Source organism: Phocoena sinus, chromosome 17 (assembly GCF_008692025.1).
Source record: "Phocoena sinus isolate mPhoSin1 chromosome 17, mPhoSin1.pri, whole genome shotgun sequence".
NCBI lineage: Eukaryota > Metazoa > Chordata > Mammalia > Artiodactyla > Phocoenidae > Phocoena > Phocoena sinus.
In genome coordinates, this window is record NC_045779.1 from 8,759,461 (window position 1) to 9,912,893 (window position 1,153,433).

A 1,153,433-nucleotide genomic window follows, 5' to 3' on the forward strand; every position below is an offset into this window, starting at 1 on the left:
GTGGCTTCCTTTATGATTTAAAATCAAGTCCAATCTGCACACCAGGACCTGTGGTGTGCCACAGGACTTGGAGGCTGTCTAAGGTGCTTGTTACCCGTGATGCTTCATTTTCCACTGTTTCCAGGCACTGCTCTTTCCATTCCCCACAAATATGCCAAGCTCATCCCCTCTACAGGGCTCTGCACTTACATTTCCTCTGACTAGAATGTTCTTTTTCCTGAGTTTGATGTGGCTTTTCTTTTTTAAAATTTAAGACCCCGCTCAAATGAAACTTTCTGCAAGAGACCCTATCCCTGACCCATGATTGATTTTCCTCATAGTACTTACGACTTTCTGAAATGTTCTTCTGTTTTCATGTCTCAGTTGTCTATATTAATGACAAGAACCTGAGCCTCAGGAAGAAGGGACTTGGTCCTACATTGCTACTGCATCCCTCATGTCTAGAACAATGCCTGCCATGTATCATATGATCAGTAAATATTTATCGAATAATGAGTGAATGATTGAAAGGATGAATGAAATCTAAAGGCTAGGAATTTGCTTAATGCTGTGGATTCAACAAGGTAGAAACAGTATGTATTCTCTAATCTTAGGATAAGGTCATTTTCTCCTGAGGGAAGTAAAGTGTAAGATGCCACTCCAAGGTCAGGAATGGACTGGCTGCTCTGAAGAGCCATCTTTGCATTGTTCCCGCGTCTGGCTACCCGCATGCCGCAGTCACCTCCGCCGGACGCCAGCAGCTTTACCGCCAGCGTCGTCGAACTCCTGCTTTCTCTCTCTCTTTTTTTTTTTTGACATCTTTATTGGAGTATAATTGCTTTACAGTGGTGTGTTAGTTTCTGCTTTATAGCAAAGTGACTCAGTTACACATATACATATGTTCCCATATCTCCTCCCTCTTGCATCTCCCTCCCACCCTCCCTATCCCACCCCTCTAGGTGGTCACAAAGCACCGAGCTGATCTCCCTCTGCTATGCGGCTGCTTCCCACTAGCTATTTTACGTTTGGTAGTGTATATATGTCCATGCCTCTCTCTCGCTTTGTCACAGCTTACCCTCCCCCCTCCCCATATCCTCAAGTCCATGCTCTAGTAGGTCTGTGTCTTCATTCCCATCCTGCCCCTAGGTTCTTCATGACCTTTTTTTCTGTAGATTCCACATATATGTGTTAGCATACGGCATTTGTTTTTCTCTTTCTGAGTTACTTCACTCCTGCTTTCTTCTTAACCCGCTGCGTCGGATCACCAGCCTGCCCCATCATGTCAGATGCAGCCGCAGACACCGGCTCCGAAATCACCACTAAGGACTTAAGAAGGAAGTTGTGGAGGAGGCAGAGAGTGGGGAGAGGCACCTGCTCGTAGGAATCTAGCGAGGGACATGGGGAGCAGGAGGCCGACGACGAGGTAGATGGCAGGGGGAGGGTGACGGTGCGGAGGAGGATGGACGTGACGATGAGGCGGATGACGATGTTGACACCAAGAAGCAGGAGACCGATGAGGAGGACTGGACAGCAAAAAGGAAAAGTTAAACTTAGAGGCCACCGTGACCTAGTCACCCTCCACTTCCCGTCTCAGGATCTAAACGTGGTCCCCTCCAAGGAGGGTCCCGCCCGCCTGCCCGCCCGCCCATGCGGGCACCGCCACCCGCAGGTGACACGCGGTCCCTGCCACCCAGCCAGAACCACAACGCAAACTTGCAACGGGGGGGAAAAGAGAACCACAACTTCCAAGGCCCTGCTTTTTTTTCTTAAAGTACTTTAAAGAGGAAATTTTGTTTGTATTTTTAATTTGCATTTTATATTTTTGCACATATTGTTAGGGGGTCAGGCATTTTTAATGATCTCGGATGACCAAACCAGCCTTCGGAACGTTCTCAGTCCTACATCTGACTTGACTTGTGGTGTGACCATGTTCATTATAATCTCAAAGGATGAAAAAAAACTTGTAAAAAAAGCAAAAACAACAACCAAAAAGCAGTCTTACTCTGAGCATTCCAGTAACTTTTTTTGTGTATGTACTTAGCTGTACGATAAAGCAGTTGGTTTGTATGAGATGGTTAAAAAGGCCAAAGATAAAACGTTTCTTCTTTTTCCTTTTTTTGTCTATGAAGTTGCTGTTTATTTATTTGTCCTGTTTGATGTATGTGTGAAACAATGTTGTCCAACAATAAACTAGAATTTCATTTTGCTGAGTTGTTCTAACAACAAAAAGAAAAGAGCAGGAATGTGTTATCCAGGTGGAGAATGAGAAGAGCTTTCCTTGTAAATGGACTATGAAACACTGAGGTGCAGAGCTAAGAGGGGGGCTGAGCCTGTGAAGGAACTGAAAGAGGAGCTGCATGGCTGTTCTGGAGACAGGCACGGAGGAAGCAGAGCTGAGGCTGGAGGATAGGAAGGCAGATCACAAGGGCCATATAGACATTGTGAGTGTGGACTTTATCATGGGGCACTGGAGGGCTCTAGAAGGGTTTTTAAAATAGTAGATAATAGTATCATATTACACAGTAATCAGAGCACAGGACCTGAGTTTATCAAGGCTTCAACTAAACTACATTTGCATAAGCACCAAGATCAGAATTTGGGTACATAGGAGAGTCGGTGGTGAATGTTCCTGAGAATGTTTATAATCCAACACTCAGGACTCACGCCAGGTGAATGACAGAATGGCACAGTGCCAGTCAAATCCTGGTTCAAATGACACCCTCTCCTGCAATATATTAAATATTTCACAAATTGCAGAAGACATGTTTTTTGACTAGTGAGATTATTTTAGTTGTGAACTCTTCCAGAATTTTCCATTTTAAATAAATTGATTTAATTTTCCTCTTCTATTCTTATGCAGATCTGCTAAATTATGTTTCACAGAAAGAAAAGTGGTCAGATTTAATCAGACCATTCATACCAGCCAGGGCTCTCAGTAATTACTTTTTATATGAGATAATTTTAATTTGCCTTACATTTACATAATGAAATTATTTTGTATCACTTCCCAAGGTCTCAGGAGGAATATGTTAAAATATCAACATTCGGTAGTCATGAAGTATTTCGTTTGTTTAACAGTATTGATACACGTCCTACTGTGGGTAAGGTGCTGTTGCTCTAGGCACATGAAGCAGAAGGATCATTGTGATTGTTTAGAAAACACAAAGCTAAACAGTAATTTGGATGTCTATGAAAAATATTTCAGGGCCCAGTGTGAATTTTGGGGGGAATGTGCAATCAGGGATGACCACCTTCACAAAAATACATGATTTTATTCTTATTTTTAATTTGTAGACCAAAATTTAGGAAAAATTATTTGTGCGTGTTTTAGAAAGTGGTTTAAACTTAGTCCATGAGTTCCTGTAACTGTAATTTCTTTGTAATCAGAAACTGAATCTTACTTACCTTTGTAATCTCTGTATCTAACACAGAGCTGGACACAGAGTAGATGCAAAATATTTTTTTGTTGCATAAAAAATAGCGTGGGAAAAATTGTCTTTTTTTTTTTTTTTTTCCCTGCAAATCATTTGGCTGTTAAATCTGACTAGTGGGCAATTTTTCAAATTGTCTGTGAAATCTCATATTGAAAATTAATTATGTCATCACTTCAGCTGGCAACATTTGGTACTTCCAAAATCAAGCTTACTGTCATTTTTCCCCTTGCATATGTATCCTTTTCAGTCATTTTTATCATACGGATACCTGTGGTTTCCCAAAGATTAGCTTCTGTAAAAACATGAATGATTTGTTTGTACATGAACAATATACATTCACATCTTCTTCCACCTATCAATTTTACTAAAATTTACTGAAATATGGACACTTCAAGGCATATCATTATTAATATTAAAATAATGTGAAACTAAGAAGTTTGTTTTGCATTAATGAAGCTCTTATGCAAACTGTTCTTCCACTGTCAAATGAATGTGGAAATATAAATATCATTCTCCAAGGATTCAACTTGAACATATGATAAGGTCAGGATTTTAATAGCTTATAAAAAAACTTTTGCTGCGACTATAAAATAGTCGCAGCAAAAATAAAACATAAAAAATAAATAAATACATATATATTTATATATATATATAAAGTAACCCATCCCTTGACTTAATATTTCATGAATAAACATTATATATATATAATAAACATTGACTTAATATTTCATGAATAAACATTATATATATATAAATGCACATAGGTAGTGACATCTCAAAATTTTAGATGCTCTTTCTAATTTGGTAGTAAAATGTTAGATCCTTAATAGTATTCCTGTTTTTTGGGTTTTTTTTGGCGGTACACGGGCCTCTCACTGCCGTGGCCTCTCCCGTTGCGGAGCACAGGCTCCGGACGCGCAGGCTCAGCAGCCATGGCTCACAGACCCAGCCGCTCCGCGGCATGTGGGATCTTCCCGGACCGGGGCACGAACCCGTGTCCCCTGCATCAGCAGGCGGACTCTCAACCACTGCGCCACCAGGGAAGCCCTCCTGTTGTATTTTTAAAATTTTCATTTATAAAGGGAAAAGGGGAACTAAAGTTGGGGAATTGCACCTCAAAGTTAGTAGTTTCTTTCTTTTTATAAATTATTTTTCCATGTCTCTTTAGAAATCCTACTTTCACATGTATTTTTCTTTCTTATCCAAAGGATTTCATAACTTTTGCTTTTACTCCATGGTCAATGTTTCCTCTTCCTCCTTCATTATGTTCAAATAAATTTTCTTCACATTGAAGTTCCTTCTTCCTATGCTTATTTCTTTGTTCTCATTTTCACCTATTCTCCAATTCCAGGTATCATCTTAATTTTACCTTCTCTCTGTGATTCTTATTTCACAGCCTGGATTATATCCCTATTTCTATCACCAAGTTAGTGATTTCATTTAACTCCTTTCATAAGAACTATGTAAATGAACGATCCCTTTGTCCACTAATATCTTCAGCTAATATACCTTTAACAGTCAGAGTGTAAAGAACATCCATCCAAATGGCCTCCCCATAACTTTCCAGGAAAGTATCACGATGCCAGGGCTCTCAATGCCTTTCCTAGAGGTGGCAGCAATGATTCTCCTTGTCTGCTCCCAAAAGCAAAAGGTATATGGAACTGGGCAGATAACTATTGCTCCTAGGTGTTTATCCCTACAGGGGTTATAAAGGCAATTGCTGTTCTTAGATGGAACTGAATATCCATTTTATTCATAGAAAAAGCATTTGAAAAATAACATTAATTCTCCAAGATAGTGCACTTTTGTGTTGCTTTAAGTGATCCCCAACGGGCCTGAAAACTTAATTGGATTCCATGCAATTATGAAATGGTATCAGGAAACAACTTAATAAACAAGGTATTTTGCTCTTTGGAAGAGCAAAGACATTGAATAATTTTCTTCTGTTATGCATCCCTGTGTCCATTCAAGGAATGCAGATATAGAAAGGCATTTCTAATTTACCTCTTAATAAAAATGTTTATTCATGAAATATTAAGTCAAGGGATGGGTTACTTTTTCAGCAACATTGAGCCCTTCCTGTATCCTAAAGTGAATAATGTGTGATTTCTCACGCGTATGGCAGAGGTTATCCAAATTAAGATGCTGTTTGAGAGTAAACTTGGAAAGGGTAGGGAAACCATTGCCTTGCTTTTCTCATTTTCTACCCAACTGACAAAAGTTAGTTTCAGATAGAGGAAACTTCCATCTTTATTTTCTATTTTTATGCGTTCTCACAGGACAGTTCAATCTTACACTTACTGTTAAGAGTTGTGAACATCAAGCATTCTCTGGGCCATGTTTCTCTGATGAGTGGAGTTAAGGCATGAAGGCAGTCATGTCATGGCATGTCGTGACAGTGTGGTTTTGTTTCCCTGTGGCCCCAACTGGCTTCAGGTTCCGTGACTTTGTGTTTACACTCTCCAGGGAGAAAGCCCCCTTCCCCCAGCTGGGACCCTCTCAGAGGACAGGTCAGCCATGCCACAGCTTTTCCACCAGCATCTAAGTGGATCGGTTCACTTCAGGCTTGTCTTAGAAGGTCTACGGAAGCCTTTTTTCTGGCTTTATCAAAGAGCCATATACTTTGTGGGTTTAGGGAATTTCTGTGGCCTGTTAGTAAAACTGAGAAGCTGGCTTCTCACTTGGCCACAGAGTTCTTTGCTAGTAAGTGACTGGGCCATGTTAAGTCCAGTATAGTCATATGGCAGATAAAGCTTATGTACTTCAGGTACAGACAGAACTGGGTTGAATCCCAATTCAGAGACTACATAACTGAGAAACTGAGAAATTTATTTAAGTTCACTGAATCCTGGGTTCTTAATTTTAAGTTAGGGCAACTTAACTGTAGCAGTTGTTTGAAAGTTATACATAATAAAGTCTAAAGTGCTTAGGGTAACATTTTATGAGCAATATATAGATTGAGGGTTTGATAAGAGCAGCTGATTAGGTGTGAATAAAAATTAGTCTTCTTCAATGGTCCACATCAAAAAATCTTTAAAGAGAACTCCAATCCCAAGATGTTGGGACTGAATAAAATAATAATATGTTAAATATGGGGGAAAAAAAATTGGTCTTCTAGTTTGGCTTGTTTGTGATCATTTACCATATTCATTAGGACTTGAATAGCCAGGGAAGAAGTCTTAAGAACAAAAATTTACTTGGAAAAAGAAAATAAAATGTCCAAATCATGAAATAAACCCTGGTTCCAAAGGAAATCTCCAACTATTAAAGATGGAGATAGTATGAAGGTTTAAAAAGTTACAGCTTCTATATATCAAAGATAAAAAGTATTATTCTGAAAAGTCACTTTCAATGTTCCAAAGTAACTCATAGGAAAAAATTTTAGCATTCCATTTGGAAAAATTGTTGTAGCAAATAGACATCACATTTTTTTTTCTAGAACTAAGCCAGTACAAAAACTCTACATAGTTCTTGGAAAATACGTAGGGAAAACTAATTAACATTTCAGAATTCTGTGCTAACAGGTTATAATTTTCTCTGTTAAATAATAGGATGCATGAGTTAAATATACCAATGATGAACAGTGTAGCCTTTGGGAATATTTTTGAAAAGTGATTTTCATTTTTATAAAAGAAATTGTTTCCACTATCTACTTACCTAGGCAACAGAAACCTTAAGTAGAGCAATTTAGTTTTTCTTCACAAAAAACATTTTCAGTTGAGTTCAGAAAGCAGCCCTCACTGGCTCAGGCTCACCTGGAATTCCAGGCATCCTCAGTATCCCAGCAGATACAGCCTTGAGATAGCAATGCTTTGTGAGATCATGTGGACAGTGTATGTGACTGACCCATTAAGGCCTCTCTATACACTCAAGATTCTGCGGGGTAAGGATGGAGATTACTAACCTTGCGGCCACCTGTCGTAGACAAGCCTCATATGTAAGTTCCCTTACTTATTATAACTGCCTCCTACAAATCTGGAGTTCTCTGTCTCTTTCTTCTGTTTCTCCTTGCCCTCCGTGTACAGTGACCAGTTTTGAATTTCACCTGGGGAAGCTCCCGAGATTGCAAATCAACACATATTTTATTGTATTTAATCCTCACATACACATTAGGATTTTGGTTATATTGCTGCCCCATTGCATAGACAAGAGACTTGGAGCTTAGAGAGGTGAGCTCATGTGCCCAGGGTGACAGGGCTGATGCAGCAGAGCCAGGATGCAGACCCAGATCAGTCTGTCTCTGGAGCCCCCATTCTTGGCCACGTGGACAGGTGCCGTCTCCCTCACTGAGGACCTTGGGTCACTGGGACACTGCCTTCCACACCAACTGAATGACTGGCCTCAACTTCTTGACCAAAAGATTGCACAGGTGGTTTTCATGAGGATATTTGAAATGAAAGTTTAGATCATTGACTTAATGTTCTAGTTTTTTCTAATATAAACTTTACTGTGACATTTCCCTCTGTAAGTGCTTATTTAGTTGCATCTCATAAATTTTGAAGTGTTATGTTTCCATTTTCAATAAAAAATATTTTATAATTTGCTTTTCTGAATGTACATCCAGTTGTTCAAAAAGCCTGTTTTGAAAATTCTTTCCTTTCTTCATGAGATTGTTTTGGTGTCATAGAAAATTGGCAAGCTGTATAGGTGTGGGTGTATTTCTGAGAACTCTATTATGTTTCATTGATCTATTCTTTATTCTTTATCTTTATTCTGGTATTTTTACTTTATCTTTATTTTGTTTTTATAGTCGGCTTGAAATCTGAGAGTGTAGGTCCCCCACAATTTTTGTTTCTAAAGAAAAATTTATTTAGAATATTTTAGGTTATTTTCATTTCTTTATAAATTTTAAGCACAGTTTGGGTTATTTCTTTCTTAAATATTTGATAGAATTCACTGACAAAAGTATCTGAGCCTGGGTTTATCATTGTGAGTACGGTTTGATCATGATTTCAATTTATCATCTGTGTAAATATATTCATATTATTTTTATTTCATTTTGTCATTTGAAAATGACACCATTTTATGACTCCAGCATTACCCTGATACCAAAGCCAGATAAGGACACTGCAAGAAAACTACAAGCTAGCATCCCTGATGAATAGAAAGGAAAAATTTCTCAACAAGACATTAACAAATAAAATTCAAAGCCCTTTGAAAGGATCATGCACCACAATCAAGTGGGATTTATCCATGGGATGCAAGGATGGTCCAACATACACAACTCAATCAAAGTGATACACCACAGTAATAGGATGAAAGATAAAAATCATAATCATCTCAATAGGTGCAAAAAAGCGTTTGACAAAATTAAATGTACTTTCATGATAAAAACTCTCAACAAATGCTATATAAAAGGAATGTAACTCAATGTAATAAAGGCCAATTATGACAAGCCCACAGCTAACATCATACTAAACAGTGAAAGGTTGAAAGTTTTTCCCCTAAGATTGGGAATGAGACAAGGGTACCACTCTCACTTCTCCTATACAATATATTATTGAAAGCAATACTAGATACTGAACACAATTACTGGAGCAGTTAGGCAATAAAAAGGCAATAAAATGCACCCAGATTGGAAAGATAGAAGTAAAATTGTCTTTTTGCATATGATATGATTTTATATATAGGGAAAACTCCAAAAACTCCACAAAAAAACCTAGAAAACAAATTAGAACTAGTAAACAAATTCAGTAAAGTTGCAGGATATAATACCTGCATACAGAAATTAGTGTGTTTCTATACGCTAATAACAAAAGATCTGAAAAAGAAATTTAAAAATCCCATTTACAATAGCATCGAAAACAATGAAATACTATTATGTCAATTATATCTCAATAAAATTGGGAGAAAAAGCAATAAAATACTTAGGAATAAATTTAACCAAGGAGGTGAAAGATCTCTACATTAAAACTATAAGACTTCGATGAAAGAAACTGAAGAAGACACAAATATATGAAACGATCATGTGCAAAGATTGGAAGAACTTAAACTTTGAAAATGTCCATACTACACAAAGCTATCTATAGGCTCAATGCAATCCCTGTCAAAATTATAACAGCACTTTATACAGAAATAGAAAAGCTACCTTAAAATTTGTGTGGAACCACAGATGACCCCAGATAGCCAAAGCAATTCTGAGAAAGAAGAACAAAGCTGGAGATATCACACCTTTTTATATCAAATTATATTACAAAGCTATAGTAATCAAAACAGTATTTTAGTGGCATGAAAACAGACATATAGTCCAACGGAACAGAACTGAAAGTCTAAAAAGAAACCTTCACATACACAATGAATTAATACATGACAAGGGAGCCAAGAATACTCAGTGGGGAAAGGCAAGTCTCTTCAATAAATGGTGTTGGGAAAACTAGATAATCATATGTAAAAGAATGAAATTCAATCCCTATCTTAGGCCAGTTACAAAAATTAATTCAAGATAAATTAAAGACTTAAACATAAGACCTGAAACCATAAAATTCCCAGAAGAAAACGTAAGGAAAAAGCTCCTTGACATAGGTTTGGCTACAATTTTTTGGATATGACACCAGCAGCACAAGCAACCAAAGCAAAAATCAACCTCTCCTCCCAAAAGAATCGACTAGGCTACCAGGCATAGAACATACTTGGGGAAAGCAGAAGTTAGGAAGGAAAGCACTGGGGTTCAGAATGAGAGGTTCCACATTTCCCTGCTCAGTATGTTTTCTGGACCCTGCTTTCCCATTGGGAAATGGAAGTAATTACAGCCATTTATTAGCTTGTCTAGAGGCCTGTTTAAATTTAAAGTACTTCTTTTCATTTGTGTACTTTAAAAAATCATAGATTTCAACTAAAGCCAGTGAGAACAATTTTGTGTGTCCAACAAAAAGGAAGAATACTTAAAATGCACTCAAAATATCTAGTCTCTGGAAATATTTTAAAAATAATCGTATAGGGCTTCCCTGGTGGCGCAGTGGTTGAGAGTTCGCCTGCCGATGCAGGGGACGCGGGTTCGTGCCCCGGTCCAGGATCCCACATGCCGCGGAGCAGCTGGGTCCGTGAGCCATGGCCGCTGAGCCTGCGTGTCCGGAGCCTGTCCTCCGCAACGGGAGAGGCCACGACAGTGAGAGGCCCGTGTACTGCAAAAAAAAAAAAATAATAATAATAATAATAATCGTATAGTTGTTTATATTCCTAGTGGTTGGAGAAGTGTCCTCAGAGTGCTATTTAAACATTTAATAACACAGCCAAGAAAATAATTTGAGATACAGTCAGCCCTCTGAACCCACAGTTTCCTCATCTGTGAATTCAACCAACTGAGGATTGAAAATATTCAGAGAAAAAATTTTTCAGAAAGTTCCAAAAAGCAAAACTCGTATTTGCCATGCTCCAGCAACTATTTAAATAGCACTTACATTGTATTAGGTATTATAAGTAATCTAGAGATGATTTAAAATATATGGAAGGATGTGTGTAGGTTATATGCAGATACTATGCCATTTTATATAAGGGACTTGAGCATCCCCTGACTTTGGGCCTGGAACCAGTCTCCAAGGGACAACTGTATTATCACAGGAATCAAACTTTGAAGCCCAATGCATGCCAAGGTCTAAAGGCAGAAAGCAATCCATTTATAGTTGAATATCTCACTTACTGTTTGCTCAGTGGACTCTACCTGTGCGTGGAGAAAAGGTTGACAGAGGGTTTAAATAATCTCAGGGTCATAACAGTAAGAGAACATATGTAGGCATAAATGTTATCAAGTAGCAAATTTAAAATGACTAATTAACAAATACTTCCATTTGGGTGCTGTTAAGAAACTCCTTTACTGGCAAATGTTTTGGAATCAAAGGTTTTCTTGGAAGAAAAGAAACATATTTTTTAAGTTAAATTAAAAGCTCGAGGTGTTAAGGGAGTAGAGAACGATGTCAATTGACCTGCTTCCAAAGCAGATAGATTGTTTTCTGCATAATATATGCAGAAATATATTTAGATTAACATAAATCTAAAACATCGGTGTGTATCCACCATAGAAGACCTACATCATGGGGAATTTTGTCATCCTGATACTGCAATTTTCCTGATTATTATTGTCATTCTGATGGCCATTCTATGAGGGTGAATCGTATGAGAATGCTAATATTCAATAATAGAAATATAGTTGTAAATACAAATAAAATGATATAAATACCATGTCTCATTTTCAATATTGAATACAGATGGCTTAAACAATAAGTATAGTCATGAAAAATAATGTGGATCTTTAATTTTTATAACCTAGAAGTATTTTTTATATCATAAAAAGCTATATAAAATATAGTATAAACCTTAAGTAAAGCTGTTATACTTTCACATATTAATAATTCTTTCTGAATTAATCATTGGGAATTTGGGTTTAATAATTCTTTTTTCATAAAAAGCAAGTATATTTAAATTTCATTAAAATAACCTGAGTTAAAAAAAATTTCCACATGAGTAAAAGAATAATTATAAAAAGGCCTAAGAACACTTAAACCATCCTTGCCATTTTGCATCATGTTGTAAGATTTTCTCATAAAAAAAAATCATTTAGTTACTTTAGAATCCATGTTGGTGCTTATTTTTCAAGAAAGCAGCCATGATTGTTTACAGAGCAGATGTGGATTATAAATAAGTAGAGCAGAACATGTTGGAATAATTCCCACTCAAGGTACATGAAAATGATATTTAAGCAACTCCTGATATTTCCTAAGAGATTTAGGTTAAAAGTTTAAAATTAATCAAGTAACTCTGCAGCTCTAAAGCTGTTAAAACATAGACGTTTTCGCTATGCACAGTTGGCGGATATTGCCCTCTGTTTCTTCCAGCTTTAACACATCTTAACTGTGCTTCATGTGGCTGTTACCAGCATCAGCAATGTTTGGACAGCTGAATCCCAGGAAGGGGTTCCAAGCTGTGTCTCATATGGATTATAATTTTGACTCATTTCTTAGTTACATTCTCAGCCACGTTTGCACGGTTTTTTTTAACCTCTGGTCTACTTATATCACTTTAAATTAAACCAATTACAGAGAAAAAGATGAAGTGAATCTGCATGTGAATTGTTCACATCATTTGACATTCTCTGCCAAATAGTGACATTCAGGATGGAAGTTCAGAGTTTTGACTACAAGTACCAACACAGTTCTAGAAAGTAATCACCGAAACAGCTATAATTATCAGATGTCAAAGAAGGACCTCTTTATGTAATCACCGAAGGAACAGTACTGGATCATCTTGGCCTTCACCAAGAATCAGAGGACTGGATGCCTTGAATGTAGCTGCTTCCAATCCTCAAAGGATAATCAGTAAATTCCACGTTGAATAAAAGGCCGTTTCATCAAATGTTAGCAAAGCTGAAGTTGAGTAAAAGAAGTGAAAATGAAAAGTGAAATGAAATGAAATCGAGTAAAAAATGAAAATCAAGTGAAATGAAAATGAAATAGATTTCTAAGAAACAACAGTGAGGAGAAAAACTGGACAAAAAGTGAGAAATACCGAAGTAGGTCATGCTAAGTAACATCAGTCTAAGGACTTTGCTGCCTAGGGTGCATTAGTACAGACAACTGGAAATCTGCAGTGATCCATCTGTTGATTGGTACCCTGGGTGGGGAACTCCTTCTGGGCAATGTCTGCATTGCCTCAAATCATTTGTGGAATTCTCAGTGCATGTGGGTGTAGTGATGTGATTAAGAGAACAGAGCCTAACATTTTTAAAGAAGGCTTTGAAAACTCTCCTCTGCATTCTGCTTCTTCCAGTCTCTTTGCTGTTAGCTCATCAAGTTGGATAATGAGTGATCCCCGTTGCCTTTTTCTGTGGAAGCTGGGAGAAGAGGGTGCCTGCTGTCATTGGAAATGGCACCATTATCTTGTCTAAACTGTCTAAACTCAAGAGTGGGAAAAGTGTCCGGGCTACTGGGCACCCTGACAGGGCAGTACTGCCGTTTCCCTTACGTTAAATGTCACATGTATGTAGCCTGTTTATATTTCTCAAGTAGTTTATACTTCTCAAAGAAGTTTCTGAGAAGCAGCTTGCACTAAAGTGAGTGCTTTTCATTTTCTGTAGGCCCTAGAGTTCTGGGCTTGAACCACACCAGCTAGATTTGTCTGTTCTATTTATTAGGGATCTAGGTAATATTATGAGAAATGAAATTGGGAAACATTTTGATAAAAAGAGCATGGATAGTATTTTGATAAAAAGGGATGTTCTGGCTAAAAAACATTTCAGAGCAACTAATGTAGTAATTAAAAGCTAGAGTGAACTGGATTAGAATCATGGCTCTACCACTTTCGACTGGACTGTACGTGAGCAACCTAATCTAACTCAGCTTCAAATCAGTCATCTAAACATTGGGATAATGATATTTCATGAGCTTGTTATGAGAACAAAAGAGGATAATGAACTTAAAACTTACGCTAATGCCTGACACATAGTCTGCACCCAGCGGCAATAGTTACTGTCACTAGTCTTTTATAAATAGGAAAATCCAGAAAGGGCTGGAATGGTTCTCAGTCTTCTAGAGTTAATCACAACCCTCGTATGTGGCTTTAGCACAGAGCAGAGACTAATCTCCCTGGCCACGAAACCAGGTCCCCTGCATAGAGGCCTAGAGAAAATCATTTCAACAAAGCTGTCGATCAACGTTAATTGATACATTTTCTTTTGTGCATTATAAATATTTTGAACTCTATATGGTCATTATAATAGCAATTTCTGGGTAATTTATATATATTTATTTCCCAAACCATATAGAAACCTTTTAAGGCAGACATTATTAACTACATTTCAAACTTTAAGACACAAAAGACCAAAATGATTAGGGAGCATTTCCAAAATCCGAAGTCAGAAGTCAGCAGAGCTCAGATTAGAACCCAGATCTGTCTGCCTCTAAAATGCTGCTCTTTTATTCTCCCCTGACATTGGGTTCTCAGCGAATCCTGAACACCATACTTGGATGGCAGCTCCAGTGTTTGCGGCAGTCACACTCCTGACTATTTCCTGCAGTTTCTGTGGTGCTCTGTCCCCAAACGCTGCCTCCCTGAGATCAGTCCAGGGAGGCTGCATCAGTGACCACAGATTGCTACAGCATTTGCTGTGGCCCAGCTTTGGGATTAGGGAGAAGGAAAGTGTATTAGTTCCCCAGTGCTGCCATAACAAGTACTTCAAACTGGTTCATTTAAAACAAGGGAAATTGTGTCACAGTTCTGGAGGCTAGAAGCCTGACATCAAATTGTTTTCTGAAACCTACAGGGGAATCCTTCCTTGCCTCTTCCTGGCATCTAGTGGTTTGCTGTCAACTTTGGCATTCCTTGGCTTGCAGCTGCATCCCTCTAATCTCTTCCTTCATCATCACAAGGCATTCTCCCTGTGTCTCGTCTTCACATGGCCATCTTCTTATAAGAACATCAGTCATATGGGATTAGGGCCCCACCCTGCTCCCGCATGACTGCATGTTAACTTACCTAATTACATCTGCAATCATCCTATTTCCAAATAAGGTCACATGCCGAAGTAAAGAGAGTTAGGATGTCAACATATTTTTTATGGGACATCATTCAACTCGTAACAGAGAGAAACTTGCTTCTCTTATTTTTCTCTTCCATACTTCCTAAAACTCAGTTTAATCTATAGTCATGACCCTTGTTTAGAACTTGATAAGAAATACTGTTTTCATAGAATACAACTGAATTCCAGAGTCAGGAAAATACAATGTTTACATTTAAGCCATCTTTACTGAATATGTCTGTTGGCTTCTTTCTGAGAATCATTGCATATATTGGTAAAAGGATGGGAAATTAATACAAAATTAAGAGTGCCTGATATACGTGTGCATAGTGGAAATTAAGCCACATCCTTTCCATGTCTCTCCTCTGTCAGTGGCATTGGAGGGGTGGTTTCTTGACAGTTAGATCGTTGCCACATTCATTTTCTCCAGGAAAGCATCTCAGCCTTTAGTAGAGAAGCACTCAGTCACTGAGGTCACGTGAAAATGTGAGGCGGGGAGGGGGGGGGCGGTGTCAGAACTTGCATTAAAATCTCCTTTTATGATTGAACATTCAGGAGAGAACCCATGGCTCAGAGGGAATGCAGATGACCAGAGAAGGGCAGGTGGAATGAACGAGTGGCCACAGGTGTCACAGCTCAGTGTGCATCTGTAGATGAGACAGTTGTGAAATGGACCAGGCAGGAATCCACTGCAGCTACAGCTGCCCTGAGGGAGTTGATTGTGGTGACTCTGGGACTTAGATCCCAAACAGAAAACTGTTCTTCTTGCTAAAAAGAACTTGAAGTGGTTGTTAATTCCACACCATCTAGAAAATTAGTGGGAGCAGAAAAATACCATCCAGAAAAACATTTGGAGCTCTCAAAGAGCTCTCTGATTATAAAGATGATGACAGAACCAAGTGAACACAGGAGGCCGTTCATAGGATGATAAATTAGGACAACAACAACAAAAATCAATGGTAAGGATTTTCCTTGATGTCCTCTCTGAGTACTTTCAGGTGGAAAGGCTAAGAATGAATTCTGCAGATTGTAGGAAAGACCCTAATGGGGCTTAGAGAAGAAAAGGAACTTTCTGCTCAAAGCAATGCTGCGTACTGTTAGTCCAACTAACGACTTACTGACGACCAACTTTTTGCCTCCACATGTCCCACATTAAAATATTTCTACAAATAAATATTATCTGAACCCCCTTCCTGAGAATGCAGGGCCCTGTGCGCTGTGTGTCCCAGGAATGTGGCCAGATTCAATGGGAAGTGGGGGCATGTCGAGGGGGTCAGTGGTCCGTGAGCTGCACTGTGTAGAACCTGGGGTTCATGGGGAGTAGGTTCATGGGGAAGAATTTCAAATGAAAATCAGGCAGACCATCCAACCAATTTGTCAGAGAGAGTTAGACAGAGAGGGAAGACCCAGGTTTGAGCAAACTCTTAGGAAAATGGATGAGAACAAGCATATTCTGAGCAGAGGAAGTTCAGAGAGCCTGAGGGAATGTCCCCAACCTGAGAAGGGAGCTTATTATAGAGGAATCTTGGGCCTCAAGCAGGGGGGCAGGAGAAGACATGGAGTAAACCTGGATCCAGAGCTTATTTCTTTGTGCATGAACCATGTCACCTGCACAGTCCTGATTCTTTCCTCTTTGGCTTCTCTGACCCACGATTAGCCCTTCGAGCATTGTATCATGAGATGAAATAGAGGAAATGGAGCCAGCTGCACTTCTTGAGGGCAGTGACTGACTTAGTGCCTTCTATTCAACTGTGAACCACCAGGGCTTATACCAGTAAAATCTCATAGCATTACAAATATCATGTATAAGTGAAGATAAAAAGGGCTTAGGAAATGCGTGGCCAGTTGGCACAAAAGTAGCCTATGTGGATTTTTTTTCAACATTAAAATTCTGATTACAATAATTTAAATAGCTTTCTGTTTCTACAACACTGAATTTTGAAATGCTTCAAGTTTTCTGGGCTTGTTTTTGTGAATTACTGCAATATTTTCCTGAGGCAGATGACAACAAATACCTTCATTACAGGTGCTCAGATGATCTATTGTAATGAGTTATATTGAGAAACCTCCAGTACATTTCTTGATTTCATACACTCATATATCCTGCTCTGATGTCAAGATGGTCATAAGTTGATGCCCAACTGCTATGAAACAGTGACTGTGTTTTCCTCAGCCTTTCAGAACATCTGCCACTGCTACCCAAACAAATCCTGGTGTAATTAGGCAGTTCTAATGTAAATGTTTAATAGAGGCATGGGATTCTCCTCTGATTACTTTGCTGCTACAGAGAAATAGGACCTAATTTAACATTAAGCCTGTAATTAGAAAATAGAACTGTTTTGCTAGGGTAAACTAAATCCCTTGCATTTTGACAATAACTTGCATTTGAAATTTGAATTTGAACAACCTAGATAATCATAGCCCTAGTCTGAACACACTAACCTGGTCAATCTCATTTAAGTTGCTTTCAAAGGGTAAATTCAAATCACTATTTCCATGAGTGGATTTAACTTAGAGCTCTTATTTTGTGTGCTTTATTTATTTTTAAAAAAATTTTTAGTGACATAGGAGTCTTCTACTCCTTCCGTCACCCTTTTTCTCTTTTCTTTTTTTTTTTTTTTTTCAGTGCTTGCAGATTGTATTAGAACATTTATGGCTTTTATAGTTTAGTGTTAAAACAGCACAGGTGTAAATCGTACAAATAGTCTTAATACACATCTTTGTTTGGTTCCCTCTATCAAGAACAAGAGATGCCCAGTAGCTCCGTGTTTTATGTTTCAGCAGGGGGAGGAGTTTGGGCCAGTCTGAATCCTCAGTGTCTCAGGACAATTAGCCCTGTCTGTTGTTGAGCAGGGCACCTGATTGTCCTTTTATTTAGTGTCACAGATTAGGATCTGAACAGAGGTTGCCATTTTGTTGTATTGTTATTGGTAATGATGAGATCTTGGGTGTGACCATGAGAGTGCCTGAGAAGAATAGACACATAAAGTCATTGTGGAAAGGAGATCAAGAAACTGAGAGGCCAGAGTGTGGGAAGGATTAATACATGTATCCCCAAATTGCCAAGAATTAAAACAGGAGAAAGTCCATGATGGGAGCTAGGGTCTAGAATCAATAGAAATGAATGGAAATAAGAAAGCAAACCGGGACGTCTCTGGTGGTACAGTGGGTGAAACTCAGCGCTCCCAATGCAGGGGGCCTGGGTTCATTCCCTGGTTGGGGAACTAGATCCCACATGCATGCCGCAACTAAGGAGCTGGTGAGCCGCAGCTAAGGAGCACGCCTGTTGCAACTAAGACCTGGTACAACCAAATGAATAAATAAATAAAAACCAAAAAAGTTATAAAAATATTTATCTGATTTATGAAATTCAAAGCATGAGAGGTCTTTAGAAGGAAGGGAAGGAGAATAGTTTGAAAATAACAAGTAAGAAGAGCAATTCAACTTCCTGCCCCACCTTCTAGCACAACATACAAGGTAGAAGGAAGTACAGCCACCATTTGAGAGGGTTGAGAGGAGATAAGGTTCTCAGGAGAGAGTCAGGTTTTGTTATATCAAGAACATGAAAGGACAGACTTCCCTGGTGGCGCCGTGGTTAAGAATCCGCCTGCCAATGCAAGGGACACAGGTTTGAGCCCTGGTCCGGGAAGATGCCACATGCCGCGGAGCAACTAAGCCCGTGCACCACATTTACTGAGCCTGCGCTCTAGAGCCCACATGCCACAACTGCTGAAGCCCTGCTGAAGCCCACGCGCCTAGAGCCTGTGCTCCACAACAAGAGAAGCCACCGCAATGAGAAGCCCGCGCACCACAACCAAGGGTAGCCCCCACTCACCACAACTAGAGAAAGCTCGCGCACAGCAACAAAGACCCAATGCAGCCAAAAATAAATAAATTTAATAAATTCCTTAAAAAAACAAAACATGAAAGGAGCATTTAGAGAAGAGGTTAAGAATGCAGGGAGATGTGCTGATGATCGAAGGTGAGGTACAGAGGGCACAGGAAGTTTTTCAGAAGTTAGAGGTGGAAAAAAGGGGAGAGAAAAGAGGCCATCAGAGACTGGAGAGTGACTGATGTCCTCGGTCTGGAACTTCTTACGGTGACTGAAGACAGAAGAATCAAGCAGAGCGAAGTTAGTTTCTGTTGTTTCAAAGTAGGTGGTGGTGGAAGCGCTGAGTGTGGGCAATGGAGAGGAGTAGTCCTGGGGCTCTCTCTTCACCCCTGATAAGAGTGTAAAAGCTCTAGGGGTATCATGCTGTTAGTCCCAGCGTGCCACTCGATTCCAGCTGGGGGAGAAGGAAATGCTCTTGGAGCATGTGTGCTTTGGTTGCACCCTCCTTGATGAAACTGAGACTTTTGAAGACACCTACCACCAAACAAGTAAGCCCAGTTTTTACTTCTGATGACAAAGGTATAAGTAGGCATGACCCAGTGCCCTGGTCCACTCCAGATACTGTGACACTACTCAATACTGCCTTAATTCTCCAGAATATGGGGAATTCCTTCAATGGTCTCTCCCTTAAATTCATTAATAGAGGTGTAAGGGACCTAAAAAATATTCAAGTTCAACCCTTTTCATTCTACAAATGAGAAAATTGAGACTGAAAAGGATTAAGTATCTTGGATAATGTCTTGCTAAAAGTTAATGGACAAGTCAGAATTATAACTCAGATATCTTAATTCTTAATCTTTTTTTTTAGGATTCTGTTGGCTTCTAAATTATTATGGCTTTAATCACTTTAAACATAGTTTTAGACCAGAAAATATGCAGATTATTTATCTCATGAACTAAAACTTTTAAATCAATAGTGTTTTGAGACTTAGAATATAGAATTTATCCATATTTCAAGCATTTTTTCACAAAATACTTTAATACTTAACAGTATTACATGAACAATATTAACATGTGGTTAAGGTGTTATTTGGGGGGACTTAACGGCTGACTAAGGAATGTGAAATGGAACTGTACTTGAAGAAAGTCTTCTGAATTCTCTTTCAATCTCCCTAGCAGTGAGAGTCAGCACTCCTGCAGTACAGATTGCATCTCTTTAGACCAGCAGTCCCAACTTTTTGGCACCAGGGACCAGTTTCATGGAAGACAATTTTTCCACAGACGCGAGCGAGGTGGTGGAGGGGGTATGGTCAGGCAGTAATGGGAGCCATGGGGAGCGGCAGGTGAAGCTTGTCTCGAAGCTTGTCTCGCTCGCCCGCCACTCACCTCCTGCGTGAGGCCCTGTTCCTAACAGGCCGCAGATTGGTAGCGGTCCATGGTCTGGGGGTTGGGGACCCCTACATTAGACAGTAGGGTTTTTTTGTTTTGTTTTGTTTTTGTTTTTTCTGTGGTACGTGGGCCTCTCACTGTTGTAGCCTCTCCCGTTGTGGAGCACAGGCTCCGGACGCGCAGGCTCAGTGGCCATGGCTCACGGGCCCAGCCGCTCCGCGGCATGTGGGATCTTCGCGGACCGGGGCACGAACCCGTGTCCCCTGCATCGGCAGGCGGACTCTCAACCACTGCGCCACCAGGGAAGCCCCTAGACAGTAGGTTTTGAACTTCGCTTATGAAGGATTTTTCTCAGGGTGACATTGGACACTAATCTGTATGTTTAAAATGATGCACATAAAGCCCAGACTGCTGTGTTATATGCCTGAGGCATCAAGGTAACTGCATTGCTAAAGTTCACAATTCCTTGCGGTTCCCTTTTTGCAGAAATTCCATGTTTTCTGTGATAGCATATATTGCTTAAAGTGTTATAATTTTTACTGGTCTTTCTTTGCTGGCAGAATTCAAACATAGAATGTAAACTGAGTATAGTTTGGAAGAGAATTATGAATTAGAGGAAATAAGTTATGTTTATTACATTAGTGACCTGTGATTTTTCATTTTTCTCCAATACAAAACAAAAGGTACTATTTAGGTTGAATTTTATCCCCAAATACACAACTTTCGAGAGACAGTAGCATGCAGATTCAATCCAGTTTACCTTTATAGATGATTAAAAGCATGGATATACCAGTTTCTGATATTACTATGTCCCCTGGACCTTCTGAGTGATTTTTAAGCAGTTAAAAGTCGAGATAGCCATATAAAAATCAATAAAAGATATCTGACTCACCAGATTATTACATTCTAAACCTGTAGTATTAAAGTAGTTTTTCTGCATTATTAATTTGCTGTAAAGAATCTCAGTTTCTAGAAAAGCTGTTTTTAGAAATTGCTATTCTGAATCAGTTGTTTGATAACTTCATATAAATATTTAGCTGGTCAGTTAGGAATGATAAAAGTCCACTTTTCGGTGTTCTGCTTCTTTTGCCTTTATATTCTCAATTCTCTATAAGTTTAAGTAGGGGAGGAAAGCTAAATTAAATATAAACAACTTATGTATCAACTGCCAATATTTTCTTTGCATTCTGAACACATCTTTTAATCTATAGAGATATCCTGATTAATATTTGAAATACTGATGGAATTAATGTTTCTTTGGGATCTGTCATTGAAATTCTTTTATCCTGTTTCAAAAGAAAGTACAGTGTGACATATCAAACATTGTTTTGTTTGTTTGTTTATTTTTTATTTTTTTCAAGCATTGATTTTTTAACAGCTCAGGAAAACACTGCTTACCCCATGAAAATCACTGTCATTCAAATACTGAGTTTCTTGGTCCAAAAGATCAACATATTTTCAGTGGCATCACAGTAATTACAGAGAAATCTGACTCCTAATCCAATGCTTAGAAGACATGGGTAGCACAGGGTCATCACACTGAAAATTAAAACTACATAACTAATCAGAAGTTCCTGGAGGCATCTGATCTATCCCGGACAAGAGAAAAATATTAAAAGCTAAATCATTTCAAAGTTCAGGGAAATGAGATTCCAGTGTTACTATCCAACCTTTTCTTACCAGTTCCTTACACCACCATTTGCTATTTCATTCTCCTGCAGATGAATTGGTCAGGTCTCTGAATGATGTGGGGCTTTCTTCACATTATTTACATTAAAATTATTTAATTATAATAGAGGCTGTATTTTCTTTCTGAAGTACAGCCAGTTTGTGTGTGTGGAGATATAAATTATCTCATAGCAAATAGGACAAAAATAATAGTTTAGGGAAAACAAACTTATTATATTCACTTAAAAATTTCACAGGAAATTAAGAATGAGAAATGTTAAACTGAAGTTAAGAAAGGACCCGATAAACTCCAGTTTCCTTAAATATTTCTCTTCATAGTCACCTTGCTTCATATTCTTCATATTTTACAAACAAAGTTGAGAAAAAAATACCTCTTCTCCGTCTTTTCTCAAAATCCTTGAAGATTTTCACTCCAACATAGTACCTGAGAAGTTTTGTTTTACATTAAAGCAAAAGAGTCTTTCGGACAACACACACATGAGAGGAAACTATAGAAGATGAACAAAAGTTTTTTCAATCCTTTGAATGATATTTAAGAGCTATCAAGTCTATGGAGAACTAAGGGAGTGATATCTAAGAAAACAAAAATACTCCCAAGAGGTAATTCTGGCTTTTAGGAGGGAACAATTTCCTCCTAGATCCTGAAAGCCTAAGAGGTTGAAAAAAATTCTTCAGTCAGTTCACAGACTGCTTGGGACAAAAGTTGAAATTCAAGATCCATAAAGGTGCCTGGCAAGTGATGAGAACTCTGAAAGTCTACACCTTAAAATAAAGCTACACTGAAAATAGATCAGCAGTGTTTTGAGTTCCCAGGTATTAGCTCTGAGACAGTGCATGATAACCCTTGAAAGATTCGGTATTTCCATTCCATTAAAGAATTACCCTGGTAAGTCGCTTTAGGACCCTTTGATTATGGTTAGGACCAGTTTCACAGGGTATACATAAAGGATACATTGCAAGGTTCATTTTGAAGTCCCTCCTGCCTTCTTTTATTTATTTATTTATTTTTTTTGCGGTATGCAGGCCTCTCACTGTTGTGGCCTCTCCCGTTGCGGAGCACAGGCTCCGGACGCGCAGGCTCAGCGGCCATGGCTCATGGGCCCAGCTGCTCCGCGGCATGTAGGATCTTCCCGGACCGGGGCACAAACCCACGTCCCCTGCATCGGCAGGCGGACTCTCAACCACTGCGCCACCAGGGAAGCCCCATGTCCCTCCTGCCTTCTTTCATGCATGTTGTCTGTGAACTCTTTCAGGCCTGGGAATCAAGAGAGGACCAGCTCTATTTATTACAGTGGCTCAAGACAGACTTTTGTCCCAGAACTCAATTTTTATTTTGATTTTTGATTTTCTTCCAGGAAATTCATGTTCAGTTGACCTTGGTAACATTGTGAGTCGAATGGGTTTATTGTACCAGTCCTGCTGCTTCTTATGATAAACACGTTTGCCTCAGAGAGTGCTATGGCCTGGCATTTGTGACCGTAGGGTCTACAATATCTCTTATTTTTCATGGCAGAAGCAGTGCAAATCTCCCAAAGTAGTCTTGCTATAATGTAGATAGGAATTAGATCCTGGATGAGCAGAGGTATTTTATGTATACGTATATATATATTCATATGAATTTGAGTTTGGATGAGCACAGTGGCAATGCAATTAACTAATCTAGCCACTTCGTTCCATAGAGTGCTACATTCCTCTCTGGGTTTATGGATAGGAATTGTCATTGCTACCAGCCTTATTTTGCCTGGAACTAAATTCAGCTTTTGCTTGTTAACCTGTGATGTTGCTAACCTGGATTAATTTTGAATACAAGCAACAGAAACCAATGTTGAAAATCAAAGGAGATTTATCAGAATGCTAGTGGAGGAGTTCATAGAATGGTTAGGATGCTGGGCCCCATATTTGGAAATCAGACAGGAATCACGGAGCTCTGGAGGGGTGGGTAAAGGGATAGCAGTTAAGCTGATTCAGGGACAGGGGGATTCTAATCACCATTGTTTACATCGGAGAGTTAGTATTCACTCAAATATTATCTTTATCATGTACGTTTCTTCTTTAATCTTGGCAAACTTTCTAAACACTGCAAACATTCAAATGTATACACAGCACTCATCATTGGCAACTGCTCCATCAAAAATTTTGCAAAGTTTTATTGCAAGTTTATTTTAACAATATCTCCAAAAATGCTTTTTTAATTCAAATGTTTCCATCAGTACCCTAAGAGACGAGAATTAACAGTTTAGACAATGAGAATTGTGTCATTTTAAGACCAATAATAATTAAGCAACCTCTAAGCATGACTTTCTTTAATCATCTTATAAATATTCCCAGGGTAGGAAATGGAGTGTTAACTAGAACATTAGCTGCTCAGACTTGTGCTGAAAAATTAACTTGTTAGGTTACATCTTGTCAAAAGTATCTTAGAATACCCTGGTGACAATCTCCTGGTTTAGGAAGCAAATGTCTTCATTAGTTTGGATATAGGAAACAAAGTTGACTTATCCAACATTGAAAGCTAACCAGTCATCACTGGGAAACTTTTATAATTTGACTGAATTCAGGATCCAAAGAAGTGGAAAATTAATAAATTTTTAAAAATGCAGATTTGGGGGTATATACAGTATATAAAAGCACAAAGGAGATCAGAAGAGCTGGATGTTCAGATCTTAAGGAAAATAAGCAATTTTCACAATTCACAATTCTCCTCTTCTTTATCTGCCAAGAACATGATCACCTGAAGTCATGGATGAAAACTTCAGAGGGCTTCTGTTGTAAGAAGAGATTTCTTCCTACCAGAGAAAAGAGGGAGTTGGGTGAATTAAGGAGCTGTATTTGGGAATGTCTTGTAAATAAGTGGATAATTACTAAGATTGTCTCTGTTGCCTGGAGAAAAGTCATACAACTCTAAACTCAGAACTGGATTAATAAAGAATTAATTCTTTCTCTGACCCTTCCTGCTGTGCCCTTGGACTAACTTGAACTTGCCTACCAACTTCCAGTCAGGCAAGGAGTGAGTGTACCTGCACCTTAGCCATGGCAGGGCTCAAGAAGTAGGGAAGACAGGGATTAAAAGCCAATGATTGTTTTTCCATGGTTGTAAAATAGATTTATGGCCAGTGGAGTGGGTGCAAAGATTGAAATGCAACTGCATAAACTGATTTAGACTAATTCTGTGACCCAAAAAATTGTCAGGCTCGGGTTTCTCTTCTATCAAATGAAGGTGTTAATCTCTGAGCTTCTTCTGGGCTGATGCTTCTGTGCTCGATATTTACTCACTAAGGATGAACTATTTTATAATGAAAAAAACTATGGGTATGTGTTTCTTTTGAAACAAATTCTTTTGTTTAATATTGTCGGAATCCACACTTATTTGCTCTTAACACTAGAGGTCAGGCTAAGAATAGTCCTGTTTTCTATGCTATCATGAGCCATGTCAGATATTATAGATACCCAAGATATTTAGATTTTTGTTATGTCTTCTGAATTTCCATTATGTATTGTTAGATTACTCATTCACACTTCTTCAACAATAAATATAATAAACTAAATAAGAGATATTCCCTACAAACTAAACAATTAAGGAAATAAAAGTATGCTTCTAATGTTTCCAATGCCAATATTACAATCAAAATCTAACAGGTGTTTCAAAAGTAAATCTTACAAGCACGTGCATAACCGTTAGCAATCTACATCATCTTTTCCTAAATATACCATTGTTATGTACATTTCCCTAACTCTCCCGATTTCTTTCTCCTTTTCTTTTTCTCCCCTGTGGAATTACAGGTACTTTGACAAAAGCAACAATTTGCCACAGACCCAGAGTAACATTGAAAATCAAACAGATGCAATCACAAAGATGGGAAGTTAATAGCATCCACTTTAAAGTTAGTTTTAACGGACTTTAACATCATTTTGACATTTTTAAGGTTCTAGTTTTTTATGTTTAACTTACTGAGTATAGATGCACCTTAAACACAACTGGTCTCACACACAAGTGCAGAAATAGATGCAATGTGATTTTACATAGAATTAGTGAATTATTTCACCTCATGTAGGTAATCCAAAGTAGAGCAAGGAAGGGAATGAAGATGTGGTTAGAGCTCAAAAGAGAAGGTCGGCAAATATTAGCTAGGGCTTCATGGGCTGTACAAGTAGAAGTGGTCTCTAAGAAAATATAAACAGATAAATTGCATTCCATGAAAAGAACCTCCACTCTGCAGAAAGAAAAAAAAAAGGTTCGTGTGTGTCTGTATGTGTGTGTGTGTGCGTATCACTTTCATTCATTTAGCTCCTCTGTGCCAGGAAAGTAGCAACTGTCTTTTGATTTTAGCCAGTGTAAAATGGTGCCTGTGAATCTTAAAGACATTTGTATCCACTAACAGCATGTGCTCAAGAAACTATTCTTTCTTCAAAGAACCAATGGAATCAAACATTCTCCATGTGCCAGCTTTTACCTGCAGAATGATTTGATAAAAAAGTGAAGACACTGTGCAGAGCGCAGGAAAGCTTTTCGTAAGTGAGGGTCTTTGGTTGAGACAAATCATTGTGCTTAAGGAAGAAGGACCGTTTTCCTGCCAGTGCCCTGACCCAGTGTGCTTTGTAAGGGTCTCCTCGCCCTGCCAACGAGGAGGGGTCAGCAAGCTCTGGCTGCTAGACTGTGGATCCATTGACCTTTTATGTTTTTTATTGTTTCCACTGTCCTTTAAATTCCACATCAATGTTTTGTTTTCTCCAGGGCATCTTTTCAGGCCTAGATAGGTAGGATGCCTTTTCGTGTACAGAAAATGATGCCTCCTCACAGATGGAGCTTGGAGGTGAAGGGCTAAGAACAAAGCAGACATCCCCTCCCTCTTTCTGAGGCTGCTGATTCTTTTCTTTTTTCAACATCTTTATTGGAGTATAATTGCTTTACAACGGTGTGTTAGTTTCTGCTTTATAACAAAGTGAATCAGTTATACATATACATATGTTCCCATATCTCTTCCCTCTCAAGTCTCCCTCCCTCCCACCTTCCCTACCCCACCCCTCTAGGTGGTCACAAAGCACTGGGCTGATCTCCCTGTGCTATGCGGCTGCTTCCTACTAGCTATCTACCTTACATTTGGCAGTGTATATATATCCATGCCAGTCTCTCACTTGGTCACAGCTTACCCTTCCCCCTCCCCATATCCTCAAGTCCCTTCTCTAGTAGATCTGTGTCTTTATTCCCATCTTGCCCCTAGGTTCTTCATGAACTTTTTTTTTTTTTTAGATTCCATATATATGCGTTAGCATACGGTATTTGTTTTTCTCTTTCCGACTGACTTCACTCTGTATCACAGAAGTTCACACAGTTTTGCACATTTTTTTTCTCTTTGGTTAGCTCCCTTTTCCTCATTGATCTGTAGGTATTGTTTCCACAGTCTGGATATGAGTGCTTTACTGGTTGAAGGCTATTTTAAGATATGAAAAATGTTAAAGTGTGTTTGAATATTGATAGGAATTATTTATCGATTCAAGATACAGAAGGAAAAATGTAGGAGAGAAACCCTTGCATGAGCAGTAGAAGGTAGGACCCATCCAGTGGGAGGAGCTGGCCATTGTGACTATATTGGAGGCAACTTAAACCTTTACTTAAGTGTTTCTGTTATTTTCTTATTATAAATGTGATGAATATTTTAATTAAATAAAATTGTATTTCTATATCGGATCGTTTTCACTTTCCAAAAATGGAAACTCTTAATTAAAAAAATAAGAAAATAAAGGCTTTTTGCACATATATAAAGGTAAAGTATTTTGTGCTGTGTTAACTGGCTTTCTGTTATAAGGACATATGCCGCTGTGTCATGGTATTAAATCTTAGAATATTATTATTGCATCATTTAACTTTTTTTGTTCCATTTATTTTTCTTCTTTAGTCTTTTGAATATTACTTTTGCATTATTTTTATCTAATTGTTGTCTTCTTTTAAACAGCACTTTTGTTAAATCTTCTAATGTATATTTTCAGTTACTCACTTGAAATTGTCTTGGTTTGTTTCTCGTTTTTTTATACTTTATTTATTGTGTATTTTAGCAAGTTTTAGGTTCTTCTGAATTTTTAAAATTTCTCTTACCTTGTTTATTTTTATTATTGTCTTTAATTTCTTTCATATATTTATTTTTGCTAAATTTATTTTTAGCTTTTCTTAATTTGACTAGTAGAAAATACAAAATAGATAACTAAAAAGGACCTACTGTATAGCACGGGAAACTCTACTCAATACTCTTTTTTAGATTCTTTTCTAAAAAAGAGTGGATATACGTATATGTATAACTGATTCACTTTGCTGTACGGCAGAAACTAACACAACATTATAAATCAACTAAACTCTAATAAAATTTTTTTAAAAAGCTAAAAAAAAGAAAATATATTAGCAGCAGGTATTTAAATAATTCCCACCCTAGTTTGAACACTTTTATTCCTTCATTCAGTCTTCAATGGATTTTTGACTCTTTGCAGTCCTTTTTATAGCAAAATATGTAATAAAAATCCATGGCCTTTGCTTGTGCAATCACGAGTCATACAACAAGTTGTGCAACAGGTTTAACAGAAGAGAGAAGTCAGCTGATCGTTCTATTCCAGGAAAGTGCCTCCCTTCTGGGTTAGTTTCATCAAACACTAAGTGTTCATGAGATTTGGGGGATTTCTCTGACACTGCTATATGCCAATTAGGGAGAGGTTGGCTAGGGCCAAGAATTTTCCTTATGTAATTTCGGAATGAAGACAGTTTCTTCTTCGTGGGATCACCTAACAGACAAAAAGTATCCCCCCCAAAGTCAGCATGACTTTGATATTTCAGAGCAAGAAGAATTCTTGCCTCATCTTTTACTTTAACCCTCAGCTGTCTTAAAAGAAAAATATACTTCTTAATAGATATGCTTGTGACTTTAGAAAGAACTATTTTCTTACAAGACTTTTCTGTCTTTGCAAAGCTAAGTGGAAAGCTTGCAGGACACAGGTCTAAGTGACCTAGCATGGATAACTGACCATTTTATCATCTGACTCTGGGTTCCGCTCTAAGGGAACACTTTTCCTTCAGTCAATTCCACCCAGCCTCCTTCCTCATTACAGGGTGGTATTTTCCACTCTCCCTCACAGTGTAACTGCCCCTCCAAACCCCCTCTCCTGCAGCACTATAGGTCCTTACAGTTACCTGCATTGTTCATTATCCACATTCCCCAAATGTGAGAGCTGTATGTGGTCATTCTTCTCAGCTGACTTCTCAGTTTGCCGTGAACCTCCACATAAAATAGAATCTAGAAACTGGAGGACTTTTCCAGATCTGAAACTTAAGACCAGATCTGAGAGTTACTTGTTACTATGGCCAGAAAACAATCAGTCTTTTTCCAGGGAAATTAAAATGTTTTGTTCTCATGAGATCGAATTAAACCGATTAGGGAATTGGTTAAACATGATACATCTTAATCTGTATTAGGCCAGCCGTATCCAGTGCGTGGTGATGTCTGTCAAGTCACAGTTACATGCTGGGCTGGCCAAAAAGATCGTTCAGATTTTGCTATAAGATGTTACGGAAAAACGCAAACGAACTTTTTGGCCAGCCCTACTCTCTCTTTCCAGATATCTCTAGAGCACGGATAGGTTTTGTCGTTGTTGTTGTTGTTTGGTTGGTTGGTTGGTTGAGTGTTTTTGGCCATGCTGCTTCGCATGTGGGATCTTAAGCACGGAGTTCTAACCACTGGATTGCCAGGGAATTCCCATTATTTTTATACTAGAAAGATTCCCGGACTATACTTCCCAGTGGTTAACAGTGTAATTACAATAGTTCATATCTTTTAACTTTCCTCTTTAATGTTCTTCCTTCCTTAGATGCCTAGATTTTAAAAACATGAATCCCCATTCTTTAGGAATTTTGACTCTTTCTTCTCTGGCTGTACAGGAAAAAGATATATAGTAGAGATAAGAGGTCTAGCTATCCTGATTCTAATTAATGGCAGGCAGGTGGGAGTGTGGCAGATTATCACCCACCTCACAGGCTCAGGTAAACATTTTATACTTTCCCCATTTTGACTCTGACATTCCGTAGTGAGAGACGGCATGCCCTATCACTTAACAGCCCTCCTGCCAAAATTGTCTGTGATCTTGCTTTTACAAAGAAAGCTCTGTCCATGGTACCATCTATATCCTGATGACTGGCATAATTATTCCCCAAGATCAGAGCACCATACTTGGTAATGGCATTATCAAAGACTTATGATTAGTGAGTCTAGCCTGGGAAGGTTGTTTCCATGGGATGCTCAATTTCTGATAGCCTGTGACTCCAGGGAAAACACACCAACCAAAGATAATGATTGAGTTTTACCAGGGATGTCAAAGAAGAAAATCATCACTCAAAATCTAAAACAGAAAGGTGAATTTGTTGTTTATTAGACAAAGAAAAATTGTGCTTGCAAGATGCAATCTCTCTGAATAAAGCAATTGCTGATCTCACATAGGATTTGGAGAAGCATGGGGTTCAGGAGTGATGATGTACAGAAGCAAAATCTTTTAGGGATGCATTAATCTCTAGCTGTGAAGAGTTGGTTCTTGGAGCGTAGCTATTGCTGATACTTTCAGGATTATGGGACTGTCCCAAAATGCCTGGCATCCAGAAGTGTGATTACTGATTCAAAGCTGTCTTTGATCAATTGGGATTTTTTAATACCAGGTCTGAGAGTTACTTGTTACTATGGCCAAAGAGCAACCAGTCTTTTTTCAAGGGAAATTAAAATGTTTTTGTTTTTGTGGAATGTTTTTACATTCTGCTTTGTACTAGAGTTACACATGCCAATGTTTCATCTACTTGACTCTATTTAAGCTCCTTGAGGGACCTTGTCTTATAGAATTTACCCCCATTTCCCACAGCACTCTGCATAGTCCTCACTGGATTGAGAGATGCTCCATGACCAACCTCTTCAGGAACTTACCAGTAGTGCCACCAGAGAAAAGAGGCAGAGCATCTTTTTAATGAGTTCAAAGAAACGTGAATGGAGAAAATTTTTAAATTTCAGACAGAGATGGCTATAATTGCATCAGGCAACAAATTCCCTAGTATACAACAAGGAAAGAGAAAGCTGGGATAGAAGCCAAAAGCAGAACAAAAAGACATTTTATACAGGCACTTCTTCGCTTCTCTGGCTCCTCAAATCTACCTCCATCTATCTATCGTCTCACCTGCAAGTCTAGGTCTGACCTGGACATTTTTCCCTGCCCCACTTTTTCCCAGCCCAGCAGTGCTTCAGCACAGTTAAGACCTAAAACCTAGCTGAGATGTGATTTTTTCCAGAACATAGGGTTCTCTTTTCCTTTCCACTGGTCGCACAGGGTTGAGCGCCATGCACTCATACTTGTAGCCCTTGAGTCCAGCATACCTTGTCCACACGCTAATGCTAATTTAAAAGGTCAGGTGTCTGCCAGGGCTCCAGGTTTACCTGGAGTCCAGAGATTCATATTAAGATTATATACTCTAGATTCTTAGATTAGAGGCTCACCTTCAGCTCCAGAAATAGTGCTGGAATTATTTAGTCCCCTTGAATATCCAAGAATACCCTAGTCTATTCAGGAACTGAGATATTGCCTCTTAAACTTAGGGAGCTCCTTGACTAGGTTCCCAAATTCTCTGGTCAGTCAACCCTATCTTATGCTAGCAATCATTATTTTCTTTGCTGCATTAGAGTTATTTCAATCCTTGTCTGATCCTTTTTACCCTATTCTTAGTGCCTCAAGCACAAGGACAGAACCTCCTTCTTTGTATCCCTAACAGAACCTTGCACTGAACTTGCACAGGAAGGTAGTATAACAAATATTGCTGAATGAATGGGTATAATTAATTAAGTAAGAACTTTTAGCAAGTGTCAGAAAACCTCTGAGAGAAGTCTGAATCTCAGGGTAAAGGTCACCCTTTAGGATCTGAGCTTCCGAAGACCCACCTAGTCCATCCCTCAAATTCATCCAGGAACATGGCCACTTCAAAGTTCTTAAAAGGATGGATACACTCATAATTTATATGCAACAATATTCATTACTCATATGGCCCACTTGAGACCTAAGTCATCATCCATTTGTTTATGTGGATTATAAATCTATAAATATTCCTTGTTGCCTTGGGGTCATTGAGCCCTCTCACCAAAGGTCTATCCTTATTCTCAGTTCCCAAAGCTTCTATCTTTAATTCAGTTGCTGCTTCCACTGTTGTAAATGTATACCCTCCACTCAGACTTCTCAGTTCTTCCTAACTCAGTTTCTTGGGGGTTGTACTGCAAAACTACTTCAGAATACAGTAGCTTGAAACAAAAAACATTTCATAGTAACTAATGGTTTCATGGATCAGAGATTGGGCAGACTTGGCTGGGTAGTTCTTCTCTATTTGACATTGAGTGGCATCCCACAGTGATATTCAGCTGAAATGTTCTGGAAGGTCCGTATAGCTTCATTCACATGCCTGTGCCAGTTGAAGGAGGATGTCTGGAAAGCTGACCTCAGCTGGGCTCCTCACCTTGCCCATGTAGCCTTAGGTCTTCTCCATGTGGTATCTCTACCTGAGAAATCACTTTTGAATGGCATCTCAGAACTTTAAGAGATCAAAGCAGAAGCTTACAGTCCTCAGTAGGCCTGGGACAGGCATAGTGTCATTCCACTCCTTCACGCCATAATGCTCAAGGGAATCTCAGTCCAGTGTAGATTCAGTGGGAAGGGAAATAGATCCAACCTCTCAAAGAGATAAAAGCCAAAGACTCTGCTACCATCTCTCCTACAGCCCAAACTAAAACCTTATTTGTGGTTCTCCAAAATGCAAACTAGATCCACTTCTTGCAAGATGCCCAAAGTCTCATCCCATTATAACATCATCTCAAAGTCCAGAACCTTATAATTTATATCAGGACCAGCCTTGGCTGAGGCTCCTCAAGAGCGGTTCCTTGAATATGGTTCCTTTTGATCTGAAGGTCTGTGAACTAAAGAGACAAGCAATCTGCACACCAACACACTCAATATACAATACGAGACAGGGTTAGAGCAACCACAATAGACACCTGTCTTCAAAACGTGGGAAAATTCTAGGCACATAACTGATTCATAACAATTCTGCAACGGGACGGGTACATGTTGCTGGTTTCTTGGGTAGGACTCTGTCCTAATTCCTGGAACACATTCTCAGTGGTATTTGGATGCACCCTTCATGGATTTGAGTCACTGTTCCTTTTCCATAAAAACGTACCAGGTTTGCAGCTGTGTAGTCCTCTCAGCCAACTTCCTGTCTATAAATTGTTAGGAGACCAAATACCAAAGTTTTCTTCTTTTTCATTTTGTACTGTCTGTGTATGTTTTAATTAACAGTCTTTCAGCCAGTACATATCTCCTAAAGTTTTGTAGTTGTCTAATACATCAGATTTATATTTCACATCATTAGACAAAAGCCACTTACCACCTTCAGCAATCTGTGAGGTTTTGGAAAAAAATTTTTTAATTCTTAAAATTTTTAAAAATGCTATTTCTTAACAAAGAGGATCTGTAAGGCACACCCTTATATCTTTATGAAGTATTAAGAAAGGAGTCTTTCAGCCTCATCCTGACTTCAGTCTTTCTCAGAGACCTAGTCTTTCCGTCTGGGATTTGACTTTTGCCCTATGGCCATTTCTTACTTTGAGAATCTTTTCCTGGCTAGAAAGACTGTCCTGGGTACTCTATATGTTCTCTAAATTCTGATTAAAAACTGAACAACTTCCACTTCTCTTTTTATGTTTTACAATATACTAGACTATTTTATCATAGTGAGGATAGTCAGCGTTTCAGCATTCTGCCTGGAAATCCCCTTAGCTAAATCAATGAGTTCATTACTTAGCTACATCGCTTATCTTCTGCATTCCTGCAGCTCTTAAGTGTTGCCAAACTTTCTGATACTAAGTAACTAGGCTTCCTTTTTCTTGTCACTATATCTCTTCTAGTGAATTGTAAAACGCATGAAGACAGAACCTCATCTTTTCTATCGCTATTATATGCCAGTAACCAGCACAGTGCCTGATACATATTTGCTTAATAAATAAATGGAAATAGGAATACCATCAAAGTGAAATGAAAAATTAGTAATAATGATATACTTATCCACAGGAAATTAAAAAAAAGTAAAAAATGTTAATGAAATTACAAATGGTACTCAGTGTCATACCAAGTACCAAAGCCTATGAAAACGCCCAGAAATTCTTTGCAGTATTTATACATAAATGTCCTTCTACCTCCTTCAGTTCAAATATTCAAGATGATTAAATGGAATGCAAAGCATCTATTTCCCATTCATTCATTTTTTATTAAGATTAAAGCAACATTACCATTATTCATTGGGCTAAATATCATCTGGAAGCTAAACAGGCAAATAAATAAATCAATGTTGTTGATCAAGAAAAATGCATTCTCAAGAGACAGAGAAGGACACTATATAATGATCAAGGGATCGATCCAAGAAGAAGATATAACGATTGTAAATATTTATGGACCCAACATAGAAGCACCTCAATACATAAGGCAAATACTAACAACCATAAAAGGGGAAATCGACAGTAACACAATCATAATAGGGGACTTTAACACCCCACTTTCACCAATGGACAGATCATCCAAAATGAAAATAAATAAGGAAACACAAGCTTTAAATGATACATTAAACAAGATGGACTTAATTGATATTTACAGGACATTCCATCCAAAAACAACAGAATACACATTCTTCTCAAGTGCTCATGGAACATTCTCCAGGATAGATCATATCTTGGGTCACAAATCAAGCCTTGGTAAATATCAGAAAATTGAAATCATATCAAGTATCTTTTCTGACCACAATGCTATTGAGACTAGATATCAATTACAGGAAAAAATCTGTAAAAAATGCAAACACATGGAGGCTAAACAATACATTACTTAACAACCAAGAGATCACTGAAGAAATGAAAGAAGAAATCAAAAAATACCTAGAAACAAATGACAATGAAAACACGGCGACCCAAAACCTATGGGATGCAGCAAAAGCAGTTCTAAGAGGGAAGTTTATAGCAATACAATCCTACCTTAAGAAACAAGAAACATCACAAATAAACAAGCTAACCTTACACCTAAAGTAATTAGAGAAAGAAGAACAAAAAAACCCCAAAGTTAGCAGAAGGAAAGAAATCATAAAGATCAGATCAGAAATAAATGAAAAAGAAATGAAGGAAACGATAGCAAAGATCAGTAAAACTAAAAGCTGGTTCTTTGAGAAGATAAACAAAATTGATAAACCATTAGCCGGACTCATCAAGAAAAAAAGGGAGAAGACTCAAATCAATAGAATTAGAAATGTAAAAGGAGAAGTAACAACAGACCCTGCAGAAATACAAAAGATCATGAGAGATTACTACAAGCAACTCTATGCCAATAAAATGGACAACCTGGAAGAAATGGACAAATTCTTAGAAATGTACAACCTGCCAAGACTGAACCAGGAAGAAATAGAAAATATGAACAGACCAATCACGAGCACTGAAGTTGAAACTGTGATTAAAAATCTTCCAACAAACAAAGCCCAGGACCAGATGGCTTCACAGGCGAATTCTATCAAACATTTAGAGAAGAACTAACACCTATATTTCTCAAACTCTTCCAAAATATAGCAGAGGGAGGAACAGTCTCAAACTCATTCTATGAGGCCACCATCACCCTGATACCAAAACCAGACAAAGATGTCACAAAGAAAGAAAACTACAGGCCAATATCACTGATGAACATACATGCAAAAATCCTCAACAAAATACTGGCAAACAGAATCCCACAGCACATTAAAAGGATCATACACCGTGATCAAGTGGGGTTTATCCCAGGAATGCAAGGATTCTTCAATATACGCAAATCAATCAATGTGATACACCATATTAACAAACTGAAGGATAAAAACCATATGATCATCTCAATAGATGCAGAGAAAGCTTTCGACAAAATTCACCCATTTATGATAAAAACATAACACCCATTTATGATAAAAACCCTGCAGAAAGTAGGCATAGAGGGAACTTTCCTCAACATAATAAAGGCCATATATGACAAACCCACAGCCAACATCATCCTCAGCAGTGAAAAACTGAAACCATTTCCACTAAGATCAGGAACAAGACAAGGTTGCCCACTCTCACCACTATTATTCAACATAGTTTTGGAAGTTTTAGCCACAGCAATCAGAGATGAAAAAGAAATAAAAGGAATCCATATTGGAAAAGAAGAAGTAAAGCTGTCGCTGTTTGCAGATGACATGATACTTACTATACATAGAGAATCCTAAAGATGCAACCAGAAAACTACTAGAGCTAATCAATGAATTCGGTAAAGTAGCAGGATACAAAATTAATGCACAGAAATCTCTTGCATTCCTATACACTAATGATGAAAAATCTGAAAGTGAAATTAAGAAAACACTCCCATTTACCATTGCAACAAAAAGAATAAAATATCTAGGAATACACCCACCTAAGGAGACAAAAGACCTGTATGCAGAAAATTATAAGACACTGATGAAAGAAATTAAAGATGATACAAATAGATGGAGAGATATACCATGTTCTTGGATTGGAAGAATCAGCATTGTGAAAATGGCTCTACTACCCAAAGCAATCTACAGATTCAGTGCAATCCCTATCAAACGACCACTGGCATTTTTCACAGAACTAGAACAAAAAATTTCACAATTTGTTTGGAAACACAAAAGACCCTAAATAGCCAAAGCAATCTTGAGAAAGAGAAACAGAGCTGGAGGAATCAGGCTCCCTGACTTCAGACTATACTACAAAGCTACAGTAATCAAGACAGTATGGTACTGGCACAAAAGCAGAAATATAGATCAGTGGAACAGGATAGAAAGCCCATAGATAAACACGCACAAATGGTCACCTTATCTTTGATAAAGGAGGCAAGAATATACAGTGGAGAAAAGAAAGTCTCTTCAATATGTGGTGCTGGGAAAACTGAACAGGTACATGTAAAAATATGAAATTAGAACACACCCTAACACCATACACAAAAATAAACTCAAAATGGATTAAAGACCTAAATGTAAGGTCGGACATTATCAAACTCTTAGAGGAAAACATAGGCAGAACACTCTATGACATACATCACAGCAAGGTCCTTTTGACTCACCTCCTACAGGAATGGAACTAAGAACAAAAATAAACAAATGGGACCTAATGAAACTTAAAGGCTTTTGCACAGCAAAGGAAACCATAAACAAGACGTAAAGACAACCCTCAGAATGGGAGAAAATATTTGCAAATGGAGCAACTGACAAAGGATTAATCTCCAGAATTTACAAGCAGCTCATGCAGCTCAATATCAGAAAAGCAAACAACCCAATCCAAAAATGGGCAGAAGACCTAAATAGACATTTCTTCAAAGACGATATACAGACTGCCAACAAACACATGAAAGAATGCTCAACATCATTAATCATTAGAGAAATGCAAATTAAAACTACAATGAGATATTATCTCATACCAGTCAGAATGGCCATCATCAAAAAATCTAGAAACAATAAATGCTGGAGAGGGTGTAGAGAAAAGGGAACCCTCTTGCACTGGTGGTGGGAATGTAAATTGATACAGCCACAATGGAGAACATTATGACGGTTCCTTAAAAAACTAAAAATAGAACTTCCATACGACCTAGCAATCCCACTACTGGGCATATACCCTGAGAAAACCATAATTCAAAAAGAGTCATGCACCAAAATGTTCATTGCAGCTCTGTTTACAACAGCCAGGACATGGAAGCAACCTAAGTGTCCATTGACAGATGAATGGATAAAGAAGATGTGGCACATATATACAATGGAATGTTACTCAGCCATAAAAAGAAACGAAACTGAGTTATTTGCAGTGAGGTGGATGGAGCTAGAGTTTATCATACAGAGTGAAGTAAGTCAGAAAGAGAAAAACTAATACCGTATGCTAACACATATATATGGAATCTAAGAAAAAAAAAAAAAGGTCATGAAGTACCTTGGGGTAAGACGGGAATAAAGACACAGACCTACTAGAGCATGGACTTGAGGACATGGGGAGGGGGAAGGGTAAGCTGTGACCAAGTGAGAGAGTGGCATGGACATATATACACTACCAAACGTAAAATAGATAGCTAGTGGGAAGCAGCCGCATAGCACAGGGAGATCAGCTCGGTGATTTGTGACCATCTAGAGGGGTGGGATAGGGAGTGTGGAAAGGAGGGAGATGCAAGAGGGAAGGGATGTGTGGACATATGTATATGTATAACTGATTCACTTTGTTATAAAGCAGAAACTAGCACATCATTGTAAAGCAATTATACTCCAATAAAGATGTTTAAAAAAAGAAAAAAAGTAAAATGCCTTCTCATTTCTCAAAGCATGAAAATTTGCAGCACAGCCAAGCTAAATGGAGAACTGCCTAAATAATCTATGAGTATAGAAAAATAAATAGGTTATATGCCATTTAAAAATAGCATGGTACAGGGATTTCCCTGGTGTCACAGTGGTTAAGAATCAGCCTGCCAATGCAGGGGCCATGGGTTTGAGCCTTGGTCTGGGAAAATCCCACATGCCGCGGAGCAACTAAACCCATGCGCCACAACTAGTGAGCCTGCACTCTAAAGCCCACGAGCCACAGCTACTGAAGCCCACGCACCTAGAGCCTGTGCTCTGCAACAAGAGAAGCCACCGCAATGAGAAGTCTGTGCACCACAACGAAGAGTAGCCCCTGCTCACCGTAAGTAGAGAAGGCCCGCACACAGCAATGAAGACCCAATGCAGCCAAAAAATTAAATATTTTTAAAAAAGAGTAACTTAAAAAAAATAGCATGGTACAATCTTTGAGAGCCATTTATTTCTTTAGTTTCTTTTATAATATGAATGCAGGGACAGCATTTTGGAAGGTTTCTAACCTCTCTCCTATTTATTGAATGTAGACAGGAAATAAATGTATTTTTGAAAGAGTTTCTCCATTCTCACTGCATGAGTTTTAAGTGCAACATTAAAAACTGTAGGTTTCCCTCCCAAGATTATAGTATCACTGCCACGTTTGCAATCAGTCAGACTTGGTAAATATCTTGTAAGGCAACAGTATTGGTTTAGTGCACTATAAATGCTTATCATTCCCTCTAGAATATTGTATGTTTGCTTTCTTTACATACTGATAAGATATAATTTTCTTCAACACAGATCATTTATTTTAAAGCATGAATCATAGAATGCCAGCCCTGTAAATTACCTTGAGAAGCCGTCTATTCCATAGCCTTGCTTTCGTATGGGTCCACCCTAGCCCACACTGGATAATGTTCATTGATTCCATTGTTAAAGCCCTTTGAAGGAAGAGGGTCCTTCACTTTTCTTCTGTAGCACATGTCAGTGTTTAATAACCCATAAGACTCTCAGGAAATTCTTCCTTATATCCATCCTAAATTACCAATGGCACATGGATTCAGAGTTCAATCTTAAGTAACTGGAATAAATTACCTGTGCTATGGAAACAGACTTTCACTCTGAATTTGAAAAAGTGTTGTCTGAGTAAAATAGACTGAAAATATTACTTCTCAGGGATGGAGAGGAGATTTTCAATCAAGTGTCCCCAACTCCACGAAATGCTTTTGCTTCAGTAAGCTGGGTGATCGTCATCAAATAGTGTTGGCAAAGCCCTTCAGGACACTTTTGAGTAGTATAAGCACCGTGGCCAAAATTGAAAGCAAAAGATGAACCATGACAAGAAGTCAGACAAATTGTGGTCAGGCTTTATGGGTGATAGGTTATGAACACAGACAGGCATCGCAAGCTGATCTCAGCAGACACGCTGTGCCTGAGCAGATGATGACAGGTTGAGCCTAAGTTCCTGTGCGCGTTGGTGTCTCGAGAACAAAAGGGGGCATCACCAACAGAGACTGTCTTTTCAGGAGGTTTTTTAAAAATCATAATACCACTGTGTTATCTGTGATTACACAATTTGGGTATTCCTAGGTGGAGACCTTCCTTTTTTTTGCTTGTCCTCTAGGTGTTTTTGTTTAATGTTTGACCTTGGCATTTCTGATAGGTTCTGATGGTGGAAGGTCAAGAGTTTATGTGAACAAGCAGCATAGTTTATGGATTGGAGAAGATGGTGGTTAAAAAATAAGCTACTGGAGTTGGCTGAGTATGGATCCGAGTTCTTATTATTTGTGTAACTTTGAGTAAATTATTTAACATTTTTAAAGCTAAGGTTTTTTCAACAGTAAAATAAAAATAACGGTATATACATCACGCATTTGCATGAAGATTAAGTGATATAATTCATGAGAAAAGCTTAGTACTTTTAGCTGTTATCTCTGTCAATTAATAAATACAAGCGTGAGCAAGCTAACATTAAAATAACTTCACTTATTTTTAATTCAGCAAACATCTGCCTATCATCTGCATGAGTAAAACACCCTGGTTCAGACCCTTTGATGGACTCAAGAGTGAATTAGAGAAAGTTCCCAATTTCAGTCATTTTAAGAAGAGATGTAAGGCCTGTTGAGCACAATGTAGGTACTCAATAAATATTTTCCAATCAATATTTATCAAAACATTTTAAGGGGCTTCCCTGGCGGCGCGGTGGTTGAGAGTCCGCCTGCCGATGCAGGGGATACGGGTTCGTGCCCCGGTCCGGGAGGATCTGACATGCCACGGGGCAGCTAGGCCCGTGAGCCATGGCCGCTGAGCCTGCGCGTCTGGAGCCTGTGCTTCGCAACGGGAGAGGCCACAACAGTGAGAGGCCGGCGTACCGCAAAAAAAAAAACCAAAAAAAAATTTTTTTTAAGTCATTATCGTGCAACATATATAGAGATTGAGAAAAGTAGAGATAAAGGGTCATATACATAGTTTAGGGGGCAGAAGGGAGAAATAGAAAATTTTTAGATAATGACGGTGAAAAAGGTAGGATAAAAGGAATATTGAAATTTTGTCTGGTTTTTGGACTAGCACAAATACCATTTGCCTCATTTATCTTCTGAATATCACATATTATTAGCACTTTTCAATATCCTTTTTGCTGGTTCAGCTGTCCACCTTAAAGGAGAGTGACACCAAACCTTACTCTGTATTATGTTTAAGCATCTCTACAGATGAGTTATAGAATCATCAATCTCTAATGAGGAGGGTTTCACTCTTCTTTTCAAGTATATTCCTTTCACCCATGCTCAAAAATCTGTTTATGATTTTTTTTTTTGGTTTTTTTTTTTTGCGGTACGCGGGCCTCTCACTGTTGTGGCCTCTCCCGTTGCGGAGCACAGGCTCCGGACGCATAGGCTCAGCAGCCATGGCTCACGGGTCCAGCCGCTCCGCGGCATGTGGGATCTTCCCGGACCGGGGCACGAACCCGTGTGCCTTGCATCGGCAGGCGGACTCTCAACCACTGCGCCACCAGGGAAGCCCCAGTTTATGATGTTTTAAGTATTTGTTATAGCAGCACCCCACTTCTGGTACCAAAATATGTATTAGTTTCCTATTGCTGCCATAACAAATTACCACAAACTTAATGGCTTAGCACATATTTATTCTTTTGCATTTGTGGAAGTCAGAGGATCAAATCAGTTTCGCTGGGCTAAACTCAAGGAATCGTTGGAGATAGTGCCTTCTGCAGGCTCTAGGGGAGAATCACTTCCTCGCTTCTACCAGCCCCCAAAAGCTGTGGCATCTCTTGGCTCCTGGATGATTTACACTCGTTTCTGCCACCATCATCACATTGCCTTATGATTGCGAAGTCAGTCCAATGTTAGCATATATTTGTATGCTTTTATCCTGATCTCTCTTTGCTGGGCAGCCTAAGAAAAAGCAACCACTGTTACTTGAAAACTACAGGACAAATAAGAAAAGAAGAAGAAGAAAACAAAAACCTTGAGTTATTCTTCTTTGTATGTTTCATCATTCTTCTTCTCTCAAATTTCAGGTCGTCAAAGAAGTGGTGTTAAAAAGGACGAGGTTTCTAAGGCAAAGTCAAGTTAGCAAGGTAATTGACATTGCTGTTGAGTTTGTGTTATCCTAAAATTCAGCTAATTATCTAAGGTTTTGACTTAAAACATAGATATAGGAGAAACCTCTGTAGGGAATGTCCTACCAGCTTAACCTTTTCTAACATGAAAAATTACAGTACCAGTATCTTTACTCCATAAACTTAGATTGTTCATGCTTGGCCATTTAAATATTGTGGCCTTAACAATATTTCTTCAAAATGGTATATATCGAAATAGGCATTAGAAAATAGGAAAGCAAATTGAAGACTGCTTGTCAGCAAGCTGGGACATAGACTAAGAAACGTGACTAAATTTGTGGGAGGTAGGGAAATGGGGGAAGGGAGACATTTGTTTGGTGGAGTGTAGCTCAGATTGTAGTGGAAATTATAGTAAGATGTATAATAGTCACAGTATAAGACACGTGATGGGATAAGAACAGAAATGTCTGAAAAGGAGAAGAAGTCAAAATCTGAAGAGGTGATAACAAGAGAATGGAGACCTACCTTTCTTGTGCGATAAGCTATTTCCGTATTACCAAGACAAACTGGGAGAATATAGGCATGAGAATTTAGAGTTGGAAGAGCACAAAATAACAGATTACATATGTTTTTGTACTAACAGATATGCATTCAGAAGAATTTCAGGAGGAGGAGGGTAGGACAATGGGGAAGAGAAGGAGGAAAAAGGGAAGGAGAAGCAGAAAGAGAAGAACAGCTGCGGTAGCAGCAATGGCAGTGACAACAAAAAGGAAGCCCTGATAACAAGCTGAGCTGCCTTAATTGCAGGGCCCTGGAGAAACCGAATGCATATCAGCTTCTAAGGCAGCAGACTGAGTAGCACAGTTAAGACCATGGCAGAAACGGAGAAGTAGCAGCTTGGGACAAGGGCCCTCCCTGTTGGCAAGCATCCTTCCAGTAATGGTCAACACTTGGAGAAGCTTAATCTCTGCTAGGAAGTGTACTAGGCCTTATGAATTAATTAAATCTTTTAATAATTATAACAGTATTATGAGATAGGTACAATTACTATCCTTATTTTATCAGTGAGGAAATTGAAGAATAAAGAGGTTAAGTAAACTTGCTCCAGCTAGTAAGTGTCAGAGCTGGGATTTAAAATGAGGCAGTCATATGCTGGAACCCACTCCCTTAACTACTATGTTTTACTGCCTGTCATACTAAATTAGAATAGGGAGCAATTTTTTAATGAAAGTCCCAATTAGTATCCGCTCAAGTCACTGGCCTCTGGCCAGCTGGACAGGGTGGTGACAGGTCAGTGCATTTCATTTATAAGTACCAGCCGTCAGTGCTGATCAAATTCAGTGGAAAATATATAACAAAAGGAATCTCTAAGAGCCATTTTTAATCTTACAAAAAACAAATGATAACGTCTTGTGTTAGTTTTGCAGTATATGACATCTCAGTTTTCACAGACAGGCTGGCATCAAGTAGGAATTATGACACTTGTTTTTAAGGTGAAAAATACAAGCTAGTGAGGTTGGAATTTGCTCAGGGATATTATTTCTAAAAAGGAAAAGTTCTCAACAACAGGTCTTTCATCAAGTCATGTTCTCTTTCAATTACGCCATGTTGAAAATTAACAACTGTTGAAAAAAAAATTGTGTATGGAATTTCCTACATCTGAGGTAAATCTATTGAATATAACTACAAAAGCCACTGATAAGGGGTCATGGTGGACACTCTTTCCCAGGGTCGCTCTTCCCTGACTGTCCTCTTGTGGACTGTTATCTTTCTTGGAGCAGTAGAGACTTAGGGTCACAGATAATTTCATTGGCTTTCTGCTTACCTAAACTCTGATCTATTAAAGTTAAAAATGAAAGGAAGTGGAACTCCATAGTTCTCCCAACCTCTCCTCATTCTGCCAAAATCCTGGAAGAAATTCACTATCCTGTGATTTCAGGAATGGTATTCAAAATTGTGAGCAAGAGGTGTGGCTCAGGCACCTACCAACCACTGAGGCTGGCTGTGGGGTTGTTACTCCACCTACCAACCACCGAGGCTGGCTGTGGGGTTACTCCTTCAGTTATCGGGTTGTGGTAGGTGCAAGGAAGGTACCAGGTCCAGGAGATGGATGGGTTGGAGGGAAGAGTCCTTGAATGGCTTGGGACAATGGCCACTTAATAACTAGAAAAAACTTTTCAACATTTTAATTTCAGCATAAGCCTACCAGTACGAACTAGCTAAATATTAACATTTGTTGGCTTCCTTGAGGGCAGAAACTATGTTCTAGTTTTCATTAAACACCACAGGTCCGCAAGCCTTTACAACTCTAAAATCCGAAAAAGCTCTAAAAGATAAAAATCGTCTCTATAACTCATCTGGCTGCAGAACCTTGTCTGCCTTGATGTGAGACCTTTTATAAACTTCATTATTCCTAAGTGAATAGTCGTGATTTTCACTGCTGACACATTAATGTGTTTGATTATAGGATACTATTTAGGGTTCCTCTGGGAGTATTTTGTAACAGAAGATGCATGAACTGTTTCACTTTCCTAAAACTTGAAAAATTCTTCATTCAGAAGCATATCTAGTCCTAAGAGTCTGAATAAGACGGCTGTGTACAGATACCATCTAGCATGGTATATACTCTGGGACAGAGTAGCTTTCAACAGCAGATTCTGCATTGTTGGATGAATGTGCCTATGTGGCTTTCAAAATTATGCTTGATGAGAAACAAGGGTTAAGGGAGTAGAACAGCCAGTTTCTGCTCAGACTTGGTTTGTACCCTTAGTTTATGTAAAGTCAGAACCAAAATTATATCATTGGATTTATATTACCGCATTGTTTTCTCCACAAAGGGCAGGACTGATCCATCACATATGGACGATTTACAAATGTAGATACTCAACAACAGGACTGTATGACTAAGTCAGCACTTACATAACTTGTGGTGGTTGTATGTAGAACCCCACATATGGAAGATATTCACAACCCTTTACATTACTAATAACCTTAAAAGGAAGATGAATATCAATTTAGGGAACGATGGGCTTTAGTTTGCCCAGAAATGTTTCCAGTGTCCCAACAATACTCTGGCAATATGTTATGAATAGTTAAACTGCCTTTTATATGCTTAAAGTGATTAAAGATATATAAAATGCTAGCCTTTAAAACTACCAGAAATTGTCTCATTGGAATACTGTGAAAGAAATACCATTAAAGACTAAAGAAAGAGAGATGATAAATCCCAGTATTTTTAAACAGATTCATATAAATATTTCTGCAAGATGAATTCGCTTGAACCCAGTGGAAACTCATCAAGTTTTATCAGTGAAAGGCTCTCATCAAATCACAATCACATAATTTGGACAATAAACAACATAAAGCCCAGAATAGTGGGAAAGGCAAAAGAAGCCAAACCCAGATGGCCTGAAAATCTAAGGGGACTGAAAGCAGAATGGGGGGCAGAGGATATTCCCTATGGTGGGGTAGAGACGGTCAGCAACCGAAAAGACTTGGAACCCTGGGCAGTGAGAAAGCAGATTGCAGACCTGAAGCGCTACCTGGAGCACGTGGAGAATAGATTGAAATGCAAGACATGAGAAGCAGGCAAATCGGCTGGAAGACCATTGCACATCAGTCCGCGTAGGCATAAGAAAGTGAACCAGAGTTATAGTGAGGATGGAGACGTATGAGAAGGAAATATAATAAATTTTTATGTTGCCTTTTCTACTTACGTATTAGAGTCATGCTAATGGGTTAATAACTCTGGGCTGATGGGCTAAAGGCTGATAGACTTTGCCTCTTTTAGCATATTTCTACCTTTTTACAAAGGAGAGAAACTGAAGATTAATGAGTATACGCATTGCAATGGTTAGAAACGTTTTGTGAATATTTCATGAGGAATTGAAGACATATAGCAGTCCTTGCACAATTGTCATAATCTGATGTATTGTACCATTGCTCTGTCATGTTTATGGGGAAAAGAAGAAGAGGAAGATGTGCAGTCCTGTCCTTGGTGAGGTCCGACTGCAGCAGCAGTGATACTCCTTTTTTAATCAAAACATCATTATTCTTCATGATAAACTCAGAGAGTAATGGAAGCTGCATTGAGGAAGGGAGACTACAATTATCTGAAGTCCCTTTTTGCTGTGCTGAAAACAAGTAAAAGATAATACTTCATAGAAATCACTTGCGCTATACCACAATCCATCAGGCTATTAAACATTTCTTTGAGGATAAGATTCTAAGGTTATTAATCTATATAAAACCAAGTTTTCCAGCCCTGAGGAAAGCTGAGAAAATTTCCCAAGGGAATTTCTACTCTAAGGCTAAAGAAAAGAACCAATTCAGATTTTTATCAATAAACTTTAAATAATATAATGTATATTATATTTTAAATGAAATACCCCTTCAGTTAGGTTTCCTTGTTTATTCCATCTCTGGGGGGAAGCACTTATTAAAGCTTTTGTGACGGATAATTTAGTGAAATATAGAGAACTGAATATATATCTGTCTATGCATCCACTTAAAATTTCTCTTATTATCTGCTATAATATATTGATACTGAGAGGTGTTGCTCCATTACATTTTATAGTTAGCTTATAAATACATTAATATAGCTAAATTGTTTACTATTATTGATGGGGTAAAAATAAAATCTATTATTTCTTGATCTATATTTTGTCAAAAATGAGTTTGAGTATTTGACTGTTGGGTAAGTTTATTGCCTGCAGTAGTATGGAAACTACCTTGTTCTGTGACCTTGGGAGCTTCTTTTTATAGCTAGGCATCGGTTTTTTTATTTTTTTCTAATTGAAGTATAGTTAATTTACAATGTTGTGTTAGTTTAAGGTGTATAGCAAAGTGATTCAGTTTTTTATATATATATATATATATATATTATAAATATATATATATATACATACATATATATGTTCTTTTTCAGACTCTTTTCCATTATAGGCCCTGTGCTATACAGTAAATCCTTGTTGCTTACCTATTTTATATATAGTAGTCTGATCTGTTAATCTTAAACTCCTAATTTATCCCTCCTCCCCTTTCCCCTTTGGTAACTATAAGTTTATCAAAGGGGAATGTCTTTGTAAATCTATTTCTATTTTGTAAATCAGAATCTATTTTTATTTTGTAAATCAGTTCACTTGTACCATTTTTTTAGTTTCCACATATAAGTGATATTTGTCTTTGTCTGACTTCCTTCACTTTGTATGATAATATCTAGGTCCATCCATGTTGCTGCAAATGGCAGAATTTCATTCTTTTTATGGCTGAGTAATATTCCATTGTGTAGCTATATCACATCTTCTTTATCCATTCATCTGTCAATGGTCATCTAGGTTGCTTCCATATCTTGGCTATTGTAAATAGTGCTGCTATGAACATTGAGGTGCATGTATCTTTTCTAATTAGGGTTTTTCTCTTTTCTGGATATATACCCAAGAGTGGAATTCCTGGGTCATATGGTAACTCTATTTTGAGTTTTTTAAGGAACCTCCATAGTGGCTTAGGCATCAGTTTTTATATCAGTAAAATTAAGAACAAATAACATGTATACAACATGTATTCTGGACAAATTCATTTTTTCCACCACAGTTAAAACATCAATAATAAAACCTATTGTTAGGAATACTTATGCATTCATTTGTGATATATTAATAAATATATTTTAAAGAGTAGAGTATTATTTTATTAATTTTTGGGGAGGGGTTACCCCCAATAAACTGCCCTATGTACTATTACTTAAGTCCTCCAGGACAAAGACAATGAAGAAAACCTAAGGACACAACATCACAACTGTGATATCTTTTATAATTGAAAAATCCAGCATCACAGGTATATATATTTGCTAATAAACTAACAAGTGATTGTGGATGGTGGAATTTAAGTCAGTCATTAAAATGCTCCCTTTAATATCTACTCTTAATATTTTATGATAAAGGAAACTTATGAGGTGTGTGTATGAACAGATCTACTGCACTGTACTTGTTTCGGTTTCAACTTAAAGCAGTCACTGATTTGCTGAGCCTTCTCTGGTATGTATTTTCTAACTCTAATCTTCATTGCCACTGGGATTTCTTTGAAAACTGCAGGGAAGTAACTTCAGTTTGCCTACCTTTTCTTATTCCTTCAGTGGTTATTGAGCTATATATATATTGTCTTGTCGTATCAGCTCCGCTTCTTGTCGTATCAGCTCCGCTTATCTAAAAGACACTTATTTGCCCTTACATATTTGAGGATCCCACTTCATGCTTCCTAAAGCATATCAGATTTTTTAGAACGTAAACATCTTTCTGGGGTCCCTGAGTCTTACAACTTTTTGCCTTTTTCAAGCAATAGTATTCTCCTTTTGATGTAGGACTGCCTTTATTCTGGGTTAGTACCTGTTCAATTCAACATTTATTTAGTGAGCATCTTCTCTAAATCCAATATTGTGGTAGGGTCTGTATGAGACCAAAAAAGAGGAAAAAACCTAGGAATCCTCACATGTCTGAGTTTGGGGTATATTCCCTCTGCAGCTTCCTTTCAGTCACCTGAGTTCAAAAAACTCCTCCCTCTGCATCTTCTCTTCTGCCCCAATCTCAAGCCAAATTACACATTTGCAGCAAGAATATTAATAACTACAAAAGTAACCTAAGCTTACTATTAAACCATGTACCCCAAAGGTCAGATTCAGTAGTCTGCCCACAATGGCTGGGTTCCCACACACTGCACCAAATATAGATCACTACTAAGTAGAGGCAAGAATTGGAGCAGTGACACCACACACTTCTGTGGTCTTTGAATCTAGATGCCATCCCCTTCCCAGGCTAACTAATTTCACTCTGTGATTAGCCTTAGTCTGTTCTGTAAACTACTGAGTAAATTAATTGTCTTGTATAATGATTCCCCTTGCCCTTACCACTTTGTGGTATAGCTTCTGCTAGAAAAGCTCTCATTGTCCATATTTCTTTCAGTTTGGATGGTTTCTCTATTTTCCATATCCAGTGCAAGTAACATTCCCCTGACCTTCAACAACCAATCTGTCTGACCTGTTACACTGAGTCGAGTCACAGAAATTATTATTTTATCTTGTTCCTGGGATTGTAGCTTCTGTTCTCAATGATCCCTGGAATCAGACTCCTTGAATACGGCACATTGAACCATCTGCTGGTTTTAATGTGGATTTTTAACTTTAGACTTGGCTTTAACATAGGGAGAAAAATTATTTTTTAAAGCTGAAATCATACCCACCCCAGAGCTAATTCCTGAAATGGTAATGTGAGGGTGTGAGTTCCTTATCTTTCAAACACCATCTTTGTTTACAGATCACTCTGCCCTTCCCCCAAATGTCACATTTTAATAACATCATCCTTCTTCCAGTCACCTAGACTCCAAATTTCAAAGTCATCTTTGACTCATCTTATTCTTTCCTGTCTTGTATCTACTTCATTTCCAAGATCTATTTTTCTATGCTTGTCATTTCCACTGCATGATTATTGTGTAGCTCACCTTGTGTGTCATATATCATTCTTTTAATTGTTCATCAAAAGTCCATTTCCCGATACAATCCATCTAGCATACTACAGTCAATCTTTATTATGTAATATTTTAATAATATCAGTTTCTGTTCAAAAGTTTCCAATGGTTTCATTTTTCCCGATATAATTAAGATTAACCTAGTTTTAGATACTGTGACCTTGCTGATCATGGCCTCACTCTACGTTTTCTATCTTATTTCTCACTTATTCAGGCTTCTTATTCCAGTCCAGCTGCCCTGCTCACTGTCCAAGTACATGCTGGACTCATTCTCCTGAGTCTTTAGTCACTGCGTTAGGGTCTCTGCATGAAATGGATGGCAAAGTAACACTGGATGACTTGAGAGACTTTAATATAGGAATACTAACAAAACTATGCACAAGAGGGATGGAAACCACCAAAGATAGCATGATTCCCTAGAGCTAGTATGAGTGGGAATTCTTATTATTTCTAGATAAAAAGGGATCAGAGGAAAAAGTAAATGCTGGAAAGTGCAAGGGGAGATTCACGTTGACAGGATGACTAGAGGAGTCCTGAGGATTGGTGGAGGATCCCACAGGGAAGGAGCCAGGAGAATCGATGTATCTATAACCTAGCATCACCTTCCTCCTGCCTCTGATCCCATGATGGGGGCTCCATGTGGCCACACCCACCAAAACACTGATGGTGAGGGGACATGTTGGTGTAGCCTAAAAAGGTCAGCCTGCTGGCACACAGAGAACCTTGAAGAAGGTGTTAGAATGATTTGGTTGCAAAAACAGAAGACATCCAACATGTTTCTTTTCCTTGTGCTTGTTTTTACCTTTACTCCTTCCTGCTTCCTACCCACTTTATTTTTATTTTTTATATTTACATACAATGAATACACTTTTTGGTGTGTGGTGTTATGAGTCTTGACAAGTGCTTACATAGACTTGTGCAACTCCTATCACAATCAAGATACAAGCCATTCCATCACCCCCCCCAGGAACCCTCACTCAGCTCTATGCAGTCAACCCTTCTCCAGTCTCCTAACCTGGCCACCAATGAAACACTCTCCTTTCTTATAGTTTTCTCTCTCCCAGAGTATCATACAAATGGAATCGTATAGTATATAACCTTTTAAGTCTGGCTTCTTTTGCTTACCAAAGTCTTTTTGGGGTTCATCCATGTTGTTGTGTGTCTCAATAGTTCATTTGTTTTGAATTGCTGAGAAGTATTTTATTGTATTAATGTACCACCTTTTATAAAATCCACTCACTTGTTGAAGGACATGAGGGGTAGTTCTAGTTTGGGATGGTTATGAATAAGTGGCTATAAACTTTTTTTTTTTTTTTTTTTTTTTGCGTTACGCGGGCCTCTCAATGCTGTGGCCTCTTCCGCCGCGGAGCACAGGCTCCGGACGCGCAGGCCCAGCGGCCATGGCTCATGGGCCCAGCCGCTCCGCGGCATGTGGGATCTTCCCGGACCGGGGCACGAACCCGCGTCCCCTGCATTGGCAGGCGGACTCTCAACCACTGCGCCACCAGGGAAGCCCAGTGGCTATAAACTTTTATGTACAGGTGTTTTTTTGGTTTTTTTTTTTTTGCAGTACGCGGGCCTCTCACTGTTGTGGCCTCTCCTGTTGCGGAGCACAGGCTCTGGACGCGCAGGCTCAGCGGCCATGGCTCACGGGCCCAGCCGTTCTGTGGCGTGTGGGATCTTCCTGGACCGGGGCACGAACCCGTGTCCCTTGCATCGGCAGGTGGACTCTCAACCACTGCACCACCAGGGAAGCCCTGTGTACAGGTTTTGTGTGAATCTCACCTGGGAGTGAGATTCTGGGTCATATAGTAAGTGATGGTTTACTTTACAAAGTGACTGTGACATTTTGCATTCATATGAGCAATATTTGAGTTTAGCTTCCTTCAAGTCCTTACCAGAGTTTTTAATTTTTGTTTTGTTTTGTTTTTTTGTCTGTCTATTCTAGTATCTGTAAAGTGGTATCTCACTGTGATTTAAATTTGCAATTCTTGATGACTAATTGATGTTGAGCCTCTTTTCATGTGCTTATTTGCCATTCACGTATCTTCTTTGTGGACCTGTCCAAAATTACTGTCCTTTTTTTTTTTTTCCCCTTTACTGGACTGCTTGTTTTCTTATTATTTTGACATTTTATATTTGGAAAAAGTTCCCTTGTCATATATGTTACTTACAAATGTTTCTCCTAGTCTGAAGCTTGCGTTTTGAATCTCTTAGTAGTGCTTTTTAAAGAGCAGAACTTTATAATATTGAGATAGTAAAAAGGGAATTAACTATAAAATAGAGAAAGCTTTTGAAATCACATGAAACAATGTTTTCTAAAGCTGTCTGAATACCTTTGAAATACTAGATGAAATGCATGATCTTCTAGGAAAAATGCAGTTCACTAAAATCGACCTCAGTAGAGGTCAGGACAATTACCAAAGTAGAAATACTGATAGAAGATGTAGATTACAAAAGTAGCACCTGATCCAGATGATTCTGAGGAGGAATTTTGACAAACTTTGAAAGATTTGATAATCTGAATGCTACTTAAACTATTTGAGAGCATAGAAAGAAAAAGGAAGTTTTCCAATTTCATTTTATGATTTGCTTCAAAATAATGCAGGGAAGCAAGGGGGTGGTTAGAAATACAGATAAAACTGGTCTTGACTGGAGAAGTATTAAACTTAGGTGATAGGTATGTGAGGGTTAATTATACTCTTCTCTGTAGTTTCAGATTGTATGAAATGTTGCATAATGGTAGCTTATAATAAATAAGGCCATAATTTTGCAGTGAATAAATAAAGCATTTATGAATAGAAATGAAAAAATAACTTAGAAATTACTTTTATAAAACTATATGAAATAAACTTAAAAAACAGTATCCCACCAGTAATAAGAGATTTGAACAAAATATTGGCAAGCTAAGACAAGTAATTGGAATGAAAAATTAACAGGGTAAAGATACATAGGCTCCAACATATAAAAATAGGATAAATATTTTAAAAGAATAATGTAAATAATATTTTCCAATCATGTTATATTAAAGTAGAAGTATATATATATATACTTTTTCATATTCTTTTCCATTACAGTTTATCACAGGATATTGAATAAAGTTTCCTGTGCTCTATAGTAGGAACTTGTTTTTTATCCTTCCTATATGTAATAGTTTGCATTTGCTAACCCTAAACTCCCAATACCTCCCTCGCCAACTCCCTCTCCCCTTTGGCAACCACAAGTCTATTCTCTATGTCTGTGAGTCTGTTTCATAAATATGCTCATTTGTGTTGTATTTTAGATTCCACATATAAGTGATATCAGATGGTATTTGTCTTTCTCTTTCCGATTTACTTCGTTAGTATGATAATCTCTAGGTCCATCCATGTTGCTGCAAATGGCATTATTTCATTATTTTTAATGGCTGGGTAATATTCCATCGTGTGTGTGTGTGTGTGTGTGTGTGTGTGTGTGTGTGTGTGTGTGTGTGTATCACATCTTCTTTATCCATACAATTTTATTTCTAAATACCATGCCAAAACAATATACCCCCAAGTGATGTAAAAAGGCAAATGACAAACTGGGATAAAATACTTGCAACTAATATCACAGTTAGAGACGTCAATTCTGTAATGTGTTAACAGGTCTAAAGAAATCAAGAAAAGAAATGACTTCCAGAACAGTAATGTAAGAAACTCCACAGACTGGTTCCCCAGCAACACAACCATAACTGGCAAATATTAATTTTAAAAAGAGGTAAAGTCTCTGGAAACTGTGCTAAGGTTATACCAAAAAAATGAAGAAATATTTTTTTATAAAAAAAGTCTACTAAATGTTGGTTAGAACAGAGTTGGCATCACTTGACCATGACCTGCTCCCTCCCTCCCCACTCAACTCTGCAGGAAGGAAGCTCCACTCCCCAGAAGGATGTGGTAAGAAAATAGAGCTCCCTTTCCTCACAGCCCCTAGTCCAGGGCTGTGGTATCTTTCCGGGAGGCATAGGCTGCCAGGATTTCTAATTATCTCCCAGCTCCATGTTGCACAGGCTAAATTCCAAGTGAGCCTAAGATGTCTGGGCTCTTCCTCCCCTGGCCCCCACTTACAGGGCAGAACCTCTACTGTAGGCATGGCAGGTCCTAATCACCTTCCCCCTGGATCACTCATTCCTGGGGGTTCAAAGCTGAGAGAGACACCCCCAGCCAAGCATCCTGGTCATAAATCAGGAGTGTCACTCAGAAAGAAGGGGGTCACTGCCCCACCTCCAGCTGGAGAAGAGTGGCTCGGAGAGTTTGCTCAGAGAGAGAGGCGGGTCAGAGCTCCGAGGCGCCTCGCCCCACACACTGGCTTTACTTAGAACTGAATGTGGGTGTGTTCAAGCCTGAGATTGCTTTCAACACCAATGGAGATTTTTATGGAAAGCTGTTAAGAGGAGATGGGTAGCTCCATGAAAACAGCAGGCTAACTTGAAGGCCGGCTACACTACCAGAGAAAGAAAAAAAGTCCTCCTGAGGTCAGAACAAAACTCAGATACTGACTTCAAGAAATATCCCTGCAAAGGATATCAGACCTTGGAGAAATTTATGCTCCAGTTCGTTATTGAAAACAATAGAGCGATTAGTCAGCTATTAGCGCAGCCTAAAAGCTACAGATGATACAATGAGAGGCAGACAGCTTAACAGATTTATTAGAGATAGAGACATCCAAAGAGGACCCTGATAATAGCTGTCATCCCCAGATGACTGTGTGCGTGCCCTAGGCTGCAGCCTCTGAGGAACCACAACACGGGTTTAAATGTGAGCTGAGCAGTAGTTCCTGGTTTTGGGGGACAGTTATGAGGAAGGGGCCCAGAGGGTCTGCAGACACTGGCCCTGGCATCACGGCACTGTTAGAATGAAGCCAGCAGGCACCTATGTGCGGACTTGTTGGTATGTGAGAAAAATCCCAACGTGAGTATGCTTTTTTAAATCAGACTTCATGTAACTTGCTGCTTTCCAAACATGGAGATCCAGAGTACAGTGTGCAGGTTTCTGCTTCTCCAAACTTCCTAGGACTCAGTCATGTGTGGTGCAGGGGAAGGTGGGAGTGGAGTTTGTTTGGAAGTTTACGTACCTGAACTCTACCCTAGAACACTCTGATTTGGTGGTCCTGGAGGAGGTCCAGAAATCTGCCTTTTTAATAAGCATTCCAGAGACTTTTAAGAAAATGGCATGTAGGTGTCAGTGTTTAGTTGTGAACATTATGATAATTTATATTAGTGTAATTCTTTCCTTCTAAACTCTTCAGTTCTCACTAGATTTATCTACATTGAAAAAACGGTTACTTTTCCTGGGGTGTAGCTATGCCCAGAATTTCAGAAATTATGTGAAAAGATAAATTAAAATAATTTAATTAATGTATTCATTTTTGTTGGAGGATGGAGGCAACAAAAAGTACCCACCAAACTGAGAAGTTATCTTAAGACTGAAAACTGAGGCGGGCAGCTGCGTATAATCAGTGGATCAGTTTATTATAGGGTAAGTTACTCATAGGGTGGGATCGGATCTGGTGGACAACCATTCAGAAGCATTCACAGCTGCACTGCTGAGGGGCCATTGGGATAAATTTTAGAGTTAACCTACGGTATGGGGGTGCGTGCTTGGAAACAGGGTGTGCATTCCTAAGTCAAGATTTATGAATGGGAACCTAGTCTTGTGGGCACTGGGACTACGGTCCTCTTCATTGTTTGGGGACTAACAGAGCACAGAGGCCATGTGGTCCTAATGATTATTAAACAATATCCATTAACTACAAAGCCCCTGAAGACAGAGAAGTGATTTGCCATTCAGTACAGTCCTGGGCAGGGTCAGCGTAAGGACAGGAAGAACTCTGTGGGCCCAAGATGGTGGCACGTATGCTAACAGCCATACAATTTTAGTCATCTTGCAAAGGAAATTTTGTAATATAGAACAAATGAATTCCTTTTGCTCACATTCTGCAATGAGCACTCTAAATGGAAAGCTAGTCAACTCAGCAGAGTAAAGGAATGGCGCCCTAGTTTTGGAATACTCGTGGGCAAACAACAAGTCGTATCGATCCGCACCTTCTACTCCACACCTCCGCTTTCGTCTATTTGAGATAAGTAAGGATTAGTAAATATTCTTTCACTGTCTTCAACAATGGTTTTTGAATTCTCCGGAACCTCCATGGCCTGTTGAGTGCAACAAAACATCCTTCACTCTCAAGAGCTTGAAGCCTAAGCTTCCCATTCAAAGAGCTATTGACATCACTTGCTTCTGGAACACGGTAGGAAATAGCACATAGAAAAAAAAATGGAGTATCAGTCTGGTTTGAATTCTTCAAGCTTATACAGCCAAAGGAGATAATTCTGAATTTAGGAACTACTGAATTACAATTTTTGCCCACTATACTATTAAATAAGTCACTTTTAACCTATTTTCCTCTGTTTAGAATAAGGAGGGTAATATCACATATTTCAAAGGCATGGCGATGGAATATCCCAGATTTCAGTAAATAATTTGTGACTGGAAGCCACTAAATGCTAAGTATTATTTTAACTGCTGTGCCTTGGAGAGCATGCATCAGCGTTGCTCAGTGTTGCACTCGGGGTCTGGGAGCTTGAAGGTGAGCCACCCCGTTTAGCTTCTTCATGACTCATTGATCTAAGCTCTTAGACTATGCTTGAACTACATGTTTCTTAGAGAGTGGTTGGAGCTAGTAGCTGACTGCTCGCTGGGGACGACTTGGAATGACCCAAAGCAATATCAATGATAGCTTGAACTGGGTGCATAAGGGAATCTGAAAGGTGAAAACTGATGGGCTTGTAACGTATATTCCCTCCAATGCTTCCAATTTTGCTCTGCGGTAGATTTTCTCTAAAAATATGTTATCTGAGCAACTTAAAACTTCCAGTAGCAATAACTCATCTGGCTGGACTGTGAGTTTTCAGCATCTCCAAGTTTTAAGGTGAAGATTCTGCAAAGCAGTAGAAATCTGAAATCTGGCACATACCCCAGACTCATACTGCTGTTGGGCTCTAAATTATAAATACTCCTTGTCCAATATTCAGTGCAGCTACACCTCCAGCCGGAGTGAACACATTTGTCATAAAGCAGAAAACGTGACAATTTTGGAGACAGTTTGTGTGTTTTAGTTTGGTTTCCTCTAAAAGTGGAGCTTGAAAGGGGGTTTTAGGACAGGTAATTTGTCTGACAGATGAACTCAAGAAGCAGAGGAAAGGAAGGGAGGGAGACAGAAAGACACAGAAGGAGGAAAGCCAATATAAGCGTGCCTTATTGTTGCCACTGCTAAAGGCGATTGGGCGATTCGTTCAGAACCTCTGGGAAATGAACAGAACATTTTCAGAAATGTCCTTGCGAAAGTCGAGAGGCTGCAGTCCTTATCCACTGACACTCATCACCCATTGGTTTAAGGTCACCGCCAAGGGTACTGGCTTCAGGCTGTGCCTGTGGCTGGTCAGGAGAGCTCTGTTGGCATCTCAGAAAGCCCTGGAATATGATGCACTGATCCAGGCTGTGCGTGTCTGAGGTACAGCCAGGTGAGTCAGAGCTCAGGTGCCACACTGCAGGCGAGGCTAAAACTGAGATGAGCCACGTGGCATGTGTTACAGTCCAGCCTGCTGCACTCTTCAGATTGTGTCATGTCCCTCACTAAGTCCGCTCTGCCACCACATTTTCAAGGTGGGGACTGGCTACCATTTCTATCAAAAAGTTTTATACAGGCAGGTTTAGTAGAACAAGCTACGGTCCTCCCTGCTGCAAGTGGTATCCAGACGACAGTTGGAATCTGTCATTTCCCTCTGCATCCATGCCTTCTAGGTATCCCTCATCCGCATCCGGCACTCTGATAGAACTACGTTGCTCACCTGGTACAGAGCCGCAGACCTTCATCCCAGAGGGGTCTGCATTCTTGATTGCCTTGCCTTTTGTGGCAGGGTTTGTTACAATTGTCTGTTCAGTAAGCATCAGGCATAGAAGTGCCAGAGAACCCCCGGGGGTCCCCAGGTCGCAGCCATATTCCCCCTTTAGCTCCTGATGGCAGAGTGGATTACGCTAAAAACTACAAGCCTTCCTGTGCTGAAACTAGGAGTCTAAAATGCCCAATAAGTTTCAGGGTAAACTGTCCCTTACTGTCCGTTGGTGGAATGTTTTCTGTTTCTTTTTCCCCTGGACTGCTAATTCTGTGGGATATACGACCTGTACAGCACACATCCTGCAGGAGTGTTGCTGGAGGTGATGGGGGGCGAGGCAATTCCACTTGTACCTTGGTTTGATGCAGACATAGAACAGTCCCCAACCCAGGCCTCAAGATGCCGTTATTTCCAATGAGGCCCTTATTTTAGCAGAGGATACCTCTTCAGATGATACATTCAGTTTCCATTGAGTTCTCACCCTTTTAAGCTAATTCTGGGCTGCATGTTTAGCACATTTTACTATATGTCTGGAGGAGGTATCTAAGTGTTGCCATGATACCTTTTGGCTGTCGCCAGCTGCCTGCACTGGGTTGATAGCTGACTAAGCTGAGCCCGATTCTCTTTTTTGCTCAAGCCTTCTCAGGCAGGTAGGGAGAGCCAGCCCACTCCATCACCACCATATTTACCATTGCCCCATGCTGTTCCTTTGCTAGAGCGACTGGAGGACCCATTGCTGGCTTACCTTTCTCTCCTCTCCGTCATCCCAGTCACCTCACAGATGGCTCAGTAACTGTGCTGCTAGACACGCCAGGGATGATTGCCCCCTCCTCTAATCGTCAGAAGTGGGCTGATGGTCTGTGACAGACCCGGCTCCAGGATCTCATTCTGAGTTCTTTCTAGAATCACTTCTTCTACCAACTGTCTTGGCTTGAGTTCCCCTGACAGGACAGCCTGTGGCAAGGATTAGAGCACCTCTATGTTTTGAGAGGTGATCATAGGGGAATGAGGAAGCAGGGTTATTGAGACAAGGAAAGGTGAAAAGCCAATATAAGCATGCATTATCCAGGATGCTCCTGTAATCAACAGTAGCTCAATTGTGCCATGACTGCTCAGAGCAGAGAGAATGCTCCCAGAATTAGCCAATGGCTCCCTTTCCCTAATGGAGCTGCTAACTTTCTGTATCTCTAGGCTGCGTACAAGCATAGGCTGAAACGAGAGCCTGCTAAGTCGGATAAGATCTCACAAGATAAATGGCAAAAGACGCAGGTGTTGGATTCGTCGGGGTGCTGGCAGCACAGAAGCAGGCTGAGCCTCAGTGGAACTGTCCACCACAATTAAAAGTCAATTCAGGAGTGGGCCAAGTTGCTGGGAAGGGAACATGTGACACGTGTGCTGCGATGTGGCATTCCGAAGGAGTAATCTCATCGCCTGACCTAACCCACACCCTCCCCAAGCCCAACCTTGTCCTGTTAGCCACTCTGCCCAGATTCCACCCCATCAAAGAGGCATCTGTATGTGTACCTGGAGAGCAGCCAGAGACCCAGAGCACACTCTCCTGCGCTTTCACCTACTGCCCTGCAGACGATGCTCGTTTCATGTTAAAAAAGGCCTGGAAGGTTTTTTGTTTTTTTCTTTGCAAACTGTGACTTTGCATTGTTTAGAGGGGACCCTTCTCTCCCACCATAGTGTTTATCACAGTGCATATCAAAGTCTGGCCACACTGAACTTGAAATCCTTCCCCAGAGACAGGAGGCAGGGGTTGTGGTTAGCACAGGGCTTGAGGGTGACAGTCCAGGTTTAATTCCTGTTTCTTAACCAATGGTGCATTCTTTGTCAAGTTAAACCAGCTTCCTGTGCTCTTCATCCTTAACAAGAGGAAATCATCTCTTTCGTGGGCTCATCAAAGGGATGACATTTGGGTTTTATGTGTTTGTATACATAGTATGCATTTTGTTTTATACACTGTAAATGTATATAAATGCACTGTAAATGTTCTGGAAGTATCCCAGTGCGTGGCAGCTGTTAGCCTGCTGGGTCTTTGCCTGGTCTTCTCCATCTTCCCTGAGTGCACCTCTCCCCCTTTACAGCCTTCCCTCTGGCCTTCCCTCTGAAGTGTCCTGGACGAGTGCAGTCGAGGTCAGTCATAGCACGGCGTTCATAGACCAAATGTAGTCATAAGTGAGCCATCGCCAGATGCCTTGTGAAAATACAAATGTCTTCTGTACTTCCCACCATGTGTCACTCTAGTAACCCTACTGAGAAAGAAAATCATTTAAATCTCACTCGACTTGTACGAGATCCATGCTGTGCTTTTCTAATGCTAAACAAACATCTTGATAAATCACTCTTGTCTCTACCATGAGTGGAATCTATGCAGACCAGGCAGGGTTAGACACACAGGCAATTTACTGAGGAAGTGCCCTGAAGGATAAAGAGGGAGGGGATAGGAGTAGGAGAAAGGAGTCTTTAGACTTAGACTGTCCTGCAGGGGTGGTGGCTCCTGTGACAGCAGAGGGGAATGGAAGGACTGAGAAAAAGGAGCCTCAGACCACTGTGTGGTTCTGGGATGGGCTCACCAAGCTGATAGGAAGTCCCCAAGCCAGGGTGGCTTGTGCGAGGAGCCCCACGTCTGGCACATGTAGACTCAGCCCAAGCTGCCCCGCCATCCTCAGTCATTGATGGGAGGCAGCAGGGGGAAGCGGGGCCTCAGCATGGGCACCTGAGAGCACTCGGAAGCAGCAGCTGGGGGCTGTGAGTCTTCCACAGAAAGTTCTCTTGATGAGAGGTATTAGCGAAGCATCTCCACGGTTCTCACAAATGTTTTTCTCCTCAAGCGGCACTATACTGTGTTAGATCTTTGGGCGTTTATGATTTCTGGCCCGGATTCTCTCAAGAGCCTGGAGTAAATTTGTCCAGACCAGCAGACTTGGACTCAGAGCTAAGCCTGTTAAGCCAACACATCTAGATCCCCTGCAAAATGCCAAATCCTCTGAACGAGGCTTCATCTGCAAGGGCGTTTCGAGTGTGGCAGGAAGAGATGGTTGATCTGTTCAGCGCTCATTATCTCTCTCATGAATGACATTTGCCTCAGCCCAGTCACTCTCGCCCTGCCCCAGATGTGTAGGATTTTAAATAAATAGTTAGCTAAGTTTTAGGTCTGCTGAATGTTGATCTCTTCTGAGCAGTTGATTGCAGAGTTTTTTGCTGCATCATTGGGCTTTGGCATATAACCAGCTCCAGGTGTTTCAGGAAATGCCTTTAATGATCTGGAGCTTTCTGTCTCATTCAGTGAATCACTCCTTCATTTTTCCACCCCCTGCACATTTCTTGTTAAGAGATGTTCACGTTAGCTGCAGTTGGCAGGTTGAGTAGAGAGCCTCAGACCGCGCTTTTAACAGTCTCTGGCCTGTGGTTTATCAGCCTCACTGGCACTGTGATGACTTTGCCAGGCTCATCTTTTGTCTCTATTGATGAGCATTGGCTGCAATTTTTTTTTCCAGGAGGGAGTCTTTCTCTGTCTACAGATCAATTTGGACTTGACGTTTAAAGCTAAGACTTCCTTCTATTTCTGAGCAGTTTTGTTGATATCACTTTCTATACTCTATCAGTTCCAATGCTCTTTAGTATCTTTTCTAATTTAACGTTAAGAGCATTGAAGAAAATATAAACACCCTGGCGGTTTTGAGACCTCTGACACTCCTGTATCAGTGAGTTGCACTTTATCTGTTTTTTCTTTCTGATAACCAAGGAGCCAGATAGGTTTTATTTCTTCAACATCCTATCCCATGGCTACAAATTAAATCCCATGCGTTTTCTTCTTCCAGGTGGAGTGATAGAGTTACCTAATTTTCAATTTTTGGTGTGAGGCTGCACAAATGACCCTTGACTTTGTCTCCCAAAAGAGAACTGAGTGGTGGCTTTGATCTGATAGAGAGATCAAGTACACAGTGTCTGACAGTTACGGTGGACAACTCTTCGCTGCTTCTCAAGAGATGGGGTCCAGGTATCAGAATAACATCCCAGCCTAAGCAGCCAAAGTCTCAGAGATGATGTCACTGGATAAAACCTGTTCCGCTCTGAAAAGAATATTTCCTCCTTCGACCCTCATCTGCCTTCTTATTACAGTCATTATTTGAAGATATAAGTGCTTCACAAACAGTAGTTCATTATTCCTCAAATCAGTTTATGAGGTAGAAAAGGAAATGGGAGCTTCAAGGCTTAATCTCTCATAAGGTCTGAGACGGTGATTTAAAGCAATCATTGGGGCCCTTCTACTTCCACCAAAGCAGTGTGATCATTCTTCTAATATTTGTTTTCACCTTTCTTTTTATATACTCTCTTATTTTTAATTGGGTAACAATTGTCTGACATACGGAGTCAAAGAGAAGTGTATCACTGATGAAAATACATGAATAATGTTACACATTATAGAGTGTCTTCCACTGTGTGTACACTTTTCTTTTCCTGGCTACTTTATTCTATTTATTTATAGCAAGTGGAAAGAACTTTTTTTCCTTTTCATTTAGATACATTTGTTATTTGTTCTATTGAATGTTCTGTCTGCTTTTCCTGGCCACAGTGTCTGCTGTTTTATATTTTTGTTTCTTGTCTTCCATCAGTGTGGCCACTTAGCACACTGCCATGTTTCAGGACTGGAGGAAACACAAAGGCGGTCTTTCTCCTCTCCCTGACCTTGAGGTCTGATATTTAAGGGGGCTTCTTGCACTGTGTCCCCACATGACAATAAGAATGCTGTAAATGCCTTGGAAGCACTTTCAGTTCAATTCCATTAAGTGAAAATTTATGGAAAGTAGATCCATGGAGTTATAGGGACGCACCTTTTATGATTATTATTATTGATTGCAATAGGTTTCAGTCCCATTCTAATCCTGGTATTCAGGGTCCATGCGAGGGTGGAGAAGGTACCTGCGACCTTGGACTTGGCTGTTTGTTTTCCCACCATTTGTCCTTGAAGTATGAGCTGCAGGAAGTTTGTTCGACTCAGAGCCTGCCCTCCTCTGTGGGCCCCTGCACCCCAAGAGGCAATGAGTCCCTGCCTCAGTTATCCCAGGGCCAGGTACCAGGCAACTCGGGACCATCCCATAGCTAGGCTCTGCTGAATGTATTCACACTAGCCAGTCCTTAACTGTTCACCTTAACCTGCCTTGCCTTTGCCAGGAAGCCCCCGGAAAGGTCTAGCCCAGGCTTTCCCCTCACTCCTGCTTTCTGCCTACTCATCACCCGAGGCTTCCCCACGTGGGCCTGCGTTGTGTGCTGGGACCTGTGAGTATAATAAACCTTGTTTTCCCAAATCTCTCCTGTGTTTCCTCTTGTGGCTGCACCTGACTGGCCATTACATGAAAAAACAAAATAAAACACAGAACAGTATGGAATGTTTTAAATGTGCTCTCGGCTATTCAGAAATATCCAGAGATTCAGTGGCAAGGGACATAGAAGTGGATTTTATTTTAATAGAAAGATTCTTCAACTATCCTTTTCACTTTATTAAACTCAGATACCAGGCACTGTCCTTGGCCCTGGGAAATACAGGGATGGAGAAGTTGTGACTCTGTTTCTCAAGGAGCACACAGTCAAATGGACAAGATACAGAGAAACAAATAAATGCCTTTTGTGTATTTGGTGCCCCATGAGAGGTGGAGAACTTGGGGGAGGGGAGACAAGAAGGGAGGGTTTGCATCCCCTTGAGCATCACAGAAGATTGTCTGGAAGAAGGGATGCTTATCTAGTCACCAAATATGTTACTTTTTTTAACCAGTTGTAATGATGTATATTGACAGATGTCCAAGATAAGAGGCTATATGTATGGCTTTCCAGGAAAAGTCAAGCATTTTGAAGAAGTTTCTTGAAGAAACAATTTCTCAAACTAAAGGATTTCAGAACGGATGGTGCTTGGGTGGTAAACCTGAGTGCTGAATAAAAGGCTTAAAAAATCCTGTACAGTTGACCTGTGAACAACGTGGGTTTGAACTGCATGGATCCAGTAACATGCGATACTTTTCAGTAGTAAATACTACAGCAGTACAAGATCCCGTGTTGTTTGAATCCACAGATGTGGATTCCAGGATATAGAGGAACCTCGGGATAGGAGGAGCCTCAGGATGTGGACGGCTGACTATAAGTTATACTCGGATTTTTGACTCTGTGGAGGGTCGCGGGGTCCCTAACCCTCATGTTGTTCAAGGGTCAATTGTATTCTTGTTGGACGTAAAGCTTAAGACATTTCAAGTCTTTAATTATAGGCCATTTCTTTAGGTTTGACTCTACTCCTATAGAAAATATTCAACTTAATGAAGAAAAAATTATTATCCTCATCTCTACACAATAATTTCATTCACTTTATATTATAAATTCTTATTAATGTCTGTCCGGTTAAAAAGAGAAAGAGGGAGAAAGAACCAGGAATTGCCAACATATTATAATGAAAAGTATTAGTAAATACACTCTTTTTTTCTTTACATCTTTATTAGAGTATAATTGCTTTACAATGGTGTGTTAGTTTCTGCTTTATAACAAAGTGAATCAGCTATACGTATACATATATCCCCATATCTCCTCCCTCTTGCGTCTCCCTCCCACCCTCCCTATCCCACCCCTCTAGGTGGTCACAAAGCACCGAGCTGCTCTCCCTGTGCTATGTGGTTGCTTCCCACTAGCTATTTTACACTCTTGATTATTGAGTGCGTGGTAGTGTCAAAGGCAACTATTACTAATCTTGTTGTTTTCAGAACATATAATACATACAGAATATAAGACGTCTTTATTCTGTGATTCACGAAAATTAGGTTCTTTGTTTTATGATCCCCTCACATACAAAAAGAGGAAGGTGGTGAGTCTTTTTTGAACTCCGTCTCTTAGGGAAGTGCTTTGTGAGCTGCACGGACTGCGTGAGGAGGTTCTTAGCCATGCTTAGTCAGGTTGCAAAGAACGCAGGATATGTGTGCCATCCGGATCTAGAGACGGTGCACAGCCTGGCTAAACAACTCCTTCATTCAATTCTCTTGCCTTCTCATCTGTCTGTAACACAATAAAGGAAATTAAAATCAGTGATTGATTGTGTTTCAGTGCATTATCATCAAGACCAAATACATAAACAGTGCACCAAATGAGAAGCTATTCAACCACATTCTTTTTTTTCTGTCAATCTAACTTGGTGTGTCATGGGCCAAGTAATTGACATTTATTTTATTCAAAAGAGGAAAGGAAAATCATTTATTCCATTTGAGTGTTTCTCCTGTGTTAACAGAACATTCTGTTTTCCTTGAAGAATTTATATTTAGGAAAATATACAAAAATCTTTATTAAATGGAAATCGTTATCATATAACCCATTTGATAGCACTACTATTTCAGTTTTTTCCCTTAACTGTTTCTTATTAGTTTATTTATTTTAGTTCATGGAAATCTTAAGTGTGAATTCTGACATTTCAAATAGGCTAGGAAATTAATTTTCTTCATTAGAAAGGGTATAAGGCTGCTGTTGCTTTTATGGAACCATATTATCTTAGTGCATTAGATTTTATTTGGGAATCAGTTTGATACTCTTAAAATAGAAAAAAAAAGTAATTCAAACCCTTTTATTATCAAATTTCCTTCCAAGGATAAGGTTATGCCCTGGAATAATTGGCTCATATATTGCCTTTTATTTGGTTAATTACTCATGTGGTCATAAAGACATTTCGTATTTCTAAATGGGTTATGGTACCAACGGTGAATAAAACAAGCTGGTGTTATACAGCAGTTAGACATACAAAATGCAAGATGAATCTGGAGGAAAATTTGAGATTGTTTTTAAAATGGTCTTTTCTCCCCTCTGTTAAAGTATTTGCGACTTGATGATAGAAATAACTTACCTTTATTTATATGATGATAATAGAAACGACATTCCTTTGTTTAGTTAACAAGTATTTATAGTGATCAGTTTTAGGGAAGGGAGCATTCCAGCCTCTCAGTGTTTACAATCTTTCTAAGGTGGGTTATGGTCATTCATGACAGACAGTGCTGTACTGATGCCAGCATGTCCCAGGGGCCATACAAAGTGTCACTTTTCTAACCATCTACCTAACAGCTTTGTTTGAAAAGGGGGTCCTGGGATAGGGCTAGCATTGTGGATTTTGGTCAGTACTCAAGTACTTGTACATGTGTATGGATTTCTCTAGGGAGATTTCTCTAGGAAGAAGATTTACCTGGTGGAATTTCTGTTTGTAAATATATATATATATACACACACACACAAATATATATATATAACAATATATAATATATATAGTTTTTTTCAGTGTTACCATATATTGTCAAATTACTTTCCAAAGTGACAGATTTAAATTCCTCTTATCAGTATATGAGTTCCTGCCACGGTTTTATATTTTCAAACTGGCAACGATCGGCCTTATAGTTGTTAAATTGTACCTTGCTGTTTTAAATTATATTTCCATAACAACCCACTATTCCTTTTTATCATCTTTTGTGAATATTGTGTCAGAATCTTTAACCATTTTTTTCTATTGAAATCTTACCTCATTGATTTGTAGGGATCCTTGATATACAGTGGATATTATATTCTGCAGTTACATGTTTTGTAAATACCTAATTCAGTTTTCTGGCTGGTATTTAACCTTTATTTAGGATGCCTAGAATTTAAAATTTTCATATACTCTAATTTATCAGTCTTTTCTTTGGCTCTTCCTATATTCTGGTATTTGTTTAATAAACCCTTTCTTACACCAAAGTCGTTAATTTTCTATATATACTTTTAAATATTTTAAAGATGTGCTTTTCTTATTTAAGTCTTTAACCCAAGTAGATTTTCATAATATGATACAAAATGCAGATTTTATTTATATGTGGATAGTCAATTATTCCAGCATCATTTATTAAATAGTATGATTTTTCCACTGATTTGTCATACCTCAACTTTCATTACTAGTCCGAAATATTCAGTATATCCATTGATCTATTTTTCGATGCTATACAGTTTTCCCCATTGGTTTATTAGTGTATCGTTAAGCCAAAGAAAGCTATTTTAATTATAATAGACTATTATACATAATCTTGGCTTGTTCTTTCCATTGATTTTTCAATATGACTTTTAAGATAAAGTTCTAAGAAAAATACTAGTGGAGTATTTATTGGAATAACTATAAATTTATAGATTGCCATCTTTATGATTCTATGCCTTCCCAACCATGAACATGGTATACTCATGTTTTTTTGTTTGTTTGTTTTTAGGTATATATAGGTATTTATGTCACTCGATAAAATTAAGTGAAAGGTCTTCCATGTGTTCTCTGGATTAATTCTTAGGTACATTAATGTTTAATATAAATGGTATATTTAAAAAATCATATTTTCTAATTAGTTGCTGCTGTTTTATAACAATTTCAGTGATTTTTTTTTTACCTTGACTTTATACCTAAAAACCTTGTTGATTTGAATAGTGTTAACTACAGATTTTCTTGGGTTTTTATATGGGTAATTTAAACGTCTCCAAACAATGACAATTTATGTCTTTTTCTGTTCCTGATTATATAACATTTCTTCATCCTGTCTGACTGTACTGGCCAGGAACTCTAGAACAATAATAAATATAAGGACTGTCAGCAGACATCTCTTTCCTTTTCTTAGTGTTTATAGAAAATATTGATTGTTTCAACATTAAATATGATAATGTTGATGGTTTTGTTATAGGTAAACACATCAGGTTAAGAAAGTTGTCTTCTATTCCTAGGTTGGTAAAAAGCTTGTAATATAAATGGGTATTGGATTTTATCATCATGTTTTTTTCTCACATCTTCTGAGACAATCCTATGGTTTTCCGCCTTCGATCTGTTAATGTGACAAATGACATTAAAAGAATTTCTACTGTTCAAGCATTCCTGCATTACTAGATAAAACCAATGCCATTATTCTGTATTACTGATGGATTTTTTTATATGTATGGTCAACCTAGTTTTCTAATATTTTCAGGAGAATTTTGCACATGTACCCTTAAAGAAATTGGCATATCATTTCTATGTCATCTGCCAATGGGTGGACCTGACAGAAAGTCATACTGGTGGATGAGGGGAGAAGTTACTCTCTACCTGCTTCCTCTAAAGCTGCCCTCAGTGGTAGCTGCAGTGATATTAATGCTGCAGTGGCAACAGATCTGGAAGTCGTGACAACACTGATTTCAGCAGCGGTAGCAGCACTGAGGGATCCCCATGATGGAGGCTACAGGGAGGGAATGGGAATAATTCAGGAAGTAATGACAATATTAGCTACACCTGTAGCAGCTGACGTGTGAGTCCTCATGGTGGCAGCTTCAAAAACAGCAGTAATGGCCCAGCCCCAGAAACGCAACCTCCTAGGCTCCTGCTTAAGAAGCTGAACTTGGACATCTGAATGTTTGAAGTATCTGCCGCTGACCTTCAGGCAACGTTTTCACCCCTGCAACTTAGAAGAAACAGAGATTTCTTGTAGTGACTAATTCAAGCAACGCTACCTTTTCATCTTTTGCTCCACACACCCTCACAACTGATTTTTCTGTGAAATATAATAAATATGACTCATTTGTTAGCCCACACAGTGTTTTAATTTCTTAATTAACTGCAGTTGTGGAAAAACTTGACAGTCGTTAGAGCAGGCAATGCTGTTTCTTCTCCCTGCAAGATAGCAGTTCGCTGATGCCGAGTCATGGCTTCCCCTTTAAACAAGTTCATCACATTTTCCATCCACGCTGCTTCCATTACCACAACTCCTGCCTGGCCCTACACACACTGATATTTGCCACGCCCACTGTAAATGGTAAACAAACATTGCAGGATTTCAGGAATAGCATCCATTTTCTTCACTTACCGAAGCAAGATGCATTTCAAAAGGTACATAAAGATAATTGCTTAAACTTCAGTAGTAATGTTCAGAGCCACCTGTAGCTATTAAATGACAAGTAAATAGGCTAATCACATATAGTTTTAAAATTGTTTGGAAACAGCAGGGTTTTGGGTTTTCTTGGTTTTGTTTTGCTTGTTATTTTAAGCCTTAAGTAAAAAATGACATTATTTGCTCTACATTCTCAACTCTTTGTAGCTTTGCATTTTTTTTCTCCCATGCATATGAATCCTTTGAAGTCAACCAGGGCTGACTACAGAGGACTGCCTGTGCGATCCAATCAGGCTAATTTCAGTTTCAAGTGCAGCAGACAGGCATGCTTTTCACCGCCTGCTTTGTGAAGCTATGATGGATTGACTACTGTTGAGTTAGTAAGATTTCCAGGAAAGGACAGTACAAGTGCTGTCCTAAGCAGCCTGTTAATAAATAGACCTCAAGTCTTGAAATCTTCCACTTGCTATTTTATGTTAAGAGTGGAGTAAACTCCACTAAAGCACAGAATACATTTCACTTTGCAGTTTCAGCTGAAGAGCTACCGTTATTTACATTCTCATGTGTTTCTAATAAGAAGTACGAGGAAGAAAGCCCTGTATAAAAGAACATACAGGGGCTTCCCTGGTGGCGCCGTGGTTGAGAGTCCGCCTGCCGATACAGGGGAGACGGGTTCGTGCCCCGGTCCGGGAAGATCCCACATGCCGCGGAGCGGCTGGGCTCGTGAGCCATGGCCGCTGAGCCTGCGCGTCCGGAGCCTGTGCTCCGCAACGGGAGAGGCCACAGCGGTGAGAGGCCCGCGTACCGCAAAAAACAAAACAAAACAAAACATACAGACTTGTAAGAGCAAGAACTGGTAAGAAAAAGAAGTAGAGTTTCATGCTGTCTAAACATATTCTTACTTGCTTTACCCATTTAAAAATACTTTAGTGCAATCTCTTTCAAAGATTATGGGTAGAATATGAAATAAGCACCTAAATAACCCTTTAAAATTACTTCTAAATGATTATGATGTGTGTGTTTGTGTTCTTAAGCATAAAAATATCATAATTTGAAAAGATGCATGAGCTATATTAAGCTCAGGAAAAATTAAAGTGTTTCCTAATGATTTTCTTTAATTTACTTTTTATTGCTTGAATTCTTCCAAAAGAAAGAGAAAAACAGAAATATCAAATAATGAACAAAGCAAAGGAAAAACAAAATACATTATGTAACCAAATCCAACATTAGTTCTCAAAGTCAAGAGAATTTTTAAAATTGTACTGATCGAAATAATACCTACCTCTTACTGCGTATTCACCGTGGGTCTGGAGCAGTTCCAACAGCTTTATATTACTTCGCTCATTTAAGTCTCATAGCACTTCTCTGTTAAAAACCTTTATCATGGTCCTCATGTTACAGAGAAGGGAAGAGAAGTAATGTAAGTTTCTCAAGGCTGTGGAGCTGCTTGCACAAGATTTGAGCACAGGCAACTGGGCTCCAGAGGTTTTACAACACGTCACTGGCTCTCGTCTCCCAGATACATATGTTTACGTGTTGATTTACAGTCAAACTTTGCTAATGCTTCTTACATTAGACATGAACATTAGTCATGTTTTTAGGGGTCTCAGGGCACACCATGTCTGTCTAATTCGGTCCAATTCTGCCCCTCCAGGTCACCTTCAGTTTGGTTGAAGACTTGAAGGAGGAATTTGGTGAAGCTTGGGGAGAAGAGGGGCAGGTGAGTAAGACTTCACAGAGCAGTGGACTTTTTAGCTGATGCCTGAATTTGATGAAGAGTTCCCCAGGGAGAGGTGAAGAGGCCACATGCATGGTGCCCGTCTGGAGCTTGGTAGTGGAAAGGGAAACCTTGTTGGACATTTAGTCGTGCCAGGGAGAAACAGTGGGAGAAACAGTAGGAGATGCAGATGGATGATAAAGAGCTTTGTAAACCATCCTTAGGACCTCACCCACACCTGGACCACAGCTCAGCAAGCAATAGTGGAAAGAAATCTTCCCCCAGGCTATGGGACACTTAGTGTGCCACGAAGAGGGAAGTTCTGCATCGACCCTGATAACACCTGAGACCTGCTCCAATTCTAGCATTAAGATAATGTTCATTATAACGTTCATATCAAATTTAGGAACCTTTTCTGGCTAGTAAATTCCTTCCCTTCTTCTCATCTTGGTAATCATGGGACCCAAGCCAAAAGTCAGGCCTCTCTGGCCACTTTTCATGGCTCTACTCTTCCACCCTCGGACGCTTCCTCAAACACTGCTTGCTCTTTATCTTCGCCCCTTAGACGGTGCCCAGTGGAATCCAGGATTACTGTGAACAAGTTCTATATTTTCGTTATCTTCTTAGTATTCTCCTAGCACATCCTAACACTTCCATGAGGAGAAAGACTTCCTGGAAGCGGGGAGCTGCTCTCCGACCTCACCAGGTTCCTGCCAATTTCTGAACCTAGGGCAATCTACCCTAAGTCTTTTCCAAGAATAACTGCTCCATTCTTAAATAAAAATGTACCAAAGCCCATGGCATCAGGTCATAACACCACCTCTCTGCCCACTCGATATGACCTCCAGTCTCTGGGTCACACACTCTTCTGTATTTAGGGAGAACTGTAGTGCTTCGTTCATGGATTCTTTTCTCCACCCCAAATTCCTGACATTTTTAGGGAGACATAGTTCTCTGACTACTTGATGTCTATTTTCACTTCCAATCAATTTTTTTCCCCACTTCCTCCCATGATTGTGAGCTGGACCTTTATATCAGCCAGCATTCCTTCATCTTTGAAATCTCCAACTCCTACAGGTCGTCTTCTGAATGCAGCCCTCAACAGAAATAGATCTTGTTTGGGATGCGCTCTAGTTTTCTTTAAACTGAAATACTGCCCTTTCTGTCTCATTTTGTTTTTTGCTGCCACCATGTCGCTGCTTTCTGAGTCTCCTCCTGTGGTCTCTCTGACTCCATTTGTGGAGGATGGTAGTGTCTCATTTCCTATGTGGACTGCAGCAGACAGTGATGGGGTTTCATAATGCAATCACTAATAGACATTGCATACCAGAGGATAAATACCTAAGAAAATTGCCAATAGGAAAGTGGCTTAGGACAGTGACTTTGTAAAGCATGTATTATGGAAGCAACAACTGGTGAAATTCCAGGGTCCTGCCCCGGTTAACCTTTACAAAAAATGTTATTCAAAGACATGCTTATTTGGGCTTGATAGTCAACCAAACATGAAAAGATATTTGAATTGTTTACATCAGCTCATTATAATCTGTCCTTGTGTGCCCAGCTGAAAACAATTTTTCCTGATAAAACAAGGTTTTGTTTTCTCTGTATTTCTCTTTAAAGAGACTTTATTTCATATATATTGTTGATCCATTAACCTTTAACTCACAGTCAACAGCACCATAACTCAGGCCTGAACAAAGCTTATCTAACACACATATTTGGCCTGGATACAGCCTCTTAAAGGGCTTGGAGCCTAAAGGGGGTGCTGAAGACAATGTAACATCTAATTTCCTGTAGAAAAGGTAAAATTCAACTAGGCCTGCTCTCGTGAAACTTACATCCCTGGGCTGAGAACCATCTGACAACTTCAGGGCGAAAAACCCAGGCCCTCTTTAGCCAAACACTTTAGAAATAAGACTGTATTCTGGGCAGAGCTGCTGGACTTCATTAGCCAGGTTTTTGCCCCAGGTATTAAAAAGATACATATAGGGATTCCCTGGTGGCACAGTGGTTGAGAATCCGCCTGCCAATGCAGGGGACACAGGTTTGAGCCCTGGTCCGCAAAGATCCCACGTGCTGCGGAGCAACTAAGCCCATGCACCACAACTACTGAGCCTGCGCTCTAGAGCCCGTGAGCCACAACTACTGAGCCCACGTGCCACAACTACTGAAGCCTGCGCGCCTAGAGCCCATGCTCTGCAACAAGAGAAGCCCCCGCAGTGAGAAGCCCGCGCACTGCAACGAAGAGTAGCCCCCGCTCGCCGCAACTAGAGAAAGCCCACGCACAGCAACAAAGACCCAACGCAGCCAAAAGTAAATAAATAAATAAACTTATTAAAAAGAAATACATATAGTGATTCACCTTGCTGTATAGTATAAACTAACACAATATTGTAAAGCAATTATACTCCAATAAAAAGAATAAGTAACATTAAGATTGAGGACAGACTTATGGTTAGAACCTTGCTTGGAGTGCCCAGAGCTTTCCTTTCTCATTCAAGACCAAAGTTAGCATTATCATGTGCTTTTTAATATGAGGACTAAGCCATCTGCATTTCCTTTTTAAAATTGTCTAATGATGTCTATGCTTAAAATTACAAATGACGGTGAAGTGTTATAGGGTACTTGTTGTATTTACCTTTATTTCCACCCTTAGACTCAGTAGTAATGACAGGAAATTCTGCCTGAATTTCTGTGCCTTAGACCAAGTAATAATGAGAGAAAAAATTGCCTGCCTTCTTCAAGTTAAGCTCAGAGGATCCACTCCTTCTTTCTGCAGGATAAGTTAAGTTTACGTCCATTAATAGCAGGTTCATATGTCGGTTATGATAGGAAGGCTGTGCTTTTTCCTGCATTATGCTTTGGCAGAGCATTTAGATAAAACTCATCCTCTCAGTTCGCCTACAGATACTTAGTAACTTAGTCATTTTACATAAACTGCTTCAGTTTCAATGAAGAATGTTTTTTCTTAGCATGAGATATAAGCATACATGAATTTAAAAGCAGATCATCTTTATGTCTGTTTCTTCAAGGATATATTGAAAATACGATTTGCTAAAAACGCCAACGATACTATAAAGTATTCAATGGCATCCATAAAAAGGTAACAGCAGACAAAAATATTCTGCAGCACTTGGATCAGAAATAGGGTCCGCCAGCTTTTGAGGAAGTGGCAGGCTAACCTAGAAGACTTATCTGCATGGGCATCTCAAGAAGCCCCCAGCAGATGGTGCTAGCATGAGACCCGCCTTGGACAGGGATAAAGGGCAAGAGTTTCTGGTAGCAAATGTTTGTTTCACCACATGCATGACTTTTTGGATTAGCATCATCAATGATTCCCATTTGGGCTCAGAAGAAATCTCCCCTCCCCACCACTGTCCACTTGCCCATCCATTCATTCAACCTTTTTTTTTTTTTGCAGTACGCGGGCCTCTCACTGTTGTGGCCTCTCCCGTTGCGGAGCACAGGCTCCGGACGCGCAGGCTCAGCGGCCATGGCTCACGGGCCCAGCCGCTCCACAGCACGTGGGATCTTCCCGGACCGGGGCACGAACCCGTGTCCCCTGCATTGGCAGGCGGACTCTCAACCACTGCGCCACCAGGGAAGCCCTCAACAAACATTTTTAAAGTTAGGAAGTAGGCTAGGAACAGGGCAAGCACAAAAAATGAGCCAGGACTTCTGCCTGTGACAAACTAGAGGAGTCCTGGAGGATTCTGACACGATACGCCTGTGCTTTGGGATTATAACTCTGTATTTGAAATGAAGGTTGCTGTCAACTCTTCTTTTTAAAGTACTCTAATCTCCCTACCTATTGTGATTCACGGATGTGAGAAATTTCTCGGTGTTCTTATGACTATCTCCTCTTCCTTTACTACCATGATAGGAGGAAATAAGATATAGCATTTAAAGAGTTGAATATATTTCTTCTCCCTACACTTTCCCTCCTCTGCTAAAGAAACAGCAAAAGTCAAATTCCTTTGTCACTTATTGAACTACAGCATGTAAGAACAGCTAACCTGGAGCCAGGTTCTTTTGCACCTATTGCAAATCCTCAGTTCATGAGCAGAGAATGTGTATCACTGGAGAAATCACGTGTAGTCATATTATATGGCTAAAAAGAGCCATAACAAAACCACTGAAGCGTCTTTTAAAAAATGGCCAACAATAGCATACTACATGCCAGGTATGTAGGGAAAAAGTCCTTGCAAACACATATGAAATAGTAATTATGCTATTTACTGTTAAACACATCTCTTATTGCTGGACCATATGCATAATATAATTATTTTACCTTTAAATTATATTACCTAATGACTTAGAATAAACTGATCATTTAAGATTTGGTAATCTGGCCCACTTTAATACACTATGTTGAAACAATGAATTCAAGTTGAAAGAAGGAAATTATACCAACCTACATCCTATATAGGCTCATATAGCACTACTGCCCACACTGAGGCTGGCAGGGTCCAGCAGTGCTCATCTCCAGGCTGCTTCTGCTTCCCAAATCCCCCACTGCAGCAGGGTCCATGTTCACCATGCCCTGAGAACAGCTGAGAGTCTAACCGAAGTCATGTTCCCTGGCAAGTGATTGGGGAAATGGCTGACAATAAAGTCTTAAGAGATGACCTGCTTCATGGGCTTAATAGTAGGTTTTTCTGCTGTTAAGTAGGAGACTAGTGTGTACAATAGTTTCAAACATGGCTGGCTGAGCACCTTGGGGGCTTTTAAAATACAGATTTCTAGGCACCACCCTGATCCATTATTAAAAAACGATCAGGGTGAGAGAGTTACCATTTGCTTTTGTGATGCTGTACAACAAACACTGCTACAAAGCTCAGAGGCTCACACTGCTTTCTTGCTTACAGTTGTGTGTGTGGGTTGTGGCTCAGCTGTTGTGAACAGACTCACCTTCACTTCTGCCCACATGCCATTGGTCAGAGCAAGTCACATGACCAAGTCATGCGGTGCCTCAAGTCATGAGTGAGCAGGGCGGGGGGAGGAGCATTTGAGGGTTGGTGCTGAGGAACTAGGTGTGACAAACGCTACAGGTGACCCTTATGAAGTCAGTCCTGTATGTGTTGGAGGATTGCTATTCTGGTGCCACTAGAGAATATAAGGGAAATAATGGGCTCCATTCTTTCGGTAACGCAGCAAGTATGTATTGTCACTAATACACACTGTCCAAAGACAGAAGAGGAAATAGAGCTCATGTAATCCAATAATAACGGATAATTAAGATGGAAAGGGAACAAGAAAAGGGGCACCTTATACAAATTAAGCATGGGCACGAGCCCATCAGGGAAGGATTCTCAGAGGAGGCAACATCTGAGCTCAGCGACCGTGATGGGTGAACGTTTCCTAGAGAAGGGAAGTGCATGAAGGGGAGGGAGTACTCTAGTGGAGGAGGTTACAGGACAAAATGAGGAACTTAGAAGCAGCATATTGTATCTGGCTATGTGTTCTCCATAATCCTACTTCTTTCTCCTCGTGGTCCCAGAGCTAGATTACCTTTGCCAGCCTCCCTTGAACTTGGATATGGCCATGTGGCTGAGTGCTGGCCAAAGAATAAGCCCAGAAATGCTGTGTATTCCTTTCCAGGTCTGGTCCTTAAAAACCTTCCATAAGCAAACCTCCCCTCTCTCACTCTTTCCCCTTCAATCAGCTGAATGGGAGGAGGGTGAAGGCAAAAGTTGGAAGAAGCTGAGTCACTGGACAATCACATGGAAAGTCTTCCTCATCGACTAGTGGCGCCGTGGTTAAGAATCCGCCTGCCAATGCAGGGGACGTGTGTTCGAGCCCTGGTCTAGGAAGATCCCACATGCCGTGGAGCAACTGAGCCCGTGCGCCACAACTACTGAGCCTGGGCTCCAGAGCCTGCGAGCCACAACTACTGAGGCCCGCATGCCTGGAGCCTGTGCTGTGCAGCAGGAGAGGCCACCGCAATGAGAAGCCCACGCACCGCAGCGAAGAGTAGCCCCCGCTCGCCGTAGCTAGAGGGACCCCGCGCACAGCAGCAAAGACCCAACGCAGCCAAAAATAAATAAATAAATATATTTAAAACAACAACATTTGTGTGAGGGAGAGAGAAAGTTTTATTGTCTAAAGCCACCAAGATTTAGGATTTGTTTGTTACAGCGGCTAACACTACTTGCCTTAACTAACAGAGATAATGTGTTTTACTGACGGTAAACGATGGCTACGAGGCAGAAAAAGAGGTTAACGGTCACTGACTCGCTGTGTTACTTGCTTATTCTAGATACCTCTGTGGTTAGTTTGAGAACCAAGTGCATTAAAAGATATAACAGCACTTCAGCACTATAAATCTGGGCCGAGCGTTAATGTTAACATGGAGTGTTGCCCGGTTGAAGGGTTGGTTCACGCTACAGAGACTGTCAGCTCAGAGCAGTCATTTATAGGATGCATTTATGGAGAAGAAGCATGACAGTGTGTTCTTCTGGTAGCTTTTTTATTTCTAATGGGCTTTGACGTGTATTCCCAAAGGTTCAAGCTTAACTGTCACTGAGACGGGCCTCTTTCTCCATCCTTCAACTTTGGACATGCCTTTTCTCCAACGAGACTTAAGAAACAAAACCCAACTCATTAATCAGTGTGTCATCACATGACTGGAATTAAAGAGTAAAGCAGTAAAACCTCTGAGCTAAAGTGACAGCAAGTATCACAGGTGTGTTTTTCTGCTTCCATTTCAGAGTATGACACCATCTGGAAGTTGTTCTTTCTGCCAAAAGGAGTAGAAACATAAAGGCTCACCTTTCCTCTTCGAAATGAGGGCTCACAGAGAACTGAGCTTTGCCAAATGGAGAAAGGAGGAGGTGTAAGGGACCGATGAGAGGCACCCAGGAGTAACCCTTGCCAGCAGTGACTTTTTCTGAATGTAAGAGTTGGTAACTTTGTACCGAAAACAGATGTTGAGCTGCACACAGGCAGAGACTGAGAATAATTAGCATATAATTAGAATAAGAGTTTTGTTGCGAGGGCAAGATTACTTCATTGGAGATCATCATTATACAGGATATCTAGAAGTAGCTGGGCAGAACCCATCAATGTTGGAAGAGAAATACAGGCATGAGCAAAACAGAGTTAGTTCTTTTCGTCACCTCTTGCTGAGAATGACTCAGAGCCTTAGTGAGGAAGAAATGGGAAATTCATGTCAGCATCCCACTGTGTAAAGTTTCTTGTATGTAGTATATTGTGATGTTTGGGTTAGCGATCATGAGCTGTATGCAGATGCTGTGGGATAAGTCATTACCTGCTCATCTTTTTATGATTTTTATAAAATCGATTTAAAGAATCACTTTAAGTCGTTTTCATGTATAAAATCCAGGTTGCATCCTACTGATTACTTAGTCAAGGTATCGGTGCCAAGAATGGGACACCAGGTGAGTGTAACCATGTCTTACTTTGGCCTTTTATGGAAACAGTCCCTTAGATGAAAATTCAAATGCAAGCAGTTTGTTTGCGAGATGATCCCTGGAAACCACGGAAGAGGAGTGTGGACGTGAAACCGAGAAGGGGAAGAGCCAATAAAAGGTATTGGGTTGGCCAAAAAGTTCGTCTGGGTTTTTCCATAGGATGTTACAGAAAAACCCAAACGAGTATTTTGGCCAACTCAGTAAATTATGAAACAAATTACCCCTGAGGGCCACGGAAGCTGGGGAAATGATACAGAATATGCACCTTTGACTCATCTTTGCCAAGTGTCGAGGCAGCTGAAGTATTTCTCTTCCAACTTCCATCAGTCAGGAGGTAGAAATTCTCTGGAGCCGCAGCCTGCCCTGCATGTGAAATCCAGGCGCTGCTGGGAGGAACTGGGCCCGTGTGCACCGAAAAGGGGTGCGGTGGGACAGCCAGAGCATCTACTACGAACCGCTGTTGGATGCCATCTTAACAAGACTTTTTCTAGACTGGATGTGCTTCTTGGGAAAATTGCTTTTGTGCATTTCCCACTCTGTCCCAGCACCACCGATTTGACTACGCACCTGAGGATCTGTTTGCAGGTACTCAGGATTGATTAAAACCAAGAATAGATTTCTGTGCCTAATTAATTTTTATTTTAATCAACTTATTTTTATATATAACATATTCAAAACTGAGCTATTTTTACAACTGTATTCAAAATCTGTCAGTTCCTTACCACTGCTCTGTTAAGCCCACTATGGAAAACATACCAGGCAAACCTAAGAGGTCAAAGGACACTATTTAATACGATGTATAATGTAGTGAGTTGTAACTCAGGTGAGACCATAGCCTTACTGAGGGCACTTTGGGATCTAGTAAATGCAAAGGGAATCTATGCCATTTGGCCCGGAATGCCACTTCTAATTTTCAAGACTGCCTCGGAATATCACAGTGATTTTACAAAGGACTACTCATTTTCTCTACTATCAATTTCATTTTTTAATTTTCCCATTCAAAAATATAAAGGGAAATTATATGATTGTATTGTCTTTAATGGTTTTTAAAAATTCTCTAGATTTCTTGAATAAAAATGCATGGGAATAAGCAGCAGCAGGTTCATTGTGATTTGAAATCATTGTATCACTGATTTTAAAATGAAAACAAATGTATATTTATGCACATTGGTATATTTTGGGGGGATCATATATGCATATTATAATACCATGGACAAATTAAAAAATCCATCATTTATATATACCTAAAAAATAGTTTGCTTGGGCTTCCCTGGTGGCGCAGTGGTTGAGAGTCCGCCTGCCGATGCAGGGTTCACGGGTTCGTGCCCCGGTCCGGGAGGATCCCACATGCCGCGGAGCGGCTGGGCCCGTGAGCCATGGCTGCTGAGCCTGCGCGTCCGGAGCCTGTGCTCCGCAACGGGAGAGGCCACAACAGTGAGAGGCCCGCATACCTAAATAAAAAAAAAATAAATAAATAAATAGTTTGCTTCATATTAGCCTGAGCTAATGCACTTTATATTGGGTTTTACGTTTCTGATGGGTTACTGTTCAGTATTGCATATGCTTGCTGTTACATGTGTAGCATATTTTATATGATTGTTTCTTACTTTTAACTACTTATTTTTAAGTATTATTAGACTTACAAAAAAAAGGTGTTAAAGTAAATTATAGAGATTGCATATACCTTCCTTAATGTTACCATCTCAGATAAACATTATATAATAATATAGGACCGATTCTGGAACCAGAGAGATGTGAGCAAATCTGCTGCAAAGGTTCATCATCTTGTAGAGATATTCTCTCCACATGTGGTGCTGAAATGGATAAAAATTTTAACATCCTTGGTTTAAAAACGAGAGAAAAAAGAAAAAAAGATCTTTGCTTTCCTTTGAACACAGTGTAATCCAATAGACAGACAGATAGATAGGTATCAATAGATAGATAATACATACATACAAAAACCGAGTTGGAGACATCAGGATTCACTGACTTTGTATTAATGTTCTCTTTTTTGCTTTCAGTCATGCCACCTTCTCTCGTTCTTTGTTGGATGTCTAGCTAAGCCACCATGCAGAGGAGTCTAATCTGATCTTCTGAAATCTAGAGAAAAGCAGAGGGCAGGGGAGCAGATTTTAATGGTAGTAAAGGAAGTGTTTGTGTCTCTGATATGAGGGCTCTGACATAGTAGGCGTGTAGTAGCGTTTGTTGCATAGAAATCCCCAATGGTCGCCAATGTTTGGCAATAAACTACTGAGTGAGAAGTGCTTGGACTCCTGGTGTCAGTAGTGGTGGCTCAGTTCATGATATTAGAAACACTCTACATGCATATCATTGCAATATTAATTATGATAATAGTAGCCACAAGATCAGTGCTGTTAGACCACTAAAGCGTGTGCTAGGTAAACATTGAGGCTTCGTTTTTAACCCAAACAGAAATTTAAAAAGATGGTGCTTGGCTATCCCTTTCAAATTTTAAAACTAGCTATTACTAATAATTCTTGAAGCAAAATATTCCAAAGAAATTTCCTCGCTTTCTCCTTTTGTAATTCTCGAATCTTCCAGGCTTTCTGGTGTCCTTAAGAACACTCTTACATCCCCTATCCATCTTCCACTTCTTTCTCACCTTACCTCCTAATAAAACAGCCCTTTGGGGGGGGGGGGTCACTTTTAAATACTATGATGTAAAGTGCTTATAATAGCAAGAAGTGTCTCTCTCCCGTGTCCCCAACACTCTGGGACATTCATTGCTATGCATAACAAGTGAATCAGTTCAACTAGAATTGACTGTGGCCTCAGCAGGCATTGGACAGCACACTGATGTACCACAGCCTTTACCGCCATGCACACACTCCACTTGTAGGTCTCCACATTTTGCTCCAGGGTGAACCTTATCTTTGCTCCAACTGAGCAGCCATCCTGTCATTACAATATCTGTCGATAGTCATGAAATTAAGCTAGTTGCAGGAGGATGTGTGGAGGATGTAAATTTTCTTGCTTAAAAAAGGTGCCAAGAAGGGCCCACCATCAAGCAGGCACCAAGGCAAAAAACACACATTTAGTGGCACGTTTGGGAACTTTTCTCAATGGAGATAGAAGAACACTTGATCAAACTGCACACTATTTCATTCAAACAAAAATGCAGACCTGGAAGTCTTCAAAAAAATGTTCTTTAAAAAGCAGTGAAATAATTAAGGAGGAACTTTAATTCCTTCAAGCTGCTGTCTCAAATCTTAGTATTTGAAGTCCTGTGAAATCTAGACATCTGCACTTCTGAGTCTGGTCTCTAGGGACACTCTCTTAACTCAGTCATCTCACTCTTCCTGTGCATAGATATTTTGCTTCTCTCTCAACTTTAAGGGGGATAGGACTGGAGTTTCTCAAAAGGAATTTTACCAAGATACTGAGAAATAAAAAGAAGAAAGAAAAAACCCCATAGACTCTGATATCATTAGGGTATGTCTGCCTGTGTATACGTATATGTTTCATACTTACTGTATTCTACATATATGTGTGTATACGTATATAGTCAATACTGTGCGCAAAGTGTTATGCTAAAAATGTGCACGTTATCTTTTTTAATTCAGCAAATGTTCAGTTTAACTATTGTTATAAGCACTAGAGAAACAGCATTGTTTTTGAGTGGGGGAGATGGGAAATTATAAACAATGTTTTGAATGAAAATGCAGTAGACTGACTGGGGTGTTAAATCAGATGGCGTGGTCAGCAAAGGCCTCTGTGGATGTGACATGAGGTGAGGGAGCAAGACACATGTAGGTGGAGGATGAAGAAGAACTGTCAGGCTTATTCCCATGGGGCAAGTCATACATCACGCCCACTTTACACAGGAAAATGAGGCCTCGAAGTGAAGCAAAGTGACTTGTCTGAGATTCTACAGTGAGGAATGACACACCCAACCATACATTGGATGAGTTGATCCTTAGATTATTATTTCTTCATTAATAACTTTTCCAGAATCCTCCCTGGGCCCCACTGTTTCCATTGCTCAGTCACGGTCTACTCTCTGCTCCTCTCCTCTCCCCTCCCCAAGAGACAGGTAATCCCCTTAGTGACAGCACTCGGTGACAGCACTCAGTGCCAAGTGGGCCCCGCTTCATTGCCCTTCTGCTTTCCCTTCCTACCTCCAAGCCTCTGGGGGAGGAGAGGTAGTATATCACTTCGCTCTGCAAACTTGGCAGCTAGCATAGCCTTTGACATAATAAGCAATTACGAAAAGAAGAAAGAAGTATTTGAGGGCAGCACTGAGGAAGAAAGGAAACAAAGAAGGAAGGGAGGACGATTTTTGGTTCATGATGGAATTCAATTTAGAAAAGGAATGAGAGACCGAAGAGAAAAACAGAGGTAGTTTCACACATTTTCTAGACTTATTACTAGCACTGTGCCATCTCTGAGTCTTTCCTCTTCCTCTCTTTCAAAGCCAAATGCATTTTTCAACTGTCTTTAACTGTACAAGGAAGAAATGCCAATCTGGGTCTATCAGTAGAGAGGGCAGTGGGAAAGGGAAAGGTATAGGAGGACCCTCCTGGTTCCCTGGAATCACACCACGTGAGTGGCACTGACTCTGAAGACGGGGTAAATGCAAATTACTATGCCTGCTTCCCAGTGGGGAGCAGGTAGTGCCAGCGCAGGTGTCACTCACATCCTAAGATCTAAAGGCAGTATGGTGAACACGTACATCAAGGAGCTCTTGAGTCACATGACCTGGCTTTGAGCTCCTCTTCCTCCATTCAGTAGCCCTGGGATGCCCTGTTCCCATTTCCACATCTTTGCACTGGGGATGCTCATAGCACCCATTTCATAGGCTGTTCTGAGGGTTTAATAAATGACTACACATAAAGTACTCAGCCTGGTGCCTGGCAAGGACGCTGCAAATTTGGTACTTCCTAAAAAATAAATAAAACGATGAAAAAAGGATACTGGGGTAAACATATGTAAATGTGGAGGGAAAGAAGGGCCATTATGTTTAGTTATATCATTCATCACAATCCCCGATCCTGAAGAGGCTGTGATCATTTCTGGAAGTTGTAGGTAGACTAGTTCATGTTCTCTCCCTCTTCAGCTGCCTCCTACCGCTTTCAGAGGCGTCAGTGGCCTGGAACTTTCTGTGTTGTCCTTTTCTATATGCTAAATTATCTATCTGTCAGGGTCTGTTTTTTCCTGTTGTTTTCATTCATCATGAATGGTGACGGTTATGTTTATTGCGCATAAAAGAAGCATGCCCTCATTATCTCTGATGTCTTAAAGGTTGGGTTTAAAAAAAAAAAAAGGAAAAAAGGCTTCTGCCTCTATTAGTCCCCTTCTCCCAGACAATGGACAGAGGTGGAATCTAGCAACTCGTGTTCTTGACCCCTTCATTGACCCAAATCTTCAGACTATTCCGTGTGTCCCTACTAGCATTTCAAAGACATCATGCAACCATTTTCCTGGGAGCTCTGTTTTAAGTTATAAACCTCAGTCCTGAAGGAACGGTTTAGAAAGAGCCAGTTAATTTCAAAACAAATAAAAACCAAACCTCCGGTAATGTGTGAAGGATTGCCTTGAGCAGGGTTTCCCTGCACGGAGTGAATTTTTAAAAACACAGAGATCTCTCTCCTTTTCTCACTAACCTACCACTAAGGACCCAGGAGGGCCGCAGTGGGTTAGAACGGGGTTTCAGTGCCAAGATCCGCAGAAAACCTCTTGAGACAACTGGCCGGGAGGCTTGTTCCTGCCCTTCCAGGTGCGTGAGCCCCATGCGTTGTTCCACCAGGTACAGCAAACGTGCCCATGAAATCTGACGCCGAGCCTGAAGAAACTGAATCCTCCGCAGAACTCCTCAGCTCTAATCTATTAGGTGAGAGAGAGCAAGAGAGCCTCCTTGGGGTTCATGGAGAGTTTGTCCTGGATCGTAACCATCCGGGACCAGGTCTTATTTCCAAGCCCCTTCCAAACAATTTCATTCTCTCTAGGGAGAAATCATATTTATCCTCACCCAGGAAACATTCTCCATTCCTAGAAAAAGCCACGCGTCCTCTCCTTTCACGCCTGGTGATAATCTCTACAGCATTTTAGTGGAGAAAACCTACGCCAGGTCTCCTCGCGGCGTCCCGCTCCATCCCCGCGCTCCCGGCCGGCGCACCTCCTTGCCGCAGCATCGCCCGCCTCTCGCCCATCCAACTCGGTCAACTTTCCCCCTGAGACTCCGGCAGGGGCGCCCTCCGGGCAGCCGGCCGCAGGGGCAGGGGCGACCCTGGCCCCGGGATCCCGGAGCCGCGCGCCCAGCGCCGGCCGAGCGGACGCGCCCGCGCTCGCAGCCCGCCGTCTCGGAGCTCGGCCCGCGCTCCGCCGCGCTCGCCCGCCCTCGGCTTCTCGCCTCCGGGCCCGTCTCCCACGGGCACCACGCCGTCTCCACTCCCACCCTCTCTACCTCCGGGGCACCTCAGCCGAAGCCGGTTCCCTCCTTCGCACCCGCCTCGACCACCTTCCCGACACCCAGCACAGCCCCCAGCGAGAAAGCCCCGCCCGGGTCTCCCCAGTTCCACCCGCCGCCGAGGGTCTCCAGCACCCGCAGACGCCCCTGTTCACGCTCATTCATATTCATTCGCATTCTCATTCTCTCCTCCTCGTCCTCCCTCTCCAGAGTCCAAACAAGACAGGCCGACCCTCCCCCCGGCACTCCCTTCCATTCATCCCTTCCCGCCACACGCACACGCACACGCACACACACGCACGCACACACGCAGCCCTCTCCACTTTTCAGAAGCCCACCTCCTACACACTCCCCTCCCCTAAACAGACTTCCACCCACTCACCATCTGTAGCCTGCCTTCCGCCCCCGCCCCGCCCGCCCGGCCCGCCCCCCTCCCCAGGAAGCAGACCTGCACAGCGGGCGGCAGGGACCCCCGCCAGACGCTCGGGTCGTGCTGGCCGTCCTGACCTCTGCCCGCCCGGGAAACTAACAAAGGCGGCGCGCGAGCCCGGCCCCGAGAGCTGCGAGCGGCGGCCGCGGGGCGGTGGAGCCTGGGCCGGGCCGGGCGAGCGCCGGGCGGGGGCTGCTCAGGAGTTCGGAGGCAGCGGCGCCGGACGACGCGGACCTCTGGCGGCGCGCGCCGCTCGGACAACGCGGGCACCATGGGCTGCTGCACCGGGCGCTGTGCGCTCATCGGCCTCTGCGCGCTGCAGCTGGTAGGTTCCTGCCCCGGGACCGGCCTCGCCGGCTCCCTCCGCGGAGCCGCAGCTCCGGGCGCCGGGCGGGCGGGCGGCCGAGCCCCGCGCTCCCGCCGGCTCCCACCCTCCCCGCCGCTCCCCTCGCACTGCCCTCCCCGCCGCGGGCACTCACCGGGTCGCCCTGCGGGAGGGCGCTGTCTCCCCGCGGCCCCGGGCACGGGGGTTCACGCGCCCCCGCCGGGCGTCGCCACGAGGTCCAGGGGCTGCTGCCCGGGCGCCGGGGGAGTGAGCGACTTCCCAGCTCCTGGGTTGGCCGGCTGGCTTTAGCACCTCCGCACTCCCGCTGAAGTTTCACAGGGGCTTGTGGGCTCTCTCTTCTCGGGGTGGTTTCCAGTAACGTTGTGTAACAAGGTGCGTGGGAATGCCCAGGTCCGAGGAGACGGGGCGAGCTCCAAGTCTTAGTTAAGAGGCGGTTCTTCCCTCCTGCGGTTGAAAGGGGGTGATTGAGGAGTCTTGGATCTCCAGGAAGGAGGTCGCGCTGTGTGTTTTTAAACAGAGTGTTTCAGCCCCTGCCCTTCCAGTTTCTCTTTAGATTTTGTAGGAATGTTGCGTGTTCAGACAGCGATAGACTGACAGCTGTCATCAGGGTGAGAAGGCGCAGTGGCTTGCCAGGAAGTGCATGGAATGGGAAGAGTGGAGATCGATAGGGCTTTCAGTGGGGAGCGAATGCTTATCTTCACATATGTCCTGCTGGGACCTAGACTGGGCCTGTGGTCTATTTCATAGTCACTTGAGGTCAAGGCCACAGACCTTACGTGTGAGACTTGTGTGTGAGAGATTAATAGACATCGCTCTTTTATTACACTTAATACAGACTCAGTAGATGCTCTGTCAAGCTTTCTTCCAAGTGTTGTTTTTTAAAGTCACAAACATTAGCTAGCATATTTTGACTAGCAAGAGGAAAAAGGTTTTCGGTGAGTTTGACCAAGTCATGTCAACCCTTGCAAGACTCATTAACTGAGGGATAAAATAATGCTCTTTCTTTAATAGTTAGTCCTTGTACCCACGAACGTTTTAAAAGGCTTCACTTTTCTCCTCCGTGTTTTACTCTCCCATTAAACCCTCACTTTAGAGGTGCTCTTCATTGTTTACATAATGTGTGCATAATTTATATATTTATAGATCTGGAATCAGTGAGTACTTTTCTTTAAATCTATGGAACAGTCCCTTTTGTCCTATTTAACAATAGGATGTATTTTATAGAGTTTCCTTGAAAAATAATTTGAAAATTCACTGGAACATGAATTTTTTTCATTAAGGAGAGGTCAGAGGATAATTTACACTTTGGTTATTAGAAGTGGACGTGGCTTATAAGCTGGGAAAACAATAAATATTTAGTCAACCTTTGAATATGCAGAATTGTAGATGGGCACACTGGATTGTATAACCTATAGTAGCAGAATCCTTTCTGTTTTATGTGGAAGTAACATGGAAGGGTTTTTGATGCAGCAGATTTATCACTGTAGTTATGATTTCCTGAGCTGAGGTTGTAATACTTGTGATGGTGATGTGTTTGGTGTTTCATGTGTCAGCCTCGAATGCCTGCATTTTCCACATACACCTTCTCAACTGATAGAAATGCAAGTTACTCGTCAAAGCTCATCTCAGAATTCCACCTTCTCTATGGAGTCTTCCTTGGTGCTCCAGGTAAAGACCAATCCCTTCTCTTCCTTTAATTGCACGGTAGGTTGCTTTTTCCTCTGTTAGAACACATTTCATCCTCTTACATTATTTTAGTGATTTCCACATTACTAGACCGTAAGCAGCCTGAGCATAAGGGTCAAACACTGTTCATCTTTGTAAACCCTGCGAGTCCTTAGAAGAGCTCGTATTAGGAGAGAAAACATACAGCTGAATGGATGACGGTAATTAACATTTGCGATCCATACCGGGTTTTTGCATGAACACTATTTTACCCCTAAAACTGTCCTCTGAGGAAGGCACCCAGTTCACAAGTTTGCAGGTGAGACAGCTGATGCTTGTAGAGTTAAACACCTTCTTCAGCTCAATAGGTTTTGGATGGTAGAGACAGCCGAGTGATGGTAAACGCTTAATAATTGGATCTCGGACAAAACAAAACATATATGTATATCTTACGTTGTTACATAATACATTATAAATCTTACATCTATATAAGGATGTGTAGCAGTCACTTTGACAAATAATAGTAATAAAATACGCAGTACTCTTTATTGTAAATTCTACATAGCCGATTAATTCTGGCAGAATCTCTTTAGTTTGATGAACTTGATGGACTCTTGGTTCTGTAGTTCTGACATAAATGCTGGTTAATATTTTTATTTCCTTTGAGGAGGAATAGGAAGGTGAAACCAGGAAGTTGGTATTGTGACTTCACTCCATCGATGACATGATATTGGTTCGAACCCAGGTGGAATTCTAGACTGCCCCCCCCATAGCCCGAGGCCAAGGAGGGGCAGAAGAGGCAGGCAACTCCCGATTTGGTAGGCGGCAGGTTTAATTTGCAAGAGAATTTACAACACTTGTCTTGGAAGGGCTGCAAGATGAGTTGCTCTCCGCCCCCACCCACAGCAGCCAGAATCTTCAGTTTATTTAGAGACCTTTTTGGGTTCAGTCATGTCTACCGTCCAGATGGTCTCAACAACACATTGCTCTGTACAGGCTGCATCCTTGAAACAAGCCCGACTGAGGGAATGGTGGGCAGGACATATATTCAAAGACTGGGAGGGAGTGGGGAGCCTCTCATTGCCCGGTTCCAGCTCGAGGGTCAACTGGAGGTCAGGTCCTCTCCATGACCTCCTCGAACACATGAACAGATTCTTTGCAGAATTGGGTAATAGTTTTCAAGTACTGGAAAATTATTTCCTCAATTTTTTTTTTTAAATTTAACTATAGGTGATTTACAGTACTGTGTTCGTTTCAGGTGTACAGCTTCAGATTCTTTTCCATTATAGGTTATTACAAGGTATTGAATATAGTTCCCTGTGCTGTACAGTAAATCCTTGCTGTTTATCTATTTTACATATAGTAGTGTGTATCTGTTAATCCCAAACTCCTCTAATTTATCCCTCCTCCTCCCCCGCCCCCTTTGGTAACCATAAGTTTGTTTTCTATGTCTGTCTGTTTCTGTTTTGTAAATAAGTTGATTTGTATTTTTTTTTTTAGATTCCACGTATAAGTGATATCATATAATATTTGTCTGACTTACTTCACTTAGTGTGACGATCTGTAGGTCCACCCATGTTGCTGCAAATGGCAATATTTTATTCTTTTTATGGCTGAGTAATATTCCATTGTACATATGTACCACATCTTCTTTATCCATTCATCTGCCGATGGATACTTGGGCTGCTTCCATGTCTTGGCTATTGTAAATAGGACTGCTGTGAACATTGGGGTCCATGTATCTTTTCGAATTAGAGTTTTCATTTTTTCTGGATATATGCCCACCAATGGGATTGATGGATCATATGGTAAATCTATTATTATTTTTTTAAGGAACCTCCATACTGTTCTCCATAGTGGCTGTACCAATTTACATTCCCACCAACAGTGTAGCAGGATCCCTTTTCTCCACACCCTTTCCAGCTTTTATTATTTGTAGACTTTTTGATGATGGCCTTTCTGAACCATGTGAGGTGATACTTTGTTGTGGTTTTGATTTGCATTTCTCTGATAATTAGTGATGTAGAGCAGCTTTTCATGTGCCTATTGGCCATCTGTATGTCTTCTTTAGAAAAATGTATATTTAGGTCTTCTGTACATTTTTTGGGGTTGCCTCAATTCTTTTGTGCTATTGGTAATATAATGACATGACACATTTTAGGTTGAATACACATTACTAGAAAAAAGTTTTCCATCACTTTTTTAAGTCTAGACGATCAACAAAACAATGTTACACCCTGATTTTTAGCATTTGCCAATTTCTTTGGTGTAAATACTCCCACCTTGGCCAATTTGAAGTACAACATTACATAGCATTTCCGTCATACAGATAAAATAAGCATAAATAACCTCAGAAGCATAGAAAAAGGAAGACAGTAAAATAATGAGGAAAGGATGTGTTTTAAATGTTTAGTCCCTCTGTTTTTAATACAATTTAAAGTTTTTATTATTTATTTTAAAATAAGGGTTGTGTTTTACAACTGGCTCATAAAATCCTAAAAGTCTGACTTTCTGATCTGGTGTAAGCCTCCTCCAGCATGCCACTGGGTAGGACTCCCAGATCTCTTGTTGTTTCCAATGAAACCAGCTGTTATTATTTTCCCTTTCGTGTTTTTTTCTGCTCCCACCAACTGTTGGAAGATGGGGGTTATGAAGCAACAAATAAGTGCGGGTGTTGAGGGCGAATGGTATTCGGAGGACACATTCGTTGAAGAGAATCTACGTGCTGATGACTGAGTCACTGTGCGGACTATTAAAAGATGGTCCATTAACTCCTTCTTAAAGTTAAAGAAACAAATGAAAGGTTTTTATCATCTCATTCACACTTCATCCGACCTCCCTCCTCCCCAGATTGGTGATATCATTAGGGAGAATTTACCGTTTTGAGGCTAGTGTATTTGGATGCGCTTTGGTTTGCAAAATCTCACTGTTCTTTCTACTTCCTTCACTGCACTGCTCTGGCCACCTCCCAAGTTACTGTGCTTCTGCCCTCGAGCACATTTGTGTGTTTGCCTCAGATGCCACATTCACGTTCTTAATTCTGCTAAGTGAGCTTGGAGAGAATGTGAAAAGCGTGAGTGCATGCCTGTAGAAAACTGTGCAAAGTAAATCTTTTCCGAAGGAGCAGTTCATCACCAGGTAACAGATTCATCAAGTCACCCAAGAACTTTAGACACATTTTTGTGAGGCTACTTTTGATTTTTCTTGTTTCAGAATAACATGTATTTTATTATTATGTACGTGTGAAACACTTGATCATATGCTTTTATTAAATTGTGTTGGTCGCCACATTTAAATGAGTCTTCATGGCGTGTTTTTCAGTCTAAAATTTCTTCCACGTGCATTTCTGAGCCGCTTTCTCAGAATGGCCCCAGCGAGATGTTGAACTTAGCTTGGCGGGACTTGCCCCCACAGAGCTTTAGATGTCTTCTCAACATCACAGGGGCAACTTCGTCTCCGAATATGGTTATTACCAGGGGAGATTTATTACACCTTGCATCACCTTATGGACAGGTTACCACCATATTCCTATGAGGCCTAAAAATCGCAAACTCTTACTTTACATATCCACAGTAACAGAAATCTTTAGAGGATTTATAGAAAACCAGCAGCTCTTAACACCTAGACGGACTCTGTTTTTATTTTAGAGAACATCTTGTCAAATGAAATAAAGCTAGTAATTTTTTTCTCACAGTGAAAACCAGTTAACTGTCTCTCCACTCCACATTCAAACCGTCTCGTGATCACCTGTGACACTGTGGTGCTGAGATAAAATGTGTTGAGAGGGGTCTGAATGATGGTGGTGTAGTTGTGGTAACATGTTTTTAAGCAAAGTTTTATGAAGGGTACCCCTCACTTACAGATATCTGGCGGTAGATGCAGACACATTTATTTTACTACGTAGATGTACTGGTGCTTTTGTTTTAAGATGTTTTTAATTTTAACAGCTTTTTCTCTTCTCCTGAAAAATATAATTTGTAATCATTTAGTTTCTATTCTTTTTCTATATTTAAATACTCTGGTTCATCTTATGAAACTTAGAGAAAGAGAAATTAAAATTTCGGCTAATAATGAGACTTTAGTTATGACGTGATTGGTGTTGAAACCATTACAATATTCTGCGTGAGCCAGTTTTCTACAAATCCAAATCCATTTACAGCTCTCTTGTTATTTAAGTGTACAGAGTATTGAATTTGCTTAAGAAACGTTATATTCTTATAGTCTTATGGGTTGAATTGTGTTCCCCCCAAATTCTTGTGTTGAAGTCCTAACCCCCAATAACTCAGAACCTGACCTTCTATGGAAGAAGGACAATTGCAGTTGTAATTAGTTGAGTATCCTTATATAAAAGGGAAACGTGAACACAGGCACGCACACATGAAGGATGCCATGTGACAGGAAGAACAGGGTGATACTTCCACAAGCCAAGAAAAGCCAGAGGTTGCCAGCGAACCACCAGAAGCTGGGCGAGAGGAATGGAACAGATTCTCTCTCAAAGCCCTCAGAAGGAAACAACCTTGCCAACACCTTCAAATTAAACTTCTAGCCTCCAGAACTGTAAAACAATAGAATTTCTGTGTTTTAAGCTACTCAGTCTGTGCTCCTTGTTTACAGCGGCCCTTAGCAAACTTTCTTTGTGTTTATCTCTTTGTGTCCATGCTGTTTCTTTTACTGGATTTCAAGTCCACAAATGGCAAAGACTGATTTACTCACAGAATTTTACACTACACCCTGCAAAGGGTAAGCACTCAGTAAATACTTGGAGAATAAGTTCATGCATAAGTGAATAGCTAAACTTCATTGAGGTTTTTTTTTTTCTGTGCCGGGCATTGCTGTAGATACTTTTGAAATCATGTAGTTCTCACAACCATTCATTTTAGAGATTTAGAAATTGAGGTAGAGAGTTTAAGTGACATGCCCAAGAGTATCCAGCTAGTAAACGATGGAACCAGGGTTCAGATTTGAATCTGCCCTCGCTCTACTGTGTTCTTTGCTTCCTGGACTTGAAATAATCAACACCATTCAACCATTATTCATAGAGTCCCAAGCACTGGGTATACAGGTGTGAGCTATTCAGATATAGGCCTGCTCTTTTGGAGTTTACATCTGAGGGCAGAAGGGCTGCCAATAACTATGTAAACAAAGATTACCTAATTACAAGTATGAAGTGCCATTAAGGAGATGAAAGTGTAATATACACCGAGAAGTAGGGAGGGGTCGTCTTCGCTGGGGTAGTCAGGAAGACTTCTCAGTCCTGCAGAGGGAGGGGAACCATTCTAAGGAGAGGAAACCAAATGTGCAAAGCCTCCAGTTTTGAAAGAGCCTTGAACGTTTCTAGATGTGACCGGAGTCTGGTGTGGCGAGGGCACAGCATGAGATGGGGTGCACGCGGTGAGATGGCATTGGACACCTGCGGTGGCACCGGACTTCATTCAAAGAGCAATGGGGATCCACTGGAGCATCTTAAACAGAGTCCTGGCGTCCAGTGCCTTGTGTTTCAAAATACTCTCATTGCTGAGTAGAGAACAGACTAGAGAGAAACAAGAGAAGAAACGGCAGCCAGGATCTTCTTCTGTTATTCTGAGCAAGGGAGAATTTGAATCAGACACATGCGGGAATTAGAATCAGGATAGATGGGGGAAGGGATGGACTTGGGACATGATTTAGGAGTAAAAGCCTAGGACTTGCTGAGGGGTTGACCCGCACATTTTGTGTAACAGACTTGAATTGAAGTGCTTTTTACTGAAAGTGGGGAAATTGGGTGTTGTGGGTGTGAAGGTGGAGCCAGGAGTGTTTGGAGACACAAGGGTTCTGTTTGAGACACTAAGATTCTGACACCTAAGGCCAAGTAGCTGTCAGGTATCTGAGCTTGAAACTCAGAGGACAACTTTGGACCAAATATTCAGACTTGGGCACCATGTCCAGTACTGGTATTTAAAGCCTTGGAGGAGATCAGTCAAGAGAGAGAGCATATAGGGAGATCAGCTCGGTGCTTTGTGACCACCTAGAGGGGTGGGATAGGGAGGGTGGGAGGGAGACGCGAGAGGGAGGAGATATGGGGACATATGTACATGTATAGCTGATTCACTTTGTTATACAGCAGAAACTAACACAACATTGTAAAGCAGTAATACTCCAGTAAAGATGTTAAAAAAAAAAGAATCAGAGAGAGAAAGAGCATAAAAATAGATGAGAACAGGATGGAAACCAGGACTCAAAGTGGTAAAACTGAGAAAATGGAAATGCACAAAGTTCACTGAAATGGGACTATTTATATATACTTGTGTTATTTTATTCTTTGTAAAATATCAAGTGCTATTGATTTTTTAAAAAAATGGTCCCCAGTTTTAATAAAGTCATTTTCATTCTGGTCACTTCCATGTGGATTTTTGTTTTGCCTAGTGTGTTTTCCCTCTAAGAGTATAATCCTGATCAGAAGATGTTGAAAAATAAATTGCTTTCTCTCCCCAGAACTTCAATAGGACTTGCTATTTTAAAAAATGAGCTGCTCTGTCCATATTTTTTCACCTTTCTCTCATCAATTTTACAATGTATACTTTAGGTCTCCAGGAAACATTTGAACAGTTATCCAGATTATATAAAGGAAGAATTTCAAATGTAAGCCTAAGAAATTTTGAGTTAATATTACTTAAGATTTTGGCATTAGAGACATATTAATATAAACTTTGCAGTTTCTTTGCAAACGTTTGTATATGTGAGCAGAAAATAAAGCAGACATATTTGTGTATATTTTGACAATTTTCCTAAGCATATGTTTTCATCAGGTGAAGTACATCTTGCATTCCAAAGCAGGATTTCAAGTGCTTAACAAAAATTACTCATTAAAGATAAAAATAAAAATCAGAACAGAAAACAGAAAATTTCAGGGCTTTCACCACAAGATGACAAACCACAGAAGCATCTACCTTCCCTTCTTCCCAAGGTCCCAGCGAATGAAGCAGCAATAGTGCTGGGAAGAAAAATGGAACAAACAGATGACCAGCCAAATGGGGGGACCCGGGAAGATAAGAAGCAGAGCGTATTTGATCAGAGCATTAATATAAGGCTGTGTGTGGCACCCAGGTGTGGTGTGTTAGGCAGAGATCCAACACTTGATCCGCTTGCTGGGAGGGGCACCCTGGCACGGGACTGGAGACTTGGGTGCCTTGTAGTGTTGCATTTTGAAAGTTAGGTGTCTAATATCATTGTGGAGATACTATGGAATAGGAGAATAAATGTTATCAATCATTCTGAAAGTGAAGCTGATTCATAGGCAAGTTAACATTTATAGTAATTTAGACAAAAAATGAGAAGGTTAAAAAGAAAACCACAAATGATTATCTTTTTAATTGCTTGTTTTGATTTTCTTGTAAAACTTATGTTACACAAAGAAATTTTAACATTAATTCTGGAAAAAGATTTTTCAAACAATTTTGAAGACATTTCGAATGTCAGTTTTAGGGAGACTATTTGACAAATGCTTGATGAGGTTAAAGCGGACCTTCTTTCTTAGGTGCATCAAAAATTCATGCTTTTAATCCCCATTAACACTAATTGATGTTAATGTGTGTGAATCTTCATGCATTTACAACAGAACGTAACATTAGACTAAAAGATGACACTGTCTGTCAATGATTGGTATTCAAAATGCCAGTTAAATGGTAGAACAAGCAAATAGCACAAACTATCTGATTTACATTTTTAATTTGATATATTTGGGAGATACTAAAATAAAACAGGAGATAGGCCCTAAATGTCCTTTAATGGAACATTCCTTTTTTATTATTTTTATTGGAGTATAGTTGCTTTACAATGTTGTGTTAGTTTCCGCTGTACAGCAAAGTGAATCAGTTACACATATACATATATCCACTCTATAGGTCTAGGTAGAGGATTGGAGAACAGATATTTTAAGATGGGCATAGTAAAAAAAAAATCTGGGGAAATCCTTGAGCCTTGCATAGTCACGGAGTTAGGGAAGGTGAAATCCTTGAACTAGCAGATTGCTCTTCTGTTGGACTCTTGTAAGAGCATCCCCAGTTCCTAGATTTGGAGGAGAAGCATCTGTCTATTGGGACGGGAGATGAGGCTGAAGGCCGGTGGGCAGCCGGGCTGGGGATACTGACAAGGGCTCTGATTGCAAGAATTAGACGGTCCTTTGTTAAATGAAGGGAGGGCAAGATCGTGCCAATGTTAATGATCTTGTTCTGTTTTTCTAGGTTTATTTCTTTTTTTTTTTTTCTTTTCTGCCTAGAGGACCACTCCTTAGAATGGCTTTGCTGATTAATTATATTCCTGAATCATTAAGTAGGATTAAATGTTTGAGTTTCTTCTCTCCACTCTGTCCACAGGTACTCGTGTTAAGAATGGTTTCATACAGAGGCCTAGCTCCTTTATTAACAAGCGGTATTGGAATAGGTTTGTAGCAGTCAGATTCTCGTAAGAGATAAGAGCTCAATGGATGTGATGATAAGTCATAAATATATTTCTGACAGTTTCTCTCTATTGCAGTCATTAGAGACCATGGTTATACTTTGGTATTGATTCACATGTAGTATAATAAGTGCTTGCATGTGGGAAGTGCCAGGCTACAGAGGTTGATTGGTTAAATCTGTTAATTAAAGTACAAAGTGGAATGCTCTGCTCTCCAGTTGCGTTTCCTGTACTGATAACTAGCTGTGACTGATCATAATTAAGATAATGGGAAATACAAAATTCTCGTTAATGGCAGCTCGTTACCAATTTGTATTTAAAATATAAATTCTTGATGAGGGAGCTCTTTCAAATTATAATTTATGAAACGTATCATATCTTAGATTTGAGAGGTCTTTAAGAAATGATCTAGACCCGTCTTTAGCACTACAGCAGGTCAAAGTATGAATCTTCAATACTGAAGACCCTGCTGTCGATTCTTAAATATCTCTGAGAATGGACATTTTCACCAGTAGCCAAGTCCTCCTTATATATTTTTTTTTTTTTTTTTTTTTTTTTTTTTTGTGCTATGCGGGCCTCTCACTGCTGTGGCCTCTCCCGTCGCGGAGCACAGGCTCCGAACGCGCAGGCCCAGCAGCCATGGGTCACGGGCCAGCCACTCCGCGGCATGTGGGATCCTCCCGGACCGGGGCACGAACCCGCGTCCCCTGCATCGGCAGGCGGACTCTCAACCACTGCGCCACCAGGGAAGCCCCCTCCTTATATTTTAATTGAATTTCTTGTGCTTCGATTTCTGTTCTCTCTTCTGTACATTTGCCTTTTATCTGCAGATGAAGGCAGTGATGTACTAGGGCCAGCTCGGACCAACCGGGGAGAATTTACTGCTATGTTTCCGGAAATTCTGTGAGCCACTTGTTAAATACAGCCTTTATTAAGCATTAGTTACATACATTTTAAATTATATTAAAATCCAAAGTAATAAGTATCCCAGTCTCAGCCCTTCCTAGTTATTTTTACTGCATTGCACTGTTATTGGTGCTCCAGGGGTGATTTTACATCTGTGGTGTCTGTGGGGTAGAAATTCTATGTAACAGTACACTGCTAAGCATCGCCTTCCAACTCTGCATCCAGTGGCCTCAAATTGGTAGCTAAAAATCTGTTATGGTGGAAGTGTTCATGTCATAAAGATACGCAGACTCCAATCAGGCCTTCCTCTCACTCCTCAGAGCGAGTCACTCATGATTTACCAGCCGCCACTGGGATGGGGCTTTCCTCAGAAGAAAGCAGATTTTCTTCCTTGGGCATACAAGAGCTGATTTATAAAGCCCTTAATGTAACTAATTAATGCGTGGATAGAAAGTGTATTTCCTAACCTAAATGTTTTATTTATTGCTTTTGAGTGCATCTGCAGAATTGTATAAACATAATGGAGAAGTTTTTATTTTCGAAAATTCCAGTATTAACTCCTTTTGTATAATAGCTCTCGGACTTCCCTAAACATTGGAGTTGACAGCTGATTTGTGACTAAATGATCCAGAGTTGATCATCGTTTCACTTCTAGGTGACTGACTGGACTCTAGAATCCCACACTGAGAGGAAAGTCCTTTCTGCCTAATGGGTGTTGCTTGATTCCTGTGAGGGAAGGACTTACGCCTACGCCCAGCTACCCCACTTGCCTACTTGTTGGTCCTCAGAGCTCCTTCCACGGGGATGTCAAGTAATCAGTGGCAGGAAGACCAACATACCCTCTTACACCATGTCTGGTTCTTCCAGGCTTGGGATGTTTTTCCATTGTCCCCACATTAAAATACTAAATATTCAATCTTGCAGGAGGCTGTGAGAAGATGATTTATTTGAGAGCACACTAAAAGATATTCGGCTCATAAAATTTATTTTCTGAATTTTAAAAAGTTCCCTTGTTACAATATGAAATAAAATCCGATTGCCCCCTCAGTTCCCTTGTTTCATTCTTCCAGATATTAATATTTTTCCTATTTACAGATGAGAAAACTGAAATGTGGAGACATTATGCTGTATATTGAAATCATGTTAGGATATGGCTTAAGCCATCAGAAATGTAGAAAAGTGGATAACAAATTTTTGCGTGTGTTATCTTAAGACTGGATTAAAAGAGAGAGTTGTTTCTCTGGGCTCAGGCCAAACCTGTTGGAAAGAGTAGCTATTTAAGCAAGTAGTTTCTTTATATAAAATGTGATTTTAAACTACGATCCAAGTGACTTAAGTAATAAGAAGTGGCATTGTAACTCTTTGAAGCAGCCTTCTTTATTCTTCCATTTCTGTTTGTAGAAGGTAGCTTTCCTCATGATGGATATGTATTTTTAGAGTCTCAGGAGGCACCCCAATTTATCCTGCAACAAAAGAATGAAAGGTAAGGTTTGTGCAGACCAAATATTCTACAGTTTGTGCATGCTCTACTTTCTTCAACAGATGAACCACTTCTGACAATGCTTTCACTGTCCAGATAGAATCTTCTAATACCATCGGGACCTCAACTAACAACTGTCCTCTCTCTCTCCATAAGACTTGAAGCCATGAATCCTTTTTGCTCTCTGATGGGAAACTCTTCCCTGGCCTGGGAGTGTGTGATTGTCAAAGATCTAAATACTGCATCATTGACTGAGTGTCTTGAATGCAGGGCCAATTAGGGGAGAGCATTAGATGAAGCCACTGAACCATTAGGAAGCCTGTGAAGGTTCCCTTACAGCCTTTTCATCTAAAACAGAACTGTGGTTGGCAATACAGACGGAGTTGTCCTCAGGGATCTGTCCTTCGCACACGGGGTTCTGTTGAAGCGTTTCACAAGAAGGAGACAACGCTTTGTAACATTTCACAGACTACATCATACAGAGGAACACTGGTCATCTATTATTAGTATGTTAGTTTGACTAGTCCTAAAGTGTCTTTATACATACTTTTTTACTCCTTCACCACGGATGATACTTTTATTGGAGGGCAGAGGTTTTGGGGAATTTAAGATATAAATAATAGCTCGATTTTCTTTCAAGACAACACAAGTACAAAATATTGATTTTCTTAGTATATTTTTCTTTCTTAATGACAAAGTAGTTTGGTAGTTAAAAATATGCATGGATTCGAATTCAAGATGCTTTACTTTTGTCCCATTATATTGAAGAAATAATATTATTTGCATATTTTAGAGGACTGTACCTAAGCTGAAGAGATAATTATATTTAAACATTTTCAGACATCTAAAGTTTATATTTCTTATATTTTTAGTCACCATAAAATTTAATTTGATTTTGCAATGTTGATTACTAATACCAATGAAAGGTTTAAAATGCCCTTTGGAGAATGGTAGTTAAAAGCTCTTTTTTATGAATAGAAATACACTTCTTTAGTCAATATGTATTTTCCATTGTATTTAATTAGGAGGTAATCTGAAATTTAGATTTGGGTCCTACTTCACCTGCAATACCTATGTGCTTTCCGTGACCCAAAGTGAAAGGAAAAGCAATAGAGAACCATTATCCCACAGGCATCACAATTACTGGTTAGCTTACTGGTTAGCTGCTGTGTAGCCGCGATTTTCTCCAAGGTGCTCACATGAGTACAGGAGGCTCACCTTATGGGGGGGCGGGTCACGACCGGATGCAGGATTAGTGCTATAAGGACAACATTTAATGTGATATAACTGAACTCAAGATAGCAGCAGAAAGTTAGATGACATTAGAGATAGGCTGTCCAGACTGAAGTACGTGTGAGTGGAAAGATAGCAGCAAATCATGGCAAACTTCATAAGCTTCATCTCTAAGCCTGAGGAATAAAATCCTTAGACGTTTCTGGGAGTTCCTGGTATTTGGACTTATTTTTTTTCTATCACATTCCAGTATAGGGGAAATGGTGTTTTTGACAGGATTAAACTACACACTCATGTATAAACTCCATTATGTGCAATAATAACAACTTGCAAGAAGGTCCTGGAGAGAAAGATGTGAACAGTAATAAATGACAGACAAAAGACGAATCCACGGTGTAATGTTCTTTAAGCAGTGGATATTGAGATGCGTAAATGGAAGCATGATATGTAGCAATCCCGTCTTGTCAGCTTCGATCAGATAAGCCAAAGGATGTGATAGTTTCATATTTCTCAGTGAAATATTTTGAGAAATGTACAGTCCAGCTTAAAGGGAATGCTACTTTGGAAATAATTCAGAAGGAAAAATGAAGGAATTTGGACTGTTTAGCCTAATGGTGGGTTATTAGCATCACGAGGAACTGTTTCAGAATGTTGAACGGAAAGTCCCCTCCTCCCCCCAACCTCCTCCTGCTTCAGTCTGTGTTTCCTTCATCCCTGGAATCACTGTCCTACTCTGCCTATTCTGACCCACCTCAGTTACTGAGCCAATGTTGACAGAATAGTACGTGTGTCATCTTCAGCTCTTCAGTTCGTTGCCATTAAGTCTTTAAATCACATACATAAAACTCTTCTCAGAAGCACAAAGAATGAAAGATAATAATACAGCAAGGTGACTGATTAGAGAAACTTGGACACCTTAGAAGAGTTGTTCCTCGTTCGTCCTTATCCACTTGATTCTCAAGCTTTCTTGGTGCTTCCCAAGATCTGACAACTGCTAACTCGTGCTTCTAGCCTATATAGTTGCACGGGGCCTGTCCATATAATAAGACGCAGTTGATGTTAACTTACACCATATTTAGTTACATCTGTTACTTGTGCTTCCTGCATCAGTCTCTTACTACAGAGAAAGATGCAGACAGTGAGGCTGACATAGCGACTTGCATCCCGGAGACCCTCCCTCTGCAGACCCCAGCTGCAGCTCTATCTGTTCAGCTGTCCGTTGTGACGGTAAAATTACAACTTACTGGTGTCTGTGCCGCTGCTCCTGTGACCACCATCTGCCTGTGTCGTGCCATGAATTCTCTCCTCAGTTGTATTTTTGTGAGTGTGACATGCTTACGGAGGCTCTCAGAGGCCACCTGGAGCAGTGTTTTATGATCTGGCCTTTCCCACCCATGTAGCTGAGAAAGGAGCCGTGTGAAATTTCCAAAACGGCCACTTCCTTGACGTATGAGAAAGGTGCTATCAGAAACTTGCACCTTATGGCAGCAAACGGTGGATAAGACAGGTGCATAAAAGGTGCCATTACAGAAAATGAGTTTGACGTTAATTTAGGTGTGCAAGTGATCAATTCTTAACTGCCTACTTCCCAAATCATTGTTTACAGTTACTACCTGGAGCTCGAGAGTAGATGCGTGTTTCTTTCTACCACTCCATTCGCTTTTCTCTCCATAGTAAAGCCATGGCGGTGACTATATAATTATTCTCTTCTACAAAATGGCAGGCGTGATCAAATTCTGTAAACACTTTTGTCTGAACAAGATGTGTTATGAAGTTTCCTGGAAGAAGATTTTGGAAATTGTTTCTATGATGATTTAAAGAACAGAATAGATTGAGGCTGCTTTTGTCTGAAAGGATAGATTCAGCCTCTATTAGTCAGTGTTCTCCAGAGAAAAAGAACCACGGTGATATGTAGACATATATATCCTATTATATGTGTATATGAGGAGATTTATTATAGGGATTGATTTATGTGATTATGGAGGCTGAGAAGTCCCCGCCTGCTGTCTGCAAGCTGGAAAACCAGGAGGGCTGATGTCCACGGGCGGGAGAAGATAGATGTTCCAGCTCAGACGGTGAGAGCAGATTCTCCCTCCCTCAGCCCTTTTGTTCTGTTCAGGTCAACCACAGATTGGATGGTGCCCGCCAGCATTCCTGAGGGCGAGCTTCTTTAGTCAATCAGCTGATCCAAATGCTGATCTCTTGTTAGAGACACCCTCTTGGGCATGCCTAGAAATAAGGCTTTTTTCCAGTTTTACTGAGGATTAAATGACATACGTTACTGTCTAAGTTTACGGTGTACAGCCTGGTGGTTTAATTGACATATATTGTGAAGCGATTGTAGCAGAAGGTTCAGCTAAACAGTCATCAGGTCATATAGATACAACATAAAGAAAAGAAAGAAAGAAAAGGAAAAAGATGTTCTTCTTGTGATGGGAACTCTTAGGACTGACTGTCTAAACAACTTTCCTGTATATCATACAGCGGTGTTCACTGTAGCCCTCACGTACTTTACAGCCCTAGTACTTGTCTACCTTATAACTGGAAGTTTGCCTCCTGACCACCTTCCTCCGATCGCCCTCAACCCTCCTCCACCTCTGGTAATCCCACATTTGACCTCTTCTTCTATCAGTTTGTTCGTTTTTTAGATGCCACACATGAGTGAGATCATACAGTATGTCTTTCTCTGTCTGACTTGTTTCACTTAACATAATACCCTCCAGGTCTGTCCATGTTGTTGCCAATGGTAAGATTTCCTCATTTCTTAGGGCTGGAATATGTGTGTGTGTATATATATTAAAAACATGTAATATTATTATATGTAATATGTATTATATAATATATAGAATATACTTTGGGAGATATCTATAAAAACTTTATTTGTTCATCATTCATCCATCAGTGGACACTTGCGTTGTTTCCACGTCTTAGCTGTTGTTAATGCTGCTGTGAGCATTGTGAACATGGGGGTGCAGATATCCTTCTGAGTTTATGTTTTTGTTTCCTTTTAGATATATTCCCAGAAGTAGAATTGCTGGATCATGTGGTAGTTCTATTTTTAATCTGGGGGGGAACCACCATATTGTTTTCCATAGTGGCTATACTAGTTTACGATCCCACCAACAGTGCGTAAGGGTTCCTTTTTCTCCACATCCATACCGGTGTTTGTTATCTCTTGTCTCTTTGATGATGACCATTTTAACAGGTGTGAGGTGATATCTCAGTGTGGTTTTAATTTGCATTTCCCTAATGACTAGTGATGTTGAGCATCTGTTGGCCTTTTGTATATCTTCTTTGGAAAAATGTCTGTTCAGGTCCTTAGCTTATTTTTTAATTGGGTTAGTTGGGGTTTTTTTTTTTTCTGTTTTTGGCTGTTGAAGTGTATGTGGTTTTTTAATATATTTTGGATATTCATTCCTTATCAGATATATGGTTTGTAAATTTTTTTTCCATTTTGTAGATTGTCTTTTCACTTTGTTGATATTTCTTTTGCTGTGCAGAAGCTTTTTATTGATAGTTTGCTACAGCTGCACTTGATTATTTTTGATTTTTTTGCTTGTGCTTTAGATGTTATAACCAAAAAGTCATTGCCAAGGCCCATTTCAAGGAGTTTCATGGTTTCAGGTCTTACATTTAAGTCTTTAATGGATTTGGAGTTAATTTTTGGGAGTGGTGTAAGATAGGAGTCAAGTTTTATTCTTTTACGTGTAAATATCCAGTTTTCCCAGCACCATTTATTGAAGAGATTGTATTTTCTCCATTGAGTATTCTTGGCTCCCTTGTCAAATATGAGTTGACCGTATATGCCTGTGTTTACTTCTGGGCTCTTCATTTTGTTTCATTGATTTGTTTGTCTGGTATTATGCTTGTACCATGCGGTTTTGTTTACTGTAGCTATATAGTATAGCTGGAAATCAGGAAGTGGATTTCTTTGACTATTCAAGGTCTTTTGTGGTTCCATATAAATTTTAGGAGTTTTTTTTTTTTTTTCTATGTCTGTAGAAAATGCCTTTGGAATCTTGATAGTGATTGTATTGAATCTATACATGGCTTTGGTAGTATTGACATTTGAAGAATATTAATTCTTCCAATCCATGAATGTAGGATGTCTTTCCGTTTATTTGTGTCTTCTTTGATTTTTTTGAAAAATTTGTAGTTTTCAGAGTAGAGGTCTTTCACCTACTTGGTTAAATTTATTCCCAAGTATTTTATTATCTTTGATACTATTGTAAATGCTTTCTTTCTTTTTCACAAAATCCATTGTTAGTGTATAGAAATAGTATTGATTTTTGCATGTTAATTTTGTATCTTGCAACTTTAGTGAATTCATTGATTAGATCTAACAGTTTTTTAGTTGAGTCTTTAAGATTTTTTCTATATAAGATTATGTCATCTGCAAATAGAGACAATTTTACTTCTTCTTTTTCAATTCCCAGCCTTTTATTTCTTTTTCTTGTCCGATTGCACAGCTAGAACTTCCAATACTGTGATGAATAGGAGCAGTGAGAGGGGGCACCCTGTTTTGTTCCTGATTTTACAGGAAAAGCTTTCAATTTTTCATGATTGAGTATGATGTTAGCTGTGGGCTTGTTATATATGGCCTTTATTGTGTTGAGATATGTTCCTTCTGCGCCTTATTTTGTTAAGAGTTTTTTTTTTTTTATCCTGAATGGATGTTGACTTTTGTTAAATCCTTTTTCTGTGTTTGCTGAGATGATTGTATGATTCTTTTCTTTTATTCCATTAATGTGGTTTATCACATTGATTTGCATATGTTGAACCATCCTTGTGTCCCAAAGATAAATCCCATTTTATCATGGTGAATGGGCCTTTTAATGTGCTGCTGAATTTGGTTTGCAAGTATTTTATTGAGAATTTTTGCATTTGTATTCATCAGGGATATTGGCATGTAGTAGAAGTAATATTTTATCAACTCTCTGGGCATCCCTTAGTATAGTCAAATTAACGCATAAAATAAACCATCACACATCAGTTGTTGGAAGCAGAAAAATAAACCATGCAGCTTTCAGTAAAATTGATAGACACACAATAGGTACCTGATACTTGCAAAGCAAATATTTTTCACATTTGTTTATTTTTATAATTGTACACTTGAAGTAGTCATTTCATTTAAGTATGATGCAGAACGTTTTTAATATTTTAATCATGTCTTTGAGCCAGTTCCCTTCTCTTATTCACACTTAAACTTGTAACTCTCGAAATTAGAGTCTTTGGGAAGCTCTACGTTGACTAAACGTTTTTGGTTGCATCAGGTGGCTTCAGATTTGAAGGCACGAGGAAATTTCAAACAAGTCTGAACTTTTAATATCGGATGATGCCCTCTCAGTTTGGCTTGAGATCTTAAGGATCTGAAACTTAGTGGGTTCAAATATGTGATGGGATTTCTGCATTTATCATTTATGACTGCACTGAAAAGAAACATCGCCCCAAGGACATATTTCTCAGGATATTCCATGCCCCATAGAACTGACTTAGAATGAGTTCTTCTCTATTTGAAAGGGACCTTATTCTTTCTTTCCCTCCCTTCTCCCTCTCTCCCTTCATTCTTTGTTCACTCTTCTCTCTCTTTCATTCTGCCTTTCCTATCTTAATTTGTTTTCTACCTTCTATTAACTTTGTGTAGAGAAAAATGAGTTTGAAAAGTTAATAATATGTTGCATAATAGCACATATTTTTCCTGAGTGCTAATTTTGAATATTTTATTCCCATTTGATATTCTTGTAGCGCTTAAAATTAATTCACTTCCACCAACATGATTATTTGTGGGGCTTTTTGGAGCCTCATCTATGGAATCACAGCAGGGAATTGTGACTAGATAGAACTGAACTAAATTTCAGAAACCAACATATTCATTCATTCATTCATTCACCATCCATCCATTCATTTGTTCGTGAATTTCCGCAAGGGTATTTCGTAAGGGCTAACCATGTATCCTGCACAGTGCCAGATACTGACTCAATAGGGTACACATAGTCCTCCCTCAGTGGAGTGTGGCATGTATGATAACAAAACATAGTTCAGTCACAGTAAATGTCTGAAGCACAGAGGATCATCACATGAGTAACTGTTATAACATATGTGGGAGATTTTTTGACTAATGCTTGGGGTAGGAGTGTGGTTAATAGTAACATTACCTATCCAAACGTTTGAAATCATTTTTCTTTACTAGTGTCCACACTGTATTTATGACTATCTATGAGATGAATTTAAAAATCAACCTTGGGGCTTCCCTGGTGGCGCAGTGGTTGAGAGTCCGCCTGCCGATGCAGGGGACACGGGTTCGTGCCCCGGTCCGGGAAGATCCCACGTGCCGCGGAGCGGCTGGGCCCGTGAGCCATGGCCGCTGAGCCTGTGCGTCCGGAGCCTGTGCTCTGCAACAGGAGAGGCCACAACAGTGAGAGGCCCACGTACTGCAAAAAACAAAAAAACAAAAATCAACCTTGTTCTGAGAAGTTTATAGTCTCGTGACCAAAGACAATTAAGTAAATAGATAATGTCAATGTAATGTGCTGTGATACAGAACTAAGCCCTAGAAGCTCCGGGGTCCTGAGTGGGCATCTAACCCAGCCCGAGAGGGGACTCAGGGACACTTTCTGGAACCGTGATATCGGCACAAAGCGTGAAGGATGGTGGCCTAGTGTCAACGAATTTGGATAAGATTAACTGATATAATCATGAGTAAGTAATTTATGCTCAGTTTTATTGTAGACAAAGTAGAAGGTCAAACCACGTGGCACATTAGCAGTATCTAAAATAATGAGAAATATTAATAAAAATGGAGTTTTCTGGTGACAAAACAATCCACCTCACCTTCTTCAAGAGAGGGAATAACAAGATGTGCACATTAAAAAGCACGCCATTGCACCGGTGTGTCCCTGTCACACAGATGCTAAGGTTTGCTAAGGAGTTGGAGAGTCCCAGAAAGTGTCGCTCGGATCCTCAGAGGTGAGAAAGCAGGAAGTACCAAGCAAGGGGCCCTGGACTCCAATCCTGATCTTCTGTAGGGGAGGGAGGCTCGTAGCATTTTAAGCAGAACAGTTAAGATTGTTTCATAAAACTCTAGAGTCTAAATAAGACTTATTGGGAAAGTGTTACTGAACTGGTTGACCGGACCAGCTTTGGAGTCATCAGATTCCCACAGTCATTAAGGAAACTGATGCTGAGAATGGAAAAGCACAAGCTTTATTCAACAGCCAAAGGATGGAGAAGCAGGAACCGAGTTTGCAAATGAACTTCTCAATCCAGTTCGGGTGGAGGCACCAAATATATAGTAGAGTCGAGGTAAAATGGAGGGAAGTGGACAGAGTCGGAGGAATATTTATGCGTTATCCAGTAACATGGGTGTGGTTTGGACCCAGAACTGATGCAGCTCTCCTTTTTAGTCTTTGTATGGGCTTTTCCAACTGTTGTCATGGCAATTGTAAACTGTCATGGCGCTGGTGGGTGTGTCACTTTGTCTTACAATGAGCTTATAATGAGGCCCAAGGTCTGCTGGAAGTCAAATCTGCTCTCTTGGGCCTAGTTGGTTCTAAACAGTTCTTGTTTTCTTCTCTTTGCAGATTCCTCCTGAAACTTAGATAAGAGTAACTGGCTTCCATTAGAGGGAGAGGCAGGGGTATGATTCTGGGGCAATAGCCTTGGTAACAAGAGAGTTTCTACTATTGAAACAAATCTTAAAACTGCTAGTTTAGAAAGTGTGAAGTGGTTCTAGATTTATTAAAATCTAGATTTTTAAATTTATTTTTATTTATTAAAATTGTTAAATTTCTGTTTATTAAAATTCTTGCTAGGGATTTTCCAATTTAAAAATTAAGATGCTTCACTTCACCTTCTTGCTAAGTGATGGCAAATCCCTCTAGAAATATACACACATATGAAATAAAAATGGTAATTTTAAATAGGTGTTATCACAACTTCGGACACGTTCAAAGAGAAACATAGCATGAAAGAGTTAATCTTACATGCTGTGTCTTTTAAGGGGACACTTGAGGATTGTAGTACACATCCCACTTAAGAGTTGAAGTATCCAACTGCATCTATCATTGCCCTTGTACACAAACTATGTTTAAAGGAAGCATATTTTAACTATACTGTATTATTTTCAGAAGTATAACAACTCTGGTTTTTGAATTATAACAAGTAATAAATACAACGTGCTAATTGTGTTCCACAGTTGAAATCTTGATTCATATAGACATGACTCCAAATTGTAGCAATAGAGCAAATCACTCGATTCGATTTTCCTACATAGCGTTTTTCTATATATGGAAAAATTACCCACTTTTTAAAAATAGATTCCTAAATCAGTAAACCCTGGTGAAGTTTTAGTGTTTTTAGATCAAATATTGGCAGTTTTGTATGTTTCTCCCCTTTTATTTGTCCTGATTCTGTTGGCAGATACTATGCTACATTCACATGAATATGCTTTATATTTGAATATGGTTATCTTCTCTGAATTACTACTCTGGGCCAATATCCCATATTGCTATCATTCTTTGGTTTTTTTTTTTTTTATTATTTGTATATATTTCCCCCTTTGTAGGAATGGAAAGATTCGTGCCATCCTTGTTTTTTTTTTGCGTTACGCGGGCCTCTCACTGCTGTGGCCTCTCCCGTTGCGGAGCACAGGCTCCGGACGCGCAGGCTCAGCGGCCATGGCTCACGAGCCCAGCCGCTCCGCGGCATGTGGGATCCTCCCGGACCGGGGCACGAACCCGTGTCCCCTGCATCGACAGGCGGACTCTCAACCACTGCGCCACCAGGGAAGCCCATCCTTGTTTTTGTATTCTTCACCGTGCCTGTACTCTGATTTATGCACAGGAGTTGCTCAATAGATATATGTCGAATTTGGGTGAATGGGTTATTATATCTTCAGTATCGTCAGGTTGCTTTTGCTTGCAGGAAGCAACGCACCCAGGTAAAAATTGGTTAAACCGGTGCTACTCAAAATGTGATCCACAGACTGGTATCAATACATAAATTTCATTTCTGACCTGTGAGGAGCTAAGTAATTAAGTCAGCGTTTAGACCCATTTGTAGCAATTTGAATTTGTCCTGACATTCAAGTGGTTGACCATTATCTTAGGAATTTTTAATTGAATTTTAGAAAAGGTTTTGTCCTCAACAGATTGAAAATTACAAAAACAAATGTCCTTTATTACAGAGTGTTTGAGAAGCACTGTTTATTAATGAATCTCACGTAACAAGAAATCCAGAGAGAGCTCGCTGCTGGGGTCGGATTATCAGTTCAATAGCATTAGGGCTCTATGTGGTGTTTCTGGGATTCTCTTGGTCTTGTCTACTCTAGTTACATGTGCTTTCTGCAGTTCTAAGCCTCGTGCTTTCATGTGAAAATACTCAACTCAGGAAGGAAATGGGCAGATAGAAAAGAGCCTTTCCTCTTTCACAGCTCTCTTTTCATCTGGAAGGAAAATCTTTTCCAGATTTCTCTGCATATTTAATTGGGTCACCTGCCCTCTCTGGACCAATCAGTGCAGTACTGTCATGGCCTAGTTCACCAAGACCCATCCTCCGGGTAGGACACCTCACTGCACGAGCAGAGCCAGAGTTCTGTTGACAAGAAGGACAAGAGAATGCTCTTCTGCGCCTTCCTCTGAAGACCTAAAATTATCAGAAAATGACATAACCACTGGCAACATTGCAATAAGTAAGGAGGTATGATCATAGTTCAACTTTATAGACTATTATGCTTGGTATTTTATGTAGTTCTTTGTATTTCATACAACCACCTTGCATATAGCCAATGTTATCCCTAGTTTACAAATAGGGAAAATGAGATCTAGAGAAGCTAAGTATCTTGCCCAAGGTCACATCACTGGGAGGTAAAACAGAGCTGAGAATCAAGCTCTGCATCATGAAGGTCCAGACCCAGGTTCTTTCTACTCTGTTACAAAGCCTATTTTGATTTGCTGCCCGTGGGGTGTACACAGTATCCGAAACCTGGGAAAGTCTGACCCAGGGAGACCGACTCGAGTGATGCCCTCTTTCACATAGGTAATGCGAAACATCTTAACATTTCTACGTGCAGTTAATTTAATTTCTGGCACATGGGTCTACACTTTTTTCTTATCTGGTCACTAAAATGTAAACCTTCTTTGCTCTTGTCTGAAAAGCATCCCCTATACATCATCTGTCACTGTCATTACTGCCCCAGAGGTCAAAGGCCACCTCTGTTGTCGTGGGATTGGATGTAATATGTAGACAGATGTATCCTCTGTAATTCTGCAATCTAGAAGACCACTCACTGGTCAATAAGACCCCTCTCCATGGTGGATAAGTATAGCTTGAAACTTTACTAATATCGCGGTACTATTTATCGGCAGCACTGTGGCTTACCTAGGTTTTCTTGGGCTTTCAAAAACCATTTTCAACCCTAAAGAGGGCCACACAACCAACCTTCAAGCACTTCTTTACAACAGAGTTCTTTGGTAAACTGAAAATTGCCCAGTTTATGGAATTCTCCCTCGATCTTACAGTTTCTCATATTCCAATTCCCTAGAAAATTGCTTTGAGAAAGATGAGACGGTATATCTCTGGAGTGGTCCAGTTTTTTTCATTCTGTTGCTGAGCCGGGCATACAATCCTAGTTATCTTTGGCCATGCTCCTTTTTGCAGGTGATAGTCTGTTCTAGTTAATGCATGTATCACAGCAAAGTGTACAGGGCTGTAAAAACAAGCTTTGGAATATTCATCTTTAATGCCCAAATGTGTAGATTTTATTATACATTTCTGAAGATTTTAGCACTTATCAAACTATGTGGGTCCACCTCATCACAGCCATACATTGTCAGTTATACTCAGTTGTAAGTTACTTCAGATCAGCAACTTTGACTTGTGTGGCGTTTGATAATCTCGTTAATGTTGCTGACTCTGCCTTTGGATGGAAAACCCCAGCAAGTATACAGTGCATAATTAAACATTCTCATCAGATTTACCATTTCGTGAGAAGTCATAAAAAGAAAACTTTTTGAGCAAAATTAGCCCATCTATCTTCTAAAAATTTCTATGTACTTTAGATTAAGTAAAATAAAAGTAATAACTTATGTTGAAGTACAGGTAATACAAAACAGTTTAATTAATTTTATTTTAGTTCATGTGGAGGGCTTCCTGCTTTTCTCCATTGTTTGGTAACCCAAACACCACATTTTTCCTTTGAGAACATAATGTGATATTGGCATGGCAATATGGAAGGTCTGGCTACCTTGAAGTTTAGGGTGCCTTGTGAAATAATTTATTCTCACCGGTCTTTTGAAAATTGGTGAAAAACTTAAAAATTGTTCTCAAAAACCTAACTAATATTTTTAGATGTCACTCATAAGAACATGGATATGTCTCCTATTAGCATCAAACATGAAACATATTCAGAGCATTCTCTCTGAAATTTCTTTTGAAGTATTTCGGGTTGCTTTCGTTTTAGTTAGAAGCAATACAGAGTCAAAGCCTCAAGTTATAAATCTCAGTGGAGGTTTCTGCCAGGATTGGAATGCAGCTTGAATAAGATTTACTGTGACCTAAACTTTCAACAGAATAGCTCATGACAGCAAGATACGTCCACAAATGAGTTTTTTTTTTATTGCAATCAACTCTTTGACTTGTTTGTTTTTTACTGTTGTCTTTAAGCCCAAGATTTGTGGCAGACCCAGAGACTGGGAGTTTTAGAAAGAAAGCTTTACATTGGACTGACTCAGGGAGAAAACTGAGAATAGCCTGGTTGTGTTGTCTGGGATAAAGTAGCAGGGTGTGCGTAAGAGCTGAGGCAGCTACATAAACCCCAGCTCTGGCCTGGTAGCGTTGGGAGGTGCACGGGATAGCATGAACTAAGAATTTCCGTTATACTTTATCCAGGTAAATAATGCAATGCTTTCATAGTGCTCCATTTTCCATGTAGCAAAGAATTACCAGTGGTTGTATTTGAATGTTTTCAGGGCACTAAGGCTTCTAGGGGTCCACTGGTGCCATAGCACCAATAGAGAGCCTTTTACCTTTTTTTATTTTTTTGCGGTACGCGGGCCTCTCACTGTTGCGGTCTCTCCCGTTGCGGAGCACAGGCTCCGGACGCGCAGGCTCAGTGGCCATGGCTCACGGGCCCAGCCGCTCCACGGCATGTGGGATCTTCCCGGACCGGGGCACGAACCCGTGTCCCCTGCATCGGCAAGCGGACTCTCAACCACTGCGCCACCAGGGAAGCCCTCCTTTTTTTTTTTTTTAAATGATGTTTTAGAGCTCATCTACCACAATCCCTTTCTTCTGAGAAGAGAGAACTGATTTCAGCTCTCCTGTTTCTTCAGAGGGCGACCTGGGACGCTGAGCTCCTGTGGCGGTCAGCTCTCTCCTCCCCCAAACTTAGGGAGAGTCCACAAGGCTGTGCGGGGAGCCCAAGGCCAGCTTGCCTCCCCACCGTGGTTGGAGGTTAGGGTAGCTACTTGCACAGCTCAGCCGAGCAGTGCACAGAAAGGTATGGCTAACAGCAGAGGCAGTGACTGGTGGTTAAAGGCTAGAAAAGAGCCTGCCCTCCAGCCAGCCTCGGGCGGAACAATGGGATCCTAGTATTCAGATGGAAGAAGTGCTCCGTGAATGTTTTTGGTAAAAGTGAATAAAGGAGGGATTGAATGGATAGACTTCTGGAGGGGAAGGTGACCCTAGAGTCAGGTCATTCAATCATTTTCCTTGGGAATTCCCACAACATGCCATTTTATGTGGTTCTTCACCCAGGCCAGTATTGCACCCTTCCACTCGCTTGGGGCATTTGGACCTGTGTGATGACGTTTTGGTTGTTACAGTGATGGGAGCCGTAGGGTGGCTGAGGTGCTACTGGCACTCAGGTTCCCAAAGAGCAGAGATGAGCCTTCAGCGAACAGGAAGTCCTGCCCGATGAGAAAGTGTTGCCTAAAGTAGCGAGTAGCATCCCACTGAGAAGCACTGAGTGTCCACCTGAGTTCTGGGAAAGGAGGGTTAAAGACACGAAAGTCATCACTCCCTCAAGTACCCAGATATCTTGTTGGACATGTTGCATTCAGGATAAGATTTCCTTATGTTTAGCCGAAACCTTGAAAATTCCTTCAAAGGAATGGAGAGACCTGCCAGCTCCCTCTGATGTTATTCCTACGACACACCTACTGACCTTCCCCATCCTGGTGACTTTCCTCAGGGTGTGACCCTGAGGAAAGTTTTCTTTGTCCTTGTTAAGGTGCGGCATTTGGAACTTGACCCCGTCTTCCGTCTATGGCTTGACCATGCGGTGTGAAGAGCACCTGTAGCATTAGTGACGGCGACTAACTTAGGACTTGGTTACAGCTGTTACCGTTATTTCTATTAATGCAACCTAAGATTGCATTTGCCTGTTTTTGACTTTTATCAGCTGATTGTCCATTAACAATTCAAATCTTCACAGCAGCCATTGACAATCAGAATTTCCATCATTCTGTACCAGGGAGTAGCATACTATATGGTAAAGAACCAGATAATAAATACTTTAGGCTTCTCAGCCCAGCTGATCTCTGTGGCAACTACGGGACTCTGCCTTTGTAGCCAGAAAGCAGTCGTGGACGTGACATAGGTCCACGGGTGTGGTTGTGTTGCAGTTACATTTTATCTACAAAAACAGGTGGTGGGATAGTTTTGGCTCCTGAGCCACAGTTTGCCAATCCCTGCTCTGTGCATAAAGAATAATTTGATTAAAATCCAAATGTGGTACTTTTTTATTACGTCTGTTCATATCATTGTATTGATTTCAGCCATTCATTCCAATCAGCTGAGAACCTCTTGAATTCTCCTTATTCAAGTTCTCTTATCCAGTAAAAATTAGATTCTTTTATACTCTGTATCACCTAATACATCACCCTTTTGCTTTTATCTAGTTACTCTTCAGACCAAAACAGACACCTTGTACGGAATAAAGCCAAAAAGAGACCCTAACCACATAACTAGTTTTAGCTCAAGAAGATTAGTGGTCTAAGTGATAAACATTTGATTACCATAGTTTAATCATCAACTAATTCATGAAAACACACCAAAATTCTGGTGTGCAGCACAATTGCTTCTTTTCTTTGTAAGAATCATGAGGGGGTTGTGTGTATTTTCTTCCTGAAATCAAGATGTATGTCTGTTTCTGTCTCACCCCTAGGTTCTTCATGACATTTTTTCTCCTTAGATTCCATATATATGTGTTAGCATACGGTATTTGTCTTTCTCTTTCTGACTGACTTCACTCTGAATGACAGACTCTAGGTATAAAGACCTACTAGAGAATGGACTCAAGGAAATGGGGAGGGGGAAGGGTAAGCTGTGACAGAGCGAGAGAGTGGCATGGACATATATACACTACCAAACGTAAAATAGATAGCTAGTGGGAAGCAGCCGCATAGCACAGGGAGATCAGCTCGGTGCTTTGTGACCACCTAGAGGTGGGATAGGGAGGGTGGGAGGGAGGGAGACGCAAGAGGGAAGAGATATGGGAACATATGTATATGTATAACTGATTCACTTTGTTATAAAGCAGAAACTAACACACCATTGTAAAGCAATTATACTCCAATAAAGATGTAAAAAAAAGAAAAAGATGTATGTCTGTTACAGGTTCTCGCCATGCCACTCACTCCATTAATGCCAACAAAACTAATATTGCTCATATAAAACTGGCTTTTAGTAAATCATCTGTTTACTCATATATTCTTACAGTTTGCTGGGAAGAGATGAAATCTGATCAGGCCCACCCCTGTACCCGCTCCTTTTGAGAAATTTGCCCAAGTGGGGTTTTCATGCCGTTGTAGCATGACGGCACAGACTTCTGACTGTGGTTCTGAGGTCACAGTTAAGGGGTCTGTTAGAACCCTCTGTGGGAAGGAAAGAGTTAACAGTGGTCTTGGGGCCCTTTTCCTCCTTCCCAAGGACACCCTGGGCCACTGCTGACCTCCACTAGACATCCTGCAGACATTCCAAGGAGATTTAGTAACAGAAAGATAATCTGAGAAGCTCATATCTAAGATTGTCTTTAATAGAGTATTCTCTTTCTGTCTTGATTACTTCTTATAACTAAACAAACCTGGAATTTATGTGATACAGGTGGCCAGAGTGGAAGTTAGTCATGTGAGTTTTTCAGCCACACAAGGAATGAAGTATAAAAACTAAGAGGGCCCTCAACTTTTTTTTTCTGAGGTAACTTGCATTAGACATGTAGTGACACGCATCTGTTACTCTGAAGCTGAACTGCATCCCTTTTGGGGAAAAGAATGTTTTGAAGCTCTGATAGTTCAGGCTTTCTTCATTATTGCAAGTGTGTCTGCTGTTACTTGGACTGTTAAACAAGACCCACGCTAGTTAAAGCAGTAAGGACAGATTTCAATTGGGGATATGCTATTGCAGTAGGGGAATGAGTCCAGGGGAACTGAGTTTAACTTGGATTTGTAAAGAGGCGATGGGGGATTTTAAAGGGAGAATGAGGATACAGGGAGGGGGTGAATGGGGGCTCTGTAGAGTTAGGGAAGTGAAAAGTTACAAAAAGTGGGAAGGGATGGTTGGTCCATGTGAAGAGTTTGTTGACTGGTGCTTGTGACTTGACTCCTACCCTCCCACAGACCCTGGAGACAGGGGCCCTGTTTTCAGGCGTTGGCTGGAACAAACACTAAACTCTTTGGGCAGCCTTGAGTTTTCTCAGGCAGGCACTTTAAGGGGAGTTAGGGTCGTCCTTGGGATGCAGCCTTGAGCTGTTAGAAACTGTGTTAGTGTTTGTTCAATCCTTGTAGGCCAAGGTTGACGGGGCTATTCGAGAAGCAGGCTCAGAGGAGCCTGGCTATAATTTTCAAAGAGAATCTTTAGAATCCTTCACTAATCATTAGTGAAGTTGGGTGCTATCTGTGATCTATGATTGCTGTGAATCAGCTGTGATAATACAACACTTTGGGATTCTGCACTATGGTAATATATCATTTGGGCCTGAGACTTGAGGCTGTGTGTGTGTGTGTGTGTGTGTGTGTGTGTGTGTGTTTGGGGGGAGTCTCTGGCTACTTTACGTTATTTCTTGAGTTTAATTTTCTTTTAAGGTGTTTGGTATATTATTTCATTTTCCATCTTGATTCAAAAAGAGTAGAAGTAAGAGAGTGTGTAATTCTGAGTTTTTTCTGCCATTTTCCTCAAGTTGTTAAGCCCATTAATTCCATAGTCATAGACTTACTTCAGTTTCTTTTTTAAAATTACATGAATCCTGCCTTTTCCAGTTTAAAGACCAGTTTTGATGAAGAATAGAGTAAATCTAAGTGCTGTAAAAGTCCAATATTTTTCATGTTAAAGGAGTAGGAGAACCTTTTATAATTTATATTTAAAGTATTATTTAGTATAATTTAGGGAATCACAATGTACAATTTTTGTAGTATTATAATGTTTCTAATATAATTCTATTATCAGAAAACTAGTTCTATGAATATTACCATGATGTGAGCCTTTTAATTATTTTAGTGTTGAATATATATTGAACAATATTCACTCTGCTGAATTTGAAGCTTACTAATCATTTTCTTCTTGGATTTTCCATGACTTTTTAGATGCTGAAGAAAGATAAACTATTTGAGGCTATAACTTAGCTGTGTGTAAAATCAGGGTGTCTTTTTCTTGGGTTTAAGTAAGATCCAATACGTTGGAAATGTAGGGAAGAAATTCAGATTTGAGAGAATGGTAGGTTACTAGTAGGTAGGTCTATTATGTCAGTTCTGATTTTTATTTTTTAAATTAGTAATTAAAGAGAAGTATTTTTGAGTGGTGACAAGGCTCTGCATTGCTAGGCAACATCGCCGGACTTAAGAAGGAAAACTAGAAATGGAGCAATTATTGTACTTCTGATTACCTCATGCTCTATCCTAATGACCAGTTGTGAAAATGAGAGATGGTGTGCTATAAAGTATGTATATGCTTCAGATTAATTTTATATTTACCTGCATATTCAGTTTTGCTATTAAAATTACTTCTTTTTGGTATTAGGTTGGCAAATTTCCCAATTTATTAGTTCGTCTGTTTCTTTCAGGCAGTATTTAATAGACTGCTGAGGAAAGTTAAAATTAAAAGGCCAGGAATTTATCATTACTCGCAGTCATGCTCAAATTAATGAGAATGGTAATTTTCAATGCTTTTTCCATTAGGAATAGTTTCAATTTGTTCAAGTCAGTCATCACAATAAATAATTGTTTTGACTCTCTTTTTAGAATTCAGCTAGTATTTCTATGCTTTAGAATTCAATGAATATTTCTAGGCAATAGTAAATAAAATGCATATTTTCTCATTACTTTTCGGAATTTTCTTTTTCCTAATGCTCCATACTTTTAACACAAAAGATTCTATTCCTATGATCTTTGACTTTTTTATTTTTTCTTTTGATCTGTATAGTTTAATTAATTGCTAATGATAGCTAAATTTTATTGGACAGTGAATTTCAATTTTAATAATGATGTATAAAATGCCCTTTTCAGAAAATGCCCCCAAACAAACTACTTTTGAAATCAAGGCTAGATACTCTTTAATATAATATAAATTTGTTATTAAAAAACAAGTGTGTTTCAGCTAAGTTTTTAATGAACCTGTCAACAGTTACTGGATAGAATATTATATAAACAAGATACCTTTTCCTTAGGATATTTTCTGAATCTGTGTAGTAATTTCTAGTTTGTAGGTGAACAGAAAGAGATTTGTATTTTTGAACATCTGATTTACTCCAGATTTAAACTTGGACCTGGGCAGGTTTGTGACGATGTATAGGCATGTGAGTGGACAGGAGTTATTGATGACCACTAGTGTCTGTCACTCACACACTGAGCCTTCTGGGCTGCCCCGTGTTGCAGGCACTCCCTCTGTGGGTCTGTGGGCTGTGGGTAGTGACTGACCTCCTGTTGGGAAGGAAGATGAGTCATTATCCTTTATGTGATGTAGCTCGTGTGGTATAAAAATGTATCAACTTCTCTGGAACCTTTTCATATATAGTCATCTTTAAAGTTCAGATGAAATGTTCTATACAGGGCTGTTTTCCCAATTAGAACTCCAAAACAAAGGGATTAATTTTGTTTGTTTTATAGGAAGGATTAAGGTAAGTTAACATGGATTTAGGATATATCCTTAAATAAAGTTCACTTTATTTATTTTTAAAATCCTCCTTTAATTATCTGTAGACTTTTGCTTCTGGTAGATGGAGTAAGTGGTACTGAATTTTCTCTTTTGAGAAACAACTGTAATGCTGGACAGAAATGAGGCAGTTTCTCAGGCATTGGACAGCAGGCAGTGCAGGGCCATGGCCTTGGGAAAAGGGAGACTCTACAAGGTACTTTCTGAATGAGAAGCAGGGTCTGGAGCCCACCCAGACAGCAGGGGTGTTGCTGATACGAGGACGCAGGTATTGGAGGTCCGGGCTGAAATTTGTGGAGCAGGTAACAGAGACAGGAAGATGCACAGTGGGAAATGAGGAGTTGATGAAATTACGACTCAAGACATTGGCTGTGGGCTGGGCCACAAATAGCAAAGAATAGCATCAGAAATTATAAAGAGTTGGATAAATATTTTTCCTTTATTTCTTTCAAAGGCAACGAAAATAAAAGTAATGGGATTGTATTATGAATATCATATCACATATGGATATAAGATATGTGAAAAAGAGATGGCATAAATAAATGGAGTTGTATTGCTGTAAAACTCATATTTTACGGCACGTATTACAATATTAATTTCTAAGTAGTCTGTGATAAGTAAAGGATGCATATTGTAATTCCTACAGAAAACATAAAAGATAGTTGTAGCTTGGAAGCCAGCAGAGATAATAAAATTAGAAATAATTATGATAATGACCCTAGAAAAAGCAAGAGAGGAAGAACAATAATATAAAAATCCTACCTGACAAATTAGCAAATATACTTTTATACAGTGGAAAATCCCAAACAAATCAAAAACTGCATCAAATATAAATTGATTAAACATTCCAGATAAAAGCTGTGTATTATCAGACTGGATTTAAAAAAATCAAAATCCTGATATATGCAATTAAAGATCAAAGATGGGGGGAATTCCCTGGAGGTCCAGTGGTTAGGACTCCACATTTCCACTGCAGGGACCCTGGGTTCGATCCCCGGTCGGGGAGCTAAGATCCCGTGTCTGGCAAGCCACATGGTGCAGACAAAAAAAAAAAAAAAAAATGAAAGATGGGGATAGATGTGCTTTGCCAACAACAAGCATCAAAAAGTTAGTGTGCTTTATGAATATTAAGCAAAATGGAAATCAGAAAAAGAGTATGGCCAATCACAAAGGAGAACATTTTAAAAATCAATATAAAAGGGTCAATTAAAAAAAATCCTAATATGCAATCAAATATTAACAGAATTTCAAAATATATTAAGCAAAACCAACAGAACTATAGGGGAATCTAGATAAGTTCATAATCAGCAACTCTCAGTAATCAACTGACACGACCGATATTTATGACAGTACACTCAAAAACTGCATAATACAGGTTCAATATAGTGCCAGTCAAAAATCTTAATTATTTTTAAACAAATTGACAAGCTCTTTCTGAAATGTAAATGGAATGTAAAGCATCGAGATATCCAGAGCAGTCATGGTAAAGAACAAGGTTGGAGGACTCCTGCTACTTGATTTCAAGATGTATTGTAAACCTCCAATAATCGATACAGTGTGGCTTGACATAAAGGCAGACACATAGAGTACAGGAACATAAGGAGTGCACAGTAGACCTACGTGTAATTAAGTTTTGACAAAGGCACCAAGACAATTCAAGGGAGTAAAGAAAATCTTTTCAACAGATGGTGCTGAATACTGGATAGACATATGGAAAAATACGAATTTTGACCCCTATTTAATTCCATTCCCAGAAATTAATTTGAGATGGTTCATCGACATAAACATAAAAGCTGAACTCCTAACTTTCTAGAAGAAAATGTGAGAGAATAGCATTGCAACCTTGGAATAGGCAAAGACATTATAGAAAAGAAAAAAGAAAAGAGCTGATAAATTGTACTTCATCAGATGAAAAACTTCCGTTCATCCCAAGACAAACTTTGCAAATGAAAAGACAAGACACACGTTGTAGAAAATATGTGCATTACACCTTCCTGACAAGGGACTCGCGTTTAGAATATTTTAAGAACTAATACAAAACAATAATTAAAAGACAAAAAGACGAATTTATGGACAAAGAGGTTGAAGAGACAAGCACACAGGGACAGATATAAATGACAGTAAGCATATGAAAAATATTCTCCCAGTTATTGTTCATCAGGAAAATGCAAGTTAAAATCACAACCAAATACTATTTCTTACGCATTAAAAGAGTGACAGCACAGGGCTTCCCTGGTGGCGCAGTGGTTGGGGGTCCACCTGCCGATGCAGGGGACGTGGGTTCGTGCCCCGGTCCGGGAAGATCCCACATGCCGCGGAGCGGCTGGGCCAGTGAGCCATGGCCGCTGAGCCTGCGCGTCCGGAGCCGGTGCTCCGCAACGGGAGAGGCCACAGCAGTGAGAGGCCCGCGTACAGCAAAAAAAAAAAAAAAAAAAAAAGAGTGACAACACAAATGGTGGTGAGGATGTGACGCACATGGTGGTGGTGAGAATGTAAAATGGGAAACGGGCAGTTTCTCAGAAACGTAAACATATCCTTACTGCACTCCAGAATTCCGCTTCGAGATATTTACACAGGAGAAATATGTGTCGGGACAAAAGCTTGTACACAGTTGTTATAGTAGCTTTATTCATAATGTCCGCAAACTGCAAACAACCCAAATATCCCGAAGTTTCTGAATGAACTACTGACGCACTCAGTAACGTAAATGAGTTTCAAAAATACTGTTAATGTGAGAAAGGAGACAGACGTAATCTTCTAGAAGAAAACATGGAAGTTCTTACTGTATAATATATTTAAGTTCAAGAACTTTTATAGTGATAGAAAGGATGGTGGTTCCTTAAGGGTGGGGGAGGAGTGACTGGGACGTGGCAGTCGGGAACTTTCTGGAATGATGAAAATTTCTGTATCTCCATTGGGTCGTTAGCTAAAGGGGAGTCCACATTTGTCAAAATTCATTGAAGTGTGTAAATAAGATCTTTGCATTTCACTGGGTATAAATGTTTCTTCAATCAAAAATATGTTTATGGGCTTCCCTGGTGGCGCAGTGGTTGAGAGTCCGCCTGCCGAGGCGGGGGGCATGGGTTCGTGCCCCGGTCGGGGGAGGATCCCACATGCCGCGGAGCGGCTGGGCCCGTGAGCCATGGCCGCTGAGCCTGCGCGTCCGGAGCCTGTGCTCCGCAACGGGAGAGGCCGCAGCGGTGAGAGGCCCGCGCACCGAAAAAAAAAAAAAAAAAAAAAAAAAAAAATATGTTTACGCATTCAGTTGTAGATACCCTCTTAATACTTTAAAGGTCTGAATTTTGTGTGTCTTTCTCATTTAATAAAAATTATCTTTACGTGTTGCAGGTACCTGCTAATTAGCTTTCCTAGTGCCTCATTTTCATGACTGTAGACATTACACTGTCAGTAGCCTTAAGTCAGCTCTGCATTTTGACCTTTCATTAGAAGGCATGTTAGTGCAGAGACCATTTCTTCCATCATGTTATGTCCATTCTCTGTAATGACCAGTTGATCACTAATAAATTTCTCTTGGATTCCTGAAAAACAGGTAATTAGACTATTTTCCTTTCAAGGTCTGACTTTCCTTTTGTTCTGAGGGTTTCTGGCTGTAGGGAATATGCACACATAACCCCCCCTTAGAGTTTCAAAACTTCATTAGGCAAATAGTTTGACAGAATATATATACACGGACACAGACCTGCTTAAGGAAGATGCCTGGGGTGCCTTAATGGCTTTGCAGCTTGCTAAGAAAGGGAAGCGAACTGATGATAGGGCTCAAACCAGAGCTGCTGAAGCCACACCAAATAGAAGCCATGCTCATTAAATACCTTCCTCAAACCAGTAATCAGCAATGCTTTTGTTTCCTGAATTTTCAAATTAACTGATGGTATTTATGCTTACATTTGCAATTTTAGTTAAAGATTGGAAAGTGCTTAATTGCGAGCCTGACTTATAATGGTCTACATTTTTTGTGATATGTGGGCAAATATTTTATTTAAAAAATGTTGTGTTTATGTACTTTTGAAATAAATAGAACAGGCCCGTGAAACTCTTTGATGCCTTTGGAGATACATTTATCTATTTTTATTTTATTTATTTATTTATCTTTTACATTTATTTTTAATAGTGTGTTGATTTAAAGAGAAACTGTACAACAGGCAGCACAAAAGTGGCGAGAATTATGAAGATGACATAGAAAATTAAAGTTTGAAAATACTATTCTTATAAGCGGAGAAACTGCGATGCCACCTGCCTCCTCGACTTCTGGATGTGTTTCATACCGGAAAGGGTGGTCCCTGAAAGGGTAGAAAAAGGGGGTCTCTGCTGGGGTGGAGTGAACCAACATGGCACTGGTGCTGGCTGGCTCAGAAAGTTATGTTTGTGGGACTCTAGGAAGTTGTCTAATCTTTTGGTCATTGTAACCCATGTGAATAGGACTTAGGGGAGACAGTGGTGGCAGTGAGGGACATTCAGTCTTTTTCTACTTTCTTTGGTGCTGTCCTTGCTGTTCTGGTTAAGGTGGCGGATGTGTGGTGCTTAGTTTCAGAGAGTATGGCTTATTCAAGACCCAGAGGTAATGATGCACCGTGGGTAGAATTTCAACAAGAGGAAAAAGGTAAACCATGAACGTGGTATAAGTGAGATGCAAAAATAAACTCTGAAACTGGAACGTCCCACATATGTAATTATTTAAATGTAAGCCAATAAGAATTCCTAGATAAGTTTGGTACAAATGGCTTCAGTGACATCCGAGTTCAGTGGTTTAGACGTGCATCTGTGAGCGAGCTGGCAGAGAAACTGACCTTTTAGTTTTCAGATTCTTTTTAGTGAAAAGTAGCAACACAGTAATTTAAAGCATTGGTCCAGGAATGCACTAGAATGACTCTATAATTTCAAGTATATTACTATTTCTGGAAAATAAAGAGACACTGTCCTAGGACCCTTCAATACACGTCATAAAACTTCTCCTTTAATCTTTCTCCTGATATATCCCAGGCTTCACGAATGCTACAGCCACTAAAATATACATATTCATTGGGGGAAGAGTCACTGTAAAATCGAGACTGTATGCCTTCCAAGCCATTGATCTGAAGTTGCTGGCGGTGAAATCTTGGCAAAATAATGTTTCTGCTGAGTTGTATATTCTGTGATATGGAGGAAAGTTGAGAGAATACACAAATGTATGTTGCGCTCACCTACAGACACAGCATCTGCTTCTTTTTGGAAATGTTGGCTTTGGGGTATCCCATTATCAGGAGATGTGGCGTTCTTTGAAGGTGTCCCTGGAATGAGAATTAGAGTTTAAGAGGCTGACCCTAAACCAGCCGAGGCTGGAGCACATTATGGGGAGCAGTTCATCAGAGGTTCCCTGAGCTCCATCCTGGTTTCTCCTCTCCTGTCCCCGGCCAGGCTCTGCAGTAGGATTTGGGGTTCCCCTCCAAGTGGCTTTTAGAGCTCTCTCTGTGTGGCACCACTGTTATTGACCCCATTGCCCGTTTTTGATGCCACCTCCTGAATTGTGGGTGAAACTTGACATCTGAGGGCCTTCAGATTCCATCCCTTTTGAGTCCCTTTTCCTCTGGAGTTGATAGACGAGGGTAACACACAGTCCTAATGGAAATATCTGGACCAGGAAGCCTGAAAGCAATTGTAGTTTTTCTTCACTTAGGATTTTACATGATTTATCAATTCAATTTTCTGTACTTGTATATTGAAAAAAAAAAGAAAGCCTGAATTAAACACAACTCTTCTCCTAGAAGATTGAATCTGTGTATTCTGCATGTGGGCATATTTATTTATGATACATCTTCTTCCATTACAGGACTTGGGGTAGCTTACATATTTTTTCAGTGCAAGATAAGATACTTATTTATATCTGCATCCCAAATGTCTATCCAAGTTCTTGGTATATTGTCGATACTCCATAGATGTTTATTAAATCAAATTGAATCTAAAACAAAGCAAAGATTTTTAAAAAATATATTTGAAAAATTTTAAATTTTATATTGGGGTATAGTTGACTTACAATGTTGTGTTAGTTTCAGGTGTACAGCAAAGTGATTCAGTCACACACATACATATATCTATTCTTTTTCAGATTCTTTTCCCACATAGGTTATTACAGAATATTGAGTAGAGTTCTCTGTGCTATACAGTAAATCCTTGTTGATTACCTATTTTATGTATAGTAGTGTGTGTATGGTAATCCCAAACTCCTCACTTATCTCCCCTCCTCCCCCACTGAGCAAAGAGGGTTTGGGGAAAGGAAGTGATCACACCAGATAACTGCAACAGCATGTTATCGTTAGACCTTTAATTTGACTCTGAGCTTCCTAAATTCAGCACACTATTCCCTTTGTAATAAATTGTTCAAGATTTCGTTTCTGACAAAACAGCACATAACCCTTACCTTGAAAGTAAAAGGAATGTAAAATTTATCTAAGCAAGCTTCATGTAAAGAAGTGATAAAATATAATGGTCAGTATCCTTGACTATGTTTTCTTTCTATTTGTCTGAAAGATGATACAGAAATATTTTTAAATGAACAGTTCTCATATACCCTCTCTCAAAGGTAGAAGGCACAATACAGCACTGTATTTTAATGAGGGGATTCTCTGTGGACCAGAGATAATGCTGTCTAGGAATCCTCTATTTATATTACAATTTAATAGGATAGAACTTGTACAATTTAAGTGAATGGATTCCTATTAAAGTGTCATTTTCAGATATCAGTATTCTTGGCAAGTTCCCAGAACCACTCAGTCTGTGATTCTCTAACAAGTACCTACAACCCAGCTAGTCGTTGTTTTTGACTAAAGAAACAATCCTGACACGAAGAGGCAAAGCTGGCCTTCAGTGGTGGGTGGGTTAGGAGGCTGATTTTTGTTCTTAACTGGACAGAAACCAGTTCATTTCAGCACAAGATTAAGACACTTGGGAGCTTTCATAGGGGAACTATGGAAACAAATCAATAGCGTTTATCTGCACTTGGGCTATAGATACTTGGAAATACGTCAGGTTTCATTTTAGAAAGTTTACTGGGGAACATTTTGAAATTTCCTGCAGATCTCTTTTCAGAAAACATCTTACACGAAGGACTGAAAGAGTAGCTTCAGTGTATTCCAGTGGGACAGAAATTCCTAGTTATTCCCTCATAACCCATCTATTAAAAGCCTTTTGGTGGGTTTCCACTGCCCAAAAAACAGGAACAAATTCTTAGCATCCTTCCATAGTCAGATTCTAACTGCTTGCTGTTCTCTACCACCCTTGAACACCATGCACCCAACACCGTCTTACTGCCCACTTCCTGCCGTGAAGGACATACACCACATGCCTGCTGTTTGTGCTCCAGCTGACCGCGCTGGCTTGCTCAGCCTGGGCATGACCTGTGCGTCCTAGTTTTCATCTGTTTCCTCACCTAATGACCTCCTTCTCTGCTTCCCATCCTCACCCATCAATAGCTTATCAAGACGATATAACTGTTCTTCAACCAAACCTTCTCAAATCCTCCTAACTAAAATCAATCTTTCTGCTTCCTTCATGCTTCCACAGTGCCTTGGGTGGTGTCATATTCTGCCTTGAGGTGTATATTCCTGTCCACACACTAGATTGTCGGCTCCCTGAGAACAGTAATTTAATCAGCTTTCATCCTACATAGTTCAGTTAACATCATCAAGAGAGCAAGAAAGGACAAGATTTGTTTCAAGTGATTGAAAACTTGAATTTTCACACTTTGGTGCTAGAGTTGTAAATTTACAAGACTAACTGTGTTGGACCTGTACATTTGCAAATCCGCATTGAGAGGAGAGAAAATAAATATGTTCCTTTGGTGTCCCATTGCTATAGAAAGGCCATTTCATCAATTAGGGGAACTAGACTGTTATCTAAATCCATGTGACTTACTACAGTAGCTTCATATTTTTTAAAATAAGATGCCTTTCATCTACCTTTTTGTCTTTCTAGATTGAATTTGTACTTTAATGACATCGAGACTCCTAATCAACATTTTGAAGTAAAATGACTGTAATGGATTTACTCCTGTTCAATCATAAGATTTCTGCCTCTGGATTTCATTACAATAAAATGGTTAACCTCCCCACCCACTAATCTTTCCCTTAGTTCAAACACTATTTGATGTAACAAAATTTAATACTATTTACCACTATAATTTAGTGGGACAAAATAATTACAGAATCCTTTGAGGTTTATTAAAGTTAGCTCCCTGAAGATATTCTTGGATTAAAAAAATAAGCTAATAATCATTAATTTATATTTTCAACATTGTCCATTTTTATATTCATAAGAATAATCCCAACAAGAGTGTGTTATAAGTTTTAATATGCTTGTTAGGAGAATATATTTTTCCAGCATTATAAGTGTCCCTTACCTAGACAGAAAAATATTTAATCTCTTCTCTCTTCTGTTGAAAATGTGGAAGTGTTTAGAATATAGCACAGGTCCGCAGGTAATAAATAAAACTTTTTTTTCATTTTTCTGACTCTCCAAATCTTTAGAATTATTAATCTTTATAAACTTTCTTTAGTTTGAAAAACACTTTCTAAAAAACCATATATGTCCTAAGAGCACATTTTGCTAGAAGATGCCTGATGTTACCTGTCAGAATTCAGTAACTTTATAGGCATAGTTTTCAAATACCAGGGAGGACAGGGTTACATTTTGTTACAACCAGTGAGTTTTATCTTCTTCCTTGTAAAAGTGGGTTTTTTTTGCTTTTGTTTTTATTTTCTGAGGGGGTGGGAATAAACCAAAATTCAAAGATAAGAAATATTCAGTTATGTTGCTCTGTTTAGACAGTCATTACCACTTTAGTCAAAATTTCATGAATGGAGAGTTTTCTTTGATGTGGGGAGAAGCTGATATTGATGAGGAAGATTTATTAGGAAAAATTGAAGATACTTTTGAGGGTCATATTTGCTCAAAATATATTTAGAGAGTTAATTAAGGAAACTTTTTTCTTGCTTTCTTTTAACTAACTCTGGCTCTATGTAAAATAGAACAGAGTGCTATGAAATTAATCCAGAGAACCAGTATGCTCAGGCCGAGAGAACAGAAGTTGGTTTAATTGTGGGTAATTGAGTTGGCCAGCCTAGATCATGGATCAAGTAGAAAGCACATCTCAGGAACATTTCTAGTGAGCTTTTCAAATAGCTTTTCTGTGGTTATTAATTCACCTGTGCCTAGTGAATACAGGAAAAATATAAACTAACACTTGTTGGGTGCAATGTACATTGCAGTCTTTTTCTCATCCAGTTTTTAAATCAGTTCTACAAGGAAGGTACTGATACTTACCACATCTTGTAGAGGAGATAACTAAGTCTTCTGGGGAATATGTAGCTTGTCCAAGCCAGGAAGTGGCTTAACCACTGCTCTGCATTGGTTGTTTCCTTATTGTTATGTGCATATAGGGAAGGGAAAAGACCCACATTACCCATGTCTGTCCAGATGTGCAGAAATACACGGACTGCAGATTTCTTGAGCTCAGGACCTGGAATTGTTTGCCTTTGAATCCTTAGGGGCTGGCGCCCTGTGAAGCTCATTGTAAGCGCTCAGAAAACAGGAGTGTTGCACATATTAAATCATGTCTGTACCTGTCTACCTGAGCTTTAGTTTTTGAACCATCTTGTTTAGTTACTGATTCCCAATTTTACTAATTTTCTATAACATTCACTTAAAATTCTCATGTTGTTCAAGTGAGACCCTTAAAGGCCCTCATAGATACTGAGTTTATAAATAAAGGGAATCACCTGGATATTCTGAAATTCATTAGTATCGTCTATCTTTTTTTTTTTTCTTTGCTAGTAAGAGACATTGGCAGACTGAGTGGAGGCCTGAGCACATTTACAAATTCTGGGATTTTAAAAGTGTGGTTGAGAAGCTGTCTAATCCTGTCCTCTTGTTTTAGAGATTAGGAAAGTGAAGGTCAAGGAAGTTACCCAAGATCAGACAGCCAGTTAGTATCAGAGACCAAATCTAGCGCTCTATTTATCATAGCACAGCCTTACTTAATCAGTGATTATATCTACATATACTAATCTCTCATTGAATTCTGTGTTTATGCATCAGTGATTTAATGAACACGATATCTTTCAGGTACTTCGCTGGGAGGTGGCCTCATGGGTGTGTAACTCGTGCAGTTGCTCAGGGCCCCGTGCTTAGGGTCCCACACTTACTGTAACGCCAGACAATTACCATTTTAAAATTCTTAACTGTTTTTTTAACAAGGGGCCCACATTTTCATTTTGCACCGGGCCCTGAAAACTGTGTCATTGGTCCTTTCTGCTGGACCTTGGTGACACAGAGGCAAACAGACACTGTCTTCCTTTGAGAGACTCACAGTCTAACGGGGAGCTGGACATCGAAGTGCCAGGACTGCAGATGAGGGAGTAAATTAGCTTTGCCTGAAAGGAGAAAAGGAATTCCAGGAAAAAACAAAGAGTAAACAAAGGGCCATGGGAATAAGCCAATGCTGCAGTGAGCTGTGCCAGTGGGTGTGGTGAGTAAAGCAGTGGGATCCAGGACAGAGGTCAAGAGAAGAGACCCTGGAGGATGGAAACCTGCAAGTGACAGCAATTTTCTTTCCAGGCGATGATGAGGACTGAATAAGGTCAATGGCCAGGGGGCCAAGGGAGCGGGGGAGGGGTCTGGAGTTGGAATGTGCAGGGTTGATGCGCATTTTGGAAGTACATGCAGAGGGAGGGTCAAGGGTGGCCGCAAACATTCATGCCCAAGTGCCTGGGTAGGTTAGAAATGCATTAATTTAGAGAATAAAGAATAAATAGGGGGAAATTCTGGAAACTGGGTATATTGGCGCTGCTATAAATTATCACGGATTTCCACTGGGTCTTCAACTTTCTCTGACTTTCCAAACTGCAGTGACTTCCGCACATTTCTCCACCTTCTTCAAACTTTCTGGGCTGTTACATCTCATCCTCTGCCCCACCTCTCACTGTCACTAGTCCCATACTCTGACCGGGTGAGAAAACAGGAGCCATCAGATAGGCTTTCCCTCATCTCCCCGCCGTCCATCAATCACTGTTCTCTCCTCTCCACCCATTAGCCCACCTTCCTAAGGCTGCCTCATCTACTCTTTTATTTTTTTAATGAAAAAAAAATTTTTTTTGGCATACAGTTGATTTACAACGTTGTGTTAGATTCAGGTGTACAGCAAAGTGAATCAGTTATACGTACACATATATCCACTCTTTTTTAGATTCTATTCCAATATAGGCCATTACAGGGTATTGAGTAGAGTTCCCTGTGCTATACGGTAGGTCCTTATTAGTTATCTATTTTATGTATAGTGGGGTGTGTATGTCAATCCCAATCTCCCAATTTATCCCTCCCCTGCCGTTCCCCCTGGTGACCATAAGTTTGTTTTCTACATCTGTGACTCTATTTCTGTTTGTAACTCTTGACTCATGGCTTCTTAGGTGGGCCCGTTCCCTCTCCCTTGAATTGTCTCTTTTCTACTGTGTCGTTCCTCCTAATGAACACATATGCCTTTTATCTCCCGTCTTAAAAAAAAGCACAGAGCCCTATGTTCTACCTTATAAGAATATTTTTCAGATACTCTTATACACAAGCTATTTCTACATATATTTATACCTTATCTTCACTTTATTCCAGTTTACTCTTCAACCCACACCAATACGTTTCCACCCGCGATTTTCTACTGAAATGGCTCTTGCGTAGGGCTTCCTTATTGCTAAACCTAATACTTACCTTCCATTCTTCAGCTCTCTTCACCCTTCAGTAGCATTTGCTGCGCCGGGCCATTTTCCTTAAACACGCTGTTTTATTCACTTCTCTAGGGCTAATTTTCGCTTCCTTTCCTTGCAGGATTGCTACACGCAGTGTCCACATGCTGACCCCGCGGTAGGGATCCGTCCTGGGTGGCCGCCGTCTTTATTTATCTCTTGCCCAGGGCAGTTTTCACCCACTCTCCCCTCTTTACATGGCTTCTACACACCAACAGATCCTCAGTTCATTTCTCCAGCCCGGATCTCTGTGCTCCAAATCCACATGGCCCGTTGCCGTCTTCCTCACTGGCTGCCCTGATATAAGAATTCCAGGGCTTCCCTGGTGGCGCAGTGATTGAGGGTCCGCCTGCCGATGCAGGGGACGCGGGTTCGTGCCCCGGTCCGGGAGGATCCCACATGCCGCGGAACGGCTGGGCCCGTGAGCCATGGCCGCTGAGCCTGCGCGTCCGGAGCCTGTGCTCCGCAGCGGGAGAGGCCACAACAGTGAGAGGCCCGCGTACCGCAAAAAATAAATAAATAAAGAATTCCAAAGCATAGCCCTGGGTGCCCTCCTCCTTTGACCATTTTCCACCTCTGGCCCCTGTTTCCATCCAGCTGCTTATTACGGAGACCTGAGGGCCTCACACTTACCCTCACCTCTCATACCTGATGCGTTTCCAAGTCTTTTAGGTTCTGTCCCCAAATAGCTCTTGACTGTATATGCTTTTCTCCATCACCAAGACCACCAGTGGGTAATGTGCTACCTCCTCTTGCTGGACCCCTGTAGTCATCTGCTGAGTAGACTGCTGTGCCTCCCCTCATTCTCCACTTGGCAGCCACGGGGATCTTTGAAGCGATAGCTCAGATCTGATTCTGACCCACCTCCGTATCGATTCTGCCAACCACTTCCCACCACCGTTAGGATGGTGAGCCCCAGTCTACAGCCCAGGCTGTCTGACCCCTGCCTCCCTCTCGAGCCTGACCTTCTGCTGCCCCGACCTCCCTCAGCTTTGCTGCAGTCACACTGGCCTTTTTTCTGTCCCCCAGAGTCCCATGCCCTTTCTACCCAGTGCCAGCCCACCTGCTGCTGCTCCTATAAGTTAGCTATGCAGGTGGCCATCCCTTTTCTTTTAGGAATCGGTGTAATGTCAATTTTTCTAAAGACACCTTCTCTTACTTTCTAACCTGAATCTGTTCCTCCAGTTATAACTGTTATGTTTGTCCTTCATGACATTTATCATAACTTGCAGCTAGATATTTACTGAGTGTGTTGCCTGTACCTCCAAGACCTTGAGAAATCCATGTGCAAAGGGGACCATCTCTGCTTTCTCATGGCTATCTCCCTATCACTCAGAGTCTCTGACACAGAGTAGGTACTCAGTAGCTTTTTGTCAAGTGAATGAATGAATGAGAAGAAGTTTAGAGATAGAAAGATAACATTTTCCCTGTATTTCTAAGACATAGCTTCCCCGCGTAAAGGAGTTAAGCCACCCACGCTCTCTGATACAGCTAAGCAGCCGGTGTCTGGGTACTGACGTTCTGTTGCTAGCAAGGTTGAATGCGTGTTTTGGTTTGGTTGGTTCTCTCTTGTTATTAAAATATTTTTACATTGTGAAAAATGTTATGCTATTCCATCATTGTTCACTTTTTTATGCATTTGGTTTTTTGTTTGTTTGTTTGTTTCTGGAATTAGTGAGAAAACTATGTGTAAAGAGAAAACCTCTCTTCTCTCCCACCATGGCTTTCAGAACCTCCGTGATTCTGTGGATCAGAGGTTTTAGTGTGATGGGGGCTCAGACACGAGCACTGTCATAGGCCTATTTTACAGTAAATGGAGCCTCGACTGTGTGGTTCAGTGGCCCATGCCAGAAAGACAGCCCTGACCACAGGCTTCAAAACGCTCTTCCACTGTTGACACATCTGCTTCCCAGGGAGACTGTGTTCTGTCCTCTTGCTGGAATAAAGGCTCCTCAGAGGGAGAGCTCAGGATTGAAGTTCAGTTCCCTTGAACATTTCCCCCCTTCACAGAAAGGTTTAACTTAAATTTATTTTATCATTACACTTTTTCATGTATGGATAGGATCTGTGTTCAAGATAATTAGAGAGAAACACTTTGTGAATTTAGGAGTTGATGGTCATTCAAAAAGGAAAGCCTCTCTGTATTACCCCAAGTCTTTTTGCTTCCTTTATTTAACAGCCTTTTGTGGCTGTGTCCATGTTTGGTGTAGTAAAAGAATTTTTTTTTTAATTACTCTTGGAAATATAACACCAATTGAACAACATGTCGGTGGAGAAGGGCTTGATTTTATTGCCTTTGCCACAATTCTCATTTAGAAAGAAATACTGTATTTTGTTATCAATGTTGTGGTATATTTTTAGCTAAAAATGTGCAACTTTGAATTTTAATATTGATCTAGGAGTTTTCAATTAGAAATCTGGGGAATGGGGGTGCTATCTGTGTCCAAAATCATAATCAGAAGAAAAATCGTTTCGCTGTCGTTGGTAGGATCTGAGTGGCTAAGTGATTTTCACATCGTGTGGTGGCTGTGACATGTTACTGCTGTTCGCTGGAGGCTTCATTTGTATCATCCAGTCAGACCTGAGTTTGCATGCGTGTCTTGGGAGGGTGGTGTTTGTGTGTCTGTCAGTTGGCAGGGGTGGAGAGAATCTCTCCTGAGAGGTGGCCATGCAATAAGCATGAAAAAAAATGTTTATAATAACATGAAACATAATTGTATTATTTTAATTCAAAATAGACAAGAAGAACCCTTTTTTGGAACAGATGTATTAACAAAATTAAATTGAAGGAGAAGCAACAAATGAAATTATAATCCTACTGATATGTCACTTATGTGTGTCTGGGGAACATAATTTGATAAAGGTAGGTATGGATTGCAATGAGATTATCCAGTCAAATGGAAATGCAAAGACAGACTTCAGTCAAAAGTTTAATTTCTAATTATAAAAAATAAAAATCATGGTCAATTTTAACTTAATTGCCATCTTTAAAATATATAGTTCTAGTAATTAAAAAGAAATCAGTCATGAAACAAAAATATTACAGATGGGATAAATAAAAGGAGCTTAAGAAGATCCTATTCAGCTAAAATAAGTTTTTATTGTGATTTTTAGAGTTTATCTTAAATTTTAATTTTTAACATCAGATGGGAAAAATGGCAAAACGTATTTTTCGTATAAATAATTTAAAAGGTTTAGAGAATTCACAGTCAGCTAGCAAGGAACGTTTTTGGTGGAGCAGAGAGGTTGCAGTGGGTCAGAAAGCTGGGCATTTTTGGTTCACTGAATTGTTACATATTCCTTAAGTGTGTACTTCCGCTTTTTCTCACTTAGATTTTGAAGTTCCCTTAATATACTAACCATTATCAAGTGCAAATTATAATGAGAAGAAGAACATATTATAAGCAAATAAAATGTACCTATGATAGTAAACTTAATAGATATTGTGTAGGCCGACGAACAGAAGACCACCAAACCTCATAACGAATAAAGATTTTAGTACACGAAGAGACAGGTAATTGCTTTATTTAAAAAATATTCAATGTATAAAAGTATGAATTCTCTGCAGTCTAATTCATATGTTTAATGAAATTAAAAATCTAAAGAGGAAACTGTAAATTCAAAGAAATTATTCTAAAGTTCATCTGAAGAAAACAGTAAACATTTTTTAAAAAATTTAAATGTGGTCTTCCCTGGTGGCGCAGTGGTTGGGAGTCCACCTGCTGATGCAGGGGACACGGGTTCGTGCCCCGGTCCGGGAAGATCCCACGTGCCGCGGAGGGCTGGGCCCGTGAGCCATGGCCGCTGAGCCTGCGCGTCCGGAGCCTGTGCTCCGCCGCGGGAGAGGCCACAACAGTGAGAGGCCCGCGTACCAGAAAAAAAAAAAAAAATTTAAATGTTATTTAAGAGGAACATCTCTATAACTAGTATAGACATGCTAAAAGGCAAATTAATTTATAGAGTTTTCTGGTTTGGGCACAAAAAATAGACCTATGAAACAAAACAGTTTTCCCAGAAATATTTCTTCATACTTTAGAAGTTAACGGTTATTGAGGAAAACAGTACAAAACAATGAAGATAAGGAGAATTACTTAGTAAGTGGTATTGCAATACTGATTAGAAATTTAGGGAAGGATGAACATAAAACCTCACCTTAAGTTGTCAGTTTCTTTAGGAGTATAATTCTCTGTTTTTTAAGATTGGGAAATCAGAAAGGAAAGGATCTACGATTACATGAAGGGTAAAAACTGAGTGACAAAAACTGAAAAGGCAAACAAAAGATTAAGGAAATATTTGCAACAATATAATGAAGGTTTTTTTAAAAAATGAGTTCATAAAATTAAAAATAGAATTGTTAAAACCCAATTAAGTAGTGCTTAAAGCTGTCCACCGTGGCATTCCTTAAAACCTGCAAATAAGACAACTGTCAATCAAGGGGATACTCAAAGTGTAGAATATCTTCATGATAGAAAAACAGGCAGTCTTTTAAAATAACTATAAAGAAAATTAGGTAGCCACATAGAAAAATGCTAGATGTACAGTGATAAATGAAAATGCAAGGCACAAATTGCACACGCTATTATCATAACTAGGTAAAAAGATGTCTAAAAACGCAAGAAGGGAATATACACGTTATAAAAGTTGTGTAAAGACAATGGGATGCTTTATTTTTACTCTGTTTGAAAAAAAATTTTGTTGTCATTATATAGTTTCTAAAATTAAGAATAAGCTTAGAAAGTTTAAAAGAAGAATTTGAAGATGTTCATGTATTCCAAAAGTAATAAGGAAAGAAAAAATCATAAAGTTTTAAAAACTATTTTTGTGTATTCTAAAAGATTTTACTGTACACAGAAATCTAATATTTCCCACTGGAATATCATGGTAAGTATCATTTTGGAATAGATAGTTCGTTATGCAAGAAAATACAAGCGATATCTTAGGAATGGGTGATGTAAGTTGTGAAATACACTTTTAGCACTGACGATAATTATTTTGATTTTCATTTGAACTAATATTCTATGATATAATATGGATTATTTTATTTAGGATTTTCTTGGAGAGTGCCATCCAGTGTATAATCTCATTATTGTAAGTGTCCCTATTAGTCCTTCTTTTTACATACGTAGCATCCTCTTCTCAGTGCCAGCTACCATGTAATACGCCTGTCTAATAATACTCCTGTGTGAAGACCAACCCCACAATCTGCTTTTTATTTTTTTTTGTCAACCGTCCTATATCTTCAGTGTTCAGCTTGTCTGAATAGAAGAAAATGGTAGAAATGAACTCTAACTCCATCTACTATGTATCTCCCCCTCGTCATGTTTCCCACAGGTCATGGGATCCTTCTGGGTGCTGGGCGATGGGGTGAGTGGCGTCTGTGGATCAAGGAGCTGGGCTGAGCTTTTTTTTGGAATACAACTTAATCCAGAAACTAAGTATGCGAGCCTAGGCCTAAATGCCAGAGTGGAAAGTCAGGGAGAGGTGAAATCCAGGAGGGAATTTGGGTAGCAGAAAGGAAGACTGAATTCAGATTAGCGAGCTTGGAGATAAGGTTATACAAAATCAAAGGGGAGGAGGAAAGGGCTAGAGGGCTCAGTCGGCAAAATAGTGAAGAAACTTCACTCATGTTTTTATTCACTTCGCAAGTGTTTTTGCTGCTTGCCTGCTCTGGGCACACCCGCGACAGGGCTGGGGTTAGAGTGATGGTACTCGAGCAGCAGCGTGTGAGAGGCAGAGAAGGGTTTCTGCTTTGAATGGACAAGCAGTTAAGTGATGTACTTTAGATGTGATGTGTGCATGTGTTCAATGGCTTTCCCTTTCGAGAAAACTTAAGACAGCACTGAAAATATACATCATGGCTTCAGGAATGGGGAAAAAGACTTCTTTACATAAATAGTAATCTGGATCTTGTAGTGCCTTGGGAGCTATATGTTGAGAATCTATATACTTTACTGACAAAATTATCATTATTTTCTGATAATGTTCAAAATACGAGAATGTGCACATTTATATATGCATTATTGTGAATAGACCTTTTCGGCTGCTGACTTTCAAGGAATTGCTTTCCCATCTCTTTCAATAGACGTTTCCAGAAAAGAAGTGGTGTGTGTCAAAGGCATAGCATATTTTGCAATGAGAAATGCCAATCAAATAGGGAGGTGGTTGGTGATTCATGATTCTTGGGCTTGGTTACATCTGTCACCAGTGACATTATCCAAAAAAATACAGGTAGAAAGGGAAAACTTGAAATCTCAATCTCACACTGAAATACTAGGTTAAAGAGGGGAACTGGGTATTGAAATGGATAAAAGCTTTGATGTTCCACGTTAATTAGGATTTTGAGTCCTAAGGAACATGAAACTAGGCTGCTACTCTTCTTCATTTCTGGTGAGTCAGGTATTTAACATACTCCCTGGTGCACTTGGCGGATCCTGTAATTAAGAATTATGGCTTCTGGGCTTCCCTGGTGGCGCAGTGAGTCCGCCTGCCGATGCAGGGGACACGGGTTCGTGCCCCAGTCCGGGAAGATCCCACATGCCGCGGAGCGGCTGGGCCCATGAGCCATGGCCGCTGAGCCTGCGGGTCCGGAGCCTGTGCTCCGCAACGGGAGAGGCCAGAACAGTGAGAGGCCCGCGTACCGCAAAAAAAAAAAAAAAAAAGAATTATGGCTTCTAAAAGTGCTGCCCACTTTGATACTGTTCTGCTGCACATCTGTGTAAGTTAGTCTGAGCTCTCTCTCTCAGAATGGTCAAGATTTATGGTTTTTCTTTTACATGAGTTAGCTATGACTCTAGGCTCTGACTAACAGTGATGACGATGATGGTGACAACAGTGACTGTAGCCAGATTTCTGGACAGCTTATCTCTCCAGCAGGAACACTTCAGCTTTAGCCCCACTGAGAGTGGGGGGAGGACAGATGGCCAAAGACTTGCACTTTGGGAAAGTGTGTAAACTGCAGAAGAAATGCGTTTGTATTGCTCAATATAGATTTGATAAAATTAGAGCTTATCTACCATGTCTTCCAGGAAGTAAAAGTCACAGGTACTCTTTAATGTAAAGATTATACTTTATGAAGGTATTTTAATGGGAGATAATATAAATTAGCAATAACGTAGTGCACATATAACAATAAGGGCTTCTATGTGCTTTAGAATTCATCTTATTGAGTTGATTCTCACAAGTCGTGTGGAGTAGATCTGAAAGGCTTAACGATATTTTAGGTGAGGGAACCAAGGTGTAGGGAGTCTAAATGACTTGCTTGGAGCAGGGAACGAGACAGGAAGATCTCCATGTAGGGGGAACCAAGCTGGCATGCTGAAATCATACTAAAAAATAAAACGAAGGAAAAAGAAAAAAAGAGTATTCAGTTTTCTTTTTCTTTTTTTTTTTTTGAATTTATTTATTTATTTAATTAATTTATTTTTTCACTGCCTTGGGTCTTCATTGCTCGCCCGGGCTTTCTCTAGGTGTGGCGAGAGGGGGCTACTCTTTGTTTTGGTGCGTGGGCTTCTCATTGTGGTGGCTTCTCTTGTTGTGGAGCACAGGCTCTAGGCGCTCAGGCCTCAGTAGTTGTGGCACATGGGCTTAGTTGCTCCACAGCATGTGGTATCTTCCCAGACCAGGGCTCAAACACGTGTCCCCTGCATTGGCAGCTGGATTCTTAACCACTGTGCAACAAGGGAAGCCCGAATATCCAGTTTTCATGTTACTCTATCAATTTCCCTTTTGTCTCACTAAGTCGTTAATAGAGTCTACTATTTCAGAACTGTCTCAACAGAGCCAGACGTAATTAACTTAAGTGTCTTCACTTGGTCCAGAGATGTGAAGGAAGACGAGTTTAGAGGCAGTGTGGCAGCAGAAGTCACTCGGAGAACCCTACAGGGGAACACGTGTCAGGGCCACCAGGGCTGACTGCCCTGGTCCTCACCACAGTTTTCCTTGTTGGAAATCCTGGGAGGCTTGAGTTCTTACTTTATGAAGGATGGCAAAGATATCCTTCTCCAGGGACTAACTCCACTCCTCACAGTCATCCTGGGTCTTAATCACATGCTGAGTGTTGCCAGGAACTGCCCAGGCTCTAAAGTCTTATGTTCTGTTCCCTCAACCCCAACTCCCACCACCCCTGCTTCTCAACCTCATCGAGATATCCGTGTCACATCTCTCATCGCCTTCTTTCTCTCCCAATTTATTGACTCATTTTGGAAAGTTTTCCATTCTACATTTCCTGTGAATCCAGAGTTCAACTCTTCCTTCATCCGTCATTTCAGTGCCCTTTGTCAATCTGCTATAGCTACCCTACACATCATTAACCCTGAATCAGTCTAGCCTTCCACTTGCACTCCGGTTTTGAATGATGTGAAGAAAATAACCCTGTTGTGTAGCTTGTTGCTGATACACACTTGGGCTCTGCAGTTTAGCTAGACCCAAACAACTTTCAGGGGAATTATTTTCTTGTTCTGAAGAGTATGCATTCTCATTTCTCAAAGTGGTTGTTCTGATTCCTAATGAATCACTTTAGGTCCTATGTCACTAACAGCTTCTCACATACTGAATAAAAGTCAGGCCTGAACTATAGTAATAGCTCTCTCTCAAACCTCCAGGTCCATCGCCATCCATAGTCCTTCTCACCTCCTCTCCTGCAGGGCTGTAGTGCTGCCTCCCTGTGGTTGTCAATAGCTGCTACCACAAGCTAGCCTAAAAACAGCCTGAATACCACTCCTTCCTGAGTCTGAGCGTTCTCGCTTGCCTAATTAGCCTACAAGGCTTCCATGATGAATGAAGACATGTTCAAGAACTGCCCCTTGCCGTGCTCAGAATTCTCCAGCGAAGCTATTCATGGCGGCATAACTTGGCGGTGTTTCTATGTCAGGTTTGCCAAGTGGGGAAACCGAGGGCATTCATGTGGGTCACCTATTCATTAGGAAGAAAGCAGTTTCTATCCTTTGCACTAGTCTCTTCTACTCCCCTAAACCACATGGATAAAAGCAACCTTTCTTCTTACCTCAGCTGGGTTCCCAACTTCTTTTGCAGTCCTTTTTATCAAAGTGAAATCTACAGGTCGTATTTCAAAGACTAGGCATTATTTCTAGGTGCTAAGCAGAAAAGTAATTAAAGTCCCTTACACAAAAGCTCTGTTTCTCTTTTGCTTCTCTTTAGAAGCTGTATCAGTAACAAGGAAAACATAAACATGGATTTTAAAATATCATGTTAACCAACTGTATGCTCTGTTAGAGTAACAGAGTAGCCCAATTCGAGACCCTCAGGGATGTCAGTATGTCCACTGGAGGTTTGATGGAGATTTCTGGCTTTTGTCCTAGTGCCAGGTGCACAGAAAGTACTCAGTGAATATTCGCTGCCTAAAGATGTGAGTCCTGTCCTCTGCATTGTTTCAGGGGTGAGAAAAGCCAGAGGTCTCCAGAGAACATGTCATGGAGTTTATTTTCTTCTTAGTAAACAAATGCAGTAGGAGAAAATAATGATGGTCTGGTTTAATCTGATCATAATAAAGTAATATTTGGGCATCTTTGTCAGAAGATTCATGTTTTGTGTTGCTCACCATCTCTGGGGCTTCTTTTTACAACAGTGATATTACAAAGAGGTGTGGGCTGTTAACCCCTCCCATTTGTACCTCTGAAGAAGCAGTGGCGTTGTGACAAGTTCACGTTGCAAATCACTTGAGCTGCCTGCCTGAACTCGAGTGGGTTGAGGGAGCGTGCAGTGAAGAAGTTTTGTGCCCTGGTCATGGTTTTGGACTCCTCAGGACTATTAAAAACAAGGCATAGAATTCAAACAGGTCAATGACAGTTGGGGAAATGTGTTCTCCGGTGGTTGATTTACTGTTTCTTTTGAAAACAGCTGTGCTCTTTGGTCACGGATTCTGTGACAATTAAAATGAAATGTGTGAAAATGTTGAATGATCCCTGGATGAGACTAGTGACCTTGGAAACGCACCACTGTGACCATGGCTCCCTGTTCCAATTTGCTGAAGTGGCCACAGGACTCTTGAAAACCAGCCAGTGACTGAGGATCCAATTTTTAGTCCACTCATTTTTTTATGAGATTCTCCCCCCGCAAAAAAAGAAAGTGTTTGCTAACACCTAACTACACTTCCAGGGACCCAAGTGAGCTTTATCCGGACCAGATAATGCTTATTGCAGAATAGATCGCCTTAAAATGAGGACCCTTTTGGAAATTGTAGCTTAATGTGGTGAAGGGACTTTCATACACAATTTGGAGGCTATGAGAAAATATAGTTGACTTATCAAAGAATAGCCTTGACAGGCATTCCCCATGACTGCTCTCTCTCAAATCGGATATAATACATCTTAGGTTGGAATCAACTTATTTTTCAAAAGTTTTAACTTGAAAAGTAAGACAATTTCAAATTCCAAATTGTTGGGATTGCAGAATCTTTTAAAGTACATATTGAAAATATTGCCTGATTAATAAAAGAAACACAGCATGTAAAACACAAAACTTAATGTTTTAATTTTAGTTACAAGATTATAAATTTATAGAATAAAAATAACCAACATATGGGCTTCCCTGGCGGCGCAGTGGTTGAGAGTCCACCTGCTGGTGCAGGGGACACGGGTTCATGCCCCGGTCCGGGAAGATCCCACATGCCGCGGAGCGGCTGGGCCCGTGAGCCATGGCCGCTGAGCCTGCGCATCCGGAGCCTGTTGCTCCGCAACGGGAGAGGCCACAACAGTGAGAGGCCCACGTACCGCAAAAAAAAAAAAAAAAAGAAAGAAAAAGAAAATAACCAACATAGAATTGCAAAAGTTGTTACAATTTTAGAGGTTTAATTTTCAAGGGAGTGTCTAATAATCTTTTTCTAATTTCCTATTTTTCAATAAGATGTGATTAGAGCTATCTTTTTAAGAAGCTGCCAGGAGCAGGGAAGTAGAAAATGGAACAGACTTCATCTTGTCCCCAACCAGCCGTGGGATCCTGGGCAAGTCACTGTTTTCCTATTTAAATTGGAATAGGACAAGCATAGTCATCTAGAGAAATACATCCTAGGGGATGACGTGAAAACGCATGGCTGAGGAGTTGTGTATGTGTTCAAATCCATCTGCTTAAGCATGTAATCCAGCAGGAAGGAAACCAATGCAAGAAGTTATCAGCGCTCTGCCAGTTCCCACCAGGGGACAGAGGAGGCCGTGTAGCTTGATAGAGATCCAGATCACTTTGTTTTAATACCGTGCCAGAGAAGTTATTTTCTAATGCATGACTGAGTCTTCAAAGCTGGTTTACCTAGCACAGGTGGACACTTACCACGTATTTGCTGAAATGTAACTATGCAAAGAGAATGAAGGAAGAACAAGGAATTGAGAGCCAGCAGGTATAAGAGACTAAGTCTCACTGTTGCTAAATGACCTGGGCCCTGGGCTGATGACATAAGCACTCTGGGACTAATATTCTGGATTTAATCGTTTCACATACGAGGAGTTTAAGCGCCACTGGATGCCATAGGAAAGCATCTGCCTCTGTTCTAACTTGCCTAGAGTCACAGCATCCTGCTTTGATTGCATCCTTGGCATATGGATGTCCAGTAGGTCAGCAGAAGCTACTTATAAATCACAAGAACATCCATTCTTACGTGGCCCGAACCTTGCTTTGGGAAGTCTCATAGTGAAAGCGAAATATGGGAAGGAAATGCGGTTAAATCTCAAGTCCTAAGCCTCATTTGCCATGTGACTTTGGGTCAGTAAAGTGAAAAAATTATGGAGTGTTTCAAGGACCAGACCCTTTTCAGGGTCTGTAAAGGAGATGGCACGTTGCCTGGCGCAGAACAGCTTTTCTGTAAACAGACTGTTCTTAGAATCGTATTTACCATATTTACCGTATCATTCACCCTTGATTATACGAAATTTAAAGTATTTTTTTATCTTTCATTTGGCAGAAATTGGGTTTTAAAGGAGAAAATAGAATTTGACTTAGGGCATTCCATAATGTATGCGGATATAATTTTGACAAGAGGGCATTGCAAAAATTGCAACTACCTTAAAAAAACTCATCTCAGTGCAGAATACAGCTATTAATTAGAATAAACATGTACCAGTACAGCTCACAGAGTGCCCACTGACTTTGTTGTTTCTTATTGACAAATTCATTCCTAGACACCACTAGTTTTTTAAGGGCAAGTTTTGACTTTCTTTCTAGAGACGATGGAAGCCAGTCCTCTTTCTCCTGCATGTCCCTTAAAAATGCCTGTTGAGGGCTTCCCTGGTGGCGCAGTGGTTGAGAGTCCGCCTGCCGATGCAGGGGACACGGGTTCGTGCCCCGGTCCGGGAAGATCCCACATGCCGCAGAGCGGCTGGGCCCGTGAGCCATGGCCGCTGAGCCTGCGCGTCCGGAGCCTGTGCTCCACAACGGGAGAGGCCACAACAGTGAGAGGCCCTCGTACCGCAAAAAAAAAAAAAAAAAAAAAAATGCCTGTTGAGCATTCTGTGATTCTCCCCAGGGTCTAAGCATGATGGTGTCGCCAGGCCCACCTTCTCGGGTCCATGGGCACTAACCTGTGCATGAAAAAGAATGAAAGGCTGTTCTCCACCCACCGTCTCCATCTGGCGTCCCAAAATTTGTGGTGCTTGGATATCTTATTAGGTTTGAGGACCTTGATTCTTTCTTGTCCGTTGCATTGGTGAATGGGGAATTTGGCCTCTGAGCCCTGCGATCTCCCTACTCTGCTATCTAACGTCCCAGCCATTTCCCTGGGTTTGGGGGAAGCAGGTTGGAAAGTGCTCAGAGTAAGGCATCAGAGCAGAGCAGGGGATGGTGACCCTAACCCTAACCCTGTACTTTCAGTATATTCTTCTTCCCTGAACTATTAATATCTCTCTTGGAATTTTGATTTGTAGTCAGATACTTTGATTGAACTTTCTTTTCCTTTATTAGTTTTAAACTGTTACATTGTTTAAAGATTTAGTTTATATCTGCCATTGATTCAGTTCTGCCTGTACTTTTCCTTTGCATTTGTTAAATGTCTTACTGTTTTAAGTGCTGATCATTGTTTTCTTACTATGTGTATTACTGAATTTTAGTATTTGGGGGGAGAGCTAAATTTTATAATTTTTTGTCAAGTTCTTTTTTTAAAATGAGCGACAATTGACGTATAACACATTAGTCTCAGGTGTACAACATAATGATTCAGTATACGTATATATTGTGAAAAGATCACTGCAATAGGTCTAGCTAACATCCATCACCACACAGTTACCATTTTTCAAGATCTACTCTCTTAGCAACTTTAAAATATACAATATGTTTAAAAATAAATTTACGTATTTTATTTATTTTGGGGGGCGAAGGGTCTTCATGGCTGTGTGTGGGCTTTCTCTAGCTGCGGCGAGCGGGGGCTACTCTTCGCTGCGGTGCGCGGGCTTCTCTTGCTGCGGAGCACGGGTGCTAGGCGCGCGGGCTTCGGTAGTTGTGGCTCGCAGGCTCTAGAGCGCAGGCTCAGTAGTTGTGGCGCGTGGGCTTAGCTGCTCCGCAGCATGTGGGATCTTCCCGGACCAGAGCCCGAACCTGCGTCCCCTGCGTTGGCAGGCAGACGCCCAACCGCTGCGCCACCAGGGAAGCCCTACACTACAATATTGTTAACTGCAATCACCATGCTGTATATTACATCCTCAAGACTTATTTATTTTCTAAGTGGAAGTTTGTACCTTTCGGCCACCTTCAAACATCGTGAAGGAGTTTTTGAAAGGAGGACTGTTTTACTACTTCTTGCTGCACATGGCAGTGGGTAATAATTGGGTATCTCCCAGGAATTTAGAATTAATAGCAATAAAACAGCTCTGATAGTTGAACTATTAAAGCAGAATGCAATAAGAAAGAGCAGAGCTGTGGAAACCTTAATGAGATGGTTTTTCCCAGCCAGAGAAATACCTGGCTGAATGTACTCATATAAGGTAAAGAAAGGGGGTATCTGTGTCAATCATCAGAAGGAAGTGTGTTTATGGGGGGAGGGGAGTGGAGAGGCGTATTGGTCAGCAATAGAACATAGAAAAGGAAGAGTCAGAGTGTCAGAATTTTGACACTGATCAGTCAGTAGCTGATGGTTTCAGTGGAGTGATACTTTTGGCCAAAGAGCAAGGTAATAGAATTCCACGTTCAGGATGAATGCCCACCGAGCTGACAGACACTGCAAACCATCCTAGACCAATGCTATCACCCTTTCAAATCCGGTAACGAACTTGTGCTTCTGATCCTAGCACTCACCAAGAAATATTAACCTTGATGTTGGACACTCCATGCAGGTGTGTCCACAGGGAGAGCGTGTGCTGGTCGTGACCTCGTCAGTTCTGCCACAGTTTTATTTCTCGGTGTACGTTAGAAGAGTCAAGCTGCATCCTAATTCTACCACTTTGATTTTCGTGAGCTTGGTGGTTTGAATACCCTCCTGAGACGTGGTTTGCATTGCTGAGCCTCTCGACCTGAGGGCCTGTCCTTGTCAATCTGCTGTCCCCACCCCCAGTCGCACGAGACCTTGGGTAGCTGAACAGCTGCTTCTCCTGGTGACACACTGGCCAGCCGCATGCCATGCCATTTTAAATGCTCTCTTACCTAATCATTTTAAAAGAAACAGCTTTTTTCCCTTATGTTTTAATTCACTCTATTCTATTAAAAATGCTGCACAAAAAGCTTTATTTTCCTGAAATTCAGTGAGATCAACAAGCCAAAATTTCAGGTAGAAACATGTTCTCTCGCTCTGTTTCCTCTTTATCTCCTTTATTCCCCTCCCTTTCTCCCTCCCTCCCTCCCTTCCTTCCTTCCATCTCTTTATCTCCCCTTCTTCCCTTCCTTATTTATTTTTCTTCTCTCCTCTCCTCCCTTCCACATGGAATTTTTTTCTGAGCACCCCTGTGTGCCCGACACTACTAAGTACTCGGGGAGAAAAGCCCTTATAATCTTGTAGGAAGAAGAGGCACATAATCAAATATGCAGTTAAGTATATTTTTCGTTTATGACACAAATTCCATTTAACTGCACATGTATGTATTAGGCTTCTCTTGCGTGCAAGCACCATTTGGGATTTTGTAGAAGAAGCAAAAAACATAAGTCTTGGCCTCAAGTTGTTGTGCTATTAATCATGTAGAAAAAAAAAACAAGAAAAAATAACTCTAGGCAGAACGTGAGCAATGTTACGTGAATTGTACAAAGTGTTTTTATAGGTGAGAAGAGAGCACTTCCAGCCGGAGTATTCTGGGATAAGGTGTGTGGTGTTAGGTTGTGCAGTAAGACTGCATCAACTGAATTTAAATTGGATGGAGAGGTGCATCAGGACAGCCGGGTTAAGGCAGGGCTGTGGGGAAGACAGAGTAAGGCAAACAGAGCTGGTCAGAACTGATCGAGGTGCTCAAGCTTAGGGATAAGTGTAACAGGTCAGGAGAACCTAGCGCTGAGTTAGTAGCTGTGGTCCTGAATGAACAGATGGGGAAGCTTTGGCTGGATAGTTAGGTTGACACCAGAGCCAAAGCTCATCTCCACAGATAGCTGTGGGAGAACCTAGTTCTGAAAATTATTTAAAGAAAAGTATACTTTTTTGATATTTAATTTTTTTCTGGAGATAACTCCAAGTGGTGTCTTCAGCTGTACCTCAAAGGCTTGTTCACCTGACAGACCCCTCAGCTACCCAGCTTTCCTCAGTCTCCATGTCTGAGGACAATATGGTAACTTCAGACTTGGTGTTTGTGAGGAATGATTTGTACTTCCTTCTGAGTGGCGCACAGGGTAAGTGTGGTTGTGAAGACGGCTGAGTCACGGACTAGGGAGAGCCTTAATTTTTTTTTTTTTAACATCTTTATTGGGGTATAATTGCTTTACAATGGTGTGTTAGTTTCTGCTTTATAAAAAAGTGAATCAGTTAACCATATACATATGTTCCCATATCTCTTCCCTCTTGTGTCTCCCTCTCTCCCACCCTCCCTATCCCACCCCTCCAGGCAGTCATAAAGCACCAAGCCGATATCCCTGTGCCATGCGGCTGCTTCCCACTAGCTATCTGTTTTACGTTTGGTAGTGTATATATGTCCATGCCTCTCTCTCACTTCGTCCCAGCTTACCCTTCCCCCTCCCCATATCCTTAATTTTTTTTAAATACTTGAAAATCTATCTGAGAGTCTGTTTCGATTTATGATTTTTCTCATTTACAGCTTTTACATACACATATAAAGTGACAGCATTTTTAAAAATTAATTAATTAATTTATTTTGGCTGTGTTGGGTCTTCGTTTCTGTGCGAGGGCTTTCTCTAGTTGCGGCGAGCGGGGGCCGCTCTTCATCACGGTGTGCGGGCCTCTCCCTATCGCGGCCTCTCTTGTTGCGGAGCACAGCCTCCAGACGCGCAGGCTCAGTAGTTGTGGTTCACGGGCCTAGTCGCTCCGCGGCATGTGGGATCTTCCCAGACCAGGGCCCGAACCCGTGTCCCCGGCATTGGCAGGCAGATTCTCAACCACTGCGCCACCAGGGAAGCCCAGAGAGCCTTAATTTTGAGTTAAGGAATTGAAAATTAAATTCACATGGCAACGTGAAGAGTTTGAAGGTGTGTCAGAGAAGGCCATAATCAAGAGCTGTATTCTAGGAAGATTATTCTGCCAAAAGCAAACCTGGACGCAGGACACTTACGGGGATATTGCAACATCTTTGGAAGAGATATGAGAATGGTCAACTAGAGTAATTGTGCTCTGCGTGAAAGGTCATCCTCGTGGCTTGTGGTGGAAATAAAATCAATAGAACCTGGCCATCAGTTGACTATAGGCAGCAAATGAGAAGCAAGAGTCTTGTAATTCAAAGAGCTTGAGCCTAGGTGATAAGCCAACTTCTGTAAAAAGGAAGGTCCCATTAGCAGAAGTAGGGAAATAAGCAAGTGCGTGGGAGATCTGGAAAGAGAAACTGCAGATCTGCTGAGAAATCTTGCATTTCACAGCTGAAAGTCTACCTGTATAGCCCATTGACAAATGGTAGGAGGTACTTTGTTTACCTTCATAATAAAATAGATATTATTTTGCCTCACTCGTGGAAAAGTGAATCAATCATCTAATCAATCATATATTGACATTTAAAAGGGCATTGTCATTTGCTCCAGGTTATCTTGAAAGTTAGTATGAGTCAGACTGGTTGGAAAACATTTTGGTGTTTCATCTAAAGAAAAAATTTTATCATTTTAAAACCCCAAATATCCATCCATTATGAAGCTGTGCTCAAGCCATATACCAAACGTTGCTTTGCTTTATAAAAATGGTGTCCATTTCAATTTGAATTTTAAAAATAATGGTATTTGCACATCTATGTCCAAATTGAAACAAATCTATTTAAGCATGATTCAAGAGGTTGCAAGAGTAACATTTAAAAGCAAAAAGATTCAAATTGCTGAAAAAATTTTATTTGAGTTTCTAAATCATATATGCCTTGAAAAGCATCTTATGTTTATTAAGAAGGAAAACTGCTCTGCCTAAATGCTTCCTATTTTGACAGTGTGGATACAAGTCACTTGCAGAAGCGTTTGAAAGCCAGGAGCTGCAAATCTACTTAATTCTAATTCATGGCAGAGGATGAAACCATCACTCAGTGGAGTCAGGGCACGCTTTATGAAGTTGCTAGTTAACAGGTTCTCAGCCATACTCCAAGACAAAAATCCTAGACTTGTTTGTAATATGAGTGTTGGTTCTAGACCTGTAATCTCCCAAATCCTAGAGTCTGTTACCTCCAGAGAATCCAACCATGGGGCTTTAAATCCTTCAAGTTGTGTATTTGTATGATTTTTCAGTTAAATGTAGATAAGTATGATCATTCAGATTGTTTGTATTGTCTGAAACAGAAATATGTCCTGCCTCATAATTTAGCAGGAAGGTCAAGAAGTACTCTTAGTTCTTTGAAGCAGCCTCGACTGTTTATAATGAAACTTTTGACGTATTAGTAGATCCCCCAAAATTCCAAGCAGTGCTTAAGCTACAACTCTAAAACAGAATGGATATCCCTGAAACTTGTCTATATCCCACAGTTCTGCTTGGTACTATATATCTTGCATTATACCTCAATTGTCAATTAATTTCATAAACCCTGATACATGAAGAAAAATTCTAAAGGTGATATTTCTATAAAATGGAAAATAATCATTGGTGCAATGTCAGTCTGGTGACTTAGTAGTGTAACTTGTTTGCTGTGTTTGTAAAATAAAATCGGCTCTACTTTTTTTCAGATTGCTTTCTTTATATTGTCTTAACAGAATGCCTTTGTGTAAGACAAAGGCATTGTGTAAGACAATATAAAGGGGGAAGGAAACTTTAAGTGAATGTTAAACTTAAAAAAAAATGTACTTAAAGACTTAAAGAAGAGAGTAGATGGGGTTGGATTCAATTCCATATAACTAAAAGCAAAATGTTGGCTATTTTCAATAGTATTTAAATTCCACATGACCTTTCAAAGCCATTTGGTTAGGAAGAAAGCTAAAGGACAGGGAAGACACCTGTATTTAAAACATCACAAAGCAAATTGTAGATATTAATTCTAAAATTGTGGAAAGGAACAACTTTATATGAGGTTTAGTGTGTTTAGAAGGTATTTAGAAAGTATTTCTGTAACGTCAATATTCCTACTCTGTGGTAGATGCTAGAGTACTTGGGACTTTCTCCTTATTTTTATTATTATTTTTTATTTATTAGTTTGTAAGCTGGTTAGTCTATAAGATGCTGAGGATCAAAGTAGAAGTGGGTATTGCCATTACTTGGAGTATTTGATCAAACACTTAATAAGCACAGGAGCTGGTTCTGTTTGCCTGTTCTTAAGGCTTGTGTAATCAGATCCACACAGACCTAGAGTCGGCTCTCGTCTGAAATGGAACTAAGCTGTATGTATGAGACTCGGCATCAACCAGGTATATGACCCTTCTGCTGCAGACCTTGCTCAGAAGCTGGAGGTGAGTCTAGGCAATGATGGTGACCCTAGGATCACCTGGAAGATTAGGTCTGTTCCCCTCAAGGCCCCGAGGACTTCAGTGGTCAATCCAGATCACAGTCAAGGCCACCCAACACCTGGACTGGTCAGGAACAGCCACTACAGTACAGTTTCTGGGCAATGGAGAGGCTCTTTCTTGCCTCAGATTCATCTCCCTGCAGGGCTGTACCCGAAATCTCAGCCCTTGAAGAATTATTGCTTAGATGTAGGTTTTGATAACTAATTTTAAAAACTTAACCAAGCCAAATAAAAACGAAACAAAACATGTAAGCATGTGGAAAAGGCAGCATTTGTTTCCTGCCATTTTATATCCTAACTTTAAGGTAGAACTGACTAAAATGTGTATACTTTGGTTAGGAGCTGGGAGATGAGCAGATAAGGTGCTGAATAACAACCTGTGGGGGAGGGTAGAAAGGGGCAACACAAACAGGTGTGTTGTGTGCACTGTGCCCAGTACTTCAAAAAGGTATTGCCTCGTTTAATCCTCACAAAAGTCAGGTATTACTAGCTTCATTTATAAGGTGAGGAAACTAGGGCCCAGAGATTTAATTAGCTTGACTAAGTTCATTCTGATAACAGGTGGCAGATCTATGCTTTCATCTCATGTCTGTCGGACTCCCAACACCATGATCATTTCAGTACCTGAGACCCCATTCGAGTGGGAGGCCAGGAAGTGGGAGAGGAGCCCCCTCCTCCAGGAGGCCGTCTGGATGACCTGCGGGGCTGTTGGGGCAAGGAGGCATAAATGTGGGAGCCAGGTGACCCTTCTGTCCAGGGCATTTTTTTCCAGATCTTCAACTTCCATTCAATCTTCCATAAAACTGATCGGCCTGAAATATGCCTGTGGTTGGAATGGGCTCCCTTTCCCACATCCCTCTTCTCAAATTCCATTCTCCCGCTCTGCAAAATACAGGCTTACCTCTTAGCCATCCCTAATTTCAGTGTCGTTTGTGGTTCCAAGAAGTAAAAACCAGTGGAGGGCCAAAGAAAGGGACATTCAAATGCTGCTGTGAGTATTGACAGAAAGAAAGAACGGTAGTGACAGAAAATAAAAGTCTTAATTATAGACAGATTTTTGCAAAGAAGTAAAGTAGTTTGGAAGTTTTAAGAAAAAATGTTTATACGTGAGAATGAAATTCTTTGGGGGATGTGAAATGTCATTATAAGTTCAAAGAGAGAAAGAAGCTACGTAAAATTTCTGACCCTTAAAGACATGATTGTACATATGTGTCATAGTAGATGCTGGTGGATTCACTGTAGTGTTTAGATTTCAAGGATATATTTGAAAGACTAATGTAGCAGTTTTCTTTTAAAATGTAATAAATTATAGTACGGTGAAAATTACATCTTTTGCAATTATTCAATCTTTTTAGATGTTAGATACATAGAAATTTGTGAGGGTTTGAAGGAAAAAAAAATTAGGGTTATATAAACAAAAAACATTGATGATCACTATAGATTCTGAGTGTCTGTGGACTGAATGAGCCATCCCCCTGAAATCTTCTTAATCATCCAGCAGGATAGAAGCAACTTTGGGAAAGAAAGAGGAGGTAAATTATGCAAGGATCCCACCCTCCCCACCTGCTTCGCCACATTCCTTTTGCACATGCACTTGAAAAGGTGGGAGATGGGAGATGTTCTGGGTTTATAAGTGCTAGAACTGTGATTTCCAAGAAACTTCTAGAAGAAATCTGAGGATTTGAAGCTGAATATTCAGATCTTCCAAATGAATTGTCTCATATTATTCTGTCTCTGATTTTCAGGAGGAGTGAATGGTTGCTAGTCAGTATAAGGAGGGATGTATGAAACTGGGTCTCTAGTGAGTAAAGAGCTGACCTGGGAACCTATTGCCTTCAAATCAGCACCTACTGTCCCTAGGAGCTGTCCCATAGACTACTGTCCCATAGTTAGCAACTATGTTTCCAGCAAAGAGACAAGAAGCACTTACTTTTCCTCTGTCTCTGTGCTAAGCTAATTATGGATGTGGGCTTTAATCCGTGAAATTGTTGTGAAACACTGACGTGGGTAAACTCTCAAGTTTTTCCTATCATTGATTAAGCAGATAATGGGGACTCTCCTTCAGGAAATCAGTTCTACAGATTAAATGAAGTTAACTCATGGATCCAAGTCATTTAAATAATGAGAGTTGTGTCTTTGAAATAACGATACTTTTTTTGGTAGATATTTATTTAGCCTTCAGATTTTTCTTCCCTTTATTCTGGAAGCTGGAGGAAAATGACAGTGCAGGTGTTGATGCATAACTGGCACATATAAACTTCCCTGTGATGAAAGTCAGAATGTTTCTTTGGAAGCTCAAGTGCTCAGGGCATAAATGTCAGCAGTTTTGAAAAAGCTGATATTAATTATAAGGAGCTCAAGGGGGAATAGTAGATATTACTGATGGGATTGATAGACACATGGGCTGAATTCATGAAAAGGTTTTTCTATTTGGGGGAATTTCAACCTGTTTCACTCACAAGTTCCTAAAAGCATAAAAGTTTGTCCTTTCAGAAACTGTGCTATAAGAATTCTGGCACCTTTTGTAAAAGGATATAGACATTAGCACAACTGTTCACAGTGCTGTAAGCCCACATGCAGACCACATATCAAGCTACTTATGGTTCTGAATTTCCATACTGCTGCCAATAAGAGAAACCCCGTCTGTGGCACAGAAGAGAGACACAACAGTGTTTCCAGTTAAAAAGACCTACAATAGGGGCTTCCCCGGTGGCGCAGTGGTTGAGAGTCCGCCTGCCGGTGCAGGGGACGCGGGTTCGTGCCCTGGTCTGGGAAGATCCCACATGCCGTGGAGCGGCTGGGCCCGTGAGCCATGGCCACTGAGCCTGTGCGTCCGGAGCCTGTGCTCCGCAACGGGAGAGGCCACAAGAGTGAGAGGCCCGCGTACCACACACACACACAAAAAAGCAAAAAGACCTGCAATAAAATGTATGCATGCGTTTTTATCAGAATTGCTTCTGCTAATTGTCACTTGAGGTAAGACTGATTTTTAAGCATCCTTTAGTGGGTAAATCCACCTTCTGAAAAACTCTCTCTCAAGTTCCTATACAGGCATTCAGAACAAGGCCATGAATTAAGGGAAGATTTAAAATATTCTGCATGTAATACAACACTGAATCAAGTATATACGGGAAAAGTGGATGAAAAATTTTAATTTCTCAATTACTAGGCAAATTTTAGATGTTTCAGTATTCAATCGCACCCCAGAAAAATGCTCCTGCTATGTTAAATTATTCTGCTGACCTAATCCAGTGTCACAGTCTGGCCCTGGTGGTGGTCAGTGTTGCTTGAGGGTGCCATTTTCCAGGCCTTCAGTTGGGTCTTATTGTTGAACAAGTGAAAAGGCCTCCTTTTTGCTATAATGAGAGGCCCCAAGACTTGTGAAGTGACCAGACTCCTGTCCTTGACTTTAGATTAGTGGTTCCCTGGCAACAGCCTTAACTCTATTGATAGGAAGGCACTGCTTTCTTGTGAAAGCGATCCTCCGGTCATTGATCATTACCTGGCTCCAACTGCAATGCCAGCCTGTACCATATACTTCTTCCTCTTCGGCAGGAGTAGGATCTAAGCATCCCCCCAGCCCCCAACTTGTGTTACATTAGAATCTGGAACTTTCTTTGATAGACAGTCTTTAGTTACAAAGAACCCTGTCCATTCAAGGTGCCCTGTGATGGTTATGTCTTGCCAAATAACATATTTGCCAATAATCAAAACACTGCTTCCTTTGCAGCAGATATTTTTAATACGCGTTTTATACTGTATTAATGCTAGCAAACTCTTATGCGACAAGGATCTGTAGTCATGAACACTGAACCCAAAGTTCTCTTGTGAAGACAACAGTCTTTGTTTCAGGAGGTTAAATCTTGAGAGCCCTAGCTCATGTAAGCTGCAGGCAGGATGATTCTCCCAGCTTGCTTTGTTTTCTCTAGCTGTCCTCGGCTTGTAGGACCTTGCTGGGGATAGACTAGCCTGGTGTTTTGTGTAAATAGATCACAGAGGAAGACAATAGATTTTTAAGACACGGGCACCGTTTAGCACACGTCCCTTTTTTTCTGACAAGGAGAGTAGATCTGTTTTAGCACATGTTTTCTAAGTAACAACCCCTGCGTAACTGTTCCAACTGTTTTAAAAAGACACTAGGAGGGAAAACACTGTGGGAAATGGAATTCATAGAAAGCTTTTACATAGTCAGTTTTCCAGAGTGCTACACACGCAAATTGTGATGTGAATATAATGGCCTGAGTAGTAGTATTTTAGACATTTCTGTTACACTCATTCAGAAGACTTTCTGCCCAGGGCTCATCTATTAAATGTTTGACCTCAATTTCCAGGGTAGCCTCAGGGATTCTTCAGGATTTGTCGCAAATGCTAAGAGATGAATGATCATTAACTTTGTTGGAGTGACCCGACTATACGTAATACTTCATTGGGGTTGATTTAGCAAAGGAAGTCCCTTTTTTTTTTTTTTTTTTTTGCGGTACGCGGGCCTCTCACTGTTGTGGCCTCTCCCATCGCGGAGCACAGGCTCCGGACGCACAGGCTCAGCGGCCATGGCTCATGGGCCCAGCCGCTCCGCGGCATGTGGGATCTTCCCGGACCGGGGCACGAACCTGTTTCACTTTCTATACGAAGAACCAGGAAACTAAGTCACACCTGCTCCTCCTTTAGTACAGCAGTCTCAGGTGATAGATACCACTGATGATCCAGTTGCTCAAGATGGAAATCTGGAAATCATTGGAAACAGTTCCTTTTTCCTTATTAGCAGCCAGATTTCATTGTTTCTAATGCCCGAAATATTCCTTTTTAGTGTGCCCTTCCCCGGTTTACCCACTAGCGTTAAGTCAATGCTTTAGCACCTCTTCCCTCCGTTAGGTTACTGTGATGGCTTCCTAACCGTTCTGCTCCCAGGCAGACCTTCTTTAATTCTCTGTACTCCTGCTATTCACACACAAACACACACACACACACACACTCCAGGAGCATCCTCCCACCTGCTCAGACACGTGCCACTGCTTCCCTATATCACTCAGGTCACAGTCCAAACTCCGGTTGGACACAAATCTCTTTGCTCACTTCTCCAGCCTCCTCTGTCCCACTCTCTCTTCCCCTTCCAAAGCCCTCTGCACAGCTCTGTTAAAGTACGGGGTGCTTTGTGCCCCTTCACACCTGCTCTCTCCTTGGACTCCCTTCCCTCCCCTCCCCAGCTAACTCCTACATGTCCAAGAAGACCCAGCTTACGTGTCACCTCTTCTTGGACACACAAGCTGGTATCTCTGACTCCCATCTATGCCAGGTCCCACCCCCCTCTACAGTAATTTGTGATTCACATGACAGTCTCTCCTACTGGTTGGTGAAATTGAAGGCAGGAGCCGTCTCATGTGCTTGGTACAGTCTACACGGGATCTGGCATAAAATAGGCAATAAATGAGTGTGAAATGGCTGAATGGCTAGAAAGGGCACTGCATTCAAACATTTCATTTCTTTTTCTGAAAGATGTCATTACCATCCAAAGAAGGAAGCACTGAGCATAGGAAGCCTGTGTTCTGCTTTAAGAGTTGGGAAAGCTTGAATAATTCTTTCTTATCAACGCTAGGAAGGAGTTTGATTTTTATCCTGGATGAGCTGGAAGGTGAGTTAATGAGCATTAGGGGCAAATATCTCCCAACTGGACTTTTAACAACTAGTTTATAACTCCAGGACCCATAGGTTATTGTGTATCTTTGTCTTTGTTTGTGAAAGACCCATTAAACGGTGCTTTGGAAGAGTTCTTTTAGAATGATAAAAAGTCCTTTTATTTTCATGTTTAACTCTGTCTTCAGATATGATTCAGCTGATGTCTTCCCTCAGAGGAGATTTCTTTGAAGTCAGGGGGACTCCCCAGCTGGATGACCTGGGCAGAAACATGCTCTGACTGATCGTGATATGAATTTGAAGGGAACAATTAAGGAGTTATTTCCACTTTGATTCTAATAGGAAGCCTTTTTACTTGTATGCCTTTCAACCTGTCTGCATTCCTTCTGAAACTTCAGTGGAGCCTCATGTCAGAGCTGTTAAAAAGACTTTGAAAAGGGAATGTGTGAAATCATAAATGCTTCAGAAATAAAATGTTTCCCAGTCCATTACATTCTTAACCCCTTGTTTCTGCCTAACAGACTTTATTAAAGGTCAGTAAGAATGTTTTAACAGCATATTGCTTTAGACCTCCAGGAGAACTTAGTATTTCTCTTATACATATCCATTGTTAATAAGTGATGGGTTTGGTGTTTTCTGAGTTTATATTTTGAGTAAAAACAAAAACTCATCATCAGAAAGAATTAAACATAAACTAAATTGGAACTGAAATTTCAAAGCGTTAAGTTAAAGAGCATATACATGAATGTAATCTGGGGTGACTTTCTCAACTAGACCAATGAATAACATAACATCTGCATAATGGCTTGCAATTTACAAGGAAAATTTCCATACACTTTCCTCATTTTTCTTCATAATGATTTAGTGACATAGGCAGTAATATCCTTTCGTTCTGTATACAAGGAGACTGAAGCCTGAGAAGATGTGGTGACTTAAGGACCCCTGCTAAGCTATGAGTGAGCTGCACTGTCTACCTAAGTCTGTAGTCATAAACCTCTGCTTCATCTATTTGCCTTGAAGCGATGTTTCTGTTTTTTGTTTATTATTAGTTTCTTTATAAAAAGTTTTTCTGGTACAATTTACAAGATGGTTTTTGAAAATGCACAAACTAATACCCCTAATAATATTTTCAGGTTTCCCATTACACTAGTATAGAAATATGACATTTTACTATCAACTTATCTCCTAAGAAATTAATTTTTTTATTGTATAAAAAAACTAGTTACCTGTCCCTAAAGGATATTTCCTTCAAGTACTCACTGGCATTTTTGAATTTGTGGTTAGTTTCACCTTTTTATGACTCTACAAATTAAATGATCCTTGGCCATACATCAAAAGATTATCGTGTAGTTGTTATTTATTTTTATAGCTCAGGTGAATCTGGCACCTGTTCATTATAGTGCAGGTCCCATTGGCCAAATGAATACAATCTGGAAATATGACATGCATTTTAATAATAATAAATCAATAATTCCGCCTTCTGCGTAGGTGTACCGGGGGCTGCTTAAGGGAGGTTTAATGTCATTTAAGAAATACTGTGGATGCCCTTACTGAAATCCTGTGATAGTCACATTTATTTGGTCTTTTCCTGAAGCCAGGTATAAACAACCACTTTGGAAGAGCACTTACTAAGCATTAACTTGATAGATCATTTTTCTTAGCTGTATGTATTATCATTCAGTAAAAACAAGCAGCAGAAACTTTCCTCCTGTTCTTAGAGTGATAGGACTTCTGAAGTCTTGATAGAGACACAAAGGTACATCATTAAATGCTTTACCTATGGCTTTGGGCTCAAGTATCATTATTTGAAAGTATTTAGAATGAGTCACTGAAAGCCATCGAAAATTTCCAAATCCCATTTTAGAGAATAATTACAGTTATCCATCACCACACTGCTGGCAAGTAATGGCATTGCCTCCTTGGGTATTTTTTAATCCCTTTTTATGGCTCGTTCTCTTCCTTAGGTGTAAGGTCTATAAGCCATTAAGTGATTTTGAAAGGCCAGGAGAACTGGAGGCCTGGGTGACTATGTCAACCCCATGACTTCAAGAATCAATATATAAAGAAGAGCATTGGCACAATATGGAAAGCTAGCCTAAATATTTGGAATTTATATGTGCCGGGCCACGTGAAGATTATTACCCCATACCGATAATGGTCCAGAAGATGTGTTGTATGTTATCAGTGGTATTTGGAACAGACATGTAAATTGTACTCTATACCACCTGCCAGAGGAGGCTATATTAATCCCCCAGGGCTGGAGTAACGAAGTGCCACAAATCAGGTATCTTAAAATAATGGAAATGCATTCTCTCACAGCTCTGGAAGCTAGAAGTCCAGAATCAATGTTGGCAAGGCCATGACCCCTCTGAAGGCTCTAAGGGAGGATTCCTTCTTTACTTTTGGTGGCTGCTGGTAATCCTTGGCATTCCTTGGCTTAAAGAGGCATCACTTCAATTTCTGCCTCCATCTTCCCATAGCCTTTTCCCCTGTATGTCTGTGCTCAATTTTCCCTCTTCTTCCAAGGACACCAGTAAAGCCCACCTTAATCCAGGAGGACTTCATCTAAATTTGATGACATCTGCAAAGACCCTCTTTGAAATAAGGTCAGATTCACAAGTTCTGGGAGTTAAGATTTCCACATATGTTTTGGGGAGAGACGATTCAACCCAAAACAGATACCATAGATTTCCAAACTCAGTGAGTTTGAAGGTTGAGTATGTTGAAATTATAACTGTGTATTTTTAGTACCAATATGAAATGTAGGTTTATTATCTATTTCTGTATCACAAATCACCTCAAACCTGAGTGCTGTAAAACAATACCCATTTCATTATATTTCAGGATTTTGTGGTCAAAACTTAGGCAGGGTTTGGCTGGGCAGTTCTCCGTGTGGCATCCGGGGCGCTCCACAGCTAGTGTCTCTGCTGGAGGGTCAAAGATGGCTTCATTCAAGGCAGAAGGCTGTGGGTTCAGGACCTTTTCACATGTTTTCTTGAGCAGAGTAGTTGGAGGTCTTACATGGTATTTTGGGGCTTCAAGAGTAAGTAACCCAAGAGACAGGAACAAGAAACTTTCAGTTTCTTAAGTGCCAGGCCCCCAGATTGGCACAGTATAGCTTCCACCATATACTACCGGTCTGTATAGTTACAGGGCATCCTCAGCTTTAAGGGGAAAGGGGTGACTTTCTATGGAAGGACTGTTGTCCAGTTTCTGGCCATAGATTATTTATGATGCAAAGAAGCCTTTTTATCTAGTTGAAAGAGCTTATCAAGCACATCCTTAGATTCATAGAAGCCTTCTTTCCTGGCAGAGAGGGTCTAAGATGTATATAGCCCTTAATGTTATTAGAAGCCCTATTAGACTTGCCCTCAGATTCTTTGAACAAAGAAACACCCATGAGCTTATTTACCCCGTGTCAAGTTTTATAGGCAGTAGCCTGGTTTTAACCTTTGTCCTGAGGCTATTTCTGAGTTTGCGAGTCTATCGCTGGGCGAGACTGGGATGAGAAGCAGTTTTATTTTCATACCCAGGCAGCCGTGGCTCCGTTAGTCCTGTAAATCCCCCTCACAAACTCAACAATTCCTCCTTTAGTTCTTCTCTCTTCTCATATCTTACCCTCGGCAGCTAACAGCCTGTTGGCACTTTCTCTGTTCTGCCTGTTAATCTTCTCTGCCTGGTTCACAAATTCATTCAGTTCCTTTTCTGTTTTCTTCATTATCACACGCGACACTGATGCTGACCTTTCTGCCCATACAGTAAAAGAGCTCTGTGTTCTCCAGCCTCCAATAGCGTATTTTCATTGTCCCTCAAGGCTTCGCCAGTAGTCTTTTCAAGGCTCTTGCAGCTTTTACTAACACTCTCTTTAAAAGTCTTTCTTTCCGCTAACATTCTCCTTGAAGCCCTTCCAGCTTCTGTCCACTGCCTGATTCCAAAGCCATGTCATAGGTTTTATACAATAACATCACACTTCCAGGTAATGAAGTATGTTCCAACTTTCTATTATTGCATTAAAATTTTGTCCTAAAACAAGTGGCTTAAGACAACAACCATTTTATTATACTCCATGATTTTTGTAGATTAGAAATACAGGCAGCTTGGCTGAGAGATTCTTCTGCTCTAGATCCGTGGTCATTTGGAGGTGTCTGGGATGGTCTAGAATAGGGGTGAACAAACATTTTTTGTGAAGGGCCAAACAGTAAATATTTTAGGCTTTGTGGGACATATTTTATATGACAGCTACTCAACCCTGCTGCTGAAATGTGGAAGAAACTACAGGCATTATGAAAATAAATGACTGTGGTCATGTTCTAATAACATTTAATTTACAAATCAGGCATCTGCGCTGTGGGCCATAGTTTGACAACACCTGGTGTGTAATATCCAAGAAGGCTCCCTACATGGGCCTTTTATTTTCATGAAGATGGCTTGAAGGGAGGGCTCAGGAGGGCTTCTCCCCATCTCTCGGTAGTTGTAAGGCCTTTCTCCATGGTTTCTCCAGCAAGGGAGTCCAACTTCTCACGTGGAAGCTCAGCTCCTAGAGAGTGTTCCAGAGACAGGAAGTGGGAGCTTCCAGCCTCGTGAGGTTTAGGTCCAGGAAACGGGCACCACGTCCTCATTTCTGCCACTTTCACTGGTCAGTACAATCACAGACCTCCCTTCCCAGGTTGCAGGGAAAAGACACAACCCTTAATGGATGGACAGTCTTAATAGGAAAGGGTGTCAGATATCCTGTGGCCATCTTTTTTATTAATGGAAGTATAGTTGATTTACAATGCTGTGTTAGTTTCAGGTGTACAGCAAAGTGACTTGGAAAGATGTATGTGTGTGTGTATATACATACACACACGTAATAATTTTTCAGATTCTTTTTCCATTGTAAGTTATTTTTTTATTATAGATTATTAGAAGATCTCGAATATAGTTCCATGTGTTATACAGTAAATCCTTGTTGTTTATTTTATATACGGTGTTGCGTATCTGTTAATCCCATACTCCTAATTTATCCCTCTCTCCCTCCTTCCCCTTTGGTAACTGTAAGTTTGTTTTCTGTGTCTGTGAGTCTGTTTTTGCTTTGAAAGTAGGTTCGTTTGTATTGTTTTTGAGAGCCCACATATAAGTGATATCATATAATATTTGTCTTTCTCTGTCTGACTTACTTACTATGATAATCTCTAGGTCCAACCATGTTGCTGCAAATGACAATATTTCACCTCTTTTTTTATGGCTAATATGCCATTGTATATACATATGCTACATCTTCTTTACCCATTCATCTGCTGATGGACACTTAGGTTGCTTCCATGTCTTGGCTATTGTAAATAGTGCTGCTTTTTGGGGTGCATGAATCTTTTCAAATTAGAGTTTTTGTCTTTTCTGGATATATGCCCAGGTGAGTTGCCCACACAGCAACAAACATGAAGATGCTTGTTGTCTAAACATGATCTATTGCTGTGATTTCTCTGAAGTTTATATTAAGTTGTTCAAATTCATTTGCAGGATTTTGGGGAAAAGGGCAGCTCTTGTTCATAGTATTCCAAGTCAAAAGAGAGAAAATTGGAAACATTAGGTTGGAGAGTTTTAGCCATATTATTTGAGGAAACTAGAAGAATTCAGGATTCAATCCAGTTACAGGAAAATAACAAAACCTCAAAAACAATGAACAGGACTAGAATGTGACGTACGTGAAGGTGTTTTATGGTTTCTGCTGAAACATAATTTTTCTCTCTAAAACCATTTCTATCAAAGATAATTACACTAATTTGTTTGCAAACTAAGTCTAGTTTCAATAAAGTTGGCCTGATCATTTATATAAATGCAGCAAGAATAATGATTGATCATTGGGTTTTTTAAAATCTCCTTTGACAGAACTTTTCGTAAAGAATCTTAGATTGGGACTTGTAAAAGCCTTGCAGCTAGGAAGCCAAGTCAAGACCTCAAAATTAAACTTCACTTGCAGTAACCTTAGATTTGGGTAAAATCCTCTCTTCTCAAGGTTCCCCAAATATCCTGAGGTTTCTGAGTCTGCCAGGAAGTGACCTTCCTTACTCACATGATGCGGCTGCTGTGACCCTTGTGAGCAAGGTACCAAGCTGTTCTTCCAAGGGACTTTGTTGGGTCTGATTTCGGACACAGACGGCGGTAAATGGCAGCTTGCAACAAGCAGCAATGAGCAATAGCTGGAAGCAAAATCTTAGCTCCCTGACCAAGAATCGAACCCAGGTCGCTTGGATGGAAACCAGTATCTTAACCACTAGACCATGGGGCCATCAGCCAGAATCCACGTCCCCAGTCCTTTGTCTACCTTGAAAGGAAGAATCTGACAAGGTGACGGAAGGTATAGAAGAAAGTAAAGTGTTTCTTAGAAAAGCAGAGTACGTGCAGAAAGACACAGGGGCGAACTCAAGCAAGAGAGTCACTAGAGACGCACCTTTGGGAAGTTTAAATCCTTTTTAAGGGGGCTGTCTTCCGGGTCTTTCTCTTCTTCTTGGCCAATAGTATTGTTTTGACTCCATGGCTAATTTGCCTCTGGACCATCCCCTGGGTGCGCACGCACCTCACAGTCAAGATGGATTTCATTGCCAAGGCCTCTGGGAGGAAGATAGCAAGACTTACTATGGTCTGGCATCCCCTGCCTTTTTGACCCTGTGAAGGCTTTTGCGTATGTGTAGTGTCTCCCTTGCCCCAAGGATGGGAAATATATGATTTCCTTGATCTTTTAACAGGGTTTAGCCCCTCTCTGTCTCTGCCATAAAAGTGCCCAGTGTCTGGTCATGTACCCTATTCCTGCTGCTGTTTCTTATATCTCCTGTCTAAAATTATAGACAGGAGTCCGCTCATAAATATGTATTCCTGGAGCCTGTCTCTTGCCTCAGGAAATGTAAACAAGGGGCTGGTAATGAACGTCTGGCCTGGGGCCTGGAGCTCATCTTCTTCTCACCCCAGGAGGTATGAACAGGAGGCCAGTTGTAAATGCTTACTTAACCTGGAGCCCATCTATCGCCTGCCTCAGGTCCATAAAGCTAATCTTAGTTCCTTAGAGCTGTCTGATTGCATCTGAGTCTATGCATATCGTTCTCAATTATGACATTCCTATGGAAGCCATGGAAACATAAACAATGTTTCCAATTGTGTCCTGTTATAAGAAGAACAGATTCTTATTTACCACGATAATAGGAATACTCACTCACTAAGAGTTTCCAAATTCTGGACGGATCAAGTAGGGAGAAAAGTTGTTTCATCATTGTTCACAAGGATATACTATACCAGATTTCTGTAAGTCATAGAGAGAGAGATTAAAAGAACAGATTTCCTTAAATCTGGAAAAACAGAGCATTAAAGAAGCAGCAGTTTTTCAAACAAAAAAAATCATAAAAATTATAGTCATTCTCATGAATTTGTTCAATCCCATGTAATTAATTCTTCTTGATCTTAATCTTGTTAGTAATTTTATGAATCCAGTTTTTCCTTTGAGTTCTGTAAATTCTTACCCAGTTTAATGGTATGATCTTAAAGTTATCAGAAAGAAACCTGTACTTGTCAGAGTCCTTTCCATGAATCTCTGAAGATGAAACACATTTGCAAAAGAGCAGAGTAAAACAATAACTTCTGTAAATGACAAAAAGACTTAAAAATGGCCATCGTTAAAGGTCTCATGAGAGTTCATTATAATGCTACTGACAAGGAAATTTGCTTATTTCTGTAACATATGACATTTTAAGTTAATAACTAGAATTACAAGTGATAACATTATACCAGGGCATATCAGATTTCTAGTAATGTTATATAATTTCTGGAGCACTAACATACAAATACAACATAAGGAAGGCTTGGTATTATTTCTTGTTTACCAATACTTCCAATGTAATTTGACATATCAAATAAGCCTGATTAGTTTAGCATCTCTCCTTTATAAGGAGAGAGAACAAATCTTTTGAGATGTTCCACGCACCTTCTGGAAAATCCCAAAGTTAGTTCAAGGTAAAAAAAGACTTCATTTAGAATTTGGGGAAGTTTATCAAAAATATCAAAGATTTTGGACACTTGCCTAAATAGGATCACTGATTATTATGAAGCAATACTTAGTTATCTATTTAACCAAAGTGACAAAATATTTTAAAGGTAAATACAGGAAGTTACATAATTGTGAGCAAAAATTAGCTTTTTTAATATTGAGAAGACTCAGGTTTTCTTTAAGTAATCAAAGACCTCATAAAGACAACATGAAGCACAGGAAATTATTTTGGTAAGACACAAAATCTTTGCATCCTAGGCAGATTACTTAAGAAATAAAGAAAAATCCTTCATAATTGCTTATCAGGAGTAGACTAATAGTCCAATAAAACTTTGTCTTTTTTAGCAGATGAAAGAAAATTATAATAACCATTCAATTTTAGCCAGTTTAATTACACAAATATTTTCTCCTGCTAAGGTAATTTGGAAAGGAAGAGACAAGGTGAAATCTTTACCTTCCTCTCTGAAGGGACATGAGCCGAGTCCTTAAATTACATCTGCAGCTAAAGACAAAAGATGTTGGTTGGGAGAGGGGAGGATGCTAGTTATGGAACATTACCCAGAAAAGCACAGTAAATAATGGTAAGATTGTTATGCAGTTTTAAGTCATTGCTTTCTCCATTGAGAGTTTATCGAAATTTCCTTCTCTTCTTGGTACAGAGAAGGAGACAGGCGTACAGATGGAGATTCCCCTTATAAGTGTGAATGTCTCTTAAAAAAGAGTAACTTCTACTCAGTTTTCAGAACTTCTCCTGTGTCTGCTGTTTCTTAAAAATAACCAGCTCAAAATAATCAATATGCCAAAGAGGCATATTTTGGGGTGGCATATTTGGGTCACCTTCACTATCCATTAAAGTATTATTTTTTTATTTTTAATTACTTTTTTAACTTTTAACTACTTTCTTATTTATCTAGAAATTGCAGCATGTATTTTGGTGCTATTAGATTACCCTTGGAACTAGTATCGGCTACAGCACGATTTCTGTGTTGTTTATTTTAGAATTCACAGGACATGCAGACAGTTCACTTGTTATCCATTAATCTGAGCCTTTTAAAGACAAAGTATAAAAGTGGTAGTTGGAACTTTGAAATATTTGTGTTCACTTATGAATTCAACAGGCATTGTTTTTTCAAGTACTGTGGGAGACCCTGTCTCTTAAAGCACATAATTTGATTTCAAATATGTTTGTAATGTTAATTTTATGACAAAAAGAAGATGATGTGAATTCTTATACCATGGCCTTCTGGGTTTGGATGGCATGTTAACAATAATGGCAAGTCTAAATGAAATTAATCCTAGAAATAATAGAACTAGTAAGTTAATCTAATCAGAATCCCTGATTTATTGACTAAGAAGCAGAAGAGGTCCTGGAGCTATCTCGTCACTCCTTCCATCAAGGTAGAGCATCCAAAGCAATTGACTTGACCTCCAGTGGATTAACTCTCCACAAAATTACCTTCACTCAAGTACAGTTCAAGAAAATACCTTTAACCTTTACCCAGAGCTTTTGCATTTTCTAAAGAGTCTAACTTGATGCCTTTTAATATAAAGATACACAAGAAAAAATTCTTTCTAAAATTTAGGACCAGGAAACAAAACAAAACAAAAACCAGAAACAGCTTCCGTTGTCAAGAATTGGTGGGCTTTCCTTTAGCGATAGTGACCTATGAGATTCATCATGTTTTCCTTTTCACTTTGTACCCAGGACCCTCAGTTAGATGCAACAGGTTAAGGAAATTTTCTCCCTTTATACTCTATGTCGTTTACTGATTGCCTATTTAACCGTTTTTTTGGTATGCAAGTTTTTCTTAAAAGCTATTAAACTGTAAGTTATTTAGAAATAAATGTTTGAAGTCAAGACTACTATTCAGGTCTTCCAACTCTCAATCCAAATTTTAATCCATTCTATCATTTTGGGGAAACCATTCATATCTGTATTTTTTCCCCCTAGAGAAAAATAGTTGTTTTCAATATTTGTGTAAAAGGAGGATACAAAGCAAAAGAGGTATCTGCCTCTCGACCTCCTTCTATTACTGTGGCTTGAATTTCAAAATTTCAAAACTTAATAAATATCACTCCTCACAATCTCTCAACTCTGAAGCAAAAAAAAATGAAAGGAAGAAAGAAAAGAAAAAAAATATTTTTTGTTTGTTTTGGAAAAGTGGAAATATATTCTTTTATTGGCACTCAGAACTGGTCACCATCTTATATAAATGTCTATATATTCATAATAAAGTTTGGAACATATTTGGTTTTCTTCTGAATACAGATTATATTGACAAAGACCAATGCAGTAAAAACCTTTTAAATCAGGCTTTTCCTCTGTGACAAAAATACTTGGTTTCTTGCTTCCTGAATCCATTAATGCATTTTGACTATTCACCTGGTCACATACTGCTGGACACCAGGTTGCCTCCCCTATGGGGAAGGCTGAGACTTCTACATAAAGGAACTCTCAGAGCTCTTGATGTTTCTCCTCTGGTGACTCGGAATAACAGGGCTGCTTTTTCACTGATGTACTGAATGTAAGAGAGTTATCACAGCAGCCACAGCCAGCATGGCACAGCTGCCCACACTCTTTATAATGTTCTCTGAAAATATATTAATAATGTCAAAAGTTGGGTTAGGTCATCAGTCACAGAAAGAACTGCCCTTGAGAGGTTACGATTTGCTTTCTTAGAATCCAGGGGGAGTCATGGTAGATGTTAGAAAAATGGAGCAAGGCAGACTTTAATATAACTGCTAATGTTCCAGTAATAGACCCGTGGAGGAGAAACTGAGAATATACTTGTAGAAAGCGAATCTGATGAGAAGAACTTGGAGTGGAAAATACAATTGCAGAATGTTATTTTCGATTTTATAGCTGCTATATATTCTATTTCCTTTATTATCATTATTATCTCAGAGTACAAATAACATTAGTTATTATTCTTAATCTTTTAGAAAATCATTTGGCAACCTGCACAAGGGTACCTAGTCCAAAGACCAACTGACTACATGCAAATTCTGGTTTTGTGACTTAACTCCTGGACTACCCTGGGCAACTTAACCTCACTTTGCCTCACCTCTTCATCTGCAAAACGGTGATAATAATAGTGCCTACTGTTTAAGATTGTTGTGAGGATTAATGGAGCTAATATTTGTAAATCACGCAGAACACTGCCAGGCATAGAGATAGCATTATTTGAATAGTTATTATTTTTGCATAACATCCTCTTAACTCAGGTGACAAATTGTTTTCCTGATAAAACATTACTCTCTCATTTATATATGTAAACCTACTATCATCATTTTTTTTTTTCTTCTGGGACCCAAGTTTTTCCAGCTCCATCTTCTGCCCTGCAAGCCAGGGCAAGCACTTGGACCCTAGCACCTCCTAGAGCATCTCTCTCTTTTCTCCTTGACCAAAACCCAGGCAGTCCCTATACCTGTATTAGTGCTGGGTCCTTGAGCCTCTTCATACTAATACCCTACCCTCACTTTTCCACCCTATGCTATTTTCTAGAACATTGGCTTTCTATCTGCCTTAAGTTTTACTCTTTCTTTTCTTTTTTTTTTTAAATTGAGATGCATATATCCCCATATGTGAAAAAAAAGTGAGATATATTTGACATATAACACTGTGTAAGTTTAAAGTGTAAAATGTGTTGATGTGATACACTTATATATGGCAGTGTCATTATTACCATAGCTTTACTTAACACCTGCATCATGTCACATAATTATCATTTTCTTTTGCGGTGAGAACATTTAAGATCTAGTCTTTAGCAACCTTCAGGTATATAATACAGTATTATATAATACAGTATATATATAATACAGTATGGGTAACTTGTCACAATGCTGTGCATTAGATTCACAGAATGTATTCATTTTCAAACTGCTCTTTGACTAACATCGCCTCAATTTCCCCACCCCTCCAGCCCCTGGTAACCACTATTCTACTCTCTCTTTATGCAAGTTCATTTTTTTTTTTAGATTACGCATACAAGTGATATCATACAGGATTTATCTTTCTCCATCTGACCTATCTCGCTCAGCATAATGCCCTCAAGGTCCATCCATGTTGTTGCAAATGGCAAGATTTCCTTCTTTCTCATGCCAATATTCCATTGTACCACTGATGGATATTTAAGTTATGTCCATATCTTGAATATGGTGAATGATGTTGTAATAAATATGGGAGTGCAGATACTCTTCAATATTCTGTTTTCAGTTCCTTTGGATACATACCCAGAATTTGGATTGCTAGATCATGTGGTACTTCTATTTTTAATTTTTTTGAGGAACCTCTATACTGTTTTCCATAGTGGTTGCACTAATTTACATTCACCCTGACAATGCACAAGGGCTTCATTTTCTCCACATCCTCGCTGACACCTACCTCTTGTTTTCTTGATCACAGTTATTCTAACAGGTGTGAGATGACATTTCATTGTGGTTTTGATTTGCATTTCTCTTATAATTAGTGATGTTGAACATCTTTTCATGTACCTGTTGACCATTTGTATGTCTTGTTTTGAAAAATGTCTATTTGGTTCCTCTGCCCATTTTTTCATTGATTTTTTTTTATTATTGAGTTGTATGAGTCCTTTATGTGTTTTGGATTTGAACATTCCCTCAGATATATGGTTTACAAATATGTGGTTAGCAAATATTTTCTCCCATTTTGGAGGTTGCTTTTTCATTTTGTTGATTGTTTCCTTTCTTGGGCAGAAGCTTTTTAGTTTGTTAGTCACACTTGTTGATTATTGCTTTTGTTGATTGTGCTTTTGGTGTCATATTCAAAAAATTATTGCCCAGACCAATGTTAAGGAGATTTTTCCCTTGTTTTACTTCTAGGAGTTTTATGGTTTCAGGTCTTATATTTATGTCTTTAATCTATTTTGAGTTGATTTGTGTAACTGGTGTAAGATGAGGATCCAGTTCTATTGTTTTGCATGTGATTATCTAGTTTTCCCAACACCATTTATTGAAGACAGTAGCCTTTCCTTGTTGAATACTTTTGGCTTCCTTGTCAAAATATTAGTTTATATATGTGAGGGTTTATTTCTGACCTCTTGGTCTTATTCCATTGGTTTGCATGTCTGTTTTTAATACCATACTGGCTGGATTATTATAGTTATTAAACGATAGTAATATAGTTTGAAATTAAGAAGTTTGATGCCCCAAGCTTTATTCTTTTTTCTCAGGATTACTTTGGCTATACAGATTTTAGGAAAGTTTTTCTATTTCTGTGAAAAATGCTATTCAAACTTTGAGAGGGATTGCACTGAATTTGTAGACAACTTTGTGTAGTATGGATATTTTAAAAAATTAAGTCTTTCAACCCATGAAAGTGAGATGTCTTTACATGTGTTTGTGTCTTCTTCAATATTTTTCATCAAAGTCTTATAGTTTTCAATGTACATATATCTTTTATCTCCTTGGTTAAATTCATTCTTAAGTATTTTATTGTTTTCTTTCTTTTAGTTTTATTGAGATACAGTTGACATATAACAGCATTCAATATTTATGATGCTACTGTAAAAGGGTTTATTTTCTTTATTTCTTTTTCAGATATTTTATTGTTAGTGTCTAGAAACACAACTGACTTCTGTATGTTAACTTTGTGTCCTGCGATGTTACTGAATTTGTTTACTAGTTCTAATAGATTTTTAGTGGAGTCTTTAGGATTTTCTGTATATAAGATCATATCATATGCAAACAGACAATTTTACTTCTTCCTTTACAAACTGGATACCCTTTATTTCTTTTTCTTGCCTAATTGCTCTGACTAGGACTTCCAATACTATGTTGAATAAAAATGGTGAGAGCGGACACCCTTCCCTTGTTCCCTATCTTAGAGGAAAAGCTCTGAACCTTTCACTGTTGAGTATGATGTACCCTTGTCATATCTAGCCTTTATTATGTTGGGATATGTTCCTTCTATATGAAACTTGTTGAGAGCTTTTATCATGATAGTATGTTTAATTTTGTCAAATGCCTTTTATGCATCTATTGAGATGATTGTGATTTTCATCTTTTATTCTATTAATGTGGGGTATCACATTGATAGATTTTTGCATGCTGGAACATCCTTGCATCCCAGGAATAAACTTCACTTGATCATGGTGTATGATTCTTTTAATGTGCTATTGAATTTGATTTGCTAGTATATTTTTAGAATTTTTGCCTCTCTATTTATCAGGGATATTGCCTGTGGTTTTCTTTTCTTGTAGTGTCCTCATCTGGCTTTGGTATTGGCATGATGCCGACCTCATAAAATGAATTTAGGAATGTTCCTTCCTTTTCAGTCTTTTAAAGGAATTTGAAAAGGATTGGCATTCTTCTTTAAATGCTTGGTTAAATTCACCTGTGAAACCATCTGGACCAGGTTTTTTGCTGTTGTTGTTGGAAGGTTTTTGATTACTGATTCAATCTCCTTCCTTGGTATTGGACTGTTGGGATTTCTGTTTCTTCATGATTCAGTCTTGGAAGGTTGCATGTGTTCAAGAATTTCTCCATTTCTTCTAGGTCATCCAATTTGTTGGCAAATAATTTTTCATAGTATTCTGTTTTGATCCTTTGTTATTTCTGTGGTATCAGTTGTTATGTCTCCTCTTTCATTTTATTTATTTGAGTCTTTTCTTAGCTAGTCTAACTAAATGTTTGTCAATTTTATTTATTAAAAAAAAACAACAACCAGCCCTTAGTTTTGTTGATCTTTTCTCTTGTTTTACTGAATTTTATTTCATTTATTTCCACTCTAATCTATATTATTTCCTCCCTTCTGCTAATTTTGGGCTTAGTGGTTTTTTTTTTTTTTTCTGGTTCCTTGGGATATAAAATAGGGTTGTTTATTTGAGATCTTTCTTTTTTATTAATATATGCATTTATTGCTATAAACTTCCCTCTAAAAACTGCTTTTGCAACATCCCATAGGTTTTGGTTTGTTGTGTTTCTAGTTTTATTCTTTTCAAGAAATACATTGATTTTCTTTTTTTTTTTTTTTTTTTTTTTTGCGGTACGCGGGCCTCTCACCGCTGTGGCCTCTCCCGTTGCGGAGCACAGGCTTCAGATGCGCAGGCTCAGCGGCCATAGCTCACGGGCCCAGCCACTCCGCGGCATGTGGGATCTTCCCAGACCGGGGCACGAACCCATGTCCCCTGCGTCGGCAGGCAGACTCTCAACCACTGAGCCACCAGGGAAGCCCCATTGATTTTCTTTTTGATTACTTCTTGACCCATTGGTTTTCAGGAGTGTATTGTTTAGTTTCCACATATGCATATGTTTTCCAGCTTTCCTCTGGTTTCATACCAGTGTGGCTGGAAATGATACTTGGTATGATTTCGGCCTTCTTATTTTTGCCAAGACTTGTTTGGTGGCCTATTGTATGATCTATTTTAGAGAATGTTCCTTGTGGACCTGAGAAGATTGTGTGTTCTGTTGCCGGTGGTTTGAATGTTCTGTAGGTCTGTTAGGTCGACTTTGTCTAAAGTATGGTTCAAGTCCAGCATTGTCTTGCTGGTTTTCTGTCTGGATGATCTATCCAATGCTGAAAGGGGTATTGAAGTCCGTTTCTATTATTGCGGTGCTGTCTCTTTGTCCCTTCAGCTCTGTTAGTATATGCTTACCATATTTAAGTCCTCCAACCTGAGTGTTTATATATTTACAATTGTTATATCTTCTTAATGACTTGACCCCTTTATCATTCCATAATGACCTTCTTTTCTTGTGTTACCATTTTTGACTTAAAGTCTTTTTTTGTCTGATATAAGTATAGCTATCCCTGCTCTTTTTTGGTTTCCATTTGCATGGAATACCTTTTTTCATCCATCTACTTTGAGCCTCAGTGTTTCCTTAAAGCCGAAGTGAGTCTCTTGTAGGCAACATATACTCGGGTCTGGTTGTTTTTTTTGTTTTGTTTTGTTTTGTTTTGTTTTGAATCTATCCAGCCATTCTGTGACTTTTGATGGGAAAATTCATTCCATTTACATTTAGAGTAATTATTGATATGTAAGGACTTACTAATGCCATCTTCTTAGTTGCTTTCTGGCTGCTTTGTAGTTTCATTCTTTCTTTCTTGCTGCATACCTTTGTGGATTGGTGATTTTTCGTGATTGCACGCTCTGATTCTCTTTCCTTTATCTTTTCACAAAACTTCTGTTATTAGTCTGTTGTCACAGAAGACAGTTCCTTGTTTAACAAATGTTTAAAAACCTATACTTAGTGTACTGAGTGTAGAAACTAGCCTTTTGAAAGTGAATGCAAAATTGCTGTAGTAGAGTTCACATTTTGATTCTTTATAGATGATCACAGGAGTTATTATGGTCAATATATAATTAGTACCCAAGTGTTGCTTAATATATTTAAAGTCAATGTTACTAACATTAGGTAATTTTATCAAAAAGATAATTTTGATTAAAGGTAATTTTATCAGAGAATGGTGCATTGTATTTTCTCTTCTCTATACTTTGCTTTTAACTTAATATGAATATGAAGATAAGGGGTCCACTTTTCCGGACAAATTATTATTTACATTTAATTTTGGTGGTCCAGAATATGTCGCCTTATGGAGCTCTTGTACCTGGCTGGTAGGAATGTGAAATGGTTTGGCAGCTGTGAAAAGCAGCATGTTGGTTACTCAGAAAAATTAAACATAGAATCGCCACATAGCAATTCCAAAAGGATTGAAGGAATCGAAAGTGAGGTCTCCGAGACATACTTGCACACCTATGTTCATGGCAGCATTATTCATGATAGCCAAGAAGTAGAAACAATCCATATGTCCTCTGACAGAGGGATGGATAAACAAAATGTGGCATATACATGCAATGGGATATTACTAAATTTTCCTTAAAAAGGAATAAAATTCTGGCACAGGCTGCGAAACGGATGAACCTGAAAACATTATGCTGAATGAAATTAACCATGCACGAAAGGACAAATACTATATGATGCGACTTATATGAGGTACCTAGAACAGTCAAGTTCACAGAGACAGAAAGAAAGATGGGGCTTTGCAGAGGCAGGGGGAGAGAGGAGAATGGGAAGTTATTGTTTACTGGGTGCAGAGTTTCAGTCTGGGAAGTTGAAAAGGTTCTAGAGATGGACAGTGGTGGTAGTTGCATGACAGTGTGAATGTACTTAATGCCACTGGTCTGTACACTTAAAAATGGTAAATTTTATGTCGTATACATTTTGTTTGTTTTTTTAAAAGACTTTATTTCTTTTAGAGCAGTTTTAGATTTACAACAAAATTGTAATGTTGTAAATCTAAAGTTGCTCTAAAAGACCAGCACCCACACATTCATAGCCTCACCCACTATCAACATGACTCACCAGAATGGTATGTTTTTTTTTACCAAGGATAAACTTACACTAACACATCAGAATCACTCGAAGTCTGGTTTACTTTAGGGTTCACTCTTGGTATTGTACATTCTATGGGTTTGGACAAATGTATAATGGCCTGTATCTATCATTTTAATATCATACAGAGTGTTTATGCCCTAAAATTCCTCTGTGCTCTGCCTGTTCATCTCTTCCCCCACCGGCCCAGCAACCACTGATCTTTTTATTGTCTCCATAGTTCTAATTTTTCCAGAATGTCATAGAGTGAGAAGCATATGTATATACCTTATCAGATTGGGTTTTTCACTTAATAATTTGCATTTAAAGTTCCTCCATGTCTTCTCATGGTTTGATAGCTCATTTATTTTTAGCTGAATATGTCATTATATTTTAATCATCATAAAAATATCAAAATATGTTACCGTAGAGAGTAATAAGCTTTTTCATCACTGAAGGTGATCACGCAGAGGCATTTGAGAAGTATCGTAGAGCTAGAGAGACTGGAGGTGGAACCCTGACTCAGTGACGCTTACTAGCTGTGTCACTTTGGGCAAATTATCACTTCCCCATCCTCAGGTGTCTGATTTATAGAATGTAAATCATAGTTCTTAAATCGAAGAGATGTTAGAACAACCAAGTAATATGAAAAATATGAAATTGCCTAGAACAGTTTTTGTGGTTTACCAAATGCCCATTACATGTCAATTTCTGTTGAAAAGTACCTTTCAACCCTTTAGAATTTATGATTCCGAGAGGAAGTATCATCACCGAAAAGTAATTTATTTTGTAATAAACTTATATAAAGTGATTTATGTAAAGATATATTTATTTTGAGATACTATGCAGGAGTCCTGGGCAACCATGGAAGAAGCAGGGTTGTAGAAGTAGCATTCCGGGATGGAGACAGAGAACTCCCTCCCGGGCTGGGTCAGTACAAGTTATGGATGAATCAATAGGGATGAAGCTGCTGGGTTGGTCACAGACCAGGTATGAAGGCTGGTAACGCTTACCAGGCAGGGAGATTGACGGAAACCAAAGTTTCAGGAAGAGTGGGAGAGAGGACATCTTGGGAACACAGAATTATGCTGTTGGAACAAGTCAGACTTCTACCAGAGCAGGGATTTTTAGAGAAGTCAGGTAAAGGTGGGGCTGTAGGTGCTGAGGGGCCTCGATTTCAACCCTCATGCGGCTGAGCCTCACCTCTTCTTTCTTGTCTGCCTGCCTGGGCGGTGAGCATCTGCTCTTCTCTCACTGCTCTCATCAAGATGTCCTCTAAAGCTTTTCCAACAACCCCTGACAGAAATGACAACTGGCTTCTGTATTCTACACACATTCGTCCCATAGCACATGGAACATTATATTCACCTACACTGATTCCGACCTATTAAACTTAAAGGGCTTGTAGGGCAGTGTCTCCCCTGCCTCCCCAGGAGTTATGGAGAAAATGGATGCAGTACCAAAGACGAGCAGAAAAGGAGGCTGAAAAATGGGCGAGCCAGTCAGATGCTCTGGAGGAGTCTTGAGGGAAAAGAATTAAGCTGAACAGCATCCTCTTAAAGGGCCTTCCTTCTCCCAACATTAAAGATAACTGACATTTGATCTAGATCTTGAAGAAGCAGGTAGGAAACAGTTGCTTCTTGTTTCTGGAGATGACTTTACACCCTCCGCACCTCAACTGAGCACCCGACCGCCGCGAGGACATGGCTTGTCACGTTCACGGTGATCCCTGCCCTTCTCGCTTCTGCACTACAGATCCCTCGGGTCCACGAAGACACCATTCATCTTTGTAACCCTCCACTACCTTCCTTCCTAGGCACTGGTTCCCAAGACATAGGCACCACATTAATAATTGTGGAGTGAATAAATTAATGATCAAAATCTCAACGATTCAGCCTTTACAAGCACCCCCTGCATAATAATAACCCTATTCCAGCTTCGGAGACCCAGACTTACCCTTCTCAGTACAGTCAGGCAGGTTAATGACTTAGGGGTCTGTACCAACAGGAAGAATGAGCTCATCTGCCTTCTTATTGCTTGATCAGAAATCAAATCACATCGACAGCCTAATCCCCGGATGCAGTGTAGTCTGTGCCTTTAAGAGTAGAGCCTCCAAAGCCTCAGTGCAGTTCAACCTCAGGGAGGCCTGTGGCATCAGTTTAAGAATCGGTGACAAGGGCTGATTGTGTCTCAGGCGAACCTTTGCCCGCTTTACAAAAGTTAAAAAAAAAGAAAAGAAAAGTCTACCCTAAGACAGGGTTAGTTTAAGTCTAGTTTAATAGTTTCTATGTGCATTCTTAGTACGAAATATTAGCTCAGGGATTTTAATGCAATTAGAATTTATATTCTACTTTCTGCAAAGAAATGAGTTTTCATTAACACTCCTGATCTGAAATGGGTTCAGAAATCCCTAGGCTGCCAAAGCATGTGTTTGATGCATAGCCTGGATTCTCCTCGGTTTGCATACTTGTATTTCTTCATTCAATACCCATGTATTCATTCATTCAGCTGTTACTCAGAAAATTTTAACGTATGAATGGTGTATTATCTCTTTTCTAAGGACATTGAAGCTATAAGAGATACCACCAGATTATAGACTCTTCTGTTTTACTGGACGCTTTATAATGGCATTAATCATATTTTGTTAATTTTTATATCATAAAATCTATTTCAGTGCCTGGCACATAGTAGGAACTCAATAATCATTTATTAATGCGTGAACAAATTTCCTGCTCTTATAGAGAAATTTTTGTCAGACATGAATGAATACTTTTTCTTATCAAATGTGGAGAATAACATTTTCTTGTGGCTAACATCGCTGGAATTAAAACAGCCACAAATACAAACTTTATATATAAAATAGACCAACTGGTTTAAGATGTCAGAGGTACGATGTTAATAGACATTTTCAGCTGCTGGGAGAACCTTCAAAACTAAAGCTGTATTTGAATGGCTTCTGAAAGGAAGTGAGTGTGCATGAGGGGTCTGAGAAGAGATTGATCACAGTTCAATCAGAGATGTTTAAGGGCTGAAGTTTTTATACAGGCCTTTTTTTTTTTTTTTTCAATAGACTATTTTATTTTATTTTTTAATTTTTCTTGCAGTACGCGGGCCTCTCACTGTTGTGGCCTCTCCCGTTGCGGAGCACAGGCTCTGGATGCGCAGGCTCAGCGGCCATGGCTCACGGGCCCCGCCGCTCCGTGTTATGTGGGATCTTCCCGGACCGGGGCACGAACCCACATCCCCTGCATCGGCAGGCGGACTCTCAACCACTGCGCCACCAGGGAAGCCCGGGCTGAAGTTTTTAACTGATTAGATCAGGTTGTGTTTTGAAAAGTAAATGGAAAGCCTGCCGGTCACTGTTTTGTTTGTTTGTTTGTTTTTGTTTTGCTTTGTTTTAAGGAAAGAGGAAACGTATAAAACTCAAAGCATCAGATGGGGAATTCTTTTGGAAAAACAACCTCAAGAATTATTAAACAACGAAAACATAAAACAGAAGCACCATTGTTGCCAAAGCTACTTCTGTTCTTAATATAAATCATATGTACCCATTGAGCTGGAAAGGGAACCAAAGAGCATCTAGCCCAAGCTGTTTTTATTCTAGACAAGTAAAGGAAGGAATGTGTAGAATTTCGAGAACTATGAAGTGTCTGAGATTTCACTCTACTCGCAAGCTAGCAAGTTAGCTTGTCACAGTTACATGGATGCTGGTAGGAGACCCAAGACTCCTGGGTCGGAGGTGGAAGACAGGTTGTTGCACACAGGGGTGACCATAGCCAGTGTGTCAGCGTCTGCGCACCAATCCCTTGGTCCCTGGTCCCACAGAGGGACATGGCCGTGTCCATCTGACACACGCACACGCAGTGGGTCACGTTCAAGGAGGAGAACCCTGAGCTTAGGGACTCTGAATCTTTTCAAGTGGGCAGAAAGCGTGTCTGCCCTTCCCTCTACAAGGAGATTTATCATTATTATACAGGGGAATAAATCTGCCTGCCCTTTTCTCTGGAGGGATATACCGTCTCCACCCTCCAAGGCTACTTGCTAGCCAAACACCTGTGAAAATGCAGTCCAGAAAAAAGGGCAGTCAGTGTCTCACTGTCAAGATGTGCAGAAATACAAGAGATCCATGGAGATTTGTCTCCTAACAGAAATGAGTCACAGGTAGAAGACCACAAGGCTGTTTTCAAGCCTAGGGCTTTTTTCAGTCCTAGGGCTTTTTCCACACCACCATACTATTTCCCCATAAACACCCCAAGTCACAGCACATACATTCTTTCATTTTCTGGAAGCCTTGTTTCTCCCAATTTCAGAAGCAAACTTTGAAATCTTCGTGACACAGTTTAGAAGGTCAGTACCGTATATGTCACTCCTAATTCCACATTACTTTACGGCCTCTCTTGCTTTCAAGGTCAGCATTGGCTTCCCAATTTCAGCTTTGATAGGATTAATCAGGCATCTCTTGAGTCAATGGAACAGGGTGGTAGTGGAGAGTGGACAGGATCCAAATGTCAAAGAAGCCTGAATAAAAGGCGACTCAGTATAAAAGATGATTCTCCCACTTTCTCAATAAGAGGAACTAGTATTTTTGGCCAGTCTAAATGTCTAACTCTTAGAGATGTAGGTGAAAGTCTATGGCTGATTTTTAATTCTAAATTTATAATTTTAATTAATCATATATACTTAAAGCCACATATGCAATTATATAGTGTATTAGTAAAGCTGCTTTTTTTCTCTCATTTCCTAAAACAGTGTCATTCAGATTCTTCACATGTATTTCAACATTTAGAGCCACTTTGGGGTCATCTAATGCAGTATTTTATATCCATCGTTTCTACATTCATATGTTTTTAAAAATTCAATAGGTTTGTTTCTGTGTATGATGTTGCCACTATATTTTATCTCAAGCTATAAATATATTAGGAAAGTACTTTTCACATCCATGCTGTAGGTATGTATGTATGTAGGTATGTCATGATCTCTAAAATGTAGCAACACCATATGACTTTTCAAAGCGATATTTTAAAACCTTGACTACAGTAACTGCCAACAGTGGCAGGTGTGAGGACATAATCCTAAGCATGAATCCTAAATCCAGGTTATAGTTCTCGGCTCTCCCTGTTTATCAGTTTATTCAGCTGAGCTCCAGAAGCATCTCAGCCAGAATTGGAGAACATTTCAGGCTAATGCAGTTTCTTCAAAACACAGTTATATAGAGCCCTGAACCATCAGAGATGGAATATAGAAACATTTTCTCTTTACTGAGAGATGATTTAAGGGGTGGAGGGGAATCCTCGCCTTGTTATACGCGTGTTTTTAGCTTAGCTTTGTAGAGTAATTTGAAATTCTGATCCCATTTTCCTCATCATTAAAATACAAAAAACTGTGTACGCTGCTTATGTCTTAGAGCTGTTCTGAGTGTTGGACAAAGTAACGAGTGTGAAAGAAGTTTGTGAACCATAATTTACACGTGCTTGTGCATTTGCTCATGCTGTTCTTTCTCTATTATTCTCCATCTATTAATAGTTTGTTGGCACTGTATTCACCCAGGCATCGAAACTTCAAAATCGGAAAACATCTTTCATCTACCCCCTTATCAAACAAATTGCCAAGTCCTGCCAATTTTTTTCTCTTAGGTGGATCCTAGTCTGTATGCTTCTCTCTTCCTAAGTACTGCTGCCTTCATTCCGATCTTGTCTTGACAGGCTCCATGACCACCTTGCAGCCTCTTTTCACACCGCTGGTCAGAGCACTCTTACCTTTAAAGCACATCAAACCGTGTCACTCCTAGGATTAAAATCTCTAAATGTCTCCCGTTTGTCTGAAGTCATACTTCAAGTGCGTTTTGTGATACCAAGTTCTATAAAGAAGTGTCCTCTTAAAAAAGAATTCGATGGTAAAAAGAAAATTAGAAATTCTATAGAGTATATTTAAAATTCTTGTTGCTGAAAAATTGCTCATTTGCATATAAAAGGCTCTTAGAAGTCCTGGGATAAAGGCATCTCTTTGTTTCCCCAAATAACCTTATATTCCCAGATTATTTGGTAATTAAATTCTTCCGTTTGGCAAAACATCTGTTACTGCTCTAAGAAAGGCAAACCTGAAAACGAATGCCCAAACTCCTAAATATGTTTCAGGAAATGCTCTACTCTCTCCATCCTCACCTCTCTCCTCTCCTGGACATTGCCCCCCAATTCTAGTTAACTGTCAGCAGAGTTTACAAGAAAAAGAGAGGGGTTTGAGTTCCTCAGAAATTCAGGGATAGTCTAGACTCTTAAAATGCTAATAAGTTGTATTATTTGTGAATTCTATTGGGTTGGCCAAAAAGTTCGTTCGGGTTTTTCACAGCGTCTTACAGAGAACTCGAACGAGCTTTTCGGCCAGCCCAGTGCTCTGTATTTAAAATAGCTCTTAGGTGATAACGTATGACCCACTCTTTCTTTGACACATATGAAGGTCATCAGGCTATTTGCTCTTTGAGGTAGCCCATGGACTAATTAAACACTAGGTTTCTAACTCTGGTTGACACTTTAAGAGGAAACGGTGGAGTACATTACAGGTTCATACTATGAGGATAACAGCTGGAAAAGTCTATCTAACTTACCAAGCCTAGGTGTCGTTAATATCTCAGGCACACATGTGGAGAAAAGGCTGGAATTGTGTCACTGACTGTTTCCCCAAGAAGTACATAAGTTTATAAGATTGAGAGTTGAAGCTAATTAATGTTCTTTGACTTTTTTTTTTAATACTCAAAGGACCTGAAGATAGTAGTTTGATAATTAGACTGTTCTTCATTTTCAGACTGAACTTAGACATGATTAGGAATGCTGCAGTACTGGACAGGTCAATTGTGCGTCATTATTAGAGCCATTTAATGCATTTGAATGATGGTTGATAAGGTACAAAATGCTAAGTAAGCCGAAAGGAGAAGTTTTATTCCATTAGATCTAAGTATAGATATGAATAAGCTCCCATTTGCATTTTTATGCCTTAGTTCAAAAAATTAAACGTGTTCCCTTAGATGTGAGTGGTAGAATATGTAATTTTTGAGAGAGGAGCACTGCTGAAGCCGACATCTCTTCACACAGTGCATCTTGGGGTCCTCGGACACCAATTGTCCTTTAACAGTGAATTAAAGAAAAGGTGTCTTCAGCATTTGTGCTGCTGAAGAGCCTTAAGTGATAAAGTCGATTGCTTGTGTTACTAGCTTATCCCACTTATTTTCTCAGATTTACCAATAAATGTAAAATAATAACTTACACGTTATTGTATTATTTTCTTCAGGCTTACAGAGTTCATTGGTTTATAGGTAAAAAACTAAGCAAACAAACAAACAACAACAGCAAAAAGTGCAAGGACAATTTCTAGGGGGAGTTTCCTTTTTCTTAGCTATGCTTTTAAAGTCTTTTACGAATTCCCATGTACTTTAGATAAGATTCTTACATTTAAACATTATTTTTCTTAAAGAACTGAGGGTTGGGATTTCAGAGAAGATCAGTAAATAGCATCCTTTCTATTCTTTCTATTTATCTGGTTTGGAAACAATTGAGACACAGAGAGAGATCAAAGTATCACTTTTTGTTTTTTACCTGATAAACGGCTATTGGACTGCATAGTTTATATCTGTCAGCAAGTGGAGTGGACATACTAACCCTTCCTGATCTCCAGGCTGGTCGGTGGACCACTGGATCAGAAGGGAGATTTGGATCTGCAGAGCAGAGACACTTCCTCAGGGTTGCTGCCTCTCTTTGGTCCAGAGGGGAAGGACAGATAGAGAATAAGTTCGCCAAGCTCCACCCTGTCAAGAGGTCCCGTGGCTGTCATCCACTGACTGGTGTCCCCATAATTCTACAAGTTGCAGAGTAGCAGGATGAGGCCTGTCTTCTCTTAGAAAGCAGAGGGGCAGCGAGCATCCTTTTCACTTATAAACTCTCATGGATGCTCCTGCTGTGGGTGACACACGTAGTTTGTGGGAGGAAGACACCCCTGCACACTTTGCTCTGAAGGTGCCACTGCCCTGTGTTGTCGTAGGGGCAGTGACGGGAAAGCCGCGTATGCCTTCATTCTGTCCCTTGTGTAAAGGCTAAATGGAGCTTGGTGGTAACGGTCCTGGTTGAGGGGACAGAGGCTGATTCCAAAGGTCTTACGACACAAATGGCAAAGGAGGAGCAGCCCTGATGTCAAGCTCTTCGAACGTCGCTGTGACAGGTCTGTGAGATGAGCTGCTCTTCAGAGGCACCCACACCTGAAAGCTCACCTGGGCACAGTGCAGCCTCCCTGCAGATGCACTTGTCCTGGAGCCCTTTCCAGCGACTCCGGTGGGGATGCAGCCAGGAAAGAGGGGAGGATGTGTCTCTCCAGATTATGGAGTCTCGGGGCAGCTATCGCACTGAGCCGCTGTGGTCCATTGTGTGAATGACTGAGCATCTGCCTGTGGGATCGACACGTGGACAGGCTGGTTACTGGTGGAGGTTCCCAAGCAGCTTGTGCTTAGCCCCTGACTATTTAATCTCAAAGAAAATTGCCATCTGGACATAACCAGGTAGGCTTGTCTAAAAAGAAACCAGCTTTTTACCATTTGGAGCAGTAAAGAGCTCTTTTGTGATAGCTATCGAGAGCACGGAAGGCAGGAATAGTTCATAAACCTCGTGGTGGTTCTGAACAGCAAGAGTCTTCACTCTTCTCTTAATGGATTATATAATGCAGGGAGCTAGCAGGCCAGGCATTGCTCTAAGAGCTTAACATGAATTAACTCATATTCAGCCTCAAAACAACCCAACAAGTTTGTACTAACATTATTATAATTTGTATCTTCATAGTATTAAAAAAAGAATGAGATTCATATAAGGTTAAGTAACCTCCTGAATTTCATCCAGTTAGAAAATGCCAGAACGAGGATTATAGCTGGTCTCTAAATTAGCCAGAGCACGTAACCCCTGCAAGCTGCTACTCCTCTCCAGTCTCCTATGATTGCCTGCTATCCCTGGTAAACTGAGTCCACCTCTAGAAAGTGAATCTGACGTGTGGTTATTTAGAACGTTGTAAAGGAACTATAACAAATGCCATCTGTTAGAAAGAATTCTTAGTGTTGGTTTGCTTTCAGCAGCATTTCCAGTAAATGAAATTTTTTATGTCACTTCATCTTAGCTTTATGGATCATTTGCACCGCTTTGCCTGTAATGTTTATATTTGAAGTGCTTCATGATGTGTTTAGCTATTTGCTGCTTTTAGAGTTGGTCTTTTCTTCCCTCTGCTAGCATAGTGAGCATCTTGAGAAACGCGCTTAGCAATAGTAGGAACTCATTAGGTATTTGTACAATGATTAAATGAATGAATGAAGTTAAAATTTATTTAGTCTATAGTGGCCCATTTTCTTTTTCACTATAGTTTTAAGAAGAGAATAACTGTTATTGACTCAACATTTTTAGGGAGTTGAGACAAATGAATGATTGAAAAATCCTTCCAGGTCCGTGATTTTATTAAATGTTGTACCTAATGACTCATATTCTTAATACAAATATGTGCTTAATGATTCATATTCTTTTTTTTAAATTTAATGTGTTTATTTTTGGCTGTGTTGGGTCTTCGTTCCTTCACATGGGCTTTCTCTAGTTGCGTGAGCAGGGGCTACTCTTGGTTGCGGTGCGCGGGCTTCTCCTTGTGGTGGCTTCTCTTGCTGCGGAGCACGGGCTCTAGGCACACGGGCTTCAGTAGTTGTGGCATGCAGGCTCAGTAGTCGTGGCGTGCAGGCTCAGTAGTTGTGGCGCATGGGCTTAGCTGCTCCGCGGCATGTGGGATCTTCCCGGGCCAGGGCTCGAACCCATGTTCCCGGCATTGGCAGGCGGATTCTTAACCACTGCACCACCAGGGAAGCCCATGATTCATATTCTTAACGTTTGTATGTACTTGTTTATTTTAAATGGATGTAATGTGAAGTTAGCAGTGAAGAGTTAAGTGTTCACAGATAAGATTTCCTCTGCCATTCCCAGCAACGAGCAGTCTTGTGAATGTTCCCTTCTGCCTCTGGGCTTGGTGCGTGTGCTCTCCTCTGCCTGTACTGCTCACTTCCTCCCGTTAGCCTTGAAAACTCCTGTTCTTCCTTTAGGTCTTCGCTTCCATGTCTCTTCTTCCAGGAGGCATTCCTAGGCCCTCCAAGATGGGCCAAATGCACATTCCATACTACCCGCCCAGGCCCCTTTTGCAACGCACTGTAGCTTAGTCATCTTTTGGTCTGTTTCTCCCACTGGACCATATAGTCCTTGATGACTGAGATTCGCTCTAGCGCCTGGTACGAGCTGTGCTGCAGTGGAGGGTTTCAGTGCATATTGAGTGAGCGAATGAATGAGCACCAAGGGCTAAGCAAGGGGGTATGTTATAAGAATCACTCTCGAGTAATAGGACATAATTTAGAAAACAATAGGAACAGGAGGCAGGAATTGGAGGGACGCATTCATAATGGTTTCTGGTTTTTAAAGAGCTGGGCATCTATCTATCAACTCATGCCAGATAGTTTCCGGATCTTCGATGTCGATTCCAGAAGCCAGGAGAGTGGAACATAGCACCAAACAACGAGCGCAGACGATGCTTGATGAGGGAGCGGCAGCTGCAGAAAGAGGCTGTGTGTCAAACTCAGGGACAGTTTCCCAGCTGGGTGGAGAAACCCATGAGGCTTTGGAAACTGCATGAATAACAGGCAGGAGACACTGCAGAGCAGAAGAAAAGAGCAGAGTACAAAAAAAAAGTGGAAAAACACCATAAGTTACATTCAGATAAAGGAATAGTGTAGTGAAAGAGTATGAATAAAGATATGTGGAGAGGGAGGTAAAGCTCTGAACGACGCAGTAATAACTGAGTTCTGTTCTGAAGAAGAACTTCTGACGGCAGAGTGCCCTAGAGCACATGCTTGGTGATGCTGTTCCCATTCATCTCTTGGGACTGCCTCTGTGCACACCTAAGGCATCCTCCAGGACTTTTGTTTCTCTTGACAGTGAGTCAACGTGATGAGGAGATCACTTTCGAGAACGTGTCTTCCTCTAGCTTTTTTCATCTACGGTTCCAATTCTGTCTTGCCTGAGCCCTCGTAGTGGGACCAGTGGATGCTACCTAACTGTCTGGGACAATGAGTATTCAGTCTGCCTCCTTAGCACACTGGACTTTGTTTGATGGCGTCCTTGTAGCTGTTCTTCTCTTTGAAGATTTGGGTGAAGCTGTAGTACTGCCCCATCAAATGAACATGTCATCAGCCATGAGACAGTATATTCCAAAGGTACTGCTCAAATGGTAACGATTATCATTAGGGTAGAGAAAATATATTATTCAAAAATTACAATACAAAACTATATGTTTCAAGTGCCTTAAACTGTCAGAGAAAGGAGATATCATTTCTGCCTGGAGTCATCAAACAGATATGCCAGTGATTAGAGGAAAATTGTTTTGCGTCTGGTCCACCAGCTAACTTCTGGGCAAGCCAACATTTATCATAAAGTCTATTGGAGAATCTACTATCTCAACGACTAGTTCTATTTGAAAGACATAGTTTTCTTTTTTTCAAGCAGAAGAAATGAATTGCTAGTCTGAAATTAGAAAGGTGTCTAATTAGTGCTTATTATCTATTTTTCAATACAGATCAGAAATTTAAAAAAAAACGTATGTAGAATGATGCAGTGTACCATAATAATGGGGAACAGTTACCCAGAGGATATTTCTCATTTGATTTTCCTTCTCTAGAGGTTTATGTGAGTTTAAAATTTTTTACGTATCTTTTTCTTTAAAACCCATTGGAGTATAAGGAAAAGTGAATGTTTATTGGGCATGTTAATGAGTGAATGAATAGTTTTCTGTATGTGCTCTGTTGTAGTTCCATTAAATGAAAGCACTAAAGCAAATTAGGGCATTACTTAATGTGTATATTAATAGATTCAGGCCTATTAACATACAAAAAGTCAATTAGCAAATCAAGACTTAGAGCAATGCCTTAAAGATAATTATAAAACTTCTGTAAAAGTTTTTTTTTCCTAAATCATTTAACTTCTATAACTTGGAAATTTTATAGGAGAGGTTTCAAGATGACAGTGTAGACAGATCTCGAACTCACCTCATGCCATGGACACAACAAATCTACAACTACATATGGAATAATTCTCTCAGAAAGGGATTTGAAAAGCGATGCACAGGGCCTCCACAGCAAAGGGTAAAAAGGCAGCATCCAGACAGGTAGGAGAGGCAGAGGGACAGTCTCACCAAGGAACAAAACACATCCCAGCCACGGTAACCCACAAGCAGAAAGGATCACAAAAATACAGATCTTTTCCAGGGATTCTGGCTCCACCAGGCACTCCAACCCAGAAATCCTGCACAGGAGAGGTGAGCCCTCTACACACCTGGCATTGGAAACCAACAGCGGGTATGTCCAGGAAAATCACTGGACTGCAGTGGATGAAAAGCTCCCTCTTAAAGGGCCCACACCCAGACTGAGTTGACCCCAAAACCAGTGCAAAAACACCAGATTGAAAAGCACATGGACAGTAGGTGAAGGGGATCCACTTATACTAATCTTGAAGCATCTGCTGGAGAGGCAGGAACCAGTTGGGATGTTCCCCAGGGACAGAGCCACAGGCAGGAGCCATTTCTGTGGTCTCAGGCTGCCTTACTCACACCGATGCTGCTGGGCATCATTTTCAAATTCTCCCTCTAACCTGTTAGTGCCAGTGGGTACAGCCCGCTGAGAGCCCTGTCCACCCCTGTGCCTTGGCTGAGCCTTACAGCCAGCCGAGCAATAGATCCACCCACCAACACATAAAGCAGTCTCAGGCAGACCCCACAGCCAGTCCAGGGGCCAGCGCTGTCCACCAGTGTGTTGCAGCAGCAGCAGTGGCCCGACCGTATCAGGAAAGCACATGCAGCCCACATAAGGAACATCCCTTGAGCACCTGGCTTTGACAGCTGGGTGGGACTGTGCCTCTGAACCTTACAGGCATCTCCTAAAGAAGGTCACTCTTCGACCCTGGGAGAGGTAGCTGATTTACCTAATACACAGAAACAAACACAGAGAATTAGGCAAAATGAGGAGACAGAGGAATATGTTCCAAATGGAAGAACAAGACAAAACCTCAGAAAAAGAACTAAATGAAACAGAGCTAGGCAGCCTATCCGATGGAGAGTTTAAAGTAATGGTCAGAAACATGCTCGCTGAACTCAGAAGAATGGATGAACACAGGGAGAACTTCAACAAAGAGACAGAAGATATAAGTACCTATAGAACTTATAACTGAACAGAACTGAACTAGAGGGGCTTGTCAGCAGATAGGATAGGCAGGAGAATGAGTCATGACGCTGGAAGAGAAAAAAAACGGAACTCAGAGCAGCAAAAGGAAAAAAAATTAAAAGTAAAGACACCTTAAGGAACTGTCAGGACAACATCAAGTGGAAAAACTTCACATTACAGGGCCCTCAGAAAGAGAAGAAAGCGAAAGGGTCACAAAAATTATTTGAAGAAATAGTGGCTGAAAACTTTCCTAATCTGGGGAAGGAAACAGACTTCCACATCCGGGAAGCCTAGAGATCTAAAAATAAAATGAACCCAAGGAGAACCACACCAAGACACATTATAATTAAAATGTTGCAACTTAAAAGAGGGACTTCCCTGGCGGTCCGGTGGTTAAGACTCTGTGCTTCCACTGCAGATGGCGCGTGTTCGATCCCTGGTCTGGGAACTAAGATCCCACATGCTGTGTGGCACAGCCAAAAAATTAAAAATAAATTAAAAAAAAAGACACAACAATTTTTTAAAAAGTTAAAGAGAAAATCCTAGAAACAGAAAAAGGAAAAAAAAAAAAGACTTGTTACATATAAGGGTAACCCCAAAAGGCTATCCACAGATTTTTCAGCAGGAAGTGTGCATGCCAGAATGGACGGGCATGACATATTCAAAGTGTTGAAAGGAAAAACGAAAACAAAAACAAACCTTTCATCCAGGAATTCTCCACCCAGCAAGGTTATCGTTCAGAACTGAAGGTGAGATCAAGAATTTCCTACATAAGTAAAAGCTAGAGTTCATCACCACTAAACCAGCCCTACAAGAAATGTTAAAGGGACTATTTTAAGCTGAAAAGAAATGGCCTAACTTATAATAAGAAAACATATGAAAGCAAAAATCTCACTAGAAAAGGTAAATATATAATAAAGGTAGTGAATCAATCACTTAAAAAGCAAGCATGAAGGTTGAAAGAGAAACGTAGTAAAATTAACTAAAATTACCATAATTAGGGATGCATGAAATAAAAAGATGTAAAATGTGTCGTGGAAAGTATAAACTTTGGGAGTGGGGGTAAAAGAATCAAGTTTTGGAATATGTTCAGGTTTACGTTGCTACCAACTTAAAACAGGCTACTATTTGTGTAGGAGGTTATATGTGAACCTCACAGTAACTACAAGGAAATAACTTACAGTAAATACACAAAAGAAAATGAGAAAGGAACCTGAATACAACACTAAAGAAAACAACCAAAACACAGGGGAAGAGAGAAAAAGAAGAAAGGAACAGGGAGGAACTACAAAGACAGCCAGAAGTTTAATTAGGTCCCATTTGTTTATTTTTGCTTTTATTTCCTTTACTTTAGGAGATGGATCCAAGAAAATATTGCTGTGATTTATGCCAAAGAGTATTCTGCCTGTGTTCTCCTCTAGGAATCTAGAGTTTGGATTTTATTTATTTATTTATTTTTATTTTTAAAATTTATTTATTTTTGGTTATGTTGGGTTTTCATTGGTGCACATGGGCTTTCTCTAGCTGCGGCGAGGGGGGGCTACTGTTTGTTGCGGTGCACGGGCTTCTCATTGCGGTAGCTTCTCTTGTTGCAGAGCACGGGCTCTAGGCACGCGGGCTCAGTAGTTGTGGCTACACGGGCTTAGTTGCTCGGCGGCAGGTGGGATCTTCCCAGACCAGGTCTTGAACCCGTGTCCCCTGCATTGGCAGGTGGATTCTTAACCACTGTGCCACCAGGGAAGTCCCTGGATTTTATTTATTTTTAAGGGTAGCAGCTTGCATGATAGACTTCATCATTTCCGTACAGCGGTTTCTCTCCTCTATGGAGTTTCAAAATCATTACAGGAAATTTTACTCTTCTATTCTTCCCATCCTGATTAGTTTTATTATCTATGGGGTATTTCAATTCCATAGTTCACTGAAGTTTTTCTTGCTTCAATTAATTAAAATGTACACGTGTTCAAAACCTTGGTTTGCAGAGCCATTGTCCAAGCTGCCCTTCCAGACAAATCACTAGAGCTTAAAGGTGATTTGTTGTCAGAAGATCAGATCTAACAGAGAACTCGTGTGTAACTCTAAAGATATCAGAGGCTGAAGAATCAAAATAGATGGCATCTAAAAATCAGTCAAAGTCTAGATACCTTGTTTTTCAAATCATTTTTCTTTCTTTTATAATTGAGAGGGTTGTTTAAAAAGGTTTGATCTTTTTATAGTGCATTATTATTATTTTGATATTTTTTCAAGCACACAGAAAAATATAGAGAAAAAAATGAAACACCTGTGTATTTCTTGCTATACCCATTCTCTCCCATCCTCCACATGGTGGCATTTGATGTTTATTTTTCTCGGTAATCTTTTCACGCTTTATATTTATGGACCCATAAATAATATGGTATTGTTTTGCATATTTAAGCTTTATTTAAATATTAGTATGTAAAATTTAATTATGTGCCGTATAACACTACTATCGCGTTTTCTTCTGAACCTAATGTTTTTGAGATTTATACATATCGACACATGAAGCTCTAGTTTGCTTATTTTAATTTCTATATGGTATTCTATAGAGAAGGATGGACATCTCTATTGTTTCTAGTTTTCATTCTTACAAACTCTGTGAAATAAACCATTCGACATATATTTCCGTGTACACATGCTACAAGAATTTCTCTAAGCATATAGGGATGAAGCAGAGAAATCACATACGCACAAAACTTCAAATTTACCAAGTTCTAAAGTTGCAGTTTGCGACTTCTCCCTGCAGGATCACACAGTGCTTATTGCTATACCATCATCAGTACTTTCTGATGATAAATTTGTGTTTATCTTTTGAGTATGAAGCGGTATCTCACTGTTGATTTAATTTGCATATATCTGAGTAGTGTGAGCTTGAGCATTTGCATATTTGCTTTACATATTTTTAAAAAATATTCAATAAAAGTGTACTCATTAAAAAAGAGGATAAAGAAAACTCAGGAAGAAAAATATTGCCTGTAGCTTTTTTATTTATGGAAGACTACAATTAGCTTTTTACATTTTAAGGCATTTCCTTACTATCCTGTTTTTCTTTGAATGTCATTTCTCATGGTTATGACTATACATCATATATTGATTTTAAACAGAATTCAGGAACATTCACATATTTTCGATTGAGGATACAAAAACATTTGTTATTGGGTGAATTATTAGTCTTCAGTGTAAAGGAAAATTGACATATGTCATTCAACAGTTTTGTAAAAAATATATACATATTCCTTATGTTGATTACTGTAACGACTTGACTTTTATGAAAGGAAAACAGAGCCTTTTTGACTAATAATTCTCCTAGCACCATGTTCAATATTGTTAGCCAAGGAATATTACGAAGAATGGAACCAACGCTACCTATTGTAATAAATAATCATTAAAATTACAAAACATTTTATTTGAACCACGGGCAAGAATGTGGTTTAAGAGACTCATTTTTTTGTGATTGGTAGTGCAACAGATTCAGAAGAAAAGCCGCAGAGGTTTTGCAGAGTCCAGCTGTCCCAGGCTACCCACAGCACCTTGGAATTATTTCCTTTGAGACTTAAACCTGGTTAAGGTAGACTCACCAATCGAGTCTTATCTGAGGTCTGAGTTGTAGATTTGTTTTTTTTTCAAGATTGCCTGTAGTAAATCTTAAAGAACATTTGTAAACAGGATTATGTAAATGTGATATGTCCTGAGCCATAATATAATGTGGTTGTGTCTTGGCAGCAAACGTTGTTAAATAGTAATATTACTTGTAAAGGAGTTTGGTGACTAGTATGTTAACATGGTTTAAAAACATGACAAAATGTTTTTGTTGGAAATGGCTTAGGTAGACTTCTGACTGAAGAATGAAAAACAGACAACGTAGCCTTCAATTCGAGCTAGGATGTCATGAGAAGATTTTTAAATTAATAAATATTTTTCACTTTCACAAGCTAAATGAACTCACTCGCGTGCCTCTGTACGATAACCGAGGCAACCACTTGGACCTCTTGACTTTCGCTTTTGCCGTAAGTGCAGTTGTTTCTCTTAGTTACCACTTTTGATGATGCGGTTTTCCATCTTTTTCTTCTGCCAGATGATAATGGGAATATGGGCTAGAACATCTTAGGGCTCTCACATCTTCTGGTTGCTCGACAACCCAGGAGGTGGATGCCCCCCTTGCCAGCACTGGTCATGAGCACCCAAGGCCCTCACAACCCCAGCCGGTGAGTCGGGGCTTCGACAGTGGTGGCCGTGGACAAGGCTGGTAGCTCCGGTGCTGGTCTCAGCAGAGCCTTGTCACGAGAAACGGGTAGGAGAGGCAGTCTCAACTTTGGGAGAGAAGCAGGCTTCCATTAGCAACGCCGCCCCGAGTTTCCAAACTTGAGTAATTTCTGTTTAACATTCAAGTGAGATAAAGTGAGAGCGGAACAAAGGAAAAGCTCCCTCAATTATTTTAAAACATTATAGTAGAAGCTTGGTTTCGGCAATCTACAGCTGCTCCTGAAATGTGGGCACTTAAGGCAGATCACAACAGGTGAGCTCAATCAAACGTTCATGTGTGAAATATAAGCTCCGTTGTAAGCCGTTCTGAAGAACTATTAGGCCAATAAAAAGCAAATGGTAATGGATTTTTTTTCCCCGTGAGGCACAAATGGGGACTTTATAATTTACTTCTTGTGGGGCCTGTGGAAAAAAGCCCACTGTGAACTACTTTTGAGTATCCCTGTTTTTTAAAAATATCAATTACTTGGTTTTGCAACTAAAATGTAAATTATGCTTCGTTCCATGTGACATTTTCTAGAATCATAAAGGTGAATAAAGTACTGTTTCCATACTTTCTTTACAAGACCCTTTATCATTTCTGAATGTTTGAAACTTCAGTTTGCTTTTTCTTCCCCTTGGCATTGACAATTTTTCCTGTAGTTAAATCTTTTACTTACTTTTTCTTTGTAGGAGAACCTTTAAGAATGCTGAAATCCATTTTCTCCCCATTCAGCAAGACATTTTTATCTTGCCAATCACACTCACGCTGAAATTTACTCTCTCTGCCTAAAGCTTCAAACATGCATGAAACCACTTTATACAAGGATGCCCTTCTACCATTTCCTTCACAACCCCCAGGAGTCAAATATCTAATCCTTTAGGTTTACAAAATATTGTTCGACTAGCATGGTGCTTTATTTATATTAAGGGAAAAATACTTTGTAAATTAAATAGAACAAGGAAATGAGATGTTGTTTGACAATATAAAGGTACATCGTTTCTCCATGCCTGCCCCAAAGTAGGTGACATGGCCGGTTATATAAAGAGTTAAATTAAATGGACTCACTCCAGTCTAGGTCTCTGGTGGATGGAAGGGAAAGATTTCATCTGCAGCACTACTAGAGCTCAGTCTCCTAGCTTAGTGTTCTTTTCAAGGTACGATAGTTGGTTAGTATCAATGAATACATACACAGTCATGAGTTCTCCCCTAGACGTGAATATTTTAATACTATTTTTACCGATCTGTATGTGCAGATTGATGATTCCCTCTTCTAACTTCCAGTTAAACTCCATCAGTATTAAGCTGAGAAGTTCCTTTGTTAGGGAGGACCGGGGAGCTGGAGACCCCTCCTGGCCCCAGTGGTGAAGGATTGTCCTCTATCTCTTGGGACTGTAATGCATTCAGGTGTGAGCTAGGGCCATGTTTAGTATTTTGAACATCAATCATCCAAAGATTCAGTGACTTTAGATGATTTTCTTGATTCTAAGGATTTAATGTAGGTAAAGGAACCAAAAATAATATAAACAGCTTTCACTGAAAAGTCATAGTCATAGGTACAAAGGCTCCAGAATTCTGCAAAACTTTAGGACTCGGAGCCTGCAGCTCCCAAAGGATGACCTCAGAGGTAACAAGTGGGGTTACAGAGGGACTTCCTGTATCAAGGATAAGCCCAAGGTCTATAGATATCTTCTAAGATATCACTGTATGTTGGAAGAGACCTTTTAGAAATTATAAATGCAATTACTGCATAGAACACACGTTTGACAGTGTTTTGTATGTAGTAAGTGCCTAATATACGTCTGCTGAAGTCATTCATCCTGGAAGCTTCCACTTGTTGAAGGTCTCATTACCAGTGGGATGCAGGATCTTTCAGGAGGACATATTGACACAATCTATATTTAGAATCAGAACTCTGAGAATCCTACTAGTTTCCTAGAGGCATAAATTCTTCCAAAATAGCGTTCCTCTAATGGAGACCATCGTTTCCATCATCATTATCATTATCATCATCGTGAACATCTACACCATCTTCCTTTCCCTTTATAGAGTACTTGCTTTGTGCCAGGCCTTCTACAGACATCATCTCACTTAACTCTCAGCCGTAACTCTGGAGAGTATTAGTTGCTTCATTTCACAGATGAAGCATGGAAACCTAAAATGGGTATTATTATTTCCATTTACATATTCTAAACTGAGGGTCGGAAATATGTTATTTATTTAAATCATTCAGATAGTAAAACCCAGATCCAGAATATAAATAATCCAGGTCCTTCTAACTTCAACAACCTCAGTTCTGCACAATTCCACAGTTAACACTAAGAAGAGAGAGAGTCTTTTTAAAATTATTTTTTAGTCTACATGCAATAAAATTCAGTCTTTTTGATTACAGTTCCATGAGTTGTGACAGGTGTTTAGTATCATATAGCCACAACTACAATCAAAATACAGAATTGTTCCATTCCCCCACAAAATTCCCTTGTGTTGTCCCTTTGTAGTCAAACCTTCTCCTACACCTAACCTCTGGTGACAACTGATATGTCCTCTGTCTCTAAACCTTTGTCATTTCCAGAATGGCATATAAATGGAGTCTACAGTATGCATCCTTTTTTGGTCTGGTTCTTTCACTTAGCATAATGCATTTGAGATTCATACAGGTTTCTGTGTGAATCAACATGGATGAAATGGATTGTATATATATATGCCATCGTTTGTTTATCCATTCAGTAGTGCAGGATGGCCTCATCCTAGGACTAGTAATCACCAGGCTATTGGCCAGGGAGCTGCAGTTCTCCTCCACGAGATGTCTCCTAACAGTAGCTTGGGTCCCCCTCGTGGAGGTCTCAGTATACCAAAGGCAGTGGATGAATTTGTGCTTGTACACTGGGACTTCCTTTCTCTTGCTTGCATAAGCATTTTTTTTCATCCTCTGCTGATAACTAATTTGCTGCTATTCTATGAACCAAAGAAAGTCACTTGGCCAAGCCCCAGAGTTATGGTGTGGAGAAAAAGACTCCACGTTTTGAAAGGACACCTGACAAAGTCACATGGCAAGTTTCATACATCAGGTAACTTGCTTATTACTTGCCCCAAATTTCAATTTATTCATGTATAAAGTAGTTATAATAATTCCCACCTCATAAGATTGTTTCGAAAATTTAAACTTTTTAAAAATAGAAAGCTCCTAATAAAAGCACTGTCACTGATAAGCGGTAGCTACAGTTATCCCTGGGGTATCTGGAAACGTTACTGTTAGGCAAAAAAAAAAAAGCTAGGATATAAAGGACACGATCTCTCCCAAAAAGGAATGCTAGTTTCTGATTATTCTATCACATTAATGCTTGATTTTAGGTTAATTATTTATGTCTAATTTTAAATAAATGACAAATATGAACAATAAAAATAACAAATGAATGAATTTATAACACGATAACTCTTACTTTCTGACCTAACATGGTTATAAGGGGAAGAAGTTAGCATTATTAAAGTATACTGGGTTATTGGAATGATGGACACGGTAAGGAACATGATATAGTGGAGAGCCTGCTGATCTTACAAGACCAGAGTTTGAGCACCACGTAAAATAGTGAACTTGGAAACTCCAAATCAGTACACGAGAAGGAGTGTAAGAAAGGCAATAAATCAGACATCCCGGGTACGTGATAACAGACTATACTTCTCCAAGATTTGGGATGTACATGGAAGGTCGTACTACTTATAGTAAAGTTTTGTATCAGTTTATATGATCATCTTCACAGACGGTCGTAAGTACCCACCCAGGCCAGGCAGGTAACATAATTGAATTGAGTGTCACACAACAGGACGTGGTGGATTGTGTAGTAAATGGGGGAGTTCTTGTCCCATCAAAAGCAGGCAATCATCATCCACTACTTAGTGCTTGACAAATGTTGCCACATGGGACTGTGGGCCACATGGTATAAGGGCCCATGTGATTTTTCAATAAAGCCAGAATACTAGATTTATTATTTTTTGCTGAGATTTTTGTCCCAAACATGGAGTGGATGAAATAAAAATATGCTCGTGGTAGAGTCACCATGCAGGCTGCCTTTTTTTTTTTTTTAATTAATTAATTAATTTATTTTTGGCTGTGTTGGGTCTTCGCTTCTGTGCGAGGGCTTTCTCCAGTTGTGGTGAGTGGGGGCCACTCTTCATCGCGGTGCGCGGGCCTCTCACTGTCATGGCCTCTCCCGTTGCGGAGCACGGGCTCCAGACGCGCAGGCTCAGTAGTTGTCGCTCACGGACTTAGTTTCTCCGTGGCATGTGGGATCTTCCCAGACCAGGGCTCGAACCCGTGTCCCCTGTATTGGCAGGCAGATTCTTAACCACTGCGCCACCAGGGAAGCCCCAGGCTGCCATTCTTGACCTCTGAATGAATCGCTGTCAGCTTACGTCTGCAGCCTTCATTAAACTACCGTGTATAGTAAGTGAAGGGGTTCATCTTACCTTCAGCATTGGCGCTTACATTCAGAAAGGACCAGTTATTTTATGGAGGACACAGATGAATAAATAGATCACATTTGCTCGTCATCACCTTTATTCCTCTTCAGTATGATCCTACCCCAATTAGGAGGAGAAAAATGCAAAAACCTGTCTGTTGTGATACTGTTCCCCAGTTTGGCATTTGTTTGGGTGCGGCTGTGGTACCCTGGGAAAGTCACTTCATCACTTTCCGTATCTGTAAAATGGAGGCATTGGGCTCAATTAAATCTGCAGTGATTTTTATTCTAAAATTCCATGTGGCTATAGTAAGGTTGGTAGTAGTTATAATTTTAAGCATACTGTCTGTTCCATGTGCTTTCCTGTCTTATCCTGAGAAAGGAGAAGCAATAACTCTGCTTATGGTTTCTTGTTGCCCAGGTAAATATCTGGCAACAAAAAGATTTCTCTTTTATATAAATAAAAAATTGCTTTCCAAATATTCTTCCATCAGGCATGGTATATTTAGCCTGGGTAAATTTAACTCAGATGCCTTGATATTTAATGACATTCTGGAGTATCAGAATAAATTATTACCTCTTATCATAGAACACTAACTTTTAAAAATATTTAATAATTTCCCAAAATGTTTGCTTTTAAATTGTTATAGACCTTAACTTACTAACGTGGGCCTAAAACAGTATGTACCGTCAGCTTCTGTGAATCAGCATCTACATTATAAGTATTATTGTGAAGGTTTTAGATATTGAATAAAATGCCTTTGTTTTTATAAGTGTACTTTGGGCCCCTGACGTTTCTTTGTTTTTTTTTCAAATTGAATAATGGATATCGATCATTCCTAATATATAAAACCTGCCAGATTGCTTTATCTTTGTTCATTATAAATATAGCCACTTCCAGTTGAACATTGTGTATGGGGCATGGATTTATTTCATGATTTTTGAAAAAAATTGAAGAAAAAAATATTTATAATGCTTAGCTATTTTCAGTTCAGGCCCAACGAAGTAATGTGTGGCAACCAAAAACCCAAGCGTTTGAGGCAAATCTTCGAGCGTAAGTGGACTAATTGCAGTTCACACCTAATTAGCTACTTTTATCAAATCCTGGCCATTGTCTTGCACATCAGGTTCTACTTCAGGCACTTGACAGTCATTCTTGGAATTAATTTTTAAAACAGCCATCAAGCTTGCATTATCCTAATATTAAAATAAAGACACCAGAGCTCGATGAGTTTGCACAGCTTTCCCACGTATCTTGTCTCCAAATTGAGATTTAAGCCACATTGACCAGCTGTCCCTTATGCTGAGCATGCTGTAGGGCATAAGACACGCTTCCCCTTGCCATGGTCTGCTCCTTCCAGTTGTAAGGAAATCTCTCGTCGACCAAAACCTCCGTGATCAAGGGAGCAATTGGGTTATCAGCTTGCTTAATGGGCCAGACTAGTGCCTTATCCCTCTAAAACAGACTTCTCCGGGAGAACTGGGAACAAAAGTAGAGCAGGCCCTGCAGGTACAGCCCACATTGGCCTCCCCTGCTTAGCCGCGGGTAGAGAAACCGCCAAGGGCAGATAGTCTGCCTGGAGGGATTCTAGCTGGCAGGGATGGAGGGTTGCTACGTGGAAACTGGCCACACAACACCCCACAACCAGAGCTCAGTTTCATCCACGGAAGAATCAGATCCACAGTCTCACGACAGGCATGAGTTCTGCACTTTAACACCTTACCTCCGCCCAGTAAAGAAACCCGGCCCCCAGAACACAGGCTCTCACCTGGCGTTTGATTCGTTTTCCTGTGCAGAAGAGAAACAGGGAGAAATAAAGGTAGAAATGCCCCTCCCAGCACTTCACTGAGGGAAAAGAGGTGCTGGTAGAGATAACTTCCATAGCAAGGCCAAGGCAGAAATGAGAGGGCCTGGTGATGAGACCCTGTCTAGCCATCCCAGGGCAGCTGCAGCCGTGCCAAGCTGAGGGATGCTCTGGGCTGCCCTCTTTTTAGGGAATAGAAAGGGCTTAATACCCCTGATTGGTTGTCTCATTCCTCTTCCTGATTTCTTACAATAACCATATTTGCAGACAAGGGAAACTGAGTAAATTTGTGTAGCACATCTGGACGTAGAAATACGTACAGGTGGATATCAAGGAAAAGAGATGCAAAGAAAGCAGAATAACTGTTTATTAAACGGTTCCTGATACAGTTTAGTAGTTGAGGGGATGCAGTTAAGTTTCTAGGCTGCTTGAGTATCACTTACTGCACAGTTGCAGTAATGACTTCTCTTAGATAATGTTATTTTGCCTAGTTTTGTTTTTTTGTGTGTGAATAAGGGAGTTCAGTTCAGTCTAAGGGGAGCCTGATTTGCCTTTATAGCTGCTGCGGGGATAGCCAGTCTGGAAACAACGGTTGTCTGTGCAGGTGCGTGCATCTTTTTCTCCTGGCACCATTGGAACTTTCCTGGGCTGCTCTGGGGAGGCCAGGTCTCTGTCACAGCCTTCATGGTCAAAGAGGTGGCTTTGTTTAAAACATTCCTTGAGAAGAGACCTGCAGGAAATGAAGTGAACTTGGTTGATGGAAATAACGGTCAAATTCAGTATGTGGAATAAGGTCAAAACCAGGTGACAACATTAAATAAAAAGGATGACCATGAAAGATGAGAACTAAAGAAAAGGGAAGTCAGCCCTTGATATGCAGAAAGGTAATTTGGACACAGTGAAGGGAGAAAAGATACGCTGAAATGAAACAAAGTAGGAAAATCAGGAAATCTTATGGATAAGAAGTGAAATGTATATAAATGTGACTTTAAAATAGGCTTTAGTGAAAATAAAACAATGATAAAAATAAGAGCTAGTGCCAATCTTTGAGATTTAATTTGCAGATTACAATGGGAAGTATGGCTATAGGCAAGTTTTTAATGCCACACATTGTTCAATGCAGTATGAAGATGAGTTTGTGTGTGTGTGTGTGTGTGTGTGTGTGAAGTACTGGATTCATTTGGGAAAAATACATAGTGTCAAAAGAATCACAAACATTTTCTCATGTTTTGTGGAGTGAAATTGTTCTCTGGCTCGTTCTGGCCCGAGATAATTTCTTTTTAGCATATTAATCTCTGACCCTCTCTTAGTAACAACAAAAATCATAAAAAATCACGACAACTTGAGAAAGTTCTAATTCAGACGCTAAAATATATTTAGAAGAAAAAAAATTAAGACTGATAGAATATCAGAACTGCCAAATAGTTCAAAATTCTGATAGAATAAACCTATGAGGAAATTTGTAGGACAACTCTATACTTTTTTTTTTCTGCGGTACGCGGGCCTCTCACTGTTGTGGCCTCTCCCGTTGGGGAGCACAGGCTCCGGACACGCAGGCTCAGCGGCCATGGCTCACGGGCCCAGCCGCTCCGCGGCATGTGGGATCTTCCCAGACCAGGGCACAAACCCGTGTCCCCTGCATCGGCAGGCGGACTCGCAACCACTGCGCCACCAGGGAAGCCCACAACTCTATACTTTTGAAAGTAGTTACTACTGAATACTTTTACTTTGCACAGTAGTTAAGTTTATTGGCAATTACCTGATGCCAGAGTAATTCAAAACTAAATAAACATGTAACATAGAGAAATAAATTTTTTCGCACAATCATAAAGAGCATTTTGCTAACACAGCTTTTAAAAAATGTATATAATTTGATGGATATTTTTGTAGTCAAGTGAAGCTCGCTTTTAGAGCTAGTTTTCAAATTTAAGGATAGAATTTAGATAAGTTTTACAATTGTAATGGGGAGTTGAAATATTTGAATTGTCTTGAGCTACATAACTTCAAAAAATTATCTTGCTTACTTGGCCACTTCATTATGCAAAGAAAAGCACAAATGTATTATATTCATTGAACCATTAAATGGGAGTCCAGCAAACCATTAAAATTAATAGGTCATCCAGGAACAGGACAGATACAGCAGGACAAGAAAAACCCTAGGTTGATTAGCTGTCAAAATGTTGCATCTGTTTGGTAAGATGAACAGAGCAGCAGCTATTTTGGGTAATCGTCTTTCCATTTTCTTCATCATAATTCGTATGTGTTGTTATTTAAAACCTGCAGACTAGATTTAAATAAAAACATTCTCACTACATTCTTCAAAAATACTAGAAATAAGGAGTTTGACTTGGAGATAAGAACGCTTGATTTCATATTCAGCACCAGCCTCCTCAAGTACAGCAGCAGCATGAATCTTCATGTGGACCACGTGCAAAGATGTTGAATTTTGGCAGAAAACGTTTAGTAAAAGGCAAAGAAAGGTTATTACAGTGTAGAACCCTGTATTCTGTTTCAGTAGAATCTGAGTTCATAGTTCATAGAAAATGTGTCTTAAGCATTGACGCTAGGAAGTGACGCCAGAGTAATGCACACTTACTATTTTCTTGAAGGAACCAGAGGGTTTTCTTTTGTCGTATCACGGGATATTCCATTGTGGGCATTTGAGGAAACCCTTGCCTCACTGGGAATTGTTTCAATACGGTGTCATTTGGTCTTACACATACTTTTGGGGTGAGAAAAACATCCTTGTGAATTAAATATTACTATTTGTGGTAACTTTCCATTTTTTAACAATGATAAGCAATTTAAGGATTCACACTTTACTGGTATCCTAGACACTTGTTAAAAAAAAAAAAAGATGCTATAAAAGTTACTGTTTATGGAAGGGCATAAAAACATTAACAGTTACCTTACTGATGCATATGTGCTACAGTCACAGCTAGACAAGCAACACAGGCCTTAGTCTATGTGGGAGAGCACACACACACGCACACACACGCTTGCACACACATCCTAACAGCATAATGGACCAGCATAATCTTTAATTTCTTATAATTTTTATAAAATAATGTAAAACCATTAAAAGTACGTAGAAGTTACGGAATATTACTCCAGAAGAGTGGGAAAATATCAACAAAATATATTGGTAATACTTTACTAAAGCTGCCAAAATTAACCTCTTGTTCACCATGTATAAAAAGATGCTATTTCCCAGATCTTATAAAAGTCATAGACAAATATGTAATAGGGCAGGGGTAAACAATTCACAGACTAGAGATAAAGGCAGTATATATGCAATAGTCACACATTCAAGTGACCGAGGAATGCAACATTATTTTTGATAAATGTTAAACTTCAGAATCCAAGTCCCTATTCCCTTTGATATCACTTCTAGATGAGACTGGCAAATTTGGTAATTTTTAATCAATTCAGGGTTTAAACTCAACCAGTTCTGAGTTCTCATCCCCCTTCCCTACCTCCCCCACACTCCCACTTCTCCCCCCGGTGGCATCTAAATTCCAGGGTGGAGCTGGGAGGCTTAGGACTGTGGTTCATGGCCTTTGGGGAGAAGGTCATCGGTCTGTGGTTATCCTGCAGCCTCTTCTGACATTCAGAATGGTATTTTGGAGCTGCCGATCTTTGCTAACCCATCCCAATCTTTATTGCATCCACTGCTGGAGAATTTCGATGATCCAGACCACATCTACCCACCTGTTGGAGTTGTGGGCACCTCCTTCCCTACCTCTGCTGAGGCTATAGAAAGTTCAGAAGATTGTTTTAAGTCCTCTCAGTATGGACATGTCTGGCCATCTTTTCCTTTAGGCTGATGTTTCACTATTCTGCTTTTGGAGTCTTTCCTAGGAAGCTTACTGTTTTAGTCTTCACCCACACATCCAACATAGGTCTCATCACCAATCAGTTACCTCTTCTCCAAAAGGACAATCTATATAGGGCTTCCTTGATTCTCATCCACACCACACACTGGGCCTCTTCCTAGAGGAGTGGTGAGATAAGAGATGCCTTCTCAGAAACCTCTGCCATTAGCTAAGTCTCTTGCCTGCCTATACTCAGCTGCCTGCTTGTATAAGTTATCTATTGCTGTGTAACAAACCATCCCAAACTAGTGGCTTAAAACAACAATCATTTATTTGCCCATGATTCAGCAATCTGGGCTGGTTTTCTGCTGGTCTTTCCTGAGGTCCTTTACATGACTGTGGTCATCTGGAGCCTCAAGTCAGGCTGACTGACCCAATGATTGTATTCATATCTCTGCTGTCAGTGGGGGTGGCTGGAACAGCTGAGGCCTGGCTGGACCTCTGTGTCACACAGACTCCCCATCAGTGTAGCCCAGCTGCTTTATATGACCGCTCAGGTATCCAAAAGAGTGACAACTGAAGCTACCAGGCCTTCTTCATGTTGACCATGTGTTTGTAGCAATCCATCGTCAAAGCAAGCCATCAAACTAGTTTAGATTCAGAGGAAGGGAAAATAGCATCCACCTCTGGGCATGAGGAGGAGAATGTACAGGAATGGGAAAAACTGACCCAGACTATCTACCCCTCTGCTGGCAGAATTCATCTCCTCTGAGCAGGAAAAGTGTTTCTTCTGCCAACGTGAATTCTCACCTCCTCTAAGTCCTTTATGTTCTTAATACTTTGGAAATTCAGAAAAACTTAATTATTACAATTTAATGCATTAGCTTTACCTTTTGTTTGCTATGGGTCTTGAGGCTTATTGTAGGTCAAAAGTGAACATTTGATTGTATTTGCATTCTCTCTTTCTCTGAGGAGCTACACCTCAACTTCAAGGTCTACTCTGAAGAGTGGAAAGGCCATGAGAATCGGAGGCAACAAATTTTAGAAACACATTTAAATAAATTACCTGTTTATATTTTAAAATGCTAGTCCACTGACATATTTTTGTTTAGTTTCCTTATGATGTGGCACATTTATCATCTTCCTCTTCTTAGTAAAATGTTTACTTTAAGAAAAGAAAGATGTGTTCATTGGAACATCGCTAGAATTTCACTTGTCACTGCGAGAGTCACCACTGAAACCTCAGATTATAGGAGAAGTCAAGTGTGTAATGATACTCCAGGAGTGGATCTCTGGTTACCAGAAGGCCCGCTCAGATGGGTTCAATCCCACCTTCCCTCTGGCTCCTGCTGTGGGCTTCATGTTGGATGAAGAGCCTGAGGCAGCCCATGGCAGTAGGTGATGGATATGAATGCAATCACAGCGACTCTAGTTTCGTTCCACTATCCACATTAGACTACAAGTATTTTGAATTGGGCAACGAACACATACACATACACACATAATCTGGAGTATTACTACAGATTAAGCTAATCTATCTGCTGTCTCCTTTCTTTCTAAAGGATGAGAGTGATTGGAACTAAATTTGTATGTAATAGAGAACAAATAGTGTGATGTGATCAGAAGAAATATGCTTTTATTGAAAAAGATAAGACTCTGGGGGCTAAGTCTGTACGGTCCACTGTAGTAGCCACAAGCCACATGTGGCCACAGAGCACTTGAATTATGACTAGTAAGACTGAGGGACTGAATTTTTAGTTTTAGTTGATCTTAATTAAAATTTAAAAACAATCAAATTTTGCATTTAACATAACTTTGTTAAATTTTTCCATTGAACCTAATTTTGTACCATTTTGGTAGGGCTGTATTTCACTTTAATGAGTGAAATTTTAATATCCAACTTGAGATAAAATCTATATCAAATTTCAAAGACTTAGTGTGAAAAAGAATAGAAACTCTCATTGACACTTTTGATGTTGATTCCACGTTGAAATGATAATATTTTGGATATATTGAGTTAAATAGAATATGTTAATAAAATTAACTTCACCTGTTTCTTTTTACTTTTTTAATATTCCTACGAGGACATTTAAAATTACATATGTGGTTCATATTACATTTCTGTGGAATGGGACTGCGGTAGACTCTTCAAGTTAAAAGTTCAGCATCATTTATTTGTCCTGGATATACACTATTCTTGAACAATATAAATCTCACCATTTAAAAATTCTCTTAAGGGTATAAATTATATTTTGATTTATGATATTAGCAAGAATTTAGTGAGAACCTACTTTATTTTGTTTATTTTTTTAGAACCTACTTTAAGTCCTCCATGTTTAGCGGTACTTTTATCTGTTCTACAAGAAATTAAGCCAAATTAGTTTACACTGTACTCCCAGAACAAGCCCTTCATTTATTTTGCCCCTATGACTGTTCTTGTGTTGGTTACCATCAGGAAGATGTCCCCATCCACCACTCAGAGAACCTTCCTAATGTGACTTTGTTTCCTGGGCACCGGGTTAGAATAGAATGATTTCCTTCGGCATTTTCTATGCTGATTGACTGTGATGCTTCAGCTGCTTTAACCTCAGCTTATTCAGGGAGAGAGGATGGAGCCCTTGAACAGGCAGTAATATATTTACAGTTTCTGGCAATCTGATGGAGTGCACAATAGATGCCCGCTAAATATTATTTTGAGTATTGGGATATTTGAGGTACTCTTTGGAGTTTTCTAGAGGATTCATCTTAAAACTCCCAGCTCAGAAATGGCATTTCTATTATCAGTGGTGTCCTTCACAATCTTTACGATTTTAGAGTCTCATAAGGATGCCGTTGCCCTTGTTGCTCCAAAGATACTGATCCTTGCTACCATCCTGACATTTCATTAGAGGAGAAAATAAAACTTAGCATCCCATCTGTGCCTTTAATTACCTATTTCCTTAAAAAAAAAAACCCCAAAGCTTCTAAAATTCACCTTTTGTTGTTTTGCAGAGCGAGGTTATGAGGGTACTGGGGTTATTTTGTTTAAATTAAAGCATTTATCTATGGAAGTATGTACCTTTTTTATCCTCAGGAGCACAAAGAACTCTACAGGCAATAACTCATTTAGATCTTCAAATTCTGTGGAGGGTTGGAGGTGATAAGTAGTAGTATATTGAACTTACAGGGAGCACAGTTGAAATAGAGTGATACGGTGAATTGCTCTGAGTCGCAGAGCACGGCTATCACGGAGCTCAGAGTGGAACCAGGTCGCTTGACTCCCAATTAGTTCTCTGTCCACTAGATCACAGTACCTGCCCCCTTTAGTCCTTGGAAAATGGATGATACATTTCATATAAAGCTAACTCTCAGTACCTACGTTTATAATGGGCATCTACAGTTCCCGGTTTACAGTCATATCCTAGGTCTCTAGTCTGTTATGGGGTGTCTGCCAGCATCCTTCAGCTCAGCCGTGTCCTTGCTGCTGTGGCAAAGGCAGGAAGAAAGGCAAACAGGAAGACGGCGATGGAAGCAAAAAGATCTTACGTGTGTGGGAAACACACAACCCAGAAAGTTTTGGGAAACAGTGATAGTTGCAGAGTTAGTTGGTGAGGAGTATACTGCCCTCTATTTGTGCAGATGGATGTAAACTGAAATGGCATTCCATCCTTATTTATCATTTTCCACATATAAACCTCGACATTAAGTAAGCATAAGGGCAAATTAAACCAAAACATCAACATAAGCAAGCAATGTTTGAAGCTAGAACTTTCACAGTTCTGCAAGGTCACTGCCCTTCCAAACCTCAGGCAGATTTCGTGCGAGCTGTTGAATCTCTGGTATCGATGGAATGACAGAACTGAAGGTATAGGGTAGTAATTTAAAGATTTCCAGATGAAAACGGTAACGATTAAAACAAAAAATTTCCCAAGGTCCAATAGAAAGATTATTTCAAGTTCTTCAGTTTCACATAAGTAGTCATTTGCTCCTGGCACCTTGGAGAAATAAGCTGACTGTTATTTTGTTATTCTGACTGCTCACTGTTAGCGGCAAGAGCTGTCACTGTGCTGTTTTATTTATTAGTATCTTTATTTTGATTTCTCAGCGATTTCTAATGTATCTTCTTGAAGGTCAGAATCGGTTATGCTGTTTAACATAAGAAATTATAGTCACAGGAATCCCCTGGTGGTCCAGTGGTTAGGACTCTGAGAGCTCACTGCTGAGGGCCCGCGTTCAATCCCTGGTTGGGGAGCTAAGATCCCACAAGCCGATCGGCGTGGCCAAAGGAAAAAAGAAAAAAATTATAGTCACAATTTATATGGGATAAAGCTACTCTATTTTTTGTTCCTATTGCCTTGGGGGTGTTCAAATTATTTTTTTCAGAAGATAAGATGAACTTATTACATGAAATATGTATTTATTTCTGAGATTTATTTAGACAGGTGTAATTGTATAAAAAAGGGAGAATGGAGAGTATGGTAAGCCTGGAAGAAAATGTAAATGAATTATGTTATCTCTGAAAGAGGCTTCCCATAAGATTCTGGAGATTGGGAAGGTGTGTATCTCATTAGCGGCTCTATTCCAGCACCTAGAACAGTGCCTCCTGCATAGTCAGCTCTCAGACAGTATCTGTCGACTGTCTAAATGAATGATTATCCAGAAAATCCAGATTTCAGTGACTTGCAGCATGGAAGGGAGGTGAAGATATGGAGAAAGTAAGCACAGAAATATCATTTAAGGTGCTTCAAGTACAGAGGAAATATGAACTGTCTCAAATGTGAGAGTTTTTTTTAACATTATTAAAAGCTGAGGAAAAGGTCTAATATAGTGGAGCGAGTGGATGATAGAGGAGAGGGAGGGATAATAAATAAGACAGGGTTCCTGAACAGCCAGGAGAGGATGGGACCCCAGGCAGAAGTAGCTGGGCCATCTCAGATGAGCAAGGTTCCTTCTGTTCATTCAGGAGTGAAGGGAAAAGGTGAGATCATAATGCAGGCGGGTCAGTTGAGAGAGTTCCTGTATGGCGGATGCTGTCTTTTCTACGAATTGGCTCTCCTTTGGAGAATGACTAGAAGTATCAGCTGTAGATACAGAGAAAGGATGGGGAGCCAGAGCATGATGGAGTCCCTGTAAAGAGGTGGAACAGGACCCCATGACAGCACAGTCAGCAGAGCTGTGGGCTTCCCAACAGCCCAAGGTGGAGAAGGAGGTCAAGGGGTCAGTCCAGAGATGGTCCGTGGAACCACCACGTCAAGCGGGCCATTCCACAGTCTCTGAAATTACCCAGATGATGGCAGCACTTGGGTGGAGTGGAAGACTAGGGACCAGTAGTAGAGTCTTCAGTAAACGAGGGAAAAGGCAGGGAGGGTGGACCACAGAGATAAGGAGAATGGCACGGTCACGTGGCTTAAATTGCATGCAGACTCAAACAAGTTAAATATTCAGACGAGATCAAATCGTAAACCAACAAAAACATTGACTAAACTAACAACTGTAATAAACCTGGCTTTATATTGTCTTGATCGTAAATATTTGTCTTTTTAGTCTGCTTCTCCTTGTATAAGGTTAAGGGTATGAGAAAAAATTACCACAGGAGTATTTCTAAGTGTGTAACAGTTTGCTCAGAAATTACAAAGGGGATCTAAGCTATAGTTATTTGCACAAATCCAAAATTAAAATGTTGAAAAGTATAGACTGATTAATGTAAGTACCAGTGACATTTCTGTTTATGGGCCATTTATACAAATACATTCTTTTACACATGAACCCTGAATGTTTTAGCAGAATCCACATTTCATTATTTATCTAAAGCCCTTTGTGAAATGCAATAACGAATCTTAATATTAAAAGTTATTTGGGTTACTCTCTTTTTAATAACCCTATGATATTATCTTTGTAAATATAGCTTCAAGTTGGTTATTTCTTTTTCGTTTATTTAGGGAAGTAAATGAAGAAAAAATTACAGACATTTCCTACGTTTTCAAGTGTGATTTAATTAATTTTCACAGCTGCTAGACCAGAAATAGAATGATTACTTCAAGTTTATAAATCTGCTGGGTCAGTATATTCAACTAAAGTTTTACAGCAGCCCCAGAAATACTTACATTCCAGTGAACTCAAGTTCTTGCATCCTCGGAGAACCGTATTTACGTTTCTGCACAGCTGATTTTGATAATGTGAAAATATTTTGCATTGATAAGGCCTTTTATTAATGCAAAGCGGACTTCTGTCCTAGTTTAACACAGCTTTGCTATTAATAACAGTATGCCTGACATTATGCCACATTTCAGTCTCAATCAAATTGGTGGGTGGAGCAAAATGTGAATAAATTATTCACATACAAACAAGAACATTCTCGTTTTCAAAAGCTGGTCATTGGGGAATCACAGGTATAAGTGAGATAAAAACAAACTCAATAAGATACAGCTGTAAAAGGGAAAGGACGCAGGGACTTCCCTGGTGGTCCAGGGGTTGAGACTCCTCGCTCCCAAAGCAGAGGGCCCAGGTTCGATCCCTGGTCAGGGAACTAGATCCCGCATGCCACAACTAAAGAGCAACTGAGACCCGGCGCAGTCAAATAAAGGGCAACTAAGCCCCAGTGCAGTCAAATAAATATTAAAAGAAAATCAGATCATCTTTCTCTTAAAAAAAAAAAAAAGGGAAGGAACACAAAAGTTAATTTTGTAAGTATTGCACATTGCTAACTTGTATGTGGGCATTATTAATATGGAATCGGTTTGCAATGGTAAATTTCATAGACATTTAAATAAATAAGTTACAAATAGTAAAGTCTAAGAGCCAAATATCAATTTTCTCCTACTCTGTTCTATTCAGTAAATATTTGCTCAGTGCCTACTTTGTGCCGGGCACCGTGCAAACAGTTGGTGATACAAACAAGTGAGGTCCCCAGCTGCCGGCTACAAGTGGGTGACTTCTATTCCCCAACTATACACACGTATATTTCAGTAAATTTGGTTTATATAACTGAATACAAAGGAAAGAATCAAATTATTTCATTCATATACTTGTAAAGATGGGGGAAAACGATTACAGACACATTCCCCAAAATGTGAGTGATCTGGATCAATTGTTTATAGAGTCTCAGATCTTAGTTTTGATCTTATTTTGAAATAATCATGATTTCCCTACTGGATATGCCTTCGCCCACAGCACCTTGTACATAATAGGATTTCTATGAATATTTTTTTAAAAGAATAGGGAAAAAAGTAAAGAATGGACAGACATTATGTATTTCTATTCTAAAATGTTTATCTCAGAGAAATACATGTATTATGCAAAAAGAAGACAAGTAAAAATACCTAAATAAAGTAAAATATCGAAGAATGACATGTAACTTCTGAAAACCCTGGTTAGAAAGAGTGAGTAGTCTGACAGACCACACGAGTGTTCTCTTTTGAAATATAGGTTAGCATGTTTGAATTACATTCTGTCCAAACAAAAGGGGAAAAATAGTACTGAGCCCTTTCTGTGGAGGCAAAATATAAAAATTGGGACTAATTCATAACTGAAATACTAGTCCTACTAGCAAAAAAAACGTGCTTCTGAGTTTTGTGAAAAGAAGCTAAAGAAAAAAATATATGTAAAGAAAGATTTCCATTTGACTAGCCATTTATCTCTCTGACTAGCACTGAGCCATTACATCATTCATTCAGGGGAGTGCTATATGGTGAGTCTTGAACAAACAATTATGCACATTCATAAGAACTCCCCTCCCCTCACTCACCACTAAACTTCCCTACCCTTAACCATTCCTAGCACCCATCAAGGCCAGCAAGGGAGAGAATGTGCTAAGACAGAAGTCACAGTCTCGTGGGTCTTAACCACAGAATTGATATCCCATCACCTTTGCCTTATCCTGTTAATTAGAAGCATCGCTAGTCTAGCCTGTAGTCAAGGGGAGGAGATTACACAGAGATGTGAGTACCAGCAGGCTGGGATCTTTGGGGGCCATCTGAGTCTGACTGCTACTGTTAAACATTTTTGTTTGGTCACAGAAGTACAAGAATCTTCCAACCTCTTTTTTTTTTTTTTTTTTTTTTTGCATTCCTAAAACTACTCTGAAACCTTAGATGTGGCTTTCTTTGTTTATTACACGTGGTATGTATGTCTGCTATGGCCTCAGTTATTTCCCTCAGTCAGTTTTATTTCCTTGGCCAGGTTGTTTGCTGATTTTTCCCACCTCGGGTTAATTACCTCATGGCTGCTTCTAGGCCACATTTGCATGTTCCCTCATGGCTCTAAAGTATAATACAGATCACATCACTAATAGGTATTGGGTTGGCCAAAAAGTTCGTTTGGTTTTAAGTAAAAATAAAAGACACATTTTTCGTTTTCACCAAGAATTTTATTGAACACCGTGTTCACTAACTGAATGAATTTTTTGGCCATCCCAATATTGGGCTAAAACATGCTAATAAAATAATATATTTCACTCCTATTACAGCTCTTTCATCTGTTGCTCGTGGAGCACCCAAGTTTACCTTCCACATATCCTGGCCACACCCCCCCACGCCCCCTCCCCGAGCCCACCTCAGTCTTAATGCATTTCTCTTGTGCTCTTCCCAGCTCTACCCTTCCTCCCTACCTTAATCTTGTTCATATTTTAAGTCTAAATTCACGTACTCTTGATGAGGCTTTCTTCCTTTACAAGCTCACTAATTTCTCCCTTCTCTTAACTAACAAAGTATTAATAATTTATACCATACAAGTTATTACTTGACTGTAAGTTATTTTGAACCCGTATCCAGTTCGAAATTTATGAGTCTCCTTTCTCCAGTAAGTTCTTCAATCAATATTGCTCACTACAGTAAAACCGAGGATAATTTATCTTAGTCACCACAAATGTTTAGTGAAATATTGTCCCAACATCTTTCTTAGGGAAGCCAGGCTTATATTTAGTCTCTCTCCTCAATACCCAACACGTGGCTAAGTGCACACAATGTATTCATTAAATGCTTGTTGACTTGATATGGGCAACAAATAAATATATAAGACTTGTAAATAATTTCATTGAATATATTTTCAACATCTTGAAGCGAGAAGGGCTGTGCCTCACTAATATTAGTGTCTGCTATATGAACTGTGTGTGAGCTTTTCAGAGGGACCCTCTGTAAGTTTAAGAACTACATTAAAGTTTATATGATGTCTAAGATTTGTTTTCAAAACCTAGGAAAATACGACTATAAGTTGCTAAGATGTAAAGTATAAGGCTAAAACTTTCTTTCCCATAAAAAAAATAAGTCAGATACTACTCACTCTTACTTTAAAATATTTTTTTTTGGTATTTCTCGTATGTCTTTTTTTAACCTTTTTTAAAAATTGAAGTATAGTTAATTTACAATATTGTGTTAGTTTCAGGTGTACAGCAAAGTGACTCAGTTTCATATGTATATATTCTTTTTCAGATTCTTTTCCATTATAGGTCATTACAAGATACTGAGTAGAGTTCCCTGTGCTGTACAGTAGGTCCTTGTTGTTTATCTATTTTATATATAGTAGTATGTGTCTGTTAATTGCAAACTCCTAATTTTGATTTACATTATAAGGCTGTTGTTTCCTAATTTCTGGGCTATAAAATTTGCTCAAACAGAGGACCTATGATAGAACCTGGGATTATAATTTTAAAGTATTATATTAAAAAATGTCATATTTACACACTGAGATACAATTTACACCATTTTTTAGATCTAAAAGTAGTTTTAATGAATTTCCACTGATCTAAACAAAAATCTTTAAGCACAACAAGTATTTAAGAATTTTCTTCTTCCTGCTAATTAGAGACTGCTAATTCCTGTCTCTGATCCTACATTTGAAAAGAGGAACCATATTTTTCACAAATTTGTATGTAATCATGCAAATAAATTAGACAACTTTGTTGTTTCATATGTGTTTTTCTGGGAAAACTTTAATGAAAAATAAATTTCAAGTGATCTTTCAATATTTTTACTTGTAAATATGGTATATATTCCTTTATTGTAATTTAGTTGTTGACCAAATTGCTGTTGCTGTAATCCCTGACTGTCTTAGTCTATTCAGGCTACTATAGCAAAAATATCACAAACTGGGTAACTTATATACAGCAGAAATTTATTTCTCACAGTTCTGGAGGCTGGGAGTCCAGAATCAAGGTGCCCTCAGATTCCCAAAGGCCCCACACCTTAATACTAACACCTTGGGGGTTAAGTATTTCAACATATGAATTGGGGAAGAAGTTGATCATTCCTCTTATTTAATGTTCCATGGTAAGCAGAGGAGGTCCCTTCCTGTCTGATGGGTGGGTTCTTCAGAAGGTTTTCCAAAGACCCTTGCTGCTGTTACCGTGTTCCTCCATCACAGTGTTTTGCTCCCGTCCACTTGGTGTGAGATCGTATTGGCACATCACCACGACCACCATGTTCCAAACAGCAAGATGGAGGAAAGTGAAAAGGATACAATGTAGAGTTTGCTTATAAAACTTCTGTACCTATCCCATTAATGAGAACGTAGACACCTGGCCAAACCTTGCTAGAGAAATTGGAAGATACAGTGTTTATTTCGGTCAGTTCTAAACCCAGTTAGAAACTAAGAATTAACTGAGGGAAAATAGAACAGTTTTGAAGAACTACCTGTCTCTGCCATACCAAGAATCTTAAATTTGCAACGTGTTACTGGTGAGGTTGACATTTTTTTCATACATTTATATAGTTTCTCCTGTGAATCACACATTAGTGCCCTCTGCTAAGGTTTTCATTGGATTCGTTTTTTGTAAGATTTTTGTTAAAAACTATTAATTATTGACTACCACATTCATTCAAGTCTTTTATCGTTTTTGTTTTATTGGAACTTTACAAGCTATGTCGTCAAACATCTATGATAACATTTTCATTCCTCTTCGAAAGTTTTCCCCTCCTCAAGATCAGTTATAATATTCATCAATATTTATTTCTAGGATTTACCTTAGTTTATTTTATTTTTTAAAATTTATTTATTTTCGGCAGCATTGGGTCTTTGTTGCTGCGCACGGGCTTTTCTCTGGTTGCGGTGCACGGGCTTCTCATTGCGGTGGCTTCTCTTGTTGTGGAGCACAGGCTCTAGGTGCGTGGGCTTCAGCAGTTGTGGCATGCGGGCTCAGTAGTTGCGGCTTGCGGGCTCTAGAGCGCAGGCTCAATAGTTGTGGCACACGGGCTTAGTTGCTCCTTGGCGTGTGGGATCTTCCCAGACCAGGGCTCGAACTCGTGTCCCCTGTATTGACAGGCAGATTCTTAACCACTGCACCACCAGGGAAGTCCCTAGGATTTATTTTAAATTTTAACTTTCACTTATAATTCTTTTTTTTTTTTTTTTGCGGGCCTCTCACTGTTGTGGCCTCTCCCGTTGCGGAGCACAGGCTCTGGACGCGCAGGCTCAGCGGCCATGGCTCACAGGCCCAGCTGCTCCACGGCATGTGGGATCTTCCCAGACCGGGGCACGAACCCGTGTCCCCTGCATCGGCAGGCAGACTCTCAACCACTGCGCCACCAGGGAAGCCCCTCACTTATAATTCTTTTAAAAAATTTTGTAATGAGTTAATGTTTTTAATTATTTTTATTTTTTATTGAATGCAATTTTAATTAAATATTTCAAATTTTTACAATATTAGTTTCAGGTGTACAGCATAGTGATTCAATATTTTTGTAGATTATGCTCCAAAGTTATTATAATGTTATTGACTGTATCCTCTGTGCTGTACATTACATCCCTGTGACTCATTTATTTTATAACTGGTAGGTTATACATCTTAATCCCCTTCACCTACTTCACCCATCCCTCCAACCCCTTCCCATCTAGCAACAGCTAATTTGTTCTCTGTGAGTCTATTGCTGTTTTGTTATATTAGCATAATACCCTCCGGGTCCATCCTATTGTAGCAAATGACAAGATTTTATTCTTTTTTATGGCCAAGCAATATCCCATTACACACACACACACACACACACACACACACACACACACACAGAGCACATCTTCTTTATTCATTCTGTTGGGGGACACTCAAGATGCTTACATATCTTGGCTATTGTAAATAATGCTGCTGTGCACCTTGGGGGTGCATATATCTTTTCAAATTAGTGTTTTCATTGTCTTCGGATAAATAGCCAGAAGTGGAATTGCTAGATGATATTGCAGTTCTATTTTTAATTTTTTGAGGAACCTCCATACTGTTTTTCCATAGTGGCTGTATCAATTTATATGCCCACCAACAGTGCACCAGGATTCCGCCTGCCGATGCAAGGCACACGGGTTCGTGCCCCGGTCCAGGAAGATCCCACATGCCGCGGAGCAGCTGGGCCCGTGACCTATGGCCGCTGAGCCTGCGCATCCGGAGCCTGTGCTCCGCAACGGGAGAGGCCACAGCAGTGAGAGGCCCGCGCACCAGGGGGGGAAAATATATATATATATAAAAAGGTCCTCAAAAACTGGAAATGTCCTAGAGCTCTCCAGATTGTTACAAGGCTCTGCTATAAACCAGTGGAAGAGTAGCGGAAAGGCAACATGGCCGATAGGCAAAGGTCCCTGAGATTCTGAAGTGGACTCCTATCCTCACTCCCTTGCTTGGCTGGGAAAAGTCCCTTGTTGTCCGTCAGCTTCAATTTCCACATCTGAAGTGCAGATAATAATAGTTTAAAGAGTTTTCTGAAGAAGAATTGAGGTGATATGTATCCTGACACTGGTAATTACTAGGTACAAGATAACTACTGCTAACAATGTCATTAATACAGAGATGATGTATCGGTAGATTTTTCTTTGCACAGAGAATGTCTCTGTGTGGAGAGCTTGCTGCCTTTGGTTCTGCTTCCCAGAGAAATATTTTCCATGTGTTTGCTCAGAAGAACCCATTCATTGTGGAGAATGTACCTTTGGCTACCTTTGTTTGTTAATGCACTCCTGTGGAGCCGAAGGCATCAGGCTTTCACAGTGGCACAGCCATCACGTCCAGGACACTCCAGCGTGTGTGCTGCAGCTGCGCTGGTAAGCGAGCCATTCTTTTTTGTTTGTTTTATATCCACTCTATTTTTCAATTCTTTTCCCATATAGGGCATTGCAGAGTATTGAGTAGAGTTCCCTGTGCTGTACTTATTAGTTATCTATTTTATATATAGTCGTGTGTATATGCCAGTCCCAATCTCCCAATTTATCCCTTCCCCCACACCACTGTCTTCCCTGGTAACCAGAATGGATAAAGAAGATGTGGTACATATATATACAATGGAATATTTCTCAGCCATAAAAAAGAAGAAAATAATTCCATTTGCAGCAACATGGATGGACCTAGAGATTGTCAAACTGAGTGAAGTCAGACAAAGACAAATATCACATGATATCACTTATATGTGGAATCTAAAAATGGTACAAATGAACTTATTTACAAACAGAAATAGAGTCACAGATGTAGAAGACTGATCCATTCTTAAACATGTCCATAAAAGAAGTCAAAATGGAAACTGTGCTTTTGAGAGTGGATATATTTCTGAAGTAAGAGGGTAGATTGAAGAAACTGTCTCAAATTAAAATATAGCAATAGGGTTATAAATATTTGTTTGGAGAGGGGCAGCCGGGAAAGAATCATGGAAGGGATGGAAGTCCGTGTGGATATTGGATAATTAGTAGGGTACTTGTAGACCCAGCACAGGCAGAGGGCACAGAATGAGTCCATGTGACGTGAACCTGGTTTACTGAGAAATGGCACAGAGTATGATTCAGGGGAAAGTTGGTGTTAGAAAGAAAGGGAGATAAAGCACTCTTAACATTTTACAGACTTGTTCATGACTTTGCATTGTATGTTAATATTCCTTGGAAAGCACTCTTTCTTTCATTAGGTTAGTTTTCTTACCTCATATCCAAAGACAATCTGAGTCAAAGAGTGATTCCTGGTTGGGTTACTCTAATTCTCACCTTTAATCAGGCTGTATTCCTTGAAAGTGGATGTTCTGAAAACATGAAAGCTAACTCTCTAAATGTATTTTATGAAGAACATAAAGAATTATGTTCTTTTCATAATTTTTTTTCATTTTTTTTTCACTTGTATCTCCACTCTCTTAGTTAAATATACCTTATATTCAAAATAAACATATTAATAGCATTTTATTTCTGTTAACTATATTCTGTAATTTGCCCCAAACTCTGACTGAACTGATTTATGTTAAATTGACTAAGATATATGACCAAAAATAAACTAATATTGTACTTGAAGTTGTGAATTCGGAGAGGTGAAGAGTGGGGAAACAATCATAATTTTAGGTAAAAGGGTCTTTTAACAAATAGATTAAACTATCACGAAATGAAACAAATAACATCTTTGTGTTTGTTCTTAGTCAAGGCTTGTATCTGACAAGCCTTATTGCTGTAGCAATTGATTTTCTTGTATTCTAAAATAACAAAGGATTTTTTAAAATGTTTTCAGGTAGCCTAAAAAAAAAGATGATTTATTTTCTGCTAAGTCTTGTTAGCAATCGATGGTAGCAAGGACTGTAAAAGTGCCTTAGACAGTGCTTAATTATCTGCTTGAGATGCTCTAAAAACCACCAAAAGAAAAGCATATGAAAAGGAAAAAGTTAATTAACTGGCTCTAAGAACTATATCCACCCAATTTAACTATAACTGACATGTAGTTATCCCGTGTCAAAGCCCTTTAGATATTTATGTATACGAGAGAGAATAATTTTTAGCAAAAGAAATAAGTAGTAGAAAACTAATGGAGAACCAAATAGCTGACTACATGGTTTTATGCTCAAAAAGATTCTAATTTGATCATTTCCCTTTATAGTCTCCTCAATTTGCTTGTCCCCGCAAGATAGCCAAATCACGCAAAATAATTCATAAAAAATACTCAAAGAAGGTCTCTGATGTTGTAAGAATACTAAAGGAAAATGGGATCATTATGAAGCTTCCACACAAGTCTGAAATTATCAGAGACTAGAAATCCCTGCAGGAGGATTTTGTTTAATTTCCCCGCTGAGTACTGCCTTTCCAGTCAAAGGAAAACTTAGCCTAAGAGCTCTTTCGTCACTTGGAGGAACTTCAGGAAACAGGGAAATTATTTCCTTACAACTAAACAATCATTTTAATGAACTAATTCTATGTTAGAAGAGAGGACTGAGGAGTGGTTTAGATTTGTAACCTAGAAACCCCCTGTGATACTGATGTGACTTAAGGGCTTATGCATCAAGTTAATCTGTGACAGAAACTGTACATTAGCATGATATTTGATGTCTGTCAATATCGCACACATATTTTTTCATGCTGTCTTTGATCTTTCCTGAGGGCTGTGTCAAAAGGGAAATAGCCTCTCCAAAGTATAATGCGTTATCAAAGAGAGAATACATCCAAGTTTAAGCTCCTTAGCCTGGACCATGTGAATTGAATTTTGAATGTCGATTTCATATTTGCTCCAAACATTTGCTTCTCATGCACTTCAACATACAGTAATGAGTCTGAGAACAGGAGACTGTGTTGTCCCTTGGAATGCGACTTGTCACTTAGAAGATCACCATGCATTCCACACTACCTCAATCTTACTGATCCCAAAATAGTGCTTTCATATTTGATCAGTGCTCAGCAGTATCCATTACACCCACGCCCTGATGTTTTCTCTAGTGACTTGGTACCTTCTAAACCAGTGAAATGAATCTGTCTCATTTCTGAATGTGACAGCCCACTAACCACTGAGTGGTTTGTTGCCTTCTTAATTCCAACGTAATTAATGAAATCCTCAATTAATTACTTTGACAGAACATCTTATGTTTGTGAAAGTTTAATAAATGTTCTGGCCCTTTTAAGAGTAATTTGACTATTTGGAGGACTTCTGTATTCAAATAAAATCTTACTGATTTCAGCTCAATACAACTGAAAATGTAGTCATTAAAGGGCATTTCCTGCGAAATTTTAGATCACAGGTGTGTGGGCCATCTCTGAGTAGAAGCATCAATTTCTAATAAATATTTGGTTTATTAGCTCAGGTTATTGACAGTCTCTTCGTAGGAGGTGGGGAACAGGAATGATCAGCTCATAGAATTGGGTTAAGAAGGGGGAAAAAACAATAGGTTCATGAGTTGTAACAAACGCACCATTCTGTAGTGGATGTCAATAATGTAGGCGGCTATGCATGTGTAAGGGCAAAAGGTATATGGGAAATCTCTATACCGTCTCAGTTTTGCTGCTCTAAAACAATAAGGCTTAAAAAAATGCAGATGGCAAAGTAGCTATAGATATTAGTAAAATAAAAATATAATTCTAAGTATCCACCTCTTAAATTACTAGAAAAAAAATGTGAGCAAAGTTAACAGTAAATATAGTCTTCGCAGATTTCGGTAACTTTATTTGCATTGTACAGTGATTTCTTAAGCCCAACTGCAATGAAACCATTTTAAAAAGTGCTATTAGAAATGGACATTTCGATATCTATTATACTTTTTCTTTATAAGATGACAGGGATTTTTCTCTAAGCAAGTCCCAAATTTGGGGGTTATTACTTTAAATTTCATTTGACGTTAAATTTAATTAACAAAATTAATTGGATCGAGAGGAGTTAAAATTCCCCTTGATGGAAATATCGATAGCTTCTCCCTTTTGTGGTTTTTGAAACTGAGTCTTTAATGAACACAGAAGTCAAGCAAGGGCATGGAGTCCGTCCCTTAACATCCTGTCACCCTTTTGTGCCTTTGGTTTTTAATCTTCGATTCACTCATGCATCATATCTTTTTTGAGTATTTACCGAATACAAGAGTCTGTGCTGAGTCCTGGTGACACAAATACAAGCAAGGCAGATACGCCCTCTGTCCTCATGGAGCTTATAGTCTGTGTGAGCTTGATGCGGACCACACCAACATGAATAGGATAAGATCCAGTGAGGGAAATGCACATAAAATACTTAATAATTACACCCTGGGATAAGTCTTCTGCTAGAGATTTGTATTGACATTATAGCAGACCTCTCTTCTTCTTAAGAAAGCCAGAAATGGTGTCCTTAGGGAGCTGACACTTGAGCTGAGTCTCAAAATAGAGCAGGATTTAGACCCTGTTGTTACCATTGAGTCACGAATGTCTCAACTTTATTTCTTTCATTTTTTTTTTTCATTCAACAATACTTAAGTGGAATCCAAGATGCAAAAGGCATTTTGCAGGATGCTACCGAGGTGAGTCAGTCAAGGACTCTGCTCTCAGATTTCACAAGGTGAGAGAGAGAACAGGGAAACAAGGAAGAAAGGGATGGGCAAATGCAGGATGAGAATGCAAAAGATGGGGCTCTACTCCCATGGGGAGCAGTCAGGGAACAATTCCTGGATGCAGTGACATTGGAAGTAGCTGGAAATGCGGCCCTGAGCTTTTCAGCCCTGAGTAGGTCCTGCTCAGGGGTACGAGTGTTCTGCTTTATCAGAACCAGGGTTTATCTTAAGATAAAGACCCAGAGATGCATATTTGAGGAAAATTTTAGGAAAGGACCACTTCTCCTCCAAGTCTCTGTCCCTGCACTTGATATAGGTAAAGAAACAAATTACATCATGATCAAGTCATTCCTTTCCATAAAGGCTCCAAACTCTACCTAAAAGGAAATATCACTGGATTTAGGCTTAGGAATTTCAAAAATGTCTTTTGGAAAGCCTGAGTCCTGAATGTGTTTTTTGATTAAAACGGTTACATAATGATTAAATTTGGGAAGCATTCAGTCTATAGACCTTTCTTGAAAATTAACTATACACATGTGTATTAAGGAACTTAGAAATCCGGTGGTTAAAAAATAAATGAGGAGATATGGGGATATATTTATATGTATAGCTTTGTTATAAAGCAGAAATTAACACACCATTGTAAAGCAATTATACTCCAATAAAGATGTTAAAAATAAATAAATATATAAATAAATAAATAAGCAAGTCAACCATTAAATACCTCTCGTTTCCCCGATTTTTCATAGAACACATATTAACACTGAAGGAGCTTTGATATACGTCAGTTATTCTTACACGTCAAGATACTCTCTTTCCCAATAGCAAGCATTAGCTAGGAGAGTGCCTGAAGACACTGGGCTCTGAGGGGCAGGTGGACAATGGAGGACGGGGAAAGGGAGGAAGAAGGGAGGAGAAGAAAAGGGGAGATTTCTGATAAATTGACAATTTTCGGTCATCTCTAATACCTCTAGCTGCTGAAGTACGACAGTTCAGGCTTTGAAATTCTACCTTAGGGTGTGTGCTGTCTTTTATGTCCACCTTCAGCTACTGGAAGTGTCGGAACTTTACTGGCCACCAGGGCTAGGCTTCCTGATGGTTAAAGGCAGTTTCTCCTGGGAGCCTAATAACCAGTTTCTGGTTCGCAGCAGCATCAGATTCTGACAACTGAAGGTGGTAGACACAATAAACTCTCCAGCACGGCTTCCTTTATTTTCACCTTTACCAAAAACCACATGCTGACAGTGTTATGACATGAGGGGACTGAATTGCTGGACAAATGGATCATATAAAAAATAAAAATAGTCAGACATGTGAAGTCAAAAAATAATTTTAATCCCTTACGAACTCCATTGAAAGGGAGTTATTGCTAAATGTAACTATGCTAAATTTTAATTAGATGTGTCCATATATAAGTACATGTAAGTGGTCCAAAGATAAAGTTCACTTTTTAATTTAATTTAATTTAATTTTATTTTATTTTAAGTCTAGAGAGTAACCGACCCAGACAGAGCAAAAGCATGAAGTTAATTTTTTTATTTTTATTTTTTATTTTTTGGCCAAGCCACACAGCATATGGGATCTTAGTTCCCTGACCAGGGATTGAACTCACACCCCCTGCATTGGAAGCGGAGCCTTAACCACTAGGCTGCCAGGGTAGTCCCTTTAGTGTTTTAATATTGTAAAGAAACACTGGGATAAATATTCTTAGATGTAAATCTTTTGGCTTGCTTTGATTTTTTTTCTTCAAGATAAATTCCTAAGGAGAAATTGCTGTGTCAGAGCATATGAACATTTTTTTTTTTTTTTTGTAGTACGCGGGCCTCTCACTGTTGTGGCCTCTCCCATTGAGGGGCACAGGCTCCGGACGCGCAGGCTCAGCGGCCATGGCTCACGGGCCCAGCCGCTCCGCGGCATGTGGGATCTTCCCGGACCGGGGCACGAACCCGTGTCCCCTGAATTGGAAGGCGGACTCTCAACCACTGCGCCACCAGGGAAGCCCCATATGAACATTTTTAAACTATAATGTAGCAGATCATCAAATTGCCCTTCAGATATTACGTATCTCACAGGTCCACCAGAGGGTATGTGGAAGAGACAGTATCTCCCCATCCTCACTGATAAATGGAGATTTTTAAAGTGCCAAAATAGTTCTTTAAAAGTCTTTCACTCATAATTTACCCCAAGTCTTACTAGCTTTATTCATATTAAGGCAGTCAGGTGAAGTTTCTTTTTCACTCTTGAGTAGAGCTGAATTCAGGGCTCTGAATTTTACATAAAGGTATTTTCTGAGAAGAGTCTAAACTATACAAACATCTTTTATTTATTAAAATAGTATTCAATATGGAGACTTCAAATGAGACAGAATAAAGCTGTTACATTACTTTTGTCATATTAAGTGGTTATAAAAGAGCTGTGAGCACCAGCTTTTTGTTTTTTCTACACTTATAAGGGTTTTATTTTTTTTTTCTTTTGGAATTTTATTTTATTTTATATACAGCAGGTTCTTATTAGTTATCTGTTTTATACATATTAGTGTATATATGTCAATTCCAATCTCCCAGTTCATCCCACCTCCACCCTTCCTCCACACATTCCCCCCTTGGTGTCCATATGTTTGTTCTCACCATCTGTGTCTCTATTTCTGCCTTGCAAACCAGTTCATCTGTACCATTTTTCTTGATTCCACATATATGCATTAATAAACGATACTTGTTTTTCTCTTTCTGACTTAGTTTACTCTGTATGACACTCTCTAGGTCCATCCACGTCTCTAAAAATGACCCAACTTGATCATAAAGTGACCCATTTTATGGCTGAGTAATATTCCATTGTATATATGTGCCGCATCTTCTTTATCCATTTGTCTGTCGATGGGCACTTAGGTTGCTTCCATGACCTGGCTATTGTAAATAGTGCTGCAGTGAACATTGGGGTGCATGTGTCTTTTTGAATTATGGTTTCCCTGGGTATATGCAGAGTAGTGGGATTGCTGGGTCATATGGTAATTCTATTTTTAGCTTTTTAAGGAACCTCCATACTGTTCTCCATAGTGGCTGTTATCAACTTACATTCCCACCAACAGTGCAACAGGGTTCCCTTTTCTCCACACCCTCTCCAGCATTTGCTGTTTGTAGATTTCCTGATGATGCCCATTTTAACTGTGTCAGGTGATGCCTCATTGTAGTTTTGATGTGCATTTCTCTAATAATTAGTGATGTTGAGCAGCTTTTCATGTGCCTCTTGGCCATCTGTATGTCTTCTTTGGAGAAATGTCTACTTAGGTCTTCTGCACATTTTTTGATTGGGTTTGTTTGTTTTTTTGATATAGAGCTGCATGAGGTGTTTATCTTTTTGGAGATTAATCCTTTATCCACTGATTCATTTGCAAATATTTTCCATTGTGAGGGTTGTCTTTTTGTCTTGTTTATGGTTTACTTTGCTGTGCCAAAGCTTTTAAGATTCATTAGGTCCCATTTATTTATTTTTGTTTTTATTTCCATTTCTCTAGGAGGTGGGTCAGAAAGAATCTTGCTGTGATTTATGTCACAGTGTTCTGCCTATGTTTTCCTCTAAGAGTTTTATAGTGTCTGGCCTTACATTTAGGTCTTTAATCCATTTCAAGTTTATTTTTGTGTATGGTGTTAGGGAGTGTTCTAATTTCATTCTTTTACGTGTAACTGTCCAGTTTTCCCAGCACGCCTTATTGAAGAGGCTGTCTTTTCTCCATTGTATATTCTTGCCTCCTTTATGAAAGATAAGGTGACCATATGTACCTGGGTTTATCTCTGGGCTTTCTATCCTGTTCCATTGATCTATATTTCTGTTTTTGTGCCAGTACCATACTGTCTTGATTACTGTAGCTTTGTAGTATAGACTGAAGTCAGGGAGCCTGATTCCTCCAGCTCTGTTTTTCTTACTCAAGATTGCTTTGGATATTCAGGGTCCTTTGTGTTTCCATACAAATTGTGAAATTCTTTGTTCTAGTTCTGTGAAAAATGCCATTGGTAGTTTGATAGGGATTGCACTGAATCTGTAGATTGCTTTGGGTAGTAGAGTCATTTTCACAATGTTGATTCTTCCAACCCAAGAACATGGTATATCTCTCCATCTGTTTGTATCATCTTTATTTTCCTTCATCAGTGTCTTATAGTTTTCTGCATACAGGTCTTTTGTCTCCTTAGGTAGGTTTATTCCTAGGTATTTTATTCTTTTTGTTGCAGTGGTAAATGGGAGTGTTTCCTTAATCTCTCTTTCAGATTTTTCGTCATTAATGTATAGGAATGCCAGAGATTTCTGTGCATTAATTTTGGATCCTGCTACTTTACCGAATTCATTGATTAGCTCTAGTAGTTTTCTGGTAGCATCTTTAGGATTCTCTATGTATAGTATCTTGTCATCTGCAGACAGTGGTTTCAGTTTTTCACCATTGAGGACAATGTTGGCTGTGGGTTTGTCATATATGGCCTTTATTTTGTTGAGGTAAGTTGCCTCTATGCGTACTTTCTGGAGGGTTTTTATCATAAATTCATGTTGAATTTTGTCAAAAGCTTTTTCTGCATCTATTGAGATGATCATATGGTTTTTATTCTTCAGTTTGTTAATATGGTGTATCACGTTGATTGATTTGAGTATATTGAAGAATCCTTGCATTCCTGGGATAAGCCCCACTTGATCACGGTGTATGATCCTTTTAATATGCTGTTGAATTATGTTTGCTAGTATTTTGTTGAGGATTTTTGCACCTATGTTCATCAGTGATATTGGCCTGTAGCTTTCTTTCTTTGTGACATCTTTGTCTGGTTTTGGTATCAGGGTGATGGTGGCCTCATAGAATGAGTTTGGGAGTGTCCTCTCTCTGCTATATTTTGGAAGAGTTTGAGAAGTATAGGTGTTAGCTCTTCTCTAAATGTTCGATGGAATTCACCTGTGAAGCCATCTGGTCCTGGGCTTTTGTTTGTTGGAAGATTTTTAATCACAATTTCAATTTCAGTGCTTGTGATTGGTCTGTTTATATTTTCTATTTCTTCTTGGTTTAGTCTTGGGAGCTTGTGCTTTTCTAAGTATTTGTTCATTTCTTTCAGGTTGTCCATTTTATTGGCATATAGTTGCTTGTAGTAATCTCTCATGATCCTTTGTATTTCTGCAGTGTCAGTTGTTACTTCTCCTTTTTCATTTCTAATTCTGTTGATTTGAGTCTTCTCCCTTTTTTTCTTGATGAGTCTGCCTAATGGTTTATCAATTTTGTTTATCTTCTCAAAGAACCAGCTTTTAGTTTTACTGATCTTTGCTATTGTTTTCTTTGTTTCTATTTCATTTAATTCTGATCTGATCTTTATGATTTATTTCCTTCTGCTAATTTGGGGATTTTTTTGTTTTTATTTCTCTAATTGCTTTAGGTGTAAGGTTAGGTTGTTCATTTGAGATTTTTCTTGTTTCTTGTGGTAGGATTATATTGCTATAAACTTCCCTCTTAGAACTGCTTTTGCTGCATCCCGTAGGTTTTGGGTTGTCGTGTTTTCATTGTCATTTGTTTCTAGGTATTTTCTGATTTCCTCTTTGCTTTCCTCAGTGATCTCTTGGTTATTTAGTCATGTATTGTTTAGTCTCCATGTGTTTGTATTTTTTACAGTTTTTTTACCTGTAATTGATATCTAGTCTCATAGCGGAAAAGATACTTGATACGATTTCAGTTTTCTTAAATTTACCAAAGCTTGACTTGTGACCCAAGGTATGCTCTATCCTGGAGAATGTTCCATGAGCACTTGAGAAGAAAGTGTATTCTGTTGTTTTTGGATGGAATGTCCTATAAATATCAATTAAGTCCATCTTGTTTAATGTGTCATTTACAGCTTGTGTTTCCTTATTTATTTTCATTTTGGTTGTTAACTCCATTGGTGAAAGTGGCATGTTAAAGTCCCCTACTATTATTGGGTTACTGTCGATTTCCCGTTTTATGGCTGTTAGCATTTGCCTTATGTATTGAGGCGTTCCTATGTTGAGTGCACAAATATTTACAATTGTTATATCTTCTTCTTGGATTGATCCCTTGATCATTATGTAATGTCCTTCTTTGTTTCTTGTACTAGTCTTTGTTTTGAAGTCTATTTTGTCTGATATGAGAATTGCTACTCCAGCTTTCTTTTGATTTCCATTTGCATGGAGTATCTTTTTCCATCCCCTCATTTTCAGTCTGTTTGTGTCTCTAGGTCTGAAGTGGGTCTCTTGTAGACAGCATGTATACGGATGTTGTTTTTGTATCCATTCAGCCGGTCTATGTCTTTTGGTTAGAGCATTTAATCCATTTATATTTAAGGTAATTATCGATATGTATGTTCCTATTACCATTTTCTTAATTGTTTTGGGTTTGTTATTGTAGGTCTTTTCCTTCTCTTGTGTTTCCTGCCTAGAGATGTTCTTTTAGCATTTCTTGTAAAGCTGGTTTGGTGGTGCTGAATTCTCTTAGCTTTTGCTTGTCGGTAAAGTTTTTAATTTCTCCATCAAATCTGAATGGGATCCTTGCTGGGTAGAGTAATCTTATTTGTAGGTTTTTCTCTTTCATCACTTTAAATATGTCCTGCCACTCCCTTCCGGCTTGCAGAGTTTCTGCTGAAAGATCAGCTGTTAATCTTATGAGGAGTCCCTTGTATGTTATTTGTTGTTTTTCCCTTGCTGCTTTTACTATTTTTTCTTCCTATTTAATTTTGGGTAGTTTGATTAATATGTGTCTTAGAGTGTTTCTCCGTAGATTTATTCTGTATGGGACTCTCTGCACTTCCTGAACTTGATTGACTCTTTCCTTTCCCATATTAGGGAAGTTTTCAACTATAATCTCTTCAAATATTTTCTCAGTCCCTTTCTTTTTCTCTTCTTCTTCTGGGACCCCTATAATTTGAATGTTGGTGTGTTTAATGTTGTTCCAAAAGTCTCTGAGTCTGTACTCAATTCTTTTCATTCTTTTTTCTTTATTCTGCTCTGCAGTAGTTATTTCCACTATTTTACCTTCCAGGTCACTTATCCGTTCTTCTGCCTCAGTTATTCTGCTATTGATTCCTTCTAGAGAATTTTTAATTTCATTTATTGTGTTGTTCATCATTGTTTGTTTGCTCTTTAGTTCTTCTGGGTCCTTGTTAAATGTTTCTTGTCTTTTCTCCATTCTATTTCCAGGATTTTGGATCATCTTTACTATCATTATTCTGAATTCTTTTTCAGGTAGACTGCCTATTTCCTCTTCATTTGTTACGTCTGGTGGGTTTTTATCTTGCTCCTTCATCTGCTATGTGTTTCTCTGTCTTCTCATTTTGCTTAACTTACTGTGTTTGTGGTCTCCTTTTTGCAGGCTGCAGGTTCTTAGTTCCCATTGTTTTTGGTGTCTGCCCCCAGTGGGTAAGTTTGGTTCAGTGGGTTGTAGGCTTCCTGGTGGAGGGGACTGGTGCCTGTGTTCTGGTGGATGAGGCTGGATCTTGTCTTTCTGATGGGCAGGACCGTGTCTGGTGGGGCGTTTTGGTGTGTCTGTGAACTTAGTATGATTTTAGGCAGTCTCTCTGCTAATGGGTGGGGTTGTGTTCCTATCTTGCTAGTTGTTTGGCATGGTGTCTAGCACTGGAGCTAGCTGGTCGTTGAGTGGAGCTGGGCCTTAGCATTGAGACGAAGATCTCTGGGAGAGCTCTCGCTGATTGATATTACGAGGGGCTGAGAGGTCTCTGGTGGTCCAGTGTCCTGAACTCGGCTCTCCTACCTCAGAGGCTCAGGCCTGACACCCGGCCAGAGCACCAAGACCCTCTCAGCTACATGGCTGCTAGTGTTGGAGTGTCTCCTGTAGAGGCAGGAGCTGGCTGTGGCTCACTGTGGGGACAAGGACAGTGGCAGCAGAAGTTCTGGGAGTACTCCTTGGCGTGAGCCCTACTGGAGTCCCAGGAAGGTTTCTTAAGGACCTTTTCAATGCTGCATTTCAAGTCAACCATATGGAAAGCAAGGTTTTATTCCAACCAATTCTCTTTTTCTCAAAACATGGAGGAAAAGTGCCAGCCACTGCAGAGGACAATTTCACCAGGAAAATCCAGTTAGTGATGGTGAAACGTTAAGAATGAAGTGCAGCTCAGTCTTTTGTTTTTAAGGTGCAGTGATTTGAGTCTTTAAATGTAACCTCAGGCAGTCTGTACAGCTATGGGGCGCAAACAGACTTGCAATTTATCAGGTACTCTTTAGTCTTCAGAGTCTCAAAGGGCAATTCTTTTTTTTTTTTTTTGCGGTACGCGGGCCTCTCACTGTTGTGGCCTCTCCCGTTGCGGAGCACAGGCTCCGGACGCGCAGGCTCAGCGGCCATGGCTCACGGGCCCAGCTGCTCCACGGCATGTGGGATCTTCCCGGACCAGGGCACGAACCCGCATCCCCTGCATCGTCAGGTGGACTCTCAACCACTGCGCCACCAGGGAAGCCTCAAAAGGCAATTCATAACACTTCTATTTGTCTGACTGAATCAGAAAAGTCTGCAATCCTGTTCATGTTTCAGCTCAGGTCACCCCTTCAATATAATGTTGCCTTGTTCTTTGCATGAAAGGGCGTATTGCTTTGGAGGCTGGCAGCCAGTTAACTTGTCACCTGATCTTCTTATGCAAAAGGCCTTTATTCCACTGGTCTGTGAGATCGCCTCGCACTCTTTCATCTTCTTTCTGTTGGATTCTGTTTGCTATTATTTTGTTGAGGCTCTTTGCATGTATATTTATCAGTGATATTCATCTGTAATTTTCTATTTTCGTAGTATCTTTGTCTGGTTTTGGTATTATGATGGTGGAATGAGTTTGGGAGTGTTCCTTCCTCTGCAATTTTTTGGAAGTCTTCGAGGAGGATGGGTATTAGCTCTTCTCTAAATGTTTGATAGAATTCACCTGTGAAGCCACCTGGTCTTGGACTTTTGCTTGCTAGAAAATTTTTAATCACAGTTTCAATTTCATTACTTGTGATTGGTCTGTTCATATTTTCTGTTTCTTTCTGATTCAGTCTTGGAAGGTTATACCTTTCTAAGAATTTGTCCATTTCTTCCAGGTTGTCCATTTTATTGCCATCGAGTTGCTTGTAATAGTCTCTTATGATGCTTTGTATTTCTGTAGTGTCCGTTGTAACTTCTCCTTTTTCATTTCTAATTTTATTGATTTGAGTCTTCTCCCTTTTTTTCTTAATGAGTCTGGCTAAAGGTTTATCAATTTTGTTTATTTTCTCAATGAACCAGCTTTTAGTTTTATTGATCTTTGCTATTGTTTTCTTTGTTTCTATTTCATTTATTTATCCTCTGATCTTTATGATTTTTTCCCTTCTACTAACTTTGATTTTGTTTGTTCTTCTTTCTCTAGTTCCTTTAGGTGTAAGGTTAGATTGTTTATTTGAGATTTTTCTTGTTTCTTGAGGTAGGATTGTATTGCTATACACTTCCCTCTTGGAACTGCTTTTGCTGCATCCCATAGCTTTTGGATCATCATGTTTTTTGTTGTCATTTGTCTCTAGGTATTTTTTGATTCCCTCTTTGATTTCTTCAGTGATCTTTTTGTTATTTAGTAACGTACTGTTTAGCCTCCATGTGTTTGTGTTTTTTCCCCTATAATCGATTTCTAATCTCATAGTGTTGTGGTCAAAAAAGATGCTTGATATGATTTCAGTTTTCTTAAATTTACCAAGGCTTGATTTGTGACCGAAGATGTGATCTATCCTGGAGAATGTTCAGTGTGCACTTGAGAAGAAAGTGTAATCTGCTGTTTTTGGGTGTAATGTCCTATAAATATCAATTAAATCTATCTGGTCTATTGTGTCATTTAAAGCTTTTGTTTCCTTATTAATTTTCTGTCTGGATGATCTGTCCATTGGTGTAAGTGAGGTGTTAATGTCCCCCACTATTATTGTGCTACTGTAAATTTTCTCTTTTATAGCCGTTAGCATTTGCCTTATGTATTGAGGTGCTACTATGTTGGGTGCATATGTATTTATAATTGTTATATCTCCTTCTTGGATTGATCCCTTGATCATTAGGTAGTGTTCTTCCTTGTCTCTTGTAACATTCTTTCTTTTAAGGTCTGTTTTTCTGATATGAGTATAGCTACTCCAGCTTTCTTTTGATTTCCATTTGCATGGAATATCTTTTTCCATCCCCTCACTTTCAGTCTGTATGTGTCCCTAGGTCTGAAGTGGGTCTTTTGTAGACAGCATGTATATGGGTCTTGGTTTTGTATCCATTCAGCAAGCCTGTGTCTGTTGGTTGGAGCATTTAATCCATTCACATTTAAGGTTATTATCGATATATATGTTTCTATTACCATTTTCTTAATTGTTATGGGTTGTTATTGTAGGTGTTTTTCTTCTCTTGTGTTTCCCACTTAGAGAAGTTCCTTTAGCATTTGTTACAGAGCTGGTTTGGTGGTGCTGAATTCTCTTAGTTTTTTTTTTGTCTGTAAAGCTTTTGATTTCTTTGTCGAATCTGAATGAGATCCTTGCCTGGTAGAGTAATCTTGGTTGTAGGTTCTTCCCTTTCATCACTTTAAATATCTCGTGCCCCTCCCTTCTGGCTTGTAGAGCTTCTGCTGAGAAATCAGCTGTTAACCTTATGGAAGTTCCCTTGTATGTTATTTGTTGTTTTTCCCTTGTTGCTTTCAATAAGTTTTCTTTGTCTTAATTTTTGTCAGTTTGATTACTATGTGTCTAGGCATGTTTCTCCTTGGGTTTATTCTGTCTGGGACTCTCTGAGCTTCTTGGACCTGGGTGGCTATTTCCTTTCCCATGTTAGGGATGTTTTCGACTATTATCTCTTCAAGTATTTTCTTGGGTCCTTTCTCTCTCTCTTCTCCTTTTGGGACCCCCTATAATGCAAATGTTTGTGCATTTAATGTTGTCCCAGAGGTCTCTTAGGATGTCTTCATTTCTTTTCATTCTTTTTTCTTTATTCTGTTCCATTGCAGTGAATTCCACTATTCTGTCTTCCAGCTCACTTATCCATTGTTCTGCCTCAGTTATTCTGCTATTGATTCCTTCTAGTGTATTTTTCATTTCAGTTACTGTATTGTTCATCTCTGTTTGTTCTTTAATTCTTCTAGGTGTTTGTTCTTTAATTCTTCTGGGTCTTTGTTAGGCATTTCTTGCATCTTCCCCATCTTTGCCTCCATTCTTTTTTTGAGGTCCTGGATCATCTTCACTATCATTATTATGAATTGTTTTTGTGGAAGGTTTCCTGTATACACTTTATTTACTTGTTTTTCTGGGGTTTTATATTATTCTTTCATCTGGTACATAGTCCTTTGCATTTTCATTTTGTCTATCTTTCTGTGAATGTGGTTTTCGTTTCACAAGCTGCAGGATTGTAGTTCTTCTTGCTTTTGATGTCTGCCCTCTGGTGGATGAGGCTATCTAGCACCAGCTTAATGAATGCAGAAACTTTACTTAACCATCGATAGATTCCAGTCTTCATCTTTTTTGTTATTAGTTGTTAAGTACACAATAAAGCAATTATATTAACACATAGAAGTTGGAGACAGTATCCTTTTTCAGAGATCTTAGTTTGGTCACTTAATTAGGAGTTCTCACATGTTGACCAGTTTCCTAAAATAACAATGATATAAATGTCAAACAGCTTTTCATAAAAATAGTAAAGCATCAGAAATCTACCTCATTGTATAATGAATAGTGATGTCACAGGCTACTGAACTAGTGCCATTTGACTTGGCAGTTAGCATTTTTCACATTTCTCAAAAGTACCAGATTTGGTGCAAACAGAATTAAGAAATTAAGATCCCTGCAAAGTAGAAAAAAATGTAATTTTGATGTGTGGGACACACCAAAAAAGAAGGATGCATATTAAAATGAATTAATAATTATATTTAAATCTAAATAAAATGCACCGAAGTAAATGAAAGATTGTTTTAGATTCTTCAATATATTGTTTTTCTAATCACTTTAAGTTTCATTTCACAATGTTACAATAGAGGCAAATGAATTAGAAAGAAGAGATGTATGATTCCAAATTGCTATTGTTAGATGTGAAATTTTCAATATTATTAGTATGGACAGAAGTAGAATGGCTCTCTTTTGACAGAAGATGCTAAAAGCATATGAAAAACCATTGATCATTAATGACCTATAATGTCTCACAGAACAGCCACCAAGACAAGAAAATAGGTATGGCTGACTTAGTTGTACTTCCCTTAAGGAATAGTTACAAAATTTCGTCTGAGTAGAAATGAAGCTTTAACACTCTTAGTTAAAGAAAGAAAAGTTTTCTTTCAAAATAAAGTCCTTCATGCCTACAGATACACACAAATAGCAGAATATTGAGATGTTTTCTTTATACACAGGCTCCATTTTAGCTCTGAATGTGGACATCCTGCAGTGTTGACTGCAGCCTCTACTGTGAACTTAGAAATGTATGATGACTATTTTTATATGTAAAACACTGGAAAGGACTTTAATATCCAAGTAGGGATGGTGGGTAAATACATGTTCTTTCTTCCTGATAGAATAAATATTGCTATTTAAATTGAAGTCTAGGAAGGATGTATGATGGCTTGGGAAACTGCTGTAAGACGAGTAAGCTGTCAACTTTGTTAAAACCTAAAAATAAGTCTAAAAACTACATATGTCAAGAAAGGCTAGAAGAAAACACAGCAGAGGTTTATCATTATTTGGTTTACTGTGCAAGGACCTTGGGTCATTATTTTTTAATCTTCCCATGTTCCTAATTTTCCAAATTTTCTTTAATAAACATATACCAATCATTGTTGTATATAATGCCCCCTAATTTGAAAATACATTATGGATCCCTTGAGCAGGTGCATGGTGGGGGTAATACAGAGCGTCTTGCAGGAGAGGTGACCACACCTGGCTCCATGTCCCTCCTTTCTGCTACTCTGTTACCCCCGCTTCCCTCGCTTCCCTCGCTTCCCTTCTTTTCAGCCCCTTCTCTGTGCAAGTTTCACATTTTTCATGTGTATCTTTCCATAGGTAGTGGTCCAATCCTTAGTTGAAGGAATAGATAAAATCAATTTTCATTCCCTTTTTCTTTAGCTATACTTTGTAATGGGAATCAGTGCTCTAAACTCAAAAGTGGGCTGTGTTCACAAATAGGGTGACAGTTACATTTATGCTCAATTAAAGTTGCCTTGAGACCCATTTCCCCTTTGTGACTTACACATACACCAGTGAGTCTAATAGCTGACAGATCAGTCTGTCACCCAGAATCACCTCAGGTCACCTACCATATCATCTCTCTCCTTGCGCCCACTTATCAAAGGTGCCCTTGAGGCCAGTGTCAGGAGCAGCCACCATGAAGATGCCAATATCTGTGCTCAGGATGGCTGAGAGCCCCAAAGTTGCTGATCCTTGGGTGTCAGAGCAGGGAATGAAAGAGGCCAGTGTAGCTGGAGGATGGATGGCAAGCAGTGGTGTCACCCAGGTTTAGACTGGAAAGGTGGGCAAGGCCAGTCAGGCAGGACCTTCTAGGCCAAGTTAATTAAGGATATTAGGCTTTGTCCAAGGGTCACTAGGCAGCTCTTGAAAGATTTTAAGCAGGGGAGAGTGATGTGCAAAGTAAATGATCATTCTGGCCGTGGTCCACATTTGCACAGCTGGTGGGTGACGCACCAGGATGAGAACCCAGCTCCTCCGGATTATGAAACGCAGACCTTTTCCACACTGCAGAGAAGACTCTGTGAAGGACACTCTCAGTTCACAAATTGTAAGGGAGGTGCCGCAACTTAGGAGACAGTTGAGACAAGTACCATGCAGCCTCTACTTCTCTGGTTTGATCCCCGCCAGCCCATGCTTTTCAGTGCTTAAAAAGATCAAACTTAGCAGGTGTTTGAGCCTGGAAGCAAGAAAGCAAATGACAAATACCAACATCATTTTGGCTAAGGAATAGATTTCCTTCAAGTGTCTCCGCACTTCAGCATTCATCCTGAGTGAAAAAATGCATCCAGCACACAGACTGCTCCCCGTCACGTTACTCTCCGTGTCAGACTTGGAAGTCTCAATACTCCACCCAGTGTAAGGCAGAATCGTTAACGTTTGTACTTAGCCGCATGGAATCAAATTCTGAGTGTTCCGAACATTTGCAGGCAGATGTTATCAAAGATGTTCTATTTTCACAGTTTCCTCAGTTCTTTGCATAGAACAACCATTGCCACCAAACATGAGGTGCGGTCAACGGAGAAACATTTTTGTTTGTTTGTTTGCTGTTGAGTTATGAACATGTGCACTCTACTTCACTGCACGGGATCAGCTATTTTTCCAATCTCAGTTTATGGTAGTTTTTGGTGTTTTACTTACTCTGTTGGGAAGCAGATATTAATATGAGAAGAAAGGCTTTTTTGCTTGCACTTGGATGTTGATTTTAATGGAAAGAAGTTCAGGACCCACTTTTTCATTGAATTCTGCCTCCCACTTTGTAACTGAGATCGGAAGCACTGCCTTTGCTGAAATGTGCATTTTGTTTACTCCTTCATGCAAGTCCAAGGTCAGGGCAGTTCCTGAATTAGGAAAACATCATTATCTCGAGTATCGATTTGTTAGTCTTTAATTACCTTCCATACTGCACACCGAAAGGACCCAGAAGGTAAATGCTGGAACAAAATCCAGCCCCCACTAAAGGTGCCCTGCAGGTGTGAATTTTATGACTTCTTTGGTCTTGTTCAGACACTAATGTCAATCAAAGGATCCTTGTCCAACCTTCACTGAAGATGAAAAGCTGGTCAAGATTCAGACAAAGTTTGCAGCTTACAAGACAGCACTTTTGTCAGTAGATATCAGTCAGAAGAATCAGTTGAACTAGTATATTGACAAGAGTGTCACTTTCACTCTGTCTTAGGAAATAAGATTCCCGCCTCCTGTCCTGGGTCATTGTCTCACACTGCTTTCCATCCAGTCCTTTCCATCTCCTTTCGTTGTCACCATGTCTCCTTCATCTGCAGACTTCTTCTTCTGCTACTTTCCCTGCAACCTACATCCATGTCCATGCTCAAATGTATGAATATATATATACTTTTTGTATATATATATAACAAATTGTATATATAATTGTACATATATAAAGCTATGCACATAAAATGTTATATATAACTATAACTATATATTAATATAAAAGTATATAACTATACATAACTATGACTATAACTATATATATATATACACGCACATAAAAATTCCCTTGCTCCTCAATAACTTTCTAGTGACTACACACTCCTTTCTTTTTTCTCATCAAGAGAGCGCTAAGGACTGTGAAATAAAGATGGCCGTGAAATATCTTTTCCGTCAGACATTCTTATTCTCCTGACATGCAGCGTTCCAGTAAGATATATCTGGCCGTGGGGTGCCAGAGGCAAGCAGGTCACTTCGTGGCTATCACAAGAATTTGTTGCGTGTGAGGTGATAAATATTTGCGCAAAACTTCTATTCCAAATATCCTGACTTATTTCAGAGCTCTCATGACCCGTGCGAACTTTGCTCTCAGAATCATCCCTGAGGCTGAGCCCGTCAACTGTTGCCATGTGACCTTCTCCATTTCTGAGGCCTCATCTGGGGATAAGTTGTCAACAATCTCAGCTTGGTTTGTCTGCTTTCTATTCTGTTTCTATTTCTGTTTCCCTCTTGCTTGTCATTAAGTTTTGAATACGGTCTAGGTCTCATTGGTTCAAGCGAAGGGCTAAGGTTTTTATTCTTTGCTGAAGAAGTAGCACATAAAGTTACTGATTTTAAGAGATAATTAAGCTCCATACTCTTTTTTTTTTTTTTTTTTTTTTTTTTTTTTTTTGCTGTATGCGGGCCTCTCACTGCTGTGGCTTCTCCCGTTGCGGAGCACAGGCTCTGGACGTGCAGGCTCAGTGGCCGTGGCTCACGGGCCCAGCCTCTCCGCGGCACGTGGGATCTTCCTGGACCGGGACACGAACCCGTGTCCCCTGCATCGGCAGGCAGACTCTCAACCACTGCGCCACCAGGGAAGCCCTCCATACTCTTTTTACTGCTATAGCTATGGTAGTTTATTATATTTTGGGTTTTTTTCTTTTTTTTTTGTGCGTCTTCATATATTAGATGAGTCACTTCCCCTTTATTTTAAATGTGTGATAAGATTTAACATCTTTACAATGTGAAGTTGTCTCTCAGTGAGCAGAGTGTAACTCTCCATTTATTCAGATCTTTTATATCTTTTAGTAGAGTTAATAAAGTTTTATAATAAAAAATTTTCTGTACAATGTCTTATGCATTCTTTATATATGATTACAATAATCCCTAGACATTTTATTGTCTTTTTGCCTGTTCGAATAATATCTTATTTTTTATTTTATTTTTTATTTAGTTATTCCTTATGTAGAAGAAATTTTGAATGTTGACCTCACATCTGACAACTTTCCAGAGCTATCTTATTATTTTTCGGAATTTACCTGTTAATTCTATTGGAGATTCTTTGTAGATGAACGTATATTGGTAAAAAATAGCACTGGATTATGATCATCTCTTTAAGCTTCCTGAAAGATCTTATTAAAGTGTTTGACTTTATTAGAGATCCACAGTTCCTCATCCAAAATGCTTAGGGTGAGATGTGTTTCAGAATTCAGAACTTTTCAGGTTTCAGAAATGTGATGTAACACATATTCTATAAATTTTGTACAAACCCTGGTGAAGTCGTAGACTCTGTAATCAAACACATTAGTATTTCTGCAGGGGACTGTATCAGAATTCTCACAAGGAGGATAAAAGCTGTACATAGTTTTCTTCTGGGTCAGGTCAGGTCGTGGTACCAAATGAAGGAGTCCTAAAATTAAGAAAAATGTTGGTTATAAGGGATATGATGTAGTATGGATTTCTTTTTAATGCACAGAGAATCCCCAAACTCCATTTAATCAGTTTTCCCACGTTTCATTCTTCTTTGGTGCTATTGACAATTAGAGCACAGTTCCTAGTTTGACTATAAATTGTCCTATCCAATATCTTTTGAAGGAGCAGATGTTATCTTGGGATTTTTCAAACTGTGTTATCTGTCTTTCTTCTCTTATAGGGTTTATACTTGCTAACTCAAAAGTTTACCGTGTGAAGATGTTTGTATTGTGATCTTCGTAAGAAACTGAATATTTAAAGTGCACCAGAAGTCTCAAAAGTATCTGGGGTTAGACAGCTTCATTTAAGTGAAAAGCAACTGGTCTTTAGAAGCAGTGCTTTAAAAAGTATGGGATCCGTTCTTCTGCATCCTTTTCCAAGTCTTCAAAGGGCTATGTTGACAAATATTCATGAGATTCTAAGTGCATGAAAACAAACCTAAGATTAGAAGCCAGGCTTACTCTACCTGTAGTCTATTATATCTGTGTCCGATTTCCAGAACATCAGTCTGCTGCGTTCCACTCTATATCTGTATTTGACTGGAAGCATTCACAAATGGGGAGGACATAAAATATTTAGAGCCCATGGAGAACTCAGGACTGTCAAAATGATCTATTTCACATACATAACCCTATGCTGGGGTTTTTAGGGCAGATTTGTCCATTTATGTCGAATATAGCTACAGTCTTTGCTCTCTTAGATTTCACTGAGTTCTGTCATAAAACTAACAATAAACTTTGACATGCATTTGAATTCTGTTTCTTTTTTCCTTCTCTTCCAGCCTTTGGGTCATGTATACATGATTGAGAGAGGTAGAATATGTCTTCAGAATGAGTGAGTTTTAAGTATTAAAATACCATAAGGTTTGTTTATAGTTTAGAAAGGGAACAACTGCCAAGGGTCTCCCACCTCCTCCCTTTACTTCTTGATGAGTTTATGCCTTACTGAATTGTCAGAAAAAACTTTTTATTGAAATTTAATAAGGCGTAGTAAACCATCACATGGTATAGACCACAAGGAGAGCTGCCCACACGTGCTCCTTCCTTATTGGGTTTGCTCTCTGTCAATAGTGGATATAAATGGCTCTGACTGAAAGGAATTTTAGCAAGAAGATAAATGTGTATCCACACTAAGAAGAGCCTCAGGCAAAAGCAAAATAATGTATTTTTAATTTCAATATTCTTTCTATTCAGGCGACTAGTGTGTTTTAATGTTTATTTATAGTTCTTGTAACCTTGATGGGATGGAGGGGATGATTTTGTTGTGCCTTTGTTGACTGATGTGTTGCTCTGTTTTTACTTCATTCTTTTCTTTCCCTCCACTTTGCCTTGGTTCCCTCCACTTAATCCTTGGTTAATTCATGAAGAATGTAACCCTACAAATGAAAACCTGAGGCTAAAACTTACTTTAGTGTATCAAATTGTACTTTTTTTAAATAGGATTTACTCTTTTTCTTTTCTTTATTTATTTATTTATTTATTTATTTAGGGCTGTGTTGGATCTTCGTTTCTGTGCGAGGGCATTCTCTAGTCGTGGCAAGCGGGGGCCACTCTTCATCACGGTGCGCAGACCTCTCACTGTCGCGGCCTCTCTTGCTGCGGAGCACAGGCTCCAGATGCGCAGGCTCAGTAGTTGTGGCTCACGGGCCTAGTTGCTCCGCGGCATGTGGGATCTTCCCAGGCCAGGGCTCGAACCTGTGTCCCCTGCATTAGCAGGCAGATTCTCAACCACTGCGCCACCAGGGAAGCCCTATCAAACTGTACTTTAAAAACTCCTCTAAATCTGCAAAGTCACCGTCTTCATGAATTACATGACCAAGGTGTATTGTTGTTATCAATAGCATTGCAATGTTTAGTTTCAGCAGAGATCTTTTTACTGCCACTAGGACTGCGTGAGTTAATGAAATTCTAGCTCACCTTCACTATTTGCTAGAACTTCATTTAAGGACTGTCAAGAGCACAGGAAAAATGAAAATCTCCTGGATTTATTAAAATCATCTGAATGATGTTTGAAGGGAATGATATTTGAATTATCCTGAATCTTAGTCTCCAACATTCAAAGCAGGTGGCAGCTTTGGTCTTAACATCCACATTGTTTCAAAACTATCCACTTATGTGGACTGAGGATGAGATTTGGTGTGAGGGCACCGGTGAGGTAGGAAAGTAGAAGGGCAAAGAGTATGGCTTTCCCAGACCTAGGAGAATTAGAGGAGTAAGTGCTGTAATCCTGTCTTCAATAACATCTCAAACCTGTGAAAATATTCTACAACAGGACAAGAGTTGCCTGGGACTTGCTTCTCTAAAGCAAATGCCACTTAATCAATTTAATGGTAATAATTATTAGGTCTATAGGGGCTTTGCTATGTGTCAGCCACTGCATTAAGCACTTTAAATAATGACTCATTTAACCTTTAAAATAACCCTGTGAGGAGATGCTATTATTATACACACTTTACCAGTAAAGAACTGAGGCTCAGAAAGGTTGAGTAGCCTGTTCGGGTCACACAGGGAGTTCACTGCAGAGCTAGGAGATGGAGTCCAGTCAGTGTGGCTCCAGAGTCTTCGCTACTAATCTCTGCTGGGGTGCCTTCTCATATATCTACAACATAATTCAGCATCAGAAACTAGAACCTAGAATCCCTGCAGAAGAAATTTTGATCCAACTACTAAATAATTACAGCTATTTTGAAGAATGTCATATTATTTTAGTGTTGTATACTTTGATAGCACATCACTACAACTTTGTATTGGCTTGGCCAAAAAGTTCATTCCGGTTTTTCCATAAGATGTTATGGAAAACCAATAAAAGAGTAGGTAGAGATGATTAATCCACCTTGTTGATGAGGAAATACATACAGTGAACAGTGAGAGATATAGTGATATTTCTCCAAAGGTCATATAGATGGTATTTATGCAGTGTAGAGTGTGGGTAAGTTATGTCTTGACATCAATTTTGAAAATATTAAATAGAATTATGATTTTTTTCTTCAAATTAGTTTGGATTACATTTATTTGGAGCAGAGGCAGCTGTCATTCATGACTATGCTACAGTAATTTGAAATACATAAGCTTATCATAAAATACAATTAACTAGAATCCAATCGTTTGCCACTGGATCATCTTCCCTTGAAAACAGTCTGCTTAATTTAAGAATCCAATGGCCATTCCAACATGGATATCAAAGAAAGCAGTGTGATGAGCCTCAAAGGATTCCCCAAATCAATCTGATTATTTAGATGATTATCCAAAGCATGCATAATGTATGATTATAGATTTATAGATTAGATAGATAGCTTATGTAGAAATTAGGCCGGAATTCTCAGAAGTATGAATGTTCTTATGAGTTTTTCAGAAGACAAGCAAACCAAAATTTACTATAAATTTTCTAAATAACATGTGTATTGCTACTACGTGAAGGAAATAAATATTTCTAAATAGCATTTGAAAAAGACATTGAGTTCTGTGTGTTTCCCTCACCAATCCCATCCTGAGCACATTTTATTCTCCCTCCCCTCCCCTCCCCCTCCCCTCCCCCTCCCCCTCCCCCTCCCCCTCCCCTCCCCCCTCCCCCTCCCCCTCCCCCCCTCCCCCTCCCCCCCCCCCCTCCCTCTCCCATATACATTTCAAGACCCAGAATGACATTATCAATTCTCTCTTTCTCCAGAGTGGTAGGTATTTCAACTGACCTTTGACTAGTTCGGTCACGACTTATATCTGATAATTTACAAGGAAAGGTAGAAATGAAGCTAGGCAAGAAGGTAAGGTAGAAGTCGTTGAGTTGGCAAAACAAAAATTGGGTTCAAACAGATGTCAAAGTGATGCATGATGAAATCCCAACATCCATGTCATCTGACGTCTTTCAGCATCGAATAGTGCTCTTCGAACATTTCAAGCAGCAGTTAACTTAGCTAGTTGGACGACAACTCAGCCAGAAAATGCAAAGTGGTAATAAGCACCACGTGGGCAATCTGTTTCTAGACTCATGTATTTGGTGGATGTTTGATGGGAAGATCTATGCTAAAATCTGCCATAAAAACATTTTGTAGAATCCTAAAAACTGACTGTTTCAAACAGTAGAAATAGATTACTTGACATCATTCACAGTCAAGTATTCTTGAGACTTTAAAAAAATGTGTTATTTTTTATATTTTGGTTAGTCTCCTAATTACCAGAGGGGTTCTTTTCCACACCTTATGGAGATGGTGATAGGAAAGTGTTTTAAACTTAATTAAACAGTATTCAGATTCATAGGACATTACAACTGGAAGCAGTCTAGAAAGCTTCAGAAATGACCTCTCATTTGCTGGGCAGAATATCTGAGGTTGGAAAAGCTAAAGGGGTGTGAAGATGACACAGCTATTTAGTAGGACACTACTTGTTGCACATACTTATTGGTTGGCCAAAAAGTCCATTTGGGTTTTATCCATAAGATGTGATGGAAAAAACCCGAACGAACTTTTTGGCCAACCCAATATTTCCACATGCACACGCTTACTTTATTTTCCAGGATACCTCAATTACTAGTGAAGAACGTTTGAACACCAGTATGGTCCACTCAGTAGAATAATGCAACTCATTCACCATGCTCAGGAAAATACAGCAAAAACACACAGAAGATGAGATCTGTATCTAGGCAGGAGGACTTTAAGTTAGAATGTTCACACATGAGCACAGGGAGCTCACTTGCAAAGTATCGAGTTCTCTGATACTGGGTTCAGAGGTGAGAAAATCCACTTGCAGTGATGGGTGTTAGAGCAGAATCTTTCAATCTGTTGGAGGATGGGCTGACTTTGAAGTCTTCTTCAGCTATGATCATGTGACTTTTGGGGGGGATGGAGTAGTTTGTCTAATGTTTCTTTTTTTAAATTTCAGCTTTATTGAGGTATATGAGTGTGTGACTTTAATGTAATTGAGCACACAATGATTTCCACTTGTGGTTTATAATCTTATTTTTCTACTTCTCAAGACCATAATTTCTTTTGAAAATCTATTTTCTTTTTTTTTTTCTAGCTGTGAGGTCTTTTTTCTAGGTAGATAATGATTGATCAAAAGTATTGAGTAAAGCGTGATTTAGGCACAGTTTACCATTGATTCAAATTTACACCAGTGGCTCTTAGTACATTAAATTAGTCACATGTGGATATAATCTGAAACAATTTGGGTCTGTCATATATTGTAAATTGCTTTTTCTTACCATGGTCATTAGCACCTGCTTATACCCAATTAATTTTTATTCAGGGAAGATTTATTCAAGTCTTTCTCAGGTGGGTGAAATAGGCACGTGGCCAAAAGCTGCCACACTGTCAGAGGTTCACTATTGATTACCTACAGATTTTCTGTCTCTTTGGCTTGGATTGTGTCTATAGGTACGTCCCAGAGGGGAATGGTTAATGTAATCTGGTCTTCAAACGCTCTAGTTTTGTTTCTCGTGTAGAAACAAAAATGACAGCACTACAGCTGAAAACTCAAAGCATATTGTCATCTTCCTGTCTGAGTATCTGCAAGTCTATGTCAAGGTTAATCTTTCTGTGTTTTTCAGCTGCTTAGTCGAGGCTGCTATTTCTGAAAGAGCCCATGTCTTGTATTCAGCCCTTTGACTTGATTGGTTACACCTAGGGCTAGTTCTACAAAAACTTATTTGCCAAACCTAAGGAGTCAGAAAAATTACAGAGAGGAAGTGTGTGTAAAGGATCATGTTAAGTGGAGTCATGTTTATCAAAAAGGAATAAGGCTTTTTAAAAATACAGACATGTCAAAACATATCTGTCCATGGAAACGAGACTGGAGCGTGATGGGTGGTTGGCCTTGGAGGTCATTGACCCAACCCTTCCACGGAGTGAATAATGGGCTGTTGGTAATTTAGTGCCAGACCCTGAACCAGCTGTCACTGGGAAGGTTGGGAAGAAAGCATGTCCTGTTGGTCGTCTTGATTTGCAAAAGCAGCTGGGGTGGACAGTGTTCCAGGTCTTTGTCTTTGTAGAACGACATGCATTTGTCAGATGGAAGGTCTTTCTGTTGCTTCTAAAACATTGCCCATCCATTTGACAGCTAGCCTCTTCACAGGGCATAGGCACTCCGTACGGCGGCTGTACAAACCTTGGTTCATGCCTTCTTCTTTTCATACGATGACCTACTCTCATATTGCTGAGTGCCCAGAACATTCCAGTCATTCCCAGAATCTAAAGGCTGTTTCTCCCAACCCCATGTGTTCTCAAAGCTCCCACAGGCTTTGGAGGGCTCAAATCTTACAGCATATCTCATATTGTCTCTTACTGAATCTTGTTTGATCTTTCTTTCTGTTTCTTCTTTTAGAATTTTAAGCTCCTTCAAGGGAAAACTGACATTTTAATTCATTTTTGTAATTCTGCTCAGAGCTAATAAATGTTTCTGTATAAGTAGGAACAACCAAATGTGCAATGAAAGTGAGTTTGGTCCATTAAAATTCAGTTTAGTAGAATCCAGCAAATTTAAAATCTGTTTTAGGCATAGTATAAGGTTTATTAGCAATTAACATTGATGTTACCTTGGAAAATGTTGAAAATCAATGCAATCCATCTTGCCAAACAGAGCTACTTAGCAGAAACACAGCATTCCTATTATGGTCTACATTAGAATATTGTAACTTAGTGCTTTTTAAGTCCTGTCATGGAAGCTCGTAGACATATCCTAAAACATGCCAAGGCGCTGTTGAAGGAAATTAAAACTCGTGTCTTTGAACTGAATTTTGTGATATGTAAAAACTATGTCATAATATGGAAAACTGTATTAACTCTTGGTGATTTGCTCATTGTCCTCTCACCCCTAGAGCTGATCCTTTGTCCCTAAATGCTTTCATTTATATGTGATCTTTCCCTTGCTTTGTGTGTATTTGTATCTATCTATCTATCTATCCATCTAGCTAGCTACCTATCTATGTCTCCATATCCCAGGACAAAAAGCAAAAAGTAAGAGGTATATGGGAACTCTCTGTACTATTTTTACGACCTTTCTGTTAATCTTCAATTATTCCAAAATAAAGCTTATTCAAAAATAAATCAATGAAAGGTGCAGTATTCAGAACGTATTCTCAAATTAAAACTGGCAAAGCTGGTGCATCCCTTGACTCCTCTTACATCATGAAGTCAGTAGAATTACTCTTGATAATAGCACATTTTATCAAATAATTATTAATGTATCATCTCTCTAGGTATAAATGTACATGTATGTGTGCATTTGGATTTACACAGAAGAAAGTTAAAAAGAGAGTAATTACTAGTATTTTATTCATAAAATAACATTAAAAAAATCAATCACTGTGTGGGCCTTCCTTTTTTTCTTGTCTTTGCTCAAAAACATTCTTTTTATTTGTTTATTTATTTATTTTTGGCTGCATTGGGTCTTCGTTGCTGCACGCGGGCTTTGTCTAGTTGCGTCAAGTGGGAGCTACTCTTCGTTGCGGTGCGCCGGGCTGCTCATTGCGGTGGCTTCTCTTGTCGCAGAGCACAGCCTCTAGGAATACAGGCTTTAGTAGTTGCGGCACGCAGGCTCGGTAGTTGTGGCTCACGAGCTCTAAAGTGCAGGCTCAGTAGTTGTGGCGCACGGGCTTAGTTGCTCAGCGACATGAGGGATCTTCCTGGATCAGGGCTTGAACCCGTGTCCCCTGCACTGACAGGCGGATTCTTAACCACTGTGCCAACAGAGAAGTCCCAAAAACATTTTAATGCTTGTTAGTGTAGTGCTAAAGAGTTTATCTGAAATGCTAGTTAGAATGTTCTATTTAAAGATGTTCACAGATCTATCCTGATGGTATTCTAAATCCTGTAATATAAGAAAAGTCCCCCATGATGGGTCAGGAGGATCTTCAAGTATAACTATTTTTGGAAAGCAAATAGTTTATTGTCAACTAAACTTTCCAGTTATTCAGTGCTGACTCTGAAAAGTGTCAGAAGTAGAATCTTTCTTGATATCAATGACATTCCACATGCTTAAATATACTTGAAATAAAGATGTACCTGTGAATTATTCATCATAGTGCCTTTTAATAGTGCAACTTAAAATTTGTTTGTAAAACTACCTGGGACTATAGCTCAAATGTGAAGATAGAATGGCTATTTCAATGTACTGAGTTTAGCATGTAGAAGGACTTTCCATTTTCTAACGTAGTCTTCTAAATAGCTTTCTGCCCACTGGAAAACATTTTAAAGACAGACACAACATAGCATTTTCAACTATAAAATGGGAAGATATCAATTTACAGCTTGCTTTTTTTTAGAATGTTCAAACTCAAACATTTTTATAGACTCAATAGATTGCTTAAGTCAACAATATCCTGGACTCTTAAGTTAAAATCTTTCTTTTTTTCTTTTTTTTGGCCGTACGCGGGCCCCTCACTGTTGTGGCCTCTCCCGTTGCGGAAGACAGGCTCCGGACGCGCAGGCTCAGCGGCCATGGTTCACGGACCCAGCCGCTCCGCGGCATGTGGGATCTTCCCAGACCGGGGCACGAACCCGTGTCCCCTGCATGGGCAGGCAGACCCTCAACCACTGCGCCACCAGGGAAGCCCTAACATCTTTCTTAAATTGCCGTTATCGTATGCACTGCAAGTAATATACCATCATCAGATTTGTACTCTAAATTGCAAATGTATAATTACTAGAATTTAACCTTTCCAAATTGATGTAATTCACCCTAATTATCCTGACTACATAAATGCATGCTAATCAGCAAGAACACACTTAAAGAAAACAAGAATGTTAACACAACAACTACAGAATAAACGAACTTTTAAAGAAGGAAAGCATTCAGGGACTAATTACATCTTCAACAATAAATCATACATGCGTACTATTTTATTTTATTTTTATTTTTATTTTTATTTTTATTTTTTGCTGTACGCGTGCCTCTCACTGTTGTGGCCTCTCCCGTTGTGGAGCACAGGCTCCGGACACGCAGGCTCAGCGGCCATGCTTACGGGCCCAGCCGCTCCGTGGCATGTGGGATCTTCCTGGACCGGGGCACGAATCCATGTCCCCTGCATTGGCAGGCGGACTCTCAACCACTGCGCCACCAGGGAAGCCCCCATTTTTTAATTGGGTGTTTTTTTTGATATCAAGCTGTATGAGCTGTTTGTATATTTTAGAAATTAATCACTTGTTGATCACATCATTTCCAAATATTTTCTCCCATTCCGTAGGTTGTTTTTCATTTTGTTTATGGTTTCCTTTGCTGTGCAAAAGCTTTTAAATTTAATTAGGTCCCATTTGTTTATTTTTATTTCCATTACTCTTGGAGACAGATTCAAAAAGATATTGCTGAAATTTATGTCAAAGAGTGTTCTGCATATGCCTCCTCTAGGAATTTTATATTATCTGGTCTTACATTTAGGTCTTTAATCCATTTTGAGTTTATTTTGTATAAGGTGTTATAGAATGTCCTAATTTCATTCTTTCACATATAGCTGTCCAGTTTTCCCAGCGCCACTTATGGAAGAGACCGTCTTTTCTCCATTCTTGCCTCCTTTGTCATAGATTTTATATATATATATATAAAATATATATATTCTTGCCTCCTTTGTCATAGATTAATTGACCGTAAGTGGGTTGATTTATTTCTGGGCTTTCTACCCTGTTCCATTGATCTGTATTTCTTTTTTTGTACCAGTACCATACTATTTTGATGACTGTAGCTTTGTAGTATAGTCTGATGTCAGGGAGCCTGATTCCTCCAGCTGTATTTTTCTTTCTCAAGATTGCTTTAGCTATTCAGGGTCTTTTGTGTTTCCATACCCATTTTAAATTTTGTTGTTCTAGTTCTGTGAAGAATGCCATTAGTAATTTGATAGGGATTGCATTGAATCTGTAGATTGCCTTGGGTAGTGTGGTCATTTTAATAAAATTGATTCTTCTAATCCAAGAACACAGTCTGTCTTTCCATCCGATCGTCAGTGATTCTTTCTAAGTTTCTTCAATGCACAGTTTCTCATTATGTGGTGAAAACTGTTTACCAAAAGTGAAAAATAATCTAAATCCACTATGGCATACCTTGCTTATTTTTATTGTGCTTCACTTTACTGCACTTTGCAGATATTGAATGTTTTACAAATTGAAGGTTTGTGGCAACCCTGTGTCAAGCAAGTCTATCAGCTCCATTTTTCCAACAGTATTCGCTCACTTTGTGTCTCTGTTTCACAGTTTGGTAATTCTCACAATATTCTAACATTTTGATTATCCTTGTGTTTGTTATGATGGTACACGATCAGTGATCTTTGGTGTTAGTATTGTAATTGTTTTCGGGCTCCACAAACATCATTGTCTTATTTTAAGAAATGGCTGCAGCCACCTCAACCTTTAACAGCCACCACCCTGATCAGTCAGCAGCCATCAACGTTGAGGCAAGATCCCCCCACCAGCACAAACATTAGGACTCACTGAAGTCTCATATGATGACTCATAGTAAGGTAAACACATATTTTTAGACATACTGCTGTTGCACACTGAAGACTACAGCATAGTATAAATATAACTTTTATATGCACTGGGAAACCAAAAAAGCAAAAAACTGTGTGACTTACTTTATTGCAATATTTGCTTTATTGTGGTGGTCTGAAACTGCACCTACAATATCTCTGAGGTATGCCTGTGTTTATCCACATTGGTTTCTATTTTGTTATGATTTAATTTCAATAAAAGTATAATAAGTATATGGCCATCAGTCCCCTTTTCCAACATCCTTAAAAGTTCAATTCTGCTTAATGTCATATTTATGTCTCTAGATAAGCTTTCCTGTAGTAATTGGCGCCATTGGAATGAATGTCAACTCCTGACTTGTTTCCTCTCTCTTTGCCAGCATCTCAAAATTGGATCACTAATTCTGAGTAAGGCAGCCCTATGCCAGCACCTAGTGGATATCTGTTGGATTTCTGCATTCTTCCCAATAATCAAACTTACTCTCATCCACCTCCGTGTTCTGTTGCTTTTTCTCAAGCCTTGGAGGCCTAGAACTCCATCGTCCTCTCCCAGCCCATCACCTCTCTGTTGGCCTGGACCATAAATCTGGGTTGTTTTCTGAAACGTGCGAATGATTCCATCTGAGACTTCACATCCCGGAGTCTGGAATGCCATCCTAAACCAGTACCAATGGCTGGATGCTGTGTCATGCCCTCTTATTTCCTATCAGCCCTATTCCTTTCAAATGAATTCTAATCTTGAATAATAAATAATAATGGTAATAATAGAAGTGATGTTTGAGCAGGTACTATACGCTAAGCAATGCCTGAATTATCTCATCCTTAAAAACAAAGTGTGAAACCATTTTCCATTTTAAAGGTGGGAAAGTGGAGGCTTACGAAAGCTAAGTAACTCGCTCGAAGTCACACAGCAGGTGAATAATACTGTTGAACATGGACCGAGTGGCCTGAAGCCAGACCTGTGTTCTGAACTCCACTCTGTGGCTCCTCTGGAATTATGACTCACTGGCCCCGCTGGATTGGTCAGAGGTGGGATGGAGATACAGGGAAGACTTGCCTTATCAAGACTGGTGCCCAATAGGACCTCTAAGTTGGGACTCTCCCCTCTTACCCCTTTAAATGTTCTTATGATTGTATTATTATGTGTTCGAAGAGCTTTGCTTGGCACTGGGAATATGTAACAGACAAGAGAGGCACAGTCCCTTCTATCCAACTAAGCATCTGGCAGGAGAAAGGAACCTTAATCCCATAATTTTACGACAAATTGCAAACCTATTGCTGTGATAAGCTCACTAAGAAGATCGCCATGAACAAGGAAGGCCTACGGCAGGACGACCTGACCTATTCAGGCCGGTCAGAGCATTGCTGTTTTGCCTCAGCAACTCAATCAGATCGCTCAGTACTTCCTGTCTGACTCACACTTCTCTTCCCTTCTAGGTTCAACCACAATAAAGTTTCCAGTAGAATTCCAGCTCTGAGCTGCACTGGTCCCAGCATGCTTTCCAGATCTCCCAGTTCATAGCAGCCTCGTCTTCACTGATAGAGGTTTTGCTAAATATATTTATTAACATGTTTCAGGCTACCGTTACCTTATCAGACCTCTGCTCTGCTGAAATCTGGAGCAGTATTGTTTTATTGATTGGTTACCTACTGACGGTTGCAAGCACACACATGCATTATTCTCATAGCACTGGAGCTTTAATAGTCTGGAGGTAATATAGGAAGTAATTTACTGTCATCTGTATATGGCAGTTTGAATGTTGTGGTGGAAATTCTGGTCTGCATACAAATAAGTCATCTAAAGTCTTTTCGGAACCAACTTGATAAGACCAGATAGCAAGAAAGACCAAGCCTCTGAACAGCATCACTGATCTGATTGCCGTACACAAATACAGTAAAGGGGACCGATTTATTAAGAATGAAAGGTAGACTTCCTTTATGCTGAGTTTTTAGTGGAGTCAGTGATGGGGACTGAATGAGAGTTTGCTAACATGTTGACTTAATTTAGTGTCAAAATCCTGCATCTTTTTGCTTTCTGCGTTGCAGGCATGGACACAGGAGCTGAAGACAGAGCAGAGGTTTAGATAAAGAAAATAGTGAAACAGTTTCTTTTTTCTCACCAGTGATAACACTAAGAATTTTTATGTACTAAATCATTCAATATTTTATATTCTTAACGGATCAATCTTAAACAGAAGCAAAAAAACCCTACTATTGTAGAAACTCATTTTATATTCAGTGCTTTCCTTGTCCTAAATGCATTTTGAAAAAAAAAAAAAAAGAAAAGTTCTATAAAGATGTGTAGATCTTGTTGATCCATTTTAACTGCTGGATAGCACTGATAGCATCCCATTCCATAAATCACATTTATGTAAACATTGCACAGGAGAGGGACAATTAGGTTGTTTTCATTTTTTGTTTTACTAGCATACAGTGATTAAGTGAAAATCCTTGTACATATCTCCTTGAGCTCATCAAGTTTCCCTTGGATAGACACCCATAAAAAGTGGGAGAAAAACAAGCCATAAAAAATATGTGCAGTTGGATTGCAATTACATAAATCTTTAAAACTCACACACATATTACTTATTGATGAATTTATTTATATTATAGAAATTCAAAACTGTGCTCGGAAGTGATCCACACCAACTTCAGGAGAGTGGATACTTCTAGAGAGGAAGAGGTACAGGATGAAATTAGCATTTTAGCAATGTCTGTAACATTGTATTTCTTTAAAAAAATGATCTAGAGCAAATTGCAATATGTTAACATCTGTTCAGTCTTGGTGATGACTATGTAGATGTTATATTTTTCTTATACTTTTAAATACACTTGGAATGTTTCATAAGTTCTGTTAAAATTAAGTTCCATGAAAAGTTGCAGGATATTATTTAGAAGAGGAAAATCTCTTGTGTATCATAAAACATTAGAGTTACTGGTAAACAAAATCTTTGATGCGTACACTTATCTGCCCCCTGTGGAAGGAAGTACATATGAGTTGGAAAACTAGCTGTGAAAAATGATCAAATCCCTGGGTAGCAGAAGGACTCCTATGGCTATGAACGTAAATAGTACTTTCTACTCTCAGGCACTGGAGGTTGGGGAAGCGCCTGGAAATCTTGGGCATTTAGGGAGCTGACTCACACATGGCCTGATAAGGACAACTCCACCCCATTTCTGGGATGAGCAGGACTCTGTTACAGACAGGACTCAACCTTTGGGCGGGAAGGAAGTTGTTCTGGGGACCCTTAATGCCACGTGAAATTAGAATTAAATCAGGGATTAGCTACAAAGAGAACTGGAGCTGAAGATTCTAGAAGACAGGCAAGGCTACGTGGTGAACCTGTGTGGTCAGGTGGGAAGCAGATACGGTTGGCATCAGAGCCCATCTGAGTTTGAATGATGGGCAAGACAGTAAAGCTCTGAGACTTCATTTCTTTACCTTGAAAATAGGAATAGTGCCGCCCTCGTGATAGTCTTGTAAGAATTAAGTAGAATAACACATGAAAGTTCTTGGCACCTCAAAAGAGTTATTTTCCTCTCCACTTGTTAAGGTAAACGTAATAGGGGGTAAAATACGGAAGAGACAGAAACAGCCAGAAGACTTCAGCTGTAGTTATCTGAACTGCTCTCCCAGAAGGGACCTAAGAAAAACTCCCATCTCTGCTGCCAGTTCTCAGACCTGGAAGGAGGATTGGGGTGGAGGGTGAGACTGGACAGTGACTGAAAACAGCTACAAATTAATGACGAGGGCACTTCGTAGATGATACATATATGCCACACATCAGTTAGGATGCAGCAGTCACTTGGTTAGGTTACACACGTTAGGGGAAGCTTAGCTTTTCTGACCATGACGCTAAGCACTGGGCATCCTCGTTCATGTTCTGACCCCTGATCAGAAGCAGGAAAAATGCTCAAGGACCAAACATCAATCAATCTCTGCTGGGAGAGCTGCACCAACACAGTCACTGTCTGCTTCTGTCACGTACTGTCTGCTGTGGAAGGCTGTCTCACGCTTTAAAGCATTCATCCTAATGTAAATTTCCGGGGGACGATTTTAAAACCAAACAAAAATCTTTAATATAGGCATTCTCTATCTGCTGCCGCTCTTGTTCACTGCTGCTTTTTAATTCTCCTTTCATTCAAATTAAATACCTTACAGTCATTCAGAAACTGTGCCTTACGTTGCCGTAACTTCCCACCGTCAGAGCAGTTAATTAGCTCTTGGCCGGGCTGAGATTCTGAAGAGCTTGAAAGGATGATTTGTAATTGTGCATTGAAGTATATAGCAAGATGGTTCAGATAAACCTGGTTAAAAGTCCATTGTCTGGCATTTGTCGGTTTCTACATGATCTAGATTTTCATTTATTTGACAGGAATAGAAAATCTTATTTGTTTCACATTTCTGAAGGTAGAGCCATCATCGTTTCTTATAACTGAACAAATGAAGGCTGTAAAAACCTAAGGAAAACTGTAAAAAGGAAAATGGGACCTTATTGAAGCAAAAAGCCCTATAAAATTGGAAAAGGGCTTTGCTGTGGAAGACCTATACCATAAAATTGATTCCTATTACTACTGTTACCTTTAAAGAGGTCAAAAATGAGAGACTTACAGAGAATCTTTTTTATTCATCTTTGCCAGCAAAATTGAGTCCATTCTTCTGAGACTGGCATTCAGAATCCTCCGGGGTTTTGAACCTGACACATTTCTCTGATCATTTCTCCCAGTACTTATCTGCATATACGTTATGTGGCAATTTTTGATCATTTCAGCCCTTCTTAACAACCTGACTCAAGTTTTCCTTGCTTCTAGAGCCTTTTTTCTCCTCTTAGTAGCCCTTCCCTCCTAGGGACAAATTTAGGAAAAATACAAGATGTCCGGTTAAAGTTGAATTTCAGATAAACAAGGGATATTTTTCAATATAATTATAACCCATGCAATACTTGGGATATACTTTTACTAAAAATTTATATCTTGTGTATCTGAAATTCAAGTTTAGCTGGATGTCCCGTACTGTATCTGGCACCGCTACTTCCTCCTCTGAACTCTCGGGGGATTGATTATTCTTATCATTCACTTATCACCTGGCATTTCCAACCTAGTCCTGTTGTATGTCTTCAGTCAGATTTTAAGCTCCTTGGAAACAGAGTGGAGTTCCACTTCCAGTTTGGATACAGAAGGATGTACAAGATCTTCATTCATGTGATAAAAGCCAGAAATCACGAGGCCAACATACAAACAAAAATAGTCATAATTTTTTTAAGACATTGAAGAATGGTGAGCACAAAAGAATGTTAGATATAATACCAGAGAAGCTGATGGATGTGAGACCAGTTTCCGAGGCTGTGAAGGAGGCCACCAGCCAGAGAAGAACTATCTTTGCTGGGACCAGCAGAAACCAGTAAATGCTGGGTGGATCTTTGGGCTGGCATGTTATATTTTAATCTAATGCCAATCCAAACACTAAGTAATCTTCTCCATCTAGTTATTCCCTCTCTGGGAGTTTTGCTGAGTGAGCAGAGGCTGGGATCTGGGATGGAAAGTGGAGAAAGACCTCATGATCTTGGAGCCAGAAAAAAGAATACCTACAGGGAATAATAATAAATATGACATTGTAAGAAATAATGGAGGCAAAAAAAAAATAGAGCAAAACCTTTGAAGTGCTATAACACAAAAACTATATACTGTCAGCCTGGAATTCTATATACAATTAAAAATTTTCCAAAATTATGGTTAAATAAAAATATTTTCAGATAAACAAAAGATGAGAGGAATGGTTGTTGGCAGACTCAAACTATCAAAAATGCTAGAGAGAGTTTTTCAGGCTGAAGGGAAATGGTACCACATGGAAATTTATATCTACAATAAGGAATAAAGAACCTTGATAAGGGAAAAAATAAAGGGTAAATATAAAAGATTATTTTCTCTCTTAAATTTTTAAAAAGTCAGTTAAAATAGCTTACATTAGAAAGAAAGAAAACATATATGAATTCAGGGTTGATCATGATAAATTAAGAGCACATGCTGTAATTCTTAGAGGGATGATTATAAAAATAATGAAAAGAGGCATAGCTAAAAAAAGCCAGTAGACAAGGTATTAAAACATACTCATTTACTTGAATCCTCTCCAGAAAAAAGTAAAATGGAAAGAAGGAACAAAGGATAGAAAGGACCAAAAAGAGAATAGAGACCATGTTTCCCTTTGGAGATCTCTATCTTTGTCATAAACTACTTTTTTTTTTTTTAAATCTCAGCTTTGGTTTATTTATTTATTTATTTATTTTTGGCTGCGTTGGATCTTTGTTGCTGCGCGTGGGCTTTCTCTAGTTGCGGCGCATGGGCTTTCTCTAGTTGCGGCGAGCGGGCGCCACTCTCCGTTGCGGTGCGCAGGCGTCTCATTGCGGTGGCTTCTCTTGTGGAGCACGGGCTCTAGGTGCACAGGCTTCAGTAGTTGTGCCACACGGGCTCAGTATTTGTGGCTCGCGGGCTCTAGAGCGCAGGCTCAGTAGTTGTGGCGCACGGGCTTAGTTGCTCCGCGGCATGTGGGATCTTCCCAGACCAGGGCTCGAACCTGTGTCTCCTGCATTGGCAGGCGGATTCTTAACCACTGCGCCACCAGGGAAGCCCTAAGCTACTTTTTTTAAATTGAAGTTTAGTTGATTTACAATGTTGTGTTAGTTTCAGGTGTACAGCAAAGTGATTCAGTTATACATATATATGTGTGTGTGTGTGTGAGTGTATATATATATATTCTTTTTCAGATTCTTTTCCCTTATAGGTTATTACAAAATATTGAATATAGTTCCCTGTGCTATACAGTAAATCCTTGTTATCTATTTTATATATAGTAGTGTGTATCTGTTAATCCCAAACTCCTAATTTATCCCCCTTCTACCCTTTTGTAACTGTAAGTTTGTTTTCTATCTTTTTCTAAGTTTGTTTTCTAAGTATGTTTTCTGTCTTTGTCATAAACTACTTTACTTATCTGAAGTGAATGAGAAAACTACGCCACTTCCATCTCGGAGAACTGATCCATTCTAACTCTGTTCTTTGTGAGCCTCTGTGAGCTGTAGTCAGAGGGACTTGCCTGAAAGGCTGTGCCTTTGTGGTCAGTTTTGCCCATAAGTTTTTTTTTCAACAGCTTTATTGAGATACAATTTATGTGCCATAGAGTTCACCCACCTAAAGGATACAATTCAATATTTTTTAGTATTGAATATTTAAAGAGTTTTGCAACTATCATGGTAACCTAATTTTAAAATATTACATGAAAAGATGCTCAACGTCACTAATTATTAGAGAAATGCAAATCAAAACTACAATGAGGTATCACCTCACACCTGTCAGAATGGCCATCATCAAAGAGTCTACAAACGATAAACGCTGGAGAGGGTGTGGAGCAAAGGGAACCCTCTTGCGTGGTTGGTGGGAATGTAAATTGCTGCAACCCCTATGGAGAACAGTATGGAGGTTCCTTAAAAGACTAAAAATAGAGCTACCGTATGATCCGGCAATCCCAGTCCTGGGCATATATCCAGAGAAAACCATAATTCGGAAGGAGTCATGTACCAAAATGTTCATTGCAGCTCTATTTGCAATAGCCAGGACATGGAAGCAACCTAAGAATCCATCAACAGATGAATGAGTAAAGATGTGGTACATATATATACAATGGAATATTACTCAGCTATAAAAAAGAATGAAATAATGCCATCTGCAGCATGGATGGACCTATAGATTGTCATACTAAGTGAAGTAAGACAGAGAAAGACAAATATCATATGATATCGCTTATATGTGGAATCTAAAAAAAATGGTACCAATGAACTTATTTACAAAACAGAAATAGAGTCGCAATGTAGAAAACAAACTATGGTTACCAAGGGGGAAATGAGGGGAGGGATAAATTGGGAAACTGGGATTGACATATACACATTACTGTATATAAAATAGATAACTAATAAGGACCTACTGTGTAGCACAGGGAACTCTACTCAATACTCTCTGTAATGACCTATATGGGAGAAGAATCTAAAAAAGATTGGATATTTGTATATGTATAACTGATTCACTTTGCTGTACACCGGAAACTAACACAACACTGTAAATCAGCTATGTTCCAATAAAAATTAATTTAAAAAATAAATAAATAAAAAATAAAAGTAATTAGGATAGGAAAAAAATATATTTTACCCCAAAGAAACCCTGTACTCCTCAGCTCCTTTCTTCTAGCCACTCTGCTTGTGAAATTTTGGAATCCCAGGCTCCACCTTAAAGACCCTGAAACTACATGGCTGGGGGTAGATGGGGACACGTGTATGTTTAACAAGCTCCCATGGGTGGTTTTGGCTGAACACTCACGTTTGACAGCCACATCGGTTATCGTATTCTCTTCCCTCCAGTCCCGTTTCACTTTGCCTCTTCAATAAGTCCTGGAAGTTCACAAAGATCTCATATTCCATGGTGAGAAGGAGCTCGCACCCCACTTCCGGCACTGCCCACCCCCAGAGTCACACCTTCTGGTGCCTTGTTTGTGATGGGCTCCCCGGTCGATGCCATCTGAGGGCCCTATGAAAACTCACGCAGATTTAAAAGAACAAAAATTATTGCTAAAGAACACGAACAAACATTTTAACTAATCAACATAAACCATAGTAGGGAGTGGTGGTTAAGAACAAGAGCGTGAAGTGTGGTCAGGTCAGAGCCAAGGGGTCTATCTTTGTGAACTTGAGCAAATCACTCAGACTCACCACACGTCCTGCTCTGTAATAACACCTTCTTGAGGTTGTGATGAATAAAATCAAACAAAAGAAGTCAGTTATCTGGAAAAATATCTGGGACATGGTACGTACTCGGTAGATGTTTATCATCATTAGAGTTTGTGGCTCACAGTTTCAGGTTCGGCTCGTACTAAGACCTATTTGAAGCATTTTGCTGCTCTATTCCACGATCAAGTTAAGAGGCTTGGAATTTTATAACCATGGCTCTTATTTCATAGGCATGTTGTCACTGAGAAATAGATATGTGGAAACACAGAGGGAAGTGGCAGGGTAGTAAATTGTCTACCTTATTTGGGTGGAATTGAGAAAAACTGAGTCTGCATGTTGTTTGAAACTCTTATCAGGGAAGCATACACTACAGCCATGTATCTTTGCTGTTGAAGGATTGTTGGAATCACGTACATGTTGTATAGTTAGTGTCTGTTTCTATAGTAATTCAAAAGCCATCGTACCCTCCCCCAAATACAACATTTTAGGTAATTTATTTATATATTTTGCCTTCATCTGTTTGACCCTGTCTCTTGTTTCGTGAATAATATTCTGCTTTTCTCTGACACTCTAAAGCGATCACAGGAATTCTAAAATGGACAAGACAAAGGGAAAGGAGGAGAGAGGGAGTATGCTGTGACTATAGGATGGAAAGATTTGTGGTTTGATTGCAAATACGGAGGCGGCTCTGATTGGGGAAAACATAGGAGAGGTACAAGAGCAATGCGAGGAAACGATTACAGATCTCCTGGGCAGAGGGGTAGTCAGTGCAGGAAATGTTCATGTGGGGAGGAAACAGCTGGTGAAAAATGTTGAATATCTATCATGTGGGGAAATACACACAGAGGTAAGCAGCATGAGAGCACAGGCTCCTTGCCAGGACTCGGATGAGGGCAGGAGTGGGCTTAGATTCACACTCATTTACACACACACACACACACACACACACACACACACACACACACACTCCAGCATCTTTTGGTGTCCTTTGCCAAGGGCAGTGACAGCAGCACATCCTTTGCCCGGTGATGGGTTGGATGAGGGCTGTGGGCTGTCTCTTTGTGTGGCCACTGCAGAGGCAACTAGGGAAGGAGCATCCCAGGCTGTTATTCTCATTGATTTCATGGCTCTCGAGGACACTGCGGCTCTCTCATCATGGCCACAGAGCCCAGGAAACAATTCTCACAACAGGACGGTTCTTACGCCTCTCCCTTTTATACTTCCATATATTGAGCTTCCTCGGGGGAGAGAAATCGTATCTCTAGGAGATAAGGGCGCTTTGCTTTATTGTGTGAAGGGGGCTTCTGGGAGGTGTATACTTTAGGACCTAGAGAGTCCCACAGAGAAAGAAAACGGGAAAGAGGGATTCAGCAGTAAAGCAGAAACAATTGTTGTGACTCCCATTAAAGTATAATGCAGACTGGAAGCTGAGAAAAAGAGGAATGACATTCTGAGGACGAGGGCAGAGAAACAGGCTCACCTACAAAATACAGGAGATTAAGGAAATGTTAGAAAAGATAATATGTATATTAAATAGTTTCCAGAACTGAATTCGTACCTAGGAAACTAACTTCTATGAGCTAAAATCGATACGTAAATAACAGGTTATTTTTATAATAGAGCCATCTTAAATAGAAAACACAAAAGAAAAAGGGGAGAAAAAACCCTCAGCATAATACTTTTTATTGCACTGACAAAATCTGAAATTGAAAAGCAGAAAGGATAAATGGAGGAATGTTCTGTTTTATTGTACTTTGTGTGTAATATAATAAGAGAAAGGACAGGAAATAACCAGGTTTTTGTGATCATCCTATTTTAGAACTAAGATGCGCCTGAGACCTGAAACAAAAATTGTTCCATAGGAGAAAAGATAGCTCATAAAATGCATCCACATACTGTGTGCTTTGGAGAAAGAAAAAAGTGGCTTTGTGAAAAATGAAGCAGAAGAAGGAGAGTAGGTGAAAGTACAGCAAATTGCAGAAGAGTTAACTTACCACCAGGGGAAGAAAATGCCATTTCAAATGAAAGATAGAAAAACTCCTGAGATGTTTGAAAAGAGAATTCCAGGTTCGTTACTGTAAGTAATTCAACTTAAAGTGCAAACAGGTCAAAGCCAGATACTTAAAGTTTTAGAGAGTATCACATACAGGAAAATATCACCACTGAAGGAAACAATGCAAATCAAAGACATCAATGTTAGAAATGTTGTTTCTGAGTGTGTACTTTGTATTATCTATGGCATGTATGATACCAAATTCAATAGGGTAAAATCTCAGAGTGTTTTAAATGGGCCTGGGGGAGAGTGATTTTTTTTTTCTCATTATAAGCAGCCAGTTTTATGGCCCATAAATAATAATTCAGAAATGAAAGTTATATGTAACTAGAAATATGGTTAAATTGTGTAAGATTTCCAGTCAGGACAGATTTTATCTTAATCAAAGGATGCCTCCAACTAAACAAAAGTTGTGTTTGAAATTTAGAAGTAGCACAGCCACAGATGTATCCACCCACTCTAAATTGTGTCATTACTGTGAAAATTATGAAATCAAGAGGGGGTAACTTAATTCTTTAGAGAATTATGAACTTAAAAGCTCTCGTATATGAAAAGATATAAAAGTGTGTTAGAGTAATTAGAAGGACAAGTCAAAAATATAAGGTATTAGTATTCGTACCTAATACTTCCAAAAACAGGTTTCTTTATTTAAAAAGGAGGAAGCTCGGGCCATATTTTTGCTTGTGTTTTATCTCCATTCTTGGATTGCTCTCCAGTCCAAGACTATCTATTTTTAACACTAGCTTCATTCTCACCACTATGGTTAAAAAGTCATTATATGTTTGTCAATTTTTCATTTATGGATTTTCTCACAATGATTTTACTCTTAAAAGAAAGAAAAATCATACATAGTCCTATTACCCTAACACTTTTTAAAACTGTGTTTGTTTTTACTTTATTCTTTCTGTTCTCTGCTCGTAAGCTTATGTATTCTGACACAATAATAATTATAGTACAGTTTTTTTTTTAATGTGTCCTACCTGCAGACTAGGGCCCTGAAGTTTTAGACTAAATATTGTGTGGGAGTCTTCATACTCTACCCCTGCAGGGACCTCTTTCCTGCCCAGCAGAACTGATTTCCATCAGCTGCCACTTTTACTCTCCAAATAGTCTCCCTCTCATTTTCAAGTTTAAAGGAAACTTACAATTGTCTTTTTCTCTCTGACTTTATGATAAAATCTTTTCTAGACCATCACCCTGGACTGTATCCTGCTTCCTAAATGTTCCTCAATTGAACGTTATTGCCATTTGGGGTGGGGCAGCTCTCCCTTGAATGCAACATGAAATAATCATGGTTTTTACCCACTACGTATGAGTAGGGCTTCCCCTTTCCTTCCCCTTTTCCTTGTAAAGATGCCCCCCCCCACATTCCTAAATTCTCCTTAGAAGGTAGCACCATCCCCCTCTCCCTGATGAGAATTGCTAACACACATCATTCACCGTGTGAGCTAAAGATTCAGAATCAAATGGCCACAAATGTAGCGTGATCCTAGAACTGTAGCAAAGAGCTAACCATCCAAAAGTGTCTCCCCAACAGGCCTCCACGATTCCTGAAATTCCCACCATTGGGCATTGCCTCAGGTATATAATGATGGAAAAAAAAAAAACAACCCAAAACGTATATAGCTCTTACAATATGCCAGACTCTGTTCTAAGCACTATTCGTGTGTAGTAATTTAATGAACTCTGTAAGGTACTATTATTATTGTTATTATTATTATTTCCATTTTATTGATGAGGAAATGAGGAACAGAGAAGTTAAGCAAATGGTAACTAGGAGAGCCAGCTATTCAGTTGGTTAGTGGCAGGGCCGGTATTTGAACCAATGGTATCCAGGCCCAGAGTCCACGCATGCATGCTTTTAACCACCACCCTGTGGTGCCTTTATACAAAGCCAAGGTCACAGCCTCCAGTGGCCACTGCTAAAATAGCTGTACATTACCCTGGAAGAGAGTAAAGTCATGTGGTACATTAATTTTCAGCTCTACTCTATGGATGGCCCATCAAACATAAAATTAACACAAGACACATATGTGGTCCTGGTTAAACATATAAGCATTGAGGTCACTCAGACCTAACTGCCTATCCTGAATCTACCACCGGCACGTTGTGTAACCATGCACTTAGCACCACGAGCGTCATGCAGTAAACTTTCAATACACACCAGTATTAGTGTTATCACGTTTATTATTAATCATCTTTATTATTAATATCAAAGCACTTTTCCACAGTACTTCTCAACCTGGTAGTCCTTTAAAAGCAACGGGAAAGGTTTTAAAAAATACTTATTTCCTGGGCCATACACCATATGAAATAAGCCAGAGTGTCAAAGGTGGAGGGGTGTGGTGGGCTCCCTGAATACTTCTAAAGCGTGACGGGATTCAGAACAGTGTCGGTCCGCTAATAGTCATACCACTGCCAGGCGGTGTGCTAGGTGTGGTGGTGTGAGGGGGCCACGGTACTGGATGCCCAGGAGGTTCTCAGAGAACGGAGCACCCTCAGGTAGAGCACACGGAGTGGAGATTTACTGCATGGGCCCTGGGATCTGACAGGTCTGGCTTCAGACAGGGCCCCCCACTGCTTCATCTTCTAATCTTCTGTTAACGTACTGTGCGTCTAGTGTGGTCTGCAGGTGCTGGCCGCTGCGCTCATAGGAGGCCATAAGGCGTCGTGTTGGACTTGAGGTGTTACTTAGTCTGATTGTTCTCTGAATCTGAGCAGTCTAAGAATGAATTCCTAGATGTGAGTGTTCTCAAAGGAACTGATCTAAATCTTTATGTATTGATTTTATTATTGCTATTATTAGAACTGTAGTTTATTAAGCACCCATTCCATCCCAGATCTACATATATTGTCTCATTTAATCCTCAAAACGACACTGCAAGGTAGGTGATGCCACGCGTTCTACAGGCGAAGAAAGTGATGCAGAGAGAAATCAACTTGCCCAGATTCACACAGAGCCTGTGTGGTGAGGTCTGAATCTGAACCCGGATCCTAGCTCCAAAGTCCCCACTCTCTCCACCGTGTTTGCGTTGTCTTGGATAAGATATCCTGAGTCACCTTTGGGACTGCTCGGAGCGTCTTGTCAAGTCTGGAATCACCCCACATTGTCCTTAGTCTTGAGAATAACAGATCAATTTTGGTTGCTGAGGAGAAGGGAGTGCCAGGTTGGGACTAAGATGGTTCTGGACAAACTGGATGCACTCAACAGGGACCTTATTCAAAAGTGAGGCAAGAGACAAAATGTGTCTGTTGTCTCTCTGATCCTGACTGTGATGACTTAGGAGAAAAGATAAGATAAGGAATATTCTACCCCTCAGGATCCCCGTGTAAACTTTCAGAAGCCAATCAACCTTAGACATGTTATTTCACAAGCTTCATTTGGTGCAGTGTTGGTCACCATGTTTCTGTCCCAGTTACCCCTAGTGGGATTCTAAATAGCAAGGAAATAAGGGAGAAACGTAAAGGAAAAGGAATGAAGAGAGACAATGAAAAAAATCTTGCCATTTCCCCAGAATATTCTAGAATTTAGCTTGATATTCTTTTGAATCAAAGTGTTTTTCTTGTTTTTTTTTTTAAGTAACATTTAGTTTTCATATAACATCTCTCTTCACAGGAATTTAAAGGGGAATTCAGTCACAGTTTTCCATGTGATAGTGTTTGTTTTCAAGATGAAGTTGGGGAAGAAGTAATTAAATTTTTTTTCCTATTTGGATGTAGAAATTAGAGGACAGAGTTGGGATTTCCCGAAGTCCCCCAACGAGAGGAGAAGTCAGCCCGAGACACTTTTAAAATGGTCCCAGAGGATGGATGCCTCAGGGCTTGTTGAGAAAAGCCCTGGGTTTCTATTTAAAGGACAGCTCTGAATTGTACCCAGAAAAACCATTTCTTGAATAACTTTGAGGTTTTCTTTGAAGCTAGACACCAAGGTCATGGACCTCTGGAGTCCCCTGAATACTCGTGAGGAATAACGCCCAGGTGCAGGGGGCGGGGGATGCTTCTCAGCGTCTGTAGGGTGCAGAATTTACAGAGACAAAATTGAGGAATGTAGGGCTTCCCTGGTGGCGCAGTGGTTGAGAGTCCGCCTGCCGATGCAGGGGACACGAGTTCGTGCCCCGGTCCGGGAGGATCCCACGTGCCGCGGAGCGGCTGGGCCCGTGAGCCATGGCCGCTGAGCCTGCGCGTCCGGAGCCTGTGCTCCGCAACGGGAGAGGCCCGCAAAAAAAAAAAAAAATTGAGGAATGAGCAGAATGGAATAATTCCCCAGGGACCTGGAAAGAGGCAGGAGCGGGGACCCTGACGGGGAAGTCACTAATCCCAAGAGAACATGAGCAGCCCCACCCTCGTGGACTGACAGTTGCTGTGAGATCTGGATGCCTGGGTGTAATCATTTAAAAACCCAACATCTGTCATGCTTTTCATATTTATAATCATGATATCATTGTCATTTCAATTTATTGAGTGATTTTGTGACAGGTAATGCTAAATTCTTCCTTGATGTAGGTATTCATATTCACGTTTAACTTCTTCTAACCCAATGATGTTAATAATTGTTCACAACATCCTCTCCTGTGTCCTCCTCTCATCCCTGACGCTCCAGCCACACCGAATTGCTGGTAATTCCTTGCGTGTACCATCCCACTTCTGACCTCCATCTCTCTCCCTGTTCCCCAGCCACCTCTTATTTATCCACTGAGACACCTCTCAGCTGGCACTCTCTCTAAGAAGGCCCCAGGTTGGGTGATGTATTCATCTCATATAGACGTAATTCCAGTGCATGACTCTGTCATTGGACGTAACCCGTGATATACTAACTATCCATTTATTTCTGCCACTCCAGCTAGGACTGTGAGCTGCTTGAGAGCCAAACTTTACATGCCCATCAGCTAGCGCAGAGGCAGTTCTGGGGTAGCATTTGGTAAATGTCCATTGCTTTAATAACTGATGGAATAAAAAAGAATGAAAATGTATGGGAGAGCTTTACTAAAGGTCATCTAGAAATCCATAGAAATAACCAAAGCTAAGGGACCTCCAGTCGCAAGCAGCTAGACCCAGCCATTGTTTGGGCAGCGTCGGCAGTGGCCTTGGCACCGGGACTGCATTTACATGTGGACAGGCACTTACTGTGCCGCGGACTTAGTGACGACAGCTCCTCCCATCCACCCAGGGCAAATAAATCCTGTGCACAACTCTGTCACTGGACTCACCACGTTATGTATTAAGATCTATTTCTTTCTTCTGACCCAACAAGAGCTGAATAGTCCCTGCCAGGCAGAGCCGCTGGGCCAGCAGAAGATGTGACCTTGGCGTTCCCGGGGTTGGGTCCTTTGTCATAGCGAATGCACGGCCCAGGCAACTCCTGCTTGCTTGCTCTGTCCCTGCAACATGTGAATGGGGACAAAAACCCTAGAAAGAAGCACTGGTAATGGTGGGAGTGAGAATCTCTATTGGTCAACTCTGAGAAGTATTTTCTTAGAATCCATGCCTGAGAGGCTTTGGAAATCTACGTGGAGTATATATGTATAATTTCAGGTCAGACACGTTAGATTATTTTAATTTGTTTTTACCACATAGAGAGGAAATAACATGTTAAAAATTGAAGTACAGTTGATTTACCATATTGTTTTAGTTTCTGGTATACAGCAAAATGATTCAGTTACACATATATATTTTTTCCAGTTCTTTTCCATTATAGGTTATTACAAGGTATTGAGTATAGTTCCCTGTGCCATACAGTAAATCCTTGCTGTTTGTCGATTTTATTTACAGTGGTGTGTATCTGTTAATCCCATACTCCTAATTTATCCCTCCCCCTTTCCCCTTTGATAACCATAAGTTTGCTTTCTGTGTCTGTGAGTCTGTTTCTGTTTTATAAATAAGTTCATTTGTGTTATTTTGTAGTTTCCACATATAAGTGATATATAATATTTGTCTTTCTCTAAGTTACTTCACTTAGTATGATAATCTCTAGGTCCATCTATGTAGCTGCCAATGACATTAGTTCATTCTTTTTTATGGCTGAGTAATATTCCATTGTATATATGTACCATATCTTCTTTATCCATTTGTCTGTAGATGGACACTTAAGTTGCTTCCATGTCTTGGCTATTGTAAATTGTGCTGCTATAAACATTGGGGTGCATGTATCTTTTCAAATTAGTTTTTGCCTTTTCCAGATATATACACAGGAGTGGGATTGCTGGATCATATGATAACTCTATTTTTATTTTTTTAAGGAATATCCATACAGTTTTCCGTAGTGGCGACACCAGTTTACGTTCCCACCAAGTGTAGGAGGGGTCCCTTGTCTCCACACCGAGAGGAAGTAACATTCTAATAGCACAAATGTATCAAATCCTGTTTAAAACTCATTCATTCATCAGGCAGATGTTTATTATGTGTTCACTCCGTTTATTGTCTGCTAAACTAGAAGGCTGGCAATAGAGGTTAAGTTATACATATCGGGGTCATCTTTTTAAAGACCTTTTTATTCTGTGTCAACAAGTTTGAGCTTTATTCAGGAAAAGTGTGAAGCCAAGAACACAATGGACTGATGGGAATGTTACCCTGTGACTTTGTGTCACATAGAGCAGCAGTACGGAGGATGGCTTGAAAGGACAAGAGTGTGGACCTAGAGAGATCCTTTAAGAGGCTGTAGCATTTGTTCAGGGAAAAGAGACTCAGATCTAAACAAGGCGATGGCCCTGGGAAAAGAGAAGAGAGAATGGATTTGAGAGTGATTCTGGAGGTCGACTTGAGAGATTTAATGACCGATCAGATATGAAGCCTGGAGGAAAGTGTTTTAGCTTGAGTGAGCAGGGGATTGATAATGCATTAACTGACTTCTGAAATATGGGGAGAGGGCGGGGCTGAGTGATGACAGTAAGTCAATGTTAATTACGAAGTAGTCGTTGGCTTTTTAGCTGAAAATACACAGTACAAATGAGAGTGTCAGCTTAGGAGTAAGACCAGGGATGGAGATGAAAGAAAATTTGGGAAATGGTTGGTATAGAGGCAAAGCTAGGAGAGAGGATTTGATCACACAAGCAAAGCGGAAAGAAAAAATGCTGAGGATAGAGTCCTAGGGGCACCAACACTTAGGGGGCAGAATAAAATAAGCCAGCAAAGGAGACCGAGAAAGACCAGTGGAGCCTCAACTGAGCCTGATAAAGGATGCTGTGAGAGGAGGGAGTTCCAGGAAAGGGCGGTCGACCTTGGAGCCAAGAAGAAAGGAAACCTCCATAAGTCAGAATCTGTTGATCTCAAAGATGAAAAGTTGTATAAGGAGTTCATTCATGGCATGCTGAGCTCAGGGTCATAGGGTTTCCTCCTCTCTTTCTTCCTCTTCTTATTCCCATCCTCTTCCTCCTTCCTCCTCCTGCATCTTCTTTTCAATTTTGGGGTGCGTAAATTCTTTCATCTGACTCTTTGGTGCTCAGACAGTTGACGTATTAAATATTTGGAACATCCCCTCATGGTAATTTGAAATATCGCTCAAATTAAGCTTGGAAGTACAGCTCAGCGCGAGCTGAGCGCGGTGTCTTTCTCACTTGCATTTGACTTTTGACGTGCTATCTTCGGCCTAAGGCCACGTGCAAAAGTAATATCCTTTATTACAGTTTCACAAACACACAGAAAAGTGCCAGTGCACACCATGGATGGGAAAAGTGGGAAAGACATTATTCATCTTCCCAGCACCGTTCTCGGGCTCTTCTTACTGCTTGTGATTGTCTTCAGGCTCAGTAAACGGGGACTGGTTTCATTCTGCATCTTCTTTCTGAGGAAAGGCTGCATTGTGGAAGAGTGAAAGGCGTGGGGAGGGGGCCGTCGAAAATAGGGTCGGTGATAGTTTTGGAAGTTGCCTTGCTGCTGTTTAGATATCTGATCATGCAAAGGAAATGGATGCAGCAGGTTGACAAAATCAGTGATCTCATGTAGACCCGGCCTGAACGTCACAAGCACTAACACCTCTCACACCTTTACTTGCTTTCTTTCAATTGGACCAGTGACTGGGAAACTCAATTCCTAGACCAGGTCAGGCCAGAGAATTCATCATCATCAAAATAAAAGGCAAGGCATTGAAAACATCACAAAAGGTACTAGTTACCCCTACTGGCTTCCCACACAGCTTGGGCCGTCACCAGCTGTGGGGCACTGATGAACGGGAGAGCAAAGCGGGTTTTCTGAGATGCTGAGTTTGGTGGCCAAAATGGCACACGTGGTGCTAAGAAACCGAAAGAATCTGTGCTTCTCTTGTAATCAAGAACTCAGAATTCCAGGGGTCACTCAGTGGAAAAAGGACAGCCGTGCACTGCTTATGGATGGCAGAGTTTGGGGAAGTCTAGAGGAGGTTCTAAACATGGAAGCAAAGAGACAAGGGGAATGGGCACATGGACATTTGGGGCATGGAGGCACTGATTTCTAAAATGAAGGTTCACTCTTCTTTTTTTTTGTATGAATCCTAATGAAATGGTATGTTTTTAGAGGCGGAGGCAGCATTTCATGTTGTAATTCAAATAATGGTATTATCCCAAAAAGACACAATTGAGTTTCCAGGTTGGCTGAACGGCTACTTTACTGCCTCGTGTTTTAGTGATACTCTCATTTGAAACTTCATTGTTTTCAAGAGTTTTGAATACCTGCATTGTCACATATGATCACAAAATACACATGACAGTCTAACAAACTGACTCGGTAGAAGAGGCTTATCCTGTTAATTGTAGTGTCATTCAATCCCATTATCACCGCACATCTTGTAAACCCATCACATTCTTTTGAAATGTGCCCATTGTCATTTTTCATAACAACTGCATTTAAGCCAGTTCCATTGCCAGCGACAAATTACACGTGGGAATAGAATTTGGAGGCATATACCAGAAAAATGACAAATATCTGTGAATCTCTTGAGGAGTCTTGATATTGTCATTAAATGTGAGAACTTCACTTTGGTAGCTTATTACATTTCTAGGAAGGCAGCTGGACCACTGGGGAGATTTATTGGTTCATTTCATTGTTGGCAGTGTTTTACCTTAAAATCTAATTTTTAGTTTTATGAGCTTAAGCATTGTATCTTTAAACTGACATTTATAAAGTTAGGTCACTTTGGCTGAATGGAATCCAGTGCTGCAATGAATTTGGCAATAATTACCCAACCAAGTTTTAGCCGGACCTCCTCTTGTCCCAAGGATACCACCTCCTTACCTACTTTTGCTTGCTCACCCACAGAGAACATCTCAGTGTTCTGGAAACATTTCAGACTCTACCTTATCTTGGTGCCACTGTACATACTGTTCTCTGTGCTTTGAAGATGTTTCTTATTTCTTCTTCCTAATTCTGACCTAGCCTTCAGGGACGGGCTGAGTGTCAACTTCCCTGTGATTTCATAGCACCTGTATGCTCCTTTGTCATGACACTTGACTCATTGTTTTATATAGTTGTCCCATGGCCCCACCCCAATAGACAACAAATTCTTTGAGAGCAGAAATAGTTTCTTTTCCATCTTTACCGTTGCCTACCTCAAAGGGTAGCACATCATCTCAGTAAATACATATCATGAATGAATGAATAAGTGAGGTAAGGACTATTATATGTTGCTATTTACTGGGAATCCTGTTTTCCTTTTCATTTCGTGGGAAAGCTTGTGGTGAAAGTTATCAGTGTGTGGGCTTCTGGTTAGCCTGGAATAATGGATCGGTGGAGGGCGCTAAGGATACTTGGTAGGGCTGCTGCTAATGGAAGAAAAAGAACAATAGACTACTTACTGTGAGCAAAACAAAATCAGTGTAAGGCCTGAGATTTTGCGGAGTATCTGTGTGTAAGGCTGCATTAATCAGAGCGGTAGTTAGTTAGGGGGACTAAGAACTGAGGGCCTGGAGTGAATTAGACCTTGGTTCAAACTGTGACACTGCTGCTTAGTGCTTCCCTCAAACTGTCCCTGCCACCTAAGTTTGTTGGGAAGGTTAAATGATATTTTATATTATTCTAGCAAAATGGCAGACAGGCTAAGAGTTCAATAAATGCTAGCTATTATTTTTATTTTATTTATTATATGACAATCATCAGTTTATTTGATTTGAAAATGTAAAAGCTAAACATACATTTATCTAAATCTTGAATTGTGCGTTCATAGCATTAAATTTAAAAATATATCCTGAAATCTTTAAAATGATGTAAACCTTTAATTTATAGACAGAAACATATTAACCTCATCAGTTATCTGTTACATGTTATGTAGGCAGGTGTCTGAGAGCGAATGAACGCTTGAAGGGTCTCTGAAGGTCTTTGTAGGTCCCTGTGCCTTGCTTTTAATATCTGGATAATGGAGAGTTTTAAAACAATATATTAAAGTCTATGACAGGTAGGTTCTAAGATATAACAAGTTTGGAAAATGAAGACAAAACATTTAGCATATTCAAAAGAGCTGTGAGGGCTTCCCTGGTGGCGCAGTGGTTGAGAGTCCGCCTGCCGATGCAGGGAACACGGGTTCGTGCCCCGGTCTGGGAGGATCCCACATGCTGCGGAGCGGCTGGGCCCGTGAGCCATGGCCGCTGAGCCTGCGTGTCCGGAGCCTGTGCTCCGCAACGGGAGAGGCCACAACAGTGAGAGGCCCGCGTACCGCAAAAAAAAAAAAAAGAGCTGTGAGTTTGCATTTTATTTTAATTATGTTCTTTTATCATCACAAATATCAGTTAGGCAGTCAATAAACCAAGTACAGGATACACTGAATTTAAAATAACTTATCATTGTTGTCTGAGACAGAACATTCCTGCCTTGCAAATTGAAATTCTAGCATCATCCCGTCATTAATATTGCCCGGTGCCTTTGGTGAATATTGGATCAGTGACCTACATCAGGGTGTGATGGCAAGAGTAACCCATCAACCAACAATCTGGCTTCAGGTCCAACTCCGTCATTTCCATGTATGACCCTAGATAAATTCAAGTTATCTGGGCCTCAGTTTTCTTTTTTGTAAATTGGGCACAATAAACCCTAATCTAATTTTCTCAGAGGTTTTTGAGGATCAGATGTTAAATAAGCTGAAAATATATAAAGTAGTATGATACATATTATTTATTCATATGAAAAATGGTCATAGCAGCTGTGATAATCTTTTCCATGTGTCAGTTTGGCAAGGTACAGTCCCTAGTTATTCAAACACTAATCTTGGTGTTACGGTGGTGATGTTTTGTAGATGTGATTGAAGTTCATAGTCAGTTGACTTAAGTAAGAGAGATTATCCTAGATAATCTGGGCAAGCTTTATTTAATCAGTTGAAAGCCCTTAAAAGCAGAGTTAGGTTTCCCCAAGAGAAGAAATTGCACTTGTACCCCTGCCTATCCATGGGTCATAACCTGCCCTTCATGATGGCCTGTCCTCATGATTTCAGATTTGCTGATCTGAGGCTCCCAATTGCCAATTCCCTGCACTAAATCTCTTAATATAGTATCTCCTGCTGGTTCTACTTCTCTGGTTGATACAGTAGCAATTTACATGACTCTCCTCTGAGAGGGAAGCATGATAACAATTACAGGAGACAATAAGGGATGAAGCAATCACATTATATACTTCAAGGATTCAGAATGATTAATAGAAACCTTCAGAAGATCAGGTGGGAAGGGAAGACCTATGTTCTCTCAGCCCAGCTGCCTGCAGGACGGTGCCTGGGGTGGCAGCCGGGGCAGAGGCAGCTGTAACAACCGCTGGAAGCTGAGGTGACACTCTTCCCACTTTACTGAAGAAACTGGCTAACATTTGCTGGTTGTCACCCATTTAATATGCTTGTGTTGGATTCTGAACCTTGGTCTCAGGATCTGTGCTTTTTTTTTGCCTTGCTATACTAAGATGGCAGTTCTGAACTTGAACCCAAGTGTAAATAAAGGTCGGTATTCCCTCAAAAAAAAAAAAAGAAATGGGCCTCCTAAACTTCTGCATGAGTACTTATTCTTACTACATAGGAAGTAGTAAGAATAACTACTCATGCAGAAGTTTAGGAATATGAGAATGTGTTAACTCACTGAAAAACAAAACTCCATGAATGTTTACATGTGCTTCACAAAGTGTAAAGCTGACGCATGGGTGCAAAAGGAATACCCGTCCCGTCAATCAGATCACAGCTGTATGATGGGAGAGGCAGTATATCAAGTCACAGTAGTAAGAACGAGGACGGTGGAGTCAAACAGACTGGAATTAATGTTGTGCTTTGGTGAGTCATTGTTAGTTGCCTGACCTTGGACAAGTTATTCAACCTCTCTGAAGCTCACTTATATTATTTTTTAATGAAAATATGGGATAACAATAGCCTTCTCTCAGGGTTGTTGTAAGAATCAAGAGATGCATGTGTAGGGCCAGCATAAAATAAACACACAATAAATAGTGACTAGTAGCATTATATTGGGACTGTGGATTCTCAACACACTCTGCCCTTTCTCATTTTCTGAACTTCTTACTAAGAACCAACATTGATGAACAAGCATCTTTGGAGGGTAACCGAACACTCACATATTCCCCGCCTTCCACACGGAAGAAGAAAGAGTAAATATCCAAAGAAAGTCATAAGATCACACTTCCCAAATTGTATAGAAAGGTTTATTATAAATGTCACACTAGTCCTAAGAAATGGACTCCTTAGCCTGTCCACTGGCAATGTATCATTACATCATTACCAGACAACTGAAATTATAAGCACAGCACAGATGGATCCGAAAGACCAATGGCCAACTGTTGTTCTAGCCTTTGCCCATGTGGCCTTCATTGCTTTTCTTTCCTACCTATTCGTAAGTTAGATGTTTTGGAAGTAACTATATACAGGGGCTTCCCTTGCTTTCTCAAACGAACCACCACATCTGAATTGTCTTTTGAAAGACTTATCCTACACTTTTTTCCTCTTTTTATTTCTTTTGTGTGTGTGTGTGTGTGTGTGTGTGTTACGCAGGCCTCTCACTGTTGTGGCCTCTCCCGTTGCGGAGTACAGGCTCCGGACGCACAGACTCAGCGGCCATGGCTCACGGGCCCAGCCACTCCGCGGCATGTGGGACCTTCCCGGACCGGGGCACGAACCCGTGTTCCCTGCATCGGCAGGCGGACTCTCAACCACTACGCCACCAGGGAAGCCCCTCTTTTTATTTCTTGAAAGAGGCAAAGAGAAATAATGGCCTCTATGGATTTAATGACACCAATATTAGCAGTTTACTGCAGTCTGCATAAAATTTTAAAAGCACTGAAAATCACTTAAATAAAAGGGAAAGAGAGCAGGTGTCACGTGTGGGAGGGGAAGGATGGTGGAGGTAGTTCCACCTTGGATATTAAGTCCTATTTGAGTGAATGTAGAAAATAAAAGTCTAGGCTAATGAGCATTTTCTGAGTATTATCCCCATTTCTTTGATTAGTTAGGAAAAGCACCTAGAGTGGGAAGATAAGGGGACTAAGAATAGAATCCTAGTGAGTACCATATATTAAACTGCAGGAAGAGGAGAAGCTCCTGGAGGAGGCCAAAAGACGAGATAAAAGAATGTGACTCTGTAGGGCTTCCCCGGTGACGCAGTGGTTAAGAATCTGCCTGCCAAATCAGGGGACACGGGTTCGAGCCCTGGTCCAGGAAGATCCCACATGCTGCAGAGCAACTAAGCCCGTGCGCCACAACTACTGAGCCTGAGCTCTAGAGCCCGTGAGCCACAACTACTGAGCCCACAAGCCACAACTACTGAAGCCCGCGCACCTAGAGCCCGTGCTCTGCAACAAGAGAAGCCCCCGCTCATCGCAACTAGAGAAAGCCCGCGCGCAGCAACGAAGACCCAACGCAGCCAAAACTAACTAAATAAATAAATAAAAAGAACGTGACTGTTTTAAAGAGGGTGTAATCAACAATGTCAGTTACTTCTAAAGGGAGAAGACAAAAAATTGGAGACTGAAAACATTCATTAGATTTATTCATTAAGAAAGTCATGAATGATCTTAATGGGAACAGTTTAACTGGAGTTGTGAATATAGAAGATGCATTGCAACAGCTTGAGTCAAGACTGGTAGGTGAAGAGAGGACATAGAAAATCATAGAAAACTTTCCCAAGAAGTTCAGCTAAGTTGGAAAGAATAAAGACAGGAATATATCAGGGATTTTAGTAGATCTTAGTGGTCCATGTTGGTGTTCAACAAAAAATGTGATGAGTTGCTTCTCTCCAGAAGTGGAGTGTAGTATTTGTTTAATAAGTATAATGATGGAGTTTGGTACCACTTGGACTTAGCCCTATACCTGAATGACCTGTGAAACTTTGTAAATATAGATGCCCAAGCTCCACCTCAAATCTATGAACCAACACCTCAGGGATGGAGTGAGTCTTCTGTGGTCCTCGTTTTCTTCTTGTCTTACCAGGTACTGTATATATGGCCCATGCCCCACCTTATTGAATTGTTTTCTTCTTTATATCAGAGCTAAACATAATAATCTCAAGATGTTACTCAACTCTATCTGCAATTGCTCAAATTTTAGTCTGAACACATACCTTCCAACTATTATTCTATTGTAGTAACTAGTTTAAATGTTCTGACTTGTTACTTTACAACTCTGTGAAAATGTTAGAAGCACCATTTTCTACCAATTTTGCAATTATGCTTTTCACAGCTGCATGTGAATAACAGAAAATGCCATCAGTAATTTAATTGGTAGCAATTTTGGAGGGAAAGAGCAACGTCTGGTCTGAGGTCTACATGGAAATCTCTCCCTCCATTATCAGAAACCCTTTATTCTGTGGTTACTTCCTATCCCTCACTATCCATTATCATATTTTGCTATAGCAGCTGGAGTTAAAACTCTCTGCTTGCCGCACTGCAGTTTTGCTGTAACTGTTTCATGCCCAATTATGTGTAAGCTATGTAAATCTTTAGTAAGTGTTTTTGAATCAAAAATTAAGGAGAGATTTGAAAGAAGGATTGAAATTAATAGAAGAAGAGCATTGATATAGAGTCAGAAAAATAGACACTATACCAGCAAAAGGAAAAGAAATCTATGGTTGAGCACTAGAGATAAATAAACGAGCACAGACTATTAATTAAATGTTAAAAATCAGCACTATGTTTGAGAATTACACAGGTACATCTCTTTAGTGCTAAATTGGCTTTTTTCAATAAATTCATTTGATCAATACTGCAAGAGTTATGGGGGATACAAAAGTAGGGAATAATTAAACAGAGAATATGTAAAAATGTATTAAAATATATTCTTGTGGGACAAAAAGGGTTTTAGGATTTTTTTAATAAATGGAAAAAACGTTAGCTGAAGCACTCAAAGTATAGATATTTTTACTCTCATTTATTGACTTACCTTGTACTGTACTAAGCTGTTTGCCCACATTACTTAATATCTCACCAGCTCTATGAACTAAGAGTCCTAACTTGTAGATAAGAGAATTGAGATTCATAAGAATGAGGTAATTCGCCCGAGGTCACACAGCTAATAGGTTAACCCAAGGGCTGACTTCCAAGCCTCGAAGCTCTTTATTTTTTAACATCTTTATTGGAGTATAATTGCTTTACAATGGTGTGTTAGTTTCTGCTGTATAACAAAGTGAATCAGCTATACATATACATATATCCCCATATCTCTTCCCTCTGGTATCTCCCTCCCACCCTCCCTATCCCACCCCTCTAGGTGGTCACAAAGCACCAAGCTGATCTCCCTGTGCTATGCGGCTGCTTCCCACTAGCTATCTATTTTACATCTGGTAGTGTATATATGTCCATGCCACTCTCTCACTTCGTCCCAGCTTACCCTTCCTCCTCCCTGTGTCCTCAGGTCCATTCTCTACGTCTGCGTCTTTATTCCTGTCCTGCCCCTAGGTTCTTCAGAACCATTTTTGTTTTTGTTTTTGTTTTAGATTCCATATATATATGTTAGCATATGGTATTTGTTTTTCTCTTTCTGACTTACTTCACTCTGTATGACAGGCAGACTCTAGGTCCATCCACCTCACTACAAATAACTCAATTTCATTTCTTTTTATGGCTGAGTAATATTCCATTGTATATATGTACCACATCTTCTTTATCCATTCATCTGCCGATGGACACTTAGGTTGCTTCCATGTCCTGGCTATTGTAAATAGAGCTGCAGTGAACATTGTGGTACATGACTCTTTTTGAATTATGGTTTTCTCAGGGTATATGCCCAGTAGTGGGATTGCTGGGTCGTATCGTAGTTCTATCTTTAGTTTTTTAAGGGACCTCCGTGATAGTCAAGCCCGGAAGCTTTTTAGCAATGGAGCCCAGCTGTGCCAACCCCAGCCCAGGGCTCACCCCACAGTACAGTTAAGGCAGAGTTTACCCCATTAAGTTGGTCTAAGCAAGGAATTGTCAGTCTACTAACTGAACATTGAGTTTGGGGAACCTCTTCTTTGTAAGTATCGTTCGTGGTTATATGCTTTTATTAAAATCATTATGCCCTTTTAATTTAACAGCTTTTAATGATGTACTTACTGCTTGTAATCTGTACACATACAAGGAAAGGCAGACAACTCTAAATACACACAAGAAATAAGCTGTTTTAAATTAGACTAAAAATGCTCCTATACTGCCTCCCAAGGGGCATAAAAATCTGATATAGCCAGAGTTCTTACCATAGCTTCACCATATGGGAGAACATCACATGTTTTAATAACTCCAGTGAGCTTCAGGTCTTTACCGCTGTCCTGCCTCAGTGATGTTGAAAGTGCTGAGTTTCAGGGCTTGTCCAGAGCCTCCTTGCTGGGTGATCAGAGATGGAGAGAGCTCCAGGGGAAGGAGCAGTGTCGTAGAGAAAGGAATTTCGTAGACTACCATCTTGCCCCCTGGTTCCGGTAGACACACAAAACTGCTGAAACAAGTTTAGTAGAAAGTCTACTTGTGTTGCTTGTTCCAAGCTTGTATTAATCCATTCATTCATTCCTCACGCATATACATTTATTCAGCAGACCTCATGATGGTGATAATGTGAAGGGTAGGTTTCAGTGGTGTCAGGGAACATGGGAAGAGTTCCGGAAGCCTGCTGGAGACCCTCCTTCAAAAAGGCAGAGCTAAAATGGGTTGTACAACATGATTAGAATAGATTGGACTGACTTTAGCTCGTTTTGGGGGAGGCAGAAGTTTCATTCGCTCTGTATTGTTTATGCAATTAGTTTCTTAGTGGGAATGTTTTAATTTCGGTCTGTGGCCTCCTACTTTCTGCTTCCTCACTGGTGCAGTGATTTCCTAGTATCTTAATAACTACAATGGGTATGCTTTACTTAATGGGTATGAGCTTTAGAGAATAATGTCATTTCTGAACACTTAAGGAGTTTTGCAATTAACAAGGCATTGAAGTTCAAGATCTTAAAAAAAAAGACATTTCCCTAATGATACAGCTGCCAACTAAGGAGCTGATAATCTAAAAAAGTTATTTCTTCTGCTTTAGGCTAAAATAACTTCTTTATGTCTTACCGTGACACAATTCAAAGTGTGTGAAGTGCTTTTTGACAGCTATTACAAAAAGAAAAAACTTTCAAAATATGTAATTCCGTAGGTTTTAGTTATAAAAGTGTAGAATTTCAGGGAAAGACAGAGAATGACAAATTATAGCAAAATGAACTACTAAACATAGAATGTCTGTCTCAGTTGTAAACTTGAAAACTAATAGTGGAGGATAGGATATATATTCTGTTTTCGCGACAAAAACAATAATTATTGATGCAAAGTTCTGTGAGATATGTGGGCAGTGACTTCTAGATCTACCCTGAATTTTCCTTTAAGCTCCTAGCAGTGTCTGTTGCCTTGCAGGTAATTTAATTTAGAATAAACTCTTATAATAGGAGTAGAAAATGGCCTACTAATTCTATAATTCACTTCCAACCCCACTAGTCCCTGCTTGGTTCCAGACCTCTTTTCAGTGGAGACACACTAAAGGCTGGCATCCTATTTCCCAGAGGCCAATTCCAATTAAGAGAGGACCCTAAGTATCTAGCATAGGCCCAAAATATCCCTGATAAATGCACTGAGAGCCACATTTGAATCTGATGTTGAAATCCAGGAGTCTTGTGCTGTGCAGTTGGAGTTTTGATTCCAGTGCCCCTGGACATTTCTGATTCTCTGAGTTCCCAGCCGTAGGGAACTTAGTTTACTGATTTCTTCAGACTGAGTTTCTGGCATTGCCAGATTGAGTTTATTAGCTACAAAAATTTTAGAATTAACATTAGCAAGGCTGCTGGTACCTACTATTGAAGTGGCTGAGTGGTTAAAGGGAAGGTGGGTAAGCTACCCTACTTGGCATTCATGCATTCAAATCCTCTCATTGCTTAGTTCATTTTATTTGGTTTTTAGAACACTGCCAGGTGTGTGTGTGTGTGTGTGTGTGTGTGTGTGTGTGTGTGTGTAACAGATGTACACTGATTATAACTGTAGGCTACCATCACAAGTAAGGAAGTTTGGTAATTATCAAGCCTTTGGGCTAGATGGAGAATAATATTTAGCCAGGGTTGTTATGTAACACATTGTAAAACAAGATCCCTGGTTGCTTTGTCAAAAAAAAAAAAAAAGTGACATAAATATAGCAGATTTCAGCACTTGTTATTGGGGAGGGCAGAACTGGTCTGGAGAATGCTTTATTTCTGTCATCTTTAGTTTTGGGTTTATCTTACTCAACTCCATTGTAAAGATTGTATAATGTGATTGCTTTTCTCCTCAGACCTCCTCTTGAAATGTAAACTTTTCAATTTGATTATGAAAACTATCCCTCAACTGCTTCTCTCCACCTTATTCCTACTTCCAGCTCTACCCTCTCACACATACAGCATCACAATGCCTCCACCTTGTTATATCAGCCTAACTGCCTCTTCAGCTCTCATAATCTTACGCACTGTGCTGCATGTTCCGTGTGGTACCAGCAGAAGCACAGGGGAAAAAGCAAGGACGTTTCAAGCCTCTGCTTAGATCACCTCTGGTGTAATCTCATTGGCCAAAGCAAATCACATGGCTAAGTACAAAGTCAGTGAGTGTGTCTTTGTCAACTCAGGCTGCCATAACAAAATACCATAGACTGGGTGGCTTAAACAGCAGACGTTTATTTTTCACAGGTCTAGAGGCTGGGAAGTTCAAGACCAAGGCACAGGCAGATTCAGTTCTTGTTCCAAGCTCTCTTCCTGGCTTGTAGATAGCGTCCTTCTCCCTGTGTGCTCACGGGGCCTTTCCTCCACGCCTATGCCCGGAAAGAGAGATCTCTCTCTTCTTATAACACCACTAATCCCATCATGACCGTCCCACCCTCATGACCTGATCTTAATTTAATTACCTCCCCAAAGCCCCATGTCCAGATACCATCACATTGGGGCTTAGGGTGTCAACATATGAATTTGGAGGGAACACAAACATTCAGTCCATAACTGAGTGACAAAGCACAGTCTACCATTTTAGGGAGGAACTGAAAACTTACATGGCAGAGGTCTTTATGGTGAATAAAGAACTGGGCCAATAACTCAGTCTACTAAGTGGTACATGTATTTCCCTTCATTCAACTTATATTACATATACTAGGACTTGGAATTATAGCTTAAATCAAGGTGGAGTCTCAGAGTTGATGAATCTTGTAGCATAGTGGGGACAACTGACATGGAGCAAGCAAAGTACAGATGTGATCATTACTGTGAGAGGACTTCCCTTGCCATTCACTATTCTTTTTTTTCTGGAATGTCCTTCCCACTTAATACCATTTATTTGTATCTAATAACAGTTTCAAGACTGAGTCAAATGCCACCTTTTGTAGGAAGTTGATTTCCTCCTGTAATCCTTTTTATTCTATGTTCTCCCACTCTTATCAATTCAGGTTCTCTAGTGAACCCCAGGAAAGGGTTCCTTGTTGATACATATTCTGTAGCATGTCAGACTGTGCCATGTGAGTGTCCTAGACACAACTAGGATGGAAGTAATAGTGGCATCTATGTGAAGGACTGCTATGAGTATGAAAAGATATTCCCTGGCCCATGATGAGCCCTTGGTGAAAGTGAGTGGCAAGTATCACACTTTTTGAAGATAGAAGCTGGATTTTCTGTTCTTTTTTGCTGCCTCTCAAGACAGAATGTCATTGAATGACTCCCAAATCCAATTTTGCAATACTCACAGTATATCTCAAATTTATTTGAGAGGTGTTTCATTTAATGCACTCAAGCAAAATTAAATTTTATTTATGTTAACTTAATAAAAATAGAAGAAAATGATATTTCCTGTATCACTGGGCCGGCAAATAAAGTGGCAAAGGTTGTAGCATCATGTCTCCCAAGGGGTTGAAAGTCACTATAAATAGGTGCTTTAATCAAGGTTAGTTAATAACAAGAGTAGGACTTACATATTTCTCTTTAATAACAATTTAGGCAGTATATGTATATATTTTTTTTTTTTTTTTGTGGTACGCGGGCCTCTCACTGTTGTGGCCTCTCCCGTTGCGGAGCACAGGCTCCGGACGCGCAGGCTCAGCGGCCGTGGCTCACGGGCCCAGCTGTTCCGCGGCATGTGGGATCCTCCCGGACCGGGGCACGAACCCGTGTCCCCTGCATCGGCAGGAGGACTCTCAACCACTGCGCCACCAGGGAAGCCCTAGGCAGTATATTTTTAAGGATGTAAGCTGGTCATCCCACTAATAAAACCTTGAAACCTGAGATAAACAAGGACTGTAAAAGAATGCGGTGTTCTCTCTGGTCTTTTTTTTTTTTCCTCTCTCTCTCTCTCTCTCTCTCTTTTTTTTCCTTTTTGTGTCCTTGTCACTGCAAGGATTTTTCAGTTCACCAATTAATCTTCCTTTTTATTATGTCTTAGCATGGTTGAAGCATCTTCTAAGAACTGATAACAGGAGGGGAGAACTAATGATTTATTTCAAGAGGAAGATCAGACTTAACGTTTGAAGGTTGACACTAACGTCAGTGAACGCTTCATGGAAGTGTGTCTGGATGGGTCTGAATATGTGTACCGCTTGTCACTGAGCAAGGTCGCAGGGCCTGGGGATTTTGAAGTGCCAGAGAACTCTGTCGTCCTCAACCCTGTATTTTGCAGACAAGCAAGCTGAGCCTCAGCAAGGTTAATGTCCTATTTTAGAGCACGTGGTGAGTTGGTGTCAGAGTCTGGATTTGAACCCAAATATTATGGATCTAATCCTATGCTCTTTGAATCTTATCAGCTTTCTTGGAGATTTATTTCAGCAGTTGAAAGCTTTAGATAATGACATTTATCATGTCTTCCTTAACTGAGGACAAATGCTACGTGGGTTTCGATCCCAGTAGAAAAATGTCAGACTATATTCTACAATGTAAGAAATGATCAGAAGAGAATTAGATGTTACCTCTGTGGCACCACGTACCAGTGGGAAGGGGTAAAGAGAAGGACACAGCAGTGGGGAGGATGTGATCAAGGAAACGACCCAGGAGTTGGACCCTGACGAATAGGCTGTGTTTGATGTCAGGGTGGAGGCAGCTGAGTTTGGATGTGGAGGGGAAGGGAGGTCATCAGAGAGAACTAGAGAAGGCAGAAGCCCAGGAAGGGAATGTCCAGATAAGCGTTCATCCTGGAAGCAGCGGATGACTCCCAGGCCACCCACAAGGGAGGAAGTGGGGTTTGCTATACCGAATGTGACTGCTGGACAAAAGGCAAACACTTTGGTTTTCAGAAAATCTGAGACTATATCCAGTTTTCTTCTGTTATGCCGATTACATACATATAAACAGACTCTTACACATGTTCCTTTTGTCCTAGTTATTCCATTTATGGTATTTTTTTGACTGTTTCCAACTAGAGCTAGACTGAACTGAGAATTTGGGGAAGGCAAAGATCATTTATGACATAATTATATCACTCCCAAGTTTCCTAGTATTGTTTCATGAATACAGGGTAAAAATGTATTGAATATATGAAAGAATGGGATGCAGAGGAAGACATCATACCCTGACTTTCCATGAGTGGTTCTTGGAGGACCCAGCCCTGCCCTCACTCCATCGCCCTACTAAATCCTCCTGAGTCTGTCCTGCGCCTTGTGGGATCTTAATTCCCCCACCAGGGATTGAACCCTGGCCCTCAGCAGTGAAAGCTGAGTCCTAACCACTGGATCACAGGGAATTCCTTCTCTCTTTTTAAAATTTCTCTTCTAGGGACAAAGTAATCTAGGATGCAGCATGGAATGTGCTCCTTCCAGGCTTTCTCTTCAGGGCCCGACATGCTTCTTTTGCTAATTTTCATTTGTGTTCTCAACTCCCTCCAAGTGGCGAAGCTTTCTGTTTACTGGTGTCTTTTATGGGTCTCCTCATCTCTCATGTTTGTTGCTGATTCTAAGCCTTTATTGCTCTTGTAGCTCCTCTTGGGGAGTCAGACTGTATTCTACTGTCTCCACCCCTGATGTCTGGCCACTACGCAGAACGTGCGTCCTCGCTGTTGTGCATTCTGTATGCCGGGGCTGGACTTTGGCATTCTTCCCGTGGTGCTCTAAATATTTGTTTGATGGCTGCTCACTTCAAAGCTGAAATCAATTTCTGTAGCAAACAGAAGCCGCTGGACTTACACTTCCTGTGTGTAAGTATTCAGATCAGTGCTACTTTCTGTATGCAAAATAAAATCGTAAACTTGAGGGATTATCCTTGGTATTTACTACCGATATAACTATGCTAAGTGATGATTCATGTCTGAGACACAGCGTTTTTCTCAGCGGATGCGTTTTAAATACCGATATAACCTAGTTGGATATCATGTTTAAGTTGAAGAGGGTTTGAATAGTCCTTATTTTCTAGATGTGCCCTAGAGCTGCCCAGAGCTCTGTCTGCAGTCCATCCTGTAGCAACCCATGAGGACACAGCAGGTGGCCTTCAGAGGGATGTAGTCAGCATTTGGCATCATCATTCCCACCACCACCGAATAATCTCCCAAGGCAGTGAGGAAAACCCGTCTCCTTCTAATATATTCACAGTCTTCCCTCTCCACTGCCTTGTTATACCCAAGGAACCCTTCCTATAGACAGGAAAATATACACACAAAAAATACCTTGTCTTTTTCTTCTTGTTCCTACATCCTCTGTTCTATCTCAGGTCTTCCTGTCACTGCTAAATGTCATGAAGAACAGGTTGTATTTCTTCACTACTCCTCGGCACCCAACCCTGCAGTCTTGCTTCTGGGCTGTCCCAGTCAGTACCTGATGACTGACGCGATGCTGTGCTTGCAGAGCCCCTGATGGATTCCCCTGTGCAAAATCCAGTGGCCCCTTTCTGTTTCTCACCCTCCTGTAATTTTTCTAGTTTATTCCAGCCGACTACCCACTCCTTATTGACATGCCCCCTCAACTCCTGTGACGCTATGCTCTCCCCATTCATTTCTCACTTATTCTAGTTCTTAGTTTCCCCTTCTGACGTCCTCTTTCTCCAGCTACCCTTTAAGAGTAACATCCTTGGTCTTCTCTGTTCCCATGTGTCCTCCCTAAATTCCCTCAGATGCTTCCCCAGCCACCATCTACCTTCAGATGACTTGAAATCTCACGCCCCAGTTATTCTCTTGGGCACCACGGGCACATCTGCAACAGCTTTCTGTGTGTGGACACCCTTTTGGCTTTCAAGTTCAATGTGTCCAAAGTGAACCTAGACTGTGAAGACTAGCATAAATTGCATGACCTTTGTGCCCGGACAGACCAGGGTTTGATTTCTGGCTCTTAATTTGGTATCTTGGAGAACATACCAAAACTTTTTGTGCAGCATATATAAAAAGAAGGCTGTAGAACCTACTTCGCAGAATAACGGTGAGTATAAAATGTCTAAAACAAAACCTGGCAAATGGTTGTCATTTAATACATAGGAGATGTGCAGCATTATTACCTTCTCTTCAATGCCTCTTTTTCTTCTTGCATTCCTATTGCTTTTAATCAAAATGTCATCATCCCATAGTCATTTTCTCTTCCCCTCTATCCCAGTCCTCATTTCCAGTCACTGGTCACGTCATATTGATTCTACTTCTTTAGTTTCCCTCGAATCTGTTCCCAGCTATCTATGTTTTGGTGCTTACTATTTGTTTCTTGGATTATTGCAATAAAGTTCAAGTTGATGTCTGTTCCATTTCTCGACACTATCCGTTATATTGTCATCAGAGTTTTGTTTTACTTGGTTTTGTTTTCCTGAAACACAGAAATAAACAGGTTAGTCTTCTCAGAACCCTTCAGTAGCTCCTTGTTGCCTATGGTATAATGCCATAATCCCTTAGCTTAGCTGGCGTTGTCCTTTACAGTGTTATTCTACTGTCTTTTCCAGATTCCTCTCCCACTAGCTTATGCTCTTGCAACACCAGATGATTCAGTGTCCCCCAAATAACTGTCCGTGTTAATGACACTCCTCTGTAAAAGCCGAGTGCCAGTTACTTTTAGCCACTTCTTCCTTTTGGTTCCTGTAACACTTGAATATCTGTTTAGTGCTTTTCCATTCTATCGTAGTTAGTATGCAAGTCTTCTTTTTCCCCACAAGTTAAGTCCTTTGAGAGCAGACAAGACAAATCTAATGAAGCTAGAAAAAATAAATAAAAAATGGTAAAGGAAGAACCAAGAAAAGCAGTTCTGCCAAGAATAAGGTCAATATGGCAATAAAGGCCGTGCACAAAACCTAGTCAAGAGTTAGTCATTAATTCATTCCCTTCACAAATAATGTTGGGTGAATCCCTTGTACCTAGCACGTATGTACTGAAAAGCAAACAAGAACAAGACAGATCTGGCTCCTACTCACAGAAACAATTTGTGGGAATGAGTCACACCCTTGAGATGATCTTAGAAGAATGTAGGCAACAGTTCGCTCTGAGGAGCAACATTTCTGCTGGTTCTAAACTCTGAGAGAAATTTCCCACTTGGTGTATCATTTAGGGTCTTTTGAGTGAAGTAAGGGGTAAGGCCCTCAACAATGCTTTCATAATAAAAATAGAAGCATAGCCTTATATGACTATTAATTACTATTGAAAAGAAATGAACATTCCCTACTACATAATAAGGACTTGCTGAATGGTTACTGAAATCAAGCCCTTTGACCTGATTTTGTCGGTCTTTGTACCAAATATAGCCAGACCCACCTCCAATAACATCACTGACATCTTAGTCAAAATGGTTCTGTGCATTTATTTGAGATATTAGCACCAACAAACCCTTATTTGCTAGCCCACATGTATCAGCTTTCTATTGCTGTGGTAACAAATTACCCCAAAATAATGGCTTAAAGTAGCCAAATGTATTATCTTAACAGCCCTGTAGGTTCAAAGTCCTATACAGGTCTCACTGGGCTAAAATCAAGGTGCTGCAGAACTTGGTTGCTTTATGGAGACTCTAGGGCAGAAGGTTTTTCTTTTAAATAAATTTATTTATTGTTTATTTATTTATGTATTTATTTTTGGCTGCGTTGCGTCTTCGTTGCTGTGTGTGGGCTTTCTCTAGTTGCAGTGAGCGGGGGCTGCTCTTCATTGCGGTGCACGGGCTTCTCATTGCAGTGGCTTCTCTTGTTGCAGAGCACGGGCTCTAGGCTTCAGTAGTTGTGGCACAGGGGCTCAGTAGTTGTGGCTCACGGGCTCTACAGCACAGGCTCCGTAGTTGTGGCGTGTGGGTTTAGTTGCTTCGCGGCATGTGGGATCTTCCCGGACCAGGGCTCGAACCCGTGTCCCCTGCATTGGCAGGCAGATTCTTAACCACTGTGCCACCAGGGAAGTCCCTCTAGGGCAGAATTTGTTCCTTTGCTTTTTCCAGCTTCTAGAGGCCACCCGTATTCCTTGGCTTGTGCCCCCCTCTTTAAAGCCTAAGGAGCATTGCATCTCTCCGGTCATTATTACATTGTTACATGTTCCTCTGACTACAGCTGGCAAAGATCCTCTGCTTTTAAGGACCCATGTGATTAGATTGGGCTCACCTGGATAATCCAGGCTAATCTCATTTTAACATCTTTAATCACATCTGCAAAGTTGTTTTTTTTTTTTTGTCCTACAAAGTAATACATCCAATAATCATTTGGGGCATGGGGGGCTTTTTTCTGCCTGCCATACCATCTTACAGACATGTGCTATTTTACAGTGGAGATTGTGACTCCCCCAGCTGCCTGTTCAAAGGAGAAAATTGCATGATGTAATTCTGGGCCCTTTCCCTAAAAAAATAAATAAAGCTGCATTTCCTTAGATTCCACGGGTAATTGTGTAGGGATATGTGTGCATGTGTGACTTAGGACATACATATTTTTTTCTGCTTTATAAAATTAGAAATTAAGGAGGGTGTCTGGGGTGACCATGTCTGAATGTGTTTCCTTTATAGGGGACATTGGAGGCCCCTCTCCTCCTCCCCGACCTCTTCCTCATGCTTTGCATTTCCCTTCTCTTCACCTGATGCGGAATTGATAATAGGTTAAAAGCATCTATTCCATTTCTTTGACGGAAGCAAAATGAAGCAATGAAAATATCTACCAGCCCAGGGAAGCTCTTGCATAAATGACTGGTGTTTATTGCGAATGTAAAATGTTTTTGATGTGAACACGCTGCTTCATGTGATCTTCTGAATAAAGATAATTTTGCACTGTGTGAATAATTTCCAGTTGTTTTCCAAAGTGTGTGAGCAGTTAGAAAAAATATTTCTATTATGTGTTTGTCGGCTTCACTTTACAAAATGGAAACAATCTTGGATATTGTAGATAAAACCAGATGGATGAAGATTTCTGATCTGAGTCTAGAATGTGAACAAAGCATAAAATGCTGCTTGTGGATTATGAGTTACTTGCTGGGATTTATCAGAAACCAATGTAATCAGTACCTCGGCAACTATCTAGTTCTGCACACAGTAGGCACTCAATAAATACTTATTCACTAAGAGGATCATGTTTCACTTTTTTTCCTCCAGCCAAGAGTTGTTGGAGGATATTCTTCCAGTCAACCTAATGTGAATCAGGTAGAAATGGCTGACACGCGTGTCAGAATAGTCCCTCCTACCGCCGTTGTCCACCTGATGCCCACTCCCAGGTCCTTACGAGGCTTTCTACTGAAGCCATCACCTTCCCAGAAGTGTTAACATTATATGCCACTGGTTGAGAATTACAGAGTTGCCATCATTTCTTTCCTTCTTTGTCTCTTTTTTAAAAACAGTGTCCCAGGATGGATGGAGGAGAAATTATTAACATGACTCTCTCTTCCTTTCTGTTACAAACCTGCTTCCACATCCCCCCAGTTGTAACAAATGATTCAGCTGTTCCATGTGGGGTCTGTAAAGGTAAACATGCCTGTACCCGGCTGCCCACTGCAAGGGCCAGTGAGAGAGGAGGGTGTGCCAGAAGGACACGTAGAACTAAGAGATGGGGGCTAAGAGCGTATGTGGTGACCTTTGGGGAGATTCTGCTGGTGCATCATTGGTGCCCAAAAGAGCCATGTTTTCTCTCCACAGTATAAGTGCTGTAACACATCTTGTTGAGTTGTTTTTCAAACTCAGCTAAAACAGACATCTGTCATAATGTAGTGATGGGGCCTCTATAGGGAAGCTGATACAGTATTGTTTCTAGGAAATAATTCCTTTTATGCCTCTTTCCCTACATAATCATTGAAAGGTGTGCACTGGGCCAGGGAGAAAGCAGGTCTTGAAAATGTGGGGAGATTTTGATTAGAGAGCCGTGAGGCCTTCCCACAGTGCAAAGCGAAAGCACAAGGAGGAAGGTCATCCTTACAGATAATAAAGCTGAATCATTCCAGGCCAAGCTCAGTTTTCAGTCCTTTACTTTTCACCCTCTTTTGCCCCTCCTCCCTCCACCTTGGACATCACTTTTGGATTCTTCCTTTGCTTTCTACCTCCTCCAAGCCGAGGCACGGCCACTGGTTTCCTTTTGCCCCATCCACTGGCACGCTGGGCTGCGGCTCTGAAGTATAACGTGCAGTCAGAAATATATACTGATCGTAAGTGTACAATGAAATGAATTTTCACAAAGTAACCACACTCATGTAACAAACACCCAGAAAGGGAAAGAGAACATTATCATCATCGGTACTCCAATGCCCCTTGTGCCTCTGCACAATTCGATAGGTTTTTAAAGAAGGGATTTTGGGGAATTCATTCACTTCTTCTCTCCACAGTCATGCCCGGTTCCCTCCAGGAATGCACAGTTCTGTTCCGTCTTTAGGAGGGAGACGGCTTTCTTTATAGGGTCTAGCTTAGAGCCTTGCGGGAGGAGCAAAAATACCTGGCACAAGGGAAGAACAACTAAAGGACTTTGCTAAAATGAGTGTAGGATCAACACGAATGATAGAGCACTGATCAAAGGAAAGCGGGAGGGGAGTGCAGCAGGATTTTGTCAAGAAAAGCTTTGTCAGAGGCTGAGAAAAGCATTTAGAGACGCAGCTCTTCTTATCCTTCACCTCACTTTATAGTTTGTACCTCAGACCCTGTTTCACTGTCTCAGAATAACTCTGACCACCCACCGTGCCATCTGTCCGGGTGAAGGGTCCTATCCAGTGAGATCTGTGGCCCTTGTTCTTTACGTCCTTTGTCTGTCACTTTCACTTATGTCTGTGCTCCATATGCTTCCTTCCTCTATTGCCAATGTTGCATGTCCCTGGCCTAACAAAAACAGCCTTGGGGCTGGTATTCCTGATCTCTGGGCTATTAGTGAAATGCAGCAGTGGTTGCATTCTTATCTCTAAGCGCCATGAGCATCCAGGTGCCAGAAGTTTAAGATCATGACTACATTGCCATGAGATACGGGTCCACAATTCCAGTAATATGCCATTTGCCGTGAAATTGCTATTAACTCTCTCCTCTGACTTTGATTATTCTACTAGGAATTTTCTTTCTTATCATAACTCTCCTAAATATTACATTATCCGTATATCTCTATTACCAGTTTCATTCATATTGAAACTCAGATATTTTATTAAGTCACTTCTAAGGACCTTCTCTGGACAAAACAATGTATCAGGTGTTGGGAAATGAAATTAATTTGGACATGGATCTTGCCCTTGAGCAAATTAAGGTCCAGCAAGGGACATAGGACAAGTACATAAATACCTATCTTGTAAATAGTCAAAGAGATTTACAGGAAGAGAAATAGATGGTTGAGGGATGGGAACAGAGAATTAATTCCTTACGACTGAGAAGAAGAGAGAAAACGATGTGATGGAAAGTGATACTTAATAGGGCCTTGAAATTTGGGTTGATTTGGGATATATGAAGATTTTAAAGGATCTCTTGCAAGAGGAGCTAAACTGAATAAAGGGGAAATGGACACAAAATGGAGTTTGTATAAGAAACAACGGTTAGCTATTATGTCTGTTAGAAATGCTTTCAGACATCCGGGGTTTATTCTATGAGAACCTGGAGGTGGTTGGTCCTAGGATTTGCTCAGGTCCAGCTGTGTCCTCAAGGACCTGGTCTTCTCTTCTTTCACACCATCATCCTCAGGACTTTGGCTCTTTTTGCCACTTTGCCTTGACACCTCCCATCTAGATCAATCGCTGGAAAGACAAATGGATTTGCTGTGATTGTCTTAGACCATTTGCGACTGAACCCCTTACAGAAACAAGGCTTATTCACAAGAAGCGGGGAGAGGAGGAGGAAGCAGAGAGGAATAAGAAGAAAAAGAATGAGGAAGAGGGGCCTTCCCTGGTGGCGCAGTGGTTGAGAGTCCGCCTGCCGATGCAGGGGACGCGGGTTCGTGCCCCGGTCCGGGAAGATTCCACATGCCGCGGAGCGGCTGGGCCCGTGAGCCACGGCTGCTGAGCCTGCGCATCCAGAGCCTGTGCTCCGCAACGGGAGAGGCCACAACACTGAGAGGCCCGCGTACCGCAAAAAAAAAACAACAATGAGGAGGAGAGACGAAATGGCGTAAGTTGGATTTTAGCAGCACAGTGAGGGAGAAGTTTGGATAATGTGTGGGAGCCATTTTATGGATTAACCTCGTGTTGCCAAATTCCAGTCAGTTTTTAGTCTTCCCGCTTGACCCCTTCTTGGCGTTTGCCTCTGTTGACTCACCTTCCTTCTCCATGTCACCCCTTCTCCAGTGTTTTCCTTCTACAACAATGGCTGCTTCTCGTCAATGTAATTTGCTGGTACGCCAACCCCCCTCCGCCCCCGTTTCCCAGGTAAACGGCCCAGTTTCTTTCCTCGTCTCTCCTCTCCTGATGGAACCCACGTAAACTTGCCAGGTTTACAGGTACTGCTCAAAAACCTCCAGCACAAACTTTTGAGTGTTCTTTCCACCTTTGGTCTGGCTCGCCACACCCACCTCAGCCTCTGTGTCTCCCCTTTTGCTTTCTGCAAACCCTGAAATACCACATCCTCCCCTTGCTTTGGGTCAACGCATAACTCTTCACTCGTGACTTCATGTAAGACGCATTTCCTTCAAGATGCTGTCTTGCAGTCTAATTCCTGTCACTCCTCTGGGGTCCCAGTTTGCTCACTTCACCTTTTCTAGTGCTTATTTCACTATGTTTAGCCACTGATTCAGTGACCAGTGATTTCCTAAGTCTCTCCAAGGCCACTGTAACCTGCCCACCCCAGGCCACTGTGGGCTCCCACCCAGATCACTGGAGAAGTCTTCTTTTTAACCTCCTTGTATCCTCTGGGCTCTCCAAACTGTGCTTTACGCTGAAGTGAAATGATCTTTTCCAGACAAAAATAGTATGGTGACTGTTCTCTGCTTTAAAGCTTTTCAAAAATTTCCTGTTATTCTCAGGAGATAGATAAAGGTCCTTACACTTCGTACGAAGACATGCAAGGGGACCCTCTCCAACCTTGATGCACATTTGCCTCCCTCTTAACTCTCTCTATCCAAATCCCACTGGCCTTCTTTCATTTATTCAAAAGGTCCAGGCCATCCTCTCCCTTCACAGAATCTTTAAAACTTTTCTTTCCTTTGCTTGGAATGTTATCTTCTCAATCTCCACCGAACTAACTTCTATTCATCTGTCTGATCACGGCTCAAGAACCACAGCCCTGGGGAAGCCTTTCTTAATATTCAGGTCCATGTCTTCAAGAGAGCCTTGTCCCTCTCATTCATGGTGCTTGTCTTTGTTTATGACCAGGGAACTGTTTTTATGATTCTTTAATTAATATCTCTTTCCCCGTCTAAATAGTCATCTCTGTGAACGTATCACTTGGGTGTCTTTTGCTCGTACTTATATTCCCAGTGTCTTGCACGGTGCCTGGCAAAGGTGTAGTGCTCAGTAGGTATAACTCTCTTAGCAAAAATGAATGGGTGAATCGACTTTCTATTTTATACCATGAAATTCTGGAGAACTGAGACAATCTTGATTTGACATGATATCCCAGTACCTTGAAGCGTTCTCATCTATGAAAGTTACTAAAACGATTGATTGATTTAATGAATGAACTATTGTGACTATCAGGCTGATGAATTGGGAGCTATCAATAGGAGATTTTAGGTTTAGAAGGAGTCTGTTGCCCTAGCCAGCTAACCCCAATACTCCCAACCAGCTCTTCTCACTAATGCTCTTAACTCATTTCTTTTACCCAATCTTCTCTTTTAAATATTTAACAAAACCTGGAAACATGTTCTCATTTCTGCCTCCTGTGATCTGGCCAAAGAAACAGGACCCCTTCAAATATGTGACCGTGTTTTCCCTGGTTGTAAAGGATTTGGGGTTTTTAGATCCCTCTGACTTCTTTTTCAACTTTAGAGTCAGTCCTGTTTCAGGGTGATATTCATTTCTGCTTTTTAATCCTCCAAATCGCCTCTCTTGATCTCAAATTCCAATCTTATACTTGCTCATCCATTCATCTAGAAGCTGCATTGGGGGAATAGGCACTTTGCAGGACTCCCACAGACACAGGTCCTAAAGGGCAGCGTCCACACCGCAGGGACTGGTGCTGGGAAATCTCCTTCATGTGCAGTGAGCAAACTGAGTGTTAGTCCTACTGTTTGCATCTGAGCTGCTGCCGCTACATATAAAACCATGCCTCTCACCCGGGGTGTGTATTTATGTAACCGCGTTTTTAAGCTCAGGTAAATCCTCGGTCTCAGCCTCATCTTGGCTTCCCTTTCCGATCAGGAAAACTTTTATTTATCGTGTTTTTCATTTTCTCTGAACAGATGGTACATTACCAGCAAGTGACAAATAACGAGCTTCCCAACAAGTATTTAGAAACAAATAAATGTAACCACACCAAAAAAATATGGCAGCAGGGCGTATGGGAAACACACTAAGTAAAAGAGTTTATAACAGTATTTGCTTTCCTACTGGCATCATAAGTCCATTTTTGAAAAGACATAATATAAAATGTTGAAAGAAACTGAATTAGACGGCTCAGTTGGCATCATGTACATTTCCTTTGGAACACAATTATTGGGAAGAATAATCTTCTCTTGTCAAAGCATTTACATTCCTAGAAGACAGAAGCCCTGTCTAGCCTCACGTGTATAAATAGTAGTAATGCATTATGATAAAGAGATGCCTCCTATTTCGCTAGGAAAAATATTACCAATGCCGTTTACTACAGTGAAATGTGATGCAAGTTCAGGCAACGCATTTGCAAAGCTGCGTTCTGTCACGTCAGCTCACGCTCACCATCAGACCCTCCACTCAGATTTTCTAGGGGCAAGGCATGAGAATAGCTATGACCCTGATACAACACTACAACATCCATTTTATTTCTGTATTCTGAATTTTCAAGTATTGCTTTCCTAAACCAAATCTCCCTGTTGGAATATAGCTAACGCTACACATAGGTTTCTCTATATCTCATCAGAAATTGTGTTTGTGTAGTGAGTTGGGTCTGCTCCATTGGGTTAAGTATAATTTGAATTACATGCCGGTTCACTGATTTACTAATAATAGTAGCTTACTTTCTTTTTACATAGAGTATCCTTAAACTGGATCCTTGAATATGAATATACCATTGCAATATTGTTTTTATCTGTGCATGTTTTCAAGAAAACAAAATCCTGCTAAGTTTAAAGAAAACAAAACCGTGCCAAAGGGTCATTCTGATTCCTAACATTTTTTTTTCGGTTCAACAGATTTTTTTAAAATCTATGCCAGTGCTGTGTGTACCTCTAATGATTTTCTAAGTTCCATAGCATAAACCTTGCACATTTTACTTCCCCTCTCCTAAATTACCCATATCTCTTCCATGCCAAAATAATACTATGTGAGTATTCTTACGCATATTCCCTTTTGTCTAGATATATGTATGTGTATCTATACATCATGTATATATACATCATGTATATACACATAAATGTATATCTATCTATCCATCCAAGGGTGGATGTAATCACAGGTTACACAGATAATCAGTTGCACCAAGTATTGTCATATTGCTTTCCAGAAAAGTCATATTAATTTATACTCTCACCAAAATTCCTCATGGTCTTCTGTTTCCCCACTTCTTCACCGACACTTGATATTATTTGGACATTCAAATTTTTGTCAATCCAACGGAAGAGAAGTCATATCTTGTTTTAATTTGCATTTATTAGATTGCTAATGAGGTTGAACGGTTCTTCATATATTTGTTAGCTCTTTGGATTTTACTGTGAATCACCTATTTACGTCATTTGCCTGCATTTTCTTGGGGGGTTGCCTTTCTCCTTCTTGATTTGTAGGAGTTTCCTTATATTTTTAAGATATTGCCCCTTGCTTATTTTAGATCCTGTAAATCTTTCCCAGTCTATGATGTATCTGTCAGCTTTGTCTAAGATACCCTCTGTTGAATGCCTTTCAATTTTTTCGAAATGTAGTTTGTACATTTGTGAGTCTCAAAATGTTCTATACATTCTTAGATTATAGTTCCACCCTCCACCATCCATTTCTAATCAAAATCACCTTTCTAACTCATCTTATCTGCGTTCTGTGTGGTATAAGGTTAGGATTCGGAGGGTTTTTTCTTTCATTGGTATGCAATTTTTTCCCCAGTATCTTCTGCTAAACAATCTACCTTTTCACAATTAATTACTGGTGCCGGCACGATCATATTTCAAGTTAGCATAATTGTGCAGTATTTTCAGGGTTCTCTCTCTTGCAGCAGTATCATACCTCTGCTTATTACTTGGAAATGTGTCTTCATGTATGATAAAGTAAGACCCTTGTTTTTGCCTTTTTTGTCAAAACAGCCTACACTTCACATTACTTTTAAGTAAGTTTTCCAAGAGTCTCAAAAAGCTTTTTCTGCCAGTTTGGCATTGTGTCAAACTTACAGATACACTTGAGAAAAATAAAGATTTTTAAAATGTGAAAACATCCATCGATTAACAAAGTCTATTTCTTTTTTTATTTACATGCGGTTGATATCCTCTAACGGAGTTTTAAAATTATACTTTGTACAAATCTTATGGGTTCTTGGTTCCCTGAATTCCTAGATACTGAATAATTTTATTGCTATTATAAATCTGTATCTGTAGTCCAAATCTTTCTTTTGAGAGTCATCTGCAAATGTGTACCAAGCTGCCAGTTTTACATTTCCATTTTGGAAGTCTCTTTTATATAAAATTTCGTGTCTACGCAACTGAGAATTTGATCTCCATCTCACACCCCAAATGCCTTCCCCTTCAGTCTCCTGCATTTTATTGCTTGGTACCAGCTCCATCCAGACATTTCGTCATAAATCCTCTACTGATTTCCTTCCAATACTATCTTCTTTTTCACCATCCAATCTAATCCTTCATTTTCACGCTAAAATTATTCGTGAGTTTTTTTTTTAATTAGGACAAAAATATTGATTGAATAGATGAGTGAATTATTGTAGCCATTTCTTTCCTCCGATTGCAGAGGTCAGCTATGACTTTTAGATTGCGGCAGTAACATTCTTCTATCTTCAGCATAAAATAAGATAATGCTCCGTCACAAGGACCGTTGTTATTCTAACAAACTTACTTTCAGAAACTGCCATGAGTATTAATTAAGAATGGTCTGAGATGCTTCATACTAACAAATATCCCCAGATTCTGAAGGTTTATTTCTTATTAAGCAAAGTCAGCTGCAGGTCTAAGCGATTCTCTGGGACTGTTGTTCTGTGTACACTTGTGAAGTGATACAGACAAGCTGAGTCTTCACCCTTCTGTAGCCACATAATCTGGAACTCACAGCTTTTCACTGACACTGTATTTCATCAGTAATCAGAAGCTTTGGGTAAAAGTGATACATTTAATTTCTACTCATCAACCGTTGACTACACGGTGTCGTATACACTCTGTTGTGTTGTATACACTCTGTTCTCTCGGGGTCATGGATTTTAAGTTCTCCTGAAATGGATTTTAAGTTCTCCTGTGGTCAACAGTTTGTTTACAATGGGTCTATTTTTAATGTTTGCTTTTCAGAATTTCATTACACAGGAGAACTATCTAGGAGAAATATATCCATGTCTACATATATACCTATATCTATATTAATATCTCTATCTTCCACGTCAAGTGGCATGGAAATCACAGCATGAGCTCACCTCACTGGTCATATTCAGCTACGTGAGTTGACTGTGGGAGCAAACATGAAGACTCAAGTATAATTCATCCTGGAAACAGGTGACCGTGGACTTTGCACTCTCTAGGTAATGTCTCCGTGTATCAGCTTCCTCGTTGCAAAGTATCAGTAACATTAATGCCTTCCTCCTGGGATGTTGGAGGATTAAATGAGATAATGCATGGGAAGTATTTAGCACAGTTTCTGCCACACAGTGGTTGCTGTCTAAGTGATGCTGGGTATTAAAGGTATACGATTTCATTGTGTATTAAATATTCGTTTTTATATAACTTTGGCATCAAGAACATTAGTAATCAAAAGATCTAAAATTGTTTTTCTTAAAACACAGTAAAAAATTACTTTTCAAAACATGGCTCTTTAAAGTTAAAAGGAGAGACTTTAAAATATTTTTGTCTGTGTATTTGAGTTGCTCTTAAATGTCCACCTAAATTATCTCCGCTGTTGCTAAAACAGCATAAGGAAGCAAATCTTCTTGTGACTTGGATTCTAGCTGCAGTTTTCTGCTAACTAGCTACAGGATTTAGAAGTGACGTTAATGCCTGGGTCCCAGCTCTGTCAGTTCTACCATGAAGGGATTTACTTGGAAATCTCTCAAACTCATTTTAACATGCAAGTTCTAATATTTAATAGCTTTAACAATGTGTAAGGTGGACATATTTTTCCTAAAGGTAAAAAAAAAAAAAAAACCACTCCATAATATTTCGTATAGAGCTTTGTACCAGGACTTGGGAAACACAAGAGAAGTGGAGGACACAGTCCCTGCCTTCAGGGAACCTCTATTAGTGAGATGAAATTCCTGGCAGTGTCAGCATATTAAAAACAAATGTAATGAGACTTCCCTGGTGGCTCAGTGGTTAAGAATCTGCCTGCCAATATAGGGGACATGGGTTCGATCCCTGGTCCCGGAAGATCCCACATGCAGCTCAGCAACTAAGCCCGTGCACCACAACTACCGAGCCCGTGTGCCAAAACTACTGAAGCCTGCGCGCCTAGAGCCCATGCTCCGCAACAAGCGAAGCCACCGCGATGAGAAGCCCGCGCACCACAACGGAGACCCAGTGCAGCCAAAAATAAATAAATAAAAATAAATGTAATAACAAAAGCTAGTATTCAAAATGTCGAGGAAGAGTTGGAGGGGAAAGGTGACTTGCTAAAATTCTTAAGATGGTTCATTAAAAGATCTGCAAGCAGAAATCTCATGTCTTCTGCTTTCATCCTCCTGGGAGTTTCTTTGTAAGAACAGGCCAGATTTACTTTTCTGCCCCTTGAAATGATACTGTCATGAATACACATCACATCAAAGAAAAGCTGCTGATCATTACACATTTTACTTTCTTGGAAGATCAGAATACATGAGAACATGTACCATATTAATGCCTACAATCACAGTGGGTACACACAGAACACGTTCTTTTGGTATCATTAAAAGACACCTGAAAGGGGTTCCAAGATGAAATAAAAAGCAGCTTTTAACACAAGGTGATAGAAGTGAACACCGATCCCTCAAAATTCACCATCTGTGGGTATCTCTGCATGGTCGGTCATCTCTCTTCCTGGACAGAGCTGGGTCTGCTGATGGGACCTTTCTCAGCTCTAATCCATGAGGTAATACTTTAAAAAATTGTTTCCAAGTCATGATACTGCTAATATTTTCGTAGCCAGTTGCATTCAAAATAGCTTCCTAAATTTTCAAATTGCCAGGACCTCTTCCCTCTGTGACTTTGGTGTTTGTCTCCAGCCCCGTCCTGTACACACACGTCCCACCACGTGTAAGCCAGACCAGCGCTCTGCACCCAAGCCATCCAAGGCTTTCCCAGACCAGCGGACGACTGAGGATGTGTAACACTCTCTTGTCAGCTTTTCCCCCATTTTTGCAGATTCCTACTTCACATCTATCATATGCAAAATCTGAAACAAGACTAACAAAACCAAAAAAGCTTCAAACGAACTTGTTTGTATACATTAGATGTCCTTAGATTTGTACCTAGCTGGAGCTCTGAGACCACAGAGACAACCTTAAATCCTCTTCCTTTGGCTGCTTCTGTTCATGACTTTGTGGCACAACATCTAAAGTCCTGCCCTTCTGACTTCCTTCCTTTCCTCTCTCAACCTTTTTTTTTTTTTTTAATTTATTTATTTATTTATTTTTGGCTGCGTTGGGTCTTCACGTCTTGTGCAGAGGCTTTCTCTAGTTGTTGCGAGCGGTGGCTTCGCTTGTCGCGGAGCACGGGCTCTAGGCGCATGGGCTTCAGTAGTTGTGGCACGTAGGCTCAGTAGTTGTGGCTCGCTTGCGGGCTCTAGAGCGCAGGCTCAGTAGTTGTGGTGCATGTGCTTAGTTGCCCCGCGGCATGTGGGATCTTCCCGGCCAGGGCTCGAGCCTGTGTCCCCTGCATTGACAGGCAGATTCTTAACCACTGTGCCACCAAGGAAGTACCTCCTCTCTCAACCTTTTAATCCTGCAGATTGATGAAGCTTATGAGGGGAAATATAATAAGAGATAGAACTCTTGTTAAGGGATTATTTTCGGGATTGTGATTGGTTAGGTGAAAAAACAGGAAAAGAAAAAAAAGGTAAAATTAATTTTGATAATATATTTTATTTAACCCAGTGTCTCAGTCAGCTCTGGTTGCCATAACAAAATACCACGGACTGGTTGGCTTAAACAACAGATATTTATTTCCCATAGCTCTGAAGGCTGGAAGTCTGAGCCAGGTCGGGTCACAGCAAGAGCTCCACCCTCGTGACCTAATTACCTTTCAAAGACCCTTCCTCCAAATACCATCACACCGAAGATGAGGGCTTCAGCATATAAAAATTTGGGGGGGGGGGCGGTACACAGATATTCAGTCCATAGCATCCAGTATATACAAAATATTATACTTTCAACATGTAATTAATATAAAAATATTAATGAGATACTTAAATTCTTTTAAAGTCTCCCCAGTCCTCTGTGTATTATACACTGAAAGATATCTCAAAGCAGGTGCTAAATCTTCATCAGCAATACTTGAATGTTATTTATGTCAAAAAATTTACATTTGAAAAAGGAGATTCACAAACCCAAGTTGTCCCACACGTGTCAAGTCTTCCAAACACTGTAGCCAATACCAGTCTTTAGATCTAAATTTAAATCGAGTACAATTAAATAAAATTAAAAATTCCATTTCTCAATCACACTCGCCACATTTCAAGTACACGTGTGATTAGGGGCAAACATTCTAGGCAGCACAGAGACTTGTTATTTTATTCAGATCTGGTTAGACTTTACTGGAAAATAATATCTAAGTCTGGACTTAAGGGCTAAGAAGAAATAGAGAAAACTTTGAGAAGCAAGTGAATGTCTCAAAACTATTTTAATATTTTTAAGGTTTGGGGAAAATAGAGTCCTCAAGGAAGGAAGCTGTTACCATCTGTGTGGAAAGAGTGTGTGATATAAAAATTGTTAGAGAGGTCCTTCTCCATCTCAAACAATAGCCAGACACCATGAATAGACTGCAGCTCTAAAGGAAGAGATTGTTTAGCTGTAAGAAAAGATTTCTCTCTATTCAGAATAGAAAGCTGTAAGAGCTCTGTCCCTGGAGCTCATTAAAATTAGGGCAAATGTACTTCTGTCTGGGATGATTTAGCCACAGTCTTCCTTAAGGACCGAGGGGTTGTTCTCTCAAGGTTTCTCCCTGCTCTGATTCCATGATTCTGAGATAACCGGTGGGTAGAGAGGCCACACACCAGCTGTTTTTAAATGTTGTTTTTGGAAGAACGATTAATCTTTGTGATTACTTAACTGGTTCTGTAGAATTTTCTAACTTTTTTTTTTCTTGCCTGGGAGTGTGTGAATCATTGAGCCAGTGCTTAGCTATGAAAGCAGGAAAGTTTTGGAGTTGTGGAGGGGTCCTTCTATCACCATAAGTATGATTACGGTAAATGGGCAGTAAGTCTCGTGTGTCTCTGAGAGGCACACATACATCCTCTTTAAACAGTTTGCAGAAGAGGGCTGAGGCCAAGGACACGTCCATGTTGAATGAAACGCAGAGAGCAAGCCCCTTGACCTCACTTGCAAGTCATCTTGAGTTGCTTTAATTGTTGGCAATGTAGCTGAATGATTCACAGAATGAGCAAATAGGATCGAGACCTGGATTGCAGCCTCCGATTCTCCACAACATCAGTTCCAATTTATCTCAGAAGACTCATTAACGCAGAGTCCTTAGGGGTTGTCAATTCAAGAAAAAAAGGATTCTAGAAACTGGAAAACATCTCGAGCTGATGTCATCAAAATCTTTATTCCTAGATAAGATTTTAGTTAAGGTTTTCCCTAAATCATTTTATTTCTTGGTCCGGGGAAGTCTGAATTCTTATGTGCCATAATTGCTGTTTAAACATTTTGAATGTAGGACAAGAAGTTCTCCATGTTTTGGTTGAGATTAGGCAAGTGTTCCCTGGATCAGACAATTGTTAGGAAGCAGTGGTGGCAACGACATTCAAGTTGCACGGCTACCCTCATCCCCTCGTGGGGCTGAGAGTGAATAGGAAGCAAGAGCTCAGAAAGGCAACGGTCTAGGATTTGTTCAGCGGTAAGATCTAATCATATTCAGACATGAGACCTGTATTCATCTCCATACTGTGTTTGGTGAGAGAGGGCTGGGGAGTACTGGCCCTTTGATCCCAATAGCACAGCGACCACGCTTCTCAGTATTGACCGTATTCCTCGGTATCCATTAGGCTCACCAAAACAGATACAAAGTAAGGCAGTGCGGCGAGAAGGGAACAGCTAGGCAAACTTGTGAGAGAGAGTAATGAAATAACCCACTGGTATTGACTGTTGCGTACCAGAAATCAAAATGTTTAGGATGGGGAGATATTTTCCTGATCCAGGGAAAGGGAAATGGAAAGGCTCACATCCTGGTTGTCACAGCCTTCCCATGAGATCTCTGGGTTATGACAAAGGCACCCCAGGGTTCTGCACATCGGCAGAGGATAAGGAAGTAATACATCCACAGTACTTTGTTTCACACGCGTACGTGTACGGTCAGCTGTACTGGAGTGTGCAGTGGGGCAAGGATTCAAAGAAGCAATGTGATGCCAATAACATTACTTCAGAGACCGAGACTTCTCCAAACCTCACAGAGAGGAGAATGAGTTAGAAATCCAGCTGGCTTGGCCTTACTATTTTATAGTCCATTATTTTATAGAGTCTTAGCATAGCCACAAGGAATTTCTCCTGTATGGCTTTGGTTCTCGAGGATAATAATCTGGCCTTAAAGTAACAATAGTTGCTTTCATATAATATTCTCTATAACATAGAAATGAGGACAAGATGTTTTATGTCAATGACATTGATAGATCCTACTGCTCTAGGAGAGTCGCTGTGTATGTATATGAAAAACAAGGATAAACGAACAAAAGAAGTATTCGGTTCATCACACCAAACTTCTCAAAAGTCTAGCTGATGTATCTTGACCAAGATTTTAAGCCAAGATTCAACTGGTTTTACGACTCACAATCATGCTATGTCTCTGATTTGTCTTAAGACTCACGTCGTCATTTCCAAAGTTTCCACTACAGAGATTTATGCTGTCATTGGATCTAATTATGAATTAGTGATTGATTCATTTAGGGAATAATTCAACCAAATGGCAGTGGATTGAAAACTCAGCAGGCCCTGAAGGGACACGTGGGCAGTGCTAACTAATTCTGCCTGCTGATTGGGAATCAACACAGGTCATTCAGAAAATAGCCCCGAAAGGAACAAATTATTCATCTTCCATCCACAGCGAGTGGCCTTCTCAGCCTTGCACTACTGACATCAATTAACCCCCATGGCATTCTTCATTTATTGGAAATCTCCAGGCACACCCCCATCCTTCTAAGGTAGCTATCCAGAACTTTTCAAATTGGTTTTGCTTTCTTTGCAAAGGTTTTAAACTGAACAGTTGTGCTATTTTTTCACTCTTCATTCTTAAGAGTACTCTGTCCATCCCGTGCAGGTTACTTGTTTACTGTCATTCCTGAGTATATCTTCAGATTTTATGAAATGAGTACAGGCCTTCAGAGAATTGCTGAGATACTCTGGTTTAATAGCTGCATTTGTTTGGTGATGTAAATGGTTGTATTAAAGATGTATTCATTGCACGTAAGGATTGATTTTACCAACGGGACCGTCAGAGAGAGCCCACATAGAACCGTCTATTGCTCTGTCACTTCGTCCTTTACAGAGGCTACTGTGGTGGGGCGGGGGTGGGGGGTGTGTGGAGAGTCCCTCAAAGGGTAAATGAATCTATGTAAATTTCTTCGATTAGCGACAGCTGTATAATTCCTGCTGCGCGCCCTCAGCTACACTGACATTAGCTTGCATGGGGAGTTGTGTACCAAGAATTCTGTCGCAGAACCCCTTAATGAGATCTGATTGCATTTTTTTCAAATGCTTACTCAGGGATGCATACTTAAGAGTGAATCGTAACCTTTTCAAAATTGACATTTCAAGGGAAACAAATATTGAGTAGTGGGAGGAGGAGGCGGCAGTAGAAGAAGAAGCAATTTCATAACTAGGGGAAAAGGACAACATCGAAAGGAGCCCTTGTTCCTGGTAAACCTGCCACGGCATCCCATGGGGGTAACTGCCCCTCCTCTTCTGTTCTGTACACCTGCTTCTTGCTCCTCTTTCAGATGGGATGGGATTTGGTGCTAATCAGAGGGATTTATATCAAAAGTTTCATTGGAAGAGTCCCTCCATCTTTGACCGTATAAATAACTGAAAGTTATATTTAATCTAATGTATCTTCCAGCCCATATTTTCTCCATCGAAAATTAAATTACATTGATTTTACCTCTAAACTTGACCCGAGTGAGTGGCTTCAAGACTCTTTAAGTAAATCTGTCTATTTAACTTAGGTCAGGTCTAAATGTTTTCACTGTAGATTAATCGCAGAAGCTAGTTTCCCACAGTAAATACGCTCCTACTGTAGGTGTGACCACAGTGATCATATTTACCAATCTTCTCTGTTCCTTTCTCTAAAAGGAATCTAGCAGTGTTATTCCTTCTGTCTGTCAGGGCTGCCAAAGTAGACTTTGCCAAAGCACATACTATCTATACTGACTTGGGATTCCGGAAGAATCAACGAGCACATTTTACTCCCCGTTGAGAGGAAGGGATGAAGGATGGGTAGATGAGAGAAATAGGCATCCTGCAAGGGGTGGGCTGGGGGAACGTGGGGGTGACAGGAATCCGAGGCTTCTCCTCTCTGAAGCAGGAGATGTGGTCCTGCTGGCAAATGGAAGTGATGCAGCGTGGCAGAGGCTGCTGTGGGGACGGGAGAGTTGAACTGGTGCTTGTAAAAGGCTGTACCTTAAGATGGGGAAGTGGAGCTACCTGAAGCAGGAGAGAGATGGCCAAGAGGTATTTGGAGACTCTTAACCTGGGAGTAGTGGGCAGAAAGAAGGATGACAAGACTGGGGCTAAGATTTAGAGAAATAAGTGAGGAAGAAATCACAGTGGTCTAAAAATAAGATGAAAGAACTGTAAACAATGATGGTTGTGTAAGAATAGAAGAAGGGTCCCACGGGACAATGCAGAAGAAGACTCGATTACATTCGGTGACGCAATATGTAGGGTGAGGGAATGAAAGAGTCAGAGGTGATGCCCAGATTGCGTAAATTTCTTAGGGGGCAGGGATCGTGCCCATCTGATTTTGTATTCCTAGCACGAAGCATAGGGGCCATATCACATCTAGACACTTAAAATGCATGCTAAACAATCTATGATCCATATTTGAAATGAGACTAAGGAAAAGAATCCAATTTCTTTATTAAATAACAGTATTTTATAGTGTTGTAAGGAGATGAACGGAGATTATGGAGGTGGAATCCCCTTTCCCAACATCCTACCATTAATTATAATACGCATAATTATTTAGATCATAAAAATAATCAAAACACATTTTGATGGGATATCAGAAGGAGGAGACTTTTTTGTGAGGAAAATGATGGGTTTTATTTTAGATTTTTGAGTCAGTTATAGGTCATTTAACTGGAAAATATCCAGAAGGGAGTTTAAAAAGCAAGATCAGAGCTTCAGGTTGAGATTGTACTCAAAGCTGGTGGGAGAGATTTATTTACTCATTTTTTTCTTTGTTTCATTCACTCGTTTATTCTTTCACTTCATCCAAAGGGATTTGAGGCATCTCCTGAAAATACTAATATTAACACTACATGAAATAAATTTGTTGGAATATTTGGCTGGAGAGAGACCATGAGTAGGAAAAGAAAAACGTGCCAAGCGCAAGTCTATTCTGCCATTTTGTTTCGCAGTGTAGCCAATGGCGGATCACAGGTGTGGTCGTCTGGTCGTAGCTTCCACAGCTTCCACTGGTCAAAGCAAAGAGGAAATATCAACAGTTAGAAATTTACAGAGTGTGGGGAGGATAAAATAAAGCCGGATGTCAAGAAGTACAGTCTCCACCAAGGAATCCCATAGCATCTTCAGAGGAGTCGTTATGTAACACAACAGACAACAATTACTAGAGCATTTGTCCCTAACTGTAGTAGAGAATGTCATAAAACCTTTCCTTATAATGTTCCTCCGTGCGCACATTTGACCAAACTATATCTTTACAAAATAATAATGGGGATAAAGCATCCCATTTGAAACAGCAAGGTAAAGTTTTTGAGTGTGTGACCATTCTGGAAGTTTCCGGAGACACAATCCCTATATATTGTAATTGGCAGATCATTTACTATATATCTGGGAGTTAATTCACTGAGCCTCAGTTTCCTTTCCTTTATTTCAGATGTGAAGAATGTTTGCTCTTTGGTAAATGCTATGGACGGGTTAAGAACTAAGGTTTTAGAAAATGTGTTAGTATGTGTACCTCTCCAATCCAGTCAGGATCCCATGATAAGCATTAATCAGAAGCGTTTTTATGTATAATACTGCTCCACAAATGTCAAGAGCATAATGAATCCTTGGGATTCTTGTGGGTCTGAGATTTGACTTGATGATATCAATATGAAGGATTCAATAAAGGGATTTTTGGTGTTGGGGAGTGTGTGTGTGTGTGTGCGCGCGCGTGGGGAAAATATATCCGTTCTTTCTTGGCCGTTATATCTATCTGTGTGATTTTATGGAGAGAAGAAAACTACTGGATGAATTCTAAAGAGAAGATAAACACTATCCTTGACTCCCCAGCTTCCAGTCCAAGAGGTGATGGGACTGGGTCACGGTGGGTGGACCCTGATCTATGGCTTCTCTCCCTTCTCTGTAGACCAAAATCTCTCTCTCTCAATATCTCCCCACTCCCTCTCATCTCCTCTCTCTCTTTCTCTGTCTCTACATAGGACACATTTATTTGTATATTTTTTGTGGAATAAATGTAACATAAAGGATTTCCATAAGGACTCTATAATGCCAGCGTTATGGTTGCTGTAGTGGACTTTTGGCTGCCCCCGTCCCAGCACCTAATCTATACCTTCACTCTCCCTCTGCATAACATCCGTATTTGAGTGACATTCACATAGTGATCTCTCTCTCTCTCTCTCCTTCCCGAAGCTCATCCTCCTGGACCCATCTTGTAATAGGAAGGCACTTAGGCTCTGTTGAAGGCAGAATTGAGGGGTGCCAACTAACAGGCTTCTGGTGACCCTCTGAGCCAATACATAACAACATCCATGAAGCCCGGCCGACATAATTTTTCAGTTATGGGGCCAGTACATTCCATGTGGTCTTCCCCAGTTTGAGTTGGCTCTTCCATTATTTGCAACCAAAAACTTCCTAGTTTGTATAGTAATGGTTCAGAACACTTCAGGAATGAAGAGGAAATAAGTCATAGATGTAGTGCCTACGCTTTATATCATTTTATCCCACTAAATGGTAGCTACCATTTTCCCAATTTTCAGATAAGAAAACCAAGGTTCAGAGAAGCTAAGTAACTTGACCGAAGTCATAGCGGCAGAGGCAGGATTAGAAACAGGACTGTCTGATAGCAAGGCCCATTTTCATTCTTCTAGCCCAGCAGTTCTAAACTACTTCTCCTTTATCGTACACAGCAGGTGAGGTCCACATACTAAACATACTCCCACGGGCATACCTAGGGTTGAATACGGTTCTTGGCTTCTTCCTGTAATTCAGCCTTTTTCTCTGCTATCCAAGAAGGCAAATCGGGATGCAAGTAAGAGTGGCATTCTTACATGATAACCTTGAAATTTCGTTAATTTAAAAGGAAAAAAAAATTACCCAAAACTCACTAAGGCCTTCTGTAGTTGGACTTCAAATTATTCTAGACAAATCTTACTGACACGTTGTTCCTTTCTGCCTCCTACTATGAGAATAAAGTAGACACGTCCTCTTACACTTTCAGTACAGGCTGGAGGGCTGAGGAGAGAGATAACCCACGTACAGAACAAGCACCGGAGTCAGAAGTGTCAAGCTGGGCTCTTGATGTTTTCCTATGAAGTGAACAAATCCCACAATCTTGGTAGTGATGCTAGAAGCTTCTTCTACAGGTTCTAGCACCAGCCAGTCCGGATTTCACTTGGTTTGGCTGTAGCCCTGCTCTGAGGACATTGCACTGACTAGTTTGCCTTTATTAAACGCATTGACTCACCACGTTCAAAAAGGTTTGAGATGGCTTACAGTAAAGTCATAGAACTTAGGACTGCAAACAAATGGAACAATAACTGAGCAGTGAAATAGGGGGAGGGAATGATTAGGCAAGTTCAAGAGAGTCGGTTACTCCTGGACAGGAAGTGACCCTGAAACGTGACTCAGACGCTGGAGCCATTTTCTCTTTCTACCTCTCTGTCCCAAACTCTTCGACAAGTTTCTGTAGTAAATATACTTCTTGCATAACTTCCATTAAATAGGCCAGAGAGTCTAAGCTCAACCAGAAAGCAAACTCAAGGAACTTTTAAAGTTAGGTCTTTATCTTATGACCTTAAGAGCTGATATCTTGGCAGATGTCTGATGACCACGTGAATTCAGAGCAGAACGTGATGCTCTTCCCTGATGCTGTTGCTGTTGGTTCTTGGATTAGAAAGACTAATTATTAAAACAACTTAGGAAGTTGTTTTCCTCTGCAAATAAACTCCCTTCAAGTGTAAGAAAATGCAAACAGTACTGCGTTCTGCTTTTTTCTCAACTCTCCATTTTCTGGTTTTGAGTTTTGTTTCAATTCAGTCCTTCACCACCTAAGAAATGTCGGTTCACTTCAATAAGGAGCCACACTTCAAGAATCCTGGTTTGCACCCCATTCATATCTTCTGTCTGCCACATCAGCCTTCCTCACTGAGGGTGCAGTTATGAGGACCAGACTCAGGGGGCCAGAGACAGACAGTTTCTGAGCCTAAAACACGTGGTCTGTCTGTGGGATGCAATAACAAACACCCCTAACGAACACCCCCACAGCTCACCAGATACCTGCTGTTTCCTCCTGTCCCTTTAGTATGTCACGAACATTAGGTGATGATGAATGTTAAGTGCCTTCTGTCTTTCCATCTCTTTCTTTCTTGTTCAGCACACCACACTCTACTAAATCTGCCTAACATGTCTCGTGGGATGGTACTTACCTATCTATCCTTAAAGCATCATATGAATTCTATCCATGTTTCGTAAGTTATTTCCTTTCATACTTAGAGAGTCTTCATCGCTCCCTCCTTGCACTCCCAGCCCACTGGGTCTTTTATGTTTATATTTTTTAATCATATGGCAGCACTCTCACCGTGCACTGTAAGGATCTAATCACAAGTCAGTTTTCCCAACTATCCTGGGCTCTTCAAGGACAGGGCTCATGACGTCCTGCATCCCCAGCCCACTCCCTGATGCAGAGTAGGTGGCGTATCATTTTTTCTGAGTAAAGCAGTAAAGGAATACAAAGACCCACCAAGTAGTTTAAGATGCACTGACACAGAGATGGTCTGAAGTGAATGACTAGCTGGTGGTGTTTTCCTCCCAACACCCTGCTCAGATGGTGCCTGGTCTGATTGGAGAGGAGCAGACAGATTGAAGGGAAATAGCCAGATTCTGAGCAGCTGGGCACGTGCCTCACTGCCCACCTTCCTGGTGGGAGTGCTACTCTCAGCTGCACAAATCCCGCTTCCTCCTGGGAGTCTGGATCAGCCCTGTGTGCCGTGCATCCTGCCAAGGGTCTTCATGACTGCTCAGTCCCCTCCGATGACAGTGATGAAGCAGGGACTGAAGACACCTCACCTCCGCGTGTCTGGGGAAACACTCTGTCATTTAGAATTTACTTGTGAGCCCCAGTGGACACGTTCTTCTATCTTTGGCATCTGTTCTTTGGTTAACGCACCTGATCTGATGCTTTCTTTTGTGATCACGGCTCAGTCTGGCTCTATTAACTCTTGTTTGTCGGTAACATCCTTGAGAAATGAGGTGATCGTCTCGCATGTACCTTGTCATCACGCTGATCATGACTGTTAGCTGAAGGGGAAGTCCAGCCTCGTGGCATCGGGAGGTGACATCAAGGCCTGGCAGAGAGACAAAGCCACTCACCCGTGCCAAGGCCGCGGTCAGTTCTGCCAAGCATCCCCTGCTTAATCCCCCAGACTGAGGCTCTGTGCCTTCGTGATCCTGTCCAAAGTATAACGTCTATATTTGCACTGAAGCCCCAAGGGGAGAAAACTGCATTATGATGAACGTGTGCTTTGCTAGCTACAGCATAATAAACATCATGCTATAATTATCCATGTTTTCATAGAGCTAGGAAGCTAATCTTTTGAAGAATTAGCATCCCTGACAGGCAGGCTCAGCATTTTGCATTGGTTTTGTGATGATACATAGCTTTGTAGTGTGTGCGTTTGTGTCAGCATTTCAGCATCTCTGGATGAACACCATGTCGGAAATATTTTGGTAGTGAGTCCAATTAGAAGTCAGTATGGTTGTAATCACTTAGTGGTCTGGCTCTGCCTTTCAGTTCCATTCTGCGAGGAATTTTACTAATGTAGCCTGACTGTGGCAGCTCTCCCCAGCAGTTTCTGGAGTGTCCTCGTTCTAGGTAAAGTGTCCAAAGTGATGGAGGTAGTGAGAGTTGAGGGCCTGTGTATGAAAACTCCTACTTCACATCCCATATCACCATTGTGTTCAATGCTTTACATTCTAGCACAGTTGGGTCAGCATTTAGATCTAGGAATTATCACCACCTAGAATATTCATTTATTTATTCTTTCAACAAATCTTTCAGTGTCTACCCTGTGTCACTCACTCTCCTAGCACTGTGGATACAAGAGTTGACCAAACAAAAATCTCTGACACGCTAGTGGGGGAGACAAAAAATAATTCAAATAAAAACATAAAATATGTAATTTTGGAGTGATGAAATGTGCTGTAGGAGAAAAGAAACAGGAAATAAAAGAGGAGTTTGGCAAGGGAGCTGCAATTTATAGTTTGTTCAGGAAAGGCTCCACAGAAAATGTAACTTATACCCTGTTAAAGTGTGATTATCTCAAGGGAAGAAAAATGTAAAAAGATGGAATTTTAACCTATAATAACTAGAACTGTTAACAACTGTTGGTATGTTATAGCGTGGCCCAGCTGCGGTGGAACAAATTGGAAAAATTAGATTGGAATTCCATATGGTGACACCAAAAAGAAAACAAAAAATTCTCCTATTTTCTCATTTGGCTTGGCGTCACCTTAGCCCCCTGAGCTGGGAGAGCCTTATATGGTGGAATCTTCAGATTCCACCTCCCAAACAAGTGTTTCAGGATGTTTGGACTGGGGGGAGTCATTCTCTGAGGAACATAATTACATTTGGGGGACAGAGTTTCTCCATTTTGAAACCTCAGTAAAATCACATCCTTCTCTCCACAGCTTTTTTCCCTTATAGATGATTTTTTGGAGCTTCTTAAACTTTTTAAATTGTTTTCCCTTTTCTTTGAGACCCTGATCATTACTTATATAGAGAGGAAAAGTCCATACGTATAAATCGGTAGTTCACATTATATTCCCACGAATGGTAATTATGACTAGATTTTTAAAAATCTGTTGTATTGAAATACAGTTGATTTACAAAGTTGTGTTACTTTCTGCTGTACAGCAAAGTGATTCAGTTACACAAACACACACACACATATATATACACATATGTATCTTCTCTTTTCATATTCTTTTCCATGATCGTTTATCACAGGATATTGAATATAGTTCCCTGTGCTACATACAGTAGTACCTTCTTGTTTATCCATTCTGTATATAATAGTTTGCATCTGCTAATCCCAGAATCCCACTCCATCCCTCTCCCACCCTCTCTCCCCCTTATGCCTAGATCTTTTAAGTCTTTTCTCTCTGGACTCAGCAAACAGAACTCCTCCACCATGAAACTATGGAGAACAAAGTTAAGATAATAGTTATTCTGTAATATCATCTAAATTTGCAAGGTTTTAGACACGAAAGAAAGACAGCAGATTGAAATTGAGAACGGGAGCGCGCTGGAGAGTGAGGGATCCTCAGAGGGCCCTGCTGGTCCCCCGGTATTGATGGTCTATGCCCTCAGGGGGCATCATCATCGCCACGGCAACTTCATGAAAATGAGAAAGGTGGGTGGAGCTTGGCCCAGCTCCTGAGTTTCCTGCGGCTCTCTTTATTCTCTGATGACTTTCTTGCCTTGCATCTGCCACTCTGTTTAACACCATGGTCATGAAATGAAAGCCCTTCCCCCTTAGTAGGCTGATTCCAATATGTGTGTTCAAATGGGTGTGCTCAGGAAGCTCGGCTCCAAGCTAAACAGCGACCGTATACGGGAGGAGTTGCTTCCTTTGAAGGTTAGTGCGACCCAGGCCAGGTGGGATGGAACGGCGGACCCCTTTAAAGAAAGACCAGCCAACAGGAACACTAATAAGTAGAACAGCTCCCCCTCTGGCCGGACTCTGTAGTGCAGCTCCTCTTTCACAGTGCGGATATTGCTGAGTTATGAAATCACCCCAATCCACACTTCATTTAGTAGTTGGAAATTATGTCACTTTGATCATAATTAAATGTATTTTTTTCAACCCCCTAAAACTGACATAGGACGAGTCTCACATGTGAACTCTAAAAATCATCAGCTGTTTCTTATCACTGGTAGCCCAACACAGCGGTGTTCATACTTTAGCATACAGGATGACCTGGAGGGCTTTTGCCACCACAGGGTGCTGGGCACCACCCAAGAATGGGGCGGGGCCCAGGCGTTTCTATTTCTAACAGAAGTTAGAAGAATTTCCATTTGTTGATGCTCTGGCTCCTGGACCACACTTTGAGAACCATTGGTCTAACAGATACCTCTATTTTTCTACTTCCACGTGGCTGCCTCTCCCTGTCAGGAAAATTCTTCTTTCTTCCTGGCAGAGATGTAATAACATTCTCTTTGTTGTTTCTTTCTTTGCATGTTTTCTGATTTTCTGAAAGTACCACAGAATGGTCCCAAAGGAAGTATTCATAAGCAGCTTGTGAAACACAGCTAGACGAATAACATTCCACTCATTGCAGCTGTATATTGAAATTCAAATTGATTTGATTGTGTGCATGCTTTGTTTACGAGTAGCATTATTTATCATACTTGGAATTGGACTGTCTTTATGGAGTCATTACCACCATTCAGTTAACACTGAGTGACTCCTCTTTGCATCCAAAATTGATAGAGCTAACAAATGAGCACTGAATTAAATCCATACTACTGCTCGTCTTATTGAAGTACTAGTAACATATGTCACAGTGTATGTGCTGCTTCCGTCATATACGAGTCATATGTCATATGTGTATACACAGGTATAGACACACATATCTATGAATCTGTAAATCTCTCTCTCTCTCTCTCTCTCTCTCTCTCTCTCTCTCTCTCTATGTATTAAGTTCTCTTGGACATGCATTAATATTTTCAAGAAAATGTCCCTGAGTATTTTGGGAACATGCCTATAAGTGGAGCCATTTGGAACATGATAAAGAATGTTTATAACGTTTTAAGAGTAAATTTCATTTAAAAATCAATTTATCATTATAACGCCTTCAGAAAGCAAGGCTGCAAACACCCATGGTGCCAGGTTTCTAACTGAAGAAGAGAAGGGAAGCATGATTCAGTTGCTTTCCCTACTAGATCTGAAATACATATATATATATATTTTTAAGGCATAAGCATACAGAACAGTTATTCAACACTTAGCATGTCGAGCATAAATTTAACAGTGATGTTAATATATGTCCTGTTATGGAACCTAATCGACTGGATTTACTGAATTGCTTTTGCTGTTAGCATATTCTTGGTAGAAATTGGATAAGGGGACAAGTAGAACAGCAGTGGGTGTTTCCTGGATGTTCTAAGTGGTGGATCCATGGACACATCTGGCCAGGCCTGGAGAAACATGGCAGGAACAGGTTCTTTGACCATGAAACTGTCTCTGGAAGAACCTATAAAACCCTCTTGAAACAGTCGCTACTTTTTCTTGTCTCCTGAATTAAATTCTTTTGACCAATGAAGCAGAGTTTAGAGCGGTAACTTGCTCACATTCTCTTAAGTGATATTGGAATAGTGGCAGTAAACCTCCGTTCATTTCCCCCAAACTGAAATACATTTTATATACAGTCCAAACCATTCTCAGCCTACATTCCAGTAATATTCCCGATGCTCACAGAGGAAGAAATGTGATTTGTGAACTTAGTTCAGTGTCGCTGAGTTCTGCCTTCCCAGCAGGAGAGAGAAGATCTAAGCAGTAATCATCAGAAGGGGGGCCCGTCTCATTTGGGAACAAGCACACGTGTACATGGCAGCACATACGCAAACGCTGGCTGTTGCAATAAGCACTACAGCATTTCGGGAAAGAGAAAGAAAAGATGAATCGTTGCCTGTACTTCAGAATAAATTCTGGGTAGGGCACAGTTCAAATGGAGACAAAATGCTAGTATGTCCAGGGGCTGCTTCAGAATTTTTACATAACTGGGGCCCAGGGATAACAAGCTACTTGGAAGGAAGAGATAAGGCATTTGTTTTGAAGTAAATACACTCATTTGACTTAGAGTGTACCGGCAAAGTGTTTTTAAAAGATACCTTTGTTTATGTTCTATATGATTTTTCTCCACTTACCTAGTTCTGTGTTTATGTTGGCCAGGAGAGGAAACCAGTAGAAGTTCTTGGGGTTCTAAAGCATCTCACCCTTGGTGCTGCCACTGCTGTAAAGCGCTCAGCATCTTTTTAAGGTGCCACAAGTAACAAGAAGGCTTCGATCAGAAACAAATTCTTCTCCAGTCTCACTCACCAGGAAGACTCTCTTTTTCTTAGTTTAGCTTCATATACTCCTGGCCACTTCTCCCTAATTGCATCTCATTATATCCAGTAATGCTCTCATCAGTTTCCCTCTTTTATATTTTTCACCCAACAGCTCTCAATCAGCAATTCCTCTGAGCTTAGTGTGCAGTCTCATAGAGACTCGATTGACCCTTGAACCACATGGGTTTGAACCATGCGGGTCATCTTATATGTGGGTCATCTTATATTGATCCCATGGGCAGGGGTCCTGGAACCGATCCCCCTTGGATACTGAGGGACGACTGTAGTTATGACTTTCTTAGGAACCTCACAAGATAAATCCTGTTTGAAAACGTACAAGAGTCTAGTCGCTACGAAGCGAAGCTGGTAACTTTGAGAGTTGACTTCTGCTTTCTGGGGCACCTTTGATCAGCTTGCTTTTGAAAGATCCTTCTACTCAACAGTGCATTTGCTGAAGTGCAGGATAATTTTCACTTTTGACACAACCTCAGAGAAGCCAAGTTCAAGGACAGAGCTATGTAGTCTTTGTACCACACCTCGTAGTGATGGCGACTGTGATTACAGCCCAGCCTCCCTGAGTCCAGGGTCTCTGCCGGGAGCTGCTTCCCCTGATGGAAAGCAGGTGTCAGAGCACAGAAGAAGGGACAGGAAAACAGAGCCCCGAGGAACTTCAGAAAATTGTAGGTCTGGCTTGATCACTAAACATGTCATTGGCAGAGGTAGTTCCTATTATGAAGTGACTTTATAGTTGTCTTTTTTTTCCTGTACAATAAATCTTAAAGAGAGTTCCAAAAGAAAGTGGTTTCAGAGTGTGTATTGCCATGAAATTCCTGTCATTTCTGACAACATAAATGAACTTGAATTCCAATGGCATTGTGAGCTTACATCCTTTGTATATTTATATAATCTTCCCTCCCCCCAAAAAAGAATAGAACCTTCTTTTTCTAGCCAGTGTTCTGAAATGTCATAATGGTGTAGCTTGTTAGGGTAATTTTCATCCATTTTGCTGAGCCCTTGATTCGAGAGAAGGATCTCTCATCTGGAAACTTGTTCTTGAGCTCTGAGAAATTTTATTAAATTACTTTGGGTTTTTTGTTGTTGTTTCTTTGGGAATTCTTATTATTTAGGTATTGTATCTCTCATCCTTTTTCTCCTATTGTCCTATTTTTAATTATATTTTCTGAGATATTTTCTCAAATTTATCTTACCTAGTTTTCTATTACTGCTGTGTTTTTAAATTTCGGAAAGTTCTTTTTTATGTTGCTTAGTGCTTCTTCCTTAGTGCATCCTCTTCTTGCTTTATAAATGTTATCTTCCTCTCTATCTCTAGGAATATAAATGATAGGTTTGGGTTGTTTCCTATTGTGACTGTGGACTTTGCTTCTCTCTATGCGGTTTCTTTCTTCTGAGTTACTTTTTAAATTTTTTTTGAAATCTTTTATGTTAAAGATGTGTTATGATCCTTGACTGCCTGCTCACACTTAAGAGCAAAAAATCTCCATGCATGTGGGTGGGTCTTACTGCCTGTGGACTTGACTATAAAGTTATCTGGCCAGATTGTTGCCCTGGGAGAAGACCCAGATGGCTGCATTGCTGGATCTTTTCTCTTGGTCCGGTCAAATCCCTCAGAGAGAGTCTTGCCCAGAGAGTGAAGCCCCAGCTCCCACTGTTCTGAGACCCCACTTGGGAAGAAAACTAGGGAAGTGGTAGTTTGTAATATCAGGTTTGTGGATTTTCAGACCTCTGATTTTCTTTACAGGAGCCTTGCCACTGATAAGAATTTGTGTTACCTAGTCTAAATTTTGTCCTCATCTCCAAAGGATAAATGTTTCATCTTCTACCAGAATTGAGAAGGGACAGTCATTCTGCTGCATGGAGTGAGGGAGGGGATCTGGAGTCTAAGTGCTTTAATTTTCAATGATTTTTGCAATATTCAAAGCACATGGAATTATGTTTTAAAAAAAAGTTATTATATATACCCGTACACCCACTACCACACTTTAGAAAGAACCCTCAATGAACAGTTAAATGTTCTTCAGGCGCCTTTACAGTGTTACTTCCTCTGTCCTTTGCTTTCCTATTTCTTTTCAGTAAGTGTATACACCTAAACATCATGTCATATTTTGCATGTAGTTAAACAGGCAAGTTTTTACTCTCACCATTGAGAGTCTCTGTGAGATGACTCATACTTGCATGGGTGATCTCTTCAGCAAAGACGCACATTAGAAGAAAAGTTTCTGTGTGGCCATCAGCCTGCTTTCTTCTGTAGCAAACCATCTTGTTACCTGAGATTACCTACCGGTGATGCTGCAGGTTCCACACTCGTGTCGTTTTTCTGAACCAGTGTGTCGTCTACTGGCTTTTGCTAGCATTCCAGGCCTCTAGCCTTCCTTTGGTCCACCCTTCTCCTTTAATGTCTAGAGAATTTAGAGATCAGTCATTTTCCTTCCATGCCCGTTCCAGAAGGAGCATGTAGGAGAATTCTAGAAACTTCACTCTATGGACCATGCCTTCAGTTTCTATATAAACAGTGGCTCAGAGGTGACACTGCCTCTGAGGGCCCCATAGGAGACACCGTTGACAACCTTGCAGAGCCCTATTGGGATTAGTAGAATCGCAGATGGGGCTTGAGCACGCATGGCCATAAATGCCCGGAATTGTCTGTCACATTGGTCTAGAATGCAACAGTTCCTGGGCACCATACTTTTAGCACCCAGAGAAAATGCTAATCTTTTATCTGCTTTATATAGGCTCTTTAATTAGATACTTCGGCAAAGTCTTTGCCAACATGTAACATCCTTGACTGGACATCTCAAACTGGTTTCCTGAATTTAATTCTTTTTTCCATTTTGACATTCCTTCCATTTTAGGTGTCTGGTAATGTATAACTGTTTTGGCCGGCATCTCCCAGAGTTTCGAAGGTTTTCATTTAAAATTATCCTGGGTGTCATTAACCAAAGGGAATCACTGTTAATATTTGTGTGCTTTTTTCCAAGTTATTTTTTCTTCTTTACTATGATGAAAGAAACAAAATTGGCATGCTAAATTTAAAAGATTCATTTTGTGATTATAATGTTATTATGTCTTCACTATAGAAAATTTGGAAAATACAGAAATATATAAGAAATTTAAACCCAGAATCTGAATATTCAGACATAACCACTTTAAAACTTTATACTTTTATATTTCCTTAAGGTGTTATGTTTTATTTCTCATCACAAAAGTATTAAAGGCTCATTTGAAAAATATAGATACATAGAGTTATAGAGCACAAATAATTAGGATTCCTTTTTCAGCCTTATCTTTCCCTGAAATAAGGTTCCTCAAGGTTTAGCTTCTTTAAAGTTGGTTGTATATTTTCCCACACCCCCTACACATTACACTATTTATAACATTTATATAAAGCACACATTTCCTAAGATCCAAAGATTAGGCAAACTAAAATAAATAGGTGTGTACACCAACCTTTAAAATGTCTTACTTAAATAAAACTATAACACAGATACTATTCCACAACTTACTTTTTAAATTAGGTCATTGGCACTGAGCACATCTTTTAACTAAGTGAATATAATCTATCTTATTCTTTCTAATGACCTTATGGGATTGATATGCAATAATTTATGTAAAAAATTCTCAAATGACAGACACTTAACTTTGTTTCCAGTTTTTGTACTCTTATACTCAACACTGCTGTGTGTATCTTTATATACACAAAGCATTTTGCATATGTGAGCAAAATGTCTTTTTAGTCAGATAGATTCCTAGAAGTAAAATTATTCAATCAAAGGATATATGAATATTTATCCAATTAGTGGAAGTCCAATTATTTTCCAAAAAGGCAGTATAAATTTTACCAAAAATATATAAACATGCCTATTTCTCCACACCCTCACCAATACTGAATATCGTCAGCCTTTAAATGTTTTGCCAATCTGCGCAATCCAAATTACTAATTGTTATTTTAATGTATATTTCCTTGAGTATAAACACTCATCCAAACCTGATTTTTTGCAAGCAGACAGCCTGTTTGCTGCTGGATGGCTGACAATCTATGTTGAAAAACTACATTCCCCAGCATGCACTGCTTCCAGGGCTTGTCCTATTCCTACTTTTGTCTACAGCAGGTTAATGCATTACTCTCATGCCCATATCCATCTCAGAATTAGAGGATAAGGCACAAGAGACCTTCATCAGACCACTCATATTACAATCCCAGTCGTTTCCTGAGCATGGTAGTTGGAATGGCTGTAGGAAGAAGCACTGATGGTGGCAAAGCTGATGCTTTACACTGTCTACCTGAGAAAGCAGAAGCTAGTTTCAGAGTTGCTTTGAATCTTGCATTTCGGATCTCAGGAGCACATGGTGAAGATACTGAGGTGATTGCGAGTAGTAGCATCTAGGTATCTATATCCACAATTGCAGGTTTGCGTGGTTTCCAAATAACAAAGCACAAATGGGTACTAGTTGTGCTTTTGGACCCAGCTGTACCAGTGATTATTTCTCCCAGATTCTGTGCTTGGCCATTTGTCTGTGTTGCACTTCTCTGAGTTTTCACTGTTTTGGTGTCTTCATCGTAATCACTGTATGAATTCGAAAAGGCCGTGTCATGAGTATGAACCAGACACTATTTTAAATCAGAAGTTTCTGGATTGCCTCTGGGTGAAATATTTTCTATAATTTCATTCTATTTAAACATAAGCTTATAAAACGTTGGAACAGGTAACAAAAGGAAATACAATAGTAGATGTTTAAGTCTTGCCGTGACACGCTATCCCGAGGATTCTGACAGCGGATGTCAGGGGATCCACCACAGCTTTAAATATTGAACGATGGGATTTGTGCCAGTGGAGCATATGGTTTTAAATGAACAATGAATATTCTATGATCTCATGTTTGACGCCTGGGAGGAAAGTGGATTTGTGAAGATCTGGTGCAGCTGAGCCTCCATCAGAGACAGCCCTTTTCATCATTGGTACCTAAGGTCTAAAGATGGATTGAGGGACTCGTTGGAAGAAGTCAGACGAGGGTGAGGTTGTTAATGAGTTACGGTTGTGCCCCACGACGGCACCAGCAGCTGCTATGATCAGATACGTTTTGAGTGACTTGCTGGTGTCCCTAATGATTGGAGTTGCCTGAATTTTCTAACGCTGGTTGCATGGTGACTTCACCCCTGTCCTAGGAGAGGTCTCCGTTGGTTTATCTCCCTCTGGTGTCTCCTGATGGTTTTGTTTTTGTTTTTTGGTTTTTTTTTGCTGTACACGGGCCTCTCACTGTTGTGGCCTCTCCCGTTGAGGAGCACAGGCTCCAGACGCACAGGCTCAGCGGCCATGGCTCACGGGCCCAGCCGCTCCGCGGCATGTGGGATCCTCCCGGACCGGGGCACGAACCCGTGTCCCCTGCATCGGCAGGCGGACTCTCAACCACTGCGCCACCAGGGAAGCCCTCCTGGTGGGTTATTAACATGGGACCATATCTCCTTCCCTCCAGGCCTCAGAGGTTCGCTTTTCTCCTTCATGTGTTTGCCAAAAGCAAAGGTAACTAAAAGAGCGTTGTATCAGGAGGCATTTTATTTGTTTGTTTGTTTGTTTATTTATTGTTGCACTGCACGGCATGCGGGATCTTAATTCCTCGACCAGGGATCGAACCTGTGGAAGCGTGGAGTCCTAACCACTGGACTGCTGGGGAATTCCCAGGAAGCATATCATTAATACTTAGTAAAAATAAGTCCCTGGCTTATGGCAGCCTCAGTTGACAATCAGGGGCTTTTTCCTATTTATTCATTTCTCATCGGAAGGGAAAACTCAGAGGCCACTAGGCTGGTGGTGAGGAGAACAGAAGGCTGCGTTTCATGACTTTAGTGATTACATTTCTGTTGTTTGGATTGGCTTTAAAATGCTTGTAGAATTTCAATGCCCCTGGCCACCAGCTCGGTGATGGTCTAAACAAGTGATAGAACTGTTTCTCTGATCACCCACAAGCAAACCCGGTATGAAGGGTCAGCTATCACCGGGCTTCAGGCTGCAAGGAGAGTCCCGGGTTGACTGTTTCCATGGCCACAGGGATTGGCACACTGCGTGGCAGTCGATCACGAGGAAGGTGGTCTCTAAGGCACGGCTTCTCAGATTTGAAGGTGCACACAAGTCCCCTGGGAATCATGTTAAAATGTGGGTTCAGATTCTGTAGCTCTTGGTGAGGCCTGGGCTTCTGCAGTACTCACCAGTACTCACCAGTACTCACCAGCTCACGGGTGCTACTGATACTGTGGGTCCACATCCCACACTTTGAATATACGAAGTCTTGGGTTCTAAATCTTTCAATTAAAGCTGAAGATAAAAACACAGCCTCCGTCGGTTTGTGATACCTTGGGTTGTACATCTTGTACCACCCATCCACTCCCATGCTCTTACCTGGACCTACGTGAACAGAAATTGAATTTCTGCAGCGACCAAAAGGTGATTCCCGTTTCTCTGATAATCCCTTTATTCCTCATGAGTTTGCAAAGTAGACCCACTACAGTTAAAGTTGAGCTTTAATAAATGAGCTGAAAATATGTTCAGCCTTTTACTATTTGAAACATAGTTCACATTTTGCTGAACTACAAGTGCAGGACTTGGGAACATTTGTTAAGGAAGGTAATGCTGAAGAAATAGTTTTACAGTTTCCAATCTGTTACCTCCCTGTCAGGACTTGGTTCAGCCCTTGCCTCCAGCCGGGGGTCACTGCCATCAGAGCACCCTGGCGCCCCTCTGCTTGGGGTCCTGGCGCTGCACCAGGACCAGCTCTGCATCCCATTCATCCCTGGGTCTACATGCTTCCCAGAGCAACTGGCACCCGTGCTCAATGCATGTTAGTGAAAAAAATTCCCATTGGAATAAAAATATAAAGTAAATTACGGCATGTCACCCTGGTGGGATAAAATGTACCTGGGGAAATTATGGTTGCAACAACATGAAAATTTTATATTAAGTGAAAAAAACTGGATGTAACCATGCACTTTTGTGTGTTTACAATTTTTAATATACACAAATAATGGACAAATAACAGAAAGGAACGTGGGAAAGAGAACGGTAAGCTAGTCAAGATGTAGATTATAGATGATTTAACTTCCTCTTAAAAAGTATTCCTTTCTTACGAAACAGTTTCCAACAAATTATAGGAAAAAAGAAACCACAAGAGTAATATTTTACTATTATTAGACATTATTTGTGCTTCCTTCCACATATTTAATTGCAAAAGTCCACTCTACCTAAGGCTCCTTTTAGAGATATTAAACAGATTTTGAAAACATTTCATTAACTATAAGAGTGAATAAATTTTTATAGATTATGTTAATGCTCTCATTTTTCTTGTAAACTTTATAGCATTCCCTAAAGTTTGATGAAACGTACAAGGCCCTTAAGGAAGAGCTCATGTCCTCACCCAGACACTCAGTAAAAAAGCTGTTAGGAATTCCCTTTCTCAAATGAGTTGCCACAAAACTCCCACATCTTTCAATCCAATTCGGTAGTCTGTTCCCCAGTGCCCTCCTTTTCTTTTGGCCTCTGTACTACCTAAGTTTTTTTTTTTTCTAATTTATTTTTTAACATATTTATTGGAATCTAATTGCCTTACAATGTTCTGTTAGTTTCTGCTGTATAACAAAGTGAATCAGCTATATGTATACATATATCCCCATAGCCCCTCCCTCTTGCGTCTCCCTCCCACCCTCCCTATCCCACCCCTCTAGGTGGTCACAAAGCACCGAGCTGATCTCCCTGTGCTATGCGGCTGCTTCCCACTAGCTATCTATTTTACATTTGGTAGTGTATATATGTCCATGCCGCTCTCTCACTTCGTCCCAGCTTACCCTTCCCCCTCCCCGTGTCCTCAAGTCCATTCTCTACGTCTGCGTTTTTATTCCTGTCCTGCCCCTAGGTTCATGAGAACCTTTTTTTTTTTTTTTTAAGATTCCATATATATGTGTTAACATACGGTATTTGTTTTTTCTTTCTGACTTACTTCACTCTGTATGACAGAGGCTAGGTCCATCTGCCTCATTACAAATAACTCAATTTTGTTTCTTTTTATGGCTGAGTAATATTCCATTGTATATATGTGCCACACCTTCTTTATCCATTCATCTGTCGATGGACACTTAAGTTACTTCCATGTCCTGGCTGTTGTAAATAGAGCTGCAATGAACATTGTGGTACATATCATTTTTTGAATTATGGTTTTCTCAGGGTAAAACCCAGTAAAATCGTGTCTTTGTTTTCATCTTGCATAAAATCTAGCCTCAGTAACAGGTATGTCCCTTCATCTTTCTGCCTACAACCTTTAAGTTTGAAAATAATGTTACTAGGTAAAACCAGCTAGCAGCTGATACGGTCACTTTAACCTTTTGCATTTTCACCTGAGAAGGAAAAATTTTGTTCAGAAATTTGGCAACATGAGTCTGTGTTGAAATAGTTTGAGTGATGATGAACAAATCCTCTTTTCGTTAGACTAGCCTGTTGATTCCTTTCCTTTATCCAGATGGACCCTCTTCTTGTCTCTTTCTCCCAGCTTTCCCCTACCAGTTTCTGTTTCTATCTCTGTATCTCTGACTCTTTCTTCTCCCTTAAATTGATCTGTACTTCTAGATAAATGTCTTCAAATTAATTTTATTCAAATATTTGAGAGATTATATTTACATGTACAAATGCGTACATACACTCACATCTGTTTACCTTGTGTCATCCTCATGTTTCTAGAAGTGCAGCATTCATGAGAAGAGTCTCCTTTGGCTCACCTTGTACCTCTAGGGCCTACCATGTCACTTAATATGTTTTCATTGAAAGAATGAACATATGAATTGAAGCAGGAGCAAATGCTATTAGTAGTGAGGTAGGAACTAGTGTGGGAAACCAACAAGTTACTAGAAACTCTTACGATTATAGTTTGCACGTCCACATTGATTGCCCTTTTCTCGTATCTCCAATCATGTCACTTTGTTGGTAAATATTTCTCCTTCTCCTGTGATTCACTATTTGCTGTCAATCCATGGCCTTTAAAAGGTATTTACCCTTTCATTTTCATACCAATTGCCCCTTTTCCTCTGAGAAATGTGGACAACACTCAAGAAACTGTAATTCCATCTCCTCCCTGAGCTAGGACAGCACTTGGTTTTCACCTCTCTTACATCATTCATCTCATTCTGCTCCATCATTTAGGAACTTGGCTTACGACTCCTACGAGGTTCTAAAGCCCATTTAAGAAAACAATGATTTCTCTCCTTTTGTATTTTAATCTCTGGGATTGCCTAAATTGGTTCCTGGAACATCACTGACATTGGCTGAATTGAATTTAGAATTTGAGACATTCTGTACAGTTCCTTTAAACAATGTTTATCAAGAGATGGAGAGCAGAAATAATTTTCAAAGAGTAAGGTTCTCAAGGTAAAAGTCATATTTATTCAACTTCTCTGAGGCAAAAACGAGCATTGCATCTTCCACAAATAAAAAGACTTTGGTGCATTTAATGTGTTCCTATAAAATTAGATGTGCTATACATTGTAAGGGATTTTTACAGATTCTTAGAATAGTATCTCCTTCATATGGAAGATGGGGAAGAAAGTGAGTTTGCACAAGAACAGGTCAAATGTATCTTCGGCTGGCCAAGCAGAACAATGTAAATTCCTTATTTATTTATAAATCCTGACGCTGTTGTCCCAGAAGTACTTCGGAGCTACTCATGACCTGCTGGGAGTCTCCGATACTACCTCTGTCACTCTCATATTTCTCCCCTTCACTATTCTGCAGTATTTGTGTGGCTGATTTATTTGCCAATCTCCTCAACTTGACTGTGGGCTTTGGGTGGACTTTGGCCCCATACTTAGTCCTTGACATAGAGTAGAGGACAGACACTTTTAAATTGGGTTGTTTACGCAAAGCCCCATAGTGAATGATGATTTAAAGAAGAGAAAACTTCTATCGGTGGCTATCCTGGAATGTGCGAATATAATTTCATCATCTACTTTAGTATTTTTCAAATGCTGTTCCTCCCTGGTGGATGGGGGCATGGGACGGAGGAAGGAAAGGCAAAGGATGAGTCTCTAGGGTCCCTAACTTCACTCCAGCTCAGGCTTCTGTTTTGTTCCGGCTTCTGTAATTTGAACAGTGTTACATGGCTGTAGGGTTTTTGTTTTGTTGTTGTTGAAGCCACGGACTAGTTAGTTTCCAAATATCAGTGCGGTTGAACCATGACAAAGAGGAAGATCAAAGGAGCTGTGGGAATGATGCCTATACGTGTGCCTTAGTAATTATTATAAAAGGGAAGAAAAGAGAAGAATCTTAAAAACCAAGAGAAATTAGTATTGCCTTGTTTGAGTGTTTGGTGCTAGAATAGGGCTTGCTTCTGACTTATAAACTTTTAACTCATGCTCCAAAGGTCAGAGAGGACAGAAAACTTTTATATTTGAACAGGTGTTTTGAGACCTTTGGAAGTAAGTTTGTAAGTTGAGTTCCCTTCAGAGACAACAGACGTACATCATTGTAAAAACGAACCCGTCACTTTTCCAGTAGTTTCAGCAAGAAGACGTTTGGATGTAGAAGTCAGGTGGGAAACGTTCAGAGTATGTTCATTCTTGAAATGTTGGTAGACAAATCTTGATATCAGAGATATTGTTTGACATGTACATTTTATTTGATCCTGCATCTTTGGCTTGAGTAACATCTGTCTTGGAAAGACTTGCCATACCTTTACTCTATTTGGGTGGACAAACTATCTTTTTGATCACATTTCTTTGCAAATGTTTTCAATCAGTTCTACTACCTGCAAAATACCAAAGTAGTTGAGGAGATGGGTCTTTCCATCGGGTTCCCTATGCCTTGATCCAGGACCTCATTCATTTACCCAAAATAAAACTATTGAATTCAACATGTACTAAATATTATAGAGCCACAGACACAATTGTCGAGGAAATACAGAGTGAGGACCTTGCTGAACATTGTTTGACCTACATTAACATATCACACTCAGTTCTAATATTTTCTATGTTTTACTTTCTCAATATGTCCTCCTTTTCTTGCTTATTTGAAGATTTATTCTGATTAATTTAGTACTTATTAGAATAAAGATAATATTCTGATTCCAGATTTCCACTGGAAAAATACCAGTTTGTAATTTTTCCAAGCTGTTCACAGCATGCATCTAATAATCCCCTGATGAAGAGTTTAATGATTTCTTTGCATTGGCGATCTGTCATAATGCAGCGCCTGCGAGCTCTTCTTAGTTAAACCATAGAGATGAAAGAAAGTCCAATCTTGATGAGCAATTCATTCCTTCACATTTCCGTTGTTAAGGATGTCACTGTTCAGTGACTAAAGAAGCATCCAAGTCTCATTAAACCGTCACGCCATTCGGGAATGGCACAAGGTGGACCAAACGAAAAAGGAACGTGCTATTTCTGAGCTTAACGCCAGCTCTCCTGCTTCTCTTTTGTCTGGTTTGATACGTTGACGTCGACGTCTCAGCTAATGCTCTTGACAAGTATGTACACTTTTATTTGCCAGCCTGGTCTTAACTTTCACAAAAGAACGGCTGGAGACCTTCTAGCCCTGAGACAGCTGCTGGGATAAAAGGCACCTTTCACTAAAAAACACTCTTTCCTCTTGTGATGTGCCCTAAAATGCAGCAATGCAGCCACTGGAGGGGGACTCTGAAAGCCAAGGTAGAAAAAGAAAATTGCTGGATTCATGGTTGGCAGTAGAGTTATATGTAGTTGGCCATACAATTGCAATCTTGCTGGTAAACCAAGATGTGTTGCCATGGCGAGATGGCTATAAGAGGAAAAACAGGTGGTGCTGGTTGTATTGGAGACAAAGAAATAAAAACTCCGTGTCTCCTTCTATGTAAAAGTTATGTAGAATTCAATAATTTAGGGAAGAATAATCAGGCTTGTACTACCATTTTTATCCCATTAATGTAGAAATCCACCATGCAAATGGTTACATTATTCATGTCTGTGTTTTCCAGCTCAGGAGTTACCCCTCTCAGTCCGCTTATCAAACCATTTCCCTTATTTCCTCCAACTCAAGTAAATGCCCATTTTATTTATTCAACCTATCATGATTTAAAGCAAGATTTCCCACCAAATATTTTCACTGCAAGTTCTCTCTCTCAAACCAGTCTCTTCTTTTTCTGAAGAAAAGAGAATCTTTTTTGACAAATATTTATTGTACAGATACATTATGCAAAACACTGCTATACTCTTTGTATGTATGCTATCTGATACAAATACAAGCTGACCCAGGCCCTGGATCATTAACATATTATATCTTATGCCGCAGACTGTTTCGCCCTCTAATATTTACATGATGAGAAAGAGCGTGCAGTATTTTTTTCCACTTAACAAAGGCTGATTCATGAGTTTCTAAAAATGCATAATTTAATAATGAAAAATGAAATTTTAATCACTATTATCGAAGAGGATTTCTTCTTTCATTTGTTCCAATGTTTAGCATTAAACAATAATACTGCTTGATGGAGAACTAGATAAGTACAAGTTCCCACTTTGCCTCAAAATATAGAGATGACCTATGCCATCAGTTTCGTAATAAAGCACGTCAGTGGGATTTTGTTTCCTTGAAGTAAGACTTTTCTAAATTCCATGAGAGGAACATGTAATAGAGGCAATATATTACTTGAGATCGGAAACATCTTTGGAAGATGTATTTCTGGCGGAATGGTAGAATAATTTCCCTGAACATCACTACTGTTAAAAGCAACTGGAAATGTCAAATTTAAAAGATGTTTTAGTTGCATCAGTGAGTTAACAAGACACTAAATTCTTCTAAACTTGAGCTTTATTTTCAAAGCTCAAAGAATGGGGAAGAAGAGACAAATCCCAAAGGACTGCCCAAGCTGGGAGTCTAATAGAAGACCCTGCTTATAAAGCTGGAACCCCACACATCTACAGCTTCAAAGTGAAGGTGAGAGGTAGACCCAGACTCATCCCCTAAAGACAAGCAGAACTGTCTTCCTCCAACCTTGCTACTAGGTGGAAAAAAGTTAAAATGTCTCCTCAGTATTCACAAAAATAGATTAGTCCTCACACAGATTTGTCAGCTAAATTCACATCACTTGAGAAATCCAGAGAATATATAAGTAAAGGATTTAAGTTAAAGTGGTGGCAGGCTATTAGTGTCTCCAGGCACCTGGCAAATACAAATGAAAATCCAAAAGGAAATAAAATTCCTTTTGGAGGTTATCTGCCTTCAAAATAAATCACAAATTTTCTAAAAGATAAAGTTCCAAGGACCTAAATTCACAACCAACAATTCAGAATATCCAAAGAACCAAGGGGCCATACCCATAAAGCAATGAATAATCAAATAGCTGAATCAAACTCACAAAGATATCAGTCAGGCACAGAACATGAGATAAGCATGAATTAATATGCTCAAAGAAATGAAAGAGAGGTTTTAGGTAAGGAAAGAGCACAATGACTAAGCATATTTGAAAAAATCAAATAGAATTAACAGAAAAAAATATACATATATAAAATATTAATTTTTAAAAACTCAGTGAGTGGGTTTACCAGATTTGAAAGAGTGGAGAAAAATAATGAATGGGAAAATATTTTGTGAGGACATTATACAGAATACAATTCAGAAAAACAAGAGTTAGAAAATATAGAAGATTAAGAGACAGGAAGATGGAATGAGAAGCTCTACGTGCCTGAATGGAGTTCTGGAAGGGAAAAAAGAGAGGCAGAATAAAACAAGTGTAACTATTTGAAGACAATTTTAGCTGAAAAATTTCCAGAACTGATGAAAAGCATCAATCATTAGATTCCGGAAGACCAAAATTTACCAAGAAAGATAAATTAAAAGCATTCACACAAAGATACATCATAGTCAATCGTCAAAACTTCAAGAACAGGGCTTCCCTGGTGGCGTGGTGGTTACGAATCCACCTGCCAATGCAGGGGACACGGGTTCGAGCCCTGGTCTGGGAAGATCCCACATGCTGCACGGAGCAACTAAGCCCGTGCACCACAAATACTGAGCCTGCACTCTAGAGCCCTCAAGCCACGACTACTTAGCCCACGTGCCACTATTGAAGCCCATACACCTAGAGCCCGTGTTCCACAACAAGAGAAGCCACCACAATGAGAAGCCTGCACACCACAACGAAGAGTACCCCCCCGCTTGCCCCAACTAGAGAAAACCCGTGTGCATCAACGAAGACCCAATGCAGCCAAAAATAAATAAAATAAAATAATTTTTTAAAAATACCTATTAAAAACACTTCAAGAACATAGAGAGGTTTTTAAATCTATTGGAGGGATAGGAAGAAGACATTGCCTTCAGAGGAAACATAATGAAACAAGACCCCACTTCTTACTAGCACCATTGGGATCCAGCACATTTTTTATTATGCAGAAAGTAAAATATATTTAATGAGAAATGTTTTTAAGTGTTTGAGTAAAATAAAGATACTTTCAAGTCAAGACAAATGGAAAGAGTTTGCCACCAGGAGACCCTCAATTTAACAAATTTAAAAGTATACTCCTCAGGAAAAAGAAGTTTTTCCAGAGAGAAGGTCTGAGAAACAAGAAGAAAGGATGAGCAAGAAGCGGTTATATATGTGGGTAAATCAGATACAAACATTGACTGAATAAAACAATAACAATAACAATGTCAAGATAGAAAACTCTATGTAAAAAATACCTATTTGGGGAATTATAGTGTTCTAAGATTGTATTGTTTGAGAAAAAGGGTAAGATGATGATTAACTTTAGACACTGATAACTTATGTATATATGCTAACAAGTCTAGGGTGATTATTTAAATAAAAGTAATAAAGCCTTGAAACTAATATACTTGAAACTAATAAGGGGATAAAATGGAATGGGAAAAAACTGATAATTTCAAAAGAAGGGATGAAAGTAGAAATAAAATCTTAGAAATGGCAAGAAAAAGAAATACAAAGCAAGGATAATAGAAACAAATACCCATATATCTTTAATCATAATAAACATAATTGGACAATAAAAGACAAAGATTCTCAGGCTGAATTGAAAATGATAAGCTGAGTCATTTGCTTATGTCATTTTTTTAATGTGAGTTTCTTATAGATGGCATACAGATAGGTCATGTTTTTTAATCCACTCTTCCCATTTCTATCTTTTAATTGGTGTATTTAGACCATTTACATTTAATGTGATTCATGATCTATTAAGGATTGAAATCTAACATTTTATTTTGTATTTTCTGTTCACACTTTTTTCATTTTCTTATTTTCTTTTCCCGCCTTCCTGTAGATTATTTGAACATTTTTTAGAATTCCATTAGATTTATCTATAGTGTCAAATAATTTTAACGTCTCTCTCCTCTTGGTAATGACTCCTATTGCTTGTCTTTTTTCATTCGGTTTGAGATCTTCCTGGTTCTTGGCCTGGCATGATAAATATGTTCTTCTGTATCATTAATAGCACTGCCATATGAAACAGTAATTATACTTATTGCACATAAAATTACAGGAAAAAGCATTATCCTTATAAAGAAATTTACAAATGTGGATCTTCACTAGAAGCAAGGGAATGAGTGTGTCTGAGATAAAAGCTCAGGAAGTTGGCGGTGTATCTCTCTTCGATCAGTGTAGCTCAAAAAATTAACACTCATTCAACCCCTGTCACTAGAAGAGGGACCAGAAGATAGATGATATGACAGGTTCTAATTCATGTAGTTGGTTTATACACTTATAATCTAAAAAAGCTGGAAACCAAGAGGCTAATCAAGCTTCCTAGTCCTTTGAGAAACATTTTAATGTCCAAAAAGTATAAGCATGGTTGAAAAGTGATTAATTCAGTTTGTCCCCTGAGACTCTGAAGATCAGACACCCATATCAAGTTGATGAAGACTGTGTCACCAAAGTAGATCATAGCTGTTGGTTACTGATAACTGTGAAGAAGAAAATAAAATGCAAGTTTAACACCAGAAACACCTCAATCATTGTCTAAGGTTTTCACTAGCTCTGCAATTAGAGACATGCTCCACGGTCAGTGGTTTGCTGCATTGTCAACATCTTTCCCAGGGTCTGGACAGCAACAGGACACTCAAGCAGCTGCTACATAGTGAACTGAGGGTAGAAAGAGAAAGACAAAGAGAACCATCAAAAGAAAAATAGACAGTTGAAATTCACCTACTTTAACACCATGAACTGATTATTACTTAAAGGTCTATTGTACATTCTAATTTTTCAAGTGAGAATGTCTTCTTTATAGCATAAATACTTTGGCATGTTCAGATTTTTTCCGTATTAGTTTCCAAAGAAGAAACATTTAATTTCCTTCCCAAATGAAAAATCTAGTTCTTGCTGAAAATGTATACTTTAAAGGAATTCTTTAGAGAAAGAATTTTGCAGGTGGTCTCTACTACAAATAAAAATGTGAAAAGGCCCTTAGAGAAACTTTCGTCCCATAACCTTCTCTCTGTATTCTCATGCTGGGTTGCCATTTAAGTAGAACCTCCATGGGAGTCTTAAATGCCACAGCAGGCGTGTTCCTGCCAGCTGTTTGTATAGGTCACCCAGCCGAGGGCTTCAACTTTAGTGTTCTTGGATCCGTTATGGCTCCACTGGAGGGTTGAAATTTAATCTTCAAAAACTGTTCTGTAACAAACTGGCACTTTGGGCTTTTGCTGAAATAGTTGCCTTCTTCCTGGCTTGAGCTATTCATGAACTGGAACTGCATTTTTTAAGGTCAGCTTCTGCTTGGCAAAGTCGGAGGAGTTTGGCTGTAGGAGAATTTCTGGCAGGGGAAGGATACTTAGAAGCTGAATCAAATGATATAATCACCCCATTTAGAGATCAAGGGACATCTTCAAACAAATACTAACAGAGTATTCCCTTCTGCCTAATTTTTGTGAAATTCTTACCCAGAGCATTACTGACTTAGTATGAAAAAAGGAAGCAGAGTGCTATCCCCCAGTTTCTCTATGGCATGGTTCGTCTTATGTCTCCTATCAGTGTCTGCAGGGCTAGCAAACAAGTATGAAAACCCCTCTCTTGACAAGAACCTGTTGGTAAAATGTAAGAATCTTTTTTCAGACTGTGTGCTGCCAAAGGAAATATTTTGAAAGTTTACTTAATTTTAAGAGCCTCATTTCCCTTAATTAAACCACAACTTGAAACTTTGTGTATTTAGTTAAGCTCGCTGGGTTGATATGAGAACAGTAGTTATTAAAATAATCCCTAACAGTGAGTAACCCAAAAGTTATTGTTAGTGGGCTTTAAGTTTCCTTCTAGGACGCTTTTTGCCAGTCCTTACCTATTATTTCAGTTATCCTGATTGTATTTGGTTTAACCTAAATTGAAAAGCACTTGACCTTTCGTGCACACATCCACAGACGGAGAGGAGAGGGCTTCCATACCTGAAAAGAAATCAATGATGATATTCTAATGATTGGATCAAAAGCATTTTAAAACTTTTTTGTTTGCCTCTTTAGTCTTTCCACATTGAATTCATTAATGATTACTTTAATAATGTATATGTAAGATCTCACTTCCTAAAATGATCTGGTATCATGTGATTTTTTGCAATGCCTGCCCCTCAAAGCAGACTCTGGGCTCTAGAGAGACCAAAAACTACAAATTCTCTTTCAATTAATTCTTCTTGAAAAAGTCAGAGTATCCTGAACTTGGTTATTATCAGAGAGTGGCTTGAGAATAAAAACTTCTATATAAGTGCTGAGTATTGCTGTTGATCATTAAGTATCACTAGACGTAGCCCAAGGGATTATTAACACAAAAGCGACTTTATCTAGGCACGAATAAGGACTTATTCATTATCTTTTTATTTCAAATAAGGTATTACTAGGATATATGATATATGCCCTAGTATATATACTGAGAATATTAATCTTTTTTTGCATTATGCCTTGTTGACAGAGCTTTACATAGATACATCTGTGGAGTTAGAGCTCTATTTATTTACATCAAAATTCTAATACCTGTATCACAATTTTTGAATTATAATGTTACTTCAGTGAATTTTTCTGGAAAGAAATCTTCCTATGGATGCAGGAAGCTTTGAGAGAAGTTCTGGTGACTGTGGTAATGGAGTTGGACATAGCAGGAGCTGGAATCACACTATCTCAGATATGGTTTTCTGGGTCTCAGAGAGGGTTAGGGAAAGCTCTGGGCTCTTCCTCGACAGGTCAGGGCCTGGCTGAGATGTGTACACACCTCCACCACACATCAGGGTCCCATCCCTGAGAAAGGTAGCATTGAGAGGGCCGGAAATAACAACTGTGTGGTAGGCAGAATATTGGCCCCCAAAGATGTCCACATGCTAATCACTGGATCCTATGAGTACATCTCCTTACATAGCAAAGGGGAATTAAGGTCACAGATGGGATTAAGTATTCAGCTGTGGGTAAAATGGAGAGATTTTTCTGAATTATCCAGGAAAACCCAACGTAATCAATCACAAGAGTCTTTATAAGTGGAAAAGCGAGGTAGACAAGAAGGCACTAGAGGGATGGCAGCGTGAGGACTTGACCCATGGTTGCTGGCTTTGAAGATGAAGGAAGAGGCCCAAGGAATGTGGGCAGCTTCTAGCAGAAAGTCAAGGGAAAGAAATAGCCCTTGGAGACGTCAGACGGACGGTAGCCCTGCCTCCCAGGACCTTGCTTTTAGCGCAACAAAACCCATTTTTGTTTCGGCTTCTGAACTACAGAAGGTAGTATACTTCTATAAGTTTGAGTAATTTGTCAGGTCATTCAAAGAGCAGCAGTAAACGAATACACAGCTGTTAGCACTTATTGATCACCATCAAAAGTGCTTGACGTGCGTATCCTAATATTCCACTGTAAGATGACTATTATCTACCTTTGATGAAGAAACTGAAGCTTGCCTGAGATAGCACAGAAACTAAGTTTCTGGAAAACGCAACTTGCCTCTTCTGACAGAGAGAGGGATTGCTCCACTTAGAAATTCAGGGGTAGGAGGAAGGAAGACTAAATCATGAAACAGCGCACTATGTTTCCTATATTATTTCTATCTCTTGCGATGGAGCTTATTTCAGAATTAACCTCATTAAACGGTGTGCATTTTATTGCATGATTTCAGGGTAGTATGGTAGAAATAATATAGGATCAGGACATAAAGACGCTAGTCTGATCTCTGATGCTAATTAGATGATTGTTCTGAGCTTCTTCATATAAAGATAATAATAGTTATCTTGTTTTTTTAGCATCAAATTAGATTAATAAATATGGAAAAATGTAAGTGTTAAATAATGTCCCATTCATAGTATTACTATTCTCTTGGGCTTTAGAGCACTTTTTAAAATTCGGTAGCTTATTCTCTGACATACTAAGAAGTTGGTGAAATAGTTGTCATTCTACCAGTTGATAGGACTCGATGCATGAAATACACTAAAGAACTTTCCCGAGTGAATCTGTAGTTCTTAAATGCCCTTCACATGCCTCTTTCAGCTCATCAGCCTCCATAAATCTGTCCATGTGCAGTGCAATATCTGTTCCCTTTTAAACAGGAAACTTTCCTTGATATGGTACCCACAGCTCCTTATTTCTTCAAAAAATAGCATCACAACATGTGACTGTTTTCTGATTTCCAAAAATTGTTTACATGACCAAGTAGCTTCTATCCTCATGATTGAGTTGTAAGGGTAGGAAATGCCCATTCAGTTTCCTTGAAATACAGGGACTCAGAATATATAGACAGAATTCAAGAAGCCTTTTCAGATGTTCTGGAGACAATTGCTGAGTAAAGCTAATTCAAGGAACAAACTTCAACAATCACACTTGGCATCAAGGAAAATACTCCTCCAAACCCTGTGGTTCCACCTTCCCCAGCTACATATGCACTCGTGGTCATTCAGGCCACTGGGGAGGGTCTGCTAGACTTGATTAGTTAGACTTTATTCATTTCACTAAATGACTGGTTATTGGTTTCACTGGAATAATAGACTTTGCCTTCTAACACTGCTACCAAAAATAGTACAAAACCATGCAGAAACTGTGAAGCCCTTAACACAATTGCTATCTTTACTGGATAAACCAAATCATGAACAGGCCATATCTAGAATTCCTGGATCCATCGAAGTCTGTGAACACCCTAAGGCTTGGTTATCTCTGTCTATAGACAAGGGGTCTATAGACAAGAGAAACTTCTCTAAAATAGCACCTGCTTTAATGTAGTGGTAGATCTGCAAGTTATTAGGACTTTTCGTGGCACATCTCTATGAGTAGGCTCCTGATACAAATGCTACTGATCCTTCTGTTTATTTTTTCAGAGCCACGAAAACATATTCACAAATTATGGCTTAAAATACAAGATCGTAATTTGGCCTAGGCCAGGTCTGTGAACACAGAAGTTTGGCATCATCAACCGCAAGCTTGAAAAGTCCACTGGGATTGAGGAGCTATGAGACTCTAGAGCAAATGAAGCAAGGATGATGGTGGCAGAGCTGAGGGCTACACGGACTTTCCAGGCATAAAGAAACCTCCTCTAATACCCAAAAGTTATTTGAAATGACCTGGGATGTATCAATTTAGCCAGTAGGAATGTTAGAGCTTTTAAATTCCCTCTTTAAGGAAAGATTCAGTCCTTCATGGTTGTGAAATACTTACCTCATGAATTCCTAGAGTACAGGTTATATAGAAGAGAGTATCAGTCACACAGTATGCTTTAATTCCACAGTCTTTTAGGAAACCATGGTTTGATCAAATACTTTCCTACGATTCCACTAACGTGAGTAACCCTGTTTTGATCTTTTTTAATTGTGTCCGATTCTAGTGAGCAGAGAAAAGTCCCAGGGGAATGGAAGGAAAAGGCAGGTCACGGTGAAGTTCAACCTCCAAGAGTACTCACTTCTTAGGAATGAACATTCTTACCCAGCTTTTGTTTGGACAGAAGCATATTGTGTAGATCCAACCTAAGTAAATGACCGGGAAAATGTTTGGTCACCTAGGGCTTTTATAGCTCTTTAATTAAGTGTAAATTTTCACCATTTGTAATCATTATGAGCTTTTAGGCAAAACACCGTGTGAAGTAGTAAACATAATATATGGATTGATAAGAAAGTTACTGCATTTTAAAGGTGCCCCTGTTTGTCTCTATCTATGTTGCTTGGGCATACTAAGGAAATAGGGACACTTTTTGAGCTCTTGGGAGTATGTGTGGTTAATACAGGATGTAGTTAATGATTCATATATTTATAGGAAATATTTTCACCTTGGAGCCTGATAAAAGGAAATGCCTGACCCTCCAGGAAGAATTTGAGAACACTCCCCCTTTTCCTTGCCATACTCACGAATTTATATAGAACATTCAGTCTCTCCCAAGTTCTGTTAGATATACTTTATATGGTCAGATTATACTTACATTTTGTTCCATAATCATAATGAAGACTTCCAAGCTTTCTACAATTGGATTCTGAAAGTTACAAGCCAATAAGCAACATTCCCATTGCAATGAGTGTGGGATAATTTTCATGCAGCCCTGGTATGATCTAGGGTTACATTTCTGTCCTTAACAGTTCCAGTGTTGCCAGCCCCATGCCACTCAGGGAGAATGTTTCAATGGCCTCTTCATATTTACGTTCAAAGTCATGCCCAATTTTAATTTTGTTAGTATTTTTTTTGTTAGTATTTTTGAACCATACTTTCCTTGCATCAATGATTTGGTCTCCTCCCTTCCTCCCTTCCTTCTTCCCTCCCTCCCTTCCATCCTCCCTCCCTCCCTCCCTCCCTCCCTTCCTTCCTCCCTCCCTCCCTTCCTTCCTTCCTCCCTCCCTCCTTCCCTCCCTTCCTCCCTCCCTCCCTTCCTTCCTTCCTTCCTCCCTCCCTCCCTCCCTCTCTCCCTCCCTCCCTCCCTCCCTTCCTTCCTTCCTCCCTCCCTCCCTCCCTCCCTCCCTCCCTCCCTTCCTTCCTTCCTCCCTTCCTTCCTTCCTCCCTCCCTTCCTCCCTTCCTTCCTTCCTCCCTTCCTCCCTCCCTCCCTCCCTCCCTCCCTCCCTTCCTTCCTTCCTCCCTTCCTTCCTTCCTCCCTCCCTTCCTTCCTTCCTTCCTCCCTTCTTCTCCCTTCTACTCTTCCTTTTTACTAAGATTCTGGTTGCCTTCGTTTTTTAACTTGTTAGGAAAAGATACATATTCTTTTCCATCATGTTCTTATAACTCCCAGAGTCTTAACCTACTTGACCTTTTACTTAGAAATGATCCTATTGTTCTTTAGGCCACTGCTTCCTGTTCTGTTTTAAACTGGTGACAGGTTAATTTTGCTTTCTCTGAGTGTCTCCTTGCCTTTTTGTTTTCTTGAACTCTCTCCCTTTATTTAAACCTCAAGTTCTCCCAATGTCTCCCTCATTCTCTGCTTTGCTATGGCGTCTCCGCAGAGCCCTCCGTCCTCTGCTTTCATCTGGACCAGATGTTTCCTTTTGATGCTGCATCATACATTTGATCACTCCGCCTTTCACTGCTCTCCTGAATTAGAAGCACTGTTTTCTAGGTGCCATATTCAGTGGTGTAGAGATAAATATTTTACCATAGGCTCTCATAACAAATAAACAAGAGCTTGGTTTTTTTTAGCATTTCCTGATGTCCATGTTGTAAATATAATGGCCAATGTCAAGTTCCCAAAACTTGAAGTCACTGACTGTGGAGTTGGAAAGAGATGTACCTGATCCATGCTCCCCGGCTAGCTACAGCAGCTTGAGCACATCACTGATGAGACCATTTTGACAGAGATGTTTTTAAAATATATTCATACTTTTTTTTGAGTTAACAAAGCAACCTGGATATTATTTAATGTCATTCTGTGGCTCTAGGTCATCATCATTAATATCAAGCTCTAAGGCAAAAAGTGGTATCGCTAATGATGACATTGAGAGAGAATATATTTGCCTCTAAACTAAATGACTTAATAGCTGAAAGTGGAAATTAGATAAAGTAATTAATACCAAATGCAATGGTAATTTGTTTACTTTTGAAGGGCCTTTTGTCATTGTTAGCTGACTTTTTAAAATACAGTACTCAAATCTAGCTTTCATGGTTTGTATAGTTGTTTTAGCTGCCTCTTGCCTGACCCTTGATATGGTCTCTTCCGCATTTGTTTATTGTTTGTTTATGGCCTTTTATTTGTGCTTTTATTTCAAGTCACTATAAATCCATTTTAAGTTATCAGAAAATGAATATCAATAAGTAGAGAGACGGGGTGTGTCCAATAAAAACTGCAGATTTTCTAATCAGTGGTGTTAATTCGGCTTCCCTGTCATTGTGTGTGTTTTCTTTAATATCATAAAGGAGGATGCTATCCATGTATCTTCTGACAGAAAAGAAAATGGGGTTTCCTCTCTTTGAAACGTTCACTTTAAAGGTTTTTGTGATGCATGACAGCTTTAAAATAGGGTTGCTTTTCAGGATGAATTGCCCACAGCTGCTCTTCAGGACTTTTTTGGTTTTTTCTGAGCACATCCATCCTGTTGGACATAAAAAACTGCATATGTACATCACTGATGGGCCAATAAATAAAATGCTGCGTTTTTAGGGAAAGGTTCCTGGGAACTAATTAGAGTCACGAGCAGAGAGAAGCAGGGGTTGAAAACACTGTGCTGCTTCTTACCTTGCTCTGATTATTTTGTGTTTTAGCCATTTCTGTGCATCTTCCACTTTGTGAGTGCAGGGAATGGTGACAAATCACTTGATGATCAGGAAATACCCATGAAATGAATGTGGTTCGGAGTGGGTGTCTTTAGGTATTTGCTCGTTTCTCTTCTCCTCCACAACTTACTGAAGGTGAATCTAAACCAAGGTAAATTCAGCTTACTGGAGAGAGGACATTTCTTTATGTCCAAGGAAATTAAAGCTATTCAGACATACACCTGCCACATAACTAGAAAAATACCTAGGGTATCATTTTCATTTCAAATCTGCAGTTTCTTTTGCTGGCAGTATGGTTAATCGTGGGATCATTTTCTTAGAAATACTAGTTTATCAAAGTAAATGTAGAAAAATGCTTGAAATGTGTAAGATCTGTGTCCAAATACAACAGGCAGAATTATAAAATTTTTAGATATAAAATGCAATAAATATCATTTGTACATGGTAATGACATCGTTGGCATTCACTGGACTGTATAAAATTCATTTAATATATTATCTCAATAAAATATGGTTCAAAGGAACTATGTAACTCTAGTTTTAGATTAAGACTACAGTAAATAAGTAAGCTCATTTTGAAGAAGGAGTTATTATCATTAATGTAAGTAAGTAAGTAAACCCAGAGTAAATAAATAAGCTTCATTTTGAAAAAGTGGTTAGTCATTATAATCAATGACAATCTAAAGAAAGGAAAAAAAAAGAAGAGAAGATTTGATAATTCATGTTTCACACAGGAAGGCCCAGATGGGTAGCTTTTGTTATTGTTTTCGGTTTTTTCCAAAATAATAATAGTCCTAGCATTGCAAGCCTGGAGGTACTGTTCTGAGTACGTTATACTAAGCCAATAATTTACTAAAAATAATGATAAGTTAATATGATAAAATATGGTATCATAAAATGTTGCCTGGATTTGCTACTATAGAAAATGATTTCAGGAGTATATCTCTAGCTCTCCAAGTCTATGAACACTTGAAGTCATAATACTCAAAGTTATCTTAGTATGTTTTCTGAGAGAAGTTGCGTAAAGCAGTACATGAAATGGGCACCACAGTCTTAGTGATGCTGGTGTCTGTGACTGCGATTCAAATTGACTGCAGCCTTCTCCAGCTGTGAAACCAAGATTAAAATGGTCTGCTGGTGCTTGGGTTAGATGCTCATGGACTCTCTCTGCTTTGTTGCAGCTCTCAGCATTAGAGAGGCAGATCTTTGACTTCCTCGGCTTCCAGTGGGCGCCCATCCTTGGAAATTTTCTACATATAATAGTCGTCATATTGGGTCTGTTTGGAACCATTCAGTACAGACCTCGCTATATCGTGGTGGTAAGTCTTATTGTTACGAAGTCTTTTCATATAAACACTGCAAAACTGTTAGGAGAAGAAGGAAATAAATCATTTAAGTTGTTCCCTTTGATATAACGTGGCTTGGCCCTTCTGGCCTTCCTTACTGAATTCTGTTGAGAGATGATTACCTGGGAGAAAGAAGACTCAGTGAATGTTTACAATGAAAGCAAAGCAACGTGACTGTAGGCGTGAGATGCACAGTGAGACTCACAGTGTAATTGAAATCAAGTTTCACAAGGAAATTTAAGATGTGGTTTGGATGGAGTAGGACTGGTTGTGGTCTTGATGTTAGATGAGATATAAATGTACATTAACTATCATGTCAATGGCATATGTCCCTAACCCTAAAAAGCAACCGACCTAGCCATAACTGTTTACTAACTGATAGCAATAATACAATTTAATTTTAATGGACATAAGACATTACAAATGCATGTGCATTTATTTAGTACTCACCCTTTAAGGTATTGCATACTGTATATTACTGAACATTTCTCCACTTTGGTAAGATAAATTTGAAACATAAATCCATTCTCCAAACTATGACATACATGGTCAACACACCCTCCATTGTAGGGAAATTTAATAAGGGATATTCTGTGCTCCGCAACTGACTGGAAGTTATTTCCAGTAATAGATTTCTTCAGTGTAAAAAGAGGGGAATATTTTGGGCTACATGTATAAGAAGGTTGTCAGAAATACCAAGCATGTATAAGGAATTGTAATGAGGGGTAACATACTCTAAAATGCTCATTGAGCCTGAATAAATATACCATGTTCAGCAGAATTAGTAAATATTTTCTTGTAATGCGATGATTGCCTCACTAGAAGAAAACTATAGACTTAAAAATATGCCATCTTTGCATTTTGGTTTAATCCAGTCACACCTATGAAAAAGAAAAAAGTTATAAGTTTTTCTATAAGTGCCTCAATTCTCTGTTTGCATCTCAAAATTGGCTTTTGGATATCTTTCATCATATCACACAGAGGTGAAGGTAACCAGCCCACAGCACAGACTCTGCCCTCAAAATTGCCGCTCCAGGCACACTGGAACATTTCTGTCACTCAGCTGACTGCAGGGGCTAAACAATCCCTGCTTTACTCTTCTTCCCTGAAAGATAGCCTCTGCTAAGCCACTGTGTGATCTACTAAAAAGGTGTTTCACAGACATGGACTTGCAGCTCAAGAGACTTTAATATGCATAATAGCAAACTATTATTGGATTCTATGTTCTAGTTTGTTGCTTTGAACACAGAGCACTTTGACTTAGTACAGGCTTGTCATTGTGTGATGTTGTTTTCTGCTGAAGCACAAAATTCCAGGTGACTGTGAAGCCAGTGGCCTCTATGGGATGAAGCTGTCTGTACACGTTAGTGACGTATCTAGTCCTAGTGCTTCTACCCTCGCCACATGAGCTCTACACACGCTTCACGCAGCTCCTGCCTTGGTCGAGGCTTTGCAGTCTCTTTCCTGCACATGGACTTCCTGCTTGCCTTCTGCTTCCTCCCTGTTAACGTGTCCCTTGTACTTTTTCTAAATCGCTGGCTTAAAACCCTTCACTAACACGTAGCAGGATAAAGTCTAAGAGTATTCTGGGCTGCCCCACCTGACGAAACTGGTCTCACAATCCCTACTTCCTTCCTTCCTTTCTCCCCCTCCTTCTTCCCCGATATCTGTTTTTTCTTAACTTTCTTCCTTGCGTTTTTCTTTTACATATTCGTTCCTATTTATTGGGTTTCTACACTGTGTGTGGCATTGTGTTCAGTGCGGGGAACAAGGTGAGCAAATACAGACAGACGTGTTTTCTGTCCTCCTGGGTACTTACCTTACAGTCTAGGGAGGGCAAGTGGGTTTTATCAGATAATCATCCACATAAACGTTAAATTGCAACTGTCACAAGTGTTAAAAAGGAGCACGTTGTGCCAGTAGATGTATCATGGAGGGATCCCTCTGAGCCTGCAGTAGATGTATCATGGAGGGATCCCTCTGAGCCTGCAGTAGATGTATCATGGAGGGATCCCTCTGAGCCTGCAGGTGTGACTGTGGAGCTGAGATCTGCAGTGTGAGTGTGAGTTCACCAGGGTAGAGGGGACCGAAGCGGGTTCTGGGCAGGAAGCACCACAGGGCACACAGTAGGATGTCGATATCAGTAGGTCCCATTCCCTCGTTAGGCATTCACTGAGGACCTACATGCGAACATGCAATGTCATAGGTGCTCAATAAATACCTATTGTTTTCCCCATCTAGTTCCCTGCCGGTTCCTAGCGTCCTCTTGCGATAGGACTGGGGTCACTTCTTTGTCTGGTATCTTTTCCTCACTTCCTTCTTTCGCTTCTCCCTCCTGCATGTTGAAGGAGGAAGATTTAGATCTTTCAGAATCTTCAAAGAAAAATGTCTGTAAGACAAACAATCTACGTTTTTGCTCATCTTGATTTTCTCTTGGTGTGTACGCCAGCCGAATCCCTATTGTTTTATTTACTCTCTCATCCAAGACCCTCTCCCGGGAAGGGGAGAGAAAGGAAACAATGAATTGTCAGGAAAGCTGTCCATGCCAACATGTCATTTGGTTTAATCTTCACAAATGTCCTATGGGTATGTATTAGCATCCCTAATTTTACAGATGAGGCAAGAGTTAAGGAGAGGTTAAGTGACGTATCCAAGGAAGCCAGAGGAAGTGGCAGAAACGGGTGCTGTTGTTAGGTTTCTGGAGTTGCGTTATCACGATCTGTGCTCTGCTTCCACTATCACATTCCAGATGATGTGCTGTCACTGTCAATACAAGATTTGACACTGGAAACGATCCTGCCTTACCTCCTCAGCTGATCATAGAATGTTGATACCTCTGTGGGATTCCAGATGAACTCTTATTCTAACATGGGTGTAAAGTATCTATTTGGGAGAAATGCTGAAGAATCGTTAGTCAATGCGTATGGGAAATCTGTTCACAGAGGGCGCCTTTAATGGGAAGATTATCAAGGGTGCCTCGTTATGGGGAAAGTGGCTACTGCACATTATCTTTACCACGCCACGAGTAGCTCATCCCTGAGCTGTTTTCATGAATACTTTGGTTCGAAGCCACAATTCGTGGTCTCCAGGCCACCAATTAATTAATTCCAATTAATTCTGGTATGAAAAAGCCTGGAAGTGAATATGGCCTATGTCACACTAATCAAGGGATGCCTCCAAGGCACCCACTTCTCAACAGCACTGAGCGGAGACCTGGGTCCAAAATCCATACTAACTTCTCGCTGAGCGGGAAAGAGATTTCTGACTGTAGGAGATTTTTCTCTCGAACTTGGCCTCCATTATTGGCTGAAACAGTCACCAGCAGTGCCAATTAAATAGAATCCATTTCAAGCTAGCAGACATTTTGGAGCACCAAGACACAGAGGGTAGGGTCCTGCCATTTCTTAAAACAAACAGGGTTTATCACGGCTGAATTTAAAGAATTGATCACCCTTATGAAAATGGTTAAGGTAAAGGGACACGTAGAGCAAGCTCTCCAGTGTCTACAGGCAAATTTCAGACTCCTTAGGGTGGAAATCAGAGCTTACAAAAACTGCTCGTTACTTATCTCTCTCGCATCCCCTGCCTTCCCACCTCGTGCCAGACGTGCTGACTGATTCGTGTTTTCCAAAGACCACGTGCTGTTTCTTGCCTCCTTGGTTTATATACACTGCACCTGCTCTCTGGAACACCCTATTCTCCTTACCCATTTGGAAAAATCTTGATAATTCTTCAACTGAATAGTCACCTTTAAGAGCCTTCTCTGGCCATCCCCCCTCCAGGCTAAGTGCCTCCTCCTCTCTGCACCCATAGTTCCTGGTGACACTATTCTATCTCTCTACACGGTTGCCGTCCTTGCTTCCAGGCCCGTCTCATCTCATTCAACAGTGTCCTCCTGTATATGTATACATATAGCTGATTCACTTTGCTGTACAGTCGAAACTAACACAGCATTGTAAAGCAGCTATACTCCAATAAAAATTTACAAAAAAACAGTGTCCTCCTGGCAGGCCGACGGTGCCAGTCCATGGCTGTATTCTAAGTTATCCTGATGTGCATGGGCCTTTAGAGATGCTTAATACTTGATTAAACAAATAGTAAATTAATTAAAGGTCATTGGATGAAATTATTTTACTGGATGGACTAGACGGTGATTTCTTATCTCAGGACATAGCAACAATAGTTCTGCAAAAGAAGCTGGCCTTACTGCCTCGCTTCTTTCAATCTGAACACCAGGATTTATAAGATAAAGTAGTATGTGCTGCTCTGCCTGCACCTACCATCAGCTGACTTATTCCTTGACTTATTTTTTTTCTAATAAATATAACATCGTGGGCCCCTGACACTGTCTTGAGGAGGTCCCATTGCAAAGACTGTTAGAAAAATTCACCCGAATCACAAAATGAAAGAGAGATAATTCCCCTTTGGTTACCATCACTGCTGAGAAGGTACAATTTACTACTTCTACATTTATTTTTAGAACATAAAACCAACTTCGTCATATGGTACTCTTTCACTGATTCAAATTTATTTTAGCTAAGGTACAAGGTGGGATATATATATTAGGGATGCCAAGTGTAATCATAGCATTTGAATGCACTTTTGTGTTTCCTTGGCTGTAGACAAAATGAAGCAGAGTGTGGGCTAAGTCATATTTAACAGTCATAAAAAGTACCGTTCTGGAATCAGCTGTTTACTCCTGTCTGCTTTGCTCCTATGTCAAATATTTTAAAATCTTACTTACGAATTCTAGAAAGAGATTCTGCTCTACAATTATTTAAATCTTTATCATTTCATGGATAATAATTTAATCAAGCGGTTTTACATTAATTTAAATGCAGAAATATTAGCTAACTTGACAGTTTTTGAATAAAGATTAACATTGGAATTAAAAGTAACTGAAAGCTTCCTTTAAAAATTAAAAAAAGAAAGCCAAGTAAGTATGCTAGGCCCATACGTTAGCTATTTGGACTTTTATACAAATGTCCACATCCAAAGAACTGCAACTTGCTTTCATTTGAATTGTTATAGAGGGAAATATCTCTACTATGTCATCATAAATCTCCCTCCAGAGTTACTGCTCAACATGGCAGTTAAGAGTGTTAGGTTTCCATTCAGCGGTCTCAGATTTATTTCCCCCTGGACATGAATACTAAACTCCAGAAACTATTAGAACAATGGGTGAGCAAGGAAACTAGTTTTTTTTTGAGTGAATCTAACATATTGAGTATAATATTGTATCTGATTGATACACATGTGAATGAATGAGTGGCCTTCCTGGTAATTGGAAAACAAACAAGCTCAGGAAGTAAAAATAATTTATGTTATGGACTAATTGCTCTATGAGAAAGAAATAGGCTGGGAGACTGCTAAAGTTCATTTCAATTAAAAAATGCTGAAATACCTTCATAAAACTATGCAATATCCAGGAAGCCACAGAGAACACATAGATGTTTTTCCATCTTTATGGGCATTGTCTAATTAAATTAGGATTTAAAATATGTGTACTGAACATAAGCAAAGTAGGATAGATAAATAGGTTGATAGATTAGACTTAGATAAATAGATGATGGGTAAATAGATGGATAGATAATTATACAGAGTGATTTCTTTTTTTTTTTTACTTTGAGAAGTTAAGTCTTCTATACTTCAAGTGTATCTATGTGGCTGTCTGAGCTTGTAGGCATACTCCATGATAACCAAAAGGTATTTGTTAAAAATGTAGTTTATCTCTTTATTCTAGTTTCAGTTGCATTATAAATAAATTAACCCACATCAAAAAGAAGAGAGGGAGGATAGCCAGTGTCTTATACCATATGTGGTTCTAATACTTTCTGCTTAGGAAAAATTCCTTTGGATGTGTTATTCGTGTTGCTAAAATCCTTTCCTCTTACCTCTGCGTGCAGACTTGAGTCTCAGGTGCACATTGAGGTATATGGTTTCCATCTCATGACAATCCAAAATTCAACTGTACGAGTATTCTTTGTTCTCAACAAACCAGTGTATTAGAATAAAGAAAATTACAATATTGCTTTTTAAAAAACTACGTATTTATATAACACAGGACACGTTAATAGCAAAATACAGAAGAAATCATTTCAAAAACATAACCAGTTATAGAATATATGTGAATGAATTTTTGGAAAACTGGTAATCTGATGAATTGGTTATTTGATAAATCATAGAATTGGGGGAAGTGTTAACTTGCAAATTAATCTGTAGTCCTTTTCCTAAGATCTTTTAAAATGAAGACTATCATGTAATGCCCAAGCACCCCGGCTCTGGAGTCAAATTGCCCGAGCGCCTATCCCAACTCTGACACTAACTGGGTGATCAGATGACTTCCTCTCTACCTTGGTATTAATGTGATGGCTAGATGACTTAATCTGTGGAAGGTGCTTATCGCAGTACCAGGAACGCAGAAAGCAGCGGAGTAACTCTTGTTAGGAATTTCGGAGCTGACGGCTGGAATCTACTCAGCCTGATCATTGTATCTTTGAGTGTTTGAAAGTGTCATCAATAGTACAACTTGTGAGGGATCAGAATACACTTCAATCACTAAGCTTGTGCTATGATTTTAAGTAGAAGTTTTTATTATGTATTTTTTATAACTATGAGTTGATTTACTTTTCTAAAAGAATACTTACGGGTTTAGGCTTGCAGTCCGAATCATTAAGAATCACGTGGTTTTACAGTTAATTCAGTTCATTTTCTTGCTTTAGTCTTGCTTTATTTTATGTCCTTCCCTTAACCTTTATCACTGGCTTTTTCCTCCTGAATTAGTGGTCTGCATTACTCTGTCACTCAAATATACCCATAATTATGTTTATTTAGAATGAAAAATATCAGATACTAGATGCCATCTGATTAGCAGCATCTTTAAAATGTGTTGTGGTTATTGTGACTTTATCAGTTTGCAAAAAGTAAACATTGAGAATGTAGATTAGCTATTTTCAATATTCATGGGGATATTTTGTGGTTCAGAAAAATGCATTTCAGTGCATTTGGTGCATTTTTAAGGAAACATCTAAACCCACTCACACTAGAAGGCTTTGCCAGCAGAAGGTATCAGATCAACAATGTCGGCAACGACCAAAAGCCTAAATATATATTTTAACCTATGTTAACTTTTTAACATATTTTCCAACTCCTCTAAATTTCCAGTGATTTTGGAGCCTTAACTCATTATTATAAATGTATTATTCTTTTTTTTTAATGTATTATTCTTTTAAAAAATCATAAATGACAAAGATACAAAATGTAAATTGAATTTTAGAAAAAGTTTAAAAGCTTCTGATAAGGTTTGTAATAAGATCATGGCTATTTTATACAGTGTCTAAAATTCATAAGTCTGTTATTTGGCAGAGCATAGAAGAAGCTAATAAATTATTTCAATATTTGTCTTAATTTAACAATAGCTAATAAGTTATTTCAACATTTATCTTAATTTAACAATAGAAAGCAATAATTTAATTAGTATGCCTGTTTAAGAAGTTACGAATTCATAGATTTTTGCAGTACAATAAAATGAATGAGCAAACCATTGTATTTGATCTACTCATTGTGTTGCCATGGTAAGTTCCATTCTGAGTCATCCAAGCCGTCCTATATGTCAGTTTTCCAGACCTCAGTGTCTTTGTCTGACTAAGAAAGTGACCGGATGAATAGAGCCCTAAGACCTCTCTTTTGATGAGTCTTGATCTAAGGCTACCTTAATTCAGTCTGACTAATACTCTTGAGGAAGGCATTTCCTAATACATAATACATTAATAAAACCAATTAATCAATAAGGCTGGCATGTTTAGAGTTTTTTGGTTGTGATTGGAAGGTATTTTCCCATTATGGAAATATGTTGCTTATTTGCTCACTCTTAATCCTACTTATTAATAAGTAGGATTTACTTATTAATCCTACCATAATTAGAACTTGTGTGCTTTTAAAAAATTATTTTACATAATCACATTATATTCTATCATTATAGTAGGGACATACACTCCACTCAATAAAATAGTCCAGCAGTTGAAAGGTTGTTAATTTTACTCCATACATCCATTTTCAAACATGATCCTCATTCAGGGATATGGAAGTGAAGGGTTGTGACTAACATTCCTAAACCTTTGATGATTTATTATTGTAACTAAAAGATAGCTAGCTAGCTAGCTAGCTAGATAGCCCCCAGAAAATTTGCATAATTGTGTCCCTTGGAAAAGCTGGTAGTCAGAAAACAAATCAAATCAGAGCTTGGATTTAACTTGCAACTGCAAGCCAGCAAAGCACTGTAAAAATAAATCTACTTTTATTGGCATCTACTTAAAGCAGTAGAAACTATTGGATTTTTAATTTCTAGAGATCTTAGGGGACCACATAAGGAGCATTCTTTTCTGAGCGTGCCCTGTTTCTTCCCAGAAGACACACTTATTGACATTTTTATTATCGATTTATTTAGTATGCATGCCTTTCATCTCCACATTTTTCTTCTCTTTCTTCCCCCCCCCCCCCCACCCTTTCTTTCCAGTATACAGTATGGACTGCCCTCTGGGTCACCTGGAATGTTTTCATTATCTGCTTCTATTTGGAAGTAGGTGGGCTCTCTAAGGTAAGTCCATCATGCTTTTAAAGTACACTTTTAAAAAGAATAAATAATCTAAGTAACATTACAAATGGAATACTAATATATATATGTATACAGTAATCTAAGCAACCTTACAAATGGGATACTAATCAAAAAAGAGTTTGGATACCATTAGAAAGAATAACCTTGGGAACATGTTAATACAATGAAACTCTGAAACAATGGCCTTATGATTTAGTTTGCTAAGCTGTCGTGGAACTCAGCTATCAGTGTATCCTCATGTCCAGTTTAAAAAGGCCTAATGTCCCAGTGACCACAGCCCCATATGTTAAGTGAAAAATGGCTTTGAACATTCTTGTGTTTGAAATGGGAAAAGGGATTGACTAAGATGTAAACGTAACAAATATGAATAGCAAATTGCTATCTTTGCTTGAATATTAATTCCGGAAAAATAAAGTTTGTCAGAGAAGGAAATCCTCATTATAGTAAATGGAGCATACGTTTACTGACAGCTACATACGTCAGTGCAGTGATTCCTATTGTGAAATCCTGATCAGAAAAGAATTGTCTTGATGCAACATGATAGAAATATTATTTCTGTCTGTCTAGAACTCATGTCAGCAAAGCACATAATTTTCATTATGACTCTTGCAGAATCATCTTTTGATTACCATCCAAATGGAAGAGCATCTTGGGTTAAGTTTCTAGTTAAGTTTCTAGTTATGTTTCTTAAGCATTTTTCTTATAAACCAGCACAGTTCCCACTTGAAATCGTAGAGAAGAAACCTAACAGTATAATTACAAAAAGAATAAGAAAGCTGTAATCTATCTTTTAGACTTCTTGTTATCAACTATATTTGTGCAAACATTCTATTGTTGTATGATAGTCTCAAATTTTCTTTAAGTAGCATTTGTGGTTTAGATCTCAGAAAATTTGCCTTGACCAACACAGAGGCTTTTAGAATTGTTAGGCTCCACTGAAGTCCATACGCTAACAAAGAATTTTTGATTTAGCCAAGCAGCAAATATCTCTGAAGCGTTTTCTCCAGAACCTCCAGAGGTGGTTACTCTTTGTTCTACACTCTAATAACTTTATAATTAGAACTTGTCATCATTTTCTCACATTGGCAAATGTATTCAGGAACCAGAAATGACATTTCTGAGTTACATACAAATGCACCAACATCTACCTTTACCTCTACCTAATTTCTAAGACAGAAGAAAGTACTTAAATCAGTGCCCAGTTATCATCTGTAACATGCAGATTATAAAGTAATTTTAAAATGCAATTTTATGAATAAAATAATTATGGATAATAAGTTAAGCATAGCATTTTTCAACCCATAGCATTTTCTAACTCGTGATTTGATTGGTCATTTTAAGTCATACTTTTATTTCACTGCGTGGAAATCATCTTTTATCTCTTTCTCTTTTAATTGATTTGGAATAAATTAGACCAGAGGAAATTTGTTCCATGGAATTACATCACAGTGTGTTGAAAGAGGACTGAATTTCAAATCATAAGTCTTGGATTCAAATCTTGTCTTTAGTGCTTATAAACTGTGGACGCTTAGGCAAAGTACTGAACCCCGAAAGTCTCTGTGAAATATAAAAACAGGACCAGCTTCACCAATAAATATAGTAATCAATCAGGGTTTGTTTGGTGTTTCGCATCGTTACCAAATACGGTAACTCAGGTAAGCTGCAAAATAATCCTGTGATGTGATTTTTTTTTTAATTTTTAAAAACTATAATAATGGTAGCATTGATTTTTTTCCCCAAAGGCTGATTTCCTTCCATGGCTCAAGGTAACCTTTGTGAACTGTTTCTTGTAACTGCTTTTCTAATATCAATGTGCATGTCAAGGATTTTTTTTTTCCTCGTTTCTTTGGGTTCAAGGTTAAAAAAAAATGGGTATAGTGGTCCCAGTTACTCATTTTATTACCCGTTCAAATGCCATTAAGCAGTCAACCAACTATTCTAGATCATAAATAGGATAGATGACTCCAAAAGGAGCATCCTAAAGAGATGCTGTTGGCCTCTATTTACTGTTTCAAAGGCTGGTAACCTCTCGCTGGCTAGCCACAGGGAAGCCTCAATCCCAGCCTGTAGGGAATCTATTCTGAAAACTAGAGCAGAGTTAAGGACCCTTGATAAACCCAAGCACCTCTGCCATTTTTTCCAGGTTGTACCCCATTTCATAAGATATTCCTCGTCCGCGTGTGCTAGTTTATATACTAACTTTCTAGAGCCCTCTATCTCCTGCTAGTTCATGAAGGCATTTCTTGGAATTACCCACTTGGATAGATTAATAGAAGCCTCCCTCTACTTTGATTTTTGCCCAAAAGGTCCATTCTAAAACGGTGAATCTTTCTCAAAAGGCCGGATTCAGATTAATTTCCACAACATCTCTATGGATTCGGGTGTTATTCCAATGACAGGCACTACTGAGCCATTCTCGTTAACTAATAGTGTACTCGCCTGGCCGTGAGCAATCATACGTCTGGCCTATTATGGGGACTCTTGATCACACCCTTCAGATTTTTCCCTTTGCTGTTATCTGCCCATCAGCTTGGCATCATACTTTTGTCACTGTGGTCTTGAAGGTCCTGATTCTCCCCAGACCTTCCAGAACTTGAAGGAAATGGGAATGTGTGCATGTATGGTGAGGTTGAGGATGACTGTGGGTAGGTGACCAAAAGTGCCTGCACTTTCATAATCTACTGGAGCCTCAGTTTCCTTTTCTGCAAAGTGAGGAAGACCACAGCACTAGTTTTATCGGATTGTTGAAAGAATTAAGATGATTCATACAAAGAACTTAGAAAGGATCTTGGCATATTGTGAGGTTTCAGTAAAAAGTGGTTTTTATAATTGCCAATCAACATCATTATCTTTATTGAGAAATTAACAGACATCAGGATCCTCATTCTGCAAACCTGTGGGACATATATTTATTACTATGCAAGAGCTGTAAAAGGGAAGAAAAATGTGGGACTGAGTGACTTGTTTAAAAAGTATGTAACAGTCCCTTGTGATAGGACCTCAGATCTGCATATTAACTTCACAGCTGTAACACGATTAATTAAACTCTTTCCTTCAACATGGAAATAGCGTTTTTGAAATGCTTCTGCAGCTAGATTCTCCTGCTGTCCCTCCCGCCCCCCTTGGAAGGACTTTATGCATCTTTGGAGCCGCTAAGACTGTTTTTCATGCTGTACTTTAAGATCACCAAGGGAAGTTATTGCTGCTTCTTTGGAAGTCCCAAGACTTGAAATCATTTTTTTCTTCCTAGGAAGCCATTCAAAATGTAAATATGAAAACCCAACTCATTTGCTACATTTAAAGCTACTGAAAGACAAGTTATGTTGAGAACTCAAGTTGTACTTGTTTCTAATCGCCCCAAAATTAAGCTGATGACTTATGGCATCTTTTTGATTACTCCAAATTGTAGAAACTTTACGCTAATATTTCTTCTAATTGACTTTTCCTGAGAGATGGATGGAACTTACACATTACTGATCCTAGAGAATTTTCAGTGTGTCACATTTTCCTAGAATTCTGACTGTGTATAACTGTGTATGAGTGTAATTTAGACATAACAAATGAATGTATAGGAATTCTCTGTAGACTTATATTAATCATGAGCTTTGATCAGGGGTTTTCTAAAACTTAGGCAGGAAGCCTGGGGGGGAAATGGACTAGCCCTTCCTGATTTCTCCTCTGTACTGGCGTCCACGTTGCCTTTGCACAAAAGGAAAACTACCTATATTTGTTTCTCTATATCGTGTCTTAATGACTGCACTTTTTTCATAGTACCTGATTTGTGGGTATTTTGATTCTTAAAGAAATTTAATTGATACAGCCACTATGGAGAACAGTATGGAGGTTCCTTAAAAAACTAAAAATAGAACTACCATACGACCCAGCAATCCCACTCCTGGGCATATACCCTGAGAAAACCATAATTCAAAAAGACACATGCACCCCAGTGTTCACTGCAGCACTATTTACAATAGCCAGGGCATGGAAGCAACCTAAGTGCCCATCGCCAGATGAATGGATAAAGAAGATGTGGTACATATATACAATGGAATATTACTCAGCCATAAAAGAAACAAAATTGAGTTATTTGTAGCGAGGTGGATGGACCTAGGCTCTGTCATACAGAGTGAAGTAAGTCAGAAAGAGAAAAACAAATACTGTATGCTAACACATATATATGGAATCTAAAAAAAAAAATAAAAGGTTCTGATGAACCTAGGGGCAGGACAGGAATAAAGTTGCAGACGTAGAGAAAGGACTTGAGGACATGGGGAGGGGGAAGGGTAAGCTGGGATGAAGTGAGAGAGTCACATGGACATATACACACTACCAAATGTAAAATAGATAGCTAGTGGGAAGCAGCTGCATAGCACAGGGAGGTCAGCTCAATGCTTTGTGACCACCTAGAGGGGTGGGATAGGGAGGGTGGGAGGGAGACGCAAGAGGGAGGGGATATGGAGATATATGTATACTGATTCACTTTGTTGTGTAGCAGAAAGTAACAACATTGTAAAGCAACTATACTCCAATAAAGATGTGAAAAAAAAAAAAAGAAATTTAAGCCATTTCCCCAAATGGCAATAATAGCACTTTCTTATCCTCTTTTGACTTAAATCATCACCATTCACTCGCAAGGGTTCTCTCCTCTTGTGAGACTCTTCAGTTGAATATTTCACCTGAGCAGTCTGGCAGGGTCAATGAGATCATTCTTCTTTTTCAAGGCTCACTCTTATTATCTAGCCTGAGTTTTTCCTCTGTACTTACTAGGAAAAATCTCTTTCTTGATCACGATTCATTTTCCTTCAAGGTTGGATTCTTCCACTAACTTTGGCTTTGGGCAGGCACTTTCAAGTAGGAAACGTTTAGGCAATTCAGAGTTCCGTGTAGAAGTTATTGCATAGGAAACAGAACTCCCAATCCCCTTCAGCTGCTTACAATCCATCCATTATTCGTCATAAACATTCTAAATATTTTTATGTTTCAAAGAATTCTTCTTCTGTGGGCAGTTTCAAACTAAATAAGTGATACATAGTGTATTTCTTTCTTTACGTAAATACAACTTGCTGAATCTAGCAATGAGTATTACATTTGCATTTATCCTTTCCTTTTGATGATTTTTTCCTCAGACGTTTTTCAGAAAGAACCTTGAAATATGATGTTTATGGAGGGCTGAAGCTAGGATACAAAATGTCTGTATTTGAGAATAATGTATCAGCAAATGATAGAGGAGTAGCATCCAATAAACCCAGCAAAACTATGCCTACTTTCGAAACTACAAGAATGACATCCTTTTTACTGTATCATGAGTAATAGCATATCTGTATCAATGAGAATCTTTGGAAAAATGCTTAAACTTTCAGTTCACTGGAATAACAAAATATTTTATGTTCTGAACTAATATATTAGTATATATTTATCCTGCTATCCTGAAAGAATGTTTTTTGTCTGTAATATTGACTGGGGGAATGGGAGATTGGAGGTGATGGTGGACACTTATCCAGTTATTAAAGATTTATAAAGGAAGAACCATCACAATCTGCTTCTGGGCATTGAAGCGAAATGAGACCCAAAAGCTTGCAAATGTTTATTGTTTCCTACACAGTTCTTTACCTAAATGATGCAATTATGTTCTTTTATTCAAAAAAAAAAAAGTAGCAAAGCTGTGTAAATATAGTTATGCATTCCTTATTCCTTAAACTATACTTTTCCTATACTTAAACTATACTTTTTCCCTTGGCCTTGGTCTAAGGGAACATAACTTCTGAAAATAGCATCTTCAGTGTTCTTTGTATGGTAAGATAATTGTTTTTCCCATAGCTTCTTTTCCACAGTAAAGAAAATTATAAGCACATTTAAACTCAGTATTATATTTTCATAGATTTCATCAAATACAAACATTTTGAAAACCTTTGCTAAAAAAATCCAATTTGCTGCTACGTTATAGTCCAATGACATACAGAAACCACAATGAACTAAGTAATTGCTGCGGCCGGGATGGTGTTTGGAGTTTTTAATCACAAGTTTGTGTGATAATCTTATGTCCTTCTGTAGAGGTTCAAATAGTTTTTTCAAAAGAGCAGATGGATGTATTATTCGATCAACAGTAACTCTATTTATTGCTGCAGAATGAGAGTCATTGAACAAAGCCAATGCAAATGTAATTGAATAAATAAAAAAAAATATATATATATATAATTGAATAACTGGGTTATTGTCTCAACTCAGTGGATTATATTCATGAAATGGTTTTATTTCTTTGAATAAGCTGTCTCCGAACTATTTCATCTCCAACCCTATTCCCATTCATTATTACACTGGGTAACAGATCCTGTGCACAAGTTTGGTCATTAAAAATTAGTCTCCTGGGCTTCCCTGGTGGCGCAGTGGTTGAGAGTCCGCCCGCCGATGCAGGGGACACGGGTTCGTGCCCCGGTCCGGGAAGATCCCACATGCCGCGGAGCGGCTGGGCCCGTGAGCCATGGCTGCTGAGCCTGCGCGTCCGGAGCCTGTGCTCCACAATGGGAGAGGCCACGGCAGTGAGAGGCCCGCGTACCACAAAAAAAAAAAAAAAAAAAAAAAAATTAGTCTCCTGTCTGATTCAAACCTGTTCTCCTCTCACCAAAGCTGACCATGCTTACAGCCTTTACATACCTTTCTCTCCTCCCTTCTCTTGATTCCACTCCTCAGGGAGAAAAGACAGGATGTAGTCAACTTCTATAACCAACCTTGAGCTGATGGTGGAGTTTGCAGAGATCCTTGACCTCATGCCAGCCTTAGTCTTTTCCAGCCACTCGTAACAGCTGCTGCTGATGTGACAATCTCCAAATTGGCTAATTCTTCCACAAAGTTTAATAAAACAATATTTTTAATAAATCTGTAATTATTCCAATAGATGTAAGTTTGTTAAGCCACTGTTTATGTAACATTAAGCCATTCTGCATGGAAGTTGGCTGCTAAATTTCCATGCAGGCATTATTTTTTTTTAATTTTGGAATATGCAGAGAAACCACACTTTACAGCTTGTATCCAAATGCTTTGCTGTGTTTTTAAGGCAATTTAAAGATGCTACTGCAGAATTTTTGATGCAGTCAGTTGAACATAAGATCATTTTAGAACAATATGTAGTACGAATAGAACATGAGTAAATGCCGTTAAGATTTTTGATTTTTTTGTGATGTTAATTAGTTTGTTCTGAAGACACAATCTCTTTGTCGTGAAACGTCAATTAAGAATACAATCCCGGGGGTGGGGGGGGGGGGGTGGGGGGGGAGCTTCCGTGGTGGTGCAGTGGTTGAGAGTCCGCCTGCCGATGCAGGGGACACGGGTTCGTGCCCCGGTCCGGGAAGATCCCACATGCCGCGGAGCAGCTGGGCCCGTGAGCCATGGCCGCTGAGCCTGCGCGTCCGGAGCCTGTGCTCCGCAACGGGAGAGGCCACAACAGTGAGAGGCCCGCGTACCGCAAAAACAACAACAAAAAAAAAAAAAAAAAAAAAAAAAAAAAAAAAGAATACAATCCCGGTGAAGAATTTCAGGTGACATTTGCAACGGTTCATAAAATTATAGAGACAGATAAACACATTTAGTTGCATTTATTTACTTTTTAAACCAGAATAACAGCATATACCACTGTGAAATAAAATAGCACCACATAGTCACATTATAACGGATGAAGATTGAGCTGGAGGGTCCTGCAGGAACAGAGGGGCCTAGGATAACAGTTACTCAACAACTACTCTCAGAGAGAGGCAAACGCAAGTCATCTGAATGCTTCGCATCAAATTTTCCTATGTAGTCTGTGAGAGTGGCAGGAGGGAAGTCACAGATAACAATAATCATATCTCAGAAGTTCTCTTTGCCCTGAGAAAGTTTCTCTTAGAGCCACTGGGTGGCTGTGATGGCATGAGGAATTATGGGCCTGAGGCTTCAGACTGATCTGGGTTAGAGCCTTGAACACAGATGGCCCTAAAAGTATCTGCATCCAGTCTGTGCTGTGGCTGGTTCCAGCAGCTGCTGGAACCCCAGCGCTGGACCGCTGGCTGCCCCAGCACGAGAGTTCTGGATCCCTGGCTCAGAAAGGGTAAGCTGGAGAATTCAGGGGGAACTGAAGGATGATGAAATCAGTCAGAGTCGCCGGGAATGATGTGAAAACGGAAAATGATCGGCCAGAAGTTTAGTGTCAAGGATGAGAAGCGGGAATGGAGATGTGTTTTGCTTTCTCTTGACGCAGGGAGGTGCTGATGGAATGACAACTTAGGAGTCCTTGTAAGGAGATGCCATTTGGTGTGAAGCTCCTTACAAGTCATGTCTGCCCACCAGCTGGGCTGACTGGCGTGGCTGCCAAGCATGGACCTGCCCAGGTTAGAGAGGCCGGAAACAGGAGCCATTCCAGCCCCCCATGTCCTGTTTGAGGGCCGACAGAGAGGAAATCGGAGGAAAAGTGCCTGGAGCAAAGACTGCCCAGAAGATGAGGCAGAACAGGCTGGTCCCAGCACAGACCACCGAACAGAAGCACAGGGTAACGTAATTAAAGGGGAGAGGGACACAGGAAGTATCTGAGTGTCCAGGACTTGGGGGGAGCCCTCCGCCACCCCTTGGAAGCCCTCAGCGTTGATCCCTCTTTGGCTGTTTTCTGACTTGGGAACAACAGGAGAAGTACAGCAACAATATCCAGTTGTATTTATTAGAATTGTCAGTGTGCTTGCCTGTTAAAATCAGCACATCGAAGCATCCAGCGCTCTAGACTCCTTAAAAATTTGGCTTTTTCCTGGGAACTCTCAGCCTAGTTCAGAAACTAGATGGAATATTTCACAGTCAGATAAGAAATGAAGCTGAGAAAACAAATGAAGACATTAAAAAAGTAATTCTACTTTATTCTTGCAGAAGCTGGTATGGTTCAAGGTCTCTGAGAACTTATTTATGGAATCCGAATATCGGTAGTTCTTAATTACCTAAAAGCATGGGAACTTTAAAAACATATATTTCTAAGATTAAAGTTAGACGGGGAGGGATGAAATTGAGCTAACTTAAAAGAAAAGGAAGACTATCCATTTGCTAAATTAATTTACAAATGGGAGATATAACTTTCTATGAAAATCATATCACTTTCCTAATTTTGTAGGTGTTCAACTACATCCATCTAATCACTCTTTCTTTAAACAAATGATGGCAGAAATTTCTAGCTATTTTCCATTATCTATTCCCCCTCCTTCTGGTCAAGAGTCAGGGAAAATCTACCTGTTTGAGGCGCAAGTGCTAAAACACTATTTCCTTTGCCTTTATATTAACAGGTGTGATCATCTAAGTTCTGGCCATTAAGATATAAGCAGAAGAATTGTGAAGGCTTCTGAAAAGGCTACTTAAAAGCTAATTCAGTTTAGAAGCAGGCCCAAACTTAGTGACTTGTAGAATACAAATCTTACATTTAAAAGAATACAAATCTTACCCTTCTTCTATAGATCAGAAATCAGACATGAGTCCCAATGGTCTAAAATCAAGGTGTGAGACAGCCACTATGGAAAAGTGTATGGAGGGTCCTCAAAAAATTAAAAATAGAACTACCATATAATCTAGCAATTCTACTTCTGGGTATTTACCCAAAGGAAATGAAATGACTTTCTTGAAAAGATATCTGCACCCCCATGTTCATTGCAGCATTGTTTGCAATAGCCGAGACATGGAAACAACCTGTGTCCATCATCAGATTAACGGTTAAGGAAAAAGTGGTATTTTATAGGAATATCACTCAGCCACGAAGAAAAAGGAAATCCTGCCGTTTGAGGGGACGTGGATGGTCCTTGAGGGCATTATGCTAAGTGAAATAAAGAGAAAGACTAATACTGAGTAATACCACTTACATGTGGAATCTAAAGAAACAAACTCACAGATAGAGAGAACACATTAGTGGATTCCAGAGGCAGGGCGTGAGGGGTTGGAAACATGGATGAAGGTGGTCAGGAGGTACAAACTTCCAATTAAAAGATGAATAAGTCCTGGGGATGTAATGTACATCATGGTGACTATAGTTAATATTATATTGTATATTTGGAAGTTGCTAGGAGAATAGATCTTAAAATATCTAGTCACAAAAAACTTTGTAACTCTGTGAAGGGATGGATGGTAATGAAACTTACCGTGGTAATCACTTTGCAATATATACATATACAATAGTGTGTGTCAATTATAGCTCAATATAACTGGGAAAAGTTAAAATAAATTAAAATAAAATCAAGGTGTCAGCAGGGCCGTGTTCCTTTCTGGAGGCTCTGGGGGAGAATCTGTTTTCTTTCATTTGCCAGCTTCTAGAGGCTGCCCACATTCCTCCCTGTCTTCAAAGCCAGAGATGGCAGCCCAAACCTTCTTATGCTGCCGTCTCTCTGATTTTCTGCAACCAGGAAACATTCTCCACTTTTAAGGACTCCGGTGATTAGATTGGACCCACCTGCATAACAGACTTCTCTCAGCATATCAAGGTCCTTCACTTTAATCACCTCTATAAAGTCCCTTTGCCATGCAGGGTACCGTATTCACAGGTTCTGAGGGTTAGGACATGAACATCTTTGGGGACCGCTATTCTGCTATCACAGCGGTGCCAACCATTTGGGACTATGAAGTAACCTTAAGGATGTCGAGGTTGAGATCTCAACCATGTCCACCAGGAGGATGTCATCCATGAGAATAATTGAGTAAAACGAAAAAAGGATCCTGGGACCCTAACGCTGTGGAGCTTTTGTATCGGCCCTGTGTTGCCCACGCAGATTTCTTTCATATGGGGTGGCGGGGCACTCTTGGTGGGGGGCTTGAAATATGCAGCTGAAAATAATACCTGACCGATCATATATAATTCTATAGATCATTTTACCTAGCATTTACTTGGTTCAAAGCAATGTGCCAGGTAGTAGGGCTACATCCAGTTCCTGCCTCATAAAATGTTCTATGTCATAGGAAAGACACACATTAAATAGGTAAAAACAAGAAAATGTAACCAGTGTTATGATGATGAAGGAAAAAGGCCTCTGATACCATAGAACAGAGAACATAGCATCACCGGGATCAGGGAGGGTTTCCTAAGGAAGACAGGAAGACACACTCAGTAAAGAACAGCATTACAAATACCATGCTGACCTTTAACACACAAGTGCTGTTATTGACCTACCATCCACCAGAAAAGTGCTTTCAGTTGCTACTTTTTTTTTAATTCCCTAAAATGAATTTTCATCAATCCACCCACCTCCATCCCGTATTTTTTCTCCAGACTCTCTTCCTGGCCAGCGTATATTGGAGAGAGAACTCCATGGGGTTACATGCATCAGAGCCAAGGTCACTACCCTTGGGAGGTGGTCACATAAGGACATGCTCTAAACAAGGGAGCTTTCGAGGTACAGATCATGACTACCAGTGGCCTGGAAATATGTTTAGGAACAGTTGGGAGAAAATGCCAGAATGCTGGAGGTCCTTTTGAGATGGTCTGGAGTTAATTTCCCTGAGCATAAATAGACAAATGTGCTCCTCAAATATACGAGTGTTTCACTGCATAACTGCACTATTTAGCTTAGGGCCAGTAACTGATTCAAAAAGTATTTCAAGGAAGGGCAAACATGCTTCCCGCAAAATCCTCTGTGTGCTACTGAAAGAAAAATGGCCTTGAGTTAAGAAGCCCTTTCAGAACAAGCACTCTATCCCCACACTTATTTTAGCAACAAAGATTCAATTTGGTTGAGCTGTCTGGAGAGTTGATTTGACCCTGTTTCCAGAACAATGTGCGATGGTTTGAAGGCGTCATTTCTACATGGACCATCTATGTTTTAGCTTATACGTATAATTTGTCGTTTTGTGCTTGTCCTTAGTTCTAGAATTAATCGAGAAAACACTTCCTCTGTGTATTTGAAGTATCGGGGTGCATTAAGACTATTTTAAGTATTAGTGTGAGAAGATGCTCTGTTCTGCTTCTGGGCACCAGAGAACAGCAGAGGCACTGATTGTGTAGTGAGCTGTGCTCACCCTTAAGTGAGATCCTGAGACAAAGAGTGTAATTATTATTTCCTACATACAATTAACCTTATGTGCCGAGAACATGGTATGAATTTTACTTTAGTATAAAAGGCAGACAGGCTACTGGTCCCTGAAATCAATGACAGTCAGAAGAGCCTAGACATTGGGTGATCTGATGAATAATTTAAGACTGATTTGTTAACTGTGCAGAAGTGAAGTTAGCCGTGCAGGGAGACACATTGTCAATTGCCAGCAATTTACTACGTTTTTGAAAACCGCAAGCAGCAATTTACAGAAAAGATTAGGCCAGTTAACTGTATATGTGTGACATTTTTTTGATTTAAGATGTCAATCTGGAAAGCTGTTCACTGACAACTGGAGTTTGGAATGAGGTTATAACGTTTATGAAGAACTGCTTTTACCTGAGAATGTCTATATTTCTGCTCTGGGGGACCCCTCAATGCACACCTCCTGCTGGGATTAAATGTGCATATGCAAATGAGCGCTGTCAGAGAGGGTGATGCACCTGCTCTGGGACCATCAAACACCTTTGCATCAGCCAGTGCCCTAATGCACTTGTCCCTGAGAAAGCATGGTGATGGGCTTTATTTCTCGGAGAAGAAATCATTGTCTATATTATTTCTTTAGTCCTGTGCCTTCTGGGGGGTATAATCACTTTCATCCTGTACCAGAAGTTTACTTTGCTATTCATAAGAAGCTGATTAAAGGAAAATCCCATTTTTATTAGTGTAATTTCTTTCCACTTCTTTTCCCTATTGCAATTAAGTCAGTAACAATAATTTCTTCATATTTGAATTTGTAAAAAAGTAAAATGAAGGAAACATTAGCCCCTGGAGGAATTTGATACCGTAAGGTATCCTGAAGGATAACTTCTATAGAAAGGATATGCATCATATACAGCATCTCATAATTTAAATACAACAAAGGATAACCTATGATTGATCATTTTTGGAGCACTACCAAAAAATGGACTTTTGATATACTTCAAAATTTATACTCAATGTTTACATTAATCAACTTCTCCAAAGATTCCTAGCAAGCTTAAACATTGCAAATCAGGGTTGTAATTGTAATTCCTCTTCTGAAATCACAGGCGTCAATAGTAACTATATTTTTAAATGAGTTTAGTTTTCCAATGAGAACCAAGTCAATGTGTATCGTTGTTAGCAACAAAATCAATCTGAAAACTAAGACAAATACCTTCTCTCCTCTGCTTTCCACCCTTTCTCTGTTGCCCATCTGGCTAGGTCTATAAACGCTTACAAATTGATGGCAGCTTTTGTGTTTCCTTTAATCATTTGTTCCCACATGTTTTTCCCAAAAGGAGAAAACAAGAAGACCACTTGATAAATTATTTTTTTATCTTCTATATCTAATATTAAAAGCAAAATATAGGATGTTAGATATTTACCATAAAAGCCAAGAATCAAACTGTTTAATAGCTAGAGATTAGTATTAGATCACAACTCTGGCTTTACCCGGAGGATGTTTTTTTTTTTTTTTAATCAGTAAAATTAAAGTCCACATGAGGGGCTTCCCTGGTGGCGCAGTGGTTGAGAGTCCGCCTGCCGGTGCAGGGGACATGGGTTCATGCCCCGGTCCGGGAAGATCCCACATGCCGCGGAGCGGCTGAGCCCGTGAGCCATGGCCGCTGAGCCTGCGCGTCCGGAGCCTGTGCTCCTCAACGGGAGAGGCCACAACAGTGAGAGGCCAAAAAAAAAAAAAAAGTCCACATGAGTGGACAACTTTTAAGACATTACACTGAAGACTGACAGAGCTCTTCAGTGGCTCAGCAGACTTAACTGTCTTGACATCTAAGGCAGTAGAAAAACACTCTTGGCAAACACATAAGTTTTTAATTACTTACACAATCTTGACTTTGGGTGACTCTAACCTATTAAATCATACAGTTTCATTGTTCATTCTTTGTCTATAGTGTTTTGTTTTTTGTTTTTTTTTTTTTTTTGCGGTACGCAGGCCTCTCACTGTTGTGGCCACTCCCGTTGCAGAGCACAGGCTCCAGACACGCAGGCTCAGTGGCCATGGTTCACGGGCCCAGCCGCTCCGCGGCATGTGGGATCTTCCCGGACCGGGGCACGAACCCGTGTCCCCTGCATCGGCAGGCGGACTCTCAACCACTGCGCCACCAGGGAAGCCCTGTCTATAGTATTTTTAATGTAAAATATATGTATACTTTCAGAAGGGGAAAAAATGTTGGCTTATTTAGAGCTAGCTTTGTAGACAATAAAATCAATGTTTTATCTGTTTGACTAAAGATTAGACTGGGGTATAATAATGGTGGCAGCTAACAGAATGCCTTGCATGTAGGAGGCTTTCACCATTGTTGAAAACATCAGGAAATGAATTTCCAAGTTCTAAATCATGATTGGTTTACCCACTAAGGCCCCTTGATGCTTGGATCAGAGTATAATGATTTTTGACTTGATCTATTTCTTTACCTTTAGAAACTCCCTACTTTATTTTTCACTAAATCATCAAAAGCCTCATGTAATTTATTATGAGTACCAAACAGAGAGGTGGTGTATTACGTTGCATTTATATTGTGTTTTCCTTCAAGTAACTCAAGGGGCTTTACAAAACATGACAGCAGTCATCAAAACACTTTGTCAGGCGTGTAAGGCAAGAAATAATGCTGGTATAAATGCACCAGAGGCATAATGCTTACTGGAAAATGTTCATTTTCTACATATTTTTCAAGAGATGATCTGTTTTAGAAATTTTCTTTAAAAGAAGTTCCAACTTTCTTAAAAATTTTCTTTTCTCAGCTTTGGAATCAGACATTTTAATGCAACAAATTCGTTGAGCATCTTATCTGTGCCAGGTATTATTGTAGGTGCTGAGAATATAACTGGGGGATGAAAAGAACCTGCTCTTGCGGAGCTTTTATTGTGGTGAAAGAGACATAATATATAAACAAATAAATACATGACATGATATCATCTGTTAAGTGCTATCAAGAGGAAAAAAGGCAGGATAAGGGGATAGAGGGTGACTTCATGGGAAGATGGAGTTAAGAGGCCCAAGTGGAAGACTGGAGCAAGTCATCCAAAGATATGGGAGGAGGCCAGGTCCCCAGGATGGAAGGATGCTCAGTGTGTACAACAAATAGCAGGGATGCTGTGTTGTGTCCCTAACTGGCTGTGAGTATGGAGAGCTGAGTAGGGGCAAGATCCTGTAGGAACCTCGTAGGCCATGGTAGGAATTTGGATTTGGCCTCAATGTAATGGGAACCCAATAGAAGTTTGAGTGTAGAATGACAGGATCAAAAATTGGTGTGACTGTCATATAGGAAACAAGAGTAGAAGCAAGAGGACCCATAGAGAGATGATCCTGGTGGTCCAGGTAAGAAATAAAGGTAGCTTGGACTAGGGTGGGGGCAGTGACAGAGGGGAGAGTAATCAGAACTGACTTACAGTTGGAAATCAGGACGGACTGGCAGAATTTGCTAAAGGGTCAGAGGTGGTGTGTGGGAGAGCTTTAAATTCTGTCTCTGCCACGTGTGATATTGTCTGGGAGCTGTAGTTTTCTCACCTGTAAGAGAACAACAATACACAAATCCCTAGGTAGCCACAAGGAATTGGTTCCAGGACCCCCGCAGATACACAAATCCACAGATGCTCAAGTCGCTTATATAAACGGCATAGTATTTGCATATAACATAGACACATCCTCCTGTGTGCTTTAAACCAGCTCTAGATTATGTATAATACCTAATACAATGTAAATGCTGTGTAAATAGTTGTAAATACAATGTAAATGCTAAGTAAATAGTTGTCAAGCAAATTCAAGTTTGCTTTTTGGAACTTTCTGGAATTTTTTTCTTCGAATATTTTCCATCCGCAGTTATTTGAATCAGCAAGTGCCAAACCCTTGAATACAGAGGGCAGACTGTAATTGCATCTGAGTGTAATGAGGCGACGGAGGTCTCCTGTGACAGGGAGCACGCTTTCCATGCTTTGAAATGTCTGCTCCCTCCCCTTTCCCTACTAGCCCCTTCCTTTCTTACTTTCAGTTCTCTTTAACTTCACGCTCCTTACTTTTCTTCCCCTTTTGTTTCCTGTTTCTCCTTCGTTGTACTATGTATTGTCCTTGCCCTCTGAATGGCTTATTTAAGGATGCCGGGATTTTACCAGCTGGGCTCCTTTGAAAATGAAGGGGTCTTTTCAAGGAAGGGGTCCTGAGCCTAACTTTCTTAGTTTCCTGGTAAATCCACTCTGCATTTTTAGACTCTAATCAAAATCCTTGACTCAATAGTTGGTGTATATATATAGTTGAAACCTCCATGGAAAGAGAAAAAAAGCAAGATGTGAAGTATATTTGCTTCTTTCAAACATAGACAGCCTTTAGCATTGAGAGCAAAAGTGGAAAGGGTTTTGAAACTGAAAGGTGGTTAGAAAGTATTTTGTGCTACCAACTTGTATATGTTTACCATGAAATTCTTCTGATCTCAACGAAGATCAGTTATATTTAAATCCACATTTTGATTTTTTTGAGAAATTCTCACAGTGATTCAGTTCTGACACTAATCAATTCAACACCGACTGGGTGTCCCAACTATTCGATCCAGTTCTGAAACTAACAACCCAGCTACCTCAGACCCCACAGGTTAAGGGCTAGGTCCCACAAAGACTGACCCATTTCACCCACCAGCTGCAGTAGGATACCCAGCTACTCAAACTCCTGCCCAGGCAACTACCAATTCAGGGGTTCCTACAACCCCCCACTAGAACTCATGAAGGCACTATGAGTACTGGTTTATTGTAAAGGATACGACTGGGGAACAGCTGATTGGAAGAGAAGAAGAGAGCAAGGGATGGGAGTTGGGGCTTCTGCACCCTCTCCAGGTGTGCCGTCCTCCCAGCATCTCGATGTGTTCGTCTGTTCACCAACCCAGAAGCTACTGGAACCACGTTGTTCAAGAGTTTTTTGTTTGTTTGTTTTTTGCGGTACGTGGGCCTCTCACTGCTGTGACCTCTCCCGTTGTGGAGCACAGGCTTCGGACGCGTAGGCTCAGCGGCCATGGCTCACGGGCCCAGCCGCTCTGCGGCATGTGGGATCTTCCCGGACCGGGACGCGAACCCGTGTCCCCTGCATCGACAGGCGGACTCTCAACCACTGTGCCACCAGGGAAGCCCCGAGGAGGGTGTATCTTAAAGCTACTCCTCCATCCAGCTGTGTCTGAAAACTGGTGCAATTGTGGCCACCTCCCTGGCAGAGGACGGTTACTTACAGTGACTTGTCTTTTTAAATTTTTTCCCACTTATTTATTCAGCATTGCTTTTCCATTCGTTAGAAGAATGATAGTCAATAAAATAGATATTCTACACGTTTTTCTACAGTGATGCTGTTGAGTTAATAAACATTCCGATTTGGTGCTCATGTTGTTTGTTAGACCTCAGCCTCCAACTTGGAGAAAGCCTGTACTGATTTAAGCAGGAAACTGTACCCAGTGAAGATGCTGCTGCGGTGGACAGACGTTGCAGTGCCATCGGGTAGTTGCAAGTATTTATTTACCTTAGCCGAGTTCAACTTGGCAGTTCCCATACTGAGTCATTTATATTTTCAAGGGAATGGAAACGGAAACATTCAAGCCTGGAACAGCTGATGCATATGGGCAAAAGGTACTGAAAATACATGGCAGTGCTTTTAAGGGTCTTTCTGTTGACAGATTGGTGAAATCATTAACCGAATCGGATCTGACTGCTCCCCGCTTTAAAAAAAATCACTACTGGCAGAAGTTGGTAGAAAGGAAAGTTGCTTTTAATCAGAACGCCAGCAATCTGGGGCGACAGTGGACTCAGTGCTCAGCCATGAAAGTTGTCAAGGGAAGAAGGGAAGTAGTCTCCGTTAACTCTGAGACGGGGCGGGGGGGGGGGGGTCAGAGTCGCCATCCCCCGCTGTATGCAGGCTTGTGTGCAGGCTTGTTGAGTCTTCGTGATCTTTCTTTAGATGCTATCTTGTTCGCAGTTTGTTCCCCCTTTTACTGAAGGGGAAGCTAGGGAAGAGGTCTGACCATCTGTTAATTACTTATTCCTCATTTCTACTTCTTTGATCTATAGAAAGAACCAACAGATTAGAGATCAGGCAAGGTATTGTGTGATCAAAAGATTTGAAAGGTGTGCTAGGGCCAGAGATGAGTCAAGCATGGGGGGGGTGCCTGGTTTAAGGTTAGTGACAGACAAAGGGGCCTCCTGCAGAGAGCTCTTTCCTGCCAAAAGCTGCTTACAAAATGCTTGCTAAGATGTGGGAAAAAACACAGTAGTTGACAGCATCCTTGAGAAAGAAAGTGAACTAACCTAGGGCCAGCCCTGAAAGGAAAAGCTACAGGGATGCATTATATACAAATGCATATTAACAAGTCTTTCTGGACAATTTAAGGGATGCCAGGGGTCATTTGGAATATGTTTATTTGATTTTCACCTTCTATGATGACTTTAGACCCAGATCTCACATCAGAAGCCAATGCATTTTGCCTCTAGGTATCGATTCTTAGAAACCTGCTAGCCACCATTTATGCTATAACTAAATGCAAGAAGAAAGGTAGTGAGGAAGTAACTCCAGTTTTTTTGGAAATAAAAATAAAGTTTTGTTCATTCCCATCCACCGCCGTCCTCCTACCAGTTTTTATGTATCAGACCCTTTCCTCAGCAAAGGAAGTTATTAATGATCTTATTAACATATTAAACAATGGCATAGGAAAGGCTGACATTTCCCAAAGCTTTTGGTCAATGATTAAAGCAATGAAAGTTGCCAGTTATTCAGGCCAAGCCTATGGAAGGCCTTCAATTCACTCACTGCCTGAAAGGTCAGGTAAATTAAAGGATAATATAGGGCCAGCCTTGAACATTTCTGCGTGCGGTGATCTCGAGTGCTCTTAAAAGTGGCTGGAACTCAAAGGCCTGGCATTAATTCTAGCCAGCTCCCTGGTATTGATTAACAAGTAATCGCAAGTGCTCATTTGTGGGCAAAATTAAGAGATAAGTCCTTTTCAGAAGGTCATTTACATGTCTTCTTTTTACTTAATATTACTGACTTGAAGATTTGCAGTTAAATTAGCCCATTAATTATAAAAGTCATCAGTTTGGAGAGTGGGAAAGGATAATTTATTTATTTGATATCAGATCCAGATTTTCAATAATTTCCCATTTCTTCTGATACCCTGCTAGGAAAGGTCTGAAGTTTTGAAGTATGAGTTGAACGGGTGGTCATGGCTTATGCTGATTTGTTCTGTTGTTGCATATAAACATTTTTTAAAAACTGAAAAAGGTACTGAATTATAATGAAGAAAAATATCTACCTATCCCCCCTTCTACTAATCATTGCCTTTCCGTATTCCCATTTGTTAAGCTCGGCATAAATACAGATTTTGTGTTTGTGTGTGTGCATATGTACATAGTATATACATAACTCAGCACATATATAAAGAGATGCACTCTCTAAATTTGTCATTACTTAAACTATATTTTTATATTTTGCTTTTTCACATGTTATAATAAGAGCGTTTTCCTATGTAATAGTATCCTTGGAAAACCATGTTTCGTTGAATTTTTCTTTGAAGACAATGTAGACGCGATAGAATTGTAAGAAATGATGCAGAGAGAGCCTGTGTATCCTTTGCCCTATGCCTCCTGTGGTAACATCTTGCAAAAACTATTGGTACAGTGTCGCAACCAAGATATTCACATTTGTTCATTCACATAAAGAGTATTTCCATCACCACAGGATCCCTCATGGTACCCTTTTATAGACGCACACACTTGCCTCCCGTCGTTCATGTCTGGCAACCACTTATCTGTGCTCTATTTCTTTTGTTTTGTTATTTCAAGAATGTTATATGAATGGAATCACCCAGTATGTAACTTTTCATCCAGCATAATTCTCTGGAGATTCATCCAAGTTGTTACATGTATCAATTGTTGATTCTTTTTTATTACTGAGTCTGTATTCCATGATATGGATGTGCCAGTTTGTTTAACCATTCACATAATGGCAGATATCCGGGTTGTTTCCAACTCTTGGCTATCATGAGTGAAGCTTCTATGAACTTTTGTGTACAGGTGTTTTGTGAATATGCTTTCATTTTTCTGGGATAGATGTCCAGGTGTGTAGTTGCTAGATCATTTGGTAGTTACATCTTTAGTTTCATAGAAAACTGTCAAACTGTTTTCTAGCGTGATTACCATTTTACTGCCCACTATCAATGTATGAATGATCTAGTTTCTCTGCATATTCACCAGCATTTGGTGTTGTCACTGTTACTTATTTTATTTCAGTCATTCTGGAAGGTGTATAGTGAGATCTCCCGGTTTTAATTTGCATTTCCTTAATGGCTAATGGTGCTGAATATCTTTTCCTGTGCTTATTTGCTGTTGGTGAAATATCTCTCCATGTCTTTTGCCCATTTTCTAATTGGATTTATTGGGTTTTTTAAAATGTTAAGCCTTGAGACTTATTTATATATTCTGGTTACTAGTCCTTTGTCAGATATGTGGTTTGCAAATTTTTTCTCCCAGTGTGTAGCTTTGTCTTATCATCCTCTTAGAGGACTCTGTAACAGAGCAAATGTTTTTAATTTTGATGAGATCCAAGTTATCAATTTTTTCTTTTTATGGATAATACTTTGGCTGTCAAGTCTAAGAACTCTTTGCTAGCCCTAGATCCTGAAGGTTTTCTTCTTTTTCAAACTGTTGATGAAAAATTAATCAATACATCTAAGAAAGAATTGGAAAATTTTATTCAAGCCAAATTTGAGGATTATAACCTGGGAAGAGTATCTCAGAAAGCGCTGAGAACTGTTCTGCCCATTAGAGATCAAAGCACAGTTATATAAGTTTTTTGAGACAGAGGGCTGTACCTCAAGTGACGTATTATTGACAGTTTACATAATCCAGATTTAAGTGTCATGGCAGGTGGGTCACGTGACCCATTACAAGATCAAGAAGGAATGTTGTCTTTTAAGGAGTTGTCTTGCTGTCGCTGGGAGAATGTTGCTCTTTATGGTTGAGCAAGTATTCCTGCTGATGGAGGAGGTCTGGTCAACGCATAATGCAGACACACAATGCACAGTGCGGGGAGAGAGGAGTCCAAAGGGCAGAGAAGAATTTTTGCGTTTAAATTTTTCTTGTTTTGCCATAAAATAGGACTTTTATTTCACTAAACATTTCACAGTTTTGTGTTTTATTTTATTTATTATTATTTTTTTTTTGCGGTATGCAGGCCTCTCACTGCTGTGGCCTCTCCCGTTGCGGAGCACAGGCTTCGGACGCACAGGCTCAGCGACCATGGCTCACGGGCCCAGCCGCTCCGTGGCATGTGGGATCTTCCCGGACCGGAGCACGAACCCGTGTCCCCTGCATCGGCAGGCGGACTCCCAACCACTGCCCCACCAGGGAAGCCCAAATTTTGTGTTTTATATTTAAGTCAGCGACCCATTTTGTGTTCATTAATTTAGCTGTAATTTTATTCCTTGTGTAAGATTGAGTTAATATATTAACAGTGAGTTAACTTTTTTTTTTTGAGTGTTGAGTCCAGAAATTCATGGATGAAGTGAGGCTAGGAGAAGAAAGGCATAATTGCCTATTAACTGAGGATAAACTACAGTCCAATTGAACCAGTTGAGACAAGGGATCTCAACTGATCCCGCTTCCTGGCCGTCCTTCTCCGAAGGTCTCGTCCATAATGCGCATTCATCATTTTACTCCTCTCCCTTTATTCCTACTGCTGAACTCGAGGTCCTTCATCTGCTAAAACCACTTGTCTTCCTCTTCCTTCTTTCCACGTGTTATTTCTCTGTCTGTTTACAAAGAATATCGACCTAAACTTTTGAAACTTGTAAAGCACTATAGAATTTAAAGAATCTTTCATTCAATAAAAAATCAATAAAAAATAAAATAATAAAAAATCAATAAAATCAAGAAAAGAAAAAAAAAGAATATCATCTTAGTGCTAATATTAACAGCTGCTTTCAAATATTATCAAACAACCTAAAATCAGGAGATTCTTCCCTCCCTAGAAATAAAATTTGTATATATAACTACTATGGCATTTCCCTCCCTAAGGAAGTCTTAACTAAAACAGTATGCATGTATTTGTTTATAATCCAGATGGATTAACATAGATGTCTAGATTTGAAAGTGGGTAATAATCTCTAAGAATGCCATTTAGGTGAGCAGGTTCTGAACCAGGATCAAAAGACTCAATAGAAGCCAGAAAGACATCAGATGTAGCACATCCTGGAGAAGAGAAATGAGGAAAATTCACAGATCTGGGCTCACAGTATTTATAAACACACTTGTTTTTTTAACCTCTCTCCCCCTTATTGACTTTGTAATTGAAATTATCAATATGCTTTGGGACTGATGGTCTCAGAGTCAATAGTTCCTTTTTGTTTTAGTGTTTTAATTTTCTATATATTTTCATTATTTAAAATGTTTTGTAAATATTCAACATGTACATTTTTATTATTTTTATGTATTATTCCTTTTTTGTTTTCTTTTTTTTAACTTTTTATTTTATATTGGAGTATAGTTGATTAACAATGTTGTGATAGTTTCAGATGTACAGCAAAGTGATTCAGTTATACATATACATGTATCTATTCTTTTTCAAATTCTTTTCCCATTTAGGGTGTTACAGAATATTGAGCAGAGTTCCCTGTGCTATACAGTAGGTCCTTGTTGGTTATTCATTTTAGATATAGCAGTGTGTACGTGTCAATCCCAAACTCCCAAACTATCCTTTCCCCCTATCCTTCCCACCCCCCCAATCATAAGTTTGTTCTCTAAGTCTGTGAGTCTGTTTCTGTTTTGTAAATAAGTTCATTTGTATCATTTCTCTTTAGATTCCGCATGTAAGTGATATCATACGATATTTCTCTTTCTCTGTCTGACTTCCTTCACTCAGCATGAAAATCTCTAGGTCCATCCATGTGGCTGCAAATGGCATTACTTCATTCTTTTTAATGGCTGAGTAATATTCCATCGTATATATGTATCACATCTTCTTTATCCGTTCCTCTGTCGATGGACACTTAGGTTGCTTCCAAAAGTACATTTCTTGCTCACCACAAGCCCTGATGTAAGTTGGCAGGTGGTCTTCTACATCTGGTGAGTTGGAGATTCCCTTCAACTTGTGAGTCATCCTCTCAACAATTGACTTCCAGACTAGCCCCAGCAAAGGAAGGGAAAGATGAAAGAGATCTATTGACTTTCAAGTGCCTTGGAATAGAAATGGCGCATTACGTGCTCTCGCATTCCTATGTGCCAGTTGCAATCACGTGACCCTGACCCAACAACGGGAGTACCGGAGATGCAGGGACCTCATGAATATTCAGTGAACACTACAGGTCTCTGCTGACCTTGAATTTTAGGAAACAATGAGGTGTAAATCAAAAGCCAATGCAATATTTTCCGTATTTGGTTGTCCAGACTTCATTACCTATAATACTACAAAGGATTTTGTGGGGAAATTTTTTCATGGTAAAACAAGTTTCGGAAATGCTGTGTACCATATTTAACTCATTGAATTTACAATATACAATTATTTATTAAAGGTTTTGAAAAGTTCCACATTAAAGAAACTTATTAAATTAGAATAGGTAAGATATCACACAGAGAGGTCTCTTTATTTATTTATTTGGTAAATATTTTTTGAATATCATTATTTGCCAGGTGTTGAGCTAGACTTCTGGGGGAAATCTAGCTTTCCTTTCTTAAGCAGAAAATATACAACAGGATGATGAAAGAATAGGAAACTGCTGTTGGCTGTAAGCTATGCAAAGGGTCCAAAGGCTCCAGAAGAGAGGAAAAGAAAAAGAGGGAAAAAAAAGTGTTTCTCTAGAGACAGAGGCATAGAAAGGAAAAGAAAGTCCAGTGTCTGAGACCATTAGCTGTAGGGAGAAGCAAATCTCCATATTTCTGTCTGGATAATAACAGTGGGGTATTCCTCAGAACCACCGGCAATGAGGTAATAGGGGCCCCTTTTGTCACAGGCCTGGCAGACGATGGAGGATGTTCTCGTTCTCCTATGAGATCAACGGTGCCAGAAAGAATTTCACACCACTTTAAATTTATATGGATGATCAACATATGTCAAATGACCGGGTTCTTATTTGAGGAGCAATAGTCATAATAAAAATGTTATGGAGTATAAACGGTTGATGGTAGATTTTTCAGTAACATAATGAATAGGTGCTTCTAGATAATGTAAGTGCAAATGGATATTATGATTAGAAAAAAATATCATACATTTGTACAGACATTAAGTACCTAGAAACATTAGCCAATCGATACAGCCATTTATAAAGTTTATAGCTGTGTCTAACTTTTATATTTGTATGATTTCTCCTACCTTCGTTACTCTATGAATGTCCAGCAGAACATATATTCATATTAAAATAACAACACTAACCACGGTCTGAGCAACTGATAGATAGCATTACTTTGTTGTGATATTTGAGCATAATATTCTCAGCCCGGCTTAATCCTTCATGTCTCATTCTTCCATCCATCCATCCGTTCATCAGCACCCATGACATGCTGGACATTGTGTTGAAGTTATAAAGCTAGGATCAAGGTCTAGACCTAGTAGATAGTTCTAATAAAAGCTTCAGTTAATTAGTTCCTACTGGTCCTTTGCATGTGCTTCTCATTTAATTCTCGCAAGAGTCCCAAGGGGTAGACATCGTGATTCACATTTAACAGAAACTAGAGTTTGCTCAAGGTCATATGGCTAAGAAATGGTGAAACCTGGACTCCCGCTTGGATTTTTCTGATTCAAAGCTAATTAGGCACTGTGCTACAGTGAGTTATATAAAACCAATCACTGTATTTCTCTTTTAAATTTTAAAACTATCTTATTTTTAAATTTTATTGAAGTATAGTTGATTTACAATGTTGTGTTAATTTCTGCTATACAACAAAGCAACTCAGTTATACATATATATATATTCTTTTTCATATTCTTTTCCATTGTGGTTTATCTCAGGATATTGAATATAGTTCCCTGTGCTATACAGTAGGACCTTGTTATTTATCCATTCTGTATATAATAGTTTGTATCTGCTAATCCCAGACTCCCAATCCTTTCCTCTTCTACCGCCCTGCCCCTTGGGCAACCACAAGTCTGTTCTCTATGTCTGTGAGTCTGTTTCTGTTTTGTACATTTGTTCCTTTGTGTCATATTTTAGATTCCACATATAAGTGGTATCATATGGCATTTGTCTTTCTCTTTCTGACTTACTTCGCGTAGTATGCTAATCTCTAGGTCCATCCATGTTGCTGCAAATGGCATTCTTTCATTCTTTTTAATGGCTGGGTAATATCCCGTTGTATACATATACCACACCTTCTTTATCCATTCATCTGTCAATGGACATTGAGGTTGTTTCCATGTCTTGGCTGCTGTGCTGCTGTAAACATAGGGGTATGTGTATCATTTCAAATTGTAGTTTTGTCCGGGTATATGTCCAGGAATGGGATTGCTGGATCATTTGGCAACTCTATTTTTAGTTTTTTGAGGAACCTCCATACTGTTCTCCACAGTGGCTGCACCAATTTTACGTTGCCACCAACAGTATAGGAGGGTTCCCTTTTCTCCACATCCTCTCCAGCATTTATTGTTTGTAGACTTTTTGATCATGGCCATTCTGACTGATGTTAAGTGATACCTCATTGTTGTTTTGATTTGCATTTCTCTAATAATTTGCAATAATGAGCATCTTTTCATGTGCCTGTTGGCCATCTGTATGTCTCCCTTGGAGAACTGTCTATTTAGGTCTTCTGCCCATTTTTCAATTGGGTTGTTTGGTTTTTTTGTCATTGAATTTTACGAGCTGTTTGTATGTTTTGGAAATTAAGCCCTTGTTGGTCGCCCAGTCCCTGTATTTCTGTTCCATGTGAGGAGTCCTGTCTCCACCATGTACAGACTCTGAGACTCAGGCAGATTGCTTAACATCTGACTTCAGTTTCCTCATCGGAAACTGGGGACAGTAATAGTTCCTGCCTCATCAGGTTGTAAGCTTGACAATTACTCTGATGGAGAAATAAACAGCATGTGATTACAGGAGGACGAGCACTTCAGTTGCCTACGGAATTGAGAAGGGCTCCTAGGAAGAGGTGACAAAGGACAAGGGAGTTGAAGGGTGAGAAGGAATTGGAAATTGCCATATCGCCCCCCCTTCCTCTTGTGGATCTCTTTTGAGCCATGACCACTATTTTATCTCTCTTTATATTATGTATCTATCCACTTAGGGAAGTCAGCAGCAAAGACAAATCTAAGTTACTGAACATTTTTTACATTAATGTCAAACATTGTTGCAAACATTTTACATGTGTTAATGCAACAGAACCCAAACAGCAACCCTGTGACAAGGAAACTGAGGCACTGAAAATTTAAGTCGTTTGCACAAGGACCACAGCTCATGAGTCCTGTCCTTGTGGTTTGCTTAATTTGGAGGAAGGCTAATTTTCTAGCTCCCTAGCCCTTGAGGTATTTCTGTGTTCATTAGCTCCCAACTCCACCCTCTCCACTGGGGTATGGGCACCGCCCAGAGTTTCCTGCTTGCAACACAATAAGTAGAAGGTGCACCCCCTGATTCTATTAGTACATCTCGGCCCTTCAGAGACACTCAACTTCCATTGATTTCCATGGAGAGAAGCCTCATTTAGATGGAAATGCAGAAATGGATTTCTTTGTTCTTAATATAAACTCATATTTTATGCTGGGCTCAATGATTCTGACAAATGGAGAGGTTGAATTCAGATCAATGAAGATTCCAGAGATTGTTCTCACTGAGCAAACACGTCAAGTGGCCTTTGGGGCACAGACGCCGAGAAAGCCTCAGAGGCACTAGGTCATGCTGGAATGTCAGATGTCCTGTCTGCACATAGCTGCTGGTACTCTCATTTGACACCAGCCTCTGCAGGATTCCCCAGGGAAGGAGGGAGGTCCTGGGAGACCGGGAGCAGGGCATCGAGTCTAAAGGCCAGGGCTCTGGGGACACACTCCTGAGGTTTGCATGTCACCTCCAGCCACTGGCTCTCTGACAGGTTACCTCACCGTGCCTCAGTGTTCTCATCTATAAAATGCACATAATAATAGCATCTTCCTCTTAGGGTGAACATAAGCATTAAATGACCTACTGTATGTAAAGTGCCGAAAATGGTACCCACCACACATTAAATGAAGCAGTGAAAAAATAATACACTTTGGCTGAAAGCATTTTTCCAGAAGTACCCATTTCAGACAGTAAGTCATCCACTCTCGTTTCTATGTTGCCAAATGTAGCAATTAACTCTGTTCAACATGTCAGTGAAATACAGAGCAATAGTTAGCAAGTATCTGAAGGTTTGCCACATCGCTAACTGAATGATTTGTCCATGCCGTGGATCCAAGGAAGGATGTGCTGGTGGCCAGAACTAGGGGAGAGCCAAGGAGGAAGTTTATCCGCCTCAAAAGAAAGCCAGTGCCCGTGAGCAGCTGTGAGCGATAATGGCCAGGATGTGCAATCATGAATGAGAAGCTCTGCGGTGGTGGCCCTGCCGCTTAGCAGCGGAATGACTCTGTGACAATCACTCTCTCTAAAACTTAGTTTCTCTATTTGAGAAATATGGATAACAGCACCTCACAGAATTAAATATGCTTTAAATGTATTTGTAAGCACCGGTGCCCTGTGCGAATGCTAGCTATTATTGCTTCACTGATTCAGTGATTAAAATGCCTGTGTCCTGGGCGGGTTGGGCTGTTCTAGCAGTTATTGGTAGGCTAGGCTGTTGTGAATTACTTCAAGAGGCAATCAGGCTGCTTTCCCCTTAGGCGTGGCTGGGACCAGGGATGCTGGGTGATGGGGAGCTTTCGCTGAGCTCTGGAAAGGGTGATGGGAAGAGTGTATTTCTTGAAGCATGGAGAACTCGGGAGCTGGGATGGGAAGGGGTCCAGAGAGAAAGATAGTAGAATTCTGCTACTTTCACGTGCTTTGAAGTGAAGCTGATGCAGTCCCTGATATGACAGCTCATCAAGATGACGATGTGCTCGTGATTGCAGTAATTACAACAGCTTGTCTTTTCACAACTCTTTACAAGTTTAAAAATCTCCTTATTTATGAAAAAGTCACAGCTCTGGTAAAATAGAGATGGGAAAGGGTGCACCTATTGTCATCCTTAGGATGCTGGTTTCGTGGAGGTTTGAAAGAAAGACCCATTTTGTAGGAGGGAGCAGGGCCTGGAGGACAGGAAGTAAACTCTGGAGGTAGAAAGGTCATTCCAGTTTCTGAGCAGCCATGAGCACTTAGACAAGGTCCTGAGTCCCACAGAGACACAGTTTCCTCATCCTTAAGAATAATAGCACCCACTTCACAGGCCATGAAAGGGTGAAATAAGATCGTACGGACAATATGCCTTCTACAGGGCACTCAATATACAGGGTCCATTATTACCATAGCTTCCCACATCCGTAAAAGCATCCTGCCCTCTGAAGCACTGTGGGCATCTCTAAATGTACCGTGAGCTAGGTCATGATTCCGCTTCACAGATGGGGATGCTGAAGGCCACGAAGGTCAAAGGACTTGATGGAGACTATAAAGCTATCTCACACATCAACTTTAGAAAACGTCTCAGGAGTAGCAGGGCCTGGAGAGGAGACTGGGCCTAAATCTAAGCTCTTGTCAGTGACATGCTAAAATGTCATCATCTCCATGTGGACTGAAGTGCTCGTATATGTGGCTGCACGAGAAGATACATGATTGATGCACTAATATTTTCCCCACTGGGTTTACACATGGTCTACATAGCAAATTTTGCACATTTTGTCATCACCTGTATTTGAAAATAGGATGTTTCTGGACAAATTAGCCCATTATCTAACCAATTTTATCACAACCAGTTTTTTTTTTTTCCATTTCCCATCTCAATGTTTATATTTGGATTGTGGAATTTTTCTTCTTACTATGCAATGCTAAATCATTTTAAGTGATTCTTCTAGGCTGTTCTGTTATTCTCATCATTAATAAGTAGTCATCCTTTCCTCTGTGTTTTATTTACCTCTAATCTATACATGTGCTATGTTCTTAATGTTTTTGCAGAGGTCATGCTTTTAATCACTGTTAGCACTTTAATACGTGTTCCAGTTGTCAAGAAGTTTTTATAGTTTTCTCATGCGTAAGCCATGGTTTTAGGCAACTTCCCATTCAAGACTGTAAAAAAAAAGCATATATTGTTAACTCACCCCTCCCCAGATGGCAACTTCTACGAGGTCAGGGACTGTCCTTTTTGTCTTTCTTCAACATTTTATTCCAAACACCCAGCAGAGGACCTGGGAAGGAGTAATCCTTGATACATGTTTATTGAATGAATGTTGAGTATGTGACTTAAATTCATTTTACTTTTATTTAAACAAATGATTCATTAATCTCTCAAAAATATCTACAGTATTTGAAGACATTTTTTCCCTCCAACATGTTTGTGCTTGACCTAATTTATATAAGACACTGACGCAAGGCTGTCAGTACGGGAAGAGTAAGGCCTTGCCTAGTCATGAGGGGAACATGCAAAGTAAACGGATAACTCTTGTAATGTTGGCAAATACCCCGGGCAACATTACGAGCTTCCAGTCCCTGTCCTAACAACTCATATGTATGAATGTATTTCATCCTCACCACTACCCTATTTTAAGTGCTTTTCTTATATCTGCTCATTTAATTTGCTCCAACCTCAGGCTGTAAGGTAAGCTATTTAGCATCTCTAAGGCTCAGTTTCCTCACCTGTCAAACGGAGTTTCATTTATTGAGTAAATATGTTTTGTACACTTACTGTGTGCCATACACTGTTATAGGTGGTAGGGAGATAGCCACAAACACAGTGGAAAACTGTCCTCATCCTCTTGATAATAGCACCTACGTCATAAGATTGCCAGGAGGGTGAAATGAGATGATACTAGTAAAATCACCTAGAACAATGCTGGCACCTAGTAGGCACTCAATAAATATTAGACATCATTACTATGCAACAACATACATAGACTAAGTAGTTAAATATATGTTTTCCATTGATCAGGAAGGAGGAGATTGAGGGAGAACAAATAATTCAATATAAATTTATTATCACTCAGTAATATTAAAAAAATTCTAAGTACTGGACTGTGATAGACCCAGGAATTTGGGGGCAACACATATTCTTTTAGACTGGAAAATACTAATTAAAGTATTTCAAATTCACTCCTTTTCATTAGACATATGAGTTTCTGAGATTTATGTATGGGTCTGCACCCAAGAGTTGGATTCTTCAAGAGGCACATACTAATAACTATAATGTAATTACATTAGATAATTGTTTAAGCAAGAGGTGGAGTCTGAACTGTAGAAACACATTGTAGGCTGGCCTTTCTTCCCTCTGAGTATAAATGATGCTCTGCAGTAAAATGAGGTGTAAGCCATTCGGCAGACAATTATAATGGGATTTAACCTAATTAGTGTTGGAGAACAGAGACTCTTCATTAAAAGTAGCACTTCGTAATCATATAACAATGCTTTCCTTCTCAAAGGCTGATGGAAGACCTGACCCTAAAAAAAAAGTATTTTTCTAGATTTTTCCAAATATATTCAGCAAGTCACCAACACTGTGATGAGGTGTATCCAGAACACGGTACCTTCTCCATCCCAGTACTTCTGTCTCCCTTACTTTATTCAAGTCTACAACCCGACCCTCATCACCCCCAGCTCTGCAGGTGTCACTGCTTTTTATTTCAAAGTAGAAATAGAGGCAAAGAGTTGTGACTTTCCTCTACTTACCTTCTCCCTTTCTCTCTGTAATCACTTTTTCTCTCTGACTCAAAGAAAGAGGTGCTCTTCCGCCTAGCACCTTCTGCTTCCTCTAGAAATCGCATCTTTACTTCATGTGTTTTTACTCTCCCCCCACTGCTGGGTCCTTCTTTTTATCATATAAACAAGCCTGAAGCTTCAAGCCTTGTCTCCCATATTAAGAGAAGGGCAACTTTCCTTTATACCCGGGCTCTATCTCTCTTTCACAGCCACGTTTCTAGAAGGACAAATTTGTTTTCACGGTCTCCACTTCCAAACCTCCCACTTAGTCCCCAGAAGGAAGGGACCTGGCATTTCGAATGGCACTGCTCTCTAGTGGTCACCAACGACCTCTCTTTGCCATCTCAAGTCAGCTCCTATTGGGTCCCTTTTTACTGGAATTTTCTGTAGCACTGGAAACTTTTGAACACACTCTCTCCAGCTCTTTTTAAAATCCATGTCCCCAGAGGGACATCTTTCCTGACCTCTGTATGGGGATCTCTGAATGTGTCGGAGCATTTTACCCTCTACACTGCTCTGTGATGTCTTGACTCTGTGTTGCCCTCCCCCATCCTGCTGATTCTCTGATATCCTGTACCTTGATGAGGGATGCCACCCTACACCTAAAGACTAATCCAGAAACATGAAACACTGCTCTATACCCTCCCCATTCTCTCCTGCCTACAACGTCCTGATAGCAGGATAAGATTCCTAAAGTGAAAATTTGGTCCTGTCACTCCTGTGTTTGTAACCCATCAGTGGTTTCTCGCAGCTCTCAGAAGAAAAATCAAACTCTTTGACAAGATACACAGAGTCCCTCACGAACTGGCCTTGGCCGAATCTTTCATTTTCTCCCCTTGACCTTCCCCCACAGGGAGTTGTCACTTCACGTGTTCCACACTAATTTTCGTCCCCAGAGACTTCTCTGTACTCTCACGTCTCTGAACAGCCTTCCTCCCTCTGATGTCCAGCTAACCCCTTATCCTCAAAATCCAGGTTCAGCACCACCTCCCCTGAGAGCCTTTCTGCTAAAAATGTCTCTCCTGTGAGCTCCCAGGGCCCCTCTCCCTTCTGCTAGCTTAACATCTGAGCGTTAAGCTCTCATGGGTGGTTTGACAGTCTCTCTGACTAGGTTTTATGTCACCTAACGGTGAGTACAAGGTCTTATTGACGTTTTAATCACGGGGCTACTTCAGTATCTGACACAGGTTAGGCATTGGATGTTGTCATATGTTGAAATTATTAACACAATGTCAATGGCCAGGGGAACATTGTAAAGACAAGCACAGCACCATCTGTAAATGAGAGAAGCAGCTGATGTGTGACACCCAGGGGGACCCTGGTGCTTGCCTTCGTGGGGTGCCCTTTCGATGGCTACCCCCTTTTCTCAGCTACAACACTCTCCCTACATGTAGATTATTGCATAAGAAGAGCAACAATTTATATTGGTTTAGTAGTTTCTCATATGTATGTATATTTTAATATAAAATTTATTTTTAATATAATCTACTAACATGATTTTTTAAATTGAAATATAGTTGATTTACAATATTGTGTTAGTTTCAGGTATAAATTAAAGTTATTCTGTTTTATGTATATATGTATATATATTCTTTTTCAGATTCTTTTCCATTATAGGTTATTAGAAGTTATTGAATATAGTTCCCTATGCTATGCAGTAGGTCCTTCTTGTTTATCTGTTTTATATATAGTGGTGTGTATCTGTTAAGCCCATACTCCTAATTTATCCCTCCACCCTCTCTTTCCCCTTTGGTAACCGTAAGTGTGTTTTCTATGTCTGTGACTCTGTTTCTATTTTGCAAATAAGTTCATTCGTGTTATTTATTAGATTCCATGTATAAGTAATATCATATAATATTTGTCTATCTTTGACCTACCTCACTTAGTATGATAATCTCTAGGTCCATCCATCTTGCTGCAAAAGGCAGTATTTCATTCTTTTTTATGGCTGAGTAATATTCCATTTTATATATGTACATGTATATATGCCACATCTTCTTTATCCATTCATCTGTCGATTGACATTTAGGTGGCTTCTGTGTCTTGACTATTAAAATAGTACTGCTATGAACATTGGGGTGCATATATCATTTTGAATTCGATTTTTCATCTTTTCTGGATATATGCCCAGGAGTGGGATTGCTGGATCATATGGTAACTCTATATTTAGTTTTTTAAGGAACTTTCTTACTGTTTTCCATAGTGGTTGTACCAATGTACATTCCCACCAACAGTGCAAGGGGGTTCCCTTTTCTCCACACCCTTTCCAGCATTTATTTGTATACATTTTGATGATGGCCATTCTGACCAGTGTGAGGTGATACCTCGTTGTAGTTTTGATTTGCATTTCTCTGATAATTAGCGATGTTGATCATCTTTTCATGTGCCTGTTGGCCATCTGTATGTCTTCTTTGGAGAAATGTGTATTTAGGGCTTCTATCCATTTTTTGATCGGGTTGTATGTTTTATTTGATATTGAGTTGCATGAGCTGTTTGTATGTTTTGGAAATTAAGCTCTTGTCAGTCGCATAGTATGCAAATATTTTCCCCTAGTCCGTACGTTGTATTTTCGTTATGTTTATGGTGTTCCTTTGCTGTGCAAAAGCTTGTAAGTTTGATTGGGTCCCATAGCATGATTTTTAACAGTGAAGGACCTGTTGACCCTTGAGGAACATAACTGAGAAATCCTGGTCCAGAGTTTTAAAATGAAAATACAAAAATACCCTTTACAAATGATAATGTGAACTTTAAATTGTTTCCTTCCTTCAGTTCCGGGCAGGAAATTGTAAGTTTCAGTGGGGTTGAAGTATAGAAAAGGTGTTTGCATAGTTAGCTTCAACAACAGTTAATTTACAAATATCTTTAAGTAGGTGTTTAGGTTTAAATGGCCCTGAAGGATTGTGGCTTTCACAGATGAGGGTGAATTCATGCCGTGACTACTCAAAGAAATTTAATAAAAATACCCCTCTAACAGATTTTTCCTGCCAAGCGGCAACGTTCCATCTCTATGTCATCTGCAGCCTTTGCCCCAGGAAGGGAGACAGAATGACCCTGGGCTGAAGGAGCAGATGGGGAGGCTCTGCGCTCCCCTGTTTGGGATGCTCGGAGGCTGTGAAGTGTGGGGTGAGAGTGACAACGTGGCACTCTGCCTCTCGGGACTCCACGTCATCGCTCAGCCTCCTAACAGCTGGGGGCTGAGCCAGTTATCTAACCTTCTCAAGCCTCAGTTTCTGCTGCATCTTGTAAAATGGGGGAAAGCTAGTTCAAATCTCACAGGCTGTTCCAAGCATTATTATTTCCGCAGGTTGTGAACGTGTGAAAACAGAAGTATTCGTGGGGATGCACCGTCCTCGTCTCCTTATTTTCCACATGACTGTTCCTTTCACGTCACTGTTGATAACTGCGTGGCCCAGCACAGCAGGGTCCTGAGGTTCCCAACCATTTCAACACCTAGTACCTCAGTAGTCTCGTCGTCACGGGTGAGGGTTCCGTGTCCACAGCTGTAGTCCTGACTGTGTCTCACGTCCCATGTTTCTTGCAGTGGGGAAGACTCATTGAGAGAGAAAAAGCAGTAACAGCGGTCACTGACTGAGTGTCCGAGTCTTGCCTGTGCTATTTCTAATCCGCGCAAGAGCCCCACAGGATAGGTGTCAGTGTCTGAAGGTACAGAGAGGCACCACAGACAACAGAGGGATGGAGTGCAGGCAGTGGGAAGTCCAGGAAACGCCTGCCGTGGGCCAGGGTCCTGTGAACAGAAACACCAAAAGTGCAGCTTGCCTTTGACATACTTTCTGCAATGTGACCCTCAATTTCAGCCATGTGATTGGAGACAGATGTGCCTGGCCCAGGACAGCAACCAACCAGGGGGCACCGGCGGGAAACCCTGCCCAGTAGAAAACCCACTCAGACCTGCCCTTACCTAGTCTGAATGTGAGAGGTTATGGTGAAGGTGTGAGCCTCCCGAGAAGAGGCAGCTGTCATTCAAGGTCACCTCCCTTCTCAGTCCCTAAGCATCTTCGAGAGTGCAGCCAACACTGTGTAGCGCAGTGCAGGCTGTAAGGCCAGGAGGACTGAGTCTTTACTTATGGAGCTGGGACCCTCCCTCCTCTCTCCTCTCTCAACAAAAGAAATTAGGGTGGATTTAGGAATGTATGCTTAACTGAAACCAAGGAATTAGAAATGTAATTACATAGAGAAGTGCTTTTCTTCTCTACAGTTATTGCCCAAGGAAAGCAGTGGCTGCACCTGCCAGAGATGGGAAGAGGTGGTCCCTGGTGGGGAGATGCCAGGGAGAGTGCGAGGGAAGGGACAGAGCTTTGAAGGAGCAAGGGTGTGTGAATGGAGTTACTCCATAAACCAAGCGAGAATGGAAGGGCTGCTATAATGGCCTTAGGACAGCATGATGGACATTGTGGGGAGAAACAAGAGCAAGAAAAGGGAGAGAGAAAGAGGAAAGAAGAAAGTCGAAGTGCTGTATTAAGTAGAATCTCAGCTCAGAAGCCGAAGATAAAAAGAATTCAGACTGAACAGAGAGAACCTGGGGATTCCAGTTACCTGGTGGGTCAGGTGGCTCTGTCTCAACCGTGAGAGCCTAGAGACAAACAAAACACCTTCTGTAGAGACCTTAGGCATTGAAGGCATCGAGAGATAAAAATAAATAAATAGAGGATACAAACAGTAAAGCAAAAGGAGGAAGCATTCGAAAGCTATTTTTAAATGTTTAAATACATGACAAGCTACGTGAGATTGTCTCTAAGTTACAACCTCTTGCAATTGTATATTTTTTTATTCTGTGATTCCCACAAACTGTAGTATGAAATATTTATGCATATGAATAAATTCTGAGAATACATTCATTAAAGTTTGAGATAAAAACCCCAAAGTCAGAGCTGGTGGTTCTTGAAGGAAGGTCCCCTTGTCCCCCAGATGGTGACCACGGGGACGTCCCTCTGCACAGCACATGTGGACAGACTTACCTTTGGGAACTACCTCGGAAAGTGAATCATATTCCCACACCGTTAATTCCTTAGTGATACTAATGAGTGATGGAATGTTAGCAGAAGCCATACTACGATTTGGGAAAATGCAAGAGAAAATATCTGAGGGCTGACTGTCCTGTCTACACAGAACAGAACCACGTGCAAATGACCCAGGAATGTGAGGTGTGTGTCCACGATCAGCATCGAAGCTTGTGGTAATGAACTCGGATCGAAGCGGTGCAAGCTGAAGATGATTCTAGCTGGCAATTAAAAATAAAAAGAAAAGAAAACACTTCTGGCCATTTCATTCCTTCTTACAGATTCAGAAATAGATGGAAATTGAGAACTATGGTTGGGGAGGCCAAATTTCCAGTCCTATCAGTAATGAACTTATTTACAATATTCATCTTCTAATCTGTGGTGCAGCAAACTTTAAACTATTCTATATCATTGTCTCATGACGAATGATTCAAGAAAGAAAAATTGTCATTTTTCACAGCTTCCAAAAATTATAGACACATTTCCAGTGAAGAAACACACACACACACACACACACAAATCATGTATAGCAGTAGCTCCTGTTAGAATTTTCCTAATGCACTTTATTCACAGTAATCCGAAATGGACGCTAAAGCAAGTCTCTCCTTGTACCCTCAAATGATGAAATTTACCATAGTAAATTGCAAATTTTCAGAAACAAATCTCTGAACAATGTTGAACTTGCAAATTCATGTCCATGGCTGTTCCCAGAAAATAAAAGTCTCAATCTGAACATGAAGTTCTCCACTTTGAGACGAATCATTCATCGTGAATTGCAGCTATGTGTAGGATAGCATTTTGGTGGGCATACTTCCGTTGATGAAACTTTTATCTCTATTTAGGGCTTTCCTCATAATTAGAGAACTGAATTAATTATACTGATACCCTAACAGAAGGAAATCATGTCACTGGTATAAATTTTGTTACAAAGAACCTCATTAGAGAACTCAGAAATCCCCATTAATCTTATGTTCATACTCTGTAATGATAGTAATTAGTGATTGATAAATTGATATTTGAAAATACACAGTAGTCAGCAATGCTCACTCTATCATGCACTCTATCTGCGCTATACTCTCCTAATTATAAATGTTTAAAGTTGAATTTTTTGCTCCTTTGTAATGAATTAACTTTCCTCATGTTATATAAAAATATAACTTTTTCATTTTATACACGTATCAACATCTATCCTCTAAAAAATGTAGGATGTTTTAGAAAAGTATGGTTTCAAGTTCAGGAGTGTAGTACAAAAAATTGTTAAATAACAAAAGCTAAGGCCAGACATAACCGGGCATAAAACAAATGGTTTCCTCTAATTAATAAAGTTCAGGATTTAACCGAAAGACCTTTTCTTCCTTTTCATCGCCTGGAGTCTTTGAAGAGCAACCCCGAGGCTGCTCAGAGAGTTCACTGCAATATTCCTTTATTATATGGACCAACCAAGGTGTGGAAGAAACACAGCACCTGTGCATGAGGATGGGAATGCAAATGAGCTGCCCCTGTCTGCACATCCTGCTGGAGCCGGTGATTTCTGCTCTTCTTCTGCCCCTCAAGAAAACTCCAGTACAAAGGCACTAATCAGATTACTGCCGAGAAATGAGGAGCTCTCTCAATCTGGAGTTTCCTGCACAGAAACAAAATAAGGACACTAAGCAATTAGGAGGCTTCTCCAGAGAATGTTCTTATCTGCCTTTAGTGTTCCATCTCAAGGAATCCTCGATCCCCTGGAACCACTTATTAGATGAGCCTAAACAGACTTTCAGGTCGACTTTGTCCTTCAAAGGAGAAGTACTGTAAGGCCTGGGCGTATTTGTCATTAATTCATTCTAGAGAGTCAAGATGCATAGTGATGGTGCAAATAGTACTGTGGAAAGAGGCCCCCCAGCAGCTGGCTGGTCGCCTCCAGTGTCAGGGGCTGGGGGTGAGGTCCTTCTGTCCTGCCCAAGGGGAACTAAAGAGTCAGAACACACAGGAAAATGCAAGAACACACAGGTTTCCATGAGGTGAAATATGCCACCCATTTTATGTTGACCCCCTCTGCCTATCACACATTATCAACAGCACGCTGGAAAGGCATAGAAATGTAATTATGGCAGTTCCTTATCTAGTCCCAAAGGAATAGCCAGTAGATTTGCTAACTCTGGGGGCTTCCATTAACTTTCGAAAGCTAGGACAGCTCACGGGACAGTATACTAATAATATGTTCTATTGCTGCTTTGTGGAAATATGTAAGAATCTGAAAATATGGCTTCATCAAAATATGAGTGTCCTTAGAGTGTTTGACTCCTAGTCAAAGACCCTAGAAAATGTATATGATTGACCCATCCTAATAAGGTCTGCAAGCTCCTTAGAAGAATTTTTATAAAACAGTGATGGTAGGAGAAAGATTCGTTTTGAATAAAAACCCATCTCCAGGCCTTCCCTGGTGGCGCAGTGGTTGAGAGTCCACCTGCCGATGCAGGGGACGCGGGTTTCGTGCCCCGGTCCGGGAAGATCCCACATGCCGTGGAGCGGCTGGGCCCATGAGCCATGGCCGCTGAGCCCTGCGCGTCCGGAGCCTGTGCTCCGCAACGGGAGAGGCCACAACAGTGAGAGGGCCCGCGTACCGCAAAAAAAAAAAACCATCTCCAGTATTTTCCCCACATTTATCATTTTTAACAAAAACACTTTTCTCCATTCTTCCTCTTAATCCTTGGCCATGGACCAGCCCTCTACATCTGAAAGTTACATGCTACAAATCAGGGCTGGTGGCAGGAAGCAGTCATTGGAAATGAGAGACACAAGAGAGGCAAACAAAAGCTCATCAACATGTAACGTATTTCCACCTTTCAAAATCTTCTGTAGCCATATTGGCCATCCTTCAAAGCTGCCAAGATGACTTTATGATCTGAAGGTCTCTGTTCCTTGGAGGAATAGATTTAATAGCGGAATAACTAACTATTACACAGGTACAGAGCTACAGAGTGTATTTGAGGTCTCCTGCACCCCAAATGCCAAAAATGGCAACACCTATTAATATTGCTGACCTGTTTGTTTTTCTCAAGACTTAATTCGGTAATCTTAGCCTCTTCCTAATGTACAGATTCAACCCTGATCTCACAATTCGTATACGATCTTTTCCTTCCCTGAACCCCAATACAGTTTTCATGTCCCCCGACTACAGGAATCCTGTAAGCGCAGAGGTGTGTAGTTCATGTAGTTCCAAAAATACAGTGATGGAGGTTGGGTGTTCCATAAGCTCTGGGCTCCTCCCCAAGGGAACTTCTTCTCTATAATCATTTGTAGAAATTAAGATGGAATAAGCTGAATGAAACACTTCAGGAAATGTTTTCCAGCACCTTCCCTTTGCCCTGTACCTTGTTAACATACATGCCTTATATAAATCATCACTACTTCTCCTCTGCACACTCTCAGCCTGGCCAACACAGGGTCTGCTTAGCCAGCGGAAGCCCTCTGAGCACACCCACGTGGGTCCAAGTCCCACAGCCATTTAGATATGTCCTCTGCTCAGCCAACTTGTGTAGAGCCAGAGGGACTTCCAGTGTGAGATGTCTGTTTATAGTTTCTTTCTTTGCAGCTGGAAACCAGGGCCAGTTCCTTTCAGTCACGTTATGGTACTCAGATTCTTTAACCTCAATAATTTCTGACTCTCAGCATTATGGTAGCAGAAGTCACAGGCTATGCCCTAGAAATAGAAGAGAAATGCCTCGTTCATATTTTTCACTTCTCAAAGTGTGGTCCTTGCACCAGTGCATCAGCGTTACCTGACAGCTTATTAGAAATGCAAAGTCTTGGCCTCACCCCAGACCTATTGAACCAGAATCTGCACCTTAACAAGATGCTCAGGTGATTCACAAGCCACCAAAGTTTGTCAAGCTCTCCTACACAGGATAAGAGAACCTCCCAAGTCAGGTTAAGTAATTGTGCTAACAGAAGGCTTTGCAAAATATATGAAATTTTAATAATTGCTTTAATTGTTATAAATAAAGGCACGTTATATTGCTATATTCTGGTGGGTAAACACCTAAGGAACAGAAAGGTTTTTGGAAACTTGTCAGGAAAGCTGGACTCTACTTAATACATGCTGATTCTTCCATGCAATTGCAGCTAAGAAATTAGACATGAAATATATAATCACAATAACAAAATGCTCTCAGTAACCCACGCATGCTTTGCAGACATTTGCTCTCTGTAGGCTTTTGATAAGTTGTGGAAGGACCACTGCCGTTCAGGAAAATGCATAGGTGTTTTTCAGAAGTCTAACCCTAATTCGGCCCTAAATTCCTAATCAGAGGGAGATGTTTCTTGGGCAGTAAAATACGACTCAATAAGTTAAATACACCATTGATAAAGCAAGATGTAAGTCCAGGAAGGGGTTGCTTATCTGAATCGCTTACTTTTTAACATGCAAATCACAGAATTATTTTCATGAAAATGTGTATGGGGACAGGTAACAGGAAAATTTAGGTAGAGCTTTCTTCTAGGCTACAAATCTTTTAAATTATTATAGTCTTCTCTCTGAAGAGTTATTTCCACTTAATTCTAGAATGCATTTGGCTAAGATAAATTTCTATCTATGTTTTAATCTCATGTGAAAATGAATAGAGGAGGCCCTTGTTGAATGTCCAGAAAAATGGTGAGTCATCAGTTAATATGTTCTGAAAATGTTAGGGTGAAACCTGCCAGGAGAGACATAGATGAAACAAATCAGACCAGCAACCATACTGTACTCTGGGGAAAAATGATCCCTTTGTTATAATAAAGGTAATACATGGTGGTTGTTGAAAACTTCGAAACTGTGAAGAAAAATAAAGTATTCATATGCCCATCTACCCTGAGATAATAACTTTAAATCTAATTATTGAAAGAGAAACCAGTTTGTCACTAGTAAACTTCCAAAATGTGACCATTTTACATAACAGAGCAGACCTGTCATTGAAACCTCAGTCAGAATTCTGTTCTCAACCAAACATATTTCTATAGGATGCTAGTAGGTACAGTTCGTTAGACAAGGACGATATCTTTTTTTTACATTTATTATCGTAACAATTCTCAAACCCATAAAGTAGTTATTTTAAAAAAATATTGCTTTTTAGGCTTCTAACTTCATTTCAAATTGGATAATGTTGGTGCTGAACTCTGCCTGCCAGGTTCCCAAAGGACAGCTTCATTTTTATGATGTGACCTCCTCTTTCTTGGTCTATTGGTACAATGCTAAACAATATAATGCACAATGTAAACAAAAGAAATAATGAATTTACACCTCTTTGCTTTTTTCTGGTGAAGCAAATGTATCCCACTGAATTCATACGTTAATAATTATCTCTAAAAAAGTTAATCTCTTTTCTTTAGTAGATTTCCCCTTAGTCACTTTCCTGCAGAGAAAGTAGGGAAGTTTATCAAAGTCATGTTACTTGTAAGTCAAAGAAGGATGAGCTTTCTGTAGGCACATTCCTTCCTCCTTTTCACACCATCCCTACATGAAGCTGATTTAGAAGATCCATATCACCGTTTGCCTTAATTAACCTCGATATGTTCATAACGTAAACACACAGATTTGTCAGTGAATGCAAAAGGAGGTGTGCATTTTCTATCATAACAAGATAGGGTAAAATTAAAAATTCCTGACATTATCTAAAAACTTATACATTATTAAGCACAGAATGGTCACCTTCAGGAGTGTTTGTTCAGGTCGTAGTTTTCAGAGCATTCTTTTGTGTTGCAGAAATAGACAGACATGAAAAGAATGTTTGTGCTGAAAGAACCCTTGAAGATCACCTTTTGCAGCCCCTCATCTTTGTTTATGGTAACTTAGCACCAGAAAGATGAAATAACTTGACCAAATTTATTCAGTTAGAGCTAGTACTGTGATTTACATGCACAAGACTTTAAAAGTTCTGGTATATCCCACACGATTCTGTAAAGCTAAAGTGTCACTTTAAAACTTTGATGTGGTAGGAACAGAAATCCTATATCAACAGTTAGGAAGTGAACGCACAAAAACATTACCTACAGAGGTAAAGCTTAACTTATCCAAGACTGGTTCCCTGCAGGCTGGTCTCCCAGAGGAGTTGCATCCTGCAAGACTCCAAAAAAAACTAGCTAGAGCTGCGTGTCCAAGGCAATCAGTCCTTGCAGAATGACGATGTGGAGGATTGGGCCAAGGACCCCCGCGTCATATGAGCTGCAAGAGTCAAGCTGAGACCCTGCCCCTGACTCTGCTAGGAGAGTTGCTATTGGCTTCCCAATTGTGCGTTTTATTAACCCCAAACCCAAGGCCAGGGGCCTCTCCCCAAATCTGACTGCCCTGTGGGTCTCTATGTGCAGTGAGCAGAGGGGGACCTGCACAACTGCTCCCCAGATAAACACTGCTTCAGAAGGCACGTTGTGTGTGCTATCGGGTATTTGCCTTTGTTGCTCATCGTAGACCTAGGGAATCCTTTCATCAGCACTCCAAACATTACTAGGCATGCCTTTCCACCTGTGGAGAAAGAACTGTTCCTCTCTTTTTTTTTTTTTTTTTAAACATCTTTATTGGGGTATAATTGCTTTACAATGGTGTGTTAGTTTCTGCTTTATAACAAAATGAATCAGTTATACATATACATATGTTCCCATATGTCTTCCCGCTTGCGTCTCCCTCCCTCCCACTCTCCCCATCCCACCCCTCCAGGCTGTCACAAAGCCCCGAGCTAATATCCCTGTGCCTTGCGGCTGCTTCCCCCCTAGCTATCTACCTTACTACGTTTGTTAGTGTGTATATGTCCATGACTCTCTCTCACCCTGTCAAAGCTCACCCCTCCCCCTCCCCATACCCTCAAGTCCGTTCTCCAGTAGGTCTGCGTCTTTATTCCTGTCTTACCCCTAGGTTCTTCATGACATTTTTCCTTAAATTCCATATATATGTGTTAGCATACGGTATTTGTCTTTTTCTTTCTGACTTACTTCACTCTGAATGACAGACTCTAGGTCTATCCATCTCATTACAAATAGCTCAATTTCATTTCTTTTTAAGGCTGAGTAATATTCCATTGTATATATGTGCCACATCTTCTTTATCCATTCATCTGATGATGGACACTTAGGTTGTTTCCATCTCCGGGCTATTGTAAATAGAGCTGCAATGAACATTTTGGTACATGACTCTTTTTGAATTTTGGTTTTCTCAGGGTATATGCCCAGTAGTGAGATTGCTGGGTCATATGGTAATTCTATTTGTAGTTTTTTAAGGAACCTCCATACTGTTCTCCATAGTGTTCCTCTCTTTATACGTAAGTTATTAGATCTCTCATTGTTCTAATGGATTAGTCATAGTGATGCAAAATTTCTTTCAAGGCAATGCCATTTACCCTCCATTTGACTTTCCAGTTCCACTTTCTACCCTCTCCTTCGCATAAATACCGAGACTACATTTGTATAGGTTCTAGTAAAGGACCTCCATGCTCTCTGGGTTCCAATTGCTTTTTTTTCTAATTGAAGTATAGTGATTTACAATGTTGTGTTAGTTTCAGGTGTAACAGCAAATTGATTCAGTTATCTATCTATCTACCTATTATCTATATGCATATATATATATATATATATATATATATATATATATACACACACACATAATCTTTTTCAGATTCTTTTCCATTATAGGTTATTTCAAAATATTGAGTATAGCTCCCTGTTCTATACAGTAAATCCTTGTTGTTTATCTATTTTATATATAGTTGTGTATATATGTTTAATCCCAAACTCCTAACTTATCCCTTCCCCCCCCTTTTCCCTTTGGTAACCGTAGTTTATTTTCTATGTCTGTGGGTCTATCTCTGTTTTGTAAATAAGTTCGTTTGTATCATTTTTTTTAGATTTCACATATAAGTGATAACATATGGTATTTGTCTTTCTCTGTCTTACTTACTTCACTCAGTATGACAATCTCTGGGTCCATCCATGTTGCTGCAAATGGCATTATTTCATTCTTTTTTATGGCTGAGTAATATTCCATTGGAACAACTGAAGAAACCCAGTAGACAATGGAAGGGAGGGAGGAGAGTGAAGTCAGGGATTTTATCTCCTGGGCTCCACCTTGTGAGACCATCTCAGGCTGTCCTCAAGCTGGCAACGTCCCTTCGCTTCATGCCGTTATTGTCCTTGTCTCCAACCCCCTGGCTAGGCTCTCACTTCCCCAGTCTGTTCAGGTCTGAGAAGGTCAACTCCTCCACTGACCCTGCTGGTGCTCGGTTCCTACACTGTCCTTTGTAGTTCTCATAGACCTTGTCACTGTCTTGTAATTACTCCCTCTGCAAACCCTAGACCACCTCAAAATATCCTGATGTGAGTGTTTGCCAGCTCTTTCCTTTTGGGACCCTGATTGATGAAATGCAAGCTTTTATACTCTCATCTCTACAAGGAGTCAGTGCACATCCAGCACAGCCTCTTGGTTAAGGAGTACAGCTAGGTTTTTTTGAAAGAAAGCTAGAAGAAAGAAAAAAATTTCAAAGTGACATTTTAGACTTCCAGAAGAATAAATCCCTATTTAATCTCTCCATTGATCCTTATATCTTACTATACACCTATCTCCCACATTTCCTAGAAATTCAGAATTACGACTTTTAGAACCTTTTTAAAATTAAGTGAATCAAATGTTCACATTATGAAGTCTATGGAAAGGATGATTATAGATCAGTTATTTTGGCTTATGACTGAAAGCTAAGTAATGGCTGCATATTGATTATAAGTATAGCTTTTAGCATTTTCTTTCTGAAGATCTTTTGGTTTTCTATAATGGTTCTTCAGAAACTCATATGCGTTTGGAAGTTCTTTATCGCCTGAAGCACATAGCAGTGTCAAGCACAAAACACACGAGTCATAACTGATTACTGATTAATTTGTTTGCATAATTAATTGTTTTATGCCGTTATCTGCCTTCAAATCTGTAGTTTTGTACGCAGGCACACCATCCATAGCTGTATTATGTCTGGCACATGTGAATTTTGTTGCGTTTTTCTCATTAGGTAGGTTAAGGAACACCAGAGGGGATTATATAGCAAACATTACTTGTGGGAAAAGTCTCTAACTTTGCTTCATTAGCTTATCATTGACCTAAGGCAAATCATAGCAGTCTCAGCATGGTCTGATTCCAATACCAATTAAGAACCACGGAGCAGGAGAAGCCAAGCGGTATAAGAGAGCTTGGGTGACTTCTTAATAGTGAGCCGCTCCTCAGTGGTTTCAGGTCACAGAGCTGGAGAGCGCAAAAATAAGGAGGGTGAAGCTGAACTCAGTTCTTTGGTGATACTTCATGTTCATACTCTGGACAAATTTAACCCAAAGCCCTCCATTTACCTGAAATTTTTACTCTAATGTTTTTGGTTTTTAAGGAGTAAAATATCTTACCAGGTAATATAAATATAAATGACACTTTATTTATCCTCTTACATGCTGTTTTGGAAAGGCTAACAGCAGGGACACATTCGGTTTTCTGAGGTTTTTATTTAAGATGAATGAGGATACATATCTTAAAAATAACCAGGATATAAAGAGATTGTCTACACAACCACAAACGCACCCAATATTTTAAATCCTCCCCCCACCCTTTTTTAAATCAAAAATCACACTGGGGACTTTCCTGGTGGCGCAGTAGTTAAGAACCTGCCTGCCAATGTAGGGGACGCGGGTTCAAACCCTGGTCTGGGAAGATGCCACATGCCGCGGAGCGACTAAGCCCGTGCACCGCAACTACTGAGCCTGTGCTCTAGAGCCCGCGTGCCACAACTACTGAGCCCGTGTGCCACAACTACGGAAGCCCGCGCGCCTAGAGCCCGTGCTCCACAACAAGAGAAGCCACCACGATGAGAACCCACGCACCGCGACGAAGAGTAGCCCCCGCTTGCCGCAACTAGAGAAAGCCCACGCACAGCAACCAAGACCCAACGCAGCCATAAATAAATAAATAAATATATTTATTATTATTTTTTTTTAAATCACACTGGATTGAAGATAAGAGAATTTACCAAATGTATACGAAGTGATGGGTTCTCTGAAAGTTCAAAGACCCACATTTCTTAAATAGCATTTTTCTGGGTTATTAAGTAAGGGCATCATTACTGCTGAGCACCAGCTCTGCTTTAGTCAACTAAAGATATTCTGGGTTTCTATTCTCAACTACTGCTCTTGCCAGGAGTGCAACTTTGTGATGCAAATCATCTGAGGCTCAAGTTATCTCAACTGTTTAGCCCCTAAAACAATTTTCGGAAGTATTTCCTAGTTAATCTGAGGACCCATTTACATGAAATTAATATTCTACTTTCCAGAAGTATTAGTGTTCTCAAAAGTGGTTTTCTGCTTTATAATTAAATCTTGAAACATTACTTTGAATACATACCAAAAACTCGGGATGAAGCATATTATATATATAGAATACACACAGACCACTCTCACATATGTCAGTTGCAGTGGCTTAAAAATCAAAGGACATTTTTCTCATTCTGTTAGGAAATTAGATGCAGGTATGTTGACTAACTGGGGATAGTTGGTCTTTCTTTTTTTTTGTAGGGAAGAATGCAAGAAATAAATGTTTTAATCACAGGTTATAGTTACAGCCTCCAGAGCATCTGGTGCTTATTTCGATACTTATATCTGAACGGTAGAAACGGGGCATGGCTCTGTTTCCCTGTCAAGTCCTCAGAGGAAGCCCTTACTAACTTCCACCTTCCACCCCAGGTCAGAGGGATCCACAGGTGAAGCCTTCCACCCCAGGTCAGAGGGATCCACATCCTTAAATAATAATGAGATTCTAGATGTGGGTGGGGTGGGGTGCCTAAGAGGGAGACAAACTGCCATCTGTTGCTTTTCTCTGCAAAAAGGTCTCTGGTGTGAGGCACTCGTATCTGGAAACATCCGGAAGACCTGGTCTGGCCGGGCCTCCTCGGGAGTCTGCATCGTGGAGCCAGCACCGCAGCTCTTCCCAGCCTCTTCCACAGCTTTAACCTCCCAATCCCCATGCTCAACTCAATTCAAAGGTTTAATCAAATAAGGCTTAGAAGGTGATTTTTTTTAGAGACCTAATTCACTCCTACTAATCATGTATTTTTATACTTCTATATGAAACTGAAAAACAGTGCACTGTTAGGTTTTGAATCTGTGCTTATGAAGCCTTTTCATTCATTCACCCAGCTCCAAAAAAGCCATTAAGATACTAAAGAAAACTAATGTAGGAGATAATATGCTTAGACATAAAAATGCTCTGACTGATCCTATAATAGCTTGTTCTGACCATAAAATGTGGAGGTTAATTTATATGTTTCTAATGTGTATAGTAAGCCATTGTATGCATCCATTTTGAACAGGCTTAGCTTCTACATAAAGTTGATTTCTTTGGAAATCTGTTCCACTTAAAAATTCCCATTTATGGGCTTCCCTGGTGGCGCAGTGGTTGAGAGTCCGCCTGCCGATGCAGGGGACACGGGTTCGTGCCCCGGTCCGGGAGGATCCCACATGCCGTGGAGCGGCTGGGCCCGTGAGCCATGGCCGCTGAGCCTGCGCGTCCGGAGCCTGTCCTCCGCAACGGGAGAGGCCACAACAGTGAGAGGCCCGCGTAACGCATAAAAAAAAAAAAAAAAAAAAAAAAAAAAAAAAATTCCCATTTATGATATGAGCCCATATTACATTTTATAGCCCTAAAAATTGCCATCAGCAACTTCTATTCAACAGTTAATAAACTGGAAACAGAGCAAAAATATAATGCATGTGATCACATAAGTAGTGGGAATAAAATAAAAACACACACAAGCAAAAATTATAATAATGGAAAAAATGTTATTAAAGGTACAATAGGTTAGGTCAATCACAAAGTAAAAACTCCAAGATTGAGAGCCACGGGGGGGAAATAGCCATGAATGTCAGCTCAAAGAGGCATAAATGAATAAAAAGGTGTCTTGTAGCCCTAGTTCCCTGTATGTAATCCCTGGCAAGCAATGCTGATGAGTGCTTAATTTACTCATTTGGTGTGAAATCAATTCTTTAAGACTGATTTTTTTTAGTTTTATTGAAGTATAGTTGATTTACAATGTTGTGTTAATTTCTGCTGTACAGCAAAGTGATACAGTTATACATATATATACATTTTAAATATTCTTTTCCACTATGGTTTACCACAGGATATTGAATATAGTTCTCTGTGCTATACAGTAGGACCTTGTTGTTTATCCATCCTATATATAAAAGTTTGCATCTGCTAATCAAGACTGGGTTTTTTAATCTGTAAGACAGAAAGGAGACAAACTGCAATATATAATAACAGACGCATTCATGTCTATGTGGTGTTATTTCTTAGAGCTAGTCAATAATATATTCTACCTTGGAACATATGCATTTAAAATCATGTTAAGACGATCAATTATGATCTGTAAGGAAAGCTGTTGAAAAAGTTTACATAGGCAAGACTGCACTCAACAGTTGTCTATAATTCTGAGGAGAAAACACTGGCTGTTCTGGGACTTGAAACAAAATGCAAGGTAGCAAAACTACTTATAAAGGTGCTTATACATGAGGAGTATTTTTAAACCAGCCACTGGACCAGGTTCTGAGGAAAGCAATTAGCAGCAAAGTAAATAGAGGGCCTGCCTCTTTTTAGAGAGAAAAGAATTAAAGGGTATGTCTGATTCAGCACCATAAGTGCTGGGAGAGCAAATGTGTAGGTGTGGTAGGCGCTGACCTGGACTGGGGAAAGGGTAGAAAGAAAGGAGGGCTTCCAGGAGGAAGTGACGCTTAGGCTGAGATCTGAAGGATGAGTAGAAGTTTGCTAGATGAAGAAGCAGTGAAAACAGTTTATGTGCAGACTTAGAGGTCAGAGAGGGTGTGGAGCCATGAGAAAATAAAAATTCAAAGGGGCTGAAGCCTTAAGCTCCTAGATTGCTGAGAGGCAAGAAATGAACCTGAAGATAAAGGTAGGGCATAAGGCATCAAGGTCAGAGGAAGCCTCATTAAGGACTTTTTACCTGAAATAACAGAAAGCCTTTTTTTTTAATTGAAGTACATATTAGTTTTATATTGCTACTGTAACAAATTACCGCAAACTTAGCAGCTTAAAACAACAGAAATTTAATATCGCACAGCTTCCATTGATCAGGAGTCTGGGTATGAGAAAGACTTCGAGGTCAGTGTTTTAAAGGATCTCAGAATCTGCTCTTATTCTTGCTCTAACTGGAAGTTTGTGCTCTTTGACCCGTATCTCCCCATTTCCCCCATCTCACAGCACCCACCTGGTAATCATTTTGCAGTATATAAGTGTGTCAAATCAACACGTTGTACACAGTAAAGTTACACAATGTTATAGGTCAACTGTGTGTCAATACAGTTTGGAAAAAATTAAAATAAACAAAGAGACAGCTCTCTATAGAAAATGAACTGGAGGAATGCAGGCAAGGTAGGAGGGTGGCTGGGAGAGGTTATGGAGTAGAGATGGAATGAAGTCGTTGCGGCTGAAGTGTATTTAAAAGATAGAATTGTCAGGGCCTGGTGGGAGAGCAGATGTGAGTAGTGAGGGGTAAGAGGGAGTGCGGTATCACGGTGACTAAAGGTTTCTGATTTAGGCGCGTGGGGGTCTCATTCACTAGGAAAGGAAATGTCAAGGGAAGAGCAGTTTAGGTTTGGCACGGGGATAAGTTTGGGGTGTGTGGAGTTGGAAATACCTGTAAACTTTCCAAGGAGAAGTGTCCAATAAGAGCTGGCTCCATGGAGCTGGAGCTCAGGATGGAGATGGAGACCTGAGAGTCATCAGACTATAGTTGGTGATTGAAATCACGGGAGTGGGTGATGTCTCCCCAGAAGCATGTGTGTTGTGAGAAATGAAGTGGCCTAGGAGATACCCTATACCATAAATGTGCCTTGATCAGAGAAAGACGGTCTTGTGTCCTAACCCAGGTGTCCAAAGAAGCAAAGCCCAAAGTAAAGCTACATGCTAACCTTTTACTGGGGGGAGAGGATGCCATAGCGGGATGGTAAGAATAAGAGAAAATAGGAGTGAAGTAGAAAGATCAGGAAAGCAAACACACAGCGGTGCATTACGTCGTTAGCTTCATAGGAGACACAGCCAGGGGCTTTGTCATGGGACGCATCTCTTGAGAGATCCTGTGGACCTACTCCCCTGGCTGTCAGTCTGTAAGGCTGCAAAAGAGCCCCTCAGTCCTTCTGGGGACTTCTTGGGGAAGCCAGAGCGTCCATGGGGTTAGTCCAGTCAAGCCTCAGTGCTGGAGCTTCCAGTCCCCGTAGTAATGGACGTGATGGAGGCTTTTCCGCACCTTGGTCAGTACCCCTGGGAGAGGCTGGACAGAGGATGGTGTTAGGACGTGAAGCGATGGCATTAGCAGATGGAATTTTGTAAATGATAGAATAGGGTGAGTCTAAATGGATTTCCTTCAGGGAGGAATCAGAGCAAGTAACTGATGTCCTGGACAGTTTGGGATGGGACTGGGCCAGGCATGTTCTGTGGAGGAGCCAGAGAAGGTGTAGCAGGAGAAGTGGGTAAAGCAAGCAATGTCAAAGCCAGCAAGAAAGGCCATATCACCGGAGGGGTCATCAGTGTCAGATATTCTGTCCACTCAAATATAGTGAACACTGAAGTGGGGATGTGCGGATTCCCTGTGCTTCCGGTTGTGTACTTTGGTTTTCCTATGGGAACCATGCCTCCCTTACTCTTGGCTCACTTGGTTTGGGTTGAGTGAACCCCACCGTCTGGTTTCCAGGGTTAGTACGTGGCCCAGGTGTAAACAATCAGCATGTGAGCTCCCTGAGCGCAGGGATGGCCTGTGAGCCAACCAGGCCAATGGGACTCCATGCCAGGAATTTCACTGGAACAACCAGTAAAGAGCCAGAAGCCTGGGATTTTTACAGTTTGTGAGCAATAAATGCCCTTTTATTTTTCTGAAGTCAGTTTGAATTATTTTCTGTCAATTGTTTTGGTAACCAAAAGACACCTGATTACTACAGAAGCAGAAGAGGATCCATTAGATTTAGTGGATTTGATGACAAAGATTATTGGTAACTTCAGTGAGGATGGTTTCAGTGGAGCGGCACTGGCAGAAGTCGGGACCTTCTTACTGCCTCTTCATCCTCTTTCCTCAACCATTGAGACACAGTTTCCTCTACTCGAGAAAGGATGGAGAAAGTCAAGCTAAATGTTTAGAGAACCCATGGCAGAAAGCAGAAATGACACCACAAAAAATCTTGGGGTTTAGAGCCATGCTGCTCTGGACCTCCTGGAGGGAACAGGTGTGCTGCCTCACGTATCTTTTGTAGGATCTTAATTAAACCTTTCAAATTGTTTAAAAAATCCAGAGAGAGCTTCCCTGGTGGTGCAGTGGTTGAGAGTCCGCCTGCCGATGCAGGGGACACGGGTTAGTGCCCCGGTCCGGGAGGATCCCACATGCCACGGAGCAGCTGGGCCCGTGAGCCATGGCCGCTGAGCCTCCGCGTCTGGAGCCTGTGCTCCGCAATAGTGAGAGGCCCGCGTACCACAAAAAAAAAAAAAAAAATCCAGAGAATGCCAAAAGATGTGTATTTTCTAATAAACCTTCATTTGAATTAATTCTGATTTCCCACCAGTACCTGCAAAAAGAAAAACATCTTTTTTGAAAGGAAAAGAGAATACATTTGCAAGGTTATTCCTCCTTGAGAAAAGTGGATTTTTTTTTTTTCAGAATAACGCTGATACATGTTCTTTTTCTTCAATTTATAATTTAATTTTTATTCACACTTTATATTCATATTTGCATGATAAAAAAGGTGCCACCTCTTCTTTAAAATGCCTTTTTATGGTTTGAATTGCTAAAGAGAGACACGCAAAGAATTAAAGAGGAATAACAATTTCCAAGTCTCATATTGGAACAATTTGCATAACTGTCTAGTATTCACCTTATTAAGTGTCATTGGCAGAGGACTGTTGCCCTTGTGGAAAGTTTGGGAGGAATATTACTTGGCAAATTTCATGGCAGCTCAGTAATGTCATTCAGTACTTTATATGGAATTATCTCCATCTAGAACTTTTGGCCTTCGATGTTAAACTAACAGTCTAAACTGTCTCTTAAGAGAAGTTGGAATTTAGACCGGCACCATATGATATCACTTACATGTGAAATCTAAATTAGGACACAAAGTGCGGCGAGCCTCTTCTGACCAGCAGAAAGACAAGTCACCACACGCTAGATTCTTCTCGTATCACACTTTATTGGAGTACAGCTTGGTTATAGACAGATGGAAGGAAGACCCCGAGCTTTGTTCACACTGGCTTTTTATAATGCACTATAACCTGTGGCACCCTGTGGTTGGCTGGTTAACTCAACCTGTGGTTGGCTGGTTAACTCAATCTGTAGTTGGCTGGTTAACTCAACAAGATATGTGCTGTTCACAATTTATTGGTTGCAATTCTGAGCCTTTATTAGCATATTGGCTCGTCGTGGCGCATGTGTGGCACATAGCCTTTGGGCTACTCCCTGATAAGCGTTATCTGCGACCAGCAGAACAACGGCTTCCACGTTATCTGCGGCATGGCAGAACAACGGCTTCCCACATCTCCCCCTTTTTGTTTTCTTAGACCCAGGAGCTGAACTCGAACAATGCCCGCACAAACGCTCACCCCATGGGATGCTCGCTGAGCAAGAGTTAGTTCGAGAAGCTGGCTCATCACCCTCCCCGTCGTGCAATGTCCATACAGACCGCGGAGTGCAGGGGCTGATGTTCCTCGTGATTCCCATCAAAAGTGCAATGGTCATAAACCTTTTTGTGCAAGGGCAATCACTACGGGTCGTTCAAGATGGAGATCCAGGCGCCAGCGGAGTCGCCTTTACTAATGGCCACCAATGCCTGCGTGAACAGCATCTTATCTCGCTTTGTCCGAGTTCGCAAACGACATATCAACCACAGGCACACCACAAGTCCCGCCATGCAACACACTGCAAACATCCCTACACCGACCCACTCCTTAAAGAAAGTAAAGGCAGAAGACAGCCAGGTAGTAAAGTCCCCAAGCGTAACGGGGTAAAAATTGGAGGCGTATTGACAATGGCAGCACAGTAAGGAGCAATCCTGGTCCGGTTAGACTCAGTGCAATTTTTTGTATTGTTCGGTAGGGGGACCACGCCCTCATGTTTCAAAAGTAAGGTGGTAACATTCACTGCATTCTGGCTAGAGTTCCCTGTACCAGAGCCAGAATGTTGACCCTGTGATATTTTGGTCAAGGCTTCATTTAGCATAGACAGAGGAACCTGATTTCCCGTAAGTGGGTTATTCCAGGCAGTCAAGGTTTTTCGAACTAAATGAATGCAGTCCACAGAGGCATTCCAACTAAAACAAAGGGTATTATTTACAACAAAATTTGTAGCATTATAATGCACCCATTTATCATCTAACGATACAGTGCAGGCTGTATTCATCTCACAACTGGTGGAATAAAATATTGGAAGCACTCTGCTATGGGAATGGACCGGTAGAGGAACTGGCCAGGACCGGCTAATTCCCCAAAACATCTTGTCCTCTGCCTTGAGTAGGGAAAGCCCATCAACACCATCCAGCTCAGCATCATCCCTTGAGCGCCCTGCATCGCCCTTGGGATCCTCTTCCACGACTCTTGTTAATCTTGTCGGGACCCAAATCGGATCTTGATCCTGCGGAAAAACACAAAGAGATCCCCTGGATCGCGCAACAACGCGATCCGGGCCGTTCCATTGATTAGACAACACATCTTTCCACATCACTCTGCCGTAATCCTTTTGTTCACGTATCATATGGCGTTCAGCAGAAGTTTCTTTCTCATCATGTAAATTCAAAAAATTAAGAGTAAATAAGGCAAGCGACAATTTCTGCTTCGGGGTGCAATTCTCCGCTAATCCCCCTTTTTGTTTTAAAAGCAATTCTTTAAGTGTGCGATTAGTTCGCTCTATTATACCTTGGCCTTGTGGATTATAAGGCAGGCCTGTAACATGTTCTATTTGCATTTTGTGACAAAAGAGAGCAAAGCTCTTGGAACTATAAGCTGGGCCGTTATCTGTCTTTAGTTTAGCAGGCTTGCCCCAGGCTGCCCAGGCTTCAAGGCAATGAGTAATAACATGTTGAACCCGTTCTCCAGAGAGAGGGGTAGCATGTACCACCCCGGAATAGGTATCCACAGACACATGAACATACTGGAGCGTCCCAAAGGAGGGAACATGAGTGACATCCATCTGCCACAGCTCGTTTGGGGACAAACCTCTGGGATTTACACCAGTCTTTTGGGCCGGCAAAAATTGGGCACAAGTGGAACAAGACTTAACAATATGTTTGGCCTCGGCTCTAGTAATGAAGAACTTCTTTCTCAACACTGCAGATGATACATGATATAGCTCATGAAATTCTTGTGCTTGCTGCTTTTGATCCAAGGATAAGAAAACACGCGTTGCCATATCAACTTGTTCATTGGCTTTTGCCATTGGACCAGGCAACAGGGAATGAGCCCGCATATGGGTAACATAAAAGGGGTGTTGGCGGCACAATATCTGAAACCTTATCCCGGCCAACAAGGATGCCACTGTGCTGGATGATCGAATATGGGGGGTCACTTCAAGATGTTTCACTGCATTAACCACATACAATGAATCAGAGATCAAATTAAAAGGTTCTTGAAATCGTTGAAAAACTTCCAAAACCACATGACATTCCACCACTTGAGGAGCATCAGGTCGATAGTCTATAACGACAGGATGCTGACCCTGAACCATATAAGCTCCTTTTCCGGATTTTGATCCGTCCGTATAAATGGTCAGGGCATCATTTAGTGGTCGCTCTACAGTGACCCTTGGAAAAATGACAGGTTGCTGGATAACGAATTTCAAAATTTCACTCTTGGGCAAATGGTTATCAATAATTCCAGAAAAGGTATACATAAGTATAGACCACTCAGAGGTAGTGGCAGTTAATGTTTCTATTTGATCTTTAGTATAGGGAACTACAAGTTTTTCCGGCAACATTGCAAAGGCGGAAACACATTGTTTAATACCCAAGAAGGCAACCTCAGCAACCATAGATGGATAGTGAGACAGCGTCTTCATCCCCAGAGACTTGGTATGAATCCAAAGCAAAGGCCCATCTTGCCAAAGAACACCTGTTGGAAATCCTAAGGTTGGAAGAACACACATCCAAATAGGCAAGGCATTGTTATAACGCTGTAATTGTGCTTTCATAAGAGCCTGTTCCACCTTCTGAAGAGCTGTTTGGGCCTCGGGGGTCATCTGTCGCGGGGAATTAAGATCAGGATTACCTTCCAATACAGCAAACAAAGGCTGTAATTCAAAGCGAGTCAGACTCAAATACGGTCGAAGCCAATTAATATCCCCAAGCAATTTCTGAAAATCATTCAAAGTTACCAAATGGCTGGTTCTAATTTCAATTTTTTGAGGCACTATTTTGGTTTTGTTTATAACAGCTCCTAAAAAGTTCATGGCATCTCCCTTTTGAATTTTTTCAGGGGCCAAATACAAACCTCTATTCTCTAAACTCACAGATAAATCTCCCAAGACCTGCTCAAGCAGTGTCATGCTAGGGGCTGACAGCAAAACATCATCCATGTAATGAATAATTTTAACACCCGGGAACTTCTCCCGTACTGGCTGTAAGGCAGTGTCAACATAAAGCTGGCACATGGTGGGGCTATTGGCCATACCCTGAGGAAGCACGACCCATTGATACCTTTTATCAGGTCTTTCATGATTAATTGAGGGTAATGTAAAGGCAAACCTCTCCTTGTCTTTCTTATTCAATGGGATAGAGAAAAAACAATCTTTTATATCAACAGCTATAACAGGCCACCCTTGCGGGATGGCTGTCAAGGCCGGTAGACCGCGCTGTATGGGTCCCATAATTTGCATTTGTTGATTTATTGCTCTTAGATCATGGAGCAAGCGCCATTTCCCTGATTTTTTCTTAATAACAAAAATAGGAGTATTCCAGGGTGATTGAGAGGGTTCTAGGTGTCCCAATTGTAATTGTTCCTCTACTAATTGCGATGCTGCTTCCAACTTTTCTTTAGACAACGGCCACTGAGGGATCCACACGGGCATTGTGGTCTTCCATGTAATAGGAATCATTAACTCAGTGACCCCTGAGAAAAACCCAGCCCCCTGCGATTGGGGTTTCCCTGAGCTTCTATAGGAGTAGCAATACCTTGTAAATTTTTGCCTATCCCTCTGCCCGGTATAAAACCAGACCTGAGCATCATTTGCTGTGCAGCCTCGGAATAATCATTAGTAAGTTTCAATTTCATCTGGCTTTGCACATCCCTTCCCCACAGATTAAGTGGCAATCCTTCAACCACAAAGGGTTGAAATTTCCCCCTCTGATTTTTAAAATGCCAAGTCAGTGTTTTTGAGCTAATTCGGGGTGCTTTGGCATATCTTAAACCCTGTAAGGTCTGAGAGGAGGTCTGCAAAGGCCAGGATTTTGGCCAATAGGTGGCAGTAATAATACTGCGATTAGCCCCGGTATCAACCAGACCGGAAAATACCTTTCCTTCTATAATTAAATCCAGCATAGCTTCCAGATCCGCCTCCTCCTTGGGATTCAACTCATCCTGAGACAAATAAAGCGCTTTAAATTCATCTAAAAGTGGATACAATCCTGGCGTTGCATCCGATTTTTCTATTTGTTTTTCTCTTGGATCCGATTTTTCTGTTTGTTTTTCTCTCCTTTTCCTAGGAGTCTTAGGCCTATCTACTGTAGTCCCTATATTGTCACTTTCTGACGCACTATCTTGATATATGCTAAGAGCTTTACGGCCCATCTGTACAATATCCTCGCATTTCCCTTCTCTTAAGCACGAATGTATCATTCTCCATAACGGAAACGTGCCTCGAGAGAGCTCCCCCATTTCATGACGATCAGCTAAGTCCTTCCCCAATTTTTCCCAAGATGGAACAGTCAGGCTTCCGGATACTGCAAACCATGGAGCGGCACCATCAATATCCTGCAATAACTTACTAATCGTTTTGTGCGAAAGCTTAAGTCCTTGGCTGTTCAAAAGAGCTTGAATGGGTTCATGAAATCCAGCAGACGGTTCCGTAGATAAACTGTTCCCCATAGTTCACTCTCCTAAACAAACAACTTACTAAAGTGGGAGACACACTCGGTCAAGCTGATGGACCCGCAGCTACACGCAGACAAAAAATGCGAGAACCACAAAAGGACGAAAGCAACAATAGCATACCTGGACTACTCACCGACGGTCCACTCCGTGTGTCGAGTTCTGAATCGGTCCCCCACGCGAGGTGCGAAGTTCCCGGGTTTCGGCACCACTTGCGGCGAGCCTCTTCTGACCAGCAGAAAGACAAGTCACCACACGCTAGATTCTTCTCGTATCACACTTTATTGGAGTACAGCTTGGTTATAGACAGATGGAAGGAAGACCCCGAGCTTTGTTCACACTGGCTTTTTATAATGCACTATAACCTGTGGCACCCTGTGGTTGGCTGGTTAACTCAACCTGTGGTTGGCTGGTTAACTCAATCTGTAGTTGGCTGGTTAACTCAACAAGATATGTGCTGTTCACAATTTATTGGTTGCAATTCTGAGCCTTTATTAGCATATTGGCTCGTCGTGGCGCATGTGTGGCACATAGCCTTTGGGCTACTCCCTGATAAGCGTTATCTGCGACCAGCAGAACAACGGCTTCCACATTATCTGCGGCATGGCAGAACAACGGCTTCCCACAACAAAGGAACCTATCAATGAAACAGAAACAGATTCACAGACATAGAGAACAGACTTGTGGTTGCCAAAGGGGAAGGGGGGTGGGGGAGGGATGGAGCAGGAGTTTGGGTTTAGCAGATGCAAACTATTGTATATAGAGTGGATGGACAACAAGGTCCTACTGTATAGCACAGGGAACTAAATTCAATATCTGGTGATAAACCATAGTGGAAAAGAATATAAAAAAGAATGTGTATACATATATATATATGTGTATGTATGTATAACTGAGTCACTTTGCTGTACAGCAGTAATTAACACAACATTGTAAATCAACTATACTTCAATTTAAAGAAAAAAGAATTTAGACTGGTCGGTTAACACCACCTAAAGGCTCTCCTCCTACTAGCTCTCCTGCAGCTTCGCTGAAGCACTGCCAGACAGATGGACTGAACCATTTGTTCTCAGAAGAAATATAACCTTTTTCAGAAGAATAAGAACAGCTTCTCATTCACAGAACATTAGGATTAAAAAGAAAGCATGAAAAATGTCTAGTCTCCTTTTCAGTCAGACAATTAACAAAAATGTTTCTGAGGAGATTTTTAAGAAGGCAGATTATTTGGGATAAACCAGGTTTAAATAGTCTACTATATGCTGATTCTCTGGTTGTTGGTTAGAATGCCCCTGGTGTAATGGTATGGGTAGGTGGGAGCTACAACTACCATTTTTGAGACAATAATTTCTGCCAGAGCTTTTCTAAGCACTCTACCTTCCATTTGCCAAACAACCCTCTGAGGTAGATACACTCATTGCTCCTCTTTTACAGGGAAGGAAACAACCACAGATAAATTGCTCATGGTCTGCCACTAGTAAGTGTCAGAGCCAGGCCAAAACTCGGATCTGATACACAAACCATGCTCTGAACTACTACCCCATTTATAAAAAGAGACTGAAAGAACAGAACTCAGGAAAGCAGGAATGTGATATTCTTCATTTTGGCACACTGAACCAAATTCCCTATTGTCATTATGAATTTGTGTCCAGAGCAATAGTCCCACCTTGGTTTATCCAGGATTGTTATGAATTTTTTTCTGGGTTAGATACTGTATTAGTCAACTTAGGCTGCCTTAACAAGATACCATAGACTGGGTGGCTTAAACAACAGAAATTTGTTTTCTCACAGTTCTGGAGGCTAAAATGTCCACAGTCAGTGTGTCAGCATGGTCAGGTTCTGATGAGTTCCTCTTCCTGGCTTTTAGACAGTCACCTTCTTGGTGTATCCTCAGATAACAGAGAGAGAGAGAGAGAGAGAGAGAGAGTGAGAGTGCAAGATCTCTGGCATCTATTCTTATAAGGGCACTAATTCCATCATGAGGACCCCATCCCATGACCTCATTTAAACCTAATTATTTCCCAAAGGCCCCATCTCCAAATACTATCACATTAAGGTTTAGGCCATTAATGTATGAATTTTAGGATGGGACACAATTCAGTCCATAGCAGGTACTGATCCAGGTATTGGGGTTTAAAAGTTGAAAAGACCTAGATTTCACTTCAAGGAAATTAAATTCTAAGGGGATACATAAGCAAGTTATTACAGGTCCCAAAATAAAGAACTATACAAGGTGTCCTGAAAGCACCAAGGAAGATGCAATTAATTTTGTCTGGGTCTGTGGGGCAGGATGAAATTAGAGCAGGTTTTACAGAGGAAGAGACTTGGCACTGAATCTGGAAGTGTTAAGTGGTTGGCCAGTAGCACATGGGGCTCCACCAGCCCTGCTGTTCCATTGGGGTAGGATGGAGTTTGATTTGTTGTTTGTATGATCAAGACATACACTTAGTTCGGTATTCTTTTACAAGAAAAGAACATTATTATGTTATTAGTTGGGGACATATACAAACTGAATCACCACAGAGAAGCTCAAAATTGACAAGCCCTTCCTATGGATTCAGTGGTTCTAATCATTGTTTTAATCCCTCACTCTTAATCATGAACAGACAGCCTAAGGATGACAGATACCTAAAGAAACCCTTTAAAGGGAAGGATAGTGACCAAAACAAAGCAGAAATAAAATAAACTTTTAGAAGCATAGACTATGTAAAAAAAAAAAAAAAAAAAAAAAGCAAAAAAAAAAGTAAAACAAAGTGGAGAAAAAAACCACTATCTTAATATTCTAAATGAAATAAGAAAAGATTTTGTAACACCAGAACAATAACAAGGTGCTTAAAAAGTGCAGAAAACAAAGCTGAGTTCTTGGAAATCAAAAACATTATAGAAGAAATAAAGAACCCAGTAAGGAAAAATAAGAAAAAGAACCCAGTAAGAGTCAATAAAATTTCTTTTCCATATATTTTCATTCCAAATATTGGGTATGGGAAGTTAGGAACACTGAAACAATTGCTATCTTGGAAAGATTGTGTTGGAAATAAAATAAGCCCCCTTTCCTTTGAATCTGCAAGTAAAATGAAACAAAAGTCACCTTCTCTGGCCAAGCCCCATGGCTCTGTCTGCCCAAGGGACCAGAGGGATGGCTCCAGGCGGAGGGTCTCAGGGAGCAGCTGGCAGCTGACAGCCGACCTGACAGAGGCTGCTTCCCATGAGCAGTGGCCTTGCCGCCGTGCAAAGCAGCAGGACCCATCTGGAGCTGGTTTTGAACCATGGCTACAATTGATTCTTCATTACACTCCCTGTTTTCCAATTTAAAAATCTGATTCAGCAACTTGTTCTGATCTCAGCCTTGAAAATCAGGACATAGATTTGTGAGCCTGAGAATACTTTTATGGCTTGCAGAATTTCAGCAGCTCTTCTTTCGTATATCAAGAAACATTTAGCCGGCTGAAGACACAAAGTAAGTGAGGGTCATAGAATTATAAAATCCTATGTTTGAGGTTCTTCTGTGACTCAGGGCAACCAGCCTCATAAATTAGAACCTCACTTTGTAAATGACATTTATATTTAAATATTATCCTTCCCCAAAGAATGTTATTTCAGGCTATGAATTTGTGAATTGGCATAAGAGTCTTTTTCAGGTTACTCTAAAATGTCTAGCCCAGCCACTCCCCAAATTAAATATAGTTCTCATTCTTCCTAACAGCTCTTTTTTAAACATAGCCCTCATCAATTTTTTCTTATTTTAAAGAGAAGCTTGAAACAGAGTTCTGTATTTCTGAGGTTGCCTCCAGCTAGGACTGTTCAGGGCAGATAAAGAAACTTACAAGTAAGGAAAGACAGTGGAAGCCGCTAGTAAATGAACATATTACCAAATAATTGACAATTTTATTAAAAATCTGTTTGTGTAAATGAATCCTTTTTTTTAAAAAAAGGGGGGTATACTTTGTGTTTTCTAAACTCAAGCATTAGAAAGGTCAGTTTCCAGTATATGAAGCTATATCGCAGTTTATTGTGTTTATAACTTTCATGTTTCAGCCAGTTTGTTCAGGCTAGAAACAGTACCTAAAGTATTTCAACTCTCACACTGTTTTAAAGGTCTGCCTACATATGGAATTCTATCTTTCAAAATAGCTATCTAAGCATGTCTGAAATTTGCTATTATTTATCAACGGCTCAGAACAGTTTTGTAAATATTTCAAAGGTGTACAATGAAACCTCTTAAGATGTCAGAATCCATTTTAGAAACTGAAATAATGTAGTATAGCATGTATTCAATAATATTCACTTTAATAGACTGGTTGGTCAATACTCTACATTTAATTATATTCATTTGGATCCATTTTACGTGTGCATTATAAAAGAAGCAAAGCACATCTTGTGTGCCCACAGTTAATTCTCAGTAACAGGAAACTGGGACTCCCACAAATAAGCAAGTAATCCTCATTTTATCCTCTTTTACATTCAAAGCCCATTCCCTCATTGTTCATTTCTCCTATGGGTAGAAAGCTGAAAGAAGTAAAAGAAGAAACCTTCGTGGTTTACATGTTGCATTATCAACCCGTTCGTATCATGGAGGCGGGATCTTTATGCAGCTCATCATTCTGTCCACAGTACCTAAAATATAAATAGTTCCCTGCATGTAATGAGTTCTCAGTAAATACTTGTTGAATGAATGAATGGTACCCACTGTTGGTGCCTTCTGTGAAATATACCATGGAGATGGTACAGTAGAAACAGCCCTGCAGGAGGACACACAAGTGCTGCCATCTATTCTATCTTCCACCCCTTCTGGCCTGACCTTGGCCAAGTCTGTGTCTCAGAATCTGAGGTTCCTCGTTTGAGGAACTGGGATAAAACTATTGACCCCTTGCCTCAGCAGTCGTTAAGTGGAACAAATGGAGAAAACTCTGTGAACATTCAAATAACCAAACGGACAAAAGAAAACAGAATGACAGAAGAGAATGCAGATCTCTTGGTTTATCTCAGCCGTCCATGTGCCTTTCTGTTTATCGTCAGCTTTTAATTATTTGCATTAATGAAGGGCAGCCCAGGCAAGAATAATCCCAAGCACTTGTGTTTGGCTTTGGAATTAAATTTGAATGTGCTCTGTGTAGCATTCCGAGAGTATTTTCTCACAAAAGTGTGATATAACTGCAAAGATCCAGTTCTCTGGAGCTGGCTTGGGGGTACATTTGTGATAGCCTCTCAATCTTCCCCTGCTTTATAAGATTCTTATTGGATGCCCAGACCAGTGACAGTCGTGAGGCAAGCATCATACACGAGACATACCGTCCTCTGGCAAAAACTTGATTTGGTCTTGAGGATGTAGTGCAAGATTCTTCAGTAAACTTTGGAAACAGTCGTTTAGTTTATTTGTTTGCTTTATCTGGAAAGAAATTAATTGAGTATATCACTGGAGAACCGAGGCAGTAGCTGCTCAGAGTTCTAATTTGTCACTGCTTGGCGTATTATGTGTAAATGAGGCTTATCCATTCGGATAATTTGATGGTTCACTTGTGAATAAATGGATATATCATCCCATGAAGATATCGAGTCATATATTAAGTCTTTAAAATAAGTACAGTATTCGTAGCTTCCCTTCCATTCAGCGATTTTTCATTGATGAAACATGGGTTTTTGAAGTGGTGTTGAAATCATTTGTTTTCTAGCCTGTGCATTTGTTGATTTGGTTAGTAATTTTCTCCTCCCTCTGCAGCAATTGGCTGATAAACTATTCCTTGGAACTTCAGGAAGTGAAGTATTACCTACCCATTGCTCTCCCTTGTGCCTCCAGGCTACACTGTAATTCTAACCTGTCCTACTTTGCGGTGGATATGTTTTTAAGTGCCAGAACATTCCGCATATTTACACTGGAGTGTGTATCTGGAATGCAGGGGTTATTCAAGACTCTTAAAATGGAGCAGTGATGGGGAGGAAGGAGTGATAAAAAGGGGGAGGACCTGAGCCCACCTTAGAGGAATGTTCCTGAAACCCCTCCCCGACACGGAATTCATCCTTTTTCACCCTCCAAGTGTCCATTCAGTCAGAAACCATTCATATGTCCATGGAATCACTTTGACACTGGGCTTGACTATGTCAAGGTCATGACATTAAATTAGTACCATAGCCAAGACGTAACACAGGGGCACACATTCCACTCCATCTCCTGGTCCGTGCTGAGCCTGCTTCTGAGATGACTTCCTCGGGTTTGTCTCTCCTTTCCCCGTGAGTGTCAGTGACCTTCTCTGAAGGGCTCACCTTCACGTGCTTCCTGCTCTACCAGTGGAGGTGAAGTTAGATCTGAACTCAGGTCCTGCCTCTGGCACCTTCCAGCTGTGTGTTAGGCTGATTGCACCTCGCGATGTTTCGTAAGGATGAATCTGCATGTTACGTGGGAAATACCTGAGGGCCTCGCACGGAAAACTCTCCATTTTTAATCGATTAATGGGACTCGTGGGTGCATTGCACCTCTGCTTTTGCTATCGTCATGATGACAAAGCGCTTCCGAGACTGAGGCTTTCCAGCACGCTCTGCTGTGCTGGATGGAGATGGGGCGCTGCTTCTTTGTGGTCCTGGAACCTATTTAGTGATGCTGCTTTCTGGCCTAAGGGTGAGGATAGATTTGGCCCTGCAGTGGGCTGCATGCTCTCTGGCTGGCCGAGCACCTCAGGGGGGGGTCCGCCTTCTTAGCTGAACCGGAGCCACTCCATGGTTTGGGGGCAAGAAGGTTTCCTGATTGAGCACAGAAGCGGGAGTCGTGAGACCTGAGCTTTATGCAGGGTCCCAGCGCTAATTTGGTAACTGACCTTGGACAAACAAAATAATTGATCTTATGGCCACACCTCACAAAGATGTAGTGAAGATTCACGTAGGCTATCTGGAGCAGATTCAGAAGGAAACACCCCAGAACACACCATTAATTTTATAATCTATAATTAAGTATATGGATAGTGAGGTGTCCACATGCAAATTGTACATTATGCATTTAAAAACTAAACGTTGTTTCTTTCCTTTCTTAGAAAAGTAAAGAAGCTAATTATGCTTGGCCTTACATTGGTAGAGATGATGACCTGGAAAACTTTATTGGAAGGCATTATGGAAGCTTTAGTGTATCCGGCAAATGTGACATCAGAACTGCTAGTGAAATGATTAAAGGCACCACATAGTCCAGGACTAGAGGCCAAATGATCAATTATACTTTATTCACAAAAGAAAGGAATCTATCAAAGGTGGTTAGAGATGAAAAGTTCAGAGTCTTAACCCAATTCTGGATGTGAGCATGTGTAGTAAATAGACACTCAGCTGCCCTGGAGACCCATCCCTCGAGGGCTTTCTCCACGCCCTCCGTGTCCACATCCCGCAGCCGAAGGTAGAAGAGGGGAGACTGGGAGACAGAGCTGGCGGGTCAGCTGGCCCAGGTCGGGCTGTGCATGGGGCTTCTCTGGGCAGCTGGGGACTTCCCTCTCCCCACCTGGCTCTGCCAAAGGAACACCCTCACTGAACACTCCGGAACAGCCTGGCCGACGTGCACAAAGTACTTCTACCACCTTCTAGTACATTTCCGGATACTCAGCAGAGGCAACATAGGGAAATTAGAGCTCTGAAGTTTAGGATTGTAGCAGAAACACACTTTCATTATTCAGTTAGTTGACAGTAGACTGGAAGCACGGCACCCTTCCTCCAGGTCGGTTAGCTTTCCTCCCTGGGTCAGCAGGCCTGTGCTGTGATCTGGACCTTCCACAGTTTTCTCTCCTCCTCCCTTGCCCAGTCAGGCTCGGCAATCCTGAGCCCTTATGACCGTCAAGGACTGCCTGAGCCGCAGGCCACCATTTGGTTTCCGTCTGAAGCTGCTCCTCTCATGGCCCCGGGGCCTCCAAGTTGGCAGTTCGCAGTGTTAACACACTGGGTTCCTAAGAACGGATAAATCGGTACCTTTGATTTTCTCTTGTGATCTTCTCACCAGCCTCCACTTCCCTGGGCGGAGCCGCGGAGGTGGGGCAGGTGCAAACCTAGCAGCCCTCGGTTATTTCAGTCAAGATCAGCGCTCCTGGGTAAACGTCCACTGATGCAGCTTCACCCTTAGGAGGCCCTGTTCCTCCCCCAGGTGGTTGCTGACTGAAGGGGAAGCCCCTCGTCCTCTTGATGTCCGGATGGCGGTTTGGGGGAGGGAGGCTGGCCTGGTGCGAGGTGCTGGCTGCTCCCCTGCACCGGCCCCTTGGTCCTGGCTGTCCTCTGGCTGGTCTCCGCTGAGATCGTTGCATCCGTCTTAACCGTGGAGTCCCGCCTGTGTTTCTGCTCAGGCCCGGCTGCTGTAACTCCCTGTGTGTTCACTCATCCAGGCCCCGCTCCTGGGGAGCCCAGCATCGCCACTGCTGAGCAGACCCTTCTCCAGCTCTGACTAGTACAATTCACCTGCCAAGGTCATTTGTGTGAATCCTGAGGGGCCCATCCATCAGCCCTTGGATCCAGGGTCGCTTAGCTGGTGCCAGAATGAGCCCATCTGAGGCTCCCAGCTCTCCAGCTGCCCCTCACCCCACAGGAAACTGTAATTTCTGGTGCCTTCTGTGCTACACAGGAGCCCAGGCTGGCTGAGGGGCATTAATCCAGCCCCCTCCCTGCCCGCGTGCTCTGAGCTGCCACATTTACTTGCTGTGGTTTCTACAAATTGCAGCCTTTGCTCCTCGGTCTTTCCAGACAATCCAAAACAGGGGTGGACAAAAGTGTCTCAATTCCGATTTCCTGTCAACATTCTCATTGTGCCCATAACCCCCTCCCAGCCTGAGATGATGCACAGCCTCTTCCTCAGTTTCTTTCATGTGGCTGGTCATTCCACGTGGCTCAAGCAGAGGGTGATTTGATGGATGGGAAAAGAGATGAAGTTGAAACTGTCAGATTTGCAGGCTCCAAATGTCACATGGAGTTCAGGCTTTCTTTAAATGTGTGCTTCTCTTGGGCATCCCAGTCATTGCCAATCCAGCTGCAACTGACTCCACAATTCTACTGTGGTTTTCTTCCCCTTTTCTTTGGAAGGTATTTTTGTTTTATTGCTTTTCTCACAGGAGTCATCCTTTCCCTTTAACCGTCAGATGGACCTGATATACATTGATCCTTAGACCCTTTTAAATCATTCATACAACAAATTTTCATGGAGTTACGCTTTGTCCTTTGTGCTGGGAGTAAAAAGTGAATAAAAAGTTCTGCCCTTGTAACATTTGCAATCTGGTGAATGGCCCAAAGTTGTTTTTATTTCGCTTTTTATGAAATATTTAATAGATTGGTTGGTGCATTCATGCAAAATTCTTTGAACGCCTACTACAGGCAAAGCACTTCGGGAGACATCGTATGAATGTGCTCAGCGGGTTCGGTGATGAATAAATACTGTCCTTCTCTGCAAGGATTGATGATCAAGTATGGGAAATAAACATAGACAAGCGTGTACCTACCACAAGACGTAAGCAAGTACTGGGATGGCTGTACAAGATAACTTCTGTGGGGAAGTAGATGAAGAGCAATTCATTATGACTTGAAATAATCCGGAAGGCTTTGCCAAGAATATAGAATTTTTGATGAATCCTTGAAATAACTTGCAAGGCCAAGATATGAGTGTGTTATATTTCAGACTTGAAAAATAGAATAGGAGAAGTGAAGGCATAAAAGTGCACGAGAAGGTATAAGAAAGAGCACGTGTGGCTGGTCATTCCACGTGGCTCAAGCAGAGGGTGATTTGATGGATGGGAAAAGAGATGAAGTTGAAACTGTCAGATTTGCAGGCTCCAAATGTCACATGGAGTTCAGGCTTTCTTTAAATGGCAGTTTTGGGGGGAAGGAGAGTGGCAGTTCTGGCCCGTGATTTTGGAAAAAAGAGTAAGGAGTAGTTGGAAGCCACAGAGAGGCTTCCTGGCTGGTCGCAGAAATTTGGGCAGTAAATTCTGAGGGGCGGAGATGCAGAGGTAGGTTTAGAAGTGAAAATGCGGATCAGACACAAGAGACCTTGGTAAAGGTTCAACCAACAGTAGGGATGGAATGTGCTAGTAAACAGCCGAAGCAAGGGTCAAGGGCATCCAAGAGTTTCCTAACCAGAGCGGCTGGGAGGTAGATGGTGCTGGGGCAGCGGGACATTATGCGACATACGACTACCTCCAAATACCGCACTTTATTATGTCACATACTCCTGACGATTCTAAGACTACCCCCCGTAAAGGAAAGGGGGGATGTTCCCCCAGAGCAACCATCCCAAAATTCGGGCTCCCACATCTTAACCAGTGCTTCCCACATGATACTATCTGCCTGCTCTTTTCCAATAAACTTGCAAAACAGCCTCAGTGAACGCAGTTGAACATTAACAGAAAAGGGGAGAAAAAAGGCTCTGTGGACAAACCCAGTCAAGCAGGTAAAACAACAGGGTTGGACACCCCAATGACCAGTCCTCCTTGAGTGTTTGCTAAATGAATGAACTGAAAGTATGGAGCTGCATACATGGCTTTAAAGGCTATTGCAGAGGGTGGAAAAATGAGGTTTTGGTGAGGATATCTGTCCTCTGCTGGTATTTTCACTATTTCTTTCCATACATCTGGGCCCTACACCTGAGCCCGTATATTCGGCCTCCTCTACTGCTGCATGTTCCACGCTCTCTGAAAGGCCAACTCCTCCATCCTCTATCCGCTCTATCCCATCCTACCTATTCTATCCCCTCTATCCTATCCTATCTATCCTATCCCCTCTGTCCTAGCCTATCTATCCTATTCCACCTGTCCTAGCTTATCTATCCCCTCTGTCCCAGCCTATCTATCCTATCCCCTCTATCCCATCCTATCTATTCTATCCCCTCTATCTTATCCTATCTATCCTGTCCCCTCTATCCTATCGCCTCTGTCCTAGCCTATCTGTCCTATCCCCTCTATCCTAGGAGAAGCATTTACTCCTAAGAGGGTCACTTCTCACTTCAGATGCCTCAACTTTTTCTCTCCTAGACCATTTTGATTAGCCTGACAAAAAAGGCTGTAATAGGTCCCATTTTTTAACAAAAACATCTTCCCTATCCCTTTCCCATTTGGGGTCCATCTAGAACCCATTTCTTCACTCTTTATTTAAAAAATGAGTGTTTACAGTCACCATGATAACTTCTTTACATTCCATTCTCTCCTGAACCCTCTCAAATCAAACCTTCTCTCTCCCTCTCTCTGAAATTGCTCTTGTCAAGGTCAGCACAGCCTGCTTTGTGGGAGGAGAGGACGATATCAATGATCTGTTCTCATTTTCTTTGATCTCTTAGCAACTTTTCATGTAGTTGATCACTCCTTTTTTTTTTTTTTTTTTTTTTTTTTTATTGTTTGCGGTACGCGGGCCTCTCACTGTTGTGGCCTCTCCCGTTGCGGAGCACAGGCTCCGGACCGCGCAGGCTCAGCAGCCGTGGCTCACGGGCCCAGCCCCTCCGCGGCATGTGGGATCTTCCCGGACCGGGGCACGAACCCGTGTCCCCTGCATCGGCAGGCGGACTCTCAACCACTGCGCCCCCAGGGAAGCCCCTTGAGATATATATTACTGGACCCAATGCTTTAGACTTCTGACGCAAAGCACAATGCAGTTACCATGCTGTCAACTCCTTGGCATTCTATGTCTATCTGAAGAGGCAGGACTTTGCCTCAGCATCCCTGGATCTATAGATACTGTAGTGAAAACGTGTGCTGCTTTAGCTAGCCAGGAGGTGGTCCCTTCTTAATAGTGCCTCAATTTTCTTTTGGAAATCGACCTTTCTGCTCTTATGTATCATCCTCTCAGAAGGGAACAGTTATAGATTTTTAAATCCCAGTGGTGGCCTTCTAGACAAGTTGAAATATAGAAACTGTGGTTCCTGTTCCCTGATTTTTGTCCCTCTGTAGTTTTCTTGGTTTTCACCTGTTTCTAAGGCTAGTCCCTTCGTCTCCCACCATTTCTGGGAAACCCCACATCTGCTAATGCACACACACATACATCTTGCCAGATAAACCTGTCTTATTAAAGTAGCTAGATTTGCTGTATCTTGCTTATGACAAAGCATCTTCTATATCGATGCCATGATTCTGAATGCCATATTTTTTTTAAAAAGCAAAACCCAAGTAAGTACATGTTTGTCCCAGTCCTCCAGCATTGAACATTTACAATTATGTGTGTGGAGAAAGAGCGGCATGATAAATGTCTTCCTGTAAAAAGGGGAGCTATAGCTAGTGGCTTTCAATAAATTCATATTGTTTTCTTCCAGACCCTCATCTTTTAAAAGCTGTTTTAGTATGCTGTCTTCATGCGCACACACTTGCAGCTTTTAAGTTTGTGAGGCAGACACGTCACCCAGGATGAGACCAGATAAGAATGCCTCTTATATCTCTCTTGACGAGTTGAGACTTTTGAAAGCCTGCCTGACAGTTTTTTGCTTTAACCAAATCTACTTATGCCCAAGAGCTTTCTGTTACCTCTTTTAAGTGCTCTTGAAAAATGGTTTAAGACTTAGGTGCTTAAAACTGACGTTGAGTACCACGATTTTATTGACTTTTGAATACAGACCAGTAAGCACCATAAAAATCTCTTCCGAATAACGTCAGCGAGTTGCTTAAGTGGGGGAGAATCATTTGGAAAGAATGAAAACACTATATTTTTCCGTGAAATATTAACACTGGGAAGCCACGTGGTTTATAATTGTATGTGTTCTTTTCAGGGTTTCATTTTAAAGGTGACAAAAGAAAAATTATTTATGATGTCACACCAGTGTACTTCTCTGTGTCACGGCCCTTTGTTTTGCAAGCAACGTAAAAACTTAACTGACCTAAGTAAGAAGAAAGAATTCCTTGACTTTTGTAACTGGGATGTTGCACGTGGGTCAGGCTTAGTCTGATGCTGGGGTCTATAATGTTACTGGAGTTCTAACTCTGCTTAGTTCTTCCCCCCTTTCATGGTGTTTTCCTTCAGGACGGCTTCCCTCATGGTAGAAAAGAATGGCTGCAGCAGTCCATGGTCTGACAGCCGTACCCCACATCATCTAAAAGAAAGTAACATGCCTTTGTCTCCCAATTCCAAGAAGACCTGAGATTGTCTGACTCAGCTGGATTAGATCACATGCCTATGCAAACCAGTCACCATAGCCAGAGTTATGGAATGTGCTGACCGGCCTCTCTAGCTCATGTCTTCCATCCCAGTGCAGTGGTGGGCTCAGCTACTCCAAAATCACATGAATCCCCAAAAGCAGCTATTGGGAAGGAGGAAAAGGAGAAAAAGACAAAAGCATAGGCAACCAACAGGTGTCCAGTCATCCTCCCTCATCTTGCCACTGCAAATTAAGAGCAATGTAAATGTGTGGTACAAGTTCGTCCACACCATCCATCACTTTGTACCAAGGCCAAGTCTAATTTTACAGAAGAAGACTAATTTTCAAAGAGAGCTAGCAGCTTACTCAAGGTCAGACAACTAGTAGATGAGGAAATGGTATCAGCTCCAGATTTGTCTGATGCCAACATCAGTGGTCTTTACACATCTAACAGCCATGGGAGAAGATTAAGATGAGTCTCATATTTTCTCCAATTCATTATTAATTTTATTATTAAAACTGTTAAGAAGCAAAATTCTTCATACATAGAGATAATGAAAACTCGATTCATTATTTCAAATTTTATTGGAAATTATTTATTTATAAATTATCTATAAATTGTTCATTTATTTTCTGTAGTCTATGCCTGGAGTGGGCAAGTTCTTGTAGAGCAGAATGTATGGTAAAGTATAGTGATGACATCATTTTTATTTGCAATAAGGCCAATTATGCACCAGCATCAATAATGATATGATCTGACAGCGTGTTAGATGGGTGTTAGATGATGGTTACAGAGAAGATGTTAGAAAATTATAAATGTTTGTTAAAAGATGCTATGAAATCTACAAGGAGGTTGGACAATCAAGGGAGGCTTTACAGAAGAGGTGTCGTGGTGAGCCAACCCTGGAAGACAATGGGAGAGATCTTTGTAAACAGAGATTAAGGAAATGTCTTCTACTAGGAAAAAGATATGAGCCAAGCCAAAAAAAGTAAAGAGAATGTCGAAGGAATAGGAAACAGTACCATTGGACTGAGGTGCACGAGAGAAAGATTGATTTAATCCTGCCACTGAAGCCTTGGAATTGATCGTTTTTTACAGTGCCAATGGTGATTTACAGGTGATTTCTAGTTTTAAGCAAAAGAGTGACACACTCAGATAACTGGTCCCCCTGTCCACTACGGAGTCTTTTTGAGGGTGCGAGATGCTAGGTAGATACACTTTGTCTGTTCCATCTTTTCGGTCCCTTCCTTCTTCATTCTTGGCAAGTCATAGGAAGGGACCGAAAAGATGGAACAGACAAATCTCTTACATGTGTGTGTGTTTGGGAGGGTAATTGGGGGGAGTCTTTGTTATCTATACAGAGTGCTCCATGTGATTCTCCTGTGTAGTTTGTGAAGCCAGGGCTGATCACTGGTCTATGGAAGACTTCCGCCCCACTTAGCAAACGCATGCAGATTCCCACGATTTGATCCCTACCTGTCTCTCACCTCATCCAGATGGTATGAAAGAACTCAAAACTCCCCAGATGTGCCAGGCTCTTTCAGGCTTGTGCCTCAGCTCATGCTGACTCTTCAGCTGAAATTTCCCCCCCTTTGACGGTCTGCCTAGTGACAAAGATGCAAGAACCAACTCAGGTGTCCCTCCTTTGGGAAGTCATTGCTTATCTCATCAGAAGCAGGCGTGACTGTTACCTTCTTTATAGTCTCAGTGCCCTTTTGGTAGACGTCTCCCTTTCTGTTATTTGTCCGTGTGTCAAGCTCCCTTTATTAATGAAGCTTCTTGTACCTAGCCCTGCTGCGATTCGCATTAATGAAGTGAACGTCTCTTAAGTATTGTGCTTGGGGTCAGGGCAACACAAAGGGGTCACAGTCGTCAAAAAACACAAAAAGATAAAAGATGGCAGGAAGCAAAGAATTAACTATTTGATTGCAGTTAGTCTGGTGTCTTGCTATTAGTTTGCTTAACATGTAGAGGGAAAGATTTTGATGGGGATGGTAACTAATTCCATTGGACGGGATCAGTTTCAGTACAGCCAGGCATCCCGGTGGAGATGCCCAACCAGGCAGCTGTAATGGGAACTGAGTTCAGCTCTGAATATACCCCAATGAGAGAATATGTGAAGGGAAGAGGCTTGTTATGTTATAACCATGTGAGAGTGTTAGAATCTTTAACACGGGTACTCACTTCACAGGGTAGAAGCAGCGAATGTTTCTTGCTGTGCCTTTCGTGAGAGTCTGGCCAGTTACAAAAGCTCCAGATAAGGAGGAATTATAATAAAGTAGGAGTGAAAGGCACTTCCAGCATCCAGTTCTCCCGCCCCAAACTCTCCTGCCCGCATCCTAGACTAAGCTGTGAGACACACAGGCTCCACCACAGCTTCTGCACAGGCTTCCTGGAAATTCAGGCAACAGTGTGGTCTTGTCCGGCTTTTGTCTGAGAATCAGAAGCTAGCTTATTTTTCATGTTAAGTTCTCTGAGTTTCAGTCTGTTCATTTGTGAAACAGGCTGAGATACATAACCTACCATCTTAAACGATCATTGTGCCATTAGCATATGCAAAAAAGCTTAGCCAACTTCATGGCACTGCAAAAATGAAAAGTGGTTTTTTTCTATCTGTAACGAGATATTTTTCTTGTGTCAATTCTGTTAAACTTTCCAGAAGCCTTGTGCCAAAGATCACTGAATTCGGCTCTTTGGCATGATCCATATACCCGTGTTTCCAAATCACCTTGATAGATATTCACAAAAAATTAATCATTTATTACAAATCAGAGTTCATATTTTTCTTACAACCTTTCGATTCTGGAAGAGCATATGCATTTTCCTCTAAGGCTCAAGAAATCCTGCCAAAATTCATGGTGACCTGATTTATGCAGACGACGGGCAGGGTCGCCTTGGAAGAGCAGCCAGGTTGAAACCACCATCACCGGTGCTGTGCCAGACACCTGTGGAAGTTCTGTGTGGACTTTGAGGGTCGGGGATTCTAAGATTTCAACATGGCAGAAAGCAAGTGAACTGGACCAGCAGCTAATCATCGCCTCCCCCCCCCCCCCCCACCAGCTCATCAAAAGCTACCAGGTGCTCTCAGGACCACCAGGCAAAGCCATGCTTCTGAGACGGGAGCAGGCATGCTGGTGGGGCAGGTGACACTGGCCTGATAGGAGGTTCCCGTGGAGGTGGCAGTGCAGGGAGGGTGGCTCATGCCATCTGAGTCTCGGTCGGTTGACCACAGTCAGACCAATCGTGCCTTCTAGTAATAACATACGGACTCTGATTTGAATTCTTTTTTTAAATTAGAAAAGAGAGGATTTCTTTGCCATTGTTCTTCCTATTACTCTGTGTGTTAGCTTTATTTATTTAAAGTACCCGCCCACAAAGAATACATTTCCTGCTATTCTATTGAAAATAATTCTCAGGAGGAGACACTGCCAGCATGAGAGGAGGTTTTCAGACACCCTCATGGGGACTGGAAGAGGAACTTACACTCAGAAATTGCCTCTTCCGTGCCAGACAGAGCGCCAGGGTTTTGCATGGAAGATACTTAACCTAATGTTCACAACAGTCTCGTGAGGTAGCTCAGTAACCTCCCTCCCCACTTTACAGAAGCTCAGAGACACTAAGTCACTATGCAAGGATGTGTAGTTAGTAAGTAGAAGGACAAGAATTTATACCCAGAAGTGCCTGACTCCTAAGAACATGCTGTTAGATTAGAAAGGAACAGCTACTTAAAGGTCTGCAATCTGGTGGGTCCAATCAAATTAGCAAAGATTTTAAAACTCGAAAGATCTCTAACTTTATGACTGAGTTGTACACGGTTTACCTATCTGTTGCCCAGTGGTGAGGTCGTTCAGGTCAAACAGCCTTTAAATACGGTGCACAGATGAACAAAGCCTGGGGCTTTTGTATTCTTGTTTTCTGGTTTGTTAGTTTGCTTGTTTCTGTATTTTTCAAATATTCAATGAGTAAGATTCCCTGGGAAACAGACCCTGAGGTGGACGTTACCTGCTGAAGGACCACTGAGGTGTGCTCTCGGGACCTGTAGGAGAAAGAAGGAAGAAGGGTTAGTAGAGGGATGCTGAGAAGCCACACAGCAGCAGTAGTGGCCTCACACCAGCCCAGGGTGAACTGTGAAGCTGGGATAAGCCTTCAGAGTGTCCCTGGAGGCAAGGAGGCTGAGCCTTTGTACCCCGACATGGTGCATTGGATATGGGGAGGGGGCATAACCCTGGGTGATGCTACTTCCTTCCAGAGAGGACGGTTCCTGGAAGAGACTGAACTGAGAGCCACCTGGCCCACAAGAGTGCCCCGCTCATCAAGGGGGGACCTGGGTGTCATGCTGCAGTATGCACTACAGTCCCCTCCTGTGCGCTTAGGGCCCGTGGATTCATGTAAGTTTACCTGATATGGGACTGGTTCCTCCAGGATCGGGGGCAGTCTCATTTCTTGGGATAATTTATAAAAGAAAGGTTAGTGATATAAACTGCAGCCCCCATAGCTGTGCTGGTCTTGATGCCACAATGGATAGTAATTACCCTCTGTTCTAAATTACTCTCACCCTCAGCCAGCACTTCTGCTCCTCTAGTCAGAGGGCACAGATGTGCATCTCTGAGGACTCAGACTTGTCCACGGCCTTGGCGCTACACTTAGAGATGGACCACCAACCTTCAGCGTGATCACAAGACGCTAGACCCCCTGAGTATCACCTGGACTCAAATTCTCAGAGAGTCCTTTTCCTCTCTCCACCCACTGCCAAGGTTGAGATAAGCAAGATGCCCTTCTCCTTCCTTCTGTGTGGTGGATTTTTTTTTCTGGATTATATCTACACTGAGGGTATAGTTGTTATCTACGTTTTATGTTAGGGGGTCTCCTAAGTAGACTGCTCACGTTGGGTATTTTTCCCATTATTGGTACATAAAATAATAATGGATGTCACCACCAGTGCATTCATGGATTTGATGAAATATTCCCCACTCTAGTGGGCTGAATGGTGTCCCCATAGATCCCAGGTCTAACACCTGGAAACTTTGAATCTTACCTTATATGATAAAGTCTTCGCAAAAGTGATTAAGGATCCTGAGATGGACATTATTCTGAGTTATCCAGGTGGGTCCTGACGCCATCCCATGTGTCTTTAATAAAAAAAGACAGGTGGAGGAAGATTATACATGCATGGAGGAGAAGGCAGTGAGGAGACAGAGCAGAGAGAAATTTGAAGATTTTGGTCTTGAAGATCGGAGTGAAGCAGCCACAAGCCAAGGAATGTTGGCAGCCACCATTAGAGTTCTCCTATATGGTAAAGAGTACACTTGGAACCTGTATGGAAACTATAAACTCTAAAGAGGTGAAAGTTACCTTCCACTGGCAGCTGGAAGAAACAAGAAATAGATCATTCCCTAAGGCCCCTGGAGGGCAAACTTGCCAACATCTTGATTTCACACATTTGACCTCTGGAACTCTGGGAGAATAAATCCTCTTGCTTCAAGCCACCTAATTTATGGTGATTTGTTACAGCGACCATAGGAAACTAACCCACCCATGGTGCTGCTCCTAAGACCCATTTCCTTTTATGTTTTTATATGAAACTTCCAGAGGTATTAGGAGCTGGGCTGGAGGCTATGTAGTAAAGTTAGGGTTACTCATACCTGCTCTGAACTCACACAGACTGGCTTTAACTGTTGGCTTTTACCAGTTTCTAGCTGTGGGACCTCAGACACATGACAAACTTTTTAAGCCTCAGTTTCCTCATCTGCAAAATGGGAGCAATAATCACATCACATAGGCATACTGTGATGATTAAATTAGTATGACCCTATAAAGTGTTAAAGTATCAGGTGCAACGTAATGTTCATTAAGCTATTACTATTAGCATACATTTTAATCAAATTATATATGCCAAGAAATATATAATTCGATTAAAATATATGCTAATAGTACACATCCATCAATACAGATAATTAGCAATATATATTTATTAAGGACTTACTAGGTCTCAGGCAACCCTCTGTGCCTCAGTTTCTCCAACTGAAAAATAAGGATAATAGTACTGACTTTAAAGGGCTATCATGAGGGTTAAGTGGGGGCAATCCGCATTAAACACGGAGCCGACTGCAGGGCATGTAAGAAATATGAGTTGTCACCAGTACCTCTGGGCAATATCTCACTTGGTCCTCACCACAGCCCCCTGAAACTGGACCGCTTTTACTCCCATTTTATAGACAAGGGTTGGAATACATTGTTCAAGTGCACTCAGCTAGTGTTTGAGCCAGGGTTCAAGCCCAAGTCTGTCTGAGATTACAGTTGGAGAACTCCATTATTTCCAGCTGCCAGTGGAAGGTAACTTTCACCTCTTTAGAGTTTATAGTTTCCATACAGGTTCCAAGTGTACTCTTTACCATATAGGAGATCTCTAAGTGGTCTCTCTATCATGGAGGAATGTCTTATTCTTTTTTTTTTTTTTTCGGAACGTCTTATTCTTGAGAATAAAAAAGGAGCATGTTGGCAATGATCCTGTTAGAATATTTCAGGCAGTAGGAAACATTAGCAGATAATTACCTATCTCTCAAACTTCAGCATCATCGAGAAACTCTTAGAATGTCCGTGTTTCATAATAATTAACTGTCAGTGGTAAATATAACAAGTATTCCAAGCCTGGAAATACAAGAATACTGAGTCTACAAATACTTTGGAAGTGTCTTTCTGGTGTATCCAAGTAATTATGAATCACTAAAGAAACTCTTCGCTGGAGAAAAAAGATCCAAGGCAGACTCCCCAAAAGCCAGAGGCCAAGTTCTTTACTACTGCTAGTAAATCTGCAAAAAAAAAGCTCCCTGTACCCCTAAACAGTGGCCCCCAAAGCACAAAGTATCCCAGTCAACCTCAAATGACAGGCTCAACCAGCAGGAAACTCATCAGAGCTTGTAAAAAATACCTGGTATTTTGTGCATGGAGACACCAAAATTATCTCCTAAATTTTCAGTTTTATTCATTTGTTCATTTACTCAACACTTACTGCCTGAGTGTCTAGGACATGCCAGACATGATCCTGGGCGTTGAAGTTTTAGTAACAAAAAAGACCTAATGAGGTCTCTCCAATAAAGCCTCCTCTCTGGGGTTGGGAGATTGATTTAACCAACCAACCAACTAGAGAAGATCAAATAGTAAATGAATTTTCTGCAGAGTAATAAAACAGGGAGGAGCCAGGTGACAATAATCCATTCATTAAACTGTTACTGATCATTTGTTAGGTAACCATCATGAGGACATAAAATGAAAAAAAAAAAAATCACATACTCTTCCCTCAAGGAGCTTGAAGACTAGTTTTAACTGTACTGTGGGACAGTGTGAAAAGTGCAGAAAAAGTTAAATGGATCCAATGTGGACAAAAAGCACTTCTAGGTGGTAGGCGAGGAGCTTTCTAGGAGCTAAAATGGTGAATGTTCAAGGATGGGTGAGTTTCTAAGTACAGGAAGTGATAGGGAACATCAATGAGAAAAGGCATCCCCCAAACCGGGAAGAGTGTGAGAGCAGAGCAGGAAAGCAACGCATAGCAAGTAGTCTAGCTAAGCTGGGGTTAGAGGGATTGTGTAGAAAACTAGAGGGAAATATAGGGGGGCCGTGGGTTTAATCAGATCACAGAGCCCTTGAAAGCCAGGGTAAGGACCAGATTGTAGTCAGGAAATATTAAATAGCTTCAATGCTGAGAATGACATGTTTGGAGTTGTACGATGAGGGGTTTAAGTGGCAGCAGGGGTTTTGGACGAATAAAACACGAAGGACAAGGGCCCAATTTGCAATAGACCAGGCATAAAGGATGGGTGCTCATCTGAGATGATCATGGTGAAAACGGAAAGAAGAAAATGGCCAACATTTTTTGTTTTCTGCTATAGATGGATGAAATTTCCTGAGTCCATGTGTGCTGGGTGGGGAGGGGAGAGGAGACGGGGGATAAGACTAAGTAACAGAGACCAGGGTGAGAAAGAGAGATGCGGGTGACAATGATCCAGTTGACAGAGATATAAACCATAGAGGTAAACACTGTAACTAGAACTTTTATTGTCACTGTGCTTTGGTTTGCGTTTCTTCCTTTGGTGGACTGCTGGTTTCATCCTCTTTGAAATATACCAAGATTCAAATCAAATGAGGGGCTCCATACATTCAGGAACATCTATTAAATGTCTATCCTAAACTAGGTGCTATGTATCTTTTTTTATTGGAGTAGAGTTTATTTACAATGTTGTGTTAGTTTCGAGTGTACAGCAAAGTGAATCAGTTATACATATCTCCACTCTTTTTTAGATGTTTTTCCCATATAGGCCATTACAGTGTACTGAGTAGAGTTCCCTGTGCTATACAGTAGGTCCTTATTAGTTATCTGTTTTATAAACAGTAGTGTGTGTATGTTTCTTGATAGTGGAGTCATTTTTTTCTGTTCTCAGTTTCTTTAATGCCTCATCTGCGCCTTTGTTAGGGCTTCATTTCTCTCTACTTTGAATTCCAGGAATTGTGGTACCTGCTACCTCCTCTAAAAGGCTGTAAGTGCCTTGAGGGAAAAATCCAGGTCTGTATTGCCATGAATCACACTCAGTAGACATAAAATAAATATTTGTACTTTGAGCTTATGAAGTCACATAATATTTGAAATACGCTAGTAAGAGATTTGACAGTGACTACTCCATTCCACCCAATACCCAGTTAGCCCCCCGTTGCATAGTAACTAATTACGAAGTAGATTGCTACAATATTAATATAGTTCATTTATTAGAATGACTCAAATTACCAAGATGAATATTTTGCAGCCCAGTCATTTCAGGAGGATTAACAATATCCTCAGTGAACTACATCATCATTCAGTAATTTATCAACAGTGTCGAGAAAATAGTTGATCCAGGCTACATAATCTTTTGTTCTGTTAACCTAGGTGTAGAGATTTGTGAAAAATAATTTGAGTTTGTGTTGTGATTCATCACATAACACATGGATACTGGCTTAAACCATAGGTAGTAAATGTGTCATGTTTCTGGTGAATAAATGCTGGAACAGAGAGAGGACATTTTAGTAACATTCCATACCAAGTGATAGCTCTTTTTCAAAATTTTTATTGAAATATAGTTGATGTACAATGTCGTGTTAGTCTCAGGTATACAGCAAAGTGATTCAGTTATACATATTTTTTTTTCTTTATTTTACATTCTCTTCCATTATAAGTTATTACAAGATATTGAGTATAGTTCCCTGTGCTATACAGTAGGTCCTTGTCGGTTATCTATTTTATATAAAGTATTGTGTATATTTTAATCACAAACTCCTAATTTATCCCTCCCCCCACCCTTTCCCTTTGGTAACCATAAGTTTGTTTTCTATGTCTGTGAGTCTCTTTCTGTTTTGTAAAGTTCATTTGTATCATTTTTTTAGATTCCACATATAAGCGATATCACATGATATTTGTCTTTCTCTGTCTGACGTACTTCACTTAGTATGACAATCTCTAGGTCCACCTGTGTTGCTTCAAATGGCATTATTTCATTCTTTTTATGGCTGAGTAATATTCTGTTGTGTATATAGACCACATCTTCTTTATCCATTCATCTGTCGATGGACATTTAGGTTGCTTCCATGTCTTGGCAATTGTAAACAGTACTGCAGTGAACAATGGGGTGCATGTATCTTTTCAAATTATGGTTTCCTCCAGATATACACCCAGGAGTGGGATTGCAGGATCACATGGTAGCTCTATTTTTAGCTCTTAATAAATATTTAAAAAAACAAAACAATTTGAACAAACCCAGAGCAACAGTGCCTCATGGTAAAGGATGAGGAGCTCAGGCCAAAACTGGAGAAATTATGGAAAGACTTGAGACCTTCCAGAAAGACATATTTGGAGATTCCAGATTGGGACAGACAAATCTGGAAGCCATGCTGCCCACCCAGGACAGGGCAGAGGACTGCGAAAATCAGACATTCCAACATCCAGGCAAGTAGCAGGGAAGAGATCATCTGTCAGAACCGAAGGGACAACATAAAGCTGCAGAAGCGTAGGCCCAAGGATTCAGTAGGAATGGGCATCTTGGAAATAGGACATTTCTGAGAAGAATCATTGTATGCTTCCTATACAGAAGTAAGCAAAGGCTACGGGACTCATCCGGAGTAAGCAGGTGGAGGTTAGAAGACGCATCTGGCAGAGATGAGACACAACAGGACTGTGCTATGGCCAATTCTTAAAAGCAGAATAGCCCTTAAAGATGTTCAGGCCCTAACCCCTGGAATGTGTAAATATATTACCTTCCATGGCAAAAAGGACTTTGCAGATGTAATTAAGGTTAAGGACGGTAAAATAGGTGGATTTCCTGGTGGACCTTAGTTAATCACATGAATGCTTAAAAGCAGAGAACTGCCTTCCACTGGGAAAAGTGGTCAGTAAGATGAGGCAGAAGGGAAGGTCAGAGAGATTCAAAGCATGACGCAGACTTGATTCTGAAGATGCAGACCATAAGCCAGGGAACGTAGTAGCCTCTAGAGGCTGAGAACAACTCCCGGCCAACAGCCAGAAAGGGAACTTGGACCTCAGTCCTACAACCACAAGGAACTGCATTCTGTCACCATCCTGAATGAACTTGGACGCTCCTCAGAGCCTCCAGTAAGGAATGCTGATTCCTTGATTTCAGCCTTGTGAGTCTCTAAGCCAAGTTCCCAGCCAAGCCCATCTGGTCTTCTGACCCACAGAACTGTGAGATAATAAATTTGTGTTATTTTAAGCCACTCAAATTGTCGTAATTTTTTATGGCAGGCATAGGAAACTAATATAGATATCAAAAATCACCCTGAATTGTCAGGAGACATGATTGGCTTAGAAAGGATTCTGGCTATTGCTCTTTCTTTCACTTTCCTTTCCTTCTCTATTTAGGCAAAAAAAGAGGTCAAATTTTCAAGATACTGTGGAATTCAGCATATCCGATACCCACAGTGGGACAAACATACTTTCATTATTTCATTGGGCATATTCTGCAGAACTCTGACGTTTTGTGATAGAATTTTCCAATCTCTTGAACCCTGAAATTCAGTAAAGTAACATATAATGTGTGATTTGAGCTAAAACTTTTGATGGCTGGGTTTTTATATGCCTTAGGGTCTCTTTGCAAAAATGCTTCACCATATTAAATAATTCCAGGTAAATAATTATCCATTTAATTATATAAATTTTCCAGGGTAATTTTCATTCAATTATAACTAATTTTCTAATTATAATTAATATTAAAGTCCCTATAATAATTGGGACTTAAGAAAAAAAGTTAGAAAGGCAAGTAAATGTTTTCAATGAGTTGAATAATATCATATATATTGTAGAGATCTCCCAAGCTTTTTTTTGAAACAGTAGCAACTAAACATGAACTTATAAAATATGAAGATAGAACTAGAATGATGTCAATAAAGGAGAAAAGCTTTTTCAGTAATTATTTAGCCCCTTGGTCTTGAATCATGGCATACCACACCTAAATCATTCTATTTTTGTAAGAACAACCATCTAAGATATTCAATGCAGACACTTTCCCAGTGAGCCACCGTACTTGCTCTGAATGCCCATTTTTTTAAAAAAAATGGATAAAATGTGAATAATTTCAAAATTGCATATGTGATTGCAATGGTGCCTCAACCGGATCAGCTGTGTGTTAGGGAGAACTTTGCCATTATTGGATGAGGGATTCTAGCAAATGAACTTTCACATTCCCCTTCCCTTCCTAAGGAAAATGTTTCAGTTTCATGTAATTGGTCTTCCTTCAAGGTTCATGGTCTCTTCTAGGGTGTCCTAGACATAGAGCTGACACTTAGTTAATTTACCTTTTATTCACATAACAGTGGCCTTTCAATTTTCATTTCTTCCACCTTTCCAATAATGGTTTGTCATTAAAACTAGTTTTGAATCGTATAAGGAAAAACACACCATATGGACAATTTTTTGCTTTTCCACTAGAAGTGATGAGGAGAGTTGAAGTTGGGGAAGATGGACTTTCAAAAATAATATTAGAACATGTATTTTTACATATTTGTTCTATAAATAAGTTTACTCATATAAGCTACCAAAGGGGAAATCAAGATTCTTCTATATCATTAGAATGTGTCTTGAAATCACCTCCTGGGTGACATGCTTAGATCACAGCTGTATGGCTTAATAACTGGATGATCCGGAGAAGTTACTTAAACTTATCTTGGTCTTTATAGAGAGGATTATCAACCCACTTCATAGTTTGTTGTGCGGATGAAATGAAATAAAATAATGCTGATAAAGTCCTTAAGAAAAGTGTGTAGAAGAGAGTCAGCTCCCCCAAAAAATATTAGCAATTTTTATTTAAAATGGCAATGAGGGCTTCCCTGGTGGCGCAGTGGTTGAGAACCTGCCTGCCAATGCAGGGAACACGGGTTCGAGCCCTGGTCTGGGAGGATCCCACATGCCGCAGAGCGACTGGGCCCGTGAGCCACAACTACTGAGCCTGCACGTCTGGAGCCTGTGCTCCACAACAAGAGAGGCTGAGACAGTGAAAGACCCGCGCACCGCGATGAAGAGTGGACCCTGCTCGCCGCAACTAGAGAAAGCCCTCGCACAGAAACGACGACCCAACACTGCCAAAAATAAATAAATAAATTTATTTTTTTAAAAAATGGCAATGAACAAGGAGATAAAAGCAAACAAAGGTTAGGAATCAACACAAGAAAATGCTGGGCTATGTGTGGGAAGTTGGGAAGAAGAAGGGAGAATTTCTGCCCCTCACTGGGAGTCATGGGGAACCACTAAACAGTAGATGTGATTCCCTGAGGACACCCTAAAGACATGCATAGTGGTGCTTACAAATCTTCTCCCAGTTGCTCTGTTGTGGCTGCAATTTTTTCAACCACTTTTATATGGGAGCAAACCCATGGAGAGTCTTCTTATGTTCAACTAAACATTTTGACTCAAGACCATCATAGACCACACTTGGCACCAGCAATTAGAAGAATCTAGGCAGGAAGCAGAGCTTGTTGATAGTCAATGTCAGGTATTCTTCTTCCTGAGAGTTCTTGAAATAATCCATTCAGCAGGAGTTTTACATCAAACCAGGTCCAGGAGCTGCACTGGCTTAAATGCTTCATACATCAGGGAATCTCATGTCTTTTGTAGCACCCCCCATAGACATAACTTCTAGAATCCCCAGTCAGAGCGTGGCACTTACTCGGGAAAGCCAAAAATTCTGGCTTCTCATCAGCATGTATAACACATAATTCCAGTACAGATGTAATTTGTCAATCGTGGGTCACTTTTTCTCATACTCATTGTGGCTTCGCAATGTCATCGGTACATCTTATCTTTACCAAGTTACCAGGGGGACAGAGAGAGAGAGTTGCCAAAGGTCAGTTTCTTAAGCAGCAGGAGAATGGGTATTGTTAATCCTTTATCTACAATAAGTAACTGGTTTATTAAGAGAAAGATGTGTTGGGATATAAAAATAAAACTCTTATTTGTCAATTATTGTTCTGAACGTGCTCTGTTGAATCCTGTCTTTTCTACTTGTTCAGTGAGCCCATAATAAAATCATGGTTAGAATCTTTAACTTTTCAGTTTTATTTAGTGATTAAATCAGACACATAGAGTTCTTAAAATTCAGAGTCTTTTCTCCATTTCTGCCCTGCCCTCCATGACATGGAGTGGAAGGGGTTTTGGTCTGGCTCTCAGGAGACTCTCCCATGTGTATCACACAGATGATGGATTAGGGAGAAGAGGTACAGACGAGAGGGCTCTCTGTGGACTGCCTGGGGTGACATTGCATTTCCTTTCTGGATAGTCACACTGCTGATGTGGCTTGTACATAGTTTGTGACAAGGATGGATGGTGTGTCTCTAACGAGCCTCACTGATAAGCGTCCCGCTCCTTAGCGGACCCCCTAGGCATGGAACGTGTGAGATGTGACTGCATCTCCTGACCAGCCCCCACTGGCAGCTTTACCCTAATTCCCCTGAAGTCTGTGTGGTAGTTCCCAATCTCATCTACCATCCATTGCCAACCTGAACCCCACAGGCAGGTCCAGGATCCATTTCAAGAACTGGGAACTCAGGGGTGGTCAAGGGGAAAGAGGAGGAAGGTGGTCTGGGACCCAGCTCTGCTGACAGAACCCACCATGCTATCTCTCCCCCGTGTTCTTCTCCCGAACAAAGAAAGAATTGTCAACCTTCAATTCTTGTAGGCGCATCCATCTTTAAAGAGCTATTTCCTTGGAACTTTCCTTCCTCAGATTTAGGGAAGCAAAGTACCCCTTTCCCCATCCCTTCTAATCTCTGCTCTCCTGAAAAAAGTGGTAATTCTCCATTCCCATTATCTTGTTAACTGGGTGTGAGTTGATGGTAGCAGGAGTATAAAGCAAATTCTGTGGAGCAAGCACCTCCCAGAAAAACTGGACGGGGGGTAGCTTGTTCCCCAGCTGGAAGCTCTATGAGAGGGGAATGTAGGGTTACCTGTAAGTACCTTGTTCTCGGGGGGGTCAGGAAGACAACATCCTGCTCTGCATTTAACATCCTCAAGTTTCAATGTACTGGAAAGACTGGTACCAGTGTGTTAGGTTGCTGTAAAGGCTCTTCCCTCCAGTGAGGGTTTTCCTTCCAGGCAAGCCTAGGTCCGTCATTAGTGAGATTTATGACAACAGGTGGGGAAGATTTTAATATCCTCTCCATCTGGGGCATATAGAGCTTACACTTGCCAAAGCTCAAGGGAGCAAAATAGACTCACGAATACTGAGACTTGGGTGAGATTTTCTAGTTAGTCTCTATAATTATGCCATTTGGTTTAGGAAAAAAATCGTGTTAAAAAGTCTTCAATCCTCACTTTTAGTCACTGACTTACAACGTACCCTTCTTTTTTATTCAGTTTCATTAACTTTCTATTCCTCACAACAGAGGAAATTGAATTTAATAAGCTTTAATTCTTTACTTCTGAAGCACCTCTTTGGTTCACTCACTTTTAAAAATTGATCAATAACAATTACTTTAAATATATCACTAAGACTTCCCTCATTCTTGCCTTGTAACAAAGCAAGTTCAAAGAACATTAATTTCTCTTTGCTTATCCTTTTAGTCAAATGGGGAAGTTTATTTTTTTCTAAGCTTCACTGCTCTATACGATCACAGTGGCATTCAAACACTTGTCCTGAGAGGTTTAATTGGGCTGCTAATGGAATCTATATAAAGGATATCTGCAAAACTCTATACAGGTTCCCCCGCTATCCGAAAGTAGAGGCTTCCTAGGAAATCTTTCGTAAGCCGAAATGCCGTGAAGTGAAGGAGCAGTGACCTTAGGACACATCTTGCCAACAGATGCTCAAAATACATCAAGATAAAGCACAGATGCTCACAGACATGGTTCAAAGCTCTGGCAGCTGGATGCTGAGATGATAAGTGTGGTTCCCAGGAAGGAGCTTGGCTTGGCAGGGCCCCGCTCACTGCTTGGGGTGCCCGCTGCCTTTACAATGGCTCAGCTCACTGCAAAACAAACACAACTCAATTTTTGCTTTTTTTCCTAAAAGTGAAAATCTTCCTCGGGTATCTTTTGGCTAGTGAAAACAGGTACTAATGTAGGTCTTTCATAAAAAGCAAAATGGCGTAAAATGAACCTTTGAAAAGCAGGGGACACCTACATATGAAGAGGTAAGGTTCTCTAGTGGGGTGAGGGGAAATGAGTCATCCCAACAGCGTGACTGCTGCATCTTCAGGATAACATGTTTTCAGATGCTCAGCTGCTCATTTAAACCAGACGCTTCTCGTCTATATTACAATCCCATCACCTTTTCGGTTTCCTTTCTCCAGAACTCTCTTCATGAACCTACTACTCCATATCCAGAGCCACACTATTCTAAGAATTCATTCCATTTAAAAAATGAACAGTGGTGGTTGTGGAAGCTGGGATGGTGAGCCACTCAAATCTCCTTTCAAGAGAAAGTCTGCCTCAAAGAAGCCACTTAGCCGACAGCCTCCAGCTGTCACCCCTGCAGCATCCCCCATGGCCACACTGTCCCCAGGCTGCTCCCAGCCCATCTCTAAGCACAGTGGAAGTGCGGGAGCTGGGTCCTTTCTGGCTGACGAAGCCCCGCTCTAACAGACAGGCTCTACAGCCTTATGAGCCTTTGTTCAGAGCTGCACTGCCATCCACGGACCCTCCTGTGCAGCCCTCCTGCTTCCCTTTCTGCTTTCCAAAGGGTCAGGCCTGCGCTGTGGACCGAGCTCCCCTGCCGCTTCCCTGCCTGGGCACCTCACCTTTCTCGGACATCCCCACTCCGCCCCCGCCCCGTTATATCTCTTGCAGCTTTGGTGTCCATTTCACAAAGGACCCTGACATGACAAACGCTGTACAACCTACAGAAAAGGCATATTATCAGAGAAAGGAATAGAGACGTGCTGTCCACCACTTCCGCTTCACTAACCAGTATCTCTGCGGGAAACAGAGGTGTAATTTTTATATAAGTCTCCTAACCTAGATTTTAAGACTAGAGAGCTAATGGAAAATGGATGAAGATAGTCTCTCAAAATAAACAAGTGCATTCCATCACAAGATCACATTTGAATGATTCCAAACACACACACTCAACTATTCTCATTGGAGGAATGTGTGTGTTTTCGTTTCAACTAGCTAAAGACAACAGAAAAACACAGGAATGACAAGTAAGGGATTAAAAAGAAATCTTCAAGCTTTGGTCTGATGAGTCTTTAGGTTTTAGAAGAAATCTTTAAGCCCCCTTTTTCATTCCTTTTGTCCCTGTAGGCTTCCTTCCCTTCCCCAGAGTTGTGTCTGAGCTTAGGTGAGAGAGGGCGTGGGATTCTGAAAAGCCAAGGCCCTGCTTGGGGGCATGTCCCTTTCATCCTGGGGTCCCCAGTGCCTTCTCTGGCTACTATGCCTGGACACTCATTCCAGACAACATTTTTCTGGGTTCTTCTATCTGCCCAGCGTTTTACCTGAAAACAGGTGTGGTGTCTTGTATTCTGAAGCCCCTCAAACCCTTTCTGGGGTAATGCTGCCTCCACATGGTTCTAAGGAAGCTAAAGGGTACCTCTTTCTCTGAAGCATCAAGTAAGTACCTTGCTGGTCATGAAACAGTCTACACTTTGTTTATCTAATTCTAATTCACCAATCCAGATTATCTTTTTCAAACCAGTGGGGGAGCTGTCATCTTTTTCTTTCTTTAAATCTTTCTCTGAAATATTTCATCGGTGCCCCTAAGCTTCCAGCTTCCCCCTGAAGGCTTGGGCTTTTGTAATCGAAAAGCCAAAGGACAGCAGACTTTGTGGTTGTTGTTCTGTACATCCATCTCCTGGGGCAACAAGCACAACAGCACCATCTGCTTTAAAAGGAAAAGAAAAAGGGAGAAATGCCACATGGAGGGAAGAGCTGTATTATTCTTGCCGCTTCAGCATATGGCTAGACAGTAAATTAAAGTCTGAGCGTTGAGAGGAACGCTAGAGGTTTTCTAATTCAACTTCCTTTCCCATCTTCTCTATTATGTGTTCCTGACAGATGGTCAAGCAGACTCCATAATTCCAGTGACAGAGAACTCGGTTCCTCGTAAGAGAGTGCATCCCAGAATTGTCAGACTTCTTAGAAAGGCCAGCCTTACACTGAGATGGCACCTGCTTTCATTACGGGCGGTGGCAGAGAATGTCCTTCCCTGTCCAAGCAGCAGTGGCCTTGGAGCCAAACAGACAGACATGGTTCAGATAACCTCAGCAAGCTTCAACTTCTTCATCTATAGAATGGAGCTGATGATATCTAGCTTTCAGCATGATAGGGAAGATTAAATGCGATAAATATGCATAATTAGTGTTTGTCATGGTAGATGTTTGATGAATATTATTTCCGTCCAATAATGGTCAAAACACATTCATTCATTCACTGGTAAAATACTGAGTCAGCATTTCTCTTATTCGGAACCGTGAACTAGACACTGGTAACATAGCAGAGATAAAAGAAATGCATACCTTGTCTTAAGGAGATTAATGTATCCAAAATAAACATCTAGTTAGAAATGTTAAAAGTGCTATGAAAGAAAACACCAGGGTACTTAGAGAACGTGTATAAAGGGAATCATGAAGAACAAGTGCATTTTCAGTTACACACACACACAAGCCTAATGTATTATCTTTCCCTAAAAAGTCTTCTTATCTCAAGAATAAACATTTCAATGTTGTCATCCATTCTTCAGATAGCATGGTTATGAGATGGCTTAGTTTTTCCTATTAAAATATGGAACATTAGAAGATCCTTAAGTTAATTTAAGCCTAATAATAATTCATATTGTTTAAAATTCCTTTTTGTGTTTTTAAGTCCCTTTAAACATATCGAGTAACAATTGCAAACATGCATCCCTTTTATAGTTGGCACATTGTATGTACCACTTTTTATTGGCTATTATATTTGCTTCTGTAATATTGAGGAGGAAAATACATTTTAACAGAAACTATAATCGAGTTGCTTGCAGGAACTTATTTTAAAGTTATTTATAAACTATCTAGATAGGGGTTCTAAGTTTCTCCACTTCACTAGCCTTGCCGTTCTTGGGAAGTGACCAAAAGTGATGTGTATCATCCCTTCTGTGTAGACACCGGATATAAACAGTCTCATGGATGTTCTGTCCAGCTGGCTGTGTGCCCTCATCACAGACACAGCGCCCAGAGGGCAGGCCCCTCCCCAAGCACACGCCAGCGTTTAAGCCATCGGCCTGATCGCATCTCACATTTTTCTTCCGGTTTTAAGAAGAATTTACACTTGGACCTTGTCTGTACATTTTGTCTTTTAGGCAGACATGGATTTGACCCCATCAGAAGTTCCCAAACCATTAACTTAGTCCATTTACAAACCCATAAATGTCCACTCAGCAAACAATGTCATCCCAATACACCTGGTTTTAAAACCTAAGTAGATTATGTGCTTGTTTTTTAAAGACTCTCTCTTTCTCTATGAAATAGACCTCCTTGGGGCTCACTATACCTTTATATCAGAAGAGCACATTTTAAAGTACGTTCAGATATTCTTACTCAGCCCACCCAGGTGCCCAGAATTCCTACACACCTACCAGAATTTCTTCTTTTGTGTCTTTGTCTTTTTTGACCCTGAAATATATACATTTGAATATAAATGTGAGATGTCATCACAGAGTAGGATGGCTAACCCCGTAAAGAGATTTACAAAGTACTAGCTGGGCCTGTACGTTCCCTTAGGAAAGTTATGATACGTAAATCTCAATTTCCTCCAGTGATATCAAAAGAAGCTCATTGCATCTGGTTACCTGCCTCCACACTGAAAAGCAAAGACAAAAAAGGGAAGACAGCTACTACGAGGCGATGAGGTAGAGTGAAAAAGGCTCCTTGGCCTTGGTCCCCCTTGCAGTCCCCTCTGCCCATCCTAAGTACCTGCTCCTTAGGAGCTGGCTGGGCAGTAGCACCAATCTCAGGGTTTCCCCCAGCGGGGCTCGTGCACCAAGTGGGCCCTTCCTGACCACACACATTCACCAGCAGCTACAACGACGGGGGCAGAGCATGACAAGGCAGGCACTTGTCCCTGAAAGAGGGAAGAACTGTCACCCTCCCTCCGTGAGTAGACGTGGCTGTTCTCACTGTCTCCCTTGAAAGCCTCCTCTGAAATACAAGCTTTTATGCCAAGGCAGATGTACAGTCTGGGAAGTTTTCCAAATGCATCACTGAAAAGCATGAGGTATTCCGCATCCACGCCTCCGCGGAAGTATCTGTCTCTGTCTCAGGCCGCCTGGCTGGCAGCACTGGTGTGTAGACAGTTGTCCAGAAGCTGGGTGGGGAGGAGCCCAGGCCTGTGACAGAGGCGCTCCCAGCCACTTCTCTTCTCTGTTTGCAGCACCGAGAAGGTTTTCCCTGACAGCTGCATGCATTTCACACGAGCCAAACGTTCCACTGAGGCAGCAGCTGCTTGGGTTTGTCTGAATAAGCTGCACCCTGAAAGGTGCAAAGTCATGAGCTTCAGGGAATAGCGTCTCTGGCACAGGGGACACTAGGTTAATGACGTCACCCGTTTCCGTTGTGTTTCCTGATACTTGGGATCCTAACTAGAAGCCGTGGACTAAATTATGAAGATAACGATGTGTTCCCTGGCTCTCAGGCAGGAAGGTATCAGACACACAATCCCTGCCCGTCTATCAACGAGGATAAAGTCATCCAACTTCCAGAGGCCTTCGAAAACTTTCGCGTATCTTAGAGTTCCATGGTTTCGAGTATGTAGTTCAGTGTTTTTTCATAAGAAGTGCTTGAAGCTAAGTAGCTTCTCTACCTGGCTTTGCACGTTATCTCCTCCTTCATGGAAGTGTTCTCAGCACAGAGGCAGGTGTTATTGTAAAGAGACCAACTCAAGTGAATCTTGGAGGGTCTTAAGTGCCTCCACTCTGGAAGGGAACCCCAGAAAGAGGGTGAGATATGCTCATTCCATTGTCTCTGATTCTAAGCATGTTCCAAATTCAGGAAAACAGGCAGAGTCTGGAGTGGAGGCTGATGCAGTGATGGGGACCCCCACCACGGTGGGTGGGAGTGAAAGGAAACAGGACTCTTGAATGTCTTCAGGGAGATTTCCAATTGTCCCCAGGTGTCAAAACTTCTTAACCTTAAACAGAAGTTTAAGATTATTTTGCTGGTTGGTTTTGGGGGTATTATCCAAAGGAGGAAACAAAAAACATTTGGTGTATTTGAGAATGTTAAGTTGTCAAATTCTTAACAAGTCCATCAGGCCCTGCATATTCTGGGTCCTATCTTCCTGTATTGCTTCATTTTAGGCCACTTGCCTCTATCAAAGGAAAGATACCACAGTTGACCCTTGAACAAGGTGAGGGCTGGGGGCGCTGCCCCCGGTGCAGACAAAAATCCACCCTTATCACTTTTAACTCCCCTGAAACTTAATTACTAATAGCCTACTGCTGACCAGAAGCCTTACCCATAATGTGAATAGTTGATTAACACTGTTAATTTTGTATATGTATTGTATACTGTACCTCTATAATAAAGTAAGCTAGAGAAAAGAAAACGTTACTATGAAAATCATAAGGAAGAGAAAATACATTACAGTACTGTACTGTATGTATTCATAGGTAATACAAAATGACTCATCTGTCTGTCGGTACCTACATAATATTGTCTTATATGACACAAAACGCTGCAGATGTTCTAAGTATTACTAACACTAGGCATCAGAAATAAAAAGATAATTGAAAATATATTTACAGGTGTAATGATTCATGCATTGATATGAAGAGGTTGCAGTATGATTGCTTTATGGTAGCCTGTCTGTAGGCTAATGAGAGAATAGTTATAAGATTTTTACAGCACACAGGTCAGTATTACAGTCATATTCATAATACAGTATTGGAAACATTGTTACTCAAAAGAAAAACACCCGTGATGATAGGCTGATACGCAGTTTCTCCAGTTACAAGAGAGAAAGACATACTGTACAATAATATAATTCTTTGAAAGCAAACTTATAAAACAGTAAAAAAAACTAACATTATCAATTTTATATTAAATATCATTCACCTTATGCCTGCCTATGTAAGGATAGACTAGTATCTACATGTATTTTATGCCTTTATGATATAACCAAATTTTTCTTAATTTTTCCAATATTTCTAGCCTGTGCAATTCATCTGCAAGGTTTTCCAAATTGTCACAAATCTCCAAAAATGTTTCCAATATATTTATTTTAAAAAATCCATGTACAAGTGGACCCATGCCATTCAAACCTGTGTTGCTCAAGGTTCAACTGTACTTTGCTTTTGTTTTTCACTTTGTTTTCCTAGCATGTTTCATCAAGGCAGGGTTCACGGAATTGATGAGACATGAGCTAGGTCACTGTATCAGTCAGCTGTTGCTGCATAACAAGTCATTAAAACAGCGGCATAAAATAATAAACATTTATTATTGCTCATGAGTCTAAAGGTCAGCCTGCAGGTCTTCTGGCTCAGTTAGAAATATTCATGCATCTGTGATCAGCTCCGTGTCAGGCAGGCAGCTCCACTTATCCTAGCTGAGTTCTCTCATATGTTCCACGACTGCACTGCTGGCAGCTGGCCTGTGATGAGCTTGACTCTCCTTCACATGGTCTGACATCTTCCAGAAGATCATCCTGGGCTTTCTCTCAAGTCACGGCAGGGTTGCAGGGGAGAAAATGAAAACTCTTAAGTTGGCAAGAGTGGGCCCAGAAGCCATCCAGATTTAAGAACCAAGGATCTTCAGAGTCGTATTCCAGGAGCTTAGAAACAGGGGCCGTTTTTGCAGTCAAGCCACCACAAACTTCAAGGATTAGTAGGAGTCCAATTGGCAAAGATAATATGTAAGAAGCTTCCAGGTATAAAGAGCGATATGAGAAAAGCACAAAACATATTTCATAAAGGGCGAAGAGGACTGCTATTAGGACAAAGATTTTGTGTTTGCAAGCACAGAAGAATACTGGGGGGTTGTGGGAAAAGGGATTAGAAATGAGATGTGGAAGGGATTTCCATTCCACACTAAGAAGTAGAGCCTTGTTCTGTGGTCAGTCGAAGGCACAAAGAATTATAGCAGAGGATGCTTGTTTGCAGAATTTAACACTGATAGCCATTTTTTCATTCTTAAAACTCTCTTTTCCTGTCGGTTTAATGATAATGACTCTTTCCTGGTTTCTTTCTCATTTATCTCATGTTTATTCCTCAGTTTTAGTTATGAGCTCTCTTTCTGTGTCCCCCCTTAATTTGGGGCCACCCAGCAATCCATCCTTAGCCTTCTCTTCTCATTTAAAAACGGCCCCTCAGCAATTTCATCCACTTTGTTAATTTCCACTAATGCCTTACTGATGGCTCCCAGATCTGGACCCCTCCCAGACTCTCTCTTGAGCTCTGGACTCATTTATCAAACCGCATCCTGGGTGCTGTTCACACATGTCCAGCTCAACTTGTCTCCAACTGAATCTTAACGTCTTCCTTTCTATGCTTCTCATTTTCTCATGTATTCTTTTGGTTAAAGACCACTGTTATCCATTAGATGCACAAGGCAGAAGCTCAGGAAAGACCTGAACATTCTTTCTCCCCCTCATGTCTCACATTTAGTCTTAGGTCCCATCAGTTATATTTCCTAATATCAGTACTAGAATGCTCCATTTATCAGCTGTGGCAGTGGTTCCATGGGTTCTCCAAGTTATGTAGGAAGGACAGAGATAATTCAGCTCACCTAATTTTAGTGTGAAGAAGATTTTATTGATGTCATAATGGTATCTTTTTTTGTTTGTTTTGTTTTTTGTTTTGCGGTACGCAGGCCTCTCACTGTTGCGGCCTCTCCCGTTGCGGAGCACAGGCTCTGGACGCGCAGGCTCAGCGGCCATGGCTCATGGGCCCAGCCGCTCCGCGGCACGTGGGATCTTCCCGGACCGGGGCACGAACCCGTGTCCCCTGCCTTGGCGCCACCAGGGAAGCCCCCCATAATGGTATCTTGATCAAATGATATTTAAGTCAAACACCTTATATCTCTTTGAAGCATTCCATAACCTGCTCCCTGCAACATAAGAATTTGTACCGCATGACAAGAGGCAGGTGTGTTATCTGGAAAGACTGGAAAGGAACAAGCTTTCCAATATGACTTGTGACCTTTACATACTCTTGGTCCCAGAAATCTCATCTTCATGTGACCTACAGTCATATGGTATATATAGTATTTCTCTATGGTCACAACAAAGGCTCAGCCCAGCCTTTCTCTACATCTTGGCACAAAACAGTTATTCCTCCAAGTCTGATGTCAGTACTAAACGAATGCTAAAACTGCATAGGCTCTACCCACTACATTGAGCAAAGTTGTTTAGATGCTTTCTTCAAACAAAATCTTATGTGGAACTTCACGCATAAAACAAATAAAAGCAGAGCTGGCTTTACTGAAGCGTGGGGTAGAGGTGCAAGGACTTCGCCTTTTGGTTTCTCACCCCTTCCTTCTAAGCACCTCCTGCAAGACCCCCGAAGGACTCTAACTAATCTTAAGGCCCTGAAGAACCCAATTTAAAATTCATGGGCCTGCAGGACCACATGGTAGCTCTATTTTTAGTTTTTTGAATGTGTTCTTCAGTTCTATAAATAAATAAATAAACAAATATTTTAAAAACTTTTTAAAAATCATGGGCCTAGGGGAAACAGGAGGCCAATGTACTTCAGGTAAAGAGCAAATGTCATTTATATGGACATATGCAGTGACTTCGGCTTATCTAACCAATCCTAGAAAACAAAACTAAAAACCCTCCACCTTACAGACTGTGTAACAGGGCCTTTTCCCGCCAACCCCCTGCCCTAATCAGCTCTCCCCTGGACTCTGGCAAGAGACTAACTCATCTCCTTGCTGCCGGTTCCTGATCCATCCAGGAAATGAGTAGAACAATTTCCAGAGTCATCTACCTAAAACCAAATATTACCACATCACTTCCAGTATCTGTGAAGCACACAATAAAGTCTAAATCGCCTATCTGCTACATAAAATCCACTCTAGAAAGGTTCCTGCCCAAACTCCGTTGTCAATTCTTCTACCTTTCTTAGCTCACATCCCGTAGCCTGGCAAACTGGGAAGAGTTAGAGGTTTTCAAACTTGCTGTATTTCCCATCTCCATGCCCCCCGCAAATGTTGTTCTCTCTGCCGAGAATTAGCTTTCCCTGTGTCTGCCTGGTGCAAGCCCACGTGTCACTCTGTACACAGATTTCATATTACTTTCTCCTGTCTGACGACTTTCCTAATGCCTCTCACCTTAGGCAGCCTCGACCTCTTCCTCCTGTTGCCGTAGCATATGCTCATGTTTCGCTAGTCATACTGTGTTAAAATTGCTTGCTGGCATGTCTCTCTGCCAAACATGACTGCAGTTTCCACAAGTGAAAGGACCAAGTCTTATTTACATCCACATCACCAGCACCTAATCCAGTGCATGTCATCTGGTGAAGGTACAGTGATAACTTGAACAAAAAATAAGAGCGAAGCTTTAAGAAAATAAGTACAGAAACAGCATGGAGAATGAATTAGAGAGGAAGCCATATGCGAGGGACCAGTTAGGTGGGCACTGAGATAATCCAGGCTGGTGAGTAATGAGGTGAAGCGGGAAATGGTCAATGGCCATAGAGCAAAGAATATTGAGCATCTCTGAAAATGGAATCCACGGTACTCAGTGAGGGCTTGGGAGGGCGGAAGCGATAATGACAATAAATACAAAACTGAGCCTGGGGCTAAGAATGAATGATTTTAATAACAATTCTTGGGAAAGCAGGAGGGAAGCTGAACTCTATTTCAGATATGGTCAACGTGGACTCCATGAGTTTCACGATGTTAGCTATTGCTGGCACCTTGAGAAAAATGGTTCCAAACGAAGGGAGTATTTTTAAATTATATATATATTTTTTAATCGGGAAACTGAGCTACTGAGTTTTAAATTTTAATGGTCATCAAGTAAATGTTCACTCAGTTAAATATCTAATTTTCATCACTGTAACACCTGAAGTATTTTTTTTAAGGGAGTCTGTTAGCTATATTGAACTGTTCTGTTAAGCTTCTTTTAAATTACTGTCAGGGTTTCTTCCTTAAAGGTCACTCATTGTAATAGAGTAAGAATGAATCTAAATCTGGATTAAAAGCTTTTGGTGAATTCAGAGTGTTTTTTTTCCCCCGGACTCAATTAATGACTCAATGCTCCCTGAAGATTTCATATCTATAGGCAACATACACCATCTTGCTGAGTTAAAATCCTAGTAAGGGATTGGATTAATTCTCCATTCCTAATGAGAAGAATACCAACAATGATTCTAATTATGTCTTAGACTTATAGAGCTCATTTCTTCCTAGGAGCTAAAGGAAGGTCTACATCTGTTACTTTATTTATACATAGAAACAAAGTGATCTGACAAAGGTTACATGGTATGCCACTGTGATTAGAATCCTGGTATTAGAAATCTGGATTTTTGATTCTACATTTAGTGTTCTTTGTTTTAAGAAGTTCCCATTTTCAGAGAGAGAGAGAGAGAGAAGAAAAATTGTGATTTATAGAATGAAGAATTCTTATCTGACATAAGGTAGGCATTTCTGAAAGAGACATCTGTGAAGCTTTGGAGTATGGATTATAAGGCACTGTGAAATTTCTTTTACTAGAAGTAGTCTAAGGTAAAACAGATTCATACATGTCTGAAATCATTGACTGGGAGGCTATCTGATTGAGGCAAGGTAGAATAGATGATTTCTCAAGGTTTCTTCCGGTCATATAGTTCAATGATTTCTTTGTGACAAGTTCTGTTACATTTTTTCCTAGTAAAATTAAAAAAAAATATACAGCCAGTGCAAAATGGCACTGTTAAATTGCCTCCGTTTTACTTTACTAAGGAATAAATGGAAGAGACTTGGTCTGAATCTCTTCGCACTTGCCCCCCTACAGTCTGCTTTCAAAACTGTAGCCAGAGTGATCCTTTTAAACCAGAGGTCCTGGCAGCCCTCTGCTCAGGACTCTGCATGGCTCCTTTTTCCACGTGGAGTAAGAACCAAGTCCTTACGGCAGCCTACAGGGCCCTGCCTGAGCTTTAGAAACATTCCTCCTGACCTCCTCATGACCTCTCTATCCTCATCCTCTGTCCTACTACTTGCCCACCGCTCCAGTCACACTAGCCTCTTTGTGTTCCCTGGGCTGGGAACCTGCCTGCCTCAGGGCCTTTGCACATGCCGTTTCCTCTGCCTGGTATTTTCTCCCAAGACTTATTCTCATGTCTCTCTGCCTCCCCTTCCTAAGACTGTCTCAGATACCACTTTCTTAATGAGAAATGTCCTCATCGCCCCTTATTTAAAATTGCAAACTTCCTCCACCCCCAATAAACTGTTTTTTCTTTTTTATAGCATTCTTTACTTTCTAACATACTTAATAATTTGCTTATTTATTATTGGTTTTATTGCTGCTGTTGTCTCTCCCCTCCTCCCAACCTCTAGCACCTCCCAAATGCTGGAACATATAGTCCTCAAGGGCAGAGATCGTTGTCTATTTTGTCCGTTGTCTATTTTGTTCGTTGATTCATCTCAAACACTCAAATAATGTAATAAATTAATTTAACCCTAAATTGGATCTAAAATAACACATTAAATCAATATAAACTGGGAAATGGAAAGACAATAAAAAGGACAAGGTAAAAATGGTGAAAAAAATAGTTCCCACTTTTCACAGGTGGAGTCAATAGAATAGTGTGATTACGCTCATTAGAAGGGAAAAAAAAGGTTAAGTGCTCTTCTTAAACCTCATTTCTAAATATCCAACCCTGAAATATTTGAAGAGAGTTTTCATGTTCCACTCAAGTGCTTAGTCTGTTCTGACCCAGGATAAACAATGAGCCGTCTCACAATTGACCTAAGTTCATGTTCGTCTGTCATCTGAGTCCTTCTGTCTCCTCTTACCGAGTGACACCCAGAATTGAGTGCAGCACAGGGCAGAGCACGGCCATCCTCTCACTTCTAGATGTTTTGCTGTTACTAATTCAGCCTAGGATCATGTTTGGGTTTTGTTTTTTTCTTTTTTCTTGAGGCTATATTAATGACTCATATGGAATTCCTATTGAATCGAATTCCTATTGAATCGAATTCCTAAGACTCTTTGGCTACATAATTCCCCTCTGTGTACAGCCAAGTGTAGGACCTTATATTTTTCCAATTAAACAGGAACTTGGTAGATGTCAGCCCATGGCTACATCATGTGAAGAGAGTTTTGATTCAGCATATTTACTAATCATGAAGTTAACTTCAACTATAAATGGAGTGGGGAGAGTCTGCCCTCCGTCTCTTTACATAAGAAATGTAAGTAATTGGAAAAATGCTGAAGAGGACAGATAAAAAGATGAAACCCTGCGACACTTCCCCAGAAACCTCCCTTGTGATTGACATCAATTTATTAATGAGTGCCACTGAGGGACTATATGATGTAAGTAGTTTCTAAGCCATTTATCTGTTGTTCAAATTTCCTTCTACCTAAAGAATAAGAATATTGCCTAAGATTTTGCCAGTTTAAGAACTAGTCCTGAATGACCATTTCCATCTATTCTCCATCTGTGAACCTAATCAGAGAAATAAATCCAGATGTTCTTGTTGTGAGACACATGCTGGATTCCTTGTGACCTTCCTCAGGATATTTACACACCACTTCTTAATTTTTCCTAAAATCGTTTTCACAATTTTGCTTCCTACTTTTTGCAAATTAGAAATTTGATGTAACCCCACAAAAGCTGTTGAAAAAAGGTCAAACAAGTTCAAGGAAAATACTAATTTCATTCTTATAAAGCACGTTGCTGGACTTCTCTATAATTATACTTTTAATTCTAAATCAGTTACATTGAGAATCTCTATTAAACCATGAATAATGCTCAATGAAAAGTCTTTAATTGGCGTTGCCCTTCAAAATGGAATTAGTGCTAATGAAATAAACTGCTTTTGATATTGTGGAACTTCTGATGAAATAATTGCTGGTGTAACTAATTGGGAAGCTTTGCGTAGCGAATGCTTCTAAATATCTGCTTCTCTTCCATCTACTTTCGTAGTTTTGTTGGGGGAGGGAGGAACGGTAGGAGATGGAGGGGTCTGTAAGTTGAACTTACGATCTTCGCCTAACCTTTTTCCATGGTTTATTCAGCCTTGTCCTTTTTTGTTTTTGTTTTTTTGTGTGTGGTACGCGGGCCTCTGACTGTTGTGGCCTCTCCCGTTGCGGAGCACAGGCTCTGGACGCGCAGGCTCAGCGGCCATAGCTCACGGGCCCAGCCGCTCCGCGGCATGTGGGATCTTCCCAGACCGGGGCACAAACCCGTGTCCCCTGCATCGGCAGGCGGACTCTCAACCACTGCGCCACCAGGGAAGCCCCAGCCTTGTCCTTTAATTGGGTATTGTTAAAGGAAGATCTTTAAATTTGCTTGGCTGTTATTAACATACCCAAAATTATGATTAGTTAGTCAGGAACTGTGGTCTTTGTGGTAGGATACCACAGAAAGGTAAATTCACAGATTTTATGCTACTCAAAGTTAACCACTATGCAGAATGGAAACATGGGTAATCTATGAATTATTACTTAGTATCTTGACATTTTTAGAGCAGATTTTTTTGAAAAAGAAACTTGGTTACTTAATAGCTTGCTGGTGATTTTGAAATTCAGAATGAGTAAATAGCTTAGTCCACTTGCTCTATGATGCTAAACAGTCAACTGGAGAAAGTGTGGGGTGGAGGGGGAGGGAGAAGAAATCTCTGAAGTAGTTTATTTTTGGTTTGAACTTACTTGATAATTCAGAGAAGGTGCACGAGTCTACAGCTTAAATGCTGGTGCCTGGGGTCACATTGTTACAACCTGCACTGCAGTTCCCTGAGCTAAAAAATGGAGAAATGGTATTTTCCAGAATTGCCTCAGGATAATTTCACTCAAATGTGGAAGTGTTTTATGAACTGTGAAATACTGTACAGGCTCCCGGAAATATAATCTCTTTCCCCAGTCAGCCCCTAATTCAATCAGAATGGTCAAGTTGGTAGACATGCATTTTTTAAACCTTGAATCACCTATTAATCAGCACCTTTGGCAAAGAAGACGGAGACGTAAAAATAACAAGTTCTGTGTAAAAAGCTCAAAGACATGATCTGAAGCACAAATGTTTACCCAGTATTTTTTTTTTAAATAAACTGGCCTTGCCACATTTTTAAGCAATAATCCGTTAACTGTTTTGTTGTTGTTTTATGTATTGTTGACTGGTTCTTCAACATAGTTTGAAGATGGTAGACTTTCTCTGTCACAGGCAAAATTTAAAAACCTCATCATCAGTCAGACCATATTTTCCAAACTAAAAAAATTATATTTTTATACCATTGTCTTCCATCCATTTACTTTATGGACCCTAACTGCTCCATGGTACTCTTGGCCAGAAACAAATTCATTCTAAAGATTATGTTTGCATTTTGATCCGTTCTCTTAGCCGTAAAAATTATACATAGCTAGTCTTTTCTCCTATAAACCCATCTGTGATTGCTGGAAGGTAAATTATTTCATTGAAGGTCAGCATTAAATCCAGCCAGATTTACCTTTCATTAATCCCCGTGTGTTGCTTAGGTTGTAAGCCTTTTATCACTGTAGTGTAACCACTTTTGGGTCCCAGCATCCTTTCTCTTATTTTGATTCATAATGCTGCTCTCATGCCATGGATGTGAGGATTTGGCCATCTGGGTATTTAAAAACATGGCATCAGGGCTTCCCTGGTGGCGCAGTGGTTGAGAGTCCGCCTGCCGATGCAGGGGACACGGGTTCGTGCCCCGGTCTGGGAGGATCCCACATGCCGCGGAGCGGCTGGGCCCGTGAGCCATGGCCGCTGAGCCTGCGCGTCCGGAGCCTGTCCTCCGCAACGGGAGAGGCCACAACAGTGAGAGGCCCGCGTAACGCATAAAAAAAAAAAACAAAAAAAAAAAAAACATGGCATCAGACCAATGGAGTCGCCGTTTGGTGCTGTGTCTAATGTTCACTTCTTCACTACACATAACCAGCCATTTGTCAAAAATGCCCAGCCTAGACGCACCAGTTTGCTATGGTCACGTATGCTTTAGTCATGCTTTCTAACTCACAATTAGAAAAATCTCCAATTTAGTCGTTACATGTTTCATGGGTTGTGGAAACACAGGGGCTCCTTCAAATGGACAGACAGCTGAAAAAGTTGCCGGGCAGTTAAATGTGGATCAAGTGAAACTCCCCACAGATGGGCGATTTACTATCCCTCCTGTGCTCCGTCTATGTCGAAATAAAAGTAAAATCCTATTTTCAGTATTGAGGAAATAAATGGGGGCACTAAACTGGCAGAGTCCTGTGCAGCAGGGTGCCATGTGGAAAAGATGATGTGACAGGTACATTCACCTCCGCTGCTCAAATGAGCTTTCTTTAAAATGAGTCTCGGATCCCCGTTTCCATCATTGAGAAAAGGGCCAGAGTGAGAAACAAACTGTACTTCCCAGGCTTCTCTACTGATTGAGATGCCATCCATTCTTCCAAAGCCAAATGCCACCTCTTCCAGGAAGGCTCCCTGTGTGTGCCCACTTGGAACTGATGTTGCAGTTCCAAAGCAGTAACTTACGGGGCTGAATGCAACAATCTCCACTTGCCTCCGTGTTCCCAGGATGCACAGAGCTGCAGCCATCCAGAGGTGCATCTTTTTCTTCAAATTCCACCTAAGCACCCTATGGGTGAACGGCAGCCATGTATGCTTGTGTGCCCATTGTAGAGCTTTCTCCATTCTGCTGTGTTAGATGATCGGGTTCTTTACATGCTTGTCTTCATGTCTAGATGAAAAGCATCTTCAGGTCCACACTCCTCTGGGTCATCTCCACAATGTCTTTGCACTTGAAGGCCTGCAACCAAAGAATGTTGAAAGTTGAATGAATGTAGAACATCAAATCCAATGATGCAATTTTCAGTTCTGTCATGGCTGCCTATACTCATTTCAGACTTTGAATATGTCATCTGTGTATTATATGTGACATAAAAATACAACTTCTAAACCAATATTATTGATATCATTCCACTCAGAAATCATTCCGTTTAAGACAGGAGGCCATACAATTACAATGTTCTTCAAAAATGGGGGAGGGGTGTCAAATGCATTGGAAAATATTTTAATCTGAAATTTGTGGACATTTTAGAAGCAAATATTTGGTTATTTTGATCTTGAAAAAAATTTTTTTTTTTTTTTTTTTTGGCCATGCCATTTGGCATGTAGGATCTTAGTTCCCCGAGCAGGGATGGAACCCACACCCCCTGCTTTGGAAGTGGGCAGTCTTAACCACTGGACCACCAGGGAAGTCCGAAAGTTACATTCTTATGCAGATAGTGTGTACAGAAAGACAGAGTGCCTGTGGACAATTCACTTCCTGATCAAACTAATAGTTATTTTATTTGTATTACCGAGGATGAACCCCAGTGACTGAGACAAACATGGTTTTTGGAGTTTTCTAGATGATTTACATGTTGCAAGTTAGAGTCAGGGGCCTGCACTTTAAAGACTTGTAAATTGTCGCCTGTGTTCTATCTTTAGCCACAGATCCATTTTTGAAAATTCTAGGTGGTTTGAGTTTAAATTGGTCTCTTAAATGATTCTGTTGTTGTAGAACCCACTTAGCAACATTTAAAGTTTTGTTTCCAAAATTTTGTTCTTGGAAAGCTTAGCTGGTTGTTTTCGTTTTGATTCCTAAGTCAAATTTAAGAACTATTAAGACCTCTGCAAAATATCAATGTAAACGAAGCCATATAATAATAGAAGAATTAAAAATAAAAACGACAGGGAGTTATGCTTCACTGAATCACATTGTCAGCATTAATGATTGCCTACATTTGCACCAATATTTCATTCCTTTCATTCCATAACATCATGGGAATGAGCTCCATTAGGGTAATATAGTCCAAAGAAGCTCATTATTTTCTGGGCTGGGGGGATAGGGGTATTGTTCCATGACAGAGCTACTGAATCTAATTTCCTCTACCTTGCAAGCAGTACATACATTCATTACTTTAATTTATTAAAAGTATATTACCTAAAACCACAGTTAACTAAGACAATTTGCTTAATCTCATAGTATCTACCGTTTTGGTCATCTTTCACTAGGTATTCTCTGAAGCAAATTCTCATTTTCTTTTTAACAAAATCATTTTCTAATTTAGATTTTTAAGATCAACAGACCATTTCAGCAAGATAATCATTAAATATAGGTTTTCACATCTACTCTTGCAAATTAGCAAGGTGAATTTTGTTTTGTTTGCTCTTATTATTTTTCTTATTCCGTGTTTATTATATTATGGCTGTAAAAATGGTATTTGCAGATAAGATGTGGTGAAATACATACACTTTTCCTTTCTTGAACAAGTTTTTAAACTTCTTTGGAGTTTCTCTGGAAGAGTTTTTCAACTTTATTGTCTAACATTTCTAAATGAGCTTTTTATTTACACCATAATATTTTAAGTACCCAAAAGGTCGTTTTTTTACAAAATCTTCACCTTACTTCATAGTTATGATACTTTTCTCTCTGCTTTCTGTGGATATGAATGACCTCCTTTTTTTTCTGGAGAGAGAGAGCCATCTTTGCCACTAGGGTGTCTGTTTCTTCCAAGCACTTCATTTGTTTTCCCGTTTGCCGTGGACTCTGTCCGCTGTCTTCAGGGAGGGATTGCTCAAACTCTCGACGAATTCCGTGAGTCTTCTTGGCCACCTCCTTCATATTAGGGTGGATTTGGCTTTGCTCTCCAGCTGTCAGATACCCCAGAAGAGAGTCTCCTAGCCTCGCTCCTAGAAGGTAAAGCCTGGCTTCATCCTTGCGTACCTGTGTGCTTTTCTTAAAACTCTTAGGACTGTTCTAGTGGCTTAAGGAGGGAACGAAAGTGCATTTATATTTGTTGCAAACCACCATCCTGACCAACAATTCTCCTTTATTTCTGTATACTCTTAGCAGCTCGAACATAACTTGCAAAAGTGGGGATTAATTAAATAATCGTTGAGAATAGAAGATAAATGGAAGGAATCTAGGAAGTTAAACAGGGATTATCCTTGCTACTCTTTATTTTTTTAAAAATGCTTTGTTTAGGGAAGGTTTTAGTTTGAGTTCAAAGTTAAAGGGTCTGAAAATTCTGAAGAACATATCGTGTGGTTCGTTTGTGGCTGAGAACGATGATCCGGTCAAATGGTATGAAAGGCTTTAAGAATTATTCATTTTTCACCGGCAGCACCTGGCACCATTTGGAACCACAAACACCGTTTTCATAGAAGTTAACAGCCCAGAAGGTGCATCACATTTTGATGATGAATGTTCTAAAAAGTTGCATGAATATGACATTATTGACAAATTCCCCCCTCCTATTTATCTTTAAGGGGCTTATTAAATAATATGAGACCGTCCAGAGAGTTTTCTTATATTGCTTTATTATTCTTCAATTAAATTATCACTCAGAGTTCCTGGATTTAGTCTTTCATATTTCAAGGCACTGAGAGTTAAATCGTGGTCTGGCTCAAGGGATTCTGAGAGGTCTTTAGACCCGGCAATGGATGAGTTCTGGGAAACGTGAGACTCTTCACTAACAAGGCATCTCATGCAGAACATTTAGCAGGCCCTTTCTTTCTAGAAACTTATGACCTATATTTTGGGGAAATGTTCTTAAATCATTTGTTGCTAATTTTCTCCCCTCCATGCTGTGTGTCCTCCATGCTCTAATGGGAAATTCCATCACTCAGACATTGCATATTCTGGATCAATCTTCTAGCTTCTTGCCTTTTCTCTATTTTCCATTCATTTGTCTTTTTACTCTACTTTCAGGGAGATTTCTTAAAACTTTATCTTCCAACCCTTCTACTTAATTTCCAGGTGTGCTATTATGTTTCTAATTTCAAATGCTCTTTTTTAAAATTTAAAATTTTTAATTTTTTTTTTAATTAAAAAATTTAAATTTTAAATTAATTTTAAAATTTAAAATTAATGCAGTTTTTTTTAAAACTGCATTAATAGCATCCTATTTGGGGTTTATACATGTTCCTAATTGTTTTGTTTTGTAGATTTTTTTTCTCCCTGCATAATCTGTTTTCTCAAAGTTGCTTGCCTTTTTTTTTTTTTTTTTCTATCTGTTAGTTTGAGTCTTTATCTTTGAGAGCCTTTCCTCAGATTTTTCTCATCCTTGGCTTTCTGTGCATGATAACAAGTGAGGGCTTTAAAACTTGATTGGCTCTGCTGAGCACATCATAGGTCTTCTCAGCTATAGTTTGAATGGGCATTTTATCTACTCCTGTGTTCTTATCTATTCAACAAATATTTATTGAGAAAGCACAATGTCACTGAGAATTACTGAGATTAATGTTTGCATTTGGTTACATAACATGTCTATTATGAATTGGATATTATTCAATTAGTAGGAATATCCCCTAAATGAAACTTGTTAGGTTAAAATTTGTTAACTCCCAAAGACTGAAGTAAACAGTTCTATGGTTTATATGTGTCAGTAAATAAGACTTTGATATATAGAAGCCCTCATTCTATTACTAAATTTAATAATGCAAATGGAGTTATAGTTTATTGCTTCTATAGAAAGCTTCATCAGTTTCTGAGAGGACTAGAGAGCTAATTGTAATGTGTTTGGAACTTTTTTAGAATCAGGTGGTTATTATTAATGTTTATTTCAACCAGAATTATACTTAAACCCCGAGATTTTTACAGATCACAGTTTCAGTTTATCCAGATAGTATATTTCCTTCCGGGTATAGTATTAGATATTTAACTTTTATACTTAGATATTTGATCTATACAAGTTTATGGTTCAGCAAGCAATATAATTTGCCAGACATGTCTCCATTTTTCATTTCAGAAATAGACCAATTGCTTGTACAATAGTATGGCATTTTTTATGTAGCAGTTTGCACAGACTATAATTTGTTTTCATTTATAAAAAAGTATGAAGTTCGTATTCAGACTGGTTTATTGAAGGAGTAAATCTTTACATAAACGATGACAGTATTATTTTTTAGTGTATATAATTTTTTAAAGAAAAACAACATGCTATGATAGCTTTTACTCATAAAATAGAAAGGACGGCTTTTCTTCTTTAAAAGTGTTTAGTAATTGTTTTATCTTTTATATCACATGTATATTATTTTAAGAGAAAAAATTAATTGGAAAGAAAACTACCAAATTTCTTTGAACATTTTCTATATGCCAAATATTCTTCTAAACACTCTATATGGGTTATGTCATTTAATCCTCATAACAGCCCTACAAGTTTATTGTTATTCACATTTTATGGATTAGAAAAATACCAATGCTCAATAATAAATATAATAAAATAATGATAATAATAATAATGTTTAAAGTCACTAATATTCACTAAATATTCGTGAATACGAGCTCTACTTGGGGCACTGTTTTAACCGCTTTGTATATATCATGTCATCTGATCCTTACCACACGTATGAAATATGTACCAAGATCATTCCCATTTTACAAATGAAAAAGGGAAAGGATACTTTCCCTCAGAGGGAAAAAAAAAAATAACTGACCCAAAATCACAAGGCCAAATTCAAACACAGGTAGCTGCATCCATAGTCAGTGCTAAAATATGACTGTTGGATCCCTTGGGACCATTATTATGCTGGGAGTAACAGAAACTCTGACTCAAAGTGCCATAGGCATTAAGGGCATCTAGCATCTCGCATCCCAAAGCCCAGATGTAGAGCAGGTCTCAAGACTGGTTGATGATGCGGTGGTGTCATCAAGGACCCAGGTTATTACTATGTCTGTTTTGCCACTTTGGTCTGGCTTCCAAAATTAAGTCTGCTTCTTACTGGCTATCAATTTAAGCAAATTACTTATACCAAGAATGAGCCCAAGTATATTCAGTTGTAACTGAGAATGACAGTGTTGCAGTATTGATTTAGAACTGGAAGCAGGAAGGCTGCAGCTGTTCAGGCTTCATGACTGGGTACCTGTTTCCTTTTTCTCATCTACATGGTCAGCAGAATAACATCACCTACCCCAGGAGCTCTCGTGAGGATTAAGTCAGTTAAAATACATAAAATGCTAAGAACCATGGCTGACACATTGTAAGTGCTACGTACGTGTTAACTATTATGCTTGTTGTTTTTCTGGTTATGCTACTATGAAATGTCCAGAAAAAAGCAATTATAGTGGCTTCCTAGAAATCAAAAAATTTTTAGTCCTGTAGGAGATTTTTTTCCCACATCTGCCTCCTGGGAGTTGGGTTTCAAGCCTTTCCCTTGAACAGCCACCTAATAGGACAACAAGTCAGGACGCCCCAGAGCTGAGGGTAGTCACCTTCCCCGAGGCCAGGGCCAGGAAGGGATGGTGCGTAAAGAGACAGGCTCAACAACCTTCCTCATTTACTGTGAATATGACGTAGAGGCTGTTAGCATTGGTGCCTCCAAAGAACTTGGCATAAGACGTAACGAAAAAGACAAGGAGCGAGTCAGCAGCCTGAGTTTGCCACCTTCCTCTGCCATGTAACTGCTATTTGGTTGAAACACTGACTCCTCAACCGAAAATCGGAACTAGGTAACCCAGGGTCATTTTGACTGAGTGTGTGCACGTCAGTGCCCCCACTGCATCCCTCCAGAAGCTGCACAGACAACCAATGACCTTCCTGAGAAGAAGAGATCCCATCCCACAGCTCCTTCTGGTCCATGATACAAAAGATGCTGTGCTTCCCTGCCAGGCCCTTCAAACAAATGAGAATACTAATACACATCCTCCTGACTGGATTTAAGAATCAAATATGATCATATGTAGAAATGCTCTGTGAATCTGTAGGACACAGCAATAAAGAATGGGGGTTAATTTACCCCTACAGGACTTCTGATCCATCTGCTAGGACGACAGATTAGTCCTTTCCTGATAATGGATGGATGGCAGATAGCACAACCTTAGAAGCTATGTTGCTCATTAACCCGTGACACCAGAATCTTAGTTATAAAAGTGAGCAACTTTATAGAACACATATTAGAGCAACATTAACGAAATGATTAGGATTTAATGTTTCCTAATGGGCCGTTATATCCTTTTTTTCCCTTGAAGTAGATTAAAAAATACATGAATCTGTGGCATAGAGATTAATATCATTCTAAAGAGCTGGCATCAGAACCCTCATAGACACGTGGGGAATTGCTCCCTTCGGCCTGGAAACTGGAATTCTCAGAAAAACGCTTAGAGAATAGCAGCTGTTAGGAATCATCTTTCAAGAAGCCCAACCAAGGGACTTCCCTGGTGGCGCAGTGGTTGAGAATCTGCCTGCCAATGCAGGCGACACAGGTTCAATCCCTGGTCCAGGAGGATCCCACGTGCCGCAGAGCCACTAAGCCCGTGAGCCACAACTAGTGAGCCTGTGCTCTAGAGCCCGTGCTCCACGAGAGAAGCCACCGCCATGAGAGGCCCACGCACCACAACGAGTAGCCCCTGCTCGCCACAACTGGAGAGAGCCTGCACACAGCAGCGAAGACCCAATGCAGCCAAAAATAAGTTAATTCATTAATTAATTTAAAAAGAAGCCCAACCAGAATTTACCTAGAAATTAACATCTGCTATTGAAGGTATGTCTAATATGCAAAATTAGCAAGGAGGCTATAGCCACAGTTTTATTATAGTTTCAGTTCTACTTTAAAATTGCCGTAGCAAAAAAACATTTGATCAGGAGACAGATAGCACTGAGTTTTACTACAAATGAGGGTCTGACTACTACAGCTGAAAATAGTGTCCCGCCCAGGAATTTAAATGTGAAGAGGCCACAATTCAGTCAGACATTCTGTGGCTTGAATTGTTAAGTGGTCACACTTACCTATAGAAAGAATATTCGTTTTCTAGCTAAAGTAGTTATTTTGGAAATACTTCACTGAGTCATTTTCCTGGAAGTATGAGCCTATTCCCTGCAACACATTAAGCTTCTCAAGTTTGAAATGTGATTTTTATGTCTGTCTACGCTTTACTCTTTGCGCCATCAGTCAGTGATTTCTGCCTAATAAGATTGAAATCATAGCACAAGAGTCTTGTTTTTTTTTTTTTGTTTTTATTGCTGTACGCGGGCCTCTCACTGTTGTGGCCTTTCCCGTTGCGGAGCGCAGGCTCAGCAGCCATGGCTCACCGGCCCAGCTGCTCCGCGGCATGTGGGATCTTCCCGGACCGGGGCATGAACCCGTGTCCCCTGCATCGGCAGGCGGACTCTCAACCACTGCGCCACCAGGGAAGCCCGAGAGTCTTGTTTTTAAAAAAACTAAAGCTGTGTTTTGTTTTGTCATAGAATTTATTGTAATTAAAGTTGTATTTTTACCAAATGATGAATAACCACTATCCAGCTACTTTGATCAAGAGCTAATTTCCGATTCTGAGTTCATTAAGTCAATTTAAAACTGTCAATAGTTACATATTCAGATTAAGATTCTTTATTAAAGAAGTATTTAGTTTTATTACTTTCCTATAAATATGCATTTCTGCATGGAGTATAGAAAATGAGATTTGTAAATAGAACTTCAAACCTTTTAAATTTACTAGACAGTGATTTACCCCCCAGAATCTTCATGATGGGTGAATCAGATGGCAAAAATTACAGGTATAAGAATAAAGTTTATGGCTTTTCCAAAACATGACTTTCTATCCATTATCTCTTAGACTCCTTAAACCTACGATTGGGGATTTTTTTTTTTTTTTGGTTAGTAATGACACACTACTTGTAAAACCACCTCAGCAAAAAAAGGGCTTGTGGTTAATAGAAGAACCTTTTCTTGTTACATCCTTGTGGAGTGAAAAACTGTACATATTTTACAAATAAGTAATTCCCTAGTACTTTAAGTCTGGGATCACACCTAAGGGACACCAGGCTAGTTGACTAAACTCTGAAAAATATGGTCAAACCAATTATTCTTTGATAAGTTTTTAGAAGACATTTTAAAGCATCTTGTTTAACTCATGCAGCATTTTCCCTCAATGTATGAAACCAGTTTATCTGCATAAACACAGTGTAATTTACATGAATATTATTCCTTGTAACATGTAGTTGAAAATATTCAATTGTGGCAAAACCATTTTTCAAAGTAGCCTAGCATAACACAGGTGCAAGGCAATCAATTCTTTATTCCAATGCCAGTTCTCCTTCTTATTAGCTGCTGTCTAGAGCAAACTTATCATGTCTATTCTACATAATTTTTTTTTTGTTTTCTTCCTTTCCTATTTTTGTTTATATAGTACTTCCTCACCCTAAGATAAATATTCATGTTTTTCTTCTAATTCTTTTATGGTTTATATTTTATGTTTAACTCTTTAATACATTCAGAATTGACCATTTGATTTTAAAGTGTGCGTATTTTTTTTTACATTTTCTTTTTTTTATTGAAGTAGAGTCGATTTACAATGTTGTGTTAGTTTCAGATGTGCAGCAAAGTGATTCAGTTATGCATACATATATACCTATTTTTTTCAGATTCTTTTCCCTTACAAGTTATTACAAAATATTGAGTATAGTCCTCTGTGCTATACAGTATGTCCTTGTTGGTTATCTATTTTATATATAGTAGTGTGTATTATTTATTTTTTTAAGAACAAATAATTCCTTCAATGAACATTTATTACATACTCACTCTATGTTTGGCACTGTGTTTACAAAAATGAATCCATGCCAGGTCTTGAGAAACATAAAATCAGAGGGTAAGGTAGGCCATAAAAAGATAAATTAAACTACAATGTGAAAAGGGTCAAAGAGCAGGAAGAAGACACAACGCTTTGCCAATAGTGGTAGCTTCTCCACTGGCTAGGGTTTTGCTTCCTGGGGCAGGTAGGATGCTGAGTTCGTAGAGTACTCTCATTACAAAGCTGGACTCACATTAGCAGAAAAAAGCAGGTGTACTATTGAATATGAACTGGCCGTGTCCAAGTCTGGACAAAGACAATAGACAAATGTCATTACGTAGACATTGCTGCTGCCACTCCCACCTCATAAGTCCAGAAAGATCAGAATATTATGATTGCCTTCCAATAAATATTAGGCATAGGATCGCCCCCTCGGAATTTTTAGCAGTGCTGTGTTTAACCTGTGTATGACGTGGAAGCTTCGGTCAGAGAAGGCTTGTTGGGAATCTATCTTTCCTTCTCCTTTCCTGTATATGTATAAGTCGAGCCCCGTACAGTCTCCTGCACGTTATTCTCCTTCTCCTAGTGGTGGGACAAGAGGCATGGGTGGCAGAGGGTAGAGTCGGGAGCATGGGTGCGGCAGAAAGGTAGGGAGGATCTGCCATCACGCCCTTAAAAATCTAAGAACCATCAGAAGTAACTTGCATTCAAATAATGGACCCTATTCTTGTCGCTAAAGTTCTTTAATTATGTTTCATTGGCAGCTTTGCATTGACCACGAGCCTGGTGCCTTCTCTGGGGAACTAACCTTGACTCTTTCATACACATGAGAAGCTTTGAAAAGCTCTGGGATGACCAAGTCCTAAGAATCACTGTCCTACAAGCAGCTGAGAGCTTGTCTAGTTTTTTTTTTTGTTTGTTTTGCGGTACGGGGGCCTCTCACTGTTGTGGCCTCTCCCGTTGAGGAGCACAGGCTCCGAACGCGCAGGCTCCGCGGCCATGGCTCACGGGCCCAGCCGCTTCGCGGCATGTGGGATCTTCCCGGACCGGGGCACGAACCCGTGTCCCCTGCATCGGCAGGCGGACTCTCAACCACTGCGCCACCACGGAAGCCCCTCAAAGCATCCTTCTTAAAGGAAAACTGTATCGGACTGTGTGAGTCACTTTCTACATAAATGGCTCTGAATTAAAGTAGTTCTAAATACCTTTGTTCTGCATTCACCAATATATTATAATTAATATAGATTGTATACTTTTAGATTACAAGGTGCTAATGAAGAAAATATGACATTTTTGCACTATGATGAATAGAGAACAATGACTGTAAATAGCATTTCTGTTAAAGAGATGAGCAAGGAAAAACGGATGCATTCATTCTCAGAGAAGATCTTGTGACCTAATGAGATGTTTAACTTTATAATGATCTATATGTACGGTAGGACTATCTTATTTATAAGGAGGAAACCTACACTGTTTGAAGTCTCCTTGGGCAGAGCATAGACAGGCATTGTTGCCACTTTAGACACTACAAGCAATGTAGCTACAATAACTACTCAACATCCATTGAAGATGCCATCTGGTAAGTTGCCCCACAGAAATAATCCCAGCTCATGGCAAGAGGGTTGTTTGGTGGCCAGCCTCAGAAATGTCAAAGGGAAGAGGTTTTCTACTTGGGATAATAGTGTGTGTATTCATCTAGGTACTTATGGAAAGTGTAGCTAAGTGTGCTTTTGGACAAGGTTGATATTTTAAGAGTAGTTGCTATCTGTAAGGACAACCAGAAATTAATATGTCTCCCCATGACCTGCAAATTGAAAAGGATTCAAATATTCTTTGGAAAGCTTCAAATTCAACTCTAAGGAAGAGCTAAAAGTGGTCTTTACTTCATTTAGGGGAATTTAAATTACTGGGATTAATCATTGCTAGTAAGAATTCACTTTATAATATGAATTAACTAATAGTTTGGAAGCACCCTGAACTCCTTAGGACACTAGGAAAGAAAACCCCATGACTCAGCCATGGGGTTAAAAAAAAAATGACCTTAGATATCATTCCCCCCCTAAAGAATTAAAATAAACAATGTCCTTTGTGGCCACTGGGCCTTATATACTTGTGGAATATCTGGCTAGTGACACTTAATCTTGTTTAGAGGAAAGGCAGAGAGCTAATGCTGACATGAAGCATCTCCATACTTGGTGTGATTACTTATCAGTCATATTAGGGGATCTGTGGAGACATGAAGAGAGACAGTACTCTCAAAATGAATATCGTGGGCAGATGTGGGCTTTTATTCTCAGTTCAGCGCCTGCCCCACAGCAAAGTGAATAGCCCTCCGTCCCCGTGAACACGTGTGCACACATATACACACCGAGCTGCTACAATAGAAATCCAGCTCTGCATCTGAGTCCTTGTCTCTGGAATTTCCAGATCCCAAGAGGCTCCCTCCTGCAAGCCTTCCAAGATGGTTACTCTGAAACTTGAGATTGATGGTGAGAGATAAGAACCTGCCAGAGAGGTTTTTACCACATCCAAGTTTGCAATTAATCAGACCTCTTTCCAGCCTTCACGATTATTTGAGCAAAGGAAGCAGCTGAGAAAAAACTGTTCTTTTGCAGAGGGTTTTAAACCACACCAGCAGCTACATACACAGATCAAAAATACCAGTATTATTCTATTTATCCGGCTACCTTTCAAAAACGGATCAACTAAAAGGATCATATGACTTTTCCTTTTAAAAAAAAAATCCTACCAGATTAAAACAAACATCTATTTTTCTCAAACAAGGAATTTTCCAACCAAAATTTTAAAATAAGCAAGGGTTTTCTTTTCAGACAGTAAACTTGGCAAAAAACAGATTGAATAGAAACACTTCTGTTGTGCAAATGAAGTAAAGTGTGTGCATACATGCACGTGCGGCATGAATTCTGAATACAACAAACTATGAATATAACACATTAGTACAGGCATGAAACACAAAGGTAGCACCATTTTATGGTCTCAAATCCCAATTAGCATAAAAGGCATAACATTGTAATCAAATAGTTATTGATTAACACCAAGACAGAGAAGCCAGATGTGTTGAGTGGGCTTGGTAATTAGCTAAGTAAACTACAGGTGTTTCAAATTCATAGATTACAGCAACATGTACACTTATTGTTAGAAAATCATCTGTAAGCAAATCTTAGTGTCCTCAGGTGCAGCAATTACATACCATAAATGTCAGTATCTGGGAATGTACATTATACTTTCACAAATAATATTTGAGGCATCACTGGCATGAAATGGTTTTTTCCATTGCATTGAAATGTTGTTGCATTCTATGCACAGACGCTCAGCTTTGAAAGGCTGTTTTTGCAGGGATATACCTGGTTCTGCCTTATGGACCTGATGCACATCAAAAGTGGGAATGAATTAGGAGCTTGGGACTGACCTATATGCACTAATATGTATAAAATAGATAGCTAATAAAAACCTGCTCTATAAAAAAAAATTCAAAAAATAAAACTGGTAACATGTTTTTTTAAGTGTAACTTACACGTAAAAAACATTTTAATTAAAAAGGCACTACTGGGGCTTCCCTGGTGGCACAGTGGTTGAGAATCTGCCTGCTGATGCAGGGGACACGGGTTCGTGCCCCGGTCTGGGAGGATCCCACATGCCGCGGAGCGGCTGGGCCCGTGAGCCATGGCCGCTGAGCCTGCGCGTCCGGAGCCTGTGCTCCTCAACGGGAGAGGCCAAGACAGTGAGAGGCCCGCGTACAAAAAAAAAAAAAAAAAAAAAGGCACTACTGTATATATACCCAGTAATAAATTCAAACAATACAAAAGACTTAGAACAAAAAGTAAATCTCCTACCCTAAACCTTCAATGCCTCTCCCCCAGAGGAAGCCACTACTAAGTATGTCCTTCTAGAAAAGTGCTGTGCATATGGATTTTTAAAAAGTGCACACATGGATTTTTTTAAAAAAGCAAATCAGCATAAAACAAGACATGGCTAATGAATGGACAACTACAAAGTAAACACGGATATGAGAAGGGGAGGTTGACATTTAAAAGAAAAACAAAAGTCTTCCTGCAAATTGCAGGCTTTTGTAAATTTCTCGCTGTATTTCCCCTACCCGCTTCAAGGTGGCCCTGCAGGAGGTAGGCTTTATTTATATCACTTCCTCTAATGGGACTAGTGATTTCTTTAAAGTCGTTATTAGAAAACTGGGGGTGAGGGGTGGGTGGGCGGTGTTCGTTTGGATCCTTCCACAGCATCCAATGGTTTTGGAAAGAAATTCAGCCTTTCACCATGGTTCTTTTCCTCCTTGTTTTGCACAGTGTCTCAGTTATTTTAATAAACACATGAGAAAGATGGCTGATTCTCTCCATACTTACCTTTCTTAAGAAATGCATTTGATAATGCATTCCTACTCAAGAGTGGGACCACTAGGTCATAAGGCATACATTTATCTAGCGACAGTGGATATACAAAACTTTTTTCAAAGTGGCTGCACAAATTCACACTCCCACTAGCAATAATGGATGTTCAGTGACCTTCTGGGTTTTTTTTAGGTTTTCTCAATTCTTAATTGAGTTTGTGCCTCAAAAAATCCAGTAGTGGGCTTCCCTGGTGGCGCAGTGGTTGAGAGTCCGCCTGCCCATGCAGGGGACACGGGTTCGTGCCCCTGTCCAGGAGGATCCCACATGCCGTAGAGCGGCTGGGCCTGTGAGCCGTGGCCGCTGAGCCTGCGCGTCCGGAGCCTGTTCTCCGCCACAGGAGAGGCCACAGCGGTGAGCGGCCTGCGTACCAAAAAAAAAGAAAAAAAGAAAAAGAAAAGCCCTATCAATACCTAGTTGTAAGGATAAGAAACAAAATCAAAATGATCAATGGCTGCTCCTCACTCTGCAGACTCTTCTTTATATTCAACACCAGTGGCATGGGCCTAAATAATTATGATGTGCTATGGCTTGCAGGAAGAATTCTCTAAGAAAGCAACAGTAGGGGGCTTCCCTGGTGGCACAGTGGTTAAGCATCCGCCTGCCAATGCAGGGGACACGGGTTCGAGCCCTGGCCCAGGAAGATCCCACGTGCTGCGGAGCAACGAAGCCCGTGCGCCACAACTACTGAGCCTGAGCTCTAGAGCCCGCAAGCCACAACCACTGAGCCCACGTGCCACAACTACTGAAGCCTGCACGCCTAGAGCCCGTGCTCCGCAACAAGAGAAGCCACGACAATGAGAAGCCCTCACACTGCAATGAAGAGTAGCCCCCGCTCACCGCAACTAGAGAAAGACCGCACACAGCAACGAAGACCCAAAACAGCCAAAAGTAAATAAATAAGTAAATTTATAAAAAAAAAAAAGAAAGCAACAGTAACTGACAAACATTTTCAAATGGAAACTTGAAAACCTTTTAAGCTTATCCCTAAGAGCTGCTTTTAATATAGGAAAATAACATGTAATTATTGATATATCAGTAATTAAACTGATGCCAAGTCTTTGTATAATGGGCTCCAAACACGTAAACCTCACTACCAAGCGCTGTGTTTGTCCTTCATGATATAGATCTACAGTACTCTGAAATGTTTGGTGCTTCAGTGAAAAGAAAATTATTAGAAATGTAAGACATTTGTTTTAATCTTTCTAATTCCTATTCTGAGATAAACAGTACTTCAAAAGAAATTTCAACTGACATGAATTTAATTATATAAATATAAACCCAAAGCTAACTCTAAAATTGAGCAAAATCTATTTTCTTACATACATGTGGACATCTCTTCAAAGTCACATTTTCACTTGCACATGGGCTGGCTTATGACAAAAGACAGAGGAGATAGCCATACAAAATTGGATTCAATGACCCTTCCAGCCACAACTAAGGAAAAAGGAAAAAAATGATTATTAGTAGTTGGGAGTCCATTTCTAGAAATAAAGAGGATTAGCTAAAATTAAATGAGATGCATGCCAAAAAAAGCAGATGATTAAAAGAACAAAGAAGAATAAGAGAAAGACTAGTTCTTTGATTAATGAAAAATTATATAGTGGTCTACTGTAATAGAAAGTGAGTATTGAATTTTTCAGGGTGTGAGCCGATTCCAATACTGTAGCTACACTTACTGGGAATAAAATGTGGGCAGGCGTATCCACGTACACAGTTAATGAGCATTTCAAAGAATTCTGGAAATCTTTTTTTTTTTTTTTTTACTCAAGTACTTGAAGAAAATGGGAACAAGTTTGAGATTCACACTAATGAGATGAAAGGGCTTTTAAACACTTAGTATTTAGTTGAGTAGATATTCAGGGAAAAGCAGTGTTCTGGAATAATTTCAAGTCATAACTTTGCGAGTGTGAGCAGATGCACGGATTGACTCTTGTCCACCCCATGTTCTTACTACCTGGACTCCCAACTTCATGAAAAACACCGAATCCTCTCTTCTCAATCCCCTCAGTTCCTTGAAATGCAGTTTTTCACTCCCAGCACTCTGCCGGCATTGCATTTTGTAAGGTCCCCCGTTGCCCACCACTCAGCAAATTCAGTGCTGTTCTTTGTTGTTGTTTGTTTGTTTTATTTTAGGAGGAGTTTTTGCCTCTGGCATTACCAACTTCCCTGAAATTCTTTCTCCTGTTGGCCTGGACATGCTCTGTCTCTCCAGGCTGTCCTCACACCTCCCAAACCCTTCATGTTTCTTCTCTCTCTCCTTGCTTTCTTCCTCCTTGTTTTACAAACTGTCCCTTGGTAATCACATACGCTTGCATAAATACAAATACCGTTATCCATATCTCTTAAATTCTAAGGACAATGGCAAAGACATCAGTTGTCAATTTTCTTAACCATGGTGTGCTTAAATTCTCAGATAATATTCTAATTCCAAGAAATGGAAAAGAAATGACATTTGAGAGACTCAATTATTTTTAAGGTTACTTTGTTGACCTATGGTTTAGCACTAACCCGTGTGTTTGAAAACTACATGCTTTGATATGATAGCCAAAATGTCAACAAAATAAATGAACTTCTGCATTTATTTATTTACTTTTTCTTTATTAAAAGATCGTAGTTTTCTGAGTTGCATTTCCTTTGACGTGCCTGACATAGGAAATTGAGTTTATTATGTGTTAAGGTGTTTTTTAATGTTTGAAATCTAACTACTGAAGGAGATAGAAATCAGACACAAACTTGTGATAAAATGTTATACCAAATTTAGGAGGTCTAAACTTTAAGTATAATTTGATGCTATTGATTTTCTCATTCAAATTTTAATAGTCATTGCAAAGAATAGAACAGTTTATAAATATGTTGTAGTGCCAACAAATCAAGTGAGAACTGCACTGAGAGATTTCTGTGAGTGTAAGAAATATGTATCATTATTTCATAAATTCACTTTTCTTTTATTTGGGTACTATAAATTTCAGTCAAAGTCATACTGAAAGGAACTTACAGTCCTGCAATAGAAAAGGCCACTAGGTAAGAATGCGTAAAGAATAGAAATTGCTATGGATTTTGAGATCATACTAGTTTATCCTGAACCTAATGAATTCTATTAAAATTGGAAATAATCGTTTTTCTGTAGTGACCAAGACTAACTATAAGAGATTAAATCTGCTGGCCAGGAAAGGGAGCAGCTTGCAGTTTGCCTGTAGGTCAATTGCTTTGTATGAAACTGAATTCACTTGCGAAAGCAATTATATTTTTCTATAATATTTTCCCTCTAGAGGGTAACTGCAAATGATACATGTAGCCAACCAACAACCAAAAAAAAAAAAAAAGATGATGTATAATGTTTTATTATCCATAAAAGTCTGTAACTGTGAAGGTAACTGAATGATATGTGCAGCAAACCATAACCAAAAAAAAACAAACAAAAAAGATAGAAAATGTTTTATTATTGATCTAATCAGAGGCATACTTATAATGGTGCTTGAATTACTTGAGTTGAGGAGAATCTAAAACTGTGAAGTAACTGCCTACCAGCCTAAACTGGAAATGTTTCTTACCTTGCAATATGGGTACCACATACAGCAGGGAGTAACAGCAGATGAGGGGTTCCCACGCTGGTTGTATTCAGTCCCAGACACCTCGAAGTTCAAGAACTTTCCATTTCACACCAGCTTCCCCTAAGTTTTCCGAGTTCCCAATTTTGGTACTTAGGAGTGTCCTGTGCCACTGAGATGGGGACTTGTCCTCCGAGGGACACTGGGATGCACAGATGTGCATCATTTGTGCTGCACCATCGGTGGGTGGCCCCTGGGCGGCTGAGCAAAAGCCACGTGTGGTGTCCACTCAACAGGTCCCCCTGGCACCAGTGAGAACACACTTGCGTGGAGTGGAGGCTGGGAAATGGACCTGCTCCTGCGTCCTCGGCTCCCTTGCTGATCCACTGTCCCCGGTCCACGGCCTACAGTCCACAGGCGCCCTTGCCATCTCTCCATCATCACACCTCCTCCTTCCTGCTCCACACGGGCAGCTGTAATCTTTAGCTTATCTGGGAGTCAAGATTCTTGTTCCTCATCTATTCTTTTCAAACTATTGTTTATGACAAAAACGTTATAGCCTTAGTTCTTCATGGCTGACACTGCAGATACTAAGGGGCATCTCTTGAGAATTAAACACCTGTACTGGTGTTTCTCTTTAGAGCTCTGAAAGCCTATTTTGATATGTAAAAGTCAAGGATTGCCTTCTTTGTTCTTTGCTCAGCTGTAGTGGCATTTTTTGGAAACAATTTGGGAGGAGGGATCTAGCTCCCTTCAGGGTATGAGGAATTGTAAGGGGTTGGGCGGGGGAACATAGTCGGTAATGGGATAACATCACGTCACAGCTAAAAGTACAGATTGCATAGGGTCAAGTCTGGATCTACCACTACATAGGCAGTTCATTTAATTTATTTATTAACGAAGTTGGGCAATTTATTTTGCCTTTCTTTCCTCACCTGTTTTAGTTTTGTTTTGTTGTTGTTTTATGATCGTTATACAACAAATACTACAAACCTGGTGTCTTAAACAACAGAAATTTATATTCTCATAGCTTATTTTCAGACTTCGGGCCGAAGTCTGAAACTCGGTTTCACTGGGCTGAAATCAAGATGTTGGCAGGGCCGCACTCCTTCTGGAGTTTTAGGGAGAATCCTTTCTCGTCTCTTCCAGCTTTTGGTGGCGGCCAACATTCCTGGACTTGTGGCCACATCACTCCAAGCTCTGCCTCTGTGGTCACACTGTCCTTCTATTCCTCCTTGTGTCTGTCTACTCTCCCTCTGACTCCCTCTTATAAGGAGACATATGATTGTCTTTAGGGCCCATCAGATAATCCAGGATAATACCCCCATCTCATGACCCTTAATGCAATCACATCTGCAAAGTCCTTTTCTTGCCATATAAGGTAAAATCCACAGGTTCCAGGGAGTAGGACATAAATGTATTTTGGGGAGACCATTATTCAGCCTACTGTAAGTTAGGATGATGATAGTACGTGCAAGAACACATAGCGTGTGACAAGTGCTCAGAACAATGCCTAGCAGGCAAAAAATCTCTCAATAGGACTTCCCTGGTGGCGCAGTGGTTGAGAGTCCGCCTGCCGATGCAGGGGACGCGGGTTCGTGCCCCGGTCCGGGAGGATCTCACATGCCGCGGAGCGGCTGGGCCCGTGAGCCATGGCCGCTGAGCCTGCGCGTCCGGAGCCTGTGCTCCGCAACGGGAGAGGCCACAACAGTGAGAGGCCCGTGTACCGCAAAAAAAAAAAAAAAATCAATAAATGTTAACACATGATGGTGATGCCAATGGCAATGGAGCAACAAGAAAATACAGAAGAAAATTTCAATGTGGACAATATAATTTTTAAATAAACATAGGAACTTTTAAATAAACATGTCATCTCTGGAATTTTGATGTGTGCTAACCTTGAAATGTTATTATTCAAAGAATTATATCACCACATTGAATAACTATAACCGATGTGAAAAATGAGCTATTTCATTTAGCCATATGATACATGTCGCCATTGTTAACTTTGTCTTTTGTCACTTTTTACTTGAAATTTAAATCATTTCAACAATTTCATTCATCCTGAATTCTTCCTAAAGTGAAAATCAAAGATATGATGGGATATGATTGTCTCCTTTTGCTCTCTTATCTCCTTATATCCTAGGATACAGATCTAATGACATTCAACATCTCTGTGCACCGGTCGTGGTGGCGGGAACACGGGCCTGGCTGTGTCCGAAGAGTGCTGCCCCCGTCATCCCACGGCATGATGGACGATTACACGTATGTCTCCGTCACTGGCTGCATCGTCGACTTCCAGTACCTGGAGGTCATCCACAGTGCCATCCAAATACTACTCTCTGTAAGTATCACGTTTGTCCGATCAGGACTCTCTTTAATGGCATTTTACATCTAAACTTTCCATCCATACCCCCCCACCAGTAGATAATGCCGTAGATAAGCACACAGAGAACATCCTTTAAACAATGGAAATAGCAGCGATGATGCTAACGGTAGTTATGCTTAATGGCAGGTGACATCTTTTTCCTCTTGGTATCCAGACACTTTGTTTTTAGAACCAGTTAGTTGCTGTAGTTTCTAACTTGAGATACAATCCCCACAATTCAGTGGAATAGTACCACCATCCCCTAGAAGTGGTGAATTGCCCATTCACTACTGTGGGCTCTTCTCCTAATATACTTCTACTGCTGCAACTACTTCTAATGCATTCTTTTATTAAGTCATGTTAGTTCCAAAGAAAGAAGGATGAAAATACACCGGATGTCTTTCTCAATCTAATAAACCTCATATTTCAAATAATTACTTCTTAAGAAAACAAATTCCTCCAGAGAGTCCTACACATTTTAGTGCCTGAAATTGGTTGTGAGGATACAGTTCCATATAGAGAAACAGAGAGGCAGTGGTTTGATTGGACCACAGAAGGCTTATGTGCTAGGAATTCCTTAAAGACGTTTTCTTTCCACCAGACTGTCCCAGCCACAGTTTGATCACGCTGTGGAGTGGAATTAATTTAAGATATATACCATCTTCAAGAATGCTGTTTCTTTGAGATCCAACAAGGACTTGGCATTTTGTTTGAGTCAATATACAATAAAGCCGTTCTCACAACACTTTTCACATGAACCAACCATCTCAGTTCTTCTATCCAGCTGGTTAGAGTTAGAGTCAGAATGAGAAAGACAGGCTCAATAATAAATAAATAGATGACAGAAGTACGAGAGGTGTATGTCAATGAAGAATGTACCTTGGAATTATTTCCAGAAAGAACTTTAGGAGTCCCTGCTAACACTTACTGTATCTGTTATCTACTGCTGTGTAACAAACTGCTCCAAACTGTAATTACTTAAAACAGTATCAGTGTGTTGCTTAGAGTCCTGTGGCTCAGGAATTTGGGCAAGGCTCAGTTGGATTGCTCTGTTTCACATGGTACTAGCCAGGTCACTCACGTTAACCTTCCACCAGGAGCTCTGCTGTGGTTAGAATATTCTAGAAGTCCTCACTTATATGTCTGGTGCTGGCTGTTGACCCACATTCTCCTCCACATGGCTTCTCTTTTTGAAGAAAACTTGACAGACTTTCTTGCAGCCAGGCTGCTGGGTCCCAAAAAGAGAAGCCCAACATGCAAGCGTTTAATCAAGCCTCTACTTGAGAGTAATGTCTCCTGTTGTCCCATTGGCTATAGAAAGTCATGTGACCAAGCCCAGTATCGTTGTGGGAGGGGCCTCTAGAAAAGTGAGAGTATCAGGAGACATGGCTCATTTGGAGCCACCAATGTAGCAGTCTTACCCGCCTTTACATAATTTATTAACTATTGTTCTTTAACCTGCATATGTCAAGGTTTAAAATAGTGTTTTAGAGCATATTTGAATTATAATTTTCTAGAAAGACTAAAGACTAGAATAAAATACTTCAAAGATCTTTTAGTGTTCTAGTTCAATGAAAGGCAAATTCTACCCTAAATTCAAAGAGGTTGGACCGCAATGCTAAGGAATTTTCTTTCAGAAATGTAACAGGGGATCTGATTATTCTTGGTTTCTATATGCTGTCACTTGTCAATATATGTTTATCAATCTTTCCCTATTCTCTGGTCTTTCTTTACTCTCCTGGCAGTTACATATGAAATTGTGGCAAGCTGTATATGTTTAAATCTCTGAATTTAACAAAAAACACGGAGGCAAATTTTCTTTTAAAATGTTTCAGTCTATTTTAAGGTAAAAGAATACTCTATCGTCAGGTCCTAGGCTCTAAATGTTCTTATTAAATTTTGTAACACTGAAACATTTTTCTAGAATCCTTCATGTGTGAACAGATTCCCCTCCTTTAAAAAAAATTCATAGAAAATTGCTAACCCATTTTGTGGCATGATGGCATGATTTCCAAGTTTTTAGAATGCAGTAGAATGCTGTAGAATCAAAAAGTCATTTCTCCATAGCAACTCCAATTCAAATGAACAGCAAGGTGAAAGTATTTCTATGATAAGAAGCCGAACTAACATTAAAAGCCTACTTTAGAGAAACGTACAAAATAAAGTGTATGTTGCCACCTATAAGTACTTGTCACTTACAAATTAATTCCTCAGCACATTTGTTTGGTGAACGGTTGAGAGCTGTCCACCTGCATACACACCTGCATACAGTCCTCATTACCTTGTTCAGCCTTCCAGCAGTAAAAATATAAGTTGCTGATCTCTGACTTTTCTTGTATAATATACCTGCCAGACAAGATTTTCAATATTTTTTCTTTTTATGTTAAGATGAAATATATCCTGACTTTGTTTCACAGCGATCAAATTATGTATTATTGTTGTGGTTGATTGCATATAATTTTCTTTTATTTTCCACTTATTTCATACGAATATGTCTACAATGATCAGAACTGTGATTTTTAAAAAATCTGATGATATGGGAATACTTCCTGTATCTCAGCGTCTGCTGAGATGCTTAGCATGTGCTGAGATGTCTTATTAGTGGAAAAAGTAACAGTTGCAAGATTTAACAGCCCCTGCATGGGCAACAACGAAGCAAACAGGCGAAGGGCTTTAAGATGAGGCAGGGTCCCAGAGGCCCTGCTGCCCCAGGGGTTACCCCTATAATTGCTGAAGGCCCAGGAATATCTAGAAGGACACAGGGAGGGGCCGGCAAGGGCAGCCAGGATGGTGGAGAGGGGTTTCAGGGCAGCAGTTCTCTGGCAAGTTGAGAGGGAAGTGTTTGAGGGACTTACCCGCGGATACAGCTCTGATAGTGGACACCACCTGTATGATTGTCCCGCCTAACAGCAGGGCTTGGAACTGGAAGAAACGAAATCCCAGTCATAAGCATTCAACAGGAAATGTGTACAAGCTTGATGGAAACAGACAAAAACAGCAGAGTTCAGAAAGAAGGGATAGGGTCCCTTAGAGCATCCACACCCCACTCAGCTCTCCCCGAGGCCTCCTGCCAATTGTGAGCGACACCAAGTTGAAGATCAAGTGGAATCCCAGGAAAGGCTGTGGACAGTTTGAGGGGAGGGGCACGTTTCATTTAGGAGGGGATGATGCCAACATCTTCAAAGGCAACAGCCGGGATCAAGGCTGCGGGATCTCCACCTCACCTGAAGCATGGCCAGTGATCTCCTGAGTATCAGTCTCCCCGCCCCAGCTCTGCCCCGCCCAGTGTCACGCCTGCACTTAGCTCCTGGAGACATGATGCGAAAGTGCAGATGTGATTACTCACTTTCCTTCTGATCACCTTCGGTGATTTCCGTCACCTTGGAGGTGAAATCCGAATTTGCACCTTGTCAGCTGAGGCCCTCACGACCTGCCCCTGCCTGATTCCCACCCTGGTCTCCTGACCCTCCCGGACAGGAGCCCAGCCGCCACCCATGCAGAGTGTGACCTGTTGGCAGGCGAGCCTGCAGCCCGGCCTGCGGCACTCTGCTGGGAATGGGTCCTCCCCGCCGAGCTCTTCATCCACCTGCCACGGTCCACAAGTAGACATCTTTCCTCCAAAAGTTCCAGGATATGTTAATTTAGTTTTTTTAAATAGACAATACATTCACTTAATTCAGAAACATAAAAATGTGTACGGTGAAAATCCTCCCTCCTTCCCTGGTGTCCCCATTTGCCTGGGGCCCCCATCTCTGCTCCGCATCGGGCAACCCACCCCGTTTTGTCTTGTTTGTTTGTTGAGTGTCATGCGTATGACTCCAAAGTGTCTTTAGGCAAATATAAGAAAATGTGACTCTATATTCTTATCTGCACCTCACAAAAAACAGCATATGATATGCATTCTTCTGAGACTTTCCATTTTTTTACTTATTATATATTTTGGAGCTGTTTCCATATCAACGCATCAGTGTTTCATTGTTTATTTATTTTTTTTCATTGTTTATTTTAATGGTCCCCTATTGATGGACGTTTGGATCGCTAACTCACCTAAATATAATGATTTTGGATATATATAACATACAATATATCTAACATAATATATAGTATAATACAATCTCAATTGTGTATTATAATTATGTATTTTATAATTTATTACACACATGTTATACTAAATAACTGTGCGTGTGTCACTGAGAGCATTTCATCTCATTCATCCCCAGGCTCTACCAGATGGCCTGCCATGTGCACACTGTTTTATAGTCATTGAGTCTCTGGTCTGTCTACCTTCCAGAAAGAAAGTTCCTTGAATGCTGGTATAGTGTCCTTTTTTCCCCTGTTCATTTCCGTGGTCCCAGTCACTAGCAGAGTGACAGCACTAAATATTTAATGAATGAATAAATGACGAATGAACACTTCCTACGTCTGAAGTGGGTAAACACAAAAGGAAGAATCCATTGATCAAAAACTGGCAGGGGTGAACGCACAGACAAAATGCTGGAGCCAGAGAGAAGATTCCCTTCATCTGGCAAATGAAGGGGATGTAGGCAAAATATTCTGCAGTGCTTGGCACGAAGCACTCAATAGCTCTGTGTTGCTAACGGTGCTGTTGTTACTACAGCTGCTCTTTGCCTGTCCCTGCCCTACCCGGGCTGGTCCTTCTTCAAAGACTAGAGGGATACATCCTGGCGATGCTCTATGTATTGAAACCTTAGTTCATTAATCCCGTATCTGACACCTGTTTCCTGCATGAAAAATGTCATTCCTATGATCTTCATGGGACATGAAATCATAAATTTCTATTCTGAGGACTGAACTTTATTTAATATGTATTTTCCTCATTCTGGTTTCCTAGAATTCTTTCCAACCTATGCCTCTCAAGAGCATTTGGCTAACTGAATGTGTTTCAGATTTTTGTGGAAAGTCTCAGAGTCACTACAGTGAAACAAGGTTTGAAGTAACCAGTTAAAGACCAGTTGGAAGCTCCTCAGGGCTCTGATCATAATCCCTTATTCACCCTGTATCCGTAATACCTAGGGCTGTACCCAGCTCAGAGTAAGCCACTCACTCAGAGTTGTCCAGTAAATTGTTGTATAAATTCTCTGCATTTTAGTTTTACAATCCACAGAATGCATGATTTTTAAACGTTGTACATAATTTAATGTGGCTGTGTCTTGATTTTGTTTCACACCATTTGGTAAAGAGAACCTAAACAGAAAATATGCTTGAAAATTATTTCTGATGCAGATGTTTGGATTGGTGAGGGTACCCAGGTGCAGGGAAAAGGAAAGTCAGTCTGGTCCGAGACCATAACTCTACCTTCAAATTCGTTCTTCCGCATCCACGTGTGCTTTATTTTGAGAGTTTAGCTTATCTTTGTTGCTTTGCTCCCATTAAGGAGAGTATCAAAACAGTTTGTGATGAACATTTAAAATTATGTCCACTTAAATTCCAAACACTGTACTGTACATATTTTCAGATCACTTTGGATTCTCACTCTGGAAATGTAACACCACAGATTTAACGAGGAAACATATACAGTATATGAAATTAAATACTACAGCCCAAAACACAGCATTTCCTTTTTCTACGAGAGAATATGGATACAATACTTCTGGTTGCAAAAATCTCCATTATCCTTTAATCTCATTCTGCCATACTATACTTTACACATTTAATTACCAAAAATCTGAACATGAAATCTTAACAAATCTAAAATAAAACAAGTGGCTAAAAGTCATATTTGCATCACATATGACAGACAAAGGGTCATTATCCATAGACCTGATGAAATCTTTTAAATGAATAATAACATACACATTTAATAATTAAGTCTATGAAGAATATGAATAAATGTAATCACAGAGAAAATCCAAATTATAAAGGTATAAAATATGATTATTCTTGCTAGTAACTTGATACATGCAAATTAATTTGAAAAATTATTTCACTAACTTAGCAAATTTTTAAAATAATAACATATAGCATTAATAATAAATTGTTACTTGCTTATTGGAAAAAGCATTCTTTACTGCAAGGACCATTAAATGTCCCTACCTTTTGGCCCTGTAACCTCACTCAATGAAGTTTCTCCCAAGGAAATGATTCAACAGAAACAAAGAGCTACATGCACTATGTTTTTTTTTTTTAATCTTATTTATGCTAGCAAACCTAGCTAGCTATGTCTAAACATATACTGTTAAAGACATAGTACAGCAACTTAACAATGTACTAACATGATAATTAGGTAGTAACAATCATTATGTTAATTTTAAACACCATATATAAGACATGGAAAGGTATTTATGATTTAAATAAGCAATCAAGGAGGAGAGGTAAGATGCAAAAAAAAGATGTAGAATTAAGTGTGTGTTTTCCCCAAAGATGGTTTTACATGTGTATCACATTTTCATTAATAATTCATGTGTTTCATCATTGCATGATTTGTGTAGAAGAGTAGAAGAGGTGTTACGATCGTTTTTCTTAGATGACGAAACATTTGCAAATCTCATAATTTTTTATTTAATTATTTGGAGGCACTCTTAAATCTTCGTTATTACTAGATATTCCATTTCAGTGGACTGCCCAGTTCTGAGGTCAATAGGTCAGTAATAATGAATATGCAACGTAAGGCCTTTTTTAATTTTCAGGATTCATTATTTGTGGGTAAACAGACCCATATACTCATGTTAACTATTAAACAAGATATGTATATTTTAAAGGAACTCATTTTTATAACTAGCAGACAAATCCTAATCTCTAAACCTTTAAAACTCACCTTATCTACATCACTTGAAATTCACCGTATCTACAACTCTTTGGGGCTAATTTTACATATATATAGTCTTGAACCCTCACTGTCAAGATATTTTCATTCATATCTGATAGGTGACAAGTCTCATTCTTTAATGTCTTTGGAGGCTGTCACCATGGTCAGAGCTGGGCATCAGAGGGCCCTGAGAATTGGTTTTCTGTCATGCCTGTGTTCTTTGCATTGTATCTATCTAGTCCCATCATCAGCATTCATCCCTGTTTTCTGTCTTTCATATCAGACATCTTCAGCTTAAAGATAAATTAAAACTCAACAGAGAAGGGTGAACAGTGACATTAGACCACAAGCTATCCCACGGAATCTTTATCCTCAAAAGACTGTGTGAATATCTATTCCATCTGCTTAGAGTAAATAGCACGGTCACAGGAGCGCATAATACTATTGCTAATTCAGTAACATACACTCACACAGTGTAAGAATGCAAGTCAAGAAGTAAGCTTATGAAATAACTTGCAATTGCTATCAACTGTACCCCTCCAAAAATGCAAATATAATTAAAAGTGGGTTTCTTTTAGGTCTTATTTCTGAGTTAACATTTCATTTATTTAACAAACTGTTAGTATGTGCTTGGAGCTGCTCTGAGTGCTTTGCAAATATGAACTCATTTAATGCTCAAAATGACCCAACAAGTAGGTATTATTTTATTCATTTTCAAATGTGAAACTGAGACACACAAAGAGGTTCGCTAATTTGCCCAAAGTCACATAGCCTGCGTGCGAGTGAAGCTGGAGCTGACACCCAGGCATGTGGTCTCCAGGGTGCCTGGTCTTGACCACTTCATTGACCGTCCTCATGACATTGGAAAGAGAACCTTCAATTTCCTTCCTGCCCTTAGCTGAGATTACCGGTAACCTCTCTCAGGGCTGTAAGGCGGGGAATCTCCTGCTGTGCTGATGGGTTTTACATGGCAGTTTTTAAAGTAATAGAGAGCAATTAATAATTATCTCATAGCTAAAAGATTTGTGGAATGAACAGTTCAAAATGTTTCATTTCACTCTGGAAAAACATCTCCTAACCACCTTTTGGTTGTTAAAAAAAAAAATGGAGGATTTCAACACTTATAAAATGCTAAGTATATCAGACTCTTTTATCTTTTTTTTTAGACTCTTTTATCTTGCTTGCTTGCTGGGGCATTCTAGGTGCTAGTTAAGAGGAAGGAAATCATCGTCAACCTCTCCTGCCCTAAATTCTTCCCCCATTCATCCTGTCCCAAATAATCCATTTTTGTAGGAAATGGATGATTTCTGCTCGCATCAAATTTGGGGCAATTTCTGAGCACTACCAAGGAGGATCGAGTATTTAGATCAGTTACTCCTCTGCACAAACTCTGGTCTCCCTATTCAGTTCCAGCCTCAGAAAATGAATCATCAGTTTTTATCTAAAGTTCTGTAAAGGAATCATTTATTGGACCATCAGAATATTGAACAGAGTTTGTGACTGTCGAGGAAGTACTGCCGTGCCAACGACACCGAAAGGGCTTGGCAGACACCTTTATGTTCAGGAACCAGAGTATATCTGGTTAATAAAATTGTTTGGGCTACGGGGCTTCCCTAGTGGCACAGTGGTTGAGAGTCCGCCTGCCAATGCAGGGAACACGGGTTCGTGCCCCAGTCCGGGAAAATCCCACATGCCGCGGAGCGGCTGGGCCCGTGAGCCATGGCCGCTGAGCCTGCGCGTCCAGAGCCTGTGCTCCGCAACGGGAGAGGCCACAACAGTCAGAGGCCCGTGTACCACAAAAAAAAAAAAAAAAAAATTGTTTGGGTTTGAAAGTGTCTGTTTGGTGAACTGTGATTTTAAGTCATTTCTTTCTCAGTATTCATGTCTATGCAGTTTATGTTCTCTTTCTTTGAAATGTGCATACATTTTTGAAGGCTTTATTGAAATACAATTCACATACCATGCAATTCACCCATTTCAAGCATACAATTCAGTAGTTTTCAGTATATTCACAGATCTGTGCAACCATCACCATAGTCAATTTTAGAAGATATTCATCACCTGAAAAAAAACTATACCCTTTGACTATCACTACCTATCCCAACCCTAAGCAACAACTAATCTACTTTCTATCTCTTTAGGTGTGCCTATTCTAGACATTCCATATAAATGAAATCATATAATATGTGTTTTTTTTGTTGTCTGGCTTCTTTTATTTAGCATGTTTTCAAGGTTCATCCATGTAGCATGTATCAGAATTTCATTTCTTTTTATGGCTGAAAAATATTCTATCATATAGTTACTTTTAATACTTCTATCTGTTATAGATACATGTACAATATTTAGCAAAAATTTCAGATTTACAATTCATATGTAGAAGGCCCTCACCTGCCTACTGATAAAACGCTAAGTGGAACTTAGGCAATTCACCATCTATTTTGTCTACATATATATCCTTGTTTTGGAAACATCTGAGTTTCAGATAGCAATTCTCAGCGCTTAGATGTTTGGTCTTACATAAATCTAACACAGCACTAATGTTGTCTATCACTTGTACATGGCATCTATGGGTTTGAGCAACTTAAAACACGCAAACATTTAAAATTCATATCCTCTTATACCATAACATTCTCCTTAATAGTATGTGTATGACTGGATTTTATTCTGTATGTTAATCAGTCATCACAGACATACATGTTTCCAACCACAGATTTTCAAATGATCGTGATTATCCCAGACATGTTTGCATGTCTTCATAAATTATTACTGCTCTACTAGTTTCAAATAATCTGCCAAACATTGATTATTAAATGCAAAAGTGAGTTATGACGTTTGGTAGACGTAAATACGATTTTATCAGAGCAACGTAAAGCTTAATTAGAAATCATATCTAGCACAAAACCATTAATACAGGAAATCTGAGTTATGTTTAATAATTAATCAAGGCAAACATTGTGACTGTAGGCTTATCGGGAAATTAGAAACCAGAAAGGTAATTTTAGTAATGCTTTACTTAGGGTAATTTAATGTCATTCAGATGTTGGCAGAGGTTTCCTCTTTAGCCCTAGGTAGGAATAATTATTGGGTTGAAAAAAAGCAGTTTCCATAATAACAAAAGTTAATTCAAAAACATTTACCCTTTTCCTTTAGAAGATCAAATTGCATATAAATTCGATAAAGAAAATCTTATGTCAGTTTTTGTATTCTTTCTAAATGAAAACAGGCAGTGTATCGTTCATTCAAAAAAACATACCCAGGAAGCCCCTACGTTATACAAAGCACTTGCTAGGAGCTTTGGGCATGAGAGGAGGGATCTGAATTTCAAGGACATCCGAAATGAGTTACTGGTGGGCTTACAGTAGCTTTCATTCATGCCACCACAGGGAGAATTAAGAATTCTGAAAATTAATTACCTCGAGATACATAAAAACAATATATTAAAGCATACCACAAAGTGCAAAAATGGAGACATTCAGGAAAGAAAAAAAAAAGCGGTAGGTTGGTTGTCCTAATGAGAAGGTAGAGAAACTCCCTCTGGAGTTCACAATCCCAGGAAACAGAGCTGCCTTGGCCAAAGAGAGGTCCAGACATGCAGGGGTTTTGATTGATTCTTATTACAACTGGTCAAAGGCAAGCTCAGAAGAAACCAAGGTTCAGAGTTCCCATGGCTGCAGCTGAATCCTACAACAAAGAGAACCTTTGGTGACTTCTCACATTTGTTCCAGACAGAAGGAGCAGCGTTAAGCAGGGAAATGAAATAAGAAGCCAGGGGAGCGGTGGGTAGTTCACTTTGACTTGAGAAAAGAGGATGTGCACGGATGCAGTGGCTTAAGTTGGAAAGGAACTTTCGGGTGAGGAATTTGAATGCCAAGTTAAGGCTTTGGGACTTTACCCTAAGTGAAATCAAGCTATTTTGGGCTTACAGGCAGGTCATGACTTACACACAACTCTGAACTAGGGAGGCTATTCTGATAGTCGTGTGTAGGATGGATCACATCCGCAGGAACACATATCAGGGTAGTCCATCATAGTCTGGACCCGTATGTCCCAGAGTGTCCTTGGAACACCTGTCCGACAAACTGAACCTTGAGAAAGATTCCATGGTGACGTAAGTTTGACTGATGTCATGTTATGTCCACTCCTTGGAGATTCACAGTGAAAATGAGCATATTAAAGTTTGAGAAATCCTGCTGTTTAAAAAAAAAAAAAAAAAAAAAAACAGTCATGGGGCTTCCCTGGTGGCGCAGTGGTTGAGAATCCGCCTGCCAGTGCAGGGGACATGGGTTCAATCCCTGGTCCTGGAAGATCCCACATGCTGCAGAACAACTGAGCCCCGTGCACTACAACTACTAAGCCTGCGCTCTAGAGCCCACGAGCCACAACTACTGAGGCCGTGTGCTGCAACTACTGAAGCCTGCATGCCTGGAGCCCGTGCTCTGCAACAAGAGAAGCCACTGCAGCGAGAAGCCCACGCACCGCAGCGAAGAGTGGCCCCCACTCATCACAACTAGAGAAAGCCCGTGCAAAGACCCAACACAGCCAAAAATAAATAAATAAAATAAATAAATTTATTTTTTAAAAAAATCATGAAAAACAAAGACTTGAGGGACTCTTCCAGATTAAAGAAGACTGAGGAAACATGACAATGAAATGAAACGTGTGATACTAGACCAAAATAAAAAAGATCTTTGTGGGACACTTGGAAATTGAGTAAAGTCTATGGATTAGACAATAGTGTTGGACCAATGTTAAATTTCCTGGTGTCTATCCCTGTACTGTGGCTATGTATTAAGATGCTAACATTTGAAGAATCAGGGTGAAGGGTATACGGGAATTCTGTGGATAATTGTTTTCAATTTTTCTGTAAGTCTGAAATTATTTCAAAATGAAACTAAACACGTTTTTTAATCGAGAAAACTACTGCATTCCCAAACAATTTTCTAAAGGAAACACTTTGGGAAATACTGGCTTAAGGGAAAGTTAGGAAGTGACAGTAAGAATGGAAATCAAAGGATAGATTTAAAAAACATTACTGAGACTTGGCAGTGACGGGAGGCAAAGGAGATAAACCCCAAGAGGGCAGAGGGGTCTGCATCCACATGGCAGCTGGGGGAAGAGCTGCTTTGACAGAGAGAACAAGCAAGTTTAGATCTGGACACATGCTGAATCCTGACTCTATTCTTGCTTTTAACATTTTTAAGTTACATCTGTATTTTTAAAACCTAATTACCTGTTGAGGTAAGGAACTACCCTCTCTTGCTCGTTCAATCAGTATAGCCTCCCCATGGCAATAAGTGACTGGGGATGAAAAATTAGAGACAAAATTATCCAAAAGAATTCACAAGAATCCCAATATGTATGAATTTTTGAAAACATGGACTTATTTTGTAGCATTCAGGACTAAACAATAGTAGTCATTTTGTTAAGGTTGTCGGCATTCTCCACTTAAAATATGGTCCCTGGAAAGTTCTAAGAAGGCTCCTCAGATTTTAACACTCTAGTATCATTAGTAAATACATGATCGTTCACATTCATTTTTCTACAGATTGTAAAACAATACAAGCAGAAGGTGATTTTTTTTTAACTTATATTCTCTTTACCCAGCAGTCAGAAACATCTCCAAGCCAAATAACAGATGAATAGTGAAAATAGCAGCTTGTGGCCAAAGCATCAAGATTATTGTCTGAATTTTTAGCTTTCATATACATGTTTATTTTTGTGAAAACCTATCAGTATAATGCCTTGCAAATTTAATTATACAGAACCTTCGGGGAATAGATTGTTCTGAAAATCTAAACACGGGAACTGTTTTTAGTGTTGAAACTTTCTAAATTTTAACGTTTAATTTAGTCAAGGCGGGGACCCATTGAATACTCTTCTTCAAGGGGGTATCATAATGAGAAATGTGCTTAAGGAAGGTGAATTAGGTTGTAGCCTTGAGTTCGGGAGACACAGAGCTGGGAGGACAGCCGTGCAGGCAGCTGAGAGATAAAGAAGCCTGAGCTAGAATAGAGTGAGGCCAATGACACTAAAGAAACAGAAGGGGTGGGGGAGGGAAGGAGTGGGAGTTTGGGATTAGCAGATGTAAGCTATTATACAGAGAGTGGATAAACAACAAGGTCCTACTGTAGAGCAGAGGGGACTGTATTCAATATCCTGTGATAAACCATAACGGAAAAGAATATTTAGAAAAAAGAATGTCTATATGTATATAACTGGGTCACTTTGCTGCACAGCAGAGATTAGCACAACATTGTAAGTCACCTATACTTCAATTAAAAAAATGAAATCATTTAAAAAAAAAAGAAACAGAAGGGAGAGAGATCAAGTCAGGAGAACTTGGTCACTGATTAGATAAGAAAGCAATAGAAAGGGAAATCCCAAAGATAACACTCAGATTTTGAACCCAATTGACAAGTAAAATTGCAATAACATTACAGAAAGAGAGGAATCACGAGTAGAGGCTCATTGGGGGTACATCTAAGTTATTTCATTCAGTATATCACATAATAAAAAAAAACCATGAGTGTGTTTCATTTTAATTTGAGGAGGAAAGTAAAAGAACGTTTCCTGGCAATCAGAAAATCTGGTCAATGCCGGGAAGCATGAAGCCCTGGGGCCTGGTGATGAGGGGAGGGATGGCTGACTGGAAATGGACCAGGTCAGATAGCATTTAGCGCTTTACGGCTACTGTTTTCTACCGTTGCTCACTTTCTAGTTTTGTTTTGTTTTGTTTTTCCTATTTTTCCTAGTAGGTTTGTTCGAGCATAAAAAAGGGAAAACAATTTTTCTTTTTGCTTTTCTTTTTCACCTCAAGAGCTTAGCAACATGCCTTGGACATGACAGGCTCTCAATGTCTTATCGCAAATGACTGGCTTGTAAGACATTCGTACAGGGAAGCCAAGCTAAGCCAGCCGATGGCAGAGACTCGAAAGTCATAGGAAGGAGAAATACACTGCTGTGAAGGGGTGAGTTGGAGTGTGCTGTGCTGTCTGTAATTCACCTTAGCACAGTATAGCATGCGTGCTATGTATGTGTATTAGTGTTACTACACACACTGGGGGCGGGGCTAGAGGCGGTTCTGTCTGGTGGGTTCCCACTTCCAGCACCCTAATCACAGACAGGGTCGACCCTAAACAAAAGCCCACGTGTCAGAGGCAGCTTCCAAAAGCCGTCAGCCTCTCTTCTCTAATCAACACCAGACAGGGTTTATTTAGCATACTTGATAATAGAAATGTTGCTTTATTGGTGAAATGAACGGTTCTCAAGTTATGTGCCTTGGCTAGAAATATTCTTCAAGCACTCATGCTGCTTTGCACACACAGAGCATGTGAGTCTAGTGGCTCTACTGGCCCTACACGCTGGGGAACAGGGCTCTAGAGTGTGGGTTCACACCAGCCCTTTGTTCAGATACTTGAGGAGTCTGCTGCCTGACTTCCCACTCAAAGCAAGGCTGCATCTTTGCTGCTAGAATATTGTCGGAAGCAGCTTTTCAGATGCCCCCCAAAACCAGAAAGCTGGGACTTCATTGAGCTTGCAGAGCAGGTTTTGTGACTGGTTTTATGCTATTTACTAATAAATATTGCTATGTGTGTGGCAGAGTTTGTACTGAGACTTGCTTGCTTTTAGGTAGTAAGTTTGTGAGAGAGAAAAACTTTGGCCCTTGACTTCCTCTAAATATCTATTCAGAAAAACGACTTAGTGACTGTAAATGATCAAATTGGTTTATTCAATACTTATCAGAGAAGGCGTATCCTAGGAAGTGGCATTTGAGCAGAGACACAAAAGAAGTCATTTAAAGTGTGGGTCTAGGAATATTCCAGAGGAAACAGAAAGATTCACATGGCTGGAACTTAGACAATACGGGAGAGAGTGATGAAAGATGAAATCAGAGAAGTTGGTAGAGGTTAAAGATGGTACAGAATTTGAGTTGGATTATAAAATGCTGGGAAGATATTACTGTGTTTCAATCAGGAGAGTGGCATGATCTATATTTAGAAAAGCAATCTGGAGCTGCTTAGAGAATGGACTGGAGGAGAATAAGAGTGGAAGAAAAGAAACTACTTTGTAGGCTCTTACAGCACCTTGCATGGGAGAAGATGATGGCTTGGACTTGGGTGGTAGCAATAGAGATAGAAATGTCTAGATGATGGTTCTTGCAGGAAGAGAAGCAGTGGCTTCTCTTGAGGAAAAGGAAGAAATAAGGATGGAGCTTGGGGTTTGGATTTGAGCCGTGGGGTAGATGATGCTACTAGTTACCGAGATGAGAGAGTCTGGGAATTTTGCTCCACTGGTAAATTTTATCTCTTCTCGACATAAGAAATAATGGGAATCAAACATAGATTTTTAAAAATAGTTTTAATAGAGAAATACTTCCAGAAGTATCACAAGACTTACATAGTCACCCTAAAAGAAGCATCATCTAGAAGTAGAAGTTATGCCTTCTCAGATTAGAAAATCCTGCCGTTCTAATGGTTCACAACTGATTGTCATTTCATAATGACTTAAAGCAATTAGTGCAGTATTAGCCATTCACATTTGACTACAAGTGAAATTGATAGCAAGAAAGCCACGAGGAAGTGGTGTTCTCTATTTAAATTGATTAATGTAAATAGCTCTTTCGTTTAAAATTGGTTTCTATAAAAATCAAGGCAATATTTGCAATCCATAATTATTACTTGGTAGCAAAGATAATCAGGAAGACATGCAGACAATGAAATATGAACAACTAAAATCTTCAGGATACACAACAGCTTTAATTAATCAGTTAAACTAATCCAAATAAATAGAAAACCATGTTGTAAGGCTTGGCTGTAAAGGATTTTAAAGCCAACGATCATAATAAAAGAAATCATAGCTATCATTTACTGGGTGTATACTATGTGCCTGGCATCGTCCTTTGAAGTATTATCTTGTGTAATCTTTTCAAGAGTAATACAAAGTAGACTTTATTATCTCTAATTTACATATGAACATACCAGGACATGAAATAAATATCTAGTCTAATTCCCTGCGGTCAGTGATTGGGGAGAGGGCATCAAACTCGGTTCTGATATATCCCCAAACTACTGTGTTTATTGAGGATACTTTGTTAATACATAAAACAAAAGGCAATATTAATAGAGGTGTATTAATATTAAATATAAGTGTATCATTTAGTATATGCTTTGGAAGGATACTAGAGTTCTAAAGAGTCAATTTGCAAATTTTGCTCATCTGTTTTACAATTTCGTGTAAGTCAAAAGCTTCAGATTATGAGATTTCTGTGTCCGACATCTGTTGGACAGAGGCAAGAAGAGCGGACGTCTATTGTCTTGGCTTGCCAGCTCCCACACCCCCAAGCTTTGATAACAGCACCTCAACTGCTCTGTAGTTAGAGAGCCACACACCCACTCTTGCCCTCTGCATGGGGAAGGTGGGCTCTGGTAGGGCAGGGCTGACCCCAGACCCTCCAGCTCCAGGGTTGGACGTGAGACCCAGGTACTGTCATCAGTATATTCCTCCCCCTGGACCCAGTGATGGGTTCAGAGATAATCATGTGAGGGAAGCTGATCATTGGAACTCAGTTCAACAATTCTCAACTTTTAAGAAATATCAATTCTTTCCTCCAAGACTGCTGAATTAGGAGGGCGTGCATTTGCAGCTGTAGGCAGCCACCGTATGGAGAGGCAAAACTAGCTGTATGAAAGAGGGACACGTACAGAGACAGAAAGAGACAGGCAGATGTAGTCCTGGATCAAGTCATACCCGAACCAGCCCGACCCTGGCTGGCTATTGGCTACTAGACAATTTAAAATCACATATGCAGCTCGCTCTGTATTTCTACTGGCCAGTGCGAATCTGTGGCATCCCTGATGAATGGTGATGCAGCCTCTGCTTGAACATGCAGCTCATTACCTGTCCAGGCAGCTCCATCCATTATTGGACTGCTCTAAGCTTTAAAAATGAATTTTTGCCTGTAGATCCACAATCCATTATGTTGGAACTTGCATCTATTGACACTCGTTCTGCCTCCTGAATATCATAGGGTATCTACTCCCTGTTCACATCCAGCTCTTCTGGTTTGTTACTACAAGATGACTTTCGAACCCATCTCCTACAATCTTTAGGACATCACAGACATTTTTGACTGGTGCTTTGCTGACAGGATCCTGTGTTTGCATCAGCAGCAGTTGCAGGTGTGTTAGCCATGATCCTTTACGCCTAATGCAAACTCTGGCTCCACCTCATCCTTGTGGAGCTACAGGTGAGGTATAGATTTCTGCCTGAGACCTAGGAAGCTCTCCGCCCCATGAGGTGTCATCTGGAAAGAAGCAGAAGTTACGGTCATCCAGCAGGGATGCTTTCCACTCCCCTGAGTTCTATCACGGAACTGGTCTTGGACTTCGGGCTGAGAAGAGGACAGGTGTCAAAAGGGAGTGACAGTTCTGAGTCCACTTTCAGCCCAAAGCAGAGTCTGTTCCCACAGAATCTGCTCCCACCCAGGCCTTGGGAAGGCAGACTGATTGTGACAGTGGATGTGGTGGCTTCTTTGTCATTAGTGTCCATAAAGAAGTATCAAGAAATTTAATATCCTTTTTAAATTAAAATTTTTTTTTAAATTAGGGAGAATGCCACAGATTGCTACTTAAGTGTATCATGAAGTTTAGGTTCTTGGTGCCTGTTTTTACAATCAAATCGAATTCAAATCTTTCAGGATAAAAAGTGGGTTTAAAACACCATTATTGTGTGTGATTTTTAACACATTCAAAGTTTTTTCACCGCAAAGTTGTGAGCACCTGTGATAAATTAGCCTTTTTAGTTGGAATTCCTTTCAGGTCAGGATTTTGACACTCTTGAAAGTAAAAGCACATCTGTATGTCCAAAACCCACTCTTTTTTTTCATTTCTTAATGTTTCAACTTAGATTTCATCACTCACTCTTAGAATCCACTGTTTAGTCCAGTGATCAAATAGAAAATTTTCTTGTCTAGGGAAAGCTTTTTATTGCAAATAAAATTTTAAATGAAAAGATTAAATAAAACAAGTTCAAAAGTTCATGCCAGGCACTAATTAGAGCATCCAGGTTTTGTGGACACAGTAATATGCCCTGATTATCCAGACAAGTAACCGAAGAAGTAATAAATTTTGTGGTGATGAATCCAATTAAAAGTATCAAGAGGGCTTCCCTGGTGGCGCAGTGGTTGAGAATCTGCCTGCGAATGCAGGGGACACGGGTTCGAGCCCTGGTCTGGGAAGATCCCGCATGCCGCGGAGCAACTGGGCCCGTGAGCCACAATTACTGAGCCTGCGCGTCTGGAGCCTGTGCTCCACAGAGAAGAGAGGCAACGATAGTGAGAGGCCCACGGACGGCGATGAAGAGTGGACCCCGCTTGCCACAACTAGAGAAAGCCCTCACACAGAAACGAAGACCCAACACAGCCATAAATTAATTAATTAATTAAAAAAAAAAATTTAAAAACACATTTGTTAAAAAAAAAAAAAAGTATCAAGAGATGCTAAGACATTTCAGTGCCCTTTCAACTCCCATTGTTTCCATTCCTACCAACATGCAAGACTGAAATTCTGTCCACACGATACTCAAAACGTTCAGTTAATTCAGTTCATTCAGCCCAATTAATTCAATATGAAAAAAAAATCACCAATGAATTGACAAGCTAGTTTTTCCAAAAGAGTTGATTCAAACAGTCCCAGTCTAAGAAGCTTTTATAGAGACCATCTAAAAAGCCAGGGCTTCCATCTCAACTCTTTGTTTCCTCAATAAGTCATTGTACTGCCTTCTTCCACGTAAAAAATCACCTTCAGGATCCTATAGTGCCTCTCTTACCCCAGTGCAATGAGCCTTTTCTATGTCATCAAATCCAAAATTTCTAAAATCTCATTGTCTCTAGCCTAGCGAATTAAAAGAGTGCTGGTGATTCCACTAAACAGGTTAGAGATTCAGTCATCCTCTGAAAAGCCTCCTAATTTACATCTCTCCAACCTCCTGCCACAGAGGAAGTGACCACCGAGGTCCCCAGTGACCTTGCTCTGTGTGATAGATGGAGCCTAAGGTGAACCCCAATAATTCTTTCTTTCTATTTATGCCCTTGCATAATCTCCTCCTCTTGCGTGTTTGGACTGAAGTGTATGTTCTAAAATTCGATTGGGGTAATATTTGCACAGCTCTGTGAATATACTAAAACTCACTGAATTGTACACTTTAAATGGGTGAATGGTATGCTGTGGGAATTACATCTCAATAAAGCTGTTTTTTAAAAAGTATCATATACTATGACCAAGGGGGGTTTATGCCAGGAGTGCAAAGCTAGCTAACATATAAATATCCAGTCTTTTCTTGTTTTTCTTTCCTGCTAAAATTAATACTGCAATGAATAGAGATGTTATCATATCTTTAGAGAATTTTTTAGATAATACATCACTCCCTTTTTTAAATTTAAAATCAAACAGGAATATACAATACAGGAAACAGAAAGATAGAAATCTGAATGTGAGCTTTATCCCTCATAAATCCAGTTGAAGAGCATGGCTTTAAATAGGGCAACTAAATGGGCTTTCTGATCCTTGCTTCCCAAATTAGGTACCCTCACAGCTGGACAGTCTGGGCTCCCATGGGACCAGGACTGAATTAAGTGACAGAGAGCAGACAATGCCTGCGTCCTGCAGGAAGGCTGGCTCTCTCGTCCCCACCTCTACATGCCTCAAGAAAGAGAAAAGGGCTGAACTCAAGTGCTCCCACATCACGAGAGAAAATTTAGTCCCTCCAAATGTATGCACAGGAATGGAGATAGACACTACAAATTAAAGGAATTTTGCAGAGTTACCCACACTAGACATATGAAAATCACAATTAAAACTTTCTATGTTTGTGGAATGAATAAATGATTAAGAATAATTGCATTTAACATTATAGTACTGAATCGTTTTTATCCCACCCGAAATAATATATTTTTAAGTACCCTCCATTTTTGTATATTGGGGGAGGGGCAACTTGGAGGTTATTAAGACAATGTAGTAAAGCCCTGCCCCAACCCAGTACTCCTAAGGGATTGCCACCTGTTTCCCAGGGTGGGTGGTATCAAATAGGATCACAGAGATTGGCCAAGTTCTGCCTCATTACTCATCTACTTATATGGAAGGATGCACATTGAATTACTTATTTAAAGGAACATAATCTTTGCTACTGGATCCCATGAGAATTAATTCAACGCTCATCATATCAGTTTTTCATCTGTGGTAGAAAGAAACATACCTGGACTGGAATTCTGTTGCTACCATATCCTGGGTAAACTTTAAGAAGTTCCACTTCTTCATCTGTAAAGATAGTAATGGTGTCTTTTTTATTGGGTAATTGCAAGACTTGGAGATTATACATATAAGGAACCAAGTGCAGTGATTGGCCCATAATATGCATTCAATAAAGTTTAGCTGATAATAATATCACAAGTACCAACATGCCCATAAAGATAAGTTAGCCCAAGATTCACAGGACATATGGAACTTCTCTGAGAAAAGTGTTACATAAATGGTAGGTATTTCATATAATATTATTATACATAGATCATCAAAGATGCTGCCTCTTACTGGAAGCAAAGACAATTAATTAGCTATAGATGATTTAAGTAAGATTTGCTGTGGCAGTGAAAAAAATTTTCATATCAGGACATAAACACAATAATGTATATCCCAGTACTTATGGGATAGCCCGCAATAGTGGATGTGTCTAACCTTGTTTACCACGAATGCTTGGAAAAGTTGAAAAAAAAAAAAAAAACACCTACTGAGGGTCCATCATGAGTGATCCAGGGAGCAGTAACAGAAGGGCACAAAAAAGAGAATTGGTCGTGTAATTGCATTCTGTCAAACAGCTAGATAAGCAGCCTGCAGTTTTGCATTAGAATGCATTTGGTCATCCCATTGACAATGGGCTGGTGATCCTATAAATATTTATTGCTGAACTAAAGAAAGCAGCATAAGCTTTTACCCTCTGCGAAAGGTCCGTAACCTGCACGGTGCCAGTAAAGTATGAAACCCTGATGATTTGGTTACTTCTTAATGTGCTTGGTACATGTGAACAGTCTGAATGCAGTCGTCAGGGGCACGCTCCTGGAGGGCAGTCATGAGCATATGCTTCAGTGGGTGAGCTCTCAGACCCACAGCTGCTCTCCAACCCGACCCGGAGCAGGACAATGTGGAACCCACGGGTTAGCAGATTTACCTTTATTGGTTGGGAATAAGGATTAACCCTTTATGAAGAGACTGAATGTAAGAACAAAAGGAGAAAGGTGGGGGGAACATTTTTAAATGATTCTGTATCTGTATACATTACATAATGTTATTCCTCCACTGTGTCTTGGAGGATATAAACTAATTCTTTCTTTGAAAGGCATGGCATCACTTAAGCAATGAATATACTCCATTTCCAATTCTATGTGCTATGTGTTGAACAAACAAAAACCAAAAATATACCACTTCTGGTTTTGCGGATCTTTTCATATCCTGTCTACTCCCAAAAAGATTTAGGCTGCTAATAATAAAAGCACAAAACTAAAAAGACCAAAAGCAGCTATTGATAAAACAAAGAAAACAATCAAAAATCAGAGAGAGAGATAAAATCTGCTGGCTGAGAGAATCTGCAATAACCAAACGTGATAATTATGAACTTCCTTGGCAACCAGAACAAAGAGGAAAACAAAAAATAAATACTGCCATCCTCCTGTTTTAAAAAGTTAGGATACCTTCTCAAAACTGCAGTTCAATACACCATTTATTTTTCTTGCTGTGTTGGTATGACAATGAGTGAGTACCAATAGGCAGTGAGCAATGGGCTCCTTGTCTGCATGTGTGTGTGTGCGTGTGCGTGCGCGTGCGTGTGTGCATGCATGCGTGTGTGCGTGTGTGTGTGAATAGTCCGTGAACTTTTTTTTTTTTTTTTTTTGCGGTACGCGGGCCTCTCACTGTTGTGGCCTCTCCCGTTGCGGAGCACAGGCTCCGGTCGCGCAGGTTCAGGGGCCATGGCTCACGGGCCCAGCTGCTCCGCGGCGTGTGGGATCTTCCCGGAGCAGGGCTCGAACCCACATCCCCTGCATCGGCAGGCGGACTCTCAACCACTGCGCCACCAGGGAAGCCCCATGAACATTTTTATTAACAGTTGAAGTGGAAGCTCAGAGGCTACTTATGTATTCAAAGATCAGGACCTTTAATGCAGGAATTCTAAAAGGGAAATAATTCAAACATGTGCTCTATGTCTGGTACATTTCCAAGCACTGGGGTTACACAAAGAATAGGAGGGGGCTTCCCTGGTGGCGCAGTGGTTGAGAGTCCGCCTGCCGATGCAGGGGACGCGGGTTCGTGCCCCGGTCCGGGAAGATCCCACATGCCGCGGAGCGGCTGGGCCCGTGAGCCATGGCCACTGAGCCTGCGCGTCCTGAGCCTGTGCTCCGCAACGGGAGAGGCCACAACAGTGAGAGGCCCGTGTACCGCAAAAAAAAAAAAAAAAAAAAAAGAATAGGAGGGCATGGTCCTGTTATTGCTACACTTGAGAAAGACATAGTTTTGAACAAGTAATTGCAACTCTGATCAGTGTTACCTAAAGTGATAGGTGCATACTCCTCCTGTCGCCAACAGCAAGGAGATTCTATTCATCCTTGGTTGACCAGAGCACTTATCTCTGCTGAGTGGGTAGGTTCTGGAGTCAGAATATACTCCATTTCCAATTCTATGTGCTATATGTGTTGAACAAACAAAACCCAAAAATTCTGGGTTTGAATTCTAGGCAGTGATTGCTCTAGATGACCAATGATGAGGTCTATGACCTCAGCCAAGTTACTTACCCTCACTGTGCTCCAGATTCTTCATCTTTAAAGTGGGGACAGCAGTAGTACCTATACCTCTCGAATATCATTGTGGGGATTAAATGAGTCTTCTTGGCAGTGGGGACGAAAAGGCCACTAAAAGTGTAGGATGAGTAGATCTTAATGCTTGTTTGGACATGGGGAAGAAAGAGGAAAGAAAGGAACCAAAAATGACACCACATTTTCTGTCCTGAGCAAGTAGGTGTATAATTTTGCAAATCACTTGGTACTGAATTGAGAATCAGCCCACATTTTAAACTACAATTTTAAATTGTGTTATTATGTAGGGTCTTTCAAAGGTACTTGCCAACAACTCAGGTTCTTTTGAAAATCAAAATTCTCGATGCTATTTAAATATTGTTGAATTTGCTTTGACTCTATACCTCCAGAGCTTAAAAAGAAAAAAATTCTTCAGTGTGTAGACTAAGACATATTATTTGTAGTTGGTCCATTAGAACAAATTCCATGTACACCCTGATTTATACCAGTTATTTTGTTATTATGAGCAAAACATGAATATCTGACTTTCTAGAAAATGGATACAACGATGCTACTTCCAAATGAAAGATTCTTGGTACTATCCATATATCCCTAGTTCCCTAGCTGTTACACTGGAAAATGTGTTGACATTTTCCTTTAATAGAGAACTCCTAACAGTATAAATGGCTGTTCCTCATGGTAAGAATTAGCTCATTTTAAGTAGCTGTTTTGACTTTCACTCATTATAAAGATTGAAGGCTTCTCTGTGAGAAAACTATTGTCCTTATTCATAATACAAATTCCAGAAAAATTAACAGCATTACTTTACCAAAAGTCCTTGAAAGTAAATATTGTTGATTATACCTACCTTTGTATATGAACATTTGGTGCTTTACTGTGAATACCTGTAAATATCCCTCCCTGTCTTCCCTTCCCCTTCTGCACAGCCACTGCCTTAATTTAGACTCTGAACAGTTCCTTAATGAGTCTTCCTGCCTGAAGTCTCATTGGGCTATTCTCTACATGTTTCTAAAATGCAAATCTAATCATTAACTTCTCTACTTAAAAAAAGTTACTGTCTCTACTTTGCCCCCAGAGTCCATTCCAAGCCAATATTTTCAATGGATTTCAGAATAAACAAGTTACTTTAAACTATCCTCAAACTCTTGAAGGAAGGATAGATACATTTGCAAGGAAACTGAGTTATTCCAAAGGGCAGACTACTCATTTTCTTGGCTATAATTCAATCATTATGTTCGACAATTATTTGAGTGGAAATATTGGATATAAGTTGTGTTTAGTGCTTTAAACTTCAAAATATTGTTGTTTATTTTGATTTTTCCAAGCTTATTTCATTCCACATGTAAGTGGTGGGGTATGATATACGTGATGTTACCACGTGATAAGTGCCTTTTGATTTTTGAATTTTTTACTTGTTTGGGATCATCTTCTAAAATTTCAGTTCTCTTAGGTTAACTAAAAGCACACACTGGGACTTCCCTGGCCCTCTGCGCTTCCACTGCAGGGGGCCTGGGCTCGATTCCCGGTCGGGGAAATAAGATGCCACATGCCACATGGCGCAGCCGAAAAAAGAAATAAAGAAATAAAAGTACACATTTACAGAGTACTGGTTTGTGCCAGAAATGGAAATAAAAAACATGGTCCTTGTTCTCAAGGACCTCATGGCCTTTTAGGTAGCCTTTTAGACAAACTTTTAATAGAGAAGGGTAGTGTAGTATGGCACATGAGAACTAGGTATTGTGGAAGAGTGGAATGAAGAAAGGATCTCTGAAATCAGGGTAAGTTTCACAGATAAGCTAGCATTTGAAATACGTCTTGAATAGGAGTTTGCAGGTTGAAAAGTTAGGGAATAGTATTCCAGTTAGAGGGAATGACATAAACACTTTTATGAAACAGTATGGTTCAGGGAAGCATAATGATTTATCTGAGCTTAAGATTCAGTAGGAAAAATGGTGGAAGGTAAGGAACTCAAAGGTGCTGGGCTAAGTGTGCTACGCACGCCCAAGGTGGTACACAAACAGCATGCAACTGACACCTTTGGAGATCAAGAGTTAAATACATTGTAAATCAACTATACTTCAATAAAAATTTTCTTTAAAGCCAAACACAAGTATCCCCTGCTTTTCAAAAGTTTGCTTTATGTCACTTCACTGTTTCAAAAGACCTACATTAGGTTTCACTAATTAAAAGGAATCCGAGGAGGATTTTTGCTTTTTCTAAAAAAGGTGAAAATCGAAAATAGCTTTTGTTTTGCAGCAAGCTGTCATAGCGGCAGCAGCACCGTCAAGCTCCTTCCCCAGGAACCACATTCAGCACCTCAGCATCCAGCAGCCAGAGCTTTGAAATGTGTCTGTGAGCATCAGTGCTTTATCGCAATTTATTTCGTGCCCCCGTTATCAAGATGTGTCCTAAGGTCATTGCTTCATCCGCTTTATGCCTTTTCAGTTTACGAAGGGTTTCCTAGGCATGCTCTCCTTTCAGATAGCAGAGCAACCTGTATTGGAATTTCAGAGATTCAGACTTCTGAAACATCTGTGGAGCCTTCAGCTTTGGCATTTCGAAGTGAGTTTGTCTAACTTGACACATTTGCTTGTGAGAAAAAGAGGCCCCCTTAATGTTTTTCAGGTAAGGATGGTTGACTAAGGAGAAACAAGCGTAGCTCTCCCAGGAGTCCAAGGAGACCTGGGCTCGGCTGAACACCATGGAAAATAAATAGACATGACCCCGACTCTGCCCCGGCCATGGCATCGCCGTCCTTCCTGCTGACCCATCCCACTTTTTCTCCTGTGGCCCTAGACTTCCTCGGCTTACTCATAGTTTCCACTCCTTCATGCCTTCAACTTACTACAGACGTGGCACCCCCCAGCCCTACTCCAAATCACAGCCCTCTGGCCTCAGCTCTCTCCAGCGACTGAGACTGTGCACATGTTTTGAAGTTCTAAGAGGATGAATCTCATTGGCTCCGCCCCTCTTTTGGTGCTAGGCTGTAGGTCACAAGCCAGTGTATAGGCTGGCTCTCTGTCTCTCCTTGGGGCCACGCCCCACCTGCAGGTCATCTGTGACGATGGGAATAGCGTGGCAGTTAGTGGCAGCCAGTGTGGGTGCAGCTGCCCGTTTCCCTGGTAAAGTTGGGTGAGCGTCTGGCAGCCGGTTCCAGAGGTCTGAGAGGACCTAACCTCTACCTTTCCATTTTCAGCTCTAGGAATATCTAACAAATGGGTCCTCAATATCATTACCCAGAATATCCATAATCCTCATCTCACCTGACGTTTTGGGGGCTCAATAATTCCTACCCTTGCTGGCGTTTGAGCCCGAGGGAAGGAAAATATCACCAATTAAGTAGCAACAGCAAGATGCCCTGTTTTATTAACTAGATCCTTTTAAGTATATAAGCAATAGTTGAGAGTCATTCCTTTTACCTACGATTTTAGACATACTTGAATATCTACTTTTTTATTTTTAAAACAAAGAGTCTCTCTTATAAGTCCAATAGCTACCAGGAAAACAAGTGAGCTGCAGTGCTGTCAGTAGCTTTGCTCTTTTTCTCTTATCATCTCTCATGGGGTATTTCTTTTGCTACCATCAGTAGCCTTTGCGCGCGTAGAGTATTATTTCTCTGCAGGAAGTAAGGTGGCTTGACTGGTAAGAAATGGCCTCTTAATGAAGTGATTATTTTTAACATGTGTAGATTCCAGTCTGGCTCCAATAAATATCAAATAGAGCATGAGACAAATGTCATAGAAAATTCCTTTTTCACTTCCGATGTGGTGTATAAGTACAAGAAAAATCCATTCAACTGTCACTGATAAATGCTCTTAATAAATAAAATGTCATCAGGCAAAAACGGAACTCAGTAACAATACTTAGAAAATAGTCCTCAAACCTGAAGCTACTCTCAGGAAAATCTATAGCTCCCTCCCCCCGACAAATATACCTAAAATGCTGGGCTTACATCTCTGAAAGTGTTTCTTGAGGTGAGTGAAGTATCAGGAAAGGAAATTGAAAGTTGGTAAGGAGGAGAACTGGAGGTCTCTTCAATGTCAACCCTCCCCTTAGCCTCATTTTCTTTCTTCTTCATCTTCTATAGTTGTTATTTATCTGGGGGAGAGTTGCCAGTAATGTGAGACTTCCAGACAGTTGCCTGTGTCCCTAAGATGCCATAATAATTTGTCTTTCCAGCATTAAGAAAACTCGAACTCTGTGGAAATGCAGAGTAGGTCCCCAACAGAGGGGCTGTGGGGACAGATACCACTTAACTATTGCGATGGAAGTCCATTTTAGTACGGAAGCCTATTATAAAATCAGGTCTGTTCCTAAAAGAATTCCCAGTAAACTGAACTGGAAATCAAGACATAAGTCAAGAGACATGCAGTGCTGGGCCACTCTGGGTTTTTCTCCAGCATCAGTTAACGCTGGAGAATTTCAGAACACCGTACTATCTTTCAGAAATCGCAGAACAATATCTTGCTTATTTCCCATTGTCTACATTAAACCAAGCAGACATTAGACAGGGGCCATTGCCTGGGCTCTGAAGAACGGAGGGAATGGGATAGGTAGCAAGCAAAGGGGGCACATGGATTACCTTTCCAAAATCATGACTAGGACTTCCCCACAATGCATATTACTCTTTTACTATTTTATAAATCTAGCATTTTTTTTACATCTTTATTGGAGTATAATTGCTTTACAATGGCGTGTTAGTTTCTGCTTTATAACAAAGTGAATCAGTTATACGTATACATATGTCCCCATATCTCCTCCCTCTTGCATCACCCTCCCTGCTACCCTCCCTATCCCACCCCTCCAGTCACAAAGCACCGAGGTGATCTCCCTGTGCTATGCGGCTGCTTCCCACTAGCTATCTACCTTACATTTGGTAGTGTATATATATCCATGCCTCTCTCTTGCTTTGTCACAGCTTACCCTTCCCCCTCCCCATATCCTCAAGTCCATTCTCTAGTAGGTCTGTGTCTTTATTCCTGTCTTACCCCTAGGTTCTTCATGACATTTTTTTCCTTAAATTCCATATATATGTGTTAGCATACGGTATTTGTCTTTCTCTTTCTGACTTACTTCACTCTGTATGACAGACTCTAGGTCTATCCACCTCATTACAAATAGCTCAATTTCATTTCTTTTTATGGCTGAGTAATATTCCACTGTACATACGTGCCACATCTTCTTTATCCATTCATCTGTCGATGGACACTTACGTTGTTTCCATCTTCGGGCTATTGTAAATAGAGCTGCAATGAGCATTTTGGTACATGACTCTTTTTGAATTATGGTTTTCTCAGGGTATATGCCCAGTAGTGGGATTGCTGGGTCATATGGTAGTTCTATTTGTAGTTTTTTAAGGAACCTCCATACTGTTCTCCACAGTGGCTGTATCAATTTACATTCCCACCAACAGTGCAAGAGGGTTCCCTTTTCTCCACACCCTCTCCAGCATTTATTGTTTCTAGATTTTTTGATGATGGCCATTCTGACTGGTGTGAGATGATATCTCATTGTAATTTTGATTTGCATTTCTCTAATGACGTTGAGCATTCTTTCATGTGTTTGTTGGCAGACTGTATATCTTCTTTGGAGAAATGTCTATTTAGGTCTTCTGCCCATTTTTGGATTGGGTTGTTTGTTTTTTTTGTTATTGAGCTGCATGAGCTGCTTATAAATTTTGGAGATTAATCCTTTGTCAGTTGCTTCATTTGCAAATATTTTCTCCCATTCTGAGGGTTGTCTTTTGGTCTTGTTTATGGTTTCCTTTGCTGTGCAAAAGCTTTGAAGTTTCATTAGGTCCCATTTGTTTATTTTTGTTTTTATTTCCATCTGCCTAGCAGGTGGGTCAAAAAGGATCTTGCTGTGATTTATGTCATAGAGGGTTCTGCCTATGTTTTCCTCTAAGAGTTTGATAGTTTCTGGCCTTACATTTAAGTCTTGAATCCATTTTGAGCTTATTTTTGTGTATGGTGTTAGGGAGTGATCTAATCTCATACTTTTATGTGTACCTGTCCAGTTATCCCAGCACCACTTATTGAAGAGGCTGTCCTTTCTCCACTGTACATTCCTGCCTCCTTTATCAAAGATAAGGTGACCATGTGTGCGTGGGTTTAACTCTGGGCTTTCTATCCTGTTCCATTGATCTATATTTCTGTTTTTGTGCCAGTACCATACTGTCTTGATTACTGTAGCTTTGTAGTATAGTCTGAAGTCAGGGAGCCTGATTCCTCCAGCTCCGTTTTTCGTTCTCAAGATTGCTTCGGCTATTCGGGATATTCTGTGTTTCCATACAAATTGTGAAATTTTTTGTTCTAGTTCTGTGAAAAATGCCATTGGTGGTTTGATAGGGATTGCATTGAACCTGTAGATTGCTTTGGGTAGTAGAGTCATTTTCACAATGTTGATTCTTCCAATCCAAGAACATGGTATGTCTCTCCATCTATTTGTATCATCTTTAATTTCTTTCATCAGTGTCTTATAATTTTCTGCATACAGGTCTTTTGTCTCCTAGGTAGGTTTATTCCTAGATATTTTATTCTTCTTGTTGCAATGGTAAATGGGAGTGTTTTCTTGATTTCACTTTCAGATTTTTCATCATTGGTGTATAGGAATGCAAGAGATTTCTGTGCATTACTTTTGTATCCTGCAACTTTACCAAATTCATTCATTAGCTCTAGTAGTTTTCTGGTAGCATCTTTAGGATTCTCTATATAGTGTCATGTCATCTGCAAACAGTGACAGCTTTACTTCTTCTTTTCCGATTTGGATACCTTTTGTTTCCTTTTCTTCTCTGATTCCTGTGGCTAAAACTTCCAAAACTATATTGAATAAGAGTGGTGAAAGTGGGCAACCTTGTCTTTTTCCTGATGTTAGTGGAAATGCTTTCAGTTTTTCTCCATTGAAGATGATGTTGGCTGTGGGTTTGTCATATATAGCCTTTATTATGTTGAGGAAAGTTCCCTCTATGCCTACTTTCTGCAGGGTTTTTTATCATAAATGGGTGTTGAATTTGGTCGAAAGCGTTCTCTGCATCTATTGAGATGATCATATGGTTTTCCTCCTTCAATTTGTTAGTATGGTTTATCACATTGATTGATTTGCGTATATTGAAGAATCCTTGCATTCCTGGAATAAACCTCACTTGATCATGGTATATGATCCTTTTAATGTGCTGTTGGATTCTGTTTGCTAGTATTTTGTTGAGGATTTTTGCATCTATGTTCATCAGTGATATTGGTCTGTAGTTTTCTTTCTTTGTGACATCCTTGTCTGGTTTTGGTATCAGGGTGATGGTGGCCTCATAGAATGAGTTTGGGAGTGTTCCTCCCTCTGATATATTCTGGAAGAGTTTGAGAAGGATAGGTGTTAGCTCTTCTCTAAATGTTTGATAGAATTCGCCTGTGAAGCCATCTGGGCCTGGGCTTTTGTTTGTTGGAAGATTTTTAATCACAGTTTCAATTTCAGTGCTTCTGATTGGTCTGTTCGTATTTTCTGTTTCTTCCTGATTCAGTCTTGGCAGCTTGTACATTTCTAAGAATTTGTCCATTTCTTCCAGGTTGTCCATTTCATTGGCATAGAGTTGCTTATAGTAATCTCTCATGATCTTTTGTATTTCTGCAGTGTCAGTTGTTACTTCTCCTTTCCCATTTCTAATTCCATTGATTTGAGTCTTCTCCCTTTTTTTCTTGATGAGTCTGGCTAATGGGTTATCAATTTGGTTTATCTTCTCATAGAACCAGCTTTTATTGATCTTTGCTATCGTTTCCTTCATTTCTTTTTCATTTATTTCTGATCTGATTTTTATGATTTCTTTCCTTCTGCTAACTTTGGGGTTGTTTGTTCTTCTTTCTCTAATTGCTTTAGGTGTAAGGTTAGGTTGCATTTTCGAGATGTTTCCTGTTTCTTATGGTAGGATTGTATGGCTATAAACTTTCCTCTTAGAACTGCTTTTGCTGCATCCCATAGATTTTGGGTCGTCGTGTCTCCATTGTCATTTGTTTCTAGGTATTTTTTTATTTCCTCTTTGATTTCTTCAGTGATCACTTCGTTATTAAGTAGTGTATTTTTTAGCCTCCATGTGTTTGTATTTTTTACAGATCTTTTCCTGTAATTGACATCTAGTCTCATAGCTTTGTGGTCAGAAAAGATACTTGATACAATTTCAATTTTCTTAAATTTACCAAGGCTTGATTTGTGACCCAAGATATGATCTATACTGGAGAATGTTCCATGAGCACTTGAGAAGAATGTGTATTCTGTTGTTTTTGGATGGAATGTCCTATAAATATCAATTAAGTCCATCTTGTTTAATGTATTATTTAGAGCTTGTGTTTCCTTATTTATTTTCATTTTGAATCATCTGTCCATTGGTGAAAATGGGGTGTTAAAGTCCCCTACTATGAATGTGTTGCTGTCGATCTCCCCTTTTATGGCTGTTAGTATTTGCCTTATGTATTGAGGTGCTCCTATGTTGGTTGCATAAATATTTACAATTGTTATATCTTCTTCTTGGATCGATCCCTTGATCATTATGTAGTGTCCTTCTTTGTCTCTTGTAATAGTCTTTATTTTAAAGTCTATTTTGTCTGATATGAGTACTGCTACTCCAGCTTTCTTTTGGTTTCCATTTGCATGAAATGTTTTTCCATTCCCTTACTTTCAGTCTGTATGTGTCTCTAGGTCTGAAGTGGGTCTCTTGTAGACAGCAAATATATGGGTCTTGTTTTTGTATCCATTCAGCCAATCTGTGTCCATTTACATTTAAGGTAATTATCGATATGTATATTCCTATTCCCATTTTCTTAATTGTTTTAGGTTCGTTATTGTAGGTCTTTTCCTTCTCATGTGTTTCTTGCCTAGAGAAGTTCCTTTAGCATTTGTTGTAAAGCTGGTTTGGTGGTGCTGAACTCTCTCAGCTTTTACTTGTCTGTAAAGCTTTTAATTTCTCCATCAAATCTGAATGAGATCCTTGCTGGGTAGAGTAATCTTGGTTGCAGGTTTTTCTCCTTCATCACTTTAAATATGTCCTGCCAGTCCCTTGTGGCTTGCAGAGTTTCTGCTGAAAGATCAGCTGTTAAACTTATGGGGATTCCCTTGTGTGTTATTTGTTGTTTTTCCCTTGCTGCTTTTAATATGCTTTCTTTGTATTTAATTTTTGACAGTTTGATTAATATGTGTCTTGGCGTATTTCTCCTTGGATTTATCCTGTATGGGACTCTCTGTGCTTCCTGGACTTGATTAACTATTTCCTTTCCATATTAGGGAAGTTTTCAACTATAATCTCTTCAAGTATTTTCTCAGTCCCTTTCTTTTTCTCTTCTTCTTCTGGAACCCCTATAATTCGAATGTTGGTGCGTTTAATGTTGTCCCAGAGGTCTCTGAGACTGTCCTCAGTTCTTTTCATTCTTTTTTCTTTATTCTGCTCTGCAGTAGTTATTTCCACTATTTTATCTTCCAGGTCACTTATCCGTTCTTCTGCCTCAGTTATTCTTCTATTGATCCCATCTAGAGTATTTTTAATGTCATTTATTTTGTTGTTCATCGCTGTTTGTTTCATCTTTAGTTCTTCTAGGCCCTTGTTAAATATTTCTTGAGTTTTGTCTATTCTATTTCCAAGATTCTGGATCATCTTTACTATCATTATTCTGAATTCTTTTTCAGGTAGACTGCCTATTTCCTCTTCATTTGTTAGGTCTGGTGGGTTTTAATCTTGCTCCTTCATCTGCTGTGTGTTTTTCTGTCTTCTCATTTTGCTTATCTTACTGTGTTTGGGGTCTCCTTTATGCAGGCCTCAGGTTCGTTGTTCCCGTTGTTTTTGGTGTCTGTCCCCAGTGGCTAAGGTTGGTTCAGTGGGTTGTGTAGGCTTCCGGATGGAGGGGACTAGTGCCTGTGTTCTGGTGGATGAGGCTGGATCTTGTCTTTCTGGTGGGCAGGTCCACGTCTGGTGGTGTGTTTTGGGGTGTCTGTGGCCTTATTATGATTTTAGGCAGCCTCTCTGCTAATGGGTGGGGTTGTGTTCCTGTCTTGCTAGTTGTTTGGCATAGGATGTCCAGCACTGGAGCTTGCTGGTCGTTGAGTGAAGCTGGGTGCTGGTGTTGAGATGGAGATCTCTGGGAGATTTTCGCCATTTGATATTATGTGGAGCTGGGAGGTCTCTTGTGGACCAGTGTCCTGAAGTTGGCTCTCCCACCTCAGAGGCACAGCACTGACTTCTGGCTGCAGCACCAAGAGCGTTTTATCCACTCGGCTCAGAATAAAAGGGAGATAAAGTAGAAAGAAAGAATTAGTAGAAGAAAGAAAGAAAGAAAGGAAGGAAGGAAGAAGGGAGGGAAGGAGGGACGGAGGGAGGGAGGGAGGAAGGAAGGAGGGAAGGAAGTAAAAAAGAAAGAAAGAAGATAAAGTGAAATAAAATAAAGTAAGATAAAATATAATAAAGTTTTTAAAATAATTTTTAAGAGAAAATAAAAGAAAAAAAAATTTTTCTAAAAACAGACGGATTGAACCCTAGGACAAATGGTGGAAGCAAAGCTATACAGACAAAATCTCACACAGAAGCATACACATACACACTCACAAAAAGAGGAAATGGGGAAAATATAAATCTTCCTCTCAGAGTCCACCTCCTCAATTTGGGATGACTCGTTGTCTATTCATGTATTCCACAGATGCAGGTACATCAAGTTGATTGTGGAGCTTTAATCCGCTGCTTCTGAGGCAGCTGGGAGAGATTTCCCTTTCTCTTTGTTGTCACAGCTCCCGGGGCTCAGCTTTGGATTTGGCCCCGCCTCTGCGTGTAGGATGCCTGAGGGCGTCTGTTCCTCGCTCAGACAGGACGGGGTTAAAGGAGCCGCTGATTCGGGGGCTGTGGCTCACTCAGGCTGGGGGAGAGGGAGGGGCACGGAGTGCGGGGCGGGCCTGCGGCGGCAGAGGCCGGCGTGACGTTGCACCAGCGTGAGGCACGCAGTGCGTTCTTCCGGGAGAGTTGTCCCTGGATCCCGGGACCCTGGCAGTGGCGGGCTGCACAGGCTCCCTGGAAGCGGGGTGTGGAGAGTGACCTGTGCCCGCACACAGGCTTCTTGGTGACGGCGGCAGCAGCCTTAGCGTCTCATGCCGCCATGTTAGCCGCGGCTCGCACCCGTCTTTGGAGCTCCTTTAAGCAGCGCTGTTAATCCCCGCTCCTCACGCACCAGGAAACAAAGAGGGAAGAAAAAGTCTCTTGCCTCTTCGGCAGGTCCAGACTTTCCCCCGGACTCCCTCCCGGCCAGCCGTGGCGCACTAACCCCCTTCAGGCTGTGTTCACGCCGCCAACGCCAGTCCTCTCCCTGCGCTCCGACTGAAACCCGAGCCTCAGCTCCCAGCCCCGCCCGCCCCGGTAAGTGAGCAGACAAGCCTCTCGGCCTGGTGAGTGCCGGTCGGCCCTGATGCTCTGTGCGGGAATCTCTCTGCTTTGCCGTTCGCACCCCTGTTGCTGTGCTCTCCTCCGCGGCTCCGAAGCTTCCCCATCCCGCTCCGCCACCCGCAGTCTCCCCCCGCGCAGGAGCTTCTAGTGTGTGGAACCTTTTCCTCCTTCACGGCTCCCTCCCACTGGTGCAGGTCCCGTCCCTATCCTTTTGTCTCTGTTTGTTCTTTTTTCTTTTGCCGTACCCACGTACGTGGGGGATTTCTTGCCTTTTGGGAGGTCTGAGGTCTTCTGCCAGCATTCAGTAGGTGTTCTGTAGGAGTTGTTCCACGTGTAGATGTATTTCTGGTGTATCTGTGGGGAGGAAAGTGATCTCCGTGTCTTACTCTTCCGCCATCTTCCCCAGCAATTCCTAAATCTAGCATTTAGTTTATTAAACTTTTTTGCAACAAAGGATAGATTTTCTTTTCGTTAATTTGTACACCTATGCCCTTGTGAACATATATAATTTATGGATTATTTTTATTGTCTTATATTTCAAATTAACAAAGTAATATAACAGAGACCTTTGTACCCAAATTGAACAAGTATTAACATTTTGACATTTGTTGTTTCGGGTATTTTAAAATAAAACTTTGCAGATATCATCAAAGCTCCTTTTTCTCCCACTTTCTTCATCAGTAGACATTGTCCTAAAGTGGATGAGTAATCTTCCTCTCATAGTTTTTATCTAGTTAATCAATAAAGAATTACAATGTAAAGATTATAGATTTTTTAATTTTCTTGTTTTGTGCCTTCAATTCACCATGCTTTTCCCTTGCTTCTACTCCTTTCCTGCTTTTTTGTGAGATTCATCCATTTTCTTTATTCCCGTCACTTCCCTTCTGCTAGTTAAGGAGATATGTATCTTTTTCTGGTCTTTCAGTAGTTACCCTTAAAGATTCACATATGTACTTGATTTAAAAATCTAAGTTTATGTTTTTATCTTCCTTTTGAACATAATAAGGACATAAAGTCCTTGACACTTTAATTCCAGACATCCCCCTCTCATTTTCCATATAATTTTGTCTAGTGTTTTAGGTCCACCTTATTTATAAAGGCCACAACTTAGTGACTAATATTTTTATAGCAGCTGCTTATTTTTTTCTTTTTCCCAAGTTTTCCCTTGGGATAAACGATGCTTTTTTTTTTTTTTTTTTTTTTTTTTTTTTCTTTCTTCAGTACGCGGGCCTCTCGGGGTTGTGGCCTCTCTTGTTGCGGAGCAGTGCTCCGGACGCGCAGGCCCAGCGGCCATGGCTCACGGGCCCAGCCGCTCCACGGCATGTGAGATCTTCCCGGACCAGGGCATGAACCCGTGTCCCCTGCATCGGCAGGTGGACTCTCAACCACTGCGCCACCAGGGAAGCCCAAACGATGCTTATTTTGATATTTGCACCTGCTTATCAATTTCCTTGATCACTGCTGCTGCTTGCATATAACCCCTCTTTGTTCTAGGTTCAGTTACCCTTGAAGTAGATGAAGTAAATGCCTTAGCAGTTCTTTCATAGAGCTCGGGAACAGTAAATTCTGGTTTCATTGGTCTGAATGGCTTTCAGCTACATTACATATATTACATTCTGTAATAGTAGTTTAGCTCAACAGTTATCCTAAGTCGACAGTATTTCCCTCAGCATACCATCTTCTGTTGTCTCTTGTAACTCTCGAATGGTATTAATCACACTGGTTTGATAAGTATTCCCAGAAACGTGTATGTGCAAAGGAAATACCTGGCCTGAAATTTTCATGGGGAAACAACCTTATAGGTAATTAAGTAGTTCCAGTACTACTATATTTAAGTCTTTCCAAAATAATTCAGATTCAGTTTTTTAAAAATGCATTCAATGCCTATCGAAGGCTAGAGGCTTTCCTGTTTCACTGCATCTCACAATCTTAGCAAATTTTAATAGCTCCGAATTTTACAGATGAAGAAACTGAAGTGGCCAAATATTTACTCTTGATCACACAGCTAAGAAATGGCATTCATGGGCTGCAAACCTAGGTCTTGTGATTCCAAACCAGTCTAGTTGCCTCTACAATTAATAAAGTTATTTTGTATCCCTTCACTTGTTTTTATGACAGTGAAAGGAAGTAGACTAATTCAAATCCAGAGCCCTTGGTCACTCTCATTTAGTGATCACATCATTTATGGTGTCTTCCTCAGGAAGTTCAAGGTGAAAGTCAGCTCCTAAGTTCAAGGATTGCAAAGCCCCAACCTGCCCTGAGGGCGGGGGAAGAGACTTCGCTTTAGAAGAGTCAGCTGCTTGCTTGAGTAATTTATGTTTGTGAGTTTCAGATTCAGGGGAGGTTCCCACGGTCACATGCTGAGAAATTGAAAAATGGAAAACTGGAAAAATAAATGACCTTTGAAATACAGAAGCGCCTTTACGCCAGAGAAAAATGTAATTCGGTTTTCAGGCACATTTCTCCTTTTATGATTTGAGGATATCACCAGGCAGGCCAGCAAGGCTAATGGGAGATATTTGGTGAAGTAGGTCATTTCTGAAATAAAAGTGGTTCTTTTTTTTATTTATAGCATGCGAACATGGGAATTAGGCGGACTGACTTTCAGTCTGGACCCTGAATCCAATTTGCTTTGAGAACACACACACAAGTCATTCCGTTTTTTCGCTTAGGAAATGTGAAATCTGAAGGAGATATCTGTCTTTTAATATGTGAGCTAAATGCGTTTCTATTTATTGGACAAACTTTGATGTTCTTATTTTATGTTTTTATTTACCATACTGTGTGTATATGCATGTAGATAGGTGTGTATGTGTCTAGGTAGGTAGGTATGGATTTTTGCTTTCTTTTTTCTCTTCTCCTGACTTTTGTTAACTTGATAGTTTTAAATACTCCTGGTTCTACTTATGTATGTATATATATGTTTATTTGCTGCCCACTTGGAAAATGCTTATATGTTTTCTCCCATTAAAGATTATCCTGGGCTTCCCTGGTGACGCAGTGGTTGAGAGTCCGCCTGCCGATGCAGGGGACACGGGTTCGTGTCCCGGTCCGGGAAGATCCCACATGCCGCGGAGCGGCTGGGCCCGTGAGCCATGGCCGCTGAGCCTGCGCGTCCGGAGCCTGTGCTCTGCAACGCGAGAGGCCACAACAGTGAGAGTGAGAGGCTCGCGTACCGCAAAAAAAAAAAAAAAAAAAAAAAAGATTATCCTTCGTTTCTTCTTTACACTTTTAATTAAACTTTTAAATTTTAAGAGAAGTGTAGATTTACATACAGTCATAAGAAATTATAAAGAAAGAGCCTGTATACCTTTAGCTAGTTTCCCCCAATGAGATCTGTATCTTGCACAACAATATTATTACAACCAGGATATCGATATCGTTACAGTCAAGATACAGAGAATTTTCGTCGCCGCTAGCATCCCTCCTATTGCTCTTTCCTAACGTTCACCCACTTCTCTCCCTCCCTGCCCCTCTTTTCCACCTCAGTACCTGATCTTTGGCAATCACTAATCTGTTCTCCATTTCTACAATATTGTTATTTCAAAAATGTTATCTAAATGAACTCATAAAGTATGTAAAGGTTTGGGATTGGCTTTTTCTCACTGAGCTTAATTCCTTGTCGACTTATCTAAGTAGTTGCATGTATCAGTTATTCCTTTCCATTGCTGTCGTAGTAGTATTCCTTGCTAAGGATATATCACACTTTGTTTACTCATTTGCCTGTGGAAAGATATCCAGATTGCTTGCAGCGTTTGGCGGTTACAAAGAAAGCTGTTGTGCATACTTGTGCACAGGTTTTTGTGTGGCCATAGTTTTCAGGTCTCTGGGATAAATGCTCAAGAGTGTAATTGCTGGGTTGCGTGGTAGTTGTATACAGAGTTTTTAATGAAACTACCAAATTGTTTTCCAGAGTGGCTGTACCATTGTGCATTCCTACTGGCAGTGTATGCCTAATCTAGCTTCTCTGCATCCTCACCAGCATTCTGTGTTGTCACTGTTTTTTATTTTCACCACTCTTATAGGTATATCAGAAAGTCTCATGGTTTTAACTTACAAGTCCCTGATGGTTACAGCTGTTGAATAATTTTTCATGCACCTATTTGCCATCTTTATGTCCTCTTCAGTGAAATGTCTGTTCGTGTCTTTTGCCCAGTTTTCAGTTGGATTGTTTGCACTTTTTACTACTGAATTTTGACAGCTCTTTATAGATTCCAGATACAGCTTCTTTGTTGAATATGTAACTTGCAAATATTTTCTCTTGGTCCATAGCTTATCTCTTCGTCCTCTTAACTGGGCCTTTCACAGAGCAAAACTTTGACTGTTCACAAGGTCCAGTGTATCAATTTTTTTCTTTTATGGATCACGTATTTGGTGTCAAGTCGCAGTCTTTGCATCACCATAAACTCCAAAGACTTTTTCCTACACTCTTTTCTATAAATTTTATAGTTTTACATTTTACATTAACACCATAATCCCTGTTGAGTTAATGTTTTGAATAAGCTGTGAGATTTAGGTCAAGAATAATTTTTGCCTGTGGTTACTTCCAGCACCATTTGTACAAATGGCCATCTTTCTCCATTAAATTGCCTTTGCACCTTTGTCTAAAATCAGTTGGACATCTTTCTGTGAGTCCATTTCTGGACTCTATTCTGTTCCACTGGTCCATGTATCAATCTCTTCATCAATATCATACTTTCTTGATTGCTACAACTATATAGGAGGACTTAGTAGTGGATAGAATGCTTCTTCCCACTTGGTTCTTTTATAGGATTGTTTTACCTATCCCAGGGCCTGTGTATTTCTGCATAAATTTTAAAATAAGTTTGTCTATGACTATAGGATAGTTGCTAGAATCTTATTAGGAATCACATTAAATATATACATCAATTTAGGAAGAAATGATATCTTTACTTTGTTCGGTCTGTATGAACATGATATGTCTCTTCACTGTTTAGAGCTCCTTTGATTTCTTTCCTTGGCATTTTGTAATTTGCAGCATACAGATCCCTATACATATTTTGTTAATTTACACATAAGTTTTTTATTATCTTAGGAATGATTGTAACTGTATTTTCAAATTTTGGTTTCCACATATTCATTATTAGTATATAGAATGTGAAAAATTTTGTGTAATAAATGGTCTAATTTCTTCAACAAATAAGTGATATAAACAAAAAGAAAGCTAAGTGAATATAGATTAAAAGGCACTTAAGAAACATATCAGCCAAATGTAATATGTAGTCCTCATTTGAATAAAACAACTGTAAAAAAGATATTTATGGGACAGTTGAAGATATTTGAAAACAGATTGGATGGAATAGTAAGAAATTACTGCTAATAATGATTTAATAATAATATGAATAAGGATATAATATTGTTAATAACAACGGTAGTTAAGGAATTATTGCTAATTTTATTAGGTAATATAATGGTATCATTGTTAAGATTTTTAAAAATCTTGTATGTTTGAGTTAAAAATTGAAGTGTTCACAAATAAAACAATCACAAATAAAACAATCCCAGATGACCGGGATTTGCATTAAAATAGTCCAGAAAAATAATTGCAGGTGATAAATGACTCATAATTGACCAGAAGTTACTGTCGATGTTGGCTGATATGAATGAGAATTCATTTATACTATTCTCCCTATGCTAATTCTATGTTTGGAAATTTCCATAATAGTAAGATATATTGCCTAATCATCACCACTTTACATAACAGAACATTTAGCACCTAATCTTCATTTTAATTTATTCTGAGTCATAGACAGCATTGATTAATTTTTGAGTCACACTAGTCATATTTCCTTCTTTTGGGTTATGGTGTTCTGTATTCTGTGGCATTGGTAACAGTCATGGCATTGGGGGAAAAATAATTTATTGGAGCAATTTGTACTTCCTCTGTGGACTGGATGAAGATGGAATTTTTTTCAGAGAAATTACTGGGGACAAGATCTCTTTATCTCCATTACTGTTGGACTCATGAAAGATTTTTATCAGCTCTGAAATTGTAGGCCCACACTTTTGACTCTGAGAATAAGCTGATAGGATTTGAACACTTTCTATACAAAAGCTTGCAAAAAATTTTATAAATATAAAAAATAAGCTTCAAATAGTCTCAGTAAACAAATTTTATTTTTAAAAAACAAGGAAAAGTATTAAAAGTTCGGGGGAGGACCTGCTAGATGAAGGAAAGGAGGACCAGGCAGGGGAAACAGTATTGATTTTTTAAAAATTATCTTAGGAAAATATTGGCTGGAGCCAGGAGTAGGCAGGAAACCAAGGCGAAAGGTTGGGATTATGAAGCTGAAAGATAGTAACCATATGGCTGAGGGTATTTCCTAACTAACAAATTCTTCCAGACATACAAATTTGTATTTAATCCTGTAGGAAATGGAGGGCCAATGGAGGTTTGAAATGGGGGAATAACAGAGTCGTATTTGTTTTGTAGTTATAAGATAAAGATGTGGAGTGTGGGATAAAGGGGGAGTGATCTGGCAACAGCAACATCAAAAAGGGGAAGCTGTTGGGACTTCCCTGGTGGCACACTGGTTAAGAATCCACCTGCCAATGTAGGCGACACGGGTTCGAGCCCTGGTCCAGGAAGATCCCACATGCCGCAGAGCAATGAAGCCATAACTACTGAGCCTGCGCTCTAGAGCCCACGAGCCACAACTACTGAGCCCGTGCGCCTAGAGCCCAAGCTCTGCAACAAGAGAAGCCACCGCAATGAGAAGCCCGCGCACCGCAATGAGAAGCCCGTGCACCACAAAGAAGAGTAGCCCCCGCTTGCCTCAACTAGAGAAAGCCTGTGTGCAGCAAAGAAGACCCAACACAGCCAAAAATAAATAAATAAATTTTTTTTTAAAAAAAAAAGGAGGAAGCTGTTGAAATGGTCTAGGCAAGAGATGATGAGAGCCTGAACACAGCATTGGGAATGAAAGGAAATGCTTTGGCTGAGACAGATTTAATTAAGATTTGGAGTCTCAGTGGAAGAAAGGGGAGAGAGAAGAATGACTCACCTGATAGTAGCATCATTAAGCAAGGTAGAGGATACAGAACTTAGAACAGGTTGGGGAGGGAGGACATGAGGAGTGCGGGATTAGACACGCTCGCTGTGAAGGTCCACAGGACATCCAGGCAGCGCTGAGGATGACAACTTAGGCTCAGAGGTTAGTTATCCTCTTTGGTTGAAGTGAAAGGTATTCCATGCCCAGGAAAAATGTGTAGAACAAGAAGACATGATCAAAGGCAGAACTCCGGTGAACCCACAGACTAACGTGGGAATGAAGGAAGGGCAGGTTAAAAAGCAACGGCCGGAGGTGAGAGAGAGAATTACAGCAAAATGATATCAATTTCAGGAAAGCTCCATGGAGTAGGTGAGATCTGAGGAAGTGCTTGACAATGGAAGATTATTATATCGGGGAGTAACAATCTGTGAAGAAGAAACGCTCAGTAAACAAACATAAACAAGAGCGTGCATATTTAGCTACATAATTTGAAGCAATCTGCGTCTACAGCGCCTTTATTTTTGTTTAATTATCTTTGCAATATGTGTTTCCTGGTAGTTTTTGTTCTCTTAAACCTGTCATAGGCATAATTATAAGCAGGAGTATTTTAATTAATGCTGATTGCATTTTACCTTGATACTCTTGCAAAATTCAAAGCCTAAATTATCTTTTGTAATAATGAGTTACAGAATTTGAGCTTTTGGTTTCTATCAAATGACAGCTGAAGTAAGAATGATACCAACTGTTGCCTAGTAGTATGTGTTTCCCCTCTCTGTTGATAGTAAATGTTTTATTTTAAAACTGGCAAAGTCAACTCTCAAATATCTAACTGCCAAGCAGGTGATAATCTGTGGCAAAGTTTTATGCTTCATGATCCATTAGGATGGAGACAGGGCAGTGGTGGATTTTATTTTCTCTTTTGTTTGTGTTTTTATTTCCTCTTTCACTCTGTCGAGATTGAGGTCTTGTCTCCATACCAAAGTTCACATTTAATACTCAAACACTTAAATGTCTTTCTCATCACCGGAAAAAGTTTCTGTCCAGAAAGACTGTAACCTTAAAAGGAGAAATAGGAGTTGGATTACTGGACTTTTTTTTTTTGGTACGTGGGCCTCTCACTGTTGTGGCCTCTCCCGTTGCAGAGCACAGGCTCCGGATGCACAGGCTCAGCGGCCATGGCTCACGGGCCCAGCCGCTCCGCGGCATGTGGGATCTTCCCGAACTGGGACACGAACCCATGTCCCCTGTATCGGCAGGCGGACTCTCAACCACTACGCCACCAGGGAAGCCCAGGAGGACTTTCTGAACAAGAAACAGAATTGGAGAGATAGTACTGCTAGTAATGCTTCTCATTTTGAAGCACATCATTATTTTTGAAGTGGTCATGAATTTCTAAATTATATATTAAAGTGAAAGACACATACCTCTATGCCGGATCCACATGTTCAGCACATCAATATTAGTGTAGATGATAAAAGATAATGTATTCGGTTGCTAAAAATGTCCTTCTTGAGTTCCCATCTTCATCTCATTTGAAGGACACAACAGGTAGAAGATTCCTAAGAAATCCACACTGCCAGGTCCTTGCATGCATGTGCCCATAAATGGATCTTACTAAGTGACACAATGTTATTGAAAGAGGAAACTTGAGATAATAATGAATTTTTTATTTACTGCACATTAGAAAGGGAAACCCACAGAAGCTGTACTTTTTGGTGCAATGTGGCTGTAGCCTTGCAGTTGAAAAGCCATTATACAGAGGCTGATGACCAAAGCTACAGATTAGGGCTGGAAAAAAAAATCCCTCCAGGATGCAACTGTGAAAATCCAGTTTCTCGTTACTAGTTTATGATCCTCTGTGAAGTTTAAATTGGGTTGAGGAAGGTGGCCAAATCCTTCTGTTATCAAAATGAAGCGTATTGTCAAAAGAAAAAGGTACCAACTGATCTATAGTGGTTGTTCTATTGCAGATTTTATCTTCTTGATGGTGGGGCGTAATTTATTTCCTCTCACTGGAAGGGGAAAAAATATTTGAAGGATTCTGAGTTAAAGACATCAAAAAATTCCATTGAGGAAAGTACAGAATTAGAAAGCAGGTGATTCTTTAGCACAACAAGATTGTTTCAATGAAAGCATTAACATGAGGTAAATTTTATGTTAATCTATAAAGCATTTTACCTTAATGATCTGACTTGCATGTGTGTAACATACATGCTGGTTTTGTGTGGTTTAGTATTATAAGGAAAGTATCACAGGATAAAATTAATCTAGGGGACTCTAAGAAAGGCTTCCATTAGAACCAAATTGGGAAATGATTCTCAACTCTTTTTTCTGCACACACATCACAGAGTACTGTGTCACATTATTCTTGCCGTACTTGGGCTAAGCGTTCAAGTTATTATGATGTCACGTGTAGCCTGAGAAGTCCCGGGGACCATATTTAGGAGATGCACCCTTCAGCTGAAGATGTTCCCCAGTGAACAAATATACAGATGCACAAGCCATCATAAATCATTTCCCCCTTGGCATTGTAATGCTAAGTACAAATAAACACTGAATAGAAAACTCACAAGGATATATTTCAAGAATGTTATGGAGATGAAGCCTGATAGCAAATTCAAATATAGCCATCTATGAAAAGAACCATTACTTACATTTGGTTTAAAAGCCAGCATCATATTGCTACCCTTGAACTTCAGCAAAAATGAGAGTGTAGCATTGAGAAGATAAAAATCCACAAACTGATCAGTAACACCCTTCATGATCTAGCACAAAATCTACCTTTCCACTTCAAGGCTGCCACTTTCCGTCTTAAAGCACCACTCAACTGTGGGAGTGCCTCCCACCTTTATAATCACATAGGTTTGTATATTCAGGGACATTATTTTCGGATGGATGAGTCAGGGCAACTCCTCCTAATTCCCACGAAGCCGTCATTTAGGCTCAAGCCAGGGTTGTTCTGACCTTATCCTCTGTAGTAGCAAAAATTAAACTCCCACACTGGCTGTCTTAGATTGGATTCCGTGAGCAACAGACTCTGAGGTGGAAATTTGCACCTGGGAGTTCAATGGGGTGTGTTCTTAGGATGCAGACAGGGCGAAGTGAGCAAGTGGGACTGAACAGAGGGGAGAGGTGAACCGCAGTGAAATCTCACAGAGACATCACCTAATCCCCCAGGGAGCTCTGGAGCTGTCAGAGCCCTTCAAAATTGCTCACTTTGAGGGAAGGAGGCTGAAATTTTTTATTGCTGCATTGACCAGCCATTGGATATGGACCCCTCCCTGACCTGGATGAGACAGCTTTCTTCAGCTGAGAGAAATTTCCCAAAAGCGATTGAGTAAAGAGCCATCAACAACCAACACTCCCAGTCGCTGGGAGAATGAGCGCTCAGTCCCCCGTGGGGACCTGAGTGATGGGCCACGACTTGGACTCCACCAGCCTCACGTCCCCAGCATTCTCATTGTCTCCTCTATCCGTTCATGTAGCATATTTCATAGGTACTCAATCTACCAGATACATGATATCTTGACAATGTAAAGGTGAACGGAAGATGATCCTGTGGTCTAAGGGAAGAAAAAAACATACAAGAAAAAAAAATCATGGCAAGCACCATAATAACAGTAGTTGCAACATGCTTTGGGAATACAAAAGAGGGAGTTTTACTTCATGGAGAGATTCAGTCGCTCTTTCACGGGGGGATGGAAAGCTTGAGTGCGGTGCTTGTATATTCCAACTTCCCAGCTTCCCACTTGGCCTGGAATGCCCTCACCACTCTTTTATATATATATATATATATATATATATATATATATATATATATATATATATATATAATAAATAAATATATATATTATATATATATTTATTTATTATATATATTTATATTATATATATTTATATAATATATATATTTATATATAAATATATATAAATTTATATAATATATATATTATATATATATATATTTATTTATATTTATATATATATATTTTTTATTTATTTATTTTTTATTATTTTTTTTTTTTGGCTGCGTTGGGTCTTTGTTGCTGCGCCCGGGCTTTCTCTAGTTGTGGTGAGCGGGGGCTGCTCTTTGTTGTGGTGCGCGGGCTTCTCATTGCGGTGGCTTGTTTCAGAGCACAGGCTCTAGGCATGCAGGCTTCAGTAGTTGTGGCATGCAGACTCAGTAGTTGGGGCTCACGGGCTTAGTTACTCTGCGGCATGTGGGATCTTCGCGGACCAGGGCTCGAACCCAAGTCCCCTGCATTGGCAGGCAGATTCTTAACCACTGCGCCACCAGGGAAGTCCGCCCTCACCACTCTTTTCACCTATTTAAATCCTCTTTTTATGGCCCTGACCCAGTTCTAACTCTACCACAAGGCCTTCCCTCATCAACCTTCCCTACGATCTCAGAGACCTCTGCTTGGCACTAACCAGTGGGCTGCTGATGCTACAGGTCACTTATGATCTCAAGGAGGTGTAATGTCACCTACCTAAATGGTAAATACCAGTAGGACAGAGGACAACACAGTTCTGACAGTTGCTTCATAGATTATCATCACAGAATATAGAGCCCAAAGATACTTTAGAGATAATTGACCAAGCAACCCAAATGAAAACAAACAAACAAACAAACAAGAAAGGAGATTGTGACTTTGTCAAGGTCTCCCACGTGGCATAACAAAGATGTAAGATTAGAACCAAGCGCATGGACTCCCATCCCCTCCTTACACTGTCTCCTCCAAAGCATGAAACAGTTCATGAGTCTTAGCAAATTTAAGGTAGTTCTGAAATACACATAAGGAAGTAGATTTTTCCCCAAAATAATCTGCAAACTTTATCAAGCTTAGTGATCTTACTTATAATTCCTATTCATTTTTCAGTTTTACTAGACATATATTTAGGTAGAGATCATAAGGGCCTTTTTTTACAGATTCAACAGGGTGTTGAGCAAGTCCATCGTGCAGCATGTACATCCAGTTGAGCTACTGTGGAGAAACTGGGAATACTGTTGTCTCTCTAATCTCTACAGTCTGCCTACAAAAGGTGCCCGGATGCTATCACGATATAAAATCCACTAGATTAAGTGATCCACTAGTTTGATTAGTTATAATAATGTGTGTGTGTGTATGTGTGTGTGATGATCTTTACACATACCTCTATTTGGACCTGTTAAACAAACTGATTGAAACAATGGTCAACAAAGCTGCCAATCAGAATTACCCAGGAATGTTTTAAAAGACTGTTGAGTCTCTGGGTCTTGCTCTCTGGAGATTTCACAACTGGGTATGAAATGAGGTCCAGAGAGCTATGTGTGAAAAGCTCCCAGGTAACCCTCATGTGCAGCCAGGTGTGGAAGTCATGTTGTTGTGACGTGTGAGGTGACGGAGCTCCGTCACTCCATGGTACTCCTACAGAGGGTAAAGCCATCATACCCGCTGGCTTATGGCCCCTGACTGCTGGTCAGTCTCAGGCAGCCCCATCAGTCACAGAAAGGTAGGGATTGAGGGAGTGAAGGGCACAGCAGCAGTCATGCCTCGAAAAACAACGAAGAACGAATCTTTTACAGGCATATCAGTAATACTGAGGGTGAGTTATGGCAAATGCTTCACCTTACATCAAAATGCGTGCTCCTGGTTCAGACCTCCACCCCCTGGATTATCACTTCAGTGACCTATGTTACTCTAGCCTCATTTCCTAACTTAAGGGAACAGTGCATCATCGAAAAGACCGCGAAAGTTGAGGCCATAAGGCATGAACAAAATAGGTATTACAGGGCTTCCCCGGTGGCGCAGTGGTTGAGAGTCCGCCTGCCGATGCAGGGAACACGGGTTCGTGCCCCGGTCCGGGAAGATCCCACATGCCGCGGAGCGGCTGGGCCCGTGAGCCATGGCCGCTGAGCCTGCGCGTCCAGAGCCTGTGCTCCGCAATGGCAGAGGCCACAACAGTGAGAGGCCCGCGTACAGCAAAAAAAAAAAAAATATATATATATATATATGTGTGTGTGTGTGCGTGTGTGTGTTACAATAAGAGTTTATTCATCTAACAAGTATGCGTGTAAATGTGCGTGTGGGTATAAATGTAAAAATCTTGTCTAAGGAATAAAAAGAACAAACTTCTATTCATTTAAACTCTCTTGAGTAGGCAACTCAGTATTGAGTATTTATTACAATAGCAGCAAAGCCATACTCAACATTGTGAGCAGCCTCTCCACTGACCTCTATATTCTATTTAACTCAGAATTATGAAGTCCTCTAAGGCAGTACATATTAAAATTTCCTTAGAGCAAGGGTCGTTTTTCTCTTTGTTAAATAAAACTTCCCACGTAGAAGAATTCTATCCGCTCCATAGTAATAAGGTCGCTTTTAAACGTATGAACCCAGAGAAATTGAGTTGCATCCCCTAAGCACTAAATAATTGCCAAATAACAGGAACTGATTGCTCCAAGACAAAAACCTGATCTCATTAGCACCTGCTGTTTTGGGACAGAGAAGACAATTATATGTGAAGGGTACCATGCTTTGGAAATGCAAATTAATTATACATTATTTATTGGAAATACAATGCTCTCCTAGTACCGTGGCTAGGAAAACAGAGGAAGTAAGTGAGAACTTGACTAGCTGAGACTTGCTGAATTGTAAGGAACTATAGTCATGTGCTTCAAATCTGAGTTCCTTGGCTGGGTTGGCTACAACTCTATCCCTAGTCTCAGTTTTCCCCCTTTATCTTTGATGGATCATCAAAGTCTAAGTGTGGAAGGGAAACAACTGTCATTTGGTAGGTTTTAGCCAAGCTAAGCTGATCTGGATGGTTTAACTTTCCTTTTACAGCAAAAATTACAGGGAAATAATAGATAAATAAATAGCAATAAATAGTATGTAAACAATTTCCCAACCCAAACCAGTGACAATAAAGAAGTCACAGCATGGCACATGCTGGTTTCCTACAAATTAAGGTCCTTCGCATCGGGGTAGCAGAGTCATACCCCTGGTAGAGTCTATATCCATTGTTTTTCTACTAGTTGCTGGGGTTAGTAACAAAAGGCTAAGAAGAAATAGGATCTCCTCACACACCAGGCAAAGAGAGTGGGGACTTTCAGTTTTCACAAGGCTGCTGATTTGCTTTCTCTGCTGTGCACATGTCTAGTGTGCCAGGAAAAAGAAAAGAACAAAGATGGAGCAAGAGTTGTGCCACTGGCCTCAGTTTGCTCTCATGTGTGGTTTTTTAAGTATCCATCAAGTTGTCCAAATATGTGGTTACCAAATACTAGAATGTGAGAATATATATAGTTACTTAAAATCTTTATGTAATTTGTTAGTTCACCTAAATAGGCTGCATGACACATTGGAAAGAGGCAGAAGACCCGGGTGTCTCTCTGCCATCTGTTCAAGTCCATAGTACCCTCAAGGCTCAGCTCTTCACCAATCACATGAGTCCGGTGGGCCATAGAGAGGCCTGCAAACCTTTTAAAAATTTATATTATGTAAGTTTTAAAACAAAAGAGTTGAATGTACATGCATCTGTCCTCCTGCTTCAACCATTAGCGACACAGTCTCCAGACTTTTTGATCACATACCCTTGCCATTAAGTTAAGGAGAATTTACACACAACTTATATGTATATAAACATGTATTACTGTACCAATACATTATGCCCATTTTTAAACATACCTCACATGTATGTACTTTTTTTTTTTAATTAATTAATTTATTTATTTTTGGCTGTGTTGGGTCTTCGTTTCCGTGCGAGGGCTTTCTCTAGTTGTGGCGAGCGGGGGCCACTCTTCATCGCGGTGCGCGGGACTCTCACTATCGCGGCCTCTCTTGTTGCAGAGCACAGGCTCCAGACGCACAGGCTCAGTAGTTGTGGCTCACGGGCCTAGTCGCTCCGCGGCATGTGGGATCCTCCCAGACCAGGGCTCGAACCCGTGTCCCCTGCATTGGCAGGCATACTCTCAACCACTGTGCCACCAGGGAAGCCCCGTATATGTACTTTTAATGCATGAGTTAAAATATAATGAAGTTCTATACATGAACGTCCATAGCAATTTTGTGAGAGCTAAAAGCTAGAAACAACCTAAATGTCCTTCAACAGGTGAATAGATAAGCCAGCTAGTGTATTGATACAATGCAATGCTACTCAGTAGTAAAAAGGAACAAACAACCTATACGTGCAACAACTTAGATGATCCTCAGATACATTGTGAGAAGTCAGTTTCAAAAGGTATCACTCTGTTATTCCATTTATTTGACGTTCTCAAAAAGAGGAAACTATTGTCATAGAAAATTAATCAGTGTTTGCCAGGAGTGAGGTAAGGGTGTAATTATAAAGGGATAGCATAAGAGAGTGTTTTAAGATGATAAAACTGTTCTGTATCTTGATTGCAGTGGTGGCTATACAAATCTATTCATGTATTAAAATTCATATAACTGTATATCAAAAGCAAAATACACTATATTGTGTGATAATATACCTAAAAACGTAATCAAAATATATAATGAAGTTCTAATATGTTCTCTTTGAGCCCCAGTGGTTCACCATCCACCTTTTACCTCTAAATTCCCTTTTAGTGATCACAGTCTAAAATAATCAAGTTACTATGACAGACTGAAAATAGTCAAAACTTCTTTGACACTTTCCCACCAAGAGGTGGGGTCTTTGTCCCCTCCCCTTAAATCTGAGAGAGCCCTTTCACTGCTATGACAAATAGAATACAGAGGAAATGGTTTTGTGTCAACTTTTGGGGCCAGGTCTTAAGAAACTGGAAGCTTCCACTCACTTTTTTTTTTGGAACACTCACTCTTGGAACCCACACACCATCCTGTGGGGAAGCCCAAGCAGCTCCATGGAGAATCCCACGTGGAAGGAAATCAAGGCTTCTGACTGACATCCAGCAACCACTTGCCAGCCATGTGAGTGAGCCATGCTGGAAGTGGATATCCAGCTGTAAGCAAACCACTTCAGCTGATACCACAGGGACAGAGACAAGACATTGCCACCCTTCTGCCACCAAATTGCAGATGGGTGAGCAAAATTAATTACTGTGGTTGCTTTAAGCTGTTAAGTGTCGGAGAGATTCGTTATATCGTAATAGATGACTGAGAGAGTTCCTCAGGAAAACACAGGCCTCACAGTCAGGAGTCATTGACTTATTGCAGAGTTTATTAATGTGCCAACCTCGAGAACCTGCGTCAGAATGGTCTGAAGTTTTGTGAAAAAGCAAGTCCCCACCCCTTGCCAAACCTGCTGAAAAAGAATCTCTTGAAGTGGGAATCCAGAAACCCACGTCTTTAACAAGCCACCCATGTGATTCTAGTGCATCCTAATGTTGGACTCCCAGCAATTCAGACACACTGAAAAAATTAATTGGGAATAGCTGGACTGGGGGGTGATGTCCCGTGTCACTACCAGAAAAGATAAAGAAGTTCAATGAGAAAGAAAATTGCTACAAGCAAGCCAGGCAGAGAGGTTCCTGAAGTAAGCTTGTTCGAAAGACAAAAGAGCACAGTAGAGCATAGATTCTAAATGGACGTGAAAATAACAGGAAATAAGACCAGGTGTATTGCAGGGAATGGGTAGGAACAGTGACGTTTATTAAATGGCCACATCATATTGATAGGGTATTTAAGCCCTATGATTTTATGGGTTTTGACAAATTAATAGTAATGATGATGATATTAAAGAAGAGGAGGAAGAAAGATGTGGGGGAGAAGGTGAGGGAGAGGAAGAAAAAGAAGGAGGAGAGGAGAAAGAGGAAGAATGACAATATAGAGGAAAAGTAACAAAGCTAATTTGTTCTTCACAGTTTAGTGACTTCATATATATACATATATATTTAAAAGAAAACCCAGTTAAAAACTATAATCACCTATCTTATAAATACTCATTTTTTGTTCATTAAAGCTATTCCTGCGTAAAGTAGACTCTTGGAAGACGTGCTTCCCATCTTCCATCACAAAATGAAAGATAGAGACTTTTTTTTTAATTTGCCACATCTGCTTCAAATTGACTTTGAAATGAAGTGGGAAATGAATAAATTTAAGAAACCATCATTGTGTTCCAATTACTAAAAGCAAAAACATCGATCAAAGGAGGAGCCAGAATTCTATTATTAGACATAGATTTGAACTTCAAGGTGCTCAGAGTGGGCGCCAGAAGATAGAAATGGAAAGGATCTATGATTAATGACCGAACATAGCAAATTTCTAGATATACGTTCACAAACCAATATCTTTCCTGTCTTTCTTGTTTTTACTTTTGGATTTGGGGCCATAGCTATAAGTCACCTGACACAACATTTTTTAATATTCTTCGATTGGTCTTTTGGTGACGACTTACCAGGAATCTGAGATTCATATTTGATTATCACTTATTTTGCCCACTAAGAAATAAACACATCCAGTTTTTTCCTCTGTATTCAACAAACTGAAGTGTATGTACTAGAATTGAACCTGAGTTTTAATATTAAACTCAAGGGTGGATGTAAACAGTAAATAGCATTAACTAAAGGGTTGAAAATCAAACAGTAAATGTGAACACACTCAATATACATTCCGGAACATAACAAGGGCTTGATTAATATAATTTTCCATAAATCCTTCTGAAGGTAAATTAGTTCCTTTCCTTCTTAGAGTCTCCATTATCAATTTTTTTCTGAATTTTTTAATGTATGTTCACCATCATGGCTGGATACAACCATAAAAATACTGATATATCCAACTATAAAAGTAGTTGTATTACTGAAAATACTGTGCTAGAAAATAAAACATAAAATTCCCATTCAACCCCTATGTCTAAAATAAATGTTTTAATATAACATATTCTTTTGTTATAGACTTCTAATATAATGTATAGACATCTGTAACAGTAAGATATAAGGAAGACTTAGCAAATTTATTAACTACAGTCCTGTCTTTCATCCACAAGTTTCAATACTGCATTGCATAATGTCATAATGTCAGGCCTTCTCTGACTATCCTTGAGATTCCCTTTTAGGTGGCAGGAGGGTGAATTGGAGGAAGGTAGTCAAAAGTTATAAACTCCCAGTTTAAGATAAGTAAGTACTGGGTATGTAATATACAACATGATGGCTATAGTTAATACTACCGTATGATATATAGGAACACTGTTAAGACAATAGATCCTAAGAGGTCTCATCACAAAGAGAAAAATTTCTTCCATTTCTTTATTTTTTAAAACATATTTATTGGGGTATAATTGCTTTACAATGGTGTGTTAGTTTCTGCTTTATAACAAAGTGAATCAGTTATACATATACATATGTCCCCATATCTCTTCCCTCTTGCGTCTCCCTCCCTCCCACCCTCCCTAGCCCACCCCTCCAGGCGGTCACAAAGCACCGAGCCGATATCCCTATGCCATGCGGCTGCTTCCCACTAGCTATCTACCTTACGTTTGTTAGTATATATATGTCCATGCCTCTCTCTCGCCCTGTCACAGCTCATCCTTCCCCCTCCCCATATCCTCAAGTCCATTATCCAGTAGGTCTGTGTCTTTATTCCTGTCTTACCCCTAGGTTCTTCATGACATTTTTTTCCTTAAATTCCATATATATGTGTTAGCATACGGTATTTGTCTTTCTCTTTATGACTTACTTCACTCGGTATGACAGACTCTAGGTCTATCCACCTCATTACAGATAGCTCAGTTTCGTTTCTTTGTATGGCTGAGTAATATTCCACTGTATATACGTGCCACATCTTCGTTATCCATTCATCCGATGATGGACACTTAGGTTGTTTCCATCTCCGGGCTATTGTAAATAGAGCTGCAGTGAACATTTTGGTACATGACTCTTTTTGAATTTTGGTTTTCTCAGGGTATATGCCCAGTAGTGGGATTGCTGGGTGATATGGTAGTTCTATTTGTACTTTTTTAAGGAACGTCCATACTGTTCTCCATAGTGGCTGAACCAATTTACATTCCCACCAGCAGTGCAAGAGGGTTCCCTTTTCTCCACACCCTCTCCAGCATTTATTGTTTCTAGATTTTTTGATGATGGCCATTCTGACTGGTGTGAGATGATATCTCATTGTAGTTTTGATTTGCATGTCTCTAATGATTAATGAAGTTGAGCATTCTTTCATATATTTGTTGGCAGACTGTATATCTTCTTTGGAGAAATGTCTATTTAGCTCTTCTGCCCATTTTTGGATTGGGTTGTTTGTTTTTTGGTTATTGAGCTGCATGAGCTGCTTGTAAATTTTAGAAATTAATCCTTTGTCAGTTGCTTCATTTGCAAATATTTTCTCCCATTCTGAGGATTGTCTTTTCGTCTTGTTTATGGTTTCCTTTGCTGTGCAAAAGCTTTGAGGTTTCATTAAGTCCCATTTATTTGTTTTTGATTTTATTTCCATTTCTCTAGGAGGTGGGTCAAAAGGGATCTTGCTGTGATTTATGTCATAGAGTGTTCTGCCTATGTGTTCCTCTAAGAGTTTGATAGTTTCTGGCCTTACATTTAGGTCTTTAATCCATTTGGAGCTTATTTTTGTGTATGGTGTTAGGGAGTGATCTAATCTCATACTTTTACATGTACCTGTCCAGTTTTCCCAGCACCACTTATTGAAGAGGCTGTCCTTTCTCCACTGTACATTCCTGCCACGTTTATCAAAGATAAGGTGTCCATATGTGCGTGGGTTTATCTCTGGGCTTTCTATCGTGTTCCATTGATCTGTCTTTCTGTTTTTGTGCCAGTACCATACTGTCTTGATTACTGTGGCTTTGTAGTATAGTCTGAAATCAGGGAGCCTGATTCCTCCAGCTCTATTTTTCTTTCTCAAGATTGCTTTGGTTATTAGGGGTCTTTTGTGTTTCCATACAAATTGTGAAATTTTTTCCTCTAGTTCTGTGAAAAATGCCAGTGGTAGTTTCTTAGGGATTACATTGAATCTATAGATTGCTTTGGGTAGTAGAGTCATTTTCACAATGTTGATTCTTCCAATCCAAGAACATGGTATGTCTCTCCATCTTTTTGTATCATCTTTAATTTCTTTCATCAGTGTCTTATAATTTTCTGCATACAGGTCTTTTGTCTCCTTAGGTAGGTTTATTCCTAGATATTTTATTCTTTTTGTTGCAATGGTAAATGGGAGTGTTTTCTTGATTTCACTTTCAGATTTTTCATCATTAGTATATAGGAATGCCAGATATTTCTGTGCATTAATTTTGTATCCTGCTACTTTACCAGATTCATTGATTAGCTCTAGTAGTTTTCTGGTAGCATCTTTAGGACTCTCTATGTATAGAATCATGTCATCTGCAAACAGTGAAAGGTTTACTACTTCTTTTCCGATTAGGATTCCTTTTATTTCCTTTTCTTCTCTGAATGCTGTGGCTAAAACTTCCAAAACTATGTTGAATAAGAGTGGTGAGAGTGGGCAACCTTGTCTTGTTCCTGATCTTAGTGGAAATGTTTTCAGTTTTTCACCATTGAGGATGATGTTGGCTGTGGGCTTGTCATATATGGCCTTTATTATGTTGAGGAAAGTTCCCGCTGTGCCTACTTTCTGCAGGGTTTTTATCATAAATGGGTGTTGAATTTTGTTGAAAGCTTTCTCTGCATCTATTGAGATGATCATATGGTTTTTCTCCTTCAATTTGTTAATATGGTTTCTCACATTGATATATTTGCGTATATTGAAGAATCCTTGCATTCCTGGAATAAACCCCACTTGATCATGATGTATGATCCTTTTAATATGCTGTTGGATTCTGTTTGCTAGTATTTTGTTGAGGATTTTTGCATCTATGTTCATCAGTGATATTGGCCTGTAGTTTTCTTTCTTTGTGACATCCTTGTCTGGTTTTGGTATCAAGGTGATGGTGGCCTGGTAGAAGGAATTTGGGAGTGTTCCTCCCTCTGCTATATTTTGGAAGAGTTTGAGAAGGATAGGTGTTAGCTTTCTCTAAACGTTTGATAGAATTCACCTGTGAAGCCATCTGGTCCTGGGCTTTTGTTTGTTGGAAGATTTTTAATCACAGTTTCAATTTCAGTGCTTGTGATTGGTCTGTTCATATTTTCTATTTCTTCCTGATTCAGTCTCGGCAGGTTGTACATTTCTAAGAATTTGTCTGTTTCTTCCAGATTGTCCATTTTATTGGCATAGAGTTGCTTGTAGTAATCTCTCATGATCTTTTGTATTTCTGCATTGTCAGTTGTTACTTCTCCTTTTTCATTTCTAATTCTATTGATTTGAATCTTCTCCCTTTTTTTCTTGATGCGTCTGGCTAATGGTTTATCTATTTTGTTTATCTTCTCAAAGAACCAGCTTTTAGTTTTATTGATCTTTGCTATGGTTTCCTTCATTTTTTTTTCATTCATTTCTTATCTGATCTTTATGATTTCTTTCCTTCTGCTAACTTTGGGGGTTTTTTGGTTCTTCTTTCTCTAATTGCTTTAGGTACAAGGTTAGGTTGTTTATTCGAGATGTTTCCTGCTTCTTAAGGTGGGCTTGTGTTGCTATAAACTTCTCTCTTAGAACTGCTTTTGGTGCATCCCATAGGTTTTGGGTCGTCGTGTCTCCATTGTCATTTGTTTCTAGGTATTTTTTTATTTCCTCTTTGATTTCTTCAGTGATCACTTCGTTATTAAGTAGTGTATTGTTTAGCCTCCATGTGTTTGTATTTTTTTTTTAAACATCTTTATTGGGGTATAATTGCTTTACAATGGTGTGTTAGTTTCTGCTTTATAACAAAGTGAATCAGCTATACATATACATATGTTCCCATATGTCTTCCCTCTTGCATCTCCCTCCCTCCCACTCTCCCAATCCCACCCCTCCAGGCTGTCACAAAGCACCGAGCTAATATCCCTGTGCCTTGCGGCTGCTTCCCCCTAGCTATCTACCTTACTACGTTTGTTAGTGTGTATATGTCCATTGTGTTTGTATTTTTTACATATCTTTTCCTGTAATTGATATCTAGTCTCATGGCGTTGTGGTCAGAAAAGATACTTGATACAATTTCAGTTTTCTTAAATTTACCAAGGCTTGATTTGTGACCCAAGATATAATCTATCCTGGAGAATGTTCCATGAGCACTTGAGAAAAATGTGTATTCTGTTGTTTTTGGATGGAGTGTCCTATAAATATCAATTAAGTCCATCTTGTTTAATGTATCATTTAAAGCTTGTGTTTCCATATTTATTTTCATTTTGGATGATCTGTCCATTGGTGAAAGTGGGGTGTTAAAGTCTCCTACTATGAATGTGTTACTGTCGATTTCCCCTTTTATGGCTGTTAGTATTTGCCTTATGTATTGAGGTGCTCCTATGTTGGGCACATAAATATTTACAATTGTTATATCTTCTTGGATCGATCCCTTGATCATTATGTAGTGTCCTTCTTTGTCTCTTGTAATAGTCTTTATTTTAAAGTCTATTTTGTCTGATATGAGTACTGCTACTCCAGCTTTCTTTTGGTTTCCATTTGCATGAAATATTTTTCCATCCCCTTACTTTCAGTCTGTATGTGTCTCTAGGTCTGAAGTGGGTCTCTTGTAGACAGCAAATATATGGGTCTTGTTTTTGTATCCATTCAGCCAATCTGTGTCTTTTGGTGGGAGCAATTAGTCCATTTACATTTAAGGTAATTATTGATATGTATGTTCCTATTACCATTTTCTAAATTGTTTTGGGTTCATTATTATAGGTCTTTTCCTTCTCTTGTGTTTCTTGCCTAGAGAAGTTCCTTTAGCATTTGTTGTAAAGCTGGTTTGGTGGTGCTGAACTCTCTCAGCTTTTGCTTGTCTGTAAAGGTTTTAATTTCTCCATCAAATCTGAATGAGATCCTTGCTGGGTAGAGTAATCTTGGTTGCAGGTTTTTCTCCTTCATCACTTTCAGTATGTCCTGCCAGTCCCTTGTGGCTTGCAGAGTTTCTGCTGAAAGGTCAGCTGTTAACCTTATGGGGATTCCCTTGTGTGTTATTTGTTGTTTTTCCCTTGCTGCTTTTAATATGCTTTCTTTGTATTTAATTTTTGACAGTTTGATTAATATGTGTCTTGGCGTATTTCTCCTTGGATTTATCCTGTATGGGACTGTCTCTGCTTCCTGGACTTGATTAACTATTGCCTTTCCCATATTAGGGAAGTTTTCAACTATAATGTCTTCAAATATTTTCTCAGTCCCTTTCTTTTTCTCTTCTTCTACTGGAACCCCTATAATTCGAATGTTGGTGCATTTAATGTTGTCCCAGAGGTCTCTGAGACTGTCCTCAGTTCTTTTCATTCTTTTTTCTTTATTCTGCTCTGCAGTAGTTATTTCCACTATTTTATCTTCCAGGTCACTTATCCGTTCTTCTGCCTCAGTTATTCTGCTATTGATCCCATCTAGAGTATTTTTAATGTCATTTATTGTGTTGTTCATTGTTGCTTGTTTCATCTTTATTTCTTCTAGGTCCTTGTTAAATGTTTCTTGCATTTTGTCCATTCTATTTCCAGGATTTTGGATCATCTTTACTATCATTATTCTGAATTCTTTTTCAGGTAGACTGCCTTTTTCCTCTTCATTTGTTAGGTGTGGTGCGTTTTTATCTTGCGCCTTCATCTGCTGTGTGTTTTTCTGTCTTCTCATTTTGCTTATCGTACTGTGTATTGGGTCTCCTTTTTGCAGGCTGCAGGTTCGTAGTTCCCGTTGTTTTTGATGTCTGTCTCCAGTGGCTAAGGTTGGTTCGGTGGGTTGTGTAGGCTTCCTGTTGAAGGGATCTAGTGCCTGTGTTGTGGTGGATGAGGCTGGATCTTGTCTCTCTATTGGGCAGGTCCAGGTCTGGTGGTGTGTTTTGGGGTGTCTGTGGACTTATGATTTTAGGCAGCCTCTCTGCTAATGGGTGGGGTTGTGTTCCTGTTTTGCTAGTTGTTTGGCATAGGCTGTCCAGCACTGTAGCTTGCTGGTCGTTGAGTGAAGCTGGGTGCTGGTGTTGAGATGGAGATCTCTGGGAGATTTTTGCCGTTTGATATTATGTGGAGCTGGGAGGTGTCTTGTTGACCAGTGTCCTGAAGTTGGCTCTCCCACCTCAGAGGCAGAGCCCTGACTCCTGGCTGGAGCACCAAGAGCCTTTCATCCACACGGCTCAGAATAAAAGGGAGAAGTAGAGAGAATTAGCAGAAGTCGGAAGAAAGAAAGAAAGAACTAAAGGAAGGAAGGAAGGAAGGAAGGAAGAAGGAAAGGAAAGAAGGCAAGAAGGAAAGAAAGGAGGGAGGGAGTGAGGAAGGAAGGAAGGAGGGAAGCAAGGAAAAAAGACAGAAAAGATACAGTAAAATAAAATAAAGTATAATAAAGTTAGTGAATTAAAAAATAATTATTTAGGAAAAAAAAGGGACGGATAGAACCTTAGGACAAATAGTGGAAGCAAAGCTATACAGACAAAATCTTACACAGAAGCGTACATATACACCCTCACAAAAAGAGGAAAAGGGGGAAAAATCATAAATCTTCCTCTCAAAGTCCACCTCCTCAATTCGGGATGGTTCGTTGTCTATTCATGTATTCCACAGATGCAGGTACATCAAGTTGATTGTGGAGCTTTAATCCGCTGCTCCTGAGGCTGCTGGGAGAGATTTCCCTTTCTCTTCTTTGTTCTCACAGCTCCCAGGGGCTCAGCTTTGGATTTGGCCCCGCCTCTTCATGTAGGTCACTGGAGGGTGTCTGTTCCTCGCTCAAACAGGACGGGGTTAAAGGAGCTGCTGATTCGGGGGCTCTCGCTCACTCAGGCCGGGGGGGCGGGCACGGAGTGTGGGGCGGGCCTGCGGTGGCAGAGGCCAGCGTGACGTTGCACCAGCGTGAGGCGCGCCGTGCGTTCCCCCGGGGAAGTTGCCCCTGGATCCCGGGACCCTGGCAGTGGCGGGCTGCACAGGCTCCCCGGAATTGGGGTGTGGAGAGTGACCTGTGCTCGCACACAGGCTTCTTGGTGGCGGCAGCAGCAGCCTTAGCGTCTCATGCCCGTCTCTCGGGTCCGCGCTTTTAGCCGCGGCCTGCGCCCGTCTGTGGAGTTCCTTTAAACAGCGCTCTTAAACCCCTCTCCTCGCGCACCAGGAAACAAACAGGGAAGAAAAAGTCTCTTGCCTCTTCGGCAGGTGCAGACTTTCCCCCGGACTCCCTCCCGGCTAGCCGTGGTGCACTAACCCCCTGCGGGCTGTGTTCACGTCGCCAACCCCAGTCCTCTCCCTGCGCTCCAACCGAAGCCCGAGCCTCAGCTCGCAGCCCCGCCTGCCCCGGCGGGTGAGCAGACAAGCCTCTCGGGCTGGTGAGTGCTGGTTGGCACCGATCCTCTGTGTGGGAATCTCCCTGCTTTGCCCGCCGCACCCCTGTTGCTGTGCTCTCCTCCGCTGCTCCGAAGCTCCCCCCTCCGCCTCCCGCAGTCTCCGCCCGCAAAGGGGCTTCCTAGTGTGTGGAAACCTTTCCTCCTTCACAGCTCCCTCCCACTGGTGCAGGTGCCGTCCCTATTCTTTTGTCTCTGCTTTTTCTTTTGCCCTACCCAGGTACGTGGGGAGTTTCTTGCCTTTTGGGAGGTCTGAGGTCTTCTGCCAGCATTCAGTAGGTGTTCTGTAGGAATTGTTCCACGTGTAGATGGATTTCTGGTGTATCTGTGGGGAGGAAGGTGATTTCCACGTCTTACTCTTCTGCCATCTTCCCAGCACCCCCCCATTTCTTTTTATTGTATCTATATGAGTTGATGGTTGTTAACTAAACCTATTGTAGTAATCATTTCACAACATATGTAACTCAAACCATTACACTGTATACCTTAAACTTAAGCAGTGATGTATTTACAATTATTTCCAGTAAAAACTGGAGAATTTTTTCTTTTAAAAAAAAAAAAGATTATCTTTTATTAAAATCAGAAGGCAAAGTAGCAGCTGCTGTTGTCAAGCACCTAGAACTGACAGATTTTTTTACATCAAAAGAGAGCAAAGAACAAAGTCACCTGCATGGATCAGGGGTCGGCATTGGACAGACCCAGCCCGCGGATAGATGGAGTTTGGGCGGGGCCTCTCCCTGTGTCTACCTCGTAGCTTTGGCTCTGATGGCTTCTAGTTCTCTGTGGTGAGGTCCATGGTAAAGAGATGACTCAAATGAAGCAATGTCCAGAGATACTTAAGAAACTGGACCCTGTAACCTGCCTAGGAACTTAATCAGTGTTTAGTCAATTCAAGGAGTTAAAGCACTAATATCTGTTTTTGTTTTGTTTTGTTTTGGTACGCGGGCCTCTCACTGTTGTGGCCTCTCCCGTTGCGGAGCACAGGCTCCGGACACACAGGCCCAGCGGCCGTGGCTCACGGGCCCAGCTGCTCCGCAGCATGTGGGATCCTCCCGGACCTTGGCACGAACCCGCGTCCCCTGCATCGGCAGGCGGACTCTCAACCAATGCGCCACCAGGGAAGCCCCAAGGCACTAATATTTGTATGAAGAGTTGAGCAGAGAGTGAAAGCTATAAACCTTTTAGTAAACAAAAAACGAGTTTGCCTGGAAAGTTGAAATGCGACAGGTACATTTATCACTAAAGGGAGTAAACGCAATTTCTGTCAAATTCACTCACAGAAAAGTTTAGACTCACAGTCCTGCCTCCGTTTGACATTCATGCAAGATTCCACTATCTGTTTTCTAAGAAAATATTAGCAAGGAGTAACCAGCTTCCCCACTGTTAGGACCTTGTAAATGACACTGGGTATAATGAACTAGCATTTATTTTTAATGAATGATATCTTCTTTCTGTCTTCACAAATTTGCAGTTTATTTAAGATGTTTGAAGTTGATTGATTCTGTGCATCTTCATGAGATACAGAACATAACACCGTCTCCATTTAAGATTAAAACATTACTTCATGATATGTTTGAATCGGCAATTCGTGATTTAATAATGATAACAGTTGCTGAAGTGAGGTGTGGATGTTCATAATATAGATGCATGGGAAAGACCCCCTCAATCGGTATCAGGCAATTTAAAGAATTGCTTCCCCCTGCCTGAAAATTCCAGTAAGATATTAGAGTTATCTCAAAGTGATTTTTAATTGTTCGGTGGAAAATTTTTATCTGAATATGGAAACAATGTGTACAGCGTTGTACTGTGGTATGCAAACATCGTGGCATTTTGGTGACCAGAGAACGGTATTTCTGTTTCAAGTTTGTAGTTCAGGATTTTGTATTTTCCATCTGTCTGTCTACTGATTTGTAACAGAACAACTTTTGGAGTAGCTAGATTCGACAAAATGTACTATCAAATAATATTCACACAATTTTTTAAAATTCAATATGCTTCATGGTTAATGAGAAACAAAAGACACTGAGCTAATTCACTTTGTCTCTTGCGCCAAAAACAACTTGAAATTACAAGAGCAGTTTACCTTAAACATGATCCAATATGCCCCCCTCACCAGAGGGAATCCTGTTGTAGGGAACTGCAGGATGCTTGGGGGGTTGATGTCAAGAGAGACCTCGAACTTAAATTTTTAAAATTGGTTTGGCTGCATAGTCTGTGTTAATTAAATGTCTACTCGGTGCAAAGTACAGCCTAAGAGCTAATGAGAGACAAAAGTAAGGAAAAGCCCTCTTGATTCTTAGAAACTTGCTAGGAAAATAAAAAGTATGTGGAGGAAGTAGTTAATTCCTAGGATTTAGAAATGTGTAATGATATCAAAATGGGTGTGAAGACAACGTTCAGAGTGCTTCTCTAAACACTAAGGAAGACAGATGGGACTTTAAGAAAGAGACTGTGGATTTAGTGGAAACTTAATAAGAATGGAAAATGGAAACAAATAGAATTATGTAGCTAGGTTAACTCTCAAGTTATTCCATAATTGTCTTATTAGACGTGTAAATGTTATTCTGCCCCCAAGTATGGTCTACATAAGTTTTAACCAGAGAAAACCAATCCTTTAGATATAGCAGATGGGGGTACTGGTTGGTGGAGTAGTGATTGACTCTCTCTATATATATGAAAGATTTTGCATTTATGAGATATGATTGCAAATTCTTTTCCCATTTAGATTATTACCGAATACTGAACAGCGTTCCCTGTGCTATACAGTAGGTCTTTGTTGGCTATCTCTTTTAAATATAGCAGTGTGTACATGTCAATCCCAAACTCCCAAAAGAATAGATACATGTATATGTATAACTGAATCACTTTGCTGTACACCTGAAACTAACACACCATTGTTAATCAACTATGCTCCTATATAAAAAAAAATTTTTTTTAACTTTCTCATAAAAAGACATAATTATTAGGCATAAGAGATAGAAAAACCATCACATATTTAATTTGCACAAAATATTTGCACATATCCAAGGGAATAAACTTTGCATTTGAGACACCAATTTCCAGTCATTTGAGTAAAATGTAACTATACATTGTCCTTCAGCTTGAAACAGACAATATTTGTATTCCTGAGGATAGGTTGTACTCCTCTAAGAAAGAAATGAGTGACAAGAAAATGAGCGACTTGTCATTAACTTCCTTAACTTCGGATAACAGGGGGGAATTTCAGTATGCATGGCGGGCTTCCCCTTGCTCCTACGTACAAGGGTTATAGGGACCCGGCTCCACACCTGAGCACCGTAGAAAGCAGATGTTTCTGACGTAATTTCATCCCCTTCCAAAATATATCCACTTCCATCTCTCTATCAGGCAGAATCTGACAGTAAGGCCCTTTCTATGTCATGTTGCTTTTGACTTTACATCTTTCCTCCTTCTAAAGGCTTAATAACAAGAATTCTTCATCTATCATTGACTTTAACTCCCTTATTTATGCACTCTCAGTTGTCTTTTTTTTAACCAATCTAAAATATGCCAAGCCTGACAGACTATTCTAGCTAAAGATCTTAGAGGTTTTTCTGCCTATATTTTAAAAAATAGACTTTACACCACCAGAGTGATATATATGAGCCTGTCGCCCTATCAGATGGATTTGGCCTTCCTAAAAAGTCTCTTACAAATTAGTAGAAAAAACAAAAGACATTCATATCTGAAATGGTGATGTTTCAGGCTCTTAAAATGATAAATAAAAAGAAATAAGTCTTTTTTAGAGACCTTCCTTTGATGACTTGGAATGGTGCAGATAAATGAAATCCGAAGTGGGTTCCAAGCTGTAGAAAATCAAAGATTTATAAAAGGTCTTCACTGCACCCAGAAACCACATACAAGTTACAGTATTTTCTCCCTAGATTATAAACTAGATAGAGGATAGGATGGATTTTATTTTCAGGCTTATATATTTACATCCACACACACAGCCCCCACACAGCACTGCTCTTAGTAGTCATTCAATAAGTATTTTTGAATGAATGATGGCTTTTGTGAATGTTAGCCAAGCTTACTGTTATCACTAGGGAGAAAAATGTTTCCCACATCCATCTTCCCTGACCTACATCATTCTTCAGTTGTTAGTTCCACACAAAAAAATAGAGCTCTCAAAGGGATGTTGACTGACTTAGTGACCTGGTTATATACTTAGAGTTTATCATGCAGATACCACTGTTTAACATAATCTACTCAGTTTCACCACAGACGTCAACGGGGCTTTCTAAGAAATTAATTTTTCATTGTAAAACATGGTTTGAGCTTTTCTCTAGGGCTTGCTCTATTTAAATCTAGAGAATCAGGAAAGAAGCAATAGAAGAGAAAGTGAGATTTTCTTTCCTCTGCTTTCCTGTCCTTTTACCCTGCTCTCTACATTCTTTAGTGTTTAAAAAAATGTTTCTATGAAGAGTCCTCCAGAGGACCAGACTGCCTGAGAGTCAGACTGATGGTAACTTTGCTATCCCAATGCTGAATGACCTTCCAGGATGAAAGAAGTTCCGCAAATAAATTTCATAATTCTGAGCAAGGCAAATACTACAGGGTGATTTCTCCAATCATTTAAACAGTATTACATACCTTTCAGTCCTAGTTTCTGTGTTTAAAAAGCTGGTGACTCAACACACATAAAGGAAAAATATAACTATGACAAAGGAAAGCAAGAAAAAAGTCAGTATTGAATATGTGACTTAGTGAGGCTGTCTGAGAAAGAATCACCTGAACAGCATCTCAGCCTCATGGACCTCAGGGCCTGCAGTGCATATGCTTGCATGTCCCCCAGGGACTTTCAAACTGAAGAGGCAAGTTAGAGGGTTCTCACATCTACTGCAGCCAGGTATTTCAGAAGATGGCATCACGGCCCCCTAAAGATGTGCATGTCCTAATCCCAGAACCTGTTAAAATGTTACCTGACATGGCACAAGGGACTTTGCAGATGTAAACAGGATTAAGGAGATGAGATGAGTAGATCGTCCTAGATTATACAAATGAACCCAATATAATCACAAAGGTCTTTAGTTGATTTACAATGCTGTGTTAGTTTCAGGTGTACGGCAAAGTGAATCAGTTATACATATACCTATATCCACTCTTCTTTAGATTCTTTTCCCATATAGGCCATTACAGGGTACTGAGTAGAGTTCCCTGTGCTATACAGTAGGTCCTTATTAGTTATCTATTTTATATATAGTAGTGTGTATATGTCAATCCCAATCTCCCAATTTATCCTTTCCCCCCTTACCCCCTGACAACAGTAAGTTTTTCTACATCTGTAACTCTACTTCTGTTTTGTAGATAAGTTCATTTGTACCTTTTTTAGATTCCACATGTAAGCGATATATGACATTTGCCTTTCTCTGTCTGACTTACTTCACTCAGTATGGCAATCTCGAGGCCCACCTATGTCGCTGCAAATGGCATTATTTCATTCTTTTTATGGCTGAGTAATGTTCCCTTGTATATATGTACCACATCTTCTTTATCCATTCCTCTGTCAGTGGACACTTAGGTTGCTTCCATGTCATGGCTATTGTAAATAGTGCTTCGGTGAACATTGTGGTGCATGTATCTTTTTGAATTATGGTTTTCTCAGGGTATATGCCCAGGAGTGGGATTGCTGGGTCGTATGGTAGTTCTATTTTTAGTTTTTTAAGGACCCTCCATACTGTTCTCCATAGTGGCTGTATCCATTTACATTCCCACCAACAGTGTAAGAGTGTCTTTAAAAGTGGAAGAGGGGGGGCTTCCCTGGTGGCGCAGTGGTTGAGAGTCTGCCTGCCCATGCAGGGGACACGGGGTCATGCCCCGGTCCGGGAAGATCCCACATGCCGCGGAGCGGCTGGGCCCGTGAGCCATGGCCGCTGAGCCTGCACGTCTGGAGCCCATGCTCCGCAACGGGAGAGGCCACAGCAGTGAGAGGCCCACGTACGGCAAAAAAAAAAAAAAAAAAAAAGTGCAAGAGGGGAGCAGACAAGTGAGGCAGAGAGATGAGAAGTGAAAATTCAACATGCCGTTGCTGCTCTGAAGATGGAAGGGGGCCCAGCCAAGGAATACATGCAGGGTCTAGAAGCTGGGAAAGGCAGGGAGACGGACTCTCCTCCAGAGCCTTCAGGAAGGACCGAAGCCCTGTCAACACCCTGGTGTTAGCCCGGGAAACTCATCTTGGACTTCCGACTTCCCGAACTGTAAGAAGACAAATTTGTGTTGCTGTAAGTGACTAAGTGATCATTTGCTACAGCAGCAATAGGAAACTAACAGAGTGTTTTTTCAGGATTTGTCCTACCCTGTGTCTCCTGAATTAAGCAGCAGCTGTAGGAGGGAGCCCTCAGCCCCGCGGCCTCGCTCCCGTGTTTACTGTTGTGCATGACCTTTCCTCTTTGCCCAGATGAAATGCCACACGAGAAGTGAGAAAGCTTGAAGACATCTCATTAGTCGTTCGGGGTCCCAAACTTTATGGGAAAGGCCCTAAAACCTGTAACCAACGAGTGCTTTGAGGCACTTTGCAATTTCACAATAAAAGGCTATTTGTATGCTAAATTAATCGTGCAGTAAAGGCAAGGGCCAGGGCAAAAGCTGAAATATATCAGCTTAAGTGTCTCAAACGTGCAGATCTCTGGCCTCGCTGATCTGACAGGGCATCCTTGGCCTGAGAGATTTTTTTTTGCAGCTCAATTTATTCACATTTCTGCCTTGAGCTTTTAAAAGACATGATTCTATTATTTACGGAAGGCATAATGGAGGAGCTCTCCAGGGTTATTGCACATAAACCTGGAGAGAAAGTGAGTGTATCCACAGAATAAAATAACTTCTTCAAAATGGTCTGTTCTCATGTCCAAGAAGGAAGATTTATTTCTGGGGACGGTAGGGATTTCAGATTCCTTTCAGAAGACTGCAGATTAACTGCATGCATTCCAGAGACTTACTTGAGCTCTAGGTTAGTGCTGGCAACAAAATGGGAAATCAAGTACAAGGAGATGTTCATTTTTAAGCCAAGAATGAAGTAGAGGAACTTTTTGTGTCATAAGATTCTCACTGCATTGCCCTCCCCAGATACTATTTTGATTCCCTCTGACTCCAGAATTATCAGGTGTTCACAGCCAGGGTTTAACAAGGACACTCTCTTTTCTTGTTCTACATTACTTTTCTCAGTACCAAATGCTCATGTGTTAGGATTGATGTGGTCTTCCTGAAGTTGACATGACATAAAAGGAAGATTGAGGCAAAGACAAGAACGAGAAAGACTTACTGGTGAAAGGAGCTTGTTTCTTCTTGGCAACTGTCCGCATTTGGCTTCCCGTGGACTTTGTCACTGCCTGGTCTGCCAGGGGACAGAGGCACTGGGCCTGGGCAATCGATGAATCTCCATGAATTCCACTACCACCCCCCAACAAGGAACTCTGGCCAAAACGGTCTTAGGGTGTTCCATGCCCTCCGTGCCATTATCTGCATGTCCCACATCCGAAAGGAAATTCGGATGAAATAATTCCTATTTTACCCACCAAGTACATTGTACACAACCGTAAATCATCAAAGAACAGCTCTCCAGACCTAGAACATATTTGGATACAATTAGAAATAAAAAAGGACTATTTTGCCATGTGCTGGGTTTTTTAGAGATAGTGAAAAGGCAGGTGTCCAAAGTCAGGGATGCCTTCAGAGTTTACATATTTTCAATTCTCTTTCCGCCATTGGTTACGTGGTTTATAATTCTTATTTTTCTTATTCTAATAATAGATTCATTCACCTGCTGCTAAAGTGATAACCCTGCACCTAACAGAGCTGCCTTCTTGCCCTGTATTCATACCCCCTCCACCGCACCCGTCACTCCTCCCCCAAACAAGAAGTTCCATAAGAGAGACTCAGGGCTTCCTTAGCTTCCCCCTCTGCCCCACAGGACCTGAATCTAAGTCCTATTTAGGAGAAGTGCTGGACACAGGCAGAGTGAGTACAGAACCCCAAATGAGGGAAGAAACAGGATCAGGACAAGATTGAAAACTTCCTAAGTAAGTGATGTAGCATTTGTATTCATTATTTTTGCTTATCACGGTTATCCCAGAAGGTGTGAAATAAAATCAGAGAAAAGGAAGTTCTCAGCACACATTCACATAATAGGCCTCACAGATGTGTGTGCTGATCAAGAATACTCTTCCCGCAGGCAGGTCTGGAGTAAGAGGAAACCAGCATTACTTAAGCAAGAATTGGACAGTATGTTAAAAGAAAGAAAAAAAGACAAAAAAAGACAGAATCACCCAGAGAAAAGACAGGTTTCTTTCACTACATACCCTGATATCAGGTGGCCTTGGCCTGCAACGGCTTGAGGCAGGGTTTCAGTTTCCGACCAGTGATTGATGTTGGGTCGAGGCAGTGAGAGCACCGAATCCCAGCCACTAGACTGGTGGTCAGTGACAAGGCCCTGGTCCTACGGCTCTGCGTATGTTATTTTATTTTATCTTCGTTCTTTCTTTCTTTCTTTTTTTTCTCCCTATTATTCTGAGCCGTGTGGATGAAAGGGTCTTGGTGCTCCAGCCAGGAGTCAGTGCTGTGCCTCTGAGGTGGGAGAGCCAACTTCAAAACACTGGTCCACAAGAGACCTCCCAGCTCCACGTAATATCAAGTGGTGAAAATCTCCCAGAGATCTCCATCTCACTCTCCAGCTTCACTCAAGGACCAGCAAGCTACAGTGCTGGACACCCCGTGCCAAACAACTAGCAAGACAGGAACACAACCCCATCCATTAGCAGAGAGGCTGCCTAAAATCATAATAAGGCCACAGACACCCCAAAACACACCACCAGACGTGAACCTGCCCACCAGGAAGACAAGATCCAGCCTCATCCACCAGAACACAGGCATTAGTCCCCTCCATCCGGAAGCCAACACAACCCACTGAACCAACCTTAGACACTGGGGACAGATACCAACAACAATGGGAACTATGAACCTGCAGCCTGCAAAAAGGAGACCCCAAACACAGTAAGTTAAGCAAAATGAGAAGACAGAAAAACACACAGCAGATGAAGGAGCAAGATAAAAACCCACCACATCTAACAAATGAAAAGTAAATAGGCAGTCTACCTGAAAAAGAATTCGGAATAATGATAGTAAAGATGATTCAAAATCTTAGAAACAGAACAGAGAAAATACAAGAAACGTTTAACAAGGACCTAGAAGAACTAAAGAGCAAACAAACAGTGATGAACAACACAATAAATGAAATTTAAAATTCTCGAGAAGGGATCAATAGCAAAAGAACTGAGGCAGAAGAACGGATAAGTGACCTGGAAGATAAAGTAGTGGAAATAACTACTGCAGAGCAGAATAAAGAAAAAAGAATGAAAAGAAATGAGGGCAGTCTCAGAGACCTCTGGGACATTAGACTCACCAACATTCGAATTATAGGGGTCCCAGAAGAAGAAGAGAAAAAGAAAGGGACTGAGAAAATATTTGTAGAGATTATAGTTGAAAACTTCCCTAATATGGGAAAGGAAATAGTCAATCAAGTCCAGGAAGCACAGAGAGTCCCACACAGGATAAATCAAAGGAGAAACACACCAAGACACTTATTAATCAAACTATCAGAAATTAAATACAAAGAAAAAATATTAAAAGCAGCAAGGGAAAAACAACAACACACAAGGGAATCCCCATAAGGTTAACAGCTGATCTTTCAGCAGGAACTCTGCAAGCCAGAAGGGAGTGGCAGGACATATTTAAAGTGATGAAGGAGAAAAATCTACAACCAAGATTACTCTACCCAGCAAGGATCTCATTCAGATTTGATGGAGAAATTAAAAACTTTACAGACAGGCAAAAGCTAAGAGAATTCAGCACCACCAAACCAGCTTTACAACAAATGCTAAAGGAACTTTTCTAGGCAGGAAACACAAGAGAAGGGAAAGACCTACAATAACAAACCCAAAACAATTAAGAAAATGGTAATAGGAACATACATATCGATAATTACCTTAAATGTAAATGGATTAAATGCTCCAACCAAAAGACATAGACTGGCTGAATGGATACAAAAACAAGACCTGTATTTATGCTGTCTACAAGAGACCCACTACAGACCTAGGGTCACATACAGACTGAAAGTGAGGAGATGGAAAAAGATATTCCATGCAAATGGAAATCAAAAAAAAGCTGGAGTAGCAATTCTCATATCAGACAAAATGACTTTAAAATAAAGACTATTACAAGAGACAAAGAAGGACACTACATAATGATCAAGGGATTAATCCATGAAGAAGACATAACAATTGTAAATATTTATGCACCCAACATAGGAGCACCTCAATACATAAGGCAAATACTAACAGCCATAAAAGGGGAAATCAACAGTAACACAATCATAGTATGGGACTTTAACACCCCACTTTCACCAATGGACAGATCATCCAAAATGAAAATAAATAAGGAAACACAAGCTTTAAATGATACATTAAACAAGATGGATTTAATTGACATTTATAGGACATTCCATCCAAAAACAACAGAATACACATTCTTCTCAAGTGCTCATGGAACATTCTCCAGGATAGATCATATCTTGGGTCACAAGTCAAGCCTTGGTAAATTTAAGAAAATTGAAATCGTATCCAGTATCTTTTCCGACCACAACGCTATGAGACTAGATATCAATTACAGGAAAAAATCTGTAAAAAATACAAACACATGGAGGCTAAACAATACACTACTTAATGACCAAGAGATCACTGAAGAAATCAAAGAGGAAATAAAAAAATACCTAGAAACAAATGACAATCAAAACACGACAACCCAAAACCTATGGGATGCAGCAAAAGCAGTTCTAAGAGGGAAGTTTATAGCAATACAGTCCTACCTTAAGAAACAAGAAACATCTCAAACAACCTAACCTTACACCTAAAGCAATTAGAGAAAGAAGAACAAAAAAAAACTAAAGTTAGCAGAAGGAAAGAAATCATAAAGATCAGATCAGAAATAAAGAAAAAGAAATGAAGGAAATGATAGCAAAGATCAGTAAAACTAAAAGCTGGTTCTTTGAGAAGATAAATAAAATTGATAAACCATTAGCCAGACTCATCAAGAAAAAAAGGGAAAAAAAAAAAAAAAAAAAAGGGAGAAGACTGAATAGAATTAGAAATGGAAAAAGGAGAAGTAACAACTGACAATGCAGAAATACAAAGGATCATGAGAGATTACTACAAGCAACTCTATGCCAATAAAACAGACAACCTGGGAGAAATGGAAAAATTCTTAGAAATGTACAATCTGCTGAGACTGAACCATGAAGAAACAGAAAATATGAACAGACCAATCACGAGCACTGAAATTGAAACTGTGATTAAAAATCTTCCAACAAACAAAGTCCAGGACCAGATGGCTTCATAGGCGAATTCTATCAAACATTTAGAGAAGAGCTAATACCTGTCCTTCTCAAACTCTTCCAAAATATAGCAGAGGGAGGAACAGTCCCAAACTCATTCTATGAGGCCACCAACACCCTGATACCAAAACCAGACAAAGATGTCACAAAGAAAGAAAATGACAGGCCAATATCACTGATGAACATAGATGCAAAAATCCTCAACAAAATACTAGCAAACAGAATCCCACAGCATATTAAAAGGATCATACACCATGATTAAGTGGGGTTTATGCCAGGAATGCAAGGATTCTTCAGTGTATGCAAATCAATCAATGTGATACACCATATTAACAAATAGAAGGAGAAAAACCATATGATCATCTCAATAGATGCAGAGAAAGCTTTCAACAAAATTCAACACCCATTTATGATAAAAACCCTGTAGAAAGTAGGCATAGCGGGAACTTTCCTCAACATAATAAAGGCCATATATGACAAGCCCACAGCCAACATCATCCTCAATGGTGAAAAACTGAAACCATTTCCACTAAGATCAGGAACAAGACAAGGTTGTCCACTCTCACCACTATTATTCAACATAGTTTTTGAAGTTTTAGTCACAGCAATCAGAGAAGAAAAAGAAATAAAAGGAATCCAAATCGGAAAAGAAGAAGTAAAGCTGTCACTGTTTGCAGATGACATGATACTATACATAGAGAATCCTAAAGATGCCACCAGTTAAACTACTAGAACTAATCAATGAATTTGGTACAGTAGCAGGATACAAAATTAATGCACAGAAATCTCTGGCATTCCTATATACTAATGATGAAAAATCTGAAATTGAAATTAAGAAAACACTCCCATTTACCATTGCAACAAAAACAATAAAATATCTAGGAATAAACCTACCTGAGGAGACAAAAGACCTGTTGTATGCAGAAAATTATAAGACACTGATGAAAGAAATTAAAGATGATACAAAAAGATGGAGAGATATACCATGTTCTTGGATTGGAAGAATCAACATTGTGAAAATGACTCTACTACCCAAAGCAATCTACAGATTCAATGCAATCCCTATCAAACCACCAATGGCATTTTTCACAGGACTAGAACAAAAAATTTCACAATTTGTATGGAAACACAGAAGACCCCGAATAGCCAAAGCAATCTTGAGAACGAAATACAGAGGTGGAGGAATCAGGCTCCCTGACTTCAGACTATACTACAAAGCTAGAGTAATCAAGACAGTATGGTACTGGCACAAAAACAGAAAGATAGATCAATGGAACAGGATAGAAAGCCCAGAGATAAACCCATGCACATATGATCACCTTATCTTTGATAAAGGAGGCAAGAATATACAGTGGAGAAAAGACAGCCTCTTTAATAAGTGGTGCTGGGAAAACTGGACAGGTACATGTAAAAGAATGAAATTAGAACACTCCCCAACACCATACACAAAAATAAACTCAAAATGGATTAAAGACCTAAATGTAAGGCCAGAAACTATCAAATTCTTAGAGGAAAACATAGGCAGAATACTCTATGACATAAATTACAGCAAGATCCTTTTTGACCCACCTCCTAGAGAAATGGAAATAAAAATAAACAAATGGGACCTAATGAAACTTAAAAGCTTTTGCACAGCAAAGGGAACCATAAACAAGATGAAAAGACAACCCTCAGGATGGGAGACAATATTTGCAAATGAAGCAACTGACAAAGGATTAATCTCCAAAATATACAAGCAGTGCATGCAACTCAATATCAAAAAAACAAACAACCCAGTCCAAAAATGGGCAGAAGACCTAAATAGACATTTCTCCAAAGAAGATATACAGATTGCCAACAAACACAGGAAAGAGTGCTCAACATCATTAATCATAAGAGAAATGCAAATCAAAACTACAATGAGATATTATCTCATACCAGTCAGAATGGCCATCATCAAAAAATCTAGAAACAATAAATGCTGGAGAGGGTGTGGAGAAAAGGGAACCCTCTTGCACTGTTGGTGGGAATGTAAATTGATACAGCCACTGTGGAGAACAGTATGGAGGTTCCTTAAAAAACTACAAATAGAACTACCATATGACCCAGCAATCCCACTACTGGGCATATACCCTGAGAAAACCATAATTCAAAAAGAGTCATGTTCCAAAATGTTCACTGCAGCTCTATTTACAATAGCCAGCCCATGGCACTGGAAGCAACCTAAGTGTCCATCAACAGATGAATGGATAGAGAAGATGTGGGACATATGTACAATGGAATATTACTCAGCCATAAAAAGAAACGAAACTGAGTTATTTGTAGTGAGGTGGATGGACCTAGAGTCTGTCATACAGAGTGAAGTAAGTCAGAAGGAGCAAAACAAATACCGTATGCTAACACATATTTATGGAATCTGAAAAAAAAAAGTCATGAAGAACCTAGGGGCAAGATGGGAATAAAGACACAGACCTACTAGAGAACGGACTTGAGGATGTGGGGAGGGGGAAGGGTAAGCTGCGACAAAGTGAGAGAGTGGCATGGACATATATACACTACCAAACGTAAAATAGCTTAGTGAGAAGCAGCCGCATAGCACAGGGAGATCAGCTCGTTGCTTTGTGTCCACCTAGAGGGGTGGGATAGGGAGGGTGGGAGGGAGGGAGACGCAAGAGGGAAGAAATATGGGAACATGTATACGTATAACTGATTCACTTTGTTATAAAGCAGAAACTCACACACCATTGTAAAGCAATTATACTTCAATAAAGATGTTAAAAAAATCCATACATGATCACACAGCTATCAAAGAAGAAGAAAGATCAAAACTGCTTAAGTGATATATAAAGGGTGAGGAGAGAAAGCCTATGTGTTTTCAGTTCAGTAAATGATGAATGCCTAACAGAGAGGCATAAACTAAAAGAGCTTTGACAAATGAATTTTCTTAGAAATCAATGACTAGATAACCAGGCCAAGATTTATCAAAAGCGTAAGTAGTGTGACAAGTGGTTCAGCTTTTCTGTTTTTACAAATGAAGAGTTGATTTGATTCACGTATTTAAATTCAGATTTTAAAGAAGAGCACCATTCTTATGCTACTTTTTTCAGTACTGGATGGCATGATTTAATTATGTTAGTGTGCATAGTTTACTAAGTGATGCCAATGATGAAACGTGAAATGTACATAACAAAGCATCATTTTATTGTTGTTTATTTTCTAACTTAAGAGGAAGTTCAGTTCCCTTTTAAAGAGCAAGATTTTCTTATTTCAGTTAACTTTTCCTATACCCTTACTTCAACTAAAATATTACTTAACTGGGAGGAGTCTAGTTAAATTTAACCAAGTTCAAATAAATAAATATATACGTTTAAATTGCTTTAAAGATAATGAGTTTTTATGTTCCTATCCCTGCCCCCTTTCTTTATAAATAATAATACAGAATTTACTCAATCTTTCCCACCAGCCTCCAATACTAAACAAGCTATTTGTGGGTCTCACATTTACAGAGACCCACATTTACATTTTCGTTTACAGAGACACATTTGCAGTTAGATTCACGTTTACAGAGACAGTGCTGTGTCCCAGGTAGCAGTAGTAGATGTTGCTTCCAATGGTGCTGATTTCAGTAGCACAGAGGATGCAGCCCAGGAAATGGAAGGGAAGAGGAGAAGGAAATTTTTAATAGCTTTGCTCTCTTAGTGCTTTGTCTGAAAGAATTACTGTTACACCTGACATTTGTTGCCATTCTGCTTTTTCATTTTGAGTGAACATCTGTGTGTTGAGGGGAATAGAGGGAAGACCTCAGAAATGTCAGAATTATTACGAACGGCAGACTCTCATCAGTCTGCTTAAATGCTGGCTGTAGAGTAGAAACCTGAAACAATAAGAAGCTTTTTAAATTTTGCAAAAAGCAAAACATGTGATAGGAGGGGACTTACCTGGTGATCCAGCGGTTAAGACTCCACCCTTCCATTGCAGGGGGCGCGGGTTCGTTCCCTGGTTTGGAAACTAAGTTCCCATGTGCCACGTGGTACAGCTAAAAAATAAAATTAAAATGATATTTTAAAAATATGTGTGTTAGGAAAGCTGTGGCTTCTTTCCCAACAGCATAGGTGTATGGTAGGTGATGCCAGGAGGAGTGAGGAAGGGCTCTGGCACACTTAAATGTGATCTCACTTCTGCCCCTTCTTACTTGTGACCTCAGGCAGGGTACACAGTCCCTCTAGGCTTCACTCTTCCAACCTGTAAAATGAAATCATACCACCTGCTACCTCATGGGGGTGTTGAGAAGATTAAGAAGATAGTGTACACAAGGTGCCAGGCTCCATCATCGCCAAATTGCTTTTTCTTCCCTTGCTTCTACTTTATTTTAACATTGCAAATAATTTACACTAACAGCCAATCAAGAACTTGAACCAAGGCCCTTTGTAAGGACCTGGCTCAGCCCCTGCAGAGAGAATCTCTAATTCACTGTGATAGGCTCACTCCTACATCCTCCTGCTGAATAAGTTGCTGGTAAACCCTGGAGATGTTTGAAGAGGCACCGGGGATAGTCCATGGTGCTTGCCCACATTTACTTACCTGTTGACTTGAGGTCAGTGGTCTACAGTGCAAAACAGAAGAATTTCTCTGATGCCCAGTGGGCGAGGCCGAACCACTTGACCTTGGGTTGCAGCTAACTAGGAGCAGCTGTCCAAGATGACTTGTGTTCTTGCACACGACTCACAGCAACACTTAGACAACCTTCAATCCATACACCCAAGACGAGCACCTGATACTTCCACCCAGGTGGCTTTTCTTCTATAGAGACACTGGAGCTTTCCTGGAACTGAGTCATTAGCCTGGCCTCATTTCAGGATGGGCATTATGCCAAGTGCCCCCTCAAAGCCTAACATAGGCAGGGCAGATAGGGTTCATCTTGCATGAAAACTCATCTATTGGGAGTGACTTTCTAGACAGCCATGTGTCTAAGAATTCTGAGGCCTCTTCTGACTTCAGCATAAACGTGTGCCTTGGTCAGTGGTGGCTTTGGCCGGGGGTCCTGGAGAAAGTTGTTTGGGCACATGGCCAAGTTGGAAGCCTCAGTCGCTGGGGATCCTCAAAGTGCTGCTTTAGTTCAACACGGACATAGACTCTTGTTCAACAGGTGGCCATATTCGTACACCCAGCACGCTGTGTAATGATCGGGTAATTCCTTCAGTTGGGTGACATCACCATGAACCCAATATCCAAAGAATCTTAGTCTCTGCTCAGTACTACAAGAGATTCCAGACCCACCCATAATTTTAAATATCACCAAGGATATACATTCCTGGATACTACCTGGTCCTTCACAAGCTTTTACTTCCAAGGATGCAGGGGCTTATCCAGTATCACTTGAAATCGTTGAAAGCCAAGGCTTGCAGCTGGTGCTTTCCCATCACTTCTAGCAGCCTCCTTCAGCCAGCACGCATACTGGAGTATGAAGAAAACAAAATGTACCAATGCTCACACAGAAATCCCAGGACTCTGAAATATATTCAGACTTTTTAAGCCAAAACCCTGCCTGAATTCTACCCCTCTGCCTGAGCTGTGGATCTTCTGCCAGGTACATGAATTCATGACCAGTCAAAAATGGCGTCTGTGGAGAATTTAAGGGAAGAAATCTACAGAAGGGACCCATGTGCCCAGCTACTGTCTCTCTTCCTTGTCAAGAGGAGACGCAAGGATGCACATCTGTGCAATGAGCACCAGGTATTAAATAAAATCATTATCCAAAATCAGTACCTTCCGATTGACTGTTGGCTTGCTGTATCAACACAGGTGAACCACAGTTCATAGCATACAGGGATTCCTGAGAACATATAACTAGTCATAATCATGAAAAAAGATGAAGACCCTAGTTTGAGCTTATTATGTCCGTTTTGAATATACAGTTGTCTCTCAGTGTCTGTGGGTTATTGGTTCCAGGGCCCTTCGTGGATGCTCAAGTCCCTTATATAAAATGGAGGAGAATTTTGCATATAACCTACACACATCCTCCTGTATACTTTAAATCATCCCTAGATTACATGTAATACAATGTAAGTGCTATGTAAAGAGTCAGTCGCCAGGGCTTCCCTGGTGGTGCGGTGATTGGGAGTCCAGCTGCCGATGCAGGGAACACAGGTTCGTGCCCCGGTCCAGGAAGATCCCACATGCCGCGGAGTGGCTGGGCCCATGAGCCATGGCCACTGAGCCTGCGCGTCCGGAGCCTGTGCTCCGCAACGGGAGAGGCCACAGCGGTGAGAGGCCCGCGTACCGCAAAAAGAATATTAAAAAATAAAGAGTTATGGGTCTTCCCTGGCAGTCCAGTGGTTAAGACTTTGCGCTTCCACTGCAGGGGGCGCGGGTTCGATCCCTGGTCAGGGAACTAAGACCCCACATGTCCCGCGGTGTGGCCAAAATATAAATAAAATAAAATATAATAAAATAAAGGAGTTAGGCCATGCATAGACCAATGTAACATTAAGTCAACATTAAACAACCCAGACGTGTGACTTGTTTGTCACTGTGGACAGCAACTCCTGGGAGGGAGCAAAGGAGGGAAAGCTGTGAAGCCCATGGGGAAGACTGTAACGGAACTGTCTCCATCTGAATATCAGTTCCGTGGAGTCTAACTGCATCATGTGGGAGAATGAGCTGTCTTTTATCAAATCCTCACCATCAATTCATGAAATGCTGGTGGCGCTTTCTGGTGGGAGCCAAAAGACCCATTAGCCATTAGCACAGACCAACAGAACCTCAATGACACACACAAGTCAGCCAAGAGCTGATTTATTTACTGGCCCTCTTCTGCCCTGTCACTGCCAGAGCCAGTACCTTCCCAAAGCACAGAAACAGAAAGACAATATCTTTTATTTTATTTCTTTTTACAGTAGGTCTTTGTTGGTTATCTATTTTAAATACAGCAGTGTGTACATGTCAGTCCCAAACTGTCCCTCCCCCCACCCTTCCCCTCTGGTAACTAGAAGTTTGTTCTCTAAGTCTGTGAGTCTCTTTCCGTTTTGTAAATAAGTTCATTTGTATTATTCTTTTTTAGATTCCGCATATAAGCGATATCACATATTTGAGAAAGACAATTTTAAATCTCTTAGAATTTAATTTCTGAAGGCCCCCAGTTGCCTGCAGTGCATGCAGAATTTGTCCATTTTACAGCCCCAGCTAGACTGTCTATGTTCACCCTGGAGCGGCAAAAAGCTAGCCCAGGAGAGCGCTAACTATCAGTGGGGTCTCCACACCTCCAGTCATCACCTCCATCACCTCCACCCTGTGTCTGTCTTGCTTATCAAGCACATTGGTGTCTATTACATTCTCCACGATGGTGTTAGGAAAACATCCTCCTACTGAGAAATCTACATTCATGTCATCAAGAAGGATGGACTGGAAGGACTCCTCTATCAGAATCCCAGAATGCAACCGCAGATACCTTTTCCAAACCGTTTATAATCCATCCCAATCACATTAGTGGATAAACCAAATGTCACGTCAATTCTGCTCTGAAGGGATAGACATGTCCCTAAAAAATTGTATAAGAAAAACCACAGGATTTATGGGGGAGATGGGGTCAGGGGATAAACAGTTAAAAACTTCATCAATGACATATGAAAAGATATGAAGCTATTAAGATGTTAGCACAGTTTTGCACATATTAAATGGCTAAGAAATAGGTAAATGTTACAATAAATATGGTATTTTACCTTGAAAGAAAAAGATCTGCAGTTTGCTTGTGAAAGTGGGTGACAGAAGGGTCGCAGCCTGAGACTTATTGTGAAGAGGTGGAAGAAAACTTACCTGACATTTGATGGAAAATTGTAACTTCAGAAGCAAATGAGCTTGGTTCATAACGCATGTGGTAAACCCAGGTAGCTGGGAGATGCTGGTGGTGTGTTCGTGTGTGAATTTTGTGGTTTCCTACACAGCTCAGTTCAGCTGGGTGCGGCTTTCTGTTTGTTTATTTTTCTCATGGACAAAGTCATGCATAAGCAAATGCAAAACTTGCATTACTTTAAAATTGTTCCCAAATACATCAATCGCATATTTTCAAAGCAAGCATTATAGCAGTACTGACTGTACTTAGAGCCTCACCTTCAATTTATAGCATCTGTCAGAGAAAATCATGCTGGCCTCTCCCAGCACACCCATCCTCCACCCCCAGGACATCCCTTGCCGTGTTAATCACTAATTTCATCCTTGTTACTTTTTTTTTTTTTTTTTGCGGTACGCGGGCCTCTCACTGTTGTGGCCTCTCCCGTTGCAGAGCACAGGCTCTGGACGCGCAGGCTCAGCGGCCATGGCTCACGGGCCCAGCCGCTCCGCGGCACGTGGGATCTTCCCGGACCGGGGCACGAACCCGCGTCCCCTGCATCGGCAGGCGGACTCTCAACCACTGTCCCACCAGGGAAGCCCCATCCTTGTTACTTTTAAGCACCAACTGCTCTCTGCCACCGGCCCATTCTAAGGCCAGGGAGCAAACACACCCAAGGATGCAAACTGACTAACAGTAAACCCCACAGAAGTCCTTAAGACAAGAAGCCACATTCGGTTGCCCATTTCATGCCTACCTTGGACTAGCTGGCTACAAAGCTGGTAGGAAAACAACTTCATCAAGCTTTTGGGAGCTTTCCAAAATTGTCTGTTCCAGGAACGCAAAATCCAGCTCCCGAATGCTTCACCTGAGGTTTCCTGCTTTTTCTTTTATGGCACCAAACTGTATATAGAGCTTCCCACTCAGCATCTTCATCCACCTAAACGACACAAGGAAAGCAGGTTATTTGGAGGCATGGCATAGATTGTTATGTTATCCAATGTGACACCTCTCCCCTCCCCCACCACGGGAGGCCTGAATGTGCTAAGACATGACCCAGGTGCAGACCCAGACGCAGAGGCCTCGTGAGAAGATGAGATGGTACCCTGGCGGTGAGGAAGTAGGTCAGCAATGACGGATGGGAGAGCAGGGTGGGCTGGGTCAATCTTTGGGCTGCCTCCAGAGAGAAGAAACCTGCTTTAGGTCTTGTTCTGAGCTTCTCTGTCCCTCAAAGCTTTCTGAGATGCTTACCTGGGCCTCAGCCCTCTTGCATGTTGAGCCTCCCTCCTCTCCTGCACCAAAGCTAGCCTCCCAGCTTCTTCTCTGCGGGGGCTTAGTGCTTTGGCGTGTAGTTTTTACCTTTCTCCTTAGCCTTGCCGGGAGCAATGAAACACCCACCCCGTCTCCCCACCATGTCTTAGTGACTCTGTCAAAGCTCCACTGTCACAATTACCTGCCGGGATTACAGTTCCCTGTGTCTCACTATGGACTGTAATCCTTTGGCCTCTACTTCACCTCAGACTGTACCTGCCTAGGGGAGCCAACAGTGACACCCGAGAAAGGGATATTTCCCTTGGCTATGGTCCTACAGGGAGTTCCTGGGGGGTCTGTTAGACCAGCATGAAAACAACCTCCTACAAGTTTTCAGTTTGCATCATTTTTAAAATATTGTGAGAATTCATTGTACTGCTTGAAAGGAGTCAACTTAGTGACTGTAAAAGAAGTGGCATCTTCATTCTTTCCAAGTGGTATAACTTCAACGCTCTTTTGTAACTTCTGATTATACTAGGATATCAGCCTATTTGTTACTAAGAAACTGTTTTGCTTTTTTCGTTAGCAGTTTGACATCTAATCCGTGTTTGATACTGTGAATGATTTTAAGATTAAACCATGAAGAGGTCTGAATCAGAAGCCTTCACTTCATATCCTAAAATAAGTTTAAATGAGTCAAAGAATAAAGACAGAGTCATCTCAATGTGACATGGGAGCTGACATGGAACATGTTTTCATTTATTCTCTGATGTCACTTGTGAAACAGATGAACTCTCTTGATAGCCGTATGATACATTCAGGGCTCCGATTGTTTCCTTGAAGTTGTGCTTGTCCTAACCAAATTTCTACATTTACCGTCTTGTGTTTACAACAATCTGTTTGATCCACGGTTCGGTTTGGCTACAGATACTATTGCCAAAAAGTGAATATACTGTCAGGAATCAAATTATAAAAACAATATTAATAAAACTAGACAGCTGCCCCTTTGTATTTTAAGGCGTTAAAAAATATGTTTTGGCTTCCCATTTATAGGACGGAGCCAATGCCTCATGTAAAACATCATCAAAGGGAAGAAGAAACTTTCCACAAAAGTGACAGGGTGTGAAGCAGTTTGGTTCTAGAAAGAAGATAGTAATTTGCACAAAAACAAAAAAGAGAATATGCTCTAGAAGCAATGAATGAGATCATAACAAAGTCACTTAGGAAATCATTCTCCGTAGTTGAGATGAAGTAAAAATTAAAATATTTTAATGTTGAATATTAAAGACATTAAAGAAAACATGTTTACTGAAAAGAGGATCCGATATTAAAAACTTGAAAGGTTCAAGTGAAAAATAATTTAAGGCATTTTCAGGGAAGAAAGAAAGGAAATATTTAGCATTTGTTATAATATCTGAGTTCCCCTTCTTTCAGGCAAACGGGTGCTGAAAATCATGAAAAAAGTCTTAGTTCTAAATAAAATACAGTCAAGAGTTTTTAAAGGTCCCCGAAAATCATTTTGGAATTGGAGAAGATAATATTGAGGTGATATATAGGTTTTAGGCAAGATAGGACACAAGTCAATGACTTGAAGAAATGGAAAAATATAGACATAAGAAATAACACGGAGGCTTAAAGAATAAGGCTACTCCAAGGAGAAGTCAGATAATACAAGTTTGAGGTCTCAGATCAGGAGGAAAGGTGGCCCAAGTTATTCTTTCCATAAACTCTAAAAAGAGCTTAAAAATGGTTGCCTTACCGTCCAAAAATACAGGAGTGAAAAATTCCAGGTTTAAGTGTCCGTGTTGTGCATATGTACGTGTGTGTGCATGTGTTTTGTGTAGCTGTATGTGTATCCATGTGTGTGCACGTGTGTGCCTGTGTACGTATGTAACCATACTAGAGAATCCAAACCCTTCAATCCTTCACACCAAACGTCTCTCAAATTAAGGAAGAGGCAAATCAAAGCAAGTAATTTATTACTCTTTAATTTTATTAAAAAAGACTTTAATGTATAAAAGTTTTCAACATCGTGCCTAGAACAAAGTTATCATCAATGCCTGATAATTACTATAATCATTATTTTTACTCATAAACATACTAAATACTAAACCAAAATTAGACACACCAGAAAGTTCAGCAAGAAAATAAGAGATAGAGGAGAGAATTGAGAATTGACTGGCCAGCGGATGGCTGTTATTCAAATGGGTACCTGCAGCCTCCACTAATACAGACCCTACATATCCCTGACTGCTATTTTCTGAGTAGCCTGTAGCCCCACAGTCAAGTTAGGCAGGAAACTCTCAGAGTCCAGGAATAATGAGTCGCCATAATAAATTTCATACTAAAGTGCACTGCCCAGTAGCAAGAAATGTTAGTTGATAATGACAAATCCGATAGCCTGATACTGAATTGAGATATTTAAAGCAGCATATTACATCCTTTTAATAACCATGCTCCACTCGCGGTTCAAAAGCATAGAGTAAAAAGCTTTTCCTTGAGCCGTCCCCCCAAATGAAATCGATCCCTTGGTTGTACATGTATGAGTATATTTACACTGAAAATCTGTACATAAATTCACAAACACATGCACAGAGAAATGTAGTACATCCAGCAGTGAAAGCATAAAATGGTTTTAAGACAGATCAACAAATCAACTAAATCATTAAACTGACAGGAGACCTTGTATGCTATTCTTAAGTCATTCTGAAAAGAAGATAGTGGATCTGACTAGAATGCATTAAAAGACCAGGCTGGGGACGTCCCTGGTGGTGCAGTGGTTAAGAATCTGCCTGCCAATGCAGGGGACATGGGTTCGAGCCCTGGTCCGGGAAGATCCCACATGCCGTGGAGCAGTGAAGCCCATGCACCACAATTACTGAGCCCATGTGCCACAACTTGTGAAGCCCTTGCGCCTAGAGCCCGTGCTCCACAACAAGAGAAGCCACCGCAATAAGAAGCCCGCGCACCACAACGAAGAGTAGCCCCCGCTCGCCGCAACTAGAGAAAGGCCTCGTGCAGCAAAGAAGACCCAACGCAGCCTAAATAAATAAATTTATTTTTTTTAAAAAAAGACCAGGGTGTCTGGAGATTGAAAAGCATCTTTAAAGGAAAAAAAGAAGAGAAATGTGACTATTAGAAAAGGAAACATGTTCTCGTGAGAAAAAAAGCCAAATTATGAACGCTTGAGCTTTGCAACAGTTTTAAATGATCCTCTATGGTGCGGCCTAAGAACTTTAAACTTTTAATGAAAGCAAAAACCATTTTATCATACTGATGGCAGAGTATTTTTTCTTTTCGTGTTTCCTTTTCATTCATTCTTGGTTCGTTTTTATTTTTTCCCCATGACCCAGTATTTGCTTCCATTACAAGCTAGGACCTTACTAGCAAAGGCAAGTGGACCAAGGAGGCATTTATCTCAGTCATTCAGGCAGAAACAGTTTATATCGAAATAGCAAGATGTTTTAGACAAAAGAGAATTTTTGCTTGGATTAACCCCACATCTGGTTTGTCTTCAGACATAAAATAAGGTATTGATGATACCACGGCGCTGTGACTTTGATCCATCCAGTGCCCTGAGTCCTACCTGTGCTTTGGGACCCTTTTGTGATCACGGCAGTGTTTTCATCTGTGTGAAGGCTTCCTTTTGAGCACCATTATTCAAGTCTCATATTCTGAAAAACTTAGTAAGGGAAAACTGCATGCCTTCAACACTGATAAACCCTGAGAGGCTCAAGGTCTAAATACGTGAGTGAGTGTTGATAGGACTGTCATCACGTGCTCTGCTTTATGACAACAACATGGGTAGTGTTTCCATAACCTGCCCATAGACTTCTAGTGATGGATCTACAGCTGGACAAAGCCATCTCCTGAATTAGTATTCAGGCTTTTCCCACGGCTGCCCCCAGTGGAGATGGGGGGAAAAAGTAAAAAATTGAAGCAAAACGTAAAAAGATCTAAAAGATTAGATTTTTTTTCCTCCTTGCCCCTGTAGCTTTCTGACAACAGACTACTGATGGGAATGGAGCATATGAAAGAAATGGGTGAGGACGAGAGAAAGATAACCTGATCATGGAAAGGATAGAATGGAAGGGTGGTGTGCCTTGGTCTGCGTGCCCTTGGAAATGGCCTTGGCTAAGAATGTTTTGGAAAAGACATGTCTATTCTAAAGAGAAGCTGTTTTTAACTTTTTGCAAAAATACTTTTTTTTTTTTTTTGTTTTTTGTTTTTTTTTTTTTTTTTTTGGCGGTACACGGGCCTCTCACTGTTGTGGCCTCTCCCGTTGCGGAGCACAGGCTCCGGACGCTCAGGCTCAGCGGCCATGGCTCACGGGCCCAGCCGCTCCGCGGCATGTGGGATCTTCCCGGACCGGGGCACGAACCCGCGTCCCCTGCATCGGCAGGCGGACTCTCAACCACTGCGCCACCAGGGAAGCCCGCAAAAATACTTTTGAGAAAGAAAAATAAAATTATTGGGTTTTGGTGGCATTTTTTCAATGGGAAAATTAATTTAGAAGGAAGATGAATGACATTGAACCTGAGGAATGAACTTAAGTAGGACCCATCTAGAGAACTGACATCAAGTAGAATTCTTTTCATTTAAAAGGGTTAAAAGGCAGAGTAGAAACTTATTTTAAGATAACAAGGTAAGAGAACAAAAAGAAATGAGGCCTCCAAATGGAGGCATCTAGGAAAAGCAGAGCTGGGATGGGGGCGCGCTGAGTCCCTGCCTGGAACTCCCTTCAGAGGCGCAGTGCCCAGCCGAGCACCAAGCCTGGGCGGTGGGCGGGGCAGCTTTCCCTGACACCTGGCATGTAAGGACTTTATCATCGCTTGTGCTTGGGCCTGAAAGAGCACACCTAGGATTCTACCTAGAGTCAGACTCCTCACCCTCTAGCTAAAAATTTTAATGCTAAAATGATCAGTTAGTCCTACCAAAATCAGATACTTTTATATTTTATAAAGTAATCAGATACTTTATACTTTTTTCCCAATGAACAAATGGGAGAAGGTTTATTTTTCAGTTAAATGATGGTGTCAACATAAAGAAAGATACAAAGATCTAATAGGAGACTTTGCATTTCAACCAAGGATCAGATACGTTCAATAATTTGCTTTATATCACCCTTACCGTTTTTGTTTTTGTTTTTTTCTGGTGTTTCAGAATGCTGAGGGGCTTTTTTAGTACGGCAATAAATGGATTAGATGTTTGAAGGGAAGAATATATTTGCTTTGTTAGGTTTACATTTCTTTCTGTACAAGAATTCAACCTATAAAATCCCAATGGAGATAATACCTTGGTTAATGAAATAACTCTTTTCTTAGCAGTTAATATATCCTCCCGGAAAAAGCAAAAGCTAACTGTGCAGTTCTCCTTGTCTGACGTGAGAGTCTTGCTGGTGGCAGAGGCATTAAGCACTGAAGCACCGCAGCTTAGCCCCATCCACAGTTACTGCTGCTACTCTTGAGAACTTGACCTCTGCCGTTACTGCTGCTGACTAGACATCGACATGGGGCTGCCTACAGAGGGCCCGCGTGAGGGGGCTCAGTGCCGGGCATGGCCCTGTGAATAACCCATCCGGGTCCCACCGAGCAGAGAAGGCCGTTCCCTGGGAGGTCAGCAGCCTTTCCTGCGGGTCAGTTTGGTGTCAGGTCCATCCCATCGCCCAGAGAACTGTAACCCTGTCCACAGGCAGATGTCACAAAAGCTCCTCAAACTCTGGAGGCTTCCCACAGTCCTAGATCTTCAGGCCCTACTAAGATGCATATGTAACGCTTCCCCTGTGCCAGACACTACGTAATCCCCTTACTTAGAATAATTCAGTTAATCCAAATGGAAATTCCATTCATGGGCTAGATGTTAGTATTATCACCCTCATTTTTAGGGGGGAAACAGACACAGAGAGAGAGGAACTTGTCCCTAGCTGCACATCCAGAGCGGAAGCTGGGACACGCACCCAGAATTCTGGACACTTTGCCACCTCACTGAAGCCCTCTCAGTGAGACAAAGCAACTGAATTCACACAGTTCCTTGAGATCACCCAGTGCTTCCAAGCAGATTGCCCAAGGCATCAATAGATGGAGAGCCTTTCTGAAAAGCCCTACCATCAACTCCCCGACATAAAGAGTGTTCACTTAAAGTCCAGCATCCCATCCTCTTGCCAGGTCTTGACCCAGAGTTTAGTGTGGAATGAAGGGACTTACATATTTTTATATCAGAGCTTTGGGAGAGAGAAGGTAGAGGAATACAGAGATGTGACATTTCCTTCAGTAACTGCACACTTAGATTTAAATAGATTGATCCAGGATTGTTAAAGATTTACCTATGGTTTTATACACACACACACAACCTTCCCCAGGTCCTTCCATTTTACGATAAAGACAAAGCAGGATGTAGGGGGCTCAGGGATTCTCCCCATGGGGCCATCAGCTTGGAGACTCCTGTTCCAAGTTACTCTGTCCTACTTGTAAATTGACAGAATCCAAAATCTACTGAACACCAGAAGTGAGGGGCATGGCTAAAGGTCCAGGTACCAGAGCTAGACTATTAATTTCAAATTCAACTGAAGCGTCACGTTGAAAATCATTTCTGTATTTGGTTTAATCTGCATATTTAATTTATACATCATATTGACTTTTTAATAGACTTTGTTTGTTATTTTGTTTTTTTGCGGTACGCGGGCCTCTCACTGTTGTGGCCTCTCCCGTTGCGGAGCACAGGCTTCGGACACGCAGGCCCAGCGGCCATGGCTCACGAGCCCAGCCGCTCTGCGGCATGTGGGATCCTCCCGGGCTGGGGCACGAACCCCCGCCCCCTGCATCGGCAGGCGGACTCCCAACCACTGCACCACCAGGGAAGCCCTTTAATAGACTTTTTTTTGGTTTCAGTTTTATTGAGAGATAATTGACATGCAGCATTGTTTAATTTAAGGTGTACAGCAGAATAACTTGACTCATATATATTGTAAAATGATTACCACAATATATAATAGTTAACATCCATCATCTCATATAGACACACAAAAAATGGGTTTTTTATTATGATGAGAACTTTTAGGATCTACTCTCTTAGCCACTTTCAAATACACCATACAGCAGTGTTAACTGTTAGTCATCATACGGTACGTACATTACATCCCCAGAACTTATTTATCTTTTAACTGGCAATCTGTACCTTTTGACCACCTTCATCCAATTCACTCCCCCGCTCCCCCTTTCTGGTAAACAAAAATCTGATCTGTTTTTCTAAATAAGTTTTTTTTAATAGACCTTATTAGGTTCACAGCAAAACTGAACAGGAGCTACAGAGAGTTCCCATATACCCCCTGCCTCTACATATGCACAGACACCCACTATCTAAACCCCACGCCTGTGGTATATGGGAACTCTCTGTCCTTTCTTCTCAGTGATGCTGTGAACCTAAAAATGTTCTTAAAAAACAGTTTATTAATTAATTAAAAAAAAACCCTCACATCGGATTGGTCCATTTGTTACAATTGATGAACCTACACTGACACATAATAATCGTACAAAGTCCATAGTGTACATTAGCGTTCACTCTTGGAGTTGTACATCCTGTGAGTTTTAACAAATGTATGACATGTATCCATCATAAAATATATATATATATATCATACAGAATAGTTTCACTGCCCTAAAACTCCTCTGTGCTCTATCTATTCATCCCTCCCTCCCCACTAATCCCTGGTGACCACTGACCCTTTTATTGACTCCATAGTTGTGCATTTTCCAGAATTTTACATAGTTGGAATCATACAGGATATAGTTTTTCAGATTGACGTCCTTCACTTAGGAATATGCGTTTAAGGTTCCTTCATGTCCTTTCATGGCTTTTACAACCCATTTCTTTTTAGTGCTGAATACTGTTCCATTGTCTGAGTGTACCACATTCACCTACTAAAGGACATCTTGGGTGCTTCCAAGTTTTGGCAATTATGAATAAAGCTGATATAATCCACATGCAGGTTTTTTGCATGGACATGTTTTCACCTCCTCTTAAATACCCAAGGTAGGATGCAATGGTAAGAGTATGTTTGGTTTCATGAGAAGTTTCCAAAGTGTTTCCACAGGGCACCATTTTGCAGTCCCACCAGCAACCGGAATTCCTGTCGCTTCTCATCCTCGCTGTTATTTAGGGTTGTCAGAGTCCTGGATTTGGGCCATTCTAATAGATGTGTTGTGCTATCTCGTTGTTTTAATTTGAAATCCCCTAAGGACATATGCTGTTGACCATCTTTTGATATGCTTATTTGCCTACGTGTATCTTCTTTTGTGAGGTGTCTGTTCAGGTCTTTGGCCCATTTTTCAATGGGACTGTTCATTTTCATATTGCTGAGTTTTAAACGTTTTTTGTATACTTTGATAAAGTAGCCTTTGAAAAAGGCTTACAGTCCTTTATCACATATGTCTTTTGCAAATATTTTCTCCACAAATCTGAAGAAGTCTGAAGAAATATTTTCTTCACAAGTCTATGGTTTGTCTACTCATTCTCCTGACAGTGTGTTTTACATAACAGAACATTTTAATTTTAATGTAGTTCATCTTATCAATTATTTTTCTAATGGACTGTGCCTTTGATGTTGGATCTACCAAGACATTACCATGTCCAAGGTCATGTAGATTTTCTCCTATGTTATTTTCTAGGAGTTTTATAGTTTTGTGTTTTATGCTTAGATATATGACCTATTTTGAGTTAATTTTTGTGAAGAGTATATTCTTTTTTCTTTTCTTTGTTTTTTGCATGTGGATGTCCAATTGTTCCAACATCATTTATTGAAAACACTCTCTTTGCAGTACCTTCACTCCTTTGTCAAAGATCAGTTGACCAAATTTATGTGGGTCTATTTCAGGGCACTCTGTTCTGTTCCATTGATCTATTTGTCTATTGTTTTGCCAACAAGCAAGTTTTGAATGAACCCTTCTTATCTTTTGTTGCACTCATCCGAGGGGTTCCAGAAAACTATATTCAATTTTTTAGCGTGAATTTATTAGACAAATATGGTGTGCCAACAATGGACTAGGCACAAAGCTACACAGAAAAATAAGATAAAGTGACTACAAGATAAAAAATTTAAATCCTGTAGAACATTAGAAGAGGTCCTTCAGGACTTCCCTGGCAGTCCAGTGGTTAAGACTCCCCACTTCCTATGAGATTAGATCACTCCCTAACACCATACACAAAAATAAGCTCCAGATGGATTAAAGACCTAAATGTAAGGCCAGAAACTATCAAACTCTTAGAGGAAAACATAGGCAGAACACTCTATGACATAAATCACAGCAAGATCCCTTTTGACCCACCTCCTAGAGAAATGGAAATAAAAACAAAAATAAACAAGTGGGACCTAATGAAACTTAAAAGCTTTTGCACAGCAAAGGAAACCATAAACAAGACCAAAAGACAACCCTCAGAATGGGAGAAAATATTTGCAAATGAAGCAACTGACAAAGGATTAATCTCCAAAATTTACAGGCAGCTCATGCAGCTCAATGTCAAAAAAACAACCCAATCCAAAAATGGGCAGAAGACCTAAATAGACATTTCTCCAAAGAAGATATACAGACTGCCAGCAAACACATGAAAGAATGCTCAACATCATTAATCATTAGAGAAATGCAAATCAAAACTACAATGAGATATCACCTCACACCAGTCAGAATGGCCATCATCAAAAAATCTAGAAACAATAAATGCTGGAGAGGGTGTGGAGAAAAGGGAACACTCTTGCATTGCTGGTGGGAATGTGAATTGGTACAGCCACTATGGAGAACGGTAAGGAGGTTCCTTAAAAAACTAAAAATAGAACTACCATATGACCCAGCAATCCCACTACTGGGCATATAGCCTGAGAAAACCATAATTCAAAAAGAGTCATGTACCAAAATGTTCATTGCAGCTCTATTTACAATAGCCCGGAGATGGAAACAACCTAAGTGTCCATTATCAGATGAATGGATAAAGAAGATGTGGCACATATATACAATGGAATATTACTCAGCCATACAAAGAAATGAAATTGAGCTATTTGTAATGAGGTGGATAGACCTAGAGTCTGTCATACAGAGTGAAGTAAGTCAGGAAGAGAAAAACAAATACCGTATGCTAACACATATATATGGAATTTAAGAAAAAAAAATGTCATGAAGAACCTAGGGGTAAGACAGGAATAAAGACACAGACCTACTAGAGCATGGACTTGAGAATATGGGGAGGGGGAAGGGTGAGCTGTGACAAAGCGAGAGAGAGGCATGGACATATATACACTACCAAACGTAAGGTAGATAGCTAGTGGGAAGCAGCCACATAGCACAGGGAGATCAGCTGGTGCTTTGTGACCACCTGGAGGGGTGGGATAGGGAGGGTGGGAGGGAGGGAAGAGATGTGGGAACATGTGTGTATGTGTGGCTGATTCACTTTGTTATAGGGCGGAGGCTAACACACCATTGTAAAGCAATTGTATCCCAATAAAGATGTAAAAAAAAAAAAAAAAAAAGACTCCCCACTTCCAGCACAGGGGTTGTGGGTTCCATCCCTGGTCGGGAAACTAAGATCCCACAAGCCACACAGCACGGCCAAAAGAAAAAAAAAAAACAGGTCCTTCAAAAGACACCAAGATAAGGCAGTGAGGTGATGGAGATAAATTAGGGATGCAAATAGTAAATCCTGTGGTTCTATCTAGGAGAGAGCCATCACTTTCTACTGATAAAATCTAGCCATTATTGAGCTCTGATATGCACTTTTGTACAAATACCTTTTTTAATGGTTTAAAAAGTACCCAAGAAAAAGAGGGAATTTGTTCTGGTTCTTGGAAATTAAGCAGAGCAAATAAAGTGGTATGTCATTTGAGACTGTGATTAATAAGAAATATATATTTGGGGCTTCCCTGGTGGCGCAGTGGTTGGGAGTCTGCCTGCCGACGCAGGGGACGCGGGTTCGTGCCCCGGTCCGGGAGGATCCCACATGCCGCGTGAGCGGCTGGGCCCGTGGGCCATGGCCGCTGAGCCTGCGCGTCTGGAGCCTGTGCTCTGCAACGGGAGAGGCCACAACAGTGAGAGGCCCGCGTACCGCAAAAAAAAAAAAAAAAAAAAAAAAAAAAATATATATATATATATATATATATATATATATATATATATTTGGTCTTCCCCTTTTTTGACACAGAGCTCCTAAAACACTTGGAATTTCCTAAGTGATGAGTGATAAAAGTGTCTTTTATTATGTTATGAGGTGAGCTTTGGACTGCAGCCAAGGATGGGTTGGTTGCCAAGAAGCAACCATGTGATTAGAATTAGAATTTCAGCCCCCCCACACCCCCAGACCTCCAGGGTGGGGAGAGGGGCTGGAGCTTGAATCAATCACCAATAGCCAATGATTTAATCAATCATGTCTATGTAATGAAGCTTCCACAAAACCCCAAAAAGGATGGGATTCAGAAAGCTTCCAGGTTTTTGAACACGTCGTGATTTGGGGAGAGTGGCACACTTGAAGAAAGCATGGAAGTTCCATGCCCTTTCCCCATACCTTACCATATGCATCTTTTCCATCTGGCTATAGCTGAGTTATATCCATTTATAAGAAACAGATGGTCTGGTAAGTAAAGTGTTTCTCTGAATTCTGTGAGCAGCTCTAGCAAATTAATCAAACCCAAAGAGAGGGGTCATTGGAACCTCCAATGTATAGCTAGTTGGTCAGAGCACAACTAATGACCTGGACTTGTGATTGGCATCTGACCAGGGGTGGGGAAGAGGGGCAGTCTTGTGGGACTGAGCCCTTACTTAACCTGTGGGATTTGATGGTGTCTCCACGTAGATATGTCATAATTGAGTTGAATTGTAGGACACCCAGCCGATGTTGGAGAACGGCATAGTGGCATGGGGGGAAACCCAGACACTGGAATTGGTACCAGAATCCTTGGAGACTCAGAATAGGCATGATTTGAAATTTCAGGGAAGTCCGAGGTAGACTCAGGAAGCTTTCATGGCAAACCACTTGGGATCGGCCTTGAGCAGTGACCAGGATTCAGAGGGGAGCGCTTGGGGAGCAAAGGTCTGGCACTGGTATGAGTGTGGGGTGACTTTTAATCAGGTTTGGGTTTGAAAGGAGAATAATACATCATTAATATGTCTAGTTTCATCTTGGGAAACCACAATGGAATGGCATAATGAAAACTAAAATAATTTCGTTTCCTTCAATAAGATTTTAGCTGAAAATATGTATTAATACGCACTATATATTCACCTTCCCAATTAAAGTGTGGTATGTTTCAGTGGCTATAAGAATAATTTATTTTAAACATAAATAGATCTTCAGCTTAGCTGACAGTTCTAGCTGTTGGAACCCACATTATCCTTCTTGAATCCGTTGATCTGAAGCAGATTAAAATCTTTTAATAAGCCCCCTTAGAAAGATAGCAGGCCAACATTACTAAACTTTTAAAAACACTGCCCTTCAAAGGGGATTATTATGTTTAAGCTCTGACAGCAAATAAGAATACTGACCAACAAACAGATCTCTAGCAAATGAGCCTTGATAGCTCTCTGTCTCTGATTTTCCTTTAGTTAGTTAATTTGCACAACCATGAAAGGATATGTCCTGTAGATAGTCTCCTCACTCAAGCCCACTGCCCACACCCAGGATGCGAGTGGAATCCTGCTACTCAGACCACTTCTTCCTTACAACTTACGTATGTTCCATGAGCTGTTTTCCAGTTTATTGGAAGGTCTTTTTTCTGCCCACAAGTAGAGTGTTTAATTTCTGCCTGTGCCCCTGAACAACAGTATAGAAGAAGCCACCAGTTCGGAAATGTATTCAAGCATAGACAGTTACCACTCCAACTCGTCAGTTGAGTTTTCTTCTCCTCTAACTGGAGAGCCCTTCGGGTGCCCATGCTCTCAGCATGTACGTGCTTGCACGCTCACCAACTAGGGAGACTGGATTTGAGGTTCCCGTCCCAGCAGGGCTGGCCTGCTCACCCAGAAGGGAAGTGCGTGCCACCGTTTTGGAGTGTTCATTCTGGATCATGTCACCTCTGTCATCACTGGATAAAGCGCTTCCCCACGGCCAGGTAATGTGCCATTTTGCAACCTTTATAAGCCCTTTAAGATCATTAGATGGCTTTATCCCTTTAATATTTTATCCTTTGAAGACCACCAGAGGGCTGTGATTTTTCTCTTTAATGCCAACGAGACATCTGGGACTAGGGAGCGGCATGGAAGAACACGGTGACACTGGACACTTCTGGAAGCCAACGAGCAGAGAGGGGGAAGTGGGGGGGACAAATAGAGCCAGTTTGATGTCACTGTTAACTGTTGAAATACTCTTCCTATTTATTTTTTTAAGCAGAGACAAAATTTCATCCTATTTGGCCGGTTTGCATGGTGACTTTGCTTTTCCTAAAATGCAAAAAAGATTCCTAGCAAAGCTCTCTGACATGGTTTCCGTCTTAACGCACATCCCTCTCTCCCTCCCTCCCTCTCTTTCTCTACACCCGACTCTTCCCAGCCTCCTTCCTCTTCCTCCTCTTCTTCCTTCCCTCTCCCTTCCTCTCTCCATCTTGACACACATCGATATTATTAATTGAATGAAATAGCAGAGAAAGGATGTCAGGAAAGTCCGGGCTGAAAATTCTTTGAGAATCCATCAGTAAGTGGAGACAGGCTTAAAATCCTTCTATTCACAGGATCAAAATTGTAGCAAAAGCAAAAATAACAAGACTGGGGCTGGTGAATATGTGTGAGGTAAAGGTTACAACAGATTCCATAGGTGACTTTTATCCATTAAAGCCATTAAATATATTTTAATTAAATATATTAAATATTTTATTATTAAAATTAAATATAATTTTTATATTTATTTTTATAAAATATATAATATATAAATTTATATATATATTATATATAATATATATATTTTAAAAATATATTTTAGTAGTTCTTTGTTACACAATCATTTAATTCCTTTTCTGAGAAGAGACATCTCTAGGTATCACGTAAGATAAAACCTTTCAGAATTAAAAAAAAAAACAGAAAAAAAGGAAGGAAGCAGCACAGTGCTCAAGATAAAAGTATTTCATAGTCAGAGCCTTACACAGAAAGGTTAACATTTCAAATGACGTCTGCAAAACCTCCTTCCAAATATGCTTCCTTTCTTGTCTTTGATTAACTTCACTTCACATTAGCACCATGGGGGGAAGCAGGCAGACCTTTTAAAACCTATCGCCATACTAACTGATGTGAGAAAATGTCTCTGGATCTAATGACTTGTGAATAAGATTTATCTTCACACTTTCCAGGCCGCAGTTATTAGCCCCCTGGTGAAATGCTCAAATTATATGCTTGAGAACATAGATACAAATATACAAAGCCAGGTGTGCCATTCTAATGCAAGTGACCATAAATTCAAATGTAAAGGAAGGAGATCTTAACGGTTAGGAGGAGATTTCTCTCATCAAAACCCCAGTTTTTTTGGTAAAAAAAAATATTTAGGTACTTATTTATTGATATATATACGGTCTTCTATTAGCTTCCAGAAATAAATAGTAGATGATACCGCTCCCTCCAGGAGTCTGTCATTAATTTGGAAAGTTGAGACATACACACATAAAATGGTAAAGAAAGGGTAATAAGATGTGTCAGGCAGTGGTAAGTAGCTTTGTAGGTCAGTTACCTGACATACAAAATAAAGGGGGGACTTCTAATAATATATTGACTCCATTCCACTTTTAAAATATACGTTAGTGTAAACAGTTGGCTTAATAAGAAGAAAATAACTTGTGTAATTATTTCACGCAGAAGCAATCAGTGCTGGGCTCTCGTACAAGCAGGACATAGTTCTAAATGTGCTTGAGGCAGTGGACTCTCTCCAGACAAACGCAGATACCTGCAAATGTTTGCATAGAATTTTGTGCTCGGATCCACTGGCTCAGGTCCCCTCCCCACTCGAGCTTTCACGTCCCCCTTTTAAGGATCACAAGATAAGAGGAAAGACTCAAAGAGCTCAGAAGTCAGTCAATAGGGCATGGGGATACTCTGGAAAATCTGAGACTGCTCAGTTTGAAAGAGCAGCAGCTGTTCAGTTTGAGCAGACTGGTGACACGCAGAACTACAGGTCCAATTCTTTTAAGGAAAACTAGATATTTGAAATTTTTTGTGACATCTTCCAAAATAATATTTTATTTTTGACAACCATCTTAAATAACATTTTAAGAAAATAACACATGAACAAAATGAAGCATATCTGTGGACTGAAGACAAGGTTCCCCTCCCAGCAGGGCTGGCCTGTTGTTTTTTTATTATTATTATTTTTATTGGAGTCTAGTTGATTTACAACATTGTGTTAGTTTCAGGTGTACTGCAAAGTGAATCAGTTATAGATATATAGATATATATACCTTTTTTGGATTCTTTTCCCATATAGGTTATTACAGAATATTGAGTAGATGTTTCCTCTAGTGATTCAGTGTGGCCTGAGGAAGTCAGGGAGAGCTGTGACGTTTACTGATGAGTTACTTCCTAAATGTGTGTGTGTGTGTGTGTGTGTGTGTGTGTGTGTATGCATGTGTATACATAAAGACATATACAATGGGGAAAGGTTTAAAAAGGAGGCAGCCACCCAGACACTGGAAATACCCATGATCAACGGGTTGGAATGATGAGAAAGTATGGAACGTTTGGGTAAAAGAGGAGAAATTTTCCCCAACCAGAAGAGAGAAGATTGACTTTGTAGTAGAACAGAGCCTTGGAAGGCAAGTGGAGGTGTCTGTGTAAGCAGAAGATTCTTGAATGATCTTGATTAATTGCATTTTGATCATACATAAAGATTTGTGCCTCCTAAGATATTTGCCATAAGATGGCATTCCCAAGGAAAATCCAACACTGCATTAGATGGATTAAATTGTGTCAATACCCAGCAAAGACATATACTTTAAAACAGATTTCTTCCTTAGCTATTTATTCACTTGTTATCAATCACAAATATGAATTCAAAATCTTGGAGATCTGATTTCAGTGAGAGAAATGCTGGAGCTTTAATTATTTGGATAGCAATCCTGATGTGAAATTCTGCAGAAGGCACGTCAGAAAATGAGTTGGGTTGAAAGTCAGTTAGGCATGCTAACTTCCATTCATGTACAAATATCTGATTAAATCCATATAATGCAGCTGGGTCCACTTTCATCTTTAATGAAAAGAAAATATCACTCAAAGGATGTGAAAACAGAGACTGAAATTCGAAATATGTTTTTCGTGAACACTCGCAGAATTCGTTTCTCACATTACTGTTGTTTCTGTTTCACTTGTTTGCTTTTTTGTTTGTGTTTTGTTGTTATGGTTTGTTTATTTTTTTTATTGGAGTATAATTGCTTTACAGTGTTGTGTTAGTTTCTGCTGCACGATGAAATGAATCAGCTCTATGTAGGCCTATATCCCCTCCCTCTTGGACCTCCCTCCCACCCTCTCCCCCCATCCCACCCATCTAGGTCGTCACAGAGCACCGAGCTGAGCTTCCTGTGCTTTATAGCTGCTTCCCACTAGCTGTCTATTTTACACATGGTCGTGTAGCTATGTCCATCCTAATCTCCCAATTCGTCCCAACCTCCCCTTCCCCCTTTTATTTGCAGTTGTTATTATTATCTAAGAATGAAAACTCTAAAAAGGACACAAGGGAATACTGTAAAATTTAAATCAGGCTCTGTCCTACCCCAAATGCTCATAACAATTGCTTCCTGCCCTCCTTGCTGTTCAAAGAGCTGCCTATAGACCAGCAACAGCAATACCACCTGGGAGCTTGCTAGAAATGCAGGATCTCAGGCCCCGCCTCAAATCAACTAAATTGGAATTTGCAGATTAACAAGATCCCAGGTAATATGTATGGTCATTTGAGTTTGAGAGGCAGTGCATGCCCTCAGCCCGTGTAAAGTCCCAGCTTAGTGAGATGCAAGCCTAGTAATATATTAGGAGCCCTCTCCCAACTCACTGTTAGGGTCTGGAAGTAATTCCATAGCCTTCAATGAGTAACCAGGGCCAGTGTGAGCATCAGGCTGTATACAGTAGTCCCCTTATCCTTGGGGGATAAATTCCAAGACCCCTAGTGGATGCCTGAAACCACAGATAGACCAAAGCCTTTATATATAGTACTGTGTTTTTTCCTATACATACATACCTATGAGAATTAATTTATAAATTAGGCACAGTAAGAGATTAGCAACAGCAATAATAAAGTAGAACATTTATAACAATATATTGTAATAAAATGTGTGTGAATGTAGCCTCCCTCTCTCTGTTTCTCTCTCAAAGTATCTTATTGTACAAATGTAATGCCTTTTCCATCGTAACTAAGCACTTATCACTCACTGTGGCCATAACTTCTGCAGTTTGAGGCACAACAGTGAAACTAGCACGAATTCCTTTCTCCTTCTTCAAAATTTCACCACTTTGTTCTTACAATGGATCTTAGCAACCTCAGCATATGGCTTTTTTTTCTTTCCTTAAGTCAAGAACTTTCACCTTTTCACGTAAAGGAAGCACTTCACCACTTGTCTTTGGCATATCCAAACTGCCGACATCACTACTCGTGCATTTTGGGGCCATTACTAAGTAGAATAAGGATTACTTTAAACAAACACTGGTCATCTGATAACCAAGTCAGCTACTAAATGACTAACTGGCAGGACATGCTGAACAAGGGGATGATTCACGTCCCGGGCGGGTCAAAGTGGGATGGCATGAGATTTCACCACGCCACTCAAAACAGGGAGCAACTTAAAACTTATGGATTGTTTATTTCTGGAATTTTCCATGTAATATTTTCAGACTACAGTTGACTGAGGGTAACTGAAACTGCAGAAAGAGAAGCCATGGATGCAGAGAAACTCATGTCCTTCCTGATCTATTCCTAACTGTGCCATCAGCCAGCATGCTTGGTTATTTTGCCCTGATTTCTTGGGCTGGATTCTTTCCTCGAATCCCCACGCTTCCCTCTCCTCAACTGGAAGGAAGGTGGCTTTGAACCCTAGCTGCCTCTCTCCCTGGTTTCTGTATCTCCTTTCATCTGAAGCTGCCTTTGCTTCCAGTCTCCTTCACTCTCCTTAAATGCACTGCACTTGTTTTCCATCCTTAAAACCAAGAGCTCTGCAAATGTATCACTACCCCGAAGCTGGATCCTGGCTCTCTTTCCTCTCTTGAATCGGGACAACCTCAGCTAGGGACTAGAGCCAGGATCCCAGCTGACTTTGACTCTCTCCTGAAGTTTGTTTTGGAGCCAGTCCCTCCTCCCCCAGATCCCAGGCAGATTATTCCTACCCCAGGTTTGTGCCAAGCCTGGACTGTCCCAGCTTGTCCCCTTTGACACAAGGGCCGTTCAACATCACACCCACATAGGACCATGCTGCTGCTGTCAGAAAGGAATTCATTGCTAAGCCCCACCATTGACCTAGCCTTTCGGTCCACTGTCAGCACAGCAAGCATTGCTTCTAGGCGCTGGGGCTGCTGAAGTCCAGAAGCAGGTGGGATAGAGATGGGGAGGCCTGGCAGAATCTAATATTCACAGTCCAGTTGGAGCTTCATGTCGACTCTGATGCTGTGTGAATTTTGACGGATAAAAAGGCCATTAGATTTGAAAAAGTGTACACTGCTAACCTTTACAAGAGCAATCTCAGCAGAAAAGTAGGGCCAGAAGCCAAATGGCAGTGAATTAAGGAAGGAATGAAAAGCAGAGGAAAGCAGGCAGCTAATAACAACATTCATTTCAGACGTTCATGCGTAGAAGGAAGAAGCTGTGAGACGTGAGAGAATCAAGTGACATTTTTGTAAGATAAGGGAGAACTAAACATTTTTGAAGGCAGAAGGAAAAGAGTCCATGAAAAGGAGATATTGGAGACAATGTCTCAAAAGAGCAAAAGAAAGATCTTTGAAAAATCAAGAAAAAACATTAGAGAGACGGGAGTGATCCTTTAAAGAGGAAAGACTCCTTACCCTCAGATGCATTAAGAAAGAATGAAGGAATGCATGGAGAAAGAAAATACAGTAAGGTGTGTCTGTGTATATATTGATCGGTTCACTTTAATAGTCTTACACTCAACAAAGTAATAAGCAAGAATAAGGATTGTGTTGAGTTGGATTCGGGACTTCCATGGGATCAAAAATGTTTATTGTAGGGCTGCCCTGGTGGCGCAGTGGTTGAGAGTCCGCCTGCCGATGCAGGGGACGCGGGTTCGTGCCCCGGTCCGGGAAGATCCCACGTGCCGCGGAGCGGCTGGGCCTGTGAGCCATGGCCGCTGAGCCTGTGCGTCCGGAGCCTGTGCTCTGCAACGGGAGAGGCCACAACAGTGAGAGGCCCGCGTACCGCAAAAAAAAAAAAAAAAGAAAGATGTTTATTGTAGGAAAAGTCTATGGGAACAATCTATTAATGTATTCTCCTCATTTGAATAGGTGGGAAACTGTGAATGAAAAGATAAACTGATTTGCCAAGATGGGCTCAGAGGGATCTCACAGCTGTCAGGATTTGATGCTATGTAGAGGAATTCCTGAAGATCACGAGCGAGACATTAACGCAGAATTTGCCAGGTTCTGGAAATGAAGCTGAGGTCCAGGCTGAGGCTGGGAGTAAGCTTGAGGAGGAAGATGAAGCCACAGTTGAAACTGAGGAAGTTAAAATTCATTTGTTCTTTTTTATTGGCTGTATTGGGTCTTCGCTGCTGCACACCTGCTTTCTCTAGTTGTGGCGAGCAGGGGCTACTCTTCGTTGTGATGCACGGTGTGTGGGCTTCTCATCGCGGTGGCTTCTCTTGCTGAGGAGCACGGGCTCTAGAGCACAGGCTCAGTAGTTGTGGCACACTGGCTCAGTAGTTGTGGCTCGCGGGCTCTAGAGCACAGGCTCAGTAGTTGTGGCGCACGGGCTCTAGAGCGCAGGCTCAGTAGTTGTGGCGCACGGGCTTAGTTGCTCCACAGCATTTGGGATCTTCCAGGACCAGGGATCGAACCCGTGTCCCCTGCACTGGCAGGCAGATTCTCAATCACTGAGCCACCAGGGAAGTCCCAGTTCATTTGTTCATATTTATAAGGCATGAGCACTATAGTTCTGCTCTACTTTGTGACCCAAGAGGAGGAGCAAAGAAAGGAGAAGGAGAAGAAGTGATACAGGGTCGGGCTTGGTTTGGTCCATCAGTGAGCAAGAATGGTTGGGAGCCTAGGGCTGTTGGGAGGGCAGCATGAGCCACTTTCCACGCACGGTGCCTTCTCAGTGGAGAAGCTCTAATGAAACCCAAGTCTTCACTGTCTCGGGTCTCGCCCAGTGAATATGGAGACATTCTAAACTATGTCAAATATGTGGACTTTGTAGACTAATGACGTACACTTGATTCCTGATTCCACTACTAACTAGCTGTGTAAACTGAAACTAGTTATTCTGATCCTTCATTTCCTCATCCACACCTTACAAATACGTTGTGAAAGTTAAATTCTGGAGAACTTAGCACTAAGTACCTAGTAAATACTCAAATGTCACCACAAATGGTTACATAGGTCTCTTCTTCTAATGAAATAGAAACATGCACCATAAAATATAAGGAGATATCATCTGTCTTGAAGTATCAGATTATTACCTAGCAATAGCTGTGTAATATATGCCCATTCAGATATTCTCTAGAATTCTCTACAGTGAATAAGGTCATTCTCGCAGCTCAGCTCCCATCATGTGGAAAAGTAGAAAGCTATCAAACCTGGTAGGGAACATATACTTTTTGTCAGTGATGCTGAGAGAGATGCCTCGAGAACCCTTTTAAGATGCCATATTTTTAAAGCTCACTGAACACTATTCTCTCCCGCTGAGTTTATGTGACACCAAAGCTTCTTCCCACACAGTTTCTACTTCTCAAGGCAGAGTAAGGAGACCAGCTTTAACTACCACTGAACCAACCCTAATGCCCTTCTCCTGGGATGCCCATACAGCAAAACAGTTTCAGTCCGACAACTGGAACAAGAAACCAATAATAGTCAGAGCTATTGTCACGTATTCTCATTTTTAAACACCTGAAATAGAAGCAGAGGTGCCATTTATTTTCACCCACAACTACAAAAAATATCGCCTACTTTTTACTTAGGATTTCTGTGGGTACAGTTTAAAGCATCTAGAAATTTCACTGGTTCTTGAAGTAAAATACTTTAATCCAAAAAAATTAGTTGAAAAAACAGTTTTAGAACTACTTTCTTTCAGTCCGACCCCTCTTACCCAACCCAAATATCCTTTTTGATTAACACTCCAACTCCCAAATTCCCTTTCTGGAATGTGGTTACATGTAAACATTCTGCACTTTGATGGAGGTTGACAATTGGGCCTGAGATATCTACCTTGAAAATGCCAACTGGGGACAACAAAGGTTGCCGAGAGCCAGCTTTGGCACCACGGGAACAGCTGCTCCTTTGAGAATCCCACTGACCCCACTGGTAGCACATGGCTCTGTCTGACATATTTGGATTGCAACAGCTTTAGTGTGGCTTATACAACCCAGAGCTCATCCCCAGCTTCCATAAATCATGCTACGCACTTTTATCAAAGGTAAAGAACCAAGATTGCTGCTTGGGTGGTTCTTTAAGTTTTCCTTCTTGGACCTGGGCAACTGTCTCATTTCTTGAAAGATGAATTTCACAAATTATAAAGAAAACTCCATCCTTCCACCATCCTACAATGGAATAGATTCTTAAACACATTATTTGAGGACTCTTAGGAACAAAAATGATAGAACCCCTAGAGATCAACACAGACTCTCTAAGAGTAGATCATAGTGAATTAACCTTGTTGCATTTTCAGTAATGATTGCTAGACTGTGCTTGGATCTAAATACATGGTGCACCTGAATTTTAACAAAACATTTAGCAATCAATTAAACTCCAATAATAATGAATTCGCCTGGACCCTGACAGGCACTAGAATTTGAAAGGAAATATCACAGCCTTATAGTTCTGGGATCATTCCAAAGCCATCTTAGGAGAAAACTCTTAGTTTGGGCAATAAGAAAATGGATAACATTAGTGAAAACCGCCTCCTTTCTAATGATTTCAACATAAGGAATAATGATGACTGTTGCTCATTGTATTGGAAAAGTATCTAGTAAAACTAAAAGTAAAGTCTAAAAACTCCAGATTATTAGACACAAGCATCTTGGAACTATTTTATGCTTTTGACTCAAATCTTGTACTTCTCAGGCTTTTTAACTGCTTTGGAAAGTTTAAATCATCATTTTAAAAGACCAGAACATGTGGTGAGCAGTGGGGTGCGTGAACACCTGGATAGTACTTAATCCCATGTAAGATTACTGTGCAAAAAATCTTGGGACTTCCCTGGTGGCGCAGTGGCTAAGAATCTGCCTGCCAATGCAGGGGACACAGGTTCGATCCCTCGTCCGGGAAGATCCCACATGCTGGGAGCAACTAAGCCCATGCGCCACAACTACTGAGCCTGCGCTCGAGAGCCTGCGAGCCACAACTACTGAGCCTGCACTCTAGAGCCCGCGCGCTGCAACTACTGAAGCCGGCGCGCCCTAGCACCTGTGCTCCGCAACAAGAGAAGCCACCGCAATGAAAAGCCCGCGCACCACAACAAGGAGTAGCCCCCGCTCACTGCAACTAGAGAAAGCCCGCGCGCAGCAACAAAGACCCAACGCAGCCAAAAATTAATTCATTTTTTTAAAAGAAAAATCTTGAGATTATAGTATAAAGGAGTTTGTAACTGCTTTGCCAAGTAAATGCAGCTTTGGATTGTAGAAGAGCTGTATATATAGCAGCAGTAAGGAGACGGGTCAGCATCACGGGCTACAGAGTCAGAGTGTAACTTCCTACCTAAGTGGTTTGGGGACAGACTGATTAACCTCTGTGCCTCAGTTTTCTCCTTCATAGAATGAAGATAATGATAGAACTTAGGTCTTAAAGATATAAGGGCTTAATGAATCAATGGACCCATAGTGTCTTGCTAAGCCCTGTGCTAAGCACTAGACATCCACTAGCTCAGTAACCCTCACAATAATCAATGAAGTATTTAATACAATCATTTCCCCCATTTTATATATGAGGAAACTGAGGCTCAGAGAGGTCAAATACCTTGCCAAAGGTTGCTCAGATAGTAGTGGCAAAGGCAGTATTTGAACTGAGATCTCTCCAACCACAAAGCTGGGCTCTCAACCAGCATGACCATTAACTGTAAGATAAGCACTGGATTCCAGGAGCGAGGCTGAAACCCATCCTGAGAACCGGATACGCTGGAGGAACACCAGAAGCAAGAGTTGCCACTTGTGGATTCCTCAAGCGTTAAATGGAACTCCCTGAATGCCTCCAAAGAAGACCATTGGTCCCGGGGACCCTGAAGTTGTTCTAGAAGTCATGAGAAAAGAGATACAGAGGCTCAGAACAAAGGAGGGCACAGGAACAGCACCCAGGCGAGGTGGCAGTACTCATCACAGAGACCATCGGGAGAGGTCAGGCGGTCCATGACATGGGATCCTGCCCCGCCTTGGCCCTGAATGGAGGATGGGTGATCGCTGCAGAACAGTGAAGTCCGGGCAGATCCTAGGCTGCGCCTCTGCTTCCCTCAAAGGTTCATTAGTTACGAAGGCTGGTGCCCTGGTCCTGCAGCCAGTTGCTCACAAAGGACACCCTGGGGCCTTCTCAGAACTAGACCACGGTCTCATTCGGTCTCTGTTCAAGAAGGGAATTAGGTGGAATTGACTCCATGTACTAATTCAGCCAAGGGGATCACAGCTCCTACCACATGTCACTAGGTGGCACTTTGAAATACATCCCTCAAACAAATTAAGAAACCTGTGAAAACCCCACTTGATTACGGACAAGTAGACTTCCATTTTGCAAAATGTCTCCCCTTAAATTCCACAGATCGTCCAAGCAGAGGAATGCCTGTTTTTCTCTCGGGTTCTCCTAAGACCTGTAAAGTCTATATATCCACATAGAACTCTATCTGCAACAAGGGGCTGAGAAGTCTACAGAGGTTGCATGACTGTCCCTGGATGGCGGGAGCAGTGTCCACAATCGACAGGGCTCCAGACATTGCCGTTTGTTAATATCCTCTCAACGACTCCCTTGCTGACTGAGCCAGCTCCTCAGTGGGAAGCGGGTGGCAGTGGACAGACACACAGATCTGTATGCCCTGGGGCAGTGCCTGGCTACCTAAGATGGGGCTCAGAGCATGGCCACTCTGCCATCCGCTGCCTTTCAGTGAGTGCTCTGGGGATCTCCGTTCTCAATACGTAAGATTTGGAGATGGACGTCCCACTGTCGGGTTTTGTGGTCCAGTGGCAAGCTGGATTTGAGGGCGTATTGGAAGGAAAGTCTCTCCTGAGACACTGAGGGTGCCCACCCTTGACCCTGAGAGGCACAAGAAGAGTCAACATGCTCTAGTAAGCCAAAGAACAGATTCAAAATGAGTCATCAGAACTAGAGGTCTGAGTTGCTAGAGAGTGAAGTCAACAGCTCAAGATGGAAACAGGGACAGAAGATGGAACAGACAAGTTGAGGTGGGTCTGAGTGGGCTTCTGCCCAAGCCCAGCTTTTACTCCAGTTCCCTGGACCTGACTCCATGTAGAGGGTCAGGTATGGAGGGGGCAGAGCTCGATGTGACCTGGAGTAAGTCCCCATACATGCTCACCCAAGACCCTACCCACCACATTCCAACACCATCACAAAAGCAACTCTTTAGCTCCAAGCTACATTTACGTGCATCTCACACATTTACAAATTGACTTTTAGCTTTATGTTTAAGATTGTAAAATGGGTAAAAACTAGAAGACATTTCCCTTAATAGAAACATTTTTCTTCACATTACCTCGTAACACTCAGGTACTATGACCCTACCAAACTATTTACATGGTGCCACTGAAGAATCATCAAGCTTGGCAGTGGACACTTAGAAAGGTCCCAGATACGAGTTACCTAAATAGGCTTGTCTGTCTGTCCTGTTTGAACAATGCTCTTATTCCTCAATGACCTGACACCAGAAATGCACTGAGAACAAAGCTTTTTGCAAGTCAGAGTAACTTGTGTGTCCTCTGTAGATTGCTGAGCTGGCTTGTGCAGAGTGTCTGCATCATAAAAGCCTGTCATTAAAAAGCTTATCTTCCTTGGTTGAAGCAAGCAAACCATTTGTTTTCCATTTTGACTGTCTACACAAGTGCTTCTCATACACATAAGGGCAATAAATCCCCAAAGCCCAAAGTAACGTGATGCCGTTGCCAGTGTATATTTTTATGGTCATCGCAGAGAAAACAACTTATTTCCATATTCATTGATTCATTTGGAGCCCAGGGTGCCAGTGGGACTCTTAGGAGAGTGAACCAAATGTCTTCAAATAATTTCAGGCTTCACTTGGCATAGGACACTTCCATAAACAGACATAACAAATTCTGGATTCCTGAAGGGTAAGTCTGAGCAGCTTGATTAAAAAACAAATAGGTTAGGAATTACTAGGATTCCGAGGATACTCTCTCTGGAGTCATAATAAATAAGAAGCCAGTCCCTCCGGGGACCTCCTCCCCTGAGGATCCTAAGTTCCCAGACTTTTGTTCTGCTGGGCACACAGAAGAAAACAGATGGACATGGGTGACAGTTGCACGAAGAAGCCCTCCTGGAAGCCATAGAGAAAGAAACGTGTCCACACAGCTCTGTGTGATGAGACTGTCCACCTGCAGCCTGTTCTTCAGTCTCAGAGTTTTTTTTTTGTTTTGGTTTTGGTTTTTTTGTGGTACGCGGGCCTCTCACTGTTGTGGCCTCTCCTGTTGCGGAGCACAGGCTCCGGACGCGCAGGCTCAGCGGCCATGGCTCACGGGCCCAGCCGCTCCGCGGCATGTGGGATCTTAAATATCTCCCTAGGAAGGAAGGATATGCCTGCTGTCCCGTCCAATACAGAGGGTGAGCCATTGCACAAAGCTGAGCCCACACCCCTTCTAAAAGAGGGAGTCAGAAGGTTCCCAAGTTAGTAACCATGTGTCATGTGCCTGGACATTCTGTCGTCTGTCATCCTGACATGACAAGAGGGCAGGCTGCATTCAGACTTGCAGTGAGGGTTGGAGCATTCCTTATGAAAACCACGCATCACTTCAGAAAAGTGGCTAGAAAATTCTTATTCCATCATCTTATTTCTCTTCTCCCCAGTGAAGGAAGCAGCATGTATTCAGGAATGCCTGTAGCTACTTTTAATGTACTTCAAATGTTTGGTTTCATGTAAAATCAACCAATAGTTAATTCATAAGTGGAAATAGACTAAGATCCCTAATATCCCTTTTCTTTCTACATGTTTACGATACATCCATCTGTCTAACATGGTACAATCATTGGCTTGTTCTCGTGTTTGTTGCATGACCCAGATGGTATCAAAGCAAAACAGCAAAAATCTATGGAACTTATCAAGACGAAAGCTACTGCTGTGGTGAGCAGAGCCGGCTTTTACGTTGGCTGAGTGACCCAGGAACCCTGTGGGAATTTCAGCGTTGCTAACACACTAGAATTCACCCACCTTATTTCAGCCATACTGGTTTCCCTGCCCCCACTTTGCTTTGCAATACAGCGCTTCTCATCATTTATTCATTCATAAACATTTAATGAGTACATTCTTTTTACCAGACAATGTGTCCGAAATGCAAAGTTGAGTTGACAAAAAGTTCTCTCCAGAGCCTGGTGGTGGAGACAGACATGCAAACCGATTGTATAATCATGTGAAATGTGCCTCCATGAGGCCATGCCAAAGTAAGGGAAGGAGCAGATCCTCCTCCTGAAGGACCCAGGTCAGGACTCTCAGAGGATGTGGCCATGCTATCAGCTCTCTCCGAGGGTTCCTGCCTTCAAGGGTCTACTGGGAAGTGCACACATAGCTATGATACAAAGCAATGCTGGGAACCGCCATTGGAGATATAAGAACAAAGTGCTGAGACAGTTCAGGCTAGAGGCGTATCCACTGGAGAGATCAAAGAAAGTGACATTAACATCAGGACTTAGAGGATGAGTGGGTTTGGGCAAGCAGAGATATGAGAACGGGTTAGGGGTTGGTGGGCATGCAAAGAGTGGGGAAAGTGTAGGGAGTTGGAGCACAGGCTATGGCAGAGAAGAGTCGGGGATAAGCCTCGGAAGCCAGGTTGAAGCAGGATTATAGAGGGCTTGGAGACAGATAACAAGTGCGTGTGTGCTTGGACAGGCGAGAGATTCTTTGTTCTCCATGACCCCAAATTGTGAATTATGATTAAAAAAAGAGTTTATCCCCATCAGAAAACAAACATGTTGTAGTAATGCCCACTTTTCAAAACAAAAACCAAAATCCCCATCGACCTCACATCTTTCTCCAGCTGCTGTTCCTTTCTCTACTGTCCTTTTAGGCAAAACTTCTTGAAACAATTGTTGACACCCTATTTCCTCCTGAACCCACTCTGATCAGATTTTTGCCCCACCCTCCATCAAAACCACTTCCATCAGGGTCTCCCACTTCCTCCACTTTACCCAGCCCAGTGCTCAGTAACACAGTGCTGGCTGTCCTTGACCTATCTGAGGCCTTGGATGCGGCCAGTAGCCCTGGCTTTCTTGTACCTCTGTACCCCTTGGGTCAGTCCTTTTCTGTCTCTTGCTGGTGAGTTAACTTCTCTCCAACCCCTAAATGTAGTATGTTCCAGGGCTTCATCCCTGGACCTCTTCTCTCCCTTCACTCACTTCCTTAGTGATCTAATCCAGTCACATGGCTTTAAATACTATCTATAGATACACTGATGACCTCCAAATTTATCGTCACTCTTTGCCTGAACCATTTCTCAGGGTTGTGTTTTCAGCTAGCATCCCTAAGGGATGAAGTAACTTCTCCCCCGTCCCACCCCTGACAAACAGTAGGCTTGCTCCCTCTTGCTAGAAAAGTAACTCAAAAAAAAAAAAAATCACTATAGAGATTCTTTAAATATTTCTGTGTGATGGGTTTTTAGAGGTAAAATTACTGGGTGAAAGCGTATAATGCTTTTTGCCAACTTTTTCTTCCAAACGGAGTATATGAGAGTATCTATCTGACCACCTTTGCTAATACACACCCACAAAAAAAAAAATGTTGCAAATTTGGTCATAACATAGTTTTCTTGTACTCTTAATGTGCCTTTAATTTATGACTGATGTATGACATCATTCCACAGTTTATTTTCTTTCTTTCTGTATAGCTTAGATATTTATGTTCTTTGCTCATTTTTCTATTGTTTGTCTTTTTTTTTTACTTAGACGAATGCTTTAAGATGGGTGGGATTGGGGGAGGGGGAGGCCTAAGAGGGAGGAGCTATATGTATACATATAGCTAATTCACTCCATTGTACAGCAGAAACTAACACAACATTGTAAAGCAATTATACTCCAATTTAAAAAAAGTAACTCAATATTCCTCTCCTGCAACACCACCCACTATACGCACAGGGGTCCATCATGGGCCAAGGGGCACGGGGGATACAGCAAAGAGGTGTGAAGCATGTGCTGGCTTCTGTGCCGTGAGCAACAAAGTCCTTGGTCTCTGGTCCAGCACCCGTGAAAGAGTAACAGGCTAACTTGCTAGCTTATAAAGTAGAGTAAAATCCCAACCCCTGCACATTCTTGACATTAGGTAGCTATGCTTCCTTTTATAAGGAACTTAACACCTTAACCCAAATAAATTACATGCAGAAGCTTTCTGGTCACAAGTGTCCAACTTAATGACTTCCATAGGGACGAAGTTCTACACAGAGCAAAGCGGGTCAGTCTCTGCCTGCCTGCCTCCAATAGGGCTGGCTTCGGCCAAGACTTTTTTTTTCTCCATCTTTCTCTCTCTTTTTTTTTTAACATCTTTATTGGAGTATAATTGCTTTACATTGGTGTGTTAGTTGCTGCTGTATAACAAAGTGAATCAGCTATATGTATACATATATCCCCATATGCCCTCCCTCTTTCATCTCCCTCCCACCCTCCCTATCCCACCCCTCTAGGCGGTCACAAAGCACTGAGCTGATCTCCCTGTGCTATGCAGCTGCTTCCCACTAGCTATCGATTTTACATTTCATAGTGTATATATGTCAATGCTACTCTCTCACTTCGTCCCAGCTTACCCTTCCCCCTCCCCGTGTCCTCAAGTCCATTCTCTCTGTCTGCATCTTATTCCTGTCCTTCCCCTAGGTTCATCAGAAACAAATATGCTAGCACATATATATGGCCAAGATTTTTATAAAGTCATTTTGGACTTGAGGAAGAACTGACTAACAAAGAGCTGTTTAGAACCTGTGTTAAATAGAGAAACTTCTGTCATTCCTTATGGATTCTCTTAAGCTTTAGGGCTTAAATGTTGGTGTGAATGCTGGGAAATTTGGGAAAGTATTGGGGAGTTATTATTGTTCAAGAATCCTTTTGGCTTCCCTCAGACCCCTCAGTTCTCTCACCCTAACGCTAGGTCTGAAAAAGCTCTTCTCTCTAAGTTCCCTAAATGCGCTTTTCTCACCCATCCACTTCACCTAAAACTGGTCAGGCTTGTAGAGATGACTCATTTCTTTGACTCATTGTTACCAAGACCCACAATTAGCAGGACACACAGACAATGGATTGCTGCCATCCTAGTATCTGCATGTGTGAAACCTAATCCTGGCAATCCTTATACAAGGCCCGCAGGCCCAAACAAATCAATCTCATATACAAATCTTACTTGCAAAAACTAGTCAATCCCTTCATCAAAATATAAAAACAATGGAGTCCGCCTGCCGATGCAGGGGACGCGGGTTCGTGCCCCAGTGCCGGAAGATCCCACATGCCGCAGAGCGGCTGGGCCCGTGAGCCATGGCCGCTTAGCCTGCACGTCCGGAGCCTGTGCTCCGCAACGGGAGAGGCCACAACAGTGAGAGGCCTGCGTACCGCAAAAAAAAAAAAAAAAAAAGAAAAATGGTGTTGGAATCTAGTCTTATGCCATTTACATCCGTTTAATATATTGAAAAAGGTGGAATTTATGCAATCAGAATTTACAATATGGAGGAGAAAATCATTCAAATGTTACAACTATAGAGATGGATGTTTTTAATGGAAAAGGGGTGTCTTTAATAAAAACGAATGACTCAAAACTTTATTTAAAGCAGAAATAATCAGGATTATTATCCTGATATTATTTATTTTATGTGTCTTCACTATTGGCAAGAATGCATTTTATTCCATTTGTTGGAGATAAGCAGAAAGCCACAGGGACTATTTCAACTCATGTTCTGGGAAACCAAGAACTATGCAACAGTCAGCTTCTACAGATAAGTGATTAACATGATGTCTAGACATGTTCTCATGAGAATAACATTATTAATTAAACAGTCATTTGGTTAATCATGATAGCAAAAGTAATTTTGGGAATAAATATTTTATTAATATGCCAGTCAATAAAGCAAAAGTAAAAGGATATATTTTAATTAATTGATTTGTTATAATATTGAGATTATGTCTGACAAATTCTGTTTGAAGGCCTGGACGATGATCTAATATTTCTAATACGGCATGTCTTTATCTTATTGTTTCCGGTTAATGGTATTGCATATTTCAATTACTTAGCCAAAATTCCTTTCTTTACGTCTCTCAAGATATTATTAAGATCCATTAGTAAACAATTGGATATGACAGATTTTCTGTTGCTATGCATTGCTCTGTTCTTTAAAAACTGGGTGTTCTCACATTTCATTAATAAAAAATAATTCACTGAATAGGGAAGGATAGTGTGGTATCACTATAACTAAGAGCCTGATCTTACTTTCTATTTGTCAGAAGACTCATTTGGGGGGCTTCCCTGTTGGCGCAGTGGCTGAGAATCTGCCTGCCAATGCAGGGGACGCGGGTTCGAGCCCTGGTTTGGGAGGATCCCACCTGCCGCAGAGCAATAGGCCCATGAGCCACAACTACTGAGCCTGCACTCTGTAGCCCACGAGCCACAGCTACTGAGGCCCGTGTGCCTAGAGCCTGTGCTCTGCAACAAGAGAAGCCACCGCAATGAGAAGCCCACAAACCGCAACAAAGGGTGGCCCCGGCTCACCACAACTAGAGAAAAGCCCACGCACCACAATGGAAGACGCAATGCAGCCATAAATAAATAAATTTATTAAAAAAAAAAAGACTCATTTGGAAAAAGAGAAATAAATCTATCGATGAATTATCTTCAGTATATAGACAATCTTTTCAGAAACACAGTTAACCCAATAATTTAAAAATAATCGGTGGTCCTAAAACACAGGGAAGAAATACAAAATAAATAAAACTTAAGTAAAAACTTTTTTTTTTTTGCGGTACGCGGGCCTCTCACTGTTGTGGCCTCTCCCGTTGCGGAGCACAGGCTCCAGACGCGCAGGCTCAGCGGCCATGGCTCACGGACCCAGCCGCTCCGCGGCATGTGGGATCTTCCCGGACCGGGGCACGAACCCGCGTCCCCTGCATCGGCAGGCGGACCCTCAACCACTACGCCACCAGGGAAGCCGTAAAAGCATTTTTTTGAAAAATTATTCAGTTGAGTTTGCTCCTCTTGCCTTTATAAAAGTACATCTATAATCGTCTCTTACGCAGTCCTTCTCACTTGCTCAATGTCTCATCCTGACGCCAAACCTCTCCCTGAATTTCAGCTGCACTCACTCAAATGACGGAATCAGAACTAAATAACTTGCATTTGTTCTTCAGTGTTAGCCATCTGGTCAACCCCTTTTTGTTTAGCCTGGAAGGAAACTTGTATTAGAATCATTAAAAAGTTTCCTGCAAAAAAATAAATTTTTATTTTGTATTAAAAAGAGTCCCTAGAGGTTGCTTCGATTTGTTCCTTTAAATGTATAAATATGTAACAAAGCAATTTATGGAACAGTCATTAGCAGTTACTGTTTCCCAGGTCTCTTGTAACAGCTGGAAGGCAAACCAGAGAAGGGTGGGGCAGACTTCATTTTCAAGTTAAAATCTATCAGGATGGGATTTTTTTTCAACCCCATCAAATTAACTCTACATATTGGTGTATGAAAAGAGTGTTTTAGCATTGAGTTCACCGAGTTTGCTCTCAAGGACCCTTCTCATCAATCCTCTGGCCTTTCTTCCAGTAAATGCCAATGAACCAACCAGTAAATGCCGATGGACCCAGCATATCAAATGGAATGAGCTAATGTTAGAAGACACCAACGTATGTTCCCTGTCAAAGAGGCTAATAATACGCTAATATACACTTTAGACATCATTGTCATCTCTAAAGGTATCAATGAAGACAAAATAATAATTTATTCTACTTCAAATCAGCATAAAGGTCTAAACAGATTTTTTTATAGAGATGTATAGTCTATTAGGAAAGTAGAAAAATAGTATTCATCGTAGTATTGAGCTATCATGAAGGCCTTGGCTTTATACTAGAAAAGTTCTACAGCACTCAATCAAAACAGTTTGCTTATCTTTCACCTACTTAGATGGAAAAATAATGATTTGTGAGATCTAACTTAGCTGAGTTTGCTGTAGGGGAAAAATTATTGAACTACGTAAGCTATCAAGCATCTGTGGCCTAACTATTCAATAAGCAACGTCCAAGATAAACAATGCAGTATCTAAATGTTGGTCTGTAACCAAAGTAACAAAACTAGTTCAGACATTTTTCTACTGTAACATGATTCATCCATTCTTCTACTGCCCTTCTCCTTGCAGAGTGAGTAGAAGAGACCCAAAGTATCCGCCATCCTAGTCACACTGCATACAAAGAGACTCTTGATTTGTTTGGCCGTCACTTGGTCTAGCTCTTTAGGGTTCAAAAGATATCTGATCTGCCTGTTTCTGTCACTAGGACTCATGTCAGCTGAACTCATTGCACTGCTCTTTAAGCAAAAGGGTCATCTTCAAAGTCAATTCTCCACAGTAGGTCATATTCATCTAATGAGGTACATAAAGGAATCCAAAGTAGAACACATGTATTAAAAGGAATGAACAAGATAATCCATGGAAGCATAAGGAGAAAATATTACTCCTATTTCTTTCTATCTGTCTATATATTTTCTAAAAACCTAAGAAAAACCAGCCTTTAACAATATCTAACATGTGGCTTGACTCTGGTAGCCTCACCAGGACTGCACGTTAGGACTTCATGTGTTACTAAAGTACTAGCAATATCCCATGAGGCAACAGGAGCCTCCCTGTACGATGTGACCGCAGAAGAACTCAAAGGAATATTGTTCTCTTGGGTAGGGTCCTGCTCCAGAACTGCACAGCCAGCTCTCTTCAGAAGGCCTTACCCTGGACTATGGGCGCACATACACATCCCTGCCCTTGAAACCAAGTAGGACCCTGTGAGGCCCCGTAGGGTACAAAAGCCTTTTTGTATCCCTGTTTCTTAGTAGGAAAAAGGTTTCAGTCTCTTAAACATTCCCTGAGTGCCAAAGGACAGGTTCAAATAGTTACTAATTAGGGAAGGGAGGGGATGCAGAAACAAAGGGGGAACAGTCAAGTAAGAAGAACAATATATGTGGTGTTCGTGGCTGGCAGTGGCTAATTAACAAAACAATTTCGTATTCAAATAGAATTTACATGCTCAGAGCATTTTCCACAATTAAGTAAATGATTGGTATTTAATTTACAATGAACATATTTTGATTCCCTTTGTGGTAATTAAACATTAAAATAGTTGTAGTAATAATGAGAGTTGCTACAAATTGCTCTACAAATAGTCAAAACTTAGATGTTCTGAATAATCTGTGGTGATTTTGCAATATAAGAACTGTAAATCCCAAATCAAAATCTAAGTGAAATGTCTGCAGTTTCTTTCCCAGTTCTGTGTACTACTTTAGAAAGCCATTAAACCTAAGTAGAAGTGAAAAGGTTCTTTAAAATCACGGCTGTTATTTTAAAACATTTAAATAGCATTTAAGATTTTTTTCTATTACAAATTCATAGACGATAATACTGTGTATTCTTTATCTATTGGTTACATAGGCTTTTTAATTATGGACATCTGTCCTAGATTTTTAAGATATTTTTTTCTCCTTTGCAGTTGGTTGGTTTTGTGTATGCCTGTTATGTGATCAGTATTTTCATGGAAGAAGAGGACACCTGTAAGTATTATTCTACCTACCTGTGGGTTTATTTTATCTGAGATATAGCTTCCAAAACTAATCATTACAGGACCGTGAAATCTTTTATATTGGGAATTTTAAATGATTAAAATCAGCATAGTAAAGTTACAATCAAACATTTACCAACTATACTGCACACACACAAGATGGCACTAAGTATTGAAACTCTCAATCCAAGTCATGTGGGAGGATGCTCAGAGACAGGGACACCTACAGATAGATGGCTGTTGTTTCATTTTAGTAACTTTTCATCAGAGACCTAAACGTTTCTCTGAGTAGAAAATTGGGGTTGTTTTATCCATCACTAATTGTAAGTATGCTGGCTACAGAATTTTGAAATCTGACTAATAGCAATAACATCAATACAATAACACAGTCTACCAAGAACTACACATACATAAACTACATAAAATACTCTGAGAAAACTAAAAATGACAGCCTTCAATGCAAGATGTAAAAAAAAAAGAGACAGAGATGCTGAAAAGGAATTAATGGAATGATAAAAAGCTAAGTGGTCACATTTTAGCAGAACACTAAAAAAAAAAAAAAAAGAAAAGACATATTACCCAAAGTTATGTGGGTAGAGATTTAGCAACATAGGTTAACGAGTGGCATTTATGGAGTGTCTGCTAATGTCTAAGGCACTTCTTGGCACCACTCCATTATGGGTTCATGTAATACCAAAGACAAATTTAATTAAAAAAAAATTATTAGATAAACAAATCATACCCAACCATCCCAGGGATTTGGTTATACCGCTGCAGATACTCTCTGGGTTGCAAAGTTGACTCTTAAAAAAAATGAGGATAAGTGTCTAGCTAGCCATTACAGCTTCTTTCTAGAACACAACTCCAAAAGGGTCTGGTGAGTGCTTGCCACCAAACAGGTACAGTGCATGGCGTATGAACTGGAATCCAGTTAACAATGAGGATTTATTTAACCAACTGGAAGAAATATTAGACCTTGAGATTAAACTCATCAGGCAGTGAAAACACGCAAACGTACCACATCATCTCTTTTGTGCTTGCTTGGGGCTTTGTTTTGTTTTGTTTTGTTTTTTAATGCTAGATAAGGTGGAAAGTTTCTGACATTTCAAAAGTGCTGTTGTAATGACAATACTTTTGACTATGAGGTTAACTTCAAAAAGTACATTTTCAGGTGTTCCATTAGTAGTTCCACAAGTTGACAAAGTTAATGTACAGAAAATCAGCAACACGCTTCCAACTCACAGCTAAGACAGCCTGACAGCCAAAAAACAACCGGTTGAGCAGGGACAATTTCAACTGGAATTGAAAGCTAAAAAAATTATTAGAATTGGTGCTGAATAAATACTTCCCCCAAAATGATACACTGATTGATAAATCCCAGCTGAATACCTTATAAAGTACTTCTGAGTAGGTACCAAAATGATCCTGTTCCTTCTCCTCACCGAACTGACTAGAGGTTCTCAAGTGATGCTAATGCTTCATCCCCATCTTACTGGGTGAGGACAGGTAGATTAATCAATAATCTTCTTTTATCTAGTAGAATAAATACATAAAGGGCTTTTCCTTGAAGCTTGTGATTTTAAGCAAAACTTGGAAATGCAAACTGTCATGCAAAATAAAAGGCTCATCTAAATTGGGTAAAAGATTTTTGACCTTCTAGCAGCCTTTTTAGAGAAATAATTTCAGTGTATATGGATCAGATTGCTCCTGGCAGATATCGTAGGTTTATTGATTGTAGAGTCTTTAACTAGCTTACGTTTCTCTATAGAAACCTCTGAATCAGCTATTTTAATGCCCATCAAACCAGCATTGAAGCACCTGCTAGCAGCCTATTCTGTTAATGGTTTAATTGTACTGTTTGTTATTAGGGCCCTACATTAAGTTACCAAGAGACATCTGTATAAAGTAGTTATGTTACCATCAATTCAAATAATACTTAGAGCCAAAAGGGTCTTGGGTGCTCAAAACAAAGTAAACAGGCCGTAGACCAACCTGACGTGATAATCGGCGGGGAGCAAGTTGACAGTAGAAAGCAATCACAAACCTTTTAGTCTGAGAGTTCTCAAGTGAGGGTAATTTCATATTTTCTATTGAAAGCAGTAGGAATCAAAGTGCAATTTTAATTAAATTGTCCTAGAGTCTTCAGAAGGCAGATGTGAGCAAAAAGAAATGTCTGCAACCAATTGCAATGATCTCATAGTCTAGTACAATTTGTGCCAACACTTAGGTTTCGGGTGCAACAATGAACTGCCCTTACCAACCCCCAGTCGAGAAGACGTGTCGTTTGAATTGTGTTTCTAGAATTTAAACATAAAATAAGAAAATAATACTGGTAGCCTTCCAATTTATCTAAGTATGCTTCTGGAAAGCTTCTTCTGAAAGGTAACTGCAAGTAGATAATGTAATGTCACCGTATTTTGGCAGACAATATATCATTTATCATTTCGATTTCTATTCTAACTAATGAAAATCTCTGCCTTATTCAAAATGCAAAGTTAAGCCTTTCTTGGACTGAAAGCTATCAGCCAGCCTTAAAAATTAATAACTACCCGCTTCTCTCCTCTGCACTGCTTAAGTGGTTCTATGGGCGTAACATTTCAGCTGATGGACATTTCTGAAGGGTAATAAATGCTTGAGGAAACATTTATTTCCAGCCACCCATCTTCTTAGTTACCTTTCAGCCTCTTTAGCCATTTCCTATAAAGACTGTGATTTCAGGTCAAAGACAATGAAATAAAAAGCTCACAAAAGCAAGAGTACTGCTAGGTAGGGTCAATACTTTTCATCATTCATTCTAATGAAAAAGCCTATTTATATATGTTTCATTTATTTCCTTTTTAAAAATCTATCAATCTCTGTGAACACTTTTGTGAGCCCAGGATATTTGGAACATGTAATCGTAAAAACATGTCAACATAGAGATCGGACTTGAGGACACGGGGAGGGGGAAGGGTACGCTGGGACAAAATGAGAGGGTGGCATGGACATATATACACTACCAAACGTAAAATAGATAGCTAGTGGGAAGCAGCCGCATAGCACAGGGAGACCAGCTCGGAGCTTTGTGACCACCTAGAGGGTTGGGATAGGGAAGGTGGGAGGGAGACACAAGAGGGAGGAGATATGGGGATATGTGTATACGTATAGCTGATTCGCTTTGTTATACACCAGAAACTAACACACCATTGTAAAGCAATCATACTCCAATAAAGATGCTAAAAAAAATAAAATAAAACATAACCATAAAAAAAAGTCAACATCTTGTGTGTGAACCGTCTACTGCTGAAATGAACTTGTGGGCTTGTTAGTACCTTGTCAGATTTACTAAAAAGAACGTTTTTAATTCAAGGAAGTGTGGAGGGGAGGCAAAAAGTACTGAAAAATAGTATTAACGTGTATAAATATTGCCAGGCTTTTTCAGAGAAGCTGTTGCTAGCACTACTTCTTCTGATATTAGGTTGCAAACTGTAAATGGGATGTCTGTCGCGCTCACAAAGGCCAGCCTGGGCTGTGTATGTTGATTGGCAGGAGAAATGTACATCGAAAATCCTAAGCATTAGTTTTTGAAAAGAAAATGAACTCCCCAGATGTGGGTTCAGCATTTTACATGGAAAATCTCAAAATAGCTCTTTATACAACCATTTGACCCCTTGAGGCCCAGGCTCAAGACAGAAGAAAGAGCCCAGAGTCAGCAACAGAGACATCAATGGTTTAATGAATGGGGGATCTTACACATCTGAAGCAGAAAGGGACCTGGAGCGACACCCCACTATCAGGTTGACTCATTGGTTACCAGGGAAAACAGCAGAAAAACACGCCCCTCACCACCCCTTTGACAAACTAACATAGTGGAGACATTCTGATATAAAGATTAGAACAATTACTAACAGGGGTCGGGGGCAAGTACACAGGCATTTACTGATTAGGCTCTATGATTAAGAGGGAAGGGTAGGGTGTAGGTGAAGCAGGGACTGGTCCAGCAGGGGATGTACAGAGAGCAAGAAAACAGCCATCTTGAGTGGCCTGACCATACAAGGGTGGAGGGACAGGAGAAATTTGTGAGAGTCAAGGATGGAGAAATACATGAGACCCAAGTAAGGATGATCCCGTGGTCACAGTCAGTATTTCAGAGGAGTCATAGGACTGGTCCAATAAGCCATGAAGAATCTACTGGTTCTCAGAGAGTATAAATTTCTTTTGGCAACAATCTGGGGAGTTGCAGCTATCCTCACCACAGCTTAGATTTAGAGCCTGAAGCATGTCCCCATAACTCTGCCAAATAGCTACAAACTTACTACCTAACCTTTCTACTAGAATAAAAAATCTCTGCAGTCAGAATCTTTATGTTCCCAGATAGAACTCTAGAGCCTAGAAAATGCCTTGCACATAGCAGCTAATATAAAAAGTGATTGTTGAGGGAACTCCCTGGCTGTCCAGTGGTTAGGACTCAGTGCCTTCACTGCCAGGGGCCCAGGTTTGATCCCCGGTTGGGGAAGTAAGATCCTGCAAGCTGCGCCTCGTGGCCAAAAATAAAATAATAAAAATATTTTTTAAATGACTGCTGAGTTTATTTTATTACGTAAATTCTCTTGGCCCAGCAACTCATTTTTCAAAATGGATTTCAAAACTACAAGCTTCTCAAATTTGATGAAGTGTTAGGATTATGTTCAGAATTTAGTGAGATGCTTGGTACATTTACAATTTTTTTCTTCCAGTTTTATTGAGATATAATTGACATACAGTACTGTATAAGTTTAAGGTGTACAGCATAATGATTTGACTTACGTACATCATGAAATGATTACCAGAATAAGTTTAGTGAACATCCATCATCGCATGTAGAAACAAAATAAAAGAAAAAGATAGTTTTCCTTGTGATGAGAACTCTTAGAATTTATTCTCTTAACTTTCATATAAAACATACAGCAGTGTTAATTATATTAATCATGTTGTTATTACACCCTTAGTATTTATTATATTTATCTTATAACTAGAAGTTTGTACCTTTTGACCACCTTCATCCAACTTACAAATATTTATGTTTAACAAATGGAGGTCCTGCATCTCTTTAGCATAATCAGATGGATTTTTAGTAATTTTGAAGGTCAAGATATAGGGAGACGGGGACTTCCCTGGCAGTCCAGTGGTTAGGACTTCGCCTTCCAATGCAGGGGGTGTGGGTTAGATTCCTGATCGGGGAGCTAGGATCCCACATGCCTCGGGGCCAAAAAGCCAAGATGTAAAACAGATGCAATATTGTAACAAGTTCAAAAAAGACTTTAAAAATGGTCCCCATCCAAAAATCTTTAAAAAGACAAAAAGATATAGGGAGATGGAGTAAACCTCCACTATACCACATTAGAACAAGAGCTTGAGTTTATGGACTTCTGGACAAGACATCAGGGAGGCCACAGAGACTTGGAAGATAGAGGCGCCATAGAGTGAACGCAAATGCAAAATACGGCCTTGGGGACAGACGTACGGTCAAAAAGTTGGGTCCAACAGGGTGGAGACCTAAGCCAGCCCCACACATGGGAAGCTCAGGCCGCACAGAATAGGGTTCTAACTACAGTGCCCTGCTTCAGAGAGGATTCCAGTCCTTGGGCAGGTTAACAAGACAGTCTCCGTAATGAATGTGTTAATAACTCCATGGTGAGCATCCTTTCACGATGTATACATATATCAAATCATCATGTTGTAAACTTTAAGTATATTACAGTTTTGTCAATTATACCTCAACAAAGCTGAAAAGAAGACAGTATCTCTCAAGAAGAATGTCATAAACACCAAAGTACCCAAACCAGTGACTCAAGAGGGGAACTTTCCATGGAGACTAGAGAAGCCATTTTACTAGAACAAGCTCCAAAGTCAGCACTAACCTCATGGTGAAGTGGAACCCAGACGGTCGTGTCTCTCCAACCCAGAACCCCTATATTTCAACCTAACTAGGGACTATCTACAGCCGTTATTTTCTTCCCCCCTCACTTCCTCATCTCCAGCTACATCCGTTTTCCTACATTCACCAAGCGCTTTCCTCCCTCTGTTGACTCACTAACTTAGATACATCCTTCCGATCTCAGCTTAACTGTCTCTCCCCAATTTAGCCACTTCCCTCTCACCCTCCCCAGGCTAGTTGAGGGCACCCAGGATATACTCTTACATGGTTTCACTGCACACTGCATTTTCCTTGGAAACATTTAACACAACTGTAATTTTTAAAAGTCATGCTATCCCCAGGGCCTCGCCCGTTTCCTGACATAATGGGCACTCTGTACAATAGATAATGAGTGAGTATTGAGTGAAGAACTGTGCAAGCAGATGGACTCGGAAGGTTGGTTAGGAGTTCCATTGGCAGAGAGGGGGGAGAATTCTTCCGTTTCTATTCTCTGTCTCCATTTCTATGAATGACCATTCTTCACACAAGCTAGAACCTTGGGCACATTCCTTGACTCCTCCTCACCTCCCACATCTGTTCAGTCACCAGATGAGACACGGTCACCTCCCTTCAAGTACGTGTTCTTCAGCATTCTTCCCCAGGACGCCCTCTTCCCCGTGCCTCAGTAGACCCTCTGAACCTGTGCTCAATTTATTTTTTAATTAACTGTGTTCCCCACTTGTAGAGCACGGGGATCGTACCCTGCCCACCCTGGGATCCAAGGACCTGGTTCAGTATCTGGAACATCATAAGAAATCAGTAAATATTTGTCATACAAATATGATGTGAAATTCTGTGCAAATATGTACAAAACACATAGCAAGGAAAATGCCCTCATGTCATTACATTCTCTCTCATATCTCTGTCCTCACACCTTATGAAAATTAAAATTTCCCATTCCTTGCACTATAGAAAAAAAATCTGACTAATTTGCAATAAGGTATAAGTGGTTTGTACACTTATATTTCCTGGAAGTTTTCACTGGCTACTAATCGTGGCCTGTTTTGACAGAAAGTTGACACCAACAAGCAGAGAACACCGACACCCCAGAGGGGGTTTAATTTTCCGTGTTCCCACTTGAAACTGTACGTTAGAAATTATTTAAATGAAGGTGGTCGTCACTCTGCCAATATCTGGCTCTGCACCCATTAACAAATGGAATCACCCCTTGGGGGATCCCCAAGGCACTCAGCTCTGACACCACACCCCTGTAGATGATGCCCGGAGCCGGGGAGGGGGGCGGTTATCTCAAGGTACCATCAAGTACATCACATTCTCTTCATTCATTTACAAACGGTAAATATCAGGCAGCTATTCAGAACATCTTGATCTGTCTGATCCAGATTAGCAGCCCAGGGAGTGTGAAGCATCAGCCTCACCCCTTAAAGCAAACGCTCTACACAGATGCCTGTTAGCTTGAAGGAGACATAATCCCACCTCCCTCCATCCCTGGTCAGACAGGTCGGAGCTCTCAGGTTCCCTTGGTTACCAACAGCCCCAAGCTGTGTGGCATGGCCTTTCCTCAAGAAGGAAGACTGAAGGATCTATCCTCCAGATGGTACAGAATGGAAGATGAGGGATTTGGGAACCAGTTGTGATTACGAGGCAGTAACAACAACAAAAAATATCACATCCTCACGGCACCCTAAATGCAGCGACAAAAAACAAAATGGGCTGTGAGGATTTTATGTGGATCCTGGGCAATGGTTTTATTGTGGGTTATTAGTGGGAAAATTTAGGAGCCCAAAAGAGATAGCAGCTACCAGCGTTCCGACAGGGTCCTTGTGTTTCCACTTTAATTCTACATTCAATATCCCTATCCCAGCGCCCTCCACACACACCCTTCTCTATCCTCACGCTCAGCTGTTCTGCCCGCCCCACCGCGGGTAGGCTGAGCCCTCACCTCTCCAGCCGGCTCTGAGCTGCAGAGAAGAACGTGCTGCACCAACTGGCCTTGATGCAGCCCCATGAGGTCACACGTGCGCATGTGCGCCGGCCACCTCTCCTTCCTCCTCTCACCCATTCTGAGTCTGCGCCTTCTCCAGGTCCCTGAAAACCGCGGTATTAGTGCCCCCTACCCTGAGACTTTGGAGTCCTTACTCTCACTTTAGGAATGAGGACGTGAAGCCCAGAGAGGTGACGTGATCCTTGCACCCTTGTCTTCTGTTCTGCCCGCTCAGCGCTGAGACTCTCCCGCTAAGACTCTACGGCAAAGAAAAGGAAAGCCAGTAGGCATGGGTGCCCACAAGCTCCTAGGGTCTCTCTCCCATCGGAACTGTCCGCACTTATCCATGATGTTCTCCTTCCCGACATAGGAGAGGAGGCCTTCACTCTGTCCCCGGGCTTCTGTGGCTTTTCTGTCCATCCTTCCCACGTATTCAGGTGCCTCCTTCATTAATGACTCTCTTTCCGCCTCCCTAACTTTATATCTCTTTTCCGCTTCTCTCTCCCAGTTTCTTCCTCTCATTGGACCTTTTTCCTCAGTTTATGAATAAAGCCACATAAGTTTAAAAACAAAACAAAAGAAATTACCCTGGCTCCCCACCTGGTATACACTGAGCTTCCCTGTCTCTCATACTTCTTCCCTCCACATCTAGACTTTTCTACAAAATAGTCCAGACTTACAGTGTAACTTTCTCACCTCCTATCCACTGTCAGGCCACGGCTGTTGGGCTTTCTGTCCTATATTATCACTGAAAACGCTCTCTCGAAGGCCAACAATGACCTAATGTCAAGTACACTTAGATCTTACCGGGATTCCTTGTAATGGGTGACTTAGGTCACTGCTGACTGCGCCCTTCTGGCTTCCAAGCAACCCCATCTCTTGAGTTTTCCCAGGCAGTCCCATCTCTTGAACAGCACTTATTTTTTAAAAATATATATTTATTTATTTGGTTGCACGAGGTCTTAGTTGCAGCACGTGGGCTCCTTAGTTGTGGCATGCCAACTCTTAGCTGTGGCATGCCTGTGGGATCTAGTTCCCTGACCAGGGATCAAATCTGGGCCCCCTGTATTGGGAACGCGGGGCTTAACCACTACAAGACCAGGGAAGTCCCAAACAGCACTTATTTTACCAATTAAATTTTTTTTCATGCAAATTAAGCAGATTTCTAATGCAAACATAGGTAACACATTTTGAAGTACTGGCCCTGGCTGCTTTTGGAGTGATGTTTTATCATTAAGTCCTTAAAATGTTAACTTGCCATCCCCAGTATATAGCTTATACCCTCACCGTTACACTAAAGCATTTTAAGTAAGATCAGACAATGACACAGAGGCATTTTAAAGTAAGAACAAACAATGAAACAGATGTTCATCCCTCTTAGATAGCAAAATGGCACACAATATTCTCAAGAGCTATACTCTTAGACCAAATATTTAATGGAAGTCAGATTTTATAATTCCTTTGAAGAAATGTCATGCAAGTAACCAACACTAAGAGGCATATATAGAACACTCATCTTCGTGTGCTGTATTTTTTTTTTTTGTATTTTTTTTAAAGATCTATTTATTTATTGTTTTTTTAATTCATCTTTGGCTGTGTCAGGTCTTGGTTGCGGCACGTAGGATCTTCGTTGAGGCATGCAGCCTCTTCATTTTGGTGCACGGGCTTCTCTCTAGTTGTGGCGTGCAGGTCTTCTCTTCTCTAGTTGTGGCGCTAGGGCTCCAGGGCACGTGGACTCCGGCACATGGGTTCTAGTTGAGGCGCGCGAACTCAGTAGTTGTGGTGCACGGGCTTAGTTGCCCCGCGGCATGTGGGATCTTAGTTCCCTGACCAGGGATCGAACCTGCATTCCCTTGCATTGGAAGGCGGATTCTTTACCACTGGACCACCAGGGAAGTCCCTTCGTGTGCTTTATACTAAACATTTTATTGACTAAAAAAGAATAATTTAGGGCTTCCCTGGTGGCGCAGTGGTTGGGAGTCCGCCTGCCAATGCAGGGGACGCGGGTTCGTGCCCCGGTCCAGGAGGATCCCACATGCCGCGGGGCGGCTGGGCCTGTGAGCCGTGGCCGCTGAGCCTGCGTGTCCGGAGCCTGTGCTCTGCAATGGGAGAGGCCACGGCGGTGAGAGGCCCGCATACCGCAAAAAATAAAGTACAATAAAAAAAAAAAAAGAATAATTTAGTGTTCTTTCTGGGAGCAATATTTGAAACTGGTCTAAGTGAGGTATTTGGGAGTACCAATAACTTGGATGCCAACGTGAAGATAAAGTAGGGGAGAAGTAAAGGCATTTGTCTCTCCTTCTAAGTTGTACGAGGCACAAAGTAAATTAATTCTAAATTTTAAACCTAACTAGCCTTTCAGTTTTGTCCACATTTTTCCTCAGAGGAGGAAACAGGCGCTCGCTCTCTCACTCACTTTCTCTCTTTTTTCTCTCCTCTCTTTTGTTTATCCTTGCTCTCTCTCTTTGATTATAAGAACAAAAAGTCTAGAGTAGAGTTAATGGTGTACTCAGAGAACAGCTTTCTTTGCTATGTACAGTTCAGTCAACTGCAAAGCTTGAATGTACATGCTCGTGTCAGAGACTGGCAAGGTCTTTGCCATTTGTGTGTCCTTTTTCCGACACACAGCTGGGCTGCATCTCCCAGGCTCCCTGCAGTTAGGTGTCCGATGACACTGAACTCCAGATCATGGAATGTGAGAAGGGACATGCCCATTTCCAGGCCTAGCGCCCACGTCACTTCCACACGTGGTTCTCCACGCCCTTCCCATTTCTGCCTGTTCGATACAGACCAGCATAGGATCTTTGGAGGCCACATGTTTAAAATGATGGAGCCACAATGTTGAAATAAACATTGAAATTTATTTCTCCAACAAATAAGCATCTCAAGCAATTTGAATTTGCTGTATGTTAAGGGACCTTCAGCTGCAAAGCAGGACCTCGATTCCAAGGGGATTCTCACTTTCCACGAATGGATTTTCAGAGCTTTTGAAATAGTTGGTGGAATAAGAGGAGATCTCATTCCATACCCTTCAACTGTGATTAATTCAGCCGCCCACAGCATCAGGACTCAGATGACGTTAGATTTGAGTAGACACAAGACTTTACTCCGATTAAGAGTCTCTTTCTGGTTGGTTTTATACTCACTAATGCTTTAAAACATTTTAATGTCTTCCCACATGACTCAGATGCTTTGTTGACATTACACTGACTTCTTTCAACCATAGCTCCTGATGGAATTCTGTGTTCTTTCTATATTCTAGGTAGCTTGCCAATTCTTGTAGACATTTAAATGCTTGATTGGATTCAGCATCTCTCCCACATCTCTTCTTGTCTGAGGTCATTAACCCGTCCAGATCCAAAAGTATAGTCCAGTTCCAGCATATTATTGATTAATTTTAGGGCTTTAAACAAGTTTAAATAGCTAATCCTGTATTGATTTGATTCATTCATTCAAGAAACAGTTATTGAAAGACTTCTGTGTACTAGACCCACAAGGATACAGAAATGAATAGGACGTGGTCCCTTTCCCAGGAGATCTTACATTCTAATAAGTGAGCAAGGCGTGTAAATAATTATGGAAGAGTAAAGTGCAGATAATGGTCTGTATAAAGTGAATCAGAAGCACAAAAAAAATAAGCAGAGGCTAACTGTGTGTCAGGGCACCAAGCATGGCTGCTCAGAGCATGAGAACATGGTCTGATATGAAGAATATTACATCACGAGGAAGGGAAGAAAGGAAATGCATTTTAAATACTGGCAAAAGTATGTCAGAGAAGCTTCGGAACACCGTGGGATACTCAAAGTGATGAGTAGTGAGGTATGTTCAGTTCACTAAGTGAACAGTGGCGTCAGTCTTTGAGGGACCTTGGATTCTGTCTTAACACCAGTGAGTCCCAACCTATTTTATATTTGGCACTTATAGAGAAAGTTAACATTTATAAGGCACTCTGTGATAAATAAATTACTTTTTCCGAGCAATAAATGACCACCCCAAAGGGCTAGCTACCCCAAGTCTTACTCAGCAACTGTGTACGTGCACACCCACACCCTACTCAGGTGTCTCCAGCCGGGATGCTCTGCTAGATGACATGCAGTCAGTGAATGGATTTAATCTTGGGAAGAATATGATCAGATTCAATTTTCTTTGAACAGTAATTCATAGAAAGAGAAAAGAATTTATAAAACCATCTCAGAAGAAATGGTATTTTGGGGATGGAGTCTGCCCTAGAAATGGGAAAACCAAAAGTAATAATAGAGGCTATTTTTAAAAAAGAAAAAAGAATATTCAAAGGGGAAATGTTCAAAATTGTAGAAGCAGACAGTAAAAATGAATTATAGAGAGACTTCAGAGTCAACAAGTATTTGTTACTTGATTTATTGAGCAAAGTAGAACATTAGCGAGATTTAAATGAGAATGATAAAAATATATTGGGGAAAAATTGGATAACTGAGAAAAAATGTATTACATAAGGGAAAAATTATATCTGTTTAGACAGATTCTTAGAACTGTTTTTAGCCCTTACCTTTTTAAGCAATATTTTTCCTCTCAGCCATTCTATTCTGCTTTATTGACCCCAAAGAGATTTTAGAAATTCATTATGCCATTATTTAAATATTATCTACTCTTAGAAAATTTTAAAGTGGGAAGAAACTGTCAGCACTGATTATGGGAACATCTGCTTCCAGAGATCTGGACCCACGAGAGAAACAAAAGCTGGAAATTCAGCCAAATAAAAATGAAAAGGGAGCTCCAAAAATAGAAAAGGGAGGTGTTTTCAGAATTCTTAAAAATCTCATTTTCTCTAGAATAAAATGTTCCTCTGAATGAGCCCAGCAGTAGTGACACAAAGCCACCAGTGATTCTGAGCAGACAGTAATTGAAAAATTACAAAAACTTTGAAAGAGACCTCAGGAAAGCCAAACTGTAGTTGATAAGAGTAAACAGCCATTCCACCAAATTAGTGATGAAGATTAACCAAAGGGTTAAGAGTATGTCTACAATAGGAAAATAGCACAATTTGTGTTGCTTTAAAAAAGCTGAGTAACTTTAAAGGAAATAGAAAATACACTGTTAAAGATGAAAACACAAATAAGAAAGAAAGAAAAAAAGAGAACCTAGCTCCTTTCTTCCTGAATATGAGAAAATCAAAACAAAAAAGTGGGGCTTCCCTGGTGGCACAGTGGTTGAGAGTCCGCCTGCCAATGCAGGGGATGCGGGTTCGTGCCCTGGTCCGGGAAGATCCCACATGCCGCGGAGCGGCTGGGCCAGTGAGCCATGGCCGCTGAGCCTGCGCGTCCGGAGCCTGTGCTCCGCAACGGGAGAGGCCACAGCAGTGAGAGGCCCGCGTACCGGAAAAAAAAAAAAAAAAAGTGTATGTGTGTATTGAGGAAGTAGGATGGTGGGAGCTGGTATGTCAGAGGCATCTTTATAAAGGTGATACAACTCTAGCAACTAAGAGTGAGGAAAGAAGCCACGGTGGTAGATGCTTTCTTATCAAAGGACCCTGTAAGGACACTGTAACCAGGTTCCCCCTTGCAAGAATCAAAGACAAAATACTAGAGACGGTCCATGGGATCCTTACAGAATAACTAGAATAAGTGCATCCCTGCATCTAAACGCTGAAAGCATTAGGAAAAAGTCACTCTGGGGCTTCCCTGGTGGCACAGTGGGTGAAAGTCCGCCTGCCGATGCAGGGGACGCGGGTTCGTGCCCCGGTCCGGGAGGATCCCACATGCCACAGGAGCGGCTGGGCCCGTGAGCCATGGCCGCTGAGCCTGCGCGTCCGGAGCCTGTGCTCCGCAACGGGAGAGGCCACAACAGCGAGAGGCCCGCATACCGCAAAAAAAAAAAAAAAAAGTCACTCTGTGTACTTTGCATAAAAAAAAAAGTCACTCTGTGTACTTGCATAAAAGAAAAAAGAGAGAGATCTTCCCTCAGTATTTGTGCTACTGTGGGGGGAAAGGACTAGAGAATAAAAACAATGCCAGTTAAAAGCTAAAAAAAAATGGTGATCAAGTGTGTCACGTGCGCAGACTTCCCTGGTGGTGCAGTGGTTAAGAATCCACCTGCCAGTGCAGGGGAAACGGGTTCAAGCCATCGTCCGGGAAGATCTGACATGCCGCGGTGGAACCAAGCCCCTGCGCCACAACTACTGAGCCTGTGCTCTAGAGCCCGTGCTCCGCAACAAGAGAAGCCACCACAATGAGAAGCCCGCGCACCGCAAGGAAGAGTAGCCCCCGCTCGCCGTAACTAGAGAAAGCCCGCGCGCGGCAACAAAGACCCAACGCAGCCAAAAAAAAAAACAAAAGGTGTGCACTCAGGCGGATCACGGGTGCACTGGGCGGGTCACATGGGCTGGACACGTGCTCAGGGAGTGCCCAGCACCAGCCCTGGACAGAGGGAGAGCCACAATCCCACATGACACTGAACTCTGAAAATTCTGCCTCCCTTGAGCTTTACTTTCTTCCTTGCCATGTCCTTATACGGGGAAGCTTAATTTTCCACAATAAGAAACACTCAGAGATGGTGAAGCCTCAGCCTTCAAAACGTGATGGACTAATCAATCCTCCCTCCTCCAGACTAGCTACTCTTTCCAAATATGAGAAAATCAGACTAGACGCAAGCTCAATACAAGTTCCCCAAAGACAGATGCTCTTCTGGGGAAGGGGGAATAGAATGCTGGAATTCTCACAAACCATTGTTATCCTAAGCTAAACAAAGGTTTTGAAATTTTGGAATTCAGTAGTTGATGGGAATGTGTCATCGGAATAAGATAAATGCGTGGATAAATCAATAGCAGCCTGCGGTCTGCTGCACGCAGTCCACGGCTTTTATCTCACCTAGGGCGTCCACAGCCTGGCAGGCGTTGTACAGACGAGTACACTGAGAGTTGAGTTTTCCCAGCTCGCAGCCTGCAAGAAGTGGAACTAATATTTGATCCAGATATTTCAGGGACCAAAATCCGTATGCTTTCAAACACCCAGCTGTGCCAACAAGGATAACAATGAAATTCTTCATAAATAGGTAAAGAAAGATACATTGGGCACTCACTAGATTAAAACTAAAGCATTCATGTTTAAATATTGATTAAGAATATAAATTACTTGCACGATGTAAGAAAAATAACGGGCTAGCCCAGTACAATTTAATTGGATGTGGAGAGGCATATGTAACACATCCCGCTATCTTGTTCCAAGTCAAATGTCTTGTCAGCAAGTACTCAATATGTGAAGATTGTCATGAGAATAACAGAATTTTAGGATGTGATTCAAATACTACACAACTGTGAAAACAATGCCTCCCCCCCCGCAAAAAAAACTGTTGACCTTTAATAGCTGTTCTGTGTGGGTATACGATGAAATTCTAATTAATAATCTGCCATGATTAAAGTCTGGTTCAATAAAATGTAACAGAATATGATTTGGCAAATGTTATGGGTATGATCTTTAAGAAGCAAAAATGTACCTTCCCTTATTTTCCCAAAATGATATTTAGCATTTCTTCTCATGGTGGTCACTTCCACAAAGATAATCCATTCCAAGTAACATCACTTCTTCCAAGTGGAAGTTGGCACAGGAAATACGTTTGAAAGGACGACAAACAATGCGGTTTCCTGGCTGCAGTCTCTCCCTGAGGGATCTTTTATAGTAACACCTCAGTTTCCGAGAACAGGTGAAGGGGGCAACGCTCGGCATAACTGGCTTTTCTGCATCAGTTGATGCCAGGTGTTAATTGTGCTAAGTTTTTTGTTCTACATTTTAAGACTTTAATAACCAGAGTATATTGAATTCAACTCAATTATCCTGCAGGTCACCCACCAAGCTGTGCCCGCCCCCTCCTTCTGTCTTCCCCGCCTCTTCCAAGGCACTCTTCTGGCAAAGACCCTTATGCGGTGTTTCTCACTGTAATGACTGCAGATCCCGTGGGTGCTTCCTTTCTAAACCTCCTTTTCTAATACTTCTGAAAACCCATCCGTGCCTCTTCGGCTACTTCCCAGGTTTCATTGAAATTCATCTCCTTATTTCTACTGGAGAAACTCCTTAAATTCAGCATCTTCTTCTCACATCTTTCTCATTACAGTGACTTTCAGAACGCACGGTTGCTTCACTTTCTTAATGTGATAGAACTACCTTTCTGCAAACGTAAAAGCTGAAGGTCTTTCCTACTGAGTTGTTTTCAAGTATTTTGTTAAGTCATCTTAAAAAAAAAAAAAAAACCTTCATTTTTTAAAGCATCATTTTAAAAAACACTTTCAGAGTCTATAACTTGCCCTCCATTTGCATTTCAATTTACCTCTTTACTTCAACTACCTTCCTGCTCTGGTGTGTGTATAAAAAACTATTTTTCTAATATGGAAACATCAGGCTTCTCTTGTCAAGAGGCCACATTGCTGTGTCCCATCCATAAAGGATTCTTGATGTTTTCACTTTCTTAATTACCTACTTTTCAATGATTCCTCCTTAATAGTTACTCTTTTGGTAGTCTTGTCTAGTTCCCAAAATTTATATATATATATATACACACACACACATTAGGGTAAATAAACTACAATACTTTTTCCACCTTTTGGATATTATGAATAATGCTGTTATAAACATTTGTGTACAAATTTTTGTGTGGACGTATGTTTCCATTTCTCTCGGGTATATAGCTAGGAGTGGAACTACTGGGCATATGGTAACTAGATTTACCCTTTTAAGAACTGCCTGTCTTCCAAAGTGGTTGCACCATTTTACCTTTCCACCAGCAGTGCATGGTGTCCAGTTTCTCCACATCCTTACCAACATATGTCATTATCTGATTTTTTTTTATTATAGCTATTTTAGTGGGTATAAAGTAGTACCTCACTGTGGTTTTGGTTTGCATTTCCCTGAGAATATTTTTGTAATGAGGTTGATGTTGAAAACGAACAAACAAAAACCACTTCAGGATGACAGAATACATTTTCTCTCTTTGCTTCTCTTCATCAGTCAGAGGTAGGGTTATTTCAGCCTTTAAAGAACTGCTTTATAAGTTAATCTAAGTTCCCTACAACGACTGTGACCACTTCATAAATGAGTCTTCTACATTTTAGCTGCCCTGCATTCAAGATCAGTTAAAGAATTTAAATAAAATTATTAAATCAAGTTATTAAATCAAACGAAGCACCCCCAAATCATCTTTTGAAGCTTTTAGTAAATGGCAATAAATGAAAGCTTATAAAAAAGGAAAACACTGAAATTTATGCTCACAAAAGCAAGCAAACTGGACAAATTAGCATTTAAATGTTATACCAGAATTTAGTTTTCAATTTTATAATTTACTTCTGAAATTTCTTAACCTGAGAAAAGACCTCTTTGGCAGAGCTCCTGTGTTTATTCAACAAATTTATATTCCGCACCAAAATGAAAAGAAGTTGATTTGTGAGAAGCTCTACAAAGAATCATAAATAGATACAATTTAAGTTTTGTGTCCTGTAACATTTTTGGCAAGGAAAGATGTACTGAGTGGATGTAAACTAACAGTGCTGGGGAGGTATTTGGGCTAAACTATATTGCATCTGTCCTCTCTTTAGCAAACTTGCTTGGCATTTAGCAGCACCTATACGGAAGATATTTCACAGTGAAAATAGTTACTGCTACATAGGAAATTATTAGGTCAACTAAAAAATTGGCAGATGGTTGTTTGCTTAGATAAAAATATTGTATCAGTATAAAATTTCCTGAAGTTGAAAACTCTACTGTGTAAATGTAAGAGAATATTATTATTTAGAGGAAATGCTCACTGAGATATTTGGGGGTGAAGGGCTTCATGCAAGTAACTTACTCTTGAATCATTCAGAAAAATGTTATGTATATATATTATTTGTGTGTGTATGTGTGAATACATGTCAATCTAGATGTATATGGAAGAGAAACAGCAAACAATAAAGCAAATAGAGTAAAAAAAAAAATACTGTGATTTACAGTCAATTAAGGTATCAACAATTTCAAATTTACTAATCATAAAAAGAAATTTTGAATAAGATTGTAAATAAATTTATGAAAATAATAAAACCATATTGAAAAAACTATATATTATGCATATATTTTTCCCCAAAATATCAGTGGTTTGGTATAGTAGAGACAAGAGATGGGCTAAGGAGCAGATTCATGGCAGTACATGAATATATACCAAAAATAATCATTCTGTTAATGTTCCATTTTAACGTTCAAATGAGAAATGTAAAGAAGTTTTCTTTTTATTTTGCTTTAATGAATACAGGTATTCATTTTTAATCTTTATTTTTATAAATTTATTTTGAATATAATTTTTCAATTGAATAATTTTATTCACAAATGTATATATTTATACTTTTGTTTAACACCCCCTTTAACTTCCAAAAGTGCCCTATAAATTATAGGATCACTCAACTTTTAGTCAATGATCTTAACTGATCAAGTGATCTTTCTTCTAAATTCCCGCCCATTGGTCAACAAGGTAAGGGAGTTGATATTTGATTAAATATCTAATCTAATAAAAACTTAACCCAGTCTAACTAAATGGCCCCTTTAGGCACTGCTCATTCTCTCTGGGAAAATCTTTTTAGTGTCTCACATTGACTCCCCTCTCACTGCTTCTCTCCTTGAGGTTGTATCCAGGTAACCGATGTGACTTGGTAGGGAAAGGATGGGCCTCAGCCTCCTCTGGTCTCCAGGGGTATTACCTGGAGATGGTCCCTTGTCACCTGGTTGTTGTGAGCCCCAGAGGACTCCAAAGCTCATGTCTACACAGTGATCTGGTGAAGCTTCACCTCACCTCCTTCAGTGGAGATGGAAGGATAGAGCTAGTCAGAGTAGGTCAAGACTTCACTAGAACTTCTAGGCGAATTCGTCTCTCTCTAAATCACAGTTCACTAGTATGCCTGTCTTGAGTGGAGGATATAATATAATATTCACAGCTGTGTACCTAAACACACAGACACAGAGTTCAGTGTTCCTATATGCCCACATATCTGTTAATGTTAGAATGCTGTAGTATAACCAGAGCTTGGTATGACCTAATTAATATTTTTAATGGACTATGACAAAAACAAAATCAGGAGAAATGAACTAAGATTAGCTGTAGACATTAGGTTTGGAAAAGAAAGATTGAGGCTTTGATCAAAACAGAAAGAAATTAGAAAGAATATTACCCAAAACAGTGAGTCTATACAGACTGTGAGGCAAGTACCACACCACCAGAGAGAAGTCGAAACCTCCTCTGCAAAATGCAGGTGCTTAGGGACTTCCCTGGCGGCCCAGTGGTTGACTCTGCGCTCCTAATGCTGGTGGCATGGGTTCGATCCCTGGTTGGAAAACTAAGAGCCCGCATGGCATGGCCAAAAGAGGAAAGAAAGTTAGGGGAGCCACCAAAATGCAGGTGCTTATTAGTCAGGAGCGGCTTGAGGACAGAAGGCAAGGACATAGATTTTGTGACTTCTCAAAGGTCTTTCTAATGATGCAATAAATATTCTTAAGGAAAAAAATGGATTCCGGCAGCAAGAAGAAAAGGTATATCTTTTGATATATGGGGGGAAAGGGCATATCTGTATGCCTAAGGACAAACACATTATTTAAAATCTAATGTTATTTAATGTTACTTCATTTTTCACTAAAGCCAGTAACAACTGTGATTTTTCAGTCGCTAAGATCCCACGTTCTATGTGTGTTTCTTAAAACTTCCCCATTTTTTGACCACTGATAATATTTTGAACAGTCTTTATCTTAAATACACATTCTTCCATTTTTGTGACAGGCAGACATTTTTGTTAATATTATTTTTATGTGTTCTTTTTAAATCACCTAGTATTATATGAGTTCGCACATTTATTCATCTTGGGCTATGTTGTATTTTCAGTTGATTTCATAGGTGGACTTGATGCACACTCCCACCGCCAGGACCATGTTGAGTTAAAGCCTGTTCATCTGTAAGTAAAGGTGTGATGAGATGGAAAACATGAATCCTTCTAACTTGGCCAAAACTAACCAAACCTGAAATAATTTGGACCTACCACTACTAATCATTGTTTAATTTTCCACTCATATTTGAAACACACCTTTCACATGTAACCCAACATTATCATTATTATTTTTCATTCCAAAAGGGATTTGAAGTCGGTACCATGGTTTATGTTTCTAAAGTGATAGTTCTATTTTATTTTTTTTATCAGTAGTTGATTGCCAAATTGAAGGGAAGAAAGGATGATTTAGTCTACAAAAGAGAAACTTATTATGTGTCTTGGGGGCAACATAGCAGAGGGAAAAGGGAAGAAAGACTAGGTTGGGATCCACGCTCTACCTGTGTGGTCCCAGGGGCCTCCCTTGAAGTCTCTGAGACTTGGTTCTGTCACCTGGACTCTAGTTTCATAGGTGGAGGAGGGAGGATGGATTCAATGGGATAAGGTATGTAGAGCATCTGTAAAGTTGCCCATGACTGTGCCTAGTACTCAAATATTTGACTAACCGGAAGGAAGTCAACAACTACAACAGAAACACCTCAAACTGGACAGATTTCAGTTGAGTATAAGGAAGGAATCATGGTCACTTGATTGATAAAATACTAGAAGACAAGAAAATAGATACCATGACTCCATTCCTAGAAAACTCTAAGTAGCGAATAGACAACTGTATAAAATAATAGATATCGTGTGCACTTTGCGTATATTATCTCACTTCATCCTCATGAAACTACTGTAATGCACTCATTAGTCGTCCATTCTGTAAATAGACTACTACATCTAGAGGTTCATAGATGATAGACAACCTTCCCAAAATCTATCAAGTAGTCAGTGATGGAGCTGGGGTCTTTCCCTCAACATGACATTGTGGACCTGCTCGGACGACCTTCCGATTCTTTTGGCTCAGTGCTCTGTCATTTCATGGAGACAGAGGAAATTTGGACAGCAGTCACTGGTGTAAGAAACACGCATGAAAGTCTTCATCAGCTGCCTCTTTGCCACAGTGGTTCCTGCCCAAACCTGTACCCCCTTCCCCAGCTTCTTTGGGGCGGAAGCCCTGAGAAACCTGCCCTGGTCACTCCACCTCCCCATGTGGAATTAACTCGATTCCAGCAGAATGAGCTGAAGGAAACATAGTTCACAGGCTACACAAATCAGCACTGTGCCTGTCACGTGAGAGATGTTTAAGTATATGTTGGTTTCTTAAAGCCAACCTAATCTGGAAAAACATTCACCCCATATAACGTTCCAGGACCAAGCAGCCGTCACCTCATTACTCATGCTACTGAGTGCTCATAAATGATCCACTCCAGAAGTGGGTATCTGTGGATGTGGGGAACTTGGCAGGGATTGTGACGATAACAAAGAAGATCAGAGCAACTGGAAGTGAGAAAAGAACTGAAACAATGCCTAGCGGTGACTTAGAGAGTCTTCTATATATTTGTTATGTGAAAAGAGGACGATGGATGATGTCTTTCATCTCCACTGTGAAAAATATAACTCAGCAGAGAAATTGCAGTATGAAAGATGTCGGTCAGATGTCAGAAAGATCTTACTATTAGGGGTGGTTATTAAAAAATGCCAATTGATTACTGATGGTAATGGAATCTCCTTTCTTAAATGACACTCGTGTATCCATGTGCCTGAAAAGGGTGTCCCTGTGGCATGGCCCAGAGGCAAGTGACTTCTGTCTCTGTTTCCTAAAGTCCCTTCAATCTCTGTGAATCCAGAACACATGAAACGTCCCGGTAAGTTTACCTAAAAGGCTTTGATCAACTCCACTCCCTCCTCAAAGGGCTTTCTCCTTTTTTTTTTGAAGTATAGTTAATTTACAATGTTGTATCAATCTCTGCTGTACAGCAAAGTGACTCAGTTATACCCATATATGCATTCTTTTTTAATATTCTTTTCCATTATGGTTTATCACAGGAGATTGGATATAGTTCCCTGTGCTCTACAGTGGGACCTTGTTGTTTATCCATTCTAAATGTAATAGTTTGCATCTACCAACCCCCAACTCCCAGTCCCTCCCTCCCCCACCCCCCTCCCCCTTGGCAACCACAAGTCTGTTCTCTATGTCTATGAGTCTGTTTCTGTCTCGTAGATAGGTTCATTTGTGTTATATTTTAGATTCCACATATAAGTGATATCAGATGGTATTTATCTTTCTCTTTCTGACTTACTTCACTTAGTACGATAATCTCTAGTTGCACCAAAGGGCTTTCTCAACTCCCCTGTTCACTGCTGACCTCCCACACCTTTTCAGCTGAATATGGCTTCCACTACAGGCTGCAGAAAGCAAGAGAACAAGTTTCTACTTTGATAGATGATGCATATCATTATGTCAGATGTATATGGAATGCCTTTCAACCATGGAGGGAGCAGGAATCGGCAAGATCAAACTAAACCCAAATTAAAATCATTGTGCGTGAAACAATTTAAGAGGTCAGTGGGTGCCCCCCTCAGGTATGCAAATATGGCAGAGTTTATCCAGTTGGCATCAACCAGCCTGCTTGATTTCTTTTAATAGAAGCCTTTGTATTGGATTCCATTGTAACCAGCTCAGGGATGCCACATCCATTGTACCAGCAAGACTGGAGGAAAAGCCAATCTTCTGAACTACATCGTTAGAGGGGGCATGAACCCTGGCTTTTAACCTTCGTTAAGGCTCTAAGTTCCATAGAGTACAAAGCCAGGTTTATGAAGAAGCCACTTTATGAAGGAGATCGGGAGAATCTTTATCATATTCCTGGGAACAGGGATATAGGTGGGTAACTTTCAACTCCAGATGGGTGGTTACATTCACTGCAGACTTGTACAGGGAGCCCTCATTCTTGTGTTTGATTGTGTCACTGCTCGCAATCATAAAGTGCACTTTTCCGGGGCCCACAGTCCAACTGGGTGTGAATATGTGCACTGGGGTGATGTGATGTGAGGCAGTTCGCACGTGGATTTGGTCTCTCATGCTTTGTCTCTCTTTAAAGTACCAGCATCAACAAATGAACTTATTTACAAACAGAAACAGACTCAGACACAGAAAACAAACTTATGGTTACCAAAAGGGAAAGGGGGGGAGGGGTAAATTAGGAGTTTGGGATTAACAGATACACACCACTATATATAAAACAGATAAGCAATAAGGACCTACTGTATAACACAGGGAACCATATTCAATATCTTGTAATGACGTATAATGGAAAAGAATCTGAAAAGGGGTATATACATATGTGTGTGCACACATGTGTGTATATCTGAATCACTTTGCTATATGCCGAAAACTAACACAACATTGTCAATCAACTATATTTAAATTAAAAAAGAAAAAGTAATGGCACCAAGCTATCAAGGCCCACTGGTTACATAAATTGGTTTACTTCCATTTACAACTGTTTTTTGGTCACTCACAACATGTGTACCAGGCCCTGGGCTGGAGATACGAAGATGAGTAATACTTGGGCTTGACCTCCAGCCGTGAATGATCTAGTAGAGGAGACCTACATAGAAATAAGTAGATACAAAACAACGTCCCCAAGGCAATTTTTTGCAGAAGAGGGAACGTCTACTTCCCACTTGGGGAGAGAAGGCACCACTGGGAAATGATGCCTGAGCTGATGTTGGAAAGACGATGAAGAGTTTATCAAAAGCAGAAGAAGAAAACGAATGTCCCCTGCATGGAGGCCACGCTGCAGAGGAGAAAGTTTGAACCGCTGTGCATATCTAATCTGGCCTTCCCCACCGTTCTCACATAAAGTCAGCCACCTACTGGGAAGCCGATGTTTAAAGCCGCGAAGGAACCTTGGCTCCTGCTGGGGATGCTCTGAGATCCTCAGCAGCCACTGCTGCACCATCTAAACAATGGCATCCTTTATGCCTAAGGCCATGGAGATGCTTCCAGTGATTGACTGTTGTCTGGGTCTGGCTTGGGGATACGTGACACACGGGTCAAGGGGAGCCTGTTCTGGGGACCATTGTCTTGCCGTGGCGGCGAATGAGGGAGCTGTAACTCTCAACATAAGTACATCCTGCTTCTCTGCCAGCGTCTCCTCCATTGCTGCTCCTACACCACCTTTCACAATGGGGAAACGGTCAGGACAAGGGTTGCTCACCTGGTCATCGGTGGCTTTGAAGAGGACACCTCCGCAGCAGCTCATGGTGGAAGCAGCAGCTACCCCAAAGGGAGGGGGCTAACAGAAGCAGCTTTACCTCTCAGGAAGAAGCACAGCTTGGCATAAATCCACGCAGCTCTGAAAGAGATACAGATATTCAGGGAGTGATGTCAGAGCGAGCAACTGAATTACTTTAAGTTTTGTCAAAATCATCATAATGGTTAGCAACCGGGTGGTGGGACAATTAAGCTGCATGTAGCAGTAACTCTTCACATAAAAATAATTAGACCCAGGCGGTTTATCAAAGAAAGACAGCAGTGGAATCTCAGAACTGAGTTTCACAAGAGACGTAGAGAGATCTGATGATGCTAGAAATTTCCACGAGGAAGACACCCTGTGACTGCAGTTAAGAAAGACGTGATGAAAAAAGCTTCTCCTGTTACTTTTAGCCAATCTTTTTCTAAGGTTTCCAAATGAGAACTTGACTTTTCTCTGGTATCTTGACTTGTCTGATTGCCTTTGCAGGAGGCTAATTTTTCTTCACAAAAATTGTCACACGCTCTGTGGTCACCGCTGACAGAGTGTCTGCTATTGCAACCAAGTACCGGAACACATACGCAGCTGCCCCCCATTTCAGGCTGGCACTGCCGTCAGCTCCACTGGACCTCCACCCCTCACAGCCCAGACTCAGAGGGCATCCGCCTCTGACGATCGGGCTGCTGGACGGAACCAGACACGGTCACATCCATCTCCGCTCTTTCCTGAGAACGGGTGTTTTGTATCAGTATGCTTACAAGTTGGTGCCAGGCCATTCTGCATGTACAAAATCTACATTAAAAACCAGCCAGGAGGACAAATCAAAGGGATGTGTGTGGGTGTGTGTGGGAGATGCGGAGGTGAGAATGATGTGCTTTCAAACCCTGATTTAACAACCAGTAAACACCGATGGGGAACCATCATTTACCCCATCCCTCCTCCATGTCTTGACCAGCCGCCTGAAGACAAAATGATAGCTCTCTGGCTATAGCCTGTTTTCTTTTGTCCTTGATTGGCTTTCACACCTTCCTATCCCTCTATCTATGTGTCTGTCCCTGTGACACGCAGAGCCAGGTGTCTGTGACCTGCTCATAGGATGGCGGCTCACTTTTCCCATTACTGAGGGTGCAGTTCTGTTGCCTGAGGGCAACCGTCAGTCCCTGGAAAGATGGGCACTTACAGCACTTAGGGCTCACCGCTCTCCCTGGCTTTGGGGAGCCTTCCCTTTGTCACTGGCATTCATGACTTTTTGATCCATCCTAGGGAATGATTATACTATTTTAGGGACAATGTAAGAACACACCTAATGTGTAGCTATTTGACCAAGTAGCAGTGAGATGGCTGTGTTTATATGGTTTCCGCAGTTCTGACTCATCCCTACACTGGCCAGTTCATGCACCATTGTCCTTGCTAGGATGGAACGAGGCCACCCACCGCGCAGCCGGCCACACGCGAGAGGGCCTCCACAACTGATGGTCAGTCGTCCTCACTGGGGACACAAAGACCCTCTCGTTTGACACATGGCCTCATGCACTGCCCCCAGAGCCTCGAGGAGCCCGGTCCTCGTGCTGCCTTGTGAAGCACATAAAGCCTTTTCCAAAATGAGAAAGCTCGGATCTGAACGGTGCCCCCCCAGGGAAGCTGTCAGTTCCTGTCTCTCCCAGAATCTCAGGATTCCTCTCAGTACTTGTCATTGATGTCAATGAGAAGAAAGTAGATTTCTGTAGTGGTGTGGAGTACGGAGCTTCTCCCCCCGAAAAAAACTCATCAGCATAAGTAAAAGTAACTTCATCCACACCTGTTCCCAAGAGAAAGTATACACTGATTTTAAACCTAAAGGTAATGAAGGTAAACCAAATTTTATATTTAATATATATTTTTCATTTTATAGTTACATCAAAAATATATATAATCCTCATGTTACGACAGGTTCTGGGAAGAAACAAGACATAATAAAGAATGTACAAAACACAGAGTCAAGAACACACACACACACACACACACACCCCAGAAGTGACAGAGAGACTTAAAAAAGCAATAGAAAAAGAGACAATGACAGGCCTATCAGGAGACACACTTTGAAATAACAACACTATCTTATCATTTGATTTCATTCTGCCTCGAGGGTAGGTACCCTCAGGTAACTGCCAACATATCTACAAAATCTGCCCAAAAAAATGATCTTAAGGATCCCAAAACTCAAACTCTTCTACCCAGACTAATTGATCCATCATTAAAAGAGTGATAACTAGACATTCTGTGTCTCCAGAGGTGATGCAATAAGACACAGCACCATCTACGAAATATCTTGGGCTGACTGATCTTGGACTGAAAGTGTAGAAAATACAAGAATAACACAGTAAGTTAAATCTCACCACAAGGAAGCAATCAGCCACTCTAGAATATGGGAAATAGTACAGGGCAAATGAAAAAAAAGCGGGAGGGGGGACTTACCATTTAAAAGGGATTTAAGAGACATACGAGTCAAATACAGTGTGTTTACCTTGTCTGGATTCTGGTTTCAACAAACCAACTGTAATGAGATGCTTTTAGACAATTGGGGAAATGCAAACATGGACTGGATAGGAAATGATATTAAGGAACTGTTGCCTATTTTGATAGATATGCTAATAAATAGGTTTTAACAAAAGAAGAAACATTTTTTATCACTTGAGCAGAGTTTCTGAACCTCAGCACTGTTAACTCTGGACCCAGATAATTCTTTGTAGTAGGGGCTGTCCTGTGCATTTTGGGATATTTAGCAACATCCTTGGCCTCTGCCCACTAGACACCAGTAGCGGGCGCGCGCGCACACACACACACACACACAGCCAAATTGTGGCAAACAACTGGTAAATGTCCCCGGCTAGGAAGAATCACCGAGTTAGGGAATCATCACTGAGATGTGCCAATGAGTGACACACAAGACGTGACGTCTAGGATTTGCTTTTAATACTCTAGCCAAAGAAATAAATAATAAAGTTGTGGTGACTACATGAAACTTAATTAAATAATTTTTATTTTAGTTGAAGCTGGATAGTGAGAACATAGGGATTCATAATACCATCTCTTTACTTCTGCGTGTGTATGTTTGACTTTTAAAAATCCATCTGTTAATAAAACCTAAGGCAGAGCGGTCAATAGGCTTTCCTTTCAATGCCTCCTCTCACAGTTGCTTCATTGTCTTATTAGAAAACTCCTTGCAGACGTATTTCCCAATGCCTGAAGTAACACTCCAGCATTCCTACCTGGCGTCATGGGGACAGGCTCAGCCTACTTCGCAGCTTTTCCAATCCATGTTGCTAAAGCCCCAAAGCAGAAAATAGTAACTATAAGTAGAGGTGACGTGAAAGATAGATGTAGTGGGTACCTAGACGTTCCCCCGACGCCCACCAATACTATCACTAACAAAGAAAGAAAACGCCTTCCCCTGCTGCCTTATCCCATTCTAGAAGAGTCACCTGTTGGACGGATGAATCAACTTCCACAACTTGAATCTTCCTTCAGAGTAAAAGGTTATATAAAACTATAAAAATCCCACCATTATAATCTCATCCCTTTATCTTTCCATTTAAATCCTTGTTCAACTCAGTGGGGTCAAAGGGCTAGATATTTGGGCTACATCTTTCAGAATGTAGAGAAATAGGAGAGCAGAGAAAGCGTGATAAGTGATAAGGAGAGAACTGCAGGGCTCCCGCCCCTGAGGGGTGAGGAGGGAACAGAATTTACAGGGAGAAGAGTGGCTTCCAAAAAGTGAAACTGGGAAGTTGAACATTTTTTTCAGCTATTTCAAATTATGATGGAAAAGTCCATTCCGAGCCACAGAGTCACTGAACTGAGTTAATGGAAGAGAATATCTGGATGGGGATATAAAATAAGTATGAAACACCGCCTCCACTGGCACCCTGCTTATAATTTAGTTGGCAGGAAAAAACTTACATACCTGAGTGAAACAATCAGTGCACAATTAGTTGTGAAGCTGAAAGCCCTTCGCTACACATGGGGTCCAGCTGATAGCATAAGAGTTGCCATTAGCAGGATGAGAAAACAACACGGCCGAGGTAGAAGTGGAATCTTCGTGGAGGAGAAGAGATTTCAACTGAACCTCAGAGATGAATAGGTTTGGATCAGCTAAGACTTTTCACAAGAGAGGAACAAAAGTATCCAACAAATATTTATTAGGTGCCAACTGTATAGCAGACACTGTGTTGAAGCTGATACTGTACGAAGATGCTAGAGCCAAAGCCCTCACGTTCCAAACGCTTACCACCTGGTATGGAGTCAGGAAGATGCACAGAGTCTTTGTCAAATGTGTGGAGACAAGAATGACTGGAGATGAGAGTGTGTATTCCAGAGAAACAGAACCAATAGGGGGTGTGTCTGGAGAGAGAGAGATTTTAAGAAATCCGCTCATGTGATCACGGGGCAGGCAAGTCCAAATCTGCAGGGTAGGCAGGCACACTAGAGACCCAGGAAGAGTTGACATTGCATCTGGAGTCCAAAGGCAGTCTGGAGGCAGAATTCCTTCTTCCTCCGGGGACCTCAGTCTTTTCTCTTAATGCCTTCCAACTGATTGAACATGAGCCACCCACATTATGGAGGGAGTCTACTTTCCTCAGTCTATTGATTTAAATGTTAATCTCTTCTAAAAAAAAAAAAAAAGGAAAGATACCTTCACAGTGACTTTTAGACTTGTGTTTGACCAAATATCCGGGTACTATGGCCTAGCCAAATTGACACATAAAATTAACCATCACAGGGTGGGATGTATGTAAGGGCCATAGGTGGTATGAAAGCCAGACCTGGATGGTTCTTCAGCAGTCAGCCAACGGAAGGCTATAGGAAGGTTAGGCTAGGGCTGTAGCTAGCGGTTCGCAGACGTAATACTACCCTGTCATCTTTACCCCAGGGCCACCAAAGGCAATACCTTTACATCACTCCCCATGTGCTATGTGGCTGACACGTCTTTCCCAGGAAACCGCAAGTCCTCCCCTCTGACGTTTACACCTGCTTGCCCCGCCCTGATCTGAAAAGCAGGGAGCCCAGGTGTTTTGCCTGCTTATTGCTACAGCCACGGGCACAGACAGCAGAAGGCACATTTTGCCTTTTGAAAAGCCTGGATGAATAAAAAGGAAATTTGGTTTTCAATTTTGAAGTCTTTTAAAGCACTTCATCCTTTCTGTTTCAGGTCGAAATAAGTAACGACGCTGACTCTGAAAATGCGGCTGCTGAACTTGACTTAGGAAGCAAAGCACCAATGACATCACCTCTCTGCATTGACACGTCTCACTTTCTTCCAGAGGATGGACTGCACCTCCCCACTTTCCCACGAATCAGAGTTCTCCAGGCACGGCCTATGTGTTATTAGCATTGTTCGCTAGATGAGTTGTAGGTGCTTGGGTGGGTGTTTTTTTAGTCATTTCCTTCTTACATGAATACTTGTAAACTGTACCCCCAAACTGGTTTTTAATCTTTTAACAATATTTAATGTGAGGCATGCAAAATGAGAAACATTCTGTGAAGGCTTTCCACAGTCAATTCTAAGAGAAATGTGGGTTTGTGTAGTTGAGATGTCAAGTCCCCATTGCTGACTGCAGTGATCTCAGGCCTGACGGGAGTTCTCATAGTGGATGTTACCCGGGGTTCCTCGGCAGGAAGTTAGATGCGGTGACAGATGATAAATGGGTACAGATAGTAGATGGGGCTTTCAGACTGAGTACAGATCATTTTTTCAACACCACAGACAAAATAGAGAGTCCTCCTTTGTTCTCGACTTTCCAAAACCCAGAATCATATTATGGCAATCTAAATGCTTAGATGCTTGCGTGATATCTCGTTCTTCCTATGTTCTGAAAAAATATATATCACGGGCGTATGAAAGAGTGAAATGACCAGTAGAACACCTTTCCCGTTCGGAGGGAATCTGGTATCTCTGAGGTTCAGATTTTCTACCCTTTCTCCCAGTTCTGACACTGGCGTCAGACCTAAATATACAGCTTATAGGTTTATGGGACAGAAATCACAACCATAAATCTGTGATCAGGAATGTTGCTCTTAAGATATTCCAAAAAGTATTAAAATAGTGTGGAATTCTCTATAATACTGCTAAAGAAGATGTTTATATTGTTCTGAATCAACTTTTCTTTCTCCTACCCCATCCCAAGAACCAAGAAAGTAATATGGGAAACAATATTCCATGGGAAAAGGACTGTTGAAAACATATCACAGTTTTTTCCTTCATATCTTTCAATTATTATTTCCCATATCAAAATAAGCTTTGCTCACTTTGTGTAACAACCAAGATGAGGCCTCCTATAGGGCCCGAAATTGTGTCTACGTGCAGTATTTAATCCAGAAGTTAACTTGGCCCATACATCTCTAAGTCGGTCTACAAACCATCTTAAATTGTGTCCAATTTTTTGTATGTGTGTAGAGGTTTTTATTTTCCTTCTTCTCTTTTGAAGCCCATATATTTTATAAGATTCTTTTAAGAATCAGAATTTATGCAATAAAGTTGGCCCTGGTTCCTTCCAGTTCATGACAGACACCGTGGGCTTTCCGGAGGTCTATTGTACTCACAGCCTCTGGGCTGTGCCCTGTCAGTCAGCTGACACTCACTGAATACCATCACTTTCCATTCCACTGAATAAACCCAAATTCAAAATGAAGAGGAGATAGCAGGGACTGGGGAGAAGGGCCAGTCCAAGCCGACTTGTACAGTTGGGGGCTGGAGCCTAGGGGATTTGGTGATTTGTCCGAAGCCCTGCTGTATACAGAGGGCACAGGCTATGACCGAAGGAAGGAGAAGCCAGAGGGCAAAAGGGGGAGAAGGTTGGGTCCCCAGCCCACCACTGTGGACTTGGGCAGTGTTAGACATCTCGGTCCTGGAGATTTCCTCATCTGTAAAGTAGAACAACAATCCCTACCTCCCAAGGGTAAGGTGAGGATTAGCTGAAAATATAAAAACTACTGTGTAAACTGTGAAGCATGCCACCATTGAAAGAGGCAGTTACCACTGTCACGTCAGAACAACAAGTTGGATCCTGTCCGGAGCTCTTGTTACCCATTCAAGTGCTGTGCAAAGCCCATGCAAACCCCAAACTCTTTCAAGTTTTCTAAAAAGTAGCTTGAAAAAATTGCCCATATTTAAGAGATTAGAAATAGTATACACTAAACACTGCATTTCTTAATTTAAAAATAACTTTTACATTCAAATTCCAAGACAAATACGTATTATTATGGAGAAAACTAATAGCATATAAAAAATGAAGAAAATCAGTAGGACAGAAGAGTAAAAATAACATTTAAATATTTTAAACTGTCATTTCATTACACACACACACACACACACACACACACACACACACAAACAAAACACAGTAAACTTCACAAAACAGTACCCCACTAACTAGTGTTGCTGTTTCACCTTCGTATAAATTTGAACATACTTCTACAATGCACTGCAGAGTCCTAGATCTTGTCTAACTGCAGATTTGAGGAGGAAATCCTCACATCAGTGATCTTTCTATGGATATTCAATATAGGCAACTACTTAATATGGTACGTGTGTTTTTAGTTTTTAATCTTTCTTCATTTAAGTTATAACTGTTTCAATCCCCAATCCCAGCAATCCATAATGGTAATTCTAAAGTTCCAGAAAATTTGCCACTCATCAGAAACAAGTCAGACAGATCTCCCATCTCCCCTCCCTCCCACTGGGCCCCTCCCTGCCTCTCCTCTTCCTGGCCAGTCTTCAGAGGTTCTGCTTACTTGAGACCAAGGGATGAAAAGAAGCACAGGCTTGCGCGGTAACGCTCAGCAGCCACCCCTTGATCCGGGTAATTCCAACACAGCACTGTCCAGCTTGCTGCCTCTTAGCAGTGAGAGTTTCCAGGTTTTGCAGCTCTTGCCTCCTGTTTTAGGGAATGTACACTGCACCGTGCATCATGCAGCAGGGTTTTCGACAAAAACATGTTCACTCTATCTACACTCTTGCCGAATCTTGGCTTCTCCATATGCAAAGTGTGTGTCTGGTCAGAGCAACTCGTATATTTAGCCTGTATTCATTTGCTGCCATCTCCTCATCCTAAAAGATGGTCCAACTCCAGGTTCCAGCGCTCTCCTCAGAAGTTGTCTCGATTTAGCTGGAGATGCGTCCCCCAGTGCCCATGAGCCCCTAGTGCTGACTGGAATGGAGACACAAAAGTTAAAACCACAGGTTTTTTCCTCTTTGAACCATCCTGGCATCGTGTCTTGTGAACCCTGCCCAACCCTGCCCCAGGACGTGTCTTCTATCTTGGTCAATGACTTTTCTTAAAGATAAGAAAAGTGTGTGAAGTCACAGACAGCTGGGATTTAACCTTCAAAGCAGCACAAGTTAATCAATGGAATTACAGTGGTTGACAGGGTTAGAGAATTCCCAAGGGACAGAAGACATACTGGGGTGTGGAACTGCCTAGATCAGAGAAATCCAGAACATCTCTTAGGAAAAGCTCTAAGCTAGTACATCCACAAGTATCTTAGCCTTCCACCCGCCATAGAGTGTGAGGGTATGTGTCCCTGAAACAAAAACTTATGTCCATCTCACTCCGACCTGAGGGGCTATTGCCTCACTTGTTTTGAAGATAACGTGACATCCTGCCTAGCATCCTGCCTAGCATCCTTCTTTCTTTTTTCCTCCAGAAAAAATAAGCCTTGCTATTTCCTATAGACCTAAATAAGGGGAGCAGCCAGCTTCAAGAGGCTGGATCTAACAAAATATGGCAGGGCTGCCATCTGTCTCACTTAATGGATGGGACGCTCGCTCGTGATTGAGAGGAATTCGTCTTCATCAACATCAGCTGAAATGTACGTTGCAAATCTGGAGACTGCTAAACTGAGAAGCGAGTGAAAACCAAATTTGCTCTTTTCAATCTTGGCAAATTAGAAAGGAATCTTGCCAAGAATAAACAGATCTTCATTTCATACCTAATTTTAAAATGTATAGTGTCCCAAAATGTGGATTCACTACTATGGTGTAAACATTCTGGCTAATTATTTCTTGAAGGAAATACTTATCATTTCTGAGTTGCTGTAGTAGGTAACTAGGAGAACTTTTACAGTTGATCAGAATTCACATGTTCTGACTTGACCTTTTAGCCCAAGGTAGTAGCTGCTTTCAATGGATAACTGAATTAAGTAGGAAACAATACCAATAATTGATCTTTTCAAACTTCGAAACCTTGAATGTCTGTTTTTCTTGTTTCCTCCCATTTAAGAGTCATCGGATCGGTAATCTTTGATTGACAGATAGTCTATCTATGAACGCTGCTCAAATACTCGTGATAAATAGGCCCATAACTCAAGGATATTATGCCCAAAAGTTAAGCTAATACAGGGAATCACTACTCACGTAACTGCATAGTTCGCCGTGCAGAAAGGGAGCAGATATATCTTAAATATTAGAAGAATGTATTTATTAATAAAGAATTCTTCAAAAAACAGAATTCCCCCAAAATTCACAATTTGTGGGCAGCATTTCCCTTTTGATCCTGAAAAAGCTTAATTTCTTTACTGAGAGCTAAGGAAAAAATGCCATTTCTAGAAGGTAGGCAAAGCTTCTTAAATATTGATATTTGTAGAAAAGTTTGGTGTCAGGTGATAAATGAATCATCTTCCTTAGACTTGCAAGCATATGAAGAGCAAGTAGCACATGAAATACTAAACGTTTTTAATGAAATATCTGAAGAGTCCAGAATATACTTTGGCTTGAACCTGAGAACTAAATTAAGGAAAAAGAAGAAGGAGAAATAAGAGAGGAAGGAAAGAAAGGAGGGAGGAAAGGAGAAAAGAAAGAGAAAGAAGAGGAGGGAGGGAGGAAGGAGGGAAGAATTCAAATTTGAAATTCTACCCAATTTGGATTTGGACATATCAATCCTTAACTTGGGGTTATTGTTCTTGTTTCTCTGAGTAACTGAAAGCACTGGCCATTTTCCATTTAGGGCATGCTTTTCCTTTGCTCTCCAGAGTTAAGTTTTTAAAAACAGTTTGAAGAAACCAATAATCTATCTAGTTATTCTCACAGAATTGCTTTGGCAGACAACGTTGTCAGTCTACATTCGTTAGGATTAGAGCTACCTACAAGTGACAGAACAGAAAAATGACAGTGGCTTAAATAAGATACAGGTCTATGTCTCTTCATATTTCAAAATTCTGGAGATAGCAAAGAGGTGGATTTGGGTTCCCTAGAGACAGGGACCCAGGCTCCTTCTGTCTTGCTTCACTATGTGTCCTGCCATTCTCAAGATCATGACTCAAGATGGCTGCCAAGGTTCCAGCCATTGCTTTTGTATTCCAGCTAAAAAGGAGGAAAAAGGGACAGAGAAGGGTGCTTCCTCCATTTAAGGATGTGTCTCACAAGTTGCACACACTACCTGGTTCACCCCCAATTTAGTTGCAAGGAAAGCTGGAAATTGTAGTCCTTATTCATGGTGGCCTTGTACCCATCTAAAATTTCTTAGTAAGAGAGGGAAATGCATATTGAAGAATGCTTAGCAGTCTCTGCCACAAGGTTCAAACTAGTGGGCATGATATTTTGGAATAATGTTTTTATTTACTTTAATTATAATACATTATAGAAAAATACATATATCCTTCAATACTGTAAGGAACTGATTATCACCTCTGTGAAATGAGAATTTCTACCTCATCTTTCTGCCTTTCTTTTTAGAAAGAAAAATGTAAATCTATGACACAAGATACTTCAATGTTTCCCATAATTCTGCAGAGTATATTTTAACTTTCCTTCTCTGAAAATTGAACTGAAAATTCAAGAACCAATCTAACGTATTGCTTGGTTCTCACTGTTCTGCTACAAAAGTACGTTAATTCTTCTGTGGTCGTAACTCTTTCTTCTGATCAGTAGTGTCATTATTTTCTTTTCATTCAATTCAACAAATATGTATGGACATCAGTGCTTAGGGAGGTGGGGAAGGACTTCCAAGTGAAAAGTATATGGTCCTTTTCTGTTATTTTCTCTCAGTAAAAGTTAGACTTGTGTTTCCTTTCACCTGTTTTTCTTTAAGAACATAATATTGGCTAGAGACAAACGAGTACAGTCGTCCCTTTGTATCCGTGAGAAATTGGTTCTGGGAGCCCTCAGGGAAACCAAAATCCTCCATGCCCAAGTCCCTTAAATAAAGTGGCGCAAACAATGAAAACAGTCACCTCCCCCCACCAACACCCCAGATCCGTGGATGTGGAAACCCATGGATACGGAGGGGAGGGTGTATTTTAAACTACTTGATAGTACGATTCTCTAAGAAAACATACAATTGAGGGAAATCGTAACCTGCTTTTGTAATTAGATTTTATCGTATATTCCTCCTAGGCTCTGTGTGTGTGTGTGTGTGTGTGTGTGTGTGTGTGTGTGTGTGTTTGTGTGTGTGTGAGTGAAAGGGAAACAGCCAGAGCAACAGAGATAGAATACCTTCCAGGTATTACTCATTAAACAATACCCCATGAAGTGATTTTCATCACTGAAAAGTGTTGGTTATATTCTCCTCGCACCTTGTGCCTGCAAATCTGGCAGCTGACACTGATCACTGAGATAAGATTGAGTGACTTATCCATGCTGTACACACACATCTACACACAAACTTCACTAAGTACATCCTTTTCTAAAATCACATTGTTAAAATGCACCATTGTGGCCCATTTCCCTGAAGGATAAATAGTGTAACATTATTTTTCGGAGCGAGAATTAAAAGAAGGAAGATGCCTGGGACAATGTGTTCCTTCTCTGCAAGACTGTAGAGTTGAAAGGATATCAACAATTGGTTCGCTTGGTTCAGAGATGAGGAGAGAGGCTGGTAGCTGCAAAGGCTTCTCCCTCGTCCCATCGGTCTGCTGGGCAAGCTTTTGGTCCAGCCTTCTTTTCTCTACATTTGGTGGCCATCAGCTGTCACGAGTCTGGACTGACCCATCCCTTGGCTGTTGACTGCAATCTTATGATTGTTTTCCCCTGGGTTCCTGCTGGTGGCTCCTCCCTTTCCCCCTTCCCTCCTCCTGGATCTGAGTATCAGAAAGTCCTGTCCAGTGGGCTTGCCTCTTGCCACTTTGTCTTCTCAGGACAAAAAACCATCGCAGACCTCAGATCACTGGTCTTTGCTTCCTAAAAGACAGAACAGCTCAGTCCTTCCTGCCTTCTCCTTTTTTGACTCGTGATTTAAACATACTTCTATCTGCTCCAGTCGAGCCTTCTCATGCTTTTTTGTCAGCCAGCAGATAGTTTACTATTAATTACCAGATAATCAGTCTATTCTCAAGACTTTTGTTCCTGAGGAAGTGATTTTGTAAATTGCTTCTGCCTCATATAATTGCATTTCTTTTAAACCTCTTTTTTTTTTTTTAAAGGGAATTGCTCTCTTGCACTTCTGTTATCTTAAATCTCTTTTAAACCTAAAACAGCACTCACTGAATGCACTTTTACAAAATAGTTTTCTTGGGTCCTCTATGTAAAGTGAAATCAACAACCTCACCATTGCAACACTCCTACTGCACTCCGATCGTGACGGTACAACTAGAGTGTTCTATGTGTGAATGGTAATTAGCTCTCTGGTTCCCTCATCATAACTCGCGCTGTGTCCTGCAGACTCCTCTTCGCATTGTCCAGGGTGTTTATTATTCTAAACCGTCCCATTTAACCCATTTATTCAACCAATACCTGTAAATAATATTTAAGTCCTTCTATAGCTTTTCATTTTTGCCATCACTCGAAATAAGAAAATCAGTTTCCTGTGCTAAACATTTTAAAGCAAAATATAATCTATAGAGCACCAAGTTAAGTAATTTTAGAGAATGGAATTTGGGGCAATTCACGTGGCATGCTTAACTTGTTTTTTAATAGGGCAAGCAAAGCTCGTTAATTCCATTTTATTTATTATTTTTAAGCCACTTGTTTAGTGTGGTGAATTAAGAAAAGAATCGACGGACTGATCTTTGGATTTTTTTAACATCACAGAGAAAAGCCATTCTTTACTCAAATATCTCAAGTTCCCCCAGAAATCAAAATTGCTTGACTCTTTGGAAAGTTCTGTGTGTGCTCTAGGCCTGCAAAGACGTGGCTCTAAAGTTCTGAGCCTGAGTCACATTGGTCCCATTAATCTTTGTTGAGAGGATGTTTCGGGGGAGGGTCGAGAAGAAGGACTTCTGATCCTGTTTTATTCTCTCCTCTTTTGTTTCAGGGCCCATGGCTGTCAACCCTCCTTGATTTTAGTCTACCTGATCTTCACATTTCCATATCTGTAAATATGGGGCTGCATGATAATTAAAACCTCTTAAGAAAGTGGAGCGTTTTCATTAAAGTTTCCCTGCAAATCTAAGATGCCGTATGACGGATGCTAACAGCACAGAGTATTATTAGTATCGGTGACAACTGTAATAAGGCTACGTCTCGTTTTCTCATAAAAACATAGATATTCCAATTTCCTCCTGTATAACTCAAAGGGAATTTGGGTGTTAGCACTTCAAAATACTTCTAAGCCCTTAGGGGAACACCTGAAGTGGAAAGTATTAATTTTCTAAATGCATGTTTTATTCTCTTTCCGAATAATAAAGTTATTTCTCATCCCATGGTAGAAACGTATAGGTGAGAACTCCCCCGAGACCTTCCCAATCTGAAAACACTAAGGAATTTCTGCCATTGTAGGTAGAAAGACAAGAAAACATTGTCTTCTCAGTTGTGCTAACCTTTCAAACTTTTCTGAGACTCCCTTATATGTGACAAGAACTCTGCTTCCTGGCAACCTCTACCCACAACAGAACCGAGAACCGAGGGACACACAGAAAAGGCCTTCGACTATCCCAATAACGTTATAAAGTCCACACTCTGAAACTCCAGAGTTTTTCCCATAGAAAAGTTCTTCAACCCTCTGTTTCAATCCTATTAACTCTTTTTTTTTTTTTTTTTTTTGCGGTACGTGGGCCTCTCACTGTTGTGGCCTCTCCCGTTGCGGACGGAGCACAGGCTCCGGACGCGCAGGCTCAGCGGCCATGGCTCACGGGCCCAGCTGCTCCGCGTTACGTGGGATCTTCCCGGACCGGGGATCGAACCCGTGTCCCCTGCATCGGCAGGCGGACTCTCAGCCACCGCGCCACCAGGGAAGCCCCATCCTATTAACTCTTAATTTGCACACAATTCTTATGATCTTAATGATATTATTGTCAATCACATGACAGACTAAAAAGCAGACAATTAGAAAGGAACACTTGCAATAATTTAACATACTCTCCCTAACTAAAAGAACAGGGAAAGAAAACTAATATAAAAACCGATAGCACAGTTGTCTGGAGACATTTCAGGTGAGAATGAATACACTTAGTAGAGCCTGTGGGTAACAGTGTATTGCTTCAAAGGACAGCATTTTACCCATATGGTGATAAATCCAGATTATCAATAAAAACGTTTACTGTAAATTAGGAACAGGAACCCCTTAATCAAGATACGGTCCTTTCATTTGTCCTAAAATTAAATGATCGATTTTTATTTAAATTAGACACTTCAACATCTACGGGAAAAAGTTTCAAATAACCATCCAGATCTTCAACGTCTGTCATTCGAATGGAAACACTTTAACTGTGGCATTGCTGTGCCCTGTATAACCTGTACAACTTTATACATTGGCCCTGTGGTGAATAAGCTCTTCTTAAATAACTGCGTACATAAAATTGATTCTGGAAACCTAACCATCCAAAATGATTAAAATAAAGACGCTGAGGTATTTTAAAAGTTAAAGTATCAGTAACAGCAAAGACATTCCCTGAATATTCTAAATAGAAGTCATGTTCTAGGGAGATGCTCTCTCGGGGGAAAAAATGAATAGATTTTCAAGACTGTGGTTTTTGGTATTAGTTCTCTGGAATTTTCCCCTTCGATAAATTTTTCTCCATCTTGTAGTTGCCAAATTATCTCTTCTAGTAGAATGCTCTGATTTTTTTCAGTTGCAAAGATATCAAAGTCCTGGTATGTTTCACAGACAAGGGAAGCCTTTGCAGCAAGCATGAGTGCAGCATGCTTTTTCCACGGGAAGTGTTACCCTACTCCTCCGTTTGCGAAAACAAACTTCTTCCTGGCGCATTCTTGGCCTATCCGCGCTCTCTGAAAAGAAATCTCTCCTTTCCTGATAATAGCAGCTTACAGCAAACCAGAATGTGTAGTTACTTCTTCAGTCACGGATAAGTCTGATTTGCACCTTGATGTGTAAAACTGACAATACCCAGAAGATACTACTGGTCTTGAAGTTTCTGTGCAGGTGGTGACCTCACTAGTGTTTGGTACACCAGCTCCTCCAGGGAGACGGGATTAAATGACCGTCTTGAGGCCACACTGTGTGCCAGCATCCCCCCAACCCGGTGTCTAGCTACGGCTGCTGCCGCTTCCTTTCAAAACACCCTGCTCAGCACCTGCTGTGTGTGAGGGACTGGGCAGGCACTAGAGATATAAGGAGTTTGCCCACAAGGAGCTCACAGTCGGTTGTGAAAAGGAGTATTAACCTCATCACCCTGAACCTGTTGCTCTGTACAAGCCAGGTCCTGAAGGGAGAGGCTAGGGCCTTCCTTCCTCCAGATTCTGGGTCCCAGCAACCCCAGGAGGAGGAAGGAGAGCCCATTCACAAGCTCCCTCTCTCTCCCAGTGATTCAGCAAACAGTGAGCATCTACTTTGTGCCGGAAGCTGGGGGAGTGACAGAAACAAATCACAACTTTGCCCTGAGAAGTTTACAGGAGAAATCTTAGTAGCTTTCAGGTGGTCAATAAGTTGCTTTCCTTGGGTTCGGCCTCTAGAAATGACATCTGTTCACTCTATGATACCCAGGTCTCGCTAGGCCAGAGGCTGCCCCGTCCATCTGGCCAAACCTGTACCATCTTTTCTGTTGTGACTCTGGCCGGAAGGGCAAATGGACAAAATGAGCCCCCTACCGCTCAGGACCTGAATAACAAATGACAGAACCGCAGTCACCCATCCCAGACACGCCAAGGCAAGTCTGCAGGGCCTCTGAAATCCCATTCAAAGCTCCTCGCAATCAAAAGCAATCGTGACCACTACTCACTCACGTGATCATCGACAGACATTTTCTTCTTCCACCTCTGATGACCCGAGGGTGGTGCACAGGGTCTAGTCCAGAGGTCCTCAACCTTTTTGGCACCGCAGACCGGTTTCGTGGAAGACAGTTTTTCCACGGATGGGTCGTGGGTGGAGTGGCGGGGAGAGGGCTCAGGCGCTAATGCGAGCAACGGGGAGCGGCAGCTGAAGCTTCGCTCACTCGCCTGCCCGCTCCCCTCCTGCTGTGTGGCCCGGTTCTGAACGGGGCCGCGGACCAGTACCAGTCCGCAGCCTGGGGGGTGGGGACCCCTGGTCTAATTTGATGAATCACTTTTAAATAAAACCCAGAGCAGACAAGTAAGGGGACTCAGTAAAGGAGCAGTGCGATGATGAAAGCAATCCCTATGCAAGATGGCATAAGTGGCCGGGATTACACGACGTGTAATTATTTCTTTGGTATTGTTTCTAACAAACTCAATATTGTTATTATTATTTATTGAAAGCGGGGTAGCAGTATTTAAATGGTGAGAATGCCTCTAGGTCTTTTTGTCACTGTGACCAACAGAATGAAAGTTTAGTTTGCTCTCACATTTGTAATATCAACTCTGCCATCTTATGGAAAATACTGGAAGTACCTAAAGCATTTCACTCTACAAAGGCAAGGATCTACTGGTAAGAGGACAGAAGGACATGGCCTGTGTATTTCTACATGTTTTTAACCTTTAACATTTTTACTAAGAAATGTCATTTTAAACAAAACTTTCAGTCTTGAACGATTCTTAGATTACTTGCCAACCAAGATGCGTCTCGATCTCAACACTACAACTTCATGTAAAAATCTTGAATAATATTTTGTACCAGTATGAATTTCTACTGCCCCCAATACTGTGTAGTGACTTCATTGTATATTAACTTCTTTTCTTACACATATTTGAGCTACCAGGTGAATCAACTGAAAAAGTCGAATTCTGTTAGGAACTATCCTATATGATGTTGGTAGCCTGTGAAAAAGGAATGTCTTTTTTCTTATACAAACTGGTAACAAGACTTGTTTTCACAGTTCCTTTTTACATTTTTTGTGCATATAATATCTGTATATTATACTCATATTCTAAAGTGACCAGAAAGTGTTATTTAATAGAAATTGCATACATTTTTTTATGCCTCTATGGACCTTTTACTTTGGGTACACTTACAATAAATTAGCAGTATAATATTCTTTTCAATTACGAATAAAAATGTACATTGAAGTAAAAGATGAATACTGTTTTTAATAAGTTTTTTCCCCATTCCAATGTGTATTTATTAAAGTTAGAAAAGCCCTCTATTTCATACACAAATAAAAGTTACATCTGGGACTTCCCTGGTGGCGCAGTGGTTGAGAGTCCGCCTGCCGATGCAGGGGACGTGGGTTCGTGCCCCGGTCCGGGAGGATCCCACATGCTGCGGAGCGGCTGGGCCCGTGAGCCATGGCCGCTGAGCCTACGCGTCAAGCTCCCGTAGAATAATCATGACTACCTTAATCTGAATCTTAATACATTCCTAAAATACTGTGCAGGTCAACAATGATGTCATCCACAGCATACTCCAGGGACACCATCGGGCCTCCCTCTCCTGTCAGTAGAGAAAGCTCTCCCCCTCGTCCCTCCCCCTTTTCTACCTCCCAGGACCCTTTGGTCTCCTCAAGGCTTTTGCTACGTACCCACTGCCCGTGCTCAGCCTCGGGCATCAGGCCTAGTTGGGCAAGATGCTGATGTTGGGAGGATGGAGATGGGAAAAATACTGTGCTTTCTATTCCCTGAGCTGTATTACCTGAGGCATCTTGTGTTACCTTCTGGCTCAGAGAAGCTGAAGGATGTGAGGTAGGTGAGGGGGTACAAAAGTCCCCTACCTCACTGAGAGGTTCTGCTCTGGCCAAGCAAAGTTAAAAGTCAGGAAGGATTGCTCTAGTGGATCACAAAGTATAGAAGAGTGAAGGAATTGCCTGGTGGTCCAGTGGTTAGGACTCTGTGCTTCCACTTCAGGGGGCCCTGGTCGGGGAGCTAAGATGCTGCAAGCCACGTGGTGTAGCCGAAAAGAATTAAAATAAAGAAAAAAAAATCAAGAAGGGTGAGCCACAGCTCATAAACCATGCTATCTAAAATCAGGTCACTAGGTTTATCTCCTTACATTGCCCCCCAGCCTTTTGTAAAATCTCGTTGAATGCATACATTACTTGTGTGTGTTGGGGAGGAGTGTAAATTAAAATATCATTAGCGTAAATTTGGCACTAGATACTAACATTAAAGATGCACCTATTCTCTGACCCAGCAATTTCTAGAAAGTTGTCCTACAGATGCCACATATGTGCAAAAACGTTCTTCACTGTTTTTATTGAAGCTTTTTGGTAAGGAAAAGATTGGAAACAACCCAAGCGCCTACTGGTAGGAAACTGCATAAGTAAATTATGGTAGAGCCATGCAATGGGTTATTACGTGGCCGTCAGAAAAGAAAGAGGAACTCTGTGTGTTGGAGGGTTTCCAAGACAGAGCCACTTGTGGCAGTGTGTGGAGTGTTCTATCATGTTGGTGATGGGGGAAGAGAGGAATCCTATCATGTATTTGACTCAGCACAGAGGATATAGAGAAATAGTTACACTGGTCGTCTGGGGAGAGAGGGCTGGGTGGCTGGGGACATAGACCAACAAAGAAGACTTTGTAGACTTTCCTTTTATAATCTGTTCAGGAAAATTCAAGTTGGTAATAAATAAACAAAATGTTTTGATCTTAAACCAGCCATGCCATGGGCTACTGGGAGAAGAGGCCCCAGCTCTTCCTCTGAGTGAGAACGTTCAAGGGCAGGACTTGTCCTTGAAGACAGTGTGACTCAGGCATCACGTGGGGAAGAGAAGAGGAGCCGCGGGGTCTACATTTCCTTCTGCACCAAGTGTAGAGTCCCTCCCTAAGGTACCAATCGAGAAGAATCCAGGTTTTCTTTTTACTGAGGAAGGTGGCATTTTCTTTCACGGGCAATCGGACTCTGCTTTCATAGTTTCTTTAGTTTGGCTGAAGCTCAGGAAAGTAAACAGCAAAGACAGGTGAACCATAATATTAAACCCACGTCACTGGGGTGTTAACTGAGGCCGTTAAATCTTTCATTTGGGATCTAAGTATTAGAGTAGGACTTTGATGACACTGAAATCGTACCAAAAGTAGACTAATCCACAATAATAACACAGCAAACAGCACGACTGAAAAATCTGAGAAAAGACTCAAGCTTTCCAATTGGTATTTACATTAACTCCTACCCATTTTAATGACATAAAGAGAAATAGTGTTACAGATGCTTAATGCATCAGGGCTCGGTGAACATGGAGGAAAAGCAGATGGCTTATGTAGATTTGAGAGTATTTTAATATTAAACAAATGAACCACAATTAGATGGGCATGGCAAAGGCACAGCCTGTTGCATGCTTAATCGTGGGCAGTGGGTCTTTCAGATGTTTGTCCTCTGTGCTCTTTGGGAGTTCATTCAAATGGTGCAGGCTGCAGGGCAAGAGCCAGGGGCACTGAACTCAGCTAAGAAGGAGGGAGAATTCACTGTGCTACCAACGATGCAGGAGCTCAGCCTGTGTCTGAGGGAGAGGAAAACCTTCCTTCCCACTTCTCACCCTTTGTTGTGCTCAGTGTGGAAGCAGGTTGTTGCCAAGAAAACCAAGACAAGCTCCATTGATCTACATTAGTCATGACTGATCTACAAATGTCATGAGACACACGGAAGAAAGAAGACTGGGGACAGGACGGGTGACCGAGGAGGAAGAGGGCAAGGTCCACGAGAGCTTGCAGGAGCAGGAAGGGAAGGAAATCGGAGTAACTAAGGAGCTTTAATGATGCACGGTGTCTACAGAGAGCGGTAGGAAATCTTAGTGTGTTTGTGACCATGCAATCGCCCCCTCCTCCGTAGCCTCATAAAATAATAAAATGAGGGCTTCCCTGGTGGCGCAGCGGTTGAGAGTCCGCCTGCCGATGCAGGGGACGCGGGTTCGTGCCCCGGTCCGGGAGGATCCCACATGCCGCGGAGCGGCTGGGCCCGTGAGCCATGGCCGCTGGGCCTGCGCGTCCGGGGCCTGTGCTCCGCAACGGGAGAGGCCACGGCAGTGAGAGGCCCAAGTACCACAAAAAAAAAAATAAAGAAAGAAAAATAAAATAAAATGAAAACTCTACCTGAAGACCTATTACTCCTCAGGGCTTTATGGAGTCAGATTTATGTTCCTTTCTGTGTATTGTGCTGGGCTGACAAGGGTTTTGAGTTGGAAGCAAGAAAGCCTCGTGTTTTGAACAAACGTATGGACGCCAAGGGGGGAAAGTAGGGGGGCGGTGGTGGTGGGATGAATTGGGAGATTGGGATTGACATGTATACACTAATATGTATAAAATAGATAACTAATAAGAACCTGCTGTATAAAAAATAAATAAAATAAAATTCAAAAAAAAAAAGAAAGCCTCATGTTCTGGGGGTTGAATTATTAAAATTGAAATTATGAGCCTAGTACATTTTTTAAGTATATTGGACCCTTGAGGCCCTTAACACCAGCATGTACTTACTAATTGTCGTCAGACGCTTTAAAGACCTTTGGGTTGCCAGGTTTCTGTTATTTATTTTATGAAAGAGGCCACACAGCCATGGTCTTCTATAGTGGAGCCAACTCTTACTCAGGGGATGAAGTTGTAAAGTGAGTGCCTCAAGCAAAAGTTGAGTATAGTCAACATTTCCATTTAAAAAACTGTAATTCACCCCTGAAGTCCAGTACTTGTGAATTGTACACCCAAGTTCAGCCCCGTCAGGAGTTTTTCAGCATTGAACACACAGCTCTTATTTAATCGGCACCAACCACACGCAGACAGCGATGAAGGATAAAATAGTCCTCACCGTCAGGTGAGTTCTAAGTGATGTTCTAGGTGATAAGGCGGAGAATAATGATGTGATCAAGTAAATAAAACTACATCAGATCGTCTTCTGTGCTGTGGAAACAAAGAAAGCAGGGAAAGCGAGGAGGCAGCGCCAGGACGAGAGTTTTATGTAGAGTGATCGAGAAAGGCTCGTTCAGATGGTGACATTTAAGCAGAGACTGGAAGGGAGGAAGGAAGGTAGGGCATGAGCCAGCAGCTCTGCGGGGAAGGGCATTTCAGACCGGGAGCACAAGGGCAAAGGTCAGGTGTGGAAGTGGCTGGGAGGGGGAGACCCAGGAAGGAGGCTGGCACAGCTGGCGACAGGAGTGAGGAAGGGCGGGAAGGATGGAGATAATGTCAGATCCCTGAGACCTCAGAGGCCAGTGCACAAGGTCAGCTGTTACTCTGAGTGATTTAGGAAGCAGCCGAAGAGTTCTGAGCAGAAGAGTAATAGGATGGAACCCAGGTTTCTAAAGAATCACTCTGGACAGAGGAATGGATAAAGAAGATGCGGGACATATATACAGTGGCATACTAGTCAGCCATAAAAAAGAAGGAAATAATGCCATTTGCAGCAACATGGATGGGCCTGGAGATGATCATACCAAGTGAAGTAAGCCAGACAGAGAAAGACAGATATATCACTTACATGCGGACTCTAAAAAGAAAAATGATACAAAAGAATCACTCTGGCTCCTTTGTTGAGAAGAGACAATTGGGAGAGCAGAAGCAGAAACAAGTGACAGGTGAGGAGACTGTTAATATTCCAGGTGAGAGGTGGGAGTGGCTTTGACCACAGAAGTGATGGCAACAATGGTCAGGGGTGGTTCGATTCTGTGGGCACCAGTCAGATGAGTTAGTTGTCAGAGGTCAGAGGAGGGATTGAGCTGTCACCCTGCGATTTTTTTCATCATTACAGTTTTTTTGGTTTGTTTTTGTTTTTGTTTTTTGCTGACTATGTGTAGCTGAATTTGAAAAATTAAACACTCATATGATGACATTCACTGAATTTCCCTTTTACTTGGCGACTTGTTCACCTTTCTAAGGATTGTGGTTCTACGCTTACATTCAGTGTTACTCTCAACATTATCTTACTTATGAGCAGGTTACAATCTCTGAGTATCTGTTTCCTCATTTGCAAAATGTGGGTAGTAGCAATAATAATAATAATTTATGCTACATGATGGATGTGCTAATTAAATGAAATGTATATCAGCTACCCAGTCCAGGGACTTTGCAGGTGCCCAGCAAATGTCAATTCCCTCCCCATGTTTCTGCCCTTGTACACTGACTTCTTTTATCATAATTAGGAGGTAAATGTCTTCAGGTTACATCTGGGAAAATTAAGATAACAAGAACTCAATTGCAAATTAAAGGTCATGCCTTTGGAATTAGTTGAAGATTTAGGATTTTTAGGATTAAAGAAAGCTTCCACAAAACAACTCGCCTACAGTCTTCACAAATTCAAGGCCATGAAAGTCAAAGACTGAGGAACAGATTAAAGGAGACTAAGAAGACATGACAACTGCATACAGCATGTGATTCTGGATTAGATCCCAGACCCCCCGTTTTTTTTTTCATTCGCTATAGAGAACAATAGCAGGACAGCTGGCAACACTTTAATAAAGTCTGTTGGGGGCTTCCCTGGTGGCACAGTTGTTGGGGGTCCACCTGCCGATGCAGGGGACACGGGTTCGTGCCCTGGTCCGGGAGGATCCCACGTGCCGCGGAGCGGCTGGGCCCGTGAGCCATGGCCGCTGGGCCTGCGCGTCCGGAGCCTGTGCTCCGCAACGGGAGAGGCCACAGGAGAGGCCCGCGTACCGCAAAAAATAATAATAATAATAAAGTCTGTTGATGTTGATAATTATACATTATTATGTAAAAAAAATTCCTGTTTTTAGGAACTATACACTGAAGTATTTAGGGGTAAAAGGCAACACACCTGCTATTTAATCTCATTTAGTTAAAAAAGAATGTGTGTGTGTATATACATACACGCACACACACACACACACACACACACACAAAGCAGAGAAAGAGAGGATTATAATGCAGATGTGTAAAATGTTAACAACTGGGTAATCTGTGTGAAGGATATACAGGAATTCTTTGTACAATAATTGCAAGTTTTCTGTTAAGACAAATTATTTCAAAATAAAAAGTTTCTAAAACAGAAATTTTCTATTATGAAGGGGAAAGTAAATGACTTTTATGCCATAACTATTCAGGAACTCCTACAGAGGGAAAAAAAAAAAATCAAAATTAGCAGCCAGACTTTGGAATGGAAACACGTTAAAATGACCCAAGGTAGAGACTGGCAAGGTTCATAGAATTCTCGAGCCTTAATGAGAAGTGATGAGACCTGAGCTGTAATATCTTGACACGAGTTCACCAGCACAGCATCAGTTCTTTCTTTAAATTACAGTTCAACACAAGGGCATCATTTGTGTGGATTCCAAGAGGCCCTGAGGGCACTACATAGTTTGTCAGACCTTTCTGTTTGAAAGCGAAGAAAAGATAAAAGCTTAATTGTAGTACCAGAGCAGCAATAATCCACACACATCTGATCCTACCTCTAAATAGCTGGTTTGGGATAATGTCAACCAGAAAACTACATACTGTGATCACTCCATCACTTCTAATGCTTTTATTCATGCTTTTATTTACGTAAAGTAGGAGTCTGTAAACCTTAACCATGCTACTTTAATTGCACTATTTAAATATCCAAATGGTTCAGCCCTCCTTACTTTAACATGCACATTCCAGTCTTTATTTCTAGGAGAGAATCATCACATAGAATGTGGAAAATGCATATATGTATAAAAAGAAAATGTGGGGCTTCCCTGGTGGTGCAATGGTTGAGAGTCCGCCTGCCGATGCAGGGGACGCCGGTTCACGCCCCTGTCCGGGAAGATCCCACATGCCGCAGAGCGGCTGGGCCCGTGAGCCATGGCCGCTGGGCCTGCGCATCCAGAGCCTGGGCTCCGCAAAGGGAGAGGCCGCAGCAGTGAGAGGCCTGCGTACCGCAAAAAAAAAAAAAAAAAAGATATGAATTGTGACATAAAAAAACATAAAATGTGAGGAGGGGGAGTGGAAAAATGTAGAGATTTTGTATGTGTTCAAAGTTAAGTTATCAGCTTAAAAGAGACTGTTATAAATATAAGATGTTCTGTGTACGCCTCATGGTAACTACAAAGCAAAAACCTACAGCAGATACATAGAAGATAAAGAGAAGGGGATCAAAGCATACCTCGGAAGAAAATTATCAGATCAGTTCTATCTTAATGTTTTAAAAGGGCCACAGCGGCCAACTGGCCCAGCACTTAGACAAAGACAGTTCACAGATGCAGAATTGAATTAACCCCCTCTCAATGCATTCAGTGCCTCACAGCCTTGCTTCAGAAGGACCTGGGTCTCAGGCAAGGCATCTGGGTGTTAACTCACTACCTGCCCAGACCAAAGGACGGCCCAGCAGACCCACAGAATCGTGAGCTACATAAAATCTACTATTCTAACTATTACATTTAGAACGGATAAAAAACAAGGTCCTACTGTAGAGCACAGGGAACTATACTCAATATCCTGTGATAAACCATAGTGGAAAAGAATATGAAAAATAAAGAATGGATATATGTGTATAACTGAGTCACTTTGCTGTACAGCAGAGATTAGCACAACACTGGAAATCAACTACACTTCAATTAATAAAAAAAGAAAAATAAATAAAATCTACTAACCTAAACGGTTGAACGTAAACACAACCTGTTAAGCATCAGGGCAGCTGATTCTCTCCTGACATCTAGTGTTCCTGATTCATTACTGCAAAATAGTTCCATTTAATTTTAAACTACGAGAATGAAAATGTTATATGGAATAAAAACTTTGTTCATTTTAGAAGGAAATTTGTTAAGTGCAATAAAACTACAAGCTAGGGCTTCCTTGGTGGCGCAGTGGTTGAGAGTCCACCTGTCGATGCAGGGGACACGGGTTCGTGCCCCGGTCCGGGAGGATCCCACATGCCGCGGAGCGGCTGGGCCCGTGAGCCATGACCGCTGAGCCTGCGCGTCCGGAGCCCGTGCTCCGCAGCAGAAGAGGCCACAACAGCGAGAGGCCCGCGTACCGCAGAAAAAAAAAAAAAAACCCTACAAGCTAAATAATAACAAGGTTTCTGTTTCTAAGGAGCAAAAGATTTTTTCTCCCAATTCTTCCCATATGAGAAAGATTTTCTTGCTATTCTCATAGCAAGGTAGAGGTTCCCAGCATATACGTAGGGCTGTTCCATTATTGCAGAGGAGGGAGGGGCACTTACTGAAGGCCTACTATGTGCCGGGTACTGGGCCTAAATACGTTAGTGCGAGTTATCACTGTGCTTTTAGAAGCTACAGGACCGTCCTAACCAGGGTCGCTCACCCTGACGAGGTGCTGAGGGCCTTCCCACTCTGCAGCTGGAAATGGAGACAGTCAACACCCCTTCCTGAAACGTCGCGTGCCAGGCTACAAGTTACACAACTTGTGGGCAGTCAGAAAGAGCTGGCCTATGCAAATAGAAATGAGGGACTGGGCCTGTCCTTCAAATCCCACATTCCTGTTCCATTGGAGATGTTCCACGAGGGAAAAGAAATGGAAATGCTGGAAGAACTTTGACAGCTGTTGGGAGCACATTAGGCGTCGCTTACTTGTAGAAAGGAAGCCCCAGATTTACCCGCTCCTGCCTCCTTTTGTTTCCTTCTCCTAATCCACACACGTTCCCGCATCCACACTTTGTCAGCCTCTGCTCCTCTCCTGCGTCAAGGTCTGGATGCTTGATACTCCAGGTGGGACTCAATGGCTGGTAGAATCATCGTCACCTGGGAGGTGGTTAGAAGTGCAGATCTTCAGGGTCAACCCCAGACCTACTGAGTCACAAGCTGCATTTTAACAAGATCCCTAGATCTTGGTGATTCTGATGCACGTAAGTTTGGAAAGCACTGCTAGACACCAAGAGTGGTAACAAATGAGCTTCAGCTGACAAGCCACCTCCAGGAACAGGGGGAGCTGACTGGAACCATGAACTGGTTCAAGGCAAGAGTGCCGGCACAGTAAGGGATGTTTTCTTCGAGCACGGTAGGCAGTGTGGCATCCATACTTTGTGCTCAGAAACAAACCTTCTAGTACTTCTTAGTGTTTACCCTCTCAGCTGCAGCTGTCACTGGGCCTGCCCTGAGCTAGGCAGTATCACCCTTAGACTCGGGCAAGTGGAACCCCTGCTCAGACCTGGCCCATCAGGGGTCTCCACGCTGTGGAGTACCTTCCTCCAAGCTGCCTAAGCCCCTTTCCAGTGCCTGAGACTGGTCAAGGGCAGAAGTGCTCTCTGGGCTGGGTACCCCACGCCTGGAGCTGGTCCCATGCGGGTCCCGGTCCCAGGGGGCACGCACCTCAGCGTTTCATAAGCACTGCCCCAGCCGCCGGCGGGGACGAGCCAGCCAGGGCAGGGCCATGCGGGCAGGCCACTCCGAGCCTGGCCTGAGCTGCACGGGTCCTGCCTCCCACTCCTCCCCCTTCCAGGTGCTGCCCAGCATCCTTGGGCTCAGCAAGAGGCCCTGAGCAGCTCTGGGATTCATGCCGACGGGACAGCTCCAGGGGGGCCACCTGGCGAGAACAGTGTTGTTGACATGCTGATTCTTTTTTATTTTGGGGGGACATACCACGCGGCATGCGGAATCTTAGTTTCCTGACCAGGGATCGAACCTGCACCCCCTGCATTGGAAACGCCGAATGTTAACCCATTGGAGCACCATGTCCCTTGACATGCTGATGCTAAGTGACTCTCATGATGGGCTCAGGACAAGCTCAGGGATCTGGGCAACGGGAGATCTGCTAACCCTTGGGCTTGAGCCGCACGTGGGCCCGCGTATTGGCTCTACTCCTCCAGCTAGTGTCACCGCCGGTTTACTCACGCAAAGGCGGTGGGGTGGCAACACCCATCTCTTGGCCTTCAGGCCTCTGGACGCTGGCGCCCTTCTCCCAGGCTCCCCCCACACGTCAGGTGGTCTTCTGGCAGTGCTCGCCCATCTCCTCCCAGGACTTCCTGACTTTCTCCGTAACATCAACAGGCACTTCTAATGCACGTCCTCGCTTGGCTCTGCTGATGTAGCGACGTCCGGCTGCCCTGGGTCAGTCTCCAGCCAAGCTGACCAGGGACAGACACGCCTTGCCCGAATGGGAAGCTCTCCTCGCTGGCCCTCGGGCCAACTGTTGAGCCTCTGCATGGTGGCGCGGGGAAGGCAGGGGTGTTGCCAACTTTGCAAGAGATTCCATTCTTGGAATAAAGTGCTTCCAGCGTAAAGACTTCAAAAATACACATGGCTGGCAAAAATGGAAAACTTAGCATGAGTGAAGAAGAAAAAAGATGGTTCACGTTTTCTTGCATTTGTGGCCATCATCGGTGGAGCACGGTGAGAATCTCTGGGAGCAATGAGAAGCCAGTATTCACGGGCAGGAAGATGGAGGATTCAGCACTGTGAGTAATGATACAGTCGGGATTCAGGGCTACTAGGGAACTTCAGAGACAAGCAGATCTACAACACTGCAACAGACGGGCTGGGAAGAGCCCGGGCAGTGCAAGAACAGTGTCACCACCTTTTCCTATTGGTGAAAGACATGAAATTAACCAGAAACGGCACATCTGTCAAGACTTAACAAGGAATCTTCGTGCTCATGGACAAAAACGAAATCTGCCACACTCCCGTTAAGGTCTTTTCAACTGATTAAATGTGTTAACCCCCTTTGATTTCTATGTTCTGTGCAGCCTTACTGCCCAAAGTGTACAGTTTATATCAGTGTCTTCAAATTATTGCTCCTATCTTTCTGTACATAAAATCGTTCCTAATCTCCTCCAGCATCTTGCCCAATCACTCTCTCTGCTTCCCATGTTCCCTTCTCCAGCAGCATCTCTGGAAGAATAAGGACAGCAGATACCTACAAGGTGTCAGAAACAGCTCAAAAAATCCTTTCTTCTAACTGTTTGGTTGTCCTCAAGGAATGCCTAAATTTCAGTGTTTGTGAGGGTATATGGGATGGTGAGGGGTGGAAGAGGGAAACACAGATTGAGAAATATATTAAAATATACCCAGGCAAATATATGACAGCATTCAAATTATTTTCCATGAAAGAAAATACATTCACAAATGATCACAAATATTAAGGACCTACTGTGCTGAACACTGTGGGAGATAAAAACACACACTCCGCTTTCAAGAGGAGTGCACTTTAACTGCAGAGCTGCAACGGCAGAAGCAGAAATATGTGTGTGTACGCGCACGCACACACACACACACGCACGCGCGCACCACACTACTCCAGAGACTCAGAGGAGGAATACATCACAGTGAACTAGAGATAGGATTTCAAGTGTCTTCAGACATACAGATGGCCAATAGACACATGAAAAGACGCTCAACATCACTCATCATCAGGGAAACGCAAATTAAAACCAAGTGAGATACCACCACACACCTGTCAAAATGGCTGTTATCAAAAAGACAAGAAAGGGAAGATGGCGGAAGAGTAAGACGCGCAGATCACTTTCCTCCCCACAGATACACCAGAAATACATCCACACGTGGAACAACTCCTACAGAACACCTACTGAACGCTGACAGACCTCAGACCTCCCAAAAGGCAAGAACCCCCCCCACACACACACCACGTACCTGGGTAGGGCAAAAGAAAAGAGAATAAACAGAGACAAAAGGATAGGGACGGGACCTGCACCAGTGGGAGGGAGCTATGAAGGAGGAAAGCTTTCCACACACTAGGAAGCCCCTTCGCGGGCGGAGACTGCGGGTGGCGGAGCGCGGAAGCTTCGGAGCCGCAGAGGAGAGCACAGCAACAGGGGTGCGGCGGGCAAAGCGGGGAGATTCCCGCACAGAGGATCAGGGCCGACCGGCACTCACCAGCCCGAGAGGCTTGTCTGCTCCCCCGCCGGGGCGGGCGGGGCTGGGAGCTGAGGCTCGGGCTTCGGTCGGAGCGCCGAGAGAGGACTGGGGTTGGCGGCGTGAACACAGCCTGCAGGGGGTTAGTGCGCCACGGCTAGCCGGGAGGGAGTCCGGGGGAAAGTCTGGACCTGCCGAAGAGGCAAGAGACTTTTTCTTCCCTCTTTGTTTCCTGGTGCGCGAGGAGAGGGGATTAAGAGCGCTGCTTAAAGGAGCTCCAGAGACGGCTCGCGCGGACCCCAGGGACGGGCGCAAGCCGCAGCTGAAAGTGTGGACCCCAGAGACAGGCGGGAGCCGCTAAGGCTGCTGCTGCCGCCACCAAGAAGCCTGTGTGCGAGCACAGGTAACTACCCACACCCCTCCTCCGGGGAGCCTGTGCAGCCCGCCACTGCCAGGGTCCCGGGATCCAGGAACAACTTACCCGGGAGAACGCACGGCGGGCCTCAGTATGGTGCAACGTCACGCCGGCCTCTGCCGCCGCAGGCCCGCCCCGCACTCCGCACCCCTCCCTCCCCTCGGCCTAAGTGAGCCAGAGCCCCGGAAGCAGCGGCTCCTTTAACCCCGTCCTGTCTGAGCAGAGAACAGACCCCCTCCAGTGACCAACACGCAGAGGCGGGGCCAAATCCAAAGCTGAGCACCTGGGAGCTGTGAGAACAAAGAGAAAGGGAAATCTCTCCCAGCTGAGCCTCAGAAGCAGTGGATTAAAGTTCCACAATCAACTTGATGTACCTGCATCTGTGGAATACCTGAATAGACAACGAGTCATCCCAAATTGAGGTGGACTTTGAGAGCAAGATTTATGATTTTTTCCCCTTTTTCTCTTTTTGTGAGTGTGTATGCTCCTGTGTGAGATTTTGTCTGTATAGCTTTGCTTCCACCATTTTTCCTAGGGTTCTGTCCGTCCGGTTTATTTTTTTGTTTGTTTTTTAATTTTTTTCTTCTTAATAATTATTTTTTTATTTTAATAACTTTATTATATTTTATCTTACTTTATTTTATTTTACTTTATATTCTTTATTTCTTTTTTCCTTCCTTCCTCCCTCCCTCCCTCCTTTCTTTCTTTCTTTCTACTTCTACTAATTCTTTCTTTCTACTTTTTCTCCCTTTTATTCTGAGCCGTGTGGATGAAAGGCTCTTTGTGCTGCAGCCAGAAGTCAGTGCTGTGCCTCTGAGGTGGGAGAGCCAACTTCAGGACACTGGTCCGCAAGAGGCCTCCCAGCTCCACATAATATCAAACAGCAAAAATCTCCCAGAGATCTCCATCTCAACACCAACACCCAGCTTCACTCAACGACCAGCAAGCTACAGTGCTGGACATCCTGTGCCAAACAACTAGCAAGACAGGAACACAACCCCACCCATTAGCAGAGAGGCTGCCTAAAATCATAAGTCCACAGACACCCCAAAACACACCACCAGACGTGGACCTGCCCACCAGAAAGACAAAATCCAGCCTCATCCACCAGAACACACGCACTAGTCCCCTCCACTAGGAAGCCTACACAACCCACTGAACCAACATTAGACACTGGGGACAGATACCAAAAACAATGGGAACTACGAACATGCAGCCTGCAAAAAGGAGACGCCAAACACAGTAAGATAAGCAAAATGAGAGGACAGAAAAACACACAGCAGATGAAGGAGCAAGATAAAAACCCACCAGACCTAACAAATGAAGAGGAAATAGGCAGTCTACCTGAAAAAGACTTCAGAATAATGATAGTAAAGATGATCCAAAATCCTGGAAATAGAATAGACAAAATGCAAAAAACATTTAACAAGGACCTAGAAGAACTAAAGATGAAACAAACGATGAACAACACAATAAATGAAATTAAAAATACTCTAGATGGGATCAATAGCAGAATAACTGAGGCAGAAGAACGGATAAGTGACCTGGAAGACAAAATAGTGGAAATAACTACTGCAGAGCAGAATAAAGAAAAAAGAATGAAAAGTACTGAGGACAGTCTCAGAGACCTCTGGGACAACATTAAATGCAACAACATTCGAATTATAGGGGTTCCAGAAGAAGAAGAGAAAAAGAAAAAGAAAGGGACTGAGAAAATATTTGTAGAGATTATAGTTGAAAACTTTCCTTATATGGAAAGGAAATAGTCAATCAAGTCCAGGAAGCACAGAGAGTCCCATACAGGATAAATCCAAGGAGAAATATGCCAAGACACATATTAATCAAACTGTCAAAAATTAAATACAAAGAAAACATACTAAAAGCAGCACGGGAAAAACAACAAATAACACACAAGGGAATCCCCATAAGTTTAACAGCTGATCTTTCAGCAGAAACTCTGCAAGCCAGAAGGGACTGGCAGGACATATTAAAAGTGATGAAGGAGAAAAACCTGCAACCAAGATTACTCTACCCAGCAAGGATCTCAATAAGATTTAATGGAGCAATTAAAACTTTTACAGACAAGCAAAGGCTGGGAGAGTTCAGCACCACCAAACCAGCTCTCCAACAACTGCTAAAGGAACTTCTCTAGGCAAGAAACACAAGAGAAGGAAAAGACCTACAATAACGAACCCAAAACAATTAAGAAAATGGGAATAGGAACATACATATCGATAATTACCTTAAATGTAAATGGACTAATTCCTCCCACCAAAAGACACAGATTGGCTGAATGGATACAAAAACAAGACCCATATATTTGCTGTCTACAAGAGACCCACTTCAGACCTAGAGACACAAACAGACTGAAAGGAAGGGGATGGAAAAAGGTATTTCATGCAAATGGAAACCAAAAGAAAGCTGGAGTAGCAATTCTCATATCAGACAAAATAGACTTTAAAATAAAGACTATTAGAAGAGACAAAGAAGGACACTACATAATGATCAAGGGGTCGATCCAAGAAGAAGATATAACAATTGTAAATATTTATGCACCCAACATAGGAGCACCTCAATACATAAGGCAAATACTAACAGCCATAAAAGGGGAAATCGACAGTAACACATTCATGGTAGGGGACTTCAACACCCCACTTTCACCAATGGACAGATCATCCAAAATGAAAATAAATAAGGAAACACAAGCTTTAAATTATATATTAAACAAGATGGACTTAATTGATATTTATAGGACATTCCATCCAAAAACAACAGAATACACATTCTTCTCAAGTGCTCATGGAACATTCTCCAGTATAGATATCTTGGGTCACAAATCAAGCCTTGGTAAATGTAAGAAAATTGAAATTGTATCAAGTATCTTTTCCGACCACAATGCCATAAGACTAGATATCAATTACAGGAAAAGATCTGTAAAAAATACAAACACATGGAGGCTAAACAATACACTACTTAATAACGAAGTGATCACTGAAGAAATCAAAGAGGAAATAAAAAAATACCTAGAAACAAATGACAATGGAGACACAACGACCCAAAACCTATGGGATGCAGCAAAAGCAGTTCTAAGAGGGAAGTTTATAGCAATACAAGCCCACCTTAAGAAACAGGAAACATCTCGAATAAACAACCTAACCTTGCACGTAAAGCAATTAGAGAAAGAAGAACAAAAAGGCCCAAAGTTAGCAGAAGGAAAGATATCATAAAAATCAGATCAGAAATAAATGAAAAAGAAATGAAGGAAACAATAGCAAAGATCAATAAAACTAAAAGCTGGTTCTTTGAGAAGATAAACCAAATTGATAACCCATTAGCCAGACTCATCAAGAAAAAAGGGGGAGAAGACTCAAATCAATGGAATTAGAAATGGGAAAGGAGAAGTAACAACTGACAATGCAGAAATACAAAAGATCATGAGAGATTACTATAAGCAACTCTATGCCAATGAAATGGACAACCTGGAAGAAATGGACAAATTCTTAGAAATGCACAACCTGCCAAGACTGAATCAGGAAGAAACAGAAAATATGAACAAACCAATCACAAGCACTGAAATTGAAACTGTGATTAAAAATCTTCCAAGAAACAAAAGCCCAGGCCCAGATGGCTTCACAGGTGAATTCTATCAAACATTTAGAGAAGAGCTAACACCTATCCTTCTCAAACTCTTCCAAAATACAGCAGAGGGAGGAACACTCCCAAATTCCTTCTACCAGGCCACCATCACCTTGATACCAAAACCAGACAAGGATGTCACAAAGAAAGAAAACTACAGGCCAATATCACTGATGAACATAGATGCAAAAATCCTCAACAAAATACTAGCAAACAGAATCCAACAGCACATTAAAAGGATCATACACCATGATCAAGTGGGGTTTATTCCAGGAATGCAAGGATTCTTCAATATACGCAAATCAATCAATGTGATAAACCATATTAAGAAACTGAAGGAGAAAAACCATATGATCATCTCAATAGATGCAGAGAAAGCTTTTGACAAAATTCAACACCCATTTATGATAAAAACCCTCCAGAAAGTAGGCATAGAGGGAACTTTCCTCAACATAATAAAGGCCATATATGACAAGCCCACAGCCAACATCATCCTCAATGGTGAAAAACTGAAAGCATTTCCACTAAGATCAGGAACAAGACAAGGTTGCCCACTCTCACCACTCTTATTCAACATAGTTTTGGAAGTTTTAGCCACAGCAATCAGAGAAGAAAAGGAAATAAAAGGAATCCAAATCGGAAAAGAAGTAAAGTTGTTACTGTTTGCAGATGACATGATACTATACATAGAGAATCCTAAAGATGCTACCAGAAAACTACTAGAGCTAATCAATGAATTTGGTAAAGTTGCAGGATACAAAATTAATACACAGAAATCTCTTGCATTCCTATACACTAATGATGAAAAATATGAAAGTGAAATCAAGAAAACACTCCCATTTACCATTGCAACAAAAAGAATAAAATATCTAGGAATAAACCTACCTAAGGAGACAAAAGACTTGTATGCAGAAAATTATAAGACACTGATGAAAGAAATTAAAGATGATACAAATAGATGGAGATATACCATGTTCTTGGATTGGAAGAAACAACATTTTAAAAATGACTCTACTACCCAAAGCAATCTACAGATTCAATGCATTAAACTACCCTATTAAACTACTACTGGCATTTTTCACAGAACTGGAACAAAAAATTTCACAATTTGTATGGAAACACAAAAGACCCCGAATAGCCAAAGCAATCTTGAGAATGAAAAACGGAGCTGGAGGAATCAGGCTGCCTGACTTCAGACTATACTACAAAGCTACAGTAATCAAGACAGTATGGTACTGGCACAAAAACAGAAGCATAGATCAATGGAACACGATAGAAAGCCCAGAGATAAACCCACGCACATATGGTCACCTTATCTTTGATAAAGGAGGCAGGAATGTATAGTGGAGAAAGGGCAGCCTCTTCAATAAGTGGTGCTGGGAAAACTGGACAGGTACATGTAAAAGTATGATATTAGATCATTCCCTAACACCATACACAAGAATAAGCTCAAAATGGATTAAAGACCTAAACATAAGGCCAGAAACTATCAAACTCTTAGAGGAAAATACAGGCAGGACACTCTATGTCATAAATCACAGCAAGATCCTTTTTGACCCACCTCCTAGAGAAATGGAAGTAAAAACAAAAATAAATGGGACCTAATGAAACTTCAAAGCTTTTGCACAGCAAAGGAAACCATAAACAAGACCAAAAGACAACCCTCAGAATGGGAGAAAATATTTGCAAATGAAGCAACTGGCAAAGGATTAATCTCCAAAATTTATAAGCAGCTCATGCAGCTTAATAACAAAAAAACAAACAACCCAATCCAAAAATGGGCAGAAGACCTAAATAGACATTTCTCCAAAGAAGATATACAGACTGCCAACAAACACATGAAAGAATGCTCAACATCACTAATCATTAGAGAAATGCAAATCAAAACTACAGTGAGATATCATCTCACACCAGTCAGAATGGCCATCATCAAAAAATCTAGAAACAATAAATGCTGGAGAGGATGTGGAGAAAAGGGAACCCTCTTGCACTGTTGGTGGGAATGCAAATTGATACAGCCACTGTGGAGAACAGTATGGAGGTTCCTTAAAAAACTACAAATAGAACTACCATATGACCCAGCAATCCCACTACTGGGCATATACCCTGAGAAAACCATAATTCAAAAAGAGTCATGTACCAAAATGTTCATTGCAGCTCTATTTACAATAGCCCGGAGATGGAAACAACCTAAGTGTCCATCATCGGATGAATGGATAAAGAAGATGTGGCACATATATACAATGGAATATTACTCAGCCATAAAAAGAAATGAAATTGAGCTAATTGTAATGAGGTGGATTGACCTAGAGTCTGTCATACAGAGTGAAGTAAGTCAGAAAGAGCAAAACAAATACCGCATGCTAACACATATATATGGAATTTAAGGGAAAAAAATGTCTTGAAGAACCTAGGGGTAAGACAGGAATAAAGACACAGACCTACTAGAGAATGGACTTGAGGATATGGGGAGGGGAAAGGGTAAGCTGTAACAAAGCGAGAGAGAGGCATGGACATATATACACTACCAAACGTAAGGTAGATAGCTAGTGGGAAGCAGCCGCATAGCACAGGGAGATCAGCTTGGTGCTTTGTGTCCACCTGCAGGGGTGGGATAGGGAGGGTGGGAGGGAGGGAGACGGAAGAGGGAAGTGATATGGGAACATATGTATATATATAACTGATTCATTTTGTTGCAAAGCAGAAACTAACACACCATTGTAAAGCAATTATACTCCAATAAAGATGTTATAAAAAAAAAAAAGACAAGAAAGAACAAGTGTTGGTGAGGATATGCAGAGAAAAGAACCCTCATGCACTGCTGGTGGGAATGTTAACTGGTGTAGCCACTATGGAAAACAGGATGGAGTTTCCTCGAAAAACTAAAATTAGAACCACCATATGATCGAGCAGTTCCACTCCTGGGTATTTATCTGAAGAAAACAAAGGCCAGTAATTTGAAAAGATTTATGTACCCATGTTCACTGCAGCATTATTTACAATAGCCAAGATACAGAAGCAACCTAAGTGTCTATGGATAGACACTTCACAATGAGTGAAGATGCAGTATATATATATATATATATATATATATATATATATATACATACATACATACATATACTGGGGTTGGCCAAAATGTTTGTTTGGTTTTCTGCCTACGATGGCTCTAGTAGCACTTAGTTGTCTTTAACTTCATTCAAAACAATTTTATTAGATTGTTAACGTGACAGCTGTCATATCAAAGTTCATTAAAAAAAAAAAAACTTAGCAAAATTGGTAAATTTTTGTGTAGCCATTTTAATATTGAATATGGAAGAAAAAAACATTTCGGCATATCGTGGTTTATTATGTCAAGAAAGGTAAAAACGCAAAAAAAAAGATTTATGCAACGTATGGAGAAGGTGCTGTGACTGATCGAACGTGTCAAAAGCGGTTTGCGAAGGTTTGTGCTGGAGATTTCTCACTGGATGATGCTCCACGGTCAGGTAGACCAGTTGAAGTTGATAGCGATCAAGTCGAGACATTAACTGAGAACAATCAACGTTATACCACGTGGGAGATAGCCGACATTCTCAAAATAACCAAATCAAGCACTGAAAATCATTTGCACCCAACTGGTTATGTTGTTTTGATGTCTGAGTTCCACTTAAGTTAAACGGAAAAAACCCACTTATTTCCGCATGTGATTCTCTACTTAAACGTTAACAAAAATGTTCCGTTTTTAAAACAAATTGTGGTGGGCGATGAAAAGTGGATACTGCACAACAGTGTGGAACGGAAGAGATCATGGGGCAAGTGAAATAAACCACCACCCACCACACCAAAGGCTGGTCTCCATCCAAAGAAGGTGATGTTGTATATATGGTGGGATTGGAAGGGAGTCCTCTATTACGAGCTCCTTCTGGAAAACGAAACGATTAACTCCAACATGTACTGCTCCCAATTAGACCAACTGAAAGCAGCACTCAACAAAAACCACCCGGAATTAGTCAAGAGAAAACGTGTAATCTTCCATCAGGATACTGCAAGACCGCATGTTTCTTTGATGACCAGGCAAAAACTGTTACAGCTTGGCTGGGAAGTTCCGATTCATCTGCCGTATTCACGGGGCATTGCACCTTCGGATTTCCATTTATTTAGGTCTTCACAAAATTCTCTTAATGGAAAAAACTTTAATTCCCCGGAAGACTGTAAAAGGTACCTGGTACTGTTCTTTGCTCAAAAAGGTAAAATGTTCTGGGAAGATGGAATTATGAAGTTGCCTGAAAAATGGCAGAAGGTAGTGGAATAAAAGGGTGAATATGTTGTTCAATAAAGTTCTTGGTGAAAATGAAAAATGTGTCTTTTATTTTTACTTAAAAACTGAAGGCACTTTTTGGCCAACCCAATAAATATACATATATACAAACATATATACATATGTACACATACACATATGTATGTATATATATTCCATATATATGTATACATATATATACATTCCATTATGTATACACACACACACTGGAATATTATTCAGCTATAAAAAAGAATGAAATCTTGCCATCTGTGGCAACACAGATGGATCTGGAGGGTATTATTCTAAGTGAAATAAGTCAGACAGAGAAAGACAAATACTGAATGGTTTTAGTTATATATGTGATCTAAAAAATAAAACAAATGAACAAACACATCTAAACAGAAACAGTCATAGATACAGAGAATGAACAGGTGGTCGCCAGAGGGGAGAAAGGCAGGGGGTAGGGCAGAGTAGGTAGAGGGGATTAAGAGATATAAACTTCCAGTTACAAAATAAGTTAAGTCCTGAAGATGTAATATACCCAGAGAAAATACAGTCAATGATACTGTAACAATCTCCTATGGTGACATTAACTGGACTTACTGTGATGATCATTTTATAATGTATACAAATATCAAGTCACTATGTTGCACGCCTAAAACTCATATAATGTTGTATGTTAATTATAACTCAATAAAAATTAATAAAAAAATAAAGAGTCTTCAGCAAGGATGAGGTAGGTGGATGGGTAGGGAGTGGTATGTATTTCCAGAATCAATCAATTAGAAAAAATGAAATATCTGTATTTTCAATACATTTATTTTTTTCTAACCTGCAGATAAAAGAAAGCTTTTCCATGAAAAACACTCAGACTATGTATCTGTCTCACTGACTGATTATCAAATGTGAAAATAAATAGTCAAATATACTGAATGAAGAATCATAGCCAGTAACGTCATAGAAAAGGAATCTCTGTGGCCTTCTATTATCGTCATGAGTAACAAGTTATTACAACAGTTTAATCACGGAGTTAATCAAAATTTCTCTGTTAACACATTGAAGGCTTTCAATCAAATATATAACTTTGCTGAAACGAAGAAATGTTCCCAGTATAAACTGGACGGTACTGATAAATTAGTGCTTTGCCCTCTTCAACATCAGATTCAAAATGGTGATTGTTTTTCCGAGCTGCAAGAAAAAGAAAGCGTTAATTTTTAAAAAGATAGGATACAATTTTCAAAAGGCTACTTTAAAATATTTCTTCCTCTGATCAGCATTATTAAGTGGGATAATACCAGCAAAAAGGAGAAACGTCTTACCAAATTCCCCCAAATAAAGCAGCACCTGATTTGGAGTAGAGCCTTCCTGACAGCAGCCGTGCTAACCCTGCACCAGACCCCACGTGGCGCTCACTCCCCTTTCATTCAAACGCCTACTACACGCCTACTGTGTGCATAGCTTGATGTAGGGCTTGGGGATGGCGACATCCACAAGGCAAGGTCCTAACGCTCAAGAAGTCTTGTCTAGTCACCACACAGAAGTTTTTATAGACTAATCAGGAGGACGCTTCAAGAGGATGGAGAAACTGGCAAAGCTGAGGCAGGGGAGAAGGGAGGCATCTCCCCCAGGTAAGGCAGAAATTTGAAAAGCAAGGAGGCACAAAGAAGTCGCATGGCTAAACTTTAGGTGTGAGGGGGTGAGGGCTCAGACTTTACCCTAAAGTCAAAATAAAGTAAATACAGGCCTCCGTGGCATTTTTAGAAAGGGATATTGGAAAATGAAGGCCATGTAGCCGTTCCTGTGATACTGCTGCAGGGAGCCTTGCTCTGCTCTCTGCTGTTCTCATTACTCCTATACAAAAGACATGAAAATGTTTCTTGCGACTAATACTACACCTGGGAGAACTTTTTTTTAATTTGGGGTTTTTGTAATGAAATGACCCGTTCACCGGAGCACAATTCTAAACCACAGTGAACTCAGGAGGAAGCACTTTACCTGCGAGTGTGGACGGAGGGTTGATAAAACCTCAGGGCAAGCGTGAAGGGAGGATGCAAACAAAGTTCATGGAAATCTTCCCGGGGCCGCGACTTGCCAGAGCGACGCCCTAATCCCTTGCAAGTTGTGTTCGTAGCTCTGTCTTACACCCATATCACTCAACTAAAACCCAAGCATCTATAACCAAATTCTCAATTTACCCACAAACATAACCTAGCATGACTATGCCTGTGTTTTCATCATGCAAAAGCAGGCAAAGCGTATTAACTTTCTCCACTGTGCCAATACCTACAGATAGGCAGCCTTAAAACCACAGACTGATGAGTATAGAGTCAATTTACATAATTGTCTTGGAAAAGTAAGATCTAATCCTCAGAGAATGTCATAATTAAATCATTATCCCTAAAAAGAGTAATTGGAGGGGAATCTAAAAAAAAAAGGACTCAAGAAAACAAAACAAAACAATCTTTATGCTGTTGTTCAGGAAATCAGCCCACTTTAGACTGTACAGTACCGTTAACTGAAAGAACTGTCCTGGTTTGATTTGAATGACTAATATCTCAATTTCAGGGCTTTCACATGAATTAATTTTTTTAAAAGTTAAACCTACAAAACATTTATAGAGTAAAAGTACACCGAAGTTCAGATGAGGGCAATTTCCTTCAAAACCACACTAGAGAGACAAAATTGTAACCCCTGCCCCATATTACCTTCAGCCACAAAGAACTCTGCTAAATAAAATGCAGCCCTCACAGCATTAGGCGCATGGGAAATGCCTTTTAATTTTCCCCACTCATAAGGAGCTTTCTCTGGGTGCCACTGGACACCATATACCGGATACTGGTATCCTGCACAAAGAACAGAGACTGGTGAGTATTAAGTAGTAACAATGGTCTGGGATGCTACTTAATTAAATTATGCTTTACATGCTGTGTAAAACATTATTTTTATAACACCCAATGTCAGACACAATTAAACTGTGCACGTTCTCTCAGACACAAACAATTTCAGTTCACGGTCAATGTGAAAGTTCACAATACAACATTTCACTGACTCACGACCTTTTATAATTTGAAATACGATTCCGTTTACTAGGTGATCAGAGTAGAGTGAAATAACTGAGCCTTTGAATATACCCCAGCTCAACAGTCAACCGCACATCTGATTAGTCACACGTTTCTTCTACAACGCTCTTCCCCCCACTTCATACCGCATTTTCACCCCTCCTATAATGACATTCAAATGAGCATGAACTACGCCAGCATCTTTAGTGTCCTTTTACAGAAGTCTCAGGCTCAACTGTGTCTCTCTCTCAGTCTATGGAAAGGTTCACGGTTTCATGCTGCCAATTTTTAAATAGTTTTTAAAAGTTTAAATTTGGTGTGAAAGATTTTTGGTAATGTACTTCACTTATTTTTAGAATTCTTAAATATCTTTATATACAAAAATGATATGATCCCTAGGATTTACTCCAAAAACTAAGCTGGTTATGAGGAGAAAATAGATATGAAACAAGAATGGCCACATAAATGTGATAGTTGTTGAAGCTTAGAGAAAGGTACCCAGGGGATCATTATATTACTCTCTCTACTTCTAAATATCGTTTTAAAATTCCATAATTTTTAAAAAATATGTGTAATATTTACCTTTTGAGAAATATCTATACTCATCTCTTTTTCTCTTCACATATGCCTTTCCTCATTTTAATTGAAAAAAAAATCCTCCCTCTATTATTTTTGCTTTGAAATTATAATCCTGACTACCACGGGAAAATACTTAGAGAAATGAATTATCCAAAAGTAGAGATATCTAGGGAAAAGGGCACTGTCCGCACATCCCATGAGACTCTGCTAAGAGAGATCATGTCAGAAGAAGGAAACCTATTTTATCCTAGCCTTCTTCAGTCTAGATTCACAAGAGAAAAGAACCTACCAGCAAGCAGCTCCGGTCACTCTACTCCATCCCTCCCCACTGCGCCCCTCCCCCCTCCCTCCTTCTTTGTGACATACTCTCTTTCTCTGTCTTGAACCACATGTGATGCCACGAGCAGGAGACCCATGGGCTGGATGACCAGGAAATTAACTGTTACACATAGGTAACTGAAAGGCAGGTCTTCTAATATATTTCTTTGAGATATGAAAAGTATTATTTAGAATAAGAAATACCCTAAGTGGTGGTGCAGTGGTTAAGAATCCGCCTGCCAATGCAGGGGACACAGGTTCAAACCCTGGTCCGGGAAGATCCCACATGCCCCGGATCAATTAAGCCCGTGCGCCACAACTACTGAGCCTGCGCTCTAGAGCCCAAGAGGCACGACTACTGAGCCCACGCACCGCAACTACTGAAGCCCACGCGCCTACAGCTCGTGCTCTGCAACGAGAAGCCACCGCAATGAGAAGCCCGTGCACCTCAACGAAGAGTAGCCCCCGCTCGCCGCAACCAGAGAAAGCCTGCATGCAGCAACAAAGACCCAACACAGCCATAAATTAATTAATTAATTAATTAATTAAATTTATTTAAAAAAAGAAATACCCTAAGTGATAAATTGTAATAAAGATTTTTCAGCTAGATGAATGGATAGGACAGAGATACACACTGACATTCAGAAGCAAGTTGAGATTTACTCATTTATTTACTCATTTATTTACTCATTTATTTACTGCGTCAATAAAAGATCAGTGCAGGTTCCTGACAACTCTAGGAATCATGCCCTGGCTCACTAATTTAGAACAAAATATCAAGAACAGGAAGGAAATGCGCATATAGGAGCATCTCAAGTGTTTCTATCTAGTAGGTGTCAGAAAACTTTCAGAAGATAAAAATTTCAAATGAGCCTGGTATGACATAGCCAGGGACAGAACCAACATGAAGTCCTATTCCCTAATTTCCAAGCCAATACTCTTTCATTTAAATAATTACTCATCTATTCAACATGTACTGAGATTTCCATAAAGTCCTGGAAACACAAAGAATGACAGAGTCCCAGCTCTCAATGAGGTCTTAGCCTAGGAGGAAAGACAGAACATGAGCAAATAAGTGCAAAGAGACATTCCTAGGAAGTGCAGAGCAAGTATAAAGGAGGAGCACTGAGGATGTAGCGAGAAAGGATAACGGGCAGGGATGGCCTCCAGGAGCTGACCACTGCCCTGAGTTCTTAAAGCTAGCTAAGAGGCCATCAGCAGAAGGGAATGGGGAGGAAGGAAAGCTTTTCAGAGGAGAGGAAAGAACATAAGGAAAAGCACGGGGGCAAGAAGTGCTGCTCTGTGGAGGGCTGTGTGTACCGAACAGGGTGCAAGGAATCCAGGCTAGCGATGGCTGCGGGGGAGACCTTGAGTAAATGACTGGGAAATCCAGACTCCATCCTCCAAGTGCTGAAGAGCCACTGAGGAGCTTTCTCCCCAAGCAATGTGGTCAGACTGGAATCTCGGGGGATTGCTGGTGACCGGCTGGAAGGCAGGTTTGTGGAATAGTTAGGAGCTCCTGCGGCAACACAGGTGGCAGGCGGTTTATGCTGCAGTCGGACAGGAGGAATAGAGAGATCTGGGAAGAAGAATTCCCAAGAAGGATGTGGGAAGTAGCAAGTGGCACGGACTTCTTAGATGTGGAGGATGAGGGTCGGAAGTCAAGGACAGCCAACACTAGATGATGTGGCGGATGGCAATGCTGTCAACTCAAGTAAGAAATACAGGAGGGGAAACAGGGTTAGAGAGAGAAGCTCAGAGTGGTTCACTTCAGACTGGATTCATCAGCCTTCCCAGAATTCCGGGGAGGTCGTTTCTGAACCTTCAGACATCTGACCTCCCCCAACAAGGGAGCCAGTGACACGGCCACAACCTGCGAGTAGCGTGAACTACTTCTGCCTCGTCCCAGTTGACTCCAGACCAGTGCTCGGGCCTCGCCAGTAGCACCAATCAGTCTCGCCAGCTGAGAGACCACCTACTGCTTCTGCAAGCTCTCATTCATGGTACTTGGCTTCCTTGTGCACTTGTGATGTTTTGGCTGTGAACCAATCACTTTCCATAAAACCTCATACCGAAACTTCTTAAAAGTCCCGGAAAAATGCAGGTTCCTCCAGAGAGCACTACTGACGTTTGTTTCTGACACGCACATTGAGGCACTATCGGTCCGAGATAACTTCAAACACACTTTTTGACTCAAGATGTGCCAAACTTCCCAGTTCGTATAGCGTGGGCCACGCTAGACCGGCCTGTCATGAAAACACTCGGGGCTTTACTGATTTACCAGCCCACCCGCTTAGCACTACGGTTCAGGATGGCAAACTCTCCCTGCAGTTGTGCAGGCAGGATTCACGGAGGGTCCAGCCTTCCGCGTCCTGCTCCACGGGGGTACTTTCCAGGGAGGGGGGTCCTGAGCTTCATCTCAAGCTCTCCTGACTCAATAATAAGGCCGGTTTAAATACTCCACTTACCTCCTGCAATTTGGGGCCTGAACACCCTTACTGTCACTTCATCAATGTATTTACTTAGGAAGATGTTTTTCTGTATGTCAGTCACATTTTTCGCTGTTGTCTGCAGCACGTACTTAAGCTGCAGTATTGCTAGAAACAGAAATCACTTTCTCCATTTATTTCTTCATCCACTCTCCCTTACTCTTCACTTCCCTTTTTCATCACCCTATCATAGAAGGTGACCCAGGTAAACCACAACTGATTTGGAACATGGGCAAAACAGGCCTCCTGTCTCCAAAAATGCCCTAACTTCTAACTTCAGTCCCCAAAGTAACATGATCTTATTCATAAGAGAACTATAAAATCAAAATTAATAAATAGAATAAGTAAAATAAAGTGTACATCTGCAGTGATACATACCTTCCATTGTTGAAACAAACTCAATAGAGCCATCTGTATTTGTAGTTAATATATTGAAAAACGCCTGTAACTTTTCATTCATTGTAAAATTCTAAAGTGCAAAAATAAAAACAAAATAATTACTTCTGTAGTAAATCTAAATGCATTAATTTCATTGTGTTATTAATGTGATACCTTCACAGAGAGGCTCCACTTGTGGAAGTTTGCAGTCAGAGGTTCCATTGCTAATGACAGCAACAAGTCAGCAGGAAAATTCTGGAACATTCTGCTCTGCAATGGACCTGAAATAATTCAAGCATAAAAAGAAATAATTTAAACACAGAAAAGATAAAATCCATTGAAGTCAACTGATCTTCAGCCAGAGAGAGGCCATTGTTAAGACATAATCAAGATGACTAAATGATATGCAAACACATCGTTTCCACAGAAGTATTCTAGTCAAGCACAAAATAAGTTTAACACACCATTCCAAATATGTTCCATACTTAAGTACTTTTCTTGTAGAACTGTAACATAAATAACTAAAATTCTTCAGACGTGGTAGTGAGCAGGCTAGCCATAGAGTAAGCAGAGGATTTTGAAATGAGTTCTCTAGACAGCGCTGAAAAATAGGTGAAATTTTCCACATGTGTATATATTTGTTTTCTCAGGAAAGGACCCAGAACTTTTAACACATTTTCAAAGGTATCTGGGACTTAAACGGTTAAAAATACCAACAACGTAGGAAAAAACATTACCCAGGCCAAGATAATTCTACTCACTAAATAGATCAAAAGAAGCAATGGGATTCCCTGGTGGCGCGGTGGTTGAGAGTCTGCCTGCCGGTGCAGGGGACAAGGGTTCGTGCCCCGGTCCGGGAAGATCCCACATGCCACGGAGCGGCTGGGCCCGTGAGCCATGGCCGCTGAGCCTGCGCGTCCGGAGCCTGTGCTCCGTCCGCGACGGGAGAGGCCACAACAGTGAGAGGTCCGTGTACCGCAAAAAAAAAAAAAAAAAAAAAAAAAAAAAAGAAGAAGCAATTTACCTCAATGAAGGCTCTGGAGTCTGACACAGACATATGCCAGCAAAGGGATAAGAAAAGCCTGACGGTGTTCAAGGCCCTAACGCCAGCTGTCCCTCAATGAACCCCTCATTCAGGATGCTAATGGCTTCCATTAGAATCCCAGAGCCCTACATAATAAAAATCCGCTGATACCTTACTTCAGCGGATTTCATTCCTTTTTTTGTATAAACTCGGTTTTAACCACATACAACCAAAAGAGACTGACCTGATACATACACTTCCCACAGGATTCTTGCAGTAATTAAGCGAGATAATGTGAGAAAGAGCTTTGAAAAGTATAGAGCATTTTATAGATTCTATGTATAACAACTACTACTTTCTATCCAAAATCCTTTTGAGAACAGGAATGGTTGGTAGCATTCAACATTCAATTCTGATGATTCAGAAATCAAGTAACCTCCAAGAATCATGATCTATTTACACAGATTGGTAAATAAAGCATTTGTCTGGTCTTTGTCCTGGGTTCCTGGCTGGGAGCTTTTAAACCCTTGGAATTTCCTGACTGATAGGTGTGTCTTTGTAATGCTAATGAGGTGACACAAGGTGGCCCCTGGACAGCTTCAGGATGAGGCTGGTTATCAGAAAAACTAACCACGTGATTATAGCAGGTCTGACTTTACCTGGCTCTGTAGTGCAATGGACATGCATTGGACTTCTAGAGTAGGTCTGACTTTGAGCTAGCCTGATCTCCAGGGATGAGACAGGGACTGGATGGAGACTGAGTTCAATAACACGGCCAATGATTTAATCAACCATGCCTTCATAATAAAGTCCCGATAGAAACTCTGAGCACCAAAGTTCACCGAGCTACAGGGCTGGTGAACATATTGATGTGCCAGGAGGGTGATGTGCCCTGACTCAACAGGGAGAGGGCAAGAAGTTCTATATTCCCTCACAGACCTTGCCCCATGTGTATCCTTTACAGTAAAACTCTTTATTGCAAACATAGCACTTTCCTGAGTTCTGAGAGTCATTCCAGTTAATTATTAAACCTGAGGGGGATTGTGGGAATCCCAAGATTCATGGCCATCTGATCAGATGTATGGGTGGCCTCGGGGTATGACTCGTGGCTGGTATCCGACATAAGGGCAGTCTACTCACGGAGATAACCTTTAACTGGAGTCTGTGCTAACTCCAGGTTGTTAGTACTAGAATGGAATTGCAGTGCACCCTATCTGGGATCGAAACAGAGTACACAGCCAAGGGAAAAATGCTGACTATAATAATAATAGCTAACATTTATTAGAGTAATATTTAAAGTGCTTATCAGAGTACCTGGAAAACATTATCTTATTTAATCCTCACAAAAAAATCCTAAGAGGTAAACACTTTTACAAATCAGGAAACTAAAGCTCAGAGAGGGTAAATGATTCCCCGAGGCAGAAGTGACAAAGCTAGGACTCAAAACCAAGTCTGATTTTAGAGTTTTGAATCATGCACTGTCCTGACGTCACCAGAAGCAATAAGTTATCAACATTCAAAATTCCTTAAGCCAACTTTATAACTCAGTACAAAAAGTGGTCATTCACATCTTCAGCCTGTGCAAATAGTTAAAAAATTAACAAATGTTATGAACATATTTTTACTCTGATATTTGCAACTTATTAATCCTGCCCAGTTAATATTTTTTTCAGGATCAAAAGAGAATTCCTTTGTGACAGCCTGGAAGTGTGGGATGGGGAGAGTGGGAGGGAGGGAGACGCAAGAGGGAAGACATATGGGAACATATGTATATGTATAGCTGATTCACTTTGTTGTAAAGCAGAAACTAACACACCATTGTAAAGCAATTATACCCCAATAAAGATGTTTAAAAAAAAAGAGAATTCTTACCTCTAGTGAAGTTCAGTGGCATTTTAATTCCAACAGTATCTGTGAGGGTTAATAAGCTCTCTCCACTGACCAGATACGTAAGCTCTTCAAATCCAAGGCAGGTCCCCCACGTGGGAAAATAGTCTCCATTACCAAAACCCTGTGCAGAATAAAGAGAAAACTAAGCTTACTCAAACTTTTCAAAGTAAAAATTATACATTTGATTTGTCATACAAGATTGGCACCTGAGGATCAATAGCAGTAGGCTATCACTTACTCTCTCTTCTATCAGTAGGATATCACTTAATTTCTCTTTCGATCAAGCTCCCACATAATAGCTCAGGTTTAATGAACCAAACTATCCAAACTCAGTTGTGCTGCGAAAGATACAGACATTTGCCAGTCAACTACCAGACAACACATGTAACATTCAGGGACTGTAAATATCAAGGATAATGCTAGATAAATGCCTATTTACACATTTTCTACAAATCTTGTTGCTTTAAATGACTGTCCAGTTTTGAACATACTCTGAATGGAAGTCTTTCCTCCATTATCTCAGAATTTATAGTAACAGCTGCATTATACCACCTTCAGCTAATCAGATTTAAATCAGGTGAAAGCCATGATCTGGAAGGAAAGGAACAGTCGGCAAGCAAAAGTAAAATAAAATTTCAGAGAGTAAAAGTTGTCAACTAAAAAAGTACAAATGTACTGGGTTTCTTCAGAGGAAGGCACAACAACCAGTGTGACTGGGGGAGAAGCATTCCGGCAACTGAATTTTCTGATTAACCAAAGATTAAACCCAAGTGTGCTGATAGTTACAAAACTGGGTTTTGTAACTTTTCTAAAAGCAGTGGTTTTCCTGCATAGACTGTAAAATATAACCTAACGGGGTTTCCCTGGTGGCGCAGTGGTTGAGAGTCCACCTGTCAATGCAGGGGATGCAGGTTCGTGCCCCGGTCCGGGAAGATCCCACATGCCGCGGAGCGGCTGGGTCCATGAGCCATGGCCGCTGAGCCTGCACGTCCGGAGCCTGTGCTCCACAATGGGAGAGGCCACAACAGTGAGAGGCCCACGTACCGCAAAAAAAAAAAATTAATTAATTAAAAAAAAAATATATATATATATATATATAACCTAACAGTAACTCATTTTAAATGAGGAAATTGTTAGGGAGTTTTTTTCTGTTTTTCAATGAGAAAAATATAGAACAGCATTAATTCCTATAGTTCCTATCTCAAGATAGGATTTTAATACTTTTATATGCAAGTCTGAAAAATTTTATTTTTAGAAGTTAGAATTGTATATGTTATGTTGAAGGGTCTTACTGCATCCACTTACAATAAACACAAAAGAGGGCTGAACTGTTCTCTGTTTCCATATGCACACCAAAGTTGATTTCTGAACTAAATGTTAAATCCCCACTTGCTGGGACCACATCTTTTGTTTGTTGTGATCAACAGAGCAAAGGACACAGAGTGAAACCGAATAGATCTCACAGAAATCACTTCTCAGGGCTTCTTCATCAGGGCCTGTGGACCCCAGTGGCTACAGCTAAATGGAAGTTCAAGGTTGCTAAGCTTTTTTCTTTGCTTTGAAATCTTCAAGTAGCTAATTACATTTTTAAAAATTTATTTATTTTTATTTATTATTTTTGGCTGTGTTGGGTCTTCACTGCTGCGCACAGGCTTTCTCTAGTTACGGCGAGCAGGGGCTACTCTTTGTTGCAGTGTGCGGGCTTCTCATTGCGGAGCACGGGCTCTAGGCGTGCGGGCTTCAGTAGCTGTGGCACGCGGGCTCAGTAGTTGTGGCTTGCGGGCTCTAGAGCACAGGCTCAGTAGTTGTGGTGCACGGGCTTAGTTGCTCCGCATTATGTGGGATCTTCCTGGACCAGGGCTCGAACCCGTGTCCCTTGCACTTGCAGGCAGATTCTTAACCACTGTGCCACCAGGGAAGCCCTAATTATATATTTTTAAATAGGCCTTTGGGTCTTACGGGTTAGGTGGCTCCTTGTTTTTTAAATTGAACAAGCCAGTTACATGAGTCTCTATATGCAAAGGAAGAGTGGCTTTATAATGTTCATATATATGCTTTCCAAATGCATTTTAAATCACTCATGTTATAAAATTTCAATTTTGTTCGCTAGCTTTTCCAAAAAATATCCACTGAGCATGTACTAAGTACATGGAACCATATGATATGAAATGAGGAATGCCTCAAAGGGTGTCAGAGCCATGCAATCTGATGAGACATGAACAGCTAACTTCAAGATATTCTGTCTCTGGGCTTCCCTGAAAAGCTGGCTAAGGCACAAATTAGGGATGGGATAGAAAGGAACAGCCTAAGCAGATCTGAAAGTAGGAGGACACAGAGTATGTCCTGGAAATACCAGCCTGGCTGCAATTACCTGCACAAGCAAAGTCTGGAAAAGGTGAGCTGTGGACACACTGTATATCTTGACTCAAAGACTATAAAAGGCTACAGGTCATCAAGCCAAGCCATTAAAAGTTTTCAAACAAGCATCTCATATGCTAAAAGCAGTTTCTTAGGGAAATATTTAAGGTTGGGGGAGATAGTAGGACCAGCAAGATTAATTAGAAAATTGCTGTTAACAGTTCAGGGGAGAAATAGCCAGGGTCTGAGCTATGGTGCAAAGGCAGGAGCAGTCTTTTTAGGAGACTAAAAAGGAATCGAGAGGCTCTGCAAGTCACTGCACGGAGAGGAGATGAGAATTAACAACACATGAACAGGGACTTCCCTGGTGGCACAGTGGTTAAGAATACGCCTGCCAATGCAGGGGACACAGTTCGAGCCCTGGTCCAGGACAATCCCACATGCCGCGGAGCAACTAAGCCCGTGCGCCACACAACTGAGGCTGCGCTCTAGAGCCCACGAGCCACAACTACTGAGCCCGCATGCCACAGCTACTGAAGCCCACATGCCTAGAGCCCGTGCTCCGTAACAACAGAAGCTACCGCAATGAGAAGCCCACGCACGGCAATGAAGAGTAGCCCCGCTCACCGCGACTAGAGAAAGCCCGCACGCAACAACAAAGACCCAACGCAGCCAAAAAAATAATTAAAAAAAAACAAACACAACACATGAACAATGCCCAGTACATAATGAAGACAGCTTACTCGGCCACCATGAGGGCCTGGTTCACGTTAATGAGCCCAAACAGAGAGGGCCGGCCAGCAGGGCCCTGAGGCTCCCTGGAGCCCAGAATTAAATGAAGCGCAGAGAAAATGGCCAAGAGCTACCACTGGCTGGAAAAGAACAGGCACCCCAACAGTTAAAGGTGTGACGAGACTAGGGTAATTGTGCAGAAAGTATTACCACGTGCTTAAAAAAGGAATTATCCTCGTGGAAAATTACAAAAGCTCACCTGGAATAATAAGAAATAACTGAGGTTTACCTGTATGGCCAACTTGTAAAATATTTTGGCCACGTGGGCGTAACCTGAATTCATGAGGTCAACACTTCCTCCAGGGAAAAGGATCCTGAAACAACATCAAACAGCGTGCATTTCAACCCCTCCCCACTCCCAGAAAATAAACAATCATTTTATTTTAAAACAACTTTTCCTTACTACATAAGCAGCAAGATCATTAGAGAAAATGAGAAAAATTAGGCAAAAAGAAAATACAAAATATTTACAATCCCACCCATTTGTAAACTATTGCAGTTAACAATGCATTTGTGCATATTCTACCAAACCTCTTGGATAAACAAGTTTATTTCTGAAATAGAGTGTGGATAAATTAAAGTAAAATAAATGGGGGGAGGGGAGGAGAGTACACACAGCTAGAAATCAAGTAGAAATAAAATTCCAAGTATAGCTAGGTTTAAATTAAGATGATCAGAGATGCCAAAATCAATTGCAGGTCCATAATCATGAGTCAGGCTTAGCTCACAAAAGAAATCTGTTTTAACAATAAAGAACAAACTAGTCATAAAAATAGAGTAGGCTAGAATTAAATATCCATGGAATTTTATATTTATTATTATTACCCTGAAATCTCTTCAGAAATAAGAATGGTGTTAGAAAATTTTGAAAAAGAACACAATTACCATTCTAAAAAAATTCTAGGAGAAAAAGGGGAGTCACAAGCATTTGACTTTATTTTATCCTACCCATAAAGGAGAGAGATAGAAAAATATTTATGTTTTCATATCAACTTTGTAAACTAACTCTAAAAAGCTCTTAAAGTAACTAAGGATATTCAACAGAGATTACAAAGGTTGAATATATTAAAATTTTTAAGAATACTTCAATATGAATTTGAGACATGTGAAATATCACCTTTGAGACTGTGTTCATTCAGTAATAGGTATTAGCCCACAGAGACAAAGATGGGTACTTTTTGCTGTTAGTAGGATCGTGGTCTAGTAGGAAATATATAAACTATAAGGCAGAACATCTGCCACAAAACCAAGCAGAAAACCCTACAGTTTAAAGTGGCTTAATGAAGACTCATTAGCAGTTCTCCCTTTTCACTGACTCAGTATTTAAAAATCTGCCTCTGAACAAACTTGGTATGTTTAATCTCAAAGTCCATTCATAAAGTAAAACTTGACTGTCCCTCTCGGTTGACAAACTCCTCCAAAGCAAGGCTCTGCCTTTTCATCTCTGCAAGCCCCGCCCCCCTCCCCCCCGCAAAATAAAAACTGCATACAAGGCTCAGTAAAGGTGTTTCGGAAGTGGCATTAGAGTCCTGCTCATTGCCTGCTGGATATTTTTGAGGTTCTACCATATACTCTCTCCTGGAGTTCTTTATCTTTGTCCATGCCAAAGTACACTGCATATAACAGGCATTGTAAGTGTTTCACTAAATTGAACTAACTTTCCTGTAAATATTTACCGATCCAAACTGAGGTGAATACAAACGACTGTTTTGAACATAGCTTTTTTTAAAAAAAATATTAATAAATGAACAGTTTTCTAAAATTTTTAAAAAGTTCTTTTTATAAAAGCTTTACAGTAAAATAGACTCCCTCCATCCCACTCCTGATCAGAAATAACCACCATTATGGGGCTTCCCTGGTGGCGCAGTGGTTAAGAATCTGCCTTCCAATGCAGGGAACGCGTGTTTGATCCCTGGTCAGGGAGCTAGATCCCACATGCATGCTGCAACTAAGAGTTCGAATGCCACAACTAAGGAGCCCACCTGCTGCAACTAAGACTCACTGCAACAAAAATTAATTAATTAATGTTAAAAAAAGATGGGTGTTCTTTAAAAAAAAAAAAAGAAAAAAGAAATAACCACCATATCTCCTCACCCCAACTTTAAAAACAAAAGTAAATGGTAGTATACTATACACACCGCTATGTGCCTTGCTTCTTATCACATGGTTCACAGAACAATAGTGATTCAGGGCACATCTATAGATAGCCTCATGTTTAACCTGTGCATAATATTCTAAAATATGCATATAGTCTATTTTTTTATCCAATTCCCAACTGATGGACCGTTGGATGGGTTCTAAATCAGAAGTATTTCAAACAATTCTACAATGCATACGTTTGGGCCTAAGTCTTCACATAAGGGGGGATTATATTTTTATTTCTGTTTTATTATTTTCTTTTTACTGAAGTATAGTTGATTTACAATGTTGTGTTAGTTTCAGGTATACAGCAAAGTGATTCATTTTTTTATACATATATGTATGTATATGTATGTATGTATATATATTCTTTTTCAGATTACTTTCCCTTATAGGTTATTATAAAATATTGAGTATGTTCCCTGTGCTATATAGTAGGTCCCTGTTGGTTATCTATTTTATATATAGTTGTGTGTATATGTTAAAAGGGCTGATTATATTTGTAAAATAAAATTCCTCTGAAGGGTTTCCTGGGTCATATGGTATGTGCATTTTTAATTTCAATAGATACTGTAAAACTGCCCCCAAGGGCTTCCCTGGTGGCGCAGTGGTTGAGAGTCTGCCTGCCGATGCAAGGGACACGGGTTCGTGCCCCGGTCCGGGAAGATCCCACATGCCACGGAGCGGCTGGGCCCGTGAGCCATGGCCGCTGACCCTGCGCGTCCAGAGCCTGTGCTCCGCAACGGGAGAGGCCACAACAGTGAGAGGCCTGCGTACCACACACACACAAAAAAAACTGCCCCCAAAAGACTATATAACTCACACCCTGATGGAAGAAATTTTCACCTATTGAGGTATGGGGACATCATCCTGGCTTACACATGATTTGGCTTGAACTTTATGCTAACTAGAACAGCCTATCTTATGGTGCATCAAACAAGTGCTGTACAACTGCTTTAACCACTAAGAAAATAATGCATTATCCAGAAGTTTCAAAAAAAGTCCACTTTGAAGACGGGGATAAATGTCTCCCCTTCCTATGACGTCCATGCTAGTAGTCCTTCAAAGATAAGGTTCCCTTCCCAGACGCCAAGGTCAAGCTGACTCACTGTATATGTGCTAATCTGTCTGTCAAAACCCTGAAGGAATGTACCCTTGTTGTGTTTGATGTAAGTTCTTTGCTCTGTCAAGATATAAAATCGTGTTTTTCCAGAGCACTTTCTTCCTGGGCTATAGTCCTCCATTTGGCTCGAATAAAACTCTCTTCTATTCCTTAATAATTGTTTATTGATTATTTGGATCAACAATTCCCATAAGTAAAGGATGAGAACACTGTTTCCTCACACCCTCACCACAGAGTACTAGCACATTTTCTGCTCTTTGCTAACTTGATGGTTTTTAATTGCTATAATTAGCTTTCCTCTAATTGTGAGTAATGTTGCACGTTTTTTCATATGATTAAGAGGGTTTTTTTTTTTCTGCGAGCTAAGCAATCATATCTTTTGCGAAGAAGCTAGAGGATATAAAACTTTTTTTCCAAGTTCTATCCAAGTCACCTTCTGAAAAATAACCAATTAGTATTCTCATTCTTAAGACTTATACATCCCCTAAGCAAGCAGTATGCCACGGCCTCCAAAATGGCTTCAAAACATTTAAGACAAGCATTAAAAGAATAAAGACTATGTCGCACATTAAAAAAAATTGTAGGTTGTCTACTGTGTAACATTTATCTCTTAACCTGCCTTCTCTCTGCAGGACTTCTGCACCTCTCAACTCAGAAAACTAATATTACACCACTGTAAGATAGCTACATAGGAACATGTATTAAATTTATATGTACTTCTTTGCATTTGCTTAGACCTCCTACATTATATTAAACCAATGTTGGCAACTTACCCATTAATAGACTTGAAAAGCTTTTCATACTCTTCATCTTTAAGATCAAGCCTGAAAACAATAAAAATAATTACAAAACATCCATTTCCAAAACTTAAGAAGAAAAGTAAGCCTCTAAATGAAGTCAGCACATTAATTTTTAAAAGCCGGGAGAAAACTAATTCTTAAGTACTGCGCTATATCACCTCTCTGCCTTCCTAGAGGCATTTTTTTCAGACTACATGAAAACCACATACTTATATCCTTGTTTTGCTAATCAGACAAGTAAACATGTTTTATTCTGGTCTAATGTAATTTGATATTGTGAGGTACATGTTAATATGCCAAACATTAAAGACCATGAGATTTGGGTACCAGTAATCTCCCTGCTAGCCAAGGTAAAAAAAAAAAAAAGTAAGGATATTCAGTAGTTTTAAGTAAAGACTAAGAGATTTATTAGCATACCTATCTTAACTACAGGAAGCTTTGGCAAAAAATATAAATGCCAAGTCCCTGCTTCAACCCACCCCTACCGTCAACCGCAAAGGTCTCAGAACTACTGTGTATTCCCAAGTCAGAAGAGTTCAGATCTAGGTGGTACAGACTACATGCAGGTCCCTGTAGATGGGCCTAACTTGCCCAGGTAATTATTCTGAAGTTCCCTTCATCAAACATCTGGTAAGGTTTTCCTAACAATCACCACGTTATTGATGATCTTATTCCCTTCTCCAGAGAAAACCCACGGGATTAGTCTGTGACAACTGGCTACAACCTTGACTTATGTCACAGTAAGACAGGTTACTCTTCCAGAAGTTCGACGGAATGAAAGAACAAGGGAAAAGAGCATCCTATTTATGAATTCCTGCAAGAACTGTGCTACGTTTAGAGTCTTCTGGTTGTATAAGAGAATAAAAAGGCATAATGCCTTCTCAAATATCAACTACAGTCCATTTCTGCCGCACAGGAAAGTTTTAGAGGCATTAGGACACTTCTCCCATTATTAAGGAGATACCCATGATGCCCGGACGTAGCTGTGCTTTGCCAGAAAACCCCTCTAGGCTCTCCTCTGAGCCCAAATGAGCTGTGCTGTTCAGAAATTCATAATAATCCTCCTCCCGCAGAGAGCCACAAAGCAGTGGGTGACACTGCAGTGGTGCTTACCACCATCTTAAATGGAGGATAGATGGACAGGTGGCTGTGACTTGGGAGGTGATAGGAAGATGAGATGTGAGTCCCAGTATTCTGCCAGTTCAGTCCCCCCAGATTGTGTCAACAGAGAAGGAACCAGCAGGGACCCAGAATCTTCCCCATGGATATTTAAACCAGATGGGCCACTACCACCACGAGGAACCAGGATGGATTCAGATCACTCAGCTGTGCTCCAGGGACTCCTACCAGCTAGCCATGCAGTCTGTTTCCAGTCACTTCAGTCATTCTAAGTAAATGGCTCCCCCATTGTCCATGACTGAATTTTCGGGCCCTGTTTATCACTATTAAGGGGCTTAACTGTTGGTTGGGGGCAGGGGGTGTCACAAACTCAAGCGCCTCAGAGGCCTTGCAGGCAAAACAGACCAGGTCACATTCTTTGAACACAGACGGTGCTTCCATGTTATCAGACTTTCTTGAAACAAAAGACCCTCTCAATAAGTTCTTTTTAAAGAAAACAGCGGAAGTCTGGTAATGATGGCAAATGACACAGCTTCAGCAACGTGAAAAGGAGTGACAGGCACTGTTGCCAATGGAGAGCACGTGCTCCGTTTAAAATGAGCTCCAGAAAACTGCCTTCAAAAAAAGGAAGCCAAAAATTCAGACTTTTACAAAGTCTTCTGATTCGTACATATTTTAAGCACTGCGTGAATGAAGCACATTTTTAAACCAAGAGCAGCCTGTGGGCAGCCACATGCCAGCTCTCAGGTGGGGGACACTCGGTGGGTCTCCCTAGTCCTGCGGCGGAAGATCATTATAACCTGAGAGTACCGGCCACCTGAGGGCGAAGGCAGCAGACAGAAGGCGGAAGGACACCAAAGACAAACTTCTTCAGCTGCTCCAGGATTAGGTCTCCCATCCTCCTCCTTTTCCTTCTAAACTGCAGAAGCTGGTCCCCAGCATCCGAAATTCAGAAATGAATCCAATGTTATTGGTGTGATCACTTGTCTCGTTCTACATTAGGCAATCCTCTGCAGGTTCCTCTGGGAATTAAGCTGCCATGCATTACGTTGTTTTTATAGGATCACGTGATTCTAATTCTGAGCAATATACCTTCAAGTGAACTTTGGGAACCCAAGCTGGAAATTAACCTGAATGCTGACAGTCACGTTTTCAGTATCTCAGGCTTAAGTCCCAGGATTCTACAAATCATCAGTTGCAAAACTTCCCTAGTTTCAAAATTTCCCATTTCAAAACTTCTGTCATTCTCATCTATTCCTCCCTGTTCCCTTTCATTCTATTACTCGTCAGGTCTTATTGATTTTTTTTTAAAGAATATTTACCCATCGATCCTACAACCACTGCTCTAAGCCAAGCCCTTCTCACTTCACACCTAGCCTACTCACACCTAGCAGCCATCTCTGAACTGGCCTACCTGCCTTTTTACTCTCCACCTCCCACCTGTGTTATCAGCACTATGTCCTAAAAGAAGAGCTTGCAGAAAAAGCTTCCAGGATCAAAACTTTGCAACATTGTCCTAAGGACTGTCCAGAACCTCTGCCTCAGCTCTAAAATGCTGCTGTTATCTGGGTTCCAAATAAGATTTCATTTGAAAAATTAGATCTGCTACTATAAAATTGAAGACTAATGTCAAAAGCAAATGTTCATCTTGGAGTAGAGACAGTTAAATGTTAAAGATCAAGCAAAAAGACAATCCTTATGAATCTAAACATAAAACCATTTGGTGGTACCATTCTCAAAATTGTAATATTTGCATTTTTAGTATTAATGTTCTTTTTGAGCAGTACTTTTCTTTGTTACAATTGTTTAATGCGAAATTATTTACAAAAACAAGTTGCCCAGAGCAAACAGTTGTGTTTTGTGTGTGAAATCACTTATAATGGATTAGGTGAGGGTGCTGGAAGACCCCCAAATATAACCAATTTTGGATGATAAGATAATATCAATACTTACAAGGTTTCTGTTAAAAAATTCAACTCTTTCCAAATCAAAATGACATGCATCATTTATTATCACGTCACGTCATGAATATGACATGAATCATTTTCTTATTCTAGGTCATTATATCACAAAAATAATGTACCTCCTTTAAAATTGCAATACCTGTAATTTATACCGAAGCAACACTGCTGTAGTAGTAATTTCCAAACTTCTATAAATTTATTTATTTATTTATTTTTGCTGCGTTGGGTCTTTGTTTCTGTGCGAGGGCTTTCTCTAGTTGCGGCAAGCGGGAGCCACTCTTCATCGCGGTGCGCGGGCCTCTCACTATCGCGGCCTCTCTTGCTGTGGAGCACAGACTCCAGACGCGCAGGCTCAGTAGTCGTGGCTTACGGGCTCAGTTGCTCCGCGGCATGTGGGATCTTCCCAGACCAGGGCTCGAACCCGTGTCCCCTGCATTGGCAGGCAGATTCTCAACCACTGTGCCACCAGGGAAGCCCCCAAACTTCTAGAGTAGAGCGCAAAGGTGTTTTAAAAGTCCTCTTCTAGAACACTCCTTGATTCCCTAAGTGTTTCCTTACCCTAATATTACGGGATGAAGCGACGCTGTAGATGCCTTCACTCCATTACTTTCACGATGTCTGATGAGGATCACCTTTTCTGGGGGAAAGGTGACTCATTTCATTCTCTGTCTAATACATATGCCTCATGTCTAATAATATCACAGATGCACAGAGCTTCACACCTCAAACGACTTAATGAGAGACTCCTAAGCATTAGATGTGTGACAAAAATCAGGTGTGATGTTAACACACTTGAATGACGTGATCATAGGAGAGAAAGCATTCATTTTAGAGATAAAAGATAATTTTAGAGATAAAACAGCAGTTGCAGCTTTTATTACTCAGAGTAAAAAATATCGAATCATACCTTATGGGTACAACTCTTGCACCTGCGGACTCCAGATACTTTACATAGGATGCAGCAATATAGTATTTCCCCAGGATTTTCATGTTCTCACTATGGCACGTTTGCATTAATATTCCTAAATTACAAAAAAAAAAAAGTTTCAGTTTCAAGCAATTTCCTTTTTTCCTGCTCAGAAACTGAAACACATCACCCTAGAAATGTCACTACTCTACTCATTTAATTCACAGAATTAAATATGAAGCTTCTCCTGAAAGCACGTCTATAGAATTTGGGAAAGGAGTAGTGGAGGCTGATCTGAGTTTTAAGTAGCATTCTCTCTTGCCTCATTAGGGAGGCCAAATAATCCCCCAAAGTAGGTCTACAATAGCACCAGCCTTTTTCACAAGAGCTAGAATCAACTTCAGAGTACAGATCCTTCAATCTAGAAGGAGGCCTCTCCCTTCCCACACACACACACACTCTAAGGCACATCGTTTCCTTGACAACAAAGTAAAGGACTGAAAATATCTTCTATCCATATCTCTTCAACATCATCACCACCACCTTAATCCAAGCAACTAATATCTTGCGTCCCCCCGACCCCAGACTATTATAATAGCCCCTTAAAAGGTCTCTCTGCATCCTTTCTTAAGCAACTGCCTTCCAACTCCAACCAGTTCTCCACATGGAAAGAAATCTGATGATATCACCATTCACTGTTTTGGCAAATATTACTGAATCATACTATATACCAGGCACTGAACTAGGTGCTGGGGACACATGAGTGAACTGAACAAACCAAATCCCTGCTTTGTGGGCTTTAATTCCAGTGTGTGGAAGGAAGAGAAGAGAGGAAACACAGTAAACAAGATCAAAAGGGTAAACAATAGTGTGATGGCTGGTGGTAAGAGCCGAGAAGAAAAGTAAAGCAGCAGAAGAAGGTGTGTGTTTGGGGAAGGAAGGATTGGGTAAGTTCCAATCTATAGGAAAGAAGAAAGTCTCTTAAATGCGGTGGCCAGGCAAGTCCTCTCTCAGAAGGCAGAACATGACACTGTCGGCAGGACTTCAGAGAGGTGAGGGAGTCAGCCACATGCGGATATCTGGAAGAAGACGGTTCCAGGGTGAGGGAATAGCAAGTGCAAAGACCCCGAGTCAGCTCTGTGCCTGTCCCACTGCAAGGAGTGCCTGTGACTAGAGTCCTGTGTTGGCAAGGGGACAAAGTGACAAGAAAGGAAATCAGGGAGAGAAGAGAGAGAGAGGTCAAAGCAGCAGGGGGTACCTCCTTGCTTGAGCACTTCGATGGGTTCCTAAACTTTCACAAACTCTACAGACCCTGATGCTCGGGCCCACCTACCGCTCTGGCTGCCTCTTACCCCTGAAACCTCAGCCCCAGCACAGCACTGGCATCCAGGACACATCAAAACACATCTCTCCGGAGAGGATACCTGTGCCTGTATCACTCACTACTTCACCATTTGGAACACCTTCAGTGTCTCTGCAGGCCTGGGCCGTCCTTATCAGTCAGTCACCTGTATCCCCAGCTTCTTACAATAACTGGTATTCACCAGGCACTCAGCTAACATATATGCCACATGCCAAACTTTGTTCAGTAAGACTGCTTTTCTCCTCATGGAGCGGTAAGATCGCCCTTATTAAGGACAATAACAATTGGCAGGGAAATAATTAGGGAGTGTCATAGGAAATGGAGTGGTTACAGGACAGGCAAGGATGAGGTGCCACAAAGGCGGGCTGGGGACATGTGGACACAAGGTACCAGAAAGGAGGAAAGTACATTAGAGTAGGTAAGTTCCACCAACTTCTCCCCCACCCCCTCTCCATCCTGGGACAAGAGCTCGGCTATATTCCCCGCCCCTCAAGATGGGACCAAAATTCTACCCATACTTTGAGGCCATTTCATGAATTTCGCGGCTTCTTTTCGTTGATCCTTTGCACTCCTAACTCAGTGCCTTGCACACAGGTATTCAGTTAACTATTTTGTCTTAACTGATCAGGGTAAACCAAAAGCTTACTTACTTTTTCTATATTTGACCCTGGACTTGTTTCCTAGAAACCACTGTTTCTAGCAAAGAGAAAACAATCACTCCTCTTCTTTCCTTTTTCCCTCCCCTCTGCACCCACAATTCCCAGCACACTACATGAGATTATACTTTGAGTTAATTCCCCTGGGAGAGTCTAACCACTATTTTAAGTAGCTTATAAAATAAGGCATTCCGAGTTCCAAATACTGATACACAACACATTTGAAAACTGGGCACTACCAATATACATGAAAAACTGCTCATCTACTTTCTATTTAGTCACACAAAACAGTGCCCATCTTCGGGGTGGGGGGGAACACACAAAAAACAATATGAAAGGCATAACACTACAGCTAAAATGAGACCATCTTAACTGTCCACACACAAGTTACTTTCTGCAAATTTAAAATCCGGGCTGATTTCTCCTGGGTTGCTTTCCCCTGCCCAGTATCAAATGTCTATTCTGGCAATGCAAATTGATTTTACTCTCTTTTTAAAACATACATTTGTCGAAAACGAAAAATGACATGCTTCACTTTAACACCGAACAGAATTGCCATTAGGATCACACCAGCCGCTGCTGCCCTCCTCTGCTGGAGATGACAAAGACCAAGGTATACCATTATTTCTTGATTATCTAGCCAATTCGATTTTTATACGTTATAATGCATCGTTCCTCGAAATGCGCCCTCAGCCGGTGAAATTTCAATAAAGATAATGCATGTACGGAATCCGTTTAATCAGAAGAAACTCCTAGCTAAGTACAAACAAGAAAACCATCCGCAGGATTCTTCACAGCGCACCTTCCTCCCTTCCAATTTTAAGAGCCTTGGAGTTGAGGAAATCAACGAGGCATTAATTAGCTATATTTCAGCACGATCCAAATGATGGCTTGGCCCCTGTGCTACACAGGAAGGCACACATCCTAACCCTGAACTTGGGTCTTCTAGGACAGGACGCAGCCGCCGGAGCGCAGCTGCTGGAAGCGCCCACCGCGGTCCCGGCCCCCGGCCCCCGCCGCCTCCTCACCGATGATGGGCTTCTTGGAGGTGGGGGCGGGAGGAGCGGCCAGCCCAAGGCTCGCCGCCCCGCACAGGACCAGGCCCGCCACTCTCAGCAGAAGACCCAAGCTCGCCATCGCGCTCGCCGCCTCCCGCCGCCTTTCGAAGGCACTGCCGGCGAGCAGCCAAGTGACTCAACCCCGTCCTCCTGGGCGATCCAGGGCTTAGGGCGAGGGCGGTGCTCCGCCGCAGGGGCCTATGGGAAAAGCTGTCCCGGCGCGTGCGCGCGGCTGCCGCGGGGCGGGGGCGGAGCGGGGGCGGAGCGGGGGCGGAGCGGGGCCGGGGCCGGGGCCGGGGCCGGGGGCGGGCCGGCCCGGGGCCGGGCGGGTCCTGGGTACCAGAGGCCCTGCTCGCCCCATCACGGCACCACCTCCGCTGCCGCCGGCGCTACCGCCGCGCCCCCGCCCCCGCCGCGCCCCGCCGCGCCTGCGGAGACTCGGGAAAGTGCCGGGTGGGCACGGGGCGGTCTCCACGTCCTCGAATCTGCCCTTTCAGTTGTTTTCACGACGTGACCTTAAGTCACCCAGAGCTAACTGGGGCGCCCGGTCCAGCGGTCGAAGGGGAACCGCAGGGTCTCTGCCTGACCGAAATGGTAACCTGGCAGCAAGGGAAGCTGGCGACAGGTTCTAGAAGTCGCCTGAGAACTTTGCGCCATCGGCAGCCCCTGCCTAAAATCGTCGGGAGCTGCTAAAATCGTCTTTAGGAAGGCTGGCAGCCAAGTTTTGACACCCCAGCGTTCCATACAAGGATGTACGGTGACTTGGGAGGTAATTTCCACATCTTGCCATTTGTGTTCAGGGTCGAGGCTTATACGAAGGGAAGACGAGGGAAGGACGATGGATGCGAACACGTCCACGGACGCATCGCCCCAGCCCCGAGCTGGGTCGGCCCACCGCTGGCATCGCGGCAAAGGGGCAAGGCCAGGCTAGGCCCACAGACGGTGCCTCCTAACTTCGCTGTTGACCCCAAGCACAGACTGTCCTACAAACGGGGCAGAAAGGATGACTTGGGTTCCTAATCATTAGAAGTTTTTTGAGGTTTCTGTTTAAATTTTTAAAAGATTTAGAAACACTAGGCATATTTTGGTGGGAAAGTAGATGAAAGACAGCTTTTTCTTTCTGCGTGAAAACCAAAATATAAAGATATGGCTTATACTAGGTGAGCGTTCCCACCTATAAGGGTCAAATTCAGAATAAAATTGAAGAGTGTTTGAAAATCAACTCAATGCCAAGTATGGAGGATGCAAAGACGAATTGGACAAAGTCTGTTTTCATAAGTTTACAATTCAGTAAGGAAAAAAGAGAACAGGACTTGTGGAAAGAACGTATTTCAAGAAGAGTGAATGCAATATGTAGTCTGGTTTGGCAAGAAAATAATGCTGCTGTAGAAGGGCATGATGAGTGATAAGCTCCATGGGTGCGGTTAAAGATGTTGTGAAAGGCCTCACATTCTCAGCTGGTTTTGAACACAATTGAACAGAACCTTTGTAAGTGTGAATTTGTGGTACTGGAGAAATTGACTCTCCACATAGGAAAAAATTAAAGTATTACCTGGCAAAAATACAAAAATAAACTCCAGGTGAGTAAAGATGTAAATGTAAAAGGCAAAATATTATAGTTTGATAAGAAAATATAAGAGCGTATGTTCATGACTTTGGTGGTCAGCAGGATTTCATACAACATTATATTTTTAAAAAAGACATCTTAGTGGAAAAAAATCATAGATTTAATGATACTATAATTTGAAAACTTCTGTGTAACTAAGTAAATTAAAGATAAGAAACAAACTTGGAAGGTATATTTACAAAATACAGAATTTCAAAAGTGTTCATTTCTAGCACATACTGAAGAACTAAAATCAACAAGGAAGAAAAACAACCTAATAGAAAAATCGGAAAAGAATATGAAAAGACAAATCAGACCTTCACTAGTCATCAGGGAAATGCAGATTAAAGACAAGATAATATGTCACATCCATCAGTATGACAAAAATGTGAACCTAAGTCAAGGGTGTAGAGAAATAAGAATTCTCTTAACACTGCTGGTAGAATTGTAAAGTATTACAACTGTTTTTGAGAGCAATTAGGCAATATCTGGTAAAGGTGAAGATGCACATATTCTGTAACACAAACACTTTTTAGACTTAGGTATGTACCCTAGAAAAAGGCTTGCATGTGTGAATAAATATATACAAGTATGTTCTTTGTAGCATTTTTTTGTAATAGTGAATTACTACATGCAACTTACATCATTATCAATAAAAGAATGAATAAATTGTATAATAGATAATTATGATGCATGAAAATTAATAAGTTGGAGCTGCTTATGAACAGAGTTAAATTTCTTTTAATAAGAGATAACAGGGACTTCCCTGGTGGTGCAGTGGTTAAGAATCCGCCTGCCAATGCAGGGGACACAGGTTCGACCCCTGGTCCTGGAAGATCCCACGTCATGGAGCAGCTAAGCCCGTGTGCCACAACTACTGAGCCTGTGCTCTAGAGCCCGCGAGCCACAACCACCGAAGCCCACGCGCCTAGAGCCCATGCTCTGCAACAAGAGAAGCCACTGCAATGAGAAGCCCACGCACTGCAACAAAGAGTAGCCCCCGCTCTCCGCAATTAGGGGAAGGCTGTGCACAGCAACGAAGACCCAATGCAGCCAAAAATTAATTAATCAATCAATTAATTAATTTTAAAGAAATGAAACAACAGATAAGTTATGCTGAGGTCCAGGGGATGTCAACTGCCTGAACCAGAATCTGTCCACACATCTTAATAAAAAAAACCCATGAGGTGTACAAAGAGTACAAATAAAGTTACGCATGATTCATGCAATACTAGGAGGGTATCACAAACATCAAATTACCAGAAAATTGGTAAGTAGAAACTCCAGCAGGAGCAAGCTTCCTCCACTGCTGCAAGACTCTAGATGCTGAGAGTAGAAGATGCAGGGCTTCAGAGAATCTTGGAAAAAGAGGAAAGAGTAGTGGATGATATAGACATAACATAGGCAAAATCAAACCCTGAGAAAAATGTCAAACATTAAGTGCCAAAAGACTGAACAAACACAGCCTGGGTCTTGGAAGGTTATAGTACTGGCTCTCAGGAAGGAGCCAGAGGTGGCAGCTTCAGATAAACATTGCTTCTGAGGGGGACGCAACTGCATTGACAAGGGGGTAGTGTCCTTTAAAGGCACGACGATGAAGGGAAAGAAGGAGGTAAGGGGAAAAATGAAGAGAAGTCATGCCAGCAGCCCCACCTCACCTCCACATACACGCAGCTGCCACCACTAAAAGCGTCTGTTAGAGGAATTGCACTTTATTGTACTGGCACAATAAAACACTTTCAACTAGGAAGGGTCTACAGAAGGCCTATTTTTTTATTTTTTTTTTGGCCGCACCATGCGGTTTGTGGGATCTTAGTTTCCCGACCAGGGATCGAACCTGGGCCCACAGCAGTGAAAGCACAGAGTCATAACCACTGGACTGCCAGGGAATTCCCCAAAAGGCCTATTTTTAAAAGAATCAAACCAACACAAAACTCAGAAGAAAACAGAGAAGGTGAATGGTAACATTCCACCTAATGAAAATTCTCCCCCAAGGAAACAGACAAACAAGCAAACAAAACCATAAGGCCAAGCTCCAAATTAAAATTAAATATCCTTAAGCAAGTGTTAGATAATATTGTGTACATATCAAATCTAGACCAGAAGTTTACAGCCCAAGAACAGAAATGGACAAAAATGGGATATAAGTGGTAAATATCTATACATATACACATAGATATCTATACATATACACATAGATATCTATACATATATACATAGATAAGATAGAAATATAGAGATATATCTTAACCCAAACAGATACTACTTAGCCCAAAAGAAAAATCAGTGGAACTGTTTGTAGTAGTGTAGAACTGGGAAAAATACTGGAAAATATAAAGTACATGCTCATAGCTCAGCGCATGTGACATGTGCCAAGTTCTGGAATGGCACCAGAGACTAGAAAGGCTGAGTAGCAAAGGAGTGAAACATTGAGTTGTCTTGCAGAGCATTGGAGATAAAGTCCCATCGGAGGGGGAGGGAGCCTGAAACAAACACTCAACAGGTCTCCACTTCCAGACATTTGCCATATTTTGAATCTGCAAAGGGTAGGAACTAAGTTTAGATTTGCAAAAGGCAGAATTTTCAAGGCTAAGAAAAAAGAAAATATCCAATCAAAAACCCAAGTGGACCAATCCTGAAGAATGGGAATAAACCAGAGATGGACTGAATCCTCCTAAGTCTGCTGCCCAGCTCAAGACCTGATTGGATTTACTTGCCTTTCATGCTATCTGACGAAAGGAAGGAAGAGTCATCACTTGATGGGAGGTATTACCTGGAGCCTCTATTAGTTAAACACAATGACCAACATAAAATGTTACTAAAAATACGAAGAAGCAGAAATGTGCAATAATCTAAAAAGAAGGGTGAAATAGGAGACCCATAGATGGGAGTTAGAAGAAAAGACTTCTATTTTAATTTTGTACTGAAATATAGTTGATATACAATATTATGTTAGTTTTAGCTGTGCTACATAGTTATTTGATATTTGCATACATTATAAAATGTTCACCACAGTAAGTCTAATAACCGTCTGTCTCCCTACGGATTTATTGCAATATTATCACTTAGGCTGTATATGACATCTGCATGGTTTATTTCTTTTCTTTTTCTTCCCTCCCTCCCTCCCTCCTTATTTCTTATTTAAGTGGAGGTTTGTACCTCTTAACCCTCTTCACCTATTTTGCCCTTCCACCACCCTCCCCTCTGAACAACCATTGGCTTGTTTTCTGTATCTGTGAGTCTGTTTTCATTTTGTTTGTTTTGTATTTTACATTCCACATATAAGTGAGATCATACAGTGTTTGGCTTTCTCTGTCTGACTTATTTCACTTAGCATAATACTCTCTAGATCCATCCATGTTGTCACAAATTGCAATATCTCTTTTTTTATGGCTGAGTAATATTCCATTGTATATGTATACCACATCTTCTTTATCCATTCATCTGTCAGAGGACACTTAGGTTGCTTGCATGTGTTGCGTATTGTAAATAATGTTACAAGTGGACATTGGGGTGCACATATCTTTTTGAAGAGTATTTTTGTTTTATTTGGAGAAATTGCCTAGAAGTAAAATTGTTGGATCACATGGTAATTCTAGTTTAAATTTTTGAGGACTCTCCATACATTTTTCCATAGTAGCGGTGCCAATTTACATTCTACCAACAGTGCACGAGAGTTCCCTTTTCTCCACATCCTTGCCAACACTTGTTATTTGTCATTGCTTTGATGATAGCCACTCTGACAGGTGTGACGTGATACCCCATTGTGGTTTTGATATGCATTTCCCTGATAATTAGTGATGTTGAGAATCTTTTCATGCGTCTGTTGGCCATTAGAATACCTTCTTTTTTTTTTTTTTTTTTTTTTTTTTTTTTATGCGTTACGCGGGCCTCTCACTGTTGTGGCCTCTCCCGTCGCGGAGGACAGGCTCCGGACGCGCAGGCCCAGCGGCCATGGCTCACGGGCCCAGCCGCTCCGCGGCATGCGGGATCCTCCCAGACCGGGGCACGAACCCGTGTCCCCTGCATCGGCAGGCGGACTCCCAACCACTGCGCCACCAGGGAAGCCCAGAATACCTTCTTCATTGGTGCTGTACTGTGTGTATATGTGTGTTGGGTGTGCAGGAGTAAAGTTAGTCTGACACAGTGACTGAGTGAGGTCAGAGTCAGCCGAGGGAGGCCCAGACACATCAGTTCTGTGTAACATTCCCGTGGCCATGGGCTGAGTCCAGCTGAGGTAAAACAGTTGCTCACAACCTTCCCCAGAACTTCCCTGTTGACTCCAGACGGGGCACCTGCCTACCTGTCAGGGAATATTGGGAGGCTTCTATCAACAACAAAAACTGGACAAGTAAAGAGGCTGATTATTCTGGCTGTTGCAATATAGACAGCTCCCTGGATCTGACTATCAGGGTGTCTCACTCAGGAGGTTTTGCCTTAGACCTTCATGGAAGGGGGTGAACAGTGGCTTCTGGGGGTTGTTCTGCAAGCAGAAGTCTCAGTCAGGTATCCGAACAGGAAATGCTTCTCTCCGCAGTCAACAAGTTTCAGGAGGACAGAGAGTTGTACCCTTGTCTAACCAGTCATGACAAGTGGTTCTAATCATAGCTAATGATTAATGAGCCGTAGAGCAGGAGACTGGAGACCTTGTGAGCAGGTTTGGGCAGAAGAGAAAGGTCTGTGTTTGCTGATCTTGTCAAACGAACATAATTTGTCTCCGAACAATGTAGGGATTAGAGTAATTTCTGAGGGATTTTGGCCAGAATACAAAATACACACACTTCATCTCCCTTGCCCCTTCCCCCAGCCCCTTCCCCTTGCTGCTGATCCTGAGAGGTCTTGTGTAGAAAGGGTGATATTTTTGGAAAAGGTTCGTGTGCCTAGAAATAGAGACAGATGTAGAGAACAAATGGACACCGAGGGGAGAAGGGAAGAGGGGGATGAACTGGGATATTGGGATTGACATATATACACTGATATGTATAAAATAGATAACTAATGAGAACCTACTGTATAACACAGGGAACTCCACTGTACAGTAGAAACTAACACAACACTGTAAAACAATTATACTCCAATTAAAAAAAAAAAAGGTTGGTGTGCCTAGCATATACGTGGGGTTAGGAGTCCTGTGATATAAGGATGGAAAAACAGATTGGGCCTCATCGTGAAGGGCCTCAGGTGCCAATTAGTAATTTACCCCACGTGCAGTGTTTCTCCGGTGAAAGTTCAGAGAATGAAATCTTGCAGAAAAGTAAACTGCAGCAGTGGAGGGGTATATAAAGGCAGGACCAGTGAGAAGCTGGTAGTCCAACAAGAGAGGCTATGACAGCAGGTAGGGATGAGAGATGATCAGGCTTAGAGATGGGTCATGGTCAGATATTTTCAGGTAGGACTGATAGAACCTGGTGGCCATTGAGCCCTGTGGCCTGTGGAATTGGGTCTATTAGGAGCATGGTGGTGTTGCAGAGAGCGTGGACTTTACAGCTAGGCCGGCCGAGTTCAGTATGATTCTGGCATTTACTAGCCCTGTGATTCTGAGCAAGGAATGGACACTTTCAGAGTTGAGTTCTCTTCTGTAAAAACAGGCATAATGCCACTTACTTCTTTTTTTCCACAAAGATTGAATGACACGTGTATGTGAATCTAAAATAGGGCCTGGCACAAAATAAGCAGTTCATACATTTGAGTGCCCTGAATCTAATATAGGGTCTGGCACAAAATAAGCAGTTCATACATTTGAGTGCCCTTCAGCTGACATTCAAGGCTTCCCATATTTTGTTTCCCAAGCATCCTTCTAGGCAGAAGGCCCACGCTCCTGTAGCACTGCCCTCCCTCCAAAACTATAGGCCTACGTATGACTTCTCAGACGTGACCTACTCCTTCTGGTCTCTGAGTCTCTGCTCGTGCTGTTTCTTTGCCTGGACTAGCCTCCCTCTCCTCACTTCTGATTGCTCTCTGGGGGAGTCCATTCTTCTTAAAGGCTGTGCTTCAAATAGTACCTCCGCTAAGAACACATCCTCTAGATCCCTGGGTGGAAATGATCCTTCCTTCTGTGAAACTCCTAAAGCACTTTATTGCAACCACTCTAAAGATTCTTACACTATACAGGTATCCGCTGCTTCTCGAAAGGCTGCTTTGCACCACTTCACTTTTGCAAAAACCTACATTAGTACCTGTTTTCACTAACCGAAAGAAATCCCACGAGGATTTCTGCTTTTACAAAAGAAGGCTAAAAGCCAAAAATAGCACTCAGTGTTTGTTTTGCCATGAGCCATTATAGAGGCATCACCACCCAGAGCAGTGAGAGTGACACTGACAAGCTCCTTCCTGGAACCACACTTAGCATCTCAGCATCCAGCATCCATAGCTTTGAACTGTGTCTATGAGCACCTGTGCTTTCTACTTATTTTGTGCATCCGTTAGTGTTACCCCATTTTGGCTTAAGCAAGGTTTGGTAGGAAAGCTCTACTCTCAGATACCAGGAGAAACCTGTACTGCACTTTACCTGGCTATTTTGTTTTTTTCCCCTTAAATATCCATTTATTTTTTAATTAATTAATTTTTGGCCGCGTTGGGTCTTCCTTGCTGCACATGGGCTTTCTCTAGTTGCAGCGAGCAGGGGCTACTCTTCGTTGTGGTGCGCGGGCTTCTCATTGCGGTGGCTTCTCTTGTTGCGGAGCACAGGCTCTAGGCATGCGGGCTTCAGTAGTTGTGGCATACGGGCTCAGTAGTTGTGACTCGCGGGCTCTAGAGCGCAGCCTCAGTTGTTGTGGCGCACGGGCTTAGCTGCTCTGCGGCATGTGGGATCTTCCCAGACCAGGGCTCGAACCCATGTCCCCTGCATTGGCAGGCGGATTCTTAACCACTGTGCCACCTGGGAAGTCCTACGTGGCTATTTTGGATAAGTATTTTCTCTCTTCTAGTTAGCATCCAATTAGTTTTTCTATTCACTATAGTACTTAATTCAATGTACAGTGTTATCAAAAGTAGATATTTAATAGACTGATATGATTGACTTGGATAGAGAACAGGCGAGCAGTCAATCAAGTGCTAGCTCTGGGGGAGGGAGAAGGATGGGATGTGCCCTTGCCAACCAGAACATTAGTGGGGAGGCACTGCTGCCAATCTTCATTTTACTGCCATCATTCTAGTTCAATCTTTGTAACTCCTAATTCCTCCACAGGATCTAGGTGGGGCAAAATTCAACACACAGGCCAGGAAGGAGTGTTTCAGACAACACCACCTTACTAGTTTGTTGAGTTTTGGGTTTGTCTGTATGTTTGACCTGTTTCGTGAGCTACTGGCTTAATTTAGGTGGGAGACAAAGATATTCTTTGCTCTGGGACTTAAGTGTTATTTCTGTAAGAAAAACATAATTTGACAAATGAAATCATGATCTGGGTTCATAGCAGTTTCAGAATCCAATTATCTGATTTAGTGACACACTCTGGCTTTTCTCACTTAGAAGTTTTAACTTCTGAAGTATGCATGGCTTAGTTTTATGAAATTACTTTTGGGTCCCTTTCAGCACAAGAAGACAGGGGAAGACGGTATTGAACTGAGCAGCAGGAAAGCCAGTCTGCAATTGAAACGTTTAAAGAAAACACTGGCGTTTTTGTAATGGACAACTAGATGCGATACTTTTTTCTTAACCTCTTCTGTAAGGAAAAGCAGTTTTTGAAAAAGAATGCCTAATATTCATACTTAAAAATGAAAAACAGGGCTTCCCTGGTGGCGCAGTGGTTGAGAGTCCGCCTGCCAATGCAGGGGACGCTGGTTCGTGCCCCGGTCCGGGAAGATCCCACATGCCGCGGAGCGCCTGGGCCCGTGAGCCATGGCCGCTGGGCCTGCGCGTCCGGAGCCTGTGCTCCGCGGCGGGAGAGGCCACAGCATTGAGAGGCCCGCGTAACGCAAAAAAAAAAAAAAAAAAAAAAAAAAAAAAAAAAAAAAAAAAAAAAAAAGAAAAACAAACAGCTATAGTTCGTGTGAAAGATCTTTATTTTGTTTTGAACAGTATTAAAACAAATAAATTATCGGGCAGTTCAGTAACACAATGAGCACACGTTAGAGTTAATCTTTTAAAAGGCACCTCTGGTGCAATTACAGTAAAGTAATAGAGACAATTCAATAGTTATTTATCTTGCCATCTTATAAAACTGCCTGTTCATTTTACATTGTTCTTTTAATGTTCTTCAGTGAATCGCTGCATTTCATAAAAAATTCAAAGTCCTATCATGAAATGTACTTCTACTGATTGACTTATTTTAATTCTATTTACTGTCAGTAACATCATCAATGAATCATATTTAAAAGACATTTAAAAATACTATCCTTTATTCTTGTGCTAAAGTAATCATTCCTTCACAGAGTCAGAAGAAAGTGTTTTAAGCACCCAAATGTGAACGAAGTGGAACTTTGTGATGTAAATCTTCTCAGAATAAAAGTTGGGTAAACTAGAACTTTTTGTTGTTGCTATCATTTATACTTTTTAAATAGTTTTATTCTGCTGTCATTTTTAATTATACAATTTAAATTGTATGATTTTGTAAAGAAGATTTTAACACTTTTTAGAAAACAGGCATGATCTAATATTTTAAATTAAATTTATAATGTAAAGTTACCTTCCCAATGCTAAATCAAAATCAAACACGTTCTCTAAAGAACATTCACAGTCACTCTCAATTTTTCACAGATATATGTACAGAGAATCATAAGTATCAGCTCATCTGATTAGAATAATTTTCTTATAAAGAAAAACACCCTTTACATATTCTTTCACAAAGATACTATTGTATGATTAATGTTGAAACCCAACTAAGCTAAAAAATGTTTAACAAATTTTGTACACTGTGTTCTTTCATGTTTAAGTTTAAAATAAAATTTAAAAATTATAAAGTACTATAAAAATTTTCATAAGTTGAAAGCTATATTGACATATCTTTCTCAATAAATGAAATATGCTTTAACATAGCTACAGTACAAACAGCACATTTTAACTCCTGATTTTTTTTTTAAGTAAATATGAATTGTAGGATTTGGCTAGAATGTTCTGATAATACAGTAAGACCCAAATTTCTTCATGCATAATCTGAAAAGTTCCAGATGTAGTTGACAGTGATTTTAAAATGTAAACATTTCCTCTCCCTTGTGTAGTTGTGTTACTGTTCAAAAAATAGAGTCCACGTATAGGGCAACCAAATACTATTCCACCTCTGAATCTCTATGTAGTTAACTGTATAACATGAATAATTTCATAGAGACCTATTGATGCCACACATAACAGTTTATGGCGTACAGACTCTTCAATCAAAAGTTTCTATTGTGCAAATATGGTAAAATAGAATTTCCCTGAGGTGAACTACCTTGCTGGCCCACAGAAATAACTATATAAAACTGTATTCAGATTTTAATCTGAATTATAGTCTATCTGACACGCACCCAAAATGAGTGTGAATAGATTTTTATAATCAGTTGATTTGTGCTAATATTTCTTTTCAGTGGACCATTTATTCATTTATAATCAAACCAGTGTGACCAGAAAAGTTGTTTAAAATAACTTTTGAGAAACACACCAAAGTGCGCATGAAAATATACTTTAGAGATCACTTTCTTCCGAGTGCAAAAATCAGGAACCTCTTCTATGCTTTTAAGGTATAATAATATTTAATTACTTTAAAGGTAAAGAAAAGATATTTAAAAAGTAAAGAAATTTCCCAAATACCCATGTTGCTCAAGTTAGAAGATTTTTACATTGAAAAAAATCAATCGGAAAAGCATTAGTTTAATGATTCTTTTTCTTTCATTCATATAACCAGCTAGGATCTTACTCATGTATTTTTAATTAGGAAGTCTCTCACATTAAATAACTTCTTCTCCTTTAGCGGTCTGTGAAATGCTGCTGAGATAATTTTCAGACTTCATTATAAAATTTGTCCACTCCTGACAAATGTCCTCCATGGAGTATTCTTTACCACCGTATTCCACTGGAAGAATGTCTGGGAAATGCTGAAGTAAACTTTGTTTGTAATTGTCCCCATGCATATGAATCTGAAACAGCCAAAATGTTTTAGAAAGTATGCCCTCTGCCTCTCAGTATATCAGATGCATTTCCAATGGAAAATCAACACTGTAAGATAAGATGCTCTCATCACTTCTAAGATAGGAGCACATGTATAGATACTATTGATACAGCCTTTATTCCTCTGCTTATGAAGCTAATAACTATACTTATGTTTAGATTGTGCTGCTTCTGAATCTGGTCAATTTACTCTTCTCTTATATTTGCATCCTTGTAACTATACAATATTTACAAAAAGCTATTCTTTTTTCTTTCAAAAGTAGATTTTTAAAACTCTAAATAAAATCATTTTATACATTCTATTCCCTAATGTACAGGTGATTCTTAGCAAAAGATTGAATATCCTGGGATGGTTCTGTAGATGATAAAAATGTTCTTCCTTTTATTAGTTCATATTAAATAAAAGCATATATCTGAGCACGCAATCAGGTACGCAGGGAATAATTTATGTGGTACAGTTGACAGACAGTCTTGGCTAATAAAAAATTAAGAGAAATTATGATCGTTGTTGTGTTGAGAACTTTAAATTTTTGAACATTTTAAACTATAAAAATTGATCATATAATGTCCTGAAGTTAAAATAAAGACTTGGAACCTTTGATTAAAAGCACATCTCGTTAAAAATAAATACATAAATACCTTTATTCATCTGCTAGGATTCATCTGTACATTCAACAATCATTTAATAAGCACCTACTATGTGCTTAGGATATGAAGACTGAAAGATGAATGAAACAAGTTTTTTGCCCTCAGGAACCTTACAGTCCCAATCCTTGATTTTTTTCTGAAATGTTTGAAATATTACCAGCTAATTGAAAAGGAATTCAACCATCTCTTCAGGAAGGGAGAAATAAAATCATTCATAGAGTACTGCCAAAATGTTTAAAGGGAGAAAGTGGCTAGATTTGGTCCTCCCTGCCTTCCCCATTTTGGGAAGTCTGTTTCATGTCAATTAACTTTCATTGAAATGCTTCACTTCTCCATTAAAAATTTTTCTTCTCTTCTTGCTCATGTTCTCCTGTTTATTAGGTTCAGTTTATTGTTGTATTCGTTTTTTTGGTCCAGAATATAACCCAAAATAGAAATACTTATTTTTATGTCTGTCAGCATTCAACAGAAGATGGCCAGCTATTGTCAAGCTATACTGAAGAGAGGAAAAAAAGAATAAAAAAACCCGGCTTTTATAAGAATAAAAGAATCTTCCATAGGGGCAGTTCTTCTTGAAGACAGACAGAAATACCCACTGGAAAACCTCAAAAGAAGCTCTAGGGTCATCATTTTCTGACCAAATGCAAGATGTTACATTTTCTTAGTATGAAAGAATATACTTTGTAACATTCCAAATATGCTATTATCACTCACATTACCAGTATTTCTATTTAAATCGTTTTTGAGATTTAAATTGTCAATGCCTTTAAAACCTGTTTGTGTTCATGCATTAGATGTTGCCAACGTTTGTCTAAATAAATGCTCTAAAAATTATCCTCTACAGATTCATGCAGAAGAGTGGTTGCCAGATTGGGAACTCACACTCTACTGTCAACACTTGAAAAATCCCAAGTAATATTAGATATTCACCTGAGATAAGACTCTGCAAGATAGGTAAAAAACATCAAATCGGGCTTCCCTGGTGGTGCAGTGGTTGAGAATCCGCCTGCCAATTCAGGGGACACGGGTTCGATCCCTGGTCCGGGAAGATCCCACATGCTGCGGAGCAACTAAGCCCGTGTGCCACAATTGCTGAGCCTGTGCTCTAGAGCCAGCGAGCCACAACTACTGAGCCTGCAAGCCACAACTACTGAGCCCGCATGACACAACTACTGAAGCCCACATGCCTAGAGCCCGTGCTCTGCGACAAGAGAAGCCACCACAATGAGAAGCCCACTCACCGCAACGAAGACCCAACGCAGCCAAAAATAAATCAATAAAATAAATAAATTAATTAAAAAAAAATCAAATCTATTTGCTTTAACTAATGACATTAAGTCACATACCTTGGGTACTATGGTTTTCAGTTACACATGTCTAATTTAAGCATGTTTATTATTTACATAGATAATACATTCACACGGCTAGAAATCAAAACAAGATAAAAGATCTACAGTGAGATGTCTTGCTCCCAACCATATCCTCAGCTACCCCATCCATACCTCTCTTTTGTTCCATGTAGGTAACCACTTTGGTTGTTTCTTTGCATATCCTTTAAAAATAACTTTTATGCCAATATAACTATAGATTCTGATTTCTTCCCTTTTTATACAAAAGATAGTATAAACCCTATTCTGCATGTTCTTATTTCCCTTCACAATACATCCTGCAAATCTTACTGTGTTCCATTGTGTCGATGCATCACAGTTTATTTAACCAGTTCCCTCATGATGAAAACTGGGTGGTTTCCCATATTTTGCTACAATGAATCCCCTTGTATATGTAATTTTGTTTATGAGCATGTATATCTGTAGGATAAAAATCCCAGAAATGTGAAGGCTGTAATTTTGATAACTATGACCACACTGCCCCCTATAGGGAATATATCATTTTGCAGTTTCACCAGCCATGTGTTAGAGGTCCAGTTTTTCCACAGCCTCACTAACTTGATTTTTCAAAACTAAAAAGAAATTTTATAAAAGTCGTTGTGTTGTTAGATAAATATTCAAAACACTGGGACAATGCTGTGTGTGTTGGGGGGAGGGGCGGAAATAAGAGAGCAATTTTTAAATAACAAAGGAGTGGAACATTTGGTACAGAAGAATAGTGACTTGAATATGTTTTACTTACCCGTTCCTTAATTTTTTCAGTCAGAAATGGTTTAATCATGGAAAAGACAGCATGGAAAATTATTGGCTCGTTTATCAAATGGATACCACGAACTTTTAATGGAAAGGAATCCTTTGAAAATAAAGAAAATGTCTTGTTAATAACAAAGCATAAATCAATATGTAATCGTATCGACAAGCCCCTTCTTTGAACACTTGCTAAACTTACAGCAATACCTAAAGTGTGATTTTATTTTCAGAATTATTCCATCAACACAATAGCCTGCATTATAGTTCACTGTCCCTAGATTAAGAAAAGGTCTCTAAAAAGGTTGCACCTTGTAGTTTAGGCCAAGTATTTTAAGAAATACCTGCGTCTTTCATAAGCAGGACACAGAAAATATCTTCCCCAATCACATATAAATGTGCTTTTGAAAAATCAATGAGTCATTTGGATACTTAACCTTTCCCCTCAAATTTTTATTTTGAGGAAGAAAAATCAAACTTTCATAAAAGTTGAAAGAATAGTACAATAAACACACACTTTTAAACTTTTGACATGGGTATAAGTCTTTCACATCAAAGTAATATCGGCTTTTTTCTAAGGTTTAAAATGTTAAGGATTCAAAGAAAAACCTCATCATTAGTTTCCCTACCCAAAGATGTGTTGTTAATGTAGAGATTTTTCCTGCCAAGTTTCTTTCATGCAAAACTCTTTTTTTTTTTCTGCACATAGCTTTTAGAGATGTGTTATCAATTGTGATTTTTCCTTTCAGGTTCTTTCTATGAATAATTTTATTTTAAACATAATTGGTAATATGCTCTCTAAATAATTTGCACCCCGTTTTGTTTCACTGACATAATACAATTTTTGTAAACATTGTGAGATTTAATATTGATGCTATAATCCATCAAATGGATGTACCATTATTTAAGTAACGCTTTTCCTATTTCTGGACAAATAAGCTGTTCCTAATTTTTTTCTATAAAAATTGATGCTATGGGGCTTCCCTGGTGGTGCAGTGGCTGAGAATCCACCTGCCAATGCAGGGGACATGGGTTCGATCCCTGGTCCGGGAAGATCCCACATGCCGCGGAGCAACCAAGCCCGTGCGCCACAACTACTGAGCCCGTGCACCGAGACCCCGTGCTACACAACGAGAGAAGCCACCGCAAAGAGAAGCCCACGCACCGCAACGAAGAGTAGCCCCCGCTCGCTGCAACTAGAGAAAGCCCGCGCGCAGCAACGAAGACCCAACACAGCCAAAAATAAATAAATTAAATAAATAAATTTAGTTTTAAAAATTGATGCTATAGTAACTACCTTTATGCATAGAAGCAATGGTGGTTCTAAGTACAGCTTTTATCTTCAGATATCCTGGATTGGAATCCCTGTTTCACTGCTGACAAAATGTGTATGCTTGGGCATTGCTATGTCACCTCTCTGACATAGTAAAATAATTTGTAAAATGGAAAAATTAATAGTCATATGTCATAAGCTTTGGTGTAGCCATTAGGTGGTAATGCACTTGAAACATTTAGCAAAGTACCTGGCACACAGTAAGCTATTATTATTATACACAAAGTCTTTGCTATATTTAAGATTATTCCTTGGCTAGGTTTCCAAAAGCAGGATTACTGGGTCAAAGATGATGGCCATTTTTAAAACTTTTTTTTTTTTTTCCCGGAAAGAACTGTATGAATCTGTATCAACCAAAACCTACATGACATCTTGTTGTATGATTGCTATAAATATTATTTTTTGAGTCAATTTTTATTTTAGGAAGAAAATTTTAGTGACTGGAAGATAAAATCACCACATTATTGTTTAAATATATGAATTCTGTGGTTAGAAATTTTGAACATATTTTCACAGTTTGTTGCAACATTCTTTCTTTTTGAATTAATAACACTTTACTTCCTCTTACCGTTATTGAATTCTATGTATCATTTCTAAAATTGTATTTAATTTTCTAATAAATGTACTATCCCTTCTCTTTAACATATAACTAAGTATTATACCGAACAGTTAAAATATACACTTACTGTAAGAACAGCAGCAATCTTCTTGGCTACAGATGGAGTAATTTGAAAAGCATGAGAAAACTGCCAGCCTTCCAAATCAAAGACAGCCTTGATTCCATTCCGTTGTGTTTCTACCTCCTGTACAATAAGCTCGGACGTGATTAGACTTACGCGAAACACATCATAAGCTGTGAAAACTTTTGGGTCCCAGTGTGCTAAAAAAAAATAATGTAAAAAATCATATCTCAGCACTGTGTAAAGAATCAGAAAGATTTACAAAAGGAAATGAATTCTTTTTAGACTTAAAGGATCAATAGAAATAAAACACGTACAAAGATCATGAATTGAGTAACAGATCAAATTGGTGGTCCAAGAACACGTGCCTGTTTCTCCCTCCCTCCCTCCCTCCCTCCCTCCCTCCAATCCCTAGCAAAGAACAGATTCTTAAGAGCACGGAGAAAATAAGAGAATAAATGCAGCCTGGATTTGATGGCCAGACGAAACTACAGCCCAAACTACCGCAGGATGGAGCTGTGGCTGAAGGTGGGAATGCCTCTGGGTATGCTCCACGCTCGAAGGTACTGAAAATGGGAAAAGCAAGGCTCTGGATTATGAAGAATAACTAGGGCCCCATCGTAACCACAGAGGTTGCTGCTAAGGGAAATGTGCGAAGAGCAGACAGGCAGGTGGGTCTCTCTGACACCCTCTGTGATGAGCAGCGTGTAGGAGAGGCACGTCCATAAAGGCTAGAGAAGTAGTGTGCGCTCGGAAGGGTAGCCAGCTCTCCACACCCAGGAAAAACAAGGAATATCTGTGCTAAGAAGAGGAGCTACTGAGTTCTTGTCCTATCCCCTCCCCCACCAGTCCTGGGGCAGGCCACGTCATGCAAAATTGACAGTAATGGATAGGCAAGCAGGTGATCTTTAAAAAAGATATGCAACCACTAAGAATTTTAATAGTTTTAAAGACACAGACACACAAAGAAGAGAGGATCCAAACTCAATAGACAAAGGCACTAAAACTGAAGGAAACAGCTAATAAAGCAAAAGAAACAAAATTGTTTCAGTGAGGAAAAAAAGATACCATAGGCTACTGTCATGAGAACAGGCTATTATGAAAAAGAATCAGTTGAGATGTTGGAAATAAAAAGATGACAATCCAAGCAAATCTCAGTTGATGGGATAAATGTCAGAAGAGACACAGCCAACGATGGAATAATGGTATGGAACATCAAGCTGAGAAAGTCTCTCAATCTCAACACAGAAGACGACCCAGGAGTCAATATGAATAAAAAGTTAACAGACATGCAGCTAGATCCAGAAGTTTCAAAATCCAACTAATTAGAGTTCTGGAAGGCAATAATACAGAGAATAGGGAACAGAAGAGAAAGGAATAGTAACAGAAGAGAAAAATTTTCCAAAGCTGGAAAAAGATGCAAATCTTCAGATTACAAGGTTCATGCAATACCTAACAAGATGAAGGGTTAAGGGGAAAAAAAGATTCATGACTAAGGGATGGTAAAATTCTAAAAATACCAAAGTTTCTGGCTTGAACAACTGGGTAGAATGGTAGTACCATTTGTTGAGATAGGAAACGCTGGAAGAAAAGTGTTTAGGAAGGAAGGATCATAGGCAGTTTTGAACACATCAGAATGGTGACTGTGAGATGTCCAGTTGGATACAGCTGAGATCGGGAACTGGTCGTATGGAGCTTTGGGAACAAAGAGATAGTGGGGGTGAAGATACAAATCTCAAGAGTTTCTGTGCTTATAGGTCTGTAGCAGGGAGTACCATGGACTTACGTTTCTCTCTGTTATGGTAGAGAGGTAAGTAGCTTAAGAAGAGGAGGCTAAGGCCAATGTCCTAAGGAATTTCGGAATTTACAGTAGAATACATAGTGCCAGCAAAGGAGACTAAGAAGAAACAGTTTAAGTTGGAGGAAAACACCAGGAGAATGTGGCATCAGAGAAGGGAGGCAAATACCTCAAAAAAGAGGAAGAGGTTTGCTATGTAAAGAGGTCAAGTGAAACAGCACTAAACACATCCATTAGATTTGGGGAAGGTCACCGATGATTTGCTAAGGTCATTTCACCAGAGAGGTGGCAGGGAAACCAGACCGGGGGCGTCGAGAGGACCTGTGAGAAAATGTGGATGGTGAACGTAACTAACCCCAAAAATGTGGCTGAGAATGAGAGGTGTGGGGAGGCGGCTAGGGTGGAGGCTGGAGGGTCTTATGGGATTGAGGAGCTTTTGGATGGCTGATCCTAACAGATTTAAATGTTAATGGATAGTGTGTAATAGCAAGGAAAAATCTAGAGATGAAGAAAGAGAAGGGATAATTAGAGGTATTCCTAGAAAGGTACAATGGAATTGCCCTTTATTTTTAAAAGCCTCAGATTCCTGGTAAGAATGTGAATAATCAACCCATGGATAAACCAGTTCACGTGTACTGTACAACTTCAGACGCTGGCTGAAAGCTACAATGGTGCAAAATATGAACAGAATGACTGAAAGTCTGCAGCTCAGAAAATAGTGACTGACCTAAATTTCTGAGCCCACCAACACAGTTGTCTAGACCTGTGCTGTCCAAATAGTAGCCATTAGCCATATGTGGCTATGTAAATTTAAATTAATTAACATTTAAAATAATTAACAGTAAATAAAATAAAAATTCAGCTTCTTAGTTGCGATAGCCACATTTCAAGTGCTCAACAGCTACACGCGGCTAGTAGCTACTAAGAACAATTTCACCATCATAGAAAGTTCTATCGGACATTGCTGGTTTAGACTCTAAGCTCCCTTAAGGCAAAAGAAAAAATTGCCGCACATTTTTAATTCCTTCTCCAGCAGCTATCTAACATTTATTGAGTGCTTAGTACATACCAGGTAATTTTCTAATTATATTTTATATATACTGTATTGCAAGATTTAATGCTCACAGAAACCCTATGAGGAAAGTTTCTGCTATGCCCATTTGACAGATGAGAAGATGGAATTATAACTGCACAGCTTTCCATGTAGCTAGATGTAGCAGAGCTGGGATTCCGACCCAGGCAGCATGCCCTAGAACCTGTGTTCCTGAGAACGAAGCCAGTCAAAACTTAATGCTTGCTGCTAAACTTTACTTTTGCTGCTGTAGTACAGTAGTGAGTCTCAAAAGGCATAAAATTATATCCTTTGGCTTACAGGCCAATAATGGCAAAATTTCAGTTTCACCTTGGGTTGTCCTGCTGGACTGGAGGAAAAGGTCCTGTGCATTTTCTCACCACTCACACTGCACAGAGACGGTACCAGGGAAGGAGTTATGCTAACGTTCTACCCAAAAAGCTCTACCACAGATTTCCTTTCTTTAGTTCCTCCCATTAATTCAATTAAATTTAGAAAATTTATAAATATAAATTTATCCTATTCTTTCATTTTACTCATAAAACTCTTCTGAGTTTCTCCTTTCGCCCTGGAGTAACATGTTATTCTACGTAACACTCAGAAGATTTGCTGCATACTCTCCTGTCTGACCGTCACTAAATTGATATGTTTTCTTGATCATAAAATCTCTTTGAGTTAAACAGTACACTTATAAATTAATAACTGCAAGAGGCTACAGGGAGATCAGCTCGGTGCTTTGTGACCACCTAGAGGGGTGGGATAGGGAGGGTGGGAGGGAGACGCAAGAGGGAGGAGATATGGGGATGTGTGTATATGTATAGCTGATTCACTTTGTTATAAAGCAGAAACTAACACACCATTGTAAAGCAATTATACTCCAATAAAGATGTTAAAAAAAAAAGAGGCCCTCGCTAAACAATAGAAGACTGTTGACTTCTATTAGTTAAGGTGTTTCTGATCAAAGTAGCACATTTGCTTTTTCACTATTAAGGTCTCGTTTTTACTTCTTAACATGAGGAGACCCCAAAAAACCTCCAGCCAGGCATGCAGAGCCGGCATACCCGCAGAAGGAATCACCTGTAGGTTTCCATTTTGTGCTCCTGGGACCCCTGAGTAGGGTTGCTAGATAAAATATAAGAAGCCCAATTAAAGCTGAATTTCAGATAAACTGGATATATTTTTTTAGTCTAAGTATGCCCCATGCATACTAAAAATAATTATTCATTGTTTACCTGAAATTCAAATGTAACTGGATACTGTAGTTTTCATAAAAGTTTCACTTGCTACATAAAACACAGATACTTCACTAAATCTGGCAACTCTAACCCTCAGGAACTCGGGGAACCTCACGCAACTTCCTATAACACCGGTGAGGCAACGACAGGACAGAAGAGCACCTGTAATGTCTGGTTTACAGACAACGACTTCACGATTAACCCAGCTGTATTTGACACAGAAGCTGGAGCAGAAAAACAGAATCATTCTACTTAGTCTTCTGCTACCTTTTCAAGAACTGAATGCAGGATCTTCTTGCAAGACAGCCAAGTGCTGAGTTATAGGCAGGTATCTCATCTATAAGCAGGCAGGAAAAGCAAATCTATAAATATCTTTAAGTTCCCTAGACTATTTACAGATGTGAAAGTTTCCGTAAGAGGATAATTCATAAGATTCTGCTCATGAAATGTTGGTTATCTTTGTCATTCCAACCGGGCCAGGAAAGGATGCTGGGGACAGTGTGAACCCTCCGTTTCGTGCCATTTTTAATCACACACAGGTCGAAGGGAGGGTCAGAAGTTACAGGTTTCCAGCCTCCAGGAAACACTAGGAAGACCTAGGGAGTGAAAAGAGGAAGCAGTGACAAGAAAAAGCGAGGGCTTCCCTGGTGGCGCAGTGGTTGAGAGTCCGCCTGCCGATGCAGCGGACGCGGGTTCGTGCCCCGGTCCAGGAAGATCCCACATGCCGCGGAGCGGCTGGGCCTGTGAGCCATGGCCGCTGAGCCTGCGCGTCCGGAGCCTGTGCTCCGCAACGGGAGAGGCCGCAGCAGCGAGAGAGGAACGTGGAACAGGGGTTCTTTAACACTTGCCTGGGTGCTGCTTCCCACGGCCCCTTCCTCCCCTTCCTCCACCTGGAGAATGAGCCCCTCGCTCCGAAGCCTGGGGCAGGACCCAACCACCGTTCACTCTGTCACTCACTCCAAAAATATCTCATAAATACGTACCATGTGCCACGCCCTGGTTTCGGTTTCGGTGCTTGGGAAACATCAGTGAACGGAACACAGACAAAATCTATGCTCTCGTGGAGCTTGTATTATTATAGTTCAAAATTCTTATTTGAATTTTTGAAACACTTTACCTTGATCTTTTTTACCTTTTCCACCTATTTCTCTTCTCTGTTTTCTTTTCCTCTTACTTTATATAGTTAACTGTGTGGAAGAATAGAAGTAGGATTTTCATTGGTTTTGGATAATTTTCTCACAACGGCCAGTTTTATTCTATTTGGGGTACCTTAAAGACTAAATGAGGGATGTCCCTGGCAGTCCAGTGGTTAAGACTCCAGGTTTCCAATGCAAGGGGCGTGGGTTCGATCCCTGGTTGGGGGACTAAGATTCCACATGCCACACAGCTCAGCCAAGAAAATATAAAAAATTAAAATTAAAAAATAATTTTAAAAAAGACTAAATGAAACCCAAGTTAAAACCTAAAAAGCTAAATTCTTAAATATGAACTCATGGAAGCTTCCAAAATGGCAGTCAAGAAAAATAAAAAAGAGGAAGTGCTGTGTGTGACCTACCAATTCTGTAAATCAGAACTTTGCTGCCAGTGGGGTCTCGGGCTCTCAGGACGCCGACGTAGCCGGCCTTCAGAAGGCCAAGAATGCTTCTAGGATGGAGATCTGCACTTATTTCTGGACATTCTGCTCTCCACTTATAGTAGTTTTCCAGTAACTGGAAAATAAAATAAAACTTATCTACAGATAGCATACATGGTAAGCATTTTGTAAGACTGATAGGAAAGTCTTGGCATTATGTAGGGCCCTTGCCATGTATTATGTCAGGATTCTAACCTGGGGTATCTTTTTAGCTGTAAAAGCTAAAAGCACACTTCATGCAGGATCTCAGGTGATAGGAGTTAGTCACAAATTCAAAGTTGAGGAATTTTTATTTGTCTCCTGCGGTAAAGAGTCTCCCAAAGATAGCTGTCAACAATGCCTCCCCTCCTGGTGTGCACATGTCATTCCTTTCACCAGCAGGTGGAGTCCATTTGATTCCTTCCTCTTGAAGCTGAGCTGGCCTCCTGTCTCGCTTTGGTGGAAGTGACACCGTGCTTGGTTAAGAAGCCTGAGACCTTCTCTTTTTGCTTTTTGGGATCCAGAGACCATGTAGGATTATTAAATAATGAATCTCTGCAGAGAGAGGCCCTGGATGATGAGAGCCCATCTCAGATAGCCTGACCTCAGCCATGGTCCCATCTCATGCAACGTGGAGCACAGACGAACCATCCCCGCTGAGCCCTGCCCAAAGTGGCGCATTACAATAAACAGCCATGGTTTAAGCCGCTAAATTCGGGGTTGGTTTGTTACTTAGCAATAGAAGGCTGAAACATCCACCTTTTAGTCTTTGTGAATAAGGAAGAAAAGAAATCAAGCAGATGAATTAACTCTACAAATGTTTTTGAGCATCTGCAATGTTCCACACACTTAGTGAGGCACTTGAGGTATAGCAGTGGGCAGAATAAAATCCCTGCTCTCTTTGGACCTCACCGGTTGGTGACAACTGGATCATACAGGCCATGCTATGTAGTGAAGAGCTTGATTCACAGGCTGCTGCTGCTTCAGGAAAACCTTGACTCCACCACCTACTATCCATTTGGTCTTGGCATGTATTTAACTGCTCTGAGGTCATGTTTTCTCAACATGTGTCTTGCAGGGTGCTGGGTAAAGCATACATGGGCATAACGAGTGGTAGTCAGCCTTGCTGTTCTCTTAATAGGGAAAGTTATTTAGATTAATTGCTCATCCAAGCTTTTAGTCCAGGTTTATATTAAAGATAACTAAAAATTTTTGGTTTTTATTTTCTCTCCTAGAAAAAAGATACAAAGGAACATTTCTGTACCGTACTAACAGAAAACAACAAAAATCGACCTTGTTAACGGTGGTATACACTCGGATAGCCTGTGGAACAGTCTCTCTGGATATTAGGTCTTGGCAAAATATGGTTTGAAAGCACCGCATTTTCTTTTTTTTTTTTTTTCCAAAAAACCCACCAATAATGGTTACTCTGCATTTACAAATAATACAAACATTGCCAGTGTACTGTGGAGAATACTGACATCAAATTACAGTTAAAATTTATTATATTTCAATTTACCTTTCCACGATTTACAGCATCCTCAGTTTTTCTAAAACGACAGAATATTTGTTTTGAGTTTAAAGAGATCTATTAGAAACGTGGAATCAAAGTTCAGATGAAAGGAAAGGACAAATTTTGCATTTGAGAGTCACTGGAATGAACATGAGAACTGTAATCACGAAGTAGTCATGATCTGGAGGAGAAACTGCAAAAACAAGTTTAAAAAACCAAGTAAAGGGTGAAATTCCAAGCCTTGGGGGACGTCAATGGCTGGGAATGGCTGGAGGAAGAGAGGATCTGGTTGGACCACAGGAGATCTGGCACCACAATGTACAGAAGGGAGGGAAAGGCATCCGTGTTGCTCTACTCCTTACTTCTTTCTATCTGATACTGTTTCCCTCTCTTTCTCTTTCTTTCTCCCTGTCATTTCTGCATTTAAGAAACTTTCTCTGTTAAAAAAAAAAAAAGAGAATGTTACTAAGAGTTAAATACAACAGAGAGTTAGAAAGAAAAAAAGTCAGTAAATTTGCCAACAAAGAAATAATTGGTGACCTAAATAGCAGATTCCAAAAGCAGTAAGAAAAAAAGACACCTTGTAGATTCTGATATATTCATTCTCTTCTATAAGATGAATTTCTCTTCCTTCTCCTTTCTTAGAGGGCATCAGAATAAGTGTTACTAGCATTTTTAATGTTCATTACTTTTTTCATAGTTCCCTCAGATGGAAAACTAGTCCTTTTAATTCTAATTCAAGCAAAACACCAGAAGCAGCATAGGAGCTCCAATACACAAATAACAATTTTATTTTCCCGTGGAATAATAAAAGTTACAGCTTCATTAACAGGGATCTTTCGGGTGCTTCCCTGGTGGCGCAGTGGTTAAGAATCCATCTACCAATGCAGGGGACACAGGTTCAAGCCCTGGTCTGGGAAGATCCCACATGTCATGAAGCAACTAAGCCCGTGCGCCACAACTACTGAGCCTGTGCTCCAGCGTCCATGAGCCACAAGTACTGAGCCCATGTGCCACAACTCCTGAAGCCTGCACACCTAGAGCCTGTGCTCCACAACAAGAGAAGCCACCGCAATGAGAAGCCCACACACCGCAACAAAGAGTAGCCCCCGCTCGCCGCAACTAAAAGAAAGTCCGCACAGCAACGAGGACCCAACGCAGCCAAAAATAAATAAATTTATTATTTTTTTTAAAAAGGGATCTTTTAGGGAATAGAGGCAGGTTCCTCAGCTTATTGATCTCTGCAGAGTGCTGGGCACTTAGGAGATAGGTACATGTGTTGAATGAAAGAATACATTAATACATGATTAAACCAGCTGGATCCACATGCTTGAAAAAAATGACTTTCATAAAGATGCACAAATTGCCCTCATACTTTTGACACTTGACTTTTGCAAACTGAAGGCTCTACACCCGGATCTTTGATTATTACTTTTCCACTGATAAATACATTCAAAAGTCTGGTTGACATAAATAAATTATGTAAATGACATAAACTGCTACCGAGCAATCCTCCAACAAACCACGTAAAGTCCACGGCAGAAATAAAACTGCCTGCGGGTGCATATTCATTACCGAAAAGCACCTGTTTTGTACCACCACTAGCAATAAATAAATATAAAAAGTTACAGCTTATTTTAACTCTGCTTTGTAACAGAGTAGGTTTCTCCTTACATTTTTCGTGTACTTTCCAACAAAATTACAACCATATTTGTGCCACTTTTCTGGGGTTTAATGGCATCATTTCAATTCCCGCTCTCGAACATTCTAAGAGGTAACTATTGTTACCCCCATTTTATTGGTAAGAAAACTAAACTGGAAGAAATTACACATTTGTTTCAGGGTAGTAGCTACCAGGAGCAGAGCGGAGTCTGAAACTGACACTTGATTCAGTGAATTTTACAAAAGAAGCTGCATTTCGTGGGAAATGAGCAGGCAGCGTCAGTGGAATTTTGAAAACATTGAAGTATTTAGTATTTAACTATAAAAATAATTAAAGAATAAAAAACGTATCACATAGAGCAAAAATATAAGGAGGAATATTCACGTGTGAAAGATAAGATTCTATATATTCACAAGAATATATAGAATAGACAGAGGTTAACAGTTGGTTGTTTTAAACAGATGGGGCAAGTAGAGTTCACTTGAGAGTGCAGGCTCCCCTGAGCTCAGCTCAAGTTCAAATTCTTGCTCTACCCCTTCATAACTGCAATTTAGGGTAGTTACTTACTCGTTACATCTCAGTTGCTTCTAAAATGAGAAAATAGTGAGATAATCCACGTAAACACTACTTACCAAAGTAGCTGGTACTCCCAAAGTTATTAGAATTCACAAAAGTCACTAATTTGTTATAATTTCAAATACAAAAACTAGAATAATGAGAAACTTCATTAAAACTGAGGGACTGGGCTTCCCTGGTGGCACAGTGGTTGAGAGTCCGCCTGCCGATGCAGGGGACATGGGTTCGTGCCCCGGTCCGGGAAGATCCCACATGCCGTGGAGCGGCTGGGCCCGTTAGCCATGGCCGCTGAGCCTGCGCGTCCGGAGCCTGTGCTCCGCAACTGGAGAGGCTGCAACAGTGAGAGGCCCGCGTACCGCAAAAAAAAAAAAACAAAAACAAACAAACAAACAAAAAACTGAGGGACTTATCAAGGTTTCTTCATACACTAAAACTATAGGGCTTTCATATTTTAAATAAAGGAGTGTAAACTAAATTCACTGCCTCTCTGGAGGAAAATGAAAAAACAGTTTCATACTCTTAACTCTCCCTTTTTCCTTTCAAGTTGGCAGAAAAATAGGGCAAAGAGTTCACAGAAACTTGATTCCCATCCCGTAGATTTGGACACAGTCCTTAGCCAGCTCCTCAAGGACATGATGCAATGAAAACAATTCAGGAAAACAAATAATACAGGAAAAAAATATACAACACAGAGGCTGGAGGTCAATTTTATTTTATCTTCTATTTAGACATGCTCCGGACGCGCAGGCTCAGCGGCCATGGCTCACGGGCCCAGCCGCTCCGCGGCACGTGGGGTCCTCCCGGACCGGGGCACAAACCCGCGTCCCCTGCATCGGCAGGCGGACTCCCAAACACTGTGCCACCAGGGAAGCTCTAGACGTTACTTTTTTTAATTGGAGTAGAGTTGCTTTACAATGTTGTGTTAGTTTCTACTGTACAGCAAAGTGAATCAATTATACATATATCTATTATTTTTTAGATTTTCTTCCCATTTAGGTCACCACAGATAACAGTAGAGTTCCCTGTGCTATACAGTAGGTTCTCATTAGTTATCTATTTTATACATAGTAGACATTATTTTAAAAAAGTAACCAAAATGGGGACTTCCCTGGTGGCACAGTGGTTAAGAATCCGCTTGCCAATGCAGAGCACATGGGTTCGTAGGCCTGGTCTGGGAAGATCCCACAGGTCGCGGAGCAACTAAGCCCATGCGCCACGACTACTGAGCCTGCGCTCTACAGCCCACTGAGCCACAACTACTGAGCCCGTGTGCCACAACAAGAGAAGCCACCACAATGAGAAGCCCGCACACTGCAAATAGAGAAAAGCCCGCGCGCAGCAACGAAGACCCAATGCAGCCAAAAATAAAATAAACTTAAATAAAATTTTTTAAAAAAAGTAACCAAAATGAAATCTGTAAATCATACTTTTAATTCTTAGTTACCTATAAATGTTTCATACCCCATTAGAGCTACACTTTTCATTGGACCTGAGATTGTGTCTTCATATCTAGTAGCTGCTGAGTAAGTATGAGGAGAGCTTAGTAGCCATCTGATAAAAGAAAGAAATAGGTAGGCTCCTATTTCATTCCTAATGTCACAATGAAGTGCAGTAGATCGACAACTCCAACATAAAAAAGAGAAGTCATAAATTACCAGAGAAAATTTTGCAGAAGGGAAGAGCTTATGAAACTAGAAGCAATCACAGAACAATCAAATCAATACATTTGATTACATAAAAACTTTAAAATTCTTCACAGAAAGAAAATAGCATTAACGATGTCAAAAGACGAACCGCAAATTAGGACAATAGCCTATTTTCTTTAATACACGAAGATATGAATAAAATGTTTTATATTTTATGTAAACAATGTGGAAGAAAATAGCAAAACAAGCAGTTAATTAGAAAGGAATGTCAAAATGTTAAATATATGAAAGATGATTAACCTCACTTGTAATTAAATAAATGCATATTATAATAATAATGAGAACCAGTTCCTCATTATTATCATAGTAATGAGAACCAGTTCCTAGCAGGTTGACACACAGATCATAAATTTGGTGACACAGCATGGGTGATAATATGGGGAAAGACACCATTATGTATTGATAATATAGAAGTGATAAAATAAGTGCAAACACTTTGGAGGACAGTTGGTCTATTCATCAACACTGAAAATGCACATTGCACTTCATCCAGCAATTGTGCAAGTTCAACTTATCCTATAAGGATTTTCCTATTTTTGTATTGATACAATGACAAAGACATACTAGAATACCCAGTTGGTGTGGAAGAAACCCTATTTGTCTTGGTTTCTGTGTTTTGTGAACTGTCGAGCAAACTGTAGAAATTCAAAAAATAATCGTTGAATGAAGGAACGAACAGCATGCACGGCAGCATTGCCAATGTCTGATGACAACTCCTATGTCCAATACAGGAGACTGGTTAATACATTTTAATATAATAAATTGAGACAATGCAATAGTACACAGCCCCCAAAAGAATAAGACACATGCTGAAACAGATTCATCTCTATGATAAATTATGTTAAAAAGGCAAAATGTAAAACACATACATATGCTTGTGCGACTGTAGATTACACCTGGAAAGGTAAGAGACAGGTAACAGTAACTGCCACTGGGTAGGAGGCTGGCAAGCTAAGGTCTGGGGTGAGGAATTTTTTCCCTTAGAAAGTTACTTTTAGGAACTTGCTTTGCATTCTTTACTATTTATGGATTTTTTTTTTTTTTTTACCGTCTGTACTTCTTACTTTTTCAATTAAAAATTAGTTACCAACAACAAAAATCCTCATACTGAGACAGCTGGGACTCTGCACTATACTACTTCCTCTGCCTCCTAGCTCGCCGTGTGACACTGAGCGAGCCACTTGGAGAAAGGGCTAGATCAAGTTCAACTGTTGAGCACTTCCTACGTGCCAGGCTCTGTGCTGGGTACGTCCTGTTCCGTTAAACTGGTTAATGTTCAGTCCTGGAAACCAGTCATCGCGGGAGGCCCTTTCACCGTTATTTAACAGGTGAGGATGCTGAGTCCAAAGTGCCAGAACTCAAGGTCGTACCCCTCTTTCTGATTCCTGTCTTCTCACCACCTTGCTCTCAACCAGCCGTCATAACACACCTGGAGCCACAAAAGAAGCGCCGGGCTTCCCTCGTGGCGCAGTGGTTGAGAGTCCGCCTGCCGATGCAGGGGACACAGGTTCGTGCCCAGGTCCGGGAGGATCCCACGTGCCTTGGAGCGGCTGGGCCCGTGAGCCATAGCCGCTGAGCCTGCGCGTCCAGAGCCTGTGCTCCACAACGGGAGAAGCCGCAACAGCGAGAGGCCCGCGTTACCGCAAAAAAAAAAAAAAAAAAAAAAAAGAAGCGCTTCATCCGCATCCCCCCACTCAAAACACTCTGGACTGCTTTACCGTCTTGACACTTCAGTGTTACTATTAATAATACTCTTTTGCTAGGATTTGGCTTTAGATCTTCAGTTTTACTGGCAATTTCATTTCCCCCACCAAACGTCGAGTTACCTGCTAAGATGGAATAACTCTAGGCTTCCCACTTTTCAGCTGTCATTTTCTATCTCACCAGCTCTGCCGCGGAGAGCGAAGCATTTCCCCCAAACTTTATAGGTTCGGGAGACTCGTGCAGGGCAGAGTTCCAGTGCTTGGGGTCAAATGGGCCCTCTCCCTAGAAGGTTCCAGCTTTTTTCGAGGTTTCCCGTTTCCACGACCCAGAGAAACTGCAAGGACCAGCGCGGGAATCCTCAGAGCTCCCGCTTCCGCCGCGCGGTGCGCTCGGGCCGCGTCCCCGCCGAGGTCCGGCCGGCGAGCCGGGCGTCGGCGAGGGTCCGGGCCCAGCCGCGGCTTACCGGCCCGTCCCCCGGGTGCGGCCCGGCTGGGAGAACCCCTTACCCGCCAGGCCAGGTCCAGATCGAAGTCCCGGGCGCGCAGGAACCGCAGCAGGAAGGCGTCGCTGAGCGGCCGCCGCGCCGGCCGAGCGCCCGCTTCCCCAGCCCGGCGCCGCAGCTCGGCCAGGCTGGGCTGCAGCAGCGGCGAGTGGTCTGGCAGCCCGTTGAGCTGCGTCCCCGCCGCCGGCCCCGGCCGCGCCTCCGCCATGCCCGCCGCCCCGCTCCCGCCGCTGCCCGGGCGCCGGAGAGAGCTCGGACCCGCCTCCGCCCCTCCCCCGCGGGCAGCCCGCGCACGCCCCCCGCACGCCCCGCCTGCAGGGGTGAGCCCGGCTGCTCCTTACGCGGAACCATGTGGCAGACCCGACGTGCTCAGCGTTCTGGAAGCTCCAGGTCGGAACCCCAGCCTTCCCAGTAAGGAAGGCACTGATGTTCGACGTCAAGGGGAAAATGACAAAGTTTGTTTGCCTTAGTTGATTGTGATTGGTTGGGATGTGTTCTTTGTTTTGCGGTACGCGGGCCTCTCACTGTTGCGGCCTCTCCCGTTGCGGAGCACAGGCTCCGGACGCGCAGGCTCAGCGGCCATGGCTCACGGGCCCAGCTGCTCCGCGGCATGTGGGATCTTCCCGGCCCGGGGCATGAACCCGTGTCCCCTGCATCGGCAGGCGGACTCTCAACCACTGCGCCACCAGGGAAGCCCTTTTTAGGTTTTTTTTTTTTTTTTTTTTTTGGGGGGGGGTGTTTTAAGAATAGTCTGCTAGCGTACTTTGCTTTTTCCCCTCCCGCCCTTCCTTCCTTCCTCCCTCCCTCCTCCCTTCCTTCCTTCCTTCCTTCCTTCCTTCCTCCCTTCCTCCCTCCCTCCCTTTCTTCCTTCCCTCCTTGTCCTGGAGATGGAAGGAGCCTTAGAACCACCACTTCACCTCTTGGTGGAAGGCTCGCCGCGGAGCCCTTCTCCCTACCCCTTCCATTAAGGCTTCACACCGACTCCTCACCTCAAACTGTGTTACAACAGTGGTTTCCAAAGTACACATCCCAAAATGGCACCTTCACCGACTCACTGCTTTTCCCCTTCCTCCCAATCCAGGCAAAGTCTTCTCAGTTCTTGGCACTTTACTCTGTTAGTGACATATGCCAATAAATGACTAGTAAGTGCCAAAAAAAAATCTTTCTAAACACTCTATGCTTCCTCTGTTATGCTTCACCACCATGTCTAGTCCCTCAACAGAGAGTCCAGAATCCTTATGTGACCTCATCTAAGTGATCCTGGGTAATGAAGACGGAGCAGGAAAGTGATGTGGAAGCCAGAAAGGTTGTTAAATTGGTCTTTTCTTGATCTCTGCCCTACCCCAGAGTTGACCTGTTTCCCCAAGGGGGAACCCATGAGACGAATTATTATTGAATATATAGTATGCGATAGGTAAATACTAGAATCGCACAAATAAAACCAAATCTTTGCCTTTAAGATGTCCAGTGGCAGGTGAGAGAGATTGCCATTTCATTCATGAAAATAATAGTTATTAAGCAGCTTCTGTGTCCAGAACTTGTTCCAGGTACTGAGGGTCCACCAGCAAACAAAACAGACAAAACCCTCGTCTTGGGGGCTTTGATTCTTGTGGAGGGAGATAGACAAGGAATGAGATAAATAAGCAATAAAACAGAATATGAGAGGTGGTGATAAGTGCTCTGGGAAAACATAAAGCTGTGAAGAAGGATAGCACCTACAGTGATGTTTGAATCAACACCTGCAAGGGGTGAGTAGGCTGGACCAGGGATAGCCTGGACCAGGGATGGGGGGCGGGGTGGGGGGGATGGGTGGAGCAGGCTTGGGAAGCCAGCGGAATAAATCATCAGAATCCAGTAAATAAGCTGTGGTACTTACTTAAATGAGGGCTAGAGATTCCAAGCTTTGATTTTTACTTGGAGTGAGATGGAAAGCTATTGGAGTAAAGGCTTACAATTCAACATGAAAACTGTCATGAAAGAGGTAGAGAGAAAGTGCTGTAGAGAACACAGAGGAAGCCTTCCTGACTCTGCCTAGGAGATCTGGGAAGGCCTCATAAAGAGGGGACATTTGCTTGGGCTTAGTGGACGCATTGGGAAAGTATGCCAGGTGAGGGCGAGAGGGGGAGATCAGGAAGAAAGTACTAGCCAAAAGGTGTAGACTGTGCAAAGCCTTACTTGAAGCTCTGACTAATGAAAACTACAAGGGAAGCCGGTCTTTTCTAGTAGAAGAAAGAGTATACATAGCATATTTTCTTCTCTTTCAATTTTTTAACACATTTTTCTACTTGTTCTTAGTAATTAGCATCTGCTATTTTGAAATAGGGCAGGAAGTTTAGTGAGAGGGACTTCCCTGGCAGTCCAGTGGTTAAGACTCCATGCTCCCAATGAAGGGGCCGTGGGTTCGATCCCTGGTCGGGGAACTAAGATCTTGCAAGCCATTCAGCGTGGCCAAAAAAAAAAAAAAAAAAAATGTTCAGTGAGGGGTCATGGACATAGCTATAGTATCATGGCTATAGCATCCTTTTTTGGAAGTGAGCTATATGGGGTATGGAGTCCAATTTGGTTAGGTCTGCACTGGTAAAACTCTTATAAGATAAGCACAAAAGAAGGTTTATTGATTGATTTAGATTGATAACCATTAAACTCAGTGAAAATGGAACCAACATGGAGCCCAGATGGCTGTGAGAGACGGCTCCTAATAGCCAAGAGGTACAGTGGTAGCGGGGCATATCTGTGACCAAAATGTGAAGCAGTTCCAGTGCCTACAGTTAGTACCATTGAAGAAAAAGGAAAAGAGAAACAAAAATAGATGGAAAAGTGGTAGAGTAGACTCCTACAGGAAATCTTGATTACTTTCTTTTTATAGATCTTTATTGGAGTATAATTGCTTCACAGTACTGTGTTTCTGTTGTACAACATTGTGAATCAGACATATGCATATGTATATCCCCATATCCCCTCCTTCTTTCGTCTCCCTCCCACCCTCCCTATCCCACCCCTCTAGGTGGTCACAAAGCACCAAGTGGATCTCCCTGTGCTATGTTGCTTCTTCCCACTAGCTATCTATTTTACATTTGGTAGTGTATATATGTTGCTGCTACTCTCATTTCACCCCAGCTTCCCCCACCCCCCTCCGTGTCCTCAAGTCCATTCTCTATGTCTACATCTTTATTCCTGCCCTGCCACTAGGTTCATCAGTACCTTTTTTTTTTTTTCAGATTCCATATATATGTGTTAGCATACGGTATTTGTTTTTCTCGTTCTGACTTACTTCACTCTGTATACAAATAACTCAATTTCGTTTCTTTTTATGGCTGAGTAATATTCCATTGTATATATGTGCCACATCTTCTTTATCCATTCATCTGTCAATGGACATTTAGGTTGCTTCCATGTCCTGGTTATTGTAAATAGTGCTGCAATGAACATTGGGGTGCATGTGTCTTTTTGAATTATGGTTTTCTCAGGGTGTATGCCCAGTAGTGGGACTGCTGGGTCATATGGTTGTTCTATTTTTAGGTTTTTAAGGAACCTCCATACTGTTCTCCAAAGTGGTTGTATCAACTTACATTCCCACCAATAGTGCAAGAGGGTTCCCTTTTCACCACACCCTTTCCAGCATTTGTTGTTTCTAGATTTTTTGATAATGGCCATTCTGACTGGTGTGAGGTGATACCTCATTGTAGCTTTGATTTGCAGTTCTCTAATAATTAGTGATGTTGAGCATCTTTTCATGTGCCTCTTGGCCATCTGTATGTCTTCTTTGGTGAAATGTCTATTGCAATCTTGAGAAAGAAAAACGGAGCTGGAGGAATCAGGCTCCCTGACTTCAAACTATACCACAAAGCTACAGTAATCAAGACAGTATGGTACTGGCACAAAAACAGAAATATAGATCAATGGTACAGGATAGAAAGCCCAGAGATAGACCCACACACATATGGTCACTTAATTTACGACAAAAGAGGCAAGAACATACAATGGAGAAAAGACAGCCTCTTCAATAAGTGGTGCTGGGAAAACTGGACAGCTACATGTAAAAGAATGAAATTAGAACACTATCTAACACCATACACAAAAATAAACTCCGAATGGATTAAAGACCTAAATGTAAGACCAGACACTATAAAACTCTTAGAGGAAAACATAGGCAGAACACTCTATGACATAAATCACAGCAAAATCTTTTTTGACCCACCTCCTAGAGTAATGAAAATAAAAACAAAAATAAACAAATGGGACCTAATTAAACTTAAAACCTTTTGCACAGCAAAGGAAACCATAAACAAGATGAAAAGACAGCCCTCAGAATGGGCGAAAATATTTACAAATGAAACAACAGACAAAGGATTAATCTCCAAAATATACAAACAGCTCATGGAGCTCAATATCAAAAAAACAAACAATCCAATCCAAAAATGGGCAGAAGACCTAAACAGACAGTTTTGCTAAGTAATGCAGACCATCCTTCTGTCTTTCAACAATGTATCTTAGATCTGAAAAAGCATTTTAGAATTCCTGGCATGAGTTTTCTGGAGATGTTACTCACTCTTTGTTTTGAAGTGTCTTTGCTCATATGTTGCTCTGGCAAGCTCACCTGCTTCCTGCACATACATCCAGGCCTCTGATACAAAGATTACAGAGGGGTTTCTGGAACTAGTGGCGTAAGGAAATGAAAACAAAAAATGGAAGGAAAATTAGTTAATATTTGTACAACTAACTTACAGTTTACTCTGAAATTATTTAGCAACTATTTATTAACATGTAATAATTCATAAGTATACCAATTATTTTACTTTCAGCTTCACAAGAAAGACATAAATACTATTTATTATCATTAAGAGATAACTTCCAAAAATGTACAATTATGACTCTTATACAGATATAAAAATGAACGTGTGTTAAGGATTTTTTATTTAACTTGTAAGCAGGGAACCAGGCAGATGTGATGAGGCTCAAAGGAGAAATCAAAATAGCACACATTTACATGGAATAAAGGATGTTGAAATGAATGTGCAAATGGAGACAAAACTAACTTCTTCCACCGTGAAGGGAGGAGGCCAATTGAAACTCTACCAGGTAGGGCAGAATTTGCATGCTTTTAGGTAGCTGTCATTGCCATCGGTGAGCTATAATTTATGGTGTTGTGAAATAACCTAGATAGGATCAGAATCAGATAATTCAGAGGGAGTGCTCTGGAGTCCATACAGTGCACAGTTTTCCCCTGAAGCACAATTTTATCCTACGTCACTTGGAATGATGTAAATTTATTTTAAAAATTTTAAAGTAATGTTTATGGTGGAAAATTTTAAACAGAAAGAGACTACTAGTGAACACTAATGAACAGGCTGCTACAGCAATCGATGAGATTCTGCCAGTCTTGTTTTGTCGGTCTCCTCTGCTTTGATTTATTTATTGATTGATATTTTTGGCTGCGTTGGGTCTTTGTTGCTGCACGCAGGCTTTCTCTAGTTGTGGCGAGCAGGGGCTGAGCAGCCTCAGTAGTTGTGGTGCACAGGATTAGTTGCTCCACGGCATGTGGGATCTTCCCGGACCAGGGCTCGAATCCATGTCCCTTGCATTGGCAGGTGGGTTCTTAATCATTGCACCACCAGGGAAGCCCTCCTCTGCTTTTTTAATAAACTGTAACATTTTAAATATTACCTACATTTTAAAGGATCATTTTCCTGGTAAATACTTAAATGTGCATCTTTTTTCTTTCTATTACATTATCAAAATACCATTTTTCACACCTAAAAAAATTAGCAACAATTCCCTAATATCATCTAATACCCGGTCTATGTTCAAATTCCCCTGCTTGTCTCAAAAATATCCCTTTTAATTTATTCAAATTAGGATACACCTAAATGCACACACTTCATTTGGTTGGTTAGCCTAAGTGTAAAAAGTAGCTCTCCTCTTTTTTTAAAAAAAAATTAAATACTTTGTTGGAGTAACCAGGTCAATATTCCTTAGGATTTACCACATTCTAGATGTGGTGGATTGCTTTTTTGTGGTATCATTGAATTGTTCCTCTTTCCCCTGCATTTCTTATGATAAGCGTTAGGTGAGTCCATGCGGGTTGTGAAAGAAATCACAGAAGTATTAACAAGGGAAGAAAAGAAAGTTTTTATTCACTTTCCAAGGGAGGAAAGGGGCCAGACACACAGAGTGGCGTTGACCCCAAATGGTGGGGCTTTGAGTCTTTTATTGGGCTTCAAAGAGCAAGGTGCAGCAAGGAGGGGTGGTTCACATCTGTTCTGGTCCACAGCTGTATCTGCGCTGGCTGTGCTTCTATAGGATGTGCTGAGAATCTGTAACTTTTTGTCTTCAGTAATTTTCCAGTCCTTAGATGTCTGAAAGAGACTTGATAGTGGCCCTTGACAGGCGCTACTCTATTCTGAACAGTGTTAGATGGGTTTACAATAAGTAGATCTAGATGTTTGATTAGATTTAGGTAGTCTTACTCTGGGAAGACTGTTTCATGAGATGACTCTTCCTTGGATCTTTGCATCTTCTTTGCATAATATCTGTGTGGTCTATTTGGTTTACGGTACTGATTGATTAGCTGGTTTTGATGCTGTCACCCCAATCCATCCATTTTAAAGTTTTCCATTTCCATTTTACCCAGTGGTTTTGCATTTGCTAATGACAATCTGTGCTTAGGCCCATTACTTTATTAGGGATTGCAAAATGGTCATTTTCTATCTTACCATTCTCTCCTAATTTATTAGAAAGAATCTTTCTGTGAATAGGAGCTTGCCGTTATCAACTATTTCGTTAACTTGAAATTTAGTTTTTATGGGAAAGGCAAGATAAATGCTTGACTGTTCTCATTAACTGGTTGGCAATATTTACTAAAGCTGAAAATATTCATGCCTTATGACCAGCAGTTTCACTTCTATGTATATGCACATATATTCATATGTATAACATGGGTGTAACAAAATGTGTCTATATATGTAGAATACATATATTCAACAAAGAGTACCATATGTTCAACAAAAAAAAATGTAAAAAAATGTTTGTAGGAGCTCTATTTGTTGTATCCCAAGTTGGAAGCAATGAAGCTGTGGACTTAAAAAATTATTCACAACCTAAAATTTGAGAGTTATGTTTCATTTGGAGGGAATTTTTAGGACTTCAAGCCCAGGAGGCAGCATCTCAAGTAACCCGGAGAAAACTCTCCGAGGAGACAAGGAGACGTGGGAGCCAGGTTATACAGAAGTTTTGCAACAAAGGGCAGGTCGTTGGGAACATCAAAAGATTGTTGTAAATTAAAGAAAACCAGATATCCCAAGTTTAGGAATTTAGCGCTTTTCTACGTATGGGAAGACGCAAGAGTCTGGTCTCACTGAAATCCTTCCTTTGATATGCACCTCAGCTATCTGGGGTCAGTATCCTGTGTTTTCACATCCTGGGTTTCCTCAGGGCTCACCGTAGGGAGTGGCTGCAGTCTGATGGCTGCTAGATGGCAGGTGTTCTTTCCTTCCGGAGTTTCCTCAGAGCTCACAGGCTCACATTGGAGGGCTACAAGTGCTGATGACTGTGAAATCCTTTGCTTATTGACATGGCAGGAAATATTCCATTTCTCGAAACTGTCCATCAACAATAGGGGGGATGAATAAATTTTGGTATATTCAGACACTCAAGCACTCTATATAATGAGAATGAACAAACCAACCACACACAGCGTGGATGCATCTCACAAACATAGGCAGAGTTAGAGAAGGCAGGCACAAAAGAGTTCATGCTGGATTGTTCCATCGATAACAAGCATAAAACCTGGCAGAACTACTGTGTATTAGAAACGTGGGTCCCCATGGGGGGCAGATGGTGATTGGACAGGCACAAAGGCGCTCGCATTCTTGCTCATTTCTACTGGAGTGTCTTGGTTTCTAGGTGTCTTTAGTGAACAGAAGCAGAAAGTGCATTGTTTTAAAGCAGAAGATGCTTCATGAGTCCAAACCTATTTTTCCCAAACTGAAGGTTGCCATGGTGTTACTGACCTTTGATTTTATATTTGTAACCCTGTTTCCTTACACTGGATATCTTACCACTTACTGATATTGACATACTTAGATGTTTTAATCATATAATTTACAGGTAAAAGTTTAAAATTAGCAGTATCGATAATACTGTTAAAAATAAGACCACTGAATGCTGTTAAAGATTTCCTTATGGTCCTTTTTGTCCTTAGGATATGTCTGTGGGGAAATTAAACTTTCCTGGATTGCTTAGTGTTTGTATAAAAAGACCTAGGCTCACAGAAACATCTTTACATACCATGAGGATTAGATTATGTAGCAGTGTGTCTAGTTAATTGCTCTGACCTGAAAGGATAGGAAGACTTCTCTAATCTCCTGGAGAAAGCCAGATGACCACATCTCAGTCCCTAGGTTAAGTCCCCACAGTGCCAGGAAGACTGGAATGGCTATCCCAGAATGAGGAGACAGCTCTAAATAGTAGAAGCTGAGAATCAAAGGGAGTAGATCTCTTTGGCTCCTGGGGAGATTTTATATACATACCAAAGGTCTGGAGGTCTAAGGAGGAGACCCTTTTAGGAGGGGTGGAGGACAACCTCCTTTTATGCAAAGATAAATCATTTTTCCTCAACACTCCTTAGTAGGGGTGTTTGGCCACTCATGTAGGAAAATTATCCTTTAGTATTCATCAAGTTGCCCTGGGGTCAAGGAATGGGACAAGGGGAACCAACCCACTTAATTTACTGTAAATATTTAGTAAGAACTCTGTTTCTGACCCAAAACACCTTGTGTGTACAGGATAAAATGAATAAAGATGAATAATAAAAACCTTTTTTTATTTTTCCAACTATATCTTATTAGGGATATACAGTCAAAATACTTGCGTTTTAAATTCACTTAAGAAATGCTTTTTTCTGTGGGGTTATGCGACCAATTTAATGCAGGAGTTCATTTGTCCGCTCCTCCTATTTCCAAATAAGGTCACGGTCTGAGTTCTGGGAAGGACATGAATTTTGGGTGGACACTAAACCAGTACCAAACCTGAGGGTGGTAATGACTTTGTTTTCCACCTCTTCACTGTTGTAAATAGTCCCTTTATTAAACTATATCCTAAATTATCCGATTTGAGTGTGCCATCTGTTTCTGGTCAGAACCCTGTCTGACCAACCAGTGTGGCATATTAAGACAATCAGGGTGTCTGGATTAAGTAAGAAAGCAAGAGAGTTTGCACAGCCCAGGGTAAGATCTGGATCCCAGCTGCCTAAAGGCAACTTGCTTCTGATTATCTTCACTGATAGGAGCTTGGAGAGCCCTTTTTCTTAGGTCAATAGCACGATGTTTATTTGCTCCTGTCAAGAAACCACATCTTGGAACCTCAGCTCTAACTGGCATCACCACCTGCTCACGTTTGTAATAATTCACAGTCACCTTCTAAGAACCATTTGGCTTTTGCTAACTGAAGGAGCAAGTTAAATAGCCCCAATTTCTGCAGTTACCTAGGGATGTGGTCCTGCTTCTGGGTTACTACCTTGGAGATAATACGGGAGATTGGCATTGGGGGTGGGTGGAGAGAGAGAGCAAGGTGGTCCGTTTCGAGGGATTCTTTTTGGCTCTACTAAAATAGCGCGTACTCCATGGGTCATGACCGATATGACCAGATACCAAATATGCTTATTCCCGTTATCTATTCTGCGAGTGAGGAAATGACCATAGGATCAGTCTTCTATCCCATCAGATTCACTACAATAAACTCAGGTCAAGACTTCATCTATCACTTATCTCCATAAGCCTCATTCTGATGGAAACCATAGAGGTATTTTGGGGCTCTGGGGATTAGCTTCATAATATCTGGGAGCGCTTAGAAGCTCAACGTCGTCCTTTTTCTCCATTGCTCTGTTACTCTGATAGATAGCTTCAGGTCCCTCTGGACTTGATCTGGGGGAAAGATTCGTATTATACCCGTGTTGCAGAACAGGGAATGTCCCAGAAGGACCGAGCTTGCCCCTCAGTCAAGTATCCCCACATCTGTGGACTGTGGACTGAGGGTGTAAACTGGGTACTTACTGGTTCATTCCTGTGGTGAGGGAAAAGGACCTGGGCTTTGGAGTCAGAAAGCCAGAGTTGGACCCTGATTCTGTTTGGCAGCAGACGTGACCCTGAGGAAGTGCCTGGCTCCGCTCTGAAAGGGGTTCCTTTGATTACCTCATTGGGATGTTGCAACGGTCAAGTCAAATGAAATAATATAGGTGAAAGTGTGTTGTAGTAACTACAGATGCAGGGTATCAAAAGAGCATCCTTATGTTTGTTCAAGATCTGTTCATGGTCAGGTTCATTACGTGTATCACATATATTTAATATATACTTATGTAGATTATATGTCATTATTATTAAGTTTTTTGCTTCAACGTGCCAAAATGCTCACACACATTCTTTGCTTTGTGACTCTGGCACTGAGTTCTAACTGAACTGATTACTAATTTAAATCAGCTAATTTTGTGTCTGCTACTTTGCTACCCACGTTGCCAAGTGAATTTATCTCAGGATCACATGTAGTCTCTTCTGATTACTGTCCTAGTGACCTTAAATACTGACACCTAATTCTAGCCCAAGTCCCTGACCCTCATTTCATTCCTTCTGAGGCACACTTTTCCACATTTTTCATCTCTGAATTTGGGATACATGTAAATGGCTTCTTACAATTGCTATTGTCCAGGCCACGGTTGTGACACAGTAGATGTTGCCTGCACACCGCAAAAAGGCAAGCATGAAGACTTACAGAGGGAGTGTGCATGACGTGGAAGCAATCTGAACATAAAATAGTGGTGCAAACTTTTTTGTGTGTGGAAAAATATACATAAGAAAATATGTATCAGTTCAATCATTCATAAGTGTACAATTAGGTGGCATTAAATACACTCACAAGGTATTCACCACTACCTATTCTTCAAACTTTTTCATTACCCTCAACCAAAACTCTGTACTCAGTAAACAATAACTCTTCTCCCCGCCAGCCCATGTAACATAATGTTTTCAAGGTCCATTCATGTTGTAGCAAATATCAAAACTGCATTTCTTTTTATGGCTGAATAGTATTTCATTGTATGTATATACTACATTTTCTTTATACATTCTTCGCTTGATGGGCACTTGGGTTGCTTCTGTCTTTTGGCTATTGTGAATGTTGTTGCTATGAGCTTTGCTGTACAAGTATTTGTGTGAGTCTCTACTTTCAAGTCTTCTGGATATATACCTAGGAGTGGACCTTCTGCACGTATTGTAGTCCTATGATTAATCTTTTGAGAAACCACCAAAATGTTTTCCACAAAGGCTGCAGTTGGTGCAATCTTTTATCCTCTGTCAACCAAAAGATCAGGGGTACAAACCAAAAGGTCATGGGCAGGAGATGGGGGCATTGGTGAATCACATGTAATTGTCAACATTCCTAATGTCAAAATAAAGTAGTTCTACTAAATTGTAAACCTGGCTTAAAGTCCAGAACAAACGAGGCTTAGTTCTTTTGAGGACTCTTTTTTTTTTTTTTTTTTTTTGCGGTACGCGGGCCTACCACTGCCGCGGCCTCTCCCGTGGCGGAGCACAGGCTCCGGACGCACAGGCTCAGCGGCCACGGCTCACGGGCCCAGCCGCTCCACGGCATGTGGGATCCTCCCGGACCGGGGCACGAACCCGCGTCCCCCGCATCGGCAGGCGGACCCCCAACCACTGCGCCACCAGGGAAGCCCTCGAGGACTCTTTAAACAAATGTTGCATTTTAATGCCAGAGGGGAATAATAATTGTATAGAAAACCATGGACATGGATGACTGTCAGTTAAAGAGTGATACAAAAGAGATCGTCCCTGGGTGTGAAGATGTTTTAGGAATGCATTAACCAAAGGATTTTGTTCACATCATCTTTCATTGAAGCTAAGGTGCCATATATTGTAAGACTACATTTTTTATATATGTTATAAAAGTAAAGAGACATTAAACTACGATGCATTGCTATGGCACCACTGATTACAATATACTTACTGATTTCTGCAATGTAAAAATATTTTTTAAAAAGTCTTAGACTCACTGAAATGCAGTATTTTGTTTTTAAAAATTATTTTATTTTATTTTTAGCTGCGTTGAGCGTTTGCGGCTGCACGCAGGCTTTCTCTAGTTGAGGCGAGCGGGGGCTACTCTTCCTTGTGGTGCGCGGGCCTCTCATTGCGGTGGCTTCTCTTGTTGTGGAGCAACGGGCTCTAGGTGTGCGGGCTTCAGTAGTTGTGGCTCATGGTTTAGCTGTTTAGTTGTGGTTTAGCTGCTCTGCGGCATGTGGGATCTTCCCAGACCAGAGATCGAACCCGTGTCCCCTGCGTTGGCAGGCGGATTCTTAACCACTGTGCCACCAGGGAAGTCCCAGTATTCTACTTTTTAATGTATTTACAAGAGTTATTGAGTGGTATATGATAATAATATTTATCCAAGTCTAAAAAAATAGTTCTTTCTATAAATATAAAATATTTGGGTGATAAGAAAGCAGTGTATCATAATGTTTTTCTAAGTAATACACAAATTAATGGTGCCATTTACAATCAATGGCATCTTAGGTTTCATAAATAAAATATCAGCTTTATCTGTGCTTTTGATTCTGTTCACTCCCTTCTTCTAGACTTGAATTATGACTCTTGCTTACCAGGAATATCCATCCCTGTTTTGACCTTTTATTTAAGAGGTACAGGGCTTCCCTGGTGGCGCAGTGGTTGAGAGTCCGCCTGTCCTACAGTTATTATTTAACATCAGATTAAGAATAGGAAAAGAAAAAAAAGCTAATTTGTCTTTTTTCATAGATAAATGTTAATACATAATATTCCTGTTACATGAAAATTATTTATATAGGTGGCCTCATTCTGGAAACAGGAATAAATGTCTGTATGTGAAGTTTTTAGAAGGAACGAGGCAATCGGGCACCCACAGTCAGTTTACTTAATGGTGGCCTTTAGTACACTACCCAGCATTGTAAATAACCAAACACCAACTCCAGAGAATGTTTACTTAGCCTTGCCCTGTGAGTTAGTTCTGGAAATCAGTTATGCAAATTAACCAAGTTCAAATAGTGCTTCAAATAGTATTTGCTTCAGTTTGTACTACATGAAATTGGAATTTTCATAATTCAAATGTTTCCAAAATGTATTTCTGTAAAACTTGATATTCATGCATCTCTAAGAAGCTTACGTAAACTGTAATTTAAAAAAAAAATGAAGTACTATTTTGAATATATCTAGTTGGAATTGATTAAAAAGGAAGATGTAAATGATTGCTGATAAAAGCATTAGGAAATCAACCTAAGTTTCTGGTGGGAGGGTAAACTGGCACAACCTCTCCAGATCGTTTGGCAATCCACATTCCTGAAAAAAAAAAGTCCCGAAAAATGCCCTGGGGGGGAAAAAAAAAAAAAAAGGACATGCAGTTTAACCCAGAGACTTATTCTGAGGAAATAATTGCTTAAGAGTACAAAGATCTACATAAAAGAATGTTCATTTGGGGGGTGGTGAACTCCAAGATTTCTCACTAAATATTTAAAGTCCCAAGGTTCTGCGGTGGGGTCCCTCTAACTGGACGTAACAAATGGGAGAGGAGGCATCCTCCTGGCTCCGGCTCCAGGCGGGCTGGCCGTGCTGTGCTATCCATGAGAGGCTGGGACTGTGGCAACAAGAATGTGCCCAGAGCACACCTGGCGGGGTGGGTACCAGTTGCTCAGGCAGAGTGCTTGAAGCAGCGATTGTCTGGTTGAGCCAGTAGAGAGACAGTGAGGGCAGCCGCCCCTGATCTGTGAGTGTGTGTAGTACCTGCCTGGGCCTCTCTGAAATACCTAGTTGGAGGGAGGACTTTTTGCAGGAAGGGAAGATTCAGGTATTAATACGATATGACCTAATTTTTATCTAAAAACAGGGCAGAGTTGGAGATACGGGAGTTGCATGCTTTAGAGTTTTAAGTATACAACTGGCAATCACCGATTTAACATTTTTGGATTCGACTGTCTCTCGTTCAGTAAACAGCTGAGCACCTACTATGTGCCAGAAATTCTTCTAGACTCTAGGGCCACAAATGTTGGGGATCTGTCATTCTCCTTGTAGAAACTGACTCTAAATTAAGAGTATATTAAATTGCTTTTTGTTGTAGATAGATCACATTACCCAGACATGGAATTTGAAAAAAACTTTTAAGCTAAAAGAAATAGTAACAGTTTGAAAATTCCAAATCCTGCTATTGACCAATATTATTCTTGAAAAAATATATGTAAATATAATATCATTTATTCAAGTTTTGAATATTTTATTTTTCCTATGGACACAGGTAGTACATGTCTTGAACATTAGAAAATAATCTAAGAATTCAAATTTATTGCCCCCAAAACTGATATTTTTAAAATGAAAATACTTATGATCAGAACTGAGCAGAAGACTTATGAACATATTATCACAGCTTCAAATTATGATCCTTGTGTATTCTAATATTTACTATATGATGATCAATGTGATGAATGACGCTTGTGTTTCATTTCAGGACAAACCTTATCTAGGCTGTCGAATATACTTTAAAAACTGCAATCCGGGCTTCCCTGGTGGCGCAGTGGTTGAGAGTCCACCTGCCGATGCAGGGGACACGGGTTCGTGCCCCGGTCCGGGAAGATCCCACGTGCCGCGGAGTGGCTGGGCCCGTGAGCCATGGCCGCTGAGCCTGCGCGTCCGGAGCCTGTGCTCCGCAATGGGAGAGGCCACAACAGTGAGAGGCCCGCGTACCGCAAAAAAAACTTCAATCCCATACGTTTCTTTATAGGCCTTAAATTCTTTTCGGTATATTTTTTTTTGGCCACGCTGCGTGGCTTGTGGGAGCTCAGTTCCCTGACGAAGGATTGAACCCGGGCCACGGCAGTGAAAGCCCAGAATCCTAACCCCTAGGCCACCAGGGAACTCCCTTTATAGGCCTTCATTTTGAGGAAATTTAGAGCTACACTCAATGTCCAATTCAAAAATAAGCTCATTTCAGGTCTTTTGTTATATATATCTAGATTTTCTTTAGACAATTATACCTCTTTTGGCTTTTTTAAAATGTCCTGTCTAGTTTTGCATCATAGTTAACTTACTCTGTGCCTCACTAGGCAATGTGGGAAAGACCACTGGTACCAGCTGGTAGCAGGACCACCTTGATCCGTGTTCTCTTTGGACATGGGAGCAGTTAGACCACATCTCCCAGGACACCTCCTCTTGAGTTGGGTGAAACATGACTGAATTCTGGCCAGTGGAATTTAAGCAGGTATGATGGGTGATGTCAGGGACCAGTCAGGAAAACGGACATTACTCTAGGCATTTCAAATATAGGCAACTTAATGCAGATTATTCCTTGCATGACTGTTGGAAAAACTGAGAGAGTAAGAAAAAGAATGAAGTAACATAACGTACAGTATGATGACTATGGTTAACACTACTGTGTGGTGTATTTGAAAGTTGCCAAGAGAATAGATCCTAAGAGTTCTCATCACAAGGGAAAAAATATTTCCTTTTTTCATTTGTGTCTGTGTGAGATGTTTAAACCTATTGTGGTAATTGTTACATAACATATGTAAGTCAAGTCATTATGCTGTACACCTTAAACTTATACAGTGCCGTATGTCAATCATATCTCAATAAAACTAGGGGAAAAATTTATGTAGAAAAGAAATCCAGAAATTAGTAACTGAAGGAAGCACCTACCACCCCTAAAACTGGAGGAATAAAGGGACTAGGTGGTGTCACCACAGACCAGAACTATGGGGACGTGCCACCTCGGCTGTTCTCAGAGGAGGGGTCCTCTCCCTGGTGCTGTATCCACTGAGGAGCTGAGGTGGTGCCATGTGCACTGCTGGACTCATAGGGAAGGGGTCCTTTGCAGGTGTTAGGGCCGTGGAGTGGGGTCTCAGGGCTGAGGCTAGGACTGAAGAGGAGGCTTTGCCCAGTGGGTGATGGTGCCACTAAAGACACTCTTCCACAGCTGACTGCTGCTGCTGCAGGGATACTGATACGATGGAGAACAAGGGAGTCTCTCTTCCTCTACCCCCATCTGCCTGTTTTTCAGTAGTATCTCTTTGGTAGAAGCCACTAGAAGCCAGCTGCCGAGGGAGTCTAGGAAGTAAAGGTTGCAAGGTCTCCACCGCACAAGTACCTGTCAGAACACGGAAGGAGCAGACGGATTCAGGGCTAAGAGGCTGGTGACAGGCCTGGAATGTCCCACGAAGGAATTTGGACTTTGTTTCTGAGGCAATGAGAAGCTCTCTGAAAAAGAAGAAATAGATTAAAATTTCTGGAAGCCTGTGCAGTGCATTGTAAAAATATTTAAATTAAAAGAGGAAGAGAATGTGAATATGAATCAACTTTGTACATTTTGTTTTCATAGGACATTTTTTTCTTTTAAAAACCAATACACGCTTATAGTAGAAAATTTGAGGAAAACAAAAAATTATAAAAAAGAATTCTGCCATCTAGATTGTCACAAATAATATTCAATTATAATTCCTTCTACTCTTTTGTCTAGAAATATATATTTTCAATATTAATGTTAATATTATAGGGTAAAAACAGACTTTACAGCCTTTTCTTCAATCACCATTATGTTGTGAGCATTTCTTCAAAGGGCAATATTCTTAATGGTTACTTAGTACTGTACCTGATGAAATACACTATAAATTATTTGACCATTTGCAACATTGTTAAATGTGGAACAGAGGGATAAAGTGGAAGTTTACTAGATCCTAAGGTACTCAGATGTCAGATACCAAAATGAATTGTAAGACAAACTGCTCTGTCAGAATACGAAAGTCATTGTCTGAAAACTGGCTCCTAACTCCTGAATGCTTTATCCTCATCTAGGGTATAAAAGGGTCAAAAGTGGAGATGACTTTATCCTTAAGCAAGTTCAGTGAGGTCCTCTGAGAGCTAGTATGCTTGGCGCCCCTGTGGTTAGGGCGACCTAGTAGACGCGTATCTGATTCTTGACTGGAAAACACAGGGCAGAGACCTGTGGGCAGCTGCTCTCAGGGTAAGAAGAGAGTGGCTGGGCATTCCAATTCTGACTTTGTGAGGGTAAAAGATGCCAGGTGCGTCCCAAGGACAAGATCTGGGCTGCACCTGTGAGAAAGAGCTGGCCTGGAACTGCTTTACATTCTGTCCAAGAGGGGCTACCTGGGGACACTGGTCACCAAAGAAGTATGTGTGAAGTAGACCATGTCATGTGCTGAACTGTGTCTGAACAGCCCATTAAAAACAAAAGCAGGAGCTGGGGGGCAGAGTTCAGCTGGAGGAGGATGTATCATCTGTATCAGTAGTTTCTCAACTGGGGATGTTTTTGTACCCTGGGGACACTCGGCAATGTCTGAAGATTTTTTTGTTGTTAACAGCTGGGAGTGAGTGGTGTGTTACGGGTGTTGTGCACAGAGGCCAGGTGTGCTGCTAAGCATCCTATGATGAGTGGGACAACAGGTGATTATTTGGCCCAAACGTTAAATGCTACGTTTGGAAGCCCCTGGTGTACATGATGCAGAAAAAAGGAAGGAGTCAGTATGAAACATCTGCCAAAATATTGCTAGTGGGGCAGTCACACAACTCTGTGAATATACTTAACATACTGAAAACGTTCAATAAGTGAATTATCTTATACGTAAATTATCTCTCTGTAAAGCTGTTATAAAACATTTTATGTAAATCATCTCTCTATAAAGCTGTTATAAAACAATGGGTGGGAGTTCCCTGGTGGCCTAGTGGTTAGGATTCCAGGCTTTCACTGCTGTGGCCTGGGTTCAATCCTTGGTTGGGGAACTGAGATCCCGCAAGCCAACATTATAGAAATAAATTTATAATAGGAAAAAAATTAATATATGTAAACAATGCCTTGAATAAGCAGGGCTCAAGGAAGTTAATCGGAAGGAAACTTTATATCTGTGTCCCACAGTGACTTTACAATATGCCCATTCGAAATTTTTCCTCTGCTCCTGGAAGATTTTTTTTGATCACTTCCAGTTAATAAAATTTCTGTGATCACTTAATGTCACCAAAGTAGTCTCAATTTAGAAATTAGAATGTTTAGTCTACACAATCAAAACTTTGAATGGTATTTTACATTAATTGATTTTCTAATGTTAAACCAAGCCTGCGTTCCTTGGATAAGGCCCACTTAGTCACGTGGTATAATCCTTTTTATATTTTGCTACATTTGGTGTGTTAGTATTTTTGTGACGATTTTTGCATCTCTATTCATAATGGGATATTGGTCATTAGTTTTCTTGTGATGTCTGTGTGGTTTTCATGTCAGGGTAATATGGGCCTCAATGAATGAATTGGGGAGTGTTCCCTCCAATTGTATTTTTTAGTAGAGTTTGTGAAGAGTTGGTATTCATTCTTTAAATTTTTGATAGAATTTAACAACGAAACCATCAAGGCCTGAGCTTTTCCTTTGGTGGATGTTTTCTGACTACTAATTCAATCTTTTTACTTGATCTAGACCTATTCAGATTTTCTGTGTCTTCTTGATTGATTCAGTTTGTGTCTTTCTAGGAACTTATCCATTCGCCTAGATTATCTAATTTGTTAGCGTACCGTTGTTCACAGTATCCACTTATAATCCTTTTTATTTCGGTAAGGTATGTATTCATGTTCCTTCTTTCATTCCTGGTTTTAGTAATGTGAGTCTTCTCTCTTTTATTTCTTAGCGTAGGTAAACTTTTGTCAATTTCGTTGATCCTTGCAAAGAACCAACTTTTAGTTTCGTTGATTGTTTCTACTGTATTTTTTTTTTTTTAAATAAACTTATTTATTTATTTATGGCTGTGTTGGGTCTTCGTTTCTGTGCGAGGGCTTTCTCTAGTTGCGGCGAGCGGGGACCCCTCTTCATCGCGGTGCGCGGGCCTCTCACTATCGCGGCGTCTCTTGTTGCAGAGCACAGGCTCCAGACGCGCAGGCTCAGTAGTTGTGGCTCACGGGCCCAGTTGCTCCGCGGCATGTGGGATATTCCCAGACCAGGCTCGAACCCGTGTCCCCCGCATTGGCAGGCAGACTCTCAACCACTGTGCCAACAGGGAAGCCCTACTGTTTTTCTATTTTATTTATCTTCACTCTAATCTTTATAATTTCCTTCCTTCTGTTACCTTTGAGTATAGTTTGCTGGGTTTTTTTTTCCTAGAACAGCAGTTCCTTATGGTGGAAAGTTAGATTATTGATTTTAGATCTTTGTGCTTTTCTTAATGTAAGCATTTATAGCTCTAAATTTCCCTCTGAACACTTCCTTCAAGGCATTCCATACATTTTGGTATGTTGTGTTTTAGTTTTCATTCATCTCGAAGTATTTTCTAATTCCTTTCATGGTTTCTCCTTTGACCCATTGGTTGTTTAGGAGTGTGTTGTTTAATTGCTACAGATTTGTAAAATTTTCAGTTTTCCCTTTGTTATTGATTTCTATTTTGGTTCCATTATGGTTAGAGAAGTTACTTGCTATGATTTCAATATTCTTAATTTATTGATACCTGTTTTGTGGACTAACATGTGGTCTATCCAGGAGAATATTCCATGTGTACTTGAGAAGAATGTATATTCTGCTGTTGTTGGGTGGAGTGTTTTATTGATGTCTATTTGAGCTATAATATATTGAAGTCTTCTACTTCTTGTCAACCTTCTGCCACACTATTTTATTCATTACTGAAAGCAGGGTATTTATTTTGTTTGTTTTTTCTCTTTTATTAATATCTCCTCTAATATTGGTTATATTCTTACAATGCCCACTCTTGTATAAAATCTATGTAATTATGGTTATTTTCTGAGATATCTAGCATTATTGGGTCAAAGGGTATGAACATTTAAAAATATCTTGATCCATGTTGCTAAACCTTCTTCCAGAAAAATTGAACTAGTTAATAAATCCATGAGAAGTAGCACGTATTTTTGCAATGTATTACAATGTTTATATTACAATAAAATAGGCACGTTAGGATTTCAAAATAGATGCAACAATGCTATATTTATAGAGGTAGGTAACTGAGCAAGAATCAGATATACAAGTATCAGTATTTTAATTTCCTATTGCTGTTATAACAAACTGCCACAAACTTAATGGCCTAAAACAATGCAAATTTATTTTCTTACATTTCTGGAGGCCAGAAGTCCAAAATCAGTTTTACTGAGCTAAAGTCAGGGTGTTTGCAGAGCTGCATTATTTTGGAGGTCCTTAAAAGAGAATTCACTTCCTTGCATTTTTCGGCTTCTAGCCTGTATTCTTTGGCTTGTGGCCCCTTCCTTCATCTTCAAAGCACATCACTCCAATCTCTACTTCCATAGTCACGTGGCCTTCTCCCCTGCCATTGACTCCTCCTGTGTCCCTCTTATAAGGACTTGTAATTACATCAAGCCCACCTAGAAAATCCAGGATATTCTCCGCGTCTCAAGATCCTTAATTTAATCACAACTGCAAAGTCCCTTTTGCCATATAAAATAACATTCACAGATTCCAGGGATTAGGATGTGGACATTTGGAGGTCATTATTTAGTTTTACCACATCAACCTTTTATAGACACTATGTGTTAGATTATAGAAAGAAATATATGTATGTCTCTGTCCTGGGTTCCTGGCACAGAGCTCCCCAAACCCTTGTAATTTCTTAAGTGATAAGAATACTAGGAGCACCTATTGTTCTAATATTTGTCTTTGACCCCATCCCTGGCGCAAAACTCCTAAAATGTTTGAAACTTCCTAAATGATAAGGGCACTAGAAGCCCCTTTTGCTCTGTGGAGGTGAGTCTGAGTGGGCTCCCGGTGAGAAGTTCGGAATTTCAGCCCCATCCATCATCCTCCAGAAAGGGGAGAGGGCTGGAAATGGAATTAATAATTGACCATGCCTATGTGAGGAAGCCTCCATAAAATCCCAATGGGAGGGGCTTCGGAGAGCTTCCAGGTGGAGGAACACATCCACACCGGGAGGGTGATGCACCCCAACTCCACGAAGATAGAAGCTCCTGGGCTTGGGACCCTCCCAGACCTCACCCTGTCTATCTCTTCGTCTGGCTGTTCACCTGTATCCTTTATCATATCCTCTAATAAAATGGTAAATGTAAGTGTTTCCCTGAGTTCTGTGAGCTGCTCTAGCAAATTAATGGAAGCTGACGAGGGGGCTGAACGGACGTCTGATTTATATCCAGTTTGATCAGGAGCACGGGTGATAACCTGGGCTTGTGACTGCCATCTGAAGTGTGTGGCTGTGAGTGTGTGTTGAGGGGAGTCTTATGGGATTGAGCCCTTAACCTGTGGGATCTGACCTACCTCCAGGTCGATAGGATCAGAATTTAGTTAAATCGTAGGACACCCAGCTGGCATCCCAAAGACTTGCTCTTTGTTATTGGGGAAAAGACCCACATTTCGTGACCAGAAGTGTCAGATGTGAAGTGTTTGATGAGAGTGGGAAAGGAGACACACAGGAGAGGAACACACAGTAGGGAAGAACTGGGTTTTTCCCTACACGGGGAAAAAAAAATTGGGGTTTTTCTTTTCACTACATAAATTTATTTATAAGTAACGAATTGTGACATATTTTTGCTAAATCTTTCTAATGGCGCAGTATTACAACTCATGACATTTATTGACAAAATTACCAGGAAAAAAAGCTAAAGAGCATATATTATTAGAATGAGATAGTTTTGTGATGTCTGAAGCCATGAGCCAGAAAGATCGCTGGGGGACAAATGTGCAGCAAAAGGAGAAATTTACTGAGCCTCATCAATAAAGGACCTCTGGGCCTGAACACTTCTGACCTCGGCACAGACTGCTCTAAATGCCATACATAATAGCATGCATTTAATCATCAGTGTGCCATTATTTTGGATTACTGTAGCTCAAGATCTGAAACATGAGAATGACTGGTAATTGGAAAATTAACAATCCAAATTTCTTAATGTACTGTATTGTAAATTAGTGGTTCACAAAATATGGTACAGATACCTCCAGTTATCTCCAAGGACTCATGGTTATCAAGGTTGGATATATGTCTCTTTAATGTTTACAACAGACCATTGCTTATATTATCATTCAGCATAAATCAATGGATTTTCTATCATATTTAATAGATGTCACCTCCTTAATATCACATTAAATCAGCACTAGAGTTGCAGTGAGGTGATCTGTTTTTGTTAATTGGTAATGGCACCATGAAGAGATTGACTGGGGGAAATGAATAGTGCCTGGAATTCCAAAGCAGGATCTAAAGTTTGAGAACTAGTGGATTAAAGAAAAGAAAAGGAAAAAAAAAAAAAAAAGCCATGATTAATTCCACCGTAGCACCACCTAGTGGAACTTTAGAAGAAATCAATTTGTTTTTCTACAGTCTTGGAAACAAGGAAAAATGTAAAGTGACCCAGGATTCATTAAAAGTAAGCTCAACACAAATTGCACATCCTAAAGTTATCTGGGAGACTGATATGCTCTCTTTAAAAATAAGAAGCAGCTTTATATTTATAACTAAAAATCCAATTTTTCTAGTTATAAATTCGACATACTCATGTATATTACAAAACTAAGAAAAAGTATACTAGGATAAGGGTCATTCATAATTCCACCATTCAAGAATGTATGTCATTTTAACATTTTTTCTATGTCTGTATATATATTTATATTTTAAAATAGAGTTTATATATTTGTACTGGTTTCATTCAATGCTTCTTTGGTTACATCAAGCTACTAAATATTTATCTATATAATAATTCTGGTCACCAGTTCTATGTGTGGGTATTTTCCCTCCACCGAAAAGCAATCTTGGGGCTTCCCTGGTGGCGCAGTGGTTGAGAGTCCGCCTGCCGATGCCGGGGACACGGGTTCGTGCCTTGGTCCGGGAAGATCCCACATGCCGCGGAGCGGCTGGGCCCATGAGCCATGGCCTCTGAGCCTGCGCGTCCAGAGCCTGTGCTCCGCAACGGGAGAGGCCACAACAGTGAGAGGCCCACGTACCGAAAAAAAAAAAGAAAAAAAAGCAATCTTGGACACCACGGGCCTAGCCGCTCCGTGGCATGTTCTCTGCTCTGTTCCCTTTCCATAACCAGAATATAGAGGCCATCAACCAAAAAAGGGCTCTATAGAGATTCAAAGGGAAGCGATTCCTTGCAGTTGAGTGGTAAGGGTGGGTTGGGAAGAGAAGACTTCACGGAGGAGGAAGCAGCTCAGGTGAGCTCTGAAAGGTGGACATACTTCAATAGACAATGATTGGTGGCTTTCATTATAATAATAACTTGTGCATAACATAACTTGCAAAGTCAAGAGGACATTAGGGACAAGTTTAGAGGAAGCACGAGGACCATAATTTGGCTGCAAGAGAGGAGAAGAGGATAAATCTGGAAATAAACATATACTTAATTTGTCCAGATTTGGGGCTAGCCAAATTAAATGAATAAACTGCACTTTAATCTGAGGTTTAGCTACTTCAAAAGAATTCCTCATTTATTTCAAGCGATCCCTTGTATTCCCACCAAATTAATTTGATTTTCTGTGCTTCCCTCCAAAAGTCCAATCAAGACGACCCTTTTCCTAATCCGTCCCTAATCGACTCATATATGTCTCCCCTCCCCCCATCCTCTGCCACCTAACAGCTGTCTCTAGGACAGTGACATTTTGACTGTTTCTTAATTTATTTCTTTATTTGTGGTTTCTGATTTTCTGTAAAGAGCAGGAAGTGTTTTAATAATACAAACCTATTTTTGTACTAAAATGTTTATTAATACCTTAGAATATATCCTCCAAGATTCTTTTACATAGAGCATATGTATTTTTTCTACAATCTAATATCATGCATACTCTTTGCAATTTACCTATTTTTAAACATCTAGGTTGTACCAAATTTTTGAAATGACTAATAGTGGAGAGCAGTTAAAATTAGATGAAAATAAATTAGCATAAAAAAGTACAATCCTGTTCCTGGGGGGGGGGAAGCAAAATGGGCAACAATTCTTAAAGATGCATAAAACATTACAAGCCCCCCACCATGACCAAAACGACATGTCGTCCAGCTTGCTTTCCACTAAACTACCGTTGACAAACTATTTTCAGCTGAATAGTAACGTTACACTATGTACTGAGTCCTGTCCTAGGCAATGATAACATGAAGATGAAATCCCCGATCCTTATCCTCAAGGAGCTTAATGACTAGTAAGGGACACAGCCTACATAAAGGATGCTCAGGTTGCTATGGGAACACAAAGGTATCTGATCCTGTCTGAGAGGATCCAGGAAGGTATCCTTGAAGATAGTCAAGCAAATGAGCCCTGAAGGATGGGTATGAATTAGGCAAAGAACGGCTGGGGGGAGTGGGAGTGTAAAAGAATTTCCAAGCAGAAGCAACAATCTGTGCAAAGATACAGTCAAGAGTGACTGTGGGAATTCCCTGGTGGTTCAGTGGTTAGGACTCCCCGTTTCCATTGCAGGGGCACGGGTTCAATCCCTGGTGGGGGAACTAAAATGCCAATGCTGCACCACCAAAAAAAATAAAAAAAGGAGTGACTGTGGTAGGTGAGAGAATTCTAAGCGATACACTGTAGCTCAAAGGTACAGTATCTGTGAGTCTGTGGAAGTTCAAGGGAGTATAGGAAAAACTGTAACTTTTATGTATTTGCAGTTTGCAGTTCAGTTTATATTTAAAATTGTTCTTCTTGTGATGCAATTTATATTAGACCTAATATTAATATAATAAACACATAAATTATAAAAAATAAATTTGGCCGTATTGGGTTTGCATGTTCCTCATTGTTTTTCCGGTTAAGGGTACGAGTTCACTGAGATTTGGAGACAGCTGCTTTGGGTGAAGGGAAACAGTGATGGGTTTTAAGGAGGAAAGATTGGCAACAAGATGGAAAACTTTGGCAGCAGGATGGAGGGTTGTTGATGGGAGAGAGCATGCAGGCAATTTGGAGGCATTAGTCAAAGTGAGAAAGGCTAAGAGCCTGAACCAGGAAGCAGCACGGGAATTGTGGGAAAGGGACATTCATAAGGTAATGTAGATAGGGCTTGGTAGACTGACATTGTGTGCACTGCAGGGGAAAAAAGAATAGAAATAACAGAAACAAAAAGAAGGGGATGGATGCTTTGTAAGGTAACCACAAGTGGGCCGAATCAAAAGTCAAATGCAGAATAAATTAATTCAGCAATACTACAGGATGCATATCCTCGTTGAAGCCACCGTTCATAATAGTAGTTTAATGCAAGAATGCATTTTAAGTTGTAAATTTCCAGCCCACACAGATGTAACACAAGAAATGTGTTGTTGGAGACTGCCAACCCAGAAGTGAAATAAATGATCAGATTCTGATCAAAAGAACATGTGAAATGTACTGAGTTCCAATGAAGTGGTATACAGTTCTGAATTCATTTACACTTGTAAACACCATAACACGTTGGGAAGATAGTGACATAGTTACAGGAGCATACAGTCTTTACGACCTTAAGAGAACCCCCATCTGGACACAGTTATGAAACTACAGATAATGTCTAGAAATAGGCATAGGGTGTAGGAGTGAAAATATTTTTACTCTAGAACTATCAGTCATTTCAAGTGAATTTGGGGCATTATGATAGAATGCTACTTTAAATAATGGCTAGAGTTTCCCCCTGGTTTTAGACCTAAATATGCTGCATTATCTGATTTTCCAGCCAACTTACCTAGCAAAAAATAATATCGTAAAAATCTAAAAACTTTTTTGAGCCGAAGCACTAATATCCTTCCCTCTGCCCTCTATGCCCCAACCGTGCCGCCTGTCACTCGCAGTTCTGAAGCTGCCTCTCCCTTTTCCCCTCTACCACTCTTCTCTTGATTACATTTCACCTTGGGCGTATTCCTTCTAATTTCTCATGTTTCAGCTTAAGCGTAATTTTCTCAAGGAGGCATTTACCATACCGCTATATAGTCTAAATTCTCCTGCTACGTGATTCCACGAACTTCCCTTTTGGTAACATTTATTTGACTTGCAATTACTTTTTCGTACCCACCACCCCAACTGGACAGTAGACATCATGTGGGCTAGAACACTGCCTGCCACATGGCAGGCACTCAATAAACATTGATTGGATTAAATTGAGCTTTACAGTTCAAACAGATTAATCAGGTATATTAGGCCAGAATCTCCATCTACAAACTCATATGTGCATGAAATGTACACATAGAAATGGTAGAATTACTACAATTCAACTTCTATTCCAAGGCATTGTTTTACCAGGCTGGCAAAAATTTTGTCTTGGTCAATTCAGTATCTTCCCCTCTTTTCCCCTAATATTTGCATAAAGCCAAGATACTGAGATGAAGCTCATTACAATGTCATCTGGACCCTCGATCACTTGAGATATCAATTCCCCACCTGGACCTTTTGGATTAGGCCAAGCAGGTAGCCCTGGAGACTGTCTTTTTCCTATCCCACAACTCCTTCGAGTTAGGATTGCTCTTCTCTGCCTCCATCCTTGGGTCTCATTCCCAAGGATGAGTGGGACTCACTCCGCTGCTTGGTGCTCCAGGCAGCCGCTCCCTCTGGGTCCCGCTAACGCCCAGGGGTCTCCCCCAGAGCTGAAGCTTGGAGCTGCTGGCTCTGGGACCTCCACCCTACCTGGGATGTGCTAACTCTTAACTCGGCAGGGAGAGTGCTCTTCTCTGGGACCCTCCCAGGCTCCTCTCATTTAGACACTCAGGACCCCTCTCAGCCTTGGGGATTCTTGTTTGAGGCTGTCGAGAGACTGTGGAAGAAGGAGGGGAGGCTGTAATCGTTTTGATGCTCCCTCCCCAGCCTTTTGTCTATTAATTCATTAGTTTTTATCCTTAAAACTCAAAGGCCAGCACCCCCCCCACCCCCCCACCCCATAGCTACATTCCTTCCCTGAGGACAAACAGAAGCACCTAGGTGCTGCTTTAAAATGCATAAAGGACCAAGAAGACAAAAGGAAATGTTGAGACTGGACAATTTATAACAAGGGTCGACTTGGGAGTATTAACCTTTCTGAAATCATGACATCTGATTCCAGATGTTAAAGCCTTCTTGAAGTTCTTCTTGAATTCTGCTTCTTTATCCCTACAATGGCTTTTCTCGAATGAAAACACAGTTGTTTTTAGTTGTTCAAATAAAGGCCTCAATGCTATTTTAGGCTGTATGTGTTGTAGTTGTACCCTAAATATATGTGTATTTGTTACATGTATCCATGTGAATGTGTAAACATATACACATATACATATCACAATACCATGCCATATAGTCCCATATTATTGTTCAAATAAGTTGCATATTGTACAATATAAATGACCTGCTTCTATCAGATGTGTAAGCTGTTTCCAGTTTTTTAATTACAAATGAAGATGTGATTAAATTCCTTTTACTTGAAAAAGAAAAAAAAGGAAACGTTGAGAAAGAGGAGAGAGGCTTGGATGAATACTGACAGACACTGTAAAGTCAGTGTTCTGCTTCATATTCACAAGTAAAAATTTGACTCCTGAATGGAATATTTGTGATGAGTTACTACAGGGGAATGTAGGGATTATTTACATATTCTTAATCTGAGACTGTGGTAAATTACAATCACCAGGCTGTTGGACAGAACACCCCTTGGCATCTACTCAGAATTACCATGTGCCAGAGTCCCTGCTTGGTCCCAGGTGCTGGAAAAACGCTTCTCAACAACCCTGGGACATAGGCATGATGATTTCTTTTTTTTTTTTTTTTTTTTTTTTTTTTTGCAGTACGCGGGCCTCTCACTGTTGTGGCCCCTCCCGTTGCGGAGCACAGGCTCCGGACGCGCAGGCTCAGCAGCCATGGCTCACAGGCCCAGCCACTCCGCGGCATGTGGGATCTTCCCGGACCGGGGCACGAACCTGTGTCCCCTGCATCGGCAGGCGGACTCTCAACCACTGCGCCACCAGGGAAGCCCGATGATTCCATTTTTTAAATGAGGAAACAGCACGTTTTAACTAAAGTTCACACAGCTATTAGGTGGCTTGGCAAGAATTTGAAGCCAGGCACATATGACTGAAAAACCCATGTGTTCTTATTATTTTTCATTGCCTCTCATAGATTTTTGGACTCATGAATAGTATTGGTCTAAGATAGTATTTTATTCTTTTCCACTTTATGGTTCTTTAATTCTCCAAAATAACTCTCTTATTTTTTAAAAATTAAGATTATCGAACATTCTTGAAAGAGATTCATAAGGTATTATATTGGCTTCTTAGGCCTGCTGTAACAAAGTACCACAATCTGGGCGGCTCAAAACAACAGAATTCTTTTGTCTCACAGTTCCGGAGGCTGGAAGTCCAAAAACGAGGTGTCCGTGGGGCTGTGCTCCTTCTGAAACCCATAAGGGAGAATCCCTCCTGCCTCTCCCTAGTTTCTGGCGGTCTACTGGCAATCCTTACCAGGCCTTGGGTTGAAGCTGCATCACTTCTGCCTCTGCCCCCTGCATCACGCATGGGGCCTTCTCTCCAGGTCTCCTCTTATAAGAGACACCAATTGTATTGGATTGTGGGCCCACTCTACTCCTGCCTCATCCTAACTAATTATATCTGCAATGGCCCTACTTCCAAGTAAGGTCACATTCTGCGGTACTAGCAGTTAGGACTTATCTTTCAGGGGACATAATTCAACCTACAATAAGAATGTTCTAAGTACTTTAAACAGCAGAGACACTATTTTGTATACAGTGAACTAACAACTGGTCATCAACATCTCATAAGGTGAGAAGAACAAAGATACTAGTAAATATCTCATATTTTTCATCATTAGCCACATACTTTTGGATTTAGTAATGTTTTTTTTTTTTTTTTTTTTTTTTGCGGTATGCAGGCCTCTCACTGTTGTGGTCTCTCCCGTTGTGGAGCACAGGCTCCAGACGCGCAGGCTCCGCGGCCATGGCACGGCATGTGGGATCTTCCTGGACCGGGGCACGAACCCCTGTCTCCTGCATCGGCAGGCGGACTCTCAACCACTACGCCACCAGGGAAGCCCTTTAGTAATGTTTTTAAACCTAAGTGTGCAAGCAGTGTATAAAATGCTGCAAAATATTTAAAGATTAGTTCATAATAAATACTATTGATACAACGTATTTGTGAAGCACTTGATAGTTTCACCAAGTACTTTTGGGTGTGATTTCTCACTTAGCTCTCAAAAGAACCCTAATATGTTTTTCTCATTTTGAAAATTAAGAAATTAGAATGGAGAATGTTAAATACTTGTTTAAGACAGGTTTTCTAAAGAGGCAGACTTGGGACATGAATCCAGATGTTCTTAGTAAAATTCTGGAGCTCTTGCCACACATCCTGGTACCTTTTAATATTTAATAATAATTATGATGATGATAATGATAACTGCTAATGTTTATTGAATGCTTACTATCTGCCAAGGACAGTGCCAAGCACTCCACAGAATTATCTCCCATTTAATTTTTCCAAGAACCCTAAGAGGCAAGCACAACACCAAAGCACAGCGCCAGTGAGGAATTAGCCACAGGCCACAGAGCTAGTAAATGCAAAAGCCGAGATGCACACTCAGGTGGGCCTTCTCCAGAGCCTGCCCTCTTAACTACTTGTATATGCCTAGCTGACCTTAGGAAGCCTTCCTTGGCAGCCTATTCCAGAGTCCTCGTCACCCGAGCTCTGGTTGCACCATTACTAACCAGCGTGACGGTGTTTATTGGCATCTTACAAACCAATATATGATTAGCCAATTACTTTAAGCAAGTGACTTAAAATTTCCATTGCCAGCTGTCTCATGTGCCACATGGAGATATACTGCAGTGGGGGCTAAGTTATATAACACATGTAAATGACCCAGCACACATCAGCCAGGTAATGGGCACTCAATTACTTGTACTTATGAGTCAGGCTGATAATGATAATTTATTGTTTAAAAAGTACTCTGGGGGTTGGAGGAGGGGACAATTAATCTTGACGGGTGGGACTGGAGATGTTATGGGGAAAAGTAATGGTAGGGCCTTGAAGAATAGAAAAATGTTAACAGGTGAAGGGCATGCCATGGTCTGAATGTTTGGGTCCCCCCAAAGTTCGTATGTTGAATTCCTAATGCCTGATGTGATGGTATTAGGAAGTGTGGGCCTTTGAGAGAAGACTAGTGTTCTGATAAAAGAGACCCCGCATAGATCCCTGCCCCTATTGCCACATGGAGACACGGCAAAGCTGCAGGCCATGCACCAGAAAGAGGGCCCTGGCTGGAATGCAACTGTGCCAGCACTTCCAGCCTCCAGAACTGTGAGAAATACATTTCGCTCCTGTACACGTGTATAGGCTACCAGTCTGTGGTACTTTGTTACAGCGGCCCAAACAAACAGGGCACTGTATGCAGAGAATCCTGCACAAATGAAATGACGGTTCCAACAAGTGCGCCCTGCCTGTAAGAACAGTAGGGATCACAATACTGAGCACCCCCTACGGAATTAGGAACTGTGACCCCCAACTGCCTGTGCTGTGGGTACTCAAGGAAACCATCCCATCTGCAGCCATCGAGTCTGTAGTTCTCTATTCACATGTGTGGACCACTGCCATCACCCACGTATCACCGCACCCTTTACCGACGGAGGGCCACTCTTGCAGTGGCAGGAAGAGCCGGTTTCTGCACTGGCCCTCTGGCCTCCACACCCTGCTTCTGAGGCACCTGAGCCTCTTCTTCCCTAAGGACTGTCCCGCCAGCCGCCTGAGACAGTGGCCACCACATCTACGACAGAGAAGAGCTCTCCCTCGGGTTTGGAGTTGGTGGGGAGGGCAGTTACTTATTTCCACATCCACCCTCGGCTGAAGCCCGCGGTAACTCATCTCTCACCAGCCATGATCCAGGGACCCCGGGACAGCACTCTCTGGTCTAGTCCTGTTGCACTATTGGGAGTGGGGAAGGGATAGGGTGAGAGTAAGTGGAGTCTTCCATCAGAGTCCTAAGGTGGCCTGGGAATCAGCCCTTCTTCACAAGTCAGCACATCCAGGATTCTCGCCCCTCCTCCCCCATCACCTGATGCCACCACCGAGTTCCGGCTTCCACGCTCTGCTCACTGCTTTCCCGCTACCTAGACTTTTCTTCACTGCCCGTGTAAACGCCATCCACTCTGCAACCTCTGTTGATCTCGTAAAACTCCTATGGCACTTGGCACATGAATTTTACTCTTTTGGAAAAAGCAGAGACCTTCCTAAAAAAATTGCCTAAAACTTGATTAGAAGACTGGCCTAACCACCTGAAAGGTCTATGTTCTAATTCCAGCTCTATCATTACGTACTGTTACAACCTAAGTCTAACTTCCTTCTCTTATGAATGGATTACATCCTAACTGTCCTGCCTCAGAGGATTGAGACGTGCTCATTTAACAACAGATGTAAACCATTCCTGAAAATTGTAAACCACTATCCAACTGAGGTGATAAGGGCAGGTTTTATCTTCAAAACTAGGAAAGTTCTTTAGAGGATAAGGGCAATGTCTGATTTGCATCCCCCCAAAATGCCTCAGAAAGTGCATCAATTACAGAAGGCATTCAGTATTTGTTGATTAATGGGAAACAATATTCTTACCAAAAAAGAGGTCTTTTAGTGTAAAGTTTCAGCTTTATACACTTAGTTTTAGTAAACAAGATCTAATGAACATATTTAGCATTTTAAAGATCCAGTGATTTTTCTGACTTTTGAATGACATTTACAAGCATTGTCTTTTCGTATTCTTTTACAACCTAAATCTAATTTCATTATGCTAGATTTATCAGAAACATCAATATTTTCCATTTGAAGCTCCTGATTAAAAAAATCACTTTGGAAAAACCAGAATAAAACTGGAATTCTTCAACATTTTCACGTTAAAGTGAATAGTTTTCCTTTTAAAGTATTTTACTTGATGCATTTGTGAAATTCAGGGAAGCACAAATCTCCTTTAATAGCATGTAGTGAGTCTTCCAGCTTATGGTGGGTTTAGTATTGACAAAAATGTTGTAACTTTATTTATTTTGGCTGCACTTCATGGCTTGTGGGATCTCAGTTCCCTGACAAGGGATTGAACCCAGACCACGTCAGTGAGAGGGCCGAATCCTAACCACTAGACCACCAGGGAACTCCCCCAAATGTTGTAATTTTCAAACGTTTAAGTTAAATCTAATTTTCTCATGGGCTGGGAGGTTATGTCCAACTTTCTATAAGCCCACCACCACTTATAACCAACTACAGATGACATTTGTTTCATCCACATTACTTTCTAATATATTTAACTCACTAACGTAACTCACTTACATGAGAACCACAGTACTCATATCAAGTTTTCTTGAATAATTCAGCATCTCCGTCTGTACCTACAAAAAGAGAAAGGAACACTTAGTTATCACTTATATTGCGTCAATCATTATACTTGTCACTTTAACTTGTTGACGCTTATTACTCCTGAATTCTGTATTTGTAGATATGCCTACTTAAACTGTATCTGTGGGGGGAAAGCGGCGGAGGTTGGAGGTGGTGGGATCAATCGGGTGATTGGGATTGACATGTATACGCTGATGTGTATAAAATGGATGACTAATAAGCACCTGCTGTATAAATAAATAAATAAAATTAAAAAAAAAAAATTTATTTGTAACCCTCAGATCAATATTCCAGCAGTTTTGAGATGGTGGACATACACATGGGCAGATTGGGGGAATCTGATTTGCTAAGGGAGGCACACGCTCCCCGCTGAGGTCTGACACGGCTACACACTCGCTTCTTGTTTCAGCTCGCATACTGTATACATACATCATTTTTGTAGTCTATTAAGTGCTGATTATCACATTTTTGTGCTTTTTGTTGCTGATCTTGCTGTTTAAAATGGGCCCCACCTGTAGCGCTCAATGCTATCTAGTGTCCCTAAGTGCAAGAAGGCTGTGATGTGCCCTAAGAAGAAAATACGCACATTAGATAACTCTGTTCAGGCATGAGTTCAGTGCTGTTGGCCCTGAGTTCAATGTTAATGAATCAACAGTATATATGAAACATAAATAAAACAAGGTTAGGGACTTCCCTGGTGTCACAGTGGTTAAGAATCCTCCTGCCAATGCAGGGGACACGGGTTCGAGCCCTGGTCCGGGAAGATCCCACATGCCGCGGAGCAACTAAGCCTGTGCACTGCAACTACTGAGCCTGTGCTCTAGAGACCGCGAGCCACAACTACTGAGCCCACATGTCACAACTACTGAGCCTGCGCGCCTAGAGCCCGTGCTCCACAACAAGAGAAGCCTCCGCAATGAGAAGCCCACGCACCGCAAGGAAGAGTAGCCCCTGCTCGCCGCAACCAGAGAAAGCCCGCGTGCAGCAACGAAGACCCAACGCAGCCAAAAATAAATAAATATATTTTTAATAAATAAAAATAAAACAAGGTTATGTTCTGATTGGCTGACAAAAATGTCATGATTAGAGGCTTGCAGGAACCTAACCCTGTGATTCCCTGGGAGCAACGGCTCATTGTTTGCTAATTCAGTTTCCCCGAGACTTTATAGAACCTAACTACCAAGAATAATGAGAATCGACTGTACATTTGCTTGTTTTTAATGAACAACAACAACAAAAATAAGGTAACTCTTCTTTTAAAATTTTATTATGGAAAACTAAAAGAGGAAGAATAGTAAACGGACCCCCAGGTACCTAGGACCCAGACTCAACAACAGCCAGTGTCGTTTCCTCCTCCTCTCTCTCTAGCTGGATTATCTGGACACAAATACCAGACATATACCATTTCATCCACAACTATCTTATAGGTAAATTCTTGTTAACTCTTTAAAACTGTAGGAGTAAAAAATCTGGAAAACGAAGTTACAAAGAAGGAACTGACCACATAAATTGATAGAGTTAACATTTTGATTGATTTCTTCTCAGTCTTTTTACACATAAACAGAAAGATTGGAACCATATTGATTAGCTCCTCCCTTTTCATTTAACATTAAGCCAGTTTTCCATATCTTCAGTCTTCAAAAATAAAATGTAATAATCCTTTGTACATCATCTCATTTAATAAGAGGCATGTCATTTTTTCCTGTCTGCTTCATTTTTATCTTGAGATAATTGTACACTCACATACGCTGTAAGAAGTCATCCAGAAGACACAGTATACTCTCTACCCCACAATGGGAACATCTTGCAGAGCTATAGAGCAATGTCACAACCAGGAGAACGATGTCCATACAGTCAGGATAGAACTTTCCATCACCAGGAGGATCCCTCCCGTTGCCTTTTTACAACCATACCCACTTCTCTTTTGCCCCCAAATCTTCCTTAACCCCCTGGGAACCACTAATCTGTCCTTCTTCTATAATTGTGTCATTTCAAGAATGTTATATAAATGGAATCACACAGTATGTAAAGTTTCAGGACTGGCTTTTTTCACTCAGTGTGAGACTCAAGTTGTTTCGTCCGTCAGCAGTTCCTTCCCTTTATATTACTGACTAGTATTACAGGTGTGGACATAGCACAGAATGTTTAACCATTCACCCACTGAAGGACACCTAGGTTGTTTCCAGTTTGGGGCTATTATGAATAAAGCTGCTATAAAAATGTGCGTACAGGTTTTTGTGCCACAAAAGTGCATTACTTTCCTATTGTGGCTGTAATATATTACCACACACCTAATTTAAAAACCTCAAATTTACTATCGTGCTGTTGTGGAGGTCAGAAGCCTGAGTTCCAGGCTTCCCTGGTGGTCTAGTGGTTAAGACTTGGAGCTTCCAATGCAGGGGGCAAGGGTTTGATCCCTGGTCAAGGAAGTTCCTCATGCCATGGGGTATGGCCAAAAAAAAGTCTGAGTTCCTTCTGGGAATTCTAGGGCCGAATCTGATCCCTGCCTTTTCTTTCCAGACTTGGCTGGCGTTCCTTGGCTCATGGCGGCATACCAAGTGTTGCTTAAAACATCACAAGAAAAAAAAAAAAAGAAAAAAAAAACACATCACAAGATCTTCTGACTCTGGCCCTTCTGCCTCCCTCTTATAAAGGCCCTTCTGATTATATTGGGCCCACTTGAACCATCCAAAATAATCTCTCCATGTCAAGATCGTTAACTTAATCACAACTGCAAAGACCCTTTTGCCATATAAGGTACCATACTCACAAATTCTACGGATTAGGATGTGGGCCTCACGGCAAAGACATTACGTAGCCAACCACAAGTTTTCGTTTCTTTGGGGTAAGTGCTCAAGAATCCAACTATCATTGGTGGTTGCGTGCTTACTTTTATAGGAAACAAACTGTTTTCCATAAGTCCCACCGGTGGTGTAAGGGCGATGCAGTTTCTCTACAACCTTGCAAGCATTCGGTCACTTCATTTTAGTCATTCTGATAGGTGTGTAGTGATGCGTCACTGTGATTTTAATTTGCGTTTCTCTAATGGCAAAAGACATTGAACATCTTTTCACATGCTCATTTGCCATCTGTATATCCTCTTTGGTGAAATATCTGTCCATACCTTGTCTGCTTTTTTTTTTTTTTTTTTTTTTAAACATCTTTATTGGGGTATAATTGCTTTACAATGGTGTGTTAGTTTCTGCTTTACAACAAAGTGAATCAGCTATACATATACATATGTTCCCATATGTCTTCACTCTTGCGTCTCCCTCCCTCCCACTCTCCCCATCCCACCCTTCCAGGCTGTCCCAAAGCACCGAGCTAATATCCCTGTGCCTTGCGGCTGCTTCCCCCCAGCTATCTACCTTACTACGTTTGTTAGTGTGTATATGTCCATGACTCTCTCTCGCCCTGTCAAAACTCACCCTTCCCCCTCCCCATATCCTTAAGTCCGTTCTCCAGTAGGTCTGCGTCTTTATTCCTATCTTACCCCTAGGTTCTTCATGACATTTTTTTCCTTAAATTCCATATATATGTGTTAGCATACGGTATTTGTCTTTTTCTTTCTGACTTACTTCACTCTGTATGACAGATTCTAGGTCTATCCATCTCATTACAAATAGCTCAATTTCATTTCTTTTTAAGGCTGAGTAATATTCCATTGTGTATATGTGCCACATCTTCTTTATCCATTCATCCGATGATGGGCGCTTAGGTTGTTTCCATGTCCTGGCTATTGTAAATAGAGCTGCAATGAACATTTTGGTACATGACTCTCTTTGAATTTTGGTTTTCTCAGGGTATATTCCAAGTAGTGGGATTGCTGGGTCATATGGTAATTCTATTTGTAGTTTTTTAAGGAACCTCCATACTGTTCTCCACAGTGGCTGAACCAATTCACATTCCCACCAGCAGTGCAAGAGTGTCCCCTTTTCTCCACACCCTCTCCAGCATTTATTGTTTCTTGATTTTTTGATGATGGCCATTCTGACTGGTGTGAGATGATATCTCATTGTAGTTTTGATTTGCATTTCTCTAATGATTAATGATGTTGAGCATTCTTTCATGTGTTTGTTGGCAGTCTGTATATCTTCTTTGGAGAAATGTCTATTTAGGTCTTCTGCCCATTTTTGGATGGGGTTGTTTGTTTTTTGTTATTGAGCTGCATGAGCTGCTTGTAAATTTTGGAGATTAATCCTTTGTCAGTTGCTTCATTTGCAAATGTTTTCTCCCATTCTGAGGGTTGTCTTTTGGTCTTGGTTATGGTTTCCTTTGCTGTGCAAAAGCTTTGAAGTTTCATTAGGTCCCATTTGTTTATTTTTGTTTTTATTTCCATTACTCTAGGAGGTGGGTCAGAAAGGATCTTGCTGTGATTTATGTCATAGAGTGTTCTTCCTATGTTTTCTTCTAAGAGTTTGATAGTTTCTGGCCTTACATTTAGGTCTTTAATCCATTTTGAGCTTATTTTTGTGTATGGTGTTAGGGAGTGATCTAATCTCATACTTTTATATGTACCTGTCCAGTTTTCCCAGCACCATTTATTGAAGAGGCTGTCCTTTCTCCACTGTACATTCCTGCCTCCTTTATCAAAGATAAGGTGTCCATATGTGCGTGGGTTTATCTCTGGGCTTTCTATCCTGTTCCACTGATCTATCTTTCTGTTTTTGTGCCAGTACCATACTGTCTTGATTACTGTTGCTTTGTAATATAGTCTGAAGTCAGGGAGCCTGATTCCTCCAGCTCCTTTTTTCGTTCTAAAGATTGCTTTGGCTATTCGGGGTCTTTTGTGTTTCCATACAAATTGCGAAATTTTTTGTTCTAGTTCTGTGAAAAATGCCAGTGGTAGTTTGATAGGGATTGCATTGAATCTGTAGATTGCTTTGGGTAGTAGAGTCATTTTCACAATGTTGATTCTTCCCATCCAAGAACATGGTATATCTCTCCATCTATTTGTATCATCTTTAATTTCTTTCATCAGTGTCTTATAATTTTCTGCATACAGGTCTTTCGTATCCTTAGGTAGGTTTATTCCTAGATATTTTATTCTTTTTGTTGCAATGGTAAATGGGAGTGTTTTCTTGATTTCACTTTCAGATTTTTCATCATTAGTATATAGGAATGCCAGAGATTTCTGTGCATTAATTTTGTATCCTGCTACTTTACCAAATTCATTGATTAGCTCTAGTAGTTTTCTGGTAGCATCTTTAGGATTCTCTATGTATAGTATCATGTCATCTGCAAACAGTGACAGCTTTACTTCTTCTTTTCCGATTTGGATTCCTTTTATTTCCTTTTCTTCTCTGATTGCTGTGGCTAAAACTTCCAAAACTATGTTGAATAAGAGTGGTGAGAGTGGGCAACCTTGTCTTGTTCCTGATCTTAGTGGAAATGCTTTCAGTTTTTCACCATTGAGGATGATGTTTGCTGTGGGCTTGTCATATATGGCTTTTATTATGTTTAGGAAAGTTCCCTCTATACCTACTTTCTGGAGGGTTTTTATCATAAATGGGTGTTGAATTTTGTCGAAAGCTTTCTCTGCATCTATTGAGATGATCATATGGTTTTTCTCCTTCAATTTGTTAATATGGTTTATCACATTGATAGATTTGCGTATATTGAAGAATCCTTGCATTCCTGGAATAAACCCCACTTGATCATGGTGTATGATCCTTTTAATGTGCTGTTGGATTCTGTTTGCTAGTATTTTGTTGAGGATTTTTGCATCTATGTTCATCAGTGATATTGGCCTGTAGTTTTCTTTCTTTGTGACATCCTTGTCTGGTTTTGGTATCAAGGTGATGGTGGCTTCGTAGAAGGAATTTGGGAGTGTTCCTCCCTCTGCTATATTTTGGAAGAGTTTGAGAAGGATAGGTGTTAGCTCTTCTCTAAACGTTTGATAGAATTCACCTGTGAAGCCATCTGGTCCTGGGCTTTTGTTTGTTGGAAGGTTTTTAATCACAGTTTCAATTTCAGTGCTTGTGATTGGTCTGTTCATATTTTCTATTTCTTCCTGATTCAGTCTTGGCAGGTTGTGCATTTCTAAGAATTTGTCCATTTCTTCCAGATTGTCCATTTTATTGGCATAGAGTTGCTTGTAGTAATCTCTCATGATTTTTTTTATTTCTGCAGTGTCAGTTGTTACTTCTCCTTTTTCATTTCTAATTCTATTGATTTGAGTCTTCTCCCTTTTTTTCTTGATGAGTCTGGCTAGTGGTTTATCTATTTTGTTTATCTTCTCAAAGAACCAGCTTTTAGTTTTATTGATCTTTGCTATTGTTTCCTTCATTTCTTTTTCATTTATTTCTGATCTGATTTTTATGATTTCTTTCCTTCTGCTAGCTTTGGGGTTTTTTTGTTCTTCTTTCTCTAATTGCTTGAGGTGCAAGGTTAGGTTGTTTATTTGAGATGTTTCCTGCTTCTTAAGGTGGGCTTGTATTGCTATAAACTTCCCCCTTAGAACTGCTTTTGCTGCATCCCATAGGTTTTGGGTCGTTGTGTCTCCATTGTCATTTGTTTCTAGGTATTTTTTTATTTCCTCTTTGATTTCTTCAGTGATCACTTCATTATTAAGTAGTGTATTGTTTAGCCTCCATGTGTTTGTACTTTTTACAGATCTTTTCCTGTAATTGATATCTAGTCTCATGGCGTTGTGGTCGGAAAAGATACTTGATACAATTTCAGTTTTCTTAAATTTACCAAGGCTTGATTTGTGACCCAAGATATGATGTATCCTGGAGAATGTTCCATGAGCACTTGAGAAAAATGTGTATTCTGTTGTTTTTGGATGGAGTGTCCTATAAATATCAATTAAGTCCATCTTGTTTAATGTATCATTTAAAGCTTGTGTTTCCTTATTTATTTTCATTTTGGATGATCTGTCCATGGGTGAAAGTGGGGTGTTAAAGTCCCCTACTGTGAATGTGTTACTGTTGATCTCCCCTTTTATGGTTGTTAGTATTTGCCTTATGTATTGAGGTGCTCCTATGTTGGGTGCATAAATATTTACAATTGTTATATCTTCTTCTTGGATCGATCCCTTGATCATTATGTAGTGTCCTTCTTTGTCCCTTTTAATAGTCCTTATTTTAAAGTCTATTTTGTCTGATATGAGAATTGCTACTCCAGCTTTCTTCTGGTTTCCATTTGCATGGAATATCTTTTTCCATCCCCTTACTTTCAGTCTGTATGTGTCTCTAGTTCTGAAGTGGGTCTCTTGTAGACAGCATATATAAGGGTCTTGTTTTTGTATCCATTCAGCCAATCTGTGTCTTTTGGTGGGAGCATTTAGTCCATTTACATTTAAGGTAATTATCGATATGTATGTTCCTATTTCCATTTTATATATTGTTTTGGGTTCGCTACTATAGGTCATTTCCTTCTCTTGTGTTTCGTGTCTAGAGAAGTTCCTTTAGCATTTGTTGTAAAGCTGGTTTGGTGGTGCTGAACTCTCTCAGCTTTTGCTTGTCTGTAAAGGTTTTAATTTCTCCATCAAATGTGAATGAGATCCTTGCTGGGTAGAGTAGTCTTGGTTTCAGGCTATTCTCCTTCATCACTTTCAGTATGTCCTGCCACTCCCTTCTGGCTTGTAGGGTTTCTGCTGAGAGATCAGCTGTTAACCTTATGGGGATTCCCTTGTGTGTTATTTGTTGTTTTTCCCTTGCTGCTTTTAATATGCTTTCTTTGTATTTAATTTTTGACAGTTTGATTAATATGTGTCTTGGCGTGTTTCTCCTTGTATTTATCCTGTATGGGACCCTCTGTGCTTCCTGGACTTGATTAACTATTTCCTTTCCCATATTAGGGAAGTTTTCAACTATAATCTCTTCAAATATTTTCTCAGTCCCTTTCTTTCTTTCTTCTTCTTCTGGAACCCCTATAATTCGAATGTTGGTGCGTTTCATGTTGTCCCAGAGGTCTCTGAGACTGTCCTCAGTTCTTTTCATTCTTTTTTCTTTATTCTGCTCTGCAGTAGTTATTTCCACTACTTTATCTTCCAGGTCACTTATCCGTTCTTCTGCCTCAGTTATTCTGCTATTGATCCTATCTAGAGTGATTTTAATTTCATTTATTGCATTGTTCATCGTTGCTTGTTTCATCTTTAGTTCTTGTAGGTCCTTGTTAACTGTTTCTTGCATTTTGTCCATTCTACTTCCAAGATTTCGGATCATCCTTACTATCATTATTCTGAATTCTTTTTCAGGTAGATTGCCTATTTCCTCTTCATTTGTTAGGTCTGGTGGGTTTTTATCTTGCTCCTTCATCTGCTGTGTGTTTTTCTGTCTTCTCATTTTGCTTATCTTACTGTGTTTGGGGTCTCCTTTTTGCAGGCTGCAGGTTCGTAGTTCCCGTTGTTTTTGATGTCTGTCTCCAGTGGCTAAGGTTGTTTCAGTGGGTTGTGTAGGCTTCCTGGTGGAGGGGACTAGTGCCTGTGTTGTGCTGGATGAGGCTGGATCTTGTCTCTCTAGTGGGCAGGTTCACGTCTGGTGGTGTGTTTTGGGGTGTCTGTGGCCTTATTATGATTTTAGGCAGCCTCTCTGCTAATGGGTGGGGTTGTGTTCCTGTTTTGCTAGTTGTTTGGCATAGGTTGTCCAGCACTATGGCTTGCTGGTCGTTGAGTGAAGCTGGGTGCTGGTGTTAAGATGGAGGTCTCTGGGATATTTCCACCGTTTAATATTATGTGGAGCTGGGAGGTCTCTTGTTGACCAGTGTCCTGAAGTTGGCTCTCCTACCTCAGAGGCAGAGCCCTGACTCCTGGCTGGAGCACCAAGAGCCTTTCATCCACACAGCTCAGAATAAAAGGGAGAAAAAGTAGGGAGAATTAGTAGAAGTATGAGTAAAGAAAGAGGGAAAGGAGGAAAGGAAGGAAGGAAGAAAGAAGCAAAGAAGGAAAGAAAGGAGGGAGGGAGGGAGGGAGGGAGGAAGGAAGGAAGGAGGAAAGAAGGAAAAAAAGACAGAAAGAAAGATGATACAGTAAAAATAAAATAAAGTATAATATAGTTATTGAATTAAAAAATATTTAGAAAAAAAAAAAAGGGACGGATAGAACCTTAGGACAAATGTTGGAAGCAAAGCTATACAGAGAAAATCTTACACAGAAGCATACACATACACCTTCACAAAAAGAGGTAAAGGGGGAAAAATCATAAATCCTGCTCCCTGAGACCACCTCCTCAATTTGGGGTGATTCGTTGTCTAAAGGAGGGAGGGAAGGAAGGAAAGAAAGAAAGAACGAAGGTAAAGTATAATAAAGTTATTACAATTAAACTTAATTATTAAGAAAAAGAATTTTTAAAAAAAAGTCATGGACGGATATAGCCCTAGGACAAATGGTGGAAGCTAGAGTATACAGACTAGATGTCACACAGAAGCATACACGTACACATTCACAAAAAGAGGAAAAGGGAAAAAAAATCATAGATCTCGCTCCTAAATTCCACCTCTTCAATTTGGGATCATTCCTTGTCTATTCAGGTATTCCACAGATGCAGGGTATATCAAGTTGATTGTGGAGCTTTAATCCGCTGCTTCTGTGGCTGCTGGGAGAGATTTCCCTTTCTCTTCTTTGTTCTCACAGCTCACAGGAGCTCAGCTTTGGATTTGGCCCTGCCTCTTGCGTGTAGGTCGCTGGAGGGCGTCTGTTTTTTCGCTCAGACAGGACGGGGTTAAAGGAGCCGCTGATTCGGGGCCTCCGGCTCACTCAGGCCGGGGGTTGGGGGATGGGGGAAGGAGGGGCACTGCGTGCGGGGCCGGCCTGCGGCGGCAGAGGCAGCGTAACGTTGCGGCAGAGGCCGGCGTGACGTTGCACCAGCCTGAGGCCCGCCGTGCGCTGTCCCGGGGAAGTTGTCCCTGGATCCCGGGAACCTGGCAGTGGCGGGCTGCACAGGCTCCGCGGAAGAGGGGTGTGGAGAGTGACCTGTGCTCGCACACAGGCCCCTTGGTGGCGGCAGCAGCAGCCTTAGCGTCTCCCGCCCGTCTCTGGGGTCCGCGGTTTTAGCCGCGGCTCGCGCCAGTCTCTGGGGTTTGCGCTTTCAGCCGCGGCTCGCGCCCGTCTCGGGGGCTCGCGCCCTCAGCCGCGGCTCGCGCCCGTCTCTGGGGTTCGCGCTTTTAGCCGCGGCTCGCGCCCGTCTCTGGAGTTCCTTTAAGCAGCGCTCTTAAACCCCTCTCCTCGCGCACCAGGAAACAAAGAGGGAAGAAAAAGTCTCTTGCCTCTTCGGCCGGTGCAGGCTTTTCCCCGAACTCCCTCCCGGCTAGTCGTGGTGCACTAACCCCTTCAGGCTATGTTCAAGCCGCCAACCCCAGTCCTCTCCCTGAGCTCCGTCCAAAACCAAAACCCGAGCCTCAGCTCGCAGCCCCGCCCGCCCCGGCGGGTGAGCAGACAAGCCACTCGGGCTGGTGAGTGCCGGTCAGCACCCATCGTCTGTGCAGGAATCTCCCCGCTTTGCCCTCCGCACCCGTCGCTGTGCACTACTCCGCGGTCCCGAAACTCCCCCCTCTGCCTCCCGCAGTCTCCGCCCGCGGAGGGGCTTCCTAGTGTGTGGAAACTTTTCCTCCTTCACAGCTCCCTCCCACTGGTGCAGGTGCCGTCCTTATTCTTTTGTCTCTGTTTTTTCTTTTGCCCTACCCAGTTACGTGGGGAGTTTCTTGCCTTTTGGGAGGTCTGAGGTCTTCTGCCAGCCTTCAGTAGGAGTTCTGTAGGAGTTGTTCCACGTGTGGATGTATTTCTGGTGTATCCGTGGGGAGGAAGGCGATCTCCGCGTCTTACTCTTCCGCCATCTTCAAGGTCCCCCCCCTTGTCTGCTTTATGTTTAATGCAAATAACCAGAAGTTTTTCAGAAACTCTTTCACCAAGGCTAGTAACAGAATTTACGGGTTCTTTGAGTAGGTTTCTGACCTGGATCTTTGGGGAAACTTAGGTGCAGTGGTTCTAAAACTTTAGTGTGCCTCAGAATCACCTGTTGAGCTTGATAAAATATAGCTTGTTGGGACCCAAGCCCAGAGTTTCTGATTTTGTAACTATGGGGTGGAGCCCTGGGGAATTTGCATTTCAAACAAACTCCCAGGTAGCAATGATGCTGTTATCCCAGGACCATACTTTGAGATGCTTTAGGGAGACCTTAGGGCTACTTGATGTTTTCTGTTGCCTTTTCCTTGTCATTGTAAATGTCCCTGTAGTAAACATTAGAATGAATCAAATAGTTGTGCTCCAAAGTGAAGTGCTTGGGGGGAAAAAAAAAAAAAGAACAGGGGTATGGCAAATATCAATCTGATCTCCCAGTGGCCAAAGCTTGGAACAATCTGAGCAACTAAATAAATTACGACAGTACTGGATTATAACCCAAAGAATAAATATCCATGAGTCCATAGTGATATAAATAAATATGGAAGAAAGGACAAACCTTCCCTGCACAAGAATTCTAAATACTCCAGGAGGTGGAGCTTTAATCCCCTTCTCCTTGCGTGTGGGCTGGATTTCCTGACTCACCTCCCAAGACTATAATATGGAAAGTGGAAAACCTGGCAGACATCCCTTTAACCAAATGACCAAGATTAACATGATCCCTGGTAAGTCATATCGATGTCACATGCCCCCTGTTATGATGTGATAAGAAAGGCATCTCACCTTTGGTATTGTTCCCCTAAATCCACCAGCCCCACCTAGTTGTGAGGAAGGAAACATCAGAAAAACTCAATTTGAGGTTCGTTCTAAAAACATCTGCCCAGTACTCTTCAAAAGTGTCAAGGCCATGAGACAAGAAAAGATGAAGAAACTCAAAAACTGGGGGAGACAAAGAAAAAGAACGTTAGTGAAAAAACTGGAAATCCCGATAGTCTGTAGGTAATAGTACTGCAACAATGTCAATTTCCTAGTTTTGCTAAATATACCTGGTTAAGTAATTTGTGAACCTTAGGGAAAGCTGGGTGAAGGATACAAAGGAATTCTCTGTACTATCTTTGCAACATTTCTGTTAATCTACAATGATTTCAAAATGAAGTTCCCCACGCAGTTTCTGATTTGGTAAATACAGTGGGTCCTGAGCATTTGCATTTGTATTAAGCTCCCCAGAGATGCTGTTACTAGGGAAACGCTCTGGAAAACACCGGTTTACGGAAACCTTAGGGCTACTTGATGTTTTCTGTTTCTTCCTGTCATTGTAAATTTCTCTGTAGTATACACAAGAATGAAAAAAAGTTGTTGACTTTTCTCTTTCAAAGCAGGTTTACTTTTCTTTTTGGTGGGAGGAGGGGTTTATTCACTGTTCTGCTCAGCTCTTAGTTTTACCTTAAGCATGATATTTAAGGATTCCTTCCTTCTAAAAATGCATCAATCAACCCTCACATTGAATTTTCCATGCTTGGTTCACTTATACTATGTTACTTAATGATAACAAAAAGCCTTAGAAATTGTCTTAAATATTGGCAAAAATTCAAAGAGAAGTTTAAATGCTGCTAGGTAAGGAAGTGAATCTGGGTAATTACTATGCACACAGTTTATTATAATTTGTCTCTCACTATCCACTGTCACCTTCTTCCTTAATAGTAAACTTTGATTTTTAACTGAGCACATGGCCAACCAGAATACATCAAAATATATCCTCCAAGTTTCCTTAAGTTGGTATTTTCGTAAGACTGTGCCCTAGTTAGGAGACAGGGAGAAGTGCAATTTCTACAAAATGTCCTTAAAGGGGAGAAAGGTGCCTTTCTTCACCTTGCTTTCTGCTGGTAGGAATGACTATGATGGCTGGAAGTTGAACAGTCATCTCGGACCCCAGGTGGAAGTGTTATCACGAGGATGGTGGCAAAACAGGCTGTAAGAAGCCCAATACCTGACTCTGTGACAGCAGCCCAAGCCCTGGACTGACTACCTCCAGACCAATTTTTAAAAAAAATTTATTTATTTTTTTTTGGCTGCGTTGGGTCTTCGTTGCTGCATGCAGGGTTCCTCTAGTTGCGGTGAGCGGGGGCTACTCTTTGTTGCGGTGCGCAGGCTTCTCATTGCAGTGGCTTCTCTTGTTGTGGAGCATGGGCTCTAGGCGTGCGGGCTTCGGTAGTTGCAGCACGCGGGATCAGTAGTTGTGGCTCGTGGGCTCTAGAGCGCAGGCTCAGTAGTTGTGGCACATGAGCTTAGACGCTCCGTGGCATGTGGGATCTTCCCAGACCAGGGATCGAACCCATGTGCCCTGCATTGGCAGGCGGATTCTTAACCACTGCACCACCAGGGAAGCCCCTCCAAACCTCTTTTGTATGAAAGAAAAACTGACCTGTCTTAAGTTCCCGTTATCTTGGACTTGCTATCACCTGCAGCTGAACCTAACTGGAATGGATACAAAGAGTCATGCAGAAGTGCAGGGCCCACGACTGCCACTGTGCAGAGTGGAAGCTCACTGGATAAAGGCAGCAAGGTGGCTGAGGAGTGAAAGGGGGCTGAAATCCAGCCTGCCCTCTCCTTTCCAAGCTGTGACCAGAGCGGGTATTCACTAGGAGGCTGAGGTGCCTGCGGCCCTGCGCAAGAGTGAAGCACTGTCTAGAATCTAGACTCTACAGCTAGAGTCTGCACACTTCTGGAGGCAGTGGGGAGGATCTGAGATAGCTCCCACAGGTACTTAAAACATAGTTAATATTAAATGGCCCACATCTCATGGTAGGTAGTGCTGCATTCTGCAACTTCAGAACTCCAGGCTAGTTAGGATAATATGGAAGGAAGGAGTTTGTTGGGGGACAGACAGAGAACAGAAACTCACCAGAACATGTCATTAGGCAGCATTATATGGTGGCTACAGTACAAGCTCTGGAGCCAAGCTGCCTGTGTTCCAATCCTGGCTCTCACAGTGATCAGCTGTGTTGTTTCAGGCGCTTTTCTTAGCCTCATTGCGTGTCAGTTTTTGTCAACAGCACTTAATGCCCAACGATGCGCTGAGGATTTTAATGATTACAGTACCTGACACGTAGTGATGAACAAACGTAAGCTATTACCACCATTCTGGGAATTCTTTAGCAAAGGAACCAGAAATCAGCCCTGTATAGCCACTGCTTCTTGAGGGCTTAAGCTCTGCCAGGAATGATCCATATCTGATCTCATTTTACTCACGGGGAAACTAAGGCTTAGAAAAGTTCAGTGACTTTCCCAAGGTTATACAACTAATGTATCTAGCCCAGCTGTAATTCAAACTCAGATTGGTTTGGATCCCAAAGCCATGCTTTTTAACTAAGATAATTAAGGTTGGAAGGCAAAGCCTGTTAAGATTTCACATGCTTCCTCTTGTACACCCTCCGTTTGTTTCCCCACTCATAACAGGTACTGTAGTAGCAAACTCTTTCAGGCTAAGGTCTGTAAGGAGGGAGGATGGACAGACGGGAGAGATTAAGAGCAGCAATTGGAAGGGTGGGGTAGGGTGGAGCAGGGCGGTCTTGGGAAATTGCAAAAGCATTCAGCCTGAGCTGAGAATCAGGCAGAGTCCCACTAGGGACTTGTGGCAAAATGGGAGAGACTGGGGAGCTAAGCAGACCTGCAAAATGCCTCTTGGTGATGTATATGAAACACTGGACCCTCGAGATAAGATTCATTTCTCTTCATTGCTTCTAAAATATTGTTGCATTGTTGAACACAAAGTCAATCCTATAACTTAGCAATTTTATATTTTATAAACTATCACTTAACCGATGGCTTTTAAGTAAAGTAAGGATTTGGCCATTTAAGTAATTTCTTTACATTGAGTCTAAGAAATCTTTGCCTTTATTGCAAAGACGTTGTTTCAACCAACCATTCAAAATGTTGTAAATCAGCTCCTTTGGTTTTGCCAATTTGCAAAAAAGTAACTTTACCAGTTTCTCTTGAACCTTTAAACTTCTGTCCTTTTAGGACTGGAAAAACGTCCTGCAACTGTGCTTACCTCTCCCAAGGTAACTTTATTCATTCATCAAAATCAACGTCAGGGGAGGGTAAAGTCTGACCTCAGAGGTGACGGTTAATGTGAGTTATTCCTACCATGCTCCTGGGGTTTGGAGAGAACGAACACTTGCCGGGGCACCTCCTATGTGCTTTTAAGTGTCGGCGCCCAGAGCCGCAACCCAGCCACTTTCGCTGCACGTGCTGGCTCGCGGTTCGCCCAGCAACTCCGTACCGAGGGCCTCGGACTCATCCCGCCGCCCACGTGGCCTTGGACGGCCGCGGAGTTCCTACCCACCAACGTTCACTCCGCCGCCGGGAGGGCGCCGCCGGCCGGGCTCTACAACCCCGGGCAGGGCCGGCCTGCCGCCCACGCCCACTTCCCGCCCAGAATGAGACAAGACTCCGGCTCCTGGCCGGCTCCCCGCTGCTGCCGCCGCCGCCCCCCGACGCGTACCCTGCCACCTCCGAGCAGACACTGAGTCGCCCCAGAAAGCCGGCGCTCGCAGCCGCACAACCGCGCTCCGTACGCGGCGCATGCGCCGAGCGGTCGGCCGCTCGGGCCCGTCTCAGATCACGTGAGGGTGCGGAGGCGGAGCCAAGGCCTGTGGCGGGAGGGTGGGGGAGGAAGAGCGAGGTGAGCGCGGACGTCAGAGTGGAGAGCGGAAGGTCAGGGAGGCTCAGAGCGGAAGTGAGGCTAGGGAGCCTGTCCGCCATTGTGGACCCGAGAAGGGGAGAGAGAGAGAGGGGAGGAGAGTGTGCAAGCGGAAGAGACGGGCCCCTTCCACCGACTCCCGAGCGCGAGGCCCTCTTTCTGGCTTCTTAGCGAGCGGCGGCGGCGGCTGGAAGAGTCTCTCGGCCGAGGGCGGCAGCCAACTGCTGTGAGTGCACGGGGAGAGGCCCAGGCGGCGGCGGCGGCGGCGGTAGCAGCAGCAGCTCTCGGGTTGCGGTGAAGAATGTCAGCCACTAGCGTGGATCAGGTGAGGGAGCAGAGGCCGCAGGCTCGGCGAAGGCCCGAGCCCCGGAGCTCCACCCTCGCGTGGGGCTCCGGCTCCTCCCCGTCGCCGCCGCCGCCGGGCTTGTAACGGTGCCCCGGGCACGACTGGTTGCGGTCCCGCCGCCCAAGCCGGGGCGTGCGCCCGGGCCGCGGAGCCTGCGGTCCAGGCGGGCGGCCGCGGGGGCCGCGGAGGGTGGAGGCAGGACTGCGCTCCGGGGCCTTCGGACGCGTCCTGAGGGCGGCAGAAGTGGGGCTGACCCCGGGCGAGCGCTGGGAGACGGCTTCCGAGTGGCGGGTCGGAGGGCTAAGCCCCGGCATGGGTGGGCGGTCGGTGGCGATGGAGGATGTGGTGGGTTTCACTCCTACGCGGATTGTTTAAAATAACTTGTCTCGGATAACGTCTCTGATTAACACGCTTTTTCTCTCTTCCTTTTTTTTTTTTTAATTTTTCCTTATTACCACATCTTTCATCTTGCTACACAGAGACCTAAAGGGCAAGGAAATAAAGGTGAGTTCGGATATTTTTTTACCTTTATTTCTCATTGTTGGTTTGATGTTACTTTTAAACTATGTGAAGGCCTTTTTGGTTTTGATATTTTGTTTTTGTTTTGTTTTGTTTTTGTTTTTTTGAAATGTAGGATTAGAGAAACAGTTCGTCTCGGCTAAGGCAGCCAAATGCTGTCCGAAAGTTTGGTAGGTCCTTGGTAGGTCTTTATAGAAACCAAAGTGATACGAGGAACCGTTTTATTAGCTTGTATTTCACTTAAGGAGGTATTGTTATGAATGTAGTGACATTTTTTAAAATTTTACAGTCTGTATTATGTGACTTCAGCCACAGATTCTCCCAGTGTATGTAGATAAGTGGACATTTTCTTCCTGTCTGGTTTACGTTGGAACGCGCAGCCCACATAGAATTCTGTGTTCCAGTAGTGGAAATTGTACCGTTAGTCACTGGTTCCGTTGAAGTCGGTCCCATTGAGGCAGTAGCCAGTTAGAGATCAGAACGGAACAGGCATGTCATCTTACTCTGTAAGTCTTGCAAGGTTTGACTCAATATGGTACTTTAGAAAGGATTGGGAAGGAAATAATTTGTGAGGTTCCTTCCAGGATTATATGATTTACTCTTTAGCTAAAAGAAAAAAAAAATACTGCTGAAAGTCAAGCATTTTTTAAAAATTAGTGTGATTTGTGTTTATTAATATGGAACCATACAGTCAGCTGACTGAAACATGACATTAATCATGTGACATTAGTAAGGGTAGAACAATAACTGCTTTCTTGGGATGGTGCCAATTAAATAACATTACAGTGAACTATGTATTTATTACATTTTGTAATAGGGCTTGAAATTAGACTAAATAGAATTATGCTTCATGTTTCTTATTTCTGTAGTGAAGTATTACCTACAAAGTAAGATCTACAGTCGCCTTCTAGATGTAAAGTTTAATGTCTTTTATTGGTGCTCCTTACGTTCTTAGGGTTTTTATTAGCTATTGCACATTTGAAAGGAATGGGTTCTGTATGCACAGCTTAATTTTCTTTTGAGTTGTAGTACAATTTTTTTGAGAATTTTTACATACTAGTTATATGGCACTGTATTAGGTAACAAATTCATTGCTTTATTTTGATTAAAGATGTATATAAACAGCAATTTTACATTTTAGAATTTAATTTTAGAATTATCTTCTGTGGTATAAGCACAAAGCTCAGAATTTGATATTGTTGATTTATTTTAAGTGAGTTTTAAAAAAATTTATTTGTAAATCTAAAAAGAATGATCCATTAATTTCTTCTTTTGTTAGTCTGCCCATTAGGAAGTATATAGACTTGGACATATGTGCAATCTGTGGTCATTATTGCCTAGCATAAATTATTTTATCCTAGATCTGTGGGGAGGTGGCACTTTGCAAGGCTATTTGAAATGCTAAGTGTTTTGTGTTACCTGCTTTAAGGTAAGTGCAAGTTCTATGAAGTACTTAACTTGTTTGACAAAACAAAATAGATCATCTACAGCATTGTAAGCCATTACTGTACTACTGTAAGTTTGATTTATGACAGTTATTTCACTTAGGTATGTCCTCATGACATCTTTGATATCAGAGGTATAAATTTTCTATAAATAAAATTGTGTATCAACTACAAATAAATATTTATTGGTTAGTAAAATTTTTTTAATCCATTTGTATCACCTCTGTTAGATGTATTTAGACACACATACAAAGTATTTATTTGGATAGTTGTTCATTCCAAGAAATTTTTCTTGCTTTCCCCCATACTCTTCAGTTCATAATTTCATCCATGGATAGAACAATGGAGTAGGATTCCTAGGAGACCTGTGTTCTCATACTGCTGACTTGCCAAGTGAGCTTGAACACATTGTACCTTTCGGTCAGAATTTCCCCTCTCTCTGTAAAATAAAAGTAACAATTCTAGCCGTAAATCCTATTGTATGTTACCAGGGTTGTAGTTAAAGTAGTCCATTGCTCCAGTAGCCATGATAATTGCTGCCTCACCTCCTCTATTTATTGTTAAGGTGCAGGAAGACTATTGCCTAAGACCTGGCAGGAGGGAAAAATTCTATTGGCCTAAAAGTATTGGTAATCATTTAAGCTGCTTTAAATTGGTAGATACTACAAGTGTACAAATACACATACACATTACTTGTATTTTTATGCCTCTGAGAATTACAAGGAAAAGGCAGCAGTTCCAGTGAACTGATACAAGTAGATATATGTGTGTTTAAGAAAAACTACTCTGCCTTAGTTGACTTGGTTTTCAAGCTAGTAAAATTGTTTTATAATTTTTCTGTTTACTTTTATGAAGCAGAAAGCAAAGTTATTTTTCTTGAACTACAGTCCGGTGTTCTAAGAATATGAGTATTAAACTTGAATTCAGAACTTATCAACCTCATGAAAAATGCATGTCCCTGAGGAATTACCAGAATTCTGAAAGCATAATCCTTTTTAGTTGACTTAATATGATTTCAGGGACTGTGTATTTCCTTTCTTAATAGTCTTCAGTTGACAGCATTAGCCCAACACCTGGCTTCAATGTCTTTGATTTTCTACTAAGTATTTTTCTGTATGTCCTTATATACACTAAAGGAGCAAAAATTTAAAAGGAATTCTATATCAATCTCTTTGTAAGGCAAAAATGCTTTTGTAGTATTAAGTATACTTCTAGGTTTACTTGTTTATAAGTTTGAATTCTTTATAATAGATTGTCCCTATGTTAAATATTAGAACTCTTTTATCCTTGGCCAGGGTAGTACTGAAGGATAGTAGAAATTTAAGGATAGTTATGTACCTATTTGCCCATAATTTAAAACTGACTTCATATCACTTTTATTTATTTAACAAGTGGAATTTTTGCTTGCTGGAATAAAAGTACCATTCCTTTCCCTGCAGGCACCACAGATAAAAGTGTCAGATCCCTTGCTACTAGTAGCCGCAGGCCTTGCTGCCTGCTTCCTCCTATCCCTTAAGTTTATAAATAGGCAAATATATGGAAAGGAATTTATCTTTTCCCTCCTCTCCTCACCTGCCCCTCCCAACAGAGGGACATAGTCATTGTTTGGTACTGCAATTTAAAAGAATTAGGCTGAATTTGGCTATCTTTTAGTGTTTCAGAAAAGTAGTGGAAAATGCCTTGTATTTTGGCAATATCTTTTGTATCCTCTCTCCACCCTACCCCTAACCCCTCGGGAAATGACTGCAAAGCACTTTACTGTTATTTTAGGCTTCATTTTATTAATCCTCAAAACATTCCTATAAGGAGATAGAGGGTATATGGTATTGTCGCTGTTTTTGTAGGTGGGAAAACATGATGCACAGATCTGTTGACTTTCCTAACTTGATGTAGTCAGGACCAGAGCAAAGAATCACCTGGCTCCTAAGGCCCATGTTCTATCTTGATTTGACTCTGCTTCATAGAGCAGAGGAAACAGGCGAAGAATCATGTAAGTCATCTGTTCTTTTTTCCCTGAAGAACTTGTACAGACTATGGGACTAGCTTGGATTTCATTACTATTTAATGGCTTTCAGTCTCCAAGACGTTAGATTGTCATTAAGTAATGTTCAAAACCTGAAGTCTTTAAGACAATTGAATTTCTTTAAGAAAGGTATGCTTCTGAAACTCTAGGGCTAGCTTCTTATTCAGATTCTAATTTGATGCAAATTGCTTATCAGTATGCGTGAAATACTTAAAACGAAATAAAACATTTTTTCCTTAGATTGACATAGTCCGTGAATGATCTTTTAGGACTTAGACATTTTAATGCATCATTATAAATGACTATAGACTATTTACTTAGTGTATGAGATTATTTTCTTAGTCTCAGCCTCTTAGAATTAGAAGAAAAGATAGAACAGAGCAGATGAGTAAGAAGATCAGTATAATATATATTTGGATAAATTTTAAGTAGGTACTTTTTTACTGTTTTAGCAGTGTGGACTAAACTTCTGATAATCTAATGAATACAAGAGATAATAGTTGTAATTTTGAAATGGGAAGCTGTTTCAGATACTGTTAAATACGTACGTAACAGTGACAAATATGTACCAGTCCAGGCACGTAGTGAAGAATTCTTTTTCAGGAGGTAATAGACCAGGCATAACTATCCTTGATAGAGGAGTGGTAAAGGAGAACAGATACGTTAGAATCTCTTGGGCTGAAATGATTAGCCCACCTGAAATAACCTAAGGTACCCTCCACTTTAATTTTGTTTCTAGTGGCTGTTACATATTTAAATTCTGGGGAGCACATTTAGCTCAACTCTGGCATTGATGCATTCCTTATCAAATGCAGTTAAGCCACCTCAGTGGAGCCAGGATCACGGTGACCTTGAGGTTTCTTTTGTAGTCTCTGAGGGGCAGTGTAGAATCATGAGAGGTCTACTTGGAAACTTCACAGAGTAGTATTTTTTGAGTGATCATTGCTACTCAGTGGGTGGCAAAGAACTACGGGATTTTACCTATTTTTGCTCCCATGACTCTGTCAACTTGTATATTTCATTTATGTCTCTGAACTCATTGGAATGATTAGGGAAAATAAAGATGTCACGATATTATAGAAGAACACACAACGTAAATCCATTGCTCCTAACCTTAATTTATAATATTTTTATATTTAAGTATTGGTATTAAAAATACTGTATTTTTAAGCAACAAATCTTCAGGTATTGAGGGGCTTTTTTTTGTTTCCAAGAGATTAGTCGATTAGTCATAAGCTTGTTTATGTGGTCCTAAAGTAATTTTTAGTCCTGTTTGGATCTTGTAATATTTTATGTGGTAATAATATCCAAGATTATTAAATACTGTCATTGAATACTCAGATGAGATGAGGTAGGTACTATTAATAACCTCCTTGAATAAAGAAGTAGTCAGAGTTAGACAGGTTAAGTTACTAACTAGAGATTCCCCCAACTTCTCCGTGTTGGACTTGGGATTCAAACCCAGGATCTTTTTACCTTGAGTCTGTGCTCAAAAGCACTGAGACAGTGTCCAGAACAACAGCTTGATATAGAGCATTTATGGAAGTGATCTCTGAACAAATATGGCATTATAAATCACTCTGACTGGTTTTATCGTATGTTGCAAGAGTAATCACGGTTATCTTTAGTGTCTTAGTTTTATTTGTACTTTCTTGTGAAAGTCTTCATGGTTTTTTGTTTAGAGCAAAGGTCCTTTTTATTTGGATTTTTTATGATAATATTTATTTATTGTGATATTGCTTCAAGTGAATTTTAGCCACTTTCTTTGACTGGAGACACTTAAGATATTTATTTTAACGTCAGTTACCAAACAAGGTTATTTATTTACCTTTATTGGACTGAGTAGTAAAGTGATTTAACAAAGGTAGAGAATGTTCAGAAATCTATCTTGTCGATAACACTGCTTAAAGTGGTTATTTTAGATTGAAACATAGCATTAGCAAACCCTTCCAACATTTTAATTTAACTGCTTACTACAGTGTTGAAATTGGGATATTTACGTTATGTTTTTAGTAATGAGAAGTGTATATGTATTTATGTAATCTTGGGCCTATATATACAAGATTTGTAAGTTTTTGGTGGCACATAAATATTTATATCCAAAATTAAGTTAATCCTAAAGGGGGTTTTTAAATGAAAAGAACAAAGAACGCAGGATAAGTTTCCGATTTGATTTGAAAAATATTGAAAATATTAGGTTATTTTGTGAGTTTCATAAAGATAATTACAATACATCTAATACAAACATATTTTTTAGTTTCAGTACAAAACGGTTCGATTCATCAAAAAGATGCTGTAAATGATGATTGATTTTGAGCATACTTGAGTAGCCAGACAAATCAGGTAAGTGTGACAGTCACATATTAAGGAATTAAACTTACGTTAGTATTAATTGATTTTTAAAGTAGGTATTTTAGTTGAATGAGGCGAACCCTAACATGACTTAACCCAGTGTGCCTACATAATAGTGAATAGCAGCTGCAGGCTTTTGGCACAAGAGGGTTCTTTGGAAATTGGAGATGGCTGAAACTAGATTATGAATACAGGGATATGAAGATGAACATTTGTATATATTGTAGTTAGATTTTTTTTTGACTGTTGAATTAATCTTTTAATGCTGCTGCCATATCTTCATAGCTAAAGCAGATGATAAGGTTTAATTAGCTAGAAGTTTGTGGGAGAAGACTAGTTGTGCCTGAAATTTTTGGTTAGTATAATTAAAGTTTAATATAACCTGGTATGTAACCTGGTAGCATAGGAAAATAGAATTAAAGATATTATAAACACACTTGCTTATATATTGTAGGCATGGAGAATTTCATCAATCAAATAACTGGTCGCTTTTGAGGTTCTTCTGTGTTTGAATTTTTCACAAATCTTGTGATTTTGTATATAGGAATAATTTATATTTAAACGTTGACCAAAGAATGGTATTTCTTAGTCTCTGTATACCAATTCTGCATCTCTTTCTGTTTGTTAATAAAAATGTCACTACTAGAAATAAATTAAAAAAAAACTTTCATTATTAACCAGTTTCTTCAGAGAGAACATTCTGGAATGAAACTGCTTTGTTGTTTTGCTTATAAAAAGACATATGAAAAATGTACCTTGAAATCTTAACCTAGATTTTTTTAGCTTATAAAAGAATAAGGAACCAAATATTGTTACAGAACTTTGCAGTTGCAGAGAAAATTTGAAAAAAAAGTAGTTTCCAATTTGTGGAATGTACAGTTATTTTTAGGACTTTGGAGAGCCATGGTTATGTTCAACCTGATCTACATTTATTTCTCTTTAACCACCCCCTTCTATCTGTTGATCTACATCCCTAGCGTATTTTGGGAGGGAATAAATAAATAAGAAAAAATAAAAATGGGTGATAAAAATCTATGAAAGTTTAGCTACTTTAAAAAAAATGAAAAAGTTCATTTCATTCTTATGTAATCTACCTTTATGATCTCAATACAAATTTACTTTCCACCTAAAGGTTGTGAAGAATATATCACTGGAAAATAGGGCAAGATCATTTGTTGTGAAGTGTAGTGCAAGTTTTAAAATAAATACATTCTGTTCTATTTGGTCCCATACAGTAATCTCAGTTAACATCCTTATGGCAGTGTTTCCAACTTTTTTGAGAAATTCTGATATAATGAAGTATAGTAGATATTCTCCTAAAACGATCTCCATGATCAGATAATTTTGGGAAATTTATTTGGTTTACATAATTGTTTTTTGCTACTTGATTTTATACTTTTGTATTTTAATGTAAAATGATTTTTTAAGACAAGGGTATGGTATGAATATTCTCTGACTGACTTGTTCAAACTCTATTTTCAAGAAATTTTAATGGATTATAAATGTTTGAGAATTTCTACCTGTGAGAATCTTCTCGTTTTATTTGGTAACAGATGTTTCATAATTTATTTGTCACAGGGGCTTAGAAGATTGGTTTTTTGGCATTCCACAGAGATGCTTCAGGTCTGCCTAGGGGAGACCTGGGGAGGGTAACCTGGATCCTACCCGTGCAGCAGCCAGAGCTGTGCTTTGCTTTTCATGTGTTTTTATATGTTGGAATTCTGCATGAGATTTCACATAAAGTGTTGGAAAGTCATTATTTTTTAAGACTATAAGGGCATTTACCTTAGTGAACCCAGTTTTTAAATTGAATCATAAAAGTTTCCTTATGTTGGGGCAAAAACATCTATAAAAGGTTTGTTTTAATGTGACGTTTAAATGGAAGGTCTTATACTTTATATTAATTAAATCACTTACTGATGTTAGACTCAATGTAATGTGCTCTTTAAAGAGAAGTCTTAAAGTTTAATACCAGCACGGCTATATTTTACTTCCCTCTCCTTGCCAGTGCTGATGAATAAGTTTTCAGCAATTATCTTTCTGTAATAACTAAAAATAATTGTCTAACCAGGATACATATTTACCTTTTAAAGAATACTAACACTATAGAATATTGAAAACTGGGTTTATTGGAGAGCAGAATTGAAAATTATCTGAAATCTTAAAGGTAAGCTGTACAGAATTTAAATTTATCGTAGTTACTTAGCTAAAATAGAAAAATTTTTACAAATTGACCTTTTAAAGTACACTATTGAAAGTGGATTTATTGATGAAATATCTAAAGTAATTATTTTCAGATGTAAAGTTATGCACGTATTTGTTTCTTGTACTGACCTAGCTGAAATAATTGGCTAATTAAAAAAATTTTCGACTAAATATACAGGATGTCTTTAAAATTAAATCCCTTCTGATTTTAATAATATAAATAATAAAAATGATATTCTTTAGTCTAGAAAAGTTTTTAATGTTTGTTTTATATGCTTAGATCTAAATCACATCAAACCCAGGGATGCTTTAAAAAACAGGTTGTTGGCCTTTTACTTCTGTGGCAGCATATTCTATTTTCTCATGCTCAAGTTCTCAGGGAATAATTTTCATAGTAATTTAAAAAGTAAACTTATGTCCTTCAGGACTTAAAGTTAGTTCTCTGTAGTTTCTCGGAATAATCTGACGATTAAGTTGATTAAAAATTCAGGTTTAATTGGTACTGTTCAAGATGCTGTGTAATTTGTGCATATACATTTGAAGAATAAATTGAAAAAATGAAGTTTGAATTGGTCTGCCTGTATATATGGGGAAATAAATTCCTAGCCATGCTTATCAGAGAAGAGGTATAGAGAACTAAGACAGTAACAGATTTTTTCTGTCCGTGTTATTACTGCCCTTAGGTAAGGTTTTCATTATCTCTGCTGTTGGAATGATTTCTTAACTGGTAATTCCATATTGCCACTCAGCAGTCCTCTTAAAGTCCCAAGTCCGTTGCCGTCGTCATGTTAAAGACTTACCAAAGCTTCACCACAGTGGATATATTCACTATATGAGAGCCCTTAAAAGGGCTCCACTTCCCTCCCTGCCTCATCTTTGGTCAACTTTATCCGTGTAACTTATTTAGGGAATAGGACTTCTTTTTTTCTGAAAATATAAGTATTTTCTGAATATTTTCTTTCATGATCTCAAGCTTTCCATTTATATATATGATGTACACACACAGACTCTCATGTCTGTCACTTCATGAAGTCTTCTGATTTTCCAGTTACTTGCCCCCTCCTCTTTGTACTAGAGTTTTTGTTTTGCTTTGTTCTTATTTCTGTAACAATACCTATCAAATTGCACGGTAAATATGTCTTCCCTAGTAGGCCTGTGAAGCGTTTCAGGTCAGAGACCATGTCCTTTATCTTATTTTCTAGGTCATCCAATGTACTCAAGGATTCTAGGTTGATTCTAGGTAGACTGGCACTGTATCTGGCATGTAGTAGGCATTCATTAAGCATTTATTGAATAAGTAGATTAGGTTAACTGCTAGAATTAGGGAATGAAGAAGTATGCTTGATGAAATAGTCAGATTAATTGAGTATAATGTATGATACATTTTTTCTTATGACATCTATGTGATTAAATATACATGTATTTTACTTTTTGAGAAGTACAATAATATTTTTTAAATAACAGAAGAAAATGTACATAAACATTAAAAGTATATTAAATTTTACTTTTTGTTTATCTAGTAGTTAGTTCTGGGGTTTGAAGTACCTCAGGTTCTTAATGGAAAACAGTTTCCATTTTTCTATGCATTTCCATTTTCTGTTTTGGTGAATAATACCTCAACCGTTTTTTATTGAACTTCTAGGACATTGTACAACGTTCTTTCTTGGAAGTTTGGATATTTATGAAGTAAAAATAGGTATTAAGTTACTATAACTGAAAGACTCAGTTATAATTGAGTTGTATTAAAGTGTCCTCAGGTCAGAACAGTAATCATGAATTTTTCCTTAGTATTGTTCAAGTTTTCTTTGAGATAATAGAAAAACAATTGACCTGACTCACAAGGCTAAGAAATGATAATTATAAATGATTTTGAAATTCAAAGGAAGAGTTTTTCATCTTTTCTATATTTTAGTTTTCAAATTAAAACAAGATTAACTCCTATACTTCAGTATAGCACTTTGCAGTTAACAACTAGATTTTTAAAGATATGTAATTGATTAGAGCATTTTACTGATGAAGAAGCAGGGTTAGAGAAATTAAATGATTTGATGATCACTGACATAGAAACTGCGAAAGTAGGGAATAACTACTGTTGATTGAATATTTAGTGTGTCCTAGGTACATTATCTTTATTTCTTTTTAATATTCGAGAAAACTCAAGTTTTAAGTAACTTGATATTGGCTTCACACAGCTGATAAGTACTGGGTTGGGATTAGAATTTAGTTACCTCGTGGCTTCACATCCACCTTCAGGTTGCGTTTCTAAGTTTATGCTCTAGGTAAAGGGTTTGTGGATCTGTTCCTTTACAAGTATGTTTAATTATATCCATTGATTATTATATATCATTTTTTATGTGTACATATTGTTATTTTCCCCTTTTCAATTAGTCTTTTGAGTAAGAGGGAAGTGCGAAACATTTCATATCACTTTCTTAAAGGTTATATATCTTTAAACAACAAAGTAAAATTTCACTATTACTGACCAATTTCAGAATTATGAATAAACTATTTTAAAGTGATTATTTGGACATAAACTGTTAAATTGATTGTACCTCGTTGTACCAGGTTTGAAGTAAAAGGTGAAAGAAAGTTTTGAGTTTCTGCTTTCCATCATCAGTAGGTGGAAATTTTGTTCCCCTTCATTCCACTTAGCTAGCAATTAAAAATCTATCTTACATTTAGCAAAACGTTTAAAAGTATTTCCAATTATAATTGAAGCTCTGCTAATACAAAATGTGTTGACCATATCTTACTTTTAAACCTTAGTAGTTTCCTACAGCTTTGTTCTTACTAGAGCCCAAACCAAAACCCTTGCCTTTTGGAAGGAGACTGCTTAAGTTACTTTCGTAAAGCTGAGGAAGAAACATCTCATTCAGCTGAAACTACTGAAAGTATTAGGAAATAAATAGCATTGTTTGATAAACAGGAGAAAGCAGGCCATTTATCCAATGTACTCAAGGATTCTAGGTTGGTAGCATAGAAGCACTGTGGATAGCTCTGTAGTCAGGTAGGGACAGCAGCGCATCTCTGCTCATTAGCTTGAGCTGACTGTTTGACAAGGCCCTTGTGATTAATGTAGTACATTTTAAAGTAATTTAAACTTACCGTTTTGACAGAATTAGTAGTTTAGGGATGAAGTAGTAAAACCCATGATTTAAAAAATAATTGAAAAGATATTTAATAAAAGGCCCCACAACAAAAGGGTGTGGACCTGCTCCAGCCCCAGAAGTGGCAGAATTGGTGAAAATTTGTTACCCATTTAATCTAATAATATAGCTTGGGGGGGCTTTTTTTTTTTAAATAGGAATCAGTATATATTAGATGATCTATTAAAACCGGGTTGACAGACTGACCCAGGGACCAAAACTTGTTTTCTTTGAGGAAACCCGTGAGCTAGCAGCTTTCTAAAGGGTTTTTAAAAGAAGATGAATATGTGACTGCAACCAGATGCCGTATTGGGCTTTTGCAGAGCTTAAAATATTTGCCTTTTGGCTCTTTAGTTTGCTGATCCCTGAGTCACGTGATGGATATAGACAAATTAGGAACCTGATGTGTAACTGTTGCGCAAAATTCAGCATTTGTGAGGGTGAAGCAAGAATATTCAACGTAAGTTACGAGTATAATTTTGCAAACACTTTATCATGATGAATGAACTTAAAAATTTTCCACCTTGTCTGTTTTTCCACTCCCACATCCAGGTAAAGACTTACTAAGTCCAGATTTCAACGCCAACATTCTAAATTAAAACTTTGAAACTGAAACTGATTACCTCCATATTCAACTCAGCTTCCTTATTCTTCCCTCATGTGGAATATATTCACTTCCCTGTGCAATGTGTCTTTAACTGTAGGTTTTCTTTTAGAATGAATATTTTATATCAGTATTTTTCACAATGTACGCATTCAGTAAGTGTTTGGTTAAAGTAATAAAGGGAAACCTTTAATAACTCCAAAAAAATTTAAAAGTTAAAAAAATCTTGATTGTGTATGTTCAAATATTGGCTAAATTTTGGGGCTTTCTCAACAGTGACTTCAGTATGAAGTACTATGAATACTTTTACTTTCAATAAATAATTTGGTGATTGAATTATAAACAGGTGTGTGTGTGTATATCCATGGCTACTGAAGCTTACTCATTATTAATTTCTTCAAGAATTTTTTTTTTTCTTTGAAAACCACTGTTGGTGACTTTGAGCTTCCCTAAGGCTTCATTTCCTTCATACTAATATTGTGAGCATTCTTTGAATATATTTTCAAATATGGTTAACAATTATCCAATATAGTTAAAGAATATGTTCAACTAAATTAGTAAATGGTTGACACATATTTCCAGTTTTGAATACAGTGGAATATACTTAATATCAAATGTGTTTAAAGTCTTTGTTTTCTTTAAATAATGCTGACATAGTTGTTTTTTGTTTTTAAGTTCAAGTTTTACTGAAAACAGTAAATTTGTCTTAATTATTAACTTAAATGCAGCCTTTATTTGATTCTCTTGTCATTTTTATTTAAATATGTGAGAGTCATTTCAAAAGGCAAAATATGAAATTAGCTTTCTTATGGACAGTGGACAGTTTTAGTAGTTGTAAGGTATGTCACAAGTAACTTAATAGTAATAGTAAAGCATTTTAGTTTTCAATAATAGGCCTTTAAAAAATAAAACGAATTCCAGGTAGTATCTATGATGTAATTGTCACATATTTATATTGATATACTTTCTTGAGTGGGAAAGCAGTGGCAGAATAATCCCAAGAGAGTAACAGCCAAAAAAAACCAGAATGGATTTGTTCCATTTTGCACTTTGCTCCATTGCATTCTCCACTTTGCTCCAGGGAACTTAGAATGTCTATGTAAATAAAGTGAATAATCAGCCTTCAAAATGGTATTGACCCTTGGGAGGGGAATACAAATTGTCTTGACTAGATATTAGCTTAGTTTTTTCATCTTGCTTAATTTTACAAATTCTGAAGCTCTGTCCAAGGCTTTAAAAATCACACCTAAATCATAGAGTGAAAATCTATTACAGTTGTCCCTTGGTGTCCCTAGGGGATTGGTTTCAGGACCCCAGCTGATACCAAAATCCACAGATGCTCAAGTCCCGTATATAAAATGGCGTAGTATTTGCATAAAACACGCACATCCCCCTGTATACTTCAGATCACCTCTAGATGACTTATAATACCAAGTACAATGTAAGTGCTATGTAAGTAGTTGCCCGTGTGGCATATTCAAGTTTTGCTTTTTGGAACTTTATGGAAATTTTTTTCCTGAATATTTTTGCTCCATGGATGCAGAACCTGTGGATTGGAGGGCTGGCTGTATCAGACATATTTTTGGCATAAGAAACGTACTTTCAAAAGAAATCTGTAGAATATTTTATTTTTTACATTGGCTAGTAACAAATTTGACTGAGTTTTTTCTTTAATAAGCTTTGATTTTTGGCAAATCACTAAATGGATGATTAATTTTATTCAAAATAAAGGTCAATTACAGTAATTCTGGAAAAAATGATAGGAACTTAACTATTTCTAAATTAAAATTCTGATTAGGGGGCTTCCCTGGTGGCGCAGTGGTTGAGAGTCCGCCTGCCGATGCAGGGGACACGGGTTCGTGCCCCGGTCTGGGAGGATCCCACATGCCGCGGAGCGGCTGGGCCCGTGAGCCATGGCCGCTGAGCCTGCGCGTCCGGAGCCTGTCCTCCGCAACGGGAGAGGCCACAACAGTGAGAGGCCCGCGTAACGCATAAAAAAAAAAAAAAAAAAAAAAAAAAAAATTCTGATTAGGAAGGTGATAAATTTGTTACGTAAAATTTAGAAAATAGGCACCTGTAACCAACCATTAAGAAACCATTAGGATTTTGTTTTCTTTTTCAAAATGAGCAAGGCAAAACAAAACAAATATGGATCATGCTCTAAGTATAATCTTGAATCTTTTTTTGTTTTTCCTCTCAAGAGTGTGAACATTTCTCTATTCTAGTTTTTCTTTATGAAAGTACAAAATTTAATTGCTGAACTGGATTCCATCATAGAGATAAACTGTAATTCCTCTATTATTGGGCATAGTTTCCATGTTTAATCCTTGCACATAAATTTTTTGTTCATCAGTTGCTAAAAATAAAGCTAACAATCATTGTCTCTGCAAACTTTATAAATCAGCTTTTTGTAGAAATTAGAGTATTTTTAAATCGTGCGCAGAGGATCTGGCTCTTAAACAAAAATAATCCCCACCATATCCCCCCACCCACCTACCCCCGCAAAAAAATACCCTGTAATTTCATTACAGATAAAATAAAAAGTCATCAGTAAAGTTTTTCCTTGATAAAACGATTTGAAATTTTAACTTTATCTGGAACAAGTGCATTTGTTTTCCATTTATTTAAAACTATTTGATTTTACTCTTTCAGATGTTTCTCTGCCCCCTAATCTTATTTCTGTCCTGATTGTGGTCTTTTGTTTTCCAGAATAACAGCTATCCACCAATGTCAGATCCATACATGCCTAGTTACTATGCTCCATCCATTGGATTTCCATATTCTCTTGGGGAAGCAGCATGGTCCACAGCTGGAGACCAACCTATGCCATATCTGACAACCTATGGACAAATGAGTAATGGAGAACATCATTATATACCAGATGGTGTGTTTAGTCAACCTGGGGCATTAGGAAATACCCCTCCATTTCTTGGTCAACATGGATTTAACTTTTTTCCTGGTAATGCTGATTTCTCTACATGGGGGACAAGTGGATCTCAGGGACAATCAACACAAAGTTCTGCTTATAGTAGCAGTTACGGCTATCCACCTAGTTCTCTTGGGAGAGCTATTACTGATGGACAGGCTGGATTTGGCAATGATACTTTGAGTAAGGTGCCTGGCATTAGCAGTATTGAGCAAGGCATGACTGGACTGAAAATTGGTGGTGACCTGACAGCCGCAGTGACAAAAACTGTAGGAACAGCTTTGAGCAGCAGTGGTATGACTAGCATTGCAGCCAATAGTGTGCCGCCCGTCAGCAGTGCAGCGCCTAAGCCAACCTCCTGGGCTGCCATTGCCAGAAAACCTGCCAAACCTCAACCGAAACTCAAACCCAAGGGCAGCGTGGGGATCGGGGGCTCCGCCGTGCCACCACCTCCTATAAAACACAACATGAATATTGGAACTTGGGATGAAAAGGGGTCAGTGGTAAAGGCTCCAGCAGCCCAACCAGTTCTGCCTCCTCAGACTCTAGTCCAGCAGCCTCAGCCGTTAATTCAGCCGCCACCATTGGTGCAAGGCCAGCTGCCCCCGCCGCAGCCGCAGCCGCAGCCGGGAGCGCAGCCACAGGCCCAGCCTCACCAAGCACAGCCGCAGCCGCAGCCGCTGCAGAATCGCTGGCTTGCTCCTCGGAACAGGGGGGCGGGCTTCCACCAGAACAGTGGCGGGGGAGGTGAAAACTTTGGTTTAGGTGTTGTTCCTGCCAGCGCTTCACCTTCAAGTGTAGAAGTGCATCCAGTGCTGGAAAAGCTAAAGGCCATAAACAACTACAATCCCAAAGACTTTGACTGGAACCTGAAGAACGGACGGGTGTTTATAATTAAAAGCTATTCTGAGGATGACATTCACCGTTCCATTAAGTACTCTATCTGGTGTAGTACTGAGCATGGTAATAAGCGTTTGGATGCCGCTTACCGTTCCCTGAATGGGAAGGGCCCACTCTATTTGCTCTTCAGCGTGAATGGCAGTGGACATTTTTGTGGAGTGGCTGAGATGAAGTCTGTTGTGGACTATAACGCGTATGCCGGTGTCTGGTCTCAGGATAAGTGGAAGGGCAAATTTGAAGTTAAATGGATCTTTGTCAAAGATGTTCCCAATAACCAGTTACGGCATATTCGCTTAGAAAATAATGACAACAAACCAGTTACCAATTCAAGGGACACCCAAGAGGTACCCCTAGAAAAAGCTAAGCAAGTGCTTAAAATAATTGCTACTTTCAAGCACACCACCTCAATCTTTGATGACTTTGCACATTATGAAAAGCGTCAAGAAGAGGAGGAAGCCATGCGTAGGGTAAGAGTACAGTGATTTTTGTGTGTAGGGTCTTTTTATTGGGGTGGTGTGTATGGATTGTAATCTTTAATGCCTTTTAATATTACATTCTGAGTTTAAGAACTTTACTCTGAAGGCAACCAACCACTTAGCTTAAGAAACAGAACTCTGCAGACCCCCGTGAAGGCCTCGGATGCCTTTCCAAGGGTGACCCTTACTCTGAATTTGCTTCCTGCGTGTTCATACTCCTCAGGTGATAAAGGTCTTTATTCTTTATCAGAGCCCTGAGTTGTGCATTTGTAATTAAGCAGACTTAAGAACTGGCTAGGGATTCTAGTCGCTAATCTTAAACTTTAATTTTACGGGAAAATGTATTTGGAGTTTGAAACAAACAGCTTTTAAAGTACTACACATTTTGTATTTATGATAAATAGATATTTTCCCCCAAGATTCCTGAGGCTTGTTCATAACTTGTACACTTAAAGCACTTGTACAAACTATAGTAAGGATTTGACTTTATAGGAAGGCAGCTTAGAATTGAGAAGTGGACTTAAATTCCGCAGAATTTGATTTCTAATTCTGTTATTTGCCCACTGTGAGACTCTTAAGGGAGATGTATCCTGAAGTTACACACTGTTTATACTTGCGTCAGGTTGGCCGGGATTTGATCACAGAGCCCATAGAGCACGACAGGCTGAGGAATATTTTCTGTTCCAAGCTACAAAAGTAAATTGCAGAGTCCTATTTATAGGAGGGAAAGAGAATGGATGGAATAGGCAACTAGCAGATTTTTCCATAGACAATACATTTAAATTTCAAATGAAGCAGGGCTTAAGTTAGACTCTTCTCCAGTAAATTATGTTGGTTACTATGGAAAGCTTCTATGTAGAAATTAAGATAAAGCACGAACTTCAACTTTATCTGTATGTAAAACATCAGTGATTCGTTTCTGTTTGTGTGTGCCTGAGTATCCTGTGGCTTTTTAGTCTGTACAGAAGAGGGAACTGTTCAAATAACAATCCTCACCGCTGAATAATGTTGAAATAATGATCCTGCCAAACCTTATGGCGTATAAATATCAATTAGGGTGCTCCCTGAAAGTGCAGCTTCTTGAGACCCACTCAAGGAGAATCTGATATATTTGATAAGGGACCTGGTATTGTTACAGGCACCTCAGGTGATTCTCGTGCTAGTGATTGCTGCACTGAATTGTTAGAAATTTTGCTTTGGAATAATACGTATGACTCTTAAAGGCCCTGCTCAACCTTTCCAGTGAATTCCTGCATATAATTGAGTTTTCTCCAGGTTAAATGTGGGAAGTGAGGGAAAAAGGAGGATCAAGAGTAGCTTCTGAGGTTTTGAGCTCAGCAGTTGAGTAGATTGTCCCACTGTAAGTGCCTTTACAAATAGTGAATCAGGAGAAATGATTCAACTTTTCTTTTCTTCCATCACCCAGGACAGGTCACCTTGTACGTCTTCCCACACTTCTCCTCTTCCCAGTCTGAAAATTTATCTTAGTTTTATTTTTTTTATTATACAATTGTCTCAGGAATTATTTATGTTTCATATATACAACGATTTAAACTTTATTTTTTTTTTGCGGTACACGGGCCTCTCTGGTTGCGGAGCACAGGCTCCAGACGTGCAGGCTCAGCGGTCATGGCTCACGGGCCCAGCTGCTCCGCAGCATGTGGGATCTTCCCGGACTGGGACACGAACCCGTGTCGGCAGGAGGACTCTCAACCACTGCGCCACCAGGGAAGCCCTAAACTTTATATTTTTAAACTTAAAAATTTTACATTTAAATTGTTTCATGGCTTACTGCCAGTCTTTTTATAATGTGTCTGAACCCACCTTTGACCTTTTAATTTGGAGCCTAGCTTGTTTTATTACCATCATCTTTTTTTTTTTTTTTTTAGGAAGAGTAATTTGATGTAATATATTTATTAAGCGCTTCTAAATCCCGAAAATGCCTTTCTTTGGCCATGATATGTGAACAACAGTTTTATTGGATATAGAAATCTTGGGTCACAGTCTTTTCATTCACGCTTTGTTTTATAGTTTTCTATTTATAGTCTATTATTTATAGTTTTATATTATGGAGAAGTTTGGGGCCAGCCTAAATTTTCTTTCTTTGGAAATAACTATTTCTGTCTGTGTGCACAAAATTTATTCTTGCTATGTGAACATGTATATGGAATGTGCACAGTATGGGTCTCTTATAGTTTTCCTTATTCCTTCATCTGTAGGCCAAATTTGTTTCTTTTTCTTTTTCCTAGTAATGTCAAAAAATATATCGAATCTTTGTCCTTGAATGCCATTGGTTCTTATCTTCATTATTTTTCTTTGCGTTTGGAGAGTTTCTCAAAATTGAATTTCCATGTCATTGATTTGATTTACTTTGTGTTCGTTCAGTGATTTGTGAGGTTTTGTATTTTTCAATGACAGTGTTAGTTTGCTTACATTACCACATCTAGTTCTCCCTTCACACCTGTTGTTTTCTTACCTGAATCCCTTGTTCCAGAGTCCACTTGGATTTTTTTTTTTTTCCCCTTCTTGGCCATTCTCATCTTGATTTTATTGAGCACAAAGATGACTGTTGAAAGCTTATTTCTGCTTCCTGTAATTATCATTTTTTTTTTTTTTTTTTTTTTGCGGTATGCGGGCCTCTCACTGCTGCGGCCTCCCCCGCCGCGGAGCACAGGCTCCGGACGCGCAGGCCCAGCGGCCATGGCTCACGGGCCCAGCCGCTCCACGGCACGTGGGATCCTCCCGGACCGGGGCACGCACCCATGTCCCCCGCATCGGCAGGCGGACTCCCAACCACTGCGCCACCAGGGAAGCCCGTGCTTCCTGTAATTATCATTTTAAAATTCCTTCGTCTTACATATCTTTAATTTTTTTAAATTAACACACAGTAAAATTGTAAATTACCTTTTGCTGCTTCTTTCTAGTCAAGTGCTCCCCTCCACTAGTAATTAATTCACTGATCAGTTCTCTCTCTATATAAGGCGTTTTCCATAATTTCACATGAATGAAATTACAATGTGTAATCTTTTAACACTGGAGTCTTGTACTCAGCATGATGTCCTTGCAGTTTATGTTGCTTTGCGTATCAGTTCTTTGTTCCTTTTTATTCTGTCTTTCCATTGTATGGATTTACCAGTTTGTTAACCATTCATTCTTTGAAGGACATCTGGTTGCTTTCAGATTTGAAGAATGTAAATAAAGCTCCTATAAATATTTGTGTATATATCCTTAAAAAAATTTTTTTTTAAATCATACGGTGAAAGTCACTTTTTTGGGCTGTACAGTTCTATGAATTGTAACACATTTGTAGATTTGTGTAACCACCATCAGGGTACAGTATGCCCCCCAAACTATCTTTTCTTTCCCCTTTGTATTTTATCTTTCCCCAGTGTCTATCTGAACTCATTATAGTTTTGTTAGTATCCTTTTTTTCTGAAAAAATATTTTAAGACTCTGCTTTTTTTTTTTTTCTGTCATCATTAAACCAGGCAGAGAATCATCCAGATCAGGTATTTGACCCCAGATAGGTTTGTTTTTGTGTGTGTGTGCTTTAATGCTTGGTGTTAGTTGCATATTCTCTTTCCATTGCAAATGTGGAGATGGGAGAGCCATGATGTATGTTGACTTTACCAGTTAAGTGATTCATCAACCTGTGAAGAGTAAGAAGGGAGAGCCAGTGCAATGGACATGCTAGTAGTTAAAATTTGACTTTCCTTTGAGTTTGAAACCACCATGTCAGGAAACCTTCTCCCCTGCTTATTAACTGTTTGGCATTTGGGATATCAAGTGTTCTTGCCGTTTTCTTTCTGGAGCTGTTAAAGTCCTTGTCCAGGCATAAATTGTAGATACTCATTTGTAGATTTCCTCTTAGGTACGCTTGTGTTTGCACTTTGGCTTTCCAGCAAAACTACTTTCAAATACTCTTGGCATCCCAGTGATGAAGGATGTGCCTCCTGTCTATTCTAGGTCCTCCTTTGCTCCATCAGAAAGGACAAATTAGTGGTGTTTTGCTAGGATTTCCTTCACTGGTTATGCCTTTTTTCTTTTTTAAGTAAAAGGAGTTGCAAGTTATTACTTACGTTCTCTTTTAATGTGACCCCATCTGTCTTGTGTTCAGCTGAAATTCCTCAAAGCTTCTGATATGTCGCAGTCACATTTTCCCAGGTGCACATCCTTCAGAGACCTTGGGTAAAGTAGGGGTTCTTAAGCAAGACAAAAAATGGCACTACTTAGAAAAGATTGATAAAAATTTGCCTAGATTAAAATCTGTTCATCAAAAGATGCTTTAAAGAAAGTAAAAAGACATGTTAGGAACTGGGAGGAATTTGAACATAACTGACCGGAGACAGTTGTCAAGAGCATTTAAAGAACTCCTGTGAATCAGTTTAAGAAAAAAATAATCCACTACAAAGATGGGCAAAAGATATGGATAATCCTTTCATGAGAGAGGAAATAAATGTGGGTAATAAGTGTAAAAAGAGATTCAGTCTTAATAGTAATTCAGGAAATGCAGATCAAGACTATAATGAGAAAATATTTTATATCCACTCATTTGGCAAAATTAAGAAATTTGATAATCGCAAGTATTGGAGAGACTGTATAACAACAAAACGTCTTATACAGTTGCAGGTGGGAGCATTGAATTGATATAGCCATGTGGGTGGGTAGTTCTGCATTTTCTTACAAAGCTGAATGTTTCAGTACCTTGTAATTCAGCAGTTTTCCTCCAGGATATATATCTATACCTAAGAGAAACTTTGCGCATACCCCAGAATACATATAAGAATGTTCTTAGGAGTACAGTTGATACTAGTAAATAACAGGGAACAACTCAAATGCTATCAGCAGGAAAAATGCCTGCTTTATGGTTTTTTTGAGCAATTTGAGAGTACGTTTCATACGTCTTGGCTCTTTACCCCAAAAAAGTATCGTATATATTTCCTAAGAATAAGGATATTCTCTCATGTAACCGTGATATTCTGTCAGTTGGTCCAGAGTGTCCTTTAAGCCTTTTTTTTTTAATCTTTTTTTGTAGTATAAGATCCAGGCTAAGATTAGAATAACCAAAACAGTTTTGAATAAGAACTATTTTAGAAGGCTTATACTAACCTGACTTCAAATCTTTGCCTTCCCCAAGTGTGGAAAAATTTTTTTTGTATACTTTTTAATAGAAGTTTTGTAGTTTAAAATTTTACATTTAGTTTTTTGGTTACTGTAGCTTTCTTTCATTTCTCTTCTTACTGCGTTCATTTTTCTCTTTAAGTTCTTTAGCCTATTTGTGATAGCAGAAAAGAAGTTTAAAAAAAAACGAATTCCATCTTGTCATTGCTGGGTCTTTTTCATTGACTGTTTTCTTGCCCCTTTTCTGGTTATTTTAGCAGAGGAGGAATTCCCCAGCTTGCTTTGCCAGTACAGCAGCCTATGGAGGAGCTGACCAGACACACCCTGTCTGTTCATATAAAACTTGGAAAGTCAGGCTATCTTAGACTGAGGGGTGGTCGTGAAACTTAAAACTGCAGGAAAAATCCATGCCAGTTATTGCAGTGTTTGTATAGTTCTTCATTCTTAGATTTGAACACATAACTTTGATATATTTGATTAAAATCAAGCTTGATGAAAAAACCAAGACAAATCCTCTAAAAGAAATAGGTATTCAGAGAGCAGAAGGTAATTTATACAACAAGATTTGATTTGTTAGGGTTCACATGGAAAAAGAAAAGAAAACCAGAAAATGTTCTTGGAAATGAGAAACAGGATTGTCAGCAGTTTTTAAAAATGTTTCTTTTTAAGCAAGTGGATTAATAAAATGTTAATGTTTTAGATCCAGCTAATCATCTGGAATTTCAAATCAGAAATTCCCAAATGTGGAATAATAGAGATGAAAAATATAAGGTGTGAAAGATGTGGTGGAAAGGAGGTCCACTGTATCTAAAGGAGTCTTTAAAAAGAGTACAGGAAGAAACAGTTGGAGGGAAGAACGACTAAAGAAAAATTTCCAGAGCCAAAAGATACATGTTTTCAGAATGATGGGCTCACTGAGTAACCAGCAGGATTATTTAAAATTGTAAAAGATAAAAAAGATAAGATAAAGAGACAAGCTTTCGGAGCAAAAGGCCTGTAAGAAAGCTACACAGGAAGGAGAGTCAGACGGTTACCAGAATTCTGTCATCTACAACTCTGGACACATATAAAATCATATTTTGTAGTATAGGGGAATGGGGCATAGAATTATGTTCTTAAAGATGAGTGTCGAATAATATCTGTGAGGGAGGAGTGCAAAATAAAGATTTCAGGTGTACAAGAGCTTAGCTACATATCCTTCATAAGAAACTTGAAGAGGTATTTCAGCAGAATGAAAAAGGAATTCAAGAAGGATAACACCTGGTAGCTGGTTATACTAGAACCATCAATAGGGACTCCATATGCATTTTGAGTCAGAAGGTTCTCATTGTATACAGTGGACCTCAGGGCTGTAAGCCTCCGTCTGTTAAATGGCATTGTGGTCTTAGACAAACGACAGGAGCCCTCAGTTGGGAAGCACTGACCTTGGAGATGCTCTTTGAGAGCAGGACTTGCTTTGTTCTTTGCTGAATCCTTAGCACCTAATGCTTGGCGCATAGTGGGCGAAGTCATAAGGACAGTCACCAGAACTAAAGATAGAGTGAGTTCTATTGTAGGGACGGGGAAGAGGAGAATATAACGTTCACTGTGATAAATTGCTCGTCATATACAATGGGAATTGATAGTGTCCGAATTGACAAGTCAAGAAATGTATATATTAGCATGCCAGTTAAAGTCAGTAGTGGTAACCTATCAGAGGAAGTTGAAATAGAAAAGACTAGAGGAGGATAGGGGAGCTTTACTTTTTTACTTTAACTTGGAATTGTGTATTACTTCTAAGGATAAAGCTAGTTTGATTGGAAAATAAAGAAAACAAAAAACTGCTAATGTCTTGAGTATATTATGTCCAGTATAAATTCAGGTAGTCTACATAGCCGTAGAGTCTACTTTTGACTATTTAGATAACCTTTTACTGAAATTTTACCTTTGTTATACTGAATGTGCATCATTTAGCTTCTACTATATTCTTTCATTCTTATAAATCCTTATTGATCAGTAAACAGTCTGAGGTGAGATTTTTAGTTTGATAGCTTTTAAAATTCCATATAGGAAAAATTAGTGTTTTCAGGTACCTGTAACTTTGAGATGAACTTAAGGCATAACTGTAATAAAATCCTTATTAAATAGTTTTAATTTCCAGAACCGTCTGTGTATTTTAATCATTTATGCTATTTTGTGTCGTTGAGCCTTTCCAAAGAGTAAAGTTTAGTCCCTGATATAATTTTTTTCACAATTGGAATAATTTTGATTCTGAGATGAGATGATGTTTAGGTCTGTCTCAAAGTAATCAAGTTTGTGCTAATATACAAGAAATTACTTCAGTTGTAGTTATTTTAGTAGTAGTTACTGTTGTTAGCAGTAAGCATTTTCCTGACAGTTCTATACTTCTTTTTTTCTCAAGTGGAACATTTAGTTTAATGCTTTCCCATTAATCAGATTGCAGTTCTTAGGATCAAGAATGGTTGAAGTCTCTATCTGATGACCTTTCAGTAAACCCTTCTACAATTGTAGTTGTCTATTTGTGAGTTGATTATGATGAACAGAAACAAATTCAGTGTATAAAATCTTGCTTTTCCTTTCATCTTCACTGTAAAATTTAAAGAAAATTTCTCTGGAAAACAGTTTTTGGCCCAGGATGTATCACACGTGACAGAATAAACTTACATTACGTATTTAAGTGAGTAATTCTATGATAAGACATTGAGTGATATTTGAATAATCAAGATGATTCTGTTTTTATTGTAGTAATACTCTGTTCTGAGCTTAGTAATAATTCTTTATAAGCCAGAATTGGGGAAAGAGGTACTTCAATTAGCATTTTATAACATTGATTTTTTTTCCCCCTTAGATTTATCTTGGCACCCCATAGGAGAGTTAATAGTGGCTATGTTAAGTTCCAATGTTGATAAAGAAATTTATGCGTTTTTAGGAGATGGATTATTGGGTTAATCATAGATCTTTGGAAGAGATTTGTTTCACATCGATTATGGTGTGAACAGTCATCCTTAAATTGAATGGTATTTCAGTTGTCTATTTTTCTTTAGCAACAAATGCATGATTACAGTCAGCCCTCCATATCCACAGATGTGAACCTGCAGATAATGGAACCCGTGGATACAGGGGGCCAGCTGTAAGGGGCTTGAGCATCCTCAGATTTTGATATCCACGGGGGCCCTGGAACCAATTCCCTGCAGGATATATAGTATATGTGTGTGTGTGTGTGTGTGTGTGTGTGTGTGTATGTAGTATAATAATTTTATTACTTTCATTTTATCATAAAGAGTCCAAAATCTCACTCCAGAATATGGTTGCATATTGATTCCTTCGCTCGGCTTTAAGACCTTGTTACTGGGTTCCAGAGAAGTAGTGTCATCCCGCTCCTCCCACACTCCACGGACAATTCTAGCCTATGTCTTGTGTTCTAGTCAACCTTTATCACCATATATTTAGAGCCTGCGTGTTCTTTCCTTAACTGTTCCCTTATTCATTCAACAGATAAATATTAAAGGTTACCAGTAAGCCACTTAAGATAAATAGCTCTTATTCTTTTTAAAATTTATTTATTTTTGGCTGCATTGGGTCTTTGTTGCTGTGCGTGAGATTTCTCTAGTTGCGGCGAACGGGGGCTACTCTTCGTTACGGTGCGTGGGCTTCTTATTGCGGTGGCTTCTTGTGGAGCACGGGCTCTAGGCGCATGGGCTTCAGTAGTTGTGGTGCAAGGCCTCAGTAGTTGTGGTTTGCGGCTCTAGAGCTCAGGCTCAGTAGTTGTGGCGCACGGGCTTAGTTGCTCCGTGGCACATGGGAATCTTCCCGGACCAGGGCTCGAACCCATGTCCCCTGCATTGGCAGGAGGATTCTTAACCTCTGTACCACCAGGGAAGCCCCAATAACCCTTTCTTTGTAGAACTCAGAGGTCTTGGAGAGACAGACATAATTTCTCTCAGTAAAATTTTGTAGTTTTCACTGTTGAAAACCACATGGCTCTTACTGAATTTGTTTCTAAGTATTTTATATAATTTTTACTGCTATTGTGAATGTAATTTGTATTTTCAGTCTTTCCAGTTGTTTGCTACAATTTTATATTAATAGAAATGTCCTATATTGTGTGACCTTGCTAAATTCACTTATTAGTTCTAGTAGTTCTAATAGAACATCCTTAGGATTTTCTGCCTAACAGATCATATCATCTGCAAATAGAGACCGTTTTCTTTCTTTTTGATCTTTATGCTTTTTTCTTGTAATTTTATTACTTGTATTACTTAAACATAAAATTAAGTGAAAACTCTAAAACCAAAATAAAACCGCACATAAAAATTTTACTGTGATGAGTGATGTTATTTTGCCGAAACTAAATCACAGCTCAAAGCATGAATTAGTCTTAAGTCTTAGAACCCTGTTTTTACTCCCATTTGGACCACCTGAACTAACACATGTTATGACTGTCCTCCACCATTTTCACTATTTGACCTTCTTCCTTAACTCTTCCATTTTATAGTACACTTTGAGGTTATTTGATCTTTGGTACAGATGAATAGTTTTTATATTATTAGACTGCATCTATTCTTTTCTTAAACTTGACACACAATAAAGCATCAAATGCAAATGTGGGCACTGGAATCTTTGTAAAGTCATTCTTTATTATAGTGTGGTCATGCAGAAGGATCAAGAATGTTAGAGTCTTCCTTCTCCCTCTTTGTACAGGGCACCACTGTCTGCCCTTCCCAGTTCAGGCCAACAATACTGGACTAATTCGCAATATTTCTCTTTCACACTCCATATCTAACCAATCTATCAGTAAGTCTTGTTGGCTCTGTTTTCAGAATAGATCCAGAATCTAAACACTTTCCACTAGCTCTCCATCCTCCATTATTATTATTATTGTACTGGATGATGATTGTGCTAGCCTCCTTACTGGCCTTCCTGCTTCTACTTTTGCTCCTCTATACACTCCGTTACCATCAGAACAGCCCTTAAGAGGTCCTTCTGACAAGTAAGACTGGACTCAGTTTTCTTCTGCTTTTCTGAAGGTAGTACCAAAGTGTTGCCAACCTCAAGATACATCAGGAAATACTCCTTTTTCTAGTCTCTGGAACAGTTGGTATAAGTACAGAATTCTTGTGAAACCACATGAGCCTGCGAGTTTTTCTTTGGGGTAGATTTTTAATTGTTGGTTAAAGTTCTTTACTTATTATAAGTCTTCAAGTTTTCTTTGTATTCTTGAATTTGTTTTGGTAAATTTTATTTTTAGGAAGTTGTTTGGTTTTAAGCTTTTTTTCGTATTGGCATTAATAGTATTTTAATGTTTTTTAGCTGTGTGAGTCTTCGCGATATTATTTATGCTTCATTTCTTTTTGTAAAGTCAGTCTTTCCAGAGATTTTTCTATTGTCAGCTTCTTTTACCCCCGAAACACCAGTTTTTATTTTTGTTCTCTTAGGCTCTCTTTATCTTTGTTTTCTGTTTCATTATTTTCTCCTGCTGTCTTATTTCATTCATTTTACTTTGGGGGACTCAGTGCTACTTACTTCCTAACATATTGAGTTGGATGATGAGCTCATTATTTTTCAGTTTTAAAAAAATGTTTTTTTAAATTCTATACATTAAATTTCTAATTTTATTTTTCAGGCCTTATTAGATTTAGTATATTTATATTGTACTGGTGTAAAAATTTTTGAATTTTTGTTATGATTTTTTGGGAGACTTTTAGAAATGTGTTAGAGATTTTCCAAATGTGGTAAGATTTTGTTTGTTGTTACCTGTTCTGCTGTTAAAATTGATGTCAGAAAATATGCTATGTATGATACTGACTCTTTGGTATTTAGAGTGGTTTTCTGGTCTGGCATATAGTTCCTTTCTGTGGTTGTTCATTGTGAACCCTGTAATGATTTGGCTCCGTTTTCTGTATTCTGTATATTCAGTCTTTATTTTCATTAACTTGTCTGCTTTATCAATTACTAAGAGAAATGTGTTAAATTCTCCTGCTATAATTAGGAACCTGTCAGGTTTTCTTTGTAATTCTGAAAACTTTTAATATATGTAAAGTTGTATTTTTAGTATAATACTGTTACAGCTTTTTATAAAAAATGTTTCTTACTCAGTATGTAGTGGTTTTTGCCTTAGAATCCACTTTATCTGATATTAATATAGTTGACTAAGTCTTCATTTGGCTTGTTTTTAAGCTTTCTGTGTCCTTATGTTTAGGGTTAATTTCTTGTAAATCATGTGTAACTAGATTTCTTTTTTAATTTTGAGCTCTTGTGTTTTCGTTAATGAACCTCCGTTTTTTGATTGCTTGATAAAATGTATAAATAATATAAATGTGTATTTCTGCCATTTTATGTTTTGTGCTTTCTAATTCACCTAGACCTTTCAAGCTCCCCTCTCCCTCCTTCCTGTCCTACCACAGGAAAGGAGTTTTAAAATTTTTTCTCTTTTCCTGTCCACTGAGTTAGAAGTTATGCATTATGTACATAGATTTAATCTGTATATTTTATTGATTCAGTTAAAGGTACCATAATTGATTACAGTTCAAAATGAAACAGCATCTCTAACTTCTATTTAAATAAAACATGGTCCTCATTCATGTACCTAATCATCTCCCTCAGGTTAAACCTCTCTTTGTCTAGCTTATCCTTAAGTAGTATTGCCCTTTTTTTCTGTAGTTTTGGGGTTTTTCATGGAGTTGATGAATTTCTCTAGTTTTGATCAGTCATTTCATGGGGAGGAATAAGCAGTGAGGCTGTTACCACTTTTGCTTCATCTGTAATACCGTGTTTTATATCCAGCTAATTAAAGCAGGCTTCAACATTCTCATACAAATCTTGTTTCCTTTAGCTGAGAAATAAATTTCCTTTATGTTTAGGCTGGTTTTTTAAAAGCTTTAGGGCCTTTGTAAAATTAGACTGCAGCTTCCTGGTTCCAAATTCTTTTTTTGTCTTTTTTTTCCTTTGTTTATGTTGTTGGATTTTTGTTTTTGTTTATCCTTTTGAAACATGATTAATTAGCTGGCTCTGTGTCTGTTTTCATTTTTGTTTTTTTCTTTAGGAATATCTCACTGATGCTTATGGGTGTATGAAATAATTCATTTGTAGTTATCTTATAGTAGGGCATTTGTTAGCTTTCTGTATTAAATACTGTTATTCTAGTCTAGGAATATATAAAGATGAAAAAGAAAGGACTTTAGTAACAAAGAACTTAAAGTTCTCTTTGGAATTTATTTTTATAAATTGATTGATTGATTGATTGCTGTGTTGGGTCTTTGTTGCTGCGCCTGGGCTTTCTGTAGTTGCAGCGAGCGGGGGATACTCTTCATTGTGGTGCTCGGGCTTCTCATTGTGGTGGCTTCTCTTGTGTGGAGCACGGGCTCTAGGCGTGCAGGCTTCAGTAGTTGTGGCTCGAGGGCTCTACAGCGCAAGCTCAGTAGTTGTGGTGCACGGGCTTGCTCCGTGGCATGTGGGATCTTCCTGGACCAGGGCTTGAAGCCATGTCCCCTGCATTAGCAGGCGGGTTCTTAACCACTGCGCCACCAGGAAAGTGCCCTCTTTGGAATTTAAAATACAGCTTTCTGATGGTGTCACAGGGGATGGGGACATTAATTTGACCATTGGCAAAGTATATACATATTTATTATGGAGCATGTGTTACTTATAGAAAAGTGGGAGTAGTGAAACCACAAATAGAGAGTCTTATAATGTGTTAGACACAAGTGGCTTTCAGTGTGGTCCTTGGACCAGCAGTATTAGGATCACCTTGAACTCGATAGAACTGCAGGCTCACAAGTTCAGCTTCAGACCTTTGCGGCCCAATAGTGAGTGTTTCCACAGCCATCCAGGTGATTCTGATGCTTGCTAAAGTATGAGAACCAGTGAATGACACATTAAAGCAGATGATGGCACAAACAAACTACATAATGCATTCACTTGACAGGCATGCAGAGTGCTAGTCATGCTTTTTTTCAAGGATAAGTATTACATGTGGATAATTTGGTTAATAAACATCATGAAAACATCACTCAACTTACGTTCAAGGGGTTTCTGCTTTCTTAAAAGAAATTATAATAATAAGTATTATTAATATTTCTTCATGTGAAAAATTATGCTGAATCTGAGAGTAGGATATGGAGGAAGCTTGTGATTCAGTGTTTTTTTTTTTTTTTTAAGTTAATACCGAAAGCTTAATTTAATGCAGTTTAATGCAACTCTTTTCCTTTCCTCCTAACCCTACCTCGGCCAATAGTTTTCAAATTGCTTCAGAGGACTTCTGGTCTATTTTGATACCTCACCATCAAAAACTCATTGAAAGGGCTAGAAAGACATTATTGTAATAGTCTCACCTAAACAAAATTCTGTGGGAAAACAGAGCTGTGGTGAGGACTTATAATCTCCTGAACTAGGTCTTTGTGTTTGGACTTCTTTATTTTAAAATGGTTTGTGGTAATCACACTGAGGTATGTATAGGTAATAGTAAATCGTTTTTAGCTAATTACTTGAAAATTAGTATTTGAAGAACTTCTAATGGAGATGGTTTACATTATAAATGCATATAGTTTAAATCATTAAATAATGATGGTGTTTTGTTAAAGGTCTTTGTGCTTTTCTTTCAGGAGAGAAATAGAAACAAACAATAAACATATGAAGATGTCCTGTTAGAATTATACAACACTAATGATGTAGACTCTGGAAATGCCTAATAAGTCAAAGAAGACGTTATTAAAGCTTTTTTCTGCTTAAGGTGACATCTTTGAACTCTAACACAGAACTGACTCTCCTTGTAATGGTTTTCATCAGCGCGTCTGCCCTTATACTCTCACCAAACACACTTGAGAACTGTAACTTCGTCAAGCACTTTCTGTCCTGAAGCTTTTACCAGTATCTGCTGTCTTTTGTAATTATGCATCCTAGCTAAGGCACAGAAGACTGAATGAATGCAAGGATTCATTAACTCTTTGAATTTGTTAAATACTAACAGTTAACCATTAGAAGTGGTTCAATGATGTAAGAGTCACACTGCTTCAACTTTTTCTTTGTTGTAGTTTTTAAATTGTCAATTTTTAGCTATTTGACAGATTAAAAGCAAAATAATCATGCCATATTTAGTCCTGGAGTTCAAGTCTAAATGTTTATGTGAAAATTATTGTAGTAAACTTTTAATATGGCAAAGCAACCTTATGCTCTATTTTAGCCAAATGAAACATAATCTGAGATTATATTAGAACATTTCCCTTGTCTTCAAACTGTTTGGTGTAACAGAATATTGATATGCAGCTTGGTGGATTTCACCAGTTAATGCACATTCTTCTCCCCTCCTTCCCCCAATAATATGTATACTGAAAAATGTGCATTTGTCTGAGGAATTATTTTGTTTGCTACCACTTAATGAATCTCAAAATTTTGAGTAATGTACCTCAGTCTAATCAGACTTTTTATGACCTTTATAACTACATTTAAAACCCTTAATTCCTATTTCTGGGTGTTTGCGAGCCTGATTGCTATCATGAAGTAAAAAATTTATTACTCTAGGTATTCACTAGCTAAATAAACATAGTTCTTGTTTAGCAAGCATATATTGTTCCTCAACTCCTTTCTCCAGCTTTTGCAGTGTCCTGGCATCCTTAAAATATTTGAAAATATGGCCTTGATCCATGGATTAAATCAGTATCTAAGTGAATGTGTTGATGTTTTATTGATCAGATCTATATAAATGGGAATACAGCATATATTTGGGTATTCTTATAGTTATCTTTTTAACATCTTATTTTTTTCGTTAATTACATATCAACATTAATTTGTATCTTGAAACAAATTGATTTTGTATAATTATGTGTCAGACATCTGTATTAACTGATTTGATGGCACATGGTTATGAAATAATGTACTGCCCCTTATATTACTGTTCCAAAAGGAGAAAGCTATGTAGAAAGATATGTTAAGGATGAAAATAGCAATACAGTAGATTTGAGTACCTTGATGTTTTGCATTTACTCCACTTATGTTTACATCATGTTTAGAAATGTTTTCATTTACTATGGTCTTTGGTCACTTCGATTCAAAATTTAGTGACAGATATTTCTTTGAGGCTTTCATTTGTGTGATTTTTTTTGTACAATGTTTTCTTAAAATGTACAAATACTGTATTCAAGTGAAAACAAATACAGTATTTGTAGCTACTTCACAGTGCTTTGGTAGTCCCAGGATAGTTACCAGTGTTTACTGAAGGGAACATCAAAATGTTAATAGTATATTACAAAATAAAGACTTTCTTAAAGGAAAATTGCACCTATTTTACCTTTTTTAAGAGTAAGCCATGAAATCTTGTAGTAACATGTCTCGTAACTATTTGTAATGAAAATTGGCATTTGGGTATAGTCACCACAGCAGCGTTCTGCATCCCTAGGATTATATAGGTAGGACATGTCAGAGAGGGGACACTGTCACTCGGGAGGTCCTGTTAGAGAAAACTGTACAGGGGTGACCTTGTGGAAAGGATCTGAGTCTTCTCTCTGAGGTTCTCTTCTTCTTGGTGCTTTATTAGCAACTCTGAATATTTTTATAAAACTAGTTACATTATACACGGATTGAAACTTGTTTAATTTACATTAGGTTTCTGTGTAAGAGATGTCACGGAAACACTCAGCAAGCAGGCTGATTGCAATAGCAGACTCAGAAATGTCAAATGTAACTCAGCAGTCTACTCATGGCGAGGAGTACATCCCAGTGCCTTTAACCTGGATTTCTAATATTAAGTGAAATGGGTGCAGCATTCCTTTGGGGAAAAAACCAAGACAAAACAAAACTTTACAATTGGTCAGTTTTTTTCCTCATTTAAATTTTCTTCCGAGTGCCTCTTCTCTCTCCCTCCTTGGTCTGTCAGTGTACAGCAAAATGTTTTTCCTCTAAGTGAGATGATCAGAGGTTGTCTCAGTAGCACAGCTAATGGAAGGTTTCTTAGCTGTGGGGACCAAGAGGGAGAGAAACTGGGCTCTAGAGCAGGAGACTGATCCAGTGTTCTGAGTAATCACAAATTAAGACATTATTGGCCCAGTAACTTTCTTGCTTAATGTTTTTCCAAGATCTGGTTTGAATGTTTCTTAATTAAAGTTATCTTACGTGGGTGTTTTATTTTGAAAGGTATTATATAGTTTGTATATTTAACAGTAAGGGGGAAAATGTAACCAAAATTAGTATTCTTTCTCTATACATATTGGTACTTGAAGATTCCTTTCAGAAGAAACCCCAGCCTTTTCCTAAGTTCAATCCTCGTTTTAACTTAAGTGATCTTTCTAATTCAAAAGCTGTGTTCTTTTTGAATACCATGCATGGGGGTTAAGCTGATGTTAAAACAGTTTGCAATAAAAGAAGAATCAGCTTAAGTCGTTTAATCATTTCAAGTGCATTCTGCATCCTATAAAAATAAGTTTGAGAACTTTAAGAGAATTGTGTTTCATTAAGTTTTGCATATCTTTTGTTATGCCATGTAAATTCCCTTCTTTTTCATATGATTAGAGAAAGGTTATGATAAAATGATTAGTTCATTTACATTCACTTGTAGCAGTTACATGAGAATTTAAATTTTGTCGTGTTTGGGTTTGTTCATTCCTGTGAATGATGGTACAGTTAGGTGAGATTTTCTGTTATGGTACCCAAACTCACCATTTGGTCCTCTTTAATCTTTGAGGGTTTCAATAAAAATTGTTCACTCATATCTGTGTTCTTTCCATTTTATCTTTATAAATACAGATTGCCTTCCAGAAAACGTAACATTCTTGTCAGCTCTGTTACGAATTTCCTGATTGACATACCTTTCAAGTACAAATAGATTATGTCATTCGATTTAGTTGGCCATTTGAAATTAAGTGGGGAAATTAAAGAGAGGAAGGATCACAGTTTATCCTAATCTTTATCCACTCCAGTGAGCTTACTGAATTACATGCTCTTAACGCTAAACTTAGAGCAAAAGAGAAAGAGGCTTACTTAATAGGAGGAAGTCTTGGCACCAGCTGTCTCATAACCCTAATCCCCCATTCTTGGTACCAAGGAATGCTTTTTAATAGTGTGGACGTTTTCCTTTGGGCTGGATAGAGCTTGTGGAGATGGGATCGTGGTGACTCTGAATGGTGCGTCGATAATCACTGCCGGGCTCTCTAAGGCACTCGTTCAGCTGGGGGAAACCAGAGTTTCAGTTTTGTGCTGCATACCACACTGTTAGCCTGCGATCAGGGCACAGTTTTACAGGCACCCCAGGTGTCCCACATTGCAGCAGCATCTCCTAAACAGGGTTTGCATCTCTTCAGCGTACTTACATTTGAGGCTCCTCACTTTTAGTTGGGACCCTCATTCTTACTGGCTTTGCTTTATCTTGCTTAGTGACATTAGATTTAGTAATTGTAGTCTAGGAACTAAAATATTCTTGCAGTTAGAAGTTAACTGAGCAATTCAAGGTCATTTGCTTTCTAATCACAGAACAGTTGATCCGTGAACAACACAGGTTTGAACTACATGGGTCCACTTGTACACAGACTTTTTCCAGTAGTAAATACCACAGTACTGCACAATCTGAGGTTGACTGAATCTGTGGATGCAGAGGAACCTTGGATATGGAGGGACCGTGTGTGAGGAGGGCTGACTTTAAGTTGTATGTTGTGGAGGGTCAGCACCCCTAAACCCCTGTGTTTTTCAAGGGTCAGTTGTACTTGGCATTGCGTAATCTTGATGTGTATTCTTTCCTCATTTCTCTTGGTGCAGTGATAGTGAGGGGCAGAACTCCCCTGTAGATCACCCACAGGTAGTAGTAGTGGCAGTTTAAATACAGTTTGTTTATAAATTGTGCACTAAGTTCAGAATTTTTCTACTCCATATTTTGAGTTACTTGTATAACATTGGAACTAAATGTAAATGAAAACTGTCTTTATAAAAGTCAGTGTACAAGGAAGATGTGAGTGCAGAGTTCGAAACACGGGGAGTTCCGCATCCCTTCCTGCCACCCTGGGCCGCTTCAAAGAATACCCCTTACACAGAACACACTTAGAGGTTTAAGTATTTGAACGTCATTTGAAAACATCATTGGCTGTTGCTGACACGTCTGTAACCAGAATGGAATTATTGTATAGGGGAAGATCTTAGAATTGGGAGTTGGAAAGACCAGACTTACATAGTTACTTCTAACTGGTAGATTGACACTGAACAAATCACTTCCTTTGTTGTTAGTGCACTTGGTAAATTCAGGAGATTGGCATAGAATGCATCTTAGGTTCTCTGCAGTTCTGAATTTTTATAATTTTATGATTTATATAGCTTTGTAGGCTTATTCTAGCAATAATGAATGTTCTTTTAAAAATAAGTTTGGAAACCAGTGAAATTTGTGATAGTCATTCTTTGTTTATTTCAGAATATAAGTACTGAATACCTCCAATTGTATTTTATTCATTGACTCTGATAAAATATAACCATTACTTCCCTTTAGTGAGTTTTGAAGTCTAGTGGTTCAAAATCTTCATCTTTTCCACAGTGTTGGTAAAAAGAATCAAGAGAATGTGTGTCCCAAAGAAATCCAGTCCAAGTTTGTTTGTTTTTTAATTCTATTGCCGTTTTACATTATCCTTTTTTTTTTTTTCCAAAGAGACGATTTTTTAGAACAGTTGTAGAGAAAAATCGGGAAGACAGTACAGAGAGTCCCCATATACCTCGCACCCAGCTTCTTCTCTTCTTAACATCTCACATTAGTCTGGTACATATGTTGTAATTAATGGACCAATATTGATCCCTTATTTTTTTTTCAGTTTTTTTTTTTTTTTTTTTTAACCAAATTGTCCTTATTCTGGTTCAGGACGCCATCAAGGATAGATTCACGTTACTTTTAGTTGTCATGTCTCCTGAGGTTCCTCTTGGCTGCGATGGTTTCTCAGACTTGGTTTTGGTGACCTTGACAGTATTGAGGAGTAGTGGTCAGATATTTTGTAGAGTACTCCTCCTTTGGAATTTATCTTATATCTTTCTTATGATTAGATGGGGTTATGAGTTTTTGGGAGGAAGACCACATAGGTAAAGTTGCCATTTCCATCACATCATGTCAAGGATGCATACCACCAACATATGCCTGTTGATGTTGACTGACCACTTGGCTCTGGTAGTGTCACGTTTCTCCATTATGAAGTTACCCTTTTTCCCTCCTTTCCACACTGTGCTTTGGAAGGAAGTCACAGTATACACTTGAGTAGGCAATTATGCTCTCCCTTATCCTTGTATTTGTAAAGAGGGATACAGGAATCTGTTTTACTAGAACATAGTCTCATCCTGGCAGGCCTGTGTGTCCTTTTTGCTTTTCTCTCTTTAGAACTTCCCTCCCCTCCCACTCTCTTTCCTCATTTCTCAATGGAATAGATGGATTTTGGAGGAATTCTAATAGAGACTCATACCCTGTCCCTGAATGGATTCTAATTGTGGAGATTTTAGTAAAGGGATTGAAGTTTTATCAGTAGAGAAAATTTAGATGATGGCCAAATATCCTGATCTTACGAGTGTAGGTAAGAACTGATAGTCATTCAAATTGGACTGGATTGAAAAGCCAAAGGTAGGAGTTAAACAGTATATTATGGTTAGAATGGTGCATCCCTTTAAAAGGTGATTTCAGTAGCTCTGCCTCTGTTTTTTGATGGAATGCTTTTGAAATACTTCTGAGGCTGCTGTATAATATTCTGGCCGGGAGCGTGGACTTTGGAGGCTGATAAACCTGTAATGGAATCTGGGTCCACTAGGCTCCAAGCCTAGATTTCTTCATCAGTTAAAAAAGATGAATGAGAATGGAGCCTGTAAGGATTAAATGAAGTAATAGGAAGTGGTGAGCACAAACCCTGAGCCTGTGGCAAGCCTTCCGATTGTTAACTGTTGCTCTCCTCTTTTGTTTCTTATGGAAAATTTAGAATTTATTGTTTACCATTGAATACTTCTTAAGGTAATCTTTACTGCTTAGATGCAGTTTAGAGGTTGTAGAAAGTTGATTACTTTCAGTTCATATTGTTACATGATGGAGATCCTGAGAAAAGGCACTACCTGAATAAAGCTTTGTTAAATTATCATTTATCTTCGTTTTTTGCAACTTTTGATTTCCGGGGTTTTCAGTGACTGTCAGCCATGCTTTTTCAAAGTACGTAAAATCAAATGAGGGGCTTCCCTGGTGGCGCAGTGGTTAAGAATCCGCCTGCCAATGCAGGGGACATGGGTTCGAGCCCTGGTCTGGGAAGGTCCCACATGCCACGGAGCAACTAAGCCCGTGCGCCACAGCTACAGAGCCTGCACTCTAGAGCCCGTGAGCCACAACTACTGAAGCCTGGGTGCCTAGAGCCTGTGCTCTGCAATAAGAGAAGCCACCGCAATGAGAAGCCTGGACACCGTGACCAAGAGTAGCCCCAGCTCGCCGCAACTAGAGAAAGCCCGCTCGCAGCAACGAAGACCCAATGCCGCCAAAAATAAAATACATATACACTTATTAAAAAAAAAAAGACATAGTTTATCCTGCTAGAGCTGAGCAGATGGCAAAACCAAAGGCAAATTAGACCAAAAGGGAAGCAACTAGGAAGAATAACAAGAAAATCTATGAAAAATAGAAGAAAATTAAGCCAAAGATGAAAATTAGATCAAGAACTTTTTTGCTTTGCTTGTTACAAATGCCCCTTGATATTAATGCCACTTAAGTGTATTAGTAAACTATAAGAGCACACTGTGAATATTTAGTAACAATTCAAAATGGAAACACTATATGGATGTGTTACCTCCATATTTCAACTTTACAAGGAAGAGGTATTTGACAGTAGTTCCAACTAGTATATATTCAAGATTATATTTCGAGGTGAAAAGTTTACAAATAAAGCTTCAACATATGTTTGCGTGCTGATATTAAAGCTCCAGTATATTAAGCTTGTTCTGCATGGCTTTTGCTGCAGTCACTGACTCTGTTTCCTCTGTAAAGCACCCAGTGCTTACAGCACAGTTAGTACTTGCATCTCAGAGCTGTTTTCTAGTTTGCCCATGTATGTATGCTTACCAGTGTCATCTGTGGTTCCTTCTAAGCTTGTTTATCCCAGTTGTCCTTATTTCTTTTATTATGAGATTTAAATACGTAAACTGATAAAATGTGATTGATAGTTGTTGCTATGAAAACTAAATGGACTTCTTTGGAAATACCTGACAAAAGTGAGTTGTCTAATTAGGTATAGATCAGAAAACAGTAAAAACTTGGCAGGAAAATCATTAAAATGTAGAAGTTTGCGTGCAGTTTGCAAGTGTATTTTCATTTCTTACTCCAGTGGGAAATGTTAGATGGTGCCTTAGAGGTGAGGTATGGTTCACAGAAGAAAGACATGATTCTTATTCAGAGAAGTCTTGGACCTAAATCAAATCCTTGTGGGATACTAATTCCCCAACCAGGATCGAACCCCGGGCCGTCGGCAGTGAAAGCGCAGAGTCCTGACCACTGGACCTCCAGGGAATTCCTGAAGTGTTTGTGTTTTAAATTAAAATGTGCAAAGTTTGTTTGTATCACTTATGAATCTACTCGTTAACTGACATCTTTCATTAACACTTTATTTTAAAGTTTTAACCTAAATTATTCTTTTTAAAGTCCCAAAACTTTTTTCCTTCTGCATTAAACAGCTTAACATGACTGCATGTGTCCATGTGTAATAAGCTGCTAGGATATCTTTGCAAATAAATGTAATAAAGAGAAAGAAGTATTCATACCACTTGGAAAATACAATGTGCCAGCACTTACATTTTTATTTCAAGTATCTAAACTATGAGCAATGTTTTCTGTATGAAATGTACCCACTAATAATTTCTTGTATCTAAATTTAAAGCCAACTGAAACAATGTCAAGTCTTGAGTGAAACCATTCCTCTTTTGGAAAGGCACAGAGCTTATGTAAATTGATGGTCCTCCCCACGACCCCTGCCATTACTCCTTTAATAAGGGGAAAAAAAAAGGCCTGAGAAAGAGGAACTTAGATATTCAGTACCTGTCTTAGAGTTATGTAGCCTTGGCTTGTTTCTTTGTTTTTGTTCTAACTTTTTTTTTTTTAATTTTTTTTTTCAAATTTCTTCAGCTTTGCAGGCAATAGTTGAAAGGTCATGTGTTAAAACCAAATGAAAAGCCAAAGGAATGAATATCAGTAGCATATGTGTGTATGTGAGTGTGTGTGTGTGTGTGTGTGTGTGTGTGTGTGTAGAAATAAACTACTTATTTGCATCTGTATTTATTTTCAACCAGATTAAAAAGAGATTTCACAGAAGACATTTTAAACAGCTTTCTGACAAAGGTTCAGATATTAAAAAAAGACAATGCTGTTTCTTTCACATATAGACACAGCCTCTTCTTCCCCTTCAGTTCTTGTGTTTAGTTTGGTGAGGAAACATCCATCCACAATGAAAGTGCAACTTTCACTGTTTTAAAGGAAAGCCTCCAGTGTTTCATCATTGTAGATCTATTTTTACATCGTTCAGGAGTGTTGCACAGGCCCAGTGCTAGACAGATGACTGCCTCACAGTGGTTCCTGGATGGTTTTGATGCTTGGATCAATTGTCCTAGTATCTAGTCTTAACGGAACTCCCCTAATTTATTAATAATAAAATTATCACCAATCAATATCATACTTGTAACATTTCATCATGTTTATAATACAATAATATATAATATTAATAATCTCAAACTTATTAACAGCTTGGGCAGCAGTTCCCAAACGTTTTAGTCTCAGGACCCTGTTACCCTGAAATGATTGAGTAACCCAAAGAGCTTTTGTTCATGTGGGTTTTATCAATATTTACCATACTGGAAACTAAAACTGAAAAAGTTTGAAGCGCTTATTGTTTGATTTAATAGCAGCTGGATTTTCATCTTTCTTGTGTATGTAATCCTCTGGAGAACTGGACTGTACACTCAGGAGGGAATGAGAGTGAAAAGTCCTGGTATGATTCTGAGTATAAACTTGTCACTGCAGACGCCCTCTGGGAACCACGGCTCTGGGGACACTGTTGGTGGGCTGCGTGGTGTTCGCGGTCCCCTGTGTGAATGGCTGTCCTAAGATCTTTTGGGTCCCGTTGGGAAACTCTCCACCCTTCACGGGTACACAGCCCCCCACCTTCCTACAGACACACACCAATCTTTTTCTTTCATGATCTACCAACAGAGAGTCCAACACGCATCTTGGTTAACATCTTCATTACAAGGGATCTATTGATTCATAGTTTTTAGTTAACACTGAACTTTTTTCCTGTAACTTCATATCATTTCCTTACCCGCTGCTTTATTGCCTACAGAAATAAGAACATGAGTGGTTTAACGCTCAAATTAGTTTTGATTTTTATTTGTAAGGGGTTTGTGTGGGGATATCTGCAGGGGAATGTTTGCTTTTATCCTTGGTCCTCCTTGCCTGACCTGACCCGGCTCGGCATCCTCTGGCTTCCTTTTTCCTCTGCTCTTCTTTCCGTACCGCCGCTCTAACTTACCAAGCTGCAAGCAGAGGCGGTGGTAACAAACGCAGGGACAACGGCAAGCGAGCAGGGGTTCCCCTGCCCCAGTTTGCTCAGCTGTGTTTCTCTCCCGTCCAGGTTGGCCGTCCTGCTCGTGTCCTTAACCAGCCCGGACTGCCCTCCGGCCTCAGATCCCAGCTCCTTCTTTCTGCCCTGGCCCCGTGCTCCAGCCACACTGGCTTGCTTTCTTCCCACAAACTTCAGTTTCCTTCCCACTTCCGAGTTCTTCCGTCCTCTGCCCGGATCAGATATTTGCTCTCTCCTACGGGGCTCCACTAGGTTTACTTCCTCAGAGAGGACGTCCCTGGTCACCACAGCTGAATCAGTTACTCTGCCACTCCATTCTCTTACCCTCTACCTTCTTCCTAGCACTCATCCAGAAGTGTTCGTGTATCGCTTTTTTCTTTTTGAAATTAAAAAAAATTTTTTTAATTTAAAGGTAATAGTTTATTTTTGGCTGTGTTGGGTCTTCGTTGCTGCGCGTGGGTTTTCTCTAGTTGCGGCGAGCGGGGGCTACTCTTCGTTGCGGTGCGCAGGCTTCTCATTGCGGTGGCTTCTCTTGTTGTGTAGCACGGGCTCTAGGTGTGTGGGCTTCAGTAGTTGTGGCACGTAGGCTCAGTAGTTGTGGCACACGGACTTAGTTGCTTCGCGGCATGTGGGATCTTCCCGGACCAGGGCTTGAACCCGTGTCCCCTGCATTGACAGGCGGATTCTTAACCACTGCGCCACCAGGGAAGCCCCTTATGTATGGCTTTGTAAACTGTGAGATTCGGAGGGAAGGGACTTTGTCTTGCACGTAAGCTGCTCCGTAGCTACCGGTTGAATGAGTCATTGACGCCTCCCATCTGCTCCTGGATTGGGATGGATGGAGCCTTTGCTATCGATCTGCGATGGCGGCCTTCGTTGCTTGAGATCCAGAAGTCAGTCTGTGAACTGGTGATGCAAAGAGTAGGAAAAAGTTGCTGTTGCTAATTATTGTTTGAGAGAAAGCCATGTGACTTTCATTTTCTTTACCAGGGGACGCGTTGACTGCCTGACCATATCTCCATTCCATCTCAAGTATTCTATTTGGCTGCTCTTTTGAAATCCGCCAGCTTCCCTCCCTCCCTCCCTCCTTTCCTTCTTTTTTTCCAAAATTGCCTTTGATTGTCATTTACACTGGATTTTGTCTGCGTCAGATAAAGTGGGGGAATAGAGTGTGACTGGCCCTGCGATGGTTAAGAGTGCTGGGAAGCACAGGGGAGGCCATTGACTCACATCTTTCAGTTTATAGAGGAAGAAACAGGCTGGGATGCTATGACTTTCCCAGGGTCCCAGTTAATGGCAGGAGGACTTCCAAGCCCAGATTTTCTAGCTCCCACTTCAAAGCCAAATGCTTCTAAGTCTGTGCCCAAACCTTCTTTCTCCATAGCTGTTGACCAACCAAACAATTAAACGCCTCTGTTTTCTTGTTTGTAAAGTGAGAAAAATCCTCGCTCAGACCTGTTTGGAGCCTTCAGTGAGAATGCGTGCTGCGGGGCATGCTGAAGCCTCCGGGGTGTGTCAGCACTGGCTCCCTGCTCTCCGCTCTCCTGCAGGGCTGGCTCCTCAAGTAGAAGAACCTGTTTTTTCCCTAATTGGCCTGGTGTTTGTCTCCTCTGCATTCAAACTGTAGATCTTCCACACCCTTTTCAAAGCCATGGGTGGGCTTTTCAGCTTTCACAGGGCCAACACTGTCTAGACAAGTGAATTGTTAAAAGTTTTGTTTTAAAAAATGAGTCTGATTTTTAGAGATTGATGTTTCCTTGTTATTGAAACATATATATCACTTTTCACTTCAGAAATGTAGCTACGTCTTTAAGTTACCCTAATACCTCTACCATATAGAAAAATGTTCCACCATAAGAGAATCCGTATTTGTGATACAGGGGTGACGCTTCCAATTTCAGATAAAGTAGTAAGGATCTTATCAACTGGCTTCTGTACTGCCCAGCTTAATGTGGTTCGTAACTGAGCAATTACAAAATAAAACAAAAAAATTTTTAATTACATAAAACGACAGGAGAGGGAGCTATTGAGGTTTGATTACATTTTCCATTGCCCTGGTTGAGGTTTTTCTTTAAACTATAATATTTTGACTTAGATTTTCTCAATTGTCAACAGACAGGAAAAGTTTGATTATACTGGAGGATGCATATTCACTTTGGAGGACTGCAAAAAATGAGTTTATTTTTTTCTATCATCTGGCCCCCTTCCATTCTTTATCATTCCCCAAACTCCTGTAAAGGTAATTGGTATAAGAAAAGTCACGGTGATCTTACAGTGGTAATTTTAGAAATGAATCTACTCTATTAGTGTAAATCCGGGTCATCGGGATCAGCTGTTCTACGAGCCGCTGTCCTAACTTGTGCTTTTGTCTGGCTTCCCGGAAACTTCTACTGGGCCTCAAAGTCTTACAGGGATTTTTGCTTGTATGATATGAGACCTGAAAGTCTTGAAATTCACAGGCACGGTTGACCTAGACAAGACACGCCGTGTGCATGCGTGGGTGGCATGTGCAGTGTGTGGGTGGATGGGTGACGGGGAGGGAGGTGGAAAAAGTTTGTTTCGGGCCTTTCTCCACAATCGTCTTTAGGTCACGCCCATGTGTGTGATTTACTCCTGCTCTCCAGGTCCTGCGACCTGCTGGCCCTGTGCCCCCTAACTGGACCCTCAGCTTCGGAGCTCTCCCCACTCCTAGCCCACCCTCCCCACTTCAGCCATCGTCTTCAGTTTTTTCAACACAAGTTCGAATTCCTCCTCTAGGAATTTCTCCTTTTGTGCATAAGTGCCTAAAAAAGGGTGTGGGGATGTGGGGATACTCCTTGCAGTGCTGTTTGTAATAGCAAATTAAACCATAGAAACAAGTCTGTTGGTCTAAAGAGTAAATGGTGGAATTTCCTAACAATGAAACACTGGGTAGCCATTAATGCTGATGTGAGAAGATGGTGATGAATTTTCTTAAATTAAAAAAACTCATGGCACATATGATTTGTACCATGAGTTTTAATTGAAATAAAAGATTCACATATAATTTTAATACATAATTTAAGCAATTTTAAAAGGATTTTATAGCTGAAGTTTTTTGAAATATACATAGGACATTCATAACAATGGCTACTTCTGAAGCATGGTGCTAGCCTTTCTGGGTGTGGAGGAGGAAAGAGGAGAGGCTTTGCTTTTTGTCTTATAACTTTCTTTGGTTTGAACTATCTACCGAGAGCTTATACTTGTAATTAAGAACATAATTTAAATGCAGATGAAAGGGGAAGGGTGGCGTGAGGGATAGATTGGGATTTTGGGATTGACATGTACACACCGCTATATTTAAAACAGGCTTCCCTGGTGGTGCAGTGGTTAAGAATCCGCCTGCCAATGCAGGGGACACGGGTTCCAGCCCTGGTCCGGGAAGATCCCACATGGCGTGGAGCAACTAAGCCTGTGCACCACAACTACTGAGCCTGTGCTCTAGAGCCCGTGAGCCACAACTACTGAGCCCGCATGCTACAACTACTGAAGCCCACGCACCTAGAGCCCGTGCTCCGCAACAAGAGAAGCCACCGCAATGAGAAGCCGGCACACCGCAACGAAGAGTAGCCCCCGCTCGCCGCAGCTAGAGAAAGCCTGCATGCAGCAACGAAGACCCAACACAGCCAAAATAAATTTAGTAAAGAAAAAAGAACATTAAAATAGATAACCAACAAGGACCTACTGTATAGCACAGGGCACTGTACTCAATATTCTGTAACAACCTAAATGGGAAAAGAATTTGAAAAAGAATAGATACATGTATATGTAAAACTGAATCACTTTGATGTACACCTGAAACTAACACAACATTGTTAATCAACTCTACTCCAAGATAAAATAAAAATTAAAAAACAAACAAAGGAATAAATCTACTGACCTTCCCAGATTGAATCACAGCATCAGTGTCTCCCTGAAGCCTTTCATGTACCCCTGGGTCTGCTTTAGATGGTGTTCCTCTGTGGTCACCCAGCTGGAATCCTTCTCTCTGCTTGGGGTAGCTTGTATACTAGAACCAGAAGGGTTCTGATGTCAGGCAGAACTGGGTAAAATCATGACTCAACCTTTACCTGACGTGGACAACATATTTAACCTCCTTTAGCCTGAGTTCCTTCACCATAAACGTGGGAATATTGATGCCATTTTGCAAGATTGTTGTGAGGGGCAGAGTGAATTTATGCGAAAGCCCATCTGATGGCAGGCAGATATAGGTGTTCAATAAGAGGTAACGGAATTTTTAGAGAATGGAGATTGCTTTCTCCATTCTCATAGGCTTGCTACTTTGTCAAATAAAAGTAGTAATGCTTTTTACACAGGTTTTTCTTCTGTGGCATGACATCATTCTCTAGACTTCTGTATCGAATTTTACCTGTGCTGTCTCTCAGCTAGCTATTTGGATGGACAATCTTGATTGTGGCTTAATACCAAAGCCTGCTGCCATGTGTCCAGTGGTCCTTTAGTGGCTTACCTCCAAGGTGAATCCAGTGGTGACATCCAGGCACTCTATTAGGAAGAGCACAGTTACAGGAAACTCAGCCTGAGAATTTGGCATTCTCCAATCAACTGTAGAGGTAGTTTCTACTACCAATGGTGTGAGTTTTGTGTGGCTGGCGTGGAGCAGAGAAGAGCAGGTGAGCTGAGTTGCTGCATCAGAGGTAGTGGGTGGTTTCACAATTTTAAGTGTCACCCCCTCTTATGAGTGACCTCTCTTTAAAGGCACTTCGCCCATACTGCTTTTTATGATGCCTTCTTTTGAAATTGTAAGTAGCATTTGTCCTGTGGCAGCGTCTCGTCAATGCAAATTTTTGAATGAATGAATGAATCCATGATTTTTGCCCAAGTTTGATAAATCTTCCCAAGCATCTAATTTTATGTCATTTTGTTTAATGAGGTATAATCAAACATTTTCTTTTGCTTCTTGGGAAACATTTAGATGGCAAGAACCACAGATCAACTTGATTGTTCCATAAAGATATAAATGCTACTGGCAGAGTTCACTTATTTAGAAGATGTTTCTGGAACATGGTACTGCATGAATGTGATAAGGTGATGTATCCAGGTGAGTGAAATACATGTCAGAAATATCTCCTATAAAAATTCAGTGCTGCCCGTCTCCTTTAGTTCCTTTCAGCAATAAACTGGAAGTGTGCTCGGTTTCAGCTTTGTTTCTTTTGACACTTTGCTTTTTATCAGCAACAAGAGATGTGTTGTTTTATCTTCTGTTTTGAATCTGTTTTAAACCGACCTCCCCACCCCCGATGCCAAGAACAAATTAAAGGGCTCTTTTTCTTGATAGCTAAGATTGTTATCCCAGGAAATGAGTCAGTGAAAACGTGTCTGCATAAAATAGCAGTAGCAAAATCTGTTCTTAATGAAATGCGTGGCAAGAGCCCGGAGCTCAGCAAAGAGGTCAGATGATTCTCCCAGATCACCACGGCCAAAACTTTTGCCAGTCGAGTCAAGATGCCAAGTTATATACCTGGGAGGAGATACTTCCGAAAGTACCTCTTCAATAAGCCTATTTGGGATGAAAAAAAATGGCCACAGTTCCTTTGTTATGCCCCTGATTGGGAGTTAAGAGTTTATCTTCCCCTGGAATCTGTCCTGTCCTGTGACTGCTTCATCAACAGAAGGCAGCTCAAGTGACACTTGCCTATGTGGATCTAAGCATTAAGGTCTGGAAGCTTCATTCTGGGGAGCCCTAAGTTGCCGTATAAAAAATCTGGCCACCCTGGAGAGACCACATGACACTACACGGAGAGAAAGTCCAATCCATCCCAATGTCCAAGGGAAACCTCGAAATAATTTCAGTCTCATTCCCCTCCTGATTACAGTCTATCACAAAAACTTACGACCTACGGATTTGGCTTTGGGACGGGTAGAATCTGGAAGGGACTCAAGGGGATTGTTAGTGAGACCTGGAAGGACAGAGAGAAAATTGTCACTGGAGGTTGGAGAAGAGGTGACCCAAGTTACCTGTGGCTGAAAACTTGGCAGAAAGTTGATAGTGTCGACTGAAAAAAAATGTACGACCTAAAAGTTGAAAATTATGTTTTATTCAGCAGACTTTCTGGAAGACATCCTCTCAGATGGCTCTGAGGAACTCCTCCGAAGAGGTCAGGGAGGAGCCAGGATATGCAGGAGTTTTGGCAGAAAAAAACCAGGCAATCGGAACATCAAAAGATGACTGTTTATTAAAGAAACCCAGGCATCTCAAGTTAATGAGTTAGCGCTTTTCTCTGTATGGGAAGATGCAAGAGTCTGGGCTCACTGAAATCATTCCTTTGATACGCACCTTAACCATCTAGGGCCAATATCCTCTTTCTACCCATCCTGAATCCCTTCAGGGTGCACAGTCAGGGGAGCTACAATGGCTGATGGCTTGATGGCCGCAACATCCTTTGTTTACTGATCTAGCAGGCCGCATTCTTCATCTGCAAAAGTATGGAAAATAGGGGACTTCCCTGGCGGTCCAGTGGTTAGGACTCTGCACTTCCACTGCAGGGGGGGCCCAGGTTTGATCCCTGGTTGGGGGACTAAAATCCCGCAAGCCGTGTGACCAAAAAAAAATATATGGAAAATAGAAAATACACCTAATGAACTTGTGGTTAGAGCTTAATGCATACATTCACTATACCTCTCTCAACATTTTTGCAAGGATGGCGTCGGTATCCTTATTCCCGAGGTGAGGAAATTCAAACTACAAGAGATGAAATCTCTTTGCCCCATATCCCACAGCTGGTAAGTGGCAGAGTCATGCTTACAACGCATTTTGGGTAAGGGGATTGCCAGGCGGAATAAAAAGTTCCAGAGGGTTTCTTTTAGCTGTAAATGAAAAGGTATCAATGGTGAAAGAGGAACTAAGAAAGAAATGATTGAGTTTTTGAGAGAAGTTAAAGGAGATATTTCTTAGCAGGAAACTCTTAGAAACTCAGCCGGTGTGTCTGACAAGAGAAAAGGAAAGGTTCTATTGTAAGAGGGTGACTGGCAGTGACTAGGCTGTCTCACACGTGGCCGATGCCTTGAGCCATTATGCAAATGATTTAGTTGGAACAGAATCGTGCTCCACAGAGAGACTTTGGGTTTCTGTTTCAGTGACTACATCATGGCCAACACAGGGAGACCTCCTCCAGGCTGATAAATCCCTGGAAATGCCACGGAGTAAGCTCTTCAAAGCACGAGACCTACAGGTTTCCCTGACTAGCTGCACAATGGACAAAAAAGGCACCTCGAATAACGAGCCCCGTTCCTACAGAATGGCTGATGAGTTCTCAAACTCGGCCCCTCGGTGTGGAGAACTCCACTGGTTTTGTTGCTGGTATTGGAGTCCCCATGCTGGAGGCTGTGATCTCTGCCCAGGACAACGACTGACCTTCCCACCCTCCAAAGGAAGCACTGGCTGTGTAATCTGAATCAAAACCCAAGAATGGGACTAAAACCAACCCCCCTTCAAAGGAACCCAGCAATAAGGCAATATGCTGATGGATTAACAGGAGCTTCCCAAGGAGAGATGGAGGGGGTGAGCTTTGGCGAAATTTGGCCCGTATAGCAACTGGGGGAAGTGGGTTCCAGGAGGCAGCTGTGCACCTAACTGAAACAGAAAGTGCCTCTTTAGAGCCAGATTCCTCCAAGGTACTTGACCTCCAGCTACTGGAGAGAACTGATCAGGGAGCTGCCTGACCTTGCATTCCTGTGTCCTGCTTTAACAGCCTATAAGGAAAAGGTAGGCTAAGGGTGAGACCAAGAAGGAACCGACCGTAGAAGGAACTGAAGACCTTATACTCCATTGAGGGTACAATGGGATAGAATGGAAGGGCTGGGGCTACAAACTTTGATGGCTCTTTTGTCTATCTTCTCAGGTTCTTTTGTGGGGTGAGTGCCCCTCATTCAATTGGCTGGATTTGACAATAGGAGTGAAATGTGGAAGGGAAGTGACTGTCATTTAATAACACTGTCATTAACTGGATGGGGCTGTCTCGCCCCTGTGAGGCACCAGTGTTGCTCTCATTGCTGATAATGCATATAAAGCATAAGAGCGTTTTCCCAATGGAGGGGAACTGCTTGTAGAAGGATAACAGTGGGATGGAGGCACTAACCAGGCTTCCAGTTCCATCCATGTTACGCAACAAAAGCGATATAGAAGTACTATCTAGAAATAAACATCTTCAAAGCCATGATTAAGGACTTTAAGACAGCGGAGGTATTGAGAGATGTAATTCTTTGTAACAGTTCAGTGTGGCCATTAAAAAGGCTAATGGAGGCTGGACACTTCAGGTGGATTATTGCCACTGAATTCAGTTGTTATAGCCCTGGCTACCCCAGATGTTGTGTATCAAGACTGGTGGCACCTGAAATGTCATCTAGGATATTGCTGATTCCTTTTTTCTTTTTTTTTTATAAATTCGTTTTATTTGCTTATTTAGCTGCGTTGGGTCTTTGTTTCTGTGCAAGGGTTTTCTCTGGTTGCGGCGAGCAGGGGCCACCCTTCGTCACGGTGCGCGGGCCTCTCACTGTTGCGGCCTTTCCTGCTGTGGAGCACAGGCTCCAGATGCGCAGGCTCAGTAGTTGTGGCTAATGGGCCCAGTTGCTCCGCGGCATGTGGGATCTTCCCAGACCAGGGATCGAACCCGTGTCCCCTGCACTGGCAGGCAGATTATCAACCACTGCGCCACCAGGGAAGCCCCCTGATCCCTTTTTTGAAATGCCTTTGGCCTAAGGAGATCAAGATCCATGCCTTTACCTGGCTGGGGCTTCAATAGACGTTTATGGTACCACAAGAGGAGTATGTGAGTTCTCAAGTTATTTGCCACCAGTAGGTGACCTGAGACACGAAGGAAATCTCTCTCCCTTTAGGGGACTGAGTGTCACTGCAATGATGGCATTATGCAGACAGGCCCTACATTAGTTATCTATTTCTGGGTAACAAATTACTACAAACTTGGTAGCTTAAAATAATACATATTTATTATTCATAGTTTCTGGCATGGCTTAGCTGGGTCTTCTGCTTCAGGGTCTCTCATGAAACAGCGGTCAAGGTGTGGGTCAGGGCTGGGCTCTCATCTGGAGGGTCAGCTAGGAAAGAATCTGCTTCCAAGCAGATACCCTTTGCCACAGAGGGTCTTTGTACTTACACTTTTTTTCTGCCAGGAACACTTTTCTCCAGCTCTTTGGAAGTCTAATTCATTCTCATTCTTTACATCTTTGGTTAAAGATCACCTTCTCAAAAAGGCCTTTCTTGACCACTCTATATAAGCTAACCTCTGTCCGTTATTACATAACCACGTTGATTTCCTTTTTAGCACTTACTTGTTTATATATTTATCATTTAACTTTCCCATTTCAGAGGAAGTCCTATCAGTGCATTTCAGCGTCTTGGTCCTGCAAGGGTGCTGTGAATATCTAAGAAAGGGCAATATAAGATTCTGTTACCGCTGCCATAGCTATGTTTAGTCACATCAGGGTCAAATCTTCTAGAATGTAAACTGTTAGAATGTAAGACCCTTACATGTGTATATGGACACTGGGGGGCAAAACTGAACGCTTAACAAATACTCTTTCACTATGATAATTGTGCTTTGTAGTCAGTTATTTGGGGGTAGCTATGAATACAATAAATATAAAATTAGAATGTCGAATTAAACTTTTGAGAAAGAGTTTACAAGTGTGTATGACTGCACAATGTATTAATTTAGGGATTAATCTTGAAACATTTCAGAATTGGTTTCAAATGGCTGAACTTGTCTAAATTGAGGGAGATTTTGTGACTGGTAGCCAGTGCGTCAATCGTAAAGCATTTTTTTTTTTTTTATTTTGTGTTCATTTCCTGCATTACCAAAGATCTTTTAAATATGTTATCCCACCAGAGTAACGCAGTTAGATTTCTAATAGGGATTTTAAACAATATAATTTCATGTATTAGTTTTACATTCTTAAGGGAAAACAGTGAGAGATGAAAAGCAAAAGGCAATGTGGCAGACAACTTGTGACAGAGCTTGCAATTACCCCACCTCCTGGTATTCCTGTCCTTGTGGGAGCTCCTCCCTTTAGGTGTGAGCTGGACTTGATACTTGCTCCTAACGAGCAGAAAATGGCAAAGGTGGGGAACATCACTTCCAAAATGAGGTTGTAACAGACTGTGACTTCTGTCTTGCTTGCACTCTCTTTGGCTCCTCTCATGGGCTTGCTCTGACGAAACAAGCTGGAGAGACCCATGTGGGGAGCAGCTGAGGGTAGCCTCAAGCCCATCACCTTTAAAAAGCTGAGGCCCTCAGTCCAACAGTTGTTGAGGAACAAGTCCTGCCAACAACCACCACAGTGAGTTTGGAAGCAAACCTTCCCCAGTGGAGCCTTCAGACGAGACCGCAGCCCAAGATGACACCTCGATTGAAGCCGTGTGAGAGACTCTGACACAGAGGACCATATCAGGCTGGGCCCAGATTCCTGATGCACAGAAACTATGAGCAAATAAGTACATGTTGTTTTAAGCTGCTAATTTCTGGCATAATTTGATACACGGCAAGAGATAACTCGTATAGCAAACTTTTATAATAATATTAAGGGAATTAGGTAAAAATATTAGTTGAAAGTCTATTTTGTGCTACACCTTTATCTGTATTATCTCATTATTCCTCAGCTCCAACCTGTTCACTTTTGACTGGCAATTTCATGGACTCCAAAAAATTAGCATAAGCAGTTATTGCACTCTGAAATTTCCATTTAGGCTTTGTGCCAGTTACCAATTTATTGCCCGTCAGCTCCAAATTCATCTTTCAATATCTACTCTGTCATAAAGGACAGGCCAACTTTAAACATTTTTCCTTTATAGTGAGCATATTAAGCTTTCTCATAGAGGGCACCCGAAGGAGTTTGCAGAAGGAATGGGCTTTTGTGTTGGTTCTGGTGCCTACCCTGTCTGTCAGCAGTGTGGGTGTGAGAAGGTCACTGGTGCTCTGCCCTGGCCATGAGTCAGGAACGCATGGTTCTCTGACGATTCTGCATCCCTGGCCTGGACTGATGATCACAGACACTGCACCCTAGGCCCTCTGCCCACACTGGCACCCCACCTCCCTCTGCGTGCCTGCTCCCTGCATCTCTGGTTTGTCTCCTGAAGCTCTCCTGATGTAAACTTTAGGCACTCCAGACCTCTTACCTGCACTGGTGCCCCTCCCCCTTTGCACACCTGTGGGCATGCCCACCAGCCACAGCTTGCTTGTGTCACAGAGGCTGCTTCCTGTTTGCCCTGTGATTGTGGGCCCACAAATCTGTCTGCCAACTAGTGGCCTGAAACTCTTCCTTCTCCGCTGAGATCTGGAGCCCAGCCTTGGGGAGGGGACCACCTCTCTGTCTGTCTTCCCTCGGGCGCTCTCTCTCTTACATAGTTTCCCCCTTAAGTCATAGTGTAGTTACGGTAAACTTCATGCTAAACTTCCCCTGCTTAAATTGCTGTGGAGATTCTGTCTCCTGATTGGACCCAGACTGCCGTAGGCCTGTTGAGAAGCCTTGGCTGATCTGTGGTACCTTGACACTAGCATGTTGTGGTCCCTTTCCCCAGTGATGCAGAGAAGCAGCGTGGTAGAGAGACAAGCACAAGCAGCAGGATCGGGGGACCAGGGATCTCTGGTTCTATGACCAACTGACTCTAAAAGTTCATGTAGGCCATTCACTTCTTCAGCATCCGTGTACAGAGAATCGATTTTGTCCTTGCCATTGCACTAAATGTTGGCGCTTCTGCTATGAATAAGACACCATCCCCATTTGCCTTCAAGGAACTCAGTGTCTAGTGGAGATGGGGGAAGACAGATATGGGACAAAGTATTATAATATTTCTATAATTGATGTATGCACCAAGAGAGCCCAGAGGAGGAGAAGGAAACCAGTTACTGTTCTGGTAAAAAAAGAAAGGCTTTACAGAGGAGGTGATATTTTGAGGACTGAAGAATGAATAAGCTGGGGAAGGGCATTTCAAGCAGACAGGGCAGCATGTACAAAGATGTAGTGGTGAGATAAGGAAATAATAATACTAATAACTTACAGAGAAGTTACTATATAGCACTCACCAGGCTGAGAATTGTACATGGAATTTAAGCCTCGTTAATCAATTCTAATGAAGTAATCCTCATATAAACCCTGTGAGGTTGGCTAGAAAGTTCTTAGTACTGTTGAATCTCAGTAAGGATGTGTTGAAGGACCAAGAAGTGAGCTATCCCTGTTTTGAAAACGAGGAGTTGGAGGAAGAGAAACATGCAGTCTGTCCATTGCACTTAGCTGCTCTGTTCTAACTGGCATGTGACGGATGGCAGAGGGGCATGGGCTAGGGTTGGAAAGGTAGGCAGGGCTGCGTCACTGAGGAGCTTTTGTAATGTCACCTCTTTGAGCCCAGTTTCCTCAGCTGCAAAGTGAGCATGTTGGCCTGGAGACCTCTAGCTCATAGAATCTCTGAGTACTCCACAATCCACGATGTTCTCTGGGATAAGATTCTGTAACCTTATTTTAATTACCCATTAGCCTTTAATATTCTTCTTCCCATGAAATTTTCTGAGCTTAGGAGGAGGAAATGTGTATTGTTTTTCCCCAAGAAAAGATAATATGGAGTTGGGTCATGACTAATTCCCTGAGGTCACTTGTCTGTAAGTCCTGGGAGTCTGAGATATTGATAGTGGCTGGTGGGGAAAGGGTGGGGTGCCATTCACTAACTGGGGCAGATGGACCAAGTGTCCTCCTACTAGATGAGTGTCTAAGGAAGATGAACTGATGGGGGTGGGCAGTTACGTCTTCAGATCCATCCCACAGATGTTAACAACCACAATGGCCTTGTACGAATAATACCGAGTCAGTGACTCCAAGCCAGATTATGGCTGTGAATATGGTGGGTTCTCTGTGTTAGGCTGTCTCCAGGACAACATTGACTTAACAAGAGACACATGACAGTGAAGCAGAAAAAGCACGGGTTTTGAGGCTGGCCATGGCTGTGAATCCCTGCTGTGGCACTTACTAGCTGTTTGACCTTGATCATATTCTCTGTACCTCTCCAAGCGTCAGTCCCCTCATCTTCACATGGTGAAACAAATACCTATTTCACAAACTTGCAATTACGCTTAACTGAGATATGATATGAAGTGTGATTCTATTAGACGAGGGGCTCCACAAAAAGAAGCTGGGGTTAGTATTAGTCGAGTCCTCTACTCTTGCTAAAGCAGAGAAAAGACGAGGGAGGCAGCTTGAGTGAATGATGAGATGAGGGCTCAATATAAAACTTTAATGGACATCGATTATTTGAAGGATACTAACCTGAATTCAAGTTAATTTCAGTCTGCAGACTCGAGGTCTGTGTTGAAACCTCCTTCCCTGGTATTCGTGCTCCTCAACCATTGTTCTCTAAACCTTTAACACTGTCATCATTCTTAATTCCTCGGTGACACCTTATGCTAACCCAAAGCCTCAAAGTACATCCACTGTAATTACTTTCCCAAGATATTTGGTGACAAGTTTGATCTCATTATAAATTGTTGAATGGTTGCTGGAACCAATTTTATTGACCTTGATCTTCTGAGAAACTGATATCCTTCTTTGTTTTCTGCTTGACTTGGTGGTGTGCTAACAATTACTGAGATTTATTAAGGTGTTTCAGAAACTGTTTCTTCTCGGTTGGAAACATAGCCTCTTGTCTTTTATAACTCAGAAGACATGCAAGCTTTTGTTGTTGTTTTGCAGAAGCAAGCTTTTCTTGGAACTGGGTAGTTTTGCTTTTAGCACAAGCCTCTCATCAATAGATTATCTGAGATTTCATACATACTACAAAAAGCTTAGAAAATCGGTCTGTAGGCACATCAGCTTAAAAGATTTCAATGTAGTCAGGTAAGATTCTGAGCCATGTAGGCCACGTTCAACACTGGCAATGGGTTGTCCTTGTTTTTAAAAAAGGAAGAAGTGGAGGAGGGAAGGATAAAGAAAAGAAAAATTACAAAAACTAAAAATGCACTCCCATTTGGGACCAAGTTGTTTAAATATCTGATATTGCTGAAGGCTGTCAAGGTTGAGTCTTGAGTCACTAGTAAGTGAAGTAGTTGATGTGATGTAAGTCTGAAAAGGCTGATCACCAAAGCCAATTTCTTCTCTCTCCCCGTCTCTCCCTCTCCTTCTCCCTACCTCCACCCCTCCCATCTTCTCTCTTCCTCCTTCCCTTTCTCACTTTTTAATTTTTTTAATTAAATGTTTTTCTTTATATGTATGCACACATATATATACACGTATATATATAATTGAATGTAACTGCTTAAATGGAATCACATCGTAATCTGGGGAGGCTGTAACATGTTTTTCTCCTTTGTTCGCCTCTTCTTGCTTCTTTCCTTTGCTCCTCCCTAAATCAGGGAGACCTTACCCCTTATGAATGTGTTTTACTCCATGCTCTGTAATTATAAACAAGCTACATATAGATACACTTCTGTATGCACATGAATACACACAGAAGGCCGTTTTTCAGTTCTTTTTAAAAATGGCATTATATTATTCCTACTTTTATGTGTTTTCTTTTTCTCAAGAAAACTTCAAGGAACTCTCTTCAAGTATGTAGTATCATTCTAACCATTGTTTTAAGTGATGCAAATTATTTCATGACGTAATTTTATCTTAATATATTCAAGCATCTCCCAGATTGATAGACAGCCGCTTTGCTTGTAGTTTGTGACCATATCGACAGTACTGCAAAAAACACAGCTGTAGATATTCTTAGGTGCCTTTATTTTTATGTGATAGATTACCGGTAGAATTGCTCCCATCCAAGGGGGTAAGTCTGTTAAATTCTATTAGGTGTTGCTAGATTGTTTTCCAGAAAGACTATAAAATTGACCTTTCACCAGTAGTATGAGTCTCCTTTCCCCTTACATTCTTGTCAGTAGTAGGCATTTATTGCACTTTAATTTTTGCTGGATGTGATACCTCATTGTTACATTTTAGTTTTGCATTTTTTTGCATTTACTTGACTACTAGTGAATCTGAAATCTTTTTGTGTGTGTGCTGGTCACTCAGATTTGCTTTTCTGTGAACTATTTTTATGTCTTTTCCCATGTTATTGCAGATGATAACACTTTGTCAATCTTCACATTATAGATGATAACACTTTGTCAATCTTCAAAGTTGTGACCCCCCCCCCACCCCCCCGCCCAAAGCACTGCTTGCCTGTGCTATTTTTTTTTTTTTTTTTTTTTTTTGCGGTACGCGGGCCTCTCACTGCCGTGGCCTCTCCCGTTGCGGAGCACAGGCTCCGGACGTGCAGGTTCAGCGGCCATGGCTCACGGGCCCAGCCGCTCCGCGGCATGTGGGATCTTCGCGGACCGGGGCACGAACCCGCGTCCCCTGCATCGGCAGGCGGACTCTCAACCACCGTGCCACCAGGGAAGCCCTGTGCTATCTATTGATTTTGTTTACGACACTTTCACCCTAATGAACAAAACTGTATTGTCAAATCTTCTTTTCCTCCCTTCCTCATTCCCTGTCTAGTTTTATTGTTTCTTTCTTTCAGATTTCAGTTTTTCTCACTTGGTTAATAAATTTTATCCATACCTAGATTACATACGCAGTCTCTTACATTTTCTTCAAACATTTTATCTTATTTATTTATACAGATAACTCCTGTATGCACTTGGAGATGACTTTGTATATAGTGTAAATAAAGGCCCGCTCGCTTTTACATTCTCTTTATGGAGCCCTGGCTATGCCATTATGCTTTTGAAATGAATCAGTTCATTACTCGTGAAATTAATGTATCCCCTTGTGACATATACACTGGGATCTATTTCTGGATTGTCTATATTATTCCACTGATTTATTATTTTTAATATATTTTCATGTCAATACCATAATGATTTTATTACAGTGGCTTTACAGTACATCTCCCATTGTCATTAGATTTTTAAATAGTTTTCTTGGCTATTCCAGATATTTATTCTTCCCTATGAAATTCAAGATGATCCTAATGAAATAAAAGATTCTTTTGGGATACTTAGAATTACATTGATTTACATTATTACTTTTGGGAGAACTGACATTTTTATTATTGTCTTCCTATGCAACTATGTTATATCTTTGCATTTGTTCCAATTTTGTTTTATGTCTTTTAGTAATATTTGTACTGTTCTTCACATCTCTGCTGTTCTTGTATTGTTACTGCTCTGTAGTTTTATGTCACTTCTGTGAATGGAATATTTTCTCAATTTGTATTTGTAAGTGTTATTATTTCTGCAGAGAAAAGCTACTGAGTTAGTATTTATCTTGAACCCATCAGACAGATTATTTCAGTGAGTTTATTGATCATATTTACCATCCATTCAACAGCTATGTATTGAGCACTTTTCTAAGCACTAGGGATAGAGCAGTTGATAAAACATACAAGACCTCTGCCCTAGTGGAACTCACATTCTAATGCTTATAGTAACCAAAGTGGGGCATATGGTCTCAACCACTGAGCGTGAGTGGCATGATAGGCTGAAGGAACAAACTCAGGGTATTTATATGACTTAGTGGTGGCCTGCAGGATATGGCAAAGTGACAGTCAACTAGGAGAGTGAGTCTCCCTCACAATCTGACTTTTCTGAATTCTCTGTGCCATGTTCAGAGCTTTCCACAATTTTCCCCCTCAGTGCACCTCTCTTTCCCCACGACATCTTTTCTTTTCTATGTCACATGCTTTCAGAGTGTAGGTGCTCTGAGACAAACCTTTTAGCTTATGAAGTTGGGATGCACCAAAAATCCTTGTGTGGCCATTTGGAACTCAGGAAGAAAGGTAACAAGAAACAGTACTGTTATTTATCTAAGCTCTTCTAGAAACCAATTTGTTAATTACTATGTCATCTTTAGTTCCTTTATCCATATATTTGTAGACCTTTCATGGATTTTCATCATGAGTGCTATGTTAAGGTGTAAATAGATTATTATTACTCTGGTACTCCTATGTACTCATTCAATTATGTCAAAAGACATGATGTGGTCTGATGTAGCTCAGGCTCTTATAAATATGTGCTGATAACCTGGCTACATATCCTTCTTTCCAAGATAGACAAAATTAATTTCCTTGTGGTGTTTTCAAATAATTTTTAGATACCAAGAAACAAGTCATGTTAGTGGTTCACAGTTGACTCTGTCTCTTCTGGAGTTTGACTTACATCATTTTCTACAGCTCTGAAATAATTCCTTTGATAACTATAATAAATCAAAGATATCTTTTCCAATAATTTGCTGCCTCATAATCCTGATAAGATTGTTAATCTTTATTATTGCCTGTCTAGACTCTCACATCTAGGGGTTGATTATGACAAATCTGAATTGTGCATTAATCCCTCTCTAGTTTTTTTTCAAGCTTATGAACTGAAATTTATAAACCAATTTATGTTTACATGCCTCTGGAACAAGAATATGATGCTGGATTGTTTCAGAGGCTCCATGTACATAGTAACTGTTGATCAAGAAAGATTATTTTAAAAAATTTTTTTTCCTACTTACTTACTTACTTAATTTCTTTTTGGCTGTGTTGGGTCTTCGTTGCTGCATGTGGGCTTTCTCTAGTTGCGGCGAGTGAGGGCTACTCTTCGTTGTGGTGCGTGGGCTTCTCACTGCAGTGGCTTCCCTTGTTGAGGAGCACGGGCTCTAGGCGCACGTGCTTCAGTAGTTGTGGCACGCGAGTTCAGTAGTTGTGGCTCGCAGGCTTAGTTGCTCCGAGGCATGTGGGATCTTCCCGGACCAGGGATCGAACCCATGTGCCTTGCATTGGCAGGCGGATTCTTAACCACTGCGTCACCAGGGAAGCCCAAGAAAAGATTCTTTAAGTGATTTAGCTATTTAACTTTTTCGGGGGCCAAGTGGACTACGGGATGAACTACATGGCAGACGGAAGGGTGCTGAGGCCTAGTAATCACGCTTACTGTGAGTGAGAGACACTCAAAGGTGAGAATCATGTCAGTGTGCTCTGATCTCTTCCTTCTCCTTGTTGCAGAGAACCATGCACCCTCTGCATTATATTAAGGCAAGTCTTTAGCATTTCCCTTATTACTACTGGTTTCTCCAAGGTGGACACGATGTTTCTTGAAAATAAAAATTGTGTCTTTACTTATTGATTTCTGACCAATCTTTATCACCCAGCCCATGAGCCACACAGGCATACATATGACACTTAATGAAAGTTGATGTGTGGGCTTGGAGGGTTGAGCCAGGCCAGGTGGTCCTGGGTGAGGTTATGCAGTTGCTGGTTGTGCTACATCAATACGATTAAACCTCTCATGCAGTTTTCCTGCTACCAAAGCGTCTTAACACAGAGATAACAACCTAAGGCTAAACATCTGAGTCAAGTCCTTTTGGAAACCAGATGTGATGAGTCAATGTTCGCTCTGGGAGAACAGGGAGGCCTGGTGGGGGGAAGGGGGCAGCAAATTACCTCTCTGAGGGCATAGCAGGGGGGTAACAGCTGGATGTCCAGATGGTGCCCTCTTCTGCTGCAGGGTGCTCAGACAGGTGGCGAATTACCAGAATCAGAACGTCCCTCTACACTGGTCACTGGGAGCAGTACCTTCGGCTGAGAACTCTGCCCTTTAAGGCAGTAGTTTAAAAGGGCAGGTTGAATTCAGTGGCTGTTTCCCATTTTCCCCATGTTTGAGTGCGGATTCCTTAGAGTCTTGGCTATTTGAGAATACCAAGAAATATTTGCCTTTCAAGAGGCCGGAGTCACAGTACAAGGAGCAGTTACGAAGAAACTCCTCCCAAGTGTTTACACGGGAAGGGTAGAAAGTTGGCGATCGGTTTGCACTTTAGGTAGAAACTGACTGAAAATTTAGGGTTAGAGTCCAAACAAGAAGTCTGCTTTCTCCTTGAGTCTCGTCTGTGTTGCCATTTAGGACAGAAATGCTAGTAGTAATTGCTACCATTAATTATACGCTTATAATATCCATAGTGAATCCGCACAACAAAACTGAAAGATAAATGCAATTGTCCCCACTTTGCAGATGAGAAAATGAGGTACAGAGCATATAGCGCAACTATGTTATTTACCAAAAGTCACTTAGCTAATAAGTAGCAGTACCTGGTACAGCTTGAATCTATGGCAATAGAACTCAAAACCCCATGAACTGTTAAAAACTCTATATTATGCTAAAAAAAGAACATGAAGCGGCTTTTACAGAGACTATTCCTCATTGTTTTGGGGTTGTATTCATAGGCAGGGACCTTGCTCTGTACAGTAATTAATAATCCACAACAGAACATGTTTGAAGAATTTCTTTGGGCATATCAAAAATATAAATGGGCATTTTTACAGGTAATTATCTAAATCCCTACTTGCACTTGCTTTATGGCAAGATATTTACATCTGCAACAGCACACCCATATTGGTAGAGTTCAAATTGTTGTTTCTATACAGGTAGTTTTAATTTTAAAATTATTGTAGAGAACCACTTTGGCCACCAGATGGCAGCAATGCAGGATTTTGAAAGCCTTTCAAATAAAATCTCAGAGAATATATATTTAAATTTTACTAATTCAGCTTGTGCTCTACTGAAATATACCTTTACATTATCTTGAGAGAAAGGTATATTTCATTTTGGCATAGGGAAAATAAGATTAAACTCTGAATTACTGGAAGCCTGGATTAATGAGGTTTTAATATATAGACATGTTTACAATAATTAGCAGGATAGATTCTTTTTTAAAGAATCTATCACATTCATTATAGCATATAAATGTGTAATTTCAAGTACAAATGGTTCTTATCTTGAAGTAGAACAGACAAAACTGTATTTGGTTGCACTTGTTAGCAGGAGCTTTAAGTTAGACTGCAGATTTTACGATAATAACACTACATTTTAATAACACAGTGTATGATTTAGGCTGTTCTCTCGCAGTTAGTCTGAATTAGTGTTTATTTTATTATACGTTTCAATACCAAATTCAAATATGGTAATGGTAGAAGTAGCAATAATAATGACAATAATAATATATCACATCAAAGGAGTTCTGAATAGCCGACCAAGCATTTTCCTGTAGCCTGTCTCATTTTGTGATTGATAGAGCTGGTAGACTGATTTATGTGTAAGTTCAGATATTACAGAAAGATATTACAGTATTTGTTCAGGAAATACATCTCTCTTTCTTACTTTCCTAGATGACGATTTGGCCCTCCTGACCAACATAAACAGCTCAGTTTGAAAAACATGGAGGAAAATAGATGCATCATTTTATGGAGGATCACCTCTGTCTCAAACTCTTAGAAGATTGATTCCTAAGGGAACCCCTTTGGTAGGAGTTACTGTGTCCCTCCTGTGTAACCATTAGTGAGGTTCTGTGAAATGACAGACAGCATTCTTGGATTATATTCAATTTCAAATTACAATTAAAAAAATTAAAAATCACTTAACTCCACATCTACTGTCAAACCTGTGACTTAACAGGTTTCCAGCACATCTGAGAATTCATTAGTGTTCCTCTTCCTTTGTTCTTTGACTTGTCTTGACTCTATGTGCAGTGTACTGATTCTTCCTCAGCCATGCAAGAAGACCTAAAAGTATCTCTCTACAACACTTATTTTTAATGCAGAACAATTCCTCTCCCAAGGCTAGTGCTAATTATACTGTCAGGATGCAGTGGTGGAGTTAGCTCAGTTAAAAAGAAAGACAGGGAAGAAAAGCTATTGATAACTTGAGGCAAAGGTCTGAGTGTGAGAACACAGCAGAAACACTCGGTGGGCGGGGAATTAAATTTCCGTGTGACTCTATGTGGACGTGCGTAGATGACTTAGTCAGTTAAGGATGGTAATTCCTTTTTTGCTTGGCTCCATATCTAAGGCCCTCCAACTGATTTCTATCTCAGAAGAATGTCCCTGTCTGTCCTTAGAGGATAGACGGGGCAGACTTTCTGCTCCCCGCTCTTTGTTTGGGGGTCGTATATACTGTGTCCTGGGACCTAGCCATCAGTTCCACTGTCTCTAAAGTCCAGCTGCTCATCAGGGATGTCCCTCTTGTCCCCACTACCGGGGGAACTCCACACGGCTGGGCCACCCCCTGCTGGGTTGTCTTGAGCACCCTCCTTAGGCTCTCTGAACCTGTTTCATCATCAGTAATGTCGGGGTGTGAACACCTACATGTTATCATGTATGCAAATGTATGCAAAGAGCCCTCGTATATTGTCTGGGGTGTTTCTAACCCCCTTGCTCCTTTCTGTTCTTTTTAATCTTTCCTCAAATTCTTCTTCCAAGAGGGATAGCAGTCAACGTTTTGCAGACTGACAGTCCCCAGTGCTTCCTTCTTTCTCTGCATATTGTCTTTTTCTTTTAATGAAGTATAACTGACATAAAATTATTAGTTTCAGCTGTGCATATTGTTTTACTATAATGATTCCAAGAGTTTTGGATTTAGTGGGCTTGTAAAATGTAAAGAAAGTTTTGAAGGCTGATATAAGGTTGCAGACATTTTATTTAGCCAAGTACTTAAAAAAAAACCCACTACCACCTACTGTTACCGTCATTTAATAAAAGATATGATATTTTAACAACCAAAAGGTAAAGAGGATGTAAGTTTGAAATAAAGGACAGCTTTAAATGTAGTACATCTAGTATGACAGGAATGTAAGCAAAGCTGCTGCTGAGAGTCTGTGAGGAAGGAAGGACCCTGTGTCGTAAGCAGTAAGAGGCCAGGACCTCCTGTCCCAGGCCTGGGGGTGACAGGTAAGGTGTCTCTCCCCCCCAAACACATACACACACGCACAGACTCGGGAAGCGTGAGAGGGGGCAGCAAGGTATATTTGAGAGGTTAGGGAGCCACTGGCAGGGAAAAGAAAGGCACAGAGAGGGTGAAGGAACAGGAGAGAGAAGGAAGTGCCCTGAGCTCAAGAGGCAGGAGCTGGAGTAGAGGCAAGAGGCCGGGGGTACAAAGGTGAGGAAATGGGCGGAGAGGACTTCGAAAAGTTTTGATATTCTTCCCCCCAGAAACTAAGGTAAAAAAGTAAATTATTGGGGGAGGGATAAATTAGGAGTATGGGATTAACAGATACACACTACTATGTATAAAATAGATAAACAATAAGGGTTTACTGTATGGCACAGGGAACTATATTCAATATCTTGTAATAACCTATAATGGAAAAGAATCTGAAGCTATACACCTGAAGCTAGCACAATACTGTAAATCAACTATAGTTGTAAATCAACTAAATTAAAAAAAAAGAAGAAAAAGTAAATTATTTTTCAGCGATTTAGGATAATGGATTTTTTTTTTTCCCTAAGAACCTTTGTGTAGAAGCAAGTTGCCTCTGTTTTGCACAATTCACATTCACTGTGAGGAAGTATCAGTATATACATTGTGCTTCTCCTCATTGGCCATAGGTGGAACGGGGCCCCTGTGTGCAGGAAGGTCACCTTAGGCCTCCTGCCCAGGGGTGGACGCTGATGTCACCAATGTCTGCCACACTCCCTCAAGCCCCAGCCCTCACCTGCTCTCCTCAGGGTCCCAGGCCGGACCCCGGGTGGCACTCTTGTTCTCAGTGACAGGTAAGTGACTCTACTGTTGTCTCCAGGGCCACTCTCGACTCGAGAGACTTGTGGCTCCAACCAGGGCCAGTTGGGAGCAGACCCTCTGCTTCACTTTACAGATTTTTAAAAATTGAGGTATAATTGCCATATAACATTGTATCCGTTTCAGAGGTACAACATAATGATTCGATATCTGTATACATTGCAAAATGAACCACAGGTCTAGTTAACATCCAGCACCACACATGATTACATATTTTTTGTGTGTGTGATAAGAACTTTTAAGATCCACTCTTCTAGCAACTTTCAAATACACATTACAGTATTATTAACTATAGTTGCCATGCTGTGCATTACATCCCCAGGACTCAGAATGGGAAGTTTGTCCATTATGACCCCTTTCACTCACACAAATTTGGTACTAGGTCCTCCAAAGGGGTGCTGGGCTTTTCAGGTTTTAAGTCTCCTGAGAGTGGGCCAAGGTGCACTTGAAAAATACCACTCAGAAGTTCCTCTTGTGTGCCCTAAATGTCTGGGATCACATTAGACAATAACTCACTCTTAACGCCTGTCTGTCTGCATTTCCTTCTCATCGGCAATATACTTTTTTTTTTTAATTTTAAAAATTATTTATTTATTTATTTTTGGCTGCGTTGGGTCTTCATTGTTATGCGCAGGCTTTCTCTAGTTGTGGTGCCCGGGCTTCTCATTGCGGTGCCTTCTCTTGTTGCGAAGCACGGGCTCTAGGCACGTGGGCTTCAGCAGTTGTGGCACGCAGGCTCAGTAGTTGTGGCTCGCGGGCTCTAGAGCGCAGCCTCAGAAGTTGTGGCGTACGGGCTTTGTTGCTCCGCGGCATGTGGGATCTTCCCGGACCAGGGCTCGAACCCATGTCCCCTGCATTGGCAGGTGGATTCTTAACCACTGTGCCACCAGGGAAGCCCAGCACTATACTTTCTAAATATTGGTAACTTAGCTGGGGTTTCCTAGGAAACAGGCTCTGGATGGAGATTTGGATGCAGAAGGTTCTCCAGGGTGGACCCTCGGGATCAATCCCTGTGTGGCGGGAGGCGGGGAGGTTGGTGAAGGCAGCAGAGCCGGGCTCTGAGGTAGGGACGGCCTTCTGGCCTTTATAACCACCAGCCAGTTATCGGATGCAGCCTGCGCGGTGAAGTGTGACCTTGGCCATGTGGCTCTCCTTAACTAGGGGCAATTCCTGGGTGGGCATGGAACTGAGTGCTGCCTGCCACCAAAGCTCTCAGCACGGAGATGTGCTTCAGTCCTAAGGAGGGTATCCGGGCGCACACACCACAGTATCCCCTAAGGGGGAATTCACCGCCTACTTTCCTTCAGGGGCTGAGGGCATCTGCAATGTAGGATCAATGAAGTTTCCAGAACCGACCACAGATCCCAAAGTCCTTGTCACCATTTTTTTTTGGCCATGCCACGCAGCATGCGGGATCTTAGTTCCCTGACCAGGGATGAAACCCGCGCATGGAGTCTTAACCACTGGACCGCCAGGGAAGTCCCACCACTTTTTCTTCTTTTTTTAAAGGAAGCCTAGTTGGGCTTATGCAAAAGGATTTTAGGAAGTCTCAGTGGAAGTTCTGAGAGGCCCCTGAGTGGGTGGATTTACTATCCTGGTCAGTCCATCTGAATAATCATCAAGACCTCTGCAAGAGGTGTGGCGTGCCTGTAGCTCTCAATTACAGTCTATCTTTCGTATTTTTATAGATAAGGAGGCCGAAGCTCAGTAAAGTTAAACAACCTGCCCAAAGCTGCATGACTAGTCGTAGAATCAGAATTAACTCTAGAACCATCTTGTTCCCGTTACCCTCCTCAGTTTCTTCCCCATCTGTCTCCATCACTTCACTCCTGACGAGGGGAACATTGATTATATGTCTCTGAAATTGCTTTTACTCAAGTGCTTGGCAGTCTTTTTTTTTTTTTTTTCTCAAGAAAAATCAGAATGTTTATTAAAACATACTCAGCTCAGACATATTGACTTAATGAAGAGGTCAGTTTTCCCCCAAACACTAACCTTTTTCATTTTCTCTAAAGGTTAAAGGCTTATGGGTTGCTTTATAGAAAACAGCAATACAGCGCTTAGAGTACATACCAAAGGACCTACCCTCATTCATCCATTCCACGCCGTCAGGTTAAAACTCTTTGCTTTGAATCGCTGCCAGCTATTATGCTGGCCAAACAGTGCAGAGAACATGGGGTTTTTAATGGCTGGGATGTTCCAGATGCCAAATAAAGGAATGACTTGCTTATAAGACGGACGGAAACCGTGACAGATACAATGGGCTTTGAAGAGAACCATTTTCATGGAACTTGCAGAAAACCAAGACAGAAATGTCTCCCACACTCTCCCAAAGCAGCAAGAAACCCGTGTGTTCTCCACCCCAGCCTGGACCGCTCACTACATCCGCAGAGAAGACCCAAGAACTCACTGCTTGCTAGGGAGCAGGTGTCACCTCTCCACCCCGGGGCACCCCTGCCACCTGACAGTATTGTGGAAAATCTGCCGTGGCATCTGCCTCCCGGCCAAGCCAGGATGCTTCGAGCTGGTGGCCCCATTCGCCCTCCTCAGTGAAACGGTCACATCTCCAAGAGGCCACCTGGGGTGTCTGGCTCACTTTCTCTTCTCCTTTCTAGTTCATCTTTCTTTGTCCATTAAATAGTTCTGTTTCCTGAAGTTTGGTTTTTATGTCCTCTTATCTTTTCACTCTAGATCTTCTTTCCAGAAGATCTTTTTTGCTCTCATGAAGTTAGTTACCTTTTATAGGCTAATGACTCCTGAACCGATATTTCTATCCTAGATTCTATTTTTGAACCTTACACCCAGCCAGCTGCCTGCTGAATGTACCGACTTGGACGCCCTGCTGGGCCCACTTGTCACTTACATTGTAAAGCACTCTCGGGTTGCAAATTCATATTGAACAGAAATCACATTTGAACTTGCTTAGGCCAAAATGGGGAATTCATAGGATTAGGTGACCAAGTCCTGGACACCTGGAGTCAGGGACTCCAGTGCATTGGACTTTGCCTCAATCACTTGTCCTGATTTCTCTTGGTATGTTGGCTTTATTCCAGCCAAGCGTTTCCTGGCCTTTTCAGTATGACTGCTGGCAGCTCTTAGGTTCCTATTTCAGAGCTCATATTAGGAGAGGACAAAAGCTCTTTTCTTCAGCTCCGTTTCCACAGCACCTGGGAAGGAGCCTGCTGGCCCATCCTCACACTTAATCCCTACTGTGACACCTACCACATGCTAGTGCAGAGCCCAGTTCAACTGACTGCAAGCTCCTTGGGGCTTGTACCCTTCATACGCCTTTCCCAGCGCCTGGCATGACACGGGCGCACATAAATAGGGGCTGAATGTGTGACAGAGCTGTGACTTACCTTCTAGGAAGCTGAACCTGACACCGTGGGTAGGAGCAGGGTACCATCAGAGGAAGGGACCGTTGCAAGGACCTCATCACCCTGGCGAGCCTCCAGCTTCCATGTGTCCATGGGAGCAAAGACGAGTGTTTATGGTATGGGTCTCCCAGTCCATACTGTGTCTCAGGTCTCTAACAGGAACCCTTCAGAAACTGGATGAAGATAAAAGATAATGTTGCAAGGGTTTATTTTAAAAAATGGCTGTGGAGTCCTTGCTCGCTGATTGTGGTCAAGGCCTTTTTATAGCCTCTGCCTTTGGTTCTTCAAAGGAGGACATTTCAAGAACCCCACGCCATCCTGCTACCCCCCATCACCATTAATAACTCCACATCACAAATCTGTGTTATTTCTCCTTCACTGAAACTAAGTCAGTCTAAAGGCATCCGTTTCATGGAGAATGATTACATATTACGCTGATGCAGAGCACATTTAATGGCAAGAAATAAAAAGGATTGACTGTTACTGCAGGCGTGTCACCTTTGATAGTCTAGAGAGTTTTATTTCCCTGTTGTGTAGAGAATACTGTGTCATGTCTGATGTGGGAGCCACCACATTCATTACACGCCCAATTCTTCCATCCATCCGCTTCTGCAGTTGATTTTTTTTTTTGTGTGTGTGGTACGCGGGCCTCTCACTGTTGTGGCCTCTCCCGTTGCGGAGCACAGGCTCCGGACGCGCAGGTTCAGCGGCCATGGCTCACGGGCCCGGCCGCTCCGCGGCATGTGGGATCTTCCCAGACCGGGGCACGAACCCGTGTCCCCTGCATCGGCAGGCGGACTCCCAACCACTGCGCCACCAGGGAAGCCCTGCAGTTGATTTTTGAGGGCACATCAAGGTATAGAAAAGGTTTCCCCCTCCTCCTCCAAAAAAAGAAACAGAAAAACCCCACACTGATTTACTTTTACTCTGGTAATGGAAACCACAAAGCCTCTAACTGGAATAGATAACAAGGAAAATTCTCTGGCAGGAACAGGAAGCATATGTTGGGTGTTCATGCTTCCTTATCTCAGTGCCATCCGATTGAAGGGAGGTGAGACGTTGCCACTCTGCTCGTGGTTCCTGGAGCCCGAGGGAGCTGAGCGGGAAGCGGAGGCAGGGCTTTTATCTTTCACGACAACAGTCACTTCTGTCTTGTTCAGGGAGCCGCGCTCGCTAAGATTATCACTGGTAATCGTGTGTCTGGTAAACTTTGCTCACCACAGTCAGAAGTGTTGGCCCAGATTCTAGTAACAAAGGACAGGAAGCTCTAGCTGGTGGCGCTGCCGTTGGCTGGGCCTGTGTACCTTCAGCCACAGCGTGAGAATTCTTGGGCTACTGCCTGAGGGGCAGTGTGGTAGAACGGACAGATTCCAGGCTCCAGAGCCCCCAGACCAGTTCCTGGCTGTGTAACAGTTACTAGAAATTCCTAAGTCTCAGTTTCATCACTTGTAAAATAGGCTCCATAATTTTTACCTTGACACTTTATTGTGAGGAATCAATAATAAGAAAAATAACTAATGAAAACATACTGAGATCTTGCTCTAAAACAGCTCCATGCTGTGTCTTTTATAAACACATGTGATTTAAACAAATGATGGCATTTCATCCTGATGAGCAATAGGGCGGTTTCTTGTTATTCCCATTTACAAGTGGAGAGCAGGTTTACTGGGGTTGAGGCACTTCTGTTACATCAAACAGCTAGTGAGAGCCAGAGCCTGGGGGGAAACCAGGCCGGTGTGTCCCAAAGGTGTGGTCCTAACGTTGGTACAAGTCTTTCTCAAGCTTGAGAACAGCGCTAACCCTTTTAATGCGTGGGAGGCTGGGGGAGAAGATTCTCGGATCCTAATTATGGATGTGAATTGTTTTTCTTCAATGTTGTAAACTTCCACAAGCTGACGATTAAGTATACGTTAGATAGTATAGGAGACATATCGTTGCTTTACTCTTTCCCGTGTGAATACGGTGCTGATGACTAAAGGTGTAAAAGCTTTTGTGATCAGCACAACTCTCCTGTCACACACCCTGGGATAGTTTAATTCTGCCACTTTTCTCCCTGTGAATTGCTGTAAAGCCTTTTGTCTTGCAGCTCTTGATGTCATTTGGCTAAAAAGCAGGATTTCCAGATTAAGTTCACTTCCGTTGATTTTACATTAGGCTTTGATGCAAAGCAACTTGGTACTGACACATTCATAAAAACAAATGCTAAGGTAGGTACTTTACCAATGCTCTCAAATTTTTGTAATGGACAGATCCTTTTAAAGGAAAAATAGGGTTTCTTGCTCCTATTAGGTTATAAGGTTGTTATCCATAACGTGGAAAATATGCTTTTATTACTTTTTGAAAGACTATTAACAGAGGCACAAAATTTATATGTTCTGTCAGGAATCCTCATGCTATCAACAATACGGCTGAGTGAGGATGTGGAAAAAAAGGGAAGCTACGTGCACTGTTGGTGGGAATGTAAACTGGTTCAGCTACTATGGAAAACAGTATGGAGGTTTGTCAAAAAACTTAAAATAGAGCTGTCCAGCAACCCCACTTCTGGGTATATATCCAAAGGAAAGGAAATCACTGTGTTTGTTTTTTTAAGATGTTGGGGGTAGGAGTTTATTAATTAATTCATTTTTGCTGTGTTGGGTCTTCGTTTTTGTGCGAGGGCTTTCTCTAGTTGTGGCAAGCGGGGGCCACTCTTCATCGCGGTGTGCGGGCCTCTCACTATCGCGGCCTCTCCTGTTGCGGAGCACAGGCTCCAGACGTGCAGGCTCAGTAGTTGTGGCTCATGCGCCTAGTTGCTCCGCGGCATGTGGGATCCTCCCAGACCAGGGCTCGAACCCGTGTCCCCTTGCATTAGCAGGCAGATTCTCAACCACTGCGCCACCAGGGAAGCCCGAGATCACTGTTTTGAAGAGGTATTTGCAATCCCATGTTCATTGCAGCATTATTCAAAATAGTCAAAGTATGGAAACAACCTAAGTACCTATGGATAAAGAAAATCTGATATATACACTGTAATAATGCAGTAGAATATTATTCAGCCTTAAAAAGAAGGAAATCCTGTCATTTGTGACAACACGGATGAAACTTGAGGGCATTATGCTAAATGAAATAAGTCAGACAGAGAACAACAAATACTGTATGGTCTTACCTATATGTGGAATCCAAAAAAAAAAAAACAAAAACAAAACTCGTCAAAACAGAGAATAGATTGGTGTTGCCAGGGGCCGGGGAGTAGGGAAAATGGGAGATGTTGGTCAAATACAGTTATAAGATGAATAAGTTCTGGGCATATAATGAACGTACAGCATGGTGACTATAGTTAACAATACTGTATTATATACTTGAAAGTTGCTGAGTAGACTTTTTTTTAACATCTTTATTGGAGTATAATTGCTTTAAATGGTGTGTTAGTTTCTGCTATATCACAAAGTGAATCAGCTATACGTATACATATATCCCCATATGCCCTCCCTCTTGTGTCTCCCTCCCACCCTCCCTATCCCATCCCTCTAGGTGATGACAAAGCACCTAGCTGATCTCCCTGTGCTATGCGGCTGCTTCCCACTAGCTATCTATTTTACATTTGGTAGTGTATATACGTCCATGCCACTCTCTCACTGCGTCCCAGCTTACCCTTCCCCCTCCTTCCCCCTCCCCGTGTCCTCAAGTCCATTCTCTACGTCTGCGTCTTTATTCCTGTCCTGCCCCTAGGTTCTTCAGAACCATTTTTTTTTTTTTTAGATTCCATATATGTGTTAGCATACGGTATTTGTTTCTCTTTTTGACTTACTTCACTCTGTATGACAGTCTCTAGGTCCATCCACCTCACTACAAATAACTCAATTTTGTTTCTTTTTATGGATGAGTAATATTCCATTGTATATATGTGCCACATCTTCTTTATCTATTCATCTGTTGATGGACACTTTGGTTGCTTCCATGTCCTGCCTATTGTAAATAGAGCTGCAATGAACATTGTGGTACATGACTCTTTTTGAATTATGGTTTTCTCAGGGTATATGCCCAGTAGTGGGATTGCTGGGTCGTATGGTAGTTCTAGTTTTAGTTTTTTAAGGAATCTCCATACTGTTCTCCATAGTGGCCGTATCAATTAACATTCCCACCAACAGTGCAAGAGGGTTCCCTTTTCTCCACACCCTCTCCAGCATTTACTGTTTGTAGATTCTTTGATGATGGCCATTCTGACTGGTGTGAGGTGATACCTCATTGTAGTTTTGATTTGCATTTCTCTAATGATGAGCAACCTTTCGTGTGTTTGAGCATCCTCTCATGTGTTTGTTGGCAATCTGCATATCTTCTTTGGAGAAATGTCTATTTAGGTCTTCTGCCCATTTCTGGATTGGGTTGTTTGTTTTTTTGACATTGAGCTGCATGAGCTGCGTGTACATTCTGGAGATTAACCCTTTGTCAGCTGCTTCGTTTGCAAATATTTTCTCCCATTTTGAGGGTTGTCTTTTCGGCTTGTTTATGGTTTCCTTTGCTGTGCAAAAGCTTTTAAGTTTCATTAGGTCCCACTTGTTTATTTTTGTTTTTATTTCCATTTCTCTAGGAGGTGGGTCACAAAGGATCTTGCTGTGATTTATGTCATAGAGTGTTCTGCCTATCTTTTCCTCGAAGAGTTTTATAGTGTCTGGCCTTACATTTAGGTCTTTAATCCATTTTGAGTTTATTTTTGTGTATGGTGTTAGGAAGTGTTCTAATTTCAATCTTTTACATGTAGCTATCCAGTTTTCCCAGCACCACTTATTGAAGAGGCTGTCTTTTCTCCATTGTATATTCTTGCCTCCTTTATCAAAGATAAGGTGACCATAGGGACTTCCCTGGTGGTGCAGTGGTTAAGAATCCACCTGCCAATGCAGGGGACAGGGGTTTGAGCCCCGGTCCAGGAAGATCCCACATGCTGCAGAGCAGCTAAGCCCATGCGCCACAACTACTGAGCCTGCATGCCACAACCACTGAAGCCTGCGTGCCTAGAACCCGTGCTCCACAACAGGAGAATCCACCGCAATGAGAAGCTCCTGCACTGCAATGAAGAATAGCCCCCGCTCACCACAAGTAGAGAAAGCCTGTGCGCAGCAACGAAGACCCAACGCAGCCAAAGATAAATAAATATATATATATAAAAAAAAAGATAAGGTGACCATATGTGCCTGGGTTTATCTCTGGGCTTCCTATCCTGTTCCATACATCTATATTTCTGTGTTTGTGCCAGTACCATACTGTCTTGATTACTGTAGCTTTGTAGTAGAGTCTGAGGTCCAGGAGCCTGATTCCTCCAGCTCTGTTTTTCTTTCTCAAGATTGCTTTGGCTATTCGGGGTCTTTTATGTTTCCATACAAATTGTGAACTTTTTTGTTCTAGTTCCATGAAAAATGCCATTGGTAGTTTGATAGGGATTGCATTGAATCTGTAGATTGCTTTGGGTACTATAGTCATTTTCACAATGTTGATTATTCCAATCCAAGAACGTGGTATATCTCTCCATCTGTTTGTATCATCTTTAATTTCTTTCAGTAGTGTCTTATAGTTTTATGCATACAGGTCTTTTGTAGATAGGTTATTCCTAGGTATTTTATTCTTTTTGTTGCAATGGTAAATGGGAGTGTTTCCTTAATTTCTCTTTCAGATTTTTCATCATTAGTGTATAGGAATGCAAGAGATTCTGAGCATTAATTTTGTATCCTGCTACTTTAAAGCTGGCTTGGTGGTGAGGAATTCTCTTAGCTTTTGCTTGTCTGTAAAGTTTTCAATTTCTCCATCAAATCTGAATGATATCCTTGCTGGGTAGAGTAATCTTGGTTGTAGGTTTTTCCCTTTCATCACTTTAAATATGTTCTGTCACACCCTTCTGGCTTGCAGAATTTCTGCTGAAAGATCAGCTGTTAACCTTATGGGGATCCGTTGTATGTTATTTGTTGTTTTTCCCTTGCTGCTTTTAATATTTTTTCTTTGTATTTAATTTTTGATAGTTTGATAAATATGTGTCTAGGCATGTTTCTCCTTGGATTTTCCTGTGTGGGACTCTCTGTGCTTCCTGGACTTGATTATTTCCTTTCCCATATTAGGGAAGTTTTCAACTATAATCTCTTTAAATATTTTCTCAGACCCTTTCTTTTTCTCTTCTTCTTCTGGGACCCCTATAAGTCGAATATTGGTGCATTTAATGTTGTCCCAGAGGTCTCTGAGACTGCCTCAGTTCCTTTTATTCTTTTTTCTTTATTCTGCTCTGTGGTAGTTATTTCCACTATTTTATCTTCCAGGTCACTTATCCGTTCTTCTGCCTCAGTTATTCTGCTATTGATTCCTTCTAGAGAATATTTAATTTCATTTATGGTGTTGTTTGCTCTTTAGTTCTTCTAGGTCCTTGTTAAACGTTTCTTGTATTTTCTCCATTCTATTTCCAAGATTTTGGATCACCTTTACTATCATTACTCTGAATTCTTTTTCAGGGAGACTGCCTATTTCCTCTTCATTTGTTTGGTCTGGTGGGTTTTTACCTTGCTCCTTCATCTGCTGTGTATTTCTCTGTCTTCTCATTTTGCTTAACTTACTGTGTTTGGGGTCTCCTTTTTGCATAGAAAAGTGTTTGGCGGGGATCCCTCGTTGTCCAGTGGTTAGGACTCGGCAGTTTCACTTCCAGGGCCCAGGTTCAAGCCCTGGTCGGGGACCTCTGCAAACTGTGATGCTCTGGCAAGGGTGCAGCAAGTGTTGTGGAATAATTAAATATTTATTTCATCACATTATATTTTAAATTTTTGGTTGTGTCATGTGGCATGCAGTATATTAGTTCCCCAATGAGGGATCAAACCTGGGCCCACTGCAGTGGAAGCGCAGAGTTTTAACCACTGGACTCCTGGGGAAGTCCCTATTTCATCACATTTTAAAGTAAACAGTTTTGAATAGGCAACTTACGGTCCAAAATTTTAAAAGGGTAAAAAGGAGATATGGTGTTTCAATGAACAGATTTATACACTATGCAGGAATTGGTTAATATTTTTATTACTTTTCATGTTTTCTCTGCCAATCAAAAATGTGATCTCAGAATGGTGTGTTGAACACATGGATGAGAGCCTTTTTTGCATTTCTTGTCACAGTTAACTTCAAACGCCAGTGAGGCCAATTTTTAGAAGGATGGATAAATACATTCAGTGTAATATACACCTATGTATACCTACATGGACCCTCCCTTGATGACAGAAACGGAGTTTTGCATAGAAGAGTCCCAATATTGATGAGGGAGCACATGATGTGTTGGAATGAGTGGACCTTCAGTAAGTCATGGGCACATTGCTTGCTGCACAGCATAACATTTCAAGATATTGCATCCAGGAATTAGATTTGTGTCACTGGGAAGGCTTCTGAGATTACAGAAGTGAAACGCTAAGCCAAATGAGTGTGTGAGTTTTTCACATCTGTCCCTTATTTTCCGTATTTTTGCTTCATTATCTGCATTGTTGGATTGCTGTATCTGTCATATGCCAACAGATGGCAATATTATAAGATCATTTTTTTAAGATGGTTAAAATGAACGATATCCTCTGCTGCTCCCAGATTAGTCAGATGGAAGAAACAAGATCTTTATTGGTTGTCTCTTTGGTATTTACAAAATCTTGTCTTTCTAAATTTTTCATAAAATATTAGCAATAGTATTTTCACTTCACTGCTGCCTCTTCTCGACTAGTTAACTTTTTTCTTTTGCTTAACTTTTAACTCCATATCTAAATCCACCTTTGTGGTATTCTATGTGCAAATCTTGATATATCTGCTAGTAATGAAAGCAAAGTGTACAACCACTGGTAGAACTATTATTAATTAAGTAGTACTAGGCATATAACATATTTAATTCAAATGAAATTTCTTTGTTTTTTTTTTTTTGAGAACAAGGTACATAAACAAACCATACTCATATTGTATGTCTTTTGTTTTGAAAACCAACTTTTAGACTGGAAGAAGTGTTGACAATTTATAAACAGCTCAAAAGAGTAAATGTTGTGTTTTGAATACTAGGCTTCTCTTCTCACTAGGTTAAGAATCCTGTAAAATCTTGTCCCTTTGGAGAACCTTGAAAGACACTTAAGGAGCTCTGAGTTCTGGTTGTTGGGGAGAGTTTTGAGTAGCGCTTAAGAGAGGAGAGAAATGGGGTTGAAGGCACTGGACCTGTACCTTCAGGTACCGGGAGGAGCCGTATTCTCCTGCTGCATCAGTCTCATCCAGACGGAAGCCCTATGATCCCACAGCTCCTCCTTATTTGTCACTTTCCCGTCCCTCTTCCCTCTGCCCCACTGCCCCCTGGGTCCTGGGAGCATCTCACCTGATATCTCTTCTTGGGGGATGTAATCAATGTCTACCCACAGAGTTCCAGGCCTCAACCATGTATCAGAGTTCAAAATATATTCCTAGGCCTAAAGGCTCTTGGAGCACCGTTCCTGCATTTCAGCTGCCTCCTGGACTCTTGGTACCTGCAGGATTCACTGGCATCTCAAATGCACTATGCCCGGGAGACCATTTCCCTCACGAACCCGTTCCAGTGTCACACAATCCACTTCCCACATAGACAGGTTAGAGGGCTGGTCCACAGTGAGTTCCTTAATATCTGAGTCCTGAGAGATACTCCACAAGAAGAGATTGGAGAAAGTCTGGCTATTTATCACCGCTTTGGAGATTCACAATACTTACTGTTGCAGTAAAAGCTCAGAGAAGATTTGCAGAAGAAAATGCTTTTAACTCGATTTCCCTGCCTATCTGAACAGGGAATCCCTTTTCTAAGGGGTTCTGGTGGAAATCTTGAGAAACGCTGCCTAGGTGTCATCTGTGCTTTTTCCTTTCTTCCTCCTCCCTTGCTTTAAAAATTGAGATATAACTTGTGAACGCTGCAGCACACAAATATTAAATGTACAGTGTGATTTTATGTACACGCACACCTGTGTAACTACCACCAGATCAAATTATAGAGCTTGCTCTGTGATTCCACTCATGTGAAATTTAAGAATAGGCAAAACTAACCTGTGATGATGCAAGTTAGAATAACGGTTACCTCTGGGGGTGGGCATGGGAGTGGGGATGCAACATTCAGACTGGGGAAAGGGCCTGCAAGAAAGTTGCGGGGTTCTGGAAATATTCCCCACTGGTGTGTGCACTAACGGAATCTTTATGCTCCTGTGGTTTGAATGGCCCTTACTGCCTTCTTGCTGTGTGTGTCCAGGGAGCATCATTTCTCGCCTCTGGGATAGCAGCCCTTTTGTTCCTGGGCTATGCTCTTCCCTTTTCCTAGACCACCCCCCTACACTGCTGATACTTCTCATATTTTTGCCATCACGATAGATGTCACTTGCAATTAAAGTTGAGCTCAGAATCCTTTTTACACGCCCACCACATTCTGGGTTTTCTCCATCTATTATACTCATTACCCTGAGCTGCAGTCGCTTGCTTATGCATTTGCCTTCCCACTGGACTGTCATTTCCCTGAGGGCAAATATCTTGATCACGGTTGTAGCTCAAGCACACAGATGACATGTTTTTAAAAACCAATCCAAAGCATTCTAATAAATTGTCCTCCTTCCTATCTCATTCTCAACTGCTCGTCCACATGGAAATACAAGTCCTTTCTAAAATTCAGGTTTCATGATGTTTATCTTTCTTCCTATCAGTAATCTCTGGAGGGTCCTCTGAATTTTCAGGATGGAGGCCAGCACTCTCCACCGGTCATTCAAGAATCAGGCGAGCTGGCTCCACTCTAACGTTTCCCATCATTTTCTTTCAATCATCCACTGTCCAGGGAGCAGAGCCCCACCCCATCCTCAAACACGTGAGGAACTCTTATGCCTCCAGGCCCGTGTCCATGGCTTTTCTTCTGCTTTACATGCCTCCGCTTATGTTCTTCAAGGCCCAGTTCAAACATTCATTCATCCTTCAAATATATCTTACTTTCTACCGGTTTCCAGGGACAGTTATATGTACCCAGAAACAGAAGTGCGCAGGACATGTAAGATCCCCACTCTCATGGAGCTGATATTTTAATAAATGGAAACAAGAGTAATAATTAAATAAGCAAGGTAATGATTTCTGAAAAATGTTCTGAAGCAAATTATTTTATATGTTAAAGACTAACTTTGCAGAATGTTCATTAAAATAGTGCGATCATTGGCAGTTGTTTTAACTAAAAGAATTTTACTGGCTTTACTGAGCTTTTAATTTAAATTCTGCCACCTCCCACATCAGTATCCCTGTGTCTTTTACATGTTGATTCTTTCAATGGTTTAAAGAATATCCCACACACTTGCTCTTAATAAGACGTTTACAAACTTTTAAACATAGGAGAGCACAAATAAACCAGACTTCGGGTAAGAAAGGTTAGCTATACTTAATATTGCTATACAGCATTTTAGGACTTTTAATCATCCACGTTGCAATAGGAAATCGAAGAAGGAATGTGATGTAGCGGAAAGAGCAGTAGGTCAGGAATCTTTGCTCTCATTCTGATTCCTAAGTCCTCAATTAGTTAACTATGTGACCTTAATAATTCACTTAGCTCACCGTGCTCATCGATGCAAGAGACATTTGAAGTTGAAAGTCGCTAAATTCTTTTTCAGTGTTAGAATTTTATGATCAACTGCGGCAGCAGGAATAGATAGAGCTATATCTGACTTAAAGGAAACCCCATCTGTGAAATTTTGGCTATCTTTATAAAAGAAGTTAAGTTTTTAAATATGTTTTTTGCCCTATTCTTTTTATAGTATCACTGTATTTTCTCAGCATTCAACTCCAGCGACACATTCTCAGCCCTCATCTCACTTGACTCATCAATAGCATTTACTGGTTGATCACTTCCCCCTCTTCACTGACCCCTTTGTCTTCCCGCCTCTTCATTCCCCTTCTGCTTCCCTGAGTGTCCTCCAACCCCTTGCACCTTCCTGACTTCTGAACAGTGGTGAGCCCAGGGCCAAACCCCAGTTCTCTCTTATGTATACATTCATTCTAATGAGCTTATATTTGTTATTTATTGCTGCATAACAAATTATCCCCAAATCAGCAGCTTAAAACAATACACATGTATTATCTTACAGTTTCTGTGGGTCAGGAATATGGGCACAGCATAGCTGGGTCCTGTAATTTAGGATTTTTCATGAGGCTACAAGAAAGGTGTCAGCAGAGACTAGGGTCTCATCTGAAGGCTTGACTGGTGAAGGATGTGTGTCCTGCACAGGCTTGTTGGCAGGATTCAGTTCCTTTGAACTGTTGGAATCAGGGCCTCAGTTCCTAGCTGGCTGTTGGCTGGAGGTCACCCCCAGTTTCTTGCCATGTGAGCCTCACTCACATGGGAAATTACTTTATCATTCTTTACATAAGATATACTTGTACCTATTGCTGCTCGCTGCGAGTTAATCATAAAATTAATTATGTTTAAACATAATTAATTAGGCATCTCAAATTTAACATGAATTCCTAATTTGTGACCCACGTCCCCACCCCAAATACGCTCCTCCTGCAGTTTTTTACCTTTTAAGTAAATGGCAATCACATTTTTATGGTTTCACATGCCCAAAACCTTGCAGGCATCCATGACTTTTCTCTCTCTCTTTCACACCCACATCAATCCATCAGCAAATTCTACTGACTTTACCTTCAAAAGAATTTATATCCAGAGTTCAACTAATTTTTGCTCTCTCCCCTACGACCATCCTGGTCCAGGGCACCAACACCTCTTGCCTAGTTTATTGTAAAAAATCCCCAAGTTATTTCCCTGCTTTTGCCATTGCTACTATTTAGTCTATTATCAACATAGCAGCCAGAATGATCATGTTGAAATTTAAGTCAAATCATGTCATTCTTCTGTTTCAAATCACTCACTGGCTCTATTTCACCCGGCAGAAGAGCTAACATTCTTATAACTGTATCTAAGGCTCTACATAACTTACTCCTTTGTTTCCTTCTCCCATTTTCTCTCCTCATCCTAATCCCCTTACTTTCTTTGCTCCAGCCACACTGGCCTTCTTGCTGCTCCTTGAACACACTAGGCATGTGTTTTAAAAGTCCTTAGATTTGTTTTAATCTGGCATGGCAAGACATGCAGACATGGAGATGACTGTCAGACTGTCATGAAGGAAGAAGTTTTTACTCACAGTTCCCTAGAAGCATCACAGGCCATGCAGGGCCACACAAGGAAGCACCGGAGCCATCCAGGAGGCAGAGGAGTGAGGGCAAAGCAGGGGTAAAAGCGTTTACTGGGGCTTCTGCAGGGAAAAGCACGGCAAGGCAGGGTAAGCATGCTTAGGATCGGCCAGTTTGAGTAATTTTAGTGGTCTCTGGGGTACAGAGGCTGTCTTTAGTTGTCAGATACCTGCTCTTGGCATGACTAGGAAAGGGGAACGTTGGCCCTGAGTAAAAGCCCATTCAAGGAGGTGGCTGGGGTGTCAGCTTTGGATTGGTTGGTTTGCATATGAAATGCATGTTCCAGGAGTGAGTGGTTCGCTATCTCTAGGAATTAGCTAACCCCACAGGGCGGGGCTGGGTGGTGGTGGGGTGTCAGTCTTTCCAGGATCAGCAGGCTCTAGATGCCAGAGCTTCAAGAATACAGAAAATAAGAAAATACAGTTAATGCAGCATATGCTTCCCACATATGTACAGCAGCACTCACATGCTCCCTGTGTGTAGATGGTCATTTCCACAGGGGTTTGCATGGACTGCTCACCCATACAGTCTTTACTCAATATTACCCTATCGCTCAGGCCTTCCCTGACCTCCACCCCATGTAGTCTGGTTCCTTCGCCTCAGCCCCATCGTCACCCTTCTGGTATCCTGCTTTTCCCTTTTCTGTTCTCTTCAGCACTTACACTTTTGACATGTAGTTACTTATTTATTTTTCTGTCTTCCTAATTAGAATGTAAACTTCATGAGTATAGAGACTTTAGCTGCTATATATGTGCCAATGGGCAGCCTCCTCTACTCTGAAGGTGAGGAACCAGTCTGCAGAAGGACCAACCCCCATCAGAGCTGGAGACCTGGTTGGCCCAGGTTTTCTGTTGGGATAATGCCCCGAGGCTCCTGCTATGTTTTCTAGAGAGGCCCTTGGCAGAAATTTAGCTCAGTCAATAATGGTCAGAGAGGGACCAATAACATCATCTCTGCCATCGCACACATCTGTCTCCAGAGGATGACTGTGTGTGATCTGAGAGTATCCTGCCCCCTCCAACCAGGGACAGGATAATAGAGGAGGTGAAAGGTCATGCCTTTTCATTTTTGTTTACTGCACATGAAATAGCCCTCTTTTTTATTAATAAGAGGTATAGTTAAGAACATTCAGTTTGGTGAGTACAAGGAGTTGGGTGATAGGTGATTAAAGTGGTGTATTTTTAGTTACTCTGGCTCATCCAGATGTCACTGTATAATACAATGCGCGCAGCTTTAGGCCATAAATCTGTCCCTTAGAAACTGTGTGAAAGTGTCAGAGTCCAAATGCGCTAAAAATTAAATGAAGAAATACTTAACATTTTAATAGTGCTTTACATCCTAGAAATTTTCCAAGCATTCTTACATGCTTGACTTCATTCATTTATTCTACACAAATTTATTAAACACACACCATATGCTAGGCTCTGTGCTAGGCATCGCGAATAAAATGAAGAACAAGAAAGACAAATACGAGGCTTATGATCTAGGGAGGGAGATGATAAGAGATGACCACGAACAGAAAGGAGTCAGATGACCTAGGAATGCAGTGGAGGAGAAGAAGCGCATGGGAGAAGGCTGGAGAGAGAGCCCAGGGCAGAGTCTTGAAGGTCACAGTGGAGCCTGAATCTCAGTACAGATCTTCTCTGACTTACAATGAGGTTACATCCCCATTAATCCATCCTAAGTTGAAAATATCATAAGTTGAACAGTCATTTAATATACCTAATGTACCAAATATCATAGACTTAGCCTAGCCTACCTTAAACGTGCTCAGAACACTTACATGAGCCTACGGTTGGGCAAAATCCTCTAACACAAAGCTTATTTTATAATAAAGTGTTGAATCTCTCATGTAACTGACTGAATACTGTACTGAAAGTGAAAATCAGAATGGTTGTCTGGGTCCAGGATGGTTGGAGGTGTACCGGTTGTTTACCTTCATGATTGCGTGGCTCACTGCCACTGCCCAGCGTCATGAGAGAGGACCGTAGGTGGTTGCTAGCCCTGGAAAAGATCAAAATTCAAAACTTGAAGGCAGTTTTTACTGAATGCTTATTGCTTTTGCACCATCGTAAAGTCAAAAAATCATTAAGTCGAACCATTGCAAGTCAAGGACCATCACTGAAATGTGTTAAGTAAGAAAGTGACATGATCCAGCTTGTGACTCTTAATCCTCCTTCCAGGCAAACATTCTTTTTTTTTTTTTTTCTTGCGGTACGCGGGCCTCTCACTGTTGTGGCCTCTCCCGTTGCAGAGCACGGGCTCCGGACCCGCAGGCTCAGCGGCCATGGCTCACGGGCCCAGCCGCTCCGCGGCATGTGGGATCTTCCCGGACTGGGGCACGAATCCGTGTCCCCTGCGTCGGCAGGCGGACTCCCAACCACTGCACCACCAGGGAAGCCCCAGGCAAACATTCTTTAAAACATCTCCTACATAATACGTTTGTTTTAAAATTTCTTTTCTTGTTATTTAGCTGGACCATGGCTACCACAGCCAAAAGCAGTTGTTAGATTTAAGGAAAGTACATATTCACTCATCTGTACTTTTTACTCTCAAGCATAATAGCAAAAGGATCATTGAGTAAGAGATAACTAGGAGTTTGAAGCTTAACTCTACCAACTAATTATTTGTGAAAATTTAAAAAATCATGTACCTTCTCTTTCTGTCTCCTTGTCTGTAAAATAAAGAGTTCTCTGTTTCCTTGTCTGTAAAATAAAGAGTTGAAAGATTGAGAAGATGTAAAGGAGCTGTTCCGTTCTATTACATGATCAAGCTTCATGAGATCAATAGAATTGGCTGTCAGCCACGTCTTATAATTAATTGGCTTGTTGGCCATTAGGAGGAATACAACAACTTGTATTATTAAATGGTGTCATGTTAGGTTTCACGGCTGTGAGAGCAGGGCTACCTCTGAGATCATAGCAAAGGTCTGACTTGAGTGAGCCTCATCTCCCACCGTGTTGAGCTTGCCTTGGCCTTGAGGAAGAGCATCCCCTCCTTTCTCCTGGGTGCGATGCTCTCCGCGTAGTTTAGTTTGTGACATTCTGTTTGCTTTTCCTGATTCTCTCTCCCCAAATAGACGACGTGGGCCAATCTGGCTTGGTCATAAACCCGTTTTCCTTTAAAAAATTTTTGCAAAGGGTGCTTAGGCATGGCTAAAGCTGAAAATTGGCACTTGGGCACAGCAGGGGACACATTCGCTGTTTTGAATTTAGGCTTTCATTTTATCAAGTAACACACTCTCCCCTCTCCTCCAAAGCAGCTTGGAGGATGTTCCCTAGAGTCTGTATTTATTGCAAAAATCTAGAGCCACAGGCCAGACTTTAATTCTATTAACTTTCCTGTGCGATAGATGTTCAGAACAGAAATGTTGATTAAATTTATATATAAAGGCTAGAAATTTGGAGGCAAATATTTTCTAAGATATAACAGGTTCTCTAGTGTTCTTTCTCTAGGGTTTTAACTATTAATTTAGATCCGAGGCCCACTTTGTATCTTCCACTTGCCCATGTGGTTTGTTTATAAACAGTTTGTTTATGGAAGCTAAATGTCTTGGTTTTAAATCAGAGTGTGATATTATTACTGCTCATGGCAATCTCCAGTCTAATTTAATAATTTGCCTGGTACAGTTTCTCTAATTAAATCGTGTTAGTTATAGACAATACTAGGGACTCAAATCTACCTGTTGACCCAGAGCTCTGCTCCCTCCCTCTAAGCAGGAGGCTGAAGTTTACAGAGGGATCGCTGGGTAAACAAGAATTTAAAGAAACACATGCTGAGACCAGCGGGGACTGTTAAAAGCTCGGATAATGTAATATAATGTCACCCAGAGCTCTGGGTGTACAAACTGCAGATTTATGCAAGTAATTAATAGTGTCTTGCCAAGACAGTCAGTAGGCTTTTCAAAAGGAATCTTTCTTTGTGTCTTTTGATATTTAAAGAGCTGTAATTGCAATGGCAGAGCTTTGAATTCTCTCCCCCCAATACACACTAATTTATGGACCAATCCGGTATCGCAGACAAGCTAATGAAAGGACCACATTTATGGACCAATCCGGTATCGCAGACAAGCTAATGAAAGGACCACATACTCCCTTCATAATTTTTTTTTACAGTTTCACTTGTGAGAATGAATGGAAAGTAGTTAACGCTATAAATAAGTATAATGATGTATCTCTTCTCTCAATTGCCAGTTGTTGACGCGGCAGCCTCACACAATAGAAGAATTGAATTTAAATCTCTACCCATCTTGTTTTCTTCTCCTAGCTTGTGCACCAGTTAAGAAATTCAAATGTTTCTGCCATTATGAGGTACTTCAAAAAAAGACTCAAATTGGATTTTCCCCTCTCCTCTTTAAGAGTTATGGAAGACTCAGGAAAAAAATTACATAACTTATGCAGTCCGCTTAAGGCTTTGCCAGGTTCAAGGTTTAGCATCTTGGCTTCTCAATAATAATCTCTCTCCCCCCTCAACAACTTTATTGAGGTATAACTGAAAAGTAAAAATTGTATATATTTAAGGTGTACAAGGTGATGGTTTGATATGTGTATACACTGTGAAATAATTACCACCAAGTTAATTAACACACCCATCACCTCACGTAGCTACCATTTTTTTCTGTGTATGTGTGGTGAGAATGCTTACTCTCTTAGCAAATTGCAAGTATATCATTCTGTATTATTAACTATAGTCACCATGCTGTACATTAAATCTCCAGAACTTATTCATCTCTTAGTTGCAAGTTTGTACCCTCTGACCAACGTCTCACCATTTCCCTCACCCCCCAGTCCCTGGGAACCACCATTCTACGGTTTGGTTCTATGAGTTTGACTCTGTTAGATTCCACATGTACGTGAGATCACACAGCATTTGTCTTTTTGTGCCAGGCTTGTTTCACTCATCATAATAGTCTCTTTCACTCTGGCCAGGGCTGGGAAGAAGCCTTCAGAATGCCGTGCCACGTGGTACTCTGACAGTGAAACTTCAAATGCTCACAAAAATTGTCCAGCTCCTTATGGGAGTGCCTTGACCAGAAAGCATGACTGTATTCTCTGAAATTTTTGAATTTTCCTTTTAAAAGTTTGAAATGATGTTTGCTTTTCTTTCAAACAAGCCATTTTTGTATGCAACTTAACTAAAGGCATAAAGCTTGTCAGACATTTTTACCTAAATAGCCTTTGAGTACAAGGCTAAGGCCAGGACTCAAGAATTCAAATACCTGGGGACCAAAATATGAGCCAGGATCATATTATATTTATAGAAGCACTAGAGTCAAGACGCTTCCCATCCTTTCTCCGTGCAGTGAGTCATATGAATCTGTCAAATGAAATACATGTTGTGCTGAACTCAGTTCTTGGGACTTAATGACACGTCTCATAATACCAACATCAGGGATGCTAATTCTCTCCATCCATTTATCGTATGTATTTCCTCCATGAACTGAGACTTTGAAAGGGCCTCTGCATCATCTAATCCAAATTTCATTTATTTCATGAATGATAAAACTGAGATCCTGAAAAAGGAAGTGGTGCACTAGGGTCCAACAGAGAGTTATGGCAGAGCCAGGATTTAGGTCTATGTGAGCCAGACAGTACGTCCTTCTGTAGACTAATGATTTGTTTTAATGACATCCATCAGCTCAGTGTGAGAATAGTCACCTTGTTGATTTTTCTGTTTGTTGACCCTTTTAGACTGTAATTTCCTTAAGTACAAAGTCCTCGTGTGTTTACTTTGCTCCTAACGCTGCCTGGGAAGACTTTATAAAAACAATGAGAGTGGGGACTTCCCTGGTGGCATGGTGGTTAAGAATCCACCTGCCAATGCAGGGGACACAAGTTTGAGCCCTGGTCCGGGAAGATCCCACATGCCACAGAGCAACTAAGCCTGTGCGCCACAACTACTGAGCCTGAGCTCTAGAGCCCATGAGCCACAACTACTGAGCCCATGCACCACAACTACTGAAGCCCTCGCGCCTAGAGCCCGTGCTCTGCAACAAGGGAAGCCACCGCAATGAGAAGACTGCACACCGCAATGAAGAGTAGCCCCCGCTCACCTCAACTAGAGAAAGCCCACGCGCAGCAACGAAGACCCAATGCAGACAAAAATAAATAAATAAATAAATTTTATTAAAGCAAAAAAAAACAATGAGTGTAGACTGTGCACTGCACTCCAGCAGCAAGACAGCATTACTTTTTAAAACCAACTTTGGGTACCACAATCTTGATGCTGCAAATGTGGTGAATCATCTGGTTTCAGCTTAAGAATTCCAGAAGGCGGTCATTACATTTGAACCATATTAATGACGATGAGAAGACATCTTGAGAAAACCAGAACCCACACGACAGATACAAATTAATAAATATTCAAGCATAATTTTGTAGACAGCAAATTACAAGTAATATATAGTGGAGAGGCCAGGAGCATCAGCTTTGTGTTGGTTCCGTCAAGACCACACGTTTGGTTTTCTTCTGTGCAGTTGTTTACTGATCTGTCATGCTATTTCAAACCTGTGTTAATTGGCTTTGGAAAGTTCTTCCCTTATATCAAAACTTCTGTACTAATTGCAAGGAATTGCCAGATAGCTTGTCTATGTTTGTTTAAGGTTCACACTATAAGGACTGGGTGATTATTAACTATATTGCCATAGTAATACTCACTGTTATTTCTAATTTGCGGCCACACAGATCAACCCGGGGAGGAAGAAGACAGCCTGTGATCTAGTTCTTTCCCTTTATGGGGAGCAGAGGGTGGATGCTGTTGAAGAAGAAAAATTATTCATGACACTCGTTAAAGGCGGTACGGACGACTCTACTCAAGGGTGACCTACTACAACGGGGTTTTGTAGCAAGGCACAGAGATCAGGCTCAATCCCAGTGACAACAAGGAAGAACGGGAATTTACAACCAAGGAGCAGGGTGGAGGTCGGCGGGCGGAAAATTACTAAGAGGAAATAAATATCTGGAATAAGCGGATTCTGGCTAAACTGACCTAGCAGGATTCTTGCTGAAAGCAGGCCAGTGTGATCACATGTCACCTGGGGGATGGTAAAGGATAAGGAATTTGAATAGATATCAAAGGCGATCAAATATGGAGGATGGAAGGGGGAGGTTTTCTGGTTAAACTGACTTGGCAGGATTCTTGCTAAAATAGGACAATTCAGAGACAAACACAGAAGTCCAAAAGTCAAGGTCTAGTTGAGAAAGAGCTCAGAAGAGGCTGACTAGAGTTTGGTCACGGAGACAATCTTTGCTAATGCCCAAGAGAGAGAAGACAGGTGATGAGGTGTATATTCTGGTAAGAATGCTAAAAGCCAACTTAATAATTCATAGTGTTTTTCAGGAGGAGAGTCCTTAACTGTGGAATATTTTCGCAAGATGTCTGATTTAGAATGCTTATGGTAAACAAACCTGGAATCTAAAAATTTATGTGACACAGCTTCTTAGAAAATGTCACGGGTCTAACTTTCTGGATATTATTCAGAGATATTTCATAACCTGGAATGCTCCCTGCCAAGAGAGAAAACCATACTTTACCTGGAGAACTCACTCACTGCGCTGAGCCAGGGGATGCAACTGATCCAAAAGGTAAAGACCTGGAGGGCTGTACGTGGGATTCAGACCTCGCCTTGCTGCGTCTTGTGCATCTTAGCTACTTGTATTCTTGCAACTATTAGCAAAGCTTGACGCTGGGTAAGATCTTTGATTCACGTGAAAGCCTTGGCCACCTGATCCTTTGCGTTAGCTCAGCTACGATACAGGAAAATAAGCTCTGCTTTCCTTCAACATTCTTTCTCAGTGATGCTCACTTGTAGAAGTGACGTCATTTTTTTTTTTTTTTTTTTCCTGAGGATCATTCCTCTCTATGTCCTGTGGTGGAGAAGGTTAGACTATGCAAATCTCTTCTCTTTTTTTAGGGGTAGAAGAAACCAACTTCTAGACTGAACATTACCTGAAAAATTCCCTTCACCCCCAAAGAACACATCCATTCTTTGAGATTTCCACTTTGGAATTCTCCAAAAATTCTCCTCTTACTGCAGCCACCCGGATTTTTCTTGTCTTACAATTTTATGACCGCTGTGTTTGTGAGCTATGAGTGGATGGCAAGTAGTGGGAGCAGTGCTGACATCGTTTATTCTTTATATTGTTCTTGAAAGAACAGTGCTTTGCCTAGTCTTCGGCTGAGCACTAGACTGAAAGTCAGATAACGGTCCCATTCTGCTTCTAATTACCTTTCTGCATTTGAATGTGTAGTTCATTTCCCTGTCTTTACTCTCTTCAAAAACGGAATTAAATGCTTTCCTTTTGTAGTAAAAGTTCTCAAAATATTTGTGTCTGTGCCTGTGTGTACACACGTGTGTATGTGAGACAGACGGTAAAATCTTGTTGCCCTTGGTTCCATAATACCTGGCAGTCAATGTAATATGCAAATACTCTGTCAATTGATTTTTAGATAATTGCACAACACAGTTGATTTAAGCTCAAATATTCAATATACACTCTATAAAATCACAATAATTCTATTAAACTGATTGGCAGAGGATTTCTGGAACAAGTAAGTAAACCAAATCCACATTAACCGTATCAATCTTCACGACTGTCTTTTATTAAATAAAACCTTTAGAGCAAGTGACTTTACATTTCCATATATTTTTGTTCAATAGGAACTAAACTTTTTAAAGGTGGAAAAGGCTTGTAATTGATATATAAAATTCTGTCCAAGGTCAGAAAAAAACCAATTCATTGATCTCTGTAGAGGTACAAAATTGAACCAAAGGAAATTAAAAAAAAGGTATTCATCTTTCTAAGGTCTAGTCTTTATCTTATATCTATCTTTTCTTCATAGTGTGTAGCGGAAAGTCTTTAGAATATGCATAAGTAACAAAAATCAAGGATTACATTGTAAAAGCATCTAATTTTAAGAAAACAAAATTGCCCGAAGGTTATCTAATACCATGTTAGCTGTTTAAAGTCTGTATCTGAATTCACTACCACAATCATTTATTGAGCACTGCTAGGTATTGTGACTGTTACTAAAGATATCCAGTGAACAAAACAGATAATCCCTGCCATCATGAAGCTTGCATTCTAGTGGGCAAGAGGGAAAATAATAAACTCAATATGTAACATAAAATATATTTGAAACTGATAAGTGATAAGGAGGAAAAGAGAAAGCAGCAAGGAAGAAGGCTAGGGAGTTCTGGGAGTTGGAGGCTACTGCAACTTTCAATCGAGGGATCAGTAAAGACTCACGCTGTGAAATCTGAGCAAAGCATGTAAGAGTGTGGGTCTTGTCAATATGTGGGAAGAGCAGAAGGAACAGCCAGTGAAAGACTCCTGTAACAGGAGCATTTCTTGAATATTTGAGACTCAGCCAAGAGGCCAGTGTAGATAAGAGCAGAGAAGTAATGCTGTGTGTGTGTGTGTGTGTGTGTGTGTGTGTGTATGCTTGCACCCAGGTACAGGCAGATCGTGCGGGGCCTTAAGGACCATTGTGAGGCATGGCTTACTCTGAGTGAGTGCGCTGGGCAGTCCCTGGAGGGCTTTAAGCAGAGGTGTAATATAACCTGACTTAAGTAACTTTGAAGTATTCACTCTTGGAGCAGGATAGGAACTTCACAGGTAGACACCTGAGACACAGATTAGCAAGACTAGATAAGATGAAAAGGATAATTTTGGTTGCAGTGTTGAGAATAGGTAGAAGCAGAGAGACCAGTTTTGAAGCTATTGCAATAATCCAGGCAGAGTTGATGGTGGCTTGGACCAGGGTGGGAGTGATGGATATGATGAGATGGGGTTGGATTCTATTTTTATTGATAAGGTAAACAGAATTTGCTGACAGATTGGATACGAAGTATTAGAGAAAGAGAGTGTTAGAGACAATTCCAAGGTCTTTACTTTGCATGTGGAAGGATGGAATTGCCCACAACTGAGATGAGGATGATTCTAGAGGAAGGACGTTTTGAGGCTCCATGCTGTGTATGTTAGATCTGAGATGTCTGTTAGATATCTGAATGGAGATATCAAGTTGGTAGTTAGCTATATGAGTCTGAAGTTCGGGGTAGTGTTTTGCTTTGGAGAGTTAAGTGCCCCAGCGAAGAGATGGCATTTAAAGTCATGAGCCTGGATCGGATCAATGAGGGAACAAGTGGAAAAGAGAAGTCCAGGAAAGAGTCCTGAGGAGTTTCAAAGTTAAGGAGTTGAGAGATGAGGAAGGATTGGTAACAGGTGTGAGAAGGGGCACCCCGAGGGGAGCCGGGACCAGGTGAGTGTGGTGTCGGAGGGCAAGTGAAGACTGTTTCAGAAGGAGAGTGATCAACTGTTTGCAGACTGCTGATGTTTGGAATATCATCTCTTGGGATTCTGTCTTGAACATTTAGAGATTGTTCTGTATTTGACATTTAAAATATCAATATTAAAAAGGTGAAGATTGCTATAACAAAAATATTATTTGAAACCAAGCATTTTTTTTCTCTACAAAGGGGGTAGGAAGTAAGATATTCTTTTCTTCTTCTTTATTCTTTGGGAAAATATCAGTGGACTCACATTAGTTTGTACCTTTCACATGATGGCCTATATAGTTTAGTTTGGTACAATTTGGTACTTATGTAATAAATACTGACTTATTTGACTAGGGTCACAATGCGGTGTTTTAAGTTAAATAATTGACTATGAACATATCCTTTGAACTTTGACAAAAATACAAGCGATTTCCCTCTACACACTAGATGTAGAAGATGCCTGCTATTTATGCATATCCAACCATGTACTTCTGGTTCTCTGTGGCTCTTTTTTATACCTTGTTGTACATTTTGAAAAAGAATCATTCATTTGCAAGTGTGTGAAATTCATGAAGCAAATGGAACCTTGTATTAGATGATCTCTAAAGCCTCACCCAGTTCAAAGATTCTAAGAATAATGCTTATACCAGTGGTCTGTGTTAAGCCAAGTTGCATGGGGGTTGGGAGTTAGTAGCCCTTCAAATAAGCTAGATTAACCCCACTGCCATTTCTCTTAGGGAAAAAGCAGCTCAGCTTTTTAAAGCATATAGGTCATCAGTAAAAGTTAGATTATAAAAGTCTTCAAGTCACAATCATTCCATAGAGTAATAGAATTGAATGTGATTTAGTCTTAAGAGTGAGGGAAATGAATTTTTAGTTAAGAGCCATGAAAATCAGCACTATTTCATATAGTTTAAATAGACTGCTCTTTTCGGTTCCATATAGGTGTTCATTCAGTTCAGTATCCTTGAGTTCAGAGGTAATAAAAAGATACACATTTTTCTTCAAATTCAATCAATTTTGAAAGGGCCTATAATTTTTAAAGCTATTTTTTTAGCTTAAATTGCATAACTACTAATTTTTCACCACCAATTTCAAAGAGGGATACTACAACCCAAATTCTTCCGTGTCTGTTCTAAGACTCCACAGAGGAAGCATGGAGATGACACGATGCCAGAGAAGTCTTTCCACTCGTCAATTCTTTTCTAATGCTTCAAAGAGATTTTAAAATTGGGCAGAACCTCTCAGAATTTTAGATCAGAAGTTTCCTCCTCAACAACGACTCCTTTATCATTAGTATATTGTAAACTATGACTTTTGGGAACGTTCCAGAAGGAATTTCCTTCACAATGGAAACCAGTGGTGGATTAAGTTTATCAAAATTGTCTGAGAATAAAAGCTGATTTTATGGTTACAATGGTGTAAAGTAAATGTGAAGTAATCACTGTTGGACTTGGATGGGAACTTCCCAAGTAGACACTTGAGACACAGATTGAGTGTGACCAGTTCAGTTACCATCTGAATTTCCAGAAGATGATCCACAGGCTTATCTTCCTGCTTAGTTCTTGGAAGCAATGTGTCTGCTCTGCATGTGACCAGATGAACATAAGATGAGACAGCGGAAGAAAGGAAAAAGTTGTATTTGTTTTTTAACTGGAGTAGAGTTGCTTTACAATGTAGTGTTAGTTTCTGCTGTACGGCAAAGTGAATCATCTATACGTATACATATATCCCCTCTTTTTTAGATTTCCTTCCTATTTAGGTCACCACAGAGCACTGAGTAGAGTTCCCTGTGCTATACAGTAGGTTCTCATGAGTTATTATCTATTTTTTTCATTAGTTATTATCTATTTTATAAAAAAGTTGTATATTTTATGATGCTTAGGAGTCCTTTTTTCTGCTCTTTGAAGGAGGGGCCCCATGTTTTCATTTTGCACTTGGCCCTGCAAATGATGTAGCTGCTTTGATTACGACCACCATGAATTCACGGTTCCCGACCGCAGCTGGTTTGTCGGCATGGCTAGGCAGCCAGGCCTGAGTGTTTCTCCAGCCAGCTGTCTCCCACTGTTCACATGGCTAAACACTGTCTACTCTTCCCAAATGCATGCTCCTTCTGTCTCCACCTTCATCTCAGCAAACAGCGGTATCTCTTACTTTAGAGAAAAAGAAACAGAAGTTACCCCATGAACTGTGTTTCTCCCGTCCCTTCTGTGCCTCTTGTTAATAGGACAAGGTGTTCTCCTTGTCTAATGTTTATCCCTCGCCTGTACCCTGGCTTCCACTCTTCCTGCCCTCCCAGAACTGAACCTGACTACCCCCTCCTCTCAAGAGGTAGCACCAACCTGTGAGAGGAGCGTGGGCCCTGAAGACACTGCCCGGGACTGGATCCCAGTTTTGGCACTTAGTACTTGTGTGACTTTGGTAAGCCTCTTAACTGCCCCAGGCCTCAGTTTCCCTCTCTGAAAACTGGGGTAATAATAGCACTACTTATTTCACTGTCTTGCCATGAAGATTAAATAAGTTAATATTGGTAAAGTGGTAAGTATGTGCTATACAAATGTTTATTTAATAAAATCAAAGAATAAAAGTCCTCTCCTTCATCTTCAAACTTTTCTCCCCTTGATGCCTTTTAACATACTCAGTTCTCTCCTATCTTAAAAGTGACCCTTCCTGGACCTCCAAATTTCTTCCAGCTGTAGCTCCATTTCTTCCCTCCTTCCAGAGCTAAATCCCCTGGAGGTTATCTGCACACACGGTCTCCACTTCCTCACGGCCCACCCACTCCTCAACTCACAAGAAAAGGATGCCTGCCCACCATCAGCTGAAACTGATCTTACCCTGAAAATCCATGCTTCAGGTCACGGAACTCAATATACACATTAAAAAAAAAGAATCTTATTTGATTGTTCCTCTGTACTTGAGATTTTTGGCCACTTCTTGAAAATCTCTTTTCCCTTGTTTTCCAGGATGATGCTTCCCCTTACTTCCTTCTCTCCTCTAGAAGCTCCTTCTCAGTCTCCTTTGCAGAGTCCTTTCTCTCTGACCATCACTATAATTAGGTTTTCTTCAAGGTCCTCTCCCACCTTATTCTACCTGACACACTCCCTGAATGATTCCACCTACCCCCATGGCTTCTGTTACCATCTATGGGCTGATGATGTCCACGTATGTATTGACAACCCAGATTTCTCTCCCAAGTCCCAGATTAATGTATCCAACATTAATATCTGGGGATATTGCCACTTGTATGTCCCAGAGACATCTCCAAGTCAGCACGTCTACAACTGAACTTATTTCCTTTCCACCTACTCCAACTGGCTCAACATCTTGGGTCCTGTTCAATTATGTCTCTTGCGTGCTGGATAAAATCCTTTCTCTTTTATATCTTCCATGGTCACACTCTTGGCTGCGTTTCCAGTATTTGATCTTGACAGGCCCCATCTTGACCTTTGTACTACAGCCACAATGAGCTGACTGCACTGATCTAAATACATAAAGCTCATGCTTCCATGTCCTGTCCTCAGAGCCACTTCCCTTCCTGGCTTCAAAGTGAATACTTAGTTATTTTTAGATCCTCTGTGAAATTTTCGTAATGGTACACAAACTCAGATGACTGAGTGTGGTCACTTAAATATTTTTCTACACCTCAAGCGTATTTCTGTCTCTATGTCCCTCTTCTATTGACACCATGCTCGTGGAAAACCTAATCACAGTCCCTGGAGCTCCCTTCCTTCTCTAGAGTTGAGTCACCATTTGGGGTATGACCTAGTTACTACAGGTTGCTGACAAGCAGCTGTGTCCCTTTCCTTTCAGCCCCAGCATCTCCAGCAGCTTTATGTTACTTCTACACCATCCTTGGGATGTAGAGGCTTTGGTTAAGTTCTCAGTGCTTGCTGACTGTAGACGCACAGCCGACCATTCCTCTCCGGGGGCTTCTCCTCGTTAGTGGCACATGGCCATGAAGTTGGGCTGCATCCCTGCTGCTCTCTGATCTGCAGATGTTCTTCCCTTCTCCTCTCAGCCAGGCAACACCTCCTTCGAGGATGAGGTGGGAATGGGGAGAAAATCCCTAATCTTGCTCATGTTTGTCTACACTCTAGAATCTTCTTTTCCCATTTACCTCCTTTGAAAATCCTCTCAGTTATTCTAAGGCATCATTTGTAAACCTGAATGCCTGCAGGGTAAGGTAAGTAATGTAAATGAGTGGAGCAGGTGTGTGTAAGAGATAAGGCAGTTGGGGAAACAGGGACGGTTTAAAGGGGCAGCAGCTACTACTCAGCTCCAGTTCATATATGACTGACTTGTCCCGGATTTTTAGGGAGGCAAGTAAATCCAAAAGGGCATTGGTAGATCAAGGGAATAAGAAAACGTAAAGTGGCCTGAGCAGGTTTCTCCTGTCACTCAAGTTCGTGTCTTTCTTCCCCAGATACTCAGTAACTATTTAATGAAGGAAGGAATGAATCTGATCTTACTAGAGGTAAACAGATAGAAAGCTGGAGGGGAGAGGTATAAAATTTCAGATCTTACATCGAATGCTAGACCTTTGCTTTCTCTCATTTGCATACTAAATGCAGGGCTGCAGATGGCTTCCTGTTATTACAGCTGCTGAATCGACTTACATTGGCTGCAGAATTCTATTGCCCTTGCTGCAGAAAATGACCTTGAAGTATTGAAGAACTCTCTGGGCTTGTTTCAGAAGACAACAGCAAAAGCAGGATTAATTCAAATGATGGGTTATATATTTTAAGGTCCTTCAGGTAATTCCAAGGGCAACCAGAAATCTTTTATGAAGTCTGAATTTAGGTTTAAAAGCTCGGTAGAGCCCTTATTCTCACTCTCATGTTGCCGTTTTATTATTTAGGCATTCATTACCAGCTTCTTTTCTATTTTTGATTAGGTTGCTTAACATTTTGTGGTCTCTCTTCTTTCCTCCTCTGCTTTCCACACTTGCATTTTTAATAAAGAAAGATGAAAGAAAGAGTGCCTTTTCTACCTATTAAAATGATTTTACCTTTGCATCAGCATGTTTCTCACTTTTCATCACTTGTGAAAATGTAACTATTATAACAGACGTGCACAACAGCATGTCGTGAGATTACAGAATCCCTCTTCACATTTAGGAGATCCTGAAAGACCAGTGATGAGCGCTGAGTGAATCAATGAGGGCCCGTGAGGAAAGGTTAAATGGATAGGGATTACTCATCATGTATAATAAGGGAATTTGCTAAAAACAGTATTAATTTGTTTCAGATAATGTGATCTGTTAAAAAGAGAAACTTATAACATCTTCAAAAAAATTTCCTTCTCTGTGAAACTTAGAGACATATCTGTCTTTAGCTGAGCTGAGGGAAGTTCTCTTGGAGGTGTCTTATTTCAGGGCTATATCAGGGTCCCAGCAGAAGAGGGAGACCACATGGAAATTTGAACAAGGAAATCTTAATGTAAAGAATTATTAATTATAATTATATAGTTATTTATAATTATATATAATTATTATTTATAATTATATAAATAACAGTGAATTGGAGTTACAAAAGATTGGCTGGTAAGAAGTAAAGAGAATGTCACAGGATGCAGGAATAGCGGTTGTAAGCCACAGCCACTGCTCCTGAGGATGAGTGCGGGTACCCAAGGAGGAGGACCTCGCCCTGACCCCCAGCTGGAAATCCAGTCCTTGTTGGAGAAGGCATGGCTATATAGTTCAGTGATTGGCAGAGAAGTCACTGAGGTGTGACTTCTGGTAGAAGTGGCTGGAAACACCCCCTCTGGAACTTATTGGACAGCAGGAAATCTGTTGATTGGGAGGTACCTCACGGGAGGTACCTCCCAAGCAGCAGGTTACAAAAGCTGCTGGAGAGGGATGCCACGGGAGCTGCTGGCTGCTGGTACTGCCTGGGCTGGCAGTGCCACATGAACTGTGTCCTGAAGAGGCTGCAGGTATCGCGGGGGCTGAGTGCCAGAGAGGCCACCTAAAGACGGCATCTTTAGGAGAGTTCTAGAAAGCACACCTGAATGGGCGAGAAAGCCCCTCCCTCCTGTAATATGTCTCCAGTGCCGTCTACTGGCAAAGCTTAATATCATGACACTTGGCCGAGAAAAACTAAAGGATCCAGAACAATTTTTGCTGAGCAGGCAATGAAGGGTGATTTTGCAGATGAGGCAGGCAATACATTGATAAATGGCACAGGGATATTTTTGAGATAGTGAAAGTTAATTTGTAAGGTGAGCTAAGGGAAGAATTCTGGCTTTGGTGCTGTGTGACCTCTCAGGATGCAGTGAGGAGGCTGGGCTGTATAACAGATCCCATGCAATTCCTAACAGTCTATTTCTGTTTTGTTCTGTTATTCTTTATTGAGCTTACATTGCCTTTGAAATTGTGTATTAGCCTGTTGGTCGAGATATTCTTTTTAATTTGGGGGGAGGGTGTTGAAAAGTCTATTACTGTTATTGTCGACAGTCTGAGAAAAAAATGTTCCTTATTGTAGGTTAACATAGATTTTGTGATTAAGCCACTTCTGAATCTTTTCTTGGTACTCATTATGTAATAAAAGCAGCCTTGCCCTTTGTTCTGTTGAGGTGGGTTTTTGGTTATTTGGGGGGACCATTCTAAACTCTGGAATTTGAGTACTTAATTTAAAAATATTGTTTACATAGTATGACACAGCTGGGGAACAAAACATTTCTTTTCCCCCCAAGCTTGTTTGTGTCAAAAACATTATTTCCATTATCTTCATAAGTGAAAGAGTAATAAGCATGGTAAAGTCACTCAATAAGTCTTGTAAATACTTTTTGGTGTAAGTCCCAGAAACGGAGAATAAGGATGATTGGGTAAAGAATCCTACTGCAAGTCAGATGGCTTTTAATTCTTTGCTTTCTACAGAATTAAAGGGGACTTTCAGTGGCTTTTTAGTTGACAGATCGTTTTAAAAAAAAAGATTTCTGAAGATATATTACTTCGTGATATTTTTGGAGGATAATTTAGGAGGGGTTTAAAGACATCTGACATCTCCGTAACAAAACTTCTGTTCCCACTTGCTTATTTATGTGGACAAAATTTCTCAACACTTGCGTATCTGAAAATGAAACATAGAAATATAATTGATGTTGAACATATCTCATCCTATCTCATCCTGTGAGTAATATCCATCCACAAACACATGATTTCTTTGAAAAAATAAAATGGCCTCATGTATCTCACTAGATGTTTTTTTGATGAGAAGTCACTGTGATAGGCAGCATTCCTGAGATGTCCCCCCAAGGTCCCTGACCCCGGGTTAATCAACAAGCACGAATCCAGGTATTGCTCTGAAGAGACTTTGCAGAATTAAATTTACTAATAAGTTGACCTTGAAGTAGGGAGATTGTCCTGGATTACCTGGTAGACCCAATAATCACATAAACCCTTAGAAGCAGCAGCAGAAGGCAGAAGCCTCAGTCAGAGAGACGCAGCAGAAGAAGGGAAGCAGAAGAGATGTGGAGGGTGAGAACGACACATTGCACAGTGGCTGGTTCGAGATGTAGGGGGCTCCCTGCAAGGATCAGAGAGAAGCCTGCGGGAGCTAAGAGTGATTCCCAGCTGACAGCCAGCAAGGAAATAGGAGTTCAGCTCTACAGCTGCCTGGACCCGAATTCTGCCAACAACCTGAATGACCCTGGAAACGGATTCTCCGCTAGAGCCTCCAGAAGGGAACGCAGCCCTGCCAAGTCCTTGAGGGTCTGAACAGAGGAACTGGCCCAGCCCCACTATACCTGGACTCCTGACCCACAGTGAGAAAACAGATGTGATGCTTTAAGCTGCTACAGTTCTGGTCATTCATTATGGCAGCAATAGGAAACGGATAGGAGCTTGTAATGTTTAACGACATTTAATCCACCTATTTAATGTATTTTATGTTGTTTTGATCAATTGTAATCAATGGTAATATTTACATTGATAACATTCTGAAAGAAAAATATCTTTAACACTTAGAACTATGTAGTCACAGAAAATGATAAAGTTTAATTTCAGTATACATACGGTTTTTTAGTAGAATACTATGATAAAATAATAAAAAATCATTACAGATAAAATATATTACATTAGGATAGAATTCTGTAAATGCAGTGGAATGGCAATAAGTATATGAGGAGGAAAGGAATAATATAAGAAATTTCACAGTTAAAGAAGAGCTTGTTAGTGTCCATTTTGCAGATGGATAAGGAAGGGTATCCAAATCATACAGTATTACGTTCCACTGGCTATATTTGAAAGGGAGATCTCATAGTTTTATTTTAAAAAATCATTATTTACACTATGCTGGAAACGATACATTTTGCAACTACTTAAACTGATAATGAAAAAATTTTGATATCAACTTAAAAAATATGCAAGGGGCATATAAACTTTCAAAATTCCTGCAAGGAATAGGCAAACAAGGAAGTTCAAAGACCACTGGCTGGTAGGACTCCATTTTCTCGGTTCCCACACAGCACGACCTTCCGGTTGGGGCGAATCTGGGGAAGCACATGAAACTTAGAAGGTTTAATCACGTACTAACTAGTTTATTAAAGACCAACTGAACCTCTATAGAGGACTCACATCATATGTTTAACTTATGTGAGTCCAACTATTCTCACTCAGCAAATTAAAATGGGGAGAAACAGGGGAGGGAAATAACAACTTGAGTTGACTAGACAGGTCTGTCTGGTTTCAACTCAACAGAGGTGTGTCCTGAGGGGGAGTGACACGCATCTCACATCCCGGTAGCTCTTGGAGGGTGAGCGCCTTTTCACCCTGACTTTTAGTTTAGTGTTTAAACATACACAAGGTTCTCATGTCATGGCCCTCAACACAAGCCAACTAGCTCATGTGATGCTCAAATGAAGAAAAAGCACCTATTTGAGAACCTAACTCCCACCCATGCTGCGGGGGTCCAGGCACCGTGCCCAGGTACGAGGGGACGGGAGCCCTGCTGAGGAAATGGTGCGGAGTCAGGCTGTTTGCGCACAAGCACAGGAAGATGACTGTCTACCCGGGGTTTGATCTTTCATCCTATAGGACTCAGCCGTCTGCTATCTGCCCTCTAAGCGCTTTACGTTTGTTGATAAATTTCTTCATTTTCTGCCGCACCTCTAACACTTGGTCTTCCTTCTGGCGGTCTGGTCTGGAGGTCTGTTCGTGGCTGGTCCATCTGCTCGGTCGCCTCGCTGGACACACAGGCTCCCGCCTCCTCTCTCTCCAGCCCACTCAGACTACAGTCAAATGCTGTCAGGTCTGCCCCCCAGCCCGGGCTGGAAGTTGCATCCCATCTTGCTGTTTGTCTGCAAGCCCAGCCGCAATGCAGATGTTCACCGTGGACTGGGTCCTGGTCTTCCTTATGCCTCTGTTGTCTCCTCTGATTCAACCCTTGCAGCTCGATGCAACATTTAAAAATGCAAATCTGCCTGTGTCTCTCTTCCACTTAAAACTCGTTGTTCACAGCATCCCAATCTTTCCCGCCCCCTCTCCTTCAGCCATGCTGCTCAAGCACATCCGTTCCATGCCTCCCCAGGCCATACCTTCTGTAAGAACGGCCTCTCTCCCACCTTCCTCTTGTCCGTCTGGGCAACTCATCTTATGCGTGAAGAATCACTGCATTCACGGTGGAAATACCGACGCTATCCACAGCCTCACCTGGTACCCCCTACGTCCAGCACACTGTGTGCCAGGGAGTACGCAAGGCACTTTCCATACACAGACTTTGTTTAAATTATACAACAAGCCGATGAGATAGTTATTATTACTTCCCATTTCCAAATTAGAAAGCTAAACTCAGAGACAGTAAATACCTTGCCTCAGCTGGGAAGAGGGTGGGCCAGGATTCAGAGCTGCGGGGCTCCGCCCCCAGAGTGCATTCGCCATCAGTTCAGCCGCAGTCCTGCTCCGCGGCTGCGATGCACAGGGACTGGGCAGTTACGCAACCTCTCCACAGCGTCTCTCCTGTAAAATGAGAATAATAGTACCTATTAGTAGGATTCTTGGGAAAATTAGCAAAAATGTTGAAAGCAAACTGCCGAGTCCTCAATAAAAAAAGGCCCAGCTCCTCCAAACTTGCCTTGGAGGTAGAAGAACCTTAACCTGGGGGAAGGGTGCCTGGATCCTGAAACTCCGACTCTCGTCTCCTGCATCCCTTCCCTGGGGGACCCTTGCTGGCCTCCAGCAGGGGCACCACCCGCCCGGTTTTACACTAGGGCTCAAGCATAAGCGAGTGATTTTCCTGTAAATATGGCCTAATACAGTTAATGTAAGGCTGGGAACCTTCACTGAAAGCTAGGAAACAATGAAAATAAAACTAACATGAAGGGTAACACAAAACTAGGTAATCTGGGCTGGGAAATGTAGATTGCTTGGCGTTTCACAGACATGTCCCAGGACTACGAACTAGTATGTGAACCCGGCTGACTTCTGAGGTTTGGTCAGTAAGGCTACTCATCTGCGGACCTAGAGACAATGACGTCTACTTGGTAGAACTATTGTGAGAAATGGATTTATTCATGTATATTTACTGAGCCCCAAGGGAGGCATTCAGTGATAACGCAACCTTAACAGCTTCCGCTAAGTGGCACGTGGTCTTCCAGTGATGATTGCATTAGTTCACTTAAATCCTCACAGCAAAGGGGGCTACTTCTACTTCCATTTTACAAACGGCAAGAGTAAAGCCCGAAGAGTTTAAGAAACTTGTGGAGGGCACAGAGCTGGTGATGAACATGTCCAGGACAGAACCCAGGCAGCCTGGTCTCAGGGCCCGTGCGTGGGCTTAGCTTCTCTGCTGCATTGCCTTGTGGTGTGAGCGGAGCTAACAATTTAGTGTAGTACACGTGCCAGGAAACAAAGAAATGCATATATAAAACTAAAGTAAGTGCTATGAAGGAAATGAATAGGGTGTGTGGCAGAGAACAAGGGGAAAGGGGTGTTGGAGATCATTCAGAGAGGGTGGTGAGGGGTGTTTTCCTTGAGAAAAGTGACATTTAAGCTCACATTAAATGAGATAATGTGTTTGTCAAAGGGAAGTCTGAGCATCGTGCCAATAAACGTTCCCCTTCCTTTTCTTTTACGCATTGAAATAAAATTTTGCAAACATTTTCTGGACCCTGCGTCACCTCCCACTGCTTCTGGCCACCCCAAGAGGTAGACTCCCAGGGTGTGTGCCCAGACCTCATCTTGCTGTTTAGTCGAAAGCTATGGAAAGTCACGAGGACTCCAGGGCTTGAACAATTGGCAAAAAGATGCTTAAACATGACTTTGTTTGCACATAAGCTCTTTTATTAGATAATTGAGAAAATCTAGCTATTTACAGGTGTGGTCACTTTTGTGCCTTTAACAATTCGTTACATTTCAAAAGCATCAACTTAGTTCTGTTGTTCACAATGGCTTTGAAAAGGTGTTAAGACTTCTGGAAATTCATTGAGAGTGGGCAGTACCTTTGCCTATGCTTTTTATTCCGAAATAATAGCTGCTTTCTTTGGCAAACCCATCATTTCTAATTTAATGGGTAGTACTTCAGTAACTGAACTAGCTTTTTGAAAGCTACTATGGCAGCCAAGGAGATCATAATAGAGGACAGAAATAGGATAAATGGAGAAAGAGACACATTACCTCTTTTTGCTCCTTTGGTTGTTATTATTGTTAATAATAATAATAATAAAATTCAAGAAATTGATATAACTGTCTTTTTAAAAATACCCTTGGGGATGTCATATAAATAGCATTTGTGGCAGTGCACCCTAAATTACAGTACACTAAAAAAAAAAATTGGCAGTGGTGGGTTCCGCCTGACAACTGCTGCCTGATATTTTGAAAGCAAAATAGTCACTTAAACATTTTTACGCCATTTCATGAAAAAAAAAAAGAATCATACTTTCAGCCCCCGGTTATGATTTATTTATATGGAGCGAATGATGGTTTGGCGCGGCAGGCAGACAGGTGGCCCCAGTGATCTCCGCCTTCCGGTGTTCATGCCCCGTGTAATCCTCTCCTCCTGAGTGTGGGCTAGATTTAGTGATGCACTTCTAACGAACAGGGTGCGGCAGGAATAGTGGGATGCCACTTCTGAGACTGGACGGTGAAGGACTGTGACTCTTTCTTGCTCTCTCTTCGATCCCTCAGCTGGGGGTGACCAGCTGCCATGCTGTGGGCAGCCCTGTGGAAGGTCCCACAGGAGGAGGGACTGAGGCTTGCAGACATCGACACGAATGAACCTGGAAGCACATTTCTCTCCACCAGCTGGGCTTCCAGATGAGACCACAGCCCTGGCTGGTAGCTTGATTGTCCCCTCATGAGCAACCTTGAGCCAGAGGCACTCAGCCACGTGACACTCAGATTTCTGACTCACAGAAACTACAAGATAATAAATGTTTGTTGATTTAAACTGTGCAACTCTGGGGTTATTTGTTATGTAGCACTAGGTAACTAATACAGATGGGGAGTACAATGGGAATGATGGATTCTAGACCAGGCCCCAGGTCTCTGAAAACAGGGCGCATAATGACATGACCCGTAGGCTCCACTGTGTGGGGTTCTGAGAGCACACGTCAGGGGTTATCCAACCTCTTGAGCTTAGATTTTTCATTTCCCTACGCTGAGGCTAACCCTGTCTTCAAGGTTCTACACTGAAAGCAATGGAAGTGGAATCTAGCCAACTAAAGCAAAAGGAAATTTACTGGAAAGGTATTAGGATATGGTAGGTATGGAAAAGGATGCTGTAGAATCAACAGAAGGCTTTGAGGCCAGGTTTGGGGACAGGGAGGGGCACACAGAGTCCCAGGATTTAGGAGAAAGTATGGCAACGTTCTCCTAAGAGTAACTTGGGTCAGCACACAGCCACTACAATATATGGCCCCCAATTAACTTTCTATCCTTGCCTCACTAACTCAAGATTCAAAACCCTGAGAGAGATCATTCAATTGGCCATTCTTAGTTACGTGCCCAACTCCTGGCTGCTGTGATGCTGGTAAATGAAGAATGGGGCCCTTTGAATTTCTGAATGGAGGGCAGGAACCGGGGATTTTCCTTTTGTGGCAGAGACTGTAACTGTTTCCCCACTGTCTGCTTTCCTCTTCTTTTTTAGTAATAAAAGTTTTAGCCGGGCTAAAGACTGCATTTTTCCCAGCCTCTCTCATACAAAAGTATGTATCCTAATTCTAGTCAATGAGATCATATGAGCAGAAATGGTTTGTGCAACTTCTGGGCTGTACCCTTAAAAGGAAAGGAAGGTACTCATGTTCCCTTTTTCTCATTCCTTCTTTTTATAGCTGAATGTAAAGATTGTGGAAAGTCATCTTTGACCTTGTGGACAAGGGCCATATGCTTGGGATGGCAAAGCGAAAACATGGAAGGAGCTTGTGTGCTCAAAACCATTGAGCCACCACTCAGGCCTGGACCACCATCTCGAATGTTATAAGTGAGAAATAACTTATGTGTTATATAAGAAATAAGTTCTATGTCATATAACTTCCATGTTATACAAGAAATAATTTAAATGTCATAAGACAGAAATAAGCCTCCTTCAACCTTAAACAAGTCCTCGTTGAAGCAGCCTAGTCTGTGTCCTGAGGCTACAGCCACTGGGGGAAAGGTAAGGCCTTAAAAAGAAATCAGGTGCCACCAGGATGGGGAAACACCTGCTTGTACCTGGTGGCCTAACGGCAAATGTCCTCTACCGCTAGTGGCATCGCACTGCTTATGAGGTACAGACCATTTTGTGAATTATTTTGACGATAGCGCTGATATATCGGCAAATTACAACAGAATTCCGATGTTGGACCTGTACCCTGTAGGGAACCTCACGGTTATCAATTTCCCATCAGTCCATGTGCTCTGCACTAGTCTTCTCATCCTTTATCCTTTCCCCATCCATGGACACCTTTATATGCCAAAGAGCTCGCTGGATCATGGAATTTTTGAGCTGTAGGGGACTTTAGTGAACAAATGGATAGTCCAAGGGATCCCAAACCAGTCCGAGTGGCACAATCTCCAGGGAAGCTTGTTGAAAATAGGGACGCCAGCCCTTCCCCCAGCCCCACCCCTGCCCACTCACTAAATGCCAGGGGAGGTTCAGGATGAGTTGCTCTCATGGGCACTCTCCAGTTCTGCAGGAGTGTAAAGAAGCCCTCAATGCTCCAAAAGGCCTTGGGAAGGAGTCTCTTGGAGAACATGCCATTTTCTCCACAGCCCAGGGCACTGCCTTTAGGTATTGATCATTGATCACTGTGTCCTCACGTGGATGGCTATGGCTTGCCATCCCACTTGCCTGGGCCCGTCTGGTTCCTCTAGTACGAGCAGCTTCTGAGGAGGACACCAACCCCAGACACTGTCAAGGCTTGTCAGTTCCTGAGGCTTAGTACCGAGTCCTTCCCTGATCCCCTCAGGAGGTTCTGGTATTTTGGACGCGCTCCCCCAAAGCTGTCTGGGTCTCATGGCCCCGTGGAAGCTGCAGTCTCCAGGGTCCAGTGTTCTGCACCTAACCACCGCCCAGGGTGGGTTGCCACGCCTCCCTGTCTGACCCCCAGTGCACAAATGTTTCTATACCCTCCAGTCTGAGGAGATCCATGTTGCTCCCCCTCAAAGCCTAAAGCACAGAAGCTGGTAACTTACTGCTGGAGGTAAGGAGATCAGAAAGTGCAAAATGAAATGCCCTCAGGGGCCAGTTAGGTGGGAACATGGAGGTGAGCAGAGAGCGGGGAGTTTCTGTGGTGAACTGCAAGCACGTGCTCGGCCTAAAGGGGCAGCTGCTACTCCTTGTGGCTGATCTTGTTTGGAAATAAATGTTCAGTGTTGCACAATCTCCTGATTTTCCAAGAGAGGATGAAAATTTGAATTTTTTTAAAAAAGTGAAACATCCCTATTTTAAAATATTGGCAACTAACATATTTTAAAAAAATCACACTGTGGGTTTTACATTTGAAAGCCAGATTTGCACCGTGGGTCACTGGTTTATAACCTCTGGGTAGGATTTGGCAACACAGGTCCTGCTAACTCTTCTGATGGAAAAAGGGTGAAAAAAACCCTTTAGATTTTGTTCCAAGGAGTATATAACAAGGTAAGGAAACAAATAACAAGACACCCATGACTTTCTCAATAAATCACCCTCTTACATCAATTATCATGTTGCAGGGACTAAGTGATAAGTTGAATAATGATAATAAGCAAAGTGCAGTATCTGGCACATGTGCAGTGATTAAACAACGTTTAGCTTTTAGCTTATATCTTTGACTCTATTTCTGTGCTTTCTGTTCTGCTCTGCTTACCTATTTCTGCACTAGCAGCAAACTCTTTACTATCATGGCTTTATAGGGTATTTCATAAGACAAATCTTAGAAATGGAACAGGATATTTTTGAAGTGACTGTAATTTACTCACATACATACACATGTGTAGACAGATGAAATCAGAATCATCCAGTGTTTTCACTGGAAAAAATCTTAGAGTTTATCTAGCTGTTCACAAATGAGGAAACTGAGGCCTGGAAAGATTAAGTGGCTTGCTTAAAGTCTTCCAGCTAGTTGGTGGTTGTGTCAGATTAGAAGTGATGTATTTGGACCTCTTGTTTAGGTCTGTTGCCTCCACTGAGCTTCAGCGACTCCCTGCATTCTTTTGGTGCACTTGACATTTCCACCCTCTTGATTAAGGCACTAGGCACAGGGGACCCTGCATGCATGTCACCTTGGCAGAGTGTTCTAACACCTTAGCCCATATTAGATTCCTCAAGTTACACCGGGGTGTGGGGAGTGGGTACCAGGGTGCTGGGAGATGTGCTATTGGGAGGACTTGAAGACAAACTTCACTAATTTCTTGAGTCTGATCTGCTTTGCCAGCATAGTAAAAAGCAGGTAGACAAGGAGAAAAGGATGGATGTTAGAGGCAACCTGCTGGACGCTTAAACTAAGGCAGCAACATGAACATAGTTAAATATCAGTAGTAAGCAGAGACGGATTTCTAGTTAAATAAATCCAAGACATATTCAAACTTGATTTAAAACAAAGTATTGTTCTCCTTCCATCAAGTCAGGAAAAATTCTAAGTGTTTGTGCAGTTTAGTCTTCCAGGGTGAGTTTAATTTACCTTTCTTCATTGGAGCTAGAAACTCATGGCCACATCTGGGACTAGATGTAATAATGTAACCTATTAGGTGTTTTAAAGAGGAGTTGGGTTACTGTAAATACTGCGTAGATTTTCAAGTCCACTCTCACTGGGTACTTTTGGGGGAATATATATTACACATAATCTATATAACATATATGATATATATACACAACAATAATAATATTATCATAATATAACAGTTCACAAACTTAGGTGAGGAATAAATGTCAACTCATTTTTCTATAGATAAAACTAAATTTTAATTTTGTGTGCTAATCTGTTGGGGTTTGTTAAAACCTAATTTCAACCGATTTGGACTTCTCCTTTTCCCTCTGGTTCCATCATATCTCTGGGGGATTTAAATGATGCCACGGAACTGGACAGAGGCGAGACATCTGGCAGCTGTCATCTGTCCACATTTGTTTCCAATGTGGCAACTGCTGACCTACCTGCTCCTGGCAGATGGTCTATGAAGGTCACTGCTGAGCCATCCTTTGTTCCTGCCCCACAGGCCTCTTCAGGTCCAAGACTGTTGTTGCTGCACCACTGTTGAGGGCACACAACCATCAACTTCCAAGACAGTCCGGGGCCTATGCCACCCGGACAGACCCCACAAAATCATATGGGGTTCAGGCACCTCCTTACCTGGAACAGGCACAGGAAAAGCGATGTGCAGTCATGGGTATGATGTTGACTTCTCTCTGCCTTCTTCAACTCTGCTAAGTTCTTCTTTCTACCATGAGAGATGCTCCCGGGAGAACTAGGAAGTGACACGTGAGAGGGGCCAGAATGTTGTCCCAGCACTGAGGCTAATCAAGTCAACCTTACACGGCACATAACAGCCTTTGGCCCGGATTCGAGTCCCTTTTATTTTGCTGGGATTCAAAGCCCAAAGCCGCGGACTACCCCGGAAAGCTGGCGCCGGAACACTCCCGCGACCTCTGACTTCTCCCCGACGCGACGACAGGAGGCGGGCACGGCGCACGCGCGGTCCACGCATGCTCAGTCTTTCCGGGCGTCTCGCGAGCTTGCCGGGCTGTAGACGTGAGAACTGTCTCCACTTCCGGTATCCAGCCAAGTGCGAGGCAGCTCCGCGGAGGGAAGGGGCGCCGGAGCTCGACCGTATATTTCCCACGTCCGTCTCCCGCGAAATCCCCGCAGAAAGCGCCACGTGTCGTGGTCCCGGGACCCTTCCCAACGCAGTGGCCCGTGTCCAGGCGTCCCAGGCCCGGTGAGTCTGTGGTGGAGCGACCCCACTCCCCAAACTTCTGCTCTAGAGCCCTTCTGGACCCAAGCCATTTACCTTTTTTTTTTAAAAACCTCCCATTCTTTTTATTTTTAACCCACATTACAAATTAAAGAATTATATGTATGTGTTATACACTCTTTTTGCAAAAACTTATTTTCTGAAAAGAATTCATATGAAGACTGCAATTATCAGAGTTTTAGAATTTGTGATGACAGCCAGGGTATCCACGTTTACCCTCAGTAATTCTTTTTTTTTTTACATGTATTTGTCTTTGGCCGCGTTGGGCTTGTTGCGGCAAGCGGGGGCTACTCTTCGTTGCGGTGCGTGGGCTTCTCATTGCGGTGGCTTCTCTTGTTGCAGAGCACAGGCTCTAGGCGCCTGGGCTTCAGTAGTTGCAGCACGTGGGCTCTAGAGCGCAGGCTCAGTAGTGGTGCACGGGCTTAGTTGCCCCGTGGCACGTGGGATCTTCTCGGACCAGGGCTTGGACCTGTGTCCCTTGCATTGGCAGGCGGATTCTTAACCACTGTGCCACCAGGGAAGTCCCTTTTTTTTTTAAAAACATCTTTATTGGAGTATAATTGCTTTACAATGGTGTGTTAGTTTCTGCTTTATAACAAAGTGAATCAGTTATACATATACGTATGTCCCCATATCTCTTCCCTCTTGCGTCTCCCTCCCTCCCACCCTCCCTATCCCACCCCTCTAGGTGGACACAAAGCAACGAGCTGATCTCTCTGTGCTATGCGGCTGCTTCCCACTAGCCATCTGTTTTACATTTGGTAGTGTATATATGTCCATGCCACTCTCTCACTTTGTCCCAGCTTACCCTTCTCCCTCCCCGTATCCTCAAGTCCATTCTCTAGTAGGTCTGTGTCTTTATTCCCATCTTGCCCCTAGGTTCTTCATGACCTTATTTTTTTAAGATTCCATATATACGTGTTAGCATACGTATTTGTTTTTCTCTTTCTGACTTCACTCTGTATGACAGACTCTAGGTCCATCCACCTCACTACAAATAACTAAATTTCATTTCTTTTTATGGTTGAGTAATATTCCAGTGTATATCTGTGCCACATCTTCTTTATCCATTCATCTGTCGATGGACACTTAGATTGCTTCCATGTCCTGGCTATTGTAAATACAGCTGCAATGAACATTGTGGTACATGACTTTTTTTGAGCTGTGGTTTTCTCAGGGTATATGCCCAATAGTGGGATTGCTGGGTTGTATGGTAGTTCTATTTTTAGTTTTTTAAGGAACCTCCATACTGTTCTCCATAGTGGCTATATCAATTTACATTCCCACCAACAGTGCAGGAGGGTTCCCTTTTTTCCATACCCTCCCCAGCATTTATTGTTTGTAGATTTTTTGATGATGGCCATTCTGACTGGTGTGAGGTGATACCTCATTGTAGTTTTGATTTGCATTTCTCTAATGATGAATGATGTTGAGCATTCTTTCATGTGTTTGCTGGCAATCTGTATATCTTCTTTGGAGAAATGTCTATTTAGGTCTTCTGCCCATTTTTGGATTGGGTTGTTTGTTTTTTTTGATATTGAGCTGCATGAGCTGCCTGTAAATTTTGGAGATTAATCCTTTGTCAGTTGCTTCATTTGCAAATATTTTCTCCCACTCTGAGGGTTGTCTTTTCGTCTTGTTTATGGTTTCCTTTGCTGTGCAAAAGCTTTTAAGTTTCATTAGGTCCCACTTGTTTATTTTTGTTTTTATTTCCATATCTCTAGGAGCTGGGTCACAAAGGATCTTGCTGTGATTTATGTCATAGAGTGTTCTGCCTATGTTTTCCTCTGAGAGTTTTATAGTGTCTGGCCTTACATTTAGGTCTTTAATCCATTTTGAGTTTATTTTTGTGTATGGTGTTAGGGAGTGTTCTAATTTCATTCTTTTACATGTAGCTGTCCAGTTTTCCCAGCACCACTTATTGAAGAGGCTGTCTTTTCTCCACTGTATATTTTATTTTTGCCTCCTTTATCAAAGATAAGGTGACCATATGTGGGTGGGTTTATCTCTGGGCTTTCTATCCTGTTCCATTGATCTCTATTTCTGTTTTTGTGCCAGTACCATACTGTCTCGATTACTGTAGCTTGTAGTGTAGTCTGAAGTCAGAGAGCCTGATTCCTCCAGCTCCGTTTTTCGTTCTCGAGATTGCTTTGGCTATTCGGGATATTTTGTGTTTCCATACAAACTGTGAAATTTTTTGTTCTAGTTCTGTGAAAAATGCCATTGGTAGTTTGATAGGGATTGCATTGAATCTGTAGATTGCTTTGGGTAGTATAGTCATTTTCACAATGTTACTACTTCCAATCCAAGGACATGGTATATCTCTCCATCTATTTGTATCATCTTTAATTTCTATGTTTCTTTGCAAAGTTTTTACTCCTTGCTAAAGCAAAGTCACGGTTTTTTAAGTGAGTTTGAGCTTATAAATTTTAATGTTATGCAGTCGTTAAAGAATACATATTCGGAAATGGATCCACTGAAAGGCTGGCTGAAAAGGATAGAGAATTATGTACAGTATACGTAAAAAGAATTAAGTACAAAATTATGTATGGTATTTAAAAAAAAAAAAGAAGATACTTTTTGGGTGCTTGTAAGGGCCAGGCACTGTGCTAGATCTTAAATTTGTAGATCAATAAAACACAGTCCCGGGGCTTCCCTGGTGGCGCAGTGGTTGAGAGTCTGCCTGCCGATGCAGGGGACACGAGTTTGTGCCCAGGTCTGGGAAGATCCCACATGCCGCGGAGCAGCTGGGCCCGTGAGCCATGGCCGCTGAGCCTGCGCGTCCGGAGCCTGTGCTCCACAATGGGAGAGGCCACAACAGTGAGAGGCCCGCGTACCACCAAAAAAAAAAAAAAAAAAAACACAGTCCCTGCCCTTAAGGAGAGGTGCCAGTGGGCCAAAATAGTAACATGTTTATTTCTAGAAGACAAAAGTGTAAGTGACTTTTATTTTCTTTAGACTTTTCTTTATTTGTGAAGTGTGTTCACAATCTTGAAAAACATTTTATGTTTAACTGTAGATGCATCCAATTGAGTTATTTTGCCATAAAATGATCCTTAAAGGTCCTTTGTGTTTTCAGAAGCTGTTGGCTGTAGCCATCCTAGGATAGTGGTTCTCATAGTAGGTGTGGAGAGCCCCACCTACCCATTTAGAGAGTACAGAAGGCCAAAGCTGTTTTTACAATGTTTTATTTGTCTTTTTTACTCTTAATCATGCAGGACTATACGGTGGGGTTTTCCACTGTACAGTTGGGACGGTCGTATAACTTAGTGAATCAATATTTTCCAATTGACCAATATACGATGTTTCAAAATCACACATGGGTAAAAGATCAATTCAAACTGCAAGATAAACCAATAAATTTTAAGGTTAACAGTACAAAAGGTATGGTTTCAGATTTCTCATTGCAACTGATCTTTAAGAAACTACCATTTGTTAAGCTATGTAATATCAAAAAAGAATGTCCGTATTATCTGAAATGACTATTAAAATGCTTCATTTTCCGGGCTTCCCTGGTGGCGCAGTGGTTAAGAATCCACCTGCCAATGCAGGGGACAAGGGTTCGAGCCCTGGTCTGGGAAGATCCCACATACCGTGGAGCAACAAAGCCCATGCCCCACAACTACTGAGCCTGTGCTCTGGAGCCCGCGAGCCACAACTAATGAAGCGTGTGCATCTGGAGCCCGAGAAGAAGCCCGCGCACCGCAACAAAGAGTAGCCCCTGCTCACTGCAACTAGAGAAAGCCTGCGTGCAGCAACGAAGACCCAACGCAGCCAAAAATAAATAAAAATTAAATAAATTTTTAAAAAAAGGGCTTCCCTGATGGCGCAGTGGTTGAGAGTCCGCCTGCCGATGCAGAGGACACGGGTTCGTGCCCCAGTCCAGGAGGATCCCACATGCCGTGGAGCGGCTGGGCCTGTGAGCCATGGCCGCTGAGCCTGCGCGTCCAGAGCCTGTGCTCCGCAACGGGAGAGGCCACAACAGTGAGAGGCCCGCGTACCACAAAAAACAACAACAACAAACAAACAAACAAAAAAACCTTCATTTCCCAACCTCAAAAAAAAAAAAAAAAGGCGGGGGGGAATCAGAAGTAATCAGGAGCAAAAATAAAAGGAAATCAGTTCTTTGTTTTTGAGTATCAAGAGCTAAACCTGTCCTTTTGGTAGCCCCTAGTTCATGGCCATGTAGCTATTTAAATTTAAATGAATTAAAATTAAACACATGAAAAGTCAGTTCCTCGTTTGCACATTTCAGATGCCCAATAGCCAGACTTGGCTAGGGAAGCTACTGTATATATAGCTCAGAATTACAGATCATTTCTACCATGACTGGAATTAGACAACTCTGAGCTAGACCATAATACATAACAAATAAAAGCAAGCTTTCATCCTCTGGGACTTGAAAGGATTTCCCTAGATGGGGGAAGGTAAAGGGTTGGAGGAGGCCTTAGAAAGGAAAGAGAAAGATGGGTCATCTGACAGAGGTGGAGTTCACTTCTAGAGGTACTCAGTACCCATTGGAGAATGCTGTCCACTGCTGGCATTTGGGAGCAGTGTGGGAGCAGAGTCTGTGTCCAGAATCCATCTGGTCTCCATTCAAGGTTTCACCATGCAAAGCCTGCCTTGAGGAGTTGTGTCAGGTGTTCTGCCCGGTGGCATGAGTCATAGGAGGATTGTTGGTCCGTGCTGAGCTTCAAGGCACTGACAGGATTAATTTGAATTGTGATGCTCAGGGTGTTACATATGATGCAACGGGTAATAGTGTAAATTAAGAGGATGGTAAGCGAGTTGCTTAGCGCTGCTTTTTTTTTTTTTTTTAATAAGAGCTAAACAAAGCCATGCTCAACTCTAGAAGATTCAGCAAGGTCACCATTAGGAATTCTCCTTCAGGTGTTCCCAGAGGGTCTCACTTGTACCTGAGGGTTGTGGGAGTAGAAAGTGACGATGCTGCGTGGTGGATGGATGTATCACTGGGACGGTGTTGTTCTGAAGCTCTGCTCCAGTCGAGTCTCTTGAGGTGAAATGGTCCTGGATTTCAATGTGGGGATCAATATTGATCTCAGATATTTCTTTCCCACTTCCCCCTGGCTTTTCGGCTGCTTCCTGGGAGCAAGTACTTTCCTCCACAACCATAGCTCTCACTAGACAGCTCCAAATCCACAGACCCACTGGCAAAATCATGTCCCCTTTAACAACTTCCTAAAGCTGCTGTGTTCTGGGTGCCTCAATACCTCTTATATGCTCCTTACTCCTGCCCACATTTTCATAAGTAACTGTTTTCCTGAAGTCTTATTTAAACCATCTGAGTGAATTCTAGTTTATTCCAGAAACCTAACACAGAAAGCCCAACTAAGCCATAACAAAAGAGAGGTATGTGCTTAGCTGACACTCTAGTGACCTTAATAGAATTGTAGAGTTTTGGTGTGAGAACATTAACCCCATTAAGGAAAATGTATAAGAAACAACCTTATTAAATAAATACTTAACTGTTTTTCTAGAAGTATGTTGTTGGGATGTATAGGAGACACGACTTAGCCTGGCCAGTATCCCTTAAAGGATCCACTCATCTCCGATCTGAGTCCATGTGGATTGGATGGCAGTGATCCACCCCAACCCCACGAGACATGAGGACCTTACCTTGGCCACTGTGATTGGTTCAGACGGAGGCATGTGACCAAAGCTGGGACCACCAGAACTGGTCCCAGGACTTCTGTTGTATCAACTGGGAAAGGGCTCTCTGTTCCTTTTAGAGGTACTAATCTGGTAGAATGTGTATCTGGAATTGCTGGTGCCCATTGTTGCCTTTAAGTGGGGAGAGTCCTCTTGAAAATAAAGCCACACACAGGAAGGCAGAACTGAGGTATAGGAAGAGAGCCCTCACAGCAGTACTTGAGCACCTGAATCTGGCGATGCCTGAAACCATAGATTAACCCTTCGGATTTTCAGTACACCAGTCAGTCAATTATCTTTTCTGCTTCAGCCAGTTTGAGTCAGACTTTCTATCATTTGCAATGGAAAGAGTTCCGACCAATACAAAATATTAATAGTTGTTACTTCTTTTTTAAGAATCCACAAGAGAAATTTTTTTGGGTTCTTACATCTAAACATGGCTTTGTCTCTTCTGAGTAAATGCTTTGTTTTATGAACACTGTGTTATCATGAAAACAATTCTGTTTTGGGCATAAAGTTCAGAACTAAATTTTGGATTCACTTCCAGCCAGTGGATAGAGCTTTATCACATTAAAAAAAAAGTGTCAGCATTACTCTTGGCTCTATTTTATTTTTTCTACTTGTATTATTCTTCTGACCTGATTTCATCACCTATTTTTACTTTATCTTGTTTTACCTCTCTAAGCTTGTCTAATGTGTTTTTTTAGCAAAGGTGGTGTATAAATAAATAAATAAGTCAAATGAGAAAATTCCATAAGGTTCTGTTTACATTTCCATTGTAAACTAAGAACATCTGTTTCTTTTGAGAAGATATCTCCTTAGTGTATTACAGACATCACTGCCTGCCTGTAAGAGATAATGTGTGTAGTCTTGCATTTCTTTGTAGGGTTGTGGCTTTACCTAATCTCTTTGCCAAAAAATTACTGTCTTGAGGGAAGAGCACAGGGTCTTATGTAGGTAGTAATATAATTTCCTCTCACAACAAAAATGTAAACAGGACACGAATACATGGATTTACTAGAAGTGTGCCACCATGTAGGGGATGTTAGGCTACATTATTGGTTTGGGCATTTATTCTTAAAGTTTTTTTTGTATGTTGTTTCATGAATGTAAGATTCTTTTGTCAAGGGCTGTTTCACTCTCTCTTTGTAAGGTTTCTCCTGCACCGCCATTCAGTCTCTCATCTTCTTGTTCCTCAGTCTCTGTCAGGGTCCACTGAATTGACCACTGTCAGTCATCTCTACCTTCTGCAGGGTGCTTTACATATTGTCACCAGGGCAGTATTTCTTCAGCACTTGGACAGGCATGTGATGGCCAGGTCAAGTCCCTACTGTGGTTCTCTAACATCATTTAGAGATGATGTCTTCAGAATCACCAGCAATGAGGCCTCATGCTCTATCTCCCCACTTCTCCTGTTCCCAGTACTGGCTCTCCTCAGTCACACCTGTCTCCTTGCTGTTCAGAATGGAGTTTTGCTCATGCTTTCTTGCCACCTCAGTATCATCTCTCCAAGTCCTCTCTCTTTCCCTATTCATCCACATCCTACAGTTTTCAAGTTGAAATTCAGTGAAATTCTTCCTGGGAGTTATTCTCTGCACAATTCCTTCTTGTCTACAAACTGTCCTGGAGTCCCTATTCTGATTCCAGCATCACATTATGTGCAATTGCATGCATTTCTCCAAATAATACTTATGTATATATGTGTTTCCTTTATGTAAATATATTATTTCTTAAAAATAAATAAAAGCTCATTGAAGGGAAGTGTTAGGCCTTTCTTTCTTTCTTATTCCCTAAATATTTAGCACAGTGCTACATACACAGTATGTATTTAATAAAAGTCAACTAAATGGACTATGAATGAGAAGATCTAAAATTTAGTTACAAGTGTGCTTTGGGTTAGCTATCAGACTACAGTTTATTCAAGATTTTACCTTTTGAGTCCTCTAATTTCTTACTTAAAACGGAAAAATAAAAGACTTCAAGGACTCTCTGAAAAGAAGAATCCCATAGGGGCAGCCAAAGAAATGCATGTGAACAAGTACGGGTGCACTTTTCTTCTTTGTCTTAGTAATGACTGAAAGGGAGCTTGTGTAAGATTGGACGAGTAATCCCAGTGCCTGTGTTCTACCCGTGGACACTAGATCCTGAAAGTTTGAACGATATTCAAACTTTCAGGATCTCGTTCGGTTAAATGTGGCCACAAGACTGAGTTCTGACAATGGAATTTGAGTGGGTCATGTGTTTCACTGCCAGCCAAGCTGAGAAAAATTCTTGTATACTTTTTTTGCTCTCTTTCCAGTGCACTGGTGGAATGGAGAGAACTTCGTGGGTTGACGTGGGTGGGGAGAGGGAGAGGTGCTCTCGTCTTCTTGAGCACCAGCTGGACTGTATTTCCTAGAGTCTGGTGGGGTTAAGTGTGACTTTGAGATTGAGTTCCGGCCACTGGAATGTGGACAGAAGTCATGTGCCCAAGTTCCAGGCCTGGTCTATCAAATCGTCCCACTCTCTTTACTTACGGAATAAAAACTCCAAGGACCTAGAGGAGGGTGGAACCACAAGGTGGTAGTAGCCTAGCTGCCGGGGAACAGCATGGAACAGAGCACCCTCACCCCTCCCCATGACGAGGTAAATGAGGAGCTGAGATTTCAGGGTTTCTTTCTTTCTTTAACAGCAGCATTACTTACCCTAAGCAATGCATGTTTTATGGGTTAACTAGAAGGATAACTACCTTAGATAATTTTCAGCCCCAGCTAGCAGAGGCAACTTTTTCTACGCACATGGTTACTTGACTGAACTTTGTCCCGCAATCAGCAGATTTGGGTCACCCATAGTACGGAATACCCTAGGCTGGAAACTCCCTGAAGACAGGAGTTAGGCCTTTCTTACTTCCACTCTATCCTTAGCACTCGACATAGTGCACGGCACATTGTAGGTGCTCAGTAAATACTTTGAGGATGAAGCAGTCACCTCAAGTGACCATGATGTAGGTGTGAATTTTCCTGGTCCCCTTCGTATCTGTGTCAGGTCATATGTACTCAGGGACTAAGAACTGATTTAAAGACTTGATTATGACAAACTGGGAACTCTATTTTTGTTGATTTAAAGTGAGAAATTTTAATGTAAATTCGTTTTAAAAATGTTAAATAATTGTGCAGATAATAGTACTCATAGAACTGAAGTAAGAATCCATGTGATTACTTGTCTTTTTCGAACAAAGTAGCATATAAAGGCTGGATATAGTCACACAGAAGACTATAGCTATTACGTCTTTAGCTGTTGTAAAGCCCTTGCTCTGGCAGTTATAAGCAGCTGTCCTTCAGTAGGGAAAGGGAGGCTTTGGGCCACCTTCACACCAGTTTAACTTTATAAAATCTTCACCTGGGTCTTGGTCGCTATGGAGGATATTAGGTTTTAAGTAACCACATGACCCTCATTTTGTCCATCAGAGATTGAACTCGCAGTACAGTTAGCTGAGAGGCTTCATACCTGGTTCTTGGTTCACTAAGCTACGTTTTTAGTGGTTTCCATGGAAATAACAGTAGAAATGGCTCTATGCGTCTGAGTAGGAGCTGCCAGCTGAGCTCTGAGAAGAGTTGCATTTTCCCTTGATACCCAGAGCCAGTCATCAGTGTGGAAAGCATTGCAGGATGCCACAACCTCTGGCCAGGTCCCCAAAGCTACAGTTATTCGGAGGAAATCTGATATTTTGGCTAACAGTTATGGTAATTAATTGAAAAACTTTACAGAAACAAAATTACTTAGATTGAATATCTTCTTAGACCTCCAGTTAATTGGATCAGATATTAATACTTTGATTTAATTTAGACTCATATATCTGATGTAGCAATTGGTGCATGACTTTTATAAACATGAATTTGTCTAGATTGTTAAAAATTCTCCAATCTTTTATTTAGGGAGAAAGAAAACCTGAGTATTTTGTATCTCAAGAGTTATCAATGGGAACTATATTCTCACATATTTCATGATAAATTAGGAGTATGTGTAAGAATTTTTATTAAACTCTGTAACCATGTCTAGACTCTGCTAATAACTTGCTGAGAGAATTGGCCAAACTACCTAATCTCTTGACACCGTTGTTTCCTAATTTATTACATAAAGTTTCAATGAAGTGGACATAATGAAGACTGAGCTCTATTCTGACACAAATGGTTATAAAGTTCATGACAGAGTGGATGTTTACTAAAGTATATTAACATGTGAATGTAACTAACGTTTATTGAACAACTACTGTGAATGGTCATAAATTGGACTGTTCTTCACAAATGAATATTCTGCTTTATTCATTGTAGACATATAGCCCATATATGGCTTATCAATTTTCAAACAAGTTGATGCAGTGTGGTAGATTCTAAAGTTATCTACACATTTTGATGGTTTAGAAGTCACTGTTTGTGTAATGTACATAGTATATTATGACAATCAATTTACAGAGTGTAGCACAATGAACACACAAAATGGTAGAGATTGGATAGACCTTTCCTAACTCTTATTATTTTAATTTAATTTAAAAAATTATTTTTATTTACCACAGAAATAGAGCTCAGGAAAATCATGCTGGTTATTTGACTGTTCCCCTGGCTTACATCATGACTAAAAGAGAAATTAATGAACTATAAAAATAAATATAATTATATATAGGTAAATCTGATTGGTGAGAAAAAGACTAAAGAGTTACCAATATACTTGGAGGGAAAAAAACCCTGTTCTGACCTAATGGTTAAAATATGTATATGTGAATCAGAACTGAAAAGTATACATTCACAGAGGAGTAAATGTGTGTTAATTGAAGCTGGGGAAATCACCAAAGGCAGAAGATGATCATATTATCATCTATAAAAACAGGAAATAAGGTAGTGTGAGTAGCTTTAAGGTTTATTATAGAATATGGAAATTCAGACCCGGAACCCAGTAAAGTTCACTGATATTTTCCACGTCATTTGATTATCTTACCCTTCGTGTGATGCCAGTTTGCTTTTTTTAATTTCCATGTTAGCAATTATTTTTTTATATTTAAGTCACAGTACTCAGGATATTACAGCTTTTGATATTTGAATTTAATATCCTTACAGGACAACTGCTGAATCCATTAGTTAGCCATCTGGTTTAGGGTAGCTAGCCTGCTATTTCTCTAGGCTTTCAAATTCTTGAAATGTTTTGTACTTATGATCATTTGCATTTTAAATGTGTACATGCATGTTCATGTATGTACTGACATCCTGCTATAATATTTCACTCTTTTAGAGCTAAATGAAATGAAAGAATGACTTCTAAGAAGATTTGGTAAATGAAATGCCAAAGCCATCTCATTACAAAGTTTTGTCCCCAACTGTATCAGTTTCTTACGGATGCTGTAACAAATTGCTGCAAACCCAGCGGCTTACAATTCTGGACAGAAGTCTGAAATCGGTTTCGTTGGACTGAAAGCATGGCAGGGCCATGCTCCCTCTGTCGGCTCCAGGGGAGACTTCCTTTCCTTGCCTCTTCTCGTTGCACTCTTTGCATTTCTTGGCTTGTGGCCCCTTTCTCCATCTCCAAAGCCAGCACCTCAGCATCTTGCTTCAGGCATATTGCCCTCGGTCTCACTGTAGTAAAATTTGCCTCTGCCTCTATCTTATAGAGATGCTTGTGGTTACATTTAAGATCCACTCAGGTAATCTAGGATATTCTTTCCATCTCAAGATTCTCAACTTAATCTTATCTGCAAAGTCCTTTGTGCCATATCAGATAACATGTACAGGTTCTAGGAATGAGGGCCAAGATATCTTTGGGAATTATTATTCAGCTGTACAGGAAAGGATGAACTCAGCAGGTCTGGGTTGCTCAAACCCTATACATTCCCAGCGTCTTCAGAACTGACCCTAGGCTTGGCCTCTGGAAGATGACCTCTGAGTCCTTGGCGTATCCTACCTGATAAGTTTCTTTGTATACCTGAGATCTTGGGCCACAGGAGATAGTTTGTGCTAACCATATGATTTATGGTGAGCACCTGTTTTGGCATGCCTGAGGCTGTGGACCGTACCATGCGTTTGACCTCTTGGAGGAGGGGGGCTGCAGACTGAGTAGCTAAGGCCAGTCATACAGGTGCCGCATGCTATGTGGTAGACTCCCAATAAAATCCCTGGACACCAACACTCAGGTGAGATGATCGAGTTGGCAATACTTAGCATGGGTTGTCACACATTGTTAAGGGGAGAATCATGTACTGTCTGTGCATGACTTCATAGGGAGAGGACAGCTGGCAGCTTGTGCTTGGTTTCTCCTGGACTCTGCTCTGTGAGCCTTTTCTTCCTGCTGATGTTAATCTGTACCTCTTCACTGCAGTAAACTGTAACAGTGTGTACAGATTTTCTGAGTCCTGTGAGTCCCTCCAGCAAATCATGGAGCATAAGGCCGATCTTCAGGGCCCTCAGCACATCAGCCTGCCATACCAAATGAGTCCAATGATAGAATTCAGGTTGATGTTAGAATGGCAGGGGGTGTCTGTGTGTATAGAATACATTGTTCAAATGTTACATGTGTAATACAGAAAATACCATCTCTGGTACAATATTAGTTTTAATTAAAAATGGAAACATTTCCAGCATATATGAACAAATTACTGAGAGCCATGGAAATCAGATGCTATATCATTGTTGCTTTGGAAAGAGTGGAAAAGTAGTGAAGATATTATAGCTCTGTACACAAATTTATAAGCCCAAACTTCATATAAATTCACATAAATACCATGCATGTCTCATAAGCTTAAAAATAAAATATATTCCTATAAGCTTTTGGGAAATGGCAGATAATTGGGATCCCGTTCCAGAAATTGGAGACATTTTGGAGACTTAGGTGCCTCAGGTAGTAGAGGGTAATTTGAGTTGTTGTTAAAACATGCCACTGAAATGATATAGCATGAGAGGCCTTGGAGGTGGAGAAGCAGCTGCAGTTAAAGTGTGTTGGGCCTGATATTACATGGTTTCATGTCTGCCAGGGTCTGTTTCTATGGCAGAATGTCTGCTATTCAGTGTATTCAGTATTTGGTAAACTAGAAGTTTCTGGGATATTCTTTCAGTCAATTCCTGACCACAGACTAGGAGAAAAGATTTCATACATGTGCACATTTAAGATGTTTTTGCAGCAAACTGTACCAGAAATTACTGTAGAATGTCATTTGGAAAAAATCAGGCTCTGCTAGAACTTGGGGCTATGGGTATGAAAAGTTTACAGAAACATTTACCAGTGAAGAAGCTCCAATACATTTATGGGAAACCTTAAATTTTTGCTGTTAGTGAAACTAATAATAAGAGGGCAAAAAAGAGGCAACCAAGCTCTTGGGGAATAAGACAGAGCAAACTTGATTCCCTGAACTAGACCCGGGGAACTGAAGGTGCATCTCAGGGTGAGGTCTGAGCAGTGTTCCTCTGAGCAGGGACCTGGTTGGAGAGCGGAACCTTCAATTAGCTTCCACTGAGGGGAGAATGGTCACAAAACTAAGAGCTGGAACCACTTGCAAACCCACCCCTGGTAGCTGGGGTTGGGGCGGGGGGTTGCAGCATATACAGGATAGATTGAGGGGCAAAAAAATGCCAAGAGGCATTTTGGCTTGAGGCTACCTTTGGTAGACCAGTCGACTGTTACTACTAAGCTTGCGTGATTATTGGAGGGACTTCTAACTGGATGCTGGAACTTCGGAAGTTTGGGATGTTGTGCCTCTTCTCTCCCCACACCATCCCTGGGCACAGCCTGTGCTTAGCAGCCAGTGGATTTTAACGTGGAAATCTAGAAGAAGGGCGAAGATTGATGGGCGTGAGAAGCATGAGAAAGAATCCTAGAGCAATCATGGGAGGACTTCTCTAATTTGCACAGCTAGGGAGCTGGGTTTGGGTCTAGGATAAGCAGATTCCCAACAGATAGGAATCCCACAGCCAATACTTAAAATCCAATAACAACGGCAAATAAAATAGCTTACAACTTAAAAAATCATATTCTGTGTATTTGAGATTAATTCTATGTTGTCTGATTTAATCCTCACAACAAGGGAATGAAAAAGTATTATTATTTCCAGTTTATGAATGCTGAACCTGAGATTCTAGATGGCAGAGCCTGAGTTCACACCACCAGAGCAGGACAAATTTGAATTCTGTGTCCTTCTCAGCATGACAAACTACTCAAAAAGCGTGGATTTTCAGTCAGTGCTGACTTAATGCTAAGTCACTGCACAGAATTTTCCGCAAATTACTGTACTCACTGCCTCCGAGGGAGCACTGCATTTTATTGGTGCATCCTTTTGGCATCTAGTCATGGGTTTGCCCCATGGCTCCTCTTACACTGCTGCCTGGAGATTTATGTCTTTAAGTCTTTCTCTTTAATAAAATAGTGCTTTTCTTGAGGGTGGGAACCATGTCCTATACATTTCTGTAAGTCAGACAGTGCCTGGCCTAGTGCCGTCTGCATGGTGTTCTTACTAAATATTTGGTTATTTTTTTTCTATCATAGTGTGAGATGAAACTATCTCTGATGTTATCTTGTAAATTACATGTGGAAAACACACTTAAAATATGTGCCTTGCATGTGATTTTTCTGCAATTTCTTGGATAATATTAGCATGTGGTAAATACTTATCTAATAAAAAGACAGTATATATACACAAATATGAAATCCGTGACGTTGGAATTCCCATATCTCTCTTGGTGATACATTGTTTGGTAAAAGGAGGTAAGTAAAAGATAGCAGTGGTTGGTTACTGTCAAGGGAAAAAGTTATCTGAGTGGCCTTTGAATTTCTAGTTTGTTAGATATTGACAGCCTCAGGGTACAAGTGAAGGATTTCTGAAGAGAATTCAAGAATGCTTACCCTGTGCTTGAGACATTATGATAAAATCATTTGCTAACAGGATTCAGTGCCATTGAGTGGGAATTCACAGACTAAATTGAGAGACTTTCAGTCTTAGCTATTCTCTTAGTCTTCCTCATTTCTCAGGTAGTAGTATTTATTTTCTCTCTTCTGTTGGAAGTGCTATAGTTAACTCTCTCCATTGTAAATAAGTTAGAAGAAATTCCCTCCCTCCCTCCTTCCCTCCCTCCCTTCCTTCCTCCCTTCCTTCCTCCCTTCCTTCCTCCTTCCCTCCCTCCCTCCCTCCCTCCCTCCCTCCCTCCCTTCCTTCCTTCCTTCCTCCCTTTCTTCCTTTTATTAGGTCAGAGAAAGATGACAGAAAGAATGATAATTGTACATATATACAACATGACTTTTTTTAAAAACGAAAATTGTTTACTTGAAAACATGTACAGAAATAAATGATTTTCTCCCTAACATCAAATATTGATCATTTCCACCATGACAAATGGATAACTAGAAAATTCTGCCTTTGAAAATATGCTTTTATGTATTTGACATGAAGGAAAATATTGATTTTGTTTAAACTTTCAGAAGAGTGTTTCACTTGAGAACATTAGTGAAAGGCTGTGGTAGAAAGGGAGAAGCAGAAAAGCTGTGATATCTTTTTTTCTTCTTACCCATCATATTCTTAACAATTTTATTTTTTTTTCCACACAGCTCTCCACATTCTCACTTTCTCTCATATGGCCCCTCCAGACTTCTTAACACTTACAGATCACTTGCAAGACTAAAAATTTTCCTATCTAAGCCATGCATTAAAAAAAATTTTTTTCACAGGTAAGAATAAAAGCATTCTCATTAATTTTAGTGAGTATTTAATGTATCATAGAGTTTCAGGGAATTTGTTTTTAAAACAAAGACTCTTAATAATTGCTAAATGTCAGCCTTAGTATTTTCTCTCAATTTCTTAGAACTGTTTTAGAGAGTGAGAGAAGTGAAACATGTTCTTTTTTGCTCCTTCATTTTCTAAAAGTAGGATGACCAAGTGATCAATTAAAAAGGAAATAAAAATGGAAAATGGTCTGTGAACTACCATGCTAAAAAGAAACCTATCCAAAATAAATAAAACACCAAAAAAATCTTTTAACAAATATTGCACCAAAAAAAAAAAAAAAAAGAAAGAAAGGAAAAAAGAATAAGGGAGTCTGAGCCAGTAAGAAATTGTTCATTCTGTGAAAATAGCACCGCTGATCTTACTACTGGTTTTCTCTTTGTTCCTGAGACTTTATTTTTCAAGGCAGTGAAAGTAGCCTCAAGAGAGATTGCAGTTTAGTCTTAGCCAGGGTTGTAAACTTATGCCAGAGAGCCACTATATGTGGTAGTGGCTACATTTGATGGGAAAGAAATCTTTTTTAAGATTAAAAAAAAATTTCCTGATGTTCACCATCATGATGTTCCCATCATGTCAACATCTTCCTTAAAAATATTTCTGCAAAGAAAATTTGCAAAATACAGAGAAAGAGAAAGAAGAATGTAATGCCTCATATATCCATCGTACAGATTTAACAATTTATTAACATTTACTATACTTATTCCATGTTTTAGGTTTATACAACTTTATTAATCCTAAGGTTTTTCATTAAGGTGTAATTTACATACAATAAAAATTTCAACGTTAGGTGAATAATTTTATGAGATTTGACAAATATATACAGTCACGTGACAGCCAGCAGACTCATGATATGGAACATTCTACACCCTAAAATTTTCTTATGGCCATTTCCAGCCAATTCCTTTCCTCCACCAAAACCCCAGTAAACCACTGAATTCTTTTCTTCCTCTATAGTTTTATCTTTTCTAGAATTTCACAAAAATTGAATCATAAGGTAGATAGTATTTTATGTCTGGCTTCTTTCACTTTGTGTAATGCTTTAGAGATTCATCCATGTTGTTGAACTTACCAATAGTTTTTTCTTTTTATTCCTGATTAGTGTTGCATTGTATGGATATACTGAAGTTTCCCATTCTGTAGCTGATGGACATTTTGGTTATTTCCAGGTTTTTTTTTCCCCCTATTCTGCATAAAGTTGCTATAAGCATTTGGGTACACATCTTTGTGTAGATTTTTTTTTCATGTCTCTTGGCTAATCACCTAGAAGTAGAATTTTGGTCATACTGTGTGTATTTAATTTTATAGAAAATTGTGAAACTGTTTCCAAGTGGCTATACCATTTTGCATTCCCATCAGTCATGAATGAGAGTTCCAGGTGCTCCACATCCTCACCAGTACTTGATTATGTTAATCTTTTAAATTTTAGCCATTTTGGTGAGTGTGTAGTGGTATCTTAATTTGCATTACTCTAATGACTAATTATATTGAACATCTTTTTACATGATTATTTGCCCCTTGTATACCGTATTTTATGCAGTGTCTTTCTGAGTCTTTGCCCATTTAAGAAATTTAGTTGTTTGTAATACTATTATTGAGTTTTAAGTGTTGTTTATATAATTCTGGCAGTGTGTCCTTTATTGGATATGGATTTTGAAAATATTTTCTCCCAGTCTGTGGCTTGTATTTTCATTTTCTTAACTGTCAGTTTTGAAGAGAAGTTTTTAATTATGATAAATTCCAAATTATCAAATTTTTTTGTAGTTGATGCTTTCTGATAGTAAAAAAAGTTTTTTAAAAAATATTTATTTATTTTTGGTTGCGTCAGGTCTTAACTGTGGCACGTGGCACCTTTCATTGCAGCACGTGGGCTGATAGTAAAGAAATTTTGGCTAAGCCAAGATCAGCAAGATTTTTCTCCTGTGTTTTCTTTATGAAGTTTCATAATTTTCCATTTCAAGTTATGTAAATTATATTAGATGAATGTCCAATATCTTTTAAAATTTGCATCTGATAATAAAGTTGTTGTAGCACTGTTTGTTGGAAAAAACTATCATTTCCCCATAATTTTTAAAAAAAATATTTATTTATTTTTGGCTGCTTTGGGTCTTTGTTGCTGCTTGCGGGCTTCAGTAGTTGTGACTCGTGGGCTTCAGAGCGCAGGCTCAGTAGTTGTGGCGTTCGGGCTTAGTTGCTCCACAGCATGTGGGATCTTCCTGGACCAGGGCTTGAATCCGCATCCCCAGCATTGACAGGTGGATTCCTAACCACTGCGCCACCGGGGAAGCCCCCCATAAATTATTTTGGTATCTTTTTCAAAATCAATTTACTTGTAGGACTATTTATGGACTTTCTAGTCTGTTCCATTGTTTATGACTATCCTTTATGGCAATACTACAACTGTTGTGATTACTATAGTTCTATAATATGTCTTGAAATAATGTAGTGTAAGTCCTCAATGTCGTTCTTCAAAATCACTTGGCTACTCTAGGTCCTTTGCATTTGCATATAAATTTTTACAATCAGCTTGTCAATTTCTAAAAAAAAAGTCTGCTGGGATTTTGATTGGTATTGTGGTGATCAATTTGGATAGGTTTGACATTTTAACATACTGAGTCTTGTGATTCTTGAAAAGGTATTTTTCTGCATTTACATGGGCTTCCTTAATCTTGCCAGCAATGTTTTGTAGTATTCAGTGGAGAAGTATAGCACATATTTTGCTAAATTTATACTTTACTATATCATAATTTTTTATTCAATGTAAATAGTACTATTTTTACTTTAATTTCCAATTTTTTATTGCTAGTGTATTGAAATACAAGTAATGTTTGTATATTGTATCTTCTGACATTGCTAAATGCACTTATTGGTTTTAGTAGTAGATTACTTAAGACTTTTCACAGAGTCTGTGCACAGAGAAATTAATTTATTTAATAGGTACAGACTTTTAAAGTTGTCTACTTTTTCTTGAGAGAGCTTTGATAATTTATTATTTTTAAGGAATGTATTCATTTAATCTGTTTGGATAAATTTGTTGGCATAAAGTTATACATACTGTTTCCTTATTATCCTTTTAATGTCTGTAAGATCTGAAGTGATATTTCCCCTCTCTGTTGGTAATTTGTTTCTTCTCTTCTTGATCAGTTCAGCTAGATTATCAACTTTATTGATATTTGAAAAGAACCACTTTTGGCTTCATTGATGTTTCTCTATTGTTTTTTCTATATTCTATTTCACTGATTTATGTTCTTATCTTTTTTTTCTTCTACTTAGTCTAGATATGATTTGCTCTTCTTTTGCTAGTTTTTTGAAGATTAAAGTTTAGATTATTGATTTGAGAACTTTGTGCCTTTCTAATATTAGCATGTAATGTTTTCCCTCTAAATAATCATTTTTCTACACATCACAGCAAATTCTCATTCAGTTAAATTTTTTCTAATTTTTTTTGTGTGTGTTTGTTTCTGACCCATTGGTTTTTTGGAATAGAGTTGCTTAATTTTCAGATATTTGAAGTTTTTCTAAAAATTTTATTTTTGCTAATTTTAATTTAATTCTTTTGTGTTCTGAAGACATACTCTGTAAGTTTTCAATCTTTTGAAATCTGTCGAGACCTGTTTTAAGGCCCATCATATGCTCCATCTTGGTGAATGCTTTATGTGCGCTTCAAAAAGGTGTGTGTTCTGCAGTTTCTGGGTTTAGTTTTCTAAAAATGTCAATTAGGTGAAGATAGTGGTTAGTATCATTCAGGCCTTCTATCAGAAATACTGATATTCTTGTCTATTTTTTTTTTTTTTTTTTTTTTTGCGGTACGCGGGCCTCTCACTGTTGTGACCTCTCCTGTTGTGGAGCACAGGCTCCGGACGCGCAGGCTCAGCGGCCATGGCTCACGGGCCCAGCCGCTCCGCGGCATGTGGGATCTTCCCGGACCGGGGCACGAACGCGTGTCCCCTGCATCGGCAGGCGGACTCTCAACCACTGTGCCACCAGGGAAGCCCTCTTGTCTAGTTTTTAAAAATAAATTACAGAAAAGATGTGTGTTAAAGTCTTAATGATGGTTGTGGATTTGTCTGTTTTTTCCCCTTAGGTCCATTACTTCATATATATTGAAGTTCTTTTGTAAGGCACACACATATTTATAATTGTTATCTTTTCCTGATATATTGAACCTTTTATCGTTGTCCACAGTGGTACTCTTTGTTTTGGTGTCTATTTTGTTTGATTTTATATAGCCACTCCAGCTTTCTTTTTGCATTATATATCTTTTTCTAGTTTTTCACTTTCTTTTATTGAATGAAAGATTCTTTAAATTCTGTAATGCTTTATAATTTTCAAAAGTTTCACACACATGATTTCATATAATCCCATAATAATCCTTTTTTTAAAAAAAGTTTTTCAGTTTTTCACTTTTAATGTGTTTATATTTCAAGTGCATATTTTATAGAGAACATATAGTTGGGTTTTACTTTTATATCTGGTTGGGCAATCTCTGCCTTTTAAAAAATATATATTTATTTATTTATTTGCCATGCTTCATACTGGTATGCAGAATTCCCAACCAGGGATTGAACCTGTGCCCCCTGCAGTGGAAGCATGGAATCTTAACCACTGGACCACCAGGGAAGTCCCAATTTCTCCCTTTTGATTGGAGTATCTGGTCTGTTCCCATTGAAAGTAATTATTGACGTGGTAGCTTTAGGTCTAACGTTTTTGCTATTTGTTTTTTATTGGTCTTACTTGTAACAACATTTTGTTCTCTATTCTTTCTTTTCTGTTTTCTTCTGTGGTAATCAGGTGTTTCCTAGTTTTCCATTTTAATTTTTTGATTGACTTTTTGCTTTGTCTTTCTGTATTACTTTTTTTTAGTGGCTGCTCTAAGGTTTACAACATACATCTTAAAATTAGCCCCGATCAATTCAGAATTAATATTTGAATTACTTCAGGTAAAATATAGCAACTTTGAAGCAGTGTATTTTTGTTTGCCAACTCCCAGTGCTATTTTTATCATATATGACTCATGTATGTATGTCATATATTTATACATAAATATAAAATGTAACTATATGTATGAAGTATATATATATTTGTATTTACCACATATTTACTTCTGGGGGTCTTCATCCTGTTGATATGAGTAGTTGCAATTTAATAGCATTCTCCTTCAGACTTCTAGTGACTCTTTTCTCTTAGGGATAAATCCATTTCATTTTTGTTTATTTGAAAATGTTTTTATTTTCTTTCAGTTTGAAGAATAGCTTTGCTGGATATAGAATTCTTGATTAACATTTTTTTTCTTCTGCACTTTGAACATTTTATTTCAATTTTTTCTGACTCCTATAGCTTCTGGTAAGAAGTTAGTCCTTAGTTATATTGTGGCTTTCCTGTGTGTAATGTATTTTTTTCTGGCTGCTTTGAAGAATTGCAGTTTTTCTTTGACTGATGGCAGTTTGACTATGATGTACCTAGGGATGATTTTCTCTTCATTTATTCTGACTGAGATTCATTGAGATTTTTAGTTCTATAAATTAATGTTTCCCACAAATTTGGAAAGTTCTCAGACATTTCCTAAAAAAAATTTTCTTTCCCTCTCTCTCTCTCCTTCTGGCACTCCCATTACACCTGCTTAGATCACTTCATAATGTTACCAGAGTCTTCTGAGGTATTGCTACTTTTTAATTTAATGTTTTTTTGCATCTTTTTCAGCTAGGACAGTTTCTATGGATCTATCTTCAAGTCCACTGATTATATCCTCTCATTTCCTGTCTGCTTTTCAGCCCATTTAGCCCTTTGTAATTTTAGTTATTTACATTTCAGCTCTATGATATCCTTTTGAAAAAATAATTTCCACTTTTCTCTTGAGATATCTTATCAATTATTGCTAGCAAACTTTCTTATAATTCTTCCAACATATTTTCTGTTAATTCTTTGAATATATTTGTAATAACTTTTTTGATGTCTTTACCTGCTAAATTCAACATCTGGCCCAAATTAGAGTCAGATTCTGACTACCTTTTTTCCTGAAAATAGGTCACAGTTTTCATTCTTTGCATGAGTACTAATTTCTCACTGAAACTAGATATTATAGAAAATGTAATGAACTCTGGCTTCTGTCATGTTCTCCTGTGTATTATTGGGTTTTTGTTCTAGTAGGTGATCACCTTGTCTGGATTCAAACTGTAGACTTGGTCTCTTCTGTAAACAGCTGTTATTTGTTTGTTTGTTTTTTTTGCGGTACGCGGGCCCCTCACCACCGTGGCCTCTCCCGTTGCGGAGCACAGGCTCCGGACGCGCAGGCTCAGCGGCCATGGCTCACGGGCCCAGCTGCTCCGTGGCATGTGGGATCCTCCCTGACCAGGGCACGAACCCGTGTCCCCTGCATTGGCAGGCGGACTCTCAACCACTGCGCCACCAGGGAAGCCCTGTTATTTGTTTTTAAGGCTTCCAAACGCAGCCTCTTTACCTGTCCCTTGTATTTATCCCCATAGCTATAAACTGTGGCAGCCAGCCAAGAAAATCCTTTTTGAGGTGCAGCTCACCCTCTCTGTGCTGCCTTGCTTCTGTGATTTTTTCCTGTCTATGACCCCTGTCTCCCCAGTTTCTACCTGATTCAGGCTCTATTGTCTCATTCTTCTGACTGATGCGGATTCAGCTTTCTTTAGCTGAACCACTCGTAGTTGGGGAATGCCCTCAGTAAGATAAGCACCAAATTTAGAGTTCTGGTTCTGTTTAAATTTCAAAAATATTTTTTTCTCTAGTCTCTGAATACTTTCCCCACCAGGGTCTTATGCATAGTTTAGTTGCCAGCCAGGGATTTGTACAGTTTGCTCTGAATTTTGGTCTCGCTCCTTCTGAGGCTCTGTTGCTGCTAAAATTTCCCCTTTAAAATTCCAGTTGCTTTCCAAGCCTGAACTCAGTCTGTGGCACCTTTAGCTAAAATAGGCTATTGTGTTTCTCACGGCAGTTCAACAGCCATAGCTGTGGAGGTTGGCTAGAGCCATGGATCGAATAGCCACAGACTCAAAATTCTTAACTTTTCCAGCTGCAGTTTTTTCACAGTCAAACTTTCCTATTGCTTTTGCTTGTGTTTAGATGCTTTCTAAGATTTTTTTAATCATCCGAATTTAAAGTTTAGCCAGGATTTTGTAGTCGCTATCTGTGGGGGTCACATTATCATCTCACCTCTCCACCATTACTGGAAGTTGAGCCCCGTCTTTATAAAGCTATTTTAAAATAAGTTACAGACATGTCATTTTACATCTAAATATTTCATGTGCAGCCTGCAAAAATAAAGACATTTCTTCAAGTACTCACCGTAACATTATTGTATTTAACAAAATTAACATGAGTCCTTATTATCTTTTAATACTGGTATACATTTCTCCATTTGTCCCCAAAATGGCTTTTATGGTTGGTAAACCAGAATTCAAAAAGACCCACAGATTCTAGTCGTTGTATCTTTTAAGTGTCTTATTTGGAATTTTCTTCTCCATAATTCTTTTTTTTTTTTTAATTTTTGTTTTTGGCCATGCCATGTGTTATGTGTTATGCCATGTATTATCTTAGTTCCCTGACCAGGGATCGAACCTGCACCCCCTGCAGTGGGTGTGTGGAGTCTTAACCACTGGACCTCCAGGGAAGTCCCCCTTCTCCCTAATTCTTAAATGACATTGAGTCATTGAAAAAATAAAACAGGTTATTTTGTGGAGTGTCCCATATTCTGGATTTGTCTGATGTTAACTTGTTCTATCTCTTGTATTTCCTATAAACTTAAAGTTAGAACTAATGTCTTGGTTAGAGTTAAATTAAACATTCTTGGTAAAATATATCCCAGGTGATGATGTATCTTTCATGATTCATACTGTTAGGATTTATATAGTGCCTGCTTATTCTGCTATTAGATGGATTATTGGGTTCAGGTGGTCTTCAGTCTCCTTTCTTCCAGATCATTTCTTCAGATTACTTGATTAGCCAACTTGGAAATCACTATACCACCTAGAATCACTTAGTGATTCTAAATATTCATATTAGGATATTCTATATTCTAATATTCTAAATATTCTAATACTCTAAATATTCATATTAGAATATTTCTACCCTCCAACTCTTAATTCATGTCATAATCAAAATGAAATTATCCATAAATTCTTCCTAGCTCAGAGTGAATCCGCAAAATTAAAAGACATCTAAATTGAAATAAATTATCCCAATGAGTCATCTAAGGTGTATACATACTGCCAAGTATCCTCCGCTTTATATATATCTATCTCCTCTGTAGCTATGCTTCATGAGTCTCTGGCTTCTAAGATAGCCATTGTTTTGCTGATAACTTACCATTCATTTGTTTATTTGATTAATGTAAAAAGCTACAGTGAAAAACTTTTTTTTTTTTTTTTCAGTACACGGGCCTCTCACTGTTGTGGCCTCTCCCGTTGCAGAGCACAGGCTCCGGACGCGCAGGCTCAGTGGCCATGGCTCACGGGCCCAGCCGCTCCGTGGCATGTGGGATCTTCCCGGACCGGGGCACAAACCCGTGTCCCCTGCCTTGGCAGGCGGACTCTCAACTACTGTGCCACCAGGGAAGCCCCAGTGAAAAATTTTAGGACAATTAAAAATACCCATATAGGTGATTAACAGATATACACTACTATATATAACACAGGTAGACAACAAGGACTTAATGCATAGCCCAGGGAACTGTATTCAATATCTTGTAATAGCCTGTAATGGAAAAGAATCTGAGAAATATTATATGTATATAAAACTGAATCACTTTGCTATACATCTGAAACTTACACAGTATTGTAAATCAACTATACTTCAATAAAAATAAAATTCCCATATAGGACTGGAGTTACTGATATTGATTCTGTTGACCTGGTATTCATAATGTGTTGAATGCCTGAATCAGAGAAAACTTTTTTATGTTATGAAGCTCAAGTCAGTTCCTATATATTAGATTATATCAACTTGATTACATTTCCTTTCATGTATCTCAACTGGCAGTCATTTCCATGGGCAAAATGAAGACCTTTGAATTATCTTCTTATTTGATTAGGACATGCTGTATTTTTTTAACCTCTTTCTATCTCTTTTCTAAATCAAGATTTAGTTATGTTAATTAGAACTGGTAGGCCCTACAGCCAAATTTTAAATCAAGCCAGTGGTCTCATTTTTTGAAATAGCGTGGACGTTTGTATGGGGAAATCTTCCTTTATTACCATTCACTGTGGTAGAAAGAAGCAGAGCAATTACTACTGCAGAGTAATTTAATACTGTTTTATTAACACGGCCTTTCATCTTGGTAAGGAGTTCTGGGATTCATGAGGATGTCCATCTTCTGTGAAATACTATCCCATTTAAATAGATTAATCCACAATCTATGGTTATAAAAACATTAAAAAAAATAAAGAACTAAAATCTGAGTAGAGAATAAAATGTAAGAATCAATTAACTTGCATCCTTTTAAAAAATTATTATACTATTATCTTTAATAATTAGATACACTTTTCCTATTTCTTACCTGAGCTATTGTTCTTTTTTATGCCAGGTACTTGACACATTAGACTAGAGAAGAATTAAATTTGGAATTAAAACTTGACTAATGGTCCAAAATAATTTAGAGTTTAAATCATTCCGATAAAATAAATCGTAGAAATGGTTGTTTGTTTTTATGTGGTGGATGGCTCTTTTAGCAGACATTATTTGGTGTTTCAGTTACAGTTTACTTTCTCTGCCCAGTAAGTTTCCTGGAGAAATGGTGTTGTAGGCATTTTAGAGAACTTATATGAAAGAAAATTGTTTATGTAATACTTCCTGTGCAGAAGCAACATTTAAATATAAACTTTTCTCGTAATACTTCTTTCTTTTAATAACAACTATTACTTTTCCCAAGGAGAAGTGAGAAATTAAATCACAGAGAAATGAAAGGATTGTTTAAGACCAGATAGTCTTTAATTCAATTGAGTATTCATTTTATTCTTCATATCTGAGTACTCCTTCATTCCTCCAGATCAGAGGATTTGTGTTATGTTGTTTTCTGTATGTATTCTGCATGCCTGTATTGCCATAAGTATGGAATAAATTTGCTCTGTGACATTAAAGACATTTAAAAAAGCCACATCTTTTTTTCTTTTTTTTTTGATTTTCAAATAAAACTTAGCTCAGGATCCAGTTAACTAACCATAATGTTTTCCGGGCGCAGGATCATATTCTTCTTCTCAGCCTCTGATTTCCCCACATTAGGAGGAAGTAGATCTCAGCTTCAATCTGGGAGTCCCACTTTAATCCTTTTCCTGCTACCTGCAGTGGATTGTCAGGAAGTAGGGTGGAGCCAATCCCACCTTGACCTGCTGAACATTACTGAATGGGCATTTAGGCTTTTTTTCATTCCCTTCACCCAGGAGTCCTAGCCTACTGGTGGTAACAGTGGAGATGAGGGTCAGGAAACCTTTTTTGGTTGGATCAGGAGAGCCTCACTTGTTTTTTCAAGACCCCCAAACTATACTTTAAATTTCACGTTGAAATTGAGTCCCCCCAACACTGAGTTCCCCTGCTGAGTTTATGATTAACCTCTCTATCCAAAACTTTATTCCCATTCTTGTCATGCCCCTGTTCCCCTCAGGATTGAGTGGTATCAAAGAAAAGGGGGGGCTGAAACCCAGCAGGACCCTGTAGGGCCCTCCCAGGTACAGAAGCCCCTTTGTGCCCCCCATTTCTTGTTTGTAAAGAAAAAGGCTTTAGTCTCCTAGGCTTTCGTCTCTTCCTGCCTGCCTGCCATTGTCTGAAAGCTTGTGCTTCCTCTTCTGTTTTTGCTCAGTCATGAGCATCTTTGCCAAGGCTGCCAAACTCTAGTACTTATTGTCTAGACTCCTTAGGTACACACACAGGGATCCTTCTTAGATTACAAGCCCCAGAAGGGCTGTGTACACAGGTCAGAGTCCTCCTTGGGAGGCCCTGTCCTCCACTGTTTGGGGAGTACAGATTGTCTCTACTTCCTTCATTTCTGCAGCTCTACTCAGAGTAGAGCTTGTATTAAACCTTGTGTAATGCTGTTATGAAATTAGTTTTGAGAACAATTCTTTTCTTTTTTTGGCTGCACCACGCGGCTTGTGGGATCTTAGTTTCTCGGCCAGGGATCGAACTCCGGTCCATGGCGGTGAAAGCCTGAGTCTTAACTGCTGGACCGCCAGGGAATTCTTGAGAACAATTCTTAATTATCTGGGAAACCAACACTTCCAGGACACAAAACCCAGGTTTTCTTGTCAGTGCCCGTATGGGGAAAATGTAATCTACCTATCCTCTTTCTCTTGCTTATTTTTTATTGATGTTACTGTTCTGTAATGCTTTTCCCTTCCTGTATCCTTTCTCATTTTCTTCTCAACTCATTTTCTTTCTTCTGTCTTCCCTTTCTGTTTTTTCTCCAAAGAAAGCAGTTATGGGCACAGCAAATCTAAATCAGTGAAAGGAATGGGAACGTTATCTATCTGACATCTCTCTTGATTCAAGTGGGAGTTATGCCCATTTTCCAGGGAGAAAAAAAGTTGTATGTGTTCAGATGGGACCCCAAAACCACTTATTGAAAAGTACAAATTATAATAGTTGAAAAATTTATAATGCCAGTACAATGGTATGTTTCTTTCCTTTTGGCAAATTCATTTTGTTTCTGTATTTCAGCTTATAACAAAACATTGCCTGAACCTTGAAGTAAAGATAAGCTTTGTCTTATCTCCCTGGGTGAAGGAGACAGCTAGGGAGAGCAATACATATCTTAGTGGAAATATTTTGCCATGGGAGGAGTGGCTACCCTCATTTCTCAGAACATTTAAAAAAAAAAGAAAAAACCTTTTGGATCACAGTGAAGGAGCAGGATTGAGATTCCTCCATAAAAATAGGATGGAAAAATCCCTGGCACAGCTTCCAAAGCTGGAAAATCACAAATTTACATTTTCCTTATCCACAAAAGGTCAGGAAGTTTGTTTATTCCCTGGATAACTGGTGCCCATCCTCTCAGACATTTCCCAAACCTGCCTATCTTTTAGGCTGCCCTTCCTGTGCTAGTCTTCAACCCCCCAAACATCCACCTCCCTCCCCATGCCCACAGGCCTCTGGGGAGTGTTGCTGAGGTCATGAAGGCTTGCCTTCCGTCCTCTCCTTTCCCTCCTTTCCACTGGCACTCAGGGGGTCCTACTTGCTGTAAGTGTGGACTGATTTTCCCAAGGGCATGCCGTGGGGGTGAAGTCAGTTCTCCAGGTTTCGTGAAAAAGGTCATGGGCTCTGAGCCAAGCTCTACCCCAAACTTGGCAAATGGTCAGCTGATCAGTGGCCCGCATCGGGCGACATGCCTCCCCACACTGTGTGTGGGTAGAGCTCTGTTATGATCTCTGCACAAATGATTTACATGCCTCTTAGAATCAGATATTTCATGTCTTTTGTCTCATAATAATAGGTTTAAACGATTGAGGGACAGGGGAGAAGTCAAGGTGACCGTTTCAGATGGTCATTACCTTGTTCATAAAAGAACCCTATACATTTGCCAGTATTATTACAGGCTAGTTAGTTTAAGCCATCGCCGCCCCTCCGCGGTGCCTGGGGTGAAGGACAATGTTCCCTCCCTCTCTGACCCTTGTACAGCTGCTTTCACAGAACACTGATGAATTAGTTCAGGAGAGGTAAATAAGAAGGACATTCGAAGTATCCCACAGCTGAAGCAGTTTCCCTAGAAGAGAGCAAAGAGCTTATTTAGGAAGCTGTTTGGTTTTTGTGAAAATCCTCTTTTTATATATTCATTACGAAAAGAGGAGTTAGAATTGAATGTTCTGGAATGAAGGAGTCTAGTTGCTTGCAGAAAGGGCTCAGGAAAATTAAAGATGCAACATTTTCACCCCTGAGTGCAGGATAATATTAGCTAACCAAGTGGCAATGTCATAGACAGGGCTTAAAGATTCGATGGGGTTTACCAGTTATGAGATGACAGAAGAGGGAAAATAAAGTTGGCTGGGAAGGAAGAAGACAGAGACTAACTCTGGAAGACATTTTCACTCATCTACTCTCTAATTAGCTTGCATGAATTTCTAGAAATGGTCAGACGCTGGTAAGAGTCTTATCGGAAGCTTACATATATATGTAAATATGTATAATACAGAGATATAGCCAAACATAATGTTCAAATAATTTTAAAAGGGCAGGAAAAGGAAGAAAAAAAATCATTGAGAACAAAAAGCAACATAACCTAACAGTAGATCTAAATCCAAACATCACACACACACACACAACACACACACAACACACACACACACACACACACACACACACGGTATTGTCTCCTGCATTAATTTGGCAGGTAGTTTTGGCTGTGTTTCTTTACCTGATGGTGTTCCATTTCCCTATTTATAAAGCCAAGTTCATACTGCTGGCTCTTTACCTCACTGAGGGGCTAGGAGGGTTAATGAGATCTTACATCGGTCCTGAATATCAACCTTACAAAGTGCAGAACCAGACTCTATTTTCCATCCTGGACCATAAAATTCTACGGAAGAGTGGGCAAGGGACGCTGTGTTTTCCTTCTCCAGCCCTCACACCTCACCCGGGACGTTTAGCTCTAACACTGCAGTTCCTGTCTTTAGCCTTAACTCTCTTCTGATTTCTAAGAATTAATTTGGACTTTGGAATTGCGACCGAGGTGTAGTCTGTTAGTTGATGTGTGACAGATTTCTGTTACACTGAGACCAGAGAATTTAGTAGCAAGTCTGTGAGAGGGCAGGCAAGAAAGAAAAAAGAATGTACTGAAGAACAGAAGACAGTAATATATCCCCCGGAATACACAATGTGCAGAAGCGAGATAGGACCCAGGAGAAATATTGTACGGAATAACGCAAGCCTCCAGTGAGGAATCAGAATCTCTGTGATTAGCATCAGTAGGAGTAAGAAAAATGACCTTTAAATAGGAAAGGTGGCCTGCAATTTCCCACTGTTTTGCTGTGAGTCTCCTGCTGCTGCTTTATCAGTACTCTTTTCCTGGGTCTGGAAGGCTCAGGGCTGGACAGCTCTCCTCTCCAGTTCTGCTCCCTGCAGTGGTACTAAAGGGTTAGAGTTATGAGCAGCAGACTCTTTCTGGGGAAGAGCTACATCATTTTCAAGGGGACCTCAAATAATTTAGTTCAGCAAAACACCATTCTGATCGGCCAGCCCAATAAAGTGCCGCTGAGCTGGCAATAATTCATCCGCCTCCTTCAGCAGCTACCATTGGAACTGCGTCTGAACACTGAAAACAAATATGCTTTCACTGTATGTCTGAAATCTTTAATTCAGCCTCAGAGTTCCAGAGGAAATACTGCATTGCAGCTGTCCTGTTTTTGCAGAGAATCTCTGTTGGCCGGTGGCTGGGAGAGGAGGGGCTACAGCAAAGGCAGCCTGTTTTTAGCTCCACTCAGCAGATCCCTCAGCTCCAGGACATAATGAGAAAAGCGTCCTCAGCTAGCTTGGTGGACAGATTTGGCTGGGGAGAGAAGGCTAGATACATAGGTACTAATGAAATCGGGTTTGATTATCTTCATTTATTCGTTTAAAAAATCACTGGGTGTTTATCAAGCAATACATTTTCTTCAAAGAGTAGACACTTTTTAATGCTCTGGAGAATTTATAAAATAGATTCAAGATGCCAGATACACTCTCACCATTCCCACAGGCTTTCTTTACCGCAGCGTGGACATTCCCCGTCTTGGCCACTAGCACACTGGCTGGAGACATTTATGACAGTAGTGTTCATGCATGCATACATTCGCACATACATTCTCCATGCATTTATTGAATATTTCTACCATATTCTGGACACAGGAAATGCAGGTAAACAAGACTCAAATCATCAATTTCACAGTTGCTTCTTCATCCTCACCAAACTGCAGTTCTCACGTGTGTCTGGACGTCTCTGCCATCACTCTCCTTCCTGTGCTCCTCGGGGGCCCAGGCTGGCTCCAATGCAAGTGTCCGTGTTCTAGTCGGCCAGTGCTGTTTCACATCACTTTTCTATAAATTTTTGCTGCCAAATTCCATTTGCTAAGGAGTGGAGCACACACAAGACATACAAGCATCTCTCTTGCTAAAACTGACTTGTGAGTTTGGTACTACCATTATTCCCATTTTGCAGGTGGGAACCACGCGGTAAAGTGAGTCGCCAAGGTCATTTGGCTAGTGAGAGGCAGAGCTGAGATTCTGAATCAGGTCTTCGATTCTTGCCAGAGCCCTCAACCACTTCGCCTCTTGTCCCCAGCTGGTCTAATGATGAGCTGTCTCGGGCTTGGGGAGAGCAGAACCCAACCAGCAACTGCTGGGCTCCTTAAATATGCATCAAAGACTCCTCAGAGGCGGCTTATTTTACATTTTGACCTCCCTTATGAACAGATCCCTTCAGTCTTTCCATGGCAGCAGTTTGGGTTCACAGGGTGTGTATCTCTACTAAAGAACAGTCTTCCAAAGGCTTGCCTTCTCCTCTTTCCTTCCTTCAGTGAATTGTGTTATCTAATGCCCGTATTAGGGTGTTGTCTACTTAAGGCAGTTATGATGGTTTCCTCCTGAAACACATCCAGCTGAAATTCTGCTTTAGCAACCTGGTGCATTTTCCCTTTAATGGTGTAAAGAGAATCACACACACACGAAATCTACCATATGATACTGGTGTATTTTCACAACAAAACATGGCTTCTAAAAATGATGCCTTGAGTTTAAACAGAGAAGCCTTGGCTATTACTCCAAAAGGAGGTTTGTCTGGGAAAAAAAAGTGTTTTGCAGCTGAGAGCAGTTTGAAAGAGGCTTTTGGTGAGCTTTTGTTCTTGCCTGTTTAACAGTTTAAGGTTTAGAGAAGCCTAAGTGAATTCACCTATTGCATTTGAGTCCAAAAACTGAATCCATTACAGATCTGTCTTGAGCCTGCCGTGAATTTCAGGGCTCCTAGGAGAATGCTCCAGGCTCACTTAACTGGTTTGAAATTGCATGGCCTCAGGCTCCACCGTCTTTATTTGGAGCAGGATGGGAGCGGGGGAATTAGTTCAAAAGCCGCAACCACTTTTTCCCTTTCCTCTCTAATTTCTGTTGTTCCGCTTTGGTTCCACACCATTTGCAAAATTTTAAGAACCATTCCAGAGGACCTAGGTCATAGCAGTTATAATGCATATGATTCTATCACTTTTTCTATTATTTTTCATGTTTGTACCCACGCAATCCGTATGTATGTGGTTTGGGCCTTGGAAATTTGGAGGATTGAAAAAATACTGCAGACCTTCTCTCCAGCCCCAGATGGAATTTTTATTTGTTTTTGTTTGTGGTTTTGGTGTGTGCGTGTGCGTGTGTGTGTGTGTGTGTATTGGTGGGGGAAAAGGGGGAAGGGAGAGAGGGAGAAAGAATATAGAAAACAGAGAAAAGGAGGACTTTGATCTGTGACAGCCAGACGTGCAGAGAATGTAAGTGTTCTCTGCAGAAGGGGATTCAAGAGGTAGAAAAGAGGATAACTGCTCAGAAAATTAAATCACAGGTTGTGTATATATCATACCTGCCCCATGAAGCAGAGCAGGACCCACTGGGCTTAGGCTCCCCTCCGAGCGGGTTCAGAGGTGGGCTGCTCATTCTAAAAAAGCTGTTACTGTACTGTTGTGGCCTCTCCCATTGCGAAGCACAGGCGCCGGACGCGCAGGCTCAGCGGCCATGGCTCACGGGCCCAGCTGCTCCGCGGCATGTGGGATCTTCCTGGCCCGGGGCATGAACCCGCGTCCCCTGCATCGGCAGGCGGACTCTCAACCACTGCACCACCAGGGAAGTCCTGTTGCTGTCTTTTGATGTGAAACAAGGACTAGTCCGTTCTGCTGAATTCGTCAGGGAGAGCAGGTAGAAGGGGTGGCGTAGGCAGCGACTGACCCTGGAGTCACGGGGCTGGAGTGCGGACCCCGTAGAGGATGACAGGGCGGCAACTGGAGACATGGCCGTCTGGACCGTGGATGTAGAATATGACTCCAGGAACAGTGTGCCTGGGCTCCAATCCCAGTCCTGCGCTGTGGATGACAGTGTGACTCTGATTGAATGACAGAACTCCTCAGCCTCAGAATCCTCATTTATAAGCTAGTAATAGTAAGAATGAGACTTAGTTCTAGGTTTCTGAGAGGATTAATGAAGTAATGAATTTCAAGTACTTGGCACAGTGACTGGTACGGAGTATGTACTCAAAAATATTGGATTATTATTCCTCTTCAGCAATTAGATGTGCCAGAGGCTGGCTAGTTTTCTTCAGTCCCATTTTCCTTTCCCCCTGGACAAATAGCTGCTACATGCCCCCACCTCCATTGTATCAGGTGAGGCCATTTACTAGGCTGCAGGAAATGGCTCTTGGGCAGAAGCAAGTATACCCCTTCCAGATCTGGCCCATCAAGCCTCACGTGCAACTTCCGTGCCTTCTCTCTTTCTCCATCTGCCCTCATCTGCTGGATGCCGAGATCCATCAGAGGACCCCTAAGCATCAAGGGATAATGGGCCGACAAGTGAGAAGAGGCCTGAGTCCTTGGATGCCAAGCACCTGGCAGACAAGCACCTCTCTCACCAGTTGTACTTGAGTTAGAAAATGACTTTGACTGTGTGAAGCCACTGAGATTTCTGAGTTAACATGTTTAGTGACTAATGAGTTTCACTTTATGACAGGACCTCATGTGATTGTCAGAGCACGCAGTAATAATCTGAGAATCCATGTATGAAAAATTTCTTTAATTTTGAGACAAAGTTGGTTATGAATTAATAAATAAACTACCACGTGGTAAAGTGGATGGAAGATATAGTATCAAATGGAAATAATCAGAATCTTTACTCGTCTAGGACTAAGATGAAGGCACTGACATGGTCACCTCAGGAGTTTTTTTAAAAAAATCAGTCCTTCAGTGAGCCACGCTGGTTCATGGTGGTGGTACAAGCACGGGTTATGCAGCTAATGCTCTAAGGGGGCTGTTTCTTCTGGAGCGTGTGAGTCAATCCTTTACCAGCACAAAGAGCAAAAGTAAAAGATACGGGTTCCCTTTCATATGACTTGTGGATGTAATTCGTCCTGTGAACTGGATCCAACAGAACAAAATAACCCTACCCCACCTCAAATTCTTCACAACACTGGAGCTAATATTTTGCCTGATTAGCCTAAAATCACGAGTGGGTTATCAAAAAAAAAAAAAAAGAAAAAATCAAGGGGCTGGAAGCGAACCAAGTAGGTGGAAGGCTTGGCCTCCAGGAGTGCTTGAGGAGCAGGTTGCTGTCCATGGTCACAGGAATTGTTCTGCTCTATTCTCCTTGACCTTCAGAGCTTGATACACCCAGTAAAATGGAATTCAGAGCACCAACACTTCCAGGCAAGAAATGGGACAGAGGAAAGACAAGGGTCTGAAAGTAGAGAGAGAAGGAGTCTAATCCCTCAAACAGAGCTTGAACATGTGAAGAGTGAATAAGGGGCTGGGGAAGGGAGCAGCCCACCATCTCCATCCTCAGAGCCCCTGGGTGAGGGGCTTGAACAAGGCCCCCTGAGGCTTCTCTTCCCAGAACTCTCAGGTCACTTACGTAACTCGAGAGTCTTCAGATTCCAAAGAGCCTGGTTTCTTTATTGTCGCCAGCACGACTCAAGCTCTGCTGAGTTTAATGGGCACTTTAAGCACCTTAATTTATTTCCAACCATCAAAATTGTTTTCAAACCTCTTTTGTTCAGAGATTACTCTCCCACTTCAAGTTTGCTTCAGATTGAAGGACAGAGAAGTAACATTGGTTAACTTGAGTCTGAGGCTCTGAGGGAATGAGTCTGAGCCGTGGTGATGAAGAACCTGCTTGTGGCTGTGATGAGAATACTTCTGGAATCTGGAAAGGCAGTAAGGGCTCTAGTTAGTGGTCAAACTGAACAGTTACTTCTGAAACCAAGTGAATGGAGCCTTGAAAGTGCAAAGTAGACCTGATGCACACAATTCAGGCTTAAAGAGGTAGTTTTCCAACTGACTGTGCTGAGCTCTGTAAGTTAATTCAGCTTTCTGTACTCAGGTTCCTCTTGTATTTTCTTGCCTAAATTTCTCGACTGCTTCATCTCGTCACTCACTCAGTCATCCTTCCATCCATCCATCCATCCATCCATCCATCCATCCACTCAGTGACTTGATTGCACTCCTGTAATGAGCCACTCACCACATCCATGCAGGGAATGTTGGGTGAACTGCATGGAGCTGGCAGAGCCTTGCCGGCACCTTGAGTTTGTGCTTCCTCCATCATTTTCATTCAAGTACCAGCCTCTTTGTTGGCTGACTCCCGTACTGTCCGCGGTTAAACTCTTCTCCCTGTATCAGGTTAGCAATTCTTTCTTATTCCCACAACCACCTTGACATTTATAATTGTCATAAGCTGTTTCGCCAAGCACCAAATTTTTAACATGGTGACAGAGTAGAGCTCAACTCCTGGAGATGGAGGGGGGGCACTGGGATAATCGCAGGTGAGAGAACATAGTTTCATACTTGAGGTGGGTACCAGGGGACCTGAAGATGAGTGATAACGTATCGCTATAACTCCTCATTGAAAATCACAGTTGGAAAGATCCTAACAGGTTATCTCGTCCAATTTCCTGGGAGTCAAAAATCTTCTCTACTACGTCTGTATCAGATCAAGAGCCAGCGTTTCCTTTAATGCTTCTAGGGATAGAAAGCGCATTCAGCAACACACTTACGGATTCCTCTGAACTATTCTAAAGTTCTCCGATATATTCTCACTGATGTCTGCCTTTTTGTAACCTCAGTACTTTGGTCCTTGTTTAATCTCTCTATGGAAACAATAAGAATGTCCAATTTCTTTTCCATGTCACAACTGTATTAATGTGGACTTTTTCATTTGTAAGTAACCAAACCCTACCTTAACTAGCCTAAGCATAAAGGGGAATTTAATAAGAAAGATGCAGAGTTTTCCTATGGGACCCAAGGACAGAAATGCACAAATGCATTAGGCTTGAGGAATGGTCTGGAATCAGAGACTCAAAAGCACCAAGATTCCTTCCATGTCTTTCATCTCTCTCTCTCTCTCTCTCTCTCTCTCTCTCTCTCTCTCTCTCTCTCTCTCTCTCCCTCCCTCCCTCTCTCTCTCTCTTCCATAATTCCTGGAGAGACCGGTTACTGCTCTAGTTGAATCAAGTTCCACCTCTGAACAAATCTGTGTTTGTCATATATGAACATGGCCATTCCTGCTGCAGTCATGTGGAAAAAGGGGAAAAAGAGGGCCAGTTTCTAGAGAAAGAGTATAAGGCAGGTAATTCTGTATATTCTACGAATACCGTGTCTCAGTGTCATTCAAATAACACATTGTTTTGATTTGGCATAGTTTATTACAATTAATATGCGTGTAAAACCATGTGAACGCCACAAAGTAAATGGTTTATCCTCCACAATAACCAATAGATAGTCTGCCGTGATGTTCCAGAGCGCTCACTGTCTTAACATATATGTTTCACAGAAAGTCATAGTCAAACAAATAGGATTATAATAAATTATTTTAGGGAAAGGATGTTTTGATCCACGTTTTCTATTAAAATAAACAAACACATACTTCCTTTTTTGGCCAAAGAGGTTAAATGCCCCACAGTGAACTCACAAAGCAAACTCAGATAGTTTGTTACTTGTCATTCAAATGTTATACCATTCAGATAACAAATATTTGAATGCAGCAATATTTGTAGATATTCCTCCTAATTTTATCACCAGGTTATATATCTCCATTTTCTCCAGCCCCTTTCTCAGATGACTCAGCTTCCATGCAGACTACTTCCCTGTTGTTTTTTTTTTAACTTTTCAAAATTTTGTCATAAAAATATAGCTTCTAGAATTCATCACAACAGATATATTTGATCAATATGGAGTTCAGGTCATCTTGGCAAAAGTTGGAGACCCCCTGTGAGATTCCTTCTCTTAGAACTTACCACTTCACCTGACCTGGAAGTTTTCCATCACTGGTAAGGGTTATGATCCCAAAGAAATTTTTCTATATAGAGAATTCAAGATGAAAGACTGAATAATGCTATTGGCCAAGGACTATCTGAATCCAAAGCAAAGTGAAATCTTATTAATAATATAACTGAAAACATTTGCCCTGAGAACATTGGGCTATTACTTACACCAAGGTTTTAGAGACATATTGTCTTCTTTAGTAGTTAAAATTCATGAGCTACAAATGGTAAATGCATACAGCAATTTTTTTCTTTATATACTACTTATCTCATATAGAGTGGTACTTAAATGATACTTTAAAAATTACTTTATGCTTTGTAATTGGTGTAAGCTTCATTGTTTCCTAAAGTAACAAAATTACCTTTACCATTGCATTATTTCATTTAAATTAACAAATCATTTATTAAGAACCAACTAAAGGCATGTATAAAAGGTATTATGCTGGAAGTGAATATGGCTTTTGAATTTCAGAAGCTCATAATCTAATAATACACATGTGTATGCACACACACAAATTTTAGCAAAAGGTGTGTCTCAGGCTTACCTAGGGTAGCTACACAAATTAGAAGACAACAAATACAAGAAAAGGGCAGTATGGAGGAACAGTGAGCTGTTGCGATTTGGGGTCAAGTAGATTTGCTCTTCGACCCAGTCTCTGTCCGTTACTCTCCATGTCCCTTCAACAGGCTGAATATCCTCTTTTGATTCTCAACTTCTTCCTCTGTGGAATGGGAAGAACAATATTTATCTGACAGGGTTTTTGTGAGAATGAAATAATATCATAAAAATATATTGAGTACTGTTTCGTTTCTTCCATCCCACAAACATTTAGAAGCTTTTAATGTGTTAGAGGATTCAGATAAAAGTGCTACCAGTCACTATGCAATGTAGTAAGTGCTGCAACAGAAGAGACTAAATCGAAGAGTTTGGACTTTATCTTTTTTTGAAAGTGGAAGCTGTCGACAAGTTTAAAGCAAAATCTTACACACTTAAATGCCCATTTTGAAGAAATAACTCTGGTCCTAATACAGTGAATAGATTTAAGGAGACAGAATGAGGGCAAGAGACTTGTTTGTCGTCGTTGCAGAAGTCCTAGGCAAGCGTTGAGGAACAAAGGCAGTAAAATAGGACTAAAGATGAGGGTCCAGGTGTAGGGTAAGCAGGTGGCTCCTTTATGGAGAAAGGGAGAGGAGGAGAAGAGACCAACATGGCTGTAGACGTAGGTGCCAAGGGATACAAGAAAATAAGAAGGTGTTGGGTACAGGACAACGAAGGAATGTTCTTCTGGACGTGCTGAATTTGAGGTGCATGTGGGACACCTAGGTGGAGATTTTTAAATAGGTTATTTAGATGTTAAAGAGAAGAGCTAAGGAGAGAAGTCTAACCCAGAGACGTGGCTTCAGGCTCTGCGAATTAGCTACGGCACCCTCCCCTTTGTTATGCACCAGAGACCACTTCCCTGGGCTGCAGTGAGTAGTACCTACTGGGAGTAAACCCTGGAAACCTGCCATCAGTATGACGAGGTGACAGATCTTGCCTTTTACTGGTACGAACATACCCAGAAGTTTCTTATTTACCAGAAAACCACTCATCTAACCATTCATTTGTTCCTGTCTAGGACAAAACAGTCGACAGCAGCTCATACTGAGGTAATAGACTTGGAGACCAATTAGTCAAAAGTGGTCATGTTGGGTCCGATTCATGTCAGGAGTTGGAAAAGAAAGTCTCCGCTCTAAAATCTGTCACAGAGATACTACAACATGAACAAGTGGTAAAAATGGTTAAAAAATTTATTGTTGAAAGACTTAGAAATTTAATAAAAATTTCCAGGAAATCCAAAGCTTCTGCAAATGTGTGAGTCACAGGGAAGGAATACTTCATCTCCTGGCCAGAGGCTGACTGTCTAATGATGATAAGTCGTCTTTGCCTCCTCTCCGCTGGGCTCTCAGGCCCATAGTCAGTTGCCAGCCATTAGTTATCTGACCTTGTAGATAGTTCTCTTTAATTCCTTGCTCTGGCACTAGGGACCTGAGCTTGAGCTTTCACACTAGATCCCTCCCTACCTTCCAGACCACTCCACGCACGGCACCACATTGACCTTCTTAAATCGCTGAGAACAGTCCAGGCTGGCATTCAGGCTCAACAGTACACGACTAAGCTGGCTTCCTTGCCTCCCTCATGCGACAGATGTTACAAGTACAGCTGGAAGCTAGACTTTTTCTAAACGCAGATTGCATTTTCCTCTCTCTGCATTTTCGCTCCTGCTGTTTCTTCTGACATGCCCTTTCTCCGTCTTCATTCTTATTCCTCCACCTGCCCCACTGAGCCCTTACCTATCTTCAACAACCAGCCTAAATACTTCTTTTCTTAGGATGGACAACCTTATCACATGAGTTGGAAATCCGTCCTTTTAAAAGAAACTTGCTTATGCAGAATTTACTATATGCTACTTTTACTGATACATGAAAAATGTTATTTTCTCTACTCAAATATAAGCTCTCCTAGGACAGGAAAATGTCATTTTGTTTTATTTTTGTATCCTTTACAGTACCTTTCACCCATTATGTGCCTGTTAAATGACTGTTGAATAAATAACTGAGGCCATAGGTTATGACCCTTTTTTTTATTTTAAAATTTTCCATTTTAGCATTTCTCAGAGCATCCCTCCTCCTCTCAGGAACAAAGCTTGGCCAGGGGATTATTCTGACAGAGGTTCTGTTACACGTGAGTCTTAACCTTTGTTTAAGGAATTGAAATTCAGTCATTAGATGGAAGATTTATTGAGAGATTATGGAGACTCAGACACAGCGCCAGGCTCTGGGTTTGGACCTAAACAAGACACAAGACAGTCTTTGACCCAGAGGACAGCACGATTAAGTCCTGTGATAAAAGCATGTTTGTAATGCCGAGGGAATCCTGAGGAGGGAGCTCTAACCTTGCCTGGGAGAGTAGGAGAAGCATCAACACATTGCTTTGTGTAACATTTCATTCATTTGTCAATGCAGGTATTTCCTTAGCATTCCCTCTACGGAATTTATTGAGTATCCAAATGCTTGTTGGCACCCTCTGCTCCTAGCTGAAATTAATTTTTACCCAATTAATAAACATTTCCACAATATTCAAGAATCTTTAGCTTATTCTGTCAGGCATTATTCTAAGCACTTCATAGACAATATCTCATTTAATACTCATGACAATGTTATGGAACATGTACTATTTTATATCCACCCAGGTTAAAAAAAATAACGGCCTAGGCATAGGGGCATATGTTAGTTTTTTATATTAATTGTCAGGACCTGGACTTAACACAGTTCTCATTCCACAATGCAGAGTACTAACCACTATACGATCATGGCAAGCTACAGGAGAGCTGGACAGTTCTGATTTCATAACCCACTTTCTTAACTATCACATTACACATTCAAAATAATTTTGGAGGAACATAAATTTGAAAAAATTATGGCAAAATCATAACAAAACTTTGGCATTTAAATGTTTTAAAAGTGATGAAAGCAAACCTAAAAGGACAGCCACTCTTTAAGAGGAAAAAATCATTGTGTTATTTTTGTACTAAAAAAGCACTTCAAGTGCTATTTAAAGTACAAAAAATCAGTAAACTATACCCTCTCCACAGAATTTTGAGGTTTGTGAAAACGTGAGATTCTTATAAATGTGGGAGGAGAGAAGGACCTTATATTTCCATTCTGGAAATGATCATAGCACTTTACTTCTTTATTGTTATATTCACTTCTTGTATTTGTTCAAGATTTAACTTCTGTTTAGAACTGCTTAGGGATAGGATTTCTACTTTTGCAAAAGCTTCAAAATCATCGTTATTTCTTGCTCTCCCCTTAGATATGGATTTGGTGGGAAGGAAGTCTTCAGTTATCAACATCGAGTCTCTCCAGTTTGCGTGTCAGCAGCTCAGAATCTCCCCCCTACCCGGTTTTTTTTTTCCTGTGAGGATCAATTTTCAAAACAGAGCTTGGTTCTTAACACGGTGAGTTTTGAAAATTTGATCAGTTGTGAGGGTCATCAATTGTTTATTCTTATATCTGTTTTTTATATTTGGAGATACAAATTTATTTTAGAATCTCCAACACTATATCCACTTAATACAGGACAGGTCTGTGTATGGAATTGGTACCCAAGGAGCTTAAGTAGTGTAAAGGAGCTTGTGAGATATTAGATTATATAATCTATCTATCTATCTATCTATCTATCTACCTACCTACCTACCTACCTACCTACCTATCTCTTCATCTCTGCCCCCGGTTCCTGGCAGAGAGCTCCTAAAACCCATGTAAAGTCCACCTTGATTGGAGCATTTGCAGCATCTTTTGTACTAGTGAGCTAACTCTGCATGGCTCCAGGATGGGGGCTGGTCACCAGAAAGAGGAAGCCATGATTAGAAGTTTGGAATTTTCAACCCCCCACCCCCCTGCCCCACCCTTCAGATCCGGGAGAGGAGCTGGAAATGGAGTTAATAATTGATCATGCCTATGTGAGGAAACCTCCATAAAATCCCAGTAGTATGGAGGTCAGAGAGTTTCCATGTTGGTGAACACATCCACGTACTGGGAGGGTGACGGACTCAAACTCCATGGGACAGAAGCTCCTCCTTGGGATCCTCCCAAGACCTCATCCTACATAATCTCTTCATCTGGCTCTTCACATCCTTTAGTTATAAACTAGTAAATGTAAGTAAGTGTTTTCCTGAGTTCTGTGAGATGCTTTAGCAAAAATCAAATCCAAGGGGTGGAGGTCATGGGAACCTCTGATTTGTGGCCAAGCCAGACAGAAATTGTGGATAACCTGGGGGCCTACTACTTGCAGCTGGCATCTGAGATGGGGAGACAGTCTTATGAGACTGAGCCTGTAACCTGTGGACTCTGCTGCTGTCTTTAGTAGATAGTGTCAGAATTGACCAGCTCGTGTAACAGAGAATTGCTTGGTGTGGGAAAACCCCACACACATTTGGTGACTAGAAGTGTAGAAGTGTTGTGAGTGTGAGAATAAAGGAGAAACCCAGGAGGGATACTGGATGTTTTTTCCTATACAGAGCTGTAGTTGGTCAGCATTCTTGGTACCAAACATGTAAGATCAAAGTAAGTAGTAGGGTGGTAGGCATAAAACTTGCAAGTGTTTCTGAATTCTCTATTCTAGATCCCAGAAATAAACCCACACATATATGGCCAACTGATCTTCAACAAAGGTGCCAAGAATACACATGGGGAAAAGATAGCATCTTCAATAAATGGTATGGAAAAACTGGATATTCACATGCAAAGAAGGAAATAAAACCATTATTTGACATACACCACTCACAAAAATGAACTCGAAATTGATTAAAGACTTAAATGTAAGACCGGAAGATGTAAAACTACTAGAGGAAAACATAGCGATGAAGTTCCTTGACATTGATTTTAGCAACTATTTTTTGGATATACACCAAAAGCACAGGCAACAACAGCAAAAATGGGATTGAATCATACTAAAATCTTCTGCATAGCAAAGGAAACAATCAATAGAGTGAAAAGGCAGTCTACAGAATGGGAGAAAATATTTGCAAACCATCTATCTGATAATGGGTTAAAATCCAAAATAAAGAACTTATACAACTCAGTACCCCAAATCAATCTGATTAAAAAATGGGCAGAGGACTTAAATAGACATTTTTTCCAAACAAAACATATAAATGGCCAACAGGTACATGAAAAGATGCTCTACATCACTAATCATCAGGGAAATGCAACTCAAAACCACAACGCGATACCACTTCATACCTGTTAAAATGACTATCATCAAGAAGACAAGAGAGAGCAAGAAGATAGGAGATAACAGGATGTGGAGAAAAGGGAACCCTTGTGCACTGTGTGTGGGGATGTTAATTGGTGCAGCTACTGTGGAACAGTATGGAAGTTCTTCAGAAAATTAAGAATAGAACCACCATATGATTCCAGCCATCCTACTTCTGGGTATATATCCAAAGGAAAGAAAAGCAGGACATTGAAGAGATTTCTGTACTCCCATGTTCATTGCAGCATTATTCACAATGGCACAGACATGGAAACAATCTTAAGTGGCCATTGACAAATGAATGGATAAAGAAAATGTTATATAAATAAATAGATATTCATCCATAGAGAAGAGGGAAATCTTGTCTTTTGGGACAACATAGGTGGACCTCAAGGGCATTATTTTAAGTAAAGTAAGTCAGACAAAGAAAGACAAATATTGCGTGATCTCACGTGTGGAATCTAAAAAAGCGAACTCAGAAATAGAGAGTAAGAACGGTGGTTACTGGGGGTTGTGGGCAGAGGAGATGAGATGTTGATCAAAGGGTATAAACTTCCAGTTATAAGATTAATAAGTTCTGGGCGTCTAATATATGGCACGGTGACTATAATTAACAATACTGTGTTGTGTACTTGAAAGTTGTTAATAGGAGATCTTAAATGTTATCACTGCAGAAAATGATAATTATATGAGGAGATGGAGGTGTTAACTAATCTTATTGTAATAATTATTTTGTGATATATGTGTGTCAAATCACTCCCAAAGCAGTCTCAGTATCATGCCTACCAATTTAAAAAGTAACATATATTTTTCACATTCTAACTAATTGTTAGGGGAGGCTATATTTTAAAATCTTAAGCTTCTTTTCCACTAGTTTTAATCTACTTTATTTTGTTCTATCACAGTGTCCCCTTCTATCAACTTTCCTATTTACAAGGCCATTTTTGTTCCCATCTAATTCCATACTGATGCTCTCAAATCCTCCCAGCCAGTTCCTTCTCTTCTATGATGTCTATTTCAAGATTCCTGAGAGATTGACAAGTCCTAGAAATACCACTCACCCATCTGTTTTCTTTCCCTTCTTTCATAGTTGGACCTAAATTTCACTCTTAAATGCATCTTCCTAAATGCTGCATGACTATGACAAACCTGACATGCTTATAACCGACTGGCTCTCGTCTAAGTTTTGTACACCTGCCAACTTTAGGAAAAGCGCTGAAGTTACTGTGTGTGTGTATTTGTGTGTCTGTGCTGACACCGAAATGTTAGCTACGCTTCTCTCTGGATGCTGAGATATAGGTGATTATTTCTCCCTCCTCCTCGTCTTACTTTTAAAATTCTCCTCCTCCTTTCTCTTCCTCTTCTTCTCCCTCCTCCGCTAATTCAAACCTCATCTCTGGTTATAGTTCTACTAATGTGCTTCAAATGATGTTTTTATCTTCACCATCTGATGGGAGTAGTTCATGCTTTGTTAGCATCCCAAGTACTGTGAAGCCTGTAGCTGTCAACACTTGAAAGATTTTTATTTTCATTTTCATTTTTATTTTTTTCTAGATTTATTGAGGTGTACCTGACAGATAAAAACTGTATATATTTAAGGTATACAACGTGATGTTTTGATCTATGTATATATTATGAAATAATTACCACAATCAAACTAATTAGCACATTCATCATCTCAGCTAACGATTTTGTGTGGTGTGTGTGGTGAGAACATTTGAGACTTTCTTAGGCAGTTTCACGTATAATACAGTACTATTAAATATAGTCACCTTGTTGTACCTTAGATCTTCAGAATTTATTCATCTCACATAACCTTCGTACCCTTTGATCAACATCTCCCTGTTGCCCTATCTCCTTTCCCCATTGAGTATTCTTGGCTCCCTTGTTAAATATTAGTTGAACAAATAATATGTGTGGGTTTATTTCTGGTCCTCAATTCTGTTCCATTGGTCTGTATGTCTGTTTTTTTGCTAGTACCATACTGTTTTGATTACCATAGCTTTGTAATAAAGTTTGAAATCAGGAATTGTGATGCCTCCAGCTTTGTTCTTCTTTCTCAGGATTACTTTGGCTATTTGGGGCCTTTTGCGATTCCATACTAATTTTAGGATTGCTTTTTCTGTTTCTGTGAAAAACCCCCTTGGAAATTGATAGTGATTGCATTGACTCTGTGGGTGGCTTTGGGTTCTATGGATATTTTAACAATATTAATTTTTCCAATCCATAAGCAAGGGATCTATTTATTTGTCTTCTTCAGTTTCTTTCATCAATGTCCTCTAATTTTCAGCATACAGATTTTTTTCACTTTCTTGGTTAAATTTATTCCTTCTTTTTCATGTTATTGTAAATTGGGTGCTTTCTTTTTTTTATATCTTTATTGGAATATAATTGTCTTACAATGTTGTGTTAGTTTCTGTTGTACAACAAAGTGAATCAGTTATAAGTATATATCCCCATATCCCGTCCCTCTTGAACCTCCCTCCCACCCTCCCTATCCCACCCCTCTAAGGTCGTCACAAAGCATCGAGCTGATCTCCCTGTGCTATTCAGCAGTTTCCCACTAGCCATCTATTTTACATTTGGTAGTGTATATATCTCAGTGCTACTCTCTCACTTTGTCCCAGCTTCCCCTTCCCACCCTGTGTCCTGAAGGCCGTTCTCTACATCTGCGTCTTTATTTCTGCCCTGCCACTAGCTTTCTTTTTCAGTTGTTTCATTGTTAGTGTATAGAAATGCAACAGATTTTTGTGTTGATTTTGTATCTTGCAACTTTGCTGAATTCCTTAATTAGTTCTAACAGGTTTGTGTGTGTGTGTGTGTGTGTGTGTGTGTGTGTGTGTGTGTATGTGTGTAGTCTATAGGGTTTTCTGCATATAAGATTATATCATCTGTGGAAAGAGACAATTTTACTTCTTCCTTTCCATTTTGGATGGCTTTTATTTTATTTATTTTACTTTTTCTTGCCTAATTGCTCTGTCTCGGACTTCCAGTACTATGCTGAATAGGAGTGGTGAGAGTGGGCATCCTTGTATTGCTCCTGATTTAAGAGGAAAAGCTTTCAACCTTTCACCATTGAGTATGCTGTTAGCTGTCTTCCTCTTTGCTGTCTTTCTTTGTGAATTGATAATTTTTCATAGTGATATTCTTTGATTCACTTCTGTTTATATTTTGTATGTTTACTATTGGTTTTTGCTGTGTAATTATTATGAGGCTTACATAAAATATTTTTCAGGTATAACAGTCTATTTTAAGCTGATAAAAGCTTAATTTTGATTGCATACAAAAACTCCACTCTTACCTTCTTCCCCATAAGTTTGTGGTTTTGATATCACAATATACCTCTTTTTATATTGTGTATCTATTACCTAATTATAGTAGCTATAGTTATTTTTAATAGTTTTGTCCTTTAACCTTTATACTAGAATTAAGTGATAATCTGATTATCACACTGCCATATTGAGTACTAGAGTAATCTGAATTTGATTATATACTTAGCTTTACAGTAAGTTTTATATTTTGATGTTTTTTAAATGTTACTGTCCTAACATTTTTTTTTTTTTTTTATGCGTTACGCGGGCCTCTCACTGCTGTGGCCTCTCCCGCTGCGGAGAACAGGCTCCGGACGCGCAGGCCCAGCGGCCACGGCTCACGGGCCCAGCCGCTCCGCGGCACGTGGGATCCTCCCAGACCGGGGCACGAACCCGCGTCCCCTGCATCGGCAGGCGGACTCTCAACCACTGCGCCACCAGGGAAGCCCTGTCCTAACATTTTTTAATGTTAGTGTCCTTTCATTTCAGCTTGAAGGACTCCTTTCAGCATTTCTTGTAAAGGCAGGTCTAGTGGTGATGATTTCCCTTAGCTTTGTCTGAGGAAGTCTTAATCTCCCCTTTATTTCTTTTTTTTCCCCACTGTATTCATTAGTTTTTATTCATCTTCAAACCCATTATTTCTTTTTTCTTATTTTTTATTTTAAATTTAAAACAATTTTTTCAATTTTTATTTTTTTATTGAAGTATAGTTGATTTACAATGTATTAATTTCTGCTGTACAGCAAAGTGACTCAGTTATACATATACATACATTATTTTTCATATTCTTTTTTATTATGGTCTCTCACAGGATATTGAATATAGTTCCCTGTGCTATACAGTAGGACCTTGTTGTTTATCCATTCTATATATAACAGTTTGCATCTGCTAATCCCACCTCCCAATCCATCCCTCTCCCCCGCCCCCCCCCCCCCCCCCAGGCAACCACCAGTCTGTTCTCTGTGTGCGTGATTCTGTTTCTGTTTCATAGATTCTCTTTCATTTCTGAAGGATAGCTTTGCCAAGGAAAGTATTCTTGGTTGACTTTTTTTTTTTCTTTGAGCACTTTGAATATATCATCCCATTCTCTCCTGCCCTGCAAGATTTCTGTTGACAAATCCTCTGATAGTCTTGTGGAATTCCTTATGTGAGGAATTTTTTTCTCTTGCTACTTTAAAAATTCTCTCTCTTTGATTTTAGATAATTTCATTATAATATATCTTTTCTTTTATTCTAATGTGTCTTAAAGATCATTCTGAGTTGAAAATTTTGGGTGGCCAGTTAGCTTCGGAACTTGGATATCCAAATCTCTCCCCAAATTTGGGATGTCCTCAGCATTATTTCTTTAAATAAACTTTATGTGCTTTCTCCCTCTCTCTGTTCTTTTTCTGGGACTCCAATAATGTGTAGATTGTTTCTTTTCATGGTATCCTATAACACATGCAGAATTTCTTTACTCTTTTTCATTCTGAGTTCTCAGGAACCTACCAGGAGCCTGGTGCCACAGGAGTTGGCTAGCTCAGGGGTGATCTGGGAGCCCGGGTTGGGTAAAGTCCATGGGGAGACATCGGTCACAGGAGCTGCCTGGGTGGGCTGGGAGCTCGTTTTCTTTGAAGTCACTTGGGGCTGCCAGAGCCAGCAGATGCTGGGGTGGGTCAGGGGCCTGGATTGGTGGGAGTCCACTGGGAGCCTGGTACCACGGAAGCCACCTTGGATGGCAGGAGCCACTGTAGTCCTGGGGTAGCAGGAACTCACTCGGATCCTGGTGACAGGGAAGTCACCTTGGGCCATGGGAGCTTCCTGGGGCCGCTGGAGCCAGCAGGCACCGGGGTGAGCCAGGGCCCAGGTTGAGGGATCCCCCTGCGAGCCAGCGCCTAGGGCCATGGAATCAGCCTGGTGCTGACTGTAGGTCTGCTCAGTGGTACAGATCGTCTGCGGTTCCACTCCTTATGCCTTCTCACTTCTGGATTCAAGGTGAGGGTGCAGCCCTATGTGAGACATGGTTGGTGTTCTCACGGCAGAGGGCAAGCACGCAAGCTGTGCTGGCCGAGTCAAAACTTCTGCGTCCACTCACGTAAGCAAGCCTAATGGTGAGGCAGAGGTGCATGTGATGCCTCTTGCAAGGGGGCATCACAGGGCAGAGGTGTCTACGTTGCTCACGTGGCTGGGAGAGATAATTTGAGCAATAGTAAGAGGTACCGTGTTAGTAGGCAGCTAGGTATTAGTATTATTAGACTGGTCTTTGGGGGTACTGGGGGATCATGGGAAGGAAAGAAGTCTTTGCTTGCAGCTGTGGCAAAGACAAGAATTTGAAAGTGTCTCATGTCCATCCATTCCTAGTTACAGCATATCATTTTACCCCGGAAATTAAAAATGAATTCAATATTTAAAATGCAAATATAATTAGAAATGCAAAGAATATAGCAATATTAAAATGCAAAGGAATGCAAATATAAATTATATAATTTATCTTTTTGACATCTTATCTGCAGAGGCTTGTGCTGACATAATTTCATCTTGTTTAGTTTGCACATAAAAAGATAATCCCTGATACCATGTGAATTATATTGTGGAAATCTTTTCTAAACCATCATATGGGGGAAAATATAGCTGGGCTTCTTGCTCACACTATGGACCAGTATTAAAGGAAATGGAAAAAAATACAGTTTGACCTGCCCAGGTTATTCATCTTGATTGAGTTAGCAATTTACCCCTCAACATATTTTTCTCTGGATTGCTTCCTTAACCACTGAAAGATGACAGGCCACAGTTGGACTTCAGAAGTATGCTATTAGCAGCCCCCTTCTTCATAGTAACCATTCTCTGTAACCAACTTCCCACTGCCTGTGGTTGAAAAGTCCAAGATATTAAGGTCTGAAAATTGAGGTTTTGAATTGAAAGGAAAACACCTCAATTTTAACTATAGTGCAGAACTTTGGCTTTTTAACATAGTTCTATAAGAATCTTTGCAAGGAGCATTTTCAAATTTGAGGTTACGTTCTTTCAGTAAGTGAAATAAGAATGCTAAGCTTAGGGACTTCCCTGGTGGCCCAGTGGTTAAGAATCTGCCTGCCAGTGCAGGGCACACGGGTTCGATTCCTGGTCTGAGAAGTTCCCACACACCTCAGAGCAAATAAGCCTGTGCGCCACAACTACTGAGGCTGTGCTCTAGAGCCCGCGAGCCACAACTGCTGAGCCCGCGTGCCACAACTACTGAAGCCTGAGCGCCTAGAGGCTGTGCTCTGCAACAAGAGAAACCACCTCAATGAGAAGCCCGTGCACCGCAAAGAAGAGTAGCCCCTGCTCACTGCTACTAGAGAAAGCCAGCGCACAGCAGTGAAGACCCAACGCAGCCAAAAATAAATAAATAAAATAAATTAAAAAAAAAAAAAGGAATGCTAAGCTTAAAATGCTGTGAAGGATGATGTGAGTATGAATGCACATTGTGAAGGTGTAATCACCTTTCACTGGCTGTCTTTTACCACCATTATGAAATTATGATACCACATGCATTTGTGTTGATTGCCGTGTTTGGGAACTAAGTCACTAGGTGACATGTTACCATCCTTTGTTGAAGACCAAACTCAAATCCTGACCTCATTTAAGAGGCCTCTTCCAATTACTGTAGTCCTCAGTCAGCTCTCTAAACTGTGACTTTATTTTCTGTCCTTCCCACAAAATCTGTCATGTACTCCCCCAAACTTCAATTCATGGGGGCAAGGCCAGGCCTAACCTGTTTCCCCTTGTCCCAGTTCCCAGCGTAGGCTTGGCTGGTAGTTGGTTCTTAATCTGTACTTGTTAAAGGAATGATTATGCTGATTTGCAGAGCCACCTGGCTGCACGTGTGAGTGTCGCTATCTTCACAGGACTGTCTGGTCTCCGCAGTCAAGAGTCATTGTACTTTTGTTTAGATCCCATGGCACCTTGCAAAGTGCGGGCTGGACACACAGGGGCAGTTATGTGATATCTGTTGCGATGGTTCTGCAAGTTCCGTTACGTTCGTGTCTTCCACGGCATCAGCTCTTAAATGTCCAGCTTAGGCTTTTCATATGATACTGCCATGAATACTTTTAGCAAAGTACTGTATGGTATTCATATATATTTGTTGAGTGACTCACATGGTACCTCACAAATAGGGGGTAGACTGTTAAAATGAACTGAACTCTTAATTTTAACCATGATTTAGTCCTGCCCAGCTACGTTGACAAAAATCTCTAGCTACTTAGAACCCAAATGAAATATCAAACAGTTAATAGGACAAAGAAAAAAGTGGGAAGATTGATGAGTTAAGTGAGTAAAAATGACAGTGCTCCAAGAATATCACGTTGGAATCATGGACTCTTTAAAGTAGAAAGAAGTCTTTGAGGCCTTTGCAGTAGATCTAGGGCATCACCAGGGAGCTATCGAAAAGATTAGGGACTCTGACGTCAGATTACCGTGGTTCCAGCCCTGGCTCCTCCACGTGTGTGGCCGTGTTCCACTTATCTTATCTCTGTTTGCTTCAAATTCATCATCTCTAAAATGGTGATATTAACAGTATCTACCTCACAGGGTTGTTGTGAGGATTACATGAGATAAATACAAGGAAAATACTTAGCAAAGTACTAGGTAGAGTAAATGCCTACTCATTATTATATTGTTGTTATTGTTACGTGTTGAACCCCTATGGGGAGGCTGCAGTGAATAAGGCATGGCGTCAGGAGTTCATTGATGCAGCTACCAATCATTTTTTTAAATGACCATTTAAACATTTAGACACTATGTAAAATATTAAATTCATTGTCTCGATACCTAAGACAACTCTTTTACAAGAGTGGAATTTGAGACTTAGGAAGGCCAAATAGCTGACCCCTACTCACCCCACAAGTACTTAGAAGACTCAAGAATCAAGTACAGCTTTCCTGGCTGAATTCTGCAATTTATACTCTCTCCAAGGGAAGTACCCGCAAAAGTAATATAATAAGGGATCAACAACAGTACTATCGCAAAGTAGGCATCTTTAGGAAAGGGAGATCATTTCAGGGTGGCAGCTACTGTGGAAAACTCCATGAGGAAAGTGACATTGGATGAGCAGAATTGGAAGAGAAATTGGGATAGAATTTTAACTTAAACCATGTGAACTTGCCATTTTTGTAGGTCAAAAAAAAGTCCTGTGTTGTTAATTTCAGCTAGCTTCACCTAGAACAATTTGTGACAGTGATGAGGGCATGGATAAAGTTTAAAAACGGGGAATTTCAGTCTTCTCCCAGGCTCCCCGTTTTCAAACAAGGGGTCTTGAATGTTAGAAAGAAGAGAATCAGACATGTGGACAGATTAGGATTCAGGGATTCTGGGAAAAGGAGAATTAATCTTTAGGGGGATAAAATTGAAGAATAAATTACTGATGCCATGACTGTTACTGTGTGGGAAATTTAAATCATTTGAACACCCTTTTATTTTTAGGTAGTTTATGTAAGAGGTAAACAAACGATTTAATTAAAGCTCTAAGGAACAGTAAGGGCAATGAAGATGTTTCCAGAGAGTTACTTAAGGCTTTCATGAAGCATTATAGGACTAATCTGAAAACATAGCACTCATTATTCAAGAGGGATGTGTGTCAGACACAAATAACATGGCAAACATCCCCTCCTTCAAATTTGCCAAGAATGTTTCATTGACATCAAAGTATAAGAATTTTACTCTCCATGTTAAAAGGATGATTTTGCACTTTTCTGATTGAAAAATAGAGACCAGAGTGGAACATTTAAAGACTATAAATATTTCCGTTTCTGGAATGCTCTTATGTGTTTTGCTGCCCTTTGTGATTATTTATCCTGAGAGCTAATGGACTGCGCCACCCTCAGTTCTGAATAGGCACAGCCTATATTTCAGGGAGGATCTTTCAGAAGGAAGGGAGGGTGACATTATTCAGCAAGGATCCCAGGTACAAAGCTCTTCCCACCCCACCTATGCCAGTCTCCCAGGACTCTTTTAAACTCCCCCAAGAAGCTATACTTTATTTCTAAAAACGTCTGGAGGTGAGGAAAAGACACTGCTATCTACTGACCTTGTTAATAAATAGCAATATACTAGACCCCTTATGAGCTTTATTTCATTTAACCTATCAGCAATGTTATTCTTAACAACCATTGTTATATTATTATTGTTATTATTTTACATACATGAAACTGAGGCTTAGGAAGAAAAAGAGGCCTAAGGTGCTGTCATTTAATCTGAGCCCTGGTCTTACTAACCCCAAAGCCCATTTGCTGTCCTGTGCATCATGGCGCCCTATAGTCACACATCTTCTGTCGCATCTTGGTTCATCAATTGCAGTATTTAATAATTTTGCTACCAGCCTCATCCCCACAAAACAATGGTTCTCAACTGGGGATGGTATTGCCATCAGAGGACATTTGGGTTATCGCCACTGGTGGGGTGCTACTGGCATCTGACGGGTAAACGCAGGGGTACCGCTGTGCATCCCAGAAGGTACAGGGCAGCCCTTGCAACAAAGGATTACTCAACTCAACAGCCGAGGAGGGCCAAGGTCGAGCTGCCCTGTCCTAAATCTTACGTGCTTCCTCATCCCCTAATTCATCCCCATGTTTCCTTGTTCTGGAAAATTTTGTCTAGCTGCCGACAACCCATTTTTATTTCTGGACAATTAGAAAAAACTGAATAATTAATATAATCTTCCCTTTATCAAACTTTCATTAATATCTACTTGTGCAGGTGATTAGCTAGACACTGCTCAGCACTTAGATCTTGTTGCTCTCTATTGAAAACTTATTAACTGTAGGCAGGCTTCTTTCTAAAGCCAGAAGAGAATCTAGCGGGAACATAACACTGCTACACTTCCTTGCTCCAGTAACAGAGCCTTCACATTCTCAGAGCTTAGTGGGGCAGGGAAGTGTTTTTCAGGTGAAGAACAAGGGCCCAGGGGAGAGGACAGTGCCATATAACCCCTGGGATATCCCCCCTGGGAGCCAAGGAAAGTCGTCACCATCTCCCAGCTTAAGGCAGTGTAGCCACGGGGAGGACGCTGGATTTCAGAACCACACCAACAGCAGGAGGGAATTCGTCCTGGGAGCTGTGCAGGGCTGGCATGCACCAAACATGTGTAGTCTCCATACATACATGCTTTAATATCTATTATTAGATAGAAATTAATATCTTTAATTTCTTTTACAGCTTGTTTTTGGTTTAACTGATGAACAAGCCTGCAAATGATCTAAATTTTCTTTTGCACTTTGCTTTCCCCATGTAAACACAGCCACAAGCCGACGGTCATTCAATTATCCTCTCTCTACTTGCAGCCTCCTTAATTGTTATACATTCTTTTTTTTTTTTTAAATCTTTTAAAATTTTTGGCTGCATTGGGTCTTTGTTGCTGTGTGTGGGCTTTCTCTAGTTGCAGCGAGCGGGGGCCACTCTTCATTGAAGTGCGCGGGCTTCTCATTGCGGTGGCTTCTCGTTGCGGAGCATGGGCTCTAGGCACGTGGGCTTCAGTAGCTGTGGCATGCGGGCTCAGTAGTTGTGGCTTGCGGGCTCTAGAGCACAGGCTCAGTAGTTGTGGTGCACGGGCTTAGTTGCTCCGTGGCATGTAGGATCTTCCCGGACCAGGCAGGGCTCGAACCCATGTACCCTGCATTGTCAGGTGGATTCTTAACCACTGCACCACCAGGGAAGCCCCGTATACATTCTTTAAACAAAAAGCTGATACTTATTCGCTATTCTTTGCAAAACAGCTTTAGTTGGAATAGACCATCACAGTCATTTTAGGAAGAATAGCTCTATAGGTTTCCACAAGGCCCAAGGCAAGCATAATTTATGGAAAGACAAGCTTTCCAAATCCTGAATTCTTGAGATTTCAAATTCCCTAAATTGTAGCTTTAACGGAAGAACACAGTCCGAGGCCTCACCTGATTGCATTATCTCTAAGTGGCCACAAGAAGGCGCATGAGGAACACAGGCCTCGAGCTGGGCTTCCAGAAACCATTTCCTTTATCACACAGCGGCTGCATCCGCAGCTTCCTGCATTGGAGCCGGTGGAACAGATTCTTAGAACGATCACTTACACATCTTTTTAACACATCTACACAGAAGGAGGAGAAAGGGAAGGTTCTGAAGATTCCATGAGATTTTCTGTCCTGGGTTTCCAAACAGTGTCTGGGAGAGACTCAGCACGTCCGTGCACGCAGGCATCGCACTCTATTTGATTTAGTTGGGACTCTCACCACTGCCGGAAATGGCCAGGGCTCCTGGGCTGACTTGGGGTTTGAGCAGAATAAATCACTCCAAGTTTGAGAGACTCTCCCACGTGATTCCTTTCTGTCAAAAAGGAACGTGTTGATGATTTAGCTTGCCTTTGGCATTTTCAAAAGAAGAGAAATCATCACTCTCTCTTTTCCTTCAAAATGGTTAGAAAAGAGAACAGGAAGTCAGAGCCCCAAGTTCCCTCTCCCTACCCCTGACTCTGTTTATGTGCTACTGTCACAGGTGGGTGGTCCCAGAATCTGGAGAGCTCAGGTGATTCCAAGGATACCCAGAAAATTACTGTCCAAGGGGGCGCTCTGGGGACAGAAGACACAGATCAAATATAGGAGTCCTGCAGGGCAGTGTACTCGAACTTTGACCCACGTTACAATCACCCAGAATTACTTGTTCAAACACAGACTTTTAGGCCCCGCTATGAGATTCTAATTCCGGAGGTCTGATGTGGGGCCTGAGAATTTGCATTTCTATCAAGCTCTCAGGTGATGCCGATGCTGCTGCTTGGGGGCCACGCCTGGAGAATCACTGCTTCGGGAAGTATTTGAAGATCGCTAAGGCTTCTGGATCACTCCTGAGGTTGGACCTGGGAATCTGCAGCACACAGATCCCAGTAAGGGATGTGGGGCTGGTTCCTGAGATCCCAGCCTGGCTTCTAAGATCCCGAAACTAGGCCACGCTCAGACCTCCCAGCAGACTCTGCTGCTCGCCTTCTGAACAGAATGAATGGCTCTCAGGCTGCTTCTCCTCTTCCCCAGAACACTTCAGAGCACTGAGCTCTGAAGTGGAGCAACTCCACAATCCTGCCGAGAACTGTGGCTTGTAATTTTTAAAAATTTTTTTATTTGCGGTACGCGGGCCTCTCGCTGCTGTGGCCTCTCCCGTTGCGGAGCACAGGCTCCGGACGCGCAGGCTCAGCGGCCATGGCTCACGGGCCCAGCCGCTCCGTGGCATGTGGGATCTTTCCGGACCGGGGCACGAACCCGCGTCCCCTGCATCGGCAGGCGGACTCTCAACCACTCTGCCACCAGGGAAGCCCTGGCCTCTATTTTAAAATCCTAATGCAAGTATCGGGGAGTGTGGGCAAATTCATTCTCTACTGAGTGATCACAGTTTGCCAGAGTTTGTCTGTTGACTCCATCTCTGGGTGAACTCGGCAATTTACTTAACCACTGTGTATGTTTGTTTTCTCCTTATAAAGTGGGGACAGAGCTGCAGCTACTTCACGGGGTTGAGTGGGTTACATGAGTTAATACTCGAACAGTGCTCAGAGCAATGCTTCGCATGTTAGTTGCAATAAATATCAGCTATTATCGTCATCCCTCCTCTTTACCTCCAGTAGCCGTTTCCTTATGTGGAAACTTGAACTAAGAAGCATCCCAGTCCCTGGGAGTGCGCCCTTGTGCCTGGGTGTTGGGAGGCCAGAAGTGTTGTGGCGTTACCTTTAACCCTGTCACCTGGCTGAATGACAAGGCTTGACCATGAGGCAGAGGCCAGAGATCAGGTGAAAGGTCAGTTATAATTTCTAAGTGGTGAAGGTATCCAAACCATATAGCTGGTTCATGTTTTCTTAATTTTGAACAGTCTGTTGCCTTTGAGCCAGATTAGAACATCTTGTGAAACTCTGATTCTTTTTCAATACAAAGAAGCAGTGAAATAGCGGGAAGAGGAAGAGGAAACATCCTCCTGGTCAGATAAAAGCCTTGGGGCAAATCCCTTCACTGCTGTGTCTGCTTTCTAAGAGATAGGTGGGTACAAGGCTGCAGAGCTACCTCAGGATGACCAATCATGTTTTCCACGTGTTTCCATGTATTACTACTTGTAAACTTAGACTTAATTACTTGTAAACTAAACAAATACCGTTGATGTGGATATATATTTTCCCCTTTTAATTTTTGAAGAAATTATTTACTGAATAGGAAATATTTTGTCATGATGTAAAATTCGAAAGGTTGAAAAGGATATACAAGGAAAAACAAGCCTCCCTCCCACCCCCGTCACCTAATCTACACAGTGTTCATCCATTGAGGATTAAAAAAAAATTAGTAGACTTTTTTCAGCAGTTTTAGATTCACAGCAAAATTGAGTGTTCAGTGCAGAGATTTCCCGTATATCCCCTCCCCACACATACACAGCCTCTCCCACTCTCAGCATCCCCCAGCAGAGGGTACCTGTGTTACAGCTGATGAACACACACTGACACATCATTAAACTTTAAGTCCATCGTTTATATTAGGGTTCACTCTCGGTGTTGTACATTCTATGGGTTTTGACAAATATATAACGACATGCACCCACCATTATAATACCATATGGAATAGTTTCACTGCCTTAAAATCAGTTATACTCCAATCTCTTCATCCCTCCTGACCTCCCACCAAAGCCCTGGCAATCACTGATCTTTTTACTGTCTCCAGGTAACTGAATAGAACCCCATGGGGCCTTCCTGGGACAGACTACCCCCTCCCCACTGCCATGGCCTCTGTCTGCCTCTCGTTTGTAAATAACTTTAGCTTCCTAGGCCTTCCCCAAGGTCCAAAGAATAAATTTAATTGGAGAAGTGAGAAAATGCAGAAACAGAGGAAAGCAGTCAAGTAAGGCAAAGTAATAATGGTTTAGCCATTAAACAAAGTCAGAGACCTTTAGTTCCTCCTCAAGAGCTGCAGATAATATTCTGAGCTTTGAGCCTTTGAGCCGTTTTGCAGGTACTGAAGCCCCCACCAGGTAGAAGTTAACTGCTGCCCACAGGCACGTAGACCCCAGACCAGTTGGAACTGGGAGGGTGATGATGCCGACTCCCACTTACCTCACCACCAACTAGCTTATGGAAGAACGTCCATGAACTGATGACACAACCCGCATCCCTCTCCCTTACCCTGTCTTTAAAGACCTTTCCCTGAAAGCTATCAGGGAGTTTGGGTTTTTTGAGCGTTAGCTACCTGGGCTCCTTGCTTGGTGCCCTGCAGTAAATGCTGCCCTTTCCTTCACCACAACCTGGGGTCAGTAGATTGGCTTTACCGTGCACAGGTGAGTGGACCCAAGCTTGGCTCCGTAACTTGCATAGTTTTGCCTTTTCCAAAATGTTGTCTAGTTAGAATCATGCTGTCTACATACTAGAGTATACAGCCTTCTCAGATTGGCTTCTTCCTTTCAGTGATTACGCATTTAAAATTCTTCCATGTCTTCATCTACTCATCTTGATATTCATCTTCACCTATTCGTGTTCACCTGTTGAAGGGCATCTTGGTTGCTTCCACATTTTGGCAATAATGAATAAGCTGTTATGAACGTTCAGTTGCAGGTTTTTGTGAGGATGTCAGTTTTCAGGCTGAGACTTTAAAAATAACGACTCTGAGGTGTAAAGAAATCTTAACCACCTGAGACCTAGGACTGTTTTATGTCTCTTACTTGCATCTGTATTGAAGTTGGTATCAAGAAGCTGGATCGTCGTCGTCACAGTGCCTTTAACGGAAGCATTCTTTGCAACGTGTATTTTTTTTCTAGGTTGACGTTGGTTAGGCTGCTCTCCCCACCAGGAGGCTGGGGTGGAGCTGAAGTGTTTCCCTTTTGCTTGTTCTTCTCTTTTGCCTCCACCTGGGCTTCTGTCCTGCCTCCAGATTCACGTAAGGCTTTTTACCGTTGAGGTAACTCTCACTCCGGTGTTCTAATGTGTGTCATGCTCCATTTAGCTTTTTCCATCTCCAGCCCACACTTACCAAGTCCAGCTCCCACTGTGGTTTGTACATCTATGTCTATTTCGATCTGTATCCATATCTATTTCCCTTACTAGATTAAAAACTACCATCTTCTTTCCCTGCTTCCAGAATGTTATACGGTGCCTGTAAGAGATACTTTGTAAGCATACACTGTTGGCACAAAACATTGTTGATGTGGTTGCAGTTAAGAACTGTTTGGCTAACCAGATTCTATATCCCATAGCAGGAACGATACAGACTCCTAGGAGGCTCTAAGAATTACAATAGCTGACATATTTTAATATTTAGTATGTATTAAGCACAGTGCAAGCATTTTCACATAAATTATCTCACTTAGGTTTATAAAACTCCCCATTTGTTACTATTACTCCCATTTGATATATGAGGAGACTGAACCTTGGTGAAACTGAATAACTTGCTTGAGGACCTTTGCAAATGAATCACGTTTCAGGATTGCACATCAGGGCCTATAGCATACAAAAAACAAAACAAATTTTAATTTAACTCATCTGTTACATTGAAGTGAATTATATAATGTGAGTCCTCATCAATATCGATGTGTATGTTCGTGTTTATTGGGCTAGTGTCTGTCTTCCCCCAGACTGGAAGCTCGAAGAGTGTAAGAGACCCTTTTGCTCCATAGGTCTCCAGTCCCTAGCAAATTCCTGACCCAATTTAGGTATTCTAATCAGTGAGTGATCTCAATCTTCCTGTGGGGCAACTAGTTTATCTCCTGATACACAGCCATGATGTAAGAATAGGGCATTTTGGAAGCTGGACGTGAGCAGTCATCATGAGGAATGCATTATCACCATCTCCTAGTACAACGGGCCCACACCCTTATCTTTTACTCTCCAGATTAATTTCTGGCCTAGATCTTTGATGGAGAAAAAGGTGCGTTAATATACAAAAGAGAAGGCAACTGGGTCCGAGAAAGCACCTATTCTAAATAATTTGTATAATCTTATCAAGTATCTATAAATTTACTCTTGAAAGCCTAACCACCTTTAATGCATGGTGATTGCTGGAATAACATTACTGTGACCGTCTATGAGGTGTCAGTTATAATTCAGGAAGGAAGAGTTTATGTCCTCACTGAACCCAACATGGCTATTAGAGATCTGAGTGCCATCAGAAAGGGCAGTGGAAACAAAAACAGACTGTATTATCCTCCTCTTTTCAAAATCATTATGCTTTTGATTTCCTACTGCTTAGAGGTTCAAGTTTTAACTTCTCAGCCTGGCATTCAAGAAATTCCATTTAATGACGCTAGCTTATATGTTCACTTTTATTTAATAGTCCACAGTAGGGACTCAGGTCCACTGGAATGGATTCTGCTGTCTCTCTCATATGTCAGGGTCACTATAATCTTCACTTTGCTCAGATGGCATGATTTGCTCAGTTCTCAATCCGTATTTTCTCTCATTCCTCAAAACCAGGATTAAATGCGGCTTTCTGCTTTCTCTTGATGACTTCAATATATTCTATGATTGTGACAGTTTAGTCATGTGGCTAACGGTTCAGATTCTGAGTCGGATTTAGGTTGACACAAGGGTTCATCATTTGCTGTTTAGGTCATTGTAAGGGAACTTCTCTAAGCCCGGTTTTCTCATCTGCAAAATGCGAATAGATAAAATTACCTACAGAATTGTTATGAGAGTTAATGAATATTTGCATGTAATATGTTTCTTTTTTTTTTTTTGCGGTACGCGGGCCTCTCACTGTTGTGGCCTCTCCCGTTGCGGAGCACAGGCTCTGGACGCGCAGGCTCAGCGGCCATGGCGCACGGGCCCAGCCGCTCCGCGGCATGTGGGATCTTCCCGGACCGGGCACAAACCCGTGTCCCCTGCATCGGCAGGCGGACTCTCAACCACTGCGCCACCAGGGAAGCCCAATATATTTCATTTTGAATAGCGACAATCTTAGATGCTTAATAAGTACTTTAAACGCAATTGAGTTGGAGGACAGCATGAAGTTAAAGGAAGAAGAAACAGCTTCGGCATATGGTCCTTTAGTCAAGTCTGCATAATGTTTGAATTCATCCCTGCAGAGAACACAAGAGGAGGACTGCTCTATTAGTGATGGTGATGGAGTGAAGATTTTGTGTTCAATTTTAGAAATGTGAAGTTGACAAAAGTTTAAGACATTCAAGAAGAAGCAAGTAGCCAGTAGCATTCACAGGTCTGGCAACCATGGAGAGACCTGGGCCGGGTCAATTTCCAAGTTACCTCTGTCTGGGAGGTAACTGAAGCCATAGGTATGTATGGGATCATCTAGAAAGAGAGTATAGAGTGTAAAAAGGAGAGGATCCAGGAGCAAAGATGAAAGATTATAGATTTGCTTACAGGCTGCTTAGAAGATGACTGGCTTGCGAAGGAAGTGGAAAAGTGAGTAGAAAGATGAAGGCAAAGCAATGGTAGTGACAAGGGCCCAGTGGAAGAGAATATTTTGAGAGAGTTGGTGTGTTTGGTGTTGTCAGGTGCTTCTGGGGAACCAAATAAGCTGAGCACTAAGATAACCATTGTGATATGTACTGTTGACCTTTCTGGGAGCTACTGGAGAGCTGTTTGGAGTGACTCAAAGAGAGAATGGGAAATAAAGAAATAGAGACATCGGGTAAAGAAATCAATGAAAAGAAATGACTGTTAGGAAAGGATAGAGACAGGGTCAGAATTCAGAATGAAACGTGGACTCTGTTGATTTTTGTTAAAGGGAGAGATTTAGGCATATTGAAAAGCCATTGGGAAGGATGTAGATCTGTTAGGGGTTGAATGGTCCCCACAAAATTTATATGTTGAAGTCGTAACCCCCAGTATCTCAGAATGTGACCTTATCTGAAGTGAGGGTGCGGTCAACCTGGAGTAAGGTGGCCCTAACCCAGTATGACTGGTGTCCTTTTAAAAAGTGGCAATTTGGACACAGTGATATGCACACAAGGAGAAGGCCGCGTGAAGATGGGGCGGAAATTGGAGTGATGCTGCTACAAGCCAAGGAGCGCCAAAGATTGCCAGCAAGCCACCAGGAGCCAGGCAAGAAGCACGGAACATAATCCAAAGCCTTCAGGAGGAATGAGCTCGACTGACACTTTCTGATTTGCAGCCTCCGGAACTGTGAAACAACAGATTTCTGTTAAGTCACCCAGTCTGTGATGCGTTGTGATGGCAACCCTCGCAAACTAATATAAGATCCTAGGAAAAAAGACAAATATACAAGGGTAGTTGATAGTGGAATTTCCTCAGAAGATAAGTGAGAATGGGATTCAAGCTGATCAGAAAGTTGATGCAATGTGTGAGAGGTGAGTGGGCCTGTGTGTTTGCTTTTGAAAAGGTGATGCCTTCCCCATCTTAACAGCTTCTGTTTTCTCTGTAAACTTAGGAGGAGAGACTACCCGGTGAAAATGAAGGAATTAGAGTGGGAGTGTTGAGGACCTTTGTGCGGTTGGCCATAGTGCTTCATCTAATCGGCTAATTGCTCTGTTGTGTGACTCTCTTCAGGCATGCTTGGCTGTGGGGTGAGTCACAGAGAAGGGTGGAGCTGGGCCACCCAGGCTGGGCTAGCAGGACAGGACAGCTCAGACAGAGAGCATGAAGAAATGTTATTGAAATGATACTCAGTGAAGGCTGAGACAAGAGAAGTCAAGGGTTTGGTTTAAAGGACAGAGTTGGTGGTTGGAAGAAAGTAAAAGGAGTCGTGGTGAGTTTGAAGAATGTCTGCGGCGGGAAAAATGGCACACGTCAGTGGGGGAGAGAGGTGTGGGAGTGGAGCAGTGTATTGTGGGTGATGACAAGGTTCCAGACGTGACTGTTGCAGCAGCTGGACTGGGGCAAAGAAATGAGAGACCGTGGACCACAGTGTGGGGTAGATTTAGTTACTTATTTAACAAGGAATAATTGAGGGCCTGCTCTTGGCCGAGCTCTCCTCTAAGTACTGGGAATAAAACCGTGAACAAGTAGACATAAATTTCTACCTTGCAGAGCTTCCAGTGGAAAAGAGTTGAACAATAAGGTATGCAGTATGTCAGATTGTGAGACTGCATTGGACAAATTAAAGTAAGGGTACGGGATGGGTATTGTGTGTGTGTATTGCTATTTTAAGAAAGGTGGTCAGAGATGAAAGAGATGAACTTCTTGATAAGGTGATACTTGAACAGAGACCCAAAGCAGGTAAGGAAGCAAGCTGTGTGTCTTGTCTGGAAGAACATTTCAGAAAAGGAGAACGGCTGAGTGAAAAGGCCTGAATCCATAACTGCTGTAAGATCTCCCACTGGCTCCTTTTATATAAATGAGTCTCCTCCAGAGTGTTTCTCAGTATTTCTGTGGGTGTCCTCACAGGTGGCCTCTGCTTTGATGGGCACAGCTGGCTTCCCTATGGTGGTATCAGAAGTCCCACTGGCCTTGGGAGGGGATACTTCCCATCTTGGCTCTAGAGGGTCAGTGTCCCTGCTCTGCCCTGTGCAGCCACAGGACCCGATGACAGCCGTCTCCCTGGTGGACTCCCCATCAACACCCCCTCCTCTGCACAGCTGCCATTGCCACCTCTGACTTCGGATGACAGTGGACTCCCACTTCCCACAGGCCGGGGGTTAGGCAGGCCGTGCCCATTGTGGGAAACAAAATATCCCTCCAGAGAGAGGAGAAGCCCCCAGCCAAGTCTCATCTCATTTCTCCTCCGAAACAATCACGTGGCATGTTGGTTTTCATCGCTTTTTCCAGGAGAGAACAGGCGTGGTTTTGTTATGATTCCAAGGAAAATAGTCAAGACAGTCTGACAATGGATCATTTCTCATAGTCTAGGTCATTTGGCCGTATTCACAGTTACCTCTTTACCTTGGGGGAAAAAAATCAAATGTGTTTAGCTATGTTTGAAGGACAGTAGTCAGTTGCACAGGCGATGGAGGTTTTAATGTGTGTTCCACGTCATTCAAGGGCTGGGGCTGTGCTGAAGCCCACGGAGTTGAGAGAGCAGTGCCAGGATATGTATATCGATGTTTATGAATTAATAATTTTATAAAAACTTGTCACGGAAACTCGGTATTTAAAGAGCTCCCATAATGGGTAATTTTGTACAGTGATTAGACATCCCTGAATTTACTTGCTCGGCGAACCTGTTCTGTTCATATTTTGGCTTACAGGGAATCACATCTTCGTGTATATTTATACACACATGAGCACTCATGTGGGTCCCTTTGACAAAGTTGATTGGGAAACTTGCTCAAAGAATAAATTGCTGTTACTACAAATAGTATGAAACTGGGGAATGAGTTGAAAAAAAAAATTTTTTTTTTTCATCTCAGAAAGGAAAACATAGGGGCCTGCTCACTTTCTAGATGAAAAATCTGAAAAATTTTATGTGTGTGAGAGGTTAAATATTTCAAAAATATTCTAAGTACCCTAATGTTTATATCTGAGCTGACATTTTTATAAATGACCAGGAAGTTAGACTAGCTTCACAGTGACCAAAATCTAAAATGTGCAGACTGACTTACATGACTCAAGCTGAAATTTCCTCACAGAGAGGTAGCCGGTAAGGAATGGATCCTGGGGACATCCTGTGACGTGTGGCAGTGGAATCGTGCAGTTGCAGTCTTCTCCCGTTAAGGGTATTGTTTCTGGTCTAGGTCTTTCATGTTCTCAGGGTCCTCAGTGCTCAGCTGCTCAAGAAATACAATTTTTTCATATACCTTCTGTTGATCCTGTGATCCATGCTAATCTCTCCCTGCTCTTGTGATTTACTTGTTTTGGGATATGAGGGCCACAAAGCTCAATAAATCCTTTCTCTCCATAACTTGCCATCCAAAGACGTTTTTGTTGCTCATACAATTCCCTGCTGTTTACAACATCAGAGGTGTCCTCCAAATAATTCTCCCCTCTCAACTTCAAAAGTACTGTTTCTACTTTTCATCTGACTTAGTAGCTAATAAATCAAGAAGAGAGAGAAAGAAACCTTTCTTGTAGATTCTTTTATTTTTGTCTTTCAGGGGTTATTTACTAAAGTATGGTCTTCAACAGGTTCTCACTTTTATGTTTTTGCCTTTTCTTTGCAACTGAAATTTGTGACTTTTCTCCACTTATTTCTCTTTTGATAACTGTTCTATTATTCATTATTAAAAAGTACTTTAATTCTTTGCCAGGTATCTTCTGTCTACACACCTTGATTTATAAGCTTTTGAGAGAATTTACATGTTTCTCAAAAATTAGGTATGTACAGCATTAAAAAATATATAGTAGAACCCTTGAGAGGGTTTGTTTCTTCGTGGACTTTGAACGGGCAGCGATTTGATCATTTCCCCAAGTCACGGGACTTTCGTACGTTAGTAAGGATGTGTTTAGTGTCAGCAAGAGAACCCTTAATGAGACTGGCTTAGCAATGAGGAACTTGATTTCCCCCGGGATAGGAAGGGTGGGATCCAGGGGAGGAGGGGCCCCCGCTCAGCTTGTGCACATCGTGTGTCTTCTGTCTTCCTCTGTGCATTGGCTTCATCCTTAGCCATTCTGAGCAAGATGGCTGTAGAGGTTCCTGATACGGCAGTGTCCACAGGACAAAGAAAGGATTCTCTCTCCTTGTGTTTTCTTCTCGGGACCAAGACACATTTCCCCCAGAGCCCTCGGTTTTTCCTTCACTAGACTTGACTAGGACTGGGTCACATGCCTATCCCTGAACCAGTCATCGGCGAGAGAGTTGAATGCCGTGACTGAGTTAGACTGATCGTTTGAGGGGCCTTGACCTTGCCTCCAGACTCCTCATTTCACTTACACTCAGGCTGATCATTTGGGGTGGCCGCATTAACTCCTAAGGTACACCAACATGGCAGCTCAGATGGTACTCTAAGATGGCTGTCCATTTCGTGCTCTAGCATCAGGTTCATTAAGGATTCAGCTGCATTTGCAGAACCTTACAAAATGTAACTTGCACATCACCTCTTCTAATCTTTTTTTTTTTTTTTGCGGTACGCGGGCCTCTCACTGTTGTGGCCTCTCCCGTTGCGGAGAACAGGCCCTGGACGCCAGGCTCAGCGGCCATGGCTCACGGGCCCAGCTGCTCCGCAGCATGTGGGATCTTCCCGGACTGGGGCACGAACCTGTGTCCCCTGCATCGGCAGGCGGACTTTCAACCACTGCGCCACCAGGGAAGCCCCCCTCTTCTAATCTTTTAATGACTTCCCGTTGCATTAGGAATAACACACACCCTCTTGGCCGTGGTTTATAGTGTCCTGCACGCCCTGGTGCCTGCTCGTCCCTGCGTCTCATGTGGTATCGTCCTGCCTTCACTCCAGCCACCACACGGGGCTACTTCTGCTTGAACATCGTTAAGTTGTTTCCCTCCTGGGGCTTCAATCATTGTTTCCTCAGCTTCGACCGTCTTTTCCTCTGTTCTCTGTATGGCAGGCTGCTGGGCTGGTGTCACCTTCGACTCTCCTTTTTCACGGTGGCTTTCTCTGCCCACTCTATTTACACAGACCTCTTGCCTTGGAGGAGCGAGAAGGTTGTCATTTTAACCTGTTCTTTGCCCTCATAAGCCTTTTCTCAGTTTGTAATTTTGTGCTCCTTTGTCTGTTTCCCTGTTTATTACCTGTATAATAGATAAGATAGACGATGCTCCACGAGGGCAGCATCTGTGTTGTTTCACTCACCACTAGACACCATTCCCAAGGACAGGGCCTGGCTTCCAGTAGGTACTCTTTGGATAGGAGTGAAGTAAACAAACAGAAAAGGGAATAATGTGATTCGCTTGAGTACAGGTCATGTCTGTGTATCCCTAACACCTAGCTGAGTGTCCCCCACCTAATATGTTCGTAGTGCGTGTTTAGTATTGGAAGAATAGGAATGTCTTATTAAAACAATAAAAATGAGCATTTGATTGCAGGATCAGAAAACGTGAGGAGGGATTTCTTATTATTTGGAGAAATGCAACAGCATCATTAGAAACCATTCAGCGGGGTTTGTGATATTTTCAGGTAAGTTTAGTACCATTCTTGCAAAATAGTACCTCATTATTTCCTTAATGAGGAAAGATAACATGTGAAGAGTCGGACGTCAGAAGAAAATAATCACAAACAAGGACAGAGGGAGAAGCACCTCCTTCAAATTTAACTTGAGTTTTAAATTTTTAAAAAATTAAAGGATACTTTTGGCCACGCGGCTTGTGGGATTTTAGTTCCCCAACCAGGGACCAAATCCAGGCCCCCTGCAGCGAAAGCACAGAGTCTTAACCACTGGACTGCCAGGGAATTCCCTAAATTTAACTTGATTTTATGGGACATCCCAACAGACTCATGGAAGGCTGAAATCAGCTAGAGATAAACCTCTCTGGTGATATGTAATCACAGATAGGCCTTGTCTTTGTTAGGGGCCTGCTTTGGACCACCCCATGGCTAGTTGAATCTTTTTATCCATACTGATAAATGCTGACACTTCTGTAGTATTTACTATATGCCAAGCAGTGTTCTAAAGCATTAGCTCATTTAAGACTTCCACAACCCTATCAGATAGGTTTTATTATTAGGCCTATTTCACTGAAGCACAGAGAGGTTAGGTGACTTTTTAAAGATCACACAGCTAGCAAGTGGCAGAGCTAGATTTCAAACACAGGCCTTTAATTTTCATGGTGCAAAAGACTCCCTTAGAATCACTGCAACCAAGAAACCGAAGATGAATGTGAATTAGTTACAAATGTTAATGATCACTGTTTTTCACACTGGTCATAGTTTATTGGGTCTCCCAGAAAGTGGACTTTCAACAGTTTAAAAAATAATTTTAGGCATGCACAATATAATGCATAAACACAAGAAAGTATAAAATACAAAATGAAATTATTTGTATTATAAAAAAATTCATTGTGTAGTTTCTTGGAATAGAATCCTAGTAGTACCATGTGATAGCTGGTCACTAAGTGATTAACTAATAAAGTGGGGAGAGATGAAGAGACGGGTGCCCTTAGGATGCCTGACTCAGACTGAGGACACCGGAGTCTACTCTGCCCTGCTTGGCTCTGTGACCTTTATTTCTTGGGGTCTCAGATTCTTTAGCAAATTAAGGGCACTGGGTTAGATGATATCTAAGTCCAGCCAACTCTAGCCTTGAATAATTCTATACAAAGGTACCAATGTGTTAGTAGAAAAGTAAAAGTTGTGTTGACTCTTCTTCTATTTTAGACCTAGGTTTTCAGGAAGCCAACTGAATTCTGTCAGTTCTAACTTTATAACGCTTCTTGCCTAGACAATTGCCTCTAGTCTTAAATTCCTCATAATCCATTCTTTCTTTATTTCTTTTTTTTTATTTTTAGAATTAAGAATTTGGGACTTAAGAAATTTCCAAATCTCTTCACATACAGTAGAAGCATTTTTAGCTTTTAAAAAACTAAAAATGTTTAAAAAGCATTTTAGTTTTTTTCCAGAAATTGTAATGTCAAAGAAGGGAGAAAAACGTCTGTGAGATGTGAATGCATTATTTAGTTTTGTATTCTTCAGTAAATGTCCCAATGCCAATGTTATCCAATGCATTCTTTTTTTTTCACTTTGAAAAATTGAAGTATAGTTGATTTACAGCGCTTCAGGTGTACAGCAAGTGATTCAGTTATCCTTTTTCAGACTCTTTTCCATTATAGGTTATTACCAGATATTGAATATCATTCCTGTGCTATACAGTAGGTCCTTTTTGTTTATTTTATATATAGTAGTGTGTATCTATTAATCCCAAGTTCCTAGTTTATCCCTCCCCCACCTTGTAATCTATTATTTACGTTTGTTTTTTGGAAAGAAAATGCTTGGCTTTATCACTCCCCTGTGTGAGCATCTTCAGTAGCTGCCTTCTCATCAATACAAGATGTCCACAACCAGACTTGGTTTTGTGCTCTGGCTTGAACTCCGTATTCTTCCGCACTGAACTATATGCAGTTCTTGGAGTATTTTTTTTTTGGCTGCACAGCATGGCTGGCGGAATCTCAGTTCCACGACCAGAGATTGAACCCGGGCCCCCGGCAGTGGAAGTGTGGAGTCCTAACCACTGGACTGCCAGGGAATTCCCCAGTTCTTTGAGTATTGCAAGCTATTTCACATCTCTCTGCATCTGCTCTGGTGGTACTGTCTGGAATGCTACCTCTCTATGTCCCTTGTTGGGTAGTGGACCTTTCAAGACTTAGGAAAACGTCAGCTCCTCTGTGAGCCTTTCTCGTCTGGACCTCTTTGTAGCAGGTCCCCACCGCTACCCCACCTCAGATAGAACTGGCTGTTCCTTCTTTGGTGTCTCCACTGCCCCCAGGCCCAAATTCCCTACCTGAGATGCTTGAACACTTACTATCTATCTACACCTCCTCCTAAGAGGTGTAGATAGTAAAGACTGTGTTACATCCATCTTTGCATCTCTTGCGTTTAGCACAGCTTCTGATGTACAACTCAGTAAATATGAACAGATGAACAAAAACATGAATAGAAAGAATGCAGAAGCATCTACTGTCTAAAACATACAACTTGCTTTTAAATTTCCCAAGCTTTTGGCTGAATGCATTTAGAGATGGGGATAGATGGAGAAAAAAGGTGTGTGAAGAGTGGAGAAATTTGGTAGGAAGTCTTCCATTCTGTCGTCCATATTGTTTTCAGCTGCTTATGATACTGTTCTCTCTTCTGACTTTTGTAAATAAACATTTTAAGATTTTCTGGTATCTGATGTGGTATCAATGGCCCAGTATGTCTTTTGAAATACTCTTATTTTATTTGGACAGAAAACCAGAAAAGCTGGTTAAGAGCACGTATGCTGCACTGGGAATTAATTTGAGAGAATAGAGGCTCAGAATTCAATAATTATTTTAAGCTGCCTTTTCAAATTCAGGAAACCCAGACGCTTATATGATTTTGCAATATTGCAGCAAATGGACCAAAGCACAAATTCCAGTGTGTGAAAGATAGATTTTATACACATGCTTACATTTTTGATTAATTTATTCATTATTCGTCAGACATTCATTGGACACCTTTGGCAGAGCACTGCACCAGATGCTTTGGATTTAAAAAAGGTGGATTGGAAGACAGTACTTGGATTGTTCTGGACAAAGTCCTTGATGCTTGGAGAACCTTTTACGGTTAATTGTGGGCCCATGATTGCCTTATATGAACCTTCCAGGAGCCCTATCTCCTGCTGGTGTCCTGCCGTCTTTATTGCATTTACACAAGCCCTTGGTGTATGCTAGCTCCTCACATACACCATCTATGCTGCCACCTCTGGGCCTTCAAATAGCTCTTTTCCCTACTTGAATCCTTCTTAGCAGAGAACTCCACTTATCCTTCAGGACTTAAGTGTCAGTTCCTCAAGGAGCTTTCCCTGATGCCTGGACCAACTCAGCTCCCCAGGCTGTAGCCATGCTTCACAGGCCTGACTGGAATCACAGTTAGTTAGTAATGCATGTCGTTGTTTAATAGCTGGTCTTCCTGCTGGAATAGAAAGTATATGAGAGGACACCTGTGAGTGCCTTTCCCCCATGTGTCTGCAGAGTCCAACATGGCGTTGGTATACAGTAGCCTTCGGTCAACGCTTGCTGATTGAATAAGTGAAATCATAATGGCAGAAATTGCTAGGAATGGGCTGCTTCCTCCTTGCCCTCTTACAGCTCGTACCCTGTCCTTCCTTTCTCAAACAGAAGATGCTTGGTGGCGCGAAGATACTGAGGGACTCTCAGGGAGTGATTCCTTTTCTTACAGAGGTTTGTTACACATTTGAGCTTATGGCCCTATGGCTTGCTGGTGACACCTCTGTGCTGCATCCTTCCCCGATGGAAGGGATGGAGAGGGGGGAGCAACTGATCGTCCTTCCCCATCGAACATAATCTTAGAGGAACAGGAAAAGATCAGCTTTTGATACAACAATAGTAATTTCTTTCCCTGTTGGAAGGTAGACTCGAGTTGCTCATTCATGGTTAAAACAGGACTTTAAAAATATCCAGTTTAGGGCTTCCCTGGTGGCGCAGTGGATGAGAGTCCGCCTGCCGATGCAGGGGACACAGATTCGTGCCCCGATCCGGGAGGATCCCACATGCCGTGGAGCGGCTGGGCCTGTGAGCCATGGCCGCTGAGCCTGCGCGTCCAGAGCCTGTGCTCCGCAACGGGAGAGGCCACAACAGTGAGAGGCCCGCGTACTGCAAAAAAAAAAAAAAAAAAAGCCAGTCTAGCAAAGGCAGTGAGAATCAGGAGCAGAGACCAAAACATGTAGCGATTCATTTCAGAAAAATGTCCTACACAGTGGGAACTTAAAAGGCCCCAGATGCAGTCATGTTCTGTGGAGGCCTTGAAATTCACTCTGGCACGGAAGAGGTCTCACTCAACATTATCCACGGAGGAAGAGGAATGGGGCGTCCATCACCATGTCATGTTCTGCCCTCTTCTCAAATTACAAAGTCGGAAGCAGTCCAGAGTTGAGGAATGGGGTCCTTATTCTGCTTGTATCCACCCGATACTGGCTGTGAGGGTGGGCTATAGGCGGTACCCTCCTCGGGCATTGTTCCTGAATGCCCCATCTCTCTTAATTGTCTCAGCATTCCTTCCTCCTGGCCGGAGAGATGGATTGCCTGTGAGATCTCTTCCTAGTTGCCTTCTCATTTCTTTTTTAGAGGTAGCACTAAATATCAGGCAGCCCTACAATCTCTGAATTTTTCTTTTTAGAAGGGGTTTGGGACGTCCCGCCAAGCACACTGGCAGAATCTCTACGGAGACACACAAACTCAGTGTGACATGATTTTAACTGAAGCCTTGTCTGCTTACACAACTTTTGGAAATCTTATTACAAGAAATATCCAGGGACATTGTTTCCTATGATTCTAATCAAAATCAGATTTGTATCCATTCTTGTAAGCCATTCTCTTGTATTCCTTGAAGAGTCCAATGGTCTAGTTCTTTAGGTAGGGTTTTCTGCACCCTTGCATCTACACCCTTGCAAACTAAGTCTTTCAGTTTTTCTATACCAACAGTATCAGTGTCACTTAGGGAAACTGAAAGCTCTTGGGCATCATCCCAGACCTATTGTGTTACAAGCTCTGGGAGAAGACCATGATTCTGTGTTTTAACCAATTGTATAGTTGAGCTTGTCTGATGTTTACCTTTGTGTTGAAAATAAAAAATAGGCTTCCTAATCAAATTAAGACTTCAAAAAAGATTATGAGGCAATGGTTTAACCTTCCCAGCACAAAAATGAATAACACAGATTAAAGCAACATTATTTACCTATTAATAATAAATGACTAACCATAGTGATTTTGTTAAATGGGTTAATATATGTCAAATACTTAGAACAAGTACCTGACATATAAGAAATGTTCTGTAGATGTTTGCTAATATTAAAATTACTATTATTTTATCCCATAGGATATTATGCAATATTACTATTATTAATATTAATTTATTAATAATTAAATACAGTCCTCTCTTTTCTTCTAGAGAGTATTTAAAGGGTCTTAACACAGATACAGACTAAACAATAGTTAATAAAATTGAGAGATAGTGAAAACATAATCACATTAAAAAATGAAATTTCAGTCCATGCCATAGAATACCCATACCTGCCTCTTCTAATCACAATTTTTAACGTAATTTATGTTACTGTGTATACCTAAGGTAAACAAGACTGGCTAGCTGTTTGCCCAGTTCTTCCCTTTTCTCTTTGGGTACTTCTCTGCCTCTCAGAAAACCCTTCCCTGCTGTCCTCTACTCTTTCTTGGTAAGACCCCGGGCTGGAGGTTGGCACCTAAGGTGACCTTGCAAGACATCAAGAGTCCCTGACAGTTTGGGCCCCTAAAGTGTGCACGAAGGTGAGCTTCTTTCCCATCCCCCATACACTGCCAATGGGATTTGACCAGAATAAGACACAGACTTCTATTGTAGTAAGCCAAAGAGAAGTTGAGTTCCTTTAAGTAAAATTTGATGTAATTGGATTCTGCTTATATTTAATTCTGTAGTATGAGTTTTAACATGAGGCTCAGTATACCAGCAACTTCGCTATAAAGTATACCAGAAACTTTGCTATAAAGTTTCATATATATATATATATTCCATATATATATGTTTCTGTGGCAAGGGTCAAAGACAACTATATAAAGATACAAGTAAGTGAAAAATTCCATGCTTTTCCCAGACATCACGAATATCCCATTGCATCCTTATATTAAGGAGGAAAGCAGTCACTTCCATTCTGTCAAAATAAAGGAATGTGTTTACAACTGGTGTGATGGTTACATGAGCAGATTCTGTAAAATTGAAACAGAGATGCATTCAAATTCCATCATCCACTAGCTGTGTAACGTCGGGGAAGCCACCGAATATTTCTAAGGCTCAGTTACTTCATTAGTAGAGGGGGGTGGAGTTGTGAATATGAATGAGATAATGTGTTGGGAAGGGCTTATCACTGTGCGAGCATCTCGTCAACACTAACTATTGTTATTTATGTGGATGAGGAAGGAAGAGGAGAGAAATAGATTAATGCCCTGTTTCAGAGACCCTCGCTGAGTCGGAGAGGCTGTCCCTCATATGCCAGAATCGTACTGCAGGATAGTGGTTCTGTGCCCAGCGTGCAGAGGCTGCATTTGAAGGAGAAATAGGAAAAAGAGGAAGGGAATACTTTGTCTCTCATATGCAGACCTTGCATAAATTTCCTTCTTGAGTTCTTGAATCCCAGTGAGACAAGTGAGTGTATGTTTGGGGAAGAAGAACTCATGAATTAATATTTTTCCCAGTAGAGAAACTCACAGAAACTTTGAAGTGTTTATTAAAGAGTTGATAATGAGGAGAAAACTTTTTGAAAAGCATATTAAAATGTACCTCCCAAACTGCTTCAGTAATTTAACCTTGGAATCACAAGACTCTACTGGAATAGAAAGAACACATTTTCCTCTCCCCCACCATCCTGTGTATCACAGGCGTGCTGATAGCAATGATGGCCTTTCTAGGAGCTGGTGGTGCAATGATACTCTTTTTGTGACCGCTCGAATAATTACTGAAGTTGAAATTTGTAATCCTGATATCGAATATTTCATAATGACATCAATTTAAACTTAATACTGCTCTTATCTTTTGACAAAAATAAGCTTTAATATTTCTTTTCTCCTAGAGGGGGTGAAATAAGGAGAGACTTTATTATACAAGATAATTAAAATTCTTCCTGAGGTTAAAAGTGATTTAAAAAGAATCACAACATGAGATAATTAGGCCTTATTAGACACTTTATCTGCTTCACTGAAGTCACTTTTTCCAGGATGATAAAGTGTGCCTTTGTCTTTTTTTAGCAAGCTAGATACCAAATTTGGGGAAAAAAATGATCTTTCCTCCTCCTCTTAGACTCAGCACATGACTGTGTGAATGGATTTGGGGAAATAATTTAATGATAGGGTTACAGTTTCCAAAAGCTAGACCTTTATAGAATGTGATGGTTTTCAAGTACTTATTCATTTTTCTAGTGAAATTACATTTTACCCTCTATTTTTAGTTGGTTAATAGAAAATGATATGAATTTGTGTTTTCTGACTTTTTTTTCCCCCTTGACAGGCAGAGTAATAACAGATTAGTTTTGGGATGTTTAACAAAAGCCTTTTGTTATTTGACAGACTCGTTTATGCTTTCTTGTGCCATAACAGGTAAGGCAAAGAATGTCAGTGTTTGTATTTCTAATGTCTAATGTACATATAATATAGGTTATTACAATAACCGTGTAGTAGTGGATGGTATTTTTTTAGATGAAAAGTGGTTCAGGCATTTAAAGTGCATGATGTTTTTGTAAGAGGAAGCAGGTACCCTAGGAGCATGGGAGTTTTGCCAGAGTTCTAAACCATATCCCTACATGAGGCCTGTTACTGCTTTTCTAATCTGCTCTTAGGCCCGAAGACAGGGATGCTGTGACTGCCACCCTTTGCTAATGGCCCTTTGGGCTTCCAGTGGATTTTAACAGTGTTCAGTGCAGCTAACAATAAGTGAATCAAATAGTGCTTGTTTGTGCCCATAAATTTATATGCAGCTTATTTTTGTCTACTGATCAGAGGTTGGAAATAAATGGTTCTACTTTGTCTTTAAGAAAACGTTTCAGTTCTGTTTACAATGACTTGCTGTATAGACTTTATCAAATTGCTCCTTCCTTCTGAATGACCGTTTCCTTCAGGGAAAGGCTAATGTATAGATCAGTGCATCAAGGGCCAAGTGTAATATATCGATCTCTTTGACTGAAAGCTAGGTACATAGAATTGTCCAAGTAAATGTCTATTTTAAGGTAAAATATCTACAAGGGAAATAGTATCATTTGTTGGATAAACAGCTTCTGTCATAGTTTTGCAGGGTCTGTTGTAAACGATATAAAGGAAATGGTTGCTTTAAAAAGAAACTTAAAAAGTAAAACAGGAATGGAATTAAGCCAATCCTGAGCATCAGAAGTAAGTGTCCATTAAGTAAGGCTTTAAGTGTTTTCATGTAAGTATACTGTTGCTTTTCAGGCTGAGTGCTACATATCTTTTCCCTCTCTATCAAGCTGGTAGAACCTGTTAGGAAGAGTAGACACCTTTAGGGTACTAGCAATGGGTACGGGTTAATAAAAAAGGTGCACAAAACATGCATGTACAACTTAACAAATCAGTAAGAAGCAGAAGCACATATAGCAAGTCCCCAGGTAAAGAAACAGAACACTGCCAGCACAGCTGATTTTTATCCATTGATTTTGAATCAGGCTAACTTGATACATCTTCATTAATCTAACTAACAATCAGTGGAATCTTTCGGAGTTTGCTATACACACACATCATCTGTGAATAGTGAAAGTTTGGTTTCTTTCTAATCCATTTACCTTTCATTCTGTTTTCATCTTACTGCACTTGCTAAGACCTCCAGCGTAATGTTGAATAGAAATAACAACGGCATTCTTGTTCTTCCCCAATCTCAGAAAGAAATGTTTAATGGTTCACCATTAAATAGAATACTTGATATTTTTTTGGTCGTTTGCTAATATTTATCTTGACAGGATGTTGAATTTTATCAGATGCCTTTTCTGCCTCTGTGCAAATCATCATAATGTTCAGTAAATGCACTAAATTACATGGATTTTCTAATGTTAAAACAACTTTGCCCCGACTTTCCTGGGGCAAATGAAAGTTGTTCATATTGTATTATTTCTGTGTGTAGCTGGATTCAATTTGTTAATATTTGATTTGGAATATTTGAAACTCTGTTCATAGTGAGATTGGCCTGCAGTTATTCTTCCTTGTTGAGTTTTGGGACCAAGGTTATCTTGACCTTGTAAAATTATTTGAAAAGTGTCTCCTCTTTTTCTGATCTCTGGAAGATTTCTTATAAGACTGGAGTTATTTCTTCCTTTAATATTTATAAAAACTTGCTGGTGAAGCCTGGAGTTTTCTTTATGGGAATGTTTTACATTCTATTTGTTATTTTTATGTCAGCTTTTTAAGTTGTGTTTTTCTAATAATTTGTCAATTTCATCTAAATTTTCAAAAATTTTGGTGCAAGGTTCTTGCCATTTTTAGTGAAATTTTCTTCTAAATCCTGTCTTTTTTCCTGAGTTCCACAAGTTTGCATATAAATTAGTTTTGTTATCTATCAGTTCAAAGACTTTCTGATTATCTTTATGATTTCTTCTTTGACCCATTTGTTAATTAGAACTATATTTCCTATATTAAACCATATGGGGGATTTTTAGAGTATCTTTTGCTTATCAATTTCTAGCATAATTACTTTGTGATCAGGGAATATACTCTGAGATTGTAATTCTTTATGGTCAAGTATATTGTTATCTCTGAAGAGGTTTCATGTATTTTTGAAAAGAAAGTATATTCTGCAGTTGAGTTTGGATGTTGTATATCACCCACTGATTCAGGTTTATTAATCGTGTTCTTCAAATATGCTGTATCCTTACTGATTTTTGTCTGCTTCTTCTAGAGGTATACTAAGATTCTTTCATTTTAATTGTGAATTAAACTTTAATTATGAATTAATTTTTCCGTCCATTTCTGCTACTTTTTGTTTTGTTTTGGGATTATACTATTAGGTGAGTATGGTTTAGAATTATATTTTCCTGGTAAATTGAACATTTTATCATTATGAAGGAGCTTCTTTATCTTACTAGTGCCTTTTTCTTTGTTTTATTTTGTGTGGTATTTATGTGCTACTTCATATAGTTTTCATTAACGTTTGCATCGTATATCTTGTTACATCCTTTTACTTTAAGCCCTTTTGTATCCTTATGCTTTAGATAGCGCTTTTAAACAGCATACATTTTATTTCTAAGTGAACAGGCTTTGTCTTTTAATTAAAAACTTTTAATCCAGTTACATTAAATACACATCTTAATATATTTGAGTTTAAATCTACCATCTATCTGCTTTTTTCTTCCCTCTGGGAAAAGGGTATCTGGGTAATTTTTTTTTTTAAAACATCTTTATTGGAGTATAATTGCTTTACAATGGTGTGTTAGTTTCTGCTTTATAACAAAGAATCAGCTATACATATACATACATCCCCATATCTCCTCCCTCTTGCGTCTCCCTCCCACCCTCTCTATGCCACCCCTCTAGGTGGTCACAAAGCACCGAGCTAATCTCCCTGTGCTATGTGGCTCTTCTCACTAGCTATATATTTTATATTTGGTAGTGTATATATGTCCATGCCACTCTCTCACTTCATCCCAGCTTACCCTTCCCCTCCCCATATCCTCAAGTCCATTCTCTCTACATCTGCGTCTTTATTCCTCTCCTGCCCCTGGTTTCTTCAGAACCTTTTTTTTTTTTTTAGATTCCATATATATGTGTTAGCATATGGTATTTGTTTTTCTCTTTCTGACTTACTTCACTCTGTATGACAGACTCTAGGTCCATCCACCTCACTACAAATAACTCAATTTCGTTCTTTTTATGGTTGAGTAATATTCCATTGTATATATGTACCGCATCTTCTTTATCCATGCATCTGTTGATGGACACTTAGATTGTTTCCATGTCCTGGCTATTGTAAATAGTGCTGCAATAAACATTGTGGTACATGTCTCTTTTTGAATTATGGCTTTCTCAGGTATATGCCCAGTAGTGGTATTTCTGGGTCGTATGGTAGTTCTATTTGTAGTTTTTTAAGGAACCTCCATACTGTTCTCCATAGTGGTCGTATCAGTTTACATTCCCACCAACAGTGCAAGAGGGTTCCCTTTTCTCCACACCCTCTCCAGCATTTATTGTTTGTAGATTTTTTGATGATGGCCATTCTGACTGGTGTGTGGTGATACCTCATTGTAGTTTTGACTTGCATTTCTCTAATGATTAGTGATGCTGAGCATCCTTTCATGTGTTTGTTGGCAACCTGTATATCTTCTTTGGAGAAATGTCTATTTAGGTCTTCTGCTGATTTTTGGATTGGGTTGTTTGTTTTTCTGATATTGAACTGCATGAACTGCTTGTAAACTTTGGAGATTAATCCTCTGTCAGTTGCTTTGTTTGCAAATATTTTCTTCCATTCTGAAGGTTGTCTTTTCATCTTGTTTATGGTTTCCTTTGCTGTGCAAAAGCTTTTCAGTTTCATTAGGTCCCATTTGTTTATTTTTGTTTTTATTTCCATTTCTCTAGGAGGTGGGTCACAAAGGATCTTGCTGTGATTTATGTCATAGAGTGTTCTGCCTTTGTTTTCTTCTGAGAGTTTTATAGTGTCTGGCCTTACATTTAGGTCTCTAATCCATTTTATTTTTGTGTATGGTGTTAGGGAGTGTTCTAATTTCATTCTTTTACATGTTGCTGTCCAGTTTTCCCAGCAGCACTGATTGAAGAGGATGTCTTTTCTCCATTGTATATTCTTGCCTCCTTTATCAAAAATAAGGTGACCATATGTGGGTGGGTTTACCTCTGGGCTTTCTATCTTGTCCCATGGATCTATATATCTGTTTTTGTGCCAGTACCATGCTGTCTCGATTACTGTAACTTTGTAGTGTAGTCTGAAGTCTGAGAGTCTCATTCTTCCAGATCCGTTTTTCTTTCTCAAGATTGCTTTGGCTATTCGGGGTCTTTTGTGTTTCCATACAAATTGTGAAATGTGAAATGTTCTGTGAAAAATGCCACTGGTAGTTTTATAGGGATTGCATTGAATCTGTATATTTCTTTGGGTAGTACAGCCATTTTCACAATGTTGATTCTTCCAATCCAAGAACATGGTATATTTCTCCATCTGTTTGTTATCATCTTTAATTTCTTTCATCAGTGTCTTATAGTTTCCTGCATACAGGTCTTTTGTCTCCTTAGGTATGCTTATTCCTAGGTATTTTATTCTTTTTGCTGCAATTGCAAATGGGAGTGTTTCCTTAATTTCTCTTTCAGATTTTTCGTCATTAGTGTTTAGGAATGCAAGAGATTTCTGTGCATTAATCTTGTGTCCTGCTACTTTACCAAAAATCATTGATTAGTCCTAGTAGTTTTCTGGTAGCATCTTTAGGATTCTCTATGTATAGTATCATGTCATCTGCAAACAGTGACAGCTTTACTTCTTCTTTTCTGATTTGGATTCCTTTTATTTCTTTTTATTCTCTGATTTCTGTGTCTAAAACTTCCAAAACTATGTTGAATAATAGTGGTGACAGTGGACAACCTTGTCTTATTGCTGATCTTAGTGGAAATGGTTTCAGTTTTTCACCATTGAGAACGATGTTGGCTGTGGGTTTGTCATATATGGCCTTTATTATGTTGAGGTAAGTTCCCTCTATGCCTACTTTCTGGACGGTTTTAATTATAAATGGGTGTTGAATTTTGTCAAAACCTTTTTCTGCATCTGTTGAGATGATCATATGGTTTTTCTCCTTCAATTTGTTAATATGGTATATCACATTGATTGATTTGCATATATTGAAGAATCCTTGCGTTCCTGGAATAAACCCCACTTGATCATGGTGTATGATGCTTTTAATGTACAGTTGGATTCTGTTTGCTAGGACTTCGTTGAGGGTTTTTGCATCCATGTTCATCAGTGATATTGGCCTGTAGTTTTCTTTTTTTGTGACCTTTTTGTCTGGTTTTGGTATCAAGGTGATGCTGGCCTCACAGAATGAGTTTGGGAGTGTTACTCCCTCTGCTATATTTTGGAGTAGCTTGGGAAGGATAGGTGTTTGCTCTTCTCTAAATGTTTGATAGAATTCGCCTGTGAAGCCATCTGATCCTGGGCTTTTGTTTGTTGGAAGATTTTAAATCACAGTTTCAATTTCAGTGCTTGTGATTGGTCTGTTTATATTTTCTATTTCTTCCTGGTTCAGTCTCAGAAGGTTGTGCTTTTCTAAGAATTAGTCCATTTCTTCCAGGTTGCCCATTTTATTGGCATAGAGTTGCTTGTAGTAGTCTCTTAGGATGCTTTGTATTTATGTGGTGTCTGTTGTAACTTCTCCGTTTTCATTTTTAATTTTATTGATTTGAGTCCTCTCCCTCTTTTTCTTGATGAGTCTGGCTAATGGTTTATCAATTTTGTTTATCTTCTCAGAGAACCAGCTTTTAGTTTTATTGATCTTTGCTATTGTTTTCTCTGTTTCTATTTCATTTATTTCTGCTCTGATCTTTATGATTTCTTTCCGTCTGCTAACTTTGGGTTTTGTTTGTTCTTTGTTCTCTAGTGTTTTAGGTGTAAGGTTAGATTGTTTATTTGAGATTTTTCTTGTTTCTTGAGGTAGGCTTGTATAGCTATAAACTTCCCTCTTAGAATGGCTTTTGCTGCATCCCATAGGTTTTGGATCGTCGTGTTTTCGTTGTAATTTGTCTCCAGGTATTTTTTGATTTCTTGTTTGATTTATCCAGTGATCTCTTGGTTAGTTAGTAGTATATTGTTTAGCCTCCATGTGTTTGTATTTTTTACATATTTTTTCCTGTAATTGATATCTAGTCTCATAGCGTTCTGGTTGGAAAAGATAGTTGATATGATTTCAATTTTCTTAAATTTACCAAGGCTTGATTTGTGACCCAAGATGTGATCTATCCTGGAAAATGTTCCATGAGCACTTGAGAAGAAAGTGTAATCTGCTGTTTTTGGATGGAATGTCCTATAAATATCAATTAAGTCCATCTTGTTCAATGTGTCATTGAAAGCTTGTGTTTCCTTATTTATTTTCATTTTGGGTGATCTGTCCATTGCTGAAAGTGGGTTGTTAAAGTCCCCTACTATGCTTGTATTACTGTCGATTTCCCCTTTTATGGCTGTTAGCATTTACCTTATGTACTGAGGTGCTCCTATGTTGGGTGCATAAATATTTACAATTGTTATATGTTCTTCTTGGGTTGATCCCTTGATCATTATGTAGTGTCCTTCTTTGTCTCTTCTAATAGTCTTTATTTTAAAGTCTATTTTGTCTGATACGAGAATTGGTACTCCAGCTTTCTTTTGATTTCCATTTGCATGGAATATCTTTTTACATCCCGTCACTTTGAGTCTGTATGTGTCCCTAGGTCTGAAGTGGGTCTCTTGTAGACAGCATCTATATGGGTCTTGTTTATGTATCCATTCAACCATCTATGTCTTTTGATTGGAGCATTTAACCCATTTACATTTAAGGTAGTTATCGATATGTATGTTCCTGTGACCATTTTCTTAATTGTTTTGGGTTTGTTATTGTAAGTCTTTTCCTTCTCTTGTGTTTCCTGCCTAGAGAATTTCCTTTAGCATTTGTTGTAGAGCTGGTTTGGTGGTGCTGAATTCTCTCAGCTTTTGCTTGTTGGTAAAGGTTTTAATTTCTCTGTCGAATCTGAATGAGATCCTTGCTGGGTAGAGCAATCTTTGTTGTAGGTTTTTCCCTTTCATCACTTTAAATATGTCCTGCCACTCCCTTCTGGCTTGCAGAGTTTCTGCTGAAAGATCAGCTGTTAACCTTATGGGGATTCCCTTGTATGTTTTTTTTTTTTTTTAAACATCTTTATTGGGGTATAATTGCTTTACAATGGTGTGTTAGTTTCTGCTTTATAACGAAGTGAATCAGCTATACATATACATATGTTCCCATATGTCTTCCCTCTTGCGTCTCCCTCCCTCCCACTCTCCCCATCCCACCCTTCCAGGCTGTCACAAAGCACCGAGCTAATATCCCTGTGCCTTGTGGCTGCTTCCCCCCAGCTATCTACCTTACTACGTTTGTTAGTGTGTATATGTCCATGACTCTCTCTCGCCCTGTCAAAACTCACCCCTCCCCCTCCCCATACCCTCAAGTCCGTTCTCCAGTAGGTCTGCGTCTTTATTCCTATCTTACCCCTAGGTTCTTCATGACATTTTTTTCCCTTAAATTCCATATATATGTGTTAGCATACGGTATTTGTCTTTTTCTTTCTGACTTACTTCACTCTGTATGACAGACTCTAGGTCTATCCATCTCATTACAAATAGCTCAATTTCATTTCTTTTAAGGCTGAGTAATATTCCATTGTGTATATGTGCCACATCTTCTTATCCATTCATCCGATGATGGGCGCTTAGGTTGTTTCCATGTCCTGGCTATTGTAAATAGAGCTGCAATGAACATTTTGGTACATGACTCTCTTTGAATTTTGGTTTTCTCAGGGTATATGCCAAGTAGTGGGATTGCTGGGTCATATGGTAATTCTATTTGTAGTTTTTTAAGGAACCTCCATACTGTTCTCCACAGTGGCTGAACCAATTCACATTCCCACCAGCAGTGCAAGAGTGTCCCCTTTCTCCACACCCTCTCCAGCATTTATTGTTTCTAGATTTTTTGATGATGGCCATTCTGACTGGTGTGAGATGATATCTCATTGTAGTTTTGATTTGCATTTCTCTAATGATTAATGATGTTGAGCATTCTTTCATGTGTTTGTTGGCATTCTGTATATCTTCTTTGGAGAAATGTCTATTTAGGTCTTCTGCCCATTTTTGGATGGGGTTGTTTGTTTTTTTGTTATTGAGCTGCATGAGCTGCTTGTAAATTTTGGAGATTAATCCTTTGTCAGTTGCTTCATTTGCAAATGTTTTCTCCCATTCTGAGGGTTGTCTTTTGGTCTTGGTTATGGTTTCCTTTGCTGTGCAAAAGCTTTGAAGTTTCATTAGGTCCCATTTGTTTATTTTTGTTTTTATTTCCATTACTCTAGGAGGTGGGTCAGAAAGGATCTTGCTGTGATTTATGTCATAGAGTGTTCTTCCTATGTTTTCTTCTAAGAGTTTGATAGTTTCTGGCCTTACATTTAGGTCTTTAATCCATTTTGAGCTTATTTTTGTGTATGGTGTTAGGGAGTGATCTAATCTCATACTTTTACATGTACCTGTCCAGTTTTCCCAGCACCATTTATTGAAGAGGCTGTCCTTTCTCCACTGTACATTCCTGCCTCCTTTATCAAAGATAAGGTGTCCATATGTGCGTGGGTTTATCTCTGGGCTTTCTATCCTGTTCCACTGATCTATCTTTCTGTTTTTGTGCCAGTACCATACTGTCTTGATTACTGTTGCTTGTAATATAGTCTGAAGTCAGGGAGCCTTATTCCTCCAGCTCCTTTTTTCGTTCTCAAGATTGCTTTGGCTATTCGGGGTCTTTTGTGTTTCCATACAAATTGCGAAATTTTTTGTTCTAGTTCTGTGAAAAATGCCAGTGGTAGTTTGATAGGGATTGCATTGAATCTGTAGATTGCTTTGGGTAGTAGAGTCATTTTCACAATGTTGATTCTTCCCATCCAAGAACATGGTATATCTCTCCATCTATTTGTATCATCTTTAATTTCTTTCATCAGTGTCTTATAATTTTCTGCATACAGGTCTTTCGTATCCTTAGGTAGGTTTATTCCTAGATATTTTATTCTTTTTGTTGCAATGGTAAATGGGAGTGTTTTCTTGATTTCACTTTCAGATTTTTCATCATTAGTATATAGGAATGCCAGAGATTTCTGTGCATTAATTTTGTATCCTGCTACTTTACCAAATTCATTGATTAGCTCTAGTAGTTTTCTGGTAGCATCTTTAGGATTCTCTATGTATAGTATCATGTCATCTGCAAACAGTGACAGCTTTACTTCTTCTTTTCTGATTTGGATTCCTTTTATTTCCTTTTCTTCTCTGATTGCTGTGGCTAAAACTTCCAAAACTATGTTGAATAAGAGTGGTGAGAGTGGGCAACCTTGTCTTGTTCCTGATCTTAGTGGAAATGCTTTCAGTTTTTCACCATTGAGGATGATGTTTGCTGTGGGCTTGTCATATATGGCTTTTATTATGTTTAGGAAAGTTCCCTCTATGCCTACTTTCTGGAGGGTTTTTATCATAAATGGGTGTTGAATTTTGTCGAAAGCTTTCTCTGCATCTATTGAGATGATCATATGGTTTTTCTCCTTCAATTTGTTAATATGGTTTATCACATTGATAGATTTGCGTATATTGAAGAATCCTTGCATTCCTGGAATAAACCCCACTTGATCATGGTGTATGATCCTTTTAATGTGCTTTTGGATTCTGTTTGCTAGTATTTTGTTGAGGATTTTTGCATCTATGTTCATCAGTGATATTGGCCTGTAGTTTTCTTTCTTTGTGACATCCTTGTCTGGTTTTGGTATCAAGGTGATGGTGGCTTCGTAGAAGGAATTTGGGAGTGTTCCTCCCTCTGCTATATTTTGGAAGAGTTTGAGAAGGATAGGTGTTAGCTCTTCTCTAAACGTTTGATAGAATTCACCTGTGAAGCCATCTGGTCCTGGGCTTTTGTTTGTTGGAAGGTTTTTAATCACAGTTTCAATTTCAGTGCTTGTGATTGGTCTGTTCATATTTTCTATTTCTTCCTGATTCAGTCTTGGCAGGTTGTGCATTTCTAAGAATTTGTCCATTTCTTCCAGATTGTCCATTTTATTGGCATAGAGTTGCTTGTAGTAATCTCTCATGATTTTTTTTATTTCTGCAGTGTCAGTTGTTACTTCTCCTTTTTCATTTCTAATTCTATTGATTTGAGTCTTCTCCCTTTTTTTCTTGATGAGTCTGGCTAGTGGTTTATCTATTTTGTTTATCTTCTCAAAGAACCAGCTTTTAGTTTTATTGATCTTTGCTATTGTTTCCTTCATTTCTTTTTCATTTATTTCTGATCTGATTTTTATGATTTCTTTCCTTCTGCTAGCTTTGGGGTTTTTTTGTTCTTCTTTCTCTAATTGCTTGAGGTGCAAGGTTAGGTTGTTTATTCGAGATGTTTCCTGCTTCTTAAGGTGGGCTTGTATTGCTATAAACTTCCCCCTTAGAACTGCTTTTGCTGCATCCCATAGGTTTTGGGTCGTTGTGTCTCCATTGTCATTTGTTTCTAGGTATTTTTTTATTTCCTCTTTGATTTCTTCAGTGATCACTTCATTATTAAGTAGTGTATTGTTTAGCCTCCATGTGTTTGTATTTTTTAAAGATCTTTTCCTGTAATTGATATCTAGTCTCATGGCGTTGTGGTCGGAAAAGATACTTGATACAATTTCAGTTTTCTTAAATTTACCAAGGCTTGATTTGTGACCCAAGATATGATCTATCCTGGAGAATGTTCCATGAGCACTTGAGAAAAATGTGTATTCTGTTGTTTTTGGATGGAGTGTCCTATAAATATCAATTAAGTCCATCTTGTTTAATGTATCATTTAAAGCTTGTGTTTCCTTATTTATTTTCATTTTGGATGATCTGTCCATGGGTGAAAGTGGGGTGTTAAAGTCCCCTACTGTGAATGTGTTACTGTTGATCTCCCCTTTTATGGTTGTTAGTATTTGCCTTATGTATTGAGGTGCTCCTATGTTGGGTGCATAAATATTTACAATTGTTATATCTTCTTCTTGGATCGATCCCTTGATCATTATGTAGTGTCCTTCTTTGTCCCTTTTAATAGTCCTTATTTTAAAGTCTATTTTGTCTGATATGAGAATTGCTACTCCAGCTTTCTTCTGGTTTCCATTTGCATGGAATATCTTTTTCCATCCCCTTACTTTCAGTCTGTATGTGTCTCTAGTTCTGAAGTGGGTCTCTTGTAGACAGCATATATAAGGGTCTTGTTTTTGTATCCATTCAGCCAATCTGTGTCTTTTGGTGGGAGCATTTAGTCCATTTACATTTAAGGTAATTATCGATATGTATGTTCCTATTTCCATTTTATATATTGTTTTGGGTTCGCTACTATAGGTCATTTCCTTCTCTTGTGTTTCGTGTCTAGAGAAGTTCCTTTAGCATTTGTTGTAAAGCTGGTTTGGTGGTGCTGAACTCTCTCAGCTTTTGCTTGTCTGTAAAGGTTTTAATTTCTCCATCAAATGTGAATGAGATCCTTGCTGGGTAGCGTAGTCTTGGTTGCAGGCTATTCTCCTTCAGCACTTTCAGTATGTCCTGCCACTCCCTTCTGGCTTGTAGGGTTTCTGCTGAGAGATCAGCTGTTAACCTTATGGGGATTCCCTTGTGTGTTATTTGTTGTTTTTCCCTTGCTGCTTTTAATATGCTTTCTTTGTATTTAATTTTTGACAGTTTGATTAATATGTGTCTTGGCGTGTTTCTCCTTGTATTTATCCTGTATGGGACCCTCTGTGCTTCCTGGACTTGATTAACTATTTCCTTTCCCATATTAGGGAAGTTTTCAACTATAATCTCTTCAAATATTTTCTCAGTCCCTTTCTTTTTCTCTTCTTCTTCTGGAACCCCTATAATTCGAATGTTGGTGCGTTTCATGTTGTCCCAGAGGTCTCTGAGACTGTCCTCAGTTCTTTTCATTCTTTTTTCTTTATTCTGCTCTGCAGTAGTTATTTCCACTACTTTATCTTCCAGGTCACTTATCCGTTCTTCTGTCTCAGTTATTCTGCTATTGATCCTATCTAGAGTGATTTTAATTTCATTTATTGCATTGTTCATCGTTGCTTGTTTCATCTTTAGTTCTTGTAGGTCCTTGTTAACTGTTTCTTGCATTTTGTCCATTCTACTTCCAAGATTTCGGATCATCCTTACTATCATTATTCTGAATTCTTTTTCAGGTAGATTGCCTATTTCCTCTTCATTTGTTAGGTCTGGTGGGTTTTTATCTTGCTCCTTCATCTGCTGTGTGTTTTTCTGTCTTCTCATTTTGCTTATCTTACTGTGTTTGGGGTCTCCTTTTTGCAGGCTGCACTTTCGTAGTTCCCGTTGTTTTTGATGTCTGTCTCCAGTGGCTTAAGTTGTTTCAGTGGGTTGTGTAGGCTTCCTGGTGGAGGGGACTAGTGCCTGTGTTGTGCTGGATGAGGCTGGATCTTGTCTCTCTAGTGGGCAGGTTCACGTCTGGTGGTGTGTTTTGGGGTGTCTGTGGCCTTATTATGATTTTAGGCAGCCTCTCTGCTAATGGGTGGGGTTGTGTTCCTGTTTTGCTAGTTGTTTGGCATAGGTTGTCCAGCACTGTGGCTTGCTGGTCGTTGAGTGAAGCTGGGTGCTGGTGTTAAGATGGAGGTCTCTGGGATATTTCCACCGTTTAATATTATGTGGAGCTGGGAGGTCTCTTGTTGACCAGTGTCCTGAAGTTGGCTCTCCTACCTCAGAGGCAGAGCCCTGACTCCTGGCTGGAGCACCAAGAGCCTTTCATCCACACAGCTCAGAATAAAAGGGAGAAAAAGTAGGGAGAATTAGTAGAAGTATGAGTAAAGAAAGAAGGAAAGGAGGAAAGGAAGGAAGGAAGAAAGAAGCAAAGAAGGAAAGAAAGGAGGGAGGGAGGGAGGGAGGGAGGAAGGAAGGAAGGAGGGAAAGAAGGAAAAAAGACAGAAAGAAAGATGATACAGTAAAAATAAAGTATAATATAGTTATTGAATTAAAAAATATTTAGAAAAAAAAAAAAAAGGGACGGATAGAACCTTAGGACAAATGTTGGAAGCAAAGCTATACAGAGAAAATCTTACACAGAAGCATACACATACACCTTCACAAAAAGAGGTAAAGGGGGAAAAATCATAAATCCTGCTCCCTGAGACCACCTCCTCAATTTGGGGTGATTCGTTGTCTAAAGGAGGGAAGGAAGGAAGGAAAGAAAGAAAGAACGAAGGTAAAGTATAATAAAGTTATTACAATTAAACTTAATTATTAAGAAAAAGAATTTTTAAAAAAAAGTCATGGACGGATAGAGCCCTAGGACAAATGGTGGAAGCAAGAGTATACAGACAGGATCTCACACAGAAGCATACACGTACACATTCACAAAAAGAGGAAAAGGGAAAAAAATCATAGATCTCGCTCCTAAATTCCACCTCTTCAATTTGGGATCATTCCTTGTCTATTCAGGTATTCCACAGATGCAGGGTATATCAAGTTGATTGTGGAGCTTTAATCCGCTGCTTCTGTGGCTGCTGGGAGAGATTTCCCTTTCTCTTCTTTGTTTTCACAGCTCACAGGAGCTCAGCTTTGGATTTGGCCCTGCCTCTGCGTGTAGGTCGCTGGAGGGCGTCTGTTTTTTCGCTCAGACAGGACGGGGTTAAAGGAGCCGCTGATTCGGGGCCTCCGGCTCACTCAGGCCGGGGGTTGGGGGATGGGGGAAGGAGGGGCACTGCGTGCGGGGCGTGCCTGCGGCGGCAGAGGCGGCGTGACGTTGCGGCAGAGGCCGGCGTGATGTTGCACCAGCCTGAGACCCGCCGTGCGTACTCCCGGGGAAGTTGTCCCTGGATCCCGGGAACCTGGCAGTGGCGGGCTGCACAGGCTCCGCGGAAGAGGGGTGTGGAGAGTGACCTGTGCTCGCACACAGGCCCCTTGGTGGCGGCAGCAGCAGCCTTAGCGTCTCCCGCCCGTCTCTGGGGTCTGCGGTTTTAGCCGCGGCTCGCGCCCGTCTCTGGGGTTTGCGCTTTCAGCCGCGGCTTGCGCCCGTCTCGGGGGCTTGCGCCCTCAGCCGCGGCTCGCGCCCGTCTCTGGGGTTTGTGCTTTCAGCCGCGGCTCGCGCCCGTCTCGGGGGCTCGCGCCCTCAGCCGCGGCTCGCGCCCGTCTCTGGGGTTCGCGCTTTTAGCCGCGGCTCGCGCCCGTCTCTGGAGTTCCTTTAAGCAGCGCTCTTAGACCCCTCTCCTCGCGCACCAGGAGACAAAGAGGGAAGAAAAAGTCTCTTGCCTCTTCGGCCGGTGCAGGCTTTTCCCCGAACTCCCTCCCGGCTAGTCGTGGTGCACTAACCCCTTCAGGCTATGTTCAAGCCGCCAACCCCAGTCCTCTCCCTGAGCTCCGTCCAAAACCAAAACCCGAGCCTCAGCTCGCAGCCCCGCCCGCCCCGGCGGGTGAGCAGACAAGCCACTCGGGCTGGTGAGTGCCGGTCAGCACCCATCGTCTGTGCAGGAATCTCCCCGCTTTGCCCTCCGCACCCGTCGCTGTGCACTACTCCGCGGTCCCGAAACTCCCCCCTCTGCCTCCCGCAGTCTCCGCCCGCGGAGGGGCTTCCTAGTGTGTGGAAACTTTTCCTCCTTCACAGCTCCCTCCCACTGGTGCAGGTGCCGTCCTTATTCTTTTGTCTCTGTTTTTTCTTTTGCCCTACCCAGTTACGTGGGGAGTTTCTTGCCTTTTGGGAGGTCTGAGGTCTTCTGCCAGCCTTCAGTAGGAGTTCTGTAGGAGTTGTTCCACGTGTGGATGTATTTCTGGTGTATCCGTGTGGAGGAAGGCGATCTCCGCGTCTTACTCTTCCGCCATCTTCAAGGTCCCCCCCCCCCTTGTATGTTAATTGTTGCTTTTCCCTTGCTGCTTTTAATATTTTTTCTTTAATTTTTGATAGTTTCATTAATATGTGTTTTGGCATGTTTCTCCTTCGATTTATCCTGTATGGGACTTTCTGTGCTTCCTGGACTTGATTGAGTATTTCCTTACCCATATTAGGGAAGTTTTCAATTATAATCTCTTCAAATATTTTCTCAGTCCCTTTTTTTCTCTTCTTCTTCTGGGTCCCCTATAATTCAAATGTTGGTGCGTTTAATCTTGTCCCAGAGGTCTCTGAGATTGTCCTCAATTCTTTTCATTCTTTTTTCTTTATTCTGCTCTGTGGTAGTTATTTCCACTCTTTTATCTTCCAGGTCACTTATCCGTTCTTCTGCCTCAGTTATTCTGCTATTGATTCTTTCCAGAGAATTTCTAATTTCATTTGTTGTGTTGTTCATCATTGTTTGTTTGCTCTTTAGTTCTTCTAGGTCCTTGTTAAACATATCTTGTGTTTTCTCCATTCTATTTCCAAGGTTCTGGATCACCTTTACTATCATTACTCTGAATTCTTTTTCAGGGAGACTGCCTATTTCCTCTTCATTTGTTTGGTCTGGTGGGTTTTTACCTTGCTCCTTCATCTACTGTGTATTTCTCTGTCTTCTCATTTTGCTTAACTTACTGTGTTTGGGGTCTCCTTTTTGCAGGCTGCAGGTTTGTTGTTCCCGTTGTTTTTGGTGTCTGCCCCCAGTGGGTAAGGTTGGTTCAGTGGATTGTGTAGGCTTCCTGGTGGAGGGGACTGGTGCCTGTGTTCTGGTGGATGAGGCTGGATCTTGTCTTTCTGGTTGGCAGGACCATGTCTGGTGGTGTGTTTTGAGGTGTCTGTGACCTTATTATGATTTTAGGCAGGCTGTCTGCTAATGGGTGGGGTTGTGTTCCTTTCTTGCTAGTTGTTTGGGATGGGGTGTCCAGCACTGTAGCTTGCTGGTCATTGAGTGGAGCTGGGTCTTAGCATTGAGACAGAGATCTCTGGGAGAGCATTCACCTTTTGATATTATGTTGTTTGAGAGGTCTCTGGTGGACCAATGTCCTGGACTCGGCTCTCCCACCTCAGAGGCTCAGCCCTGACACCCGGCAGGAGCACCAAGACCCTGTCAGGTACACGGCTCAGAAAAACAGGGAGAAAAAGAAAGAAAGAGAGAAAGAGAGAAAGAAAGAAAGAAAGAAAGAAAGAAGGAAGGAACGAAGGAAGGAAGGAAGGAAGGGAAGAAGAGGGAGCGGGAAGGAAGGAAGGAAGGAAAAAAATAAAGAAGTAAAATAAAATATTAAAATAAAAAAAATTATTAAAAATAAAAAATTAAAAATAATTAAAATAAAGAGAGTATGAAAGAAGAGAGCAACCAAACCAAAAATCGAGGCCACCAATGATAACAAGCGCTAAAAACTATACTAAAAAAAACAAAAAAACCAATTGTCAGTCAGAACCCTAGGACAAATGGCAAAAGCAAAGCTATACAGAAAAAAATCACACAAAGAAGCATGCACATACACACAAAAAGAGAAAAAGGAAAAAAAATGTATAAAAAATTAAAAAAGGAAGAGGGCAACTAAATCATTAAACAAATCAACCATAAATAATAAGCTCTAAATACTAAACTAAGATAAACATAATTCCAGAAACACATTAGATGCAGAAAGCAGACCCCAAGTCTACAGTTACTCCCAAAGCCCACCACCTCAATTTTGAGATGAGTCATTGTCTATTCAGTTATTACACAGATGCAGGTACATCACGTTGATTGTGGAACTTTAATCCGCTGCTCCTGCGGCTGCTGAGAGAGATTTCCCTTTCTCTTCTTTGTTTGCATAGCTCCCGGGGTTCAGTTTTGGATTTGGCCCTGCCTCTGCATGTAGGTCACCCTCTGGAGTCTGTTCTTCGACCAGCCAGGATGAGGTTAAAGGAGTGGCTGTATAGGGGGCTCTGGCTCACTCAGGCCGGGGGGAGGGAGGGGTACGGAGTGCGGGGCGAGCCTGCGGCGGCAGAGGCCGGCGTGACGTTGCACCAGCCTGAGGCACGCCGTGCGTTCTCCCGGGGGAGTTGTCCCTGGATCACGGGACCCTGGCAGTGGCGGGTTGCACAGGTTCCCGGGATGGAAGGTGTGGATAGTGACCTGTGCTCGCACACAGGCTTCTTGGTGGTGGCAGCAGCAGCCTTAGCGTCTCATGCCCGTCTCTGGGGTCCGCGCTGATAGCCGCGGCTCGCGCCCGTCTCTGGAGCTTGTTTAGGCAGTGCTCTTAATCCCCTCTCCTCGTGCACCCCCCAAAAATGGTCTCTTGCCTCTTAGGCAGCTCCAGACTTTTTCCCGGACTCCCTCCCAGCTAGCCGTGGTGCACTAGCCCCCTTCAGGCTGTGTTCACGCCGCCAACCCCAGTCCTCTCCCTGGGATCTGACCTCCGAAGCCCAAGCCTCAGCTCCCAGTCCCCGCCCGCCCCGGCGGGTGAACAGACAAGCCTCTCGGGCTGCTGAGTGCTGGTCGGCACCGATCCTCTGTGCAGGAATCTCTCCGCTTTGCCCTCTGCACCCCTGTTGCTGCGCTGTCCTCTGTGGCTCCGAAGCTTCCCCACTGCTACCCCCCATCTCTGCCAGTGAAGGGGCTTCCTAGTGTGTGGAAACTTTTCCTCCTTCACAGCTCTCTCCCAGAGGGGATGGTCCTGTCCCTATTCTTTTGTCTCTGTTTTTTCTTTTTTCTTTTGCCCTACCCAGGTACATGGGAAATTTGTTGCCTTTTGGGAAGTCTGAGGTCTTCTGCCATCGTTCAGTAGGTGTTCTGTAGGAGTTGTTCCACATGTAGGTGTATTTCTGATGTATTTGTGGGGAGGAAGGTGATCTCCATGTCTTACTCCTCCGCCATCTTGAAGGTCTCCTCCCATCTATCTGCTTTTTATTTGTCTTGCCTATTCTCTGATTCTATTCCCTTTCTTTCATTTGACTTGAGTATTTTTTTCAAATCATTTGATTTTTTTACCACTGCCTTATTAATTTGGAAGTCTATACGTGTTTGCTATTGTTTTAGTGATTACTCCTAGAAGTTAGTGAGGTTTCTTGACATGAAATTTTAATGTTAATAAGAACTTTTACTTTTCTCCCAAATATAAAAGAATCTTAGATCACTTTCACTCTATCATTTGTGTAACTTTTGTCATATGTTTGTACATTTCATTCTTCCTCACAATATATGATTTTTCATATTCTTTTCCATTATGGTTTATTACAAGATACTGAATATAGTTCCCTGTGCTATACAGTAGGACCTTGTTGTTTATCTATTTTATCTATAGTAGTTTGTATCTGCAAGTCCCAAACTCTTAACTTATCCCTCCCCCACCCCTTTTCCCCTTTGGTAACTGTAAATTTGTTTTCTGTGTCTGTGAGTCTGTTTCTCTTTTGTAAATAAGTTCATTTGTATCATATTTTAGATTGCACATGTAAGTGATATCATATGTTATTTGTCTTTCTCTGTGTGACTTACTTTACTTAATATGATAATCTCTAGGTCTATCCATGTTGCTGCAGATGGCATTATATCATTCTTTTTTATGGCTAATATTCCATTATATCTACATCTATTTATCTATCTATCTATCTATATCACATCTTCTTTATCCATTCACCTGTTGATGAACATGTAGGTTGCTTCCTTGTCACAATATACTCTGAATTCCATTAACATCATACATTATTATTGCTTTCTACAGTTAAAAATAATATTAATTAAATATTGAAAAAGTGTTATGTTCTAAATCTTAGGTTACAGTAGCTTTGTTGCCTCTCCCTGGTAATTTTGCACCCTTATATTTCCTTTTCCTTTTTCTTCTCTTGCAATCCTTCTGTCTCCTGTGGTTGTATTTCTTACCTTGCTTTGCACTGTTGATTTTGATGCTTTTCCTGGCATTCTGTCATTGCAATTTAGGTTGTGTTTACATTATTTCTGATCTTTACAGTTTTCTATTTTTTGCTTCTCTCCTCTGCTTGTGTTTTGGCCACATGTGAAAACAGGTGACCTGGACTGCTAATGTGATACTTACTAGCTACCTGATTACTCAGGCTAGTGGATTCCCTGTCATCTACTTGTCCTATGACTTTCTTGGGAAGAAATTGGTCACCAAGGGGACTCTCCTCTCTGGAAGCAGACAGTCCCCCTTATCTGGATGTCATCAATGTTCTCATTTTAGAACCTGCACCCCTACTGCTGCATGACAAAGGAGATACCTGTTATGGAATTGTGAGTACTAACAGAAAAGTTTTTTAACTTTTTCTTTTAAATGTTGTTTAAAACAAGCATAGGAACATCCCAAGCAAAACTCTACAAATCACTTTGTGTTATATTAACAATCATTGAACTAGAATGTTTGGGAATATCTTTTGGAATGATATGAAGAAGCTATGAGTGGAGATTATACTAAAAGCTTATCATTCTGGGCCATTAACATCTGTGAGGAGCTTGTACAATGATGCTGGTACTCATAAAGCAAGCTGCAAAATGTAAAGGTAAAAAACCCACAAAAGGGGAGCTAAAAACAATGAAAACATTTTTATTTAAGAATTCCTGGGGAGTTCCCTGGTGGTCTAATAGCTAGGATTCGGCACTTTCTCTGCTGCCGTGGCCTGGGTTCAGTTCTTGGTTGGGGAACTGAGATCCTGCAAGCTGTGTGGTGCGGCCAGAAGAAAAAAAATTCCTGCCTCACCATGTAATGCAATTGGTCCTCTCAGAATCAGTTACTTAGCGCCACAGGGAGAGGTGAAGTTTTTTTCTCTGTTATTTAAATTTGTATGCTCACTGTCAAACAAGTTGAATAATGATTCAGATGAGAATGATTTTTCTTACCATTTTATGAAATTCAGCCCATTCTGACTCATTGGGCAATTGCCTGAAGAGAACATATTTAACAGGAGCCTCACCAACCTGTTTGAAAAGGCATCTAAAAAGTGAAAATTGAGGGCTTCCCTGGTGGCGCAGTGGTTGAGAGTCCGCCTGCCGATGCAGGGGACACGGGTTCGTGCCCTGGTCCGGGAAGATCCCACATGCCGCGGAGCAACTAAGCCCGTGAGCCATGGCCGCTGAGCCTGCGCGTCCGGAGCTTGTGCTCCGCAACGGCAGAGGCCACAACAGTGAGAGGCCCGCCTACCAAAAAAAAAAAAAAGTGAAAATTGAGGGGAAAGAAGAAAATGTCCTCAAAGAACTCTGTAACATTTTGATAGCATCAATAATTGCTGCTGTGGTATAGCTTTCTCCTTTAGAGGAGGGAGGGCTTATTGACTCTCGGGGGGAAAGTAAATAAGAAGGCCATGATTGACACTTATGATTACAGGCACCTACATACTGTTGCATAGAGTAATAAAATAACTGAAGATTTTTATCACAAATTGATACACATCTGCTTATAACAATCACCAATACCATAAATGGCAATGAAAGTGACCTTAAGCATTGAAAAGAAGAGTAGAAATAGAAATGGCTGGAGAGTATCGAAGTTTCCTACAGAAGAAAGTTAATAAGCCTAATTTTGGAAACACAGTTGAGAACATCTGGTTAAGGGTACACTGAGAAGGAAACATGTGATGTCACTACTGTGGATGGCTGGGCAGTTAGGGGAGAGGAATGATGCATTTCTCACACGGATTATAAAGCAGGTGCGGGGATATCATCTGGTTGTTATAGGAAACTTGAACTATTCAGACATCTGCTGAAAAGCCTTACTCTGCCAAAAGCATGGTTTTGATATACTCTTCAATTGGCTTGATGAGACTTTGTTCTCCAAGAAGATAGAAGTTGTAACATGCAGAACTTTGGAACCAGTTCTTGTCAGGAAGGAAGAACTCGCTGGTGATGCAGAAGTAATACAAGAAATCTCAGATTTCATAATGAGGAAAAAAAATAAAGTAATTCCGAGAATAATCAGACATATAAATTAGTGTCAAGGAAATCAAACTGAAACAAAATCCGAGGAAAGTATCGTTCATTGGTGGGTGATTATAGAGAAGAATGTGGCTTAAGATTGGTAGAAGGGCCCCCAAATAGAATTTCAGAAAACAAAATACTCATAATCCCCACACACTATGAAAGTTAGAGGTGTATAAAGAAATCAGTGTGGCTGCAAAGAAGTCTCTCTGCTGAGCTCCAGTCTTATAAGGAATCCACTAATGTCCAAAGGAGGTTTAAATAACAAAAAGCATACAGGATGATGGAAAAATAAAAATGTAGACTTTCTATTAGGCTTAAGATGAATGCCAAAGAAACAGAGAGGTACTGTAGCTGGGCTAAGCACGGGGTGGGTCTCAACATGGCTCTGTTTAACATCATTCCCTAAATGTAGGTGGGAGAGCACCTCCTTCAAATAACACTATTCACTAGATGCCCACCCTGTCCCTGTTTTGGTTTTATAAAAATGCTGGGGGTACTTTGGCATTGCTTTGTCCAGTGTGCTGGCCCTTGTTCTTGGGCATTCCTTGGTCAGCAGCCAGCATCTTAATAAACATCACTTATTCTTGTCTCAGTCATCCAGTGCTAAGAACTCTTCAGTCTCTTTCTCTCTTCACTTGTTTCTCAAATTCCCTCACCCTACTCTATCCCAATGAGGGCAAGTTATTCTTAGACTTTGGGATACTCTTTCCTCCTTAAATTCTGTTGTCTCCACCAGCTTGCCACAAATGTTTCCTAAGTTAAGGAAGCAAATGGAGGAAAAATAAGGAGAAAGCACACTTTTTTCCTCAAAATAATCTTAACTTTCTATTTTTAAAAATTATACTTTTTATTTTCAGATAATTATAGATTCACATGCAGTTATGAGAAAGGATACAGAGATCCCATCTACCCTTTACCCAGTTTTCTCCAGTGGTAACGTCTTGAAAATGAAGAATACAGTATCACAGCCAGGAGATCAACATTGCTCCGTCCATCAGTCTTCATTTCTATTTGCCCAGTTTTGCCTGTGCATATGTGTGTGTGTATGTTTTGTTATATGTAATTTTATCACATGTGCATGTTGATGGGAACCACCACCACAGTCAACATCCACAACAGTTGCATCACCGCAAACTCCCTCATGGCGCCCTTTTAATAACCACACCCACCTCCCTCCAGTAGCCCCTGCCCAACTTCTGGAAACCATTAACATGGTCTTCATTTATAAAATTTTATATATTCTTGTTTTTTCAAAAATGTTATACAAATGAAATCATTTAGTATGTAATCTTGGGGGATTTTTTTTTTTCTCTCGGAAATTCAGTATGCTGCAAGCAATAAGAAAAAAGAGATAATGTCTATTTTGGGGATCACAGAAAGAAATGCACATTCTATTTGGCATGTTTTCCTTTATTGAAAGTAATATTCAAAGTGGAAGGGCTAGAATGGACCATATGCTGCCAAATGTATATGACCATTTCCAATCTCTATTCTAAGCTCCAAATCCAGATTTATACTTCCTTCTGGAAAGTTCCACATGGATCACTTGAAGAAAATTCAAATGCAACATGTTCGAAATCAAATGTGTCATATGTCATCCTCTCCCCATAAAAAAAATCCTCTGCTCCACCTGTACTTCTTGCCTTAACTACAGGCCCCATAGTCCCTAAAATCACCAATCTTCATGTCATAGCTGGCATCTCTCACTCCTGCCATTGATTCCACTCCTTATCTCATTGTCGTTAGCACCTTAATTTTTACCTACTATAAAATATCTCTGGCTTATGCTTCTCTCCATTCCCATTGCCTCTTTCATAGTAAGACCCACTCTTTCAGTCATCACATTCCATAAGCTCCCATAAGAAACACATTTGAAGTCCTGGCCTGTCTCACACATTGAAGCAGCAACTAGTAGGGATTACAGCAGAGAGAAATATGTCATTTCTTCTAATGGGTGGGGAAAGCCTTACTCTAGTGGTAAAGTGTTAAATGTGTGTTCTAACCCTGACAAGTCTTCCACAACATACTGGATCGTCAAAGCTGAAAAGGCCTGCCTTGTCGATCTCCTTCAAAGGGAAACTTTCCTACTGTCCATTGCTGGCTGAAGGCACCTTTCTCAGAACGTCTTTAGGCATAGGTGGTCATTTCCTATATCGGCAATGTCCAGTCTTTCCTACCCTGGCCACATTTTATTGAACTGGAACTTCCCAAGGGCACACAATTACAGGCAGCCAAAAGCATTCAAGAAGTCTTGACTTGAAAGCTCTACTCAAATATGATTTTACTTCTTCAGGAATTTGACCTGGAGATATGGGGAGGGGATAGAGGAGTTAGTAGAACAAATATAAGTGGAGAGATACACCCAGAAAGAAGAAAAATCAGAGAAAGAACTAAGCCATGCCAACTGATAAATGCTAGAGTAAGTATCTACAAACTGAGGCTGAAAAGCATCAAGATAAGCTGGCTTTTGGAGTTTCTTGGATCCTAAATATTCATTTTGTCCCCAATTTCTTTCTCTTCCAAAGGTCTTATTGTATGTCTGTTTCTAGAGTCTAAGAGATCCTGTTATTAGACAGCGTATGTATCATGTTAACCATGCATGAGATGAGGTAACCTGAATGAACTTCTGTTCCTTGTGGCAAGCAGGAACGTTTTCTTTAAAATTGCTTCTGGATAATTAATATTCCTTTCCCAAAGGGACTGGGTGAGGATGCAAAGTTAAAAATAGGAACATGTTGGCTTTTCTGATGCAAAAGCATACAGAGATATGGTTCTAGAGCAGATAGTCTGAAACTGTTTTCTCCATTTACTTGCTGTGTGACTTTGGAAATTGACTTCTTACCTCTAAACTGGAATTTTCTTACCTGTAGATGGAGGTAAGAGCAGTCACTGTCTCAGAGGGCAGTGGCGAGGTGTAAAGGAGACAACGCAGGTAAAGCACTCGGTATGGGGTCTGGTAGACAGGAAGCACTCATTGGATGTTGAAGATGAGGGTCAGGAAAGCCTAAAAGATGACTTTCAGTTTTATGTCTTGGTACCAATCACTAAAAAGTAGAACAAAAAAAAGAAGATCTGGGATGATCCTTCAGGGTTGTCCCAAGTTGAGGCAAGCTGACTGGGTCTTTATACCAGTCATATACATGAGTTATGGAATACAGGATACCCGTGGGAACACTAAGGCAGGTGTTCCTGGGGAACTTAAAGTTCCCCAGAGAGGGCTGACATCTGGAAGCTATTTGCCAACAATCTTTCCTGCAGCTAGGTGGAATAAATCTTTCAGTCTGTAATGGGGGATCTGGGTGGTTTGCAACTTAGTACTAAGGCACAGGACTCAAGACCAAGAAGAGAGACCTGCCAAACTCCTGGAGGAGCTGCTTCAAGAACTTACATGAAGACACTACTTGTATCTACCAGTTAAGTTTTCGAGTAGCTCTTCCAGAAGTTTGTTAGGTCTCTTTTCTTGAGGGAACCTATTCAAAACGTGTAAGGAAAAGGTAGTGGACCCTGATGATACATCTGGTTTTGAGTACACACTGATGTTTATTTCTTTCCTCTATTATCTGTTCTAGATTATCCTAGCCTCTGCATTAGTATCTATTACTGACAGTTTAGACATACAGTAGCTGGAAAAGCTACAGTAGCGCTGATAATTGGGAACCCATACTCTTGGACCTGTGGGTAGCATCAGCTGTTTATTCACACATGTCAGAGACTGACTGATGTCAGTTTGCTAAGTCTTTGTGTCCTTTAGGTTTTTTGGTGTTTCATCCATGGTGGGATACTCTCTGATGGCTGTTAACATGCATGATACAAAGATCTTCATACTTTGTGTCTTCTTCTGTTTGGTACCTCACATGCCTCTACCTTAGATTTCCTAGTCCATGATCTTCCAATCTGTTTCTTTCTAGACAACTGTCCAATCATTTGAGGCATTTGCCACTGCCCACAAGTTCACGTAAATGCTGGGCTAACCTCAGGCCACTCTTCCTTCCACTCTAAGTGGTTGATCAAATGCACTGCCTCAGAATATGCCCACTTGGAGGATTTCCCCTGAGCTCTGTCCTTTAAGGGTACTTCTCAGTAAGGCTGTAGTGCAGCTGCCATCCATTTTCAGCTTGAATCTAAATACTGAGCTGACTTACTCAAGAATAACAACGTGTTTCATTGTCTTCTCATTCTTCAGTCCTCTCCACAAATGCAGCCATTGTTATGAGCTGAGGAAGGGACCACTGTGGTGGACACATGGGGTTCTGGGCTATCTGCCCATCAGGCTGCTTTTGGTCTTATATCCTGCTTATGCGCAATCCCAGTTATACCACTTCAGTTTCACAATGGATTGCTGCTGGGCCAGTCTGACTTTATGACTTGGTAGATCTAATAGAATCCAACTCATGATGGGCAATTCAGGCTGCAAGGTGACTTGTTCTCCTATAGTTAAACATTCTGTCCCTATCAGGATTCCATCAGCATATCAAGAACTATTTTTCAAAAGGTGTACATTTCTCTGCTGAAGATTGCACAGCCTTGCTCCAGAACGCTAGGGGGTCTATGTTGTAATTCTCCCATGAGGACTTGCCAAAAACTCCACATGGTACCCTTCCCCAGCATTGATACATCTAACACCAGAGGGTCTTCTGGGTTGCATAGCTCATGCATCAGGGCTGCTAGTACGTCAGCCTGAACTTGCTGGAGAGATTTTTCTTGCTCTAGGTCCCTCAAATCCGGCAGCTATCTGTGTTGCGTGGCATCTGGCAGCTGTATTTTCAGGTGCAACATGCCTCAAGAACACAAAAAGTTTTATCAGGCATAGTGTTTCCTTCTTTGTTGTGGGATATTCAACAATTTGTCCTTTACTTTCAGGGGATTTTTCAAGATATCCTAGACCACTATAGCCCTAAATTTTTTTTGAATTAGTAGACCCCTAAATCCACATTGCCTAAAGCTCATGTGTGTTACCAGTGACTAAACGTATTCATGATGAGCTCTGAAGCTAGGATGGCTGGTTAGAGTTGTCTCAAGTTGGCATGATCGGATCTGCCTGGGCTTTGTCTCCCCACAGTGATTTATATCCCCACGATGGATGTGGCTGTCTTAGGGCACAGTGGCTCTCTTCAGTAGAAGAAAACATCTGAGAGGGCTGAAGCTGAGAGGTTGGCAGACAGCTTTCCCAGGACGTGGGTGAGAAACTCCTTCAGTTCGATGGGGGGATCTGTGCCATGTAACTCAGCATGGCAAATTATTTTGGCAAATTTCTGTTTTCTCTTAAGTTTAAAGTTACTTTTCCTTTAGTTAAAAATTTTCACTTGATGACTTTTATTTGCTCCTGATTTTTGATAGTTTTATATTTCTTATTTTGTTCAGTTAACCTTACTCATTTTAGCCTTTTAAAATTTTAATCTTTTTTCTTCTTTTCCCCATTTTTAATTATTTTCCTTTTTCTTTCAAATTTTAAATTGATTTTTTAGGCTTCATTGGTTTTTATATATGTGTAAATTTTAATTTTAAACTTTTCTAAGATTTTAACTATTTCTCATAATTTGTTTATGTAATAGTAGCTCTGCAAAATGGAAGCAGCAAGGACAAACTTCCTTACAAGGGAAGTCTGGAAGTGTCCTTGAACTCCTTTTTTTCCAATAATTAATTAATTAATTTTTGGCTGCGTTGGGTCTTCGTTGCGGTGCGTGGGCTTCTCATTGCGGTGGCTTCTTTTGTGGCAGACATGGGCTCTAGGCATGCGGGCTTCAGTAGTTGTGGGACACGGGCTCAGGAATTGTGGCTTGCGGGCTCTAGAGCACAGGCTCAGTAACGGTGGTGCATGGGCTTAGTTGCTCCGCAGCATGTGGGATCTTCCCGGACCAGGGCTCTAACCTGTGTCCCCTGCATTGGCAGACGGATTCTTAACCACTGCACCACCAGGGAAGTTCCAAACTCCTTTTTTTAAACTGCCCTTTTGGCTGCATTCAGTTGATATCCCCTTTTTTCTAGTGTTATGTACATAAAGTCATGGTCCTCTCAGGGAACTCACAAGCCAACAACCCTTTTCTGGGCCACAGCCATCTTCTTGTAGACAGTGCTCATGTGCTATTGGCATGGGGGAGTTTCTCATCATCACATCTGTTTCATTTAAGGGAAATAATACTTGAAGCACATTAATGTCCCCTTTCTTTTGCATTATCATGAGATGATCTCCATATTCAAATAGAGCCCTCCATCTTACTGGAGGTGAGTATGAGGTAGAAGTAGGGGTTGGGGTGGATGTTGGGAATGCTGCCACTGCGATACAAAGAGAAGGCATTAATAGTCACCATAAAATATCCAATAGAGGACTTTGCAACAGGATTGTCTTAAAATCTGGGCTTTGTTTAGAGATTTCTATAGCATACCAACAGTCGAGGTTGGTGGTCTTCGATTGGTTATTTTCTTCCCTGAGTGTAGAGAAAATAAAACTTTATTCCGGAATTCTTCACTGAAAGACCTGTTCTCCTAGCAAAAGGATATTATTGTATAAAGATAAGCCTGAGTCTAACCTGAGAGATAATGAGAAGTAAAGGAAGTCAGATGAGAGAGTAGGGCAGGTACCAGAGTTTTACTCAGTCTCAATACTTAGGGTTGAATGTTGAGGTGAGAGTGATAATTAAGGAACTTTCAGGTAGATATGCTGTAGGTGGAAAACATCAGGGCTTGTGGCATGTGGTCTGCTTCCCCAGGTGACTAAGACTCTAGGCACTAGGAGTCTAGAAGAGGTCCTGAACAGAATATTTCCAACATGGTGCAGGGCTATGGAAAACAGCAGTATTGAAAGGAGGCAGGACTCTGGTTTTCCTTCTCTGTGTTTCCATATGTTGTATTTTGAGTCTGTTGATTGTTTCCCTTGCTTTGCAGAAGCTTTATAGTTTCATGTTGTCCCACTAGTTTGTTTTTGTTACTTATACTTTTGCTGTCATATCTGTGAGGTCATTGGAAAGACTTCATGTCATGAAGCTTTTCCCTTATGTGTTCTTCTAGTTTTACAGTTTCAGATCTTATGTTTAAATCAATCCGTTTTGAGTTGCTTTTGTGTATAGATGTCCAATTTCATTCTTTTGCCTGTGGATATCCAGTTTTCCCAACATCATTTATTGAAGAGACTGTCCTTTTCCCATACTGTATTCTTGGCACCATTGTTGAAGATCAGTTGACCATAATTGCAAGGATTTGTTTCTGGGCTCTGTATTCTGTTTCATATATGGCTGGCTTTATGCCTGGGCCATACCGTTTTGATTACTATAGTTTTGTAATATATTTTGAAATCAGGAAATGTGATGCTTCCAGCTATGTTTTTCTTTCTCAAGATTGATTTGGCTATCTGTGGTCTTTTGTGGTTCCATTTGAATTTATGGAATTGTTTTTCCTATTTCTGTAAAAAATGCCATTGGGATTTTGATAAGGATTCCATTGAATCTCTAGACCACTTTGGGCAGTAAGGACATTTTAAAAATGTTAAGTCTTCCAAACCATGAACAAGACATGTCTTTTCATTTGTTTGTGTCTTCTTTAATTTCTTTCATCAGTGTTTTATAGTTTTTAGTATGCGTCTCTCACCTCCAAATGGGTAACAGGTATATGAAAAAATGTTCAATGTCACTAGTCGTCAGGGAAGTGCAAATCTAAACCACAATGAGATATCACATCACTCCTGTCATGATGGCTGTTATTAAAATAAAGGACAATAAGTGTTGGCTAGAATGAAGAGAAATTGGAATCCTCACAGCTTGTTGGTGGGAATGTAAAATGGTGCTGATGCTGTGGAAAATAGAAAGGACATTTCTCAAAAAATTAAAATAGAATTACCATATGATCCAGCAGTCTCATTTCTGGGTATTTATCTGAAAGAATTGAAATCGGATTCTTGAAGACATATTAGCACTCCCATGTTCATTGCATCACTATCCACAGTAGCCAAGATGTGGAAATCTAAATGTCCACTGATGTATGTATGGATAAAGAAGATGTGGTATATACATACAATGGTCTTAAAAAGGAAGGAAATTCTACAATATGTGACAATATGGATGAACCTTGAGGGCATTATACTAAGTGAAATAAGCTATCAGAGGAAGACAGATACTGCATGATTCTACTTGTATGAGGTATCTAAAATAGTCAAAATCATAGACTCAAATAGTAGAATGGTGGTTGCCAGGGGCTGGGGGGAGGGAGAAATGGGGACTTGTTAATCAATGAGCATAAAGTTAAGCAAGATGAGTAAATACTAAAGATCCGCTGTACAACGTTGTACCTGTAGTCATCAGTACTATTCAGTTGACCCTTGAACAACATGGGTTTGTACTGTATGGGTCCACTCATACCTGGATTGTTTTCAATAAATATATCGGAAAATTTTTTGGAGATTTGAGACAATTTGATAGGAATCATAGACAAACCACGTAGCCTAGAAATATTGAAAAAAGTCAGGTATGTCATGAATGCATAATATATATGTAGATACTAGTCTATCCTTATGTAGGCATAAGGTGAGAGATAGTTAATATAAAATTAATAACCTGTTAGTTTCCTTACTGTTTTATAACTTAGCTTTCAAAGAATTTTTGAAACATTTTTGTATAGTGTGCCTCTCTCCCTTATAATTGGAGAAACTGTGTATCAGCTTATGATGACAGATAAGTTTTTTAAAAAGTATAACAGTTTCCAATACTGTATTATGAATATGACTATAATACTTTATGCCATAAAAATATTATAATAATTCATTCATTAGGTATAGCTAGGCTACTGTGAAACAATTATATTGATTACAGTATGCTATCATAAAGCAATTATACTGCTGCTACAAATGCTGTTGTCAGTGCATGAATTGGTATACCTATAAATAAATATGAATTTCTTTTTCACATTATCTTTTCATTTTTGATGTCGAGTGTTAGTAATACATAGAGCATATAATGTTTTGTATCATATAAGACAATATTAATGTAGATAGTGACAGACAGAAGATTCATCTTGCAAACAGATGACATAAGCTTACGGTATCAATAAATACAGTATAGTACTGTAAATGTATTTTCTCTTAATTTTGATTTTCTTAATAACATTTTCTTTTTTCTAGCTTACTTTATCATAATAATACCGTATATGATACATGTACGTATAATTCAAAATATGTATTAATCGACTGTTTATATTATTGGTAAGGCTTCCAGTCAACGTAGACTATTAGTAGTTAAGTTTAGGGGGAGTCAAAAGTTGTATGTGGATTTTCGACTGCAGGGGGCTGGTGCCCTTAACCCTGCATTGTTCAAGGGTCAACTGTAATGCAAACTTAAAAATTTGTTAAGGGGGTAGATCTCATCTTAAGTGTTCTTACCACAATGAAATTGAAAAAAATTAAAAATCAATGAAAAAATTACAATTGTTCTTCTACCCTTCAAAATGTGAAAAAATTTAAAAACTATCTTACTATTGAATGGAAATGCATAACAAAATAAAAAATAGTAAAATTAATATTTATTTATGACACTGTAATTTAAAACATTAGAAACATTGAGAATTAAGGTGTATTATTTCTTTGTAAAAAACTTAAGAAAAAATAGATTGAAAGGTGATTGCCTTCTTCTTGTCATATAACTTATGGTATGGAGTGAGCATCTCTTATATGCTTTGGGAATTGTCACACTCCTTTGGACCACCTCCCAGCACTTTAACTGTTGTGCTTTCAATGTCATGAAATATCTCTGAGAATTCCTTTAATGTGAACATTTTTCCTGGTGTCACTTCCTCTGTGACACCTTTATCTTTTTTGTCACAAGTGCTTTTATCATTCTTGGGGGTAAGTTGTTGGCCTTCACTAAGTTCCTCCAGCTGTATATCTAGGGTCTCTTGAAGGGCAGCAGTGTCAATATTTCCAGTCAGCTCGTTTTTTTTTTTAATAGACGTTTGATTCTAATTTCACTTCCAAGTGTTACCACTTTTTGTTTCTTTGCTGCACTTTCATTTTATTGGCTAATTCTCTCTTTTAAGTATTCATTTTCATAAAATGTCTTAAGGGTTTACCACTAAAAGACAAGGAAGCAACACAACTACAAGCTTGTGTGAACTGAATAACAGATGCTCAGTGACCAGTCACCAACAGACTTTGAAAGAAGTGACATGATGGGTCATCAATCATGAGTCCATCCATTATTTACATAGTGATCTGTGGACTGAAGGGCTAACAATGAAGTTTGCACTTTATGCAATTAGGTAGTCTATTGTGGCAACTGAAATTTGAACTATATGTCAGGGAACTGCTGTTATTTAACTGAACCGTGGTAACTGAAATTCATACATACTGGAACTGTGCAAGAAGAGGACTGCTCAGGTAAAACAATGCCTTTCTAAGCCCTCACCTTCCTGGGGTCTTAAAACGTCAGGATGACTCAATGTCTTTCTTCTTAAATTGAGGTAAACTTTATACGCTGTAAATGCACAGCTCTTAGGAGTACAATTAGATGAGTTTTGAGAAATATCAATATATACATTAGTGTAACTACTAGTTCCATCCATTTCTTGACCTCCCTTTCCCTGCGTGAAGTCTTTCTGTATAAATCACCATGAGACACACTCCAGTCTGAGTATTATGTTGTAAAAAACAAAGAAAGTATACTGTCCCAAATAGTTACATATAATACATCTTGTTTTGATGAGCTTGCCCCTTTTTATTTGGGCCAAGTAACCCACAACAGGTGCAGTGTTAGAGCTACTATATCATAAGAAAAAAGTTGTATTCTTCTCATTAGATTTCCTGAAAATTGCCACTCATTAAAATTTCTTCCCTGAAATGTTGTTGGTTGGGGTCCCATGTATAAGAATCTGGAGGAGTCAGCTTTCCTGCTAGGTTTAAAGAGCATCTCAATTTTAATAACCTGTTTTTATAGCCATGATTTTAAACCTTTTGTTTTGAGGGCAAAAGGTTAGAAGGAAACATAAAAGCAAGCAAACTACTGCCATTCTGTTCATTCTCAGAACTACTTGATGTTGTGTCTCATGGAAAAATCCTGCTGCATTTCCTGAAATTGTACGTGGTTCACACAGGCTAGGTAATCTTTCAACTGTTCTTTACTTTAGGCATCTCCATGGTAGAGATACTTGTCTCTGGACATCTGAATGACTGGTCTGGGAGTAGGCTTGGTAGAGTTCTACTGGGAGCCAATGCAGAAGGAGGAGATCGCATTTCTGGGACTGTTCTCCTTTGGTGAGTTGAATACATATGAATGAATAATTCTTTACTAAGAGAAACTGGTCTTGCTGAATGGAAGTGCATAGCAGAGCCCTAGGGGAAATCTGCGAAACAGAACTATAATTACCTCCTCTGTGCTTATTGCTACACTTAGGAAGGATTCTATGAACTGGTTAGAAAGTGATCAATTTCCTCTTACATTAACTTCAACCTAGGGCCTGTTTGTACTCATAATTGGACTATTAGGATTAAAGGGCTAAGAAGAATGAAATGGTTGGGACTTTTGAATTTTATTGTGATTATTTGGTGTCCTAGGATCTACTGAATGCTGTCTTGGTTGCCTCAAAAGAGGAACTGATGCTCCTACTTCACAGGGTTTTAATTCTTGGCTTGACAAAAACTGATGGGAAGTTAAAAACTACACTGGTAAAGTTACCTATGTGGTAAACAAGATGGAACTCAGGAGGTCCCACCTGAATTCTTATCATAGTTAAATTATACTATAAAAATATTATTTCTTCTAAAAATCTCAAAACCTTCTATGATGTTTTAGGCACTCATATCTGGGAATACATATAGATTCTGGGATTGTATTTTCCATATTTGAATATGGTGAGTGAGGTGCTAGAAATCCATATCATGGTTAGTACTTGGGATAATTATTTTTTATTATTACTAATATTATTACAGTAATATATGCCCATGGCAAAAATTTAAACAATGCAAAAGAGTATGAAATTAAAAATATCCCATGATATCATTCAACTCCAGTTCCACTTTTCAGATATAACCACTTTTCATAATTCTTATTGTTAGTGTTTAAATCTTATATTTCTTTCTGTATTCAGCAACTTAGCATAGCATTTGTCTTTACCCCAGTATGAAAAGGAAAAATTGACTTAATTCTATTACTCTCACACCCTTCTCCTTACTCATAATTTTAATTTATTCTATATAATTATATATTATTATTTTTATTCATATACATTTATAACATTAGATATTACACTTAAACCAGTATTTCTTAATTAACGTCAGATACTATCTTTTGATTCATGTCTCTATAAAATGATATTATTGTTTCTACTCAATATTATAACTATAGTTAAGAATTCTAGACTTTGTCTTTAGATTAGTTTTAAATACTGTATCAATGAACAACCAAGAAGAAAGATATCAACCACAGAAAAGGAAATGTTCAAAATTTTGTCGTTTTCTTTCCCAATTCCTTCTGTTTTGTGTGTGTGTGTGTGATGTCTTTAGCTGTCAGTGTTTTTTGAATCATTGAATTGAATATTGCTCAGTTGCCTCTGAAGTATTTTTTTTCGCATTAGATATATCTGTGAAAAGCTTTCAGAATTTTTTCGTGTTTGAAAATGCACTTATTTTGTCATCACATGTTATTAATAGTTTGTGTAAAATTCTAGGGTCGATATTAATCGCCTTCTCAGAACCTTGAAGATTTTGTTCCATTTCTTCTAGCATCCAGTATTTTGAATGAGATATTTGGTAGCAATATGAGTCTTGCTTGCTTTTGTTTTCATTTTCTGGAAGCTTCTAGGGTTTTCTCTTTATCTTGGGAGTACTTAAAATTTTATTAGAATGTATCTAGGTATAAGACTTTTTCAATAATCTTTGTGGTACCATTCTTACCTAGTAATTTTCTTCAGCTCTGGGATATTTTTCTTCTACTATATCTTTGATTACTCCCTCCTATTTTCTTTCTGAAGTTTTTTCCTTTCATCCCATCTTATATGACAGTCAAATTTTTCTATATTTCTACCTTTTTGTCTTTTTTTGTTCAATGCTTGGAAGATACCTTACTTATTTATTCCTATTTCTTTTTTTTTTTTTAACCAATCATATTTTTACTTCTAAGAACTCTTTATTTGGTTCTTTGATTTTTTAAAAAAATAGATGGCAGTCTGTTTTTGTTTCTTGGGTATCATACATTTTCATTAATCAATTAATTAAATATTAAAAATTTTAAAAAGTTTTCTTCTCCCAAATAACCTTGTTTCATTCAAGCTTATTCATTTTCTTTATTTACCTTTTCATTTTTATTTCACATTATTGATTTTCCTCAAATGTTGGTCAGTGCTTCTTTATTAATTCATATTTAAAATTACTTATGAGGGACTAGGTTGATTAATATAGATGGTTAGCATGCGTTCTTCTGTCATTGCGTAGGCCTTTTCCTAAACAGGCCTCTGCTGTGAGTAGAAAGTTGATTTTGGGCTCTGTGAACAGAGTTCATATGTGTTAGCTGGCCAGCTTCATTTCCTGCTTAGCAAGCAGAGAGATGACAGGTATGGTATATTCTCTCTTCAAGCATAAATGAGATGAGTTTTGGCCTGCAACATTCATGCTAAGAGATGTTGATTTTATCCCATTTCTTTGGAGCACATTTATCTTTTCTTTTGCTCTTTCTTACTTTACCCTACAGATACTTACTCTTTTATTTCTAGTATTTATACCAGATCCTGAGTTTTCTTAGGAAGGATGGTCCCACAGCTCTGAGAGAGTAAGCACATGTATTAAGTGAACCCTCATAAAATACAACAAAGGAAGTTACTTTGAGAATTGCTTGACCTTTGTAGTCTCCAAATCTTTTTCAGGTTTTATTACTGTAAATAGTAGTTGTTCACTTAGAATAGTTGATTAAAGAGTTTAAATTAAATAGAATACCTCCTGAAGACTTTAAGTTCCCTGCAGTTTTTATGGTTTATTTGCAAACTGTGGGGTCTGATTTTAGTCCCATCTGAATGTGCTCATTGAGTAATCTCTTCATTTTTTAAATAGTAGTCTACTTCACCCTATGTTATAGGTTCATTATTCATTTTTTAGCAAGTAACCCTCTATTTTCATCCTGCTAGTCCATTAATTAATCTGTTCAATTTTGAAAAGGTAATCTTCTACTTTACCTGATGTTATAGGTCCGCTGATTAAATAGGCATGTCTTCTAAATTCTATGATAGTTTCCTTCCTAACTAATTTCAAATCTGTGTTCCTTGGGCCAGTATTCTACATGATGAACAACTAGGCTTTAAGTTTTACTCATTCAATATTGACAATTTTTACCCACAATTTCACATTGTAATTTTGTGAATAAAAGTATCTAAGATTTGAAAATAGTGCACTTGGACCCAGGGGCAGTCCTCAGTTATCAACTAAGTCCCGAGTACACAAACTTTTTCTTAAAGGGACACATAATAAATGTTTTAGTCTTACTGCCATACAGTTTGTGTCTCTGCCATTCAAATCTGCTACTGGAGCCCAAAAGCAGCATAAATAAAACATAAAAGAATGGGTGTGGCTATATTCCTATAAAAACTTTATTTAGGCCTCTGTCCTGTGATCTGTAGTAGTTTTTTAACTAGACTAAGTCATATAAAATCAACATAAACTTCTCATACTGAGGCTCACAAAGAAACTACATTCACAAATGAGTCAGTTGGTGCCATTCTCCCACCTGATAATATCCTCATTGAAAATACGCTAGTGTATAATGGGCATATGTTTTCCTCTTTATTATCCTGATATTGTAATGAATCGAAATTGCTTGTGGATGAAATAGATTTAATGCTTTTTAGAATAAAAAGATAAGTATTCTTTATGTCACTGGTATGGATTTTCTTTCACATGTTAGGTCACAGACAATTGGTTTTACTATCAAACTGTCCTAAAGAATGAGCGTGCATCGTTCAACAACTTCAGATCACAAGTTATCATTTTTAGCAGATGCCCTCCAGCATTCAACTGGCTTATATCCAATGATCTTGTATCAAATTATGCATTGTTACAGAGGTATATTTTCAACCAATTTATTTTTTAGAGTTCTCTAAGGAATTACATTGTTAAAAGTTAGCTATTCTGTGAATGCTATATATTATGAGAAGTCCTATATTATTTGAAGAGTTTCCAAAATACTGTGATTTAAGACATGCTCTATAATATAAAATTCTTGGATCTTTATTGATAAATATATACCTATTGTCATTTTATTAATTGTTTTCTGGTTGTTTTTGTAATTCTTTTCCATTCCTTTCTTCTCATTTTGCTCTCTTTCCTTGTGATTTGATGACTATCTTAATGTTATATTTGGTTTCCTTTCTTGAATCAGGAAACTGGGGTCTTCCTATGCAATTAATCTTCTTTAATTTCATGGAAATTATAAATTTCACAACTATTAATTATTAGCCATTAGGAAGGTCCTGAATTTGGACCTTTCCCCAGAAGCTAATTACATGTACTTTTGCATACTTGGTTTAAATGTGACTTTGTGTAAACTTTTTCCATTTATTGTGTGTCTCTGTGTTTCCATTTACTTTTATCTGGATGATTGTATGTATTTCTTTGTATTTATTTATCCCCAATTTGGATGAAATGAGCTGTCAGTTAAAATTCTTGTTACAAGACATAGAAAGGCCCTTTAAGCAAAAAGGGAGTTTATTCTGCTGTGTAACAGAAAAAACCCAGGGATAGAGTTGGTTTCAAATTTTGCTTGACCGAGGGCTCAAGGAAAGACCACAGGATTTTTTTTTTTCTCTCTGCCTGTCAGTGCAGTTTTCTGCTGTGTTGGCTTTATTTTCAGAAAAATTATTTGTGTGTTTGACAATAACAATATATCTATAAAAGATCCATCTTGGATAGTTGGTGTATTAAGATTCTCCAGAGAAACGATTCATATACATATGAATTGGCTCATGAGACAAGAGGCAGGTAAGTCCCAAGATCTGCAGGGTGCCTTAGCAAGCTGGAGCACCAGGAGAACTGATGGTTTCATTCCCATCCACAGGCCAGCAGGCTTGAGACTCAGGAAGAGCTGGCATTTCAGTTTGAGTCTGAAGGCAAGAAAAAAGCTGATATCCCAGTTCAAAGGGGCAGTCAGGCAGAAAGGATTCTCTCTTACTGGAGGAGGGTCAACCTTTCTGTTCAATTGAGACCTTTAACTGATTGGATGAGGCCCACCCACCTTAAGGAGAGCAATCTGATTTACTCAGTCTACCAATTCAATGTTATTCTCATCCAGAATTATTCTCATTGACACACCCAAATACTGTTTGACCAAGTACCTGGGCATCCCTTATACCAATCAAGTTGATACATAAAATTAACCATTACAGTTGGCTTTCCTAAAAGCATCTAGAATTGTCTCACTTGGTCTGATTCATTCAGTTTTGGTAGTGTGTCCATCCTTGACTTATGTTTGAAGCCAGGGAGTGTAATGTACTGTTTCTTTAAGCCTAGATCACAAGATACACCCTGGCTGTGGGGCTGGTGTCAGCAATACAAGAGGAGGCATAAAGGCTGAGTACAGAGAGGTGGATTTCTAAAGACCAAAGCAGAATACATCTAACACAGAAAATTAGGTGATTGTTGGAGCAAAACAAGGAAAAAAATGTCCATTTGTTGGGATATAATTGAAAAAGTAATGATTGTGAGTTATTTTTTAGCACTCTAAAAATCAAAAGTATTGAATTACCCTCTGTGGCCTCTGGAATGGTGATTTGTAAGTGGTGACCATAAAATAATGGGACTGGTTTGTTAACAAACATAAAAGAATATATATATTCAAAAGAGAATAGCATTTCAAGGTCATTACCTTGGCGATTTATACACATAATGATAACAAGTACCACTAATTGAATGTCTGCTGTTCCAGGAATTTTAGGAATGTAGCTAAACAACATTACTTTAATTGCTGTCCACCAAGTTCTTCTTAAAATCATCCTCTCTGGGCATGACAAGAATGTCCTTGGGAGTGAGAAGCAAAGGTAACACACTGATTTTCAAAAGAAATAAAACAAACTTTGGTGGTTGGGAGTAGGGAAGGAGATTTGAGGAAAACGTTGGGAGAGGGAGCAATGTTAGTAGGAAAGTTGGCTGGGAACAGGAAATAGCCCACAACATTTCTAATATTTATTTTTAAATCTGTTAATACTCTGTCAGTGTCTACTAGGCATAAATGCCTTGGATGATTTAGAAAAATCAGAGGAAAAAGATTGTGCTCTGAGGTGGCACATTTAGAAAAAAGAGGAAGATACAGGAGGGAGAATGTGAAAGAGATCAAAGATTTGGCAGAAACAAGAGTTTAGAAGGAGAGCGGACCATAGAGTTTAAGCCCCAATGTGACTCGGCATCTTGGGGACTGGAGCTTCCAGAGATCACAGCATGAAAAGGAAAGGGTGATCTCAACTGACATTTGGATTAGAAATATATCATTGCTAATTGTCCCAACAATACCATACTGTATTAATATTCACATTTGCAAATGAGAAGACTTGGATTCTGAGAGATCAAGTGACTTACCATACGTAGGTCCCACAGCTTATAAACTGGCACAGCTAGAATTTAATTCCAGGTTTGATTCTAATTTTCCTTAGATGCTACACTACTTGCCCTTATTTCATCTTTGTTCACAGCTTTTTTTGTGTGCTCACCACCTAGATTTGACTTGAGTTATTTGATATTTGTAACAAGGTATATAACTGACACTGAACTGAAACACGTACATTTGCATGGTCAGTACATTCTTTTCCTGAAGGAGGATAAATACAGAATGTCAACTAAAATCTAATGGTCAGGAGTAACATAAGCATCATGGCAGCCTAAGAATTCCCTCAGTTTTGTCTCTTCTTCCTCAACAACAAAAATTTGTCATCCATCCACGGACAAACGTGCCTTCGAGGGAGCCAGGCACTGTGGATCCAGCACTATATGCCAAGGAACCTGGGAGAAGTCTTATCTTACCAGCACATCAGATAATAGGCAGACAGACTTTGGTCCCAGGTGTGGACACTGCAGTGGCCTGTGAGCCAACTGCAGCCTCTATTGGCCATGGTCTGGTAGCCCCTGGAGAGCACTGAGTTAGTCACTCACAGATGAGAGAGTCCTTGTGAAAGTCCAGGTTTCCATAGACGAAGTTTCAGGACTCCATTAGAACAACAACAACAAAAAATACAAGTTAGGACACATTGGAGTGGGTAAGAGGAACAGTTCGACTTTATCTGTATCACCCCTCTCCCAAGGTGGCACAGCTTAGGGCCAAGAAAGTTTGTCCTCAGCTCGAGTCTCTTGCAGCATGCTGCCAAAAGGTTCATTTCTCTTCCACCCCATCCAGAGTACTGAATCGTGAGCCACACGACTGAGGGGCAAAGAGAGGTGGGGAAAGCAGCATATAGAGCTCTCAGAGGATGTTAAAGGGACACAGATACTAACTGTAGCATGGATTCCATGAAGAAGACTACTCATGAGCCCCTGGAAATGCCTCATCTGTGGATCACCTGACTGGCCCATGGGCACCCCTAGTACACTGCCTCGCCCACACACCCCCTTCTCCACCCTGTGGTCAGTCAGAGGAGTGCAAAGAAAAAAAGTGAAAAAGAGAGAAGAAAGTCATATAATCTGTGGTGCACCATCAAAAAGACCAATTCACAAATTATCGGCATTCCGAAGGAGAGGAGAGGGAGAAGGGAGGCAGAGAGCTTATTTAAAGAAATAATGGCCTAGAGTTCCCCACATCTGAGAAGAGATTTGGATATCCAAGTTAACGAAGCTCTTAAGTCACCAAAGTCAACTTAAAGAGATCTTCAAGACACATTATAATAAAACTGACAAAAAAATCAAACACAGAGAGAATCTTAAAAGCAGCAAGAGAAAAAAAGCTTGTAACTTAGAACTCCTCTAAGGCTATCAGTGGATTTCTCAGCAGAAACCTTATAGGACAGGAGTGAGTGGAATGATATACTCAAAGTGCTGAAAGAAAAAAAAGTCAACCAAGACTACTTTACCCGGCAGAGCTATCCTTTAGAAACAAAGGAGAGATAAAAGACTTACACAAACAAAAACCGAGGGAATTCATCTCCACTAGACCGGCCTTATAAGAAATGTTGAAAGGAGTCCTTCAAGCTGAAATGAAGGGACACTAATTAGTAACCTGAAAACATGAACCTATACAACACTGTGGTAAAGGTAGATACATAGGCAAATTCAGAATACCCTAATACTGTAATATGGTGGAGTGTTAACCATTTAACTTTATTATGAAGATGAAAAGACAAGAGTATTAAAAATAACTATAGCTACAATAATTTGTTAATGAATACACAATATAAAAAGAGGTAAATTATGACATCAAAAGCATAAGATTATGGGAGGGTGCGAAAGGGTAGAGTTTTTGTATGTGATTGTAGTTAAGTTGTTATCAATGTAAAATAGACTATTATATCTGTAAGATGTTTTATATATGCCTCATTATAACCACAAGGCAAAAACCTACAGTAGATTCACAAAAGATAAAAGAGAAGGGAATCAAAGCACATCACCATGGAAAATCAATTCACAAAAGAAGTCAGCAAGGTAAAAAGAAAAGAGCAAGGAAACTACAAAACATCCAGAAAACAATTAATAAGATGGCATTAGTAAGTCCTTACATATTAGTAATTACTCTGGTCTTTTTGGGTTTTTTTCGCCGTGCTGCATGGCTTGCGGGATCTTAGTTCCCTGACCAGGGATAGAACCTGGGTCTTCAGCAGTGAAAGCGCAGAGTCCTAACCACTGGCCCGCCAGGGAATTTCCTTAATAATTACTCTTAATGTAAATGGATTTAATTCTCCAATCAAAAGACGTAGAGAGACTAGATGACTATAAAAGGACCCAACTATATACTGACTCCAAAAGACTCACTTCAGCTTTAAGGACACACATAAGCTCAAGGTGAAGGGATGGAAGAAGATAATACATGAAGTAGAAACCAAAAGAGAGCGGGGTAACTATACTTATAACAGGCAAAACAGACTTTGGGCCTGTTATAAATGGTAACAAGAGACAAAGAAGATCATTATATAATAATAAAGGGGTCAATTTATCAGGAAGACATAACAATTGTAAATATATATACACTCAACATTGGAGCACCTAAATATATTAAGCAAATACTAACAGGTCTGAAAGCTACACTACTTTGATGAAATTGAAGAAGACACAAACAAATGGAAAGATATCCAGTGTTAATAGATTAATAGAATATTGAAATGGCCATACTACACAAAGCCACCTATATGTTCAGTCCTTTATCAAAATTCCAATGGCATTTTTCCACAGAAATAGGACAAACAGTCCTAAAGCTTATATGGAACCAAAAAGGACATCAGATAACCAAAGCAATCCTGAAAAAGAAGAAGCTGGATGCATCACACTTCCTGGTTTTAAATTGTATTACTAAGCTATTTTAGTGAAATATCTGGCATTTTTTTTATTGTAATTGAAGAGACTAACATGAAGCTTTTGGTTGCCAAGGCATCCATTTCAAAGACGTTCATCTCGAATAAACACATGGCCAGCCACACAACAAAGTAAATAAATGGCCAGGCTTACCTCATCCATGAAGTTTCCCTTTTAGAAAGCCCTGGGTGACCTAGATAACTGATTACTTGCTTCTCCCTTCCTGTACTTTACTTCTTGCTCTTATGTTTTAAATTCACCAATAAATAGGGAATGCACGAATAAAGGCAGAACCCCAGGCCTGTGCTTTCTCTCCTGCCCTCCAAATCCATGAGTTTGCGGTACGGCCCCAGGTGTGCCAGGTACCCTCCAGGATTGGTGAATAATAACCTTTGCTTTTTCCAAGTTCCCTGATGGTTGTTGCTGCAGTGTGTCTTACTCTTGTGGTTCTTAGAATAAGAACCACAAGAGTGGTCCAGCTGCTACATTGTGGGGCTCACCACAAATAGCATGGGCCCAAGTGCCCTCAGGCATTCCTAGCAGATAAAGTCGCTGTTGATAGGCTGAGACTGACACAAAGCAGCTATAGTAGTCAAAAGAGTTCAGTACTGGCATAAAAACAGACACGTAGACCAATGGAATAGAATCAAGAGCCTGGGAATATTAGCCCTTATACATATAGTCAACCTGTATTTGACAAGGAAGCCAAGAGTAATCAGTGGGGATAGGATAGTCTCTTAAACAAATGGTGTTGGGAAAACTGGACAGCTACATGGAAGAGAATCAGAATGGGCTACATTCTCACACCATATACAAGATGACTGCATTGAAGTGACTAAAATCATACGTACAGATTTGTAAAACTCAGTCACGTTACTTTAATACTTTAGAACTTTTTAGTAGGCTTTTTCTTTTCTTTATGCACAGCATACTGTGTTCTGTTTATGATGGTCTGCAGTAAAAATTGGATTAGTACTTCATTTTAAGATTTATCATAAAATCCTCTTTTATCAAAATGTACCTTTGTATCAATAGCACCTGTCTTATTTTAATGTAGTATTAAAAGGTATTGTAACTGAAAGGAAACCTTTTCTCAAATCCCTCGTATCATTTTTAAAACAAAGCCTTAAATGTAAGCCATTGACCCGCTCTTGTAAAAATTGCCTTGGGGAATCAGGGTACCTGATTCACAGAATTGACTATAATAGCTTCTCCAATGCCATTGTATCCTGTCAGGCTGACTCTTCTTCAGGGACTTCTCAGAATGCACATGACAGATTCAATTGTTTAAATACGTGCTTAGTGAATTTCTCAGATGCCTTTGTTGGATCAGAGCTTGTGTGTACCCTGCCGTTAAGCCCTGTGCAGTATGTTATCAGTCTCCTAAAGAATCTGTCATGAAGCTTCCCAGTATTCAGAGTACTCATGGTCTTCTGTGCCAGTGGGCCCCCAGATCGGGGCACTGAAGAACAATGCGTTACAGAGTCTTTTTGCAGATTCACCTTGTAGAGTAAAATAATTTCTTTTGATCTTTTTCAACTAAATTAAATGTACTAAATTTAAATTTCTTATTCTTTAACAAAAAGTCTTGAAGAGTTGGCTCCCAGCTCAATGATGCCATCAAGGACCCGAGGTTTTCTGTTCTTTTGATCTACTGTTCTTGCCTATTGGTATAGGTCTAGGCGTCACAACCTTACACTCATATTCCAAGCAGTAAGGAAGAGACTGAGGTATATAGTATTTTGTCCTTACGAAGCTTTGCCATGTTATTGAGGATTTTATTAGCTTCCCCAGAAACGTTCCCTTAAAGTCCATTGGCCAGAAACTAGCTGGTTTAGACCAATCATAGAGCAGAGGAAGGGTGGTTCTTTTGTAAGGGTATAGACTCTCTCCTGCCTTTAGAACACAAAATCCAGGGCTCTGCTAGGAGCGGAGGTGATGATATTTGTTGAACAGACAATGGATACTGTGTGCTTTACAGCTGGTGTACGTGTGTGAGGAGGAGGTCAAGGGCAAAACAAGGCTGAAGGAAGATTTGTTGTTAAAGAGTACAGGTAACGTATATCATAGAGGGATAATTTAGAGGCAGTGAGTGGGATTAGAGGGCTGTCTGGGAAAGCTTACGTTTCTAAGGGCAAAGTAATGTGTCTGTATTAGGCTGTGGTCGTTGGAATCAAGAAAAAGGAAGGCATCGTTTCTTCCTGTCATTTTGAGGAAGAGATGATAGCACCTCATGAGGAAATCAATAAAAGGATTAAGAAAAGGTGGCCAAAGAGTGAAGGATATCCTCACAGTTCTAATCCAGGGAACTAGAAGGCAAAGGCTGTCACTAACAGCCTGTGGTAGTAGAGATGGGATTGATTCACTGGGGGGAAGGAGTGAACCCAGGCTTAAACTCAGTTCAGTGCAGCATCATTTATCGAGGACTTACCATGTGAAAGCACTGTTTCAGGCAGATCCTCAGGATATGAGAAAAAGTGTAATATATACATATTATATATGTAATATATATAATATATGTAATATATATATATATATGTATATATATACTTTGCCCATTGGAGAAGGGATTGATGTTTAAGAAATCAATGCATGAGGTTTAAGAAAATTTTTAGCGCCCGATTGTGTGCTAAGAAGGGCAGGCTTTAGGTGGAGGCAATCTCTGACTACGTGGTCTCTTAATATAGTGGGATTTTAGGAGATCTGCAAAGGACTTTATAGAAAAGCAAAACAAAAGGTTTCTATTATTAAGGATATATTCTTTGGTGGAGCATATCCTCTTATACCTGTTTTAAAATGAAAATACTCTGTAGAGGGGAGACTACTGAAATTTGAAATACCTAACAACTCGGTGTAACTTGGGAGTCAGGAAGGAGAGGAAGAATTGGAAAGAGCTTGAACAAGAGGAGGTAATGAGAATTTTCCAGCCTTGCTGAGGGCTGCCCTGTACTTGGGCCCCATTATGCCCTCTTGTATCTCATTTATGTGCTTCAGCTATCTAAATTCAGCAAATTCACCAAATAATTTGAGTTTTCCAGTATATGATATGGATCCAGCTCAGGGAGAAGGTGTTTGGACAATTTAATAGGAAAAAAATCTTGATGAGAACAGGTATTTTTAAAGGCAGAGGAAAAAAACTTAAACCCTGACATTGTAATCAGATTTAGCTAAATGAGACTGGAACCTCAGGAGAAAACTAGAGACAAGCCTGGGATAAAATCAGAAACGGCATTTTTTTTATTGGTGTGATAAATTTGGTAAACAGCTTCTCTGCATCATTGTGGAGAAAATCTACACTAAAAGAAATCTGTTTTGATTTTAGACATTTTTTAGAAGGTTGTTTAATTTAATTAATGAGAACTCATAGGCTAATTGCCTTTAGCTTTAATGTGAGGGCATTATGCATGCAGGCATACTTTATTTATATCTCAACTGTTTGATGTACACAATCAATTCAAAAAGGCATAATGAAGAGGTGTTCTGTCCTGCGTGGAATAATAATTAGGGGCTCTAGTACAGAATATTTTTTATTAATTGTGCTGCTCAGTAAACATGTTTGACATAATACTGAGAAATGCATTTGTCAAATTTTACCAATATGTTTTCTCTATTCTTCTGCTTTCTCTAGATTTTTTCAGACTTTTTTTCCATACTGACCCTGTTTCCCTAAGCTAGGAATCCTCACCCTTCACCCCCAAGAAGCCCTAACAGTTTGATTTAGAGACTTAGGACCACCTGCTAAGTTTGTTGCGTTATGAAATTCAGGAAATCTTATTGGACATCTGGCTGCTGTTTCAACAAGGGTCACCTATGTCGTTAGGGAAATGGGAATCTGATTTTTTTCACAGATAAGTAGAGACCACATCAGTCTATAATGCAGTAATATTGGTGGAATCTCTATGGTGTTTTGATTGCTGTATACTTTGCTAGACAATTTTGCATGTGATCTCTAGATCCTTAGACAGTGTTGTTTTCTTTACTGAGGATTTGGGCATGATATCTGAAGGCTATTCTCCCTATGACATACAAACATGGATTGCTCTTTGTCAAGGTACAAACTATGTTTCCAGAATTTGTTACCCAAATTTTACCTCATAACTATTTTTCCATGCTTAGGGCATCAGTCAATTTCACAGAACATTTCCCACAGTTAGGGGAAATGATTTGAACTCTTGAATGTTCTTTCAAACTCCTAGTGCATATTTATTGAAAAAAATTGTATTTACTTTTTTTGGGCAATAAGCATGTCTAAAAGTTTCTAGAATGCTTTTCCTTGAAAATCTGTATAGCCAGGAGTAAAGTTCAAGGGCTTGGGATACGCGGCAAAAACTGTGCATATTTTGGCTCCTCTTGGTGCTTTGGCACTTGTCTCTTCTGACAACCGTTTTTCACTTTTTTACCAACCCCCAACTGCATCACCTCAGTCAAGTCTTTTCCTGTCCCTGCTTTTTCCACATTTCTCTTCTCCAAGCTTTCCAGAAGGGCATCTCAGCGGGATTAGTATGTCTTGGTTAAACCAATTGCTTCTAATTGCCATGTGATGCAGAACTTTCTTCTGAGCCACCAACGCCCAGGGATGATCCTTTGGTCTCAAGTAAGTCATACATGTGAGATTTATAGAGAACCATATTGTTCTAAAAATCAAATGCAGATTTTACAGCTCTTTCTCCTAACGTCCAGTTCAAATAGAGCTGAGGTGAAAGTGACTATAGTAATAACATTCAAATGTTGTTACCATCTGGTGCCTGTTTGGTGGCCTATGTTGCATGAGCAGGTGGTCCTTGTGCATCTTTGAGTGGCCAGCTGTCCACGTCATACAAGCCACTGTCACATTAGTGTTAATTGGCATCCTGGTTGTAATGATCTGTGGAGAAGCCAAAGCTTGGATAGACCTCAGTATATTATTCCTCTTTGTCTTAAGAACTCTGGGTCAAGGCTGACAAACATCTCTCTCTGTCCTCTTTTCCTTATTTCTTGTATGAAAGTCTAAAAGGTCCAGAATAAGTGATCTTATTCAGTTTACAGAAAACCCAATACACATATTCTTAACCTATTTATTCTTAGCTGAGGTAAGAGATCCACAAAGAAATCTTCAAAGAAACTTCATGGAATTTAGAAAGGGTCTGTTGCCTGTTTTGATTGCTTTGCAGATGATTTATCAACCTCCAACTTTACATATTAGGATTTTAGAAATAAAAGTAGCTCTTCCGTTTTAGGTGTAATTTTTGGGAGAGTCTGATCTATAGGTGGTGGCTACCAAGAGAATCTAATTGGAAAAGAGAACCATAGAAAATTGCCGATATTATGCCCTACAGATTGTCAGTTTCGTGTGGTTTAACTTAGTACTTCTGCTTTTCAGTCTTCAAAGTTTCCAGGAAATACCTATTTCCTTAAGTGAAATATCCTCTATCATAAATTCTTGGCCACAGGACTAGTATTTAAAATAAGCTTACCCGGCCCGCCTTGAGTGATGACATCTCCAGTGCATTAGGCTGGTCACAGGATACTATTAATATGTCTTCTAAAATGATCATGCCTTCTGAGCTCAAGTTACTTGAAAAGAATAAAGAGTTTTACTTGCATGAATTTTAGGTAGAATGATAGGCACTGTTTAAAGTCATATACACACGCAAATGTTGACTTTTAGAGTCAACTTACAGAAGCAAGCATGAATCTTTTTATCTTATTCCCATGATACAGAGACGAAGAAAACATACCCCAAGAAGTTAAATAATGTTCCAGATGCAGTGGGAAATTTTGTGTTTCACAGTCAATATATTGGCCTCAAGTGTTTGCATCAGACTGACCGACAAGCAGCTCTTCACGTCTCATCTTTGTTCACTAAGCCTTATGTGGGTGATCCAGCCCCCTTTTCTGTTTCCTTCAGATTTCTCTAAGTGCCACACGGTCCTTTGTGCTACATAATGTAGCTCTTGATTCTTCACTGTTTGGAATATTTTTTTTGTTTCATATTAACATTTATGTTTCTGTAAAATCGCTTGGAGTGAGGTATTAGTACCTTAAGTATTTTGATTCCTCCAAGAGTGTCATACTGTGCCAGATGAATAGGAGGAACCTATAAATGCTAAACATTTCGTAAATGTTCACTAGGCAAATAGAAAAGATAGGACAGTGAGCTCTGTGAACAAATTAAATTTTCGAGGTCCGATTTTAAAAATTAAAATGAATAAAATAAGCCATTTACACATCGAATGTCTTCAAGATATTGATCTCTGTATAAAAAGGCTAGGATTTGGAATAAATTGAACCAGTATAAGAAAAGTAAAAGTTAGACTGTCTGTCTTTTATGCATTCCATTAACCCTGAGGATTTCATACTTCTGAATCAGAGCTAACTACATTGACAAATTATGTATGCTGAGTTAGTCATATTACTCAAGTCCTGTTCTTCTTCCTCTGCAGAATATTTGTCACACAGATATTTAAATGGAATCCGAGCTGTACATAATCATGACACAATACTTTGTCAAAAAGAGAAAAAAGTTAAGCAAGTTGGTGAATCATCATGGCTCTCCTTCCCTACCGCATCTTACAAGCTCAGAAGAAGTAGACGCTGAAAAAATTGGTCGTTATTAAGGAAGCAGAGTCAGAGCACCTTAATAAAATATAGTAAAATGTTAGTCATTTGTCCATGTATAATATTTTACTCCTTTGACAATTAAGCACTCTTTATTATAAAAAAAGGGTTCTATTTAGTGTCTGTCAAATAATTCTGGAAAGAAAAATAAAGTACAGTATTTCAGTATGAAACAGAATAAATCACAACTGGCATGAGTTAAATAACTAAATTAAAATCAAGTTCCAAATTGTCTTACCTGAATCATCAAGTTAGGGATCGTCTCAAAAAGGTGTATTGCTAACCTGGAGGCAGGAAAAAATTAAAAAGAGCATAGAATATTGTATTTTGATTAGTCCTTTTTTCCTCAGAAAAGTCCTTGGTAGGCTGAAGAGTGTCTCATTGTAGTTGCTGGAAAAATCTCTTGGCCAGAAGCTTTTCCTTTAGTCAGAAGACCTGCTAAGATGGTAGGGATTCAAGCCAGGACAACAAGAGGGGAAGTTTAGGAAGAGAATTGTGTTACAAGCCTAGACTGGTACAGATTGCAGCAGAAAATGGGAGGCTCTGGGAAGGAAGAGACGGTGGACAAATATGACGTGACATTACAGAGGAAAAATGAAAATATTAGGAAAAAATCATGAGGTCTTAAAATTATGAAAAAGTTAAATAATGGGAGGAAAGAAACCAGTTAGGACCACTAGGAAAAATGAAAAGCTGCTCAAGAAATAAAATGTAACTATATTATGCTGTTGGCTCTACAGCAAATGATAATTTTATTCATAATTAAGTAAACACTGCATTAAATTTCAATGTGTAGGATAACCCTTTTAGGGTAAAATATGGACTACATATCTATGATTGAAAACGGAGTGTAAATATGATCACCCTGGAGATGTAAAATGTAGATGCCAGTGTTTGGAGGACCAGAGATGGAGAGACAGCTAAAAGGAAGGATGGAGGCAGGAATATTTTCATAAGACAGAGGGAGGGGTCAAGAGACACTGTATCAGTGGATAGAGTACAAAGTAAAGACGGAAACATATTACTTACAGTTATAAACGTAACAGCTGGAAAGCCTAAAAAAATAGTGATATAACCATTTTAAGTGGATGATGGGAGGAGGTGGGGAGTGACGGAAGGTGGGCCCAATCCTAATTCATCATAGCAGGGAGTGCTGATTAATGCGTACAGTTCCTGAATTTATAAATACATGTGGAAACACACTATTTGTCAGCATGGATGTAATCATAGGAAGAAAATATTAAAAATGGTTTTCCCTGTGGATCCATCCTAGATGGATAGGTGGTGGCTAGGGTACCATTTCTTTTCATTATATCCTTCTTTATAAAGTGATTTAAATTTTTCATATTTATATAACTCTAACGAGTATCTTTCAAAAAGCTATTGGAAAAATACAAAACTCTCATTCACAACCGTTGTATACTTATTTCCTTCTGTGTGTAGATTGAAGGTATTCCAAATTGGTCAGGGTCAGTTCAGTACCATGTCTTTCCTGGAAAAGCTTTCTGTAGGTTTAGACCTGCATGAATTCTCCTTCCTTTCCATTCAACTTCAAGAGGTCATCAGTTTCAGGTGGGGAACTTTAAAAAATTATTCAATAATAAATATTGTATTTATATGACTCAAATTCAAGAGGCATAAAAGGAAATACAATAAAGTTCACATACTATTCATGTTTCCCATGTACTCAGTGTTAAACCTGTTATTCTTCCAGAACCTTTCAGAGTTATTTTACTCACATCAGAGCGAATAAACGTACAGGCGTGCATATAAATTTCTGAAAACCTGTTGGATTGCAAATTTTTAGATAACTTGAGCTTCTAATCCATTATTTTAAAAGGAAAAAATAATATATTCCCAGGAAATTAGAAACCTCAATTTATTTCTCCAATTGTTATATATTAATTGAGCAAGGATGTCTGCGTCATAAAACACCAAGCACTTACTGAACTCATTAATGAGTATGTTCACCTGCAGTACACAATAACAAAGTTTGCTACTCAAAATATGGTCCAAGGACCAGCAGCATTAACATCACCTGAGAGCTTGTTAGCTTTGTCGAATCTCAGACCCAAACCTAGTCAATCAGAACCTGCATTTTGCTGAGATCGCCTCTCTCCATCTGCTTTATCACTTGAAACTTTTCTTCTTACATGTGGGCACTTCTATATCTCTTTGGCTCACCTATTTTCTCCTTCTCCTTCTCTACTTTTAGGAGATATTTTTTTACTTCAGGTGGGGGAAGATAATGACAATAAAGCAGAACTTGATTAGACAGCACCAGCCGCGACTCCATTCTATCTGGAGGACACCTGAGACCTGATTGCCACTCCCTCTGACCTCGCCTGGAATCGTGCATAATGTTTGTGGGTGCTTGCGTAGGGATTCATTATAGCAGCTTTTCAGTTTAAATAGGGAATGCTGAATAGAACAGTTTGGCAGTTGTTATAGTGACTCTTCAGAGACTGAAAGGTCAGATAGCAAGAAACAGCAGTGCTCCCCTCCCTCTGCTTTAAAAAAAATCAAACAGTACAACAGTATACAGACTGTGCTGCGTTTCTCTTTGTTTCCTTAGATGTCATTACCTGTTGGTGCATAAAGAAACTTCATTGATCTTCTTTTATGGCAGCCAGGTACTCCATTGTGTGGTTAAGCCATAATTTAATAAAACAGACCCTTTTCTTGATGGACATTTGGGTTAATTTCAATATTTTACTATTACAAACAATGTTGCAGTAGCAGTTTGATACATATATCTTGTCATATGCCTGAAAGTGTGCCTATAGAAGAGAAGAGAGTGGCTAGGCCACATGACATCGACTGCTGTTGCTAACTTGTTCTCCACAGATATTTAATTTACACACCACTTGAGAGAGCAAAGTGGTTCCCCATGCCTTGTTCAATAACAGTGTCACCAAACTTTGGGATTTTTTACCATCCTTAACTATGAAAAGATATTTCAGTGTAGTTTTAATTTACTCTTTTGTTATTATGAAAAACAGAAATAATATGTTCATATGTTTATGAGCCATTTGCTATTCTTATCCTGTGAATTATGTATTCTAATCTTTTGCTCGTTTTTCTACCAGGTTGTTGGGATTTTTCTTATTGATTTGTTGGAATCCTTTACATTAGAAAGACCAAATTTTTAAAAGTCATATAAGTTAAACTTTTTTTTCCAGTTTATCTTTTCACTTTCTTATGGTCTGTCTATTTTTCTCAACAATTTTTATAACAACATTTAAAATATGTTATAATGTTGAATTAACCAATCTTTTCTTTGATAGTTTCTAGCTATTCCCATTCTGAAATGGTAAAAGAATTCTCACATAGTTTCTTGCTTCTTCCTTTGTGGTTTTATTTATTTATTTTTTAGTTTGGGATCAAGCGACTTCAGCCTGTTTCAATGTGAGGTGTGGACCTAACTTAATTTTTTCCCCTCAGAGCCTCTCAGTTATCCCAATTCTAGTTCTTGAATGAATGAAGAACTTTTCTTCAATAATACAGATTCCCAGAAGCCACACTCAGATATTGTTATTATATAGTAAATTTTGGTGGGACACCAAAAGAAAGTCCCAGGTCATTTGTATGTGCAGCCATATTTGTAAATCATAGCAAGAAGGCTCAGTCTGGAGGTGAAGGTGAGAGAATTTTGTTTTTCTTAATGAATGTTTTCCATATGGTTGGCTGGAAGCCTACTCCTTATTTGGAAGAAGCAGCTGTTTTCCAGAAGTGGCTTGGTGATATATTTGCCTGAATATGTTTCTATTGATAAGACGCAATATCAGGAAATTTATATACTGACCAGTCTCCTCTCAGATGATTCTTTGGGCTTCATATGGGTGATATGGGTAGCTTTATTTTTTCATCTAAATTATTTAAGCATATTATTTTGCGAGTTGAATAGTATTTTTGTCCTTTGAAAACAGAAGTGCCCTACTTTTAGGGAGGAGCCTAGCTCACTGGACTCTTCTTTCCTAGTCAGTTGGAAAAGGTTTAGACCTATGAGGTCATATCTGAGTTCACCTCTGCATACATTAAATGAGTTGCCCCTGTGGCATCTGAATTATCTTGTTCTGTCCCTTAGTCTCACTGGCAACAAGAGGAAGTTCAGGTATTGCCTGAGTTAGGACCAGTTGCTGGGTGGATGGAGTAGGAAGTCCGAGAATATCCTGAAGACTCACTAACACGTGGGCAGCTTTGCCACGAGGTGCTAACCTTCATCCTTGGACACTTAGTCTTTAGACTGGGTAGCACAATAAACCGATGTTGATGGAAAGTAGGGATTTCTGTACTTGCTTTCTAGCAGGAGTTCTAGCTGAGTATTAACACCATCAGTTAGCATCAGGTTAATTCTGAACACAGCTGAGTATGCTTGGGAAGCATTCAAAACTACCGATGCTTGGACTGTATCTATGGACTCACACCACTCAAACTCAGACATCTGTTCTCAAGTCCACGGTTTCTCCTTTTCTCTGTATTCTAAGCTCCTTTAGAAGAGCAGAATGGGAAAAAAGAAAGTGTGCGTATGAGGACGATGAGGAAAAAGGTCTGGTTGTTGGAAACCAAAGTAGTTCCAGAGACTTGGGGTTCCAAGAGGTGGCAGAAGGATGCTAAATGGGACAGGGAACGAATGCTGAAGATAAACCTCAGATTTAAGTGCTTTTTTCCTTTCTCTAGAAGGGCAAGTAGAACATGCTACATCGTATGTGATGGAGATAATTGCTTCTTCACTGGGGGACAAAGCATAGGACGTATTTCAGAGGAAAGTGCAGATATTCTCTGTGCTTTTCATCCTTTAAATGGTGTGCTTCCTCACGACCTTGATCTTTCTCCACATATAGCTTTATAAATACTGAGAAGCTTTTTAATGCCATAGTTCCAAGGACTTGTTTAGGTTTTCTGCAGGACCCGATGCCTCTCATTTTCTAAAAGAAAAATAATGAAATCTTGCTAATTCATAATTCACGGGCTAGAATATTTGCTAAGATTTTGGATGCTATAAACACGGACTTATCTTGGCTTTCCAGCTTACATGTATAAGGAAGTCTCCAAAGCGTTTTGCAAACAGTACTTGGGCCTAAGAAACAGTTTAAATCGTGTCATTCATGGCAGGTCATTGCCTTGTCCTGAGGATAAACCTGATGTGTGCTGAGTAAACAGTTGTATCACACGATTTTTAAGCCTTTAACGAGACTGAAGTGCTTTCTGATTTTAAAAGTTGGCTACTCTTTAGACCTGCATTTCATTACAGACCCACTCTGAGAAGCATAATCAGAGTTGAGGTTGATGTAGAACATCTGGACAAAGCTCTTAGCCCCACTTGGTGCGGAACTGGGGAAGCTGTTACTGAGATCTCAAGCAGGTTCCTTAGACCGTGCTTCAGTCAGGGAGCAACTGACTTTAAACCGGGATATGGCTGGATGGGTCTCTCTCCCCATCATCTCCTTTACTATGGTGCAGCTGAGCCACCCCCCAGTTCCTTTCCTCCTGTATCTGTTCCCTCGGGTGTCAGAGGCAGTACCATGAGGCCTTGGCAGTGCCCATCTACCACAGCCGGTGTGTGGGGGGTTTTTCTTCTTGTTGTCCTGTTACCAGTTCCATACCATTAGTCTACCATAACAATGGAGGGACCCTACCAGCCTTCTGAAATGCTGGAAATGGATGGGTCGCACCATCAGGGATGGATCAAAACTGCATGGGTGTGGCATTTTCCACGTGGCTCCAAGGCTAATGCCATTTATGGAGCTGGCAAAATGCAGCCACTTAACAGAATCGTGTGTTAAATAACAGAGTAACAAACATGAGAGGAAATCCATTTGGAAAAGAAAACAGAGTCACGTGAGATAATGTTTATGAATCCTCTTTTATAATCTCCTCTCCTATTCATTTGACCCCCTTTTGCAGTTAGTATATACATTTCCTCCATTCGCTTATGAAATACGAGGGCAAGGATTTCCTTTTTTTCTCCCCCTTGTAATTTTATTTTATTTTTTAACATCTTTATTGGAGTATAATTGCTTTACAATGGTGTGTTTGTTTCTGCTTTATAACAAAGTGAATCAGTTATAGATATAATTATAGGATTTCCTTTCTAATTTTTGTATCTCCATCCCCTAACATGCAGCCCGACAGACAAAAACTTCAAGAATAAGTGAAAGGCTGGGCTGGCACTTCTATGTTTTGAATTCTGAAGGCTGAACGTTGGGCACGGCCATTAATTAGAAGCTCCTTCACAATCCCTGTCGGACTGCTGAGAAAGTTCACAAAGGGTCCAGCCTGGAGAAGCTACTCAATCAATGTAAAATATTCACATTTCCACCATTTCTTGGGTCCGTTCCATGTGCAGGCCTTTGGCCCAGGTACCTCATATACATTACTTCGTTTAGTCATGGCAACAGCCTTAGGAAGCAGGTCTTCTTCTCCCTGAGACCCAAAGAAAAATAATCTGAAAGTCATGTAGTTGTTGAGAGGCAGAACCAGAATTCACATGCAGGAACCTAGAAGTTGAAAGGAGAATTCATTGGTATTTCTTGGTATTACTCTTATATTTGTGAGTTTTTAAGAGTAGCCAAAGGCTTTTTTCCCTGAAGGGCAGGGGGAGGGGAGGGATGGCTGGAATGGGAGGGGGAGGGGCTCATAGCGACCTCTGCTGAACTGCTGTCCCCACCTGGTGCCCGTTTGCCCCCCCCCCCCCCCATAGTGCCTCTCATTGTTCCTTCCTAGCTGGAGTCTGTCGCTTTCAAGATACCTCTTAATGAGAACATTTGAGAAATTACTTGTAGGGTGATAATCCATAGAACATGGTGTAATAATTGCTCACCACAGGGCTGCCCTGAGGGGTGACAAGGACCCGTATTGGTGCAGTTTGTGAAGAGGACTTGAGCGCCGGACCAGCTGCACATCCCTGCTTCCTCCCGAGAGTGCCTGATGCGATATCCTCCACGACCTCTAAGACCACCTGGAGTTATTAGGCCCTTGAACATCCCCATAAGATCCATTACTATGCTTTCCTTTGCTCCTAGGTCCTGGGCTGAGCTCGTTTTAGGGAGCCATAAAATGCTACTGTCACTGATCCCTCAATGTAAATAACGTTGGAAACTGCTTCCTTAACAGCAGTAAATCTAATGTCTATTTCATCGAGAACCAGAAATCTGAATTCTACTTTTCGGCTAGCTCAGAATGTGTCACTGTGCTAGTTAGTACCCTCTGTTTTTGCTTTATCTTATCATAATAAATACTGTTGATAGTTTAAAATTCTTATATCAGTTGTTTTTGGACTTCCCTGGTGGCGCAGTGGCTGAGAATCCGCCTGCCAATGCAGGGGACACGGGTTTGAGCCCTGGTCCGGGAAGATCCCACATGCCGGGAGCAACTAAGCCCGTGCACCACAACTACTGAAGCCCACGCGCCTAGAGCCCGTGCTCCCCAACAAGAGAAGCCACCACAATGAGAAGCTTGTGCACCACAACGAAGAATATCCCCCGCTTGCATCAACTACAGGAAGCCCACGCGCAGCAACGAAGACCCAACGCAGCCATAAATAAATCCATGGGGAAAAAAATCAGTTTTTCTCTATGGACTTAAGTTTTGAGGCAGCTTTAAAAGTTTGGTCCTGAAGAGACAAGACTTGGGTTTTAAACAAGAAATGAAGCCTTTGAGTCACTGACATTTTTTACCAGTACTCAAGTGGTAAAAAATCTTTCCCAATACTCAAGTGTTAGAAATATTTTTGAAGATGTTTTTGTACTAAAGATCTATATCTTAAAAAAAAATGCACCTATGAGAAAGATATGAATTTATGTAGAAATAACTTTAAAATAAATATATAAAATTTTTCACTGAGGGCACACAAAATAATTGGCCAAGAATTGGTCATTTTCAGTAATATTACACTGATAATTCTTACGATCTCCATGTACACTTAAAATTTTTTATTAACATGAATTCATTATGGAACAAATTACTGCACTTAAACATTAAAAGCTACTTATTTATTTATGTATTACCACTTGTCCTTTTTCCAGGGGCTGTATGCTTCTGAATGTAATGAATAAAACCAGACGTGATTATACTCAGTTTGTCGGAGTCTGTGGTGTAAGTGTCATTTTCAAACTTGCAGTACTTCCTCTTATGGGATAGAGGGCAGGAAGAGGAAGGAAAGGGGAAGAAAACCACCTCTGCATGTCCACGGTGTCCCTGGGCCTTGTACTTTGCCTGTTCTATGTAGTTTACAACATTCCTCAGAGCCATTTTCTTGTACAGGTTTCTTGTCTCTCCTCTGAGGGAAAGCTGGAATTCAGACCCACATTTGTTTGATGCCAAAGCCTCTGTTCTTCCTACTATCCCTCTATGTCTTCTTGGGATGCTTCTCTAAAAACATTTGAAGTAGAAAGGGGAGTAATAAAAATTCTAAATGAAAGTAACCGTTAAATTCAACATAGTATAAATAACCTTGCATTTTGAGATGGGGTGTGATATACTTTGCATATCTATGTTTTAACTGCAAGTTAAAGAAAACAAGTTGCATAAATATAAAAATTGCCATCTAACATAAAATGGTGGCAAGCACATGAAGATCAGGGGTAAATACCTGGATTAGGTTCTATTTGAATTCTAAGGTTGCCTTGAATCAAAAAAATCAGTGGTATTTTGTTTTACGTACAGGGGCTTTTTAGTCATCTTTTGGGTCTTTTCTCACATCTGCTGAAAGCCATGGAAATTTCCTCCAATGTCCATGGAGGCATAGTCATTGCTACATAAAAATTTTTTGAGAGGGTCACAGATTCCCTAAAGTTCATCAATGACCCCCTTCTTTCACCTTTTCCTGAGGTCCATGGGTCAACATGGAAAACTTTGTTAAGTGTTATCACAGATGTCGTTCTCTAAAATATTGACTCAACTTTGTTCTTTGGAATTTCACAAGGCTTGGAAACGTAAAAGAATCTTTCATTAATAGCCTAACTATAGCAGGGTACATGTTTGGGGAAATGTGTAACTGGGGGAATAGAAAGATCTGGAAATGCTGGTTGGATCAGGGCTATAGCAATAGCTGCACATACATACTGCTGAAGGATGGTTTCCATATATGGCAGATCTTTACTTAATCATCACAGCCTCCCCTGCAGGAAAGTTCTGAGGTTAGTGAGCCGTCCATGGCTTTACAGCTCAAGAATGGGGGAAGCTAGGATTTGAACCCAAGGATTCTGGTCCCAGAGTCTATGTTTGTTATGACACTACAGGCCTCTCTAGGCTGATTCAAAGCGCATGTTTTGATTCACAGTTAATGCGTTTGCTACTTTATCTGCTATGGATGGTTGGAATTTGGCTCTTAGCTGCAGTTCCAAGAATACGTTATAAGTAAAGAAAATTCAGTTACCTGAAATTTCAAAATATCTAGATGTTTGGCTGCACATCTGACTAATCAACCGGGTTTATTAGATTTCTGTGAGTTGTTGGGCTTTGAGTAGTGTAGGTGGCATTATATAAAGGGCATAAGAATTCCCAGGTCAACCAAGTTGTGGGCCATGTAGTGTTCTCTTTACCAGCCTCCATATGGTCTTCTATCCTTGCATAATAAACACTAGATTGGCATTATTAAATTTTTAAGTGACAGGTAAATTTAATAGGATGTTAACAAGTTTTTAAAGTTAAGTTCAGAATTATATCCCTTAGTAAAAATTAATTCTTTAATAACTGTTTCTAGACTCTTGGCTAGAACCTGAAAGCAAAGTCTTCCCTTCAGCACCGGGAGGTATATAAAAGAGTTTTCTGACCACACAGCTCTGTGAGCTCATCACTGAAAATTGGTTTGCAAGGTCTTTAGAAAGGCAGGCTATTTGTAAACTCCTTTTGACTTAGCTAGCAATGCATAAAAAGTCCTTTTTCTGTGCTGAAAGATACTTGAGAAAAGAAAAAATGTGGTGAACTGGGTATATCTAGTTGAGATAAAACTGACTTCCTCATTTCTGCATAAGCAAAATATACCACTTATAGGAAAAAAACAAATTTATGAAGTAGAAGTAGAATCAGTTCACAGTGCATTTCTTTATTCCCCGCTGGAAGTTATTACACAAGCACTGTGTTTTTACCTCTCATATAACACCTGTCATTCTTCCTTGTGCTTTAGGTAGCAACCCCTGCTATAGTCTTCACTTCTTCGGGGTGTGTATCATGTCTTTATCTCTGGACACACTTCCTGGGCTGTGTCCCTTTTCCTGCTCCAATTTCTTCTCCACTTGGGATTTTTGTACTCACCGGTGCACCATGAATATTTATGAGGTTAAATTGAGCTGTCCGATATCAATTCAGGAAATTTTTGACCCATTTGTACAAATAATCTGAAACATTCCGTTTCCCACTGAGGTAGTGGAGCCTCTGGATTACTGCTCACTCTTTCCCTCTAAGCGAGTCAATACCCGTGTGATGTTAATTTCTTCTAAACCAAAGCTATTACGTCCTCATAATTCAGTGTCTGTGCTTGATGGTCTCTATCATCGTGGTCTTTCTCAACTTACTCCTGTTAACACACCCATTTTGGTGGCTGTTACAACACCTCTTCCGCTGACCTTTAAATTTTGCTTAAATGGGCATTAGCCTAAATAAGAAAGTGTTCATTTCTCTAGTGAGCTAAAGAGCACAGAAATTTGGAACCTTTTTGTCATGGAGAACGATGATGAGCTGAGTCATAAGAAGAATTTCACAACTGTGGTATCTCCTTCCACGCCAACTCTTCTTCCATGCTTTAGTGTTTTTATCGAGTTTGTAGTTTGTTTTGTCTGCCCACTTCCCCTTCCTTTCTCTTGCCTTTCCTCTTTCCCTTTCTTCTCTCCTTCATTTAGAAAGCCATTCCAAACCCTTCAAGTTGTGGTTTGATTTTAGAGTCTTGTATTGACTTATGTTTTGATACACTAGGGGGTATATAAAATCTTTTTTCGTTTGTTTTAAAATGTTTATATTAGTTTTATATTAAAATAGTCCTAGATAGTTCCAAAATAGAATGCAAAATTTACATAAGCCTTTGAAGAAATTTTCTTCTGAGGTATCTTCAGACTATGTGTCCAGAAAGACTGGAGGCATAAGATCCCTTTTCTCTTTTCTGTTTTTGGGGATTTTCTGTCACATTTTTGAGAAGTATTCAAAACCTCTCTGTGAAGACAAGCCTTCCTTTGCAATTTCACTGTCTTCATCTTATATCTCAGGCTCTCACTGGAATTTTACCATTCCTAGTTCCCTACTCAAAGCCCAGCTGATCTGTGGGGACCATAGGGGTTGGTGGGGCTTGGGGGTAGATGGGCAGAGCATGTAGCAATGTGCACCGGTGGAACTTGCGCTGTGCTGGAGCACCATTGTAAGGGCTCTTGAGTCAAGTTTTCAGCATTTCTTCCTAACTCTTCCATCAGTGAAATCAAGTTGATAGATTCAAGTTGACCATGATGGGGGTATTTATACCACAGAAATTGGCTAAAGCTACAAATCAGTCTCCCCTTTCTTTCTCTCTCTCTCTCTCTTTGAGAAATGGTTAGGTAGGGACCAACACACCCTATATAGTTGATGCTTGGTCTAGGTGTCTTTCTTATGCTTTGTATGTTGCTGCTGCAGCCTCACTAGGTATTATGCATTAGTCCACGGGGATAAGGGAAGCAATCAACCTTTGCCCCCGTTCTCACAAATGGCTTGGTTATTAATCAAGTGTCATTTGGCCAGGCCCCCTTTGTTCAGTCCCCTGCTTATAAGTATGGAAGTGTTAGCTCTAGACAGAACCACAGATATGGGAGCTAAAGCCCAGAGTGATTAATGACTTACAAGGTCATGATTCTAGGTGGAAGAAAAGCTGGGCCAAGAATCCAGGTTTTCTGTGTCTCAGGCAGGTTTTGTTGCTTTTCTTCAACTCTGCTTTCCATAACTTAAAAAATCCTAATTCATAAATGTTCTATTGTAATGAGCTTCAAAAAACATTGCAGGCTAAGGTAGTAGGTCTAATAATATTAATCTTTGCTTCCTTTTCTAATCTGAAGAATGAGATACATCAAGAGAAATAGAAATTATAAAAGTATTGGTAAAAAAAAAAGCTCTAAATAAATTAATGTGTTAAGAGACACATACTTTTAAACAATTTGCCATCTCGTCCGTCAACATTTAAGGGAATGTCTGCATCTAGCTCTCATGACTTTAAATCACATGACACAATTTTCCTCCTAATTTTAATGGTTTCTTCCAAATCACTTATTAAAGGAAACTGCAACATCTTTAGCAAGAAACAGAAAGATAGAGGGCAGCACGGGATCAGAGTGCTGGCCGCCCTTCAGAAGAGCAGGGCTGCGTGACTTGCACATCTGAAGAGGAAGCCAAGAAGGGCGAGGAGTTGCAGCTATACTTGCATCCTCTCCCTTGCTTCTCCAGAAAGAAACACAGCGTCTCTTGCTCATTGTTTAACAAGAAAAGGGGGATCTCGGAGACACAGCCAACGAAGGATAATGAACGCGCTGCCGGTTCAAAGTCAGCGTGCAGATTGGACAGGGGAAGCGTGCAGAGTCAGAAGGTCTGATGTTTAGAGGCTACGAATGAGAACTGGCCCAGCAGAGGGTTTTTTTTTTTTTTTTTCCTTTGGTCCCTTCCAGCCTCAGTAATTGGGTAGGTTTGGCAGCCTGGGAGGGGGGCGCGTGGCCCCTGATGAACGCTCCCTTCGCACACGGGTGTGAATAAGCGCAACTCGGGGAGGTGGCACCTATAAATATGCCAGGGGGTCAATAGAAGTGATTTCATTCCGCCTTCACAGGGCTGCAGATGAGGTCTGACAGGGCAGCCTGACTTCATGACTGCATCACAATGGTGAGGAGAGCCTGAAGGAAAGAAAGAGCAGCTCCAGCAGCAGTGGCAGCAGCAGCAGGCCGGCCCCTGAGCTGCGGCTCTCAGGAAAGCCAGCCAGGGAGAAAGGCAGCAAAAGACCAAGGAAGACCTCAGAGGCTGGCGCTTCCCACTGGCTCTCCCTGCACTGCGTTCTTCTCCTTCTACCCTTCCCTTCTGTCTTGCCTCCGCCTCTGTCTCTCTCCCCTCACTCCTCCACCGCACCCCCATGTTCATCCCCTTGCTATTTCTAGAAAGAATCTCTTCTGTTGCTGGCAGAGCATTTGTAACAAAAGAATGATAGAAGACTTAGATGCTGAAGCGGAGAGGAGAGGGCTTTTCACTGCAGGAGTGTTAGGATCCACTCCTGGGAGGATGGAAATGAGAAAATCCTGGGAGAGCTTGGGTGCCGAACAGTTCAGAAGGAAAAACCGAAAATCTTTCTAGGGAAATCGCCCATAAAACAATTTAGGAGCTGACATAAAGTATTTTCCTGCGACTCCTTTTCTTCTGACTTCAGGAAATAACACATAAGTTTCCCCAGGCACCTCCTAGTTATGCCATCGTTCATGGCTCTCCCCTGGCTAGGTGGCTTTTTTCTTTTGGCTCCCAGACATCCCTGTGCACCTTGAAATGGAAGTTCCTTTTCCAAGGCCAGAGACCAGACCTCGTGCACGCTCTCTTGCCCTGCTGCTCGGGCTCCATCCTTCCCTGGCTGAGTCTCACAAACGGACTGGCACCACCCGTCCTGATTGTTCAGCCATCTTCACGCGGGTTCTGATGGCTGTGTTATCCACCTGCCTGGGGCCTGTGCAGAGAAATGGGAAGGATGAATGACTGTGAAATAAATTGAGACGCCCTCCTTGACACCTTCCTCACTTTCTGTACTCAACTAGTGCACACTCCAGCTATTTATTTGGTCTTTGCAATTTCCAGGAAGTGAGGCGATCAAGGAGGGGTTTTAAGGCAAGCTGTCCTGTCTTTCCCTGGATGGTCTGCCTCCAAACTACATCTGTCTCGATACCATGAATCATGTTCACGTTTTTATGAACAAGTGTTCATAATTGCTGGGCGTCACCATCCTTTCAAAATTTTTTATAAATAGAAAAAGATAAGCAGATACACAAGTATTACCTGCATTACTTAAAGCCAAGTTTATTTCCAGAATTAGAACCTTCTGGGCTATCAGATGTTCATTTCTCATGGCCTGCTGACTACTACCAGTTTTCTAAGTTTTATAGGTTTAAAGTAGTCCTGATACAGGGTTTTTTGGTTTGTTTGCTTGTTTTGGTTATATCATACTTTTGCTGTATGGTTACAGAGTTGATATGCAAAAAAAAGACTGAAATTTCAAAAACGCTATTTGAAAACACACACATATATGCATGATTTCATGAGTACGGGTCTGAATTCTGCCCCAACCAACACTGAGTTAGTTTAGAACAAGGATTTTATAACTTGCCGTGTGTGTTTTTGTATCTGAACAAACTACTCAGAAGAAAACCCACTGATAAGGAAAGTACTTATTATTGTTTGGTTTGGGTTTTGTTTAGTTTTGTCTTGTCTCACTGCCTCTAGGTTATGGACTTCCTATGGGAAGGATCAATGCCACTCATCTTCATACCTGCTCTATATGTCTAGCTCAGTGTTTGTGCCTAGTAGGGTAGAATAATTGTTAGCTGAATAAAACTTGAAGCATATTTTAAGTGCTTCAACTTCAGTAAAAACAGTATTTCGGAGTTGTGGAGTGGAAAGGGAAGACGGCAAGGTAAACTAAAAGTGTGCTTAGTCCAATAATAAATTTAATTCCAAATTTTTACCACTTGTTCTCTTAATTTATTATTATTTAGAAGAGAAGAGAGATGAAATCACAAAATAAGCAAAATCAAGCTAGGAAACTAAAAGACTCCTTAAGAAACACAAGGGAACAAGGATTCTCATCAGGCAAATGCTGAAAGAATCAGCACCTTCGAGTGTATAAAGGAGTAGGGGACTTTCTGCTTTACAAGTACAAAAAGAGAAGAGGAAAGAAAATGGATAAACCTCTTGGTCTTATAAGCTTTGGAAATGATACACAGGATACACAGCCCATTTATTTACCTAGCATTTATTTTTCACAACAATAGAAAATCCAGTGACCAAAAGAAGAAGAAAAGAAAAAAAAACCCCACCACAATGAACAAGATGCTGAAAATTAAGGCCTGAGAAGGCGGCACACTGAAGAAATGGGGTAATGACATAGTGAGATGAAAACATACCCCGTGGCCCTTGGCACTGGCTTTACACCCAGTGTGGCTGGCAGAGCTCATTGCCTGCAGAGGCAAGGCCTCCTTAACCTTGACTAAGTGCGTGAAGTGTTGACATATTTTATTAAGGGTTCTATGGCAGCGCCTCTGCCTTCGTTCCTAAGTAGTGTTTTCCTTCTTGCTTTCACTTCTGATCTGTTCCTTGCCAATCCATGTCTGTGGCCTCTTTAAGATATGAATAAATGCTCAATGTGAAGGGACCCAGTGCAAACCTGTCCATTGAATAGGACGTCAGGTAAATGCTCTGAGCTTTAGTTGCCTTCTCATTAGCAATTTGATTATGATATGCCTTGATGTAGTTTTCTTCATGTCTTTTATGCTTGGGTCTCAAGAAGCTTCTTGGGACTGTGGGTTTATAATTGTCCTCAAGTTTGGCAAAACTTTGGCCATTATCTCTTCAAATATTTTTTCTGCTCCCTGCTGTCTTTGCTCTCTTTTGAGAACTCCAATTACACATATATGAGGCCATTCAAAAGTGTTCCACAGCTCACTGGTACTCTGTTCATATTTTTGTCAGGCTTTTTTTCCTCTCTGTGTCCCATTTTGGGTTGTTTCTATTACTGTGTCTTCAAATTCTTGAAAATATTTTTTCCTCCGTTTTCAAATCTGCTGTTAATCCCACCCATTACATTCTTTATCTCAGTCACTGTAGTTTCCATCTCTAGAAATTTGACTTGGATCTTTTTCTATCCATCCCTCTCTATTTCTCTGTAGCTGCTTGAACATACGGAATGCTGTTGTAGCTGATTTCACGTCCTTGTCTGCTATTCTGACATGTGTCAGTTCTGGGTCACTTTAGATTATTGATTTTTCTCCTCATTATGAGTTCTGTTTTCTAGGTTTTTTTGCATGCCTGTTCAATTCTGATGGGATGTGAATTTTGTCTTTTGGGGGCTCCAGGTCTTTTATTCCTCCACACCCTGAGCTTTGTTCTGGGACACCTTTAAGTTATTTGGATGCAGTTTGATCCTTTCACGTCTTGCTTTTAAGCTTTGTTAGGTGAGTCCACAGCTGTATTTTGTCTCATTACTGAGGCAAAACCCTTCTGAGTGTTCTACCTGATGTCCTGTGAATCAGGAGGATTTCCAGTCGGACTGGGGGAGGGGGTGGGGAAGGGAGACAGGCACTGTTCTTGGCTCTATTCAAGTTCTGGGTACTTTTCCCTCTAATCCTCTCAACTGGTTCTTTCCCTGGCCTGGAGTAGTTTCCTTCCATGCGTGAGCTGAGCAGTGCTCTGATGAGTAATCAAGGGGACCCTGCCTCTGCAGATCACTGGAATTTTCTCTCTGGGCAACTCTTTCCTCGCCTGTGCTCTGTTCTTCGAATTCTAGCCATTTTGTCCTCTAGACCTTCATCTCCATCTCCTCAACTCAGGGAGTTTGCTGGGTTCTGCCTGATTCCCTTTCCCTTCTCCATGACCTGGACATTTCTCTCAAGGAAGTAACCTCAAGCAGTGGTGGGGCTCACCTCATTAATTTCTAGTCTTCCAGGGATCACTGCCCTTCACTGCCTGATAGCCAATGCCTTAAAGACTGTTGTTTCATATTTTTACTCCAGTATTTTTGGTGTTTAGGGTAGGAGGCATTTCAAGTAAATCCAGTCCTTGTTATACCTTTTTGGCCAGAATCACAAGTCCTTAATTTTCTTATCTTTAAAATGATACTTTAATTTTGGATTTACCTACAGAGTTACATAAGAAAGGAAGTTGTATTTTTAAATGTAATTATCTTCTTTATAGCTCATCTCCTTTCAAAGATTTATAGAGATAAAAATACAAACATCAGGTAAGAAAATCATGTTGGAAGGTAAGATGAAACCAAGGCTAATAGCCCCAAAGTTTATTTTGATATTCAACTAAAATTGTCAAGTGCCTGCTTTATGCCAAGTCCCAGGCAAGGTACTGAACAGAGCATGCCAGTAATGTTCTGTACTGTTGACAGAGAGCATGCAGACTTTGTCATGTTCCCAAGATGACATCACTCAGTAGCTCAGGAGAGGTATAACTGCCTGATATTAGGGTTGAAATTCTTCCTGAGGATTCTCATAAGGGGCAACCATGTGATGCAGTGACTGGTTCTCTCATCCTTGACCTCTCCCGTCCTCATTTACACCTGTAACAGCCATTTGGTATAACTGCTTTATACTTTTCTAGGATCTGTACTTTCACTCTTCTGGTTCCTTCTGTCTGAGTTTCCTTCCATGCTGCTCTCCCTTCCTCCAGGAAGCCTTCCTTGATCCCCTCATCCAGGCTTGGTGCCTGTCTTAAGAGATTACAGAGTCCTCAGAACTGAAGTCTGGCATAGCTCTTGTGACATTGGGTGATAATGCTTTGCTTGTCTGACTTCACGCCAAACCATAAGCTCCTTAAAGGAACGTATGATACTTTAATTCTCCATTCCCAGGGCCTTGGATAAAATGTTTGGCATATAATCAATGTCAACAATGTCCAATGAATGCATGGAATGAACGAATTAATCCTAAAAGAAATAGAAGAGCCAGATTCAAAGTCCTGTTTCTCGTAAGTTCTCTCAATATTTGTTTACGGACTGATGCTAAAGCACAGTCAGGTGAGGCGTGTAGTATTTCAGGTACTCACTTAACTGATGGTCTGGCCAAAGATGATATATTGGAAATGTAAGACATTATTATTCCACTACTTCTAAGTTTGGTTTAGGCCCAACTCTCTTAGTTTACGTGGTCCTTTTATAGTTTCTCAGGCTCGTTTTAGTACGTTACTAATAATACTTTCTGTGAGCTGAATGTCTTTGTCCTCCACAGATTCGTATGTTGAGGCCTTAATCCCCAATGTGATAGTATCTGGAGATGAAGTCTTTAGGAGGTAATTAGGTCATGAGGGTGCAGGCCTCATGAATGAGATTAGTGCCTTTATAAGAAGAGACATGAGAAATGATTGCAGTTTCTCTCTCCACCATGTGAGGATACAATGAGAAGATGACCATCTGCAAACCAGGAGGAATATCCTCACGAGACACTGGATCTGCCAAGGCCTTGTTCTTGGACTTCCAGCCTCCAGAACCATGAGAAAGAAATTTCTACTGTTAAGGCCACCCCATCTATGGTATTCTTTTATGGCAGCCCAAACTAACTAAGACAACACTAATGTATCTCATTTTAGTAATAATAATTATCTCATTGATAATACATTCCCTGAAAGTAGCTCCTCCCTCACTAGCACCCATTCTTTCTAGTATCTGACAATGGTACTGGTTATACAGAAGCCTTCAAGTTGAATAAATGAAAATTGTAAACCTTATAGAGCTCTGCGATCTTGCCTTCCTCTTTCATTCTGCCACACTTGTGTGCTTATATTATCTGATATGATGATAGCAATTCGTCTGACAGGAAAATTTAGGGATTATTTTATTTGAATGACTAATAGCGTAATGTTTAGAGAAAATACTTGTGGATGATAGAAAATGATCAATTTTACCTTAAGTTATAGATTAAAGGAATTTTGGTTTTCTGTGAAAGGAGGTGGATGTCTTTTTCCCCATATAATTAAAAGTAATGGGATGAAAGGGTAAACATTAAGAACTCTTCTGGGAGGTGTAATTGTTTCCTCTCTGTTTTAGAGAAAGGAATGAGGGACCTTCCCCCACACTGGGGAATTCAGTGTCATATTCTGGCATAGAATCTGGTGGGCTGGGCCTGGCCAACACCTGTTCTCCCTGAATCAAATTCTGGCGATGAGGCGGACATTCAGCAAGTTCTAAACGCAGGACATGCACCAAGGGCACTCAGGTAAATAAGACATGACCTCTAACCTCAAGGAGAGGGGGGTCGAACCACTGGGTCCCTGAGATGGGGGCCTAGTTTGTCTCATTTAGTGTTTTAACTCCAGTGCCTATAACAGGACCAGATCTAGGGTACAGATTTTAATAAGTATTTACCAAATGAGTGAATGGGTTCTGTTAACAGCTTAGCAGAGCTGTAACTGGAAGGGCGACCAAATTTAGAAATTACAGAGCACGTATGATTAGTTCTGCCTGTGTTGGAATGTGAGGTGGAGGTTTTTGAGCACGAATCCATGGAGGAGGTGACATGTGAGTTGGGACTTGAAGGCTGAGTAGAAATTTTTCAAATGAGAAAAGGGCATTTCAGTGGTTGTCGGGACTGGTGGCGGGAAGATCTGCTAAGGCGCTGGTCTTGTAACCAAGACTAGAGAGGATATAGACCGTGGCTGAGGAAAGTGTCGGTGGAATTGAAGAGGAGGGGGGGATTGAGGATTTATAGGAAAGAAACAAGTCAACGGCAGTTTGATGCTGACTGACACGCGCAGTGGAGACACGGAGAACTCAGGGAAGGCTCCAAGGAGGCTGTTAGGAGGATGGAGGGCGCTGTGCCACTCCCCGTTCCTTTCTACTCCACCCATTTTTCTCTCCCAACCAGAACATCAGCTTCCCGAGACAGCCTTGTCTCCTTGTTTACTGCGGAGTCTTCGGTACCTAGAACACTTACTGGCGCATTTAATTTTTGCTGGATGAGTGATTCAGATTTTGCAAAAGTCGCCCTCAAGGACGATGGCATTGTCTTGACTCTACCTGCTTTGGTGAACTCTTCCTGCTTTGTGTGTGGTCTACATTCTGGTAGGGAGGACTTTTATGTCCAAACTTTACTCAGTTCTCTGTACTTGTCCATACTGTTCATGTTAGTGTTTTACTGCAAGCCTAGAGGTCAGAAGGCTATGTGCCAGAGTAAGACATTGAAGAGGTAATAAGTCTCCTTAGACTTTCACGGTAGGGTTTCCATATTGCATCTGAGTAGTCACAGAATGTCGAGACTGGAAGGGGCCTTTAATAATAATGACTAATAGCTAATATTTTTTGACAGCCTAGTACATGTCTGCTGAGCACTTTGTGGATTATTCATTTAATCTTCATAATAATTCTGTTTTATATAATCTTTACAGCAACCATTATTTTTATTTTCAATTTACAGATGCAAAAACTGATTCTCAGAGGTATTGTACAACCTAAAAAGGTTCCCCAGCTAGGAAACCCACCTGCTGATTTCTAATTACAATGAAAGAGCTGAACATGAATGTAAAGATGCGATGGTCTAAAAGCCAGTACAGGAGATGAAGACCTAAGGAAATCCCTTCTCCTGTGGTACTGTCCTCATTTTCAGGCTCCTGCTTGTACCGGCTCAGTTGCTTGCTGGACACAAAGATAATAGCAGATCTCAATGCATAGGCACGGGGTGAGATTCCTTTGCTTGAGGTTATAAATTCATCAGCCAGAGGGGAAGTGTTTCAATAATGACTCTGAGTTAAAGGTAGGTGATCAGTCATGCAACTCATGTCTCTTGGCATGAGAAAGTCAACTTCCTTTGACATTCTGGGTTCTCAGGCATGAGCCCAAAATATTGGTGCCAGAAACATGGATTCCTAGTTGAGATCAAACTCACACTTCCAGAGAGCAGAAGGTCAGAGCACTAAAATGGAAGCGTTAGAATTAAGCTGGCTTCCATCATAAAGCTTCATATAAATATTACACCCAGCTCTATAAGACACTCAGTGTTTGGTTTCTGAACCTATTAATACATAACGAGGCTACAACGTAATTAATATCGTTTGTTTTGATTTTCCGTTAAATCTGCTTTAGTAATAAGAATGCAAGGTAATTATCCAGAAAGCCTTTTCAACAAATGTCAGTTTTCATTGATTAAAAATCATCAGTGCTTCATTTGAAATGATATTTACAAGCATGCTTTAAGCCAAAATGAATAATTATCAGGTTATTGAACTGCGAGTTATCTGCAAAGAATTGTTTACTTTTTCTTTTTCTTTGTTTTGGTTTCGCGCTAAGGCTTGATCTCAAATAATAGAGGACAAGAAAACAGAGGGTGTTGAGAAGAAATGTCATGCTTTTGCTTCGAGGGATTTCATTTTCTTTATTTAATGTTGAAGCCACAGTTTCCCTCCTGTGTTGGCTGTGGAATCTCCAAAGCTAAAGTTTGGGGAGGTGAGAGTCAGACATTGTTGCTTGGGAGGGACTTGAAGCTGTCGTCACCAGCCATCTAGAGTTCCTCTGTTTTCCTGGGATCCTGCTTCACTTAATGGTAGTTGTGCTGAGCAGACTCGGGCGTTTCTGTTCACTCTATAATGGCTTTTTCTCCTACATATTTCTCTTTTATTCTTTCACATAAAACAGTGGGAAAGTAGTCTGTCATATGTTATTCAGAGTCGTGTGAATTCAGAGCCCTTTGTTTTTTTTCAGGGCCTAAAGAATGGGCACCACGACAACCCACCAATGTAGACTGCAGTGTATTCACGTTTACAAACAGACATGTGTGTACACATCAAGTGACCCAAATTATGCACTGCATGGACTTAAAAATAATGTCCTTGTGTGACTAACTCTTATTTGTTGTACTCCAACAAAATGACAAAAATCCGTGACTATATGCTCTCTCCATTCACTTACCCACTGTCCTTTGTCCCAAACACTCTTGGAGGTGTTTGAGATACTGCAGCAAAAAAGCTGCCCAAAGCCCCTACCTTGTGGACCTCGCCTTTGAGCCCAGGAGACTGACAATAATGAACAACGTGTAAAGTATGGAGGGTGTCAGATGGTGATAGACACTATCCAGAAGATTGAACAGGGCAGTGGATGGGGGGTGGGCCTGGGCAGGGAAGGAGTTTCGTTTGCTATTAGGTCATCGGAAAAGCCTTGCTGAGACAGTTGAGCAAAGCCTTGTAGAGTGTGAGAGTGAGCCACGTGGGAATCTGGGGGAAGAGCATCTTAGCCTCGGGAACAGGATGTGCGAAGACCCTACTGTGGTGGGAGGCTGGCTGTGGAAGCAGAAGAAGGAGGCCAGAGTAGCTGAGACAGGGCGCCAGAGGAGGAGAATAGTAGGAGAGACAGTAGACGGAATTGGAGAGTAAAATGAAACACCCACTTCCTGACAGCTCACATCTGTCATAAAAGATGTATTGTAATGACTTGAGGCTAAGAGGCTGTTGATCTGATGGGCAACATATGTCCTTTTTTCTGAGTCTTTCTGTGTGAGCAGTATAGGAACTAAGCGACTAAATCAGTGACCATCACAACGGGACTACTCTGGGTTCTGGGATCCGGTCAGAATTCATCCCTGGCCGTGGCAATTAGGCAACTTGGTAATTTTTTTTTTTTTTTTGTGGTACGCGGGCCTCTCACTGTTGTGGCCTCTCCCGTTGCAGAGCACAGGCTCCGGATGCGCAGGCTCAGCGGCCATGGCTCACGGGCCTAGCCGCTCTGTGGCATGTGGGATCTTCCCGGACCAGGGCACGAACCCGTGTCCCCTGCATCGGCAGGCGGACTCTCAACCACTGCGCCACCAGGGAAGCCCGGTAATTTTTTTTTAAGAGAGAAGGTAACAAAGAGAAACAATATTAGAGATGAAAAGAATGACCATTTTGTTGTAATTGAAAGCAGTGTTGGACATAGGTACAGGTGTATGCGTTAAAGGTGTCAGGGTTTTCAGATGAAATTCTGAGTTTTCTTCTACATTATGGTATTTTGGTAACTGTCTTCATAGGAAAAATGGACCAAATTTTTGAATATCGTATTCTTGATTCCTGACACTCAGGGTGTTCTGTCTCTCCTTTTAAGGAAGGGCACTTGGATTGTTTTGGGTTTTGCTTTGGCTAGGCACTGTACTAGGGATTGCGCGTTACCTTCTTTTGTCCTCACAACTCTCTGAGGTGGGTGGGCAAACTGCTCAGCCCTCTAAGCAGCCCTCTCTGTGCTTCTGACTCCATCACACCTCCATGGAAGGAAGATTCCATTAAGAGATAAGGTAGAGAGTGCAAAGGTGTGAAAAATCAGGATCCACATCTATTAATGGTGGCTACCAGGAAATGAAATGCTAATTCAAGGTATTTTCTTACCTCATTAGAGAGAACACCCTCTCCAGGCGCCTTTAGGGCTTGGAACCATCACCTCCCTCCAGCATCAGGGAGCACTGCTTGCTTTGGTTACAGTTGTTGTCTGTCAGAAGCACAAATCTTGAAAATACCCAAGGACCCAACCAGTAAATGATCAAAAAGTTTGCACTTAGGGTGGATGAAAATCTGGGAAATGTGAAGACCCTTAGTAATTCTATGGCATCAGAAAATTAAATTTCTGTAATAACAAATTACGATATAATGAGGTCACATTAGTGGAATAAGAGGCCCAGATGCCTCAATGATTTAATCTCTCTCTTCACATAAGCTTGCACCGAATTTTAATGAGTATTTTGATTGATAACATATTTAGTTCAAAATAGGTCTTTGAAGACAGCTGTAAGAGTATTAACATTTAAAAGATGCTATGATAGAAATTCATTTCATTAAGTAGCTGATAAGAAAAAAATTACTATATAAACCTGCTAGCGTCAGACATCCTGTTATGACCCATCTACCCCTACTGAGCAAAGAGGCAGTAATATATCTTTATTGGACTATTTTTGAACACTATAGGAGCTCATTTTCCTGATTTATGAAAAAGCCAAGTGACACCAATGAACCAGGTACAGTAAATGCAGTAAATTCAAGAAAAGAGAATTTCAAGTCAAAGCTGCCTAAATATGAAATGGCTTTGGTGCTTCAGCTCTTGGTAAAATTGCAATGGCTTTGAGGGCTTAGGGATTATCCTGGTGGGGCTGAAAGCTTAGACCAGTGCTATCCAATAGTAACATAACGTGGGCCACAAATGCAAGCTATATATATACTGTTAGAAATTCTAGTGGCCAAGTTGAAGTAGTAAAAAGACACAGGTAAAAATAATACATGTGATTTAACCCCAGCTGTTTAAAATATTACCATTTCAACATGTAATCAACATAAACATTATTCATGAGATATTCTATATGTATTTTTTGCACTAAGTCTCCAAACCACACCCTAGTCCTTCTTCTGCTCCAGAGAATGTAGAGCAAGTTCAATTCCTCATCCATATGACAGCCCCTTTCACATTCTGCCAAAGGTCTTTCCTCCCTAAGTCATCTCTGACATACTAAATACTCAAATTCTAATAACTCTTCCTCTTCTTTTTTTTTTTTTTTTCATGTGGTACGCGGGCCTCTGACTGTTGTGGCCTCTCCCGTTGCGGAGCACAGGCTCCGGACGCGCAGGCTCAGCGGCCATGGCTCACGGGCCCAGCCGCTCCGCGGCATGTGGGATCCTCCCGGACCGGGGCACGAACCCGCGTCCCCTGCATCGGCAGGCGGACTCTCAACCACTGCGCCACCAGGGAAGCCCTCTTCTTCTTTTGAGTCTTTGTATTTTCCTGGTCACTGTCCTTTGGATGTCTTCCGGGTTAAACAAGTAACCTTCAAAAGTTTGATTCTCAGAATTGGTCTTAATGAGTGTAATGGGACTGTCACCCACCTTGAGCTGAATTAATGCCCCTAATAGTGCAACAAGCTATTAGACCAAGTTGATAGTTTACTAGATCAGACAGTAGACTCAATTAAAGGGTTCAGGGTGAAACTGTCAATTTCTTCTGCCAAGAGGTGCCCTGAAGCCAGGGGTGTGTATATTAAATAAAGCTTTAATTTCAAGGCCCTCTCTTGCATGGGCCCCTCCAAGGCCCTGGGAGGGCCTTAGCAGTATATTCATATGGTCATATCATGTTGTAATTTTACAAAAGTGAGATATTTTACTGTCTTTTTCCACTTTGACTTAACCGTCGTGTTTCTCCTCATGTTTGGAATGGCTGTGGATGTTTCTGGAACTGAGCTAAGGAGGAACTGAGTTGGGAATGTACTTAGTTTGGGTTCAGTGAGACAATTGTGTGGTTTAAAGTCATTTCGTGCATTACAGCTGGACACATAGATGTACAGTTGTTTCAAGCTGACCAATGTGGAAATGTGTTCCAGAAATCTTTCTCCTTTCCCCTGGGCCTACTCAACCTGCATTAAAACACAATTGTAAGGTCAGAGATTGTATATCAATATGACATATACTATAGATCCTAGACCGAGAAGCTACACTGTGGAAATTTCTTTCAATCATCCATGTATAACTGCAGTGATGATTTTGTTCTTATTGACACAGTTAAAACAGAAACTGTTGGGACTTCCCTGGTGGCACAGTGGTTAAGAATCTGCCTGCCAATGCAGGGGACACGGGTTCGATCCCTGGCCTGGGAAGATCCCACATGCCGCAGAGCAACTAAGCCCGTGTGCCACAACTACTGAGCCTGTGCTCTAGGGCCCGCGAGCTACAAGTACTGAGCCCACGTGCCCAGAGCCCGTGCTCCGTAACAAGAGAAGCCACCGCAGTGAGGAGCCTGTGCACTGCAATGAAGAGTAGCCCCCGCTCGCTGCAACTAGGGAAAGCCCACGTGCAGCAACGGAGACCCAACGCAGCCAAAAACAAATAAATAAATTTATTTTTTTAAAAAAACAGAAACTGTTGTCAGATATATACTTGATAATAGGATATATACATTTATGACAACATATATATTTTGTCTTTTTTGATGGACTTACAGAAAATAGAATTTATCAGACTTCCTGTGTTTTTAGGATACAAACTTGTAGTTGTACTATAGTGAATAGGTCTTCCATAAGAAAATCAGTTGAAAGATATTTCCCCAAGTTTGGCAGTAGTACTGAAAATTTATGTGACATAAAGAGTAATGATGTCAAAGGAATTATGAAATCAAAGGAAACTTTCTACATGAGAAATTATGAAAAACAAATTTCGATCAACGAAATCAATAGAAGATTGAAATATCTTTCTGTTCTCTCCAGAAAAATATTGCAAAATTAGTATCATATGAAGAAGTGATTCAAGAGTACATAGCCAAAAACCTGTAGGAAAATCGTATTACACAGCTATGTCAGGTAGTAAATTAATATAAATATTATGTTATTTTTCTGGTTGTTGTGATATTTTTGGTAGTTACCAGTTTTTATTGTTTATTTATTGTGATTTCTTTTTTCATTCTTGTTAAATATGATTACTTAGTAAATAATTATTATTTAATGAATAATGAATACTTAATTTTGTGTTGTAACTTTGCACTCTGGAAGACTCTTTTCTTCTGTTATTTCTAAAGGTTTCAGGTCCCACAAAATCTGGATCCACTCCTACCTGCAGCGATCCTGTTGGTAAAAACTATCCATCACTCAAAACCAACATCAAATGTCACAAAGAACTTTTTTTACTCCTTTTTTTACTCCTTTTACTTATTTAATCAAGGAATTAAGTAAAATTTTGAGAAAAAAGACCAAGGACAAATTTTCCTAATCCTGTTAAATTATTTGGACAGTGTTGTTGTGAGGATTAAATAAAAGGATATTTAAATAGTTTTTGGAATATGGAGGCCCTCAATTAATGTTAGTTTTATAACTGTTATAGATTTTATTTTGATTTTTAATTTTTAAAACTTCTTATTTGGAAACAATTTGAAGCTCACAGAAAAATTACAATAGAAATAGTACACAGAATACCAGTATACCCTTTAGTAAGGTTGACCTATTTTTACTGCTGCACCCCATTCGCTTTCATTTGCTTTATTATTTAATCATCAATCCCTCTCTCTCTTTTTCTCTCTGTTCTTGGACACTATCAATTTTAGTAAAAATAATGTTGATACCACTATTTTACTGTCGTTATTCCAGTTTTGTTAAGTGTTTCAATAATGTCCTTTACTGAATTGTTTTTCCTTTTATTAAAGAATCCAATCTAGGATCAGCTATTGTATTTAGTTATAGTTCTTTAACCTACTTTAATCTGGAAAAATTTCCACAGATTTTATTTATTTTTTATGACACTGGCACTTTTAAAAGAATTCTACATCCTTTCCTCTCTTTTAATACAACTCTCTCTTATTTTGGGATTGCCCAAAGTTTCCTCATGATTAAAATTAGGTTACATTTTCCAAGATGGAACAGAAGAGATGTTTATGTCCTTCTGAGAGTGTTGCTTCTAGACATACACAATGTCCATCTGCCCCTCATTGGTGATGTTAATTTTGATTACTAGGTAAAGGTGTTACTTTGTCACTGTATAGTTACTACTTTTTCTCTTGCAACTACTAGACATCTATAGGGAGGCACTGTAAAGCTTATGCACATATTGTGGTTGGTCCTCATCAAAAATTTCCCCTATATTTAGCATCCATTAATAATTCTTGCTTGAAGCAGTCTTTATTCCAATGGTGCTAAACTGTAATTTTCTAATTACACCTTTCCAATCACATTTACCTATTGGCTCTTGAAATTGTACTGTAAGCAAGAGCTTTGTCTTCTCCATTATTTATTTGTTTAGATGCTTAGTTATCCATTTGTTATCAATAGATTCATGAATTTCTATTTTTGCAGTGGTCTATAATTAATTACTGTCCTTAATTATTTTGATGTTTAAATTGTCCAAGATTTGCCAGTGGGCGCTCCTTCATATCCTCATGACATACAACTACTGTTTTGTTGTTGGTGGTGATTGTTTTTTTTGTTTGTTTGTTTGTTTTTTGCGGTACGGGGGCCTCTCACTGTTGTGGCCTCTCCCGTTGCGGAGCACAGGCTCCGGACGCGCAGGCTAGCAGCCATGGCTCATGGACCCAGCCGCTCCGCAGCATGTGGGATCTTCCTGGACCAGGGCACAAACCCGCGTCCCCTGCATTCGCAGGCGGACTCAACCACTGCGCCACCAGGGAGGCCCATGGTGATTGTTTTAACATTTAACATTTGGGGACTCACAGGGTACCCCAGATTGATTTTGTTCCCAGCTTGCAACAGGCCAGGAGTTAGCCATTTCTCTGAAGAGAACTATTTCCATTTGGTAAAGAATGGTATTAGAGACCAAGATGTTTCTGATTTTTGATAGAGATCAATATCACTTTTCTAAATGAATTATTCCTGGATTCTACCTTTTTTTCCTTTTGAAAATCAGAATCTCTCCCTTATTCAAGTCTTCTACAACTTCTTCATAATTACTATCATTCTCCAAGTTTATATTAACGGACCCTTTATTAGTTTAAGATGTATTTTATTTTGATCCAGTGACTTGAATTCATTTTCCATTGTGGGATACTCTTTATTAGCTCATCTTTTTAAAAATTCTATATCTTCATTGCAGTGTAGTTTTCTGTCTTTCCTGTTTTAAATGCATTGTGTTTAATAATGGGAATAGAAATAAAATATGATTTAATTAGTTCGTTATTTTTATCACCCTTTTAAAATGGAACATAACATACACACAATAAAGTGCCCAAATCTTAAGTGTAGAGCTCAATGAATTTTTACAAATTAAATACACCTATCTACTATTTATATCACAGTATAAAAACTTACAAACAGCCCAGAAGTTGCCCTAGTGCACTCTATCACTCATTACCTTCCTCAAAATATCCATTTTTTCCAACAATGTTTTGTAGTTTTCATTGTACAAACCCTGTACATCTTTTGCTAAATTTATTCCTGAGTATTTTATTTTTTATATTTTCTAAATGGAATTTTCTTTTTTATTTCCTTATTTTTAAAACTTATTTATTTATTTTTGGTGGCTTTGGGTCTTTGTTGCGGTGCGCAGGCTTCTCATTGCATCAGCTTCTCTTGTTGCGGAGCACGGGCTCTAGGCGTGTGGGCTTCAGTAGTTGTGGCTCACGGGCTCTAGAGCACAGGCTCAGTAGCTGTGGCGCATGGGCTTAGTTGCTCTGCGGCATGTGGGATCTTCCCCGACCAGAGCTCGAGCCCGTGTCCCTTGCATTGGCAGGTGGATTCTTAACCACTGTGCCACCAGGGAAGCCCTAAATGGAATTTTCTTAACATCATTTTAATTGTTTAGTGCTAGAATATAGAAATGCCATTGATTTTTTTTGTATATTGATCTTGTATCCTGAAACCTTGCTAAACAAATTTATTACTTCTTCTGTTTTCTTTTTTTTTTCTGTAGATTTTTTAGGATATGTACATATATTTCATCAGCAGGTAGAGAAAATTTTATTTTTTTCTCTCCAATTTGGATGTTTTTATTTCCATTCTTCTTTTAATTGCCTTGGCTAGAACTAATACAATGATGAATAGATATGGCAAGCTAGTCTTGTCTTGTTTCTGATCTTAGTGGAAAACTTTTTATTCTTTCACTATTAAATATGATGTTATCTGTGGATTTTTTTGTAGATCCCTTTTTATCACGTCAAGAAAGTTCTCTTCTGATCCTAGTTTTTTGAGTGTTTTTAGCGTGAAAGGGCCTTGGATTTTGTCACATGCTTGCCCTGTGTCTATCAAGAAGATCATGTGGTTTTTGTCCATTAATCTGTTAATGTGGTGTATTACATTGCTTGATATTCATATGTTTAAACAGCTTTGCATTCCTGGGATAAATTGCACTTGGTCATGGCATATAATCCTGTTTATAGTTTGCTGGATTTAGATTTTGTTGAGGATTTTTTACATTTATATTTGTAAAGGATATTGTTCTGTAGTTCTCTTTTCTTGTGATATCTTTGTCTGGTTTGAGTGTCAAGGTCATACTGGCCTCATAAAATGAATTAGGAAGTGCTCCCCCCCGCCATCTGTATTTTGGAGGTTTATTAGAGAATGGTATTAATTCTTTAAATGTTTGGTAGAATTCACCAGTGAAGACTTCTTATCTTGTACTTTTCTTTGTAGGAAGGTTTTTTTATTGTTGTTTTCTGTTTTTCTGTTTGTGTGTTTTTGTTGTTACTGATTTAATCTCTTTAGTTGTTACAGGTTAATTCAGATTTTCTATTTCTGTTCTCAATTTCAGTAGTTTCCATCTTTCTAGGATTATTAACAATTCATCTAGATTATCTAACTTATTGGCATAGAGTTGTTTATAATAATCCCATATAATCCTTTTTATTTCTGTGGTTGGTAGTAATGTCCCTCTTTCATTCCAGTTTTTGTTTTTTTCATCTTCTTTCTTTTTTGCTTGATCAACCTTTTTAGTGTTTTATCAAATTTGTTGATAATTTTTAAGAATCAACTTTTGGATTCATTAATTGTCTCAATTGTTTTCATATATATTACATTAGTTTTCACTATATTTTTTCTTTTGTTTGATTTGGATTTAATTTGCTCTTCTTTTTCTAATTTCTTTAGGTGAAAATTAGGTTATTGAATTAGGATTTTATTTTTTTTAATTGTGTACATTTAAAGCTATAGATTTTCCTCTGACCACTACTTCACCTGCATATCATGAGTTTCGGCATGTTGTGTTTTTGTTTTCATTCATATCAAAGTATTTTCTAATTTTCCTTGTCATCTCTTCTTTGATCCATTGATTATTTAGGAGTATGCTGTTTAAATGTCATATATTTGTGGATTTCCCAAATTTTCTACTGTTTTTAATAGTTAATTTCATTCCATGGTGGTCAGAGATGTACTTTGTATAATTTCAATTCTTTTAAATTTATTTAGACTTGTTTATTGGCCTAAAGTACATTCTACTCTGGAATATGCTCCATGTGCACTTGAGAAGAATGTGTATTCTGATGTTATTGGAGGTAATGTTCTATAGAAGTTTATTAGCTCAAACTGGATTAAAGTGTTAAGGTCTTTTATTTCATTATTAATCTTCTGTTTAGTTATTCTGTTCATTATTCAAAGTGGGATATTAAAGTCTTCTACTTTTATTGTCGAAATGTCTATTTCTCCCTTCAATTCTATTAGTTTTTGTTACATGTGATTTGGGGATATCTCGTTAAGTGCATATTCATTTATAATTGTATCTTCTTAATGGGTTGATCTTTTCATCATCATATAATATTCTTCTTCGTCTCATATAATTTTTTTCATAAAATCTATTTTGTCTGATATTAATACAGCCATTGACCAACTCTCTTTTGGTTTACTGTTTAGATAAAATATCTTTATTTATCCTTTCACTTTCAATCTGTTTGAGTCTTTAAAGTGAGTCTCTTATAGACAGCATATATTAGATCATTTTAAAAAATCCATCTTGCCAGTCTCTGCTTTTTGATTGGAGAGTTTAATCCATTTACATTTAAAATAGTTACTGATGAAAAAGAACTTAATTCTGCTGCTTTGCTGTTTGAATTCTATGTCTCATATCTTTTTTTGGTGTCCTTTATTTCCCCATTACTACCTTCTTTTGTGTTAAATATTTTCTAGCCTGTTATAGTATACCTCTTTAATTACCTTGTCATTCATTTACTGTACATTTTTGAATTATTTTCTTAGTGGCTGCCCAGGAGATGACAATTAGCATCTTAATTTATAATAATCTAATTTGGATTAATACCACTTAGTTTTAAAATTATATAAAGAAATTTGTTCTTGTAAAAGTTTGTTCCCACCTTTGTGTTGTTATTGTTATAAGTTCATCTTTATACATTGTGTGCCTTTCAACACAGATTTATAATATTGCTTTATGCAATAATCTTTTAAGTAAGAAAGGAGAAAAAAAGTGTTAGAATAATAAATTTATACTGACTCCTGTATTTACCTATTTAGATACCTTTATTGGTGTGCTTTATTTCTTCATGTGATTTTGAGTTACTCTTTAGTCTTTCCATTTCAACCTGAAAACTCTCTTTTAAATTTCTTATATTGGAGGTCTTCTAGTGATGAATTATTTCACTTTTTATTTATCTGAGTATGTCTAAATTTCTCCTTCATTTTTGAAATATAGGTTTGCTAGTTATAAAAGTTTTGGTTGAAGGTCCTTTCCTTTTAGCACTTGAGTATGTCATCATCACAGTCCTCTGGCCTCTGTGGTTTCTCATGAGATATCAGCTGTTAAATTTAATGAGAATCACTTGTATATGATAAATCACTTCTTTCTTGCTACTTTCAAGATTCTTTCTTTGCCTTCCAGTGGTTTGATTATAATGTGTCTAGGTATGGATTTGTTTGTGTTTATCCTACTTGGGCTTGTTGAGCTTTTTTGATATGTAGATTTATATATTTTTTAATCAAATTTGGGAAGTTTGAGGTTATTATTATCAAGTATCCTTTTTTTTGTGTGGTACGTGGATCTCTCACTGTTGTGGCCTCTCCCATCAAGTATTCTTTCTTTCCTTTCTCTCTCTCCTTTCCTCCTGTGACTCCCATTAAGCATATGTTGATATGCTTGATGGTGCACCATAGGTATCTGAGACTATTTATTTTTCTGTCTTCTTTTTTCTTTTTGTTTCCCAGATTTGAAAATCTTAATTGACCTATTTTAAATTTCAATGATTCTTTCTTTTGCCTGCTCAAATCTGTTGTTGAGCCCCTCTAATGAATTTTTCATTTTGGTTATTCCACTTTTCAACTTCAGAATTTCTATTTGGTTACTTAAAAAATTATTTCTAGCTCCTTACTGATATTCTCCATTTGGTGATATATTATTTGTATACTTTCCTTTTGTTGTTTAGACATGGTTTCCATTAGTTTTTTTGTTTTTTTTTTGGTGGTACGTGGGCCTCTCACTGTTGTGGCCTCTCCCATTGTGGAGCACAGGCTCCAGACGTGCAGGCTCAGTGGCCACGGCTCATGGGCCCAGCTGCTCCGTGGCATGTGGGATCCTCCCGGACCGGGGCATGAACCCGTGTCCCCTGCATCAGCAGGCGGACTCTCAACCACTGCGCCACCAGGGAAGCCCCCATTAGTTTTTTGATAATATTTAAAATGACTGATTTAAAGTCTTAAGATGTCCAGTAAGTACAACAACTAGTCTTCTTGGAGAAAGTTGCTATTGACAACTTTTTTCCACATGTGGACCATATTTTCTTACTTATTTGCATGTCATATAATTATTTCTTTATAACTGGATATTTAAAATTGATATAATATGGCAACTCTGGAAATAAGATTCTCTCCCCTCCCCAGGGATTATTGTGGCTATTGGCTGTTCTTGTTGTTGTTGCTATCTGTATATTCATTTGGATATTCTAAATATATAATAATATGTTTTTCAACAATTAGTGTTTTATTACTCCTTTAAAAATTTTTATATGTGTATTTCTTCTTCTTGTCATATTGCACTAGTTAATTCCTCCAATGAATGTACTGAAGTGACAGAAGATATCATTGTCTCATTTTTGATTGCATAGAGAATGCTTTCATTTTATCATTATTATGATCTTTGCTTTTTTGGAAATGTACTTTTCACATTATATTATCATATTATAATTAGTTGCTAAGACTTCTTTTGATTTTACTCAATTCAATTTTTAAATTTAATGTAACTGTTGGGAAGTTTAATTTTGTCAAGTGTTTTACACAGGTGTTCAGAAGAGAGATTGGTCTATGATATTTCTTTTAATGTCTTTGTTAGATTGCAGAATCCAATTTATGCTTGCCTTGTAAAATATAATGAATAAGGTTTTCTCATTTTTACTTCCTAAATCAGTGTAAAGCTAGGACATTTTCCCCCTTATGTTGAAGAATGCACCAGTTAATCCATCTAGTCGTGGAATTTTCTTTGTAGAAAGGTTTCAAGTTAAAGACTTTTCTTTCTCTTTTTGACTTATTTCACTCAGTATAATATTCTCTAGGTCCATCCATGTTGCTGAAAATGGCAGAATTTTATTCTTTTTTATGACTGAGTAATATTCCAGTGTGTGTGTGTGTGTGTGTGTGTGTGTGTGTGTGTGTGTGTATGTGACATCTTTTTTATCCATTTGTCTGTTGATGGGCACTTGGGTTGCTTCCATATCTTGGCTATTGTAAATAGTGCTGCTATGAACATTGGGGTGAATGTATGTTTTCAAATTAGTGTTTTCATTTTTTTCAGATGTATGCACAGGAGCAGAATTGCTGGATCATATGGTAGTTCTATTTTTAGTTTTTTGAGGAAACTCTATACTGTTTTCCATAGTGGCTGCACCAATTTACATTCCCACCAACAGTGTACGAGGGTTTCCTTTTCTCTGAATCCTTGCTGTCATTTGTTGTTTGTTGACTTTTTGATGATAGCCATTCTGACAGGTGTGAAGTGATGTCTCATTATTTTGATTTGCATTTTTCTAATAATTAGCCGTGCTGAGCATCTTTTCATGTGCTTATAAGGAAAATATCTTCTCAAGAAGAGAAGAAAGATATCTTCTCAAGAAAAATATCTCTTGTTTGTTCTTTTTCTAATTCTATTTTAGGTTGTTTATTTGAGATTTTTCTTTTTTCTTAAGGAAGGCATGTATTGCTATAAACTTCCCTCTTAGAACTGTCTTTTTTGTATCCATAGATTTTGGAGTGTTGTGTGTCCATTTTCATTTGTCTCAAGTTATTTTCTGATTTCCTCTTTGATTTCTTCATTGACCCATTGGTTTTTCCTAGCATGTTGTTTAGTTTCCACGTGTTTGCTCTTTTTTCATTTTTCTTTCTGTAATAGATTTCTAGTTTCATACTGTCATGGTCAGAAAAAATTCTTGATATAATTTCTGTCATCTTAAATTTGTTGAGACTTGTTTTGTAGCCTAGTATGTGATTTATCCTCGAGGATGGTCCATGTGCACTTGTAAAGAATGTGTATTCTGCTGTTTTTGGCTGAAATGTCCTATAGATATTTATTAAGTGCAGCTGGTCTGTTGTGTCATTTAAGACCACCATTGCCTTATTGATTTTCTGTCTAGAGGATCTGTCTATAGATGTAAGTGGGGTGCTAAAGTCCCCTACTATTATTGTATTATTGTCAGTTTCTCCCTTTGTGTCTGTTAGTATTTGCTTTACATATTTATGTACCGCCTTATTGGGTGCATATATGTTAACAAGTGTAATATCTTTTTCTTATATCGATCCCTTTATTATTATATAATACCCATCTTTGTCTTTTGTTGTAAAGTCTATTCTGTCTGATATGAGTATTGTTACCCTTGCTTTCTTATGATTTCTGTTTGCATGAACTATCCCTCCCTTAACTTTCAGTCTGTGTCTGTCTTTAGCTCTAAAGTGAGTCTCTTATAGGCAGATTAGAGACCTGACTCATGGTTATTTAAAGTGTTTAAAATTTTAATTGTTTTTATAATTTTCTAAATATACTTTGTTACTGATTTCTCATGTATATTTCTTCTGTTGTTAGAGGAAACATAGTCTATTTAACTTCAATTCTTTCAGTTGATGCTTCTCAAATTTATTTCTCAAGCCTTTTACTTCCCTTGAGCCTTAGACTTTATCACATACAACACAGCACATACACCCATACACACACCCATACACACACACACACAAACACACACACACACACACTTTTAGATATGATTATAGAAAGATAGAGCATTGAGTGAGAAGCCCACTTCCCTGTGGTTACAATCTTAGAAACACTAATATTCAGGAGGAAGAAGAGGATCTAACTAAGGACACAATGAAAGACTGGAAGAAAGCACTTTTCATTTTCAGAAAGCTAAGGGATTAGTGCTTCAAAAAATCAGCACAGGTGTTTGCCCAAATAGATACTTATTATCTGGTTATAATATCACTTTTTCCCAAAATAATGGCATGTAAAAAATGTGGCTGAGGCAGCAATTCTCACCCTAATAGAAGCCTTTTGAAAATCACATCTTATATCGTAGTGTCCCAAACCATTACGATCCTAATAGGTAGAGCGTTAGAGCGTAGGGAAAGGTGACTATGGAGGCACGTTCTCTCTTTTTCAAAAGACAAAGGTAAAAAAATGTACTGCAGGGAAGCTAATACAAAGCTTGGCTTACAGGAACAGTCTAGTTCATGTGAGAGACGAAAATGAACTTTTTTCTTAGGCTAAAGACATAATGAGCTTTTCCCAAAGTCTAGAAACTCACACACTTCCTAGTTTGAAGTCATTAGCATATCATGGCACACCCCTTTTCTAGTTTGTTAAATTGTGATAACATTTCAATAGAAGAAGTGGGAGCCTGACCTGCTGTTTTTCACTTCTTGCCTGAGTTACATACTAGAGGGTTCAGGAAATAAATGTAAGAAGCACATGACCTTTTAATTTCCCTTTCCAGATTTCCAACATTTTCTGGTTGCTTAGGTATATTTTCTTGGAGAAATTGCATTGGAATGCTTATAAAAGACACACGTGGAGAACATGTCCAGTGCTTTTTATAAAGACTAACTTCTTCTTGCTAGATTTTCACTCTGGGGGTCTGTTACATTTTAGGGGAGAGGATTTGACCTGGAGTGAGGTGTGTAACCACAGAACTCTGGCGTACTGTTATGGCAAAAGACTACTCGTGACATACTTGTTACCTCTAACTTATCTGCCTTCTAGGGAGAATGGGCCCTGTTGGTGCTCAGGCCTTGGTTCTGCTAAGGGCCTCAACGAGTTTGTGTAAGAAAATTTGGGAGAAGCAGAATACCATCCCTTTTTTGGTGCTAGGATTTTGGAAGAAAAGGGAGTCTGCTCTGCCTGGAAGAACTTGGAGGGTGAGAGTTAAGGTCCAGCATATGCTCCAGAGAGGAGAGGAAGCAAGAGAGTGGAGGGAGGGAGATGATGGCTGGAGACTGTGACACATCCCAACAACCACATGTATCTTGAATAACTTTTTTTTTTTTTTTTTTTTTTTTTTTTTTTTCAGTACGCGGGCCTCTCACTGTTGTGGCCTCTCCCGTTGCGGAGCACAGGCTCCGGACGCGCAGGCCCAGCGGCCATGGCTCACAGGCCCAGCCGCTCCGCGGCATGTGGGATCCTCCCGGACCGGGGCACGAACCCGTGTCCCCTGCATCGGCAGGCGGACTCTCAACCACTGCGCCACCAGGGAAGCCCTTGAATAACTTTTTTAAAAAAACTGACAAAGGACTTGGAATAGTGGAAACCGGTGACAGGGCAGAGCTGCATGCCCAGAGTGATGCGTGGAAGGAAACAAGACAGACTGTAAGAATGATGCAAGTGGACCTTCTGCTATAGTCTCTGGAGATTGGCAGGAATGTGGGGCAATCATCAGACTTTCAGCAGCTGAAGGGTGGGCTGGGGTCCAGGCCAAGCAAGCCTCAGTCTCCAAAGGGCTTCTTCTGACGTCTCTACATTGATGTGGTATCTCCTCTTTTCTTTCCTATCCCTCCTATCTCTTCACCTTCTCCATCATTCTTCAAAATGTAGAAAAAAAAAAAAAAACCCCAAAAACAAAAACTCCAGACCTTTAAAATTTGTAGAGAGAAAGTTATTTGGAGGAAAATTCAAAGATGACAGAGAAATTAAACTTGAAATCTTTGGAAAATTTAGAAACTAATAGAGTATAAACAATTGGAGGGAGGGAAATGGCTGCAGTGTCCTGTGTGTATGACATTGGACCTGATGTAGTAATCTACATAGTCAATAAAAGCAGTTAACTGATCCTAAGCCATTTTATTTTCCCTTATATGTACTGTGCATTGATTAACATATAGTAAAAAAATTATTTTCTTAGGGGTCATATGTTGATATCCTAGTAAATTGTCCTAGTAAAACGTGAGAGCAATAGCTATGAGAATAACAGTTTTATTGATTTGAAAATGATATATTTCCCAAATAGTTTTCTTCCTTTACTTATGCCTATCTAATTATTTCTCACAGTTATAGATTTGTGTTTGGTACCTATGTGTATGCCTTGTGCCTGTCTCATATATATGTGTGTATGTATGTATGTATTTTTAAGCTGGCCATTTTTAAACTTACTGTTTACACTGACATTATGAGCTGTCTTAAATTATTAGTAGTCCTGTTTGACATGGAGTCATCTATGGATATAATGAACACATTCTAAATAATATTTAGTCAGGACTTCCCTGGCTGTCCAGTGGTTAAGATTCAGTGCTGCCAATGCAGGGGGTGTGGGTTTGATACCTGGTTGGGAAACTAATATCCCATATGCCCCGTGGTGTGGCCCCCCCAGAAAAACCAAATACTCTTTTTCCTTGAATTTCCAGATTTCACTCTTTTCTGGTTCTCTCAAGACTTTTCTCCTTGCCTTTTCTCTATTACAGTTTACTCTGCTTTTTTGGCCAGACTGATACAGTGGTATTGGAGGCTCTCATGTTTAAAACCAAGCAGGGTCCTCTGGCTCTTGTAGCCAATGTTGCCTTCAAAAGAAATTCATGGCTCCAGCCCCAACTTCTTGGGATCCAACTCTGACTTTAGCCCCTTGATAGTATCCTGGCTGGGGTTCCCCACTTCCAATAAGAGATTCAGACATTTTAAAGTTCATAAACCTTTAACTAAGAAGGGATCCTAGAACTTGAAGCTGTATATCTGCAAGTTCCACTCAGCTGCCTATCACCTTTCTTTCACTCATTCACTCATTCATTTATTCTTTATAAATTCCACAAAGGAACTAGTTCTGCCTTGTTGCTCCTTCTGTTTCCAGAGCTACCAAAGTTATGGCTTTACCACCGTAGGCACTTGAGAACTCTTTGTTAAATGGGTGAGTGAAGAAATGGATGAATGAATGACGCTTCTCCAAGTTGTTTTTCATTACTGTATGTATGTATAACTTATTTCTAAAGATGGCTACAAAGCTTCCTCTCGTCCCAGATGCTGCCCCTTGGCCGGCTGACTGCCAGTCCTCCCACCACAAGGTGGCATGTATTTCCTCTCATCCATACCTGGGCCCTCTGACTTCCTTTGACCAATAAAAATTGGTGGAAGTGATGCTGTGTGACCTCTGAGGGAAGGCAGTAAGAAGCTTTGCATCCTTGCCCTCAGATAGCGTGTAAGGAAGCCTGCCTGGCCAACTGGAGACCAAGAGGCCGTGAGGAAGAGGACCAAGGAAGCCCACCTGACAGCCAGCACTTACTGCCAGACCTATGAGTGAAGCCGGAAGTGTTGAGCCCGGCCAGCCATCCCAGATTAATGGAGCCATATGAGCAAACCCAGGTGATGGCATGAGAGGAATCACCCAGACAACCTGCAGAGTCACATGAGATGACACGTTGCTGCTTCTTTAGGCACACGACTTAAAAGATGGCATGACTTTAAAGAGGAACAAGTCAATGTCGTTCCCTTTAAGGAGCTTATAATCTGCTGGGCAAGACATGTCACGTACACTAAGTAATTTCTGGTTCTCATATGAGTAGATTATGGGTCCAGTTGTGAATAATTCTTGGCAGCTAGGAAAAGGACATCTAACAAAAACAAAATGAAGACAGAGAGACCTTGAAAAACATCACATTTAGCCTAATAAACATGAAATATTGGAAACAGGGGAAGATACACATGCATAAAGCTAGGAAATTGGAACCATTTATTTTATGCATTATTTGGAAAGAAAGTATGAATTTAGTACTGTCCTAACCATCTCGGCTTTTCTCCATGGAGCACGCAGGAAGAATATATTTACACTGGGTTCTGTACAGATATTACATATATTTTACATACAGGCTCTGACAGACTCAATTCGGAACGAAGAGTAATCTTTCAGATACTTCTCATTGCATTTATATTATAAACTCCATTTGGTGGGTGAATATCACTGTAAGCCTCACCATTCATATGCTAATGTTATAAGTTGGAGTTGTCAAGAGAATTATGCACAGGCTTGAGTACATGTGTGTGTGAGTGAGTGATATTTGTGTTTGCCAAAGCGGCATGTGCTCCTGAAGGGAGAGTGTGTCTTATCTTACTAGCTGTCTGGTCTCAGTTTCTCTCTCTAATGTGCCAGGAAGAAAATGTCTTTATCACTGAATATTTTGGTGATGCATAGATTCCAGGATGCCCTCCAGTGTTATAAGACATCTGTGTGTGTGTGTGTCTGTGCATGTATGTATGTGTACATATTAGGCTGGGAGATTAGCATGCTTTTTGTTTCTGTGTTCATCATTATTACTTCATTGCATAGAATGTCTCATCATTTCATGGGATATTTTCTAACATTCTCTCAGAATTTTGAACTCTTTTGGTTTACTTCTATTTATGAGACCATTTAACATTTCCACAGATGGAAGGAAAGTGCTCTGGTATTCCACTCTTAACACTTGAATTGATCCTATGTTTCTATAAGAACAATAATCTTAATTGAATAGCTTCAGCAGAAAGCCTTTTCTATATGTTTTAAATTTTAGTAATTTTGTAGCAATTATAAAAAGCAGCAGAAGGTGTGGAGTTTAATGTAATTGTAAGGTGGACTTCGATCAATGAGGCCAGAGGCAAGGCCAGGGAGGAAGGTCAATTCATGTGAGGCCAGGGATGCTCCACTAAAACTGTGGGTATTCCTCTCTGGGCAGTGGTCTGTCACTGCAGGATTATAAGCTGGGAGGTAACATGATCAGATTCACATTTTGGACAGATCACTTGGGTAGGGGTGTGGAGGAAAGACCTGTCCACACAAGAGTCTTGTCCTCTCTCACCAAGCCAAATGATGCATTTTACCCACTATCAAATATTTCTGAGTAAGTTCTTCAAGAACTAGAATGTGGAATGATTTTTTTCAAAGTATGGTTCTGGATCTACCTCCATCAGAATTACTCTGGGAATGCTTGTTAAATAAGCTGATTTCCAGGACTACCTCATGCTTACTAATTTAGTATCGTTGTAGGTTGTTAACATTTCATCCTGACTTTGCTCAAACTGCCCCTTTGGTTCGGAAAATTTTCCCTTTTTCTTCCTCCATCTGACTCATTTTTTTCAAAACCCAGTGAAGCCATCGCTTCCTCAAGGAAGTCAGTCTTGAATCAGGAACCATCAACCAATCAGAACTGTGCACAAGCTAATCACACACACTGCAACTCCCCCCTCTCACCTTGCCTTCAAATACCCGTCCCTGAAATCCACTGGGGATTCAGGTCTTTTGAGCGTGAGCTGCCCGTGCTCCTTGTGTAGCCTTGCGATAAACACTGCATTTTCCTGCACCAGAACCTGGTGTCAGTAGATCGGCTTTCCTGCACACAGGTAAGCAGATCCCAGTTTCATTAGGCAACAAATGGACAAGTTCACTTTACCCATTTTAGCTGTTTCCATGGTTCACAGTGACTTAGAAAATGTGGGACCCGTCCTTTAGGCTGTACCAGAGCTTCCAGTCTCAGGGCTTTTTCCAGCAGAACAACTCTGTGGGGAGGCACATTTTAGTGATGGGGAGCTAGTGGAGTCTATTTTGTCATGTGAGCCATGTCACCATGGCTCATGGTGACATCAGGAACTTATTAAAAAGGTGGAGAATGATGCCTAACCTGGGTCCTGACCCCGGATCTTCAGGCACGGCAGAACTCTTACTATGTCTAGGAGTTCCCTGACAAATATGCGACTTTTCTTATTTGTTTATACATTTCTGTATCTGTGAGCCTCATTTGCTGATTGCATTCGATTTGGCCTTTGCAAGTGAGAATTTTGACTCCAAGAATGAAGTATATTATTTCTTCCCTATCTGTAGCTTTGATCTCTTCACACTTTGTAATGATAGAGCCATCCTATATGTGAAGCAGTCTGGGAATGTCTGCTTTAGTACTTGCACAGAGAAGACACAAAGTCAGTAGATACCAAAGGGCCAGAAGGATTGCGCAAGAAAGAAAATACCGAGGCAGGTGTGCCTGGCTAGTCAAGGCCTAAAATCCAAGGCAAGTTGAAGTGTGTATGACTAAGATATCACAACAAAAATGACACATAGAAACTTTGAGAAAGAAATGTTGAACAAACAGGGTTTACAGTTTGTGAATTATGGGATTAGATAAATGAGAACTAAATCGTCAGGACAACTTGGGAGATTTCTGCCTCATGAAAGTTCCCAAATATTCATTTATATTTCATTTCTCTGCAATGGATGGCTCCATAAATTTTGGGCAAAGGCAGGAGGAGAAGGACTCACACCTGCAGTCGAGGAGTTCCAGCCCACCTTGAAGGGTGCTGATTCTGCCAGTTACAACGTGGAAGGTGGTGTATGTTTGGGGTTAGGAAGGCGATTCTTGCAAAGTGGCCACAATTTGATCTGGGAGGGTAAGGGTTCAACCCGACACAGCGCCATTTGCAGTGGGTGCTTCCTTAGATGACCTTAGTTAATATTCATTCTTCTCTAAAACTGGGATTTGTCTGACAGACTACATGAGCTACTGCATCTTTTTATTTGTGTGCTGTAGAGACTGGAAATTTATGGAATAGGAAGTGATAAATCAAGAGATGGGAATGAATAAGAAATGGTTCTCTCGAACTTTTGTATTTGTTGATGCACTGGCAAAAGTAAACAGCCTAGAAAAGTGAAGACAGTAAAATACTTTTGAGTTCCTCCTAGAACGTGTGATATAAATGCAATGCGTTATATTCATTTATGCTCCTAGGAGGCACATTTTTTTTTTTTGGAATGCTCAAAAGAAAGGATGATTTGATACATGGCAAAAAAGTGCTAAAAGAAACTTTGAAAACATTTGCCACTGGAACATCATTTCAAACCTGTCAGAGATGTGGGGAGGAAATGGAAAAACTTCTGCCTTGACAAAGTTTGGGGGAAAATGGGCCAACTAAACAAATATCATTTGAAGGCAGTAAGGAGTAAACTGTTCAGAAACACAATTTTATTTCCTTTTACAAATTCTTCCTCCAGAGATTTTAGTCACTCGCAAAACAGATGTCATTTTTGAAAATGCAGAATTGCAAAACACAAAAAAATCAGCATCCTTCAAGAATACTGTTGTGCGTTCTTCTTATTTGCTGGTAGAAAACATGTGTGTCTTGAATACCAATTATCTTTCCAGTTCAGTATTTCCTTCAGAGAACAAAAACTTTCTGGTACAGCTGCAGAGGACAAATAAAATGGTATCACAGAAGAGCAACTAGCACCTTGGAACCAGCTGTTTATGCTATTTTGTCATCTTCTCTTTAACCCTCTGAGTCCTGAGTGAGAACGGGGAACATTCTGGAATATGATCATGTCTCTCTGTGTGTGTATGTGATTAAGGATTTCTCAGCTTGCACTGGAGGGCAGTGTGAAAACAGACAGACCTTTATTCTAGTCCCAGCACTGCCAGTTATCAGTTGTGTGACTTTGGGAAATGTATATTTAACTTTTCTAAGCTTTCTTTTCTTCACCTGCAAAAAGGGTATAATAATGTTTGCCTCATAGAGTTGTTATGAGAACTAAGTAAGACAACGTATGTTAAAATACTTAGCCTGTGGCACCTAACAGGTGCTCAATGGATGGCAGCTCTTTTGAGATTGCAATCTATTTGAGGTCAAAGTCTTGCTTTTGAGCCCTGCTCTGCAGGCCTATTGTGGCGATAGACACAAAAACTATTTTATATTCAGGTGATCGTTTATCTGAAGCATTGCGTAAATATCTAAGCACCTACTGTGTGTCAGCGCTTTCACCTGTGCCATTGTGAGTCTCCAATAAACTTGTATAATTGTGTTATGATTGCCATTTTCTAGATAGGAAACTGGCATGTAGAGAGGCTCAGGAAATTGCTCAGATTCAAGGCAATTAGTGGCAGAACTGGATGCAGGTCTTCACATTTTAAGTTCAGCATTCTTTCCAGAGAGACTTCCTAAGACAAAACAAAATCAAACAAAAAACACAGAATTAAACCCTTGGGGGGAGATAATGTTGATGTATCACTGCAGGTGCTCAGTAGAAAAGTCAGTCTGCAAAAGCAGGGGAAGGCAGGCAGCCTCTGTGGCTCTGAGTCAACCAAGAATCTTCAGAGACTGCTTCCCACTAGCTAGCTATTTTATGTTCGGTAGTGCATATATGTCCATGCCACTCTCTCACTTTGTCACAGCGTAGGGAGATCAGCTCAGTGCTTTGTGACCATCTAGAGGGGTGGGATAGGGAGGGTGGGAGGGAGGGAGACGCAAGAGGGAAGGGATATGGGAACATATGTATATGTATAGCTGATTCACTTTGTTATAAAGCAGAAACTAACACACCATTGTAAAGCAATTATACTCCAATAAAGATGTTTAAAAAAAAAAAAAAAAGAAGCTTCAGAGATGTGAGTATTCAGATGAGAGATTGACAATGATGGGCGGGGGGATGGAACCAGAGGCTTCCCATTGAAATTTTACTATCTTTCCAATTCACAGAAAGTGCATTAGCTGTAATTCATGTTATTTTGAGCCAGGCTGATCCACGCTTTGGCGTTTTGCCCACTCCCGTGGACTTTCAAAAAAGGAAATTTAAAGGAAGCTATATGATGTGCTGCACCTTTACTGAATCATTGCCAGGAATCACAAACTGTTTTGAGAAGCAACCTTTAGATAGAAGGCTTGATTCCATACCCTTTAGCTTCATGTAGACTCAGTAAAAGAGGTTTTTTTTTTTTTTTAAAAAGTAAAAAAGTAAAGGAAAAAGTAAGATATCATGGTTCCTTTAGTGTGAATGGAATTGATTCAAAAAATTCTTTTTTGCATAAGCTCCTTCAAAACAAAATCAAAGGGGAAAAGGGGGAAAGAAAAAACAACCTCTCCATTTCCCTACAGGAGGAAGGTCTCTGTGTCAGGTGGTGAATCCAGGGACAGGCATGACGTGCTATTCCCCTCACTGTCTATCTTCTCGGGAGGCATTTCTTCTTGACAAACTCAGGGCAGCTTAAGCTGAAATTAAAATTCCTCCCACCCTCCACACGAGGGTTGGAAGTGGATGCTCAGATCCTTGGAGTTGCCTGCGACGCAGCTGTAGGGGCTGCATCTCTGGTGGAAGCCGTGACTTTGAGGCAGAGCTGGGCTGCCAGGGACAGTGCCGGCCAGCATGACTTAGAGGAGGGGCAGAGCCAGACCAGCACTGAGCGGCCTGAAAGGCCTTCAGGGTGGAAATCACAGTCCTCTGCTCCAGTCCTTTGCTGCTGGGTGATAGGAGCCTGCTCTTCCATGTGTCCTCTGTGCCTTTTCCCCAGGAAAGCAGATGGCTGTGCAGTTTGCTTTCCAGTGTGCTCCAACTGGAGTGTTCAAAAGGCCTTACTTTTTGCTTCTGGGTGACTTTGGAGGGAAGCAGACAGTTGAGTTTCTCTAAAGTCTTTATGTTTGTTTGCCTGATCCTTTTAGACCAGTCCACGCTTTTCTGGAGTAATGGGCTGGGGTAGGGGAGCAAAATATTGTCTTGTATCCAGTCCCACTCTGTCTTTACCTTTTGAAATATTTTTCTAGATGTAGTTGGTGTTGGGAAAAGCAGACCCTCTGTAAATTTTACCAGTGATCTGGTAGCCCCAAAAGGATAGGGATGGGGGGCTGTTGATAGCATAACCTGGGACTAACAGCAGGTATTCTAGCCACAAGTGAGACTGGAAATGAAGAGGTTCTTCCAACTCCTTTCTACCACGATGACATAAAGTCACCACTCTTTCTTCTACCACGATGACATAAAGTCACCACTCTTAATTCTGGAGCTGTTTTGGACAAGCTATTGCTATTGGAGAATTTTGGTAAGATGAGTGATGAAAACTACTCTTTTGAAATTCTAGGAATATGAATAATAATTCATACCTCCATTAAGGTAACCAACCATCCTGGTTTGCCTGGACTGATGGGTTTCCTGGGACATGAGATTTTCAATTTTAAAACCAGGATAGTCCCAGACAAATAGGGACGTTTGGTTATCCTATCAAGGAGGATAGCAGGGTGTAGAACATGAACTGAGAATTAGAAACCCTGATATTAAGTATTGGTTGCTTAACTGACCAGCTGTGTGGCCTTGGGTAACCTTTCCGAACTGCAGTTTTCTCAGCTGCCAAACGAAATTTCTAGCTGTATGGTCCATGGGGTTCCTTCCTGCTTCAATAGCCCATGATTTCAGGACTATTTACAGTGACTGAAATGGGAGCAAATTATAAAGATTTATAAAATGTCCTAAAAAGGTTGTATTTCCAGCTTGGATGGAGACTGCCCCCCTCCTAGAAATCTGGAATGACTCCATCTCAGTTCCAACTAGCCTGTGCTATTGCATCTTCCTGCCATCGCCTCCCGGAGTTTAGAGCAAGGTCACTCAGCCTCCTGCATGCGGGTGCCCTCCTCTGTTTGTTGAAACTCTCCTCTGCACTCAGCCCTCCTTCCCACCGCATGCCCTGCATCCAGCCTGTCACCATCTCCCACTTGGACTCACTTGGCTTCTGCTTTCATGATTTTTAAAATAATATGACTACATTATTTATGTGTTCTATAGTTTAAACTTTCCATTCATTACTTTAGCCTTTCTCCACAACTCCCAGTTAATTTGACCTACTGAGAATGTACTATACCTAACTACAAGTGGAAAATTACAGTTACACACTGAATTTGAACCAATATTCTCATTGTGGTAGGAAAATTAACATCCTCCTTAATCTCAGCCTTCCTTCTACTTCCGTCATCAGCACTAATTTGTAAGTTTTAAATACATGATTGAAGTCACCAATTATTGGGATCACATTACTGGATTCACAAATACCATTATTGGAATCAGAAATACTGTGTTGAATTCCTACTTGTTTTAAAAATTTTAATTTGAACTTACACTTTCTCTATTTTGAGGTGGCTGATACAATGAAATAATACAAAACAGGATAATCAGGTATAAAATTAGAACAGAGACCATCTATAGCAAGTAGGAAATGTCACCTGGCACTTAAAATAAGATTATAATGATTAATAATAGCTAATAATAGAAGGTGGATGTCACAGTATGCCCAGCACTGGCACTCTTGAATTAAGTCACTGTTTCCCAATGATCAGGGCACTCAGGGAAACACTTGAGGCACGTGGCTCTCATTGTCTGATCAAAGAAAATATGTACATGGATTTGTAGAAAGCAACTTTTTCCTGAGCTAAATTCAAGAGAGAGTATTATTTTGTGTGTACTTTCCTGAAGCACTCTGGATGAAGTGCAGAAGGCTTTTTTCAATTATAATTTTGCAAAAGCCCCAGACACTTTTCAAAAGAATGCTCCTTGTTTTGACCTACAAAAGCTTTGGTGGTAACATAAAATTGTAACTTAGCAGAATATTTGAATTCATCATCAAGGGCTGAGTAATTTTCTCTTGTGATCATGTACGTTAATATAGGGATAGAATTTAGGGAATATTGATTAGAGAGTTGGATGCCCCTTTGAACATTCTCTTTAGTACCAGATGACTTGAGTAAGCCATTGGGCAGTCCCGACTTACAGTTAGATCATGATCAGTTTCTTTAAATGTAGAGCAGGTGTTCTGTACTTCTGTGGTTAAACAAGGGCCATATATTTTATGTACTAAATGTGTAGGCAGCAAAGTGGATATTCTCATCTAGTTGCTTAAGAATCCAGTTCTTATTTTCTCCTAAGCCCCTTGAACCTACCCCAGTGGCTGCAGAGACACCTGCAGTAAGGGTAGTGATTTCCCCAAGAAGAGCCATAAATCTTCTCCAGCCTTTGCACAACCACTTGGTTGGGATCTTAGAGTCCTGTACTATAGAGCATGAGGGAATTCATTTTAGCATGAAACAATTTTAAAGACATTTGTTACCAACAGACCATCTTGTCCAAGAAGGAACTACATCCTGATAAGATAGACAGAATAAAATTAACTGTAAAAGGCATTTTCTTAAAGTTGAAAGAATTAATGCGCTGTGTGGAGTCACTTAAAATTGATGGAGTTAATTGAAATGTAATTAATGTTAGGAAATGCCTTTCACTTCAGTGAGTTTGCTTTTATCTTTGATGTTTGGTACTGATTTGCATTTCCTGAAAGTAAGTAGGAAGTGGATCGCTTTTGTAGGATAATTAAAACATATCACCAGAATTTTTAAAAAAGAACTTGTAGGGGAGGAAAACTTTTCCCTTCTTCCCTTCTAGGTTCTTTGGCTGGCCTAATAATCAAATTAACATAGATTAACAGGAGAAAAACAAATTTAATTATGTACATACAGGGGCCCCATACAATATGAGATCCAAAGGCAGTCAGACAATAGAGGCTTATATGCCATCCCGAGCTCAGGAGGAGGGGATGGGGGTCTGGGACTTCAAAAGGGAGGAGGGCAATTTGTGGGAAGATGGGAAGAGCACATGTTTTGTAAACAAATGTTTGCCATGCTCTACAGAGACAGTGGGACACAGAGAGGACTGGTCTCCAGGCCCTGCCAAGCTTCCCCCAGCTCACCACTCCTAGTTCATATTTTTTGTAGTTATCTCTGGTGGTAGCTCTCTTCCTGGACCAGTCCCTCTATCTAAATTCTTTTAGGCAGTTATGGGGGAGGTAAAAGCTCTTCCTCAGGTTTCTGGGCCTTGACTGTCTTCAGCTCAAAATAATCCACGTGTCAAAGTGGCACATTCTGGGGTGGCCTACCCTGAACCCCATCAAAGTATACTCTCTTGTAGCATATGTGTATGTGGGGAACAGTACGTCATATATTCAGTATATCTGTTAGCTGTACCAAGTTGTTGGATATAAATTAACAAGACAGGGAGGGAATCAGACATAACCATGGTTAATATCATTTACATTAACATTTACATGTATTTGAAAACATTCTTGTTGATCCTGACTTTGGCTTTAATATCAAGATAGAGTAGCCTCTAATATCATGACTGTCCCAGATGTATACCCATTGGCATTATTATTCACAATGATGATCGTGATTAACTCTGAATAGTACTCGCAACTTGCTGGACACTGTGTTAAGGACTTTATCCATATAAACTCATTTGATCTTATGTACCCGAAACCTAAAAGATACATATTTTTTATTATTATTCTCCTTTCAAAGATGGGAAACTGAAGAATGGAGACATTAACACAGCTAGTAACTGCAGAATTCTGGATTCAAAGCAGGGCAGTCAGGCTCCTGAGTCTCTGCCCATAACCACCAGGTAATACTGCTGCTGTCATAGATTGGTGAATTTCATAAATTGTCTTAAATTGCTTTGATCTGATATTTCATGGAGATAAAACACTCTATAAAACTGATCACAGTGAGAAAATTGTGTCTAAAACCCTCTTCCTCCTCATAAAGTTATTCCTTTTGGAAAATAAAATGTCCTAACATTTGTTTAGAATTAATCTGCCATGTTATTTGAAAAGAATGTCTAGTAGTCTAATAGGCCTATTGTTTTGAACAGATGAAGCATTTTTCTTTTGGAAGACAAGGCAAACTCTATTTCACGCTCTTCCCAAGGGGATTATGCCTCTGGAGCTAATTACAATCCATAATTTTTAAAAATTGTGTTTACTTAAGATAAATTCTTAAGAGATTCCTTGATAAGAGACCTTCTCCCGGGGTCATCTTTTCTAACAGTTAATGATTGATCAGGTATTTTAAAGTGGATGGAGTTCCAGGCTCCCAGCTGGGCCAGTTCCTGGAACCTGCAAAATGCAGAGACCATGATGGCTGAACGGAGTGACTTGTCCAGTCATGGACAGAGACAGGCACTTCCACATTCCTTTCACAAAAGTCACGCAGTATCTCAGAACCTTCACTTAATTGCTCCTTCCAGCTGAGCCCCACACCTCCCACTGGGGTCTATTGTAATTATTGCACTCTAGAATTTTTTTTTTTCTTTTTACTGAAAGAAGTTGTTGGTTAAAGGATCTTTTGGTGATATCAAATAAAATGTACATTTGCTAGGTTTTAGGCAATCATATTTATTAAATCTGGACATACACTGGCAAATTCTCTTTTCCCCTCTTCCAAGTAGTGGTATAATAAAGCCAACTTAAGCCTATCTAAGATGAAGATTATATACAAAGAAGAAACTTCTCCCAAAAGACAGGATGAGTTAAGTACTATCAACTCGAGTAGAGTAGAATAATTAAAGAGTTGGAAAATTCTCACTTGACTTAGCCTTCGTATTTTTGTAATAAATAATAAGATAATTTAAAATGAAAATTATTAGAAATGTATTGTGCCATCAATAATTTCGTTACCAAAAGCACTTTCTCTCCTGTCTGCCCTCGATTCTCGGATGACTGAACATGTTTGCAGGTTGTTAGAGGCGGGTAAAGGCATTCTGATAGTCCAGGGAGCTCAGAGGGATATTTTTTAAAACAGAAAGAAAGGTTGTCTTAAGTGTTGGGACCCAGACTGTTTATGGTATGGCACCTAAGGAAGCTGGATGCTTGCTTCCATTATTTTCTTGGAATGAGACTCACTTATGTCTTCTTTCCACAATGCATCTTGAGTCCCTACTGTGTGTGGTCAGGCACTTTATATAAGATTGTCTGTTTTGAAAGTGCCATGGGTAGCAGCAATTAATAGATAATAAGATAATTAAAAACGTAAATTATTAGGTAGTCCTTCTGACACCAATAATTGACTTACGTAACGTGCTTTCTTTCCTGTCTGTGTTGAGTTGCAAAGAAAATAAAACACATTTGGCTACCTAGGTTTCTTTTCTTTCCATCATTCTCAGCATATGTATTTACTAGAAAAATCCAACACATTAAAACTTTGTGACTTAGTTTTTAAGGTTTGTGACTGAAGACAATAAAGCAGCGTACCTGAGAAGTTCATAGATGTCATTATACCCTCTATTGTGGAAGTACCCAGATGATACACAAATCTGGCTTTTTTTCCTACTTAAGTTTTTCATGTCAAGGTGATCTTTTGACATGTCTCTAAAGGTCTCTCAGACCTTTAAAAATAGTATTTTCTAAACCATAATTCAAAAAGAGTCATGTACCACAATGTTCTGTTTACTGTTTACACTGTTTACAATAGCCAGGACATGGAAGCAACCTAAGTGTCCATTGACAGATGAATGGATAAAGAAGATGCGGCACATATATACAATGGAATATTACTCAGCCATAAAAAGAAACGAAATTGAGTTATTTGTAGTGAAGTGGATGGACCTAGTGTCTGTCATACAGAGTGAAGTAAGTCAGAAAGAGTAAAACAAATACCATATGCTAACACATATATATGGAATCTAAAAAATAAAAATGGTTCTGAAGAACCTAGGGGCAGGACAGGAATAAAGACGCAGATGTAGAGAATGGACTTGAGGACACGGGGAGGGGAATGGGTAAGCTGTGACAAAGTGAGAGAGTGGCATGGACATATGTACACTACCAAATGTAAAATAGATAGCTAGTGGGAAGCAGCTACATAGCACAGGGAGATCAGCTCAGTGCTTTGTGACCACCTAGAGGGGTGGGATAGGGAGGGTGGGAGGGAGACACAAGAGGGAGGGGACATGGGGATATATGTATACATATAGCTGATTCACTTTGTTATACAGCAGCAACTAACACAACAATGTAAAGCAACTATACTCCAATAAACATTAAAAAAATAGTATTTTCTAAATTCCTCACTGAAAGATTATGGTATATAAAATTACTTACTGTTCTCAGATTTATTCAACTGAATATATCGCGTATTTATTTTATATCACCATTGTCTTAGGCACAGAGCGTAAAATGATGAAAAGGGACATTTTGGCTTTCAAGGGATTCACAATTCATCTAGGCACAATCAAGCTGAGAGTCAGATGTGAAAATGAGCAACCGTGTTCTATAGTGATGAAGTGCTATCATGATAGAAGTAGTAGTGACATGTTACTGAATCTCAATTACTGATATGATATGGAAAAAAATCCTCACATTTCCAATTAAGTAGCCCAAACATTTGGGATAAATTATTTGTGCCATAGCACAAGACAGTTCAGTTTTTATTAATTCTGGACTTTGGAATTTATAATCATCAAGCTTTACTTAGAGTAAGAAAAAAAGCAATGAAGTAATCTGCTATTGGCTTCTCTATTTTGGTCTCTGACTTCAAGGACTTTGTGGGGAGGGTGTGTGAATGTGTAATGCAATGTCCATGTATTATGCTTTTCAATTTTTGAAATCAAAGTACTCAATCAACATTAATTAGGAGATATTGTGCTGTAATTTCCAAGTGCATGTACAATGGGTAGTCTTCTAAATTGTGTGCAATTTTCCTTTTCTTTCGAATTTCCACATGGAGCTTTCCCTATTATATATTAAATTGAGAGGCAGTTAGTTTCACATTCTGGGCATCCAAACATTAGGTTTTTTATATTTCCATGTGTCACGTGCGAAGTATGCCTACTTCTGGAAAGCTTCATCCTTGTCCTTTTCCTCATAGCCTACCCTTTATGGGCCTCTGGGAACAAACTTGGAACTGTTCCTTTTGGTTTTATAAATCATGTCTAAGGGATTCTAAACCACATTTAATTACACATGACAGAAAAGCTTCATGTGCTAATGTTCTTCTGGTTGACCCACCACAAATTCCTGCTAAAATTTTTATAAGCCTTGGAGACAGTTCTCCAGAGTATCCCCCAGAGCATTTCCTGGACACCAATGACGCAAGAGTTTACCATCCCATTGATGGTTGTCCCAGAGCACCCCAGGATGAATACTCCCATTCCCTGAAAGCTGCTCGTGGACCACGACGCTACTATAAATGGCTGAAATGTGATGCAGCTTCCTCCAGCTCAGCCTAATGGAGATTAAGATCCATTAAGAGCTCTCTGCTGTATGTGCAATTTCGATTGATCAGATTGACTCATTTCATTTTAGCCAATGATCCTATTACAGAAGCTGCCTCCTTCCAGTGTTTTACTGGCACAGGGAAACCTGCAAATGCTCTGTACTGTAACAGGCAGTGCAGAGAAGGGCATGGGCTCGAGTTGTGTTTTCCAGCCCCTGCGAGACATCATTTGCAGTGTGTGATTCTTACAAGTTTTGGGGAGTTATTATCATTCATGCTCTTACTTAGGATTGCTTAGAGGTTAGAAGTCTATGTGATTCATTTTAAAAATAAACATTTGATTGGGAAACTATGTTAGCCACAGTATAGCTGTAGACAGAGTTCAGTATGAGCAACACTGTGGTTTGCAAACGAGGTTTCCCTGAATTGGAAACCTATGAGGGAAGCAGCTAGAGAAAGGAAATGTTTGCTTATAATGACAGACTGTGTGAAATTAATAGTCACCTTTATTTATAAAAGGAGTGTTAAGCTCATGACAGACATTATTGTTTTAGCGGTCAACGCTAAGTGGAATCGTGGAGTTTTGCAAAATGTAACAAGTGGACCTTCTAGAAAGAGTTTATGGGACAGGATAAGAATAGAAGTGCATGTAGCTGTGCAGCTATACTGACTGAAGTCCTTCTTCGACTAATTACATGAATGTGTTATGTGATATTAAGGATTTGCATATGCAGACGCCTTCATATTCCCCAAGCAGTTTCACATAGATGAGTCATAAATTCAACTGCCATTTATTGAACATCTGTTATGTACTGCATCTTTAACATATATTGTGACATTTAATCCCTTTAAGAACCCTGTAAACTTTAAATTACTTCCAGATCCAATTTTTAGATGAGACAAAGACACAGGGAGGAAATGATTTGCCCAAGGTCTTGACCTGGAAGAGGCACAGCCTGGTTTCAAACTCCAGTCTGACTGGTTCCCAGGGCGGATTCTGTTTTGTTTTGTTTTTGTCTTTTAATTGAGGTGTAGTTGATTTACAGTGCTGTGCCCATCTCTGCTGTACAGCAAAGTGATTCAGTTATACACATAGAGACATTCTTTTTTTATATTCTTTTCCCTTACGGTTTATCACAGGATATTGAGTATAGTTCCCTGTGCTCTACAGTAGGACCTTGTTGTTTGGGCGGGTTCTGTTTTATTTTGTTTTTTAAGGACCCCACACTTTCTTAACTGGCCAGATTCTCTCAACAGCTTTGTTCAGTGGATAAGCCATTATTGTTGTTAACTCTAAAGCCTCTGTGAAGATAGACAACCTATTCTGGGTTCACAAGTGGATGATGGCAGAGTGAGGATTAGAACCCAAGTTGCCTGACATACTATATCATCTCTCATGTAATGTTACAATCTACATTTACAGTTCTGGAGTATTTATACTTTTTTTTGCTATTCAGTAACTTTGGAAGTGAATTCTTGGAAGTGAAATTCATTATCAGTGACTGGAATTCTAGTTTTAATTCTACTACTTTTCTCTCTGTAACCCTTACTCTTGTTCTTTATAATGTAGGAGGCTGTGATATTGATTGTGCTTAAACAATGAGGTAGATATAGGCCATTGTTTTAGGCCCAAGTTAAGGAGAAAGGATGAGGATGGACAGCCCCTTTAAAGAAATAGTTCTTACTTATTTTGAGGCAATAGGAATTTCTTGAATTTTTTTCCTGGACAGATAACTCCTAATGTAGAGTCGGGATGGGCTCTACAGGTGATAAAGTGTTTATTAAAACTATTTGCCAAAATCACACATTGAGTTTGGGAATCACTGTGTGTGTGTGTGTGTGTGTGTGTGTGTGTGTGTGTGTGTGTGAATTTCATTGGACTGCTTTTGGAAGTCCAGTAAATTGCTTTTCATTGGAAAAACAGTTATTTCAATTATGAAGCTAGATAAAAATGCTATGCTTTATACGAATGTGTCTTAGTTTAGAGGTGAATTAAAGCTACAATGGATGCTTTTTTGTTAGAAAAAACAAATAGCACTTGATTTTTAATAAAAATTTTCTGAGCAAATTTTGGAGTGTTTTCAAGCAGGAAATAATGTAGCAACCAAGCCCTAAGAATATCCTCACTGTAAAATATTCAGAGTGTGCCCGAATACTGGCTTCTCATAACTTAGTCCTTCACGATACTACCTACACCATGTCACTGATGGACATGAAACATGATTTAAAAGCATGAGGAGAATATAAACCTTGCTCCGTCTATTGACAAGTTCAGATGTTTTCTGGCAGCTGTGCATCTCCTAGGATTGCGAATAGGAACATTAGTGACTTGGGTTGGAAAAATAAGCCAATAGCAGCAAAACATTTTTCTTAAAAACGGGAGTTGATTGATCTAGACTAAGCTAAGTTTCTTAGAGCCTTTTTAGAAAGTACTTTTTATATTTATTGACTATAAACAGTACATATTTTGCTTGTCTGCATAATATTTCAAATAGCCACTGAAGGATATGTATTTTTAAGGTTTATATTTGGGCTTCTGAGAGCTGCTCCAAATGATCATGTCTCTCTTCTTTGAAAATGGCATTAAAATAAAGATATTTCCTCATCTGGTATATGTTGAGAGGAAGCACAGTCTCAGAACCAAGAAGTATGCTTGGGTGACATGGGATGTGCAGGTGTATGCATGTACGTGGTTCATTAAAAGACCAAAACTTTAAGGGTGCAACTCAGAAGAAGCCTATTTTTCATCCCCATTGTCCCATCAAACATGCTGTGAGAGCTAGTCCCTCTCCTGCCCCTGGATGGAATTCTGCGCAGGTCTATTAGTTTTCTAGACTCGTTCAAATCACAAGTCTCTCAGTACTTCTAATTATAAAAGAAGTCTTACTTTAATAGTGAAATTACCTAATCTATTGTAATGATGACGACTCAGAACTTTATCAGAGGTTACAGCTGTTTCCCCCTCCAGTCTGAGGTGTGGCTTATGGGAAGCTGCATGATGAAGTGGAAGTTGGGTGTCTCCTCCCTTTCTCTGTCTGGTACTCCTATTCTCCGTGGTAACCAGCCCCTCTTGGGACTGACTCTGGTTCTTCCAGGGTTGGAGCCAGAGAATGCAAGGTAACAACCCTGGAAAGGCTTCCTTGACTTGTACCATCTGGAGGTGATGGTCTCTTAGTTTGGTGACTACTTCAAGAGGCAAAGTACGGGAATGCGTACATAGATCACTTCCTGGAATCCACAGAGACATCCCACAGCCATCTGTACTTCTTGGTCTTTCAACTCAAGGCTTTTAACACCTTGAAGGGGGTTGCTGTGCAGGGTCAGCCTGAAGGAGTGCTTGGTCATCTCCTTTACAAGTTCTGAGTAGTTAATCCAGCACCCCACTTTGTAATGAGAAGAGGGGGTCCTTGGCATCTATCATCCTGTGCTCCGTTTTCTGGACTTGAATCAAACCTGAGAGAGAAAGAACATCCTATTAATATTCTGTTATACACAAAAACTGAGGTCGGCAGCTTGGCGCTCTGGAGAGCACTGGAATGATCTAGAAGTGGCCATGCCAGGCTCTGCACTCTTTAATCCTCCCAAGGCAGGCTAAGTAGGTACACGCTGTCTTCATCCCTGTTTTACAGAAAAGGAAACAAGACTGAAAGAAGTGACATAACTTTTGGGGGTCCACCAGCTGTAAGTGGGGGTGGATTAGGAACCACGGCACTGGTTGGAGTATGGGAACTTTTAGAAATGTAAAATCTTGTGCCCCGTCCCGGACCTACTTTACCCGAAGCTCCAGGGAGTGATCCTGTGATGTGAATTTAACAAGTCCCCCACGTGATGCTGGTCACAGGGCTCACATTTGCGAACCACGACAGTGCAGTATAGTCAGGGAAAACTGAATTCGAATCTTTGCTTTGGCACTGGTTATATACAGAGCTCATGGAAGTTGTATCAAGGCTATTGTTGAAATCCCTTAGCTTTCATCATAAGGAAGACTCATACTTGTGGAGTGTTACAGCTGTTGTACGTGGTCCACACACAGTAGCTTAGCCTTTATGTGCTGCTGTCCCGAGTTTACAACCGAGGAACAATGGCAGAGGGCTTGGTGAGGCTGTCTGCTCTTGTTACAGTTCTAGTGAGGAGCAGGTCAAAGGCAGTTTGCAGAGCACCTGCTCGTACCACTAAGAGCACTGTCTTCTTAGAAGGACAAGTCACCCCAGCTCTGATGACCTGACTGTACTTGGATCTATGCTGAAGGTAGCAACAGAGAATAATTGGACTACAGGTTCTTTTTTGGAGGTAAAACTTCAAACCGCCTCTCTCTTAAGACTTCTGAAAGGAGAAACATGTTTCTTGTGAGAGAAACATTTATGGAGGTTTTCCATAACAAGAACTATTAATCCGTTCTCTTAGGTATTCTAAAATCTCTTCTGAGATTAAGCCAACACAGCATGTGACTTTGCATGCTTGTAGATATACTTTCACTAAACTGTATTTTAGCATTGTGCCACTGGCCTACGTTGAAGACTGTTACAAGTAACAGTGCTGTGAAATGCATTGTATTTACTCTAAGCATATTGCTAAGGAAATTTCCCACCTGTTACTCAGAAACCTCTTTCTGAGAATCTACAGGAGATATATTTTCAGTCATTAGTAGGAGGAGCACGTTTGCTTTTCCTGAGCATCTGATTCGTTTTTGTCTTGTAGACACAGAGACCCATATAATGAGTCATGCTTCTGCCTTTGCATTATGGGCTCAGTTGTGTCCCCCCCGACAAGTCGTATGTTGAAGTCTTAACACCCAGTACTTCAGAATGTGACTATATTTGGAGAGAGGATCTTTATAGAGCTTATTAAGTGAAAATGAGGTCATTAACATGGACCCTAATCCAATATGACTAATGTCTTTATACGAAGAGGAAATCAGGACACACAAAAGCACAGAGGGAAGAAGACAGCCATCTACAGGTCAAAGAAAGAGGCTTCAGGAAAAAAACCAGTCCTGGTGACACCTTGATCTTGGACTTCTGGCCACCAGAATTATAAGAAAATTGATTTCTGTTGTTTAAGCCACTGAATTTGTGGTACTTTGGACTAGTTTTTTCACCAACCCATACTTGCTTCATCAGAGTAAAGTATGAGAGAGACCCTTAAGGTCCTGCCAGATATAAGTGACGTTCACGGAGACCGTGGATTCTTGCATCTGTCTTAAGTCCCATCTGACCAAGGTGACATACACAAAGGAAAAACATTCTACCCCCCAAATATTGAAGAACATGGTAAATTTCTTCTTGAGGGGCTGTAAGATAGATTATACTTTTCAACACAATACCAAACTTTCTTCGATATCCTTTTTGGATGTCTCTACTGCTATAATCTCATTCACTATGCATCCCCTCCTCCTACCCTCCTCTTACATCATGCCCTTTCTAGTTTAATCGGTGAAGGTCCTCTCAGTTTGTTTTTTCCTTCTCCCAACTTGTTACACTGGTACAGCAGCACAAACAGAATCTCTTTCAGGAGGTGAGGAAGGGGAAAGGTTTTGGGAGCTTATACTTGAAAACATTTGTTTCTGTCAGGCAAGATGCTATACTTCCATATAGACATATAATACAACCTATGGGCTTTGTCCGAAGTGCGTTTTCAATGGGAAGTGTGCAAGGGGGCAGGAACAAACGGAGCTTCCTCTGCTGCCCTGGGGCCAGTTTGTACGAAGAGGCATTTAGAGTCTGTCTAATGGTCTTGCTCTCAGAATCCAACAGAGCTGAGACTTACTGATTTACAACTTGAGACATCCGATTCTTGGTGTGATCTAGATGGATGTCCCTGTTGACATGTGAGGACAGTTAACTCACCTGCTGGCTGTCATCGTGACATAAATTAAAATTCTTGGAGTTGAAGTGTAAAGTAATAGTTAAGAGCATGGACTTAGGGTATCACGGAATGGCATTCCAGTCCTGGCTCCCCATTTACTGGGTAAGAGACCTCGGGCAGTTGACTTAATTTTGATGAGGCTCAGCGTCTTCATTTATAACAAAGGGATGATAATGATACCTCCCTGAAAGTGTTACAGAAACATGAAATAAGGTGGTGTACGGAAAGAACCACTGAGATCACTTTCCTTGGATCCACAAATGCCTTAACAGGGCCTGTAGGGTCTTGCAAGACATGAATTCTGGTAGAGTCCAACCTTCTTCTCCTAACCCCCGACGCCCAACATGTTCTCTGCACACACTAGTTACATTTAATAATGTGTTGTGCGTGGTGTCTGTATTATTCTCTGGGGATGCAGAGATGAAGAGACATAGCTCCCGGCATGGAGGCACTCACATTTTATTAGGGAGCAAGAAACTCATAAACAAATTACCAATCCTAGTTAAGCATTAAATCAGTGGTTAAACTGTTAGGAAAAGGGAAAGGAGATAGCTTTCAATTTTGCTTGGATTGAAGGTGGGTGGGAATAAATACAGTCCATCTGGACAACTTACTGTTTGTCACAAGGTCATTAACACAATTCCAAAAATCTCTGCAAAGCGAGATTTGTTCTACAGAAAGGGGTACGAGAAGATTGAGGAGAAGCAGCGTCACAGCCAAGCTGGGGACCCAACGCAGAGCTGCTCCTTTTTACCTTCAGCAAATAAATTCCCCTCAGTGTCCCAACAAGAGGTTTCCCAGAGTAGGTGGAAGACATTCCCCATATCCCAGCTGTGCAGTCCCAATTTTATTTTATTAAATAATCAGTATCAGAGACCATGTCAAGTAGTTCTGAGCACTAGATCACCATGACTCAACTCTGAGCAAGTGCTCTGCATTCTTTTTATGTAAGGTTTTCTTGTCACTGTGTTGCTGTGTACCAGCACTATGGCAAAGCTAGGTGTTCTCAGATGGAAGCAAGGGTTCTGTATCACTAGTGGGTGACGTTGGGCTTCATGGCTACACTGTTTACAATGATGGCCCAGCTTTCCTGCCTTAATACTTTAGCTCACTTTGTACCTTTCCCATGGAATTCCCTTTCCACTTTCCCTCTCTTGAAGATCCAGTTCAAAAAATACTTGAGTACATACTCCCTTTCTCTGCAGTCTATTATAGGCATGAGGCAATGACTATGTCTTGTGATCTTTGTGTCCCTAAAGTCCCTCATGTTCATTTGAGACTCCACGAGTGTTTGCAGGATAAATGATCTAGCACATGGATACGAGAGCTCTGAGACCCTGGTGAGACCCAGCTGGGATACTTTCAGAGTTCTTTAGCATGGCATGCTAAAGGTTTGGACCAGAGTGGTTGCAGTGAGAAGGAAGAAATAATTGCTCACTTTTAATTCACGGAAGTTTCAGATAGTTGGTCACTAAACCAAACCTAAATTTTGGTTCTGATTTGATTCTTGAACATACGAAGGAAAAGCTGTTTGTCCACAAAGGCAGACCACCAGTTCCCTAGTTAATCAGACCCAATGCTATTGCTCAAGAAGCAGGTACAAATCAGATTGGATTTCCAGGCAATCTGGGAGTGGGACTGGGGGGGGGGGCGGAATTTAAGTAAATGATTTTGGATTAGTTGGGCTACATATATTTGAACAAGCATATCATTAGATTCAATCCCAGAGAGAATATATAACATTTTAATCTCAGTTTAAAAGTAAAAAAGACACCATCACCACAAGATCCCAGTCTTAAAAAAGAAAGTATGTTCTGACCTGGCAGAGCTGACATGAATAAGCCCTGCCATTGGTACAGTGCAATGCTTCAAAAGCCACAGCATCTCACCTAAGATTCCAACTTTTTACTCTGTTGCTAAACCATATTGTCCCTTTCGGATGTTCATTAAAACATCCTGGTTGTTCCAGTGCAGTGAACACAGTAGAATAATACTAATTTGGTAAGTGAGTCCTGAAGCTTCTAAACAATTAGGTGGTAACACAGAAATAGGAGATTTGAGGTTCATCTTTCTTTCCTGTAGATTGTAACATGAGGAGACGGAGTACAGAGAAAACAAAATTTGTTTGTTATGGAGCTATAAAAATGCGCCAAGTAAAATGTCTACTTATCAGAATCATTTCAGTGAAGTCTCCACAATGAGGAAAGGTTTTTTTCCTTTTCTTTTTTTCCGTACCCTGCAGTTTCAGTCTTAAAACAAGAGGCAAAATACTATAAAGTTGATAAAAGGGGGTTATTCTCAAAAGAAAGTTTAGTGTACATTCTGGGATCAAAACAAAATCAACCCAAATTCTTATTTATTCTGTTGCACAAAAAAAGCCAATATTCAAGTTGACAATATTCAGGCGCTGTAAGATTTTCAAACACAAAATACTTCATTATATTTATAGCGTAATTTTCTTAAAGAAGTGGGAAAAATAAATTCAAATTGGGCAGATCGCAATAAAGCTCGAAATTAACAATCCTTACTGTTTAGTTATTGTTAAGAAAACCTTCCGGTCATTGTGACACTTTATGCCGTGAATCTTTTAGGTAATAAAAGTGTTTTTACTTCTAAGTACCAAATCATATATATGAGAATATATAAAACATATATATGACTATATATAAAACATATATAAATATTACATGCAACACTTACCAAGCAGATTGGTCACTGTGCTCTTGCTTTGGAAACCGTGAATTTTGGCAGAGTCGAGATGTTATATATACAGCAGCTCTGAGAAGAGCCATATAATGGTGCTTACAAAAAATATTTGACCTTTAGAGATGGTCGTACCAACGGCGTTAGTTAAAAGCATTAATGAATTGATTTGGAAAAGTTTGATTGTCTTCTCTGTGCCAGGCACTATGGTACATGCTGGAGGCAGCAGGGCACAAAATAAGGAACTTGTGCTCTACTGCTTATTCATTTGGTTGTTTGATACCTAACATAAACACAGTAAGTCCCCTCCATACAAACCTTCAAGTTGCGAACTTTCAAAACATGAACGTGCATTTGCAGGGGCAGTCACATAAGTTCACGTGTCTGGCGTACATTGTCACGTGCGTGCATCCTCTACAAGTGGTTGTGCTTTTGTGTACTTTACTGTACGGTACTGTGTAGAGCACAGTATCTTTATTTCAAGCCCAGGATGTCCGGAAGCAAGCGTGAAAGCAGCGGTGATGTAGCTGGTCCTGTACTGTACTTCTCAAGGTACTGTACTGTAAGGTTTTAAATGTTTCCTTTATTTTTTGTGTTTGCTTTTTATGTATTATTTGTGTGAAAAGTATTATAAACCTATTACAGTACAGTACTGTATAGCCGATTGTGTTAGTTGGGTACTTAGGCTAACTTTGTTGGACTTACGAACAAATTGGACTTGCGAACGCGCTCTAGGAACGGAACTCATTCGTGTGCAGGGGACTTATTGTACTGTTACATCGGAGGGAGTCTTTCCACCTATTTCCCAAGCCTATACTTTGTTTCACATTTACAGCTCTGAGTCTGTCTTGCAGAGCATGTGAAGAAACATTGAGCAATGTTCATGCAGAGTGTGAAGAATGGGGATGTGGATAAATTTTCACGTCTAGAGATTTCCAGAAAAAAAAACCACTTCCTAATGTGCCTTTTACAAAGCAACAGTAACAATTGCAAGTAGATGCCAAGAGGCACAAAAACATCTCTTACCATGATCTTCCATTAATAATACATTGTAATTGTGACTAGATAGGGCTTTACTGTTTACGAAGGGCATTTAGATGAATTCCTCCTTCTGTGAAGCAGTCAGGAAAGATGTTATCTCTATTTTACAAATCTGGAAACTGAAGTTTCAGTGAATTTTCAAAGGTTACACAGTAAGTTGTATAACTAAGAATAGGACTCAAATCTTAGGGCAATGAATCCACCTTGATTTCCTGGGCACCTTGATCTTACTCCTTTCATAGGCTTTGCTTGTTTAGCATGGGACTGTGATCCCTGGCGATTTTACCTTCTGAAATTATTATGGTTAAAGTAGCATGTGCTGATTTGATAGATATTCTCATGTCCCGATGTTGAGAATTCTAGAAGCAGAGTCCTGAGCAATAATATAAAGAATTAGCTGAGTTACTGGAAGTTCTGGCATTTGAATTTGCGCTCGTGCTCAGGTTCTGACCTATCTTATTCATTAACAAAATAGGTGTCAGATTTCATAAGAGTGGGACGATGAATTGTGAAAACTATTACCCTGGCCAAATTCCCGAGTGAGCGTTCCTATCATGGCAATTTTCAAATGGGCAAAGTCAATTCCTTAGAAAGGGAAATCAATACTTAGACAGTAGTTTCTTTGGATCTCAAAACATTTGGATGGGTAACTCCATTCCCCTGGTGTGGGCCCTATATAGGAGAGTGCGTGTGGGGCAGTGCAACATAACATTTTACCTGAAAGTTTTGCAGAAAGAATTAATGCTCAACTATTGATTGCGGTCATCAGATTTGAGAACATTTGACACACAAATACACACACACACACACTCACACACACACACACACACACACACAAGGCCTTTGAATTTTTAAGGACATGCCAAGCAAACAGTCTAGACTGAAGTTTCTCAACAATGACTTTTCTCATTCTGATATGATCATCTGGAATCGTGTGTGTGTGTGTGTGTGTGTGTGTGTGTGTGAATTTAACCCATGTTTAAAGGAATGCATATGCAGTACATGTGCAGTTTGGTTATTTGTGAATTTCTTCTATCACGATTTTACAGGATAAAAAAAAATTTTTTTAAGTCCTTAGGAAATAATATTGAACCAGCCTTGATGGTTCTTCTTTTAAAGTGAGGAGATCCATTTAAATCCAATGCCAAGAGCCAGTCTATTGCTAGTCTGAAGTCAGAAAGGGCATGCACAGGTGCCATCGCTTTTGGAGAAGTGCTTCATATGCCGTTCTTGCTTTTACCAGTGCTTCACTATTTTCAAAATGCTTTCATAATTTTTAACTTGCTCGTTTTTCACAAAAATCCTGTATGTGTGTTGGAAGCAGGGGACTATAATTCTCACTTATAAGTGGAAACTTAAATTCAGAAAAGATAAGTATCAGTCCCAAGGAGGATTTTGTATCCAAATTCAGTTCTTGTCCCCGTAGGCCTATTTTCTTTAGATACAGAAGTCTCCCTTTCCCTCCAGATTTTAGTGTTTCAGGCTAAAACACTAAGCGCGTGTGGAGAACCATTTTATATATTTTTCAATTTACCAAGATATGCTAAACATATTAAACGAACCCAGTCTTCCTGTTCAAAATGTATGAGATTTCTATTCCATTTTTAGGGTATCTGCACATAACTGACATATCTGTTTAAACTAAACAATTGTTTCCTGTAATTTCTTTCTCTTCATGCATTTTTTTTTCCCTGAGCCAGTGTGTTTATTTTGTATTGTAAGTGTATTGTGTGATACACACTACACATGGAAAAAAAGTCAATAGACTTAATTATGTTTATCTGAATATTTGGTTAAATGAAGCAAAACAAAAAACCTTCAAGATTATCTTTTAAGAATTTTCAAGATTGATTGGAACTATACCTCATTAATATTTTCCCTCATGTGAGAGTTATACAATTTATACAATTTTGCCACTGTGAAATGTATATTTCAATATCTGATTTTTAGGACAGTGCTACCAATAGGTTAATTCTGGAACCCTGATATCCTACATTTAATCATACACCAGACTCTCTATCAATTTTTGTCTTAGTCATGACTTTTTAATTTGTTCCCTCACTTCTTACTGCCATGGTTCAAGCTTTCCTTTCTCCGGACTGTTTCTAATAGCTTTCTTCTCTGGGGCCTCTGCACCTCTAAGATTATTTCACTCCAGTCCCCTTCACATTGCTGCCATGATTATCTTTTTGAGAGACAAGTATGGCCATGTTGCATCTCAGCCAAAACCTCTACTGAATCTCTCTTGTCTTCAGCATAAGTTCAAGAATAATAAAAATAATAACGGGAGCTAAGTGTTCCACATAATCCTGTAACAAATTTGTAAAATGGTTATTTGCCATTCTAGTGGGTATAGTAGTATCTTATTTTGTGTTAATTTGTGTTTTCTTGATTACCTGTGATGTTGATAAGCTTTTCATGTGCTTATTTGCCATTCATCTATCTTCTTTGGTGAAATAGTTGTTCAGATCTTCTGACCTTTTAAAAAAGTTCGGTTGGCAGACATCGTTTTCGATGGTACCCAAATAAGAGCATTTCCTTTAAAATCAGGAATAAGGCAAAGATGCTCACTAGCATTGATTCTATTCATCATTGTATTGGAAGAGCTGGTCAGTGCTAGGTATATACATGGCTCCTGGACATGTGATAGAAGCAGAAATAGGAAAAATTTGGACCATTAAATAAATGGTGTGAGATAATCAATTATCCATTTGAAAAAAAAATAACTTGAATTGCTGCCTCACCCCTTACTCTAAAATCAATACTAGGTAGATTAAAAATTTGGAAAAACATTTTTCTTAATAATGGAAAGGGAAAGGTTTTTCTTTCTAAAAACAATAAAAACTTAAATGCTGTTAGTTTTAAAACATAAAATAACAATTACATAAAATTAAAAACAAATTTATTAAACAAATGCTGTAAACAAAGTCACACTGGGAAATATATCTGTGATATGTAAGATATAGGACTTTTAACTTTCTTAATATGTAATAATCCTTCAAATCAATAATAAAAAACCTAATTTTAAAATAGGCAGAAAATAGTTAATAGAGAGTAATATGGTTATTTTATAAATATAAAAGAGGCATTACCTCACTCATAATGAAATAAATCTAGGAGATGCTTTTTACATAAAGTTTGCAAGGATCAAATATTTTGATACTACACTGTATAGACACAGGATAGGGCAATAATCACTCATACACTTTTAGTGGAACTGCAAATTGGTATAAAGTTTTTTGAGGATGATTTGGTATTATCCAAATTTTAAATCTATGTGTTTTTGGCAAGAAAATTCCATTTCTAAGAATTTATTATACAGACATATTTTCATGTGTTCCTAAGAATATATGTATAAGTTAGCAGTACTTTTGCAATAACAAAAGAATGGGTACAATGTAATTGTTGATCAATAGGTAATTGATTAAATATGATAAACCCAGTGAAATACTGTGAGGAGATTCAAATCTGTTAAAACAATAGGGAGATTCAAATATGACGATGAAGAAAAATTCTTCAAGAAATATTATTAAATAAACAAAATAAGATGCAAGGTAATATATAAAATATATCCTTTTGGAAATACTGTTATGTGCATTCAAATTTTTCTGAAAGGATGCACAAGAATCTATTACTAGTGATTGAGTCTACATAAGGGGAAGTGGATTGGAGAGGGGAAAATGATTTACTTTTTACAGTATCTGTAGTACTCCCTAACTTTTTAAAAAGTCATGTTTATGTATTACTGAAATTTCTAGATGAAAAATTAAATATTTTAAAATATATTATAGAAAAATAAGAAAGTATTTGGGCATCTGTTTGATGATGGGACTTAAGAGATGACTTCATGGTTTATCTACCTCCTGGAGATTCTCTGGGTCTCTGCTTCAAACATGAACTGGCTGAGATTTAGGGGCCTCTCCTTTGGTTTACTCATCTTGTTTCCACCCGTAGGACAATGTCCCACATCACCAGCCTTTCTTTGCTCTCACATTTTTGTGACTTCCTGGCTTTTGGTCTAGATCTTGCCTATCTCGTGACTTCTTGTTTCCAGGTGCTCCTTGCTTTTCCTGCCCACGTGGTTCTTCTCTGGTTTGTTGTTGAGCCACATGAATCACATGCTTTCCTAGACTCCCAACTACTTGCCCAGTTCTTGACCATGTCCTCTGATTGGATTGCACAGGGGCTTGAACTGGATATCAGGGGAGCCCTCCTGCATGCTCTCCTGGATTCTTCATGTTGGACTACAATGGACCATGTCACTCTGCTCTTTGAATGTTAAAGTTATAGTTAGGGGTTGAAGATTCTCTGCTACATTTTTTCCCACGATAATTGATGATAACAGTTAAGAATGAGCATCATTCTTGACAATGTCAAACTTTACCTCAGTCCCTTGCTCCTAGAAAGCAGCAATAGTTAAGAAATCCCGGTTGGGAATCAACATGGTAGTGTGGGAAGACGCCGAGTTAGTGTCTCCCCACAACTAGGGTGTCTGTCGGCCGCTGGTGGGGGACCCTGATGCCCAAGGAGACAGGAGTAACCCCCAAATGAACTGCTGGGGGTTGGACTGAAGCTCCTGAGGTGGGAGCTCTGTGTTAGAACCACTGGACTAACAGAGAACCTCAGACCCCAGGGAACATTCACTGGAGTGTGGTCTCACAGAGGTCTTCATCTCAGCACCAAGACCCAGCTCTACCCAACAGCCTACAAATTCCAGTGTTGGAAGCCTCAGGCCACACAACCAGTAAGAAAAGAACACAGTCCCACTCATAAAAAAAAAAAATGAGATGGCAAAAAAATATCTCACAAATGAAGGAGCAGGGTAAAAACCTACAAGACCAAATAAATGAAGAAGAAATAGGCAATCTACCTGAAAAAGAATTCAGAGTGATGATAATAAAGATGATCCAGAATCTCAGAAATAGAATGGATGCACGGATTGAGAAAATACAAGAAATGTTTAACAAGGATCTAGAAGAACAAAAGAACAAGCAAACAGAGATGAACAACACAATAACTGAAATGAAAAATACACTAGAAGGAATCAATAACAAAATAACTGAGGCAGAAGAATGGATAAGTGACCTGGAAGACAAAATGGTGGAAATAACTGCCAAGGAGCAGGAAAAGGAATGAAAAGAATTGAAGACAATCTCAGAGACCTCTGGGACGACACTAAATGCACCAACATTCAAATTATAGGGGTCCCAGAGAAGAAGAGAAAAAGAAAGGGTCTGAGAAAATATTTGAACAGATTATAGTCGAAAACTTCCCTAATGTGGGAAAGGAAATAGTCACCCAAGTCCAGGAAGCACAGAGAGTCCCATACAGGATAAACCCTAGGAAAAACACACCAAGACACACATTAATCAAACGGACAAAAATTAACTTCAAAGAAAAAACATTGAAAGCAGCAAGGGAAAAACAAAAATAACATACAAAGGAATCCCCGTAAGTTTATGAGCTGATTTTTCAGCAGAAACTCTGCCGGCCAGAAGGGAGTGGCAGGATATACTTAAAGTGATGAAAGAGAAAAACCTACAGCCAAGATCACTCTACCCAGAAAGGATTTCATTCAGAGTCAACAGAGAAATCAAAAGCATTTCGGACAAGCAAAAGCTAAGGGAATTCAGCACCACCAAACCAGCTCTACAACAAATGCTAAGGAAACTTTTCTAGGTGGAAAACACAAGAGAAGAAAAAGACCCACAAAAACAAACCCAAAACAATTAAGAAGATGGTAATAGGAACATACATATCGATAATAACCTTGAATGTAAATGGATTAAATGTCCCAATGAAAAGACACAGACTAGCTAAATGGATACAAAAACAAGACCCATATATATGCTGTCTACAAGGGACCCACTTCAGACCTAGGGACACATACAGACTCAAAGTGAAGGGATGGAGAAACATATTACATGCAAATGGAAATCAAAAGAAAGCTGGAGTAGCAATACTCGTATCCGATAAAAGAGACTTTAAAATAAAGACTGTTACAAGAGATACGGAGGGACACACATAATGATCAAAGGATCAATCGAGAAGAAGATACAGGGCTTCCCTGGTGGCGCAGTGGTTGAGAGTCCGCCTGCCGATGCAGGGGACGCGGGTTCGTGCCCCGGTCCGGGAAGATCTCACATGCGGCGGAGCGGCTGGGCCCGTGAGCCATGGCCGCTGAGCCTGCGCGTCCGGAGCCTGTGCTTCGCAACGGGAGGGGCCACAACAGTGAGAGGCCCGCGTACCGAAAAAAAAAAAAGATGATACAATTATAAATGTTTATGCACCCAACATAGGAGCACCTTAATACATAAGGCAAATGCTAACAACCATGAAAGGAGAAATCAACAGTAACACAATAGTAGTAGGGGACTTTAACATGCCACTTACGCCAAGGACAGGTCATCCAAACAGAAAATAAATAAGGAAACACAAGCTTTATAAGACACAATAGACCAGATGGCTTTGGGGTTTTTTAAACATCTTTATTGGAGTATTGCTTTACAATGGTGTGTTAGTTTCTGCTATATCACAAAGTGAATCTGCTGTACATATACATATATCCCCATGTCCCTCCCTCCTGCATCTCCCTCCCACCCTCCCTATCCCACCCCTCTAGGTGGTCACAAAGCACTGAGCTGATCTCCTGTGCTATGCGGCTGCTTCCCACTAGCCATCTATTTTACATCTGGTAGTGTATATATGTCCATGCCACTCTCTCACTTCGTCCCAGCTTACACTTCCCCCTCCCCATGTCCTCAGACCAGATAGATTTAATTGATATTTACAGGACGTTCCATCCGAAAACAGCAGATTACACTTTCTTCTCAAGTGCACACAGAATATTCTCCAGGATAGATCACCCCTTGGATCACAAATCAAGCCTCAGAAAATTTAAGAAAATTGAAATTGTATCAAGCATCTTTTCTGACCACAACACTATGAGATTGGAAATCAATTATAGGGAAAAAAAACCTGTAAAAAATACAGGGCTTCCCTGGTGGCGCAGTGGTTGAGAGTCCGCCTGCTGATGCAGGGGACACGGGTTCATGCCCCGGTCCAGGAGGATCCCACATGCCGCGGAGCTGCTGGGCCCGTGAGCCATGGCCTCTGAGCCTGCGTGTCCGGAGCCTGTGCTCCGCAACGGGAGAGGCCACAACAGTGAGAGGCCCGTGTACCGCAAAACAAAAAAAGAATGGACTAAGGGCTTGAGTAGATATTTCTCCAAAGAAGGTATAGAAATAGCCATCAAGCACCAGAAAAGATGCTCAACGTCACTGATCATTAGGGAAATGGAAATCTAAACCATGATGAGATACCACCTCACACCCATTAGGATGGCAGCTATCAAAACTCAGAAAATAACAAGTGTTGGTGAAGATGTGGAGAAATTGGAACTGACAAAGAGCCTCTCCTTGACTAAAGTCAGCCTCCTCTGAAGCCTCTACTCAACTAGGCTCCAGCTTTTGAGTTTCTGTGTTTATCTCTGCACTGTCCAGTTTTAGCAAGAATCCTGTTAAATCAGTTAAGTTGGAATCTCCCACCCTTGATATCTGATCACCCTCAATATCTGATCAAATTTCTTAATCCCCGTGATTTCCCAGGTGATATCTGAAAACCCTGGCCAGCTTTCAGCAAGAATCGTGTCAAGTCAGTTTGGCCAGAATCTCCCTTTCTCCTGATGTTTCCTCTTAGTAATTTTCCATTTACTGACCCCCACCCTCCTCCTTGGCTATGAATCCCCACTTGTACATACTGTATTTAGAATTAAGCCCAGTTCTATACTGAGGTCTCTTTTTCCCCTATTGTGATAGCTCCCAAATAAAATATATTTTTACCACTTTAACTATTAGCAGGCTCTGTTTTTCTTTAATAGAACCCTGGTGCACTGTTGATGAGAAAATAAAATGGTGCAGCCATTATGAGAAATGGTATGGCAGTTTCTCAAAAAGTTAAAAATAGAATTACCGTATGATTCAGGAATTTCACTTCTGGGTATACATCCAAGAGAATTGAAAGTACAGTCTCTAAGAAATATTTATTGTATACACCCATGTTCATAGCAGCATTATTCACCGTAGTCAAAAGGTGGATGCAACTCAAATGTCCATTAATGGATGAAGGTATAAACAGAAAGCGGTATATACATATAATGGATCATTATTCAAGCTTTAACTAGTAAGGATTTGTGACACATGCTACATCATGGATAAATCTTGAGAACATCATGCTAGGTTAAATAAGCCAGTTATAAAAAAACAAAGACCGTATAATTCCACTTATTCAAGTACCTAGAGTAGTCAAATTTATAGAGACAGAAAGTAGAATGATGGCTCCCAGGGGCTGGGGGAGGGAGGTACTGGGAGTTATTGTTTAATGGGTATAAAATTTCAGTTTCAACAGATGAAAAGAGTTTTGGAAGTTGGTTGCACACTAATTTGAATGTACCTAACACTCCTGAACTGTACACATAAAAATGGCTAAGATGGTAAATTTCATGTTATGTGTATTTACCACAATGAAAAAAGAAAAAGAAAAAGAGAAGAAAAGAAAAAGAAAAGTCTCTATCCTTTTGCATTCCTGAGGTTGCTGCAAAGAATCCCCCTCCTTCGTAAGACTTAGATAAGCTAAGGGATGATCTCATTGTTTATCTATGACAAAGACCAATGTAGATCTTCCAAATACCTATTCTTTATCTTATAAATGATTCGCTAAGGATTTGTCCCCACTGATCAATCTGGACAAAATACTTGTCAACTTGACCAAACTTTAGCCAGGCTTCTCCCCTCTCTACAAGCCCCTAGAGCTTGGCCTGCCCTTGAGCTTAAACAAGCATTGGAAATGTGGAGCAGCCCCTCCTAATGCCCCATCCTGAAACTTGGCTGATCACAGAGACACTTCCTGCTCAATTCTCTAGTCATGCACCTACTTATGCCACTTCCTGACGCCCAGTTCTTTCTGGCCTTATTTACTCCTCATAAAAGAAAAACCCTGGGCTTCCCTGGTGGCGCAGTGGTTGGGAGTCCGCCTGCCGATGCAGGGGACACGGGTTCGTATCCCGATCCGGGAAGATCCCACATGCCGCGGAGCGGCTGGGCCCGTGAGCCGTGGCCGCTGAGCCTGCGCGTCCGGAGCCTGTGCTCCGCAGCGGGAGAGGCCACAGCAGTGAGAGGCCCGCGTACCGCAAAAAAAAAAAAAAACAAAAAAAACCCTTTCTGCCTAACTTTGAGAAGCCTGTAGGACCTAAGGTTGGAGCATTCTCCCTGTTGCAATAGTCCCCCAACCTCCCCCCACACCCACTGCAATAGACTTTTGAGTCATCTCTCCTTACATAAGTCCAGATTTGTTTTCACTTGACACTCTCAAATTCTGAGAATAACGTTTGTCCCATTTAACGTACGGAATATAGTGAAAAGATAGTTAATGTATCGTTCATATACATTAGGTATATAAACATTAGGTGTATAGGTAACACACATACAATTGCAATATGTGAGCTTTATTGTGTAGTATGTATGTGTACATTTTTAAGTGTGTTAGCTAAATTTCATTATAATATTGTCCTAGTGCATTACAATTTTTATTTACAAGTATGTTATTTGAAAAACTGTTAAAATACTCTGTGTTACAGGCTGTCAGGTAACTCTTTTAAATTAGCAGTTTAGGTCAGGAAAACAAATTTTGGACATTTATACACCTGTATAGAAGATAAAAAGCTACACTCAGCTGGTTTGGTTTTCTATATGAGATTTTATTCTAGTACCTTCTAAAATTGCCACTTCTTTGCTTTAACTCTTTAAAAATTATGAATTAAGAGTAAAAATAGGTGTTCTTTGTAGTAAAAATGAACACTTTTAACTATAACCAGTACATCTTACAAGTGCTCTAATTTTAAATTCACAGTGTTTTTAAACTCTTTCCTTTTGATTTTTAAATTGCAGTTGTGTGTCAGGATTCCACACAGGGAAATTATGAGGACTCAGTAACTATGATAATTAACCAAGCCAAAGATCTTACCAAGACATCACCACCAATCTAGCTAACAAGTGTATTAACACAGCAACAAACTTTCAAGGTCAAATCTAAATATTTTCTTTTCTTGATGTCAAGATTGGCCCATTTTGGATTTTTCCTTTCTCTTGGCTTTTCCCAAACATCTTTCTACTTTTAACTGGTAATTTTTTGAGGAAGAGTTGATACTCTGCTATCATGAAGTTTGGTATCTAGAAAGATAGAAGGTTCGTGTTTTAATGGTCTCTGTATTTCTCACACTCACATTTCCATACATTCACTCACTGATTTATTGAGCCCTGTGTGGCAGATAGTAGAGTATGAGGTGGCTTTACAGAGGAATACCCTGTACTCTAGCACTGCACCCATTTCTCCTTTTTGCCTCCACTCCAGTCCTACCTCAGCCAAAGGGTGCCAGTTCTACAACCGCCCACTCCCACTGCCCGTGCATTTGCCTAACTTGGTCCATTTATGAACTTTCTGGAGCCTTTATGCTTTTATGTGAGATGCACATGAATCCCAGGGGGTTGGGATGGCTTTTATTCTTTTCATTTTCTTTTGTTCCCAGTTCCCAAATCACCCAAACTCGTCCACGTATTGCGTTGATTATATTCAGAAAGAGCTGCTGGAACGTTCTGGAAGAACAGCAGAAACCTTTTCTCTGCTGTGGACTTGGAAGTGTTTGGCCAAAACAGAACTAGTTTTTTTTTTTTTTTTTTTTTTTTAATTTATTTATTTATTTTTGGCTGTGTTGGGTCTTCGTTTCTGTGAGAGGGCTTTCTCTAGTTGTGGCGAGCGGGGGCCACTCTTCATCGCGGTGCGCGGGCCTCTCACTATCACGGCCTCTCTTGTTGCTGAGCACAGGCTCCACACGCGCAGGCTCAGTAGTTGTGGTGCACGGGCCTAGTTGCTCTGCAGCATGTGGGATCCTCCCAGACCAGGGCTCGAACCTGTGTCCCCTGCATTGGCAGGCAGACTCTCAACCACTGCGCCACCAGGGAAACCCCAGAACTAGTTTTGACCTTTGACAGTATCACATCTAATCTCCTCACTCCGCAGCTGGGGGAATTGAACCAAGAGAAATTTAGTAATTTCCTGGTATCTCATGCTAGCTGAGTGACAGAGCAGGACCGCAGACCCCTCGGTCGCAGGCACAGGCCCACCTGATGGCATTGGCTCAGGTTTAAGCCATATAAAAGTTGGATACCTTTCATAAAAATTAAATCATCCATCTTTCTAGTTTGGACACGTGACAGAAGGGAGAGATTGAACTTTAGACCAACATAGCTAGGTATTTGGAGTCTTCTGACTATTACCGACTCTGGGACTGCCTTGGTTTGGTGTCATTTAGGCAGGTGGTACCTAAAGCAATAAGATCTTTTACCCAAACCAGAACTTTCTATTTTCTACTAAATTTTTTTTTTTTTTTTTTGCTTCATGGCTTGGGCCATCTTGATTACAGTTTCTGAACTTAAAATAAAGCATCCTGATTGGCTGTCATGACTTTTGTGGCTCCCTGGCGTCAGGCAGACAGAATGCACCAAGGAGAGAAACGCTTTGAGTGGCCAAATTATGCAGAACCCGCTTCCCGAATTATGAAACAGAACTCTCACGAACAGTAGCATGGCAAACTCCACGCGTGCCGGCATGCTTTTCAGAGGAGATTTAAATAATCAAAATAATCAAATGAAGAAGATTTTCCTTTTAGTAATGAAAGCTGAATGGTCAAAGAGGAAGCTGGGACGAAGCATGACTCTGGAAAGCAGGACAGCATGGGGGCTGTTTGGCCGTCACCTCTTCAGCCTCGGGGGTTTGTGGGGCTGGGAGGACCTGGTCACCTCATGATTTTGGCTTCCCCTTCTGTAAAATAAAACAAAAGCACGGGGTGCTCTTAAGGATATTTCCAACAGTAAGATCCCGAAGGTTAGATTCTAAAATTAAGTGTTTTAATGGTCAAAACTATTATCTTAACTCCCACACCCCCCAACCCCAGGTTTGTCCACGGCCTGAAAAGCCATAGTAATGATCTATTCCTATTTCCTGCTCCTTTAAATCTGGTAAAAATCCAGCAGAAGATTCCAAGAAATGTCATACACAGGTGAGAGTTACCTTAACTATCACAGGCAGAGTTCAGAAGCCTTATTTCCGGCCATCACCAGGGCTCGTGGAATCTATTTGTTTCTTTTTTGCCAGTAGCTCCTTTCTGTTCTTTGCGTCTAACTCAGTGTGTTGTGATAAATAATGCAGCGCCTTCCCAACAGTTGCCTTAGCCATACGAGGAGTACATTTTAAAAAGAGAACAAGCAGACACAGAAATGGAAATTAACCCCAGGCCTGCCAGCCTCCGTCAGGAATAATGGCATCACGTAATTCCTGGGTTAAATGAGAAGTAGGTGCCTTTTTACTGAGCTGGGCTTCTTTGTCCTTGCTTTAGTGTGTCATTGTGGCACCTGTCATGTAAGGTTAATGACAGCCCCTCATTACCCTTGTCAAATCTGTAATAATGTGGCCCAACAACGGGTCTGAATGGCTTCTGCTTGTCAGACCCCTATGTTTTGCCTAGCAGATGGTCACTGTGTTTGGAGGGGCCCTTGCTCAGATCCATCACACTGATATCCTGAACACGTGTGTGTGCGGGAAGCATTGCCCCTGATGGGACAGTGTGTGGCTAGAATGCTAATGGAGCACAGCACGACGACTTCACCCTCCTCCCTCCCCGAAGCCCCGTTAGATTTCTGTTAGGGAGAGAGGGAAGACGGGCCCTCTCCTGCTTCTCTCCTTCTATTATTTCCGGTGACACGCGACACTTATCAGCTGTGATATGCACCCGTTTTCCCAGCCCTTTATTTGGATCACTTAGGATGCAGCACCCATGAAATGTAGACACGTTCTATTCTCGGAGACGTGGAAACAAAGGGGGAAAGAGCCTCCGTGAGAGAAGTGGCAGGGGGCAGGCTTTACCGGAAAAGAGCTCTGGTCCAGGTGGCAGGAAACTCGAATTCTAGCCTGTGCCCTTGGGCACAGGCACTCCCCAGCCTGTTTATTCCCCCAGGAAGGTCGCCAGGCTGCAGGAGGTGAGAGACAGGGGACACAAGGTCACACAGGGCGGGGGGTAGGAGGGGAGGATTCTCTCTCCTGTCCCAGGGCTTCCCCAAGGGCCCTTGCTTTTCTCATCCTCAGCGGCTTCTTCCACTTCCTTTCTTCCTTCCGTCAGTCACTTCCTTTCTCAGAAATCAACAGTGGCTCCGAATCGCTTCAAAAATCAACTACAGCTCGAAATCACACCTGCAGAATTAGTTACTAGGCAAGCCACTCTTTTCCCCTTACTAATGTGTTCCCACAACTTCTCAGGCTGCGCGCATCTCTTCAGACACACATGTCTCCACATTTTTCTGTGCGTGAGGTTTCTTGGCTTCAAGCCTTCGCTCGTGCATGACCGCCCACACGAAACTCTCCCTCTAACCAGATCCTCTTCTTCACAAATGGGAAGACCTCCACCAACCCACCTAGCTCTGATAACCCCTGCTTCTCTAAACATTCCTAAGAAATAAGGAATGTCTTTGTTAGTATACATTCAAACTAACAGAAGTTTAGAACTCTAAGGGAACTTGGAAATCATTCCATGCAACCACTTCATTTTGAAGTTGAAATAGTTTGTGTTGGTCAAGACCAAGTTCAAAGACCTAACGTGATAGCAAGACCAGCACTCAGTTCTTTTGATTCTTGAGTTTTGACTTTTTTTCCACCGTAGCCCATACCCGCTCCCTTTATTTCAGTATCTAAGAGCTTGTTGTTCTCATTTGTTTCCTCCCACAGTGGAGTGCAAACTCACTGAGGGGAGATGCAGCCTGTCTTCCTTTGTGGTTCTGGAAGAACCTGCACAGATCTGTGGGCACAGGGACACGTGGCTGCAGGTCGCACTGCTGATGCTAATCCCTTTTGTAATCTCCACAACATTGAACACTTTGCCAAATTATCCGTTGGCACTAATTTCTTTGTACTAACCTAGCAAATGACATTTTCTGTTTTATCTCTTGAGTGACCCATCCCTGAGGCCAGCCAGTCACTGTGAAGCTACCTTCATGAGCAAAATGTCCTGTTAGGTCTTATGGGGCAGAGAAGCCTACAGCCTAAGACAGGGAGGAGTTGTCCGCGTTGTACTCCATCAGTGGTGGAGAAAACCCACTTCTGCACAAACCTTCTGACGATCTGGGAAGTGACGCTGAAATAAATCAGAACTGTATCCAGCCTTTCCAAGATGGAAAAGGAAATAAATAGATTTCGCATTTGCTGAGTGTCCCGTTTTTCCTCTTTCATCAAATACGTGGAAATTTCCACTTAGGTGTTGAAGAACTTTGCTTCTTAAACCAGGTCTTAGATGACCATAGAATACTTCCTTTTACTTCCAGATATTCTTCCCTCAAAAGTTACTCTCATGCTGTTTCACTTAGATGCGTTGTTGCTCAAAATCATGCAGTACAAATGCAGTCTGCATAGCTTTTCTAAGCCATAGGATTATTTCCTCTGAATAGCATCAAAGTTATACTCTGTGATTGCCATTTAGCAATCATGCCTTACTCTCTCAACAGACATTTCCTGAGCACCCGATATTTCAAGTATTATCCTAAAATACAGAAAGAAATAAGACAAAGTCCTTGGTCTTCAAACACTCACTCTCTAGTGGGGAAGGAGGTATATAAACAGAAAAACCTTATCATTCAGTCGTATCCTTTTCCTTCCTCTGGTCTAATCCAATCCTCTCTCCCTTCTTATCCCCAAGTCTTACCATCTGCCTTCAGGAGTTCTTGTCCACACTCAGGAATCTTCCCTATATTCCCAAACTCTTATCTGAATGCTGCTTCCACCTCCTGGATCCTTAATTGGCACCCAGCTGTTCCATAAAGATGTGGTTTTCTTACGAGAGGTTCGTTGCTTATTTTCTCAAAATACAGTAACTCAGGGCTGAGGTGTGGAGTCAGTGCCCTTCTCCATCCCCACTGCCAATTCCGGCCAGTACTTCTGCTCCACCTTATAAAAATCCAACTCCATCCTATTACTTTGAATCCTATACCATCTGGTAAAACCACCTGTCTCTTCTCAGTGTGTGGTCTGCCAATAATCTCTAGGTAACCAGCTCCTTGTTTATCACGAGCTCTGGATCACACAGACAGCCACAGAGATGACCTCTTCCGCTCACTGAACTCCCAGTTCCTGGACCACCCATCTTTACTGACTCTTTCCTGCTTTCCATTTCCCTCCCATAGTCACATCCTGGATGTTGCCATAATCAGGAAGGACACTACATATAAAATAACAAAACGAAATAGCCCATTTTCTCCCATCAACCTCCTCCTAATTCACTTGTTGAAATATACCCTGATGGCGTCATTCCATAGATTTCTACCGTCTATTTTCCTCCCCATTTTCTCCTTGCCTTCTGATCCCGTGAGGATTCAGTGGTAAGTCATTATAATCACTTCCTTGCAAAAGCCCTCAATTGCTTTGCCCCAGTTTTCATCCACCATATTTTCCATCCACAATATTTCTTGGCCAAACCCCAAACCGGGATAAATCCAACCATCTGTCTCCCCTGTGGCTACATCTGAGCAGTTGATTGTCGCTGGTGAAAATTATAAACTGGGCAGACAGGTTTGCCTTCAAATGTATCAATATCATTTCAAATGAATACTTAACATGGGCCAGAAATCTATATTTCTCTCATAAGGGTGCCCTAAAAGACCATTCCTATCTCCTCCTCTCCCTTCAGTGCGGTCTCCATCTCCTTTCCCCAAACGTTTCTTGTCTGGATTTCTTGCTCCCTTTCTGGATTCCTCCAATCATTGTTCACACAGCATCCAGAGTGAGTTTTTTCAAATGCAAAACGGATTACATTTGTCTCCTACTGGAACCACTAAAATGATGTCCCACTACATTGGAACAAAGTGCAAACTCCTCCACGAGGTCTGGCTGCAGCTCACGCGTCTGGCTGTGTTTTAGCCAGAAGGCTGTGTCTCAGGTGCTCTCATGCCAGGTCCACTGCTGCTGTCAGTGCCTTGATCACACCAACCTCTGTCCCCGCTTGGCTGCCACACTTGCTTCTTTCCCTTCCCGTGACTAACTCCCCTTGTGCCTCAGGTTAAACATCCCTTTCTCAGAAGAGTGTTTCCTGAGCCCTCCATTCCAGCCCTTTCCCCCTCAGCTTCTCCTGTGCACACCGTTCTTCCTACTCACACAGCATCATCATGGCTTATGACCTACTTTTACATATGTGATTCGTTGTTTCATCTCTAGACCTTCCACTTGACTCCCTCAGAGAAGAAATCTTGTCTGTTTTGTTCATCATTGTCTACTCAAAATATAATAGAATTATTGCTCCATAGCAATAGAAATATTGGTTGAATGAAAAGTGGTAGGAATGAATTACTGTTCAGAGAGGGCTTTGCCTGAGAAAATTGGAGAAAATATTTCCTGAGACAGAGTAATGGCCTCCTCAAAGATGTCCATGTTCTAATCCCTGGAACCTGTGGCGCTGTTAGGTTACATAAGGCAGAGTTAAGTTTGCAGATGGAATTGAGAATTAAGGTTTGCTAATCAGCTGACCTTGAGAGGCAGACATCAGCCTGGACTTCCTAGGTGAATCTCATGTGATCTCAAGAGTCCTCAAATGTGGAAGAGGAGGCAGAAGAGTCAGTATCAGACTGATGTAATGTGAGAAAGACTCGACCTTGTTGCTGGCTTTGAAGGTGGAAGGGGACCACGAGGCAAGGAGTCTAGGCGGCTTCTAGAAGCTGGAAAAGGCAAGAAAATGGATTCCTGCCTAGAGCCTCCGGGAAGGAACACAGCCCGGCCGATGCCTTGATTTTTAACCCAGTGAAACCCAGTTCAGGCTTCTGACCTCCAGAACGAATGGCAAGATCATAAATCCGTGTTGTTTCAAGCTGCTAGTTGGTGGTAATTTGTTATAGCAGCAGTAGGAAAGGAATACAGAAATGAAGTTATGGGATGTAAACTGGAACCAGAGTGAAGACCCTATTACGATGCTTAGCAATGTGGCCCCCAAACTTCCAGAAATGGGGAACACCTTTCCCCCCCTGGTCAGCTTTGTTTCATGGGACCACCCCTCTGAGTCAATGTGGAGGCATTCTGCGTTGGAGGCATATTGCTAGCAGAGGGACCATGTGGAGAGTTCGGAAACATTCCACGTTGAGTGATTAGGAACACCTGAAAGATGGCCCTAGCGAGCATTTTTCAGTCATACATTGTTATTTAGCTTTTAAATTTTCATAAATGTGTGTTTTATTTCTTAATCTAGAATAAAAGTTCCTCAAATACAGCGGCTTTAAAAGATACTGGTTTGTGTCTTTCTGATTCCTAATAATAGCTGCTCAATAAACATGTACTGAGCTTGTTGTGAGTCATGGCCGGCAGATGTCCTCACTCCTCTGGATGTGTGCCAATTTCTTAGACAAAATAGGAAGGGTGCCAAGAATACCAATTGTCAATCATTGGCTCCACCGTCTAGGACTACGATTTTCTAGTCAGTAAAACAGGCGTGAAAATAATTCCTCCTCTCCAAATTTCAAAAATGAATTAGACAAACTTGAAAAGAACATCGATGATTGGGAGAGGCAGGCCTTGTTCTCCGGCTCTAAATTCAAAGCAGAATCCTCAAAACACCGTTGATCAGGCAACATCTGCCTGCCTGACTCGGGCTCAACTGAAATCACTGGGACCTTAATTTTCGCCTGCTTCTGAAGAGAGTGTGAACAGAGGATTATAAAAAGCTGTGTGGGTGTTTAGTTTGTGACTGCCTTCTTTTACCCTTGTCTAAACTACTTGAAAAAAAATAGGACAGCTGTGGAATGAGCCAGTTCAGCAATCTGCTTCTCGCCTATCATTCTGCCCCACTCTCTGTGTGTTCCTCTGGGAAGGAATCCTGGGGAATAGATGGCAGGAAATCACAGGCAAATTCTAGAACTTCTTGGGGGTAGGAATAGGCAGGGAAAGAACAGTAAAAACTGTCAAATGCCACAGTGGAGCCAGCTACCCCCTTGGGGCTGATCGGGGGAAGCCGGCTTTCCTCCTCGGAGACTGAGGCATTTGAAATTAATTGTTTCCATTTTATACAGAGACTTCACCTGAAATGAAAGAAATAACACACTCTAATGTAGCCACAGGCCCCCTTATAAACATGAATACACATACATACATGTATATATGTATATTCCAGGGAAATCAAGCGTTATTATTTAACATGAAATTAAATGACCAGGTATCTTCATACCATCAGTTTTCTAGGTGGTAACACTGTCCCTAGTGAGTGAACAGTATGATTTTTTTATGTTTTCTCCAGGTCCCAAGTCCTGCAGTGTCTTTACTGCAGCATTTGGACACGTCCCGCCTGCAGGTGTTGGACAAGCTGGTAAGTTCATAGTATCCTGTCTGCTGATGGCAGTTCTTCTCTAGAAGGAAATGAATCCCTGGTGCTTCTTGTCCAGAGTAGAGGGATTTAGCTCTGCAGACCCAGGTGTGGGTTATCCACACAACTGCTCCAAAATTGGCCCAGAAAATAATATGGCAAAATCTGCCCAGAAAATTCCAATTTCTTCTTATGACTCTCTCTATGGCTTTCTCTATCTTGGGTCTAACATTTGTTCACCTTAATTTCCTTCTTCCTTCTTGTCCCCATCAGATCCCATGTCCCAGTCCCTTTGTTCTTCTCCTTGTTTTAGGGACACAAGCTGTTCTTACACACGTCTGTGTACTCAGTCTTTTTCCTCAACCTGGCGTTCTTGTCTGTTCCTTTCCCCACTTGAGAAACCTACTCGTTCTTCACATCTCCGCTGAGACGCTGTCTCTTCTGGGAAGGCAGAACCAAGTTTTAATGCCCCATCCTCACTGATCCAGTCTGATTAAATCCCTGCTATCTCTGAGCCTCCATACTTCATTTGCACTTTTATTTTTAGCACTGATTCCAAATTCTGACTTGCGTAATTTGTGTTTTTGTACATCTCTCCCACTAGAGTCTGTGAGACCCTTGGGCTTGGGGTTCTATCAGCTTCATTTTGGCACATTCCACAGAGACTAGAAACATTGCCAGACACACAGTCAGTGTTCAACGACCATAGCGGGCAGTGAAGTGAATCCAAGGCAGTTCCCGGGCCTGTCAGGTCAACCCTTTCCTCTCCTCCAAGCATCTCTCTTTGGAGTGTGTTTCTCAGAGGAAAGGTGGGTGTGGCAGACCTCTTAGGACACCAACACACAGAAAGCACTCAGATGGGGAGCAAGGTGGGGCTCACATGAAACTTGGAGGTGACGGGCTGCTGGTGTGTTGATTTCTCAGTTATCCAAACGCTGCTTGAAGAAAGGACAACGCAGATGTCCACTCGTGTAAGACAGAGTGCAGCATTCGTGGAAAGCAGAAACTATCACTAAAAAGGTATTGCTTCTACTCTTCATCCCTGAAGGTATATCAGCTTTTGAATTTATAAATTGATGTCAAGTTAGTTTCCAGTCTTTCTTTGCAGGCGTTCGTTTTTAACTGCTCTCTCCTATCTGGAAAGCAGGAGACATTATGTCAAAGTTGTACGTGTGTTCGTTTTTGTCTTCCTCGTAAGGAGAGAAACACCAACTTGGGGACGAGGGTTAAAAAGAGCTAGATGATAACAACGAGCAGCGGTTGCATAGCAATTTGCAGCCTACAGGCCCTTCAATCTGCTGTTTCATTTAATCCTCAAGACAATCTTGTGAGGCTGGTATTATTGCTCCCACTTTGCAGAGGAGGAAACTTGGGCTAATGACGTTTAAGTGACTTGTCTAAGGTTATATAAAAGCCCCGAGACTGACAGAATGCTGTTTATTCAGAGTAACATAGAGTGAATTGAACTCCAGGATGATTATACTGGAATTTTCGCTGGAATAATATGCAACCCTGACTGACTGCTTATGATGGAGCAGACACTGTTCTAAGTGCTTTACACGTATTAACTTATTTAATCCTCAAACCATCGCGTGAGGTAGGAACGATTATTATTACCCTCATTTTACAGATGGGAAACTGCATCCCAAAGAGGTTAATTATCTCGCTGTTGCTCACATCACTGATAAATGACAGAGTGAAAATTGGAAGCGAGGCAATCTGGCTCCCAGGTCCGTATTCATAACCACTAGAGGTGCCTGCCTCTTGGGGGATATGGTGTCCCTGTGAGTCAGTGACTCTAATGAATAGTAATGGAATGCTTTCATCCTTGTATAAATGCTTAATGTTTTTAATTTGACTTCCAAAATCAACAGGAAACACTTTAGAGACAGAATCTTGGGTCCCATCTCCTCCTCTCGCTTCTATGCACACCCACTGCCCAGAACTGTGCTCGGTACATCAAGGGTTCAGGAAAATATCTGTTGAATAAATGCAAATAATGTCTTCAATATTCAGTTATCAGTAGTTAGGGAAAATAATTCTATTGACCAGTTGGATCACCAAACCATGAATTGATTTCAAACTGTTTCTCTGCATTCACGTTGAAACTGTCTTCTCTTTTTCTCTGTTTCTATTCACCCTCTGGTCTCAGTTTATATGTCATTTGCGTTGAGAAGTCTCTCCTCTCCCCCTGTCCTATTCCACCACCACCACCAAGTCAGGCTGGCGCTCCTCTGAGGGATCGATTAGCTTCCATATTTTCCCTTTATACAGTATTTGTAATGCTTATGTCAGTTTCCTCTCTAAGATTCTGTAGTATGCGTTCGCACACGCGCACACAGGCGGGCACACACACACACAGAGTGATTTCCATGGAGGTAAGGATGGTGTGTTTCATTCATGCTGTTTCTCAGGGGATTAGAATTGTAAATGTTCAAATTGTAGCTATTTGTCGGAGGAGTAAATGAGTGAGGGAATCAACTTTAGCAGCAGTCACCCAGAAGTGTTCTTTGATTAACAGCAATGTATAAACAAAATGTATTGCCTCAGCTAGAAAGTGAGTTAGGTCTTTTGGACACAGTTTTTCTGGCTCTTGAGGGCAACGTGTCAAATGCTGGGTCCCTTCCCATTTTCTTCCTTCGCTTAGAGGGGCTCAGAAAGTGCTTACTGTGCTCCTGGTTCTTGCTTGTTCGCTCCTATTCTGAAAGTGTTTTGCAGGAACTTGACGTGCACTCATGCTGACTTGGCTTGAGTTTGGATATTCCTGGTGCTGCCGTGAATGTTGTTTTCTCCTCTTTGAAGTGGAGAAATCCGAAGTGATCACACACACGAGAAAAGTTATTTCTTCTTGATCAAAATTTCCAGATTAACTCCTTCCATGAGTTTTAAACTTTTTATGTCTAAGAGCATTCATTTGTTGGATTGAAGATTAGGGATGTAGAAGGGAGGCTAGGAGAGGTCATATCTTAGTGGGACATCGACTGGAGATAAATCAAGTTTGGAATATTCAGTGGAAATTTTGTCTTGAAAGATCCTAACCTTAGAGAGTATTAATATTTCAGCCATATTAATGTCTTAATATTTATTTGCTCTGGCTTATAATTTGGTGTCTTTTGCTCTCTGGCTTTTAAACTCTGAATTTGAGAACATACCTGGATTGGCAAAGTAATTTTCTCCTAAACCGTCAGCACTATCCGTCTTACCTACATCGTATGCCATAAAGATTTCTGCTGAAGTGATTTACTTCTGATGAGACTTTTTTTTAATGAAGGCAAACTGCAAGGCTGGAAAAAAATGCAGTTTTTGGTCACTGTGTAAATTCAGTGTTGCTATCTGCCCCAGATCTTAAGTTGATCGCCAAACAGATAAAATTAAAATATACTTATTTTCACAGAAATGTAATTTCTAATATTAAGCAACAATTCAATAAAGAATTTGTAGAAATGTCTTGCTCTTGGTTATAGCATTAGATGTGGTTGGGTCTTTTCTAATGGGATATAATTTATAATTTCCTGGGAATACAATTTTTAGAAATCCATCCTGCTCACATATACTCAGTGGGGTTTTGCTCTTGACGGATTATTTTTTTTCCCGTAAAGTATCTGTCATAATAAATTTTTACAGACTCTTTTGTTTATTTAAATATAATTTCACAGTGTATCGTGATGCTCAGATGAGAAAACTGAAATCATCGTATTTATGATCTTTCTCCATGTGTTTACCTTTTCTACATTGGCTATTGATATCTGATTGTGTAATAGCACCCTCCCTTTAACTTTTTAAATTCTAAAGGGTTTTAGAAGAGAGGAAAGAGACAGACTGCTAGTCATCCCTCAATATTAGCTCTTTTCTTTTAATTTAGCAATAGAATCCCCCGATTTTCCTTGGCTACCTTCAATAAAGACTACATTTCCAAGGCTTCCTTGATAGATGTGGCCAAATGATTATGTTTTGGCCAGTAAGATGTAAGCAGAAGTGTCATATATATAACTTCCATAAAGTATCCTTGTGAGTGAGGGTCAAACTTTGTTTTAAACCCTCTTCTTTCTTCCTGGCTAGAATGTGGATAGGAAGGCTGGATCTGCAGCAGCACTTTTGGACTATGAGGTAAAGTCATGTGCTGGAAATAAGTAGCTAAAAGATAGAAGAGGGATCCACCTACCAGTCTTTCTTTTTAATGTTTATTTTTTTGTTGTTATTGGGTTTAAGTTCTTTTTTTGAAATATCTTTTCAGAATTCAGACTTTATTTATTTATGGCCGTGCCACACAGCTTGCGGGACCTTAGTGTCCTGACTAGGGATTGAACCCAGGCCCACAGCAGTGAAAGTGCGGAGTCCTAGCCACCAGACCACCAGGGAATTCCCCACCTACCCAGTCTTGAACTGCCCACTGCTGGACTTTGTTTGCCTAAGACAGTAATAGACTTTTGTCTTGTTTAAGACCTGTTATGCTGCATTTTCTATCATTAGTTAAACTCTATAAGGAGCAAGACTGGCTTTCATGAGACTGTCATAGGCAGGTGTTCAGAGTTGTGCTGTGAAGTCATTTGTCCTTGTGGAATTTTGGGGGATAGATTCATGGGTGGCTTGGGACCTGTGAGGTCCTGTGTGTGGCTTCAGGAGTGGTAGGTGTTGTCAGTCGCTCTCCTAAGGTCCACTGTGTACCGGCAGACCGTGTGTAGCAGCAGCCCAACAGGAATGGTAGGTAGTGTAATTTCTGCCATCTCTGGCAGGGACAGTGAGGTTTTTTCAAAAGAGAGCTTACTTGCATATTCCTAGCCATCACCATTTCGTATTCATATTTTGAGCTTAAATACGTCTCTGTTTGACCTAAGAGCAAAGATAAACCTTCCTTCAAATCCTAATAATTACCTAAGAACATCCAAGTATTCTTAAACACTTAAGCACATTATTAAAATTTAGTGGAGATTTGAAAATGGTTCTGATGGCATATGTTTTAGAAGAGGATTTAAAAATTGTTTAGAAAGAAAGCTTATCAATGTGGAACAATTTTATGACAACTACTTAGACTCTAGTCCTCTCTTTGATGGAAGTATTTTTTACCACCTCTTTAAATCTAGTGGATTCGTTTCATTTTGCCTTGTCTTTCTATATATTTTTATCTTAAAGAATAAAGAAAAATAAATAATAAAAAGTGTCTGAAACCTAGTAGCGCAACTAGGACCATGGTGTGTTATACCAGCCCATAGAATATACATGACCTTAAAAGTGATATTTACCTCTCCTCTATAGTTGAAGGATAACAAAATGTTTTCTGGATTTGCGAGAGTGTGTTTCTTGTGAATAGATAAGGGTCTTAAATTTCTATCCTGAATAATCTTCTTGGTTACTGAGAATGTCTCAACTTTTGATAGTGTAGCTCTTTATCATGTGAAATAGTGTCATTGGTTTCTGGTATAAACGAATATGTTATGCATGCTGATATTTTTGTTGTCTCCCTCAAAGTAAATCTGCTCTTTCTGGTCATTTTCGTGTTGTGCTTGGAAGGAAGAGTTGGGAGTTTGTTAAGGGGTGATTTTACCCCTGAAAATCATCTGAACCAGTTTAAAGGCCTCTTCTCTAGTGTACTGGGAATAAATCAATAGACGTGGCAGAAGAGGGACTTAGTAAAAGGCTCCCTTTCAAAACCATGAAGCAACAGACACATTATTTTTTTTAATACGAATCATTAAACTTTGACAATTATAACACATATTATAATTAAACATTTTAGAGTTACGTGTCTCTAGGTTCCTTTAATATGTCTAACTCTTTAAGGCTATAGCAAACCAAAGCCATTATTGGTAAAATTAAATTGTATTTTGATTGCCCTACTTAGCATTAGAGAGTTGGGGGTTAGAATGATTTAACTCTATGTAAAATAACTTAACTCTGGACAACTATTTTTTTAATGTTGCTTCATTTGATAGAAAAGGCAGAGGCACAAGCATATTGTTGAATTATCTCTAAATCTTACAATGAAGGCCCACGGTCTCAATTAGAGTGCTATTTTCAGAGGCTAAGGGAGCCTCTGGGGGGGAGCTGGTTCCCAGGAGGGAGTTCATTCCTGAATTATTTGGTCACTGGTGTTACTCCCGAGACTTTGTGTGAATTATCTCGGTTCTTTTCTCCTTCCTTATTTATATCTAGCCAACATCAAATGCTGGCGATTCTTTATTTTAGAAAGCAGTTCTGCTTCCTGTGTTTTGCAAGGTAGATATCCACATGGTCACTCATCTTATTTTTAAATTAGGTGCACCTGTATCTTCACGTGCTTTAGGAGAATTCCGTAGAGAGTGTACTGAATCGTGGGACCTCTGTGTATCTAGCTTTGCCCCGACCATCCCATCCTTACAGTTCTAAGTTCTGTTTTCCCATCTTGTTCCTTATTTTATCTAAAGTCTGATTGAGGAAGAGTGTATTTTTATTTAAAGACTTCCTGGTTAAAAAAATTTTCATCGTGTCCCATTTCAACGTTTAACACCCTCCATGCTTTGTAGAAGACTCTTGAATCCAAATTTTGGGAAAAACTTTTTTTTCTCACATAAGGACTCAAATTCCTTTTTGGCATTTGCAAACATCACCTCTCTCTTCCCTTTCCTATCTTTTGCTACAGTCTGGGAAGTGTAACAGATGCATGCCATGGAGCTCAAGCCACACCAGGTCTGTCTCTCTGTCTGTCCATCTCTCAGGCTCTCCATATGGCTTTTGAGTGTTGTGCTCAAAATCTCAGACTTCTCTTTAGGGAAGAGGGAGCATTACCTTTGGGAGATCTGGGATCACATATTTACAATTCTTAGACCCCAGAGAAAGAGGTGCTGGTGAGACTTTATGAAGCCACCATGTGTCTGGCTGTGGGAGGAGGTCCTGTGATTTGCAGCTGACCAGAACATGTAGTGGAGGAGAGGCTCCATTCCCCAATGGAAGGTAATGAGGTGCTATTTCCAGTGGGAGGAAAGGGATGCTGGAGAGACGGAAATAACAGATGTCTACTGCAGGCAGAAAACTATAAATAACTAGAACCTTGTATGTCTATGCCCACGTCTCTATAGCTATACGTATATCTGCAGCTACATATCTATATATGTGTCAATATCCACATCTGTCTGTATCTATATTCACCTATTGTCTATGTAATGTTTATTCTATACACCTTGGAATATGTTTCTGTTAAAGGTGATCCATTATTTGAATGTAGCCACTGGATAAATATTTATTGAACACTGACAGTATATACAGTTCCAAGAATATAAGAAATCAGGTTCAAATGGTTCAAATCAGGTTCAAATGCCCTCTATGTCTTATTTTTTTCCCTCAACCATTAGAATTAATGTTGCTTCAAAGCAGGTGAAATATTCTTACAACACTTTGTACACGGTATGCACATACGATTTATGAACTTTTTCTTTATATGACGTTGGCAGGAGGAATACTCCTGGGGGAAGACGTGTGACACTTTATATAATTTAAAGTGTTCTTGTATTGCAGATATCAAATTTCTCACCTGAAATCTGAACTTTTCAATTTTTTAAAGCTAGTGTTTCTAGCCGTTGGTTTTCTTTTCATTACTGAGGAAGATGCTGTTCCTCCAGAAAATATTGTTGACTTTATTCGCTGAGATACAGATTATCCAACTGATTTTTAAAGCATGAGTCTGGTAAATAAGCTCAAGATTAATATAGAAAAATATGACTAAGTAATAAAGATGTTTATGTAAATGAGCAGTTGTTTTATTGTATTTGGAAATGGGTTCTGAAATTTTTTTTATTCCAGAGAATGCAATACAGTTTTTTTTAAATGTTATATATAGAATAGTTTGAGTCTCTGATCTAAAACAGGATCTGTAATGATGAGATGAAAAACATATCCATTAGTAGCAGCAGTTTGATAGTAGCCCCCATATTTACTTTTATTAATTTTCACTTTTTCAACTTAAAATGAATTAACCATCTTGATGGTTTGCTCTAGGGGTTACTGTGTGAAATTATGAGTCAAAATGATTATGGTGCAAATGGAAAACATAGAGTTTATGACCTTTCAAACAGTTAAACTAGTTTCTGAAATAGGACTGTATGAATTCTACTTCTGAAATGTTTCTTCATATCATGGTACTTCATATATTATAAATTCTGTGGTGCAATTACATATATAAAAATGAGATTCAGGATTTATTCACTTCCAGCCGCTATTTGGGGACAAGTGAATAAAAGACTCCTCGAACTGTCTTGGGGAAAAAGAAAAGAAAGGGATCATTTCTTGACTCATATAACACATCCGTGCTCAGGCTGGGGTAGATCTAGTCTCAGGATAAATAAAACCAGGGCCTGAAAGCGTAACTGACCTCAGTCACTCTGTCTGTTGGTCTGTTCTGTCTGTTTTTCCATCTCTAGGTCTCTTTACTTGGCTTTTATGTGCTGGTACTCAGGGTATCGGATTTCAGGCTTCTTTTTTTGGGGGGGAGTATTAACTTTGGGAAATCTGGGATCAGGTCTTTACAGTCTTCAGACCCAAGGGAAGGAGATGCTGGTGAGAGTTGAGTTCACCCTGTGTCTGGCAGTGGGAGGTGGTGCTGAGGTCTCCAGCCAGCAGAACATGAGGGGGAGGGTCATTTCCCCAGGGGAAGGTACAGGAGGTGCTATTTCCAGTGGGAGGAAGGGATGTTGGAGAGACAGAAATTAAAGATGTTTACTTTCAGAAAGAAAACCTTTTGCATATTTTTACCAGTTTAGAGCCTCATGTGAATTACTGAGTACCCCAGAACTTGGTGTCGGACGGAAGTTACTTATGGGTCTTTAAATGCAAAGTAGCGTGATAATGAATAGAACATCTACTGGCATCAAAGAATCCGAATCAGAATCCCAGCCTTACCTCTTAGTAGCTCTGTGGCCTTTCTTATGGGTTGAATCGTGTCCCTCCAAATTCATATGTTGAAGTCTGACTGCCAGGACTTCAAAATGCAACCTTATTTGGAGATAGGGTCTTTATAGAGACCCTCATTTGAAGTTAGAATGAGGCCCTTAGGGTGGGCTCTAATCCAGTATCACTGGTGCCTGACACAAAGGGGAAATCTGGACATAGAGACAGACACCCATAGATGAGAGATGATGTGAAGACGGCCATCTCAGGGCCAAGGGGAGAGGCCAGGAACAGATTCTTTCCTTAGGGCCCTCAGAAGAAACCAATGCAGCCAACACCTTGAGTTTGGACTTCTAGCCTCCAGAACTTTGAGACAATACATTCTTTTTGTTTAAGCCATCCAGGTTGCGGTACTTTGTTATGGCGGTCCTAGGAAATTAATACAGCCTTGAATATCTTACTTCAATTTGTAGAGTCACTCAATAGATATTAACACCTTTAAAGATCCCTCTCTTCTTCCTTGACCTCTTTCCCTTATTGTTCTATAGTCTGGAAAACTGCTGACAAGATTTGTGTCCTTCTCTGCCCTTTTCACAAGTAAAATAGATTTTAAAAGCATCAGGATGCCTCGGTACAGATCCAGGTGAGAATTCAAATAACCTACTAAGGAGGAGGAAGGGTAAAATGGTTTAATAAGGCCTTTATTGTGCAGATGGACACATTGCATTTTAATGGAAATTTCATTAAGTAGGGAGATGTAGTATCTTCAGAGTATAGGTGCTCAGGAGGTAGGTTCTAGAGTTAGACGACCTGCGTTTTAAATCTCAGTTCTGCCATTCACTATGTAATCCTGGGTCATTTATATAATTGCGATGTATCTTAGTTTCCTTATCTGTAAAATGGGGATAATCATAGCTGAATTAGGGTTAAATAAGTTAATAAGGACAAAGCTCGCAACAGCTCATGGACCACAGTAAGCTTTCACCACGGGCTGGCTTTGGCTATTAATCTCCTCTTACTCCCTCTCAAGACTCTGGAGGCAGGAAGACTATTGTGAATGTTCCAGGGTGGGAAAGGGTAGACTGTCCTTTCCCACAACATCTACCATCTAGATATACTTCTAAATAGCATCACTGTAACACTGGCTTGGGAACTTAGCATTTTAAAGGCTCTCCTATAAACAGAAGGAGGCAGAACATTCATGGGGCATCTCATTGTTTCTCAAGGCAAAGAAACCCAACGACCTGTTTCTCTCTTGGCTAAAATGTCTATACAAGCATCTCAGGAATTCAGGGTAGGATTACCCAGGAAGCACAGGAACATTATCCTCTCCCTGACTCATTTATCCATGCACACAGCTCCGACTATAATTTGGGTCCTTTATCTTTAATACCTGGGCACCAGTAGAATGAATGCCCTTTGTACAGGCAACACACCTGGGAAATGCCGCCGTACGCTCCCTAATGAAAGTGATGCATAGAACAAAAGGCAGGCGATGGGGTCTTCACAGGGACACCAGAAAAGCACCATCTGCTCCTGTGATGATAATGCTGAGAAGGCCGCTAATACCTGAACACATCAGCCTGGTCAAACACACACATTTCCCAGTTTAAACCTTGGCTTCATCAGTGGGACAATACTGTAACGGTAACCTTGCGGGAGGACAGACTAACTCAATGATACAACTGCCTGTGAAGTAATTGATAGCTCAGGTATTGGTGCAAGTCAGGCTAACAGTGTTTTTTTTTTTTTTGTCCTTGGAAACTTTGCCCGTGTCCCGACGTAATGGAGATTTGTGTGGTCTGTTTTCAAAAATTTGGAAATTATTCTCACATTTGATCTGCAAATAAAATGCATTCACTTGCAAGATTTTTACGACTTATCCTAAAGCTATGTATAATGCTACATGTTGTGTCAATGCCCGCTGATATACCAAAGCAAATTGATTTATTTTGTGTGCGGCTGCATTTTAACATTTTATTTAAATTTTCATTTTTAATTTGTTTTAGACCCAGCCTCCTTTCCCCCTCCTCCAAGTAGGTCTGTGGATCAAACAAATTTGTACAGTAGCTCAAAGGAATGATTTCACTGAGCCAATGTATAGTTTTCCCCCTTAAATTGCTGGTCTAGAGCTACACATGATAGCACCCATATTTCTTACATACGAATTCTGATGGCCTCATGGGGTCTGCTCTGAAATCTAACTTCACGGGGAAACCAAATGATCAAGGCTAAGAAATCAGCCCCAGGTATGCCATGAAAAGGGAAGGGATTTCTATCAGTATACTTCGTTCATTCCATTCTCTGTCATATTGTATATATTTACATACTACATAGAATTATGAATACCAAGTCATTCTTAAAAATTACTCACACTTTTTATACTTCTACCTTAAATATGGCATTTCTTAAAGCTTTCTCACTTGTCACTTGTTTTCTTAAAGTTCTCATTTTCACTTACACGTGTATTTTTCATCTACATGTGAATGTTTTACAATTTCTATCCAGAACTTCAGCTCTGCATCTCCAACTTCTTCTTAAACAATCCACGCACAGCACATCTAGCAAAATCAATACTGTTTTTAGCTCCTCCTAGGAGCCAAGCACTCTGCTAGGCCCTGCTAAGATACAGTGAGGAATCAGGCATGGCCCTGTCTTCTGTGAATCTCTAATAACCACATATAAAGAGCTTTAATAAGGCACATTGTAATAAACAATGAATGGGTTCAACTACGCGTTTTCCGATTTGGGAGAGAGAGATCTTGACTTTTACTGGGGGGATTTGGGAAATGTTATGGGACAGATAGGATGGAATAGGGCAGGCTTTGACAGATGCAGGAAGGAGGGCGAGGGGGAAAGGGAGGGGCCTTAGCGTAAGAAGGAGGCTGAAAAGCTCACACAGTCTGAGGATCAGTGAGGGGCTGCTGCCCACTTGGAGGTGTCTCGGGCAGAGCGGGTGGGGGTGGAGGTGGGGGAGCAGCAGGTGAGGGGCAGAGGCAGGCGGGCTCACGCCATCCCCTGGGGCTTTGAGTGCCAGGCGGGAGAGTCAGTGGAAAGGCCTGGGAGGTGGAGTGTGGACGTTAGGAAGGGCCCCTGAGGACGGAGGGAAGGATGGAGTTGAGACAGATCGTAGGCGGAGACTGGTCAGTGCTTTCAGGCAGATCCTCAAGCTGTCCCCCTTCAGTCTGTAACGTGGGGCTAAAGGAATGGGTGTGAGGGTAAATGAGGATGTGTATACAGTAGCCATCACATATGTGCCTGGCAGTTACTTAGTAAGCATTCCAAAATTTTAGCTGATATTTTAAATTATTATTGATATAGCACAGTTTTTGATAGATTCGACTCAGTATAGGGCGTATTGATTCATCCCGCTATCCATCGAATCAGTAAGTGATTCACCACCTACTTTGGCCAGTTACCTTCTGGGCATTGGGGATGTAATTGTAAACAAAAAGTTTCTGACTTCTTGGAGATTATGGTCCACTGAAGAGAGTCAAACAATGAGCAAGAACACGAGTAAATGCTACGTTGGGTAGTGATAGGTACTAGGGACCATCCACGTGGGTTTGCCTGGAAAAGTCCTGGTGTATGTGTCACATGTAGTAGTCACAATAGTGGCTCCTTTCAGTCCTGTAAATGTCTCTTTGGCTGGTAAATTATACGGTCACCCACACAGAGAGAACGACTGGGCAGGGGTCTGGGGTGGACGTTACTATTTTATACAATGGTTAGTTAGGGAAGGTCTCACTATTAAAATGTCCTCTGAGCGAGGAGAGAGGAAGTGAGCAATTTGTATATCTGAGAAAAGAAATTTCCAGGCAAGTGCAAGAGGCCCTGAGGTGAGAGCATGCTTGACATGGTCAGAGATTAATAAGGAGGCTGGCATGGCTGGAGATGAGTGAGTGAGGTAAAGAATAATAGGAGATGAGGTCAGAGCGACCCAATCACCTACGTCCTTGGGGACCAAGGTAAATAGAGAGTATAACGACTTGGGCTTTAGTCTGAATGAATTTGGAGCCAATGAAAAATGTGTGCAGAAGAGTGATATGAATTAACACATTTTAAAAGGATGATCCTGTACTATCTTTGTTTTTATTTATTTATTTATTTATTTATTTATTTTTTGCGGTACGCGGGCCTCTCACCGCTGTGGCCTCTCCCGTTGCGGAGCACAGGCTCCCGACGCGCAGGCCCAGCGGCCATGGCTCATGGGCCCAGCCGCTCCGCGGCACGTGGGATCTTCCCGGACCGGGGCACGAACCCGTGTCCCCTGCATCGGCAGGCGGACTCTCAACCACTGCGCCACCAGGGAAGCCCCTGTACTATCTTTGGATGGCTAGGGTGGAAGCAGAGAGATGAATTAGGACAGTGTTGCGAGGATCAAGGCAGGAGATGATGGTGGCTGGAAGCAGGGTGGTAGCAAGGTTAAATTATGCATATTTCGAGAGTATGACTGACAGAATTTGCTGTGGATTGAATGTGGGGTGGAGAGAAAGAGGGGAAATAAGAAGGACTCCAGGATCTTGGGCCCGAGCAACTGGAAGAATGGATTTGCCATTTAGAGAGAAGGCAAAGATGGTGAGATGAGCAAATTTAGTGACAAAGGAGGAGGGATATTGGGAGCTTGATCTTATTAGCTCTCTCTCTATTAGGGATCCAGTGGGAGGTGTAGGGTATTCAGGTGGGTGTATGAGTTTGGAGTTAGGAGAAGTCCAGGCTGGAGATATAAATTTGGGAGTCTTGGAAGTGTAAGTGGTACTTAAAACCACAGGACTGGAAGAGACCACCTATGAGGGGAGTATAGCCAGAGAAGAGAAGAGGTCCATCTAAGGACTGGGTCTATGACCACATTTGGAGGCTGGGCTGATAAGGAGTAACCAATAAGGTAGAGGGAAAGTGCCTTTCCAGTGGCCAAGTGAAGGATAGATGTCAAGAAGGAGGAAGTGAAGAGCTGTGTCCAGTGTAGCTGACAGGGCCAGTGACAGCATGGAGCTCAATGGTAACTCTCATGGGGTTTGTTTTGGTGTTAAATGAGTACCAAATATATTGTCAATACTGTAGGCATTGTAATATAATTTCCTGTAGCACTCAGTTTCCACATCCTCATTTCCTAACCGTTAACCTGGAATAAGTAATAAGTGGTCATTTGGGAGGTTCTCTCAGACAGGCGTGATTTTAGACACCAGGAAAATAAATGCTTACTTTCTTCTGAAGAACTCAGGAATGAACAACTCCCCACGAGCCATTTCCGTGTTTGATCAACCTGAAGTTGAAGACACTTTTCTTTATGTTTAACTGAACTCTGTCTATAGGCCCATTTCTTCCTGTTGGGCCCTCTGCTAATATGGGGCGCCATTAATCACCACCACCTTCCAAAAAATGCCCTTTGTGTCCTCGAGACCAGACACCAGATCATCTACTCACCTGCCCTTTTTGAGGATAAACAACACGGCTGCCTTTCATCTTCTCCAAGAACCCCTACTTCTCCCCTCTCCATGTGCTTGAAGATCGCATGTTAAGTAAGTATGGTCTCCTCGGGGCCTTCTTGCTCCCTAGGCCTGCAGACAAAATTATTTATGATATTCATAATCCATGAGCATATCTTTACTTAGAAGAGGCAAAAGAATGAATTTCTCTGGATCTCAGATTCTGTCACAGACCTGTTCAGTGGTATACACACGCAAAGAGTGCATATGTGTATGTCTGTGTGTGTGTGTGTGTGTGTGTGTGTGTGCGTGTGTGTGCTGACAGTGAAAGAGAGAGAGCGAGGGAAGACCTGACCTACAGTTTAGCTCAAAGAGAATCACTTCGCCTCTGGTGGCCCCTTGCCAGCCAGCGTGGTTGGCTGGCTGCTGTCATTTATTAGCAAGATTTTGTATTCCAGTATATCTGTGTGCCCTTGAAATGTCTGAAGGATTTGTCTTGCTTCCAAAACAGATAACAAACTGGAGCTTTGTCCAAGGAGCTTGGCTTCCTAAAACTGCTATTCACTTTTGTCCTGCTTCCAAAACATCCCTTGTCTATCCCCCAAGTCTGAACCTTTGGGCCATCAGAAAGAGTGACAAGTGGGCAGAAAAACCACCTTAGCAGGAAAGTACGCAAAATTATAGGTGCCTCAGAAATCGAGTGTCTCCTTCGTAAGGATTTTGCAGGGTTACAGCTGAAGAGAGGCCTCTAACTCACCAAGCTTTCATCAATTGCAGAGGGTTGTTTAGCTGGTTGAGACTTTACATCTTTTGACACTAATAACACCTCATGCATTCAGTTCAGTTTTGGCCACTCCTCTTGGCTAGAGAACTGATAGGTTAATCATCATCTAGGGTTTATAAACCCTGTGACTTTAGTTTTCCCATATGTAAAATGGAATGTCCCATAATCGTGAACTGTAAACGCACTTTGGTATGTGTTAAGGCCAAAGCTCTGTTCAGTGAGATGCTTTATCTGTGTGGACACCACACAGGATGGGAAACTAAGGCACCTTACAAAGAAGGTTTATAATTGTTCGGCCAGATGCCCTAATTGTATCTGTGTCTGCAGTAGCTGATGCTGTGATCCGATTCGATATTCCAAAGCCTTGATTTTCTCAAAGGTTAAAGCTCAAAGTAAAAGCAGCGCTGCTTTGTAATGTCTATTGATCCTGAGTTGATGATAATGTCTTTGGCATTGTGGGGGAATCATTGCTTATCCTGACAACAACAGTTTGCATTTCACCTTAGCTACTGAGGCTATTCAGTGGGCAGGCAAATGTTCTCTGGAATGTTCTTCTTCCAAATGGCTCACATTTAACTGCACGAAATATGTTAAAATGAGAGGCCTCCACGTCAGAAATCCACAAAAGCAAGAGGGAGAAAATCCAACTCCTCTGTTCCCATCTCACTCGTGCTGACTGCAGAGGACTCCGAACAGTAAGGAGACAGAGATGAAATTTATCATCAGATAAGCCTTCCAAAAGACCAGGTGGGTGAAGGAAAGTGTCTTTCTCTAGTAGATGGTATTTTCCATAGGGCAGGGTAAGGCTCCCAGACCCTAGAATCCCTGCATTTCTCCCTTGCTGAGCTTTGCACAGCAAAGCATGCAACGATGCACAAATGTGGACTGAAATTTTTAAAAATGTTCACTGACCTTTCGGGAGCTTTCATGCTGTTTAAGAATCTACTGACCTACAGGAAATTACTGCACGTAAATGCCTAGCTTCTGCCGGGAATTCAACTCCAGGCTCCGGCCTGCTGCTTCTCCCCTTTCTACCTTTCCCCCAGCAGCCCTATTCTGTGGCAAGACCCCAACTGCTTCAGCCCACAGGGAGAGTGTGGGGCGAGCTCCTCGCCTGGGCTGGCTCCGGACTGCTGTTTGCTTGCACACATTCAGTCACCAGGAAATGTGGAGTCAGCTCTGCCCCTGTTCCACTTAATTTTCTTCACCCCATGCGCTGGGTTTTTCTCTTCTGCTGCCCCAGCTGTTCTTGCTTTTCCCAGGATGGCAGAGCCCGCCCCTGCTGCAATCTGTGCTTCCTACAAGGTTCCTTAGTTGCCTACTTGACCTCAGCTGCCCTGCCTTGATTTTTCATTTCCCAGGCCTTCCAAACCCTCCCTGAAAACCTAGCGGTAGCAGCCGCAGCCGCAGCAGCAGCGAGTGACGAGGGCACTTATGGAGGTGGGGTCAGGGCACTGACACAGGAGTCAGACCTGGGTTCAGATTCTGCCTCCGTTATTGCTCTCGTGGGCAAGCTGCTCGCCCCTTCTGAGAGCCTTGGGTTCTTCAGTTGCAAAGAGAAGATAATGTCAGTCTGTTGTAAGGATGAAATAAAATAACATACGAAAATTTCCAGTACATAGTGGCGCCTCCCAGCATACCTCTTCACCTCTGCTTCCCTTCCTGAAAGTATGCTTTGCTCGAGGCAGGGTTCTGGGGTCTGTGAGCAAATGCACAAGATAAACAGCAGGTATAAACTCTTTGAGGATGTGAGCTTAAGTGGGAGAAAAGCTCAAACTGACTCCAGGTTTTAAATGAAATTTGAAAGATAATGGAATTCCCTGGTCGTCCAGCGGTTAGGACTCTGCGCTCTCATTGCCGAGGGTCTGCGTTCAATCCCTGGTCGGGGAACTACGATCCCACAAGCCTTGCGCATGGCCAAAAAAAAAAAAAAAAGAAAAAGAAAAAGATAAATACAAAAAAAAAAAAAAAGCTACCACAGGGCAGAGACAATGGAGGAATTAATGTGAAAGACAATGTGCTATAGGAATTGACTCTGGAATGATTGAGAAAGATTTTATGGAAATGATGCAGTTTAAACTGGGTCTTCAAGACGAGCAGAGTTTTAATCAAGTGGAGAAAGGAGGGCGTGATGGGCAGAAGCAGCACTGCACAAATGCAGAGTCGGGAGAGTGCAGGTATTGGGAGCACGGAGGCCCTATTCTGTCTGGAACAGAGGGTTGCTTCTGCAGCGGTGGGGAAATTAGATGACAGTAGTGTTGGGACAGGGCTTCTTTGCCAGATTTAACAAGTAAAAATTTAGGATGCCCAGTTAAATGTGAATTTCAGAAAAACAACAAATAATTTTTCAGTCTAAATTATGTCCCAAATACTGCATACTTATAATAAAAGAAATGTATTTGTTATTTATCTGCAATTCAAAGTTACCTAAGCATCCTGTATTTTACCTGACAACCCAACCTTATACGCCAAGCCAAGGATTCTGCCCTTGACCTTGCATCACTGAGGGTTTTAAAGAGAAAGGTGAACTGATGAATAAAGCATTTTAATAGAGATCCGCTTGGTAAAATGCCAGAATGGCTTGGAGAGAGAGCGAGCTTAGAGGCAGGAAGGTTAGCCCTTGTGGATTCTCTTCCAGTTTAAACCCTTGCTCTCATACATACATACCAAATTCTCTTGATAGCGTAAAAGCCAAAGATATATTTGGTTTTTTCTGCAATTTGGAAAATTACAAAATATGAGGATGCTGGTTGAAAGTTTAGTGCCTAACCTGAAAGTGTTTCTAGTTAACATTAATCCAGGCTCTGAGGACTATTAATACAACCCGCAAAGAGCTGGCATCAGGAGCCCATCATATACCATCAGTGGAGGGGGACCAACCCTCAGCTCTTTCTAGAATTCTGTTAGTGAATCTTAGTGATGAAGATTTTTCCTGGGATGCTATTGCTTTGGTTTGATTTAGAGTCCACAAAGAAAAGGAAGAAGTTTAAATAGTAACGTTCTCCTTGGACATTTCTTTAGACAAACTTAGAAAAACACTAGGACATGTTTTAATTCATTTTTAGAGGTTTATCTGGTTGCCATTTAAAATTAGGTTTCCCTATTGAATTCCTTTTTACTCTCAGTGGAAAAAAGCATATCTTTAGGTTTTTTTTTTTTTTCTGGATAAAGGAATTTCTAAGGTTATGATTTTAAGACAGTTTTTGAAATGGATTTTTCTCTTTTTATCGTGCTTTATCAAATTTATGGAATTTGATCTAATTTGCTGAAATTCAGCCTCTTGAAAACTAACAGTATTATACATCTTGTTGATGGTTTATTTCCTCAAGTGATTTTACTAAATGTTTTCACTGAAAGAGAAGAGACCCAGGCAACTCTTCCAATCCTGAAACTGATTTGAAAGATGCTGAAAATATGTATGCGTATGCAATTTTTTTCATTAGTTAAATACATCAAAATATGTATTTGCAGAATCTTATTAGTATGGAAAATTCAAGTGCTTACCTTTACCACCAGGTGCAAGGACAGGTAGAAATTAATATCAGATGCTCTGATACAATGGTCAGTTGAGATCTTATTCTCAAAATGTTTTAATGAGGACACAAGGTGCATATACCTAACAACCATATCTTTAGAAGCACTGGTGATTCTCATTTTTATTATTGATGAGCAGTCTTTGCTACCCAGTGTCTGAAGTTTGGGGCAGTGTTAAGCAAATTGCTTTTAGCATGTGATGCTTTCTCGCATATAAACACTTAATGTGTGTCCCCAAAAGAAACATGATTCTGTAACTACTTACTTTACCTTCCAAAGGTGATGTTGTTTCTTGAAAGGACGTTCAGATGCAAAGATGCAGATGATAAAAAGGCACCTCCATTTGACTGTCGGGCTAAAAATCAACACAAGAAACCTAATCAGTAAAAAATGCCGTGCAGAGCCTGCAGACGCTCCTTCTAGAGGACGAACTTAGAAGGCCCGCCAGTTCAGAATGCGCCATCGAGTTCACAAATGACACCCAAGTCTGCCAAGGTGCTGATGCAAATCTACTGGCTGCAGTGACTTGCCAGCGCTGAGTGCTGGCCACGGACACATCTCTCTCATCCCCCAGGAGATAGCAGGGATGAATCTGCTAACCAGGGAAATGCACTTTTCCCAGTTTCTGTGCTCTGAGCTCAGGAATTTGAGACTAAGAGACCAGAATCAGCTGATAGGTATATACTAACGCCCAGAGTTTAATTGTGGTTGAAGATTTTGCTCCTTCATTTGGTTGGAATTTTGAGTACCCTTCTCTGTATAGCTGGAATCCTTATCGTATAGTTACTGAAGGAAATTCTTCAGGATTATTATGCAAATGAATTCAAGTTGAGGAAAATTGGCCTTCCTTCCAAATCCCATTTCTAATTCTATGGATTTGTCTTGGAATTATTTTTGAAATGCCCTTTACTCTTTTGACCTCCTTCACCGCAATTTCATTGTCTCAAACACCTTGGGTTGGTTTTGTCCTTATTTACCAATGTCACATTCTCCTTCACAGCCATCCCCTCTACTTCCTCCCCTTCCCCTTACAGAATGAGGTAAAAATACATAAATGCTTGTAGCAAACGAACACAAAAGTTATTCCAGGACAGAGTCCCATGAAAGCTAAAGCCAGAAGGATAAAGCAAAGCAGCCATCTTGATTTTTTTCTGAGCTTATTCCCAAATTTTGACTTAGGGACCATTGCTTATTTTCATGACTACCTAAGTTTTGTTTCCCTGGCTTAAGTTCCTTCTTTCATTCCCTCCAGATATATCGATATGTGTTGGCATCTACCTATCTATCTATCTGGGTATGCATTTCATAAACTTTCAACTAGTTTTATTGGAGACAAGGTGTGCTGGGATAAGTTCTAAAGAAAAGCTTTAGGTTGGCTCAGGGGTAAGAAGATCAGCATTTCCTTTCATGTAGAGAAGATTCCTAAGGCCTACTTTCTGATATCTTCTTAAATAATGTGGGACGATTGAGTCTTTTAAAAAATAGACCTAATGCCCTTTGCCTGGGGCTAGCAAAAAGCCTTTTTTTGAGGTGAATTAGTTTGACTTTTAAAAATCTATATCATATAAGCTAAGGGTCCTTGAGAGAAGATGAACTGACATGCACACACCTTGTTTTTGGCCCCCAAGTATGATTGAAATATGCATTTTCATTTCATATAAAGTGAGAATTTTATAAACTGTTGGTTAATTTTTAGGGTTTTCCGAATCTGTCAGTCTGCCACATGCGTTGAGCGGGAACTTTCATGACCACAATGCATTAAAAAATTAGTTATTCAATGCCAACTAAGATGCTTCTTGACCCAGCCGAGAGGTCAGCCACATTACCCATAAAAGTCATTCCGTTAGCGTGTGGAGCAACAATGGTTTTTATAAAAGATGAAGTAAAATGTGTCATTTTCCTGTTAGAGAAAGCAGTGCTGTGTTAGATCCGGAGGGTGGTTCTCTGGGAGATGAGGCTGAAGCTCGGGGTAGCAGCCATAAGGACGGTGGGAAGTGATAAGACACGTGCCACTGTTGAAACCAAATAGGAGTCCGCATAAGTTGAGGAAACCTACAGGAGACCCAGAGGGTGTCTGTAGCATATGGGAGCCCCGAGCTGTCCCAGAAAGGTGGCACCCTGGTATGCCAACCGTCGTCCTCCTCCACTTGATACTAACAATGTGCTAAACACAAAGCCGTGTATTAGAAAAAATACCCTTTAGCAGCTCATTAATCTTCTCCTTGGATTACATCTTTTTTAAATATGGGAAAATATTGCTGTTGCAAATGACTGTATAAAAATTTTAATACTTTGAAAACCTCCTAGAACCCATTTCGACGATTCCTTGTCGAATGAGTGTATCTCTCGTCTCTAGATCACTCTTACAGGCTAAACCAAGGGATGCCTGTATTAATTCCCTTTTGTGAAAACAGCATCCGAGTGTTTTACAGACTGAAGAATGTAGTGAGTAGAATCTGCGGCTTTAACATCATTCCCGCCGAGCTAATGCAGCACAGATTGGAGTTTCTGGAACAAAGGTATCATGTGCTGATATATTTTACTATTTTGACACAAAATGTTTTCTGTTGTGTTGAGGAAGCTGCATGTAACCTGGTGTCCTATGTCCTCTAAAATAAAAATTGTTAACATAAAATAAAAAAGGTTAGCATTACAAACATTTCCTGTGCTCCAAATGAAGGCAACGCGATGCAATCTGAAATCCTCCCAGCAGAGGGCCCTATGGGTTTGATTTAGGTGGAGAAAGAAAGTGAGAAAAAACTACTTGGGTTTAGGTTGCTATAGTAAATGCTGTAATGTCCTTAAAAATAGAACTGATAAAAATGGAGTCAGTTGAGTTGAACTGGAAGAATCATCCGAAGATTAAATGTAAGGTCTCCTCTTATAAGACAGAATTTCATCATTCTCTGAATTGATGTTCTTTTCAAAAGACAAAATACATTTTACCATCTCTAAATAAGAAAGTAGGCAAATTAGAGATATTCCATGCTTTGAAGTACTATTAATATTACCTCATTCAGTTACATTTTAAAAGAAAAGAGGAGCTACTGCATTCATTCTCTCTTTGGAGACATTTTATCTTTGCTGTTGGCAAATGATTTAGTGTTGGTGTAAGGAGATGTGGTATGTACATAAAATACATTGTAAATATTTAATGCACAGCGTATATATGTGTATGCATGCAAAATGCAAAATGTTAGTAAAATATTTTACAAAGACAAGTGATACTGTTTAGAAAGGTGAAGTACAAAGGCATAAGAATAAGCTCTAGTGAAATATATTTCTTTACCTATGCATATTATGGAGTTTACTTTTTCACGTTAGGCCTAGGTTTTTATTCTGTTTTCAGATCTAAGAAGCTTGCAATACATGCATTGAAGTAAAGCAAAGAATAAACTAAAACAATAAGTTACTTTTGGACTATAGATCTTTGTCTCCTAATGTTTTAATCTCATCTCTTTCACTGTTCTTTGAAATGCATGGGCTCATTACTTTCCATGAGCAGACAGCTTTAAAAATTTTTAACCCATCTTATTACGTCTAGTTGAAAAATGTTTATTTCATTTGATGTAGCTGGCATAACTAACGTTCAATTTAAATAAATAATTTGAAGTTTGGTTATATTTCCTAAAATGCATTTACCTAAATTCCAAAAATACCCTTTTAAAATATTCTCTAAATGTCATTTAGAAATACTGGCATCTTAATAAATGCCTGTATTCACTATCTAAATGTTTCGTTCTAGATCTTCCTGAATACACATGCCGGCTACAGTTTAATATTCCAAGTTAACCATTAGTATATAATCTATGTATAATGAATGTATGTTTTTATGTAATAGTATATTAATATAGTCTGTATTTATAATCTGTATTTCTTTAAAAGGCTTATAGTTATTTTCACTATAATGGCTTTGACCTGCTAAGATTTTTCTATATATGATACTTTGATCTGATTACATTAATAGACAAATCCTTTTTTATTCACAGTAAGTTTATGAATACTAAATCGTTGTTTATGAATACTATGTTCATAACATATGTCCTTACTGTGATCTGTTATCAAGCAAATGCAGTTTGGTTTGATTATGTATAAAAGCATTTTCAATTTTTTTTTTATTTACAAAATATTTTGCTAAAACAAATATTTAAACACAATGGCAACTTGACTGTTAATGTAGAAGGGTTTGATTACCAGTTAGATTTCTGTTTGTCTTTTGTTTTCTTTTCCTATGAATTGGGGAAGAGAGACTTCTAATAAAATCCAAGGAAGATTAAAAAATTATTTATATTCCTTTCAGAGGTTTTCTAAAAATAAAGGTTCTTTTTGATACAGTTTTCACTGTGGGTAAATATGTTTTCTAATCTTTGTTTTGTTTTAAAACAAAAGTATCTGGAGCAAGAATGATTACTTTGAGTGGATCTTCTAATAACGATTCAGTAGCAGCCAATAACTTTGGCTTCATAGGGCTGCTATTTTAATATTGTACGATTTTATACATATTTCTAGAAGTTTTTTTACATGTGAATTTTTCCAGAATATTTCCCTCTTCACATATAGGGAGAATTATTTTGTTTGGCTTATTTTTACTTGTCAATGATGAACTTAAAGTCACAGACCGGGTGCCCTGAAGGTGCAGAAGACAGAGTGCCTGTGAAGCACGTATAGAAAAGTAGCCTTGGCTCAAATAATTGTCCTTTTCTGTCGTGGGGTCCAGATATTTACATAACTTTTCCAGGGGGTGGTTAACCCTCACTAATATTTCAACCTTTTTATTTAAAAGATGACTACATTGAAATACATATGAAATGCTGAGTAAAGATAAGGTGGCTACGTTTTAGGCTCCGTTTCCACTAAAGGTAACAATCACCTGTATCTAAGCATACATTTATATAATGTCAGCAAGCCATCTGTACAGGTAAAATGCAAAACGGAAGTCGTGAAATCGTGTACCCATCCTGTTTACAGCAAGGCCTACGTCAGCATTATTTGCATCTGTGAGTACTGCTTTGTATGGTTAAATGAAAACAAAAAACCCAAAAAACAATAATATTTTCTAAAACCAGCCCACAAAGCTAATGGTTTGCTTCATGCACCTGCCAGTTTGGGATGCTATTAAAGCCACCCTGGAAATTCTCCTTTCTTTGTGCAATATTTTATGTTTTTCTTCTCTTCAGGGCAGATTGGTTCTGCCTGCACTTTATTCCTGAACCCACGTTCATTCGAAATGGATTGACAGACGTAAATGCTCTATCCTGTGCCGCTGCTGCTGACTAATAACACCCCCCCCCCCCGCGGCTCCCTCCCCATCACACTCGGGCGATCGCTCTCTCTCTCCCTCTCTTCTTCTCTGTCTTCCTCTGATCCGCTCTCCCTCTCTCTGTCTCTCTCTGTCATACACACACACACATTCATTCACAGGCACCGGTGGCCCTATTGTCCACAAAGAATAAATAATGGTGAAGTGCTTAGTGGTAATTTTGATGCTGTTTTGCCTTGCATGTTTTGAAAGTATTTCTGAAGAGTATAAATAAATGTGCCCTAAACTCTCCCCCTTTCTCTATGCTGATACTTGGAGCTAAGCTCTCATCCAAAGGGGCAGCCTCAGAACCGCAGTGCCCAGAACGCTTTCAGGGAACAAATGTGTGCCTCAGCGACTTCCTCTCTTTTCAAGAATATTAGCCATCTAGATTTAATAACGGGGTGATTGAAAACATTTTGATGATGGGGCAGTTTCTCTGATCTGCAAAGGAAAGCATCTGAAAGCATCTGATTTGTTCGTGTACCAATTAATTATGGAAGCAACAGAAAATACAGCCTACTGGGCTTCCCTCCTGCAAAGAGGCTGCAGTGTGTGTGTGTGTGTGTGTGTGTGTGTGTGTGTGTGTGTGTGTGTGTGTGTGTGTGTCGTCGTCTGTGCTCTTGGGCTCATGTTTATACATATGTGTATATTACTTAGAAGGGAATCTTGGTCAGAAATTTCTTCATTTTAATCTTGAAAATTATTGGGAGATTGTGTGTGTCTGATAAGGTAGTATTTTGATGTAATAGGAACACAATCCTTTTTTCTTTTCCCTTTTAATCTGTTCTTCCTCCACACCACCTAAATGGGCCTCACAGCCAAACATCACCTTTAATTTTAATTTCTATTTCTAGCCTGTATTTCTTTTAACATCTTTATTGGAGTATAATTGCTTTACACTGGTGTGTTAGTTTCTGCTGTATAACAAAGTGAATCAGCTATACATACACATATATCCCCATATCTCCTCCCTCTTGCATCTCCCTCCCACCCTCCCTATCCCACCCCTCTAGGTGGACACAAAGCACAGAGCTGATCTCCCTGTGCTATGCAGCTAGCCTGTATTTTATTAGCACCTTTTCTGTCCTCATATGGCACCAGATCTGTTGTGAGCAAACAATACGGTTTGTTTCATGTTCCCATAAACATTATTCTACTCTGTGGTGCAGTCCCTATATCTTGTACCTTATTTTATCTGGTTAGGTTTTGGGGGACTATTTCATGATATTTAGACTTGATTTCATCTTTTTTTTTCAGAGTCTGGGCCTCCCTAAAGTTTTAAGGTAAAAGGAGAGCCTATTCTTAGTTTTTTGTAAAATTTGTTGCTTTGTATTATGACAATAGGGTTCATATGCCTGACATCCTCATAATAATATTAAGCTCTATTTTTTAGTGTGATGTACTTTATACATTTGTATAAATGTCACAGCCTGTAATCACTTCCTTTGTCATCGACGATTAATCTAAAAAAATCGAATAATTCACTGCCCCTTGCCATTTACATATCGCCTGCTGCCATCTGCTCTTCTCAGCAGCAGTAAATGATGGGTAATTAACTCAGTGCCTTTGTCTTTCCCTTGCTGAATGTCTGACACATATAGATTTTCCTCTGTGTGTATGCATGTGTGTGTGTGCACGCAAGTAAGGCTTCCCCTCTTCAGGGAGGGAATGAGAGAGAAGAGAGTAAAAAAGAATGAATGATAGTGCAAGTCTGGAAGTCAGCACAAGGTAATTTCAAGAGAAAAAGCCAAACAAAGATAGTGGTCCAGAGAAGGGGCCGTATCTCATGACCTTAAGCCTTCTCAAGCTGAGAAGAAGAACTGCTAGAGCAATGGCTGCCTTGCACAAGCAAGAAGTGTTTTTCTAAAGCATCAGTGGTCAAGGTCAAGATACACAATCAAGTAAGGAGTCCATAAGCTATTCCTATCTACCAGAGGGCAAAGAGAGCCTGTAAATGAGACTAAGCGGAGGGTACCCACAATCCACATGACTTCTGAACCAGTAGCCAGAATCCTTGTTTTGAGAAATGATTATAGAATGGAAATCTCAGCTGATTTTGACACGACATATTTTTAAAAATAGTATCTAGGAAAACTTACAAGGGCTTATGAGACTGGGGAATATATAGACATGCTTATTTTAAAAGGAAAGAATATCACTACCCTGGATTTTCCCAAACTTCCTGTTAAATTATTCAGTTCTCCCTGGTGCAGCCCAAGAGTGTTTTAGAAAGGAATCCTATGCTATTCTGAAGACTTTATATAAAATATGACTCTAATTATTCTTGTTTGAATAATATTCTATAACGTGTGAAAATTATTTGAAAGTTGGCTAAGTTTGATAACATTAAAAGAAAAATAATTTAAAAATAAAATTTTAAGGACGGTCAGAATATGTCTTGCTCAACATGGTTTTTACTTAGCCTGTAAGCTAAGTACCAGAAATTTGCCATAATTATTTTCGCATGGAATCAGTAAAGCTTGCTTCAATGAGATGTTGTATAGGCATCCCCTGCTTTTCAAAAGTTCTCTTTACGGAAGAACTACATTAGTACCTGTTTTTGCTAACTGAAAGAAATAAAAGTAATTGGAAGAAGACATTTGCTTCTATGAAAAAGGCAAAAAAGCAAAAATCTAGTTAGCATTTATTTTGCGGCCAGCGGTTAGAGAGGCAGCGGGCACCCTGAGTGGCGAGTGTGGCACGGCCAAGCTCCTTCCCCGGGAACCTCACTCAGCATCTCAGCATCCAGCCGCCATAGTTTTGATCTGGGTCTGGGGGCATTTGTGCTTTAACTCTATTTATTTTGTACATCCATTAGCAAGATGTGGCCTGAGGTAATTGCTTCTTTGCTTTCACCATTTCAGCTTAAGAAAGGTTTCGTAGGAAACTTTCAGATAGCTGTGGAAACCTGTATGTTTGCTGTCTGTAATTTAAACAAGCTAAATATAACTCTTGTTCTCAAGGAGTTTGTACTTATATATGTACTTACGGGGAGATTATTCAGTTAATCGAGCAGTCAGAAAAATTCCTAAGATATAGGTATTAAGATCCTGATCTTATATTTTTTTAAGATTGTTGTCACTGTGTGTTCTCAAGGTTTGAACAATCTTTGAACTCCCCACTGGAAGGGAGAGGTCAATATAGAGTCCGATGAAGTTCTTAGAGTGCATTTAGTCTGAGACTTTCTGTGTGATACTTTTATCATGCAATCCTAGCTCTGTACCTCTACTTTTCTGTCTGTACAATGGCTGTGGAAACATTCTCCTCTTTCTCTAAAATAATAACTTAATACAAAGCAACTGTGTTCCAAAAGCAAACTGCATTCCTAATGACATTGTAATGCATACGGTAATGCTTATTTCTGGTACCTCAATCGGACTGTTAATATTTCTATGAGTCATGAATGCTTAAAAACATTTACCTGTTGGCTTAATTTTGGTATTTGTGATCAATCTTCACTTTAGCGTCTATCACTACCGGCCTTCTGAAGGTTAAATAATTTGTTCATAACTGGACATCACTGGAAGGCCATTGAATTGGTGAATTACATTTTCTACATTAGCTTCAAATGACTTGTAGAGACAACTTAATACGTACATTATGTGATGAAATGGCTAAAGATATGCATAAATATTTGACTAAGTCACTTAAATATAAGAAAGGAACGTTCTAAATATGTAAAAATGGACTCCATATCTCAGAGCTATTGTGTTAACTGTGTGAAATAATGTACTTTATGAAACTAGTTAAATTGCATAAAAAACTTTATGACTTACAGGTAAATTTGTCAGCATCTAATTGAGTAAGAGATTCTTGAAAGCTTTCACTCCAGTTGTTAATTCAGCATCATTGTTCTCTCAGGCTGTTACGTGACCCAACAGGCTGCGAGAACAATATTGCTGAATGTAATTGGCATATGTCAGCAAAATATAATTAGTAACAAGCCTTTTTCTGAAATGCTCTTTTTTGTTGGTTTAAAAAAGTCGAAGATTTCCTCTTGGATTAAATTATAGCTTGGATTTCTCTCTCACTTGATTTTGGTTAGGTCTTAAAAGAAAGCGTGAATTAATTTAAATTTTGATTCGAGAAGTATGTATTGATTTCCTGTGCTGTGTACACACTCTGAAGGCTTGTCTTTCCTTCAGTGGGTTTTTAGTTTGATTTTGGGTATGAGAGCTTTGTATAGGAAATACGAAACACTGTATTATCAAGGGTTATCACGAATGCCCATCCCCTCAATTTTCATCCCAGCCCCTCCTCCCTGCACCCTCTCCCCACACCTTGAGGTTTGGAATAGATGCGCTGACAGGCTATTTCTCAGGGATCGTGGTTGGTAGCTACTGACCCCAAAGGCATAGGCTAAAGAAAATGTTGAATTGGTTATCACGGCACCTCTATATGTTTAACACCAGGGGTTTTTTTGACCGAGGTTGGGAATGGGGGAAAATGGGTTACAGTTGTCTTCCCTTCCCCAGTATAAAAAAGTGATGGAAATCTTTCACTCTAGGAGATTTTGGAAGGAAAAAACTTTCCTGTAATAGGTCACTTTTTTTTCGATGCGAACAGAAAAATATTTGCCAAATTGTTCTTTTTGTGAGAAGAACTTGGCAAAATTTCCTCAGAACCCGGGGTTGTAACGAAACAATATTTTAGTGAAAGGCTGCTTTAGACTCACATCTGGAAATGTAATCATTTCATCTAAGAATGTTGTGACTCTGCGGTTGGAGCCAAGTCTGAGTGAGCCGTCCTACCTTCCACAGCCCACAATGTCTGCGGGTGAACCCGGAAGAGTGAAGAAGATGAGGAAACAAGTGCTTAGCCACCCATACTGGCCAGAACTGATGCTGGTGCCCTGCAGGGCGCGACACATCTGACGCAGTTGTCAATCATCCTCATTGCCGAGGTCTTTCTCTCACATCTTTAAGCTAATCTAACCCCACGCTCTGGAACCTTCATCATTTGCTCTCTCACCCTGGATTAGAGGTTCCTGGGCACCATCCCTGTCTTCCTAGCAGACTGCACCTAATCTCCCTGGTCCACAGTCCTCATTTTCTTTGTCTTGTCCCTGGGTCCTTCCATTCCTCAGCGCTCCACACAAACCATGACTGTCCAGCATTTATGTTATACTGTGTTACATATCTCACCATCCTTTGCTGCACAGGGATCATTTTAGAGGCAGAAAAGCTCTGCATATAAAATGAATTTGGGGCGTGGAGGAGATCAGGTGGGAAATATATCTATCTCTCTCCACACACATAATCCACTTCAAGACTTACAGGCAACTGTATCTGATTCAGACTTTTGGTCTTAAAAAAAAATTATGCAATGGAATACAACCCATCAGGCAGAATTAGTTCAGTTTAGATAAAGGTCTTTAAAGCCATGAAAATAACCGTAATTATAGACATTGTGGTGATTGTTTTGCGATATATACAAATATCAAATCATTATGCTGTACTCCTGAAACTAAATAACGTTATCTGTCAATTATACCTCAATAAAAAATCACAGTTATTCAAAGGAGGTTTAGAGGTAAAGGCCACCAACAAATTGTGCCTTTTCAAGGATACTTATCTATAAGAAATGGTATAGACAGAGGCCAAATAGCTCATTACAAATAAGCCACAGAGGGGTGGAATGTAGCAGCAAGCTTTAGGTAGATTAAGTGATAATGAAATCTAGACCGTGAGAAAATTTGATAAGTGCCAACCAAACTTCCCAAACAGATGAATCAGAACTATTACCAAAGAATTGGTATTGGTAATAACTATTACCAATAATTACCAAAGAATTATATGCTTTATTAAAGGGTTTTCAGCATTTTCAATTAAAAAAATTAGTTCCCCTGTTCATGAACATATGATATAAAATTCTTAAAAATAATAGACTATACGTCATCTTTCAGGGAAGCAGCTTGATAGAGTGGGAAGGAAGCTGAATCGCAGGCAAGAGAGATGGTGCCAGGGCAGAACATTGAATCCTGACAGGCCTTAGTTTGCTCATCTGTAAAATGGGTGACTGATTTACAAAAAAATAACATTCTGCGGAGATGTGAGGAGGTCATGAAGGGGCTGACAGGCATGGTTCCTAGGTATTTTTTCCCCTGCTTTAACCAGAATAATTCTAATTTGTGTTTTCCATTTTTGACCTGCGCATGATGTTTTTGTTTTTGTTTTTTTGCGGTGCGCGGGCGTCTCACTGCCGTGGCCTCTCCCGTTGCGGAGCGCAGGCTCCGGACGCGCAGGCTCAGCGACCATGGCTCACGGGCCCAGCCGCTCCGCGGCATGTGGGATCCTCTCGGACCGGGACACGAACCCGTGTCCCCTGCATCGGCAGGCGAACTCTCAACCACTGCGCCACCAGGGAAGTCCATGCTTGACGTTTTTTAAACCAAGGGCTCCAAAGCTAAAAAAAAGTTTGAAAAATCTTATTCTAGGTGAACTCAGAAAGTATAGTTTGATATATAGAAAAGATAGGTTATAGAACAGGCAAACCTGACTTGAATTCTAACTCTGTCTCTGACAGAGTAGGGAAGACAAGAAATGCATGGTAAGAGTTTATTTTAGAAAGACATTCCTGGTAGGGCTGTAAAGGATGAGTGTGAAGAAATAGGGGGTGGAAGCAGGAAAACTTTTAGGAGATTTTTTAAATAGTCTGGATATAAAATAATGAGCCTAACTCCTGCAATGGCAATAGAGATTGAATTGGGAATATAGATTTAAGGAACATTTGAGGAATTAGAATCTATAGGAAAAAATACAGTTGAGATTTATGGGATGAAGAAGTAGTCTAGAATGACTGCCATTTTCTGGTGACATTGACTGAAGGGAAATCCAGGGAGAGAAGCACTTTTGGGGACAAGTATGATGACTTCACACCTGCACATCCAGGGTTTGAAAGGCCAATTGAATATATTTACTAGCGTCTGGAGTATAGAAACAAGAGCTAGGTAGTATAGGGAGAAATGAGAAATTTTTATATATGAAAATACAGAAATCATTAGAAACCACGGAAAAAAAATTAAGGCCTTTTCAAGGGGGGAGAATCTGTGAGGAAATTAAGCCTGATTGCCCTCAGGCATCCATTGTATATAATGAATTAGTGTCTTTCCTGGACATCTAGAATGGTATTAGTTATTTTTTTAAAAAAACCTGTATTATTCAGGGTTCTCCAGAGAAATAGAACCAATAGGATACATATATATATATATATATATATATATATATATACACACACACACACGCACACCTATCTATATATGTAAAGAAACTTATTATAAGGAATTGGCTCACATTTTTATGGAGGCTGAGAATCCCATGATCTGCCATTTGTAAGCTGGAGACCCAGGAAAGCCAGTGGTGTAACTCAGTCTCAATTTGAAGTTCTGAGAAGCAAGAGTGTCAAGGACAGGGGGAAATCTATGTCCCAACTCAAGCAGTCAGTCAGGAAGGGATGATTCCTGTTCCTCTGCCTTTCTGTTCTGTTCAGGCCCTCCGTGGATTAGATGATGCTCACCACACTGGGCAGGGAAAGATGCTTTCCTGTGTCCACTAATTCAAATGCCAATTTCGTTTGGAAGCATCCTTACCGATACAGCCAGAAATAATGTTTAGCCAAATATCTGGGCACGCCATGCTTCGCTCAAGTTAACCTATGAAAATTAACCATCACATCATCTTTGGGTGAAATGAAAAAATAGTCATCAAATCCGTGTGTGTTTTGTGGTTTGTGTGTAAGAAACCCTACTTGAGAAAGATGTGAAAAGAAAACCAAATTCAAGACCCTGGGGAGCATCAGTGACACTGCGGAGGAGCTCACAGTGCAGCGTATAACACGGACCTGCTAACAGATCACACTGACAATGACTGTAGGTAACCATAAGGTATCAGGGCTGCTACGCAAGTCAGCTTCTGGCCTGTCTCTGGCTCTGTCTCAGGTTGCTTTTCCTCTGTCTTGGCTTCTTTATCCAGCTGGCACTCTTCATAAGTAACATAGTTCCCGGCAGCTGCAGGCTGTTATCATCCTCAATTTAGCAATCCCCTTGGAAATCGTACATCCTTCTCACCAATTCCAATAAAATTCCTGAAATCCTTCACGTTGGCCTGGGTTAGATCTTGTGCCCCTTCTTGAACCAATCACTGAGGCCATGGGAATGGAATACGCTGACGACTTGGGCGTCTGTCGTGAACAGCTGAAGAAATGCAATGGGTCCCAGCAGAACCACATGGACTTGAAGCGTGGAAAGGAGCATGCTTGTCCAGGATGCAGTCGTCATAAGAAAGAAGCCGTGATATCAAGGTGACCAGCTGGCAGATGTGCACCTCAACAACGGAAGGAATCAATGGCTGACATTTCCTTCAGGAGTCAAAGAATCCTTCATGGTGAGCTGGGCAGCAGAGGCTGAATAGGAGTTCACTAAGATCATACAGCAGCATTTAGAGTTGTGAACCTTCCTGGTGAGGATGGCATGACTGAATTGTAAACCTGTCGTCTTGCGTTGTGTTAAATATGGAAAAGATAGAAGGCCAAACTTCAAATCTTAGCCACACTTATCAACATAATTAATAAAGTTGCACCAGCAACTCCAAAGAGTGATTCCATATGCTCTTTTGCATTCCTCATCTTTGGGCTGTGAAACTTTGGAAATGTGAATAAACAGTGAGATGGCACATAATCTACTCATAATTTTAAAAAGTATGGTGCGGAGGAATGCACTGACTTTGAAGTAGAAAACCAAGGTCAGCTTTCAGAGTTGGGAAACAGAGATCTGGGTTGCGAACAAAAATCCCGGAGAGAAGGCTTATCACAGTGCACTCTAAGCAAAGATTTTTTGGGGGGCACTTCACATAAACTGAGAAGGGTGGAGGAGATTAACTGATTGCTGTAAATTTATAAGAGGTTAAGTTCCTGCCTATGAAAGAAAAATCAGAGAGTGGGCAGAAGTACCTACCAAAACAAAACTAAACCTTTCTGCAGTGCAGAAAGTGTCCCTTTGAACAAAATAGAAAATTTTACTTAAGAAAAGATGGGATTATTAGAATGTTCTTCAAAGTATATACAGATAATTTCAAAAGCAATTGTTTTCATTCTCATTTTGAATATGACCTGAAATTTTGAGAAAAAATAATAATAGAGAGCACTTCTACTTGATTTTATTGAAAAAACTTACAACTTGAAAATAAATCAGAATTATTTCATGCTTAACCGGTCAAATGGTTTATAGCAAATAATAGTTGAGGAAATGCTTTTGGATTTCAAAGTAAATGGTTAAAGTAACAAAGTAGCCATTGTGAACATGTTACTTTTGTATAACAATGATTGTTTTCAGAGAAATTTAGATAGTCACAAAAAAGTAAGCATAGGCTTGTGCGTTTTAACTGTTTAAAATAAGCTACAAGGATATATTATAAAACAAGGGGAATTTAGCCAATATTTTATAACTATAAAGGAAGTATAACCTTTAAAAATTGTGAATCGCTCTATTGTATACCTGTAAGTTATATATCGTACAGCAACTATACTTAAATTCAAAAAATTTTAAAAAGTAAACTGTTTAAAGGTAATTTTGTGGGGGGTTCTCTATGTGTAAAAAGCAGAGTCAGACAGTTTGTACATGTATTAATTTAATCTGAAATTGCAAATTTGAAAAAGAATCTTCATACCTTACAAACACTATGAATGATTTGTGCTATGAAGTCTACCCGTCCATTTACTTATGAATTGCCCAGTCAACAAATATTTCTAGTAATCTTTTGTTCCAGGCACTTCTCAGGTGCTGGAGGAAGAAGAATCAATAAACTAGAACCCCTGACTTGAGGAACTCACAGTCTATTGAGAGTGCTGGGCATGTAAATACATATAACTCCTTTCTCCATGCCTGAGGAGCTCAGTTAACTTTGTTCCAAATGACAAACTTTAAGATGGTTTGGTCCCAACAAAGTGCTACATTTTGTTTTAAAAGCCAGTGTATACCCTTCTTTTAAGTGGATACTAGGGCTGCTTCATCCATGGTGAACAGCGGCAAGGTTCTCTGGGCAAGTCCTAGAGAAGAGTCTTGAACAAACCTTGAGAATGGATGGTTCACTCTCTTCCTGTCCAATTTCATATGTACTTCACCCTTCCAGAGAGCATGGCCCCAAATGTACCTATTTAACACAAGTAAAACATGTGAGTAGCTGCAGAAAAGGAAAAGAAACAAAGAAAAAGAAAAAAGGAGAGAGAAACAAAGGATTAACCAGAGAAAGAATTCCAAAATGTTTCAAAATACGTAAGAGGCAGTAAGCTTTGAGTGTGTGTACTGCAGACCCAAGGATAGAAATCTCGAGAAGATGAAATTATTAGGAGAAAATTGAAGGCCAACCAGTAAAAAAAAAAAAAAAAAAAAAATCTATTCTTTACTTTTTGAGGGCAAGATGTAGACAAAGATTTCAGCACTGTAGGCAGCATTAATTGAAATACAATATTCAGATCATGGGAAACAAAGTCATGTTCATTTCTGAGCACCATATTTGCCACGTTGGCAAATTCCATTGAATAGGGGAGAAGAACAAGAATAAGGAAACTCTAAGTTTCTTCCCGATTCTAATTGTAGGAGTCTAAGTTAATTTAGGATTTATCACATAGGTTAAATGTGATCCCCAAGTAAAAGAGAAGAAAACAAACACCTTCACCCCCCACTCTTTTTTCTTAATGTGAAGGATGAATTCAATACATCTTATTAAAAGAAAATATCAAAGTCTGTCTGCGTGAGTTTGTTCTTAAATACCATCCTGGGGGAATAAGTCCTACATAAGGATTTAAGTCTGCAGACAGTAGAAGTTCGAAGATCTAGAATTAAAATAAAACAGAAAGGAGATTTGAATAATGTGGAGATAATGATTTTTCTTTTGATGCACACTTCTTCCAGCAAAAGTAAGCACTTTGCCTTGAAAGGTGTACATGATTTTTGGCTAAGTCATTCCACTTTTAGAATTGTATCATAAGGAAATCATTAAAGATTTACACAGTTTTCTATGAGTGTTCATCTCAGTGTTACTGATAATAGTGAAAAAATAGAAGTAATCTACTTACTGAATGTTGGAGGATGGGTTAAATAAATCATCTACACAATGTAACTAACGTGTAATAGTTGAGATGGAAGCTATTCACACTATATTGTTAAGTGAAATAAATCAGATTAAAATTTGTCTATATATATTTTTTACATTATTTTATTCAAAAATATGAAAGGAAAAGATTAAAAGAATAATATGGTAATTGTGGCTCATTTTGTATGGGGAGGTTATGGGTCTCTCATTTAATTTTCTTATTTTAGCTTATTTAAAAATTTCTCCTCAGTGAACTTGTATTACCTTTGTAATAATAAAAATGTATTTTAAATTTAAAATTATGTATTGCATATTTAGAATAAAAAATATACATATTTGTATTAGGGGTAATATATGTATTATAGCTATAGGTATAAAGGATATATGTTACGTAAAGTTATATAGATAGATAGATAGATAGATGATAGATGAAATAAAGATAGAGTCTCTATTTCTCTGATGCCCCATATGTAATCCATCACCAAGTGTGGTCAATTCTTCATTCCAACCAAACTGACCTTTGGTTCTTTAAACATATCATGCTTATTCATTTTTTAAGGATCATCAGTTGAACTAACCCCTCTGCCTTAAATGTTTTCCAACATGTACATGGTTGGTCCATTCTCATCTTTCAGGACTGGGCTCCAATGTTACCTACATAAAGAGGGACTCTCTGACCACCATCCTTCAAGTGGCTTTCTCCAGTTTCTCTCTATCTTATTTCTCTGCTTACTTTCCTCAGAGTATTGATCACAATCTGTATCTCTCTTGCTTAGTCATTTGTGTGTTTGACAAATGCCTGTCTCCTCCAGAATGTAAGTGCCATGAAATCAGAAACCTGTCAGTGATCATTGAATCTTCAAAACCTAACACTGGGCTTGACATATAGTGAATGTAGGATGGATTACTCTTGAACACTTTAGCAAGAGGGACAGACAAGACTTTCAGCAAAAAAGCTGGAGAACCAGTGTTCAGTGTTGGGTAAAGATAAACCTTCAAGGTGTTACTAATACGAATGTGTATTATATAAATATAAAATTTTATATATGTATGTATATACATATATGCAAACTTAACATTTGTATACATACATATATATTTATAATTTATACATATTTAAAACATTTGTAAATATATTTGTATACACATGTAAATATTGTATGAAATTTCAAGCATATACAAAAGTGGAGAGAATAGTATCATGAATATGCTTCATGAGTCCGTCAACCACCTTTAACAGTTATCAATTCATGGTTATTCTTGTTTCATAAACAGAACTCCTCATTTCTCTCCATCTGGATTGTTTTGAAGCAAATACCAGACATATTATTTTTTCCTATAATTTTAATGTATACTCTAAAAAGATAAAAACAACTATAATTCCACTTGTACCAAAATTAATAATACCTTAATATTTTAAATATTGTATATTATAAAATGTATATTAAAATTTCTTTTCATCTAAAACACTGCTCTTGAATGCTCTTCTATATCCCATCTTTTCACAAATTAATCCTTAATTCTTAGGTTTCATGCAGTCAGAAATATAGGCTATTTCTCTTAACTTGGATAGTTCTTTAGCTTTCAAAAGTGAACTCCTTTTCAAGTTGCCTCAGGGATAAGATAGAAAAACAGTCTTTTCTTATGCATTATATATTTTGGTGTATTTTCCCGTGAATCTTTTTCTCTCTTTCACTCTTTGCAGTTTGTTAATCTGCCATCAGATGATAAATTGCCTTCAGAGAGTAAATGATCCTGAAACTTAGTTCTAATGAATAGTCTGGATTTGTAGATAATCAATACGTATTTGTTGATTTAATTTTATTCTGATATTTGGATATTGTAGATAGCATAGTTTTGATAATAATTTATGAGTTGCTGTATAACAGTATTCTTTCTTTTTCGATAAGCTGCTGGAAGTGTAGTTTTTTTCTCTGTATACCTTAGGCTGGTCCAATCTCTTAAGGCCATTTTAGGTAATGTTCACTAATTCATTGCATTGCGAGTTGTTAATAAGGACAAGAAACACATATTTTTCACAAGTTTGCAATATCCTGGCAGAAAGGCACAATTTGGTGGCAAAACAGAAAATTCTAGTGAATTGCTGTAGATATGGCATATTTGTGCCAGGTTTCCAGTTGTTAATAAATTACATTCTTGTTCTTCAAGTCAGGACGCTAAGCTGACACATCAGTGTGAGCGCGTCCATCTGTGGTTCACTCATTTGGTGAGTAAGAGCCGGCTAACTAACCCCTACCAGATGCAGCCAACAATACATGCTAGATATCAGCCAGGGGGTCACCCGGGCTGGTCTTTTTTTCTCAGTTCTAAATATTGCATTTCATCCAACTAACATCGTCACATATTCATCAGCTAGCCTCAGACTAGTAGATAAAGGAGTGATGGAAACATCCCTGGAGACTCGGAGATTTGCCTCTGGTTTTGATGGGATATTATTCTGAGGATTCACACATTTATTGACCTCAAGGCTAGTGAGGTCAACGTGACAATGCAGTGTGTATTGATTTGATTTAATCCAGGAATTGCTCATTTATCGTTTATATTTATGTAAATAAAACACTAGTCTTTCGTCTTCCAGTTAGAACGTTACTGAATTAATGTGATTAAAGATGGTGCTGGACTAATGTTAACAGGGCCTTGCTTTCTGTCATAAAGTGCAAAGGAACAATCACGTAAAATTAATATATTTCTAAGGAGGTGAATATGCATTCCAGTGCCAGTTATTATAAACTCCCTTCTCTTTTTTTCCCTCCTGTTCAAGCCAATTTCTTGCTAAAATACCTTGACATAGTTTCTTTTTATTCCTGGCTTCCCCCCCGCCCCATTCTATGCCTGCATCTCCAAATTATATTATGTGGTAGATTTTTCTATAAATGGGAATATGATGTCTTTGAGATGAACAAGGTTGGCAGGAATTTAGCATCCAAAGAGTTTTGAATAGGCATGTCTGTTATTTTTATTGAAATATTTTTAGCTATCTATTTTTCTTAACACAATAATAAAAACAACAGTGTATGGGGGTAGGAATTAGGCGTTCATACATTTGGCAACTGAACTGCTTTTTCCTAGGTCATTGCTTTGTTGTCTAAGCTTGAGATCACATTTTGAAACCAATAGCGTGGAAGACACACAGCTATGACCCAAAAGAGAAATCTTTTTTTTTTTAATTGGGGGAGGGGAAAACTAAGTTTAGAAATGTGAAGAATTATATGGTTCTTGCTCTAATTTTTATAACAGAACAGCTCTTGTCACTGCAGTGTAAACAAACGTATATGCTATATTATAATTGGCTTGCTATCTTGACTTTTAATATTGTTGGATGCAGAAATCACTTTACTGAAACACTGCAATAACAAAGGGCCTCTGGTATCTGTTTCACCTCATCACTTATCCATTCAGTAGAAAAATTGAGAAGTGCATTCTGTAGGATAGGATTTTATGGGAAATACAGTATGGTTGATATTGTGATCTGTTTCTTAAACTTATCAAACTATACCACCATCTGGAGACGTTTACTGTGAGGACAAGAGATTATTCCTAAGTACTCCACTTTGGCTGCCAGGTAAGGGATATCCAGGAACTGACAGCAGCGTAGCATTTCAGGGCATCAGTCTGTACAAAAAATGAATATAGAGACGAGATGGAATCACTGGGTACTACGCAGCGGGGAAGGAAATGATTTGTGCTGCCTGCTGATATATAAAGGTGTATTATGCACAATAAGAACAGCTTAACTCCCTGGGCTCTGAGGCTCACCGCACTCAAGAACTGAAGGTACATAATACGCAGGTTAAGTTTATCTTCCAGCAAGGCCCGGGCAATTATTTGGTATTGATTTTCTGAAAGTTTGGTCTTACATGTCAGCATTTTGTTGGCAAACTCTGCAACATCATCCAATCAACTCGGGGCAGAGATGAGTGTGGGTAGAGAGAAACCCTCACGAGCCTGTCCTTTGCGTGGTAGGTAGGGAGCCCCCCCTATGTGAAGAAGGCTCTTGCAACTGCTCTGTCTGGTCGGGGGAATTGTAATCTTGGGGAATCCCTGTGCCTGATTGCGGCTCTCCTCCCAAAGGTGCACTTTTGACCTCTGTATTGATTCTATCCTCTCATCAAAGGCGCTGATGTCATTCCATGTGCTCAGATCGGGCAGCATTTGCATTTAAGAGCTGCAACTGTGCGCTGACCCCAAACCATTTCATCAGAATGAAAGTCAACCAAATGGCAGATGCGTTTCCCCGTAATATTAAAATCTATCGTGCCATTTGGTAGGTTTCTTTATCATCTAGGGAAAGGGCATCACCTCCTGCTCCAGATTTTGATTTCATCCCAACCAGAAATTGGGAAATTCTTTAAAACAGAACAGGGATCAAAAGGGATTTTATTGATGTCCACATTCAGGCCAATAAATATTATTCTTATTTGTTAAAGCTTAACACAAAATGATAAAAGTCTCTGAATATATTTTCAGAAATGCCAGCACTGTAAATAATTATTTTAGTTTTTTTCAGTGTTTTCTTGCTCATGTATCCCCGTCATGAAGCCTATTCATTGGCTATATACCTAAATAGACTAAATAGAAATGATATTTAATAGTTCTTTGAGGAAAATAGTAGATATTTCGTTAAAAAACCCAATGCAGTCTAAATATCGACCATTAAATTGTTTTGTCTCCCCCCCCCGCACCTCCTCCTCTTTCTCTTCCTCTCCTCCCTCCTCTTTCTTCAAATAAGATGGAAAATGGGGAGGAAACCACTTCTGAAGCATAGACAGCTAAAGAGAACTTTACTGGAAATCAATGTCAATCTACAATTAACTGCATTGTCTACTGCTTTCCCATCTCCCCTTTAGATTCTATTCATTCTCATTTATTAATTTCAGTCAACAAATACTTACTGAGCACTTATGTATAGGTGCTAGGAATTCAGTGAGGAGAAAAATAGATATGGTCCCTCATGGAACTGACAGTCCAAATCGGGAGATGGTCAACAAATGATTATACAAATAAAGATGAATACAACAGGGACACAAAAGTTTACGTTAATAGCTGGGAGTAGAAATTATTCTATAAATGGAATCAGAATTATTTGGAAAAATACTGAAAAGACCTTGGTTTGGGGGGTGTTGAAGGTACGGAAGGGGCTGTATATGGATACCAGGGGAGGGATTGACTAGTTTTCCTGTATGGGGGGAAGGGGAAGAGACAGTCGAGGTAGAACTGGAAAAGGGGAAGAAAGCTGAAAGCTGTGAGGTGCTCTGCGGTCCTTTAAACTCATGAAAAGCTTGATACAGTGGATCATCTGTGGAAAAATTATAAAAGTGCCGCTTTCTTTGCCCTGATCAGTGAGAGATTAAATCGAGGTGGCCTAAGGGAGACAGAAGGGCTGTGGTTTATTAAATACTCTGAGATTCGCAGAAAGTATGGGGAATACTTTGGCTTCTTATAGGCTAGGAACTTGGGGGCTCAAGCCAATAGTCTTTAATTTTCTTTATTTTTGAAAAAGAGTCTTCAGTAAGTGCTGTGAAGATAAATTACAGACACTATGAAAGAGTATAACAGGGTTTCTTGTTTAGATTGAGGTTGAGAGGGGCATTAAACAAGACCTTTTTGTGTTTTTCAGATCTTGAGGACACAGTTTCATTTCAAAAGAAGAGTTGTATCTCTCTATGAGAAAATAATCGCAAAAATATCTGAGTTATCAAAGATGTTAACTTTCATATTGCCACTTGATTACAATCTCTCTTGCATGAGTTAAAATTAGGACATATTGATGATAATTAAGTTGCATCGTACATTTACCGTTTATATTGTGCATTAATGCAAACTGTTTTAATCAACTTTTGAAGCAGTCCTATAAAAAAATAAGGATGAGACCACTGACATTCTGGAAAGGTAGTACACAGCAAAGGCAGAAATTGAACTCAGATCTTGTTCGCATAAACTCTGTGCTCTTTCCACTAACTTTGAAATCCAGTATTTGAGGTTATGAAAGCATTCACAGGGTTTTTCTTTAAATAGTCATCTATTCCAATAAATATAAAAAGGTGCTCAATTAAAAAAAACTCACACTTTATCCAAACTTCCAGGAATGTCTGTATTGAATACATTGAGGTAACTTCTAGAGAGACCATACTTGTGCCCGATAGAGAATTGAAAAGAGTTTCAGATGGGCTGCCTCATATCTCATTGTCCCGGAAACAGCTAGAGATGGGCTGGATCTTGGGGGCGGGGAGCGATCTCTAATTTCCTACTTTAGAAGCCAGGCTAAAAATAAAAATAATAGCATTCTAAGGAAAAGTGACAATAGCCCCGCCCCTGAGGTAAGCACCTATAGAGAAATACTATGATGTAATTAAATAATCCCCATGTTGTTGACTTTTGTCTTGGGGAGAGTGGTTTACAAAGCCTTTGACGAATCCCCTGTCTCTTCTGTCTTTTTCCTGTGATTATTATTTCATGGCATGGGCTTGGTTCTGTGAATCATAATTGACAACATGACTGTACTTATTAATCGTTATTTAAATCAATTATTAGATAACAGATAATTGAGTGGACTGAGCTATATATAAGTAGAAGATGCTGATTAGCCAAATTTACGACGTGTGCATTGCTCTTTTATTGTCATTTATTATCTGTTGTTTGGTTAGGGGACAAGTCACAGAACTTGGATTCTAAAGCTCAAGGTTGAAAACCCAGCTTCACTACTTTATCAGAGGTCTGGCCCCAGGTAAGTTATTTGAACTTTCTAGGGTTCACAGTCATCATCAATAAGATGGGGTTAATGATGCTTAACTTATAAAATACTTTTCAGGATGAAATTAGATTGCAAATAAGAAACAAACTAATGCAGGGATTTTTTTGTCTCTTTGTCTTATGCATTTGAGAGATGAGCAGACCAAGGTAGGGGTGCTGTCAGTGGCCAGGGAACAGGATAGACCGGGGTGGACCATGAAAGGATACAATCAGCTTCTCCTGTTAGCAGCTAGATATTTGGACCCAGATCCCCGGATAAATGTCACCTGTGTACATACAGAGGTCGTGGTCTTTTCCTCATCTGTGAACTTTCATCTGGCTGTGTGATTACATTCTCTTTTGAGGAGTTAAAAGTTTTGATGAGAAATGAAAGGAAGAACCTATGATTTCAGGTCCCAAGCCTTCTTAATTTATCATAATGCCATGTGTCCCTAACCTTCTTGTTCATTAAATTCTCCCAGAATGTTCTTCAGAAAATCAAAGTCCATGAGGACAGCTTTGCACTTGAGGTGATGGAGCATAATGTAACTGCTTCATGATGGTGGGAAATACTTGCAAGAAAAAAAGTGGATGTTTTTATTCAGAAGCACAGATTTCACCTCCTTTCCCTAGGGGTGCTCTAGGATGCTTTGAAGCTCCTCATGCTATATGTAAACCAGATGTATTTATTTATTATTTCCAATGAAGATAACTCTGGGCAATGTTAAGTGGCATCCCAATTCCCCGGCGTCCAGTGGTTAAGACTCCGTGCTCTCGGGGCCGAGGGCCTGGGTTCGATCCCTGGTCGGGACAAGAATCCTATAAGCCACGTGGCGTAGCCAAAATGAAAAATGGCATTACACATCATATCGCCTCATCTCAAATATTGATTGTAGCCAGTAACAATAGTGATGGGTTATAAGTAGTTTGGGGATTGGAATGAAGAACATTTAGGCCAAGAGAGGTAGACCTTTTTCCTTACTTTATTATCTTTTTGTATCAGCTAATTTGTTTTATTTTCAATTTAAAATTCCCTTGGATGTTGACTGTCATCTGTCTTTCTTAGATTCATGTTCAGGGAAGAGAAAATGTTCATACAATTATTTTGTACATGGAAAAACATGTACCTTTGACAACCAGGTGTCTGACGAGTGCTTTTTTTTTTTTTTTTTTTTTTTTTTGCGGTACGCGGGCCTCTGACTGTTGCGGCCTCTCCCGCTGCGGAGCGCAGGCTCCGGACGCGCAGGCTCAGCGGCCATGGCTCACGGGCCCAGCCGCTCCGCGGCATGCGGGACCTTCCCGGACCAGGGCACGAACCCACGTCCCCTGCATCAGCAGGCGGACTCTCAACCACTGAGCCACCAGGGAAGCCCTGATGAGTACACTTTGATGTGGCTGCTAAGAATTTTGGGCCATGTCTATTTAAATTAGTTCATTCTGAGGCTGGATATATGTCAGCACTTCATGTACTGATTCTTACTAGGATGAAATACAAAAGATTAGAAAACATACTAAAGATGGCAGCTTTCCTCCAAGATTAAAATCTTTCAGATCATTTTTTTAGTGAGCAAAACCATTAAGAGACAAATTTAGCATTTAAAATGGTATGTGGTTATTGCAACATGCGACCCGCCCTTGTTTATGGAGTCAAAACCTATTGGCGAGGGTTGCTCTTATGAACTGTGTACTTGCACATATGCTGTGATTAATTTTTGAGACTAAAAATAGAAGTACCGCAGTATAATGTAAGACAAGAATATATTTCCTGCCCTTCAGTAACGATTGGCTTTGCTTTTGAAAACTTAAATTGTTACCATTTAGTATTTCCAAAGCATATGTTAAAAATTCCTCAGGGCCATCTGAATCATTTCTTTGGCTAGAGTAGTCAGAAGGAAAGCCCATGATGTATTGTAGTGCTGTTTCCATGTCACAGGTGGGGGAAATGTGGTCCACAGATTGTGCTACTCTCACTCAAAAGGGTGACCGGCCAGGGCACCCGCCAGGGGGGTCTTGAGCATAGTGGGGGAGCTAGCAGTTGGGGGGTGTGGAAACACGCCTGCCCCTCTCCCATCGTGCTCAGACCCTTTTTAGAGGTTCCACGTGTTCATGTGGAACCATGAGCACCTGGCTCTTAGTTCCCAACTATTGAAACAGCCTGACTGTGTGCTCACCTGAGAGCAGGTTAGCATCACTCATCTAGCTGCATTTCTACCCACCCTGGATTTTTCCAGTGGTACAAAAGGTACATTAAATAGAAACACTCTGACCACATTGAATGTTCCCAGTAAGTATTTCTTTCCAGGTGGACTAATCACTTCCACAAAGCCTTTAACTCTATTCTATGCATTTTGGACACATTCATAAATGGTGATTTTCCTACATGTTGGTTTCTGCTACATCAGTGTATAGAGAAGCTGAACATTTCAACCCCTGACACAGTGACAGGTGATGTGTCTGATTGTTTGCTGATGGTGATTTGGAATATTGATGCTTCAGAAAAAGAACTACATCGAACAGAAAATCTGCACAGCTCACAAACTACACAAAGAGCATTTGCTATAAATAAAGTGTCACCTGGGTGCTGCAGATTTGTGCAGAATCATTTTCAAATTTTCCTTTTTGAATTATTAAATAGACCATGTCAGAACAACTCTGATTATTATCCAATCCATATGCTTCAACACCAATCTTTCATGTAATATCAAGCGACTGCAGTGATCAATTGGACCAATCATGAAGGCTCCCTCATTCTGGAAAGTATTCAAGCCCTCCACCACACTGTAACATCTTACGCCGATATGCAAACACCTACGGCATTGCTTACGGAGGAGACCACAGCAGGATCTGCCTTTAAGAGTGCATGCAGGCTGTGAAAATGTATTTAGTTCATTATCAAGAACTTTAAGCATAAGTCCAGCTTTTTGCAATTTTAAACCTGTTCAGGTGAGTTAGAAATAGCACTGTTGTCCAGCTATACCTCTACCCAGCAGAATTTTGTACATAACCTATATTGTAAATGAAATGTGCTATGCATAGTTTTCAAAACTGTTGTATAAAAAAATAAAATGCTGTCTTTTTTTTTTTTTTTTAAAACAAATACAGTATCTCCTGGAAGCGGAGACTGGTATGTAGGCATGTAGCCACGTGTAATTTATAAAATGTGATAAAATGATAATCTCTCACCTACACTAATACAGTTTATCTAGATAAATAACTCTTAGAATGAATACTGTGGGTGCCTTGAGGGTTTTAAGCATTTAATTAAAATGGAACAAAAATATTAACTGTCTGCTTTGGGGTTTTAGCAGCCTCTCTTGACAAGGATATTCTTTAGTCTGAGAACAGATTTGTGACATTCACTGGGAAACAAATGTGAGGTGGTATCTTTCTAGCCCTCATAAAAAAGAGGCTAAAAATGCATGGTATAGAAATCTTAAGATGAAATGGTTTCCTGAGAATGCCTCTGTTCTGTTCACCACCGCAGCTCCCTCCCAGGGCCTGGGACAGAGGGCGGAATTCAGGGGGCCTCTCTGATAATTGCCGGTGATTAGAGGTAACACACTCTCCCCGACACTTTCGCCATCGTCCTGGTGTGTTGCCATCACTCACAATGACTGCGGAAGCAGAGGGCTTTCTTCCTCTTGACGGTGTGTGATTTGGATGTTGGACACGGGGAGGCGGGCGAAGCAGTGGCAGAGACCAAGCTAGGGAAGAAGGACCAGCTCAGGCCCTGGAGCAAACTGCCTCCCAGAATGAGGGGATTACAGGAGGCTTGACTGCGGCCCACTTAACCCTAAAAATACATCCCAAACTGCAGTGGGAAAGACATATTCAGTCATGATGCCTTTTAATTGTTCCATTGTCTACTGAAAATTGACTTGGTTTTCTTTGAGTCGGTTTTTCGCGGTTGCCTTTATGTGAGAAACCCTGCCTCTTTAAATACATAGATTGCACACTGTGTGTACACAACATGTGTATTTCTTTTGTTTATTTTTGCCCTATTTTATAGGATTTGGGACACAAAGAATGAAAAGAAAAGCCTTGTATTATACTGCAGTGCTACCCTATCGTTGAACAAATTAATCTGGGTATTTGTCCACAATTTTGATAACAGATGACAGGCTGACAAAGCATGAAATTATTACTATAAATGAATGTGATATGATATTTCTATTTTTTGCACAGAGCAGATTCCATGTTCATGTAACTTGGTTTAAAGCCTCTATTGCATGTGTGTAGATTTTCAGCACTCTTGAGAGAGATAAAAATGGTCCAAAAACTTGAGAAAAAATAATGAGTAAGGAGTGGGATTTTTCAAATCACTTTTAGTTCTTGTTTGGAATATTCATTTTTCCCTGTGATTTCACTTTTGGATCTGGAATAATTCCTAAGAAAAGAACAATTGTGATGGGACTTAATTGGTATAGTGTGTGAAATAATTTCATGGGTCTGGAACAAAGATGCTATTCAAATGGGCAAACATGAGATGCTATGTTGATAGATAAGAAACCGAAGGCAGTGGGTCAGAGATGTGTGTGTGTGTGTGTGTGTGTGTGTGTGTGTGTGTGTGTGTGCTCGTGTGTCCCTTTTCTCACCATACCTGGAGACATACAAGAGTTATAATCAAACTCAAAATATAACCCTTATAATTTCAAGTGGAAAAGAAATGTAGGCAAATTGTTAATCATCCAAGTTAATAAGCACATTGTGTGCTTTCTTCTGCCAGGTACCTCTTAGCCATCATTGTTGACGAACAGTAGCCCAAAAAGTTGTATTTCAACGTTTCAAAATCATTGTCAGGGAGAAGAAAAGGGAGTGGGGATACTGTTCCATATATTTTCCTCGTGGCCAGTGGAAATAAGCTCTTATGATTCTGTAGTCTTTTAGCCTCCCTCCCCTCCCCCGCTTCGTTTGATCACATTATCCACACAAAGAACCAATGAGCCATTGTGCCATTACCTTAAAATCCTATATTAATGAGACAGCTACAGTTTTTAATCATTTGAGTTAAACCTTGAATATTCTATGTGCTAATATCCTGCATCCATTTAAGATGAGAAGAAGCATTTTATTATAATATTTTATTTGCAAATAGTGACTAAAATACTGATTTTTCTCTTTGTAAAGTTGTCGAACATTCTGAAGAAAGCATTTTATTCTTCAGGAGTTAATTTTATCTCTAAAAGCATGGGTTAAAAGGAAGGGGAAAAAGGTGTTCTGGACAGTTAGCTGGCAAAATAAGGGCCCTGGGACTTCGTTTTTCTGGCAAAATGTTTAGGTGGAATTAGATACATACACAAATTGTGTGTCAAGCCAACCTCCACCGTTTAACAAAGATCAAAAGCATTTGAGCTAGCACTTAAATGCTAGCTCAACTTATACTTTGTGTCTCCTGGACACAAAGTATGAGTTGTTTGTGTACCTAAACAAATTATACTTTGTGTCTTCTGGAGAATAAAAGGAAGGTCTTTGTTTTTACTTACTCTTTCATCATGGTAAATTTGCTTTTGTTTATTAAAATGGCTTAGAAAAGTACTTTAGATAAAGTTTGTAGCTTTTTTTTCTTTTTAGCTAATAACTTTCCTCTAACTTGAAGCATCACACCCAGGCCACCTTGATTCCACTTATCACATAAACTTGGAAACGGCCTCACTCTTAAAAATTCCTGTATAAGAGGGCAGTGGCATAGTTAACATCTTAAAATTTGCCAAGAAAATTATCTGTGGACTATTATTATTATTTAAATAATATTTTTCTTGTCTGATGAAAAATCTAACACTTGTTGGGATGCTGGTAAAGAAAGGGTTTAAACTATTGAATTCCGAATGCCTCTTACTTAACAAATACAGAAGTTAAGCTATAACATATTAAATTTCAGTAGCAGGAAAGATTTTTTAAAAATGCAGTTTGGTACTGTTTCCCTAATACAAATTACATTCACAAATGAAAACCATGAGTAAAATTTAGTAAAAATTAAAAGGAATTTATATAAGTGGAGTTTTCACGGCTAATAAAAATTACACGACCCTTTAATAGATTATCGCATCCATGTCACTGAACATATACTTTTAAAACAAACGTAAGAACATACGGGGAATGTTCTTTGACTTGTGTTTCTCACATCTCAGCAACCACTTAATCTTCTATTTAAGATTTTTTCAATGTTCATATAAGAGCACCGGCATTTTTAAGAATTTTGGGGTCTGTCTGAAGCTGAGTTGCAGTATCTGGGTGAAATGGCTATTTTGTTTTGCAGATGAAGGAAGTGATTTTTAATCCACCTGAGATTACAGGCAACATAGAACCTGGACACTGTTTGGGAACATCAGGCTCCCAAACCAGGTCCTCCTTGTAGAAACTGACTAGTCTTCCCAGTTTATTCTAACCTGGGATGTATGACCCCCTCCTTGCCTCACTCTTGCCCCAATCTGCCCCCCTTAGCCACCTCCAGATGCCCTTTTACTTGAAGCCCTTGAATCCACTTCTTTTTTCTTATCATAATGATGATTTCTGCATAAATAATCAACCAGTCAGTCAAGCATTTGATCCCGTTAACTGGCCAGGGCTGCCCCGACTACGAAATTTTGCTAAGCTCTATCTGACACATTCCTCTATAGAAGCAAATATATTTTTCCCAAAGCAATTATTAGACACTTTATTTTAGTTCCTGATTTAATTTCTTTTTTTTTTTTAGTAACAGAATCTAAGCAGCCTGATTGGAATTTCAAATGATCGTCACACTGAATCCGAAAGTCTGTCTTACACAGAATGTAACATTTTCCTTACATTTCAACCAAGTAGAGGCAAAGGGAAGGTCCTTTTTATCTTTCTTTCTAGCTGAACGTATGTTCGATATTATTAATTCAAACAGAAAAAAGAATATCCCACATCTTTGACTCTTTCATAAGATTTTTCAGTCTTTTGTTAGGTTCTCACTTGCTCCCTCTCTCAATATTAAGTACGCCGATTTTCCTCACTTTCTCGTCTGGTTTATTCTTAAGGGTATGAAATCTCTGTTAGCACCTGCCAGAGCACACAAAAACTAGTTTGTTAGGAAGCAAGCAATTGCACCCTTTTATTTGTTTGTTTGTTTACTTGTTTATTTATTTATTTATAAATTTATTTCTAAACAAGAAAACGAGTTTGAATTATCGCCTGGTTCCTGTTGCCTGTTTGCTTACACTCAGTTTTCTTTTTTTCACACACGAAGAAGCAAACATTGTCCCTGTCAAATGATAAATGAAGCAGAATCGGTGACGTGCGTGTTTGTCAACATAAGCTAGATCAAATGATTGCTCAGCAGGAAGAAGCCACGGGAAAGCCAATGATTTTTGACTAATTAGCAAAATAATAATAATGTCTCCCTAATGATTACCTTGTACTGGGTTGTGGCCTTTCATCAGACAGATATTCCACCAGTGCAAACTAGTGTTTTGAAGACACACTAGTGATTTCCCTTGAAATCACGGATGTGGAGGGTTTCTGAGAAATCTCTTGAAGCATCAATCTGTCCTGTATCACTTGAGTAATTGAGACCGAGAACGAAGCCCTATTTTTTGCTTCGTGTCATTGTATAACCCATGCGCCTTTTAAGTACTCCTTTATAAGGAATAGCAATGCATATTTTTCAAGACCATTTAAAGTTCAAGTTCATTCTCATTCAAGTTCAGAGGGTTTTACCAGAGATGTTCATGAGGAGTAACTTGATTGAAAATAACAACGTAAATAAGAATTTTTTTCAACATGCAAAGTTAGAGTGGCTGTTACCAGATGTAGCTATATATATACATATATATATATATATTTTTTTTTTTTTTTTTTTTTTTTTTGCGGTACGCGGGCCTCTCACTCTTGTGGTCTCTCCCGCTGCGGAGCACAGGTTCCGGACGCGCAGGCTCAGCGGCCATGGCTTACGGGCCCAGCCGCTCCGCGGCATGTGGGATCCTCCCGGACCGGGGCACGAACCCGTGTCCCCTGCATCGGCAGGCGGACTCTCAACAACTGCACCACCAGGGAAGCCCTGTAGCTATATTTTTATAAATCTTTTATGAAACTTCCAAGAAGACGTTAAGGTAGATCTAAATTCTTAGTCCTGGAAATGTTACTGGAGCTGACATTTTCTGTGAAGATCTGTAGTCAACTACTATTTATAGGAAACACAGTGAAGACAAGGGCACCTCTCAGGTCGCAGGTTGTGTGCTGAGCTGTGAATCAACCTGCCTGAGATGTATTCACAGGATTCCTGGCTCAGGACAACGCTCCTTATTCCTCACTTTCCTGCGTGTCAGATTTATACCTTAAAAATAGAGATCAGGGATTTGCCTGGCGGCGCAGTGGTTAAGAATCTGCCTGCCAACGCAGGGGACACGGGTTCGATCCCTGGTCCAGGAAGATTCCCACATGCCACAGAGCAACTAAGCCCGTGCGCCACAACTACTGAGCCTGCGCTCCAGAGCCCGCGTACCACAACTACTGAAGCCCACATGCCTAGAGCCCGTGCTCCGCAACAAGAGAAGCCACTGCAGTAAGAAGCCTGCTCACCGCAAGGAAGAGTAGCCCCTGCTCGCCGCAACTACAGAAAGCCTGCCCTCAACAACGAAGACCCAACGCAGCCAAGAATAAGTAAATTTATTTTTAAAAAAATAGAGATCAAAGGCGAATGAGCTTGAAACCAAGGGAACATTATCTTGAGAAACTTAGCTTGTCATGTGATGTCTAGGTTGAGAAGTGCTACATGGACCTTGCTCATTTTGGCATTAAAACTTCTTGAATCGTATTAAATGTCACCAAGAATGATGGTAGATATTGCAAATGATCAGAGGCAGAAGTGAAAAAGCAGACATGATTTGAAGTTGTTTTCTGAGACTAGCAAACTACTTTGTTTTAAATAATTTTACCCTTTAATATAATATAAATTGTTATCTTTTGGCTTTTGTTTTGTGATCCTTTAGCTGACACATAGATTGCAATAACAACAGCAACAACAACAAATCAGTTTTCTTTCTTTATATCCAAATCACCAAGAAAGAAGTTTTATTGTTGGGTAAGGGTTGTTTTGTGCATACAGCAGTGACTATAGAACCCGTGATTATCTTTTTTAAATTTTTATTTTTTGGCAGCCAAAGCCTGTTCAGGAAGTTCTTCTGGCATCCTTCTCCCCACCAAGGTCACTCTCAGTCCCTTCCCCAGGAGAGGTGATTTCTATGCCAGTAACTCGAGAAAAGCCGTAGCAGCATCTTTCCTTTGTCCAACCCAGGAGAGACCACTCACAGGGAGACGGGGAAAGAGGAAATGGCAGCAGTGATGGGGGACCTGGTACTGAGGGGGAGGGCAGAGAGAGGGGGCTCCGAAAAGACAAGAGCAGTGTTGATAATGTGCTGAGGCGGGGCTGGGAGTAAGAGGATAGAGATCATTTTAATGAGCCACACGGCTGCCCCCGCAGATGCTCAGAGATTTCTCTGAAGTCTCTGTCAACCTCACGGAGTTCTTCTGTGGTTCTCTAGAGCTGCACTGTCTGACAGAGTAGCCCTTAGCCACATGTGGCCCTTGAAATGTGGCTCGTCAAAATCGCCTCCTGTTTTAACTGTAAAATACATCCTGGGTTTCAAAGATTTAGTATTAAAAAGGTAAAATGGTTCGTTAATAATTTTTGTATCAATTACATGTTGAAATGATAATATTTAAGACATTTCCTTAGAATTCATTTCTATTTTCTTTTTTTTTACTCTTGGTTAATAGGAAATGTAAATTTACATCTGTGGCTAGCTTTACAACTACATTTTCTAGTTTCTGTATTTGATGCTTTGGCATCTTGGGGCCTTGTTGACCCCGAAGGGGCTGTGTCTCCCAGGGTTCGCCAATTTCTAGATAGTAAAAGTTGGCATGTGAGAGCACCTTCCATATATTAATACAAAGCAACGAATCCAGAGCCCATACCCCCCAGCTACCTCCTTTATTCGGCTCTTACACTCCAGGCCGGTATCCACCTGCCCTAATCATCCTAGGTCCAGGTACCAGACAGCTAGGAACAGCCCCTATGCCCCAGAGCCAGCTGAAATTATTCAAACTAGCCAATCCCAAACCTGCTTGCCCTGCCTCACCCATTCCTCCCTGTGGAACCCACAATAAAGACTCTCACCCAATGGGGAGGGGGAGGGGTGAGTTTTGATAGGGCGAGAGAGAGTCATGGACATATACACACTAACAAACGTAGTAAGGTAGATAGCTGGGGGGAAGCAGCCGCAAGGCACAGGGATATTAGCTCGGTGCTTTGTGACAGCCTGGAAGGGTGGGATGGGGAGAGTGGGAGGGAGGGAGACGCAAGAGGGAAGACATATGGGAACATATGTATATGTATAGCTGATTCACTTTGTTATAAAGCAGAAACTAACACACCATTGTAAAGCAATTATACCCCAATAAAGATGTTTAAAAAAAAAAAAAAAAAAAGACTCTCACCCACTGTCACCTCACTCCCTGCCTCCTGACTGACCCTGGTACTTCCCCAGGTGGCTCCCCATGGAATGACCTGCCCCTCCTCCTGGGATCTGTGAATATAACAAACGACCTTTTCAATGGCAGTCATTTTCTGATCTGTTTGCCTTGCCATAATTGCGTAATGATAAGACCTACATTTTCAAACACTTGTGTCCTCTTTCTATGGGACAGTACTGCTAGAGCTCTGTTTTTCCAAGTGGGGATCTACTCTCATCTGTGGTAGAATCACCTACAAAATTAAACATCCAGAATCTGGGGTCCCCTTAGAACTAGCACAGCTCCTGAAACATGAAACATAGTATCAGCTCAATAAATGTTAGCTATTATTACTTTAACACCATAATAACAAGCATAATAATAATAATAAAGTGGTTTAATTCTGCCTTGAGGAGACCATTTCTCCTTTTTTATTTTTAATGCTATATGCTTAAACTGTATTTATATATATCTTTACTTGTAAACTAGCATTTATTGACTGTTTACTACTGGCCAAGCTTGCGTTAAGTGCTTTACACATCATTTGATTTCGCCATCATCACAATCAATTGACTAACAAATAAGCAAGAGAAGCAACTTGCCTGGAGTCACACAGTAATGCTGGAGCCCTAGGGGAGCTAAATAATAATGAGGATTATTTGGGGATGATTGTTTTAAGAAATAGAAGACTCAGGAAGTTATTCTTTCTACCTTCCCCTTGACTGCCTAAAAGAATGTAGATAGAGGATCTGTTCCAGGAAGGGAGCTATCTTCATAGATGCCATAGATAACTATAGTATAATATGAACTCAGTGTGTAGACTGAGGGTGGGGAAGTTGGGGGGTAGGGGGGGGAATGGGACCTCGTAAAGTCTGTTTCTTAAAATTCCTCTCTGAGTCTCACTGTTTCTGTGTGGCCCAGCAAACATTTGTGAACCAAACATTTGCCCTTTTCCATCTTCCCGTGAATCACCTTCCTTCCTTCTGAAGTCCCAAGCCCCATTCCCCCTTCTCTTCCTCTCAGACGGCATATAAGCCTCACTTCCTAACTTGTCTTTGGGTCTTTTCTCATGAAGCCGCCGTACGTACAAAATTAAATTTGATTTTCTCCTGTTGATTTGACTCATGTCAATTTAATTCTTTGACCGGCCAGAAGAACCTAGAAAGTTAGAGGAAAAATTTTTCCCTTACCCTACTGAGAATATATGTAATTTTGAATAATATATAATTTTTGTATATACTTAAAACTGTTAGGCACAATCCTCATTCAGAAGGATGATAAAGGGGTAGGTGTGCAACTGGAGGATTATAATGAAACAAACACACATGTGAGCGCCGCCAGGAGGAGAGCTCGTGTCTCCTCTCTGAGTGTGCTTCCACCCTTCTGTGCCAGAGGGAGCCCAGCCTGACTTCTGTGGTCATCACCCCTTTTCTTCTCTTTCTATACGTGCCACCCACCTGTGTTTCTCTGAACAGGTTTACGTTTAGTATTCTACTTGCCTGTTCGCAGACCTTAAACAGCTGGGCTCACACCACACAGATTCCACCGCGGTCGCTTCTCTTGCCCGATATATGTCTACGAGGTCCATCTGTGTTGATGGGTGTACTTGCAGTCCACTCGTTTCACTGCCATCCTGAGTTATATTGTATGAATATTATTTTGGATGACATTTTTCTGTTTGACATTTGGGTGGTTTTATGTCTTTTGTTATTAAGAACAGTACTGCTAGGAATACTCTATTTTTTCCTGTTCTTGAACATTTTCAGTGATGTGTATTCTTTCTTTTTAAAAAAAAAAAAACTAACATTAACCAATATTAGCTAACTAATATTAACTAACATTTAAATAATTTTTTTTTTTTTTTTTTTTTTTTTTGCGGTACGCGGGCCTCTCACTGTTGTGGCCTCCCCCGTTGCGGAGCACAGGCTCCGGACGCACAGGCTCAGCGGCCATGGCTCACAGGCCCAGCCGCTCTGCGGCACGTGGGATCTTCCCAGACCGGGGCACGAACCCGTGTCCCATGCATCAGCAGGCGGACTCTCAACCACTGCGCCACCAGGGAAGCCCCATTTAACTAATATTTTAAATGAATATTAGACTTACAGGAAAATTCCAAAAATGGTACAGAGAGTTCCTACAGACCGCTCATCTTACTTCTAATGTTAACATCTTACTTTACCATAGAACAGTTAACTAGGATGTTAACATTGGTATAGTATTATAACTAATCCGTGGGCCTCTTTGACTTTCATTAGTTTCTTCCCTCATGCCCTTTTTCTGTTCCAGGATCTTATCCAGGATCCAACACTGCACTTAATTTTTATTTTAGAGGGCACATTTTGAACCCATTTCTTCTTACTCCAAAATTTGCAAGAGCAGTATTTCAGGGAGATTACTTTTAAGGCAGCATGTGAAACAGATTTTAGGGCAGAGAGGTAAAAGCAGGAGTGCCAGGAGACTGTTGCCATATTATGATTGCTTAAGGCAGAGAGAAGAAGGCGTATGAAGATGAGGGGCCATCTATGCGTCTGTACGTTTATATAGCACAGACTGCATTGTAACAACGTGTTCATCTGTCTCCCATAGAAGCCCAGGAGTTCCTTGAGGGCAGGGGGCACTAAAGCTAATTCATCTTAGTATTTTCTTCAGGTACTTAGAAGAGTGACTGGTTAAAGTAGTAATTTGGTGAAGGTTTGTCAAATAAATTAATATGAATGAGAAGGGCTAGCTGAAGGGGAAGCTGTGACACACAAGAAGAATAAGAAAGGTAAAGGGAGAACGAAAGTAGAAAAGAAGAGAGAGATCTGCTGATGGGCTGGGGGAAACAAATACAGAAGGTAAGACTTTGATAGCAGAAGAGAAAGGAACAAAGTGGGGATGCAAAGGAAAGGCAGCAGGGGGATTTGAGGGGTAAGCAGCTAGGGCAGTGGCGCTGTTTTCCCACTGTGTTGCTCACTTAGATTCTGTACATTATCATCCATCACTTAAGTTTAAAACCTTGCCTCCTTTATTTATTGCTGTTCAGAGCTTTCAGACCTTTCTCTATCATTTACTCCTTCATCCCCCTCCTTCCCAAGATGCTGCTAAGGGTAGTCGCATGCTGCAGCCATAGAATGTCATATGATGCCTATGCTTCGTTGTCACTGGGCCACTCCTGCTGCTTAGCCCTCCGAGTTGCATCCTGCCCCAAGGCCTTTCCACCTGCTGTTCCCTCCTTCTCAGATTCTCAGACCCTAAATTTTCACAGGCTTGGCTTCTTCTCATCCTCAAAGTTTTAGCCCTGTTCGCTTTACCCTCTATCTTATTATGTTGTTTTATTGTCTTCAAAGTGCCTAGGGCTCTGGGGAATTTTCTTGTTTATTTATTTGCTCACTTCTTTTTCATTTGTCTTCATCCTCTAGAATATAGCTCCATGAGAGGAGGGACCTTGTTTGTCTTATTCACCCTAGTAGAGTGTGAAAGGACCATGAAGTGATGAACAAGTAGCTCTGCCCAGCGGGTTCAATTTCATCCTGGGCTAGATGGAGACGGAGGCCACACCCATCACTTAAAACATCATTGATCCAAGTGGTAAATGAACTTTTACACTCACTGGCTATGTTTTGCTTTGTTTTTCCACTGGACATCTATTCTTTAAGGATAAAGGAGAGTGATTCCTAAATTTCCAGGGTAAACTTAATTTGGTAATAATTCACTGAAGGGGGATAGAGCTGAAGGAAGAGAAACTCCTGGGCTAAGATAAAATTTCGAGTGAATTTGACATCTCTTAGGCAAGTCACTGCTTCAACTGAACAGCAGATGTATCTTTTGAATGCCTATTAAGTACCGGGTACTGTAACAGAAATGGCAAATATTGAGGACAACAAATTTCTGTCTTCTAGGACCTTTCTGTCAAATGGAACTGTTTGATAAGCAAATAACTGGTTGCAAAGCAATTTGCTAAGAGCTATCATAGAAGGCTGCTCAGAGGGCTACGGAAGAGAAAAGGACAAGAGGACGGACCTTAAAGGCAGCTCAATAGCATTATACTTCAGATATACAAATTAGCTTCAAATATACAGATTAACATTTTCAAATAATGCTCTGAATGATGGGAACAAGTGTTATTGGGGGGGTTCAAATAAATGTGGCAATATTGGGTTAAAGTTAACCAGTTGTCTCTCTAATGCAGGACTTAACAGAGCCTTTAACTTGCTAATATTTGGTAAGCATCATTGCCTAAACTTGACCACAGTGCCTTTCTCAAACAGGAACTTATAAAACTAATTTCCACTGAACAAACTTGGGGAAATGTTAATACAAATTATAGAACAAAAGCAGATGGGATGACATTTCTTCATAATATGTTTAGCTTAACCATTCTAAAACCCAATTCCCTGATGTTCAAGATTGAGTATTTCCCACTTAAAAATTTTAGGGGTGGAATTCAGGAAGCTCTTCATTACTTTCTTATCCCATATTTCTCCCTTCCCTTATCCTCCTATAACTCCTTCAAGACCCACTAAAATTGCACATACATAAGAAAGAGTTCATGCTCTAATTAGTGGAAGATTTCTGACAGCTCTAAAAATTTTAGAAATTCTACATTAAAGAATGATAAAAGATTAAAAATAAAGCTTATCATACTAGCATCTTGTCTCTAATACTGTTCCCTTATGAGAAGGAGTTAGGATTCCTTGAAGAAATGTTTGTTTTTAGGGCTGAGGTACAATGGGTACAAAACGAGTTGGGAATATCTTCTTATTCCACAAAGTAAGCCCCCCCCCTTCCCCCAGTTAATAAAATGATGGGACATATTGCAAGGGTACAGAAACAGCTCCAAGGACCTCTGCTGGTAACATCTAAGACAATCTGAGCACCAAAACAATTAAGCACAGTAACAGACCACAGAAAAATAAGAATAGGGATAAACAAATAAAAGAGGGAAAAGGGAGGGTTGTTGCTTACAGTAGAATCCCAAGTGCCTACTGGTAAATATAGAGGAAGTGCTGGAGTTAGAAAATCAGCATTTGGCAACCATCTTGCTAAAGATTGGATCAGTTGAGAATTACTGATTCAGAGGAAAATTTTGATGGAGCAAGATATTTATTTGGTATTAAAGTATCTCCCCACAGATTACTTACAGTTGTAAGGGGAAAAATAGTACCAGTATAATACTAACTCCATATAGCTATATATTGACTATTATATATGTGTATATATATATGTATATATATATAGTTATGTACAATTTAGTTTCTGTATAATAGTAAATATATAGTAGCAATATATAATGATGAAACGAGACAAACCTTCTCTGGTTGATCCAACTTAACATTACCAACAATGGGCAGTCGGATATCGTGGGCCTCCAGATGTGGTAACTTGAGGAAGACACAATATCACTTACGAATTATTCCAGCTTGGAACGCACTAGCTGAATTTTATCATGAAGAAACAGACAAACCCCAAATGAAGAATATCCCAATGTAAATAAAGGGCTGTTTTCTTCAAACCTGTCAATGTTATAAGAAACAAAGTTTGTAGGATGTTTTAGGCTGAACTTGGCAAAAGAGACATAATAATAAAATGTATTAACTGACTTGAGACTGGACCTTGCACTGGAGGGAAAAATGCTGTGATGGACATTACTGGGTCAATTGACAAAATTAGAGGACAGAGGATTAGAAAAAAGTATCCTATCAATGTTAATTATACTGAGGTTGATAACTGTAGTTTATAAATAAATATCCTGTAAATAAATAGGGTATTTATTTAGAAAATATCCTATTCTCAAGAATTAGATATTGAAGTATATAGAGATAATGGACCCTGACATATACAGCTCACTCTCTCAGAATTCAGGAAAAAAAGGTACACAACTGTATCTGTATCTATATCTATAAAGTAATATCTATCTTTCTATCCACCCACCCATCTACCTGCTAACCTACCTTCCTACCTAATCTATCTATCTGTATAAATCTATAGATCTATTGGTAATGTCAACCAAAAAACAGTTCAGAAGGCTGCAGATAAGAAAAGAGTTTATTTGGGGTCTTAAGAATTGCAATTCAGGAGACACAGGTTAGGGTAAAAGCAAAAGGGTGCTTGGGGAAGAGAAAGAGTCAGAGGCTTATGAAGACAAAGAGCCCCGAGAATTGTGATTAACTCTGACTCGAGTTGGGAAACATTTGTCCTTAAGGAATCATGCGTTACTATAGGGCAGGGGGTCCAATAAGTAGATAGGCTGTTGTGAGTTATTTTAGGATAAGGGTCGGATAAGTATCTTGAGTTTCTGGTAGATGTTCTGGGTGACTTTTTTATGACAACAAGTGGTCAAAAGATCAGATTCCATCCAGGCTGAGACGTGCAAAGTTTCACTTCTATAATGGTCTCCTGGCTCCATTTTAGAGAGCTCTCTTAGCAATACTGACTTAATTTTGATTTTTCCTTTCACAATATCAATTTGTTAATCTGTCTTCTATCTATCTATCTATCACCATCATCATCTATCTAACTATTATCTATCCTCCAAATGACAAAGCAAGTGGGTACAATTTTAATGGGTGAATCATGTACAGGGTGTAATGATGTTCTTTGTACTATTCTTATGCTACTCATCTTATTATTTCAAGTTTTCCATAAATTGAATATTGTTTCCAAAAACAAAATTTTCCAAATTAACACAGCACCAAGTACAGTTTCTCTGCGACTTGAGGATTAGCTTCATGGGCTCTGGATTTATGGACACCCAGTTCTAATCTTGGCCTGAGCACTTATGACCTCTGTACTCTTGGATATTACCTTAACCTCCTTATATGCTCCAGGCCTTTTGTCTGTGACATGGTAATAATAAAAGCACTCTTTATAAGGGTTATTGTGTGGATTTAATGAGATAATCCAAATGAAGTTTAGCCCTGTATATGACACAGAGCATTGTTCAATAAATATTATTGTTACACAAAGAGTATTCAATAGACTCTAGTTAATTGAAGGGGTTCATGGTTGAACCATTTCAAGGACATTTGGAGGAAACAGGGCTTAAATACACAGGGTTGGATTACATGCATTTCTGAAGTCTTTTTCATTGTTATCATTCTTTCATTCTTTCAAAAATACCTTGTATCTGATTTGAAAACAAATAGATTGGATTTTGAATGATCTTTACTCTAGAGCAATCTGTATTTAATTAAAAAAAAATAAGCTGACCCTAAGGTCCAACTGAAGATTCTAACTTTCGAAAGAGCTTTCAAATGAAACAGAATTGAACATCATATACTCCTTCCCACCAAAGCAGACCTGGTCTATTCCTTTTCAATTACAGCCAGTAGTTCCTATAAAAGAATTAAGACATACTGTCACTCTCTAACATGGCATTTTCTTTTCTTTTCTTTTCTTTTTTTTGCGGTACGCGGGCCTCTCACCATTGTGGCCTCTCCCGTTGCGGAGCACAGGCTCCGGACGCTCAGGCTCCGGACGCGCAGGCTCAGTGGCCATGGCTCACGGGCCCAGCCCCTCCGCGGCACGTGGGATCCTCCTGGACTGGGGCACGAACCCGTGTCCCCTGCATCAGCAGGCGGACTCCCAACCACTGCGCCACCAGGGAAGCCCTAACATGGCATTTTCTAACTTCATAGTCCCGCTTACTTTGGTATAAAACCCAAGTTGCATAGCATTTGCTTCACTCTTTTACTTGAGTCTCTCATTTAAGGAATTGAGTCTTAGATCAGTTGCATTAAAGCGTTCAGTGTCATCCACTCATTAGTGATGGAATTCAGACTCTCTCCTGGATCTGGTCAGCTTCCCTCACTCACATCAATGCATCAATGCTGTCTTCCTCTTTGTCTCCTTAGCAAAACTGACCCCAAAACAGGGCTTATCAACTTCAGTTTTTCCTACCAAGACTCCGAATCCTCCAACTCTTTTTGACTCCAATCTTCTATTTTGTCAACTTTTGAAATACTCTCCAGGAGGTGGAATGCAAAGAGATCATGCTTTGGAATCAAGCAGAGTCAGATACAGAATCTTGTCTGTACCGCCTCCTTGCTGTGTGCCCTCAGCAGGGAAGGCAGAATAATATTCACCCTGGGAGTGAGGTCTTGGGGGTCAGACTGCCTGGATTAGAATCCTGCTTGGTGGGCCTCATTTGTTAGGCAAGTAATTTTACTTTTTTCTATGTCAATTTTCTTACTTTTAAATGGGGATAATAGCGCTCACCCCATAGAGCTGTAGGAAACGTTAAATGATATAATTATGTGAAATACTTAGGAAGAGTAAGCATATAGCAAATACCTTTCCGATTTTTAGTTCTTTTATAAACAATGAAGGACCAAACCTATTTCATATGTTTAACGTAAAGACAAATAAACAATGGCAAGTTAAAAAACCCCCACAAAACCCCAGCCCTGTACCTGTTCATTAGTGAACATTCATTCATTCATTGAATGTGTTTACAGACCTTCTTGCATAGACCTCCTACGTTTTAAGGGCTGGGTGTTCAGAGAAGACTCAGACGAGTCTGTGCTCCTCTGATCTGTGAAAAAAAAAAGTGCGTTGCTGTTGTTATGAAAGATAAGGACTGAATCTAGGCCTCGTCTATCAATCTTAGTAAAAGAATGTTTTGTTTTTTCTTATCTTCCATCCTTACTTTTAAGGCTATCTAATTTCCCTTTGATCCTGAGTTTAGAATCTCATTTTCTTTTCCACAAACAGTATTTCAATGTATCTAAGTTAGCATTTAGCTAATAAGGGAAATGAATATTTGGGGGCATTTTGAAGTCTAAAAAGGGCTTTCATGTAAGGCTGTGTCTCTGGTCATCCTCTGATGCTGTGAGGGACAGATGCAGGCCTATTATATTCCTGAAATCTCCCACAGAAACATGGCTGCCACAGATTCTTATTGATTAGCAAAATAAAAGATTTAAAAGTAAAAATATTCCTGTCTCTTTTCTTCAGAAAGCCAACAGATTCTAGAATAGGCAAGGACAAGAGCTGGAGGAGGAAAATTGGCAATTTTTTCCTTTGCATAATTTTTCTGACAAAACAAAAAGATTTCAACATCATTTTTGTGACAAACTGTACCCATATCTTTGGAATTTTTTGCAAATTTAGCATCAACCGTGTACATTTTCCAGTCACTTTCTTTGAAATTTCATTCTATTTAGCTTGTTGGCAAAGTGAAGAGCAATTTCTGTTTGCTGGTGCTGCCTTTTCCTTTGCTACAGAAAAAAAATGATAATATTAGAAAGAGGCGGACTCTTCCATTCTCCTGCAGGGAAGCCCCCGTGTGCTGTATGTACAGTCTATCATTCCTATGTTAGCATATTTTCATTTTATTTATACATTTGAATCACTTATTATTTGCTTTCAAGCATTTTGCCAAGGACTCTTAATTGGTGGAGATAGCAATTAAAACTTTATTACTTAAATAGTTTGGAGAACAGGAAAGAAAATATGCCAAAATCGGCATAGTCAATTAAGCTCTAAAACACTACGTGTGACTTTTTATTTTATTTATGATCAGGATTTTGTTCTAATGCTTTGCAAGTAGCAGAGCTGCTCTTTCTAGTTCTACATAAATGAGACTCATGCCTAATGTATCTCCAATTTTCAAAAACAATCCCTCAAATACAGTGTTCACTTGCCATCAAGGCTGTGTCTACCCATCATGGAATGAATGTTTGGAAAGGAATTACTGGTGCAGGCAGGGTGTTAGGTTTTTTTTTTTTTTTTGGCTGCATTGGGTCTTTGTTGCTGTGTGTGGGCTTTCTCTAGTTGGGGAGAGCGGGGGCTTCTCTTGTTGCGGAGCATGGGGTCCAGGCGTGCGGGCTCAGTAGTTGTGGCACGTGGACTCCATAGTTGTGGCTTGTGAGCTCTAGAGCACAGGCTCAGTAGTTGTGGCGCATGGGCTTAGTTGCTCTGAGGCATGTGGGATCTTCCCGGACCAGGGCTTGAACCCACGTCCCCTGCATTGGCAGGCAGATTCTTAACCACGGTGCCACCCGGAAAGTCCCAGGGTGTTAGTTTTCTAGTATGAGAATCAGTTCTGCCCTGCAGGTCTCTTCATCAAAACTTCCCTTTAGAGAGTGGCTTTTGCTGTTTTTAGGGATGATTTCTAGACAAGAGTCACATTAAGTCTGTTCCTTACGGACAGTCTGTGCTGTAAATGAAATTTTGCAGATAGATGAAAAAAGATTTTTAATATAAATGTAATGGTTTGGAAATGTTTATTCAGTGTAGGCAGAACATCAGTTAGTATGTTATATCCCTTGGGAAGACTTCCAAAAGACTATAATGAATAAAATGAAGAAAGTTGGAAATTTATTAAAAGACCCAAACTATTCAAAGAATGATGAAAATTACTTTGGAAAGTTCTGATGAGTAACTAGTCAGAAAACACACACTCGCATGCTTAATGCGTATATTTGAAGGACCAAACCTGAGTCAAGCATTGTGCTAGGCACTTTCACCTACATTAGCTCATTTAATCCCCATGTAATTCCACGGAAAAAGATATTATTATTCTCCTATTTCTACACTTGAGAAAGCAGATAACATTGACTACATAATCATAAAACTGATGTTAGCTTGGATATAAAATAAACTCAGAAAAAAAAACGCAGTTAGAGGAGAGATCAGCTACTTTAATGAGGGCTGAAGGTCGCAGGGAAGGAAGCCTTGACTACAGCTTCAGAACCTCTTCACCTTCTTCTGTGCGGTCACTCTGTTCCCCTCCCTCATCCCCAGCGACCCGGATCTCTGTTTTCAGAAGCCTCCAGACCCCAACTTCCAAGAATTGTCGAGTCGGGTTTCTGTTTTCTAGGACTGCAGATTTAAACTTGGAAGGATTTGAATCCATTTTTTTTATCTCAGCAAAATAAAAGACCTTTTGTAGCCTGGGAAATGAAAGTTTTTTCTCTGCAGACTTAAGGGCGAGATTTAAAACCAATCCTGAAATTCTCAGCGGGCAGTGGTTCCTCTCTGCTGGCTCCCAGGAGAGGTGACACTTTTGAGGGGGAGAGGTTGAGGCATAGCATGGTGGGTCCTGAACGTTGGTCTACGTGACCCCTTCCATCCTCGTGGCTGCTCATGAGTTGGAGATGGTTACATTCGTGTCCAGATGAGAAAAATGAAGTAGAAAGTAACTTACCAAAGATTAGGCAACAAGTAAGAGAAGAAAGTTGGGGGCAAGCTCTGGTCTGTCTTTTACCAGCATCTGTGAACTTTCCGTTAAGCTCTGTTGACTCGCTTAAAGACCTTGAGGATGATCTGGGCATCTTACAACAAACCAAGCAACCTGTTCCTTATTGCCTTGGAGAGCAAATGTAGAGAAGACGGAGTATGAAGACACGCATTGGCCTATATGAAGCACTTTTCAAACAACAGTAGGAAAAGAAAGATATTTTATTTGAACTTTGGTTAAGTTCTGCTGTCATATAACGTGAGTTCTGATGATAGATATTAAGGACCCTGTGGAAATTAGTAGGAAGTATGCTTCTTTCCATACCGAGATGACGTGCTTGACTGTTGTCAGCTGGACAAACACTTTGAGTTTGAAGACTGAAGCTTGCCTATTTTGGCAAATAAGCAAGAGAACTATTGATTTCTGTTTATGGATGTAGGATAGTGTTATTGCCTACTTAACATCCATTCTCCTTTTTCCTTTCTAACAGAAGCCCACATTTATTCAGAATGGCAATGTACTTTGCCATCCTGGATCTGATATAGATTGTAATTAGCCAAAGCCAATCACGACAATCATTTTCCTTGCTCTCCTGGTCTCCAGGGCATAAGGGGTGGTCGTGAGACTCAGTTCTGCCAATGGAATCTAAGAAGAAGTCTGTTAAAATTGTTTCTGCAAAGGATTTTCCCTTTTTTGTATAGAAGAATAGACATGGTTCACAACACTTTTCACCTCGTTTTCTGCTTTGAATGCAGATGTGATGCCTGGAGCTGTACAGCCATCTTGTGACTATAAGAGAGAAAACATGTCTGGCTTGACATCCTAGAGCTGTCCAACTCACATTAGAAACAGCTTGTCGTAATACCTTATGCTAACACATATATATGGAATTTAAGAAAAAAAAATGTCACAAAGAACCTAGGGGTAAGACAGGAATAAAGACACAGACCTACTAGAGAATGGACTTGAGGATATGGGGAGGGGGAAGGGTAAGCTGGGACGCAGTGAGAGAGTGGCATGGACATATATACACTACCATATGTAAAATAGATAGCTAGTGGGAAGCAACAGCATAGCACAGGGAGATCAGCTCGGTGGTTTGTGACCACCTAGAGGGGTGGGATAGGGAAGGTGGGAGGGAGAAGCAAGAGGGAGGAGATATGGGAACATATGTATATGTATAACTGATTCACTTTGTTATAAAGCAGAAACTTTACACCATTGTAAAGCAATTATACTCCAATAAAGATGTAAAAAAAAAAAAAAAAGAAACAGCTCGTCTTGCTTTTTTGTGGGAAAAAAACCAATACCTATTTTGTTAAGATAGTATAGTTTAGTACTTCATTACCTGCAGCTAAATACATTCCTAACAGGTAAAGATTATAACTACAATCTTAATTGTTACCATTTAAATTAGCTAGTGATTAAAAATATCACATTAAGGATATTTGTGGTAATCTAAATTATCTGCTCAACGTTCCCCAACCATAATCTAAATTGGTTTAATATGGGTCACATAGTAATACAAATGTGGTACATAAATGCAAGTAAACAGATGCCAAATTAGGTGAGTGAAAGTTACTTACAAGCCTTGGGGAATTTATTTCAAATTTATTCTATTTTTGAAATAAAATATGCTCTGAGTTGACACTGTTCCTTCTGCCACCCCATATATATGAAAAGTTATTTCACACTCATTATCTGCCTATAGGAAAGGCACATCATCACAGCGAAACCAATCCTTTATCCAGTGTCTCCGTGATCCTAGCCTAAATTTAAATGTAGCCTAAATGACACCTGGCAGAAACATGCAGACGTCATGGAGTCCTTGCTTATGAGAGACATTAATCAAACAAATGTCATTTGTCTAATTCAGTAGTTTTATATCAGAAGATTTACTTTAAACCTTGTGCAAAAGGAAGATTCAGTGAAAATAGATACAATTAGCATAAAAAGGCAAAACTCTAGAGATCGGAGTTCCTAATTATCATTTCAAACATCTTGCTCTAAGCTGGACAGGTCATTTTAAGTCTCCTTCTTTTCTTACACTGACATGTTTAGGAGAACTGTCTCCTCAGTTTTCTCTCCTTCTGTCTTTAAATATCATTACTAATAGGTTAGTAGTTCCAGTTTTTCCTGTGAATTGTTTGATACTTCTGAGAGCACAGAATCACTTTGATAATTCTGAGAATACGAACCATTTTGCAGCTTTCAAGGGAAAATATGTTCAACTTGTGTTTGTGTTTGTTTTTCACTCAGAGAAAAAAAGTTAGTGGATGTGAAAGGCCGCTTTCCACAACTATTACTGCGTAGGGAATGATTTGTTATGTCCCCTCTTCAGTAATTTTTATTTCTGTTTGTTTCTCTTTCCCTTTACACACCTAGATAAAGAAAATAAATGATGTTTTAAGAGTAAAGGAAAATGAATTTTACAGAATCCAAAAGCCCATCCAGGTGGCTAGATCATTTGCACTTAGAGCATCAAGGAAATCATCCACTTCTCTAAAGAAGAGATTTCACCTGGGACGAATTTTGCTACTCAGATTGTGAATAACTTTTCCTAAAGCCACATTTTCATTTTGCTAGTCCCTTGCTCATGCTGTCTTTTGTTGTTCTTTATTCAAAAAGGAGAGAGAAGCAGATATTTCCCCTAATTTTTTTCTTAGAATATTTATTTTTTCAAGAATCAGGCTGGGGTTTGATATATTAAGGAACAGAAAAAAATCTCCCAAGTTACCCGTTTGTCTATACCAGCAGGTGGGTGGGTTCAAGCAAATATCAGTGTGCACGGAAATGGAGTCAAGAGAGCTCCCTTACTTGGCTAAGGAAATTATCCCTAGGTTCAGGTATTAAAACGACACCGAAAAGCACTCTTTTTTTGTTTGATAGCTTCAAAAGAGTAAAACATAGTTTTCCTTATAAAATACATTTGACACTCCCACAAAGTCTTCGAGTCCCCATGGTGAAGTCCTCACAGGTGGTTCACAGAGAACGGGGTTAGGCTTTGGGAAGCAGGGGTCGTTTGAAACCCAGATAGGATGAGCAAATAGAGGCTGGGGTTTGATCAAGGGGGACATTCTGATTCTTCTCATTTAGCTCCTTATTAAACCACAAAGGACTTTCTTTCCTTCTTCCTCCCCCTCCCTCCTCCCTCCGTCCCCCCCTCCCTTCCTTCCTTCCTTCCTTCCTTCCTCCCTCCCTCCCTCCCTCCCTCCCTTCCTTCCTTCCTTCCTCCCTTTTAATTGGAGTATAGTTGCTTTACAACGTTGTGTTAGTTTCTACTGTACAATGAAGTGAATCAGCTCTATGTATACATATAACCCCTCTTTCTTGGGCTTCCTTCCCCCCATCCCACCCATCTAGGTCATCACAGAGCACTGAGCTGAGCTTCCTGTGCTTTATAGCAGCTTCCCACCAGCTATCTATTTTACGCATGGTCGTGTAGATATGTCCGTCCTCATCTCCCAATTCGTCCCCCCTCCCCTTCCCCACCCCCCATGTCCACATGTCTGTTCTCTGCATCTGTGTCTCTGTTCCTGCCCTGCAAATAGATTCATCTGTACTATTTTTCTAGATTCCACATATATGTGTTAATATACGATATTTGTTTTTCTCTTTCTGACTTACTTCACTCTGTATGACAGACTCTAGGTCCATCCACATCTCTACAAATGACCCAGTTTCATTCCTTTTTATGGCTGAGTAATATTCCATTGTATATATGTGCCACATCTTCCTTATCCATTCATCTGTCATTGGACATTTAGGTTGTTTCCATGTCCTGGCTATTGTAAATAGTGCTGCAGTGAGCATTGGGGTACACGTGTCCTTTTGAATTACTGCTTTCTCAGGGTATATGCCCAGTAGTGGGATTGCTGGGTCATATGGTAGTTCTATTTTTAGTTTTTTAAGGAAACTCCATACTGTTCTGAAACCACAAAAGACTATAATTCTCACTTGGTTATATCCTGTAGCCCGTGGCATAAAAAATAGAGTTTGTAGCACTCCGCAGAGAGATAACTGTGTGTACATGCATGTATGTTTATGCATTGTAGGGAGGGCTGCTAGCATTATCCACCTGCCCCAGACTGAAATATCCATCTGGAAGTCCTGGAGATTAAATGCATTGTTTAATAACACAGAAGGCATTTCTATATTAGATCTTCCTTGATTTACTCCTGACACTTAAATTTGAAAATTACTAAATAGGTAAATAGACGAAAGGTCTTTTTAATATATTTAAGAATGTCCTAATTACGCAAAGAGCCATTTGAAACAACAACAAAAAAAGAGTCTTGAATATGGTACTAAACCGAAAGTGTTTGACAACTCATTTTAACTATCTTTCAGATAAAGAATAAATCCAGTCACTTGTGCTTACAGAAGAACATATGGCACATTCTGTTGGAGGACAGAGTAACCCTTTGCACACCAGCCACATTTCAGTTAGAGTTCTGACAGCCTCTTTCTCTAAGGCTTCATGTAGTCTTCCCTTCCCAAGTGATGGGGCCGGATGAAGAGATGTTTGTGCATCACGTGGTTTGTGATCTTCCTGAGGGAAAGACTTGATAAAACGTGGGCTCTTGTTAGGATACAGCAGCTGTGCAGGCTCCAGCGAAAGCCCGGCCTGCCTGAGCGCAGACAGCCATGAATCAGGTGTTGTCACACTGCAGCAGGGCAGCTCGGCCAGCAGGGCTGGGCAGTCAGGAGAAAGGCAGTGGCAGGAGGGGCCCACAGTCTCCTGGGCCTTTTATATCAGGCATGGAGGTTGGGGCTGCGAGAAACTTGGAGCTGGAGCTGTAATCATCCAGGTATCTCTACTTTTTAAGACTCACCCAAAATTAAAATAATAGGGTCAAAAGGCAAAAGCTTGACCCTGGTTTTGACTTTGGAAGCAGCATCCCATTCCCTGGTTGGGTTCCAGACATGCAGATGGCTCACCATGGCTGACATTCATCCTGAGGAGCAAAGGAATTCCAGTCAGGAAAGAAAGACCAGCACAGGGCAGTGTATAACTGGGGGCTGTATTGAGAAACACAGGCTGAGCCCTCCAGGCAGTTCATTAAAACCTTCCTTCCCTTTCAATGAGCTGCTCGCAGGGCTCAGCCTGTGTTTCTCTGTACAGCCCCCAGTTATAGTCTACCCTGTGCTGGTCCAAATGGGTCCTCAGCATCAGGGCTTATTTGGCTTTTCTTCCCCTCCAGGCGGTAGGGGAGTTGGCTCTTCTCAGTTATGTGTCTTCCTTTAGGGACACAGAGCTACCTGCCAGATTCAGGAAGTGATTGGCCTTTAGGAGGCTTCTTCAAGATTATTCATTCCATTTATTCAGCTAGCAAGTAATCACAGAGTTCTTACCATGTTCCGTGCCCTGTGAGAGATGATACCTGAATTATTACACACAGACTTGCCCTCATGGAGCTCGCCGTCCAGGCAGAGTGAGCCCAGAGCCACGGAAAGCAAGACCGTTTCAAGCAACGTGGGGATGCAGGAACAAAAGATGTACTTGAAGAGCGTGCCAAGGAGAGCATCTCATCAACCCCGGCAGCTCTGTGTAAACATTACGCTGCTTCCTTACAGAATCTCAGGCTTGGTGTCAGCAGTTTTGAGAGCCAGCCGGAGCTGGGCAGTAGCCCACGCATCTGCTGCATTGCAGGAATAGCTGGAGATTTTTAAAGCCGTTTCTGTAAGAAGATCACAGTCCTTGACTCCTGATTTCCATGTAGGTTTGCAGTAGTTGGGAGGAAAACCCTCCTCGGGTATCAGTGAGCAGATGGGAAGTGAGACACCCCACTCCTCTCCCAGCATCTGAGGAACAACGCATTGCGAGTTTCCTTTACAAAAAAATAAAAGGAAGAAATCAAGATGACGCTGTAGATAATGCAATGTTCCACCATTTGAATGAGATCTGAAATACTCTCCAGGCCTAACTGCAGAATAACGTGAGTCCCTGGAAGCACGGATTCACGCGACCCACGATAGGAACAAAGAATCATGAAATTCCAATGTTGTCTTTTAAGCTAATGAAATTTTATTAACATTTGTCAGAGTCTTTAGTTTTATTTATGTTTGGAATTGAATTCTGGAGAAAGTTCTCATACTGGAGGTTGCTGTTATGGTTTTTATCAGCTAATTGTGTGTGTGTGTGTGTGTGTGTGTGGTGCACGTGTGTTTTAATATATGTGGTAGCAATAATGAAAAAGAGGAATGGAATGTTAAGACAAACCAGCTCCCAGGAGAGCAAGGAAGCACTGCAAATATACGCAGTGGCATCAAAGCAACATTTCTTTTGAACTGAGTAATGCAAATTAGGTTTACCTCTATCCATCTCCCTTTTCGTTGAAATATATTTTCAAAAGAAGTGAAATATGGGTTGTCCTCATTTCCTTACTAAAAACTAGGCCTCACTAAACAAAACCAAGTTTTTGAGAGTGTAAACACTTTGTACAAATGACGATACGTTTTAAGCGTATTAAACTAGCATAGAGAAGACGGCTCACCTGAGTAGCTTGAGCTCCTGAATGCTTGCATTGCCCCCTTTCTTTGCCAGGGAAGCAAATTCCTATCGACTCTCACACAGTCAGTTTTTATCGTCACGTCAGCTGTGGGCCTCACACATGCCCTCACTTTCTCTTTGTTGTGTTGTTTTCTGCACGTCTGGCTTATTTTCCTTCCTCTTCTCTTGTCTTCCTGGACGTATTCTCCACGAGTTTATTTTCCATTTGGAATCTATTTTATCCCCTCTACAGGAGTATTGATCTTCTGTCATACAGACCACCTGCTTCCTGATGTCCCCTCTTCACTGTCACACACGCTATTATTGCATATGGGTCACTTTTGATTATTCCAATGTTGGCTGCAGATTTCCCAGCTGATGCCATAGAGCCTTCTCGTATATTATCCAGGGGGCCCCCAGATAATTCACTCGGAGGCTTGGTTCGAAAAACAAAAAGCAGCCACATTTTTTATTAATGGAAACAGAACTTTTTGGGTAAGGGTAAGGGGATGGAGACTAGATTAACGAATAAACATGGCTTTTGCACATGACCGAAGAGGGAGAAAAAGCCTATATATTTTCAGGCTTTGATGTACAGCGATTCTTGCGGACAGGCCCACAGCGAAGACTTTAATGAATGGCTCTCCATTCCCCCACTCCCGTCCAGACTTGCACCACTTCAAGGAACTGGGCTGCTATTACTCTTCTATCAGGTCAAAAGGCCGGGCAACCACAATTGTCGTTAAAAATGTAGGGTTATTTCAGGAAGGTGTAAAGTATGCTGAATCCTATACAATATATTTTTAGGCAGATCTAATCCCGTGGATGTTGCCTTTGATTAAGGGAACTTGGTAAAAATCATCTTGCTCCTCAGAAGAATCATTTTAGGTAAACTAAATCAAGAGCCAAAGAACTTAATGGTTTTAATTAGTCACTTTGAAGTCTCGGAAGCAGCTACACAAATGTACCTTCCCAAGTATAAAGGGGGTGTGACATTTTCTCCTTTGTGTCCACTTTCTTTCTTGCTAGTAGCCATACTTCAATGCCAGGAGGCTCCTGACAAAATAAGGGAGGGTGAGTTAGAGATGTTACCTGGTGATTCCTCCTCGGGCTTCTTGGACCACGTGGCCTCTTTTAATGGCAAAGTGAATGTACCTACGATCACAAAATGCCCCTCCCACTGCCGCTCACGAACTCTTCATACATTACAAGCAGCAGCAAGCCAGTCATTATGGAGGCAGCCTGAGCCTCCTTCCACGCTATCATCCTCCGTCCTCCGTGAGAGGTGTGGAGGACAGAGAATTGTGCATGCTTTCCTTTTATCTGCCTCTTGCACTCTCAACAGAACCCTCAGATGGTGTTGAGCTGCCAAGCCATAAACCCTTGAAGTTTCTCAGGCCAGGGAAGTGCCTCATGTGAGAGATGAAAAGAGCTGGTGGGAGGAAGGGTAGGAAAGCAACAAACATGTTTTCTACAGGTATCCTGGAAGGAGCATCACATGCTGACCTGAAGTTGAACACACCTGTTTCTTAGCTGATGGCCACGTGTTCTGGGGAGAATGAGGCAGCTTAGGTAGCATTACCAGCTTCATTTCAGCCTTTCTGGAAGTGGGAATATGAGAATTATATAATTTGGTCTTTTTTACATCTTTATTGGAGTATAATTGCTTTACAATGGTGTGTTAGTTTCTGCTTTATAACAAAGTGAATCAGTTATACACATACATACATCCCCATGTCTCTTCCCTCTTGCGTCTCCCTCCCACCCTCCCGATCCCACCCCTCTAGGCGGTCACAAAGCACCGAGCTGATCTCCCTGTGCTATGCGGTTGCTTCCCACTAGCCATCTATTTTACATTTGTAGCGTATATATGTCCATGCCACTCTCTCACTTCGTCCCAGCTTACCCTTCCCCCTCCCCATATCCTCAAGTCCATTCTCTAGTAGGTCTGTGTCTTTATTCCTGTCTTACCCCTAGGTTCTTTGTGACATTTTTTTTTTCTTAAATTCCATATATATGTGTTAGCATATGGTATTTGTCTTTCTCTTTCTGACTCTTTCTGACTTCACTCTGTATGACAGACTCTAGGTCCATCCACCTCATTACAAATAGCTCAATTTCGTTTCTTTTTATGGCTGAGTAATATTCCATTGTATATATGTGCCACATCTTCTTTATCCATTCATCTGATGATGGACACTTAGGTTGTTTCCATCTCCTGGCTATTGTAAATAGAGCTGCAATGAACATTTTGGTACATGACTCTTTTTGAATTATGGTTTTCTCAGGGTATATGCCCAGTAGTGGGATTGCTGGGTCGTATGGTAGTTCTATTTGTAGTTTTTTAAGGAACCTCCATACTATTCTCCATAGTGGCTGTACCCATTCACATTCCCACCAGCAGTGCAAGAGTGTTCCCTTTCCTCCACACCCTCTCCAGCATTTATTGTTTCTAGATTTTTTGATGATGGCCATTCTGACTGGTGTGAGATGATATCTCATTGTAGTTTTGATTTGCATTTCTCTAATGATTAATGATGTTGAGCATCCTTTCATGTGTTTGTTGGCAGTCTGTGTATCTTCTTTGGAGAAGTGTCTATTTAGGTCTTCTGCCCATTTTTGGATTGGGTTGTTTGTTTTTTTGTTGTTGAGCTGCGTGAGCTGCTTTAATTTGTTTTTTAATGGGTAGGATATTTGGGGACAATGGAAGTAAAATAAAACCGCCCTGAAAAAAATGAATAGCAACAGAATTTTGGAGGGGGAAGAGATCTGAAACTGTGCCTTTAAGAGTCTCACACATGTCTGCATTTAAAATAAAAGCCTTTAAAACCACAGGTTTTATTCCAGTTTATGGAAAGTGTTGATCCAGACCGGTATCTTCTTGATAATTCTCAGACATGAAAAATCGTTTTAAAGCTCAAGTTAAATGGTTTGTATATAATACACTGTCCCTTGAATAACTCTGCTTGAATTAGTTTCAACCAAGAGCATTGCCTATTATAAACAGAACTGACGTTTTCAATACTAAAATTCTCTGGAAATATAGGTCTTTTGATAAAGCAAGAAATGACATGTCATTTCCCCTTTTAAAGGCTTACGTAAATCCCCCTTTGTTATTCTGTGGATTTCCCCTTTGTCTAACATACGTGTGGGAGCTTAGACAATAACTGCAGGCTTGGAGCATAATGATTGCAGTCAAGTGTCTAATAGTTTTCCTTTGTTCTGGTTGCAGAGTAAGTCTTTGCCATGGTCCTTGTCCTTGTATTTAAATCATTGAGTTAGTAGTTATGGGACCAAAATACATGTCATTGCAAAAGGGCAAAAGACAACACCCCGTAAAACTTGAAGCTAAAGAGGTAGCTAAAGTCTTAATGTGGAGTCTTTGAAATGTTTTAACAGAGAAGTAATGTGAACCGATTCGATTTTTAGAAAGATAAGGTTAGTTTCAGGGTGGATATTTCAATGGCAGGGGCAGGGCCAAGTATGGCGTCAGGGGGATGGATGAGAAAGGCCTTTGAAGGAGAGCCTGACTAGTATAGAGGCCGTGGAAACGATGGAGGTGAGGAGATGGCTTGGTTGCAAGAATAAGGGGTAGATTAGGAGGACTTGATAGCTGATTCGGTGTGGAAGGTGAAGGACAGGTCCAGGTTCTTGCATATGAAACTGATGGTCATTTACTGAACTGGAAAACCCAACAGGAGGTAATGCTCTGAGTTTGAGACATAAGGAGTTCAAAATACTGATGGGACAATCAAAATTCTTAAGAGGACCAGGTTGGAGATGAAGATGATAATCAATACTTGGGAGTCAATACATGGAAATTGAAAGTAATTACAGGCATGAAAAAGGATGAGGTTGTACACAGAGGGGCCACATTAAAGTCAGAAGAGAAGGATAAAATGAGAGGACCACCAACACTGAGAAGCAGCAAGATTCCAAGACATGAGAACGCTTGACAAAGGAGGAAGTCTTTGACAGTAAATACTGCGGAGAAGATAAGAGCTGAAAATAATTGATTGGATTTTGTTGTAAGGGAAAATAGGTCAGTGGAATAGAGGGGACGGAAGTCATCTTGCCATGGGTGGGGATGAGGACGTAGAGACAAATTTCTCTATCATTTTGACAGTCGATTTGAAAGCAATGGGTTCTTCATGCAGATTTTTCAACCTTGCCACATATGAAAATTTCATTTAGATATAGAGGTTATAACAAGTTTACTTTTTAACTTTTGCTTGACTTATGACTATGGTAGGTAGACTGGGTTGAAGAAATAGAACCTGTTATAAGGATACTATCAGAAGAGAATGGCCAAGTCAGGTGAAACCACTGCTATCATAGGACTGTGAGTATTTGCCTTTGTCTCTGTATGTGTTTTGGTTTGCAGCCATTTATAGCTTGGATTCTATGAAGAGGTGGCAAAGCGGAGCGTGTCAGAGCAGCAGGCCAAAATTAAATTATAGAAACCTCGCACTTTGCATTAAAACCTTCGCTCAGAGAAGGAGGCTGGTAATCACGTCCAGATTTTCCTTAAAGACAATGGCCCTCCATGCAACTGGCCACACTCAGTTAATTCATGCTGTCAGCTGCCTTTATTGGCTGTGGGGAATGCAGTATTGATTCTTGAACTCAGCATTAGCACAAAGAGCCACCAGTGCATGGTCAAAATGCTGCAATAAAGGGCTGGCAGCTTGAGAAAAGCAGCCGTTCCATTGCACAAACAAGGTCAATTAGAGGACAGTGCAATGTAATATAAATAGCATTAGCATCCCTCTTCAACGCCGATGATATCACGCTGGCAGAATGACAGTAAAGAAAATAAGGTTTAATGCCGAATAAATATAAAGGCATTTAGTGTAATTTAATTTCAAGTTCTCTATCATTCTAAAAGTGTTAAGAGTAGCAAAATATTTAGTTTCATCACGGGTAGGAATTTATGTCTAGAAAAAGGATTTTGTGTGAACAAGCCAATTGGTCATGTACAGGAAAGCTAATATTATTAATTTTATTGAGAAGTAAACAAATTCTTCTTCACAGATTCAATGCAGTGTGCATACCTGTCATTTATTATCCTTTTTAGTATTAGAATTTCAAAATCTCTGGGGTGTCTTGAAGAAGGAACAAACTGTCTTGGTATTTTTAGTTTAAAAGATAGAGAAGATTGAGTTTTTTCCTTTTTTTTAGTTGCTTGAAGTTACTAGGATCTTTTGTTTAAACACTTGCATTCATTACTTTTATTTATGGGAGAATTTTTCCTACCTTCTTTGTCAGTTCAAAATTAATTACAAATGTAAAACTCATCATGCTGTTAACACATACTCTATGCGGGAAACAAATTATACTCTCAAAATAGATAATGGACAGCTTGGAGAGGTAATTGATAAACCTACACTGCCTGCAATAACTGAATAGATTTCAGAAAAATATATAATTGTTAGGAATGGAAAGAATGTGTTTGAATTCTTCTTAGTAATGTGTGTGCCCAAGGTTGACTAGGAGCAACTCATTAAAGTGTATAAAAGAGTTTAAAGAAAGTTTGAATCATGGTGCCTTTGAAATGTCCATTAACCTCTGAAAGTATATATAGTCTCTCAGGCTGATGGTGTCCAATAATTGGTCAAAACCATTTTGTAAAAGAGGAATATTCCGGGTAACCTAATGTTACCATTAGGTAATGAACCACAAACCAGTTGTGTTCATTATGAATTGGACATGAGTCCCAAGTTACTTTATGAAGCTCTTTGAGTAAATGAGTTAATATATCCCGTTTTTACCTGCTCCATACCTCTTCCTCCATCAGCTAAAAGATAACTACATTTATTAACTCTTAACAGAGACATCGTAAAACTAAGTAAACCAATTTCTACAGATGTTAGAGTGGCAGGATCACCCAACCTTCAAGACAATAAACTAATAGAAGTTTAGGTCTGGGAAGAATATCAAGAGGTGATCAAATCTCACTTCTTCCTGTTATCTGGGGAAAGGTGGGCCCAGGTAAACTAAGCCACGTGCCCGAGATCATATAATGGCAATGCAAAACTGGATATTTCCTAAATTTTCTAATTCTTAATTGTCCACTATATTTTCCATTACAACATTTGAAAAGAAACATGTCAATTGTACTAACTAAATTAATAATGTTCAAGGGGAAAAATTTGAAAAACGGAGTCAAAGTCCTCCACTTTCCTATCTCTCAAAAACGGATTACATGTTTTTTCCAGATTCCTTCTGTGTGTGTGTGTGTGTATTTTTAACTCTAAATATCTATTTCTGTCTCTCTATCTGCATCTGTATACAGCAACTTGCTTTTACTTCTTTTAACAATATACCGTAGATAACTTTCTTTCCAGTAGTTTTAAGTCTAGAACACAACCTTTCTAATAGATGTATAACATTCCACTTTATAGTTACAGCTCAATTATTTAATCTTCTTTTCTACATTTCTTTTTCCAGTTACAATTAATGTGTACTGAATATCCTTATATACTTATTTTTTTATGCTGGTTGTAGTATTTTTTTTTCTTAAATGTTCTTCAGGACATTTATGGCAAAGATTTCTTTTTTAATAAATTTATTTATTTATTTATGGCTGTGTTGGGTCTTTGTTACTGTGCACGGGCTTCCTCTAGTTGCGGTGAGCAGGGGCTACACTTCGTCGCGGTGCACGGGTTTCTCATTGTGGTGGCTTGTCTTTGTTGTGGAGCATGGGCTCCGGTCGCGTGGGCTTCAGTAGTTGTGTTGTGTGGGCTTAGTAGTTGTGGCTCGTGGGCTCTAGAGCGCAGGCTCAGTAGTTGTGGTGCACGGGCTTAGGCATGTGGGATCTTCCTGGACCAGGGCTCGAACCCGTGTCCCCTGAATTGGCAGGTGGATTCTTTTTTTCTGTGTGTGTGGTATGCGGGCCTCTCACTGTTGTGGCCTCTCCCGTTGTGGAGCGCAGGCTCCGGACGCGCAGGCTCAGTGGCCATGGCTCACGGGCCCAGCCGCTCCGCGGCATGTGGGATCCTCCCGGACCGGGGCACGAACCCGTGTCCCCTGCATCGGCAGGCGGACTCTCAACCACTGCGCCACCAGGGAAGCCCGGCAGGTGGATTCTTAACCACTGAGCCACCAGGGAAGTCCTGCTGCAGTGTTTCTATAGGGTACATTTCTTAGAAATGAAATTGCTGGTTAATCAAAATTTTAAATAAACTTTTAATTTTGGAGTTATTTTAGATTTACAGAAAAGTTGCAAGATAATATATACCCCTCACTCAGTTTACTCTAAAATTAACATCTTATATTAGCATGGTAATACAATAAACCATATTAGTTGTCAAAAGTAAGAAACCAATATTTGTACATTGCTATTCACTAAATTCCAGATTTCAGTGGGATGTTTCCCATTGAATTTTGTTGTCCCAGAATTTAATTTAGGATACCAATTGCATTTAGTCATTGTGTTTCTTCTTTCTTCTGGTCTGTGACTATTTCTCACTTGTTTCCCATCACCTTGATAGTTCTAAAGAGTACTGGCCAGGTCTTTTGTAGGGTGGATGGATTGATGTTTGCACTTAAAATTTAATAGTTATTGCTAAATGATGCCCAAGATGTTTTAATAATTATACTCCAAATACTAGTAAAATTAGTGACTATTTTTTCTAACAGCATCGACATTAGAAGATATTTATCTTATCAACCTTTGCCTACATGGATGGTGATAAATAGAATTACTTTATAGATTTAATTCACATTTACATTGAGAATATTTTCAATGATTTATTATTCATTTGTTTTCCATTTCTTGTGAGTTACACATGTTCTTTGCCAGTTTTTCTCCTGGGTCTTTTCTCCTGTGGTCTTTTCTTATAAATTTGTTCCATTTTTGACATATTTTTTCAAATATTAGAGTCTTGGCCATATTATTGCTCAAATAAGTCAACAAATATTCGTATCATCGTGTTTTTAAATTTTTTCTTTACGGTATTTTTTTCTATAGAAAAGTTGTAAATCATTTCTTTATAGCGTCTAAACATTTCATCATGTTTAAAGGTAACACTTTTTCACCCCTAGATTACAAAATGTTTATGAATTTATTTTTATATTTTTTGATTTCGTATTTTACATATCAATCTCTGATGCACCTGAGATTTATTTTAATATGAGGGGTGGTATAGGGATCCAGTTTAGTTGTCTTCTATTTTTCCTAAATAGTTAGCCAGTTGTCCCAAATCACATTTGCTCTTATGCCTTGTATTGGTTTGGTGAAATGGAACTGACAACATCTAAGAGAGAAGTAGTCATTGTTTTTGCTTTCAAAACACAGTAGAGCGTCATCTGAAGAAGAGGATGAGAAGTTATATTTCACTGTGTACCTATCTGCTGCCTTTAAAGTCCTTGGTTACATTAACTTTGCTTGATCTCTCAACAGCATCTGAAACTTGCTCCCTCTTCCTCCTTGAAACTCTACTTCTTTATGCTACGCTTCTCCCTTTGATCTACTTCATGGTGGTATTCACTGCAGTTTGGGTTTTGTTCCACTTATCTTCTCACCTTGAGTGTTTTTCATACATATATATATAGTTTACTGCTTGCTGTGTCAGAAACTATTCTAAGCGTATTGCATATATTCCCTTATGGAATCCTCATAACAATCTTACAATATAGGTACTACCATTATCATCACCTTTCCATAGATGAGGAAATTACATGGAAGAATGGAGGTGCTCTTCCAAGTTAACCTAGATTCTAAACGATGGCGATGGAATTTGAACCCAGCCACTCTGGCTCAAAAGCTCACGCTCTCCATCTATACGCTGTAGTGCCCCTTGAATTATGTGGCAGCTTATTGGTTCAGAGAATTCTTGTATCCCTCTCATGTATGTTGGTATCAGTATTTGCTCAAGTGAAGAACCCTGGACTCATTCTCGACCTTACCTTCCATATATAATGAATGACAGGTATCATGATTTCTAGTTCCTATATGTTTTCAACCTATTTTCTCTCCTTCAAACCTACAGCCCCTATCCTAAATTTGGCCATTATTATCCTTTGGGCCTCCTAAATTCAGCCCCAAACCTGTTCAGATGGATTATCAGAGTCAACTATTTAAAAGGCAACTTCTGGGCTTCCGTGGTGGTGCAGTGGTTGAGAGTCCGCCTGCCAATGCAGGGGACACGGGTTCGTGCCCTGGTCAGGGAGGATCCCACATGCCGCGGAGCGGCTGGGCCCGTGAGCCATGGCCGCTGAGCCTGCGCGTCCGGAGCCTGTGCTCCGCAACGGGAGAGGCCACAGCAGTGAGAGGCCCGCGTATCGCAAAAAATAATAATAATAATAATAAATAAAAAAATAAAGGGCAACTTTAACCATGACATTCCTCTGAAAAAGCTTCTCTGAAGCTCCCTGTCCATTCTAGTTTGAGCTTTAAGCTCTTTTACGTAATAGTAGCTTCCTCTGACCCCAGTCAATTTCCACTCTCTGCCCCACTCCCTCCTGGGACGCTCTACTCTGCTCCAAACTGTTTTGCTTGGCCTGTGTCACTCACTGTCGAAGACTCTTCTCATACATCACCTCTTATAAGCAGTCGCCTCTCCAGCCTCTCACTCCCAGGATAGCTGGATCTGGTGCCCCTTCTCTGTCATAACCCTTCATTTCACACGGTACTGAAGTCACCTGCTTGTTTGTCTCTGAGCTCCTTGAAGGTAAACTCTACCCTGTCTTGTTTGTTTTTATCCTCCCAGCCCCGAGTGGTACCTGACTCTGCAGAGGGTGCTTGTTAAATGCTTGCAAACCTGAATACCAGAGGCAGTTTTATAATATCCTAAATACTGTTCCTGCCTTATAGTCACATCAGAGGGAATTTTCTGAGCTCTTGAACTGCTTTAAACAGACATTCAGTCACTGAAGGAATAAATGTACACAAGTCAACTATGGAAATCATTGCTTTCAAACAGCAAGTAAAAGAACATTTTCCTGGATGGATAGATGCTATTTCATTGTAAAATAAAATAAAATAAAATAATCATGTAATTAAGAGCTGCTCTGGTAGACATTCTTTGACTTGCTGTTAAATCTGTGCTCTGAATTTCCATTTCTGTTCAAACGTAACCCCAGCTGATCTGTATCCCACCTGCACAACCTTAAGAGCCATGTAGAGAGTACTGTCCCTAATAATCCAGTGATGGGACTTTCTGACATTGGTTTGTGATGCTATCAGGAATTTGGGGCCATTAAGGAAGAATGTGCAAAAAGGAGAAGTCCAGGGTGATGGGGAATAGAAATTTATAGAAAATGAAATCCATTTATTTAGCATTTCCTATATGCCAGGCACTGTATTATCTCATTTAAAATTTGGAAGAACATCTTTCAGTTTCTCAACACCGCCCTCATTTATGAGGATTCTAACTCCAAATGTCATGTATTCCAGAAAGAGCTGTACATTTGGGCAGCTGGTTTGTCCGAGAATTCAGTTACCAGATTAATGGTGACTAATTAATATTCTGCATTGTATTTTGTACTGAGGTGAATTTGTTTATACTAGAAACTTAAACACACATTTCATGGCATTTTGGAGGGATGTTATTCATTGTAAGTTTGTTCATTTATGTATCTCCTGGGCCTTTAAAGGATTCAAGTTGTGCATTTTCATTATTTGTGGTGGAGATTATTTCTCCCTGCAAACTTCCCCTCCGGGATTTGCATGGAGACTATTAAAGTGCCTTACTGCCTCAAACAGTGTTCCTCTCTCCTTGGGTTAGGCCCCAAGAGATGCAGCAATGATAAATTATAACTCCAAAATCATCTTCTTAATTTATAGACAGGACTTTTGTCTTGAAATTTTGCCTCTAGATAAGCAGGGGCAGCAGAAAAAGGAACTCAGATAACTCCTCTCCCTTTACCAGAGTCAATCCTGAACAGTTAGCCCCAGCTTCTGTTCTGGGATATACTATGTTCCTTGGAGCTCACTGCCATAGAAAGGCCTCTACCTCCTTTTCACCCAAATGTCTCAGGAGACCCAGAGACCTCAGGTCATTGAAATCCTTTCCATAAGCCCTTGTAGTTCAAACCTCTCAAGAACCCAAACATCTCCGGGGCCCCTCCAGGCTACTTTGAAATTTCTTCACATCTACAAATATTTTATTTTGCAGGAAGTTAAAGTGGAGAAAGAGAATTTTCTATGAGGCATAGGGATATCTGTGACCATCTCTGCCAGTATTTCTGCCTCCTCAGGACTTTATCCTCTCTGTTGTGTTTGGCATTTGTTTTCCCCTCCCCCGTCTTCCTACCGAGCTCCAATGTGTTGATTCTTTCTGTTTCTTAGAATTCTCCCCTGAAGAAGCTAGATGAATAAAGTAGGGGACCAGCCCTTCCTACTTCCTAGAGGAACGTCTGATTCCTGCTGTTGAGTGAAGTGTCACAGTTTTTATGTCTGACCTTCCTAGCCCTTCAAGGTTGGCTCACACTGGCATTCCAGAAATTTCAGCTGAGTTGTAGGAAATGGGTTGAATTGCCCCCTGTTGCTGTGCAGCTTCCTCGGGAGCTTCTGGTGTAATCTGAAACCCGTCTCTGAACCAAAGGGCAAGAGAGACCCAAGAAAGAGGCAGACCACTCTAGCTTGGCTGGTGGCAGGTTAAAAAGCAAGGGAACTTACACAGAGGCTTGTCTTGGGTGGCTGCAAGATAAGTAGATTCCAACAGCCCATTATAGAGCACAGAGCAAAAGTTCAGTGACATTTTAGATGTCTGGGGGCAGGAAGAAAGGAATAATCTGAAGCAGTAGGTCCTTGAGAGCAGGGAAAGCCCAGGCAAACAGAAGGCAACGTTTTTGAGCTGAAAAGCTGGAGGTGGTGGATTCCGGAGGCCCTGGGAAGAATGATTGCTGGCTGCCTTGGATCATGAGTATTACGCTGTGTTTCTCAATCTTCTCCCCTTAGTGGTCTCACCACTCATCCTATGAGACCACAGTCCAAGACTATCTACACATGGATTGAGTGAAGACTAGTGTTAGCAAAGGGAACTTTGTGGGGAGCCCTATTTTCAGATTTCCTTGCTTATTCTCATAGTGAAAATTTAATTTTGTTAAATGTGTGCTATGCAGTATTAAAGTTACTCTTTAAAATAGATTTCCCCTGAAAGTGTGTGTGTATTTATAAATTCATTTTATATTCGTTTGATCTTAGTTTTCTATTTTCTTTTTGTCCCTCTTGGTTATTTTAAATGTTGTCGCTAGCTCTATATTTCATCGTCTTTCTACCTTAAGGCCCTTAAATAAAAGTATCTTTTATTAACCTATAAATGTTGTTTTAAGTATGCACACTTTTCTTAATTATGTCTATATAGGTAGACACATGTTTATATCTTAAAAAACAAAACCTTTACTTTCTCAGGAGCAATCAAGCCTAACAAATGAATGAGAATTCATGGTGGTATTTTCCTAAAGAAGTTTTGGAATTTGTAATTTGCTTGACAGTAGAAATGAATTGCCATGTTTCTATAAGTATTTATTCTCAGTGTATTTTGCTTAAATATCAGTGCAATGTGTCTGTGAAAATATAATTATCACCAGCTCCATCATACAGTAGCTGTCAGAATTTTCTCAGTGTCCACTAAATAGATTTCTTTATCTTTCCTGTCTTTATTTAAACATGACCTCATTTTATTTCCTTAGCAGGAAATACTGACAATCAAAAAAAAGGAAGGAAGGAAGGAAAGAAGGAAGGAGACAAGAAAGAAGAAGAAAGGACTTAGTTTCTATCAAATGACCAAGAGAAAGTGTACTAAAAGCTATATTTTTATATGAAAAAATAAGATATTCTCTGTTTCTTTGGCTTATTCTCTAAAATTAGACAACACCAATAAATTAAAATAGAGACAGCTTAGTTGTAGTTGAATTGTTTTTCATTATAGAAATGCTGGCCAAAAGGGAATCTGGAAGACAGAAAACTAAACACATTGTTCAACATGGATTGAGATGAGATCCTACCACATATTTGGTCATTGTGTTTGGTCATTGCCAAACACTAGGAATACAAAGGAGAGAGGATCTTTGTCCTTGAGGAATTTATATTTTCTAGGGAAAACAGAGGAAAAATACCTCTAAAAAAGTAATTTCTGTAACTGAAACTTCCAAAAAGTTGCATCAGAAACCAATGATTGATATATTTTGGTGGAGGCTTGTACCATGAATAATGAGTAGAATTTTTCAGGTGAGGAAGAAAAGTGTATTTCATGTAGAGACATGGAAACGTGCTTGGGGAACAAATGTGACTGTTACAGAACGTCATATAAACGGTATCATAAACTATGTGGTCGTTTGTGTCTGCATTCTTCATTTATCATAATGGTTTTGGCATTCATCCATATTACTACATACATCACTAATACAGTTTTTTAATCTACAGGGACGATTGCATTGTATGGATATACCACAATCGTATATTCATTCACTAGTTGATGGACATTCGGCAAGCCTTTTTGTGAACGTATGTTTTCATTTTTTTGTCTTTTGATTTCTAGCAGTGGAGTTCCTGGGTTGAATGCTAAGTAAAGGTTTAACTATAAAAAATTGCCAAACATATTTCTAAAGTGGTTGTAGCATTTTTCATTCCCACCAGCCATGTCAAAGAGCATGATTGCTAGATTATATAAAATGTGTTTAGTTTTGTAAGACACTGCCAAGCTTTCTTCCAAACTGGCTATAACATTTTGTTTTTGCAGCAGGAGGAAATGAGAGTTCCAGTCATTCCACATCATCACCAGCAATTGGAGTCGTCAGTGTTCCAGATTTTGACGATTCTAATAGGTGTATAGTAGTCTCCCATTGCTATTTTAATTTGCATTTCCTGATGATATATGATGTGGAGCATCTTTTCATATACTTATTTGCCATCTGTATATTTTCTTTTCTGAGATGTCTGTTAAGGTCTTCGGTCCATTTTTTGAAAATTGAGTTGTTTGGGTTTCTGTTGCTAAATTTTAAGAGTTCTTTGTATATTGTGGCTAACACTTCTTTATCAGTTGTGTATATTGCAAATATTTGCTCCCTGTATGTGGTTTGTCCTCTCATTCTCTTGACACTGTCTTTTGAAGAGCAGAAGTTTTATTTTATCTTATTTTATTTTTTTTAACATCTTTATTAGAGTATAACTGCTTTACAATGGTGTGTTAGTTTCTGCTTAATAACAAAGTGAATCAGTTAACCATATACATATGTTCCCATATCTCTTCCCTCTTGCGTCTCCCTGCCTTCCACCCTAGCTATCCCACCCCTCTAGGTGGTCACAAAGCACCGAGCTGATCTCCCTGTGCTATGCGGCTGCTTCCCACTAGCTATCTATTTTACATTTGGTAGTGTATATATGTCCATGCCACTCTCTCACTTAGTCCCAGCTTACCCTTCCCCCTCCCTGTATCCTCAAGTCCACTCTATAGTAGTTCTGCATCTTTGTTCCCATCTACCCCTAGGTTCTTCTGACCTTTTTTTTTTTTTTTTTTTTTTTTAGATTCCATATATATGTGTTAGCATATGGTATTTGTTTTTCTCTTTCTGACTTACTTCACTCTGTATGACAGTCTCTAGGTCCAACCACCTCACTACAAATAACTCAGTTTCGTTCCTTTTCATAGCTGAGTAATATTCCATTATATATATGTGCCACCTCTTCTTTATCCATTCATCTGTTGATGGACACTTAGGTTGCTTCCATCTCCTGGCTATTGTAAATAGAGCTGCAATGAACATTTTGGTACATGACTCTTTTTGAATTATGGTTTTCTCAGGGTATATACCCAGTAGTGGGATTGCTGGGTCGAATGGTAGTTCTATTTTTAGTATTTTAAGGAACCTCCATACTGTTCTCCATAGTGGCTGTATCAATTTACACTCCCACCAACAGTGCAAGAGGGTTCCCTTTTCTTCACACCTTCTCCAGCATTTATTGTTTGTAGATTTTTTCATGATGGCCATTCTGACTGATGTGAGATGATATCTCACTGAAGTTTTGATTTGCATTTCTCTAATGATTAATGATGTTGAGTGTTCTTTCATGTGTTTGTTGACAATCTGTATATCTTCTTTGGAGAAATGTCTATTTAGGTCTTCTGCCCATTTTTGGATTGGGTTGTTTGTTTCTTTGATATTGAGCTGCATGTGTTGCTTGTATGTTTTGGAGATTAATCCTTTGTCAGTTGCTTCATTTGCAAATATTTTCTCCCATTCTGAGGGTTGTCTTTTTGTCTTGTTTATGGTTTCCTTTGCTGTGCAAAAGCTTTTAAGTTTCATTAGGTCCCATTTGTTTATTTTTGTTTTTATTTCCATTTCTCTAGGAGGTGGGTCAAAACGATCTTGCTGTGATTTATATCATAGAGTGTTCTGCCTATCTTTTCCTCTAAGATTTTGATGGTGTCTGGCCTTACATTTAGGTCTTCAATCCATTTTGAGTTTATTTTTGTGTATGGTGTTATGGAGTGTTCTAATTTCATTCTTTTACATGTAGCTGTCCAGTTTTCCCAGCACCACTTATTGAAGAGGGTGTCTTTTCTCCACTGTATATTCTTGCCTCCTTTATCAAAGGTAAGGTGACCATATGTGCGTGCGTTTATCTCTGGGCTTTCTATCCTGTTCCATTGATCTATCTTTCTGTTTTTGTGCCAATACCATACTGTCTTGATTACTGTAGCTTTGTAGGATAGTCTGAAGTCAGGGAGCCTGATTCCTCCAGCTCCAATTGTGAAATTTTTTGTTCTAGTTCTGTGAAAAATGCCAGTAGTAGTTTCATAGTGATTGCATTAAATCTGTAGATTGCTTTGGGTAGTAGAGTCATTTTCACAATGTTGATTCTTCAAATCCAAGAACATGGTATGTCTCTCCATGTATTGGTATCATCTTTAATTCCTTTCATCAGTGTCTTATAATTTTCTGCATACAGGTCTTTTGTCTCCTTAGGTAGGTTTATTCCTAGATATTTTATTCTTTTTGTTGCAATGGTAAATGGGAGTGTTTTCTTATTTTCACTTTCAGATTTTTCATCATTAGTGTATAGGAATGCAAGAGATTTCTGTGCATTAATTTTTTTTTTTTTTTTTTTTTTTTTTTTTTGCGGTACGCGGACCTCTCACTGCTGTGGCCTCTCCCATTGCGGAGCACAGGCTCTGGACGCGCAAGCTTAGCGGCCATGGCTCACGGGCCCAGCTGCTTCGCGGCATGTGGGACCTTCCTGGAACGGGGCATGAACCTGTGTCCCCTGCATTGGCAGGCGGACTCTCAACCACTGCGCTACCAGGGAAGCCCTGTGCATTAATTTTGTATCCTGCTACTTTACCAAATTCATTGATTAGCTCTAGTAGTTTTCTGGTAGCATCTTTAGTATTCTCTATGTATAGTATCATGTCATCTGCAGTGACAGCTTTACTTCTTCTTTTCCAATTTGGATTCCTTTTATTTCTTTTTCTTCTCTAATTGCTGTGGTAAAACTTCCAAAACTATGTTGAATAATAGTGGTGAGAGTGGACAACCTTGTCTTGTTCTTGATCTTAGTGGAAATGGTTTCAGTTTTTCACCATTGAGGATGATGTTGGCTGTGGGTTTGTCATATATGGCCTTTATTATGTTGAGGAAAGTTCCCTCTATGCCTACTTTCTGGAGGGTTTTTATCATAAATGGGTGTTCAATTTTGTGAAAAGCTTTTTCTGCATCTATTGAATGATCATATGGTTTTTATTCTTCAATTTGTTAATATGATTTATCACGTTGATTGATTTGTGTATATTGAAGAATCCTTGCATTCCTGGGATAAACCCCACTTGATCATAGTGTATGATCCTTTTAATGTGCTGTTGGGTTCTGTTTGCTAGTATTTTGTTGAGAATTTTTGCATCTATGTTCATCAGTGATATTGGCCTGAAGTTTTCTTTCTTTGTGACATCTTTGTCTGGTTTTGGTATCAGAGTGATGGTGGCCTCATAGAATGAGTTTGGCGGTGTTCCTCCGTCTGCTATATTTTGGAAGAGTTTGAGAAGGATAGGTGTTAGCTCTTCTCTAAATGTTTGATAGAATTTGCCTGTGAAGCCATCTGGTCCTGGACTTTTGTTTGTTGGAAGATTTTTAATCACAGTTTCAATTTCAGTCCTTGTGATTGGTCTGTTTATATTTTCTATTTCTTCCTGGTTCAGTCTCGGAAGGTTGTGCATTTGTAAGAATTTGTCCATTTCTTCTGGGTTGTCCATTTTATTGGCATAGAGTTGCTTGTAGTAATCTCTCATGATCCTTTGTATTTCTGCAGTGTCAGTTGTTACTTCTCCCTTTTCATTTCTAATTCTATTGATTTGAGTCTTCTCCCTTTTTTTCTTGATACGTCTGACTAATGGTTTATCAATTTTGTTTATCTTCTCAAAGAAGCAGCTTTTAGTTTTATTGATCTTTGCTATTTTTTCCTTCATTTCTTTTTCTTTTTTTTCTGATCTGATCTTTATGATTTCTTTCCTTCTGCTAACTTTGAGAAGTTTTATATTTTAATGAAGTCCAGCTAATCTGTAATTTCTCTCATGGATCATGCTTTTGGTATTGTATCTAAAAAGTCATTGCCTTCTTTCATTTCTGATATTAGTAATTTGTGTGTGCTCTCTTTTTGTCTTAGTTTTCCTGGCTAGAGGCTTATAGATAACTGATCTTTTCAATCAACTTTTGGTTTTGTTGATTTTCTCTACTGATTTCCTGTTTTCAGTGTTATTGATTTCTGCTATACGTATTATTTTTTTCTGCTTACTTTGGGTTGAATTTGCTGTGTTTTCTTTTTCCTAGTTTCCTAAGGTTGAAACTTAGGTAGCTGATATTAGATTTTTCTTCTTTTCTTTTTCCCCCCCAGTTTTATTGAGATATACTTTCCATACAGCACTGTGTAAGTTTAAGGCGTATGGAATAATGGTATTAGTTATATATATTGTGAAATGATTGCCACAGTAAGTGTAGTTAACATTCATCATTTCATGTAGATACAAAAGAAAAAGAAAAAAAATTTTTCTTATGGTGAGAACTCTTAGGATCTACTGTCTTAACAGCTTTCAAGTATACCATACAACATTGTTAACTATAGTTATCATTTTGTACATTACATTGCTAGACTTTATTTATCTTATAACTAGAAGTTTGTACTGTTTGACCACCTTCATCCAAATCCTCCTCTCCTCACTCCCATCCTCTTCTTTTCTAAGTATGCATTCAATGCTATAAATTTCCCTTTTAGCACTGCTTTTACTGCATCCCACTAATTTTGGTAAGTTATGTTTTCATTTTAACTTAGTTCAAAGTATTTTTAAATTTTTCTTGAGATTTCTTCTTTGACCCATGTTATTTAGAAGTGTGGTTTTTAATCTCCACATATTTTGGGATTTTCTAGTTACCTTTCTGTTATTGATTTCTAGCTTAATTCCATTGTTGTCTGAGAGCAGACATTGTATGATTTTTATTCTTTTCAATTTGTTATTGTGTGTTTTATGACTCAGCGCGTGGTCTTTCTTGGTGATTGTTTCATGTGAGCTTGAGAAGAATGTGTATTCTGCTGTTGTTGGATGAAGCAGTCAATAGAGGTTAATTATATCCAGTTGATTGATGGTGCTGTTGAGTTCAACTAAGTCTTTATTGATTTTTTTTGGCTGCTGAATCTTTCCATCTGTGATAGAAGGGTGTTGAAGTCTCCAACTATGTTGGTGGTTCATTTATTCTCCTTGCAATTCTATCAATTTTTGCCTCACATAATTAGATGCTCTGCTATTAGGTGCATACACATTGTTATGTCTTCTTGGAGAATTGACCCTTTATCGTTATGTAATGCCCTTCTTTATCCCTCATAACTTTCCTTGCTTTGAAATTTGCTCTGTCAGAAATTGATACACTACTCCTGCTTCCTTTGATTAGTGTTAGCATGGTAGATATTTCTCCATCCATTTAATTTTAAGCTATATGTATCCAATACATACAATGTGGGTTTCTTGTAGATGACATATATTTGGGTCCTGTTTTTTGATCCACTTTGACAATCTCTGTCTTTTATTTTATTTATTATTTATTTTTTGGTTGTGCTATGTGGCTTGCGGGATCTTAGTTCCCTGACCAGGGATCAAACGTGGGCCCCCTCAGTGAAAGCCCCGAGTCCTAACCACTGGACCGCCAGAGAATTCCTGACAATCTCTGTCTTTTAATTGGTGCTTTTATACCATCTGTGTTCAAAGTGATTATTGATATACTTGCACTAATAACTACCATATTTGTTCCTTTTTTCTAGTTGTTGCTCTTGTTCTTTGTTCCTCTTTTTGTCTTTCATTATTTTTCTGCCTTTGGCTTTAATCAAGCATTTTATATGACCCCATTTTCTCTCCTTTTTTAGCATATCTGTTATGCTTCATTTTTTTCCCCCTATTTTAGTTCTTGCCCTAGAGTTTGCAATATTTAGTTACAAATAATCCAAGTTCTCTTTTAAATAAACTATGCCACTTCACTGGTAGTGAGTACCTTATAATAAGAAAGTCACCCTAATTCCTTCTTCCTCATCCCTTGTATCATTGTTGTCATTCATTTCACTTACACATAAGCATTTACAAATATATATATAATTGAATACATTGTTGCTATTATTATTTTGAAAAAATGCTATCTATTAAGAACCAAGAATAAGAAAAATAAAAGTTCTTATTTTACTTTCACTTATTCCTTTTTCAATGCCCTTCCTTTCTTTATGTAGATCTGAATTTCTTACCTATATTATTTTCCTTTCTTCTAAAGAACTTCTTTTAACATTTCTTGCAAGGCAGGTCTACTGGCAATAGAGTCCCTCATTTTTTGTTTGTCTGAGGAAGTCTTTCACTTTTGAAGGATAATTTTATAGGGTACAGAATTCCAGGTTGGTGTTTTTTTCCCTCAACCCTTTAAATATTTCACTCTACTCTACTCTTGCTTGCATGTTTTCTGAGGAGAAGTTGAACATAATTCTTTTCTTACATTTTTTCTCCTCTGGCTGCTTTTAAACTTTTTCTTTATCTTTGATTTCCTGTAATTTGAAAATGACATGCCTAGGTGCAGATATATTTTCTTTTCATTTATCCTGCTTGATGTTCCCTGAGCTTCCTGGATCTGTGGTTTTGTGTCTGACCAGTTTGAAAATTTGGGAAAATTCACTCATTATTGTTCCAGATATTTCTTCTGTTTCCTTATGTAGTTGTCCCACAGTCCTTGGATAGTCTGTTCTGTTTTATTTTAAAGTTTTTACTATCTTTTATTTACAATTTTGGAGGTTTTTGTTGAGATATCCTTAGAGATTCTTTCCTCAGCTGTGTCCAGTTTACTAATAAGCCCATCTAATGTATTCCTCATTTTGTTTCTTTTTAGTTCTTTGTTAGGATTTCCATCTCTCTGTTTCCCTTGTTTATCTGTTCTTGTATGCTGTCTACATTAGAGCCCTTAGCATATTAACTATAGTTATTTTAAATTCCTTTTCTGTTAATTCTAACATCCTTGTCATGTCTGGTTCTGCCACTTGCACTTTCTCTTCAAATTTTGTTTTTTGCTTTTTAGTATGCCTTGTAATTTTTTCTTGATAGCCAGACATGATGTACTGGGTAAAAGCACTGCTGTAAAGAGTTCTCTAGTAATGTGGTGATAATGTGGGTTTGCAGGGGAATAATTCTGTAGTCCTATGATTAAATCTCAGTCTTACCTGAGCCTATGCCTCTAGACTGTGAACCTCACAAGTATTTCTCAGTTTTTTCTCTCCCCTTAAGTCAGACAGGATGGCTAGAATGAGCTGGAGTTCAGTGTTTCCCTTCTCCCATGTGTAAGTGTAGAACTGACTGGAGTTGATTAGTTTCCTCCCCTAGGTCCATTATGGTCTGGTAATACCTCAGCAGATTAACTGCTGGTTAAGTACTTTCTCCTAAGGACAGGACTTGTTAAGCACAGTTCATTGCAGCACCATTTACAATCGCCAAGACATGGAAACAACTTAAGTGTCCATTGACAGATGAATGGATAAAGAAGATGTGGCAGATATATACAAAGAAATACTACTCAGCCATAAAAAAGAATGAAATAATGCCATTTACAGCAATATGGATGGACCTAGAGATTATCATACTAAATGAAGTAAGTCAGAAAGAGAAAGACAAATACTATATGATATCAATTATATGTGGAATCTAAAATACGACACAAATGAACTTACTTACAAAACAGAAACAGGGCTTCCCTGGTGGCACAGTGGTTGAGAGTCTGCCTGCTGATGCAGGGGACACGGGTTCGTGCCCTAGTCTGGGAAGATCCCACATGCCGCGGAGCGGCTGGGCCTGTGAGTCATGGCCGTTGAGTCTGCGCGTCTGGAGCCTGTGCTCCGCAGCGGAGAGGCCACAGCAGTGAGAGGCCCACATACCACAAAAAAAAAAAAAAAGAAAGAAACAGACTCACAGACATAGAGAACAGACTTGTGGTTGCCAAGGCAGAGAGGGGTGGAGAGGGATGGATTGTGAGTTGGGAATTAGTAGATGCAAGTTATTATACATAGAATGGATAAACAACAAGTTCCTACTGTATAGCACAGGGAACTATATTTAATATCCTCTGATAAACCATAATGGAAAAGAATGTGAAAAAGAATGTATACACATATATACACACATATATATATAATGTGTATATGTATATACATGCATAATGTATCTATATATACAACTGAATCACTCTGCTGTATGGCAGAAATTAACAAAACATTGTAAATCAACTACACAATAATTATTTATTTATTCATTTATTTATTTTTTGTGGTATGCGGGCCTCTCACTGTCGTGGCCTCTTCCATTGCAGAGCACAGGCTCTGGACGCGCAGGCTCAGTGGCCATGGCTCACGGGCCCAGCCGCTCCGCGGCATGTGGGATCCTCCCGGACCGGGACACGAACCCGTGTCCCCTGCATCAGCAGGCGGACTCTCAACCACTGCACCACCAGGGAAGCCCTACAATAAATTTTTTAAAAATAAATAAAATAAAGTTTGTTTTATCCATTAAAAAAAAACAACCCAGAGTACTGTGGTTCATTTCCAGTTTCTTTCTTTTCTCCTCCCCCTGCTGGAAGCAAGAGGGGATTTTTCTCTAGTATTTACAGTGAGAATCTGGTTGAGCTCCTGGGGGTAAAACTTACAAAACGCGTGGGGATCTCAATGTGATAGGGTCTGCCCAAAGTTTTTAACTCTCAGACTTGTCCACACTGAGCTTCCAGCAGCTCTTTAATTATAGTTGAGGTTTTCCCACCCTGGCACTGGTCCCTGTGGCAGTTTATGCTCCTGACTCTATGTGGCTCCCTATACTCAGCCATCTGTCTCTCCAGTGCTGGGGATTTGTCCTGTGCCCTCAATCTCTCTTATGAATCCATGAGGAATTGTTGATTTTTCAGTCTGTTCAGCTTTTTGCTTGTTGCTATGATGGAGTGACTTCCAGGCTCCTTGCATATGGAACTGGAAACCAGAAGTCGAATTATTTTTTAAATTCTATCTTCTCTTTCACTTTCATTAGCTAGATTTCTTTGTTGTAATGGTTATTTGCAATAATCTTCAGGATTTGAGTTTATTTTGGCTTTCTCTTTATTAAGTACTACTATAAATTCTTCTTTTCTTTTCTTTTCCTTTTTTAACTCATAACTTTTCTGTTCCATAGATTTAATAATTTGTAGACTTTGCGCTCTTTGGCGTTCACGTGTCCATTCTTCCTTCATGTGATTCCTGTGTCATCTGGTTGTAACCCCATTAGTCTGTGATAGTGTCCTTGAGTTCTGGAACAAGATGTCTCAGGCAAGTCTAATGTTATGCTTCAGACTTGTAATCAGCCACTTATCCAAAGAACCCTGGTATTTACGGAGCACAGTCTACATATAGGAGCACTCATTGCTCCTGGGGGTGTCATTGCCTTCAGGCATTTTAAGTGGACAGAACTAGGGAATACATACTTTTTAAAGAAAAAGTTCATGATTTAATAGTATTTCCAATTCAGATTTAACATTACAAGTTTTTTCTGTGTCATTTTATTTTGATCCCTTATTTTCGTACACAGAAATTCTTAATTCCTAACGCAGCAAAATAATTACGTATTTGCTGTATTCTACCATATAAAAATGGGCCACATTATTAATAATATAATTCAAGCTCTTTGCATTCTTACTGTTTGATGCTTGTCACCTTGAATTTTATATGTCAGATAATAATATTGTTATCCTTGCTTTATTTATAGACTACATATTTATTTTTAAACTCTTGATGCCATGGTTTAGGTGTGTCTTGTTCAAATAGCTTATTGTTATAATTTGTGACTGTCTATGCATGTATACGTGCATATGTGTTTGTATTCACAGAGGCATCACTGCATCTTCCCCCTCATTCTAACACTCTTAGTCTTTTAAATAAAGCCTCAGGTATGTTATAAATCTATACTTTATCAATTAAATATGAAATAACTGTATTAAAACATGTATTAAATGTATTTATTATATCAAATTATATATTATAGTAAATATTATATAATATATATAATTTTGGTTATTAGGTATTTAGGGTGGATGGAGAGGTGAACAAATGTTCTTATAAAATAATAAATATGTTTATTCAATAAAATTTAGAAAATGCAGAAGAAGAGAAAAAAGAATCACCAACTCTCTTACTCCCAACAAATAGACAACCACTGTTAACCATTCATTCATAAATGCATATTAGGGGTTTACTATGCGCCTTTTGATATGTTTCTTTCCAGTCAAGATTATACAATTAAATAATAATTAATAATAATGGATTCCATTTTTTAGTGCTTATATTTTACCAGGAAATATTTACAGATTATCTCAGTTAATCCTCATAACAAACCTAGGGAATAGGTGATACGTTAATACCACTTTAGAGGTGGAGAAAGTGAGTTTCAGAAATGTTAAGTGACTTGTCCAAGATGTCAGTATTAACATGGCCTTGGAAAATGGGGAGAGGGGAGGGTCGGCCCTCTGCCCGCGTTGGAGCAGGGTGCGCGTGGCGCGCTGGAGAGTTCACGGCAAATCGTTTAATTAAAGCATATGGAATACGGGAAACAAAAGACTTCAACTAGTGCTTTAGTTTCATCTGAAATTCTACAGGCATGTATCTTGTAAGCAGTATATGGCAGAGTTTTAGGCCAATCTGAGAGTCTTGTTTTTCAGTAGAAATTTCAAGCATTAGTTTTGACTACCACTTGCTATGGAATGTTCAGTTGATGAAACTGAAGGTCTTTCACTCAGAAGAAGTAAATCAAGAACCCGAGGCTCGCGTGCTCCTGAGCTTCTGTGAATGGCCCCAGAGCTCCGAACCACCCTTCCGGGTGGATGTCACTGAGATCCCTGGAGCCTCCTGCTGCCGTCGCTCCTGAGTTTCCTGGTGATGTGGTACCTCAGTTTTCCCCACTACAATGTGCTAGAACGCGTGAACTGTATGTACTTCTATGACTATGAGCCCATTTACAGACAAGTCTTCCGCTTCACACTTGGAGAGCATTGGAGCTGCTCTCATCAAAATGCATGTCTTGTCATCCCGGTGACCTCACACCCCTCAGATGTGAAAGCCAGACGGGCCATTAGAGTTACTCGGGGTGAAAAGAAGTCTTGGTGGAGATATGAGGTTCTTACATTTTTCTTATTAGGCCAGTAGGCTGAAACGGAAGACAAATATTAGCTTTATCCTTAGAGGATGAACACCTCCTTTATGGCAACATAATACAAGATTTTTTAGACACAACAATAATGTGACCTTGAAAACAATTGTGGCATTTAGGTGGGTAACTGAGTTTTGCCCCAACGCATGGTACATCACGAAGACAGACACTGGTGTTTTCATCAATACTGGCAACTTAGTGAAGTATCTTTAAATTTAAACCACTCAGAGGAGTTTTTCACAAGTTATCCTCTAATTGATGATTATTCCTATAGAGGATTTTACCAAAACCCCCATATTTCATACCAGGGGTATCCCTTCAAGGTGTTTCCTCCCGACTGCGGTGGGTTGGGTTATATAATATCCAGAAATTTGGTGCCAAGAACCTGTGAAATGACGAGTCACGTAAAACCCATCAAGTTTGAAGATGTTTATGTTGGGATCTGTTTGAATTTATTAAAAGTGGACATTCATATTCCAGAAGACACCAACCTTTTCTTTTTATATAGGATCCATCTGAATGTCTGTCAACTCAGATGCATGATTGCAGCCCATGGCTTTTCTTCCAAGGAAATTATCACATTTTGGCAGGCTATGCTAAGGAACACCACCTGCCATTTTTTCCCCTTATATCAGTGTTTATTTATTTTGTTGTTTATTTTTTTAGCATCTTTATTGGAGTATAATTGCTTTACAATGGTGTGTTAGTTTCTGCTGTATAACAAAGTGAATCAGCTATACGTATACATATCCCCATATCTCCTCCCTCTTGCGTCTCCCTCCCACCCTCCCTATCCCACCCCTCTAGGTGGACACAAAGCACCGAGCTGATCTCCCTGTGCTATGAGGCTGCTTCCCACTAGCTATCTGTTTTACATATGGTAGTGTACATATGTCCATGCCACTCTCTCACTTCATCCCAGCTTAAAAATATGGAACGCTTCACGAATTTGCGTGTCATCCCTGCACAGGGGCCATGCTAATCTTCTTTGTATCATTCCAATTTAGTGTATGTGCCGAAGCAAGCACCCACATGCCGTTATTAATTTGACATTCTACCCAAAAGCCTAGAGAAGGGAGGGATACTTTGTGGAGACCGTTCAAATTAGACTGTGAAATCTCCAATGGAAAACTCATGGGAAGGTCATTGTGTGGCTTACACGGAACCAAAACTCATGAAGAGCCCATAGGCTGGATACTGGAGGGTTGCACTTGACCTGTGGTTTATTTTGACAACAATCAAGTCAGGCCTTTTAAAGATGATATTTAGAGGAATTAAACATCTGACAAAGGAATAGGAGGTTTTTGTTAATAAAACAAACAATTTGAACATGTCATTCTATAGATTAGAATTTCTTACATGGGTTTCATTGAATTATAAGCTCATTTGTCCATAACAACAAAGCAGTGTGGAGTATTATTGATTGAACAATCTAGTCAGTTCAGGGTTTTGTGTATACCTTACATGGATTACAGTTTTTAAAATACGTAGTTCTGTGTAAAAAAACTGAAGTTATACTGAACAAAATTTCATCTGTTTTTGGTCATCTGGAAGATACTTCAGGATGTTGCAGTATTTCAGAGTTATCAATTATTGTTTAATGTAACTTAGAGTTTTGCACTTTTATGGGTGTTTGAAGTTATGGTTGTTTCAATACTGTATAAACAGAATAGTGAAAATCACTCTTTGTATTTAAACTTCTTTTCCAGTTACTTCACTAATGAGTTGATTATGAATAGCTCCATTAACGTGTAGTCATTGGTCATTACTGCATATCAGTAATCTCTTGAACTTTGATAAATATTTTGGCATGGTAACACAGAGAAGAATTAAAGCAAGAAGATCTGAATTACTGTCTTGTTTTTAAAAATATAATCCCCGGTGTTTTTAGATGTCACTTCATCTGTCTCATTTTTCCACCTGGAAATTAGGAGTAGTATAGAATGCCGGGCAGCATGTTTCCTTTTGGAAAGGACTCTGAAGCCGAAAAGAAAAGAGAGGATGTGGTGGCCAGAATATTATGAAAGGAGTGTCGTATTTCAGTGCTTGAGTGGGAAAGAGAGGACTAAAGATTTGAGCTGCATTGTTAGCTGCTCCGCGGTTTTTCTCATTAACAATCAGTTTGAGAATTAAAAAGAAAACAAAAAAACACAGCTGCTCTTGTTATTAGTTTCACATCAAGAGGAAAGCCCTACTATGTGGTCTAAAATCAAGTCTGATTTCCATGTCATGGTGAAGCACATTTTTTCATAGGAGAGATGAAGTAGGTCACCTTCGACCTGCTAGTTGGTCAAAGAGGGGCACTCCTTGCCCCCATATTCTCAGGATTGTGCGATTTCCCATTATGCCTGATATGGGACAAGTGATTCCTTTTATCTGGATTACATGATGGTGAAAGATCAAATCTGTTGGCAGAGAATATGAACTTGAAAGTGTATAGTCAGCTCTTGTAATGCTCATATATTTATAATTCTCCTATAAGAAAAGCTTAATTTCAGTTAGAACCATTATAATGTTTGATTCTTTATAACAAGGCTATTTCCATTTCCCTCATCTCAGACCTGATCCAGTTACAATAAAATCAATTAAATGAAAAAAAGAAAATGGGGAGAAATTATACTGGCTGAACTTCCAGTGGAATGAATTATTTTGAGCTAATTTTCTGCCATGGTTGTGAGAAATCAATAGATTTTGCAGAATTTTGAAAAGCAGCCTTTACTGATTAAGAACATGTTTGGCTGCCTGCAACAGAAGGAAAGTCAATTATAGCGGCTTCATACAACATACGTTAAGGTTTTCATCTAACAACTAAGCCTAGACCCAGGGTGGTACAGCACATTCTATCATTGTTCCAGGCTCTTTCCTCCTTTGTACTTTGCTTGACACACGGTTTTACCCTCATGTGTGTCACCACATGGTCACAGAATGGCTACTTCAGCTCAACCTTCATGTCTGTGTGTCAGGAAGTCACTGAAGTGGGAAGGAAATCCACAGAAGCTTTCTGCTTATATCTCGATGGTCAGAAATATGTCCCAAGGTCACCCTTATCTGTGATCAAGGTTGGAATATGGAGGGTTTATTTTTCTGGGCACATTTCCACCTTAAACAAAATCTGGATTCTCTCTAGCAAAATCCACTACCTCATGTATATTTAACAAGTAGTTACATGAAAATAAATTTCATAATAAACTCAATGTAATCTCTTGAGGCAGAGCAAGATATCTGCTTTTGGGGAAAAAGGAGTATGGGAAAATATAGTGCAGTGCTATAGCACGTGAAACAAAACCCCTTGCTGTTGAAATTTGGAGAGAAACAAAGTTCATCCATTAACAAGGAATTTCCCAGTTGTGTGGTTTGCCTAGAGGATCAGATACTTTGTGAGCTCAGCATTGATCATCCTGCACTTTACAGCTCTCTGCAGTGTCATTATTATGGTTCATTATACTGTTGGCAACTATCTTGGCCAACCTTGAAGATGAGTTCAAAAAGGCCTTGTCCTGCAAACACTCCGCCAGCTCTGCCTACGCTGACTAAGTCAGCTAGGTTTATCTCCCATCAGCAAGTCATTAGGTGAGAAAAGCACTAAAGGAACTCAGGAGCTAAGGATCTTTGGTGCACCTGCTGTCAGTGCATCGGAAGCCTCTGATCTGGGTACTGCTATCCTATCGCCAGTGAGCGTTGCTGGATTCCACCAGCTGTTAATCCCTGCTAAAGTGCTGGTGGATAAGTTAAAGCAGTGTGTCTCAGATTCCTTTCCACCAGCATACCCTTAAGATACGGAACTAAACCTGGGAAGGTGTTGTGTGTGTGTATGAGGTGAGGTAGGGCGACAGCAATGTGTGTGTGTGTGTGTAAAACATGCCACCTGGCATGATTCACTTTTATTCTGGGAAACATCCCACAATTTACCTAGTGGGGAGGGGATTCTTCCACTCTCAATTTATAGACTTCTGTTGAAGTTCCAGGGTGCGTGTGACATTTGGCTAATTCTATAGCTGGCCACCATGATTCATTCAGTGACCCAACCAGAGTCAGTGAGATTCAAGGTTTCTTTTCTCCTGAGATTTCTAGGAAAGAGACTCTTGCTTTTTCCCCCTGAGATTAAAGACAGGGAAGATATAAAATATGAAGCTTTGGCACTCATCTTTTGGTTATAAGAATACTGTCAGTACGGAGGAGGGAAGATTCTGAGAGAGGATGAAGAAAAACAAAGTCTAGGAGACATCTTTTGAGTCTCTGGACAAGCTGTATCTAAAGCCAGTCCCGTTCCTGGACTTTTCATTTATCTAAGCAAATATTTTGTGTGTGTGTGTTTAAGCCACCTGGGTACTTTGTGCCATTTGAAACAAACAAATGAAAATCACTAGCACGAACTCCATATCCTTGAAATTATTTGAAGTTTTGGGTTTCAGCCTAACAATTTACACACACTTAGCATTCTCCTCAACAATATAAATATATATATATATATATATATATTTAAATAGAAAATGTGTTTAAATTTTCATTTAAATCACTTCACTTTCTGCATCAAAATTTTCAAGTGAAATTTATTTTCCAGGAGGAGATGTCATATTTATTATATAGTTTCTCATTCCCTTGACACAATTCTGCATGTGCCAGGTGGTAGATCTACTGCAATTTTAGAAACATAAGCTTGAAGAGCTGTGCATACAAGTATAATAGGGAACTTCTGAATACAAAAAGTTTTCAGGACTCAAAAACATGGAATTATAATGGTAGGATAATAGGCTTTGGCACAAGAAGACCCATTTGGGACTTTACATAGGCAGTACTCACTCCATCCACAAATAAAGCTTTTTTTGTAGAGGAATACATAAATATAAAAACTCCATAAGCTAGTAACCAGTGGGGTTCACAATCTGAATTTTAACAACTTGATTGAAATAGATCTGTGTAAGCAGAGGTATCCCACTTTATAAAGTGTGACACCTGACGTGGAAGGAAACCAAGAATAATGCTAATGCTTCTGGGGAGTGTGTTTCCTTTAAAAAAAAAAATCCTCAGGATATTATTTCCCTGTAGTACAATGTGTTTTAGGGTATGGACTGCCAAGACCAGTTTTTTCACAAAGTTAGATTAAACCCCTGTAGTACAATGTGTTTTAGGTTATGGACTACTGAGACCAGTTTTTTCACAAAGTTAGTTTACACCCCTATTTTTCAAAGGGTTCAGATTTGAGGTGGGTGTGAAAAACAGTATAGATGCTCGATTCATGCTCTGTGAAAGTCCTTCTTTCCTATCCAGAGCCCAGTGTGCATAAACTGAGGAAAACTGCAGATGACCAAGACATCAAGCCTTTCATCAAATTTCTTTCAAGTGAACTTCTGAAGCAGAAGTTCATTTACCATAGAGTAGAATACATTTGATTCAAAGGGGTTATTTCGACATCTGTATGATTCCAGAAATCCTGAAGAAATGAGGGAAATTCAGCCAAGTATCCTGATGTCTTTGTTCACTTATTAGCTAATACTTCAGTAATGGAAGGCATGAGGATTTTTGCCTTTACGTCTTCATTCATTGAACCTTAAGGCAGCACTGAACTCTAGATACTGTGGGATCTCTTCTGTGGTCACTTGTCTAAAGAACCTCAATGAAGGGCTTCAGCATTTCCGCCTCTTTCTCTATATTTTATTTTCATGAGCTTTCTTCACATAGGAGGCTCTAGAATACTATGCAGTGGTCATAAAGTAGAGAAAATAATTTAATATCCCACCTCCAAATCTTCTGCAATAGCAAAATCTTAGCAAGAAAGGAGAGTATCACTCTTCACCTGCAGCTCTTGTTCATCTGACCTGACGGGTACTGGCGCCAACATTTGCTGTTTCGTTTTGAACCGCAGTATTTTATTTGAACATACAATGATTTTTTTCCCTTGACTGAGCCCTACTTTGGTGATTTTCTTTTCCAGTCAAACTAAGGAACTTAATATCACTTTGCTACTACAAGGATAAATGGGCAAGAGAAGTGTCTTTCCGACATCAGGAAATATTTGCAGGGATCGTTTGTGTCCCAGGACCCTTTTGGATTTAACTTATCCCCTACAAAAGAGAAAGTGTTGTTAGCTGTCATTGCTAAGAATAAGATGTCTATGTAGCTAAGAAAATAGCTACAAAAACTTAATATTTTCAGCTATATACGTACTGAAGACATGTTTTATTAATGTTTGGATCACAAGAGGATTTGTTTTTCACTGCATGCAATGAGAGCAAACAAACAAAATTATTCAAGAACTCTGTTTTCCCATCCCTTATTTTCTCAAGTTGTCCTGATATGATGATGTAACTTTGATCCTTGGTAGATGGTAACTATTTGGGTACTCCTCAATCTTTGTATCCACTTAAATGCTCCACAAAAACTACTGAATGTGCTTTCAAGAATCTTTTCTTAAAATAATGCCAATATACTAGTTCTTTAAGGATATACAAGTGACAAGGAGTGCTTATGTATTCATGAAAATGCTGGAATAACAAATAGCAGTTATGTGCTCTAGTAATAAAAGGACATCAGTTTTAAGAAAATGGCAGTGCTTAATTGAAGTCTACAAAATACGATTTGATCCTATCTCCCCCCCTTAAATTTTCCAATGAGAAGTAATGAGTGGGTGCAGAAACCCAAGCAGAGAAAAGAAAATTTATATTTATTAGATGTCTACCATGTTTTAGGTACTTTACACATATCAGTTCATTTATATTTTTTATTATAGAAGCAAATGAGGAAACGTGCATTAATCCAAATAATTCTAGTGATTCAAGAACCACAAAACAAAACAGGGAAAGGAGGTAACTTAATTTATGGCAAAGCCTTGATACCTATTTTGAAAAAAAGTGATACGTCTGAACAGTGACAAACGTGATGCTGTGACTCTACAAGCCCTGGTTCCATGGCAACACTGTCCCAGCCAATCGTGAAGAAGGCAGCCTGGTAATGGAAGAAGAGAATAAGATCTAAACTTTCAGACACTCGTTAACCTGTTCCTGTTCCTGGAAATATGTTATACTCCAATTGCTATCTTTACTTCTTATCCCTACATCCTCTTCTTCTGTTTTTGATAAAACACACATTTTAATTTATCATTTGATTATAGGTCAAACAGTTCAAAAGTGCTTCTGAAGAAGTTCTCCCACCCACCAACTCTATTCTTACTCCCCAGAGGTGATAATTTTTTGTGTCTGTTGTTAGCTTCATCGGTGGTATGCCCATAATTTTAAATAGTATTGTTATACTCTTACTTGTTGATTTTTAAATAGCATACTGTCCTGTGATGCCAGATAAAGATTTAACTCACATAAATTATCGGAATGGTGAGTGCATCTGGCAGGTAATTTGCATTTCTCATACTGATATTAAGGTTACACTAACCTCATTAATGGACTGGAAGGCATCCCCCCTTTTTTATCTTCTGGGAGAGCAAGCATAACATAAGAGATATTCACCTTTAAACTTTGGTGGAATTAACCTGTGAAAACATCTATTTCAACTTCTTTAATAGCTATAGGACTTTTCAACCTCTTTCATTCTTCCTAAATCAGTTATACATTATATCTCACTAGGATTTTGTTCATTTCACAAAAAGCTTCAAATTTACTGGCAAAAAAACTCAGAATTTTCTCTTATGTATTAGGATCTTTGTAATTCCTGTTGTATCTATACCCTTTTATCCCTAATTTTGTTTATTAGTATTTTTTCTTTTTTTTCCCTTCGACAGTATAGTAAAGATTTTTTACTTTATTAGCCTTTTAAAAAATTGCTTTGGTTGACCTTCTGTATTGAATCTTTTTATTTTTATATTCACTGATTAATACTTCTATTACTTGTTTTTTAAACATTGGTTGTCGGTGTTAACAATTAGCCTATTGATTCTTTTTTTTATAATTTACTTATTTTGTTTATTTTTATTTTTGGCTGCATTGGGTCTTCATTGCTGCATGCAGGCTTTCTCTAGTTGTGGTGAGCGGGGGCTATTCTTTGTTGCGGGGCGTGGGCTTCTTATTGCGGTGGCTTCTCTTGCTGTGGAGCATGGTCTCTAGGTGCGCGGGCTTCAGTAGTTGTGGCACACAGGCTCAGTAGTTGTGGCTCGCGGGCTTAGTTGCTCTGCAGCGTGTGCAATCTTCCTGGACCAGGGCTTGAACCCGTGTCCCCTGCCTTGGCAGGCAGATTCTTAACCACTGCGCCACCAGGGAAACCCAATATTTTTAACTTTATCTTTTTTTCTTTTTAATTTATCTTTCATTATACTTAAACATTTTTTAATTGGAAACATTAGTTTTTAGCTTTTTTCTAATGTAAAAATTTTTAAACGAAATTTTCCTGTAGATACTGTTTTTACTATATGGCACAACTTTTGATAAACTTATTATATCCAAAGTTATCTTTCAGTTATAAAATTATAGTTTAATTATTATAATTTCATTTATATTTCCATTTTTATTTCTTCTTTGACCATGGGTTATTTAATAGTGTTTTATAAAAATTTCCAAATGTATGGTGCTTTAAAATTTCTTTTTGTTATTGATTTTTTAGAATTGTGATCAGAATATGTGATTGGAGTATTAACCTTTGAAAATTTTGAATATTGCCTTATAATCTTAGTGGTAATCAAGTTTTGTAAATGTGTCAGGTTTTCTTGAGAAAATATGAATTCTCTACTTGTTGAGTATAGTTAGATCAAGCTGGTTAATGGTGTTGACATTCCCCATTACTCCAGAAAAACCATGGTGATTTGACACCCTATAGGTGAAGGAAAAACAGAGGTTGAAGGAGGAGGAAGGCGGTTCACAGGGAAAGACCAGAGTCAAGTGTTTATTTTAACGGATAAAACAGAGTTTCTGGTATTTTATTTTAGAAGTAAAATAGGCTTTGGAGTGAGTCCTCTGCTTTCAGATAAGGCCAAAAATATTTATAGTACAAATGTAAGTTATAATATAAGACATAGACTATGATCCAGCTTCCTATTATACCCCATATTCCACAGCATTTAGGAATTCCTATAGATTATTTTATCTAATCCTCTTAACAAATAAATGAGGTGGAAATTATTACCGCTTTTACAAATGCTACTTACTTAGTAAGAACTTAGCAATTTGTACAACATAAGCTGGTTGGTCAGTGACAAAGGACTAGAATGACCTCTGGTCCAACCCCAGAGCCTTTCTCTAAACCATTAACCTCTTCTGTCAAGTACTTGTTAGACTTTGTGGATGACACAAGAAAGGTGAGATTTGTTCCTGCTCTCAAGGAAGGATGCTGTCATCTGATTAGGGACACATGTCTCATGTCCTAAAAATAATTAGAAAATGGAACTAGTTAGTGAACTAATAAAGTTCTAACACAAAATTCATGTGCCAAAGTAAGTATCTAGTACAATGCCTGTGGTATTACAAGACTCGCAGTAAGGAGAGGCCAACATTACCTGCAGTTTTTAGGAAAAGTTTCAAGGAAGAGGTGGGATTTAAATGGATTCAGGTAGGACTCAGATACATAGAGGAAATATGTTCAACTGGACTGTCCCACTGAAGGAAGCATTGCTTGATATATTCTGCATAATTTGAGCTGACAGATTGAAAGCATGGCAGGATTTGCCTAAGTAGAGTAAACGGGAGAGGGCTGTCTTGACCAAAGGTGCAATGAATAAGGATAGCTATGATGTCTGGGGGCGGTGGAGTAGGGAGCAAGAGTGGAGGGGGCACGAGGAACTGCAGGAGGCAGGGGTGAATGGGTTACCGTGTGTCAAGGTCTGGACTTGGCCTGAGGGAAAATGCAGAACCACTGTGATTTTCTTTTCTTCATAGGGTGTGATACAGGAAATAATCTCCCTCACGTCGAAATTCTGGTGGACTGGAAACAGTATCACAGGAAAGAACGTCTCCTATTATCTCATGCTCTCTAATACATTTCATCATTTCCTAACCCCCAAAGACTGGAAGATTTTGTTTTGGTTCGACTTAAATCTCTTTTTTCTATATTTTAACTTTATTAGAGTATAGTTGATTTACAGTGTTGTGTTAGTTTCAATCACAGCAAAGTGATTCAGTTACACATACACATATATTCATTCTTTTTTAGATTCTTTTCTCATATAGGTTATCACGGGATATTGAGTAGAGTTCCCTGTGCTATACATAGGTCCTTGTTGGTTATCTAGCTTATATATAGTAATGTGTGTTAAATCTTTTTTGTTGGAATTTTAGTCCATTTCCTCTCTTGTCTTCCCTCCCTGAAGGTGGAAAATCAATTGCGATGTTTTTCAACATAGTTTGCTTTTTAATACATTCTTAATTTCTGAATGGCATTTTTGGAAACCGTAGTTTTATTTATCACGTTAACAGAAATCTGACCACCCTCGTTGCCTGACCTTGTTTTCCCTTTTTGAGGAGGTTGAGTAACACACATAACACTATCAATTTAATGAAAAAATATCTGTCAAAATGATTTGGCTTCCTGAGGATTGATTCAGTTGACTGAATTTTCTACATTTCAGAAAAACCAGTTATTTTTATGACATGCAAATGCAGCCTAAATTTTGGTCTCAGAATTGCTGAGTTCAGGAAAGACTGCTGAAAGCTGGGAAGCCTAGTCAAGCATTTGCCTTCAGCTGTTGAACTTACGAGGATCTGTTCTAGATAAAACTAAGTGACATTGTGCTGAGAGTAATCCTGACACACATTAAGATGAAAAAGTAAGAGTCTATCTGCTGACTCCTAGTGTTAACCAGAGTTAATTAGGGGCTTGTGAGAGGCCAGCATGAAACAAGCTATTCCAAAGTGAACTGAGATATACTGCACTTCTACAACACCTGACTTCTTAACAGCAAGGTGAACCTCAAGAACACAGTTCGTATAAAGATTGGTTTGCATTCCGTAAAAATATTTACATGTTAGGAATTAAGTGCATGAGTGTGTCCGTTATTTCTCACCCAACGAAGGTCTTGGAGAATTTCTGTTTCCGGAAAAGAAAATTAATAACAATGTCCATTGGAGACCTGATACAGCACTTTTGTATATGCTGCTTTCCAATTTGAGAATTTACATTTTTGTTGCAGTTTTCTTCCAAATGACGTTGAGGCAAGCTGTCCAGGTTCTGCCACTGATGTCATCTGAGGGGCTGGGCTGAAAGAAAACAAACTTGGAAAGCCTTCCCACAGAGCTGTGATAGCAGGGGTGGTCACTAATCTTTTTTTTTCTTTAAATGTCGATATTGAACTTTCCTTGACACTGAGCCATGTATTGCTGGGTATTTTAAGTTGTTTATCCAGAATCCGACACACTTTAACCTACATAGTTCTGGTGATAATTGCTGAATTTCCAAATTAATAGGAAAACTGGCACAATACTAGATATCAGAGTTTGCTATTTGTGAAGTGCCAATTTTCTGCAATTAGGGAAAATTGCTAATTATCACTGGATCTATTCATTAATATTTGAAGGAAGAAAGATAAAAATTAATAGAAATGCTTTTTTTAGTGGCTAAAATTTTTAAAGGCTAAAAACTGCTGGGCAGTTGTGAGGAAAATTGAGGCAGCTTTACCTAAGTTTTGTGATGGAATGTTTAAAATGAGAGACTTATACCTCACTTAACTAGTACTTCCAGTATTCAAGTGCAAATTGGAAAAGTCCCTACTTAATTGCATAATACCAGTACCTTTTCATGTAAGGTCAAAGTGGCCCTGGTTTGTTAAATAAAGAGGGCAGAGTCTTCTACATTTATTTAGTGTTATGAAAAGAGGCATTTATTTGCAAGCTTTGCCTAGAGCAATGCTAATTCTCACTGTTATATTACATAATTTTAGGAATATGATAAGCTATGAACGATAGCATTGAAAATGAGCTATCATTTTCAAAGTTTATAGAACGTTTACCACAGATAGCCTTTTAAGTCTTATTTCTAGGTATGTTCTTTGACCCCAAATAAAAATAAGTACAAATGTAAGTGATGTTGGAAAGATCTTAAATCAGTTTTTTTTTTTCTTTTCAAGAAGAGTTTAAAATATGTGCTCATTAACATCAGGAAATATCAGAAAATGATAAACTTTTTTTTTAAGCCAATGAGTGTTAAAAAGTCATTATGAGATAGTGAATTATTCTTTTATTCAACAAATATCTTCTGAGCCTCTACTCTGAGAATGGAACTTGGGCAGAGGGAGACTAGTGGGTTTTTGGACTAGATGGACAAAAAGGAAGAAAAAAAAGTTGGTAAAGAAAGTTGGTGATCAGGGTCAGGCTGAAGCTGAGATGCGCTTGTCTGTAGGGGATAGACCAAGAAGACACAGTGATTACAGCAATGCCTATGAATTTAGGGTCAGGGAGAAGGTGAACACAGAGTCAGGGAACCAGTAAGGGTGATAAGCTGAAAAATTGGAAAAAATGTTCTGGATGGATGGACACATGGACATAATTCAGTCCAATTCAGAGCAGTATTGATTGAGTTCCTACTAGGTGTTGAATGTAGTCCATTTTGAAAACTTAGGTAAGAAAAATTGGTGAATACACATGGTATTTTACCTGTGATGTCAAATATTCTCTCTCCTTCACATTAGATGGTGGTACTGAAGATGAAAATTTATTGCTAGTGGACGTCAGACAATATTTTTCACCTTAGGTCACCCAAGCTTGAATAGCATCTTGTATTGGGAAGGGATCTCAGATGTAACCTAATCTCACCTGCTACCCCATGCTGAAGTCCCTGAGGACAGTTACTCTAGGAAAGGTAGCCCTTTCATAAGGATCCTGTTGGATTACTGAAGGAAAAGGAGCTTGCCGTTGGTCTGTGTTATTCCAGCCTGGAAGCAGCGATCTGGAGGAATATAGCCTCAGAACCTTCCTTAACTGATAGGTTTTCCCACACTGTTATCCTAGCTTTGTGCTACTGGGATCAAGTTCCAGTCTGACAATGTCTTTCCCGATACCTGGCACTCAGAAAGCAGTGCAATTTCCAGTGTGCCCCGATCAGGAAGGGTCCAGGGAAAGCCGCTTAGGTTATTTCACTTCCATTCGTACTCATCAATGTTTATGAGCCTGTTTGGCTCAGAAAAACCCCGCTGGCCACTTTATCAGTCCACCAGAGTTCCTAGCTGTAAGCAACAGAAACTTACAGTGGCTGATGTATGGTGGAAAGAAATTTACTAAAAAGATAATCGGGGAGCTTACAAAATCTCGACCAGGGCCAGAGAACTAGGCTTAGAGTTTAAGCAGCCAGGAATGGAGCCCAAGGTGACATTTCAATTGGCTTCCGGTGGAGAGGCTACTGCCACTGGGGACTGTACCCCCGAGCTTTACTTCCTGCCCCACAGAACTTGGAGCCTGGAGCTGCCCCTGGAATGACAACCGCCACTGCCTGGATAGCAGAGCCGCTATCCAACCCGTCCTATTCAGGCTCTTGGTAATGCCTAGGACTCATGTCAGTACAATGGCTGCGAAAATGGCACAACTGCACCAAATAAGGGGAGACTTCTCGAAACATAGGCAGAGAGTTCAGAAGCTGGGCAGCCCCAAGACTGGCAAAATTACCATTGGTGCCCTCTTACCTCCTTACTTTATACCCTCTCGTCTTAGACTTATGTAAAGACCAAAATTTTCTGTACCATTTTTACTTTTTTAAGATGGCCTCTGGTAGGTAGGGGATTAAATGCTTCCATTTCTGAATAATACTTTTTCTTGCTATTTTAAATACAGACTGCACACAGGAGTAAGACTATCAAGGACGTTATTTTTAAAAGTAAATAAGTGATAATGACACAGTATCTAAGATTTACTGTGTTTAGCCTCTGTGGGTAACCAGGGATCATCTTTTTTCAAGTGCTCAGAAATCATGGGCATTAACAGAAGAGAAAGTGGAATTGTAATGCTTTGTACAGCATTGCATTGGGGAACTTTATTTATTTAGGAGATAAGAGTTTAGAACCTCTTTCCCTTCATACCTGACCACGCATTATAAGATCCACGGGACAAAATATAATCCTATGAAATATGCTTAGTCATGCAGCTTCTTTACAAGACCATCACGGATTTGTGACGACAGACTTAGATAATGCAAAATTCATCAAGTGCTCACGGCACTGTAAGACATCATTGCGGGTGCTTTATGTCAATTAACTTATGTAATTCACAACCGCCCTAAGAAGAAAGGTTGTTCTTATCCTATTCTCCTCTATATGAGGACATTGAAGCAGAGAGAGCAAGTTACCCACCCAGGCTTCTACATCTCGTTAGTGGCCAGCGCCAGATTGGAAAGCAGGCAGTCTGACCCCAAAGCCCGGAGCCTGACCCACTCAGTCCAGCTGCCTGTTAGAAAAGCACACACAGTGATGCTATCAGGTTTCTCTTTGGCGGGTCAGAAGCAGCATTCCTGCAGTAAAGGTACTTTTGCTCTGGTGGTTGGCACTTCTCAGCTGAAATGAGAAGCTGTTTTACTGCCACCGGTACAGAAAAATATGTCGACCTTATTTTTCCTCTCAGTGCAATCTCAAATGCAGGGAGCAGTGTGGCTACCCAGTGTGAAAAATATTCCAGGCATCTCAGCTGATAAATTCTAATGGAGCTCCGATGCCTTTTGCGACTCTGTTCGG

General features: G+C 40.3%; 4 protein-coding genes, 2 long non-coding RNA genes, 1 other non-coding gene and 1 pseudogene across 17 annotated transcripts; 3 read left to right on the forward strand and 5 right to left on the reverse strand.

The window, feature by feature from the left end:
• Positions 1-63,871: 63,871 nt before the first annotated feature.
• On the reverse strand, positions 63,872-69,543 carry LOC116742137. Of its 2 annotated transcripts, none has more exons than XR_004346378.1 (3): positions 69,410-69,543; positions 67,533-67,701; positions 63,872-64,285 (listed from the first exon to the last, which is right to left on the reverse strand). It is a non-coding gene; the product is annotated as an uncharacterized LOC116742137 (long non-coding RNA). The 2 variants fall into 2 exon arrangements; XR_004346377.1 differs by having other exon boundaries at positions 67,533-67,695; positions 69,410-69,538.
• A 14,663-nt stretch (positions 69,544-84,206) lies between these two features.
• NKAIN3 (sodium/potassium transporting ATPase interacting 3) lies at positions 84,207-602,784 on the forward strand. Its single transcript, XM_032609360.1, is given in 9 exon segments — positions 84,207-84,459; positions 330,458-330,595; positions 339,138-339,218; positions 459,500-459,697; positions 573,492-573,552; positions 593,300-593,361; positions 597,285-597,293; positions 602,730-602,759; positions 602,761-602,784. Coding segments are annotated over 9 exon segments (657 nt in total). The 5' UTR covers positions 84,207-84,405.
• On the reverse strand, positions 211,713-222,756 carry LOC116742138. Its single transcript, XR_004346379.1, has 4 exons — positions 222,644-222,756; positions 220,015-220,016; positions 214,726-214,731; positions 211,713-211,723 (listed from the first exon to the last, which is right to left on the reverse strand). It is a non-coding gene; the product is annotated as an uncharacterized LOC116742138 (long non-coding RNA).
• A 32,807-nt stretch (positions 602,785-635,591) lies between the features above and the next one.
• On the reverse strand, positions 635,592-659,011 carry GGH (gamma-glutamyl hydrolase). Its single transcript, XM_032610633.1, has 9 exons — positions 658,781-659,011; positions 655,734-655,848; positions 651,717-651,767; positions 647,911-647,995; positions 644,514-644,652; positions 641,792-641,898; positions 641,618-641,708; positions 637,500-637,637; positions 635,592-635,982 (listed from the first exon to the last, which is right to left on the reverse strand). The coding sequence occupies exons 1-9, from the start codon at positions 658,887-658,889 to the stop codon at positions 635,861-635,863; spliced, it is 957 nt and encodes a 318-aa protein (XP_032466524.1). The 5' UTR covers positions 658,890-659,011; the 3' UTR covers positions 635,592-635,860.
• Positions 659,012-668,396: 9,385 nt separating this feature from the next.
• TTPA (alpha tocopherol transfer protein) lies at positions 668,397-688,907 on the reverse strand. The gene is made up of 5 exons (XM_032610594.1): positions 688,679-688,907; positions 680,954-681,107; positions 675,300-675,493; positions 673,276-673,386; positions 668,397-670,466 (listed from the first exon to the last, which is right to left on the reverse strand). The coding sequence occupies exons 1-5, from the start codon at positions 688,880-688,882 to the stop codon at positions 670,278-670,280; spliced, it is 852 nt and encodes a 283-aa protein (XP_032466485.1). The 5' UTR covers positions 688,883-688,907; the 3' UTR covers positions 668,397-670,277.
• A 47,608-nt stretch (positions 688,908-736,515) lies between these two features.
• YTHDF3 (YTH N6-methyladenosine RNA binding protein 3) lies at positions 736,516-770,304 on the forward strand. Of its 10 annotated transcripts, none has more exons than XM_032609784.1 (7): positions 736,567-736,870; positions 737,371-737,395; positions 737,526-737,580; positions 740,700-740,845; positions 743,136-743,221; positions 751,895-753,478; positions 767,209-770,304. In XM_032609784.1, exons 6-7 carry the CDS (start codon positions 751,913-751,915, stop codon positions 767,230-767,232), a joined length of 1,590 nt encoding a protein of 529 aa, XP_032465675.1. In that variant the 5' UTR covers positions 736,567-736,870; positions 737,371-737,395; positions 737,526-737,580; positions 740,700-740,845; positions 743,136-743,221; positions 751,895-751,912; the 3' UTR covers positions 767,233-770,304. The 10 variants fall into 10 exon arrangements, with proteins under 10 accessions (XP_032465674.1, XP_032465678.1, XP_032465673.1 ...); XM_032609781.1 differs by lacking the exon at positions 740,700-740,845 and adding an exon at positions 744,809-749,281; XM_032609780.1 differs by lacking the exon at positions 737,526-737,580 and adding an exon at positions 744,809-749,281.
• A 352,605-nt stretch (positions 770,305-1,122,909) lies between these two features.
• Positions 1,122,910-1,140,604, forward strand: LOC116742723 (annotated as a pseudogene).
• On the reverse strand, positions 1,139,775-1,139,877 carry LOC116742804. The gene has a single exon (XR_004346584.1). It is a non-coding gene; the product is annotated as a U6 spliceosomal RNA (small nuclear RNA).
• Positions 1,140,605-1,153,433: the final 12,829 nt, after the last annotated feature.

Coding starts and splice junctions, on each gene's coding strand:
- YTHDF3 (XM_032609781.1), top strand. CDS start 749,240: ATGTGGAATATATTCACTTCCCTGTGCAATGTGTCTTTAACT. Junction 749,282..751,894: donor TGTGCAATGTGTCTTTAACT/GTAGGTTTTCTT, acceptor TTTGTTTTCCAG/AATAACAGCTATCCACCAAT. Junction 753,479..767,208: donor AGGAGGAAGCCATGCGTAGG/GTAAGAGTACAG, acceptor CTTTTCTTTCAG/GAGAGAAATAGAAACAAACA.
- TTPA (XM_032610594.1), bottom strand. CDS start 688,882: ATGGCGGAGGCGCGGCCGGGGCCGGCGGCGGGGACGCAGCTCAACGGG. Junction 675,494..680,953: donor AGTTCTGATTTACAGAATTG/GTAGGTCACACA, acceptor ATTTTTTTTTAG/CACACTGGGACCCAAAAGTT. Junction 673,387..675,299: donor AGATTGCTGCTGTTCTTACA/GTAAGTGTATAT, acceptor TTATTTTCAAAG/GATTCCTTTCCATTAAAAGT.
- GGH (XM_032610633.1), bottom strand. CDS start 658,889: ATGGCGAGCTTGGGTCTTCTGCTGAGAGTGGCGGGCCTGGTCCTGTGC. Junction 641,899..644,513: donor GCCACTGAACTTCACTAGAG/GTAAGAATTCTC, acceptor GAATTATTTCAG/GTCCATTGCAGAGCAGAATG. Junction 637,638..641,617: donor GTTTGTTTCAACAATGGAAG/GTATGTATCACT, acceptor TTCTTTGTGCAG/GATACCAGTATCCGGTATAT.